Source organism: Schistocerca piceifrons, chromosome 8 (genome assembly GCF_021461385.2).
Source record: "Schistocerca piceifrons isolate TAMUIC-IGC-003096 chromosome 8, iqSchPice1.1, whole genome shotgun sequence".
Lineage (NCBI taxonomy): Eukaryota > Metazoa > Arthropoda > Insecta > Orthoptera > Acrididae > Schistocerca > Schistocerca piceifrons.
In genome coordinates, this window is record NC_060145.1 from 6,389,625 (window position 1) to 7,543,057 (window position 1,153,433).

The following is a 1,153,433-nucleotide window of genomic DNA, read 5'->3' on the forward strand; positions in this document are numbered from 1 at the left end:
TAAAGGAATGTTGTCTACTTCTGGGGCCTTGTTTCTACTTAGGTCTTTCTGTTCTCTGTCAAATTCTTCATGCGGTACCATATCTCCCATCTCAGCTTCATCTACATCCTCTTCCATTTCCATAGTATTGCCCTCGAGTACATCACCCTTGCATAGACCCTCTATATACTCCTCCCACCTTTCAGCTTTTCCTTGTGTACTTAGAATTGGCTTGCCATCTGAGCTCTTGATATGCACATAGGTGGTTCTCTTTTCTCGAAAAGTCTCTTTAATTTTTCTGTAGGCATCCTTACATTTGTTCTCTAGCCATTCCTGCATACCTGTTTTGCATTCCTATTGATCTCATTTTTGAGACATTTGTATTCCTTTTCACTTGCTTCATTTACTGTATTTTTCTATTTTCTTCTTTCATCAGTTAAATTCAATATCTCTTGTGTTACCCAAAGATTTCTACTAGCTCTCATCTTTTTACATACTTGATCCTCTGCTGCCTTCACTATTTCATCTCTCAGAGCTATCCATTCTTCTTCTACAGTATTCCTTTCCCCTGTTCTTGTCAATCATTCCCTAATGATCCCTCTGAGACTCTCTACAACTTCTAGTTCTTTCAGTTTATCCAGGTCCCATCTCCTTCAATTCCTACCTTTCTGCAGTTTCTTCAATTTTAACCTACACTTCATAACAAAGAAATTGTGGTCAGAGTCCACATCTGCCCATCGAAATATCTTACAATTTAAAACCTGGATCCCAAATCTCTTTCCATTATATAGTCATTGGGACCCTCTGGTGTCTCCAGGCCTCTTCCATGTATACAACCTTCTTTCATGGTCCTTAAACTAACTAGACTGCCAATAGGTGCAGTGTAGGGACGTTGCGGGGTGGGGCAGGGAGATAGGCAAAATAGGAGCAAAGAAGGAGAGGAGCAGGGAAAGGCAGGCAGATGCGTTATAAGAGGACTGAAAGAAACATGATGGGAGATGAGAATGGGGAGGAGATTATAGGACAGGGAGTGGAAACTATTGAGTGGAGGGAATGGGGACAGTATTTTACCATAGGCTGGAGCCAGGATAATTATGGGAGCAGAGAATGTGTTGTAAGGACAAGTCCCATCTGTGCAGTCCAGAAAAAGCTGGTGGTGGAGGGGAAGGTCCAGATGGCTTGGATAGTGAAGCAGCCATTGAAATCAAGTGTGTTAGGTTCAGCTGCATACTGTGCCACATGGCTGTCTACTTTGCTCTTGGCCACAGTTTTCATGTTAAGTCTCTCCTGATTAAGTGTTAACAATCAAAATCAATTTCTGTGGTTATGTCTAATTTTCTTGCTGGGCTTAACATCCTACAAGAAACTTTTGAACTGTCCAGTCAAGGCCTTATTTTTTTCCTCTGACAGGAGGTCCTTTCCCTCTGCCCCCTCCCCACCAAGGAAAACATGGTGCAGATCTTTTGTCTATTCTCGAAATAACCACTGTTGTTTTCTTTAGACTGTAAAAAAGCCAGATGCTCTTAGTTAACTGGTCATTGTTTATTCTCTCTGTGGTATCATAGTCTTCAGTTTCAATTATGATATTGATTCCACCATTCGTTATTAGATCGTAGTCACGTGCATCTATTTCTTCCCAGTATTTTGTGTTCTGTTTTTATCGCTTGGTTGAGTGGTACTTTTGTGCTCTTATTTAAGGTTTGTAATCCTAAATTTATAACCAACCTGTAGTGTCTTAATTTGCCTCCATTGATAAGAGCCCCCCCCCCTTTTTTTTTTTTCGAAATATAGCCTAACATTGATTGTATCCTGTTTTAGCCCATTCTCCTGGATCACCTGGTGGCAACATCACTAACTCAATTCACCACAATGAATGGCCAAACCTACTACTAACTATATAAAACAAAGTCAACTAGAACCAATCAGGCAGGCCTAATTTGTTGTTTTATTGCAGGAAAAAACTGGCAATTGACTCTACATAATGAAAAGTGTGAAGTCATCCACATTAGTACTAAAAAGAATCAACAAATTTTGGTTACATGCTAAATCACACAAATTTTAAGACCGCAAATTCGACTAAACGCTTGGACATTACAAATATAAGTAACTTAAATTGGAATGATTACTTAGATAATGTTGTGGGAAAAACAAGCCAAAGACTGTGATTTGTTGGCAGAACAGGTCTACTAAAAAGACTGCTTGCACTACTCTTATTCGTCCTCTCCTGGAGAATTGTTGTATGTTGTGGAATCTGCATCAGATAGGACTGGCAGAGCACATCAAAGAAGGGCAGCTTGTTTTGTATTCTCATGAAATAGGGTTGAGAGTGCTCTGGAGAGGACATCAAAGAAGGGCAGCCCATTTTGTATTATCGCAAAGTAGGGTTGAGAGTTTTGGTAAACATTTTTTGGAATACAGTGATCAATAGATTATTATATTTTGACTAAAGTTCAGTCTTGATCACACCATTTATGTTTCAATGATATAGGTAACCGGTTTAGGTTATTTTTACATAACCATCATCAGACCTGTGGATTAATTTTAGGAAATACTAGAAACCAATCTGTAAATAAAATGAAAGTGTCTAATGACGTCAAAATTTAACAAGATAAAATAAAATTAATTATACCCATGGCTCCCTTAGGATGGTAGGTGGAGCTCTCCTCAGCTGCTACGAAGTTAACTGATGGTTATGAGTGCTAAGCACGAGCTTAACTATGCAGGGGCTCCGCCTACTTCCTGTCACACTACTTCACAACTGCCAATCAGCGTTCATAATATGACGCCATCGTCAAAGTATAAAAGTAGGAAATACACTAATAACATAAAATTGATTCATTTAAAATGTCTGATTAACAGATAGTTAGTATGTGTACGGCTTAATTATATTTTAGATAAAAACAGTAAACTACGAAGTGTAATAGTTGTGCCCTCTATGGGCAACCTTAATACTATTACAGTGTCAGTTACATCAAAGATGTGAAAGTCCTTGGAGTTGTGGTATATATCGATTATACCAAGTCGCCTACATCACAATTGCATCTTTGTTGGATGCTGCAGAATCGTCTTACTTTAACTGTAGTTTTCATAGCAATATTCTTTATAGCAGTAGGGTAGCAGCCAAGAGTACGTTCCGCATTATGTATGTCTGAATAACTGATGAGACGGCTGATTAAATTTTTTTTAGAACTCATCGATCTAATAGTTTTTATAATAATCAATGTCAATTTGATAAAATTTTTATATGTTGTACAGCATATTTTACACACACAGCTTTTGCCATGGGTATAACTAGTCTTATATTTTAAAACAAAAGAGTAGGTGCTTTTATTATAAAATTTCGTCAAAAAGGTCGTAAAAATATTTTTCGCGAAAATCTAATTGTTCATTGAGCAGCATTGATGATTTGGTTTTCAAATGAGCATATATCTCGATTTCTTCTAAGATATTCATAAGTAAGCCTTTATTTGCATAATGAAGAACTTGTAAATTCTGCTCTACTGTCCCCTCAGCATAATTATTGAATGCTATAAGATGGCCGAATACAGACTTTGTTCGTGAGGTACCCGACGTATGTTCTTTGTACCTTACTGCAAAATTTCGACCTATTTGGCCGATGTATATTTTCTCACAGTCTCTACATTGGATCTTGTACACTCCTGATCTGGTAAAATTTCCATTATCCTTACTTACGGTATGTCTTAATTTTTGTTGTAAAGTATTGTCAGTTGTAAATGCTATTGTTATTCGAGAATTTTTAAATAAATTAGTAATTCTATCTGATATGTTTCCCATGTATGTCATCTTCATATATTTTGGATTACCTATTAGTGCAGTACTTTGTGGTTGTTGCACTTTATTAAAAATGATATCTACCTGTCGTGTGTTGAAACAGTTGGTTTTTGCAATTTGTTTTAAGATGGTCATTTCCTTTTTGATCTCATTAGCTTCTAGCGGTAATTTTAGTATTCGGTGTATCATAGACTTAAAAAATGCTTTTTTATACTTGTCAGGATGACATGATGTGGCATTAATAATAACATCAGTGGTTGTAGGTTTCCTGTATATGGTGAAGAAATGTTTCCCATTGTTATTAGTTATAGTGAGATCTAGGTAGTTAATAGATTTTCGATTTTCATACTCAACCGTAAATTGTAACTTCGGATGCATAGAGTTTAATTTTATAGCAAGCTTCTCAATTTCATCTTTTGAACCATTATAAAGCAATAATGTATCATCTACATATCGCTTGTAATATATGATTTTATTTGTGATATCAGGGCTATTTTTCAGGAATTGCGTCTCAATGTGGTTCACGAAAATGTCTGCAACTGTCCCAGCCAAAGAATTGCCCATTGCTAAGCCATCTTTCTGACAATAAATTTTAGTGTTAAAAGAGAAATAATTGTAATCTAATGTGCATTCAAGCAGTTCTATAAATTCGGTTATTTCGTCTTTAGTCATATTTTTGTATTGTACTAAGTTATCCCTAATTATATTAATGGTCTCATTAATGGGTATATTTGTATACAAATTTTTAATATCTAATGAGGCAAAACTTGCACTAGTTGGAATGTCTATATTGTGGATTTGTTGGGCTAGTTCATAACTGTTTTTTATACTGAAATTGCTGTCATATATATATATAGAATGATTTCAAAATTTTATTAACTTTCATATGAAGGACTACTTTTGTAGTTGACAATAGGTCGTATAGATTTCTCTTTTTTATGCAGTTTAATCTGTGATCTTAATTTAGGTATTTGGGGATTCATATTTTTCATCATATTCTTTTCTTCAGGGGTCAAGAGGTGAATATTTTCATCAACTAATTTCTTGATCTTTATCTGGAACTTTGGAGTGGGGTCTTTAGTTACTTCGTCGATCCAATTTTCATTAGAAAATGAGAGTGTTGTAAATATATAATCGTCTTCTTTAATAATAACAAGGGTATTTCCTTTATCGGCCTTTACTACAGTTGCTTTCTCTGCTAGTAGTTTATTATTGATATTTTTAAGTGTTTTATCTTCAGTTTTTCTATGCAGTTTATTTTTCTCTTTTAGAATTAAATCTTTCGTTTTTAGGGCTATCTTACATGCTTCGGGTTTATTTATTTTCGATATTTTGCTTGTTGCTATAACACCAGCAATTATGTGTTTAACATTCGTATGGTTATGAGTGCTCAGCACTCATAACCATCAGTTAACTTCGTAGCAGCTGAGGAGAGCTCCGCCTACCATCCTAAGGGAGCCATGGGTATAATTAATTTTATTTTATCTTGTTAAATTTTGACGTCATTTGACACTTTCATTTTATTTACAGATTGGTTTCTAGTATTTCCTAAAATTAATCCACAGGTCTGATGATGGTTATGTAAAAATAACCTAAACCGGTTACCTATATCATTGAAACATAAATGGTGTGATCAAGACTGAACTTTAGTCAAAATATAAAGGTTTGTGAGTATTATGGATACAATATGTGAACTGGTGTAGCAGTCATTAAAACAATGGCATTTATCATTGTGATAGGATCTTCTCATGAAATTTCAATCACCAACTTTCTTCTCCAAATGTGAGAATATTTTTCTTTTGTGCCCACCTGCACAGGGAGAAATGATCATCGTAATAAAATAAGAGAAATCAGAGCTTGCACTGAAAGATTTAGCTGTTTGTTTTCCTGCATGCTGTTTGAGAGTGGATTGGTAGAGTAAATGGTTCAATGAACCCTCTGCCAGGCATGTAACTGTGGAATGCAGAGTAATCAGGTAGAGTAGAAGCAGTACATCTATGTATTTTTGCAACATGCTTTGAGTACTTGGCTTTCTGGACATTGTTACTTCCTTTAAAAATATAGTTTCCTCTCCTCAGCAGTTGTATCTTAGTTTTTAATCTGTCTATTTTGTGTTTAACAGTAACGCCTAGGTCCCAATAACTGCCTCTGTTCTAGTCGACTAATCTAATTTAATTTTTTTGGAGATACAGCTTCTAAAACAGATAGTGTATTCTTCTTCTTTCACTTTGGCAACCTCTTCCTCTCATTACATGTTAATAAAAGCAGATCTATTGTAGATCATCATCATTGTTGTTGTTGTTGTTGTTGTTGTTGTTGTTGAAGAAACGAAACATTTTTAAACACTATAAAGAAACAATGCACAAATAATCCCAAAACCGATATTACACAGAAACGTGTTTCTAAAGAGGATGAATAACTAGCAATTATCTGTACATTGTCCTTGTTGGTGCTTGTGGCAACCTCAAATGCCTCTCCATGCCAATTTAGAATTTTTTGTGATGGCAAAGAGTTACACTTTACCTTTTCAAAGGAAACCCCAAAGATCTTTTTTAAGTCACGTGCGTTATTCATACTAACAGGACCAGTTATTTTATAACGTGTCACCCATTTGCACTGTAATTCTCTTATCTTTCGGAAACTGATGGTAATCGATGTCAGCACTTTTAGATGAAACGTTTTGCATTTGACAATAGCACATTGATTTATACTTTATCTTGTAGTACTACACAACGATCAGCAAGAAGAATAGCTAATAGTTCAATTAATTTCAATGCAAGGATTTGGGAATCTGCTTCCATTAACAAGGCACATGTAGTGTTCTCACTTCCTGCACAGCATGTGCTTCCCATTTTCCGTATTCACCAGCAGTCTGCATGGGAAGCTAATATGGCGTGCCCTGATATAAAAGCATGTTTCGTGCAGTCAGCATGTTTGCAGTTGTTTACTCTTATTCTGATTTTCATCTTGTGTGAGTACAAGTAAATGTCTATTAAGTAACTGAGCAGGCATGTTGTGAGTGAAATATATATGAGCTCTCATAGTGATGACCCCAAAAAGGGAAAACATAGAGTACAGTGTGAACATGTACCATTGGGAATAATGGATTCATAGATGCAATCACCAGAAACTGGAATCAAGACAGAACAGTACTTACCACTCATGCAGGCTCATAATCCACAATTATTAATTCACCGCAAAAACGAATGATGGGTGAAAGTGCACAAGAAGGAGTGCATACATGTGACATGGAAATGGTATGCTGCCTGCGTTCTGGCCAATGCAGCCTCAACTCTGATTCGTGCAGGCTTAATGGCAGGATTGCCACAGGTTCTAGAAATCAGGGAATTTCAAATGTGTCAGGGAAATTTGAAAAAAAAGAAAGAAAAAACTGAAAACATTTGTTTTTTGTCAGAGTAAGTGAAATAGTTTGTTTACTGAGATGTCATGCATCGAAGGCTAAGGCTGAAAATTTAGTTGTAAGAATGTGATTGTCTTTTCTACATGCCTGCCTGCGGCTCAGCGATCATCTTTATGGTGATTTGCTACCTGTCCTCATTATTATTGATTCTCGGAGTATTTGCGAAAGTTATCTGTTGCATGGATTGATCACCAGGGACTCATTTCATCAGCATACTGTCTGTGACTCTGAATAGCTGACCACACTAGTGGATTTCTGCGACAGGCCAAAACTGTAAGCCATTTCTGTGTGTCTCTCTAATGGATCGGGCCTGCTGATGTGAAGCCCTTCCTTTTTTTTCCATTAATGTGCAGGTCCTACCCATCAGATCTAGTCTCACTGATCTGCCCACAGCCTGGGTCTGTTTGTGTACGGTGTAATGCAGCGGATTTTCGTTATTTATTCGTGGACCCAAGACTGCAGTGTTCCTCAGCAGGCCAGAGGCCACAGGAGATGGATTTCAGAAATTTTGACTGTCTCACTGCAAGGTGTGGCGTCCTATAGACATTTTATTTACTCTAGTACATTTTGGCACTTCAAAAGTATTTCATTTAGTAGAAAGTGCGGATGATAAGAAGAAGGAAATTGTGGCAGTCACTGGCAGTTTGTACACTAGTACTCAAATATTTCGTGAAAGAAAAAAGAAAAATCACATGACGTCTGTAAAATAATAGATTAATACAGTGGGCAATAACCGACAGTGATGAACATAGAGAACCAACATTGTATTGGCGGCCACCTATATTGTTGGTTTACACAACTCTTCCCCACCTTATACACTTCTTTCAAGAGGCCTATTCTTTCTGTGGTCATTTCTGAAATCAATGAAGCTATTTTAAAACTGTCTCGCAACTACAAGGAAATGCGTATTTTTGTCACCAAATGTGTTTCGTTTTATTGAAATAAAATTACATCAGTGGTCTTAATGAAACACACACATCATTTTGCTTGCTTTCTCCATCTAAAAGCAGTTCGTTTTAAAAGATGTTGATGTTAGTACTTAAGATTTTTGTTCATGTTAGGAAATGCCCTCTGCTTGCAAGTTTTATTTAGGTATTTCCTCATTTGGCTCTATTATTTCCTGCATCATAGCTGCAAAGACAGATTGTCAACGTACATCTTTACTTACCCTTCAGATCTCAAAATTTGTCGGGGAAAAATGCTAAAACTTGTTGGGAAATCAGGGAATCATCAGTGAATTTCGCTTGGGGATACTTGCAGCAACCCTGAATGGATATTTTAGCACTGTAGTGTGTCTATTAACACTGATAGATTTAGTGTAGTGGTTTCACATCTGTATTTAGAAATTATAGAGGGGAACAGAAGAAAATGTGTCACAACAAATACATGATCAACAGTGCAGCAAGTACAAAAATTTTCACAGATGGTAATATAGGTGACAAGCTTCCGTCACAAATACTCAGAGCCCATATGCATTAACATGCTATGAACTTTGGCAATCTTTAATCTCTCAGAAGCTCCAGAACGTGCTTGGTTATTGAAGCTGATATCACTGACCTCCAAACGTGCATAAATACATATCAACTGAGCCTACTGTGGAACAGCTGGAAGCACAAGTGGAAAAACTCAACAGCAGCTGAAAAGGTACAGTTGGTGAAGAAAAAGGAAAAATGCACAAGACTTGCCAGAGGAATGGTGCTGGTGTTTCAGCAACCCCGTTTGTCAGTGTATCCAGCCCTGCAACCACTCACTCTCAAAGAGGGTGCTAGTGTTCTCATCAATAGCATAGGCACCCAGACCAGTATGTTGTACAAAGATGGGCAAATACTACATTATCTGCAGTCTATCAATCACACCAATTGTTCATGTATGACCATTCATTAGGTGGAAAGGTTTTGACTGACAAGGGATCAGAACTCTATGTCTATCCCTGGACCAGTGACACACCAATGCCAACAATGCAGCATTTACTTACTGCAGCCAACAGCTCCAGAATTCCTACCTATGGTAAAAAGAAGTTAGTGTTACACCTGGATTGAAACTTTCCAATGTGGACTTGTGTGGTTGCGGATGTACCTGGTCCTATAATTGGAGCAGACTTTTTACATAACTATCAACTTATGCCCGACGTGGTGAACCATCGATTGGTGTCAGTACCCACAGAAAGGATATTGCATCCCATGTCTAGTCAAGGCAGCACAATCTGCCCATGTCTTTCTGCGCAAGGGTGTACAATGGCTGAGTGTGTCCAACACCTCTACTGTGCCATGTAATTGTGATGCAGTTCTGTACATGCAGCAACACGGGATTCACGTACTATAGGCGATACCATCACACTGTCAGAGGAACCATTTTTTTGTAATCTACTTAGAGACTTTCCAGCACTCACCAAACACACAAGTGCCACCATAAAATGCACATGCATTACTCAATACCAGATCTGTGCCACATAAGGTCAAACCATTGCCTTCTGCCCAAGGCCTCTGTCTCCAGAGACGCTCTTTACAGTGCAGGGTTAGACAGATTTCTGAAAACAAATACTGTGACAATGTCCAATAGTCTGTGGGCCTCCCAAATCCTCATGGTCCATTAAAAAAAGAAACAAATGTGAAGTGCTCAATGCCCTCAATTCCAGACTGCTTACCCCATATCCAGTGTGGCTGAATTAACACTACCATTAGCAGTGCCAAAATATTCAGTGTGATAGACAGTACCAAGGCATTTTCCCAAATCCCATTACTCCATCTGCTGCGGGGAAAAAATAAAAACGGTATGGATCACACCATTTAGCATGTTTGAGTACAACTTTATGCCATTTGGCCACCCGAGCTTGGCAGCAGTTTACACACAAAGTTCAAGAATTATGATTCGTATTTTGATATATGGATGACATTCTGGTATTTCTTAATTCAGAAGAGCAGCATTTCAAACACCTGGGGCAGCTTCTCGTGCACCTACAAGAGTATGGCATAATTATTAATAAAACAAAGTGTATATTTGGGAATCGTGAAGTGAAATTCCTGGGATACTTGGTTTCATGGCAGGCCTGTCACCATTGCTTGACCCCCCCAGGGGATCCACAACTCTTTTGTGGATACGTGCGTAGCGAGCGCGGGACCCCGAGCTAATGTGGCCTTCCTTCCTTTCCGGGCTGCATACCTTCCCTTTCCGCATCCTTCCCCATCCCCCATCTTTGCCGCCCCCCCCCCCCCCCCCACCTCTGGCTCTTTCCTTCCCTTTCTCTCCTTCTAGGAGTATGGTTTGTGCCTACGTCCGGAGACGGACGCTTGTAAATGTACCGCATTCTTCGCCTTCCTTGCTTGTATGTCTTCATCCTTCCTTTGTCCTTCTCTTTTCCTTACCTCTTCTCTTTACCCTTTTCTCCGCTGCGGCGTTTGAGACCTCTCTTCTTTCCTTTCCCTTTCTCTTTCTTTCTCCCTGTGCGTGTCTGAAGGCCGACCCATGCACTTCCATGCGTAGCCGGTGACGGGGTAACGCGTAATTCCCCGCCCCGGGTAGACAGGTAGGACACGTACGTACCCCCTGGTAACGGCCAGGCCCAGGGAGGGGTGATTACCCGAGCTGATACCTTCCGAAAGTGCCGATTGGTCCCTCCGTTCGTTTGTCGGGAGGTGTGACCTGAGGTGTGAACAATCACCTAAGGCGGGAGTGCCCTCAGAGAGGGCCCCCACAAGGGAGGAGCGCGCCATCGGAGACGCCGGTAATCATGGGGGATTCTTCCGCAATGGTTTCCTCACCTTCCACTATGTCTGCTCACAAACGTAAGTTAACTGAGTCCCAGCCACAGTCAGTTCTTCCATCGTTGCCACAGTTCCTTGTTGTTTCTCGGTCTGACGAAGGTCACGACTTCTCCACGGTCAACCCTTTCATTATTCAGAAAGGTGTCACGCAATTGCAGGTCCTGTAAAGTCTTGTTCCAGATTACGGAATGGCACCCTGTTGTTAGAAAGAGTCAGTGCCCTCCAGGCACAAAAATTGCTGCGTACCTCACTACTACACACCTTCCCTGTCCGGGTGGAACCGCACCGTACTTTAAATTCCTCACGTGGAGTCGTTTATACACGCTCCCTCGATGGATTGTCTGATGAAGAAATTCAGCACTACCTGTCTGAACAGGGCGTAACGGCTGTTCATAGGGTTCTGAAAAGGGTTGACACGAACATCATTCCAACCCGCACTGTCTTCTTGACATTTGACAAAGTTCAACTCCCATCGAAAATCAAAGCAGGCTATGAGATAATTTCCGTTCGCCCTTACGTCCCAAACCCTATGTGTTGCTATCGGTGTCAGCGGTTCAATCACACCAGCCAGTCCTGTTCCAATCCGGCCAAATGTGTTACGTGTGGCAAGGATGCCCATGAGGGTGCTTGTCCACCTCCATCCCCTCGCTGCATCAACTGTATGGGTGACCACGCTGCTTCCTCTCGAGATTGTCCCGTTTTTAAGGACGAAAAGCTCATCCAGGAAATTAGAGTAAAGGAAAAGGTGTCGACCTTTGCTGCTCGAAAATTATTCGCCAGTCGACAGTCCACCGTGCCTCAGAAAGGAAAATACAGCACTGTCCTTGCTTCTCCTCGGCCAACAAAGGAGGTGGCCACGCAGACTTGCGACCTCACCTTTAGTTCCACGGTCGTCAGATCGGCCAGCGCAAAGATCGCCCGTTCAACCTCACCACTTTCGCCTGCCCACTCTCTGGCTCACCCTTCGTCGAGTTCTGCTAAATCTCAAGCCCAAAAGTCAGACACCAAGACTTCGAAAAAAGAGCATACTCGTGAAGAGTTTTTACGTACGGCAACTTCCCAACCATGAGTTCCTCCTTCCTCTAAACATCATACTTCCAAGAAGGCTACAAAGAAACCCAGTTCCTCTCCTTCTCCGCCAAGGCGTGTCCCATCTACAGCACCACCTGGCGGAAATCGCCCTCGGCCGTCTTCTGTGTCGCCGAGGCGCACTGCTGGCGGCCGATCAACCGGCCGATCGCTGGTGGCAGGAGCTGCTCCTGAACAACCTATGGATCAGGATCTTCTGCCTTTGGCTGAATGCCATTCCATGCTGTCGGTCGCAAGCTCAGAGCAGTCGTTGAGTTGACAGCGACCTTGGTCACATTCCTCCATTTTCTGTTCACCCTATGTCCATTATCCACTGGAATATCCGCGGTATTCGAGCCAATCGGGATGAATTGTCGATCCTCTTATGATCCTACTCGCCGGTCATCTTCTGTCTTCAGGAAACAAAGCTGCGTCCCCATGACCGCTTTGTTCTCCCTCATTTTCAGTCCGTCCGATATGATCTCCTCTCTGTTGAAGGCACTCCAGCACATTGAGGACTCGTGATTCTTCTCCATGAAACTCTCCATTATCACCCAATCCATTTAAACACTTCCTTCCAAGCTGTCGCCGTCCGTCTTTCCCTTTCCGGATACACGTTCTCTCTTTGTATTGTATACATTCCATCGTCCACACCAATGGCACGAGCTGATCTCCTTCATCTTCTTGGTCAGCTTCCACCCCCATATTTGCTGGTTGGGGACTTCAATGCCCACCACCCGCTTTGGGGATCTCCACATCCTTGTCCACGTGGCTCACTATTGCTAGACGTCTTCCACCAAGCAGATCTAGTTTGCCTCAACACTAGAGTCCCTACATTTTTGTCTGCCTCCACGACAAATTTATCTCATTTGGACCTTGCGGTCGGTACTGTTCCGCTAGCTCGGCGCTACGAATGGTTCGCCCTTGATGATGCACACTCGAGTGACCACTTTCCATGTGTCCTTAGACTGCAGCCTCAACTGCCCTACATGCGCCTGCGACGCTGGAAGTTTGCCCAAGCCGATTGGACACTTTTTTCATCTCTAGCGACATTCGATGACCGTCACTTTCCCAGCGTCGACGATGAGGTCACTCATATTACTGACGTTATTCTTACAGCTGCGGAACATTCAATACCACGCACCTCCGACTTGCCCCGGCGCCCTCCAGTTCCTTGGTGGAACGAGGCATGCCGTGATGCAATACGTGAGCGGCGACGTGCTCTCCGCGTTTTCCGCCACCATCCTACTTTGGCCAACTGTATCCGCTATAAGCAGTTCCGAGCGCGATGCCGTCGTGTCATCCGCGATAGCAAGAAGGCAAGCTGGAAATTCTTTATTAGCTCATTTAACACCTTCACTCCCTCCTCGGAAGTTTGGAGTCGGCTTCGACGGTTCTCAGGCACGCCTAGTTTCTCCCTGTCACGCATGACACATTAGTGGACCCCTTCGCAATTTGTAACTCGTTGGGTCAGCACTTTGCTGAGATTTCGAGCTCTTCAAATTACCCGCCAGCGTTTCTCCCGAAGAAACGTGCAGTGGAAGTGAGACCTCTTGCTTTCTCCTCTCAAAATCGCGAAAGCTACAATACTGTTTTCTCCATGCGGGAACTCCAACATGCACTCTCTTCTTCTCGCTCCTACGCCCCAGGACCGGATGGTATCCACATCCAAATGTTGCTGCATTTATCAACCCATAGTCTGCGTTATCTCCTTCGCCTTTATAATCGAATTTGGACTGACAGTACTTTTCCCAGACGATGGCGGGAAGCTATCGTCGTTCCTGTTCCGAAACCTGGAAAGGACAAACATCTCCCCTCTAGCTATCGCCCCATTTCTCTCACGAGTAGTGTCTGTAAGGTTTTGGAGCGTATGGTGAATTACCGTTTAGCGTGGTGGCTGGAATCCCGCAGTCTTTTAACACCTGACCAATGCGGATTCCGAAAGCATCGTTCTGCAGTTGACCATCTTGTTGCTCTCTCCACTTATATCATGAACAATTTTCTCCGGAAACGCCAAACAGTAGCAATATTTTTTGATCTGGAGAGAGCATACCATACTTGTTGGAGGACAGGCATCCTCCGCACACTGTTCTCTTGGGGCTTTCGAGGTCGGCTGCCCCTTTTTCTTGGCGAATTTATGGCAGAGCGCACATTTAGGGTGCGGGTGAACACTACTCTCTCCTGTACTTTCTCCCAAGAAAACGGGATCCCCAGGGCTCCGTGCTGAGTGTTGTACTGTTTGCCATTGCCATTAATCCAATTATGGATTGTCTCCTTCCTGATCTACATCTACATCTACATTGATACTCCGCAAGCCACCCAACGGTGTGTGGTGGAGGGCACTTTACGTGCCACTGTCATTACCTCCCTTTCCTGTTCCAGTCGCGTATGGTTCGCGGGAAGAACGACTGTCTGAAAGCCTCCGTGCGCGCTCTAATCTCTCTAATTTTACATTCGTGATCTCCTCGGGAAGTATAAGTAGGGGGAAGCAATATATTCGATACCTCATCCAGAAACGCACCCTCTCGAAACCTGGCGAGCAAGCTACACCGCGATGCAGAGCGCCTCTCTTGCAGTGTCTGCCACTTGAGTTTATTAAACATCTCCGTAACGCTATCACGGTTACCAAATAACCCGGTGACGAAACGCGCTGCTCTTCTTCGGATCTTCTCTATCTCCTCCGTCAACCCGACCTGGTACGGATCCCACACTGATGAGCAATACTCAAGTATAGGTCGAACGAGTGTTTTGTAAGCCACCTCCTTTGTTGATGGACTACATTTTCTAAGCACTCTCCCAATGAATCTCAACCTGGTACCCGCCTTACCAACAATTAATTTTATATGATCATTCCACTTCAAATCGTTCCGCACGCATACTCCCAGATATTTTACAGAAGTAACTGCTACCAGTGTTTGTTCCGCTATCATATAATCATACAATAAAGGATCCTTCTTTCTATGTATTCGCAATACATTACATTTGTCTATGTTAAGGGTCAGTTGCCACTCCCTGCACCAAGTGCCTATCCGCTGCAGATCTTCCTGTATTTCGCTACAATTTCTAATGCAGCAGCTTCTCTGTATACTACAGCATCATCCACGAAAAGCCGCATGGAACTTCCGACACTATCTACTAAGTCATTTATATATATTGTGAAAAGCAATGGTCCCATAACACTCCCCTGCGGCACGCCAGAGGTTACTTTAACGTCTGTAGACGTCTCTCCATTGATAACAACATGCTGTGTTCTGTTTGCTAAAAACTCTTCAATCCAGCCACACAGCTGGTCTGATATTCCGTAGGCTCTTACTTTGTTTATCAGGCGACAGTGCGGAACTGTATCGAACGCCTTCCGGAAGTCAAGAAAAATAGCATCTACCTGGGAGCCTGTATCTAATATTTTCTGGGTCTCATGAACAAATAAGGCGAGTTGGGTCTCACACGATCGCTGTTTCCGGAATCCATGTTGATTCCTACATAGCAGATTCTGGGTTTCCAGAAATGACATGATACGCGAGCAAAAAACATGTTCTAAAATTCTACAAGAGATCGACGTAAGAGATATAGGTCTATAGTTTTGCGCATCTGCTCGACGACCCTTCTTGAAGACTGGGACTATCTGTGCTCTTTTCCAATCATTTGGAACCCTCCGTTCCTCTAGAGACTTGCGGTACACGGCTGTTAGAAGGGGGGCAAGTTCTTTCGCGTACTCTGTGTAGAATCGAATTGGTATCGCGTCAGGTCCTGTGGACTTTCCTCTATTGAGTGATTCCAGTTGCTTTTCTATTCCTTGGACACTTATTTCGATGTCAGCCATTTTTTCGTTTGTGCGAGGATTTAGAGAAGGAATTGCAGTGCGGTCTTCCTCTGTGAAACAGCTTTGGAAAAAGGTGTTTAGTATTTCAGCTTTACGCGTGTCATCCTCTGTTTCAATGCCATCATCATCCCGGAGTGTCTGGATATGCTGTTTCGAGCCACTTACTGATTTAACGTAAGACCAGAACTTCCTAGGATTTTCTGTCAAGTCGGTACATAGAATTTTACTTTCGAATTCAATGAACGCTTCACGCATAGCCCTCCTTACGCTAACTTTGACATCTTTTAGCTTCTGTTTGTCTGAGAGGTTTTGGCAGCGTTTACTCTTGGAATGAAGCTCTCTTTGCTTTCGCAGTAGTTTCCTAACTTTGTTGTTGTACCACGGTGGGTTTTTCCCGTCCCTCACAGTTTTACTCGGCACGTACCTGTCTAAAACGCATTTTACGATTGCCTTGAACTTTTTCCATAAACACTCAACATTGTCAGTGTCGGAGCAGAAATTTTCGTTTTGATCTGTTAGGTAGTCTGAAATCTGCCTTCTATTACTCTTGCTAAACAGATAAACCTTCCTCCCTTTTTTTATATTCCTATTAACTTCCATATTCAGGGATGCTGCAACGGCCTTATGATCACTGATTCCCTGTTCTGTACATACAGAGTCGAAAAGTTCGGATCTGTTTGTTATCAGTAGGTCCAATATGTTATCTCCACGAGTCGGTTCTCTGTTTAATTGCTTGAGGTAATTTTCGGATAGTGCTCTCAGTATAATGTCACTCGATGCTCTGTCCCTACCACCCGTCCTAAACATCTGAGTGTCCCAGTCTATATCTGGTAAATTGAAATCTCCACCTAAGACTATAACATGCTGAGAAAATTTATGTGAAATGTATTCCAAATTTTCTCTCAGTTGTTCTGCCACTAATGCTGCTGAGTCGGGAGGTCGGTAAAAGGAGCCAATTATTAACCTAGTTCGGTTGTTTAGTGTAACCTCCACCCATAATAATTCACAGGAACTATCCACTTCTACTTCACTGATGTCTCGGGCTCCCTCTTTGTGGACGATTTTGCGATCTACTACAGCTCTCAACGGACCAGCCTTTTTGAACGACGTCTTCGAGGATGTCTCGATCGCCTCCACTCTTGGAGCATCGAAACCGGCTTCCGTTTTTCTCCCAGTAAGACCGTTTGTGTTAATTTTTGGCGACGTAAGGAGTTTCTTCCGCCCTCCTTACATCTAGGTCCTGTCAACCTTCCGTTTTCAAACGTCGCTAAATTCTTGGGTCTTATGTTTGACAGAAAACTGTGCTGGTCCTCCCACGTTTCCTATCTTTCGGCTCGCTGTCTGCGATCCCTCAACACCCTCCGTGTCCTGAATGGTACCTCCTGGGGAGCGGACCGAGTGGTCCTTCTCCGCCTCTATCGCGCCTTAGTGCGCTCGAAATTGAACTATGGAAGCATAGTCTACTCCTCTGCCCGGCCGTCTATTCTTCGGCGTCTCGACTCTGTCCACCACCGTGGATTACGTTTAGTGTCTGGAGCTTTTTACACCAGTCCTGTGGAAAGCCTTTATGCTGAGACTGCTGAACCTCCGCTGTCCAATCGGCGAGCAGTCCTTCTGAGTCGTTATGCTAGCCATCTGTCTTCCATGCCTGCTAATCCAGCCCATGACATTTTTTTCGACTCCTCCTTTGATGTAGGGCATGCAGGCCGCCCCTCCTCCCTACTACCACCACCGGGAGTCCACTTCCGTCAACTGCTCCATTCTCTTTCCTTCCGCTTTCCTAAAACCTTCTTGACAACTTGGGGTACAGCACCGCCTTGGCTCCGTCCCCGGATCTGCCTGCTCCGTGACCTTTGTCGATTTCCCAAGGATGGTACCCCTTCACTTGTTTATCGTCGGGCATTTGCTGCTCTGTGTGCGCAAATGACGGAAGCCACATTTATTTACACCGATGGCTCAAAAACATCGTTAGGTGTAGGGAGTGCCTATATTGTTGGCGACACCCCAAATCACTTTCGGCTTCCCGACCAGTGTTCGGTTTATACTGCGGAGCTTTACGCTGTTCTCCAGGCTGTCCACTACATCCACTGCCATCAGCGAATACAATACGTTATCTGCTCAGATTCTCTCAGCTCTCTCCTCAGTGTCCAAGCTCTTTACCCTGTGCACCCTCTGGTCCACCGGATTCAGGACTGTCTGCGCTTGCTCCACCTGGGGGGCGTCTCGGTGGCGTTCCTCTGGCTCCCGGGACACGTTGGTATCTGTGGAAATGAGGCGGCCGATATTGCAGCCAAGGCTGCAGTCTCTCTTCCTCGGCCAGCTATTCAATCGATTCCCTTCGCCGATCTACGGAGCGTTCTATGTCGACGTGTTGTTTGTTTATGGCACACGCATTGGTCAACACTTACCCATAATAAATTGCGGGACATGAAAGCTCTTCCTTGTGCTTGGACCTCTTCCTCCCGAACGCGTCGTCGGGAGGAGGTAATTTTAGCTAGACTCCGGATAGGGCACTGTCTTTTTAGCCATCGACATCTTTTAAGCGGCGATCCTCCCCCACTCTGTCCCCACTGCTCTCAGCTGTGGACGGTAAGACACCTTTTAATTGAATGCCCCTATTTTATTCCATTACACTGCCGTCTACAGCTATCGCCTGATTTATCGTCAATTTTAGCAGATGACACGCGCTCAGCCGACCACATTCTCAAGTTTATTAGTGCCAGTGAAATGACATCAGTCATTTGAAGCTTTTTTTGGCGACAACCAACCCCTTTCTGTAGTGGATTTTTAAGCCTTCCTTCTGCTTTTAGTTTCTCCAATTTTATGACTTTCGTTCCCATTGCTGCTGGTTTTCAATTTCGGTTTTTTACTGTTTCCTAAGTCACAGACCGGGCGCTAATGACCATAAATGTTTTGCGCCAAAGAAAAAAAAACAAAAAAAAAACCGAATGCTTGAGCAAGTCAAAGAACAGATGCTTCTTCCTACAACCTACAAGTGGCTTTGCAGATTCCTGGACATGCTGAATTATTACTGATGTCACTTGCCTAAACTGGTTGTCATCCAAGAGCCACTCACAGCATTGCTCGTTGGCTGCCATATTACAAGAAATCGTAAAACACTGAGTACAGATGCTGAAACAGCATTCCATGATCTAAAGAAACATCCATCACAGGCAACGTCGCTGGGACACACAAGACTGAGTACCACTTTGGTGCTTATGGTAGATGTGACTGAAATGGCAGCGGATGCAGCTTTGCAACAAAAAGCTAATTGCAAATGGTAGCCACTCATATCTTTCTCTAAGAACATGACTCAAAAACAGCAAAAATGAAGTGTTTACTTTGCTGTCAAGCATTTTCACCCATCTGTGAAAGGGAGACACTTTGCAAGGTTTACAGACCACAAACTGCTAGTAGTTATATTTCAGCAAGGACAGACCTCGGTTCACCCCGTCAGTGCAGGCAGGTCAAGTATATCGCACATTTCATAACTAACGTGTGTCACATAGCAGGAAAAGACAACGTAATCACAGAATGCCATTACGGATTTGTGCCGGATGAACTAACGTGTGTCACATAGCAGGAAAAGACAACGTAGTCACAGAATGCCATTACGGATTTGTGCCGGATGAAACTCCATTCATTGGGCAGTGTTAGCATCAAAGCAACAAGATGTGACCCTCTCTTGTGTCATCTTATACAGCTCAGATGTGTGTCAGTCCTAAATGTGCCAGATGGAACTTGGTGTGACGCAATGAAAGGAAAGCAGTGAATAACAATATTATCATAGTGTTTCCAATTCACTGCACAACGTAGCACACCCAGGAATCTGTTCCACCACCTAGATAATCTCCACCAAAGTCTTGTGGCTCAGAGTGCAAAAACGTGCATGCCTGATATGCCAGCCTAGTACAATCAGCAGGCTTGCCTTTGAACATATTGCCCACTTCCTGACGCCATCAGCAAGGTTTTTGCTTATTCACGAGGACTTTATTAGACCGTTACCATACTCTTCAAGACAACACAAATTCCCCTAGATTAGTGATCATTTTACCAGGTGTCTAGAAGTCATTATAATACAAGAAATATCTCCCAGTTTTGTGTTCAGCAAGTCATAACTACAGACTGCGGGAGGCAGGTACAACCACCTAACCAGCAACAGAATGGTAACTGCCCTAATATGTAGCTCCTCATCGTGATCTGTAGCACTGGCTCTAGTCCTACTCAGTTTAAGAACAACAGTGAAGGTGGATATATAAAACTCTCGCACACAAGTGGTCTACAGCGAACAGCCATGGATACCAAGAGAATTATTCAAATCACCATCCACACTCCCACATGCAAAACCTCAGCACAAGAATAAGGAACGTTCAGCTTACAGGTCCTGTCAGACACAGAGACAGGAGAGTGTACAAGCAAAAACCTGGAGAAAATGTCCCAAATGTGGCTCAGGAATGATACAGTGTGTCCACCGCTCACTTCACCATACTCTAGACCCTGGAGGGTGACCACAAGAGGAAGCCACAATTTCAAAACTGAGAAGAACAGTGAACAAGAGTCAGTCTCGATAGAGCGACTCAGATCCACTTACACCCATGAAGGTACACGTCTTACTCAGCCCACTACGTCACTCTCCAATGTGGAGCCTGATACTACTGCAGACAATTTCAATAAACCTCCAGCAGACACTGAAGTGACAACTGCAGAACAAAAATAGCCATTGCCTGCATCGGCAGTTTTCATGAGAATGAGCAGACAAATCAAGTGCAAGTTTCCATATGTACCGAAAGCTTCCAGTTTAGAACAAAAACAAGGGAGGAGGGTAGATGCACATGGCACCACTAGTCCACTTCATCGCAATGAGTGAGCGAACCTATTTTTGGTTGGTTGGTTTGGGGAAGGAGACCAGACAGCGTGGTCATCGGTCTCATCGGATTAGGGAAGGATTGGGAAGGAAGTCGGCCGTGCCCTTTCAGAGGAACCATCCCGGCATTTGCCTGGAGTGAGTTAGGGAAATCACGGAAAACCTAAATCAGGATGGCCGGACACGGGATTGAACCGTCGTCCTCCCGAATGCGAGTCCAGTGTCTAACCACTGCACCACCCCGCTCGGTCGAACCTATTTTTAAACCAACAAATAACAGGCAGGTGTCTTCAAAGAAAGTTTGTATTAGAAGAGCTCTCTGCACAGACACATCAAATATAACAAGAGTGGGAGTATGTTCATCGTTTTCTTGGCCTTCAGGGATTCAATAGACATGGAGTGCTTCTCGGGAGTGAACTGTGTGTGAGCATTTTACAAAAATGGTGATTTGACAACTGTAGCATGGAGGAAATTTTGCAGTGCTCGTGGATTATATAACATACATGATGCTCAAAGTGTTCCCCTTATCCAGAAATTGATCACAATGTTTGAGGAGACTATTTCAACATTGGCCAAACTGAAATCCAGGCAACCGAGGTCATCAAGAATGGGTGAATCTGTGGAGAGTATAAAGAGTGTAAATCACTTTGTTTGTGGCAATGCCAACCTCTGCAGTTCATTAATGATGAGACTGAGTGCTCTTCATTTATCATCGTCTTGTTTCCTGGTGGGGCTCATTTTCACCACAACAGTCATGTCAGCAAGCAAAATTGCCATTACTGGAGTGCAACGGGTCCTAAGCAGAAGCATGACAAACCCCCTCCATTTACCAAAAGTTACTGTATGGGCTGTGATATTGGCTCAAGTAATAATTGGCTTGTACTTTTTCAAGAACGAGAGTGGTCCTGCAGTAACAGTGAATTCCAAACGCTATGTGATGATGTTAAATGAATTGCAAAACTTTCTGGTTCTAACTAAAGAACACGGTTCCACCAAGATGGAGCCACAACACACACATCCAATGTGTCTGTACTGCTAGTTCATGAAATTTTTCCTGGCAAGATGATTTCCAGGAGGAGTGACATAAATTGGCCCCCACACAGTCCTGATTTGATCCCTATGGATTGTTACTTACGGGGATATGTCAAATCTAAAGTCTATGCAATAATCCGACTTCTCTGGAATAACTCAAAGAAAATATTCATAGCAAAGTGGCAGCCATCGTAGTGCCTACATACTGAGCTGTCATGCAAAATTTTGTTCATTGTTTAAATGTGGGGGCAGTGGATTGCATTTAAATATTATTTTTAAGAAGTAAATATCTAAACTGTATACTTCAATAATAAATAGAGATTTTGTTGATAGATTTCAACCTTAATTTTATTTTGACATATCAAATATAAATTTTCTTTTGAAATACCCTATGACATTGCATCCCTGACATTCTTTTATCTCAATTTTTTCAGACTGAAGAACTGTTGAGGTCAGTAGCACCTATTCATGAAACCAGTTATTATTATTATTATTATTATTATTATTATTATTATTATTATTATTATAAACAGCATTTCATCTATGAGTCTATACCAAGCAAACTGGATATATATGACAGAAAAGTGTGTGATGGACAAAACTTTTCAAAATAATATATTAAATATGTAGGTAAAATAAGACTTTCTTGACAGGTTGCAAATCCATGTTAAAAGATGTCAGAAAAGACCCTTAGAAGGGAACAGGTTTCCAATACCTGTATGTGATGACAATTTTAGCCAATGGGACATAGAAATCCCACATGGCCCAATACTAGCCAGTGGTGAAGAAGTAATGCAAATAGAAGTTTCAAAACAGAACCTGAGTCAAGAGGAGAAATATAATTACCTGTGAGGAAAGTTTGCGCACTAACACCTTCGATAAGAAATTGGTTGAAAGAGAAGTAGGGCATATTTGTCGGAGTCGGAGCAAAATCTTTTGTATCCAGTTTTAGAGGAACATACGTGGTTATTCAAGGGAAGGCAATATTTGCCACCAACTGACCTCATGCGACAAGAAATTCCCACAGGAAACGCTAGACCTATCGTGCAGAAACCATATCGCTTATTCCACCAGTTGCAATCTGTTGTTGATGATGTGATTTAACAGCAATTGGCTGCAGGGATAATTCAACCCTCTGCAAGTCCGTGAGCCAGTCCAATTGTCATTGTTCCAAAGAAATCAATCAATGGGGAGACCTATCATCTATACATCGATATGAGAGCAGTAAACAAGGCTACCACATTGGATCCTTACCCTCTGCCACATATCAATGAGACCTTAGACAGGTTAGGAAACTGCAAATATTTTACCACCCTGGACTTGTGTTCTGGATATAATCAGATTCCAATTGCACCACAAGATAGATCTAAAACTCCTTTTGTGGTTCCATCTGGATTGAACGAATTTTTGTGCATGCCTTTGGTCTAAGGAATGCACCTGCAACTTTCCAGATATTTGCCGACTTGTTATTGAGAGGTTTAAAGCCTACTGTGTGTCTTGTGTAATTTTTAAAAAAACAACTGAAGTGCATGCTGAAAGATTAAGAAATGTATTGTGTAGATTGCTACCCGAGTTTAAATCTAGAGAAATGTTCTTGTACACATTCCCAGGTTCAGTACCTGGGACACAACATTAGTTCAGACAGAGTTAAACCACATCCTAGGATAACTGAAGCCATGGATAATTTTCCAACCCCAAGAAATGTTAAAGAGTTACAATCTTTCGGAGGTTTAGCCAACTAATAAGGCACTTTTTGCAGTATTATGCTACAACAGTAAAGCCATTAACAAAATTACTAAAGAAAGGTGTGCAGTATTTGAATGGACGGATGACTGCGAGGCAGCAATGACAAAATTTAAGTAATTTTTGACTAGTTCACCTCTACTAATATATCCAGATTTTGAAAAACCTTTTATTCTTTTAACGGCTGCAGCAGACTATGCTGTTGGAGTTGTTGTAAGTCAGGATTATGGTGGCAAGGAAAGACCTATTGGTTATTCCTCCTGGCAAATGAATTCAGCAGAAATTAATTACAGTACTACCGAGGTGGAGTTGCATAAATTACTTTAAGTGTTTCTTATACAGACATCACTTCACTGTCGTTATGGACCACACTGCTTTAGTAAGAATGTTAAGTTTAAAGGACCCCAGTAGTCACGTGACTAGAAGGGCATTAAAATTATCAGAATACAATTCCACCATTTCGCATAAGCTGCGTGCACAGCATTGGCGACAGCATAAGTGGAAAGGTTAGAGTTGTTCAAACGAATGATGATCCAATTGATGAATTGGAAGAGGCACAGGAGAGAGATGCAGAATGCCATTGGTATGCCAGAAGATGGTATACTACACTGCAAAACCCCACTGGGGAATAGGATAGTAATACGTAAGAATTGCAACAGCATGTTATGATACAATGTCATGACAGCCTACAGGCCTGACATAATGAGCGACACGCCAAAAACGCTAGAATAGCCTCACGATACTGGTGAAGAGGTTGACAAACGGATGTTTTGTAGTATATACAAAATTTTCTGCCTTGTGTGCAAAGGGCGCCTCCACCAAGAACCAAAATTCCTTTACAAACATGACCAGAAGCTACAAAACCATTTCAAAATGTGGCCTTAGATCTTTTAAGCCTTTTCCCCAAAGTAATCATGGTAATAAATATATACTGTCAATCCTTGATTACTTTTTTAGGTACCTAATTTTAGTATTACATCACTGTGGAAATGGTCGTGTGCACATTTGTCGATCACTTGGTTGTGCAGTTTGGCAGCCCTGATGCCATACTTGCTGATCAAGGTTCAAATTTCATGTCAGTTTTGTTTGTACAGGTTTGCAAAATGTTACGAATCAGAAAATGTTGAGCTACGCGCTTTCACCCTAAAGCCAACGAGCACCTGGAGCAAGTGCACAAAACTATTGTGCAAGTGCTATCGTATTATGTAGGGGAGGCCCAGATAGATTGGGCGAGGTACCGGTACATAGTAGTTGTCACCTCAGCTTACAATAGCTGTGCCCACGAGGCAACGGGATATTCCCCATTCGGAGCTGTCTATGAGAGGCCCATGAATTCACCTTTTGAGATTGACAAATTGCCCTGACAGCACTATAGGTGAAGTGAAAAGGCTTGCCTACTGCCTCAGAGCGATATGGAACCGAGTTAAACACAGTAATTTCAAAACCACACAAAAACAGCTATAACATAGCAACAAAGACACTACACTGCCTCAGTATAAACCCGGTGATGTGGTATTGCTCCGAAATCCCGTGATAAAAAAGGGATGAACTAAGAAGTTCAATCCTTGGTACGAGAGTCTCTATACTCTATTGCAGATTATGTCCCCAGTGAATGCCGAAATTGTTACCTGATCGTACTGGCAATAGTACACTTCGATTAGCTAAAGCTGTATCACAGCCCAGCTGTGTCGCCTCAAGCTGCACCGCTTGCTTCCCCCTAGAGTCGCATGATGGGTATAGGTGTCACCACAACAAAGCAGGAAAAGAAGAAAGACAGGGCGTTACCAGCACATTCTTGGTATGCTTTCAGAAACGAGCATCCCTGCACCCTGAGGTCCAGGGACTAAATGAGAAAGATGTAGTGATAAGAAGGTATCAAAATAGGACATTGCAAGGTTACTTGTGTCCTTTTATGCTTCTAGTTGTGTCATGTTATGTTATAAGTCATAGTGTTAAGCATCAGCCACTAGGGCAGAGGAAAATGATAAAGAGTCAAGTCATGAGAACTAAATGATAGAAGTGAACCAATTAGTAAATGCCCTTTCAGTTGTGGCAAATTTCTGCCAGTTAAAGGAAAATGTGAAAGTATGAGTAATTTTTGAATTCAGCAGTCACAAGTTAATGTAAGTTAGACATTGCCTACCACTTACACTTGGTCATGAGCAGAAAAGCTGTAGAGAATAAGTTGATATGAATTCATGGTAATGCATCGCTTAACTTTAATTAATGCAGGTCCTGGGAAACAAGATACCTCCACGAGACATATAGGAAACAGAATCAGTTTGCATAATGTCACTATAAGTGAAATAGACGCAAAATATAACAAAAGGTGACTAAAATGCTTAATAGTAATCTATTTCTCAGAAACAAATACAATCACAAGTTAACATAAGTGATAGATACATGTGAAGAACGCAAGCCTCTCTATAAAACATGGGACACCACAGATGTCAATAATTATCGGCCAGTATCCTTGCTTACAGCATTTTCAAGAATTGTTGAGAAAGTAATGTACTAAAGAGTGGTTAGCCATCTCAACAGTAATAGGATACATAGTAAATCACAGATTGGATTTCAAAAATGATACTCTACTGAAACAGAAATACACAATTTCATTGTCCGCATGATAAAGTCGTTAAATAGGAATTTTCAATGACTTATCCAAAGCATTTGATTGTGTGAACCATGACATTATGTCAAAGAAATTACAAAACTACGGTATAAATGGAACAGCAGATGAGTGGTTTAAGTCATGCCTACAGAACAGGAAGCAAAAAAGTTTCTTTATGTGGGTTAAGTGATTTAAGGAAGTTTCCCGCTTCATCTAACTTGGGTGAAATTACATTAGGTGCTCCACGGGGTTCAATCATGGGTCCCCTTCTGTTCTTGATATATGTGAGTGACCTCTGTTCTTTTCTGAAACAAGAAGCTACACTGACACTGTTTGCTGGTGATACAAGCATCATTATTAAACCAGTAAAAGACACTACAGTAGTAAGTGATACAAATAATGTCTCTGGAAAAGTTATTGACTGGTTTTCTGTAAATGGGCTTGCTGTGAATTTTGAAAAAACACAGTACATCCAATTTTCTTCTGCAAGGAGTACAGTTCCTTCAATAAATATAACACATCAACAGAAGTCAGTAGCAAGGGTAGAGCATACTAAGTTATTAGATGTAAATATAGAACATACTATTAATTGGAAAATTCATATTTTGGATCTTCTAAAGCAACTTTTGCAACCAGAATAATTGCTAATTTTGAGGATACAGAAATTAGCAAGCTAACACACTTTGCATCTCTGATGCCATACGGAATAATATTTTGGGATAACTCAACATTTAGGCAAAAAGTATTCACTGCTCCAAAGAAAGTGGTTAGAATAATGTGTAGGGCTCATAGTCGCACATCTTGTAGGCATCTGTTTAAAATTAAGGTCAGGAATTCTTACAGCAGCTTCACAGTACGTTTACTTGGTAATGAAATTTGTTCTCAACAACATGGACCTGTTTAAAAACAACAGTGACATTCATGATTATAATACCAGAATTTCTGTTCCGACACTGACAATGTTGAGTGTTTATGGAAAAAGTTCAAGGCAATCGTAAAATGTGTTTTAGACAGGTACGTGCCGAGTAAAACTGTGAGGGACGGGAAAAACCCACCGTGGTACAACAACAAAGTTAGGAAACTACTGCGAAAGCAAAGAGAGCTTCACTGCAAGTTTAAACGCAGCCAAAACCTCTCAGACAAACAGAAGCTAAACGATGTCAAAGTTAGCGTAAGGAGGGCTATGCGTGAAGTGTTCAGTGAATTCGAAAGTAAAATTCTATGTACTGACTTGACAGAAAATCCTAGGAAGTTCTGGTCTTACGTTAAATCAGTAAGTGGCTCGAAACAGCATATCCAGACACTCCGGGATGATGATGGCATTGAAACAGAGGATGACACGCATAAAGCTGAAATACTAAACACCTTTTTCCAAAGCTGTTTCACAGAGGAAGACCGCACTGCAGTTCCTTCTCTAAATCCTCGCACAAACGAAAAAATGGCTGACATCGAAATAAGTGTCCAAGGAATAGAAAAGCAACTGGAATCACTCAACAGAGGAAAGTCCACTGGACCTGATGGGATACCAATTCGATTCTACGCAGAGTACGCGAAAGAACTTGCCCCCCTTCTAACACCGCAAGTCCCTAGAGGAACGGAAGGTTCCAAATGATTGGAAAAGAGCACAGGTAGTCCCAGTCTTCAAGAAGGGTCGTCGAGCAGATGCGCAAAACTATAGACCTATATCTCTGACATCGATCTGTTGTAGAATTTTAGAACACGTTTTTTGTTCGAGTATCGTGTCGTTTTTGGAAACCCAGAATCTACTATGTAGGAATCAACATGGATTCCGGAAACAGCGATCGTGTGAGACCCAACTCGCTTTATTTGTTCATGAGACCCGGAAAATATTAGATACAGGCTCCCAGGTAGATGCTATTTTTCTTTACTTCTGGAAGGCGTTCGATACAGTTTCGCACTGTCACCTGATAAACAAAGTAAGAGCCTACGGAATATCAGACCAGCTGTGTGGCTGGATTGAAGAGTTTTTAGCAAACAGAACACAGCATGTTGTTATCAATGGAGAGACGTCTACAGACTTTAAAGTAACCTCTGGCGTGCCACAGGGGAGTGTTATGGGACCATTGCTTTTCACAATATATATAAATGACCTAGTAGATAGTGTCGTAAGTCCCATGCGGCTTTTCACGGATGATGCTGTAGTATACAGAGAAGTTGCAGCATTAGAAATTTGTAGCGAAATGCAGGAAGATCTGCAGCGGATAGGCACTTGGTGCAGGGAGTGGCAACTGACCCTTAACATAGACAAATGTAATGTATTGCGAATACATAGAAAGAAGGATCCTTTATTGTATGATTATATGATAGCGGAACAAACACTGGTAGCAGTTACTTCTGTAAAATATCTGGGAGTATGCGTGCGGAACGATTTGAAGTGGAACGATCACATAAAATTAATTGTTGGTGAGGCGGGTACCAGGTTGAGATTCATTGGGAGAGTCCTTAGAAAATGTAGTCCATCAACAAAGGAGGTGGCTTACAAAACACTCGTTCGACCTATACTTGAGTATTGCTCATCAGTGTGGGATCCGTACCAGATCGGGTTGACGGAGGAGATAGAGAAGATCCAAAGAAGGGCGGCGCGTTTCGTCACAGGGTTATTTGGTAACCGTGATAGCGTTACGGAGATGTTTAACAAACTGAAGTGGCAGACTCTGCAAGAGAGGCGCTCTGCATCGCGGTGTAGCTTGCTCGCCAGGTTTCGAGAGGGTGCGTTTCTGGATGAGATATCGAATATATTGCTTCCCCCTACTTATACCTCCCGAGGAGATCACGAATGTAAAATTAGAGAGATTAGAGCGCGCACGGAGGCTTTCAGACAGTCGTTCTTCCCGCGAACCATACGCGACTGGAACAGGAAAGGGAGGTAATGACAGTGGCACGTAAAGTGCCCTCCCCCACACACCGTTGGGTGGCTTGCGGAGTATAAATGTAGATGTAGATGTAGAAGAAACTTGACCTATCTCTGGCACAGAAAGGGGTAAAATGTGCTGCTGTAAAACTTTTCAATAAATTACCAGATTAAATAAAATGTCTGACAGACAGCAGTAGTAGATTCAAAAATAAATTGAAATCATATCTCCTTGACAACTCCTTCTGTATCATAGATGAATTCTTGAATAGGAATAAATAAATCTATAGGTACAATTTATGCATTTTGTGTTGTGCCATTTAAGGGAATGGGGTAGGTAATAAAAATTTTAAGTTTTTAAAAAAAAAAAAAAAAAAAAAAAAAAAAAAAAAAAAAAAAAAAAAAAAAAAAAAAACCTTGACTCTTGTGTGCATTTCTTATGCACTTAACACATTCCACATCATAACGGTTTTTGTGAGATTGATCAATGGAACACGTAACTAACTCCACTTGAGAGTCAGTCAGAAACTACTTTTGGTGCCACAATTTGAACACACAGAAAATGCAGAATAGGTTAATTGCCACCCCACTCGATGTTTTAGTACCACTGGATAGCTCGAGACATAAAAATCTCGCATTTACAAGCAATGACTGTTACCAGTACACAACTGTTTCATATCTTGCTACAATTCCTCATGCATAGTGCAGTTCTAGCTCTTAACAAGTATTAAGAAATGCGTTTTCAGTCAATGATTTATAATGCCACAAGCGAATTGCTACGTGTACCTCCACAAAATGTAATACAAATGTAACACATTAGCCATTGCCATTACTTTTGAAGTCAACCAATGTTATTTACAAGAAGATGAAATAGCTCATCAAAACAGCTAACGTTCTAGACAACACTTAAAACTTACATGAGTTGAGGTAGAACCGTAATTGTAAACAAAGCCATGACCATTAATTTTTTTACACTCAGATTTTGTACACTGAGGCAACCAGTTAATTCCATTTAGGTTCAAGATTGTTGATTATTATCTGGTAGTAAGAAAAATTCATTATGAAACAGGAAACTAATAAAGGCCAGCTTATTTGCCTCAGCTTGGAGGCAACAGGGCCATAAGTGTGTCATTAAAGATTTCTACATCTTAACCCTCGCATTACCAAGCGGGGTATTCTGACTACCCTAGGTTGATTTTTTCCCTATAATAATGTTATCTGAAAGGCCACATGCCTGTGGTTTCATGACTTTGTACTAAAATGATTGACGTTGAATTCACACTCATGACTGTCTAATTTTTTTGGCTTTATCATTGTTATTCAAGCCATTTATTGATGGGATTGTGAGACTACCCCACTTGGTATGAAATGTCTTATTTTCTTATTTGTAGAAAAAGATGATTTTGGGAAATTTATCTGTCATTCATCTTCTTTGTTGAGTTTTGCCATAGATCCAATGTTTGTTATTGTTGCTGGTTACTATAGTTGAGTTGAATTTTACGTTCACTGTTGAGCTGAGATTAGACGAGTCAGTATTTCATCTGCAAGTAAGGATGTCCAGAGGACTTTCTAGGGAAGAGATCATGGAAATTCTATACAATTCTGATGTCAGTGACGATGAAAATGAATGGGACATTGATAATGAACTGAATGAATATATGGAACCTCTTGACAAAGACCATATCATAGCATCAGATGAAGCTGATGATGAAATATCAGAAGACACTACACATTCACGTGAACAAGTAGAAGAAGAGGAAGAAGAAGAAGACACTGGAGATTTGTTTGTTTCTAGAAGTGGACTACAATTTTCTAGTGAACCACCAAAAGGTGGGCGGCGTTGATGTCGCAACATTTTGAACATAACACCTGGGCCAGTGAATGATCGAAAAACAATCAAAACACTAACAGAGTCATTTTTATTATTTATCTCACCAGAAATCATGAGCATCATTGTAGAAGAAATGAACAGGAAACCCAAACGAGTAATTTCTTTGTGGAATGCAGCTCATTCTTCGAACAAAACAATATGGAGAGATATAAATGCAACTAAAGTGTATGCTGTATTAGCAATTCTAATAGGAGCTGGTCGAACTCATGGACATCGCACAAGTGCTTCCGATGTGTGGGGAGGTAATGTTGCCTTTTGGCAACCATTCTTTTCTGCTGCCATGTCAAGAAACCGATTTTTGTCTATACTGAAAGTCTTGCGATTTGACAACAGAGACACAAGAGCACAGAGAATTGAAGAAACCAAGGGCAAGCTACGAATTGAAGAAACCAAGGACAAGCTACAAGCCATCAGGGTAGTGTTCGACAAATTTCAATGTAACTTGTGCAAAAACTCCTATCCTTACGAATACATGACTATTGATGAACGATTAGCAACATACCGAGGAAACTGCAATTTTAGGGTTTATATGAAGAGCAAGCCTGGCAAGTGCGGCATTAAAATTTGGGTTTGTGCTGATGTGAAGACATCTTACTTATTACGGATCCAAATTTACACAGGAATGGTGGACAATACTCGGGAAGTGAATCAAGGACAGAGATTTGTTTTGGATCTGATGGAACCATTTCTGAATAACGGTCATGGTGTAACAACTGATAATTTTTTCTTCCATTGGCTGCTGTACTACTAAAACGAAACACGACATTCGTTGGTACCTTGCGTTCCAATAAGAAAGAGATTCTGAAGGAATGCCAAACAGAAAGAGAGAAGTTCACTCTTCAATGTTTGGTTTCATGAATGACTTGACCCTAGTTTCCTATGTTCCAAAGAAGGGAAAGGCAGTAATACTACTCTCTACTCAGTATAATGAGAGACAAGTGAGTGGTGAAGAAAGTGAACACAAACCGGAAATCATACTGCACTACAACAAAACCAAAGGTGCTGTAGATAATGGGGACAAAATGACAAGAGTTGTGTTAGAGGAACGAGGCAGTGGCCACTAAGAATCTTCATGGAAATGATAGATATTGTAGCACTGAATGCATATATTCTGTACACTCAGAGATTTATTGACTGGCAGAATAATAACCGAAGCCGTCGTAAACTCTTCACAACTGAACTGGCATTTGGACTCGGCACAGGCAACATGGATGAAAGAGCCAAAAATATCAACGGTCTTCATAAAGATGTACAAGATGCACTGAAAGCTTGTGGTATTGCAATTCCTACAGCAGTGATCCAGACCCAGAGTTCCAAGTTACCAACGCCACAACGATGTCAAGATTGCAAGAGAAACAATCGGAAAACAAGATTCTGTTGTGTAACGTGTAAGAAACCTGTTTGTAATATACACAGAGAAGAAACTGTTACTGTGAAGTGCACGCAGTGCAAAAATGTACCTGACTGAAAAGTTGAAAAAAGTCTTGTGTTATTTTACTGCAGTGACTGTTGAGGAACATAGATTATTAATTTTCTTTTCGTTGAGTAATGAATTTAGCGAAAGATATAAAAATTTTTTTGTACTTTGTGATCTGATTAAATACTTCTAATAACCTGAAAAGCTGCTTCTCAATACCAAATAAACCCATTCACTGGAAATAACGAAATCTGAGAACAAATATTACAAGGATCATATACCGACTGCCTGTTAAAACTCCTTTCCATCCTCCTGATGGGAAATATTAACGAAGTTACAAGTCAAAAAGCTGTGCCACTATGGCAGGCGATGCCACATTGTCACCTGCAAGTGTGGATTCGAATGCATATCGGCTCCCCGCCACTCCTCTGGCGGCACGCGGTGGCCATCACTCTCGTATTGTACAGTGCTCAGCCCACTCGCTGTTTACGACCTGCACATGTGCATTTCTGTACTAACCACAGAATACCAGAAGATGACTTCCTTTCTTAAAACACCAATTGTACCCCAATCTAGCAAAGAATTATTAAAATGTAAAGTTAAAACATTAAATCAACTTATCAAATAGTTATCCATTTGCCTATGCCCAATTAAACTTATTCCTAGTAGAGATCTAAAACTAAGCAGAAATTTCACATTAATATAGGAATACCACGAAGTTCTATTTAAGATATAATGTAAGTGATACCCATTATTGACCATGTTCAGTAATGCTTCACTCAAATTAGGGCAAAAATTGCCGTTTATCTTGTGGCTGCAATCAAGGTATGAGGACCTGAGCATCTAAAAATGACTGTATGTAACCAATTTACCAATCTGCAGCATTTTCCAGTCGTATCCTTATGTCTCAAAATGTAATTGAAGTTAACTATGAGTTTTGCTTATGTAACGATAACAGAAGACTATTGAATACAACAGACTGATATTGATCCTACCACTGTGCCAACTGGGCATATCCATTTCCAACATTTCTCAGCCACGTGAATATTGGTCATCATAAAGGCACCAAGCGAGCCGCTTGCGCTCTGGAGGTACGCTCGCTAACAATACAACACTGGATCCTGCTGACTATAGCACTTGCCACTGGCATCACACCACAGCAACTGCACCAAGCCTCACTTAGCTACAACATCCAGACCCTTTACACAATGCAGTTAAAAAACTTTGACATACAGCCCTGATCTCTCCTTTTCACGTCAAAATAATGTGTTGATTTTACCAAACACTCTTACTTGTGCCCTTACAAAACTCATAGGAAAATTCATGATAGAAATTATTAGTAAAATATCCATTTTGAAGATACAGCCTCTTATGACACTGTAAAGTCGGATTGAGTTTCATGGCCATTCAGCCCTGAGCTGTTCCTACTTGAAGGGGCCATATGTTATGCGTCAAGACATTGTCTACAAGCCTCAAGCTTGTGTTCAACACACTTTAGGTTACTTTCTATGATTTACCACTCTGACTTGCAGCTTTCAGCCTTCAAGGTAAGTTTGTCACTGGAAAATCAACAGCCACCATCTGCCTGAATCTTCACTGCAGCACAATAATTCATAAGATATTACAGGTAGGTTGAATAACTCACCACAAAGGCCAACAATGATGACTTACCGTTATGAAGATTACAGGCACGAAGAAACAAAACACATGTTAAAAAGACCATACCTAAGTAACATGTAGAAGGTGTATTGGGATTCATGGTGTACCCGTAAGGTAGTGGGAGAACCGTTAGGTGCACATTGCTCAGCACTTTCATGTGAAATATACCAACCTACAAGCAGAAGTAAATGACAACAGAGATAACAAGAGAAAGGTTATCGCTATAGCCCCTGCTCTAGCTATTAAAAAAATGTATTTGAAAATATTTATTGTGTTTAGTGTAGGATTTAGAAGTAATGCTGTGTGTGTTTGTATTATATTATATCTAGAAACAAAGATGATGAGACTTACCAAACAAAAGCGCTGGCAGGTCGATACACACACAAACAAACACAAGCATACACACAAAATTCAAGCTTTCGCAACAAACGGTTGCTTCGTCAGGAAAGAGGGAAGGAGAGGGAAAGACGAAAGGATGTGGGTTTTAAGGGAGAGGGTAAGGAGTCATTCCAATCACGGGAGCGGAAAGACTTACCTTAGGGGGAAAAAAGGACAATCCTCCCCACTCCACCAAGAGTGTCTTTCCGTCGTCCACCTAACCTTCGTAACCTCTTAGTTCATCCCTATGAAATCCCCAAACCACCTTCCCTACCCTCTGGCTCCTACCCTTGTAACCGCCCCCGGTGTAAAACCTGTCCCATGCACCCTCCCACCACCACCTACTCCAGTCCTGTAACCCGGAAGGTGTACACGATCAAAGGCAGAGCCGCGTGTGAAAGCACCCACGTGATTTACCAACTGACCTGCCTACACTGTGAAGCCTTCTATGTGGGAATGACCAGCAACAAACTGTCCATTCACATGAATGGACACAGGTAGACAGTGTTTGTTGGTAATGAGGATCACCCTGTGGCTAAACATGCCTTGGTGCATGGCCAGCACATCTTGGCACAGTGTTACACCGTCCGGGTTATCTGGATACTTCCCACTAACACCAACCTGTCAGGACTCCGGAGATGGGAACTTGCCCTTCAGCATATCCTCTCTTCTCGCTATCCGCCAGGCCTCAATCTCCGCTAATTTCAATTTGCCGCCTCTCGTACCTCACCTGTCTTTCAACAACATCTTTGCCTCTGTACTTCCACCTCGACTGATATCTCTGCCTAAACTCTTTGCCTTTACAAATGTCTGCTTGTGTCTGTGTATGTGCGGATGGATATGTGTGTGTGTGTGCGCGAGTGTATACCTGTCCTTTTTTCCCCCTAAGGTAAGTCTTTCCGCTCCCGGGATTGGAATGACTCCTTACCCTCTCCCTTAAAATCCAAATCCTTTCGTCTTTCCCTCTCCTTCCCTCTTTCCTGACGAAGCAACAGTTTGTTGCGAAAGCTTGAATTTTGTGTGTATGTTTGTGTTTGTTTGTGTGTCTATCGACCTGCCAGCACTTTTGTTTGGTAAGTCTCATCATCTTTGTTTTAGATATATTTTTCCCACGTGGAATGTTTCCCTCTATTATATTTGTATTATATTATGTATTTATATAATTTATCTCACAGTCTACCCCCCTCTCTCTAAGCTTGCCTCCCAACTTTGAGTAGTATTTTTATTTCTGTTTTATTATGCCATGTATAAAAATATTCAGCGTGGTTAGAGGATGCTCAAACTGAGCTACTGGGAAATAGCAGATATGGATACTTCATATTATTGCAACTCTGTTCATTTGAAAATAGCAGTTGGTGGAAACATCCCAAATATGAGAAATTACCTCTTTATCTAAATATTGTAAATAATTATTTCCTCTCACTGAGAGATGTGCACTTTACACAACAAATACTTTTCATGCCGAATCCAAGCACAGTGTGCATGCCACGACACATGTTTCTTCAATAATTTAAGTACAGTAGCAATCCCTAGTAAAATGGAAGATAGATAAAAAAATTAGCCCATGAGAACTGATAGTAGTTACCTGCAACAACATACATTCAGAATCATTATCACTAATGTTGATGCCACAAGCCCTATCACGTGTGCCAAAGTAAGGCACACTGACTTGAGGAGAATGCACTTAGTGGCCATGCCACTACGCCCTTAGGCAAACGGAAGCACCAAGATGCGTAATCTATCAATTGATGTGAGACTAGGAATCTGTTGATTTCTATGGTAGACCAACTAAGCTTGGATTGATTCAGACAATGCTGTTATTTATGCTACCGACAGGGCACAGTGGATGTGCACCCATTCTGTTAGAACTGCCACCGGGCTCCATGATCATATGCTATTGCAGTTAATTTTTTGACCCTCCCGCTTTTATCGTTTACCCTATTGCCAGCTCTATCCTGTACTTCTTTCTTCCGTCGATGAGGAGCTAGCCAGATTAATCGGGACTATGCCCTTGGACAGTACCATGAGTATCACATTCTTTTGCAGCCACATTATACCAGAGTATCTCTCCTCTCTTGTTGCAATGATCTGTCTCACTTTACTCACGTCTTGCCGTAAGGACTCAACAGTGTCCTAATTAATTCAAGTGTATCACTAAAATGTCAGAGACTAAAGCCTTACAAAGATATCAAGTGCTCTGCACTTCGGTAACACATGCCTAACCTTGAGGGATAGGAATAAAACTTTGCTGCTTCTCAGTCATCATGAAACTGTGTTCCTCTGTCACTCTTTTTGCTTCCGCACACTCAGAATTATTCTAATTGAGTGGATATTCCAAGCATTACGTCTGTGCCTGTAGCTCTATGGGTCATTGAATTTATTATATGGGTTTTGTATAAATACGGCTACTGTAAATCCCAGGAGCCAACCCCACAGGTTGCACCACATCCCATACCATGGGAACGTCTGATGAGTCACTCTATTTCACAGGCATGGCGCTCCCAATAGGTTAAGCCATAGAGCTTTGGCTAACAGTCTGCTGAAGTTTCATGCAAATTCGTTAAAAACAATTTTACAGGAAAATAGTTTTCAGATGCCAGGAATAAAAACAAACTAACTGTTTGTAATGAAAATTTTTAATGCCTATTTAATCATTTGCCAATTACACCTCTTACAGACTCATTCTGTATTCATATCTATTGCTTACTGTCACTTTATGCACTGTTTACTGTGAACCACTTGAGCCTCCATTGACACGAGTCCCACTTGTGAATGTTGCAGTCGCTGGTACTCGACACGCTCTTATTCAGCCAGCCAGCCCTCTAGCCATGTCAACTCTGGCCCGTATTATGGCGCCTGGGTGACCATGCACTTCTGCTCAGCTGCAGCCCAGCTGGTTGCTGCCACTGCGCCCACTGCCGCCTCGTCTCCCCGCAAGTAATCGACTACTGACTGCTGCACAGACTCCAACAACTTCACAAAGTGAGTAAAAAGACATTACATTAACAGCGACTTCCAATTATTAAAGACTCAAGTGACACAAATGGATAATGATACTGTAAAGTAAAAACTCAAACTTTGTACCCCCTCCCCTTACTGCATATTTCATAATATTTTTTTTTTTTTTTTTTTTCAATGAGACTTCAGCCCTCCATTAGGTTTAATGGCCTTTAAAAAACAACTGTTTTCTTCTTTTTTTGTGTTTTGAATTGGTCATTAAGAGTGATTACTGTCAGCCTTTGTAACAATCACAGACCTCTCATGGAAGGGAGAAGGAGCTGCACGTGGTAACGGGTAATAACGGTAAAAAAAAATTTATGACATTCTACTTTCAGCATTTTAATCTGGCCTCAGGCAGTGGCGTAAGCAGTTACGTAAACTAGTCCGTAGTACTTGCTATCAGCTCCCATGCTATTACGCTGAGCTAGATTGCCACCACAGTATTGCTAAGTGAGAGATGCCAACTTTCTCCCACAAACCCACCAATGGCAGGAGTGGGTGCAATCACGCGAGGTGTGCAAGAGGGTCAGCGAGGTAATGGCTGCAACAGCAGGTTGCTGTCTTGCCTGCCAGCTTCCTTACCCTCTGGGTGTGTCCACCATTCCTTCCTATTTGATGGTGAAATACTCTTCCCAGACAATGTGCAGTTCATTCTGCAGCCGTAGCTAGTTTCCATGAATATTGTACCCCTTAGTGGCAGTTCTTGGCAATAATTTCTACCAATCCTAGCATTTTTCATGTTACACGCATGAAAAACCCCTTGGATGCCCACTAAGTTCCCGATACCATCCTGACCATGTACAGAAGCTTTTGAAATGTTGTGCCGCTGAAAATTGGATGGATGGACACATAACTTATGAGGAGATACTAAATAGAATTTGAAAGAAAAGAAATCTGTGGCACAACACGACTGGAAGAAGGGATCGATCAGTTGATTGGACACATTCTGAGAAATCAAGCGATCACCAATTTAGTATTGGAGGGGAGGGGAGATGGGGAGGGGAGGGGGGGGGTTGAAAATTATAGAGAGAGACCAAGAGATGAATAGAGTAAGCAGATTCAGAAGGATGTATGCTGCAGTAGTTATTCGGAGATCAAGAGGCTTGGACAGGATAGAGTAGCTTGGAGAGCTGCATCAAGCCAGTTTCCATACTGAAGACAACAACAGAAAAAACATAATGTTGGAAGTAAATCTGTCAGAACATTTTCTTTAAATGAGCCTTTTCCTTGTGGAAGGTAAGAGCCCACTTTTTCTGTCGAAGCAGCACACAACCAAGACAAGTGAGGGGGTGATGATTTGTTCATGCTCAGCACAAAGAAGTAGTAATCCACTGGGATTACAATTTCCTATCTTACATCTGCCTGCAAAGCTCACATGTTGATTATTTTTTTCCCCAAGTAATTAGGGAATTCTGGTAGGTTGGTGTCAGTGGGAAGTATCCAGATAACCCGGACGGTGCAACACTGTGCCAAGATGTGCTGGCCGTGCATTAAGGCATGTTTAGCCACAGGATGATCCTCATGCCACTTTCGTCGACGTTGACCTCCATCTGTCCAATGGCCAGCTTCACACATCCGTCCACATCAAACCCACCAACAAAGAAAAGTACCTCCATTTTGACATCTGTCACCCATTCCATATCAAATGGTCATTTCCCTACAGCTTAGGTCTTCGTAGCAAACAAATCTGCTCCAGTCCTGAATCCCTGAACCATTACACCAATAACCTGAAAATAGCTTTCACATCCCCCAACTACCCTCCCGACCTGGTACAGAAGCAAATTGCTAAAGCCACTTCCTCATCCCCTCAAACCCAGAACCTCCCACAGAAAAAACCCAAAATTGCCCCACTTGTGACAGGATACTTACCGGGACTGGAACAGACTCTGAACGTGGCTCTCCAGCAGGGATACGACTTTCTCAAATCCTGCCCTGAAATGAGATCCATCCTTCATGAAATCCTCCCCACTCCACCAAGAGTGTTTTTCCGCCGTCCACCTAACCTTCATAACCTCTTGGTTCATCCCTATGAAATCCCCAAACCACCTTCCCTACCCTCTGGCTCCTACCCTTGTAACCGCCCCCGGTGTAAAACCTGTCCCATGCACCCTCCCACCACCACCTACTCCAGTCCTGTAACCCGGAAGGTGTATACGATCAAAGGCAGAGCCACGTGTGAAAGCACCCATGTGATTTACCAACTGACCTGCCTACACGGTGACGTATTCTATGTGGGAATGACCAGCAACAAATTGTCCATTCGCATGAACGGACACAGGCAGACATTGTTTGTTGGTAATGAGGATCACCCTGTGACTAAAGATGACTTGGTGCACGGCCAACACATCTTGGCACAGTGTTACACTGTCCGGGTTATCTGGATACTTCCCACTGACACCAACCTGTCAGAACTCTGGAGATGGGAACTTACCCTTCAATATATTCTCTCTTCCCGTTACCCACCAGGCCTCAACCACCGCTAATTTCAAGTTTCCGCCGCTCATACCTCACCTGTCATTCAACAACATCTTTGCCTCTGTACTTCCACCTCGACTGATATCTCTGCCCAACCTCTTTGCATTTACATATGTCTGCCTTGTGTCTGTATATGTGTGGATGGATATGTGTGTGTGTGTGCGCGAGTGTATACCTGTCCTTTTTTCCCCCTAAGGTAAGTCTTTCCGCTCCCGGGATTGGAATGACTCCTTACCCTCTCCCTTAAAACCCACATCCTTTCGTCTTTCCCTCTCCTTCCCTCTTTCCTAATGAAGCAACCGTTGGTTGCGAAAGCTTGAATTTTGTGTGTATGTTTGTGTGTCAATCGACCTGCCAGCGCTTTCGTTTGGTAAGTCACATGATCTTTGTTTTTAGATATATTTTTCCCATGTGGAATGTGTCTGTTATCAGCAACAATGACATCTGGTGTCTGAACAATTCTACCTTATGAAATTTGAGGAACTGGTAAATTCAAATTACTGTGCCCAAGATAGTCTGACAGTTTAATAGTTGTTACAAATTCCATCATCAGACATTCTACCATTACTGTCCACATCAAAGTATAGAACTCTACAATCAGGTCTAACCAGTGCTAACAGCACAATAGTATTTGTGCCTTTATGATTAAAGTACTCACTACCTTCATTCTTGGGAGCCTATACATCATGTTTTCAAACCACAGCATCAATACAGTTTGGAAAATCCCATCTACTTTCAAAACCATTAACAATTTGCAACGATTTTTCTGTTAAAGATACCAGAAAGTACAAAAATCAAGAGTTCTACCTGTAATTTATACATATAAATAGTAATAAGCATATTACATTATGACATTTATTTTGGGTAACAGACATAGAAAACAAAAAGAAAAGTAACGCGACACAAATAGGCCTACTAACAGAAGTCAGAAGGACTCTTTGTAAAAAAAAAAAAAAAAATATGGACAGTCAGATTCTGATAGAGTTTTGGAAAATGGCTTGGAAATGATGCAGAAACGTAATGATAAATTTCAAGTGTTGTTTCATGTTGTTTCACAGCTTATAGCATTGTCGCAATCAGCAATTTAAAAAGAGAGAGAGAGAGAGAGAGAGAGAGAGAGAGAGAGAGAGAGAGAGAGAGAGAGAGTAGAACCCAAGAAGCGATTTTGCAAAACGTTGGCAAAGAATGATGCTGCAATGTTTGGATATCTGATGATAGAAAGTTTATTCCTATAATGTACACGCCATCAGATGAAGTAGTTGTTTTACCTGAGTCTACAAAAGTGAATCATTCACACGGTAATTGTTTTGCAAATGTTCTGCCTAAGTGAATTATCTGAGTGAACTTATGAAATATCAAAATACTAACCTTTAAATACACTCTTTTCAAACATTCATACATAGAGTCTCATAGCAGTCGAGGACACTTTTATTCTCTTACCTGTTGCTAAAAATCAAAACGTAATTAAAAGGCAATCTCTTGGTGAAACAGCTTGCTGCATGTTTGCATCCTGTTTCTGAATACTTGTTTCTACAATAGACAAAAGTTGTGCAAAACTTGCATACGATATTCTTAGAAAGTTTTTGATCTGAGCAGAGTCCTCTGTTTTTAGTTCATTCAGTAATGTTTTTGAAAACTTAAACATGTATGTCTCTGCACCCACTACTTCTTTTTTTCTTACAATTTTGTTCATCACATTTTTGTTTCAGTATGTAACAATAATTCAAAAGTGGTGGTGGCCACTCTGATTTTTGTGCACAACACTGCAAACTTCCACCTGATTGTCTCAAAATGTGGCACTAGTGGAAACACTTCCTCAAGTACTTGTAGCAAGTTCTTGCCCGAGTGACTTGCAGAAGAAAACTTGCACAAGTTTTTGTTCTAATTTAAACCCTTCGGCAAGTACTTGCAGAAGTTACTCACAGTTGGCTACTAGTGGATCCATGCCTTAAGTCAAACACAAAGACAAAATTATTTGAACTGTACTTAAATAAAATACTTCCTGAACCACTGTACACAAAAGTGTGCAATATTCTTATTCATTAGGCCGTCAATAAAAATAACATGTTGCGGTAACTCCCAGAAAATCCAAACCCAGGTTGCACACTCTTTTCATAAAAGTTCAGGAGTTACTTGCTGCATTTCTGGGTCTTCCATTGTGCTGAAGTATTCATATGTATATTCCATCCATTGTTTTTGTTTATTTTTAATTAACTTTCCATGAACTATTTTGTGATGATTCCTGACATAACCACAGTTTTGGCTCAGATGCTCCTACAGAACTTGAAGACAGATAATTGTTAATATTGATATTATTATTATTATTATGCACAATATTGATGACAAGATAATGCAATTTCCAACATTGTTGGCACAATTTCGCCTTCATAAACTGTGAAGCTCTTGGCAGTTGCTCAGTCAACAACAGTTAATAAACATTTCAGAAGGCTGACAGGGTCAGAAAATCAGTACTGCTATCAACTTATTACACTTCAAATGGCAAAGTAGTTTAATATTTTAATTGGATAGATAAAAAGTCTATTCACTAAGTGGCAGCAGAACACACACACAAAAGAAGGTTGTAATTAGGCAAGCTTTCGGAGCCAGTGGCTCCTTCTTCAGACAGAAAGGTTGAAGGGGAAGGAAGAGGGGTGAAGGAAAATGACTGCAGAGGTCTAGGAAAAGGAGTAGACTTTGGGAAAGTCACCCAGGACTGCGTGTCCGGGGAGACCTACCACGTGGGATGAGAAGGAAAGACTGATTGTTGGGGACTGCATCAGACGAGATTTGAGAACCTGAGAGCTTAAAGGTGGAAGACAGGGTAACACGCAAGACAGAGATTACTGCTTAAACATCATGCAAGAGTTAATAAGAGTAAAAAGCTAAGTGCACTGTACATAACAAGAGGTGGGAGGAGGCGGCGAAAAATAGACGGGTAAGACAATGAAATATGTAGGAAACTAAAATGGATTGAAGAAATGCTGAGATAGAAGAAATTAACGTAAATTAAGGCCAGGTGGGTGGCGAGAACCAAGGAAATGTTGTAGTACTACTTCCCACCTGCAGAGTTCTGAGAAACTGGTGTCTGGGGGGAGAATCCAGATGGCACGTCTGGTGAAACAAGCGCCAAAGTCACAATTGTCATGTTGTAGAGCACGCTCTGCAACAGGATATTACGTGTTTCCAGTATACACCTATAGCTGTTCATCCTAATTGATGGTTTGGTAGTAGTTGTGCCAAGTGAAAGGCCAAACAGTGTTTACATAACAGCTTGTATATGACACGTAGATCGTCTGAAATCCATGCCCGTCCCACTCCCACCACACAACCTGCTTGTCACCATTGATGCCACTTCCCTCTAGACCACCATCGCCCACATACATGGTCTGTCTGCTGCTGAACATTTCCTCAGTCAGCGCCCACCTGATTCCAAACCTATGACATGCTTCCAACTCATCTTAATCAACTTTATAGTTGCCAACAACAACTTCACCTTTGAGGGGCAGACTTACAAACAGATAAGGGGTTTGCCCATGGGAACCAGGATGGCTCCTTCCTATGCCAGCCTTTTTATGGATTGCTTGGAGGGGCTTTCCTGGGATCCATAAGTCTTCAGCCCCTGGTTTGGTTTATATATATTGATGATGTCTTTACCATATGGACTCGTGGTGAGACTGACTTGTTAAAATTCCCGGAATCTCTGAATATCTTCTCCCAATTAAATTTCAAATGGTCCTATTCTAAATCCCTTGCTACTTTCCTTGATGTTTATCTTATCCTCACTGAAGGCCAGCTACACACTTCCATCCACTGTAAACCTATCACTAAACAATAGCACTTACATTTTGACTGATGCCATCCTTTCCACATCAAGCATTACTTCCCATACAGTCTTGGACTTACAAGGGGAGGTCGCCAATTGTGAAATTCAGATTGGATTCATACTGCGCATAATAGAAGCTCATGGCCACAGGTGTAATGTGGCAAAGCACCAAGATGCACTTCTCAGCTGTTGTCGAGAAAATCGACAGTTAAAAGAAACCGCTGCGGTGAAATACTCTCTACGTTTAATTATTTTCCACAGCTTCATGGCTCAGCGGTAAGCGCTTTGGTTTATAATCCGAAGGTCGCCGGATCGAATCTCGCACCATGCAATTTATTTTTTTTAGTATTTGTTTTTTGTAATTCAAATGTGTATATACACACACACACACACACACACACACACACACACACACACATCATATATAATTCCCGGCAATCAGTTGCAACAATTATGCATTTAATAAGTTGTTGAAAGTCGTTTGTCGCGGAAAAACTGGTGACTTCGAACATCATTATGTTTTCCGCAAACAAAGTTGTATTTCACAAATGTTATTAATTGTCTTCATAATGTTAACCACTTATAGTTAACGGAAGACGTAGAAACGATATTCCTATTTTTTTATATATATATATATATATATATATATATATATATATGTGTGTGTGTGTGTGGTTAACATTATGAAGACAATTAATAACATTTGTGAAATACAACTTTGTTTGTGGAAAACATAATGATGTTCGAAGTCACCAGTTTTTCCGCGACAAACGACTTTCAACAACTTATTAAATGCATAATTGATGCAACTGATTGCCGGGAATTTTATATATATATATTCCGAAAATATATATATATATTTGAATAACAAAAAACTAATGATTAAAAAAAATTGCATGGCATGAGATTCGATCCAGCGACCTTCGGATTATGAACCCGAGCGCTTACCGCTGCACCACAACGCTGTGGAAAACTATCAATCGTAGAGAGTATTTCACCGCAACGGTTTCTTTTAACTGTCGATTTTCTCGACGACGGCTGAGAAGTGCTTCTTGGTGCTTTGCCACATTACACCTCTGGCCATGAGCTTTTATTATGCGCAGTATGAATCCAATCTGAATTTCACAATTGGCGGCCTCCCCTTGTTAGAGGCAAACATATTTGTTTGGATACAGGCTCTTTACAGCAATACACCACCATTCTCACCTCAGCCTTCACTGCAACCAATTACCCCACCAATCAAGTTCAAAAGCAATTTCCCAGGACATCACATCCAATCCTGGTACTGCTGATTCCTCCAAAAAACAATTTCAGAGCTCACCACTGGTGACTCAGAATTATACTGGTCTGGAATGTATTAATCAGCTACTTCGACAGGGCCATGACTTCCTAAAATCACACCCTGAAATGAGATCTATTGTGTCTGAAATTTTCCCCACCACACTTACAATAGTTTTTCAACATCCTCCCAATCACTCCTTCTGCACCCATCTCTCTACCCTATGGCTCGAATCCCTGTGACTGTCCCCAATGCAAGAGTTGCCCTATGCGCCCTCCTACCACCGCCTGTAGCAGTCCTGTAACTGGCAAAACATACACTATTAAGGCCAGAGCCACCAGTGAAACGATACATCATATACCAGCTGTTATATATATAGCAGCATGACTACCACCAAATTATCAATAGGATGAATAGGCATAGGCAGAGGGTGTATACTGGCAACACGCAATATCCTGTTACAGATCATGCTCTATAACATGACAATTGTGACCTCTGTGCGTGTTTCACCACACACGCTATCTGGATGCTTCCCCCAGACACCAGATTCTAAGAACTCTGCTGGTGGGAACTAGTGCTACTTGTCCTTGGTTCTCACCACCCACATGGCCTTAATTTACGTTAATTTCTTCTGTCTCAGCATTTTTTCACAGTAACAACTCTTTTCTTCACTCTGTTTTAGTTTTGTACATCTTTCATTGTCTTACCCGTCTATTTTTCACAAGCCCCCCTTCCCCACCACCTCTGTTGTGTACAATGCACTAGGCTTTTCACTCTTATTAACTCATGCATGATGTTTAAGCAGTAATCTCTGTCTTGCATATTACCCTGTCTTCCACCTTTAAGTTCTCAGGTTTTCAAATCTCGTCTGATGCAGTCCCCAACAATCTATCTTTCCTTCTCATCCCGTGCAGTAAGTCTCCCCTGACCTGTGGTTCTATGTGACTGTCCTGAAATCTACTCCTTTTCCTAGACCTCTCCAGTTCTTTAGCATCACCCCTCTTCCATCCCTTTCAACCCTTCTGCATGAAGAACGAGCCACTGGCTCTGAAAGCTTGCCTAATTACAACCTTCTTTTATGTGTACTTGTTGAGTAGATTTTTTATCTATCCAATTAAATTATTTTGTCAAGTATATTAGTAGGTTGACTGCAACTACTAGATCAAATTCATTAGTTTATTGCATAACAGAAGTAAACCAGTGAGAACAAACTGTGCTGTAACACTCTTGTGTTTCAGAAGAACCATTTTCCTTGTATCATTTAGGACTGTTGAAGGTCTTCAGACTGTTCTTCTCATTACAGAAATTTGCTTTGGAAATGATCCACACTTAACACTTCGAACTGAATAACAATGGATTGTTTTTAAAAGAAAAAGAAGGAAAAACGAAAATCAAAGTACATTTTGAAATAATGCATTCTACGAAAAAACTATTAGGTACACGGGAACTCTTTTTTTTTTCTATGGTACTTTAATTGAATTTGCATTTACTACTGTCAGTTTGAAATAAAACTGATTCTTTAACAAATTCAACTGTCAAAGTGCAACATTGTGCTTACCTTGAGCACCTGATATGAAGCTACCTTCTGACCATGAGACCACTTGGCACAATTTGTGTGTTTCACTGGCCTTCAGAAGAGCAGCAGAATGCTTGGAAAAGACATGAGTAGTGAATCAACTATGCTAAGATTAGTAGTACAGAAAATGAGCACTGTGAAATAAAAACAATGTATAGTGTGTGAATAATAAATAAAATATTTATGTTCAAGGTAAGTCATGCACATATTTATTTCTGCAAGTTTTTTCCCCGTTGTAACAGACAAAAGGTGTGTGTAACTAGTACAAAAAGCTGAGCAACTGGAACTGTTATAATTCTGGTTCTACAGATAACTTCAAGTATTCTGGAATAAAGAGGCTGCAAAAATGTTGCATCAGACTGGAAAAACAAAAAATGGAAAATCCAGGACGAAATATGGCAATATTAGGAAAGGGATAGTTGTTACTCACCATACAGCAGAGGTACCGAGTCGGAGTAGCAACTATCTTTTTTGTAGTACCAGAAAAATGAAAATTGGAACTGCAGCTGATGGTCACCGTATTAACAACTTCAATAGAAATAAGTATTTCTTTTACAACTGAAAGACCAAATAAAACTATATCACCCATCCAATGAACTGAATTACCATGTATCATACTAAACTATAGAAAAGAGCGTTACTGCTTCTATTTTAATTCTGCAGATGGGAATTTGTTGCTCCCATAGTGCATTTGAATATTATGCAACTATTAGATTACTTTTGTATTTAAACAACTAACATCACTCAGGGATTACGCTTATGCCTGGCCTGTTTTGACTGGTTGATGGCTGCGTATAAAACAATCACTGATTGCAGGACAAGTGATCAGCATGTCACCACTCCTTCCAGTCGTTATTGTCAGTATATGAATCCTGGCAAAGCCACTTAAGCAATTCCACTTTTGAATTTTGTGATTTAAACTTTTGAATAACTTATATTATATGATTCTATTTGTAAAGTACATTTAGAATCGGAACAAATATGATATATTTGTGCAATTATTTATTAAGATATTGAAAAGACTACAGTCTAACAAATTAACAGTACACTAGTGTGACATGGCTTTATCAGTCGCTACAAGGCTTTAAGTAAGACAGTAAGTAAGTAGTCTTAAAAACCCCATACGTCTTTCCTCCAACAAGGCTCTTAGTTCTGCTTCATCCACTACTTGTATGTAACTATTTTATCCTTTCCTTTTGTTTCTTCTGCCTTTGCCTTTCATTTCCAAAATTGAAACTTCTGGTCCTGAAATCTGGCAGCATAGTACTTTTTGCCATATGTATTCCTATCAGCACTTTTCCAGACTTCCAGTTTTAATAACTAATAAGATGGTACTTTTATTTTTTATATCACTAATTATCATCCTTGTTCTCCTCCTTTCCTGCAAGAACACAAATCTGCGAGTGTAGGACATTTAATCCAAAATGAAGTGACACCCACACTACACAAAAGCAATGTTGACTGATGGCCAGTTGTACAAACTCAATACATAGACAATCTGATTTGCTTTCTATAATCATGACAGGTTTTCACAATATCATGAGAAAGAAAGTTGCCACTCACCATATAGCAGAGATGCTGAATCGCAGATAGGCAACGCAAAAATATTTTCACACTTAAAAGCTTTCAGCCAATGGCCTTGTCAACAATAGACACACGCACACACATGCACGCACGCACGCACACACGCGCGCACACACACACAAACGCAACTCACACACACGACTGCAGTCTCAAGCAACTAAAACCACACAACTTTTGTTCTCATAATATTGTTACATTCCGTTCTGGATTTTCCATTGTTTGATTTTTGCATGACAGGTTTTATTTTAGATGCAAAGGAAAAGAAAGAAGAGGGTGTAGCTTCTGAACAATTGTAACTTTCCAAAACAATGAAGACTAATTTATTCAACTCTAAAACATATACATACATTCTCACACTCATTTACTTGTTAAGTATTGCGAATAAAACTCAGTCTTTACACATTATCATATTTTTGTACTTGAACAGAATCCCACAAAGTTACTTTATGGAATAGTAGGTATGAGCTTTTTAAAAAAAAGAAAAAAAAAACCAAGATGAATAATCTGTGACCAAATTATTCTCAAATGTAATATGTGTGTAAATGCTATTGATCTTCAAAATGGAGATGAAATTACAATATGTGTGAATGAAAAGAAGTACTTCACAAGTTACTTCTTAATGATTATAACATGTGATATATACAATGAAATAGCTATCCAACAGTACAATATATTACTATTTAGGCTGCAGTGTAGCAAGTTTAGCTTGGAAGAAAGCTCCATCACCCACTGTTGCCTGTCGATTAATTTCACGATGGCGTTCCTTGCTCACAATCTCCTCCAAGACTTCACCATCTCCTTTTATGAGCCTGTAACATATGAGATCAATGAAATAATGCACCTGCCTTTAGTCAAATTACTACAGCAGAAACAATAAAAAGCAAACAATAACTTATTGTAATGAAAGGATGATCTCTCCTTACAAATTAATTCCTGTTACTATGGACGGGCTATCTTCTATTTCATGATTATGATGCACTGTTTTCCTATGCCACTGAAATTAGCACTGCCTCCAAGAATTATATAATCAGATGGACATCTACACCTGTTCTATGGCCAAATATAATTATAAAGAAGACATTTGAGCTGTACAAGAAGAAGAAGAAGAAGAAGAAGAAGGGGGAGGAGGAGAAGATCAATAAGTATAATTAAAGGTAATAAAAATGCTTGTAATTTTGATGCTGTTTATTACAAGTTCACAATTTAAACAAAAGCCATTATTTGCTTAACGTATCTGTGCTCATTAGGGCAGGCGGATAAGGCAGGTGGGTGGTGATGTTTAGGAGACAAAGAAGTGGAAGTACAACAGCCTGCAGTCTGGAGGGGATGAGGGTTCAGGGGGCACAGAGTACAGAGTCTGCATTCATTAAAGAATTCCTCATACACACAGACGTACTCATTTTCATGAAGAATGATAATTTTAGAGTCTTGCTCCACCTGCTACATTACGGGTAACTATAATTCAATTAAAATTGCTTTGCGATTGACAGATTGCAGTTGTTGGGGGTAGGGGAGAGGGGTCAATATTACCGGTGTGCACCAGCCATACTTCATAAGGCAGTGCACATACCTACAAAAGAGGCAACTAAGTGAACATGTGGTGCTCGTGAAAGAGTTACGATTGCATGGCAGCTGTCCCCTACCACACAGCTCGTTAAATGCAAATCATTGGGCACATAATCACCAACATTCAGTATTATATTACAGCCAGAAACATACATTTCTTGTTAAGACCCCAAAAATCTCGCAAAAAAAGAAGAAAGGAAACTATCTACAGGTATCATTTTGTGTCTTATGAAGTAGCTGTACCTGTCCAACAAGAAATATACTCGAACAACCCTCTCAACTGACTCAGTCAGTTGGTAGTTGATGGTCACAGACACACCACCACTCTTACAGTATTCTATGGAAGCCACTTCATAGATATTTACCAGTGGAGGAATTGTGCACACGGTGGTTCATTTTATTTCATAAGTGAACGGCCAAAGTCTCGCAGAATATCAGTTGCAAGGATGTACATATGAAAACATTTGGAATGAATTGTAACATTAACTTCACTGAAGACTCAAGGATTCAATAACATTACCTTATTCGGTTTGAGCTCTTGAGGAAGAATGAGCTGCCATCCCTCCACACACATTCATACACCTAATTGAAAGTGTCTCCAGAAAAGTTCCAGACATCGTAAAGATACACCCCATATTAATGTCAACTAATAGGTACCTGGGTACTTTTGAGCAGATAGTGTGCTCTCCATTTTCGAGTTAATTATATTAGTTATTATCAGAAGTAGATTTCTTGTAAAGTTCACCGTAATTCTTTTCAATAAACTCACTCTGATGGCATCTCTGTTCTTCATTTATTAGTGATAGCTACATGCATTCCTATCAGAAGTCACACTTTATCAGTTTACTGCACAACAGTGCTCCTGCCTGCAAAGGGCACCATGAGAAGAGCTGCAGCACAGGTAGGTAGGAGGTCTAAACACTTACTCGGGAGAATAATTCAGGACACCTTGCCTCGACCAGTGACATGCTTTAGCCTGATGTATCCATACAGTCCCAAGGTTCCTGCTCACATATGGATAATCAACTGAGGTGGTGCTGGCACAGGACAAGTTAGCCAAAAAGCTCAATTCTGGTTGTTTCATACATAGAAATCTCTCCACTGTGTTCACCTACAGACAGGACTGTCAGCATTCTTTCACTCAATACTGTACTATCACATAATCTTCTGGGACAATCCATCTACGGTGAAAAACAAATTCTACAGAAGTATAAAGTAAGAATATTGTCCAGGGTGATAGCCCAACATCTTGGACGAGCCTCTTCAGGAACCTTGGGATGACCAAACTTACTAATTTGAGAAAAGAACTGAAAGATAGTTCTTCTTGGAACATAACCCTTGCAAACATATACTTCAGTGGGAAAAAAATATTTGCCTTTTTTTCCAATGCAAACAAAACACTAAGTCAAATGACAGTTTAAACACTGGGGACTCAGTTCCAAATGAGCCATGGTGTTGCAAATTCTTGGGTGATGGTGCTGATAGCAACACAACATGAAATCTGCTTAAAAATATGTAGAATCATATTCTTATTATAAAAAAAATGTAAATTCCAAAGCACTACAGACTATGTAGTATGGAATGTTCAGGTCAAACAAATCTACTGATGCCAGAAGTTGACTCCTTCCCATAAGGTAATGACAATGTGGCGTGCAACATCGTATTTGCACAAACAGAACAAGAAGACAACACTGACAATATTTCTTTTGCATATTTGTTTGTTTCTGGTTTGCAGGTTGTGGTGACAGACTGATCTGTAGTGAAGCTTGAGGTCTAGGTTAGATTGGAAGGCGCCGGTTTGGTTGTGAGTTGGCGAAGCAGTATCAAACACTGTAATTATTCCACTTGATTTACTCGCATCTATCATACTGTATTCCAACATCGGAATTTGGTGTAAAGGAACATATTCAAAAGTTGGTGAAACTGCAGAAGGAAGCGGTTAGGTGCACAACTGATCTGTTAACAAGACAATCCTTTAAAAATGCATTAAAAGAACTAAACATATTAATTGGTCCTACACTATTTATATACTTAAATAATCAAGCATGTAAAAACAAATTGTGTTGCTTTGTCGTACAGTGACATACATAATTATACTACAAGGTGTAGGAATGACTATCACTTACAAAGAACACAGCTTCATCTAACTGGCAAGATTCCACAACAAATTCCCTGTCGGCATTAAAAAGCTAAGAGAGGACATCACTATTCAGAACTAAATTGTTATTTAGAATTAGTGTGTCCATACAACATTAAAGACAATACAGAAGCTACACATCAAACCTTTATAATAAAACTGTAAACTAAACTCAAAGTAAACATCTACTCATTGCAAGTTTTTGTTTCTGTGTTAGAACAGTTTTCTCATTCTGTTTCAAGCACCTATTGAGACCAATATATCCTGAAGAAGGTAGAAAGGAAGACCAAGATAAGCGCTCAGAATGTAGAAGAAAAAAATAGTAATATGTGCAAAACTGTGTTTGCTGGTGCAGTGTAGGATAACCAAGAGTGTTCTATACCAATGATGTTATATTGAACCCCAAGATGCTACATAAACATGGTTTAAAAATGGCGACCAATAATATAACATGTTATCATAGCGCAAAATATAAACATAAAATACAGAATCACACAAAATTCTAATACTATTGAAGGACAACCACAGGAAATTGAGGATTTTGAGTGGGAACCATATAAAATTTAAAATAACAACCACAAAATCTCTATAATAGTAAAACATACAAAGATGAAACACCACAGAAACACAATACAATATTAGTTTCCAAAATGCACAAAAACACAAAATAAGTGCAAACTAACTGTAACTGTTATCGAAATCATCACCTGATATATATAGTTCAAATTAAAAGACGGATACCAATACAGAAGCTTTACTGTACGATTAAATGATGATGGCGTCCTCTTGGGTAAAATATTCCGGAGGTAAAACAGTCCCCCATTCGGATCTCCGGGCGGGGACTACTCAAGAGGACGTCGTTATCAGGAGAAAGAAAACTGGCGTTCTACGGATCGGAGCGTGGAATGTCAGATCCCTTAATCAGGCAGGTAGGTTAGAAAATTTAAAAAGGGAAATGGATAGGTTAAAGTTAGATATAGTGGGAATTAGTGAAGTTCGTTGGCAGGAGGAACAAGACTTTTGGTCAGGTGATTACAGGGTTATAAATACAAATTCAAATAGGGGTAATGCAGGAGTAGGTTTAATAATGAATAAAAAAATAGGAGTGTGGGTAAGCTACTACAAACAGCATAGTGAACGCATTATTGTGGCTAAGATAGACACAAAGCCCATGCCTACTACAGTAGTACAAGTTTATATGCCAACTAGCTCTGCAGATGATGAAGTAATAGATGAAATGTATGACGAGATAAAAGAAATTATTCAGGTAGTGAAGGGAGACGAAAATTTAATAGTCATGAGTGACTGGAATTCGTCAGTAGGAAAAGGAAGAGAAGGAAACATAGTAGGTGAATATGGATTGGGGGGAAGAAATGAAAGAGGAAGCCGCCTTGTAGAATTTTGCACAGAGCATAACTTAATCATAGCTAAAACTTGGTTCAAGAATCATAAAAGAAGGTTGTATACCTGGAAGAATCCTGGAGATACTAAAAGGTATCAGATAGATTATATAATGGTAAGACAGAGATTTAGGAACCAGGTTTTAAATTGTAAGACATTTCCAGGGGCAGATGTGGATTCTGACCACAATCTATTGGTTATGAACTGCAGATTGAAACTGAAGAAACTGCAAAAAGGTGGGAATTTAAGGAGATGGGACCTGGATAAACTGAAAGAACCAGAGGTTGTAGAGAGTTTGAGGGAGAGCATAAGGGAACAATTGACAGGAATGGGGGAAAGATATACAGTAGAAGAAGAATGGGTAGCTCTGAGGGATGAAGTAGTGAAGGCAGCAGACGATCAAGTAGGTAAAAAGACGAGGGCTAATAGAAATCCTTGGGTAACAGAAGAAATATTGAATTTAATTGATGAAAGGAGAAAATATAAAAATGCAGTAAATGAAGCAGGCAAAAAGGAATACAAACATCTCAAAAATGAGATCGACAGGAAGTGCAAAATGGCTAAGCAGGGATGGCTAGAGGACAAATGTAAGGATGTAGAGGCTTGTCTCACTAGGGGTAAGATAGATACTGCCTACAGGAAAATTAAAGAGACCTTTGGAGAGAAGAGAACCACTTGTATGAATATCAAGAGCTCAGATGGCAACCCAGTTCCAAGCAAAGAAGGGAAGGCAGAAAGGTGGAAGGAGTATATAGAGGGTTTATACAAGGGCGATGTACTTGAGGACAATATTATGGAAATGGAAGAGGATGTAGATGAAGACGAAATGGGAGATAAGATACTGCGTGAAGAGTTTGACAGAGCACTGAAAGACCTGAGTCGAAACAAGGCCCTGGGAATAGACAACATTCCATTAGAACTACTGATGGCCTTGGGAGAGCCAGTCATGACAAAACTCTACCATCTGGTGAGCAAGATGTATGAGACAGGCGAAATACCCTCAGACTTCAAGAAGAATATAATAATTCCAATCCCAAAGAAAGCAGGTGTTGACAGATGTGAAAATTACCGAACTATCAGTTTAATAAGTCACAGCTGCAAAATACTAACGCGAATTCTTTACAGACGAACGGAAAAACTGGTAGAAGCGGACCTCGGGGAAGATCAGTTTGGATTCCGTAGAAATGTTGGAACACATGAGGCAATACTAACCTTACGACTTATCTTAGAAGAAAGATTAAGAAAAAGACAAACCTACGTTTCTAGCATTTGTAGACTTAGAGAAAGCTTTTGACAATGTTAACTGGAATACTCTCTTTCAAATTCTGAAGGTGGCAGGGGTAAAATACAGGGAGCGAAAGGCTATTTACAATTTGTACAGAAACCAGATGGCAGTTATAAGAGTCGAGGGGCATGAAAGGGAAGCAGTGGTTGGGAAAGGAGTGAGACAGGGTCGTAGCCTGTCCCCGATGTTATATTGAGCAAGCAGTAAAGGAAACAAAAGAAAAATTCGGAGTAGGTATTAAAATTCATGGAGAAGAAGTAAAACTTTGAGGTTCGCCGATGACATTGTAATTCTGTCAGAGACAGCAAAGGACTTGGAAAAGCAGTTGAACGGAATGGACAGTGTCTTGAAAGGAAGATATAAGATGAACATCAACAAAAGCAAAACAAGGATAATGGAATGTAGTCAAATTAAATCGGGTTATGCTGAGGGAATTAGATTAGGAAATGAGACACTTAAAGTAGTAAAGGGATTTTGCTACTTAGGGAGTAAAATAACTGATGATGGTCGAAGTAGAGAGGATATAAAATGTAGACTGGCAATGGCAAAGAAATCGTTTCTGAAGAAGAGAAATTTGTTAACATCGAGTATAGATTTAAGTGTCAGGAAGTCGTTTCTGAAAATATTTGTATGGAGTGTAGCCATGTATGGAAGTGAAACATGGACGATAACTAGTTTGGACAAGAAGAGAATAGAAGCTTTCGAAATGTGGTGCTACAGAAGAATGCTGAAGATAAGGTGGGTAGATCACGTAACTAATGAGGAGGTATTGAATAGGATTGGGGAGAAGAGAAGTTTGTGGCACAACTTGACTAGAAGAAGGGATCGGTTGGTAGGACATGTTTTGAGGCATCAAGGGATCACAAATTTAGCATTGGAGGGCAGCGTGGAGGGTAAAAATCGTAGAGAGAGACCAAGAGATGAATACACTAAGCAGATTCAGAAGGATGTAGGTTGCAGTAGGTACTGGGAGATGAAGAAGCTTGCACAGGATAGAGTAGCATGGAGAGCTGCATCAAACCAGTCTCAGGACTGAAGACCACAACAAACCAATACAGAAAGCCAAAACCTGATACCAACAGAAAAAGCTGAAAAGTAATACCAACACATACAATGAAAAATTGCAAGAACAAAATCCAGTATTGGAAACATCAGTTGAGTTATCTAGGTCAACTTAAAACATTGATATCCATACAGGAAGCCAAAAACAGAAAGCATTAGAAAGAGTCAAAAAGTGATACCAATACACACAGAAACAAATCATGAAAAGTAACAAAAGATGTTATTGAAAACACCAGTTGAGTTGTATTGTTCAACTTAAAATGCCAATACCAATACAGAGAGCTAAAAATCACTGAGACTAATGAAACACAGCATCAAAAACATCGGTTGACCTACATATCTCAACTGAAAAGTCCGGAAGGAAGGAATATTAGAGTTTAGCTCAAATGGCTCTGAGCACTATGGGACTTAACATCTATGGTCATCAGTCCCCTAGAACTTAGAACTACTTAAACCTAACTAACCTAAGGACATCACACAACACCCAGCCATCACGAGGCAGAGAAAATCCCTGACCCCGCCGGGAATCGAACCCGGGAACCCGGGTGTGGGAAGCGAGAACGCTACCGCACGACCACGAGATGCGGGCAGAGTTTAGCATCCTGTCAACAGTGAAGCCGTTAGATATGGCACACAAGCTCAGATTATGAAGGGATGGGGAAGGAAACTGGCCATGTCCTTTTCAAAGCAGCCATTTTGGCATCCACCTGGAGCAATTTATGGAAATAATAGAAAACCTAATACTGGATAGCCGGATGCGAATTTGAACCACCAAATGCGAGTCCAGTGTGGTAATCACTGCACCACCTCACTCGGTTGGAAAGGCTGCTAACAATGCTGAGAACCAAAATTTATGAAAGTAATTATACTTGATACCACTTCGATAATAATTTACAGTGCTGGTTTCAGAACATTTTTCCCCTAACAAGCGACGTATCATTTGCCCCCACCTCCCCCTCCAGTTGCCTCTCACAGGCATCATAAATTGCCTTTCCTTGAACTCTTGGCAAAACCTTTAAAAATAAATAAATCTAATGATCATAACAGAGGGCTGTTTCTTATTTTAAAGTAAGTACTATATACGCATTCCTCTGTAACAGGGATCAATTTCTAAATCTTATTCCAATACTAAATATTAAGAGAGGGCACAGTTCACATTTCCACTAAAAGTAATTTTTGACATTTTTAAAGCTTTTGTGGAAAAAAGTTATTACAGGATGAATCACAGCTAATAGCAAAAACTGACACTGTTAAAGTATATGGCAGCAGAAGCAAAAAATGTTCCAGCAAATATGAGTCCATAGACTATCTGTCAGTAAAATTATTGTGAATGTACGGTAACGAGCTACCATTGACTTCAGTATGAAATATTGCCCTAGTTAGTACAAATTATTTTAAATGTAAACTTTTTGATTAAGTCATAACATAACTGGGCTCAAATTTCATCTATGGCCTATATTACCTAGCGCATCGTTGGAGAATGTGGTACACGCATGTTGGAGGACAGGCACAATTTTCTGCTGATGCAAGACGACAACTAAGGCATCAATATAGTCCAAGATGGATAGATCTCTGAGGCCGCCTGACATCACTCCTCCAGATTTTTCTGTCTGGGAGTCATCCTAGAAGTGGCGTGTACATAACTTTCATTGATACAGATGAAGAACTGGAACAGTGAATTCTGTAGGCTTGTCAAAATTTATGAGGTGATCACTCACAGCAGACATGAATGCAGGGTTGTGTCCAAATGCCAGAATATCACATGGAACACCTTTGTTAACAGATGCAAGTGTACAGTAAATTGTAATGTGCTTAAATTTCATTGTTTTTATTGTTAATGTATGCTCCAGTTGAAACTCGAGGTCAATTACGTAAGGGCTTAATTGAAATGTTTACATATCAAACACTTTTGTACCAACTTGGGCAATGTTTGATATTGAAGTCACTGGAGGCTCGTAACCACAAATTGGCAATTATCTTGCAAATGGCTCATTTGCGGAACCATTTTTAATGGGACATTTTTGTTTCTGCAAGTGTTATACTTTCAGCCATGACAGTTTTTGCTACTAATTACATTTCATACTGTATAAAAATTCTGCACTTGAGCACCAGAGTCCCAGTTTGGAACCCCACGCACCAGTTTGTGTCACTTGGCCCTTAAACCAGCGCTGATAATGTAATATACTACGTAAACAAAACCAAGAAATGAACCAATGGACTGAAAAAATTACCAATATTGTAACTTTCAATTACAAAATTTATAAATCTTAACTTAGACATCAATAACTACTTTAACTAAACAAAAGATCTAACTTTCAGACACAGATTTTTCCATGCGAGAGAGACTGAAACTCACGATCAAACCGAACGGTAATGAAAAACAATAAAACATATTAAAATTACACAATTTAACAATAAATTTAAAAAATTGAATTATTAAAAAACGAACCAAAATAAAAACATCAATGGCATGCATGAAACAAATCCAACAGAAAACTCCCCCTCCCCACCCCAAAAAAATAAAAAATACACACACTCTTCCATTGAACTTACAACCCACATCTTACTCATTTTCCCTATTTTCATGATCCTCTGGAAAATACAGAAACCCTGAGAAATACACTTCTGCCAGCAATATTCATCAAGGAGGAGGAGGAGGAGGAGGAGGAGGAGGATATTAGTGTTTAACGTCCCGTCGACAAGGAGGTCATTAGAGACGGAGCGCAAGCTCGGGTGAGGGAAGGATGGGGAAGGAAATCGGCCGTGCCCTTTCAAAGGAACCATCCCGGCATTTGCCTGAAGCGATTTAGGGAAATCACGGAAAACCTAAATCGGGATGGCCGGAGACGGGATTGAACCGTCGTCCTCCCGAATGCGAGTCCAGTGTGCTAACCACTGCGCCACCTCGCTCATCAAGGATCCCACAGGATGAATAGCTGCTTTTGTCCCTCCCTGGAACAGATTTTACAGCTCTTCAACATCACTCAGTTGTATTTGTACAGGCCCCAGTCTCATAGTCTTAAAATTCCAAGGTGTAGTCCATGACAAGGTGGTTGTAACCCCATCTGTTAACCCTGTATAAGAACCAATTCCACCTGAAACATATTCTTCTATTAGAGAAACCAAAACACCCTCAATACAATTTTCAACCACCAGAAAGACAACATCAGGAAGAGAATCCACATCCGAAATAAATGCACCCCAAGCCCAAAGACCCACAATCTCATCATGCCCCCTCCTTCACCTCTACTTATCATAACTTGGCTCATCAATTTCCACTACCATACCATGCTGACCTACAGGTTCTCTATACTTAATAAATCCACCACATACCTCCCTAAAAAAAAGAAAATCAATCTATTACTTTCATGCAGGGCATGTCTTACAGACGACTCACAACAAAAATAATAAGTTAACATCACTAGAAGAAAGAGACTGATCCTTGCTCTCTTAAACCATGTACCACACCTAATTGACTGCCACAAATTATCTCGACAACACTTCCACATGTAGGCACCTGATGACTGCTGGGACAAAACCTTTGTCAAGCTGATATTAACAGCACATGTATGATATCTACAACACTATGATTAAATCTAAATTTTGTAATATTTTAATAGTTGACTCCTGATCTTCCTTTTCACACCACAACATACAACTACTAAATATTAATTTTGGATTCACTTTGCAAAAATTGTACTGCAGGATCAGATACCAATAAAACAAAATAATTGAACAAGGGAATAAAACAAAGGATAAATATGTTACACAACTATTACACAGAAAATAGGACTATCTCTGAAACGGATTAGCACAGGGTGTAAACATTTTATTTTTGAAAGGAAGTTTTTTTTGCACATAATTCAATGTTTGTGTAAATTATAATCACAGTTTTTGCTCGTTACTAGGACAACCAAAGAATCTATGAATGCTTTCTTTGACCTCCTGTGTGGATACATTATTTAGTCATCAACAATTATACTATTCAGCCATGAACAGTTACAAAAATGAAGCAATTTTTTTAAAGAAATAAATGTACAAATCACTTAAAAATAAAAATATTTCTTCACTAATAACAAAAAAAGAAAAAATCTTATTGATTTCTGAATATGAAAGTAATAATTAAATTTTGCTTTACAAATGCTTACTAACAGATCTGCACAGTCACAACTCTTTCAGATTCAAACAATAATGTCCATTCCAAACAGTTAATAGCAATCTGATACCATTCAAGAAAATTTTATTAATGACTAACATGGTTATTGCATCATATCCATATATTTAAAATTACTAACTAAAATAAATCATATCAGGTATCTAATAACTGTCTTATCATTTTCTAGTAAAAGATCAGTAATGATTTAGAAGCTTCAGGTTGTTTATGAACGTCGTCATCTAGCACAATGGCTCAAAGACGCCACATGGCATCCGCCCCTCCGATAGCAACTAGTCTTCACTGATTCACCCTGTTCCTAAAAAGGACAGCACCTTATGCATGTGCGGGACTACAGGTCCCCTAACGCTCGCACCATTATTGATAACTACCCCATTCCTCATGTACAGGATTTCACGCAATTACTATGTGGTTGAAATTTTTTTTAGATTGTTCCAAGGCATACCATCAGATCCTTATCCATCCACCAGATATTCCTAAGATTGCCATCATCACACCCTTCCACCATCACACCCTTCGGCCAATCTGAATACCGTTACATGCCTTATGGATTGAAAAATGCTGTGCAGAATGGCAGCGGTTCATTAATTCTATTTTGCTCCCTCTGCCATTTGCTTATGCTTGCTTAAATGATATACTAATCTTTTCCTCCTCTACTGAGGAACATCAAGTTCACCTCGATGCGGTTCGTTCAACCCCTGCTGCCAATGGCGTAGTGATCAACCATGATAAATCTCACCAGTGTTCCACATCAGTGACCTTCCTAGGCCATACCATCTCTGCCGGCGGCCTCCGACTGGGCGAGCTCCATGTCTAAACCATACTTGATCTCCCTCTCCCTGAGTATTATGCTCAGCTACGTCGTTTTGTGGATAAGGCTAATTTTTATCACCGCCATATTCCTCAGGTTGCCTCCGTCCAAATGGCCCTCTCCGGCAAGAACACCACTGGGAAATGGAAGTTGGAGTGGACCAAACCCACACTCGATGCATTTGGTAACATTAAAACTGCCCTCGCCAAGGCTGCCACACTCGCCCACCCTGATCCTGAGGCCCGTGTCTCGATCACTACCGATGCCAGTGACTCAGCTGTGGGTGCTGTTTCACAACAGCACACCACCAACTCCACCCAACCTTTTCCAAGAAACTGACTAAGAGCCAGTGTAAATGGTTGGCTTTCGACTGTAAGTTCTTCACAATGTACGAGGCGACTAAACATTTCAGTAGCAACCTCATGGGGCGACCTTTCACGATCTATACAGATCACAAGCCACTTGTGGACGCCACTCATAATACTGCTAAGGACCTTCTGCCGAGGCATTTCTGCCATATGACCTACATCTGTTAGCACTCTTCCTACACGTGCTATATCTATGGACTGGTGGACTACCTTTCCCGCATCTGCGTGCTAACCGCTCCACTGAATCTGGAAGAGCTCGCCCGACTTCAGGCCGAAGACGATGATATACAGTGAATAGTGTCAGACAATGAGTCATCCCTCTCTGTCCAGCCCCATAGGCTACACGGGTTGATGATCCCTGTCCTTTGTGACACCTCTACGGGTACATCCCGCCCCCTGGTCCCTACTGCCTTGCACAGCTTGACCCACCCTGGAATGCGAGCCATGACACGGCTGGTTATGGAGTGCTTTGTCTGACCTGGCGTGAAGCACAACTGCTGCATTGGGCCCATGTGTGCGTTCCGTGCCAGTGGAGCAAGGTTGGCAGGCATGTTCAACCTATATTGGGCAAGTTTGACATTCTAAAGGGGTATCTTCGGCACGTCCGTATCAATGTCGTTGGTCCCCTGCCCCCTTCCGAGGGTTACAGATACATCTTATCGATCATCGACCGTGTGACCCGCTGCGTCGAGGCAGTCCCTCTTATTGACATCACGGCCGAGACCATCACATGTTCTTTCGCCTCGGCGTGGGTTGCTTGTTTTGGCTGCCCCCTGTCTGTCACGACTGACCAGGGACACCAGTTTGAGTCTGTCCTCCTAGCACGACTCTGCAGCGTAGCCAAATTTCACACCACGGCTTACCACCTACAGGCAAACGGCCTGGTCGAATGGTGGCACTGCACACTCAAGGCCACACTTGTGTGCCACAGTGGTCTATGGTCCGAGGCCCTCCCATGGGTCCTGCTGGGTATTCGCTCAGCCCATAGAGAAGACCTGAATGCCACACTCACTGAGATTCTATACGGTGAATTCCTCCTCCTTCAGGCCGAGTTTGTTGAGGATTTATCGTCAGCCGCTACCATGGATCTTCCCACTCTGGTTGAAAGTGTTCATACGCATGTCGCACGCCTCCACATCCCCCTTCCACGCCCTCACTCCACCCCGCCTGTGTGCATCCACAAGGACCTTGCTTCGTGCGAATTTGTGATGCTGCGGGACAACACTGTGTGAGCAGCCTTGCAGCCGCCTTATTCAGCCCTCATCACGTGCTACGTTACCGTACGAACACGTTCGTCATCCATCCACACGGATGACCACAGACTGTGCCTGTTAATCAACTGAAACCGGTGCGGTCACTCACCGACCTGCCTCCCGATGCTGCCGACCTGCCTTCGGCCAACGTCTCTCTGCCTGCGCAGCCGTTGGGGACACGGGACCCTTGCACCGCTGATTCCGATGCACCTACTTCTCATGCCGGCCGCCCCCTATAACCGCCACGCTGGCACAAACATTATGAATTCGTGCGATGAAGCTTCCCCCCCGTCGTCCTCCGCACTACCGGGGGGAGCACTGTGGCGTCGCTGGTGCGGAGCACTCTTGTTTCTTTGGACTGCCTTGTCCTAGTTTCTTCATGGCGCGTAATTTGATCTTCTGCCATGTTTCAGTGATGAATAAATGCATATTCGATACTTAGTGTTTGTTATTACTGACCAACCATAAGTAATAACCACATTATTAATACGTCGGAAACAAGCTATTTCGGGCGTATAAAAAATGACGACAATAACGTCACTACACACACACGCCAACAAACACAAACAAAAATAAAAATTCCACAATAACGTGTCACTCCAAAAATAAAATGAAAGTAGTGGGATAACTGTGGAAAATTGGGGATTTAGGGTAGGGACAAACTAAATATACAACAATAAAAGAGCACTGCACCATTCCAAAACATGTAATATTTTTAAAAAAATTCACTTACAGCATTCTGCTGAAAAACACACACACACACACACACACACACACACACACACACACACACACACACACGCCAAAAACGCCACATATATGTTGTGTTCCTGCCCCGAGCTGCTGGAACTCTCGTCAACCACATGCCGTTGCCACAAATGGGACACCTAACACATTCAGTAATAAGACCAAACATCTGCAGAAACTGTATGACAGGCATCATATTATCACCCATCTCACACTGCAATGATACACCTCATGAACGTTACTGTCATGTCCATACCTAACATAAAAGCAATTAAGAAAATTAGGTAGACATCTTTCCACACAACAAACACCAAACTAATCAGATGTAACAAAAATTCCAATTACATAATTTAAAAAATCTTAATAACTCACTGAAAACACTTCCAAAACACACATTACCACACCAACTACCTAAACTCAAAACCACATTACAACGATGACAACTAAAACTCAGATTAACCCAATACCACAAGTTAAACTCAGCATGCCCACATACACCGCCAGAGGGCACCATCAAATACAACAACATGACATCTACAAACACAATCAACTCAAAAACTCCACGCCGTGATGATGTCACACACTATAACACCATATTTCATGGGTCAAAGCAGACAGGTGTAATTCGACGCTTTCATTGATGTGGGCCACCTACTGAGTGAGCTATTTATACATTTGCTGGATACTTAATGAAATCTTTAAATGATAAAATATAATCAGTTGGAATTTTCTGTGACTTATTGAAATCATTTGATTGTGTCAGTCACAATATTAGGGAAGATAAGTTTTTATGGAACACATTGTTCAGCAGATGCCTAGTTTAGTTCTCACTTAAGAATCAGAATGCAGAAGTCTCCTTAGACTGCTCACGTAATACAAAATGGAATTCCACATAAACTGCATGTGGAGAAATTACAAAGAGAATATCACAGTGTTCAATCTTTGGCCCACTACTCTTCTTGCTGTATGTTAATGCTATGTCATTTTATTTGAATCAGGAGGGGGAATTAGTCTTGTCTCCAGATACTAAAAGCATTGTGAAGTCATGCAAGGAAACATCAACAGAGAATATAGTAAATGATGTTTCTTTATTATCCTACTTTCTATTAGGCCTAACCACAAGAAATAATTAGCAGCATAGAAAGTTCTAAGTTATTATGTCTTAGGTATGCATATTGATGACAACTTAAAAGTGGAAAACCCAATTAGCAGACTTTTTAAAATGTTTAAACTTGGTTCTTTTGTCATAAGAATTATGGGGATACAGAAGTATGTAAGTTGTCCGCACAGTCTCCGTCATTGTTGTCTTATGGGATAATTTTCTAGGGCAATTCTAATAATAATCTCAGATTTTTATAGATGATTCATTTGCCTATAATGAAGTACTGTCTGAAAGAAACTGCATAAATACTTGGTCAGATCTGGATAAGATTTCAATGTGATGCAAAGATTAGCAACTTACTTTCAATATACAGAAACATAAAACAGTGCACTTCACAAAACGAAAAAATGTAGTACGCTATGACTATAATAGCAATGAGTCACCACTGGAATCAACCAACTCATGCTAATACTTGTGTGTAACACTTCATAGGGATATGAACTGGAATGGTCACATACGCTTATTCATGGGTAATGCAGGTTGTGGACTTCAGTTTATACAGGTGAAATGTAACCTGTCTACAAAGGAAATTACTTACAAAACACTTGTGTGACCCATTCTAGAATATTGCTCAAGTGTGTGGGCCTTTACTAAATAGGACTAACGTGGAGCATTGAATGTAGGCCTATACAGAGAAGGGCAGCAGAAATGGTCACAGATTTGTTTGGCCTTTGGGAGAAAGTCACATAGATGCTGAAAATCTGAACTGGCACACTCTCAAAAGCAGACATAAACTATAATGAGAAAGCTCACTTACAAAGTTTCAAGAACTGGTTTTAAATGATGAATCTACAAAAATAAAACAACCCCTTTTGTATCGATCACACAGAGTTTGTGAGGACAACATTAGATTGGTTACAGCATACATGGCTCAGGCATGTAAACAATCATTCTTCCTGCATTCCATACATCAATGGAACACGCAGATACCCTAATAACAGGTACATTGGAATGTACCCTCTGCCATGCACTTACTTCCTGGTGGTTTGCAGAGTACGGATGTGATGTGCTTTCAAATGGAAACGGAAGATGTTTCTTCTTAACAACTTCTTCTACACCATAGATGAATTTTTGAACATGAAATAGCCTAATTTGAAGCAGTCAGCATTTTTTTTTATCGTTTTATATACACATCTGTGTGTGTGTGTGTGTGTGTGTGTGTGTGTGTGTGTGTGTGTGTGTGTGAGAGAGAGAGAGAGAGAGAGAGAGAGAGAGAGAGAGAGAGAGAGAGAGAGAGAGAGATACATATATATGAAGTAATTGCTCTACCTTGCAGAAGTAGCCAGGAGTGGTTACTTCTGCCTGTTAACATATAACTTGATAAGTCCCATGTCCGAGAAGGCTATCTATCATGATGCAGTTTACTAAATATGATATATGAATGACTACTGAATCTGTAGCACTGACCAATGTCAAAGTTAGGTTGGAGTTGAAAATTTTGTTCTAAATTGGTGAAGCCAATAAACATTAACATGGAATAAAGGTTGTGCAAACAGATTTCATCTGCAATATAATCCGAGGCTGTTGTTCATTTCATATTAAATGCTCTTTTTTTGTAAATAATTAAAAATGAAAGATATATTCAGAAAAGCTGTACTACACAACTGGCAAATCTCTTGATGTGTAATTCTGTTCATATTATGTTACATATAAGGTAAATAAGAATATGTAAAATGCAATGGGGCCATTAACTCTTACACGGCTTGGTTAAAACAAAGGTAAGTAGTAAATATAATGTGCTCTGCATAGTTTGTGCACATATCAACAAATTTTTCTGCCAATTTTATGCCATCACTGACAAAAAAGAATAGTCTAAAGTATGTCCATCCCCATCAGACACCAATCTGGATATGCCAAGGACCACAAAAGGTTTGTTGAACACACAAGTACTTCAGTGCAATAGTATAATGACACAATTACATATCGCTACAAGGGAAAGGACAACCAAAATGGTCAGCCACCAAACTGAGAGACAACTCATTTCTGATTCCTGAAAACGAGATAATTTTGAAGGAGACTAATGGATGCATACGAACATATAATTTCCAGGCCAATGCTATTTAAATGGAACAAAAGATACATGTAGAAATCCTGAAAACGAGATAATTTTGAAGGAGACTAATGGATGCATACGAACATATAATTTCCAGGTCAATGCTATTTAAATGGAACAAAAGATACATGTAGAAATTTTTAGTGAAAGAAGCACAACTCTGCAAGGTTTACTTTCAACAGTGTGTAACGACCGAACTTTTTTGGGGCGGCTAAAATCAGATGTATAATCCAAGTATAACTGATTGCATAGAGCCTCGAGAAATGCTAAGGTTTCTGCTACAAGCCTAGATTCTATCACTGGTATATTACAATGTTGACATATAATAAATAAACAACTTGCCTGTATCTGCCAGTTTCTTCATCAAATACTCGTCGCACAATACTCTGCTTCTTTTCCCACTCTTCTTTCGTCATTGGTGCCATAGATCTGCAAGTGGTCTGTGAAATCGTGTCAACAGACGGCGAGGTTTTGACTGCATCCTCTGGCAGAACTGGTCCAATGATTTCTTCGTCCTTGCTTTGCCTCTTCTTCCTTTTCTTTTCCTTCTTCCTTTTCCTCTTCTCCTTCTCTCTCTTCACCTTCTTCTTCTTTTCTCTTTTGTGTTTCTTCTTTTTCCGTTTTTTTCTCTTCTCCTTCGTACAAGATGAACTTGTGTTTAGTGATGAATCACTATCTGGTGATACAGATTCCGATGATGATTCACGTTTCTTCTTTTTATGCTTTTCGGTCTTATGTTTCTTTCGTTTCGGTGAACCATTCTCTGAGCTAGACGACCTTTTCTTTTTCTGAAATAATTCAGTAACTTCATTTGGCGCCTGTGCTTCAGATTTAGTGTTGGAATTTTCTTCAGCATTCATAATATTGTCGGGAAACTGTAAAATCAAGTTTCACTCGTTTTACTTACGAAAGTGATTAATTGTTTATTTACAAACATTCTGAACCGAACTGCTTCACGATAACTCATAAAATAATACTATATCGTATGGTCCGTGCACTAAACGTAAAACTAATTTGGCACTGCAGTGAAACAGGTCCAGGAAACATCATAGGAGAAACAGGAAGTACTATGTGACGCCTTTAACATCAATTATAATATCACTTTAGTTTAGTGCATGTAAAAATTACTAGCGTGTTTTTCGTATTCCACTTGACAACAAACATATCTACCTAGAAATCCACCGGCAACACATGTGCTGCCACCTACCAGAGACTTAGCATATTACAGGAAGTAAATAGTTCCTGCCTCTGCCAAAAGGGCGTCCGATTCGTCCTCTTTGCCCTTGCCGTGCTCACAGCAGCTTCAGCCAGGGTACCTCGCTGAGAAACTTTACGTTCGGTAAGTAATACGAGTTTGTAACTGTATGCCATTTCTATTATGTTGTATCTTGTGAATCACTAAAGGCATATTTACATTTTTTTTGTTTCATGTATGGAAAATCGTTACGATTACATGTTTCCTAAGTATTTCAGTGAGCATCAACACTTGGCACAAATGAGGCAACATAATGGTATATTAGCATACTGTTATTCTTTTCCTGCGATGTCAATTTGAAATTTAACAAACAACTGGAATACAATTACAATAAGGTATTCAGTTTACATGAGATCAGTAAATGTGGCCTACAGTGACAAAGAGTAGAATTTTCGCTAAAGTTTTATTTTGATTTAAACCTGCAGGAAAACATTTTAATTGAAAGCTGTTGCAAAATTTTCACCTAAAGCTGTCGTTTTCTAGAATATGTTGTATCTTTGGCCTTTCTGTCAATACCTTGTAGGGGGGCGTGGCTGAAATTTTGTCTTCTTTTTTTTCTTTTTAGCAATGTGTTTAGGCCATTGTTGATTTCCTTTATTCAAAATCGTTGAGTGATCAAATGTGAAAGCAGTACTCTAAATCTTTCGTCACATATTATATAAAATTTGAAGTAAAGATTAATTTTCACTTTCTAGGCTCACACTCCCAGGTATGTTTCCATTGATTTCGATTTTTCGAGTAAAGCATCTGTGAATATGAATGTATCAGTGCTAGTCGCCAGTCGGAAAGTGGAATCGGGTATTAAACACTTGTATCAGCTTTATCGTAATTTAGTGCTACAGAAGTTGCAACTAAAATTACTCCAGGTGTTTTGGATGGCGAATGCCTTCAAAGAATTATGAGTGAATTGTTAATTATTTCAAATGAAATTCTCACTCTGCTGTGGAGTGTGCGCTGGTATGAAACTTCCCGGCCGATAAAAACTATGTGGCGGCCCGAGACTCGGACTCGCTCACGAGTCTCGGTCCAGCACAGTTTTAATCTGCCAGAATTGAAAATGTTGTGCTTCTTCAGCAGCCTTGAATAACATTGTGAAGAGTGCTATGGTTATAGTGTTTCAGTATTTCCTTGCCTCCACAAACTTCATGCCCAGATTTCAGGATTTTTTGTTCGTTTATGTAGCGATTTCTACATTACCGATATTTCCGACACTCTCCATTGTTGACCATCACTGAAGGAGAGACACACACACGATAAACGCACATTGATAATGTTTTACCAGGAAAACTTGTGAACATTTAATTGCGAAGGAAATGTCATTCTGAGCGTACTGGTTTATATATCTTACTAGTTATATCGTGCATTACGGGGGGGAGGGGGGGTCCGGGTTTTTAGTGTGGTCTTTGAGCATCGCTATTACCCGAATATTTATATTTAAAGATTTAGGTGTTGAATAACAAAATACTACTCGTACTTTTTGTCAATAATCGGCATTACTAATTTCTCTACCATTAAGAGAGAGGCCCAATTCTTATTTTTTAATGTTTTGGCCTGTAACTGAGGTGACAGAAGACGCTTAGCAACGAATTTTCGCGTAAATAAGGAATAACTTCGCAATAGCTTTTACTTACCTACATTGTCGCAACGACGGCTTTTGCTTCTTGTAACGGCGGTGTGATACACGTTGGCAGGACTGTTGGGACAGAACTACTTTAGATGATTGGATTCTTGAGCGACGAATTATTTTGCACCAGACTACCATGCCATAATACTTTTAGGGTTCAACTAAGGTGCGAAAAATTAGTTGGAGCTATGTTGTCACTTTTCATCAACAGGAAACAATTTTACTGCGTCGGGTATGAAATTGTGATTTTACATATGTTGTATTTGGAATAAGATCCTTCCACATTTAACCGCCGCCCTCTCGTCCTTACGGCGATGAATGTATGTGGGTAATTCATAAGTTGTAAATTTGTCTCCTTGCATTGACATTTGGCACATATTGCCGGCAACATGGTTAGAATACGAAGCGAAGTGGCTCAGTGGGTAAGAACTGGGCTTGTACTCGGAGAAGCAGCATGGTTCTTCTCTAGCAACCTTAATTGAACTCCCACGCCGTTGCCTCAGATCACTTTAGCCAAAAGCAGGGAACATTTCGTAATGAACCTGATACTCCAAACCAGAAAATTCACTGTCAAGGGCCGTGAACTGTTTTGGTTTGTGATTTGGGCAGTCACGTATTTTCACACAGCCAACGCTTGTTCGCAATGGAAACCACTATGTCATTTCGGAGGGGTCTTCCGGCGTGTTTGCGGAGAAGTCATTGGTTTCCAGCGACGTTGATAACAAATTTTTACACAAAAGTGGTATCATCCCGGTTAAACACTTGCGAACGTATACTTAAAGTACCTGTAATTCGTTTCATCGAATATCCTTGTAATATCAACTATGCGTGGTCACTATACTTTTTTCTTTTTTTTTAGAAATATTTTTTCTTGAGGACGATAACTTTCTATGGTGCTAAAGGACGCGGCCAGTTGGGTGTCTCAAGAGCTTGTGCTCATGTCAGAAATAAAGTTACCGAGCGAGAATCCAACCCAACCTGGTCATCTTTGTTCAGATTCTCCGCGGTTTCTGTTAATTGCTAAGGTGAATGTGAGGATGGTTCCATGAAATGGAGACGGCGGATTGTGTGTCCCATCCTTGCCCTAGGCATGATATGCTCCATCTCTAATTACCTCGTTGTCGACGGGACATCAAACCTATATTTCCTTTTGCGTCCTTGTAATGACCTTGACTTTGATGGAGCGCGGTACTGTCGCACCTCCTTTAATACTTAAAGTATGTCCAGCGTTTCTCCCACGTAACAGAGAAAGAGGGGGAGGGTGGTGTCTTAACCAAGTCGTGTGGTATCGGTGTTTTGTAGGCAGCGAAAAGTACGTACACTGCGGTAAAAAGTTAGTATTTGAGATTGATTCCGTGTGCGCTTTGTAGTCATTAAGTTCGATTGTAACGTAACTGGCCATTTTCATTGATTTTCGTAGATTGTTCCGAAGCGTTGACGTAGCGTTCATCTACAATCATCTTCACATTGTCACGTGTGTGCTTTGATGTGTGGATGCCATGACTTATTTTTTGTTGCCGTGGGTGCGTACCGCGTTTGAAATTGCGACTGAATCAAAAATTTCGTGACAGGCAGGACGCTGAAGCTGTATCGGGTAATGTGCCCCAGCGGATTCTAATAGTACTGCAACTATCCATGTTTTACAGTAATGATTTAGCGATTTGTATTAATTGCAATATTAGGCATTTTCTCAGGTGATGCAGCTATCTGTAAGGAAATTATATCTGGTAAAAATTACGGTAATTTCCTAAAGTGATTTCCTATCGAAGTCGCGGGGTCCAAACGATATATATCGAACGTGTGATCGTTAATGGATCATGCATCTCCCGTGGCGGGCGTTATGAGTATGTTTACGGTGGTCGCTACCGCAACGACATAAGAAGAGCGTTACAAAAATACTTGTATTTGCAAAGGAGACGACTTACCTTACACGTCGTTGGTGTTATCGTCATGTGAAAGTCCATTACGGTGGTCTGGATTGATAATTTGGAAGGGTTCAACCATGTATTCTTCCTGATACTCGTTCGTTTTCCGCACTGTCCGCAATGAAATTGTAAACGGTATTTCAGCATCGAAACTGCTCTTACGAAGTTCTACACACTTCGCACCACCACAGTCTACATAGTATATTCTTTCCTCGTCCGGTGGTGCTCCATATTTGCGACAAAAAATCGAACAATTTTCTACGCTGGATAAACATGGAATTAGATTTTTCTATGTGAGAGAATCCGCCGAAGAAACATCAAGGACACCAGACATCCCACTCATAATGACATAAATCGCCTGGGATTCCCTAGCAAATCACAAATAATTCGCGGAGGTATATAATGTAGAGCAACTAAGGGAACGACGGAAAACAGATAAAAATGACGATCACAAATAATTGATCACAACGCCCGCCGCCAGAGTCACATGATCGATTTACGATCGCATGTTCAATATGCATTGTTTGGACACCGCAACTTCGATAGGCAATCATTCTTGGAAATTACCAAAATTGCAGTAAGATAAGTTGGCTTTGGATAAAATATCAGTCTGTTGGAAAGACGGGGAACTATCTCTTAATGTAGAGAAATGAAAAGTTGTGCACGAATCGTAAGAGCGTGGTGTCTTTTGAGTAAAGGTTAATGAATCACCGTCAGTCAGCCATGTAATACTGTACAAATATTTTGAGAATAAAAATGTGTAGAGGTATGGAAAGGAGCGACCATATAGGCATAGTGGCAGTTACGGCACATGACAGGGTACGATTAAGCTGTAGAATACTGGGAACCTGTAGTTTTGTCTTCGAAAGAGGCTACATCAGACGATTGCAGGGCCGATGTTTGAATATTCCTGAAGTACATGAGACTCGTATCAGGTCGGACTGACAGGGGACATGCTTATACAAAGAATGGTTGTGGGAATAATAACAAGCATCCGGAATGAATCTTTCAATCTGTAGTAGTGTGTGCGCTGTTTGGAAACTTGCTGCCCAATTAAAGCTGCGTGCTGGATCATGAACTGGAATCAAGAAACTTGCCCTTCGTGGATAATGCTCGCGAACCACAAGTATCCGTGTTCGAATCCAAGTCCTTCTCGCGACAATGTGATTTAAAAATTTCAAAAATCATATCTCAGAGCAGAAACCGCGAATATTCTGTAGCCAATTGCGTATCTGTGCCGTGGAGGTAGTGCTGACAAGATTAGGCAGTGTGTTCGCTCGGAGACGTAAAAGTCGTTTTTCTCTCCATACTTAAGTTGTGGTAAGAAATTTCGATGTATGGCACAGTAGAAAGTACCCTCTGACATAAACTTGATAGGAATTCACGGAGAATATAATTAATTAGATTTGGAAATGGAAGAGTAAACCTTTTTCCGGTAAGTAGCCTCCTACTTCTAGCTCCAATTAAAGCCCCGCGCAGCAGTTACTCTATTGCATACCAGTAAGGCCCTCAGGTGTATTAGCGTTCACGATAGGTAAGCGGCCCAATGTGAGGAGGAAATGCCGGTGGACCCATCGTGAGCATGCCGAGTCCTAAGTGTGGGTATTGTGTATTTCTTAGCATTATTTGATTGAGTTAACAAACCAAGCCACACTACATGAGAAAGTAACTAATCGTTACAGTTTTAAAAGAAATGGTAACAGAGTGGGCAGGTCGGCACAGTGTCCTCGTAAAATTGGTGTATGATCATTGTCACATTAACTTGTTGAGACGTTGCAGATTACGGACGGTACATCGGATGCAGCATATCTACTACAGCAGGCTTAATGAGGTGATAGGCATCTGACATCGGGCTAGGGCCACTTGAGCAAGACAGCGTATAACTACACTTAAACTGCGTGTTCGGTTTCATCCAGTTAACGAAGTGTATTTGCCACATACAGGTCAAAGAATCTAATGTTACACGGTTTATTTGTAGAATACTGGGGAAGTGCAATCAGTCTACCAAGGAGATTGCAAAAAAATCACTCGTGCGACCCATCCTAGAATATTGCTTATGTGTGTGGGACACGTACCAAATAGGACTAACAGGGGATATTGAACAAGAATGGTCATAGGTTTGTGTACTTCGTGGGAGGGTGTCACAGAAATACTGATGGAACAGAACTGAAAAACTCGTGAGGATAGACTTAAACTATCCCGAGGAAGTCTATTAACAAAGTTTCAGGAATTGGCTTTAAGTGATTACTCTAGGAATACACTACGACCCCATACACAGGGATCATGAGAATAAGGTTAGAATAATTACTGGGCGTACAGATGTATTCAATCATTCTTCCCGCGCTCCATATGTGAATGGAATAGGAAGGAACCCTAATAACTGGCACAATGGTACGCACCCTCTGCCATTCGCCTCACGGTGGTTTGCAGAGTAGATGTAGAGCAGTTTCAGCTGTAACTGTCGAGATCTTTCACAGCTAATGCCGCGTTTAATACAACAGAGAAGTGAAGATAACATGGGACAGACTAAGTTATGTTTTTCAATTCTAGTGACATACATTTAAAAAAAAAAAAAAGTGGTGAAGCTGGAGAAATTTTTTCGCATATGAAGCTTGTAAGGGTGTTGCAGGTTAGAGTGTACGGTGAAATAATTGTCAAGAAAAAATTCCATACGTTGCGCCGTTACCGATTTGCCATTGAAAACTGTTGTAGGGAAGGGAAATGGTCGCACCTGTAAAGGAGACCTCGTATAGGACGCCTGTGAGACCTATTGTTGGGTACTGCTCGAGTCTTTGGAATCCGTACCAGGTCGGATTGATGGAAGACATCGAAGCTCAATTCAGAGGAGGGGTGCTAGATTTGTTAGCGGTAGGCTCGAACAACATGCAAGTGTTGCGGAGATGCTTCGGGAACTGAAATGGGAATTTCAGGTGGGAAGGCGGCGTTCTTTTCGGGAAATACTATTAAGAAGATTTAGAGAACCGGCTTTTGAAGCTGACTACCAAAGATTCTGCCTCCGCCAGCATACATCGCGCATAAGGACCACGAAGGTAAGCCAGGAGAAATTAGGGCTCATACGGAGGTGCACAGATATCCTTTTTCCCTCACTCTATTTGCGAGTGAACAGGAGGGGAAATGACAATTAGTGCTTCAAGTACCCTCCGCCACACCTTACGGTGGCTTGCGGAGTATCTGTGTAGATGTAGAAGTTAGCCAATCAGGGCAGCATTCGTGTACAAGGGAAACTGTAACGGATCTAAAACTGTATCTGGGCGACTTCTCAAAGAATAACCTTTTAGTTCCACGGACAACTCATTGCCTTCGGTTTATGTACCACTTCACCTGTACACAATATGCGTTAGTTTTCAGAAGTAACATACTACAATAACGGTACCAGAAATGTTATTGAATGAATTATCAATGACGTGGCCGGTGATAATCCAGATGTACAGTCGTATTTTCTTTACAGCGTTAATCGTGAAAAAGCTTGGTTAAATACCGTTATTTACATATTCCGTGGACCAAATTTGCGATCCCTTGCAATGATGAAAAACTTGTCAGCTAGTTTAACAGTGATTTCATTTTGTGTTTGAAGTTTCGATTACCTATTAAATTCTTCGCTCGCTGTGTAAGCCGTCAAAGGTTTTTATGCCTGGACATTTAACTCTTTTCTCTCACACTAAGACTGCGTGGCGAATTGCTAAGTTATTTCTCTTCATATTATAATTGTAAATGGAACGGTTGTTTCCTAACTGCAGTAGTTACCCGAAGTGAAGTGGCTGGCACATGATGAGTAGCTTGGAGAGGTGCCTCAAACAAGTGTTCGGACTGAAGACGACACAGCATGTAAGAGCGGAAATCCTGACCTTGATTTTTAACAGACAAAAGACATGCATATATAAGGGATTCACTTTTATAGTAGTTCTTTAATAATTGGGTGCATAGTTTCTACGTGCTTTTGTTTTCCTCCCCGTCCTTTGTTAGAGTTTTAGAAAAGTCGTTCTTAGTGCTGGAAAGAGAACCTACCATAAAATACCGTTATCGCGTAGTGTTTTATTTATGAAAATTACAGTTACCGAGCTATTGGCACAGTGTAAGTAGACAGATATCCATTGCCAGAGTTGAGCTAATGTATCGTTATCTTGAGTAACAGAGAATTAGAGCAATCTAGAGTCAACGAATTGCTGCAAGCCACAACCACCCAGTCGGGTGAAAGGCACGTCTGACACGTATTGATCGGAGCGTGGGCGACACGAATGGTGCTGGTGGATTACTAGCCTGTGTGTTCCAAGGGCGTACACTCGCAGACCACACACCCCGTAGTGCCCAAGATTTTGTTGCCAGGACCTGCCGCCCAGCTGTCGCACCACCTACTCGGGAAGTTTCCACCCGTAGGCAGCTCTACCACTGTCGCAGAATAGGCGGATACGTGACAGCGGTGCTCGGAGTGGGGGCAATGCTGCAACGACCGACGCATGCGCAGAAAGATACAGAGTACACGTGAGCTCTGTGAAATAGTACACAAGTTCAAAGTTGTATATTCTAATTCCCTGCTACCCAAGCGCCATGTCAGTCCTTACAAAGCGCTCATAGTTCCAATTGGATGTCACCAGAAATAATTTACGATAGAAATTAAAGTACACATCTAGACGGTAAAAGTATCTGAAAGGACACCATTTCGTACTTCGCGTAATATTTGCGATCCTGCTCTTTCCTGACGCAGCCTTTCGCTGTATATTGTTTCTCTAACTTTCCTTACCAGTGCCGTCTGAGCTTCGAAGCATGCTTTTCCTCCCCACATGCGCTTGACTCTTTTCGACAGCGCAACGAAAGCATGTGTTTTATGTTGGAAATTGAAACGCGTCAGAGCGTATAGCTTCCTGTCTTTGCTCAGTCTATCTTACATTAATCAACATTCATACGTGACGAGTATGTTTATAGTAAACGTATACTCCACAATGTCGTGTTTTATATTTCCGTCTGTAAAGTCGGCCGACAATAACGAAACACACTTTAGTCAAAGATGATCAGAAGCTTATTCCGGTAGACAAGGTCAGAAAATTATCCCGATAAACTATCAGAGGTGATGATTTAATAGCCCAGAAATTAAATAAATTAAAATCAGCACGTATTAGTTCGCGTACATATTCGTATAATCTATTTTGTAGCTAAAATAGTGAATGTCGTGAACAGTTCAACCATTTCCCTGTGCTGTTCTCTTAGCTCCTTTTTGGTTTGTTTTCCCCTCTTTACTTTCTTGATTGGCTGTCTTGCCTCCTCATTGATTTTAATGCATGTGAGAGTGCTTGTGCGATAGTCCTTGTGTGGTCGTTTCGTGTGCATGCGTGTACGACGGTTTTCGTTCTTGTCCACATTCGTTTGTTTTCATCGATGTCAGGGCGCTGATAACCTCGCCGTTGGGCGCCCATAAGTTCCCAAACCACGCACACACACACACACACACACACACACACACACACACACACACACACACACGGCGGAAATGCCGATGAAGCCTCGGTTTTCAGGTGGATAAGAGTTACTGAAGTACTTAACCTCTGCAGAAATAGTGAGCATTCTGAATTGTCCAAGCTATAAACAAATAGCGTACAGAGAAATCCTATGTGGATTTCAAGAAAACTGAGGAAACGTGAAGCCGCTATGCCGCGCATGCCTTCATTGTATGACATTGCGTTGGCATAGCTTTATGTCTGCACTTGCACGCTAGGAAAGAAGCACCAAATTTATGTACCTTCAGGTAATTTTAACGTACTGCAAAAGTCCGTTAACTCGCATTTGTGCAATGAAACTCAGAATGCCGGGATCGGAACCTGGTGGGGGAAGAAATTTCATTTACCAGTCTTATCTGGCAAGGAGAGATGTTTGGCATAGAGTTCCTGAATACCAGACTATTCATCAGTACCGTTGGTTAAATGCCTAGATTCGGTGTAACGTGTGGTGGAACGACATGTGACACAGTCGGTGGTGATTTCGTCAGATTGAATGGGACCTTAAACTTGGAAGACCCATTAACTGGACTGTCAATGTCACTGGCATCAGCAACACTAACACGACACTAAATTCTACACACATTCACCACAGGTACCTGCATCAAACAGCTATACACGCACTTATGTCCGAGACATTATAATCACTGCCTACCGCGAGATTGACTGCTGTTCACATGTGTGTGAATTCCTAAGGGACCAAACTGCTAATGTCATCGGACCCTAGACTTACGCACTACCTAGTTGAACGGTGGAACCACGAGTAGGCTACAAGGTGATTGACGTCCCTGCCTCGTCGCAGAGTGCTGAGGTCGGAGGAGCGCCGTCGTGTAAAGCGGGATAGGCGGCGATCCGTGGCAGATCTGACGAGAGTACAAGTCTGGTGCAGGTGCGAGTGTTTCGGAACACACCATTCGGCGCGCGTTGTTGGACATGCGGCTCCGCGGCAGGTGTGTTCCAACGTTGACTCAACGACATCATCAAGTACCATTGCAGTGGCCACGGGATCATCAACAGCTGTTCTGAACGTCTATAGAACCACGAGCGCTGGCCAGGTCGGGGACAGTATTGTGCGAGGGGGCATTCGCCTGCACTTTGATGGAACCTGTAGTAGTAATCGAAGGGATGTGGACTGCGTGAACATTGTTGTGAACCAAATGCAACCATTCACGTTTTATATCTTCCCCCGAAGACGATGGCACATTTCAGCATGATAACTGCATTTGTCAGGGCCAGAATCGTACTGCAGTGGTCTGAGGAGCGTGCTGGTGAACTCAACGTTGATGCCTTGGCCACCAAGTTCGCCTGATGTGAACCCGATGGAACACATGTAGCACATAATCGGTTGCGAGCTCCGCGTCCACCAACCAGCCACCTATAACTTAGGGGAATTTTGTGACCTTTGCGTTGATACCTGGTGCTACTTGCCTCTGGAAACCTACCAAGTATTTGCAGAGTCCTTGCCAGGCAGAATTGCTCCTCAGTTGTGCTCCAAAACCGTCCAATAAGCTACACTTCCCACCTGTAATTTCTTTAGGCTCGCCTAGGGCGTGTATAACGAAAACGTGTCCAGGGTGTTCAACTGAACCCCTACGGAAATGCAGTGAACAATGCCACATGGCATTTAAATATTTTATGACTTGCTTCTAGATATCGATTTGCATATCCAAGTCACTTAGTTCTGACGGAACCAACCTACACTGAAGAGCCAAAGAAACGGGTGCGCCTGCCTAATATCGTGTAGGCCCCCCGCGAGCACGCAGAAGTTCCGCAATAGGACGTGACATGGACTCGATTAATGTCTGAAGTTGTGCTGGAGGGAACTGACACCATGAATCTTTCCACAAATCCGTAAGAGCACGAGGGGGTGGGGATCTCTTCTGAACAGCACGTTGCAAGGCATCCCAGATATGCTCAATAATGTTCATGTTTGGGGAGTTTGGTGGCCAGCGGAAGTATTTAACTCAGAAGAATGTTCCTGGAGCCACTGTATAGCAATTCTGGACGTGTGGCGTGTCGCATTGTCCTGCTGGAATTGCCCAAGTCTGTCGGAATGCACAATTGACATGAATGGATGTGAGTCGTATCTAGACGTACCAGAGTCCCATATTACTCTAACTGCACACGCCACCTTGAACAGTCCTCTGCTAACATGCAGGGTCCATGCATTCATGAGGCTGTCTCCATGTCCGCACATTTCCATCTGCTCGATACAATTTGAAACGAGACTCGTCCAACAGGGAAACATGTTTCCTCAACAGTCTAGTGTCGGTGTTGGGCCCAGGCGAGGCGTAAAGCTTTATGTCGTGTAGTCATCAAGAGTACATGAGTGGGCCTTCAGCGCCGAAAGTCTGTATCGACGATGCTCGTTGAATCGTTCGAACGCTGACACTTTTTGATGGCTCAGCATTTAAATCTGCAGCAATTTGCGGAAGGGTTTCATTTCGGTCACGTTGAATGATTCTCTTCAGTCGTCGTTGGCCCCGTTCTTGTACGATCTTTTTCGGGCCGCAGCGATGTCGGAGATTTGTTGTTTTACCGGATTCCTGTTATCACGGTACACTTAATCGCTACATCGGAGATACTGTGTCCCATCGCTCGTGCGCCGACTATAACACCACATTCAAACTCACTTAAATCTTGATAACCTGTAATTGTAGCAGCAGTAACAGATCTAACAACTGCGCCAGACACTTGTCTTATAAGGCGTTGCCGACTGCAGCACCGTATTCTGCCTGTTTACATATCTCTGCATCTGAATACACGTCCTATTCTAGTTTCTTTGGCGCTTCAATGTATTTCATTTAGTTTACTTCATACGAACAACAGAACGCCAGTTTTGGAGTCTTCAAAGAAAATCTTTTGGTGCATATGCTTTATACGTTATTTCTACACACACCAAAAAAAGTTTTGCGTCACCTCTGTTCCGAGAATTCGAAAACCTGTACAGAAAATTGGATTAGAGATCATTACAAACATCATTTACGCTGTTTTTATTGCTCATGAATACCACACATTGCATGTTGTACCACCATACATCGAGACCTTCAGAGGTGGTGGTCCAGATTGCTGTACACACCGGTACCGCTAATACCAGTATCACGTCCTGTTGTACTGGTGCATGCCTGTATTCGTCGTGGCATGCTATCCACAAGTTCATCAAGGCACTGTTGGTCCAGATTGTCAGACTCCTCAGCGGCGATTCGGCGTAGGTCCCTCAGAGTGGTTGGTGGGTCACGTCGTCCATAAACAGCCCTTTTCAACCTATCCCAGGCATGTTCGATAGGGTTCATGTCTGCAGAACATGCTGGCCACTCTAGTCGAGAAACGTCGTTATCCTGAAGGAAGTCATTCACAAGATGTGCAGGATGGGGGCGCAAATTGTCGTCCATGAAGACGAATGCCTCGCCAGTATGCTGCCGGTATGGTTGCATTATCGGTCTGAGGATGGAATTCACGTATCGTACAGTCGTTACAGCGCATTCCATGACCACCAGTGGCGTACGTCGGCCCCACATAATGCCACCCCAAAACAACAGGGAACTTCCACCTTGCTGCACTCGCTGGACAGTGTGTCTAAGGCGTTCAGCCTGACCGGGTTGCCCCCAAACACGTCTCCGACGATTGTCTGGTTGAAGGCATATGCGACACTTACCGGTGAAGAGAACATTATGCCAATCCTGAGCGGTCAATTCGGCATGTTGTTGGGCCCATCTGTACCGCCCTGCATGGTGTCGTGGTTACAAAGATGGACCTCACCATGGACGTCGGGAGTGAAGTTGCGCATCATGCAGCCTATTGCGCACAGTTTGAGTCGTAACACGACGTCCTGTGGCTGCAAGAAAAGCATTGTTCAACATGGTGGCGTTTCTGTGAGGGTTCCTCCGAGCCATAATCCGTACGTAGCGGTCATCCACTGCAGTAGTAGCCCTTGGGCGGCCTGAGAGAGGCATGTCATCGACAGTTCCTGTCTCTCTGTATCTCCTGCATGTCCGAACAACATTGCTTTGGTTCACTCCGAGACACCTGCACACTTCCCTTGTTCGGAGCCCTTCCTGGCACAAAGTAACAGCGCGGACGCGATCGAACCGCAGTATTGACAGTCTAGGCATGGTTGAACTACAGACAACACGAGCTGTGTACCTACTTCCTGGTGGAATGACTGGAACTGTTGGGCTGTCGGACCTTCTCCGTCTAATAGGCACTGCTCATGTATGGTTGTTTACATCTTGGGGCGGGTTTAGTGACATCTCTGAACAGTCAAAGGGACTGTGTCTGTGATACAATATCGACAGTCAACGTCTATCTTCAGGAGTTCTGGGAACCAGGGTGATGCAAAACTGTTTTTGGTGTGTGTAGTTTCCAAAATAGCTTACAAACAATGTTCGTGTTTATTGGAAATCATTATCTTCATGCTCGTTAAAAATACAAAATAAAGCGTTTTATCTGACATTGTCTTTATATTCATGCAATAACATTAGTATTATTTCCTTTGACATTATGGTATTCTACGTCTCTGTAATCAGCCGGTCTTCGAGCATTCTAAATATACTCCTACATCTATAGATCACCCTCTTTTAACCTATGGCGTTACTCGTTCTGCGAGGGTTGCCCAGAAAGTAATACACCGCAATTTTTTTCTTAGCCGAAAACAATTTCTGCGTATGCGAAACGTTACGTGTGGATTATCTGAAGTTTCCTGAGTGAGCGCGCCAAGTTTCCATCACGTCCGACAGATAGCGTAGCTGCAGGACAGTTTCAAAATGGCGTCTGTACGTGATGTACGTTACGAGCAACGTGCCGTCACTGAATTTCTCACTGCAGAGAAAAAATTGTGGGCAATATTCGCAAACGCTCGTGAAAAGTTTGTGGAGCATCTGCTGTCGACAGAAGTACAGTTAGTCGCTGGGCACGGAGGGTGAGGTCATCAGTAGGCGGTTCGGCGGACTTCACGATTTGCAGCAGTCGGGGAGACCATCCTCAGCTGTCACACCTGACATGTTGCAGCGAGCTGATGTCATTCGTGAGGGCAGACGCATTACGACTCGGCAGTTGGCAATGCATCTGTCAGTGAGCAAAGAAGTCTAGATACAATTATCAGCACTCCTGACTATTCAAAAGTGTGTCTAACGTTGGATCACAAATCGTACAGAAAAACAGTGTCTTTCAAAAAATGGTTCAAATGGCTCTGAGCACTATGGGACTTAACATCTGTGGTCATCAGTCCTCTAGAACTTAGAACTACTTAAACCTAACTAACCTAAGGACATCACACACATCCATGCCCGAGGCAGGTTTCGAACCTGCGACCATAGCAGTCGCGCGGTTCCGGACTGAAGCGCCTAGAACCTCTCGGCCACTCCGGCAGGCACAGTGTCTTTATTTGTTGCAAAGTTTTAAAGCTGAGGGGAGTCCTTCTTGTCCCGGATTACGACAGGTGATGAAACCTGGCTCCACCATTTTGAGCCCGAAACAAAACGACAGTCGATGGAGTGGCGCCATTCCCACTCCCCACAGAAGAAAAAAATTCAAAGCGACCGCTTCCGCCGGTAAGTTCATGATCACCGTGTTCTGGGACTGTGAAGGTGTGAGTGTCATTGATGTGATGCCAAGAGGCGTCATCATTAATTCAGAAACTCCGCCACCAGAATAAGGATTGGTACCGACAGGGCATACACGCCCCTGTCTGACGCTGGAGGAAAGCCATAGAACGGGATGGATATTATGTGAAAAAACAGGGGGTGTAGATAAAACACCATTCTTTCGTGTGTGTAATTCTCATTACGTTCAACAAAGAATTGTTGAACAAAACTGCGGTGCACTACTTTTGAGCAACCCTTGTATATTCTTGTCCAGTTTCCCATTAGATCATAATCGCATCTTTGCATCAGCCTAAAGAAAAAAAGCTGTGAAAACGGGTTCTCGTTTTGTCAGCTGGAAGTCTAGTCCCTTTGTCCTAGCATTCAAAGTCTCTGTTGCGAACACTTTTCCAGTTTTAATAGCAAACATTAAATACAGTCCCGTAACTCAGCTACGGCGCTTTCCTCCTATTACAGATGAATGTGACCGGGGATTTTGAGATACTAAACTACTTCGTTTTCGCTTCGTATTCTAACCCTTTCTGTTCGATCACCCCACCTAATCGTTTGAATTCGTTGACAAGTGCGATCTTTACGCAGTAATGACCTGCTCTGTTCCATCACTGAAGTAAGTTGTGTATTTTGTTTCTTTGGAGTAAGTCGTCTTATTTTAGATATTCATTTAGTCCAAGTTAACTTGAATGTAGCGTCGATGTTATTGCTCAAGAGAAACTAGACAGTTAACCTATACTCTTCTGCGATTTGGATAAAGCCTTCGTTTTCAGATGAGTTTTTCCACATCACGATACTGGAAAGAGGCCGAGAAAGCCCTGTCCTGACACTAGTTTTGATCAGGAATAATTTCAACAGCTTGTTTATGAAGTTCATCTTCTGCATTGTGTCTGTGTGTGTATGTTACATCGTACTATCGGTCTTTTGATCCATTCCATGTTCCTTCGGAATATTAAATAAGAATTTCCTGAGAGTCTAGTCGTACTCCTTTCTTAAAACAAATGGGTAGTCGTTACACACATACGATTCGACTCACTTGTCCTGGACAAGAAAGAACCCCGAATCTACATTACGTTACTCGTATACAATGTTTCTCCTGGAGAGGGGCCTCTGGAACGTGGAAAGAAGGCAGAGATATGTATTTCATGTGAGTATAATGCAGTGAAATGACGTTACGGAATTAATTATACCAGGTGATTATAATTAAACTTTCCTTATTTAACAATTTATAACACGGAAACTAATTACTGTACAAGTGCCAAACTTGGTAGCATTACTGTCCAGAGTATGGGGTGCATGATTTCCAATGTTCAGTTCAAACTATGGCCACCAGGTGCCATGATCAGTCATCATGATTCATAGTCTCACACACCTGACCAGTTGCAGTGCAGTTTTGACGTGTCAACATGAGCTTGGACAAAAGGAGAAGGGCATTATTGGTGAAGCTCTAATATCAAAACAACAGTCACGCTGCAGCTGCACTTCGAGAATACAGCCGGCTGAAAGAATTAAGGAATCCATCTGCTGTGCGGAGCATGAAGAAGTTCGAATCAACTGGGGAACTGGGCGTCGTTCCGGGAAGAGGCCGACGACGGGTTGCACTCAGGTGGTTGATAAAATCGCTGTTGCTATGGCAGACAACGCTGCGTACAATTCTCGATCGTCAGGTAGTGCATGTGCTGTGTCACGGCAGTTGAACATCCCATGTAAAACTAAACTTCGCCCGAACTGGCTATGAAGACCCAACGGTACCAACCGGCCGCCGTCTCATTCTCAGCCCGCAGGCGTCATCGGATGCGGATATGGAGGGGCATGTGGTCAGCACACCGCTTTCCCAGCCGTATGTCAGTTTACGAGACCAGAGTCACTACTACTCAGTCAGGTAGCTCCTCAGTTTGCGTCACAAGGGCTGAGTGCAGCCTGCTTGCCAACAGCGCTCGGCAGACCCGAAGGTTACCCATCCAAGTCCGACCACAGCCCGACAGTGCTGATCTTCGATGATCAGACGGGAACTGGTGTTACCGCTGCAGCAAGACCGTTGGATAAATGATATCTGCACAAGATCCAAATTGTACAGCAGCTTGCACCAAGGACACTCAACGACATGTTGAATTCACTCTCCACTTCCCGCAAGGATTAAAGTTGACGAGTGCTGGCCCAGGACCATCCTATACACAGACGAAGCTCATTTTTCCCTGATGGTTAAGATGAACACACAGAATTGCCATGTGTGAGGATCTTCACCTCCAGTCACTGTATATGGTGAACGTATCACAGTATTGTGTGACTTCACGTTTACATTCATCATTGTCTTTTTTAGCAAGCTGGCGCTCAGGGACAAAAGACGTGCAGTGTGACTGGCCAGCTTCACTGCGAAATGCTTCGCCAGCATATCATACCTGCCCTACAGGAGACACACACATTGAACTCAACAGTTTTCATGCAAGACGGGGCCTCACTGCACATCGCTCGTAAAGTTCAGCTGGGGATACCTGAAGGACGGGGTTTACCATGGGAACATTCACACATGTGTTGATCCGAAGCACAGCATATCAAGAATGGTAGCCGTCATAACTATGGACATGCTTCGTTCTGCTGTGCAGAATGCAACCTGCACTTTCAGACCTGACACCGATGGGCGCCATCTTTGACTCGCTTTTGTAGGAGTTACGCTCAGGGTTGCCACAAGTTCTGGAAATCAGGTAATATCAAACATATCAGGGAAATTTGAAAAAAAAAAGCAATGGAAAAATCTCGTTTCTGTATCAGTAGATGACATGGTTTGTTTTACTGAGATGTCATCCATCGTCGCTGGCTGGGCACGGCTGAGTTATGAGAGCTGCTTCCCTACTCCCTCATTCTCACCGCTTCTTCCCTTCCTACCACTCCCCTCAGCTTGCGGTCAGTGGTGCCGCCACGTCTTGCTGCTAGCCTAGCAGCTGCAGATGAGGGGCAGGGAGGCACGAGGTGTGGTTTGTTTGGATCTGATTCTCAGAGACTGTTGACACCTTCGGAGACAGCTGCCATGTGTGCACGAGTTCTGTCTGAATGATTGCGTGACTGTGTGTGTGCGCACTCTCGTTTTCTGACAAAGGCTATGGCCAAAAATTTATTTTCGGAGAGTGTGATTGTCTTTTCTGTGTGCCTGGCTGCAGCTCAGTGATCATCTTTACGGTGAGTTGCTACCTATCGTCATTAGTATAGATTTCAGAGTATTCACGCAAGTTATCTTTTGCATGGATTGATCACCGTGGTCTCATTTCGTCGGCACTGTGTCTGACACGTAAATAGCCAGCCACACCAGTGGGCTTCCATGATGGGCCATATCTGTGGGTATATCTAACGGATCGGGCCTGCCAATCTGAAACCCATCATTTCCCGCTAACGTGCGCGTTCTGCCCGTCGGATCTAGTCTCGCCGATCTGCCTGCAGACCAGGTCTGTTTTTGTGTGTGGCGTAATGCGGCGGATGTTCGTGGTTTATCCATGGACTCTGGACTGCGGTGCTCACTATGTGCTCACGTATTTCGTGAAAAAAAAACACACACACAATACATGTAAAATAATAGACAATAACTTACAATAAAAAACATAGTGGAATCAACATTTTATTGGAAGTCACGTATAGTGTTGGTTTACACAACTCTTCCCTGCCTTATACACTTCTTTCAAGAGGCCTACTTTTTTCTGATGTTATTTCTGAAATCAGTAAAGATATTTTAATTCCGCCTTGCGACTCCAATGAAATATTTATTTTCGTCACCAAATTTTATTGAAATAAAATGACGTCAGTGGTCTTAATAATCATATATATACCGTTTGGCGTGCTTTATCCATCTAAAAACAGTTCATTGCAAAGGATGTTGTTGTTAGTACTCAAGTGTTTTGCACACATGTGTAGAAATACAGAAGTCTTTACTTTTTTTTTGTCAACTTATGTCTTTACTTACCCTTGAGATCTCAAAATTTGTCCCTCCAGGAGACCAACAGCTCTTTTGTGGGTACGTTTGTGGTGTGCACGGGTCTCTGAGCTATTGCAGCATTTATTCTTTTCCCTGTTGCATTCCTGTTCCCTGTTGCTTTCCTTTCCCCTTCCTTTTCCTTCTTCCTTTCCTTCTCTTGCCGTTCTTCTTTATGTCGGTCTGGCTACCCTCATGAGACAGGCAGTCGGCCAACCATTCACGATCCGACAACCCAAATGACCGACAGTCAACGGACCCACCGACAAGATAACTTACACTTCACCCGACCAGGGCACCACAGGGAGTTCAACGGAACAACGCAGAAGATATTGGCGCCCACAACCAATCATGTGCGGAGCTGTCAAACTACACATCGTGCTGGACAGCAGCAACACGATGAGGAAACTACACTGCCTGAAAATTACGTCAACGGCCAGGGCAGGTAACCGGAACGTTAACAGCCACAAGGAAGAAGATTCCGCTTGTGCACTCCAATTCAAATAACCAAATACAGTGAAACTCCACCGGAGGGTGGCTAGAATTTTCTAACTTGAGAAAACCACGTTGTTGCTCGCGGGAATATCCCAACAGCCGACAACGAACACCAAACGACACAATGTGAACAGTCTTGACTTGCTGGTAGATTAAATCAAAACTCAACTTTCTTGTCCAGGGTCGGTGAGCCACGGACCTCTTAGCAGTGGGAACAGTACCACACACTTTGACCGCGTAGAGACCGCCAGCGGCCCCGGCCAAACTAGTCCTGCAGAGAATTCCTCGCTGCTCCACACCAACCGACCGATTGGTCGCACACAGCCCAGCCGGAAACTATAAGCGTCGGGTCAAAGATAGTCCAAGGTGCGAATATCGATACACACTGCTGCTGCCACCCGTGGAAGGAGAGGATAACAGCATAATCGCAATAGCTGCAGGAGACTGAACACAGAATCGCATAGCATGCGCCAGCCACTGCTCACCTTTCCACGGTTCCTGGTCTGTACCAGGACCGACAGGGAGACTTTTGCCACCACCAAACCCCTTTTCTTTGTGGAACATACTGAGGACAAGTTTTGTGAAGTTGAGTCATTATAAAGACAACTTGTGGCAGTCAGCCAGCCTCCCTCTGTGCCTGCGGCCATTTAGGAGGCACCCCATGGCTATCGCTCCTCACAAGTGACTCAGTATGACACAAGATGTAATTTTCGATAGAAACCTTCTCTTGGAGTTCGATGATGAACTTATGGCTAATCTGGAATGACATGGTGCTCATTTCGTCCGGCGTGTCTAAAAAGGCTCTAAGGACCATCATGGAGACACTGGCGCTTTCATCATGGCTTTTAAGGGGGATAGCCTGCCTGAGAAGGTCAAGGTAGTGGTGTTCAGATGTAACATACATTCCATTTCCCATGCGTTACTACCATTGCCATATGTTCTCAAGATGCAATGGCTTTCCCATCTGTGATGACTGGTGGCCACCATTCTTCCTACTAATTCACGACAGGAAACTTGCACCCTTGGACCGGAGGAGAGACCCACGCTCCAAGGGCCCCAAATCCGCTCGTTGTCTGTCCGCTCTTGACATCACTGCCTTCTATTCTCATACTGATAACGCCTCCTCCCTCCCTCTGAGGGAGAAGAAGGAGCAGAGCAAGTCAAAGGACGAGGTTTTCCTGGCTTTCTAGAGTACTTCGCCGCCTTCGCCTCATCCTGAATCAGACCCAATTTTTATGGATGCTACCATATCCTCATTAGTGACGAACACCGACCAAGTGACGTGACCTCCCCTTGGCTGCTTTATGTCTCATCTGGACTCTCACCACACGATAATCCAGTGGATTTGCAAGGGTTATTATCGCCACCTCCTCGAAATACGCCATGTTTCCTCCTACTCTTTGTTCTGTCTTGCTTTTCAAGAAACTCACGTGATGACCACTCTCTAACGCTTTGCGTTATTGGGCATTGTTGGAACCGTGCCGGTCCCAGGATATCGTCTGGAGGGGTCTGCACTTTGGTTCACATTGATTTCATTAATGGCTGGATCCCCCTTCATACCAACCTGGAAGCGATAGTCATTAGACAACTCTGACAGTCACCGTTTACAATGTCTACCTTCCTCCAGGTAGGTCATTTCCTTATGCTGAACTTCTACCTTAATACTGCAACTCCCACCCCCATATCTCCTCCTTGGGGACGTCAATGCACACCACCCCATGAGTGCCACTTCGTCGGGTATGGGTCTTCTACTTGACCAACTTACTGCAGACTTTGATTTGTGTCTGCTCAGTGACGGTTCCCCTACCCACTTTGGTGCCACTCATTACACCTTTACTGCTATCGATCTCACAATATCCTACCTGCTCTCGTGGCTTGCCTACATAATTGCATTGATGTGGTCGTGCAGGGCATCTCTGCCACTTTCCTTCATACTGCTGGCACTGCTGTCCCCGTATTCACAGGTACTGTGGTGGACCAGGGACATAGCAGTCGTTGTCCAGGGCCGCCGACGGGCGCTGCAGCGATTTAAACACCACCCCTCACAGATCAACTTCCTCACTTTTAAGTGCCTCCATGCTAAGGCTCGTTACCTTATTAAGAATAGTAAAAAGGGAATGGTGGGAGCGCTTTGTTTCCTTCCTGGGGATGTATGGCTCTTCATTGCAGGTCTGGTCTAAGTTGTGTAGTCTTCTGGGCCACCAGCGACAGTCAGCTGTCCAGGGACTTATCTTCCAAGGCACTCTGTTTATTGATCCGTTGGTCCTTGCAGAACACCTCGTGACACACTTTGCGACAGTATCGGCGTCCTCTTCCTATCCTGCCATCTTTCCCCAGCAGAAACACAGAGTTAAACAGACCCCCCCCCCCCTTTTGTTTCAACCTTCAACAAGCTGAACCCTATAATGAACCCTTCACTGAATGGAAATTCTTGCAGCTCTTGCCTCTTCATATGACAAGTCCGTAGGACCAGATTCCATCCACACCCAGATCATCCAACACTTGGACATTACACAGAGGCAATATCTACTCAGGGTCTTCAACCACATTTGGCTCACAGGTGCCTTCCTCTCAATGTGGCGAGACAGTATAGTCATCCCCGTCCTTAACCGTGGGAAGAATACAATGTCCCTCGACAGCGACTGCCTAATTAGCCTGACGAATGTACTTCGTAAACTGCTTGAGAGGATGGTTAGCTTCCAATTTTGTTGGGTACTCGAATCTCAGGGCCTTTTGTCCCCATATCAGCGTGGCTTTCGGGAAGGATGCTCTGCAACTCACCATTTACTCGGATTGGAAACTACAACCTGAGAGGCTTTTATTAATTGTCGGCATCTTGTCACGATTAAGTGTCAGTCTTCCTCATAGCCATCAATGGGCTTGTTACCTCTGCTGGCCCTCAGGTTACCCCGGCGTTGTATGACGATTATTTTTGCAACTGGTGCAGCTCCCATTCATTGGCGTCTGCTAAGTGCGGCTCTAAGGCGCCATGCGACGGACCTCTGTGTGGGCTGTATCCTGTGGCTTCCAGTTTTCTTCCTCCGAAATGCGGGTTTTGCATTTTTGTCGTCAATTCATAGTACACTCTGATCCAGAACTTTATTTAGGCGACCAGCTCCTAGATGTTGCAGCACAGTCTCATTTCTTGGGACTCTTTTTTTTTTTTTTTTTTTTTTTTTTTTTTTTTTTTTTTTTTTTTTTTTTTTTTTTTTTTTTTTACGAAAATCTGATGTGACTGCTCCATATTCGCCACCTGAAAACGACATGCATGCAGAAGCTTAGTGCTCACCGCCTCCTGGACCAAGCATCTTCGGGTGCAGACCATCCTTCTCTTCTTCATCTTTACCATTCTGTGGTCCTGTCCAGACTAGATTATTTAAGTCGGGTTTATGGCTCAGCAGCTCCTTCCACTCTGAAAATACTTGATCCTGTTCACAATTTGGGGGGGGGGGGTGTCTGGCTATTGGTGCCCTTCGCTCTAGTCCCATTGACAGTCCCCTCACAGAAGCGGGGATGTCCCCTCCACAAATACAATGAAGCCAACTCCTGGTTCCTTACACAATCGCCATTTGCAGATTCCCTGACCATCCTGTGTACTCTGTCCTCTTTGCAAGCGAGGGACGTCTCCCTCCTGATCACCGCCCATGGGTGGGATTGCAGGTTGGAATGTGTCTCATTTCTCTCTGTCAGGATATCCATCTCCGTTCATTGAAATGCGCCCCATGTATTTCCTCCCCCCCTCCCCTTGGATGGTCCCTACTAGACCACGGATTAGGATCGACCTATTCTAGGGTCCCAAGGTCTCTGTCGCCCCTACAGTCTGCCGACAGCTTGTACATTACATCCTTGCAGAGTTCCAGGGCGCTGTCATCTTCTTCACTGATGGTTGTAGGACGATAGCTAAAGCGGTATACTCTTTCACGTCTGCTACTGGCTTAGAACACCAATCATTGCCGGAATCTTGTAGTGTGTTCACAGCAGAGCTACTAGCCGTTATCAGGGCCCTCCGTTTTGTTGCCCAGGTGTCGTCTCTCTCTCTGGGTCCCACGTCATCTGGTTGTCAGGAAATGAACTGGCTGACTGTTTGGCAAGATAAGCTGATACTCACCCTCCATTCCATTTCATGACGCCAGCTGTGGATATGCAGATCTATGTCAAATCTCTCTTTGCCCAAAAGTGGAAGGACACCAGGTGCGCTACTGCTCTCAGTAATAAACTCCACACAATCCAGGAGACTACTACACTTCCTTCCGCTCCTCTTGGAAGGAGTCCACTGCTTTATGCCGTCTACGCATTGGTCATACCAGGCTCACCCATTGTTTCCTCCTGTGTAACGAAGAACCAACCCCACAAAATGGTTGTGGAGCCAGACTGCGGTATCCCACATATTGGTGGAATGTTCCCTTCTTTTGGCCCTTCGTGTTAAGTATAGTCTTTCTTAATTTTGATATTAGTAGACAATTCACGAATGGTATAACTGGTCCTCAGTTTCCTCCATAAAAGTGGTTATTTCCAGATATAAGGTTTTGCTTCACTGTTGGAGCCCAGGCAATGTGGTTGTGGTTGGGGCCTCTCCAAGTTTTCTCAGTCTGGGAGCCCGTCACCACACCCCCGTGGAAAGACCACTCTTTTTTCCAGTTTTTAGATTTTGTCTAACCTTTTACGCCTTTTACTGTGTGTGTTTTAACTTCCTTGTTTTATAGTTTGACTCCCCTGTCTGGATCCATCCACTTTTAGCGAACCCTCTTTTCTCTGTAACTTTGGAATCATAGGACTGATGATCTCGCCGTTTGGTCCCATAAACCCTCTCAACTAATCAGTCAATCAATCAGTCTCAAAATTTGTCAGGGAAGAATGCTAAAACTTGTCTGGAAATCAGGGAAGTATCAGGTAATTCCAGTTGGGAGAACTTGTAGCAACCCTGATGATGGTGTCGGTGTCGCCATCGGGTCTACAGCAGTATCGCAACTTGGCGGGCTACCTCGGCGCGCCTCACCGCCGGTTCACATTGCCATCGCGCACCACCTGCTCGCAGTCCCTGTCAATTTAGTCACTGTTCGCTACTCTGAGGGTCCCATAGGAGGTCGGACTTGCACCGAAGAAGGTGCATCCGTTGCCCAGCTAGGCTTGTCAATTATATGTCTGAAGAACAGACAACATGCATTCGTATAATTTAGTACCAGTTTGAAGAAAGCCAGAACACAATAAAGGATAATGACTAGTAGCTGGTGCACCCATAGCTATTTGTCATGAAATCTCTCCACTGCGAAACTAACCAAAGCCCCGCTCCCCCAGCCTGGTAGGTTGCTGATGCTGAACACGTGTGTGTCAATATATGTCTGATTTCTTTCTGTAGTGAAACTAATATTAAACTCTCGTGAATTCTTTGTAGAGATTATTTTTAGTCCTCTTAGTTATTCGTGGTTTTCCTCCTTTTTTTTTAAGAAATGGATACTGGTAACGACAAAGGAGTTTAAGTAATATGTGTATTATCAAATTGGTGTCAAAGTATCAAGTTTTTATTGAAGACGCCTTTGCAGGTTGTTCTAAAACACCATTTATAAGCCTTGTACGCTTCTGTATTCCGAAAATACTGTTTCTATAAGTCGGGGTTCCCCAAAACAATTCCATACTTCATCAGTGATCGGAAAGAGTCAGAATTAACCAGTTTTTTCATTTTTAAATCACTTACAGCAGAAACCACGTGTATTGCGAATATAGTTTAAATCACGGGTTGAAGTAAAAGCACAGCAATAATTCCAATGTGTGAATTTTACAATTAAGACCGTGATCCGTCTGTATTACCGAAACATTAACAATTACCTACTTCTTGTGTTTCTTCGCTTGAATAGACTGTTTTTATAGCTTTAGGAGTCGTATGACAAGTGCTAAATTGTATATACTGAACCTTCTCAAAATTTGTAATGATAATCCCCTTGCTTTTTTACCATTTGTTAATGTTTGTAAATTTTTCATTAACTGCCTTTTTAAGTAAGAGAACAGGTACTATATCTTATACAAATATTTGTAAACTACCTGAAAAAAGGGGCAAAAGTTACAACTTCTTACATTGTAAGTGCAAGATCATTTTCACACAAGCATCCATACTCTAAAGCCACAGTGAAGTACAAGGCTAAGGCTATTTTTATTGTAGTAGCACATGTAGGGTATAAGTGTCAGAAACAACATGCGTCTATCAGAGTGAATTTTATTTTGGTGTGTTCGTTGGAGTCGAAATACAGGTTCAACGTCATTATACCTTGTAGCGGCAAGCGTATTGTACCTGAAGACTAGAAACAAAGGCGCTTAGGTAAATTTATGGAATGAATGCTAAAATAAATGGCGGAGGTAAAAATTGCAGCAGAATAATACACTCGGTTGTTCAGCCATCTTCCCTTATAGAGTGTTAAGTTCATCGCCCGGAACAACTGCTCATGTATAGGGAATTCTGAAGGCACTGGAGCAGGTGACACGCCATGGCAGTAGAAAGCTTCTCTTCTGCTCTGACACCAAACGTACGCAGTAGGAAAAAAAGATTAGTATTTAACGACCAGTCGACAGCGTGGTCATTTAGAGACGGAGCACAAGCTCGGATTAAAGAAAAACGGGAAAGGAAATCGACCGCCCCCTTTCAGTTGCTTAACTGTCCTGACGTTTGCCTTAAGCAGCTGAGGAAAATCACGGTGTTCTAACGAACGCAACCTCGCTCGGTCCAAAACCGTGCCAAAAATATTTTATCCTACTGCGTATCGGGACATAATGGGATATGGGGTAACGATGCAGACGACAAAGAAAAGAGGCTTGTAGAGGATGCGTTGTGACTCGGTGTGCGTTCCCCTTGTACTTGATCAAATCATTGCGGATAGAAAGATCGTGCATCTTTGGAAACATGAGTAATCGGTGGTGGTAAGCAATAAATTACCCAACCAGGCGCAGCGAATCTGATGTCAGCCACACTGGTGGAAGTTAGCCTTAGGTTAAGAATAGGACACTGTCCATTGATATTCAGTTTCCTCCGCCGTTAGATAATCCACAAACATATGAAGCTTGTGGGATACCGTTTTAGGCGCAGTCTATTTTGACAAACGTGTTTCGTATGCTGACATATGAGCAACACTTTACTCGACTGAACATCTGTCCACCATCCCAGCTGACAACGGCAGCAGTGCAAAATGCATTATAAAATTTTCTGAAATGTCAGGGTTCTTGCCGAAAATTTTGCGGAGAGGGACTTAATGAGCACAAAGTGAAGGGCTTGCTTTTTTTTTTTTTTTTTTTTTTTTTTTTTCAAATAGCCAACCACTGATATAACACACAGTTTTTCCAAACGATTGGCGGATTTTTTATACATACAATCCACTATTTGAATCGAACTGAAGAAATCAGTTATTAGGTGTTCCTAGGGAAACGTCGCAGCACTTCTCTTGTGAGGGCAAACGTCATTCACACAACGAGATTGTGCGTATTGATATACAGTAAGGGCGCTCATGATCGTGCTGATGAGCGTCTTCAATCCAACATCGTCACCATCAGAAACAAGGGATTCACATGTTTCTCCGACAAAGAATCAATAGCGAGAGTCGTTTTCAGACGGCGCAAATAATTATACCCGCAGAAGACGCCGGGAAGACCTCGTGCGCGCGCCTCGTCCATCACCCTTCAAGTGGGAGGGGGCAGAACACTTCGGCAGGCAACCATAGGAACGCGAAGAATTCTTTGAACTGTCCCTCCGTTTCACGCTGTGGAGGAATTCCCCCCCTAGCCCTATCGGAGTTGTACAATCTGAAGCTAACTATAGCGCTCTTCCGAGACTGCAGAGCCGCTCCTTGACCCGCGTCGCTCCCCCACCACCACACACGAAAGAGCTCTGTCCGTGACGCCGTTACATAAATCATCGCGTCGGAATGAGGTCCAGTAATGCCTGGCGGCTACGATCGCGTGTCGCTGTTGCTGGTGGGCCGACGACCTTCCCGTGACCTTGCCGTGCGTTCGGAACGCTTTCACGGTGTCGTACGCTTTCTGGCATTTCACCGCCAGCAGCTTTCTGTGACGTCATTAACAACAGTATCTCTGGACAGATTGTATCTGTGGAAAAATGAAAAATTCCATGGCGCGAGGACTAGGATTTCTATTACTGTTCCTGCACGGTTTTGGTATGTGATAATGTACTATGTAATGGTTCCGCAAAATTTTCTGCCATAAGCCACTGTACCGAATTGCTTTACCAGTAAAATAATTTCAAATTCCCACGCATATTTCACGCGCGTCTTCTCGTTTGCCATACGTACGGGAGTATTGAAAACTCAGCGATGGCCGCTTTTATGCTCGTCAAGACGTCGCGTAAAACTACTCCATTCCTTGTAAAACAGAGCTTTATTCGTGATGAACACCAATCGCTGGATTCGATGACGAGCGAGTCTATTGCTGTTAAACGATTTCCTGAGCGCAGCCGGAGTCTCCCGGTCACTACTGCCATATGATCGTATTATTTCAGTCGTTTCCTGAAGCGTACATGTCCATTTTACTGGCGCGTATTCACGACTGTTCGTGTTTGCGAGTATCTTCGTATGTCCGCTTTAGACGCGTATATTTAATGGATTAAGGCAAAGCCATCGTCGCATAGTTTCAAACGCTGTTCCGCAACACATCACGAATTTACCAGCAGACTACCAGCCGTTTGCCGTGTTACTAATTTATCCTGATATTGTATTATGTTGTGAAACTCAATTCGCACTTTTCTCACATGACGTATGAAAACCTTAGTCAGGCTGTCAGGTAGGTGAAGTATTTCTCAATTTCCGAAAAGCATTTGAATCAGCACCACTTCTGCTATTATTATCAAAAGTACGATCGTGTGGGCTATCATGCGAAATTTGTGACTCGATTGAGGATTTTTTGGTAGGAGGACGCAGCAAGTTATCTTGTTGTAGAAGTAACGTAGGATGTGGCCCAGGAAGTGTGTTGGGATCCTTGCTGTTCGTGTTCTATATGTTAATGACCTTGCGTGCAATATTGATAGTTAGTAGAGAATTTACGCAGATGACGCAGTTGTCTGTGATGAAGTACTGGTGAAAGAAGCTGCACGCATTCAGTTGGATCTTGATAAGATTTCAAAGTGGTGCAAAGATTGGTAGCTTGCTTTAAATTGGTGGTTCCCAACCAGGTGGTAATTGAAATTTTCTAAGGAATAAAAAACAAACGATTCAATTACGTTTGTCACGAAACTAAATTATTTTCAAAGACCATTACTACGATCACAATTTTGTAAGACTCTGATACTGATTATGTAAGTTACCAATAGGTACATTTTCTCAATTAGTAGCATTAACACGGTGGGGGTTACAGGTTCCTCACATAGTCCATCCATTACACACACACACATGTTGTGCTTTGCCCCGTACATCGCTGATGATAAAAGTGAAACATATACTTAACAGATGCTAAATATCTCAAGAAAATGTATTTTCCAAATTGTAGATAATACCTGCAGTAGTCCAGAAATTGCTTCATTTCTCTGTTCGAAACAGATAGATGAATATGTTGCAGTTTATTTCAAAATAAGATATAATCTTATGAAAAAGCTGTAACGAAAACTTGAAATTATCAACATTCATGTATTTTAATATTCCTGTTGCTTCTTCAGTGGTTTGATATGCATTTGATATTCATTGAATTTCAGTTGTTTAAAGGTTGCAAATTTTCATTAACTCTGTATGTAAAGTTCCACCTTGTAAAAATATGGACACGGAATGCTGGCTTCCATATGATTTTTAAGAATGGACTCATTTCAATAGCCAGAATGGTTGGTGAAAAATATTTTTGCATTTCGTATAATACTTACTAATTTGAGGTGCATAATAGTGAACGAAATGTGCATTACGTAAACTGCTTTGATTTTTGCTTAAACTCTTGATTTCTTTGCCATTCACGATATGTGCGTCAGTTTTTGTCCATTTCTATGAATGATTATGTATTATTATTTTAAAATACGTTTTGATATGCCGTCTGCCGTTTGATTTTCTCGAATAATGAATCCTCAAAAACGCTCAAATATTTCCCCGCTCGATATGGCACGTACTGTAAGGCAAGAACCATGTAATTTTGTTCTGAATCATCTGTTGTCATCAGCCGTGAGAGCTAAGAAGAAACTTTTCTAATTTCCGTCCTTATCTCCTTCGTACCAGGCAGTCAAATATCTCATTCTTAATCGTCTTAGGAACACTTTCGAATACTGCGCTGGTTTCTAAGAGATTCTTCAAATCTGAGTATAATTTAGAGGCAAAAATCACTAATTCTCTTAACACCCCTGGATTTACTGAATCTTCATTTTCATCATGTCAACGTAAGGGAGTTTCAGAGTTTCTACAGAACAGACAAATCCAGGACCTGTTTTGGATAAAATTTCACTTTTCTTTTTAACCTTTATGTTATACTAATTGATTGAAAGTCTCTATGCCCCAGTAATTTTGCCCTTGATACCAGCGGTTCCTTAAAAAAGGGACAATGAAACTGCAAGTTGCTTCTTTGACTTCTCACACTTTTCAGTTTTTTCTTTCATTTTCTTTGTATTTCTAAAACTACCTTTTGTTTACGTTACATCACCTCCAAACAGCAAACACGGAAAGCAAAACAATGCATTTTTTACTTCACCTGCCGCAAAGCCAACTTTTCCGTTCGTGCGCTTCAGAATTAATGCTACGAAAATATTTGTTGTTGTTGTTGTGTATGCCTTGTTGAGATATTAGAATATCAAGTGTTGAGCAATCTCTGTTCTTAACTGTAACGTTTTCGTGCAGAGACAACTTTGAAAACGTAAGCTGTTAAAGTTCACTTACAGTAGCAGAACTTCCTTCTTGGGGATGCAAGACGATAGTTAAAGTTTTCTGTAAAATAAAAGAGCCGAAGGAAACTAATCAAATGACTAGCAGGATAATAGTCTAATTCTACTCTTTATATCATTCAAGGAAATGGTACACGTTTGAGAACGACACACTCGAAGTATTAAGAAACCCTTCCACAAGCACACTAGGGTCGACACTGCGAAAGCAACGGTGCTCCCTCTCCCTTGCAGCCTCTGGCCCAGCTTCCGCTGTGCGCATTCGTACAACAGTCGAACATCATGGCGCTGAAACTGTGGAAATAGGGGATTCTGCAGTTCCACAGTCTCAGTACCGTGACCCGCCACTGGTCAACGTAGTTTTGGGAGATGTTAACTGGTATTTATATCAAGCGTGGGTGAAATTGCTCCAGGTGTTGCAGAGTTAGACTTACATGCCACCAATCCCCACCCTCCCCTTCATCTCCCACCCCATAAATAAGGGCACCAGGGATCTCTTGCACTCACGGTATTTCTCTACTGGTACTAAAACTTACATGGTCAAATTTTGGCTAGTAGGAAGAATCTCTCCTTGCTCCGTGTGTTCACTGAATGTATGTTGTATTTCTCGAGCGTTTGAGGAAACCGCAGCCTGGCTGGCTTTAACGATTGTCTCAGTAGCCAGCGGATTCGACAACAGAATGGTTCACAGTCTCTGATGACCTCGATATCGACGGGACGTTAAATCAAATCTTTCTTCCTTCCAACAGAATGATTCACTTCTCAAAGGCTAACACTGAACGTGCCGGCTGCGTTTGCTCTGTGCTTTAGATCTGCAGTAGCCCTACTCTTGAGTGAATTGTTGTTGTTGTTGTTGTTGTTGTTGTTGTGGTCTTCAGTCCTGAGGCTGGTTTGATGCAGCCCTCCATGCTACTCTATCCTGTGCAAGCTTCTTCATCTCCCAGTACCTACTGCAACCCACATCCTTCTGAATCTGCTTAGTGTATTCATCTCTTGGTCTCCCCCTACGATTTTTACCCTCCACGCTGCCCTCCAATACTAAATTGGTGATCCCTTGATGCCTCAGAACATGTCCTACCAACCGATCCCTTCTTCTCGTCAAGTTGTGCCACAAACTTCTCTTCTCCCCAATCCTACTCAATACCTCCTCATTAGTCATGTGATCTACCCATCTAATTTTCAGCATTTTTCTGTAACACCACATTTCGAAAGCTTCTATTCTCTTCTGGTCCAAACTATTTAACGTCCATGTTTCACTTCCATACATGGCTACACTCCATACAAATACTTTCAGAAATGACTTCCTGACACTTAAATCTATACTCGATGTTAACAAATTTCTCTTCTTCAGAAACGCTTTCCTTGCCATTGCCAGTCTACATTTTATACCCTCTCTACTGCGACCATCATCAGTTATTTTGCTCCCCAAATAGCAAAACTCCTTTACTACTTTAAGTGTCTCATTTCCTAATCTAATTCCCTCAGCATCACCCGATTTAATTTGACTACATTCCATTATCCTCGTTTTGCGTTTGTGGATGTTCATCTTATAGCCTCCCTTCAAGACACCATCCATTCCATTCAACTGCTCTTCCAAGTCCTTTGCTGTCTCTGACAGAATTACAATGTCATCGGCGAACCTCAAAGTTTTCATTTCTTCTCCATGGATTTTAATACCTAGGGGTACTCCGAATTTTTCTTTTGTTTCCTTTACTGCTTGCTCAATATACAGATTGAATAACATCGGGGAGAGGCTACAACCCTGTCTCACTCCCTTCCCAACCACTGCTTCCCTTTCATGTCCCTCGACGCTTATAACTGCCATCTGGATTCTGTACAAATTGTAAATAGCCTTTCGCTCCCTGTATTTTACCCCTGCCACCTTTAGAATTTGAAAGAGAGTATTCCAGTCAACATTGTCAAAAGTTTTCTCTATGTCTACAAATGCTAGAAACGTAGGTTTGCCTTTCCTTAATCTTACTTCTAAGATAAGTCGTAAGGTCAGTATTGCCTCACGTGTTCCAGTATTTCTACGGAATCCAAACTGATCTTCCCCGAGGTCGGCTTCTACTAGTTTTTCCATTCGTCTGTAAAGAATTCGCGTTAGTATTTTGCAGCTGTGGCTTATTAAACTGATTGTTCGGTAATTTTCACATCTGTGAACACCTGCTTTCTTTGGGATTGGAATTATTATATTATAGCGTGCGAAATCTGGTATGACCTTTCACTAAAATGTTATCTGAAGAACGTGAGATCCCAAGAAGTGCGAAAGCAGTAACAGACGCCACGTCACAGGTCTCTCCCCATAATCAGCATTGTACGTCTGTGCTCGGAAAATCTTTGTAATTTGCTTAGAAGAGGCACTCTTGCAGAACAGTTCTTTTTGAGTGGTACGTTCTCTTCAGTACAGTCAAAGGTAAAGGTAGAATAAAAATGGTTTTACGCGTTCGAACCTACTATGACAACCGTTATTCTTACCACGAAACACTTCGTTAATAGATTTTAGGGGCTGCTGATCATTCGAAAACAAGTTCTTTAGATTATTGCACAATAATTGTCTTCCTTTGCTCTCGTAAGTACTCATTAAATATGTTGTGAATCAAAAGTAACACATCCTCCGCCGTTCAATAAATTATCCACTAACATTGCTTTACGTCTAAGAAACTTTTGAGATCCTCGTTAATGCAGCTTCATTGGGATAGTAATCTGTGGGTCTTAAGCGAAAGTAACGTCGTCGACCATGTTTGTAAACAATTTATTTGATAAGCCAGCTGCACTGTTTACTACAATGGCGTGATGTTTCCCCTGCTGCTACCTTTACTCTTCATCTCAGTTCAAGTGATTGTATTACTTCATACCTTTATGCAAAATGATTGGGAATGATCTTCTTTTATGTACGAAATCCAGAAATTGACTCCCCTATTGCCCTCTCTCTACGCCCTTTCCTTCACTGTTCGTCAAGGTGCGATTCTAAAGTGTGTGTGGAGCGGTGGATACTCGGTAGACAAACTACATGGGTGTAAAATTTCGGCACACACCTTCACACTCTCCTGTGCCCAGAAATCTGTCTCACACACAAGCGCGTACGCTTGAGAGAGAGAGAGAGAGAGAGAGAGAGAGAGAGAGAGGAGCGCCCTCCCACTTCGGCGCAAACACACGCCATTTCATACGCCCCCCCCCCCCTTTCCCCACCTTCCCAACGCTTGCACACCATCGTCATTTTCCTCATTTTTAGGGTTCCGTACCTCAGTAGGGAAAAATCCAAAAATTGTTAATTTATAATTATATCACACGAAAAAAAAATTTTTTTTGTCATGTGTCGTCCGACAGTCTGTCTGTCTGTTAAGACCACTTTTTCTCAGGAACGGGTAGACATATCAAGTCGGGGAAAAAAGTTCCTACGTCAATGCAATCAAAAGATACGGCTATTTGTGTCACGTGTTTTGATATTCGCAGACTCACTCATCAGAAACAGTCGATATCGACGACAGGCAAAAATCATGGAGATTCTCGATTACCGTTATAAATGAACTCTCTATATACATAATTAAGTCTGTACGGAATCCAGAGAGCACGAGTCCCGCTCGAACTTGGCCAATTTTTAAGGTATAGTCCACAAATATTGTCAGTGATTGTGGTAAAATGTATCGTTCCAATAATGGCGAATTCTAGTTGCCGCTAGCTATTAGACCCTTATGACCTGATCTGTGTATCACTCACGAACCCGAGGTCTTCCCGAAGGCTTCTGCGTTATCTCTGTAGTCGGTGACGCAACTCACCATCTAGCAGAAGGATTTCGCCAGTCGGTGCTGTTTTTGCAGTCAGTGTAACACGACTTATCACTGCTGATTTCTCTGAAGTTTACGTCATCAGATCAGTGACGTCGTCGCTGAGCTATCGTCTTCAAGGCGGTAAGATGTACTCGAGCGTTAGACTTATGTCAAGACTTACGTGTCTACAGTATTGTTTGCTCTTGTAATCTCACAAGTTGATGTGAGAGAAACAAGTTTTGAACGAACTCAAACTAAGACTTAATGTAGCCTTTCCATACTTCCTACATACGTTAGAATGCACATTCGGCCTACCAATACTCAGAACATTCGTTTTCTAACTGACGATAAATTGTTAAACGCACCGCGTGTACCGGACATTTTCTCGCCTAAGACATTTTACTTAACCTTTATATAGTGTAGGTTAGAAGTGAGGCAACAAGTAACTTCTTTAAGCAACTTTCTCTAAGCATAATTCAATTTTTTATCGTTAGTTTCTACTTAATAATCGATCAGATTGTTATTATTACTGTTGTTGTTGTCAATAAAGTCAGAAGGTTCATTGCTCCCGTTATTACGATACAAAGCAGTTACAAGCCATCAGTTATGTGAACATTTTGCTGCAGACTTAACTATATCTTTTACAATGTTCTTCCTAATTACTATTTTGCAAAAATATTGACTTTTACACATCGTCTAAAACCGCAAACTCAGCCATCCTGGTGCCTTTCTTCTGTCTGGGAATTCTTCCACCACAATCTTGCTGAATCTTTCTTATTCTGATATAATTACATCACCTATTCACTTATTCCTTTTACCTTTTATTTTTGCAACGTCAGGTTCTCTAAATACGTCACTTAGTGTTTTCTCGAAGTCACCATTCTCCACTGACTCTCCACAAAAACTTTCGTAATATTTTCCTTCCAGATGTTCAGAGGGCTGTCTCGTTGCAGTCTTGGTTTCACGTGCATATGGTAGAACTTGTTGTACAAGTGACTTGTCGATGTATATTTTTGTTTTACCAGAGGTATTTTTGCTCTTCAAGAAATTTGACAGGGAAAACCTAAGAATCAAGTCGTCCTACAGTCTTCTCAATAGCGTTTTTATTTCACCAATACACATTTCGAAACAGCTTCGTCAGGGCTTTGGTAGGCTGTCGAAAGGCATTCATTGTGATACCTTTTGAGTTTCCAATTCTAATTTTAACATTTTCCTTTATTTGCTGTACTGAAGAAGTTTTCCAGATTTTAGATTCATTTTCTAGTTCAAATCTTTTCGTCTGAATTTCCAAGTTGTTGTTATATTTAAGGGTACAGGTGAGCACACAATATTTTATTTTATTACTTTTTAATTGTAAATCAGTTCATCTGTAGACTTCAGTTAACTGCTGTGTGTGAATTGTAATTTTCCTTTAATTGTATCCTAAAGGAACTACATCATCAGGATAAGCCTATATAGGATTTTACGTCTTCAAATTTATTCCCTCAGATGTTTAATGTGTCACATCACTCATTCTGGTACCAGGATGGAGAGAACTGGTGAAAACTTCTTTAACCCCTAGGTGCATGGTAACCCCATATGTAATGAGCTTTTTAATGCACACCGCGAAACCGGTAAATTCAGTACACATTTCTGTTACATTTATAACTTTTTGCGTGATTCAGAAAATAATTTCTATTAACGTTGGTAAAGGTTTTTTGAAGTCACCATCAGAAAGTATAGTTCTTGATATTTTTTCTTACACATTATTAGTGTAAATATGTGATCCAAAGAATGTCTCTCTCGTCGGTAGCCTGCTTGTGCATTATAGAATATATTCTTCGGTATACGACTTGATTTTTGATAATAGCGTTTTATGTAAAACTTTATATACTGTAATCCCCAATGAGATACTCATATTTAGTACATATGGTGGACTCGCCTTTTTGTTTATAATTTAGAGTTTTTTTTGCCTGTTGTTGAATACTTCCTCCTGATTACATATTCTTGAATATTAAAATCTAAAATATAAACCGTACATTTGGAATTAATGTAATAATACTGCGCTAACAAACAGTGAAAGCCACTTTTAGCCGGCCGCGGTGGTCTAGCGCTTCTAGGCGCACAGTCCGGAGCCGCGCGACTGCTACGGTCGCAGGTTCGAATCCTGCCTCGGGCATGGATGTGTGTGATGTCCTTAGGTTGGTTAGGTTTAAGTAGTTCTAAGTTCTAGGGGACTGATGACCTCACATGTTAAGTCCCATAGTGCTCAGAGCCATTTGAACCATTTGAGCCACTTTTAACCCAGAAATGAGCCACATCCACTCTAAACAGTTGCATGCGTTTGAGGACATCCTAAACATTGAAGGCTGGAGTACATGTCCTAGCTGTCTATGCTTTGTCGATGGTCGTTCTCTATTTTATTCTTCTCTCTACTCAAAAGGGGACTGACGCTCCATATTAATGACATGAATTCTGGTAGGCGTCAATGAAACATATGCAAATGTACCTTCCAAAAATTGTGATGGAGGAACTTATGACTATTAAATGAAACAAGAGTCATAATGACTTTGATTTATCACAATAAACTGAGTATTAAACAATTGTAACCTGAGGCAGCAATAACTAGATAAAACCATAGACAAACAATTTAACGGAAACCTGTGGCAAGTTCAATATCGTTGGCATATCTGACAGAGTGGTCTGGGAGGAGGGGTGGTTCAAATGGCTCTGAGCACTATGGGACTCAACATCTGAGGTCATCAGTCCCCTAGAACTTAGAACTACTTAAACCTAACTAACCTAAGGACATCACACACATCCATGCCCGAGGCAGGATTCGAACCTGCGACCGTAGCGGTCGCGCGGTTCCAGACTGAAGCGCCTAGAACCTCTCGGCCACCGACAGCCGGCTTCTACTTAATAAGTTTTCATAGTTCTTAGTGTACGCATTTTGGAGCCCACGTTTGCTAGACTTTCCTGCTTCGAATGACCGTTACTTTCATATCCGTCTGCCTGTTAACATCTACATCGTGTCCTGATTAACTGTTTTTTGAGTAAACAACGCAACTACTTTCGACGCAGTCCCATTTTAGGTCAGTACACTTTCTCCAACTGTCTTCCAGTAAGATGTTGAGTCCCTAAGTGCTGTTCTGAAAGGTTTGTAAAATAAACATTGCTGTAACATGGCAGTGAATAAGATAATTATTCGTAGATTAATACGCATTTTCAGGATTATAGTAGGATCACAGTGAAGGAATTGACAGACCACCGGGATGAAGTGACAGAATTGTTGTTACGGAATTGACATTTGATAATGATGCCACTTTTACGCCAATTTTCAGACACTTCGCGAACAGCTTAACGTGCAGTGATTGTCATCACAGATGTAACATTTATACTGCTTGGGAATACCTAAAATTGGTTCCACGGTGTGAAAACTGTGTCATTGATGGAGCATTTATCTAGGAAAGCATTGGAAGGTCGTATTTCCACGAGCTATAAATCCATAAAAGTCATATACAGGGTGGTCAAAAATAGTCTGAAAAGTTTACCAATGTGTTACGTGTTAGGTTGCGCTGAGAAATATTAAGAAAAAAATGAGGTACATTGCACCGTTTCCGAGTTAATTAGCATTGAAGTCAGCGTGTCAGGCCGTTGTCAACTGTTCTGACACCGTAAGTGTTAGCGCACGAGACTGCTCAGCCTCTGTGTCGGGTTGGATCCTTACTACCGCCCCATGCCCAATTTTTGTATCGCGCTCTCGGTTGGGTTTAGCAAACCAAACGAAGTACACGGTCGCCGACATCTTCTCCGTCGGGCCACTTGAATTTGCGCGCAAAACTGCCCGATTGGGTAACTTAAATGCTTAATAACTCGGAAAAGGCGCAACGTATCGAATCTTTCTGTTACCAATTATTGTGCAGCACTACCTATCCTTCAACACCGTTATAAGCTTTTCAGACTATTTCTGACCACAGTGTACAAAATGCGACGTCTGAGTGTGTACTTTTGCGTCAACTAACTGACTCGAAGAAATCTCGGAAAACGCAAATGATTACTGCGCGGTCGTTTGAGAATCGGCACCTCCCTACTGTTAATCCAGAATACAGCAAACAGCAATCGCTATTTAGGTGCATAGGTGGCGCAAGGAGATTTGTTTGTAGTCCTGCCAGAAACCCCGAATAAAATAACACTTCGTTATCTCGCCTTGCAGTTCAGTTCTGGGAAGGTTTATTTTTGGTACCTTGTATTCAGATTTCATCTCTTGAATCACTTGATCATGTAGTTCTTTCATTCACTTGGTGGTACGTTTGTTCTTACGCAAACGAAATATTTATCAGGAGAGCGTGTGAAGATAGCGCTTACTAGATAACTTTTCCACGATTAGAGTTTATCAGGGCGTGTTTATTTACGGTTTTTTTGCTGTTTTTTGTGAAGTATAGCTACCTGCCATGTTAAGGGCTACTTTGATTGTAAATGAAAGCGATACATTTGGATGTTCTCTCGACCTTGGCGGATAGAAAGCTTTATCCTCGCGTGACCCCTCTATTGCTGGCACGGCTCGCGATGTATTTAGAGGTCCCAGCTATTTTGGTGTTTAGCGGATTATGCTGCGCCCCCAGCCGCCGATTAAGGTAGACTTGGGAGAGCAGCGCGACCGTGAAATACGAGATATTTCTCCGTCGCTAAACATCCGTATGTCTTTTCCCGGAATTAATTATCCATTTCGGGGATATCGAAAGTTTACCGTGGATTTTCCACACTTTGTGTCCTGTTTGACATGTAAGTGGTATTATCTTGCTTAGTACATGCGGAAGGAAGGACATCACGTCGATGTCTTGATCATTATGGACGTAGCAAAGCTCCGAGTTGGGCAGAATAAGGAAAGAAATCGACCGTGTCTTTTCAAAGGGCCGGGCAGTGTGGCCGCGCGGTTCTAGGCGCTTCGGTCTGGAACCGCGTGGCCGCTACAGTCGCAGGTTCGAATCCTGCCTCGGCTTGGTTGTGTGTGATGTCCTTAGGTTAGTTAGATTTAAGTAGTTCTAAGTTCTAGGGGACTGATGACCACAGATGTTAAGTCCCATAGTGCTCAGAGCCATTTGAACCAATCTTTTCAAAGGAACCATCGCGGCAAAACAATTTTGGGGAACCACAGACGATTTCGAACTGCGTTCCTACCGAATTGGAGTGCAGTACTTAACCTTGGTGCCACCTTGCTCTGTTTCGTACAAATAGTGTTAGGATCGCCGACACGCGATGAACAATGTTCATCTCTGACGACCCTGGTTAGCAGACGAGACCAAAGAGATCCAGAGAAAAAACTGCGCACTCTGTAAAGGCAGTTTTATAAATCACTTGAGTTTTATTGCAAAACGAAGACGAAGTAACATGTTACTTTTCAACCTAGCCGAAAAGATCTGAACATTGCTTCCCAACAGCGGAAACCTGTAATCACCAGTATTACATCGCAAATGTGATTGTAATATATAGTAAACTCTATGACTTTCGTACTGGATAACTTGGAAAGAAAAGCTCTGAATATTTATTTTTTTAGTTTTCTAGAAATTACTACAGTCCCCATTTCAAGAAAATTGTCGATATTTGGACACTCACAAAGACATACAACTGTTTGTTTAATCCCATTTACTCAGTAAAGAGAGAGCTGATAAATATCTGTTAATCTGACAATCCAGTCTAGTTTCGGTACTTCAGCCGAGGTGCTTTTTTTTTTCCCGACGACTGTCAGTCATGGTAATCACACTTATACCAAAGCAGAAAAAATGTCACGCAAATGGTGCAAGTACTAGTTCAAGAACTGGCTGACAAATGCCGGTATGGTTCCTTTGAAAACAACACGGCCCGTTTCTTACCCCATCCAGGGTTGTACTCCGCCTGTAATTAACTCGTCGTCGGCGGTATAGTTACCATCGCTATCTTCACTTCGCTTGCAGCTAAAGAAACATCACGTGCTCTTCAAGAGCTAGAACCTCCGCGTATCTCTGTACCACCGTTGCTTTGCGATATACTTATGGATATATTTTTATCTGAATTGTAATTCGCAGATCTGACTGCGTGCTGACATAATCTTCCCATTTTAGGACCAAAACGTTTTTATATAATGCGTTGACGGTCTGTCTGTGTCAATGAGATGACTTTCCTCAAAGTTTCTAACACACAGATCACTACGTACTCTTTTCGGGGTAAATAAAGAAGTCATTAAAACAATGCAATCCAATTCTGCATGTAGTTGTTTTTTGGGTCGATGAAAAAAACACTAGTGACACATACTGGTTTGTGCAGTAATGTTCAGTATCTCGATAACGGGGAATTCTATTGATTGTGTATTTAGTATATTGATTGTTTATTCAGCACACAAAGTATTACTTGGCTAACAGTAACGTTATTGCCAGAAAAAAGAAACTGACTTACCATGGAATGGAATTTCGAACGTTTTATTTAAAAATTTTATACCCAGCGAACTAATTTGCAAAGAGATGCGTCTTACAGTTCGTATTATATTAAAGCTGCTACTTTTCGACGAAGTGTATTTTTAAATTTTTTGTTTGCGTTTAATTGTATCAATCTCAGTTAAAAGTTTTTGCAAATTACTTCCTTCCACAATATACGTGATCCCATTGATGAATGTCATTAGAACACTGTTGGAATAGAATAAGAATATGTAAATTGGTCTGTAAAGTTCTAAAAAGCATACACGTATTGTGATGGGAAAAATACATATACAGTACCTGGCATGGTTTCTGTGTGCAGCACTTGGAGCATTGCCGTACGCTTTTATTAATAGACCTGAAAGTGTATTTGTCGTTGCGAAATAATAGCCGTCAGTTTTCTCTTAAGTAAGAAACATTGCCGGCGCCGACAGTAATTGCGAGTTTATTTTATATATCTTTTCTTATGGTGAACTGTAGAAGTTGAAGAGACAATGTTGTTCTTATTGGTATGGAACCAGTAAGAGTGAGGCGACAAACTTGACATTTTAAGGGTTGAAATAATGGTGCAAATAATATTCAAAGATTGAATGGAGGGAAAGAATGGCACAGGAAGGTCCAGGCAGAAACACACTGGAGAAGGATAAAGTATGCAACAGCTACTACCACTTGAAAAGGTCGGCAACAGTTGAATATCGCTACTACAAATGAAGCCACGAGTTGAAAGCGGGAAGATGAAGACGAAATAAGAGGGCGGTTCTTTTATACTGCTGCCACATTTGTAAGAATCTGTTCTTGAACTAATCGCACTCTTTCTTTTAAAGAACTTTCAAGTAATACATTTGCAGATTTTTTGTTTTTCTGGAAAGAGATCTTTCTCCACCTAGAGATTTTTACAATTTTTTTCTACAAGGTGTGGTGTTACATTGGTAAGGGGTTTTCGATACCGCAGAAGCTTCTCTTGTATTTCATTTTAGTGTCCGTAGAACTTTTCGCTGGCTCTGTTATTTCCGCGAAATTGACACGTGGAGCAAAGGAAAAATGATTGCTTGTATGGCTCTTTGGGAGAATGTTATCAAAAAGCTAACGACTGGGATGAAATCGCGAATGGAGTCCCGCAGGATTCCGTTTTGGTACCACCCGTATTTTTTAATTATTACTCTGCTTTTTAACATGCGTCAGGAAGGGTTGGCATGTTTCGCAGATGACAGGTGTAATAATTAATCTGCTTGGAAGTTGTTAATGTCTTTTTACTAAGAATTACTAAGTTATTCTCCAGATGGACTCGCCATTAATTTCGGAAAAATGCAGTAGATTAAGTACTGTACAACAAATGGAATTGATCAGGTCTGGTACACAACTTCAAACTGCCACGAAGGTTCAAAACAGCGCACACTCCGCAGCGAGATGAAAAATGTGTTCTGGAAACAAGTCCTAGGTTGCGACAGTGCCTTTTTTTCGGTATCTATCCTTCCAGTAGTGATGGTCCCGTAAGTCATTCCAGAGAGCTGCTGTGAGGTTTGGAGAGTGGGAGAAAAATGCTGGCGGACTTGAAGGTTTGAGGACGGCTCGTGACACGCGCGTAGATAGCTCATTCAGTAAGAGCGTTGCCCGCGAAAGATAATGTTTCAAGTTTATGAGTCCCGGTGCGGCACACAGTTTTAATCAGCCAGGCAGGTTCTTGATAATGTCATTGTATCGTTGGGTATATTCACCACGGTTCGTCAAACAGAATATAGCTACGGATAAATTCAGTAATATATCGTTTTTGATTCCTGGGGCGATGCTGCAAAAATAAGAATTATTTGGGATGGCGGGAGAGTTGCTGTTGCAGTATTTTTCTGAATGGTGTCCACGCTCAGGGGGTTCTCCATCAATTAGGAGTGACGGATACAAGACACCAAACTAGAACTCTGTCCAAGGCGGGTGTTCCAATCACAAATGATATAAAAGTGTCGTAATTACGAAATAAGATAAAAAGTGACTGTGTGTCAAAACAATGGTGGTTCTGCGTTGATAAAAATGGAAGTCTGCACTCTCCATACAGTTAGCAACAGCTTAGTCCCTTCAGAGAGGCGCGAGCGTTTGACATTGACACAGCCGCTGGAGGTCACAGCACCGTCTCGACTTTGCTGGGCTTCTGCCAGAGAAGCTAACATCCCAGCCAAACAGCTGTGTGCCTTCACAGCACGCACTGTCGCTCAGACAACGTTCTTGTTCTCACGATACGAAACATTTGCTAACACTCCTCCTCTCTAAGGAATGTGTCAGGCTCACACAGAGGATCCGAAACTGAATACTTTTGACATGAAGTACCAATGGCCGGAAATGATTATGTAGTATCTTTTTAATGTCGTACGCAAATTTACCTTGTAGCGAAAATTGAAAGTCATAGCAACAGTTCAAAGTGACGACAGCTGAACTAAACGAAGTCATAAAGTTCTGTAGCACACTCTCAAATATCCCTTGTGTCTGTTGTACAATGAGGCAGTCGGCAAGGATAGCTCAGTTACTGGGATTTCGTACACCAATGGTCTCAGGTAACTCCGTAGGGAAAAAAAGTTTGAACAGTAAGACGATACCAGGAGCTAACGAGAGCCTTACCAAGAGCTTATTAGAATCTTACCAGAAATTCACCATAATCTTATGTAACGAACTCCGTGTGAAGATGTTCATTTTCAGCAATTTTTTTACTTTATTAAGACAAATGTCGTGGTCCAAAAGGACCGCTAGAGCTATATGCAAATGCAAAGTATTAGTCTGAGGATGGAAGTTAACATTTCATTTCGTGGGCTACATTCGAAAGGCTTGCTGGACAAACATCCTTTAGCGAACAGCAGGAGGTAAAGTCTCCAGTAACTATGGCAACACATCCAGGACTGACACGATGTAAAGAGTTTCGTGCAAACTGAGTGGCCCAAAATAGAGCTCCATTGAACCTCGTTGATGTTATAGAATTCCAGCCCACGTGTTGATAGAGAATCATTGCTTCTTTTCCGAGACGAGCGTCGTATATGGATTTTCATCGGTCCAGAAATCATGGGATTTGAAATCACCATCACGTTTAAATGAAGCCTCATGGACAATACGACCACGTGCTTCGCAACTGTTCAAGACACCTTACTGCTTGGAAGTATTCATCTGCTGCCGTTAGTTTCTTCTGCACCTGTATAACTCTGAACTAAGGGTTTGGAATACCTTGTATGTGAATGTAATACACGCTGATGAATCACGTCTGGCATCTTGTCCAATTCGAAATATGCTTCTTAAAATTATTGGTTGTGTCAAAAAGAACATCAGGATGCTAGGTGATTGCTATACATCTTATAGTGGAGAATAGTGAATGTACGTTTGACGTAGTGGCCTTTGTTAGGTGCACTTCGGGAAGCTATTAATACGGTAACAGATTTGTTAAATGTAAGCATTGCACGTAAGTGTGCATTTGCTGTCAATACATATTGGGTATGGCAGCTGCAGAAATGTAATTAAAGTAAATCGTAAATCCTTTTATTTCCTATTTTGGGCCATGGATAAACTGATGTAGTTATCCTTTACAAAGATGCTACTGTACTCGGGAATGCTTAAACCAAAATAATATCTTTCCATTACACACACAAATTTGCAGTGCTTTTAACGTAAGGGACCAAACGGGTCACAAGTGATTTCAGAATGCACGTGTTTGTGCTTCTCATCTGAGTGAAGAACAGCGAATCGCCGTTGAGTACCGGCGATTCCTCGCGTTGTTCAAGGTGTACGACATTGTCTGTTCCACATTCGCCCGTATTCCAAAACATAACAGCGCCTTACCTCTTCATTGAAATAAATATTTCGCACGTTCTTCAACGTGTACACTGTACAGCTTTGTATGTTCCACTTTCGCCTGATTCCAGGCCACGGTCGACACCTAATCTCCACAGCGCAATAAGTATTCATCAAGCATCGGCTACCTTTGTAGGCCATGTGGCGGCTAGTGTATGTACAAAGTAGACAGGGCAATGGAAGTGTGTAACGCTGAGGTCTAGACTTCGCCGTTTTAAGAGACGGCGATAAACAGGTATTGTCCGAACGCGTTTCTAAACACGTGTGTGTGGTGCTATGTTTTCAGTGAAGAACTGTAGCTCTCTGAAGTTTAGTACTGATTAACATAAACCTAGTAAATCCATTATTTTCTCGAATTTTCCATTTCCTCTGGGTGTTTAAGTCTATTGTACCGAATAAATATACTGTAATCAATAGAAAAGTAATTATTTTCTTGTGAGCATTCCATCAGATGTGTTGTGATAGTAAGTTTAAATTTAGCTATCGATTTGTTTTATAACCCGTTCAGCTTAAGTATCCAGGAAACAGGACTGTTCAGGACTACCTCCACCTTTATTTCCCATCGCAGAGACCGCGGAAATTAGTGTCATTCTGTTACGTAGCACGTACATAGGAATTTAGGAAAGTGATACATTAGCTTTTGTAGCTAATGAGGCTTGTGTTGTATACTTTCTGATTAAAACCAATGCGGCCAGCCCTCTTAATGGTGTTAAAATACGCTAGCAATTGTTTCTGTTCACATGCTGCTAGAGCTGTATGACCATAAATAGCTCGCTCCAATCGACGCCGAGAATTCTATTTGAAGACTCACTGCAGCCTTTATATTCTGGGTAAAAAAAATCTACGGTTGGTCCTAAAGTATGAGGAAATGCGTCGTGACACATCATGATAATGAAAACATACTCTCAAAGGACAGATGTGTTGGCATCGCCAATGATAAACGCTGTCGACAACTGGATCTTACCAACGTGGAAAAACATTTTTAGAAGATTGTTGGAGTGATTGTCTGATGGTATCAGAATTCTGGTAGCATTGGATTACGATAGATACAGCACCAGCACAAGTTAAGAAACACACAAATTTTACCTAATCCACAGAGCAAGCAATGTTTCGTGGATGAAGAGCTATTTCCAGCGCAAGTGGAAAAAAAACCTACACCAAGGGCGACATATTGGAAACAACTGAAGGGGGCGGAGGAAGGTGAGGGCTGTGGAGGCCCCGTGTTCTATGCTTCTTCCTCCCCCTTCCATTTTGTACCAATCTAAATCTCATCTGCCGGCGTGGCCATTTCCGAGAAAGACCAGTCGGAAGCTCGGCGTCAGGAACAAAAGCTAATTACTACCATAATGCTCAACTGCAACGGCACTGCCTTCACATCTTTTCATGACTCCTGAAGCCCCACACGCAGAATGCAGCCCCTTTTCCCTTGTCGCAAACGTGCGATGCATTGAAGTTATTTCTGTTGTTGTTTAAGAACTGCCCTTGATTCAGAGATATTAGGTTTTGCCAGGTCGTTGAAGAGAAACGTCGAGCATTATGTCCGAATTTGGTAGGGGAGACACTTTTACTAAAGCACCAATTTGCGATAATGATCCGCTGATTCTATATTTGGAAGGATCCGCATATCGTTTGTTTAGCGTTTACTTACTCAACCAGCTACTCTCTCTCTCTCTCTCTCTCTCTCTCTCTCTCTCTCTCACACACACACACACACACACACACACACACACACACACACACACACTAACACACTTCCTTTAGCAACTCTAACGAATGTACGATTAACAGGCCTTGATAGTGACTCATGTAATACTGTGGTGATGCGTAATTCTTTCCATGCCTTGTAGTTCTTCATCGGATGGTTTGTCTGCTGACTTACGCCAATTCTACAGGAAGGAAAGTTTACTCGTTTAAACATCCGTTCCAGTTCTGAATGCAAAAATAAAAAAAAACAACATTGAAATGCATACTCATTATACGTAATGGTTACTTCCGTAGCTTAATATTAAGCTGTCTAAAGATAATATAACTCTAGCCCGATCGAGGTCCCGTCAAGTTATTGACAAGACATGGCATGTTCGCGTCCTTCCGGCCGAGGAAGGCGACAAATTTCCGGAGGACGTGATTCTGGAACAACTTGTTCGGAATGCGCTGTGTACTAAACATTGGTAGCTCAAGTAGTCGTACTAAACACTGGTAGCTCAAGCAGTCGCTCTCGAAGGACGAAAGTGTTGTGTACACAGTGAAAAATACGGGGCGTTTCATGTATGGTGCAAGCGCTGCGTCTGGTGTCGCACGGGAACACGCTCTGGCCCGTTCTTCGGACTTCAGCTGGCGTGTCGTTTTGTGCCGCACTATTTGAGACAGCCCCAGACAAGAACGCTGCCACCTCCATGCCTTGGCCGCGCGGCTTGAGGCGCCGTGTCACGAAATTGCACCCCCCCCCCCCACCCCCCCGTCGGAGGTTCGAGTCCTCCCTCGGGCATGGGTGTGTGTGTGTGTTGTTCGTAGCGTAAGAAGTTAGACTAAGTTAGTTTAAATAGTGTGCAAGGCTAGGGACCGATGACCTCAGCAGTTTGGTCCCTTAGGACTTCACACACACACACACACACACACACACACACACACCCACACACACCTCCATGCCTTACCGTCAGTTTAATATTTGTGACTGTAAATTCTTCGTTCTTCTTCCGCCACACCAGTCATCGTCCATTGGACCCAAAAACGTTAAATTTACTTTCTTCGGCAAAAATGACGTCGTTCCACCATATTTCATCCTTCGTAATAAACTCCCTGGCAAAGTACAATCTCTTCTTTCGATTCTGTTCATTCACATACGGTTTCTTCCTGGCCACTCTTCCATTGTAGCCACTCTGCGAATCGTCAGCTCACTTGCTAATCTGGGCACACTGAGAGTAGGATCCTTCTTTATTTTCCGTGTTAGCTGCCTCTTGTCACATGTATCCAGCTTCGGTGGCTGGCCCTTTTGCGGCGTGGAGTCGTAATGGTCCTCATTTTGGAATCGTCTGAGGATATCTGCCGCAGTACTCTTTCTTGTGTTGTGCGTGGCAGGAATTTGTCTGTATGATTCAAATTTCGCGTTGTGAAAAATCACAAACTGTCGTATCTCAAAACTAGTATTAGCTTTCCGTGACATCGTGACGTCTGGGCAGTAGACCGCGCTTGTAAACACACACTTGCCTTCTGGTTCAAATGGCTCTGAGCACTATGCAACTTAACTGCTGAGATCATCAGTCCCCTAGAACTTAGAACTACCTAAACCTAACTAACCTAAGGACATCACACACATCCATCCTCGAGGCAGGATTCGAACCTGCAACCGTAGCGGTCGCTCGGCTCCAGACTGTAGCGCCTAGAAACGCACGGCCACTCCTGCCGGCGGCTTGCCTTCTGGCTTTACCCCGGAGTGAACGGTGAATACAAGTGTGGCACTGCCATCTGTCCGCATATTGAAGTAACGTGACCGTCGAAGAGTGCTTTATTTCTATACGTTGTGTACTATTGTTTACTAGACATCTACCTTCATGTAATACGTGGATACATTATATTTTTGTTTTTTTTTTCAGAATACAGTTACAATGCAGCAAAGTAAAAATCACGTAGTGTCCGAATATTAAGGTTATTCACTGGATTTTGCTGCCCAAATTGCAAAATTCCTGCCGGCCTTGGTGCCCGAGCGGTTCTAGGCGCTTCAGTCCGGAACCGCGCCACTGCTACGGTCGCAGGTTCGAATCCTGCCTCGGGCATGGATGTGTGTTATGTCTCTAGGTTAGTTAGGTTTAAGTAGTTCTAAGTTCTAGGGGACTGATGACCTGAGATGTTAAGTCCCATAGTGCCATTTGAACCATTTTTTGCAAAATTCCTCCCTTGCTACTTTTAGTATCTCATTCTAAATCTAATTGTCATGGTGTCACCGTTGTTATTTTGACTACACTCCATTGCCCTTGCTTTGCTTTTGTTGATTTCCATTTTATAACTTCATAGCAAACCGAGCAACGCTTCGCAATTGCTTAATATGTTTGGAAATTGGGTATAAGTCCTATATCCTTTTCCCCTTCCCTCTGTCCACCCCTCTCTTTGTCCATCTTCTCCTTCTCCCGCTCTGGACCTTTCCCTTATGTATTACATACATATTCATGTGTTATATTAAAAATATATAGCTTATATCCGTCTGAATATTCATTAATGGATTGTGTAAAAATCTAAAGTAAATAGGTCAAGAATTTCTAAATATTTTTGGTAACAACGTTTCCCATTTCCATATTAAATATATATTTACAAATTTTTTCGTTAAAAAGTATAAAATAGCCAATGTCTGTCCACATGTTCATTAGTGTGGTGCAAAAATGTGAAGTAAATTGGCTCAAGAACTTTTAGAGATTTTTTGGTACCGACGTTACATAACAACTTGTCTTTATACTGAAGTATAAATTTTTCGAGACTTTCAGCATTGCGTTCAATTGATCTTCCAAGTCTTTTGCCACCTTTGACAGGATATAAAGTTTTCTTATTTATTCTTCCTTAACTTAAAATATCATAATTGCGTCATTATCGTGGTTAATACAAGAGTAATAGTATTAACCGTCTAACGATATTACGTGCCACTCAGCCTTCTGTCGTTTACCGAAAACCTCGTTTCGATATGTTGAACCATTCAGGGAATAAAAAGGGATGTGTCGAGTCACCTTGTAGAGTGGTGGGGACGGAGGCGATAGCCTGCGTGACGCAACATCCTGGGCGAGCTAAAGAGTGGTGGGCCGGTGTCCAGGGGCCCAGTTAGTGCGAGCCGGCTGGCCAGCTACACCGGATTACCAGCAGTCAGTACGCGGACAGCAGGTGCGTGCGTGGGCGGGCGGGCGGGCGGGCGAGCTGCTCTCATGCATGCACAGTGACACATTGCACTTTCACCATTTCTCTGGCTCTCTCAGCCTCTTTTTGCCGACAAGCGACTCGTGTTGTATGATAATGTTTGTCATATGCGCCTGTGACCTAGGTTGAATTCGTGAAAAATAACACGAGACTTGTAATGTTCAGTTGTAATATCAGGATTCGCCAATAGCGCTGAATTGGTAAATAATAGGTATCTCTATGTGCAACTGAGTAAGCGCTTTCAGTCTTCTGCCTATTGCATTTCGCCTCAATTTATTGTGAAATGTTTTCAGTGATACAACGTGTCGTTCCCGGACTGTTGCAGTTGAGACTGGTCATCTGTCTTCCGATACAGTATACACTTGTCAGTACAGCATACGGAATGCATCCGTGCTTTATCACCAAGTTGCTGTCAGCAATATGGACTACGTACTTTGCTACTGAAGATTGTTCTCAATACAGTAAGCCGAAAAGCGGATGGCTGAATAGAAACTGCACTCTTTCATTGCACATAGAGGTACGCTCATATTGCCAGTGCAGTAGCAACGATCGATAGGTCGCATATCAAGAAATGATTGCCGTGGCATTTTCTGCTGCAAAATGTCGCCTTCATGTGTCTGCGGTGGTTAGTGTGACGATAATCGTATGTTGTAGGTTTAACGCAATAACTTACACAATGAGCGTTACGCACTGCGCGCAAATTACTCAGACTATATTCATCCAGAAAGAGACGACTTTGCAACTTCCAATAAACTTCACGCATAATTTCGAATCTTAACGAAACTTTTTCTCGCTGGCACGCCCCACAAAAGGAATAAAGAAAAATTCTTATCACTTACTACACATACCTTCTGCATGCAGTACACTTTGCAGTTAACTCTATTCACAGTTTACAGGCATTGTCTACATATACCCGTAAATGTACCTGCAAAATTATATTATTGTACGACACGTAGTTTGGGAGATATGACGTTTCATACATGGGAGATCGATTCTGTCAAGAATCGAGGATAAGGATTTATTATTAGAACAAAAATTCGGATGGATCTTGTGTAATTGCACGAATTACTTCGTATTTAGAATAGATGTAACTCAGCATAGTGACTCCCTATGTTACAGAAGATCACGATCGAAAATATATTTTCATTTTGTGGACTTTTCCAGACAAAAAGATCGTAGGATACCTGTCAGTATACATTAAATAAACCGTGGCAGTTTTCATCGGAATCATTTGTCTAAGGTTTCCGAGGGGAGGTAGGCAGATAAACGTTTAACGTCCCGTTGACAATGAGATCGACGAAGCGCTTACTCGAGTTGGAGAAGAAAATTGGCATCTCCTTTTCGAAGGAATCGCGTCGGCATTTTCCTGAAGCTAATTAGGGAAACCACGAAAACCAAAATCTGGATGGCTAGAACGGAAGTTGAAGTGCCTTCCTCCCGAAAGCAAGTGCACTTTGTTAAGCACAGCGCCACTTCGCTCCGTCCCCAAGGTTGCTCCCTAAACCTGCAGGAGGACTGCTTCTTTGCGTACCATCTATGAAAAAGAGGGTGTTTGTAAAGTCCTCTTTCTGCAAAAATCAACTAAACAGATCTGGAGACATTAAGGGATACATAATGTAGAATCGTTAGTGCAGTACGTCGTTATATTTGTATCTGACATTGGAAAAATACGAAACCGTTTTAGTTTCGACGCCTAAAGTGTCTAGTTATGCGACATAGGACACGTTAAAACATCACGACAGTCACGTGTGTTACATTCTATGATAGATCAAGGCCTAGTCGACGAAGCTTGGCAAGTCTGTTTAAATCAGCTGTTTCGCAAAATGTATCAATCGGCTTTATCCCTTGGAGATTCTCGCGGTTGTTTCGAGCAACAGCATGGTACTCGACTCGTGGCTTGCCTAATGCAAACCCATTAAAGTACAAAATCACTTGTTTCCAATTGCAGGTCAAAAGGGATCCAGCATTAGCGACGGCATCACTTTGGTTCTTCTGCGGCAGCCACGTCCGGAGAAAGGGGACGATTGACATTACCAGCTCATTTTACTTTTGGTTTATGTGTTATAGTTTGTTTTGTGTGCATATGCTGCTTTGCTGCCTCTGCGGAGGATGTGTAGTAAAACCGGTTCAACGAGGGAAGGTCCCCAGGGATGAGGTCGACATTTGGGAGCCACCTAATCGAGATCTAGGTTCGGGTCCCAGGTGTCACACCTTACAACAATTCACCCTTGTGCACCATCGTATACGAGTAATCCGCACAAAAGAATTTCAGAATTTCTTATGAGCCTTGGAAATAGTGATGATTTCTAAACCGGCGTCGTAGTCTAGCGGCGAAGGTAACTTGCCAGTGAACGCCTGAAAAAATATTAAAAATTTCCATAAAGTTCGGCTGTGATTAAAAAACACGAATTCTTAGTAGGATAAAAATTGTAGGACAATAGAAGTATATTTTGATATGCAATTAATCATATTAGTTCTCATATTGACTTTATTACATTTTTGTGAAAATTAGTAAATTACATGTTTTGTTTGGCCTCTATGCATTGACTAACTGTCTTATTTAGATCCTTGAAACTTTAAATAGACATTAACAACATATCAACATAAAAAATAGACTGCAGTCATGTCATTTCAGTCACAATTTTTTATTCTAGAAAGGTTTACATTTGATAACCAAAATTACTTTTTTATAATCAATTCGTATGGGTTTTGCTTCCTGTTGGTAGTACGTCAGTCTCTGTAGTCAGCGTTCCTCCAAATAGTATCCTGAAAAATCCCAAAAAAATTCAGACATCTAGCAAACATGTCAGGAAACTAATTCAAATTTATATTTCATCTGACTGATCTTTGTTGTTGCCAATACATTCCATTTGCATATATATATATATATATATATTTGTGTTTTTGGTTTACATGTTCGTCTTCACTTTTCCTTTTCGTGTTTCTCCTTGTTATTCTGGGCTCTTTAGTTGCTCCAGGGCTCACTTTTCAGCAGAACTAACTGTGTGTCTTTCTCAAATCTTAGAGGTGGTGGCAGATGCATGATAGCACAAAATGTTTTTGAGTTTCTCTTCTACCCTTCACAATACACCTCATTCCATACGCTAGTGAGATTTTTGAATTATAAACTCTTTCTTGCGCAATCAAAAAAGTTACTCATGTTTAGTTAGTCCACAGAAATCATAAAACATTTGAAGCTTACTGGCCTGACATTCGTGTCTTAAAAAAAATTGCTCTGAACACTATGGGACTTAACACCTGTGGTCATCAGTCCCCCAGAACTTAGAACTACTTAAACCTAACTAACCTAAGGACATCACACACATCCATGCCCGAGGTAGGATTCGAACCTGCGACCGTAGCGGTCGCGCGTTTCCAGACTGAAGCGCCTAGAACCTCTCGGCCACAGCGCCCGGACCTGCCTTCAAGATCTTCTACAGTTGGACCGCCGTCTTGTCTACAGAACGCAAACAAGGCAATATACTTTACAAGACTACACAACGCAGTCATGGAACCACATTCAGTCATACAGTATTGTCAGTCAGTTCTCTTAGAAGTGTCGCTCTGGATCTCCAAATATGTGAGCTTTTCTCTTGAGGCATCAGATGAAGTCGACATAACATCCAGTCTGTTTGTAGATGTACTCACACAGTCTCCACTTGTAATTCCCGGCGAAATAAACCGACTGCCGTAAGACTAACGTTTCCCAGTACCAAAACATTTTCCAGAGGCATAACAACTCGCGAGAACGACAAAATTGCAACTACTACAGAAAATTTTGTAACGGAACTCCTTGCCACGTGATCATTACAATCTGCCAATTGTTTTAGCAACTTGAGCACGCATCAAAATAACGAATTAAGCATGTTCCAGAACATTTGCTTTGCGAACGTCCTTCAGTTGCCGGGAAGGGCGATAGGGTGCGTTTGCTTGTGGGCCTGGCGTAACGCCAGGCAACCGCTTGCGACACGGTTCTACACCAGCGCTACTGTTATTTGCGACAACTTGTTTACCGGCGACCAGCTGATAACAGCTGTTAAGCTAGCGGTTCACCACCTTGTAATGGCCGGCTGTTTATTCGATGACAGATTATCGTGTTTAATGTGACTCTTATCTCCTGCATGAAAATCCACTCTCCAGTCAACGTTCAGCAGGGAAAGAAAAATGCCTTAATATTCAATAATAACTGTTATAGTTTAAGTGGCGTTTAAGCAACCCAAATTAATGTGGATTGTGAGAGTTTGGTGTGATCCACTTAACAACGTGTCCCAACTTTTGAATATATCATATGATATTGACCTAAAGCTGCTTCACATTCCGAAATATACACGGTACTCTCTTCGTATAACTCTTAAAATACAAATGCGATTCGTCCTGTACTGTTTTCAAATTATCACCTTTAAATAACTTGACTTGCACATTATCGAAATGAAACCCTTTCCGCAGAAGGTATTTGGTCCAGATCAATGCTTTGTAACGGCCTACGGGTAATTACTGTTATAATTTTTATTGGCTTTACAGCACTTGCTTATGTTGCGTTGTGTTTTAGGTTAAGCTTAATAAGAATTTCTAATTTGACCAAATGCAAACACAAATGGTTTCTGCCTGAAATTAACTATATAGTTAATATAAAGTATAAAGTTAACGTTAAAGCAGAAGTACACAACTATATACTGGTACATCTCATCTAACATTACACACTAAATTTCAATGTACTTACTTTCAAAACGCAATTTTAAATATCGTTATCTTTAAATTAAAGTATTTAACTGCAAATTAACTAACTGTGGTCAAAAAACTAATTTTGTTGCATTCAAAGCTATCATAATGTCTAAGAACCTAATACAAAATTACTTGCGCTTTTCTAAAAACGTGAACAGTGAGATTTTCAGTGCATTACTGTTTAATGCCTCAATTGAATACTTCCCTTGTCCGAGGTAGTGTCAGTACTTACGATTGAGGCATGAATAACCTTGAGAGTGAACCTGTTATACCTTTTTTGTAATCGGTGCACTCCCATTGTGATAATTATTTGTTTTCGGCTTTAAACTGTAGGTATTCCGTTCGTACCGTTGTCATACCATGGCAAGACCAAAACGGTGAGCCATTTTGTATATCTCCATCTTTACAGCAATACCAAATATCTTCCCTAATCACAAATCATAGCTAAACTTCTATGTGCTCTTAGAATGAGTTGGCCAGTGCAAATTTTCCACGCAGACCGTCGTGAAGTAGGAACAGATGGGTGCATTCCTTTAACAGTGCAGTGCATTAAGATATAATTAATTCAAATAGTAACATGCGTAATGTATACAACCTCATAAAAATGTTTGCATAGATTATCCTTAACAAAAATAGACAATGTCCATGTCCATGTTAAAATTTGATGTGGCCTCAAAGAGATAAGTCGAATACGCTGACATCGAGAGAACATTGTCACCAGGCGATTGGTCCTTGAAGCCATATTCATTTCTCTGAGAGATGTTTTCTCAGAAGTGTTCACGGATCACTGCTCCGTTCCGACGTGCTCCAACATACATAAAATTGTTTCCTGTAATTCCTCGATCTGGTGAAGCATGTAATATACAACTACGTCACGTTAAATTAAACTGTATTGGTATCTTGAGTGGAGGTAAAAGGTAGCGTGTCACGATGCAGTAGAGATCGGACATTCACCTTTGCGTAGGCAATGTTTTTGAGCCGCACAGGAGTTACGCATCTGAATGGTGTGGCTGTGACCGTTTCTGAATATATGTATATAGAAAACGTACTATTTCGTGTACATCCATTACACAATACATAAACAGCTTCATCCTCGTCGAGCTAACGAAGACCACGCAGAACTCAGTGGATGTTTGATTTTTGTGCATTAAGTTTCAGTGGTGGTCGACGAATTGATTTAACGGTGGCTATGTTAAAATGCATCTTACATATTGTCGATTATTTATGGGAGCTTTGTGGTTCTCGCCTCCTAGGCAGTCGCCACAAAATCGGCAGTCACTTTGAAGTTCGAGATCTATTTTTTTGGAGGGGGGGGGGGGAGCGTCTTTTGTACGGGACATGGTATTGCAGTTGAAAAGCATCTGGTAGGTACAAGTAGGACAGTCTGATGTAGTGTTGCTTTCTGGTCGACGAAGCATTCACCAAAAGATAAAAAACCACTAGTTTTAGCTATGGTGGATTCAGATGATAATGAACCTTCTGGGACACCTAACACTCGAAATAATCTCGTTTTGTTTTAATTTCTGTACCTTCGTGTAATTGTTCCAACATTATTTTATCGCTGGAAGTTCGGTAAGCGTTTTATGTCACGACGACAACTAGTTGATTAGAGACGGGTCACAAGTGAAAAGCATACAAAGCCCACGTTTAGAAATGACAGAATTCTCTACTTAGCGAGCAAAAGAATTTCTGAGCAAAACAATGGACTACTACTTTTAGCCTGCGACAAAATATTCAGTTAAAATTTGTCTTCATTTTTTAATGTATGCTACTGTTCCCCACGCAACCCAGAGAGGTATGAGCCTGTAAGATACGCGAATATTCTACGATTAAACAATTGACAGATTTGTTCTTTGCAGTTAAGTGGTTCAGTTTCTTGTTCGTACAACGTACAGTACACAGCCCCCTGCACGTAATAGCATTTCTGAAAGGCCATAAGTTAATACTGAAAATGTAGGATTTATTGCGGGAAATTGAAACCATGTCATACGATATTTCGATCGTAACTGGGAAGATATTTTTTCGACTGGTGGAGAAAAGCAGATGGTAAAGCACGATAAGAAAGATGGCGATTACGTGCGATTATATATAATCGTTTAAAAATCCAGCTTGAAAAGATAGGCTTTCCCCAAGAGTGTGGTTGATTTGTATTATACGAAACAGTGAGACATGTGCGTTAGTGAAAGTTGGTCAGGCGTTTTCGAGGCTGTTGAAAGAGCCAGTGAAAAACACCAGTCAGATGATCTTAACGAGTTTGTCAGTGTAGTAAATATGGGTGCCCATGAAAACAAGTTCCGGTGGCAAATATTTGGTACGCCGTAGCTGATCAAGTCAACAAAAAAGTCTTCATGGAATGTTTTTGTTCATTATTACTATTATTGTTTGTTCGTTGGGACAACTCGGCCCATGTTAATAGTGTTGATTCAGCATTTGTTTCTATTTCTTCCGCGCCTAAATTCTTTAGTCTTTTTGAGAGGATTTGTTTGCGATCGTTAGTCCACAGGGTACATAGACTTTTTTATGGTTGTTCCTTTGGATTTATCCCGTTCGTCACTTCTTTATTCCGAAAGAGACCTCTGTCGAAAACACCGTCGGAATTGGTTTCTGATGTTTGACGTCTTGGTGCTTGTGAACCGTAGCATTTCTATTTTGTGTTGAAAACTTCTAATATATGTTTTTAGTCAGCCAGTTTCCGTCAGTTTCCGTCAGTTCATTTCATATGACCATCTCTTACGGATTGTTTCTGTGAGTATTACTACTTGATTGTAAACTTTTTTTTTGGAACACCGTTAGTACCAGAATTCTGCGCCCTTTATTCTCCAGCTCTCCGAGTAGTCCTTTACCGCCATTCAGGAACAGGCTTCTGGCTGCGTACAAAGGTACTGGTTTTTATAATTCTCTAGTGGCCACCATGTTGGTATCTTTAATTGCTGGTCGCTCTGTTATAGTTGTGATTGAAGTCGTAAGGACTTTATGTAGTACCACTGAGTGAGACATCGATTCCGTTGATTTCAGTTTCGTTTAAGCGTGTAATAGAATCTTTCAGAGAAATTATTTTTGCACGGTGAAGGTTTTGTACGTGACGGGGCAGGTTTAATGGTTTTTCTTTTTTTATCTGTGTTGTATCTACACACTGTAAAACTTTCAAACATGTAGAATAAAAGATGGATTTTAAAAAAATAGTGTGCATTTCTTCTGGAGTGACCCTCGTATATTTGTCCGCAATAAAAATTTATTTTTGGATAGTCTGATGGTCGCTTGTTTTGTGAGTAAAGGCTTTCTGTTTCAAATATTGTTGCTTTTATAATGACACAGTATTGTATACGTTCGTTTTGCGTTTAGTTTGTGTGTAAAGGCTTTCTACTTCAATATTGTTGCCATAATGACGACTCAGTATTGTATACGTTCGTTTCTCTTCGAAAATTTAGTCGCACATCCACTGAAGCATTATTTTCGCTGTTAGCGGGTTTCATAATTTCATTAATTTCTTTTTGGACGAGGTAACCGACATTAACATCCATCCGTTAATAAACATATGAGTGAAATTGTATCCTCGAAAATCGTCACTCGTTTTTTAATTAATTTTAGTCATTACAGTTAATTTGAATTTACATCCGTTTTTTAGAAGAGCGAAAGTGACTTAGGTAATGAAATTTTCTAGCCATAGATTGCGTCTGAGCTATGCATTCAATAACACACGAAGCACATCAGCGTAGTGTAAACGCATAACCGTGTTGTACGTTCTTTGGCTGCATTGGATTACGGACAGAGTTTTGTCGTATATTTATGAAAACAATCTTCGGAAAGATTGCGATGATTGCATCAGTAATAGAATCGCACAACCTATTTACGGTCAAATCTAGGGCATTTCTACAACTCTAATTGGTAATTTTTATTTTAAGCCACATTTAATAATAATGGGCTTAGGGGTGTTATAGCATTTTACTTTCCAATGCATGTAACTGCTCGTAACACTTTGGTGAAATGTCGATTTGTAAAGCAATATTGAGGCTGGAACCTCATCTGTAGTTGCGACACTTTTCAGGCATAAAAATCTTCGTGTATAAACTGAGTACTCAAAGGAAAAGAGGAGAGCGGCATAGTATGATAATTTAACGGAAAGCTGTTTAGAAAAGTTACTTTCACCCACTCTTGTGGGCTTACAAATAATGGTAGGAGCGTACGTCAACAAGCGAAATTGCTCTGCTGTTACACAATTTCAGTCACAACATAAATTTAATCAATTACTAAGTACTGTATTTCAGCTAATCGATAATGATTTGACGTGGTACCCAGAGACAGTGAGTGATATATATGAGCTATATTTAAAAAATAAAAATTTGTCGACCGCTGTGTTTTGGTTTGTAGATTTTTATGTCCGATACGTATTTCGGAGTTAAAGCTACCATGCTCAGGTTTAGAACAGTCACTTCATGACTTCCGCCTTGAAATGGTGAAGTAGTCGCACTTGCATGTTGTGAGAAACTGTTTGACTGGTGGCCTACTCCCCCTCCCCCTCCCCTTGCAGTAGTTTTCATCCCTTGTCGCCGTCTCTCGCGTTTAGCCATATTTCTTCAACTCAGGAATGATCGTTTATGATATTTGTAAGAGTTTCAGCTGTTGTCATACAGCAATAAAAATCCTTTATTAATTTAAATTGGTATCGCTAATTTAATACCTAGCCGTATTACCCACTTCGGCCGTCCGCCGTTAGGCAACATGGCTTAGCATTGCAGTGAAGTACCCACATACGGTGTAAGGTAAAAAGATTAAGGAAAGTATTGTAGTGTGCTGTATTAACCACATTGGCCTCAAAACTTATCTGCAAGGGCCATTTCTGCAAGCAATGCGCTTAGAGCATATAATAAGGAGAGGATGAGTTGAGCAGGGGAAACAAATCGTTTTGATGGGTACCAGAGAATCAGGGGAAACAAACAAGCAGTGTTAGCAGCCGAAAAGATCTGGAAGCAAATCTGTGACACTGTGTGCGACTTCCTTGTAGTCTACCATCTTTCTGTTCAGCTAGAGCTATATTGTGGCTGGCATTGGGGTATGTGGAGTGCGGATACTGAATCCGTGTGTGGCGCGCCTCAGTACCCTGTCACTCCGACGGTATCCATTCCCCGCGACTTCGCCTCCGGAAACGAGTTACTGACATGTTGCATATGTCATATGAACGAGTCTTTTATTGAAATTATGTGGAATTGGCTAATAGTTTTTAAGTAGAAATTCGTGAATGGAAAAGAAAGAGATGTCGAGGAGAAATGATTTTAAATTAGATTTAAAACTTGCTTCGCCACCTGTCAGGTATTTTACGTTATTGGGCAAATGATCAAAAAATTTTCTTGCTACATATTGAACTCTTCTGAGCCACTGATGGCTCCAACGACGAGTAATAAGGTCATTTTTCCGCCCATTGTTGTAGGTATGTACATTACTGCCCTTCTCAAGTTGTGATGGATTATTCGTGACGAATTTCTGTATGCTTAGCTCTTAGAAGAAGTAAGTGTGCACATAAAGCATGGATGCATGCTCTGCCGGTTGGATCCGCCAGTGTGGGTTGTTTGTGGCCTACTGATCGCTACACACCACTTTGTAAATGAGTACAGTCTTCCTTTGACGAGAAGGAAGACGCACATCGAAGTGGAGGCCTGGCTTGTATTTTAGGTGTCGAGTATTTTAAATCTTTTAAAATTTTGTCTAGTGTCTTGATTCCAGCCTAAGATTTTAGGTTGGAGGTTTTAGTTCGTTGCTTTATGGCTGGCGTACCCTTTTTTAGTCCCTTATCACAAACTAGATTTAGCACTATTAACCACGTTCTCCACGCAAGAGATTTTAGTATAGTTGCTTAAGGTCTGGTTGTAGCGCGGCCGTACCAATGTCCTCACCATCATCATCTTGAGCTGAGTAATACTGCGAGTATATTCATTACGTGAAGTGTTTCAGGCAAAAGATATTTCTGTGGCTTCTTAGAAAGAAGACAGACTGGCACGATGTGGTATCGTTCGTTGCATCAGAGCTTTGTTCTCGAGTGCCCTTCGCTAGCCTTTGAAAGTCAAACTGAGTTTCAAAATAGCCCAGCGCAAGCGGCTTAAATGTCGCCCCGGCACCTGGCCCGTCTGTTGGGCGCAGACTGCAATCAAAAACGCTCAGTGTGGGGGCGTCGGCGAAACAACAAGTGGTGCCAGGCGGCCGGCGGCTGCAACGCCAGGTGCCCGAACGTGTCTCTCCAACCCGTGCACCGAGTGCCTCCTTTTCTCTGTTTCTGAAGGAAAAGAGAAAACCAGTTATTTACGTGGCACCCCTGCCGCTGGATTGTCGTTATAGCCTGTGTAGTCGGTCGGTATCTGTATTACTAAACGGCTTAGCCGCTTTGTGGTTCGTGGTACGCCATTCAAGTTACAGGCTGCTTATCTAACGGCTTCGGGGGCAACGAAAATTTGATTGATCGTTATTTCATAAAATCAATGGCCGAAGTTAAAAAATTAAAATGCTGTCATACTCTACTCAGTAAGACAAGTATTAACTTAGAAACTTGTCCGTATGTCTTCAGGCAGCGATCTAACTTATTCCTCTAGCATTTGAGACTTTCAACAAATCTTACACATGAATTCAAACCATTACGAAACTTATTCTCGCTGACAACCTCCCCCACTCACCCCCCCCCCCTCCCACCCGAAAAAAGGTGAAAAAAGTTAATCGCTTATTGCATTTTCCTTGTTCATGTTGTAAGACTGGAAATCAAGAACGACATTTTTCATTTGTTATTTCTTTACCACTACCTCTGCAACAGATTTTCCAGATAGTATCCATGTATAGCACGGATGTACCTGCAAAATTACGTCATGGCACAACACATATTTCAGGAGATATGACGTCATTAACATTGAGATGCGTGAAAAACTAGCCCTTGCCTGAAATGGGGCGCAGGTTACGCAGAGTGTTCTCGTTCAGTGTTTGATAATGAGAGCACTTTGCAACTTCCAACAAACTTTAAACATAATTTCAAATCTTGTTCACGATTGCACGTTTAACGTCTGATATTTGACACATTAACTCATTTGTGATTACTGTTGCTCGTAAAGAGTTACAGACTGTTCGCGCAAGAACGCTGTGCGTGCCTGTTGCTTTGGTCGCGTGTCTTTCAGCGCGATAAAATTTCGCCAGCAGAACGCGCCTGTTGCCGTCTCGTGTTGTGCAGACTCGCCGTCGTTGCTGTCAGTTGCGCTTGTTGCAGGCGTTACGACCAGGCGCCACGCGCAAGTTTGCGTGTGACGAAAAGTAAAATAAATAGGACGCGTAAGCATCTCACAAGGGGACGTCCTCATCGCATCCCCCCCCCCCCCCCCCAACCGCCTCAGATGTAGTGGTAAGGCGGCCCAGAGGATAGCCCGCCAAAAACTGAATACAAGCATGTAAACAGGAAGAAGGTGTACTGAACTATGTGAAAAAAAAAAAGCGAAATAGAAACAGTGAATGGGGTCCAACCTTAACGAGTGCAACATTGAGTACAACACCCATGGCGTCCTGGTTAAGCGGTCTCTTTTTGTAGTCTTCCCAATTGTCCTACTGTACGTTGGTTATAGAATGTAATTCATGTGATAAGAATACATTACCGTCGCAAGTAAATGTGGCGAATAGTGAGAGCAAGGGGATACCATATAGGCGTCTCACAGAAATGAAAACAACAAATCAACGGGTGTTACAGCAAAGGAATTAAAGATTCACAAGTTCCAAAACGGAACGCAACTTCAAAAACATTAAAAACATATGTTTTGACAGAGCACAGAGAGACTGTGTGACTGTGCAACTGTTGCGTTCATTTGTTGCAGCTTATGTGACAAACTACTATGTTTACATCATTTCCTTGGGAGTGATCATCACGTTCACATTCATACGAACACCTATATCGGGCAAGGAGGCACACCTCATTCACTTATCAGGCGTACAAGTTAGGTGCGTCGATGAGACATTGCTACGACATATCTACTGTCACTAATGCCGTGTATGACACGCCAGACGTGTTTTCCGGTCGAGGATTCGGTTGACTTGTCGCCTTGCCATGGAACGTTTGCGGTTCCCATTCGGGAGCCACTTCCTTTCGGCTGCTAATGGAGTTGTTGTGCAGAATCAACTGTCATTATAGGTCCCTACCTTATTACACCTCGCTGTTGCGAATGGACGTTACACCACGTCACAGACACAAATTTGAAGACAGCGAACAAGGACAGAAAATTAAACAAAGGCATGAGTTAGATTTGAACACGGCTCGCCCGCCTCGCACCGTCACCACGTAACCACGACGCCGTCGTTTCAGCTCTGCTCCCAGTTTTGCACTTGTTGAGCTTGGACTGTTCACTGTTTCTATTTTTTTTTTATTTTTCACGGCTCAGTACACCTTCTTCCTGCTTTCATGCTTGATCTGTGTTCAGTTTTTGACGGGCTGTCCACTCGGCCATCTTACCACTAAAGCTGACGGCTGTGCAATGTGAGTAGCACCTTCACGTAGCATTGGGCGGTGTTGTAAATATCTGACTTACATTTAAGTCGCATTCGTGTTAGAGATCCTTTCTCGTTGCTGAGCGCGAGGGCTAGTCATAAAGTTTTGATTATCACCTCGAGGCGGGGGGGGGGGGGAATCTTTGCGACCATGAAACTGAGTGACGGTGTTAGTCGTCCTGTACGTGTTCACACTGAAACGCGACACATTATTGCCATCGATAAATGACGTGGCGGAGAACTGTCTTGTACGGGTCAGCATTTTCAAACGTTTCACGTCGAAAGTCACCTCGTTCTGGAAACAATGCCACGCATGGTTCCTTCATCCGAGGAAAGAGGACGGAGACTGACTGCCATGTGAGGACAATACGTAGGGAGCGGCAAAATCTGATGGCCCAAAGAGGTAACATATCTAATTCTGTCTTGCGTAGAACGAACTGGGGTAGTGTCTTGGAGCAGAAACACTCGCTCGATATGTCGTTGAAAGAGAAGTACGAGGCTTTTGCACAGGGGAGCTTGTTTCATCACTCGTAACTTCATTGCTTCTTTAGTATACCTCTCGTCCCGTCGTATTTTCGCCTTGTAATTTGATCTGTATTCCGCCATTCCTCTTCCCTCCTCCCCTCTGTCTCACTCTCAGGCAAAAGGGGTCTATGGTATCAGTGCTTGCATGTGCTTTCTCCTCCTCCTTCTTCTTCCTCCTGAAACTTCTCTGCTTATGCTGGTCGTTCACAGAGCCTGTTGCAAGCTTCCCTTCTCTCCCACAATCACTCATTTAACAACTACTACTCCCCGCGCAGTCCACTTAGTTTCACATCATCCTTCATCTGGTCTCTTACATCTTGTTCGTGGTCTTCCATTTGGTATTCGTCCAGATTCTGTCCATTCTGGGAATTTTCTTATAGGTCTTTCCCATTCTTTTAATGTGGCCCAACCATTCTTTGTGCAACTCCAACATCCTGATCCATAGGTCAAAATTGGCAGATAATACGACTTTTATACCACGATATTTGCTTTGGCAAGTATTTTCCAATTTCTAATTATGTCCGATACACAACAATAAAATTTCGAACAGTTTTCTATTGCTTAAATTTCATCCTTGATGTTTCCTTTCTTGGTTATTTTTTTCCTGAGCATCTACTTCTTTAATAATTTTTCCATTGTAACTGAAATCCTTAATTTTTCGTTTTTTTCCTGCTGATTTTCCTTGCTTTACTTTTTGTTAAGTTTATTTCCATCCCTGCTTTGCCGCGCGGGCTAGGGCGCCTTGCAAAGGTCCATGCGGCTCCCCCTCCCCCCCCCTCCCCTCGTCTGAGGTTAGCGTCCTCCCTCGGGCATGGGTGTGTGTGTTGTCGTTAGCTTAAGTTACTTTAAGTAGTGTGTTGGCTTAGGGACCGATGACCTCAGCAGTTTGGTCCCATAAGAGCTTACTACAAATTTCCATGCCTGCTTCATCAATTACTCTCTGCAAGATATTTAATTGTTCTTCCAATTTCTGATCATTTTCTTCCCAAATCATATTATCTACATGTGCTATGATTTCCTTGTGGTCTCCTGCTGCCTCTTGGCGAACTTTCCCAGGATGTTGTCCATGACTATATTAAAAAGCACTGCTGAGAGCACGCTACCTTGCTTGGATCCCTCTGTCCGCTATAAACCATTCTGATTTTTTGCCCTCTATTATAACACGATTCAGGCTCTTTTTCTACATATATCTAATTCTCAGTTGCATTCATTATAACAATTCCAGTTTATTCAGACCTTGCCTTAGACTTATCTCTTCCCTTCTAATAGTGCCATAAACCTATTTTCTATCTATGAATGCAACTACGATGTCTTTCCCAAATTCCCTTTTCTTTTCTACAACCTGTCTGGAAGTAAATATGGCATCTGTAGTTGATCTTCCATGTGGAAATACTTGTTCTTTTTCTCTTAGTTGCGTTTGTATCTTATTCCTAATATTCTGTAAAATTATCTTTTCATAGATATCCACGCAGTGGAACAGTGGTGTTATTCCTCTTTAATTTTCCCAGAGCGCCCTTTTACCCTTCTTAAAGACAGGTACAACGATTGCTTTTGTCCAGTGATGTGCAATTCACGCATCTCTAGATTAAAATTAGTTGCTGTCGGTACTGATGTAATGTTGAATAGACAGAAGCGCATTGTCTGCTGTAAAAATACCCACAGTGGACTCTGACATCCCGGCGTACGGCAGTGTTACACACGAAGGGTCTGGTCTTTGGACCGGACAGAGGCGGATGCGGTATACCAATGATCTGGAACTGCTCGATAAAACAAGAATGCGACCCAGAGTTCCGGGTGCACACGCCATTGGCCCGATGACCTTCTGACCCGGACCAAACGGTTTGTACTGTTGACTGACAGGGCGGTTCAAAAATGGTTCAAATGGCTCTGAACACTATGGGACTCAACTGCTGAGGTCATCAGTCCCCTAGAACTTAGAACTAGTTAAACCTAACTAACCTAAGGACATCACAAACATCCATGCCCGAGGCAGGATTCGAACCTGCGACCGTAGCGGTCACGCGGTTCCAGACTGCAGCGCCTTTAACCGCACGGCCACTTCGGCCGGCTGCCGGTTCCTATAAGCTTCTGTTTCCTGCACTATTGGGGCGGTTGACCCCAAATCATTATCATTTTTCCTCTTTGTTATTTTAACTGACTTTAAGCTCCTTGCCACGTATGAGGAGAGGGGATAAGAAACGGACAGTCGTATATTCATAGATGTCTAGATAATGAAACAAAAGTTAATTGCGAAAGTAACAGTGTTTGTGCAAATTTTCGTAGAGGACTGCCGAAGAACATGAATAGTAACATACGAGGCCTTCTAGTGACGTATTAGGAAGTTGTTTTGAGGGTATTTGTCCGGAGCGTAACCTTGTATGGAAGTGAAATGTGGCCGATAAGCAAACCAGACGAGAAGAGAATAGAACCTTTCGAAAGTTGGTGTTAAAGAAGAATGATGAAAATTAATTGGGTACATTTAATGAGTAATGAGGAAATACTGAATGTAATCTGGGAAAAAAGAAGTTGTGATGCAACCTGACTAAAAGAAGGGATCTGTTGATAGGACACATCCTGAGGTATCAATGAATAGTCAATTTTGTAGTGGAGGATGGAGGGGGGGGGGGGGAGAGGTAAAAATTGTGGAGGGAAATCAGGGCCTGAATACAGTAAGCAGCTTCAAACGGATGTTGCGGTGGCTATACAGAGATAAGGAGGCTTGCATAACATTGACCTGCGTGGAGAGCTGTATCAGACCAGTCTTCGGACTGAAGAACAGATCAGCAACAAGTAGTGACGTGAACAGGCTTTATTTCACCCTTACCTTTCCATTTCAAACGAATATGAAGATAATGACTGGAGGCAGAAAGGTACACTCAGTATGACATTCGCATGTTTCACATAAATCGTTGGCGATGAGAACGGTGATTCTGTAGTACTGTCATAAGTAATAACAACAAAACCTCGCAGAGAGATGAAGTTTGTGAGCTAGTTTGAAACTCACAGATCGAATATCTGCAAATACCGGCATTACTTCATAATTTCAGGAATGGTAAAGTGCTTCAAGTTGCTATTTTTATAAAATCCACAGACATTTCGCTTATAATGTTTTGAAGAAACATCGCTCACTGACCTAAGGTAGCAAAATCGCATTCTTCTATCTTTCTTTAATAACTGTAAATTATTTTTTTCCTACATCTCGCGCGTGTATCTTTTGTTATTTTTGTTGTGTATTGTTCCTACGATCCTAATTTTGTACTGAAATCATTGCTTTTGAGCACTGTTAACTCAGTTATACTAGGATCTCTGCGGCATTTCCGGTCCATCAGCAATACTTAGAATTGTGAAGTACTACATTCAGGTGCTGTACATATTAGACGGAATTTTTTCCGTACTACAGTGGGGCTGACGGTTCCAGTCTGCGCTCAAAATTTTGAAGACTTCTCTTGTTGACTTCAGGTGCTTCTAATGATGATTCTGCGCGGTTCCAACCAGACTCCGTGCAAAAGGACCACCTGAAAAAATAGTCTATCATTAACACAAGGAACCTACAGGAATCGCGCTGTGAGAGCTAGAAGGCCATAGGAAACGGTACACGGTACTCAAAGAGTTCGGCATTGGGCCGTTTCTGTTCACGATACATATGAATGTGGTCGGTATGTCGGAAACTCGGTGACACAATTTGGGGATGATAGCGTTGTAAGAAGATAGTTACAACGCCAGAAAATTCTAGTGAAATACAGGAACAATTGAACAGGATCGATGCTCCGCGCAGAGACTTGCAGTTGAGCCCCAACGTAAATAAATGTAGCACATTGCGCATAAATTAACGCGAGACCCATTACTGTTCAATTACAACATTGGCGATAAATCACCGGAAACACTAACGACCGTAATCTGGAAGTATCCGTCAAGAGCGACTTGTGGAATGACTATATAAAATACGGCAAAAGTGCCGGGGCGAGATTCATTGGAAGAATACCTATGAAATGTAAGTTTAGTAAACGTGAGAATTTCACAAAGATGCTTGTCAAACTACAGAGACAGACGGTATAAGAGGGGCGTTGTGCATCACGGAGGGGCCATATTGCCAAAGCTTACGCTTTCACAAAAGTCAATCGACAAATTACTACCTCCCACATAGATCGACCGTGGCGCCAAAACAAGAGAAATTACAGGTCATACGGAGACAAGTCGCCCTTCCCAAGCACCATTCGTGAATGGAAAGAGTTGGAAATGATAGTAATGTCAGACATAACCTCAGCCACCTACCTTACCTCTTTCGCTACCAGTTGGACGCAACTGTCCAACGACACGTTATTAAAGAACTGTGAGGATTTACCACATATTGCTGCCTACGTCAAAAATACCAGTGGGACACACATTTGCCAACCTTCTCTGCGTTGGTAAACGAAACGGCAGGAAATATTTTTTTCCCTTTTTGTTACTTCTGACTACGACATTAATTAAAATAGCGATACATTAATGACTTTCACAAAAAAGGGAAAAAAAAGGTATAGTGAAAGGGTCAAGGTGGTTTGCGGAGTACAGATGTAGATGCTCCAGATCATTGTGCGACGTTGTCTGATTGTGCTTTTTATTTGTCGAGAAGAGTGGCGGTAATATTAGGAGCACAGTAACTTCTGCAAGTAAGACTAGATGTCTCCAGACCAATTACTATTCTGTATAAATCGTTTCCACTGTCTTGCCGTATTGTTTGCGGCAGTAGTAATTGTGCTGTGATATTGTTTCTTTATTGCAGTAACATAATTTTATTTATGCATTTAGAATGTTCGCCCATAATAATTTATCACAGGTCAAGATATCGGTTTCACAGTGACTATTGGTGTTTCTTATTTTGAACAACAGATATACTCCCTGTAGTTTTGCAATCATTTCACGGGCGACTTAAACAGCTATCACCTAAAGCCATAGTAAACCCTAAATCACTTGCGTCACTACCTTCCGACGCCAGCGGTTTTGTACAGGTTGCTGTAACTTCCTGGTTGCGGAACAGAAAGCCTGACATTGGTAACAGATGAGCCGCCTTCAGTACTTGCTGATCAATCGTGCGTGTAATCCTATTTGCCGCCGACGGCGCGGTTCAGGGGAGAAGCGGCTCAGGGAGTCGACGTGGCGGTGCGCGGGTTACCCGCTGCTCTGTTCCGCCTATTTAGCAAGAAGCGGTGTCGCTTTTCGTTAGACCAGTGTCACCTCCCAAAGACAAACACTTTATCGAGTTAGGAGATTTGGCGGAACTTGCAGCGCGTTTCCAGTATTTAGTCCGATGTATCAGTACTCTTCGACTCCGGAATTCATCACGTCATTTGAAAGCTTGTGAATTACTCATCCTCACTACTACTCAACTCGACAGTGCAGGATTCACTAGTAATGTGTAAGTTACTTTTTGAAATTACCTCATACGTCAAAGAGACGGAAATCTGTTAACATCCAGACTTTCGTTGAATTAACTGTGGCGCCAGACAAGCAGCAGTGACATTACTAGTGCTGGGTAGGTTTCTTTTCCCACAGACTAAATTATATCCCACTTTTCACTGGGTTCTGAAACATCCGATTCCTTTTTTTTTCAGAACGTCTCTCAGTATAACAGAACTGCCGTGTTTTATGACACGCATGTCTAACCATCTGTGCACGGTTCCTCGTCATTTTATCGCCCGACTTGCAACAAATGTGGACAGTCTGTTGCAGAAACGTGTGTATTTTGCCACTGTCTTCGGTTACGGTGCTTCAGACACTCACTTGGAATGTGAGTCGTGTGTGGCGAAGGCTGCACCCCCTACAGTTCGGCCGCGCCGTGCGTTGAATTATTTAAGGCGACCACCTGATGGACGTGCAGTGAAGACGTCCGCTCACGTCTGCGCTGCAGGCTGTGTGGCGGCCGCCTGTTAACTGCTTTCAGTAGCCTTAATGGGGTCGTTTCTACTCGGGCCTAAGCCGAGTGTTCCAGTCGTGCACTGTTCTGGAAGTGACTTACCTAATACTGTGACACTCGTGCACCACGGAGAAGTCGCAAAAAATAACTAAAGTCAAGAACTGTCAGGCAAATCAACTAAATGTAGAGGTTGTCGTTTCAAATAAATACGATTACACACAGCTTAAACTGGAAGTATCACGTAGAAAATGTTTTCGGGATAGCAAACTAAAGAATACGTTGTATTGGCAGAATACGTAGAAGATGCAGAAATCTGCTAAAGAACTGCCTGCACTACCTTTGTTCGTCCTCTTCAGGAGTATTTTTTCATGCTGCATTTGGACTGCTAGGGCTCGCCTGCTAATAAGGAGTACTGCTGCACAGTACTGGATCCTTATTAGATAGGATTGACGTAGGATATCCAAAAAGTTCAAAATAGGGCAGCTCGTTTTATCGCGAACGTGAGATGTGATAGCGAGTTGGCATGGGAATCATTAAAACAAAGGCGTTTATCGACGCAATGAAATGTTTTCGCGAATCTCAATCACTAACTTTCTCTTCCGGATGCTAAATATTTTCTTGACTTCCACGTCCACAAGGAGAAATGACGATCGTAATGAAAATAACTGAAGTCAGAGGTCGCACGGAAGCGTTTTAGTTTTCCCCACGTTCTTTCGAAAGTTGAATATTGGAGAAGTAATTAGAAAGTGGTCCTATAAATCTTCTGCAAACACTTATCTTTTGAATTTCATAGTAATCGTGTCGCTGTAGATACTACTTACGTTCCTGTGCAACATGTACCATCGTAACAAAACTAAATTACGTGGATATCAATGCCTTCTCTGTGCCGGCCGGGAACTTTTCGTCTTTGCCTCTTACACCGTCATTCGGTAAGAAGTCAGTGATGTTAGTCTGGTGAAGCTGATCTCGTAGTGGCAGGGGGCTGGGAGGAGGGCTGCGAACAGCAACATGCCTCCAGAAAGCGCGCCAAATAGACTTGATCGGATTCATGTCTGCTGTCGGGACTATTCCATGAAACTGTTTGCTATTGAAGACTTCGTCGAGACATGTGTATGACCAAAAGTTGCCCGCGTGGCAGGTGTCAAGATATTGCCATTGGCAACGCGTTAAGGTCGTACGGAAACATCAACGATGTTATATCTATTGTCTCGTCGTCGACGGCGAGCTCATTAGGGGAAAAAAAAACCTTGAACACGGCAGGAAATTGCACGCGTCCTTTCTGGGAACTCGACGGAAAACCGACTCTAGTCGTCCTGCACACTGCTCCATCTCACGGTGCACTTTAGCTCCTTGTGTCCCAGCGCCCGGATGTGCTGCTTTCGCGAGCTTCCCGCATAGGTGAAGAAGACACGTGGTATCTCCCGGAAGATTTCACTGAGACAAGAAACACCCGCCATCTGGTGAACTGATTCTGTAGTATAGACAAGTGGAAGACGTAGAACAAACCTCTATGTGACCGTTTCTCTGTAAAGCATCGTAAACGTGTACTAACGGTTATTCTACGGTTTTGATTGATTACAGTAACTCAGCATTATTTTTGTAATCAAATAAAACTACGCCTATCTCCCGGAACGCCTGAAGCAATTTCAACCAAACTTGGTATTTATATGACTTACGACCTGTGGAAGTAAACTCTGCCGCGCGGTGTGACAGCGCGCTCTGAGCCGCCATGTCACGGATTGCGCGGCCGCTCCCGCCGGAGGTTCGAGTCCTCCCTCGGGCATGCGTGTGTGTGTTGGTCTTAGTTTAAGTAGTGTGTAAGTCTAGGGACCGATGACCTCAGCAGTTTGGTCCCTTAGGAATTCACACACATTTCAACACAAACTCTTCAGGTAATCCCGTAGCACCCTTAGCAATGAGGTGGGAATCTGACAGAACCAACCTTAAGAAATAATAGAGAACAACGCCAGGTCGACCCCATTACTTTAGGGGTTGTTCGGCTCAGTGGTGGCAGTCCCGATACTATTTAACTGTTGCAGTGGGTTGGTGATAGGAAGGAGTTACATGTAAAACATAACTCTGGAACGCTTGGAGAAATTTCAACCAAATTTAGGAAAAATATTACTTACAGTTCGAAAAAAAAAAAAAAAGATGTGGGACTAGGACATTCGTGGCATTTCTAGAGGTGGGAGTGAGGTTAGGGGTGGGAAGGAGGTAATTTGTAAGTATATTTCTGAACTGAATAAATTTCAGTTAAACATAGATATAAAAAGATGACTCTTTCGCAACCTCTCTCCACCATGTGCAAATTCCTAATGCTGCGATGTCCTTCTCTATGTCATCTTTCCACCTTGTTTTACGGGGTCGGCCCAATGGTCTTGTTGCCTGGAGAGTTCCTTCAAATGGTTTCATGGTGATTCTGTTGTTTTCCATTCTAGCCACATGTCCAGCCCATTGCAGTCTCCTGCTTTCTAATTTCTGGATGATAGTTGGTTGCTTCATTAACTGATAAATTTCATTGTTCTTTCGAATTCTCTATACACCTTTCTCCAACACAGGTCCCCGGATTTTTTTCATTACTTTTCTTTCGAAAACATTCAGTTTTTTCTCTTTCATTCTTTGTAACTGTCCAGCTTTCTGAATCGTACACTGCTACGGGGCAGATGATAGTGTTGTATATCTTCATCTTTGTGCTGATTGACAGAGCTTTACGTTTTAGTGGATTGCTTAGTGAGTACAGACATCTTGACCCTGAGGCTATTTTTTCATTTATATCCATTGTTATGATATTGTTACTGTTGAAACGTGATCCAAGGTATTTAAACTGGAGAACTTTTGTGAATTTAGAGTGCTGGTCAATTTCAAAGTAAGGATTTGGTTTTATGACTACCTATGTCCATATACTCGGTTTTCTCTTGGTTAATCAAAAGCCCCATCCCCATTTTGCTGGCACTGTGCCTGAGAGATCTGTACATGTCTTTCAGTTCTTCTTCATTTTCACTCAGCAACACTATATCATCTGCATAAGCCAGGAGTTTTACTTCACTGTGTTCGAATCGGAGACCATTGTATAGATATAAATTACTCTCCCGAATCACTTTCCCTAATGCAAGGTTGAAGAGGACACATTAAAGAGCGTCTCCCTGTCGTAAGCCTGTTTTAATTGGAAAGGTGGGGGATATGGATCCTCTGAACTTCACTGCTGCCTGGGAGCCATCCATGCACTGTTGTATCATCCTAATGATTTTACACTTTCCACCTAGGAAAAATTACACTTGAGGTATGACATCCTGAAGTACAATACTATAACATAAATTTTTTTAAAAAATTGGGGTAACATAACTCTAGTACTCTTTAAGGAGTGCTGCAGGGGAGAAGTGGTGAGATTCCCCCCCACCCATCTCACTCCCATGGGCGTCCGCAGAAATTTTTCCAGAGGGTGGGTAAGACTATAAAAACAGCCATGTCTGATGTAGGAGGATGTGGTAAAAAGGCAAGCAAATTACTTGTTTCGTAAATAACTCACCTTACTTCTCGACAGTCTCCCTTGAAGGATATACAAAGGATATATACTTGGTCCAGTGATCCTTTAGCTTTTTCATCCCACAGGAAAAATAAGTTCTGTCAAACTCAGCGAAATACTCGTTGACTGCAACTATCACTTCCTCATTTGATGAAAATTTCTTCCCAACAAGCCAGAGTTTCAAGCCAGGGACCAGAAAGAAGTCACTTGGGGATACGTCTAGTGAATAGGGCTGATTAGGAATCAATTCAAAGACCAAATCATGCACTTGCATCATCGTTATCGCTGATTTATGAGATTGTGTACCATACTGGTGAAAGAGCATTTTTTGCATGCCAGCCTTGCTACTTCTTTTAGCCAACGTAAGTTTCGGACGATCCAACAATAAAGCATAATAGGGTCCGGTTATGGTTTTGCCTCTTTCCAAGTAATCTATGAGGTTTATTCCTTGGGAATCCCAAATAACAATGACCATCATATTACTAGCTGACAAAATGTTCTTTGCCTTCGTCGGTGCTCTTTCACCAGCCTTTGTCCATTGTCTCGACTAGCGTTTTGAATCTGGTGTGTAATGATGGATCCAGGTTTCATCAACAGCGATAAATCGGCGCAAAAAGTCTTGCGAATTGCGATTAAGCATCGCCAGACATGTGTTGATACGTTGTGCCTGATGCACTTTTGGTCGACTGTGAGCAATCGCGGCACCCACCTCGCAAATAGTTTCGTCGTAGCCTATTCTCCGTGCGGAATATTATGCACTCGCTCCGATGAGATGACTACAGTCTCAGCCATTTCACAAAATTTTATTGGGGTGCTTGCACTACCATATCGTGGACTCTGTCCGTGGTTTCCTTTGTGGTAATTGCAATTGGATGGACAGACGGAGTGGGCTTCGTCTTCGGTGCTTGCCCCACCACGTTTAAATTCATTAATCCAAACGTAAATTATCTTCAATGACGTTGCACATTCCGCGTGAACTTCATCCATTTCTGTTTTGATTTGTGCGGCAGTCCAAACCGTTCAAATGATGATATTTAATCAGCACGAAACTCAGTTTTCTCTATTTTCAATCGCAGACGACGTACTGACCAATTCAGACGGCTGTCAACAATGAAGAATACGCTGTCATTTTTAAAATTCTTTATACGATTCTTGGAATAATCAAGCTTACCAACCATGGAGGAGCAACAAAAAATTTTCCATTCTTTCATAGAAATTTACCAGGCTTATTAAGCCAACCTCAAATCAGTCTCACTTTTGAGAAATGTCATGCCACGAGAACTAAACTTTGTCGGTGACACAAAAAACTTACTATATTCCAGATAGTTGATGGTTATCCAATAAATATATGAATAAAAATTCTGTACTCCAGATTCCAGGGGTGGGGGAGTGTCCCCTATTAACCGCTGTCCCGAAGACCTTCCAGAAGACTGCAGATTTGCACGAAGATCTGCAGAGGAGTCGTAAACGGTGTGGGGTCTGGCAGTTGCACTTGAACGTAAATAAAAGTAACTCAGTATGCATACACAGGAGAAGAAATACACAACTGTACAATCACATTAGTGATAACAAATTAGTTGAAACAATAACTACCATAAAAGTCGAGAAGTCAATTAAGTTGAATTTTCTTTTCTTGTGCTTCTGTCCCGCATCACCGAAAAGTTGGCACGGTTGTGAACGGATTTGGCATAGTTAATTTAAGGGGTGGCCGGATACCCTTCCTGTCACCACCTCGGTATCCTCTGGGACGTATTGCACATGTACATCATTGTAGTGTTATTCATGTGAAAGTAAGCGGAAATTTTGTAAATTTTTGCGAATCGTTTACTGAGGCTGAGACTTCGTTATCAGCACGGTATTCACGTAGTGGGATGTGGTAAATTGTGTGAAAACAACATGCGGGCCGGCCGGCACACCGACCCACGCCGTTAATCCGCCGGGTAGGTTCGATCCGGAAGTAGCACAATAACACGCACAGCTGTAGGGGCGGGTAGCGACCTAAGTTGAATGACCACTTACAGCCAATACACGGCCCAGTAACCTTAATGTGATGACCAGGTAAAGCCTGAAAAACTACCTTTTGCAGGGCAAACGTGCTGCAAGCGCGCCAGTGAGATTCTGGAAGGTACCGATAGGAATGTTGAGACATGCCGACCCCAGTGCCGTGGCCGGCTGCGCTGGCTTTCACGGTTGAGGCTGTCCCACAGATTCTCGATTGGGTTTGAATCCGGGGAGTTTGGTGGCCTGGGGATCAGGGCACACGCATCCGGATGCTCGCTGATGAACGGCAGTCGGCACGAGTGCGTCAACTAGGCGCCTGCTGCACACGCCCACACGCAGAAACGTCGAGGAGCCAGCCCCCTCGGCTCAGTTGCACGCCTGTTGGTCCGCACACGTCCCTGCAGCCGTCTTCCGCCCCTGCCATCTGGGGGCCGTGTGGTGCACTACAGTTGCGTCCGCGCCGGTTTTGGATAGCGCCATCTTGCCACGCACGGTGGCACACGAAGATTTGTGCAAACTTAGCCGTTTCGGAAATGCGTTCACCTTTGGACCGAAAGCCAATGACCACTCCCGTTTCCGCGTTACAACAAAGACTGCACTGTTTTCCGCGTCCTACCCCTCCCCCCGCCTTCGACACGCTTTATACGCAGTCCACTGCCAGTGCTGCCACATGCCGTCTGTAAGTGGTTAGTGCACGTTGGCGTAGAACGTAGGCGGTGGTCACCTAATGTGGCTAGACCGCGTAGTAGGAAAAACAGCTGCCAGACTGAGGTTCAGAGGAAGAATCTTAAGGAACGAACTCGTCCACGAATAAAGTGGTTACGGAACACTCTATGTTTGAACATCACTCGTCAGTCTGGGGCCCTTATCAGGTTGGACCATACACTCCGACAAAAAAGAAACGACGCATCACCAAGGAATTATCAGATTGGCGCGGAAATCGGTAGATGTGATGAACATGCGCTGACAAACAGATGATTACAATTTCAGTTAAATTGGGTGATTTATTCAAGAGAAAGAGCTTCAAAAATTAAGCAAGTCAGTAATGCGTTGGTCCACATCTGGCCCTTATGCAAGCAGTTGTTCGGCTTGGCATTGATGGATAGAATAGTTGTTGTTGTTTTATGGCGGGCGGCAGTCAGATTGAAGTCCTCATGTTGTCCGGGGCGTGTCCACACACGTCTTTGTTGCTTATCGAGGCTCAGTTTCAATCGGGACTCAGCACTGAAGACAATTCTACTCCAGTCAATGAGGTTCCGAGCCGAAGACGTGCCTGGAGACGCCAAGGACAGCGTTCTGGTACCAGTCTGACTCTTGTCCGCCATACGGCCCGACAACCGGGAGTGATGGTCTGGGGGTCCATTGCTTTTTATGGAAGGACTGCTCTGGTTGTCATCCGCGGCAACCTTACAGCGGCGATATCCTACGCTTCGTCTTGTTGCCCTTCATGGTGAGCTATCTTGGGCTTACATTTCAGCATGACAATACCCGCCAAACACTACCTTGGCCGGCAAGGTCGGCGAATCCCTTCCCAACTGAGAACGTCTGGAGCACTGTGGGCAGGGTCCTCCGACTAGCTCGGGATTTTGACCACCTAACGCGCCAATTCGACATATTTTGGCACTATATCTGTCAGGACATCCAACAAATCTGTCAATCGATGCCAAACCGAATAACTGCACGCATAAGGGCCAGAGGTGGACCAACGCATTATTGACTTGCTCAATTTGTGAAGCTCTTTCTCTCGAATAAACCACCCAGTTTTTCTGAAATTGTAATCATTTATCTCTCTGTACATGTACATCTTACCCACAGATTTCCATCCCAATAGGATAATTCCTTCGGGGTGCGTCGACTTTTTTTTTTTTTTCTTTTAGTGTATTAAGAGATTGACAAGATACAACGAAGAGCGGCGCATTTGGTCATGGGATCGTTGGCGCCGAGAGCGTTATGGACACGCTCAACAAACTTCAGTAACAGAAACCTGCTGAGATTCGGAGAGAGTCGGGAAACATTAATTCCTCCCACATACATCTAGCGAAATGATCACAACGAGAAAATTCGAAAAATTATCGAGGTTTACCGACACTCATTTTTCCCACGCGCCTTTCGCGATTGGAATAGTGAAGAGGGGTCAGTTAGTGGTACGAGAAATACCCTCCGCCACACACCGTCAGATGGCTTGTGTAGACTAGATGTAGAAAACTACTGCTGGGAGGGGAGCAAATTCTTTCGCATAAGCTGTGTAGACCCTCGGTCCAGTTGAGCAATTTTAGACGACTTTCTCTTCGGCGATCGCTTATCTCCGTAGCTGCCATTTCGGCGTCGATGCTGAACTGTTGCAGCTCTTACGAAGCTTGCGGTAGGTAAAAAGAAAGGTGTAGGGATGTCGCGGTGGGCGGCAGCCACGCGGCGCAGCTAGCCACCTGCTGTGGCGCCTTGTTTACGGCCGCGGGCGACGCTAGCGCCGGCGTGTGCCGCAGCGGCGGCGGCTGCAGGCTGCGGGCGTCGCATTGCGGCGGTCCGGCGCCCAGCCTCGCCTAGCGCGCCGAGACGCCGCGCAGAGGCAGTCGGCGGCGGCCCGGGCTGGGCGCCGGCCGCCCGCAGCGCGACGCCGACCGCCGACGCCGACGCCGCGTCAGTAAGTCGCACCAAGCGCACTACGCTTTGCTTCGCCCATCTTCAGTCACGAATGATGCTAAAACTTCCTATTCTTATTCACTTTCGCCTCCTGGACAACTGCGAGGCTCAGCAGCGCGGAGTGACGTTTCTCTTATGTTTATTTTCACTCATATCACGATTCACGTGAATGGAACGTTTCTTTCTTTTTTTTTGTTTTTTTTCAGCTCTACGTAAATCTTATTTCGTACAACTATTACTGCAATCTACCCAAAAATGCTTATGTTAATTTCCAGTATGTTCCCGTTCACTAGTGTCATGTGCGAAGCGCTGCGTTCTCGGCGTCTACTGTAGGTGTCAGTGCTAAGAATTTACATTAATTTACCTCTGCAGCATGAGCTAGGGAATTGACTCTTTTGTAAACACTGCTAGAAAACTGAGCTGCCATTTGTATTAATAACTCATGACATGACCGGAATTTGCTTCTCTGCTACCAAACCCGTAGATGCCTTTTAGTACGCTGCACTTAGATATACAGGCTGTCCTAAAAAAAGACTGGTTCCATACACCAAAACAAGGAAAAAATGCAGTAAACATGGGCTTTAAAATGCATTCCATAAGAGCTATAAGCACTAGTTCTATTTCGATACTATGAAATCTATCTCTTCTATTACAAACTCTTTGTCTTCCATATTTTGGAAGAAGATAGTATGGTTAAAAAAAGAAAAGAAAAAGACCCTAGGAAACATGAGCTGTAAAATGCACACCTGAAGAAGTATGAGCGCTTCGTCAGGAGAAGATATCTAGCAAAGACGGACAAGTACTCGTAGCTCTGAAAGTATGCATTTTAGATCTCATGTTTACTACACAATTTTTTCATGGTTTGGTCCGTACTACCTCCTCCCAAAATATGGAAAGCAAAAACCTTGTAGTAGAAGAGATGTATTTCATAGTATCGAAGACGAACAAGTGCTCATAGTTGTAAGGGTATTCGTTTTAGACCCCATGTTTACTGGACTTTTTTTGTTGTTTTGGTGTAAGAAACGTGTCCCTTTTTTCTTTTTTGGGAACATCCTGTTTGTTAGGCTTAAGAGCAACACAGTTATCACTCTCCACGCACTGTTACATGTTACATTCTTGCCTGCACTAAAATTAGAAACTTTTTCTCGAAATTTACCTTTCAGTATTCCTGTTACAAAACCGTAATTGCTGTGAAACAGTAATACTCGTATTAGCAATTTGAACGTTCTAGAATATGTCAAGTCAGTACACGAGAAGCTGACTTTATGGGCATTTCCGTTGTAGCAGTGGACTGTGCTCGATACAGTTTGGGCAAGTTCACGAACACCCAAGGGCTTCCTGTTTGCTTTACTGTGGAACTGCGGCGTATGTTACTGTGGATATGAGTATTAAAACGTTCACTACTGACTAAGTTAAAAATAACGCGTTGACAGCGTGGTACTTTGATGGTGTGGATCTGATACCAAATGCGGTACTATTTCTGCTTTTATGTTTTAAGCTTTAATGAAACTCCAAATGTATCATAACTCACCGTAGCGCTGTTTGCAATTACTACCTTACGTTTTTCTCATGTTACATGTCGTTTTCTTATCCCCTACTGTTGTAAATTCGAGTTTGGAAATATTCTATTTGTTAAGCAATGCAAACTGTTATTCTATAACATTTTTTTCCATGTTTCATTATACTGAATTTTATATTCGACGCATGGTTTAATTATGGTAACGCCAGAAATTCAGAATTTCTCGTATGACTGTTTACTAGAACAGCAAACATCACTGACTGATATGTATAGTGCACAGCATAGATTATAATACTGTTAAGACTTTGCTATTGTTTTATTTCGTCGTCATTTGTACTAAATTCTGAATTCTGCCCTATGGTATGAACACTTATTTACCATAAGAGCAGCAATTCCGGTGTAAATCACTTTGAACCGTCACCATCATCATCAGTGTTCTGCCGAAAGGCAGGTCTTACGTGTTAACTATCCACGCTCTCCTCTCTTCTGCCATCCTCTTCAGGTCCCCGTAATTTTCGTTTCCCTTTATGTCTCTTATCATCCTGTATCTTCTCCGTCTCAATCTCCTGGAATTTCCCGAGCAGTACATGGTACGGCTCTCCGTGTGAAAGAGGAACCGAAAGCAAATCGCCTACTATCGATGACGTGGTAGGTTGGTAGTTGCGGGGTATGACTTCTAACGTCTTGCAGGGACGATTGGCTGAAGTTATTATTTCTAGACATCGCACCGGAATTACATACTGTCTTTCTTGTCTACAAAAGTTGGTCGTAGGTATAGTGCACAGACAAACGTAACGGTAGATCCTATCTGAGAGGATATGTATCACTACGTCTTTGCTGGGAAATAATTTCGATTTTTTTTTTTTTTGTGTGTGGTCTGCAAAATCTTATCATACTGATTCTCCTTTAACTTATAAATTATTTACGTAGATAGCCCTGGACTCCGTGGCAGCACTGACATCAGAGTAGAGCAGCGTAATGCACTACTAACTAAACTTCAGCTCCTATAATGCACTACTAACTAAACTTCAGCTCCCAGGGCACCTACTGTAGAAGCAAGCTCGTGCATTGGGATAATTATACGTAGTACAAAGAGGCTTTGCTGAACAATCGTTTAATATATATTCACTCCCTCCCTCTTAGACACACACACACACACACACACACACACACACACACACACACACACACACAGAATGACTAGTTTCTTTCGTGAATGATTCAGTACTCGACGATACGCGTGAAAGAAAAAGGGCCAAGCCACGTGAAGTGGAGCATCAACAGGTGGGTAATACTGCCTCCGTTGTAGGACTGGCGACGCGGCGCTTGGCGCTGTCGTCAACGCCGGTTTCTCTACGTAGAATCGAAGTGCACTGGGCACGTGTTCTACTGTAGATGCCGTCGAACGGTTACTGGGAGCACTTACGTTTACTGCTTTCTGTAACTACTTTAGTAGCTGTCGACGACGTTTAGTTCCTACTGCGATTGTTGCGTTGTCTGCAAATAATGTAGCCGAAATCGTTAGCTGAACACTGGGTGTAGCAGTTACTAGCACTTCGCCAACAATATGACGCCTATTTATATTATCGGCTGTCTCCACATAAGCACCACTTTGGAAGGAAAGTGGGGGGGGGGGGGGGGGAGGCTTAGGTATCCGATAACGGTCTGCTATATCAATAGCCAGAATGTACTACGGATTGGAAAAAGAGAGAGAGAAGAAGAAGAAGGTGAAAAAAAATCTGCAGAGTTGCAGCATCATCTTGAAGTTTCAAGACGATGTGTTACGGCTGACGACCTGTGAATATTTCATCAAATTCGATTTGTTTCCCCTGTACCGTGCGTGTCTCTCTTTTACGAGAAACGAGGCAAGTCCTGCCGCTGACTGTGACAGCTGATGCCGCAGAAGGAGAGGCGGCGATGGAGAGAGAGCGATTGACTGGCAGTATTATTTGAGCTTTCTGACGTATTGCCTGTCACCGGTAGTCGGAAGCCACGCTTCTGCTGCCGCAGGTGACACGGAAAGCGTCCGCTGCCCAGGGCACTGCAACGTGGCGTGGAAAATTCCGTTGCGGGGGGTTCCACAGTGCAGAGCTAGGGGATGCGGCACGCGCGCGCGCATCCTACACACACACACACACACACACACACACACACACACACAAACAAACTCTGTATAGCTATATTTCGGTCGCAAATGCTGTACTGGCTTAGAAACTGCCTATGAACCTGAAAGTCTCGTTCCCAACTACACGAACGCGTTCAAAATGCTTTTCTTATGATGATGTACACAGAAAGCCGAAGATTACCTTGGAGAAAGTATGTACAATAGATCCAATTACTATGGTGCAACTACAAGAGGCCTTGAAAGCTATGAAAAACAAGAAAGCTACCGAAATGGATGGAATAAATGACGAACTAATTAAATATGGAACTTTGTTAAGGCTTTCGTGGCCACTTGTTGACAAACTGCCTATTGGCTTCTGTCTGGGGTTCTTCGGCCGACGTTCATCTAATGATTTTTCTGACGTTTCGCCAGCACGAGTGGCTGGCATTGTCAAAGCTTCACCCTCCATTGCCGGCAATAGAGGGTGAAGCTTTGACAATGCCAGCCACTCGTGCTGGCGAAACGTCAGAAAAATCATTAGATGAACGTCGGCCGAAGAACCCCAGACAGAAGCCAATAGGCAGTTTGTAAATATGGAAGCTTATCGTTAGATAAAAGACTTTTCCAAGTTACAAATGAATGTTGGAGGAATTGCAAGATCCCAGACCCCTGTTGTACATCAGAAGTAATTACCCTCTTCAAGAAAGAAAAACGCAGTTACTGTGGAAACTATTGTGACATCAGTCTCTGGCTACATACTATTCCCAAAGACAGCCAATAACCGTGTGGAGAAAGTCATATAAGCTGTTATTTCAGAGGAATAAAATGGATTTAGATCGGGTCGTTCGTGCACGGACGATGTTTCTGTATTTAAGAACATTATTGAAAAAGACAGAGAATTTAATCTTAGATACCTATATGGCTTTAATCGACATTGCTAGCCTATGAGAGGTCAGATCCAAATGTCGATATCCTTATCACCTAATAGAGGTAGCGAAAATCTTTATAAACATTCACGCATTGTTATAAAAACAGGTAGAAAACAATTACAAGAAATAGTTATTAATGGGAGGTTAAGACACAGTGAGGACTATCGCCTATTCTTTTTAATATTTACGTTTTGATCCTTCATAAATAAAAATCTAAAGTAAACAAAAGAATTAAGTTAGCGAATTATGGCTATCTCCAAAGATCAGTACACAAGCTGAGCGACACATATCAGCAATACAATTTAAAAGTTTCGGTAATAAAACGAAAATAATGCTATCCCGTGGAAAATAACCAGTCAGATCAAAAATTGTTTTAGATACTTAAGTTAAAGAACAAACTTCTCGAATCTTGAACTTCAGCTGTGATGTACGTTATGATTTTGATTTCTATATTGAAAATAGAAGACAAGTTCCCAACTGTCTGTGGTACCATTAGCGGAACATTTGTCCATAAAGTACAAGAGACCGCCATGAAATGGGTTACCACAAAACATAAGAAAATAAAATTCAAATGAAGGGCTATACAGGAAGAGACATGATTCGAAACGAAATATTTGCATCATGAGCGAAGAAATTAAAAAATATCGTGAAAATTGGAGACAACCCCCCATGCGAATACCGGATCAGAGAGTTCCCCCATCAGATCCAGAGACACAAGCCGATTTGGAAAAAGATATTGGAAGATCTCAGTAAAGATGGAAATGATTGTGTTTTTGAGTTCAAGTAGGCAATAGCCTGTGTTGTTGTTGTGGTCTTCAGTCCTGAGACTGGTTCGATGCAGCTCTCCATGCTACTCTATCCTGTGCAAGCTTCTTCATCTCCCAGTACCTACTGCAACCTACATCCTTCTGAATCTGCTTAGTGTATTCATCTCTTGGTCTCCCTCTACGATTTTTACCCTCCACGCTGCCCTTTAATACTAAATTGGTGCTCCCTTAGTGCCTCAGAATATGTCCTACCAAGCAATCCCTTCTTCTAATCAAGTTGTGCCACAAACTCCTCTTCTCCCCAATCCTATTCAATACTTCCTCATTAGTTATGTGATCTACCCATCTAATCTTCAGCATTCTTCTGTAGTACCACATTTCGAAAGCTTCTATTCTCTTCTTGTCCAGACTATTTATCGTCCATGTTTCACTTCCATACATGGCTACACTCCACACAAATACTTTCAGAAACCACTTCCTGACACTTAAATCTATACTCTATGTTAGCAAATTTCTCTTCTTCAGAAACGCTTTCCGTGCCATTGCCAGTCTACATTTTATATCCTCTCTACTTCGACCATCATCAGTTATTTTGCTCCCCAAATAGCAAAATTCATCAAGCCAAGCTAAAGTTTTCCGGGCACAAAAACGTGCAGTAAGAATTATATGTGGTGTGAACTCAAGAACATCCTGCAGAAGCCTGTTTAGGGAACTAGGAATACTAACTACAGCTTCCCAATATATTTATTCCTTAATGAAATTTGTCATTAAAAATATATCACTTTTTCAAACCAACAGCTCAATTCATGGAATCAATACTAGAAATAAGAATAATCTTCACAAGGATTTAAAGTCACTTAGTCTTGTACAAAAAGGTGTGCATTATTCAGGAACACACATTTTCAATAACTTGCCAGCAGCCATAAAAAGCTTAACAACCAATGAAATTCAGTTTAAGAGAAGCCTAAAGGAGTTATTGGTGGCCAACTCCTTCTACTCCATTGATGAATTTCTTAGGAAAACCAACTGATTTGTATATAAGTACAATATAACTTCTGCACAATTTCAGTGCAGTAATGTGTTCACTGAAAATTTGTGTGTGTGTGTGTGTGTGTGTGTGTGTGTGTGTGTGTGTGTGCGCTTGTGTGTGTGTAAGTGTGTAAGTATAATCTAACTTCTGCACCATTTCAGTGCAGTAATGTGTTCATTGTAAACAAGTATTACAGTAGTTGTATTACATGTTTCTTACCTTATAAATAAATAAAAAACTTTTTTATTTTAAATTCAGTGCAATAGTATTTGTAAAATGACTCTAAGTGTTCATTAAAAAATGACGATCATTCCACTTGGGACCTGTGGAATGGTACATTAGCTTATTTGTTTTAGTTGTAAATATTTGTCATGTATTGTTGTTTTTCTGACATGTTCCACATCCTGGAGGACCTCCTCACTACGGATCAATTGGAATGAAAGTAAATCTAATCTAATCTAATCTACTTTAAGTGTCTCATTTCTTAATCTAATTCCCTCAGCATCACCAGACTTAATTCGACTACATTCCGTTATCCTCGTTTTGCTTTTGTTGATGTTCATCTTATATCCTCCTTTCAAGACACTGTCCATTCCGTTCAACTGCTCTTCCAGGTCCTTTACTGTCTCTGACAGAATTACAGTGTCATCGGCTAACCTCACAGATTTTATTTCTTCTCCATGGATTTTAATACCTACTCCGAATTTCCGAAAGAAAAATGATCATGAAGAAGTAGCTTGTAACAATCAATAATCTGAAAGAAATAATTTACGAGCATATAAAGCTTCAGATGATTGGTGATGTGAAGATATACTGCGTTAATTCAGTGATGTGTTGCCATGAAGATACGACGTGGAAGAAAATCCTGGTGACTTTCAGGTTAACCACTAAGTTGAAACTGTGATGTGTCCAATGACACACGTATGGGCATTCCTTTCGGACTGCGTAGCAGGTGTCTGTTTGCTTACTTATTGAGGTCTTCGAATGCGGAACGTGTATTAGTGGATCTCTGGGATTGGGAGCCCAATTCTACGATCGACAGTGTTCAACTGGCTTAATGAGTCGACTGTAGGGATTTAGGCAAAAATAAAGTCGTTATTTAGCCCCATTCTGGAAAGCTCCGCTTATTCAAGGCACCATTTATGTTTGTGCTTGTTTCATCCTTTATTAACATCGCACCTGCACGCAGTTGGTTGAAGGACATTTCATTTTATGCGAGACTTTCGTTCCGGCCGGTCAAATTTACATTGGGAACCACGTGATGTGGATCAGAGGCAAAACGCTTGGATCACGACTAAAGTTTAAATGCCACGTACAGCAACGTTGACCTACATTATGTGGTTTTTTTGCTAGAAATTGATGAAGAATAGTGTGAAGCCTCTTTCAGTAAAGCAACTGCAGTTTCACCCATTTTCCTTCACGAAGCCGAACGAGTGTTCCGTCCCTAACAATAACTAAGTTGTCTTGGCGTTGAATGAAACCAAATACGCATACTGACTGACTTAACCTGAGTTGGGATATTACTTATCTTCTCAGAAAATAAAGAAATTGTAATCAGAATATTGTCCAGCGCAGAAATACAAGATGTAAGTTGTTTATATAAGTAAAAAACTAAATGTTCATTTTCGACTATTATTTACTTGCCTTAAAAACTGCCTAAGATTCTCTGCCACCTGTAAAACTTTGACTTTCAGGTTTGGGACATCCTGCGTAAGCAAACATAAACAGTTAAGCTTCAGTGGTGTTTCTGTCCTAGAGAAGTGAAGCTGACCAAAAGTGTGTTTAGTGAGGAGGAGTTAGTTTGGCCAGACTTGACAGATGCGTAGAGATGGTTCCATCCACGGTAATTCAAAAGTTGATCCGCAAGTCATTCTCTCTCTTTGTCCACTGTGGAAAGCGCTGTAGTTAGTGATAAGGCTTCCACCGACAGAAAAAGTCTCTTGACTTCTAGAAGTGGTCGATAATGAGACTGTTCATTGTTCGCTTATCCGATGTTTTGCAAACAATGTCGCTGGTCTGTTTCGTGTACGTAACCCATACATATTAATGGCCGCTGATTGCGCAGCAACGTTCTATATTTATTCAGAAAGAAATGATGTGATGGGAAGTAAGAGCGAGTGCCCCTACCTTGCCGCTGTCTGCTACTAATAATTTCTCACTCTTTCTTCTTTTTCCTAGTCTCTATCGTGTACTTTCGCGGGATAATTTGTGTACCCCCACCTGTCTGCGTCTGCTTTAGCCAATGTGAAAATGCACAAACTCTTTCTAAATGTCCGCGAATCGTGCAACTGAAGCGGCACGTTGGTACCAGCCCGGTATTTACCTAGTCGGATGTTGAAAAACTGCCTGAAAACCACATCCAAGGGGGCCAGTCCTTGTCATTAATCCGCCGGGCGAATTCGATTCCGAGAGCACGTCTCCCCAAATCTTGGTAGCTGCATCTAACGTGCACGGCATATGATTTCTCACTAATTATCGCAAAAAAGATAATCTTGAGGACGTAAGACATCAAAAATTTTGTTTATCGTTCGTAGGCTGAATTCTTCTATATCTTCCAATTTTGTGAAAATCGCCTTAGTTAAATTGAAATAACAGCCTTTGTACAATCACAGTAATATCGTGACTTCGCAAGGCGCCCATGCCGCCTTACGTTGTCTCTCAAATTACTTCTCGTCTTCCAACGTGTTTTAGGTTTTCAGCAGACGGTTAAAGCGGTCCGTTTGGTTTGTTGTATCAAACTGTTTACCTGCCGTAATTGTTGGTAGTCTAACGTGCAGCATTTCCTTAAAACCGAAACGACCTTGATGACAACGTCTTCTCTTAGTTAACTTCTCGGGCTGTTTTTTTTTTAAAAAAATGGCTCTGAGCACTATGGGACTTAACATCTGACGTCATCACTCGCCTAGAACTTAGAACTACTTAAACCTAACTAACCTAAGGACATCACACACATCCATGCCCGAGGCAGGATTCGAACCTGCGACCGTAGCGGTTCTGTCAAAGAAAATAGTTTTCTCTGAGTTCTTGCACATCCATGTACAGTCTTGCATCTTGGCTCCGAATGAATGTTTTCGTCAGAATCTGTCGTCCCATTTTGCCGATGCCGATGACATTGATGGTTAATGATGTCTCAGCAACGTGGAGTACTTCTGAGAAAGCGGCTGTCTGGTATGGCGAAGTTGGGATTTCTTGTTCAATTTGAAATGTTTCCCCTGTGTGACGCATCTCGTCAGGGATCCCAATCGGCTTATTTGCTATCGTTGTATTGAATTTTCTCGAAGAGATTTGGAGGCTAGTTTTCATAGCCATCTGATTAATGTGCTATATGGTGTGTCTGACTTCAGCGGTAGTCCTGGTAATTACGCTACGTCATGAGCTATGGCGACACATTTTATATCGATTCGTTTAATTCTTGGCTCCCTCATTTCCTTATTTATCCATTCATCTTCCACTTTTTCTATCGCTTAAAATTACATCTAATAAATGTGGATGATTTTCCAGCCGCACTTCTGATGTCCGTTGATTCACAGTGGTAATCAGAGGATGGAAGCGTTGTGGATGATGTTTTTAGCTTGACATTTGGCAGTCAAAATACTTTTCGCGGGGCCGGCCGGTGTGGCCGAGCGGTTCTAGGCGCTTCAGTCTGGAATCGCGCGACAACTACGGTCGCAGGTTCGAATCCTGCCTCGGGCATGGATGTGTGTGTGATGTCCTCAAGTTCGGTTTAAATAGTTGCAAGTTCTAGGGGACTGATGACCTCAGCAGTTGAGTCCCATAGTGCTTTGAACCATTAGAACTTTTCGCGTCATGCAGGATTCCAACGGCGCTGTTTCCGCGTGGACATAGTCCTTTTTGAAAGGGATTTTCTTTCGGTTTTCACTGTTTATTGCAGATAGCAAACTGCATCATGTAACTTAAGTTTCTTAAGATTAATTTCCGAACTGAAAGCAGTGGAGCGAACAGGAGTGAAGCAATGGTGAAGTGGGCTGCCACAGGTGCCATGAAGGCAGATGAAGTCGTCCCTTACCAAAAGCTGAGTGCACATACCGCGCTAAGCAATCACCGATCACGGCATCTCTATGGGTCCAGAAACTCGTGCACTGAAGGCATTATTGTGCATCGCAAGGGAGCAGTAACCCACCGCTACGAGCGCATAGACTTCCCAAATCACTCTACAAGATCATGGATTATTTCCATCCTCCACAGCACTGAGGTGTCAGAAATGAGCAGAGAGCGCTCCAGTTTTGTCGACCGAAACATCTCTGGGAAGTCTGAGTTTCTTACTGGTCACGTGGAAACATATTTGTGATGATCAGGCACCCAATATCCTGGTTTCTTGCTACCGTATCTGTCTTGTCAATAAAAGTCTTCGCTTTCTGTCGTAAGGTATCTCGGCACACTGCTCTTTGGAATGTTCTGTAAAATTTCTCTCGCCTCAAGACACTCATTGAAAGCTCTCTCTATTTTCTTCCAGTTCAAATTCTCTGCGATCTCAAGTTTACTGTACAGATCTGTGCTTGTGAAGGTGGTTCAATGCCTTACTGCCTTTACGTTTTATAAGAATACCTTGAAGGTTACTGTGTTCATCAAACTTTTTTTTTTTTTTTTTTTTTTTTTTAATTTAGGAAGCAGATAGCCCTCAAAAGCGCCGAACATCCTGGTTCATGGAAACGTTACTGTACCTCTTAAAGTTGCAATGCGGCGTATTTCTTGCGACATGTGTATCATCAGATTAACGTGGCCAAGAAGAGGTGTGGATACCGCATTGCTTTTATATGAACAGGCAAACACCTACCGAAGTCCAACTACTGATGTGTGGACGTTGGTTATCAAGAGATTTTGAGATGTTTTCGTCAGTCTACAAGGAAAGTTCTACCCCATCAACGCTTTTTACCAGCACTTAAAAAAAAACTAAATTCAACGTACGCTGTACACTGCGTATAACATTTCCCATCAGTCTGTTTCGGTTTCAGGTGTCTTTTCTCCGCACGATGAAATGGACGAACTCGACAAGTCTTAAAAGTGTGCTGTTTAACCATTCCGGATGTGTGATGTGTTTAAATTTTAGTTAATTTAAGCGCGATTTATGGCTCCTGTTTGACACTGCCTTCGGTTAACAGGTTTACATGTTGCAGATGTGACGTAGACGTTGCGTCAGATACAGACAGTGTACAGCCATCGTCCCCTCTCTTCTCCTCCCCCTCCCACGACCTCCCGCTTTTTCAGCTGGATGTGGCGTGGCGCGCGTCCTGTTGCGTGATTGGCTTTGGCGCTTGAGTGAGGTGTGACCTGTGTGTCCCACCTTGCAGCAGCCAGCTGGTTCACGTGACTATCAGCACGAAACACCGAGTGTGAACTTGCGAAATCGCTTCTCAGTAAACGGGAGGCGGGGGCTTCGTGGCTCTGCAGACGAAGTAGTTGTCGATCTCTGTAGTAGTATCTGCCGCATTGCCCTCGTGGAATCATCGCTTTCATTTTGCGTAAAGGTACACCTCTCAGCAACAAAATAAGTACTATGTGAGAAGATTGTATTTAATTTTGCTTTTATTTTGCTATCAAATTATAGCGAACAGTTGCCGCTCGTTGTTTAGCCCTCGGTAATCTTGCTCGGCGAATTGTACTTTACTACTTTGTGTTACGCCCCCTAGCGAATAAATTTTAATAACATGTGGGCCCAGGTCTGATGGTAACCCAGTAATTAAAATTATTTCTGGTGTGTTAAGGCATTTAGAACCGAGAAAAAATAAGAATTCAGACTTTTATTAGAAAGTCGGTTTTTTTTTTGTGACAGTTAGTTACCATGTTGGAATAAGTAACATTGCATATGTTTAAGGTTTCTTTAACAGATATATTCGCGGATCAGCTGACATAGCACCTCAGATTGTTAATGTCATTGAACTGAACGGGAATGCTGGATTAGAATAATCGTAATTTGACAGCTACTAATGAATAGAGGTAATTACAAATTTTTAACTGTCATTCAGAAGCCTATACTGAAAATGAAAGGATGGTGATGTGCTTTTTATTTGCGTACTGTGTATTGTAGGTAAATTGAAGAAAAAAGTTTTCTCTCATCTCTCCATGTCAGATAGACCATAAGCTGTGTTGACTGGTAAAATGAAAGATTCCTAATAACGTATCTACAATATAACCTTGTGAGGAGATGAAGACAGTAGCATTTCATAAACAGATCAGAAATGGAGCACTATCTCCCTGGGCAACAGTGGAGGAAGGAATTGGAGATAACTTAATGGAAGGAACAGTTTTGTTGCGCCACCCCACTCGGTGTTACCACGATTTAATTACGTCTCGTAGTTGGCTTGGGTCACATTGTTTGGTACTTTCTGGAAAGCATTGTAGTAGTTCACAGAATAACATTGAGAAGCACTTACAGTGAAATTCTGAGCATTTTATGTACAAAATTTTAGAGTGAGCTATGCCGTTATCTGTATTGCAGTTACCCATTGTTCGTCACACAATTATAATGAATAAAGTGACATTATTATTCACTAATGTCATGCTGATGGATTTTAAACCTGAACTGCAGTGCAAGAGTTGCATCAGGTGCAACTGAGTAGAAATGAATACCAGACACATCTCTCTCTAGTAACCAATAATGTAAGGAAGTGCTTTAGGACATCTTTTTAATAGCCAGTATTAGTGGAATCCAACATTCATTTGCCAACTGATTGTGGCATGATTACACAGTAGGCTCGGGAATAAGATTATTTCCACTCAATACTGATGAGATACATGACCATCTGAGCATTTGGTCCAAGGAGATAAAACACTGTTTGGTATTAAGGCACCAGATGGCACAGTTCTTGTAGCTACAATTTTATTTTGTTGGTGGTGGTGGTGGTGGTGGTGGTGGTTATAGACATAGTTGTGGTTGTGGCAGCAGATGAGGATGATGTCAATTCGATTATCACTATAACTATAAAATCATTAATAGTGTTAAATCTATCCAAGAAACTAAAATATGTTCAGGTGCATTTGGGGAGGGGAGGGGCAAGTGTGACACATTCCCCAGTAAAGCATACTATCCTACATTAAGTTATTGTGGTCTGGAATATAACACGTTGCTGCTGTATGTGATATGCAGCACCATTACTATACATCCAGATGTGCATTGCAAAGGCAGAAGCCTTTACTTCCTTTGTGGTTATTTGATTATAACTGAGTGTACTAAACTTCAGTGTGATCATGTAAGCTGAGATTGTGTGTTCTTTAATGGGAGAGTAAACTAGGACTGAAATTTTTGTTTCAGTGTGTAATCCCCATTCAACATGACAACCTACTTCAACTACCCACCACCTGAACTGCAGCAGGAACTGCGTCAGATTGCACAGGCCATAGTGGCACCTGGCAAAGGTATCTTAGCTGCTGATGAGTCCACTGCTACCATAGGCAAGAGATTTTCAGAAATTGGTGTTGAGAACACTGAAGAAAACAGACGTCTTTATAGGCAGGTAAGTCCTTGTAAAGAGAAGAATGTGATTACAGTCTTGTTACTTTTAGGATTTACATTAAGTCTCTTTACATTTGGTTCCTGTAATATAATTCTTATTGCACACTTCGGATTACCTGGAATAACAGATATCCTTTTTTAAGATCAGTTTTAGCTGCAATCATTTTCAAGACATCTAAGTAAAATTTCATGACAGATTGTCCAAACCAGCAATGCATAGAATGTTAGTCACATTGAACATCACACACTGAGAACACTGTAGTTTTTTTCTGCAGGAAACTTCAATCAGGTGTACAACTGCAACTGTTAATGTGAAAGATCGATTTCTTCCATTCAGCAGCCAGAGGTTCCCTTCATTACGTGCAAAGTGTAACTGTTGTCTACACATTTTGTGCAGTCGTCACCAAACCTCTGAAATACCTTCAACATTTATGAGGCCAGACAAATGTTTCAATAAGTGATTTACTTCTGTTTTGTTAGGCACACATTTTACAGTAATGTTACGTTGGTTATGGTGTTAATCATCGCTCATTTGTCATCTTTTTGGTACATACAGGACAAAAGTCACCAAAAATAGTTTGTAGTGGTCCATACAGGTAAGAGAAGAGCTGTCTGCATTCACAAGTCCTTACCTGGCTGCATCTGCAAGTATTTGATCCATATCATCCCATAAAGTATGCCGTGGCACTGGTGATAGACGTGCACCCGGCTTGGATTTTTATCTGTCGAGTCTGCACTCGGCTTAAGTTTCTGCTGTAAATTATTGGATAGACATATTTCATTGTCAGTCATGCCAAATTTAATTTAATAAGAAAGCTACAAAAAAATTTTGATCCTTGTTTATGTTTGAGGCCATTTACGAAAAAAAGTTCTTTGCCCATTTTTAAACAATTTCTTAACATACCTTGTAATTTACATTTAATAGAATAAGAACATAGAGACTGATCATGATAACTTTTTAATAAAACAAAGCCTGCCATATACTTTCTATAGTTAGCTTCTCTATTAGCAGAAACTGTAAGGGGGTCCACAGTCACACAAGGGGTGATCCCTGTGGTTAATGGGTCCAGGCAGACAGGTTTTTTAGGTTAAAGCCACAGTCCAGACAGATGAAAATCAAGATAAATAGAATAAAAGAAACATCACATACAGGTAATAGGGTAAAGCTAAGGGCGGTATCAACATACTTAATCAAAATATCAGGGGAATAAAAAATAAAGTAGATGAGCTATTAGTGTGTTTGGATGACCTCAAAAATAACAATGAGATTGATATACTCCGCCTGTCTGAACATTATGTAACTGTGGGCATAGATAGTGTCAGTATAAGTGGGTATAATAGATATAGGATGGATGAAGGAGGAGTTGCCATTTTCATAAAACAAGGGTATAAATGCAAAACTGTAGAAGTAAGCAAATTTTGTGTTGATCAGCACTTTGAGGTTTGTGCATGTGAACTTCAGCTATATAATGTAGTATTGATATTAGCAACAGTGTACAGGTCCTCATTAGGAGACTGGGAGCTGATCATAAAAAAAGTTTGACTCCCTATTATGCTGTCTGTCAGACAAAAAGAAGAAGTTATTAATCTGTGGTGATTTCAAAGTAAACTTTCTAAATAATTTTGATAGGAAAGGTGAACTAGAAGTGTTATTAACAACATATAACTTAGAATCAGTGATCAATTTCCCTACACGTATAGGTCAGGACAGTAGCACACTAATATATAATGTATTTGTACAGAAAGAGGATGTAAAACAAACATGGACTTTCCCTGTGGTCAGACCACGATGCACAACTGATTAACTTTCAAAACCTAACAAGGTGTACAGTTCAGAAACAATTAAGTAAAAGTGTGAGGTCACTCAATGCGGTACCTATACAGCACTTCAGAGAAAGCTTAAGAAATGTTAATTGGGGAGATGTATATAATGAGCCAAATGCTAGTGATAAGTGCAGCATATTTCTTGATAAATTTATGTCATCTTTGAACATTGTTTCCCATAGAAAATTACTAAGTGTAACACCACACACTTCTCAAAGAGACCTTAGATTACTACAGGTATTAAAGTGTCTTCATAAAGAGAAAGAAAACTGTATGAGACAGCAAGAACTAGTAAAGATCTAGAAGTAGCTTTACACTATAAAAATTATTGTAACATACTGAGAAAAGTTGTAAGGAAATAAAGAAATATGTAAATTAGAGAAGAAATTAACAACTCTGGCAATAAAATCAAATCAATATGGAATGTTGTTAGAAGGGAGACAGGAAAATTAACCACTGGGGTAGGTAGTGTTACTGTTTGAGAGAACGAGACCATCCTAACCAACAGTACACAAGTAGCTAATGTATTTAACAACCATTTCTTAAGTGTAGGAGAAAAAATTGGTGGGAGCAGTTCAAAAGAAAAATCTAGGCAGTACATGGAAGAGTCTGTTTTGAAAAAAATTAGATTAAGTTTCATCTAACAACCTCTTGTGAAATAAGTAAAATTATTAAATCTCTGAAAAATAAATGTTCTGTTGGAGTAGATGACATCTCTAATAAGATATTAAAACAATGTGGAGCAGTTTCAGCTGATGTTCTGAGTCACATATGTAATGCATCACTAGCTCAAGGTATTTTCCCAGGCAGGTTAAAATATGCCATTGTCAGGCCTCTCTACAAAAAGGGGGACACCACAGATGTCAATAATTATTGACCAGTATCCTTGCTTACAGCATTCTCAAAAATCTTTGAGAAAGTAATGTACTCAAGAGTGGTTAGCCATCTCAACAGTAATGGGATACTTAGTAAATCACAGTTCGGATTTCAAAAATGCTGTTCCACTGAGACAGCAATATACAGTTTCACTGCCCACATGATAGAGTCTTTAAATAGTAAAATGTCACCAATAGGAGAGTCTTTAAATAGTAAAATGTCACCAATAGGAATTTTCTGTGACTTGTCCAAAGCATTTGATTGTGTGAGTCATGACATTATGTTAGAGAAATTACAATTCTATGGCATAAATGGAATAGCATATGAGTGGTTTAAGTAATACCTACAGAACAGGAAGCAAAAAGTTTTCTTATATGGGTCAAGTGATTTAAATAAGTTTGCCACTTCAGCTAACGGGGGTGAAATTATATTAGGTGCCCACAGGGCTGTTCTTCATATATGTGAACGACCTCCCTTCCTATCTGAAACAGGAAGCTGAACTGACACTGTTTGCTGATGATACAAGCATCATTATTAATCCAGTAAAAGAAAGTCCAATTGAAAATGATACAAATAAGGTTTTTGGAAAAGTCATTAATTGGCTTTTTGCCTGTGGGATTGCTCTAAACGTTGAAAAAACACAGTACATCCAATTTTCTGCTGGAAAAAGTACAGTTCCTTCAATATATATAACACAACGGAAGTCAGTAGACAGGGTAGAGCATACTAAGTTTTTGTGTACATATAGATGAGAATCTTAATTGAAAAATTCATATTTTGGATTTCCTAAAGTGACTAGGTTCAGCAACTTTTGCGATCAGAATAATTGCCAATTTTGAGGATGTAGAAATTAGTAAGCTAACATACTTTGCAGACTTTCACTCTCTGATGTCATATGGAATAATATTCTGGGGTAACTCAACGCTTAGGCAAAAGGTATTCACTGCTCAAAAGAAAGTAGTTAGAATAATGTGTGGGGTTCATAGTCGCACATCTTGCAGGCATCTTTTTAAAAGATTGGGGTTCTTACAACACCCTGACAATACATCTACTCACTAATGAAATTTGTTCTCAACAACATGGACCAGTTTAAAAACAATAGTGATATTCATGATTATAATACCGGAAAAAAGGAAGACTTACACTATCCTTTGCTCAACCTATCTTTGGCGCAGAAAGGGGTAAAATATGCTGCTATTAAAAGTTTTGACAAATTACCAGATGAAATAAGGTGTCTGACAGGCAGCAGTAATAGCTTCAAAAATAAATTGAAATCATATCTCCTTGACAACTCCTTCTATACCATAGATGAATTCTTGGATAGGAATAAATAAATCTATAAATATAGTATATGCATTTTGTGCCATTTAAGGGAATGGGGTAAGTAATAGAAATATTAATCTTTAGGGAAAAATTCCACGTGGAAAAAATATATATAAAAAACAAAGATGCTGTAACTTACCAAACGGGAAAGCGCTGGTAGATACACAATAAAAAACTCACAAACACACACACACACACACACACACACACACACATACACATACACACAAATTTCAAGCTTCCGCAACCCAAGGTTGCTTCATCAGGAAGGAGGGAAGGAGAGGGAAAGATGAAAGGATGTGGGTTTTAAGGGAGAGGGTAAGGAGTCATTCCAATCCCTGGAGTGGAAAGACTTACCTTAGGGGGAAAAACTTACCTTAGGGGTAAGTCCTTTTTCTCCCTAAGGTAAGTCTTTCCGCTCCCACGATTGGAATGACTTCTTACCCTCTCCGTTAAAACCCACATCCTTTAGTCTTTCCCTCTCCTTCCCTCTTTCCTGATGAAGCAACCTTGGGTTGTGAAAGCTTGAAATTTGTGTTTGTGTGTTTTTTATTGTGTCTACCTACCAGCGCTTTCCCATTTGGTAAGTTACAGCATCTTTGTTTTTTTGTTTCATATGTGCATTTCTTCCGCAATTGACACATTCCACATCATAACGGCTACCGTACCGTGGGATTGATCAATGGATCATGCAACCAACTAACTATGTCCACACAAAATTAAAACATTATGCAATAATTACTGAAACAATTTGTGAAATTTTCTGCAGAACATATCCTTAATGTTATGAAGTCAAGTCATTTTGTAAAATCATCTGTTGTAACAGGTTGATTATTCTTAAATGTCAATCAGATCTGTTTATCCTGTGTACTTCAAGCCATGTCAATGGCTGCACTTCCGTGCCAGGGATTTGCACTGTGTACTTTTCAATATGCTTAATAGAAACTTTGATAGAATCACAGACACTCCCCCTCCCCTTCCTTCAAGTAACCCTTTATCTGTTCATTGTGTTTTTCTTCTTCCTTCTGATCACTTCATACCAGTTTTCACTCTTCTAGCTTGGAATTCTTCCATATTGAATGATTTTTCCCTAAACCTTTATAAGTTGTTTCGTCAGCTGATATATAATTTTTTCCCCTAAATTCTTTTTAGGACTCCGTACCTCAGTTGGTAAAAATGGAACCCTTAAAGGATCAAATTGTCTGTCTGTTCGACCGTTAAGATCTTTTTTTATCACGAACAGGCAGAGGTGTGAAACTGAAATTTGTCACATACTGTAGTCTACAGTTCCCTGCTAGAGTAAAGCTTGTAAGTCAGTACAATAAAAAGATACAACCATATGTCACATATGCTGGTTTTCGCAAACTATCATCGAAACCTATAGGTGAAAAATTTATACACATCAGGCCTGATGGTATAGCAGTCAAGTGTGTGCCAGGAAGCAGAGGGTGCAGGGTCAAGTCTTGGTTGAACTATGTACTTTTCAGTCTTTGTTTTTACCTAGCCTTCAGCTGCCAACAGTGTGAGATGTCAACAGAAATGACACGGGATTTGGATTCCACGTTAAACAGTAGGTCCCCCTATATCCAGTTGGATAACTGGGGTAGGTAGGACACACAAAAGTTGTCAAAGTGGTATCCAGTAGAAAGACTTGCTCCAGGCCATTGAGCCACATGAAATTAGTATTATTATCTGTATATGTAATTGAATTTTTACGGAACCCTCAGAACATGACTCCCACTTACACTTGTCCGGTTTATTGATTCGTGGATCCATCTTGACATCTTCTTCCACAAACATTTGAAGGCCTTTTTGGTTAATCTACTCTCTTTCATTTGTATAAAGATCCAAAATGTTCCAGTATTCTTTTTCTCATTACTTCTGGTATATTTTCTACTGTATTGACGTGTATTGGGTTACAAGTGCCCCCCAGACAAAACTTCTCCAAGGCATGTTCGAAACTTCCTCCTAATGTCACTTTCATCTTTTGTAGCTGTCATAAAAATGTTCCGAAATTTTGGGTTACATTCTTTGACTTCTGCAGTTAAGATAAACGTCTCTTACATGCCACACTGCTTCTCAGAGATTTTAATTATCGATACATGATCAGGACGTGGTTTTTACTGAGAAACTGCTCCTAATACTTCTAAGATTTGGTCCTTCTTTGCCGTAAGTTCAGATGCTAAACAGAATGTCACAATATTTATAGTGGTCACTTCTTGTTCCCTTGAATCGTCAGATATTTGAATGAAATTTTTTTCCTCCCAGCAAAGTAATAATTAGAAAGGGCGCATAGTGATGAGGGCTGAAGTGTGTTCTGAAGCTTTACTGAAACTTGGGCTGGAGAAGATATGTAGCTATTGGCTACAACTTTGATTTGGTACGTGGCACCTTATCAGTTAAATACTAACTAAAGAAGTCCAAAATTTTAGTTTGAGTTAAAGTCCGGTTGACAGTGAAATGGTATAAAGATTCATGTGAGATGATTTTGATGTTTTCAAAAACCATGTTTTTAACAGATCAAATCCTAAGCCTTCCTGGTTTGTTAGCATTGCCACGATACTGTTGTAAAGCTCTTGTTATTTCTTCTTCCATTCTTTTTAACTGTGTTTAAGGCTATTCTGCCTTCAGTCCTTCCATTGTTTTGTGTGTGATTATTTTCTTTCTATAAACCTTTGACAGACAAACATGAAAACCTTAGTTTTCCTGTAAATTGTATTTTTAATAGATTCTCCTCCCTTCAGTAGTGTTTCCCACATCCACGTTAGTCATAAATCTTCGGATGTGTTATTGGAACTCTTCAACACTTTTTACTTTGGTTGTTTGCACCATTTGATGTCGCTCGGAAATTTAAGGTGGTTGTTGTATTGTTTTAATTGACTTCCAGAACTTGTAGCACCGCAGTCGAGCCTTTAATGCTAATGAAAACCGTCTAGGCCATCAGGTGTGTTGTTGGGCAATAGTCACATCCAGCTGACTAAAGTTTGTCATGCCTTACTCTCGATGGACCTATAACAAGCAATGTTAGAACACATGTGATATCTCATGTCTCATTGAAAAATGGAAGGAGGGTACTTTTCAGGAAGTATCCCTGATCCGTACACAAAATACTGAACCCCACAGGGGGCTTGAGGTTCTTTCGTGAGTTCGCGCAAGGCGTCCACGGGCCCCCAAGCTATTGCAGCCTATTCTTCCTTCCTGGGCTGTATTTCCTTCCCTGTGCCCCTCCCTTCCCATCCTAACTCCTTCCCTGCTTCCCCCTCCTCCTCCGCTGCCCCCTCCTCCTCCTCCGCTGCCCCCTCCTTCCCCCCCCCCCCCCCTCTCTATCTCTCTCTCTCTCTCTCTCTCTCTCTCTCTCTCTCTCTCTCTCTCTCTCTGTGTTCTTACTTATGTTTACCTGGCTATTCATCTGATTTCCTGTCTTGCAGTTTTGATCCCCTTGCCTTTTCTCTTTCATCCTTGCTTTTTGGTACTTTTGGTCCCATTTGGGATTTGACCTCCACTTCTAAATTTTCTATTTTTATTGTGAGTCGTTTGGGGAAGAGCTCCCTTCCTAGTGTCCGTGGTGTGGATTCCTCTCCCAGTCCCTTCCCCGCCGTAGCGCCCTCTGCCCCGCTAGGTCACCAGCATGTGTAGCCAGTCTGTGTGGTGGGGCTGTTATGTACCCATCTGGCTGAGCCCTGTGACAAAACAGGAATCACATTTCTGATACTAAAGCTGTTGCCTCACCACATACGCCAAGGAGTGGTTGCTTGTCATTCTGGAGCACTGGAACTCTCAGCAATGATCGCCATGTCAGGCTTGGGTTGAAATATTTTCCTAGCTGCCTGGTCTGTCCTAGAACAGACGGGGCACGTTCACCACCACAAAGCTGCCACTTTTTGTGGAAAATATCGTAGACAAGTTTGGCAAAATAGAATCTCTCAGTAGGATGTGGTCGGGTTCCCTGTTGATCAAAAGGTGTTCTATTACCCAATCTGCAGCTCTTTGTGCTTGTGATCATATTGGTGACATCCTGGTGTCCACCACATCTCACCAGTCTTTGAGACATTTTTCATAGGCACCTCATCCTTCAAACCGATAAGAAGTCGGGGCCAATCTGGAATGATGGGGCGTTCATTTAGTTCGGCGTGTGCTGAAAGCTCTTAAGGACAACTGCACTGATACTGGAGCCTGTATTTTAGCTTTCGAGGGAGATAACCTCCGAAGGTCAAGGTTGGTTATGTGTTGTTGGTGTGATGTGAAGCCTTATGTCCCATCACCCACGAGATGCTTTCGGTGCTTGCATTTCAGGCTCATCTTCCCATTATACAGTGGATTCTCTGTGTGGTGACTGTGGACACCTGCTCTATGAGGGGAGCTCTTCTGTCCTGCCATCTGTGTATTGTAGAGCATCTCAAAGAATATATTTATTCATCATAAATACACCTCGACATGTGAACCATTTGTAGCATGAAGAATACTGAGTCTATATTCAATTTCTTGCCAAGTTCTTTGTAACATTTCCTCTGTTGTTGTTGTTGTTGTTGTTGTTGTTGTTGTTGTTGCAATCGCATTAGTGATACAGTGTTGCAATGTAGGAATATCATCCACTTTGGTCGCATACACGCAGTCCTTCATAAATCCCCAAATGAAGAAATCAAGTGCCATAATGTCGGGTGAACATGGTGGTAGTCCTCAGAGTCCGATCCAACGATTGGGAAATTTCCTATCCAGGAACTTGTGAACAGCCTTGACCAATGCGGCAGAGCTCCATCTTGTTGAAAAATGATGTTGGGTTGCAAGTCTTGTATCTGCGGGTACACAAACTACTCCAACATTTCCAGATACACTGATCCACGTTCCACAAAGAAGAACGGTCCAACAATTTTGTTATGCATTAGCCGGCACCAGACATTTAGTTTAGGGCTATCACAAACATGTTCAATGACAACGCGCAGATTTTGCGAACCCCAAATCCGAACATTATGCCTATTAACCCTTCCTGATAGATGAATGGTTGCCTCATGTAAGAATAAACATCTTTCCAGGAAGCTGGCATCCAGTCAGTATGCTGCAGCATATTCACAGCAAATTGTTGTTAGCACGGTTTGTCGTTCGGCGTCAGATGTTGCAGAATTTGCACTTTATAAGCACACATACAAAGACACTGGTGAACTACACAATGCAGTGTTGATCGAGGTACATCAGGTTGCGTAGGTGCTTGACAAATTGACTTATGTGGGCTTCTGAGAAACGTTTTTCTGATGTCCTCCCCCTGTCTCTTCTGAAACTCTGTAACGTGCATCGCCAGAATGTTTCAGAACACTTCATGTTGCCAGAAACTTCCTACACCATTCCTTAATTGTTTTCACATCAGGTGGATCACATTCATACACACGATGATAATTTATTCGCACAGTAATTGGTGATTTTGTTTCTGCAAACCACACTACTGCTTTGTGTGCGCTGCCGTGGAGTCACCATTTTCACTTCGTGCGACCGTGCTGCACTCTGGCAATAATACTTGGCACTTCAGATGCGGGAATTTTTGAATTCTTTGAGATGCTCTACAATGTGGTGTATTTTTCATTGTCCCTCCTGGGGCCTTGAAATCAGGGAGGTTTGAGTGGGACACCCTGTATAGTGTGGTGAGGGTGACAGTATGCTTTGGTGGTGGTGCTGGTGCTGGTGCCCCACCACGTGTAGCATTTCTGGAGCACCCCTGCTCTCCCTGTTTCCACCCACCCTTCTCCCGTCCTTTCCTCTTCCCACCACCCTGACATCTATTTTACCTCTTTATTTGCGTGTTATCCCATTCCCTTGACTGGACCGTGGTGTTTGTGTTGTTCCTCCCCTCATTCCTGCCATCCTAAATCACGGGACCAATAACCTCACTGTTTGGTCCCCTCCCCCAAATCAACCATCCAACAAAATAATGAAAAGTGTGGGAAATGTGACTTCTCTTGGAGAACCATTTACCTCTACTAGCAAATTACCTCTTACAAAGTAAATCAGCTGTGGAAAGCTCAGTTACTGAAGAACATACTGACACACTTAGCTTTGTGAATTTTAAAATTTTCCCGGCGAAGTGACTGTTCAAACAAATTTTGGACTTGCAGCCGGTCGTCGTCCAATACTTCGCACGATATTTCAACTGGGCTCCTGCCAGTCACCTTCAGGTGAACCATCGCAGACTGGTGAAAACGTCCTCCGTTCCGCAATATATAGAGTACTGTAACTATTCTGCGCATGCGTCGAAAATTTGATAGATGAAACACACTGCCCACCAGCAGCACCCTCACTGGTGGAATAGCAGAACTCAGTCGCCCTCTGCGTTGCTGTTTGCCACGGCCGTCGACGCACTCTGTCGTCTTCAATTTGAGCAAATCGTGGAGATGATGGGATTCCGTGCACTGTCCAGCTGGTAGCCGCTGTCACGGTTTAACAGATTTTCCGCCAGATTTTACAAGATACCGTGCCAATGTGGTATGGCTTACATAGGTGAAACCACACACACCGTGAAGGAATGCTGCACTGAACATCAACGTTTTACCCACCTTTTGCAGCCAAGCAAGTCCGCTATTGCTGAACATTGTATTTCTACTGGACATTCAGTGGAGTTTGAGAAAACAATGATTTTGTCCACAGCAACATCATTCTGGGACTCCATTATTAAAGAATCCGTAGAAATACAACTGGCAGAAAATCTGTTAAACCATAACAGCGGCTACCAGCTGGACAGTGCATGGAATCCCATCATCTCCATGATTTGCTCAAATCGAAGACAACAGAGTGTGTTGACAGCCGTGGCAAACAGCATCGCAGAGGGCGACTGAGTTCCGCTATTCCACCAGTGAAGGCACTGCCGGCGGGCAGTGTGTTTCATCTATCAAATTTTTGACGCATGCGCAGAATAGTTACAGTACGCTATATATTGCGGAATGGAGGACGTTTTCGCCAGTCTGAGACGGCTCACCTGAAAGTGACTGGTAGGTGCCCAGTTGAAATATCGTGCGAAGTATTGGACGCTGACCGGCTGCAAGCCCGAAATTTGTTTCAACACACTTAGCTTTAGTAGGATAGTGGTCAAGTGGGTATTGTACCAGTGAAAAGGTAAAAAAAGTGGAAAGGAAGAAGGAGTGTGCTGCGTGCAGAAGACCACGAAAGGAACAGTGGCAGGCACAACAAACTTTTATGGAAGTATTATGCAATTCTGGCTATATTGAGTGCATTATGTCCAAATCACCAATACCCACATATCTGTAGATGTTTCAGAATATCCATTACAAGGAGATTTGGCTTGTCAGTAATACGTGTAGGGGCAAGCATAGTATATACCATGTTAGCTAAAGCTGATGTGATGTGTGGCACCTGCCATCCGGTCTGTCAGACACAGGAGTCTGCTCAACAGTCCACTGATAATTACATAGGGTTGTATGCACCTAAAAAAGACTTATTTGTTAAACTGTCTATCTACCATGGAACCACTTAGGACACAAAGATCTGGTGACACATAGCCAGGCCACGTTATCCTGAGGCATTGGGGAAAAAAGTGGCTTAAAGTACAGTGAGACAAGATGTTTAAATTGAAATAGACTATCTGTTCATGATCTATCTCTTTTCTAAAACTACCTCCTGTTATAGTGAAGTGTTGTCAACACCACCAGATAGGACACTCCCTGATGACATACAGTTTCCTTCTATGGTGTTCAGTGCTTGTAGTGTGGACTCATGTGTATCCCACACCGTTATTTTTTGTACAGTGTGGGTATCGTTATGTTGTAATTTGTGTAGCTCTTGACATTTGGCAGATGGGAAACAAGAAGTAAATTTAGTATTAGAATTATATACCATTATGAGGCAGCTGTGGGTGTAACTTTCTGTGTAGTGAGTAGCTACTAATATTTTAGTTACATTTGTTTTCACACTGATGGGCACTGGCCATTACTTATGTACCAGAAAAGAAGCTTAGAGAAACTGATCATTCTGGACAAGAATTTGTCAAAATGGCTCTCAAATCAGACACTTGCATTGTATGGGCTGAGCTGCCTTGAACACACCTTATAAACTGACTCAAAGCTTTAACTTGCTACTGTCTACCATCCATTCCTTCTAACCTTATTTACTGATAGTTTTATTTAAAGCAAACTCAGCTTTTCTTCATCTCTTAATCACATTCTTGTCTGTCCACAGCTGCTTTTCACAGCGGATCCTTCTGTGGGTGAAAATATCTCTGGTGTCATCCTTTTCCACGAAACCCTCTATCAGAAGGCAGATGATGGAACTCCTTTTGTGGAGCTACTAAAGCAGCGCAACATCATTCCTGGCATAAAGGTTGACAAGGGCGTTGTTCCATTGTTCGGCTCTGAGGATGAGTGCACCACTCAGGGTAAGTTTTAAATCTTTGAGCCTTTCCATTCAGTATTAAATTCCTTTTGAGAGAGTATATTGTGGCTTTAACAAATGACTGTACATCATTGTCAGAGTCATAAGAAACTATTCATTAAGGGAAAGGTAATTATGTTTTCCAAACTGTAATGTTGCCTAATTAAGTACTTTAGAGCTAAATTAATTTGCCTTGTACACTTTGATATTGAACCGGGTAGTAAATTATTTGTTGTCCTTGTATGCCACACCGGTGAAAGAAATTAACGTAATTGTTAGCTGCAAATGATAGTTGTTTTAATTGGAGATTCTGTGAATAAAGAGTTAAGGGGGGAAACCACGTTAGGAGGCTGTTTGACACTGATTTTTTGGGATTTTTTTGGGGTTTGAAGAATTAATTAGAATTTAATTAAATTTTGACATATTTTCATTCATATTACGAACAGTTGTTCTGAATTTTTTAGAATAATTTCAGCCAAAAATAACAAAGTTACACTGTGATTTCCACTGAAGGTTGTGAGTATAACTCTACAGTTGCATGCAGTGTACCCATTCTGATTTTCATCTGCATTCAAAAAGGTTTTGATTTTACATTAATAACTTATTTTCTAAGAATATGGATCTCAATGCGGGTGAAAATAATGTTAATTAAAAAGTTTGCAGGCGTCCGAGCAGTTTACTTAGATTTTTCACAATTTTTTTACTCTAATTATGCAAAGAAAAATACCTTAAAATCATGATACCATCTCACAAATTGGTTCATATAATTTGTAATTTTATAAAGAATAATACTACCAATTTTCCTAGTGATTGGTTCTGTACCTTTTGAGTTGGACTGCACGCAAATATGAAAAAGGTCATTTCGAGGTAAATGCGTTTGAAAAATAAATTCTTGGAAACTAGAAATTCAAGGAAGTGTAATGTAAAATGCTTATTGATTAATCTGCGATTCCAGCACCCTATAGTAATCCTCCTCCTTCCTCATAGGCTTCGTTTTGTGCTTGCAGCAGTGCTTTCCGACCCTCCTTCGATTCCAATGAACTAAGTCAATTCTGCTGGCTCATGTGATTGAAGCTTTGCGTGCCTTGTTCATGACCATCAGAAGGGATGAATTTCCTTCATTGAATACGCCTGCTGCTAAATACGATGCCAATTCAGTGACTTTTAATCCGGAGTGCAAGTGTTCAGGAGCTAATCGCCAAGTAGTGGAATTAAAACTTTCATTCGCATTTTGTGTGTGACCACCTAACTATCTCTCCAGTAACTCTTCCCTTGATAAATTTTCATATATTGGAAGAGTTTCCTTCTGCACATCAGGGTGCAATGGCGTAGGGTGTAGTTCATTTTCCATTCCAAGAGCTGTTTGTTTCTGCCACTCACACCAGCTGTCTTCTCCCTCTGGGCAGTACTCGTGTTGAGGATTTTCGTCTGTGGAGATCTTATGATAGTATGTCGCCATAATTGCTTTTTTCATGTCTTGCACACTCTCTCTATGTCTTCGAATCACTAGTCCATAATAAGTGATGAGCTTTTTCACTAATGACTTTGAGTTTGCCTTTTCCACCAAGCTTTTTAGTTTTTCAAATTTTTCGGAGCTGAGCCCCCATTCTCTTCTGGACGTGACCTGTGCATATGCCATGTGCGCTCGGTTCTATGCTCATAAAATCTAAACGAATGCGAATTTCGCTTTGAAATTTTGACAGCGTATTCTTGGATAGTTAAGCTAACAATTTATGCAATAGAAAAAATCTGATTTTCTTAAACCTCCTAATGTGGTTTCCCCCCTTAAACTACACACGTTGAATATGATTTGTATATGAAGTAATGTCATTACTCCTGAAGTAGGAGAATGTGACATGGGCAGTGGATACACCATCTGATCTGTCCAGTGCTAAGCACTGATTGTAGTTCATAAGTAATGCCATATCCTCATATACATATTATATTAAATTCTGGGTTTTCCGTTAATGCATATTTATATAATGACAATGAAGATAGTCTTAAAGAGAGAAATTACCCTGTGGATACTGAGCCATCTGACAATCAGAGCTCAGAACACTGCCAATGTAAGGGAGCATCTGGCACACTCTGAAGTGTGGTAAGATACCTTGGAAGTAAAGACATTTATTTTTTCATTCGTGCATTCATTCAGTTAGTTAATTAGTTTCATGTTCCATTGATCATTTTGCACAATAAATCACAATGTTGTGGAACAATGGAAACTCCACTTAGCAATATCAACAATGTACAAGGTGTACAACTTTGCTTCCGCCATTTGCCAATAGGTAGCGACAACGGTAAGTAGTGGTCGAAAGAATCAGATCGCAGACGTCAGGCAGTTAGCTTGGACCTCAGTCAACAGAACCTCATTCAAACATTAGTCAATTTGTGTCTGCATCATAAAGTTGTTCTTGATTGAAAATGTCGGTTTACGAGCCTAATTCTCATCATTTGCGGGAGGTGTTACTGTTTTGTTTCTGTATGAAGAAAACAGCTGCCGAGTCTCAATGAATGCTCTCAAGTACGTATGGTAAGGATGCTATTAGCGAGAGAACATGTTGCAAGTTGTTTTAATGTCGTAGACCCGCATAGTGGTGGAAGAGAGAATGTTTTCAAAGATGCAAAATTGGAGACATTGCTTAGTGAAGACTTGCGTCAAACTCAAGAAGAATGGCACACTTAGTGGGAGTGTCACAGCAAGCCATTTCAAAATGTCTCAAGGCTATGGGCATGATTCAGAAAGAAGGAACCTGGGTCCCATGTGACCTGAAACCAAGAGACATTGAATGGCGTTTGTGTGTTTGTTTACAGTTGCTTCAGAGGCGAAAACAGAAGGGATTTCTGCATCGCATTGTGACCAGGAATGAAAAATGGGTTCATTATGATAACCCTAAACGCAAAAAATCGTGAGGATAATCCTGGCCATGCTTCCACGTTGATGGCCAAACCGAATATTCAAGGCTCCAAGATCATTCTCTGCATTTGGTCGGACCAGCTCGGCGTCGTGTAGTATGATGTGTTAGAACCAAGTGAACCAATCACAGGTGCTAGTTAGAACCAAGTGAAACAATCACAGGTGCTAGTTATCAAATGCAATTAATGCGTTTGAGCAGAGCATTAAAAGACAAAACGGCCGCAGTGAGAGGCACGATAAAGCGATTTTGCAGTTCGACAGCGCTCGACCCCATGTTACAAAAGAGGTCAAAATGTACTTGGAAACGTTAAAATGGGAAGTCCTACCCCACCCACCTTATTCTCCAGACATTGCTCCCTCTATCATCTGTTTAGATCAGTGGCTTGTGGCCTGGCTGACCAACACTTCCGATCTCATGAAGAAGTCAGATTGGATTGATTTGTGAATCACTTCAAATGATGAACAATTTTTTCAACGCGGGATTCGTACACTGCCCAAAAGATGGGATTCGTACACTGCCCAAAAGATGAGAGAAAGTAGTGGCTAGTGATGGAAAGTACTTTGAATTGATACATGTGTAACCAATTTGTTCCACTAAAACCTCAAATGTTGGGGAAAAAAGGGCGGAAGCAAAGTCGTACACCTTCTAGAAAAAGATAGATTTCTGCTTGCCATAAAGAAGACACATTAAGTTGCAGACAGGCACAATTGAAAGACACTTACACAAAGCATTCAGCCACAGCCTTCATCACCAAAAGAGAGAGAGAGAGAGAGAGAGAGAGAGAGAGAGAGAGAGAGAGAAACAGTTACCATGCATACATACAAACAAACAAGCACACCTCATGCACACATGACCACCAATTTCGACAGCTCAGGCCAGAATGCAACTATCCCATGGGATGGCAGCAGCAATCTGGAGGGGATAGGGAAGGAGAAAGGGTAGTAGTGTAAGAGCGGGGCAGAAAGGCAGAGGAAAAATGTAGTGAAAAGGAGAGGAGTGGGGAAAGATGTGTGGTTGCATTGGCAGAGGGCAGCAAACATAGAGGTGTTGTAAGGATAACTCCTATCTGCGCAGTTCAGAAAAGCCAGTGGTGGTGGGGAGGATCCAGATGACTCGGATAGTGAAGCAGCCATTGAAATCAAGTATGTTGTACTACAGGGTGGTCTGCTTTGCTGTTGACCACAGTTTAATGGTCGCCATTCATCCTGGTGGACAGCTGGTTGGTTGTTGTAGCAATATAAAAAGCTGTGCACTGGCTGCAGCAGAGCTGGTAAATGACATGGCTGCTTTTGCAGGTGGTCCAGCCTCTGATGGGGTAGGATATACCTGTGGCAGGGTGGAATAGGAAATCCTGGGTGTGTGGATTGGGCATGTATTGCACCTGGGTCTTTCACAAGGATATGATCCATGTGGCAAGGGGTTGGGATTGGGAGTGGCATAGGGATGGACTAGGATGTTATGGAGGTTGTGTGGGTGACAGAATGCCACTTGAGGAGGGCTGGGAAGGATCTCGGATAGGATTTACCTTATTGCAGGGCGTGATGATAGATAATCAAAGCCCTGGCGAAGGATGTGATGCAGTTTTTTCAGTCCAGGGTGGTACTTGGTGACAAAGGGGGGCACTCCTTTGTGGTAGGTTCTTGGGGTTGGTCGGGGGATTGGGGTACGAGGAGAAATGGCATGGGAATTCTGTTTGCGGATTAGGTCTGGGGGATGGTGCCTGTCTTTGATGGCTGTGGTGAGACCCTCAGCATACTCAGCAAGGCAGTTCTTGTCACAGCAGATACACCAACCCCGGGTGGCCAGGCTGATTTTTTTAATGTGAAATGAATGACAGATGTTGAAACACAGGTACTGTTTGTCGTTGCTGGGTTTAATGTGGACAGAGGTGCAGATAGAGCCATCAGAGAGTAGTTGGTCAACTTCTAGGAAGGTAGCATGCTGGGTTGAGGAGGATCACGTGAAGCGGCTGGGAGAGAAGGTGTCGAGGTTGTTAAGGAATGAAGACAAGGTGCCATGGCCCTGAATTCAAATCTTGAAGGTGTCATCAGTGAACCTGGACCAGACTAAGGGTTTGGCATTTTGGAAGGCTGGGAAGGTCTCTTCTACATCGCCCATAAACAGGTTGCCATTAGAGGGGTGCCATGCATGTGTCCATGGCTGTGCCATGGACTTGTTTGTATATCTTCCCTGCTAAGGAGTAGTAGTTGCAGGTTAGGATAAAGTTAGTAAGGTATATAAGGAATGAGGGTAGTGGGTTTGGATCCGAAGGACGTTTGGAAAGTTGATGTTCTGTAATTGTAAGACCACGGGCATTGAGGGATGTTGGTATATATGGAGGTGGCATCAGCAGTGACGAGTAGGTATCCAGACATTAAGGGGTGGGGGGTGGTGGAGAGTCATTGAAGGAAGTGATTCCTATATTTGATGTTGGACGGTAGATTATGGGCAATTGGTTGGAGGTGTTGGTCAGTGAGAGCTGAAACTCTTTCAGTTGGAGCACAATAATCACGCCACAGCGGCATGTCCAAGATCGTTGGCTTTCTAGATTTTTTTGGGGGGGGGGATATAGAAGATGTATGTGTGTGGGGTGTGTGAGCAGGGAAATGGATGCAGGGGAGAGGTTCTGGGGAGGGCCTATGGCTTTAAGTGGGCATTAGAGTTTGTGTTGGACCTCTTTGGATGGGATCATTCCGACAGAGTTTGTAGGTGGGGGAATTGGATAAATGGTAAAGGCATTCTGCCAGGTAGTCACTGTGATTCATAACAACATTGGTAGAACCTTTGTCTGTAGGTAGAATGATTAGGTCTGGATTTGTTTAGAGATTGTGTTTGGCTATTCTTTCTTTTGCTGAAAGTTTGGTATTCTGAGGAAGGGACCTGGGGAAGGATGGTGTGGCTAAATTGGGACTTAAGGAATTCCTGGAAGGTGACCAATGAGAGGTTGGAGGAGGGGGGAAAATGGGAAGGATCGTGGTTGGATGGTGGTATGAACTGGGAGAAGCTGGGTTCAGTGTTGAAATTAGGTTTGTTTTGGTTAGATGGATGCAAAGAATTGCTTCCATTGCAGGGATTGAGAGGAGGAAAATAGATTAGGTCTTTGACAAATCTACCATGGTTAAAGTTGGGTGTAGGCTAAAGATGAGATTTTTGGACAGGACTGAAACTACCGTGGAGCTCAGGGATTTGGTGGAAAGGTTAACAACAGTCTTTCGGGAATGTTTTGCATCTAGATTTGGTGGAGTGTTGGTAGGGAGTTTAGGCGGATGCGGCAAGTTGAAAAGGTCAGCTAGGCAAAGTTTAGGTGCTATGAGGGATGGACGAGGAGGAACACAGTGGGTAGGATAGGGGTTGTATAGTGGTGCCCTGAGGTAGCTATAGGATGTTAGTAGGTTGGATGACTTATCGAAGTGGTATCAGAAATACTCCTCTAGATGCTGGAGAGCAAGGGACTCAATTTCAGAGATGTGATGTGCGGAGTGTGAATTGCACAGTGATTGTATCTTTTGGGGGGGGGGGGGGGGGGGTTCTGGGATGCCCTTGCCATGGAGATGTTTCTGCAGTACCTGGTTTGTGAGGGTCGGGACTGGCGGAACCTGAAATGGCGAAAGACATTGTGAAAGGAGGGGTGGGATCCACAGAAAGAAATTTTTTATGATTTAGGCAGCATTTGAGAAATAGGATGTGGAACTGGGTTTTAGCCAGGGAAAGTGATACTTTTCTGAACTGGTACAGAGAGATGGAGAGGGATCCATTGTGGCAGGAAAGGTGTAAAGGAAATGGAAATGACACTGAAATGGGCAAAACAGGTGTTGGTGGTTGAGAGGAGCTGGATAAGAGAAAAGAAAGCAGCTATGTCATTTACTAGCTCTGCTGAAGCCAGTGCGTAGCTTTTTATGTAGCCTCTTTGTTTTGCTGCACTCTGCCAATGCACCAACCCAGCTTTCTATGCTCTTCTGCTTTTTTCCCCACCGTCCTGATCCGCAACCTTCTGACACTGCCCATTCTAGTCCCTTCACACTCCACCCGACAGCATTCTTCTGTCCCCCCACCCATACACCATAATACTTTCCTCTTCCCCGCCCTCTTTAAATTACTCCTGCCATCCCAAGTGGTAGTTGCATTCTGGCCTGTGCTGCTGGAGTTGGTGGTCATGTGCAAGTGAGGTGTGCTTGTTTGTTTATATTAATGGTGTGTGTTTCTCTGTTTCTCTTTTGCTGATGAAGGCTGTGACTGAAAGGTTTGTGTTTTTAAGTGTCTTTTAATTGTGCCTGTCTGCAATGTAATGTGTCCTCTTTATAGGAAGTAGAAATCATCTTTCCCTACATTGTTGATGTGAAACAAGTGGTTTTACATTTTTATGTTCTCACTGCAAATTAATTTGTAAATATTATGACCCCCCCCCCCCCCCCCCCCCCCCCACACACACACACACACACAGATGTGAGTTAGTAATTCCTACCCACCACGCTTTACACTTACAACTGTGTGTAATCAAATGCTTCCTTGGGAGATGTTCAACTTTTGTCAGCTTATGTTATACTGGAAAATCCTGAGTAAAATTCCAGCAATTTGCTGTACGCAGATGGTGTTAATGAAGTAGGCATGTAACAAGAAGTTGACCGTTGCGCCTAGTGTATATTGAGTTGTTGCTTTCATTCCATTAGTCGTTATCTTGACAATATTGCCATGTAAACATTAAAAGGAATGTCATCTTAGTTGAACTAACACACATTTCTTTAACCAGCCATTTAACTACTGTCTGTTTAGTATTTTAAAATAGTTAAGGACTGAATGTATGAAATAATGTATTTATATCCATGTTTTATTTCTCCACATGAAAGTATGAAAGCCACAGAGCACTTATAAATCTAAATTTCTATCTCTTTCAGTATTTGTATGTGGTATTTAATTGTTAAGAATGAAATAAATGAGACTAAATGTGTATTGTTCAGGACTCGACGACTTGGCACAGCGATGTGCACAGTACAAGAAGGATGGTTGCCATTTTGCCAAATGGCGCTGTGTGCTGAAGATCAAGCGCAACACACCATCATATCAGGCTATTCTGGAAAATGCTAATGTACTGGCTCGCTATGCCTCCATATGCCAGTGCAACCGCATTGTGCCAATTGTGGAGCCAGAGGTATGTTAACTATGTTTGACAAAGTTTGTGGATCAGTTGAATCAAATTCTGACCTTTTGTTACAAAAGTCACTTGTGTAAAAAAAAAAAAAAATACTCAATTTGAGATTTTGGTGCTTGATCACCATATTGTCAAGAGTTCCTCTAGTTCAGGCTTTTCTAACTCTGCCCCATGGGACATGGATACCGCAGCTTGTCCGTTGGACAGATGAAGATTGTAGGCTGCCTGAAAGGTGGCCCTATTTCACAACATTCACTCCTCATTCTGTTGAAAGCACACAATTTTAACTTTTCATGACACCTGATCCATATCAACACTTGATCTTGAAACATTCTACTGTCATCACAGACACTCTTTGTAGCGGAAGGTAACAGTAACTTCCAGAAGAAACCTATTGCCACTCTCACTTTGATAGGAAGCACAGTTCTTATTTATTGAGAAGAGTTAAGACCTGTGTAGCACTTGCCAGGAGGTGTAATGTAGCACTTGCCAGGAGGTGTAATTATAATAATAATATGAGGTTCATTCAACTGAAACCTGGTCAGTGCGTCTACCTTTGCCTTACACGTGATGTGGCACCACATAACTGCGGGTATGGTGGCACCATCTGTTGGTAGAGAGACTGATGCGTGCGGACCGCTTGGTGTTGCATAGTGCCAGTGTGGTTTCACTCCAAAGGGAAGATGCTCACACAAGTTATCATCCGCTACCGATCAAGTGTTCAAGTGTTGTGGAATGGCTCCAAGGATTCCTTGAGGGTCACTGGAAGACAATGCTCGTCCTGGACAGGATCATCATGTCATCACACCGAAAATGGTTGCAGAAGTGAATGCTTTAGCTAAAGCTTGCTTTCGCTAAGACAAGCTATTTGCAGACATCAATTTGCAATGGACGACAAAATGTGCAACTGGGTCCAGGCGTGTATCCGACAGCAGCCTACTAGCTTCTTTGAGGATGGAATTGACTGACTAATGTCACAATGGGATAAATGTGCCAGAAGTTCTAGTGACTATTTTTGAGTATGTGTACTATGTATAACTACATTTTTGAGTTAATAAAATCATTACCATTACTTTACACTGGTGACCGGGTTTCATTTGAATGCCCCTTATAATATGCAGTCAAAACAAGTCCATTCACATGTCTCAGTATGATTAGCTGTATGAATGTTGCAAGGCATCGTGGCATCAGTCATCACCAGTTCAAAGACCTTTTGCAAGGTGTGTAATAAGCATATTGTGGCAAACCTAACCATTGCTCAGTTTGGTGGTTAGATAGAAGCAAAGTTCTCTGCATGTTATGTAAACTTTCCATCTTTGACGGAACTGTGGAAAAGTCTATATGATTAATTTGGAAGTAAGAATGATTTAGCCTCAGACTTCAGTTAATTGCAGGAGACTACCCTTTTTTCCTGAATGTATTTCATCAATAAAATTACCTACATACACAGGTTCCATAGTTTACCAACAAAACAATGTGAAGTGGCAACAGATACTGTATCTTTGGAAATAATTAGAATTCATTGAGTTCCAAAATAGTGCTCTGATGAAGGATAAGTATTATAGCAGCATGAACTTGTTAAGGTAATAGCACGATATACACATATGTGAGCGACTCGATCAATAAAGAGGTGCAAATAATATCATGTCCCATGTTTGAGTCAACATTTTGTTGTGAACAATGTTTTTTTGTCATGAAAAAGATAAAAAGTGCAGAAAAGTTTCACCTTCTTAATACAACACTGAAGAGTTTTCTACAACTGAAGGCATATTAAGAACAAAGTTGAAAGAAATATCACATACTACAGAGTATTGAAATTTGAATATTTTTTAGTTCGATTGAGTGTTTCTATTAAACACATTTTGTTACAGTCACATTTGTTTGCTCAAAGTACCTTCACCAGTGGGCATTAAATACAGTGTGTGTTGTCTGCCCCCAGCTCTCCCCAGGCACCTGTGTGTGTGGACACGTAACCTAGAACAACCTGTTCTAGTTAGACATAATATTCCAAATTATTGTGCTGACAAGAGTTTTCTGTGACCATCCCACATCCAAGTTTTGTGTCAGTGTCTTGGGTGGTTTTAGGAAATGACCATTTGTTTTTACAGGAATTTAAGGGAGCTGGAATCGGACAGATCAAGGAGTTTGTGTTTCATTACTGGTATCTCCAATGATTCATCTGAAATTTTGATTATTATTTGAACCTTCTGGTGCTGTTTATTCATGTTATTTTCCCTCTTCAATTATCCTGAGCTAATCTTCCTAAGAATTCTGTCCTTCATTTGAAATGTTTCCTCCTTCATACAACACCCAATATCTCTCATCCACTGAAGAGTCAATTTAGGTTGCTGTTCCCATTGCACTCTTTTGTCCAATATGAATATGGGCCCAGTCCACACAGTCTTGTAGGATATTATCAAAACAACTTGGTTTGAGGTTTGTTCACATTTTTGCTGTGAACTTCAGTTTTTCTTGTGGATTTTGTGTAAAATATGCTGTATAGCATTAAGGGCTTTATAATGTTGTGTTTGGGACTTCGAGAGATGTGGCAGCCATTCAGTTCTCAATTCTGAGAGTGAAGTTCAGTTGTCAGTCAGTCTCAACTATTGTGGATTTAGATATTGACATTTAAAGGAAATCGGTACCTAAATAACATTGTTTCACAAAGCCAGTCAAAAGATAGAGCCATTTCTCTATAGTGGTCAGCGTATCGGCAACAGGAATAGCCACTGTACATAGCCACGTACAGATAGTAGCAATCTGAAAAATTGTAAGAGTTTTGAGCTGAGAAATAATTAAGAAAGAATTGATACTTTTGCCATTTCAGAGTTGATTAACATTGAAGTTAGTCAATCAAGTCATCATGCATGCCAAGTCAAATGGCCCACCAGATAAAATTAGTGTCAGTTATTCTCATAGCATATGCGATAGTGCACAAGATTGCTCAGCCTTTGGCTCGGGTTCAGTCCTTATTACCATCCCACTTCCAAGTTTTGTATCGGTGTCTTGTTTGGTTTTAGGAAACGAAATTAAGTACATGTTGGCAACACTGCCTGTGGCAGATCCTGCAATTTTAGTTCTTTTGATAAAAAAGGCACATAGTTCTGAAATCCAAATAGCAGTTGTGAAATTCTGAAACTCATATGCCTTGAATATTTCATCAGTAAATGTAATTTCTGAAAACTACTTCTGTTTAATCGGGATGGTGACTTCTACTCCTTCCATGTTAACTGTTTGTACTACAGAATAATTGAAGGATTTGCTTCCTAGTGTCATTCTGTTATGCTTTTCTATTTTTTTAATTTTTTACCAACTACATTACCTGAAGCTAAAGTCAAACACTTCTCTGCCCATGTCAGTTTTTGCCAAAGAATTTTTTTCTATTCTAAAGTTGAGAGATTCAACACAAAATGTGTTTTTTTAATGAGTATGCTTGTTCTGGTTTCCTTTTATGCATCTCTCTGTAGAGTTTTCTCCAATGACAGTTTCAAAGTTTGAGGTCAAATAAGATTAAAATTTTGGATTGTAGGAACACACTATCATGTCTTGCTCTGTTCAAAATTTAGAATTTTAGTAGTCACTAATGATCTACATCACCGATGTTCATTACTCTTCCAGGCCCATGTGATCTGGCTGTTTATCTTCTAACATGAATGTTCTTGCAATTTAATACTAAATGCGAAGTATTCAGTTAATTGTTGCCACTGTTGTATACCTGTCTTTCACTGCTAACATTTAAAGTGCATCACTATACAATATGGATTGTTGCATTGAGCCATGATCTGTTAAATAAGTTACATTTTTAATTTGTTTTTAGGCAAGAAAAAGTTGTATAAAATTTTGTATAATGACTGGTCTTTCACAGTGACCTCATATAATACAAAAGCTGGTGCCCTGTCCATGGCTAAAACTCTGGTGTTGCAGTCTATTGTTCTTCAGACATTAGTCCAGCACTCGTATGTCACACACACACACATACATACAGCAAAACTTTATAATGAGGAGAACTCTGTAGGAATTGTGATATTGGGTGCTATTTAAGTAATGTTACCAAAAGTACAAACCAAAGAATTTTGTAGAGGAAGTATGTGGCAATGTGATATTCTTCACTGCACATACATGCAGCAGCTTGCACTCTCTCTCTCTCTCTCTCTCTCTCTCTCTCTCTCTCTCTCTCTCTCTCTCTCCCCCCCCCCCCTCCCCCGCCTCCCTCCCCCCCTCTCTCCCTGCCCCTCCCCCACCTCTCCCCTGTAAGTGGCAATCTAGAGTACCTTGGAAAAGTTTCAGTACGTGAAATTCACAATTTAATTTTTTGGCCAACACTCTCGTGTTCTGTGCTTTGGTGTATATAAAGCATTGTAACTTCTTTTACTGTAGCTACTTTGATTCCACAGTTTATTATTTTATTTAATTGTCAAATGCAGTGTAACTGTGAAGGAAATAATAGGTCAGTGCTGTTTTCATAAAAATTGGAGCTCTCAAGGTTTCTAAAATGATTATTTTGAAGTGAATTTTATTTTTCAGGTGTTGCCTGATGGTGAACATGACCTGGAGCGAGCCCAGAAGGTAACTGAAACAGTCTTAGCTGCTGTATACAAGGCACTTAACGACCATCATGTGTACCTGGAAGGTACTTTGCTGAAACCTAACATGGTGACACCTGGCCAGTCATGCCCTAAGAAGGCTGCACCAATGGAAATAGCGCAGGCAACAGTGACCGCCCTGAACCGTACCGTGCCCGCCGCCGTGGCAGGTTAGTTTTTTGATGAATTCTATTTAGATGTAATTTCATTAACTTGAGCAGCTCATAACTGTGATTATCAGAGTTGTGCAACCATATTTAGATTTTTTAAATTCCCAGCTACGTGAAAGCTGCTACTGAAAGGAGGAGGATGAAAGGAAAGATTAATGGATAAAATGAATTTTACTTCCATGGTGGAATTACATTTTCCTTGAGTCATAAGGAAAATGTAATTCCTTATGAAGCTGAAGAAATGAATTAAAATTTGTGCCACAGCTGGGACTTAAACCATATCTTGCTTACTAAACAGATGTGCTACACATTACACTATTGTAGCTGTATAGCTAACTTAGCTGCATGGACGACCCTAATCCGGTGTCCTTCCTAGCACAAAGGCATTGCTGAAGGCATGAATTGAAGTTTGTGTTAAGGATGGCATTGCACTAGGATAGTCCGTGCTGCTGTGTTAGCTACACTGCTAATGTGATGCAATGGTCAACACATCTTTTTAGCAAGCAGGAGACCAGGGTTCAAATCCTCTGGCACAAATTTCAGTTCATTTCTTCAGTGTCTTATCTTTCACTGCCATGCTTTACATATGGCCTTAGTAGTAATCTGAGGTGGTTAAAAGATTTTGTTTTCAGGCTGCCACTGTGGCCTTTTACGTTTTCTCACAAGTTTATCTGATGAACTGACACTTTCTTTATGTGTCAGACTAACAGCTATTACTCTGACTTCAAACAGACTAAATATAGAGAGTGCAATGTCTGTTTCACTGAAAAGAATGGATGAACTAATTACCTTATTATAGTAAGACATCAGTAAGTAAACATCAAGAATAAAGTGATTAAATTGTTTTGCAGGCATCGTGTTTCTGTCTGGTGGACAGTCTGAGGAGGAGGCGTCAGTGAACCTTGATGCCATCAACAAATTCCCAGGCAAGAAACCCTGGCCACTGACCTTCAGCTATGGCAGAGCTCTGCAGGTAAAAGGCTACTTAAAAAATTGTTTTTGAATAAAATTCTGTGCAGTAGGATCTGTGAAAACTGTGGGAGTTGTTTGTTTGGATCTCTCATGTTATGAGCGGGTGGGTAAAAGTGGTTTGTTTGGTAATGGCATTTAAATTCCGATTTATGCAGTGAAGGCACTTGAAGTTCTAGACATTGAAAAAGTTCAGAACTTCGCAGTGCATAAAAAAAGAAAACATAATATACTTGTGTAGTCATCGTGGAATTTTCCAAATGGATACTTTATTCCCTGTTAGTTGATATGAGTGGTGCTGAGATAATGTCAAGGTGTTTCGTATGTTTGGTGTTGAGGTCTTGAATCCGGAGAATGTTTGGATGCAACTTTCTGTGCTAGTTTATCTTGCACTAGTTTAGCTTTCATCTCTGCACAACCATTGCCTCGTAAATCTCTTTGAAATGGCTAACTGTAGTCTCCCTTCTTAATATTTAACTACTTCAGTTTTACGTTATTTCCAAATTAATCGGTACTCTAACCCACAGAATGTATACCATGAACCTCTGTCGTATTTAGTCAGGCTGTGTTGTAAAGCTCTTTCCTCTCCAACTTAGTACCTCTTCAACAGTTGCTCAGCATGCTCGTCAAGTGTTAAAACGATTCAAAAACTCCTGTTTTCCTCTTGCTTGTACTGCTTATCATCGTCTTTTCATTTCCATATATGGATGTACTCCAGATAAACCAAGTAAATACTTCCAGAAAAATTTCCTAGCACTTGAATTTATATTCCATCTTAGAAAATTTCTGTTGAGATGATCTTCCAACACATTTGCCATCTCTGGCAAAATTACATTGTCATCAACAAATTGTAATGTTTCTATTTATCCTCCCAGAATTTTAATTCCTTTTCCAAATGTCTCCTTGTTTATTTCATGCTTGGTCAGTGTGTGAATTCTACAAATCTCTCTTAATTCCCTGCTTTTTTTCCTGTGAGATCCAGCACCTTAGAAAAATGTTGGGCCCAGAAAATTGGCCATTTATGCCATTACTTAGTGTTATTGACCACATTTCTTTTTTAATATATTGCAAAGGGTTATACAAAATAAAAAAGACCTAGCTTCAAGGTTTATATTTCATATTTACTTGAGTTCTTTAGATTACATATTTTACAATAATGACAACAGAAAATATGATTATGGCAGAGTCTGAAGTATTCTGGCATCCAGCGAGGTATGTTGCAGTCAGGGCAATACCAACAATACCAGTTGGGTTTCTTTCCTTCCTTCTTGTTTTGCCAGTGAATTGTCTTGTACCCTTCAAACAGATCTTGGAAAACAGTGTTGGATTTTATTCCATCATCAGTTTAAGACAAACAGCAGCAGGACCTGTAGCAACAATATTAGCAACGAATAACTGTACCAGACTGGAGCTTATCTGAATATGAATTTTTCTCATGCTGGTACCACTCAGATATTTCCCTTTCAGGTCCAGACTCATTGAGTTATTCCTCTTGAGCTTCTATAATTTCTTGCTCACTCAACAGAAGTGACATATTTGTAGCAAAATTAGCAAATGGCAAAATTTAACAGGTAGATACAAGAAATTTGTGATAAAGCGAGCACACAATGAATCTGTCAGTTGCAGCAGCAGACATGTTCGGTACTGTTTCTTTCAAAGTAATTCTATAAATTGACAATAGAAGGCAGCATCTGTCAAAGGCCAGGTAATGAGATATCCTTACATTGTTCTCATAAAAAATGAGTCCAGTTTTTGAGCGATAGGTGGTTCGTGTGTCGATAAAATCGTGGCTTGAGATGTTCTCGGGTGCGGTATTTTGAACACAGTGACACAAGTTATGCTTGAGCTATCAAAGTGATAAGACTGCAGTCTGGGTTTGTTGAAACTGTAGGTAACCTTTTGCTCTCTGTATTTTATCCCTGGTACCTTCAGAATTTCAAAGAGTGTATTCTGGTCAACATTTTGAAACGCATATCTAAATCTACAAATGACACAATGTATGTTTAATCAAACTATGGAATATCAACAACATAAGTAAAGGATAGATTGGTACTTATTGTAAAGATGACACGTTGAGTTGCAGACAGGCACAGCAAAAAGATACTGAGCACATTAGCTCTCGGCCAATGCCTTTCTCAGAAAAGGAAACACACACACATTCATTGACACAAGCAATCACACCTTTTGCAGACATGACTGCCATCTTTGGTAGCTTGGACTGGAATGCAGCTGTCGCATGGAATGGAAGTACCAATCTGAAGTGGGTGCAGAAAGGGAAGGGATAGCAGTGTACGGGTGGAGGCAGAGAAGAGTGCTGTCTGATGGAGCTTGCAGGGACTAGACTGGCAACAGGCACAGCATCTGGAGGCTGTGAGGCAGGGAGATGGGGAGGGAAGGGGGGACAGGTAGCTAAAAAGGAGAGGAGTGAGGAAGAGGAAAGTTGGGCAGATGCACTGGCAGAGGGTGACACATAAGAGTGGGCGATGAGAATAGGGAGGAGGTGACAGGAGAGAGGGAGAGGAAACTATTGGATGGTGGGTGTGGGGACATTATGTTACCATAAGTTGAGGCTGGGATAATTTTGGGAGAGAATGTTTTGGAAGGATAACTCCCATCAATGCAGTTCAGAAAAGCTGGTGGTGGCAGGGAGGATCCAGATAGCTCGGTTAGTGAAGCAGCCATTGGAATCAAGCTTGTTATGTTCAGCTGTATGTTGTGGCACAGGGTGGTCAACTTTTCTTTTGACCACAGTTCGGCAGTGATTGTTCATCCTGGTGGGTAGCTGGTTGGTAGTCATAAAAAAAAGAAAAGAAAAAACAGGCCTTGGAGGCCCAGTGGTACTGACTGACCACCGTGTCATCCTCAGTCTTTAGGTGTCACTGGATGCGGATACCGGAGGGGCATGTGGTCAGCACACCGCTTTTCTGCCTGTTGTCAGTTTTTGTGGATGGGTTAGTAAAGCTGTGCAATGATCGCTGTAGAGCAGATGTATGGCTGGCTGCTTTCACATGTGGCCCAGCCTTGATGATGTAGGATAAACCTGTGACAGGACTGGAATAGGAAGTGCTGGGTGGATGGATTGGACTGGTCTTGCACCTGGGTCATCCACAGGTGAATGATACCTGTGGCAAGGGGTTGGGATTAGGGGTGGCATAGGGATCGAGTAGGATGTTGGGTGGGCGACGGAACACCACTTTGGGAGGGGTGGAAAGGAGATTGGACAGGATGTCCCTCAGGGCATGGTAGTGTTCTGCTACTGAAGTGCTTTTTTGTCTGAAAGCTAGAAGTTTAGCAGTGTTGTCATTTTTGTCAGTCACTCAATGCTTCCTCTTTGTTGATTACCAATCAGACCTTTTCATATTGTTGTTACTCTGTCCTGGACACACCGTTGTTCAATTTGCACGATACTGGACCTCGTGTTACAGGCTTCTGTTCTGCGTGCATGGAGTGGGAAGCCTGAAAATGTTGCTGCTGCTCAGGAAGAACTGAAGAAGAGGGCTAAGGTGACTATAATTCAGACTTTTTGATTGAACCTAGTGTTGTACATAAATGCATTATTTGCTAGATTTCTTGCAGCATGTCATTTTACACCTTTTGCTTGTTGCTAATAATGAAAAAAAATAGCAGCTACTCAAAGATCTCAATTTCAGACATCTAAGAAACGTTCTTTGCTTGTTTTATTTGCTGATAACCTATGAGTGCGTTTTACTTCACCAGTCTTAAGTAGTATAAAGTGTGAACTGTGAACAGCATAATTTTCAGGGCCTTGAGTAATTAATATATCAAAGAAGGCTTTGTTAGAGATAACACTTAAACTAGTTAGAGCAGTTAATAGTATTGAATAAGTGTCAGGCAGTGATTTTTAAATACTTCAGCATTATGTTGTAAATTTAATGTGTGTGTATTTGACCTCTTATTCACAAGGACTGTGAAACAGTTTGATAGTTTGTAATTAAAAAACAGCATATTAAATGTTTGTACCAGTGCTGTGTCGTAGTGTTGCTGCATATTATTTCCATGACAAAGTATTAAGTTGTACAGATGCAGTTGGAAATCTGTAGAAAAATTATATTTGTTTTAAAATGATTAACTAACAAGAGTTTTATAATTTGCTTGGGTCATATTGAGAGATTCTTGGCATGGACATAGTGGTAAGTGGAAGAAGGCTCCAGTGATGTAAACATATTGCAAACCACCTGCTGCTCAAAATATTTCATAGGTTTTCATCAGGTGAGCAGTGACCAGTTTCTATTTTGCACATTCATACTTCAGTATATGCATTTATATGGCACTGTAGTAATGTATGAATGTTTTGTTAGCTGTATGTTTCAGTGCTTGTGTCTTACCTCTCTATTGAACATGTAGTTTGTTCTCTGAAAAGTGCATATAATTTGCCTATTTTGTGAGAGTAGTTTTATTTCTTGTAGTGTTATTGAAAGGACACAGTTGGTTGACAGTAGTAGTACATTTTTTTGTAGGTTCACCATGTTACATTTCTGATAATAGATGGGGACAGAAAAGATCTCCTGTGTGTACTGTTCAAGATAAGCACTAAAATTTTCACAAATTGCATAGAAAAACATTGGATTTTAATCAAAGCACATGCCAGCATTAAAAGTGGCTATAGCGTAGTGAACCATTTGCAAGTTGCAAAAGGAATTACATAAGAGTAATGAGTATGATAGTACAGTGTGGTTGATTTTTTATAAATTTAGGGAAAGCTTTTGAAATGATTTCACAGAAATCTGTACTGACAGCTTTTCAGAAACAGCGTATGTTAAAATACTGAAAACTTTGTGCCTGAATGCTACACCTTCCTTATGAGACTGCCCAAATAGTCAGACAAGGAAATTCTTAATCACAAGAAATATTCTCAGAAATCCTACAGGAATTTTGCTGAACCTTAAATTGGGAAGTTGAAGAAGTACATGTTAATGTAACCTGTTTGAACCACCTTTATTTTGCTGATAACATTGCACTCTTTGCTTTAAGAGCAGATTAACATTGACACTGACTGGTAGAACTTAATGGAGTAAGTTTCAAAGTAGACCTAAAAAACAACTATGTGAAAAGTGTAACAGCGTATAATCAACACAGAGAAGAGGAAATTGTTTGAATCAACAATGAAGGACTGGGTGATGACTTTTCCTATTTAGGGAGATTTAGACAATGACAGGTTAGAAGTAAAAATGAGTTGGTGTTTTTAAGAATCTAAATAGTATTTTTGAACTAAGCTTCTGATGTTTCTGCAATGTTTCATTGTGTGGCAGTAAAGATGTGGGCCTTTAGTCTGAAAATTGCTCAAAATCTGAGGATTGCTCTGTAAGCAGTGGAAAACAAACAAATGGATCGGGGAACAGACAGGAATGGGAAATCTAATCCTAATCATAATGAAAGTTAAATGAATGTGGTTAGGCAGTGCCACCAAGAAGATTGATAGTAAGTGGATGAAGAGGGTTTTTTGGGAGGATTCCAAGAGATAAAAAAAAAGACATGATGGTTTAATGAAGATGGCGAGATGATAATGGAAAATGTGCAGGAGCAGCCTTAAAGCATTTAGCAGAAGACCATAATGTAGGCAGAATTCTAGAGGAAGCCTTTACCTAGTGGGTGTCAGAAGGTTGATATCTTTTAATAAGTATGTACTTTTCCAAGAAAATTAATGTGAAGTTCTGGCCACCATACAGAAAATAAGTGTGTTATTGAGTGGCACATCACATAAGATGATTTCAGGGACATCAGTGGAATACCTTAGTGTGACATAAAACTGACATTTGAAACCCTTAACAGAGAATACATCTTGTGGAAGAATTTGGCCTGCGTATTTTGCTACTAAAAGAATTACTGGAAGATGATACAGCCAATCCTTTGCTCATCTGGAGTTATTGAATCAGAATAATCAAAGTGATTGAAGATATTGAAAAGTTACGGATAATCTCGGCATTTCATTATGTGTCTGAGATGTTACATTGTGTAGGTACCAACACTCTTGAGTTGTAGAGCACAGACTATTTAGAAGGTAAGCAGGATTGTTCCATAAAAAATTAAGTTCCAGCTTTTGGTACACAGTATTACACATTTTTTAAAAATTTATAATGGTGTCATCAATGTCTAAATTATGTGGCTTATCATGAGATGATAATTCAATGCTTAAGATCTATTCTTGTGAAAGTGAGAATGTTGTTTTTTCCAACTTTGCTTTTCTCTATTGCAGTAGATTAGTGTAATGTAATGCACTGTAGTGTAGTGTAAATAGTGCTGTAATAACAGTATATTGGAATCAACCTGTAGAAGTTGAATATTAGAATTTTTATTGCTTCCACAGGCCAACGGCCTAGCTACCCAGGGAAAGTATGTTGCTGGTTCCATCAAGACAGTGGCCTCTTCTAAGATCAACTTTGTTGCTACGCATGCCTACTAAGTACCTCTGCTTGTTGCGTAATGGTTTGTTGAGTTTCATTGCTAACCTATCTCTCTTGATTATGTACATATCACTCTAAAGTAAGTTGGTGCTGAAATGGTAAGTACTTAATTTCACCTTCTTTTCTTATATCCTTCATTAAATAATTCACTCCCCATCTATAGCTATCTGTGTTAGTATATTAAGGGTTAATGAGAATGATTTTAAACAAGGTATATTTTCATGGGTACAATGTTTCATAGAAATCAAGTGGAATAATGGTGTGTAGCAGTAAGATACTTTAAGGCAAACATGACAAGGACTTGAAGGAAATAAATGTTGCTATGCTGGATATGCGTAATGTTTTATACAATCTGTAAATTAGTACAGTAAATTTGTTTTTCCAGAGTGATGGGGATTCTGTTTTTAATTAGGATTTATGGGTTAATTAATTATTAACATATGGTTGCGTTCCTATACCAAGAGAAACTATAACATTTTTAAGAACAGGCTCACACAAATAACTTCCAGGTCAAATTCATATAAATGATACATTAATGTAAAACAAATTTGAACAAACTTCTGAAAATCTTTTGATTGCTTCTGACCGCTGTTGGGTCTTAGTTAATTACTTTGATGATTGTTCAGTTTTGTGTTCCATAGTTCACTGGAATGATATAGTATGACTGCACACTGACTACTTACAGATGGTCACAGAAAAGACTATCTAGTTTAAGAGGAGAAGAAAATATTTATTATGAAAAGGATAATTGCTACACACCACAAAGCGGAAATGCTGAATCACAGATAGACACAATTCATTCTCTCTCTCTCTCTCTCTCTCTCTCTCTCTCTCTCTCTCTCTCTCACACACACACACACACACACACACACACCAGTTTCTGGCTGCTGAGGCCAGACTCGTGTGTGTGTGTGTGTGTGTGTGTGTGTGTGTGTGTGTGTGTGTTTCTTTCCCGACTTGTTGGCTGAATGCTCACTTTTGGACTGTCTTTTTGTTATGCCTATATGCAACTCAGTATCTCTGCTATATGGTGAGTAGCAATTATTCTTTTCATACTATTGTTACAGTCCCTCTTGGATTTTTTATTTTCTGTGGAGTAGGATGTGCCTGGAAGGAACTTCAAAAGCTTACTTTCAGATTTAGCTTTGCTCTCTGTCCAGCATTTAATGTCATAGAGTAAGTGCTCAAAGAGTTAGATAATTCAGAGAGTTAGCCAACAGCATTGCTCATCCTTCCTGGGTTGGTTTGAATGAAGAATAATGATCTTTTTTTTGTGAACTCTGGTGATACTTTACAATGAATTTCATGAGAAAAAATATGGTCATTAATGAGTACCACATTTTACTCTTTTGCTACATATTTGTGTAACGAGGGCTTTCTTAAAGCTGTTATTCCATGATGTAATTCCGTATGACATTTGTGAATACTTATCGCTTGACAAACACATAATTTGAAAAGGAGAGGCAGCTTGCATATGTAGTGACTTGTTTTTGTATATACAAGCAGGCACACACTGAAGTGACAAAAGTCGTGGGATAGTGATTTGTACATGTAGGGATGGCAGTAGTATCACATACATGAGGTATAAAAGGACAGTGCATTGGCAGAGCTGTCATTTGTACCCGGGTGGTTCACGTGAAAAGGTTTCCAATGTGATTATGGGTGCACGACGGGAATCAAGACTTCGAATGTGGATTAGTAGTTGGAGCAAGGTGCATGGGACATTCCATTTCAGAAATCATTAGGGAATTAAATATTCTGAGAGCCACAGTGTCAAGAATGTTCTGAGAATACCAAATTTCACTTCTCACCATAGACAACGTAGTGGCTGATTGCATTCACTTAATGACTGGGAGCAGTGGCATTTGCGTAGAGTTGTCAGTGCTAACAGAAAACCAATACTGAGTTAAATAACTGCAGAAATCAATGTGGGCCGTATGCTGAATGTATCCATTAGGACAGTGTGGTTAAATTTGCTGCTCATGGGCCAGGATGCCTGAAGACAAACATGAATGCATTTGCTAACAGTATGATATTGCATGCAGTGCTTCTTCTGGGTTGGACCCTAGACAACTCCAAAACCATGGCCTGGTCAGTTGAGTCCCGATTTCAGTAGGTAAGAGCTGACGGTAGGGTTAATGTGTGGCATAGACTGCATGAAGCCACTGACCCAAGTTGTCAACAAGGCATTTTGCAAGCTGGTAATGGCTCCATAATGGTGTGGGCTGTGTTTACATGGAAAGGAGACGGTCCAACTGAACTGATCATTGACTGGAAATGGTTGTGTTTGGCTTCTTGGAGACCATTTGCAGTCATTCATGGATATCATATTTCCAAACAGCAATGGAATTTTTATGAATGACAATGTGCCATGTCACTGGGCCACAGTTATTCACTGTTGGTTTGAAGTACATTCGAGTTAGTGATTTGGCCATCCAGCCCACCCAACATGACTTCCATTGAACATTTATGAGATATAACTGAGAGGTCAGTTTGTGCACAGAATCCTGCACTGGCAACACGTAACCGCAGTTATAGACAGCTATAGAAGCTACATGTCTCAATATTGTGGCAGCAGACTTCCAGTGACTTGAGTCCACACCAGATTGAGGTGCTGCACTACGCTGGGCAAAAGGAGTTGAACTCGATACTAGGAGGTATCCAATGACTCAGTGTACGTAGAAGGTGGTGGTTCCCATGTTGTCTACATTTTAATTTGTATTTGAATATGGGTACTAAATTACTATAGATGCTACTAGAAAGTACTCACAAGTTTTTGAGGTAAGTTGGAATCCCCCCTCTGTTAAGAAATTTACTGAAAGCTTGGAATTTTGAATCGGCAGGTCAACTTACAACAGTAGAACCTTTTTCTGTTCTGTAATTAGTTCACTGCTTGTAATTAAACAAAGAACTTAGTCTTAACCAGTTTGGAAACTGACACTTTTAGACAATAAAAGCTAATTATTTTTCTTATGCATTTTGTAAGAGACCAAGCTCTAGTGTGAAGCGGGTGACAGTGTAATATTCAGTTCCATGAAGTCTCTTAAGTTATCACATGTCAATGCGCCACACGTTAATCATCTACGTGTGAGTAGTTCCCTTACCTCATTTTTGTTTGATGCTTCCATCCTGAAATTTCTGTTAACATCATACCCTCTTTTGATGTACTATTAACATGATTTAATAACCAACTTCATATAATGAAAATCAAATCACTTGCATGTCTGAAGTCTTAAATTTGTTGCCTTCAGAGACTTTCAAAGTTGTGTAATGCAATGCAACTGTAGAAAACCCTTAATGAACTGAGAATATTTTAAATGAGCTTAAAAAAAATTTACTAAACCAAGGGGGCAACTGATGGAAATGCATATGATGATCTGAAATCCCTAGCTTATGGAACCAGCATTGCCTTCTGGTAGAAGAGAGGCAAGGAATGGAGAAAGACTATGGCAAAAGTCGGCGAAGACCTCAGGTCATGGGACACCTGTTGCCAAGATACTGGAAGAAAGTGCCAGAGATTTGAGTAGCGACAGGAGAAAATTGTTTTATCTTGTGGCCAAATTCAGTGTTTTTTGCAATTTTGCTGCTATTTTCGTCATCACATCAAAGTGCATTACATGGTAAATGAAATGTCTTAAGATTCTATCTGAACCTCAGTGTTCAGGAGACTATAAGTCAAAATTCAGTTTTAACATTCCGTAATTATCAGGTAAAAATAATAGTAAACTGCTGTCCTCAGATTTATAACATTTTCTATAAGGCAAAATTAGAAATTTCATAACTTCTAAAAAAAAAAAAAACACTGATATTGCTTTATTTGACAAAAAACTGCTACTTTTGCTTTATCATTTTTGAGAATTTTTTTGTACTTGGGTATGAGGTGACTTTTCCTCTGTGTTGTAGCCTTAAGTCTCTCTTACTTCAACCTGTTCCTCTCTTGTGTGAGAAGGAGCCTCTGGTTTTGAATGCTAGTGCTTTTGCCACTGTGTGTTTTCCTCTGTTATTACCCAATTAGTAAATTTTCACTATCTAACTTAAAATTGCTGATGATGATGCATGATGATTCCACGTTTAATATTATAATTATTGCCACTGTATGTACTGGGAAAAAATGAAGCTAAATGGATTGGCAACAAATTTTGTCAATCATTTTTCATACTGTAGCAAATGAAAATGTATGAAGGAAATTCACAAATACTCCACTTCATTTATTTTGTAATGAAAAGTTCACAGTATGTATGTTTGCTTTTCCATTCGCAGAAAATTTTTACTTGCTTCAGAACAAGATTCACAGGGGCAATAGTCTGTGAATTGTGTTGATTTATTCAAACTACTTGTTAGTTGATATTTCATGTGCCACTCCAGTGTTGGCGCATTGCCTACATGTTGGCTGTGGATTAATCAGACAGGTTAGTGTGTGTGTGTGTGGGGGGGGGGGGGGATAATACTGTTTACCACGTGGCTCAATGATAAAGAGACACTTCATGGACTGGGCTGCTTAGAGTGTGTCAACAGCTGTGTTGCATGGGCAGCGCAAGTGAACTAATGCTTTGTTGTTACATTTTCAGTAAACAATTTGTACATGATATTGAAAGCTCTGATTGGACCAGTTTGGTTCCAAGTTCTGAAGTATCAACTAGCAAGTAATTTTAAACAGGCATTAATCATTAAGTACTCTAATTCACTAATATTACTGCTTCCATTAAAGAGCATTGTTCTATTAGCATTGAAGAAGTAATGAGTTTCCAAGGGACACACTGTTTTTTTTTTTTTTTTTTTTTTGTTGCTTACCCCACTGACTGTACATTAAATCATTTTTGTAATTTTCCCCCTAGGCCAATGGTGATGCTGCACAAGGAGTTTATGCTGGAGGTGTACAGGGAGCAGCTGCTGATGTTGGTCTTTTCATCAAGGATCATGCTTACTAATTTCCCAAGAGCAAAAAATAAAATAAGAACTATGGGTAGACTATATGTGGGTCACAAAGGCCGTGCCGTGAACACCATCTGGAAAAAAAAATACATAAAGTTTGTAATAACATTTGACGCATTTTTTCCTATTTTAGATGGTTAACTCAAGTAATCAGTGTTAATGGAGTCCAGTTTTAGCTTACACTTGTACATGTGACCGTCATGTCTTATACTGACGGTTTTACCAGTTGTGATTTGCTGTTGTGATCAATTTACAGAGGATAGGTATGAATATATATACAACAATCATATAAATGAATAATATATATGTATACATAAAAGAAACTATATAGATTTCAGATACGTGTTTAACATTTTCTTCTAGTTGTTTACCTGTTGCAAAAGTGAAAAATGGAAAGCAGAAATGCAGCTGTAAAATTATGTAACCTATAAGAAACTGTGTGTATATATTTCCTTAGTATTTTCTGTATGTATCCACAGTGCTTCTTGGTTACCTATGCTATTGTCGATGTCAAGAAAAGAACAAGTCACTATTGTATCAATTCTCCTGTGTAAGACAACCAACCCTTGTAAATGCTGTGGAGGAAGGTCAATAAAAGTCTTTGAACATCAAGAGTTTATACACAAGCCCTGAAAAACATACTTGACTTTCCCCACATCCAAGTAAAATGTGCTCCTATATTTAACAAAAAAATTAAATTGGAAGGCAGGAATACATTCCTAAAAAATAAAACAAACTTCAGATTACCATCATATGCCCGACAGATATTGATTCTTTGTTGTTCATAAAACAGTGAAGAAAATCGTATATTCAATTATAAGCCCATGTAGACATTCATAGTTTCATATTCCCCACTCCCATACCCTTCCTGAATCCCAACACTAACCACCATTTCAAATTTTACTTGCATTCTGCTGCTTCCACGTCATAACAAATATAGTTACCTTTTAAATTACCCATTATATGTTACTGATAGAGGCAACATGTCACACTTAAGGTGGCCATTAATCCCCAAAGAATATCATGAATACCATCACAGATAAGTGCAGCAGTGCTAGGCAATATTGGTTCATATCAGAAGTCTCTATTTGATGTTTTCTCAGATCACATCACGTAAAACATTTTGTATTCATTTTGATGCCCTTCAGCTACTCAACAGGTCTAATTTTTGAAAATACAAGTATGTTTGTCGTTGTTGTTGTTGTTACCTTCATTCCAAATATTGGCTTTGCAGCTCTAGACACTGTGCTTAATCGAATTATGGGCTAAAAACACAAGTTTGTCTTTTTGGATAAAATTTGTGTGTCAATTTTGTGTATGAAATGCTTGTAATCAATCTTATAAGGGGACACCACCATTTGTTTTAAGGAATCATTTAGGTTCTTGGGCCTCTTCAATGAAGAAATCACCTGTTCACCCCATTTGAAGCATCTCAAAGCAAAACTCTAAAGGCTGCCAACATCTTAGAGTGCCTTAATGGCATATCCGTAGAAGTCACATTGACAAAGTGGACTATCATTGTCATTTGCTCAACAAGTTGGCCCTGTTATTTTACAAAGCCTTAGGTCATACTTACACTACTGCAGCGTTCTATGTATTGGGCCACATTCACGATGAGGGCCTTAGACTGGTGACAAACACCCCGTACCCAGGCTCTGTGCTTATGCTGGGGAGCTGCCTCTAAAGATCCAGCAGAAGTTCCACATGCTGTGGCATGCATATAATGACCAGTCAATCCACCAAATATCCAGCCTTCAATCTTATTGTCCGAGCATCAGCAGAACAAATGTGTGCATTGCAGAAGAGCAACAAGACTGTTTGGGTTTGAAGCAAAGGAACAGCTTGCAGAACTCTGTGAGGCAAATCAAATATTTTCCCTGGTTAGTAGCGAGTCCAAGAGTGTTTCTCAATTTTAAAAAAATGCAAGAAATTGTCCTCACAGATTTTATTTTTAAACAAGCCTTTTTAATGAGCATTTTTAAAGAGCCCTGAAATTTAAGTATTGACACTGATGGATCCAAGCAGGGCCATAAGAGTGATATTGTTGGGTGCTCAGTAGTGTCCTCTGTTTGTTTTCAGGATTACAATTCCAAATATAATCTTTTATGGAGAGCTCTATGTAATGCTAAAGACACAGGAGTGAAGGAGATGCAGTAGATGGAATAACTTTCTCGTATGCTCTAATTCCTTGAGTACTCTACAGGCTATTTGTCAAATGTGCCCAGCAAAGTGATCCAAAATGTACAATACACTCTCCACATACTATGACATCAAGGGAAAGAAGTAACAATCTGTTAAATACCTGGCTTATGGGGATTCTTGGAAATGAGCACATTAACACGGTAGCAAAGGACACTTGCAAGGAAAGTAATGTGCTGCCCTTCTCTGTCTCTTGATTTCTATTACCTTGTTGTTGACTCGGAGGAGTTGAGTATCAGTGGGGAAATGTGTGGCTGGAGGAATAAAGTGACAGATTAAGGCTCATAGTTGAAGCCTACAGAGCGATCATGGTTCCAGTGACAGATGGGGAGAGAAGTGGCAAATACACGACAGAACAGGGAGCTGTTCTGTGACACATAGGCAAGTTCCTGATCAGGAGGACCCACCAGTGTCTGGTGCTTGTAGCAGAGCAATGGTGACAGGCCACATCTTGCTTAATTGCACTTTATGTTTTGACAGAATGGCAGCAATTTTGATATCCATATGTATGGAGGAAATCACTGTAAATGTCTTACAGAGGAAAATTTAGCAGTGTGTGTGTGTGTGTGTGTGTGTGTGTGTGTGTGTGTGTGTGTGTGTGTGATTTTGGTTGGCACCAGAAAAAATGGACATAACGTAGAGGCTTATGTTATATGGAGGAATGTTACAAAGAGGTTTCACTGTATAGCACAGTTACTCAACATTCACTTGTCCTTGCCATGTCTGGCTTTTCTCCTATTGTTTTTTAGTAGTCAACCAGCTACACAAATCAGGGAATTACTTCTAGTGTATTATGCTATGTCTTGTTTCACTTACTGTTACAGATTTATGTAAATGAACATGCAAGTAGATATATACACTCCAAAATGTGAATTTTTATCATTGTTGATAAGCAACTGCTATATCCATTGTCATTGTCTGCCTGTCTTAATTGTGTAATATATGTCCATGGGCCATGGCCAGAAGGAGATTGTGTGTGAGGAAAGACTTTAGCATTTAGTTCATATTCTACATGGATACTGATGCATTGAAATCACCACAACCACTACCACCACCCTCACCATGCTAGCTTCCTTTCTGTAGCTCTGCTATGTACGCCTTCCACCTCTCAGCATGTCCTGTTTTTAGTTGAGGCATGCCATCTGAGCTATGTATGTTCATTCAGCTGCTTGTATTTTCTCTGAAGGTTTTGCATCTTCCCTATAGTAATGAATGCTTCTAAAATTTTTCGTTTGTTCTCAATTTGTTCCTGCTTTGCCATTTAGCACTTCCTCTAAGCTTCATTTCTAGGTATCTGTATTTTTTGTTGCCCACTTCATTTACTGGAATTTTATACTTTGTTCTTGTCCATTTAATTCAGTGTGTCATATTAAATGAAGGTTCGTGCTAGGATTTATTTCACTTAATTCCTCAGCTGCTATCACTATTTTACCTCTCAAAGTTATGATTTTATATTGTGTTTTACTCTTTTCCCTTATTTCAACCAACCATTGCGAATGATTCCTTTGAAACTCTCAACTTTTCCAGATCCCATCTCCTTTTTACAGTCTCAGTTTTAATCTGCAGGTTATAACCTCCCCCTTCCTAATCGGCCTACTGGACTGCGATACAACTGACTGTGTTCACATATGCCTAATGAAATTTTACAGTTAGTAGGACTATCGTTATTGAAGGAAAAGTGTACGTCAGGCTCTTCTGAAGGAAGAATATATTATAAACTTAAGTTAAATACTGATGATAATTTTGAACCACACAGGGAGAAAAAGGGTACCACGTAATATTTACTACAAAAATCACTGATAATACAAAGAAAACACTAATTAGCTAAAGAAAGGGATAATTAAATGGTCACCAGCCTGCTAGGGCAGTGAATCTCCAGAATCTTGAGAAAGGTAATGGCAAAGCAATTTAAGCAAATAATCACTGGCATGGCAATAGAAGGTTGTCACGCTTTTCCACAGCACAACAGTTCACGAGAAATTAAATGAACCAGAAAGCACTGAGTTTGCAGTTACTCATTCCGAAATACTAAATTTTGAAAGTAACGTTAAATGAAAATACTGGTTAAATAAATGACTGGCTTAACTTAAACTTTGTTACATAAAAAAATTACATTCAATAACCTCAGTGTAACGTAATGCAAAATTTAGGAAGAGGCAAGCAATTTACTTTTGATTATTGAAAGATTAAACTAAATTTACTTTAAGCAAATGATCAATTGGTTTTACTTTTAAAATATCGACTATAAAACACATACCAAGCCAGCAGAAGTCACTCGCCAAGCTAAATACAGAGTAAATGAAATTGCGCACACTTCATTTGTGCTTTATCTGTAGTTATTAATTTTGCCAGTGAAATTTTACTTTCCTAAGTAGCCTCTGTTATGCAATACAAGAATAAACAGTTACTGTGGCAGAAAATTTAGACTGAAACTTCCTGGCAATAAATAGTTAATCACTTTCATATTCTTATGACACTTGGTGGTTGCATGGACAGTAAAGGGACTCTGTTCGGTAATAGTGTCTGAGGACAATGACAACACGGGTGCCCTACAAGTTTTAACTATTGCAAGTTGTTATTCAAGTTATTCATACTTTGTGAAAGAAATATTAATGGGCAAAACTCCTACATTACTGTATTTGTCAGTTAACAGTCTTACGATGTTGTAGCTGTGCGGACGACGAAGAAAGTAGCCGATGACAATGCTGTGCTGCTGTTGTGGATGCTGCTACTGTTCGATGAGAAGAACTCCGAGTCGTCTCCAGAGCCACGTATTGTTACGGGACAGGCAATAGTTGGAATTGCAGCTTCCCCTGCCTGTCCACTCCTACCGTGCCCTCGATACTTGGGGGGCTAACCAGTCAGGTGTGTGTACATTGGTGCGAGTGTAGCTGCACTCTGCAGCAGTGGGAGTGCCTAACAAACACTTCTGCACTCTTTCATGACTCGAGCTACCGTGTTTCCTCTCTGCTCACAACGCGACAGGGACCGTCCATACTCAAATAAAAAATGGCGTAACTACTACCATTTCATCATTGCTACTCATACATTTCAATAAAGTCCCCTTGGCTGTTACCCAGCAATTCACAATATTTTCATTGTAATTACAATCAGTTATATACAGTCAAAAATAAATACACTAGTACATTGATTACGTATTAAATATAGTTTCTGTAATACAGCTTACGGCTTCAGAATCAAAAGTACAGTGCAAGTTATTAACAGATATTAAACAGCAAAAATTTTGGATGGTGCAGAAGGTATTTTACCTGCCTTTTATGTGTTACAAGGTCATAACCAGTAAACTGTGATAGTGCCCACATCTGCCTCTGCAAATGTTTTCCAGTTTTAAGGTCTGCTTTTAACATCACTCTCTTACTATTGTATAATCCATCTGAAACCTCTAGGGTCTCCAGACCCCTTCCACATACACAACCTTCTTTCATGATTTTAAATTGTGTGTATGCAATAATTAAATACAGCGGTGTGCAGAATAACAGGTGGCACCTGAAGGTAAGTAATGGCCAGCCATAGTGTCTCGTAATTTTAGTGTTCTCAATTGGGTTTTCTCTTCAGTATATTAATAGATGCAACTCATACGACTGGTTTGAGCCACACCTTATTACTCTTCATAAATATAGTGAATGGAATGATATGAAATGATTGTATGGTATTGATGGCTGGGAGTCCCCACCTGGGGATGTTTGGCTACAGAGTTGCAAGTCTTTTCAGTTGACGCCAAATTGGGCGACCTATGTATAGGTATTGGTGGTGGTAGTGGTGGTGACGACGACGATTATAACACAGAACCTAGTCCCCAAGTGAAGAAAATCTTGCAACATGGCCAGGAATCGAACCCAGATCTGCTGCGTGGCAGTCAGATGCACTGACCACTAGCCAGTGTGGCAGACCCACAAATCTAGTATTAATTATGAGAATATCAATCTTATTGTTCTGGTAGTGAGTAATTCTTGTTCCATGATTGCTCTTAAGCCAACCCTGAAACTAACAAAAGATTGATTTTGCTACTACAATACTGATAGTGCATACAATTTTTTAAAGCTGGTATTTTGAGACCAGCTTTGACAAGACACGTTGTTCTAGGAATCCACAGTATGAAGTTTTCCACTCCAAAGGATAAAAGTATTGAGGAATCAGTTGTATACCTCTGCCTCTATAAGATTTTTTCCCAATGTGTGCTGTGTGCAACATCGAAAAAAATGATTAAATTGGAAAGACTCGGTGCACACATGGAGAGGCTTTTGTTCAGTACAGATGTCTATAACAATACAAAACGTTTTGAAAGTGTTCTACAGTGAACTGAGTAACTTGGAGATTATTTCAGTGTGTGTACTAACTGTCAATAAATGATCTTTAAGTTCCACATCTGATTATTCAGCAGGTCAGGTACCCATAATCCACAACTTGTCTCTTTTAAGACTCTTACGCAACAAACTTTAAGTTTACAGCTGATAACTGAAGAAACAGCTGAGCTATGTATTAAACTGTATGTTGAGTAAGAACCTTTAGGAGGAACTAAAGGTGTTAATAATAGTAACAATAATATAATGGTGTGTTCTAAAGGAGTGAGTAGGAAAAGTTGAGTATATTTTCAAAGCTTGGGTATTACAGGACCCATGCAGTCACTTGGACACCAAAGTGGAAGATGACTGGCAGACTACTGAAAGTGGTAGAATGCTTGCTCCACTTCTGACAATTTATGTTGCTGGAACAATGAAGAATATAAAGTGATCATCCCTGTTTTCTCAAAGGGTCATCTGAGCAATGCACATAATTATCTGCCTATATTGCTGATGCCAGTCTGCCAGAATTATGGAACTCATTTTATTGTACAGAAAATGAAAATTTCCTCTGCAGGAATCAACAAGGAGGAATCTTATGAATCTTGGTTCATTCTGTTTGCCATCAGATCTGGGCAGTGGCACTCAAGTTGATGTATTTCTTGGTTTCTGGAAGTGATTAAGCACGGTTCCACACTGCTGCTTAGTGAACAAAATATGAGCTTACCAAGCCTCATAACAGCTTTGGGACTGGATTCAGAATTCCACAGCAGATGGAACTCAAAATAAAATAAAATAAAAGGGCTAAATCATCAGATGTAAAAATAACTTTGGGAGTGCCCCAAGAGGTGTGAAAGGTCCATTACTGTTCACATGTATGGATAACCTAGAGGATACTGCTAGAAGCTCTGTTAGGATATTTACAGACAATGTTCTGGATTATGGGAATGAAGGATATTTTGTAGGGAGAGTTCCCAAATGTGCAGTTCATAAAACCCGCTGTTGGTGGGAAGACTACAGATGGCACAAGCTGTGTAGCAGTTGTTGAAGTCTAGCATATCATGTTGTACAGTGTGCTTGGCAGCTGGGTGGTCCAGTTGTCTCTTGGCCACAGTTTGGTGGTGGCCATCACATGTTACTTGTCATGCCCATATATAATGCTGCACAGTGGTTGGAGCTAAGATTGTAGATCACATGGCTGCTTTCACAGGTGCCCCTGCAAAAAAGTGATTGGAGCTAAGATTGTAGACCACATGGCTGCTTTCACAGATGCCCCTGCTTTGATGGGTTAGGAAGTGCCTCGCGGTTCTAGGCGCGCAGTCCGGAACCGTGGGACTGCTACGGTCGCAGGTTCGAATCCTGCCTCGGGCGTGGATGTGTGTGATGTCCGTAGGTTAGTTAGGTTTAAGTAGTTCTAAGTTCTAGGGGACTGATAACCACAGCAGTTGAGTCCCATAGTGCTCAGAGCCATTTGAACCATTTGAAGTGCCTGTGACAGGACTGGAATGGTGGCAGGATGTATGGGACGGGTCTTGCATCTAGATCTGTTATAGTTAGTCAAAACCCTTTCAGAGACCACAATTGAGCTGCTCCTGTTCTAAGTGGTAATTTGGCTGGCCAGTGGGTATGTGGAGGATGGTAGGTGACTGGGGCGACAAGTGGTGGGAAATCTGCCTCTGGACAAGATGGCGAGGTTACTTTCAGTCGGTGAAGGCCTCAGTGAGACCCTCGGCTTATTTGGAGAGGGACTGCTCATTAGTGCAGATGAAACAACTGCCAGTGGCTCAGCTGTGTAGAAGGGACTTCTTGATGTTTAATGGGTGGCAGCTGTTGAAATGGAATTATTATTGGTGGTTGGTAGGTCTGATGTGGACTGCCTTGGTTCACATCCGTGGAGCCATCCATGAGGTAGACATCAAGGAAGGTGGCTCGTTGGCCTGAGCAGGACGAAGTGAAGTGAACGGAGGAGAAGGTGGCAAGATTATGGAGAATTGTGGCTAGGGTGCCCTCACCCTTGGTCCAGATAACAGAGATGTCATCAGCGAACTAACAAGTGGAGGAGTCTGGGACTCTGGATGGTTAGGAAGGATTCCTCTAGATGTTTCTTGAATTGGTGGGCATAGGATGGTGTCGTGTAAGTGCCCATTGCTGTACCAGGCATTTGTTTGTAGATGATGTCTTCAAAGGAGAGGTAATTGTGAGGGTATAGTTGGTCATGTTGCCAGTAAGGAGGTTGTGGGTCTAGCACAAGTCAGGCATTGGGGAAGGTAATGTTAATGGTGGGCATTGTAGATGTTATTGTGGAGGGACGTGGCATCAAACAGTGATGAGCATGGCTGTGGGTGACAAAGGGAGAGGAAATGTGGAGAGTTGGGTGGGGAACTGGTTAATGTCTTTTATATAGGTCATAAAAATTACGTATACAATATTTTAGACGTAAGGAGAGAAAAAACCTTTTTTATGAAGCAAAAATGTCACAGGTTCACTGTTTTCCTGCTAAGGGTCCATGAAGGTTTTGACACATGATCTGATATGCTGTTAAAACTGCATTGCGGTGAATATTGAAGATGCTGGTGACCTATGGTTTTCTTTTTGTGTGGCAAGGTGAAGTGTTGATGTATGAGACAGACATTGTAAAAGAGCTGGTTGCAAATTTGGCTGAAGCTGCAGCCATTATCTGCGAAACACCTGGTTGTTTTGAGCATGTTAGACAATCATTATCATGCAAATACCAGCTATGCATTGATGTAAACAGACAAAATTTTCTGCTCATCTCTAAAACAATGTTCACCACACGGCAGTTTGAACACCATCTCTGTTGTTAGCATCTAGTCCTCATAGACCACTAGCGGGGAAATAGTGCATCTATGACATTAGTCTCACATAAGAAAGTGTTTCTTTTTCTCACATCTAAAATCACCAAACTTTGGTTTACGTAGTTCTTATGCACCCTGTATAGGAGGGTAAGTTGCAGATAATTGGCCGAAGGCACTGATTCATAAGGGCAGAGATTGTCTCTGTGGGGATCACATCAAGGGTTTCAGTCTGGAAGGTGTGCTGCAGGAATTTGGGATTGTAGACCAGGATTATTTTACAGATGGAGCAAAGATAGTGCGAGGAGGCTTGAGCCTGAATTCCATGGTTTGGCAAGACTAGGTTGGTGAACACTATGGACTGACAGAACTTGGAACAGGTAGAGTTCACTGTAGAAGGATGGGTTGCAGCCAGAGATATGCAATTCACTGGTCAGGCCATTTGGGGGGTGGGGGTTCCGTGAGTTAGGCAACAAAGTAGGAACAGCATGTGGGACTGGGTTCTGGCTAGGGGTAGGGATGAGATTTTCGCACATATGTAGGTATTGATTAGGAGATGAGACAAAGCCTGCCTTCCCATCACAGTGGCTATGTGAAACACTTGTAATTAGTGAAGCCTGACAATGTCAGGAAGGAGATAGCCGTCTTAATGTAATTTATTAAATAAAAATTTTTAATGTGAAAGCTTTTCATGCCTAAACCACAATTTTCATTATACAATTAAAACATGATTGGTTTCAGTTGCTTTCTGCAACCATCCTCAGGTTATTCAAATCATTAAAAAAATTGAATATGTATTGAAAAACATCATCGTTAACTACAATCATGCAATGACATGCATTCATATTATAGGCCAACAAGACTAGCCTGTAAATTACTGTCATCTCTGAGTTACAGGTTAATCGTTTGTTTAAATAAAAACCCTCAATTTCACGATATCTGGCTTCAATACATTTCATTTTGCATTGTAGTTTTTGAATTCGTTTTACTTACAGACTGTTCTCTGTTGTCTAGCAATGTACTATGAACTGAATGCAATGAGATTCACTCAAAAACTTCCTTCGACAGTCAGACAGTAATTAACTATTTTCTTTATAGAGTTATAGACTTTGCTTACAATGGAAAATTATATATTTTAATTTGTGGGTAAGGCTTATACACCACATAAAATCAAATATACAGAATTGAAGAGTACAGAATTACTTCTTATTTTGAGCCAAACAGACACACACACACACTCACTCACTCACTCACTCACTCTCTCTCTCTCTCTCTCTCTCTCTCTCTCTCTCTCATAAATGGAAACAGATAACTCAAGAAGTGAGAGTATTTCAAAGATAATCTTTGCACCAAAGGTAACGCATACTACAGTCGATTGCTGGATCCGTTATTCTCAAGCAGCTTCCCCCCTCCCCCAATGTTGTGGAGCAACAAGAAAATAAGGGAATTTATACTTAATTTGCCGGCTGGCTGTTGCGCAGATAGCTGGCTGAGGTGCCAGTGCGGCTGCCAGATGCGGCTACACTGTGGATGCTGGCTGTTGAAGGAGGGTGTTAACAGCAGGTAAAGTCTGCGGGTGTCTCCACACTTGGTGAGGCTTCCAGCATCAGCTTGGTGACCAGTAGAATCCACACTGGCTTGACTTGAGTCTGATGTTTTGCACCATCTAAACGATCTGGTCTCCTTTCACAACACTCAAAAGGGGCCAGCGTATGGTGGTTCAGGCAGTGACTGGATGGCATCTATGCAGAGCATGTTGTGGGTACAATCGTTTGTTGATTGGACAGTTGTTTGGTTAGTTAGGGATTAAGGGACTAGTCAGTGAGGTCATCAGTTCCTTGGTAAAAAATCAAAAATTAGTTCATCTGGAGTGAATGACATCCATCAGAAATTTGATCTGATTATGAAAGTATGTAGGTGTGGTAAAATTGGGGCTTTGAAAGCAATATTTATGCCAGAGCTGAGAAATAATTTAAGGAGAAGTAAAAGTATATGGGTAAGGCTAGTACATAGGTCAGAGCAGATGCGACTATCAGACTTACGTGTGGTGAGAGAAACCTCACCGACATGTGACTCCCCGAACAACCTGATTAAGGGTGAAGAAAGGCAGAGAGGAAAGAATGCTGGCTAGCAATGAGATTCTTAATAGCGCAAGTGAGAATGTTGGGCATCATTCGTACTGCCAATAATAAAACAGGGTGAGAGAAATAATGTCAGCCGGTGGGTGGACCAGGCAAGTGTCTTTTCTACAGTTGTCCCACCCCTGATCCATTATAGTCAAAATGTTAAAAAAATTGCCACAACAACAAGTTCTCCAAGTTACACAAAAAGCTTAGCTGCTGCAGAAATTATTGATACCATTATGTTTATTGTTTATGTACGTTAATAAGGAATTGCAGTACAAAATTTTGTAAGAATGTTACTAGAGTAGTACTAGAAAAGCGTGAACGAGTATGTTGACTAGGTTCCTGCAGTTCCAATTCACAGTGTAAAACCGTTATCCAAAATACATAATTACAACTATACATAACTTTAGTCTGTGTATTAACTGAATGCAAACAAATTATAAAAATAGATCATGTTTGTTTAAAATACATGTTCAAATATCTGTAAATAATTTCAAATGGTAGTCTTGAAGTTGCCAATGGCCTTGCCGTAGTTTAATGGCGGTCTCCCCTCATATCACCAAAGTTAAACATTGTTGAGCTTGGCTAGCACTTGGGTGGCTGACCATCCTGGTCTGCTGAGTACTGTTAGCAAGCAGGGTCCACGCGGTGGTTATGGGCCCAATTGAGGAGCTACTTAATTTAGAAATAGTGACTCCAGTCTCAAAAGCTGACAATGAGCGGGAGAGTGGTGTGCTGATGACAGGCCCCTTCATATCCGCATCCAATTACACCTATCAACTAAGGATGACACGGCAGTCGGTCACTAGATTGGGCCTTGTGAGGCCTGTTCAGACGGAGTTTAGATTTAGTTTTCATGTTGAAGTTAGGAAGTGACGTGACTATTGTGGTGATCATGAGACAGTTGAGGATGGAGTGAGCAGAGTATATTTAGGGGTGTTTTGTTGCTGTCTTCACTGTGGGTAAGAGCTTTTGCAGCTTATGAGCCTCTTATGATAATGTGGTGTGGAGATAAATGATCTTAGTCATTTCAGTGCAATACTTTGTAATTCTGGAGAGCATTTTCATAGTATGTTAGTGTGAAGAGTTATACTGAACTTTATTTGAGAATCATTTATTTAATAGACTTCAGTGAACTGGCTAGAGGTAGGGATATTTTCTTAGATTAAAAAAAGCAATGCACTGCACAGTGCCTCTGGCACAAAAGTAAACATTACCTGTGTACTCTCTACAGCCTTGCCACAGTGGTAACACCGGTCCCCATCAGATCACCGAAGTTAAGTACTGTGGGGTGGGCTAGCACTTGGATGGGTGACCATCTGGTGTGCCCAGTACTGGCAGTGGGGTGCACTCAGCGCTCGTGAGGCAAACTGAGGAGCTACTCGACTGAGAAGTAGCGGCTCTGGTCTCATAAACTGACACGGCCGGCAGAGCAGTGTGCTGGCTACGTGCCTCTCCATATCCGCACCCAGTGACGCCTGTGGGCTGAGGATGACACGGTGGCCGGCCGGTACCGTTGGGCCTTCGTGGCCTGTTCGTACGGAGTTTAGTTTAGTAGTGTAGTTTTGTACCCTCTGCTAGCTTTTATGGCACTAGTATTCCAAAATCAACAAGAAAACTTCAGAGTATGATCATCATTGGAAGACCATCATTTCAAATAACTTGTTTCTTCACTTAAATTAACATTGGTCATAATTATGGTGTCAGAGTACATCCTTGTCCTAAGTGACTGTTACCAATTTGTCGTATTCCTTATTTATTTGTGTTTGTATACATTGACTGTACCTTATGCTAGCTTCCTATCATTTAAATAATTTATTAAGGGCACAATGCAATAGCGCACAACCAGACCCATATGTTAGTAGAAGAAGCCACTAAATTTATTAAATGGTTGTGTGATTGCCCATCTGTTGTGAGGCAGCGGCAAGCTGGTTCATCTGATGATTAATTTCACTCCTTTCTTTGTTCTTGCTATAAACCAACTGGTACATTGTGATTGATAAGAAGCTGCATTCTTAGCATGGACAGTTAGGAGGGGGAGTGGGAGGGTGAGCAAGCAGAGGCATTCCACCAGGATATCAGCAGCTTCACAACCACAACACTGGTCTGGCTTGTTACATCAAAGCTATGAATTAATTTGATAGACAGTTGCATAGGTGACGTAGGATAGTGAATTCCTTCCAGAAGCTGGAATGACATGCAGCAGTAGTCTCCTTCATAGTGTAGTGTTTATTAGAGGGGATAATAACCCACCAGATGTTCCACCTCCAAGTGAGGAGATGTCTTATTTGGACTCACAAATCCACATCTGGGATGATCAAAGCAAATGCTGGGCGAGTAATCATTTCTGTAGCCAAATGGTTGGCCCATCCATCCCTGGAATACCCACATGTTTTGGGACCCAGAGAGAGACAACTGAGGAGGTAGTAAGACTGAGGTCAGAGAAAAAGCCATGAATAGCAGAGATCACTGGGTAACGAGCAATACCAGTCAGAGTCATTGCTCACTGTGTCACTGGTAATTAGGATGTGTTTGAGGGATGTTTGCTCAAATCAACTGTAAAAACACATTACTGGAAACAAATGTTGTTCCTGACTGGCAGGAGAAATAAAATCATACCCTGTCCTAGCCACAATTTGGAACCATCAGTATCACACACCAAATTTTGAAGTTACAGTCATGTATGCCGCAACACCCCCTTTATTTCTGTTAGAGAAACCAGTATTATTTCAAAAAGAACTGTGAACTTTTCTGTTTCCAGCAATTACACGTATGATACATTGTATGTGTTGGTAACAGTGCAGGTTTCTAGTGTCTGTAAATGATTATCTTTGCTACTATTTACTTTTGTTTGCAGCAGTTTGTTCACTTGTTACTGAATGTTTGTTGTCCAAGTACTACATATACTTGTGGAAATACATATCCTTCAGTGTGCAATAAATACGAATTATGCCATGCGTCAAGAAATTGAATGAAAGGAAATTCTGTGGTAACCTGTTCACAAACAAAGCAAGCCACACTGTTGAAAGCAACCTATGTATCAGTTCTTCAGGCAAGAAATTTCCACATGGCACACCTCCTGGTTATTCAAATTTTTGTGTTAACAATGATGCTGTTTGTAGTGGATTTGTTGTTGTTGATGTGGGCATCTTATCTTCTTTGATAAAGGAACTGGTGAAATGTAAACAATGTGATGGTGTAAGCTGTCTGGAAATAACTGAACAACAAAGTAGCAGGAAGGGTTTAGCATCAAAAACAGTTGTCCTTTGTAGATCCTGCAATAAATCTACCTCAAATATGACTTCGAATATTGTGCATAATTCATATTATGTGAATTTGAGGTTAGTGTATGCAATGCGTGCAATAGGAAAAGGAAGAAAGGCTGCTCGAACCCTCCTCCTCCTCCTAGTAGGTTCTGTAAGTACATAAAAGTACTTTTAGGTGCCTTGACGGTTGTGTCTAAAGCATCTGTGAAACGTGCAGTAGAAGAAACTGTAAATATTGGTGGAACCAGGGACATTGCTGTTTCACTTGATGGGACAAGGCAACCTCGAGGACATCGTTCCTCGAGTAGTGTTGTAAGTGCTACTTCTCTGAAGAATGGAAAAGTTGTTGGTGTTGAGTGCTTATCTAAGTACTGCCACATCTGCCATGGCAACACTGAAGGACTTACTGAACATCACTGTTCTAAGAATTATGATGGTTACAGTGGAGGTTGGAGTGTGATGGAGCTCTAAAGATATTTCAGAGGTCGGTGCCCATTTATAATGTTAGATATACAAAGTACCTAGGTGATGGGGACTCTAAAGCTTCCAATAAAATTAATGAGTTCAATGTTTATGGTGATACCTTGGCAACAAAACTGGAGTGTTGTGGACATGTGCAAAAAGAGGATGAGTGATAGAGTGAGGAAGCTAAGAGGAGATGCTTCAGGAACGTTCTGAGGCACAGTTTAATTGGACTCATATCTTCATTCACAATTTCCCTCAAGTTGTATTTTTCAGAATTCAGGTACAAATATTTCCTAAAGTTTAAAAGCATTGCTTAATTTTTTTCTGTAGCTTGCAATAGTCCATACTTATGTAGTAGACCTAGCGTTATTGCAGAATCAACTATTTTACGAAAAATAACATTTTTATTAGCAAAAAAAAATTATAAAAATTAAAATGTAAGATGTGATATTTTTTATTTTTGTAATATACATAACAGGTGAAATTAAATAGGTCTAGTACCTCAGCCATCATGTCATGCATATCAAATAAAAATTTGATCTCTTGCAAATTTATAACATTGGATTAAATGGTATCTCAATTTGAGGAAGCATTTTGGAAAAACAATTGCATCAATTTCTTTGTAATTCTTGTTAATAACACTAAGCAGGTTCAAAAATATTCAAAATACTTCTAATTTGTTTAGAAAGTGTGCTGCATTACCTCTTAGCAACAAATAATCCTGAGTTAATAACGAGCATCAAAACCGATTCAGGGATTAGTGATCACAGAGTTGTCGTAGCGAGATTGAACATTGAAATCCCCAAATCCTTGAAAAATAAACGAAAAATATACCTATTCAAAACAGATAAAAATTCACTTGATGCCTTCCTAAGAGACAATCTCCACTCATTCCAAATTAATAATATAAGTGTAGACCAGATGTGGCTTAAATTCAAAGAAATAGTATCGGCAGCAATTGAGAGATTTATACCAAATAAACTAACAAACGACGGAGCTGATCCTCCTTGGTACACAAAACTGGTTAGAACACTATTGCAGAACAACGAAACAAACATGCCAAATTTAAACAGACGCAAAATCCCCAAGATTGGCGATCCTTTACAGAAGCTCGAAATTTAGCGTGGAGTCCAATGCGAGACGCCTGTAACAGTTCCCACAACGAAACTTTGTCTCGAAACCAGGCAGAAAATCCAAAGAGATTCTGGTCGTATGTGAAGTACGTTAGCGGCAAGAAACAATCAATGCCTTCTCTGGGCACACGTCACACCAATATTCAAGAAAGGTACTACGAGTAATCCACTAAATAACAGGCCCATATCGTTAACGTCGATATGCAGCAGGATTTTGGAACATATGTTGTGTTTGAACATTATGAATTACCTCGAAGGAAACGGTCTATTGACACACAGTGAACATAGTTTTAGAAAACATCGTTCCTGTGATAAACAGCTAGCTCTTTATTCCCATGAAGTGCTGAGTGCTATTGACAAGGGATTTCAGATCGATACCGTATTCTGAATTTAATTGATGAAAGGAGAAAATATAAAAATGCAGTAAATGAAGCAGGCAAAAAGGAATACAAACGTCTCAAAAATGAGATCGACAGGAAGTGCAAAATGGCTAAGCAGGGACGGCTAGAGGACAAATATAAGGATGTAGAGGCTTACCTCACTTGGAGTAAGATAAGTACTGACTACAGGAAAATTAAAGAGACCTTTGGAGAAAAGAGAACCACTTGTATGAATATCAAGAGCTCAGATGGAAACCCAGTTCTAAGCAAAGAAGGGAAAGCAGAAAGGTGGAAGGCGTATATAGAGGGACTATATAAGGGCGATGTTCTTGAGGACAATATTATGGAAATGGAAGAGGATGTAGATGAAGATGAAATGGGAGATATGATACTGTGTGAAGAATTTGATAGAGCACTGAAAGACCTAAGTCGAAACAAGGCCCCAGGATTAGACAACATTCCATTAGAACTACTGGCAGCCTTGGGAGAGCCAGTCCTGACAAAACTCTACCATCTGGTGAGCAAAATGTATGAGACAGGCGAAATACCCTCGGACTTCAAGAAGAATATAATAATTCCAATCCCAAAGAAAGCAGGTGTTGACAGATGTGAAAATTACCGAACTGTCAGTTTAATAAGTCACGGCTACAAAATACTAACGCGAATTATTTACAGACGAATGGAAAAACTGGTAGGAGCCGACCTCGGGGAAGATCAGTTTGGATTCCGTAGAAATATTGGAACACGTGAGGCAATACTGACCCTAAGACTTATCTTAGAAGCTAGATTAAGAAAAGACAAACCTACGTTTCTAGCATTTGTAGACTTAGAGAAAGCTTTTGACGATGTTGACTGGAATAATCTCTTTCAAATTCTGAAGGTGGCAGGGGTAAAATACAGGGAGCGAAAGGCTATTTACAATTTGTACAGAGACCAGATGGCCGTTATAAGGGTCGAGGGACATGAAAGGGAATCAGTGGTTGGGAAGGGAGTGAGACAGGGTTGTAGCCTCTCCCTGATGTTATTCAATCTGTATATTGAGCAAGCAGTAAAGGAAACAAAAGAAAAATTTGGAGTAGGTATTAAAATCCATGGAGAAGAAATAAAAACTTTGAGGTTCGCCGATGACATTGTAATTCTGTCAGAGACAGCAAAGGACTTGGAAGAGCAGTTGAACGGAATGGACAGTGTCTTGAAAGGATATCAGATGAACATCAACAAAAGCAAAACGAGGATAATGGAATGTAGTCGAATTAAGTCGGGCGATGCTGAGCGAATTAGATTAGGAAATGAGACACTTAAAGTAGTAAATGTGTTTTGCTATTTGGGGAGCAAAGTAACTGATGATGGTCGAACTAGAGAGGATATAAAATGTAGACTGGCTATGGCAAGGAAAGCGTTTCTGAAGAAGAGAAATTTGTTAACATCGAGTATAGATTGAAATGTCAGGAAGTCGTTTCTGAAAGTATTTGTATGGAGTGTGGCCATGTATGGAAGTGAAACATGGGCGATAAATCGTTTGGACAAGAAGAGAATAGAAGCCTTTGAAATGTGGTGCTACAGAAGAATGCTGAAGATTAGGTGGGTAGATCACGTAACTAATGAGGAAGTATTGAACAGGATTGGAGAGAAGAGAAGTTTGTGGCACAACTTGACTAGAAGAAGGGATCGGTTGGTAGGACATGTTCTGAGGCATCAAGGGATCACCAATTTAGTATTGGTGGGCAGAGTGGAGGTTAAAAATCGTAGAGGGAGACCAAGAGATGAATACACTAAGCAGATTCAGAAGGATGTAGGTTGCAGTAGGTACTGGGAGATGAAGAAGCTTGCACAGGATAGAGTAGCATGGAGAGCTGCATCAAACCAGTCTCAGGACTGAAGACCTCAACAACAACAAACCGTATTCCTGGATTTCCGGAAGGCTTTTGATACTGTACCCCACAAGCGGCTCGTAGTGAAATTGCATGCTTATGGAATATCGTCTCAGTTATGTGATATTGTGATTGGATTTGCTATTTCCTGTCAGAGAGGTCACAGTTCGTAGTAATTGACGGAAAGTCAACGAGTAAAACAGAAGTGATTTCAGACGTTCCCCAACGTCGTGTTATAGGCCCTTTGCTGTTCCTTATCTATATAAACGATTTGGGAGACTATTTGAGAAGCCGTCTTCAGTTGTTTGCAGATGACGCTGTCATTTATCGACTACTAAAGGCATCAGAAGATCAAAACAAACTGCAAAACGATTTAGAAAAAATAAATGAATGTTGCGAAAAGTGGCAGTTGACCCTAAATAACGAAAAGTGTTAGGTCATCCACATGAGTGCTAAAAGGAACTCGTTAAACTTCGGTTACACGATAAATAAGTCAAATCTAAAAGCCGTAAATTCAACTAAATACCTAGGTATTACAATTAAGAACAACTTAAATTGGAAAGAACACACAGAAAATGTTGTGTGGAAGGCTATCCAAAGGCTGCGTTTTATTGGTAGGACACTTAGAAAATTTAACAGACCTAATAAGGAGTCTGCGTACACTACACTTGTCCTCCTCTTTTAGAATACTGTTGCGCGGTGTGGGATCCTTACCAGATAGGACTGACGGAGTACATCGAAAAAGTTCAAAGAAAGGCAGCACGTTTTGTATTATCGCGAAATATGGGAGAGTGTGTCACAGAAATGATACGGGATTCAGGCTGGAAATCATTAAAAGAAAGGCGTTTTTCGTTGCGACGGAATCTTCTCAAGAAATTTCGACAACCAACTTTCTCCTCCGAATGCGAAAATATTTTGTTGACACCGACCTACATAGGGCGGAAAGATCATCACAATAAAATAAGGGAAATCAGAGCTCGTGCGGAAAGATATATGTGTTCATTCTTTCCGCGCCCTATACGAGATTGGAATAATAGAGTATTGTGAAGGTGGTTCGATGAACCCTCTGCCAGGCACTTAAATGTGATTTGCAAAGTATCCATGTAGATGTAGATGTAAATATCAACAAAAAATCTGTAAAACATATACATTATAAACAGTGCCTGAAAGAAATATGTGTCGATTTTTGCATAATATTGAGCTGGAAAAGTACCCTGTATCCTTAACCCACTCATTCTTTTTACAGCAACTACTTGTCAAGTCAGCATATATACAAAAACTGTAGAATGACCGCTGCAGGTAAGTAACTGTGTTACTTTAGCCAAGTGAAAATGATTGTTTTCAGAAAGCATTGCTCTAATTCTGTGCCATACCAGGTGTACAAAGTAGTATATATGGAATCCAACTACCAGAGAACTGTAGCTGAGCTGGACCAATTTATGCTACAAAGAAGCTTTAAAATACATAATTATTTCATTTCTTGTTCCTCAAGCTGCTCCACATACACATATTTTACACTTGATATGAGAATAGTAAAAGTTACTTTGCAGTGTAAAAATTATACTTCATCTGAAGGATGATTGTCCCTTTTGTTCAGTACCAACAAAAAATGCGATACACCTCAGCAATCCAGCTAAGATCTTTTGATATTGGACATTGTAAATGGCGATGTAACTGATGAAGAAAAAGTATGCGATACATACAGAGTGATTGGCTATTGTGTTTACAAATGTAAGAGACAAGTAGAGGACAATGAAACAAGCAAATAATCATAGTAAATGTAGGTCCAGAAACAAATGGGTTCCCTGATACAACATATTATGACTGAGTACATGAAGACCTCGCTACATAGCCCCTGAGAATCCAAACTACAGATAGGCACTTGAGGGCAAGAACATTACAGAAAGTTATCTACAGTCATGGAATGACATGCATTCATATTGTAGGCCAACAAGACTAGGACAGTGTGTAGTAAAAAGCTTCATGAAGAGCGAGCCAGGTTGTAAACCATAATCTCACAAGATGCAGATCATAAAAAAGGAAAATGGACAGTAGTATTAGTAAAAACTGCATAAAATGCAAATAATGGGCATTTGATGGAATTTTTGCTAATGCAACTGTCTATTTTCCTTTTCTATTACCTGCATCTTGTGGGATTTTGGTTTATAATGTAGATTGCTCTTGAAGCTTTTAACTACGTAACTATGCTAGTCTTACAAAATATTCATGGAAAGAAAGTCAATGTTTTTTTTGCAAGGTCAACTATCTTCAACATCATATCAGTAATACAAACGCGCAAAAAAAAAAAAAAGAGAGAGAGAGAGAGAGAGAGAAGGATTTCATTTTTATCTGTCAGAATGATTGACTACAGAGTAAATATTCTATGCTAGCTTGTTTTCTTTGTTCATTGAGTTTACAGTCACTGAATCTTCAGGTACTGATTTATGTGGACTAACATGAACAAACAGTTTTAAACATGTGAGGTAAATTCCGCCCTTTGTCACAGTCGCCTAGCACCTTGTACATTCCTCTTTTGGATGTCTGCATCAAGAGTTCTGTCTCTTAGTTTGACTGCAGATGGGACGGTGCAGACGTCCTGAAAGATCTGGGAATGAGTTGTAACCGGGGGCCTAGAAACGGTGGAGAGGCTCCGTCCCTGCCGCAGCTGCAGTGGTCCATAACCGCACGACGACTACCACAATCCGCTTCACCCCTCCGCCGCCCCCACACCGAACCACTCTTGCAGGGCAGGGTTATTGTGCTGTTTGGCCTCTGGTGGACCCCCCCCCCCCCCCCCCCCCCCACACACACACACAGGGAACTGCCCAAATACAAGCAAGACTCTTTCCCTAAACATCGGTCATGGAAAGTTACATGCAGATGTCTGAGCAATCCAGCAAATACTGGTATTTTTAGATGTTTTGGAAACTTAACTGTAGTGCTCGTTCCTTAGTTTGAAATGGAGTGAAAATATTGGCAGTGATTGTAAATCAGCCATTGAATATGAGGTGGCAAAGCAATCCTCTTAGATTGTTGATGATGTTTCATTTAGGTAATGTGTGCTCAGAGTCCTGCTGCTTTACACAACAGGACGGGCATAGTTTTGCCCTAGCTAAAGAGTAAAATTTGATCTTCATCAGTGGGTGGTAACTTTGAGGTTCACAATTTGGCCCAGTTATTATGCAATTTAATTCCGCAGTTGTACATTATGCAAATGGAGAAGGTTTCAAAAGTATGTTGCAAGAAGTGCTGTGTGTCCAATGCCCTGGATGGTAACGACGGCAGTGTTCTTACCGAGGAGGGTGACGAAAATACGGACAGTCATGAAACACATACCGAAAGTGAAGTTAACAGTGACATCAATGAACGCTGTTATTATAAAGTTGGTATTTCTGTGTAGTTTATCTACATTACAATTTAAAAATGCGATTAAAAGTGACCATACTGTGAACAGCTTTTCCGCAAAAGTGTAATGTGTAATTAAGAGAGTGGCTTATTTTCAGATGCAACTTATATTCGAACCAATTCAGTATGCACGGATAGTTTGAGAGTGTCCACAACAGCAAACCTCATCTTGTTGAGGAATGTCCCCATGAGATGCAAACTAATTCTTTCACACGGGGTTTTTGGTGAATGTCCTGGTGTTCGCTTCACTGCTTGTCTAGTTGAATCATGCATGACTTTTGTGAGATAGTGTCTCCCAATGAGTAAGTCACATTAATTGTGAACTCATTTCTGGTTCTCCATGTTAATCAGAGAACCTAAGCCTTAAGTTGATCAAAACTCAGAAGTACTGTGTGGGGAACCAGAATCCATTATTTGCATTGGCATGCTGACTTCATGACTGAGAATGGATCTCCAAATTGTGTGAATGAAAAATACCAAGCTGCATTGTGGTTTAGAGTTCACTGTAATATCCATTACTGTTTCAAAGTAAATTTGTGTAATTTTAGCTTGACTGATTTATCTCTGGTGGAAATATTATAACGCTTTTAAAACACGGTGTTAAATCGCTGGTGTGTATCTGTCTCCAGTGCTTGTTTTATATGATTCGATTTTATCTCTCTCCCTGAGGTAATGAGCAGTATGCAAGTTTTAGCTGCTCCCAAAATCATACACATGAATACAGGGTACTTCAGAACTGACTAAGCAGTTTCTACTGATTACTGCTGGGGCTATGGTGGGAGTAGGCAGTTGCACGTGGTCTGCCTTTGTTCAGTTGTTGACCCCATTTCAGAAGCCAATATGGTTTCGACCGGTGCACATCGTGGTTTAGCTGTTTGCAATTATTATGAAAACAACAGACCTGTGATCGCTACACAGTGAGCTTTTCAGCGACAGTTCAACATTCCACCAAACAGTGCCGTTCCTAATGCAATCGCAATTCGGTCCTGGGTTCAGCAGTTGGTGGAAACTGGTAGCACACTAAGAACAGATACACGTGGCCGACACAGATCCATCAAAACGCCAGAAAATATGCAGCGGTTGAGAACAGCAGATCAACAATCGCCGCAATGTTCTGCTCGATGATATGCTGTTGCATTGGGGATTGCAGACCGCAGTTTGAGAAGGATTCTGCAACGCAATTTGAAGTTCCATCCTTTGAAAATAATGATTGCTCAAGAATTACGCCCAGCAGACTACGCCAACTGTCACAGTGTGTGTGAGTAAGTGCTCGCTCAGAAGCCTCCGAATGCAGCTTTCTTCAGTAGTGACGAGGCACATTTTCATCTTAGTGGGTGCGTGAAGAAGCAAATCTTTCGCTAACGGGCTGAAAATATCCCCCAAGTTGTTCATGAAAGACCGCAACATTCTCCTAAAGTGACAGTGTGATGTGCTATAGCACAATTTTACACGGTAGGGCCTTAATTTTTTTGAGGAGGAAGGAGTGACCGTGACAGTGAATTCCACACCTTACGTTTCAGTGTTGCAAAATTTTATGCAACCCAGAATCGACGAGATTGTTGACGAACATGGACTGGGGGACTTGTGTTTCCAACAGCATGGAGCTACTGCTCACACAGCTCGAATTTCAGTTAATGTTTTGAGAGAAATGTTTCTGGGACGCCTCGTCTCTTTGAGGGGTGATATTGGGTGGCCTGTGCGGTCACCAGATTTCAGCATTTGTGACTACTTTCTTTTAGGATATCTGAAGGAAAAGGTTTTCAAAAGCCACTCTTACACCCTACCAGAGTTAAAAGAGTGGATTACTGATGAAGTGAATGCCATACCCCGCGATATGTGTGCAAGAGCTGCTCGAAACTTCAGGGATCAGCTACAACAATGTGTTGATGCTAAGGACCGCCATCTTGAGGACATTATTTTCAAAACTAAATGAATGTAAAATGCTATATAGCACTAATTTAGAAAATAAAAACATATTTTCTCTATACATCCAGATTTACTTTTTATTGCTCCTTAAAACTGCTTAGTCAGTTCTGCCACACCCTGTATATTCAATTAGACATATGACTCAAGGATCTAGTCTCAAACATGTTGAATGTCCATGAAAGATACTGAATAAATCTAAGGTAATTCATCATTACTTGTTTGCAGTGCATCATAGATCATCCATTATTGTTAATCGTCAGTAAATCTTTTCTGTTCAAGTTTCTGTTATGAGGTGTCTCACATTATTGATGTCCTATGGTGCTGGAGGAGGTCCAACGTTATCGATGTTGGACAGTCTTTTCTGGCAGTTTGCAATAAGACCCAAATATCACGGTAAGTGCTTTGATGATGCATGGCCAGGTGAGAACTTAACGTATGCAGACAGGTGAGAAAGTGGTGCTTTATACTGGGAGGCAGCTGGCGCACAGAAAGAGGGAGATGGAGAGAGCGAGAGAGAGATATGTGTGTAGGGGAAGGACGCTGTTTACGAGTGATGGAAAGAGAGATGGGAGACACCTATAATACTAGCAATCCTTATAAAACGTTGTTGTGGACAGCAGTGAATGAAACCATCACTGCTCAAGTATGGCAACTGCACAGCATGGAGGATGGGAGTTAACTACATACAGTGTTCTTCACAGTAAGGCTTGACGAACGAGATCATATCTCATTGTCTGGTGACAGTTGGTGGACTTGGGGGTGAAGGCAATGGGGTGTTCCATGCCATTCCACATCTTAGTAGATGATGAGAGATGCCATCTTGGATTGTCTGTGAGATAACAGCTGCTACTACACTCCGAGACAAAGAAAAAAAAAAGAAAGGAAAGACAATGCACCCCAAAGGAATTAACTGAATGGGATGGGAATCAGTAGGTGTGATGTACAAACAAATGATCACCATTTCAGAAAAATTGGATGATTTGTTCAAGAGAAAGAGCTTCACTTATTGAGCAAGTCAATGACATTTTGGTACAACTTAATCCCTTATGCAAGCAGCTATCAGTTTGGCATTGATTGACAGTTGTTAGATGTCCTCCTGATATATATAGAGGGAAACATTTCACGTGGGAAAAATATATCTAAAAACAAAGATGATGTGACTTACCGAACGAAAGCGCTGGCAGGTCGATAGACACACAAACAAACACAAACACACACACAAAATTCAAGCTTTCACAACAAACTGTTGCCTCATCAGGAAAGAGGGAAGGAGAGGGAAAAGACGGAAGGATGTGGGTTTTAAGGGAGAGGGTAAGGAGTCATTCCAATCCCGGGAGCGGAAAGACTTACCTTATGTGTGGATGGATATGTGTGTGTGTGTGTGTGTGTGTGTGTGTGTGTGTGTGTGTGTGTGTGAGCGCGCGCGCGAGTGTATACCCGTCCTTTTTTCCCTCTAAGGTAAGTCTTTCCGCTCCCGGGATTGGAATGACTCCTTACCCTCTCCCTTAAAACCCACATCCTTTCGTCTTTTCCCTCTCCTTCCCTCTTTCCTGATGAGGCAACAGTTTGTTGCGAAAGCTTGAATGTTGTGCGTATGTTTGTGTTTGTTTGTGTGTCTGACAACCTGCCAGCACTTTCATTTGGTAAGTCACATCATCTTTGTTTATATATTGGTGTTTTGCCCTTAAAGAGCGCATTTGGACTAAACTACATGGCCAGTTCCTTTTGCTGCCTTCCTTGCTGCCCAAACTTCCCTCATTCGCTCGCTGTGTTTCTGTTTTCGGTCCTCTGTCTATGCTTCTTGTCGGCTTTGTGTCTTCGGCTTCATCTTGATTGCCTTTTTGGTTGCCCATATTTCTTTCATCTTCTGGCTGTGATCTTGCTTGCGTTCTTCGGTCCATTTTATGCCTGTTCGTTTGTCGCATTGTATCTCATGTAGTTTACTTTTCTTAATGATGTTTCTGAACTTTATTCTGTCGTTTATTGTGTCTGCTGTTATGTTGAGCTGGTTCAGGTCGTTTTCTACCTCTGCCACCCATTTGTTGTTTCTAGTGGTTACCCAGTCAAAGATCTGTTTGGTCAGCCTGTGTGATGGCATTCTGTATAGGTGTCCATAGAATTGTAGTCTGCGTTTTCTAATCTTTTCTGTGATTGTCTCCGTATGTTTGTACAGTTCCTCTGTAGGTTTCTTGATCCATATTCCATTTTTGTTAGTTGCGCCAAATATTTTCCTAAGTATTTTCCATTCTACTTTTTCTAATTGTCTGATACGTGTATGCCCTAGGATTAGTGTGGTCTCTGCTGCATATAGTGCCTCGGGGAGCACCACCGTGTCGTAATGGCGTAATTTGGCTTTTTGTGAGATAGACTTCTTGTTGTAATGATTCCACACTACTTTGTATGCCTTGTCCAGTTTAGTCTTTCTTTCTTCGTTCGAGTCTCTGTTATGTCCACTCATTTGTAGTGTTTCACCGAGGTATTTGAAGTTTGCCGTTTTGTAAATCGTGCCATACTTTGTGTTCAGAGATGAGAGTTTCTTTGTGCTCATAAACTGTGTCTTTTCGTAAGAGATCTGTAGTCCGGTTTTGGAAGCGATTTCGTGCAGTTTTTCAATAGCGTCTTTTGTTTCCTTTATACCTTTCGTGACAATCGCCAAATCGTCTGCAAAAGCCAGGCATTTAATCTGTAGGTTTCCTAAGGTTATCCCCTGTCGTGATGTTTCCCATTCTTTTATGACCTTATCTAACACCAGGTTGAAAAGGAGAGGTGAGAGGCCATCGCCTTGTCGGACACCTGTGCGAATTTCAAAGGGCTCTGATAGTTCCCCACAGAACTTTACTTTGGAGGTCGTGTTGGTTAAAGTTTACTCTATGATAGCCCGTGTTTTGTTGTCTACTTTGTATTCTGCTAGAATTTTGAAGAGAGTTTTCCGGTCGATAGAGTCGTACGCCTTTTTGAAGTCAACAAAGGTAATGATCAGGTTCTGTTTGTGTTGTAAAATCATTTTCAGGTTCCAAATTTGTTCCGCACAAGACCGCTCTTTACGGAAGCCTGCTTGGTATTCCCCAATCAAGTGGTCGGTTTGGCATTCTAGTCTGTTCAGTAAAGCTTTAGAGAGGATCTTGTATGTGACCGGTAGTAGGGATATTCCTCTGTAGTTGTTCGGGTCAGTCTTGTCACCTTTTTTGTGTAGTGGGTGTATCAGGGCAGTTTTCCAGTCGCCAGGAATTTTCATGGTCTTCCAGATGTCTCCCAAGATCCTGTGGATGTCTTTGGTGAGTTCTGGGTCTTGCAACTTCCAGATTTCCGCGATGATGCCATCTTCTCCTGGTGCTCTACGATTCTTGAGCGACTTTATTATTTCTTTAACTTCTTCTAGAGTTGGAGGTTCACTATCTGGATTGTATGTGCTCGTTTCTGTCATCATTTCTTCCATGGGGGGGTCCGTGTTGAGCAGTTTTTCAAAGTACTTTGCCAGAATGTCACAATTGTTTTTGGTATTGGTTTCTAGGGTTCCATCCGGTCTTCTGAAGCACAAGTTGGGTGGTTGATATCCAGTCATATTTTCTCTGAACGTTCTGTAGAAGTTTCTTGTATTGTTCTTCATGAAGTCCGATTCGATCTCTGTCAGTCGCCGTTTGTCATACTGTCGTTTTTCACTGCGAATGATTTTGCTTGATTGCTTCTGTGTTTTCAAGAAGTTCATCCAATTCTCTTGGGATTTATGGCTACTAAATTTTTTCCATGCACTGATTCGTTGGTCAATAGCTTGGTCACATGTGTGGTTCCACCAACGGTGTTTCCGTGTTCGTGGTGCTTGTGCTAGTTTCATGGCCTCTCGGATTCTTCGTGAAAGTTGTGCCCAGTCTGTCGTTTTCTCCATTTTAATTTTGTGTAATATTTGTGTCTGGTTTAAAGTAACGTATTCTGGATCTGGTCTAACAATTTTGTTCTTCTGGAGCTTTTTCTTGGGCAAAAGACGAATCCTGATCTGTAGTAGGTGGTGGTCTGAGTCGAAGTAGCCTTTACGGGTGTCTATGTTCAAAATTTCTTTTTGTGAGTCTTTCTGCACTATTACGTGGTCGATTTGTAGTTCTTGCTTTCCGCTGGGGAATTTCCATGTAGTAAGTTTTCGTGTTGGTTTCTTGAATTTTGTTGACATAATGGCGAGGTCGTGGCTTTTGCAAAAGTCTATCAGATGTTTTCCGTTTTTGTTGGTGTCCTTGTGTGGAGTATGTTTTTCTGTGATATGTCTGTATATCTTTTCTTTTCCGAGTTTGGCGTTGAAGTCTCCCAGTATTATTTTGACTCTATGTGCAGGAATTTTTCTGATAGTTTCTTCCATTGTCGTCCAGAAGTCATCAATTTCGTCCGGGTTTTTCCTGTTGTAGTCATTAGTCGGTGCATGTGCGTTGATTATTGTGTAGAATTTATTGGCTGATTTCACTGTGATGGTGCTGATTCTTTCGTTTGGTGACGAAAAGTCAATTATGCTGTCCGTGATGGACCTGTGTACTGCAAATCCTGTGCCAAAAAGCCTTAGGTTTTTCAGTTGTCTCTATGGTTTTCCTTTGTATATTCTGAAATTCTCCGTGTTGAAATGGTCTTCGTCTGTGAATCGTGTTTCTTGCAGTGCACATATTTTGATTTGAAATTTTTCGAGAGTGTCTGTCAGTTGTTTCATCTTTCCTGTCTTCATCAGTGTGTTCACGTTGAGTGTGCCGATGTAGTGTTTGCGTTTGGTCTTGAGGGAGTTTGAGAAGCTCTGATTCTTCTCATGTTGTCCGTGAGCCCCCGGAATCCGATGCTCACGACAATCCCAGTCTATTGACTGGGGCCCGGGGTAATGAGATTTTTCTCGTTGTACCATCATGATGTTTAGTAGTTGGATGTATGGCATGCTGCCGAGTACAACCTGACTTTCCAGATCAGGAGGTTGGTTGAGGCCGCCACTGACATGCGGAGCAGACGCCTTTTGTAGCCGCCCACTGTGGCAACAGACGCTACTAGTAGTTTTGGTCCGCCCCGAGTATTTCATTTCCTCGGTACCACCTATATCTAGGAGGCATTCCCCTATCCGCCACCTGGGGAGGCGCTCGGTTGCGGGTCTACTAACCGCCCCGATATATATATATATATATATATATATATATATATATATATATATATATATATATATATATATATAAATTTTTTTTTTGTGTGAAATTGTGTCCAGTTGGTGTGTCAGATCATCAAAATTCCGAGATGGTTGGAGGTGATGATGCTCCAAATGTTCACAATTAGGGAGACATGCGGCGACCTCAGTGGCCATGGTTGGGTTTGGAAAGCACAGAGACAAACTATAGAAACTCTGACTGTGTGTGGGCAGACACTATCTTGCTGAAATGTAAGCCAAGGATGGCTTGCCATGAAGGGCAACAAAACAGCATAGAATATCGTTGGTGAACTGATGTGCTGTCAGGGTGGCACAAGTGACAACTGACAGTGTCCTGGTATGACAAGAAATGATACCCCAGACCATCACTCCGGGCCATACGGTGAGCGACCGTCAGGAGCATCTCAGCCCTGATGACCAGTGATGACATGTCTGAAGACACCCCAGAAAGTGGTGGGATACCAACCTGAGTGTCGCCCGTCATACAGCCTAAGAACCAGGAATGATGGTCTGGGGTGTGATTTCCTTTCATAGTAGGACCTCTTTGGTTGTCATCTGTGGTACCCTTACAGCACTTTGATACGTCGACGTTTTTCTACACCCTGTTTTACTGCCATTCGTGGCAAGACGTCCGAGGATTACATTTCAGCAAGATAATGACCGCCTGCACACAGCCAGAGTTTCTAGTGCTTGTCCTCTTGCTTGCCAAACCGTGCTTGGCCAGCACGTTTGCTGGATCTGTCCCAAACTGAGAATGTTTAGAGCATTATGGGCAGGGTCCTCTAACCAGCTTGGAGGTTTGACAATGTAACGTTCCAGTTGCACAGGATTTGGCGTGATATACCTCAGGAGGACATCCAGTAAGTTTATCAATCACTGCCAAGCTGAAAAACTGCTCATATAAGGAATAGAGGTGAATCAATGTGTTATTGAGTTGCTCAATCCGCGAAGCTGCTTCTCTTGAAAAACTCATCCAGTTTTTCTGAAATTGTTTTTTGTCTGTACACATAAGTCACATGTGTCGATTTCCGTCTCATTTGGACAATTCTTTCATGGTACATCTTTTTTTTCCTTAGAGTGTATTAATGGTTTCCCCAGTGAATAGTTTGCTGAACAGAGCACCAATCAGCATGGATTCTTTAATTCAGCATACACGTGCTTGTGTTCTGTTGACCAGCAGAATCTAATCCATTTTCTTACGCAACGTGTTAAGCAGGTGCATGATTACCACTATTTTAAGTATAAATTTTATGTAGTTATTTACTCTTCAGGAGTCAAATTCGTATACTGCTATGGATGAGACTGAAATATTCTACTTTGATGAATTTCTGTGTCTAGCGATAATTGTAGGTATGCATCTCCTAAGTTGAGTTTCGGAACAAAATACTGCCTCTTGCATAAAATAGTTTTTGGGGATGGTGTGAACTCCTCCTCTACCACTGCCTGGGCATTTACTGTCGTTTTAAAATCACATCACTGGCAGAGTGTTCGGATAGGCTTTTTATAATCATCACTGTTAGTGTTGCCCTCTTGAGTCAACAGAATTGCTTATGTCGTCCCTTCAACCCATAACCACCCGAGTTCTGCTTTTATTACGACTTTTTAATGGTAAGGGAGTGGGGCGAGCTTTTTAATGTTAAGGGAGTGGGGCGAGCTGGAAAGAACATAGAGTTTTGCTTTTTGGTAGTTTCGGTACAGTGCATAAATGACTTAGTAAATGATAGGATTACCAGTAGTAATGGTAGCACTGGTAGGGAAATAAATATAAATGCACGTGTGAGAGAGAAACTGGGTGCCGGGGACTTCTCTTTGTTTTCTTGTTGTTTCTTCGTTTGTTTTGCACATAATCAATCTCTTATGGGAATCAGGTCGCTTAGCTGCCGTAATAACCTGAACACCACTTGTATGAAACTCGTATTTATTCTGACTGCACAATTACGCATATACACACATTAACAAGCCTCACGAGAGTCACCGATCGAAACGTAAACACAAGGCGCGCGCCAATACCCGACTCCTAAGTGCGTGTCAGTGCGCAGAGATACCACTCTGCTCTATTCTGGTGGTCGATGACCGCCACACTCTTTTCAGCTGAAGTTAAGCCTCTTTAAGAGAATGGGGATAAGAGATACCATAGGACTGTCGCCCAATATCACTTTTGGTGGCTTTTTCAAAAATATTAGAAAAGGTTGTGTTCAAGCATCTTCTTAAGTATCCGACTGCAAATAAAACAATGATGCACCAAAGAAACTGGTATAGGCGTGTGTATTCAAATACAGATGTATTAAACAGGCAGCAACACCTGTGTAAGACAACAAGTGTCTGGCACTGTTGTTAGATCGGTGGCAGGTTCTCAAGATTTAAGTGAGTTTGAACTTGGTGTTGTAATTGGCGCATGAGCGATGGGACACAGCATCTCGATGAAGTGGGGATTTGCCCAAACGACCATTTCATGAGTGTAGTGTGAGTATATGGAATCTGGTAAAACATCAAATCCCCAACATAGCTGCAGCTGGAAAAAAACCCTGCAAGAAAGGGACCAACGACGACTGAAGAGAATCGTTCAACGTGACAGAAGTGCAACCCTTCCGCAAATTGCTGCAGATTTCAATGCTGGGCCATCAACAAGTGTCAGCGTGCGAAACATTCGCCAAAACATCATCGATATGGGCTTTTGGAGCTGAAGGCCCACTCGTGTATCCATGATGACTGCATAACACAAAATTTTACACTTTGCCTGGGAACGTCAAGACAGACTTTGGACTGTTGATGCCTGGAAACGTCAAGACAGACTTTGGACTGTTGATGCCTGGAAACTTGTTCCCTGATCGGACGAGTCTCGTTTCTAGGACTGTTCTGCCACTGTCAACTATGTTCCACTGCCACTGTGTCCCTCTCTTTCTCTCACACTGCCATTGTCTAATTCGCTATTTCTATAGCATAATTGCTGTCTGGCACTGTCTGGCCCTTTGCTGTTCCTTATCTATAAACACGGTTTGGGAGACAATCTGAGCAGCTGTCTTAGGTTGTTTGCAGATGATGCTGTATTTATCGACTAGTAAAGTCATCAGAAGATCAAAACAAATTGCAAAACGATTTAGAAAAGATATCTGTATGGTGCGAAAATTGGCAATTGACCTTAAATAACGAAAAGTGTGAGGTCATCCACGTGAGTGCTAAAAGGAATTCGTTAAACTTCAGTTACACGATAAATCAGTCAAATCTAAAGGCCATAGATTCAACTAAATAGCTAGGAATTACAATTACGAACAACTTAAATTAGAAGGGACACAAAGAAAATGTGGGGAAGGCTAACCAAAGACTGCGTTTTATTGGCAGGACACTTACAAAATGTAGCGGATTACTAAGGAGACTGCCTACACTACGCTTGTCTGTCCTCTTTTAGAATACTGCTGCACATTGTGGGATCTTGCCAGATGGGACTGATGGAGTACATTGGCAAGGTTCAAGGAGGGGCAGCATGTTTTGTATCATTGTGAAATAGGAGGGAGAGTGTCACTGAAGTGATACAGGATTTGGGATGGACATAATTGAAACAAGGGCGTTTTTCATTGTGGAGCAATATTCTCACGAAGTTCCAATCACCAACTTTCTCCTCCGAATGCGAGAGTTGTAGGTGTTCGTTCTTTCTGCGCACAATACGAGATTGGAATAACAGAGAACTGTGAGGGTGGTTCAATGAACCCTCTGCCAGGCACTTAATTGTGCTTTGCAGAGCATCCATGTAGATGTAGATAGATTTTAAAGTGTGTCGAGCAGGTGGACATGTATGGGTATGGCGACAGCCTCATGAATCCATGGACCCCACATGTCAGCAGGAGACTGTTCAAGCTGGTGGACGCTCTATAATGGTCTGGGGTGTGTGCAGTTGGAGTAATATGGGACCGCTGCTATGTCTAGATATGACTATGACAGGTGAAATATGTAAGCATCCTGTCTGATCACCTGCATCCATTCATGTCCATTGTGCATTTCGACAGACTTGGGCTATTCCAGCAGGACAATGCGACATCCCACACATCCAAAACTGCTACAGAGCGGCTCCAGGAACACTCTTCTGAGTTTAAACATTTCCGCTGCCCACCAAACTCCCCAGACATGAACATTATTGACACACCTTGCAATGTGCTGTTCGGAAGAGATCTCCACCCCCTCGTACACTTACAGATTTATGGACATCCCTGCACCACTACTTTAGACATTAGTCGAGTCCACACAACATTGTGTTGTGGCACTTTTGCGTGCTCACGGGGGCGCTACACAACATTAGGCAGATATACTGGTTTATTTGGCTCTTCGGTGTATATTGCTGAAGTCATGATTTGGGTTCGTTAAGGGTTCTGACATAGAGAAGGCTATTTACATATACATTGAGATACACTTGATCCTTTAGGTAACAAATCAGTGGCTATTGGCATTTAATTCATTACATAACAAATCAGAGGCTGCTGGTATTTTCTGTGACCTGTCAAAAGCCTCTGACTCTGTGAATCACAGCATTCTCTTAAGTAAATTAGAAAATGCTGCAAAATGGTTTGAGTCTTACCTAAGTAACAGGAAACAAAGGGTGTCGTTTTGAAATACCTGTGGAGTGAGCAACCAGTCTTCATCTGATAGGGAATTAATTACATGTGGTGGTCCTCAAGGTTCCATCTAGGGTCAGCTGCTTTTTCATGCTTAGTGACCTCTGGTCTGTTACATTACCAGATACTAAGTTTGTATTTGTTTGCAGATGATACAAATATTGCAATAAATAGCAAGTCAAATAAAGATTTAGAAATGGCTGCTAATTAAATTTTCAGTCACATTAATAAATGGTTTAAAGCTAATTCACTGTCATTAAACTTTGAAAAGATCTACTATATGCAGTTCATAACCTGTATGAGATATCCTTTCAGCATGTGTACGACACATGAAGACACACATATAGAAGAGGTGGATGGTGTTAAATTTCTGGGATTACAACTCAATAATAAAATCAGTTGGGAAGGTCATATACCACAGAATTACTGAAGCACGTAAACAAGTCAGCATTTGCAATGTGAATGATGTCAAATGTAGGAGATATAAATATAAAAAAGAAATCTATATTTTGCTTATTTTATGTCATGTCAGATCGTAGTCTGAGATAACGCATCAAACCGAATAAAAGTTTTTAGAGTGCATAAGTGTGTAATGAGACTCATTTTTAGTGTAAATTCAAGAACATCATGTACAAACCTATTCAAGGAATTGGATACTCTAACCACTGCTTCTCAGTTATTTATTCCTTAATGAAATTTGTTGCAAATAATATGTCTCAGTTTCTAACCAATAGCGCGACACATAGTATCACTGCTGGTAATAAGAACAATCTACATAAAGACCTAAAATCACTTACCACGGTCCAAAAAGGGTCCAATATTCAAGAACACATTTTCAGTAAATTACCAGCAACCATTAAAAACTTGTGTTTTTGGAAGGAAACTCCTTCTAGTCTGTTGACGAATCTCTTAAAAGGGACTGTTAAACCAGCTTAAGTATTATGTCTGTTAGATTTCAGTTTTGACAACATTTGGTCACAACAGTCAACATTAGGTATTTTGTTTATGATAAACTTATTAAAAGATCATAACTATGTTCCATTCTGATAGTGTATCAATTCTACAAACATTAGCAGCTCCATTTTATTGTAATGTATTAACAAATCTTGACCATCTCTTGATAAACGTTCAAGGATATGAGTATTATATTCATAAATTTTGCCTAGAACAGCATATGGAAGCATGTGCAATAGAAGTAGAATTTCACAAAAAAATACTTCATAATATTAAGAGTATATCAAGCACCTGCAGGTAACTTTAATCCATTTGTAAACCACCTTGAAGCTGTACTGGTCCATTTAACAAAAAAAAACAAAAAAAAAAAAAACAAAAAAAAAAAAAGAAAAGAAAAGAAATAGTGGTTGCTGGCGATTTCAATGTAGATTTCCTTAAAGACACTTCCAATAAGAACTTATTTGAGTTAGTAACACAATCATTCAACTTAATTCCCACCGTAAAGTTCCCCACTAGGGTAGCCAATTACTCAGAAACAGCCACTGGTAATATCTTTGTCGAAAAGTCCAATGAACAAATTATATTACAAAACCAATAGTCAATGGCCTCTCTGACCATGACATGCAGTTCCTTCTGTTAAATGTTAATACTGAACAGGATATAAAATCTGTTTAATCTGAGCTAAAGAGGGTAATCAATGAGCCAAAAATAGATTATTTTAGGACACTCCTCAGAGACATTCACTGGACTGATGTTTACAGTGCTCATGGCATGAATGCTAAATATAACACTTTTGCTAATAAAGTGCTTACCTTATTCGAACACTGTTTTCCCCCAAAACTTACCAACATTAGAGCAAAGTCTACATAGAAGCCATGGATTACTCAAGGAATAGGGGTATCTTGTAAAACAAAAAGACAACTATATCTGTCAATCTCAAACAGTTCTGATGTTGATGCTATAGCATATTACAAGAAATACTGCAAAATATTAAAGACTGTAATACGGACATCAAAACAAATATATTACAAGGAAAAGATAGTCATATCAGATAGCAAAATAAAGATTATATGGGATATCGTGAAGGAGGAGACCGGTAGAACCAGACGTGAAGAGGGACAAATAGCATTAAGAGTAAATGATACATTGGTGACAGACGTGTATAGTGAAACTTACTGGCAGATTAAAACTGTGTGCCCGACCGAGACTCGAACTCGGGACCTTTGCCTTTCGCGGGCAAGTGCTCTACCAACTGAGCTACCGAAGCACGACTCACGCCCGGTACTCACAGCTTTACTTCTGCCAGTAGCTCAGTTGGTAGAGCACTTGCCCGCGAAAGGCAAAGGTCCCGAGTTCGAGTCTCGGTCGGGCACACAGTTTTAATCTGCCAGGAAGTTTCATATCAGCGCACACTCCGCTGCAGAGTGAAAATCTCATTCTGGAGACGTGTATAGTGTTCCAGAACTTCTTAACAAACATTTTATAACTGTTACTGACAAGATGGGGTTGTCAGGTTCTGTAGATGCTGCTATGGAATACCTCAAACCAGACATTTCAAGTAACTTCCATAATATGAATTTGACCCTCACTACCCCAGCAGAAATAATATCCATCATAAAATCATTGAAATCAAAAACATCTAGTGGGTATGATGAAATATCGACAAAGTTAATTAAAGAATGTTATTCTGAGTTAAGTAAAATATTAAGCTATCTGTGTAACCAGTCATTTATCAGTGGAATATTTCCTGAATGGTTGAAATATGCTGAAGTTAAGCCACTGTTTAAGAAGGGAGATAAAGAAATAGCATCAAATTTCCGTCCAATTTCACTTTTTCCAGCATTCTGAAAAATTTTAGAAAAAGTAATTTAGAATCGGCTTTATAACCATTTTATCTCTAATAACATACTGTCAAAGTCACAGTTCGGATTTCTAAAGGGTTCTGATTTTGAGAAGGCTGTCTACACTTACACTGAAAATGTGTTTAATTCATTGGACAAAAAATTGCAGGCAACTGGTATATTTTGTGATCTGTCAAAGGCATTTGACTGTGTAAATCACAATATCCTGTTAAGTAAATTAGAATATTACAGTGTAACAGGGAATGCTGCAAAATGGTTCAAATCTTATGTCTCTCGCAGGAAACAAAGGGTGTTATTAGGAAAGAGACATGTATTAAGCTATGAGGCATCATCCAACTGGGAACTAATTACATGTGGGGCCCCCACAAGGCTCCATTTTAGGGCCCTTACTTTTTCTTGTGTATATCAATGACCTTTCATCAGTAACATTACCAGAACCCAAGTTCGCTTTGTGTGCCGATGATACATACATTGCAATAAATAGCAAATCAAGTGTAGTCAGCTAATAAAATATTTGTGGACATTAATCACTGGTTCCTAGCCAATTCTTTGTCACTAAACTTTGAAAAAACACACTACATGCGGTTCAAAACTTGTAATGGGTGTCCCAGGAATATATGCCTAACATACAATGACAAGCAGATAGAAGAAGTGGACAGCGTTAAATTCTTGGGATTACAGCTTGATAATAAATTAAACTGGGAGGAGCACACCACAGAACTGCTGAAGCGTCTTAACAAATCTCTATTTGTAATGCGAACTGTGTCAGACATAGGGGATATAAAAATGAAAAAGGTGACATACTATGCTTATTTTCAGTCCATAAGGTCATATGGGATTATTTTTTGGGGCAATTCATTAAGCCAAGCTCAACTTTTCCAGTCACAAAAACGTGCAGTAAGAGTTAATGTGGTGTGACCTCAAGAACATCTTGCAGAAGCCTGTTTAGGGAACTAGGGACACTAACTACTGCTTCCAAATATATTTATTCCTTAATGAAATTTGTCATTAAAAATATATCACTTTTTGAAACCAACAGCTCAATTCATGGAATCAATACCAGAAATAAGAATAATCTTCAAAAGGATTTAAAGTTATTTAGTCTTGTACAAAAAGGTGTGCATTATTCAGGAACACACATTTTCAATAACTTGCCAGCAGCCATAAAAAGCTTAACAACCAATGAAATTCAGTTTAAGAGAAGCCTAAAGGATTTATTGGTGGCCAACTCCTTCTACTCCATCGATGAATTTCTCAGTAGAAACCAACTGATTTGTGTGTGTATATATATACACTCCTGGAAATGGAAAAAAGAACACATTGACACCGGTGTGTCAGACCCACCATACTTGCTCCGGACACTGCGAGAGGGCTGTACAAGCAATGATCACACGCACGGCACAGCGGACACACAAGGAACCGCGGTGTTGGCCGTCGAATGGCGCTAGCTGCGCAGCATTTGTGCACCGCCGCCGTCAGTGTCAGCCAGTTTGCCGTGGCATACGGAGCTCCATCGCAGTCTTTAACACTGGTAGCATGCCGCGACAGCGTGGACGTGAACCGTATGTGCAGTTGACGGACTTTGAGCGAGGGCGTATAGTGGGCATGCGGGAGGCCGGGTGGACGTACCGCCGAATTGCTCAACACGTGGGGCGTGAGGTCTCCACAGTACATCGATGTTGTCGCCAGTGGTCGGCGGAAGGTGCACGTGCCCGTCGACCTGGGACCGGACCGCAGCGACGCACGGATGCACGCCAAGACCGTAGGATCCTACGCAGTGCCGTAGGGGACCGCACCGCCACTTCCCAGCAGATTAGGGACACTGTTGCTCCTTGGGTATCGGCGAGGACCATTCGCAACCGTCTCCATGAAGCTGGGCTACGGTCCCGCACACCGTTAGGCCGTCTTCCACTCACGCCCCAACATCGCGCAGCCCGCCTCCAGTGGTGTCGCGACAGGCGTGAATGGAGGGACGAATGGAGACGTGTCGTCTTCAGCGATGAGAGTCGCTTCTGCCTTGGTGCCAATGATGGTCGTATGCGTGTTTGGCGCCGTGCAGGTGAGCGCCACAATCAGGACTGCATACGACCGAGGCACACAGGGCCAACACCTGGCATCATGGTGTGGGGAGCGATCTCCTACACTGGCCGTACACCACTGGTGATCGTCGAGGGGACACTGAATAGTGCACGGTACATCCAAACCGTCATCGAACCCATCGTTCTACCATTCCTAGACCGGCAAGGGAACTTGCTGTTCCAACAGGACAATGCACGTCCGCATGTATCCCGTGCCACCCAACGTGCTCTAGAAGATGTAAGTCAACTACCCTGGCCAGCAAGATCTCCGGATCTGTCCCCCATTGAGCATGTTTGGGACTGGATGAAGCGTCGTCTCACGCGGTCTGCGCGTCCAGCACGAACGCTGGTCCAACTGAGGCGCCAGGTGGAAATGGCATGGCAAGCCGTTCCACAGGACTACATCCAGCATCTCTACGATCGTCTCCATGGGAGAATAGCAGCCTGCATTGCTGCGAAAGGTGGATATACACTGTACTAGTGCCGACATTGTGCATGCTGTGTTGCCTGTGTCTATGTGCCTGTGGTTCTGTCAGTGTGATCATGTGATGTATCTGACCCCAGGATTGTGTCAATAAAGTTTCCCCTTCCTGGGACAATGAATTCACGGTGTTCTTATTTCAATTTCCAGGAGTGTGTATAAGTACAATATAACTTTTGCACAATTTCAGTGCAGTAATGTGTTCATTGTAAATAAGTGTGTGGCGACGTCATTTATCCACTGCGCCAAAAACAGTGGGTGAAAGCTGCAGCTGATAGATATTTATCTTTGCCGTAGTCGGCTTGATTACGAGTTGTTTATTCTTGTTAGTTTATGATCTGTGCTTGGAAAATAAAATGTTTTCTCATCTCATGAAAAAGCTGTTACTTCATAAAATATAAAGGCTCCCATAGTGGTGACCCCGAAAAATCGTAGCAGAAGCATAAAGAAAATATACATACCGACGAGAATAATGAATTCGGAGACAAAAACATGGGGCAGTGGAATCAAGATTGAAGACTACAGTCTGTTCGACCAAGGATCGCGGTCCACGACCTTTGATTCGCCACAAAATGGAACGACAGATGTTAACGCAAAAGATGGGAGTACCTACGCGCTACACGGAAATGTTAAGCTTTCCGCGTTCTGGCCGACGCGCCCCCAGCTTTGGTTTACGCAGGCTGAATGCATATTTCGGCAGCGTGGGGTGTCTAACAACATTGACAAATTTAATATAGTGGTTTCACATCTAAATTTAGAAGTGATAGAGCAAGTAGAAGAAACCTTGTCGCAACAAAATTACTTTGTGCTAAAGGAAGCTCTCATACAGCATTATACGTTGTCACCAGATTTGCGCCTACAAAAAATTTTCGCATATGAAGATTTGGGCGACAAGACTCCGTCACAAGTACTCAAAGCCTTACGTACATTAGCCCTTCCCGGAACTCCTACCTGAAGAGTCTTTACGTCTAATATGGCTTCGTAAACTTCCTGCCAACATCCGTGCCGTCATTGCAGCAGAAACAGACTTACCATTGCAAGTCTTAGCAAAAAAGGCAGACACCATCGCAAACACCTTAACCGAAGTTTCTGCGTGTTCCGAATTCAACTACAGTCAGGATAGAGGCCCAAGAACGTGTAGTGTGACGGAATCTGGCGTCAGTGAGCCAGGAACATGCAATAATACTCCCCAATAGCAGTGCTCATCGACCGAACCCACCATACAGCAACTGGCAGCACAAGTGGCAAAACTCAACGTGCAAGTAACTTCACACCACCAGCAGCTACGAAGTCGCAGTTGGAAAAGACGAAGAAATGCTATCCAACAGGATTTGACAGATCAATGTTGCTGGTACCACAGACGCTTCGGTAACACTGCCCGTCAATGTATTCAACCCTGCAGCAACCCAAACTTAAAAGGCGGGCGTTAAAGGGCGCTAACGTTCGTCAACAACAACATAGGCGCCCGAGTCATAGCGTGATTCAAAGAGGTGAAAACGCCACGGTGTCTGCAGTCAACCAATCACACCGATTGTTCGTGTTGGACCTCTCTTCAGGTGAGAAGTTTCTGATTGACACAGGTTCAGAAGTCAGTGTGTATCCAAGAAAGAGAGGTGATATACTCACGACAACAATGCAAAGTGTGCTGACTGCGGCAAACAATTCCAGAATATCTACCTATGGTGAGAAACAGTTGGCATTACATCTGAATTCCAACTTCCATCCAAAATAGACTTTTGTGGTTGCTGATGTGCCGAGTCCTATAATTGGAGCGGACTTTTTACGGAACTACCGACTTATGCCCGACATGGTTAACCGTCGTTTGGTGACAGTCCCCACAGAAGGGATATTGCCTACTGCGTCTTCCGCGACGGTTCAAGTGCAGTGCGATGTGCCCGTGTCTTTCCGCACGAAGATTTCCGGCTCCTCTACCGCGTCATCCGCGTCGGGATATTGTGATACGATGTCGTACCCGCAACTAAGCGGGGCGCACACGTGCGCGTCACGCAAGAAGACACCCGACAGTCGTAACGATTCGTATACTGTAGGCAATATCAGGGCACTGTCGGAGGAATCACTTTTTCGTAAACTGCTTCAAGACTTTCCAGCACTTACCGAACCCGTCAACGCAACCAGGAAATGCAGACACAATACTCAACACCACATCAGCACGACACGAGGTCAACCCGTTGCCTTCCGCCTGCGGCGTCTGCCTCCAGAGAAGCTGCTCGCGGCGCGAGCTGAGTTTGACGACTTCTAAAAACAGGTATTGTAAGTATGTCTGATAGTTCATGGACATCTTCAATTCACATGGTCCGTAAAAAAGACAATTCATGGATAGTATGTGGAGACTACAGGGCGCTCAATGCCCGCACAATTCCCGACCGCTACCCAGTACCCAATGTGACTGATTTTTAACAGTACGATTAGCAATGCCAAAATATTTAGTGTGATTGATTGCGCCAAAGCATTTTCCCAGATTCCCGTGGGTCCATCTGACATTAAAAAAACAGCAGTTATCACACCATTCGGTTTGTTTGAGTACAATTTTATGCCATTTGGCCTCAGAAACGCTGCCCAAACATGGCAAAGATTCATGCATGAGGTGCTTCGAGAATTACCATTCGTATTTTGTTATATGGACAACATTTTAGTATTCTCTGGTTCTGTATATCAGCATGTCGAACATCTGCGGCAGCTTTTCCGCCGTCTGACAGAGTATGGCATAATTATTAACGAAACAAAGTGCACGTTTGGAAAACGCGAGGTTAAGTTCCTGGGATATTTGGTTTCAGCACCAGGCCTGTCACCTTTGCCTGAGCGGGTTGAAGCAGTACAACAGATGCCCCTTCCCACAACTTACAAAGGACTTCGCAGATTTTTAGGCATGCTCAACTATTACAGACGTCACTTACCTAAATTAGCTGCCGCCCAAGAGCCACTCACAACGTTACTTGCAGGTAAAAATACAACAGGAAATCGTAAAATTCCATGGAGTCCAGATGCTGAAGTAGCTTTCCATGACTTATAGAAATGTCTTTCTAGGGCAACACTACTGGGACATCCAAGACTGAGCGCTCCTTTAGCGCTCATGGTTGATGCGAGCCATACGGCAGTGGGCGCAGCGCTACAGCAAGAAGTTGATGGCAGATGGCAGCCGCTCGCATTTCTCTCTAAAAATCTGACTCGACAGCAGCAAAAATGGAGTGCTATTGACCGTGAGTTGCTTGCTATTTACTTACCCATAAAGCATTTTCGCACGTCTGTCGAAGGGAGGCACTTTGCAATTTTTACCGATCACAAGCCGTTAGTAGCTATATTTCAACGAGACACAGAGCTCAATTCACCACGTCAGTGCAGGCAAGTCGAGTACATTGCACAGTTCACAACTGACGTGCGTCACATTTCAGGAAAAGACAACCTGGTCGCAGATTGCCTGTCTAGGAATTGTGCCAGTTTAAATTCAATTCGTTGGACCGAGTTAGCGTCTAAACAACGAGAAGATCCTTTCTTGCGCCGTCTAATAGAGGAACAGAGAACTGCGCTGCGGCTCAGACGTGTGTCTGTCCCAAATGTTCCAGACGGAATTTGGTGTGATGTAGCAAAAGGAAAGGAGCGACCTTACATACCAGAACAATATCGTCGGGAGATTTATAGTGCACTACACAACCTATCACATCCAGGAGTACGAGCTACAGCCAAGTTAATTTCCTCCAAAGTAGTGTGGCCTGGAATACAAAAAGATTGTCGTGCATGGGCGCGTGCATGCCTAACATGCCAGCGTAATAAATTCAGCAGACATGTCTTTGCACCTATTGCTGACTTCCCGACGCCATCTGCAAGATTTTCACATATACGTGTGGACATTGTGGGCCCGCTATCATGCTCTTCAGAACAACGCCATTTGCTCACAATCATTGATCGTTTTACCAGGTGGCCAGAAGTAATTGTAATACAAGACATTTCTTTGGAGTCGGTTGCAAAAGCACTGCTGCATTCATGGTTCTCCAGGTTTGGCGTTCCGCAAAACATAACAACAGATCGCGGAAGGCAGTTTGAAAGCCAACTTTTCAATGAACTTTTACTACTGTGCGGGTGCAACCACCTACGCACCACAAGCTATCATCCATCTAGTAATGGAATGGTGGAACGACTACACCGCACGCTCAAAGCTGCATTAATGTGTAGTTCCACTTCATAGCCTGAAGCACTACCGCTGGTCCTACTCGGATTGAGAACGGCCGTGAAGGAGGACTTACAATGCTCTTCCGCAGAATTGGTTTATGGCGAGCAATTGAGGGTTCCTGGAGAATTTATCGTTCCAGCATCTACACAGCCGTTCGCCCCTGAGCTATGCACGCAATTCGCGAGACAACTCAGCGTTAGAATGAGAAACATCAAACCCACTAACCCTGTCAGACATGGAGACCGGAGAGTGTTTGTACATAAAGACCTGCAAGCAACGTCCCACGTGTGGCTTAGGGATGATACGGTGCGCCCGCCGCTTGTTTCGCCTTACTCTGGACCATACAGGGTAATCACAAGAGGAAGCCACAGGATGGTAAAGAAGAGACAGTCTCAATTGAGCGGCTTAAACCTGCTTACACCGAAGACGGTACACTCCTTCCTCGGTCTGCAAAATCACCCTCAAACGTGGAGGCCAAAGAAACAGCAGAGAGTCTCGCCGAGCCCTCGGTTTCAGAAGAGGACAACGAAGCAGCAAGTGCAGAACAGGAGCAGCCATTGCCTGCGCCAGATGTTTTCACAAGATCTGGTAGAAAAATCAAGTGCAAGTTTCCCCACATACCTGGTGCACCCGGTTTCAAAAGGAGGGGGGCTGATGTGGCGACGTCATTTATCCACTGCGCCAAAAACAGCGGGTGAAAGCTGCAGCTGATAGATATTTATCTTTGCCGTAGTCGGCTTGGTTACGAGTTGTTTATTCTTGTTAGTTTTTGATCTGTACTTGGAAAATAAAATGTTTTCTCATCTCATGAGAAAGCTGTTACTTCATAAAATATAAAGGCTCCCATAAGTGTGTTTGTGTGTGTGTGTAAGCACAATCTAACTTCTGCACCAGTTCAGTGCAGTAATGTGTTCATTGTAAATAGGTATTTAGTAGTTGTATTACCTTATAAGTAAATAAAAAACTTTTTAATTTTAAATTCAATGCATTAGTATTTGTAAAATGATTCTTTCATATAGCGTTCATTAAAAAATGACGACCATGCCACTTGGGGCCTGTGGAATGGTACATTAGCTTATTTGTTTGAGTTGTAAATATTTGTCATGTATTGTTGTTTTTTCTGACATGTTCTACATCCTGGAGGACCTCCTCACTACGGATCAATTGGAATGAAAGTAAATCTAATCTAATCCAATCTATTCAAACGTTATTTGTTTTTTATGTTACACAGGAGCTTCTGACATGTTCAACACCACAGAGAATCATCTCATTCTTGAGTCTATGAAACGCAAACTGATCAAAGAATGGCATATCTTTCATTGTTAGTACACTGTCTATTTCATTTCCTTAAAAAGCATAAATGGCATTTTATAAGTAGTGAAAATTAGTTGATCATGTAACATCTACTTTTTTATGTCAAATTCAAATGTGTGTGAAATCTTATGGGACTTAACTGCTAAGGTCATCAGTCCCTAAGCTTATACACTACTTAACCTAAATTATCCTAAGGACAAACACACACACACACACACACACACACACACACACACACACACACACACACACACACCCGAGGGAGGACTCGAACCTCCACCGGGACCAGCCGCACAGTCCACAACTGCAGCGTCTGAGACCGCTCGGCTAATCCCGCGAGGTTTTTTTATGTCAGGAAAGCAATTACTTTTGATGCAAGTACAGTTTCATGCACAGACATAAAAAGCTATACTATTATTGTTGTTATTTTGTACTCATTAGAACATTCTTAATCATGATCAAAAGCAAGAGATCCCTGTTATTTTTGGTAAGTGTGAAACTTGTTTATGAATAACACAAACATGTTTTATACAGGCTCTATGAAGTATTGACTGATATATTTTTGTTTTGCATTTTTTATTTTACCTTGTTTTTGAAGAAACTGCATTTTCTAGCGTTATATGGTAAACCTGTACTTTTTTATTTTTACTACAACATCCCTCTGCTTCAAGTTACAAATCAACAATATTCGTATTTATGATGGTCTCCTAGACAATAGGCAGGACATGGTTCTTAATATGGTGTGTGGTCATCATGGATGGCAATGCATCCTCTGCAACGTCGTCCCATGCTGACCACAAGGTTGGTCAGAATTTGTGGTGGCAGGGCGTTCCATCCTCCACCAGCGTGGTTGACCACTGCTGGATGATAATGGAGCGTGCTGGCGTGCTTCAATATGTCTCCCCGATACAGCCCACACGTGCTCGATGTGAATTAAGTCTCAGAAATGGGCAAGCTAGTCCATTTGCAGAATATCCTCCCGTTCCTAGAGTTCCTCCATCTGCACTGTTTGATGCAGTCGCGCATTGTTAACCATAAAAATGAAGGCAGGGCAGAATGCACCCCTGAAAAGATTTGCACTGGAAAGGAGTACAGGGTCACAAAACGTTGACAAGGGAGTGCACCGTTTGGAGGGCAGTCTGATCGTGCAACATTATGCCTCGCCATACCGTAACACCTGGACCACCAAAACAATAATATTCGACAAAGTCCCTGTTCGCATTACGTATTCGCACTGCTCGCCATATGAGGGTATGCCCAACATTGTCGAACTTGATACTTTTGGCGTTCCAGGTATTATGTTGTGGGGAGGCAAAATCTTAGAAGACGGTGCCCTCACCAGTCACCGCTATTGTGACTCTGCACTCCTTCCCTGTGTGTGTCTTTCCATTCACGTGGCCCTGCCTTCATTTTAACGGTTGACAATGGAACACTGCAGGTTGAGGAGCTGTGTCAGCCGCGCTGGTGGAAGAATGGAGTGTCCTGCCACAACAAATCCTTACCAACCTTGTGGCCAGCTTGGGAGCACGCACTACCGTGTGTGGTCGTTACACACCCTATCAAGAACCGTGTCCCACCTTTTGTAATGGCCAGGGAACCATCATAAATCGCCTTGACTTCAATATAATTATTGTCTTTCAACAGAAGTGTCATTTCTGTTCGCCTCATTCCATATTTCTTTCAGTTACCGTCTGTACTATACTGTAGCAGTGCTATGTATGACCCAAGTTTCTTCGAGCTACGTTACTTGACAGCAGTGGCGAATACAGAAAAACCTCAAGGAGGAGGCGCTAAAGATACCTTGAGCTACCTTTACTTTTACTGTAAAAAAAAATAATCAAGTCACACGCAAAGTTTAATAAAGTTTTAATTAAATTGATTATACACATACACAAATGCAGCACTAGTCCACTTACCTCTAAAACACACATGTCACACTCCGCATATTTCTAATACCACTAAGCACAACGCTGACTGAAGTCAGTGGCAATAGCCAATAGCCAATAATCACAGTTGTTCACTTTTTATCACTTCCAAGTTACGGCGACGATTGTAGCTTTCAAACTGACTACCTGGCAGCAACTCTGCTTCCCTTATAGGTGGCTCGGTTGTTTCGGGAACATTCGATGCCAGAATGTTCACTTCCAGACTTTTATGGAGTGTGAACAAATACCGAGTGTGAAAGCGACAAGCCAATATGTACCTTACGACATATAATACACACATCAAAAAAAGTTCCGCATCACCCTGGTTCCCAGAACTCCTGGATGTATTGTATCACAGACAGAGTCCCTATGACTGTTCAGAGACGTCACTTAACCCGCTCAAAGATGTAAACAACCATGCTTGAGCAGCGCCTATTAGACGGAGGGGGGCCCAAAAGCCGATCAGTTCTAATCATTCCACAAGGAAGGAGGTACACGTCTCGTGTTGTCTGTAGTTCAACCATGCCTAGATGGTCAGTATCGCGGTTCGATCGTGTCCGCATTATTACTTTGTGCCAAGACGGGCTCTCAACAAGGGAAATGTCCAGGCGTCTAGGAGTGAACCAAAGCGATGTTGTTTGGACATTGAGGAGATACAGGGAGACAGGAACTGTCAATGACATGCCTCGCTCAGGCCTCTCAAGAGCTACTACTGCAGTGGATGGCCGCTACCTGTGGATTATAGCTCGGAGGAACCTTGACAGCAATGCCACCCTGTTGAATAACGCTTCTCGTGCAGCCCCAGGACGTCGTGTTACAACTCAAACTGTGCGCAGTAGGCTGCACAATACGCAACTTCAGTCGCGACGTTCATGGCGAGGTCCATCTTTGCAACCACGACACCATGCAGATGGGCCCACCAACATGCCGAATGGACCGCTAAGGACTGGGATCACGTTCTCTTCACCTATGAGTGTCGCATATGCGTTCAACCAGAGAAATGCCGGAGACGTGTTTGGTGGCAACTCGGTCAGGCTGAACGCCTTACCACACTGTCCAGCGAGTGCATCAAGGTGGAGGTTCCCTGTTGTTTTGGGGTGGCATTATGTGGGGCCGACACATGCCGCTGATGGTCATGGAAGGTACCATAACGGCTGTACGACATGTGAATGCCATCCTCCGACTGATAGTGCAACCATATCGGCAGCATATTGGCGAGGCATTCGTCTTCATGGACGACAATTCTCGCCCCCCATCGTTCACATCTTGTGAATGACTTCCTTCAGGATACCAACATAAAAAAAAAAGGCTCTGAGCACTATGGGACTCAACTGCTGAGGTCATTAGTCCCCTAGAACTTAGAACTAGTTAAACCTAACTAACCTAAGGACATCACAAACATCCATGCCCGAGGCAGGATTCGAACCTGCGACCGTAGCGGTCTTGCGGTTCCAGACTGCAGCGCCTTTAACCGCACGGCCACTTCGGCCGGCGATACCAACATCGCTCGACTAGAGTGGCCAGCATCTTCTCCAGACATGAACCCTATCGAACATGCCTGGGGTAGATTGAAAAGGGCTGTTTATGGACGACGTGACCCACCAACCACTCTGAGGGATCTACGCCGAATTGCCGTTGAGGAGTGGGACAATCTGGACCAACAGTGCCTTGACGAACTTGTGGATAGTATGCCACAACGAATACAGGCATGCATCAGTGCAAGAGATCGTGCTACTGGGGGTTAGAGGTAAAGGTGTGTACAGCAATCTGGACCACCACCTCTGAAGGTCTCGATGTATGGTGGTACAACATGCAATGTGTGGTTTTAATTAGCAATAAAAAGAGCTGAAATGATGTTATGTTGATCTCTATTCCAATTTTCTGTACAGGTTTCGGAACTCTCGGAACCGAGGTGATGCAAAACTTTTTTTGATGCGTCTATAAGGGCGAGTTTCCAGTGATGACGCCATCCGGCAATTTATGTGTGTGCAACTTTTATTGTCGATTTTGTGCATTCGATAGAGTGCCTATATAGTAACAATGCGTTTTGTGGAATCTCCTCGAAAATCACTATTATCGGAGATACGCATCAGTAGTTTCCCATACCTAACTCGTATTACTATTATTAATACTTCACAATGAACTGATCACTCTCACTCTTGACTGATCTTCACGCTTGCACTTGCTAAAACTAGGACTTCTTACTTTTATCCATTCATCAGTCCTAACATTTCTGCTTGTGAATGTAAACTAGCTTCCTATTCGGCGAATAGTCCGTATTTATAACGCTACGTATCGAAGAAAACAGTAGAAAATTCGCGACTTTTCTCGAACAAATGCCAGACAGAAGAACCTATCGAGGTTACTAGAATGGCCGCGACTTTTCTCGTGGGTATGTGTTCGCTATCTGTGCGCTAGACAGAAACGTATTACGATGACGCGGACGTGCGTGCTACATAGGAAAGTACAATTACTCTATAACTCGATTCGGTCGTATCGACCGACGAAAGAAGCGAACGAATAGCGTGCCGGCTGACCGACGGGGACGGCGCGGGTGGGAATGCGGGCGGCCTCGCAATGTATCCGCATTGCTTGACAGGGACGCATGATGCCAATGTTGCTTTTATCCTTAAGTCTTGCTCACCAGTTTATATGGTACGCTGTGGATTTGTAGACTACTATGGCTAGGAGCGACTGTGATGCATTCCCATTGTGATATTTTCCAATAGTAATTATGCCACAGATGGGAATATGTAGGCTCCCATAACTTACTAACCTTCCTTTCTTTGGTGTAGGTTGGGGTCTTACGACGATGGTAAGTATCTACATCTACATCCATATCCACCGTCGACAAATCACTGAGAAGTGCATGACCGAGAGTACTTTCCACTATAGCAAATGTTACGGACTGATGGCATTTTCGCAGTACCCTATCAAAGAACCGAAATACGACGCCTGATTTATCCACAACTGAACCTATGTGATCATTCCATTTCACACCGCAAATAATTTTAGTAATTTCAGCTGTTTCTAAGAGCTACTGACAGTATCTTTGAAGTGGTGCAAGGATGAAACTGGGGCAGTATTCATGGGTCACTTTTGGCAAGGAATATTTGAATATGGACTCCAGCATTTCTCCTTTTGCTTGCTATTCTAAGTATTCGTTCCTGTGTCTTCCACGGGGGTCTGGACACCGACGTCATTATCACTAATAGTCGTTATGTCCGACGAAGAGAATTTTTATTTTTATTGTTTTTAAAGATATTTCGACAAGATTCTGTTGTGGTACATGTTGAAGGCTTGATCCAATGGCCTCTGGACAGCCAATCGTGTTTATTTAGCATCTCTCTATCTATAGGCATAGGCTTTGTTTTCACATATCGTGCCTTTGTGTCAGTTTCTTTACAGAGACTGAATACCATTGAGTCTCAACCTTATTGTGAACTGTTTTACTAAGTGCATATCTATCCAGTAGTTTCATAATTATTGTTACTGTAGCTCCACTATGATCATTGATACTAGTTTCAAAGTGCGCAACTTCAGAGAGGTTTACTGTTGTTCGTTGTAAATAATTTTCAGATAAGGCATTCACTATCGTTTTGCGCGATGTCTTGGCACATACACCTCATAGAAAACAGTTTTTATTGCAGGTGATTGTTGGATGATTAAGTCTATACACCTCTGTGGCTCATACCCTGATAATTCAACAAATGTTCGCAGAATCTGACAAGCGACAGCTTGCGCAAATGATAGACAGTAATGGTGGATTTTAATGTGAAAATAGGACAAAACTAAAGATCAATTCTTCATTGGGAAATTTTGGGTACGCTATCAGAAGTGACAGAGGTCACTCGTTAGCAGAACCACCTGAGAACAAAAATCTGTTCGTCCTTTAAACATTCTTCCGGAAGAAAGCAAATAAAAAAACGATTGAGGGACCAACGGAATTACAGACATAAGCGACAAGGGCGGTTTATCAACACCATACTTACGCCAACCGCGACAGATGTTGATAGTACATAGAGCGCAAATCTATAAAAGAGAAGGCGAGATTTTTAAACAAGCAACTACACACTGTTAAACTGACGGAATCTACTGAATTAAGCAAACTTAATTGAAGATGTGAAACTTTGTGGCAGACTAAATCTGCGTGCCAAAGCGAGACGCGAACTCGGGACCCTTGCCTTTTGTGCGGAAGCGCTCAGGTGAATGAACCATCAAAGCACGACTCATAGTTTTACTTCTGCCAGTACCTCGTAACGGCGTATGTAAAGTTGTGGGGGCGCATCGTGAATCATGATGGACGACTCAGTCGGTGGAGCATTTGACAAACAGTTTCAGCCTGACAGGAAGTTTCACATCAGCGGACGGACCGCTGGTCATACTGGAGGTAATTGAGGATGTGATCAATGCCCTTAAGAAGATGCAACTACAATCACCTTAGAGAAATTAATAACTTCAATAGTAGCACAAAGAAGGCAAACCTGGAACATATTCAGTAGATAATAAATTTAATTGGTTAAGCTGGCTAATGACACAGTAAACAACAACGGGAAGAAAGTATACAATGAAAGACAAGAATCACGAACATGAACAGTGAATATTGTCACTGATGACTAGAGACCGGGTTATATGCATCATAAAACCCTTAAAATATGCATCCAAATGTGCATGAAAACTGCTTAAAAATGCGTGGAAAGTGTCAAAATATGCAAGATAAAATAATAAAAAACATTGTTGTTACTCCATTGTAACGCGTCCTCTTATATTATTATGTTTTGCTATTGTTATTGTTAGAAAAATCTTTATTCAATCGGTCATCGAAATTTTGAAATAGAAGTTATTGTGGATGTCGCGTAATAAATATTTCGCGGGAAGCATTGTTGCGAGACAGGCAAAGATCAATCGTGGAAACTAAGCCACTGAATATTACAAATAATGTTATTAAAGAATGCGGCCGACTGACTACATCAAATAAGAGGACACGTACATTCGAGAATGAGTGGTCAAACAATAATAATAATAATAAGCGTTAATACTGTGTAGGAAATGAGTCTTAAATATAGTTACGCTTGTACACACTCAAATGTATGAGAACATACGAACGGGATAGAGGCACGTACATTTTGAGTGCAATCATCCCCCGTGGCCTGGATACAAAGAATTACAGTTGAAATCGCTCTGCTTCAATATCGCTTTCATTACTTAACACAATTTTATCAGTAAGAAATGGCACAACACGTCTTAACACTAGGACAGGATAACAGTGAAAGGAACTTATTCTATAACTAATAAACGAAGAGCGTAAAGCTTCTTTTGTCCAGCAAATGCTTTACGCATTAATCTCTGGTAGTTGAACTAGTGACTATATATTCACAAAAAAATTATATAATTCCTTTACATTGCCCCCTTGGGCGAATTGTCCAAAGAAATGTCAAATTCCGGGCAATGAGCCCAATCACTTAACACACTGGTAGTTCTTGACTCCTCTACACACTTACTTAAATGGCATTGTTCATTTATTTAACGGAGTTCTCTTCATCACTTAGTTTATATAGTTCTGGTGCTGGCACTGGTACTTAGCAAGGAAAACAAAACGTACACGCTGGGCCACACAAAATACTTACATACTAGATACAAAAATTACTACATCGTCCTTTACATTAAATATTACGTTACATCATCTTTTACATCAAATACATGGATATTAATTTAAATCGTCTTTTAGATCAAATAAATGGATATTGCCCCCTTGGGCAATATGGATATTCCTCCCCTCATGAACCTGGGACCTTGCCGTTGGTGGGGAGGCTTGCGTGCCTCAACGATACAGATAGCCATACCGTAGGTGCAACCACAACGGAGGGGTATCTGTTGAGAGGCCAGACAAACGTGTGGTTCCTGAAGAGGGGCAGCAGCCTTTTCAGTAGTTGCAGGGGTAACAGTCTGGATGATAGACTGATCTGACCTTGTAACACTAACCAAAACGGCCTTGCTGTTGTGGTACTGCGAACGGCTGAAAGCAAGGGGAAACTACGGCCGTAATTTTTCCCGAGCGCATGCAGCTTTACTGTATGGTTAAATGATGATGGCGTCCTCTTGGGTAAAATATTCCGGAGGTAAAATAGTCCACCATTCGGATCTCCGGGTGGAGACTACTCAGCAGGACGTCGTTATCACGAGAAAGAAAACTGGCGTTCTACGGAACGGAGCGTGGAATGTCAGATCCCTTAATCGGGCAGGTAGGTTAGAAAATTTAAAAAGGGAAATGGATAAGTTAAAGTTAGATATAGTGGGAATTAGTGAAATTCGGTGGCAGGAGGAACAAGACTTCTGGTCAGGTGAATACAGGGTTATAAATACAAAATCAAATAGGGGTAATGCAGGAGTAGGTCCAATAATGAATAAAAAAAAATAGGGGTGCGGCTAAGCTACTACAAACGGCATAGTGAACGTATTATAGTGGCCAAGATAGACACGAAGCCCATGCCTGTCACTAGAATTCGACGGTAGGAAAAGGGAGAGAAGGAAACATAGTAGGTGAATATGGATTGGGGCTAAGAAATGAAAGAGGAAGCCGTCTGGTAGAATTTTGCACAGAGCATAACTTAATCATAGCTAACACTTGGTTCAAGAATCATAAAAGAAGGTTGTATACATGAAATAATCCTGGAGATACTAAAAGGTATCAGATAGATTATATAATGGTAAGACAGAGATTTAGGAACCAGGTTTTAAACTGTAAGACATTTCCAGGGCCAGATGTGGACTCCGACCACAATCTATTGGTTATGAACTGTAGATTAAAATTGAAGAAATTGCAAAAAGGTGGGAATTTAAGGAGATGGGACCTGGATAAATTGAGTAAACGAGAGGTTGTACAGAGTTTCAGGGACACCCTAAAGGGACAATTGACAGGAACGGGGGAAAGAAATACAGTATAAGACGAATGGGTAGCTCTGAGGGACGAAGTAGTGAAGGCAGCAGAGGATCAAGTAGGTAAAAAGACGAGGGCTAATAGAAATCCTTGGTTAACAGAAGAAATATTGAATTTAATTGATGAAACGAGAAAATATAAAAATGCAGTAAATGAACAGGGAAAAAGGAATACAAACGTCTCAAAAATGAGATCGACAGGAAGTGCAAAATGGCTAAGCGGGCATGGCTAGAGGACAAATGTAAGGATGTAGAGGCTTATCTCACTAGGGGTAAGATAGATACAGCCTACAGGAAAATTAAAGAGACCTTTGGAGAAAAGAGAGCCACTTGTATGAATATCAAGAGCTCAGATGGAAACTCAGTTCTAAGCAAAGAGGGGAAAGCAGAAAGGTGGAAGGAGTATATAGAGGGTCTATACAAGGGCGATGTACTTGAGGACAATATTACGGAAATGGAAGAGGATGTAGATGAAGATGAAATGGGAGATACGATACTGCGTGAAGAGTTTGACAGAGCACTGAAAGACCTGAGTCGAAACAAGGCCCCGGGAGAAGACAAAATTCCATTGGAACTACCGACAGCTTTCGGAAAGCCAGTCCTGACAAAACTCTACCATCTGGTGAGCAAGATGTACGAGACAGGCGAAATACGCTCAGACTTCAAGAAGAATATAATAATTCCAATCCCAAAGAAAGCAGGAGTTGACAGATGTGAAAATTACCGAACTATCAGTTTAATAAGTCACAGCTGCAAAATACTAACGCGAATTATTTACAGACGAATGGAAAAACTGGTAGAAGCCGACCTCGGGGAAGATCAGTTTGGATTCCGTAGAAATGTTGGAACACGTGAGGCAATACTGACCTTACGACTTATCTTAGAAGAAAGATTAAGGAAAGGCAAACTCACGTTTCTAGCATTTGTAGACTTAGAGAAAGCTTTTGACAATGTTGATTGGAATACTCCCTTTCAAATTCTGAAGGCGGCAGGGGTAAAATACAGGGAGCGAAAGGCTATTTACAATTTGTACAGAAACCAGATGACAGTTATAAGAGTCGAGGGGCATGAAAGGGAAGCAGTGGTTTGGAAGGGCGTGAGACAAGGCTGTAGCCTCTCCCCGATGTTTTTCAATCTGTATATTGAGCAAGCAGTAAAGGAAACAAAAGAAAAATTTGGAGTAGGTATTAAAATCCAGGGAGAAGAAATAAAAACTTTGAGGTTCGCCGATGACATTGTAATTCTGTCAGAGACAGCAAAGGACTTGGAAGAGCAGTTGAACGGAATGGACAGTGTCTTGCAAGGAGGATATAAGATGAACATCAACAAAATCAAAACGAGGATAATGGAATGTAGTCGAATTAATTCGGGTGATGCTGAGGGAATTAGATTAGGAAATGAGACAGTTAAAGTAGTAAAGGAGTTTTGCTATTTGGGGAGCTAAATAACTGATGCTGGTCGAAGTAGAGAAGATATAAAATGTACACTGGTAATGACAAGGAAAGCGTTTCTGAAGAAGAGAAATTTGTTAACATCGAGTATAGATTGAAGTGTCAGGAAGTCGTTTCTGAAAGTATTTGTATGGAGTGTAGCCATGTATGGAAGTGAAACATGGACAAGAAGAGAATAGAAGTTTTCGAAATGTTGTGCTACAGAAGAATGTTGAAGATTAGGTGGGTAGATCACGTAACTAATGAGGAGGTATTGAATAAGATTGGGGACAAGAGAAGTTTGTGGCACAACTTGACTAGAAGAAGGGATCGGTTGGTAGGACATGTCCTGAGGCATCAAGGGATCACAAATTTAGCATTGGAGGGCAGCGTGGAGGGTAAAAATCGTAGAGGGAGACCGAGAGATGAATACAGTAAGCAGATTCAGAAGGATGTAGGTTGCAGTAGGTACTGGGAGATGAAGGAGCTTGCACAGGATAGATTAGCATGGAGAGCTGCATCAAACCAGCCTCAGGACTGAAGACCACAACAACAACAACAACAACACAGGGATATTACATTACATCGTGTTTAAATCAAATCCATGGATATTACATTACATGGTCTATTAGATCAAATTTGTAGTTCAGTTCTTTACGACGATTCACAGTGTCATTGTTCCTACGTACAAATAACATCTTCAATCGCACGTTGACAATAACATTACATTTCACAAGTCTTTTCTATGATTCTGCAGTTACATATTTGCTGAAAACAAGAAAGTTTTACAAGAACGTCGTATATTTTAGTGTATCGATCCAGACTGTAAGGCTGCAAGGGTATCTGGAGTAGTAAGTGCGAGAAATTCTTCCCTATAGTTGCTTATGCTCCCCACTTCCTCTTTTATATCAGGATCTATTTGATAATGTCCTTTCTGGGTTTCGTAGTCGTCTCATCATGGGCAAGATAAACATGTAACAAATGAAATTCACAGAGATTAGTATTTATTCTAACTTAACACTAGCATATACACAAACATGGGTACTGTTCAATGAACATGGGTGCCCTTTTTATATTTTGTTTTGTAACGTGGGACGTAAATCAGGAGCTGTAGTGGTAAGATTTTATTTAGTAGGTCAGGAAATCGAGTCTCTACGCCTCTTTGCACTATGGTGAGCGCCCATTCGAACGCAGATTTTTGCTTCCTATTCAAATTGCCCTCCTGCTTCACGCTGTCAGTCAACAATGTGTCGGTTACAAGCAACCGCACGCGCAACAATGAGTCTGGCGGCACGCTACGCGCCGTTTGGAGTCCAATAGTCGTGCAAACACCGCCGGATAGTGGTGTCGCGTGCGCCGATCCATACATTTCCGTCAAGAGTTTTGTGCAGCGTTCGTAGCGTTTACGAAACTACTGCATCTGCTTTCACTCGTCGTACACCTTGGCTGTGAGAAGGGACCACAGGGCACCTCCTACGGTCATTGCACGAAGGTAAGTACTGCACTTGCTTGCCAACGGCACACTGTCCTATACTTTGCACAAACACTCGTGCCGTAACAGGCTTTCTCGATTTACCAAGTCTTCTTTATTTCGAAGGAGAAAGCTTGTGGTATAATCGCATTCTCACTGGTTCCTATGCGTATATCTCACATGTCACTGACACTGAATAACTCACTGTCGTTGGGTAACTACACCGTCCGGTTGATTTTCTTTCTGTTCCAAAAAAAAATTATAGCTCATGAGACCACTGGCTGGTTTTTAGTAGTTTATGCCCACGTTCGTTATTTGCTCCTGTATTCTCTTTCAAAACTTTATCGGGGTACACATTGCTCAAAATATTTCATTATAGAAGTTGGTAGGTGAATGTGTTCACAGAACATACGTGCCTCTAGTACTGCAGTTCGCAATCGCGATACCACCTGGCATCTCACAGGGCATAAGAGAACACGTTTTCCAAAACAACAGCACTTCCCTAACTTAGGATCGTGCTATAGACGCACTTAAACATTGACTTATCGTGAAGCTAGGCCGCTATACGCTGTACTGCTTTCTGAGTCTGTGCCTGTGTTTGTTCATGTTTGTACTTGTGTACATCATTGTATCACTGGCACGTGTACATTATATACACTGGCCATTAGAATTACTACACCACGAAGATGATGTGCTACACACGCGAAATTTAACCGACAGGAAGAAGATGCTGCGATATGCAAATGATTTAGCTTTTCAGAGCATTCACACAAGGTTGGCGCCGGTGGCGACACCTACAACGTGGTGAGATGAGGAAAGTTTCCAACCGATTTCTCATACACAAACAGCAGTTGACCGGCGTTGCCTGGTGAAACGTTGTTGTGATGCCTCGTGTAAGGAGAAGAAATGCGTACCATCACGGTTCCGACTTTGAAAAAAGTCGGATTGTAGCCTATCGCGATTGCGGTTTATCGTATCGCGACATTGCTGCTCGCGTTGGTCGAGATCCAATGACTGTTAGCAGAATATGGAATCGGTGGATTCAGGAGGGTAATACGGAACGCCGCGCTGGATCCCAACGGCTTCGTATCACTAGCAGTCGAGATGACAGGCATCTTATCTGCATGGCTGTAACGGGTCGTGGAGCGACGTCTCGATCCCTGAGTTAACACATGGGGACGTTTGCAAGACAACAACCATCGCCACGAACAGTTCGACGAAGTTTGCAGCAGCATGGACTATCAGCTCGGAGACCATGGCTGCGGTTACCCTTGACACTGCATCACAGACAGGAGCGCCTGCGATGGTGTACTCGACGACGAACCTGGGTGCACGAATGGCAAAACGTCATTTTTTCGCATGAATCCAGGTTCTGTTTATAGCATCATGATGGTCGCATCCGTGTTTGGCGACATCGCGGTGAACGCACATTGGAAGCGTGTATTAGTCATCGCCATACTGGCGTATCACCCGGCATGATGGTATGGGGTAGCATTGGTTACACGTCTCGGTCACCTCTTGTTCACATTGACGGCACTTTGAACAGTGGACGTTTCACATTTGTGTTCCGACCCGTGGCGCTACCCTTCATTCGATCCCTGCGAAACCCCACATTTGAGCAGGATAATGCACGACCGATGTTGCAGGTCCTGTACGGGTCTTTCTGGATACAGAAAATCTTCGACTGCTGCCCTGGCCAGCACATTCTCCAGATCTCTCACTAATTGAAAACATCTGATCAATGGTGGCCGAGCAACTGACTCGTTACAATACGCCAGTCACTACTCTCGATGAACTGTGGTATCGTGTTGAAGCTGCATGGGTAGCACGCCATCCAAGCTCTGTTTGACTCAATGCCCAGTTGTGTCAAGGCCGTTATTACGGCCAGAGATGGTTGTTCTGGGTACTGATTTCTCAGGATCTATGCACCCAAATTGCGTGAAAATGTAATCACATGTCAGTTCTAGTATAATATATTTCTCCAATGAATACCCATTTATCATCTGCATTTCTTCTTGGTGTAGCAATTTTAATGGTCAGTAGTGTATATAAAATCTCGAACGTGACCTAAGTCCTTTCTTACTCTAATTCTTCGCAAAACGTTTCCAACACGGATTGGACAAAATATTGTAAACATAAGAGAAAATCAGTGCATATATTGCTCTAAAGTCAGCATAGATTCTTGGTACTCTGAAGCCGAAGACCAATTATTAAAACTTTCTGGTCAAGTAGTGTACCTCTAAGTGATCTTGGTAATATTCTGTAACGTAGATCGTAAGTTGTAGTGACGTGAGAGTAACATAGTTGCTTCTCTTCGCCAATTGAAGTCTCGTAGCATCTCGATGAACGCCGCATGTAAAGAATTAAGGTTGTTTCGGCATTGTCCAATTTCTTTGCCCGTCAGTTTCCTGTAACATACCTCGTACATATTTCTTTTACTTTACTTTAGAAGAGGCGGTATTAAGTATGCCTCATACCATGTTTACAAATCGTACCTCAGCAGTGTACTTGCAGTCAAACGTGTGTATAAAGTTGAAAAATTATTTTTATTTCAGTAAGATCACACTAGTTATTTTATTCCTAAACTCTATCTTTGGATGCACTTTACTTAGATCAGGTTGTCGTGCGTATGGTGTATAACACACTAAACTTTCATTAGCAGCCAGAAATCATATCATCATCGGAGCATATAAAAAATTTAATATCGTTTTGCTCGATATATTCATAAATAAAGCCTAGTTGTGTGGAGATGTCAAAAAAAAAAAAAAAAAAAAATCCTCTCGGCAAGATGGCATATTCTTGCGTGACCGTATACTTATGTACCTTAGGGAGTCCAATATTTTCTGTAACTTAGTCTGTACCTTATAATCTTGAAACACAAGTGGCAAAAAAAAACTTACATCTGCTTTGTTTCGAGGTCTGTGCTAATTGTTCGCTCCAGAATCCCTTGTACATAAACTTAAAACTAAAATACCTCTGTGATCAGAAACTGTTCAGTCAACCTTCCAAGTACATCCTATGTTAACATTGCTAGTCATCAATTGACGTGTATGTCCTAGCTTGCTTGTGTATTGAGTCCACAATCACTGACAAATGTAAACAGAAGTAGTGAAATGCTCTGATTCACGTAGCTGCATAGGAAGATATACCTACTTTAACCTAATCGTATTTCTTCTTTTTACCATAGTTTACTTATATCAATCGCGTGCATAGATGGATATAAAGTGTGATGCTTAATCATGGTGGAATTTCCTCAAGTCTCCGTGTGCATAGAGTCCTTTGATTTTACCGTTGTGAGGATACGCAAGTAAATAACACCCGTCTTGCGGAATATGTACAATAATATACGGACCAGTTTATCCTATTTGCCATTTAGCGTTTTTCTTGGCTGACAGAGAAGATTTTTGTCTAACCACAAGTCTGGTGACACCATGTAGCTGTTTGTCAAAATGTTTCTTACGGCGTTGAGCTTATTCTGTAATAGAGGTCAATACCTGTCTTACCTTTTCGTTTAAATCTCCAGGTTGTCTTGGAACAGATGGGATGGGGTTAACCCATTCATTGTTTTCTTTCCCATTGTATATTAATTCCGGCAGTGTAACTGTTTCGTAAATCGGAAGATTATTTACTACGTGTTCAAAACCGTTTAAATATTCAATCCATTTAGACTGTTTGTTGGCTACATACGTCCTTATAAACCTGTTCAATTCACGAAAAATTCTTTCTATCATGTTGGATTGCGGACTATATTTGGATATCAAAATTTGTTTCACCTGCTGCTCTTTTAGAAATTGTTTCCATGCATGGCATGTAAAATTGGTAGCATTATCTAATAAGATCGCCTGCGGTTTCCCAACAGACGGAAAATAGTCATTTAGCATACGTCTAATAATAGGCTTAGCTGCGGTGGTTTTTGTGGCGCACAGTTTCACATATTTCGAAAATACATCATATACACCAATTATATAGTTCATCTCTCCTCTTGCAGAAGGTAAAGGACCCGTAGCATCTATGCATATCAGCTCTAGAGGGTTTTTTCTTTGGTAAAATAGGATGTAACTCTGTTTCGTCGTTCTGATTGACAGGCTTAGCCTTTTGACAAACAATCAAGTTTTCAGAATTTGTGGTGTGCGTCGAAGCATATTGGGAAAATAGCAGTACACATTCAATTTTTACAGCACTTGCGGGCACCGTAGTGTCCCCAAGTGAAATGAGTATGCCAAATTAAACTTTTCTCACACGCTTCGGGTACACAGACACTCCACATCGCTGCTTAGGTTTCACCTATAGAATAACACATCTTTATACAACTCGTAACGCTGTCGTACAGGTACAGGTGTAGGTGGGTTATTGCTTAATTGAAATCTGACTTTCTTCCACCGCTCATCTTCTTCCTGCAATTTCGCCATGTTGTTCCACATATCCAAAAAATACTTTGTAAATTTAGTGTCTTTTATGAGCATAACTTTAAAGTGTGTGTTTTGTTCTATCAACTCCTCAAACTCGGGTAATCCTTGGGGTAACCGTGACAGTACATCGGCGATCACGTTGTCTATGCCCTTCACATATATAATTTCAAAATCATAAGACTGCAAAAACGCGCGCAAGGCGATTATGTAATAACTTACATGTGAGTAAAAAGCTGAACGCCTGGTGGGCACTGTAGACTCGTATATATTTGCCAAATAGATAATAATTAAATTTTTTGAATGCCCACACAATAGAAAGGGCTTCTAGCTCTATGGTGGAAGATCTGCGCTCACATTCTGATAGTGTGCGGCTACCAAAACCAATAACTTTAACATTGTCTGTGCCCCCACCTACGTCCAGCAGTAACAGACGGGCTCCTAATCCAGAAAATGAAGCATCTGCCGCTATACAAAAATCTTTGCTCATGTCAGGATGTCCCAAAATATCGGAATTTACCAAAGCATGTTTTATACAACCAAAATCAGCTTGGCACTGTTGCGTCCAGTTCCACTGTTTGTCCTTCTTTAACAGGTCTGATAATGCAGGGCTATTGAGCAATTGGTAAGGAACGAGCCGGTGGAAAAATGAACACAAGCCTACGAATGCCTTTAGCTGTCACTTTGTCTAACGGACTGGAAATTTTTTTATCGCTAATAGTTTCTCAGAGTCAGGCTTTATCCCAGCGGGCGAAATTATGTGACCGAGAAATCTCATGTCTTTTCTTACAAATTTAGATTTCTTAAGGTTCGCTGTAACACCAGCTGCTGAAAACCTCTGTTAACATCCTGTCTAAAAGTTCTATATGTTCATCCCAAGTAGGTGTTGCTATTAAGCTGTCGTCTATATATACTGTGAGTTTGTCTAAGAGGTCAGGCCCTAACACGGTGTCGAGTGCAGTGGTGAAAACACCAGCACTCACGTTTAACCCGAAGGGCAAAACACAATACTGTAGGACCTGCCTGCAAATATGAATGCTGTGTGTTTCCTACTTTTAGGTTCAAAAAAATGGCTCTGAGCACTATGGGACTCAACTGCTGAGGTCATTAGTCCCCTAGAACTTAGAACTAGTTAAACCTAACTAACCTAAGGACATCACACACATCCATGCCCGAGGCAGGATTCGAACCTGCGACCGTAGCGGTCTTGCGGTTCCAGACTGCAGCGCCTTTAACCGCACGGCCACTTCGGCCGGCTCTACTTTTAGGTGATAGGAGAATTTGCCAGTACGAACTACGGAGGTCAACACTAGTTAAAAATTGTACTCCGTGGAACCGTTGCAATTGTTCTTCTAGGTTTTCAAGTCGGGTGGTTACTGGAACAATAACCTTATTGATTTCCCTGGCATCGAGAACAAGTCTCACCGATTTATCCGCTTCCTTTACTGCAAGCAATGGACTGCAATATGGCGACTAGGAGGTCTCTATAATATTCGAAGCAAGATAAGAATTATCTCCTGGGCCACTGCCTCTCTCTGTGACCACGGTGTGGAATAACTGTTTTTGCAGAACGTGTCGTGGGGCCGGACATCCATACGATATTGATACGTTCTAATAACTCCAGGTTTCTTTTAGAACACGCGTACATAACGTAGCAATACACTTCTGAGGTCGTCCTTTTGTTGCCGAGAGATCCCTGCGCATTCCGATATTTTATCCTCAAATTCGTGCTGCTCTACTTGCTGACACCACATTTCGTTCGAGTCATGGCGTCGAAATGTGTTGACTTTTAAAATTTGGATGTGTATAGCTTGACAAGGCTTGGCGTTGCTACTTTTGACTTTTATCAAATCTACAGTACAGTTCTTCCCATTTGTAAACAGTGCCTGAAACACAATATCTTCAATTTGTATTTCGACCATGGTTTGTACCTTAATTAATTTAGATTTTGCACCAATGGCTCCTAATATCATGCAGTTCTGCACTGGATAGGTCGGTAAAGCTTTGTGGCTGTTAATCTATTTAAACAATGCCTTCGAGGCCGGTCGGTGTGGCCGAGCGGTTCTAGGCGCCACAGTCTGGAACCGCGCGACCGCTACGGTCGCAGGTTCGAATCCTGCTTCGGGCATGGATGTGTGTGATGTCCTTAGGTTAGTTGGGTTTAAGTAGTTCTAAGTTATAGGGGACTGATGACCTCAGCAATTAAGTCCCACAGTGCTCAGAGCCATTTGAACCAATGCCTTCGACATAACACAAATTTTTGCGCCAGTATCCACAAGCATATGAGTGGGTATTTTTCCTACTACAGCCTGTATGCTAGCTTGCACTATACCATCCTCTTCATACAACTTGTGGTTGTCCCTCATTGGTTAACAAATCATGCATGTCCGTTTCATCTTGATATCTTAGCAAGTTATTACCGTGGTAGCATGGATCGCACCCACGACTATTCATGGCCAACATTGGGGATCATAATGAGGCCACATTTAGTTTAACGCCCCATTATTACTGTTCATAGGTGTTTCATTCGTCACTTCTATAATATTCACCCCCGACGTGTTGCTACTCCATTGCAAATTGCGATCATGATTTTGCCCTGAGTTTACAGGCTTAATGTTATTTTGAGGTTGGGACTGATAGTGTTGATTGCTAATCGGGTACTGTCACTGCACGTTTCGTGGGTTAGCCGTGTTGTTGCTAAATTGAAGCTGAATATTACTGTGAGCCTTACCCCAATGATTTCTGTTATCGTTCCTATTCCAGTTTCGTTTCCGGTTACCGGAATAGCCAGAGTAGTTTCTGTCCCCATTTCTCCTTTTTCTACCGGCCGGGGTGGCCGAGCGGTTCCAGGCGCTACAGTCTGGAACCTCGAGACCGCTACGGTCGCAGGTTCGAATCCTGCCTCGGGCATGGATGTGTGTGATGTTCTTAGGTTATTTAGGTTTAAGTAGTTATAAGTTCTAGGGGACTGATGACCTCAAAAGTTAAGTCCCATAGTGCTCCGAGCCATTTGAACCATTTTTCCTTTTTCTTTTAAATCCTGGGCTAAAATTTTGATTATAGTTCCTATTGAAATTGCCTCCCGAATTCGGGCCTGGCATATACGCTGCTGCGGCGGAATCGACAAAAGCCGGTCGTGACAGCCGCGCACGCTTCGTTGTTGACGCCGTACTGCGGCTGGCGCAGCGGAGGCTGGCTGCCACCGCTGCTACGGAAATTATTTTGATTCGTCTGGCTTTGTCTTGCGTCTTCATTAATTAAGTCAATAGAGTCCACGACAGATAGAAAACACTCCAAATTGCTTTCGGGTACCTGTACTAGCTTTTCCCGAATATTTAGCGGTAGTTAAGTTTCAGAATGCGTAGGACGTCCGTGTGTGTCACTGGTTCATCCCAGAATCTTGTTTTATTTAAATATTTCTCAAACTACTTCCGGAGAGATCCAAATTTTGGATTATATTGTTCAGGGTTGAATATGGCTTTTCTTAATCTCTCTTGCACGCCATGTGACCAATACTTTGAATGAAATGCGTTTTCAAACTGTTCTAATGTCTGACAAGTTTCTGGCATTTCCATCGCCCATAGCGCTCCATCCCCTTGTATATAACCCGTAACATATTGTATCTTTTGCTGTTTCGACCACGTTTTAGGCAATACATTTTTGAATGACTTTATAAAAATTACCGGATGCACGGATTTTTTTTCCGGGATAAACACTTGAAATTGACGATGTTTTATAAGACTCTCTTCTAACAAAGCTGATGACAAAGTGGGTTCAGCTATCTGCTGTTCCCTTCTTTCGCCACGGTGTCGTTGGTTACCCTACACCTCATAGTTTGGTGAATACACATGTACATTCGGGGTAGGATATTCACTGACCTCACTATCGCTCTTACCTGTGGGTATGTTGTCAAGTTCTTCTGCTGCATGTTGGTTTCGTCCTTTCATTGTCCATCGTTGGTTACCGTTCATCTCATGTGTTGTTGTTATGGTCTTCAGTCCTGAGACTGGTTTGATGCAGCTCTCCATGCTACTCTATCCTGTGCAAGCTTCTTCATCTCCCAGTACTTACTGCAACCCACATCCTTCTGAATCTGATTAGTGTATTCATCTCTTGGTCTCCCTCTACGATTTTTACCCTCCACTCTGCCCTCCAATGCTAAATTTGTGATCCCTTGATGCCTCAGAACATGTCCTACTAACCGGTCCCTTCTTTTTGTCAAGTTGTGCCACATACTCCTCTTCTCCCCAATTCTATTCAATACTTCATCATTAGTTATGTGATCTACCCATCTAATCTTCAGCATTCTTCTGTAGCACCACATTTCGAAAACTTCTATTCTCTTCTTGTCCAAACTATTTATCGTTCATGTTTCACTTCCATACATGGCTACACACCATACAAATACTTTCAGAAACGACTTCCTGACACTTAAGTCTATACTCGATGTTAACAAATTTCGCTTCTTCAGAAACGCTTTCCTAGCCATTGCCAGTCTACATTTTATATCTTCTCTACTTCGACCATGATCAGTTACTTTGCTCCCCAAATAGCAAAACTCCTTTACTACTTTAAGTGTCTCATTTCCTAACCTAATTCCCTCAGCATTACCCGAATTAATTCGACTACATTCCATTATCCTCGTTTTGCTTTTGTTGATGTTCATCTTATATCCTCCTTTCAAGACACTGTCCATTCCATTCAACTGCTCTTCCAAGTCCTTTGCTGTCTCTGATAAAATTACAATGTCATCGGCGAACCTCAAAAGTTTTTATTTCTTCTCCATGGATTTTAATACCTACTCAGAATTTTTCTTTTGTTTCCTTTACTGCTTTCTCAATATACAGATTTAATAACATCAGGGAGAGGCTACAACCCTGTCTCACTCCCTGCCCAACCACTGCTTCCCTTTCATGCCCGTCGACTTTTATAACTGCCATCTGGTTTCTGTACAAATTGTAAATAGCCTTTCGCTCCCTGTATTTTACCCCTGCCACCTTTAGAATTTGAAAGAGAGTATTCCAGTCAACATTGTCAAAAGCTTTCTCTAAGTCAACAAATGCTATAAATGTAGGTTTGCCTTTCCTTAATCTTTCTTCTAAGATAAGTCGTAAGGTCGGTATTGCCTCACGTGTCCCAATATTTCTACGGAATCCAAACTGATCTTCCCCGAGGTCGGCTTCTACCAGTTTTTCCATTCGTCTGTAAAGAATTCGCGTTAGTATTTTGCAGCCGTGAGTTATTATACAGATAGTTCGGTAATTTTCACATCTGTCAACACCTGCCTTCTTTGGGATTGGAATTATTATATTCTTCTTGAAGTCCGAGGGTATTTCGCCTGTCTTGTACATCTTGCTCGCCAGATGGTACAGTTTTGTCAGGACTGGCTCTCCCAAGGCTGTCAGTAGTTTTAATGGAATGTTGTCTACTCCTGGGGCCTTGTTTCGACTCAGTTCCATCTCATAGTTTGGTGAAGACACATGTACAGTCGTGGACAAAACGAGCGAGACCTCTCCCCTTTTCGTTATGCTGATCCGCACAGCTTTAAAGTCTGCTACACAGCATAACAGGCAACGCAACGAAGTGCTACCAACATACTATGCACAGGCGTTAATTTGAAAAACTACCCGAAATTTGTCAGACTGTTTTCAATCTTGTGTAAGACTATATTAATGCTGATTAGTGTGTTAACCACAACACCTAAATATAAGATATAAATGAAAGAAGAAACGCTAATTAGTATGATAAGATATAAATGAAAGAAGAAACGCTAATTAGTATGATCTGTACTAATAAAAATGAATTTCAGCTTATCGAGATAACATAACTGTTTCAGTAAGACAATGTACCCCAGATCGTTACGAATCAGCAAAATATTATGCGCATTCGACCGCGAAATTGTCTGTGTCAACTTTCAGACCAGTCATACTGGATTACCGTTGCTGACCTACAATGAAACTGTGAAAATTTAGCAATACGTAAAGATTCATAACGAAATTCAGTTACAAATTACTCTGTACCACACCTAAGTCAATTCAGTTATTGACAGAAGCGGAAAAAGTAGGCAGCAACAAGTATGAAATTCTACAAGAGTTTCATATCGACATACACGGGGCGCCGGTACAGAATAAAGGTAGAAATAAAACGTATTTGGGGCGCGAGAATTCTTAAAATTCCTTTACTGATAGTCTATCTGCCTCCATCGACATTAGAGCCGAAAACAAACAAGACTTCCCTAGCAGTAGCAAACACCTTTCACTACGCTAGCAGACAACCCAGGCAAACAGCCCTCTATTACTGCCCCAGACATGAATAAGCCGGCAATTTCGCAATGAAAATGGCAACAAAATGATCTGCAGTTTCTGTTGCAAAGAACTTTCTGGACTCAAAAACATGAATTGTCTACCCTCATGTCACTGCTTATGTGACAACCATTCGGGATGTTTATCGAAATAACAAAAAACTGTTATTAGCGAGTAAATTTAGTAGAATAATTCTGCACCACCACAGGAAATAAACGGCGACGTAGCTGCCAAACGTATTCTACAATGTTTCGAATTCTCCATTAGATGTGCCACAGACAGAATACGTTCATTAGCCGAAGTGTTCCTTAAGGTAGCTAGCAATGGGAATGCTCGCACATCTAAAACGCGGTGGCATTAATAGTAGGATCTGAATTGCCACGTGTATAGGCAAATGGATTTTATTTGCATTCCTGTAAACGTGATTTGGATCGAAAGCGATGCTGATGTATTGACTACAACAGAAACATTTCGAATAAAGAGTAGGGGAAACTATTATGCGGCCCTCATCTTCAGTAAATGTGGTAGCTATTTTCGTTGTTAGGATTTCGTCACGTAAATCGGTAAAAATGGAACCCTACTAGTCTCACTTTCTTGACCGTCTATCTGTCTGCCCAACCCCCTAAAACCCGTTCACCTCGAGTACGGGTGGACATAATAAACGGAAATGTATCGCACTTCCTGCGGTATACGGTCCTTTGGTGGTGTAAAAAAGTGAGCTATGTCAACGCAATCTAAAGATACGGCCGTTTATGTAAAGAAAATTTACGCGAAAGGTCAAAAAATGTCTCTAAGAGCTAGGCCACCAAACTGCTTAGGTCAACAGCCCCCTAGATCTAGAACTACTTCAACCTACCTAACGTAACACACATCCATGCCCGAGGAAGGATTCGAACTGGCGGCGCAAGGAGCCGCACGGTCCGCGATATGACACCGTTGAGCGCACGGCTAACCCGCGCCGGCAAGCTGTTACTATCATCTGGTGTTGCTAAAAAGTTATTCACTTCTGGTGAATGGTTTTCTGCGCAGTTCATTTAAGACAGAATAACTAAAATATATTTGATGTTACGGATGAGGAAGGACGCCTAATTCATTTCCCCTTGTCTTTATTCATGATGTTAGATTCGCAATCTGAACATACGTACTAACCATAACCACACTTTAGATCCAAGTCATAATCACAGATAAGCGGATAGAACACATTGGCTTATACTTGAGGTATTTCGTTTCCCACGAAGTGGTGGCAGACGATGCTGTGGCGTCTTCGAAGAGCGAGTTTCTCCAGTGCTAGCTATCTCAGCACATCAGCTGAGCGAACTTGCATAGTATGTTGGTAGCACTTCGGTGCCTTGCCTGTTATGCTGTGTAGCAGACTTTAAAGCTGTGCGGATCAGCACAACGAAAAGGTGAGGGGTCTCGCTCGTTTTGTCCAGGACTGTACATTCGGGGTAGGATAGTCACTGACCTCACTATCGCTCTTACCTGTGGGTATGTTGTCAAGTTCTTCTGCTGCATGTTGGTTTCGTTCTTTCATTGTGCCAAGTTTCCTGTTTAGTTGTTTGACTATTTCAGTCTGCCGACCTGGTAAGTCCTGTGTCAAAGTTTTCTGTATCAGGCCTATGTCAGTTTGCAGTTTAACTACAGATGTGTTTTGTTTGTAGTTGCTCCATTGTGTTACTTATTGCTTTTTGTAGCTCTTTTTCTACAGTACTGTTTATGTGTGTGTCTTTTTCTTCAAAAAAGTCCTCGAATTGCTGTTTCTGCTGCTTTGTCAAGTCCTCAACTTGATTTAAAGCTTCCTGCATTTTTGTATGGAACTCGGTTTGCTGTACACTCATGGCACTGAAATTTTCAGTTAACTTACTTATCTGATTTGGCACATCCTTAACTGTGGTTTTTAAATTATCAATATTCCGATTCATACAGTTTAAATCTTCACGCAACACTTCTATTACCTGATCCGCTACCTCCCTTTTTAGTTGTGTCAGTTGTGTCGTCAGGTTATTGTGCATTTCAGTAAGGGTTTTTACATCTCTGTCTAGCTTGTTCATTTGGTCTGTTACATTCCCTGTCTGCGCTGTGACATTTTCTATCTGTGCATTCATTTGGACTGTTCCATTCCCTATCAGTGCTGTGACATTTTCTATCTGCGTTGTGACATTTTCGGCCTGTGCATTCATTTGGGCTATTACATTCCCTCTGTACTGTGACATTTTCTATCTGTGTATTCATTTGGACTATTACATTCCCTATCTGTGTTGTTATTATTTTTAACATCTGCATAATGCCTGGCTCTGCTGGACCTGGTACACCTGCGGAATCCGGAACAGTTTCTGGAGTTGACACATTTTCGTCTGTCGCTTGCGACTGAGTACCACTAGCCGCTCCGACTGCGGTATCTGTATCTGCAATGTTTTCTATCTCTGTGTCAGGTATAGGTTGAGCAACTGATTCTTCATCTGACGAATTATCCATCGTTTTGGTTTGTGATCTTAATTTCACCATAGCTGTATGTAATCGTAAACCAGCGTGCAGCCGAACTTCACTACTATTGTGGCTCGTACGACGCGTAAACAAATCACAGAAGACGTCGCGCTCTTTCGCGTATTTCAATGTAGTGAAATACGTCTCTGGTAAAACAGTAGACCGATAAATGACTTTTACGCGTGAAATCAATGAACGGAAAAATGCTATTCAGTCCCACATTGACGGTCCACTAAAAGCGTAGTAGTGCTGTTGCTCTTACTTTACGTATTTTCTTTTGCCGGTCGTTTTCTTAGTAGTCGGTTAAAAATTTGATGTTCCAGAAGTTTTTATTTTATGGATATATGTGAATTTTATGGGCTGATTTCATTAGTAAATTTGGTGATCTTATACGCAGCTAGCGTGACATGTAAGAGAAACAATTGGTTATAGTCACAATAATGGATGGGAAAAATTACTTAAATATTTCCACTTAAAATTTATACTAAATTTTTCTGAAAACAAACAAACGTCATGGCACTCGGTCGCCATTTGTAACGTGTCCTCTTATATTATTATGTTTTGCTATTGTTATTGTTAGAAAAATCTTTATTCACTCGGTCGTCGAAATTTTGAAATGAAAGTTATTGTGGATGTCGCGTAATAAATATTTCGCATGAAGCACTGTTGGGACACAGGCAAAGATCAATCGTGGAAACTAAGCCACTGAATATTACAAATAATGTTATTAAAAAATACGGCCGAGTCACTGCATCAAATAAGAGGGCACGTAAATTCGCGAATGAGTGGTCAAAAGAAAAAAAATATATGGAAAAAAAATAAAAACATTTTAATACTGGGTAGGAAATGAGTCTTAAATATAGTTACGCTCGTACACACTCAAATGTATGAGAACATACGAACGGGATAGAGGCACGTACATTTTGAGTGCAAACATCCCCCGTGGCCTGGATAGAAAGAATTACAGTTAAATGCGTGGGCTTCGAAATTAAATAAAAAGAAAGACTGCAGGTTCTGAATGTCGCGGCAAATACATTGAAATTGACAGTAGCGGCCACGAAAGGAAATAGATGAACACATTCACGTACCTCTATCTTTCAGCAGCGTCGCCGTGAAGATAGTCGCCTCCATCTAAATTCTCTGCATAAAATGTAAATAATAGTAATAACTTTCCAGAATTTCAGGACCTGGGCCCCTGGTATCACAAAAGACGAAATCGCTCTGCTTCAAAATCACTTTCATTATTTAACCCAATTTTATCAGTAAGAAATGGCACAACATGTCTTAACACTAGGACAGGATAACAGCGAAAGGTAACTTATTCTAGAACTAATAAACGAAGAGCGTAAAGCTTATTTTGTTCAGCAAATGCTTTACGCATTAATCTCTGGTAGTTGAACTAGTGTCTATATATTCATAAAAAAAAGATTTTGTATAATTCCTTTACACCGTGTATTATATCTCAAAGTCGAACCTGTGCATATCAATTACCAGGAAGAGCGCCGGCCACGCGAAAAATTGGTTCATTTAGAACGCTGATATCAGTTTCTGAATACTTTCTGGTAGAGATTAGGAAAGGGGACCTTTCTGGGATTATTTTCTAAAAATTTACTAAGTGGGGACGCATACTGTGTTTCAAGAATTGTTCTTTCTTTGCTATTGTTGTTGGTAACAAGCGGATGCGATGCGAGTGAGTCGCAGCGAAACAGTCGATATGTACAGGACCAACTTCGAGATATATCACACGCAGAGGGGCACGCTCAAAAACTCCGTAATATTTTATTTAAAAAACAACATACAGTCATGAATTCTTTTCAACATCATTAAATTTTAATTAATACTATTGGACCAAGGCATAATTTAAATTTATTTTACATTTCCCTTCTATTGTAAACATAAACGGCCAAGTACTGTTCCAAATGTTCGTTGGGTAGATTAAGTCTTCGATCGCTCAAAACATTTTTGTTAGTAGAAAAGTACCGTTCTACATCAACTGAGGCACCTGGGCAGTATTTGAATTTGGGTACTATGTTGGCACTTATTGTTTTTGGTAAAAGTTCACCTGTCCCGTTAATGAAACTATCAATTTGGCACAAGTTTTCAAAGCCTGGGTTATTGTTTAAGATGTTTTCAAACTTTTCATTAAGTTTTTTTGTGACTACCTCCGGCAATGAGGAGTTCACTACTATAATTTTATTCACTAACTGAATAGATTCATTCAGCGCCAAACCTTGAGTTTCAAGTTTTGTAATACCTGCACGTATATGGGATAAATGAGTGCTAATCACAGCAATGTCTTTTTTAATACCGGAATCATTAAAAGCTTCCTTGCAAAGGCCAACTGCCAAAGCCTTTGCACTATCGACCCTCTTATGGCCTCGAAATGTTCATTGTAAAACCACACAGCTTGGACCCACGTACGCCAACGAATTGCCACTGGTTTCGTGAGGTAAAGGCATATTTGGCAGCTTTTCTTTGTAGGTTTTGATACGAGCAAGGGCCTTTAGAAATACTTTCTTTGTGGATGAAATGAGTTTATTTACATTCACAAACGTGGAACGTACTTTTTCAGCAAGGCGATGTACTCCATGAGCAAATACGTCACATGAATCAAATTGGGTTAAAATACTCGGAGGGCTTCTCCTTCTTTGATCATATAGGGAGCAGCATCGGATATAAACACAAGCACCCTTTCATCTGCAGAAGATTCTGGCAATATTATTCTAATACCCCCAGTCACAAATCTGGCCATAAAAGATTTACTTTTTCAAGTTCTTTGTAGGCCGCTATGTAGGAAGAAGGCTCTTCTTTTAAAGCACTAACAATTAAATATGCAACGCAACGGCCACCAGTGTCTGTACTTTCGGCAACTGAAATCCAGATAATGCTGTCCTTGAGTTCATTGCATATTTGTTTCAGAACATTTGCGCAATTTTGATTCATCTGGTATAGTTTGATTTAAGCAATATTTGGAGCAGGAAGCCTTTGAGGATAGGGTTTGTAAGTTTGTGACGAGGAATATTGCTTGCAATGAATGATTCATATAGATCCATGTTAACCCGATGTTTTTGGTTACCTTTGGACAACTTACTGTTGTCAGAAATTGTTGTCGTGATCCTTTCTCCTGCATTACTGCGATATGAAGACTTGTCTTGACATTCTGGTCTATTTGAAACTTTTTTTTTTTTGCACGAAACGTTTTCTCGCAAACTCGACAATATTGAACAATTCCGCCATATAGAAATGTTGCAGGATGATCAGTTGTACACGGAACGACGTTTCTTTTTTCGGGCGGCATGGCGCACAACACGTTACACACTACACATACTAAAACACATTCAACTGTGCACAAGTAAATAGACAGCTGAACTTACGTAAACGACGTGCAACTAAAAGCTTGTGTAGTTTAATTTAATTGTTGCCGATGAGTACGAAATGACAGCGGAGAGGATCAACGGGGGACGCGGACGCAGCGGCATTGGCTCTGCCTGTTCCGTTCGTCTTCTGTAATGTTTTCGCTGGGCAGTGACCTCTCGTGCAAGCAGTTCTGGATCGCGATGTCTGTGAGATATCAAAACTAGATCGACCTAGAGAAAACGAGACAGCCTATAGATTTGTCAGTCCCCTCTCCGCAATATACAACATATTCACTAAAATTAGTACCAGTTGCATAGGAAAAGAACACAGCATTTTAATCGGACACATTTTAATCGGACACATTTTAATCGGACAAAGGAACGAGCTGTCTTAAGAAACGGATACGCAACATCTACATCTACATCCATACTCCGCAAGCCACCTGACGGTACGTGGCGGAGGGTACCTTGAGGGTACCTCTATCGGTTCTCCCTTCTATTCGAGTCTCGTATTGTTCGTGGAAAAAAAGATTGTCGGTATGTCTCTGTGTGGGCTCTAATCTCTCTGATTTTATCCTCATGGTCTCTTCGCGAGATATACGTAGGAGGGAGCAATATACTGCTTGACACCTCGGTGAAGATATGTTCTCGAAACTTCAACAAAAGCACGTACCGAATTACTGAGTGTCTCTCCAGCAGAGTCTTCCACTGGAGTTTATCTATCATCTCCGTAACGCTTTCACGATTACTAAAGGATCCTTAACGAAGCGCGCTGCTCTCCGTTCGATCTTCTCTATCTCTTCCATCAATCCTATCTGGTACGGATCCCACACTGCTGAACAGTATTCAAGCAGTGGGCGAACAAGTGTACTGTAACCTACTTCCTTTGTTTTCGGATTGCATTTCCTTAGGATTCTTCCAATGAATCTCAGTCTGGCATCTGCTTCACCGACGATCAACTTTATATGATCATTCCATTTTAAATCACTCCTAATGCCTACTCCCAGATAATTTATGGAATTAACTGCTTCCAGTTGCTGACCTGCTATACTGTAGCTAAATGATAAAGGATCTTTCTTTCTATGTATTCGCAGCACATTACACTTGTCTACATTGAGATTCAATTGCCATTCCCTGCACCATGCGTCAATTGGTTGCAGATGCTCCTGCATTTCAGTACAATTTTCCATTGTTACAACGTCTCGATATACGACAGCATCATCCGCAAAAAGCCTCGGTGAATTTCCGATGTCATCCACCAGGTCATTTACGTATATTGTGAATAGCAACGGTCCTACACAACTCCCCTGCGGCACACCTGAAATCACTCTTACTTCGGAAGACTTCTCTCCATTGAGAATGACATACTGCGTTCTGTTATCTAGGAACTCTTCAATCCAATCACACAATTGGTCTGATACTACATACGCTATTACTTTGTTCATTAAACGACTGTAGGTAACTGTATCGAACGCCTTGCGGAAGTCAAGAAACACGGCATCTACCTGTCAACCCGTGTCTATGGCCCTCTGAGTCTCGTGGACGAATAGCGCGAGCTGGGTTTCACACGATCGTCTTTTTCGAAACCCATGCTGATTCCTACAGAGTAGATTTTTAGTCTCCAGAAAGGTCATTACACTCGAACGTAATACGTGCTCGAAAATTGTACAACTGATCAACGTTAGAGATATAGGTCTATAGTTCTGCACATCTGTTCGCCGTCCCTTCTTGAAAACGGGGATGACCTGTGCCCTTTTCCAATCCTTTGGAACGCTATGCTCTTCTAGAGACCTACGGTACATCTGTGCGACAATCTAGAGAAGGAACTACAGTGCAGTCTTCCTCTGTGAAACAGCTTTGGAAAAAGACATTTAGTATTTCGGCCTTTAGTCTGTCATCCTCTGTTTCAGTACCATTTTCTTCACAGAGTGTCTGGACATCTTGTTTTGATCCACCTACCGCTTTGACATGAGACCAAAATTTCTTAGGATTTTCTGCCAAGTCAGTACATGATGCACCAATAACAAGTATTCAATAAAATTACAGACGCGAACAATGAAACGAATTTCCACTTTGCCTGGAATTCATAGATTTCGTTGAAACACACTACTCGGTTTCATTGAAATCTACACTAGCAGCCCTTGAGAAACAACGTATAGATTCGATATATGCTAATACACTGAAGGATACATATGTTAAGCAGTTTACGTTAGATTTCATCTTTTATTATGGGGAATGAGGACTGTTTATTCTTTGCTGCACCGCCTGAAAAGAAGTTGAAGTACCCTGAAGGGAAAGAAGAAACGAAACAAAACTTCAGGCTTTGAGAGGGTGTATGATGTTATTTCAATGATTACAAAATCGGGTCAAATTTACTAAGAACTTGGTAGTATGAGAGCACTTGTCAGTATGACGCTGAACCCTCTGTGGCTTAGATGCACGCACTGATTTGGTTGTGAAGGGTGTCAAAGTCGTCGTACTCTCTCCTGCAGCGTGCTAGCCCACAACTGTTGTAACCGATCCTCGATATCTTGGACGCTTAAACTGGGACAGAGTCAGTGTCCCAGCTGGTCTCTTAGACGTTCTACAGGGGGCAGATCTGGCAATCTCGCTGGCCTCGGTAGTATCTCATCGTCAGAGGAACAGTTCACAGAGGCTCGTGCCTTGTGTGGACGAGCAGAATCGTGTTGAAAAATAACACCACGAGAGGTAACACACGAGGAGGCAGGATGTCCGCGACGATAGAGTTCCCTGCTGTGACCTGAAGTCACATCTCATGGCTGCCCACACCGTGACACCAGGAGAAAAGCCAAGGGACCGCAGAGCTCAACACGTGAAACAACAGTCGACTTGATTCGTCTACCTGTTCCTGAGAAAAACGGGTCTGAACAGTGGAACACAGAGGCACGCAGACAGAAGACGAGGTGTTACCGATTGAGGTAAGGAACCCTACACAAAAGCCTCGGAACAGACCGGAGCAGAATACGTAATTATGAGCGTAATGCGACCCAAATGGAGGTGGGTGGTACATGTAGCTAAGTACATGAATGATTTACGCCTCAAGGAATTACGTGCTCAATTCCAAAATTAAGTATGATTTATTTCTGTTGATTTTAAGTAAGAATGCGCTTGTTTCTTCTTTAATTATTTAATACATGCTGATAATTATAATATTTTCATAGAAATTAAATGCAGGTTATTTACTCAATATTGTTGTTATACTCTACTTACCTTTTTTATGCGACTGGCTGTACGCGCTTTCCCCTAAAATACCTAGTGGGAGATGGGTAGAAGAATTATGAAACATGCCGGAACAACATGGAAGAGTGTAACTGAAGATAGCAATGTGTAAAAAAAGAAGATGAGGTCTTTACCCAACAGAGGGCGTCAAGTGGCTGATGATCGTGGCATTACAGAACACCCTCTGCCATACGCTTAATACCGATTCGCAGAATGTAACTATCCGGATGTGCGCTGTCCTGCCTGCCTGCTGGGATCCCGACACACATCCCTCGTCCACGGTGGTGGGGTCCCGCCGGTCCAGAGGACGTTGCATAGCCACCACGCCTTGACCCTCTCGCTGACCTCCCGCCCAGCCACACATCACGCAGTCACAGACAAGCAGCGTTTGATAGTCCTAATTAGTAAACACTATAACAGATTGGCTGTTCTGCTACTTAAATTTAGCCTAGAGCAGTGTTACGCAACCGGTGTGCCGCCATCAAGCCAAGGGCGCGATGCGAGCGTTTACGTGTCAGCGTAATAAATAAAGTGATTTTGATTTTCGACACACCGCGACTTTTTATATTTTGAAAGAAATTAAGTATGATTTATTTCTGTTGATTTTAAGTAAGAATGCGCTTGTTTCTTCTTTAATTATTTAATACATGCTGATAATTATAATATTTTCATAGAAATTAAATGCAGGTTATTTACTCAATATTGTTGTTATACTCTACTTACCTTTTTTATGCGACTGGCTGTACGCGCTTTCCCCTAAAATTCCAGGGATTAGCAAAAATATCCCTCTCTTGTTATTTTAATTGCCTTCTTTTGTTGTTTGTTTCAGTTTGCAGCGGCTTGTTAAACTTTATTGCTCTCTTCATTCTCCGCCAACGGATCCATACACTGTCAGACAAAAATTGAGTCCATATCTTTAGCTTTCCAGAGTGCTTTCGACACTGTCCTTCACAAGCAACTTATTATCAAATTGCGTTCCCACGGAGTATCGTGTCAGCTGTGCTACTGTATTCGTGATTTCCTGTCAGTAAGGTCACAGTTCGTAGTATTTGATGGAAAGCCTCTGAGTAAAACAAAGTAATATCTCTCGTGTTATAGGCCCTGATCTATATAAACAATTTAGGAGACAATTTGAACTGTCCTCTTAGATGCTGTCAATAAAGTAATCACATGATCGAAACCATTTGCGAAATAATTTAGACAAAATACCTGTAACGTTCGAAAAGTGGCAATTGATTATAAATAATGCGAAGTGTGGAGTCATCTTTATGTATACTAACAGGAATCCGCTAAATTTCAGTTGCACGATGAATTACAAAAATCTAAAAGTTGCGAATTCAGCTAATTACTTGGGAATTACAAAACTTAAACTGGAACTATCACATAGATAATGGTGGGGAAAGCGACCCAAAGGAGGCAATTTAAAACACTTTCTTCCCGGAAAATGCGACAAGCCTACTAAAGAGACTGTCTGTGCTATGTTTCTCAGTCTTTTTCTGGAGTATTGCTGCGTGGTGTGGGTTCCGCGTTAAGTAGGGTTGACGCAGAACATCGAAAGAGTTCAAAGAAGGGTAGCTCGTTTTGTATTATAGCGAAATAATGGAGAGAGCAAGGGCAGCGCCAAGATTTTTTTCAGGGGGATGCATTTCGATCTACACATTACACTAATACGATATAATTGGTACCAGCGCAATCTCACAGTTATAGGTGGATGGACCCAATTGTGTAAAATTAGGTCTATACGCTAAGTTTAAATCATGCGGTATTCGAATATGAATATGCGTCTCGCGCCTGTATTGGAACCTGCATCTTTAGAAAACGTCTCTGCTGCTGCGCTGTGTGTGTGTGTGTGTGTGTGTGTGTGTGTGTGTGTGTGTAGGGGTTGTAGAAGAGCTTTCACACAACGCATCAAACTCGAAACGAAAATCAAAGCATATCAGCTCAACATGACTGCAACAAGTCCAACGTATTACCCTTCGTGATTGCTGTCTGCCAAACGCAAACCGCTGTGAAACCAACTACAAGTAAATATAAACATAAAGACAGTTCACGGCCGCATAAATAAATTAACGGATGTTCTTCAGACACACCGCGCTAATGGCTTGACGAAGATCAGAGTCATCTTTGAAAATGGTAAAAAAATTGAGAACAACTGGAGTGTAAAGGCCCTCGAGTGGTGACAAGGTGGGCCTACAGATCAAATCAACTACCTGAAAATGTAGATGAATTTTTCAGGATATCTGTCTTCGTCCCATACTTAAACACCGTAATTTCCTCTCTGAGAGATCGGTTTTCTTCTACAGACAAAAAAGCATTTTTGCTTCTGGAGTTCCACCCTGGAAATATAAGAAAATATGTCAGATCTTAATTTTTATCAGTTGTAGAAGACATAAGAACTTTTATGGAAATTTTTAATAGAATTTTATTTCTGAGGCAACCACGTGGTATATGTTCAGGGCAAATGATGTGTGTGATGTGGCCTTAAACAAATCCATGAGGTAAGTAGATTTATTTGATCAGGCCATCACGTTTTACCCAGCTGTGTGCGAGGCAGTCAAGTTTGGCCTGACTGTGATACTGAACGTTGATTTAGTGCGTTATGAAATGTGAAGAGGAGGAATCGGTCTGCGATGTTGAGGCACGAGTCTCAGCGCCATTGCTTGGTGTGTGTTGACGAGGGAAGTGTGAAGGAGGACATGACATTCAACGATAAGGTGCTAAACAGTTGTGGACAACAGCCTAATCGCCTCAAGTTTTTATTTTCATCGTTATTGTCCCAGAGCTTACACTAAAATAATTATTTATTTAAATTAAAACACTACGGAAAAAATCACAGCACCAAGAAGGAGTTGTGCGACATACGAAAGTTGATAGGCGTGTTCCTACATATGAAAGATGATGTCTGTTCAAATTTCGCACCAGTCGCATAAGAGTGGTGCCAGTATAAGAATGCAAATCAGGATTCATTTAAATACACGCTGTAACGGTCCTCAGCGTTAGTTACCTTTGACATTGGACATGGTGAGTTAATGTTAGTCAACAAATGCTTTAAGGCGACAAACACGCCATTGTCAACAGCTCACTGTTTTTGCACGAGGTCGTGTAATAGGGCTGCGTGAATCTGGGAGCTCCTTCTGTGATACTGCAGCAGTACGTACACTCGGCAGGAATGTAGCCACTGTACGTAACTGCTGGCAGTGGTGTTCGTGAGAACGTACAGTCGCAAGAAGACGGCTCTGGACGGCTACGTGGCACCACCGAGGTGGACGACCATTGTGCTCGGCTTGGGGCTCTGGCACATCGTACTGCATCTGCAGCAGCAGTTTTAGCAGCAGTTGGCGCCACCTCATATTTCTTCTTCATCTACATCCTCTTCCATTTCTATCATATTGTCACCCTTGTATAGACCCTCTATATACTCCTTTCACCTTTCTGCTTTCCCTTCTTTGCTTAGTACTGGGTTTCCATCTGAGCTCTTGATATTCATGCAAGTCGTTCTCTTTTCTCCAAAGGTCTCTTTAATTTTCCTCTAGCCAGTATCTATCCTAATCCTAGTGATATGCGCCTCTACATCCTAGCTATCCCTGCTTAGCCATTTTACATTTCCTGTCGATCTTATTTTTGAGACGTTTGTATTCCTTTTTGCCTGCTTCACTTACTGCATTTTTATATTTTCTCCTTTCATCAATTAAATTCAATATCTCTTCTATTACCCAATGATTTCTATTAACCCTCGTCTTTTTACCTACTTGACCCTCTGCTACCTCCACTATTTCGTCTCTCAAAGCCTGAAGCTCTCTGCAACCTCTGGTTCTTTCAGTTTATCTAGGTCCCATATCCTCAATTTCCCACCTTTTTGCAGTTTCTTCAGTTTTAATCTCCAGTTCATAACGAATAGATTGTGGTCAGAGTCCACATCTGTCCCTGGAAATGTCTTACAATTTAAAACCTGGTTCCTGAATCTCTGTGTTACCATTATATAATCTATCTGATACCTTCCAGTATCTCCATGCTTCTTCCATGCGTATAACATTCTTTTATGATTCTTGAACCAAGTGTTAGCTATGATTAAGTTGTGCTCTGTGCAAAATTCTACCAGGCGGCTTCCTCTTTCATTTCTTACTACATTCCATATTAACCTACTACGTTTCCTTCTCTTCCTTTTCCTTCTGTCGAATTCCAGTGACCCATGACTATTAATTTTCGTCTCCCTTCACTATCTGATAATTTCTTTTATCTCATCATACATTTCATCAATCTCTTCATCATCTGCGGAGCTAGTTGGCATATAAACTTGTACTACTGTGGTAGGCGTGGGCTTCGTATCTATCTTGGCCACAATAATGCGTTCACTATGCTGTTTGTAGTAGCTTACCCCCATTCCTATTTTCCTATTCATTATTAAACCTACTCCTGCATTACCCCTGTTTGATTTTGTATTTATAACTCTGTGTTCACCTGACCAGAAGTCTTGTTCCTCCTGCCACCGAACTTCGCTAATTCCCACTATATCTAACTTTAACCCATCCATTTCCCTTTTTAAATTTTCTAACCTACCTGCCCGATTAAGGGATCTGACATTCCACGCTCCGATCCGTAGAACGCCAGTTTTCTTTCTCCTGATAACGACGTCCTCTTGAGTAGTCCCCACCCGGAGATCCGAATGGGGGACTATTTTACCCAAGAGGACGCCATCATCATTTAACCATACAGTAAAGCTGCATGCGCTCGGGAAAAATTACGGCTGTAGTTTCCCCTTGCTTTCAGCCGTTCGCAGTACCACAACAGCAAGGCCGTTTTGGTTATTGTTACAAGGCCAGATCAGTCAATCATCCAGACTGTTGCCCCTGCAACTTCTGAAAAGGCTGCTGCCCCTCTTCAGGAACCACACGTTTGTCTGGCCTATCAACAGATACCCCTCCGTTGTGGTTGCACCTACGGTACGGCTATCTGTATCGCTGAGGCGCGCAAGCCTCCCCACCAACAGCAAGGTCCATGGTTCATGGGGGGGCATAAAAATGTATGCTCTTGTAAATGCCAAGACATTCCATATCCTCAAATTGGAAGTATACTCGGGGAAACAACCACCAGGACCTAACCACCTTAGTAATAAAGCTTATGGTATTGTAAACATCGTGGAGCCAATAACGAAAACAAACAGGAATTTGACGATCGGTAATTGGTTTACTAGTTACCTCCTTATGATCCATCTCTTGAAAGAACATTCATTGACTTCTGTCGGTACAGGCCCTAAAAACAAGACAAGTGTACTTAAGATTTTCAAAAAAGGAACAGAAGTACATAGTACTCGATTTGGGTCCCAGAATGGCGTTACATTGGTGTCCTACGTACGTAAAAAAGTAAAGTTGTGCTGATTATGTCAACTTTACAACATGATAAAAACATAGACCAATCTGCAGCAGATACAGGAAAACCAGAAATGATTATTTATTACAGTGCAACTAAAGCCGATGTCGATGTCGCAGATGAACTGGGTGCCACATATGATTTTGCCCGCAACAGCAAACGCTGGCCTATGAAAATTCCTTATGGTATACTCAATATGGCTCCCATAAATGCCATCACAGTTTACAGAGAAAATAACAAAAGTGGCAAAAAGCGCATGAGGCGCCGAGATTTCATTCATAATTTAGGTTTGAATCTGATAAATGACAGTCTTCGCATTAGAAAAGAAAACCTAGTATTCCAAGGGAAATTCGGAAGGGGGCTGCTGATCAACTGAGAGAAACTTCATCGCCAGTTCCAAAAAATATGACTGGTAGATATGTCAGGTGGTGACTGTACTAAAAAAAAGACAAGAAAACAAAACATTGTTCTTCGAAGTGTGAGAAGCCAATATGTAAGGAGCACGTGATTTTTATGTGCGAAGAACGTGCTGATTTGTAGGTGTAATGCTGGTGCTGAGCTAATTGATCTCACAAGGCCTTTTATTTTCTTCTCCTGTTTTATAATTAAAATATATCATTATGTTAATTATCAAAGAAACGGTAATTTTGTTCGAATTTTGTATGAAAAAATGTTAAACTTTTTCCGCCACCTCTCATAAAACAACTCAACACAAAATTAAAAAAAAAAGGATATATGTTTGTCTCGAATTCCCACGTAGAATTAAAAACTGCCCACTACGCAAAACTACCGAAAATAAATGGACGAGCTTTCACATAAATTCACTCTGGAAATTAAATTGTTTTCACTGAATTGCCGTCTGCCTTGTTGTGCATACCTTCATCTCTGTGTGCGTGTGTTTTTTCTCCCCAAGATGAAGAGAGGTAGCAGCAGCATAAGTTCAGAGTGTAGTGGCAAGAGGAGTAGAGACAGGATTACCAAGTGAGTAAATAATTTGTATTTTGAGTGTAAATTTTCGTGTGTATGTTAAATTCGCCTTATTAATTCCGTCTCCTTGTTATAGTACAACTCCAGGGTTTTATGTGAGGAGGGACAGGAGGGCGCTGGGCCATGGCAGACTTTCAAACTCCAGCCTCCTGCGTTGGGTTCACTGCCACGATATCCTTGTGAGTACAATTTTCATTGTAATTTGTTCTTGTGTAGTAGCGATTCAAAATTGTCTTATTTCATACTTTTTTTGTTTTTTGTTTGTTTGTATATCTTGTTTGTTATTGTTGTTGTTGTAGGTGAGACAGGCCAATTGCCAGATGTCGATTCTGTCTGGGACTATGACATGCCTGAATGGGTCAGACAGAGGGCCACTGAACTAGAGGAGGAGGAACGGCGCTGTGATCTGACCCTATTAGATGATGATAATGATGATGTCTTGTTTGAAGGTGTGATGGAATCGCCCGATGAAGTGTTAACCCTAGGACGCCTAAGGGGTGGGTGGAGGGGGTCGTTGAACCCACAATTTTTTTATGCCCCCTGCTTTTGCCCAAGTAACTTTCATACTACATATTCCCTTTGAGTTATTGTTTGTTGGCTATTTTCTGAAACGTTGGTGTCAATATATTTTATAGAAAATTCCTGCTTTGAAAGAAAAAATAAATAAACTTATTATGGGTCCAACAACCCCCCTCCCTTAGGCTTCCATGCTATAGAAAATTTCCCTAAGTAGGATTTCGTATTTCTCATCTCTACGACAATGCAAGTTAGTTTCTTGTTGGTTGGTATTGTTGATATTCACAACAATCGGTTTACTTTCAGAGGAAGTGATTGTTGATGTCAGTCAGCTGTTATTCATCTTGTAAACTTGCAGTGAGTTAGTACAGTTCCATATTGTTCACACCCAGACCTAGAAATGACTAAAAGAATGCGTGACTCGTCTTTAGAAAGAGTTCTGAATGAAATTTTAGATGGAGATTCTGACTTGGGGAGTGAAAGTGAATATGAGGATGGTGTTATGGAGTATGATTCAGATCGGGAAAGTGATGTGGATGTTAGAGAAGATGAAGATAGCGCAGCTTCAGGCAGTGACCCTCAGGATGTTATTGTGGCCAAATCTGGAAGAAGGTACGTAACCACACAGCCTAGAATTTCTCGGAGGTCTGTTCCTAATGTAGTAAGAGAGCAGGCAGGAGTAGCTCCAGCTGGTGTTTGCCATTCACCTGGAAAAACCCTGAAGGTACCTCTTACGCCTGACATCATGGATGTTATAGTAAAACATTCAAATGAAGAGGCAGTTAGGCGAAATGTTACTTTGACTAATGAGAAAGAATTGTATGCCTTTATAGGAATCCTGATACTTATGGGGGCAAATAAGGACAATTCTGTCAGTGTACACGATCTTTGGTCAGACCTAATGGGTCGGCCAGTTTACAAGGGTATTATGGCAAGAGAACGTTTCAAGGAACTTATTGCAATCATAAGGTTTGATGACAAAAGGACCCGCCAGCAAAGAAGGGAAGCAGACAAGTTGACAGCAATCCATGATGTTTTCAACAAGGTGAATAATAGGTTTCCACTACTGTATAAACCAGGGGTCCACCTCACCATTGATGAGATGCTCAGCTTGTTTAGAGGGCGCCGCCCCTTCAAAGTATTTATGAAGGACAGGTATGGCATTCTCGCATGATGTCCGATGCAGTTGACAGACACGTCTTGAATATGGAACCCTGTGCAGGTAATGTTCAGAATTTGTCGACAGAAGAACGGGGTTCAGCAGCTGTCGTCAAACGTCTGGTAGCACCTGTGAAAAATACTGGTCGAAATATTACTACAGACTGATACTACACATCGGTGGGTTTGGCGGAAGAGTTATACCAAGACTACAAAGTAGGAACTCTCCAGTCAAACAGGAAGCATATTCCACACATTATGAAGAACACGTCAAATCGAGAGCAATATTCATCAATGTTCTTGTTCACAGACCCATCAACAGGTAGGCCTCCAGTAACTTTGGTGTCCTACATAGCAAAAACGAAACCAAGTAAAAACTTACTGAGGTTGTCAACAATGCACCAAGATAAAGGCACTGTTGGAGGAGAGAAGAATAAAACCGAGATAAATACATATTATAATCCCACTAAAGGTGGAATTGATACCATTGATCAAATGGCGCGTATGTACACCTGCAAGAGGGGAACAAAGAGATGGCCTCTATCTGTGTTTCACTCTCTCATCGACATTTGTGTTATCAATGCAACCACCATATTCATCCAGCAACATCCAAGATGAAATGAAAAGAAACACAACAAACGGAAACTTTATCTTCTGCAAACTGGGATGGAACTAGTGAAATTGCAGGTAGAAGAAAGAAGTGCCAATGCAATAGGGTTATCTAACCAAATTGTTCAATCAACAGAGACAATATTCTACAAAAGAAAATCAAAGAAGTGACAACAGAAGCACGTCAGCCTCCTGCAGGGAAAGGTCGGTGCCATATTTGTGTAAGAGAAGCTAAAACAAAGAAGCAGAAGTACAACAATCTAAGTAAACCAAAACAGCATTGTGGACAGTGTTATAAACGTGTGTGTAACACACATTCAGAAAAAATTGTGAAGTGTGTCTCTTGCCTTAAAGTTGAGGACTCAGAGTAGTCTATTGTATATGAACACATCTGTATTTTGTATTGTAATATGTTAATTTTTTATTCACTCAATCCAATATTTATAACAATTAACAACATTTATAAACAAATGCCTTAATTAAAATACACTCCTGGAAATTGAAAAAAGAACACATTGACACCGGTGTGTCAGACCCACCATACTTGCTCCGGACACTGCGAGAGGGCTGTACAAGCAATGATCACACGCACGGCACAGCGGACACACCGGGAACCGCGGTGTTGGCCGTCGAATGGCGCTAGCTGCGCAGCATTTGTGCACCGCCGCCGTCAGTGTCAGCCAGTTTGCCGTGGCATACGGAGCTCCATCGCAGTCTTTAACACTGGTAGCATGCCGCGACAGCGTGGACGTGAACCGTATGTGCAGTTGACGGACTTTGAGCGAGGGCGTATAGTGGGCATGCGGGAGGCCGGGTGGACGTACCGCCGAATTGCTCAACACGTGGGGCGTGAGGTCTCCACAGTACATCGATGTTGTCGCCAGTGGTCGGCGGAAGGTGCACGTGCCCGTCGACCTGGGACCGGACCGCAGCGACGCGCGGATGCACGCCAAGACCGTAGGATCGTACGCAGTGCCGTAGGGGACCGCATCGCCACTTCCCAGCAAATTAGGGACACTGTTGCTCCTGGGGTATCGGCGAGGACCATTCGCAACCGTCTCCATGAAGCTGGGCTACGGTCCCGCACACCGTTAGGCCGTCTTCCGCTCACGCCCCAACATCGTGCAGCCCGCCTCCAGTGGTGTCGCGACAGGCGTGAATGGAGGGACTAATGGAGACGTGTCGTCTTCAGCGATGAGAGTCGCTTCTGCCTTGGTGCCAATGATGGTCGTATGCGTGTTTGGCGCCGTGCAGGTGAGCGCCACAATCAGGACTGCATACGACCGAGGCACACAGGGCCAACACCCGGCATCATGGTGTGGGGAGCGATCTCCTACACTGGCCGTACACCACTGGTGATCGTCGAGGGGACACTGAATAGTGCACGGTACATCCAAACCGTCATCGAACCCATCGTTCTACCATTCCTAGACCGGCAAGGGAACTTGCTGTTCCAACAGGACAATGCACGTCCGCATGTATCCCGTGCCACCCAACGTGCTCTAGAAGGTGTAAGTCAACTACCCTGGCCAGCAAGATCTCCGGATCTGTCCCCCATTGAGCATGTTTGGGACTGGATGAAGCGTCGTCTCACGCGGTCTGCACGTCCAGCACGAACGCTGGTCCAACTGAGGCGCCAGGTGGAAATGGCATGGCAAGCCGTTCCACAGGACTACATCCAGCATCTCTACGATCGTCTCCATGGGAGAATAGCAGCCTGCATTGCTGCGAAAGGTGGATATACACTGTACTAGTGCCGACATTGTGCATGCTCTGTTGCCTGTGTCTATGTGTCTGTGGTTCTGTCAGTGTGATCATGTGATGTATCTGACCCCAGGAATGTGTCAATAAAGTTTCCCCTTCCTGGGACAATGAATTCACGGTGTTCTTATTTCAATTTCCAGGAGTGTACATAAACCATTTTGAAAGTTGTAATATTTCGTCAGTAAACTTATTTAATACCTGTGGGCTCGCCGAACCCCCCCCCCCCCCCTCCTTAGGCATCCAAGTTAGGAAAAAAGGATTGGGCGTCCTAGTGTCAATGCCTTGGAGCAAGAGCAAAAAAAGTAATTACTCACACTGCTTATAACCTTGTGATAGTCACTATTCTTTCTTACAAAAGTGTTCAAATGTGTGTGAATTCCTGTGGGGCCAAACTGCTGAGGTCATTGGTCCTTAGACTTAAACACTACTTTAACTTATGGTAAGAACAACACACATGCGTCCATGCCCAAAGGAGGACTCGAACCTCCAGCGGGAGGGGCCGTGCACCCGTGACAGGGTAACTCAAACCGCACGGCTACTCCAAGCGGCTATTCTTTCTTTCACTGCGACAGTGCTGAGCAATGTACTTAACTATTATTTTTTTATCTCTTCTTCGTGTGCATACTAGACCTATCCAAACTGCACAAGTAACGCTTTCATTATGAGTTTGCGAAAAGTCATTTCGCAGATCCTAAATTAGTTTATATGGATACAGATAGCTTCATCTAGTGGGTGAAGAACTGTGGTCCATATGAAGTAGTGAGCCACCACGGTAATGAATTCGACAAGTCCTCGCACATCGCTGATAATCCTTATGGTATTATTCCACAGCACAAGAAGGTTATCGGTCTTATGAAGGATGAATGCATTGCCGATTGTGGAGTTTGTACAGTAGATCTGCGATCAAAAATGTATGTGTATCGCACATTGGAAAGTGCCACCCAGAGGCGGACTAAGGGTGTGCATTGTATGGCATCGAGAGCCCTGTCTATCGACGACTATTTGCGCTGCCTGTGCAGTGGTGCAGCTGCCGCATGTGGTACGACAGACAAGTATTCGATTGAGAGGACACAAGGTGTACGTTGTGCTGGAGTCTAAAATCGGCCTATCGCCTCATTTCGATAAAAGGGTCATTTGTGATGACAGGATAGAAACTCTCCCATACTCACACTGCCCACCTGTTGTGAGAGAAGGGGTGGGGGCTCTGATTGAGTGAGAGTGAGAGAGAGAGAGAATGAGAGACAGACAGAGAGTGAGTGAGGGGGGGGGGGGGGAGATAGTGTGCATAGTAGTAGTATGACCCTTTTCTTATCGTGTAAGTAATTTTGTATGTGTGTGTGTGTGTGATGTACTATGTACATGTTTATACAGAACACATTGTGTATGTGTTGTGTACATAGTTCCGCGTAGTCAGCGCGTACACAACTTTCCCACTAGAGCGCGCCCCGCCAAGTACAACAGCGCAGGCGCAGCGCTCGTCCGTCTCCGCACTACGAGATGGCGCTGTCATAGAGACGGACCAAATTTTACTTCCGCCGATCCGCGTATTAATATGTAACGCAGCCAATGAAATTGCTGCTAACGTAGAACCTTTTCTCCTCGCGTATCACACTCGCGCAGTGATACCTGAACTCGCGAGGTATTATAACGAGTGTACAGACCTCCGATTAGTCAGTCTGCATTAGTCTGTAGTCAAGTTTCAGTCTGCGCCTAGTAAGATTACTATATTCCTGTACATAGCCATGAAGATAAATGAATAGACACTTTGTCAAGTATCAGAGATATGTGAGAATAAGATTAACGTACCAAGACCAAAGGAACTTCAGATTGTCAATTGTAGACATCATCCAGAATCAAGTTACGTAATGTCTATCCTTTTCATTATTTTAATAAATGTGTGTGAAAATTAATCAAGTTCTGTTTAAAGTTGGTCACCGTCAATCTGCTACTCTAAGCGTGCAAGTGTCATTTCTATCGTCTGACCTAACGGCAGAAGATAAACACGCCACGATAAGACCACGAGACATATTGCTGACACTCGCCTACTTCGTTCGAGCGACAAGGCAAATAATCTGATGGTGTGTGTACCGAAGGTCTTACAGTACGTACACCACAGTATGTGTGTAGGAAAAGGATAAAAAAAGAAAAAGCAAAATTGTATATATATGCACACCATGTGTGTGAAAGAAAGAAAAAATTAAAAAAACATAAAAATATTAAAAAGCATAAACAGAAAAAATATTTGTACATTTATTTATTTGTTCATATGCAACGTATGTGTAGCCATTAAATACACTCATATATATCTACGCACCATGTGCATCTTGTAAATAGAATAGTTTTTGAGTTTTTCACGTGCCAGTAGCCATCCAAGTCAGAATACTTTTTAAGTGTATATATATTTCTATATAGCTCACAGTCATCAGAATTATTACTGTAAAAACCTTTGCTATTGGGGCTGTTGAAATTAGATTCTAAGCCTGCACAGTCCATCAGAATTATTGTAAAATCTATGCTACTGGAGCTGTGGAATTTAGTTGTAGTAAAGAAAGTATCTCCACATTAGTTTTTAGCATAGGTTTATAAAAATGTTTCCGAGCAATGTTACTGTTGTAGTGTGTAGGTTCAAAGTATTTCTGCATTGGAGTAGCAGAGTCAATTTGTACCTCAAGAATACTATAATGTACCTCAAAAACTACATTGTGCCTCAAGAATTATATTGTACCTTAAGAACTATATTGTGGCCGTGCGGTTAAAGGCGCTGCAGTCTGGAACAGCAAGACCGCTACGGTCGCAGGTTCGAATCCTGCCCCGGGCATGAATGTTTGTGATGTCCTTAGGTTAGTTAGGTTTAACTAGTTCTAAGTTCTAGGGGACTAATGACCTAATGACCTCAGCAGTTGAGTCCCATAGTGCTCAGAGCCATTTGAACCAGGAACTATATTGTATTTGTGTGGACTGAATAAACGAAGAAAAAAACTCGTCAACATACGTCTTTGTTGTTATTTACAAAAAACCTACCCCCTGTTGCATTATGTATGTAAATGTATATAAATGTGCAGGTCACAAATGACATTAGTTTTGCTGAAGATGAGAGCTATGAAGGAGGTGAAGTTTAAGTTGGAAGATAACAAAACCATGCAGCACGAATTGGGTTATGGGAGCAGGAGGCACGGGACCATGTCTGCTTCCAAAGACTTATAGCAGACATGTCGAAAATTATATCTCCTTTGCTTGAAGAAAACCACAGACATAGCATGTGGATAAATTATATACTGTCAAAGAGGGAACAGGGTTGAAAAAAAGAACACAGAGGCTGTGAGGTAAAAATTCATTTATGACACCATAGTTTTGTAGGGTATGCCAGGATCATCCCAGTGAATTCCATGATGGAAGTGTGTTAACCACTTTGCACTCTTCCGTGTCTTAGCACACTTTACATACTTGAAAGACCTCGGTGATAATGTTTGCTAAATGCCTCCAATAACTAACTATTATTCCTGCGTCTTCTGTGTATGCTACGAATGCAACCTCTTTGAATATGAACTGTCTATGCTCACCATCACAGAAACCCTGAGCGTCTGCAATGATATTCACGCCTTGAGATGCCATTGTGGAATGCTCTAGATTAGGTGCAGCACCTGTTCATTTATACAGCTCTTTGCACAACACCGGTGAACGGGCATTAGTTTTCACAGAGTCATGTAGAACTAGAGCATACACGGCAGTGTGTTCTGGGACATTTGTCGAAGATTCAAATTCAATTCTCGCATCTATACGTCCAGACTTAATTATCTCGTTCTGTTTCGAGCAGTCTATTACGATGGTCGGTGATAGCTGCTTGAAATTCCGTGGACTGAGTAGACACCCTCCTTCTTCTTCAGCACTTGCACAGTAAGAGGCATGAAACCTATCATACATGTCATATGCTAGACTGTATACATTTTCATTCAACTGCAGGTGTAAATTATCATGTGGGTAGAATTCTGAATTCAGGTATACTTTCGCATTAGTTAACTTGCAGTGTAGAACACGGTGGAATCATTTGCTATACTACCTCTTCTATCAGTCTGAAACGCAAGTATGATGAATCTAGGTGTCTCTAGCTGCGAAGAGCTTTTAATAGCCCACGTTTGTCTGCTCGCAGCCGGTAACACTGGGTACTCGAAAACTTCCCATGAGCAAAACGCCAGTGATAGAAATGTACCGGAATTCAGGACTTTTAAAAGCCTCAAACGCTTCTCGTCTCATACATTGATGTGAGGCATTTTCCCTATTATCTTGTTAATTGCGAACATATTCTCCTCTTGAGCTCCTTGAATGTTTGAGTTATTATCTGTCGTAATCCATACCACAATGAGTTCCTGTTTAGCGTTCATAATGATCTGGCCCATGTCCTCAAAGTAGCCCATAAGCATTTTTAGAGGTATGCAATCGCGTGTACTCTGCAACTTTTCTATCCTCCGGATCGTCTATGAATCATCCCGCATTTTTTTAACTATGCAAATCCGCGGGTGATACAGAGACGTATGTTTTAAGGGCTGATGTTATGATGACATTGCGTGTAATGTCGATCTCAGACCCATTGGGTTCATAGCGTATCTCTTGGAACAGGAATGCTAAAGCGTTACGTGTAAACTTGGATCCCACTGTATCGCTGCCGTCGGTTTTCTTGAATGACACCTCTAGATATATGAAAATCTTGCATGGAAGCTTGAGTGCGTCTCGGTGCTGGATGACAATCGTAATTTCATCGTTCTTGTTAAATGTGGTTGAAGCGTAAGGTTTATGGGAGAAGTATTCATGACGTTTAATTATCTCATCATACTTTATTGGGCTGGTTATACTGAGTGAGGACGTCATTGCGAGGTTTCAAGCCAACTGATTTAAGAAACTCGTCGTTCGCATGTGTTGTCACTTTGCGGTTCGGCAACGAAGTGATGTGCTGTGGATTGCATACACTGGTTTTATACCATACGCCCATCCTGCCTTAGATGTAACTGTACAATGATTTCCTCACCACGAAAGTCAACAAGTTGGTTATTCTGGTCCATAATACGCAGATCCAAATAGTCCAGTGTCTGAGCTGTCAATGGAAGGTATATTGCATTGCCAGGAGTCTCAACAATCTTATACTCGATTGCAACTGAGGGGAAGAATCCGTAAATACTAAGAGTCAGACTGTCGTTGAGATAGGAGTTCGTTGCTGTGTAATACTCTACTGGGATTGTGCTGACGGACAATATGTCCACAGTCTGATCTGACTTGTAAAATTTAGTAGGATCCTTCTTCAAAACCTGCCCTTTTTTGGAACCCAGTAGGCGCCCTATTGAACCTTTCTGGTAAAAGTCAGTTGTTGCATTTACAGTCCTTATTTCAGATTTAAGTGTATTGATGTTTGCACATAGCTCAATACTTTTTCCAGACTGTCTTAAGATATCGTTTAAATCGTCGATATCGTATGCACCCGGTTCTATTTCCGCAATGTCTTTTTCACCATTAATATCCAGATGCAGTTTGTTGGTAGTCTCGGTGATATTTGGGATACTGTTGTACGTCTCCAGTCCAATCGATGCAATACTACATTTACCAGTGCTCAAATCAATTGGCGGGAAGTAATTTGCACGCAGTACAGGTGGTCGTTCTTTTAATGTCAAAGTGTACGACACTGCATCTGAACCTCAACTGATGAAGAAATGTTTAAAGTTCCTCCTTATACAGGGTGTTACAAAAAGGTACGGCCAAACTTTCAGGAAACATTCCTCATACACAAAGAAAGAAAATATGTTATGTGGACATGTGTCCGGAAACGCTTACTTTCCATGTTAGAGCTCATTTTATTACTTTTCTTCAAATCACATTAATCATGGAATGGAAACACACAATAACAGAAAGTACCAGCGTGACTTCAAACACTTTGTTACAGGAAATGTTCAAAATGTCCTCCATTAGCGAGGATACATGCATCCACCCTCCGTCGCACGGAATCCCTGATGCACTGATGCAGCCCTGGAGAATGGCGTATTGTATCACAACCGTCCACAATACGAGCACGAAGAGTCTCTACATTTGGTACCGGGGTTGCGTAGACAAGAGCTTTCAAATGCGCTCATAAATGAAAGTTAAGAGGGTTGAGGTCAGGAGAGCGTGGAGGCCATGGAATTGGTCCGCCTCTACCAATCCATCGGTCACCGACTCTGTTGTTGAGAAGCGTACGAACACTTCGACTGAAACGTGCAGGAGCTCCATCGTGCATGAACCACATGTTATGTCGTTATTGTAAAGGCACATGTTCTAGCAGCATTGGTAGAGTATCCTGTATAAAATCATGATAACGTGCTCCATTGAGCGTAGGTGGAAGAACATGGGGCCCAATCGAGACATCACCAACAATGCCTGCCCAAATGTTCACAGAAAATCTGTGTTGATGACGTGATTGCACAATTGCGTGCGGATTCTCGTCAGCCCACACATGTTGATTGTGAAAATTTACAATTTGATCACGATAGAATGAAGCCTCATCCGTAAAGAAACGTTTGCACTGAAATGAGGATTGACACATTGTTGGATGAACCATTCGCAGAAGTGTACCCGTGGAGGCCAATCAGCTGCTGATAGTGCCTGCACACGCTGTACATGGTACGGAAACAACTGGTTCTCCCGTAGCACTCTCCATACAGTGACGTGGTCAACGTTACCTTGTACAGCAGCAACTTCTCTGACGCTGACATTAGGGTTATCGCCAACTGCACGAAGAATTGCCTCGTCCATTGCAGGTGTCCTCGTCGTTCTAGGTCTTCCCCAGTCGCGAGTCATAGGCTGGAATGTTCCGTGCCCCCTAAGACGCCGATCAATTGCTTCGAACGTCTTCCTGTCGGGACACCTTCGTTCTGGAAATCTGTGTCGATACAAACGTACCGCGCCACGGCTATTGCCCCGTGCTAATCCATACATCAAAAGGGCATCTGCCAACTCCGCATTTGTAAACATTGCACTGATTGCAAAACCACGTTCGTGATGAACACTAACCTGTTGATGCTACGTACTGATGTGCTTGATGCTAGTACTGTAGAGCAATGAGTCGCATGTCAACACAAGCACCGAAGTCAACATTATCTTCCTTCAATTGGGCCAACTGGCGGTGAATCGAGGAAGTACAGTACATACTGACGAAACTAAAATGAGCTCTAACATGGAAAGTAAGCGTTTCCGGACACATGTCCACATAACATATTTTCTTTCTTTGTGTGTGAGGAATATTTCCTGAAAGTTTGGCCGTACCTTTTTGTAACACCCTGTATATTCTGCTTCTTCTTCTTTGTAAACGTCAAGAGAAACATGATGTATAGATGTCAGGATAGGTGTGTATTAAAGTCCTGATAGCACCGAAAATTGTAGACCAACACGTCTTGTATGAGTGAAGTATCGTTGTAATACTGCTGGCTGTCGCAAGTCACCACATGTGTCGAAATAGTAGACGGCATCCGCATTTTTCATAACTTATGACACACAGTGGGTGCCGGGACTTCCAGCCACTTTTAAATTCACAATACCACATTCACCAGTTTCCACATAGTCTTCGATAATGTATGCCACATAAACGCTCCACGGTTCTTGGAATGTTGAACTTCTTTCTAACAAACTTAAGAAGATCAGTATTTGTGAGTAGTCGATCTGGAAGGACCGCTAATGGTTTTTTTATATTAATAGAACCTTTCGTCGGTTCTTGGTAGAACAACATTATAATAAATGAAAAGCACCAGTCTGCTTTTGTTCTACAATATTTCTTTTATTGTTAACCGGTTTTCGGCTTACAAGGCCATCTTCAGACATTTACTGAGTATTATCACCAAAGAAGTTAAATGTTAGCAGACAGCATTGGAAGAGAAGTAACACATCTAGACTGATGTAGAAACATACAGTAACATCTTTGCAATGAAAAAGTAAAAACTGAAGTGTACATGAATAACAATGGAGTAGACAGGAAAATCTTTAGCACAAAATAGGAGTAACATGCCTACATAACAGTTTCTATTAGTAAACAAAACTTATAAAATAAAATTAGTACTAGACAAGGCTTCATCAGGAGGTATGAATCATGGAGAGTGATACACAACAAATTAAAAGAAGAGACAGTTATCAATGTAAATACAGAATACATAAGGAAATTAAGCAATATCAATAAGATAAACAGAAATAAATAAATGCAGGAAAATGGAGGTGTTTGAGGGAACCTACAGTCTAAGAGTGTGGTGGAACTGCATTTTAAGATTAACATTATAATCAAAGCAGTGGCTGAGTAACAGTTTTCATCAAATAAATGAGCAAAGCGAACTATGAACAGTATTTGAGACAACTACAAGGGGTGCTAAACATGGACAGTAATACAAGTACCAGTTAAAAGAAAGCCTTAACTTTTGAAACTACAGTCTATGTGGAATACAAAGACAACTTCAATAAAACAAAACAACTTAATGAATACAGGAAAATGGGAATATGTAGGAAGAGAGAGTGTGGGAAGTAGTGACCAACAAAGATGGTTATATGAAGTTTAGGAGGGGGGAAGTGTTGAGTTGTGTCTGATCATTTAGGATGAGATCTGGACTGTGAGTAAGATGTTTGTTACTTTGCAGGGCCTCCAGCAGGTTTAGTTTATGGCCTTTGTTTGGTAAGTGAAGTACATGGGACACTGGCTGGTAGTTGTGACCCTCACTCAGTACGTGCTCAGCAAATGCAGAGGCAGAATTCTGCAACCTCCATCTGCGTTCATGTTCAGCCAGCCTAGTTGATATGTCTCTGCCTGATTGACGAATGTAAAATTTGTCACAATCAGAGCAGGTGATTCTGTATACCCCACTGTTGGCTAATAACTGGATCTTGTCTTTGCTATTAAAAGCACACTGGGCTGTCGTGTTCCTGACACAGTAGGAAACGCTATACTTGCAGGATTTCAGTGCTTTGGCTACAATCTGTGATACCTGACCTAGAAATGGTGGTGCACACCATTTCTTGCAGACAGTGCATGGGGAAGCAGGTGGGGCATAGAGGAGGGATATAATCTTCCGTTTTTGTTTCCCGTGCAAGATGTGGTCAGTAAGAACTGAATTGTAGCCATTGGCTGTGGCAATAAATTTTATTGTATCTAACTCTGCTTTAAAATCATCTCTGGACATGGGGATGGATATGAGACGGTGTACCATTGAGTGGAAAGCTGCCTGTTTGTGAGCTATGGGGTGCTGTGAGCAAGAAGGTATTACTGTGTCTGTCGTTGTGGTTTTTCTGCAAATTTTGAAACAAAGAGTGTGTGTACTGATGTCAGTGGTGAGATCGAAGAAGTTTATGGATTTGTTGCCAATCTCCATAGTGAACTGGGTATTATTGTGTTGACTGTTTAGGTTTTTCAAGAATGTGTTATTTATGAATACGCCAAGCCCTTTCCTGTACGGTTTCAAATATAGTCCGTTTCTGGTGGCTGCGGCTTCCATCATGCGATTATGTCTTCTTGCCTCTTCTAATTGCACTTGGGAGTTTTGCGCTTCCTTGACCGTTCGAGCAGTATCTGTAGCACCACCAGCGAGGGACCCTACCGCTGAGAGCGCGGGGAGGGGTGGCACGAGGAATGGAAGAAAACCACCAGACATCTTGGGTACTGGTGGAACTCGAGGTGCTATAACCGATCCTCTTCTTCTTCTTCTTCCCACACCTTTCTGCTTCAGTGCATTTTTAGCTGCACACACCGATGTCAGGACACAGTTCTTCAAACAGCTCTGCTTCCCGGCCTTCTACTTCTTCTTCTTATTTAGTGCACAATATGCAGCAATCATAACTCGCTTGAAATTCATCTTTCCTAAACCCAACTTAATTTTTCCACGCATGTTTTTACCAGCTGCAAATGCTGCGATGCGTTCTCCTATACCAATATCCTTTCTTCTCCGTATCGCTTTAGCCTTATCAGCTAAAATCCTGTCTGCAATGTGACGACGTGAGAGATCTTTATTTGCAGTGTATGCAATGTCGTGTTCCACACACGCTTCACCGAGCAGATTAACCTCCTTATCACCTCGTGCCAGGTGTTCCTGAAGCTTTGTTCCAGGTCCACAGTAGTTAAATCCCGGAATGTGTAATTCCACTGGCAGTTTGTCTAGAATACCACCACCTCCTCTAATGCGTCTCCTAGCACGCATGTTATGTTACTGAGTTTGTTGTGGACTGTGTGCCCCCATTATAAACCAAATCGTTAGCATCAATCCAACTGTTTTGTCCTCCGGAAAAACCAAGCCATTTGGCTAGTGCTCTATCTACCCGACGTCTTATGACTCTCTCCACGAGAAACACATCCGGTTCTGATCTTTTCTGCAGCTCCTGGGTGTAGAAGCAGCCTGCAGTTTCTTCGCCTTTACTATCCCTCAACATATAATTTCTAGGATTCATTCTTTGCGCCTTTGAAACTGTAATTATCTCTTTTGACCAGTTGGGTAGGTATGACTTCCCAAATGCTGTCTCAGCCGTGCGTGGCTCGTGTTCCTGCCATTATGTATTTTACACTTTGCTTTTAACGTACGTCCACCCCACTACGTTACTTTAAATTACTACTGTCACTGAGCTGCTGCTTTCCCTGACCGTGTGCGGCGTTAGCCGTGCGTATCGATGTATCTCCTCTCCTAGTATCTTTGCTTGACTGCTATTACTTGCCGGTCGTTGTCTGTCGTAGAGTGAGTTGGTCGCAGTTCGGGTTGCGAGTTCGGGTCAGCCAGTCGGTTGGAACGCGTCTGGAGCGCAGTCCGGACCTGCCATTCGGGGAGTTGCAACGCGGCACTCGCTGGTGCAGTCGGGTTGGAGCAGCAGAGAGGTCTGCGTCGACATGGCTCGCCCGACCATCGCCGCCATGCATCACTTGAGCTGGGCAACGGTCTTGGTGGATGGTCGTCGGTCGTCCTGCAGGAGGACACGTTTGGGCTCGCCGATCGTTCATGAGTCGGCTGTGTGTGCGTGTGAGTGCACGCACGCATCGACTCCCGACTTGTCTTCATGCGTGTTTAGTTACTGTTGTGTATCGTTCAGGTCTTCGTGCAAGTTTCTGTCAGGTTATATGTGCAGTTGGTGTGTTTCCACTGACGTCTATTTTAGATGTTGTCGGCATTCGGAGGAGTCGGTCGGTTGATGCGGACCAGCAGAATTTCCTGCCTTGTGGCTGTTGGTGTTCTGGCTACCTGCCCTGGCCTCTAACGTGATTTCAGGCAGCGTCCTTCCTCACCTGTGGTCGCTGTCCAACATGGTCTGTAATTTTGACAGCTAATACTACTCCATTGTAACATTGCCGGTTGGTGTTCTCATGTACTGATTGACGGGAAGCAAGTTGTTGTGTCGGTCGGTCCGTAGCTGTCCCCTGGTTGGGTTCCGACGTATCAAGTGTAGTTTGGCTCACCACCTGTCTCTCCTAAGTGAACGAGGGCAGACCGACCTCCCTGGCGTTTAATTATCTGTTGTCAGCTATTTTAGATTTTAGGCATATGGTTATTGTTTGTTTCGTCAAATAAAAATTTATCTTTCAAGCTTGAACACTGCGGCCTTCTGGCTTTAAAGATTATGGTAATATATTCTGAAGTTTTGAAATTTAATTGTGACCCTCAGCCATTTGTATTGCACCTTGCATATGTTTTTTTTATTTTATTGCTATCTTAATGGGATTTTTATCTTGTTAAGATTTCTTGTTGGAGGCCTTCAGCCGTGAAAGAGTTACTAAATTACAATAAATGACAATTAGAAGCAGAAACTGACTTCAACCCTTGGCCCTTTCCACAATCCTATTACCTGTTCTGCCCAGCGGGTTTAGCGGGCGTTTCACTGTCTAGTGTTTTGAGATACGTACTAAATCATGTACATGAAATTTCTGTCTGTGTGGAACCAGCATTTTAATTCGATAGTATACCGTTTCCATGAGTCCATCATAACGAACATCGATTGGTTTCATTTCTATTGTGCTATGTTTGGTTCGATTATACTGAGCAATTATTTCTGGGAGGATATCTGTCCGTTTGTATGAGCCGCGAAGGTTAAAACGCATCCACATTCGACCTTTTATTGCTCTGTTCAGACGCTCCACGGTAATTGCCTTCAGGTGAGTGGATGTTGAGTAGTGATATATTACCTACCGCTGCATCACGGTCTTGAAGTACCTATTGTAAAACTTCCCACTGTGAACGGTTTGGAGGTTGTCTGGGCATCGATTCATCCCTGTCTGTAGCAAACGCTCAAACACATCTGCGACATTTCTATCCTTTTTTGTTTTAACAGGTAATGCCCTGGCAAATTTAGAGTATGTATCAATAACCATTAAAATATATTTGAATCCATTATTCTCATTTGAATGTTCCCTCATATCTACTAGAACAGCCTGCTGTAAATCATGCAACCTTTTAATCATAACATGCCTACGAGGGTATGTTTTGAGTGTGGTGTCACCGCCAGACACCACACTTGCTAGGTGGTAGCTTTAAATCGGCCGCGGTCCATTAGTACATGTCGGACCCGCGTGTCGCCACTGTCAGGGATCGCAGAGCGAGCGCCACCACAAGGCAGGTCTCGAGAGACTGACGAGCACTCGCCCCAGTTGTACGGACGACGTAGCTAGCGATGCACACTGACGAAGCCTCGCTCATTAGCAGAGCAGATAGTTAGAATAGCCTTCAGCTAAGTCTATGGCTCCGACCTAGCAAGGCGCCATTAGTAACATTGCATGTATCTAAAGAGTCTCACTTGTATCGCCACAATCTCCGGAAGTACCAAAAGGATGGATTAAAGTTAAGTATTCCAGAAGCTACGTACTTTTCTTTATAGCATTCATTACTATCCTGTTTCAGACCTATCTCTAGCCTGCGTGGGTTAACGCGTGCATATCGGCTTCCTCACTCAGGTAGTGTTCGTAGTGTTGGCTAACTGCTAACACTACATTGAATGCTAGTTTATGCAGTTCTCAAACTACTATCTCTCTAAGCTCAGAGGTTACTGAAACAGCCTCATTCGAATGAGCTGTATTACCTGCAGCAGCTGATCCCAAGAGCAGCCGCAGTCGATCCATTACCTTGTTGGGGTCATCATAATGCTCAATGACAATACCATCGCCATTGCTACTGTTGTTGTTTTCGCGATGAAATATTGATTTTATAATGGTTTTATATTTCTTGTTGCTCAGGCTTTTTGTGGTCTTATGTACATCAGGCAAATGCAGTATTTCGCGATAAATTTTTCTATCGTTAACTGAATAATTTAGAGGTTTTTTGGTACGTCTTAGGAAAATATTCATTAAGTCAGGTGTTCTCTCAAACCGTCTCTCACCATTCTGTACTGTGTCATCAGTTACATTCATAGGATGCACTCCTAATATGTACTGTCTCTCCCTGCTAAAGCCAAATGTTCTATCTGACCGGGGGCGTGACGGATAATGAATTCGTCAATGGCAACACAATCCTTATCGTGTGTTTTTGTTTTTCCTGAGAGCTGCCCGAGAGACTCAGTAACCGGTTTAAAGATCTCTCTTAGTGTTTGCTGTCGATCCATATGCCCTTACCTTAGCAACCGTAATTTCTCTCGAACCGCTTTCCGCGCTTGAATGAAATTCTGCTTCGTTGACATCTCGGTGTATACTAATCAGACGTCTCGGCGGCGTGAAGCTTTATATATCCGCTCATCTTCTTCCTCTTACTATGTGCCTGCTCTCCCCTTCTCAGCAACAAGGAACATTACATCTGTTTTCCTCTCAACAGCCTCGACCTTTTCAGTTAACCTGGTTTTTTCTTACGGATTTCAATAACTAACTCATTTAACGCATTGACCATTCTCAGAAGAGTCTGGTAATACATCTCTAGTTCCCCTGCACATACCTCCAACTTTATGTACAATAGCCTGAATTTTCGCATCGATGTACAGGCGAATGTTCTGTATGTGTACACCCATTCTCTGGGGTTGAGAGCTAAACATGCGCGCGAATTTGTCCATGGTACAGCGTATACTGATGTACTATCCTCTCTTACCAGGCTATATATATACAGAAACTCTTGAAAGATTCGCTTGTACTTACGCAGTGAATGTTTCCAGCAATCAGTGCATATCATTACAAAATCATTGAACACATGTCAGTTCTTACATGTACCTGGTAAATGTGTTTTAAATTCAGATTGTCTTGTTTGAAGGCTGTAATGAGGTTTTGCATTATCCGTAACAACTGTTTCGGGATTCTGGAATATGTTTAGCGTAGACAAAATACATCAGCACCCAATGACGACCGAAACAGAAATATTTTCGAATTTGGTCTTGGTTTTCCACAGCAACATTGTCAAATATAAAGACTGTGTTTGGCTTTACTTTTTCAGGGGAAGATATCACCACATTCACTGAATGTCATGTATGTAACACCATTTACACCGCGCATTATCTCCTGTAATAGCTGATACTTGGGCTGGAGCAGTGTTTTTGAGAATACACAAACATGTTCAAATCGGACTCCATCTATGTGTGTTCGCAGCATCATGAGGAAATGACTCTTGTCACAATTGGATGGACCTACAATGGTTGCTCGTATATTACCAGTAAGGAATATTCCGTTTTTCTTTGTCTTTTATTGCAATTTCACAGGACCAGTCACCGATACCGAAGTCTTAATGAAGGGGATGTTTCATCCACCTTGCCATGGTACTAACTACGGCAGGTACTGACAAGCAGTTGGCATATACAGAAAGATATGCTTGAAGGGACGTAAATAGTATGTGTAGCCGCTATAGTTCCATCACATAACTGAGCTATATTGGCTACACAGAAATCAGGTATATAAATTTTACCCATGAAGGGTAACTTGATCATTCACTTTGTCAATGACTGCTGAGGAGATGTTTGGGGTAACTGTCCGCTGCTGCTGCATCATTATAGATGTGGCACTGAAAAATGATATTAATAGGCATAATACTTGGACTATAATGAGAGAGGTGTGAAATAAAACACAAACACAGTTTGAGATTATATAGAAATACATTATTTATTTAAATATCATACATCGGATGCAGTATTTCAAAAAAATTATCAGGCTCTTTCTTTATCTTCTTCTTCGCAGCTGTACAGTATTTCCCAAACAAACCTCTTTGATATGCAATAAATTCCGCATGTATCTCCCTCAAGCCAATGGCTGCCTCACAGTACTTAGTTTTTTTACACGCACATTTAATCTGTTTCTCTTTTGGTTCAGTGTTCACATGCAAACAAAGGTACTGCTCCAAACCATCAACATGTACACTATGCACACGTAGGAAGTTTACATCATCATTGTAGGCAGTCTGTCCTCGGCAACCACCGATTCAATCTCTCCAATGCAAGGCATAGCACAGTAAACAGATCGTGTAAGTTCATAACTGAGGTGTGCTGTAGATAAACACACTTGTTACCTGATTTCACACATAGTGTAGAGTCATCATACACTGTTTTAATACATAGTGTCACACCAGTAAGGCGAATGTCTGGGGGGGGGGGGGGGACGAGTTTGATAATACTCTGTAGTCATCTGCTGGTTGATTTAGTGCTTTGCATGACATATTTCATCCCAGCAGCAAAGATCAGCACATTCCTCAAACTGGGGAACTATCAAGAATGGGGTTCCACAAGGGTCAGTCTTGGGTCCTTTGTTGTTCTTATTATATATTAATGACTTGCCATTCTATATTCATGAAGAGGCAAAGTTAGTTATCTTCGCTGATGATACAAGTATAGTAATCACACCTGACAAACAAGAATTAACTGATACTGTCTTTCAGAAAATTACTAAGTGGTTCCTTGTAAACGGACTCTCACTGAATTTTGATAAGACACAGTACATACAGTTCCGTACAGTGAATGGTATGACGCCATTAATAAATATAGACCTTAATCAGAAGCATATAGCTAAGGTAGAATATTCCAAATTTTTAGGTATGTCCATTGATGAGAGATTAAATTGGAAGAAACACATTGATGATCTGCTGAAACGTTTGAGTTCAGCTACTTATGCAATAAGGGTCATTGCAAATTTTGGTGATAAACATCTTAGTAAATTAGCTTACTACGCCTATTTTCACTCATTGCTTTCATATGGCATCATATTTTGGGGTAATTCATCACTGAGGAATAAAGTATTTATTGCACAAAAGTGTGTAATCAGAATAATAGCTGGAGTCCACCCAAGATCATCCTGCAGACATTTATTTAAGGATCTAGGGATATTCACAGTAGCTTCTCAGTATATATACTCTCTTATGAAATTTGTTATTAACAACCAAACCCAATTCAAAAGTAATAGCAGTGTGCATAACTACAATACTAGGAGAAAGGACGATCTTCACTATTCAAGGTTAAATCTAACTTTGGCACAGAAAGGGGTGAATTATACTGGCACTAAAGTCTTTGGTCACTTACCAAATAGTATCAAAAGTCTGACAGATAACCAACAAGTATTTAAGAAGAAATTAAAAGAATTTCTGAATGACAACTCCTTCTACTCCATAGCGGACTTTTTAGATATAAATTAAGAAAAAAAAATATTAAAAAAATAAAAATAAATAAAAATAAAAAATAAAGAAAAACAAAAAAACACAAAAAATAAAGTTGTTATATTAACTTAAGTATGTTGTTAAATTAACCTAATTATGTCATGCATTGGAAAATTCGACTCATTCCACATCATTACGAAATATTGTATTCATGATCCATGGAACTATTATTAATCTAATCTAATCTAATCCAGTCGAACTCAGAAATTGGCACTCTTAACACCCTTCAATGCACTTTCAATTTCTATTCTCGCATGCAAGCTCCAGTCATGATGTGCTTCTATACCAATGTTTACACGCTTCGTTCCACTGGGAGTTAAATTGTACGTGTAACTGAAAAGCATGGGTACACTTGATGCCTTCTTATCCACAGCATCTGAACTCTGTGCCTGCACTAGCACAGGGGGTCTTCTGCTGGGATTGGTCATATGTTGGTTACCAGTACTGTCCTCCATCTTGCTGTTGTTCAGGACCACCAGCAGCATTTGATTTGTTGGGAGCAGACTGGATGTCCTCATTGCACAAATCAATGAGTGGGGCAGACAACAACAGCTCCTTGTCCTGCGCCAGCTAGTGGGCTATGTATGCTACAGGATCCTATGTGGTCACTACATGTTCGGACATGCTGAAGGTTGTTGCATCTGAGGGTCCAGAGGTCGTTGGAGATCTCGACAAGATGGCAGCTGAGGTTGCTACAGGTCCAGATGCGGCATAGATCGACATGTGGGCGCTCGACTCTGTGGGCTTGGATGTGACGAGAGCTACTGCTGAACAAAGACGAGGAGCTATTACAGATGGACCAAGAAGTGAAGACAACCAATAATAATTATAATGCTGACCATAAACAAAGATGTGATAGGAAGTACTTACTTTTTCTTTCCTTCTTTTTCTGCAGGGCTGTGTTGGACTGGGACTGCTGTTGACGCTTCATGGTTCTTCTTCTTCTTCTGCTGCTGCTGGCTGACTGAGCGAAACTGAAGTCCTAGAGCTGCTGAGCCTGCCCTATACCCCCTCCAATTATGTTACCAGATACCACCATCCTACTGGCTGAAGCCTAATATGTGACTGGATGAAGGGTTCTTATTGGTTCCACCATTTTCCCCCAGACCGCCATCTTGGATTAAATCATGGGAGGGATGACAGCACCCTCTGGTGGCAGTACTGTGTACTAGGTCAGTTGGACTCCAGGCCTCATGGTGAACACACTGGATGGAGCTACTGCCTACGACAACTTAAATTGTTTAAATAAACAATGCATTCAAAATAAAGACTTACGCCCATCCTATCCAGTACAGACTGAGTCCTTTTCCCACCAATTCCAAGGAAGAGGTGGTGATCAGATGACTTAGATTAGAGGAGGTAGCCCAACTGACCTATTTTCGTGCCAAAATTTGAATTTACCACCATTTTCTTGGGGAAGGGGGTAGGGTAGGGGAGGGGAGGGAGTTAGGTTAGGGAAGGTAGCCTAATTGACCTATTTTCCTGCCAAAATTTGAACTTCCTGCCATGATGTCATTGTAGAGTTGCCACATCTATCGCCGCCATCTTGGATCCGCCATCTTGAATAAATTTGGTGGGGCAGAATAAAGGTTGCCCTTCTACTGATGTAACAATGAATTACAGTGCATTATTTGCTTTAAAAGATTAAAGATTTGTCTGCCGTTTCTATGAAATAACGAAAGAAGGAGATTATGGTAATGGTAATAAATTAAAAACCTAATAACTGTTCATTCAGAATGAACAATAAAAGTAGAAAGTAGCCAATCTGCTGCCGGTGTCTACATAATATGCCTGTATCAGTTTCTAGCTTTCGAAAACGGACAAATTAACAGGAAAAACTGATTTCTCCAACCTCAGTTTTCACCCTTTGGCACTGACTATCCGTAATGCACAAACATGATTTTTTAGCAGAGTTTCAAATAATTAGAATCAAATCGAGAATACTGGTGATTTTTTCTAGTATTCAGGCACTTACCATTTTTCTTTGTTCGATTTTCACGTTTATTGCACGAAATAATAGGAACATAAAATCGAAAATTGCTTATTTCAGAAACCGGTTATGTTGAGCAATTTTAACAGTCGGTTTAAACTGGAGTGAAAAAAAAAACGAAATAAACGAAAACCGGTTGTTTCAGCGATAACCGCCACCCATATGACAGACTCAATTTACTGGGAGAATGCCGGCGAAGTGTAACGTACGCGTGAAAGACAGTCACTTACAATGCTCTCTTTCGGCCAATAATTGAGTAAAAGACAGAAAAGTTTCCAAGACGAGATGCAAGGTTGAGTGGTGTCTCGGACTTCGGCGTATGGCTAAGGTGTCCTTAAGCAACGGCGCGGATTCGTTGTTGGTACAAAAGAGAACAAGGCGCAGCTATTAACACAGGAAAAGGTGGCAAAACAGAAAAATTCCGCCTCCCGTCAAATCTTTCTCCGTACCAAAGCAGTCCTCTTGCAACTGCTCCAGAGAGTTGATATCGCTTCGAAATATCTTTAGTTTAAATTTCGCTGACATAGAGATATCTATTTGCATCGTAATTTTTATCATACCAATTCTCTTCCGCCTTTCCACTGAAGAATTCGCCATTCAAGAGTTTAATGTGGGAAGGAAATCTATAGTAATCTCCTGCCTCTCTTCAAAGCTCAAAAAATTACCAATAGTTCACTTCGTAACACCCTAAAGTTGCGCTACATTGCAATTAGAAGGCAGCATCTTGAACTTGATTAACCCTTTATTACAGGAGAGAAAGCACACAATAACTTCAAAAAAATTGTTCAAATGGCTATGAGCACTATGGGACTTAACTTCTGAGGTCATCAGTCCCCTAGAACTTAGAACTACTTAAACCTAACTAACCTAAAGACATCACACACATCCATGCCCGAGGCAGGATTCGAACCAGCGACCGTAGCGGTCGCGCGGTTCCAGACTGTAGCGCCTAGAACCGGTCGGCCACTCCGGCAGGCACACAATAACTTCCGAACATTCCGTACAAAGGGTCCCATACACAGTAACACATTCCTTTTCATTTCAACATCCAAGTTAAATAATTTAACAATTAAGAATCTCTCTGTGGCAGCTCATAGATATACAACTTGCGGTAATAGCGAAACTCGAGTATTACAAGTATTCACCTTGTTTTATATACGTTTCTGCCCATTTGAGTCTCAGTAACAGTTATGGTGCAGTATTGTCGTTGCTGCAAATCTAAAGAGAAGTAATTGAAACAAATGTATAACTGTAAATATCATATTGATATGAGACAATCTATATGTTGAAGAATATTGAGACACGGTATTATAAAGTCTTATACTATGTAGATAATTTCTGCGATTTTATGGCCATGTGTTTGCAAGAGAGGTGCTGGTTAAATTTGCAAGTGTGTTTGAGTAAACTGCCAGTGTACACATATGGGTGCATATGCAGATCAAATTTTTACATGGCAGTCTGAGTATTTTCTACACTGTAATGCAGGTTCTCAGACCCTGAGTATTTCTGCACGACGCAGATTCCTGTACAGTGCCATTGTAACGTAATTAATTAGAACAGATTCGACAATATGAATCAGCGCAATAGAAAACGTAAAAAAATATTGTTGACTGTCTCTTCTTATCCCGTTATAAAAAGAAGTAATAAAGTGGAATCTGATCTATGATACTGTGGCAAAAGAGTACAGTACAGTTGCTCTTCACATCTTTAAGCCCACTTCAGTTCCTGGTATGAAATTGTTGAGATGTCTCTAAAACGTGTATACAAAGTTTCCCTGTACTTCTGAAGATGATCTGTCTGTAGCACTCAAAATACACTAAGCGCTATACGGACTAAAATGCGCCGTCACAAAATCACGTGACTTGAGCTGCAGGATTTGCTGAGGGCAGAATTCTCTATCTGCGCATCCGAGTGCTCACTCCGTAGGTATTTATACTCTACGTGCAACTTCTGTGTGTGTTCTGTGAAAAAAAACAAAGGCGAGTAACATACTACACGACTGCCTGCAAGCGTGACGACTTTTTGACGTCATACACAATATCGACAACCTTAGGAACTGCTATCGACTTTCGTTAGCGTTCAAAAAATGGTTCAAATGGCTCTGAGCACAATCCAACTTAACTTCTGAGGTCATCAGTCGCCTAGAACTTAGAACTAATTAAACCTAACTAACCTAAGGACATCACACACATCCATGCCCGAGGCAGGATTCGAACCTGCGACCGTAGCGGCGGCCGCTCGGCTCCAGACTAGCGCCTAGAACCGCACGGCCAATCCGGCCGGCCGTTAGCGTTCAATGTGGCCTCTGTCGCACATGTCGTTAGCGGCAGGAATACACGGAAGCACCAAAGAAACTGGTACAGACATGCGTATTCAAATACAGAGATATTTTAACAGTCATAATACGGCGCAGTTGTCGGCAACGCCTATATAAGACGACGAGTGTCTGGCGCATTTGTTAGATCGGTTACCGCTGCTACAATGGCAGGTTATCAAGATTTAAGTGAGTTAACGTGGTGTTATAGTCGGTGCACGAGCGATGGGACACAGCACCTCCGAAGAAGCGATAAAGTGGGGATTTTACCGTACGACCATTTGACGAGTGTACCGTGAATATCATGAATCCGGTGAAACATGAAATCTTCGACATCGTTGCGGCCGGAAAAAGATCCTGCAAGAACGAGACCAACGACGACTGAACAGAAACGTTCAACGTGACAGAAGTGCGATCCTCCCACAAATTGTTGCAGACTTCAGTGCTAGGCCACCAACAAGTGACAGCGTGTGAACCATTGGACGAAACATGATCGATATGGGCTTTCGGAGCCGAAGGCCCACTCGTATACCCTTGATGACTGCGCGACACAAAACTTTACGCCTCGTCTGGGCCCGTCAACACAGACATTGGACTGTTGGTGACTGGAAACATCTTTCCTTGTCGTACCTGTCTCGTTTCAAATTATATCGAGCAGATGGATGTGTACGGATATGGAGACAACCTCATGAATCCATGGGCCCTGCATGTCAGCAGGGTACTGTTCAAGCAGGTGGAGGCTCTGTAATGGTGTGGGGCGTGTGCAGTTGGAGTGATGTGGGACCCCCTGATACGTCTAGGTACGACTCTGGCAGGTGACACGTACGTAAGCATCCTGTTCGATCAACTGCATCCATATATGTCCATTGTGCATTGCGACGGACTTGGGCAATTCCAGCAGGACATTACGACACCCTGCGCGTCCAGAATTGCCACACAGTGGCTCCAGGAACACTCTTCTGAGTTTAAACACTTCCACTGCCCACCAAACTACCCAGACCTAAACATCATTGAGCAAGTCTGGGATGCCTTGCAACGTGCTGTTCGGAAGAGATCTCCACCTTCTCGGCCTCTTACGGATTTGTGGACAGCCCTGCAGGATTCATGGTGTCAGTTCCCTCCAGCACTACTTCAGACAGTAGTCGAGGTCATGCCACGTCGTGTTGCGGCACTTCTGTGTGCCCGTGGAGTCCAACACAATATTAGGTAGGTGTACCAGTTAGTTTGGCTCTTTAGTGTATATCAACCTGAAATGCCATTGGTTTTAAGGAAGTCTTGTGAGATTTGTGATACCCGCGAAATACTTGTTATTACTCACCGTTTCACTGATGAAAGGATATGAATTTTGTATCTGCTCGTTTCAGTCGCAGCATTTAAATCTCTCCTCTGAGGTTCCTGTGCAAACACATATTCGGAAACAAACAGTCAAATATTTATTTCGTTATTCGTTCTCCAATCAGACGGAAATGTCAAATAACGTCGAATATTGCAGGACATAGGCCTACTTGTCTTACATTGTTAAGGAATGTGTTAACAACGCTAAGATGAAAAAAGAAATTAGCATGTAGTGAGGTGCAAACCTCCACTTTGCGACATGTAAACCACGACATAATGCATTATATTAGTGGTTAGTGAAGTGATTTCTGTCTCCTGTCTTTGTTGCCGTAATATCTCTTGAAAGCTTGTATCGCTGAGTAAGTAACATTTAATGATAAGAGTGACGTATTTGTGATGCATTTCTATTGCGCCTTCGTCTTGAAATGGCATGCTGCAAGTTGCACTACAAAACAGTTAAATATGAGAAAGTACATATGGTGCATGCTGCATCAGTTGTCGATTTTGCGTACGATTACAGGCAGTCTTGTGAGATGGGCGCGGCGCGGGGCAGTGGCGGCCTTCGACCCGCCCCCATCAGTGGCCAGAAGCCGCCGCCCTGTTAACTCCCGCGATGCCCCCCCCCCCCCCCCCCCGACTCTCGTAATGCGCTTAAGTGGTATGACGACGAAAACAACGCCAAGGACAATAACAAAACACCAGAGCACAGGCCCACGTTCTCATTGCTCCCTCACACATTAATACAACGGAAATCGATAAATTGGAGTTCGTCACGGGTTTGTTTAGTCAGCGTGAGACGTCAGAGAGACCCCGCAGGAAACAGCAGTGGGAGACGCTACAAGGGAGAGGCTGTGCATCGCGAAGAATCTTGCTCACAAAATTCTGAGAAACCACGTCCAGACAGAGTCAAGAAACACACTGCTGCCGCCAACAAACAACCCAGGTAATGACCTCCAAGCTAAAATGGAGAAATTCGTGACTATATAGAGGAGTACTGACAATCTTCCTTCCTAAATACTAGCCGCAATTGGAATAGAAAGGCCGCAAGATGATGGTGGCTACGTTCACGTGGTGATATAACGTATCTGCGCCCAGTGAAATTTGCGCCCGTACAAAAATCTGTGAAATCTGCCCCCATATTACTGGAAACTACCTGCTCACTGAGTCTCGGACTCCGAGAGTTCTCCCTTGTCTACGGAAACGCTCCGTATGTTTCACGGCCTGTCTGCGCTCCCAAAGCCGACGTCCACACCTGTGGATGACCGCTTCAACAATAACCCTTTGTGCGACGCTAACGTAGGCTGAAATTTTGTTAAGAAGCAGCTTAGCATAGTCAACATTAGAGAGCAAACAGAAATGACGCAGAAAAAAGAAAAGGCTCGCGAGTCGACGTTTTAGAAGAAGTAGAGATTGTGCTGAAAACAACAGTCTTGGTTGCGGAACTGATTTTATTACTTTATTCATTCATGATGCGCGTTTCGCGTAATACAAGGCATTTCAGATTACAGTATAGTGTTGGTAAATGGGCTTTTGCCCGCCCGGTTGGCCGTGTGGCTTAACGCATGGCTTTCCGGACTGGGAAGGAGCGCCTGGTCCCCGGCACGAATCCGCCCGGCGGATTTGTGTCGAGGTCCGGTGAACCGGCCAGTCTGTAGATGATTTTTAGGCAGTTTTCCATCTGCGTCGGCGAATGCGGGCTGGTTCCCCTTATTCCGCCTCAGTTACACTATGTCGGCGATTGCTGCGCAAACAAGTTCTCCACGTATGCGTCATCACCATTACTCTACCACGCAAACATAGGGGTTACACTCGTCTGGTGTGAGACGTTCCCTAGGGGGGGGGGGGGGTCCACCGGGGGCCGAACCGCACAATAACCCTGGGTTCGGTGTGGGGCGGCGGAGGGGTGAAGTGGACTGCGATAGTCGTCGTGGGGTTGTGGACCACTGCGGCTGCGGCGGGGACGGAGCCTCTCCGTCGTTTCTAGGTCCCCGGTTAACATACAATACAATACAATACAAATGGGTTTTCGGTGCCACGATTGGGGCATCGGCAAAAATAGAGTGCCCTCGTCTTTTATAGTAAAATAAATCGAGACAAGTTTGTGCTCACATAATATGTTAAAAATGTAACTCCCAATAACTTAGCACGTCTGTGTAGCATAGAGCAGTCGATACAGAGCAGGTCCGGGCTTACTATAGGCTCAGTATATTACCTCAGACCGGAGAACGAAGATCGGTGCCTCCACAGTATTTACCATGTGACGGACTGTGTGCGGACCTGATCCTGCCTCGTATCCATTGGCCTACACTACGCAGACCTGCAACGTTATCGGATGTTACGCTTCTAAAATACGACGTGAGCACACACTACGTTTCATTTACTTTAATATATATCATGAGGGGAGTCTATTTTTGCCGATGCCCTAATCGTGGCACCCAAAACCAAATTACCAACACTGTGATGGCCGTTCTGAACATGCCTCGTAGTAGGCGAAACGCGCGTCCGCACTGTCGCCTCATAAACAAAGTAAGAGCCTACGGAATATCAGACTGGCTGTGTGGCTGGGTTGAAGAGTTTTTAGCAAACGGAACACAGCATGTTGTTCTCAATGGAGAGACGTCTACAAAGGTTAAAGTAACCTCTGGCGTGCCACAGGGGAGTATCATGGGACCACTGCATTTTACAATATATATAAATGACCTAGTAGATAGTGTCGGAAGTTCCATGCGGCTTTTCGCGGATGATGCTGTAGTATACAGAGAAGTTGCAGCATTAGAAAATTGCAGCGAAATGCAGGAAGATCTGCAGCGGATAGGCACTTGGTGCAGGGAGTGGCAACTGATTCTTAACATAGACAAATGTAATGTATTGCGAATACATAGAAAGAAGGATCCTTTATTGTTTGATTATATGATAGCGGAACAAACACTGGTAGCAGTTACTTCTGTAAAATATCTGGGAGTATGCGTGCGGAACGATTTGAAGTGGAGTGATCACATTAATTGTTGGTAAGGCGGGTGCCAGGTTGAGATTCATTGGGAGAGTCCTTAGAAAATGTAGTCCATCAACAAAGGAGGTGGCTGACAAAACACTCGTTCGACCTATTCCTGAGTATTGCTCATGAGTGTGGGATCCGTACCAGGTCGGGTTGACAGAGGAGATAGAGAAGATCCAAAGAAGAGCGGCGCGTTTCGTCACAGGGTTATTTGGTAAGCGTGATAGCGTTACGGAGATGTTTAGCAAACTCAAGTGGCAGACTCTGCAAGAGAGGCGCTCTGCATCGCGGTGTAGCGTGCTTTCCAGGTTTCGAGAGGGTGCGTTTCTGGATTGAATATATTGCTTTACCGTACTTATACCTCCCGAGGAGATCACGAATGTAACATTAGAGAGATTCGAGCGCGCACGGAGGATTTCCGGCAGTCGTTCTTCCCGCGAACCATACGCGACTGGAACAGGAAAGGGAGGTAATGACAGTGGCACATAAAGTGCCCTCCGCCACTCACCGTTGGGTGGCTTGCGGTGTATAAATGTAGATGTAGATGTAGAATAAATAACGGAATAAAATCAATTCTCTAACCAAGATTGTTGTTTTCATCACATTCTGCATATTGGTTGTTATACGAACACCTCACGAAGTACAAATCCTTGTAGAACTGAAGATCTACCCTGCAAAAAGGAAGTAGCAGACTGCTTAATGGGCAAAATGAATTTACGAGTAGTGCCTCCTTTAACATTTATGATCATCTGTTCGGCTGATCCAGGCGCTGCGGTTTATTTCCACCAGCCAAAACAGTCACATAAGCCTTGGCAATGCAACCGCAGGGTCCCTGGAATACCACAATACTGTTTCCAAGTCATCACCGAACTCCGGCCGTGTCTCACCCTTGAGGAGTTGGAAACAGCGTGAAACAAGACACATCCGTCCAAATCACTTCCTTCGATTTCTCCACAGTTTATGGCTTCGGCGCCACGCCCTGCAATTTCCTGCTTGTGGTGCTCCGTTCGTGTTGGTTTAGTGCCGAAAGGATTCGCTTCGCTAGCGCGCCATTCAGTTTTTCGGTGACTTTCGCACCTGTCGTCCGCCCCCTTGTTCTTCCCCACAATCCTCTCCGGTGACGTTCGTCGCGAGCACTTCCGTCCGCGTTGTGACTTGGCGAATGACGTTTCTACACTTTCCCTCTCTGCTGCGTAAATCTTCGGTATGGAGCCTGTTGAAACTGCAAACGCTTCGGCCACTTGGGTTACGTAAACTCACACCATACGAGCACCAGTGGTTTGCCCACGTTCGAATTCACTCAGCTCCGACAGACTCCGCTCACAATCACCCGTCCGTGGTCGAATACAGCAGCGCAACGTGCGGTCTCGACTAGCATCTGACTGTCTGTTCAAGTATACATTCCAGGCGGCGTTTCCACTTTGTTGACTACGCCCTGTATATAAGTTGCGTTGTTGGTTGGTTGGTTAGTTTAGTGGAGGGGACCAAAAAGCGGGGTCATCGGTCCCATCGGATAAGGGAAGGATGTGGAAGGAAGTTGGCCGGGCCCTTTCAAAGGAACCATCCCGGCATTTGCCTGAAGCTATTTAGGGAAATCACGGAAAACCTAAACTAGGATGGCCGGAGGCAGGTTTGAACGGTCGTCCTGCCGAATGCGAGTCCAGTGTACTAACGACTGCGCCACCTCGCTCGGTAAGTTGCGCTGAAATAGTAACTAAAAAGCCTGCAGTAAGAGCTTGTACGGGCGATGTAAGCTGCACATAGCCTTTCCTCCCCGTCCTGGTGCCACATGCCCAGGTCGTCTACATGTGACTCTAAAACACGAAAACAGTTTTCTTTATACACATGGTTCTGCGTATCATTCACTGTCACTATTTCCACGTGGAAGATATATTAGCAACCGTACAAAACCGTATATTAAGTGAGACATACTTTAAAAGGCCAGAGTATGCACCATAAAGTAACTTACGTAACATCAAACGACAACAACAAAAAATTAAAATGTTGATGCACAACGTAATTTTTTGTATTGGGAACGGACTACGCATCACATAAGAAGGAAAAGAAGATTTAAACATTAAAGCAACTGGAACCAGTGCAACACGAGCGTGAAAGAAGGCGTATCGCAGGAGTTTACGTCGCGCACTTCTTCCGTCCGCAGGATGTTTACATTTTGTCATTTGCTTGGACAGATGTGTCTTGTTTCACGCTGATTCCAACTCCTCAAGGGTGAGACACGGCCGGAGTTCGGTGATGACTTGGAAACAGTATTGTGGTATTCCAGGGACCCTGCGGTTGCATTGCCAAGGCTTATGTGACTGTTTTGGCTGGTGGAAATAAATTCAGCCGAAATTTTTACAAAGGACCTAACCGTGTTCAGAAACAATACATTAATTATTGGTGGTGGACTGTTTATTGCTATCAGAAGTAGTTTACCTTGTAGTGAAATTTAAGTCGTTAGTTCTTTTGAGTTAGTATGGGTAAAGGTTATATTTGACAACCGGAATAAATTAATAATAACTGGTTCGTTTTACCGATACCCGGACACAGATGATACAGTACTGAGCCTTTTAAAGAAAATTTGAATCTTATTTCAAATAGGAACCCCACTCATACAATTATACAATTATAGTTGTTTCAATCTACCATCAATGTGTTGGCAAAAATAAACGTTTAAAGCGTAGCCATAAAACTTCATCCGAAATTGTGCTGAATGTTTTTTGAGAAAATTATTTTGAGTGATTAGTGCAGCAGCCAACTCGAAGTGTAAATGTTTGCGGAAACATTTTTACCTCTTAGCAACAAATAATATTGTGCAAAAAGGGAGCATAATGACGGATACAAGGATTATCAGCCACAAGGCAGTCGTAACTGGACTGAATACCGTAAAACCCAAACTCACTAAAAATGAAGGTAAATGCATCTATTTAGAAAAGAAGGTCAAAATTCACTTCACGCCTTCAGATTAGACTACTTAAGTACACAGCTGTTCATCTACATCTATCTACATCTACATGGATACTCTGCAAATCATATTTAAGTGCCTGGCAGAGGGTTCATCGAACCACCTTCACAATTCTCTATTATTCCAATCTCGTACAGCGCGCGGAAAGAATGAACACCTGTATCTTTCCGTACGAGCTCTGATTTCCCTTATTTTATCGTGGTGATCGTTCCTCCCTATGTAGGTCGCTGTCAACAAAATATTTTCGCATTCGGAGGAGAAAGCTCGTGATTGGAATTTCGTGAGAAGATTCCGTCGCAACGAAAAACGCCTTTCTTTTAATGATTTCCAGCCCAAATCCTTCATCATTTCTGTGAACACTCCCCTATATTTCGCGATAGTACAAAACGCGCTGCCTTTCTTGAAACTTTTTCGATGTACTCCGTTAGTCCTATCTGGTATGGATCCCACACCGTGCAGCAGTATTCTAAAAGAGGACGGACAAGCATAGTGTAAGCAGTCTCCTTAGTAGGTATGTTACATTTTCTAAGTTTCCTGCCAATAAAATCCAGTCTTTGTTTAGGCTTCCCCACAATATTTTCTGTGTGTTCATTCCAATTTAAGTAGTTCGTAGTTGTAATACCTAGATATTTAGTTGAATTTACGGCATTTAGATTAGACTGATTTATCGTGTAACCGAATTTTAACGAGTACCTTTTAGCACTCAAGTGGATATCCTCACACTTTTCGTTATTTAGGGTAAAAAAAATGGTTCAAATGGCTCTGAGCACTATGGGACTTAACATCTATGGTCATCAGTCCCCCAGAACTTAGAACTACTTAAACCTAACTAACCTAAGGACATCACACAACACCCAGCCATCACGAGGCAGAGAAAATCCCTGTCCCCGCCGGGAATCGAACCCGGGAACCCGGGCGTGGGAAGCGAAAACGCTACCGCACGACCACGAGATGCGGCCATTTAGGGTCAACTGCCACTTTTCGCACCAATCAGATATCTTTTCTAAATCGTTTTGCACTTTGTTTTGATCTTCTGGTTACTTTATTAGTCGATAAACAACAGCGTCATCTGCAAACAACCGAAGATGAATGCTCAGATTGTCTCCCAAATCGTTTATATGGATAAGGAACAGCGACTATAACAATACCTTGGGGAGCGCCTGAAATCACTTCTGTTTTACTCGATGACTTTCCGTCAATTATTACGAACTGTGACCTCTCTGACAGGAAATCGCAAATCCAGTCACATAACTGAGACGATATTCCATAAGGACGTAATTTCACTATGAGCCGCTTGTGTGGTACAGTGTCAAAAGCCTTCCGGAAATCCAGAAATACGGAATCGATCTGAAATCCCTTGTCAATAGCACTCAACAATTCATGTGAATTAAGAGCTAGTTGCGTTTCACAGGAACGATGTTTTCTAAAACCATGTTGACAGTGTGTCAATAGACCGTTTCCTTCGAGGTAATTCATAATATTCGAACACAATATATGTTCTAAAATCCTGGTGCATATCGACATTAACGATATGGGCCTGTAATTTAGTGGATTACTCTTACTACCTTTCTTGAATATTGGTGTGACCTGTGCGACTTTCCAGTCTTTGGGTACGGAACTTTCGTCGGGCGAAACGGTTGTATATGATTGTTAAGTATGGAGCTAGTGTATCAGCATACTCCTAAAGGAACCTAATTGGTATACAGCCTGGACCAAAAGACTTGCTTTTATTAAGTGATTTGAGTTGCTTCACTACTCCGAGGATATTTAATTCTACGTTACTCATGTTGGCAGCTGTTCTCGATTCGAATTCTGAAATATTTACTTTGCCTTCTTTTGTGAAGGCATTTCGGAAGGCTGTGTTTAGTAACTCTGCTTTGGCCGCACTGTCTCCGATAGTATCTCCATTGTTATCGTGCAGAGAAGGCATTGATTGTTTCTTGCCGGTAACATACTTCACATACGACCAGAATCTCTTTGGATTTTCTGCGAGGTTTCGAGACAAAGTTTCGTTGTGGAAACTGTTATAAGCATCTCGCGTTGAACTCTGCGCTAAATTTCGAGCTTCTGTAAAGGATCGCCAATCTTGGGGATTTTGCGTCTGTTTAAATTTGGCATGTTTGTTTCATTGTTTGTGCAACAGTGTTCTAACCAGTTTTGTGTACCAAGGAGGATCAGCTCCGTCGTTTGTTAATTTATTTGGTATAAATCTCTCGACTGGTGCCGGTAGTATTTCTTTGAATTTAAGCCACATCTGGTCTACATCTGCATTATTAACTTGAAATGAGTGGAGATTGTCTCTCAGGAAGGCGTCAAGTGAATTTTTATCTGCTTTTTTGAATAGGCATATTTTTCGCTTATTTTTCGAGGATTTGAGGATTACAATATTCAATCTCGCTACGACAACCCTGTGTTCACTAATCCCTGTATCGGTTTTGATGCTCGTTATTAACTCAGGATTATTTGTTGCTAAGAGGTCAAGTGTGTTTCACAACCGTTTACTATTCGCGTGGGCTCATATACCAACTGCTCGAAATAATTTTCAGAGAATGCGTTTAGCACAATTTCGGATGATATTTTATGCGTACCTCCGGAATGAAACATGTATTTTCGCCAACATTAAAGTCACCACCAACTATTATCGTATGAGTCGGGTACGAGTTAGAAATCAAACTCAAGTTTTCTTTGAACCTTTCAGCAACTGTATTATCTGAACTGGGAGGTCGGTAAAAGGATCCAGTTATTATTTTATTCCGGTTGCCAACAATTACCTCTGCCCGTACTAACTCACAGGAATTATCTACTTCAATTTCGCGACAAGATAAACTACTTCTAATAGCAACAAACACGCCTCCGCCGACCGTGTTTAGCCTATCTTTTCGGATCACGGTTAGGTTCTTCGCAAAAATTTCGGCTGAACTTATATCCGGCTTTAGCCAGCTTTCAGTGCCTATAACGATTTGAGCATCAGTGCTTTCTATTAGCGCTTGGAGCTGTGGTACTTTCTCAACACAGCTACGACAATTTACAACTGTTATACCAATGGTTCGTGTAGCTAAGTTCTTCATGTGTTCAGCCTGCACCCTTTGTGACTGAAGCCCTTCTTGTGTTTTTCCGAGACCCTCTAATCTAAAAAGCGGCCCAGTCCACGCCACACAGCCCCTGGTACCCGTGTAGCCGCCTCCTGCGTATAGTGGACACCTGACCTATTCAGCGGGACCCGAAACCCAACCACCCATTGGCGCAAGTCGAGGAATCTGCAGCCTACACGGTCGCAGAACCGTCTGAGCCTCTGATTCAGACCCTCCACTCGTCTCTGTACCAGAAGTCCGCAGTCCGGCCTGTCGACTATTCTGCAAAATGGTCAGGTCTGCTTTCATCTTGCGAGCAAGACTGGCAGCCTTTACCACTTCTGTTAGCCCTCGAAACCAGAGAGAATCTCTTCTGATCCAAAGTGACACACATCATTGGTACCGACGTGAGCAACCACCTGCAGTTGGCTGCACCCTGTGCTCTTCATGGCATCCAGGAGGACCCTTTCCACATCTGGAATGACTCCACCCGGTATGCACACGGAGTGCACATTGGTTTTCTTGTCAGCCAAGTCCCTAAGGGGCCCCATAACGCGCCTAATGTTGGAGCTCCCGACTAGCAATAGTCCCACCCTCTGCGATTGCCCGGATCTTGCAGGCTGAGTGGTTTCCTCTGGAACTCAAAGAAATAATATCGACAGCAATTGATAGACGCAGAACACATAAATTAATAAGCGATGGTACTGTTCCCCCATGGTACACAAGTGGGTCAGAACACTGTTGCAGATGCAACGAAAAAAGCATGCCAAATTTGAAAGAATTCAAAATCCCCAAGATACTTGAAATTCCAGAGAAGCTCGAAATTTGGTGCAAACTTCAATGTGAGATGCTTTTAATAGTTTCCACAACGAAACTGTCTCGAAATTACAGTAATTGACAGAAAGTCATCGAGTAAAACGGAAGTAATATCTGGAAGTGTTACAGACTCTGTAGTGTTCCTGGTCTACGTAAACGACATAGGACACAATCTGAGCAGCTCTCTTAGATTATTTGAAGATGATGCAGGCATTTGCCGTCTGGTAAAGTCATCAGATGAACAAAATCAATTACAAAACTATTTAGGCAAGGTGTCTGTATGGTGAGAAAAGCGGCGGTTGACTCTAAATAAAGAAAAGTGTGAAAGCATCTAGATGCGGACTAAATGGAATCCGCTAAATTTCGTTTATATGAAACGCACAAAATGCAAAGGATGTAAATTCAAGTAAATTAGAAGGATTACATAGACAATGTTGTGGGTAAAGCAAACCAAAAACTACAATGTGTAGGCAGAAAACTTTAGAAAGAGCAAAAGGTCTATTAGAGAGTCTGCTTGCACCAAGCTTGTCCACCCTCTTCTGTAGTATTGTTGTGCGATGTCGGATCCGCATCAGATGGAACTGACAGAGGACGTCGAAAAAGTTCAAAGAAGGGCAGCTCGTTTTGTATTGTCGCGCAGTAGGGGAGAGAGTCCTACTGGCATGATAAATGAGTTGGGGTGGCAATAATTAAAACAAAGGGTTTTTCATAGCGGCAGGATCTTCTAGTGAAATTTCCATCATCCGCTTTCTCCTCCGATTGCGAAAATATCCTGTTGGCGTCCACCTACATAGGGTGAAATGATCATCATCATAAAATAGGAGAAATCAGAGCTCGCATAGAAAGATTTAAGTGCTTGTTTTTCCCGCACCGGCTTTCGATGAAATGAAATGAAATGTCGTGTGGCTAGGGTCTCCCGTCGGGTAGACCGTTCGCCTTCTTTCGATTTGACGCCACTTCGGCGACCTGCGCGTCGATGGGGATGAAATGATGATGATTAGGACAACACAACACCCAGCCCCTGTGCGGAGAAAATCTCCGATCCAGCCGGGAATCGAACCCGGACCCTTTGGATTGACAGTCTGTCACGCTGACCACTCAGCTACCGGGGGCGGACCCCGGCTTTCGATAGTGTAATGGTAGAGAAAGAGCTTGAAGATGGTTCGGTGAGTCCTCTGCCACGCATTTAATTGTGAACTGCAGGCCCCTCCTTGTACAATTTTTTTTCCCCCAATGGTGCTGCTGTGTTTCAAGGCGAGAGGTCCCTGTTCACACAACTCGCATCGTCCAGCATCGGTTTTGTGAGCATGAGGATCAACTGTCGCGTCTCCCCTGGCCACTACAGTCACCAGATCTTAACACACACATCAAAAAAAGTTTTGCATCACCCCGGTTCACAGAACTCCTGAAGATAGACGCTGACTGTGGATATTGTATCACAGACACAGTCCCTTGGACTGCTCTGAGATGTCACTAAATCCACCCAAAGATGTAACACAGCCATGAATGAGCAGCGCCTATTAGACTGAGGGAGCCCGACAGCCGATCATTTCCAGTCATTCCACAAGGAAGGAGGTACAGGGCTTGTGTTGCCTGTAGTTCAATCATGTCTAGACGGTCAGTACCGCGGTTCGATCACGTCCGCTTTGTTACATTGTGCCAGGAAGGGCTCTGAACAAGGGATGTGTCCAGGCTTCTCGGAGTGAACCAAAGGAGATGTGGAGGGATACAGAGAGACAGGAGCTGTCGATGACATGCCTAGCTCAGGCCGCCCAAGGGCTACTACTGCAGTGGATGACCGATACCTAAGGATTATGGGTCGGAGGAACCCTAACAGCAACGCCACCATGTTGAATAATGTGCTTTTCGTGCAACCACAGGTCGTCGTGTTACGACTCAGACTGTGCGCAATAGGCTGCAGGATGAGCAACTTCACTCCCGACGTCCATGACGAGGTCCATCTTTGCGACCACGACACCGTGCGTCGTGGTGGCACAGATGGGCCCAATAACATGCCGAAATGACCGCTCAGGATTGGCATCACGTTCTCTTCACCGATGAGTGTCGCATATGCCTTCAACCAGACAATCGTTTGGAGGCAACCCGGTCAGACTGAACGCCTTAGGCCGGCCGAAGTGGCCGTGCGGTTAAAGGCGCTGCAGTCTGGAACCGCAAGACCGCTACGGTCGCAGGTTCGAATCCTGCCTCGGGCATGGATGTTTGTGATGTCCTTAGGTTAGTTAGGTTTAACTAGTTCTAAGTTCTAGGGGACTAATGACCTCAGCAGTTGAGTCCCATAGTGCTCAGAGCCATTTGAACCATTTTGAACGCCTTAGACACACTGTCCAGCGAGTGCAGCAAGGTGGAACTTTCCTGATGTTTTGGGGTGCCATTATGTGGGGCCGACGTACGCCGCTGGTGGGCAAGGAAGACACCGTAACGGCTGTACGATACGTGAATGCCATCCTCCGACCGATAGTGCAACCATATCGGCAGCATATTGGCGAGGCATTCGCCTTCATGGGCGACAATTCGCGCCACGATCGTGCACATCTTGTGAATGACTTCCTTCAGGATAACGACGTTGGATCGACTAGAGTGACCAGCATGTTCTCCAGACATGAACCCTATAGAACATGTCTAGGATAGATTGAAAAGGGCTGTTTATGGACGACGTGGCCCACCAACCACTCTGAGCGATCTACGCCGATTCGCCGTTGAGGAGTGGGACAATCTGGACCAACAGTGCCTTAATGAACTTGTGGATAGTATGCCACGAGGAATACAGGAATGCATCAATGCAAGAGGACGTGATACTGGGTATTACAGGTACCGGTGTGTACAGCAGTCTGGACCACCACCTCTGAAGGTCTACCTGTATGGTGATACAACATGCAGTGTGTGGTTTTCATGACAAATAAAAAGGGCGGAAATGACGTTTATGTTGACCTCTATTCCAATTTTCTGTACAGGTTCCTGAACTCTCGGAACCGAGGTGATGCAAAACTTCTTTTGATGTGTATATTACATTACTTTGGAAAGAAGAGTGAGCGATCGCTGTCCACCTTCATCATAGTTACCTCAACTTGCCATTATTTTGCAGGACGAACGGCACAGGAAAACCACACAGCAGCTGTATTTACCCATTGCCAGACGGCTGGAAGCTGTTTTGAATGGCAGTGGGTTTGCTACTCCGTAATCTGTTATGTTTGTCCACCCCCTTGTCCATTACATGTACCATCTGCTGATCCAGGGCTACGGACCCTATTTTATTTTACGTTTATTTTAAAGCAAACTTTCTGAGGTAGGGTATATACTCTTTTCAAAAATCCGTGTCTGTAATTGGGTTTGTACGTTTTAACATTGCAGTTTATGAAGATCCGGTCATAAACCAAAATTTTATGACTGCGACAGAAAGCCAATAAAATAAATTTTGGTTACATCCGACTGTAAGAAAAATTGGCAATACAGCTTTTTCTCGAGCAACTGCAGTCCTCTTCACCAGTTGTTACTATGAAGCAAAAGGTGTTCCTTGCGGCGTGGGGGGAGTGGCGACGTACGTAAAAAACAGTATTCCATTTGAGTCCAAAGATGTATCACGGCACTGCACTAAACAGATATTTGAATGTTGTGCAGGGGCAGTTGAATTTACTGAAACTAAACTTCTAATGTTTGTTGTTTTATAGGTCCCCTAACTGACTTCAGAGCATTTCTGCTCGGGCTAGAGAGGGTTCTTGATTCACTTTATAGGAAGTATCAGAAATTAGTTATATGTAGCGACTTCAATATTAATTTTGTATATGATTGTGCAAGAAAAATAATACATTCAAATGATCTGATGTAGACTGAGTTTTTTTCCAACTAGGGTGCAGGGGAACAGTAGCACAGTCGTACACAATATTTTTATTCATTCTTCATCACTAGATGGGCATTCTGCTAGTAAAAGGGAGAAATGCCTTTCAGGCCATGATGCACAAATTTTGACACTAAAAGGCTTTTGTAATCAAACAAATGTCACATATAATTACAAATTATGTAGGAATGTTAATCCAACCGCAGTAGAGTAGAGAGTTTTTTAAACCTCGTCAAGGAAAAAGGGTGGCAGGATGTTTATGGTGACGATAACATAGATGATAAATATAATGCTTTCCTTAACACATTTCTGATGGTTTTTGAGAGTTGCTTACCATTAGAACGTCGTAAATGGGGTACTAGCAGTAAAAGGCAGCCTGCGTGGCCGACTAGTGGGACAACGATGTCAAGTAGAGCAAAGCGGGAATTATATCAAAATGTTAGAAGTAGTCACAGTCAAGCTACAGTAGCCCATTACGAGAAGTACTGTAAGATGCTTAAAAATGTTATTAGGAAGGCAAAGAGTATGTAGTACGCAAACAGAATAGCTAATTCACAGGATAAAATTAAAACTATATCGGCAGCTGCGAAGAAAGAATCTGGTCTGCAGCACAACGTCGACGATATAAAGTCAATTCGTAATAAAAATATTTCTGTTCCTGATAAATCAGATATAATGTACAGTATATAACAATCATTTTCTGAGCATTGCTGGTGAATTAAATAAAAATTTAGTTTCTACAGGAAATCATATAACTTTCTTGGCAAATGCCTTTCCGAGATTGATGTCTGAAATACTCCTCTGTGATACAGACAAATGGGAGATTGTCAATAATTAAATCACTGAAGACTGAGGACTCTCACGGATATGATGGAGTGCCTAACAGAATATTAAAGTACTGTGCTGCACATGTTAGCCCTATACTTAGCCATATTTGTACTTTTTCCTGTAGGAATGGTCAGTTCCCTGAACGATTAAAGTACTCAGTAGTAAAGCCGATTTATAAAGAAGGAGAAAGGAATAATGTAGACAATTTTAGGCCTTTTTCTATGCCATCAGTGTTAGCTAAAGTTATTGAAAAGGCTGTGTATGTAAGGATAATTGATCATTTTATATCACCTAATTTGTTATCAAATGTAAAGTTCGGCTTCAGAAGTCGTTTAGTAACTGAAAATGCAATATTCTGTTTTCTCTGTGAGGTACTGGACGAGTTGAACAAAAGGTTTCGAACGCTAGGCTTTTTTTTTATTTAACTAAGGCATTTGGTCGTGTTGATCACAAAATATTGCTCCAGAAGTTGGACCATTACAGAATATAGGGAGTAGATCACAATTGGTTGACGTCTTACATTAGCAACAGACAGCAGAAGGTCATTATTAACAGTATTGATAACGGCTGTGACGTGGGGTCTGAATGCGGTACAGTCATGTGGGGGGTGCCACAGGGATCAGTGTTGGGGCCGCTCCTGTTCCTTATTTGTACAAATGATATGCCCTCTAGTACTATGGGTAACTCTAATTTCCGTTTGCTGATGACACTAGTTTGGTAGTAAAGAATGTTGTGTGAAACGTTGGCTCAGTTTCAAATAGTGCAGTTTATGACCTATGTTCATTGCTTGTAGAAAATAAACTAGCGCTAAATCACAGTAAGACTCAGTTTTTACAGTTTCTAACACACAATTCAACAAAACCTGACGTTTTAGTTTCACAGAATGGGCATGTGATGAGTGAAACCGAACAGTTCAAATTTCTAGGTTTTCAGGTAGATAGTAAACTGTCGTGGAAAGGCCATGTTCCGGATATTGTTCAAAGACTTAAATGCTGCCATTTTTACTATTTGAACGGTATCTGATCGTTCGAGAAGAAAATTAGTCTACTTTGCTTGTTTTCATTCGATTACGTCGTATGGTATTATATTTTGTGGTAACTTTTCCCGTTCTAAAAGGATATTTGTGGCTCAGAAACGGGTGGTTCGGGCAATAAGTGGTGTAAGTTCGCGAACCTCTTGTTAACCCCTGTGCACTAGTCTGGGTATTTTGACATTGACGTCTAATATATGAGGGCTGGAACTTAAATAGTCGCAACTATTCATTCACAACCGATACAAAAGAGTTATATGGTGCGAATGGAACTGTCTACTGCCTGTCGAATCTCTGGAACAGTTCTGAATCGAATGCCACGAAGTGGTTCCTTCGTCTTCGGAATCAAATCAAAGTCACAAGGACTTGCGTCCGGGGAGTATGGTGGATGGTACAGTACTTCCCAGTCCCATCGACTGAACGGAGCAGCCACAGCTTGCGCTGTATGCGCCTTCGTATTGTCGCGCTAAACGATGGGTGGATTGCGCAAAAGTGTCGCCGCTTCTTTCGCAAAGCTGGTCGCAGGTGATGCTCCAAAAAACGAACAGTAATACTGTGCATTGACGGTCTGCCGTGGAGGAACGTAATTCGTTAGGATAACACCATCACAGTCGTATTTTTTCTTGTTTTATTATCCGCAAAATCGATTTTCGGTCACTAAGTGACCATCCTCAGTGCTGTAATATACAATTAAAATTGGTAGCCACTGGTATCAACAAGCTTAGAGCGATCACATAGTTTATGTGATTTTAATTGTATATTACAGCACTGAGGACGGTCACTAAGTGACCGAAAATTGATTTTGCGGATAATAAAACAACAAAAAATACGACCAATGCTGATTCTCCTTCCAGTTCTATCCACTATTTGGTCGTGGTGCACAGAACAGTCCATGGAGTCGCCAATCAGTACCATCAAAGTCGTTATACCGCTCGCTCACAAGTGACGGTGTTTCCCTCGATTGTGTGACTTGGGACGGGCTAGTCCGTTTCCTCGGAGGTAAGGTAGGTATGTCAACAACGTGTGCTATCAGCGACAATAGTGTATTCCATTGCATAGTGTCTCCACAGCAGTGTTGCCACTATTTGAGTTCCAACCTACGTATGTATATTCTCTACTATCATTTCTTGTTAACAGTATCAGCTTATTCGCTAGAGTAAGCGGCTTTCACTCTGTTAATACTCGGCAGAAATCCAATCTGCATTTCGATCGAACTTCCCTAACTCTTGTGCAGAAAAGTGTGCAGTATACTGCTGCATCCATTTTCAATAAGCTACCACACGAATTCAAAAATCTTAGCAGTAATTCACTCGGTTACAAGTCTAAACTGAAGAGCTTCATAATGGGTCACTCCCTCTATTCTGTTGAGGAGTTCCTTGAAAAATTAAGCTGACTCTTATGTTATATCGTTAATGTGGAGATATCGAAATAGACGACAGAGGGATAGAGAAACAATTAAAATCGCTCAAAAGAGGAAAGGCCGCTGGACCTGATGGGATACCAGTTCGATTTTACACAGAGTACGCGAAGGAACTTGCCCCCCTTCTTGCAGCGGTGTACCGTAGGTCTCTAGAAGAGTGTAGCGTTCCAAAGGATTGGAAAAGGGCACAGGTCATCCCCGTTTTCAAGAAGGGACGTCGAACAGATGTGCAGAACTATAGACCAATATCTCTAACGTCGATCAGTTGTAGAATTTTGGAACACGTATTATGTTCGAGTATAATGACTTTGCTGGAGACTAGAAATCTACTCTGTAGGAATCAGCATGGGTTTCGAAAAACACGGTCGTGTGAAACCCAGCTCGCGCTATTCGTCCACGAGACTCAGAGGGCCATAGACAAGGGTTCACAGGTAGATGCCGTGTTTCTTGACTTCCGCAAGGCGTTGGATACAGTTCCCCACAGTCGTTTAATGAACAAAGTAAGAGCATATGGACTATCAGACCAATTGTGTGATTGGATTGAAGAGTTCCTAGATAACAGAACGCAGCATGTCATTCTCAATGGAGAGAAGTCTTCAGAAGTAAGAGTGATTTCAGGTGTGCCGCAGGGGAGTGTCGTAGGACCGTTGCTACTCACAATATGCATAAATGACCTTGTGGATGACATCGGAAGTTCACTGAGGCTTTTTGCAGATGATGTTGTGGTGTATCGAGAGGTTGTAACAATGGAAAATTGTACTGAAATGGAGGAGGACCTGCAGCGAATTGACGCATGGTGCAGGGAATGGCAATTGAATCTCAATGTAGACAAGTGTAATGTGCTGCGTATACATAGAACGATAAATCCCTTACCATTTAGCTACAATACAGCAGGTCAGCAACTGGAAGCAGTTAATTCCATAAATTATCTGGGGGTACGCATTAGGAGTGATTTAAAATGGAATGATCATATAAAGTTGATCGTCGCTAAAGCAGATGCCAGACTGAGATTCATTGGAAGAATCCTAAGGAAATGCAATCCGAAAACAAAGGAAGTAGGTTACAGTACGCTTGTTCGCCCACTGCTTGAATACTGCTCAGCAGAGTGGGATCCGTACCAGATAGGGTTGATAGAAGAGATAGAGAAGATTCAACAGAGAGCAGCGCGCTTCGTTACAGGATCATTTAGTAATCGCGAAAGCATACGGAGATGATAGATAAACTCCAGTGGAAGACTCTGCAGGACAGACGCTCAGCAGCTCGGTACGGGCTTTTGTTACAGTTTCGAGAACATACCTTCACCGAAGAGTCAAGCAGTATATTGCTCCCTCCTACGTATATCTCGCGAAGAGATCATGAGGATAAAATCAGAGAGATTAGAGCCCACACAGAAGCATACCGACAATCCTTCTTTCCACGAACAATACGAGACTGGAACAGAAGGGAGAACTGATAGAGGTATTCAAGGTACCCTCCGCCATACACAGTCAGGTGGCTTGCGGAGTATGGATGTAGATGTAGATGTAGAGATTTCTGGACCTTCCCTCTACCTTCTCTTGGCGCAAATTTCACTGGGCACCTATTAAAAGGGCGCGAACGCGCGGTGAATTGTGGAGCAGAGACGAAGAGGTAAAAGTAGGAATGTTACGTGATTATTTGTTCTAGTCGAAGCATCACTTTCTACTTTGCAAATGACTAGAATGGATAACTGCCAAAGACCGAGAGAAATAAACTGAATGTAAACCAGGTGGAAGGAAAGCCCAAAAGTGATGTCACTGTGCGAAATAGCGGATTGCAGCAGTCTTAACTTGCACTGATTATATAAATAGTGTTCTTGACACAGCACGGCCTCACGGTGTGTACAGCTGTCCGCTACCAGTGAAGGACGGTGTTTACTGAGAGACGAACAGAAGACTTGAAGCTCGTACGGTCGTCTTAGGTTCGCTGCCGCTTCGCGAGATAAGACGGTGGCGCCAGAAAAACAGCGGAGTCGCCTGGTTTGGAGCAGAAGGGGCTGACCTTACGAAACACCAGGGGCTGTGATGTAACAGAACGTCTGTATTAGAGCCTCGTACGAGATCCGAATGACGCAGTTTGAGGCAGGCGTCTGACTTACGCACATCAGCAGCAGGACACAGCCCAGGTACGTTGTTGAACATTGCTTGTTATCGGTCACGTGATGAGGAAGTACTGACCCTTTTGACACTCTTCAAGGAGAATTTTTTTAATTACGGCTCACCATCAGATTACTTGTTTCTTTTAAAAAACTGAAATGTGTTGATTTTCCTACCGTTAAAAACTAGATGACTGGCAACCGGAATAGCTCTCGATTATATTGATGTAGTTGCTGTAGTCTTCAGTCTAAATACTGATTTAACGCAGCTCTCCACTTTACACAATCCTGCATATCTACTGCTAGCTGCATCCAGTTGAACCTGCAGACTATTTACAATTGTAGGTCTACCTCTACCATTTTTACCCTCACACTTCACTCCGTTACCAAACCAACTTTCCGCTGAATCCTCAGGACGTGTGCTATCAACCTACTCCTTCTTATAATCAAACTCTGTCCGGTTTCGTTCGGTACTTCTTCAATGGTCATCAGATCTACCCAATTAATCTTTGGCCTTCTTCTGAAATATTATATTTCAAACACTTCTGTTATTTTCTAGTCTACTTTCAACTATCATTTAACAGTACATTTTGCAGTTGTTACTTTTGTATGGCCGACGCCTAGAGCCAAACTGTGTAGTGGGGGTGCTGTCATATCAGGCCTAGTTAATGGCTTCTGGAACAAAAACTTTTGTCAGGCGGCTGTCTACAGCATCGATATACTTGTAGAACTGCATAGTACAGAACGTGCTGTTCAAATGGTTCAAATGGCTCTGAGCACTATGGGACTTAACATCTTAGGTCATCAGTCCCCTAGAACTTAGAACTACTTAAACCTAACTAACCTAAGGACATCACACACATCCATGCCCGAGGCAGGATTCGAACCTGCGACCGTAGCAGTCGCGCGGTTCCGGACTGCGCGCCTAGAACCGCTAGACCACCGCGGCCGGCAGAACGTGCTGTCTTACAGTATATTTATTCACAGCGGATTTCGATCATTGATCATCTTCACGGTGGGAAAACATTCTGACAACTTCACATGTCATACATGCTATCAGAAAATACACGGTCAGTTCGCAGGAGAGCTTCTGTAAAGTTTGGAAGGTAGGAGACGAGGTACTGGCAGAAGTAAAGCTGTGAAGGACGGGGCGTGAGTCGTGCTTGGGTAGCTCAGTTGGTAGAGCACTTGCCCGCGAAAGGCAAATGTCCCGAGTTCGAGTCTCGGTCCGGCACACAGTTTTAATCTGCCAGGAAGTCTCACATCAGCGCACACTCCGCTGCAGAGTGAAAATCTCATTCTGGAAATATTGGGTTTTGTTACTCAGTTACTCAGCGGCGGGAGAATACGCAGAACATCCAACAATTCTATCAGTAAATGCCAACCGAATAACTGTTTCAATAAATCATCCAATCTTTCTGAAATTGTAATAATTAGTTTTTTTTTTTTGTACACGTACATCACATCTACCATTTTCCGTTCGTTTCGGGTAATCTACCGATTTCCGTTCGTTTCAGGTATTTCCTTCGTGGTGCGTCGTCTTTTTTCTTTTCTCTTAGAATTTGTATTTATCAGAAAGTCTGTTCTGGAGGTATTTGTCTGGAGTAAAGCCTTGTGCGGAAGTGAAACGGGGACGATAAGCATTTCGGATAAGAAGAGGCTGAAATTTTCGAAATACGTTGCTACAGAAGAATGTTGAGGACTAGATGGGTAGACCGTGTGACTAATGAAGAGGTAGTGCACAGAACTGGGGAGAAAATTTGCGGCATAACATGACTAAAAGAAGGAATGGTTTCATAGGACACATTATGAGACAGTAAGAAATCAGCAATTTAGTACAGGAAGGAATTGAGGGAGGTAAAAATTGTAGAGGAAGACCGAGATGAATACGGAGAGCAAGTTCAAGTGGACGTGGGATGCAGTAGCTGTGCGGGCGTGAAGGCGCTTGCTCAGGATACACTAGCGTGGAGGGCAGCGTCAGAGCAGTCTTTGGACGGAAGACAACAGGAGCGTGGCAAATGTAATTCAGAAAGTGTCGCACAAGTGCTTTTTAGTGGTGTGTTTCACTGGAATGGAGCTTCTTAGGCCTTATTCTGAAAGCTACACTATGTGATCAAAAGTATCCGGACACCTAGCTGAAAATGACTTACAAGTTCGTGCCGCGCTCCATCGGTAATGCTGGAATTCAATATGGTGTTGGACCATCCTCAGCCTTGATGATAGCTTCCACTCTCGCAGGCATACATTCAGTCAGGTGCTGGAAGGTTTCTTGGGGAATGGCAACCCATTCTTCACGGAAGCCTGCACTGAGGAGAGGTATCGATGTCGGTCGGTGAGGCCTGGCACGAAGTCGGCGTTCCAAAAACATACCAAAGGTGCTCCATAGGATTCAGGTCAGGACTGTGTGTAGGCGAGTCCATTACAGGGATGTTATTGTCGTGTAACCACTCCGCCACAGGCCGTCCGTTATGAATAGGTGCTCGATCGTGTTGAAAGATGCAATCGCCATTCCCGAATTGCTCTTCAACAGTGGGAAGCGAGAAGGTACTTAAAATATCAATGCAAGTCTGTGCTGTGATAGTGCCACGCAAAACAACAAGGGGTGCAAGCCCCCTCTATCAAAAACACGGCCACACCATAACAGCACCGCCCACTGTTCAGTCGTCCAATGTTTACGCTCCTTACACAATTCGTTTGGCATTTATCGGCGTGATGTGTGGCTTATGAGCAGCCGCTCGACCATGAAATCCAAGTTTTATGACTTTCCGCCTAACTGCGATAGTACTTGCAGTGGCTCCTGATGCAGTTTGGAATTCCTGCGTGATGGTCTGGATGGATGTCTGCCTATTACGCATTACGACCCTCTTCGACTGTCGGCGGTCTCTGTCAGTCAACAGACGAGGTCAGCCTGTACGCTTTTGTGCCGTACGTGTCCCTTCGCGTTTCCACTTCACTATCTCAACGGAAACCGTGGACCTACGGATGCTTAGTAGTGTGGAAATTTCGTGTACCGACGTGTGACACAAGTGACACCCAATCACCTGACCACGTTCGCAGTCCCTGAGTTCCGCGGAACACCCCATTCTGCTCTCTCTCTCTCTCTCTCTCTCTCTCTCTCTCGATGCCTAATGACTACTGAGGTCGCTGATATGGAGTTCCAGGCAGTAGGTGGCAGCACAATGCATCTAATACGAAAAACGTATGGTTTTGGGGGTGTCCGGATAGTTTTCATCACATAGTGCACCTTTCCACATTTAGCATTTGTTGAAACGCAGTACGGGGACTGTATCCTAATAGCAGAAAACACCCCACTACCGTAACACTGTCTCCATGGTACTTCCCTGTTGGCACTACACACGAGGGTAAGTAACGTTCTCCAGGAATTGGCCAAACCCAAACACTTCCATCGGATGTCACACAGCATAGCGTGATTCACCACTAAAAGTCACTCATTTGCAGTCGTGTAGCATCCAACGGCCTCGCCCTGTACACCATCTCAGGCGTCGTTTAACACTGACTGCTGAGATGTGTGGCTTACGAGGAGCTGCTCCATCACTGTACCCCACTCACCACAGTTTTGCTAGTTGAAGAACAGGTAGCAGTTTGGAATTCGCGAGCTCTTCCTTCCGCTGATTTCATCCAGTTTTTTACACCCACATTCCGCAATGTTTGACGCATGCTGTCAGTCAGTACGTGAGACCTGCCGTGTCCTGGTTGGTTTAGCTCTGGTTGTTCCTTCGTGTTTCCACTTCACAGTCACGTCACCGACAGTCGATTTGGGCAGCTTTACAAGCGTTGAAATGTCCCTGATGGGCCTATCGCTCGTGTGGCATCCATTGACTGGTCCGCGTTCGAAGTCGCAGGGGTCTCTTGACCGATCCATTCGGCAGTCACCTGGTTCTCTACTGACAATACAATAGTCCCCACCTCCTTTTATACTGACAGGTCTGCCTCGGGTGACGTCTAGAGGTCAACTCCACATTACATTGAGATGTGTGGATGTTTTCGATTAGATAGGTAAAAAGACGAGGGCTAGTAGAAATCCTTGGGTAACAGAAGAAGTATTGAATTTAATTGATGAAAGGAGAAAATAAAAATGCAGTAAATGAAGCAGGCAAAAAGGAGTACAAACGTCTCAAAAATGAGATCGAAGGGAAGTGCAAAATGGCTAAGCAGGGATGGCTAGAGGACAAATGTAAGGGTGTAGAGGCTTATCTCACTAGGGATAAGATAGATACTGCCTACAGGAAAATTAAAGAGACCTTTGGAGCAAAGAGAACCACTTCTATGAATATCAACAGCTCACATGAAAACACAGTTCTAGGCAAAGAAGGGAAAGCAGAAAAGTGGAAGGAGTATATAGAGGGTCTATACAAGGCCGATGTACTTGAGGACAATATTATGGAAATGGAAGAGGATGTAGTTGAAGATGAAATTGGAGATATGATACTGCGTGAAGAGTTTGACAGAGCACTGAAAGACCTGAGTCGAAACAAGGCCCCGGGAGTAGACAACATTCCATTGGAACCACTGACGATCTTGGGAGAGCCAGTCCTGACAAAACTCTACCATCTGGTGAGCAAAATGTATGAGACAGGCGAAATACCCTCAGACTTCAAGAAGAATATAATAATTTCAATCCCAAAGAAAGCAGGTGTTGACAGATGTGAAAATTACCGAACTATCAGTTTAATAAGTCACGGCTGCAAAATACTAACGCGAATTCTCTACAGACGAATTGACAAACTTGTAGCAGGCCGACCTTGGGGAAGATCAGTTTTGATTCCGTAGAAATTTGGGAACACGTGAGGGAATACTGACTCTACGACTTATTTTAGAAGCTAGATTAAGAAAAGGCAATCCTGCGTTTCTAGCATTTGTAGACTTAGAGAAAGCTTTTGACAGTGTTGACTGGAATACTCTCTTTCAAATTCTGAAGGTGGCAGGGGTAAAATACAGAGACCGAAAGGCTATTTACAATTTGTACAGAAACCAGATGGCAGTTATAAGAGTCGTGGGCCATGAAAGGGAAGCAGTGGTTGGGAAGGGAGTGAGACAGGGTTGTAGCCTCTCCCCGATGTTATTCAATCTGTATATTGAGCAAGCAGTGAAGGAAACAAAAGAAAAATTCGGAGTAGGTATTAAAATCCATGGAGGAGAAATAAAAACTTTGAGGTTCGCCGATGACATTGTAATTCTGTCAGAGACAGCAAAGGACTTGGAAGAGCAGCTGAACGGAATGGACAGTGTCTTGAAAGGCGGATATAAGATGAACATCAACAAAAGCAAAACGAGGATAATAGAATGTAGTCGAATTAAGTCGGGTGATGCTGAGAGAATTAGATCAGGAAATAAGACACTTGAAATAATAAAGAAGTTTTGCTATTTGGGGAGCAAAGTAACTGATGATGGTCGAAGTAGGACATAAAATGTAGACTGGCAATGGCAAGGAAAGCGTTTCTGAAGAAGAGATATTTAATTTGTTAACATCGAGTACAGGTTTAAGTGTCAGGAAGTCTTTTCTGAAAGTATTTGTATGGAGTGTAGCCTTGTATGGAAGTGAAACATGGACGATAACTAGTTTGGACAAGAAGAGAATAGAAGCTTTCGAAATGTGGTGCTACAGAAGAATGCTGAAGATAAGGTGGGTAGATCACGTAACTAATGAGGAGGTATTGAATAGAATTGGGGAGAAAAGGAGTTTGTGGCACAACTGGACTAGAAGAAGGGATCGGTTGGTAGGACATGTTTTGAGGCATCAAGGGATCACAAATTTAGCATTGGAAGGCAGCGTGGAGGGTAAAAATCGTAGAGGGAGACCAAGAGATGAATACACCAAGTAGATTCAGAAGGGTGTAGGTTGCAGTAGGTACTGGGAGATGAAGAAACTTGCACAGGATAGAGTAGCATGGAGAGCTGCATCAAACCAGTCTCAGGACTGAAGACCACAACAACAACAATGTGTTTGGGGTGAGATAGCAGTAGGGGCGTGTACCAAAGTGTGCCACCATCCCCCCTCCCCCCAGAAACAGACCCTGGATCCACGCCTGACGTTGTCCCCATGTCATCACTCAGGTGAGCTCCTTGGTTGTTTGGAGGGAACGATCTGCGTTAGAGGGCGCTCTCACGTGAGCAGAATGTTGCGTGCCGCTGTTAAAATAGTCCTGCCGCGGCGTTTACGGAGGGTCTGCTCGGATTGTTCTGCTGTTTGCTGGAACAGCGCCCCATGATAAAGGCTGCGGCGGCAGTATAAATCGTTGCGTTGCGTAACAGACCAAGTGCGGGACGTTTGCCACGAAAGCAGCTTCAGGGCAGTAGTAAAGTGCAAGGACAATTTTTGAAGTGTCAGCACAAGATCCGTGTGTGACGATGTAAGCCTGGTGTGGCGGCTCTAAAACACTTCTGTCTCTGATTTAAAAGTGACTGTTACGAAACAACTGTGGCGTGAAGCGTCTGGTTTTGAAATAAACTCATTTGGTGTTGTTGACTGTGGGACCCTGAGTGGTAGCTGGAGCATTCTCATTGGGAGGTCTCCTTTCTTTCCTTGCACTCAGTGGCGCCATTTCTCCGCGGTTTGTGAGTCTCGTATACCTGTCGTATGTGTGTGACCGAGATGAGTACTAATCTAATGTGTATATTGATGCCGACGATGACAGAAAAAGGGGAGGTGTGGCCCAGCCCAGTGCCGGCATACACGGGACTACTCGTTCCGGTTTGCGCACAGGAGGCCATCAAAAGCGCCACGTCTCTCTCTCTCTCTCTCTCTCTCTCTCTCTCTCTCTCTCTCTCTCTCTCCCCCCCCCCCCCCCTCCACGAGTCACTGCGCGGATTTTCGGAATTTAATCCAAGACTGTGTGTGGCTTATAGTTTAATGACCACGAACTGTAGACCAACATATCTCTTCCACTTGCCAGCCAAGTAACCGCAAAAAAATTTCGTACACCACCAGGGTTCGAACATGCTACCTCGAAGTCTACCACCACCGAACAGGTGTGCGTTAGCGACTTTCACTACGGTCACTCAGTCGTCACTGAATGATCGTTTTATGTCATTACCAAGGTGCTTTCAATCGGTACAATACAGTGGTTAAAGCAACTACTGGTCTCCGGAACGATTACGGCTGAAATCTCCCTCCCGGCCATACATCCTCGTTTAAGCTTTACAAGATTTCCTGAAGCACGTAAGTCAAAAATGTCTATACTATGCGTGTCGAGCCTTCCTTCCACCTCTGTGACTACGTCGTCTACAGGACGTCCAGCCCTCGTCTTCGTTCTTTCACTCATGCCTTTTTAATCCATTATTTACATTAACGATAGTCATACGTTGAACTCATGTCGTGCTCGTCTGATTCTTACTTGATGTTCTTTCATTTTCCCTGGTAAACAATTTATTTCGCTAAAATGCTACTCCATTATATAACTCTGAAAATCCGTTATTAGACAAATTTCTGCCTCACGCCCTACCGGAACACTCCCTACTTGGCATAAATGACCAAAGGGTATTTGACTTTTGGAATATTTAAACTATCAGTCGTCACAAAATTCCTTTACTTAGAAGTTGTAAATATTTTTTCTATCACTAAATAACTCAACTCTTTGCAGAAAAGTTCGAAACAACGCAAGCATCTTTGGCTAACACTTCTATAACACAGGTGTAGCTTCGTAATACTCCTAGCTTCAGACATCACCAGAACTTCAGACGATAATGGAACGTTTTCGATCACGTGACCAAATCTTAAAATTTTATTGTAAAAAAATGGCTCTGAGCACTATGAGACCTAACATCTGAGGTCATCAGTCCCCTAGAACTTAGAAGTACTTAAACCTAACTAACCTAAGAACATCACACACATCCATGCCCGAGGCAGGATTCGAACCTGCGACCGTAGCACTCGCGCGGTTCCGGACTGAAGCGTCTAGAACCGCACGGCCACCGCGGCCGGCAAAATTTTATTATATTTAAGCTTTAATTACATAGCAGTGTCAGATATTTTGTCACAATATTGACCGAAAATCCTATCTAGATGTTGAAATCGTTCAAGATAATAACAATCCGAACCATATTTTTTACACAGGAAAGTAGGCTATTATGAGGGCTTGGTAAAAAGTAATGCCTCCGCATTTTTTATGTGAAAACGCTTTTGAATGAAACAAACTTTATTAATATTCTACATCGTTATTCTTCATGTCTACATATTTATTTCTCAGTTTGGTCACCCTGGCGAAGAACACATTTCTCCCAACGAGAGACAAGTTGCTTGATACCGTCACTGTAGAATGTCTGACTTTCTTGATGGAGTCGCAAACTCACCTCTGCTTCCAGCGCTTAATCACTATCAAACTGAAATGCTCGAAGGTGTTCTTCAATTTTTTGGAAAATGCGAAAATCGGATGGTGCCAAGTCGGGACTGTACGGGGGATGATGGATGACAGCCAAGCCAAGGCGTCCGCACTGTTGCAGGTGGCGCAAGGTTGGCGAATGGTCCGGCATTGTCATTCTGAAGGACAGGCTGCTCCACATGTGGACGAACTCTTCTACAATTTCTCATTCGATTACAGCACGCTGTTTCACACATACGGGCGTTATTACGTAGCATACGGCCGTGTTAAACGCTACAATTTGGAGGCCTCTAGCGGCAGAGGATTGCAAGTTGCATCAGCGAAGGGGAAAAGTCGACCGAGTAATATCTCTATCGATATTGAGAACAGAATAAAAAATTCGAAGGTATTACTTTTCAGTACGTCGTCGCCCTTCAAATGGGACTGCTAAATGAAAATCATCGAACAAGTAGTTATACTGAGGGACACGAGGCCCACTGAATTTACGAATCCGTAACAACGGAATGGCGACTAAAAACAATGTAACGACTCTGTTAATAATTTTCTGTAGCAAGCCCTCTCATTCCATAACATAATCAAATTTAATTCGGACTTTCCACGGTTGCTCTCTATCAATACTGATAGAAATTTGTAAACTCACAGAAAAGTGTTGTTTTAACGAAATATAACTGGTATAAATTCCTTTAGGGAATCAGTCAGCGTCGTGATGGAATACTAGTTGTTATATAATGATGCGGCCTAATGCCCAACTGGATTTTAATCAAAGTAAAACTGGCCGTGGAAGTCTTAGGCAGTTACAGAATATAGCTCATTTGTGTTGTATATAAAGTTGTCAATATTTCCTATACTCTCCGTCTTCGGGCGTTTTCTTGGTTAAAGGTTGGAAGCTTCTCATGTTATACGGAGAAAAATTAATTTTGGTGATCATACTCAGATTTTTAGCATCAATTTCTAACTAGGGAACACAACAACATTTTACTTTCATTGTGGTCTGCCCTCTCCCCTGCAGCAAGCGACGTTCGTGGAGGAAAAACATTTATTCCTGCGGAATATTTTTAGTCGAATACACATTCCTAGCACAAACTTCACAGCCAGAGGCAGTTTCTCGTAGATCCGTTCTTAATAGATAGCCGGGGTTACGTTTCCTAATGTCAGTTCACCTTCAGTCGCTGATTTTGCACGCTACGTACGTGCCGCGAAGCAGTCTAAATTACTTTCTTGATATATGGCCAGCTTCCACGCCACAAGGAAAGCGAAGGAATGCATTACGATTGCCAAAATGTTCAGTTCACTTCAAACTTTTCACGTAAGTCCAAATGTGGTGTGCATAACTGCGCCAGAATTTATCGAACAAAAGACTTGTACATCACATTTTAAAAAATTGTAATTAACGGTTTCGGCCGAAATACGACATTTTCACTTAGAGTGTTGTAACGACAAACGCTAGCTGACGCCGGTGGTAGCTAAGGTCCATTCATGTACTTTAGAAGTGAAGGTGAAAGTAGCCAATTTTTTTCGGGTCACACTTCCGTTTTCTAGTGTGCGGAGGGTCTGGGCATACTACGTTATTCATAAGTGTCTTCGGAGTTTCAGAAGACGACTCAGCAAAAACTGAGAGACATCTAGAAAACATAAACACATCAATAGATTGGATACGGCTCCAAGTTTGTAACTGACTTACAGGTGCTAAATATGGGCACCGTTTGTGACGCAGCAGGCGTCAATACTTGCGACAGCATGCGCTGCCCGTCTTGTTCCGAAACTCTTCACATAAAAACAGAATTCTTCCGGGGCTCATACCATGTGTTCTGCTGCGACAGAAAGGTAGAGTCAAGTGCTCCGCATAGGTTAGGAACCATTTGTATCCCCAACAGAAGGATCGTCTTACGGTAACTATCCTACAGTACATGGCCAAAGTATGAACATTGCACCCTTCCTCCTGCTTAGGCAAATAGAGCAAACCGTTTGATTCTTCTTGCATTTTATGTGGTCTACGATAGGCCATAAGGTGCTTATGGAGGCACCATTGGTTCACGGTCGGTTCCTTAGAAAACCCCGAAAAAGCGTTTACTGCATCTTTTCGTATCAAAACCGAGCCACGGTTTCCTAGACGGCCATGCACAGCAAGTGGCTGAAATTTTTACGATATATTCCTGAGACACCGATCTCGAACAATCTTGAAAATTTTATTGATATCTTTAACCGTTTGTGAGACACAAAGGTTCAAAGTTGCCCTGCCCGTACGCATACAATACGCATATAAAGTCCGGTGTGAGGCGAAAACGTAATTTATGAAGTGACGTAGCACGCAGAAATATACTGTAAAGTGTCCCCATTATCATCCGAAGGGTTGTGGGGACCCCATGTTGTTAGTATTGTAGCACCAGCAAAATTTTTGTGTACATAAAATCCGGTCTAAGTTGTAAAATTAGTTTCGTGTTATTTCAGTTTAACATGAGTAAGCTATACTGAGCCATAAAGTTCTTTTCATATAAGTGACATGTGACGCTGTGGCAGGGAAAAGAAGAGAAGCAACGGAAATATGCTCTTATCCGAACAAAAAAAGGCGAGCACGCCAATGTTTACAAGACTATGACTGAAAAGCGGGATACCGGCTGTCCCATTTTATCTTCTTGAGCACCTTTAAAATTTTTCCCAAAAATTTGGCATGCGAACATATTTGTGCTTTTTTACGCTGGGAGAGAAGGACACAGTGGCAGTGGGAAAGAAACGGAAAAGTAATAAATACTGGCAGATAGTAGACAGTGGTTGTGATACAGAAAGAGCGAAGGAAAAAACGGCAGTGTGAGAGGAATAGAGGGACACAGAGACAGTGAAACGTAGTTGACAGTGACAGAACAGTGCTAGGAACAGAGTGAAGAAGACGGTGCCCGTGGGAGAGGAATCGAGAGACGGAGAAACTGGAATTGGGTGAGAGCCAGTGACAGTGACAGGCGGAATCTATGATAGTGACAGCGAGAGAAAGAGTAATAGTGACAGCAGCAGTGGGAAGGCATGAATGATATAGTAGGAGTAAGAGAGAGCAAGAAGGAGTCAATGACAGTGAGAGCAGACGGTAGTAGTGGGGCAGAACGGGGGAGACTGTGACTGTGAGGCACGAGACACAGTGACAGTTAGAGAGACACAAAGAGATAATGACAAAGGGTTGGGCTGAACGAGTGAGTGATAAGGAGCAAGTGGGAGTGGATGGGTACGAGCGACTCACGGCGATGGACCGGTGGCTGTGAGCGAGTTACGGTTAGGGGCTCTTGTGGGAGGGAGAGGTGAGCTGCATGTTGGCAAGAGCGCGAATAAACTCGCATGACAAAAATTTTGGAAATTTTTGTTTATAGGTGCTGAAGAAGGCAGAATGAGGCAGCTGGTATCTCACTCTTCAGCCATAATCTTTCAAACAGGATCATGCTCCGATAGGCGCATTTTTCCGCTTCTTAGTGACACGAATTGTCCGGGAAGGTGCCACAGCAACCCGCCTTGAAAACCTGTTCACCGGGTTACCTACCTGCAGGCGCGAACTAATTCGACGTGGTAACACGGAGCTGAGAACTAACAATGAAACTTGAAGACAGCGCTGCCTGCAAGCGGGATCTGTAATTGTAGGAATTGTGCAAACCATTAGCAGGCTTCCCTTTACTAGTGGGACACTGATGCATAGCAATAACATGCACCAAATTTCCGCTGGTTCTCTGATACCATCTGCGTCCTAATGCTAGTGAATGGGTTAAGTCGACCGAAAGCGGTAATAGCAATTAAAAAAAAAAACTGATCTGGGCGGTGGTTGCTCATACAAGTGAGGCACTGACAAAGAAAACGTAATAAGTCAAAAAAATCATTTTTCCGATTTTTTTATCGACAAGGTAGTAAGACAAGTCACCAGTGGCATAGAAGTTGCAGACAGTCAAAGTTGGGAGCTGTTGCTTTCTTACAGACGACTTAAAATTTATACTTGTAGTAATATGTAGTAACACAGATACGGGATTAAGTAAACAAGCCACCGAGTTTCCAGCTTTTACTGTGTGACCAACCGTTCATTACTGTGTTATTGATTCGGCGGTAACTTTACTAGGAGTTGTTAACACAACGAAATGCTCCAAAACGTGTTCACATACAAACTGGTCAGTCATAGAATGAGATTTTCACTCTGCAGCGGAGTGTGCGCTGATATGAAACTTCCTGGCAGATTAAAACTGTGTGCCCGACCGAGACTCGAACTCGGGACCTTTGCCTTTCGCGGGCAAGTGCTCTACCATCTGAGCTACCGAAGCACGACTCACGCCCGGTACTCACAGCTTCACTTCTGCCAGTATCTCGTCTCCTACCTTCCAAACTTTACAGAAGCTCTCCTGCGAACCTTGCAGAACTAGCACTCCTGAAAGAAAGGATATAGCGGAGACATGGCTTAGCCACAGCCTGGGGGATGTTTCCAGAATGAGATTTTCACTCTGCCAGGAAGTTTCATATCAGCGCACACTCCGCTGCAGAGTGAAAATCTCATTCTGGAAACATCCCCCAGGCTGTGGCTAAGCCATGTCTCCGCTATATCCTTTCTTTCAGGAGTGCTAGTTCTGCAAGGTTCGCAGGAGAGCTTCTGTAAAGTTTGGAAGGTAGGAGACGAGATACTGGCAGAAGTGAAGCTGTGAGTACCGGGCGTGAGTCGTGCTTCGGTAGCTCAGATGGTAGAGCACTTGCCCGCGAAAGGCAAAGGTCCCGAGTTCGCGTCTCGGTCGGGCACACAGTTTTAATCTGCCAGGAAGTTTCATATCAGCGCACACTCCGCTGCAGAGTGAAAATCTCATTCTGGAAACATCCCCCAGGCTGTGGCTAAGCCATGTCTCCGCTATATCCTTTCTTTCAGGAGTGCTAGTTCTGCAAGGTTCGCAGGAGAGCTTCTGTAAAGTTTGGAAGGTAGGAGACGAGATACTGGCAGAAGTGAAGCTGTGAGTACCGGGCGTGAGTCGTGCTTCGGTAGCTCAGATGGTAGAGCACTTGCCCGCGAAAGGCAAAGGTCCCGAGTTCGAGTCTCGGTCGGGCACACAGTTTTAATCTGCCAGGAAGTTTCTGGTCAGTCATATTTTACGTCTGCTATGAAAGTTAATTGATTACATTCAGTGTTAACACCTAGTCTTGTTTCTTATTATGACCTAACCGATCTCTATATTTCCTTCGGCCCAGGCTACTTGTAAATCCAGATATAAGGGCAGATGCAACAATGAAAAATGCCTAATATGGACGATCCTGCTTTGAGCAGAAGACATCTGTCCCTGACTGTGACTGTGTATGATGTGGCATTTGCTCCGGGCAAAATAAAAATCGGATGATTTTAATGGCTTTAATGTATGCAGTGGTAAGCGGTGTGGTTCATAACGTGGATTTGAAATTTCTAATTTCGGGGCATTCGTACTGAGTACTGAGTTTTCGGCATAATAGAGAAGAGAAAGAAGTTTCACGACCAGTGACTCATGATAGCTGATATGATTAGAGAAGCAAGAATGTACAACCGTCCATGTTGTAAAGGTGTCGGAGGAAGACTTCTTTGGTTTCACCTCAGTATGCGATACATTGCTGCATACAGCATTAGTGAAGACTACCTCTGCTTCTTGGATTCGAACTGTGAGGGATGAGCCACCATTTTGAAAAAGAGTAAATCTGTCAAGAACATCTCTGCAGTTCGTTCTCTACCGCCTGCTGGACGAAGGCTCATCAATACTGATAATAAAGAAAAGACCTGGCGATGCTGGACTACATTGACATCAAAATCATGTGTTTTACCGCACCCTTTGTACACCATGATCTTATTTCTTATACGCATGTGACATCTTGCTGTAAATGAATCCGAAAATTTAATTTGGAGATTCTGTATTCATTTTGTGAATACAACTTCGTACCTCGTAGTGTCAAAACCGTTTTTTGTTTCTTCTGTTAAATTTGCTTTTCGTAACTTACTCTCTTCCCATGTCAACGCCTCAATTATAAAACAAGATCACTCCTATCTCTTGCGACACAGCGCCGTCTTCCTGTGTATCAGGATTTTTGCTGAGCATGAACCAAAGCAACGACTTTATGGTTGTGAATACAGCTGCTTGTCGTGAATAAATACTAGATGAAACTTTTGCGGCGCGGAAAGTTAGGCAGAAACGAAACGTATCAGTGACTCATTGCGATATGCAAAGTGCAAAGTGATTGAAAAAGATTCGTCGGTACCAGAACACAGTATCTTCTACATGACTGAAAGCAAACCATCCGGTGTTACAACGGTATATATTTTACACGTATGGACATACAACCTTGATGTGGTTTACGATTACGTTTAGGATCGAAGTTTTCAATTATCCTCCACAAACATTCACTGTATCCTCGACTGAACACATGACAAACCTGCAGCTGTAATCAAACTCTATGCATACTTTTGCGAGTATGTCTGGAGTTAACAGTGTTCACAGCTTGTTGTTTGTGGCCGTCGGAGTTAGCCAATGTTTTTGCGAGGTGTTAAATGTTGTAACAGAGAGTGCCAGGACGTATTTGAAGAGTAACAGAAACATTGTGATCGGTGCATTCCGCTCCCAGGCAGACTGTTTTGAAGATGTTGGTGCAGAATAAGGTCTAGGAGAGAAGTAATAATTCTAATTATTACCGGTGTGTTTCGGACACTGTTGGATACCATCTCCTGCAAATAAACGTTGTTGCATTTTAAGAGAAAAAAACATAAAGGGCTGGAAAGATCCTTGTTGTTATTCTGAAGCTGATGGCTTTATGATCGCATAATTCTGGAAATATTATTTCGAGTTGGTATTGGCTAAGTATACTGTAACCAAGACAAGGTTATGCAACTTGGATCGAGTGAAAACAGAAAAAATCCACGTATTTTGAAATTTGTTTACAATTTACGGTGGGTACTGTTCAATCTGCAAAATCACCTGCAAAATGTTTGAACATGATGCGATGTTAGTACATGATCCACAAAACTGATTCAAGTGTTTTTTCTGTGGAAAATTTGATGTAAAAGATGCACTTCAGTCTAACCAACAAAACTCTGGAAGACTAGATGATATCTCAGGAACAGTTGAGTATCTTAATGCGATTTTGTCATATGATGAGATGGTTGGAGACTGTGGCTGTTATTTGAAGACAAATGTTGATGGTGTTGAGACAGCAACCAGCCACAAATTTATTTTTACTTCCTTTATTCAAAAGGTACCGTTACCGGTTTCGAATCATTACGATTCATCGTCACACGGCTCTCATTACAACATGTGCTGCGTTTTTTACTGATTAGTTATCCTAAAATACAAATAATACATAATTATGAGCACGTCACAAAGATGGTTGGGTTACAGATTTGCATTGGGATGGGACTCACGTGAAATGTCGGTCTGGAGTGTTTGTTTTCATAGTTTTCGTCCAGCAGGCAACGTTTGTAGTTTTCGCCGGATTCACATCATTGCACACATAAACTTGCATAATTGAGCGCCTCAGATTTGTCACTGAATGCATTTTCACCTCATTTCAATACATTCAGTAACTAATCTGAAGCGCTCAATTATGCAAGTTTATGTGTGCAATGATGTGAATGCGGCGAAAACTACAAACGTTGTCTGTTGGACGAAAACTATGAAAACAGGTACTCCAAACCGACATTTCACGTGAGTCACTGCAAATCTGTAACCCAACCATCTTTGTGACGTGCTTATAATTATGTATTATTTGTATTTTAGGATAACTAATCAGTAAAAAACGCAGCACATGTTGTAATGAGAGCCGTGTGACGATGAATCGTAATGATTCGAAACCGGTAACGGTACCTTTTGAATAAAGGAAGTAAAAATAAATTTGTGGCTGGTTGCTGTCTCAACACCATCATCAGTTGAGTATCGTCAGGACGTTCTGTAAAGATCCAAACATAGCCATTGAAACTGTTCTAAACTATTTAGATAAGACTGTGTGGTTATAGTTCTAATCAACATGATTCTGACGACAGATCAAAATTCTATCAGTGAGAGACAGTAGTACGAATTTTCACAATTTCCGACGCTTTAAGGTGAACGTAGAAGCAGGAGGAAGCTCTGTGAACGCAGTCACGAGCCCAAAGGGTGGGGGCGGTCGTGAGGGTCATGACATTCCCCCCCCAAAACAATATTTTACTAAATGAGTTTATATTTTTAAATATATTAATTTCCAGATCTCTTCGGCTAATTTTTGGAGAATACAGTATCGCGAAAACTAAGAGTCACAGAAACGGAAAGAAATTCTAAAAAAAATTACAAGTTTCGTTTAACACAGCATACTTTTAAGCTGTGTTGCTGAGGGTTAGTCCATGTGGATTGGTTTGCGGGCTGACTGGCCGTAGAAAACATTCCAGCATGGAAAAGACGCCATTTACAGGATGACCATCTGGATTGCCAGGGTTTTCGGATTTTTACCGAACTGTTCAGTATTTCAGCCTCTTGTGCGGTGTTAGGTATCGAAGAATGAGTTCCTTGGTATTTTTTTTATAATTCCATCATATCACTAATTTATTCATTGATTTGCAAAATCAAGTCAATAATCATTTGATGCGTATGCCAAATAAAACTTTGGAACATTTTAAGTCCATAAACCGAGTGCCGATATAGTAGAAGCAGAATTGCGCATTTGAATTTTTACCAAAAAATTGAATGTGAAAGAAATTTGTTGACAGCTGTAACTGGTAATATTAATTATAGTTTTTCGTGTTTACTAAGTGTTTTATTGTATTTACCCTCAGCCTTCAGATCAGCAAATCCTTTCGCCAGCTAACGTTCGGTAATTTTGTCAATTTAATGTGTTAACCATAATACCTTACAAGCTGCTGACAACAAATTCGACACGGTTGAGGAGTCCTATGTGGAACTTACAAACTACTGTTCGTCCACGATAACATGACGAGTTTATTGGCGCTGCCAGCAACGATGAAAAACTACTGTAGCCGAAAGATATTCATTTATCTCCTACCGTTGTCAGTGTCCAGCTGCCCTCGACGCGAAGTCAGGAGTGTTTAATTTCGGCCGGGACGCACCGCGGTGGCGTTAGTGGCGTTGCGGTACCTTCCAGGGATATTTTTTTTTAATCTCATTGGAACAAGTCGGCACCGGGGATTTAAAACAGTACACGTGCACGAGGATGGTTTGGTAACTCTGGTAAAAACAAGAAAAATGTTTGTTTCGCACCCGACTCACCTTACTTCTCGCATAGTCTCCTTTGAGGGATATACACTTGTTCCAGCGACCATCCAGCTGTTTCATCCTATCGAAAAAAATAAGTTCTGTCAGATTCGTTGACTGCAAGTAGCACTTCATTTGCTGAAAATTACTTCCCAGCAAGCCAAAGTTTCAAGTTAGGAAAAAGGAAGAAGTCACTTGGGGCTAAGCCTGGTCAGCAGCGTGGATGAGGGACCTATTCAAAGACTAATTCATGAACTTTCGACCTGTCATCTCTGATGTGTGGGATAGTGCAATATTCTGGTGTAAGGACACTTTTTGCGTGCCAACATTGGTCGTTTTTCAGCCAATTCAAGTTTCAAACGATCCAAAAATGAAGCATAGTATGATCCAGTCATAGTTCTGCCTTTTTCCAAATACTCTATGAGGATTATTCCGTGGGAATCCCAAATAACAGTGACCATCATCTTACGAGCTGACAAAACGGTGTCTGCCTTCATCGTTGTACTTTCACCAACCTTCGTCCATTATTTAGACTGCCTTTTTCCTTAGCTGTGTAATGATAGTTAAACGTTTCATCAATAGTCATAACCTGGCGCGCTTTTGGTCAACTGAGAACAATCGCGGCACTCAGCTCGCACGCAGCTTCCTCATAGTCAATTAACCATGGGGGATATTCATACACTCGCTTAGTTGAGTTGCCTTCAGTCTCAGAATCTCATGAACTTTTATTCGGCGGTCTTGCATTACCATATTGTGGATTTTGTCAATGGTTTCCTTTGTGGAGACCTTAATTGGACAGCCGGAGCACACTCAGTCTTCGGGGCTTGCCCGATCACGTTTAAGTTCATTAATCCAAAAGTAAATGGTCTTCAGTGACGATGCTGAGTCCGCGCGAATTTCATCCAATTCTGTTTTGATTTGTGTAGCAGTCCAACCCTTCAAATGAAAATGTTTAGTAACAGCACGAAAGTCTTTTTTTTTTCAGTTTCAGTCGCAGTCGACACACTGACAAATGTAGATGGCTGTCAACAATGAACTGTACGCTGTACATTGTTGAAATACTTCGTACGAGTTTGGAATACTGAGCAAAGTGATATTTCTACCGAGACAGACTGTAGCACCTGTTGTTTCTATTAAGTCTTGTAGTTTTATTTTTGTGATTGTAAGAAATTACCAGAGTTGGAACTTAAATAGTGGCAACTATTTATTCACAACCGATACAAAAGGGTTACATGTTTGCACCTGTTACTGTCCTTCAAAGTGGTCACCAGAGTTGTATAGAACCGTTGCCAGCGATGTGGAAGGCGTAGTATAACGTTACCAGAGCCTGTTCTGTTGATGGTGCGAATGGAGAGGTCTAAAGTTACGGTGATTATCGTGTACGACTGTGATGGCGTTATCCTAACGCATTACGTTCCTGCACAGCAGACCGTCAATGCACAGTATTACTGTTGGTTTTTGGAGCGTCACCTGCGACCAGCTTTGCGAAAGAAGCGGCGACACTTTCTGCGCAACCCATTTTGCATGACAATGCGCGGGCGCATACAGCGCAAACTGTGGCTGCTCTGTTCGGTCGATGGGACTGGGAAGTACTGTACCATCCACCATACTCCCGGACCAAAGTCCTTCTGACTTTGATTTGATTCCGAAGATGAAGGAACCACTTCGTGGCATTCGATTCAGAACTGTTCCAGGCAGTAGAGCGCTCCATTCGCACCATCAGCAGAACAGGCCCTGCTAACGGCGTACTACGCATCCCACATCGCTGGCAACGGGTTCTGTACAACGCTGGTGACTACTTTGAAGGACAGTAACAGGTGAAAACGCGTAACTCTTTTGTATCGGTTGTGAATAAATAGTTGCCCCTACTTAAGTTCCAACCCTCGTATGTTGTGCAAACCTGAACTTCAGAAATTTTGTTAAAAATGGTTTCTCATTGTTAGTTTTATTATAGATTTTCAAAAATCTAAACATTTGATTTTTATGCCTGGGGAGGGGAGAGGGGGGGGGGGGGGGTTGGTTAGAAGAGTTGCGGTCCGGCACCTAAAATTTTAGAAGTTAAGCACTACGTGAAGTGTTACTGTGCATATCGTTATGGGTGACAGTGTCAGAACTGCGGCAAGCATCCAACCACGGCCGCCTAATACAGGCGGCCGTGATCCAGCTCCTCCCCATCCCTCAGCGCTGCTCTCCCTTCGGGAGTCTTAATGCGGGGGCAAGAACCACATCTCCTGCCGTTCTCAGCAGCCACCGCGCGGGCTGCCACACTTTCATCGTGGACAAACAGTGCAGTGAGTTGAGGGAAGGCAAAACAAGAGGCATGCTGTACGAAACAAAAAATAACAGAAAAACCTTTTTTCCCGAACGCCGGTGAAAACGACAGAAAGATACAGCATTCCCCGATCTAAGACTGACAGGGCTGTTCTGAAGGTGTAGAGATGTAGGACCTGCCAAAGGCGCAAGTCACAAGGGGGCGCAAAATCTGACAGGGAAAAAACAAGAAAGGAAGAACGTTTTGTGAGTGGTACACGAGTTCCCCTATCACTCGCGTTTTTCTTCCTATGAGAAGAAGTATTTTCCTCGCTCAGCAAATGCAATCGCATGTTGTTGTCATTACGTCATTTCTACAGCGTCATTCCATCCGAGTAGCATTCTAAAGCCCAATTTACACTGGCCGCCACCTGTCGTTACGCCAAAACATTCGGCAATGTATTGCAAATGGTGGTAGCATTCACACAGGCCGTGAACGCACCGTCACGTCACGTCACGTCAACGTTCTCGGGAAAATCTTGTGACAGTGTAATCATCTGATAATATCGGAAACTCACCTATTATCGCCGTGCCCACGACTATTATAGAAGGGAGGCAACCGCAAAAACAGTCCACATTACTGACAACTGTTGTTCCTGACCAGCAAGCGATGTAAAATCATATCTTATCCTAGCAATGGTCTTAGTCACCCTAAATGACAGTAGGCCCTGATATTCCTGAAAAAGACGAGAGGAACTGATGCTGAAAGGACATTAAGGTGACCGGAACTTTAGGACCCTGAAATACATTAGTTCTAATTCCTAATACAGCATTCGTTTTCTACTTGTATTCCTGCAAACAAGTTGTTATCTTACGTAATGATATTCAAGAATTTCTTCAATCACTGTGTGATGGCGCATGCACGGTACCAGCTTGCCATCCAGAAGATGCAGTGTTGGCATCAATGTCTTTACAGTCTCAATATCCATAAACAGACTTAAGCTGGCCTTTGCCCCATCTGAGACTCACATTGATTCAGAAACATCAGCAAAACATCAAGGCACTACCTGTGTATGATTCCACGAACACACCGGATGCCCCCAGCCTTGCTAGTGCATCTGTTAAAACAATTACATAACATAGGTGCCTCTTAAAGCTTCGGACAAGTGCGTTTCAGATTATGTACTTATCTGAATTGAAATTTCTTGGAAGTTATGTTGAAGCCATGTACTAAACACTGCCAAACAAATTACATAACATGTTTCAATCCAATAATGCCTATATACTGTTGATGTTTTTAAAATCTTACACATCTGTGTGTTGCTAAAAGTGTGGGTGAGCACATGAGACGGGAAAGGGGGGGGGAGGGTGTAGTAACAAACTGTGAAACCCTCACCTCCCCATCCGCTCTCCGGAACTGAAAAATAGAAACACACGATTGTGTGAGCGCAGCAAGGATTGGTGCAAGGAAAAGAGCTGCCAAACATTACACTTAAACATCTACATCCATAATTTGGGATCCATTGTGAAGGGCATTGCAATGGGAACTACCACGTAACTGGATTAGGATTCCTTCCCATTCCACTCACATATGGAGCACAGAAAGAGTGACTGCTTAAATGCCTTTGTGCATGCTGTAACTAGTCTCTTATCATTGCAGTTGTATGGGAGCGTTTTGTAGGAGGCAATGTTGTATTCCTATATTCTTGAAACTGTGTAAGTAGGCTTCTAGGGGATAGCTGATGTCTGTCTTCAAAAGGCCACCAGTTTCGGATTGCAGCATTTCCGTAATATTCTTCTGTCAGTCAGACTTTTGTCCACTCATGGTTGTTCTTTATTAGAGTTCAGTATCCCAGGCTAACCGTATTTCAGATGGTCTCAGTACACTTAAGCAATTCTAGGATGGGTAACAAAAGTGTTTTACAAATTCCTTGTCCTGTAGGCTGATAGCATTTTCCTAGCATCTTAGCAATAAACTGAAGTCTGTCACCCACTCTATCTATGACTGAAAACATATCTTTTTTCACGTAGAATTTAATTTAATGAAACTCCAACAATTGTAAAAAGTCTATGGTTACCATTAACATCATCTGCTAGGTCATTAATATACAACATTAACAGGAAGGGTCACAGTACACTCCCCTAGGGCAGCCTAGAGTTGCTTGTACTTTTCATCCAAGATAACATCCTACATCCTGTCTAGCAAAACGTTTGCAGCTATCTTGATGTAGGAATGAATACTGTGTGCATATTTTTAGAGCTTGCAAAAGTATTCAATTTGGCCAATCAGCACAGCTCTTACAAAAACAGAGCACATGCAACGTCAGCAACACGTTTATTGAATCTTTGTCTATGTATCTGAGCAAAGTGGCAGTGTGGTAGTACACTGCACTCTTTTTTGGGTGGAAGGCAGTTGAAATTCCTGTCAGATCATCCTTATTTCCCTAAATCATTTGAGTTGAATGTTGACAAGGTTCCTTTGAAAGAGTATGGCCAATTTCCATATCCATCCATCCCTACTCTTTTCAAATGACTTAGACGAGATGTTAAACCCAATCTTCGTTCTTTACCTGTGTATCTGTCTAATAAATCATAAAAGATGTAGACTACCAATTATCAAAGCACTGTGAGAAAATTCATCACAAAGTGTATCGACTGAAACAACAACGCAGTGTGTACCAGTAGAGGGACCTTCTCCTGTTGTATCAGGGTGGAGAAAAATTGTACGAAATTTTATCGCTGGGTAGCTGATGCCAGTAGGAACTTAAATTATTAAAGTACGGAAACTTGGCGCCGCACGCTCCGATAGGCCGTGGGATTGCCCAGTTGCCGTTCGTCCGGTTGACGGGCAGCGCTATGGTTCTCGATTCCAATCAGAGCGTATGGCGCCAAGTTTCCATAGTTAAAAAAATTGTGCCTTGTCGATCTACACAACATGAATAATTTTGGTTCGTACTGGTATCAGCTATCCAGGGTCAAAATTTCGTGACACAATTTTTCTCCATCCTGTATAACATCTCTATTATAATGACATATCCAGATCTTGCATCTCTGCTATCTTATGGTGATGATGAGAAGAAACTAGCACATTTTTCAAAGCAAGGACCATCAGAAGTGACAAAAGTTTAGTAACCAGGGTCTTAAATTGAATACCATAAAATTTTAGTTGCTGGAGTTCAAAGCAGGCATCTCGTCCTGCAGACATATAAATGATACCTGTAGAATTTTGTATAAACACAGTGAAGGTTGTTAATTTCTCGGTTTGTCCTTGGATGAAAATCTTCAGTGGGAAAACAATGTAAATTTTATGTGTAGGAAATTCAGCAGCGCCTTATACTTGCTTTTCTAATGGTCCAAAATAGTATCTAATTAACCTTGCAAAAAGTAAGCACAAGGACGCCCATACCCGAGGGCAAAAGGGGGCACCGTGGTCCTGCCTTAGTGTAGTCAGGTGTTTTCCTTTCAAGAGAGATTCCGGTCGAAGCTGCTGGAGGTAGCAATCATGTGTCAATGAGGTGTGCTTGCGTGTGTGAGTGTGGTTTTTTTTCTGTGCTAAAGAAGCCTTTGGCCAAAAGTCTTTTTCTTTGTGGCTGTTTGAAACTCAACTGGTCATCTTTTCGGTGAGCAGCAATCTATCATTTTTCTATTATTGTTGATATTCCTATTTGGAATTCCAGTTGTTTGATTTTTCTTTCAAGAAAGTGATTTAGAAGTTGTCATTCCTGCGACGGTACCAAACGATTACTGCTCGTGTAATTGTTCTTCCAGACAGCATCCCATGAGAGAAACCCGTTGCAACTTTGCGTGATATTGCTCGTAAGTTAGGCACTTGGGCTATGCATGGCTCTGTTTAAAATGAATAGCTCAATGTAGTCACAGGGTCAAGCCGTGCACGTCTGCTTTCATGCCCCGCAGACAATTCACTGCATGCAATAACCTGTAAGTGTGATCCTGCGGTCAAATAGTCTATGCTTGTTTAGCATAGTCTAAGCTTGTTTAAACAGTAGTTTTACTGACAACATGACTCGTGTATGTGATGTGATTTATATGTATTTGATGATGTTGGTGCTGATTCCGCATTTAACATTTGACAATGCCACTATGGCTGCAGTGCATTAGGACTTTGTTTTTATGAGACAAATCTGATGATGGTCATTAAAGACTGAAACCGGTACTCTGTTAAACAGAAAAGATTGTGACCATAGACGTAAATTAAAGGAAACATATTAAATCTCAAAGAGCTGTTACTCGGGCATCTTTAAGAATGTCTGACATCCCAATGTCCTGGAGCATATCCTGCACGAAGGCAATGCAAGCACCAGCTGTCCAAATTCCCAGTACTGGGATTTACCTGCCTCCAGTGACACGCTTGTTGTATTTGCATCTGGCTGGACGGAAACGTTCAACTACACAGGCTGGCCGTGGTGCTCCCTGAGCCGTGGGGCTGCTAGTGTTCAGCGGTGCATCAAATTCACCTTACCTCCTAGCAATTCTAGGCAGCCAATTAGCTCAGCTAGATATGCTTGTCATTATATTACACAGGATTTTAAAAGGGTTAGAACTGGTACTTTTTTTTATGGATACTCAATAGTCTCCATTCATCTCCCAAAACATTATAAATAGTCCACACGCCCAGGTCTTGGCCCTTCCCACCAAGTATCATGTGAGTGCCCTCGAGTAAGTAGGGCACTTTCCCCATCTATAAATAATTCGATAGAACTGTGGGGCTGTGCTGCTTATATACACCTTAACAGAACACTGAGCTATTAGGCTGATACGTCGTCTGGGGTATACTGAGTCCTCTTGATATGTTCTTATCCATAGCAAATAACTAACTGTGTACTCCTTGCATATACGCAGGCTTATCACTTTTTAACACAAAAATGTTATGAAATACATAACTACAATACAAGAAACAAATACCTTTATCTTGAGATAAGAACAAAACTAAAAGTAACAGATCAGGGTCCTTATAAACTGATGAGCCAAAATATTACGACAACTTGCCTAACAGCTTGTTTGTCCATCTTTGGAATGAAATACATCTCTGATTCTGTATATCAGGGATCCAACAGTTTGTTGGTAGGTTTGTGGAGGTACATGGCATTAGGTGTCTATGCACAGGTCATGTAATTCGCATAAATAATAGGCCGTTGATTTGGCTATGCGATTATGGTGCCCAATAGTGACCCAGATGGGTTCTATAGGATTTACATCAGGCAAATTTGTCACCGATACATCAACATGAGCTCACTATAATGATCCTCAATCCATTGTAGTATGGTTCTGTTTCTGAGACACGGACAATTATGCTGCCAAAAGGTGACATTGCTGTCAGGAAAGACCAGGATACAGGTTGGCTGGCAGCTTTTCTAGGAGCTCTTTGCGGTGTGGGGGAGTAGCCATGTATGTGAAAAACGGTATCCCATTTGAGGTCAATTGATGTTTCAAAGTACTGCACTGAAAAGGTGTTTGAATGTTGTGCAGGTGTGGTTAAATTTAGTGGAGCTAAACTTCTTACTGTTGTTATTTATAGATCCACAGACTCCGATTTCACAACATTTTTGCTAAAGCTAGAGGAGGTTCTTGGTTCACTTTATAGGAAATACTAAAAGTTAGTTATATGTGGTGACTTCAATATTAATTGTATAAGTGATTGTGCAAGGAAAAGGATGCTGGTAGACCTCCTTAATTCGTATAATCTTATGCAAACCGTATTCTTTCCAACGAGAGTGCAAGGGAACAGTAGAACAACCATAGACAATATTTTTGTTCATTCGTCATTATTAGAAGGGCATTCTGTTAGCAAAAAGGTGAATGGCCTTTCAGATCATGATGCACAAATTTTAAGTCTAAAAGATTTTTGTGCTGCAACACATGTTAAATATAGTTACCAACTTTTTAGGAAAGCTGATCCAGTTGCTGAACAGACTTTTGTAAACCTTATCAAGGAACAAGAGTGGCAAGATGTTTATAGTGCTGATACAGTAGACGATAAATATAATGCTTTCCTCAAGACTTTTCTCGTGCTCTTTGAAAGTTGCTTTCCATTAGAACGTTCAAAACAGGGTACTAGCACAAACAGGCAGCCTGGGTGGCTGACTAAAGGGATAAGAATATCTTGTAGAACAAAGTGGCAATTATATCAAAACGTTAGAAACAGTCAAAATCTAAATGCAGCAGCCCATTACAAACAGTATTGTAAGGTGCTTAAAAAAGTTATTAGGAAGGCAAAAAGTATGTGGTATGCAGATAGAATAGCTAAGTCTCAGGGTAAAATTAAAACCATATGGTCAGTCGTAAAGGAAGTGGCTGGTCTGCAGAGACAGGTCGAGAATATAGGATCAGTGCGTAGTGGGGATGTCCGTGTTACTGATAAGTCGCATATATGTACAGTACTTAATAATCACTTTCTGAATATAGCAGGTGAACTAAATAGAAACATAGTCCCAACAGGGAATCATATAGCGCTCGTAGAAAAAAGTGTTCCGAGACTGTTACCTGAAATGCTCCTCCATGATACTGACAAGAGGGAGATTGAGTTAATAATTAAATCACTAAAGACCAAGAACTCTCATGGATATGACGGGGTATATAGCAGAATATTGAAGTATTGTTCCACGTATGTTAGGTCAGTACTTAGCCATATCTGTAACTTTTCCTTTAGGAGTGGTCGGTTTCCTGACCGATTAAAGTACTCGGTAGTGAAGCCACTTTATAAAAACGGAGACAGGGATAATGTTGACAATTATAGACCTATTTCTATGCCATCGGTGTTTGCTAAAGTTATCGAGAGGGTTGTATATACAAGGTTACTGCAGCCTTTAAATTCACATAATTTGCTGTCAAATGTACAGTTTGGTTTTAGAAATGGCTTGACAACTGAAAATGCTATAGTCTCTTTTCTCTGTGAGATTTTGGACGGATTAAATAAAAGGTTGCGAACGTTAGGTGTTTTCTTTGATTTAACAAAGGCTTTTGACTGTGTTGACCACAAAATATTACTGCAGAAATTGGAACATTATGGAGTAAGGGGAGTAGCTTACAATTGGTTCGCCTCCTACTTTAAGAACAGAAAGCAGAAGGTAATCCTCCGCAATATTGAGAGTGGTAATGATGTTCAGTCCCAATGGGGCACTGTTAAATGGGGCGTTCCCCAAGGGTCGGTGCTGGGGCCACTGCTGTTTCTTATTTATGTAAATGATATGCCTTCTAGTATTACAGGTGATTCAAAAATATTTCTGTTTGCTGATGACTCCACCTTGGTAGTGAAGGATCTTGTGTGTAATATTGAAAAATTATCAAATAATGTAGTTCATGATATAAGTTCGTGGCTTGTGGAAAATAATTTGATGCTAAATCACAGTAAGACTCAGTTTTTACAGTTTCTAACCCACAATTCAACAAGAACTGACATTTTAATCAGACAGAATGGGCATGTTATAAGCGAGACGGAACAGTTCAAGTTCCTAGGCGTACGGATAGATAATAAGCTGTTGTGGAAAGCCCATGTTCAGGATCTTGTTCAGAAACTAAATGCCGCTTTATTTACCATTAGAACAGTATCTGAAATAAGTGACATTTCAACACGAAAAGTAGTATACTTCGCATATTTTCATACGCTTATGTCATATGGTATTATTTTTTGGGGTAATTCTTCTGATTCAAAAAGGGTATTTTTGGCTCAAAAATGGGCTGTTTGAGCTATGTATGGTGTAAGTTCGAAAACTTCTTGTCGACCCCTATTCAATAGTCTGGGAATTTTGACATTGCCCTCACAGTATGTATTTTCTTTAATGTCGTTTGTTGTTAGCAATATTAGCTTATTCCCAAGAGTTAGCAGCTTTCACTCAGTTAATGCTAGGCAGAAATCAAATCTGCATGTGGAATGCACTTCCTTGACTCTTATGCAGAAAGGAGTGCAGTATTCTGCTGCATGCATTTTCAATAAGCTACCACAAGAACTCTAAAATCTTAGCAGTAGCCCAAACACTTTTAAGTCTAAACTGAAGAGTTTCCTCATGGCTCACTCCTTCTATTCTGTCGAGGAGCTCCTGGAAGAGCTAAAAAATTAAGCAAATTCCAGTGTTACATTCTTGATTTTCTTTATTTAAACTAACGACTTGTCGCCTGAATATGTTTATTATATTTTGTTTTATCTGTTTCTACAATCGTGTAATAATTTCATGTATTGACTCGTTCCATGACCATGGAGACTTCTCCTAAATGTGGTCCCACGGAACAATAAATAAATAAATAAATAAATAAATAAATAAATAAATAAATCAAGCATGAGCAGATGCGGTTGGTTTGCAGCTGTCAGCATGTTTTTGATTACTACCACAGGTCCCACGGAAGTGGAGGAGAATGTTTCCCATAGCACAATGCTGATTCCACGAGCCTGCTTCCGTGGCGTGCTGCACGTTTGGAGCTGCCATTCACCTCGGTGAAGGCATTTGTGGAGACTACAATTGACCTAGTATAGCAAAAATTGTTTGTCACCTGGAGAGCTGGCATATTTCCATTGATCAAGGGTCGAATACTGATGGTCCCGTGGCCACTGCAGTACTAACTCACGATGTCATACGAGTCAACATATGAACACGTAGGGGTAGTCTACTGTGGAGCTTATTACTCAACATACTACAGTAATTTCGATGACACTCAGAGAAGCTAATGTCCTCTGGATGTAAGAGGTAGGTGCCTGCAAAGAGGCTGGACCATCAGGAGGCATCCTGGCAGTGTGCAGCATTGCATGGATGATGAACTGATGATGCCAAGTACTCCACAAAGGCACTGACTACAGCAGCTGGTGGCAGCCCACTATACAGGCTGAAGCCAGCACTACGGAACAGAATGAGGCGTGCTGAGACGTGCAGAATCACACTGTGGACTCAATGTGGTATCTGCCCACACAAGCAGTGGCGGGCAGCGAGGTGCCTAAACACACAAGTGAGCTCCAGGATAGCAGGTTGGCAGCAACTGAGGTAAGCCCACAGTTGGCCCAGTAATATGAGGGCACCAAGTCCACAGCACTGTCTCGGTGCAAACAGCAGGTTCATATCTAGCAGTGGCAGTGTCTGGAGGTGGTGACATATTGATCCATGTACACTCTTATTAGACTGTTGTAGGCCTCCATTGGGACTAGTGGCTGCTAGACTGCTATACCTTTGACTAGAAATCACGGGTATTTAAACAGATTTGGTACATCTTCATTTTACTGAAGCATCAGTTTCTGTAATGCAAGCTATGACACAACCGAGGCTCAGACCTGAAGCAATTAGATCAACCATGCTGCAGTGGTTTTGCTGTTATGTTGCATCAATGCTGTTATGCCTTTGGCGCCTTTGCTTGGCTGGTGTAGCATGTGGTACCCATCTTGATGCCTTGGAGATATGCAGTAATTGTAATTTCAGCAGGTAGCCTCTGATGTAACTGCATCTGGTTCACTTCAGTCTAATCTACTTTCACAGCCTCTTGCATTAATTGTGGCAGCGTCACGATTTTATTTAGTCACGTCAAGAAACAGTTATTACACTACAGTTTGATAACTAAAGGCAAAAAGAAATGTAAGTAAAAAAGACTCCCCTTCATTTATTTCATTACTGTCCATTGTTGCCAACAATCTATGTGTGTATTGTCAGTCACACCTCCCCTTGTCTCTGACTTCTCTACTATATGTTTCTATCTCTTTTAATAGCTTTCATATCCTACTTCATTCATTGTTGGCATTTCCGTTAAGATTTCCCATTCACCCAGTCATATCTCATTTCCTGTGTGGCTGCCCCATCTAATTATTAGTTCCATTTCACCTGCATCTTTCCTCAATTTTATCAGAAGAAGGAACCTCTCATTTTGCAAGCCACCTTTTCTGTGAGCTTTTATTCGTGTGGACATTTGCAGTTGATCGACAGATAGATTTTATTGTTATATTCCAGCTTAAGAATCTGCTTTACTAATCTGACTGAAAATGTGTGATTCCATTTCAGAATGCCTACTAACTTCAACTATCCACCACCTGAACTGCGGAAGGAGCTGCAGCAGATTGCTGATGCTCTTGTGGCACCTGGAAAGGGCATCCTCGCTGCTGATGAGGGACCCCCAACCCTTGCAGCACGCTTTGCTAATGCCACCACTGGCTTTGAGAACACAGAGGACAATAGACGGCGTTACAGGCAGGTCAGTCTTGTGAATAGTAGAATTAATTTCATTTATGTCAAAAGAACGCTAATTCTGTAAATAGAGGTCAAAATGAATGTGATAAAACTAACAGCAAAGCAACTAAATAAAAAATCTTTGGTTCCATCACTTATATTAGCAGCTCCTTAACTTTGTTAATGTATATTCTGATCTATTATGTATTACTTCATGATAGGATCAATGGAACACAGCAAATCAGTTATTCCATTGAAAATTGTCAGACTACAGTAGTTATTTATAAATTCTACAGAAATGCAGATTTATTTACAATAAATGTTTTCACTGGTCAGGTGGACAACAGTATTTTTCAGTTCTTGAAACTAATCACCCAAATAATTTGTAGATAGGACTAATGAGACACATTTTTTAAAATTTCTATTGAATGTTTTAAATCTATCAGCAGCTTGTTATAGATACTTCAAGAGAATGCTGGATACTGCTCTGAATCATAGATGGCAAGGTCATTTTTATGTAGAAATTGTTTAATCATTTTTGGTTTTGCTTTTGTCACTCTCTTATGCCTGACTCCATAGCTTAATATACACTGAAGAGCCAAATAAACTGGTACACCTGCCTAATATTGTGTAGGGCCCCCACGAGTACGCAGAAGTGCCACAACATGACGTGGCACAGGCTCGACTAATATCTGAAGTTGTGCTGGATGGAATTGACACCATGAATCCTTCAAGGCTGTCCATAAATCTGTAAGTGTATGAGAGGGTGGAGTGCATGAGTAGACAGCAAACTATTAGGATTAAATAGTGATAAAATTCTACACTGAAAGAAACTGGTATAGGCATGCGTATTCAGATATAGAGATATGTAAACAGGCAGAATACGATGCCACAGTCAGCAACGCTTATATAACACAAGTGTTTGGCGCAGTCGTTAGGTTGGTTACTGCTGCTACAATGGTAGGTTATCAAGATTTAAGTGAGTCTGAATGTAGTGTTATAGTTGGCACATTAGTGATGGGACACAGCATCTCTGAGATAGTGGTGAAGTGGGGATTTTCCCATATGACCATTTTACGAGTGTACCATGAATATCAGAAATCTGGTAAAACATCAAATCTCTGATATCGCTGTGGCTGGAAACAGATCCTGCAAGACTGAGGCCAACAACCACCGAATAGAATTGTTCAGCATGACAGAAATGCAATCCTTCCACATATTGCTGCAGATTTCAATGCTGGCCCATCAACAAGTGTCAGCATCAGTATGGGCTTTTGGAGCTGAAGGTCCACTCGTGTACCCTTGATGACTGCACAACACAAGGCTTTATGTCTCTTCTGGGCCTGACAACACCGACATTGGGCTTTTAATGTCTGGAAACATGTTGCATGGTGAGACAAGTCTTGCTTCAAATTGTATTGAGCAGGTGGAAGTGTGCAAGTATGAAGACATCTTTATGAATCCATGGACCATGCGTATCAGCTGGGTAAGGTTTAAGCTGGTGGAGGCTCTGTAATGATGTGGGGCATGTGCAGCTCGAGTGATATGGGACCCCTGATATGTCTAGATACGATTCTGACAGGTGACAAGCATGTAAGCATCCTGTCTGATCTGACTTTGGCAATTCCAGCAGGACAGTGCGACACCCCACACATCCAGAATTGCTACAGAGTGGCTCCAGGTACACTCTTCTGAGTTTAAACACTTGCACTGGCCACCAAACTCCCCAGACATGAACAGTATTGATCATGTCTGGAATGACTTGCAACATATTGTTCAGAAGATATCTCCACCCCCTCGTACTCTTACGGATTTATGAATGGCCCTGTAGGATTCGTGGTGTCAGTTCCCTCCAGCACTACTTCAGACATTAGTCAAGTCTGTGTCGTGTCTTCTTGCGGCACTTCTGCATGCTCGCGGAGGCCCTACACGAGAAGCAGTCTGGGTGGTGGGGGCGAGGAGGAGGCTGGGGTGGGGAGAAGGGGACAGCATGGTGGGATGGGGATAGTATAAAGATTTGCTTGTGGGAGCATGCAGGGACATATTAGGAACAGGGCAGGGCAGTTAGATGCAGTTGGAAGGTTACACGGGGTGAGAGGGCAGGAGAGTGGAAGCGGAGAGAAGTAGAGGATGTGGGGGGAGAGAAGATTAGTGGGTGCATTGTTGAAATAGAAGGCTGTTTGTGCTGGAATGGGGGCAGGAAAGAGGACAGGTGTGTGAAGGACAGGGACTAACAAAGATTGAGGCCAGGACGTTATGGGAATGTAGGATATATACTAAGGCAGAGTTCCTATCTGTGCAGTTCAGAAGGGCTGGTGTTGATAGGAAGGATTCAGATGGTGCAGGTTGTGAAGTAGTCATTGAAGTGAAGAATGGTGTGTTGGGCAGCATCTCAGAAACTGGATGGTCCAGCTGTCTCTTGGCCACAGTTTGTCAGTAGCTACTCATACTGACAGACAGCTTGTTGGTTGTCACATAGAATGCAGCTCAATTGTTACTGCTTAGTTTATGGTACAACTAAGCTATAAACTATTGTCTTTATTGGTTGTTAGTTTTACCAGTACAATGATTCTTCCACACTGTCATTGTGGAGGGGATACGGGTGGCATGTACCCTGCTGTAAGTCCTGGGAGCCCTTGCCATCTCCTTCTCATACTGACATGTCACCTCTTGAATCATGGTTACCTCTACTATGTTCTGGTAACTGAGAGACTAATAATGTCATAGTTAAGTCCCATTAATCTACATCCATTCATTCATGTCTATTGACTGTGACACTGCACAGACCATCTGCATGATTTTGTGTGCAACATTTTTTATGAAGATGTTACTTTGCCATTGCTCTTATGTTAATTAATTCCATTAAACAATCCTTAGAATTCATTGCTAGCAGGTAATTTCCTCAGTCAAAAGATAGTTTGTGGTTAGAAAATACTGCTATTCTGTTCTCATCAAGAATATAGGCAATATATTAAATAATTGTCTCATAATTTTTATCTATCATTCTTTTGTCTAGTACCATGGTTTTCTCCTGACAAAGAAGACATTTTTGCTCCTGTGCTATTCATCTAGGGCACGAATAATACACCAAGATCCTTCCTATTGTGATTCTTTTCATGAGTACTGTCTGGCCTTCTGCACTAATACCTGGCCATTTTAAACTGTTCTCTACATGAGGAATTTAGACACGGCTTTGCCATCCAGTAGTAATGATCTGTCCCTTAGCACTCTCACAGTCTGATAGCTATACCTGCTGGTGCATTCTTTCAGTAGTTCCTAATGTAACATGGACTTGCTCACATTGCTGCTGAATTACCAACACTAGCTGATAGATTAGGACTTATAAATACTTACTGTTTTCTGTGATTAGTTTCTGGAATGAAACTTAAGCCATTTGGTGGGTCCTTGGTTTCATCCCACATTTTATGTCTCCTCAAAGCTTCATTCTTCATTCACTTTTTCTTTTATAGTTCTTATCACTGTACCATTCCTCATGAGATGACTATAAGATCAGTTTTGAGTTGTAGTTGTGGGAGCTCTTTCTCCAAACCATGTTTATGTTCTAAGTGTTTTACACAACTATTCTGTGTACAATAAAGTACACAAGGAAAACATGTTAAATACTTAATTACAGAAATAGAGTCATGGCTGAAACATAGGCACACAGAAAGGTAATTGCTTTAATGCATAGAGAGTGATCCATCATAAATTTTCTGTCTCACTATTTGATCTTTGTGGGAACTCTTTGATAATGAAGATATTTTGTAACTTAACTTAATGAATGAGCAATGCCAGATTCCTTTGTCTGTAACATGCTGTTCTTTTTGTGTCTCCAGCTGCTGTTCACAACAGATCTTTCGATAGGTGATTACGTTGCAGGAGTTATTCTGACTCATGAAACACTGTACCAGAAGGCTGATGATGGAACTCCTTTTGTTGAGCTGCTCAGAAAACGTAACATAATTCCAGGCATCAATCTTGATAAAGGACATGTTCAGCTGTTTGGTACAGAAAATGAGTGCACTACACAGGGTAAGATTAATACTAAATATGTGATAACTCTTTACAGTCCTTTTTCTACAATGTCAGTGGGGTATTTTGTTAATATGCTTTTGAACAAGTCATGTGTTGATGTATATTGTTACTTACCTCAGGACTGGATGATCTGGCAAAGAGGTGTGAACAATATAAAAAGGATGGTTGCCATTTTGCCAAGTGGCGCTGTGCTCTAAGAATTGGCCGTGGTACACCTTCTTCACTAGCTGTCAAAGAAAATGCAAATGTACTGGCCCGCTATGCCTCCATCTGCCAAGCTAATGGCATTGTACCAATTGTGGAACCTGAGGTAAGTCCTCGTGTTACTCTTAAGGACAGTATATGAAATGAAAGGAGAACAAATGACATTGGGTTTGGAGCATTTTAATCTATTTTAATTTTCCCTCCTTGAACAAAATAATTTTCTATGAGCAGTTATATAATGCATTACCAAACATGCAATATTTTTAAATCAGTGAAATACTGCTGACTTTAAGATATTGGACTTGTATCTGGAAGGAGTGAGATTTGAAGTCCTGTTTAGTCATTTCAAATAGTTTTCCTGTGACTTCTCTACAACACTGCTGGCTAATGCTTTACTACGTGACTGTAGCCATTTTCATATCTTTGCTGAGTGCACTATTGCTCAGTCATTAAGACTTATTCTTTTAATGGTACTTAGTAGATGTATGAAAATTCCATACTTCATTAAAGAAGAAGAAGGAAAAAATTCACCAAACACACACTTGACATTTCTGAAAGAAACTTATGAAACATTTTTGCTGATGTCATATGCCAGTGCAGTAAAGGAGTGTAATATTCGTGAAGAAGGTCATTTTCTGCCACTATTTCCCAAGAAACAAAATTTAAGTAATTAAGTATTATTTTCATCTTAGTGACAAAAGGATATAAACAAAAGATGTGTACAAATCAGTTTTACACATGTTACAGCAAGGAGTTTCTGGCATTTTACATTTACAAAATCAGATGTATTATACACAGCACTAAAGTGCATGGCAGAAGGTATGTCCCATTGTACCAGTTATTACAGTTTCTCCCCATTCCATTCACATATTTTGCATGGGTAGAATGATTGTCTGAATGCCCCTGTGTATGCTGTAATTATTCTAATCTTATCATGATCCCTACAAGAGTGGTATGTAAGGTGGTGTAGTATATTCTTAGAGTTATCAATTAAAAGCCAGTTCTTGAAATTGTACTAGCAGATTTTCTCAGGATAGTTTATGTCTATCTTCAAGAGTTTGCCAGTTCAGTTTCTTCAGTATCTCTGTGACACTCTTCCACAGACCAAACAAACCTGAGATCATTTCTGCTGCACTTCTGTGTACACGTTCCATGTTCCCTGTTAGTCATAATTGGTTTGGTTCCCACACATTTGAGCAATATTTTATAACTGGTTCCACAAGTGATATGTAAACAATCTCCTTTGTAGACTGACTGCACTTTCCCAGTATTCTACCAATAAACCAACTTTTGTTTTTTGAAGTGCACAGTTTTACATTTTTGAACATTTAAATCATGTTACCAATCCTTGCAGCACGTTGAAATCAACATCTACATCTATGTCTACATGGTTAGTCTGCAATTCACACTTAAGTGCCTGGCTGAGGATTCATCAGATCATTTTCATACTACTCCTCTACCATTCCATTCTCGAATGGCGAGTGGGAAAGAGAAACACCTAAATCTTTCCATTTGAGCTCTGATTTCTCTTATTTTATTATGATGATCATTTCTCCCTATGTAAGTGGGTGTCAACAAAATATTTTCGCATTCGGTAGAGAAAGTTGGTGATTGAAATTTCGTAACTAGATCTCGCCGCAAAGAAAACTGCCCTTGTTTCAGTGACTGCCACCCAAACTAGTGTATCATATCAGTGACACTCTCACCCCTATTGCACAATAACACGAAATGAGCTGCCCTTCTTTGCACTTTTTTGATGTCCTCTGTCAATCCTACCCGGTAAGGATCCCACACCATGCAGCAATATTCCAGCAGAGGACAGACAAGATTGATGAAGGCTGTGTCTTTAGTGGGTTTGTCGCATCTTCTAAGTGTTCTGCCAACAAAGCAGTCTTTGTTTCACTTTCCCCACTATATTATCTATGTGGTCTTTCCAATTTAAGTTGCTCATAATTGTAATTCCTAGGTATTTAGTTGAATTGGCAGCCCTTGGATTTGTGCGATTTATAGTAAACCCAACATTTATAGGATTTCTTTTAGTACCCATGTGGGTCTATCAAGATCTGACCGCATACTTATGCAGCTTCTTTCAGACAGTACTTCATTACAGATAACTACATCACCTCCAAAAAGTCTGAGGTTACTATTAATATTGTATTCAAGCTCATTAATATACAACATGAACAGCACGGATCCCAACACACTTCCCTGGGGCCCACCCATTGTTACTTCTACATCAGAAGATGACTCTCCATCCCAAATAACACGCTGCATATTCCCTAGCAAAAAGTCTTTAATCCAGTCACAAATTTCACTTAAAATGCCATATGATTGTGCTTTTACAATAAGTGTAAGTTTAGCACTGAGTCAAATGCTTTTTGGACATAAAGAAATACTGCATTTACCTGACTGCCTTGACTGAAAGCTTTCAGTATCTCATGAAAAAGAGAGCGAGTTTGGTTTCACATGATTGATGTTTTCGGAATCCATGTTGTTTGGCATGCTGGTTCTGTTTGAGATACCTCATTATGTTTGAGGTTAGAATATGTTCTAAGATTATACAACAAATCTATGTCAAGGATACTGGATGTAGTTTTGTGGATCACTTCTACAAAACTACTCTTCTTGTCAATGAATGTGACCTGTGATTTTTCCAATAACTGGGTCAAATTTTTTATTTGCAGAATCTATGATAAATTATAGTTAGAAGAGGGGCTAACTCAGGTGCAAATTCCGTGTACAGTCTGATAAGGATTCCAATGATCCCTGGAGGTTTGTTCAGTTTTAAGGATTTCATGTGTTTGCCAATGCCATTGACAGTAATACTTATTTCATTCATCTTTTCAGAGGTATGGGGGTTTAACTGGACAGTTCTCCTGGGTTTTCCTCTGCAAAGGAACATTTGAAAACTGAGTTACGCATTTCAGCTTTTGCTTTGCTACCCTCAGTTTCAGTTCCTGTCTCATTCGCTAGTGACTGGACACTGCCTTTAGTGCCACTGAGAGCTTTTATATACAACAAGAGTTTCTTTGGGTTTTCTGAAATATCACTTGGCAATATTCTGCCACAGAAGTCATTGATAGCAGAGTTCATAGTCAAGTAGAACTTTTTGGATGACAACTTTCCTCCCTTTGTCAGTTTAATTTCAATCACTTCAATTAAAATGTGGATCATAGGTAGAAGATTTCATGCCTATGTATATATGTTAAAATATTTAAATATCTTCTGGGATTAAATTCCACTGTCTGAATTGTGTTGGACTATGGTAAGAAAATGTTTAAATTTTTTTTTCATCGTGTGTAGACACAAAATATTCTACCTGAATAATTATGCTCCCTCAGGACTCAAAAAAGAAAAAAAGGATCAGAATTATTTCCAAGTGTTGCAGTGCTTTAAGTTATTTTATTAAGAATTATGATTGCTGTATAAAAGAAACATTAATTAGCTGCTATGTCATGTGACTTAACAATTAGTAAAGTGTAATATCATCTTGTTAAAGATAATTTAACTTTAACATGCAGTAAGATGATTTTCAGAAAGCCATGATTTAACATATGAATACAATCTATGCTTGTCCTTTTTATTCCATAACTATCTTTAACCCTTTAGGTGGAGCCATATGGTGATCATGACTTGGAAACATGTCAGAAGGCAACTGAAACTGTTCTGGCAGCCGTGTACAAGGCACTCAATGACCATCATGTGTTTCTGGAGGGCACTGTTCTGAAAGCTAACATGGTAACACCAGGCGAATCATCTTCAAAGAAGTCTTCACCAGAGGAGATTGCACGGGCCACTGTGACAGCCCTGAATCGTACAGTGCCTGCTGCTGTAGCGGGTCTGTTCTTGTGATGTCTGTCATTTGGCTTTAGCAACTAGTTCTTAAATTGCAGACATTACAAGTATTTGTATTATTAATCAACCAAGATATTTTATATGGAAAACAGTGGTGAATAAGGAAATAAATTAAAACCAGTTTAATGCATGGGAAGTATTTGGAAATAAAAAGTGGTGCCCAGCAGCTTATGTCTCAAATTAGATTGACATTTGCAGTACTGTGGTCTGATAACCCATTTGCTACCACTTTTACATCTAAATATTGCTGAAGATTGCTGAGTCTAAACACAAATTCTCAGTGGTTGTTGCACTACCAGGAACTGTATTGTGGAAAATAATTGAAAGCTGAACATTAACAACTCTAGTTGTTCTATATCATCACTATCATAATACACAAAGCTTCTAAAGCTGATTTGATCAACACTGCAGGGATTTTAACCTGTTGTAACATTCTCCTGACAATCTCAGTAGCCTATACGTTGCAAGGGGTACTGTTTCCTACATTTGTAAGTCCACTAAGTGAGATAGTTTTAAAAAGAATGAATGATACGAGTAATGGCACTTGGCTGTAACGTTTGTTTTTGTTCCTTCCCTTTCATTAATTCTGAAAACTTTGAATGCTACAATTCTTTCCATGCTACAACCAGTTAAGACTGATATTTCCAGATTACTTGATCTTGCCTTCTTTATCTTTCTTTTCTCCTGCTATTCTTTCCAGTGGTGTAGCAGTGTGATAGATTCATTTTCAACAACACAGGCATTGTCTATCACTGATGTTCCACAAGAAGTAACATGAAGTGATGGAAATAGAATAACCCAGACCTGATGGCCTCTGACAGTGTCCTTTCTTTTTGTATTCCTATCAGTGAAACATGATGTGTGGAAGGATGGATGAATGAATAGATGAATGGAGCTGGCAAATTAGAGTGTTTGAGGTGAAACTGCTACAATCACTGTCGCCATTGTATTATAAATTGCAAACACAAAACTGATGAAATAACCAAAATTAAGTACACAATATTGTTTGAAAATATTGAAATTGTGTCAGTAATTATTATTTTTATCTTGTGTCTTACAGTTTAGCTGTAGGTGTTATTTGCTTCAATTAATATTTATTTCCTTGTATGTGGTTGCACTGATACTTTTTTTTTTGGGTTAATTTCTGTCATTAAAAACCATACATACAACAACTTACTATTGTATGTAAGATAATTTTTTCAGGCATGTTAAACCATGCAAGTATATTAGGTATGAACAGTCATTCTTCACCTTCCATATCCCATTCTTCTTTTTCAGTTTCCATTCACATAATCATACCCAACTGGTGTTTCGTCTTAAGCCTTCCTCCCACCCCCCCCCCGCTCCCCCCCTCCCCCCCCCCGCACCCCCCCCCCCACCCCCGCCCCCTTTTCCAATCTCTTTATCTCACCTCATTCTAACATAACCAATCATTTTATATGATATCAAATGCACAAGCTGTTTACTCTTCCCATTTTGCAGTTAATATTCCTTCTTTAAGCCTCTCCTTTTTTTCTTGATTTATATATCTGATTTTTAAACACTTTTGTCTAGTCTTCTGAAGTCAACTGCCGTATTTGCTAAAATATATTTCTAAATTGTCTGTTGCTGCACTACACTGATGGTTTTCCATTTGTAATCTGTACATGATGTTTCCTCCTTAAAACCAGATAAAATAGCAAATTGATTGTCACAAAGGAATTGTGCTGGGAAACAGTAGCAATATGATGGATCGAGATGCTTGATATTCTGTCCAGACATCCTAATTTTGAGTTTATCGTAGTTTTCCTAAATCTTTTCAGTCAAATAGTGGGTCTTTGACAGTGTGCTAGTCACTAATAATAAAATTAGTTTCAAATAAAGTGTGACTTACACAACCGCAGTACAAGACTCAGAAATAACTCTCCTCTGAAGAGGAGGGAGGTGCAGAAGTATGAGGTCCCCAGTAGGCAGTGTAAGCTGGTCCCCCAAGAGAGTATGCTGTAAGCCAAATTGACAGATCAAAAGAGAAGAAATGCTCCCTGAGAAGCGTCCTTAGGAGTCACGGAGGCCACGAAATATTGTTCCAGCCAGTCAAGGCATCATCGAAGACCCAAAGCGGTGGTAGCTGTAGCATCCACATTTGAGACGGGGCACTGACTGGGTGAGTGAGCCACTGCAGCAGAAGCTCCGCGATGTGCTGCACGGTCTTGGTGTTGCACTGCATAGCTTGTAATAGGGGAAACAGCACCAAAACAATTGAAGGCCTCTGTGCTGTAGTGAGAAGGTAAGGAAAAAATGTTGGCCACAGCCCAATACAATACACCAAAACAGGCTACCCTGTGCGAGCACCAAGTCTGTCACTGGGGGATGCAACCCCATCTTTTCACCAGTTTCATGTTCATAATCAAGTGGAAATGACATACTGCTAGATAATGAGCCCAGGTAGTTCTTGTATGCCGACTTTATTAAGTCAATGTACAACATAAACAGTAGTCCTTAATTGATGCAGGCTTAGAGTTCATCACTGTACCCAGCAATGGTTGTAGGTGGCTGCAGTGAGTGGTAGAATGGAGTCCCATAGAGTGGAGAGCTCGGAGGTGATAACAGAGGTGATTTCCCACAAAGCAATGCGGAGGAGGTACTTGGTAATGGCCGAGAGGTCTGACATACAGCCCGTGATGTGCTCCTCGGTCTTCAGTCGAGAGGGAAGTCGGCATTAGTTGATGTCCCGAGAGGGGATAGTTTGATGTCGGAGGTGACATCCTGTGAAGTGGGCGTAAGCAGTTTGACATGCAGCTGGCAAAATCCTCCCTCCATATTGAGGGAGCAGGGATGATCAGCGCTTGGCCACAGAGTGATTCCCAGTGTCGACTGCCACAGAATGACCTGTGTAGCAGGCTGTGTATGAATACAGGGACCAGCACTTGGAGGTACATGACTGGCAGCAGCAATGCAGTGCCAGCGGCAGTACCTCCAGTGGTGAGGCCCACACCGCCAGCAACCACAGTGACTTGTGAAGACTGGAAGGAAAGCAATCTTACATGTTTATGTGTACAACAAATTTTTTACCTCTGATCTCCAGAGCCCACATAGCAAATGGGCACGGAAGGCAGCCACTTATGGTCTTGGCTGTATGAGTAGTAGTTGGACTGCAGGCATTAGTCATATGATACAGTCCTTTACAAATTTTGCCTCACACCATTTCCAATTATTATTTTAATGATCTGTAATACAAACTGTTCCTTGATGTTTTGGGCTCTCTCTCTCTCTCTCTCTCTCTCTCTCTCTCTCTCTCTCTCTCTTCTTCTGTGTGTGTGTGTGAGAGAGAGAGAGAGAGAGAGAGAGAGAGAGAGAGAGAGAGAGAGAGAGAGAGAGAGAGAGAGAAGTACACATTATAGGAATACAGAATTTCATTTTCTTTTTCATACCATGATCGTGTACATTCAAATATTTGCTGAAATTAGAAACATTAATTTTAACAAATTTACACATTTCTGATTTTTAAAGAGTCCAGAATAACTGATTTTGACAAGAAAGGTCTATAGTTGTCTGCTGGCGTGGTACTGTGCATTACCCTGATAGCTCTCTTCTAAGTAAGGGAACTGTCTGAGCTAATGGAGAGTCTCCCCAGAATATGATACACTGTTGCTCTATACTATGACACTGTGCACAGTATAACCACTTTTCAAGACACTGTCCATTCCATTCAACCGTTCTTCCAGTTCTTTGGCCATCTCTGACAGAATTATGATGTCATCACTAAACTTCAAAGTTTTTCTCTTCTCCATGAACTTTAATTCAATTTCCAAATTTTTCCTCAGTTTCCTTTGCTGCTTGCTCTATGTGACTAACACATGAGATAGTCAGTTGCTGATAGTTAATTACTAATGCAGGAAACAGAATGTTTCTGGCAGTGGTAATAATAGTAGTATTCATTTATCAGTGAATAAATTTTACAAAATGGTATTAGACACATAAAGCTGTACACAAACATGTAAGCATATTACAACAATATTTATACTGCATTTATATTCAGATATCATTTACATTTATTGTCCAAACACACAGAGATATATTTGTTGATTTGTGCATCATGAATCATCCATCACTACAGTCACACACATCACTCACTACAGTCTCTTCAACTCCTCCTTTAAATGCCTTGCCAATAAATACGTTTCTCTTAGTAAAAACATTTTCTCTAAAAACTAAATTTTTTTTTATGTTTTCTAGTGAGACTTATGATAAGTAATGCTTTCCTTTATTTTGAAATGTATTTATCTTTTTTGTACTTTCTTCTGTTGAGTTTGCTTTCGACAGCTGCCTTCCTTTGCTAATAAACTACTTAATGGATGTTTGAGAGAGAGCCTGCATGCTGTGACAAATGTTTCTCTGTAAATGAAGTTCTACATTGATGGTGTTTTGCAGGTATTGCATTCCTGTCTGGTGGACAGTCGGAGGAAGAGTCATCTGTGAACCTCAATGCAATCAATAAGTTCCCAGGGAAGAAGCCTTGGCCACTGACATTCAGCTATGGCAGAGCCCTGCAGGTAAGAATCAGCTTCTCTGCTCACTTCTTGATGGAGTAAGTCTGAAGTGATGTGTGTTTGTAAGTTCTTAGAAATTTTGAAACATAGAATACAATGTTGAAACTATGGCTGTGTTAGTTGAGAAACCTTAGAATATAACTGAAGAAGTGGTAATTATTGTTGTTAAGGTCTTCAATTGGAGGAATGAGTTGATTCTGCCCTATGTGCTCATGTATCCAGTGCAAGCCTTTTCATTTCTGCAGAACTACTGCAACCTACAATCAAATAAACCTCCTAATTGTAGCCAAGCCTTAAACTCCCTATATAATTTTTACTCCGCCCTATTATTCCTCTACAGCCAAATTGACTATTCCTTTATGTCTCAGGAGGTGTCCTATCAGCTGATCCCTTCTTTTAGTCAAGTTGTGACATAAATCTTTTCTCGTAATTTCGATTCAGTACCCTTTCATCAAAAATTTTAACATAGAAAGTATTCACATGTTTCTGAATGTTACTTGTCTGACAGTAAGACAGTATTTCAAATCTCATACAAGCTATATTCCCTCATAAGTACTCTGTAGTTATATTTAGTAGGTACCTGTTTTGAATTGGTATCATCAGTAATTTTGGTAACTGCCTACACAGCTGAATGGTTAGTGTCTCTGTCTTTGTCTTTGACATGGTAGCACCCACATTAAATTCCCATTACCTACTAAGATTTTTCAAAGGTATGGAGGTCTGGAACAGGATCTACTTAGCCTCATGAAGCCAGATGAGCAGCACCTTGAATAAAGAAGTGACAGCAGCATCAGCATTCATCTACTGGCACTAATGGCTGGAGGGATTCATGACAAGCTGACCACATGTCCCAGAATCATAGATTGCTCCATGTTCTGCCTTGTAGGCAGCAAGTCGGAATGTGCCTGAGGTCTAATCCTTGAGTGGTGGTTACATTTACCATATGTTTGGTAATTAATATAATGTCTTTTTAATATTTTTGAGTTTTATTTTTTAAGAAATTGTGCTTTGTTTTCTTCACATCCCCATGAAAATCAGATGAGTTACCCCACCTTGCCCCAGCCTCTACTCTGATCCTGGGTGTGCTCTCATAAATGGAACAGGGAATGGACTGGAATGGAAGACATAATTATGACTATAATGAAAATGAAATGGAGATTGGTTAGACTTATAGCCAGGTGAATGGATGATTGCTGGGTGTAGAAAATTCCATTCTGTATTCAAAGACATAATAAAAGACCAAGATAGCAACTTAATTGAAGGTTAGTAAATGATACACAAAATTCAAGCTTTCGCAACAAACTGTTGCCTCATCAGGAAAGAGGGAAGGAGAGGGGAAGACGAAAGGAAGTGGGTTTTAAGGGAGAGGGTAAGGAGTCATTCCAATCCCGGGAGCGGAAAGACTTACCTTAGGGGGAAAAAAGGACAGGTATACACTCGCACACACGCACATATCCATCCACACATACAGACACAAGCAGTGTGTCTGTATGTGTGGATGGATATGTGCGTGTGTGCAAGTGTATACCTGTCCTTTTTTCCCCCTAAGGTAAGTCTTTCCGCTCCCGGGATTGGAATGACTCCTTACCCTCTCCCTTAAAACCCACTTCCTTTCGTCTTCCCCTCTCCTTCCCTCTTTCCTGATGAGGCAACAGTTTGTTGCGAAAGCTTGAATTTTGTGTGTATGTTTATGTGTCTATCGACCTGCCAGCGATTTTGTTCGGTAAGTCACCTCATCTTTGTTTTTATATATAATTTTTCCCACATGGAATGTTTCCTTCTATTATATATATAAGCTTGAATTTTGTGTGTATGTTTGTGTGTCTATCGACCTCCAGCGCTTTTGTTCGGTAAGTCACCTCATCTTTGTTTTTATATATAATTTTTCCCACATGGAATGTTTCCTTCTATTATATATATAAGCTTGAATTTTGTGTGTATGTTTGTGTGTCTATCGACCTCCAGCGCTTTTGTTCGGTAAGTCACCTCATCTTTGTTTTTATATATAATTTTTCCCACATGGAATGTTTCCTTCTATTATATATATAAGCTTGAATTTTGTGTGTATGTTTGTGTGTCTATCGACCTCCAGCGCTTTTGTTCGGTAAGTCACCTCATCTTTGTTTTTTATATATATATATATATATATAAAAAAAACAAAGATGAGGTGACTTACCGAACAAAAGCGCTGGCAGGTCGATAGACACACAAACATACACACAAAATTCAAGCTTTCACAACAAACTGTTGCCTCATCAGGAAAGAGGGAAGGAGAGGGGAAGACGAAAGGAAGTGGGTTTTAAGGGAGAGGGTAAGGAGTCATTCCAATCCCGCGAGCGGAAAGACTTACCTTAGGGGGAAAAAAGGACAGGTATACACTCGCACACACGCACATATCCATCCACATATACACATATACATATATACATATACATATATATATATAAAAAAATCTCTAACTTTCAATGCTTCCCTACTTACCGCCTCACACACTATCATACAAGGTCTGTTCAAAAAATTCCAGAACGTTCGTAATTTTGTGCCAATGGTGTGTTGGTGCAAAACTGGTTGGCATCCCTGCACATGCCTGTATTTGATCTGTAACCTCTCGAAGTTTCATTGTGGTGCATCTGTTAGTTATTGTTCAGTGAGGTATTGAGTAGCAAATTGTATCACACAGTCTGCGAATTTCAAGGTGGCAGGGCTGAAGCAGCAACGCTTCTGGATTAAATTTTACGCAAAACTCAAGAAAACTTCTACAGAGACATACCAAATGATGCAGGAAGCCTACAGTGATGAGTTCTTAAGCCATACTTGGTGTTATAAATGGTTCACACAGTTTAAAAATGGCCAGATGGAAGTTCAATATAACTCTCATTTAGGACGCCTCTGACGTCTACTGGTGACATGCTCATGTCAGGAATGTCAATGAAATTGTGCTAGCCAATGGAAGACTCACTGTCCAAGAGATTGTAGAAGAGTGTAACATTTCAGTTGGATTGTGTCATGAAATCCTGACACGGAACCTTGGAATGCATCATGTTGTTGCCAAGTTCGTCCTGTGGGTCTTGAGTCAAGACCAGAAAGACCTTCACCTTGCAACTGTGAAGAGCTTTTGGATTGTGCAAATGAGAACAAGATATTCCTTAAGAGAATCACGGGTCTATGGTTACGAATTTGAGACCAAGGTTCTTCACAACGGGTCAGGAAGGCTTCTCCGAGACAAAAAAAAAAAAAAGCTCATCAGGTCAGGTCAAATATGAAAGCCATGCTGATTGTTTTCTTTGACTTTGAAGGATTAGTCCATCATGAATTCATGCCACAGGGACAAACCGTTAATTGATGGTACCATCAGGATGTGTAGCAATGCCTGCGAAAAAATGTGAGAAGGAAATGGCCTGAAATGTGGTGAGACAATTCGTGGCTCTTGCATCACGAAAATGCACCTGCACATTCATCCCTGTTGGTGCGTGACTATCAAACAAAAAATGAAATCATTTTGTTGCCTCATCCTCCATACTCTTCAGACCTGGCCCCTCTGGACGTTTTTATTTTCCAAAGTTGAAAACAGACCTAGTATTATGTAAGTCTATGTACTATCCACATTTCTTCTGAACAGTGTGCCATCCATATTTATTCTGCAGGTGAGTGTTTTCTTGTCCTTGTTTTTTTTTCCCCACCCTGGAATTTCTATTATCATGATATTTCTGCCTTATGACTCCTAATGACGACTTCAGTACTTTCCAAAACATAATTTTTTGAAGATTACACAGTGAGATAAATAATCTAGTGGACAAAAAGTAGGATAATTTTAATCATTAAATGCATTTTCAGATCTCTGCTATGCGTGCATGGAGTGGAAAGTCTGAGAATGTTGCTGCTGCTCAAGAGGAATTCAAGAAGCGAGCAAAGGTAAGTGTGTATATTAATAAACAAATGGATAGAAATGTAGTATGTGAAGCCATTAAGACATTCAGTATTGTCTGTCATTTGTGACACATGATTTCAATAGATTCATGTAGTCTCTCCTCTTAAGTATAGTTTTCAAGGCTGGTACCTAGTCATATGGTTTCAAATATAAATAGCTCCAAGGTTTTTTCTTTTCTTTTTACTGGGATATTGTTTTATAATTTTCTTCAGTTACTATAATACTATATACATATTTTGAAAGCATGAACACACAACATGTAATGTAGGAATGAGTAGTCTTTTAGTTACATGATTAATAAAATATTTTCAGGCTCAATATGCCTCAAAGCCCAGGAAGACTTTGTTAAAATATGACTCACACATTATTTCCTCAAATGAACTCAGCTGTAAATATAATGGTAATACAATGATGACTACAAATCAGTATGGGGAGAATCAAAGTGGAGTCTGATGATCACACATTGAGTTATGTGAAGGAGAAACAGGTGATTTGAACTGGGACTGACAAATACACACATTGCAACATCTAAGGAAAGAAATGAGATTGAAGTGATGAAGGCAGTTAGGAAAGATGTAAAACTTCGGACAAAATGAGGAAGGTACAGTAGTAATTTCTTGTCATGTGGAGTTCTGAGCATACCTACATACAAACAAGATGTAATGGAAATGAAACCTCTGCAAACCATGGGTTCTCCACAGAGCATAAAAGAGCAAATGGATGGAGAGAAAGAAACTAAATCACTACTCAGGTTTTATTAAACTTCTTCAAACCGTGGGGTTCCTCCAACTAGCAGAAGAGAAGAAATAGGTCGAGGGAATGAAACTACGTCACTGCTCTGATGTGATTTAAGAAAGGCATCCAGGATCCTGCACACAGGATATGACCATGAAATTCTAGCAACAAATTATTTTTAAAAATTTTGGAACCTAGAAATTACTGAGTGAGCAATCTACATCTCAGAGATATGTGAAGGGCAAGCTTAAAATAAAGACATGTATGAGATAAAGGGTAAAACAGATAAAAAGCAGATAAGGAAGTAGTACAAACAATCAAATGAATTGAACAACAATAAAAGCATAAAAAATCCTCTTGTTTCTCTTATTTTTCAGTGCCTTATTTGGTTTCATTTAATTGTGTTCTTTCATTGTCACATGATATGTGTCACAGGATACATCCTTTTACTGTACTGAATCTTAACAATGATGACATGTCAGAAATGGGGTGCATAGGACTAGTTTTAATGTAGTAAATGTCACAATAATATGAACCACATGGCAAGGCAATTAGTTTTGTGCAGGTATGGAATTTGACATGGTTGTTACAGAGATGGTGGACTGTTTTGGCTAATAAAAGTATAGTAGGCTACATTCTGAGGCATGATCTTTTAAAATCACAGCCCTGGTGAAGTAGTGCTGAGACAATGTAGATTAGTGAAATATTGTTTAATAATGTATCAGTATTATTGAGGTAAACCCTCAGATGGCACCAGAATATGGATAAGTTAACCAAAAGCTCAGTTCAGTTAACTTCGTACTTATAACTCTCTCTCACTAAGTTAGCATGCAGGTGTGATTGATAGTGTACTTCGCACCCTTTCATTTAATACTGCCCTATATCATAATCTTCTGGGGGAATGCAAAGTGTAGAAAAAGTATTTATTTTATGAAAATCAGTAGTAAGAATATTATCAAAGTTGATAACCAAACACCTTAACACTCTTTTGTTTTCAGTGTCTACAACTTATAGGAAATTCAAGAAATTAACCATTTTATTTCTTTATATTCTGGTTATTTAAATGCAATGTCTTGGCAGACTTTTGGATCCAGGATTCCTGGATGGAGGAAGAGGCCATAGGACAGGAATGACAGGGATTAAGGAACCTTGTCAGTCTCTTTTCTTCCAACTCTTTCCCCTCTCAACTGTTAGGGGAAAGAGCTCCTGGTTCAGTAAGCCAGTAATTTTACATGTTCCTACGTGTTTGTGTTGTGGTATTCCTCACTCTACCCATCGAATCTTCAACATTCTTCTGTAGCACCACATTTCGAAAGCTTTTCTTCTCTTCTCATCTGAACTGATTATGTCCATGTTTCAGTTCTGTACAGGGCTACACTTCACACAAATACATTCAGATAAGTCTTCCTAATGCTTAAATTTATATTTGATGTGAACAAATTTTATCTTTTTGTAAAATCCTTTTTGCATTTTAACCAGTCTGTATTTTATATTCTCTTAACTTTGGACACCATCGGTTATTTTACTGCCCAAATAACAAGACTCATCTATTACTTTTTGTGTCTCATTTCATAATCTAATTCTCCCAACATCACCTGATTTAATTGGACTACATTCCATTACCCTTGTTTTACTTTAGTTGATGTTCCATCTTCTAATCTCTTTTGAAGGCACTACCCATTCATATTAGCTATAAATATTTGCAGCTCATTGTTCATTTTAATTATGACATTTTCATATAAGCATTGTAGGTAGTTATTACTGACTGTCCCTATTGCCATAAATCATTTATACGCAAACTAAAACTACTTGGAAGAAAGGACTCTTCAAGTGTGGTGGAATCCATTTCTTCTTCTGTCACCATGACATTTATTTACTGCATTTTTCTTCTTCACATCTGATCCTCTCATTTTTCCCCCCTGCTATGTCTCTACCATTTGATTCTTCATTCATCTCACTTGTGCTTTTATTTTCTTCCCTTACCTGCAATTCACGTACTGTTTTCTCTGACAATTGAAATCACAAGTTTTAAAATCATACATTTTGATAGCATTTCATTGATTTCTCTTTATCTGATCCTGCGGCTCTTACATTGATCTAGGATTGTATCACATAACTGTTTAGCCTCTGAATAGTCTCTCTTCATATGGATGATGACAGTTTGTGTTCCAAAATGAATCATTTGTACTGCCTTTTGTTTTGGATACACCTGCTGCTACTTTTGAGCATCAAAAGTCTAAATAACATAAGTGAAATATCTGAGGTTGTGTCCTGTGTCTAATGACCTGGTTGGCATTGAGATTTCAAACTGTAATTTCCTTCTATAATTATTATCAGTTTTCCATATATTTAATCTTATGTTTTCTCTCAGTTTTTTTCTGACTTCTTGTCTACAGGCATCAGTATTCTCACTCTCTTGCCCTGTTAATTTTGTTTTGTTTAGTGGAAGGAGAAACTCTTATTTTGTCTTGTATTTCAGGGAGAACAAGAAGCTGATTCAAGAGTTAAGAATTGTGATCTTTTTTATGATCCTTGTTCATTTTTATGGAGACAATGATGCTGATGATCATTAATTAATTTTCACTCTGCAGTGGAGAGTACATTGATATGAAATGCCGTAGCAGATTAAAACTGTGTGCTGGATCAGGACTTGACTCTGTTGGCTTTGCCTTTTGTGGGCGAGTGATCTACCTCCTGAGCTATCAGAGTACACTTCATCACCCAGCAGAAGTAGAACAGGGAGGGTGGGCTGAGAGTTGCGCTTTGATAGCTCAGTTGGTAGAGCACTTGCCTGTAAAAGGCAAAGGTCTCAAGTTTGAGTCCTAGTCTGGCTTAGGGCTTTAATTTGACAGAAAGCTTTGTAATAATGAATGTTCAATGCAGAATGATAACATTCCTCACACTCTACAACAACAGTCATTTCACACTAGTAATGCTATTCATGAATGAGATGTGGGTGAGAGGTCAGAAAGATAAATTTGTGAACTTGTTTGCTGATGGACTAAGTTGTATAAAATAGGATTTTTTTTGTATAAAACATGGGCTGTACAAACTAATGTTAAAACTATGTCTGATAGATTCTTCAGCAAAAATATTGATGTGTGGTACACTTTTTCCATCTCTAAGAAAGACTAACATCAAATGTAAGCATAAAAGTAAGTTACCAAACTCATATACTAAAGAACTGGAAAGCATTAGGGAACAAATAACGTTACTGTGAAGTTAAACAATGGAAAATCCTGGCTGGAATGTAACAATATTAAGAATAGTTACTACTCACCATATAGTGGAGATGCTGAGTCAGAGTCAGAAATTTTGTGTGTGTGTGTGTGTGTGTGTGTGTGTGTGTGTGTGTGTGTGTGTGTGTGTGTGTGTGAGAGAGAGAGAGAGAGAGAGAGAGAGAGAGAGAGAGGGGGGGGGGGGGGGGGGGGGAGTGAGTGTGTGTCTTTTGTTGTGCCTAAGTCAACATCTCCGCTTTGTGATAACATTGTTACTGTGAAGTATAATGTAACTGTTAGATGGACTTTAACCAGGCTGATATAGATTATAGAACATATCTGAAGTCTAAAACTTATAATTACTGGCTGTTCAACAATATTATCAAGAACATTCATTTGATCTGTGAAACTTTAGCTTTTATTTTTAATGAATGTGTTCAATTTGGAATTTTTCCTGAATGAATTTATAAAAATAGAGAGAAAAATATTCCCAAAAATTATTGAGTCTCAATAGCGCCCGTAATTTCCAAAATACTTGAAACTCATATACAATCAACTAAGTGATTATTTTGAAGGAACTATCCTCCTTTCAAAGGATCAGTTTCAGTACAGATGAGGAAAAAATACCAGTTCAGCAGTTTTTGACATCAGAAACCAGATAATTACTGCTTTTGAAAAGAAGAATAAGGTATCACTTGTGTTATAGGACTTACATAAAGTCTTTGATTGTATTCCTTATGAAAATTTGCTTGAGAAGTATGAATTTTATGGTTTACATAATATACCAGTGAAAGCAATTGCTTTATACTTAAGTGACAGTATGTCTCTGTGAGAGAGAGCCATTCTCTGATAAAAATTGAGACAGGGGTTTCACAGGCATCAGTTCTTGGGCCTTTCTTTTTCATAATTGCAATCAATGATTTGCCACGTCATGTTCCCCATTCTGTGATCTGCTGTGCTGATGATACAACTATAATTACCACCCATCAAGACACATTAGTAGTGCAACAAATGCCACTGGAATCACTAGATGCTGCAGTGAAGTGGTTCTCCTCCTACTCTAACAAACTTCTGTAACCGAGACAAGTTCCTGTTATTACTATCTAATAATGTAGAAAATAGAGTGGTTAAATTACAATTTCTTATTGACTCCAAGTTGACCTGGGAAGAATACATAAGTCATATTTGCAAAAGGACTTCAAGAGTAACATACCTGATGTGTAAATCAGAAGAGAGATAGTTGCTTATGAATATCTAAGGCTGACAACATATTTGGGCTGTTCCAGTCTCACTTTTCTTATAGACTGCTAGTGTGAAGGCATTCTTAACATAAGACACATACTAAAGATACAAACAAGTTCACAATAGAAATGTGCAAGGCTGGGCCAAGAGATCAGTATTAACCTCTGTTTAAAAAACTTAATACACTCATAATAGTAAACTTGAATACATATGTTTCAGCATTCTACATTAAACTGAATGTAAAAGAATTTCATACAAGAGGAGATATTCACCAGCACAACAGAAGGGGAAGAATCAAAATGTATATTCTAAGATAAAGCCTGAAAAAACCAACCCACTTGTACAGCATCAGCTCCCTGCAAATCTTTACCTCAGCATGGTCCATGTCTTGGAAATCATTTTAAGCAAAAATATATAGCTGACTGGCTGAAAATCTATTTTGTAACAACATAATTTTTTGATGAACAAATTGTGAACATATCTTAAAACTCAAAATGTTAGCCTAAATGTCTAATTTTGTATGTAATTATATCTAAAAACAAAGATGATGTGACTTACCAAATGAAAGTGCTGGCAGGTCGACAGACACACAAACAAACACAAACATACACACAAAATTCAAGCTTTCGCAACAAACTGTTGCCTCATCAGGAAAGAGGGAAGGAAAGGGAAAGACGAAAGGATGTGGGTTTTAAGGGAGAGGGTAAGGAGTCATTCCAATCCCGGGAGCGGAAAGACTTACCTTAGGGGGAAAAAAGGACAGGTATACACTCGCACACACACACACATATCCATCCACACATATACAGACACAAGCAGACATATTTTGTATGTAATTAAGTATATTGATATGATGTACATGAGATTAAACCTATTCCATTGTACATACGATCAGTGATGAACAAAGATGAATGATCAACAATAGTCACTTGCCACTTGATGTGGACATTATTGCCAAAATTTCAGAACCATTACTGTGTTTCTTTATTTTAATATGAAGGAAATTTAATTCTGTGTTGTTACTGTGAAATTGTGTTTTGTAAAGTAGTGTACTGATGTATATGACACAATGTAGCGTACCACTGCTGAAGTCATCTTACACTCTAAAATTTTTATCCTTCTACAGGCCAACAGTCTAGCTAGTCAAGGGAAATATGTTCCTGGATCCATCAAGTCACTAGCAGCTTCAAAGACGAGTTTTGTATTTCCTCCTGCCTACTAAGTACTTATTTCCATGCAACAACATGCTGAATTCAATTTTAATGTGTTACATATTTTTTGGAGTCCAGATTCCTGCTCAGTTTAGTAGTACATCAATGGTGAGTTTCCTGATCATAATTCTAATTATTTGACTAAGTCATTCCTGCAAGGATCTAATTGATATTTACTGTGGAAAAAAGGTGCAGCGTAGCACAAACTAAGTAAATTTATGAAAAGAAAACAGGTACCGGTACGAGATATTGTGAGACAGTTGGGGAAGGCAATTTCTTATGATTACTTGTGCAGTGATGATTATACAAATAAAATGACTCTTTTTCATTTAAACACCATGGAATAAAACAGTCTAGCCTTGACAACTGGAAACATTGGTCATGCTTGTGTGAGTTAGGTGTGTGTGTGTGTGTGTGTGTGTGTGTGTGTGTGTGTGTGTGTGTGTGTGTGTGTGAGAGAGAGAGAGAGAGAGAGAGAGAGAGAGAGAGAGAGAGAGAGAGAGAGAGAGAGAGAGATAGAGAGAGAGAGATATTTCTACCTGGTTAAATCACAGGCAATGCAAAATTTAGCCAATTCCAATGCAGAATACTGATTTGATCTAAACTGATTGAAATTAGACCTTACAAGCTGCGAGTAACACAATCATAGTATTTCTAACAGACCTTTTGGGAATTATGATTTTAATATTTTGTGAGGATAATGTGTATGGCATGTGTTGGAGGCTGTAAATCAACATTAATTTAAGGTTACATATAATGTTTCTCATTTGTATACTGATCTTTAATAAATGGCATCATTACGAGACCACTATATATTCAATTAATGATTTAAATTTGTGTTTAGATGGACATTGTTAAACTATTAAGTAACTGACAGGTGCTGCTTACTAGACATACAAGCCTCATGTTAACAGGATTTTTTTCTGTGTTTACTTCCTTTAAGAGACAAAGTGTTAATCTAAACCACATTTCTTATTGTTGTTGCTGGAGTTATGGGCAGTTTACAGGATTACAGTTACTGAACTATATGAAATCGAGGCCCAGGCCAGTTGTCTCTGGGTACCCCAGAGCCAGAAAGTGATCCCCAAATTGCTCCTCCAGCACATCAAACACTCTCCTGCCTCAATGGGACCAATCTCCATCTTTCATGAACCACATCTTGTTGAAATCAGGACCACCTTGGATAATGGAGATGAAATCATCATCTAAAACCTTCACAAACCGTTTGGTAGTCACCACACTGTTAAGGAATATTGCACTGATTATTCCATGACCGGACACGGCACACCACACAGTCACCCACTGAGGGTGAAGAGACTTCTAGATCGTGAAATGTGGATTCTCTGTCCCCCAAATGCACCAATTTTACTTATTAACAAATCCGTCCAAACGAAAGTGGGCTTTGTTGCTAAACCAAACTGTGCATGCCCATGCCCATCCTGATTCCTAACATGCCCCACAGCCAACCATGCAGTTTGAATGTCCTAATGCAAACTGTTCAGAAGTTATGACAATTTTATTTCATGTAGTTCAATATCTGTCTCCCTGTACATATGCTATGAAGATGATAGATACATGCAGAAATGATTTTTCTAATGAGCTAAAAGAAATAAGTTATTGGTGATGTAAGAAAGGAAAAATCTGCAGCAAACTTTGTTAGGATTGTGGAACAGTCACATAAAAACAGTGAGTCAGAAATAAAGAAACTGCGTTAAAATTCTGCAACCAAGGCCGACAGCCACACAAGACAGTCAGTGTACAAGTGCCTCACAACTCCAACTTGCATGGAATTAAATGAAGCACTACACTTTTGCTCCAAACAGAAGAGAGCAGGAGTTGCTCCTACATCAGGTCCAATGTTCATGGAGAAAGTGGGAGAGTCCCATGAAACTCTGGAGACTGTAGAAAAATTTAATGCTCCTACATCTATAGTCTGCAACCCACTGTATGGGTACATCACAGTGAACCAGTTATTAGGGTTTCTTCCTGTTCCATTCACATACAGAATGTGTGAATAACAGCTGTTTCTACAAAATGTTACACCCAGGTATTTGTACGAGTTGGCCGATTCCAACAGTGACTCACTGACATTATAGTCATAGGATACTACATGTTTTTATTTTGCGAAGTGGAAAATTTTACATTTCTGAACATTTACAGCAAGTTGTCAATCTCTGCTCCATTTTGAGATCTTATCAAGATCTAACTGAATATTTATTCAATATAATGGAAGGAAACATTCCACGTGGGAAAAATTATATATAAATACAAAGATGAGGTGACTTACCGAACAAAAACGCTGGCAGGTCGATAGACACACAAACAAACACAAACATACACACAAAATTCAAGCTTTCGCAACAAATTGTTGCCTCATCAGGAAAGAGGGAAGGAGAGGGGAAGACGAAAGGAAGTGGGTTTTAAAGGAGAGGGTAAGGAGTCATTCCAATCCCGGGAGCGGAAAGACTTACCTTGGGGGGAAAAAAGGACAGGTATACACTCGCACACACGCACATATCCATCCACACATACAGACACAAGCAGACATATTTATTCAGCTTCTTTCAGATAGTACTCATTATAGATAACTGCATCATCTGCTAAAAGCCTGATTTTACTATTGATATTGTCTGCAAGGTAATTAACAAACCACATGAACAGCAAGAGTCCCAACACACCTTCCTGAGGTACACCAAAAGTTACTTCTGCATCTGACAATGACTCTCCTTCCAAGATAACATGCTGCATCCTCTCTAAAAGTCCTCAATCCAATAAAAAATCACTTGATACCATATATGACCATATCATTGACAATAAGCATAGGTGTGGTACTGAGTTATATGCTTTTCAGAACTAAAGAAATGCTGCATCCACCCATTTGTTTGAGCCAAAGATTTCAGTATGCAATGTGAGAAAAAAAAAAAACAAGTTGGGTTTCACATTATCCATGTCTTCAGAATCCATGCTGGTTGGCACTGAGGACATCATTATGTTCAAGATACCTTATTATGTTTGAGCTTAGAATATGTTTTAAGGTTCTACAAGAAATCAATGTCAAGGACATTGGATGGTAGTTTTGTGGATCACTTCTACTACCCTTCTTGTAGATGGGTGTGACCTGTGCCTTCTTCCAAGGCCTGGGCACAGGTATTTGTTCAAGGGATCAGCAAGAGATTACAGTTAGAAGAAGGGCTAACTCAGAAACAAATTCAGTTGAGAATGTGACAGGGATTCCACTGGTGCCTGGAGCTTTTTTGGTTTTTATGATTTCAGCTTTTTCCCAACACCACTGACACTGATACTTTTTCCATTCAAATATTCAGTGGTACAAGGATTAAATTGGAGCAATTCTCTTGGTTTTTCTTTTTAAAGGAACATTTGAAAATGCAGTCATTCACTAGGGACTGAACACTAACTTTGGTGCTGCTAACAGCCTTTACATATGACCAGAATTTCTTTGAGTTCTGTGAAATGTCTCTTGTCAATATTTCATCATCACAATGACTGATTCACTCCAAACACTGCTACAGAACTTGAGAAAGTGCTGATCAGGGTAAGAAACTTAGCACAAGGAAAATAAACAGCTGATGATTTTTTTGCGATTTCTGCTGTCACATCTAACTGAACAGTTTTCTCCTTGTATCTTGGAACAGACAGCATCTTGGACTGAAGTGTATGCTATCAGAAATAAGCCTAGCAAAGAAAAGTGAACTGTGATTTGCTGTGCAAATTTAAAACATGAATACAAATGGAAACCACTTGTTAATCACAAAAATTGGAAAAAAAAACTAAGTCTAGTCTAAGGACAAGTTAACGCACTACTTTCTTACAGGCTTCAGAAAGGAGACACTGAATTCTATGCTCATTCCTGTTGTGTGCACATATTTTGAAGGGAAATGCTTACCTGAAAGAGCAGTTCTTTTGCTGGACAATGCACCTTGCCATCCTACGGAAGGTTTGCTTGCTTTGAATGATCGAACTGTATTTGTGAAGTACCTACCACCTTGTACTGCATCACTTTTACAGCCAATGGACCAAGGTATGTTTGTGGCTGTGAAACTTGGTTGAATTTTATGAAACATCTTTTCTGAGAAGATTCAGATATCATCAATTTCTGAAAGCTGTGATGCAATCCACGGTATCTGTAATGCTTGGGACAATGTGAAGATAATGTTATCTATAGTTGAGATGGTGCAAGAAGATGCCCAACAGCTCATAGCACTGTTGCTAGCTATCAACTGCAAAGCACTAACAAATGTAGGTGAAACAGTAGCTACCTCAGAAGTGTGACAACAATAAGACCTTGCCACATAGATGTTTACAAAATAAGGTTATGTTACTGGTTGAGGTAGGCCTCTGAAGCTGCTGCACCCAACACATTGCAACTGTCAGGGATCAACTTATGCATATTCAACTACAGCTCATGAAAGAAAATGGCAATGTTCTCAACTGTCAGTGACTTTGAAGGCTTTAGTAGTGAGTAATATGATTCTACTAATTGTCTGACTGATCTAGTGAAACAGCTTAGTGGTTTGACTTTGTAGGGGTACTTGAAGTGACTTCATAGTCTTTCCCGGCATAATATGTCTTTAAAGTCTCTCTGGGTTTGCTGCCAGACTCTAAACTCAACTCAGTTGAATATTTCAGTGATCCAACTGTTCACTATCTTCAGGATAATGCTGCTTCTGCTGCTGAGTCCTGCTCAGAACTGATGCCAAGCTTCAAATCGACGTCCTGTATAGGCCTCTGCACTGTACACAGTGCATGCACTGCCCATCACAGTTGCTGCTCTCCAAGACTGTGCAGATGGTGCCACCCTTAGTAGAACACTGGCTGCAACAGTGTATCCCACTCAAAAATAATTTTCAAACATTTTGACTGGCTGCACCGAAGAATGTTCTGGTTTGATGTGAGATAGTACAGGATCCCATGTCCTGCTAAGAGGAAACCCATTGTCTCTGGTAATTAAATCATCTGCCAACCTAATTTCATCTGCCTCCTTATAGGCACTGTTCCAAAAACCATAAGTGTTGGCAAATATCACAGTTTTGTCAAATTTCATACCATGTCCGTTGTTTAAGCAATGTTCTGCCACCACCAATTTTTCTGGTTGTTGTAACCTCATACAATGGCGATGTTCCACACACCTGTCATGAACTGTGCAAATCAAAAGGCTGATTTAAGGCTCTGACATGGAGTTTTGTATATACTAAGCTTCCTAAGCCCCAAATCACCTTTCACAGAGCCGAGTAGTGCACTAATCGTGGAAGGTGGCTTTGTGGTTGTGAAGATGTGTGGGGCAAAAACTTCCACAACTGGTTAAGCAACAATGCCTATGAAGTAGAAGCTGAGCAGCTGAATGACTTGGATGGAGTGGACAAAGTGTGATCGTTAGAGGAAGAGATCAAGGGGCTCATTATAACACACATCAAGGCTTTGAAATAAATTGATATGTCAGAGTATGCATGAAAAAATTTGTTTGGCTATGCCAATGTTTTGATTTTCTGGATAACAAGAACCATAGTCATTAAAAAATAAATGAAAAACAGAAACAGAAAATTTGGACAGTTATTCACTAAACGTGAAACTGAAAGCAAGTAATCCAAAATGCAGTATAGTTTGTGAGTAATTTTGTAAACAAATTGTCAGTGTCGAGCGAATAATGCACACGCAGTGCAGTGGGCTTTGAAATGTAACATGTTTTGTAAATATAATTAATAGCAGTTTATGGTACAAACATTTGTATTTAGTGTCAGCCATGCTTTTTGGTTACCTGTGCTGTCTCGGGTGCACATTAATCTGGATAATCAGGAGCTTGTCATATTTGACAATCATGGTGGATAGCTTTTCAGATGGTATGTGGCATCTCCTTCAAGTTTATGACTGGCTTGAAGGAGGAGAATATCTAGTGTTCTCTCAGACCCAGTGTCTGAATGATAGAGAAACTGAATGGAGACAGGAGCTATTGTCATTTGTAATCACCACAGGCAATGTGTAAGTCAAGGATAAGGTTGATACAGGTTGAAGACTGGAATTTAAAGGCTATTTCAGGAATCTGAAGACAGGAACTTTTAAAATGAGGTACTCAGGAGCAGTAACAAATATAAAGCAGGAATGAAGGAAAAGTATATTAGATGATAGGCTAGAATATGGCAAGGTCATGTTTGTAGAAGGGGCATAAGTATTGAGGTATAGGGTTAGGGAACATGAGACTGATCATAAAAAGGAGAGAAGATCAACACTGGAAAAACAACACTTGCATACACTGATGTGTCTCAACATTATGACCACTGCCTGCACTGAGACCGACTGCTGCTGGGTGACATTGCAGGCACGTGACATGACAAGAAAAGTATATGAATGGAGCAGAGGTGAATGGGGAATCATTCTAGCAAACAATACAGGCCAAACATGTGGAAATACCCAGAAAGAGACCAAATGACATATTGTTCTGTCTTGATGCCTTGAAACCAGCATCTTGGAAACAGTGAAGTTGGTCAGCTGTCCATGTGCTACTTCTTGAGCATCTGTGGAAAGAGGTTGAAGGGCAGTGAAATCTTGAGTAGGCAACAAGCTGTCAGTAGTCCATGCTCCATCACAGAAGGTGCAGGTCAGAAGTTGCCCCATTAAAGCAGATGTCTGTGGTAGATCTGAGGACAGATTACTTTACTGGTTTAGGCACAAGTGTTTCAGAGCACCCAGTTCAGTGCAGAGTGTTGAACGTGAGGCTCAAACAGGTGACCCCTTTATCTTCCCATTCTGGCTCAACAGTATCATCGGTTACAACTGCAGTGGATGTGGTATCATCAAGATTAGATAATGGGTCAATGGAAATGTGTCACCTGGTCAAATGAATTACATTTCTTCTTACATCAAGTTAACGGCTCAGTGCAGATACATCATCATCCAAGTGAATCACTGCTCAAAATGGGGGACATTTAGCTGGGATTCCGTGCAGCCTGTGGCAGTAATTAAGAACATCATGATAGCTACAAACTACACAAACATTAATTTACACCATTTGCATATCTTCATGTTTGACGTCTTCCTTGATGGTGATGGCATCTTCTCGTAGGCTGTTTCTGTCACAAGGCTAGAATCATGCTACAGTGATTTGAGGAGTGTGATAGTGAACTCACATTTCTATCTTGGCCACCAATTCACCTGATCTAAACCCAATGGAACTCATCAGGGCTGATATCGGGTGTCAGGTTCTTGAACAGTGGACCATAAAATTGAGAACTGCATGACCTGTGTGCAAACATTTGTTGCCACATGCCTCTGGAAATGAACCGAGGCTTGTGGAATCCACACCATGCAGAATCATTGCTGTGTTGTGTTCCACAGGTACACCAACATACTATTGAGCAGGTGGTCATGTTTTGGTTAGATGATAGTTTGCTAACTTCCTTGATTTTGCAGTATATATTATGTAAGAGGTATGTTTTAACTGCTTTTTCAAATATGTTGATTTTAGATAACTCTTTACTCTCCTTGGGAAATTTATGGATAAATTTTCTTCCCTGACAGAAAAAACTGTTTTCAGTTTGTTAAAAATAAATGGTAAATTTTAAAACAAAAAAGTTAATAACAAATCCGTATATAATTATTTTACTTGTTGCAGGCTAACTGACATCTGCAGAAACTTTTTCCTTTGGAGCAATGCTGAAAACTGGTACAACAGTTGCTTTTGTACTTACCTGCATTCAAAGACAAAGGAGGAATACTTGAAAAATAACACCTATGCCACATGTATTGCAGTAGGGGGACAAGGCACTTAAGCTAGATGATAACATTGAAGATTTTCATTTATTTTAGGATGTTATCTTAGGCATCAGTGTCGGTAACATAACTCATGTTCATAGTCATTTCCTGTGAGTATGTAAATGACTGTTGCATCAGTTGTTATACATTGCTTGACCAGAATATATCAAATAATGTAATAATCAACTGACCAAATTCAGATACTTATATCAAGGATAACTGCTACAGGTTCCTTATTTGCTCTGGTTTTTCTGCCTTAGTAACATCCTAAAGGAAGTGAAGTAATGATGATATCATGTGAGTTGTAAGAAAACATTTTATTTTTTTGTGGCTGCCTCTACATTTCCTTTGTTACCCCTGTTGCTGCCAGAACCAATCTTAAAAACAGCCATTGTACCATTATTTTACTTTAAACAACCAGTTTGTACCAATATTTCACATAAAAGTCAATAAATTCATTTCCTTTACACACTGGAAGCATAAATTACTTATAAATATCCCAAAAATTTTCAGGAATAATATAAAATTTCAGATAATAGAATCAGCTTGCATGTTGCAAAAATGATACTCACATGGTTAGGGAAGAGAGATAATCTGTTTGAATGTTTTTATTTTAATTTTTATCTGCAGGTATTAGTATTATAAGGATATTAAAACAATACAAGAACCATCCTTAGTATTTTATTTGCTATAAAAGAAGTTATACAGAAACAAATCACTCTCATACAATACAGAACAATGGGCCATTTTTCCATCTAATATGAACACTAACCCTGAGAAGGGGAGAAATGTTACACCCTAATGATATGCAAAAAGAATTGTAAAATATTAAACAATGTAATTAAATTAAAAGTTTTGAAAGTGTTTTATTTTTCCTCAAGCTTAAAAACAAAACTTCCATTTTTTAAAAATAGTTTTTACCTACTCAATTATTAATTATAGTTGAAGTATCTCCTTGTGAAGGGAACTCTCTTTGTAATTTGTTCATCGGTATCACATTCCAAATTATTTAGTGGTAAGAAACGAATGTGTAGGAAATAATTTGAATGAGTATTTGGAAGGATATGCACAATACATGAAAGTCCATTTTTAAAATCTATAATGTACGTATGGGCAATTAAATGAAATGAAATCCTGTTACTGACTGGGTAATAAGAAATTATTTCATACCTTGTTTGCATTCAGAAATGTCTCTTGAATGAATTTTTCACCAAATGTGACATCCATGAACTACTGTGATCTTTAAAACAAGGATCATGGCTTTCGGTATTTCCAAATCAGACAAATAAAACAACATCAGTGCCGAAAATCAAAGATATTATTAAATAAGATAAAGTTGAAGTTCCCTGTACATCACAAAACATACCAGTCATTGACCTCAAAGCACAGAGGCAGAATTAGATGGAATGCTCGTAAGTGCTCCAGCTCTCAACTCTCATTTCTATATTGTTCAATGAAGAAGGAAGAATGAAATAAAGGGTGAAAGTTTAAGAGTTTAACATACTGTTAACAATAAGGTCATGAGAAAAAGAGAGCATTAGTTCATTTATTGAAGAAACCAGTTGCATTCTTACTAACCCTTTCCGCTACAATGACAAGTGTGATCAACATTGCAAATTTTGTTTTCCATTTTGCTGTCAAGCCACGTTAGACATGATTTTTCATAGCTCTCACATGTTCCATTCTCAAAGTTGACAGTACTAGGCATCATTGCAGCATAGTACTGCCATCTAAGGAAACCTGTATTAACTTAGTGTCAAACTGTCATGTTGAGAGAAATATTTTAATTATTACATTCAAGTTAATAGTAGTAAAATGGCTAGTTCTTCACACAGTCCTTTCTGAGGAAGAGGTTATAAAGCTTTTATAGGAATCTCTAAGTGAAAATGAGTGACAATGATTTTGATGGTGACAGTGGTTGTAAACAATACAAGTGAAAGTAATAATGAAAACAATGAAAATGTTAATGTTTCTTATTATTCAGCGGAACATTCATGGTGAACGTGAAGTGACAATCATTATGAATTTACAGATTTTCCTTTTTGACTCTTCAAAGTGTGATATTATCACTGAAACTAGTAATGATCCATTATCATCAGTTCATTTCTTTCACTTAATTTTTACAGATGACTTATTTCAAGAAAGAGCTGATGAAATGAACAGATATGCTACAGTAAAAGTACAGAAAGTGACACCACTGCCACTATGTTCTGTGTGGTGGAACTGGAGAAATGTTTTCACAGAAGAAATGAAATGCAGGTGCAGGTGTATATGGCATTACAAAAATGTCAAAACTTGGACTTTTTTTAAGAGAATCGTTACATTCATCTGCCTTCTTTTCAGACTGCTTTAGTTGTGCCTTCTTTTCAGACTGCTTTAGTTGCAGGCAATTGATGCAAATTTTCTGGAAACTGTGGGAAGAAACAACATGCTAGTACTGTCTTACAAAGCATTCTGTTAAAGTATTTTAAGGACTTAGTTGGTGAAGAAACTAGATGAAAAATATGAAGACGTTGTTCAACTTCTGATGGTGAGGAAATCTTAAATGGAATGTTGCACATTATCTACAAGCTTTCCAGGAACAAGCATAAGGGTTGTGCACCATGTTAAGACAGAGAAAAAGGTGGCAGGCATGAAACTGTATTACTATGAAACACGCCCTGAAAACCAGCTCTCCACCCTAAAGAATGTGTTTCAGAAAAATCATACAGTGAAAAATTATGCACTGCAGTGCTTCTGTAAATATATTTGGTTGGAAGTACATTTTTTGTTTCAATGTATACTCTAATCATTGGTCAGTGGCCACATTGTTTACACAAAGAGACTTGCGCAATTCTCTGTGGTGCGCTCTCCATGCTGGCACTACCGATTTAAATAAGAGCACACAGACACCCGGTGTCTGCATGTTTGAGTGCAAAAGCGTAAAGAAACTATTCGTGTATTTATCTGAAATGATTTAGGAAAACAAAAATTCTCACAAGATTGACAAGTCTGTGAGCCTTCATCTCATAAACATTCATCTATGTCTTCACACCTACACTTCATTGCTTGGTTTGGACATTTAAACAGTTCAGCCAATTGACTCAGTACTTCCAATGACGCAGTTGTTCTGCAAAACACTTCTTCAGTGTGAGTGACTGGTTGTCAAACTATGTTTTAATTCAAGGTAAAGTTGCAGGACACTTGTCAGGTGTTACGTTAGACAGACTGGTAATTATGTGAGCGTTTACTTCATTGTTAGTTTGTCTTTAGGATGAGATAGTGTTAGAATTGATGGTTAAAAGTGAATTTGTGAAACTGATATCTTCGCCTATGTTCACACACTGCCACTACACAAGTAGAAATAAGGAGTGCTAATTCTGCAAGGTTCGCGGGAGAGCTTCTGTAAAGTTTGGAAGGTAGGAGACGAGGTACTGGCAGAAGTAAAGCTGTGAGTACCGGGCGTGAGTTGTGCTTCGGTAGCTCAGATGGTAGAGCACTTGCCCGCGAAAGGCAAAAGTCCCGAGTTCGAGTCTCGATCGGGCACACAGTTTTAATCTGCCAGGAAGTTTCAGAAATAAGGTGATTTTCATTTAGCTCCAGACAGGACATTGAGGAACATCACGGAAGAGCAGACTCACTAGAATGTATCACTTGTAAAGTGTCTCTTAATTGAGAGGATGTCATCGCCTCTATAAATAATTGTAGGAAAAGTATACCATATTTTTTAAATTTTTTACTCCCTAAACTGATGAACAGGAGACACCTGATAACTGGCATCAGTTGGTACGTTAGAAGAAAGCTAGACAGGACATCTTCATCTTCACAGAATGAGGCAGACTCTGAGTACTTCATTTTGGTCTTTAAACTACACATGAATCATTCCACCTCTGAATTAGAAGCTTCGTGAAACATGTCCGTAGTCAGATGCTGGATACCACCAAGTGCAAAAGTCCTCAAACTTCCACAGTGCAAATCAAATTGCCAACTTAAGTGCCTAGGAAGAGCCCGAAGTAATGAAGATGACTGATAATGCATGGATAGTTGCTGTTGGTGTGTGGAGGACAGTCTGGCTACATATGGGAAATCAGGCAAAAAAAAAAAAAAAGAGAGGACCCTTGAAGTTGATATGCTCCCTGTCACAAGGGCACTTTAGGTCTAGCTGAGAGTAAAATTGATGTATCAGCACAGCCCGGTTCTGTGCACAGGCCATGCAAGTTCAATGTCACGATCAGGCACTGGCCAGTAGGTGTGTCCCTGTGCCAAAGCCTTCACACGATAGATACCGCAGCACAAAGCGTACAGCAGCTTGGTTATGTGAGAATGCATGCTAGAGGGACAACAACTAGACAGTTTTGCTACTCCCTGGCAGTCATGAGGATCCCTAGGCAACGTCAAGTTGATCAGGCAGTAGGAAAAATGTATGCCACACCAAATGTGCTCCCGAAGGGGTGTGCTTGAACCGTGCCATCTGGACTGTAGAGATTATTTTCCACAATACTGGGTCAGCAGCTGTGAACTCCTCACCATCGAAGGACAATCCAGCATTGTCTGCTGCAAGGTATTGTCCAATGTGAAAGTGAGAGCAACTTGTTTACCAAACTCTGGATGGGGTCCGGGTGGCAGCCACAGTAGTGCATCTGCATTAGCATGCAGGCCGGTGAATGTATGTAATAGCAGTAATGCTCACTCCTGCAATGTGGGCATGGTCCTGTGCAGTACCTTAGGAGGGGGGAAACTTTGCAACAAAATTTTTTAAAGCTGAAAATGGTGGTAGCTAGCAACACCTCTCCCACTTGCGAATAATTACTTTGCATGCTGAAAGTGCATTTGATGTGTAAGCAATGGGCTAATCAGTGCCACCTGGGTTCCAACACAACAGGAGCACACCAATGCCATAATGGGACACATCAGAGGCCAGGGTTAACAGCTTACCAAATGTAAAAGAAGCCAAACAGGGAGTGTGAACACTTTTGAAAGACTGGAAAGCCCGGCGACATTCAGCGGAACTCACAAATATGATGCCCTTTTGTCAAGCTGGTTAAGAGGATGGCGGATGTGCACGACCTGGGGAATAAGCTTAGCATAATAAGAAATCCTGCCCAAAAATGACAAGAGCTCCTTCAAGTTCGTGGGTGCCAGGGGTTGACAATGGCTTCTGTGCATTTGTCCTTAGGGATGAGGCCAACTTTGTTAAGCACATGTCCCAAAAACTGCAATTTTGGGGCAAAAAACTGCATTTTTCCAATTTGCAATGAAGGCATTGGGAAAGTGTCTGCCAATTTGGTAAATGCTCCTCTTGTGAGGAGCCCTGGACCCAGAGATTATCAAGGCAGTTGATGGTATAGGGAATGTTTTCAAACAAAGGCTCCAAATGTCTTTGATAAATTCCTGGGGCAGCTGATACTCCAAAGGGCAAATGACTAAACTGGTGAAGCCCAAAGAAGCTGTTGAGCCTGAAGCAGCACTGAGGAACAGTATGCAATGGCAACTGTAGGTACGCATTGTGCAGGTTGATGTGAGAAAAATACTGGCCCTTGACAATTTTGCAACATCTGTTCTGGACATGGAATGGAATGCGAGTCTACGACACATCATGTGTTTAGTGTTACTGCTCGTCTTCTGAACAACCTCCAAAGCGGAGCTCACAAACTAGATGAAATAGGAGAAATGATTCCAAGTTTGTATCAATGCGCACCTCACTAGGTGTGACAAAATTTAGGTAATACTGACAGCTGTATGGAGCAGAGGTCTTGAAATTCTGTACTTGACCCAAGGTATTCTCAAACAGATGGTCATACACCTTAGTAAAATGTACAATGCCTGTGGATGTCTGAGACATTCAATGAGTCCAGGGGAAAAACAGGGGCATCTAATGACCATCCTGTGTCTTGCCAACAGTCACAAACTGTCTAACTTCACCAACTGCAAATTGTTAAAGTACATCCCTTGCTGTGACATGACTTTGATGTGAGTCAGAAATCTGAGCAACTGCATCTAAAGATGGGCCCGACAAGTCCAATGCCTCAGTTGGGACCTTACGGTCAGGTGCTAATCAGAGGATCAAGTCCCTAATCAAGAAGTCTGCATACGAGATAGCAGAGTGGGGATATTCAAACTGAAATCACACGACACACCTTGCAGGTCAGCGATCCGAACTGCACATGACTGACTGCCCAGGATGCTCGTGTTGCGGGTTAAACCTCAACTGTGCCACAACCACATTGTTTTGATGTCTAAAATACTGCACGAGAAACTGTCAGAGTTCCACATAGTGAAGTTTCTTTGATTCAGCAGGGGGCTTCAAATTTTGCACGATTTTGTGCAGCCCTGCATTACTGCAGAATAACAAGGTGGTCTTATAAGCTGCGCTGGTGTCTTACCTGGCAATACAGCAATAATGCTGAAGGTAATTCTCCCACCTTTCCTTAGCCTCAATGGAACTGTCAAGAAGACTTCCTGCAGGCGCACAGACTGCCACCAGCACAGCATGAGAGGAGAGCAACTCTGCATTCTGAGGATCTCCTGCAGCTCCTCCTGCTGCAGCTGATGCTGCTGCTGCTGCTATTTTTTCTGGAGGCACAAATGTTCCTGCCAGCATACCAAAAATGTTGGGCCCATGGTGGTAGTATGTGCAAAGAAGTGTCACCCCTGTAAGAACACTCTCCATTGCCTCTTTTGTATCTGCACAGGCACGGCACCACCACAAAACAGCCCTGTCAGCACAAACGTCGCTGCTCTAGCCAACAGCGAGTGCTCAACTGGGGAATAGGAAAAACTATGTGAGAGTCAATCTATAGGGAACCAGAGTATCTAAACAGTATATAGAAACTAGCATTGAGAAAAAACAAAAAATATGAAATGGGGATGGCAAACAGCAAGCACACTGAATTGACAGCACTGTACAGTACGAAAGCCAGGTCCAGGTTAACCAATCTTAATGTAAGAATTAACTGGCCCAGCATATTACTGTTCCTAAGTGAACATGCGTGTCAGTGGTTTTTCCCATATCATATTTCGTGAACACCAACTGTGACAGCTTTCTACACTACTCTTCTACAAGAACCGTGCCACCTCATCTGTGTCCACACATATATCTGATGGTAAGGATAACAAATATATGCTATTTACCTTAGTATAGGATGCCCCTTTGTATAAGAGGCACCTTGAGAAAAAATTATTTTTAACATATTCTGCCTAATCAAAATTAAAGACTGTTTTACTGACAAGGTATCTGCCAAAAAGTTAGCATTATACCTATTCTAAACTTCTGCCATTTATTGATTGTCTACATTTTGATACTACCAGAAGAAATAAAATAAACAAAAAGAAATGGTTTGTATTAATTTCCAGACCTTTCATTTTGTACTGTAGTGGGTGGGTGCCAGGAGGGGCCGTATTAAAACTCGTCCGAGCTTTTCAAATGATTTATTTTTTCCACTACAGAGCTTTGTTGACCTCAGTCCGTGTCACAGGCCCCGCATTGCTGAGGCAGCACCCCAGCGGCCTGTGCAACGCACTGTGTCAGGCCGGCCTCGTACGCCAGCTGCAGAGTTCCAATTACGTCACGATGGCTGCACTAGCAGCCGACTCAGCGGCCACCGTCCCTGTTGACTCCGTGCTGCTTCGCCGGGAGCCGTAGGCTGGCCGCGCTGCTGCTTCTTCCTCTGCTGGTGTAGCTGGGAATGCGGTGGCAATGACCGCTCCAGTTCCGGTGTCCGAATTTTGCGGCCCGCGCCTCAGGAAGTCTCGAGTGTGTGTCGGGAGCTGAGATAACTGCCCGTGATAGCGAGCCAAAGAGTGGCCCACCCCGGCTGGCTGCGGACCCCGTGTCAGCCTCAGAGGGTCGAACCGACTGCCGTGGACTGGGACGCTGTCGCTCTATCTGTTGCCGTGTGTCACCGGTAGTGTGACACGCCCCGCCATCCAGGAGAGCTGCCACACTTGAATGAATCTCGTTAGAAAACCACACCTATTTATACTCGGCGTCGCAGCTGTGTTTCGCTAAGGCATCGCTCCGAGTCGTGTATGCCCCACACCATGGTTGCGCCAGTAGGCCCATTCTTCCTATAGCTTGTGACATACGAACCGCTATGTTTACGCTTTTCAGCTGTTCGATGGCCCTGTGGCCTCCATTCCACTTCGCAACCGCTGGTCAGTGTAACTTACTGCAATCCAGCCTGCACCCGCCTGTAACTTGTGCGCTCTGAAATACTGCACCAAATCTAACTTCACTATCTTAAACTGTGGTGCTACACTACCTTTCTTGCTCACTATCCCGGTATCACTGTTTTAGTCATCATCATCCTAATAGCACAACCATGAAATTTAGCCTATATCTTCATTGTCATAAATATTTGGTTGTTTCTTCTGAATATGTTGCTATTTATGAGGTGGTTGTTACAGTAGGACATGAGAACACAGCCCTTTTTTTTCTGAATACATATTGGATTTTGTTTCTATAATGACATGAGAAAATTACAATGTCTGTCACTTCCAAACATATCATTTGCCCAGTGCCCACTGATTGGCTCTGTAGAAGCAGCTGAGACACCCCATTTCATTCCCATCAGGCATCAGCGAGAGCATTGACAACACTGCAGCAAGAAACACATAAATACACTACTGGCCCTTGCCTAGACTTACTGTATCCTGCAGAAAGGAATACTACTATTGAGTATTTGTCCAGTTTTAAAGTCAGTTTGATTTTGACTACAAATGAATTCAGCCAAACTGCAATTTAAATGTTGTAGATGTCCATAAAAAGCTAAAGTACACGGTACTGATTCCCACGGCAGGCAACACGATGAAATCTGCTGGTTGCTCGCTGCTCCCCTCCCTGCAATCATCCTAGCTTTCAGCCAAGCTAGTGTCACTGTTCTCCTTCAACCATTCCATAATGTTGAGCTTAGAAAAAAGAAACTGAAATATCTTATAGTGTGCAGGTCATCTGTAGAAACTTCAGTGAATACATAAATAAAATATCACAATTACAATTCTGTCTCAATCTTTAACTGGCCCCATGATCTAGTGATGTATGTTGATACTATCTTCTCAATGGGTCTTGCCACTTTAATTTGTTCTCATGATGACAGTTGCAGTGATTTATTTCCTTTGTTAAACTTTCATTCTTTTAATAAAAAAGCTGGTAACATTTTACATTTTTGCACAGTATTCAAGTACATGAACAGCGAACGAATTTCTCATTTGCAATCCTCTTAGTACATCATTACAGTCTCTCATAACCAAATAACGTATCGGTCTGGCTTCTGAATCAACTAATCTTTTTTGAAGGAAAACATTTCCATTTTTGAATATCATCTTTAGTTTAAAAAGCAGCATTAAGTGTTGTCCATGGTATCCCTACATGTGTAAGAACGCTTATAGCAAAAATGTTAAAATACAACAAAAGTTTGTAAGATAACAGAATTTAATGATATTTCCTCCTGTGTTTCACAAAATTGTCAAATTTTAATAATAGCAACAGACTGATGTAGTGGCTAGTCCATAGCTTCTATCATATCTCTTTCACTAGTGTGTACGAGTCAGTGTCACGTAATTGTTCAGGCAACTTCGATGCTGTATCAAACCCTTCAGCATATCAAGAAATCTTGAGCCTGTTGGAATGTGAGTATCATTTCCCATGCCCTGCCCTTCTGAAATTTTCAAAATAAATCTGCATGTGACCTCAGTAGCCACAGCTTCATCTCTACATGTAAAACAAGCCCTTTAAATGTAAGACTATGCCTACACACTCTACTAAAGAATGTAAAAATGTTGACCTCGGCACCAAAAATTTAATCTGCAAATATAAGATGACCCTGTATTTATCAGATGATGAATTTGGAAAAAAGCTCATCTTATAAATGAGCAAATACAGTATTAGCAACAAATGATGACTAATGCTAATCTATTCATACTGATATGTCTGGCAATGCAAGGAAAAGATAGATTGCTACTTACCATAAATATGGCCCATTATATTGCAAACAGGCACAAAAGAAAGCAAAAAACACATCATTTGTTCATACAAACAAGCACACCTCATGCTCACATGACCGCCGACACCGGCAATTTGGCTGTGGCCAAAAGTTAATTTTTGAGTGTCCCTTAACTGTGTGTCTCAAACTTAACATGTCATCTTTATGGTAAGTAATAGTCTGTCTTTTCCTCACATTGTTGATATTCAAACCTGAAGTTTCCATTGTTTAATACATGTGGTAATTTGTTCTCGATTACCTTATACACATATATTAGGTGAGAAACAGCTACTTTGAAAACAATCACTGCTCCTCCTCATATACTCATTAGCTGTTGTTTTCATCCAATACTTCAAACAAACCATTTATTTTATTTTACACAGACCACTATCAGCTGCCTATATACCAACAGAATCAAGATCTATCTAATACAAATATTTGTATTTGAGAAGGGAAGTTGCTACTCACCATATAGCGGAGATGCTGAGTCACGATAGGCACAACAAAAAGATTATAGCTTTCGGTCATTAAGACCTTTGTCAGCAGTAGGCGCACACACACACACACACACACACACACACACACACACACACACACACACACACACACACGTGCGCGTGTGCAGTCTCAGAGCTGGAACCACACTGCGAGCAGCAGCACCAGTGCATGATTGGAGTGGCGACTAGGTGCTGCTTGCAGTGTGGTTTCAGCTCTCTGAGACTGCACACGCGCACGTGTGTGTGTGTGTGTGTGTGTGTGTGTGTGTGTGTGTGTGTGTGTGTGTGTGTGTGTGTGTGTGTGTGTGTGTGTGTCTACTGCTGACAAAGGTCTTAATGACCGAAAGCTATAATCTTTTTGTTGTGCCTATCGTGACTCAGCATCTCCGTTATATGGTGAGTAGCAACTTCCCTTGTCTGGTATTGTTACATTACATCCTGGATTTTCTGTTGTTTGATTTAATACAAATGTTTGAGCTACACGGAATTTTCATTCCCGACTTCAACATCCTAATAAATTATATAAGTTGTTACTGAAGTGTTGCTTTACTTTGTTTTCGAGTATTTGATGATTTTCAATTTCCTGCCTGATGTTTACTGGCAACCTGTCTGATTTTTGCATCAGTGTAGAATAGTCCATTTTGGTACCTAGAGAGGGGCTACATAGTACATATGCAAATTATTTTTACTCCTAATTTTGTGGTTGTGAACTGTAGAGTTCTTTTTTGTAGCCACAAATACCATTAGGGAGTATATGTATTAACACCTACATGTAAGAATTCCATGGTTCCCGAAAAGACTTCTGCATGGTGTTTGGCTCCACAGAATTCTTGCTGGACACTTCCGTAAATCAAGTTCTTTTTTCACCAGAAGCTCCTATCAGTTTATTACTTTATCACACCCAGCAAAAAAGGTCACAAGTTAGAATACTAATTTTGGGTAATGTTCACAGATAAATTATCGAGGGAAGTAATGCAAAATATTTAACAGTAATATAACTATGGAAAAATATTTTTAAATTTATTTCACTAATTGGTGGTGGTGATGAAAATATGAAAAATTCACAAGAATGAAACCATGACTGCAAGGATATTTTATCCAAAAATGGATTGGAATGAATGCTGCAGTCATGTATAAAATATGAAATGGAATGAAATTTTTCACTATTTATAATGTACAATATATTTACAATATAATTTACAATATGCAAACAAGTATGTTGCTGCTAGCTGTTCTGCGATGACCTGCAGCACAGACAGTTTTTACAAGACACTCTATCACCTTGCGCTGTTCGCTGGTCCATCTCATCCAATGAGTCCATCAATTCCTTGCCCTTTGTTTCTGGCAGTAATAATGATAACATGCCAGCAAAGAGTGATACAATGGCACACAGGGTGCTTGGAATGTACCATGCCTTCTCCCCCTGAAATAAAACAAAACATAGCTGACAGTTAATAGAGTAATTCTATATGTTGCAGTGTAGTTTGTAAAGTTTTGTCCCCTTATTTAGCTTCGATATTTTTAGGATGGAACAAACCCTATTCATGGTATTTCCTAGTAGTTAATTTTGTTGTTCTCTCAGTAATTAACTTTTTAAAGGATTACATCATTACTGACTGTATGCCGCTGACATATTTTGTCAGTTCTGTAAGCATACAAATTTTCTCTTAATTTTTATACTATGCCAAAGAAGTGTTCTAAAACATGTTTGAGTGTGCACATTCTACTATCAGGCATTTGTGTTTAAGGTGGGTTCTCTTTTTGATCTGACACACTGAATGTCAGTCTACTTTTAAGAACTGAAAGGCCTACAACAATTTATGGTCTGTCTCGCTTTTGTGTTTAGCTGCTTTTGAACTAATTTATTAATACTCAGGAATGATATGTAACAATTTTTCTTAACTGAAGCCCATCTTCCATTTCAGTTTGGGAAGAAATCTTTGCAATTTCTTTTCAGATTCCGTTTTTACTTTGTGATTACTACCTTCTTTTGTACCCTGCTTCCACATTCACTATCATTTTGCAGGTTTTCCATTCTTTTCCTTAAAAGCTGTTGCCATTATTCTGGACAAAGTTCATTTCTTAAGCACACCCTGTACAACTGTTCACATATCACTACCAGTGTTATCCCTGTCAGAAACATGGTATCATACTTTATTGCCTTCAGTCTCATATCCTGTTTTAAAATAATCATTATTAGGGTAATCCAGCTTTAATGTAATCTGACAGCATTGGTCAAACATCAATGCTTTTTTTTGTTTTTTGTTTTTTCTCCCTTCACAAAATGCCATATACCTAATGCTTTATATTGTAAAACTTCAATGATCCTGTGACGAAGCAAGTTTTACTTCCCCCCTTGTTTTGCCAGCTGCCTAATTAAATGCATTTTCTTTTAAATTTTAACTAATTACCATTAACATATGTGAATATAATCTGCATTTCCATAAAAGAGAAAGGTTGGCCTTCAGTTTTAAAGAATATAACACCAGATCTAATATTGTGCATAGTTTTATGTATGTAATTGATTTTCTAATTTATTTTGACTATTTCCAGTTAGTATCTTTTGTTATAGGGTGAAATCAGTAATTGTTTCATAACTTAAATTCTGTTGTTGACATACAAACAAATATAAATTCTGTACTAATTATAAACATTTGGAAGCTGAAATATTAGTAATCTTAAAGTATTTATTTGGCACTATCTGACTCAGGGGCACGCATCTTGCGTGACGTGCATGGTGAGCACGGGGCCTCAAGCTAGGTCTGTCGTTGCTTCCACTTACTGTGCCAGATCCCTCCTGTTTTCTTTCCTATCGACCACCCTCAGTCAGCTCTTGCTCACTTCTGACCCCAGCGGTATTAGGACATCTGAAGCCTAGGGAGTCTTTCATTTCCCCCTTTCTGCCTTTCATGGCTCATTCTTTGACTATTGGAGCTCTTTTTTCTTTCCATTTCTCTTTAAGTTAGTCAACAGCAGACAAGGTCTGGAGGCCCAATGGCGAAGAAGGCTAGGGCGTCCCCCATAGGTGATGTATATTGGCATGGCCTGGTCAATGTGTGAGAAATATGCAAGGGTTACTGTTGCACGGGCAGTGACGGCTTAACAAGCTAGTCCTCACATCCCGTCTTGCAACACTCAACATTACCATCATGACTGGATGGTACAACAAACTATCAAAATCCCTTGAAACTCGACACATAGATATCTGTGCAGTCCAAAAAACACGGTGGATTAGAAGCAAATCGTATGACACTGGATGCAGTTACAAGCTGATGTATAAGGGCACACGTGGAACACCTAGTGGTGTTGGCATTATAATATCATCCAAGTTTGACAGTAATATCTGTGAAGTGCAAAGATATGATGATCACCTGATGAAGATTTTGTACATCACAGATGGCAGGAAAGTCCACTTTTTCAGTGCCTGCGCTTCACAAACTGGCCAAGCAACTTCCATCAAGGATGCCTTTTGGAGAATGCTTAATGCAAAGACTGCTGAAGTGCTCCCAGGAGATAACATCATCATTGCTGTAGATCTGAATGGGCATGTAGGGTGCAGAAAGGAAGTACATACTGCTCACAGTGGGCATGGATTTGTAGAAAAGAATGACGATAGTCAGCGTATCCTCGATTTCTCAGAAGCTCACAACCTGGAAATTGCGAACACGTGGTTCAAAAAGCGTGACTCACATCTAATCATGTATTAGAGTGGCACTAATGCCAAGCAGATTGACCACATCCTCATGAGACGCCGTGATCTCAAAGATGCGCTTGATGAAAAGGTCATCCCCTATGAAACAGTTGCAACAACACCGTCTGTTGATCTGTAAGCTATGAATCGAGTTGCCAACAAACAAGAATGTAGATTGCACTGGACCTGCAAGAATCAAATGGTAGAAATCCAAGGATAAGGAAGCCGACATCATAGCCCAAATTACTTTGCCACCAGTTACCACAGATGAAGAAAGCTGGGAGAAACTGAAAGAGTCTGCTCACGAAGTGGAGTGACTGGTTGGTGCAACATTGTTTGTGCCTTAATTTTATGGAAACCAAGTACATGGTGTCAGACAGACATGAAATGGGAACCATCACGATTAATGGTGAGGGTCTGACTCGTGTGAGTAAGTTTAAGTATCTCGGTTCCACGATCACCGTTGACGGCTGACTCACTGAAGAGGTCAACACCAGAACTCAGGCAGCCTGGATGAAGCGGTGAACAACAACCGGAGTCACTTGCAACCGCAGGATGAAAGACAATTTAAAATCAAAAATCTATCACACAGTCATCTGACCAGTCACCTTGTATGGTTGTGAGTGCTGGCCAACTACAGTTGAGACAGAATGCTGAAGAATGGAAATGAAGATACGAAGGGGACAGTGGGCCTCACTAAGTTATATCACATTTCTAATGGCAGCATTAGGAAACAGTTTGGTGTTGCACTGATCCAAGACAGGAGTCATCTTCGATGGTTTGGGCATGTTTTACTGGCCGGTGCTGACTATTGCCAAGGTGGGTTACACAGTTGAAGTCATTGGCAGCAGACCCAAAGGACGACCTAAGCAATGTTGGGCACATACGATTCATAAAGACCCTAAATGCATGAACATCCACCCAGATGCAGCCCGTGATAGAGCAAAATGGAGACAATGGATCCATGTAGTGGACCCCCACAGGCATGCAGGAGAAATGCTGAAGGATAAGAAGAAGGGGGGGGGGGGGGGGGAGAAGAAGAAGATTTATTTGGCTTTATTTGAAAACATGTAAGCAAAACCAGGCCTTAATTAATTCCAAAGTAATTAACAGTTTTGTCAAAAGTATTGCTTGTATAACTATATTTGTTAATTTCATGACTTTAACAAATAATTTGACCTAACTCTTGTAGTAGAAGAAACTGTTAAAATGACTTGCCTTTTCGATGTATTCAATTAATTTAATGAGTTAAGTTTTAATTGTAATTTTTGTAAATTTAACTCTGAACAATGTGTAGCTTCAGTACCTGTTATTGTGATGATTTATAACAGCCTGATTTTTGGTCATGAGACAGTCAGTCCACAGCTGAGTTTCAGAAGAGGAATCTGTGTTGCTTAGCATGACAACAATACATCAACTTAACAGTGAAATAAGTGTTACACCAATAGGCCATGTGTTAAGACACTGACCATGTCTGCTCCATACGTACCTTTCTATTCTTCAAGAACTGTGAACTTTGTGGTTAGGTTTTTACCGTTCATAGATGTTAAATAGTAAACTATTGTAGCAGTATTTGGAGGTTTGCCTGCATACTATTAATGAGGCTTATAAAAAGTTAAACAATAGTGCACTGGCCAAATAACTGTGTGTTATTGGGGGATTGTGAACATTATGCACTACTCCTCAAGCTCTGCTGTGTTTACACCAACTGATCAAAATATCTGGACGTCCCTAAGTAATATGAAATTGACCACTAGATGTCATGCGAAGTGGACCCACCAATATAAAAGGAGGCAGGGAGTGTGGTGATGTAAGTAGAGAAGCAGTAACAGCAGACTTTATTCGTTGAGAGAGTTCATTGACTTCAACTGTGACTAGTCATTGGATGTCACCTGCGTAACAAATCCACCAGTACCATTTTAATCTTTCTGAAGCTGCTCTCATCAACTGTTGGTGATGTGATTGTGAAGGAGAAATGTGAACAAACAACCACAGGTAAACTGAGACCATGCAGATCTCATGTACTGATGGACAAGGAGCATCAAGAATTGTGGAGGGTGATTGTAAAAAAATAGCTTGAAATCACAAGAAGGAATAACTCATTATTTCCACAGAGCTACCTGTAGTGCAGCTAGCAAAGTGACTGTGTGTGGGGATTTGGAAAGAATATGGTACAATGGTTGAATAGATCCTCATAAGCCATACATTCCTGAAGTCAATGCTAGGGGACACATACAGTGATATAAAGAGCGACACCTTGGACAGTGGATAAATGGAAACAAGTGATTTGGAGTGATGAAATGTGCTGTATCCTGTGGCAGTCTGATGGTAGGTTTTGGACTTGGTAAGTTCCTGGAGAACATCACATGCCAAGTATAATCCAACAGGAAGAAGTATTAAAAAGGTGCTGTTACAGTATGGGGGCATTTTTCCATGGTTTTGGTGTGGTTCCCCCTACTGTGCTTAAGAAAACACCAAACGTGGAAGGATATGAACACATTTTACATAATTGTGTAATGACTGCAGTAGAAGAACAGTTCAGAGGCTAGACTGTATCAGCATGACATGAAAAAGCAGCACGCTGAGGGAATGGTTTGTGGACAATAATATTTCTGAAATTCACTGGCCTGACCGGAGTTCCTACCTGAAGCCAGTGAAACACATTTGGGATGAGTTAGAATGTTGACTTCACTCCAAACCCTAGTATCCAGCTTCTATTGTTTTGGTTGTTTAACCCTTTTAGTGCCAAATACGATCTGATCGTGATCCAGATTTTCGGCGAAAAATGCCAGTAGCGATCTGACCGTGATGCCTTTCTCATTCGCTAGGAAATACTAACAACTTAGCCTTCAAGCGCGGAAAAAATGAATGAGAAAGGCATCACGATCAGATCGTTACTGGCATTTTTCACCGAAAATCTGGATCACGATCAGATCGTATTTGGCACTAAAAGGGTTAAGAAAGGCATCAAGACAACTCAGTGAAAATGTCCCTAGTGAAGTTGAGGGGATCATAAAGATGGAGGTTTAACACACCCCTATTAATGTCCACCAGTAAGTGTTCAGATACTTTTCATTAAAAAAGTGTAGATATGTAATGTCACTGTATGTTGTTATACCTTTTGCATAGTTGAGAGCATGGTGCACGTCATCTGTAGTTGACTGTTACCCCAGTTGTTATAATTTCAGCAGGTTGGTGACTTGCTATGATGTCACTATTTCTATGCCTCCTGTATCATTGCATGTATTTTAAGAACATATACATATCTTTGCAGTTCATTTGCATATTGGTGAATGAGATCTTCTGTGCCTTTTTCCTATTTAATTAGAATAAATATATTTTGTCATGATCTCTTATGGTTAGTTCCCTCTGTGTTTGACAAGAAAGAAAGATAACATACTACTGGGTTTGCTTTGATAACTGAACCTCTATAGTGCCCAGCTGACTGCACAAACTGCTGTTTTCTTTTTCCTTTCTCTTTTTTATTTATAGATGCAGGGAATTAGTGGATTCCATTTAGTGTTAATGAATAACTATGGAAATACAAGTTAACACATGCAGGGTCCCATATTCCTACACACTTTTGACTGTTTTGTGTCAACATCCATCTACCTTACCGGCGTGTAGTTCACCCTGAGGTGCAAGTAGAACCCAGACCTGTTCTCAGCTAAAGCTGAGAGTTCACTGGCGTGCTCACAGTGTCACTTATAACTTACTGAGTTCTGCAGTTGTGAACATTACCCTCAGAAAGGTTGCAGGCTCTCCCTGATTTGCTACCATTTCCCAATGAAATTGAAAACAAAAATACTGCCAGCAGAGGGCCTCAACTACCCTGCTTCCCACTTCTGGCATTTAGCCACAATGTTAGTTTTATAGTACACTGTCATGTGCTAACAGAGGTAAGGTGAGACATCATTATACTTAAGAGTTGTGGTGTTACTGAGGTAGTAGTACAAAATATCAATACTATGATTCCTGATTGCAGTACTGCATGCATTGTTAATCCACATTACAACGTAACATGGTCACGTACCCATGAGAATGCTATTAAAACACAGATGCCACAGAAGTCTACGGTTACCAGTGTACAGTAGCTGACAGAACCTGGCTGATAGTTACAGCTATCCAATTGTAAATGTTTCCTTTCTTTGTGCTTATCAGTGTAGTATTATGAAACTGTCCTCTACCAAATATTTTGTTGAATATATTCCCAACTAAGCAGTTCTATACATTCTTGTTTACATGGTATCATTTCAAACTGATATGTGATGTGGCTGTTGCATAAAACAACAACTGAGTTGAATAGATTTTAGTACTAAAAATGAATGCTGGAGATTTCCCACATTATATCTGCACTCTATTAATGTCATCTTTTGCATCCCTAAACCTAAATATTTAAAGAGAAAAAATATTTCTGCTTAGCTAACAGTATAGTTGCAGGCCAATTACCTTCACAGTAGTGATAATTCCATCCTTGGACTTCAAAAACTGAGTCATTAGTCATTTTGTGACATTTACAACTGTAATGGTTGTGTAGTAAGAGTTTCTATTTATTTTAAGGAATGCAGTGGAAGGGGTGCTTTTTTTTCTTTCACAACATACAATGTTACAGCCTTACGTGCTTATAATTGAATTTCAGTCTCACTGATATCTTCTTTTACTGTAGCCTTTTAATTAGGCCTGTAGCCGTTTGTGGATCATGTCATGTCACTACATGTTCCCATACAGAGATTAATGTTTCATCTGATATCAGAGTAGCATCTCACTTTGTTGTCTACAAACATTCACGTACATTCCAGAATGAGATTTTCACTCTGCAGCAGAGTGTGCGCTGATATGAAACTTCCTGGTAGATTAAAACTGTGTGCCCGACCGAGACTCGAACTCGAGACCTTTGCCTTTCGCAGGCAAGTGCTCTACCAACTGAGCTATCGAAGCACGACTCACACCCGGTACTCACAGCTTTACTTCTGCCAGTACCTCATCTCCTACCTTCCAAACTTTACAGAAGCTCTCCTGCGAACCTTGCAGAACTAGCACTCCTGAAAGAAAGGATATAGCGGAGACATGGCTTAGCCACAGCCTGGGGGATGTTTCCAGAATGAGATTTTCACTCTGCAGCGGAGTGTGCGCTGATATGAAACTTCCTGGCAGATTAAAACTGTGTGCCCGACTGAGACTTGAACTCGGGTTCGAGTTCGAGTCTCGGTCGGGCATACAGTTTTCATCTGCCAGGAAGTTTCATTCATGTACATTACCTATTACTTTTTCATGTAGGTAACTTTTGATAAATGTGACTCACTGAAAGTGGAAACATGTAAATACTAAGAAATTGCAGTTATAAAAGATATCAATATAGTAGGAGTTTTGTTGATCAGCATTCTGGGAACAGAGGATATAACAAGATATAACACGATATTCTGGTAAAGTAGGTTAGAATGAAATCCCCCAAAATGCCAAGCATGATATTGAATTTAGAAGAGGTATCTCCAGAGTGATTAAATGAAAAATAATTATCCTAGTCAATATACATTTAAATGAAGTGGAATTTCTTGCATCATTATGACAGAATTATCAACTGGAATGAAAAATTATAAGAACTTACCAATAGGTCAACAATGTATGGTGCTATTGTTGCACCCATATGTGACACAGTGGCACTGGTACCAACTGCTGTGTTTCTGACAACTGTTGGGAACAGTTCTGAGGTGTGAAGTATGACCACGGAGTACACTGCTCCAATGCAGAGGCGACCCACCATTGCCACAGCCATCCGTAGTCCTGGAAGATCTGGAACGTGACGAGAGAAGACTATCTTAAGGAAATTTTTTTCCTGTTACTATAAACGTGTCTATTGTGCCTACTCTGGTCCCGTAAACAAGTTGAACTTCTTTAACAACTTCATTTAAATATAGGATAGCATTCAAATAAATGTAGTACTGGTTTTCTGCTACTGAAATCTTACAACATTATTTTTCGCAAATTTATGATATTAGGTACACTGCTGAAACAAATTTATTTATTCAGCGTGTGTTTCAAATGGTTCAAATGGCTCTGAGCACTATGCGACTTAACTTCTGAGGTCATCAGTCGCCTAGAACTTAGAACTAATTAAACCTAACTAACCTATGGACATCACACACATCCATGCCCGAGGCAGGATTCGAACCTGCGACCGTAGCGGTCACTCGGTTCCAGACTGAGCGCCTAGAACCGCACGGCCACTCCGGCCGGCTCAGCATGTGTTTCATAAAGAGTTTTAGTGTATTTGTTAGGTAATGATAGCAAAATTTATACAAACACTCCTAAGTAATGAGAGTACAAGAAGCAGCTCTAGCATCTTGTAAGACTACTATAAATTGCTCTTAATGATTAGTGACATTAATCTTTGTTGCCAACAGTCTATCTGTCGTGTCATTGACTGCAGTTGAGACATAGCAAGGTGGGGCTCCTATGCCACAATTCTGTGCCTTAAATACATAAGTTTTAAGCTTTTCCCATTTTATATGTGATGTGTATACCATAGTTACATAAAATGACTTTAGTCTTATAAGTGCAATTTTTCATTAAACTTCATTGTTCACAGTGTAAATGGGATGATTACAACAGAGTATGTAATTCAGCTGGAATTTTTTTTTTATAAGACGTTCATAATTTATGATACAGACCATGCAAGTGTCAAAATTCAATTACGGTTAAAACTCCTGGTCTCAAGATTGACCTAGCTTATTCAGAAGTCCCTTTTCTCTGGTTTACAGTTAACATTTTACTTTTTCTGAAAATTTTATATTTCAGGAGTTATTTGCACTTAAAATTTCTTGCTCTAGAATGTTCCAATCTTGAAATGTGGTTCTTTCCAAAATCCAATATTACAGTTTAGCAGCCCTGATTTTTCTGTTTATGAAAATGTATGTAACCATTAAAATAACATGTTAGTTTGTTAACTATTCAAATTAGAAATTTCAATATCTGAAAAATTCTTGGAAAATTTTGCAGATCCCACAACACATTACAATTTATCTCTAATAAAGTTGTACCTATTATTTTACCATTTTCTAAGTATACAGCTTTTAGTTAGACAAACTTACTTCATTATCTACTGTAACACGACATTTATTTCTTGTGTCTTTTATGGTTCTGTCTATGTAGACATGTGGTACATACGTATCGAGGGTACCAGTATCAATAGTGGCGAGGACCTCGACAATGATTGTATTTTGTGTGCAGCACAACAGTCAGTCAGTTCCACTCCTTGAGAGTACCCGCACAGTGTAATGGTTGATGTACATTGTACACTAAAGTGCCAAAGAAACTGGTATAGGCATGCTTGTTTAAACACAGAGATATTTAAACAGGCACAATACAGTACTGTGGTCGTCTATGCCTATATAAAACAACAAGTGTCTGGCTTAGTTGTTAGATCACTTACTGCTGCAGCTTATCAATATTTAAGTGAGTCTGAATGTGGTATTATAGTTGGCGTATGGGCGGTGGGACACAGCATTTCCGAGGTAGCGATGAAGTGGGGATTTTCCCGTATGACCATTTCATGAGTGTACCATGAACGGGAATCCAGTAAAACATCAAATCTACAACATTGCCGTGGCCAGAAAAAGATCCTGCTTGAATGGGACCAATGATAACTGAAGATAATCATTCAACGTGACAGAAGTGCAAACCTGGGCCACCAACAAGTGTCAGCATGTGAACCATTCAATGAAACATCGTCGATATGGGCTTTCAGAGCCGAAGGCCCACTCGTGTACCCTTGGCGACTGCACGACACAAAGCTTTACATCTCACATGGGCCCGTCGAGACTGACAGACTGTTTATGACTCTGAACATATTGCCTGGTTGGATGAGTCTCATTTCAAATTATATTGAGCACATGGACATGTACGGATGTGGAGACAACCTCATGAATCCATGGACCCTGCATGTCAGCAGGGGCTGTTCAAGATGGTGAAGGCTCTATAATGATGTTTGGCATGTGCAGTTGGAGTCATATGGGACCATTTATACAACTGAATTGCTAGAGAGTGGCTCCAGGAACACTCTTCTGGGTTTGAATACTTCCGCTGGCCACCAAACTCCCCAGACATGAACATACTGACCATATCTGGGATGCCTTGCAACATGCTGATCAGAAGAGATCTCCACCCTGGAGCACTACTTCAGACATTAGTTGAGTCCACGTCACATCATGTTGCAGCACTTCTGTGTGCTCCTGGGGGCTGTGAACAATATTGTGGAGGTGTATCAGTTTCTTTGGCTCTTCGGTGAGTTAGCTAGTTGTTAATAAATATTCCTAACATAATAACAATTTGTAGTTGTTGAAGATACAAGGTTGCGATTCAGAAAAGTTGTGATCATTTGTGAACTAAAAAGAAACTCTTGCTCAGAAAAGTGGTGACCATTTGTGAACTAAAAAGAAGACTCCTGTTAAAAAAAGTGTGCATTGTCAAACTGGGTGTGGGTGACATTAAGATAATGTTTGATAGAGAGAGCTACAGGAACTGAAAATGGTGAACTGAAATGTATATGAAAATGAAGAAATGCTATATAGTGGCTTCAAGAGGAAAAAATGAGTACAGACAAGGCAGACACCCAGGATGAAGAAAATCTAACAACTATGAACTACATCAAGCAATTTTGAACTATCAGCTGGAATTTGTGCATGACTTTACCGAAGATAATGAAGTAGTTTGGTGAATAATACTGTAAGGAATTGATAGCACTGCAAATTATTTGCAGGAACAAGTTAGACAAACAGAGGTTAAAAGACTAGTGACACAGAAACATGTGAAATGTATTTTATTCATCTCATAACATACACAATTTCAGAACATATGTCTAATGTGCAGGAGACACGTCAAGGTTACAATTTGCGTATTTAAAATTTTGTTGCACTTACAATAATACTTTGTGGAGAATTTACGTACTTAAATTTTGTCAAGCTTACAGTATTTACATCTGCTATAACTATCATAAATTTTTATTCCATTTCAGGGATCCAGCTGAACGATTCACCTTGTCCTTCATGAAATCTTCCACAGAGTAGTAGTATCATTTAATTAGAAAATCATGTAACTTGCTTTTTAAAATATTTATCTTCGTATTCATCATGTCACACTCTTTTATTGTGTTGTGAATTTTAATTGAGGAATCTGAGCACACAGTTTTAAGTGAGGATAAAGTTTCCTTCGTGTCTTGTGTTGTATGAGTGTTCAAAATGATTTTTTAAAAATAGATCAGCTCTGCTGCGTAGGAAAAGAACCATCTCAAAAATGTATAAAGGTGGGGCAGTTAATATTTTTAGGTCTTTAAATAATGATCAACATGATGCCCTCTGCTGTGCAGAGCACAGGTTGTGAATGATTCTTTTTTGCAACTTGAAAATTCGTTAACGTTTCCTGAGTTCCCCCAAAAAATTATGACAGATCAAATAACTGATTCAAAGTACCTATAATATGCTATATTCCTGGTGGCCATATCAGTGGCACAGGCTAAAATTTCCATTGCAAATGCAAGGCTGTTTAATTTATTTGCTAGATATTCTATATGAGAATTCCAACTCAAAGTTCTGTCTGAGTCAAGTTTTTGATTGTTCTGAGTGATACTGATTTTTTTCAGTTTTTGACTGTTTGGTTTTAAAACTCATCATGTGGGTTTCTGAAATGTTTAGCCTTAAGCCATTTAGACTAAACCATGTTTCCAGGTTACTTAACATATTCATGAGAGACTGTGGAATATTGTCAGGATTTTCATTTTCAATTAGGGCTGCAAATAAAGTTAAATGAGTATTTATATAAAAGAGGGTAACATTCCACGCGGGAAAAATATATTTAAAAACAAAGATGATGTGACTTACCATACGAAAGCGCTGGAAGGTCGATAGAAACACGAACAGACACATACATACACACAAAATTCAAGCTTTCGCAACAAACTGTTGCCTCATCAGGAAAGAGGGAAGGAGAGGGAAAGACGAAAGGAAGTGGGTTTTAAGGGAGAGGGTAAGGAGTCATTCCAATCCCGGGAGCGGAAAGACTTACCTTAGGGGGGAAAAAAGGACGGGTATGCACTCGCACACACACACACATATCCATCCACACATATACAGACACAAGCAGACATATTTAAAGAGTATTTATATTGAGAAGCAAGTCATTTACATACAACAGGAATAGAATGGGTCCAAGGACTGAGCCTTGAGAAACACCTGAGAAGTAATCTGCTCCATTTGATGTGATTACTACCCTTTGTTTCCCCTCCAAGAGGTATGATTCAAACCACTTGAAAACATTAGCCCTTATTCCATACCTGTTGAGCCTGAAAAGCATCAGGGCCTGGTTTACAGAGTCGAATGGTTTTGTAAGGTCACAGAATATTCCTGCGACCTTAGCTTTCCTATCTAGTGATGAGTTAATTTTTTCAATAAACTCGTTTATCACATCTACTGTGTTTTTGCCTTGTTGGAAGACAAATTGGTTTTGTGAAATGATATTCTGTGTGATGAAGCTTTGTATCTGGAAAGCAGCAATTTTTAAAAATATTTTTGGTATGACATTCTTCAGCATTTTTGAAAAACAGTGAACAAATCAAAATTAGCAGGCAAAAAATTACAGAAGCTAAACTACATGTTGAGAAACTTTCCAGAATCTTTGACCTGCATTAGAGATCTGATTAACATTTTGAAAGAAGAAAGGTATAAAATCCAATGCCTTTCATGCTGAAAAGACAACCAATATGAGATTTCAGGAGTAGCTGTGTTAGAGATGTGGCAAACCAGGACATTTTAGGATGAACTGTTGCCAGTCTGGGACAAGGCAGATTTGTGAACATGTTGCAGACATCACCGAGGAGGTGGTCATGGCAGCTGGCAAATAGGGCAAAGCAATCAGCATAGTGGGGGTAACAACAACTGGTCACATGGTGGAGGTGAGCAATATGACTGAAGAGGCTATTGTCATTGAGCACACTAAGGTAACAACAGAACAGAATTTGCAGAGCAGCTTTGTAATAGAGGTACAATCCACAATCACCTGTAATAATGTTGAGTCAGGTAAAAATGTACAGATTGATTGGTTATTGAATAGTGGTCACACATATCATGTTGTTGTTGTTGTTGTTGTTGTTGTTGTTGTTGTTGTTAATAGTGATGAATAATGAAAATTATGAAGTGTGTAACTTTAAAAGTGCCTGTGAATGTAATAACTGTGAATGGTAAAGTTTTGCAACCTACGAAAATAGTAAATATAATTCTTTTCCAGTTTATCATAATGTGAGTCCAATTAAAATGTAAAATGTATTTTATATCAAAGGCTTGGATAGAAAGTTTTTTAGCTACCCAAAAGTGACAGAAAAACATAGAATTGTATCTATAGGCAATACCTCAAAAGTTTTTGATAAAGATAGTAACTTAATAGCAATTGCTTTCAAAGACAATAGACTGCATAACATGACAAGAAGAATATATGAGAAAAAGACTGATGTAAATAGTGTGAGTAGGAAGGACAGTATGTGAAGGAGAAATGTTATTTTATACCGAGACATATAACTTTCAACAATTTGAGAATGTTATACAAATATCAGTTATCAGTTGGATTGGGGGGGGGGGGGGGGGGGGGAAATTGCATCAGGATTTAGTGTGTAAAGTTTGCATTGAAAATAGAACACACAATCACAATTCACCTTTTAAAACAACAGAACCAGAGTGAAAAAAAAAAGAAATTAGATTCAAATTGATTAAAATGGGCCTAATTCAACACTCAGTTTGCACGGGGAAAGATATTTTCTCACATTTATTTGATGATTACAATAAAGCAGCTAGTGTGTATATTACCAAATCTGAAAATCAAGTTTATGATATATTTAACTACTAAAACTATTAAAAAAATTGAGATGTGACAATGAGATGGGATGTTTAAACTCCAATAGTTATTGGTCTGTAAGACTGAAAAGAATCATTTTAAAAGCATCTCCTCCCTATGTACACAGATTAAATTATTCATTTGTGTGGCCATAGTGTCCGTAGTTGCTTCATAATTCTTGAGGGTATTTTTGGTCTGTCATTGCAACTACAAAAATGCGTGATTTTTGCACCAGACTCGTTTTGATTTATTGAGATAAAGCATCATGAGTAGTGGTGATTTTTTGGCTGATTTCTCACTTACATTGGGAAATCCAGTCTGCTAGCACATCGATGTTTTTCTGTTTTTGACACATAATTTTCATCTAATTTTTAGATGTTCTGCAGCACTATGCATTTCTCACACCACACTTTTATGCACACCACTGTATTCTGTTTCTTTTTGTACTTCAGGTATGTCTTGAAGCACAAAAAGAAACAGAAAGGAAAACTCCTTACGAGATATTTTTTGGGAAGAAAACTAATATTAATCATGTAATGTTTTATGAAAGTAGTGTTTTTGTACATGTACCAGAAGACTCGAGAATGTCAAATTGAGGACATAAAGCAGACTTAGGAACTTCACTAGGCTATAGCGAAGCTGTTTACACAGTATTGATGAAAAATAAAATTATCATTGATGCTGTGGAAGTGGGTGACAGGCATGAACATTCGTGTGATTCTGAGTATATAAGCTGTAAAATGAACCTGTCAATGAGCAGACAGAAGAAAAGGATATCAAAGGAGTTAAGCAATCGCAAACTAGAACAAGAATGTGTGTTGAAAGGGTCAGTTAGTGAATGTAAAATGCCTGTTAGATTGAATGATTATGTCATGAGTAACTTCATTTTTGAAATGTGATGAATACTACATCTACATCTACATCTATGTGGTTACTCTGTTATTCACAGCAAGTGCCTGGCAGAGGGTTCAATGAACCACCTTCAATCTGGCTGTCTACCGTTCCACTCCCGAACAGCATGCAGGAAGAAAGAGCACTTAAATTTTGCTGTACGAGCCCTGATTGCTATTATTTTATCGTGATGATCATTTCTCCCTATGTATGTGGGTGGCAACAGAATGTTTTCACAATCGGAGGAGAAAACTGGTGATTGATATTTCATGAGAAGATCCCGTCATAGTGAAAAACGCCTTTGTTTTAATGATTGCCACTCCAATTCACTTATCATGTCTGTGACACTATCTCCCCTATTTCATGATAATACAAAATGAGCTGCCCTTCTTTGTACTTTTTCGGTGTCATCCATCAGTCCCATCTGATGTGGATCCCATACTCCTAAATAGGGAGGACAAGCATGGTGTAAGCAGTCTCTTTAGTAGACCTGTTTCACCTTCTAAGTGTTCTGCCAATGAATCACAGTCTTTGGTTTGCTCTACCCACAATATTATCTATGTGATCGTTCAGGTTATTTGTAATTGTAATCCCTAAGTATCTAGTTTAATTTAAAGCCTTCAGATTTGTGTGACTTATTGTGTAATCAAAATTTAACTGATTTCTTTTAGTACTCATGTGGATAACTTCACACTTTTCTTTATTTAGTGTCAACTGCCACTTTTCGCACCATACAGATATCTTATCTAAATCATTTTGCAAGTCATTTTGATCATCTGATGACTTTACAAGACGGTAAATGACAGCATCATCTGCAAACAATCTAAGGCGGCTACTCAGATTGTCTCTTATGTCATTAATATAGATCAGGAACAATAGAGGCCCTATAACACTTCCTTGGGGAATGCTGGATGTTACTTCTGTTTTACTTGATGACTTTCTGTCTATTACTATGAACTGTGACCTTTCTGACAGGAAATCATGAATCCAGTTGTCGCACAACTGAGGCGATACTCCGTAGGCACGCAGTCTGGTTAGAAGACGCTTGTGAGGAACTGTGTCAAAAGCCTTCTGGAAACATCCCCTGTTGATAGCACTTATTACTTCACGACTATAAAGAGCTAGTTGTGTTTCACAAGAACAATATTTTCTGAATCCGTGCTGATTATGTGACTTGAGCAATTTTCCAGTCTTTAGGTACGGATCTTTCTGTGAGCGAGTGGTTATATATAATTGCTAAATATGGAGCTATTTTATCAGCATACTGAGAGAGGAACCTGACTGGTGTACAATCTGGACCGGAGGCCTTGCTTTTATAAAGTGATTTAAGCTGCTTTGTTACACTGAGAATGTCTACTTATATGGTTCTCATCTTGGCAGTTGTTCTTGATTGGAATTCAGGAATATTTACTTCATCATCTTTGGTGAATAGTAATGAGTCTTAAGTTTGGAAACAAGCAAGGATAAGGAAATTCGATGTTTAAATAAAAATAAAATTAGAAAACTAGTAACTAAATTACTGAATGTAATTGTTCTTGCTGTAAAATAGTTTAAAATTTGTGTAACACTTGCAAAGAAAGATTAGTTATAAGGCATTTTGAACAAAAAAAAATTGTGACTGATGATATTTATTCAACAGCTGGTATGATGAAAACATTGAAACTTTTGTTGTCAAAAGGGTTTAATTGTAGGAGAAATGGATGTACAGACTGCATTTCTTTATAGCAAAATTGTCTCAGAAATTTATGTAAAGCAACGTCCATGATAGAGGAATGAAACACAGAGTTTGTGAATTAAGGCGTTTGGATCTATGGGATGAAAACTAAATCTAATCTAATCTAATGCAAGTTATATGGTTTGAGAGAAAGTCCTTGAGTGCAATATGATTGATTGGAAGAGTTTTTAAAAAGTCTAGGTTTTAAAATAAGTAAATAATACTATTAACTATATGTACTGATAACTACAAATTATGCCATCTATAAAATTGTGCTCATGGATGGTTTGCCAGTTTGTTGTAAAAGTAAAGGGAAAAATACATGGCATTGTTATCTAAGCAATTTCAAATGCAAAATTTATGTGAAGTAAAGAATTATCTTTGGATAAATATTAATTATAATTGGGCAAAGAAGGTAATGACTTGGTCGGGAAAGCTGTACTGAATCTGTAGGTTAGAGATATCAAACTGAACATTCAAAGTTCTACAGTACGCTGATGGAAGATAATTTGAAATTAGAACCACGGGAACTTGTGTCAGATGGACTACTAATGTATTTATATTACACAAAAAGTTTGGAGTTAGCATATGGAAGGACTGAAAATATTTATTTCTTAGATCATCATTTTGTAGATACAGATTGGGCAGGTGATTGTCTAGGTTGTAGGTCCACATCAGATTATGTGATTAGATTATCTGGAACTGTAATATTCTTTAAAAAAAGGAAGTTTTATGAAATATTCTACTTTTGCTGAGTATGTAGCATTGTCAGAAGATGTCACTGATATTAAGTTAATTTTAAATAACTTGAATATTTTTATGCAAAGTCTTATGAGCCTGTTAAAATATGTAAAGACAACTTGGGGCACTTAATGTTACTAGATATTGCAACTTTACTAAAAATTCAAAGTGTAAAAGTACACTAGAGCTGTGAAGTAGATTCAAAAAACCATGTAGCTGACATTCTTTCCAACTCTTAGAGAACAGATAAATTTGTGAAATTTAGGGAAATATTGGATGTAATTTGATTGGCATATAAATGTAAAGAGGAGTGTGTATTAACAAATATGAAGACATCACCAATAAATTTCTACAGCATTGCACATATTGTAACAAATGTTCACCAAATGCAGTAATCATAGGAGGATGATTCAAGAACAAATTCTGGGAGACTTACAAGGTACCAACAAAATCAGTAATCCTTCAGTGTGTAGAATCACTTTTATTGTAAAGCTGCAGCACTGGCGTCAAAAAATGATGTATGTATCTGTATGACATTGGTAATCGCTCTTCTCTGTGTGTTTCAGTTCCCATATGATTTTACACAAACTGTCTTTCACAATACCACCATAGTACTATTATGAATTTGGAGCCACTGAGAGTGTGGTCTGCCTGTCAGAGAGGTGCCCAATCTTCCCTTGTTGGCTATCCTAGGTGGATGCTGGAGTCGTGCCAGAATCACGATTTGGGAGTGAAAAGGGAACAGTAAATTGCAATTAAAATCTCTCTGTAAGCAACTTTAATGAAACAAGCTGCTGGAGAGATATGGTTGTGTTTTACTGTAAGTATGGGCAAGTTTTTTTGCAGGAGTCCTACATTACCTTGTAAACCTGATGGCTGGAGAAGGCCATGGAAAAAGGTTCAGACTTGGCTACTACCGAGTCATCTGACAAATGCATTGTTTCTGTGCAAAAATGGGTGCTTTATTTATTCAGGCTGCCTTTCTGCAAGAAATAATTCCATAAGACAACAGAGTGTGAACTAATGCAAAGTGTGGCATCACTTTTGTCTTCAAGTGATTACTATACAAGATATTTCTAAATGCATAACATGTTGAACTGACCTGCTTGATTAATTCATTTATATGGGGCGATTCCGTGATGACATTACAAACTTTCAGGGATGATGGAGAAGAGTAAATACATTAATTTGAGGTAAGGAACCCTGGTACAGAAAGGACCAATTTGGAAGTTATAAACAAAAATAATTCTGATACCGCCGGCCGCGGTGGTCTAGCGGTTCGGGCGCTCAGTCCGGAACCGCGGGACTGCTACGGTCGCAGGTTCGAATCCTGCCTCGGGCATGGATGTGTGTGATGTCCTTAGGTTACTTAGGTTTAAGTAGTTCTAAGTTCTAGGGGACTGATGACCACAGATGTTAAGTCCCATAGTGCTCAGAGCCATTTGAACCATTTGAATTCTGATACCTTTGATAGCAGAATACAAGTATGAGTACTGTTGTTGCTAACACTACAGGGCAGACAATCTTCAGAGGTGGTAGTATGGATCAAAAGAAGCAAAGAAAGGTCCAATAAACATGGGACATAAATGCATACCTTAAGAACTGTGAGCACACGTTCATTTTCGATATTGTGAAGCACATCTCTTCTACTGCAAGCCATTTGGTTTCTATATTTTTGGAGAACATAGTATGGACCAAAACAAGAAAAAAATGTGCAGTAAATATGGGATCTAAAATGCATACCTGAAGACATATGGGCACTTATTCAGTAGAAGAGATACGTTTCACAGTAGCAAAGACGATCATGTGCTTGAAGCTCTTAAGATACGCATTTTAGATCCCATTTTTACTAGATATTTTCTTCTTGTTTTATTTCATACTATTGCCTCTGAAAGATGCAACTTAGTAATAACCGTACCAGTACATGTATCCCATTGTCAGAGGTATTGGAACAATTTTTTCTTATAGCTTTTGACTTGGTTGTTTCTAGATCAGGTTCGCTTACCTCAAAGTGACACATTTACCCTGCAAAAGAACGAGAGAGAGAGAGAGAGAGAGAGAGAGAGAGAGAGAGAGAGAGAGAGAGAGAGGGCAAAGAAGTTACCTTCTGGAACTGGTAATACCAGGAGGAGTGCCACACCAGATATAAAGAACAGTAAAGAGCTGGTGGACCTGCGACCCATCACTCGTAGTAAAGGAATTGGTATCAAGTAACCTACTATCTCCACTGCTCCAGACACAGCAGTGTAGACATATCTGAAACAGGTGAAGAACCACAATGATCAGAAACTTAAAAAGCAATTATTTCTGTCTAAAACTTATCTTACTGATATATCCCTAGAAAGTTTTGGAAGCATTTGATGAATCCCTAGATATTTTGATATTTGTCATGAAACGCATATCACATGTACTATATGAAGGCATAATCAACTTCACTGCAGCAAAATAAGTGCAAAAAGACTGCGTAGTCACAGATATTAATATAGTAGTAACAAAGCTCACACAATGTCACGGTTGGAAGTTGGATGGAGGGAGATAACTGATAAAACATTATGGGAGAGGGGGAGGGAGGGAGGGAGAGGGAGAGGGGGGGAAGGGAGAGGGGGGAAGAGAGAGGGGGGAAAAGAGAGAGAGAGAGAGAGAGAGAGAGAGAGAGAGAGAGAGTGAATGAATGAATGAATGAATGTCAGGGAGCATATAGACTTAGTGATGGATAAAGGTCGGACAGAAGTGACAACTACCAGGGCTAAATGTTAGCCAGTGTTAACCTCAGCCACCCAGTCCAAGAAAATACTGCACAGCTCATTCTCTCTCCATCTGTAACACTATGAGCTCACCTGTCAGATGAAAAGTTCTGGGAGTTGAGAGAGAGACCATAATATGTGAGTGCAGACACCCACCACAGATAGAAGCATATGACCAGCCGGCGGCAGCTCTCTCCATGCCGGAACATTACAACTAGCTTCTTAGTGCTGGCCAAAAACCTCTTAAACAATGCGATCTCATAGTTCTTCTCAGTCACTGTTGCATCTGTGTTGGCTACCTGCAATTGTGTTAACACAAATCAGTACCATGGCTTATTGTAAATTGTTTATTAAACAACTGAGGAATTATATTTTTGGAGCTTTCTGTGGTTAGTTTCGATTAGTATCCCATGGGTGTGAGAAGCAAATCTTCATGCTGAACCACAAATGTACCCGAACAACTCTGTTGCTAAGAGCAATGCCCATGAAAGGCAAGTGTTCAAGTTTCAATGCCAGTCTGGCAAACAGTTTAACCCTTTGCACTGTAATGTAGATGAAGGGCATCTCCATGCACTCTTATTTGAATTTAAATCACCACCATCTGGGCGGACAAAATTCACAATGTCGAGTGCCACTCCATTGTTGGAGTGGCAAGGGTTAAACCTTTTATTCTGCCAGATTCTAAACAGGAAGAATAAGAAGAAGAAGAAGAAGAAGATGATGATTATTTGTATCCAGTACTGAAGTGTTGTATTCTAAATTTGGAACTAGGGGTCACAGAGCTCTTTGAGCAGAGTATGGCATTGTCCGAATATGATATTTGATTGCTGTTGGTGTAGCATGTATTTTTCATATGTACATGAAAGATAGAGAAATTAATTGCCTGACTCTTGTTTGTGTATTTCTAGAATGATAGTTTTGCTTGAAATATAAAGAAGGTTGACATATGAAGTAGTTAGATAATCTTTGTAACTATCTTCACTATGCCCTCACTACCAACCAGTAATTTTTTTTTAAGCATCATATACATTTTGGGAATGAGATTCTGTCTGGGAGCACAGTTTTCAAGCATTTCAGCGATTCCAAAGAGTACCCTTCAAAATCATGAATGAAGAAATGTCCAATTTTTATATACTGTTTACATATTACAAAATAAACTGTTGATTTTGTAGTTATCATACGTAATACTCTCCTTTCCGAAGTAAGTCATACAATATTTGGCAGAAATATACTTACTGGCTGTATTTCTGTGACACTCCTTTTTTCTGCATGAGGATTTGCCTTTTTCACTATCTTCCAGGCCTTTTCCCTCTGTCCACGTGCAATAAGCCACCTGGGGGATTCAGGAAGCAACCTGTTGGGAAAAAAATATTTGGTGGCTTATTAACCATAAACTGAACAGTAATTATCAGTGCCTTTCCCACAATAAATTGAGCAAATGGTTGTATTCCTGAAAGTAGAAGGCTCTAATATTTAAATCAACTTTTCTGCTCCACATAATCAACCATGAAAGTGGTCGCTTTATTTCGGTGTATAACTGCTGAGCAGGAGTAGATATTATATAAAATTACACCTATATAGTGGACAAAAAAACCAAACAAACACTCTTGCTCAAGCTTTTTTGAAACAAGTGACTGCTGAGAGGAAACCACCTGTTTTGGGGACAACACGTGGGCCCTCTCATTGAGGGGTCTGAGTGACCAGCCTCTCCATTTTAATCTTCCCCACTCTATTTTTCTCTACTCACTGTGGAAAGAACAAATAATTCAAGTGACGGTAGTTTCTTGTATTATTGCATGCATTTATCAGCAATACTAAGACTTTCACATCCTGAAGCTAAATGATGACTGCCTAAATTGTCTCACAATTTTATATAACTATAATGAGCAACAGGTACTTTTTATGGGGCACTATTAGTGTATCAGCAGTTGCTGGTGTTAAAAACTGTGGCTAGGTTCAAATGTAGTCAACATTCAACAGGCATGAAGGGGCCAAACATACATCCTCCTCCTATGGAACCCCAGCCTTATGTATCAACAGTGCGATGCCTTACCTGATGTGATAGTGGATGCTCCAATATTCTTCAAATTACTCCAGTTAAATATGAAATTTATATGATCTCTGAATAGTAGTAATACATAATTGCTATTTAGAAACCTGAAGCTACCTTTGCTGGCAGAAAAGTGGCAATTCCAGAAGTCACAAAATACAGCTCAATGTTCTTAATTTGAGCAGAATGAAATATGACCACTGAAGTTAATAGTTATTCATCCAGAATTTTACACTTGGAAAAAAAGCAGTTTCAGCTTGTCTGACTGCCATGTGGAGGATGTGGGTACAATTACTGATACTGCCAGGGATTCTTCCTTGGTGAGAGGAACTGGAACAGGATCAACTCGTCATGATGCCAATTGAGAATCTACTTGAATGGGGAGTAGAGCACCAAGATCTGGATAGCTGACAGTGGCTGGGAGGGCCATCTGCCAACCATATGACCCTCCACACCACATCCAAATGATGCCACTGACAGCAGTGGATGCTCCACCAAAGTCTGAGTGTGGAGCTCATCATAAAATCAGTCTGATACAGAATCTCTCAAAACCACAATGAATGTATTTTTGCAAGTTGGTTAGCCATTTGCTTGGTAACTGAATTGTGCACCTATGAATGCATGAAATACAGAAAAATACTTTAGTTTGAAAAAAAATGAAGTAAGTAGTTATTCTTTTACACTCTAAATTCCTTAACTGGCAGAATGAATCTTCATCTATGACTGCCAAATGATTCTACCGTCTCGAACATTCATTTCTTGCTAGGACTGCAAGAATGTATTTGCAATTAATATGGATTAGCAAGTACTGCGAAGACACTGTTGTCCTAAAGACTGCATACCATGCTCTATTTTCCTCTCACCTGAATTACGGAATATAAATTTGGGGAGCAATAACCATAGTCCTTGTTAAAAGATTGCATCCCAACATTTGTCCCAATTTGTATCAGTACAATACCAGAAATAAAGAAAAATTTTACATCAGCAGTAACAGAAAAGCACTCTATGAAAAGGGTCCACAGTATGCAGGTTTGAAGTTAGCCAATGCACTGCCCAGTGAATTTATGACCCTACCCACAATTAAGCTTAAATATCAACTAAACAAATTCCTGTTAGAAAATCCATTTTACACATTAGAAGAATACCATACTTACATGCAGAATAAGAATTGCTCCAAAAAAAAAAATTGTAAATAACATTACGCACCATCTTATTTGTAATTTAATCATTTTGTTAATCAGTGACATATTCAGAAAAATGTATTATTGTGCTATACATCAAGTATTTGTAACCTGTTTTTATACATACGTAATGAATCATTCATACCATATGGTGGCTTGTGGAGTATGTATGTAGATGTAGAAAAGGAGAATGGATATACATTCTGGGAAAACATGTTTGCATCACTCTGCATATTTAGAATTAAAATGAGGGCCATCAGAAATGTGAACGGAAGTAAAATACGAAAGACATGTAAATCTTCCTTCACAACATTTAAAACATTTTTCTCTACATCAGATCAACAAAAAGAAAAAAAAAATGGTTCAAATGGCTCTGAGCACTATGGGACTTAACATCTGAGGTCATCAGTCCCCTAGAACTTAGAACTATTTAAACCTAAATAACCTAAGGACATCACACACATCAACGCCCGAGGCAAGATTCGAACCTGCGACCGTAGCGGTCGTGTGGTTCCAGACTGTAGCACCTAGAACTGCTCGGCCATCAAAGAAACAGTTCTATACTTTAAATGAAACATAACTAATAATGACAAAGCTTCTAAGACACTGTATCATTCCCAAACATATCACTACATTGAAAAGAAAACTTATGGCACACTCTGATACTGATCTATGCTAGGCAAGCACATTTTTCAAGACACAGAATTGAAAAGTTTTAACTAACTTTGTGAAGCAATCATCATCAAAGATACAAAGCACTTCAAACAACCCATTCAGTCATGTTTATGGTACCACTACCTCCATGTCCAACTTCTCAATCATATGTAATTCATTTAAAATTGGTAGGTTAGTTTTATATTAAATGTGTAATCAAACCAGATGTCTAAATCACTAGCTTTTAAAAGAATTATTTTGATATAATGTAGAGTAATATGCTTGTCGAAAACAGCATACTATTACAGGTAAAATGATCAACAACTTTATTATAAACTTACAGGGAGATTGAATAGGTAACCAGTATCTATGTTCAGGAAGTGATGTCCCAATGTACACTATCATAGATTTTGGAACTGTTAGTTCCTTCATAAAAAGGAAATAGAGGAAGGATGGAGAGTAGAAGCAGGTCACTCAGACCCCACATTGTCATTGTTGATCCTCACAACTGGTGCCTCCCTCTCAACCCTGGGTCTGATTGACCTGCTTTTCCTTTCCAACCTTCCCCTTCACTCTTTCCTCCCTGATAAAGGTACAAACATTATTTGATTTGGTTTTTATTTGGTTCTCTTGATTACATATTGTACAATTAGTGTACTTGTAATACAGGATAAGTCAAGTGAAATAATATAGTGTTGCATGAGCATTTTATACAGTATATCATAAATATAGCATTTTATTTTTTCTATGAACAGTTCATTGTGTATAAAATTACAATATGTGGTTTAATGGCATATGTTTAAGTGAATGCTTAAAATAGTAGAATAAATGGAAGTACAAACTTTCATCATAATGACATAAATACAGAAACATATTTGCATTTTATAATAATAATTTAAATTAAAACACAATTTTTTTATTTTCATGACATAAGTAAAAGTATCACATTTTTCTTTTAAGAGTGTGCCTTTACCTAAGTGGTTTCCTCTATTCTTACACTAAAGAATGCCTTATAACTATAAGAATCCATTCATTTTATATATAAAAAAATTGATCTATCCTGCATGTTTTTAGTTTCCTTTTGAATAACTGCAAATTATTAATTTCCCATTTTGTACTGTTGGGGAGCTTATTGTATAGCGTCATACCTGACACAGTAACTCCCTCATGTACTATTGAGAGAGTTGCAAAGCATCAGTGAAACTTTTCCAGCAGTCATTTTTTCATTGTTGTGAATGTCACATTTTTTGTGAAATATATCCCTGTTGTGGGCAACAAACATCAGTGAGTATATACATTGACCTATAACAGTAAGTATCCTGAGAGACATTAAGAGACCTCTGCAGGATGTTCTGTTAGAGATCCCATATATTAATTCACTATTTGCTTTTTTAAGTTTGAAGACTTTTACAATTCCTGCAGCATTTATCTGTATGATTATAATACTCTAATAGAATGTAAATATGCAAAATATGACGGCAGCATCGTTTCTGTGTCAACAAAGTGGGAAACAGCTCTCAGCACAAAGCATGCTGACCTCTAAGTGTCTTGTCCAGCTCAACAGTTCACTCTTTCCATCTGAACTGTCTAGATGCCTAGGAGTTTGGTTCATTAATTATCTGATAGTTAATATCCATTTCAGGAACTAAGTTTATTTGTTATCTGAAACTGTATGGTGTTAGTTTTTGGAATTTAGGATTAGGCTATTTGCTATGAACCATTTGTGTTCTTTGTAAGTGGCTGTCATGGTTGTATCCTGCATTATGGTTATGGGCACTTTGAACAGAGTATTTTCGTAATCAGCGAACATGTCAATTTTGCTCTGTTATTAATTTAATTGGTAGACAATTAATGTAGATCAAGAACTGGTGCAAGGCTTGAGCCCCAGGGATTCTGTATTTTACATTTCCCCAGTCTGAGTTTATTGTTAATTCTGCCTCCATGAAGACAACTCTTTCCTACTGTGTAGATAAAATTCTGTCCTTGATGTCACAGTTTGGAAACATTTTTAGCAATGTGTTATGATACACACAGTCAAGTACCTTACAAAGTCACAAAAGATCCCCATTGGATACCCTCTGAAATTTAGTTCACCTAATATTCCATCTGTACAGCAAAATATAGCTCACTTTGTGGAGAAACCTTACAAGACCTAAAGTGTGTAGCTGTTAGTAAGACATTCGGTGTAGTGTGGTTATAAACCTTACCATGTATTTTTTTCTCAAATACCTTTGAGAACACTAGCACCAGAGAGATGGGCTAATGGTTAAATATTACATGCCTCACTCCAGTTTTGTGGATTGGCATCACTGCCTTATGTTTGAGTGTATCTGAAAATATCCCAGTTTTAACCGACTGGTTGCACAAATAGCACCATATGTGACTATGATGATGTATCCTACTGATACATCATCATATCCAGGTGAGAAAGCTTGTAAGTCATTTTTTAAAATTTCTTTAGGAGTTGTGATTTTGAAATGAAGTGCTACTTTTCATGCAATTTACATGTAATTAAGTAGCTCTATGGCTTCTGTGGAAGACTGACTGTTATGGTACCCTCTTTCTTCAGCTATAGTGAGAAAAAAAATTCATTGAAATATAAGGCTTCAACTTTTTGTTTATTGTGGCCTCTACCATTACCAGAGGACTGTGACATCCCTGCTTGTTCCGATTTTACGGTCCTGTTTGTCTCTCTTATGATGTTCCATTTAATTTTTACTTTATTGTTTGATGTGTTAATTTTTTGTGCATAATGCCTCCCTGATTAACCAAGTTATAACAATTCTCAAAGAAAAATGAGATAAAAACCATCTACTTCTTTGTGTGTATTAGCAGTACTTTGAATTTCTCAACTGAAAGAATGAATAGAACAGCCATTCTACATATACATCTATATTCTGGAAACTACCATATGGTGCATGGCAGAGGATACAACCCTTTGTACCAGTTATTAGTGTTTCATCCTGTTCCATTCACTTATGGAGCATGGGAAGAATGTTATTTTGAATGCCTCTGAGCATACAGTAATTATTCTTATCATATCTTATCTTCATGATGCCTATGTGAGCAATACATAAGGGGTTGTAGTATATTCCTACAGTAATCATTTAAAGCCAGTTCTTGACTCTAAACTTTGTTAATAGACTTTCTCAGGATAGCGTACGTTTATGTTAAAGAGTCTTCCAGTTCAGTTTCTTCTGTATCTCTATGACACTCTCCCATGGATTAAACAAACCTGTGACAATTCATGTTGCATGCCACTGTATATGTTCAATATCCACTATTAGTCCTATTTGGTATAAGTGCCACACATTTGAGCAATATTCTACAACTGTTCACACGAATGATTTGTAAGCAATCTACTTTATAGATTGATTGAACTTCCCTGTTAGGAGTCCCCATTAGCAATCTACCACTAAACTATAGTTTACCACATGCTTTACCTGTAACTGAACTTATGTGATCATTCCATTTCATATCCCTACAAATTGTTGCACCCAGGTATTTATATGAGTTAATTGATTCCAAGAGTGACTCACTGATATTAAAGCCATATGATAACATTTTTTCATTTTGTAAAATGCAAAATTTCATGTTTCTGAACATTTAGAGCAAGTTGCCAATCTCTGCACTACTTTGAAATCTTATTTATACAGCTTCTTTCAGATAGTACTTCATTATAGGTAAATGCATCCTCCTGATTTTGTTATTAACACTGCCTGAAAGGTCATTAATATACTACATGAACAGCAAGGGTCACAGTACCCCTTCCTGGGGCACAATTTAACTTATTTCTACATCTGACTATGACTCTCCATTCAAGATAACATGTTGCATCCTCCCTACCAAAAAGTCCTCAATCCTGTCACAAATTTCACTCGATACTCTATACGATCATACTATTGACAATAAGCATAGGTGTGGTATCAAGTCATATGCTTTTTGGAAATCAAGAAATACAGAACCTATCTGATTGCTTTGATTCAAGGCTTTCAGTTTGTCATATGAGGAAAGTGTGACCTGTACAACAAATTGATGTCGAGGATATTGGACAGTAGTTTTGTGTATCACTTCTACTATCCTTCTTATAGTCAGGTGTGACCTGTGCCTTTTTCCAAGAACTGGGTGTAGTATTTTGTTCAAGAAATCTACTGTAGATTTTAGTTAGAAGAGGGGCTAAGTCAGTCCCAAATTCAGTATAGAATCTGACAGGGTTTCCATCGGGCTCTGGAGCTTTGTTCAATTTTAATGATTTCAGTTGTTTCTCAACATCACTGGTACTAATATTAATTTCATATATCTTTTCAGCAGTATGAAGATTAAATTGGGGCAATTCTCTTAGGTTTTTCTTTGTAAAGTGACATTTGAAAATGTAGTTAAGCATTTCAGCTTTTTCTTTGCAACCCTCAATTTCAGTTCTTTTCTCATTCACTAGGGACTGGACACTAACTTTGGTGCCACTAACAGCATTTACGTATGATCAGAATTTCTTTGAGGTCTATGAAAGATCATTTGACAATATTCTGCTATGGTAATCACTGAAGGCATCATGCATATCTCTTGGCAGCCAGATGCGTTTCATTCAGCATGTCTATCTACAGCCCTGCACTTCGTTTTACACCTATTATGCAGTAATCTGTTTCTTTAGATTTTTCTTTAGAAGTTTCTTTACAGTTACTGTATATGATGGAGGTTCCCTCCCATTATGTACTGGTCTGCTGGGTACTCATCTGTCCAGTGCATGGTCAACTACTCTTTTAAACATGAGCTAGAGTTCCTCTCTATGCTCCTGCCCTGTGCTGAAAGTTTCAGGTTCCTCACTGAGATAGGACACTATTGATTTTTTTTATCTGGTTTACTGAACATATTCTGCTTGTTTTAGTTGTCCTTTATTCCCTGGTAATTATAGTAACCACTACCATATCATGGTCACTGATACCAGTTTCAATGTGGACATCCTCAAAGATGTCTGGTCTTTTTGTTGCCAGTAGATCCAATGTATTTCCATTATGAGTGGGGTTCCTACCGATTTGTTCAACGAAGTTTACAGAGAAGGCATCTAGTAAAGTTTCACAGGATGTCTGATCATGCCCACCATTAACAAAACTTTAATTTTTCCAATTAATTTTTGTATGATTAAAGTCTCCACCATTCATTACAGTATGATTGGGAACTTACTTACAAGTGAACTGAAGTTTTCTCTGAAGGTTTTGGTTACATCAGGAGAGGAATCTGGTGGGCGATAGAAGGATCCAATCATTATTTTATGCCCACCCCTGATATGAGTCTTGCCCACACACTCTGACACGCAGCTTTAATTTGTACCTTGGTCAGTCGGAGTCTCTTGTCTACTGTGACAGAAACACCAACTCTATTTCCGATTTCCTATCCTTTATATATACTCTTAAATTTATCTCAAAAATCTCACTGCTATTAATTTCAGATTTCAACCAGCTCTCTGTACCTAGTATTATTTGAGCTTCACTGCTCTTCAAGAGTGCTTCAAACTCTGGCACTGTTGTGAATGCTTCGGCAGTTCACCATTAGGCTTTTAGTACTCTCACTTGTGAGAAGCATTTCTTTCATTCTTACACTGATACTTCTGGATTTTCTACAGCTATCATTATCTGGATTTGGTGGAGAGTCACCTAACTTTAAAAAAAACCTTGTGTGGACCCCACAGTGTCAGCTACCTGAGTAGCAGCCTCTCACATGTAGTGCACGCGCATGACCTATTTAGGGGGACCCTACAGTTCTCAAACCCCACGGCCCAAGTCAAGGCAATCACAGCTTAGCATCACAGAACTTTTAAAGTCTCTGGTTCAGTCTTCCACTTGACTCAGAACCAAAGGGCCACGATCAGTTCTGGGGACAGTGCTGCAAAATTATGGGCACCGCTGAAACTCCGTGTGCAAGGCTGGTGTTCTCAACTTTCTCTACCAGTTTCTGGAACGAACCGAGAATGAGCTCAGATGATGAGCATCATTTTTTGCAAAGTGTGTCACAATCTGCATTTCATTGCACTCTCTTCCATCAATAGCTGCTGGTATAGCCCCTTCAACATGTTAAATGAGGCCCCCAGGCATACGCACTGAGTGCATCTGGTGTCCTTTCCTGTCCCTTGCTGTCATTTCCATAACAGGTACCATCATTTATCACAAGTTTGAACTGCTGACTGATTGATTAATTGAGAAGGTTTATGAGACCACACATGAGGTCATCAGTCCCACAGTTCTGAAGTTAGGCACAGAAGAAAGAGGGTATACTAAAAGTGGACTGATCTAGTCAGGGGAGTCAAATGATAAAACAATGAAGTTAAAAAATACACAGTCAAAAACATAAAAGGTGAGACCAAATCTAAAAACTGGAAAAAAGAGGTGGGATTTCCATTGGGGAGTGGTCATGGGGTCCCAGACTGATAAGACACAAATAGAGGTCCCAACCACAACCACCATGCCCCTGCTCCAAGAATAAAACAAAACCATATATCTGGAAATAAAAACCACTTTCATGGAGGAAACTGAGGGCCAGTTCAACCATCTGTCAGTCATCTGCTAATGTTAAATTTAAGGAATTGGGAAGATTATACTTAGTATGAGGGGCCAAAAGAAGGGTACATTCCACCAATACATTGGATGCTATCAGTATGGCTCCACAATCACATTGTGGGGGTGGTTCGTTATGTAGGAGGAAACAGTGGGTGAGCCTAGTACAACCAATGCATAGACAGCATAAAACAGTGGACTACTCCTAAGAGGAGCAGAAGGAAGAGCACCAAACTGAAGTAGGCTCCTTGATTGTGCAGAGTTTATTACTATGAGCAGTAGTGCAACAGATGTCATTCGATTTTTATGCAAACAGAGATTTGATGTAGATCTGCATATCCATAGCTGGAATCGTGAAAGGGAATGACAGGTAAGTATCTGCTTCTCCAGCCACACAATCAGGCAGTTCATTCCCAGGGCTGCCCACATGACTTGGTACCCAGAGAAACACAACTGGGCAGGTGGCATGGCCAAGGACAGAGAGAAGGTCATGGATAGCAGAGACCAAAGGGTGGCCGGAGTTGATAGCCTGCAGGCTGCTTCTTGAGACTGAACAAATTAAAACACTGCGGAGGGGGGCCTGGGAAACAAAATGGAGGGCTCTGTGAATGGCTAGAAGCTCTGCTGTAAACACACTATCCTGGCAATAAATGGTGTTCTAAGCCAGTAGGAGACTCTGAAGCATACCCCACCTTATTGACTGTCTTAGAACCATCAGTGTAGATGATGATGGCACCATGGAGCTCTGCAAGGTGGGCACATAAAAGATGCCAACGAACCATAGTGGCGACAGAGATCTTACGACTTTGGAATACATCGGTCCTAATGCCTTGTCCAGGCACCATCCAAGGATATGGGATAAAAGACACAAGGTGCATTCCAGTCAGTGGAGATGGAGATCCTGACTGAGACAAGTGAGACACATGCCAACCGGCAATCTCACCCATGGGTGGATGTCAGGAGGGAGACATCCCTCATTGGCAAAGAGGACAGGGTACATGGGATGGTCAGGGAATTGGTGAATGGCGATAGCATAAGAAACCAGGAGTTGGCTCTGTCATATCTGTAGAGGAGGAATCCCTGCTTCTGTGAGGAGACTGTCAATGGGACTAGTGCAAAAGGCAGCAATAGCCAGATGCACCCCACAATGGTGAACAGTTTCAAGCAGTTGCAAAGTGGAAGGAGCTGGTGAGCTATAAACCTGACTCCCATAACCTAGTCTGGACAAGACTAGAGCACAGTAAATATGGAGGAGAGTGATATGGTCTGCACCCCAAGATGTGTGGGCCAGGAGGCAGAGAGCATTAAACTTTGGCATCCATGCAGTCTTTAGTTGACAAATATGGAGCAGCTATGTCAGCTTTTTATAAAAAATAAGGCCCAAGAAATGGGACCGTGCTACAACATCGAGACTGTGACAAGGTGCCGGAAGTTACTAAAAGCCTGTCAGATGGCTGTTTCCAACCTGAGTAAATGGTCAGTTTGAGATCATCCTGCCCAGAAGCCACACTGATACAGGGGCAAAAGGCCCCGAGATTTGGGTACCCAACATAATCTGAAGCTAATCATCCTCTAGAGCAGTTTATGAAGTACATTCATCAGACTAACTGAGTGGTAGTTGTTGAGAGACTTGAACTGCTGATGGTTAATAGACCACTACCCTTTTGCATCTGCTGCGTCCTGACACCAGACAAAACAGGTTTCCTCAAAACAAGTGAAGTGATTCCTGCTGGCTCAGTTTCAGTTTCCATGAAAGACAGCACCTTAGACTTAAATGATTAATGGAAAATCTCATATAAGATGTGAAACAAATACTAACAAAGAGATAGAGGGGCTGGCCAGTACTTACCTCAGCTCAGTACAGTCGATAGATACACATAAAACAGAACTGAAAATTTACATTCCTAGCTTTCGGAACTTTGTTCCTTCATCAGGGAGGAGAGAGGGGAAAAAAGGGCAGAAGGGAAAGTGGATTCAGTTACTCACAACCCAGGTTATGAAGCAACAGGGAAAGGTAAACAGGGAGGGTAGCAAGGATGGAGGCATGGTTGTCAGAGGGAAGCCAAAGATATTCTACTGTTAGTACTGTGCCAGCTTCAAACCAAAGAGGATGCATACAGAAGTAAAGAGGTATATAGTATAAAGATAAACACAACTATGTAGGATGAAAAGATGCGTGAATGGCTAAAGAGGAAAGGGAAAGAGGAGAAGACTGAAGAGTGAATGGGAGTGAGGTTGTTTAACGTAGGTTCAGTCCAGGGGGATGGCGGGATGAACCTACATTAAACAACCTCACTCCCATTCAGTCTTCTCCTCTTTCCCTTTCCTCTTTAGCCATTCACGCATCTTTTCATCCTACATAGTTGTGTTTATCTTTATACTATATACCTCTTTACTTCTGTATGCATCCTCTTTGGTTTGAAGCTGGCACAGTACTAACAGTAGAATATCTTTGGCTTCCCTCTGACAACCATGCCTCCATCCTTGCTACCCTCCCTGTTTACCTTTCCCTGTTGCTTCATAACCTGGGTTGTGAGTAACTGAATCCACTTTCCCTTCTTCCCTTTTTTCCCCTCTCTCCTCCCTGATGAAGGAACAAAGTTCCGAAAGCTAGGAATGTAAATTTTCAGTTCTGTTTTATGTGTATCTATCGGCTGTACTGAGCTGAGGTAAGTACTGGCCAGCCCCTCTATCTCTTTGTTAGCACCTTAGACTTGTTGATTAAGGAGATTGGTACAATGCCCAGAGTCCTCCCTGGTTCCCATCCACCATATACAGGACACCTGGACCTACCATTGACACACCACTCCCAGTCAAGTTATTGAGTAATGACAAATCCTGTACTTTCTGCATAGGAGACCGGATCCACGGAACAGGATGGTATTTAAGATACCTCTGATACATGTATCACAGGTACAAGACTCTTGGGAGCTCTTCCAACATACTGATTCACAGCAGCTGGCATCTCCTTATAATTTTAAAGTTTTTCAGTGTATTTGTCTCTTGATACAATTAAGTAATCAATCAATCAATCCATCAATCAATAAGTTAAAAATATTTCTGCATTATTAGGATGGATAAGCCCCACATAATATTCTTATGACACACTTCTTTTGTGAAATGAAAACCTTCTTTCCAAAATATAAAATAACAAGAATATTTTAACATGTGGTACAAACATCCAAAAAGAGTAAGAGAATTTGTCACTAAATCTATTGTTTACCCATTTTTAACAACCTATTTCCTTCAGTAAAATTCTCATCTATGTGTGTATACAAAATTTATATTATCCAATTTACAGAATTGAATAAGATGTGCTTTCTGAATGTTAAGGGATAAACTACTTACACAAAATCACCTTCATTTCAGTCTTTCTTTGAAATGATAATGTGTCTTTCCCCTTGTTATTTTATCATTATTGTAACTGATAATAATACCAGTATGTCTGTGAAAAATAATTAATTTGTCTAGTTGTAAATGAAATATAACAACGTTCAGTTGTATGGGAAACATTAAAAAACATTGCATGTTTGAAGTAGGAAATATTACTCACCAGATGTTGAAAATGAGCAGCACGGCAGGTATCGATATGGCTAGCTGCAGTTTCTGCCAATCACGCAGATAGTACGCAATGACAGGTAGTGTAAGCTGCCCCAGTGGGTACGACATATTGTAGAGCAAGCTCAGCAGTGTGCGGTAAGTTGGGTGGCAGACTTCTGTCACTGCAACACCAGAAGTGGCACATGGGATCTACTCTGGTTGGTTGAAGTGAAACATGTACATGTGACAAATGCATAAATGCATGAATGATTTCCACAGAGAAATTCATAAAACACCTATGTATCATAAAAGTGTACTATACCAACCCAAAATCCTCTACAGTGCTCTCCCCAAAGAACTAAAAATAATGCCAAAACTGCACATATTTAAAAGAGAATTAAAAAACATGTTATTGAGCAATAGTTTTTACAGTATTGAAGAGTTTATGAATCATTGACAATAAAAGTGCAGTTAATATTTCCATGATATAATAAATATGTGTAATTGCTCACATTTAAATACTTGCTGTTTCTATGAAAGTGTGAAACAGTGTTAATGTAAGAATGGAAATAATCTTTGATGTGAGAATCACTAGCTTTTTATTGTGTGTTGTTACCCTACTTGTGTATTTTTATGTTAATGTTCTAATAGTTCTATTAAAATTGTAATGTCTAAGTGACAGGTAAAGTCAATTATAAATTTTCATGTACATGTCTTTTAAATTGTAATGTTTATTGGCTAGTCCTATGTCATTTTGATGTTATACTACAAGGATGCTAATAAATTGAATTGAACTGAATTGAATAGTGGCCAGCTGGTGTGGTTTCCTTGCCAAAATGCTCAAGGTTACTCCCTTGTGAGAGGACACGAACAGTGACATTCCATATAAGGCTGCAGACGTGTCATGTCTACTGGAGCCTGTACTAAGCTAGGCACAGTTTCTCAGCACACGCCAGTGGGCAAGATAACCACTGGGCACACAAATCCCATATTGAGAGTTATCCTAATGAATGACAAAAATGCGGTCACAAAGTTTGTCAGCTATGTTCACAGATTACTGTGACAGTGGAATCTCATTATATTATCTTACTTTATTCATATGATGATGGACATTTCAGTATGACAATTAGGAGTGCAGCATTATTAAACTCAATTGTTTTATCCACTCTCAATGCACATTAGAGCATGTAGCAAAGTTCTACAGAGGATTATAGAGGGATAATAGTGTGAGGACACTGGAAGAGCTAAATATTAACATTCCGAATGGAGAAGTGCAGCATGGATGAGTGGATATTTTAACACTGAAACATCAATAACCAACAGAATTGCATTGCTAAAATTTAATAATAATAATAATAATAGCTTTATTCAACATCGAATGGTACATTGCACATGTACAAAGAAACAGTAATGATTAAAGTTATTTGTACAATACACAAGACACATTCTTCTGAATACGTCATTAATTTACAACAAAATTACAATAAGGTATTTACTTATTTCTATTCACATAATTTCACAGAGCATTTGTTGTTCTTCATATAAGTATGGTACTCTTCTAATGTGTAGAAAGGGTGTTTTACTAAAAATTTCTTAAGCTGATGTTTCAGTTTAATTGTAGGAAGAGCCATGACTCCTCTAGGCAGTACATTAGCTAATTTTATACCTGCATACTGAGGCCCCTTTTCGTAAAGTGCTGTTCTGTGGCTGCCAATGTAAAATCTTTCTTTATTTCTAGTATTGTACTGGTGGAAATCTGAATAAGTGTTTGGGTGCAGTCTTTTCACAAGCAATATGGCTTTTAGAATGTATGTGTTTATAACAGTTCACACCTCTGTTTTTGGAAACAAGTTGCGACAAGATTCCCTATATTTTGCTCCACAGATTATTCTCACACCCCTTTTTTGAAGAATGAGTAGCTCATCTAGATTAGCTTTGGTTGTTGCCCCCAAAATTTCAATACCATAGTTCAATTGAGAGGAGAAAAGAGCATGGTATGCAGTCTTTAGGACTACGGTGTCTCTACAGAACTTGCTAATAGTACTGATTGCAAATATATTTTTTGACAACTTAGTTGCTAGAGAGTCAATATGTGTGTCCCATTTCAGGTTGCTTTGGATTGTTACGCCAAGGAATTTTACACTAGACTCTTTCTTTACCAATTCGTTGTCCATGTATAATTCAATTTAATTATTCAAACTACTTTTGTTAAACTCCATCAAACATGTTTTACTGGTGCTTACATTTAAGTGGCTTTCATTAAAAAACTGAACAATTTATTTTGTCACATTATTACACTCGGCCTCTAGTTCATTACATGATTCCTTTTTACACACAATGGATGTGCCATTGGCATACAGAACAATTTTGGAATTTATAGTACAGTATTTGATATGATTTACATAGATCAAGAACAGAAGGGGGCCCAACACCGAGCCCTGGGGCACCCCATATTTTATGCAAGTGATCTTTGATTTGTAGACACCACTTTCCGTTTTAAGTAGAACAAACTGTTTTCTATTGCTCATATAACACTTTATTAGGTCATAAGCAGCGCCTCTAATGCCCATGCTCCATAGCTTGTCTAATAGGATGTCAACGTTCACACAATCAAAGGTTTTTTCCAGGTCTAGGTATACACCTGCCACATGTTCCTTGCTTTCGATACTCCCTAACACCTCTTCAATTAATTGAGCAGCTGCAGTGCTAGTTGATTTACCTTTTACGAATCCATTTTGATTTTCGAACATCACGTTGTGTTTGTTAAGAAAGTTTGTAATCCTGTTGTATATAACTTTCTCAACTATTTTGGAAAAGACAGGAAGGATTGAGACTGGTCTGTAGTTTTCTATTTTGTTGTTGTCACCTTTCTTAAAAATGGGTGTTACCTGTGCTATTTTTAGTCTGTCTGGAAAGGTGCATGATTCTATTATATTGTTGACTGCTGCAGACAGAGGTACAGAGACATTTTGGCTACAGGCTTTTAAAACATTAGTATTTAGGCCATCATGCCCCGCTGAATTAGAGGGTTTTAGAGAGCTAATGATGCCCATTATTTCTGCACAGTTTGTGGGGGCTAGATATATACTATGGTCACATGTATTACCTTTAAAACTGTAGTGCATGTTTTTATGTTTATCATTTATGGCTTCCCCTACAGAAGAAAAATATTCATTAAAAATATTTGCAATTTCCAGTTGGTCTTTTATGAGCATGCCATTGTGGTTAATAGTAAAGTCCATACAGGATTTGTCATTGCCAGTTCTAAAACTGTTTATGGCTGTCCAGATGCCAGTAGTTACGTTGAGTGAGTTATGAAGCTTATTTGCAACATAGTTGCTCCCGGTCTGTGTAAGTAAGTCCTTATAGTGTGCTTGATATATTTTGAAGGCTTCCTTTAGCTCAGGAATATCTCTATTATTCACCATTGCACTGTGGAGTAGTTTTAATTTTTCCCTCGCTTCAGTGACATTACTATTTACCCAAATATTTTTGTTTATATTTTTTGTTTGTTTCATTTTTGTGATTACAACTGGGCATGTGGTATCAAAGCAGTAATAGAAGTCAGCAGCAAAGTTATCATATGAAAAGCTATTATTTTCAAACCATTTTATTTGTGCTAGCATCCAGTTCAGTCTATTTATGTTGTCATTATACATTATTCTTTTAGTTACAAACTGTTGCTTTGTGGTGACAGTGGGGGCCTCATGGCGTTCCAATTTAAGCTGTACTGCATGGTGATCTGAGATTGCTAGTTTTAAAACTGATTTCCAATTGGATAGTGTGTTCACTTACATACAGCCATTGTAATGCCACTTCTTCGATTTTCATAGGAGTCTCATCCCACAGTGGATCACTAGGAGGTATAAGACCTTAAGAGCATATTGAGTTTGTAAAGAGGGCTGCATGGGACACATTAAAGCAGGTAATTGCTGCTCATCTCCTTTATGAGTCTGAGGGCAGTGTAGATTTTAAAGTACATTTACTAGCAGAACTCTGACAGTCTGCACAATGGCGGGCATCTCCTCCCTCCTTACACCATGTTAGCCATAGTTAACTGAGATGAGATGCAAGACTAGAATATTCAGGATCTATATATGAAGAACAAGACTGCTCACAATGTGAAAAATCACTGGCAATGTTACTGGGACCAAAAAACAGCATTTACAAGTGAGTTGGTCTGAGTATGGAAAGCTCAATATGAGTAATGTGTCAATTACTGGAGCAGACCATATGCAATCTAATCAGAATGGATCAGAGGAGATGGAGATGATAGTCCTTCAAAAACTATGCAACTAATGACAACACATACTCTCTCAATTACTGAAGCTGAATGGTTGCATCTGTTTCCAAACATAGCATTCACCATTTCAACTACTGAACCAGGTGTTGAAGGCTCAGAAGCCAATGGAAATAGACAACCACCACCACCACCACCACCACCACCACCACCACCACCAGATCTGTGGTGGTTGAGGAACTTACACTGTCTAGCCTGGTGGTACATTACTAGAATTGTGTTTGCCCTCATCACTAAGGGGTGGATATGCCTAAGGGTTTTGTGTGTTTCAAACAATGCAGGGGCACTCCATAGCTATAGTATCATCACACAATGACAGTTTGATGCAGAGACTAAGTGAGGTGGCATAGTGGTAATAGACTGAAATGTGTTAAGTTTGGAAACTTGCTTCATTTGTTATATTTTCTGCTCCCACAAATAAGTAAAATTTTTCACTCTTTTGTTCTATATCTAATGCAGCTGCACATGTAACATGTAATACGTACTGACGTGTCAAATCGTTATTTATAATAAATTCCCTTTAAATTTACAGTTCAGTTATTTATATTCATCTTCCTGATTGCAATGATCCAAGTGGCTTTACTGGAAGACTGAGTAATTAAAAGGTACAGCTAATTGAAGTTACAACAACATAAAATAATTAGAAAATGTTTTAAGCTAATGGGAAGCATAGGAGGTCCCAGTACCACTCATTTGAAAGCAGCTATTTCCAACTTTTCAAGAACATATTCTAGTTATCTGAAATTAACCAACATATGAAATAATGTTCAGAATGATTTTCCTATGGAAAACTAAAGATACTACTATATAAGATTGTCATTCAATATTGTATTTTATACCTTATTCGCCTGCAACATCAGTTTCTTTACATTTTGTAAATTTTATTTGTAACATCAAAACTGTACAAAATTTATAATGCTTTATTTTGGAAGCTATTGTTAAAATTCTATATAAGGCGATGCAGAGAGGCTTTGAGTTAGTTGTTGAGTTGTTGTTTTGTCAGTCAGTTTTTGAAGTTACTTTTGGAACTCAAAGAGATCAGTGAAGTCTGTCCGTGTTTTGTTTACATGATGAGTGTGCAGTTGGCATGTCAATTAATGTGAATAAAATTTTGTGAAGCCTGGAAATTTCCCATTCCTTCATCAATGGATGAGGCAGAAGAAACTTAAGTAACATTCAACATGAATCGTTACAATCCCTCCCCCAAAATGGTTAGTCTGTGACTGGTCAACACACAGATAATATCGTTATGTCAGTTCATGTGAAAATCTGCACTTACCTGATCTGATGCTAACATATCAGTGTCAGTATAAAAATGTCCATGGTAAGGAAGTGAATGCTAAAAATCTATGCAGTTTTAAGTTTGCACCCCAACATCATAAGAGCAACAACTATTTACGTAAACATGATGTAGGCCACACAATATATGAATTTCAAAAGTGGTTCATCCCACTTTATTTGCACTATAATGTTGTCAATGGCTAGTTTCAGTGGAAACCACATAATGTCTTAGGGTCTTATGAGCCAGTAAATACTTAATCTGAAAATGCTTACGATCCACAAAAACTATGTACTACTATATTACTATAAGTTAATTACTGTGCACTGCTACTTTCACATTCCTGTCACTATACTGTATGGCATTGTGAAGTTCAACAAATGGTCTGATTAATGGCTAGTTGAGTTTTCTTCTGGGCATGTTTACAAAGGAAGAGATGTGTGTCTCCTTGACTGTGTAAACTGCAATCTGTAAAACTTGAAATAGTCATCAGCAGCATTACAGTGCAAATAAAGTGGGATGAATCACTTAAAATTCATCTATTGTGTGGTCTACATCATTTGCAACTACCCTACACAGTAACAGTTTCCAGAATATCTTTCAGTAGATCAAGTTACCAGACTCCAAGATATGTAAGACCAAGTGCGACATCAGCAACAGGTAAGGGGCACATCACAACTGGACTCAAAGTAAGAGAGCTGCAGTTCCAATTCCCGTCTGTTCATCCAGATTTAAGTCTTTCATGGTTTTCTTAAATTGCTTAAGACAAATCCAGGATGATTCTTTTGAAAAGAACATGACCTATTTCTCCATCTTGCATCCATCAATCTAAGCTTTTGCTCTCTCTAATTATGTCATTGTCAATGGGATGCTAAATTCCGATCTTTCTTCATTTTCCACTGCAGCGACCACTGCAATCAGAGACTGATCCTGTGGAAACACAAACATACAGGAAACGGAGAAAAAGCTCTACAAATGTGGAGGCGACTGGACACAAGTACAGTGCTATATAACACATTCTGATCAGTGCAATTGGCTTAGGTGTTGGCATTTGTGCGACATTTACAAGCAATTTTAGAACACAGAACAAGAGGTTATGTCATGATCGCGTGGATAGAACCGACATAGAAAAATCAATTGAATTGCAAAAAATGACAGGTGAATAGCTATAAATTGACCAAATATACACTGAAATGTGGGGAAATTGAGGAAGTACTTGTGTATCTTCTGGTTCACGCTGAACAATTTTTGTACATAGGAACAAGTATGCAGCAGCAAGAGGAATCTGAGAAAATGTCGACATTGAAGCGAAGGGAATCAGGGAAGCAGTCTATTTTTCTCCCTTGAGGCAACATTATATTGCATGTCTATTGAGGTACCAGTGATACACACGAGTTGACTACTGTATTTGACACTTTTTAGGAAGACAGAGAACCATCTGTCTCTAAACTTGCTTGCATCTGCGTTAAAGTATAACAGATAGTGGATGGGGTGATTGATTGAGATGGAGCTATAATGAGGTATGATTTAATGGTTGACTGATGATGCATTCTAGAGAGAGAGAAGTTGCTGCAGGTCAATTTTTCCACTGTTCTGTCAGGACGCATCAGTCGCCTGACATAGCGAGCGTTCTACTCGCTTACAGCCACGTGTTCTGTATGTGGTTTAAAGCACTGTCTACTTTTGGTCATTAGTGATAAACCTGTTGGTCATCAGAGGACTTCCATCTCGTGTGATGAAACGTGACACATTCCTCTAAATGAACTTTGATTTATGCAATGTACTCCATCCTCCCTGTCGCATCTTTGGTGTAAAATCGAGACTTCAGTGTCATAACTAAGTTAGTGATAGGTGCTTGTGAGGCAGTGCAATCCCTCTGCACACTTTTGCCCGACAGGTGTGCTGTTTACAGAGTTAGTGATGGAATGACTTAATTTTCGCATGTCAGACGCCGCTGCTATGCCTTTATCTGTTTCCTTGTAACAGGTATTCGCTGTTACTAATGAGCATTTTATATAGGGCTGATGCAGGCATAGTGTAATTTCTGAACCGTGATCAGATGTGAACAGCTGGTGCTATACATCTGCAGGAAACTATATTGTACTCGTATTACACAGAGCCAATGTTTTATGGATGTAGTTTTTGTTTTACGGTTCGATAATGTAGTTTATTGTTGAGAACCCAGGAAGAAAGATGTATGTCCTGCACTTGAAATACATTTATTTCATTGGAATATTAACAGCACTACATTCCATACAACTGCAAGCGGTCTAGCATTATAGTCCATTTTAAGTGCAGAATGTTATAGCCTTAGGAGTGCATGTGTTTATGTTCTCTCTTACCAATACCTTCCAGGTATGAATCCTAGACTCTAGAACAATACTTTAGAGTTGGTAGCTTCGTTGATTTATGTAAAAATGCATCTAACTCCATCCGTCTGGGGCTCCATTGTGCATAAAAATTATTCATTTCTTGTTCTTCTTAACCATCTGCTATTACATCACGACACTTTGAACTCTGTTACTACACATCGATAAGGAGCACTAAACGCCTCGACATGGGCACATCTTGAGAAATCTTGTGCACTTTGAAGGATGAGGACTCTGAAAGCTCCACTCATCCACAAGACATGGAGCGTAGCAGTCTACTTCTGGTCGGTTGCAGATTAATTCGGTAATGGTGCTGCAGGGTGGGTTGGTCAATGCCAGTGTGATGAGGGTCTTTCACTCTCTAATTTTACCCTAAGACTGTGAGAATGCTCTGTGACTCTCATACACAGAGATAGATCGTAAATTACGCACTATGCTCGAGGTGTTAGAAATATGTAGGGCGCTGTCTGATATACTTTGATTGTGTATGTGTTTGAGAATTAACAATGAATGGACATACAGCACAGTCATCTATCCATGTTCACAATGATGCCCACTAATTAGATACCGATACTGAAATAGGGAAACATGCTGCCACATCATTGGTCAGTGTTGAAATTACTGTAAAATTGCTAAAATTGTTCACACTACCAATTGTGATGCTTATTATTAGAGTTCATCGATGGTGTCTTTTCCATCCCATCCATGCACTGGCACGCTGTTAGTTACCACAGACTGATATTGCTTGTTTGAGTTGGAGACTGAGTTTTGGTGGATGGACAGCACCTTCTCGGGTGGATAGCACCGAAACAGTGATCGTGTACATGACTGCAGTATGAGGAATCAGTCTGAATGGAATGCTGAGCCATCAGCTATTCTGTCACTATGACAGATGAGTTTAAACATAGTTTGGAACCCCACACCAATGCCATAAAACTCTTGCAATTTCCTTATGTTGTAAATGACTTATTTAAAATCATCCAGTGTGTGTGGTGTATTATGGTAACAGCAATAATAATATGGTTTACACTGTGCGATGTTTAGAGGTGGCCCAATTGACCTATCTTCCCTCCAAAATTCAAACTTCCCACCGTGGAGGGCTTGGCGGGGTGTGTGTGTGTGTGTGTGTGTGGCACTTTCCAATCACCTTGGGTAGTGGTACTCATGTCATCAGCTGACATCATGGCAGTCATCTTGAATGACGTCAACCGCGTCACAGTGGGACGTCTTCGATAACAGTACTTTGGGGTGATGTCCTTTTTGTCTGCGGGAGGCAGCAGATCAGAGCATCTTAATGACAGTTTAGAACCTGATGAAGACCTCAACGTTGTGGCAGAAAAACAAAATGTTTGACAGTGTACAAAGCATATTAAAGCAGAAAAAAATAATGTTTCAAACAATGAGACAGTAGGTCTGTGGGATATGGTCATCTTCCTACAGTACAGATAATCAAACTTTAAACTGGTCTGTGTAGTTGATCAATACCTGTATATTACATAGGTTCATCACATGTGCTCAATACCTGCATGCATGCGGTATTTATTTTCAATATATGGGAGGAGGAAGATGCGGTAAAAATCAGTTACCTGTCAGATGAAATTAGTTGAGCTTTTATAGGTCATAATTTTTCTCTGATGGATGGTACAGAATAATGAAGATAGCATGTTGGGGAGGTAAATGTGAACGGGCATGGATCTGTAGTATTTGTATGTAGTTTGGAGAAGCATGACAATGCAGTAGCAAAATCCACAACCTCCCTTACTGTGTTTTATACTAGAGTGTTTTGCAGGAGCAGGCTCCGTTTTCGTCGAATGGTCAAAACACAGTTATGTCACAGTAACTCGGCTTCACCTGTTTGTGCATGGATTTCAGGTGGTGGTAGATATAGTTTCCTCAGACCCCTACTTAGTTCTGACTTACACTGGAATGATCACGTGTGCAAAGGTGCAGGGATGGTAGAGTAGAGTCTGAGGAGGCATTTGCAGGATGCATAGGGGGCTACCTAGAATGAAACGGTAATTTTACTGTAGCAGACAGATTTGAGAAAGGTGACTCGTTTCAAGATATGAAAGTGCCAGAAATATGATTCACTAGAGATCTGGAAAGCTAGTGTACATTTCTTATGGCCTCAATCATCTCACCATCTACTACTGTTTGTGATCCTTCTCAATCAACCATTGCCTATAGCCTAGTAGATTTATCACCGACTCTCGGACATTGCATCAAGACAGAATGCGTTACAAATATTGGAGAAATATCGAGCAGTGGTGCCTTGAAGGAGTTGCAAATACCGGTTTCATACCACGCTCCTTAGTCGAATTGCTTTCAAAATGTGGTAATTTTATTATGAGGTTGTACCATCGACGACTGATACTGTACACTCTGATGATCACCGTCTCTGTATTTGTCTGGAAAAACCAATTCATTCAGAGGTAATGCCATACTTCAATTTATAAATCCAGTATAGCTTTTAACATGGATGCCTGTGTGCATCTGTAGAACCAAGACCACTTGTGACAGTTACATACAGTAGTTGTTGGGATTAGGTTTTTTAACATCTGGGAGTTTGTAAGATGATTAAACCTCTCATTCTAAGACATTGTGGTAGCACCCGCAAGAAAAACTTATGAGACAGGTCCACCCATAGTTGATTTTCAGTCAGTATTATTTTGTATCGCCAGTGATCAGTTATTGACAAAGTAGTATACTTTGTAGTAGTAGTAGTAGTAGTAGTAGGGAATGTGCGATATGTTTGCCTTGAGCATCAGGTTTATAAAGTATGTGTGTGTTCAGACATGTGAAAAAGGGAATGACTATGTCCATTCATAAGGAAGGTATGGATTTGACGTCAAGTGCTATGACTGCAAAGGGAAGAGTATGTCAAGTCATAAGAATGGTACCGATTTCTATTTCCAGAGCCACAGCCATCAACAGGGTTTATTTCTGATACTTTGCTCATTGTCGAATCACATTCAACTGAGACTGCAATCGTAACATTTAGTTGTAAGTACGGGGATAAAATACATATGTGACCGATTTCTTAGGATGATTGATTCTACCTACGCATGCTTGGCCTGCAGTGCCGGTGACACGTGTGGTAGGAGCTGTCAGAATGGAGAGGCCTGTTGGAATGCAGGAATGTATCCGAGTCAAATTTGCCGTCCTCTAGACCACTGAATAGTGAACTAATACTTAGTATGTGTTGGGCAGCTTTCGTGATTGCGTAGAAATTTGAGAAGATTGAATACGGAGGTGTGTTTGTGCTGGATCATTAGTCCCTCTTATATAAATTGTTTGGTTGACTGCTTCGGCACATTTTGTGCCTTTATTTAGTTGACAGAATATTGATTGTGGTGTGTGCATCTAGCAGATGAAAGAGACATTTGCTTGTTCTCTAGAAATAAGAAAGACCTTAGTCGACTTGTAAATTATAGGGATGATTTTGAGTCTGTTACATTATGGACATCGGTATTTGTGAGTGGAAATATCATTTTCCTCTATTTGTTTTGAGTTCTCGTGTAAAGGTCTTCAAAGATGAGATAAGTGCTAAAGTTTTGGGTTTGTAGAGAAATAATTACCAATGTACATCTTCAGGATTATGCTGCATGAGTGATCAGTAGGCTACTGCTGTGTCCTTGATATTGAGAAGCACTGCCAAAATGGTATAATATTACGGCAAACCATGCGAAAATACATATGTTCTTCTAATCCCAGAGTCTGGAGATTGGTATAGAAAAGCAAGCAAGCAAGCAAGCAACCAAGCAACCAAGCAGGTCCGGACCAGAAACAGTAATGTGTTTGTACCCATGGGTGAAACAAGCCAGTCTTTGCACAACAGCTCAGAGTGACTTCGATCCACTGACAGCTTTCTGATGTAAAAGGGATGATTTAGTATGGCGAAGGATATGAATTGTATGTTTACTACATCGACAAGGTATGTGGTGATATATTGCTGGGCTGGAGATCAGTTTCATGCTCTAATATTCAATCTCCTGTCCTCAGTACGAGAGCAGTGTAATTGAGTAAGGGTCTTTCAGTATTTGACAATAGTTATGGGCACTTTGCAGAGTTTACTTGCTGGTGCAATATGGTGTCCTGTGTAAAATAGTTTTTTGCTACTGAAAGTCACGTCTGTAGAAAGAAAGAAAAGGCGGACAGTGCTTTCCTAGGACTGAGGAGAATCATGACATATAGCTGGTGTGAGTGGAGGCATACCATAATTTTTTCAGGTGCTGTACAGATATAAAAGGTAACTGCACTGTTTGTGTAAAATGTGTATATATTGCATTGTAAAGTTACTGTGGTTTATGTTGTGGCATGACTAGAGAAGAGGACTGTGTGTCCTATTATGAGGGACTTACCAATGCAGCACATTGATAACCATGAGGGTACAAGAGAGATTTTTTACGTGGAAAATTATGTGCGCTATAGATACTGAGATTCGTTCCAGAAGCACAGCCGTCATGAGGAGACATTACCTGTACATTGATTGGTGTCAGACTGCTGCAGCAATTATAATATTTAATTGTATTATGCTGGTAAGTATGTTCCTGGCTTCCAATATTCTTGTGAGACTCATTTATTTCATGATCTGTAGACAACTTTGTGGGTTTAACTGTCAATGCAATTTAGCGAACTGTGCAAAATAATTTTACTGTTGAAAGTCTCGTCTGCAGAAAGAAAAGATGGATGGTGCTTCGATACCAGCAACATCAGTAACTCAGCAGGTAAATCTGGAAAGAGCCAGTCATAATGCATGATTCATTCACAACACATTCTTTGTGCTGAGATGTAGGAGTGTCTACATAACGGTGGGAACGTTTGTGTGTGTTGGAAGCTGGAAGGGTAACACTTGATGGACGGAGTATCACATTAGGACTGCTGGGAAGAGTGCATTCGATGTTATTCTGCACTATTTTCGTAGACAGGTTTTGTTAGGGCAAGAATTTCCATGCATACAAGCTGAGACATCACGAAAACTCTTACAAAAGCACACGTTAAGTATTTTTGGGACACTATGCAATTTACTAGAGTTCGACTTGGTTATTATTTTAAATAGCCATGTGGCTTAAATATGACATTGAGAACATTGTTAGATGCACTTGTGATGGTATGTAGCTACTCGCAGCAATGCATCAGCCACACATCTCGCACGATCCGTTAGAATCGCCAGGGAGAAAGCAGCTTGTGCTATTCTGGAACAGATTTCTGCAGCGTCGCTCGGCAATAAGCTCTTTGCCAGACTGCAGGTAGAGGGAGGGTTCACACCAGCAGAGGCAAACACATGTGTGTGCAGCCCACCTTGGAGTGTCTGCAGTTTGTAAGTAAGTCTTCACTCCCGTCCGGTCGCGTCATCAACGATGCCTAGGTGATGAAGTATTTCAAGAGGGATTTCTCAGGCACCAAGCACGAAAGGGATGTTGCTGCCTCATGCGTGTGGGACCCGAACGGGCACCTGTGTGTGGTTTGACAGCTGATGACCATGTCAGTTTGCAGGGCTATCGGTAGACTCCTACGCAGTCTAGTGGACAGGGGGTGGCGGGCTGTGTGTGTCTACGTTGTTTGCGTGTTTGTTGCATTATTTTGCGAGCGGGTCTGTGGGTTTCACTACGCGTTATTTGGATAGTGTACGAGTTGATTTCATGTCTGCACATTTGTGTACTTCATTATTTAGGAGGAGTTTGCATGTCTGTACTGAAATTATTTAGCTACATTAGGAGTTGTTTGCGTGTCTGCAAAGTGTTATTCAGGAGTAGTTTACAGATCTGTGGGCTTTGTAGCGTGATCCCAATCATGTCAGAGCGTGTGTTTTGTATCAGTGTAGTAAATATACTCCATCCGTAAATAAATTGTTCCAAAATAAATGAAGTACACTTCTTCCTCTCTCCAGCAGCCCAGCACTGGACGAGTCCTTTTCCAGCGAATCCCTAGGAGGAGGTGGCAGACGGGTGACTTAGGTTATTGGAGATTTCCTATCTTCCCGCTATTTTTTTTAGGTTAGTAGAGATAACCATGGTGTGATGCATTATCCTGTTGGAATTTGAACTTCCTGCCATTTTTTCTGGGGGTGGCGCTGGGTTAGGTTAGTGGAGGTTGCACAAGTGACCTATCTTCCCAGCCTTTTCTTAGGTTAGAAGAGGTTGCATTGGCTTGATGGAATTTTAACTTCCCACCATTGGGGGCCTGACACTTTCCCAGCCATCTTGGGTAATGGTACTTGCATCATCATCTGACGTCACGGCCGCCATCTTGGATGGCGTGATCAACTAACATCAGTTGATGATGTCATCGCCGCCATCTTCGATAACTGTACTTTGAGCCATAATGCAGGTTGTTGCAATACTCATATTAACTGAAAAATACAAATAATAAACTAGTAATACACAACGCAATAGAAGTAAAGGCAGACAAGGGAAACAGTGTCGACATACAGTACAACTACACCAACAATTTCAATACCCAAGTCACGGAAACATCTTCCTAACATTTCTTCATTTTTTATTAATCCAGTCTCAAAACTATGAAACTTGTAACGCCGGAAATGCATACCCTCCTATTTCCATCTATTGTACTATAAATTTTTTTCCTTATTTTGTTACCTGAAGGTATGACGTTTCTGTGTCTTTGTATATTGTAATTGTTTTACTATTTGTATATATATGCATTTATGTCGATGTATAATTGGTTTGTTTCGTGAATATTATTTGTATTTATACGCTGGGTCTGGCCTAGGGAAAACTATGCTATCGAACGAATACATCGATAGGTCGTGTGGAGAACCAAAGTGTGTAGGATCTTTGGTAGTGTTAACTCTGCCGCGTGGAGCGCGGGCAGAGCAGAGTCTGGCTGGGGTAGGGCGGTGGAGCAGGTGTGTTGAGTGATGCTCCCGCGAGTTGCCGTGCTTTCTGGGTTTGGCAGCATGTAATTGCACTCGACTTGCTATGATAGTTTCTGACACGGTGTCGCGGACGGGAAGCATTAGCTGGCGCACATCAAGGGCCCGTTTCACCTGGTGACCGTGTCGAGAAGAAGGCTGGCCGACAAGAGTGACTGTCGCCACCTCCTCGATCGAAGACTTCAAACCTTCAATCAACCAACAAGGAAGACTGGAAGCACGTAAAGTTTTAGAACTGTATGGCAGACCTCAGCTTTTAAAATTGTTGCATCACAAAATTACAGCAACTTAGCATGAACCTTTGTTGCTCATTGTCCCAATTGCATTACCAAGCAGGGCCCCTTCCATTTCTGAAATGAACCCGAGTGTCGTTGAAATTCAGACGCCAGCATTAAAGTAATATCATTCCATTTCACTGCTTTAATTTCAAAGTTCAGTTAAGGTATTTAGATTACAGAAGCACAAATTAAGAGTGTGAGTTTTGTTACCATATTTTAGCTTACCTGTGACTACAGCTCAGCTTGGTACGTACTAAATTTTACTATTGTTAATTGTTCAGAATCATTTAATTCAAGTTCAAAGTTAAATCTCTTATTTCTAAATTGCGTAGATTCAAGTAGCTTTTGAAATGATTGTTGAGGTAGTCCAAGACTAACCTTATTTTACTGAATTTCGATGAGCTTCAGAAAGAAAGCTCACTATTAACTTCAGTCACTAAATTAACTTTCAACTATCCGGTTTTATTAATTCTTTTGCTAAATTAAGTCAGAGTGTAGCGAAATTTATTACTTCTGCCAAACTTTCAGTTTTCACACTACACGTGTCAACCTTCAGTTGCCACACTTCTAGTGCTAATTGTATGTGCAATAACCTTTCTTTTTCAGTTACTATAGTAATTGTCCACAGGACTGGCGACCGTAATTTTCCCCAAATCTCAAATATGTAATTACCGCTAGTTAATTGTTAATGTAATGGCCACACATTTACTTTCTTTATTAACTTTACCCCTTTTCAAAATTAATTTCCACCAGTTTGATTTGCATTTTTCCTTTCATTTAGATGTAGCCCTTTCCTCCCTCTTTACTGACGGATTAACTTCGGTGACGATTGCTTTTCCCAAATTTCCATTAGGTACACGCGGTTTAATTTTTCACTGTCATTAAGGTCGGTAAGTGAGGGGGAGGTTACACACTGACAGTCTCTATCTTTAGTAACTGACTTATTATGTTAAACTCTTAAAACAAGGTAAAATTTTTTAATGAGCAGATTAAGAGAGCATTTTAAATTTGGTCCTGAAGGCCTGAAAAATGTTTACTGTGCGCAATACCATTCTGTGCCTTGCAGCGTCACGCACACTATCTGTGGAGGAGCGTGTGGTCAGCACACTGCTATATCTGTCGTTTTGCCAGAGTCGATGTTTCTCATTCAAGTAGCTTCTCAGTTATCACGATGCTGAGTGCACCTCGTACCAGTCATCCCACCAAGGAAAAATTCTTGGCGGTACCAGAAATAGAACTCACGTCCCCCACATGGGAGCCATCTAAGCTGACCACTCAAGCTATGGAGTCAGACCACTAATTATACGAAGTGCTGAAAATCAAGTTTCTGTTGTCCCTGAAAGCATTAAGATATGTAACCTGTGACTAAGGCAGGGTGACAATTTTAGGCGTTTACTAATAGTTTAGGAATAGTAAATTCAAAGCTAGTACAGCCCAATATGACTTCACTGTGACACGCGCATCAGCGTATACAACGTGAACATTAATAAAACCGACAAACTACAGCGACAGATAGCCGGGTGGAAATGGAGGGGGAAAAGGTCCTATGACATTGAGTCCAGAAACGCATCGTTGCCACAGTAGATGGCGCTGACAAATGGAAGTTCCTCTGACCACATGCCCTGTGTTCCTTGTGTGTTACAGGCAGAGGGGCTGACGCTGCGTACTGTAAGCAGCAGAATGGTCCGATATTCATGTGGGGAACAAACAGAGATGGAGTTTGTGTGCGGCCAAGCAGATGGGTACAGTCGAGAGGCAGCGCAGTTGTACCAAAACAAGTAACCTCACAGACACCAACCACATCACACAACTCTTTAAAACCTTTTTGGTCATTTGTGAGATAATGTGTCCTTTCAGACAGACAAAGCTGCAGGGAGGTAGGGGCTGTGCGTACACCAGATATTGAGGACGGTTGTACAGGATGTTTAGATGAACCCTAGTACAAGCTCCAGCCAAGTGGCCTACCAACACGGTGTAAACCAAAGTATGACTGTGTGTATCCTGCATGACAATCGCTACTGCCCATATTAACTGCAATGAATGCAGAGATTATTAGCAGCAGATTTCCCTCTATCATAACAATGTTATCGATTTTTTTGCACCAGGCCATCAGAATTACCAGATTTCTGTTGTCATTCCTCTTTACCAGAAATGGCATCATCAATCTATATACTCGACATCAGTGGGCTACAGAGAATCCTCGGAGACTGGTTGAGGCACCTCATCAGCATTGGTTCAGCATCGATGTGTGGGCAGGGACTCTTGGCGAACCCTTATTTGGACTGGTTATTATTCCGAATGCCTTGATAGAGCACCATACCTAGACTTCCTGTGGAATGCTCTGCCTGGGTTGCTGGAGAATGTGTCTTTGGCAATACGCTAGGTTATGCGGTTTCTGCATGCCCGTGTATCACCCTGCTTTCGCATTACAGCTCGTCGACATCTCACCAACATCTTCCCCGGATGTTTGATAGGATTTGTAGGCCCTGTAACAGGGCCTGTTACGTCACCGGACTTACCCCCTGGGTTTTTAACTCTGGGAGCATCTGAAAAGCGTTTTTATGCTGAACCAGTTCCCGACAGGGAGACCTTTTAAGTGTGAGTGTGAGTGTGTGTGTGTGTGTGTGTGTGTGTGTGTGTGTGTGTGTGCGTGTGCGCACACACACACAACACACACAGTGTCCATTTCCGGACACTGTATATAAGTAATTCTTTTACCACGATTCCTTATTACATCTTTATTATAACTCGATACTGATGTACCACAATGATTATCATTTATATTATCCTTGCCTTCTGAAGAATCATCATTGCTTTTAATGCTAGAAATGCTTTGTGGTAGGTTAGTATATCGCGTGCCTGGAACGTAATATGGGGACAGACTACTAGTCTGCCACCTTAGCCGACTGCCTCGTATGGCATAATACACAAGCAAAACTTTGAACCTCAGTTTCTCAAAAACTTTTGAGAAGTGCATCCCATTTTGAGTACCGTCACCTATTAGCTGGTATATCTCTCGCTGCCGTCCCCCACCTCAATCAACAACATTAGCGCCTAACTAAACTGTAGAATGAAAAAAAGCTTTCAACGTATTTGTTTTTAAAATGATGAAAGACAAATGATATTTAGCTTTTTTAGGTGTTTTATTAAACCATGAAATAAGGAGTTAGTGCTACCTGCAAATTCTCCTCAGAAAACAAAGCCAATTATCCAGATTGAGAACAGATAGTCGTCACAAAACATGGTCGCTCTCTCTCTCTCTCTCTCTCTCTCTCTCTCTCTCTCTCTCTCTCTCTCTCTCTCTCTCTCTCTCTCTCTCTCACCACCAATCTTGTACACGATGACACTTGCGTCATCCACACCCTGATCCTCCATTTAAAATTAAAAAAGTTAAAATGTGGTGTAGTGGACTTCAGTTTAGAACATTTGATTCTTTACTTCTGAACTGGCAGAAACTGGAGGACTTTAGGCTGCCGCTGCTTTGAGCACGACCACTGCCATAAATAATAATAATAATAATAATAAAAATAATAATAATAATACTGTGTAAGCTCTACAATAATGTAGCAGCCATTATACAGTTACATTGTGTGCTGCTGTCCATTATTTCGTTTATTTATTACAAGGTGAGAAACGAAGAAGTTTGTCTACTGCGGGAACTATCAACATTTCGGCCAAAGCATTTAATGACGTGTATGTCTGAATTTTACTATCATAAACGCCTGCTATAGGGTACAGAGTGTGTGTGAAGTGGATGGAACTTGAGGAAGCAGATGGTCGTACATTTGGTCCTGAAGTTTTAACCTGTAACATTTGAAATTTTCCCGGCGAATCAACTGTTCAAAGAGATTTCGGGCTTTCAGCTGGTCGTCATAAACTTCATTGCCCGATATTTCGGCTGGACAATTGCCAGCCATCTTCAGGTGAGCCGAACGAGGACTGACGAAGACGCTCTCTACTCCAGCTTACACAGTGTGCTGATGCTACTGCCGCGCACACGTTGCAGTCACGGAGACAGAAGGGCCACACCACCCAGCGGCAGCGCCCTCGCTGGTGGAACTGCAGTACTCAGCTGCCGTCGGTATTGTTGCTGGCCACAGCTATCTAAGTCTTCTGGCGTCTTCGCTTGAACAAATTCAAGATGGTGAGGATTCTTAATAATATTTATGTGAGAGTGGTTTTTAGTCCGCTTTCTAACATTTCGGATTTGCTGGGATCGGTGAAGGACGATTTGTTACTGCAGAAGGCGGGAATTACAAAATTCTGTGTCAATGTGGTATGGCCTATATATGACAGATAACGCATACAGTAGAAGACCGTTGTACATAACATCAACGTTGCACTCGCCTACTGCAACCCAGTAAGTCCGCAGTTGCGGAACATTTTATTTCTAACGGACATTCAATGGAGAACGACAAACCTTCGATTGTGGCCACAGCAACAACTTTTTGGGACTCCATTATCAAAGAATCCGTTGAAATATGCATTGTGGGAAATCTAATGCCCCGTGACAGTGGTTACCAATCGAATAACGCGTGGAATCCCATCATCTCAGAAATTGGCTCGAGACGAAGACGCCAGAAGACTTCGATAGCTGCTGCGAGCGACAATACCGACAGCAGCTGAGTACTGCAGTTCCACCAGCGAGGGCGCTGTCGCCGGGCGGTTTGGCCCTTCTGTCTGCACGACTGCAATGCATGCGCAGCAGTACTATCAGCGCAGTATATAAGCTGGAGCGGAGAGCGTCTTCGTGAAATGCATCCGTGACTACCACCGTGCCGACTGGCATGCCTACCGGGGTACCCTCTCTACCCAGGTCGACAACCACCCCCTCACCTACCGCCACCCTGATGATATTACCCGTGCCGCCTCCTTTCTCCAACAGACCTTGTCTGAGGCCGTGGAGGCCCACGTCCCTTCCGTCGCCATCCACCCCCACTGTCCTACTTTACCCCCACAGGCCGTCCTCCTCCTCCATAAATCCGCCGTCTCCAACATGCCTTCCTCCGCACGTGTGACCCGGACACACTACGACGCCACCGGCAACTACAACAACAACGACGCATCAGAAACTTGCTCGTGGCTAAGAAATGCCGGGACCCGCGACAGACATGCACCCGTTTAAATGCTATCCTTGCTATCAACTCTTCGAAGTACTTGTCAGCCTACCGCCGCCTTACCAGATCTAACCCCCCCCCCCCCTACTACCCTCTCCTTCATGATAATCAACCCTTCCCGGACAACCTTAGTAAGGTCAATCACTTTGCTTCCTACCTCTCCGATGTATTTTCCATCCCCGACGATCCCCAGTTCGATTACTCCCTTGTCCCTTGTCCCGGATGTCCGCGATCGAACTGACCCCTCTGTCCCTCCCCTCACCCCTGGTTTCCAGTACTTGGACAACATTGCACACACAGAACTCAATGCCCCCATCACTACACAGGATCTCATCGCTACACTACGCATGAAACGCAACACCGCTCCCAGTCACGATCGTGTCACCTGTCGCCACCTCCGTGAAGCTCCTGCCTCTTTCCTCTCCGCCCTGGCCAGGCTGTACAATGTAGTCCTGTCTACTGGCTACTACCCCAACCTGTGGAAAACCTCCCGAATCCTGATGTTCCTTAAGCCCGGTAAACTGCCATCTGCCGTCTCCTCCTACCGTCCCATCAGCCTTACCTCCATCTTCAGGAAGGTCCTGGAATCTATCCTCACCCGACGCATCCACCAGCATCTCCGCCAGCACCGCCTCCTTCCCGTCACCCAGTGTGGCTTTCGGCCGTCCTCCTCTTCCGACGACCTCCTTCTTCACCTCACTCATCTCCTTTCCGAACAGCTTAATTCCCGTCGCTCCACCATCTTCCTCTCCCTGGACCTCTAACGTGCCTATGACCGCGTATGGCATTCCGGTCTCCTCTTCAAGCTCCAAACCTTCGCACTTCCCATTAACTACATCCGTCTGATCGGGTCCTTTCTTTCCCACTGTCCTTCCTACGTCACCATCCATAACACGGATTCCTACACTTTCTTCCCCTCCGCCAGTGTGCCCCGAGCTTTCGTCCTCTCCCCTCTTCTGTACCTTTTCTATACAGCGGACTTGCCGCCGCCTTCACCCCCCATCCACCTTCTCCAGTACGCCTATGACACCGCCTTCCTTGCCCTCGCCCCCACCCTGCAGTGTTCCCAACACCTTCTCCAGTCCCATCTTGACCGATTCACCACTTGGTGCAACCAGTGGTTGCTTAAGGTAAATCCTTCCAAAACCCAGGCGATCATTATAGGCAAAACCATCCCTTCCTTCCGCCTCCTCGACTTCTGTATCACCGTCTATGGCCGTCCTATCGCCCTCACCCGCACCCTTAAGTACCTTGGCGTCACCCTCGACTGTCGCCTCTCCCGGACCCCCCACCTCTGGACAATCCGAGCCGAGACACGCTCCCGACTCCGTCTCCTCGAGCTCCTTTCTGGCTGTATTTGGAGTCTGGACCCCTCCACCATCCTCCACACCTATAAATCCCTCATCCACCCTATCCTCTGCTATGCCCACCCTGCCTGGATCTCCGCTCGTCCTACCTTTTACAAATCCCTTCAAATCCTAGAACGCCATGCTCTCCGCCTCGCCTATCACATCCGTCTCCCCTCCCCCACGCAGATCCTGTACGACCTTATTTCGTTCCCCCACCTCCTCCTTTTCCTCCAATGGGTACGGATCCTGTACACCTCCCGTAAACTAGATCCTCCTCACCTGCTGGTCTCTCCCCTCCTCTCCCGCCCCTGTCCAATGCCGCGCCTGTATTTCCACGTCGCACCTGCTCTCCATCTCTCCGCCCTCCTTACCCTCTCCCAAGGTGGCTTCCACCAGCTCCCCCTCCCTAATGATGCCCTCCTCCCCTCCATCTACCCCTCCTACCAACTTTGATCCTCCCTCCCTCTTCCCTTGTTTTTTCCTGTGGGCACCCTCTCTCCCTTCTCTCCCCCTTGCCTCCCTCCTCCCTTTCTCCCCCCTCCTCCCCCTTCCCTCCCTTTCTCCCCCCCTCCTCCCCCTTCCCCCCCTTTCTCACCCCTCCTCCCCCTTCCCTCCCTCCTCCTCCCCCTTCCCTCCCTCCTCCTCCCCCTTCCCTCCCTCCTCCCTTTCTCCCCCCTCCTCCCCCAGGCTTCTCCTACCCCCATACCTTCATTCCTTCCACCACCTCCTCTGCCATTGGCATCTCTCTTCTCCCCTCTCCATCCCCCACCACCCTCTTCCCCTCTCGGCAAGTCCCCGGACTCGCACATTTCGAGTGGACGTTCGGGCCCCAGAGATCGTCGCGATCAGTTTCTCGTGTGTGTGCCGTCGTGTTTGTGGTTTAGTGTTTTTCGCTGCCACGCTCCTTCGTTCACTTGTATCGTCCCGGTCGTCAGTGTTTGTGCGCAGTGCTGACAGTTTTTTTGTGTTTTTCATCAAGTGTGAACGGCTTCGTGTTTTTAATTTTTGTGTCTACTGTTTTTAACCACCCCTGTGTTACTTTCTGTCTTCATTGTCTCTTTTATTGTAATGCTTGTGGCTGAAGAGCGGAGTAGATTTATCCGGTGCCAGCCCACCTCTGTATGAGGCGAAAAATCACAATAAAGAAGATGATAAAAAAAATCTCTTTGATGTTTTAACCTCCTCATATTGTGTCAGATGTTAATGCTAGCATTAAAAAATTATTACTAAGTTACATAATCAGTAATACAGTCTTATGAAATAGAAATAACACTAATCATGTTTTAAGAATAATTTAGCTTTGTGACCAAAGCACAATTGAACCCTTTTGCTTTTACCCCCCAGAAAATTTCATTTTACCCGTTGGGGGGGGGGGGGGTGTGTGTGTTAATTTACCCTCATGTCGTGGACTACTGTTGTAGAACAACATTCCCTTGTTGATGCAAGTCAGCCAAGGTAGGCAGAGCGTGCAGTTTGCGGCACTCGGGCTGGCGCTACTCACGCAGGGTGAAGCCGCAGTTGAAGCAGCCGGCGCCCGCCATGCCGATGAGCAGGCGCGCCGCCACGAAGACCCAGTAGTAGGCGAGCAGCCCGGACAGCGGGCCCACCACGATGTAGATCAGGAAGGACAGCGTCAGGCTCGTCTTGCGGCCCGCCCTGCAAATGGCCGCCGGTCACCGCCCCGTCACCTTCTACACGTCGACCCTGTACCGGTCAGGTCGAATCTGCCACTGCGGTATTTGACCACAGCCGTACATTAAAAAGTTAGTAAGGAAATAAGGCACAACAGTCTCCACTGACAATCGTGATTTTATTTCAATGCACGATGCGTTTGAGGCCTGGTGATTCATCTCCTGGTGCTCGGACAGTCTACATCCATTATTTTTCCTGATTTACGTTAATTCTGGTCCGGTAACATTACAATGGTATATTACAAAGTGGGCACATTATGAATATAAGTTTACAAATCCAATGCGAATCGAAAAATCTCTCTCTCTAGTACTGAACACATGGTTCTTGAAGCATTGTATGAGTATTCATGTTTATGTACATACATATACTAATGTTCTACAGTACATTTTGTAAAAGCAAGTCAAAACAACCCAATAGACTAGCTACAGCAATAACATAAGTTTGCCGCCGACCAAGTACTGATCAATAAAAGTCTGCACCATTCCGAACAATGGAGAGAAGAGGAATAGAAGAGGATGAGCAAGAGCGGCGAGACCGAGGCGTTTGGTAACAGAGATGTGGGGTGCGGGGACTGCTACAGGATGGAACTGGCGCGTGTCCCTAGAAGGTGTCGTACATTGAGTCCGGCTGCCTATTAAAGTTCAGACAGCCGAAATATGGCAGTTCGCTTCAATAAAGGGAGGAGCAACTTATAACATTTAGCTTCAAGCTCCATCTCGTTTTTGTGTACGCAAATGGATGTGGACACACACTCGTCTTAAGTATGTCTCAAAAGTCATATGCCACGCACACTTCCACATAGCGTAGTCTTCAACGGACACTACCTCGGAGTGAACAACTAGCAACAGCGCAGACCCAACATACACCTTTAATACACTGTTAAGCGAACACAGTATGCCAGTGTGCTTAGTAAGATGTTGGTTCACCTTTGCAATGCAATACAGTAGCCGTTCTGCACGGCGTGAATTTGACAAGCCCTTAGTAGCTTTCCGGGGGTATGTAGCGCCAGATGTCTCCACACACGTCTTGCAATTCTCGTGAACACCGAGCCGGTGGTCTGTGGGTTGTGTGTGGATGACCGATGGTGTCCCAGATGTGCCCCATCGGACCAGGTCAGGCAAATTTGGTAGCCAAGACATCAACCCAAGTCCCCCAGGATGCTCCTCAAAGTACAGTAGCATGATTCTGGCGTTGTGACTCGGATAGGTATCCTTGTGGACGATACCATCTCTGTAAGGTGGGACATCAAGCATGAAGCGACGCATGTGGTCCGTAACAACTCTATCTCTCTCTCTCTCTCTCTCTCTCTCTCTCTCTTTCTCTCTCTCTCACACACACACACACACACACACACACACACATACATCCCACGGAAGCCCAGGTGAATGTACCTCGTACCATGATACCACCAATATTGGCCTGTGTCCGTGGTGCGGTGCATCTACCGAGCAGCCGTTTTTCTAGATGGAGTTTCTGCACACGACCATAGAGCTGGTGGAACAAGAAACGTGATTCATCCGACAAGGTCAGATCTCCATGATCCCGCGTCCGCTGCAAGTGTAACTGGTAATATCGTTGGGAACGTAAATGGCCGTCCGCTATGAAGCCCCGTACTCAACAAAGTGCGTTGAAAAGTATGCCCGAAGCGCTCGACTCTGCATGAGCATTGCACTGCACTCTCTCGTCACACTTCCACAGATCGCCTCGTACTGCCTCATACAATGGGCAAGGCTCCAACCTCCACGTTCTCTGTTGAGGTGTGGACGGGCACACCTTGTTATCTACTCGTGGTCTCACTATCCTTCAACCGGTTTCCATACGCTCACGACAGTCGCAAACGAATAGTATCGCTATTTGCGAGATGCTTGTTCCCAGCCGTCAAAGCCGCTTTCGTCAGCGGACTTCCCGTTTACGGGCACTATTGTCGCCAGAGTGATTCCCCGTCCGTCCCTGCTCTATGTTTGTACTTCCCTTACCGCGTCACGAGCCGGCGACGCCACCATTTGTCAATGTTTAGGCTCTCACTGTACACACTTACTAGGAGAATGTGTCCATCCCAATTCGTAGGCCTGACAACGAGTTAAAGCTCCAAAGTGGCCAGTTGTGCTACATGAAGCATAGGGTGACCCAGAGCGTCAACATTTGACTAGGCACTAATTCGCGGAATAATGTAGGTAGAGAGGTAAAACTTGACATACATGCCCGAAATGACATGCAGTTATGGAGTGTTATTGAAAGGAAAAACAGATACAAAAGCCGACCAATAGATGGCGCTGAACAGCAACACGTCTGTGACGCCGCATGGGAACACCCACAAATGCAGAATTTGTGCTACCTAAGATCCTAGAACTGTGGTGGAAACCAAACTGCACGATGAGAGAGTCACGGTACGGTGTGGATTGACAGCTTCAACCACGATCGGACCCTTTTCCTCCGAGGAAACGCGGAGTGCTGCTTCTCAGGCTGACAAAGTGACGGGTGCGACGTACGCTGGTACACTGCAGGGTCACATCAACCCTATCCTGGCTGATAAACACCTGCTGCAACGTAGGACTTTCATGCAAGATGGCACTCCAACACATATTGCTATACGTGTGTGGAGGATCGCGTGCTGAGCCGCCACTTTATCCGTGATTGGCCTCTCAGGTTCCCAGACCTCAATCCGTGTGACTTTACGAGGTTATGGAGTTATCTGAAGTCTACACCGACCGTCCGACCTCGTTATGGATGCTAGAATACGACAACCGACGGCAGTTTGTAACCGTACCTACTACTCTGCTGTGCAGCGCTTGTTCACAAAATTGTCCCTCTATTTCATGTGGGGGTGTTGAATGGTGGTCGACGTGTCGGGCATTTGCTATAAAGAATATCGTCTTTGCTAGAAATCAATTGTTATGCTAGTTATTGCTTTTGTATCGTATGAGGCGCCATGTGCACTTTTTTGGTTTCAATGAAACCCCATGTCATTCCAAGCATGTGCGTCAGTTTTTACCTCTCTACCTGCATTATTGCGTAAGTATTTGAATTTTTAAATGTCAACGTACTTTTGGGTCACCCTGTACCTATTTCAGTGAAACAGCCGGTTGGAAATTATGTCTTCCTTTGAATTTATCAAGGCTATTTACTTCTGGTTTCAACCAGTTGCCTGTTCCAAGTAGTATGTCAGCATTTTTACTGTAAGTGAAGGCGACTAATTCTGGAATCTTATTATTCATGATTCCGCTATTAAGTAATGCGAAATAAAAATTTCCCTGTGTAAATAGCGATGACGACGTACGCCTTGTCCCGAATACGGCACGTACAGGGAGTGATCAAAAATACGGAAACACCGCAAGAAACGCATCCTTGAACAGTAATGCAGGTTGTACTGTGTTTGACCACCTCTGCAATGCCCTCAGTGAGTTGCAAGTGTTAGCCGTGGGCAGTGGCCAGGAAAGTGCTCTGTGTAGTTGTGAGTGTATTACGTCCGGGCTAAGTTATTCGAGCCTGGGAGAATCGTTGGTGCACCTGAACCAGGTAGTCGAAGCGTTCGCTGTTTCAAGAGGTACCGTATCTAAGATTTGTTACGCATACCGGCAAAGACAGATCATCCGCTAATTCACAATGAGGACGAAAATGTATTCTGACTAATCGCAAGCTATGGTTATGGACGAGGATTGTGACGGAAAGTAATAACTACAGCTGCAAACGTGACTGCAGAAGCGAACGTCGCACTTGCGAACCTTGTCAGTACGGAAACTGAAAGGGAGTACGTAACTAGGGAATTGCAGGGGGTATTGGAATTCCAAAACCAGTCACCAATAATGCAAGTGTGCTCAACAGGAAAACATGGTACCGAAGCCATAAAACCTGCACTAGGAAGCAAGGAAGAGTGTCCTTTGGTCGGATGAGTGTTGTTTCACACTGTTTCCAACTTGTGGTCGAGTGTGCGCCCAAGAGTGAAACGTGATGACCTGGGCGGCCGCGTCGCGGTGTTCCGTGGGCGCCCACGGTTATTATGCGATGTTGCACTGCTGCCAAGGATTTTGTGACCATTTTCATTTTCATTGATCATGTCCATCCCACGATACAATGTTTGCTCTCCAGTGGTTATTCTATATTACAAGGCGTCAGGACCGCTGTTCACACAGCTCGCGTCATCAAGGGCTGGTTTTGTGAGTACGAGGATGAACTGCCACATCCTCCCTGACCACCACAATCACCGTACCTCAATATTATCGAGCCTTTGTGGTGTGTTTTGAAGGGAAGTGTGCGTATTCACTATCCACCTCCAACATTTTCAGATGAGCGTACCACATTTTGCGGGAAGAATGCTGTAAGATTCCCCTGAATCCCTTAGTAGCTATATTTATTCATTCAGAGACGATTGGAAGCAATTTTGAAAGCCAACAGCTTTCCTACACCATATTAACCGTGGTAGTTTGAGCGCGCGTGTGCGCTCGTTTCCGTGTTTTTGTTCACCCCCCCCTCCCCAACTGATCATTAGGTCTATGGATGGTGGGACTGTTTGTAAACTATGAAACTGCTTTGAGCAGGCAATACAACTTGTGTTAAGTTTGAAATGTAGGAGAGAGGCAATGGCGGAAGCGAAGTTCGTCTTGTGAGCCGCACCTGAATAGCACAGTCGATAGAGAAATTGCCTGCTAGAAGCAAACGTCACAGGTTCGATTTTCGATCCGCACACAGTTTTATCTGCCAGCAGTTTGTCACTTCTCCATGTACAAACAAGACCTGTGGCGGCTTGGGGAGACGAAACAGTTTTACAGAGTAGTGTGATTTTAGTAGACCCTGCAAAAGCCTCTATTTTATATAGCTTGTGTGGCCATTTGTGCTTCGTGTGAGTATTCAGAAACAACAGATGGAAACAGAAAAAACGATTCGCCGTGCTAGAAAAGACGAAGGAACTGAGAAATCTGGAGGTCGGAAAAGATATCCGCTCGACGAGTTGGCATCTATGGACTGCATCACTGCGGAATGCACAGCATACAGCAATTCTGCAACCCAGTTGGTACAGATGTATAGCCAAGTGACACATTTGGCGGACGAGGACAGTCTTCTTCATCTACAAAGATACTCCGCAAGCCACCGTACGGTGGAGGGTATCGTGAACCACTGCTAGTCATTTCCTTTCCTGTTCCACTCGCAAACAGAGCGAGGAGGAGGAATAATAATAATAATAAAAATAATAATAATAATAATAGTAATAATAATAATAATAATAAGAAGAAGAAGAAGAAGAAGAAGAAGAAGAAACAAACTACTGTCTTTATGCCTCCGTATGAGGCCTAATTTCTCGTATCTTATCTTCGTGGTCCTTACGCGCAACGAATGTTTGCGACAGCAGAACCGTTTGTTAGTCGGCTTTAAGTGTCGGTTCTCTACATTTTCTCAACTGTGTTTCCCGAAAGCAACGTCGCCTTCCCTCCAGGGATTCCGATTTGAGATCCCGAAACATCTCCGTAACACTTACTCGTTGATCGAACGTACCGGTAACAAATCTAGCAGCCCGCCTCTGAATTGTTTCGATGTCTTCCGTCAATCTGACCTGGTACGGATTCCAAACACTCGAGCAGTGCTGAAGAACAGGTCGCATTGCTGACGTCCTACATGCGGCCTCCTGTACAGACGAACCACACTTACCTGTAATTCGCCCAATAAAGCGATGTCGACCGTTCGCCTTTCCTGCCACAGTTCTCACGTGCTCCTTCCATCTCACACCGCTTTGCAACGTTACGCCCAGATATTTAAACGCCGTGACTGTGTCAAGCAGTACACTACTAATGCTGTAACCGAACATTACAGGTTTATTCTTCCTACCCATCAGCGTTAACTTACATTTTTCCACATTTAGAGCTGTCTGCAATTCATCACACCCATTAGAAAATTTATGTAAGTCGTCTTGTATCTTCCTACAGTTACTCAACTTTGACACCTTACCGTACAGACACGGCATCATGAGCGAACAACCGCAGACTGATGTCCACCCTGTCGGCCAGATCATTTGTGTGCACAGAGAACAACAGCGGCCCTGTCACACTGCCCTGGGGCACACCTCACGATAGCCTTGTCTCTGACGAACATTCGCCGTCGAGGACAACATACTGGGTTCTATTATTTCAGAAGTCTTCGAGCCACTGACATATCAGTGAACTTATTCCATAAGCTCGTACCTTCGCTAACAGCCTGCAATGGGGAACCGTGTCACATGCTTTCATAGAATCTGGCTGTTGCCCTTCATCCATAGTTCTCAGTATATCATGTAAGGAAAGAGCAAGCTGAATTTCACACGAGAGATACTTTCTAAAAACATGCTGATTCGTGGACATAAACTTCTCAGTCTCAAGAAAGTTTATTGTATTCGAACTGAGAATATTTCCAAGGAATCTGCAGCAAACAGAAGTTAGGGATATTGGTTTGTAATTTTGAGGGTCCGTTTTTTTTACCATTTTTATCTACTGGAGTCACCGGTGCTTTTTTCCCAGTCGCTTGGGACTTTGTGTCGGATGAAAAATTCACGATAAATGCAAGAAAGTGTCCAGTGCCGCAGAATTGGGATTCCACTCGGACGTGATGATTTATTTGCTTTCATGTCTTTCAGTTGTTTCTCTACGACAGGGATGCTTGTTAGTATGTCGTCCATACGGCAGTCTGCCCCATGGTCAAATGATGGTCTGTTTGTACGATTCTTCTGCGTGAACGGTTTCTTGAGCGTGAAATTTGAAACTTCAGCTTTCGTTTTGCTATCTTTAACTGCCACAACAGACGGTTCAACGAGGGACTGAATGGAAGTCTTAGACCTGCTTAGCGAATTTACACGTGACCAGAATTTTTATGTTCTCTGCCAGATCTTTTGCTTAGGTGTGAGGGTGGTAGTAGTTGTATGCTTCGTGCATAGATCTTTTCACAGACGCGCGAATGTCTAGTAACCTTTCCTTATCGTCATTTGTGCGATCTCTTTTGAACCGAGAGTGTAACAACGCTTTCCGAATTTCGTTATTAAACTATGGTGGGTCTCTTCCATCCTTTAGCCACTTACTATGCACATAACTCTCTAGACAACGATTTACAGTCTCAATAAATTTCGTCCATAATTACTCTAGGACCACGTTACTGGAACTAAGCGACTTCAATTCACTGTCTAAGTGAGATGATAACAACTGTTTATCTGCTCTGTCTATCAGACACACTGTCCTGGCCTTCTCGACTCATTTATTAACTTTCGTAACCACAGTTGCTGTGACATGATACCGCTTCCATACTGAGACTGTCGATAAGGTCCGGCCTACTTGTAGCTAGAACAACTAAGACATTTCCATTGCGTGTGGGCTGCCGAGCTAACTGCTTATGACAGTTTTCAGAAAACGTTTTCAAAACTATTTCGCATGACTGCGTGTGTGTGTACCCATCGCAATGAATCCATAGACATCCCAGTCTATACCCGGTAGGTTAAAGTCGCCTCCAGCTTGTACTGCACGATTTGGGTATTTCCGCGCTACTGACCGTAGCCTGTTTTTGAATGATTCTGGAACTGTAACAGCGGCATCGGGTGGCCGGTAAAAACATTTATTACTAGGCTGTTACCTAAATTTCTCGGCAAATGTGGGGGTGGCTTTGGGAACATTCTTACATTCACGTAGTTGAATGATGGCACCATGTTACACTTTACGCAAACAATAAAAATGTAGCTTTCATAACAGATCTGGTTCAACTTCAATTATGCTAGTCAAAATAACAAAAATATGGGCATGCAAGTAATCCAATAAATCCATTAGAATAACGCAGTGTAAAGTTTTGTATGCACTTTTGTAGATGGCATCAAGGCCGTATACTCTATTTTTTAAACCTCATTTCTTGGTTCTCCATCTTGAAGAGTATTAATCATGGACATTTCTTGCTAGATATTACTGCTGATATCCAGTAAAATATTCTCCACCGTTCTGACTCCATTCTTGTTTCCAGTTTTTAATTTTCCATGTTAGACTAACATTATTGGTGGCTGATAAATAGATTCTGTGAATATTTTCTAATTTTAGTTTATGACTCTTTGGATACGTTTTATTTAATCATTTAGGAATGTAATTGCAGTTTACAGAAAAAAATATCGCAACACCGAACAGCAATTAATGCAGAGTAATGACATTTCGGGAATATATTTGTCTGGGTAACATTGCAAGATCACAAGTTAATGTAAATGCGAGATAAGCCATTGCAGGTGTGAAATGGTGGTACTTTAATAACCGATGTAACTAAAGGAATGTTGAATGCAAACGTGTGTGCATTGTGGTGTACAGATGCCACATACCATTCTGTGAATGGGATTTCCTGCCTGTTACACGTGGTCGGTCAATACAGGAACGGTTAATGCTGTTTGTAGATGACGCTGGAGTTCTCTTCCGACAATGTCCCGCATGTGCTCGATTGCAGACAGATTTGGCGGCAACATGTCGGCACTCTTGTAGAGCGTGTTGGGTTACAACGGCGCAATGTGGACGAGCGTTGTCGTGTTGGAAAATACCCACCTGGACTGCTACTCCTGAATGGCAGTACAACAGGTCGAATCATCAGATTGGCGTACAAACTTGCAGTCAAGGTGCGAGGGATAGCCAGTAGAGCGCTCCGATTGTCATACAAAGTGGCACCCCAGACCATAACTCTATGTGTAGGTCCCGTGTGTGTATCACACAGACAGGTCCTCAGTTCACCTCCTGCTAACCAACACACGGCCATCACTGGCACCGGGGCGGTACAGGCTTTCATCACAAAACACAACAGACCTCCACCCTGCCCTCCAATGAAGTTTCAAATGGTGAAGGTTCGGGGTCAGTGGAATACACGCTGCAGGGCGCCTGTCTCGAAGCTGTTCTTGGAGTAACCGATTTGAAACAATTAGTTTCGTCACTGCGTCACCAAGTGTTGTTCAAAACGCTGCCGACGCTCCAGAGACACACACCGAACAACACGGTGTTCCCTCTCGGCAGAGACACGTGGTCGTCTGCAGCCAGGTCTTGTAGCGACCGTGTCTTCTCGTGACCACCGCTGCCAGCAACCATGTACAGTGGCTGCAGTCCTGCCAAGCCTTTCTGCACTATCGCGGAAGGAACATCGAGATTCTGGTAGCCCTATCACACCACCTCGTTCGAAGTCAGTGAGGTCTTGACAATGGCGTTTTCATCGCCTTAAAGGCATTCGTGACCGACATGAACACTCAATATGAAAGGTAACTAACGCTCACTACCTTTACATTGTGTATGTGAAGCAAATTTGATTTATATCCACATTTCGGCACTACTACGCCACTCTTATGCAACTGGCACGAATCTGAATAGACATCTTTCAGATGTAACAGCACACCTGCCAATTATCGTTTATGTCGCAAAATTCCTCCATGGTGTTGAGACTTTTTTTCTTCAATGAATAAAAATACGTATGCACATTCCATATACTAATGAAATACGCTAACCCTTCAGGTATCAAAGTAATTATATTCGAAGAGAGACATTAGATACAATAGGTCACATACGTTTAAAGACACAGAATCAGCAGTATCAAAAACGTCAATTTTAGACTCTTGCCCGCTGTTGGATAATTTTCTGCCCATGGAGCGCACATTCAGCAGCTTTAACCGTTCAAGTTTCTATTGTGGCTGACCCGAAGCACTCACCTGTCTGCGATGAAGCCGAAGATGAGCGCGCCAAGCAGCTTCCCGAAAGAGACGACCATCTGAGCCGTGGAGCGAAGCGCAGTCCTCTCACACACCAGGTCCCACTGCAACAGACACAACTGTGACAGACCTACAGAGCGGCAGCAGTATTAAGTGGCAGGATAAGCCCGCTAAATTTTTATTTACCAACTAGTGTCGAGGGGCGTGAAAGGAAAGTAGTGGTTGGGAAGGGAGCGAGACAGGGTTGTAGCCTATCCCCGATGTTATTCAATCTGTATACTGAGCAATCAATAAAGGAAACAAAAGAAAAATTCGGAGTAGGTATTAAAATCCATGGAGAAGAAATAAAAACTTGGAGGTTCGCCGATGACATTGTAATTCTGTCAGAGACAGCAAAGGACTTGGAAGAGCAGTTGAACGGAATGGACAGTGTCTTGAAAGGAGGGTATAAGATGAACATCAACAAAAGCAAAACGAGGAAAATGGAATGTAGTCGAATTAAGTCGAGTGATGCTGAGGGAATTAGATTAGGAAATGAGACACTTAAAGTAGTCAAGGAATTTTGCTATTTGGGAAGCAAAATAACTGATGATGGTCGAAGTAGAGAGAATATAAAATGTAGACCGGCAATGGAAAGGAAAGCGTTTCTGAAGAAGAGAAATTTGTTAACATCGAGTATAGATTTAAGTGTCAGGAAGTCGTTTCTGAAAGTATTTGTATGGAGTGTAGCCATGTATGGAAGTGAAACATGGACAATAACCAGTTTGGACAAGAAGAGAACAGAAGCTTTCGAAATGTGGTGCTACAGAAGAATGCTGAAGATTACATGGGTAGATCACATAACTAATGAGGAGGTATTGAATAGAATCGTGGAGAAGAGGAGTTTGTGGCACAACTTGACTAGAAGAAGGGACCGGTTGGTAGGACATGTTTTGAGGCATCAAGGGATCACAAATTTAGCATTGGAGGGCAGCGTGGAGGGTAAAAATCGTGGAGTTAGACCAAGAGATGAATACACTGAGCAGATTCAGAAGGATGTAGGTTGCAGTAGGTACTGGGAGATGAAGAAACTTGCACAGGATAGGGTAGCATGGAGAGCTGCATCAAACCAGTCTCAGGACTGAAGACGACCACCACAACAACAACAACAACAACAACAACAACAACAACTAGTATTATTATTATTATTATTATTATTATTAAGTGCGATGGTTGTAACGCTTTTGTTCAGAATTTGAAACAGATGCACATGTTCGGTGGAAACGATGATTGCATTACGTTCCCTAAAAATATATAAAGATGCGTGGCTGACAGTGAAAAAACCATTTTTATGTAAAACCTAGCTGAGAAAGACGGCATTGACCGGGTATTTATTTATTCCAGTCTTCTATTCGTCCTGCCTCTCCCTCTCTATCCAGCCCTTCTTTCTTTATACACGTCTCTTCCCTCCTCTTTACATTCCTCCCACCTATTCCTGTCCACCACCTCCACCCCACCCCCCACTCTCTGTGCATCTCCCCTATGTCCATCTGCTCCTCCCCTGTCTTTGTCAGAGTCTCTCTCCCCCCCCCTCTACCCCCCCACCTCCCGTGTGTCCCGAATTTAGGTCTAGACAATATGGTCACATTTATATGTCCCAGGTTAGCCTTTGAGTCTGACATATTTACAGTACATAAATTGTTGGTGTTAGGATAATGTGTACATAGTTCCGCGTAATCAGCGCGTACACAACTTTCCCACTAGAGCGCGCCCCGCTAAGCACAACAGCGCAGGCGCAGCGCTTGTCCGTCTCCGCACTACGAGATGGCGCTGCCTTAGAGACGGACCAAATTCTGCTTCCGCCGATCCGCGTATTAATATGTAACGCAGCCGATCAGATTGCTGCTAACGTAGAACTTTTTCTCCTCGCGGATCACACTCGCGCAGTGATACCTGAACTCGAGAGGTACTATAACGAGTGTACAGACCTCCGATTAGTCAGTCTGCATCAGTCTGTACCAGTATGCATCGGTCTGCATCAGTCTGTACCAGTCTATAGTCAAGTTTCAGTCTGCGCCTAATAAGATTACCGTATTCCTGTACATAGCCATGAAGAGAAATGTATAGACACTTTGTCAAGTATCAAAGATATGTGAGAATAAGATTAACGTACCAAGACCAAAGGAACTTCAGATTGTCAATTGTAAACAGCATCCAGAATCAAGTTACGTAATGTCTATCCTTTTCATTATTTTAATAAATGTGTGTGAAAATTAATCAAATTCTGTTTAACGTTGGTCACCGTCAATCTGCTACTCTAAGCGTGCAAGTGGCATTTCTATCGTGTGACCTAACGGCAGAAGATAAACACGCCACGATAAGACCACGAGACATATTGCTGACACTCGCCTACTTCGATAGTGCGACAAGTCAAATAATCTGATGGTGTGTGTACCGAAGGTGTTACAGTACGCACACCACAGACAATTTGTCCCATATGGAAGATGTCGCGACTACCGTTGGTGCGAGATGGAGAAGACTGGTGTGTGCGTACCTCTGAGGTGATGGTGTGGAGGTCCTCGTAGTCGTAGCTGACGCAGGGGACTCTCGGAGGCCGCGGCTGCGACTGCACCTCTTGGAGCGCGTCCATGAAGCCCAGGTCAGCCAGTGCACTGTAGTTGTAGTTGTAGTACGAACAGGACTCCGCTTCTCTGCAGAATAGCTAGGTTTCAACTGACAGAGCAAAAAACCGCGGCAATAGACACAAACAATGAGAGAAACTAAGAATAATACTGTATAATTAATGAAAGATAAAATAACTTATAAATATAATTAACTTTTACCGAAATCAAAGTGCAGTTTTAAATAACTGTAGGACGTGAAAGGGGCGCACTAACTGAGATATGAGTGAGACAGGGTTGCAGCCCACCCCACATGTGTCACAGTATCTGCGCAAAGAGCAGCTGATAAAGATATCCAAGGTGCAAGTTGAAAAGATAATTAAAATTCGAGGAGAAGAAATAAAGTTTGCAACGTTGGAGGATAACAGTGTAATTCCACCAGACATAGCAAAGGACTAGGAAGACCAGTTGCCCGAATTGTATAGTATCTTTAAAAAGAGGTCATAAAATGAAAATAAAAGTAAAACAAGAGTAATGGAGACTACTTGAATGACATCAGATGATGTAGAGAATTAGATAAGAAAATGAGACTCTAAATGTAGTAGGCGAGTTTTGCTATTTGGGTAGCAAGACAATAGATGACGCTAGAAAGAAAGACGATATTATATGCAAATTGTCAACAGTATGAAATGCTTTTTTTGAGAAAGAGAACTACGGTAGCACATAGTAAAAAGTCAAGGAAAGTATTCGACTGGTTACATTGTTGTATGGCAGTGAATTGTGGAAGATAAATATTACAAGCAAGAAGGAAATAGAAGCTTTCAAAAATGTGATGCTACAGCAGAATTGTAAAGTTATATGAGTAAGTGGCTTAGACAATGAAGATGTTCTAAATCTTCCAGCGAAGACACAAGCTTTATGGCATAACTTCATTAAACTAGGAATTAAGATGACAGAGAAAATAAAATAAAGTGAGGTATTTTGGTAATACAGGGAAGTGTGGAAGTATATGAAGGTGGTTGCAATATTTATGTAGATATGAAAAGACAATAGAGTAGCGTGGAGAACTGCATCAAATCTCTCTTCGGTATGATATCTATAACAACAAGAACATAATTATACTTATTTACAAGGCCAGTAACAATACAGTATTGGAAAATGATGTAACGCACAGTTCAACTCTGTCCCTTCTTTTTTTAAACTGCATACTACTCATAGCGAAAGTGTCATCTTGTAAATTTTCGTACGGTGATGCCGGCCATAGAATGACACGGCAAAATCTATGAAGAAATTCAAGTAAAACTTTTTAAGGAGCTGAAATACTGTACAAACATTACATCTGATGCCATTTTGATCCTACCCCAATAAGACAGTTTGTACGTTAATGCAAACAGGGAGACAAATAGAAAGTCACAAATTTCTACGAATGAGAAGTGCGTAAGGCAGAACGACAGGCCCATAAATCTGGTCTGAACTTTGTCATACAGACCACAGATGGAGGCGGTGGCTCGAACTGGAAGCCGTGATAGTGTTTTGGTTAACCTGCCAGGTACGCCGTGGGGTCATCATGCAGACGCCTTTAGGACCTCGGCTCAGCGCGATACAATACTGGGGTCACTGCTGAGTACTTTACGACAGCACCTGTATTACTGAAGTCTGTATCTAAGAGGTGCTAAGAGTATCCTTACAGGAGCACTTGGGGCTACACAATGAGCATGGCTTCTAGTTCTGGACCTCTTAGATAGCTGAGGAGTATGAGAAGAACAAGAACAACTCTGATTTGTCCATACACTAGTATCTCAAATTCAGGTCCCCACTACGGTAGGCATGCAAAGCACTAGAGAACTTTGACGTAAGAGGGGAACGAACGATCTGAAACACTCGCAAATCTAGATATCAGCCTGACTGAATCAACGTGTAAGACTTGAAACTGCAGGCGTTGAAATGAGTGAGGACAAGAGTGGGAAGAAGCAGGAAGGTGCGTGGGACGTACAAGATGACCCTCTTTGTGGCTTAACAGGTGAAACCCACGGAACGCAAGATGTATGAACGGGGCAGACAGAGACGGCACGATTTCTCACGCGCATTGTTGGAATGGCTAAAAGAAAATTGGCACAATAGTAAAGAATTAGAATATGTACATTTTTATTCTAATAAATTATATATTTTATACATTGTCAATTATATGTAACCTTTTGTGGTCCTTCGAGACCGCAGTGCATGCCTGACCGAGGTAACACGCACTGCACCGACTACAGCTGTTGTGAAACACATGAGGTGGATTTGCAGATGCGAATATAGACAACCCTCAGCCGTGTAATGGAATGAAGACATTGAGAATTTGTGCCGGCCCGGGACTCGAAGCCCGATCTACCGCTTGTAGCGAGGAGTCGCCTTAGCACTTTGGCTATCCAGAGCGATTGATAGCCCGACCCAAACTTCCGCATATCGTCGTCCACGTGGGTACAACCTACACTCATACATTTGTTTTCTACATTCCTGTGAAGTCGAGTCGTTTTAACTGAAAGTAAAAACATAATAAATGTACGGTGCAGGTTCTAGACACCATCCACGAGAACATGCCGAATTTTTGGCCTGACTGTGAAGTGTGCTCCTACAGCCAGAGTGGTTAAGGCGACCGCTCGCGACAATTGGGAAATCCAAGTTAGAGGCCCGTTCCGGCACAGAGTTTCAATGTCGTCATTTCATTATACAGTTGAGTCTTGCCCATATTCGCAACTACGATTACCTTTCATGTATTTTGTGGTGCCATCGGAGTATGTAAGAAATAAAAATGTGAGACCTGAGTTTCTCCTGTCGCATACAACTTTCAAATAACTTCCCGGAATTCAAATGGTTCAAATGGCTCTGAGCACTATGGGACTTAACTTCTGAGGTCATCAGTCCCCTAGAACTTAGAACTACTTAAACCTAACTAACCTAAGGACATCACTCACATCCATGCCCGAGGCAGGATTCGAACCTGCGACCGTAGCGGTCACGCGGTTCCAAACTGAAGCGCTTAGAACCGCACGGCCACACCGGCCTGCCAACTTCCCGGAATTCAGCCAGGTAACGCTTTCAGCGACCGCCGATATTTCTGCGGGAGAACACCCCGCCATTTTCAAGGCAAACTGCAACGGACAGGCGGCGTACGTGCAAATTTAAAACCTCTGTTCTCGGACTGAAGCAGGAGAGATAACACACACACTGAGCACTAGTGCCACCAAAGATGACCAAAGTCAGAGCTATCGATAGTGAGACTATGAATTCGCAGGTGAGGTAGCATTGACTCTGTCCCTCTGTTTTTTGACAGGGGAGAGAGCCTGATTCCAAGCAGAGTTTAAACAGAAACCTCCATCCCTGTTAACGAGGTTGCTCGATAAGTTAATCTCAACTGCCTCCCTAATGACACTGTCCCAATAGCTGGACGCGCATGCCAATATCTCTGTGTTATTATATAACATGGGGGTGACCAGTATCCAAGCAATGTTAGGGAATAGCAGATCTATGTGGCTGCAGTAATGGTGTGTGCCGTTTATGCTCAGTACATTGGTCCTGCAGGGTCCTGATAGTTTGACCAATATATGCCATGCCGCAGCTACACGGAATACGATATACACCCGCCTTACGCAGTCCAAGATCATACTTGACGAAACTCAAAAGTGCTCTAATTTTGGATGGAGTTTGGAAAACACATTTCACATCGTATTTCCGTAAAATACGACCGATTTTGTTGGACGTGTTTCCTACGTAAGGCAAAAAGGAAGTAGACTTAGGTGTTGACTCAGAATTATCATCAATCACCCGATGTACAGTTGGTCGATAGCGCAACGCACGTTCAATCTGTCTATCACTATACCATTTTGACGAAATGTAACTTCGAGATGGGACAGCTCAGCTGGCAAAGTCTCGGCGTCAGAAACGACATGTGCCCTGTGTACCAAGGTACGAAGTACCCCTTCACGCTGAGCCGGATGGTGACAACTATTAGCCTGTCAGTACAAGTCGGTGTGAGTACGTTTCCTGTAGACTGCGTGTCCCAACGATCCATCATCCTTCCTCCTAACCAACACGTCGAGAAAGGGAAGGCAACCATCCTCTTCCACCTCCATCGTAAAACGAATGTTCGGGTGAATCGAGTTCAGATGTTCTAGAAAGACATTCCAATTCTCCCTACCATGAGGCCAAACAACGAAGGTATCGTCAACGTATGTAAAGAAACAGGCGGGTTTCAAAGGCGCCGACTCCAATACACGTTCTTCAAAGTCTTCCATAAAGAAATATGCGATCACAGGAGACAACGGAATCCATCGCAACTCCATCTGTCTGCTCGTAATACTGGTCATTAAATAAAAAGTAAGTGGATGTCAACACATGCCGAAAGAGATTAGTTAATTCAGCACCAAACCTGGCCTCAATTAACCGCAACGCCTGAGCGCTATGGTTTGGGGAAGGCTTTCGTGGGATTCCATAGGTTATCTCGTCATTGAAGTTACAATGCATCAACGCAATTATGCGTCCGTCCTTGGGGACCATGTTCATCCGTACAAGCAGTGTGTTTTTCTTCGGCACGATGCCATCTACCAGCAGGACAATGCAACGTGTCGCAGCGACCGCCGGGCTCAGTTTACCGTACTCCCCTCGCGAGCAAATTCTGGATTTAAACGGAATCTAGAATCTGTGGGACCACCTCGACCCTGTTGTTCGCTCCACGGAGCCTCAGCCGAGAAACCGGTGCAGCTGGCCGCTACACTGGTGTCCGATGGCTCCACTTCCCTGTGGGTACCTTCCACAACCTGATACACTTGCTTCTTATACGTCTCGCAGCGGTCCGCGCTGAAAAAGGCAATTATTCAGGCTTTTGACGGGAGGTCAAACATGGTTAGAAGTGTGTACCAATTACGAAAGTTATAGCTATCATTGTGTATACCTAATCTTCTAAGAGCACTGTAATGATAACCGCAAACACAGTCTCTAATGACTCCTAGTTAAGTGGAAAGAGGACCTAAAAGCCCTATCCTTCCCAAGTGAAAAAAATTACACTGAAGTGCCAAACGCATGCGTATGGAAACAGACAGATATTTAATCGGGCAGAAAACGGCGTTGCTGTTGGAAACGCCTATACAAGACAACAAGTGTCTGGTGCAGTTAGATCGGTTACTGCTGCTACAATGGCAGGTCATCAAGATTTAAGTGAGTTTGAACGTAACAAGTGAACGTGGTGATATAGTTGGCGCATCTGCGATGGGACACAGTACCTCAGAGATAGCGATGAAGTGCGGATATTCCCGTGCGACCCTTTCACGAGTGTGCCGTGAATATCAGGAATTCGGTAAAACATCAAATCTCCGACATCGCTGCGGCCGGAAGAAGATCCTGCAACACCGGGATCAACGACGACTGAAGAGAATCGTTCAACGTGACGGAAGTGCAACTCTTCCGCAGATTCCTACAGATTTCAGTTCTGAGCCATGAACAAGTGTCAGCGTGCGAACCATTCAACGAATCGTCATCGAGATCCTGTTTCGGAGCCGAAGACGACTCGTTAACCCTTGATGACTGCACGACACAAAGCTTTGCGCCTCACCTGGGCCCGTCAACACAGACATTGGACTGTTGATGACTGGAAACATGTTGCCTGGTCGGACGAGTCTCGTTTCAAATTGCATCGAGCGGATGGACGTGTACGGCTATGGAAGTAACCACATGAATCCATGGACCCCGCATGTCAGCAGGGGACTCTTCAAGCTAGAGGCGGCTCTGTAATGGTGTGGGGACTGTGCAGTTGGAGTCATATGGGATCTCTCATACGTCTAGATACGACTCTGACAGGTGACACCAACGTAAACATACTGTATGATCACCGGCATCCATCCACGTCCATTGCGCATTCCGACGGACTTGGGCATTTCCACCAGGACAATGCGACACCCCACACGTCCAGAATCGCTACACAGTGGCTCCAGGAGCACTCTTCTGTGTTTAATACTGCCGCTGGCCACCAAACTCTCCAGACATGAACATTGTTAAAAATATATGGGATGCCTTCCAACGTACTGTTCAGGAGAGATCTCCACACCCTCGTATTCTTACAGATTTGTGGACAGACCCGCACGATTCATGGTGTCACTTCCCTCCAGCACTACTTCAGAGACTGGTACGTATCACTTCACGATTCTGCAATCGTTTTGTTAGATTTATTTCATAAACAAAAGTGAACAGGACAAGCGTTGTGAGATGGTTAAAAGGTTCTCACGTAAGACAAAGGAAAATGGTTCAAATGGCTCTGAGCACTATGGGACTTAACATCTACGGTCATCAGTCCCCTAGAACTTGGAACTACTTAAACCTAACTAACCTAAGGACATCACACACATCCATGCCCGAGGCAGGATTCGAACCTGCGACCGTAGCCGTCACGCGGTTCCAGACTGAAGTGCCTAGAATCGCTCGGCCACACCGGCCGGCGTTCTCACGTAAGAAAATGGATTCCGGGACAACCGGAGTTTACTATCGAGCTGCGGCAGAAAAACTTTCCTCAAGACATGGGTAGCAGTCTTGGTACATTCCTACGCACCACTCGCCGAATTTTGAAGTATGTTTTCCTGGCGCAGATGCCACTGTGCAAAGGTACCTAAGGTCCCAAGTGCACACCTAAGATAAGTACCTATTCAGTACGGGTCTCAATAACGATACCGCCTCTTCGTATCCCTGAAACGTGAGAAAATTCGTGCCATCTCAACAGAATTTCTGTCCATCCAGTCCTGCATATTGCCTACCATACTAGAGACTTCTTATCCTAAAGCGGTTTCAATTTACCCATAAACCGAGGCGACAAAACTCTTGGAATACTCTGATGAGCCGACAAGTTGTGACCACTGTCCGGCCGCGGCGTTTGATGCTGCCTGGCGGCATTGCGGGCACGTGACGCGCACACAGAAGTACACTATGTGATCAAAAGCATCCGGACACCTGGCTGAAAATGACTTACAAGTTCGTGGCACCCTCGATCGGTAATGCTGGTATTCAGTATGGTGTTGGCCCACCCTTAGCCAGGATGACAGCTTCCACTCTCGCAGGCATACGTTCAGTCAGCTGCTGGAAGGTTTCTTTGGGAATGGCAGCCCATTCTTCACGGAACGCTGCACTGAGGAGAGGTATCGGTCGGTGAGGCCTGGCACGCAATCGGCGCTCCAAAACATCCCAAAGGTGCTCTATAGAATTCATGTCAGGACTCTGTACAGGCTCGGCCATTACAACGAAGTTATTCTCGCGTAACCCCTCCGCCACAGGCTATGCATTATGAACAGGTGCTCGATCGTGTTGAAAGATGCAATCGCCATCCCCGAATTGCTCTTCAACGGTGGGAAGCAAGAAGATGCTTAAAACATCGATGTAGGCCTGTGCTGTTACAGAGCTGCGCAAAACAAGGGGTGCAACCCTCTCTATGAAAAACACGACCACAACCTAACATCACCGCCTCCGAATTGTACTGTTGGCACTATACACACTGGCAGATGACGTTCACCGGGCATTCGCCATACCCACACCGTGCCATCGGATCGCCACATTGTGTACCCCGATTCGTCACTCTACACAACGTTTTTCCACTGTTCAATCGTCCAATGTTTACGCTCCTTACACCAAGAAAGGTATCGTTTGGCATTTATCGGCGTGATGTGTGGCTTATGACCAGCCGCTCGACCATGAAATCCAACTTTTCTCACCTCCCACCTAACTGTCATATACGAGGTGCATTCAAGTTCTAAGGCCTCCGATTTTTTTTTCTCCGGACTGGAAAGAGATAGAAACATGCGCATTGTTTTAAAAGGAGGCCACGTTCATTGTCAATACGTCCCAGAGATGGCAGCACCGTACGGCAGATGTAATTTTACCGCCAGCGGCGAGAATGAGAACTGTTTTAAATACTTAAAATGGCGACGTTTTCCTTACTTGAACAGCGTGCAATCATTCGTTTTCTGAATTTGCTTAGTGTGAAACCAATTCAAATTCATCGACAGTTGAAGGAGAGATGTGGTGATGGAGTTATGGATGTGTCGAAAGTGCGTTCGTGGGTGCGACAGTTTAATGAAGGCAGAACATCATGTGATGACCAACCGAAACAACCTCGGGCTCGCACAAGCCGGTCTGACGACATGATCGAGAAAGTGGAGAGAATTGTTTTGGGGGATCGCCGAATGACTGTTGAACAGATTGCCTCCAGAGTTGGCATTTCTGTGGGTTCTGTGCACACAATCCTGCATGACGACCTGAAAATGCGAAAAGTGTCATCCAGGTGGGTGCCACGAATCCTGACTGTCGACCACATGGCTGCCAGTGTGGCATGTTGCCAAGCAATGTTGACGCGCAACGACAGCACGAATGGGACTTTCGTCAGTTGTGACAATGGATGAGACGTGGATGCCATTTTTCAATCCAGAAACAAAGCGCCAGTCAGCTCAATGGAAGCACATAGATTCACTGCCACCAAAAAAATTTCGGGTAACCGCCAGTGCTGAAAAAATGGTGGTGTCCATGTTGCGTTCCAAAGGGCACTACGGTAACAGGTGCATCCTACAAAAATGTTTTGAAGAACAAATTCCTTCCTGCACTGCAACAAAAACGTCCGGGAAGGGCTGCGCGTGTGCTGTTTCACCAAGACAACGCACCCGCACATCGAGCTAACGTTACGCAACAGTTTCTTCGTGATAACACCTTTGAAGTGATTCCTCATGCTCCCTTACTCACCTGACCTGGCTCCTAGTGACTTTTGGCTTTTTCCAACAATGAAAGACACTCTCCGTGGCCGCACATTCACCAGCTGTGCTGCTATTGCCTCAGCGATTTTCCAGTGGTCAAAACAGACTCCTAAAGAAGCCTTCGCCGCTGCCATGGAATCATGGCGTCAGCGTTGTGAAAAATGTGTAGGTCTACAGGGCGATTACGTCGAGAAGTAACGCCAGTTTCTTCGATTTCGGGTGAGTAGTTAATTAGAAAAAAAATCGGAGGACCTAGTACTTGAATGCACCTCGTACTTGCAGTGGATCCTGATGCAGTTTGGAATTCCTGTGTGATTATCTGGATAGATGTCTGCCTATTACACATTACGACCCTCTTCAACTGTCGGCGGTCTCTGTCAGTCAACAGACGAGGTCGGCCTGTACGCTTTTGTGCTGTACGTGTCCCTCCACGTTTCCACTTCACTTCACTATCAGATCGGAACAGTGGACCTGGGCATCTACAAGAGTGTTGGGAATCTCGAGTACAGACGCATGACACAAGTGACACGCAATCACCGTGCGTTTAGATGGAATGTACTGAGTCCTGTGGATTTTCGACTACTTTAACATTTGCAGCCGTTCATGGGCGACAAGTTCCCAAACAATGATGGTATTTTTTTTAGGGACGACAACGCCTCATGTCAGCGGGCGATTTGTTTGGAGAAGGTTCTGGACAATTCAAGCGACTGGTTTGGCCACCCAGATCGCCCGACATGAATAAATCTGACAATTTTGGTACGTAATCGGGAGGTCAGTTCGTGAACGAAAATCAGCGCTGCCAACACTTTCGCAGTTGTGGACGGCTATAGAGACAGCATGGCTCAATATTTGTGCAGGAAACTTCCGACGACTTGCTGAGTCCATGCCACGTTGAGCTGCTGCACTACGGAGGGCAAAAGCAGGCCCGACACGATACTGAGAGGTATTCCGCGATTTTTGTTACCTCAGTGTTAATAACGCTCGGGGTCGGGCACTAAATTTATGAGAATCTCGTCGTTTCTCGCACGCACCAGAGTGGGAAAACGCTGAGAGAATTTGCGTTTCGCGGAACATCAGTGCAAGCTCTGAAAAACAAAAGAGCACCATAGGACGTAGTGGGCATCGGGAATCTACCTATGCTGTAAGTAGCGGCGTGAGACTAACAATAGATCAGAGTCTGGTTGGAGTCCAGGCTGCGAACACACTTAACAGCAAAACTCTTAGCACCTGAAGAAGACGACCGGTTTCGTCGTCGAAATGTGAAATGGAAACAAGAACTTAGCAGAAGACCCGGAAGCTCACTATTAACCTAATAATTTGTTTATGCGTATTTGTACACGATGTCAGATATTAGTTTTGTTCTACCCGATGATTTTCCGCCAGTTACTACGAACTGTGACATTTCAGACAAGAAATCACTAGTCCAGTTGCACAGCTGAAACGATACTCAATAGGCACGCAATTTCATTAGAAGTCGCTTGTGACGAATGATGTCAAAACCCTTCTGTAAATCGAAAAACATGGAATCAGTTTGACATCCCCTGTCGATAGCACTCATTACTCCGTGAGAGCAAGGAGGCAGTTAAATTTCACAAGAACACTGATTTCTGAATCCGTGTTGGCTGTATGTCAATAAATCGTTTTCTTCGCGGTAACCCGTAATGCTGGAACACAGTACACGTTCCAAAACTCTGCTGTAAATCGACGTTAGCGATATTGGTCTGTCATTCAACGGATTACTCCTATTTCCTCTATTGCATTTTTGTGTGACTTGTGCAACTTCCCATTCTTTAGGTACGGATCTTTCGACGAACGAGCGGTTGTATACGATCGGTAAGTATGCACCTATTTTATCAGCATACTCTGAAAGGAAGTTGGCTGGTATACAATCTGGAGAGGAGATGTTGCCTTTCTTAAGATATTAAAGCTGCTTCGCTGAAACCAGGCCGGCCGCTGTGGCCGAGCGGTCCTGGGCGCTTCAGTCCGGAACCGCGCGCCTGCTACGGTCGCAGGTTCGAATCCTGCCTCGGGCATGGATGAGGTTGATGTCGTTAGATTAGTTAGTTTTAAGTAGTTCTAAGTCTAGGGGACTGCTGACCTCAGATGTTAAGTCCCATAGTGCTCAGAGCCATTTTAACCATTTTTGAGCTGCACCGAGGATATCTATCTTTAAGTTATTCATGTTGGCAGTTGTTTTAGATTCGAACTGAGGAATAACTTCGTGTTCTTTGGTGAAGGCATTTCGGATGCGAGTGTTGCTATTGCCAGTGACATGAGATGTTAATTTCATATTTCAGAGTCCATACTCTTAAGCAACTCGCACTTAACTGGATCCTTCTGCGTCTCAGATGCGGAGCTCATTGGGTTATTTCTACTGTATATCAGAAAATGAGAGTTAGTCACATCAGAAACTCTGATTTTGTTCTCCTTTCAGTCTTCCCAATGACGTCAGTCAAAATCACACGTAATTAGCTTCAGATTTTCGTTTTTTTTGTAGAATCGACTTCCCTTTATAAAACCTTCTACAATTTCTGGACCCATATCTAATGATATATAACCAGGTATTTCAAAATCTTGTTTTCGATGTGATGGTGCCTCCACTACGCGTAGTGGCCAAATTACGAGTAGAATGATATGTAGAACATAAATATGTTAGTTAATTGTGGTGACGTGTTGGTAGCGCTCACACGTTTCAGAGCTCAAACCTGTTACTAATGCAGATTAGGTTAAATCTTGTGGGCAGTAAAATTTATGCCACTTCATAAATAAACTATTTTTTCTAAAATTGTCTCCGGTTCCTACTAAAGCTGTTAAGTTAGTGAGTGCGATGGTGACTCTTCATTTGATCTGTTTGGCGAGTTCAGAATCTCAGCCACAGAACGGTTCTAGCTGTTGTGGACTATTACAAGGCGACGCTCTGGTCACGGAAGAGTGACTCAGTTTCTGGGGGATAGCTGGCGCCTCTTCATCCTCTGACGTCAGCTCTACAAGAGCCCTCTCTCTACGTGACGGGCCGTCGGTTTTAGTCTGGCTTCCTTTTGACAGTCCCGATATCATTCCACCAGCCTTTCGTCTGCCAACCACGAGATACGAGGTCAAGAAGAACAAATATATCTCTCTCTCTCTCTCTCTCTCTCTCTCTCTCTCTCTCTCTCTCTCTCTCACACACACACACACACACACACACACACACACACACACACACACACACACACAGAGAGAGAGAGAGAGAGAGAGAGAGAGATATGGATGATGCAGGTAGCAAATAAATTTTGTTCTTGTTATGTCGGTACATATCGCTCAGTGCGTCATGCTTCAACTTTATGTGCGTAGTAGTTTTGTTTATGTAACTTCTCGAAAGTAGTCTTCTCGCATGTACTTCGTTTAAATACATAAATTGGAATATCTAAATACGTTAATTTTTTTCTTATGGATTATTCGAAACGGAAGCACATCCGACGTTGGTGTTTATGACTATGCCACTAAATTTTCAATAGCTGAGAAATGGGGTGGCCGAGTTCTGTTTAAGGTTACAGATGCAGACAATGCTCCGAACACACGGATGAATGTCGAAGTGCACAATACGGTGCTGGACGTGGGACAGTTGTGTAAAACAGATGGCGCCGTAGGCAAATTAGATGAAACTGAAAGGTACTATTTACATGAGGAATTGAAGATGAGAATGTTTTGTGCAAGATGGGTGTTGTATTTATGGAAAGCTACCCGAAAACTAGTGCTTAAACAAATTTCTCAACCGCGTTGGATTAATTCATGAACTGACATCAAGGAGAGCCTACAGAAATGTGAAACGATTCGAATTGTGTGTTATTTGACAGAAGTCTATTTATGTTACGCTATGTATGTTAAGTGTACCAACAACAAAATACGTCTAGTTCTAGTGCACTCACTTTGATTATTGTGATTCTAGATTACTCTGCAAGCAGAAAAGCAGCTGCTTTGTGGAAAGCGACTCCTCTTACGCCACTCATCTGCTATTTTATATAATACTCTCTATCAGTTATTTACATAGCTTTAGACAGGGTCCTATCAGCGGTGTCTACATTATAAATTTAAAGCCTGTTTAATGTGGTCGTTTGTGTCAACTGGAGTTTACGAGTCTTAATATTCTGACAGTTATAGAAGGAATTGTTAATAAAGTACTAGCCCATTTCGGTTTTGAATATTTTGATATATCAATTTTCTACCTAATGTCTGCCGGTAAACTGTTAGTGATTTCTTGCACCAGAACATAAAACACCGTTCTGAACACTACACAAGAATGCGTGGGCTATTTGTAAGTTAAACTGGAGCTTTTAAGAAGAATGCAGCTGATTTTGTGCGACGATTTGTTGCTGTCAGTGAGACGTGGGCCTTGCGAAGCTAAAGGCGAAATGGAGTCTATAGATCAGAAAGATAATGATCAAAAGTTCTTACCGATTTCCTCGCAAAGGGTAACAGCAATTGGCGTATAGAACGCCTGAGGTCCGAACGAAATAACTACAAAATGAAGTGGTGAAAGGGTTCGAAGAGCATGTTCAGCAATAAAAACGTCTGTGATGATGCATAAGGCGTACAGTCGGCCTGCAGCGAGTGGGATAACTGTTCTTGTCAAGGGAATTATCGCAGCTTTAGCGACCAAATCCGAATAAAAATTATTTTGAAATACATAGGTACGTGTTTTCTCCCACTCAGGATGGTCATTTATCTCTAAAACTCTCCATTTCGGTACAGCCAACGTTTGAAGGTTGATGTCAACGGCTAGGAAGACTAGAGAATCAGTAAGTCCCTGGAAAAAATAACACACAGTTACGATCAGCAGACTCACAAGAGTCACAAATCAAGCAGTATTTCGCAAAAAATCTAAACTTTTGCACACGGTAACACATACAATATTTACAAAGTTATGTTGTCCAAAATATAAGTCGCTACGTTGCCGCTAGTTCTTTCCTTATTCGTCATCGAAATGCAAATGTGATGTTTTAAGGAAGTGATTAAAACAGAATGGAATGGAACAGCGTGTTGAAAAGATCGGAATGTTGTGATCACTGTGGCCTTGGATACCGGACAGCTGCAGTGCGGATACACCGAAAGTGTTTATACTGTTTCGAGCCACAGAATAGAACGCGTGTGTTTACATGTTAGTCCAGGATTTATTTCCATAGCTCAGTGAAATATCGGTTTTTGCAGCGTCAGTTTTCTTTACACGAGTGGTGTCTGCAAACCAACTATTCCTATTTCCGTCAGCACGACGAAATTTATCAGTACGTGAGTCTTACCTTTAACAAAGAGACAACAAGATTTCCTTATCTACGTCAGTGAATTCTTAAGGAGGAGGACGGGTAGACTGTTCAAGAAGGATGTTTGAAAAACTTATCTTCCGCAATTAACGTGTGCGAAATTAGTTCATTCCGACCACCTGTACCACGCGCGTAGTGAAAAAGTGTGAACTAATGTCTTGTAGAACATAACTGCACTCTACCATTTTGGATGGTTACAAAACTTATAGTGAATAAAGGTATATTCTTAATCCCGTACACTGGATTGGATATCCTGTACCTGATGCTTGGCCACTAAAAGCGAGACTGGGTACTTTTTTTTTTTTCGTCATCAGTCTACTGACTGGTTTGATGCGGCCCGCCACGAATTCCTTTCCTGTGCTAACCTCTTCATCTCAGAGTAGCACTTGCAACCTACGTCCTCAATTATTTGCTTGACGTATTCCAATCTCTGTCTTCCTCTACAGTTTTTGCCCTCTACAGCTCCCTCTAGTACCATGGAAGTCATTCCCTCATGTCTTAGCAGATGTCCTATCATCCTGTCCCTTCTCCTTATCAGTGTTTTCCACATATTCCTTTCCTCTCCGATTCTGCGTAGAACCTCCTCATTCCTTACCTTATCAGTCCACCTAATTTTCAACATTCGTCTATAGCACCACATCTCAAATGCTTCGATTCTCTTCTGTTCCAGTTTTCCCCACAGTCCATGTTTCACTACCATACAATGCTGTACTCCAGACGTACATCCTCAGAAATTTCTTCCTCAAATTAAGGCCGGTATTTGATATTTGTAGACTTCTCTTGGCCAGAAATGCATTTTTTGCCATAGCGAGTCTGCTTTTGATGTCCTCCTTGCTCCGTCCGTCATTGGTTATTGTACTGCCTAGGTAGCAGAATTCCTTAATTTCATTGACTTCGTGACCATCAATCCTGATGTTAAGTTTCTCGCTGTTCTCATTTCTACTACTTCTCATTACCTTCGTCTTTCTCCGATTTACTCTCAAACCATACTGTGTTCTCATTAGACTGTTCATTCCGTTCAGCAGATCATTTAATTCTTCTTCACTTTCACTCAGGATAGCAATGTCATCAGCGAATCGTATCATTGATATCCTTTCACCTTGTATTTTAATTCCACTCCTGAACCTTTCTGTTATTTCCATCATTGCTTCCTCGATGTACAGATTGAAGAGTAGGGGCGAAAGACTACAGCCTTGTCTTACACCCTTCTTAATACGAGCACTTCGTTCTTGATCGTCCACTCTTATTATTCCCTCTTGGTTGTTGTACATATTGTATATGACCCGTCTCTCCCTATAGCTTACCCCTACTTTTTTCAGAATCTCGAACAGCTTGCACCATTTTATATTGTCGAACGCTTTTTCCAGGTCGACAAATCCTATGAAAGTGTCTTGATTTTTCTTTAGCCTTGCTTCCATTATCAGCCGTAACGTCAGAATTGCCTCTCTCGTCCCTTTACTTTTCCTAAAGCCAAACTGATCTTCACCTAGCGCATTCTCAATTTTCTTTTACATTCTTCTGTATATTATTCTTGTAAGCAGCTTCGATGCATGAGATGTTAAGCTGATCGTGCGATAATTCTCGCACTTATCAGCTCTTGCCGTCTTCGGAATTGTGTGGATGATGCTTTTCCGAAAGTCAGATGGTATATCGCCAGACTCATATATTCAACACACCAACGTGAATAGTCGTTTTGTTGCCACTTCCCGCAATGATTTTAGAAATTCTGATGGAATGTTATCTATCCCTTCTGCCTTATTTGGCCGTAAGTCCTCCAAAACTCTTTTAAATTCCGATTCTAATACTGGATCCCCTATCTCTTCTGAATCGACTCCTGTTTCTTCTTCTATCACATCAGACAAATCTTCACCCTCATAGAGGCTTTCAATATATTCTTTCCACCTATCTGCTCTCTCCTCTGCATTTAACAGTGGAACTCCTGTTTCACTCTTAATGTTACCACCGTTGCTTTTAATGTCACCAAAGGTTGTTTTGACTTTCCTGTATGCTGAGTCTGTCCTTCCGACAATCATATCTTTTTCGATGTCTTCACATTTTTCCTGCAGCCATTTCGTCTTAGCTTCCCTGCACTTCCTATTTATTTCATTCCTCAGCGACATGTATTTCTGTATTCCTGATTTTCCCGGAACATGTTTGTACTTCCTCCTTTCATCAATCAACTGAAGTATTTCTTCTGTTACCCACGGTTTCTTCGCAGCTACCTTCTTTGTACCTATGTTTTCCTTCCCAACTTCTGTGATGGCCCTTTTTAGAGACGTCCATTCCTCTTCAACTGTACTGCCTACTGCGCTATTCCTTATTGCTGTATCTATAGCATTAGAGAACTTCAAACGTATCTCGTCATTCCTCAGTACTTCCGTATTCCACTTCTTTGCGTATTGATTCTTCCTGACTAATGTCTTGAACTTCAGCCTACTATTCATCACTAATATATTGTAATCTGAGTCTATGTCTGCTCCTGGGTACGCCTTACAATCCAGTATCTGACTTCGGAATCTCTGTCTGACCATGATGTAATCTAATTGAAATCTTCCCGTATCTCCCGGCCTTTTCCAAGTATACCTCCTCCTCTTGTGATTCTTGAACAGGGTATTCGCTATTACTAGCTGAAACTTGTTACAGAACTCAATTAGTCTTTCTCCTCTTTCATTCCTTCTCCCAAGCCCATATTCTCCTGTAACCTTTTCTTCTACTCCTTCCCCTACAACTACATTCCAGTCGCCCATGACTATTAGATTTTCGTCCCCCATTACATACTGCATTACCCTTTCAGTATCCTCATACACCTTCTCTATCTGTTCATCTTCAGCTTGCGACGTCGGCATGTATACCTGAACTATCGTTGTCGGTGTTGGTCTGCTGTCGATTCTGATTAGAACAACCCGGTCACTGAACTGTTCACAGTAACACACCCTCTGCCCTACCTTCCTATTCATAACGAATCCTACACCTGTTATACCATTTTCTGCTGCTGTTGATATTACCCGATACTAATCTGACCAGAAATCCTTGTGTTCCTTCCACTTCACTTCACTGATCCCTACTATATCTAGATTGAGCCTTTGCATTTCCCTTTTCAGATTTTCTAGTTTCTCTACCACGTTCAAGGTTCTGACATTCCACGCCCCGACTCGTAGAACGTTATCCTTTCGTTGATTATTCAATCTTTTTCTCATGGTAACCTCCCCCTTGGCAGTCCCCTCCCGGAGTTCCGAATGGGGGACTATTCCGGAATCTTTTGCCAATGGAGAGATCATCATGACACTTCGTCAGTTACAGGCCACATGTCCTGTGGATACACGTTACGCGTATTTAATGCAGTGGTTTCCATTGCCTTCTGCATCCTCATGTCGTTGATCATTGCTGATTCTTCCGCCTTTAGGGGCAATTTCCCACCCCTAGGACAAGAGAGTGCCCTGAACCTCTATCCGCTCCTCCGCCCTCTTTGACAAGGCCGTTGGCAGAATGAGGCTGACTTCTTATGCCGGAAGTCTTCGGCCGCCAATGCTGATTATTTATCAAAATTTATGCAGTGGCGGGATCGAACCCGGGATCGAAGACGTTTTGATTATGAATCAAAGACGCTACCCCTAGCCACTGGGTATAACGATGTATAAATTAACCATTACGCAGGATATGGGGTCGTTGTCACCTAGTTCGATTCTGCTGATTCAGTAAATATGTCAGCCTCTATGTATCTCTTACCACCTAATAAATATAAAACATGTTTCCCGGGAATGAAAAGAAGGAAACAAAATAACTTCCTTGTTAGTCCAACGATTCTTCTTTTTCCTCACACAAAATCACTTCGTGTACATTAATCGAAGTTTTAAAAAGCAAGTAGCAACATTTCGAGCCGGTCGCGACTAAAATGCGGTAGATTGTTTACACGGAACGAAAACCGACTGTGGAAGTAGAAATCTGGCAGACGGGGCCGCGTTTCCAGAATCAATAAGCGAGTGTTTACATGACCAACCAGAAGCGGAATGGGTACACGTAGCGATGGTGCGGGCAGCTTGCAATACCCACACAGCCCTAGTGTGTGTTAATGGAACACCGAACATCCATAACGGCGTACGACCCATTGTTTTACCTAGACCTGAATGTGACGGATGTGTGTTCTCCCAGGTATTTTGTTTAAGTGACACCCTTTAAATGTGTTTTTGTTTTCATTTGCTTTAGGGAGCAAAAAGCAACTGGCGTCATACGCGCCCAAGTCAAAACTATAGAACACGAACACAGAGAGGAGTTCGTGGTCAGTATTTTTGCCGACAGATTAGAGTAAAAACTCGTGCTTTCGACGACAGCCACCGTCGACGTCAACAGGAACAACTGCCTGTCTTTATTTATGCTGTCATGGTCTGATTAAGCGGCACTCGACCTATTATTGGTCAACCTACGTCATAGTGACGTCACGTTGCGCGAGGATTTGGGGCGTCATTGCGACTAGCAGCCCACGGATCGAAACGATTTTTAGTACCATTAGGCCAAGATGACATACAACGACTAACCAACGATCGATTGTTTGCTACATAAGACCATAGCAGAAGAAGTTACGGTATGGGACGTAACAGGACGGCGTAATTTGGCAGACGCTGCATCTGTTGATTACTCGCAATAACAAGTGCAAGTAGAGGAGAATAATATGTCTCATATACATCTCTGTTTTGGTCTGTTCATAGACGACTGCACTGTAGCTAGAGGATGTTACAATAAAATAGTGAACCTATAGTCCAAGGTGACCTTTCTATAGATGTGTATCTTTGAGCGTATGATTATATACAATGAATGTAAGCTGTAAAAAAAAAAAATAAAAAAAAATAAATAAAAAAAGTTCAAATGGCTCTGAGCACTATGGGACTTAACATCTATGGTCATCAGTCCCCTAGAACTTAGAACTACTTAAACCTAACTAACCTAAGGACATCACACAACACCGAGTCATCACGAGGCAGAGAAAATCCCTGACCCCGCCCGGAATCGAACCCGGGAACCCGGGCGCGGGAAGCGAGAACAATGTAAGCTGTATGATATGAACATAAGGATTCATTCCTTGGAGACCGTTGCTTAAGGTTCAATATTTTACATTTCCCTCTAGCATGATACGTCTTTAGGGTGTTTCTACACGAAGTTGAAAAAATAAATTTTGGATTTAAATACAGGCCAGAGTTCTTCGATATTTCTGGACTGTGCAATTTATGCTGGTAAGTTCCTACTATATTAATTGCACCGTGGCTTTAGCAACAGGTCTTCCGCTTCGGTCGATTTCAGGGTGCGTGACGTCAAGGGTTGCCTTGTCTGCTCTCCACTCTGTTTGCCAGGTCTCGCTGTGCCTTCCATAAATACCTGCGCTGCGGTGTCACGTAGACTTTCCGCCTAATGGTACTTTTCCATTAGGTGAAGGTTCGCCTTTTACTATACCACTCGTCTTTTTTTACATTCGTAAGCCCCAGCACCAACATAATGCTGACGCATTTATTGTAAGTACTACATTAAGCCTCACAGACAATATTATTTCGTATTTTACCAATGATTGCACACCCTAGGTCAGTGGTTATTCGGACTGCGTGTAAAGCAATTCCGAAGCATTAGGTCTCAGACGGAATAAGAGATTAGGAAGTTTTCCCGGCTGTGCAGAAATAATTTGTGTATATTTGACAATCATCAGCAGAATTGTACGAGGGTTGGAACTTTAATATTGGCAACTATTTATTTACAGCTCGTACAAAATAGATACGTGTTTCGAAGTTTTAGTGACCTTCAAAGTAGTCGCCAGCATTGTGTATAACCTGTTGCCAGCGATGTGGAAGTCGTAGGATAGATAATATTAGCAGTGCCATTTGTGTTGATAGTTCGAGCGGCGCGGTCTATTGCCCGACGAATTTGTAGCACTTCTGCAGCGAATGCCGTGAAGTGTGTAAGTAGGCTGTTTAGGTTTTTTTATTGGTAACGCCACCTCTGTATGAAAATCACTGGCTGTGCTGTGTGCAGTCTGTGGCTGCTTTGCATTGTTGTAATACTCGCCATTGCAGTGTTAGGCAGCTGGCTGTGAACAGCGCGTAGCGTTGGGCAGTTGGAGGTGAGCCGCCAGCAGTGGTGGATGTGGGGAGAGAGATGGCGGAGTTTTGAAATTTGTCATGAACTGCTATATTTATATATGATGATATCAAGGTAAATACATTGTTTGTTCTCTATTAATATCTTTCATTTGCTAACTATCCCTATCAGTAGTTAGTGCCTTCCATAGTTTGAATCTTTTATTTAGCTGGCAGTAGTGGCGCTCGCTGTATTGCAGTAGCTTGAGCAGCGAAGATTTTTGTGAGGTAAGTGATTTGTGAAAGGTATAGTTTAATGTTAGTCAGGGCCATTCTTTTGTAGGGAATTTTGAAAGTCAGATTGCGTTGCGCTAACAAAATATTGTGTGTCAGTTTAAGCACAGTCATGTATAATTGTTTAAAGGGGACGTTTCGTATGTCGACCCTTAGCCGAGGATACCTCACTGGAATCTTCTGATTTTTTTTTCTTGTAGTTTGTGTAATTAGTGTAGCTTTTGTTTATTGCTAGCGCGTAATTGTAGAGAAAATCTCCTTTGTAGTTGCAGTCTTTCATTGTTGTACAGTAAAACAGTTGTGGTATGCATGTAGATTTGCACCAAGTATTTCGCAGCTGCAATTAACTAGATATTATTTTCAGTGTTATGTTAATGTGTTCTCTTATTTCTGCTCTTCAAATTGTGCTTTTCTGTGTTATCGTGAAATATTGTGACAATAATGGCGTGTGAAAAACGTAATACTAGGCTCCAAAGTAAATTGAGAAATGACAGTGAAGACGAAAGCAGTGTGTTAGCGCCGCAGAGTAATGAATTAACTAATGTTCAAAGTAGTAATTTGGTAATTGTGCATAGGGAAATGGAGCGGGCGGCAAACAATGGTGTAGACAGTGAAACAATTAGAGAACAGGGAAGCATTATCGATCGATCGGTCGGCAACAGCTCGCCTCAGGAATCCGAAATGACAGGAAACAATCTCGCAAATACTGTAGATTCAGGTTTTGGATTCTCACCGTTTTCTCAAATAAGTCAAGACACATTTTCTGCTTGTCAAAATGTGAATGTTTCCGGTGCAAATTCACTGCCGAAAAGCACTGAGGAACATGTTCCAGACACCAGTGCATTGTTATTACAATTAATACAGCAAATGGGACAAACACAGCAAAAGCTTCAAAAGTTAGACACAATGGAACAAAATCTTCGAAAGTTAGATACAGTGGAACAAAATCTTAAAAAGTTAGACACAATGGAACAACATCAGAGACAAACACAGCAACAGTTAGACACAATGGAACAAAATCTTCAAAAGTTAGACACCACACTTGAACAAACACGTTAAGATTTAACTACTGAGTTACATAACATTGAATCGAAATGTCAAAAAGTCTGTGATGACGTAAAAACACAAATTTGTGAGCATTTTCAACCTATTTTTTCGCGGCATGAAAATGCATTACAGAATCACGAAGCAGCCATAAAAGAACTGCAAGCTATTGTTCATGAAAATCATGAGACCTTGTGGGCTAAAATTGACTCAGTTGCATCTACCGATTCGGTTACGCAACTTGCAATAACTCAGGAAAACTTAAAGGACACAGTAGATTCGATTTCAACACAAATGGACACTCTGAAACTTGGTTCAGAAAAACACACTGAGGAAATGTGTTCACTATCGGAGAAAGTAGCCGAACTTTCGGATCAGGTCACTAACTTATCTACAAAGGTAGATGATGATCTGAATGACACAAGACCTGTAGCCTTCACTGACACAGAAGAGTATGAACAAATTAGAAAATTCAAACAGAATCAAAATCAAATCAATACACAGTACAAAAGAGAAATCCAGGAAGTACAAGATCAGCTGACACAGGTAATACAAGAATTACGTATTTCAGAGGATACTCACGCCCCAATACGGGAAGAGGGACACAGAAATACGGAACAGCCACAAAATAATAACACAGGGCATTTCGGAAGTTATGAAAGAAATTGGCAATGTGCACCGAATTTTGATATGGAACGGCCGACACGACCCAACAATGACCGATATGCGACTCGCCGACATGATGATTTTGACTATAAGCTGTTCATTACTACACGTAAATTCAAAACATTTAAGAATTCTGGCAACGACATTCATCCACAAGCATGGCTCCATCAATTCTCGCATTGTTTTCCTCCCAACTGGTCGTTAGAACACAGATTAGAATTTATGTGTGGCTACTTGGAGAATGAACCAGCTGTAAGAATGCGATCGGTAATTCACGATTGCCACAGTGAAGGAGAGTTTTACCATGTCTTCCTCTCAGCATATTGGTCTCAAGCCACACAAGACCGAGTAAAACATAGCATCATAATGATGAAACATTTCGAACAATCTGAATTTTCCAGTCTTATGAAATATTTTGAAGACATGTTGCATAGGAATCAGTATCTTTCAAACCCATACAGCCCCTCAGAACTCATCCGCATTTGCTTAATCAAACTGCCTGAACATTTACGACATATTATTTTGGCAGGACGTTGCAAAGACGACATTGAAGCATTTCAGGGACTTTTACAAGAATTAGAAATTGACACTGACAATCGCGGAATGCAAAACCAGGAACACAACAATTACAGGTCACATCCGTCGCAATTCCGCGATGAAAGAAGTAATAACTTGACACGACAAGGCTATTCTCACAACACAAATCGTGACCAAAACAGACACCACCCGTATGACAACCGTTGGCAGAGTAGTAATAACTACAGGGAAAGATCACCTCTCCGTGGTAATGACTATCACAGAGACAATAAGAGAAACAGACAATATGGGAACCAAAATAAATACTATCAAGGGAGACAGAATAACTTTAGACGCAACGGACCAGCGCGCAGTTACGATTCAGGGAGAAATTCTCCACCATGTGACAGACAAGAAAGAAACTATGGAATCTACCGACATGACGACAGACGATATGATCGTAACGACAGACCTGAATTGCATCAGAACTGGCGGCATTCAAACAGAGCAGGGCCCTCTCGTCACGGTGAATTTGTAGAAGTTAGGTCTCCAAATCCCAATAACGACGCGCGCCAACAAAGAGACAATAGGCAATGACTCACACCGCTGGCAGCAACAAAACGTACTTATGAAACTGATGACGCAGCTGCCGTAGCTAGTAATTACGTAAAAATGGAAGACATTAGGGACATCTTACTCCAGGAACACGACGTAAAACTTAACAACATTGCATATCCTGTGATTCACATTACTGTAAATGACGTAAAATTTACGGCAGTACTTGACTCTGGCAGTCCCATCTCAGTAATTAGTGAAACAGCCTTTAGCAAATGCAACAAATCGAACGATTGCCCCACACTTCCGTTACGTAAGATTAAATTACAAGGTGCAATCTTTGGAAAAAGTGAAGATGTACGCCAACAAACCAACTTAGAATTCTTTTGTCAAAGCCACAGCTTCTCTACGAACTTTCTTATTGTTCCATTATTGTCGACGGAAATTATATTGGGAGTAGACTTTTTGAATGAATTCAAAGTAATCAAACTTTCACGATGCTGAAATAAGTTTAGAGAAGGAAGGTAAGTCAATAGCTTTGAGATTTGAAGATTGGCTCTCAAACCATGACGAAGAAATCAATCGGCTTTACCTTCTGTTGGACAACAGTTCGGCATTTTCTACGGAACTAGACACTAACAATCACTCTGCAAGAACTGACAGGGATGATATCGACGGCATATTTGAAATTAATGAGTTAATTCAGAATAAAATTCAAACAATTGAGAATTGTAATGACACTGATAGGCAGGACCTTTTTGAGATTTTACAAGAACATTCCACAGTTTTTACTCATAAAACAGGAACAATCAAGGGATTTCAATACCAATTTCGTGTTCGTGAGCATACTAAATTTTGTGTTAGACCATATGTAATTCCAGAACATTATAGGGACCGTGTTAGAACAGAAATACAATCTATGCTTGACGAGGGCATTATTGAGCCTGCAGTAAGCTCATACAACAATCCATTACATGTTGTTGAGAAGAAAAATGGATCGATCAGGCTTGTCTTAGATTCGAGACAAATCAATACGATCATTATTCCTGAAACAGACAGGCCGCAAACGTTGGAAGAACTTCTTCAAAATTTTAATGGTGTAAAAGTGTTGTCTTCCATTGATCTCAGATCCAGCTTTTATCAGATCGAACTTCATCCAGAATGTAGAAAATACACAGCTTTCCTTTGTTTCGGCGTTTGTTATCAGTTTCGGAAACTTCCCTTTGGTTTGAACATTTCTTCAGCAGCATTCATTCGCGGGCTAAATTTCATATTACCTGAGTTCTTAAAACGTCACATCACCTTATATGTGGACGATATTCTAATAGCAGAAGCTTCATGGGAACTACATAATCGCATCCTCAACAGTTTGTTACGTATTTTTGCAGAATCTGGAATTACAGTTAACTTGGAAAAGTCTGAATTCGGTAGGACAAAGGTGAAGTTTTTGGGACATATTATTTCTTCTGAAGGCATTCAGCCGGATCCTGAAAAGTTAGAAGCAATCAGAGCCATTCCAGTTCCATCCACAAAAAGACAAGTCCGCAGTTTTCTAGGTCTCGTAAATTTTTACCGTCGTTTTCTGAATATGCAAATTCTTGTTACACCAAAACTTTGTTCTCTCACTGGAAAAAATACTATTTGGAACTGGGACGAACAAGCACAATTGGAATTCAATTCTTTGAAAGAAGCGTTACTTCACGCGCCAATCTTAGCTCATCCAGATCTGTCACAAGATTTCTGCCTTAGCACGGATTCTTCTAAAGTCGGTCTTGGTGCCCAATTATTTCAAGAAGCCGTAGAAAATGACACTACCATTCAGAAAACCATTGCTTTTGCTAGCCGAGTGCTAACAAAATCTGAAAAAAATTATTCCGTTACTGAATTAGAAGCTTTAGCTATCGTTTGGGCATTTAACAAATTCCGTTTCTTTCTTTCTGGTAAGCACGTAAAAGTATACAGTGATCATCGTGCATTACAATTTCTTATGTCTTCAAAATTAAATCATGACAGGTTAAAACGTTGGGCATTGTTTCTGCAAGAATTCCGCTTCACAATATTCTACATTCCCGGCAAGGAGAACATTGTTGCGGACGCACTGTCACGCGCACCGGCTGGGCTTGAGAAAAGTACCACAGAAGGCAACCTCGAGAAAAATTTCAGTATTCTTTACATTCAGAAAGTCGCCTTTGAAAACTTCATCACCACATCTTTAAAGGACATTGCTCATGAACAAGATAAAGATCCGATTTGGAAAGACATCAAGAGCAAATGGCATGAAAAGACACACACACACAGATTCGGCATTATTATCTGGTTAGAAACAACATACTGTTCAAACGCTGCACTGTTGATGATAAGCTATGGGTACTTTGCATTCCTGACGATTTTGTTAATAAGCTGATTTGGTACATTCATTTCAGCTACGCACATTTTGGTCCACGAAAATGTTATCATATTCTTCGAACGACTTGTTATTTTAACAATATGGAAAAAAGAATTCGAAGAGTCTTGTCTATTTGTAAACTTTGTCAAAAGGCGAAACCATCTACTGTCTCACATCGTGCTCCGTTGTTTCCTATAATTCCTTCTAAATTAAAAGAATTTGCTGCTGTTGATCTCTTGGGACCGCTTGTCAGAACATCCAATGGATTTTCGTACGTTCTAGTCGCTGTTGAACTTACTTCAAAATTTGTTTCTTTCACTCCGTTACGTAAAGCCACTGGACGATCTGTATCCAACGCCTTTGTTAAAAATTTCTTACGTGAAGTTGGCCACGTTGCTAAAGTCATTTCAGATAACGGACCGCAATTTAGATCTGCTGTTTGGTCACGCACGCTTCGGAATCATAAAATCAAACCTGTTTTTATTTCATTGTACTCACCACATTGCAACCCGTCTGAACGGATTATGAAAGAAATCAATAAGCTTTGCAGACTTTATTGTCACAGAAAGCATCAGCATTGGGACAGATATCTACAATTATTTCAAAATGTGCTGAATGAAATGCCTCATGATTCCACTGCTTTACCACCTACTCTTGTACTGAAGAATGAAGAACCACCGAACAGAATCAGAGAGCTTGTACCTTTCCCGAATACACGTAAACTTCGACACAAAGACATAATTGATTTGGCTCTTAAAAATATAAAATCTGCAGCAGACAAAAGGAGAGAACTACACGGTAAAGCAAATGCAAAGAAATTATATATTGGTCAGAAAGTTCTCATTAAAGCTCATTCATTGTCACATAAGAAGAAACACTTTAGTCACAAATTCTTTCTAGTTTACGATGCACCTTACAGAATCCGACGTATACCACATGATAATTGCGTTGAAGTTGAAACTCTGCGTACTAGGAAGAGTAAAGGTTTACACCACATTTCACATGTAAAACCGTTTATTGAAAGATAATCTGCTTTTTAACTGTGTCATTGCCATAAAACTTTTCACTTTACATTACTAGTATGCTTGTCAGACTTAGAATCTGTTAACATGCAACAATGTTTGAAGTTAAATATCCAGTCAAGAACCAAGAGAACTTATTGAAACAGAAATGACGAATGCATTGTTATAGTGAACAGACGTCACAGTGTTATTGTGTGTGTACATTCTTGCTTGTTAGTTGCACGATTATGGAACGACTATAAGGCTTACATACTTAGAACATTTACCAGTACTGCTAATGAGATTTTAATGCAACATTTTGGTTTACTTGAAAATATATTCTGGATTTAAAGTACTTTCAGTGAGATACCAGATGGCACAGTGGTTAGTTTATGTGACAGCTACACGATTTTATCACGACGCTACTAATGAGTGACAATTTACAATGTTGCTTTTGCAGTGTTTCTGTTTTATATCTGCACAGTTTTCTGTTTTATTCTGGAAAGTAAAACAGGTTTTAGTAGTAACTTTTGTGGTATAGCTACAATGAGACTGCCTTTTCCGTAGCACAACAATACGTTACAGCACAGTACTTTCCTCATCATGGCAATAAGCGTAATAACTAAGACATTTATACGCAAAGCATTTCACTTTTGTGTATTATGAGGTAAGTACATTGACTTCTGCAGAACTTAGCTTTTGGAGGACGATAACTACGACACTTCCACAGAGATTATGTTGCAACAAGACGCACATTTAGCGCTACAGTACACGTATTTGAGTGATTAATTTTGTTCTTAAAACATTTATTTTTAAAGATTTTTGAATTACAAAGAAAGTTTTCCGTGATACATTTCATTCCATTGCTGTAATCTGTAACACCTGAGGGTATAATTACATTAATCCTCAGGGGGGTACACGCTTACTTTGTGTACCATGTGTGTGGCAACCACAAGGAACCCTAGCTAATATGGTATTTGCTTATACAACTTTACACATCGGTACCATATTTCTCTAACACACAAATTACACAGCTATCTGATCATTTAACTGAGAGATAAACATTTTTTTACTACATTAGTGACACATGTTTACGCAATACACAGTTGGGTAACTTCACACTTATGAAACGGTATTTTGTCTGTACTTTGTAAACTGTTCATATTTTTTCGGAATCATTGTGATACTATGAGAGCTTTGAATGATATGTTTGGTAAGGGAGCATGATTTTAAAGTACGTTTGAGGTAGATGACACTATTGAAATGAGCAGAGAATTTTTTTTAGGTTTTGAAATTATTGGAGGAAGCTACGACGATTTTGAGAATTGACTGAGATGTTATGATATTATTACGACGACGATGTGTACTATGCTGTTGAGATATGTTTATGATCAATAAGATGATGCTACCGTATATGAGGAATAAGAAGTATGTTGGAAACCAAGAAGCGTACTTTAAGAGTTATGAAATGTGCGTAAATGCGTGACTGTATCACAATGCTGATGAATATTTTATTTGGACACTTATATTTATAGGGTTTTGTTTCTACACATTTGCAACGCAAATTCTCGACCCGTGAAATTTTGTATATGAGACTGTCACAGTAGCGGAAACTGCTGTCGTAAATATTTCCGTAAGAAAGTTAAGTGACCACCTGGGCGACAGCCGCCCGAAAAAAAGCAATTAGCCTTTCAGCGGCACAGGTAGGAAAAAAAAAAAAAAAGGGGAGGCCATTATCCTCGCGTTTTTATGCTTTGGTTTGCGTAATTGCTTATTTCATTTGACAACTGTTTTCCAGCTGTGTTGCAGCATTGGTTTCATAAAATAAAATTAAATGCATTTGCTAATGTGAACACTTTCTGTCAACAGATCTATTAAATAATAATTTTGTAATCCACATTCTTTTTTAAAAAAAAAGGAGCACTTGGAAAGGAAAGAACAATAAGAAGGGACTAGTAACAGTAACTGCATACATAATATTCTTTTCAAGTACATGGTAATATTTCTTTTACAATAAGTTGTTGTGGTGCACCACTTTAATTACTTAGACATTAAGATGTGATTATACATTTCCCTTATCTGCATTGTTATCTTTAGTGTACTATTTTTTCTGCGTGAGCTAAGTCATGTTTAGATATAAGCTGCTGTTTGCCAGGCATAGTGCTACTGAACTTTAGTTTGTGTTACCCTGCTAAGCCAGATTTATTTATTTGTTTGCTGCACATTGCCTCATATTAGTTGTAATGTTGAATTGCTTGGTAATTTAGATTTACTGTAGCTTGCTTTGTGATTTTCCATTTTTTTATTGCTGTTTATATTAATTGTTTTATGTGCTGCTGCATTGCCTCGTCCCTTAGTTTAGCATCTGAGCTCAGTAGATTTAAGTTAGCTTAAGAGGGGGTAGACTATATAAGAAACTGACTATGGAGAATAGGTAAAGAATGCATTGCGAAGTTATATGAAAAAGATTTGGGCCCAAATGAGTATTGTACAATCAGAAATAATTATTTTGAAAGAAATATGAACAGAATACAGAAAGCAGGCTTAGATAGGACTTTTTGGGAATAATGATGAACAAAGGGAGATCTCCATGCAAAATACTGCAGTAAAACAAACCCTGTCCTTTCCCTTTTGTGTTATCCCACTATACGTTTGTGTACCCTTGTGTATTTGTTTTCTTCCTGTCTCTCTGTACTGTTTCATAGAACTTTTTTCTCTTCTAATACTAAGTTACATTCACTATGATGAGGAATACTGTTATCCTCAAATACAATTGGCATTAATAATGTGTTATTTACTTTGTAAAGATGTTTAGACATTTATTCTGTTTTGTGTTAATGCTCATGTGTGAAGTTGATGTTTCGAAAGTTATTCTGATCTTTTATGTATGTACTCATGTCATAATTCCTGTAACACTGACGTATATGTCTATTTCTATTCTTTTGTAACGCCTGTTTTACTACAAATGTTATCTGTATTGTTATGTTCTTTAATGATGTATTTTGTACCTTTGTAATTGTATTCTCATGTTATAAAATTGTAATTGACACCAGTTCATCTTATTATTAACTTGTAAGTTACATTTCACTGCACACGTTTCTGTTGGTCTTAGTATATGGACAATATGTGAGAAGTAGGGACTGTTAGTGTTTGCACGTGTGTTAATAATTCAGCAAGGGACTGGATAACAGCATTGCTGGTTCTAAGGACAATTTCAAAAACTTTGTGAGTGCACAAGTGGTGGTTTATGGACTTGCTATATTATCCGCAAGACTCTTCGATGGTGAATGTGCACCTGCACAATCGCAACAGATGGCTGCTGGCCATCTCTACAAGGACTACAGTGGGTCTGCACCTCTGGTGGCCCACCAATACCATTATCTCTACAAGGACTACGGTGGGTCTGCATCTATGATGACCCACCAACGCCATTATTTCTACAAGGACTACAGTGGGTCTGCATCTTTGATGACCCACCAGTACCATTATCTCTACTAGGACTGCAGTGGGTCTGCACCTCTGGTGGCCCACCAATACCGTAATCTCTACCAGGACTACAGTGGGTCTGCTCTGTGATGACCTACCTACCAATACTCTTCAAAATTTCGACTGACGCTGCTGTGGGTTTGCTCTGTTGTGGCCCATTACCTGTATGCATGTCAAGAGTCAGCACTGTCTTTCCGTTGGAAGGACAACACTACTTCTTCAAGACTGCATGGAAATCCACTACTTCCGTGTGCATTTTCTTCTACTGCTCAGACTTTGAGAAAAACACTACTATTTTACCGTAATGAACGATCAAGACTGTCTTTATGGACTGTGAGAAAATTTGAGCTTTTGACCAACATTGTATCAATAAGTGTGTGCATTTGATTTCTTTGTTATTGTAATTATGAAAAATTTTTTCAAAGCTGTATTGGCCACTGCCCAATCCAATTTGTAAAATTTTTTGTGGGGAGCATGGGGGCTATGTAAGTAGGCTGTTTAGGTTTTTTTATTGGTAACGCCACCTCTGTATGAAAATCACTGGCTGTGCTGTGTGCAGTCTGTGGCTGCTTTGCATTGTTGTAATACTCGCTATTGCAGTGTTAGGCAGCTGGCTGTGAACAGCGTGTAGCGTTGGGCAGTTGGAGGTGAGCCGCCAGCAGTGGTGGATGTGGGGAGAGAGATGGCGGAGTTTTGAAATTTGTCATGAACTGCTATATTTATATATGATGATATCAAGGTAAATACATTGTTTGTTCTCTATTAATATCTTTCATTTGCTAACTATCCCTATCAGTAGTTAGTGCCTTCCATAGTTTGAATCTTTTATTTAGCTGGCAGTAGTGGCGCTCGCTGTATTGCAGTAGCTTGAGCAGCGAAGATTTTTGTGAGGTAAGTGATTTGTGAAAGGTATAGTTTAATGTTAGTCAGGGCCATTCTTTTGTAGGGAATTTTGAAAGTCAGATTGCGTTGCGCTAACAAAATATTGTGTGTCAGTTTAAGCACAGTCATGTATAATTGTTTAAAGGGGACGTTTCAAGTGTTTCCTTCAGTTTAGAAATCGAGTTGAACTTACGATGGCTTAAGTCATGGGAGTGCAGTAGGTGGTATAGCACATAGCACCCCATCAGTCAAACAAATCAGTAACAGATTGCACTGTATGTGCTTGAGCATTGTCCTGCAAAATGATGGTCAGGTCCTGCAGAAAGTGTCATCACTTCTGTCTCTAAGCTGGTCATAGGCTGTGTTCTAAAAATGGACAGCGTATAGACAGAAGTGATGACACTTTCTGCAGGACCTGACCATTATTTTGCATGACAATTCTCAAGCACGCACAGTGCAAGCTACTGCTGATTTGTTTGATTGATGGGGCTGCTAAGTGCCGTACCACCTACTGAACTCACCTGACGTAAGCCCTCGCAAATCCTACTCGGTTTCTAAACTGCAGGAAACACTTCACGGCGTTCGGTTCAGAACTGCTACAAATTCGTCGGGCAATAGACCGCGCCGCTCGAACTATCAACACAAATTGCACTGCTATGACTATCTATCCTACGACTTCCAGATCGCTGGCAACGGGTTATACACAATACTGGCGACTACTTTCAAGGTCAGTAAAACTTTGAAACACGTATCTATTTCGTAAACGCTGTAAATAAATAGTTGCCACTATTAAAGTTGTAACCCTCGTATTAGGCAAACGATTTCAGATTTCTTATTTATCGTACGACTTTTTGACTCATTGGTAGACGGCATGCAACAAACTGCTAACTGTCATGAATTGTGGTACATGATTGCATTTGCAAATGGTTAGCACTTCAGGGCATGAAGTACAGGGTGACTGAAAAGTTGGTTATTTGAAAATACTTGACTTCAAGGTTCAAATGGTTCTGAGCACTATGGGACTTAACTTCTGAGGTCATCAGTCCCCTAGAACTTAGAACTACTTAAACCTAAGGACATCACACACATCCATGCCCGAGGCAGGATTCGAACCTGCGACCGTAGCGGTCGCGCGGTTCCAGACTGAAGCGTCTAGAACCGCTCTGCCACAACGGCCGGCAGACTTCAAGGAATAATGTATGCAGAGAGATAAAAATTGAAATGAGATGAGAGTTTATTAAAACCAAAGAAAGTGCACAAAATGACCTACAGATGGCGCATCATGATACAAAAATGATAATTAGCATAACAGCCGACTTAGGAAACGCGATGTATTTTATAATAAATGCTCAACATTTCGGCCGTCATTCATTAACAATACCTGTAGTCGAGCGACAATGTTGTCAACAGCACTGTACAACACATTAGTAGATGTGATGAGAAATTGCCATAGGATGTCGTCCTTCAGCGTCTCTAATGAGGTCTGACGTCGCGGTAGACTTCCGACTTTCGGTAACCCAAAACCAATAATGAGACGGTTCGAGGTCTGGGGACTGGGGGAGGCCAAACATGGCGGACGTGTCGGCTCAGCACACGATCCTCACCAAACGATGTGCGCTAGGGATCTCTCGCACATGTAGCAATATGTGATGGAGCACTGTCCTGAGTAATAGCCGTGCCTTCCAGCAGGTGTTTCTCAGCCTAGCGACGATGAGATTCTGTAACATATCTGAATACGTCGCATCCATGACACTGACAGTTTGAAAATCAGCATCCTGCGTTTCCTCGGAGGAAAAGGGTCCGATCATGACTAATGTGGTAAATTGTGACTTCCTCGTCATACAATGTGGCTTCGACGACAGTTCTACGATTTTTAGGTAACCGAAATTCTGCAGTTGTGGGTGTTGACAGACCCTCTGAGTCTGAAATGGACTTCGTCGGTCACTTTTCGGCCCATTTCTTAAGTGCCCACACCGCAAATGGTCTCCGCGTCACAAAATCGGTGGCTAACAATTCCTGAGGACGATAGATTTTGTACGAATGGCGCTGGAGGGTACGTATTAGTGCTATCTGAACACCAGTGCGACTTCACGAGCGCCGACATCAAGCGGAGATGAACCCGCTGAAGTCTCCATTTCTTTCTGAAGTCTCAGAGCCCACTATGCGGCCGATCGTCTGAATAACTAAACTTCAAACTACGTGATCATTTTCTTCATACGACACTTGTTACAGGAGCTATGTCCGTGCGAATATCATTCTTATTGTGACAGGATCGTAAAACTGTGCGAGTGAATTCTTGGGGGACGAAACTACTGAGGTCATCGGTCCCTAGAGTTATACACTACTGAAACTAACTTATGCTAAGAACGCACACGCACACGCACACGCACACCGATGTCCGAGGGAGGTCTCGAACCTTCGGCGGGAGGGGCAGCGCAATCCGTGATATGGCGCCCTAGACCGCGCGGCACTGTAGTAGTGCATTCTCCAGTCTGATAGTGAAGCTTCGCTGACAGTGCTTTTGCTTGTTAAGTTACAGCTGGCGCATCTGACTCCCTATCTCACTGAAGCTCATTTTGTACACAATTCTCACACGGCGTCACCGGCGTCTTGCTGACCAGCGCCATCTGCTGACCAGTTTGTGCATTTATTTTTCCTTTCAATAAAACCCCCATGTCATTCGAGGCACGTGCGTCATTTTTCACCTCTCTGGCTACATCATTCCGTGAATTAGTCCATTTTGAAACGTAGGTAGGAGTGAGCGCATCTACCCTACTGTATAAAGGAGAGAGAACACGGCAGGTTTCTCATTCTGAAATCACATTTGCGTGTTTGTTTGTGACAAGGTCGTGTTATGAGTCGCGTAACAAACAGACACTCCTATCAGCACATGCCAGAATCCGAAGCGGAAAGATCGTGCACTATCGGGACTGCGCCGTATCTTCCTGCAAAACCGCTGGCAATGCCTTGTTTGCATTTCAAGTAGTATCAACACGAACACTTTTTTCCCACTCCTGCCTGCATTCAGCGCCGCTGCCTTTATTATAAAGCGGGTCGTATTTTCCACAGATTGTCTCTTAGCCGTCATACTAGTCCCTCAAATATACCTGTATGTACACACCCACACTCATTTACACACACACACACACACACACACACACACACACACACACACACACACACACACACAATCCCACATTTACATCAAGGTAGTCGTGCGCATCCGGACACACCCTCGAGTGTCGGGTGTGTTGTCGTCCGCGTCCCGCCACGTAGAATGGCAGAATGGCAGTGACAGTGAGTCATCAGCAGCTGTTTCAACTTACAAAAAACAATACAAAACAAAATTAGAGATTTAAGTACAGGAAATGGACAGACAGCGTGACGACCTGACCAGCACCACTGACTGTCAGCACGGAGACGTTTGTTGCAGTTGCTCCGGAGGCGGCATCAGAGAGAGCGCTCAAGGTGTATCCGATCCAATTTTTGTGGGACGCAATCGAGATACCAGTTCGTGCACAAAACCCCGCAATGGCAACACTTTCCCAATTGTGGACGGTTAAAGAGACAGCAGGGCTCAATAGTTCTGCAACGACGTATTAATAAGTCCATTCCACGTGGAGCTGCTGCACTATGTCGGGCAAAAGGCTGTCCGACGCGATATTAGGAGTTACCCCGTGACTTTTGTCACCAAAGTGTAATCTGGGGTACAGTCTTTCTTGCAGTGTTAAGTTTAGTGTAATTGTAGACGTTGATTGTAACCATGGTGGAAGGAGACTTTAGCCGTGGGTAAAAGCTACAATTTGCTCCAGATCAACTGCGACAAGATCTGTACTCTCACAGATCCTAAGACGGTTTCCTTATTGACCATCAGTTTGTGAATTCATTTTCTAGAAACACGGAAAGCGTCAGAATTGTTTAAAGGTGTACGACCTACTGCTCCGTACATTGCGACCCTTAACAAACCCGAACATTTCGCAAGTCTTATAATACTGGGGGAGTCGAGCTGTCAGCATCTCAAGAGCGAAGTCGTTTCAAAGTGGAAATTACTCTCGGACCCCTCGGGTGTGGAAACTAAGAGGACACGCAAAGGAAACACTGAATCTCTCCTAAAACCAGCGCGCCGTGTTCTTTATTCCTACCTCTTTAGTACCAGTTGCAATTGCGTTACTGTTGCAGGGCGCAAAAGATAGTAAAAGTCATCAAAGCGTGGGGAGCACTATACTAGTATCCTTATTGTGGGCGTTGTGCTATTTATTGTGACTGAAAATACGTTGACTGAGGATGCTTTCCTGGGGGACGTCATTTCCGGTCGGAACCTGTGAATGAGCTTTCTGACTCTGTACCTGGAGAACCAATTGCTCAAAAACTTAAGGTTGAAGATGGGAAGGCGTCTACAGACAACCCCAGCGGTAGAGCTATTACGAGGTTAAGCCGCCAAGCAGTGTAGTGAGCTTCATCGAGTTCCAAAAACACGCCTACTAAGTTGATTGCGTAGTGAAATCTGCATTCTCACGTTATCATTTGTGAAATTGTACCTCTTGAAGGTGGCAGGGGTAAAATACAGGGAGCGAAAGGCTATTTACAATTTGTACAGAAACCAGATGGCAGTTATAAGAGTCGAGGGGTATGAAAGGAAAGCAGTGTTTCGGAAGGGTGTGAGACAGGGTTGTAGCCTCTCTCCGATGTTATTCAGTCTGTATATTGTGCAAGCAGTAAAGGAAACAAAAGGAAAATTCGGAGTAGGTATTAAATACCATGGAGAAGAAAGAAAAACTTTGAGGTTCGCCGATGGCATTGTAATTCTGTCAGAGACAGCAAAGGACTTGGAAGAGCAGTTGAAGGGAATGGACAGTGTCTTGAAAGGAGAATATAAGATGAACATCAACAAAAGCAAAACCAGGATAATGGAATGTAGTCGAATTAAGTCGGGTGATGCTGAGGGAATTAGATTAGGAAATGAGGCACTTAAAGTAGTAAAGGAGTTTTGCTATTTGGGGAGCAAAATAACTGATGATGGTCGAAGTAGAGAGGATATAAAATGTAGACTGGCAATGGCACGGAAAGAGTTTCTGAAGAAGAGAAATTTGCTAACATCGAGTATAGATTTAAGTGTCAGGAAGTAATTTCTGAAAGTATTTGTATGGAAATGAAACACGGACGATAAATAGTTTGGACAAGAAGAGAACAGAAACTTTCGAAATGTGGTGCTACAGAAGAATGTTGAAGATTAGATGGGTAGATCACATAACTAATGAGGAAGTATTGAATAGGATTGGGGAGAAGAGAAGTTTGTGGCACAACTTGACCAGAAGAAGGGATCGGTTGGTAGGACATGTTCTGAGGCATCAAGGGATCACAAATTTAGCATTGGAGGGCAGCGTGGAGGGTAAAAATCGTAGAGCGAGACCAAGAGATGAATACACTAAGCAGATTCAGAAGGATGTAGGTTGCAGTAGGTACTGGGAGACGAAGAAGCTTGCACAGGATAGAGTAGCATGGAGAGCTGCATCAAACCAGTCTCTACACTGAAGACCACAACAACAACAACCTCTTGAAGCCACACTGAAGCAGATGATGACACGGCGGTCGGTCGATACCGGTGGGCATTAGGGAGAGTGTAAGTGGGGCGCTACGCGGAGTAGTAACCGATATGGAGCAGCCGATAAAAAAGTATGGGAAACATGGTGAGAAAACAATGAGTGAAGATATTTTTAGAGATTTTAAATGATGTATTCTAATGAAAAGGGGCCCATGTGCTTAACCATCACGTGACATTAGTAAGAAGCTGAAATTATCATCTGCGACGATTCAAGAAATTCTTGGTCGTTTACAAAGAGAGCAGAATGACATTAACCACAGCAGAAATTTTATGTCAACAAAAAATGGTTCAAATGGCTCTGAGCACTATGGGACTTAACATCTATGGTCATCAGTCCCCTAGAACTTAGAACTACTTAAACCTATCTAACCTAAGGACATCACACAACACCCAGTCACCACGAGGCAGAGAAAATCCCTGACCCCGCCGGGAATCGAACCCGGGAACCCGGGCGTGGGAAGCGAGAACGCTACCGCACGACCACGAGATGCGGGCCTAGCAGTAGAGATGACAGGCATCTGCGGACTTATGTCAACAATAGTGACGTGTGCTGTTATCGCGAACTGAAACACTCAGATTGAAAAGCTTGTTAAATAAACAGTGACTGTTTACGCATTTCGTCTTACGACTTTTCTTTACTTATCAGGTTGGATTAAAACGTCCTGTTTCGTCAAGTGTTTGTTCAGTAATCGCGAGTAACGCTACAGACACCTGTCAAATTGCATTGTCAGACGCTGTAAGTGAGGCGTTATACAGCACGCGGAGATCTATTGCTCAAATCCCGAGAGCTGACGTTCCAAAACGGGTCAGCGAACATTCTGCTTCCTCCTAGATACATGGCGTAACGAAAACACACCGACAGACTTCGACGGGTAGGAGAAGGTGTCTTCAAAGGCCAGCTGAGGACACGAGCCACGTCATGCAAAGGAGGTGCGGTGTGTTCAATTTATGGGGGCAACCACCCACTGCGAGGCAATCCCTTAGGCAGGAAACACTAGTTTGTACGCTGGCGCGATGGCCCTGACGGGATTCAGGAAGGTAAGCGATGTCTGATGCACTGGAGACTGCCGCAGCATTGCGGAGACTGGTACGCACGGCGTCATCATTCAAGGTAAACTTTTGCTGCCGAATAGGGTGGCCTAGGGTAAAAGCAAGGTTGGTCCTGTGAATCAGACGCTTTGTAGTGTCGTTGGATATCGTTTTGGACATGGCTTCGCATCCTAAAATTGATCCCCGAGACGCCCTTTACAAACCCTCGAAGATTGTCGGTATATTTTTGTAGTATCTCGGGAAGAGACGTCAGGGGGAACTCAGAGTTTCCAGGTAATGTGAAGGCCTATCGGCAGCCTTTCTTCGTTCGTTCCATTCGCGATTGTAATAAGGAAAGGGAGAGACGATGACAGCAGTATTGGAAGTAGGCCTACCGAGTGACTCAGGGTGTAGGCCGAGAAGTGGCGTATACAAACGGAATGGGAACTCTAGCGGTACAATTCATGAAGTTCTTCAGGGAAATTTTCTATTTTGCTATAAAAACCCGTGGTCTCCGGTGCCTCGTTACAGAATAACTGAATTTAGTATGATTTCTTGCCTACGTTTACACTATCTGCTCAAAAGTATCTAGACACCTGTTATTGGACAATACTGGATGTGTCCACTCTTCGGCTTTATGACTGCTTGTACTCTGCTGCCACTTTCAGTGAGGTGTCTAAATGTCTGTGGAGGAATGAGAGCCCACTCTTCCCCAAGAGCCGATACAGAGAACCTAACGATGATCCACTTTGGGGCCTAGAGCGGAATCGACGTTTCTGACTCATCCGAGAGGTGGGTTCGGACTGGGAGTCCGGACAGGTTTGTTTAAGAACGTCAGTCTGCGCACACCATGGCCTCACAGCTGGTGCTTTGTCACAGGACTCATCGTCATGCTGACATATAGAAACGACCTCCGAACTGTTCTTCTACCGCACAAAATCCGGTAAAATATGTTTATAATACTCCGCATTTAGGATTTCCTTAAGTGCTAATGCCAATAAGGGACCACTCCCTAACCATGAAATACACCTCCCACATCGTGACACCACCACCACCTCCTCCTCCTCCTCCTCCTCCTCTGTACTTGACTCTTGCACTACACATGACGGCAGGTAACGTTGTCGAGGCATTCGCCAAAGCTACAGCCTTCCATCGGACTGCCACAGGGTACAGCGCGAATCGTCTCCCCACATCACTCATTTCCAGTCGACCACTGTACAGTGTCAGAGTTCTGCACACCACCTCAGGCGCCGCTCACCACTGGCTGCAGAGATACGTAGAGCACGAGTAGGCGCTCCACCACCGTACCCCAAAAAAATGCCTCTGAGCACTATGGGACTTAACATCTTAGGTCATCAGTCCCCTAGAACTTAGATCTACTTAAACCTAACTAACCTAAGGACATCACACACATCCATGCCCGAGGCAGGATTCGAACCTGCGACCGTAGCAGTCCTGCGGTTCCGGACTGCAGCGCCTAGAACCGCACGACCACCGCAGCCGGCTACCGTACCCCACTCTCGTTAACTTCCTGCGCAGAGACATTGTGCTAGGTGGGCTGCTGGTCGCACTTTGGAACACAGGAGTCATCCCTTCAGCTGATTTCAGGCTTCTTTTTGTGTGGTCTAGCTTTAACTGTGATTTTGCTTCGCGTTCCCACTTCACAGTCGCGACACCAAGAGGCGACTCGGGCTAGTTTAACAGGCCTGGTGACATCCAGTGACTAGACTACGTTCGGAGCCACTGAACTGACCTGCCGTTACTGCTTGTCCACTGACAGCACAACACTCCCTCCTTTCGTAACAGCTAGTTCGCATCTCGTGGCGTCTAGTGGTCAATTCCAGGTAACATAGATCTCTAGTTAGGTTTGATCGGAAAGTGTATTTCTGGATCTGTGCTGCACAGAGCATCTACACAACAGAGCAAGTATCAACGGTATGTATGCCGGCCGGAGTGGCCGTGCGGTTCTAGGCGCTACAGTCTGGAGCCGAGCGACCGCTACGGTCGCAGGTTCGAATCCTGCCTCGGGCATGGATGTGAGTGAGGTCCTGAGGTTAGTTAGGTTTAAGTAGTTCTAAGTTCTAGGGGACTAATGACCTCAGCAGTTGAGTCCCATAGTGCTCAGAGCCATTTGAACCATTTGAACGATCAACGGTATGCTCTGTGTGTCTGTTTTGTTCAACTTTTTCCAGTGACTCACGAAACTTGCTGTTGACAGCATGAATGAGCAGTTTCTACTAAAGCTAGCACTCAGTACTGTTCGGTTCTGTACCGGATTTGGTTTTACGCCAATGTCTGTTGAACATTAACGAGTGAAACACACCAGTGTAGATAAGTATACTAATGAATAACTGGGCACTTTGCATCCTATATATGGGTTCACTGGGAAGACTGGAAGAGTGGAACGACGGCGACGGCGCTGTGCTCAGCTGTTTGTACAGCTGCCACGCCGAAGGCTACGGATGCGCTCGGGCTGTGCCCGTCTGACTTCACAACGCGCTGCGGGATTTCGTGGAAATGTTTTGTGTATCTTATTGGTCCCTAAAGTGGCTCGTAAAGGGTAATTCTGGGCATCTGTGAGAAGCTTCTGTTGGTTCTTGCTCTAAATTTTGAATGAGAGTGTGAGGCGAAGTTTATGTGGCTTCGTAAAATTTTGTGGATTTATCCTGAATAAGTGTGTAGATGGTGGGTTGGCCTAAGAGCTCTCTTGTACGTGTGTTGGGGACGTATCTGCTAGTGTCTGAGATGACACGGAAATCTTTGTATTGGAGAAGCTGCAGTCTTGTTAGTGTTGTGCCTGACGCCATAGACCACACTCCCCAGACCGAAAGCATGAGCTGGCACAAGGAGGAGTTTCCACTGAATGGTTAGTCCGTAACCTTTGAGGGTGGCATACAACCCACAGAAAAGAGCGCAGCCTCTGTTTTCTGCAGTGCTGAGATGTTTGTTCCACGTTAGGCGTCGATCGATCTCAAGGCCCACGTATGTGAAAGAGTTTCTACAAATAAACTCCCTGCCGTCAACTGTGAGTTGACGATGAGGGAGCTTTATTTTGGTGGGTTGACCCTGACCTTCCATGGAGTACATCGCTCCATAATCTGAAGTTCGTGATTTATTTGGAGGAAGCTGCGACTACTTTTTTAAATGATGGTGTCATTGCATAGAGAACAATCTCTTCGCCAATCTGCTTAGGAATGTCATTCGTGTAGATAGCATAAAGGACAGGACCTAAAACACAGCCTTGCAGGACACCTGTTGCAATATGCCCTGTCTGGTTGGACCTGCTCCGTTTCTTACGAAGAACTGTCGTCGCATGAGGAAGGAGTCAGTGATCCAGACTGTGTGTTCTGCGCACACTATTTCATCTAGGTTGTAAATTAGGCCATCATGCCAGACTGAGTCAAATGCTTTCTCGAGGTGCAGGAACACTGCATCGGTTGCTTCTCTCCGTGCCCTGGTCAGACAAATGTGTTCTACCGAACGGAGAGATTGCTGGATAGCGGCATACTGAGCGTGGAATCCGATAGTTCCTGACTGAAAACAATTTCCTTACTCCCAAACACTTTGGAGGGGGAAAAGGATTCCACTGGAGGATCAGACAGACTGCCAATAAAGGGCACGGAGTCCGGTCGCGTGGAGACCACTGGTTTTCTTCGTCTTAGAGGAGTACTTCCTGTCCTGCTCCTCCTCTGAAAATGAGGACTGAGAAGGTTTCCCCGAACTGTTTCATAGAGAGAGGAATAACGTGAAGTCTGACAGCCAGCAGCCTGTGGTTCCTTCTGCCACCGGCTGGCGCCTGGTTGTGGACCAGCAGTAATTGTGCAAGGATAAGTTACGATGCACCTCTTCCTAGCTAGAGAAACTGGAGAAGGATGAGGCACCTCCAGCTGGGTAATGGGAGCTGTTGTCCCCAACAGGTGAGGAGCCAATGCTCCCAAAGTAGGTGCAGTGGAAGTTCCAGAAGGGCGCCCAATCACCTGGGGTGGGGGGAGTGGCACGTATTAGCAGGCGGCTCTGAAGGGTCACTGTAAGAGGTGAAACAGGGGAAAGCACCGTCGACACAGGAGGAGACACCATAGCGTAAGATTATTACATTTGTGTGCGATGAAGACATCCATAATTTTTTCATGTGCGAGATTTTCCAGTGTCTGATACTCCTGGATTGTCTACTCACGATTAAAAATGGAGCAATCTGGTGAGCAGGGAGAGTGGAACTCACAGAAGTTTACACAGATGGGGGGAGGGTATGTGGATGATGATGATGATGACTGGTTTGTAGAGCGCTGAACTGCTCGGTCATCAGCACCAGTACAAATTCCCAAACTGTGCTCAGTCCAATGTCGCCACTTTCAGGAATGATGATGAAATGATGATGACGACACGAACACCCAGTCATCGCGAGGCAGATGAAAATCCCTGACCCCACCAGGAATCTAACTCGGGACCCCGTGCTCGGGAAGCGAGAACGTGACCGCGAGACCACGAGCTGCGGACAGGGTACATGGAACGTTCGCACGCAGTGGACATCCACAATAATGAAGGCAGGGGTAGTGGTGCAACGAGAAGACGTATGTCCAAACTTCATATACCTAAAGTATCTCAGAAGAGGAGGAACATGGGGTTTAACGTCACACTGGTAGACCATCACCTTCACCATCTCAGGAAATTCATCATCCTCGAAAGCCAAGATGAAGACCCCGTTAGGAGCTGTGTTTTGCCTTGGTCCTCTATGGATGCGACGGATGAAGTCACACCCCATCGCTCTAAATTGATGCACACTTTATCATCAGATTGCAAAATAATATCACTGTAAAAGGTGACACCCTGGACTCTTGTAGGCAGTGACAGTCACGGGATTGTCACCCAACTTTTCACGAGAGAGCAGCGCCTGTCACCGGGCAGGAGACGACGTTTTAATCAGCATGGAAATGGTCTTCGTCTTAGAGATGACTGTGTGTCCTCAATGTGTTCGACAAAAATTGAAGGCATTGTGGCCAATAAGGTGTCCCCTTTGGTCGTGGTACGGACCAGTTATTGGGGGGGGGGGGGGATTTTGCTCCTTGTCGTCTAGTCCTTTATTCCTCCCACGGCGCGATCAAGGAAGGGAACGCATTGGAATCACACTTCGTTGAATCATCCGCGGCCTTTCCACGCAAAGAGACTGGAGCCTTGTGACCACAAGCAGGAGAAAGTTCAAGTCGCTTCATGTGCGAACTATCTGCCATGGTACTACCCAATCCAAACGGTCGCTCTCCTCGTGGGCGCCACCTAGCCATAGCGATGGCTACGTGGCCAGCAGTCTGTTTCCAGGAGTTCACGTGCCACAGTCAGGACGGCCACACACTCCGTGGCACACGTGGGGAGCGGGCAGTGCGCACACCAACGGTGCGATCCCTGCGTGGTCAGGAGGCTACCACCGTGCAGGTGCTTCACGAGTGTGTACTGTTATTTCAGTGATTACAAAATCCAGTCAATTTACAGATAATCTGGCAGTATGAATCCACTTATCACTATGACGTTACACCACCTCTGGCCTGGATGTAAGCGTTGATTCAGTTGGGAAGGCTGACAAAGCTGTTGCAACAGTTGTCAGGCAAGCTGCCGCACGAGAGGTTGCAACTGATCCTCGATACCTCAGGTTCTGGCGCTGGGATGAAGTTTACGTCCGAGATAGCCACACAGCATCAGATATTGTTCACAGAGGGAGGTAGCATGTGTAGACAAGCAATGTCTTGTTGGGAAATGGCGCCACGAAAGTGTCGCACGCGCAGGATGTCCGTGACTGACTGTTGTGCGACAAGAGTTCCTTCAACCACTACCAAGTCGTGACTGGAAGCCACACCCAATAGCTCCCCATACCGTGACGCCAGCAGTAACAGCACGCTGCGTCTCCGGAACACTGGAGAAATGGAACCTCTGTCCAGGCCGCTGACACATTCGCCGACGATGTTCACAAGGGAAATGTAGAACCGTGATTCACCGCTAAACAATGCGACGCCATTTATCAACAATCCACGCTGCCTTCTCACGACACCGCTTCAAACTTAGTCGTTTGTGTTGTTTTGATAACGGCAGCCAACGCATGGGACGGTAATTCCCTAGTTCGACCGCTGCTAGTCTCAGATGAAAGAGTCGGTATGACACAGAACGTTACAGGAAGACCATTACTTGTTCTCAAACAACAGGCGCAGACGTTACAGTGCGCCTCCCTTGTAATGTGCAGACGCGGTTGACCGGACCTCGCAACAATCTCCATACTGTTCAAATAACGGGAACGCAGCTGTGTGACGTCGTCGACAACCGCCCATATTTCGACAGGAGCACACCCTGCCACCATCAAGGCCTGACTGCAGAAAGTAAACGCTGTGCAAAGGAATTTAAAATCTCGGTTTTTAGAGAAAGTCCGGGAAGATAAAACTCGGTCAGACACTCTAAACGCTAGCGCCAACACAAACCAAAAAAATATCGACTTCATAAATTGTCAACACTGAAATTAATAATCAGTGGCTGTGGTAGCATTAATTCTATCCCTCTATGTTTTGGCGAAGGAGAGCCCGGGATGCCATGTAGAATTTAAACAAAAACCACCGTCTCTGTTTATAAGGTTACCAGCTAATTTAATTTCAGCAGCTTCCTGCTCCTGTCGAAATATCGGAGGGTGTCGACAACATCACCCAGCTGCAGTCCCGTAAGTTATTTGAACAATGTGTGTGTCGGGAGAAACTCAGGTCTCGCGGATCTAGATACTGCACGATTCTACCATCCGTCCAGAACGCAGACCCACAATGCAGCCCCTTGGAAACAGTCAGGTGCTGATAACGCAGTCTTACACGGGTACGCGGAATTTCCGTTTCCTTCACAGTAATCTCTCACTATCTGACGCTCTCCAAGCCCTTCGTACAGGGTCAATCACCTGAAACTCGCACAAAAATTATTGCGGCAATGGAAACTACTATTGACGTGCAGTTTTGATAGAATAGAATCAGGGGCTCGTATTGTTAGCCCATCAACAGATTGTAGTAACACTTACAAAGTATTTTTGTCTAAATATACACTTTTGTAATGGAACACTGCCTATTGATATTAACGAACTAAAAGTAGGGTAAATAAGAATGTCAGCTATGCTTGTTGCAGCATTCTAGTATGGGTCGTTTTTAGAGATACCGTATTTTTAAAAGTTTCCACGCCGACCCTTCTACAATACCTGTGGTGCACACATTAAAGGACGATACAGCTGCACACACTAGTTATGTGCAGTCTGGCGTTCTGACCAGTAACGAGACAACTGACCGTCACAGGCTGCGATCAAAATGGCCACCGGCAGCGGCAATGCAAGCTTCCTCTCAGGTAGTAAACGACTGCTGCACGCGTCCTAGCATTTCAGCGGAAATGTCCGAGCAGGCTACAGCAGTATGTCAAAAAATGTTCAAATGTGTGTGAAATCTTATGGGACTTAACTGCTAAGGTCATCAGTCCCTAAGCTTACACACTACCTAACCTAAATTATCCTAAGGACAAACACACACACAGCCATGCCCGAGGGAGGACTCGAACCTCCGCCGGGACCTGCCGCACAGTCCATGACTGGAGCGCCTGAGACCGCTCGGCTAATCCCGCGCGGCAGAAGTATGTCATTGCATATGATCGGGTACAGTTGGTACGTCTTTGCAGGCAGCGTCTTTCAGCTTTCCCCACAGAAAAATGTCTACAGCCGTCAAATCCGGGCAAAAGGCCGGCCAAGGTACAGGTCCGCTGCGTCCGGTCTAGCTATTTGGAAACAACTGGTGAAGACATGCCGTGTACATCGTGTAGTTGGGCTGGACAGCCATCAGACGGCACCACACGTTCCTCCCAGCCTTCAAAGGAGAGTATCTGTAGAAAATGGTCTGTTAGGTGGCTGCGACACTTGTGCGCGTTTAATGTTCCATCTATGAAAAACGGGCCCACGAGTTGATGGTTAACTATCCCATACACTCCATGTACGCTGACGTTCCACATGACGAAGCCAACGGGGATTGTCAGCAATGCAATAATGCATTTTTCGGCGGTTTACCTGGCCATGATTAGCAAACGCGTGTGGCTTCATCGCTAAACAAGATACGTGGTACATCTAGCGTATCCTGTCTTAATGCCCATGTACAGAAGTCAAAACGATTCTCGTAACTGTTCTCATGCGACTCCTGATGGAGAGAGATGTGGTAGGGGTGGAACCTGTGTCGATGGAGAGTGTGTAGGGCGCTTGCCTGACCCGTGCTGGTTCCTCTGCGGCTGCGCCTCAGCTAACGTGCTGATCAACTGCAAGAGCACCAAGGACATTGATTTTCTCTTCTGTCGTCACTTGTTTCCTTCTCTTACGCTGTCTGTGTGTTAAACTACCAGTTACACCTGACTGGCCGAAAAGCTTGGTAAATAACTGCCGAAATGGTTGGCGTGTATTGCGATATCTTGTCGCATACACCGTACGATAACGAACACTCTTCCTACACTCTCCATACACCACCTACTGCTTGGACTGTCACACACCAACTGTGTAGCAAGTCGCAATGCACTCACTGGGGACACTATAAGTAGGCTGTTTACGTTTTTATGTTGGTAACGCCACGTAGCGCTCTCTATGAAAATCACTGACTGTTCTGTGTGACGGCTGTGGTTGGTTTGCATTGTTGGAGTATATGCTATTGTAGAGTTGGGCAGTTGGCTGTTAACAGCGCGTAGCGTTGCGCAGTTGGAGGTGAGCCGCCAGCAGTGGTGGATGTGGGGAGTGAGATGGCGGAGTTTTGAGAGCGGATGATCTGGACGTGTGTCCATCAGAGACAGTAAATTTGTAAGACTGGATGCCGTGAACTGCTATATATTATGACTTTTGAACAGTATTAAGGTGAATACATTGTTTATTCTCTATCAAAATCTTTCATTTGCTAACTATGCTTATCAGTAGTTAGTGACATCAGTAGTTAGAATCTTTTATTTAACTGGCAGTATTGGCGCTCGCTGTATTGCAGTAATTCGAGTAATGAAGATTTTTGTGAGTTAGGTGATTTGTGAAAGGTATAGGTTAATGTTAGTCAGGGCCATTCTTTTGTAGGGATTATTGAAAGTCAGATTGCGTTGCGCTAAAAATACTGTGTGTCAGTTTAGTGTTGATCAGAATAGGTAAAGAGCGAAATGTGCGAGTACGTTCAGTCCTGCTCACCTGTTTGAAAATTAAATAATGTAAGAGGTTTATCAGCACAGTCCATTATTTTTTCTAAGGGGACCTTTCAACAAGCACATTAAAGCAACATCGTACAAAGCAGCAACGCAGGCTGAATCCCACAAACCAGTGTCGCTGTGTAAACTTTTCAGAATACTACATCTCGTAAATGGCTCGCACTAGAATTCTGCAACAAGCGTCACTGACATTCTAATTAATCACGGTTTTAGTTTGCTAATGGGATTAGGCATGGTTTCATTTTTTAAAAAAGTGCTCGTTTCCACAAAACATATTATTTTAATCTGTTTTTGGCTAACAATACGATCCCCTGACTACCGATCCATTCTGTGAAAACCGCACGTCAGTAGCAGTTCCCATTTCCTCAATATTTGCAGTGCAAGTTTTAGGTAATTCTATCTGTATACCCTACAACGTCTGGAAACTAAGCCACACGCGACCGACGCTGATGCACTCTACTGGCCATTCTACCTACCACGGGGAACTGCAGCTGTATCCATGTACATACCCGCCGGTGGTGTGGACGTGTACGAAGTTACATTGACGTCAGACCGTGTCTTTTGGTGCTTCAGGCGATGTAGTCAGATAACGCCCGCGGAAAACCTTTGGAAATTTCGTCGGTGAAGTTCGGGCTGGGCCTGTACATGCGGACGCCGGAAGCTCGCCCACAGCACTGGAGGAGGAGGACAAGGAAGCAGCCTGCTGCGTGGAGCCTCACCCTTGTCCGGAGATGTTTCGCACCTGGGCCTCGCTCCAGCCCCGGGCGCTGAGCGCCTCCACGTGGCACCAGTGGTCGACGCGGTAGCCCTGGAAGACGTACGAGGTGAGGTGCCACATGTTGAAGACGCCGGGCAGCGAGCACAGCAGGAAGACGGACCACAGGAAGCGGCCGGGCCGCCCCAGCCGCCACAGCGCCGCCTCCAGGCCGTCGCCGCCAGCCTCCGGCTCGCGCTCCCCGTCCTGGAACACCGGCAGCCGGGGTCACTCAACTGTCCAGCGTTGGGGTAAAGTCAGCACACACGAAACAGGTGGACGTGCTCTTTCGTGAAACCTGCAGGTAACTGTAGTCGGAAAGCATCCTCAGACGACGCCAATGGACAAAGTCTACGTCGTAGCTGGAATTCCTCCACCTAACAAAGGAGGTGGTGGTGGTGGTGGTGGTGGTGGTGGTGGTGGTGGTTAGTGTTTAACGTCTCGTCGACAACGAGGTCATTAGAGACGGAGCGCAAGCTCGGGTTAGGGAAGGATTGGGAAGGAAATCGGCCGTGCCCTTTCAAAGGAACCATCCCAGCATTTGCCTGAAACGATTTAGGGAAATCACGGAAAACCTAAATCAGGATGGCCGGAGACGGGATTGAACCGTCGTCCTCCCGAATGCGAGTCCAGTGTGCTAACCACTGCACCACCTCGCTCGGTAAAGGAGGTGCAGTGGCCGCTAGTGTAGGAACGTATAAGCTGGTATACAGGGTGTTGCAAAAAGGTACGGCCAAACTTTCAGGAAACATTGCTCACACACAAAGAAATAAAATATGTTATGTGGACATGTGTCCGGAAATGCTTACTTTCCATGTTAGAGCTCATTTTAGTTTCGTCAGTATGTACTGTACTTCCTCGATTCACCGCCAGTTGGCCCAATTGAAGGAAGGTAATGTTGACTTCGGTGCTTGTGTTGACATGCGACTCATTGCTCTACAGTACTAGCATCAAGCACATCAGTACGTAGCATCAACAGGTTAGTGTTGATCACGAACGTGGTTTTGCAGTCAGTGCAATGTTTACAAATGCGGAGTTGGCAGATGCCCATTTGATGTATGGATTAGCACGGGGCAATAGCCTTGGCGCGGTACGTTTGTATCGAGACAGATTTCCAGAACGAAGGTGTCCCGACAGGAAGACGTTCGAAGCAATTGATCGGCGTCTTAGGGAGCACGGAACATTCCAGCTTATGACCCGCGACTGGGGAAAACCTAGAACGACGAGAACACCTGCAATGGATGTGGCAATTCTTCGTGCAGTTGACGATAACCCTATTGTCAGCGTCAGAGAAGATGCTGCTGTACAAGGTAACGTTGACCACGTCACTGTATGGAGAGTGCTACGGGAGAACCAGTTGTTTCCGTACCGTGTACCGCGTGTGCAGGCACTATCAGCAGCTGATTGGCCTCCACGGGTACACTTCTGCGAATGGTTCATCCAACAATGTGTCAATGCTCATTTCAGTGCAAATGTTCTCTTTACGGATGAGGCTTCATTCCAACGTGATCAAATTGTAAATTTTCACAATCGACATGTGTGGGCTGACGAGAATCCGCACGCAATTGTGCAATCACGTCATCAACACAGATTTTCTGTGAACGTTTCGACAGGCATTGTTGGTGATGTCTCGATTGGGCCCCATGTTCTTCCACCTACGCTCAATGGAGCACGTTATCACGATTTCATACGGGATACTCTACCTGTGCTGCTAGAACATGTGCCTTTACAAGTACGACACAACATGTGGTTCACGCACGATGGAGCTCCTGCACATTTCAGTCGAAGTGTTCGTACGCTTCTCAACAACAGATTCGGTGGCCGATGGATTGGTAGAGGCGGACCAATTCCATGGCCTCCACGCTCTGCTGACCTCAACCCTCTTGACTTTCATTTATGGGGGCATTTGAAAGCTCTTGTCTACGCAACCCCGGTACCAAATGTAGAGACTCTTCTTGCTCGTATTGTGGACGGTTGTGATACAATACGCCATTCTCCAGGGCTGCATCAGCGCATCAGGGATTCCGTGCCACGGAGCGTGGATGCGTGTATCCTCGCTAACGGAGGAAATTTTGAACATTTCCTGTAGCAAAGTGTTTGAAGTCACGCTGGTACGTACTGTTGCTGTGTATTTCCATTCCATGATTAATGTGGTTTGAAGAGAAGTAATAAAATGAGCTCTAACATTGCACACCCTGTATAATAAAGACCCCCTGCCAACCCTCTACAGAGACACTGAAGTACAGGAACAATCTTCATCAGCAATGCCGCTACTCTACTGGTTATTAAAACTGCACGACCAGTAAGGATAGTAAATAACGATATTTCCAGTATTGTTTCTACGCAGTATAGTAGCAAGAAGAAGAGGTACAGTATGTAGTGCCACCCCGTGACTGGGATATTCGCCTGACTGCAAGTAGGTTGCGGCCTCTCGTCACTGTGGCACGAGAATGGTGAGGATGGTGGGCCCATCTCCCTGGTCGATTTACACCCCCAGAAAAGATACCCGCTTATTTGATAGCAGGCTGACTTCATCTGGAGCCCTTCCGGAGCGACTCGCAGGAGGAAATATCCCCTCCCCAATCTGGCACTCAGCTCTTCACCTGCATGTCCAGGCTCCACTCTAGACCAGGGAAGTCCATATATTCTGTGTGCTCTTTACGGACTGCTGTTGCTGCGGCCATTTGAATGCCGCCGAGCGCGGAAGTTTACTCCTTTGTCCGTGGAAACTAGCGCGGCCAGACAACTGATACGTTATGTTTACGCCATTCTCGAAGGCTAATAGAGAGAGAGAGAGAGAGAGAGAGAGAGAGAGAGAGAGAGAGAGAGAGAGAGAAAAGCAAGAAATAGTGTTTTCTTGAAGTTGGGAAATAAGAAATATCTTTCAACTACTTCACTGTTTTCAAAATTAATGTAGCATTTCGATAAAGCTGTATTTCCATATCAGCATGCCAAAATTGATCATTTTACTTCTTCAATCCTACATAGAGCCTAACGCGGAGAAAATGTAAATTATATGCCGGTATTTTACAGCGTCACATTCACAACAGAGATCATGCAGATTAAAGAACAAATAAAATTTGTTTTTACTTTAAGTGATTGGAGCCACAGCTTTAGAGAAATTTTTGCCTTTATTTGTTCATAACGTTTTCCGTCAGTGTGTTCGAAACACGATACTGATCTTCCCAAAGGCGTCTTATTCTTACACGTACAGTGCTCTAGATCTGATGACAGCAGTGCAACATTTTTCAGCGGCAGTCTTTGCTAATTCCTTGATTATTTCACGATTTCTAATGGTGGCGTATCCGTTGTTCCACCAATTTTACCTTCTTTCGGAGATTTTTTTGTTTCTCATGCTCGCTTTCGTAACGTCAGCTACCTGTTGATAAGATTTCCTGGCAAGGATCAGGGTCTGCATGTTTTGGGGCAAACTTCTGCAATCTGTTATGGTAAGAACATTTTTTTTTTGTTTGATTCGGACCGTACTCTAGCGCTGTTAGTCCCGCCGGAACTTCTATAGAACAACTGGGACGGGAAATGTGCCGGACACATGAATGTACAGCCCACTCTGCCATTATCTGTACCTCTGGGGCATCCCTGTAGGTTCCGAAATATTCTGCAAAATCGTCAGCAAGCAATTTTTCACAAATCGCTAAGCTCCGACAAATGTTTCTATAGGGGAGAAGGACACAGAGGCTGTTGCTACTATTTCGTTATGAGAGGAATCTGAATTAACATATGTTTACGTTCTTCAGAGAACAGTCACGTCGTCATTTAGACCTGTGAAGTGCAACGTAACTCTGGTTGTTGTGTACTGTGCCCACTCTGCCGTCACAAACAGTTCTAGATGATCGCAGTACGCCCTACTGCGAACTTTGAGACTGTTCGCGGTGGAAGACGCTTCTGTTTGTGGGCTCCATCTTTAAGAAAATGTCGCGAAACGCAGCAGACGCTGCTGCTGCTGAACGGTAGATGCGAAGGCTTCCAGCTAATTCTCAAGGCTAATCGGATTTAATATAATGCGCATAAAAAGCCGAAAAGACCCGTTATGATTTATCCAATCACTGCAATCAGTCATCCGTCGAATGTCAGCTGATATCCACCCAGAGAGAATAAATATAACAACACCCTATAAATTACATTTAGTCATGGAAGAGGTAAGTCGTGGACAAATTCACTGGTATGTATTAAGGACGTGTGTCGCACACACAGGTCACTTACAAAACTCTCATCACTACCTGTGTACTGTGCAACAGTCGGACTCTTGCGGAGTTCGGTGGACGTGTACCGGTGTTTGCTCCTCGGCAGCCAAGGAAAGACTAACACCACGTGAACGCAGCGTCACCCAGCTCACGTTTCCGTCTTTACCACACGCACGTCGGAAACACACGAACGTCACACTGATCCCTTACCTACATGTCGGTGCTTATACACCCGCATCGGGGTCGCGCTACGTTGTATGTACGCTGCAGCAACGCCCTCAAACGGAAACTTTTCATCGCCCCTTACATCATATGGAAACTTTGTATTGTGCGTGTAAACCACTGTTTATTCAGTTGCACCGTGGGCACCTTCGTATTGATATCTTTTTCCCAACGGTTTGTCAGAATCGAGGAAAGAGTTGGATATGGCACAAAGGAGGGACTGCAAGTGTTGTGTGTTACTGTGGTCTCCAAACCGAAGGCTTGTTTCACGCAGTGCTACAAGCTACTCTTGCATCTCCAAGTTTCTTCATCCCTGCGTAACTACTGCACCCTACAACGTTTGAAGCTTCGCCCCTCCTTCTTGCCTCCATTACCAAAATAACTATTCCTTGATGCCTCACGATGTGTGTATCAACCAAGACCTTCCTTTAGTACGTTTGTGCAATATACATCTTTTGTCAAAGGTTTGACTCAATATCCCTTCTTTAGTAACGCTGTTATCTGTCTAATTCTCAGCATTCTTTCGCAGCATCACGTTTCAAAAGATTCTAGCAGCTAAATGAAACAAGGATCAGCCAAAACTACAGTTGTTTCAGGGTTGCCACACACTGATCTGAATTAACGCTGGCATTTGCTGAAAACATATCAGGTCATATTTACAGCCATAATATTTCCTGCTAAAAGCTTGGACTTCCGTTTTCTGGGCAAACTTTTGTGGGACGTCACCAGTGAAAGTAATATCCATAGTTTTCATATAATACCACTGCGTTTATGCACCTTGATGCTCATATTTGTTTCTCAATGTACAAAAATGTTTAAATTGGCTCTCTCATAAGAAAGAGAGACAGACTAAGAATTTAAGAGCTATCAGACTTCTCTCTGTGATGTACTAGACGTCGCCGGCCGAAGTGGCCGTGCGGTTAAAGGCGCTGCAGTCTGGAACCGCAAGACCGCTACGGTCGCAGGTTCGAATCCTGCCTCGGGCATGGATGTTTGTGATGTCCTTAGGTTAGTTACGTTTAACAACTTCTAAGTTCTAGGGGACTAATGACCTCAGCAGTTGAGTCCCATAGTGCTCAGAGTCATTTACTAGACGTCCACAAAAAGATCATCATCAACCACATAGAAAGACACTGATTTTCATAAAGCGAAGAAATAATGTGGTTTAAAAGTAAGTGTAGCATAAGGGAGCACGTACTCACAAGGAGTGAACGAACTTTTAGAACTGTGCAGTGAGTATGAATTACTGTTTTTTCTGGGAGTCATAGGTTTCAATTAAATCTCTACTAACAGTCACTGAGGTCACGAGAAGACACTGATTCAAGTGTTGTATACGAGTATTTGAACTTAAATACTGGCAACTATTTATTCACAACCGATGCCAAAGAGTTACATGTTTGCACCTGTTTCTGTCCTTCCAAGTGGTCACCAGCGTTGTCTAGAAACCGTTGCCAGCGATGTGGAAGGTGTAGTATACCGTTAGCAGAACCTTTTCTGTTGATGGTGCGAATGGAGCGGTGTACTGCCTGTGCCTGGTGGATGGTACAGTACTTCCCAGTCCCATCGACCGAACAGAGCAGCCACAGCTTGCGCTGTATGCGCCCGCGCGTTGTCGTGCAAAATGATGGGTGGGCTGCGCAGAAAGTGTCGCCGCTTCTTTCGCAAAGCTGGTCGCAGGTGATGCTCCAAAAACGAACAGTAATACTGTGCACTGACGGTCTGCCGTGGAGGAACGTAATGCGTTAGGATATCACTATCACAGCCGTACACGAGAAGCACCATAACTTTAGACCTCTCCATTCGCACCATCAACAGCACAGGCTCTGCTCACGGTATACTGCGCCTTCCACATCCCTGGCAACGGCTTCTAGACAATGGTGGTGACCACTTTGAAGGACAGTAACAGGTGCAAACATGTAACTCTCTTGTATCGGTTGTGAATAAATAGTTGCTACTATTTGAGTTCCAACCCTCGTATAATGTCACTTTTATTCAAAGCCCATAATTGCACTGAAGCCACCGCGCATTTTGGTGGTCCATTGGAGATTACGAAAGACGTGAACTGCCTCTTAATAGTGTGACAGCAGTACATCCCCTGGTGGCCACAGGACTGCTGAGGGCTTCTTCCGGCAGGGCGTTCCAATCCTTCCCAAGCGCAGCTGGCAAGTTGTAAGGTGTCAGGCAAATCCAACACCTTCCATGAAAACCCTGGCATGATAGCAAATCCGGCAGTATGTCACATAGCTCCGAATAAATCCTGACATTAAATTAACCAAAGTAATACGATCAACGAGTGAGCAAATGGAATACCACAGGCTAACACAAGAATGCCTAAATGCATGTCATACCTTCCCACCGTGAAACAGACGCAGTTCCGAGGGAAGAAACGAAAACAGAAGCCGAGAGCAGAGTCGTGTAGGCTAGGAGGCCCTACGATAAGGGACGGACACCCACGTCACCAGCCGACCGCCAGATAGAGCCCTCCAGAAGAACAGTACAGATCTTACGATAACACTAAAAGGACCACACCAGCTGAAATTTTTAGCGTGAGACTATACCCGTCTCTGTTTCGTTGCAAAACTTAAAAACATTGCCCCACCACGAAAAGTATAACGTTTCTCATTGGATAGACAATTTTTGTAGGAGGAGCTTAAGGTTAACATTGAGACCCTGATTGGTCAGTTGAAAACACAGCCAGATACCTTTTTTTTTAAACCAACTTCGGTAAATTGTAGTAAGGAGAGAGTTGCTTCCGAGACGGCGAGCTGTATGGAGCTGCGCCGCCCGCCGCCCCCTGACGCTGCCTAACCAACGACAAGGTAATGAACACACGCGATACCACATGAGAGCGCGTAAGCCTTCACTCAGAACCGAAGAAGTCTCATCTGTTACACCCCCTTTTTACGTAATACTAGTGTCAATCATCAATTAAACTTCATGGTATTCACATTTGCTATTAGAAGCTAAAAATCTGAAACGTGATGATTTTTCTGTTATATAATTATTGAGAAGCCACATCAACCACTGTAATTTACGACAAGTTAAATAAGTAATTAAAGATAATTGAGGGTCACTGTAGACCATTTTGTTAGTTTTCTCTTTTATGAAACTTAACTTAAAACTAGATTATGGATGTGATATGGTATAGGTCATCCTTCGATCCATTGTGGAACTTGGAAACCCATTCAGGGAATATTAGTTCACATTTTTGTTGAACGTAGTTGGTTCTTATCATCCTGTATTAAAATATTTCCTTTTATCAATAGTGCAATTTATAAACAATATTTTGTGAGAAGAATAAAAATTCCAATGGTAAACTTAACTGCCTTTTCGACGTTATTTTACCAGCTGACTAAAATAGGAAAGCCTTGAACCCCTTCCACTAACTTTAGTTAGTATTAAGAACCTGTTACATGGAGTGCAGTGGAGCTGACGCTGACGCTGAAATCATTAAGTATTTGATTATATCATCGCTAGTCTCACTGAACTCCTCTGAATTCCACATGTCATGTGAGGTCTGGCGTCTCCTTACCAGCAACAGGTCCCAGGTTCAAACTAGTCAATTCCCTAAAAAACACGCTCAGAGCGTCGTTGCGCGAAAGTGGTAGGGAGACATGATATAGAACAAACAGACATCACGCAGAATGTTAGAAAGTGCTGGAGGATAATTAGTGCCTGCTGACCCATCGCATCTCTCATGTGCTCGACGGGCAACGAGTGCACGAGTCCATTTGGCGCGTACCGTCTCGTTCCAAGCGCCCATCCACATACGCTGTTGGACGCGGTCGCGCGTTATCATCCGTAAGACCGAAGTCAAGGCCTGATGGAGCCCCTGGAAGTACGCACGTGTGCAAGGAACACAGTGTTACAGTAACGTTGACCGCTGAGCGTCCCGTGTTCAAGGACTTGGAGGTCAGTGCGGCAACAACATTACGCCTTACCACACCGTAACACCTGGACCACCAAAACCATCATGTTCGGCAATGTTCTTGGGTGCGTTACGTGTTCCCACTTCTTGCTCTATGACAATACGTTCAGAATCATTACTCGGACTGAATCTGCTGTCACCCGAGAGGAACACGCGACCCCATCCTTCGCCGGTCCAGACCCTACGCCCTCGGCACCATCGCAAATATTGCGCCGATGTGCGGGCGTCGAGGGAACACGACGTACTGGCCGTCGGGCAGAGACAGAGCACACTCGTGCAGTCCCCGTGCCACATGGAGCGTCAGACTGTGCGCCTTGCAGTCCTGTTGAATGTGGTTGCAATTACACGGCTGTGCTGCTGCTGTAGTTAATCGTGGTCGACTACCTCCTTTCCTTTCGGCAGCTGTACCTATGTTCGAAACATTGCTCTTGCACCTTAAACGATGCTGTGAGCAATTCTACACTCCTGGGCTACACTTTTCACATTTCGTCCTCTTACTTTCTCGAGAATTCTTCCCTGTTTGAACACACCATTCACATGTGTCGTGACCATATTGTAATAAAGACCACCACCATAGCGCAACCTAAGTGTTCGCTGATTGACATACGCTGTCTTTTTCCCGTTTCTTGAACTTCCTGTGGAGCCAGCCACATTTGACGCTATAGTCGCAACGACCTCATGCCATGTGACTTTCAACTTTCTGTTCGCGACTGGAAGACATCTGGCAACACGCTCCCGCATGTCCATTCACTTCGACCGAGTAGTTAATATGTTACGGTACTTGATCTAGATCGTCCATAAGCTGTCCTTAGACTTCGGCAAGAAAGTGGACATTTGACAATTGAAAAATTGTAAGTCTAGGAGGGACATCCCATATTACTGAACCATTCTCAAGGTCGTAGGGGAAGCTACTAGATCTATAATCTGGGAAGTCAAAGATGTAATACGTGTTAACCAACGTACGGGGACCATGTTAACTTTTCTGATGACAACGTGTCTCTGGCTCTATTGTAAGAGAACTTCAACAGCGAATGGAATGACTTGGGAAAGCAAGTCTGAAAGTAGGTCCAAAAAATGGCTCTGAGCACTATGGGACTCAACTGCTTTGGTCATCAGTCCCCTAGAACTTAGAACTACTTAAACCTAACTAACCTAAGGACGTCACACACATCCATGCCCGAGGCAGGATTCGAAACTGCGACCGTAGCGGTCGCGCGGTTCCAGACTGTAGCGCCTAGAACCGCTCGGCCACTCCGGCCGGCTGGAAAGTGGGTCTCAAAATCAGTTATAGTACACTAAAATCACATAAAGGAAACAATACAAACCAACAGTGAAGTCATAGTACTAGTCAATGAGTTTTATACTTGGGCAGTTGTAGAAACTAGTCGGTAGACAAGAAATAAATAGACGAGCAAAATCGACTTTGATTACTTTTGGTGAAGTTAACGAAGATACCGACATATCCGAAACGCAAGGTTAACACTTACCGTTTGTTATCAATTGTGATAAGGACTTTTATTGATAAAACTATCCAGAAACAAAGTTATTTAGCTCGTAATTATCAGATGCATATGGGAAACTACTACGAGTGGCAGGAAGCCAGACAAAGACATCATGGGATATACCGGAGTGGAAGACGTAATAACGATTACGATGCAAATGAATTCCATTTGGACAGGACATATAATTAGGCAAATAGATGGTAAAGGGGCAAACGAAGTTCTCCGTTGTATTCTAAGACACAAGAAATGAGCCAAACGAAGAGGTGATGGAAGGTATGTGGTCGAGTTAGGAAACTTACTGGGGCAACATGGATGCGTGTTATTGGTGACTATAACGCATGGAGAAAGGCCTTTTGCAACTGTGGATCTCATTTGCCTGATGACGATGTTAATATCCTCAGCACTATCGGGAACAAGAGCTTTTATCAATTCCTACCGTTTTTATATCTAAGTATACAACAAATTTCCACTGTCCCCATCACGTCTGTCAATATCTTGGCAGTCACTCGTTTCTGTTTCAGAACAATATTGTGAACAATGTGCATTTAAACGGGATATTGCGCTCTACCTGGGACACTGTTTCACACGAGGTCATTCCAAGAGAGACTTCCCCTCCCCTCTTTCTTCCTCAGAGACTTTAACTGTCGACAGCGCCGTCTACACGCTGAAGTCTCAGAGTGTAGGGACTGTTTGTCCAGTGTCTCATTCTCGCTACATATTGATCACTTGTTTGACAGACTGTTGCGTCAGTGTGGTGCGTGGGAAAGAGGTGACAATTTGAATACAAGCGGGAAGGCTGTGTTCCTTCCCCCTACGAGTGTCTAGAGCAGAATACCCACGGAACTCTCTACTAATGACTGAAAATGCGAAATTGTGCATGTTTACAACGTTAGCTCTGACAACAAGATTACCGAAGAAGGTCCCGTATAGCACGAGACGGAATCAGTACTAGAAACAGGTGACGTTCGAATTAACTAATTTCGAATTGATCATCGGTGCCTAAACACCGATGTCCTATAATAATCGACCCACGAACATCTATATTACATGATGAATTTATATAATTTCACTAAAAGGCAATAAGGATATCCAATATCATATTTGTCAATAAATAAATAAATAAATAAATAAATAAATAAATAAATAAATAAAGGAATCATTACCATTGCATATCCCACTACTTTTTGTATACTTGCTGTAAAAATAACATAACATTTTTCAAGGAAGTTTCCCCTTACGTCTATCGAAAAAGAGCATATCCTGATTTTGACAACAGTCTTAAAGGAGCTGGCGATGTGACCATATAACTCAAATACTTCAGCGCAGTTTTTTGTAGATTTCACTCGGTACTTGCAATGATATGATTGCACATATCTAATGGGTCTTTTTTAAGATCTAGAAGACGTTTCAGATGAAACCTGAACTATGGTAATAAGTGTTTTTGTTTCAGTTTGGATATTATTCTTTTCTTGTGTTATTTTATAATGTTCACACAATGAACAGAATTTCGTTTTTCTGTAGTTAGTTAATTACCTAGTTTGTTAGTTTCATGTTCCATGGTTCACATGTTTGATTAATCTTACTGATGTGGAACGAGTCATTTTACATTCACGTTACACACCCATAAGTAAATATGCCCATATACCATATTTTTAGTACCGCTTGCCACCCATCACTTTCTACAAGTTACAAAATGAGAAATTCTTCTTTGGAATAGGGGTTCAAGGAGAACTGAGTTTGTTTTCAGATTTAGCTTTACTGTCTGTCAAACATGTTCTATCATTGGATAAGTGGCAAAAACTTTGGTAACAGCATTCTCCACCCCTTCTTGTGTGGAAGACAAACTTGATGTGGAGTAGTGAATGTCACTTCTTCTTCTTCTTCTTCTTCTTCTTCTTCTTGTATTGTACTTATGTACCTTATTGTTCCTCTCGAACTGAGGTGATTGTTTACAACAGACTTCATGAAGGAATAAATGTACAGTGAAGCAGTAGTCAAAATGCCAAACTTCTTAAACAAATGTCCACTAAATGATCTTGAGTGAACACCACATAATATTTTTACAGTATATTTTTGAACAGTGAAGACTTTCTTAAAGATGGGTTACCCCAGAAAATTGTTCCATATGACATTGTTGAATGAAAATTTGCAGAATGCCAACGAATTGATTTGTCTCTCCCCAATATTTGCAGTGATTCAAAATACAAATGTGGCTCAACTACGTTGCTTTAAGAATTCCAAAATGTGGTTTTCCCATTTTAAACTCTCACAGTATGTACATTAAAAGTTTTGAAGGTTCTGTTCTAAGTATTATTTCCTCGCCATGTGTGAGAACTGAATATTTTGCGTCTTTTTGGTATGATTACAATACTAGTGTCATTCTAAAAAACATTATTCTGCTTGTTGTATGTACGAGAGCAAGTCGCTTTCATAGTATGAGAAATAGTGGAGCTAAGACTGAGCCTTGTGGAACCGTGTAAATCATTTCTCCACCATCATAAAATCTCCCCTGCTTACATTAGTTGGATTAATAAGTACAACTTTCTGCTTTCTTTTAGTTAGATATGGCATTATTCCTTAGTTTGCTACACAGTCAGTGCCATAAAACATCGATTTATCCAGGAGAAGATTGTGACTGACACAATAAAATACATTAGATAGTTCACAGAACATACGAACTGCTGCTATTTCGTGATTTAGTGCTTGTAAAATTTGTTGCGTGAATGTGTAAATGGCATTCTCAGTTGAGCAACTCTTCTGAAATCTAAACTGCGATTTAGTGACGATATTATTGTCGCTCAAGTGGAATTCTATTCTAGGATACATGACCACCTCAAAAATTTTAGTAAGTGATGTCAGTATTGAAAGGGGTCGGTAATTATTCAAATCTCTTATCACCTTGCTACTGGAGTGGTTAAAATACTGCATATTTCAGTGTCTCAGGAAAACTGTCCTAAGTTCGTGATGTATCACATATTTCAGAAAATACAGTGTTTATTGTACAGGAACTAGTCATTACTGCTCTGTCGGAAACCATATCAAATCCAGATGAGTTAAATGCATCAACGTGTTTCCCTTCCTCACTGGCAGTTGTTTCAGCATTTGAAGGCAAAAGTTTGATGATTTGGATTGCCTTCCAAACTGCTAAAGGATCTTGAAGGTGTACGTCGTTGAATCTAGGATCGAACAACATCGATATGGCTAATATGTTAACATATTCAGTTTTTAGCTATCGCTTTTTTCTGTTATGATGTTACTCTTGAGATTCTCTTCAATAGTCTGCATTGGTTATATGGCAAATGATATGAAATTCAAAATACTAATTATTGGGATTACTTTAATGCTTATTATGTACCTTTATACGCAACATTCTCTAGTAGCCATTTTTATAGTAAACAGAATGCCACAACCATCTGCCAGGTCTACAGTATTATAGCTGGCAGTATGCGTGGTGCACTAGCATGGCGTTAATGATAATAGTTAATCAGTAGACAGAGCTGCAAGTATCTTTCAGTCACGCAACACGTTGAATTCCACTAGTGGATATTCTTGAATTAGTTTGACGTCTGATTTTTTCTAAGTTCATCAATTCGTTTAAACTACATTACAATCAAATTGAGCATGTGGAAAAAACGATGTATAACTTTGTTCCAAATGCCTTTTTTGCGACATCGGAAGTAGTTATATTCTACACCTATAGCTATAGCTATATGGATACTATGCAAGTCATACTTAAGTGCCTGGCAGAGGGTTCATCGAACCACGTTCAGACTAATCCTCTATTATTCCACGAACAGCGCGCGGAAAAAAACGAACACACATACCTTTCCGTGCGAGCTCAGATTTACATTATTTTATTATGATGATCGTTTGTCTATGTAGGTCGGCGTCAACAAAATGCTTTAGCATTTGGAGGAAGATGCTGGTGATCGAAATTTCGTAAGAAGATCCAGTGACAACGAGGAACGCCTTTGTTTTAATGTTGTCCACCCCAAATCCTGTATGATGTCAGTGACACTCTCTCCCCTATTTGTCTATAGTACAAAACGTGTTGTTCTTTACACTTTCTCGATGCGCTCCGTTAATCCTATCTGGTAAGGATCCCACATCAGGCAGTAGTATTCCAAGAGGACGGGCGAGAGGAGCGTAGGCAATCTCTTTAGTAGATGTGTTGCATCGCCTGCCAACAAATCGCAGTCTTTGGTCCGTCTTCCCCACAACATTTGCTGTTTGTTCCTTCCATTTGAATTTGTTCGTAATTATTATTTCTGGGTATGCAGTTGAATTTACGGGCTTTAGATTCGATAGATTTGTCGTGCAACCGAAGTCGACCTCATTCCTTTTAATATAAAAGTCACAATGGCAACAAAACATCAGTGTTTAAAAGTCCAGATTGGACGTAGTGTAAATATTAATGATCATCGAATGCACCCAGCTATAAACCAGTTTCGGCAATTCATTTAGGTTTTCCGTAATTTGCCTAAACTGCTTGAGGTGAATGATTTTCTTTTCTTGACTGTTCATTTCATTTCATCCACCTACCTCATCAAACAGAAGACGTAAAGAGGGGGTTGGGGTAGACAACAGCCATATTAATGAAGTTAAAACGAATAAATAATTGCGATTAAATTACAGTAATCGAAGATTACTTTAGATTGTATAAAAAAAAAGACGCAGATGGTGAGGATGTGAATGATCTACATCTACATCTTCATCATGACGATGCTGTTTCTGGCAACTCCTAGGTCAGCATGCAGTAAATGATGTTAAGGTAGCAATGGATGCTCGAGGACTGAAGAGCAAAACAAATGAATTGCAACGTCTTATGTCTGGAATCGAAGTGAGGGAAGGTGGGAGCCAGTTAATGGCAGATTGAGAAGTATCTGATCGATAAATCGACATCTGCACTGACGGAAAAAAATTGTATCAGCCAAAAATAATTTAGAGTAATGAAATTTCGGGAATACATTTGTCTAGATTATACACTCCTGGAAATGGAAAAAAGAACACATTGACACCGGTGTGTCAGAGCCACCATACTTGCTCCGGACACTGCGAGAGGGCTGTACAAGCAATGATCACACGCACGGCACAGCGGACACACCAGGAACCGCGGTGTTGGCCGTCGAATGGCGCTAGCTGCGCAGCATTTGTGCACCGCCGCCGTCAGTGTCAGCCAGTTTGCCGTGGCATACGGAGCTCCATCGCAGTCTTTAACACTGGTAGCATGCCGCGACAGCGTGGACGTGAACCGTATGTGCAGTTGACGGACTTTGAGCGAGGGCGTATAGTGGGCATGCGGGAGGCCGGGTGGACGTACCGGCGAATTGCTCAACACGTGGGGCGTGAGGTCTCCACAGTACATCGATGTTGTCGCCAGTGGTCGGCGGAAGGTGCACGTGCCCGTCGACCTGGGACCGGACCGCAGCGACGCACGGATGCACGCCAAGACCGTAGGATCCTACGCAGTGCCGTAGGGGACCGCACCGCCACTTCCCAGCGAATTAGGGACACTGTTGCTCCTGGGGTATCGGCGAGGACCATTCGCAACCGTCTCCATGAAGCTGGGCTACGGTCCCGCGCACCGTTAGGCCGTCTTCCGCTCACGCCCCAACATCGTGCAGCCCGCCTCCAGTGGTGTCGCGACAGGCGTGAATGGAGGGACGAATGGAGACGTGTCGTCTTCAGCGATGAGAGTCGCTTCTGCCTTGGTGCCAATGATGGTCGTATGCGTGTTTGGCGCCGTGCAGGTGAGCGCCACAATCAGGACTGCATACGACCGAGGCACACAGGGCCAACACCCGGCATCATGGTGTGGGGAGCGATCTCCTACACTGGCCGTACACCACTGGTGATCGTCGAGGGGACACTGAATAGTGCACGGTACATCCAAACCGTCATCGAACCCATCGTTCTACCATTCCTAGACCGGCAAGGGAACTTGCTGTTCCAACAGGACAATGCACGTCCGCATATATCCCGTGCCACCCAACGTGCTCTAGAAGGTGTAAGTCAACTACCCTGGCCAGCAAGATCTCCGGATCTGTCCCCCATTGAGCATGTTTGGGACTGGATGAAGCGTCGTCTCACGCGGTCTGCACGTCCAGCACGAACGCTGGTCCAACTGAGGCGCCAGGTGGAAATGGCATGGCAAGCCGTTCCACAGGACTACATCCAGCATCTCTACGATCGTCTCCATGGGAGAATAGCAGCCTGCATTGCTGTGAAAGGTGGATATACACTGTACTAGTGCCGACATTGTGCATGCTCTGTTGCCTGTGTCTATGTGCCTGTGGTTCTGTCAGTGTGATCATGTGATGTATCTGACCCCAGGAATGTGTCAATAAAGTTTCCCCTTCCTGGGACAATGAATTCACGGTGTTCTTATTTCAATTTCCAGGAGTGTATATTTCAATGATTAACATTGCAGGATCACAGGTTAATGTAAGGGCGAGGTAAGCCGTTGCACATGTGAAATGCTGGTACTTTAATAATCTGTGTAACCGTCAGAATGTTGAATTAAAGCATGCAAACGTACATGCATTGTGTTTTACGGGCGTCTGATGTCAGTTTGTGGGATGGCGTTCCAAGCCTGTTGCACTTGGTCTATACAAGCACGGTTAACGCTGTTTGTAGATGACGCTGGAATTATTGTCCGATGATGTCACGTATGTGCTCAATTGGAAACATAGAGCAGGCGAAGGCAAAAAGGTCGACTCACTACAGAGCATGTTGGGCTCCAATAGCGATAAGAAGAAACAGTCTTAGTACATGATCAGTGACTATGCCTGTCCACACATTGACCGATAATCTGTGCTGGTGAGTTTACACAACCGTAGCGTGGAGATTCTAGTCGACCTAAACCTGGCTTTAACGACTATTAAGGGTTTCGTCTCTGATGAAACAGGCTTTATCTGCGAAAAGCACACACAGGCAACTATGTGGGAATCGACTGTAAGGTACTTTAAGAACCACTGGCTGAATGCGAAACGATGCCTTTACTCAGCAGGATCATATAAAATTAATTGTTGGTAAGGCGGGTGCCAGGTTGAGATTCATTAGGAGAGTCCTTAGAATATGTAGTCCAGCAACAAAGGAGGTGGCTTACAAAACACTCGTTCGACCTATGCTTGAGTATTGCTCATCAGTGCGGGATCCGTACCAGATCAGGTTGACGGAGGAGATAGAGAAGATCCAAAGAAGAGCGGCGCTTTTCGTCACAGGGTTATTTGGTAAGCGTGACAGCGTCACGGAGATGTTTAGCAAACTCGAGTGGCAGACTATGGAAAAGAGGCGCTCTGCATCGCGGTGTAGCTTGCTGTCCAGGTTTCGAGAGGGTGCGTTTCTGGATGAGGTATCGAATATATTGCTTCCCCCTACTTATACCTCCCGAGGAGATCACGAATGTAAAATTAGAGAGATTAGAGCGCGCAGGGAGGCTTTCCGGCAGTCGTTCTTCCCGCGAACCATACGCGAGTGGAACGGGAAAGGGAGGTAATGACAGTGGCACGTAAAGTGCCCTCCGCCACACACCGTTGGGTGGCTTGCGGATTATAAATGTAGATGTAGGAGTCAAAGCACTTTCTGTGGATGGCAGCAGTGTAGCTGCGTTTCCTGTATGACTCGCCTTGTAGTAGTTTGCGAAACGATCACTTCACGTGCAGTTGATCGAGTGCTGATTGCAGGAGCAAACACTGCATCCGAAAAGTCTGGAGTCCGGGTAGTTCTCCTCGGCCGTTGTACTCTGGTACCAACTTCTCTGCTTCACTTAATCGTTGGAACAGTCTTGGAAACAAGGTGTGAGGCTACGCAGATATTTGGTCCTGCTGTACAACCGTTACGCTTCTCTGCTGCTTCCATTTGCTTGCTCATACACTAAAATCATTTCAGCAAGTTCCATCACCGGGTACAGCTCGATGCTATCTGGGCTGATCGAGGTCAGTACTTCAACTTGTTGCTGTTGTTGTTGTTGTTGTCGTCGTCTTCAGTCCTGAGACTGGTTTGATGCAGCTCTCCATGCTACTCTATCCTGGGCAAGCTTTTCCATCTCCCAGTAACTACTGCAACCTACATCTTTCTGAATCTGCTTAGTGTGTTCATCTCTTGGTCTCCCTCTAAGATTTTTACCCTCCACGCTGCCCTCCACTACTAAAGTGATGATCCCTTGATGCCTCAGAACATGTCCCACCAACGGTCCCTCCTCCTAGTCAATTTGTGCCACAAATTTCTCTTCTCCCCAATCCTATTCAATACCTCCTCATTAGTCATATGATCTACCCATCTAATCTTCAGCATTCTTCTGTAGCACCAAATTTCGAAAGCTTTTATTCTCTTCTTGTCCAAATTAGTTATCGTCCACGTTTTGCTTCCATACATGGCTACACTCCATACAAATACTTTCAGAAATGACTTCCTGACAAATCTATACTCGATGTTAACCAATTTCTCTTATTCAGAAACTCTTTCCTTGCCATTGCCAGTCTACATTTTATATCCTCTCTGCTTCGACCATCATCAGTTATTTTGCTCCCAAAATAGCAAAACTCCTTTACTACTTTAAGTGTCTCATTTCCTAATCTAATTCCCTCAGCATTACCCGACTTAATTCGACTACATTCCATTATCCTCGTTTTGCTTTTGTTGATGTTCATCTTATACCCTCCTTTCATGACACTGTCCATTCCGTTCAACTGCTCTTCCAAGTCCATTTGCTGCCTCTGACAGAATTACAATGTCATCGGCGAACCTCAAAGTTTTTATTTCTTCTCCATGGATTTTAATACCTACTCCGAATTTTTCTTTTGTTTCCTTCACTGCTTGCTCAGTTTACAGATTGAATAACATCGGGGAGAGGCTATAACCCTGTCTCACGCCCTTCCCAACCACTGCTTCCCTTTCATGCCCCTCGACTCTAATAACTGCCATCTGGTTTCTGAACAAATTGTAAATAGCCTTTCGCCCCCTGTATTTTACCCCTGCCACCTTCAGAATTTGAAAGAGTATTCCAGTCAACATTGTCAAAAGCTTTCTGTAAGTCTACAAATGCTAGAAACGTAGGTTTGCCTTTCCTTAATGTTTCTTCTAAGATAAGTCGTAGGGTCAGTATTGCCTCACGCGTTCCAATATTTCTACGGAATCCAAACTGATCTTCCCCGAGGTCGGCTTCTACCAGTTTTTCCATATACTCCTTCCACCTTTCTGCTTTGCCTTCTTTGCTTAGAACTGGGTTTCCATCTGAGCTCTTGATATTCATACAAGTGGTTCTCTTTTGTCCAAAGGTCTCTTTAATTTTCCTGTAGGCAGTATCTATCTTACCCCTAGTGAGATAAGCCTCTACATCCTTACATTTCTCCACTGTAGTTTATTGCAATACAAACATTGTACACCAGGATTGTTTATGCAAGCCATTTGCCGTGGATTAGTTGAGTTATCCCAATCACTACACCAAAGTGCTTGTCGGGCTTGCCTACCCTAAAATCTTAGCAACAACAGTAGTGGTACATGTATTCCATTGTCTGAAGTATCAGAACGGTTTTCGCTTATAATTTTCGATTCGGTCGTTTCCGGACCGGGGTCTTTTGCCACAGATTGGAACACTTAGTCTTCTCCATCATTCCTGAAAGTGTGTATCCTCGTCATTGAATCATCCTGTTGACAGTCATTTTTTCCCTCGCTCAGTACATGAATGGAACAGAACACACTCAGCCATTCACTGTACAGTAGCTTGATAAGGAAGATGTGAAAGTGTGGCTTAGTTCTCAGGCTTAGCACGTGTTGGATGAGACGGAATCTTCCTTGGTGTTCAGGCACGTTATCAATTTTCCAGCCTAGATGTAGTTCATATAGGCAACGGAAATATTTTGCAATTCGTTCTGGATTCCCACACAGATATAAAGTGACATTTTCCCACGAGCAACTGGGAGGCAACAGCCTGCTGATGAGTACGTCAGGTAATAACTTTGTTGTCGAGTCAACTGAATTTCCGTTCTCCAACACTTTGACCTTCACCACCACACACTCGGCAAGTGACAGCAGGCTTCGGGCTGTTCGTTGCCAGAGACCAAGAGCCGTCATCTGGTGCCGGCGACTCGCTAACGGCCGCTAACTCAGCTCTGCGTTCCGTGTGGATCGCAGCGGTACGCGGCTACGCGCTGTCGCCGTGACGAATGACGTGTAGTGTGAACCAACGAGAATCAAGCCAACAAACAAATGCAAAGTTTTTGCTCCAAAGATTGCCAGACCTGACTCAACAATGACAACCCTTACCCTAATTATCGTTCTTATGCGTTAGGTGTGCTGGACTAGCTCTGCTCGTGATGATTTCAAAGCATTTTATTGTTAGTACTCGTCGTCTGTATGTAGCAAGGTGAAAAATACGGCAGTGACTCGTTTGCTGTACTCTGAAGGGTGTAAAGCTGCGGAAGGTATTCGGACAATGCAGCTGTAGTTTTGTGATAGCTGCCTTATGCCTTAGTGAATGAAAACTTTTCATGTGGGTGAACTGCCTTAGAAGTGAACGTATATCTGTCTACGAGGCGATCAGGTAGGTCATTCATTTCGAAAAAGGACAGGAAAAATAGAGACAACTGAGGAACTGATCCTTGATTATTACCGTACCAGAACTTATGATACTGTTGATAAGTTTAACCCAGGGACGCTTCGGGAACATTTTTCCACACAAATGACCCGTCATTTGGAGCGGACCACCATCCCTGCCCCCCCCCCCCCCCCCTTACTCCACCCCTTGCTCGTTCATACAGTTTCACCTGTGTCAGTTTCCGCTACTGATTGTGATACGCATTGAATACAGATCTTGCACTTTAGCAAGTCTGGCGCCCATCTCAGTTAGGCGTCCCAAGCGGCAGGTTCGACGTCCTACAGTCTACAGCAGGGGTCTCCAAACTACGGCCCGCGAGAGCCGGCAAACCGAGCCGCGTTAGCTGGCCAGACATCCCCGGTATCCGGCCCGCCAAATATTTCAGGTGGTGCCTATACTGCCAACAATTGAGTTTCGAGGCCTATCGCGACCAATACACCACGACATTGGCTCTGCTACTCGCTGCAAGACTGCGTAACTAAACTTATTGATGCTCCGCTTGAAATAACAATGCGTTGACATACTCTACCTCTGTTACGTATTGCAGTAATATTGTTGTTAACAATGATTTTGAAATGTCGTTAACTTGGCAGGACGCTTTCGTGAAGAATGTGCAGTGACATACTTTTTTGTCGGTGAAATTCGACAGAATAAAATACGCCAGAATTTCGGTCAGGTAAGTCCACCAATCAAAATTATGTAAGTAAAAAAAACCTTAGTTCGTTTCAGTGCTATTTATTCCCACAGCCTTAGATTTTTGCGATTTGATCTTTCCTTTAGCCTTACATTACGGTGATCATGGAGTGCTAGGGTGCTTTAATCCCACTAGGTAGATCTTGGCCCTTATGACGTCGTGGAGGAGTCAATGTGGCCCGCGGACTAAAAAGTTTGGAGACCCCTGGTCTACAGAAATCTCTGAGTTGCTTGGCGCTCCAAGCATCGGCTTGTGTCGTTTGAGCCTTCAGCCGTACATTAACTGCGGTTTAGCACTTGCAACCGTCCGTGAATCCCAATTATTGCAAACTCTGTGCTATTTGTGTACCACATCAACTGAAGGACGGACACAGAAGAACTTTTTGGCAAGAGAGACCACAACGATCGATTGTTTTGACCATAATTTAGTTATTCTGCTAAACCACATTTATTCTAACGGAATAAACAATTTCGTCCACCTTCGGTAATTCTCAGATCGCAAAATAATAGCCGTGTTTCTCTGCATGTCCATCTTTTCAGAGACGGTTACGGGACTCGGGTCTTCGATACAGCAAGTCAAATCAAACACCTTTCAGCTGTCTAGTTTCCAAACTTATTTTGTTTGGCTACCAGTTTCGGCGGTTTACACCTCATCTTCAGGCCACTGACCGACGTTTAGGAAGATTCCACCTCGGTTCTGGTCAAAACAGGGGCCAGCAGTACTGACTGGTATTAGTAGATTTCTGCTTGCTATAGCAATCACTTATACCATCGCCTGTCGACTGTTTTGACCGGAACCGAGGTGGAATATTCCTACACGTCGATCAGGGGCCTAGTAAAACGCCGCAATTCGTAGCCACACAAAGTAAGTTTGGAAACTAGATGGCTGAAAGCTGTTTGTTTTGACATCCTGTAATCCGTGTTTCAGTCCAACCACTATGGGAATCACGTTGCGGATCAATTCTACCAAATAGCGTATGAAGATAACAGCGGGAACTCTGCCGAAAACAGTGCGGCTGCGATTCCAGCATACCCTGGTGGCTGGAAGAGAATAGTAACAGCTTCGCGTATGTACACAAACACGAAACGGACGAGAGCTTCGTTTAAAGACAGTTTCAGTTCGTTTATGAGTTGAAAATAGCTGGTAGAGGAGTCATTTGTGCCGTACATGGATGCAGTGATTACCGGCAACGGAATAACCCGAAAGATTCCAGGGGAATGAACAAACTCGAGCATGAACATAAATTGGAGGTTAGAGTTTCTCAGTGAGTTAATTTTACTCACTTGTCAGTATAATTTAGGACGTTATTATTTGTAACTTTATTTTTGTTATTTTTAGATGTAAACAATGGTTATTCGCAATAGAAGAGCAGATCTTTATGAAATATTTAGAAAAGAGGAGCCAGAGCTTTTAAGTAGGAGTCAGACTATTTTGTAGGGATGGAATTCAGAAATAAGAATTTATTAAGCTAGCGGTAACTATTGCTTTTAAAACAATAAAGCAGCTTTATTTTTACGCCTGTTGAATGATCTGTTACATAATTGCTGACATGCACAACCTTTTTTCCTCCTCGTTTCAGTATTTGGCCTGGCTCTGTTCCTTTAGTTGTGTCGACACAGAGGAAACTATTCTCAGACCAAGCCCAAAGAAAATACAGAGAGAAGACGAAGTGACCAGTAAAAACCAGCCGCCGACATCCGAACTGAAGTGGACGATAAAGTGAGCTCTTGAAGTAATGAGGTGCAACAGTAGCAAAAGAAATGTTTGTCATGACGTGGTAGACAGAGGTTTATCAACCTGCAGGAAATTATTAAAAACAGAAACCTAATTGAGGAACGGGCAAAATTCTTTTCTACTACAGTCTATAGATTTTACGAGTCTTTTCAGTAATTTTCTGTTTGAAAGTATTCATGGAGTTCGAAACAAATCTGTCCATACAGTGAGGAATCAGTGTGCTGCTGCAGAGGGTGTTTGTGCAAATTGTTTCCTCTTATTGGCCAGCACATATTCTGCGATGCTTATTGAAGTATAATGTAAATAAAATACACAACTCATCTGCATCACGGGTATCAAAACAGAATGTCAAGTTGGAGAAAATTATGCACATGTGATCAGATAACTTCTGTAAGACGTCATGAGTAAATAGTGATATACTCTATCACATCCCGTTCCCTGACAAAATTGTTTATTCCGCAGCTAAGAAATTCCTTTATGTCAAAATTTCCAACCTGTTGTTGTTGTTGTTATCTTCAGTCCTGAGACTGATTTGATGCAGCTCTCCATGCTACTCTATCCTGTGCAAGTTTCTTCATCTCCCAGTACCTACTGCAACATACATCCTTCTGAATCTGCTTATGTATTCATCTCTTGGTCTCCCTATACGATTTTTACCCTCCACGCTGGCCTCCAATACTAAATTGGTGATCCCTTGATGCCTCAGAACATGTCCTACTAAACGATCCCTTCTTTTAGTCAAGTTGTGCCACAAACTACTCTTCTTCCCAATCCTATTCAATACCTCATTAATTATGTGATCTACCCATCTAATCTTCAGCATTCTTCTGTAGCACCACATTTCGAAAACTACTCTCTTCTTGTCCAAACTATTTATCGTCCATGTTTCACATCCATACATGGCTACACTACTTTCAGAAACGACTTCCTGGCACGTAAATCTACACTCGATGTTAACAAATTTCTCTTCTTCAGAAACGCTTTCCTTGCCATTGCCAGTCTACATTTTATATCCTCTCTAATTCGTCCATCATCAGTTATTTTGTTCCCCAAATAGCAAAACTCCTTTACTACTTTTAATGTCTCATTTCCTAATCTAATTCCCTCAGCATCATCCGACTTTATTCGACTACATTCCATTATCCTCGTTTTGCTTTTGTTGATGTTCATCTTATACCCTCCTTTCAAGACACTGTCCATTCCGCTCAACTGCACTTCCAACTCCTTTGCTGTCTCAGACAGAATTACAATGTCATCGGCGAACCTCAAAGTTTTTATTTGTTCTTCATGGATTTTAATACCTATTCTGAATTTTTCTTTTGTTTTCTTTACTGCTTGCTCAATATACAGATTGAATAACATCGGGTAGAGGCTACAACCCTGTGTCACTCCCTTCCCAACCACTGCTTCCCTTTCATGCACCTCAACTCTTATAACTGCCCCTTGGTTTCTGTACAAATTATAAATAGTTTTTCGCTCCCTGTATTTTATCCCTGCCACCTTCAGAATTTGAAAGAGATTATTCCAGTCAACATTGTCAAAAGCTTTCTCTAAGTCTACAAATGCTAGAAACGTATGTTTGCCTTTCCTTAATCTAGCTTCTAAGATAAGTCGTAGGGTCAGTATTGCCTCACGTGTTCCAATACTCTTACGGAATCCAAACTGATCTTCCCCGAGGTTGGCTTCTACTAGTTTTTCCATTCGTCTGTAAAGAATTCGCGTTAGTATTTTGCAGTCGTGACTTATTAAACTGATAGTTCGATAATTTTCACATCCGTCAACACCTGCTTTCTTTGGGATTGGAATTATTATATTCTTCTTGAAGTCTGAGGGTATTTCGCCTGTTTCATACATCTTGCTCACCAGATGGTAGAGGTTTGTCAGGACTGGCTCTCCCAAGGCCGTCAGTAGTTCTAATGGAATGTTATCTACTCCCTGGGCCTTGTTTCGACTCAGGTCTTTCAGTGCTCTGTCAAACTCTTCACGCAGTATCTTATCTCCCATTTCATCTTCATCTACATCCTCTTCCATTTCCATAATATTGTCCTCAAGTACATCGGCCTTGTATAGACCCTCTATATACTCCTTCCACCTTTCTGCTTTCCCTTCTTTGCTTAGAACTGGGTTTCCATCTGAGCTCTTGATATTCATACAGGTGGTTCTTTTTTGTCCAAAGGTCTCTTTAATTTTCCTGTAGGCAGTATCTATCTCACCCCTAGTGATATGCGCCTCTACATCCATACGTTTGTCCTGCAGCCATCCCTGCTTAGCCATTTTGCTCTTCCTGTCGATATCATTTTTGAGACGTTTGTATTCCTTTTTGCCTCCTTCATTTACTGCATTTTTATATATTCTACTTTCATCAATTAAATTCAATATTTCTTCTGTTACCCAAGGATTTCTACTAGCTCTCGTCTTTTTACCTACTCGATCCTCTGCTACCTTCACTACTTCATCCCTCAAAGCTACCCATTGTTCTTCTACTGTATTTCTTTCCCCCATTCCTGTCAATTGTTCCCTTATGCTCCCTGAAACTCTGTACAACCTCTGGTTTAGTCAGTTTATTCAGGTCCCATCTCCTTAAATTCCCACCTTTTTGCTGTTTCTTCAGTTTTAATCTACAGGTCATAACCAATAGATTGTGGTCAGAGTCCACATCTACCCCTTGAAATGTCTTACAATTTAAAACCTGGCTCCTAAATCTCTGTCTTACCATTATGTAATCTATCTGAAACCTGTCAGTATCTCCAGGCTTCTTCCATGTATACAACCTTCTTTTATGATTATTGAACCAAGTGTTAGCTATGATAAAGTTGTGCTCTGTGCAAAATTCTACCAGGCGGCTTCCTCTTTCATTTCATACCCCCAATCCATATTCACCTACTACGTTTCCTTCTCTCCTTTTTCCTACTACCGAATTCCAGTCACCCATGGCTATTAAATTTTCTTCTCCCTTCACTATCTGAATAATTTCTTTTATTTCATCATACATTTCTTCAATTTCTTCGTCATCTGCGGAGCTAGTTGGCATATAAACTTGTACTACTGTAGTAGGCGTGGGCTTCGTGTCTATCTTCGCCACAATAATGCGTTCACTATGCTGTTTGTAGTAGCTTACCCGCATTCCTATTTTCCTATTCATTATGAAACCTACTCCTGCATTACCCCTATTTGATTTTGTATTTAGAACCCTGTAGTCACCTGACCAGAAGTCTTGTTCCTCCTGCCACCGAACTTCACTAATTCCCACTATATCTAACTTTAACCTATCCATTTCCCTTTTTAAATTTTCTAACCTACCTGCCCTATTAAGGGATCTGACATTCCACGCTCCGATCCGTAGAACGCCAGTTTTCTTTCTCCTGATAATGACATCCTCTTGAGTAGTCCCCGCCCGGAGATCCGAATGGGGGACTATTTTACCTCCGGAATATTTTACTCAAGAGGACGCCATCGTCATTAACCATACAGTAAAGCTGCATGCCCTCGGGAATAATTACGGCTGTAGTTTCCCCTTGCTTTCAACCGTTCGCAGTACCGGCACAGCAAGGCCGTTTTGGTTAGTGTTGCAAGGCCAGCTCAGTCAACCATCCAGACTGTTGCCCCTATAAGTACAGAAAAGGCTGCTGTCCCTCTTCGGGAACCACACGTTTGTCTGGCCTCTCAACAGATACCCCTCCGTTGTGGTTGCACCTACGGTACGGCTATCTGTATCGCTGAGGCACGCAAGCCTCCCCACCAACGGCAAGGTCCATGGTTCATGGGGGGGATTTCCAACCTATGGTTCAGTGAATGTCTTCACACACCCATCACTTTACGTAGGAGAGCCAAATACGTAACGTATCGTACTCTTATTACACGGAAGGTATTACATGCTAGGCAGACGATAAAAATATTGTTATTATTTCGAACCGCTAGGTGTCGTGGTTTGTGTGCTGTCTTGTACAAAACTAATGCGTTCTTGCGAAAGTTTCCGCTATTATCTTAATACGCTATTTGGTCCCACCTAAGTCGTCTACTCATCGCAAAAAATTTGTTTTTCTATGGCACCACAACCGATCCGATGTATAACTCCATCATCTGGAAGTAACAATACTATTCCTCAAAGTATTAAAAAAGCCATGCAGCGTTGCTTGGTTTGCAAACGAAAGAACGCGTGAGCCTTTAAGAGTCTCCGTTGAAGACGAGCAACGCATTGTTGCAATGAGGAAAGAGTGGGGCAAAATGTTGACCAGCACCTGAAGGTCAACTGCTGTTTTCTTCCTCTCTCGGGGACCGCCGACACTCAGCGCCGTTTTCTGCCAGGGATAGCCGGCTTTGCGGAGCGCACCTCGCTGTCGAATTATGACTGTACTATAGTGTTACAACGCGAAGATATGCCGTGGCTAGCCCACTGATCCCGTAGCGGTTCAAATCCCCGTCCGGGCGCGCGGAGTTAGCTTTCCCTATTCAGCGGTTTCTAAACTTTTTTGACAACTGAACACTTTTTGCTAAGTATTTTACGGGGCCCTAAAATAGACAAAACCTGGTTTTATGTTTCTTCTTTAATTATAAGCCTTTCATAACGTCATACAAAATTAGTTACATTATACACTACTGACTTTTACAAGAATATACAAAATACACAGTAATGCAGTATGTGATTCCACCGTAAATTTATAAAATTGCTTCCATTTAATGGGAAGTATGAAGCTTTTTCTTTTATTTTTGAACAACTGTTTAATGTAAGGTTTGATAGAAGAGAGTGAAAACTTATGTCAGGTTCAGCATCCAATCTATTGCAGTATTTTGCCTTTGTGCCGGCATATACTGAGTATTCTGTTTCGCGGAATTATGTTGTTCGGGATGGGAGATGGAGAGCCTATGGGGCAAGTTGTGGATATTCATCAAGAACCACACACCAAAAATCAATTGATTCCATGCTCGAATTTGACGTCATTTCTTAAAGGAATATAGAGGATTCATTTCCTGACTTCTGTGAATTAGGTATAAAAGGAGTCAGAAACCATAAGTTCATTTTCAGTTTTGTAAACTGCTCTTCAGGAAAATAGTCTCAAAAGATGCATGCAATTCATGCAGACATTTGACTAGATCTTCAAACATTTAGGTCTGTAAAGTTTCCGCCTCACCAACGAACACATTCAGTGTAAAAAGATTTCTAGTTCTTTCTTGCCAACACAGACAATCCAAAGATTTATTTTTAATGCGTTTATTTTGTTGCTGGTATCTAAAACTGTTGAAAGTTTGCCTTGTAAAATTCATTAAGTTTTCAAACATATCTGTCGAAGTACTCTAGCAAAATAGCTAGTCTGAACAATTATGTCACATCTCTCACCCGGTCTCTTAATTTCAAAGAAATAGTCATTAAAGCTTGTAATTCAGCTCTTCGATTAATCTTGTTACGGGATTACCTAGAGATAGCCATCAAACCTCGGTGTGGGGCAGTAGCTCCCACAATATTGATAACAGTCGGCACTGATAAGTACGTGATTTAACGTAACTGATCAGTTTCACTGCTTCATCAAGAACCAGTATTAGATTTGACGGCGTCTTCTTTATCGAGGGTACTTATCTACGCAGGCTACAATGGCTGGAACTAGTCTGGTCCTTTATCTTTATTGTTCCTGCTGTTTTACCAGTCATTGCCTTGGCCCCATCTGTATCAATATCCACGCAATCGTTCCAATCGAGATGGTTTATTTCAAGAAAAGTTAATCACATTACAAATTTCGTTCGTGATAGTGTCAGCTATAGTCTTAGTTAGCATCAATGCGCACACAAGCAAGTCATCTTTGAGTGAATGTTTGTATGGTTACTTTACAATCATCATCAAAATCATCATCATCATCAAGATGGCCAGTCCAGCAACACAGACCGACTCACCCATTTGCAAGACGAATTTGTTGCGTTGAAAGCGACCAACTAGTTCTTGTTTCATATAGCCTGCGAGATCGTTAATTCGATGCAAATCAGTGCCATTGGAGAGTAGCTCTGTAGAAAGATGCTTTGCAGATTTTTCATCGAATATACAGTGTGTTATGTCTACATCAACATCTACATGGATATTCGGCAAATCACATGTAAGTGCCTAGCAGAGGGTTCAAACCACCTTAACAATAGTTCTCTATTATTCCAATCTCGTACAGTGCGCGTAGAAAACGAACACTTGTATCATTCTGTGCGACTCATTTCCCGTCTTTTATTATGATGATCGTGTCTCCCTATGCAGGTCGGCGTCAACAAAATATTTTCTCAATCGGAGGAGAAAGTTGGTGATTGAAATTTCGTGAGAAGATTCTGCCACAACGAAAAACGCCTTTGTTTTAATGATGTCCATCAAATCTCGTATCATTTCAGTGATACTCTCTCCCCTATTTCACGATAATAGAAAACGTGCTGCCCTTCGTTGAACTTTTTCGACGTACTCCGTCAATCCTATCTGGTAAGGATCCCACACCGCGCAGCAATATTCTAAAAGAAGATGGACAAGCGTAGTGTAGGCAGGCTCTTTTAAATAGATCTGTTACATTTTCTAAGTGCTCTGCCAATAAAACGCAGTCTTTGGTTAGCCTTCCCCATAACATTTTCTCTGTGTTCTTTCCAATTTAAGATGTTCGTAATTGTAATTCCTACGTATTTAGTTGAATTTACGACCTTTAGATTTGACTGATTTATCGTGTGACCTAAATTTTACTCATTCCTTTTAGCACTCATGTGGATGATCTCTCACTTTTCGTTATTTAGAGTCAACTGCCAATTTTTGCATATCTTTTCAAAATCGTTTTGCAATTTCTTTTGTTCTTCTGATGACTTTACTAGTCGATAAATGACGGCATCATCTGCAAAGAACCTTCGACGGCTGCTCAGATTGTCTCCTAAATCGTTTATATAGATGAGGAACAGCAAAGGGCCTATAACACTACTTTTGGGAACGCCAGAAATCACATCTGTTTTAATCTATGACTTTCCACCAGTTGTTATGAACTGTGACTTCCCCGACAGGAAATCACAAATCCAGTCACATAACTGCGACGATATTCCGTAAGAATGCAATTTCACTACGAGTCACTTGTGTGGTACAGGGTAAAAAGCTTTCTGGAAATCTAGGAATACGGAATCAAATTGAAATCCTTGTCAGTAGCACTCAACACTTCATGTTAATAAAGAGCTAGTCGTGTTTCACAAGAAGAATGTTTTGTAAACCAGTGTTGACTGTGTGTCAATATACCGTTCTATTCGAGGTAATTCGTAATGTTCGAAAACAGTGTGTGTTCCAAAACCCTGCTGCATATCGATGTTAATCAAAGGGTCAATAATTCAGTGGATTACTCCTACTACCTTTCTTGAATAGTTGTATGACCTGTGGAACTTTCCAATCTTTCGGTACGAATCTTTCGTCGAGTGAACGGTTGTATATGATTGTCAAGTATGGAGCTATTGTATCATCATACACTGAAAGGAACCTATCTGATACACAGTCTGGACCGGAAGACTTTCTTTTGTTACGTGATTTAAGGTGCTTCACTACTACGAGGATATCTACTTCTACTTTACTCATGTTGGCAGCTGTTCTCGATGCGAATTCTGGAATATTTACTTCGTCTTTTTGGGCGAAGGAATTTCGGAAGGCTGTGTTCAGTAACTCTGCTTTGGCAGCTCTGTCGTCGATAGTATTTCCACTGCTATCGCGCAGAGAAGACATTGATTGCGTCTTACCGCTAGCATACTTTACGTAAGACCAGAATCTCTCTACATTTTCTGCCTGGTTTTGAGACAAAGTCTCGTTGTGGAAGCTATTGTAAGCATCTTGCATTGGGGTCCGCGTTAAATTTTCGAGAGTCTGTAAAAGATCGCCAATCTTGGAGATTTAGTGTCCGTTTAAATTTGGCATTTTTTTCGTTTCTGAAAGAGTGCTTTGACCAGTTTTGGTACTTAGGAGAACCAGCTCCGTCCTTTGTTAATTTATATGGTATAAATCTTTCAGTTGCTACTGATGTTATTTCTTTGAATTCAAGAAACATCTGATCTACACTTACATTGTTAATTTGGAAGGAGTCTCTCAGGAAGGCGTCAAGTGAATGTGTTCAAAATGGTTCAAATGGCTCTGAGCACTATGCGACTTAACTTCTGAGGTCATCAGTCCCCTAGAACGAAGAACCACTTAAAACTAACTAACCTAAGGACATCACATACATCTATGCCCGAGGCAGGATTCGAACCTGCGACCGTAGCGGCCGCGCGGTTCCAGACTGAAGTGCCTAGAACCGCTCGGCCACACTGGCCGGCTACTCAGGATTGTTTGTTGCGAAGAGGTCAAGTATGTTTCCACAACTGTTTGCTATTTGCGTGGGCTCATGCACTAACTGCTTGAAACAATTTTCAGAGAATGCGTTTAGGACCATTTCGGACAATGTTTTATGCGTACCTGCGGATTTAACTATGCATTTTCGCCAACATGTCGGGGGTAAATTATAGTAATCACCAACTATCACTGTATTAGTCGGGTAGGTGTTTGAATCAAATTCAAGTTTTCTTTCGGCAACTGTATCATCTGAATTGAGAGGTCGGTAAAAGGATCCAGTTATTTTATTCCGGTTGCCAAGAATGACCTCTGCCCATACTAACTCACAGGAATTATCTACTTCAGTTTAGCGACAGTATAAACTACTTCGAACAGCAACAAACATGCCACCCCCAGCGCCAACTGTGTTTAGTCTATCCTTTCGGAATACAGATTTTTCGCAGTAATTTCGGCTAAACTCATCTCTGGCTTTGGCCAGCTTTCAGTGCATATAACGATTTGAGCATCAGTGCTTGGAGCTCTAGTACTTTCCCAACACAGCTACGACAATTTGCACCTGTTGTACTGATGGTTCCTGTATCTATGTTCTTCCTGTGTTCGGCCTGCACCCTTTGAGACTGAAGCCCTTTTTGTGTTTTCCCGAGACGCTCTAACCTAAGAATCCTTCCAGTCCACGCCACACAGCCCCTGCTACCCGTGTAGCCGCCTCCTGCGTATAGTGGACACCTGACCTATTCAGCGGGACCTGGTATGCACACAGAGTGCACGTTGGCTTTCTTCCCATTCATAGCAGCCATGTTCCTTAAGGGGGCCCCATAACACACCTAACATGGAGCTCCCAACTACCAATAATTCCACCCCTCTGCGATTGCCTGGATCTTGCAGGCTGAGTGGTTTACTCTGAAACAGGACAGGCGACGGCATCTGACTGAGCGACAGTGGCAGCCACAGACAGCGCCTGTAGCCTGTTTGACAGACAAACTGGAGGGGCCTTACCTGGAGTCCCCTGGGAAGCCTTTCGCAGCCTGCCACGCCCCAAAGCGACCTTCCAGCCTATCACGGGTGAGGGGTCAGCCTCAGTGTGAGCAGTAACTGGGCTGTCCAACGGTGAGGACGGATCGGAGGACTCTGACGTGCCGGACATCCGCTGGATCCCTACAGCTGGCCCACAGCAGTGGTGCCCATCCACTGCAGCTTCAAGCTGTGTAACCGAAGACATCACAGCCTGGAGCTGAGAGCGAAGTGTCACCAACTAGGCTGGTATCCGCGTACATCATCACAGTCCGTATCCATGCTAAAGACCAGGAGTCTTTAAACTTTTTAGTCTGCGGGCCACATTGACTCCTCCATGAAGTCATAAGGGCCAAGTTCTACCTAGTGGGATTAAAGCACCCTAGCACTCCATGATAACCGTAATATAAGGCTACAGGAAAGATGAAACCGCGAAAATGTAAGGTTGTGGAAATAGCTAGCACTGAAACAAACTACGATTTTTATTTAATTATATAATTTTGATTGGTGGCCGTACCTGACCTAAATTCTGGCGTATTTTATTCTGGCGAATTTCACCGACAAAAAAGTATGTCACTGCACATTCTGTATGTATTTTATAACGTAATCAAAAGAAAGTGAAGCCTCGCTTAAGAAGCATCTTCCATAATGATTGATTACTAAGGCTAGTCGCCGAAGTGGCGTCCATTTGAAAGACTTGCACCAGACTTTTGAGTAGAATAAAATGCAAAGAATTTTTTTACTTGAAATGTTTTCGCCAACCTTTCTCCTTCCTCGCTTCCTTTTCCCTTGTACATAACAGTATAGGTACCACCTGAAATATTTAGCGGGCCGTAGTTTCGAGACCGCTGCTAAAGACCATGGAAAACTTCGTTACTCAGAAAAACGGACAGTCAACACGTGGTGCAGAAATCTCTGGTAGACCCTGACGAAAACGCAAGAACCGTGTCTAATAAAATAGATTAATATGTGGAGATATGGAACACTGAACTACCGAAGCACTCACCTGAGACTAAATAATTCGCTATCCATTTGGAACTTGTAATATGACACAAAATCGGTTTACTTTCAGACGCAGAAAGCTACGAGAACTGTGTCTATTAGATATTAAATTAACACACCGAAACTCAAGAAACTAAGCTATCATAGCACACAGATGATATTATACAATTCGCTCCTGGTTAGGAACTCGTAAAAGTCACAAAATCTGTCGATTCCCTGTTGCTGCTTGTGTGTGCGTGGTTGCTGCTGCCACAGATGGTTTCATTGACTTGTCAGTGATAACGCGCACTTAGCCCGCTTGCGCAGCGCGATAGCTGACCAAATACGATGACTCCGTCGCTTTTTAATTCACCGTTTGAGTCACATACTTTATAGACTTTTGACTTCTTAATAATAGTTTATTCTAATGAATGAAAGATTCTTCATTCTTTTTTTTGCAATCGAGATTTACAGTTTGTAAATGTCAACGCATCTTAGCAGGTACCATGGAAATACTCTGGAGCAACTTTCTACATAACATATCAAGAGAAAAAGAGTAGAGCTGTCAGAATTGAAAAATCTGTGATTGATGTAAAATTTCTCGTATTTTCTTTTCTTTATCGTTGGTGGGTAGTTAGATATCTTACTGCTTGGAGCCACAGAGCTTGAAGTCGTTACATCATATTCTTGAATTTCAGTCTTAATCAGGAATATTCGAGGTGGATGCCATATCTTCCGGGTGAAACACCTTAGAACTTTTGATGCAAGATTTTCTTGCGATACCTTTAAGCCAATTCTCCATTCTATCTTTTAAAATCAACAGTTTAATTTTACAATATGACAGACACAGAATAATATCGCCACAAGGTACTGAAATTTACAAGTGCGGTCCTAGAGCGTTGCACTGTGCACGTATACGCAGCGCCGAACTGGACTGGACTGGACTGCTCGCTCCAATCGCGAACACTACTAGTGCCTACTGCGTGCAGCGCGGCGGGTGTTTACAGACCGAGGTGACAAAAGTCACGGGATAGCGTCACGCAAGGTGTAAAAAAAAGCCGTGCACTGGTGGATCTGTTATTTCTAGTAACGTCATTCCTGTGAAAAAGGTTCCAACGTGAATATGACCGCACGCTGGAATTAACAGACTTTCAACGAGCAATGGTAGTTAGAGGTAGACGCATGGGACATTCCACCTCGTAAATCGTTCGGAAATCAATATTCCGAGATCCACAGTGCAAGAGTGTGCCGAGAATACCAAATTTCAGGCATTACCTCTCACCTCTCGACAGCCTTCGATTAACGACTGAGAGCAGCGACGAGATGTCAGTGCTACCAGATGCGGCTTTTCGCGGATGATGCTGTAGTATACAGAGAAGTTGCAGCATTAGAAAATTGTAGCGAAATGCAGGAAGATCTGCAGCGGATAGGCACTTGGTCCAGGGAGTGGCAACTGATCCTTAACACAGGCAAATGTAATGTATTGCGAATACATAGAAAGAAGGATCCTTTATTGTATGATTATATGATAGCGGAACAAACACTGGTAGCAGTTACTTCTGTAAAATATCTGGGAGTATGCGTGCGGAACTATTTGAAGTGGAATGATCATATAAAATTAATTGTTGGTAAGGCGGGTACCAGGTTGAGATTCATTGGGAGAGTGCTTAGGAAATGTAGTCCATCAACAAAGGAGGTGGCTTACAAAACACTCGTTCGACCTATACTTGAGTATTGGTCATCAGTGTGGGATCCGTACCAGATCAGGTTGACGGAGGAGATAGAGAAGATCCAAAGAAGAGCGGCGCGTTTCGTCACAGGGTTATTTGGTAACCGTGATAGCGTTACGGAGATGTTTAGCAAACTCGAGTGGCAGACTCTGCAGGAGAGGCGCTCTGCATCGCGGTGTAGCTTGCTCGCCAGGTTTCGAGAGGGTGCCTTTCTGGATGAGGTATCGAATATATTGCTTCCACCTACTTATACCTCCCGAGGAGATCACGAATGTAAAATTAGAGAGATTAGAGCGCGCACGGAGGCTTTCCGGCAGTCGTTCTTCCCGCGAACCATGCGCGACTGGAACAGGAAAGGGAGGTAATGACAGTGGCACGTAAAGTGCCCTCCGCCACACACCGTTGGGTGGCTTGCGGAGTATAAATGTAGATGTAGATGAGCAACACTGCATGAAGTAACAACAGAAATCAGTGTGGGACGTACGCCGAACGAATCCATTAGGACAGCGCGTCGAAATTTGGGCTTTAATGGGCTGTGGCAGCAGACGACCGTCGCGAGTGCCCTCTGCTGACAGCACGACGTCGCCTGCAGCGCCTCCGCTGGGCCCGTGACCGTGTGGGTTGGACCCTAGACGGCTGGAAAACTGAGGCCTCGTCAGATGAGTCCCGGTTTCTGTTGGTAGGGTTCCAGTGTGCCGGAGATCCCATCGACCCGATTTGTCAACAGGACTCTGTGCACGCTGCTGGTAGCTCCATAATCAAGTGGGCTGTGTTTACGTGGAATGTACTGGGTCGTCTGGTCCAAATGAAACGATCATTGACCAGAAATGGTTATGTACGGCTACCTGGATATCATATGGCGTCGCGCATGGACGTCGTGTTACCAAACGACGATGAAATTTTTATGGAGGACAATGCGCAGTATCACTGGGCCACAGTTGTTCGTGATCGGTTCGAAGAACAATTCGAGCGAACGATCCGGCCACCTAAATCGCCCGACATAACGGCTATAGAGACAGCACGGCGCGAAACGGCAGGAGACTTCCGACGACTGGTCGAGTTCGTGCCACGTCGTGTTGCTGCACCACGGAGGGCAAAAGGAGACCCGACACGATTACAGGAGACACCACATGACTTACCAGCCCTGTTGTGTAGCCCTTGGCGATGAAGCGTAGATGGCGAAGGTATGGTATCTTTCGAGGCGGTCTGTGAGGACAGAGGGAGGTGGAGAGCATATGGGATTGTTCGTCGCTGATGTAGATGAGACAACGCGCAGAGAGAGAGAGAGAGAGAGAGAGAGAGAGAGAGAGAGAGAGAGAGAGAGAGTGAGAGAGAGTGAGAGAGTGGGGGGGGGGGGGGGGGGAGAAACCGTCAACACAGCCGCTAGCCCCTAGCCGCTACATGTAAAGGGTAACAATTATTGAACTACATGAAAAGAAAAACGTAAATTAGTTACAAAACACGGCGTGTACACACTTTATTCACCACGTAAATGTCTCTACAGATATTCGGATCTATCTTATGACATGTTGGACATGCCTGCCATCATGGGCGATGACGTGGCTCCGACGAATAGCGAAATTCTGCACATCGGAACATAGATGTTGTCCACGACCTCTTGAATGGCTGTTATCAGCTCACTAATGGTTTTGCGGATAATGCTGTACACCTTGTCTTTAATACAGCCCCACGAAAGGAGTCGAATGTGTTCAGATCCGGAGAATATGGCGGTCAATCGAGGCCCATGCCAGTGGCCTCTGGGGTAAATTAACTAAATAAAAATTACCTTTATTAAACAAGTTACATAAGATAGAATTAAACTACCCCAGAGCCAGTGTGCAGTCCCCAAGGCCAGAGCCAGAACATCAGACATACACTGCTTCGATGGGGCCGGCCATCGTCTTGCATGAACCACATGTTGTCGAAATCAGGGTCACTTTGGATAATGGGGATGAAATCATCTTCCAAAACCTTCACATACTGTTCGGTAGTCGCCGTGCCGCCAAGGAATATCGCACCGATTATTCCGTGACTGGACAATGCACACCACACAGTCACCCGTTGAAGGTGAAAATTCTTCTCGATCGCGAAACGCGGATTCCCAGTCCCCCAAATCCGCAAATTTTGCTTATTAAAGAACCCATCCAGATGAAAGTGGGCTTCGTCGCTAAACCAAACCAAACCAAACCACACCATGCACACAGTAATTCCTATAGTGCCCCGCGGCCAATCGCGCAGTTTGAACGTCGTAACGGAAACCGTTCAGAATTTAGGAAGATTTTATTTCATCCAGTAACTGTCAGGCTGTGTGCGTGTGGAGACGAGTATCGAGTCGCCACATACCTACTGGTAGATGATAGATTCTTTAATTTTTAATTTTTGAGCGTTGATTTATTGTCTATTGATTATGCTTCTTGTCGCCTCATTTTCAGCTAGTTTGCACTTGCTACAAAAATTTACTTTTATAAAGCAAACATTGGTATGAGATTTATAAGATTCTTTTTGGAGTGTGCGCTTGTCAACACTTTGTGTTCTTCGAGTTGATGTTATTTTGGTGGTGCCCCTGCAGAGGTCTTGAGAAGCCGCAGACAACGCTCTGAGTATCGCCGCCCTAAATCAGCATCATTATAGTTGTCGATGTGGCCCGCTTTGTTCAAACAACAACTAGAAAATCGAACTTCCACCTCTCCATAGGGCGACCAATCAGGTTCTGGAGCAACGACTTTGAGAATGGACTTCTGCCTCCCATACGTAGGTTGTACTCGTATCAGTAGCCTTTCGCTTTTCAATCTTTTGACTTGTATTAAATATCTTAATATTTTTCCTGTGTCATAGTTTTTTTATTTCACGTCCATGTCGCTTTCATTACTTTCAGTTACACAGTTTGCATAGCTGTCTTCTCATAGGCCGAATTCAAATGGCTCTGAGCACTATGGGACTTAACATCTGAGGTCATCAGTCCCCTAGAACTTAGAACTACTTAAACCTAACTAACCTAAGGACATCACACACATCCATGCCCGAGGCAGGATTCGAACCTGCGACCGTAGCGGTCGCGCGGTTCCAGACTGAAGCGCCTACAACCGTCACGCCGGCCGGCCTAGGCTGAATTCTCACTGGAACTCCCACCACTTTATAAAAATTTCACTTGTGTGTCCAGTCTGGTTTCACTGGTCCATGTCCTGTTTACAGTGTCTCACAAGAGATCTTTCTCATGCATTCATATGCATTATGGGATCAGTAACACAGGTTAACAGTTTGATCTCCTTGATTATGTTATTGTCATTTAAGTGTGTGGACGGAGTGGGTTTTATAGCTACCAATATAGACATTAATAATGTGTAGTGATAAGGGGCATGAAGGGTGTCACCCCTGGTTAATGACCGCTTACGTTGATCTTCGGCCCCGACAGGCAACACAAGTACCCGTATGTAAACACACAGATTTTTTTGGAGGAAGTGAATAGCACATCTCTTACATTGTTTCCCAAATCGTGAGTCCAGACTGTTACTCAAATGCTTTTGAGGAGTCAGTGAGCAAAATACGGGTTCATAAGTGGATGGCCGGCCGGAGTGGCCGAGCGGTTAAAGGCGCTACAGTCTGGAACCGCACGACCGCTACGGCCGCAGGTTCGAATCCTGCCTCGGGCATGGATGTGTGATGTCCTTAGGTTAGTTAGGTTTAACCCAGATAACCCTGACGCCCTTCTGGAAGGACGACGTAACTCACTGTTGAAATTATTTATTTTTGCGAATAACGCATTGTTGCAACGGAGTGTGACGCATTGTTATATGAAGTAGGCAGAGTCAGTTGCGCGCTGCGACAGTCAGTTTGACGCTGTCGTTCATAGTGAGTGAGAAACTGTGCCTTGAAAACAGGGGCGATTTTACCATAGACGAACTGACTGACCTTGTCATCGATGGGTATGTATATTTTCTTTCATATTGCGTCAATAATTCTGGAACTTGTCAAATAATATCTTAAAGAATTAACCTATATTATTTATGGGCTCATATTACGATATTACGATTGAAAGTTTTCGTCAGTTGTAATTCAATAATGTTTTCAACCGTCCTTCCAGAAGGACGTCAGGGTAATATGTTGTCATTTTGCATTCCCAGAAAACGTTGTACACTTATTGAACTTTTGGACATGTTAGAATCAAAAGATGAGGAAATACCTAATACTGGTGTGAATGTAACATTACACCCTCCTATAAATACAACCGATGACGTAACAGATGAAGATTAGGGTGCTGAAGAAAATCCAAGTGTAGATAAATTACCAGCAAGTCAGCTCAATGATACTGTGCTACGTGACCTAAAAGAGAGGGGCGTGGAAGCAACAGGAACAATAAGAGGAAACAGAGTTAAGAATTGTACTCTATCATTTGTAGATAAAATGATAAAAGAAAATAGAGGATCATATGAGATTTGTTCTGACTCAGCATCCAGGATTTCCATTGTACGCTGGAATAACAACAATGTTGTTACTGTAGCCACCAACGTTGACAGAGTGCAACCACTAAGCTCTGTAGCAAGATCTTCCAGGGAACAAAAGGATTAGCGTACTTCAACCTAACTTATTACACTCCTACAATACTCATATGGGAGACATAGATCGAACTGACCAAAATGATTCCCTATATAGATGCTGTATAAGAGGGAAAAAGTGGTATTTCCCGATCATTGCACATTTTATATATATATTGCAGAGCAAAATGCCTGGGATCTTTACAAGCACAACGAATAACCCATAGATCATCTGACATTTCGTTGTCAAATTGTCACTGCAATTCTTGAAAGTATCAAAAGAGTCACTACCAGCAGAGAATGTCTTAGTAAGAGGGCAAAACTAGATTTTAGATTTGACGGAAGAGAACATTATGTTGCTGAATTACCAACGGACGAGATAACAAAAAAGAAGAAGCAGCTGAAATGAAGTTGCCACAAAAAAACTACTACTATGTGCGTAAAATGTGACGAACCACTTCATGTTTGTTGCTTTTTGTCTTATCCTACTATTGCATAAAATATGTGTATAGGTTATTTTCTTTGTTTTTTGTATTTATTAGCTGTTTTAGCCCATAATTCAAATTTATGTTTATTTGAAAGTATAAAAAACCAAAACAAGTTAACTGTGCAATGTCATATACTCGTACTTTAAAAACATGTTTCCTTATTGTCCTGACGTCCTTCTGGAAGGACGCCCAGTTTTGGAAATACTAAATAAAAATAAATACTCAAAATTGTTTTTACTTTCTTCCTTACAACCTTGTGAATGAATGTAGATAAGATATAAATCAATTTTTGAAAAACAAATAATTCAGGACTATCTGGGTTAAGTAGTTCTAAGTTCTAGGGGACTTATGACCACAGCAGTTGAGTCCCATTGTGCTCAGAGCCATTTGAACCATAAGTGGATGAATTGTATTAATATAAACACAAACTCTCTACAAAAACTGTCTTTGCTGAGACTATGCTGCTCTCGCAGTAAAAGTGCCTCGCGAACGGTGCTGAAACACCTGGAAATAGTTTCTGCGTAAAATTTATATGGTGCTGTTAACGGATTTATTCCACTAAAACTGTGATCATGGAAAATCGCTTAAACGAAATGCCGGGATGGTTTCTTTGAGAAGACAAGACCGGTTTACTTTCCCACCCGGAGAGTGTGCTTCGCACCTAAAGGAATAGTCATTGAAGGGACGTTTGACTTGATCTTCCTTTTATCCTGCTGTTTGTCGGTCCAATATTGGAACAGCTTTCTGCAGTTAAAAATGCAAACTTTCGTTTGTCTACCCATGATCAGCCATACAAATGCTACAGACCACGTCCGAATCGGTTCATACACTACTGAGATCAGTTTTGTCTTCGCCCACAGTAAAATCTCCGTAATACACCCCGAATTATTTACTCTCATTACGGCAAAATACGTATTGATCAGGAATCCAGCGCCACTGTCATTTTAGTCTTCACGTCGCTCCTATTGCCCAGCCGGGAAGCGCGTGCCGAAAAGCATACCGTTTCATCGCTGGGAATAGTCTTTGGAGGCGGAAGTTGTGTGGCTGTAGGAAGATACAAGGCGAGTTAGATAAAATTTCTAGTTGGTGTCACGAATACTAGCTAGCTCTAAATGTGGGGAAATGTAAGTTAATGCGGATGTGTAGGAAAAACAAACCCGTAATGTTCGGATACAGCAGTAGTAATGTCAGATCGTTTAAATAGCGGGCGTGACGTAGCACAGCGATATGAAGTGGGACCAGCACTTGAGGATTGTTTTAGGGAAGACGAATGACCGACTTCAGTTTACTGGGAGAATGCGGGGGAAGTGTGGTTCATCTGTAAAGCAGAACGCATATAGGACGCTAGAACGGCCTATTCTTGAGTACTCCGCGAGTGATTGGGATCCGTAACAGGTCGCATTGAAGAAAGACATCGAAGCAGTTCAGAGGCGGGCTGCTAGGTTTGTTACCGGCAGGTTCGAACGACACGTGTTATGGAGATGCTTCGGGAACTGAAATGGGAGTCCTGGAGGGAAGGCGACCTTGTTTTCAAGAAAACTACTAAGAAAACTTAGAGAACCAGCACCTCAAGCTGACTGAAAACGACTCTTCTGCGGTCAACATATTTTGCGCGTAAGGATCATGAGGATAAGATACGAGGAATTAGGGCTCATACGGAAGAATAGAGACAGTCGTCTTTTCCCTCGCTCTACTTTTGAGTGGAACAGGAAAGGAAATTAGTAGTGGTACATGGTACCCTCCGCACGCACTTACGATGGCTTGCGGAGTATACAGGCTGTTACAAAAAAGGTATGGCCACACTTTCAGGAAACATTCCTCACACACAAAGACAGAAAATATGTTATGTGGACATGTGTCCGGAAACGCTTACTTTCCATGTTAGAGCTCATTTTATTACTTCTCTTCAAATCATATTAATCATGGAATGGAAACACACAGCAACAGAACGTACCAGCGTGACTTCAAACACTTTGTTACAGGATGTTCAAAATGTCCTCCGTTAGCGAGGATACATGCATCCACCCTCTGTCACATGGAATCCCTGATGCGCTGATGCAGCCCTGGAGAATGGCGTATTGTATCACAGCCGTCCACAATACGAGCACGAAGAGTCTCTACATTTGGTACCGGGGTTGCGTAGACAAGAGCTTTCAAATGCCCCCATAAATGAAAGTCAAGAGGGTTGAGGTCAGGAGAGCGTGGAGGCCATGGAATTGGTCCGCCTCTACCAATCCATCGGTCACCGAATCTGTTGTTGAGAAGCGTACGAACACTTCGACTGAAATGTGCAGGAGCTCCATCGTGCGTGAACCACATGTTGTGTCGTACTTGTAAAGGCACATGTTCTAGCAGCACAGGTAGAGTATCCCGTATGAAATCGTGATAACGTGCTCCAATGAGCGTAGGTGGAAGAACATGGGGCCCAATCGAGACATCACCAATAATGCCTGCCGAAACGCTCACAGAAAATCTGTGTTGATGACGTGATTGCACAATTGCGTGCGGATTCTCGTCAGCCCACACATGTCGATTGTGAAAATTTACAATTTGATCACGTTGGAATGAAGCCTCTTCCGTAAAGAGAAGATTTGCACTGAAATGAGCATTGACACATTGTTGGATGAACCATTCGCACAAGTGTACCCGTGGAGGCCAATCAGCTGCTGATAGTGCCTGCACACGCTGTACACGGTACAGAAACAACTGGTTCTCCATACAGTGACGTGGTCAACGTTACTTTGTACAGCAGCAACTTCTGTGACGCTGACATTAGGGTTATCGTCATCTGCACGAAGAATTGCCTCGTCCATTGCAGGTGTCCTCGTCGTTCTAGGTCTTCCCCAGTCACGAGTCATAGTCAAGAATGTTCCGTGCTCCCTAAGACGCCGATCAATTGCTTCGAACGTCTTCCTGTCGGGACACCTTCGTTCTGGAAATCTGTCTCGATACAGACGTACCGCGCCACGGCTATTGCCCCGTGCTAATCCGTACATGAAATGGGCATCTGACAACTCCGCATTTGTAAACATTGCACCGACTGCAAAACCACGTTCGTGATGAACACTAATCTGTTGATGCTACGTACTGATGTGCTTGATGCTAGTACTGTAGAGGAATGAGTCGCATGTCAACACAAACACCGAAGTCAACATTACCTTCCTTCAATTGGGCCAACTGGCGGTGAATCGAGGAAGTACAGTACATACTGACGAAACTAAAATGAGCTCTAACATGGAAATTAAGCATTTCCGGACACATGTCCACATAACATCTTTTCTTTATTTGTGTGTGAGCAATGTTTCCTGAAAGTTTGACCGTACCTTTTTGTAATACCCTGTAGATGTAGAAGGGGAGAGGGGGGGGTGGGGCGTTCGGGTGAGCGTAGGCGTTTCAGGATCGCTGTTCCGCAACTAACGGGCGGCTTCGTTACGACATGCACGTGCTGCTTCTCTTCATGAACGGTTCTGACGTTAGACCCCTCCTAGCTCCTTATCGGGGCCATTAGGCCTTAAAAACACAGCAGCGTAACTCTTGTAGCAAAACAGAAAGGAAATTATAGGTGGATATGATGTAATTACAAACTAGGCGTACTCTCCTGTGTTCTGGCGTAACCACAAGCGCCGGAACGAAGATGCAGTGCGCAACACCAGAGGCGGCCGTAAGGAAACGTCTGTCAGTTGTGCGCAGAATTGGACCGCGCCACACCAAGACCGACACCTGGAAGAAGTGAATATGTGCCCCGATCCTGATAGCCTCGGCCGCTCAGGTCGGCCCAGTCTGCTGCGGACATTAGCGATACGCTACCAAATTGTTGTGATCCGTATCAAGTGCTTACTTGGACTTTTTGTGTAGCAAGAACTGTACTGTTTTCATGTCGCTTATCGCTAGCGACGTTCGCCGTAATCGCAATTAAGTATTGTCAATTTTATTTCTAGAAATAAAAGTACTAATGTTAGTTGTTTGAACTGTTGTATAGCATTCCGACGAGGATGGAATCCAGTTATGGGGTCTTGCCCACTCGTTGCTTATAGGGTGCCTAAAGGATGTTGCGTTCTCGCAATCCTATACAACAATTGAAACAAATCTACATCTGCATCTACATCTACATACATACTCCGCAATCTACCATACGGTGCGTGGCGGAGGATACCTCGTACCACAACTAGCATCTTGTCTCCCTGTTCCACTCCCAAACAGAACGAGGGAAAAATGACTGCCTATATGCCTCTGTACGAGCCCTAATCTCTCTTATCTTTGTGGTCTTTCCGCGAAATGTAAGTTGGCGGCAGTAAAATGGTACTGCAGTCAGCCTCAAATGCTGGTACTCTAAATATCCTCAGTAGCTATTTACGAAAAGAACGCCCCCTTTTCTCTAGCGACTCCCACCAGAGTTCCTGAAGCATTTCCGTAATACTCGCGTGATGATCAAACCTACCAGTAACAAATCTAGCAGCCCGCCTCTGAATTGCTTCTATGTCCTCCCTCAATCAGACCTGATAGGGATCCCAAACTCTCGAGCAGTACTCAAGAATAGGTCCTCTTAGTGTTTTAGAAACGGTCTCCTTCACAGATGAACCACATCTTCCCAAAATTCTACCAATGAACCGAAGACGACTATCCGCCCGCCTTCCCCACAAACTGCCATTACATGCTGCAACATTAGTAGTTTTATTTCTGGAAAGCAAATTGACAATATTTGACTGTAATTACAGCAAATGTCGCTAGCGATGGGCGACATGAAAACAGTAAAGTTCTTGCTACACACAAAGTCCAAGTAAGCACTTGATAAGGATCACAACAATCTGATAGGGTACCACTAATGTCCGTAGCAGACTGGGCCGATCTGAGAGGCCGAAGGTAACAGGAGCGGCACTTATGTTCGCTTCTTCTCGGTGCGGCGCGGTCCAGTTCCGCGCCCCATTGGCCGACGTTTCCTCACCGCCGTCTCTGGTCTTGCGTACTGCATCTTCGTTCCGGCGCGTGTGGTTACGCCAGCACATCCTGTTTTAGAAAGTGTTGATACAATACACGGATTACAAAATAAACTATTAGAAGTTCATTGAAACAGTTTGACGCACTGAAGGGAAAATAAACGCAACACCAAACAATAATCGAGGTAAAGAAATTTCGGCCATACTGCAGTCGAACGTCCACTGTGCCGTATAGGTAGTAGTAGTAGTTAGTGTTTAACGTCCCGTCGACAACGAGGTCATTAGAGACGGAGCGCAAGCTCGTGTTACGGAAGGATTGGGAAGGAAATCGGCCGTGCCCTTTCATTTGCCTGAAACGATATAGGAAAATCACGGAAAACCTAAATCAGGATGGCCGGAGACGGGATTGAACCGTCGTCCTCCCGAATGCGAGTCCAGTGTGCTAACCACTGCGCCACCTCGCTCGGTGCCGTATAGGTGTCTGATGTCAGTTTGTGGGATGGAGTTCCACGCCTATTGCACTTGGTCGATCAATACAGGGGAGATTAATGCTGGTTGCGGATGACGCAGGGGTTGCCGTCCGATGTTGTCCTATATGTGCTCGATTGGAGACATCGAGCAGGCCAAGGCAACATGTCAAATGGCTCAAATGGCTCTGAGCACTATGCGACTTAACTTATGAGGTCATCAGTCGCCTAGAACTTAGCACTAATTAAACCTAACTAACCTAAGGACATCACACACATCCATGGCCGAGGCAGGATTCGAACCTGCGACCGTAGCGGTCGCTCGGCTCCAGACTGTAGCGCCTAGAACCGCACGGCCACTCCGGCCGGCGACAACATGTCGACACACTGTAAGGCATGTTGGATTACAAGAGCAGCATTTGGGCGAGCGTTATCTTGTTGGAAAACACCCCCTGCAATGCTGTTGATGAACGCCAGCACAACAGACAGAACCACCAGGTTGACGTACAGACTTGCAGTCGGGGTGTGTGGCATAGCCATTATACCGCCCCTGAGGTCACACAAAACCGCACCCCAGCCTTAACTTCACGTGTCGTTTAAGTTTGTGTAACACGCGGACTGGTGGCTGCAGACCCTTAACTGGCCACCGCCGCCTCATCGACGCTCCGGCATCACTGGCAGCGAGGCAGAACCAGCTCTCCACAGGAAACAGCAGGCCTCCACTCTGCTCTCCAGTCAGCTCTCGCCTGACACCACCGAAGTCGCAAACGGCGGTGGTTTTCGATCAGCGGGACGCACTCTCAAGGGCGTCTGGCTCGGAGCTGTCTTTGAAGTGACCGATTTGTAGCAGCTCGTTGTGCCACAGTGGTGCCAACTGCTGCACGTGCAGTACGATCAGCCAGAGCCATACACGGAAGAAGATAGCCTTCCCTCCCGGTTGTTCCACGTGGCCGTACCGAATCCGGTCTTCTTGCGACTGAACTTTCGCGTAACTAATGCTGCCAGTAATCACGAGCAGTGACTACGATCCTGCTAGTCTTCCTACAGTATTGCAGAACGAACATCCAGGTTCTCGTTGCCCTGTTACACGACCTCGTTCAAACTCAGTGGAGTGTTGGTAACGCCGTCTTTGTGGCCTTAAAGGCAGTCGTCAGTAAGAACTGCCCACGTCCAGTCTCGCAGGTAATTAATGCTCACATCAGTTACAGAGTGTATTTAAAGCAAATCTGATTTGCATCCTCCTAATGGCGCTACGCGCTTCACTCTTTTGCGTCTGGCGCGAAATTTGAATACACATCTTTCATACGTAGAAACACGCCTACCAACTTTCGGTTATGTCCCAAAGCTCTTTTTTGGTGCTGAGATCTTTTCCCGTCGGCGTATATTTGAGAAGGCCGCGCGCAGAAACGCGGTTTGGGGGTTCTTAGTGCTCAGTTCCTATTTGAGCTAGGAATATGGCGTAAAAAGTTTGTTTATCCCGGATCAGCGGCTATTTTTATAGCCAATCGAACATCTATCTTCCTGTGGCTATGTCTATGAAGCAAGGTTTTAACTACGGGCCACAGCTGGCGCACAGGCAAATTGTCTGAATGCATTAATTCCTTTTGTCAATGATTTTAAGTGGACCGACATTGGTTCCCAGCTAATAGCGCCGTTTGTATTGCACCGTTCAGATCTTAAGTGCAATTACGCGCAAAAAAACGTTCTCTGGGATGTTTTTCAAGCGCATCACCTCTTGTTTCATACTCGTGGAGCCGGCCGAAGTGGCCGTGCGGTTAAAGGCGCTGCAGTCTGGAACCGCAAGACCGCTACGGTCGCAGGTTCGATTCCTGCCTCGGGCATGGATGTTTGTGATGTCCTTAGGTTAGTTAGGTTTAACTAGTTCTAAGTTCTAGGGGACTAATGACCTCAGCAGTTGAGTCCCATAGTGCTCAGAGCCATTTGAACCATACTCGTGGAAGTCGGTTCAAATTTTGTAAGAAGGTAGACGTATACCTGTAATTAATGATCGTCCTGTTCTGTGTGAGATTTATCCGTTGCCACGCTATAAGCAACACGGCTCGAAAAGACACCTATACCAGGCCAGTCGTCGTCCGAGTCAACAAAAATGTACATCACTTGCCAAGCTATGGCGGTCTGATGTCAAAATTATGATACAGTAGCGCCAAAAATGGGAACCATAATCAAAAATGCTCTTATCATACCACAAAAAAAGGCGACTATGTCCTTGGATTAGGGCTGTAAAAGAAGGGAACTGGCTTTTCGATTTCTCTGGCAATGCCGAAGACATTGAAATCAAAACATCTTGACATGTTCGTGCATTTTTACAAGTTAACACTACTTCCTCAGACCAGCGAGCTCTCTTTGCAGCTAAGTGTTCGCACACTTTCACTTTACAATTTATGACCAAGTCCCTGGTCCTGTACCCAAAATACAGAGAATTTGCCAGCCATAGTAAACAACAAACACTGAAGCGCCAAAGAAACTGGTATACGCATGCGTATTCAAATATAGAGGTAAGTAAACAGGTAGAATACGGCGGTGCGGTCAGCAACGCCTATGTACGACAAGAGTGTGCCGCAGTTGTTTAGATCGGTTACTGCTGCTACAATGGCAGGTTGTCAAGATGTAAATGAGTCTGAAAGTGGTGGTACAGTTGGCGCATGAACGATGGGACACAGCATCTCTGAGCTAGCGATGAAGTGGGGATTTTCCCGTACGACCATTTCACGAGTGTACCGTGAATATCAGGAAACCGGTAAAACATCAAATCTCCGACATTGCTCCGACTGGAAAAAGATCATACAAGAATGGGACCAACGACGACTGAAGAGAATCGTTCAACGTGACGGGAGTGCAACCCTTCCGCAAATGGCTGCAGATTACAATGGTGGCCCATCAACAAGTGTCAGCATGCGAACCATTCAACCAAACATCATCGATATCGACTTTCGGGATTTGCACAAAATTGTCAAACCTGTATACGCGACATAAAAAATTAATTTCTGCAAAAATACCATTAGAAGAATGACAAGACAACTACAAATGTTCAATTACCAAATCTACACATGCAATATAGACTACAATTGCTAAACTACAAATTACTACAACAATACTACTGTCTGCTATTTTTACTGTCAAAAGAATTCCAAGGGACGATCCGAAACAGCGGTCGCCACGTGCATGGGGGTTTAATTAAAAAGAAATAAATGCAATAATGCAATAACTTTAGTAGCTATGTGTCCGGTTACGAGATCTCGTAACCGGTTGGCCCCGAGTAATATTAGCACGCAATCTGACTGCATAAAATAAAAATAAAGAATGACAAGAAATTTCCATTAACACAATTAATTAATTAAGTCCCCTGCAACTATAAAAGCTACGAAACAACAAAGCACAAGTGTAACTGTTCTGTGTGTGGTAGTGTGACTCAACGTACATGTATCTGGCACGGTTCTTCCTCAATACGACAAGATTTTTTAAACACCATTTACAATGAACTAATTGAAAAACCAGAAATACTATAATTGCACATAGAAGCCAGAATTACAAGTCTAATACATGAACACGAGCCAAATGCTTTGTTGACTGAACCTGTGACCAAGAGGCATTGTCATTAAAGAAATGTGAAATAATTTTTTTTTTACCTCAATATATATTGACGCAAAATACACTGTGATCATTGCAACATCTTCCATCTATACATTACACCAACCGAACAGCATGTACTGTCTCGCCCAACAGAACAACGACTACACTCGACATCCTCTCAACAAGTACTACCCACGGCAACCTCTGAACTAGTATTGCCCTCGGCAACCTCTGAACTACTACTGCACCAATGGAGGCGGCGGAATAACAATCTTTGGCGCAACCTCTGGCGCTGTGACTCAGTGCAGCCACCTTTCAGTGGCCACCTCGGTCCTCGCTCTACGTTGACGATCCAGTCGCTGGTTCTTCCATAAGAGAAGAATTGCGGCGACCAGTCTGTCGATTTGGGCTAGGAGTGAGAATGTGAGGACTGCGCACTTTAAAACAACACTCCAGCAAGCCTCCAAATCAAAGACAAAAATCGAATGAACTTTGAGATATTCTCGTGCCTTGGGTCCTATTTATAAAGTTATCCCAGCATCATTTGTCAAAAAAGAGCTGGAATAGAAGCAAGCTTGATATGACACCAGGAGCTCATAGGGGTGCTGTGTCACAAAGGCTGACAACTACCTGGCGTTCGGTCGCCCCGTAGGTCTGTCTAGTAGTGACAATCGATGGAAGATTAAAGCGGTTACCGAAAGATTACCCAATCGCCGTGTATGTGTGTATGTCCCGCAGGACAATGAGAATGCACCTTTTTTTATCATGTCGCCGAGGGTAGTATCCATCATAGATTGGATACAGCTCCCAACGCAGAGAAGAAGATGTCAGACCAGCAGCACTTCCTACACACACACACACACACACACACACACACACACACACACAGAGAGAGAGAGAGAGAGAGAGAGAGAGAGAGAGTGTGAGTGTGAGTGTGAGTGTGAGAGTGTGAGTGTGTGAGTGTGAGTGTGAGTGTGTGAGTGTGAGTGTGAGTGTGAGTGTGTGTGTGTGTGAGCATCCCTTCACAATGAAAGAGGTGTTCAGATGTGTGTTCCCGGGTTCGATTCCCGGCGGGGTCAGGGATTTTCTCTGCCTCGTGATGACTGGGTGTTGTGTGCTGTCCTTAGGTTAGTTAGGTTTAAGTAGTTCTAAGTTCTAGGGGACTGATGACCATAGATGTTAAGTCCCACAGTGCTCAGAGCCATTTGAGCCATTTTGAGATATGTGTTAATATTATCCATTGCAGAGCTTTGGTATAAGGTCTTTCAATAAATTCTAAAAGTTATGAAATGACAGGTACATTTGTTTTGTCACTATCGGAGTTATGTTTCTTACAATTAAGAGTAACTTAAATTGCAACTATACTGTATAAAATTTTGTGGGGAGAGAGAGTCTTATTTAACAGGTTTACTAAAGAGACTGCTTGCACTACGCCCGTCCGCCGTCTCCTGGAGTACTGTCATGCGATGTGGTATCCGCATCAGGTAGGATGGACGGAGTACAGCGAGAAAGTTCAAAGCAGAGCAGCACATTCTGTATGTTCGAGAAACAGGGGAGAGAGTGTCACTGACATGACACAGGATTTGGGGTGGATATCATTAAAAGAAAGGCATTTTACGCTACGCCAGGAGTTTCTCACCATATTTTCATCACCAACTTTCCCCTCAGAGTGTGAAAATATTTTGTTGGTGTCCACCTCCAAAGGGAGAAATAATGACGACAATAAAGTAAGAGAAATCAGAGCTCGCACAGAAAGATTTAAGTGTTCTTTTCTCGTGCTGTTCGAGAGTGGAACGGCTGAGAAGTAGCATACAGGTGGTTCGATGTAACCTCCGCGAAACACTTCTTGTGAATTGCAGGGTGTAGATGCAGATTAAATTCATGATGGATAAGCCCTAGGTGTCGAAGAAGGCTTTCAACATAGTCTCAATCTTGGTTTTAGGTCAGGCGATGTTTTTTGGGAGGAGAGGAAGACGACGAACACCGTGGCATTAACTATCGCTTACTCTCCAGACCATATCGGTAACACTACGTATCATCTGCTGTAATGATGCGGGTATCCAACAAGCGTGACCACGGTGCTTCGAGCGATGGCACAAGATTCGTCTGTTGTCATTTTCCAACAGGTTTACAACCGATGACGAAAGTGAGTTGTAGCTAGTGGTGATCATTGTGAAGGTCAGTAAAGGTATTTTGTTGTAACTCTTGTTTCCTTTACTTTCCGAGACCATTCGCCGAACTTTTCAGACGCGCTTCATAGTAACAGGTTAAAGAACTGACAATGATAGAGGCAGTGGTCGAAAGCTTGGAGTTTTATCCCGAATTGACGCGGCATGTACACCGAGAGATTTTTATTCAAGAAATACGTCGCGAAAGACTTCGTAGCCATACTGACAATGATAGAGTCTTTTGACCAAAGCAAAATTCAGAACAGATGGTTCCGCGTGGGTCGTATGGTAAATCTTCCACGAACCAGACCTAAAGAAATGGAAAAAGACTTACGTATGAGTCGACAACTGCTGTAATTTTCGTAAAAGAAGTCATTTTTTCTGCATAATTCACTCTTTTATTTTGAAATAATCACTTGTTTTCATTACCAGCAAGTAGCTTATCTTGCACCTCGATAATGCCTACAGGGCCGAAATTAGTTCACGTTTAGTAATGAAATGAAAAGTATATTTAAAAATGAAGGACAAGCTACACAGGAAAATCACTTCGTCTACGAAGTAGATGAAGTGCCTTCCAGGTATTTAAAGACATTAACATTTATTTGCTAAATTAGATACATACATACAAACACTTCAAAGAATGTTTAGAAGGCGGTACACTGAGATCAATCATTTGCGTCCTGTTTCCTTTCTAAATGCAAATAATTTCAAAGAAACAATTTTCTGCTTCAACTGCGTTGAAATTTTTGCTGTTTGAACTATTTAAATTTAAAAAAGAAACCTTTGCATTGTCTGTTTATGTTCTTATTTAAGGACAGTGTAGATTTTCACTTTGTCTAGGTGTTCTAAAACATAAACCGTTGCTTGTTTTCAGGTATTTGGTCTTTCTTGGGGACAACTGTCTTAAGGAAAGTGTGAAGTCCTGATCAAGCGTCGCAATATGCCCCGCAAGTAAAGCAAACAATTAAATGAAGATCAGTAAGACACAAAAGGACGACAGCTATCATTACAACGTGAGCGACTGCTGCGAGAACAAATTAGTTTTCGATGTCACCAGACATCGCCATCCCCTTTTATTTCAGCTGCAGACTGCACAGGAAAACAACCCTTTTTGTTTTATATTCCTGTTTTGAAAGTTCCGTAATTCCAATGGTATCTAATATGTGATTTTGCGTAATGCACTGAATCTGATAAAATTTATTATTCCATTTGGTTACTAGTAGTTCATGCTTGTCCAATATATGTTCGCAATGTTTTGCATTCAGAAATGAAGCCATAATTAAGGAAATTTACGTTAGCATTGTTATCTTTCAGTATTTTATATAATATGATGTATATCCTATGTAAAAGTCTTTTCTATCGCATACGCCAGTTTCAGCATAAAATAAGCAAGGTTTTGTGGATAGTTACTCATAAAAATTTTAAACTTTTCATTGTTAATTTAATAAATTTACACTGTAGTTTTGTTTACTTGATTGTTAAAAAAACGCACAAATAGGAGGAGCACAAGTCTCAAGAATGGTCAGTTGGAGACAGTTTTGAGGCGCAACCACTGTGTCGCACGTCTGTACAATAACCTAATTGTTGTAATACAGTACTGTGACTATGTAGCCTGTTATGTGGAGTGGGCTCCCACTAAGACGAAATGGTGCAGTTTGTCATAAATAAACCACTATAAAAAGACTTGGTACCTGGATTATTTCGTAGAATTCACGTAACTTGATCCAGTTAGCAGATAAAACGGACCGAGGCAACGACTACTTCAGCAGCAGCAGCAGCAGCAGCAGCAGCAGGAAGCAGATTACTCCGAGTTACACCGGACTAAGATACGTGTAAGAAATCAACTGAACCATATAAGTATCACTGCAGAACTAATTACTAAAGTGTAATGTTTTGGAAACTGTTCTAGCAGTAAACATTTGCATTAGTCTCATCTACATCTACAAGATTTCTCTGAAATTCACATTTAAGTGCTTGGCGGAGGGTTCATCGAACCACAATCATACTCTCTCTTTACCATTCCACTCCCGAACAGCGCGCGGGAAAAACGAACACCTAAACCTTTCTGTTCGAGCTCTGATTTCTCTTATTTTATTTTGATGATCATTCCTACCTATGTAGGCTGGGCTCAACAAAATATTTTCGCATTCGGAAGAGAAAGTTGGTGACTGAAATTTCGTAAATAGATCTCGCCGCGAAGAAAAACTTCTTTGCTTTAATGAATTCCATCCCAACTCGCGTATCATATCTGCCGCACTCTCTCCCGTATTACGCGATAATACAAAACGAGCTGCCCTTTTTTGCAGCCTTTCGATGTCCTCCGTCAATCCCACCTGGTAAGGATCCCACACCGCGCAGCAATATTCTAACAGAGGACGAACGAGTGTAGTGTAAGCTGTCTCTTTAGTGGACTTCTGTCTTTGAGTGGTGGAGGCCAATGCGATCGGTAAGAAACACCCCCATGATCACACGTTTCTTGATGTCTATGGAACACAAGAATAACAACAAATTTTTGAGGTTTTTTGTTTAAATCCAATAATCTCTTTTCGATGTTGAAAATTTTCGCCCCAGCAAAATTTCACTGTCTCCCCAAGTAGCAACATTTCGGTTGCACAGTATACTCAGGAGTTTAGAATTCCATACAGGTAACAACAGCTGATCAATGACGTCGCCGATCCACTCGTGACGTGTCTGGCGCCCGGTTGATAAAGCCGCCACGTGGCGTGCACGGACCGCAAGTAGAAGGGGCTTCACTCGCGGGGAGTCCCAGAGCGTGTGACGTGAGCGAGCATCGGCCGGCGCCGCGACCCCAATACAGGCGAGGCGGCCTCGAGGGAAACCCCGGGTCGGCCTTCACCTCGACCCTAGTCGCGTGTCGCGGGCGAGCGTCCCTCACGAGGCAGCCAGCGACGGCGCGCGCTTTCTCTTCCGCTTCGTCGCGCGACTGTCAATGCAGACAACACGAGACGTTGCTCAGAGCTGGCCGACGAAATTCCAGTTTTCTAGTGCTTAACGGCGCTGACTACGAGCGACTGGTCTCGCATTTATCTGAATCATACGTGCAGGTATTAAGAATGGATGACCGCATCCGTCCCACCGAGCAGGAATTCGGAAACACACCTTGCGCTTTTTTCTCACTATACGTTCTTAGAAGCCATGGTCAGACCTCAGCAGCTCTGGCATGAACCAGTAAAAGTGATCTCCTTGGCTCTTAGCGGAATGGGGTGTTTGAAAAACCACTGGCATCAACAAAATACCCAACTAGAAAAGGCCGCCTTACTGGGGTCTGAACGCATTGTCCGCCGATGTATCGTGCAGCACTTGCCATTTGTAGCAAGTCAGACCGGTAAAATGCGGAATCTAACGTAATGATCTCATTTTCTGTTTTTATTGTTGGCTTCCTGGTATTTTACAGCGGGACGTATCACACGTTTTCAGATCTGTCTCAGTTACTCTGTGCGAACTGAGTAGGAAGACTCATTGACAGATTTAAAGTTTAGGTCTCTCCTCTCTCTTTCCCTCCTCCCCCCCCCCCCCCCCCCTCCTCCGTACTTCCTTTAGTCCCGAGACCTTCGTCCAAGCTTTAGTTTCGGTAATTCTATCAGAGCAGCCTTGCATACGACGCTAGGCCGGCGCTTTCGGGAGAAATCATATGCCGGAGAAAGCTCCCAAATTGAAAACTGCTCTGGGCACCATAATTACGAAATGGGGAGAGGGGGGGGGGGGGGGAGAGAAACTGGCGTACTCGTGACTATCACAGACCGAGTTTTGGTACAGTTGGTCGTCTAAGAATGACGGCACTGTTTCTTCAGATTTGCTGATGCGGATGCCTTTGACACTTTGTAAGGAGTAGGTCTTGTTGTCAGTGCGATTATGCAGCGCGAACGTGAGTCATCTGCACTCCACTAAATGTCTTCAAAGATTTGAACGGCAAGGGGAGCATGAATACTGTTGTGATATTAGACTTCGTGGGCAACCAGTGTTTTTAATGCTCTTCTCACTATCTGTTTGCAGTATGATAACTTCGCAACCAGTAAAGGGAACCAAAGATAAATTTGGAAAGCGATATAAAGTCCAGAGAGAAGAAATAAAGCAAGGTGTGCCAATTCCGTTGTCAGGGATAGCGAAGAATTTCTAAGATGAACTGAAAGAAATGGATAGTGCCTAGAAAAGAGGTTAGAAGGTGAACATCAACAAATGAAAAACAAGTGTAATGGAAAAAATGGTTCAAATGGCTCTGAGCACTATGGGACTTAACATCTATGGTCATCAGTCCCCTAGAACTTAGAACTACTTAAACCTAACTAACCTAAGGACATCACACAACACCCAGTCATCACGAGGCAGAGAAAATCCCTGACCCCGCCGGGAACCGAACCCGGGAACCCGGGCGTGGGAAGCGAGAACGCTACCGCACGACCACGAGCTGCGGACAAGTGTAATGGAATGTAGTCTAATTAAATCAGGCGACGCCGAGGGAATTATTTAGGAAATGAGACACTAAAAGTAGCAGAAATAGCGAAATAACTGACGATAGCCAATTTAGAGAGGATATAAACTGCAGACTGGCTATGGCAAGAAAAGCATTCCTGAAAAAGAGAAATTTTTTAAATAGCTAATATAAATTTAAGAAGTCGTCTCTGAACGTATTTATCTGGAGGGTAGCCTGTTAGGATCATTGCAAATTTTGGCGACATACATCTCAGTAAATTAGCTTACCACGCCTATTTTCAGTCTCTGCTTTCGTATGGCATCGTATTCTGGTGTAACTCATTACTGAGTAAAAGTGTGTTCATTGCACAAAAGCGTGTAATGAGAATAATTGCTGGAGCTCATTCAAGATCATCCTGCAGACACTTATTTAAAGAGCTAGAAATCTTCACTTTAGCCTCACAATATATATTCACTTATGAAATTTGTTATTAACAATCCGAATGAATTCAAAAGTAATAGCAGTGTACATGGCTACAACACTGGGAGAAGGGATGATCTTCACTTCTCAAGGTTATATCTAACTTTGGCTCAGAAGGGGGTAGATTATGCTGCCACAAAAGTCTTTGGTCACTTACCTAAAAGCATCGAAAGTCTGACAGATTGCCATATAGCATTTAAAAGGAAATTAAAATAATTTCTTAATGGCAATTCCTCCTACTCATTAGATGAATTTTTGGATATAGTAAGTGGGTAATTTCCCAACCTCCACAAAAAAATATTGAGTGTCATGTAATATTTTGTGTAATGTAATATCTTGAATATATTAACCTGACACGTTCCACATCATTACGAAGAGTCGTATTCATGATCTATGGAACAAGTACTAATCTAATCTAAACCTCGTATGGCATTGAAACGTGAACGATATGCGATTTAGACAAGGAAAGAATAAAAGCTTTCCAAATGTGGTGCTGCAGAATGCTGAAGATTAGATAGATGGATGGATGGATCGCGTAATTAATGAGGAGTACCGAATCGACTGTTGAAAAAAGAAATTTGTGGCAAAGTTTGACTAAATTAAAGGATCTGTTAATAGAATAGACCTGAGACATCAAGGAATTGTCAGTTTGCTGCTGGAGGGAAGTGTGGGGGTAAAAATTGTAAACGGAGAGCAAGGGTTGAACAAAGTCATCACGTTTAAACAGATGTAGACTGCAGAAGTTTTTCAGAGATGAAGTGTTTTGCACAGTATTGACTAGCGTGAGAGTAGCATAAAACCAAGTTTCGAATTGAAAACAACAACAACAACAACAACAACTACTACTACTACTACTACTAATTTCACTTGCATCATGAAGAAAATTTTAGGTCCAACGTGAAACACAGAAGCTTGGAAATTCGTAATGATCATTACCAAAGTAATGACAATATTTCAAAATACAGGAAAAATAACGGAAACCATATGCAAATGAAGGCCAATGTTTTCTTAACATTCACACAGAATGAATGACAGCAAGCTAGCAGAACAAATCATGTATTTCTGGAACAAAAAGTTAACACCATTGTGTATCTGAGAAGTTAAAATATAATTAGAAATACCGAACATAAAAGAAGAATCTGCGGAAAAAATTTTTTAAATGTAAAATGCTAAAATTAGAAAGACTGCAAGGTAGCAACGGGACAGGAATAGCTATGAAGTAATCTGAGAAAACAAAAACGAGACAAACTAATGTAGTACATGATAAGTAATTGAATTTGACACTTTGTCCCTTTATGGCCAAAACGCGATGAAAGAAAAACAAGTAGCATCTGTATTAACGGAGGGTATGTTTGGAATTACTGCGTCTCAAACACGTCACCGCAGTCGCCAAAAGAACTTGGGACTGTTTAATGCCACAGCATTCATATTCTAATCAATGGACGGAAACGCTACAGCGTTTTGCAGTTTCCTTTCCTCTTTCTGCGGGCAGGACAGCTGCAGCCCGTATAGCACATGCATGTCCCGACTGGTTTGCCGATAGGCCTTCTTGAACAGGAGGTCCCCTACGCCAGTCGGCCTACCGGTGTGTGGGAACTGCTGGGGACGCGACCCGAGCCAGCGCCACACACGTAGGAACGGCAGCCTCAGCTGGAACTCCCGTGGCCGTCGGTCCTGGCTCGTAAAAAGGGAGTCCCTACAGCTATATACCACCACCTGCCTCGCCGTATTGCGGCATTACTCATGGTTACCCAGTGGTAACGCGAATCAGTCAGTCAGCTCACAAACGCTATTACTCTTCTCCCTTTTGTGCTGCCCTGTTCACCTCTTGAGAATTGGGACATTGTCACTTCCAATAGATTTTTTTACTATTTTCTTTCATGGCCTTCCTTCGGTTTTCTGTCTCAATTTTTTCCATCTAATATGTTTGCTAGAAATTTTGACAAATGACCACCAAGTTTAGTTTCCCTTCTTTGAATAGTTGCTAAAGTATTTCTTTGGTCACTGATTTCTTTCAAAACATTATCTTTGGATTTTAATATAACTTCGTAGGCATCCACGGAGAGCGTAAATTTGAATAAAATAATACTGGATATTAGGCCGCGTCATTTTGACACGCTAAAACAGCTAGCAGCCAACGTATCGATCGACTTCACGGCGGTCCTGTTCTAGCACGACTAACTGGTGGACTGGGGTGCCGCTATACACTGTCTTATTTCGACTGTCTCTTGGCTGTGACATCACGTCCAGGAATGACGTTATCCAGTGGCAACGGGACAGATATATGGAAGCTTGAGGTTGAAAACCAGGACCGTTCTTACAATTCGAAGTAGATACTGGGAGACAACTTCTTTGTTGTTCCAATGTGTTGAGGCACCACACATGGAAAGAGAGGGTTTGCGCTTCCTCTACAGATTCCACCAAATAAAGTAGCAGTGGAACATGTACCATAACTATGGATTTCTGCAATAAGAGGCACATTTCAGGTACGCTTGTGGCTAATTCATCTATGACTCATGCGGGTAATCTAAATCATGCTTCGCTATCCAACATATCCAAGATCATGACGGAATGGTATCCTCCTTGTTCTTCTGTGCAGAAGAGAGGTATGGGTTTTTAAAATTGTTGCCTTCCAGCTCCTGTCATCCACAAGGAAGGGGGTGTTGAAATATCTTCATGGATGCACAATTTGCTCTTTTCTGTATAAGAATAAGTTTGAATTGTTGATGTTAGAGGCTATTTTTCTGTCCGTGTCTAGTGACCACACACAGACTGAACATTAAACTGTAAAACTGTAATATCCCTTCTTTGCCTACACACAGACACACACACACAAACACACACACAAACACACACAAACCCAAACCGTCGACAGGTGAACGCATTTAGAGCCGCTACTTTCTGTGAATTTCCCAAGATGTAAGATATCTAATAAATGCAAAGTTTGAGCATAATAATTCTTTTCCGAAGTCGAGTGGTAAATAAATTTAGGAATGCTGTTAAATTTCATGTGTGGTCTGGTTTTTAATGACCTCCACACCACAGCTCATTAACGTGAAGTGTTAATTTAAATGTAAGGAACCAAGAAAACGAGCGCTTTATCATCAGACAAACGCGTTACAATTTTTCAGGTGACTTTGGAAACTTGGGAGACCTCTGTACACTTGCCGCAATGGGGCTGGGCCATTCCATGCTAGTGCTTTGTGTAGTCCTAAATGATGTGCTATGGCAACTAGTAGGCGCACTTCAAATAATCTGTAAGGATTCAGGCAACACCGCCTTTTCGTTGTGCCTTTGTTCCGTATCGGCTCACGGTCGGCATGGTTAGCAACGGATTTAGGATGGTTTAGTCTCACAGCTGGTCTGATTGTGTTCCTGTCGCAACCAGATTAGCCATCCACCCCTCCGCCTCCATGGGACGGGAAAGTGTGTACCCTAGCTGCCTGTGAGCATTGTTACTCATGTGAAAGCGAGCGAAAGGTTTGTAAATGTTTGCGAAACGTGTAAATGAAGTTGGACTTGGGTACCAGTCCGCTTTTCACCTAGCTGGGTGCGGAAAACCGCCTAAAAACCGCACACGGGCTAGCATGCACTCCGATCATTGTCGTTAACCATCCCCGCGGATTCGAAACGTCCCGGATGCAGGTAATTAACAAGCACAGCTATCCGGGCGTATTCGTGATGGTGTGGTAAACATGGGAATGATTATAATTGGGACCATAGTGCCACGTATGTACAAAGCAGCTCGAATGTGCGAGATTCGAGACAGGAGCTGACTTTGACAGACGTCACGAGGTACAAACAATGAAGGCGTAACTGTATCAGTCAGGTGTTTCAGGCTGACGTTCAGTCGCCAAACCACTTAAGTCCACTGGAAGGCAAATGTTGCAGAAACTGGTGTAACACACACACCGTTGATCGCCGCCAGTCAATGGAAAATCGTTGCGTGATGGAAAGACCAACCCAACGTCAAAAACACTGAAAAACCTACTTTCTTCCCGACACTCCGGTACGGCATGAACACTGGTGAATGGAAGCTCCGTTCCGCGGGATAATGGAAGACAATGAGAGTTGTTTAAGATAAAGATAAACCGCCAGTCAACATTTGCCACTCCTGTTGCCGCACATCACGCACTCCTGTTACCTGATTGCCAAGATGGGAGATAAACTGCCACGATGCACTAGGCGGCACTTAATAACAGCGAGCTCCAACAAAGGACGTTTAAATCATTTTAATTTACTTCATAACGGATTCTTGGTGAAACAATGAAGTTACTCCACAAAGAATTACCCATTTTCTCACATTTTTCAAAACTTTTAATTTCATACGATCTACTTTTCAAGGTGCAAGCCCATTTGCTAGTGGTATTATATTGAACATATTCCCGTCATCTGATGTACTGTGAAACAAAAATTCTGCAGCCATCAAAGAAATAAACAGGTAACAGGAAATACATGAAGATGTTACAGATAAGTACAACGGAGTTAAGAGACTAAATCAGGCATTGATTACATAGTATCTGACAGGGATTACCGGTTAAATGTATAATTGCTCACCACGCAGTATTACGAAAGGGGTATTGTGTGCTACACAACAAGGAGAAAAGGTTTTTTCCAGTAACTGGCGCTGTATTTGCTGAACTTTTGGTATAGAACTCGACAGCACAGAATGGGATAGTAAATACAAATATAAAAAGAGGGCCGCCCAAAACCGTAAACAAGTGAAACTACTGCGGCACGATTGCCTGAGTAACGCCAGAGGGCAGGTTCAGCCGCCGAAATGGAAAGGTTTCTCGTACACTTCGCGCACACTAGCTCCTTTCTTTCGCCAAGTGTGAGAGCTGTGTGTACGCGTATCTGCGAAGTGTAGGTGACTGCAGCTGGCGTGTTGTTGCGTGCCGTCAGGTACGTGCCGTGCTGGATGACGACAGAAGGGGGAGGCTGATGCCCGGCGCCAGCACACAGCCCACCCCTCTCTAACAGCACCAAACGGATCTCCATCAATAGTGCCTCATGCCCTCGCTTCACGAGGCAACTTCGGAGAAGTTTGGAATTTAATCCAGCACGTTGACGCAAAGTTTGGGCGATCAGAAACTTTACCCCACGATCGCTCCTTTCCACTTCCGTAAAGACAAAGAAGACCGTGTTACTAGCACGTGGCGTACCCAGGCGGTTACCCATCCAAGTACTGGCCACGCTCGATGTTGCTTGACTTCACTGATCTGACGGGAACTGGTGTGTTCAACTACGTAACGCCTTTGGCACCCGAAACTGTTACCGAATGGTCAAACAGATTTTTCTTTGCGATTACTTATGCATGTTGTTGTTGTCTTCAGTCCTGAGACTGGTTTGATGCAGCTCTCCATGCTACTCTATCCTGTGCAAGCTTTTTCATCTCCCAGTACCTACTGCAACCTACATCCTTCTGAATCTGCTTAGTGTATTCATCTCTTGGTCTCCCTCTACGATTTTTACCCTCCACGCTGCCCTCCAATACTAAATTGGTGATCCCTTGATGCCTCAGAACATGTCCTACCAACCGATCCCTTCTTCTGGTCAAGTTGTGCCACAAACTTCTCTTCTCCCCAATCCTATTCAATACTTCCTCATTAGTTATGTGATCTACCCATCTAATCTTCAGCATTCTTCTGTAGCACCACATTTCGAAAGCTTCTATTCTCTTCTTGTGCAAACTATTTATCGTCCATAGGCAGAATAATTAAAGGACACCGTGCTTAATAATCCATTCCCCTCTCCTACCCATCCTGCGTTATTCAGTTGCACAATTTGTACCATAATTTGCAGCACTAAATACAATGAGAATTACTTAATCAACCAGCATCCTTGCATCAGGGTAAGTAGTATCCCTCAGTGAATATGGTGTAGCGAGACACTACACTGGTGAGTCTCGACTGTTCACAGGGTCGTTGCAGGTCAGACAAGTCAAACATTCGTGGGTCGACCCCTAGTGATTCAGTTTTTTCTCCAGTTAACATGAGTTTCATGCCTGCCAATATTCGTCGAGTAGGAAATGCCAAGTCGGGGTGGTATTCTTTCTAAATGAGCCGATTCTGACGCTGGATAAATGTACTGAAGCGCCAAAGAAACTGGTATAGTCATGGGGAATGAAATACAGGGATGTGTAAACAGGCAGAATATGGCGCTGCGACCTACATAAGAAAAGTGCCTGGCGCAGTTGTTAGATCGGTTACTGTTGCTACAACGGCAGGTGATCAACATTTAAGTGAGTTTGAAAGTGGTGGTGTAGTCGGCGCACGAGCGATGGGGCACACTATCTCCGTGGCAGCGATGAAGTGGAGATTTTCCCATATGACCATTTCATGAGTGTACCGTGAATATCAGGAAATCAATGAAACATCAAATCTCCGATGTCACTGCTGCCGGAAAAATACCCTACAAGAACTAAAGAGAATCGCTCAACGTGACAGAAGTGAAACCCTTCCGCAAATTCCTGTAGGTTTCAATGCTGGGTCACCCACAAGTGTCAGCGTGCGAACCATTCAACGAAACATCATCGATATGGGCTTTCGGAGCCGAAGGCCGACTCTTGTACCCTTGATGACTGCACGACACACAGCTTTGCGCCTCGCCTGGGCCGTCAGCACCGACATTGGACTGTTGGTGACTGGAAACATGTTGCCTGCTAGGACGAGTCTCGTTTCAAATTGTGTCGAGCAGATGGACGTGTGCGGGTACGGAGCCAACGTCATGAATCCATGGACCCTGCACGTCAGCAGGGTAATGTTCAAGCTGGTGCAGGCTCTGTAATGGTATGGGGCGTGTGCAGTTGGAGTGATATGGGAGCCCAGATACGTCTACGTACGACTCTGACAATTGACACGTACGTAAGTATACTGTCTCATCACCTGCATCCACTCATGTCCATTGTGCATCACGACGGACTTGGGCAATTCCAGTAGTACAACGCAACACCGCACACTTCCATAATTACTACGGAGTTGCTCCAGAAACACTCTTCTGCGTTTAAAGACTCCTGCTGGCCACCAAACTCACCCAACATGAACATTATTGATCATATCTGGGATGCCTTGCGACATATTGTTCAGAAGAGATCTCCACCCCGTCGTACTCTTACGGATTTATTGACAGCCCTGTAGGATTCATTGTGTCAGTTCCCTCCAGCACTACTTTACACATTATTTGTGGTCCTCTTGCGTGCTGTTGGGAGCCCTACAAGGTATCAGACAGGTGTACCAGTTTCTTTGGCTCTTCAGTGCCTAAGGGTGAATCACTGCTGTTCCTGACACGCCTACTACAGTACACTTATTTGTAGCGAGAAGTCCGCAGAGGGATTGGTTTACACTCGAGAAGTATGCTACTGCAGGAACATATCTCGTTTTATTACTGTGTGATTTGAAACACAAACAAAAAAAAAAAGTTCAAATGGCTCTCAGCACTATGGGACTTAACATCTGAGGTCACCAGTCCCCTACACTTAGAACTGCTTAAACCTAACGGACAGCATACATATCCATGGCCAAGGCAGGATTCGAACCTCCGACCGTAGCAGCAGCGCGGTTCCGGAATGAAGCGCCTAGAACCGCTCGGCAACAACGGCCGGCTGGAACACAAAGACAACGACACGAGAAAGTGACTGATGTTTCTACGTTAACGGATAACATGAGATATCTGAATGAACGCTGACGTGTATTACCTATGATTCCTAAGGTGGGAGTGACATCGGGGAGGGAGAGATGGGGAAAGAGGAGGAGGAAACGGAGGAGGGATACAAAGTCCTCACTTTTTGAAGATTGCATCTTACAGGAGAAATTTTGTTTCGTGTGATATAAATTAAACACGGAGAATTTTTAGATTTTTTCGTTTGATAGTAGTATGAAATCTTACTTCGTGGAAAATTTCACGATTCTAGGTCAACGAGAAGAACTGCACAGTTTCTAACTAGTGCGTTCGCGAGTATGAAAATATGTGACATGAATGGCCGTACCTTTTGATTGCATTAAATTACGAGTTACCGTTTAGTTTACTGCCATGAGAACATAGACCTGAGAATGTGACAAATTTCAACTTTATACGTCTATCCGTTCCTGAGAATATGGGTTTTGAAGAGACAGACACACGAACTGATTCTGTGACTTTTTTTCTTTTTTTCCAGCGACTGAGGTATGGAACACTCAACAGTATCGTACTACCAATCTGAAGCAGCAACTCCGACATAATGGTAGCTATAGAGGCAATAAACCAGCATTAGCAGAGATTATACTGGCGATTGCTGCGTGGTGCGGCCTGCCAGTATCTGAGTGAAGCCGCAGATTAGGCGCTCTCCCCCGCTCCTGTCGCACTGCTTCGGCGACTTATCTTCTTCTCCTCACCCGAGGCGACCGTACATGTGACTCCTGCCAAGTGCTCGTCACCTTACGGCGATTGTTAAATGCGAGGTAATCGCAGCTGCCGACTAGGCGGCGGCAAACGACACGAAAAACAGAAAACGCGCCCGCGGCAGGTGCCTCCAGGCTGAGGGCTCCAACAACACTCCGCCAGCCGTTTCCGCGTGCGCTTTGAGGACTTTGGCCGTTCCTTAAAACGGGGCTGATCAAAGAACAAAGTCCAAGACGCGAGCGAGCAGTGATGCAGCACAAAGTCGGGCGAACGCCGCCGTTGCCCTAGCAACAGAGGAACGCTGTCTGTCGCACTCTTTCTGCTCGTGTCCAACATTCTGTAGCGTTTCTCTGTAGTGAAACAGATTTATTTACCATCTCGTCATGTTTATTGACTAGTGACTGTTGCAACCTGTGCTAACTACTATAGAAGTACTGAAAATTTATTATTTACTTTACATCTACATACGTCCTCAGCAACCCCCATATGGTGCATGGCGGAGGTTACCTTGTACCAATGCTGGACATTTGTTTTCCTGTTCCACTTGCAAATAGACAGAGGGAAAAACGACTGTCTATATGCTTCCTTGCGAGTCCTAATTTCTCTGTCTTCGCGGTCCCTACGCGAAATATACGTTGGTGGAATTAGTATCATTCTATCTTGTAAGCTTTTCACAATGTTGACTGCAATATACTCTTTGAAATTCTGAAGTCAGCAGGGATAAAACAAGGGAAGCGAAAGTTTATCTGTAACATCTGAAGAAACTGTACTGCAAGTTAAGACAGTTAAGGGGATGCAAGGGAATTAGTAGTATTAGTAGTAGTAGTAGTAGTAGTAGTAGTAGTAGTAGACTTGCGCTCTACCAAAACTTTGGTTTTGTAGTTTTGATACGATATGCAAATGACATAGTAAATGGGAGGATTGCCTGTAGTATTGGTAGGGAAAGAAACAGAAATGAATAAGTAAGGGAGGAACTAGGAGCGGACGACTCCTGTCTATTTTTGTTTGTTTCTTCACAGAACCGCACATCGTTCAGTGTTAGTCCATTCTTTATTCTATATCCTTGTGAAATATAAATTCCATTTTATAAGTAATAAAAATTAGTTGATCGCGCAACTTCTATGCTGCTATGCAACCAAAGCAATTACTTTTCATTCAAGTACAGTTTACAAGCACAAACAAAAAATCCATCTATTCTTATTCTTGTTCTTGTCGTTTTTGTACTCAGTAGAAGGTTCTTCATGATAAAGGCAAAAACTTCATGTTATTGTTGATAAGTGCTGAAGTTTTTTATGAACAACAGATTTTATATAACCTCCACGAGGTACTGAAACGATGTTCTATACGTTTTTGTTTTGCAGTTCTTTTAATTTTTTCTTTTTTCATAAAATTGCATTTTCCTGTGATTTATGATAAATCTGATGTTTTTGTATTTTTATTACACCATCCCTCTGTTTCACGTTAAAAATCAAAAATTTTCGTATAAAACCTGAATATTGACTATTTCAACTTTGCTATAAATACAGTACTTTTAAGTAACAGAGGAGAGTAACTACGTAAAAGAAAAATATTCCATAGATTACATGGCCCTTTATATAAACTGTCTCAGGTTATAGACGGAAGTTGAATTTTCCGTTGGAAATGGAACAGCTGTGAATTGCTATGGATAAACTACTCAATCTCCATTACATGTCCTGTTTTCTGCAAGCAGACACTGAATTGATAAGCCTCTCTGTATCATGGGTAGGATTTAAGTTCGATTAGCGAAGTTTTTTATTTACTTATTTATTTTTTAGTTGGAGGGAGGAGAAGGTGCTAGCTACCATGCTCTGTCTCCTCCTGGGCACGTTCTAGTTCCGGTACAAGATATCCTCAGTATTTGGCTGTTGTGATTGTTACTTGTCGTCGGCCGACAATGTAGAACGCAATGCCAGCATCGCTGTGTCATTTACACTGACCGTCTGGTGGCAGATTTACACGCGTCTGATCTTTTTTTCCAGTTCTGTAGGTAACCACTCCGAGAAACAAGACGAACAAGTGATCGACCTAACGCCTCAGAAAGACAGACAGACAGACACACACACACACACACACACACACACACACACACACACACAAGTATAACTGTACATTTTTAATGAAGTAACACTTTTCCCAACAGCGAAACGAAAAAAGAACTTTTCGCAAATGAGTTACTTCTCCAGTGTATCTGGGATCAACAATGAACTGGTCCATTATTTGCTCCCCTTCCGGATTGGATAGATTTTGCAAAGTAAAATTTTACTTCCAATTGCCGACACTAACTAAAATGAGGGGAACTGAACGTATGATGATTTGTTTGGCGTCTGTAAGAGGAGCATAGGAAGTCCGACAATTCAGACCGTTTGTCTGTAGCTAGCGCAGAGCCTTGGGATAGGCCGGCACCGCACTGGCAGTTTCTCACATGGACACCGGCCAAGCGACCGGTGGCTGTTTTACTGAATGGAACAGCTCTCACGGATCATCGTGGCACAGAACTGCTTATAGCTACGAAAAGAAACAAAGGACTAGAAAAAAAGAAACGCAGGCCATTCCTGTTTTCAGGAAGAGTCGTAGGGCAGATATACATAATTACATAATTATAGGTCTACATCGCTGACGTGAGTCTGTTTTAGAATTATGGAACACGGTTTATGCTCATGGGTTATGACGGTTTTGGAGAAAAAATCTACTCTGCAAAAATCAACATGTATTCCGAAAACTAATCTTTCGAAACTCAGTTCTCTCCGTTCGTCCATGGTATCTAGACGGGTTTAGACAGCGGGGCCCAAGTTGATGGCTTTTGTTCTAGGGCGCAAAAACAACTAGGTTGACTTGCGCTCACGTCAAAAGTGCGAAACACAAAGGCAAAGAGAGGAGTTCAATGGACTACACGTCAATCCCAATCGACGGAACATAAGACAGCTAAAAACAGGGACGCCGAGAAAGGTCTATGAAGTACGTCACAGAGAAACGGATGTCCTGAACTAAAAATTAAATGTCCTCCGCCATATTGCTAAGACGGATTAAAAAGTAAAAAGCGATCGACAGCCCGCGCGTTGGCCGCTAAAACGGCCGATAACTCAAACGCCAACACAAACGGGAACGTAATCTGTTACAAAAAGAACATTCAGTCAGGAAATGGCTGACAGTTCCAAGTTGATGGTGAGTCCCTTGAAATCAGGGAAGCATTTGGTACAATTACGCTCAGTCGTTTAGTGAAAAAAATGTAGGCGGTTACTGTGTACCGGGCACGACTCGCGACCGCACTCAGCACTCCCTTGCAGACAGAACTGAACACGCCACCGCTAACGAAACAACGCTGACAAATCCAAAGATAATTTCGGGAGCAGACCAAGGAAGTCTGGTAGGACCGCTACTATTTACAATGTATATGAATGATCTAGTAGAAAGCGTCTGTGTTCGCAGATGACGCGGTTGTTTGTAAGACAGTAGCAAGCCAGAAGACAGTATACGTTTTCAGAATGACCTACAGAGAAGTGATGAATGGTACAGGCTCTGGCAGTTGACCCTGAACGTAAAGAAATTTATAGTTTTGCGCATACGTAGGAAAAGAAATCCACTGCAACAGTATTGGTGACAAATTCCTGGAAAAAGTATCTACCGTAAAATACGTGGGAGTAACTGTCCGGAGCGACCTAAAGTAGAACGGCCACATAAAACAAAACAATGCGAAAAGCAGTTGCCAGGCTGAGAATCACAAAAAGATCCTTAAGGGAATGTAACTCTATCGAGTGCCCAGTACTACTACTAATCAGTCTGGGAGACTTACCATGTTGCCTAAATACAACATATAGACAAGATCCACGGAATAGCTGCGCGTTTCGTCACGGGATGGTTCAGTTGGCGCGAGAGCATTACGCAGTTGCTCAACACACTGCGGTGTCAAACGTTGCAAGAGAGGCGATGTGCATCGTGGAGAGGTTTACCGTCGAAATTCCGAGAGGAGTCTGACAACATATTACTTCCTACCAGATGCTTCTCTCGAAATGACCACAACAAGAAAATCCGTGAAATCAGAACTGACACGGAGGTTTACCGAGAACAACTCTTCCCAGACGCTATTCGCGAATGGAACAGTGAAGGGCGGATCAGATGCTGGTACCAGAACTACCCTCCGCCAGAGACCGCAGGGTGGCTTGTGGAGCACTGATGTAGATGTGTGTTGTTGCGGCTCGCAATCTGAAGTTTGCCATAAGGGAAATTTCAGAGAATGGAAAGATTCAGAGAGACATTTCTAGATTCGAAACAGTTTTATCCAGGTAGTCATACTGCAGTAATGTAAACAGCAACGATACCCAGCACAGTATATAGAACACTGCAGGATTAAAAAAGTTGAACAAGTCAACTCCTTCACATACTTACTAACCATGCTTGATGCATATCGAAGCTCCATAAAAAAAAAAAAGTGGGGGGAAGGAGGAAGCATTCATAAAATACGAGGATAGCTGATATCAAGGAATTGATCGAGAAAAATATCTGAAAAATCCTTTATTTGGAGTGCGGTAATCTACGTCTCTAAAAAACTTGGATAATAATGAGGAAGGAAGAGAAATACTTGGAAAGCTTTCAAATCTCTTCTCCACAACGAGAAGAAAGGAGAAAGCCACACAAACATACGAAAAACGAAGTTTTAGAGTAAAGAAACCAACACTAAGTATACAAGACAGAGGAAAGCGAACTGCGATTGACACATCATGAACAGAAACTGTTGAAGGAAAAATAGACGTTAAAAGAAGCGCAGGAAGATGATGATATGGTTTGTTAACAGACATGAAAAGGGAGGGAAGGTTAGGATCTAACGTCCGTCGAGGACGAGATGAACAGACAATGAGCTCATCTCGGATTGGGGAAAGATGACGAAAAGCGGCCACGTCCGCTTCAAAGGACCCATCTCGACAGTCGCCTTAAGGGATTTGAATTGTCGACATCCCGAATGGGTGTCCAGTAACAGTCTTCATGAAAGGAAGATCTCTCGAACTAAAGTAAACACCAAGGAACAAAACATCGTTTAAGACAAATTTCAGCCGAAACTTGTCTTTCGACTTTTCTTTAATGATGATACTTCCATTGTTTGTGATTTCTTTAGCGGAAAATACTTGTCAAAACAAGAAACAAAATTTGTAATCATCTACCACTATATTATTCAAGAAGCGCTCAACTGAATGTTACAAGGATATACATACACTTCTCGCTTTGCAGTTGTGAACTTAACGTGCTCTGACAACTGCGATTTTTGTCAGACACGAAAATTAAATTTTCCATAAACGAACACGCTTTACATGCCTCAATACCGATATTCATTATCACAGGTGGATTTCGCCACATAAAAGGGGAAAACCTGTGACAGATAATAAACATCGATATTCCAGATTAAAAAAGGAATTTTGCTTAGAAACAAATATTTATGGTGAGGAATAATGAATATTTGGATACTCACATGTGAACTGGTGGGAACTGTACGACACGCTTAAGTCCATCGCTTGAAAACTGACGTTATGGTCCTAACTACTCTCCACAAAGAAATGATTATTATAGCGACACTGACGGATATTGGAAGGAAATAAAAATATTCGTAAAGCAGCCGCAGAAAGAAATCCCTCTAATAAAATTGTAAACAAAATTTACATTATCGAAGCAATCTCATTGCAGTATTGTGCCATAAGAGATACGTAGATCATTTCCCCCTCAATAGATCTCAGTCAGCCCCTTTCACCAGTAGTTATGGTGCTTTTTATCTCTGTTCGGTACTCCCCACGATTTGATGGCTACGTTATCGTCAGATACTGGCACACGTACGGCGTCTCTGAACAATCGATGTTCGAGCCCCGCACGCTGTATGCGCACAACAGACAAAGGGATACACTCGCCTTGTCTTTGATCCATCGTAGACAGGTACGCCAAAACATCGTTCGTTCGCAGGCTCGGCGGCCGCTGCAGCTGATCGCGCGGCGAACACTTCGGCGCTCGGAACGCGACTGACAGCCGCTACGCAGCCACGAGCCTGCGTGGTGTGGGGGCGGTGGAGGGGAGGGAGCGGGGCGCCACGCCATTGGCTGAGACCGCGGGAGTGTCTTCCGTATGGCGGCGCGTGGCGCTGCGGACTCGCGTCGCAGTCCGGGTCTGGCGGCCGGCGAGCGACCCCCGACCTGCGCCGGGCGTCTGACGTTGGTCCACATCCGGGTAGGCCGCCAGAGGGGAGACACGCCACGCCGGCGCTATCTGCAGCCTCTCCGGCAGAAGAGGCAGACCTTCCAGTGTTGTGAACACGACATACGAGGGTCACTCGACAATTAGACGAACGTACACTGCCCGACAAAGAAAGTGAAACAATCGAAAGACGTGATAGGCTATCAATGTACGCTACGTGATTAAAAGTATCCGGACACCTGGCTGAAAATGACTTACTAGTGCGTGGCGCCCTCCGTAGGTAATGCTGGAATTCAGTATGGTGTTGGCCCACACTTAGCCTTGATGACAGCTTCCACTCTAGCACGCACACGTTGTCAGGTGCTGGAGAGTTTCCTGGGGAATGTCAGCCCATTCTTCACGGAGTGCTGCACTGAGCAGAGGTATCGATGTCGGTCGGTGAGGCCTGGCACGAAGTCGGCGTCGGGGTTCTGTAGGATTCAGGTCAGGACTCTGTGCAGGCCAGTCCATTACAGGGGTGTTATTGTCGTCTAACTACTCCGCCACAGGCCGTGCATTATGAACTGGTGCTCGATCGTGTTGAAAGATGCAACCGCCATCCCCGAATTGCTCTTCAACAGTGGGAAGCAAAAAGGTGCTTAAAACAATGTAGGCCTGTGTTGTGATAGTGCCACGCAAAAACAACAAGGGGTGCAAGCCCCTCCACGAAAAACGCGACCACACCATAACACCATCGTCTCCGAATTTTACTGTTGGCACTACACACGCTGGCAGATGACGTTCACCGGGTGTTCGCCATACCCACACCGTCATCGGCTGGGAATATTTCAGATGGTATACTGAACAAGTCATCATTGGTAACATAATGCCTAATATTCAATTCTGCCGGTTTTAATGGTACAATTAATTTCTCTTAGTCATTAATATTTTAAGAAGCCAAAAGATTTTAACCGTATGTAATCCAAATATGTGCTGCACCTGCTTAAGTAGAAATCTCTTCAGAAAATATTTTAGATTCCTTTTCTTGAGAAAAGTAATAATCATTTCGTTTACTCGCAATTAATGCACATAAGGGTTTTTTATAAAAAAAAGATAGTCGTTCATCGCAATATTCACTGAATTGGGGTATCAGATACAAAAATATAGAAAACGTTGCACACACCAGCAAGCCTTGTGTAAGACTGACAAACGTCAGTGCTGCACAGTAGAACAAGTGGATGTGACGTGGCCTCACAGTAGAACAAGTGGGTGTGACGCGGCCTCACAGTAGAACAAGTGTGTGTGACGCGGCCTCACAGTAGAACAAGTGGGTGTGACGCGGCCTCACAGTAGAACAAGTGGGTGTGACGCGGCCTCACAGTAGAACAAGTGGGTGTGAAGTGGCCTCACAGTAGAACAAGTGGGTGTGACGCGGCCTCACAGTAGAACAAGTGGGTGTGACGCGGCCTCACAGTAGAACAAGTGGGTGTGAAGTGGCCTCACAGTAGAACAAGTGGGTGTGACGTGGCCTCACAGTAGAACAAGTGGGTGTGACGTGGCCGGCCCCACAGTAGAACAAGTGGGTGTGACGTGGCCGGCCCCACAGTAGAACAAGTGGGTGTGACGTGGCCGGCCCCACAGTAGAACAAGTGGGTGTGACGTGGCCGGCCCCACAGTAGAACAAGTGGGTGTGACGTGGCCGGCCCCACAGTAGAACAAGTGGGTGTGACGTGGCCTCACAGTAGAACAAGTGGGTGTGACGTGGCCTCACAGTAGAACAAGTGGGTGTGACGTGGCCTCACAGTAGAACAAGTGGGTGTGACGTGGCCTCACAGTAGAACAAGTGGGTGTGACGTGGCCTCACAGTAGAACAAGTGGGTGTGACGTGGCCTCACAGTAGAACAAGTGGGTGTGACGTGGCCTCACAGTAGAACAAGTGGGTGTGACGTGGCCTCACAGTAGAACAAGTGGGTGTGACGTGGCCTCACAGTAGAACAAGTGGGTGTGACGTGGCCGGCCTCACAGTAGAACAAGTGGGTGTGACGTGGCCGGCCTCACAGTAGAACAAGTGGGTGTGACGTGGCCGGCCTCACAGTAGAACAAGTGGGTGTGACGTGGCCGGCATCACAGTAGAACAAGTGGGTGTGACGTGGCCGGCATCACAGTAGAACAAGTGGGTGTGACGTGGCCTCACAGTAGAACAAGTGGGTGTGACGTGGCCTCACAGTAGAACAAGTGGGTGTGACGTGGCCGGCCTCACAGTAGAACAAGTGGGTGTGACGTGGCCGGCCTCACAGTAGAACAAGTGGGTGTGACGTGGCCGGCCTCACAGTAGAACAAGTGGGTGTGACGTGGCCGGCCTCACAGTAGAACAAGTGGGTGTGACGTGGCCGGCCTCACAGTAGAACAAGTGGGTGTGACGTGGCCGGCCTCACAGTAGAACAAGTGGGTGTGACGTGGCCTCACAGTAGAACAAGTGGGTGTGACGTGGCCTCACAGTAGAACAAGTGGGTGTGAAGTGGACTCACAGTAGAACAAGTGGGTGTGAAGTGGACTCACAGTAGAACAAGTGGGTGTGAAGTGGACTCACAGTAGAACAAGTGGGTGTGACGTGGCCTCACAGTAGAACAAGTGGGTGTGACGTGGCCTCACAGTAGAACAAGTGGGTGTGACGTGGCCGGCCTCACAGTAGAACAAGTGGGTGTGACGTGGCCTCACAGTAGAACAAGTGGGTGTGACGTGGCCTCACAGTAGAACAAGTGGGTGTGACGTGGCCTCACAGTAGAACAAGTGGGTGTGACGTGGCCGGCCTCACAGTAGAACAAGTGGGTGTGACGTGGCCGGCCTCACAGTAGAACAAGTGGGTGTGACGTGGCCGGCCTCACAGTAGAACAAGTGGGTGTGACGTGGCCGGCCTCACAGTAGAACAAGTGGGTGTGACGTGGCCTCACAGTAGAACAAGTGGGTGTGACGTGGCCTCACAGTAGAACAAGTGGGTGTGACGTGGCCGGCCTCACAGTAGAACAAGTGGGTGTGACGTGGCCTCACAGTAGAACAAGTGGGTGTGACGTGGCCTCACAGTAGAACAAGTGGGTGTGACGTGGCCTCACAGTAGAACAAGTGGGTGTGACGTGGCCGGCCTCACAGTAGAACAAGTGGGTGTGACGTGGCCTCACAGTAGAACAAGTGGGTGTGACGTGGCCTCACAGTAGAACAAGTGGGTGTGACGTGGCCTCACAGTAGAACAAGTGGGTGTGACGTGGCCGGCCTCACAGTAGAACAAGTGGGTGTTACGTGGCCGGCCTCACAGTAGAACAAGTGGGTGTTACGTGGCCTCACAGTAGAACAAGTGGGTGTTACGTGGCCTCAAAGTAGAACAAGTGGGTGTGACGTGGCCTCACAGTAGAACAAGTGGGTGTGACGTGGCCTCACAGTAGAACAAGTGGGTGTGACGTGGCCTCACAGTAGAACAAGTGGGTGTGACGTGGCCTCACAGTAGAACAAGTGGGTGTGAAGTGGCCTCACAGTAGAACAAGTGGGTGTGACGTGGCCTCACAGTAGAACAAGTGGGTGTGACGTGGCCTCACAGTAGAACAAGTGGGTGTGACGTGGCCTCACAGTAGAACAAGTGGGTGTGACGTGGCCTCACAGTAGAACAAGTGGGTGTGACGTGGCCGGCCTCACAGTAGAACAAGTGGGTGTGACGTGGCCTCACAGTAGAACAAGTGGGTGTGACGTGGCCTCACAGTAGAACAAGTGGGTGTGACGTGGCCTCACAGTAGAACAAGTGGGTGTGACGTGGCCTCACAGTAGAACAAGTGGGTGTGACGTGGCCTCACAGTAGAACAAGTGGGTGTGACGTGGCCGGCCTCACAGTAGAACAAGTGGGTGTGACGTGGCCGGCCTCACAGTAGAACAAGTGGGTGTGACGTGGCCGGCCTCACAGTAGAACAAGTGGGTGTGACGTGGCCGGCCTCACAGTAGAACAAGTGGGTGTGACGTGGCCTCACAGTAGAACAAGTGGGTGTGACGTGGCCTCACAGTAGAACAAGTGGGTGTGACGTGGCCTCACAGTAGAACAAGTGGGTGTGACGTGGCCGGCCTCACAGTAGAACAAGTGGGTGTGACGTGGCCGGCCTCACAGTAGAACAAGTGGGTGTGACGTGGCCGGCCTCACAGTAGAACAAGTGGGTGTGACGTGGCCTCACAGTAGAACAAGTGGGTGTGACGTGGCCTCACAGTAGAACAAGTGGGTGTGACGTGGCCTCACAGTAGAACAAGTGGGTGTGACGTGGCCTCACAGTAGAACAAGTGGGTGTGACGTGGCCTCACAGTAGAACAAGTGGGTGTGACGTGGCCTCACAGTAGAACAAGTGGGTGTGAAGTGGCCTCACAGTAGAACAAGTGGGTGTGACGTGGCCTCACAGTAGAACAAGTGGGTGTGACGTGGCCTCACAGTAGAACAAGTGGGTGTGACGTGGCCGGCCTCACAGTAGAACAAGTGGGTGTGACGTGGCCGGCCTCACAGTAGAACAAGTGGGTGTGACGTGGCCGGCCTCACAGTAGAACAAGTGGGTGTGACGTGGCCTCACAGTAGAACAAGTGGGTGTGACGTGGCCTCACAGTAGAACAAGTGGGTGTGACGTGGCCTCACAGTAGAACAAGTGGGTGTGAAGTGGCCTCACAGTAGAACAAGTGGGTGTGACGTGGCCTCACAGTAGAACAAGTGGGTGTGACGTGGCCTCACAGTAGAACAAGTGGGTGTGACGTGGCCGGCCTCACAGTAGAACAAGTGGGTGTGACGTGGCCGGCCTCACAGTAGAACAAGTGGGTGTGACGTGGCCGGCCTCACAGTAGAACAAGTGGGTGTGACGTGGCCGGCCTCACAGTAGAACAAGTGGGTGTGACGTGGCCGGCCTCACAGTAGAACAAGTGGGTGTGACGTGGCCGGCCTCACAGTAGAACAAGTGGGTGTGACGTGGCCGGCCTCACAGTAGAACAAGTGGGTGTGACGTGGCCGGCCTCACAGTAGAACAAGTGGGTGTGACGTGGCCGGCCTCACAGTAGAACAAGTGGGTGTGACGTGGCCGGCCTCACAGTAGAACAAGTGGGTGTGACGTGGCCGGCCTCACAGTAGAACAAGTGGGTGTGACGTGGCCGGCCTCACAGTAGAACAAGTGGGTGTGACGTGGCCGGCCTCACAGTAGAACAAGTGGGTGTGACGTGGCCGGCCTCACAGTAGAACAAGTGGGTGTGACGTGGCCGGCCTCACAGTAGAACAAGTGGGTGTGACGTGGCCGGCCTCACAGTAGAACAAGTGGGTGTGACGTGGCCGGCCTCACAGTAGAACAAGTGGGTGTGACGTGGCCGGCCTCACAGTAGAACAAGTGGGTGTGACGTGGCCGGCCTCACAGTAGAACAAGTGGGTGTGACGTGGCCGGCCTCACAGTAGAACAAGTGGGTGTGACGTGGCCGGCCTCACAGTAGAACAAGTGGGTGTGACGTGGCCGGCCTCACAGTAGAACAAGTGGGTGTGACGTGGCCGGCCTCACAGTAGAACAAGTGGGTGTGACGTGGCCGGCCTCACAGTAGAACAAGTGGGTGTGACGTGGCCGGCCTCACAGTAGAACAAGTGGGTGTGACGTGGCCGGCCTCACAGTAGAACAAGTGGGTGTGACGTGGCCGGCCTCACAGTAGAACAAGTGGGTGTGACGTGGCCGGCCTCACAGTAGAACAAGTGGGTGTGACGTGGCCGGCCTCACAGTAGAACAAGTGGGTGTGACGTGGCCGGCCTCACAGTAGAACAAGTGGGTGTGACGTGGCCGGCCTCACAGTAGAACAAGTGGGTGTGACGTGGCCGGCCTCACAGTAGAACAAGTGGGTGTGACGTGGCCGGCCTCACAGTAGAACAAGTGGGTGTGACGTGGCCGGCCTCACAGTAGAACAAGTGGGTGTGACGTGGCCGGCCTCACAGTAGAACAAGTGGGTGTGACGTGGCCGGCCTCACAGTAGAACAAGTGGGTGTGACGTGGCCGGCCTCACAGTAGAACAAGTGGGTGTGACGTGGCCTCACAGTAGAACAAGTGGGTGTGACGTGGCCTCACAGTAGAACAAGTGGGTGTGACGTGGCCTCACAGTAGAACAAGTGGGTGTGACGTGGCCTCACAGTAGAACAAGTGGGTGTGACGTGGCCTCACAGTAGAACAAGTGGGTGTGACGTGGCCTCACAGTAGAACAAGTGGGTGTGACGTGGCCTCACAGTAGAACAAGTGGGTGTGACGTGGCCTCACAGTAGAACAAGTGGGTGTGACGTGGCCTCACAGTAGAACAAGTGGGTGTGACGTGGCCTCACAGTAGAACAAGTGGGTGTGACGTGGCCTCACAGTAGAACAAGTGGGTGTGACGTGGCCTCACAGTAGAACAAGTGGGTGTGACGTGGCCTCACAGTAGAACAAGTGGGTGTGACGTGGCCTCACAGTAGAACAAGTGGGTGTGACGTGGCCTCACAGTAGAACAAGTGGGTGTGACGTGGCCTCACAGTAGAACAAGTGGGTGTGACGTGGCCTCACAGTAGAACGAGTGGGTGTGACGTGGCCTCACAGTAGAACGAGTGGGTGTGACGTGGCCTCACAGTAGAACGAGTGGGTGTGACGTGGCCTCACAGTAGAACGAGTGGGTGTGACGTGGCCTCACAGTAGAACGAGTGGGTGTGACGTGGCCTCACAGTAGAACAAGTGGGTGTGACGTGGCCTCACAGTAGAACAAGTGGGTGTGACGTGGCCTCACAGTAGAACAAGTGGGTGTGACGTGGCCTCACAGTAGAACAAGTGGGTGTGGCGTGGCCTCACAGTAGAACAAGTGGGTGTGAAGTGGCCTCACAGTAGAACAAGTGGGTGTGAAGTGGCCTCACAGTAGAACAAGTGGGTGTGACGTGGCCTCACAGTAGAACAAGTGGGTGTGACGTGGCCTCACAGTAGAACAAGTGGGTGTGAAGTGGCCTCACAGTAGAACAAGTGGGTGTGAAGTGGCCTCACAGTAGAACAAGTGGATGTGACGTGGCCTCACAGTAGAACAAGTGGGTGTGACGTGGCCTCACAGTAGAACAAGTGGGTGTGACGTGGCCTCACAGTAGAACAAGTGGGTGTGACGTGGCCTCACAGTAGAACAAGTGGGTGTGAAGTGGCCTCACAGTAGAACAAGTGGGTGTGAAGTGGCCTCACAGTAGAACAAGTGGGTGTGACGTGGCCTCACAGTAGAACAAGTGGATGTGACGTGGCCTCACAGTAGAACAAGTGGATGTGACGTGGCCTCACAGTAGAACAAGTGGATGTGACGTGGCCTCACAGTAGAACAAGTGGATGTGACGTGGCCTCACAGTAGAACAAGTGGATGTGACGTGGCCTCACAGTAGAACAAGTGGATGTGACGTGGCCTCACAGTAGAACAAGTGGATGTGACGTGGCCTCACAGTAGAACAAGTGGATGTGACGTGGCCTCAGTCGCGTCGGAACAAAGGATTTGGCGGCAGACTGTCGCCTCTGCGTCGACATCGCCTTCTCGTTTCGGCCTCTACCGAAGCCTGTCTGTGCTTGTCAACACACACCGGCCATGGTCCAAATCGATAACAATATAACTAAATATTTGGTCTTTTGTCGACGTATTTGGTGTGTGCTGACATTCACCAAAGAACGTCACATTCACGAACTTGAGTCTCCCCGATAACATAGGGGTAGTTGCATCTAAGCTGACAGGGTTTCGAGTGCTGCAGTGCGGGCTGTACAACATCGCAGGACGCTGAAACATCGCGGAGTATGCAGAAATAAATGCTAGTTCAAAGTTTGTGGCGCCAGGTGAAAATATAGCGCTGTAAGCAGAGAGTGAAATGTTTTCTGTTTTAACGCCAGTTGCTGTGTGTCGCTTGGCGACGCGTGTTGATTTCTGTTGTGAAGTGACAATGTAAAGGGTTAAGACGGTTGAAGATTCCCGTACGAGACGCAGGGGCTGATCAGAAGAAGGATCCTGCCTGCTGGTGGAATTTTTTTTAATATAGAAGGCAGAAACAGCAGTGCAGCATTGCGAGAATAACGCCGACAGAAAAAGCTGCATGTTAATAAATGGGCCAAGGAATACGATCAAGAAATATGAAGAAACAGGAGAATTAGCTGGTGCAGCAGGCAATGGGAGGCGGACCATTCCCGTGGCAGTAGTTTGTGAAGTTACTGCAGCTGTAACCGACCGCGCAGAACATGCCTCAAATTCTGCAGCCAGCTTCCGAGCTATGTCACGGGAATACTCTCTTTCCTAGTCAAGAGTTCAAAATATTTTGCGGCGTATTTTACACTGGTATCGCTACAAGATTCAGAATGTGCACCGAATGAAATCTTTGGATATGCTACAACGGCGTGACTTCGGCCTTCCTCTTTTTTCTTTTTGCACTCATGGAATTGGATGACGTGTGGCCAGGTAGTTTTCTTACGACAGACGAGACGCATTTTAGTTTGCAAGGTTCCATGAATGCACAGAAATATCGCATATGGGGTTCTACTCCGCCACCTGTTGTGGAGGAGCATCCAGTGTAACCATCTTGTGTGACTGTGTGGTATGGTTTCACAAGCTGCTTCATTCTCTCTTCCTTTCCCGTCGAGGAGATGACACTTCTTGGGCCTGTTAGATGGACCTCCTTGTGCAACACGTGATTCCAGCTTTGCGCATGTCGCTTTCCAGGTGAAAGATGTGCTTGGAGAAACCTTCGGTAACGACCGCATCATCTCTAGGCTGAGATGTGTGGCCTTCCTAAATCCACGTTATTTCTGGCTGTTGGGGTATCTGGGAGATGGTATCTACCAGAGATGTATCTGGACTCTTCCTGATCTGAAGGATAGCATGTGACGACGTATTACTGATTACACCGGATATGCTGCGAGCAAACCACGCTGTGTTACTGACGCAACGTGCTGCCGGGTCAGTGGAACATACTGAAGCCATGTTGTAACTCGTAACCATATCCTAATAATCATTCCAGAGCCACCGTTACTATGTATTTGATTGTTCCTCCCCTTTTCCACCACCAACCCGAACATTATGACTACTTAACAGCGCCATATTTTCACCTGGTGACAGAAAGAGGAACTTTCATTGTTTTCAGTATACTCCGCTAGCGCACCGATTAATGAACATACCTACGATGGTTGAGCATTCTGTGAAGTATATGACCCCCACTAAAGTGCTCTGAATACCATTAGCTTAATTATAACCATCTGTACTCGTATTAATGTCCTAACGTCGAAAGTTCCAGGGGGCTTTACGCAGATGGTGCTGTCGTAGAGAGAGAAGTCTCAGTACTAGAAAACTGTAGCGAAATGCAAAAGTCCTGCAGAGAGTCTACGCTTGGTGCAGGTTTGGCAGCTGAGTCTCAAGAAACAAATGTAACGCATTGCCAATACCAAGACAAACATTACGGTTGCACGACTGCAGAAGAATAACTGCAAACAGTCACATCCCTGGAATACCTAGGAGTGTAAGTACAGAGATATTTCAAGTGGAACGACCAAATAAATCTAGTGGCAGGTAAGGGAGATGGCCAATAGATTCATTCAAAAAATCCTCGAGAAATATTGTTCATCCACAAAAGACGTGGCTTACAAAATCTTCGTTCGACCGAGACTAATACTGCTCGCCAGTCTGGGATCAGAAACATATCGGGGTGACAGGATATCCAAATAACAGTAGCGATTTTCGTAACACATTCATTTAGTAAGCGCGAAAGCGTCATTAAGATGCTCAGCCAAGTACAGCGGCAGACGTTGCAAGGGAGGCGTTCTGCATCAGGGTGTGGTTTACTGTTAGAAGTTCCGAGAGCTTAGCTCCCTAGGACAGTCAACAAATACCTCGTATATTACCTTCCTCCTACGTATATCTCGCGAAAAGACAACCTCCTTTCTGCGAATTTTCTACACCGTGCGCAGTCTCTCTCACTCTACCTATCCCGCCATTCGTCTTCTCGCACGGCCCTGTCCTGCATCGCACGTCTCACACCATCGGCCCAATGTAGCCGCGGTCTCTCTCTTTTTTTTTTCTGTGTCGCGGGGGTCTCCAGTGCCGTATGTTTTAGAGGATACCTTTCCTCTAGCATTATTCTAGTATGTCCATACCTTGTTAGCAGTTTATTTTCAATTGTGTGAAAAGTATCTTTTGTAACTCCCATCTGTTCACGCAGCACTTCGTTTGTAATTTTGTCTCCTCTTGTTAACTCACAACTGTCTCCAAAACTGTATTTCCACATTGTTTAATTTCTTCTTACTGACCCTGTAGACTTCCCACAGTTCAGCACCATATAGGGAAATGCCCTCAAATATGGTTTCGTATATCCTCCTTTACAAATTTTTTGACGTCTCTTTATACTTCTCCGAGGAAGAAGAGGCTGTGTCTTTCATGTTACGAAAACTTAAAGAAGAATATGAACAGTGAGCAAGGAAAATTAACTGTACAAAGACTGAATACTTGGTTGTCGGAGGTACAGAAAGGGATCTTCTTATGGATGATGGATCTATAGTCAGGGATAGGCATTTCGGATGAAGGAGGAAGGGAAGCAGAAGCAGCAGGAAGGGAAGCAGAAGCAGCAGGAAGGGAAGCAGAAGCTGCAGGAAGGGAAACAGAAGCTGCAGGAAGGGAAACAGAAGCTGCAGGAAGGGAAACAGAAGCTGCAGGAAGGGAAACAGAAGCTGCAGGAGGGGAAACAGAAGCTGCAGGAGGGGAAACAGAAGCTGCAGGAGGGGAAACAGAAGCTGCAGGAGGGGAAACAGAAGCTGCAGGAGGGGAAACAGAAGCTGCAGGAGGGGAAACAGAAGCTGCAGGAGGGGAAACAGAAGCTGCAGGAGGGGAAACAGAAGCTGCAGGAGGGGAAACAGAAGCTGCAGGAGGGGAAACAGAAGCTGCAGGAGGGGAAACAGAAGCTGCAGGAGGGGAAACAGAAGCTGCAGGAGGGGAAACAGAAGCTGCAGGAGGGGAAACAGAAGCTGCAGGAGGGGAAACAGAAGCTGCAGGAGGGGAAACAGAAGCTGCAGGAGGGGAAACAGAAGCTGCAGGAGGGGAAACAGAAGCTGCAGGAAGGGAAACAGAAGCTGCAGGAAGGGAAACAGAAGCTGCAGGAAGGGAAACAGAAGCTGCAGGAAGGGAAACAGAAGCTGCAGGAAGGGAAACAGAAGCTGCAGGAAGGGAAACAGAAGCTGCAGGAAGGGAAACAGAAGCTGCAGGAAGGGAAACAGAAGCTGCAGGAAGGGAAACAGAAGCTGCAGGAAGGGAAACAGAAGCTGCAGGAAGGGAAACAGAAGCTGCAGGAAGGGAAACAGAAGCTGCAGGAAGGGAAACAGAAGCTGCAGGAAGGGAAACAGAAGCTGCAGGAAGGGAAACAGAAGCTGCAGGAAGGGAAACAGAAGCTGCAGGAAGGGAAACAGAAGCTGCAGGAAGGGAAACAGAAGCTGCAGGAAGGGAAACAGAAGCTGCAGGAAGGGAAACAGAAGCTGCAGGAAGGGAAACAGAAGCTGCAGGAAGGGAAACAGAAGCTGCAGGAAGGGAAACAGAAGCTGCAGGAAGGGAAACAGAAGCTGCAGGAAGGGAAACAGAAGCTGCAGGAAGGGAAACAGAAGCTGCAGGAAGGGAAACAGAAGCTGCAGGAAGGGAAACAGAAGCTGCAGGAAGGGAAACAGAAGCTGCAGGAAGGGAAACAGAAGCTGCAGGAAGGGAAACAGAAGCTGCAGGAAGGGAAACAGAAGCTGCAGGAAGGGAAACAGAAGCTGCAGGAAGGGAAACAGAAGCTGCAGGAAGGGAAACAGAAGCTGCAGGAAGGGAAACAGAAGCTGCAGGAAGGGAAACAGAAGCTGCAGGAAGGGAAACAGAAGCTGCAGGAAGGGAAACAGAAGCTGCAGGAAGGGAAACAGAAGCTGCAGGAAGGGAAACAGAAGCTGCAGGAAGGGAAACAGAAGCTGCAGGAAGGGAAACAGAAGCTGCAGGAAGGGAAACAGAAGCTGCAGGAAGGGAAACAGAAGCTGCAGGAAGGGAAACAGAAGCTGCAGGAAGGGAAACAGAAGCTGCAGGAAGGGAAACAGAAGCTGCAGGAAGGGAAACAGAAGCTGCAGGAAGGGAAACAGAAGCTGCAGGAAGGGAAACAGAAGCTGCAGGAAGGGAAACAGAAGCTGCAGGAAGGGAAACAGAAGCTGCAGGAAGGGAAACAGAAGCTGCAGGAAGGGAAACAGAAGCTGCAGGAAGGGAAACAGAAGCTGCAGGAAGGGAAACAGAAGCTGCAGGAAGGGAAACAGAAGCTGCAGGAAGGGAAACAGAAGCTGCAGGAAGGGAAACAGAAGCTGCAGGAAGGGAAACAGAAGCTGCAGGAAGGGAAACAGAAGCTGCAGGAAGGGAAACAGAAGCTGCAGGAAGGGAAACAGAAGCTGCAGGAAGGGAAACAGAAGCTGCAGGAAGGGAAACAGAAGCTGCAGGAAGGGAAACAGAAGCTGCAGGAAGGGAAACAGAAGCTGCAGGAAGGGAAACAGAAGCTGCAGCCAATTTTACGAGGGTTATATCTGTTACACGCCTCCACATAAAACAATGCGGTACTTTTCGGAATTTTCATTTAGCTTTCACAAATATTCAGTGTGCCCTCCACAAGACTCACGACCAATATCCAGGCGATAGACAAACTCGTCCCGTACTTGGGCGAATATCGACTGCTGTTGCTAAGCGCTGTTGTAGTACACCCCAAGCTGTCGGAAGGGGAGCCACACAGTCTGAGTCTTTAAGGGAGCCTGTCAAAAATTAAAATAACTTACAGTGCGATCAGACGACCTAGGAGGATAATGGTGCCATACGAGATCCGTACCATACATGATCGACCCATGGTTGAGTTAACTCATTGTTAATTGAAACAGTTATGTCGGTGCCAGTGTTTTAGTACAGCGTCCTGTTGAAAAATGAATTTTTCTGCGTTGTCTCCCAACTATGGAAAATCCACATCTGCAACATATTCAGATACATGATTCCTCTAGCAGTCTGTTCCGAAAAAGAGAACGATTTGTAACTCTTTTTCGTGAACCACATAAAAGTTTGGAGACTCTCTCTCTCGTGCTAGACTACGACTACACTAAATACAGGCTAACTACAAATGATTGAAGCGATTTCACAGCTCTACAATAACTTTATTATTTGAGATATTTTCACAATGCTTTGCACACACATACAAAAACTCAAAAAGTTTTTTTAGGCACTCACAAATGTTCGATATGTGCCCCTTTAGAGATTCGGCAGACATCAAGCCGATAATCAAGTTCCTCCCACACTCGGCGCAGCATGTCCCCATCAATGAGTTCGAAAGCATCGTTGATGCGAGCTCGCAGTTCTGGCACGTTTCTTGGTAGAGGAGGTTTAAACACTGAATCTTTCACATAACCCCACAGAAAGAAATCGCATGGGGTTAAGTCGGGAGAGCGTGGAGGCCATGACATGAATTGCTGATCATGATCTCCACCATGACCGATCCATCGGTTTTCCAATCTCCTGATTAAGAAATGCCGAACGTCATGATGGAAGTGCGGCAGAGCACCATCCTGTTGAAAGATGAAGTCGGCGCTGTCGGTCTCCAGTTCTGGCATGAGCCAGTTTTCCGCGGGCTACGCGTGAAACTTGCCCGCACGCGTTCAACCGTTTCTTCGCTCACTGCAGGCCGACCCGTTGATTTCCCCTTACAGAGGCATCCACAAGCTTTAAACTGCGCATACCATCGCCGAATAGAGTCAGCAGTTGGTGGATCTTTGTTGAACTTCGTCCTGAAGTGTCGTTGCACTGTTATGACTGACTGATGTGAGTGCATTTCAAGCACGACATACGCTTTCTCGGCTCCTGTCGCCATTTTGTCTCACTGCGCTCTCGAGCGCTCTGACGGCAGAAACCTGAAGTGCGGCTTCAGCCGAACAAAACTTTATGAGTTTTTCTACGTATCTGTAGTGCGTCGTGACCATATGTCAATGAATGGAGCTACAGTGAATTTATGAAATCGCTTCAATCATTTGTAATAGCCCTGTAGTTAGTGATTACAATTACAAAGTACTTAAATTGGAAGCCTCACACACATAACAATGTGGGAAACGCAAACCAAAGACTGCGATTTACTGGCAGAACAGCAGAAAGTGCATCAAGCCTACTAAAGAGACTGCGTATACCAAGCTTGTCCGCCCTCTTCTAGACTACTGCTGTGCGGTGTGGGATCGATCAGATGGGACTGGAGGAGGATACCGAAAACGTTCAAAGAAGGGCAGCTAGTTTTGTATTATAGCGAAATAGGTGGGAGTGCTACGGACATAATACGTGAATAGGGGTGGAAATCATTACAACAAATGCGTTTTTCGTTGTGGCAGGATATTATTGTGAGATTTCAGTCACCAACTTTCTCCTTCGATTGCGAAAATTTTCTTTTGTCGCCCACCTACATAGGGAGAAATGATCGTCATGATAAAATAAGAGAAATTAGAGCTCCACAGAAAGATTTAAGTGCTCGTTCTTTTCCCGCGCGCCGTTCGAGAGTGGAACGGGTTGCGAACTAGCTTCGATGAACCCTCTGCTGGCACATAATTTTAAATTGCAGGGTAATCATGTAGATGTCGACGGCTTACGTTCTGGTGACCCACTTCTCCACGTACATGGAACTAAACGTGAAGGGAAGTTATATTCCATCTCTATCTCCAGGAAGAATTCACCAAAGCTCTACACGTTGTTATTTATCGCTATCGTGAAGGGGTTGTAGCAGTTGAGTCTTGTGTGCTTTTAAACGCAGGCGTCGCCGTACAACACGCCTGAGACACGCACACACGAGGAATTGTCAACTCTTGGCTGACACGACGATTACATATCTGTGGGCTACAGGCAAAACAGTGCTTAACGACCGGACGGACGGGCCCAGTGGCTTTTTCCTTACAAAATAAGCAGGGTCTTCAACCATCTGGCGCCATCCTCGTATTCTTTGAACAGCATGAGATGCAATAGCGTGCTCTTCACTAAATCGCGTCGCATGCATGTAACTGAACAGTATGAACGCAAAAGCCCTTTGTCGCCATATTACCACCATGCAGACTTGACGCACTTTGGGTTATGATGTGGACGAACTGGCTACTCCAGGGAGACTTCTGCTGGGAAACACATGAACCGGTAACATTCGTTATGCTAAACTTTCAGTTTCGATGGATAGATCGAAATTCACTCGAGTTTTCTATCTTCATTCATCAAGAAGGCACAGATTTTGAAGCACCCCGTATTTCATCGAGTTAATCTCTCGTCTTCTGCAGGGGTAATTGTGGGGAGCTGCTACGTTTTAACGCACAGTTTATGCTCTACCCCTAAAGGCACAGTCGGCTGTTTGAGCTATTATGCACTCCAGGGAGGGAGAACAAATTGGGAACGTTTGCGAGGTGGTTTCAACTTCGGTCATTTGCTTTAAAACTAAAATTCTAAACTTGGTCGGAATAGGACAATGTAATTTAGTTCTGGGCTACTGTCACTACAAATTACTACGAAGGATGTAACTGTGTTCAGAAGGCATGGATTAAATACTGTTAGTGGTGGCGAGCTTACAGCTGTCAGAAGTAGTTTATCCTGTAATGAAATTGAAGTAGATAGTTTCCGTGTGTTAGTGTGGGTAGAGGTAATATTTGACAACCGGAAAATGTAATTATTAGTTCCTCTTACCGAACCCTCGACTCATTTGATATAGCTGTTTAACAATTTAAAGAAAACTTGAGTGTCATTTCAAATAGGCATCTCACTCATAGAATTATAGTTGGTGGCGGCTTGAACCTATCCATGACATGATATGATGCGGAAAGTATATTTTTAAAGTCGTTGGTAGGGATAAAACATCGTCCGAAATAGTGCTCAGAAAATTATCTTGAACAATTAATGCAGTAACCAACTCGAAGTGTAAATGGTTGCGAAAACATATTTCACCTCTTAGCAACAAACAATACTGAGCAAATACGGAGCATCGTGAAGGATACAGGGGTAAGTGACCACAAGGTGGTTGTTGCAGGGCTGAAACCGTAATATCCAAACACACCAAAAATAAAAGCAAAATACACCTATTTAAAATATCACATAAATATTCACTTGACGCAATCATAAGAGAGACTCCATTCCTTCCAATCTGAATGTGTAAGCGTAGACCAGATGTGGTTTAAATTCAGAGAAGTAGTAAAGACGGCAATTGAGAGATATATTCCAAATAAGAGATAGCACTGGTGGCCCATGGTACACGAAACATCACAATACTGTTCCAGAAGAAACGAAAAAATAACGCAGAATTTAAAAGAGCGCCAAACCCCCAACAATGGCGTAGTTTTACAGAAGCTCGAAATTCAGTGCAAACTTCAATGCGAGATGCTTTTAATAGTTTCCACAACGAATGTCTCGAAATCTGACAGAAAACCCAGAGAGATTCTGGTCGTATGTAAAGTACACCAGCTGCAAGACGCAATCAGTACCTCCATTAAGCGATAACAATGGTGATGTTACGGATGACGTTGCCACTAAAGCAGAATTACTAAATACAGTTTTCCGAAATTCCTTCACCGAAGAAGAAAATATTCCGGAATACGCATCAAGAACAACAACAAACATGAATAATTTAAAAGAAGACATCCTCGGTGTAGCAAAGCAGTTTAAGTCACTAAATAAAGGCAAGGCCAAATTGTTTAGCAGTCAGGTTTCTTTCGGAGTATCTGATACAATAGCTCCCTATATAGCAGTCATATACAACCATCCTCTCGTTGAAAGATCCGTATCAAAGGATTGGAATGGAATGGCAAGTTGCACAAGATTCACCAATATCCAAAAAGGAAAGAATAAGAGTAATCCGTTTAATTACAGACCCATTTCGTTAACGTCTATTTGCTGTAGGGTATTTTAACATGTGCTCTAGAATTATTAATTAATTCTAAGAAAACTATTTGTTAACAAATAGCCAGCACAGATTCAGAAAATATCGCTTTTGTGAAATACAACTAGCTTTTAATCCTCGCAAAGTAATGAGTGCTATCGACAGTCGACATCAAACTAATTCCACATGTTTAGATTTCCAGAAGGCATTTGGCATCGTTTCTCACAAGCGACTTCTAATCAAATTCGTGCCTATGGAGACGTCTCAATTGTGCGATTGGATTCGTGATTTGCTGTCAGGTAGATAACAGACTGCAGTAATTGCCGGAAGTCATCGAGTAAAACAGAAGTATTATCTGGCGTTCCCCAAGGAAGTGTTAGGAGTTCTCTGCTGTTCCTGCTCCACATAATCGATTTAGGAGACGATCTGGGCAGACCATTTGAATAGTAAATTCATTAGATGATCAAAACCATTACAAAATGATTTAGATAAGATACCCGTATGGTGCGAAAAGTGGCATGTACTCTAAATAATGAAAAGCTTTGAGTCATCCATAAGAGCACCAATTAAAAGGAATCCGCTAAATTTCGGTTACACTATAAATCACACAAATTTAAAGGCTGTGAATTCAAGGAAATACTTACGGATTACAGCTACGAATAACTGTAATTAGAGCGATCACATAGATAATGTTGTGGAGGAAGCAAAGCGAAAACTGCGAGTTATTGGCAGAACACTTGGAAAATTCAACAGGCCTACTAAAGAGGCTGCTTACACTACGGTTCTTTGTCCTCTTCTGGATTATTGCTGTACGGTGAGAGATCCGCATCGGATAGGACTGAGAGAGGACGTCGAAAAAGTTCGACGAAGAGGAGCTCGTTTTGCATTATCGCGAAATAGGGGACAGGGCCACAGAAACGATACCCTAACTGGGGTGGCAATTATTAAAACAGAAGCGATTTACGTTGCAGCAGGAACTTTAAGAAATTTCCATCACCAGCTTTCTCGTCAGAGTGTGAAAATATTTTGTTGGCGCCCACCTACATAGGGAGAAATGATTATAATACAATAAGAGAAATCGAAGATCGCACGGAGAGATTTAAGATTTCGTTTTCCCGCGCGTTGTACGAGAGTGGCACGGTAAAGAAATATCTTGGTGGTGGTTCGATGAACCCTATGGCAGGCACATAATTGTGAATTGCAGTGTAATGAACTACATGTAGATGAAAAAATGAAGCATCCGGCAGAAATGTCGGGTTTCTATGTAACTTCGCGCGCGCGCGCGCGCGCACACACGCGCGCCCACAGGTAGAAATGCCACCAGTGTGCTTTGGTGTTGGTCGTGTTTAGTGTTGTTACCAGGCCTGCTAGGGTACATGTTGAGTGACCAGTATGGAGGACACGGAGGTGCCCTGTTCTAGTTTGAGACAGCATTATCAGCACCTGTGTGATTTTGAAATGGGCCTCATTGTGGTTCTCCATTTGGCCTGCTGGTCGAATCGTGCAGTGCCCAGATCTGTGGGGCATCCGGATGTGAAGGCGGCTCGATGATGAACTGCACGAGAAAGCGAAGACCGGCACATTCGCTGCCGAGTTTCCACTCTACCACGTCCAACAACCAGAAGGGACAAACGCCGTGTTGTGCACGACGCACATCGTAACCCGCTCACATATACGTCTGCCATCCGGGAGCACGTAATGAACTCCGAGCCACATTCTAAGTCTTCCAACTCTTCAATGTTTTCGAGAGGCACAATGGTGTTACTGCTGGCGTCATGATTGATGACTGATGGTGACTGGACTATCCTGAGCCACAACAATGCTCATCAACACAAGACACGTGCGTGTATGAATTGTCTACGTGATGATGATGATGATGATGTACTCCAGTGGCCAGCCAGGTCCCCCAGAAGAACATCTGAGAGACCAGATCGGACGTGAACGCTGTTCCAGCGCCGAGTATGCAGGATATCGAGATCGAGTCAGAACAGTGGTGGGGCAGCTTGGCTCAGGAGAGGGCAGATCGGCTTTATTACAGCCTTCCAAACCGGATCTGTGACCGCATCCAGGCTAGAGGGGCTGCGACGCCATACTGGTAAGTGCACCCATAACGCCAAATTCTTTGTAAACTTGATTTTGTAACCACTGAAGTAACATCACATACCCTCTCAACTTATTTCGCTTCCTCCTCTCCTCCTGGGTGCTTCACCTTTCAGGTTTCCGTACCTCAATCGGTAAAAAACAGAGCCCTTACAGGACCACCTTGTTGCCCCTCTGTGTGTCAGACTGGTAAAAAACCCTCCTCCTCAGCGGCTTGTAGACGTGTCAAGCTGTGATTTATGTGACCAACTGAGGTCTACGGCCCTTTGACGGTGTAAAACACTGAAGGTTCTAAACTAATGCCGTCGAAAATACTACCATTTACGTCATACTCGCAAACCACGAGTCAAAACCTATAGGATACTTCCCGTTCACATAGAATCATGAAATTTGGCAGGAAGCAAGGTTTCACAGTATAAGCAAAGACAAAAATCCAAACATTGTTGATTTCTAATTATATCTCACGAAAAAATACTGCTTTTGTCATTTGTTATCCAACGTCGAACTTGAAATCTAAACAATCATGTAGTTCTGTATTCGGCCTCACTGGATCGCAGTCATACATGTATGCTTGTTTCGCAACTGGAAACGCCTTATTTAAGTGAAGTAATCACTCCTGGATATCTGATGATGGATAAATTACGAAACGCGTCATATGAGCAGTAAAGCCATCATCCCTTAATTTGAAGCCGCGTTGACTATTACTCGATCGTAACTGTTTGAGAAATACGTAAAGGTTTCCAAATACCGCTACCACCCACGAAATTTGTTGACAACTTAATTATTTATTTAGCGAAATATTGCTATGTGATATATCATCAGGCTATATTGGCATTACAAAAACTTTTAACCATGTTTTTGCAGGTATTAAGGCTTCTTTACATGACTGCCGTGATCATCTTTGTTATTGTGGCGTGTCAGTTTCCTTGCATTGTAATGAGAGGGATCGCTATTTCCACGGCCGGTTTGGGCTTCTTTACCATTGTTTAGACTTTACAACGGTGTGTTTGAAGCACGATACATGAAACAAACAAGCAGTGCAGGACACAAGATCTTATAACAAAGATAATTACAGCAGTCATGTAAAGGAGCCTTAAGATCTGTGTAAACATGGTTAAATGTTTTTGCAATGCCAATATAGTCTGATGATGAGATATCACCTCGAAACACATCGCTAAATAAATAACTCTTATCAACAAATTTTGTGGGTGGTAGGGGTATTTGAAAACCTTTTTACTGAGTCATGCCTTGCCTGATGTTTGACTTGCACCATTGCGACCTAGCTGCCCTGAATGGAGAACTACTGATTATTTTAAAATTATTTAAATTGAAAAAAAATTCTGAAATCTTGGAACTTCTGGAACCGATACCTTGCCAGTATCGAAGCTGGCAACAGGCAAAAATGATAGAGATTCTAGATACCCGGAACGGATGAATTGTCTATATACACAATTAAGTTTGGAATCACCCCTGAGAGCTCGGGTCCTATTAGCAACTGGCGAATTTTATTTTTGTCACGCAGTGTAACTCAAAAGGAACCGTGAGACTGCGCCTCCAGATGAAACGACATGCTCGGAGGAAAAAAAAAAAATGTATGTAGATGCACGAATGTTGCGTATGTACCTCTATAAATACATGGCGGGCTGAATACCGGGCAAGGCATCAAGCAGGTCGCAGTACGGTCGGCCAGTAACGTCTATGGAGTACAGATTCTATATTAGGGCCTCTTTTTAGCTGTGCACCGGGACCTCTCAAATCCCGAGATAAAAGTTTACAGCCCCGAGAACGGTGAGATTGAGAGAATGTGGCCAGCGCCGCCGGGAGACCAGCTCGGAGGGAGATAAGGCGAGAGATAAAGGCGCCCCGGCCGCTCGCTGCCTCCAAATGTCTCGTCTGCTCACAGGTAGGCGCGGGACGGCGCGGCCGCATTCCCGTACGTGAGAACAGCAGGAGTGAGTGAGCAGGTCCGCCTGGGTAGCTGCGTGGTCCACCAGGCAGGTTGCTAACCTGAGACGTCCAGGTTCGATCGCCGGCCGGGTCGGAGATTTTCTCCAATTAGACACTGGTTGTTGTACTGTACTTACATTCGTATCGTCATTTGTTGTTGTGGTCTTCAGTCCTGAGACTGGTTTGATGCAGCTCTCCATGCTACTCTATCCTGTGCAAGCCTCTACATCCCCCAGTACCTACTGCAACCTACATCCTTCTGAATCTGCTTAGTGTATTCGTCTCTTGGTCTCCCTCTACGATTTTTACCCTCCACACTGCCCTCCAATGCTAAATTTGTGATCCCTTGATGCCTCAGAACATGTCCTATCAACCGGCCCCTTCTACTTGTCAAGTTGTGCCACAAATTCCTCTTCTCCCCAATTCTATTCAATACCTCCTCATTAGTTATGTGATCTACCCATCTAATCTTCAGCATTCTTCTGTAGCACCACATTTCGAAAGCTTCTATTCTCTTCTTGTCCAAACTATTTATCGTCCATGTTTCACTTCCATACATGGCCACAGTCCACACAAATACTTTCAGAAACGACTTCATGACACTTAAACCTATACTCGATGTTAACAAATTTCTCTTCTTCAGAAACGCTTTCCTTGCCATTGGCAGTCTACATTTTATATCCTCTCTACTTCGACCATCATCAGTTATTTTGCTCCCCAAATAGCAAAACTCCTTTACTACTTACCGACAGGAAAGTCTCCTCAGACACACTGTCGTATCGTCTTTCTACTACTGAGATGGCCGTATGGGCACGAACCGAAAGGCAATAAATTAAAAAAAGAAAACGAAGAAAGGAATGAGCCCGAGGAATATAATCAACAACCTATAGTACAGCCACTTGTCGATAACAATCAACGGTATACAAAATACTCTCGGCAATCTAGTAAACGGTGTGCTCCGAGATGGACTAAAAGTTATGGCGAGTTGAAAGTAGCGTTAACTCCCCGATACCACATATCAAAGACTTTGCTTCTCTCATTGTTTAAGCGCATCTTTCCTGCTGCTAAGATCCTGTGTTCCAAACTACAGCTTTTCTGTTATGGATATCAACCACCATCACAGGTGCACTATCTGATCAAAAGTATCTGGACAGCCAGATTTAAATCTCAACTGACCACTGGGTGCCGCGAGTGGTGGACCCGCCACTACAAAAGGAATTTCCGTCAGTAGGGGAGCAGTGACCTGACCACGGAATGGCTCTGTCAGGAGAGCTCAGTTGCTTCGGAAGTGCACCAGGCATTCCACGTCACCTCACTAACAAATCTGTAACGGACATTTCAGGCTTTCTAAAATTGCCCAAGACCACTGTTAGTGACGCGACTGTGAAGTGGCACATAAAGCAACAGTCACGGCTATACCAGAACCGTACAGTCGTAACGTATTGATGCTCAGGGAGCGTCGAGAACTGCTGAGTGTGTTTGCAAAAAATCACATGTGACAAGCGGAAGGAATCACTCGTGAGTTCCCGAGTGCTACCAGCAGTCCAGCACGATGGCTGCCCGTAGGGAGTAAAAGGAATGGGGCATGGTACTCGAGCAGCTCCGCATCAGCCACCCGTTTCTGTAGACAGTGCTAAGCGACAGTTGCTGTAGTGCAAAGAGCGACGCCAATGGACACTGGACGACTGGAAACGAGTCATTTGGAGTGACAAATCATGCTACACGCTGTGGCAATCCGGTGTACGGGTGTGGATTTACCGAATGCCTGAAGGGCGTCACCTACTGTCATATGTAGTGCCAACAGTGGAGTATGGAGAAGGTGGTTTTACGGTATGGGAGTGTTTTATCGTGGTTAGGCTGTGGTGCCCGTATTGGCTTAAGAAAACACTAAACGCAGACAGAGGAACATTTTGGACCGTGAGTGTATCAACATGACAATGAACCCTGTCAAAGCAGCAAATGTGAGGTATCGGTTTGTGCACAGTAACATTCCGGAAATGGACTGGCATATCCAGAGTCCCAAACTGAACTGAAATGAACATCTATGGGTTGAATTAGAACGTCTACTCTGCTCTAGACACCAAGTCTATTATCACTACCTTCTCTCGTTTCGGCTCTTGAGGAAGAATGGCTTGCCATACCTCCAGACACATTCAGACATCCAACTGTAAGTGTGCGCAGGGTGGACACACCCCATGTTAGTGTCCAGTATAGGTGTCCGGATACTTTTGATCAGACAGTGTAGATTGCAGTACCTGGTCTCCGGGAGCTCCATTTGTTTAAAACAAACAGTGCCGTGATATAAATCCCGCAGGATTCGAAAGACGCGCCAGCATCTCAGCACTGAACGAAATTAACTCTTATCTGGAAAGCCGGGAATTCAGATCCTTGTCTGGCTATTTCCCTAAATCATTTACAGTAAATGTTGGGAAGATTCCTTTGAAACGGCTGAGCTGATTTCCTTCCCCATTCTTATACAGTGCTAGGGTGTGTCGTCGTCGTCGTCGTCGTCGACGACGACGACAACGACAACTAATTAAACTACCACGATGCGTTTCTGCACTACACTGTCTTCTGGTGTCCTACTTTTTCCTGATCTACTTATCTGCGCAACAGCCTAAAATCTCTCATTGTGATCTTCCTTCGGTCGAGAAGGTTACGCAGTTTGGATGGACGTAATTGAATTTGACTGCCATGAAAGTAGACGAACTGTGGGCAGACGTACGTGCTGGATACAGGGATGGACAAAAATATGGAAACAGAACCATACCACATATGGTGTAGTAAAAGCATTGGCATTCAAAACAGCTTCCAGGCATCTCGGGTTGTGTAAAAGCTGTCCTGTATCGCTTTTAACGGAAACGTCTACGATTCTCCCTGCAAAACAGTGGCAAGTTTCAGGTATCAGTAATTGAGGTGGATAGAGTTCACGCACCATTCTCTCCGAAGTAGACCACGAAGGCTCATGAATAGTGAGATCTGCTGACTGTGGTGCGTTCGTGCTCACTAAACTAGTCCTGGACGATGCAAGCTATGTAACCAAGGGCCTTGTCTTTTAACACAGCATCATTGGGGAAAACAACGAACCATTGAATGGAGCTGAACAGCCAAAATGCTCACAATTCCCGGCATTAATGCGACCTTACAGAGTAACCACGGTGACCAAACCAAATCACCGGGGAATCTCCGCCACGTTTCACTGTTGGGGGGCGCAAACTCGGCCGGAAGTTGGAAACAGTGCGAAAGAATACTCATCCGACCAAATGACTTTCTTCCAAAGCTCCATATTCCTGGTTTTATGGATTTGGAGCAACAATTAAAATCGGAAGGTTATGGCAGGCCCCTTCAATTTTGCATAACAATTCAGGAATCGTTTGAGGATGAACATTTCGCCTCCGGATCGATATTCAGAAACAAATCACCCATGTCTTCGGAAAGGTTGGTCGCTACAGAGGGAGACTGTGGGGCACTGCAAATTCTCATGAAATTGTGGTGCATGAACGAGACTCGCCGAACGTTAATGTTCTCTGTACAATGTCACAGACTAAGCTGTGTGGCTCATTTTTCTTATGTGAGAAGACCGTGATGGCTGCCTCTCACCTTGCTATGTTGCAGCTGCGTTTCTTCCCCCCCCCAACTGACTGCTGATCCCGAGAATTTTATCTTGCAACAAGACGGGGCACCCCGTTACTGGAGCATCGATGTTCGCCGCTACCTAAACGACGAACTTCCGCACCGCTGGATTCGGCGTATTCGTGAAGAATTTGTGGCTTTGTTTCTTTGAACCGTCATCGCTTGTCCTAATGCCTTGTGAGTTTGTGGGTACATCAACGACCGTGTTTACGTTTCCCTAGTACCAAGAACACTGGAACAGCTTAGAGAATGCATCAGTGTATGAAACAAACTTGGCTGCCGTTGGAACCTGTATCGTCTGAGCAGAGGGCACTCCAAGAACATTTATAGAGCGGAAAATGCGGGCTTTATGAGTTTATGATTCTATTCATCCATCAGTTATATTTGGACATGTAATACACTCTAAGGAACGAAAAAAAGAGGAAACGACGCACCATGAAGGAGTTGTGCAAATTCGTCGCTAATTGATATTCATGCAGGTATCGACGGAAAATGCAAAATTGTTGGCGGTGATGGACGAATGTGTGACGCTGCAGGGCAATTTCACACTGCAGCTGGCAAGGATGGTAGACAATGCACATTTCGACACAAGGGCATAAAGTCTTCGCGAATTTAATTTCGTATGCTCAGCTGGACGGTAACTATGCCTCGGTATTTGCGAATTTCATTCCATGTACTCAGTTGAACAATAACTATGCCTCCCAGATAGGCGCATGAACAATATACACGTATGTCCACATTTGAGAGAGGACGTGTAGTTTGGCTCAAAGAAGATGGTTGGAGTAATCGGCGAATCGCTCGACATCCGAATAGGCTCAGTGGCACTATTCGACCATTTAACAGGACTGGGTGAACCATGGCCGAAGACAGCACCAATAAGAAAGCAATCGACAGAGAGAGAATAGGACGCGAGGACCAAGCAATCGGCAGAGAGGCACTCAGCGCTCCATATTCGTCACTGTCATCGATACGAGGTGCAACTGGTGCGTCAGTGTCCACAATGACCATAAGTAGACGGCTCACAGGAAGGGGGGGAGGGAGCTAAGCTTACAGCGCCCCCTACGCCGACTACCTCTGACCTGTGTCGACCAACAAGCCCGTCTGCACTGCTGTCTGGCTCTTTCGGCCTGGAACCTCAGTGACTGGAGTTGTGGGTTCATTGACGAGTCCCACTTAGAAATGAGCCCCGATGGCATGTCTGGAGACGCCCCTGCCAGCAGTGGGCTACCAAACTAACGGTCAACCGCCATAGAGCCCGGACTGACGCTCTGGGGCGCCGTTTCATGTCACAGCAGGACCGCTGTGGCTGTCATCTGCGGCGCCTTACAGCACAGCAGTATTTCGACGATATTCTGCGCCTAGTTTCGTTGCCCTTCCTTGCAAGCCATCCTGGGCTTACACTTCAGCGAGATAATACCCGCCCGCACTCGGCAAGAGTCATCGTGCACGCCAAACCCTGTCTTGGCCAGCAAGGTCGCGGGATCCTTCCCCAACTGAAGATGTTTGGAGGAATATGGGCGGGGCCCTCCAACTATCTCGGGATTTCTACGATCTTACGTGCCACTTGGACAGAAACTGGCACGACATCCCTCAGGAAGACATCCAACAACCCTCTCAAATGGTTCAAATGGCTCTGAGCACTATGGGACTTAACATCTGAGGTCATCAGTCCCCTAGAACTTGAACTACTTAAATCTTACTAACCTAAGGACATCACACACATCCATGCCCGAGGCAAGATTCGAACCTGCGACCGTAGCGGTCACGCGGTTCCGGACTGTAGCGCCTACAACCGCTCGGCCAGTGCGGCCGGCACAACAACACAATCAATATCAAGCCGAATAACTGCTTCCTTAATGGCAGAGGTCGTTCATACCGTTATTGACTTGCTCAAACTGCGAAGCTCTTTCTCTAGAATGAATCATATTTTTCTGAAATTGTAATGTTTTTTGTCTGCACGTGCAGATCTACCGATTTCCGTCCCATTCGGATAATCGCTTCATGGTGCGTTGTTTGTCTTAGAGTATACTTTGCAAAATATGAAGCTTTCAAAATGAATGAATCATTTATGGGAGTTCTACATTTCGGGCACGAACTGATGCTTGTCCAGGCATGCTTGAGCCGTGTGGAGGCGTAAGGGATTTGTGCACGCCCGTGCAAAACGATTGATGAGTGCTTGCCAAGCTTGCAGTTACATATGTATCCACCTTAACACTTGCTGAAACACGAATCTCCGCAACCGAGAAAGCTGTAACTCTCAATCATATCCGTATTTAGTAAATGGGGCCTGGCAATTCAGAGTGTTAAGTATCAACGATTCAGACGACTGAGTCGCGAAGGCCAAGGAAACCCTGCTGCAGATTGGAACAGCGCCCAAGGACGTGTCGCTGTGTGTGTGTGTGTGCCCCCCGTTCATTCTGTTTGTCTGCATGTGAGCAACAAGTGTGGCCAGAGGCCGGCAGTCTTGACCGACTTCTCGAGGGCGGTCGCTGCGACCGAGGAGGGGACAGACAGAGAGACAGCCGGTAGCGTCCTCCGAGAGACGACCCCTGCCAGCTCAGTCCTTCCGGCGGCCGCTGAAGACCAGCCGCGGTCACCTCCTGCCACGGCGCTGTCTGTGGACGTGTCGAGTCCTGCACGAGCCTTCTGACTACCAATTTCTGCATCAAGTCTCTCAGCTATCTCCCGTTCAATGTCCAGTAATGAGATAAGCACAATGGACGGAAGATTATTCACCACCAGGACACATGACGCCGATACTGTGAGACACTACCTCCACTTGTAACATAGGCCTCCATTAAGCGACTAGCGAATCCCTAAGTTTCTTCAGGTATGCCATATCCAGCTCAGGCCACTCACTGAATTTGAGACCTCGTACGGCTAGCAAATTGCAGTGATGTTGATTTTCAGCGGGTTTACACAGGGGTGTCCAATCCTTCGCCCGCGGGCCGCATGCGGCCCAAATCAAATATCAGTGTGGTCCAAGAAGTTAGCATCCCAAGACCGGTAAAAAAAAAAAAAAATCTATGAAATTCCGTCTATGTAAAGTTATGATAAACTGATTATCTTCAGTTTGAAACTCCCACCACAAAATGCTATTCTCTCAATGATCCATCCAGTTAACATTGCCACCGGTACTGTATTTCAATCCCTAGCCATCGTCAGATGCGCTGGTCTGTTATCTTACGGCTACTTCAGTTGCAACTCCGAAACTAGAGATTCAGAGACGTATAATAAAATTAATTTATGGAAATACAGTGAAGTTCTGTGTTATTTCTCTACTATTGTGATGATCCTTTTTCATAGTAGCTGTGATTACTATAACTTGGTACAAGTTAGAAATCTTCATGTGGATTGCAGTTACTGCTACTGTTTGCTATCTAGTAGCACAGTAATTGTGTAAGTACCGGAAGTCAAGTGCCACATTCATTCTATGATTTGCTATTACTTTTACACGCAGTTATTAAAGATGCCTCACATACAAAATATCAAATTAATTCTATCATCTTGCATTCTTAGAATAAAGGATCATAAACTAATAAATTCTAATTAAATGGGTTCACTATGTACCCCCCGATGGTCTCGCCCTTTTTTTCTCCGCGGTTCTTGTTAGTGTTAAATATGTTACATGCGGCCCAAAAACAGTCGTCGTCTTCCATTCTGGCCACGGTATGGTAAAATGTTGAACACCGCTGGGTTAGAGTGAGTGATTTCTGAACCCAAGTGTAATCCTTGACAGATTGGTCACTTTTCTAAATAGTGTAGAATAAGAAGTGTAAGCCCATGTAATGCTTATCATCGTTTAACAGATCTTTTGGGTTACAGTTTGATATATTAAGCGCAGCTTCTGGTCACACATTTTTTTCTGAATTGTATTTTGTGTTGCAAGTGAAATAAGGCATATTAATTATTTATGTAATCAAAGGTATACATATCTCTAAATGAAAAAGTAAAAGCTTGATATTTTTTCTTGGAATTCTTTACACTATTATGTTTGAAGCAGACACTTAAAAACATGTTGCTGTTATACATTATGGTTTAAAATATTCAAGAAGTCATTATAAAAAATTGCACTATTAACACTGATTTTATTTGAAAATTTCTTTAATTTTCAAATTTAAGTCTTAAGAATAGTCGGTTGTTACGTTTTAAGACAGTATACAAAATTTCAGTCCTCAATTATTTTTTAACCGATGTGTAGCAGCACAAGTTGAAGTTGGTTACTCTACCTCTCATGCATGACACTAATGTATCATCGGCCCGCCCGCCCCCTCCCCCCTCTCCCCCCCCCTTTCCCCCCCCTCCCACTACTACTACTACTACTACTACTGCTGCTTCTTTTGCTTCTTTGGTGGCATCCAACACTGACTTTTCTGCTTCGAAGGGACTCCTATGGTCACTGCAATTAAAGTTCTTTGCATATTTAGTCCGCCAGGCACTTCCATCAGTTCCATTAAACATTAAACCTTAAACCTTGACACTGCACCGTCACTGAAACGTAGTATAGCATCCAGCACAGTAGGCTGTTTAGGTTTCTATGTTGGTAACGCCGCGTAGCTCTGTGTGAAAATCGCTGACTGTGCTGTGTTCAGTCTGTGGCTGGTTGGACTCATTATTGGAATATTCGCTTGCGTACGGTTGGGCAGTTGAATGCGAAGAGCGCGTAGCGTTGGGCAGTTGGAGGTGAGCCGCCCGCAGTGGTGGATGTGGGGAAGTGAGATGCCAGACTTTTGAGAGGTCTGCACGTGTGTCCGTCAGAAAAAGGAAATTTGTTTAATTGGGTGTCACATATATATATATATATATATATATATATATATTATATATATATATATATATATATATATATATAATTATGACTTTTGACACTATAAAGGTAAATACATTGTTTGTTCTCTATCAAAATCTTTCATTTGCTAACTATGCCCATCAGTAGCAATGCCTTCAGTAGTTAGAACCTTTTATTTCGCTGGCAGTATTGGCGCTCGCTGTATTGCAGTAGTTCGAGTAACGAAGATTTTTGTGAGGTAAGTGATTTGTGAAAGGTATAGGTTAATGTTAGTCAGGGCCATTCTTTTGTAGGGATTATTGAAAGTCAGATTGCGCTGCGCTAAATATATTGTGTGTCAGTTTAGTGATGATCAGAATAAGTAACGAGAGAACTGTCTGAGTACGTTCAGTTTTGCTCAGCTGTTTGCAAATCAAATAACTTAAGAGGTTTAGCAGCACAATCATACTTAATTCTCAAAGGGAAAGTTTCAACACTTATTTTCAAACCAGAAAGCTTTTGGTACCTGTTAAAACTCATTTCGGTTTTGAGTTCTACCATTTAATTACTTAACGATCTTGTGTCACTAAGAGACTGAAAAGTCCTAAGAAAGGAACAAGTGAGAACAAAATTCTGTTTCAACAAAGCTGTCTGCATGACGTGTCGGCGACCTCATGTGTGAAGACACTTTGAAATTCCTCTAATTTTGGAGCTTTCTTCGGTAGCAATCCCTCCAAGCAAACTTTTTCTTGTTTAGAAAACTGCAGAGAATTTTGCAAGACGCTTATTCACGTACCAGTCTTCTTAAGATGGGCTGATTTAGCGCGCCAGTGGAGGGACGATAGGCTGCTTGATTGTCAAACCAAGAACGAATGCTCTGAAGACGACACGACTCATTTCCTTCACAATCTGGCGTTGTTTTCCGTCTCTAATAAACTTGTTGGAATGTTAATTGATGACCTTCCTTTTTTTTAGACGATAGCATAATCTGCGACCAATATGACGTTGCTGTTTACTTTGGCTGGTACAGAGTGTATCGGAAGCACTGCTTCTTTGTTGCACGGCTAGACTTATCTTTGTTCCTGATAAACACACGCTATCTGGGACAAAAACAGTCCGTTCTAAGTAAAAAACGACGCAACACGGAGAAATTATTGGAATGGGACGGAAATCGGTAGAGTTGATGTTGACGTAAATGTACAGAAAATAAACGATTGCAATTTAAGAAAAATTTGATGACTTGATTTGAGATAAAAAAGCTAGTCCACTTCAGGCCCTTATTCAAGCAGCTATTCGCCTTGGCATTAATTGATGAATTTGTTGAATGTCCTCTTGATGGCTATCGTAATAAATTCTGTCCGACTACCGTGTTAGATCGTCAAAATTCCGAGATAGCTGGAGAGCCCTGGAAATAATGCGCCAAACGTTCTCAGTGGGGGAGAAACCGGTGACTTTTCTGGCCAAGGAAGTACCGGTATTTGGCAAGGATGAAGACAAGCAACAGACGCTCTCTCTGTGTGCGGGTGGGCATTGTCTTGCTGAAATGTGTGCCCCAGATGGCATAACGTGAAGGGCAACAAAAGGGGGCGTAGAACATCGCCGACGTACCGCTGGGCTGTGAGGATGCCGCAGGTGAAAACCGGGGGAGGGGGGGGGGGGAGGGGGGGTCTGCTATGAAATGTAATGTAGTGCCACACCAGACCACCACGCCTGGCTGCCTGGCCGTGTAGCGGGCGCCAATCAGGTTGGTATCCCACCGCTTCTTCACTGAAGCCAAGTCCTAGTACATTCAATGAGTTTCCACGCTGAAGGCATGTCTGGTAACGTCGCAAACAGCGGTGGTAAACCAACCTGACTGTCGCTCATCATGTGGTCCAACGAACAAGACTGACGGTCTAGAGCGCCATTTCTTATCATAGCAGAATCCCTGTGGTTGTTATTCCCGGAACCATTACAGCACAGCGGTACGCCGAAAATATCCTACGCCCCGTCTTGACGCCATCCTACCTTGCCCAGCAATGTCGCCGGATCCCTCCCCAACTGAGAACGATTGGAGCATTATGGGCAGGGACCCTGAACCAGCTGCAGATTTTGACGATCTAATGCGCCAATTGGATGGAATTTGGCCCGATAACCCTCAAGAGGACATCTAACAACTGTGAGTCAATGCCAAACTGAATAACTGCTTGCATAAGGGCCAGAGGTGGAGCAATGCGTTATTGACTTATTCAATTCGTGAAGCTACTTGTCTTTAATAAATGGTCCAATTTTTCTAAAATTGTAACTATTTATTTTTTTGTAGGTGTACATCACATCTACCAATTTCTGTTCCATTCGATAATTCCTTCGCGGTGCGTCTGTTTTTGGTCTTAGAATGCATTTCCGCACAGACTAACTTTAAAGTACCTGGAAGTCCATCTTTATACAGAATTGTTGCGGGAACTCGGCTGCTTGGAATAAAATGAAAAACACCTTCAGCCGCCTATATTTCCTTTTTTTTTTGCTAGCAGTTTCGGCGTTTACCCCATCTTCAGGCCCCCTGACGAAGTGATCGTGTTGTTAAGAAGAAGACAATGGATACCATTGTCTGTTGGCCCCTATTTCGACTGTAAGAGGTGCGATTCTTCCTACACTTCTTTCTTCCTGAAGATGGCGTAGGGTAGCGCCGACACTGTAGCAAAAAGTAAATAAAATTGGAAATACAGACGGCTGAAAATCTTTTTAATTTGACATTTTAAACGGCTAAGAGTCGTCAGACGCATCGTCTGTGATGTTTCGTCAGGTATTTGTGATTTATTTTTTGTTTTGTATAGCTTGAGACAGCCCAAACACATGCTGCTCATTAAATGTTTTATGCTAGTCCCGTTATTGAGGGAAAGTGTGTGTTTTTAAAGGCCAGTGTTGCGTGCCCATTCGATGGAGTGGTCCCATATTTGTCTTATACACTTTTCGATAAGCATTGCCTGAAACAGAATAATAGCCAGTACTCCAGCAGCCCAGACCAGCGTTGTTGCACAGTGGTACCACCAGTCAGCGCGCACCAGGGCTGTGCTGGAATACAGGCTGCCCTCCGTATTTTACTGTTCCTGTGGACACACATCGATAAAACGTACGGCGCGCTAGACTAATGTGGGACCACTCTGTCGAATGGGCACGTAAAACACCTCTTTAAAATTCATTTTGTGCGCAAGAGAAAACAAACCGACGTAACCGTCGGCACTGACCATCGGATGAAAGATGAGATGAGCGGTATTTTTTTCGGCTTTCGCAAAAACGGAATTGAAAGTATCCGCCGAAACAGTACAGAAAATGCACCTGAAGACTCTTAGTATAGAGGGCGATCAGTAACCGCCTAAGAAGCTTGTAAGTGTGTTGCAAGGTAAGTCGTGCTGAGAAATGTTAAGAAAAAAAAGTGGATACGTTTCTCAAGTAAAGAACATATGGCGACACAACCATGACAAATGCGTGCAGAAGTTTCAACCAGCCTCTGTTCACATGTGGCTACTGCACTGTCCAGTCACGTCACGTTAATGTTACAAGCCGACGTGCAATCATCACTCTCAGACGGCAGCACTAGGTGAAGGGAGTATATAAAGCGTGTCTCGTGGGGGGGGGGGGGGGGGGGGGAGGTGCGAGAAACAGTGCAGTCGTTGTCGTAATGGTAATGCGGAAACGGAGCGATTTATCTGACATCCAGGAGAGCAGGAGAGCATCATCATTGGCTTTCTGACCAAGGGTAAATGCGTTCCCGAGACGGCTAAGTCTGGAAACTGTTCGCGTGCCGCCGTGTTAAAGTACCGGGTGATCAAAAAGTCAGTATAAATTTGAAAACTGAATAAATCACGGAATAATGTAGATAGAGAGGTACAAATTCACACACTTGCTTGGAATGACATGGGGTTTTATTAGAACAAAAAAAAAATACCAAAAATGTCCGACAGATAGCGCTTCATCTGATCAGAATAGCAACAATTGGCATAACAAAGTAAGACAAAGTAAAGATGATGTTCTTTACAGGAAATGCTCAATATGTCCACCATCGTTCCTCAACAATAGCTGTAGTCGAGGAATAATGTTGTGAACAGCACTGTAAAGCATGTCCGGAGTTATGGTGAGGCATTGGCGTCGGATGTTGTCTTTCAGCATCCCTAGAGATGTCGGTCGATCACGATACACTTGCGACTTCAGGTAACCCCAAAGCCAATAATCGCACGGACTGAGGTCTGGGGACCTGGGAGGCCAAGCGTGACGAGAGTGGCGGCCGAGCACACGATCACCACCAACCGACGCGCGCAAGAGATCTTTCACGCGTCTAGCAATATGGTTTTTTTTTTTTGTTCTAATAAAACCCCATGTTCATATTTATAGTGACATTTTGATCACCCGGTATATCGTGAATAGCAAAATGGAGCTATCCAAAACCGACAGCAAAGAAACTGTTGTGCACCACGGGGCATAAGTGGCAGGGGTGAGCGAGGACTGCGCAGACGTTAGACGTGCAGCTGTGGAGCAACCGGCCACCCACATGAACCAAGAGGCTACCAACAGTGTATCCTCAACGACTGTTCAACGAACGTTGCTGCTTGCGGGCTCGGCAGCAGCCATCTGGTTCATGCAGCCGCGTTCGCTGTTGCTCATCGGTGACGGAGGCTGGAATCTGTGCGCGAATATCGCAACAGGACGAACACTGGGGGACGACAGGTGGCCGTTCCAGATGAATCACGTTTTATGCTCCATTGGACACATGGCCGTTGCGTACGGCGTGAAACGTCTGTAAGCGAACACACTGCAACTAGGAGGGGGCGTCATGGTCCGGGGGATGTTTCAGTGGCACTCCGTGGGTGATCTCGTCATTATGGGAGGAACAGAGGATCACAGCAAGTATGCATCTTTCCCTGGGGACCATGTCTGCCCCTACACGCAGTTCGCCTTTCCCCGCCACGATGACATCCACCAGAGGACAATGCAATGTGTCACACAATTCGCAGCCTACCTGTGCGTGTTTAACAGCACCAGAATGAGTTTACTGTTTTCCCCTGGCCACTGAACACTCTGGATTTACACCCAGTTGAGACCGTGGGACCAGCTTAGCGGTCTCTTCGCGCCACGGAACTTTAACCGATAAATCTTGCTCCACGTCCGTGTCGGTTCCTCCAGAATCTCATAGTCTCTCTTTCCCCCCGTCTCGCAGCTGTCCGCACTGCAAAAGACGATTATTTAGGCTTTTAAAGGATGGTCACAATGTGATTTAACAGTGAATATAGGGAAAAAATTAAACGTAAACACCCTTAGCACAGCTAGGTGGGCAGTGGGGATGGAAGAGAAATGACACTAGAGAAAAAAAATCACATAAAGAGTGACCGCTGTTAATGTCGAACCACAGTTCTTTGAAGCAGCAGGTCTGATTGGTGGCAGACCTCGGCAGTTTGAGTAGACGTAGACACGGATTCGGTAACTTCACCGGAGGCTACGGCCTGTTTATGAATGGACATACTCCACTGAATTAAAAGACACTGATGAGCCACAATATTATGTTCACAGCCGACCGCAAGATTAAATGCCAGGAAAGTACACATGCGAAGCAGAGACGACGTGGCATCATTCTAGCTGCGATACGGACGTCAATGGAGAAAACCTACCGAAATAGGTGCCTTTGACAAAGGATAAATGGTTACAGCCCGGCACTTGCGAAAGAGCATCTCGAAAACGGTTGTTGGTGTACTACTGTCTTGAGCATCTATTGAAAGAGGTTGAAGGACGGTGAAACCACGTGTAGGCGACAAGGTGTTTCGTCTCAGAAAGTGGAGGTCGGAGGCTCGCCCGCAGTGTAAACCAAGAGGGGAGGCAATCTGTGGCAGATCTGTACAGAGCTGGTGTAGGAACAAATCTTCTGGAGGACACCGTTCAACGGGCGTGGGGCTATGGAGCAGAAGCTCGCTGAATGTTGCCGCGCTGACCCAATGCCACTATCGACTATGGCTGCAGTGGGCAGACTGGACCACGGATCAATGGAAACTTGTTGCCTGATCGGGTTAATGACGTTTCCTGTTGCATCAGGCCGCTGGTCGTGTCAGTAGATGTCCATATCAAGACGAACGGCTGCTCGAAACCTGCATCGCACCACGAAAGCGGCTCTTTAGGGCAGTACAGGGCAAGTCTCGCCGCATCTGAATAACTACTGCAACATAAAGGGGCTGGACCATACTACGGAAACGCCGCGATAGGTGGCATGAACATAAATGAAGGTGCTAGCCGAGCCTGAAGGTTGTACTGTCGTATTTGTCCACGAACGGCACTTTTGCAACGTCCTCAATGCGTTCCAAGCGTCAGTGGTGGGCTAAATAGAGTTCCATCTAGGTATGACTGAATGATCTCGGAGCTAAGTGAATTCTAACGTGGGCAAATTGTTGCTGCCCGTACGGGTGCTTCCATAGCTGAGGAAGCTGAAGTGTAGTGTTTAAGGAGACACGGTAGCGACGATTTGTACAGCATACAGAAAAACCGAAAAATCATCATTCTCTAAGCCACAATGCAGATGAAAGTGCGTGTGGAATGACGGTCACCGAAGAGGACTGAGACAAAAAATAAGACGATGGCAGCTGGAAAAGGCACTGCAGAACTTAATGTCACACTCGCGAACCCTGTCAGCACCAAAATACACCAAAATACACCATCATGGGAGTCCCATATACAGGAAATTGTAGGGCTAGCTGAAGTTCCAGAACCACTCGTGATATAAATGCCCGTAACAGGAAACGTGGTGTCCAAGCCATAAAATCTAGACTATGGAGCAATGGAAGAAAGTCATTTAGTTTGACGCGTATTGTTCCATACTGTTTGGAACTTCTAGTTAAGTTTACACCCCAGTAGAGAAACACTGCCTGTGTTCCGTCATTATTTGAGTTCCAGTATTGTGTTATTCCATGGGCCTCCTCGCTATTATGCAGGGTCGCATTACTGCCAATGATTACGTGATCTTTTGGCTGATCAGGCAGTATATGGAATCGGTGGGTCCAGGAGGGTAATACGAAACGCCGTGCTGGATCCCAGCGGCCTCGTATCACTAGCAGTCGAGATGACAGGCTCTTATCCGCATGGCTGTAACGGATCGTGCAGCCACGTCTCGATCCCTGAGTCAACAGATGGGGACGTTTGCAAGACAACAACCATCTGCACGAACAGTTCGACGACGTTTGCAGCAGCATGGACTATCAGCTCGGAGACCACGGCTGCGGTTGCCATTGACGCTGCATCACAGATAGGACCGCCTGCGATGGTGTACTCAAAAACGAACCTGGGTGCACGGATGGCAAAACGTCATTCTTTCGGATGAATCCAGGTTCTGTTTACAGCATCATGATGGTCGCATCCGTGTTTGACGACTTCGCTGTGAACGCACATTGGAAGCGTGTATTCGTCATCGCCATACTGGCCTATCACCCGGCGTGATGGTATGGGGTGCCATTGGTTACACGTCTCGGTCACCTCTTGTTGGCACTGACAGCACTTTGAACAGTGGACGTCACATTTCAGATGTGTTACGACCCGTGGCTCTACCCTTCATTCGACCCCTGTGAAACCCTACATTTCAGGAGGATAATGCACGACCGCATGTTGCAGGTCTGTAGGGCCTTTCTGGATACATAAAATTTTCGACTGTTGCCCTGGCCAGCACATTCTCCAGATCTCTCACCAATTGAAAACGTCTGGTCAATGGTGGCCGAGCAACTGGCTCGTCACAATACGCCAGTCACTATTCTTGATCAACTGTGGTGTCGTGTTGAAGCTGCATGGGCAGCTATACCTGTAGATGCCATCCAAGCTCTGTTTGACTCAATGCCCAGGCGTATCAAGGTCGTTATTACGGCCAGAGGTGGTTGTTCTGGGTACTGATTTCTCAGGATCTATGCACCCAAATTGCGTGAAAATGTAATCACATGTCAGTATAATATATTTGTCCAATGAATACCCATTTATCATCTGCATTTCTTCTTGGTGTAGCAATTTTAATGGCCGGTAGTGTATGTTGATACCAACTATTGTTACTTTGGTTTTTAAAGCGGATAATATCTGTTGAATAAGTGTATGACTGACATTATCAGTCAACAATTCTTCTAGAACCGGAAACGTTCAAAAGTGAGTGAACTCATTTCTAGAGGGTCGGCTTCAGCGTTACGTCAAGAACCTGTAATTAACCCCTCAGCTTACAATGTCGTGTGAGAGACGTAGCGTGCCGACCTGGCCAAACATCACCTGGACGTATTAGAGACGTGGTACGTTTACCGCGCCGAACAAGCGCATGTCGTGTGAGAGGCGTCGTCGGTCAGCCGCGCCAAATGTAAACAGAACGTCTCTGACACGTTGCGGGGCTGATCGAGTACACGCGGCATACACCAAGTGTCCTTCGCCGCATTCGGACCTGCCGACATTAAAAAAATACTTTCACAATGTTCCCGACATGTAGCAAACGTGTTCACGAGGAAAGGGAGACATGTGGTGGCACAGCCAACAATGGTTTTGCAGCATATTCTGACAGCGGCAGTGACGGTGGTCGCGACGTTTTACCTCGTGTACGAAAACGGTGTAAGCGGCTGGTGACTGAAGATGATACCGACGAAGAAGAGCAAACCGATCAGCAACAGTCTGAGTCGTGGATGTGGCAAAAGGAAAACAATGAACCAACACTCTGGACGTATACGGAAACTCCCGGAATAAAGGAAGCAACTTTACAGCACGTGAGTACAAGCATACGAGAATTAGACGTTTTCTATGTAATATTTAACAGTACATTTTGGGAAAACATAGACGAATAGATATGCACAAGACTTACTCAACAATCAACAGAAGAGACAAAAATAGACCAAAAGTGGTCTCCTATCGGCTGTAATGAAATAAAAATATACATTGCGCTATGTGTATAATCATGGCTGAAGTAAGGAAACCGTCGATTCAGATGTATTGGTCTAGGAGGGCCGTTATAGAAACGCCGATATTTAGGAAGACGATGCCATTCAGGAGGTTTCTGGACATAAGTAGATTTCTGCATCTAGCGAATAACAGTTTAGCCAACAACACAGATAAGCTGTACAAACTAAGGCCAGTCATAGACATGTACAATCAAAAACTTCAAGAAGTGTACACAATGCAAGAGAATATTGCCACTGATGAATAATGAAATAAGAGGCGCTAATCCTACAACAGTTTAACCCATCAAAAAGAGCGAGGTTTGGTATAAAAATTTATAAATTGAGAGCGCCAAGTTCAGGATACTGCTGTGATTTTAAGATATGCACAGGTAGCGACAAACGGGATGCTAGTGGTAGTGCCCCTGAAAGTGTAGTTCTAGAACTATCACAGTTACACAAAGGGCATACTCTACATTTAAATAACTGGTTTTCTTCACCGAGACTTTTCAAAACTCTCCTCACCAATAAAACTAATGTGATTGGAACAGTGAGCTCAAACAGAAAAAAAATGTGCCCAAAGACTTCCTGAAGGCATAATTAAAGAAGGGAGAATACACAGTGAGGAGTTGTAATGGAATATTGGCGCTAAAATGGAAAGATAAACGAGACGTTTACATGCTTTCCACAAAACATTCAACAGGAGAAATGATTGCCACAGACACACCTGTCCGCAATGCGTCGTGGAAGCCGAAATGTGTCTTCGAACACAACAGAGGCATGATTGGAATTGATCGCCAAGATCAGATGCCCGCATGCTTCCCTATGATGAGAAAATGTATGAAAGGATACCGCAAGATATTCTTTTGCCTATTTGATGTTGCTTTATTTAACACGTACATTTTGTATTACAAAATACACTGCGGCAAACGACAGTGTTACGCAGAATATAGGAATCACTTTGCAGAATCATTGTTGAAAACGACACCTTTACCGGAATATAATCGGGACAGTTAGCATCCGGCGATATACCACAAAGACTGCACGCGCAACATTAGGCACATTTTCCCAAACATAATTATCCAACGCCATCGAAAGTAAATCCTGCGAGAGCTTGTGTAGTGTGCAGGAAGCATAAACGACGCAGCGAAACAACGTGGGAATGCAAAAAGTGCAGGGTTGCATTACATGTGCCAGGTTGTTTTGAACGATATCATAGAATGGAAGACTATTAAATTCGTGTACATGTCATCGTGAAGACTTTGCGTTTGAAGATATGTTTGCCAACGTACTAACGTAACAGGTGCCAGAATGTTTTGAACAAAATATTATACAGTCTTAGATCATTGCATTGTTGTGAATATTATTATTATTAAGATGTATTTCATGAATGTATGTTTGCTTATAAAGGGAAATAAAACGTTTGTGAATATATCGTTGCGTTTGAGACAATGAATGTTTCGTTTCCAATGGGCAAACTAATCGTCATTATTTATGATACCTGTAGAAACGTCACGTTACTGGTATCTCACACACGTACTTAACAAATCCCGAGGGCGTCTGCACGACCTCTGACGCCAGCAGTCTTAGTGCACCGCACCTTTAGCGAGTGTAAGCGCCGGGAATCTTAAGGCGCATCCGTACCTTGCACCCACTTACGGCTCACGCTAACGGAACTTAAATCGTAAGGCGAAGGGGTAAAGAAGCCGAAAAAACACAGTGTCACAAATGTGTTGTGAATATCTGTTGGTACATCGGCCAGAATCATTCTTCGAGAGGATTCTGAAAACACACTTTACCAAAGAGTACCTCAGCGTCAAAGAACAGCGAGAATCCTTCGGCGCCAGTAAAATTCTTCATTGTGAAGACATGAGAGTCAAGAGCCGCAGAGTGAATTGGAAATAAAGAACGAAGGTACGTTCCTTGGATCATGAACAAAGAGCAAACGTTAATGTCATCAAGTGCAGTAGATAGTTAGCAGTATTCGCAGATGATTACTGTTCTCGCCAAAAGAAACGGCATTAATTTCTCTGTTGAATACAGAAATGGAGAACTTTGCATTGCTCTGTAGAAACGTTTCTGGCAATATAGAGGTATGATGAACAGCCTGACTGGCGTGTTTCATAGGGTCGTATTTCGAATATACGACGGCAATCTATGGCAGTGCAGGCTTTACGAGATTAAAAAGCTATTGATCTTCATCAAGTCAAGCAGTCTACTGAGCAAACTTTTGCCAAATCCGGCGCGCGGACTTTGTGCTCGTCTTTTACGGACTGACACCTCACATCGTAGCTACGTGCGTTTCATTGAACATTATGTTACTCTTCGTAAGGGCCGTGGGAAATTTGCTGATGATTACATGACAGAGTTTGCCTGTTTTTTTTTTTTCCTCTTTTCCCAGGCTGATTCGTGACATTTCGTATTAGCAAGGCAAAACATATCACATATCAAATTACCACCATGCCAGAATCTTCTGTTAAACATAAATCCGGAGTAATAGTCCCCCAATCGGATCTCCGGGTGGGGACAATGGAAGGTCAGGCAAAGTTGAAGAATACACTAAAAATAGCAACATGGAATGTAAGAACACTCCTCCAATGCGGGAAATTAGAGAACCTCAAACTAGAGATGGACAGAATGGGAACAGACATAATAGGAATATCTGAGATGCGATGGCCTGAACCAGGAGACTTCAGATCAGGAAATTATCGTATCATTCATACAGGTACTAACCAAGGAACAACTGGAATCGGTGGAGTTGGAATAATTCTAAAAGGAAAACTCGGGAATCTAGTCACAGGATATGTGCAATTTAACTCTAGGATAATACTAGTCAAAATTGGAACCAAACCAAAGAACACGGTAATAGTACAAGTCTATATGCCGACATCGGCAGAAGAAGACGATGTAATAGAAACAGTGTATGAAGACATCAACAAAGTTATAAATTATGTTAAAGGTGAAGAGAACTTAATTATAATGGGAGATTGGAATGCTAGTGTTGGAGAAGAGAAAGTTGACGGAATTGTAGGGAAATATGGTCTAGGAGACAGAAACGAAAGAGGAAGCCGGCTAATTGAATTTTGTGCCAAAAACAAGTTGGTCATAGCGAACTCCCTTTTCAACCACCATAAAAGAAGAAGGTACACGTGGAAAGCCCCAGGAGATACTAGAAGACACCAAATCGACTATATATTAGTAAAATCGCGTTTTAAAAACCAAATCAAGGATTGCAGAAGCTACCCGTCTGCGGATATTAATAGTGATCACAACCTTGTAATGATGAAATGCTTACTCAAACTCAAGCGATTAGAGAGAAAAACGAACAAAGTATGGAACAGAGATAACCTAAAGTCTGAAGAACTAGTGATCCCTTATGCACGGAAAACTGATGAGATGGCATCAAACATTATTCCCGGGAGTACTAACGAGGAGTGGAAACAAATCAAAGAAGGCATACATAAAGCAGCAGAAGAATTTATTGGGAAAGCCAAACCTGTAAACAGGAAAGAGTGGATAACACCTGAAATAATTTGTCTAATGGAAGAAAGAAGACTATACAAAAATGCCTCTGACGAGCAAAGCGAAAACAAATATAGAAAGCTTAGAAACCAAATAAACAGAGAATCTAGGAAAGCAAAAGAAAATTACCTCAACAGCATTTGTAAAGAGGTGGAGGAAAACATGGTTAAAGGAAAAACTGACTTGGCCTACAGAACAATAAAACAAAACTTTGCTAAACGGAAAGTAAAATCTTCAGGAACTATAAAGAACAAAGAGGGCAAGGTACTATTTGGATATGACACGCTGAAGAGATGGCAAGAATACATTGAAGAGCTATATCAAGGAGACCCTCTAACAGATAATATGATAGAATTAAGCGAAGAAGTAGAGAAAGAAGAACTAGGGGACACAATTCTGAAAGATGAATTTGAAAAAGCACTAAAAGAACTACCAGATAAGAAAGCGGCAGGTGTTGATGATATACCTTCTGAACTAATTAAGAAATCAGGAGACAAAATGAAAGCTACATTACTGCAACTCATACAGAAAATATACAAAACAGGTGAAGTTCCTGAAGACTATCAGAAATGCATCATATTCCCCATACCTAAGAAAGCATCTACTATGGACTGTGAAAACCATCGAACACTCAGTCTTCTTTCACACGCATCAAAAATTCTAATAAGAATAATTTTGAAAAGAGTTGAAAACCAATTGAATAGCACTCTAAGTGAAGACCAATTCGGTTTTAGAAGCGGTGTAGGGACGAGGGAAGCAATCTTATCTTTAAGACTAATAATTGAGAAACAAATTTCCAAAAACAAACAAGTATTTATAGCCTTCGTAGACCTCGAAAAGGCATTTGACAATGTTGTATGGCCAGAAATGTTTAGAATTCTGAAGAAGGCTGGTCTGAAATATAATGATAGAAGGATAATCTTTAAAATATACCAAAATGAAACAGCCTTAGTTAAGAAGGAAAACAAAGAAGAAACAGCAAGAATAAGGAAAGGAGTGAGACAGGGATGCCCACTATCTCCAGTAATTTTCAACGCATATATCCAAGAAGCAATAGACAAAATAAGAGAGAATATTGAAGTAGGAATAAAACTTAACGGAATGAAAATAGATATGTTGCGATATGCAGATGATATCGCCATAATTACAGAAAGGAAAGAAGATTTAGAAGCCGCACTCAATGAAATGGAAAACACCTTAAAAGAACAGTATGGAATGAAAATAAATAAGAAAAAGACTAAAGTGATGGTGAGTGGCGCCCTGAACTACAATGAACCCATACGAATAACAATAAAGGGAGAGAAACTAGGGCAGGTTACAGAATTTAACTACTTAGGTAGCAAAATAACAGCAGATGGAAGGAGCAAAAGTGACATTAAAAACAGAATACAACTTGCCAAAATAGCATTCAATGGAAAAAGAAACTTACTGACGAGTAGAAATGTTAGTTTAGACGTAAGAAAGAGAGTCATGAAAACCTATGTGTGGAGTACAGCCCTTTACGGATGTGAAACTTGGACTTGTGGAAAAGAAGAAAAGAGAAGATTAGAGGCATTCGAAATGTGGTGCTACCGGAGAATGGAAAAAATCAGCTGGCGAGACAAGGCTACAAACGAAGATGTCCTCAGAAGAGTGAAAGAAAACAGATCTCTTTGGCGAAATATACAGAAAAGAAGAATAACCTTCATAGGTCACATTTTACGGCATAACAATTTCATTAAGAGAATATTAGAAGGAATCATTGAAGGAAGAACTCGCCGAGGACGACCTAGATTAAGCTACATTCAACAAGTAATAAATGACATCGGGTGCCAGACCTATGCAGATATGAAGAAGAAAGTTGACAAAAGAACGGAATGGCGTGCTGCTGCCAACCAACCTGTGGGTTGATAACCGAAATTAATAATTAAATCAAATTACTGTTGAAGAAATAACTGTGGAAGAAATAACTGTGGAAAAAATCTTAGTATCATTTGTGATATTGCTTCTGCAAACTCTAAATGGTGGGATCGAATGTTTGTAGAAGATTATAACGCTTTCTGACATATTTAGACTATGTGCAAGGTATAAATTCGAAGACGAATCCTTGTTCATCACTCTCAAAACGCCTCAACTTTCTCCGCTGTCCATGCAGGGGAGAATACTTTCAGCTATAGAACACGCAGAGCTTAATTGCGCACCAAGTGTGTTGAAAGATGTATAGAATACTTCGTAACGGAGGGAAACGACAATCATACCTAGGCAGCGAACAGTGCCTTATTTCGTTCAGATATCCAAGCAGAAGCGACTTATTTTTTCCTTACCATAGAGTCGGTGGCCTTCATGCAACTTTAGCAATTCGTCAAATCTGTAGAACTGAACGATTTCCTGACCGCATCAGACTCGTGAGGAGTGCTGTCGGGTGTCAAACATACCAGCCACGTGGAAGGAGAACAAGTTTCCTCCTGTGCACGTAATACACGAGGTGTGTGAGCTACAGCGCGGTATCGAACTTCGGTGAACATTCTGCGGCTACCGTATCTCCAAGGCAACCTACAGAATGTGTGCCTGGACTTGCTTACAAAGAACTCAAAATACAAGGAGCACGCGCTTGTAACGGGTGGCTATAACTGAAGTTTCTGCTCACAGAGGTATACTGTAGGTTACAACTGTCATACGGCACCAAAACATTATAGAAATGCTAATGCATTAAGTGGGGAACCGATTTACGCTGGAAAAAAAAAATAGTCCCAATTTTGGCCACCAGGTGGAAATCTGGCGCTTTGAATGTAAGAAAAACGTATAGAAATGTTTCCGTAGGTAATGGATTAGGAATAGGACGTGGACAGAAAAGGTGAAACGAATGAGAAAGGCTAAATTTTTATTTTATTATCAACCAACAGTTAACACAATTACTTCAATACAAGCACCGGAGACGTCGGCGAGATGCTGCATCCGTCAAATGATGTGAACAACAGTTGCTCGCAGCCGTTTCGGTGGAATAAGAGCAATGTGATCCTGTACATGGGCCTTCGGGCCAGTTAGAGACAGAACTTGTCCCTGAAAAATGCCTACCTTTAGATACCCCCAGAGACGAAAGTTACGGATTCAGATCAGGGGATTCTGCTGGTCGCGCCTTTGGAAAACCTCTTGAGACAACACTTTGGTGGAAGATTGCACTAAACACATCTTTTCACTGGGCGATCGGTATGACGTTTTTCCCCATCTTGTATGCAAACAGTGGTTTCGAGACAGTTGTGCCCTCACGAAACAGGAATCACATGCTGCACAAGGTTTCGATAATGTGCAGACGTTACGGTACACCTGACAGGCCCTCTGGGTGTATTCTCTTCCAAAACGAACGGACCGAGAAGAAATGAGCTTGTTAATGCACAACACAGTCACATACGGCGAGTGCACTCGATCTCCGTGCACAGCACGCGATTTAACATCACCCAAAATTTGTCATTTCTCTGTATTCACCGCACCCTGCATTGTAAAATGTGCCTCGTTACGCCGTAGAACATTGACCAGCCATATCTCATCAAGTTCGATCCGTGCCAGACACCGAAGGGCGAACTCAGAACATTGCTGCTGAGCACGAGGTTTCAGTCGCTGCACCTTCTTGGTCTTGTAAGGATACCAGTGTAAAATAGACGGTAAAATTTTGCATACTGCTGACCATGGCACGGACAATTCTCGTGGCAATTTACGAGCACTAGCGTTACCCAGGGCACGTGCTGCATGGTCAGTTACAGCAACAGCAGCCTCGTCAATAACTTCCACCGGGAGAGGACGCCTCCCTCCTCCAGGTGTCACACCAAGCCCAGCCGTGTTTTCGAATTTCATTATGGTCAGTCTTAAATCATTTAATGTCATCGGGCCTCTCCTTAGTATGCAGCACTGTAATAGGTGCCGTCCACGTAAAATAGTGTCTCTAAGAACGCACGATCTCTCTCTTCTCGACACCCGGGGTGGCCGAGCGGTTCTATGCGCTACAGTCTGGAACCGCGCGACCGCTAGGGTCGCAGGTTCGAACCCTGCCTCGGGCATTCATGTGTGTGATGTCCTTAGGTTAGTTAGGTTTAAGTAGTTCCAAGTTCTAGGGGACTGATGACCTCAGATGTTAAGTCCCATAGTGCTCAGAGCCATTTGAACCATTTGACATCCGTACTGTTCGCTCAAGCGTGCAACCGCCTGATTTGTAACTGGTGGCCAAGACTGGAAATAATTTTTTTCCAGCGCAAATCTTTTCCGCATTAACGCATTAGGATATGTATCAAGTTCCGCTGCCATACGACAATAACAACTCACACTATCTCTGTGAGTAGCTTCATTTTAATTGCAACCACCCGGTACGTATTTCAGAACATTCGACCGAATGCCCAAGTTTCAAGAGGAAGCGCACAAAGCGTTGAATGAAGGCTGGGAAGGAAGACGATTGAATGGAGGCCACCAACGGTATAATGAACGGCCTGCTACCCATAGAGACTAGACGATCGTCGTTTACCCATTTGATAGGCGGTAGACGATACATGACGTAACAGTGCGGTTCAATCACTGAGTCTTCAAGTAACCTCCAAACGGTAGGTTTCAGACAAAATGCAACTCATTCGTGCGGTTCGATATCGACAGGTGATTTAATTCACCTGTTCTCTTCGCGTGAGCGATTTTGCGAATAGCAAGCAACTCTGAGACACTAAGAAAGTTGAAAACGCAAATTATGAGGATCTTCAAGTCTCGTACCTCCTGCATACAAGCTGGAAGAGTTCTATCATGGGTGGTTCCGCAAGGATCTCAATAATTCTGAGTGAGTGTCGTCTAATCGAGGTTGCTGTTTTGACGTCGGTTTACAATGGTCTGCGAAATTCTATTCGCAGTAACGACTCTGATCTTCATCCATCTCCGCGTGCGTTTCCACCAAAGTGTCTTAGTTTCTATCATTTACAAAGCCTATGTACATTTATACGTCATGTGTACGTTTTTTGGGAACTGTGCAGTACTGTTCCCATTGTGTGAGCATACCGCTGTCCTAACTCGCTCACAACCTGATTTTGCCTCGACTGGTGTGGACAAGGCGTACCAGCTCTGCTGGCAGTGTTCTCCTTGATATGACGCTGACAAGGGGACCATCGTACCTGTTAGTCGCGGGTTTCGGTGAGTATACGTATGCCGTACAAGGACCTGTCCTGAATATCTTGCTAGCGGCTTTTGATGCAACGGCCTTTATTTTCGGAGAATGCAGAGGTTGAATTTTTGTGGATTCCCTTTATACGTGAAGGTTCCCTGAGTACTTTTTTTCGATTTCATCTCATTAGAAAGTATATGTAATCCAAAATTATTGAAAAGCAATGATTTTCGCCTTAATGACTTCACTAATAAGTACATCATTACAGCAAACTTTCTTGAAATGATAAATGAAAAGCACCAGTTTGCTTTTGTTCTACAATATTACTTTTATTGTTAACCGGTTTTCGGCTTATAAGTCCATCTTCAGACATTTACTGAGTATTAGCACCAAAGAAGTTACAATGTTTGCAAACAACATTGGAAGAGAAGTATCACATCTAGACACACAGTAAGTAACATCTTTGACAGTGTGGTGGTAATGCAATGAGAAAGTAAAAATTGAACAGTACATAAATAACAATGGAGTAGACAGGAAAACCTTTAGCACAAATTAGTAATAGCATGCCTACATAACAGTTTCTATTAATAAACAAAACTAATAAAATAAAATAAAATTAGTACTAGACAAGGCTACATCAGGAGGTATGAAACATGGAGAGTGATACACAAACCAATTAAAAGAAGAGACAATTATCAATGTAACTACAGAATACATAAGTAACTTGAGCAATATCAATAAGATAAACAGAAATAAACAACTGCAGGAAAATGGAGGTGTTTGAGGGTACCTACAGTAAATGCAATCTTTGAATGTGTGATGGTACTGCATTTAAACATCAACATTATAATCAAAACAGTGGCTGTGTAACAGTTTTCATTAAATAAGTAAAATATGAACAGTATTTGATGAGACAACTACAAGGGGTTATAAACATGGACAGTAATACAATTACCAGTTAAATGAAAGCCTTAAGTATTGAAACTACAGTCTATATGGAATACAAAGAGAACTTCAACAAAACAACTTAATGAATACAGGAAAATGGGAATATGTAGGAAGAGAGTGTGTGGGAAGTAATGAACAACAGAGATGATTTTATGAAGTTTAGGAGAGGGGAAGTGTTGAGCAGTGTCTGGTGATTTAGGATTAGATCTGGACTGTGAGCAAGATGTTTGTTAATTTACAGGGCTTCCAGCAGGTTTAGTTTATGGCCTTTGTTTGCTAAGTGAAGTACATGGGACACTGGCTGGTAGTTGTGACCCTCACTCAGTACGTGCTCAGCAAATGCAGAGGCAGAATTCTGCAACCTCCAGCTGCGTTCATGTTCAGCCAGTCTAGTTGAAATGTGTCTGCCTGACTGAAATGTGAGATACGTTTGTCACAGAATAGCTTATAGAATCGTCTCACCCGCTGTCGCTTGCATTGCTTGCTGTGCTAGAATAGTATACCGGATGGCACGTCTCACAAAAGCAATAGAAACTAATTCATTGGGCACCACGCACATTAAGGAAAACTAGGGCACACGAATTTTTCAGAAGCGATACCGCAAAATACACTTCGTTTAGATTCAAAGATAATGTTCATTCTTCGATCGACTTTGAAGCGAACCACCCATATTTGATCATTCCTTTGAAAGCGGGTGCACTAAACTGAAGCAGAATTTAAAAACTTCATTTTTATGAAATATTCTCTCGAAGAGATTTTTCTATTAGTGTTTAGCAGTTCGGAATAATTTTGAACTGTTTTCGTGAAATTTTTTTGAACTTGTCTGTGAAAGTCTTCATCACAGGATTGGCCAATCCGTACCTCCAGCGTTTTAGCCGGAAGCCTTACCCGCTGTGCTGCTCTCGCTTGGTCGATGCATAACTAACGTTACGGGCATAGGAGGTAGCCAATAAATCTTCAACATAGAAACTAGGGCCGTCGCATGAAAAGCCGCTAGCCACGTGCTCAGGACAGAATTCTCTCTGCAACATACCTAAGACTCGTCAGAATTCGTACCTAACAGATCTGATGGTCTTCTTGTGAACGAGGCCTGGTGTAACAACTGAACGCTTTGGTTCCTCTGAAGAGTAGCGTGGTCATCAGAGAGTGGGGGTGGATGGGGACAGAATGAGGCAGTATTCTTCTTAGGGGAATCACGTAGGGGTTTCCCCTCAAGCGATTTAAGGAATTCACGGAAAACCGAGACATGGATGACCAGATGAGGACTTTGATGGCAGTCCACAGTCTTACCACTGCGACATCTCGCTCAGCCCAAGTATCAACAGCATGTAGAGCCACAGTTTTGGAGAGCAGCCGATAACGGGAATAGTATGAGGGACACTCAAAAGAAAACTGGACACCCACCACAACGGGTATATGGAATGGTTCCATTCAAAAGTAACCACCACACACATTAACAGATTTCTTAGACTGGAGACGATACTATCAGTTCCTGTTTCGTACAAAGCTGTCGGCCGCTGGCGGTTCCACAACCGCACTCATTCTTGCTCTTCCTTGTCCGAATGAAACGAACGTCCACGCACGTCTTTCTTCTGATTCCGTCGGACAGTATACCGACAGCCCGAGAGCAAATGGCAAAGACAACAGTGGAAACAGCCCCACCTCCCCCGAAAAAGTAATTCAAGTTCCGGTAAAGTCATGATGACTTTCTGCTCGTGAAGGTACTTGGAGCAAATCTTCGATGCTTACACTGTACCGGTATTTAAACCTCGTCCTGTGGTTTGTGTCCACGTTGTCCTTTTTGTCTGTGCATATGTTTCGCAAGTCTTGGGTTTCTCCGGCAATTCTCACAGAGAAAACAAATGACGCCATTTCTTTCACGTTACGGAACGTACCGCGATGCAGTCGGCTATTTCCCCGTTGGCGTTGTGCCACGCTCAAAGTTCATGTACTCATATCTGCTCGCTTTTTTTTTTGTTTATTTCGACAATGTTCCCTCACGTGCACATTCACAGTATGGGGTAGAGATTTGTACTTTCTTTTGTCTCTAAATTTACTTTTAGACTGGACTGTTTCCTATGGCTCGTAGTATTGCTTCTGCAGCTTCGAAAACAGTCGCATTTCAATTCCAAATGTAAACGTACACCGTAAACAGAACGTTTACTGCATTTTTGTTGTAATTTCTGTGATTTCTCAAACTTCTCTTATCAGCTAAGAAACCCGCGTATCTAAAACCGCACAGTCTAGCTCACTGTGGTGCGATGACAGGGACTGACACAGTCGTGAATGGACCGCCATCTCCTCACAGCTGCGCCAAGTCAAGTCGCTGCGATTTCGTATAAACTCTGTACTCTGTTATGTTAGTCAAACACAGAGCGTTTGACACATTTCAGTTCGTCTGCATGCGACGTGCAATATTAGAGTGCCACGAAGTACCGAGAACTTTATGAGCAGCCCCTGCACACAGAAAGTGACTGCTTGGTGTGCATTATACAAAACTAGCGTTACTGGCTCATGGTTTTTCGAAGAAAAGGATAGGCAGTTACTTTCACTTCTGAGCATTATGTCCAAATCATCAGTTTTTTCTTCCCGAACTCGAAGAAATTAAAGTCGGTGACGTCTGGTTCCAACAAGACGGCGCCACAGCTCGCGTTGACGAGATTCTCACGTGAACACTCCCCCAACCGTCTCACCCCTCTGACGGGCTATCTTCAGTGCCCACCACGCTCACCAGATTCACCCGCCTGCGACTTTTTCCTTATAAACCGTTGGTGTATACCAATCGTCCACGGACCTTGGGTGAGCTGCGGAACAATATTCGTGATGTTGGCAACACGGAGACATGCTGGACAAAGTGCAACGAAACTTCAGATTTCGACTCGGAAATACATTGCGCAGAACGTAGGCCACCTTCGTGATATTGCTTTCAAAACCTAATGAAATAACACTTTAAATGTACCTCCGTGTAAAGAAAAGAGAATTGATCTCTAGTATTATGCTTTTTTTAGAAAAGCTAAGGACGTTCCCGCGCCGGCCTCTGTGAAATCATTTATTTACACCACGGTCAATTGATTTCGGTTAGGAGCAATCTGTATGTCAGATGGGATCTAACTTTGACATCTGATTTAAGGAACACATTAGTTTGCCAAAGAGGAAAAAGTCCACAGTGGCAACACATATGTAAGAGATTGTCTACGCTATTTCAGAGGCTCCAAAGCCCTATGAATACCACGTACAACAAGAAAGGAAGAGTTATAGATACAATAGAGGAATTAGAACTATACAGGTATGCTGAAAGACAAGCACACAATTTGAACAAACAAAATTACGCAACGTAAGGTTTTTACATTATTTACACTAGTATTTAATGAAATGGAACGGCATAAATGATGCAAATAAATGCCCACACCGTCCGTATGCGTGTTATGCATTGAAACGCCAAAGAAAGTTGTATAGGCATGCGTATTCATGTACAAAGATATGTAAGCAGACAGAATATGGCACTGAGGTCGGCAACGCCTATATAAGACAAGCGTCTGGAGCATTTGTTGGATCGGTTACTGCTGTTACAGGGTAGGTTATCAAGATTTAAGTTCAAAAATGGTTCAAATGGCTCTGAGCACTATGTGACTTAACATCTGAGGTCATCAGTCCCCTACACTTAGAACTACTTAAACCTAACTAACCTAAGGACATCACACACATCCATGCTCGAGGCAGGATTCGAACCTGCAAATGTGTGTGCACAATGAATCCACAAATCGATTTAGTTTTCCCCATACACAACAACACAGAATTCAGGTTGTGGAACTACAAGCCTCGGAAGCGGTCTTGCCCTAGCTATCCATCTGTCACGGTAGACATCACCTAGTTCTAGTGCATGTAGAAGAATATGACTGAAATGTGAGGGGGCCGACATATGTAAACCACGTGCTCCCGCTTCAATGCACAGACACATTCTGTAGGCAGTTTGGAATTGTGTTCCGAATACAGGCATTGTAGACACGACTCGCGAGACTGGCTGACAGAAGTTACTGGTAAGGTCTCTACAATTCCACCCCACGCATTACTATCAAACTGCAGCCGGTGAGCAGTTTGAATTGTACCACGAGGATTTTCGTTCGCCCACTAATATACAATGGGGGTTCATAGACACGTAGAACCCTACGGAAGACAGTTTGTGTTTATCACTTGAGAACTTTAGATTTTTTTTAAAATTAATATCTAAAGCATTAAAAATTTTCTGACATGTTTATGCAGACTTATCTTTCATTAAGTATGACATACAACAACCTCCATGTAAATCTTAAACAACTCAGCAGGCTGCCGACTAAATGGTTGTTTGATATCTGCTGTCAGGATGTATTTCGAAAAGAAAGGGCTGATGGGTTTAAGACTATCTCCGTCCTCCATCTTATAGGCCGCCACACGTGAGAGACATCGACAGCCGTCACAGCAACGACCGTCTACTACAATCGATCGCTCCTTCGATCGTCACACACGAGCAATTTACTGTGCAATTTCAATCACTATATAGAAGGTGACTGTGTCGTGAAGTTGTACTAGGGTAAATTAACAACCGTGGTTATCAGCAGGGACAGTTAATCTGCATGTCTACCAATATGCGAAAAAAAATAGAAAATTATAAACATGTTTTGGAACGCTTTTCTTGGGGACTACAGACTATTCACTAAAGGAAGAGTTCAGATCTAAATTATCTCCAACTGCCCTAAAAACATGTTAAAACTGTGTAATTTTGGGACTACTTTTGTTCATTTTATTTACCATAAAAGATTTCCTATTTTCCCTGTCTCACTTTTTACTATGTTCTAGGTTGCTGTTTTGTTTCTGTAGGCACTTTATCCTTGAATGTATATAAATTTTAATAATATAATTATTTTGCTTAGTATTTTAAATAATATTTCACACTGTGATCCAACCCGTAAGCAACAATTTCCTTTGACCTCCCTTTGCATTATATTCTATTTGTACCCCAATATTTGTGTGTATTTAGTCTATCAAGCATTTTAATTTTTTTGAGACAACAGTTTTCTAAGTAGCCTAAGACTGTCTTCCAAAAAACTTAGTTTTCAATGATGCAAGATGAATTTACACAACTTTCGAAATACATTTTGAAGTATTCAATTTTACATTTAGTGTGCTTCTTGAAAAAAGTGTTTCCGCAATAAGAATGCTACTGGTTCCTAAAACTCATGCCGAAAATTTTTATGTGGGTAAGTTACATTATATGGCATGTTAAAGGAGTTAACTACAACTATTGAATATCAATGCTTTAAAAATATGAATTTAGTCTCCTTTAATCTGATTAGAAACTAACGAGCTTAGTCATGCTCAAGTTGTACCATAAATAACTTATAATCACTTGCTGAACCCTAGTATTGTAAGACTAGTAACATGAACTTCCCACAAATATCTGCATCTCCAGCAAATGCTTCATAATGCTTTTCATTGCAAGCTTCGCAAAGTAATGTTTTTAGTTTCTTATTCCCTCTTCATACAAGTGAAAACCTCACTTTTCAGAATGGTTTGTGTACCCCAAATAACTACAGACTGTGTTTTAAGATTCACGTGAGCGTAACGGAACGGCGTAGGATTAGACTACGATACGCTTAACAGCTAGGCAAACGAGTAGTAGCTAGCCTGCTTTATTGCCACATACGGGCACGTCGCATGTAATTCTTCATATTATTTGGTAATTACGAGTGATCGCTAGGATCTGCGATATTTACACACAGGTGCGGTCGACACAGTGTGAGTTGGTGATAGACTGCTGCGACACGTCGGTCTTGTGTGCGTAGGGTTATTGCAAATTTTGGTGATAAACATAGCAGTAAATTTGCTACTATACCTTTTTTCCATTCAATGCTTTCATTTGGCTTCATATTTTGGGCAATTCGTCAGTAAGAGAGAAAGTATTCTTGCACAAAAGCGTGTAATCAGAATAATAGCTGGTGCCCACCCAAGGTCACCTTGAAAACATTTATTTAAGGAACTCTGGATATTCACAGTACCTTCGCAATACATGTATTCATTTATGAAACTCGTCACTAATTACCCATCCCAATTCAAAAATAACAGCGAAGTGCATAGCTACAACACAACTATTCTAAAGTAAATTTCACTTTGGCACAGAAAGGGGTGAATTGTGCTGCCACAAAAATCTTTGGTCATTTGCCAAATAGTAGTCTGACAGATAGCCAACCAACATTTAAAAGCACATTAAAAGACTTTCTGACTGGCAACTCCTTCTACTCAACAGATGAACTCTAAGACATGAATTAGTAACTGTAAAAAAAAAAGTAAAAAATTATTTTGTGTGAATAAAACTTAAACGTAAGTGACACGTTCCCTATCATTACGAAATATCGTATTCATGATCTCTGCAACAAGGATTAATGGATGGATGTATGTATGTATCTTGACGGCACTCATACAGCGCGCTCGCCCCGCTACTTAATTGGCCGTGTCTCACAGGTATCGACTGAATCGGAGTACTTGTTTCGACCGTAAAAGTGCAGTGTTGCCACCACAGGAAATGGATAAAGATGCGTGGCGAGTCTTAGGCCAGAAGTTGGGGGCGAACGCCTGGGTGGTTATGGAGCAAGGTGATGGCGGTAGAAAGCGTCTGCAAGGAGGGGTACTTACGGTGGAGGCGAGCAGTATGGAAGAATAGTCGGCAGCTGCAACGGCGCCGGCGTCGGACTCGCCGGGAAGCGGAGCACGGCCAGCGGGCGCCGAGCCGCCCGCCGCCATGTCGCCTGCGACAAAACACTGCCGCCCGGCGTAGCAGCGCGAAAAAACGTTGCGCGTAAAATGGCTTCCGTGCTGTTACTGCGAGTTCAATGAAACGCGCCTGTCCGGCAGTTCTCTGTGGCTCGTCGCTTTGTTTTAGATGTAATGACGGACATATCACATTCATGGCAGCTCTGTCACTAAGCGGTGAGTTCCTTAGCTAGTCATTTTCAGTTTTGACGTCAAAAACATTTGCTAGTGACAGTTACGATGTTTGTTCTATTAATTTATATTGTGAATACAAACGCCGGGACGGAATTAGCAGTGTCCACTGATTTTCTAACTACGTTATGAAAATGATAAACGTGCTACTAGCTTTTGCATCAACTGCTGTGACACACACTTACAAACGCGCGAAAGTTTATTTTATTAAAGTTACGAGAACCAAACTGGTGCGGAAGCTCACACATAGTATCGCATTTAAGACGTTTTAGTGTACAAAGAAATCGCATTTGAATCTACAAAACGCATCGTGCAGCAGAAAAATAACTAAAATGCCGCCAGTGCTGCAGCAATTTTTTTAATTAATAAAACTCACTACGCGCAATCATTTTTAATGAAGGAAGTAAATGGGAGTTATTTTTATGTTCTGCGAAACATGTTCGCTATATCCCGCAAGGTCGTGGCTTGTGTCAACTGGTTTATAAATGTAATATAGTACGTTTCTTCTGCGAATGTACACACACACACACACACACACACACACACACACACACACACGTGAGAACCTTTTTTTATTTACCAGCAAGGATATTAACTATTATTGTGCGAACGAAACTTGCACTGAAAAAGAATGCAGTATCGAGACTGTGAGAAAACACCACAGTAAAGATTTTAGTTTGCTCGACATCCAAAGTAAATAATCGTAATGCAATAAAGTACTCGTAACGTAACGCTGTTTTCTCGTCAGATTACGATCTTATGTAAGAAGGCATTGTAAAATAGGGAAGTTGAACTTGGAAACGTATGATTTTGGAGTTATGCCAGTGGCTTTAGAAATGTTTGAAATTTCAATTAGGGAACTATGAACAGTTTTTAAATATTAGGAAAAACTGATGACACGTAGCTTTATGGCTGTTTATGGTGGGACCTGTCATAAAAAGTTACACTCTTACAAGTACGTGTCAGGAATTAAAAAGAAAGGTGTTTTTGCGTCTGAAACTAAGGTCAAAATGCAAAAGGCATAAATCACTAGGGATCCCGGTTCAAAAGTCAATGACTGGTGAGGAAACTACGTTTGGAAGGATCGGAAAGAGAGATGAGTCAAAATGTAAAGCGTTGAGGCCTATATCTACAACTACAAATTGAACATTGCTGTTAGATGCGTATGATGTGCTGGCACGTATGTTGCGGTTATGAAGTACATGACGGGTCAGCGGAGGTCTCTGGCGGATTTTGGCCGCTTGGCCTCGCAACGTTTTCCAGTTTTAGACGTGGGATCTGGTGAGACACTGCCGTCCTGTTGGAAAGGACGAATATAGCAATAATTATTACTTTGAACCACTCAGCTTACCACTCGGAAAATGCAGCTTTGCTCGAAGGTGCAATACTTGGTAAAAAATCCTTTTTCTATTGAAATCCGAGCTTTTTCTCAAGCAATTTTTTTTGCTCTAGAGGGCCCGTAAGACTTTCGTTTAACAGTCATTGATTTACCCTTTACGGAATCTACGTACAAATAATAAATGGAGGGATGAATATTTGTAGAGGAGGTAATACTTATCGAAACAGAAAACACAAATTTAATAAAATGGGTCCAAAAGCACATACTTGCTGAGTGTCATCAGTCTGGGAATTCATTAATCTGTGCATTATATAGTCTTGCGGCTTGTTGCGTGGTTAGAGTTGTGCTGTACTGTAGTTTTAGTTTCATTAGTGTTTGTTACTGCAGAGGAGACTATTCGTACCGCCTGCTGTATGTAATGCTGACTTACCTACTTATACGAATCAGTTCACTTTTGTATTTATTATTATTGTTGTTCTCTTTGTACGTAGAAATGGTTCAGCACATTTTCTTTTTCATTATCGATCCTTTGTTAGCACAAAGAGCCTACTACTCAACACGTTACATGATTTTCTGCTATGTTTTAGTAAATGCAGTTCCTGTGCGGGAAATTCTTTACGTCAATGAGTACCAACTGAAAACCTGCCGGTGAAACTTTTCCAACGTGTTAGGGGCACAGATTATCCAGCACACAAGAGGGTACACAACGGAAGTCAGTCTCTCTCTCTCTCTCTCTCTCTCTCTCTCTCTCTCTCTCTCTCTCTCTCTCTCTCAAACCGCACGAATTAGGAGCGTGCACCGCACTAAGAGAACGAAAATTCTGGAAGCAGTGTGCAACTATTAGCAGCAGCTTAAAATGCGAATGATACTCCTGCCAGGGCGGTATTTCGTGAACCAGCACTGTACCCACATAATTTTTATATTCAGGTGTTAAGTCCGCAAGCTGACCATGGTAGCTCATACTTCTGTTACAAATTCTTGCGGAAATATGGTGTTTATCCTCGGTTCACTTCGCAGATTGTAATTATTGACTAGCCGGTGTTGAGAAGAAATTGTGGTATGAATTTTCATAATCTGCTTTTATGGGCTGACGAAACTCTCCACTCCACTGCAAAAAAAAGGCATCGGCATCGTTAGTCAGTGAGTTCACAGAGATCAATACGGCCTTCTGTGGTACCGCAGAGTTAGAATTCTGTACGACAGAAGTGAACGAAGTGCACGGGCGGGATTTGAACGCGCACCACCAGCATGGTAGCCGTAAACCTTAAAAAATGGCTCTGAGCACTATGGGACTTAACATCTGAGGTCATCAGTCCCCTGGAAGTCTTCAAATAACTCACGCGTTTGCTGCCGGGTGACGTCGCCGAACACCGCCGATATTTCGACAGGAGCACACCCTGCCATTCTCAAGGCACAAATGCAAGGAAGAAGAAATGTGCAAGGAAATTTAATACCTCGGTTCACAGAGGGGAAACAAGGAAGACACCACACACAGAATAAGTGTCAACACAAACAAAGATAACCAACGTCAGCAATCTCGATAGTTACTATTAATCAACAGGTGAGGTAGCACTAATTCTGTCCCTCTGTTTTTTTGATGAGAGACAGAGCCGGATTCCAAGCAGCATTTAAACAAAATCCAGCATCTCTGTTAATAAGGTTGCTTGATAGTTTGATTTCAATAGCTTCCTTAATAACACTATCCCAATAGCTGGACGTGCAAGCCAGAATCTCCGTGTTGTTGTATTCCATAGGATGACCGGTGTCAAGGCAGTGTTCTGCAATAGCGGATTTGCTCGGCTGTTGTAAGCGTTTGTGACGCTTATGTTCAATGCACCGGTCTTCCACAGTCCTGATAGTCTGACCAATATATGACACGCCACAACTGCAAGGAATACGATAGACCCCACCCTTACGCAAAACAAGATCATCTTTTACGGACGCCAACAGGGCCCTAATCTTAGAAGGTGGTCGAAAAACACAATTCACGTATTTCCGCAAAATACGGCCAATCTTGTTGGAAATGATTCCTGCGTAAGGCAAAAAGGCCGTAGACTTGGGTGCCACTTCGTTGCTATCGCCACTCACCCGTTGCACAGAAGACTGATGGCGCAACGCACGTTTGATCTGCCTCTCACTACAACCATTCTGACGAAAGGTGACTTCGAGATGTGCTAGCTCAGCTGCCAAACTTTCAGGGTCTGAGATAACGTGGGCCCTGTGAACCAAGGTACGAAGTACTCCTTCACGCTGAGCTGGATGGTGACAACTATCAGCTCGCAGATACAAGTCAGTGTGGGTAGGCTTCCTATAAACAGAATGTAGCGACACTGAAAGTTTAGGCCGGAAATCGGGACTCGAACCCGGAATTCCCGCTTATCGCGAACGGTCGCCCTACCGTTTGGCTATCCGAACGAGACTCATCGCCAGACCCGTAAGCCCGTAAGTCGTCAGCCATGTGTCTACAACCTGTACTTCTACAACCTGTACTCCTACGTCCATATATATTCGCGGACAGGGGAGATGTTTTATTTGAAATTAGCTTGCCCAGTGTCGGCGGATAAACACGATATTGCAATGCCTGTGGTGTTCCGAGTTACGGTGCAATGTTCTTTCGGACATGCATCCGCCGACGCCGTGCAACCGACTTCCGAGCAAAATGGCTCCCATGTACGGGAATATACATAGCTACCATAATAGACTAGACTGTAGACATGTGGTTGACGACATGTGTGATTTTGGGTCTGGCCGTGAGACGTGCTCGGGTAGCCAAATAGTGAGGTGGCCGCTCGCAGTAAGCGAGAAATCCGAGTTAAGAGTCCCGGTCCGGCACAAAGTCTCATAGTCATTATTCCATTGTACAGCTCATGGTTGGTTGGTTTAAAGGTGGGAGAAAGGACCAAACTATGAGGTCATCGGTCCATTGTTCCTAATAAAACGATGCCACAAGGGTGAGAATAAAACGGACGAAATACGTAACACAAAACGGAAAGAAAGGAAAAGCAACAAGAACGTAGGGAAGGCAGCGAATACTAAAAGGAACAAAATAGGACAAGAAAACAACAGAGACGCTAGAAACAGAAGAGAGTAATACGTGAAAGCAGATTACAGTGGCTGGCCAACCACGAGAATAAAAAGGGAAAGCCAGCCACTCTGCAACACATTAAAAGCTCCACCCTAAAAGCACTATGGTGGAGGACATGCAGGGACAAACCTACATAGAAGTGTAAAACCCACTCTCAAAGATACAACGTAAAACTAAAGCTGCTGTGGAGGCACTGTCGCCCAACACCGAAGGCAGGGTGCAGGGAAAGCTAAAAGTCTGCCGCAGAGCGGCTAAAAGTGGGCAGTCCAGCAAGAGGTGGACGACCGTCATTTGGGAGCCACAGCGACACTGAGGTGGGTCCTCGCGACGGAGTAGGTAACCGTGCGTTAGCCACGTATGGCCAATGCGGAGCCGGCAGAAGGACAACTGATTCCCTGCGAGAGGCCTGCATGGAAAACTTCCACACATTCAGTCTCCTTAATGACACGCAGTTTGTTGAGCGTGCTGTTATGCCATTCCGTCTCCCAAAGCCGGAAACCCTGCGTTGTAAGAACGCAGGTCAACTTCGGAGATGCCTGTCTCCAGAAGCGGTTTCCGCATCGCCTGTTTGGCCAACCTGTCGGCAGGTTCGTTGCCGGGGATTCCGACGTCTCCTGGGGGTCCACACAGACACCACGAAACGGCGGGACTGCTTCAGGGCATAGATGGACTCCTCAATGGACGCTACCAGAGGGTGTCGAGGGTAGCAGTGGTCGATAGCGTGTAGGCTGCTCAATGAGTCAGTACACAGGAGAGATGACTCGTCAGGGCATGAGCGGATGTACTCAAGAGCACGAGGTATGATCGCCAGCTCTGCAATGAAGACACTGCAGCCAACTGGCAAGGAGTGCTGCTCAACATGTCCTCCATGAACATATGCGAAGCCTACGTGACCATCAGCCAGTGAGCCGTCGGTGTAAACCACTTCAGAGGCCCGGAACACGCCAAGAATCGAGAGGAAGTGACAGCAGAGAGCGGCAGGGTTAACGGAGTCCTTCGGGCCATGTAGAAGGTCCAGACGAAGCTGCGGCCGAGACTCCACGGAGGCGTACGTGAATGGACCGCAAGTAGAGGTGGTAAAGGGCAGGACTCCAGTTCGGAGAGAAGGGATCGCACGCGAACCGCAATCGTTAGCCCCGATCCGGGCCGCCGATGCGGGAGACGGACTGCCGCGAGCGGGAAAAGGAGACGGTAATTCGGATGCTCAGGGGAGCTATGAATGTGTGCTGCGGAACTGGCGAGCAGCTGCGCACGTCTGATCTGCAGTGGAGGGACACCAGCCTCCACCAGTTCACTGGTCACCGGACTCGTCCTAAAAGCTCCTGTCGCGAATCGAACCCCACAGTGGTGCACAGGGTCGAGTAAATGTAATGCCGAAGGGGCTGCCGTACCATAAACCACACTCCCATAGTCAATTCGGGATTGGACGAGGGCTCTGCAGAGCTGCAGCAGCGTACAGTGATCTACACCCCAGTTGGTGTTGCTCAGGCATCGGAAGGCATTGAGGTGCTGCCAGCACTTCTGCTTAAGCTGACGTAGATGAGGGAGCCAAGTCAATCGAGCGTCGAAAACCAGTCCTAGGGATTGATACGTCTCCACTACAGTGAGTGGATCATCGTTAAGGTGAAGTGCAGGTTCCGGGTGAACGGTAAGACGCCGACAGAAATGCATGAGACACGACTTTGCGGCTGAAAACTGCAAGCTGCGGGCTAGAGCCCATGACTGCGCCTTGTGGATGGCTCCCTGGGCTGATGGTTGTCGGCTGTCCATATTCGCAACTGCTAATAGATTTCCTGTGTTTCATAGCGACTGTAGTCGCCTCAGTGCCCGTTCCTTCGGACACCCATGTATGCCCGAAGGAACATTGCATCGTAATTCGGAAAAACACAGGCTCTGCAATATCGCATCAAGACCGACTTTCTCGGGAACTAGGTGCAGACGCATGCAAAGCTGCCAGCTAGGTGCTTGGACAGGTCTCTCTACAACATATCTAAAATTCACATAAATCCGTGATTAACAGCTCTGATGGTCACCTTGTGAACTTAAAAGTGTCAGCACGTCAAAACACAGTAGCAACACGAAATAACTGAGAGCCTCATACAATAGAATGATAAAAGCCATTAACTGAGGTAACACCTGTCAAGGAGATGACGAATCGTCTGCAGGCGGCGTTATTCAGTGTGTGCTTGGTTCTGATGTTTCTTAGCGACCCTCGGGACAAAGCCCAGCACAGTATAGCACATTTTTATATCTGGGGCTTATGTCTAACATTTGCACCAAAATATTGCCTGCCAACACTAAGATATATCTGTCCACCTGAACTCAGAAGGCAGGAAGCTTTTTATATAATAAGATACCCGACAACCGCAAGCTCCCCATTCGTAACTATATCTCAAGTGCCACGTGTGACTGACTGCAATCCAGACAACCAGCAATAAGACTTGTTGCGGAACTTCTGGATTGTTGATGAGGTGTCTGCTGGATGCAGAAAATGGGAACAAATCTGGACCCAACGCACACCAGCAGAGGCACAAACAAACTGAACCGGCAGACTTCTGTTTGCCCCCATGGATGCGTAAGACATAAAATAGAACACGCACAAACCATGGAGTATGAAAGGGCCTCCTTATCAAGTGGAGAAAAAATACACGACACATCTTGCTGACCATCCAGCACATCGTGCAGAGGTGCGCTGTATCACATCCAGGCGAAGGAACGGACTTCCTGACACTCACCTTGAATGCAGCTGACTGGACAGAGAAATTTAATACTGGAAACCAAGGTCCCAAATATATAAGAATTTGCGCTCTTTACTGTACGAGATGCGGCTAGAAAAAACCGGACTGATGCTGGAAAAAACATTTATTTACAATTTCATGTTATCTCCTTCAATGTACTCTCCTCCTCGGTCTCTACACCGCTCCATACGAATTTTCCACTGTTCATAGCAATGCTGCAGATCATTTTCGGTAAGTCCATACATTACTTCCGTCGCTTTTTCTTTTACTGCTTCAACAGTCTCAAATCTAGTTCCTTTCAAAGCTGACTTGACTTTATGGAAAAGAAAAAAGTCACAGGGGGCCAAATCAGGTGAGTAGGGTGGATGATCTAAGATGGGAATGTTGTGTTTTGCCAAAAACGTCTTCACTGACAACGCACTGTGAGCTGGGGCATTGTCTTGGTGAAGGATCCATGACTTTTTCTCCACAAATCGTTCCGTTTTCTCCGTACTCGCTCACGTAGGGTAGCCAGGACGCTAATGTAGTAATGCTGATTCACTGTTTGTCCCTCTGGTACCCAATCAATGTGCACTATCTCTTTGATGTCAAAAAAAACAATCATCATTGCCTTGAATTTCGATTTTGGCATTCGTGCTTTTTTTGTCGTGGAGAACCAGGAGTTTTCCAATGCATCGATTGGCGTTTAGTTTCGGGATCGTAAGTAAAAAACCACGATTCATCGCAAGTAATAACATTTTGTAAGAAGGTGGGATCACTTTCAATGTTTTCCAGGATGTCAGAACAAATCATTCTTCGGCGTTCCTTCTGTTCAATTGTGAGACACTTTGGAACCATTTTTGAACACACTTTGTTCATGTTTAAACTTTCATGAAGAATCTGCCTAACACTTTCCTTGTCAACTCCTGTTAACTCAGACACTGCTCTGATTGTTAAACGGCGATCTTGTCGAACAAGTTTACCGATTTTTTCAATGTTTGCATCAGTTTTTGCTGACAATGGTCAGCCAGTGCGAGTGTCATCACTGGTGTCTTCGCAGCCATCTTTAAATCGTTTAAACCACTCAAACACTTGTGTTCGCGATAAACAATCATCGCCGTACAATTGTTGTAACATTACAAACGTTTCACTTGCAGATTTTCCTAGTTTGAAACAAAATTTGATGTTAACACGCTGTTCTTTCTGTACAATCAACATTTTCCGACGCACAGACAAAACGTCAACTACTTAAAACAGACGCCACGGGCAGACTGAGTGCAGGAGGCAGATGAAACTCGAGCAGTAGGCGGAGCGAGAGTCACGTGACAGGCCACGCGACTTTCAGCCTTATTGCATTCGTTTTATTGTTTCACCAGTACTAGTCCGGTTTTTTTCTAGCCACACCTCGTATCTATTTTTTGTTATTACCATTCTTCATATCTGTGTAGTAATAACAGGTGTTCCGCCACACACCATAAAACTAACGAAAATAAAATTTCCCTCGTTTTTCTAAATCATTTCACCACGTTTCTGGCTGATTGGGTCTACAATGTCAAAGCCTTGTCTCCCTCTTTTACACGCGACAGCAAATTTGGAAATTTGTTGTACGGTCTTATACGACCAAACTGCTGAGATCATCAGTCCCTAATCCTACACACTACTTAATCTAACTTACGCTATGGACAACGCACACACCCATGCCTGAGGGAGGACTCGAACTTCCGACGGGGGAACCGCACGGACCGTGACAAGACGCCGTACATCGCGCGGCTCAGGGGACAGGGTTTCGTCTTTAATGACTGGCCCCTCTCCCTCATCTATTTAAGCCGGATTCTAAATTACAGAAAGTGGAGCATATCGGTACCTTTCAACCTGTTTGTGAACGGCCGCATTATGGAAGCATGCAGTATTAGGGACTTATATTTTTGCACGTGAAAAAAGACAAATTTCAAGTGGTGTAGCGCAACTAACGCAGTTTTAATTGCCGGTAACTACCTCAGATTTCTTTGGTGTGAAATTATGGAACGGTGTCTATTCATTCTAATGGCACCAAATAATAAAATGCTTGGTATAATTGCTAGCGGAAGCGAAACGCAAGCTACGGAGGTGTCATCAAATATAAAGGTTCACACCAAGCTGGGACGCACATGAAATTTTTGATCTCTAATCGGAGAACGGCCGGATTTTTGTGCCCTAATAATCTCTTAAATACGAGGGCATGCTGAAAACTCGTAAAGCTTTTTTAAATAAAACAAATGTCATTAACGTTCCACGTCTGAATCCTTCATATCTAAATATTTAAATTTCACAATATAGTCATCCTGGCGACGAACACATTTCTCCCGACGAGAAACCAGTTTGTAGACACCGTCACTGCAGAATGTTTGTCGTTGACGGAGTCACAGCCTCACCTCTGCTTGCAAGCCTTCCTCACTCTCACAGTAAAGTCCTCCAAGTTCTGGAAACGGGTGAGAATTGGACGGGGCCGAGTCGGAATTGTATGGAGGATAAACGATGGCAGTGAAGCAAAGGCTCTGATTGTTGCAGATGTGCAGCGGTCGTGTGTGGTGTGGCACTGTGATGTTGAAGGAGGAGACGCTCCGTGTGTGGACGGACTCTTTGAATTTGAAACTCGATTACAGCACGTTGTTTGTCACGCCTTGACATGCTTACGTTACACTCCGCCGTGTTACACGCCACAATTCGGAGCCCTTTAACGGCAAAGAGACAAAAATATGTCGACATGACGAATAAAGAGGTAGAACGTTAATAACGTTTATTTTATTGAAGAAGCTTTATGGGTTTTTGCATCAAAAAAATTGGATGTCTTACTTTTCATCGAGTCCTCGTATAATCGCGGTTTTGAATCAACTATGAAAAAATCCACATAAAACGTACTCTTAAAATATTCGCAAAATAGGCTCATGCATAAATAAAGAGCGAAGTTAAGGTCATGTTCTGCGTTCTGGCTCTAGACAGACCAAACGCCGTGTCATCCTCGTCCGCGGCGTTGTCCGGTTTCATAACCTTGGAACATCCACTGCTCGGTCAAGTAGCTCCTGAGTTGGCCTGAAGAGGCTGAATGCACCCCGTACCAATTCTTCCACAGAGGAAAAATCAGTAGCAGTACCGGGAATCAAACACGCGTCCTCCACCACTCAGCTGCGGATGTGAGCTAAATAAAAGCTAGTTTTCTATTATTTTACCACCAAGAAAAACAACAAACTTCCATGTGAATTTTGTGTAATTAGGATTTCGTTGCAAAACATATCTATACGAAAATAACGTAACAAACCACCTAACCTACACTCCTGGAAATGGAAAAAAGAACACATTGACACCGGTGTGTCAGACCCACCATACTTGCTCCGGACACTGCGAGAGGGCTGTACAAGCAATGATCACACGCACGGCACAGCGGACACACCAGGAACCACGGTGTTGGCCGTCGAATGGCGCTAGCTGCGCAGCATTTGTGCACCGCCGCCGTCAGTGTCAGCCAGTTTGCCGTGGCATTCGGAGCTCCATCGCAGTCTTTAACACTGGTAGCATGCCGCGACAGCGTGGACGTGAACCGTATGTGCAGTTGACGGACTTTGAGCGAGGGCGTACAGTGGGCATGCGGGAGGCCGGGTGGACGTACCGCCGAATTGCTCAACACGTGGGGCGTGAGGTCTCCACAGTACATCGATGTTGTCGCCAGTGGTCGGTGGAAGGTGCACGTGCCCGTCGACCTGGGACCGGACCGCAGCGACGCACGGATGCACGCCAAGACCGTAGGATCCTACGCATTGCCGTAGGGAACCGCACCGCCACTTACCAGCAAATTAGGGACACTGTTGCTCCTGGGGTATCGGCGAGGACCATTCGCAACCGTCTCCATGAAGCTGGGCTACGGTCCCGCACACCGTTAGGCCGTCTTCCGCTCACACCCCAACATCGTGCAGCCCGTCTCCAGTGGTGTCGCGACAGGCGGGAATGGAGGGACGAATGGAGACGTGTCGCCTTCAGCGATGAGAGTCGCTTCTGCCTTGGTGCCAATGATGGTCGTATGCGTGTTTGGCGCCGTGCAGGTGAGCGCCACAAACAGGACTGCATACGACCGAGGCACACAGGGCCAACACCCGGCATCATGGTGTGGGGAACGATCTCCTACACTGGCCGTACACCACTGGTGATCGTCGAGGGGACACTGAATAGTGCACGGTACATCCAAACCGTCATCGAACCCATCGTTCTACCATTCCTAGACCGGCAAGGGAACTTGCTGTTCCAACAGGACAATGCACGTCCGCATGTATCCCGTGCCACCCAATGTGCTCTAGAAGGTGTAAGTCAACTACCCTGGCCAGCAAGATCTCCGGATCTGTCCCCTATTGAGCATGTTTGGGACTGGATGAAGCGTCGTCTCACGCGGTCTGCACGTCCAGCACGAACGCTGGTCCAACTGAGGTGCCAGGTGGAAATGACATGGCAAGCCGTTCCACAGGACTACATCCAGCATCTCTACGATCGTCTCCATGGGAGAATAGCAGCCTGCTTTGCTGCGAAAGGTGGATATACACTGTACTAGTGCCGACATTGTGCATGCTCTGTTGCCTGTGTCTATGTGCCTGTGGTTCTGTCAGTGTGATCATGTGATGTATCTGACCCCAGGAATGTGTCAAAGTTTCCCCTTCCTGGGGCAATGAATTCACGGTGTTCTTATTTCAATTTCCAGGAGTGTATATCTTAACATTTCACAGGGAGGTGCAATAAAAAGTAACAAACCTAACAAACCACCTAACCTAAGAAACTAACCAACTATCCACCTACCTGCCTACCCCGTCTTCCCCCCCCCCCCCCTTCTCTCTCTCTCTCTCTCTCTCTCTCTCTCTCTCTCTCTCTCTCTCTCAGACACACAGACACACACACACACACACACACACACACACACACACACACACCAGAGTTCTTGTACTCTGACCGCACAGAGCGATTCCTTGCATAGTAATACTACAAAAATATTTCTTACAAAACTTTTGCTCCATACATATTTTTGGTAAAAAACCTGGACCCGAAGGAAAGGAAATTTGGTAATATTTCAATAACATGCACGGCATCCATCTTCTTTGAATACTGTACCAGCGGATAAACGCTGCTAACGGAGCACAAAAGGCGAGAATATGTTCATTTTCACTTAAATGACTAACTGAAAAGTGGGGTGTACGCTGTCTTATTCTACATATTTTCCCAAAACTTTGGCATCCGAACACACCCGCGGTCTTTTTAACATGCTACTCACCTCAGACTCCCACAGCCTCCCCTGACTAACATCCACTGCTGTGAGTCGCCCATACCCATCCATTCTCGGTTTCCCTTTCTCGCGCGCACAGTCGGTCTCTCTCTGTGTCTTCCTGTCACTGTCTTCTGTGTCACAGCCACGGTCCCCATCGTTCTGTCCTCTCAGGTCTCCTCTCACTGTCTCCCCTCTTCCTCTCTACTGATGCTAATATCTCATTCCCTCCTTCCTTCCTTCCTTCTTACTTACTTACTGCTGCTGCTACGTTCTCTTCTGTCACTGTGTCTCTAGTTGTCGTTTACTTCCATTAATTATCACTGGCTCTCACCAACTTCTCCTTTGCCTTTATTGTAGCGAAATGCAGGAAGATCTGCAGCGGATAGGCACTTGGTGCAGGGAGTGGCAACTGACCCTTAACATAGACAAATGTAATGTATTGCGATTACATAGAAAGAAGGATCCTTTATTGTATGATTATATGATAGTGGAACAAACACTGGTAACAGTTACTTCTGTAAAATATCTGGGAGTGTGCGTACGGAACGATTTGAAGTGGAATGATCATATAAAATTAATTGTTGGTAAGGCGGGTGCTTGGTTGAGATTCATTGGGAGAGTCCTTAGAAAATGTAGTCCATCAACAAAGGAGGTGGCTTACAAAACACTTGATCGACCTATACTTGAATATTGCTCATCATTGTGTGATCCGTACCAGGTCGGGTTGACGGAGGAGAAAAGAGAAGATCCAACGGAGAGCGGCGCGTTTCGTCACAGGGTTATTTGGTAACCGTGATAGCCTTACGGAGATGTTTAATAAACTCAAGTGGCAGACTCTGCAAGAGAGGCGCTCTGCATCGCGGTGTAGCTTGCTCGCCAGCTTTCGAGAGGGTGCGCTTCTGGATGAGGTATCGAATACATTGCTTCCCCCTGCTTATGTCTCCCGAGGAGATCACGAATGTAAAATTAGAGAGATTCGAGCGCGCACGGAGGCTTTCCGGCAGTCGTTCTTCCCGCGAACCATACGCGACTGGAACAGGAAAGGGAGGTAATGACAGTGGCACGTAAAGTGCCCTCCGCCACACACCGTTGGGTGGCTTGCGGAGTGTAAATGTAGATTAGATAAATCCCCCTACAAAATAATGAATGGGAGAAAGTTTATCACTTACTGTATTCTCGCTGTTCTTGCAGTAAAACTGCCACATCAGGCGTGACCGTTTTATTTACTGCTTCTTTACCACTATCTGCAACACATTTTGCTGACACTAGTGATATATGTACGACTAAATGTACCCGCAAAAATATGTAATTTTGCGACATGTAACACAAGAGATATGACAAACACTGAAATGAGTGCAAAACTGCCATACGATGAATGACGTATTAACGTATTACTTCTTTGCTACTAAGTCTCCGCAACACATTTGGCAGACCTTACTCACATAAACCACGGCATCTACCTCCAACACACAGTTCAGGAGGTATGACAATAATCACTGAACCGCGTAAAAACTCAACTGCAGGGCGAATTTGATAGATACACAGGTGAAATGTGTGTAAAATGTAATATTATTGGGATTTCCGTCGTATGAAAGCTGTGAGTACCCTTGGAAAGGCATTCACCTATCTGTATGTTAAATGATGAACTTATGAGATGAGACCTATTCTTTGAAAGACATTTGTTTTATATAATTTACGTAACTGTAAAGATGCGCATCTAGCGCGGGTGCTAATATATCAAAGAAACATTTTAACAGAAGCTGAACCGAACGTTCCGCTTCGATGTAAATAAAAGATGACAGTAAAAACTTTTGTAGATCTTCAGATTTTATCGTACTTCTGCTTGTAATGTGAATGTGTAAAGGATGTCGTCTTTAAGCCACAAAAGTGAGCGGTCTTGCCAGCGTGTAGACAACATTATTAATTAATAAAATTCCAGTAATTTATGTTCGATACTGTAAACCGGCGAGTTATTGTTATGAAGTGTTGAACGGTGCAAGAATTGTCTTGAAGGAAGGAGAAAAGTAGTGACTAATTTGTGACAAAAACGTGACCGCTTTCGTGTCTCCTGTGGCAAAGCTGTGCCAAACTGGGAACACGACATTCTAGTTTCACGATTAAAATTGAAAGAATTGAAAAATATTTAACTTATTTGCTTATTTGTTTTTTCTTTTATCATACAAGAATACATGTATTAAATACACATGATGTATGCACGGGTGTGGAAATCCACGGGTAAAAAGCCCCTCCTAAACCCCTGCATATTTTTCAACAAAATTTTGTACACAGTTTGCTTACTATCTGGGGAGAAATACTATGTGGACAAAAACCAGCAACCTTACATTGGGATGTGGGCGATAACGTGGGGAGAGAAGGAGGAGGAGGAAACGGACAGACAAAAATGGTTTAAATGGCTCTGAGCACTATGGGACTTAACTTCTGTGGTCATCAGTCCCCTAGAACTTAGAACTACTTAAACCTAACCAACCTACGGACATCACACACATCCATGCCCGAGGCAGGATTCGAACCTGCGACCGTAGCGGTCACGCGGTTCCAGACTGAAGCGCCTAGAACCGCACGGCCACACCGGCCGGCTACGGACAGACAGAGTGGGTGGAGGAACAGGTGGGACAATAGAAGATTGGGGTAAATACATACCTCGACTATGCTGGGTGCTGAGGCAGTTTGTATGTAAAGTTTCAGTTCCTATGTATTCAGCAATGATGTGTGTGAACTCTTACACTCATAAGTTGGATATGTAAATCACGTTCTCTGACTTTTGAAGCAAAGCGTGATTCACTTTTCTACTTTTATCGGTGGCTTTAATGAAGGCAGATTAGCTGCAACTAAATGAAGTGGAGTGAGTAGAATCTTCCATTTTCTTCCTGGAATTGGCGAGTTCAGTTACGGATGTAGGTGTATTCTCATCTGCCCAATAATACTGTGGAACACACTGTATCTTAAAAGATTCATATAAACGTTTTTAAACCTGAAACATGACTATCATTGGTTGGACATGCAAGAAATATCCATGAAGGCTAATAAGAATTTATTTTCATCTGTAATGAGACTCAATTAACTAGGACACTTATCAGCGTGGAGATGTTAAACATGCTTACTAGATTCAGTAATAGCAGCTGGCTGTAATATTTTAGATGCATCGAGTTGCAGCATGTCTTTCACAAACTATATGTTTTCTTCAGAGCAGATGCTCAACGTGACATCCCAGACGCCCATTTAGCGAGTAGTTGGAGCGTGCTTTTCTGAACTCTTTGCAGCATAGCTGCATCCTCAATTACAAGAGCAGTATGCAGGTGCGCTACCAGTTCATCCTTATTCCCTGCTATGGGAAAACGCATGGAGACGCAGGTTGACTTTGGTGGTGCCAATACATATGGAGTTAGAGAGATCAACTCTGAGTTTTTTAAAACTGAGCTTCTAAATAGCAGCGCGTTCTCTGTAAAGTGAAGGTTCGCGAAGAGAAGAACACTTTGGGAGTGCGTTTGGAGAAACAGAGCGATGATCGCCGATGGGGTCAAGTACGTACAGAGAGACATACCGTCCAGGAAATTTAGATTTATTTTTGAGTTAATATCTTTGGAACAAAATGACACATCGTAGCAATTTTAGGCGGTAGCTTAGCCCATTGTTTTGTCAACAGATCTTGGCGCGCTTTTCCCAACAAAGACAGTGCAGCAATGAATGAATGGAGTAAGACTGTATTGTAGGTGGTGGTGGGTAGTGTTTAACGTCCCGTCGACAACGAGGTCATTAGAGTTGGTTGGTTGGTTGTTTGAGGTTAAAGGGACCAAACAGCAAGGTCATCAGTCCCTTGTTTCAAATAGACTCCATTCTGCTAACGGGACATCTCAGTATAGTCAGAAAAATAAAACGGATAAAGGGGAAACGTAAAAGGGCAGTCACGTTGTCATTAGTAAAAACAAATGAGGGAAGTTGGCAAGAGAACGAACCCAACACTATGCTGAAACAGCATAGGCAAGACCACCTGTGACTTAAAAGGTACAACTGCTATAATGCAGAAAGTACGTATGGGAATAGAAAAACTAACCAAGCCTTAAAAAGAAGGGGTAAAAACAGAGTAAAAGGGAAAGAAAAGAGGATTCCGGTCAGGGAGGTGAATCGGGAATCTCTGAACACTGCCTACAGTGGGAGACACCCAAACACTCACCGCCCTGCCCCAACACCAGAGGGAGATTAAAAACTTTAAAACTGAGAATAAAAACCACTCTCCCGGAGGAAACCTAGAACCAGAGAGACCATCCGGGAATCGTAAGCCAACATCAAAGGTAAAGTGTGGGGGAGTCTGTACTTAGCACGCAGAGCCAAAAGAAGGGGGCATTCAACCAAAATGTGGGCCACTGACTGGAAGGCTCCACAACCACATAGCGGGGGTGGCTCATCACGCAAATGGAAACCATGGGTCAGCCTGGTATGGCCAATGCGGAGACGACACAGTGTGGTCGAGTCCTTGCGGGAGAGGCTAAAGGAAGAACGCCATGGACCTGTATTCACCTTAATGGCACGAAGTTTATTAGACAGTGTAGTAGCCTCCCAAGAATTGGCCCATGACTGTGCAAAGTGGGATTTGATGTGAAGCCGTAAATCCGCTGCAGGAGGGGTTACAGAAAACTGCTCCCCCAGCCAAACGATCAGCGAGCTCATTACCCGGGATACCCACATGGCCCGGGACCCATAAGAAGTCAATGGAACAAGCAGCACGGTGAAGATCAGCGAGATGGTCATGGATGGCAGAGACCAAGGGATGGCGCGAAAAACACCGGTCAATAGCAAGAAGGCCACTCATCGAGTCCGTACATAACAAAACGCGGTTGTGTTGGGATTGTTTAATAAAGGTAGGGGCCCGGGAAATTGCCATCAATTCCGCAGTAAACACCCCACATGTAGGTGGCAGCAGATGATTTTCCGTTCCAACAGAGGACGTGAAGGCATACCCAACATGATCAGCAGATTTAGAGCCATCAGTGTAAAAAATAACAGCATCCCGAAACTCCCATAAAATTTGGCGGAAAAAGGTACGGAACACCACCGGGGGGATGGAATCTTTCGGTCCGCGGCGGAGATCCATCCGAAGTCGAGGCCGAGGAACTAACCAAGGAGGGGTGGAGGGGAGGGAGCGAGGAAGACAGGACAAAGAAGGAAGCCGAAAATCACGGGTAAGAGACGCAAGGCGCAGCCCAACCGGTAAACCCGCCCGAGGGCGGGAGTCAGGCGGGCGACGTCCATGGCCTGGGAATAGGATAGAATAGGAAGGATGAGCGGGAGAAGAACGGATAGTAAGGGCATAAGACACCAGAAGCTGGGACCGCCGAACAGAAAGGGGGGGGATCCCAGCTTCAACCAGGAGACTATCAACAGGGCTAGTAGGGAAGGCACCGGTGGCCAAACGGATACCACGATGGTGGACTGGATCCAGCACGTGCAGCGTGGAAGGAGCAGCTGAACCATAAACTTGACAACCATAGTCCAAACGTGACAGAACTAGAGCACGATAAAGACGGAGGAGGAGGGAACGGTCCGCACCCCAGGAGGAGTGGGCAAGGAAGCGAAGGACATTGAGTTTACGGAAACATCCTACCTTCAGGAGTCTGATATGGGGCAGCCAAGTGAGCTTGTTGTCGAAAAGAAGACCTAGGAAACGAAACTGTGGAACCACAGGCAATCTTTGTGCAGCGAGATAGAGCTCTGGATCAGGGTGGACCGTAGTACGGCGACAGAAGTGGACCACCCGCGATTTTAAAGGAGAGAACTGAAACCCGTGGGAGAGGGTCCATGCAGAGGCACGCCATATAGCCACCTGGAGCTGCCGTTCTGCAGATGGCATCGAGGAGGAACTAACCCAAATGCAGAAATCATCCACGTATAGGGCAGGGGCGACCAAGGGACCGACAGAGGCCACAAGTCCATCGATAGCAATGAGGAAAAGAAGGACACTCAAGACAGAACCCTGTGGGATGCCCGTCTCCTGGGTCCGTGGAGAACTAAAAGCAGTACCAACTCGAACTCTGAATGACCGATGGATCAGGAACTGGCGGATAAAAATCGGGAGTGGGCCCCGAAGACCCCACTGATGAAGGGTTAGTAAGATGTGATGGCGCCAGGCCGTGTCATAGGCCTTGCGAAGGTCAAAAAACACTGCAACCAAATGGCGGCGCTGGGAAAAAGCCTGCCGAACTGCGGATTCCAAGCGAAGCAAATGATCGATTGGAGATCGTCCCTCTCGAAAGCCACACTGGTAAGGGGACAATAGATCCCGAGATTCAAGGACCCAAGTGAGCCGACGGGCTACCAGCCGTTCAAGTAACTTACAACCAACATTGGTCAAACTAATTGGCCGATAGCTGTCAACAGATAGGGGGTTCTGACCAGGCTTAAGGACAGGAACCACAATGCTATCCCTCCACTGAGAAGGGAAGTCACCCTGGAGCCAGATACGGTTAAACACCCGAAGAAGATGGTGCCGTTGTGGAGCACTGAGATGTTGAAGCAGCTGGTTATGAATGGAATCTGGGCCAGGAGCCGTATCATGAGAAGCAGATAGAGCAGAAAGAAATTCCCATTCAGTGAAAGGTTCGTTGTAAGATTCTGACTCACAAGTGGTGAAACATAAGGTGACAGCTTCAGCCTGCTGTTTTTGATGAAGGAAAGCAGCTGGATAGGAGGCCGACGCTGATGCCACTGCAAAATGGGTCGCAAGATGTTCTGCAAGAACTAATGGGTCCGTACAAATGCCATCTGGGAGGTGAAGGCATGGGAGGGTGGACTGCCGATGGCAACCTTGGAGAGAGCGAAGTGTAGCCCATACCCGTGACAGAGGGAGAGTGGAACCAAGGGAAGAAACGAATCGTTCCCAACATATCCGCTTGCTCTGTTTGATTAAATAACGGGCTTTAGCGCGAAGGCGCTTAAAGGTAGAAAGGCTGGCTACAGATGGGTGCCTCTTAAAGTGTTGCAAAGCTCGACGGCGATCACGGATGGCAATGGCAATGGCCGTACTCCACCACGTGACTTGCCGACGACGAAATTGTCCAGATGAGCGCGGGACAGCAAGGTTAGCAGCGCGAACAATCGCGTCAGACACGTCACGTAGGACGTCATCAATACAACCCGACAAAGAGGGAGAAAACTCGACCTGTGCAGTATATAGAGGCCAATCGGCGCGGTGGAAAGACCAACGAGGTAACCTCTCCATCGGGGAGCGGGAAGGGAGCGTGATAATCAACGGGAAATGGTCACTATCACAAAGGTCGTCGTGTGGCGACCAGTGTAATGAAGGGAGGAGAGAGGGAGAAGAAAGAGAAAGATCAATGGCAGAAAAGGTACCATGACCAGCACTGAAATGAGTAGGGGAGCCATCATTAAGAAGGCACAGGTCGTGGTCTGCAATAAATTGGTCGATAAGAAGACCTCGTCTAGATGGAAAGGCACTGCCCCACAAAGGATGATGAGCATTAAAATCCCCAAGGAGGAGGAAGGGAGGAGGAAGTTGCTGAAGAAGGGTGGTTAAGGCAGCAGGTGTAAGAGTCCTGGCAGGAGGGAGATAAAGATTGCATACTGTGACTGCAGAGTCTAAGTGGACCCTAACAGCAACTGCTTCCAATGTAGTTTGGAGAGGAATCCACGTGCTAGCAATGTCTGTACGGACCAACGTACAAACGCCACCAGAAGCCCGCAAGTGTCCGACCCGATTTCGACAGAAAACACGGAACCCACGGAGGGTCGGTGAGTGAGCATCAGTAAAATGAGATTCCTGGAGAACCACACAAGCTGCTGAGTAGGACGAAAGAAGGGATTTCAATTCCGGAAGGTGACGATAGTAGCCATTACAATTTCATTGGAGAACCACAGAACGATGGTTTAAATGAGGGCTGAACACGCTAAATCCAGTCATACCGCCGGGTCCCCACCCGTCACCGACAAGGAGGGGGCGACATCCATAAACGACAGGTCAGAATCCGGTTGTGAAGCCGGGGAAGGGACCTCCGGTGACACCAGAGGCTCTTTGTCCCGGGACTTATGTTTCTTCTTCTTTTCAGGCTGAGATCGAGGAGGGCTGTGTGGCATAATGGAGCCAGCTGCAGCAAGATCAGGAACAGAAAGAGACCGGGCGACCTGGGGGCCGATAGACCGCGGCTCTCGCGGTCGCCGCGCTGCAGCAGACCTTTGACCTGGAAGGTGCCGGGAAGGGGCATCCCGGGAGAGGCGCCCTTGACCGGCAGACGCCGAAGGAGTGGGACACTTCTCCGGCTGGGGAGGGGAGCGGCGCCCAGAGGAGAAGGTGTGGGAGCCGCAGGGGAGGGGGGAAGGAGAAGGGTCCGGGACGGGGGTAAGGAAGGGGGAGGAAGGGATGAAGATGTAACCAAGGCGTAACTAGATGTCATGGACACAGGGTGCAATCGTGCATATTTCTTACGGGCCTCTGTGTAGCTTAAACGATCAAGAGACTTATACTCCTGTATCTTTTTTTGTTTCTTATAGACTGGGCAATCTGCTGAACGTGGAGAATGACTACCATGACAATTTACACATACAGGAGGGGGAACACAGGGACTCCCCTCATGGAGTGGACGTCCACAGTCACCACAGAGAGGGTCCTGGGTACAGCGAGAAGACATGTGGCCAAAACGCAAGCACTTAAAACACCGCATAGCAGGTGGGATGTACGGCTTCACATCACAGCGATAGACCATAATCTTAACTTTCTCAGGAAGGGTATCCCCTTCAAAGGCCAGGATAAAGGCACCAGTATCAATACGATTATCTTTAGGACCCTTCTGAACACGCCGAACAAAGTGAACACCCCGCCGTCCGAGATTGTCCCGAAGTTCCTCATCAGTTTGAAGGATGAGGTCTCTGTGAAAAATCACACCTTGTACCATATTTAGAGACTGGTGAGGGGTAATGGACACGGGAATTGTGCCAAGATGGGTACAGGCACGAAGGGCCGCAGATTGGGCAGCCGAAGCAGTTTTTATCAGTAACGAACCCGACCGCATCTTGCTCAGGGAGTCCACTTCGCCGAACTTGTCTTCAATGTGTTCCACAAAGAATAAAGGTTTGACACTGGTGAAAGTATCTCCATCAGTCCTGGTGCAAACTAGATAACGGGGGAAAGGTTTTGCCCCTAGACGACGGGCCTGACCCTCCTCCCAGGGGGTAGCCACGGAAGGGAAGGCCGAAGGGGCAAGAGAAGCAGCACTTGAGGAATCAGTACCACGCAGAGAGACGGCCGCAGAAGAGCGGCCAGAGGTTTGGACCCTTATGCGTTTCATCTGCATAGCGTCCGCCCTGATACCACCCACTCCGATCAGGGGCTCTCCTCACGGGCGCCACCCAGCCACAGCAAGGGCCGTCTGGCACGGCGGCCATTGCCGGGAGTTCCGATGCTCCAGGATGACGAGCAACCACTCCAAGGCATGCATGAGGAGGTCACAGCTCAGGTATCAGAAGTGTGATCCCTGTGTGTTCAGGGGGCTCAACCAAAAGGGTACATAGCGACCCCACCACACGGGCTGGCTACCGTGCTGGCTATGCACCCTAGCATCAGACAACGACGTAGAAGAAAAGGTGGAATATACTAGGAGGGCACACGTCGGAGACACTAGGTAAGGTGCTCTTCCCCAAATGGCTCACACTACGGAAGAGAAATTTTGGAATGGAGGTCAAACCCCAGAGGGGGACCAAGGAATGCCAAAAGGAGGAGATGATTACGCAACAAAGCCAGAGTGTAAAACCAACAGAACCAGGAGGATAGCGGGGGCGAACATAAGCAAGGACACCAATAGAGGGAGAGGAGAGGGCGAGGGGAAAGGGGTATGGAGGGGAAAGGAGGGGAAGGGAAAGGAAATGCAGCCCGGGAGAGAAAGAAGGCTGCAATGGCTCGGGGCCCCGTGCTCGCCACGCACGTATCCACGAAAGAGTTGTGGACCCCCTGGGGGGGAGGTCATTAGAGACGGGGCGCAAGCTCGGGTTAGGGAAGGATTGGGAAGGAAATCGGCCGTGCCCTGTCAAAGGAACCATCCCGGCATTTGCCTGAAACGATTTAGGGAAATCACGGAAAACCTAAATCAGGATGGCCGGAGACGGGATTGAACCGTCGTCCTCCCGAATGCGAGTCCAGTGTGCTAACCAGACTGTATTGTAGTGGTACTGGAAGTACGAAAACATTATGGAGGTACAACGGCAATGGCATAATGTATACGGTACTCAGCCATCAGCACATACCACAATTAATCGTATTGGGGATAGATTTGAAGCTGATGGTACTGTTCAGCATGTGCTTAAGGAAAGGCCTGGCCGAGCGAAACAACAACAAATCCAGCTTTCAGCATTACTGTGTTGCAAGATTTTACTAAGTCACCTCCAAAATCTGAAGCAAGGTGCACGTGAAAGCGAGGTAAGCCGATCAAGCGTACACGAATTCCGAAGGCTGCAAAGTGGACAGCGTACATTCCAAGATCGCTGCACGCTATGAACGAGAATGACCGGAGTCGGAGGATGGAGTACTGCGAGTGGTTTGAAGGCATGATTCGCGATGATGAACGATTTGCAGGGATGGTTATCTGGTCTGAAGATGCGCAATTTAAACTGAACGGTTTATAAACTCCCACCACTGCGTGCAATGGGCTCCTCAAAATCTTCACGTTCGCGAGGACAGACGTACTAATCTATCGGGTGTTAATGTGTGGTGCAGTCTGTCATCGCTCGGTTTGATTGGACCATTCTTCTTTGAAGGTAGCGTAACTGGTGAGGTGTATCTTCATATCCTGCAAACATCGATTCTACCTGCCATCCGAGAAGTGTTTGGAAATGAAAGATGGCACAGCGCCTCACTGTCGCGGAGATGTCAGAGCCTAACCTGGATGAAAATCTATCTGGGCGATGGAGAAGTCGAGGAGGACCTGTTGAGTACCCACCTCTGTCTCCAGACCCCACACCTCTTGACTTCTACCAATGGCGGACCTTGAAAAATGAAGCTTATCAACAGCTATGAGAAACCATCGAAGCGTGCAGGGCGGCTGTCACACCGGCTGCAGTGACAGCCGTAGTTCCGTCAACAGTCCAGCGGCATCGACGTCGTTTGGCTGCTACTGGGGGTCACTTGGAACACACATCGGGAGCAATTTTTTCGCTGGTTTCTTCACCAGGCAAGCACGATTCCGGGATTTGTGTCATCCATCCCATTCACAGATGACGCCACCTTTACGTAGAGTGATATCTTCAACTTTCGTAACAGTCATCTGTGGCATAGTATGCAGAACCCCCATGGTCTGGTGACAGCGAATCATCAATATCGATGCAGCTGGAAAGTGTAGGCGTATTTTGGGACCAGTCTTGCTTCCACCTCACGTAACAGGCCGGAATTACCGGCGTTTCTTGCGGGTGACTTTGCTTCCCTTGGTGGATGAAGTGCCATTGATGAATCGAAGGGTTATGTGGTGCTGTAGCCCACTCCACCGTTAACGTCCGGACGCACCACTGGTCGATGGATCGGAGGAGGGGCTCCAGTTGTATGGCCTGCTCCTTCACCGGATCTGAACCCGTGCCATTTCTAGTTATGGGGCGATCTGGAAAGTATCGTGTATGGAGAGCCCATTCCAGATGTGGAGACACGTTAACAGAACATTCAGGCTACCTTCGACACTGTTCAGATGCAGCCTGGCCTATATGATCTGTGAGACAGAACATGCCACGGCGCGTACACGCATGTGTTCAGGCACGTGGAAGCCATTTTCCACACATACTGCAACTGTGGCTGTGGCTACCTGGCACAGTGCGTATAAGAAAGCAGTCTCTGCCGCGCGGGATTAGCCGAGCTGTCTCAGGCGCTGCAGTCATGGACTGTGCGGCTGGTGCCGGCTGAGGTTCGAGTCCTTCCTCGGGCGTGGGTGTGTATGTTTGTCCTTAGGATAATTTAGGTTAAGTAGTGTGTAAGCTTAGGGACTGATGACCTTAGCAGTTAAGTCCCATAAGATTTCACACACATTTGAACAATACATGTCGGGACGTAAGTTCATTAAACCTTTTTTGTTCTGCATTCTGTCATCGATGAATGCCTAGAGTTTGCACACGGTGGCAAAAAACCATCCTGTATGTGTAAATATGTAATGTTTCCTTTGCAGGTCAGTTATACTGCTTTTACCAGGTACTGCGTAAAGTATTTAACTGTATGTAGTTGTGCATATGAGATAGTTTGCTATTGTAATATAGTTTCCTAGCATTTACATTTCTTCCTTTTCTTTCTAAATGGACAACTTTGGCACAGGCTGAAAATTGACCACACATTCGGGAAGTACTAAATTTAGAAACATAGCTTTGAGAACAGTATTTGCTTCGCTCGCGTACCTTGCTACGATTGCCACAAATAGTCAGCACTCGTGTAGAATGTTATTCGCTGTAGTGGTTTAAGCCATCAAAGACATGGCTGCAGAGAGAAAGTAAGCGCGAAAGCTTTGTCAGCCGTTTACATTATGGACACCATACTGAAATCGACAATGCGATATTTGCGTAAGTGATTTAAACTGATGTATATTCTGCACCAGCCATCGGATTCACCCTGTTGAATAAAGCAGTTCCCGACAGTTCGTCGAGGTTAAGCAACGGTGAACGTGGGTACTACTTGGATGGGATACCGTCGTTTTCGTCACGTGCTGATGGCTGTTTACCCTTTTCCTTTCCAGCGAAGTAGGGGAGGAGTGGTGGCGTGAGTTCCTGGTCTACCAGACTTCGTCCCAGCCTCCTGGAGCAAATGTGAAACCCCTCCGCAGTGGCCCACGAAGCCACGGCACGTGACCCAGCTGACCCTGCTGACCTGACGGTGGGCACTCCACACATGAGGGGGACGTCCAGTTCGCCGGCTCCCTCAGCGCTGTTCAAGAGGAGCAGGCTGCGTGCCTGTGTGGAGTTACCATCCTCCTCCTCTCCGCTTCATCCATAACACAGGCCCAACACTACACTGTACCAATCACAGTCCTCCACAGGATACAAGTACACAAATGACACTTCATGAATGGTCGGAGGAAGGCAACGGCAAACCACCTCCACTAGGACCCAGCCGTGAGCGGCATTGCAGAATTCCTCTACCTGATACCCAAAGCGCATTCCCTGGGTATGTGACTACTTTCATGTTTTGCAGCGTGATATTGTTTCTATGAGTTATTTGTGTGTTAATTAGGATGTGTGTGGCTTACAATATACATTACATTGAAACAGCTGTAATTTATTAAGAACTGGATACGTCTCTATAAACTGGTAACTTACAGTTGCCCATACAAACATATTCATAAACTGAGTACAACCTTTGGAACACGAATGTATGTCATTTAACCAGACTAAGAAATTTCGAAATACGTACTTTTTGAGCAGCAATGTTCCGGAATTGCGTTTCACTTAAGCTGCGGTACGGGTAGTAATCCTTGGATTAAAATCACGCTGTACCTGTGAACAATAAAAACAAGAGGTAAGTACCTCGAAACGCCCGTATTATTCTTATATTAACAGTCCAATGGCTTTTTGGTGGATATGTTATTTAGTGAGATACGATGTAGATGTGGGTATTGCGAAAAAACGCTAATCCAGCACGCTCCTCAGAATGACAAGTAAAATACCGACGCAGTATGACGACTCGACTTAACAACTGTTTGCGAAGATTAGTTATCTGCGTCACGAGCATTTCCCCCCCCCCCCCCCCCCCCCTCTTTCTGAAAGTGGTATGAAACTGCTTGTTTCCTTCACATTTCACGAGTACTGAGTTGTTAACGACGACACACTGACGTCCCTAACGCATCTAACAACGAGCAATGGCATAACGCATGGTCCACTTCCTGCAAAAAAAAAAATTACGTAGAGAAGCAAATAGTCTCGCGCCGTGGCGTCCCAAGTGTGTTCGGTAGCGGTTCCCAAGCATTTACGACGTGTGTGTACATCCGTTCATACTCTTCTGTAACTGAAGAGAGAGAAGAAATTAAATGCGTCTTTTGAAAATTCCACTTTTTAGGAGAAACAATCTACATCTACATCTACATTGATACTCCGCAAGCCACCCAACGGTGTGTGGCGGAGGGCACTTTACGTGCCACTGTCATTACCTCCCTTTCCTGTTCCAGTCGCGTATGGTTCGCGGGAAGAACGGCTGTCTGAAAGCCTCCGTGCGCGCTCTAATCTCTCTAATTTTACATTCGTGATCTCCTCGAGAGGTATAAGTAGGGGGAAGCAATATATTCGATACCTCATCCAGAAACGCACCCTCTCGAAACCTGGCGAGCAAGCTACACCGCGATGCAGAGCGCCTCTCTTGCAGAGTCTGCCACTTGAGTTTGCTAAACATCTCCGTAACGCTATCACGGTTACCAAATAACCCAGTGACGAAACGCGCCGCTCTTCTTTGGATCTTCTCTATCTCCTCCGTCAACCCGACCTGGTACGGATCCCACACTGATGAGCAATGCTCAAGTATAGGTCGAACGAGTGTTTTGTAAGCCACCTCCTTTGTTGATGGACTACATTTTCTAAGCACTCTCCCAATGAATCTCAACCTGGTACCCGCCTTACCAACAATTAGTTTTATATGATCATTGCACTTCAAATCGTTCCGCACGCATACTCCCAGATATTTTACAGAAGTAACTGCTACCAGTGTTTGTTCCGCTATCATATAATCATACAATAAAGGATCCTTCTTTCTATGTATTCGCAATACATTACATTTGTCTATGTTAAGGGTCAGTTGCCACTCCCTGCACCAAGTGCCTATCCGCTGCAGATCTTCCTGTATTTCGCTACAATTTTCTAATGCAGCAACTTCTCTGTATACTACAGCATCATCCGCGAAAAGCCGCATGGAACTTCCGACACTATCTACTAAGTCATTTATATATATTGTGAAAAGCAATGGTCCCATAACACTCCCCTGTGGCACGCCAGAGGTTACTTTAAAGTCTGTAGACGTCTCTCCATTGATAACAACATGCTGTGTTCTGTTTGCTAAAAACTCTTCAATCCAGCCACACAGCTGGTCTGATATTCCGTAGGCTCTTACTTTGTTTATCAGGCGACAGTGCGGAACTGTATCGAACGCCTTCCGGAAGTCAAGAAAAATAGCATCTACCTGGGAGCCTGTATCTAATATTTTCTGGGTCTCATGAACAAATAAGGCGAGTTGGGTCTCACACGATCGCTGTTTCCGGAATCCATGTTGATTCCTACATAGTAGATTCTGGGTTTCCAGAAATGACATGATACGCGAGCAAAAAACATGTTCTAAAATTCTACAAGAGATCGACGTAAGAGATATAGGTCTATAGTTTTGCGCATCCGCTCGACGACCCTTCTTGAAGACTGGGACTATCTGTGCTCTTTTCCAATCATTTGAGACCCTCCGTTCCTCTAGAGACTTGCGGTACACGGCTGTTAGAAGGGGGGCAAGTTCTTTCGCGTACTCTGTGTAGAATCGAATTGGTATCCCGTCAGGTCCAGTGGACTTTCCTCTATTGAGTGATTCCAGTTGCTTTTCTATTCCTTGGACACTTATTTCGATGTCAGCCATTTTTTCGTTTGTGCGAGGATTTAGAGAAGGAACTGCAGTGCGGTCTTCCTCTGTGAAACAGCTTTGGAAAAAGGTGTTTAGTATTTCAGCTTTACGCGTGTCATCCTCTGTTTCAATGCCATCATCATCCCGTAGTGTCTGGATATGCTGTTTCGAGCCACTTACTGATTTAACGTAAGACCAGAACTTCCTAGGATTTTCTGTCAAGTCGGTACATAGAATTTTACTTTCGAATTCAATGAACGCTTCACGCATAGCCCTCCTTGCGCTAACTTTGACATCGTTTAGCTTTTTCGAAACTACTTGACACATGAAAACTGTGTGCCTGATCGAGTTGTGAGCTCGGGACCTTTGCCTTTCGCGGACGTGTGCCCTACAGAGTGAGCTATCCTAGCACGACTCGCGAGCCGTCCTCGCAAGTGGGCCTGCGGAATACAGATGTAGATACAGGTGTAGGTATAGATGTATTTCTCTGAGGCTATAGCGCACAGTAAAAACTTCTGCAAGCATGGTGCGTAAGCACCAGGTCCACATGACCTGAAGTATACAATGCCGATCGCAGAAACACGTATGCTGTCTCCTCAAAGTACGGCTAGAAAGTGTGGCTGGCTGTTCTTCCTGGAGTCTGTTTAAACAAAAAATGGTTCAAATGGCTCTAAGCACTATGGGACTTAACATCTGAGGTCATCAGTCCCCAAGACTTAGAACTACTTTTAGACTTAACCAACCTAAGGACATCACACACACACATCCATCCTCGAGGCAGGATTCGAACCGGCGACCGTAGCAGCAGCGCGGTTCCGTACCGAAGCGCCTAGAACCGCTCGGCCGCCACGGCCGGCTCCTCTTTAAGCACTCATAGCCAGAGACACACTCCTTTTTCGGACCAACCTAACAGGGTTTTCTTGCAGCAAACTCTGAAGGAACCGCTGTGTGACGTTAGGTTGCTAGGTTCGCCGCTAATTTCAACTTACAGGCGTCTTCCTGCTCGTGAAGGTGTCATCACGCTCAAAGGCTCCATTTTAACGAAAATTTGTAACTTACTAAAGCCAATACTTGTTGAGCTGCAAAAATTTAAGATAATTACTCTCATAAATGGCAAACATCATTACAATTTCGTTATCCCTCTGTCTCCTAGCGAATATACAGAAAATTAATACTCATATTTTAATATTCAAATTTTAGTTCTTAAACTGATAGTATTTTGCTACTGATTTTTACCTAGCATCTTTTGTTGTACATACTTCCATATGCAATTTAATTTTGAAAGGCGTTCAATAAGTAATGCAACACAATTTTTTCCAGTCAATTTCGGTTGAAAAACTGCGGAATTAGTTGTGAGACGACGTGGAATATTCCCGCTTCAGCTCCAATAGTTTCATGAGATTCCGATACGTCGCGACTGTATGCTTAGCTTTCAAAATGGCGTATGCAACGGAGGTGTATTCCAAGGGGAACAGTCATTTAGTTTGTTTTGGCGGGAAATATCAGAGAATCTCTGACATTTCATAGGTTCTTGCAGAATGTCTCCGGAGACCTCGCAGTGAACAAAAGCACGGCGATCGTCGGACGAGGCGTCTGTTGTCATGGCAACAGCGTCGCTCGAGTCTGTCACGTGCCGGGCAGCCAGCCAGCCGCACACGGCTGCGACTCCTGCAGTCTGGCAAGGTGCGGACACTCATTCCAAGCGATCGAGAGACCACAACCTAACACCTCGCTGCACAACTCGACGTCTCTCCAAGTCCTAACACTCGTTCACCACTTTGTGTTATCCTCACGAAATCGCCACAAAAAGGCAAACGGACTTCTCCTTCTCAATGACAACGCAAGGCCTCCCACAACTCTACATATCTGAGACCAGCTCACAACACTTCACTTCATAGGACTGTTCTTCCTCCTCCGCCCTGCAGCCCGGATCTCGCAGCTCCAGACTTCCATCTGTTTGGGCCAATGAAGGATGCACTCCGAGGAAGCATTACGTGAATGGTGGGGAGGTTATTGATGGAGCAAGACTTTGGCTCCGACGTCGACCGGTGGAGTGATACCACGCGGTCATAAGGCCCTCCCTATTAGGTGGCGTAAGGCCGCCGCACTGAATGGATATGATGTTGAACAATAGGGTTTTGTAGCCAAAATAGTGGGGAATAATACCGTGTATTGGAACGTTGAATAAAAACGTGCTTTGAGAGAAAAGCTGGTGTCTTTATACGAGGGGCCTTAAAAAACAAAGAGACAGTAATAACCTTCGTGGACTTCACAAAGGCATACGACTCCATCGACAGACAGACTCTTGTTAGGATCCTGAAGAACAGAGGACTTGACGGAACTACACAAGAACTCATAAAAGAAATTCTGGCAGGCACAAAAGCAAGGGTGAGATTCAGAGGAGCACTCTCAGAAGAATTTGAGATCAAGACTGGTGTTAAACAGGGAGATGGATTGTCACCATTGTTGTTCAATATAGCACTGGACGAAGTGATCAGGCAGTGGAGAGCAATAAACGAGGAACCGGGAATACCAAAGAGCCGTGTGGGGGACAAAAAGGACGACAGGGCTCAAGTGGTCTGCGTAGCGTTTGCAGACGACATAGCAATAGTAAGTGAGACGGGAAGAAGACGCAAAGACACAACTCGTCAACTTAAGTAAAGTAGCCAGAAAGGTGGGACTGAGGATAGCCCATAACAAGACAAAGACATTAAATACCACTGCAGACTGGGAAACACCGGAAGGCACTGTGCAAATGGTGGACAAATTTAAATATCTGGTATAATTTATAACAGGAAGGAACAGGAGCAAGGAGGGAATAACAGAGAGGATAAAGAAGATGAGGTCAGCCTTCTGCATGACGAGAGACATATACAATAAACAGAATATATCCACAGAGGAAAAGATACACCACTACAAGGCAACGGTGAGGAATGCAGTATTATATGCTGCCGAGACGATGACACTAGGAAGAAAAGGAGCAGAGCAACTACAGAAAGAAGGGAGAAAAATACTAGGTCCCAAAAGAGGTGGAGAGAGGTGGATGCGAAGACCTAGGGAAGAATTGTACTGGAACATGAGAACAGTATCCGGTGAAATCAGACTCAAAGGGGCAAGGTTTATTGGGCATGTAGTCAGGATGAGTATGGACAGAATGACGAAGAGTGTGGGAAACAACAGGGAGGACAAGGGGAAAGACAGGAACCAAGTGGGTTGTTGAACTTCGGAAGGACTGGTTGGAACTGGGGATCAAGGTCGAAGGAAAGGAAAACTGGAGGAACAAATATACACCGACCAATATGCCAGAGATCAATGGCTCTGGTTCAAATGGCTCTGAGCACTATGGGACGTAACTTCCGAGGTCATCAGTCCCCAAACTTAGAACTACTTAAACCTAAGGACGACACACACATTCATGCCCGATGCAGGATTCGATCCTGCGACTGTAGCGGTCGCGCGGTTCCAGATTGTAGCGCCTAGAACCGCTCGGCCACTACGGCCGGCCCGGAGATCAGTGCCAGAGAAGAATATAGGAAAAGATTAGTGTCACCAGTGCAGCCGACAGGAGAAACTGAAACTGGCGAGAGAGAGTGAAGAGAGAGAGAGAGAGAGAGTGAAGAGAGAGGGAGAGAGTGTGAAGAGAGAGAGAGAGAGTGTGAAGAGAGAGAGAGAGAGAGAGAGAGAGAGAGAGAGAGAGAGAGAGAGAGAGAGAGAGAGAGAGAGAGAGAGTGAAGAGAGAGAGAGAGAGAGAGTGAAGAGAGAGAGAGAGAGAGAGTGAAGAGAGAGAGAGAGAGAGAGAGAGAGAGAGAGAGAGAGGTGAAGAGAGGGAGAGAGAGAGAGAGAGAGAGTGAAGAGAGAGAGAGAGAGAGAGAGAGTGAAGAGAGAGAGAGAGAGAGAGAGTGAAGAGAGAGAGAGTGAAGAGAGAGAGAGTGTGAAGAGAGAGAGAGAGAGTGAAGAGAGAGAGAGAGAGAGAGAGAGAGTGAAGAGAGAGAGAGAGAGAGAGAGAGAGTGAAGAGAGAGAGAGAGAGAGAGAGAGAGAGAGAGTGAAGAGAGAGAGAGAGAGAGAGAAGAGAGAGAGAATGAAGAGAGAGAATGAAGAGGTTCTGGGAGAAGAGGAAAATGCAGTCCACAAAGGGGCTACCCGTGGTCCTCTACAGAGGCCGTAATGCAAGAAGAAGAAGAAGAAGAAGAGGGGCGTTCAATACGTAACGCAATACCGAAACCCATTAAGGCTGTGGCACCACATTTTCGTCATCTTCTGTGGTGCTCATTTTAATTTGAAATGTAAATGAATCTACTGCCGTCACTTTCGTTACACAGTATTTGTCGCTCACTTATCGTAAGCAACAGCCCTGTACATCAGGCTTCATGGCATGTGAACGTCTTATTAGCGTGCAGAGATGCGCTTGCTGTTTCCACCTTGCGGACAACTGATTCTCCAAGCTCGACTGTTATTTCGTCTTATGTTCCGAGCTGTGTCTGGTGTCTTCGATCCGTTTTATTACTAGAAAAGTGAAAGTTAATGCAGATGAGTAGCGAAGCGATATAAAACGGAATGAGCGTATGAGGATTGTGGTGGCGAAGGGATAGGTCGACTTCGGTTTGCTGGGAGAATTTTAGGAAGGTGTAGTTCATCTGTAAAGGAGACCGCATAGACGACGCAAGTGCGGCCTGTTCTTGAGTGCTGCTCAAGTGTTTCAGGGTCCGTAGCAGCTCGTGCTAAAAGAAGACACCGAAGCAATTCAGAGGCGAGCTGCTAGGTCTGTCACCGATAGGTTCGATTATCGATTAGAGTGCAAGTGTTACTGATATATCAGTAGCTGAAGTAGGAATCCCTGGAGGGAAGAAGACACTGCTTTCAAAGGACACTACTGAGAAAGTTTAGAGAACCGGCACTTGAAACTGACTGCCACACGATTCTATTGCAACCAACATACATTTGGCGTAGGGACCAAAGACAAGATACAAGACATCAGGGTTCACACGGAGGCTCAGACAGTTGTTTTTCCCTCGCTCTGTCTGCGAGTGGAACAGGAAAGGAAACGACTAGTTGTGGTAAGGGGTACAATACGGTGGCTTGCGGAGTATGTATGTATTTACGTGTAATTTTTAAGATTCTTTCTATTTTGTATATAGTCCATAACTTGCATGCTATGTGTTTCTGTACTTTGTTTTACTTTTAAAGGATTGTACTTTTCTCGTTATTATTTGCTCCCCTGTGTGCACCTTCCCTGTGCTCTTGAGGCCCTCCCTGTAACTCTCCATTCCTCCATGTAAGTACCTACATTTCACGTGTTTCACTCGTCTTAATGTCCGCCCCTGGTAGCTGAGTGGTCAGCGCGACGGAATGTCATGCCGAACGGCCCGGGTTCGATTCCCGCCTGGGTCGGAGATTTTCTTTGCTCAGGGACTAGGAGTTGTGTTGTCCTTATCATCATCATCATCATTTCACCCCCATCCACACGCAAGTCGCCGAAGTTGCGTCAACTCTAAAGACTTGCTCCAAGCGAACGGTCTACCCGAGGGAGGCCCTAGCCGCACGACATTTCCATTTACTAGTATTATATGTGTGCCCTCACGAGGACAGACCCGTAAGTACACGTTACGTATCACATTTTCTTAAATTTTAGACTAATTGATATACAACACTGCTTATTTTACTGTGCAGTCTTGATGGTTATTGACCTTTTGTTGTATGACAGTATTTATTTTCTATGTACGTTTTTGACAATGTGTGTGTTGCTTTATCATATAACTTCATTATCTGTACTTTTTTTTTTATAGATCTCATAATTACATTTTCCTGGAGACATTTAAGCCTCATTTTTATCTACGATAATGACGGAAGCAGAAGAAACGAACTAAAATTTGTGCCGCGGCCCGGACTCTAACCGGGTCTTCTTGCTTCATTGGCAGATATGCTAACCATTCCACCACCGCAGCACGATGATCGACATTGCTGCACGAACTATGCAAGCTCAGTGCCCTCCCCAACGCAAAATTCAGTTGATATCTTCATCTTATTTTCCTCCCTTACATTGTCACTATTACCATGGCTCTCCCGGCCGTGGCACAAATTTTAGATCGTTTCTTCTGCTTCCGTCAATAGCTGTACTTTGTTTTTCAGAATTGCGGAAAATGGCCTTTTGGACAGAATCCAGTCTTGGCAATTAAAAGGAAAATAACAGTGCAACTGGTGTGTTTAATTTGATTGAAGCTGCCCCACAATGCTCCACATGACGGACAATGCACAGCTCCTCTTCATCCCTGGAAAATATCACTCTTTTGACTGGCTCTCTCTTCAGAGCCTAGGACTATAATAAGTGCGCCTATTGTGCTATGATTGTTCACCTGACACAGCATTTTTTAAAATGCTTTTGTTTTTACCAGATGTACAATATATGACTTGATATAATGTCTGTAAAATGATCGGAAATAGAACAGTTTTTTTTTCTCAAAAGGTATATGTATGTACCTTTCTTTCTAAGAATAACAGTATAATGTTTTTGTCAACCTGTACGATTCGGAAAAGAAAATGATAAGCATTGTGTTTTGATAGACCGAAGTTCAAAGAAAAAAGAAATTTGATTCCTCGGTTCTGGAATAGAAAAGTACTGAAATGTGGGGAAAATGGAACCCAGGTAATAACTGTCAAGAGGTAAAGAGTACAAAGTGTTTATTTGATTTTACTGTACCATAAGTAGCAAAGTAGCTAAATTCCTCATTCTGTTACTGATGCTAATACTTCGGCACTCACAACCTGATTTTTTTGTCTTTACTACTGTAATGTGTGTGAGGCGAAAGCGACTTGACTGTCATTTTGAGCAGCTGTGTTAACAGTCACCAGTGCATATGTATTTGGCAATGAATTAGTTTATTCCCTGTTCCTTAGGTCATGAGTATTAAACAAATCACAATGATATAGAATGACTTAGCTTAAAGGCTGTGTAATCAGGAATGTTCGTGTGCACAGAAACACATATGCCTATTCATAGGTTATTAAATACCATATTGACAAAGAGAATAACAAAAAATGAGCTTATTGAACTTTAACAGTACTGATGTGTCAACATTCGTGAAGAAACAAAATATTAAAATATTACTATTTTAAGCTACACGTGTTACACAATTTTTTTCTGCTGGACCACTGTTAAAGCTACAATGTACAACAAGTTTAATTTGGTGAATTTTTCAGAGATGAGCTCGAGATCACTGGCAATAGTAATTTATATTACGTCATTATTATATTCAACGAGGAGGGGACTGAAAATATGTGGAGATGCCATTGAGATGGATTCGATGCAAGCAGAAGTTTTGGCTTTGTAATGTTGATACATTTTATCCTCCGATAAGTCAGTGATATTATTTTCGGACAGTTATGTTTATAGTTTCCTGAAGTAGCTGAGTTTCTTTAAAATTGACAAGCCTGAGCGAGACATTGGAGTGGTCAGCACACTGGACTCGCACTTTGGTGGACGACGGTTCAAATCCGCGTCCTGCCATCCAGATTAAGATTCTCCCTTATTTCCCGCAATCGCACCAAGAAAGTGACAGGACAGTTCCTTTGAAAGGGCATGGTTGATTTCCTTCCACATCTTTGAAACATTCCGAGATTATGCTCCATCTCTAATGACCTTTATGTCAGCGGGACGTGAAACCCTACTCTTCCCTCAATTTTTAAAACGCGTAGGCTAGAAATTTTGCCGAAGTGAAGTTTTGCTTGGCTACCGGTCAGACATTTCATGGCATTGGGAAAATAGTCAAATCTTTTGTTCCTGCGTACTGAAGTAATTTCTCAGCCAGTGACAGCTTTCGTGTTGTACATATGGATTTCACTACGCTTCTCAAATTGTGATGGAACACATTGAAGCAGCGCTTATATGACGACCACGGATGAATGCCATAAATTATTCTTACTGTTCGTTTGTGTGCAATCAGTACCCTCAAAGCAAGCATCCTAGTGTTCACCTTGATTGATTCAGGGAAAGAAAGTATAGCCACGCAAGATTTTAATGAGAACCATAGTCCAATTCCTTCATTGTCTGAGATGTGTTTCATCATTCTAGTGATGTGTGCCGTACGAAAATATTGTGAATGAATGAACATGTATAATGAGGTAAAAACTTATTATTTTTGCTTCCTGCTGATGCCATTTTTCCCTAGCATGTTACATTGGTCTGTGTGACTTTGAAATCAGGATCTTCAGTTCGCCACATCTTTATAGTAGTAATAATGGCGTTGCTCCATTAATTTGTGGAAAAAGCAATTTCTACCAAGCAATGAAAATCAACAGTTATCTGCTAATACCTTTAAAGTGTTTACGAAGACTGCCATCTATATTCAGCAGCAACAACGCTCTAGAATTGCAACAGAAATCCTCGCATCGCGGATTTCTCCCGCTACATCGTCTTCCCCCCCTTACAATGCGATTACGCTAAGCTCTGTGCATATAGTTGCTTTTGCACCAAGGTCCATTGTTCCTGCACGGAGACGAGTCACGTAAGACGAAAGCTACACCGAACGTAAGCAGCGGCTAAAACTTGACAACTAAATCTGGCGACTCCAGAAGGAACTAGTTTGTGCGTCGCAGTGCGCGGTTGTTCCCTCGAGAATGTTTTCAAACACTGCGGCTGCCTTCTAGCCAGGGGTCCGTAACTTCCGTAATGAATTACGCGTTCCACTTTAACAGTGCCGTTATTGCCCTCCGGTACCCGAATAACGTCATTATCGGGTAAAACTTTATACGGTGTACCCTTATCGCAGTAACGAAATGAATTACGATACGTAACATAACAATATTGGGTAACAGAAAAGGAATAACGGTACTCGAAAAACGTTATTATCGGTTGAAGCGTTATGCCGTGTAACGTTATTGCAGCAGCAAAATGAGTTCCGGTACGTGACGAATTGCAGTGTGGTAACACAAAAGGAATAACGTTATTGGTCTGCGGTACGGGGAGAACGGTACTGTACCCATGACTAATAATCAGGGGTTCATAACTTAACAAAACCTATTAGTAACGTTATTCGGGACCTGTAGGGAATCAACCCGTTTTTTGCTGTGTGTTCCATTTGAATAGAACACTGTTGAAAAAACTAAAAAACAAATTTAAATAAATTCCTTGAGAAAAATTATCGGAAGAAATTTCCTGATGAACGTACTTAAAAAAAAGTGTGCACGAACAATGCACATATCTTCTCGTACTTACGTTTTACGGAAATGACTAGTGGCAAAGTCTTTCTAATGTGTGGTCGATTTCGGTAACTAGTGTTTTAATGAACTTTAAACTGTTTGTACACTATGTTAAGAACAATTTGTAAAGTAGATTTAGGAACTTTCTGGGCTGTTTTATAGATCACAGAATCTTGGCAACGGTAAATACGTTTGAAAAATAATGTTTAACGAAAAGATACTAGTTGATTAAATTGATTTACAAAACAAATCCGTTATGCAAATAATATTCAATGCGAACGAAAATCACGGATCTTTTTGAACTTTATTTCCTCAAGAACTAACATGTCAATATAAATTGGATCGTATCAATCATTTTCGTAATTATTCCCTTTAAACTGCAAAATTTTAAGGGAAACATGTGGAGCCTATTCCTGTGCCCTGTGCTGTGCGGTTGTGTCCACCGGGGCAGGGGTGGGAAGCAGAAGGCAGGCCGCTCGAGCGGTCACAACCGCCGCCCGCCCCTGGTCCAGAGGGAAAATTAGCTTACTTTAACTTTAATGTCGTCTACTGTGTATGTCATAGAAACAATAGGACTCCCGCTGTATAATGCATTAGAGTTGCATTTGCTAAGAGAATTGCAAATGACCCGCCACCAGGTACCAGAGGAAGGTTTTTCCAGACAAAATTTCAAAAAGCAAAGATTAGAAATCACGATGAAGTAATATCAAGCAGATGTAAACGGTTGCAAGCAGATGTAACGGTTGCAAGCAGATGTAAACGGTTGCAAGCAGATGTAAACGGTTGCAAGCAGATGTAAACGGTTGCAAGTCAGATGTAAACGGTTGCAAGCAGACGTAAACGGTTGCAAGCAGACGTAAACGGTTGCAAGCAGACGTAAACGGTTGCAAGCAGACGTAAACGGTTGCAAGCAGACGTAAACGGTTGCAAGCAGACGTAAACGGTTGCAAGCAGACGTAACGGTTGCAAGCAGACGTAACGGTTGCAAGCAGACGTAAACGGTTGCAAGCAGACGTAAACGGTTGCAAGCAGACGTAAACGGTTGCAAGCAGACGTAAACGGTTGCAAGCAGACGTAAACGGTTGCAAGCAGACGTAAACGGTTGCAAGCAGACGTAAACGGTTGCAAGCAGACGTAAACGGTTGCAAGCAGACGTAAACGGTTGCAAGCAGACGTAAACGGTTGCAAGCAGACGTAAACGGTTGCAAGCAGACGTAAACGGTTGCAAGCAGACGTAAACGGTTGCAAGCAGACGTAAACGGTTGCAAGCAGACGTAAACGGTTGCAAGCAGACGTAAACGGTTGCAAGCAGACGTAAACGGTTGCAAGCAGACGTAAACGGTTGCAAGCAGACGTAAACGGTTGCAAGCAGACGTAAACGGTTGCAAGCAGACGTAAACGGTTGCAAGCAGACGTAAACGGTTGCAAGCAGACGTAACGCAGACGTAAACGGTTGCAAGCAGACGTAAACGGTTGCAAGCAGACGTAAACGGTTGCAAGCAGACGTAAACGGTTGCAAGCAGACGTAAACGGTTGCAAGCAGACGTAAACGGTTGCAAGCAGACGTAAACGGTTGCAAGCAGACGTAAACGGTTGCAAGCAGACGTAAACGGTTGCAAGCAGACGTAAACGGTTGCAAGCAGGTATCTGGTTATAAAGTTGTTAATATATGTATGTTATAGTGTCAACCTTTAGAAATTGCAGTGGTTGAGTACTGGCCAGTAACATGTGAAGTTGAAAAAGTTCTTCATCGCTGACTTATCGTTTAGTTGAACGTCGCACACTTCTGCTGCTAGGGCTAATGGAGACGGTGGTATGAACGAATGATGATATTATAAAGAATTGGTAGAATGAAGGAAGGGAAACGGGAGAACTGCGCAAAATCTGCCGTGAACCTGTTTTGAACACCACAAATTCCACTTGGCTCGGCGGGTTTTGAATTTTGTTTTCTGATAATACGAAGCTTTTACTTCCAGAAAATTTACAGATATGCTAAGTAATTTATTACAATTGTAATGGAAATGAGTTACGTAGATACATAAAGTATTACAAATTTTTATTTATAATGGATGAATTTTATGAATATTTAAGAGGCCTTTTTATTTTTAAGTGCACATATTCAGGTTTTGAAAAGCATGTATGTTTTTGTGCTCTCCAGTTTTTTGGAGCACATAATTTCACCATCTAGATCCCCTGGTGATAAGTTTGCAGTGCTACGGTTGGACGAAAGAACGATATTAGCAGCAGTGAACGTCTTCACCGGCGCACGGACGACCCGTGTAGGACGCTGGCGACCGTGTTCCGTCAGGTCGAACTCGGAAAATTCCGGCGCATCCTTACCTGCTTGCCGAGCGGATTAGTTGGGTTGGGGTTGTTTTGGGGACGAGACCAGACTGTGAAGCCAACGTTCTCATCGGGATTAGGGAAAGACAGGGAAGGAAGTCGGCCGTGCCTTTTCAAAGGAACTATCCCGGCATTTGCCTGGAGCGATTTAGGGAAATCACGAGCGGATTACTGCTGCTCCTCTCACGCCACACTCCTTATTAGCGTCCAGTGTCAGGTGTCGGTAGCTAGATCAAGGGTAACCCGTCGGTGTGGGGTTAAAAACGTTTTTTCGTATTCAATATTCTTCATCTATTCTTTATCTATTTGTTTTCCTTTTTAATCTGAGTTATCGATATGGCTAGTGCACGTGCAAAATCAGCTGCAGCAAGGAGGAAGAGGTCTCATCCTATACATGAAATTTACAGTTATGGCGAATTTTTCGGCGTATCGAAGTGGTTTAATTTCGGACTGTACCTACAGACTACCGGTAAGTAAAACATCTTTACACCCTGTTTATTGCATACACTATTATAATGCTGTCCTGTCGAACATTAAATGAGAGAGAGCATCTGAATGAGTCGGCCCCAAAGGTATTGGCTGATCGTAAAATTTATTTGCATGTTCTCATTTAGGTATGCCCAATTTTTTGTTATACTGTTTTTCGTTTCTGCAAACACATTATCGAGAATGTCACTTCTATTATTTTGCCGGGTCCAAACATAACAGAGCGTTTTAGAATTAAAAAAACAGATTTTAGAAGCTTAACACATGTGCGCCTGTTGCATTATTAGGACGAATACCACGTGATAGTTTCTACGCATCTACGCAGTACTTCTGAAGGATTGTTCTTACTGTCTATTGCGACAAAGTCATCAAAATAGCAGTTACATATTTTATTCATGGGTTCGTAGTAAAGAAATCTGAAATCTTTACTACGTTTGACGGAAGCTTTAGTTTCAAAGAGAATGTCAGCTTACTCCGGTTCCTTGAACATTATGTTTACGTATTTATCTAGAACAATTCATTTAATACACCTATAATTCGCCAGCTGAAGGGCTTTTTCGTTCAAGGTACAGTACACAGAAGCATATACTTCAGTTTCACATCATTACCTGTAACTTCATTTTGACTTTTTTCCACATTCACCGCCATTTTGCCGTAACATTGACGCCTAGTTAGGACAAGAACTATCATTTATAAACAAAACTAACTTATCCCAAATGACTAATCGAAAACGCCGCTGGCTCCCAGACAATATGTTCACTGCATTCACATACTTGACACGCTTTTACACTCTCGTTTCGCCCTTTGTAACACGCTTTGTATGACTTTCTGACGTATCTGAACGAAGCCGGTTTGTTAACTGTAGACATGTGTGGCAAGAAATGGCTAAGTAAGTGAAATGTGTTTGTTTACTGGATTTAAAAGTGTAGTATTTCGGTTCAGTGAAACCTGGTATGTCATTGATGTTTAGCACTATTTTAATTCGAACCCTGCATTCCCACGGAAGGCACAGTGGAAATCTCACGAATCAAATCCAAAGATGTGACAAAGCTGCATTTTCAAAGCCTACAGGAGAAACTGGAGAACCAGCACCCAAAAACGGAACGCCCGTGGAAAGCGTCCTGAAGGGCGTCTCTGTGTCTGGCTGACAGCTGGAAACGCAGTGTGCGCGGTTGGTGGCTGAACACACACACGCGTTCATCCTTCTGGACAATGAAGTCTTCCAAAAAAATCATATTACCAGAGTTCGAAACCTTGCCAGCTTCAGATAGGTAAGCTTACATTTTCCTGACAAAAATTGAAGTGCCAACATATACGGACCGTGCAGCCTATAACCGATTTCCGTTCGTAACTGAATACCGTCTGACTTTCGATGTTTAGTAGACTATAGTGTATTTTGTTACGTGTTAGCAAAAATAGTAAAAACCGACGTGTCTCATGGTTGTAAGTATCCCACAGACTTATGTTATTACAAAAAGAAAACCAGTCAAAATTGAACGATTTTATACTGTCGACCGTATGAAAGGCTGATTAAATTTAGATAAAATATTGATGATTGTATCATTAGTCTACATTGTGGACGGTTGTAATGTTCTTGTCGATGTAATTTGCTGTACAAAAGATTAAAACAATTTGGAATGATTTTAACCGTCGGTCTTTAGTGAGAATTTCTGCTTGTTATATGTGTAGCTTCGGAACAGATAACATCACATTCCATAGACCAGACGTGGCTAACGGTGGATGTCAGCGCACGAAGGATTGTGATGTGAAGGGTCTGGAGCGACGAAGAAGAGGCGGCGGCGCGGTGGGGATGTGGGCGTGAAACCAGAGTTTATGACATTATTGCGCCATCACCATTACTGAGCAGAGTATTGTACTTGCGTAGGTCATCACAAGTATCGGTTACAGGGGTCTCAGCATCGTATTAATGTTCTTGTGTACATGATTGTACATAGCATCAGTAATTAATTGTTTTGTTGTAAATAAATTTTACGAATTGACGTAATATAAGAATCAATCTAGCCACGACATCACATATGTTAGGAAAAGCGATGGCCGACGTTCCCCGTTGTTGAAGACATATTCACATGTTATTACAAAAATTCACACATATAATGTAAAATTTTTTAATACGTGCTTAAATATTCATCCTAGACGAAAGTATAAGAATATATACTGTGTCTTCTTGAATGATGAACAACTTATGTCACTATATTCTTTATTTACACTATTTACAATATATCTTCTAAACATCGCAGCACAAGGTTTAGAAAAATGTCTGAAAAGGTTGTTTCTTGTAAATGAATTTGATTTATTCTTTCTATTATTTACACTTAACCTAGTCTACGCCTGAAGTTTCTTTTAAATAGAAAATGTTGTACTTTCTCTTTAAGATCATAGATACTGTAGGTATTGTCAGTTCTGTTGGTTTTGTAGGCTGTGCAAAGGAAAATGTGTGAAGTTTAGTGTTTCTTTAATTGTCTGGAATTATTATTTTTGGTTTCTATGGTAATAGTTTTTGAAGAAAGGAAACAACGTTATTCTGTGACTTTTCAGGGTTGTCGTGAATTCTGCAACCACTCCTCCACTCATTCCGGACCTTGCTTCCGCAGTAACGAGCAAAACTAAGGCAGGAATTGAAGTGCAGACTGATGTTTAGAAGTCGACGCAGCATCAAACAAGCATCGACATTTTTTAGGAGTAAAAGTTAGGTAAGTCAAGGAGTGGAATATTGTAGTTAGGACGCTACGAGTTGTCCAACTATTCGAGAAACACTGGGGGGGGGGGGGGGGGGGGGCAGCCTCAATATGGAAATTAAACTTTTGCGTGGAGACATTGTTACGTTGCAAGACTGGGATGAAGAGTGTTCATTGCCTGAGTGTGGACTGCTATTTGAGGGCAGTCACCTGTAGGTTGTCGGATGAACGGGAGTTGGTCGTTGACGACTGAATCGCTATGACTCCGTTCTCCGCGTGGGATGAACTCCCAGCCAAAGTTTTCGCTTTAGAAAAGTATCTTCTAACTCCAACGGTCGCCCGCCTAATATGAAGACAGCAACAAACTCTACTCATGCTAGATATTAGCACTAGACGAGGCTCGTGTTACGATATGACTACGCCGGTGAAGAGTCTTAGAAGTTAGATTTTTTTTTTTTTTTTTTTTTTTTTTTTTTTTTTTTTTTTACAAATGTGAAGAGAAGCACAGTCGTAGGCCTCGACTGGGGCCTTCTCGGCAGGCCGCAGCCGCCCTTGGGCCCGCCAGAACCAAAATTACCGCCTTACAAGAGGAAGGATTGGTATTGGGAGATTTTTATTGGCCTTGGCTAAAGTGCAAACTTAGACTTGTCAACATGCCCGGAAGCGATCTCCCGAAGAACTCAAAAATAGCAGTGGACAACACAGAACGTACCCAAATGCATGAAAGTTGTGAAGTGAGATATACGGCATTGTTCGATCCCACAGGTTTTAAGTCGGTCAGCGTAATGGAGCCCCGATTTTTTTCGTTCCTGGCATAACATGACTTGGATGCTGTCATTTCTTACCTATGTAAAATATGGTTTGAGATCGAGAAGGTGATCGATACCGAAACGGGCAATCCGAAGAAGTGCGACAAGGTCCTGTGGTTGACGATGAATCCGATGAAGGTGATGAACTTCAGCGACTACTGGGGGAGAAGAGTTTCATGCGATACAAAGCTCTGAGCGAGTGCAACCGAACGGCTTTGTATATTCAGACAAAACTCCTCAGTTATTTCGAAGGTACGAAGCAACTTAAGAAAATCGCAAATGTCCTCCAGTACCGAGACGAGCAACGTTTAGTACAGCCAAAATTGTATGCATACGCTTGTGTCGCGCTCGCTACCCAACACGAGTGAGCGTGGAGCGGTTCTTCTCGTCTCTGCGAGACTTTCTGAACCCACTGAGGTACAGACTTGTGGAAGAACACGTCAACAACGTTTTGTTCCTCGACAGTAACAAGGATATTGTTCGGGAAATCTTTCTTGACGCCCCATCCCCATTTACTACATCATGTATTCTGGAGAAAACCAAAGGTCTACACTGTCCTTCGATTTGCAATCTGAGTCGTCGATCATGGAGACAACTGCCTGCAATACCAGCCAATATATGTTGCTGTTTTATACTGAGTGCCGATCTGTTTGCAATAAAAGTTATGTTTCATCACGAAATGTTTACTGTATTATTCATTAACAAATGTGTCCTTTTATGTTCCATATTTTGAAAATTATGAAGTATCCTCCCTTTGCCGAGACTTCCAAAAATCGAACAAAAAGAACAAGTGGTGCATACACTTTCTCGTATGGTATTGGAAACGACTAGCAGCAAATTCTTTCAGCTTTGTGTAAATTTTCACTAGGCGAATATTTCAGTCAACCTGCAACTTACATGTTATGTCCGTAACAGTTTACAGAGTAGATTTTGAACGTTTCAAAAGAAAATAAGAGTTTTCTAGGAAATCGTCTTAGAGTAATTTTTTTGAGAGTATCAATTTTAGGAACAATGTATTTTGTAAACGGTAAATGCTCTCGCTCTCGCGTGCCACGCGAATGAGATTAAGACAGGTACTATAGGTACAAAAATTACGACAAATAAATCGTATGCTCATAGATTGACATACTACAGCAAGCTATAACTAGAACTGTGACATGCTTTAACACGTATCCAAACTACAACTACAGTGTGATGACGTAAACAGAACCGTCCACTCCATGTATATCCCAAATACAAAATTCGTAAACAGTTACTGTCTTGACCACATTATTACCGATGCCTTTATTAGCCATATTCGACGCATCCACTCCTAAAATTTTGATTTCTGTAATAGGTGACTTGGAAAAACGGGCAGAGCCTGAACCTAGACAGCCAATAAATAAATAAATAGTAGCTTTGGTGCAAACAATTAAGCACGTTTTTCTTCAGTACTTGAGAGCTGAAGGACACTATGTACTGAAAACCTTTACGATTCTGTCTGAGTTCGTCGAGCATCTCTGTCACACTTTCGTATGGGGGTACACCGACCTGTGCAGACAAGAGCGTCGCGGAAGTAGTTAAGCTCGGCATCCTCTTTCCAGAAGACTCTTCACACCGTGCCTTTCAAGCGTCTTGTAATCATATTGCGTGCTTATGGGACATCGTCTCAGTTATGCGACTGCGTTCGCGATTACCTGTCAGAGCCCACAGTACGTAGTAAATGACGGAAAGTCATCGAGGCAAAGAGAAGTGATTTCTGGGGTTCCCCAAGGTAGTGTTATAGGCCCGCTGTTCCTGTTATATAAATGATTTCAGGAGACAACTGAGTAGCCCTCTTAGGTTGTTTGGAGATCATGCTGTAGTTTATCGTCTAGTTAAGTCATCAGACGATCAAAAAAAAAAGTTTCAAAACGATGTAGATAACATCTGTATTGTGCGAAAATTGGGAATTACCCGAAATAACGAAAACCGCGAGATCATCCACATGAATGCTAAAGTAAATCCGTTAAACGATCGTTACTCGATAAATCAGTCAAGTGTAACGGCCCTAAATTGAACTAAACACCTACGAATTATAATTACAACTTAAATTGAATGAACACGTTGCAAATGATGTTCGGAAGGCGAGCCAAAGACTGCGGTTTGATTGGTAGAACACTTAGAAGATGCAATAGATCTACTGAGGAGAGAGCCTACACTACGCTTGTGCGTCCTCATTTAGAATACTGCTGGGCGGTGTGGGGTTCTTACCAGATAGGTTCAAAAGGTTCAAATGGCTCTGAGCACTGTGGGGCTTAACATCGGAGGTTATTAGTCCCCTAGAACTTAGGACTACTTAAACCTAACTAACCTAAGGTCATCACACACATCCATGCCCAAGGCAGGATTCGAACCTGCGACCGTAGCAGACGTGTGGTTCCGGACAGAAGCGCCTAGAACCGCTCGGCCACCGCGGCCGGCTAACCAGATAGGGCTGAGGGACTACTACGAGAAAGTTCAGAGAAGGTCAGGACGTTTTGCAATATCGAGAGATATGGGAGTGTGTGCCACGGACATGGCACAGGATTTGGGGTGGAAATCATTGAATCAAAGGCGTTTTTAGTTGCGGCGGGATTTTCTCACGGAATTTCCGTCACCAATTTTCTCCTTTGATTGCGAAAATATTTTGTTGACGTCAACCCACATAGGTATAAACAGTCACCAAAAACAAAAATAAGGGAAATCAGAGCTGAAATGGAAAGCTATAGGTGTTTTTCTTCGCGCGCTGTTCGAGAGTGGAATAATAGAGAATTAGTGTGAAGGTGTTTCGATGAACCCTCTGCCAAGCACTTAACTGTGTATTCCTGAGTAGCCATGTAGACGTAGATGGTGGTGTTCGAGAATATTAGGCCAAGTGCCGGCACCGGGATTCACTGTCTCCCTTCTATCATCATCTTCAGCACCAACTTGACACTGCACTCTACACACGTCGTTTACAGTCAGCTATACTCACAACTGATACACTTAAAGAACTCTCATACGCCGCAAAGGAAGGTGGGCCAAGGAAGACAACCGTTTATGTTTACGGTCGTTGGACCGACAGCGTGTGCGTGTGCGGTATTTCGCATGGTTTCACAGTATAACCGCGAAATATACGGCGTATATCACAATTAGTAGCAGAAGCTGACACACGGTAACAGAACCAATAAACGAGTAGTCTTTCACATACTTGCTAATATATGGTTATGAGCCGTCACTGTCTTCAGTGTGAAATATTTTCCTAGTCAGTACAAATGTAAACACTGATACACCAAAAAACGGCGCATCACAAAGGAATTAACCGAACGAGACAGAAAGCTGTAGGTGCTATGTACATAAGTAGACAAATTATTATAATTTTATGTGTACAGACTAAAGCGACGGTGTGATAGCCACTAAGCCGCCTTGGCACAGCGTTTCACACAACCGCTCGGATTACCCTGTCACGCTTCCTTCCACGATCCAAATTCTCGCTGCCGGCCTGGTCTATTTCGACTCCCGCCCTCGGTACAAATGTTCACTCGCAATTTCAGTCTTTATACATAAAATCATGTCTGCGCCGCTTCCTGGACGGGGAGGTGCTCCGGCCTGCAGCGAATCCGCTCGGCCGATTAACGGCGAGGTTGTGTGTGCTGCTCAGCCTGTATGTGGATTTTAGGCGTTTCCACACACCCCACTAAGTGAATACTGGGCTGATACCCAAGTTCCGCATATGTTTCAGGATTCGCAAACATTTAGAAAACTTCCGCTCACTTTCAGATGAATAACACTACATGCAGACAATTGCGGTACATGTATTCTAGCCTGGGGCAACAGCATGGTGACAGTAAGGGCATCCGGTTACCCATTAAATTAACCATGTCACTTCCATTAATAAACGTGCCAAAACTGCGCCGATGCTGGACAAAGGGTCAACAAAAGGAAATGGGTTTTCCTGAATCCGTCTGGAGCCTTTAAGTATGCTTACTACTGACGAAAGCTCATCATTTCGGTCTACGCAAAGCATTTGCATATAATGGCCCATCTTCAATGCAGGAAATGTCAGGTCATCCACGTGTCGAGGAGCAATGGGAACATGTAAAGCGTTTCTTTCTCGATAAAAGCACTCGTTTTCGTGGTTGCTCGCATTTTAATGAACACTTCTTGCCACACACTAATGAACTGAGGAGTCAGGCGTTATTAAAACTATATCTCTGATTATATTTAACGAGGTTATGGATTGTAGCTACCAATCGATTTTCGGAACAAATAATTAGGCTTAAAGCTGGTATTAACAAGACTTCATGGAAGATTCACAGAAAGTAGGCCTCCAAATATATTCACCTGTCGACGGTTTGTGTGTGTACCAATACATAGGAGGAAGATTACAATGTGATGTTCCAGCAACGACGTGGTCAATAAAGAGACGGAAAACAAATTCCGATTTAGGAGGGGTTTCGGAAGGCAATATAGGTCCGGGAACACAAACAGCCTCCAATATCAATAATTTCATCATGCTGTTGCACAGAAATGATCAAAGTATGCAACCACAAAAATATTTCCTCTCCCCCAGTGTGCTGAAAAATAACAAGAACTTTAGAAACAAACTGAATTCATTTCTCTTGCCAACTACTTCTGCTTCATAGATGGGTTTCTGAATAGATATGTTCCGTTTGTAGCTCTATTACATTTATCAGTTTTGTTGTTTTTTTGTTGATTAATATTAATAAACCATCTATGTAATGTCCAGTGTGTAGTCAAGTTTTCACAGAGAAAATCTGCCTTAGTTGAAAACCTACTGACACGTCCAACATCATGGCGGGTTGTCGCGAACTTGACCCAAGGAACATGCGAAAAACTGGCCAGGCGTTCGCACCACAATGGATCGTAAACAGCGGTGTTATCTTTCTTAGTTACAGAGGATGTCATTAACATTCGATCACTTCATTATTTCTAGTAATGTTTTATTATCATATGTATAAATTAAATAAACAAAGTTCAATGAATGAATAAATGCATTCTCTTAGTAAATGTAACTCTGGCGTACAACTTCTTAAGCACTTTGACGTAACTTCTTAAACAAAAAGTTAGGACAATTTTTTTCAGATATCTTCAGTATTCGGCCGCAACTAAATTTTTCTTGAATGTACGAGTAACTTAATTCTTTGTTGATATCCCTTCAGCTTTGTAACCGTTTTCAAACGGTCTCCATTTTACCAAAGATTTTAGCTGCGTCATCAAGCCCATTCTTCCTTCTTGAGCATTTTTTCCAGGTCCCCTTTAGAGTTCATTGTAGTTTACTTGATCTTTATATCCAGTCTGATCTACAGATTTTCTATAGGCTTGGAAATGGTGACCGAGGTTCTGTCTGAATAACTTTGGAACAGTTACAAAGAACTAATTCTCTCAGAAAGTATGATGTGAACTTCTGGTAGTTGTTTTGGAAAAATGTGATCAAATCCCAGACGTTTCTTAGTCATGTGCAGAATTTTGCTACATGGTGATGTCATATTCCTCCTTGTTTAACGTGCTGTCAATAAAAGTAAGCTCTTCCTCGACAAATGCGAATTGCAGCCACATACCAAAATGATCCTTACGTCGTGTTTTACAGTAGGTTGCCAATATTTAGCCGGCAGCTTATCATTCTGCCTTCGGCACGCCGTTGCTCTCCCTTCTGCTGGGAAGTCGTATAATTGCTCGCATCACCAAATACACGACGCGTGCTGAAAAGTAATGCCTCCGAATTTTTTACGTGATAACTAAAGCTTTTTAAATAAAAAGAAACATTGTTGACATTCATATCTTCATTCTTCACGTCTACATCGTTGTTTCTGAACACAGTCACACTAGCAACGAAACTATGTTTTTATACATGCTTGCCGGTGGTGATAATCAGCCGCCAAATAATTGTTAAAATTCATGGTGAAGTCTTGAGTTTTTATTTACACACATCAAAAAAGTTTTGCATATCTCGGTTCCGAGAGTTTCGGAACCTGTACAGAAAATTGGCATAGAGATCGACATAAGCATCATTTCTGCCCTTTTTATTGCTCATGAAAACCACACATTGCATGTTGTACCACCATACAGGTAGACCTTCAGAGGTGGTGGTCCAGACTGTTGTACACACCGGTACCTCTAATACCCAGTAGCACGTCCTCGTGCATCGATGCATGTCTGTATTCGTCGTGGCATACTATACACAAGTTCATGAAGGCACTGTTGGTCCAGATTGTCCCACTCCTCAATGGCGATTCGGTGTAGATCCCTGAGAGTGGTTGATGGGTCACGTCGTCCATAAACAGTCCTTTTCAATATATTCGAGGCATATTCGATAGGGTTCATCGCGCATTGTCGATAGGGTTCATGTCTGGAGAACATGCTGTCCACTCTAGTCGAGCAATGTCGTTATCCTGAAGGAAGTCATTCAGAAGATGTGCATGATGGGGGCGCGAACTGTCGTCGATGAAGAGGAATGCCTCGCCAATATGCTACCGATATGGTTGCACTATCGGTCGGAGGATGGCATTCACGTATGATACAGCCGTTATGGCGTCTTCCATGACCACCGGCGACGTACGTCGGCCCCTCATAATGCCACCCCAAAACAGCAGGGAAACTCCACCTTTTTGCACTCGCTGGACAGTGTCTAAGGCGTTCAGCCTGACCGGGTTGCCTCCAAAGACGTCTCCGACGATTGTCTGGTTGAAGGCATATGAGACACTCATCGGTGAAGAGAACATGATGTCAATCCTGAGCGGTTCATTCGGCACGTTGTTGGGCCCATCTCTACCGCGCTGCACGGTGTCGTGGTTGCAAAGATGGACCTCGCCATGGACGTCGGGTGTGAAGTTGCGCATCGTGCAGCCTACTGCGCACAGTTTGAGTCGTAACACGACGTCCTGTGGCTGCACGAAAAGCACTATTCAGCATGGTGGCTTTGCCGTCAGGGTTCCTCCGAGCCATAATCCGTAGGTAGCGGTCATCCACTGCAGTAGCAGCCCTTGAGCGGCCTGAGCGAGACATGTCATCGACAGCTGCTGTCTCTATCTCCTCCATATCCGAAGAACATCGCTCTGGTTCACTTCGAGACGCCTGGACACTTCCCTTGTTGAGAGCCCTTCCTGGCACAAAGTAACAATGCGGAACGATCGAACCGCAGTATTGACAGTCTAGGCATGGTTGACCTACAGACAACACGAGCCGTGTACCTCCTTCCTGGTGGAATGACTGGAACTGATCGGCTGTCAGACCCCCTCCGTCTAATAGGCGCTGCTCATGAATGGTTGTTTACATCTCTGGGCGGGTTTAGTGACACCTCTGATCAGTCAACGGGACTGTGTCTATGATGCAATATCGAGAGTCAACGTCAACTTTAAGGAGTTCTGGAAACCAGGGTGATGCAAAAAGTTTTTTGTGTGTGTATTTTAAACAGTTCGCTGCTAGTTTCGGTCAATGGCGGTTATCAAGCTTAACTGGCATGAACGGCAGGAAAGTCATAGCATAATTTGAACCAAAGTGATTTGCTCTTTTAAGCCCACTGTAGTATGTAGATAAGTTCTCACAATAATAACTGTGTACTATAATTTCCGTCAAGATACAAGTTCACATCGACAGCTAGAAATACTCTTAGATGTAGAATCGTTCCGCGGCCAGCTTAGAACGCCGTTACTCTAAATTGTCAATAGTGTTCCGCGAAAAGAACGTCGCATTCCCTCCAGGGATTCCCATTTGCGTCCCAGAATCATTTCCGTAACACTTGCATGTTGTTCGAACCTACGGGTAACACATCTAGCAGCCCGCTTCTGAATTGCTTGGATGTCCTACTTTAATTCATTCTCGTACGGACCCCAGACATTCGAGCAGCTATGTCATCCGGTCGAAAGAGACTTCATTCTATGATTCTGACAGTACTCGCACTATCGTTCTATACGTGTTCTCATTTCCAGATGAACCGCACTTTCCCGAAATTCTCCCAATAAACTGAAGTCGGCTGGTCACCTTCCATACCACGTTCCTCACATACTAGTTCCATTTCATATCGCTTTTGGAGTGTTACACCCAGATATTTAAATGACAGGCGGGACACTACTAATGCTGTATCCGAACATTACGGGTTTGTGTTTTCTACTCTTTGACATTAACTTAAATTTTTATATGTTTAGAGCTAGCTGCCGTTCATCAAACCTACTATAAATTTTGTCAAAGTCGTCTTGTATTCGATCGTCCTGCAGTCACACAACTGCGACGCGTTCCCGTCCACCACAGCATCATCAGCAAACAACCGCTGATCGCTGCCCGTCCTTTCCGCCAAACTACAGTATTTGTGTATAGAAAATAACAGCGGTCCAATCACACTCGCCTGAAGATACCCTTGTCTCTGATATTGAACGCTCGCCGTCCAGTACAACATACTCTGTTCTATTACTTAGGTCTTCGAGCCACTCATGTCTGGGAAACTACTCCGTATGTTCGTATGTTTCGATCTTCATTTAACAGTCTGCAGTTGGGCACCGAACCAGTGCATTCCGGAAATCTAGAAAATATGGAATCTGTCTGTTGCCCTTGACCCGTAGTTCGTATATCCGCGAATCTGATAATTCCTCCTGGACACTCGGTGTAGCTACCGAGCTTTCTGTGTACATTTGGTACGTAATGACGCATTTGACGCGGAAAGTTATCGAAATAAATGTGAGTGAATATTGATGACCGCATCTGTACGTAATGTTGTGCACCCGGAGTCGGCTCTTTAGCAGAGGCCAGTAGCTGGCATCCCGTAACTCACGGATCCATCATCGTCTCGGTCCTAATATACAGAACATAGCTACCGGAGATTTTGTGTACTTCTCGTACGAGAAATTACATTTCACACCTTCAGCATAGAAACAAACACCACAGTCAGCGTGTTTCAGTGTTGAGAATTAAGCCGAGTTTACACAGCAGTACACAGCACTGCAGTATGATCTTTGGTGTGCCCTGCACAGCGACGCAACAGAAACTTGTCCGGTGAGGCGTGTTGCGCAGCGCACGGGGTTCCGTGCATACGAATCAACTGCAGCATCTGCTCATCTGACAGCGATGATTCTGCATGGACTGCTCTGCAGTCTACCGCAACTCAAGGCGACTTTTACAGTTTGTTTTTGAACGTTACAATAATCATGCGATCGTAAAGCAGTGTATTCCAGATCAACAATCTCGCTCTCCAACCTATTACGTTGCGTTCTATTTTTTCTTTCTTAAACTAAATTGTGCTTTAAAAATATTCAATATATTTCTTTCACTAAACTACTATTTGTGTTTCACTTTACTCTGTGCAAGTCTCTTCATCTCTGTGTAACTACTGCGATCTGCAACTATTTGAACCTGCTACTGCATTCATGGCTAGGCCTTGCTCTAAAAATTTTACCCCCACACTTCCCGGTATTACTACATTGACGATTCCTTTATGCCTTAGGATGTGTCATGTCAACTGATTCCTTCTTTTAGTCAAGTTAAGCGATAAACTTCTGTTTTCCGAAATTCGATTCGGTATTTCCTTATTACTTATTCGATCCTGTCTTCAGCGTTTCTCTGTCATACTATATTTCAAAAAGCTTTTATTCTCTTCTTGCCTTAAGTGTATGTCGTCCACGTTTCTCTTCAGCAATAGTCTAGACTCCAGACGAGTATCTTCAATCACTAGCGCTTAGATTTACATTCGATGTTGAATTGCAGTCTTTCAAGAATCCATTTCTTCCTATTGCCAGTCTGCATTTTATACCTTCTTTATTTCGGTCAGCGTCCATTTCAGCAAGACTCGTCTAATACTTTTAGTACCTCATTTCGAAATCTAATTGCCTCACCATCGCTCGATTTAGTTCGAGTACATTCTATTGCCTTGTTTTACTTTTGTTCATGCTCGTCTTCTAACTTCTTTCCAAGACACTATCAGTTCCGTTCAACTAGTTTTCGAAGTGCATTGCCCTCTCACAATATGACAATAGCACCAGCAAACTTTAATTGCCATTCTAAATTTTTCCTAGCTTTTCTTCACAGCTTGCCCAATGTACAGATTGAACAACGTCGGCGTAGGCTACAGTCCTGACGCCATTCTCGACTACTGATTTCCTTTCATGTCCTTTGATTCTCATAACTGTACTCTCGTTTCTCCATAAATGTTATCTTACACGCCTCCTTCATTCGAAATTTCGAAGAGAGTATTCCAGTCAACGTTGTCAAAAGGCTTCTTTAAATCTGTGTGTGTTTTAAGTTTGCGTTTGTTTAACCTAGCTTCTAGGGTAAGTCATCGAGTATTGCCTGGTGTGTTCCTGCATTTTCCCCGAAGTCTAAACCGATCCTCCCCAATGCCACCTTTTTTTCCATTCTTCTGTCACTGTATCAGTATTTTGCAACAGTTACGTAGTAAACTGATAGTTAGGTAATAGTCACAAGTGTCAGCACCATTCTTTTTGGAATTAGAATTCTTCATAAAGTTCGATGGTATTTCGCTACTCTCGAATCTTGCAGTCCAGGTGGAATAGTTTCGTGACTCTCAGCAATTTTAAGGAACTGTCAACTCCAACGGTATTGTTTCGACGTAAGCCTAACTACTCTGTCAAATTCTTCTTGCAATATCATATCTCCCATTTCAATTTTATTTACTTCCTCTTCTGTGTCTGTATTATTGTTTTCAATATTATTTCCGCTGTAGACGCGTTCTAGCTGATAAAATAATGGGATAGCATTATGCACCTACACAGATGGCGGTAGTATTGCGTAAGCTGGTTAAAGAAAGGTCAGTGCGTAGGCGGAGCTGTCGTTTGTACTCCGGCGATTCACGTGGAAAGGTTTCCGACGTGGTTATGGCCTCAAGACGGGAATTAACAGACGCTGAACGCCGAGTGGTAGTTGCAGCTAGTCGCATGGGACATCCATTTCAGAAATCGGTAGGGAATTCAATATTCCGAGATCCACAGTATCAGGAGTGTGCCGAGAGTAACAAATTTCAGCCATTAACTCTCACCACTGACAGCGCAGTGGCCGCTGGCTTTCACTTACCGACCGAGGGCAACGGCGTTTGCATAGAGAGAGATGAGCGATACTGCACGAAGTAACCGCAGAAATGAATGTGCGTTGTATGACGAAGTTATCCGTTAGGGCAGTGCGGAGAAATCGACGTTAATAGGCTACGGAGAAAGACGACCGACAGGAATGGCTTTGCTAACAGCTCGACAACGCATGCAGCGCCTTTCCTGGGGTAGTGACCGTATGGATTGGACCCTGTACGACTGGGAAACAGTGGCACGGTCAAAGAAGTACCGATTTCAGCTGGTAAGAGCTGATGGCAGGGTTCACGTGGGGCGCAGGACCCATGGAGGCATGGACCCAAGATGATGTCAAAGCACTGTGGCTCCACCACGGTGTCGGCTGCCTTTACACGGAATGGACTGGGTCCTCTGGTCCAACTGAGCCCATCTTTGATTGGGAATTGTTATGTTCGTCTACTTGGACCCCTTTTGCAGCCTTTCATTCGTGGACTGCATATTCCCAAACAACGATGTCATATCACCGTGCCACAATAGTTGGTTTGAAGGACATAATGTACAGTTAGAGCGAATGATTTGGCCAGACAGATTGCCCGACATGAATCCCATCACTCATTTATGGGAAATTATCAAGAAGTCAGTTCGTTCATAACATCCGGCACCGGCAACAATTACGCAATTACGAACGGCTGTACAGGCAGCATTGCTCATTACTTCTGCTGGCGACTTCCACCGACTTGCCGACACTCTACCGCGTCGAGTTTCTGTACTACTTCGCACAGGAAGAGGTCCGGCACGACATTAGGACGCACCCAATGACTTGTTACCTCAGTGAATATACTCCACTTTGCAGCTTTCCCTTTGTTGCTTGGTACCGAGTTGCTCTCTGCACACTTGATAAAGAGCTGCTTCTCTTTTCTCCAAAGGACTGTTTATATTCTGTATAGAATGGCATTTACCTTTCCTCCAGTCCTGCATGCTTCTACAGCCTTTCACTCCTACTGCAACCACGTAAGCGCCAGCCCCCTGCAGCCTCACTCACCAGCCTGAAGTAGTTTTTCCAATGATTGATTAAAGCAACATGTACATGTTAAGAACGCTGTACGTGTGGCAGGTAAAGCTGTCGTTAATCTGATGGTTTGAACACCGCACTACTTTACCAGGTGGGGTCCTGTTCCCTACCACAACCGTGTGTGTGTTCTGTGCTGATGTGGGCGGATAGGGGAGTCCACTGAATTGGTGACTGACTCAATTTGCAGCTTATTGGACCTGTTCTTTACTACAGCTCGATACTGGTGTGTACAGCACAGCGACAGGAAAAAGGTTAGAGACTCCGTTTTCGCACTATACTGCAAGGATTATTAACAGTTTTCATTGCTGGACGAAGCCGAAGTGAATAAAACGGCATAATTTAGCAAACAAGGAAACAAACCTAAACTGCACAGCAGTTACTAAGGCGATATTGCTTCGGATCACACTCTGCAACATAATTACCGAAAAGATTAAACTCGCGGTTTGCTATAATCTCAAACATTACTAGAACTGCAAGCGGTTTCTGCAATGAGTAAAATATTAGGCTGGTGCTTAAGTTCGTAGTTTTTTTTTTTTGCTTCTATTCTCTTGCTATTGGTTTGTTTGTCGAGCGTCTTTTTTCATTTGTAGCTCACTGATTCTGCCTGAGTTGAAATATTGTCATTTTGGCATTTGGCGATGGTGATTAGAGCTGTGGACGATAGAAAATGCACTAGGGCAAGTGGAGAAATCGAAACATTTGGGCTGCATTATTGTGTTTGAGTTTAATAGAGGGATGAGAGCAGTGGAGGCAGCCAGAAAGATTTGCGCCGTGTACGGGCATAATGCCGTTGGTCAGAGCACGGCAAGAAAATAGTTCTCTCGTTTTGAGGAGGATCCTTAGACGTTAGTGGCTCTACGTGCAGCAAGACCTTCGGGGTTTGATGAAAATCGTTTAACCGCAGTAATCCACAATTATCTACGTCACTGTACTACACTCCTGAAAATTGAAATAAGAACACCGTGAATTCATTGTCCCAGGAAGGGGAAACTTTATTGACACATTCCTGGGGTCAGATACATCACATGAAAACACTGACAGAACCACAGGCACATAGACACAGGCAACAGAGCATGCACAATGTCGGCACTAGTACAGTGTATATCCACCTTTCGCAGCAATGCAGACTGCTATTCGCCCATGGAGACGATCGTAGAGATGCTGGATGTAGTCCTGTGGAACGGCTTGCCATGCCATTTCCACCTGGCGCCTCAGTTGGACCAGCGTTCGTGCTGGACGTGCAGACCGCGTGAGACGACGCTTCATCCAGTCCCAAACATGCTCAATTGGGGACAGATCCGGAGATCTTGCTGGCCAGGGTAGTTGACTTACACCTTCTAGAGCACGTTGGGTGGCACGGGATACATGCGGACGTGCATTGTCCTGTTGGAACAGCAAGTTCCCTTGCCGGTCTAGGAATGGTAGAACGATGGGTTCGATGACGGTTTGGATGCACCGTGCACTATTCAGTGTCCCCTCGACGATCACCAGTGGTGTACGGCCAGTGTAGGAGATCGCTCCCCACACCATGATGCCGGGTGTTGGCCCTGTGTGCCTCGGTCGTATGCAGTCCTGATTGTGGCGCTCACCTGCACGGCGCCAAACACGCATACGACCATCATTGGCACCAAGGCAGAAGCGACTCTCATCGCTGAAGACGACACGTCTCCATTCGTCCCTCCATTCACGCCTGTCGCGACACCACTGGAGGCGGGCTGCACGATGTTGGGGCGTGAGCGGAAGACGGCCTAACGGTGTGCGGGACCGTAGCCCAGCTTCATGGAGACGGTTGCGAATGGTCCTCGCCGATACCCCAGGAGCAACAGTGTCCCTAATTTGTTGGGAAGTGGCGGTGCGGTCCCCTACGGCACTGCGTAGGATCCTACGGTCTTGGCGTGCATCCGTGCGTCGCTGCGGTCCGGTCCCAGGTCGACGGGCACGTGCACCTTCCGCCGACCACTGGCGACAACATCGATGTACTGTGGAGACCTCACGCCCCACGTGTTGAGCAATTCGGCGGTACGTCCACCCGGCCTCCCGCATGCCCACTATACGCTCTCGCTCAAAGTCCGTCAACTGCACATACGGTTCACGTCCACGCTGTCGCGGCATGCTACCAGTGTTAAAGACTGCGATGGAGCTCCGTATGCCACGGCAAACTGGCTGACACTGACGGCGGCGGTGCACAAATGCTGCGCAGCTAGCGCCATTCGACGGCCAACACCGCGGTTCCTGGTGTGTCCGCTGTGCCGTGCGTGTGATCATTGCTTGTACAGCCCTCTCGCAGTGTCCGGAGCAAGTATGGTGGGTCTGACACACCGGTGTCAATGTGTTCTTTTTTCCATTTCCAGGAGTGTAGATAACTGGCAAATGTAATGAACTCTGATCATTCCACCATTGCATGCAATGGGGAAGTCTCAAAAATTGGGCGAGTACCCCAAGCTCTAAGCCGAATTCACGGAAATCATCGGCTGGCTACACATTCATCTCTGCTTGCTCATCATCAATTGGGTAGCGAACAACACCAACTATTCCTATCCTATAGGGTTACTGGCGACGAGAATTGGTGTCTTTATGCTAACGTAAGGAAAATAAAGGAATGACTTGGCCTAAACAAAGCGACACCTCCCCATACAGAAACCTGCTCGCAACCATACAAAAATGTAGCGTGTGTGGTGGAACAGCGACTGTTTGGTTTAGTACGAACTGCTTTCCTGAAATGTAACCATGGCTGCCGTCGTTTGTTGCCAACAACTGAGACGTCTTGCAGGTACAGTTCGAGAACAGCGACCAGCGACCAGCGAGACTGCGTGAAGTGACGCTGCTCCAAGCTAACGGAGGCCAGCATTCTCTCGGACTGACAAAAACCGCCATACAGGAGATTGGTTACGAAGTCAGCCCGCACTCACCTCGTTCACCCGATCTTGTGCCTCCAGCTTCTCACCTTCACCGCGCTCTACCGGACAGCCTTCAAGGAATTTCCTTTTCCGGATGAAAACGCGCTCCGAACGTGGTTCCACGAGTTCTTCGCCTCAAAACCGAGTGATTTCTTCCGCGCGGGGTAGCCACGTGATCCACATCTACATCTACATCTACATTTGTACTCCGCAAGCCACCCAACGGTGTGTGGCGGAGGGCACTTTACGTGCCACTGTTATTACCTCCCTTTCCTGTTCCAGTCGCGTATGGTTCGCGGGAAGAACGACTGCCGGAAAGCCTCCGTGCGCGCTGGAATCTCTCTAATTTTACATTCGTGATCTCCTCGGGAGGTATAAGTAGGGGGAAGCAATATATTCGATACCTCATCCAGAAACGCACCCTCTCGAAACCTGGACAGCAAGCTACACCGCGATTCAGAGCCCCTCTCTTGCAGAGTCTGCCACTTGAGTTTATTAAACATCTCCGTAACGCTATCACGGTTACCAAATAACCCTGTGACGAAACGCGCCGCTCTTCTTTGGATCTTCTCTACCTCCTCCGTCAACCCGATCTGGTACGGATCCCACACTGATGAGCAATACTCAACTATAGGTCGAACGAGTGTTTTGTAAGTCACCTCCTTTGTTGATGGACTACATTTTCTAAGGACTCTCCCAATGAATCTCAACCTGGTACCCGCTTTACCAACAATTAATTTTATATGATCGTTCCACTTCAAATCGTTCCGCACGCATACTCCCAGATATTTTACAGAAGTAACTGCTACCAGTGTTTGTTCCGCTATCATATAATCATACAATAAAGGATCCTTGTTTCTATGTATTCGCAATACGTTACATTTGTCTATATTAAGTGTCAGTTGATACTCCCTGCACCAAGTGCCTATCCGCTGCAGATCTTCCTGCATTTCGCTACAATTTTCTAATGCTGCAACTTCTCTGTGTACTACAGCATCATCCGCGAAAAGCCGCATGGGACTTCCGACACTATCTACTAGGTCATTTATATATATATTGTGAAAAGCAATGGTCCCATAACACTTCTCTGTGGCACGCCAGAGGTTACTTTAACGTCTGTAGACGTCTGTAGACGTCTGTAGACGTCTGTAGACGTCTGTAGACGTCTGTAGACGTCTGTAGACGTCTGTAGACGTCTGTAGACGTCTGTAGACGTCTGTAGACGTCTGTAGACGTCTGTAGACGTCTGTAGACGTCTGTAGACGTCTGTAGACGTCTGTAGACGTCTGTAGACGTCTGTAGACGTCTGTAGACGTCTGTAGACGTCTGTAGACGTCTGTAGACGTCTGTAGACGTCTGTAGACGTCTGTAGACGTCTGTAGACGTCTGTAGACGTCTGTAGACGTCTGTAGACGTCTGTAGACGTCTGTAGACGTCTGTAGACGTCTGTAGACGTCTGTAGACGTCTGTAGACGTCTGTAGACGTCTGTAGACGTCTGTAGACGTCTGTAGACGTCTGTAGACGTCTCTCCATTGATAACAACATGCTGTGTTCTGTTTGCTAAAAACTCTTCAATCCAGCCACACAGCTGGTCTGATATTCCGTAGGCTCTTTGTTTATCAAGCGACAGTGCGGAACTGTATCGAACGCCTTCCGGAAGTCAAGAAAAATAGCATCTACCTGGGAGCCTGTATCTAATATTTTCTGGGTCTCATGAACAAATAAAGCGAGTAGGGTCTCACACGATCGCTGTTTCCGGAATCCATGTTGATTCCTACATAGTAGATTCTGGGTTTCCAAAAACGACATGATACTCGAGCAAAAAACGTGTTCTAAAATTCTACAACAGATCGACGTCAGAGATATACGTCTATAGTTGCATGTGCTCGACGACCCTTCTTGAAGACTGGGACTACCTGTGCTCTTTTCCAATCATTTGGAACCTTCCGTTCCTCTAGAGACTTGCGGTACACGGCTGTTAGAAGGGGGGCAAGTTCTTTCGCGTACTCTGTGTAGAATCGAATTGGTATCCCGTCAGGTCCAGTGGACTTTCCTCTGTTGAGTGATTCCAGTTGCTTTTCTATTCCTTGGACACTTATTTCGATGTCAGCCATTTTTCCGTTTGTGCGAGGATTTAGAGAAGGAACTGCAGTGCGGTCTTCCTCTGTGAAACAGCTTTGGAAAAAGGTGTTTAGTATTTCAGCTTTACGAGTGTCATCCTCTGTTTCAATGCCATCATCATCCCGGGGTGTCTGGATATGCTGTTTCGAGCCACTTACTGATTTAATGTAAGACCAGAACTTCCTAGGATTTTCTGTCAAGTCGGTACATAGAATTTTACTTTCGAATTCACTGAACGCTTCACGCATAGCCCTCCTTACGCTAACTTTGACATCTAAGGGCGCCTTGTCACGGTCCACGCGTCTGCCCCCGTAGGAGGTTCGAGTCCTCCCTCGGGCATGGGCGTTTTGTTGTTGTTGTTGTTGTTACAAGGGAACCTCCACATCGCACCCCCCTCAGATTTAGTTACAAGTTGGCACAGTGGATAGGCCTTGAAAAACTGAACACGGATCAATCGAGAAAAAAGGAAGAAGTTATGTGGAACTATGAAAAAATAAGCGAAATATACAAACTGAGTAGTCCATGTGCAAGATAGACAACATCAAGGGTAATGTGGGGACAGGGGCGCCGTGGTCCCATGGTTAGCGTGTGCAGCTGCGGAACGAGAGGTCCTTGGTTCAAGTGTTCCCTGGAGTGAAAAGTATACGTTCTTTATTTTCGCAAAGTTGTGATCTGACCGTTCGTTCATTGACGTCTCTGTTCACTGTAATAAGTTTAGTGTCTGTGTTTTGCGACCGCACCGCAAAACCGAGCGATTAGTAGACGAAAGGTTGTGCATCTCCAATGGGAACCGAAAACATTTGATCGCAAGATCATAGGTCAACCGGTTCCTCCACAGGAAAATCGGTCTGGTATATTCTATACGACACTGGTGACGGCATGTGCGTCACATGACAGGAATATGTTGTCGACCCACCTAACTTGTACACTTGGTGAATGGGTAAAAAGGTTCTTCCACCTTGCCCGATTTAGGTTTTCTTGTGGATGTGATAACCACTCCCAAAAAAGTGATGAAAGCATAAGAGTTTGTCACACAAACTGCAACAAATGAATGCAACAGTTTCAGGGTCGGCGCAGTTACCTCGCATCAGACGGACGGACGGACAGATAATTGTATGAAAACAAAAAATTACACTTTTCACTCGAGGGAAAACTTGAACCAAGGACCTCTCGTACTGCAGCTGCTCACGCTAACCACGGGACCACGGCGCTCCTGAGCTCATATTATCCTTGATGTTGCCTATCCTGCGCATGGACTACTCAGTTTGTATATTTTGCTTATTTTTTCCATAGTTCCACAAAACTTCTTCCTGTTTTCTCGATTGATCTGTGTTCAGTTTTTCAAGATCTACCCACTGTGCCAACTTATAACTAAATCTGAGGGGGGTGCGATGGGGAGGTTCCCTTGTTAGCATAAGTGAGTTTAAGTTAGATTAAATAGTGTGTAAGCTTAGGGACCGATGACCTTAGCAGTTTGGTCCCATAGGATCTTACCACAAATTTCCAAAAAAATTTCCAAGTGATTTTTATAGTCGCGGAATCGAAAAGTAACCCCAGCGTTGACAGACTGTTGTAAATGGTGAAGGAGACTATATTATTGGTGACTGAAAATTTTGTTATGTGCATCTGTTTTTATAAAACTTATGGAAAATGCTGCCAACTTATGCTCCAACCACAATATCTGTATTCTAGATTCGAAGACAGGGAAGTGCTTCTTCTAGTCATTCCTTGCTGACGACTATGCCTTCGTAACCTTTTCGAATGGTAACGGAAAGAATTCTGTAACAGCCAGATACGTTACATCTAGCCACTATAACACGAGATGGCTTCCAACGACCAAGGGGATAATAATATGAAACCAACAGTACGAGCAAATGCAGCGCTTCGTTCCGTGCTGTGATTCGGGGAGCGCGCTCGAATTAATGGGCGTCGCTTTCGCTAGCGGTCGTGGTACGCAGGACGCCCGCCAGATGTCTCTACCGTGCAGCTCGGCCGGGAACGAAGTGCGGGCAGTCGCGTTCGGAATGCGGTGCGGAACGGTGCGGTATTTTGGATGCAGCGCCTGTTGGCAGGTGAAAGGGATTGCGCATCAGGTTCACGGTCTGCCTGCCTCTTGCTCCGACACCTCGACCTGGCCCACTAGTCACAAGCATTCTGCCGAATTCCGGCTGAAGAGTGGAACACAGTAAAGAAGCAACACCAATACTTGCATACAGAACTGTTCACTTTTGTGAACATTGGTTAGGCCGCAGGAGAGTTTGCTGCTATTTTTTCGTTTTTGTTTATTCTCAAGGTTATCGGATTCCAACCATGAAATCCGCCCTGACGCACACCCATCCCATATGCTAATGTTACTCGCTATTCAGTAGGAATATCCCAACGTATCTTATCATTCTCCCCCTTTCCCTCCCCCCCCCCTCCCCCCTTCATGCAATATTATATGCCTCCTGCGAATCTTCGTACCCCCATCATTGGAGATATCTTTTCATCTCCCTTACAAACATCTGTGTTTCATACCGCATAACAAACAAAACCAAAATTATAGCCATGACTGTTTTATGTAATATAACTCCGGGAAAAATTTTAACGCTTTGACAGGCGTGTTTCTATCCATTGCCAGCTCTCTTCCTCCTGTGGAACTGAATATACATGGTGCTCCATTGACCGTGACCGGGCCAAGTATCTCACGAAATAAGCGTCAAACGAAAGAACTACAAAGAATGACACTTGTCTAGCTTGATGAGGGAAACCAGATGGCGTTATGGTTGGCCCGCTAGATGGCGCTGCCATAGGTCAAACGGCTATCAATTGCGTTTTTCTAAATAGGAGCCCCCATTTTTTATTACGTATTCATATAGTACGTAACGAAATGAATGTTTTAGTTGGACCACTTTTTTCGCTTTGTGATAGATAGCGCTGTAATAATCACAAACGTATAAGTACGTGGTATCACGTAACATTCCTCCAGTGCGGACGGTATTTGCTTCGTGATACATTACTCGTGTTTAAATGAACCGTTTACCAGTTCCGGAAAAGGCCGATATTGTGCTGATGTATGGCTATTGTGATCAAACTGCCCAACGGGCGTGTGCTATGTATACTGCTCGGTATCCTGGACGACATCATCCTAGTGTCCGGACCGTTCGTCGGATAGTTACGTTATTTAAGGAAACAGGAAGTGTTCAGCCACATGTGAAACGTCAACCACGACCTGCAACAAATGATGATGCCCATGTAGGTGTTTTAGCTGCTATCGCGGCTAATCCGCACATCAGTAGCAGACAAATTGCGCGAGAATCGGGAATCTCGAAAACGTCGGTGTTGGGAATGCTACATCAACATCGATTGCGCCCGTACCATATTTATATGCACCAGGAATTGCATGGCGACGACTTTGAACGTCGTGTACAGTTCTGCCACTGGGCACAAGAGAAATTACGGGACGACGACAGATTTTTTGCACGCGTTCTATTTAGCGACGAAGAGTCATTCACCAACAGCGGTAACGTAAACCGGCATAATTTGCACTATTGGACAACGAAAAATCCACGATGGCTGCGACAAGTGGAACATCAGCGACCTTGGCGGGTTAATGTATGGTGCGGCATTATGGGAGGAAGGATAATTGGCCCCCAGTTTATCGATGGTAATCTAAATGGTGCAATGTATGCTGATTTCCTACGTAACGTTCTACTGATGTTACTACAAAATGTTTCACTGCAGGACAGAATGGCGATGTACCTCCAACATGATGGATGTCCGGCACATAGCTCGTATGCGGTTGTAGCGGTATTGAATAGCATATTTCGTGACAGGTGGACTTGTCATCGAAGCACCATACCGTGGCCCGCACGTTCACTGGATATGACGTCCCCGAATTTCTTTCTGTGGGGAAAGTTGAAGGATATTTGCTATCGTGATCCACCGACAACGCCTGACAACATGCGTCAGCGCATTGTCAATGCATGTGCGAACATTACGGAAGGCGAACTACTCGTTGTTGAGAGGAATGTCGTTACACGTATTGCCAAATGCATTGAGGTTGACGGACATCATTTTGAGCATTTATTGCATTAATGTGGTAATTACAGGTAATCACGCTGTAACAGCATGCGTTCTCAGAAATGATAAGTTCACAAAGGTACATGTATCACATTGGACCAACCGAAATAAAATGTTCAAATGTACCTACGTTCTGTATTTTCATTTAAAAAACCCACCTGTTACCAACTGTTCGTCTAAAATTGTGAGCCATGTGTTTGTGACTATTACAGCGTGATCTATCACAAAGCGAAAGAAGTGGTCCAACGAAAACATTCATATTTCTCCACGTACTACACGAATATGTGATTAAAAATGGGGGTTCCTATTTTTTTAAAAACGCAGTTCATATCCGTTTGACCTATGGCAGCGCCATGTAGCGGGCCAACCATAGCGCCATCTGGTTTCCCCCTTCAACTAGACGAGTTTCGTTCTTTGTAGTTTTTTTTGTTTGACGCTTATTTCTTGAGATATTTGGTCCGGTCACGATCAATGGACCACCCTGTATACATGTTTCTGATTTAACGATGTTGACACTTTTTACCTCCACCTTATGATATGGAGTGGATCTGTAACAGGTCTATGTATCTCCGTAACTCTTCCTCCCCCATTAACGACCGTATGCCCTTAAACCAAGTATTAGATGGTCGCTCTCTTTTTTTTCTTCTCTTTGGTATCTTCATTGTGGTTTGGAAGTCTTCGAACTTGCATAATTTTGACATCCCCAAAGTGTTCTAGTAGTTCTGTTTAATACAACCAGAAATTTAAGTTTAACCATTAGTTTTGTTTCTGTCTTCAGTTTTTAATTTTCTTTTTGCTTTACATCAATGCTGAACGTCTCCACATTTTCATCTTTACTACTAGTAATTTTGAATTTACTTATTTTTTTAGTGTCCAAGTTTCTGAGCCATGGGTAATAATGCCCTTAGTTATTGTTTTAAATGTTCTCGCTCCTCCCCCTATTTCCGTTTCATAAAGAAATAGTCATCTTACCCGAATTTATTATTGATATAAATTCTGTGCCTCGTTTCCTGTTATTTGTAATTTTCACTTCTAGGTATCTATATTCGTCAGTATCTGCTATTGTTCTCATTCAGTCGTTCAACACAATATTTTTTTTTATGCACTGCGCCAATAACAATGTATTTTGTTTTACTAACAACATAGTCCCCACCATGGACCTTGCCGTTGGTGGGGAGGCTTGCGTGCCTCAGCGATACAGATAGCCGTACCGTAGGTGCAACCACAACGGAGGGGTATCTGTTGAGAGGCCAGACAAACGTGTGGTTCCTGAAGAGGGGCAGCAGCCTTTTCAGTAGTTGCAAATGCAACAGTCTGGATGATTGACTGATCTGGCCTTGTAACAATAACCAAAACGGCCTTGCTGTGCTGGTACTGCGAACGGCTGAAAGCAAGGGGAAACTATAGCCGTAATTTTTCCCGAGGGCATGCAGCTTTACTGTATGATTAAATGATGATGGCGTCCTCTTGGGTAAAATATTCCGGAGGTAAAATAGTCCTCCATTCGGATCTCCGGACGGGGCTACTCAAGAGGACGTCGTTATCAGGAGAAAGAAAACTGGCGTTCTACGGATCGGAGCGTGGAATGTCAGATCCCTTAATCGGGCAGGTAGGTTAGAATATTTGAAAAGGGAAATGGATAGGTTAAAGTTAGATATAGTGGGAATTAGTGAAGTTCGGTGGCAGGAGGAACAAGACTTCTGGTCAGGTGACTACAGGGTTATAAACACAAAATCAAATAGGGGTAATGCAGGAGTAGGTTTAATAATGAATAGGAAAATAGGAATGCGGGTAAGCTACTACAAACAGCATAGTGAACGCATTGTTGTGGCCAAGATAGATACGAAGCCCACACCTACTACAGTAGTACAAGTTTATATGCCAACTAGCTCTGCAGATGACGAAGAAATTGAAGAAATGTATGATGAAATAAAAGAAATTATTCAGATTGTGAAGGGAGACGAAAATTTAATAGTCATGGAGAACTGGAATTCGAGTGTAGGAAAAGGGAGAGAAGGAAACATAGTAGGTGAATATGGATTGGGGCTAAGAAATGAAAGAGGAAGCCGCCTGGTAGAATTTTGCACAGAGCACAACATAATCATAACTAACACTTGGTTTAAGAATCATGAAAGAAGGTTGTATACATGGAAGAACCCTGGATATACTAAAAGGTATCAGACAGATTACATAATGGTAAGACAGAGTTTTAGGAACCAGGTTTTAAATTGTAAGACATTTCCAGGGGCAGATGTGGACTGACCACAATCTATTGGTTATGACCTGTAGATTAAAACTGAAGAAACTGCAAAAAGGTGGGAATTTAAGGAGATGGGACCTGGATAAACTAAAATAACCAGAGGTTGTACAGAGTTTCAGGGAGAGCATAAGGGAACAATTGACAGGAATGGGGGAAAGAAATACAGTAGAAGAAGACTAGGTAGCTTTGAGGGACGAAGTAGCGAAGGCAGCAGAGGATCAAGTAGGTAAAAAGACGAGGGCTAGCAGAAATCCTTGGGTAACAGAAGAAATATTGAATTTAATTGATGAAAGGAGAAAATATAAAAATGCAATAAATGAAGCAGGCAAAAAGGAATACAAACGTCTGAAAAATGAGATCTACAGGAAGTGCAAAATGGCTAAGCAGGGATGGCTAGAGGACAAATGTAAGGATGTAGAGGCTTATCTCACTAGGGGTAAGATAGATACTGCCTACAGGAAAATTAAAGAGACCTTTAGAGATAAGAGAACCACATGTATGAACATCAAGAGCTCAGATGGAAACCCAGTTCTAAGCAAAGAAGGGAAAGCAGAAAAGTGGAAGGAGTATATAGAGGGTCTATACAAGGGCGATGTACTTGAGGACAATATTATGGAAATGGAAGAGGATGTAGATGAAGATGAAGATGAAATGGGAGATATGATACTGCGTGAAGAGTTTGACAGAGCACTGAAAGACCTGAGTCAAAACAAGTCCCCGGGAGTAGATAACATTCCATTCGAACTACTGACGGCCTTGGGAGAGCCAGTCATGACAAAACTCTACCATCTGGTGGGCAAGATGTATGAAACAGGCGAAATACCCTCAGACTTCAAGAAGAATATAATAATTCCAATCCCAAAGAAAGCAGGTGTTGACAGATGTGAAAATTAGCGAACTATCAGTTTAATAAGTCACAGCTGCAAAATACTAACGCTAATTCTTTACAGACGAATGGAAAAACTGGTAGAAGCGGACATCGGCGAAGATCAGTTTGGATTCCGTAGAAATGTTGGAACACGTGAGGCAATACTGACCCTACGACTTATCTTAGAAGAAAGATTAAGAAAAGGCAAACCTACGTTTCTAGCATTTGTAGACTTAGAGAAAGCTTTTGACAACGTTAACTGGAATACTCTCTTTCAAATTCTGAAAGTGGTAGGGGTAAAATACATGGAGCGAAAGGCTATTTACAATTTGTACACAAACCAGATGGCAGTTATAAGAGTCGAGGGACATGAAAGGGAAGCAGTGGTTGGGAAGGGAGTAAGACAGGGTGTAGCCTCTCCCCGATGTTGTTCAATCTGTATATTGAGCAAGCAGTAAAGGAAACAAAAGAAAAATTCGGAGTAGGTATTAAAATCCATGGAGAAGAAATAAAAACTTTGAGGTTTGCCGATGACATTGTAATTCTGTCAGAGACAGCAAAGGACTTGGAAGAGCAGTTGAATGGAATGGACAGTGTCTTGAAAGAAGGGTATAAGATGAACATCAACAAAAGCAAAACGAGGATAATGGAATGTAGTCGAATTAAGTCGGGTGATGCTGAGGGAATTAGATTAGGAAATGAGACACTTAAAGTAGTAAAGGAGTTTTGCTATTTGGGGAGCAAAATAACTGATGATGGTCGAAGTATAGAGGATATAAAATGTAGGCTGGCAATGGCAAGGAAAGCGTTTCTGAAGAAGAGAAATTTGTTAACATCCAGTATTGATTTAAGTGTCAGGAAGTCATTTCTGAAAGTATTCGTATGGAGTGTAGCCATGTATGGAAGTGAAACATGGACGATAAATAGTTTGGACAAGAAGAGAATAGAAGCTTTCGAAATGTGGTGCTACAGAAGAATGCTGAAGATTAGATGGGTAGATCACATAACTAATGAGGAAGTATTGAATAGGATTGGGGAGAAGAGAAGTTTGTGGCACAACTTGACCAGAAGAAGGGATCGGTTGATAGGACATGTTCTGAGGCATCAAGGGATCACAAATTTAGTATTGGAGGGCAGTGTGGAGGGTAAAACTCGTAGGGGGAGACCAAGAGATGAATACACTAAGCAGATTCAGAAGGATGTAGGTTGCAGTAGGTACTGGGAGATGAAAAAGCTTGCACAGGATAGAGTAGCATGGAGAGCTGCATCAAACCAGTCTCAGGACTGAAGACAACAACAACAACAACAACAACAACAACAACATAGTCTGACAAAGTCACGAAGGATGTGTGTGACCATACTGAAAAATACGTGTCACTATGTCTCAGGAGGAAAAGTCACTGTCTGAATGGAGAAAGACTTTATTAATCCAATATTACCCGTTCCGGCGCTTGCCGACATCGAATATCCTAGAACTTCCAGTAACCAGTGGACACGACAGTTACACGTTGTGGTGAGTGCTCATGTTTGCCACCACGACAATGTGACTTATGTTCACTGGTTACTTGAATTTCCAGGAGATCGATCGATGATAGACGCCGAGACCCGTGATATTGGATTAATAAAGTGATTTTGCGTTCAATCAATGACTTTTCCTCAAAGAACTGTCCAGGATTTTGTAGATCACATATTTTACTGATATTTGCATACTTGCGACAGCGCAGTTCCTACGCTGTCATTGTTGTTGTTTGTTGTGGTCTTCAGTCCTGAGACTGGTTTGATGCAGCTCTCCATGCTACTCTATCCTGTGCAAGCTTTTTCATCTCCCAGTACCTACTGCAACCTACATCCTTCTGAATCTGCTTAGTGTATTCATCTCTTGGTCTCCCTCTACGATTTTTACCCTCCACGCTGCCCTCCAATACTAAATTGGTGATCCCTTGATGCCTCAGAACATGTCCTACCAACCGATCCCTTCTTCTGGTCAAGTTGTGCCACAAACTTCTCTTCTCCCCAATCCTATTCAATACTTCCTCATTAGTTATGTTACCTACCCATCTAATCATCAGTTATTTTGCTCCCCAAATAGCAAAACTCCTTTACTACTTTAAGTGTCTCATTTCCTAATCTAATTCCCTCAGCATCACCCGACTTAATTCGACTACATTCCATTATCCGCGTTTTTCTTTTGTTGATGTTCATCTTATATCCTCCTTTCAAGACACTGTCCATTCCGTTCAACAGCTCTTCCAAGTTCTTTGCTGTCTCTGACAGAATTACAATGTCATCGGCGAACCTCAAAGTTTTTATTTCTTCTCCATGGATTTTAATACCTACTCCGAATTTTTCTTTTGTTTCCTTTACTGCTTGCTCAATATACAGATTGAATAACATCGGAGAGAGGCTACAACCCTGTCTCACTCCCTTCCCAACCACTGCTTCCCTTTAATGCCCGTCGACTCTTATAACTGCCGTCTGGTTTCTCTACAAATTGTAAATAGCCTTTCGCTCCCTGTATTTTACCCCTGCCACCTTTAGAGTTTGAAAGAGAGTATTCCAGTCAAGATTGTCAAAAGCTTTCTCTAAGTCTACAAATGCTAGAAACGTGGGTTTGCCTTTCCTTAATCTTTCTTCTAAGGTAAGTCGGAAGGTCAGTATTGCCTGACGTGTTCCAGTGTTTCTACGGAATCCAAACTGATCTTCCCCGAGGTCAGCTTCTACTAGTTTTTCCATTCGTCTGTAAAGAATTCGTGTTAGTATTTTGCAGCTGTGGCTTATTAAACTGATTGTTCGGTAACTTTCACATCTGTCAACACCTGCTTTCTTTGGGATTGGAATTATTATATTCTTCTTGAAGTCTGAGGGTATTTCGCCTGTTTCATACATCTTGCTCACCAGATGGTAGAGTTTAGTCAGGACTGGCTCTCCCAAGGCTGTCAGTACTTCTAATGGACTGCTGTCTCCTCCTGGAGCCTTGTTTCGACTCAGGTCTTTCAGTGCTCTGTCAAACTCCTCACCCAGTATCATATCTCCCATTTCATCTTCATCTACATGTTCCTCCATTTCCACAATATTGTCCTCAAGTACATCGCCCTTGTATAGACCCTCTATATACTCCTTCCACCTTTCTGCTTTCCCTTCTTTGCTTAGAACTGGGTTTCCATCTGAGCTCTTGATATTCATTCAAGTGGTTCTCTTATCTCCAAAAGTCTCTTTAATTTTCCTGTAGGCAGTATCTATCTTACCCCTAGTGAGATAAGCCTCTACATCCTTACATTTGTTCTCTAGCCATGCCTGCTTAGTCATTTTGGACTTCCTGTCGATCTCATTTTTGAGACGTTTGTATTCCTTTTTGCCTGCTTCATTTACAGCATTTTTATATTTTCTCCTTTCATCAATTAAATTCAATATTTCTTCTGTTACCCAAGGATTTCTAGTCCTCGTATTTTTACCTACTTGATCGTCTGCTGCCATCGCTACTTCATCCCTCAAAGCTACCTAGTCTTCTTCTACTGTATTTCTTTCCCCCATTCCTGTCAATTGTTCCCTTATGCTCTCCCTGAAACTCTGTACAACCTCTGGTTATTTCAGTTTATCCAGGTCCCATCTCCTTAAATTCCCACCCTTTTGCAGTTTCTTCAGTTTTAATCTACAGGTCATCATATGCAGCTGGAAAGTCCATATTCTCAGAATGGAACTGCTTAGGTGCTGTATTAATTCTTTCCAGTGTGTTATACTGAATGCGAGAAGAATAGGATTACGTTTACTAACATTAAAGCTGTTTCTACATTGCTTTGTTATATTTCGCAGTACGATTTATGTCTGTCAAAGCCTTAAGAAATTCAACGAATATCTTAGTGCATAGATGGAAGTCTTATCTGTCACCTCAATGCGTTGGGTTTGGTGTCTTTCTCGTTACCTTAGAAGTAAACACATATTGTTCAACAGGTCGATTAATTTAACGTAGTGTCGATCCACGTTTTCCGTGTACGTGTGATAAGAAATAATACATTCTTGTAAGATTTTGCAACGATTACAGACAAATTGCACGGATGTTAAAGCTGTGTTTTTTCTTACAAATCTTAGATGTCTTATAAGCGGAATGAAACGGGATTTGAAATTGTTGTTTCTGCTTATGTCTAATTGAACAAGTTTGGTCGGATTTCGTGTTTTTACCAGCGCAGTTTGTGTCCTCACAGTACAATTAGCCCACATTTTATTGGCTTCTCGACTTCCTATATTCAATCGATAAATATCGCTAGAATTCTATGTTCTAATGTTTTGATTCTTCTCGCTGCCAACTTCGGCGATCGAATGATACTGAGAACTACTATAGGACTGACACTACAGTGCGCCATTTCGTGTGTTTCATTTCGGTGATGATTTGTATCTGTATCATTTGTACTGAACATCTTACGCCGCCGTGTGCCGCCTCGTCTGACAAGTGCCAACTGTTCACTGTAAGAAGACTCTCGGAGCAGTGCCTGGCGGCAGTACCTGCTTCGATTAAAGACTGCGAGTTGGGACTGATTTTAACAGTTTCTGACCGCTGCCAATCTTAACTTTCAATTTAGTGTGCAGAGAGCATCTTCACGGAACGTATCCGTAAATTCAGACTGGTTTAAACTCAATTACACGTAACATTTACGTGATTTCCAGCTCCGCATATTATGTCAGCTTTCGTCTGAGAATACATAAACGCACGGTACACAGTGTCGTCCGTCATATAAGTTTTATTAAATGATTCGCGTTTATTTGCAGGAGAATAATTTTCAGAAGCAACGTCGAGTATTATAATGCGGGGAAAGAAAGACTGGACTGATCGATTTTACTAGTTTTTCCAGATTTTTTCCTTTCTTTCGGGTACCAGAGGGTCACTTATCCACGGTGGCCCTAAAGCCGTCGGCACACGGACCGTGCATCCGAACGTTGAGCGTGCCGGCTTTCTGACGTCATAGCGTGGAATAGAACGCTCGGGAGTCTTTCCGAACGTGCAGAGCAATATCTGGCATGTCAGATGTTCTGAGCGTGCGTCAGCGTTGACCAATGAGATGGCACAGCGCCACCTACGTCACACTCACGCCGTCTCCCTGCAGTACAGAGTTGTGAGGCGACGTATTGGCATTCATTTCAAGCCTATATGTATATATGACGTTTCTGAGCACCAGCAAATTGAGAATCACTGGAAAACCCGTTGTTAGTTGTGTGATTCGTTTCAGTAAAATAATGAGAAACATCGTATTCGTGGCGAAAGAATTATTGTAACTTGCGTATTATGAGAGTAGGCTGTTTGAAGGCAGCGACACACTGAAGATTCACCCAAAACGCATTGTTCTTGATCTTGGACAGTTTCCAGCCACTGGCTGGGTCTGTCGGGAACACAAGCCTCTCCATCGTGTTCTGTCTTTCCACCATTCCCCCTCTTCCACCTTCGTCCAGTTCTCTCCTCTTCTCGTCACACATTCCTTCACTCCCTTCACCCATCTATCTCTTTGTCTTCCTCTGGGCCTCTTCCCCTCCAGTTGCAGATCAAACATCCTCTTTGGAATTCTTCCCTCATCCATTCTCTTCATGTGTCCATACCACTGCAGTCTTGATTTTTCTATCCTGTCCTGTACTGGTTCCTCCTTTAGTCTTTCCCTCACATACACATTTCGCAATCTGTCTCGTCTTGTTACACTCAACCTGCTCCTCTGGAACTTCATTTCACTAGCCTGTATTGTACTTTTGTCGCTTTTGTGCATTGTCTTACTTCCGTATGCCAATATGGGGACAAAGTAGGTTCGGTATATAATTCCCTTGGATTTCTGTGGCACCTCCTTGCTCCAAATAAGCCCCCTAATGCATTTGTAGAACTGCCCTGCTTTTCTGCACCTTTCATTTATTTCCATTGCGTTTCCCCCCTTACTTTCAATCATGCTTCCCAGGTACTTGAAGTTCTCTACCACTTGTAGTTTTTCCCCTCCACAAGTTATATCCACATTTGGCCTATTCTTCTTCCTTGTTGTGACAATTATTTCACTTTTCTTTGCAGAGAAATGCATTCCATATTGTGCTGCCGTTGCCTCCCATACATCTAACTGCTCTTGCACCACCTCCTCGCAATTTCCCCATAACATCAGGTCATCGGCAAAAAGCACTGCTTTCATTTTATGATCTCCAATTGCATCTGATACTGGCTGTAGGATTTCATCCATAACAATAACAAACAATAAAGGCGAAAGTGCACTTCCCTGTCGCAGCCCAATTTTTCAGCTTGAACCATGCAGTACGTTCCCTCCCCACTTTCACACAACTCTTGATACAATTTGTTATAATTAAATTTCAGTTAGTAACATAATTATGTACGATTAACGTTTATAGCAAGGGGTAACACTATATGATTAACTTCACAGAGCTTCTTGTTGGTTTAGCGTAATGAGTGGCGTCTCTGTCTAGTTACGAGTCTTTGTTGGGGCCGTGGTTCGCATCTGAAGACTTTATTAGGTTCTGATACTTTATTATTAGTTTAATCTAAGAACATGCTATAATATTTGATGTTATGTAAATATAAGTTCACCTTTTTTTGAGGGGTGACTTTGTTCGATTGGCTTAATCTACATGACAGCTTGCACTACTTGTATATTGCTCATTTTTGTTTTGCGCTTCGTAATTCACATGTTGCAAAGATTCTGCTACTGGGTACGAACAATGATCAAGTAAGATTTACCTTAGGGTTTTACTAAAATGTGAGAATGATGAAATAATGTTTATCTTACGCGGACAAGTATTCCAAATTTGTATCGCACTGTAATGGAACTTTTATAAGCCTGTGTCCTTATTGATTGAACTTGGTATTTTCCTTTTCGTGGCCGATCGAGGAAACGTGCGTTGTAATAGAGCTAACGTGGGAATTTTACCCGCGCCCGTTTGGTAAACAGTGTGATTTACGAACTAGAAACATCCCTCGACTGCCGCTGGAGTGCGTTGCGATCGCGTATACCACGTTGGGGCCCACGTACCGTGTGCACGAGTCGCATCGTTCCTGATCGTTCAGCAGCACGTTGAACTTGGCACGCTCAACGTTAACGTCCGACAGCACGGTCCGTGTGCCGACGGCTTAAGGCAATCCTCCAGTTGCGTTAGGCTAGTTACGCCCTGATAAAAGAACGAAGGAACTGAACATAGCAGCCGGCCGGTGTGGCCGAGCGGTTCTAGGCCCTTCAGTCTGGAACCGCGCGACCGCTGCGGTCGCAGGTTCGAATCCTGCCTCGGGCATGGATGTGTGATGTCCTTAGGTTGGTTAGGTTTAAGTAGTTCTAAGTTCTAGGGGACTGATGACCTCAGATGTTAAGTCCCATAGTGCTCAGAGCCATTTTTTCGAACATAGCAATACCGCCGATATCTGTCCCCCGAGTGATCGCAGAGCATATTTTAAGCTGGTAGGTTACAACACGCTCTCGGTGTAATTTTTTTCTTAGCCTCACCTGTCACTACACGGTTACTTACAAGAAATTTTTGACGATAGACCAAGAAGTTATCCGCACGCCTTGTACCAGTGACTAGTGGCGTCGATGTCAACGAAATATTTTCGCATTTGGAGGAGAAAGTTGGTTGTTGAAATTTCGTGAGAAGATTCCGTCGCAACGAAAAAACGCCTTTCTTTTAATGATGTCCAGCCCGAATCCTGTATCATTCCAGTGACGCACACACTCCCATATTTCGCGATGATACGAAACCTGCTGCCCTTCTACATCTACATGTACATGACTACTCTGCAATTCACATTTAAGTGCTTGGCAGAGGGTTCATCGAACCGCAATCATACTATCGCTCTACTATTTCACTCCCGAACAGCGCGCGGGAAAAACGAACACCTAAACCTTTCTGTTCGAGCTCTGATTTCTCTTATTTTATTTTGATGATCATTCCTATCTATGTAGGTTGGGCTCAACAAAATATTTTCGTATTCGGAAGATAAAGATTGTGACTGAAATTTCGTAAATAGATCTCGCCGCGACGAAAAACGTCTTTGCTGTAATGACTTCCATCCCAATTCGCGTATCATATCTGCCACACTCTCTCTCCCGTATTACGTGATAATACAAAACGAGCTGCCCTTTTTTACACCCTTTCGGTGTCCTCCGTCAATCCCACCTTTGAACTTTTTCGATGTACTCCGTCAATCCTATCTGGTAACGATCCCACACCGCGCAACAGTATTCTGAAAGAGGACGGACAAGCGTAATGTAGTGAGTCTCCTTAGTAGATCCGTTACATTTTCCAACTATCCTGCCAATAAAATGCAGTCCCCAGAACATTTTCTGTGTGATCCTTCCAATTTAAGTTGTTGGTAACTGCAATTCGTAGGTATGTAACTGAATTTACGGCCTTTACATTTGACTGATTTATCGTGTAACCGAAGTCTAACGGATTCCTTTTGCACTCACGTGGATGACCTCAAACTTTATATTATTTAGCGTCAATTGCCAATTTTCGCACCATACAGATATCTTTTCTAAATCTGTTTGCAATTTGTTGTAATCTTCTGACGGCGACAGCGTCATCCGCAAGCAACCTTAGACGGCTGTTCAGATTGTCTCCCAAATCGTTTATATAGATGAAGAAGAGCAAAGGGCCTATAACACTACGTCGGGGAACGCCAGAAATCACTTCTGTTTTACTCGATGACTTTCCGTCAATTACTGCGAACTGTGACCCCTCTGACAGGATATCACAAATCCAGTCACATAACAGACGATATTCCGTAAGCACGCAGTTTCACTATAAGGTGCTTGTATCGTACAGTGTCGAAAGCCTTCTGGAAATCCAGAAATACGGAATCGAACTGAAATCCCTTGTCTATAGCACTCAACACTTCATGTTAATAGAGAGAGAGAGCTGTGTTTCACAAGAACTATGTTTTCTAAATCCATGTTCAGTGTGTGTCAATAGACCGTTTTGTTCGAGGTAACGGTCTCCCAAATGAATAGCTTACACAGCTATTTCTTGCACTAACCATCTGTTGACCGTTATCGACTCATCGGGCTATCGCGATTTTCTCAACGACAAGTCAAGGTACACCTGTTCACTCGCAATCGAACGGCACATGCCGTGCGCGCCGAAGGCCGGCGGTACGGGACTTTGGACCGACGCAGTCAGTCGGCCGGTCTCGCCTCTGGCGTTGACAGTTCCGCGTCCGAAGTGCAGCGGGAGCGGCGTCTGCGCGTGCGCACTGCGGCCACCACAGGTTGTAATGTCCCACTGCGGCGTGCTTGGGCAGTGAGCGAGGGCCGGTATATATATATATATGTGTGTGTGTGTGTGTGTGTGTGTGTGTGTGTGTGTGTGTGTGTGTGTGTCGGGGGGGGGGGGGGGGGGGGGGGGTCCGTCCCTCGCCCGGTCAAAGTCCATCCGTCCGTCCCAACGCAAACTGGGTAAGCCGGAGAAAGTGTTTCCTGTCGCTGCTGGCTCCAACAGCATGCAACGAAACATCAGGAAGTCATCACTTCTACATATCGAAGGCGCAACGGACTGATATAGACAAACTTCCAGAGGTTGTGTTCAGGAACACATTGAACATAGGAACATACACTCCTGGAAATTGAAATAAGAACACCGTGAATTCATTGTCCCAGGAAGGGGAAACTTTATTGACACATTCCTGGGGTCAGATACATCACATGATCACACTGACAGAACCACAGCCACATAGACACAGGCAACAGAGCATGCACAATGTCGGCACTAGTACAGTGTATATCCACCTTTCGCAGCAATGCAGGCTGCTATTCTCCCATGAAGACGATCGTAGAGATGCTGGATGTAGTCCTGTGGAACGGCTTGCCATGCCATTTCCACCTGGCGCCTCAGTTGGACCAGCGTTCGTGCTGGACGTGCAGACCGCGTGAGACGACGCTTCATCCAGTCCCAAACATTCTCAATGGGGGACAGATCCGGAGATCTTGCTGGCCAGGGTAGTTGACTTACACCTTCTAGAGCACGTTGGGTGGCACGGGATACAGGCGGACGTGCATTGTCCTGTTGGAACAGCAAGTTCCCTTGCCGGTCTAGGAATGGTAGAACGATGGGTTCGATGACGGTTTGGATGTACCGTGCACTATTCAGTGTCCCCTCGACGATCACCAGTGGTGTACGGCCAGTGTAGGAGATCGCTCCCCACACCATGATGCCGGGTGTTGGCCCTGTGTGCCTCGGTCGTATGCAGTCCTGATTGTGGCGCTCACCTGCACGGCGCCAAACACGCATACGACCATCATTGGCACCAAAGCAGAAGCGACTCTCATCGCTGAAGACGACACGTCTCCATTCGTCCCTCCATTCACGCCTGTCGCGACACCACTGGAGGCGGGCTGCACGATGTTGGGGCGTGAGCGGAAGACGGCCTAACGGTGTGCAGGACCGTAGCCCAGCTTCATGGAGACGGTTGCGAATGGTCCTCGCCGATACCCCAGGAGCAACAGTGTCCCTAATTTGCTGGGAAGTGGCGGTGCGGTCCCCTACGGCACTGCGTAGGATCCTACGGTCTTGGCGTGCATCCGTGCGTCGCTGCGGTCCGGTCCCAGGTCGACGGGCACGTGCACCTTCCGCCGACCACTGGCGACAACATCGATGTACTGTGGAGACCTCACGCTCCACGTGTTGAGCAATTCGGCGGTACGTCCACCCGGCCTCCCGCATGCCCACTGTACGCCCTCGCTCAAAGTCCGTCAACTGCACATACGGTTCACGTCCACGCTGTCGCGGCATGCTACCAGTGTTAAAGACTGCGATGGAGCTCCGTATGCCACGGCAAACTGGCTGACACTGACGGCGGCGGTGCACAAATGCTGCGCAGCTAGCACCATTCGACAGTCAACACCGCGGTTCCTGGTGTGTCCGCTGTGCCGTGCGTGTGATCATTGCTTGTACAGCCCTCTCGCAGTGTCCGGAGCAAGTATGATGGGTCTGACACACCGGTGTCAATGTGTTCTTTTTTCCATTTCCAGGAGTGTATGTCCAGGAATGGTATCTAGTTTTAAAAAAAAAACTTGAGTCTGCACACTTTCGACCGTATGTATAAACCGCACGCCTCCGTGTGTCTTGTTTTAAGGTTCGATACGGGCATGTAAGTCACGTGACAAGACGAAAAGCCGAGTTTATGTAATTACGTACTATGGAAAGTGGAGCTTATAGTTCCACTTTTGCTTATTCGTAGCTGAAATAAAGCACTCACTTTAACAACTGAACTACTTACTATAATACACTGAAGAAACTAATAAAAAAACCACCAAAAAATATAAACCCAGTGACAGTTCAGGAAGTATCCAAGGCCTTGACCGAGCTCAAGAACTACAAAGCAAGCGCAGAAGATCAAACATTAGCAGAACTCTGCAAATACGCTGCAGAACCCTTGAAGATATCATTACATCAATGCATATTTAAAATCTGGATAGGAGAAGAACTACCAGAACATTGGACTACAGCTATCATACACCCATTACACAAAAAAGGAGGAAAATCAAATCCGGACAACTACAGAGCGATTTTCCTATTGGAAGGCACATATAAAATGTTGTCAAGAATTCTCTAAAATCCCTGTAACCATCAACTTCAAAAGGAGCCAGGAGAATATTGAGGAGGATTCAGACCCTCGAGAAGCTGCCCAGAACAGATCATCACATTAAAATTAATAATGAATGCCTACAAAAGAAGCAACTAGTCATAACCTTTGTAGACTCCGAAAAAGCTTGTGATTGCATCCACAGATCTTCTATGCTGGACATATTAAGAAATTTTGCACTTCATCCCAAATTAATAAAAATGATAAAATTAACCCTTACAAAGACCAAGTCCAAAGTAAAATTCAGAGGAGGACTATCTGAGCCATTTACGATTAAAACAGAGTTGAGACAAGGAGATGCTTTATCACCACTGCTCTTTAACTGTTCTCTTCAATGCTTGACGAGAGAGTGGTCCAAAAAGAATCCTGAAAACAACAATTGGAAGCAAGAAAGATAATATAAACCTAAATTGTTTGGGAATCGCAGATGACTTGGCATTGCAAGCTAATAATGTGCAAGAAGCTAGGAATCAAATAATGAGCCTGCAAAACATAGCGCAAAAAGTAGGACTCCAGATATCTTTCGAAAAGACCGAGATGGCGGTAACAAACACGCTAGTAATAGACCACGTAACAGTAGACAACACAAAAATTAAAATAGTGAAGCAATTTAAATAACTTTGAGTTATTATAGTACACAACTTGCATGAAAAACCTGCTTGGAGAGACAGAGCCAATAAAATGATAAAAACTCAAAAACTAACATGGTCTACATACAATAAGAAATGTCATCAGTTCAAACACAATTAAAACACTACAAGACGGTGGTTCAGCCAGAGGTAACATAAGCAAGCGAGACACTTTTTAAACTGACTCAGAGTAACATACGACAAAATAGTGAAAGTAGAGAGTAAAATAGCTAGAACACATAAATAAAAATACCAGAAGGAAGAACAATGGCGGAGTGTGCCGAATGAAGTAGTGTGCAGGGAACTGGAGCCCACCATGGATACTATACGTAAAAAGAGGATCTCTTTCTTTGGCAACTTAATGACACCAGAAACCAGATTAGCAAGAAAAATTATGCAGAAACTGTGGAATCTGAAGCAACAAGTAGGATGGATCAAGGAAATTAAAGGGGATATGGGGGAACTAGATATAACCTTGGATGATCTGCAAAACAAGACAGAAAATCTCAAGAAACAAAGACAAGAAAATAATATTTAAACCAAAAGTATACAAACGACAGACAATGGAAAGGGTATTTACAGCTGAGGAAAGACAGGAAAGATGGGAACGAAATGGAAAGATCAGATGGGAACGAAATGAAAAGATCAGATGGGAACGAAATGAAAAGATCAGATGGGAACGAAATGAAAAGATCAGATGGGAACGAAATGAAAAGATCAGATGGGAACGAAATGAAAAGATCAGATGGGAACGAAATGAAAAGGTCAGATGGGAACGAAATGAAAAGGTCAGATGGGAACGAAATGAAAAGGTCAGATGGGAACGAAATGAAAAGGTCAGATGGGAACGAAATGAAAAGGTCAGATGGGAACGAAATGAAAAGGTCAGATGGGAACGAAATGAAAAGGTCAGATGGGAACGAAATGAAAAGGTCAGATGGGAACGAAATGAAAAGGTCAGATGGGAACGAAATGAAAAGGTCAGATGGGAACGAAATGAAAAGGTCAGATGGGAACGAAATGAAAAGGTCAGATGGGAACGAAATGAAAAGGTCAGATGGGAACGAAATGAAAAGGTCAGATGGGAACGAAATGAAAAGGTCAGATGGGAACGAAATGAAAAGGTCAGATGGGAACGAAATGAAAAGGTCAGATGGGAACGAAATGAAAAGGTCAGATGGGAACGAAATGAAAAGGTCAGATGGGAACGAAATGAAAAGGTCAGATGGGAACGAAATGAAAAGGTCAGATGGGAACGAAATGAAAAGGTCAGATGGGAACGAAATGAAAAGGTCAGATGGGAACGAAATGAAAAGGTCAGATGGGAACGAAATGAAAAGGTCAGATGGGAACGAAATGAAAAGGTCAGATGGGAACGAAATGAAAAGGTCAGATGGGAACGAAATGAAAAGATCAGATGGGAACGAAATGAAAAGATCAGATGGGAACGAATGAAAAGATACTAGGAAGTTAAGAGAGAATGAAACATGTGCTTACTGAAAAAGAAGACCAGGAAATGGTTGGTTGGTTGGTTGGTTGGTTGGTTTGGGGAAGGAGACCAGACAGCGTGGTCATCGGTCTCATCGGAATAGGGAAGGCTGGGGAAGGAAGTCAGCCGTGCCCTTTCAGAGGAACCATCCCGGCATTTGCCTGGAGTGATTTAGGGAAATCACGGAAAACCTAAATCAGGATGGCCGGAAGCGGGATTGAACCGTCGTCCTTCCGAATGACCAGGAAATGATTGACTAAAGTGGTCCAATGAGGCTGTAAAAGCAAATAATAAAATAATAACTCGGAAGAGCCAAAGAAACTGGTACACCTACCTAATATCGTGTAGGACCACTGCGAGCACGCAGTGACATGGACTCGACTAATGTCTGAAGTAGTGCTGAACGGAATTGACACCATGAATGCTGCAGGGCTGTCCATAAATCCGCAAGAGTACGAGGGGGTGGAGAAGTCTTATGAACAGCAAGTTGCAAAACATCCCAGATATGCTCAATAATGGTCATGTCTGATGAGTTTGGTGGCCAGAGGAAGTGTTTAAACACGGACAACTGTTCCTAGAGCCACTTTGTAGCAGTTGTGGACGTGTGGGATGTCGCATTGTCCTACTGAAATTGCTCAAGTCCGTCGGAATGCACAATGGACTTGAATTGGTGCAGGTGATCAGACAGGATGCTTACATACGTGTCACCTGTCAGAGTCGTATCTAGACATATCAGGGGTCCCACATCACTCCAACTGCACACGGCCCACACCATTACAGAGCCTCCACCAGCTTGAACAGTACCCTGCTGACATGCATGGTCCATGGATTCATGAGGTTGTCTCCATATCCGTACACATCCATCCGCTCGATATAATTCGAAACGAGACTTGTCCGACGAGGCAACACGTTTCCAGTCATCAACAGTCCAATGTGTTTACGGGCCCAGGCGAAGCGTAAAGCTTTGTGTCGTGCAGTCATCAAGGGTACACGAGTGGGCCTTCGGCTCCGAAAGTCCATACTGATGTTTCGTTGAATGGTTCACACGCTGACACTTGTTGGTGGCCCAGCACTGAAATCAGCAGCAATTTGCGAATGGGTTGCACTTCTGTCATGTTCAACGATTCTGTTCAGTCGTCGTTGGTTCTGTTCTTGCAGGGTCTTTTCTGGTCGCAGTGATGTCGGAGATTTGATGTTTTACCGGATTCCTGATATTCACGGAACACTCATGAAACGGTCGGACGGGAAAATCCCCACTTCATCGCTATCAGTGAGATGCTGTGTCCCAATGCTCGTGCGCCGACTGTAACACCACGTTGAGACTCTCTTAAATCTTGATAACCTGCCATTGTAGCAGCAGTAAGCGATCTGACAACTGCGCCAGACACTTCCTGTCCTACAAAAGGTGCGGCGCCCGAACTTCCTTATTTGAAACGCGCGGCACACAGCACTTGTTACTCATTGTTGCGTGGGTTTCGGTACAATCAGAAGTACAAGACTTAACGTTTTTTGAAGGTTACTTTAGTAGCGATCATGCTGTGGTCAAGAGAGGCGCGCGCGTTCGCCGTTGCGGCCTACATTTCGAATGGACGTTCGGCCATCAGAACTTAGCGTGCATTCAGTAAACAACGTCGTACCTGCAGGTCGTGTTCCGCATCAATTTTTATGTGGGTATACACCTTTATGGATACTGGAAGTGTGCAGAGAAAGAACCACCAGTACGCCTGAAAACTTCGAGAGGCTAAGGACGTCGGTTTTGGATTCCCCCAAACGATCTGCACGCAAACATGCAGCTGCCCTTGCAATTTCTGAACGCACCGCGTGACTAATTCTTCATGAAGAGTTGAAATTTCATCCGTATAAAGTGTGAGTGGTGCACACACGTCACCCAAGTGATTTTGTTTCACAAAAAATTGCCTGTGAAGCCTTGATCGATGAGCTGCCTCTTGACGCCTTAGTGTTCTTCAGCGACGAGGCACATTTTCATTTGTCTGGCTGCGTGAATAAACAAAAGTGCGGTACTGGAGTGGCACGAACGCCCGATAACTTCATGAGCAGCCCCTGCATATGGTTCAAATGGCTCTGAGAACTATGGCACTTAACTTCTGAGGTCATCAGTCGCCTAGAACTCAGAACTAATTAAACCTAACTAACCTATGGACATCACACACATCCATGCCCGAGGCAGGATTCGAACCTGCGACCGTAGCGGTCGCTCGGCTCCAGACTGTAGCGCCCTGCATGCAGAACGTGTGACTGTTTGGAGTACACTATCTAAAGTTGGCATTATTGGCCCATGGTTTTTCTGAGCGTTATGTTCACATGACTGAACAGTTCCTCCAGAACTTGAAGAAATATGTGTGGGTGATGTCTGGTTCCAACAAGGTGGTGCCACAGCTGACACGGCACGAACATCTATGACCATGTTGCGCGAGCTCTTCCCCGATCGTCTCACCTCTTTGAGAAGCTATCTCCAGTGGCCAGCGCGCTCGCCAGATTTAGCGTCATGTGACTTTTTCTTATGGGGCTGTCTCAAATCCTTGGCGTACACGAATCGTCCGCAGAGCCCGGCTGAGCTACGGAACAATATTCGTGTTGCTATTGCCAATACTGACAGACACACGTTGGAAAAAGTGCACCGAAACTTCCTATTTCGACTCTCCAAATGCATTGAGCAGAACGGAGGCCACCTTCAAGGTATCATTTTCTAAACTTAATGGAACAAAACTTAAGATGCTACTCTTCGTAAAGAAAAAAGAATTAAATTTATGTGTCTAACTCTGTCTGATTTATGATTTTTTTTAAATGGAAAAGTCTGTGCGCCCCACCCTGTGCAGGCGTTGCCGAACACTCGGCCTTATTCTGCCTGTTTACATATCTCTGTATTTGTATTCGCATGCCTAGAAAAGTTTCTCTGGCGCTTCAGTGTAATATTACAGATGTAATAGTGTAGTTAACCTAATTTCTCCGACACTCAATATTAATGCAATGGTTGTCATATGTTTTGCCAGGTGAAAGGGTAACAATTTCATGAGCGCCACACAAATTAAGAAATAATTTCGAACATTGTATTGACAGGTCTTTCTGTTTGAAAACGACAGAATTGCAGATCTTCAGTGACATTGTTTTTGTTGCACAAAAGGCGAAATATCACGTTTGGCAGGAAGCATTTAGATTTGTGATACTTTTGCTTAATGCAGTCCAGATACCGAAAAAATTTGAAGATAAGCAGGATAATATAGCTGAAAACGTTGATTAAAGACAAAACTCCTGTTGTGTATCAGATATTAACATCGTGCTGTCTCAAAATCTGTCATTCATCAAAGTTCGGATCTGAGAACCAAAATACATCTGTTAAAAAATATGTTCGGATTTTGTCTTAAAACATGTTTACCTATGGAATAAATTATTACTTTTTTACTGCAAGAAGCTTTACAGAAAATACTAAATTAATATAAAAACACTTTGAATAGCGTTACTCAGCTGATCTAAATATTGGTTGTGATACAACGACGTGAAGAGCAGTCTGCGTGATCTAAGGTCTAAGGCTTTCCGCTCTGCTGCCACGAAGTGCGGCTGTGTATCTGCAGTGTTGCTACGAATGGCGTTCACGCATTAGACACCTCCTGACGGCATGGACGCTGTCCGACAACACGTACACTCACATTCGCCACCGAATTGTCGGCCTAGCGGCAGACATTGGCTCCTACTACCTTGGTGCCCGGAAATATCGTTGGATGGCGTTTCCGGACCTGATTCGTACTCTCAATTTGTTTTTCAGAGGCCCCTACTAATCTTACAAGTTAATGGGTAAGTTTTATTTCAGCTGTTGTACTTTACTAATCACTACGTAGTGAAGCGAGAGAAAGCGAACGTAGCGAAGAAATAGTGCAAGCCGATGATGTTTGAGGAGGATGGTGAACGCCCGTTGATGTTCTGGGTCCCCCCCCCTCCTAATCTACAACAATTCCATCACCAGTGGCATACGAATGCAGCAGTGCAACAATGGCCTGAGAACACACTTCAGTGCGAATTACAGATGTTTTGCACGCTGAAGGTTAGTTAATTGGACATGAGAGAACTTTGTGCTAGCCTAGAATCACTGTATAACGTAACATTAACTAAAAGATGTAAAACACTGAAAGAAAAAAAAATCTATTCATACACTTAACATTGAAATATTCCACCTTAAGGTGAATTATTCTCTATCTTTAATAACCCCGATGTTGAAGGAAAGAACTTCCACCTTACTGCTGGAGCTTGGCAATCAGTTTGATTTTCAGAAACCAATTACAATCTGAAGTAGGAGAGTCAAGGATAATTTTTAGTCCATGAATCGATGGGTAAGTGTCAAGCTACAAATTCAAAGGTCCGGTGTGCGATCTTTGTACCTTGTATATGTTACTGTCCGTTATGACCACGTTAACGTTGCACAATCAATTGTTGACGTCAAAAATAAAAAAAAAGGTATGCCGTGGTTTTGAGTATTCGCTAAACTGAAAAATTAGAACTCGTAGGTAGGTTTTACGATGATCATTCTCTTTCATCATCCTGAATGGAAAAGGGGAAAGGGTTCTAGGGGATGATACTAGTACCAGAAGTGCCCTCTGGCACCGTGAGGTGGGTCTAGGAATAGAAATGCAGATGATAATTTTGAGTGTGTCAACCGCCTGGTGCAAGTCTTTCTATTGAACGCCACTTCGGCGACTTGTGTGTCCCTAACCTACCCAGTTACCCAACCGGGAAAAGGTTAGCCACAGTTCAGTGTGGAACCCGAACGATGTGTCGTTTCTGGCGGACCTCCACATAAAAGATGTGGAAACTAGGTTAAAAAGCAGAGTGAACTCTCTCTGTTCCGACAAGGATTCGGTCCCACGACCTTATTTGCGGATATGCTCTTTACCGCCAGACCGCCAAGCCCTACGCAATGTACTAGTAGATGAAGATGCAGTAAGCAGCGCCTGGAGACACCTACCGCAGCAGACAGAGATGTGTTGAGGGTAGCATAATTACGGGCGTAGCTACCGATATGACCGTTGCAGTGATGTTTACAGGCACTTTGATGGAAGTGCTTGGCGCTCTATACACTCCACTGCGTAGCGCCTGTGTACATTGCAACGGTCACCTCGGTTCCTACTCCCGTAATTATGCAACCCTCCACACATCGTTGTCTGCTGCGGTAGGTGTCTCCAGGCGCTGCTTCATGTATCTTCATCTGCACTGCACAGGGCCTCGTGGCTTCGCGGTTAAGAGTGTGCCTGGAAATGTAAGGGTCGTGGGACCGAATCCTCGTCGGACCAGAGACTGTGCATTAATCGCGGGAAACGCACAGTTAATATAGTCTAACGAAACAGTAGAGACAGATGAAGTATGTTTTTGGGTAAGTTCTACCCTGAGCAAATAATTTGTTCTTTTCTACCCAGACATCTTCCCTGAATTTACAGCATCAGTGGTTTTGTAATTTTCTTCCTATTAAGTAACAGTGCAAATTCTTTTTACTGTCCGCATAGTCGAGGCGTCGTAAGTCATGGTATATCTATATGCACAGATACGGATGGCTGTAGTATCGCGTACACACGCGTATAAAAGGGCAGTGCATTGGGGGAACCGTCATTTGTCACGAGAAAAGGTTTACGACGTGATTATGGCCGCACGACGATAGTTAACACACTTCGAATCCGGAATGCCAACTGGAGCTAGACATTGTACAAACCATTTCAGAAATCGTTAGGAGAATTCAGTATTCTAAGAAAGTGTCAAGAGAATACTCAGAATACCAAATTTTAGGCGTTACCTCTCGCCACGGGTAACACAGTGGCCGACTGATTTGTCTTAACGACAGGGCAGCGGCGTTTGCGTAGACTCTTGAGTGCTAAACAGATGAGCAACACTGCGTGAAATAATCACTGTGGGAAGTATCCGTTCGGACCGTACGGCGAAATCTGCTATGGCAGCTGAAGACCGGCGACAGTGCCATTGCTAACAGCACGACATCGTCTGCAGAGCTCCTCCTGGGCTCATGACCGTATCGGTTGGACTGTAGACCACTGGCAAACCGTGGCCCGGTCAGATGATTTCCAATTTCAGTTGGTATGAGCTGATGGTAGTGTTCGAGTGTGGCGCAGACCCCAAGAGGCCATGGTCCCAAATGGTCAACAGGGCTCTGTGCAAGCAGGTGGTAGCTCCATAACGGTGTGCACTGTGCTTGTATGCAATGGACTGGGTCCTCTGGTCCAAATGAATGGATCATTGATCGCAAATGTTTATGTCCGCCAACTTGGAGACCATTTGCAGCCATGCATGGATTTCATGTTCCCAAACAGCGACGGAATTCTTATGGACGGCAATGCGCCATGTCACTGGGCCACGTTCTGAACAGTTCGAGCGAATGATTTGGCCACCCAGATCGCCCGACATGAATGCCTTCGAATTTTTATGAGACATAATCGGCAGGTCAATTCCTGCACAACATCCCTCACCGACAACACTGTCAATTATGGACGGCTATAGAGGCATCGTGCCTCAATATTTTTTGCAGGGGACTTCCAACGAGTAGCCGACTCTGTGCCACGTCGTGGTACTGCGACAAGATATTAGGAGGTACCCCATGACTTTCGTCGCCTCAGTGTATATACACTAGGGCGTACTGAAAGGTAATGTCTCCTAATTTTTAAGCAAAACTGACTTTATTGATATTCTACATCTTTATTCTTCTTGTCTATAATTTCGTTTCTCGACTTAGTCACCCAAGCAAGGCGAGACTAGTTTGTTGATAAAAGCACTGTTTAATGTTTGACGACCTCACCTCTGTTTGCACTGCTTGATCACTGTCAAAGTGAAGTCCTCGAAGGTGGTGTTTAAGGTTTGGAAACAGCTGACAGTGGGGTGGGGCCAAGTCGGGACTGTGTGGAGGATGACGGATGACGGCGGACCCGTGAAGCCGGGGCGCCGGACTGTTTCACATGTCGTAGCGCTCGTGTGTGGTCTGGCGTCGTCGTGCTAAAGGGAAGCGTGCACCGTGTGTGGACCAACTCTTCGAATTCGAACTGCCATTACAGCAGGCTGTTTCTCACCCACCGACACAATTAGGTTACACACTGCCGTGTTACACGCTACAATTCAGAGCGTTCGAGCGGTAGACGAGTGCAAATATGTAGACAAGAAGATTAGATGCACTGACTGTCAATTTTGTTTATGGGTTCTCATTCCCCCCCCCCCCCTCCACCCTCTCCCCAATGACTGTCCAGGTAATTTAAGCTTATTTAGCTACTTAATATACGAGGGCAGTTCAATAAGTAATGCAACACATTTGTCTCGGCCAATTTTGGTTGAAAAAACCGGAAATTTCTTGTGGAATATTTTCAAACATTCCCGCTTCGTCTCGTATAGTTTCATTGACTTCCGACAGGTGGCAGCGCTGTACGGAGCTGTTAAAATGGCGTCTGTAACGGATGTGCATTGCAAACAACGGGCAGTGATCGAGTTTCTTTTGGCGGAAAACCAGGGCATCTCAGATATTCATAGGCGCTTGCAGAATGTGTACGGTGATCTGGCAGTGGACAAAAGCACGGTGAGTCGTTGGGCAAAGCGTGTGAAGTCATCGCCACAAGGTCAAGCAAGACTGTCTGATCTCCCGCGTGCGGGCCGGCCGTGCACAGCTGTGACTCCTGCAATGGCGGAGCGTGCGAACACACTCGTTCGAGATGATCGACGGATCACCATCAAACAACTCAACTTGACACCTCTGTTGGTAGTGCTGTCACAATTGTTCACCAGTTGGGATATTCAAAGGTTTGTTCCCGCTGGGTCCCTCGTTGTCTAACCGAACACCGTAAAGAGCAAAGGAGAACCATCTGTGCGGAATTGCTTGCTCGTCATGTGGCTGAGGGTGACAATTTCTTGTCAAAGATTGTTACAGGCGATGAAACATGGGTTCATCACTTCGAACCTGAAACAAAACGGCAATCAATGGAGTGACGCCACACCCACTCCCCTACCAAGAAAAAGTTTAAAGCCATACCCTCAGCCGGTAAAGTCATGGTTACAGTCTTCTGGGACCCTGAAGGGGTTATTCTGTTCGATGTCCTTCCCCATGGTCAAACGATCAACTCTGAAGTGTATTGTGCTACTCTTCAGAAATTGAAGAAACGACTTCAGCGTGTTCGTAGGCACAAAAATCTGAACGAACGTCTCCTCCTTCATGACAACGCAAGACCTCACACAAGTCTTCGCACCCGAGAGGAGCTCACAAAACTTCAGTGGACTCTTCTTCCTCATGCACCCTACAGTCCCGATCTCGCACCGTCGGATTTCCACATGTTTGGCCCAATGAAGGACGCAATCCGTGGGCGGCACTACGCGGATGATGAAGTTATTGATGCAGTACGACGTTGGCTCCGACATCGACCAGTGGAATGGTACCGTGCAGGCATACAGGCCCTCATTTCAAGGTGGCGTAAGGCCGTAGCATTGAATGGAGATTACGTTGAAAAATAGTGTTGTGTAGCTAAAAGATTGGGGAATAACCTGGTGTATTTCAATGCTGAATAAAACAACCCCTGTTTCAGAAAAAAATGTGTTGCATTACTTATTGAACTGCCCTCGTATAAGGTAATCTATGACTAAATTTCCGTCGTGTCCCTTCATTCGTTTTCTGTTTTCACTCATTCAACCTCTTTCCTCCCCTCCTCCCCCCCCCCCACCCCCCGTTCCTTTATGTCAAATCTTCTACCTCCTTTCCCTACTGCCCTTTCTTTTTCCCTACAGTGTCTTATACTTATAGTGGAACATTAAAATTTCACTTTAAACAAATGGTTCCACACCCATCCCACCCATCCCCCATCTTCTTTGGTTATGCTACTTAAAATTAGGATATTTTTTAAGCACTCAGCTAAATTCAATGCACTTCACTATCGTAAATTTAGTACTAAATATTTTGGTCAGCTTAATTATTTCTATTTGTCTGTCAGACGATCTCTTTCACAGATCTACGTTGTTTACTACCAGACAGACTCCATTGTATCATTTGCCTGTTTCCATGTATTGCTTGACCGATTTTCGTCTGTTGGTTTGTTATTCACTTTCGATGTGAATAAACCTTCAGGTGACAATTGTTCTGCACATTTAATATATGGCTGACAGTATTATTTACTATGGTTGGCCCGCAACAGGAACTAATAATCATTTACATCATGGTACAGCATTCCTGCCATTTACGCCTGTAACTACGATGATGTAACGCTACACTAGCTTATCCAATTTTGCAGTGTGTAACGTTTTGTATTTCCTCGTTTATGCTGAACTTGAAAATTCTCCATGACGGAACTAGTGGCGGAATACACAATGAAAGGGCTGAATTTCAAAATTTAAATAGCGTACTGATGAAGTAAAAAATACACAAAACTGCATGTCTACCTTATTAATACATGCATCGGTTTCTGTCTCTCTCCATGTTTTGCTGTTTTGCGTTATACCTTTTTTCCTCTTTGTCATCTACTACCGTAGCAAAATTAAAGTATAAAACTTTATTAGTACATCACAAATTTATTACTGCATATGTTACACTATTGTGGCTTACATTATCTTATTCCATGTGAAATATCGTGTGCGCGTCCGTGTGCATTCTGTGAGAGACCTTTTGAAAACCTTCTGAACGAAACAATATTGTCAATAAAACATCTCACGATGGAATACCTGAACGGGATGATGAAGTTAGAATTGTGAGACACTAACAGCAGCCTACACGAAGTTCGCGAACTGACACCGCAAATCAGTCTGACCATCTTCTGAGCTAAGAATAGTCTTGGTGAGTACACAGAATTGCCCCGAAATGTAAGTCCATTCCAGACCACAGAGAAATTAAACAAGCCTTTCCGCTTCAGTGTCAGAGGCATACTGAAGTGACAAAAGTCAGGCGATGTGTCTTAAAATCGTATTTGACCACCTTTTGCCCGGCAGAGTGCAGAATCTCGACGTGGAAAAAACTGAATCTTTAGAAGTCCCCTGCAGAATTACTGCGCCATGCTGCCTCTATAGCCGTTCGTAGTTGCGAAAGTGTTGCCGGTGCAGTACAGGGTGATTCAAAAAGAATACCACAACTTTAAAAATGTGTATTTAATGAAAGAAACATAATATAACCTTCTGTTGTACATCATTACAAAGAGTATTTAAAAAGGTTTTTTTTCGCTCAAAAACAAGTTCAGAGATGTTCAATATGGCCCCCTCCAGACACACGAGCAATATCAACCCGATACTCCAACTCGTTCCACACTCTCTGTAGCATATCAGGCGTAACAGTTTGGATAGCTGCTGCTGTTATTTCTCGTTTCAAATCATCAATGGTGGCTGGGAGAGGTGGCCGAAACACCATATCCTTAACATACCCCCATAAGAAAAAATCGCAGGGGGGTAAGATCAGGGCTTCTTGGAGGCCAGTGATGAAGTGCTCTGTCACGGGCTGCCTGGCGGCCGATCCATCGCCTCGGGTAGTTGACGTTCAGGTAGTTACGCACAGAAAGTGCCAATGTGGTGGCGCTCCATACAGTTGATTGTGGAATTTGCAGCTCTCTGCTAGCTCTGCGAGTCGATTTTCCTGGGCTGCAAACAAATGCTTGCTGGATGCGTGCTACATTTTCATCACTCGTTCTCGACCGTCCAGAACTTTTCCCTTTGCACAAACACCCATTCTCTGTAAACTGTTTATACCAACGTTTAATACACCACCTATCAGGAGGTTTAACACCATACTTCGAAATGCACGCTGAACAACTGTCGTCGATTCACTTCTGCCGTACTCAATAACACAAAAAGCTTTCTGTTGAGCGGTCGCCATCTTACCATCAACTGACGCTGACGCCTAGTCGACAGCGCCTCAAGCGAACAAATGTACAACTAAATGAAACTTTATAGCTCCCTTAATTCGCCGACAGATAGTGCTTAGCTCTGCCTTTTGTCGTTGCAGAGTTTTAAATTCCTAAAGTTGTGGTATTCTTTTTGAATCACCCTGTATTTTGTGCACGAACTGACCTCTAGATTATGTCCTACAAATGTTCGATCGCTGTCCAGATCGTTAGCACGAACTGTCCAAAATGTTCTTCAAACCTATCGCGAACAACTGTGGCTCGCTGAATCGGCACATTGTCGTCCATAAAAATTACACCAGTTTTAGGGAACACGAAGTCAGTGAATGACTGCAAAATCGTCTCAAAGTAGCCGAGAATAGCAATTTCCAGTCAATGATAGGGTCAGGTGGAGAAGAGGACCCAGTCCATTCCACGGTAACACAGCCCACACCATTAGGGAGCCAACGCCAGCTTGCGCAATGCCTTGTTGACAAGCTGGGTCTGCGTCTCGCTCTAACTCTGCCATCAGCTCTTACCAGCTGAATTCGGGACTCATCTGGGCAGTCCACGGTTTTCCAGTCGTGCAGGGTCCAACCGACACGGTCACGAGCCATGGAGAGGCGCTGCAAGGGATCTCGTGCAGTTAGCAAAGGCACTCGCGTCGCTCATTAGCTGCCACAGCCCATTAACGGCGCATTTCGCCGCACTATCCCAACAGATAGGTTCGCAGTACGCCGCACATTGATTTATGTGGTTATTTCACGCAGTGTTGCTTGTCTGTTAGCACTGACAACTGTACGCAAACGCCACCGCTCCCGGTCATTAAGTGAAGGCTGCTGGTCACCACGTCGTCCATGGTGGGAAAGAATGCCTGACATTTGGTATTCTCGGTACACTCTTGACGCAGTGAATTTCGGAGTACTTAATTCGCTAACGGTCACTGAAATGGGATGTCCCATGCGTCTAGCTCCAGTTCCGCGTTCAAAGTTCATTAAGTCCGGCCGTGCAACCACAATCACGTTGAAAACCTATTCCCACGAATCCTATTAGTCAAGCTGACAGCTCCACCAGTGCACTGCTCTTTTGTTTATTGTGTACGCGATACTATCGCATATCGCTATCCGAAGCCTTCTCACCTCAGTGTATCTTCTGCTCAGGATCTTTAAATTTGTACTTCCAAGAGAGCCTTGAATTTGCTAACTGCCATAAAAATTTAAAATGGTCGACTTCACTGAGCTGGACCAGTTTCGGCCAATTAAGCTTCTCTTCTACAAGCGTTCCATGTCATAATATGCAGTTTTGAGCAGACAACACACAAGTAAGCAGCTTCCAAAATTCTAGTGTATTGTGACAAAGAAAAAAGATACACAGTACAGCAGAGCGATTTTATTTTCGTCACTACATCATTTGTTTCGAATAGAGACGACCAGGTTGCTGCTGTTGCTAGTCATGAGCCGCAGTTTTGCAACATTTCATTTCATTTCATTAAGCGAAACCGAGCGAGGTGGTGCAGTTGTTAGACATTGGACTCGCATTCGGGAGGACGACGGTTCAATCCCGCGTCCGGCCATCCTGATTTAGGTTTTCCGTGATTTCCCTAAATTACTCCAGGCAAATGCCGGGATGGTTCCTTTGAAAGGGCACGGCCGAATTCCTTCCCCTTCTTTGCCTAATCCAATGAGACCGATGACCTCGCTGTCTGGTCTCCTTCCCCAAACAACCCCCCAACCCATTAAGCGAAATCACGGTTAAGATTCTTCGAGACAGTAGCAGTCGTAGAACTCTGTAAGGTAGATGGTGGAATACCCGGCATTTTCCAAATCCTGACAAGGAAGGAAGATTTGAGTTTAACCTGCCGTCGACGACGTTATTACAGATGGAGCATACGGTCGGACAGGAAAAAGGGAAAGAAAATACGGCTGTGTCTTTTTCCAAAGGAAACATTGCATCATCGACGCAGGTAGAGTTAAGGAAACCACAGAAAAGGTCCTGTCTTACCGAATTACAGTTCCGTGCTTTTATCACTGCACCAAATAGTCTGGTAATAACCGTTAAAATAACGCTAGTCGATCAGCCGTGTGTATGGTTCCTATTATTATCTACTGGGAATGTATTACGCTTCTATCCCTGTACTTGACACCATACTACTTACGAAAAGAAAAAAATTTTCACTCCATGTCACATGATCCGAAACATGCCCCAAATATACGAACAGAACACACGATTCCTTTGTTTCTCTAACGCTGTGTAATTTTTAGCTGCAGCGCTAAACGTTCTTCTGGATTGTCCCTGCTTCTCCTAATCTACCTTCAGGTGTCACTTTTATTCTTCAAGACAGTACTCTTGTGAGAATTTTACATCTGTACGCTCTTACCTTCTCCGGAACCGTAATAGCTCCATTCTTTTCGAAATGTCACCCAACTTCCCCAGTTTCATAAATTTTCAAAATTAAAAAAAATTGATAAATTTTCGCGTTGTGCTTGTTAGCCTGTGAAAAGAGCTTATTATCTGCAATGAAGTGTACACTAGTCCTGAAGATGGTAGAGAATATTTCCTCGCGTGATCGCAAACTTACTGCAATGAACAGAATTAATGTTACTTGCTTTGACACATGCCATTAACAGTATGAATTTGAAATTTTCCGTTTACCTCTCGTATATCGCATTGCTTTCCTGCAGATTTCTAGTGACATTCTAACAGTGCAGAAACGGTGCTAACGAGAAGGCAGCATACATAGGTTTGCACTTTTCATCTGCATGACTTGTGGTTTCAAGAACATTCGCAATATAAGGATATCCTACGAAGGCCGCATGGCAATGTGCAGAGGTGTGACCTGTGTTGACATGAAAGTACCTGAAGTAACCATCTCTAAAGCAATACAGAAACACTAATTCCACAGCCGCTCTCTCGTGTTGCTAAGGAGGAAATTGCGTGACCTCGAACGACCAGAATCACGCGAAAATGTGCTACGAATATCAAATGCAGAACTGCGCGTCTTAACAAGAGACACATTTGAATGACGACTTACTCAAAGGAGTGGAATTTAGGTGACGCAAAATAACCAAATATCGATACAATAGGATCAAAGCCACTGAACTTGTTCCTGTATTTGCGCTGCCTGAACAACATTCTTTTTCTACTGATCTGACAGTGGTGCACAGATATTCGGTCATCCAAAGGCAACTGTGGGATTACGATGATTTTTCTACTGATCTGACAGTGGTGCACAGATATTCGGTCATCCAAAGGCAACTGTGGGATTACGATGATGTCAGAATGGAATAGAACAACACGCACATCTGACTTTTCACACTCAAGAACGCTTCTGAATTCAGGCTGTCAAATATTAACCACTACCCTAATTACATTTTCAAATGTTGACATTGGAGTGCTTGAATGAAGAAGCGATTTTTAATGTGATAAAGTCCGATGTGCAAATTATTGTACTCCACTTTGCTTCGACCACTTCATTGAGATCATTCCTCATCTGCACTTTGAATAGCTGCGTAACATTATCAAGTCGGCGTGAAACTAACTACGTAATTATTTTAAGCGGAGAGAAATAGAAAGTCACTATGCTGACATGTATGTTTTTGGTCCTGTTATATCGGTATTTTATTCCTTAACGTTACAAAAATTCCTCTTTTAGCCCTTGAATAGGAGATCATTCAAATATATATCGTCGTAAGACGCGTAGCTTTGCGCTGGAATGGCTCATACCACGATTTTTGGGGTGAGCCGCTTGTAAGGATGTCCCATATTCCTCGTAAGCATGTTTTTAGCGCCGTTCTGAGTGTTCGTGGTCACACACTTCCCTTTTACCAAAAGAAGTGAAATCAGCAGACAGAAAGGGAGATGAAGTAAGACTAAGGATCGGAGAGGAATGAAAACTGCTGGAAATCGTACAAATAATGAAATCGTGGCTGGTACGTGTATAAGGAAGAAATTGTTTGCAGTTTAGGATCATCAAAGGAACAAGTACACCGACGGAGATTAAGAAGAAGATGATGGCTTGGAATTCTGGATGACATTAAAAATGGGCGAAGTTAGCTGCAGATTGAAGAGGAAGTGGTGGTGGTGGTACGTGACAGATGAAAATAGGGAGCGTCCGTTCGGTATCTGTTGTAAGACATACCAAAGAAGATGGGATAAGGAGAAATTCGGCCCCACTTTGAATCTGTGCTCTTTTTCAACTGTTGAAAGAGTTGGAACAGCCTCCTTTCGATGTATCTCCTTTGACGATAAACCGTCCGAAACAAAGGACTTTATCACACACCGTATTCCCGTTTATTCATTTTAATGGAACGCAAACAGCACGGCTACTTAAAAAATCATAATAATTAAAACTACTCAAAAGACCAAGCTAGTATTTGACTGACAATGTTACACAACATGCACGAGCATAATTCGTGGATATCAACGCTATCTCTGTAGTACGCAAAAATCCTTTCAACTTGCCTCTCCTAAACATAATAATAATAGCCTAGTAATAGCGGTTACTACTGCCAGTAATGCTTGGCGCTTTGTCACATAAGTATAGGAACAAATGCACCCACTTAAACCTTGATGTAGGTTGTAACTTTTAATTAAACGGCAGTAGTTAGTGTTCTGTGGCAGATAAATCATACATAGTTCACCGTTATTAATTTAAAGATTTGTTAATTTGCAGCATGTTTGTTACTGTCGTGGTCTTCAGTCCGAAGACTGGCCTGGAGCATCATATCGCGCTGTTCTATCCCGTGCGAGTGTCTTCATCTCTAGCTGCAGGAACCTCCGGCCATTTGAATGTTGAAATGTGTGTGAATTCCTAAGGGACCAAACTGCTAACGTCATCGATCCCTAGACTTACACACTGCTTACAAATTAACTTATGCTAAGAACAACACACACACAAAAACACACACACACACACACACACAAAAACACAAACACACACACACAAAAACACAAACACACACACACACACACACAAAAACACAAACACACACACACACAAAAACACAAACACACACACACAAAAACACAAACACACACACACACAAAAACACAAACACACACACACACAAAAACACAAACACACACACACACAAAAACACAAACACACACACACACACAAAAACACAAACACACACACACAAAAACACAAACACACACACACAAAAACACAAACACACACACACCACAAAAACACAAAAACACACACACAAAAACACACACACACACACAAAAACACACACACACACACAAAAACACACACACAAAAACACACACACACACACAAAAACACACACACACACACAAAAACACACACACACACACACAAAAACACACACACACACACACAAAAACACACACACACACACACAAAAACACACACACACACACAAAAACACACACACAAAAACACACACACAAAAACACACACACACACACACACACACACACACACACACACACACACACCCGAGGGAGGACTCGAACCTCCGGCGTGGTACTCTGCATTTGGTTCACACGCTGCCAGCCGCCGACCGCATTCTACGAAACAGGAACTGATCGTCTGTTCTCCTTGCGGGATAAAATGTCTTCACGTGTGTGGTGGTTACTTTTGAACAGAAATATAGCCACCGTTCCGTTGTGGCGGCTGTTTCATTTGAGTGCCCTTCGTAATTCTGATAGATTCTGTCAAGTTCCCTCGGGATATCTGGTGCTGTGTGTACTATGTAGCGTGGAAAACTCACTGTATTATGAAGTGTCACTGACTGCGTTCCGTGATAGACGCTGAACTTCTTGAAACTCAACTGCCACTTCTTTCGACTTCGCTAATGTTCTTGTGGCCTTTAAATTTGCCCGCATACAAGGATCCGGCGATTTTAGTTGAATCGGTGTTGAATGACCAGTAAATACCGTAAAAATAAAAGTATTTAATTATTTACTGCAGGTTGCGGCAGAAACAAAATCCTACCACAGACATCAGAGCCCAACCATCATGTTTCAGGACGGATTGTTGAAACACCTGTAGCAAATGAAGTCTAACATCGCTCTCTTTACCTCTTCCCTTGCGTTTTCCACACCTAGTACGCGGTCTGCTTTATACAGGGTTTAGCTAATTTTATTTTAGTATTTAAGTTGATGACCAGATGCCCTTCCTGAGGCCACAATCGTCAAGGTAACCTAAGGGAGTGAAGCCGTGTGCAGCATCTGTCTGTAAATAGTGTAAACTTAGTTTTGTGTGTTCTCGTATTTTAGCTGTTTGTGGCTCTTATTCTCTGAGAATAAATTTGGGGACGAGGCCAGTATTTGTCAGACGAGCGTGCGGACCCACCTACAATACATACTCAAGCTGGCCAGTCTGCCAGCCCGTGGTCGTTAACCCGCGGCGCGGATTCGTTCTGGGCTGGCTCACCTCCCGGACTGACGACGAAGTGCGCTGCGCTTTACGCTGCACGAGCATGTCGTGTTCGAACAAAGTGTAATTCATTTTCACATACTTACTGGTGGCTCAAGCGCCTAACTCATAAACGAAGGTTTAGAGATAATACTCTTATGATCTTTAAAAAACGAAATTACTCTATGTTTATGGACTTTCGTATCTCCACGAGGTCCCGAAATGCCCTTTAGAAGTGTTTACTTGTCGATAATAAATCACTGCCCAGTTGAGTAACGTATGAAGAGTCGTTATGTACTTGCCAATTTGTGTTTATCGTCCACTGACATAAGCTAGATTGATATCTCGTGGCGATAAGCACTGAACATTGGTCAACACAGATTCGAGGACGGCCTGGTCGAAGTCCACGCCGTCGTGTAAGGACAACCGCAAAACTCCAGGGAAAAATCTGTGTCTAAGCGAGCGTGTGTTCTCGTTTGATACGACTAACCGTGCTGAACAACAGTACTGTTATAAACATACACGTCTCGGTTTACTCGCTGTCTAATTAAGACACCGTTGGTTTTCGTACTTACCGTGAATGTCAACAGCGGGACATGCAGGACATAAATAGCTGGAATTGCGTAGCACTGTATCAGAAGCAAAGTGCAAATATAAAGGTGAATAGCATTGTAATGCTTTCGCACTTACTAAAGTAATCAAGGCTATTCTACTGTGGTCGAATGAATTCCTTGGAGAAATCCAACGTTTCGTTTATCTGCGAAGGATATCTTCAAGGAGGGTTCTAACTTGTTTGAAGGTCCATTTCACACCCTGGCCCGCTACTGACAATTTCGTTTCCGTTTCCGCTTGCTGCTCTGCGAGGCGTGACGTCATGCTTTCAAAACTGTCATTCTCCAACACCCTCTGGCATATGTTTGTTTAGGTTACATTGTAACAGCTTTACCTTCGTAACCAAGAAGGATTGTACACATGTTTCACGGTATGTTTTATTCGCATTAGTCTCTGCTAAATATTTCCTTTTCATCCTAAAATGTACACTATAAGGAACTACTGACGTATTTATAAATACTACTTAACTTTTAAGCAATTTTTTTAAAAAAATAACATTACCATTTTTATTATTAGGTTGCAAAGCCCAACTAAAAAATTCTTAGTTTATAAAACCGAACCGATCTTTCAAATTCCCCGAAAACCGTCATCAATAGATTTGACCATTGTTCTATTTGCATATTCAGTCTTCCTCATTCTTTTCAGTTTTTCTTTACTAGTACGCCAATCGCAAAGGGTTCTTTCTTTTGGTGGAGGGCCGAAATGCTGCTTAGCTGCTCTGTTTCCGCGCTGTTCTGCATATGCTATCACTTTCAATGTATAGCCCGTAACATATGAACAGCTTTTATTGTTTCCATTACGAAACTGCTAGCTAAAATATTGTACTGTTACCGATAGCACAGATCATTTTCAGTTCAAGTCCACTGGCACCGTAGACTGCCATGACGCATCGTAGGCTGGGCAGTGTTCTGGGTTTGTCATAACAGAGCGGGAGAAGGTAAGTGGTGGCAAGCTAGTGAATCCCCGAAACATGTTCGTCGCATCGGTGCACTGCTGCTCCCAGTTGAATCCAATGTTGGCAGAGAGAGACAGGTTTCCCGCGACATCGAATACATAGTCTTTTTAAGACTGTCGGGAATTTTAAAAAACAAACACTGGACTTTTTATATTACTTTCAAGTATAAGAAGTACCTAAATTTTGGAGGCAAGTTTTCGAAGAAAAATGCATCTTATAGTCCGTAAAATACGGTAAATTATTTGGTGGGTAAAGTCGGAAGCTACGTGAGGCTGTTAGCGGATAACGGCATTGGATCTAGGGAAGTTGCAACGCCAGAAAGCTATATATAACAGGGGAACTATCAGACCTGTTTATCGTGGATTTTGGTGAATCGTAGGTGTGCAGCAGAGGGACCTTCCCAGTACCTGGCTAGCGGCTTTTCGCGCGACGGTCCCTGGCTTCGGAGAAAATGCATTTTTAAGTTTTACGCGTCCCTCCTATGTGCGTAAAGTCAATTATGTTTCGGCCGAACAAGTGTAGCGCAGATGCTGAGGTTCGCGGCTACCAGCCTGGCGGTAGGGGTTCAAATCCCGCCCGTAAACCTCTTATTTTTATCGGAAAGTAGGGCCTATAGGCTTTAATTAAATAGTATCTGTCATGCAAAATTATTCAAATATAGTCATTTCAACCGTAGCAATTTCGTTAATAAAATCAATCATTACAGCACACTTTCTGCAAATGTGTAATCCGTTCGTTACGTAACGGATTACAGAATCTTCTTACTTGTTATCGCCTGATTTGCTAAAATATGATTCCGGATGGTGTTTGTAGCAGAAGCAATCTAAATTCTTAGGATACCACGCACATTTAATAAAAGCTACTGCCTTGCAAGCGCACGGTTTATTTTTTTCAGAAGCGACACCGGCAAATACTGGTTTACATTTAAAAAGAATGTTCCCGATGCGAACCATGCATGTTTGATCATTCCTTTGAGAGCAGATGTACTGAACTGAGGCAGAGTTATGGAATGTATTTTATGGAATCTTTCATCGAAGCGATTTCTCTATTAGTCTTTAGCAAGTCTGAAGGATTTTGAACTTTTTTTCGTGATAATTTCAACTTGCCTGTAAAAATAAACATCACGAGGTTGGCGAAGTGGAGTATTTTTAGTGGGATGGTTTTTATGGTGTAGGCGGATGCTTGTATTTCATCTACAAGGATTTGATCCTAAAATATCTTATCAATCTCCACTCCCCATGAATCAGTCATGTAAAGAAATTTACCTTGTCCCCCGTACGGAAGATAACAGGGAGAACTCTTCACGCAGCTCTTTCGTGAACTTCCCTGATTTCATGCAGGTCACAAAACTATATTTTCTAACTTACGAGTCAACTCGTAAATTATTTTTTGAACTATACGAACAGATTTCCAGCGTGGTTATTGCATACATAAGAAAATGCAAGGTGACATCTTTCCTGGCCCGTTTATAATATACTATGCTACGCAAGAATAATTAATCTGGCTTATGTCTATTTTCGCACTTTGTTTCCCAAGGCTATTAATTAAATAATCGAAATCAAAATAAGGGATGAATACTTTCTTCTGTATCTGGAATCCTTTCACAGCTGCTAATACTTCGTCTAATTAAGTCGGGTGATGCTGAGGGAATTAGATTAGGAAATGAAGCACTTAAAGTAGTAAAGGAGTTTTGCTATTTGGGGAGCAAAATAACTGATGGTCGAAGTAGAGAGGATATAAAATGTAGGCTGGCAATGGCAAGGAAAGCGTTTCTGAAGAAGAGAAATTTGTTAACATCCAGTATTGATTTAAGTGTCAGGAAGTCATTTCTGGAAGTATTCGTATGGAGTGTAGCCATGTATGGAAGTGAAACATGGACGATAAATAGTTTGGACAAGAAGAGAATAGAAGCTTTCGAAATGTGGTGCTACAGAAGAATGCTGAAGATTAGATGGGTAGATCACATAACTAATGAGGAAGTATTGAATAGGATTGGGGAGAAGAGAAGTTTGTGGCACAACTTGACCAGAAGAAGGGATCGGTTGGTAGGACATGTTCTGAGGCATCAAGGGATCACCAATTTAGTATTGGAGGGCAGCGTGGAGGGTAAAAATCGTAGAGGGAGACCAAGAGATGAATACACTAAGCAGATTCAGAAGGATGTAGGTTGCAGTAGGTACTGGGAGATGAAAAAGCTTGCACAGGATAGAGTAGCATGGAGAGCTGCATCAAACCAGTCTCAGGACTGAAGACCACAACAACAACAACAACAACAATACTTCGATCATCGTTGATAACTGTCCACGTATTCACGATTTTAACTACGGATCACAAACAGAATACGCATTTGAAGAAAGTGTTCTGTAACGATCGTTTTATTAATGAAATTACTACGGTGAAAGTGACTACTTTTGAGTATTTCGCCGGCCGCACAGGTAGGGTTATACAGGTACTAGCATTCGGCCTGAAAGTTAGTGCAGGTGCACTTATAGCTGCACTTATACAGTGCTTGGACCTCAATTCTTGGATAGAGCAACGTTATAAGTCGAGGACTCTACATGGGAAGAGCATGTAGAGATTTTAGAGAGGGTACTATGAAAATTCGCAGAAGCAGGGGTGACAGCAAACCTAGAGGAATACAAGTCTGACAGTCACCAAATCAAATTTATAGGACATTTCATTTCGCACTTAGGCAACGATTCTGATCCTAAGAAAATGCAAGCGAATTTTCTCAACCGAGTACGATTAACCAATTAGAGGTTCTCATCGGTCTCTTGTCGTTTTTCCGGAGTTTTGTGCCCGATTCGATTTTGAACAGTGGACCACTGTTGGGAGTACTGCGGAAAAACGCACCGTGGGTGCGGTCAGCAGAATGCCAGAGAGCGTTTGCGACAGTCAAACACGTGTTGTTAGAAGCAAACCTGCTGTATCACCCGAACATGACTCGAGTTCTGTATTGCAACAGAAGCTTCTTCGTACGGTCTAGTATGTTGTGTGTTTTAAGTAGAAGAAGCGGACGGTTGCAAAGAAATACGAGAGATCGTTTTTGCAAGTCGAGTGTTCACAAGTTGTGAGCGATCGTATTTAGCAACGGAGCTGGAGGCCTTAGCGGTTGTTTGCCCTCTAACCTTACAAGAGTGTATTAAAGAATGTGACGACGTAGCTGCAGATGCTTTATCACGCCTACTGCCTGTTATGGATGAACTTACCGAGTTGATTGAACAGGCTTCCGAGTATAAAGCGTTACTGGTTAGGGATGGAACACATGGGCAAAAGATGTTTCGCATGTGTAAAGACATGGCCGAATTGCAAAACTCAGATCCGACTTGGAATGAAGTAAATATAGCCTTGTCCCAAATCCAGTGTGTGTCCCAAGCGAACGATACAAAATAGGAAATTCATTCCTGTTCCATAGGAGGCACGTAAACGCAGACGTGTGGTCCGTGTGTGTTCTACAGTCGTGCTTGAAAGATTTCATCTGGGACACACACATGACTTGCGGCCGCATAGCAATGAATAAGTGTGCAGCAATCACAAAGAGGTACTTTCATGCCAATAACCTCGAAAGACAAATACAGAGGGTAATACGAGCCTGTGAAATATGCAGGAGACCGAGCCCATGAACTGTTCAAATGAGAACCTGTTACATACGGCAGCACCAAGCAGTCCTTTACAATTAGTGTCAACATAGCGGCAAAGACTTGGACTTATTCAAAGGAAACCATAAAAGCATTTAATTATGAAACCAAAAATAAGTTTCAAACACGAGACACCAGGCCACCCTGGTAGAGGTGAACCTTAGCCACTGCAGTAGGCTCGGTCTGTCGAAACGCTGTTAACTTTACGTAAAGGCGTTATGCATAAAACTACAATAAGAATTTTCTTAGAGAGCAGCTGCGTTCTCTGAAAATCCCCTAGCTAGGTACTCAGACAAATCGTACTTCAAAATAACTAATACCATCCGCAACTCGCTGATTAACGGGTCCCCTTGTAAAGGCAGCAAGACATGAAGGGAGTCTACTCTTGGCGCAGAAACTAGTGATACTGTGGTGTCACCGCCAGGCACCACACTTGCTAGGTGGTAGCCTTTAAATCGGCCGCGGTCCGTTGGTATACGTCGGACCCGCGTGTCGCCACTATCAGTGATTGCAGACCGAGCGCCGCCACACGGCAGGTCTAGAGAGACATCCTAGCACTCGCCCCAGTTGTACAGCCGACTTTGCTAGCGATGGTTCACTGACTACATACGCTCTCATTTGCCGAGACGACAGTTCAGCATAGCCTTCAGCTACATCATTTGCTACGAACTAGCAACGCGCCATATTCAGTTACTATAATTACTTCAAGAATGTATTCTGAACAGATAATGTTGTGAATCATGTACCGTTAAGAGCGACGTTCTTCATTAATGGATTAAAGTTAGGTATGAAACTAATTACGTCCGCTTTCTGAATTCTAATTCCTTGTCATGTTCCAGACCTCACGTCAGTATAGTTCTTCCCTCCTCACGCCAGCCTGCGTCAGCTAAAACGCGTGCATTTCGGCCTCCACTCGTAATACGGTGCTGGCTCTTCTGCTAACACAGCAGATACTCTCTTAATGTAAATAAATGGATGCTATTACGTGGAAATGGGTGAAAGAACGTTAGACTTGCATTACGCTACTGGCGATGAATATTCACACAGTAACAGCGTCCTGGAGTGACCAAAAATGAGGCGTCATCATAAAACCAGTTGCTCCAGAAGCAGTTGCCAGGATGAGATTAACATGAAGTATTACATAAAAAATGCATTTCACCCTCAAATGAATTAACACACTTGAGGCTCGTTCCTAGAATTATTGAGTTAGTACGTCAGTGCAGGACCCGTCTCAAACAAGACTAAAGGCAGAGATAGCTTAGATTTAAAAACGAGCAGCGCGTTTCATGTGGTGTTCATTTAGAAAACGTGACAATGTCAAGGAGATTATTATCGAATTCCAGTGGCGGATGCTTTACACTGAACGATAAAACACATGAAGCACACAGAAATGGGGAAGGAAACTAAATGAAGCTTCAGGTTGAGAGGGTATGTGATGTTTCAGTGACTACAAATTCGAGTCAAATTTACAAACCACTTGGCAGTATGAGGCCACTGGTGACTATGACGTTGCGCAAACTGTGGCCTGAATGGAAGCACCGACTCGATTGGGAATGGTGTCTGAGCGTTGGTGCCATTGGTAGGTGGGCATCGTGTACGAGGGATACTTGCGTCGTTTTCTTCTCGTGTGTTTACTGGCGCCACTATGTTCGCTAGCATTGCCAGTCCACGAATAGCAGCAGCAGCAGCGATTATCGATATCCAGTAACCGAGTATATCTACATCTACATCCATACTCAGCAAGCCACTTGACGGTGTGTGGCGGCGGGTACCCTGAGTACCTCTATCGGTTCTCCCTTCTATTCCAGTCTCGTATTATTCGTGGAAAGAAGGATTGTCGGTATGCCTCTGTGTGGGCTCTAATCTCTCTGATTTTATCCTCATGGTCTCTTCGCGAGATATACGTAGGAGGGAGCAATATACTGCTTGACTCTTCGGTGAAGGTATGTTCTAGAAACTTCAACAGAAGCCCGTACCGAGCTGCTGAGCGTCTCTCCTGCAGAGTCTTCCACTGGAGTTTATCTGTCATCTCCGTAACGCTTTCGCGATTACTAAATGATCCTGTAACGAAGCGCGCTGCTCTCCGTTGGATCTTCTCTATCTCTTCTATCAATCCTATCTGGTACGGATCCCACACTGGTGAGCAGTATTCAAGCAGTGGGCAAACAAGTGTACTGTAACCTACTTCCTTTGTTTTCGGGTTTCATTTTCTGAGGATTCTTCCAATGAATCTCAGTCTGGCATCTGCTTTACCGACGATCAACTTTTTATGATCATTCCATTTTAAATCACTCCTAATGCGTACTCCCAAATAATTTATGGAATTAACTGCTTCCATTTGCTTACCTATTTTGTAGCTAAATGATAAGGGATCTATCTTTCTATGTATTCGCAGCACATTACACTTTTCTACATTGAGATTGAATTGCCATTCCCTGCACCATGCGTCAATTCGCTGCAGATCCTCCTGTATTTCAGTACAATTTTTCATTGTTACAACCTCTCGATACACCACAGCATCATCTGCAAAAAGCCTCAGTGAACTTCCGATGTCATCCAGAAGGTCATTTATGTATATTGCGAACAGCAACGGTCCTACGACACTGCCCTGCGGCACACCTGAAATCACTCTTACTTTGGAAGACTTCTCTCCATTGAGAATGACATGCTGCGTTCTGTTATCTAGGAACTCTTTAATTCAATCACACAATTGGTCTGATAGTCCATATGCTCTTACTTTGTTCATTAAACGACTGTGGGGAACTGTATCGAACGCCTTGCGGAAGTGAAGAAACACGGCATCTACCTGTGAACCCGTGTCTATGGCCCTCTGTGTCTCGTGGACGAATAGCGCGAGCTGGGTTTCACACGACCGTCTTTTTTCGAAACCCATGCTGATTCCTACAGAGTAGATTTCTAGTCTCCAGAAAAGTCATACTTGAACATAGTACGTGTTCCAAAATTCTACAACTGATCGACGTTAGAGGTATAGGTCTATAGTTCTGCACATCTATTCGACGTCCCTTCTTGAAAACGGGGATGACCTGTGCCCTTTTCCAATCCTTTGGAACCCTACGCTCTTCTAGAGACCTACGGTACACCGCTGCAAGAAGGGGGCAAGTTCCTTCGTGTACTCTGTGTAAAATCGAACTGGTATCCCATCAGGTCCAGCGGCCTTTCCGCTTTTGAGCGATTTTAATTGTTTCTCTATCCCTCTGCCGTCTATTTCGATATCTACCATTTTGTCATCTGTACGACAATCTAGAGAAGGAACTACAGTGCAGTCGTCTTCTGTGAAACTGTGTTTGGAAGGGCGTTAAGTGTTTTTCCGATCGGAGGGTGTCGGGAGTTTGGTTGGGACGGAGCAGCAGGGAGGTCCGGCAACACGCGGACGTGCCGGGACCGCTGGTGGCAAGCAGCCACTGCCGGATCAAGGGGCTGTAGCTGCGAGGGCCACAACCTCGTTCTCCACCGGACCCAGGACGTTTGAGATGAGTGAACATTAACCCAGTATTGAGACCTCCACTATTTTGAGATGATGCCATTTGTTCGTGTGCTGCTGCTCGCAGCGTCGCTGAGATAAAGAGCAACGAGGGGAGTGTATGCAGTTGGCGAAATTAGTTAGCCATCCTCCACGTTTTATTATTAATCATTGAGTTCCTTGTGTTTATTGATCGAGTTCAACCAGCGGTATTTTTCTGCCTAGTGGCCACTAACGCCCGAGTTACCTGCCCTGGAGGTTAGCATATATTCGCAGCAGTGTACCTTTCCTCACCTTGTTTCTGCTGTCTGGTAGGGCGTGCAGTTCGACAGCCTCCTTGATTGCGGTTCGGATATTTTGTTCTTTTAGACTACCTTGGCCGTAGTGGTTCCTTCTGCTTGTGGATGTTCTAAACACCAGATTCTGAAGACGCAGTGCTGTCCGCCAGCTCCGCCTTGCCTGGGTTATTCCGTCGTTGTGTTGGTTGTCAGGCGTTAGGTAGATGTTTCAAGAGTGTTGGCCTGCGCTTAAACTGTCACTAGTTTGAGTTGCCACCCGACTAAGTGTCTACAACTCTTGCCTGCCTGTCTCATTGTAAGTAGGCTGTTTAGGTTTTTATATTGGTAACGCCACGTAGCGCTCTGTATGAAAATTACTGGCTGTGCTGTGTGCAGTCTGTGGCTAGTTTGTATTGTCGTAATATTCGCTATTGTAGTGTTGGGCAGTTGGCTGTTAACAGCGCGTAGCGTTGCGCAGTTGGAGGTGAGCCGCCAGCAGTGGTGGATGTGGGGAAGTGAGATGGATTTTTGAGAGCGGATGATCTGGACTTGTGTCCATCAGAAACAGTACATTTGTAAGAATGGATGTCATGAACTGCTATATATATTATGACTTTTGAACACTATTAAGGTAAATACATTGTTTGTTCTCTATCAAAATCTTTCATTTGCTGACTATGCGTATCAGTAGTTAGTGACTTCAGTAGTTTGAATCTTTTATTTAGCTGGCAGTAGTGGCGCTCGCTGTATTGCAGTAGTTCGAGTAACGAAGATTTTTGTAAGTGATTTGTGAAAGGTATAGATTAATGTTAGTCAGGGCCATTCTTCTGTAGGGATTATTAAAAGTCAGATTGCGTTGCGCTAAAAATATTGTGCGTCAGTTTAAGCACAGTCATTTATAATTGTTCAAAGGGGACGTTTCATCATCGTTTACGAAGCTGAGCGACTTTCCCAGGCCGATCCTTGCAGCACTGTCCGAGGCCCACTTCTCTCTTTATTTGGTCAGATTGTGGTAATTGTCAATAAGGCCTTCAGTCGTGAATGGAATTTGTCCTTAGAATTTTTAATTAGATATTGTCTCTTAATAGTGGAAATTTGATTATTGTCCTTTTTTTATAATATTTTATTATCTTTTGGAGAACTTTAATTCGTTCTTATGAATTTACTGTCCGGGCCTTCAGCCGTCAACTTTTTTTTTAGTTATTACTGTTGGGGCCTTCAGCCGACAAGCAAGTTGAATTTGTGGTCAATAAGGCCTTCAGCTGTGAGTGCAAGTTGCTAAAGAAATTTTTTTATTAGACATTTTGTCTTACACTCAAATTTGATAATTGTTCCATGTTGACAGCGTTATTGGCAATTTTTTTCAAATAAAGTGTACGTGATATTAAATGAACTGAGCAACCAACGGTAACTGAGTATGGTGCGATCCACAGTGAATCCTGCCTTTCCTTAAGTACCACGTCTTAGTGTGAAAGCCATCGTGTCCTCCCCTGTCGCAAACTGGCCCACAGCGTCCAACACAGGTCACGTGGGTCACGTGATATGCCGGATACTGGCGCAGGGGCGGAGTTTACGTCTGAGCTGATCCCACACTTGTTCTGTCGTGGGCAGAACTGCGGATCTTACTGGCCACAGGAGCACCCCAACGTCAGGCAGACAGTTCACGCGCCTACTGTATCTACAGATAGGACTTGTTCCTACATAAAAATATTAAGTATCACTAATGCATCCAATGTATGAAACTTCCGCTTCAGATACTTGAAAATGGCCTAAGGCCGAAATTTTACAATTGTACAGGAAATAGAATGGCAGCTGAAGGCTTCAAGAAATCTTTCAAGAAAGTTCATAGAGAGACGCGTCAATGTACGAAATGTGGACTAAAGTTGTTCGGTTGAAAACTGGCACCACAATACTGTGGCTTGAGAGCTGACGTGAGAGCACAGGACGTCCTGCCGTCAGAATTCCTCAGTCAGTACCAGCCGTGACCTGCTTCCCCCCCCCCCCCCCCCCCCCCCTCCTCCATCCACCCACTCTCGCTCCCCCCTCATTTACACACCATGTTACCAGGAATAACGCCGCTGTCCCTCTCCAAAGCATTGAAGAATGGGATCTCTCCGCACGTCACCGCCGCACTCGCCGACGATTGTTGTCCGACGTAACGCGTAACCGCGATTCATGGCTAAACAGAACGCCACGCCATTGATAAGCAGTCCGCGCTTACCCATCACGGCACCGCTCCAGATGTAGACGTCTGTGTTGTGGTATTGATGTCGGCTTACACTTTTAATTCCCTGCTGCTACTCTCTCACCAATGCAGCGGTAAGATACAGAATGTTGCATGGGGTCAGCTGCTTGAGGTCGGAGGGCAGGCATGGGTATGAAAGGTGTAACATTGGGCGATCCTCCTCTGTGGTGGTCAGACACGGTCGACGGGAATGTGCGCCCTCGGCTTCCCATGCAGTCCAACGCGGAGCCACTAACACAACCAAATGCTCCGCAAACACGCATCTTGCGTAATACGTCCACTCGGGCCGACGGACAGCCACAATGAGGCCCCTTTCAGACACACTCAGATGAGGCAGCGCTTTGTCAAACGCGTGTCCTCTTCAGTGATCACCCAACATACGACGCTGTTGACGGCTCTTATTAACACAGTGAGGCTTGCTAAATACATTAAACACGAACGACACTAGGCGCATTCTGGTGGTCGTTCTACCTGTCTCAGAGAACTGCAGCTCTAATCCTTTACATACTCACTGATGGTGTGTACGTGCACGAAGCTACGTGGGGTATTTATGTATTCTTATTCGTTCATCCGATGATATATGATTAGTAGTCACAATGAAAATAACTGATTCAAATAGACACTCAGATTATTCCGTTAGTCCTCAACGTACGATGTTCCATTCATACACAGTTCGCACAAGATTACATAAAAAATAGTATAGCACGGCATGTTCGCGTCTCTGTAGACTGTCATTGCACCCACCAGGGACACCCGTAGGTGACTTCAGGACCACGAATATGCTGCTACGTCTCTTGCATTTCCTCCAGTGTCTGGAAAATTGACTGCTGGCTCACAAGCATACTACTGTGCCCCGTGTTCACCCCCATGTTCTCCCTACAGTCCGTATCGAAAATTGAGTCAGCATCCCCACAGCGTAGCTTTGATGTTGAGCTGAGGAGAACGACAAAACATTAGTATCATGTACTATACATGTCGGCACACAATTTTCTTGTAAAAAGCATGTCATTCTGATAATGTAATAAGTTCTCTTAATTATCTTCTATCGTTATTACAACCTACTCTGAGTTCGGTAGGTAATTCTGTAGTGTGTAGAGCGTTACTTATGAACTCTCTATTAACTGTCTTCTTAAACAGATGAATTTTAGTAGTAGTTTATCATACACTTCAGTTCCCTGATAGAAAATTGTGTTTAGAGTTCCTTTTTACCTTGTTAAATTCAAGTCCAAATTGGCTCTTGTTCCATGATTATACCGAGCGAGGTGGCGCAGTGGTTAGCACACTGGACTCGTATTCGGGAGGACGACGGTTCAATCCCGCGTCGGCCATCCTGATTTAGGTTTTCCGTGATTTCCCTAAATCGCTTCAGGCAAATGCCGGGATGGTTCCTTAGAAAGGGCACGGCCGATTTCCTTCCCCATCCTTCCCTAATCCGAGCTTGTGCTCCGTCTCTAATGACCTCGTTGTCGACGGGACGTTAAACGATAATATCCTCCTCCTCCTCCTCCTCCATGACTATATATACACTGACGGAAAAAATCGCAACGCCAACGAGTTGTGCAACATAAACCAAAGCTGGCACGAGTGTTTCTACTTCTGAAAGATGATTGCTACGGTCGCAGGTTCGAATCCTGCCTCGAGCATGGACGTGTGTGATGTCCTTAGGTTAATTAGGTTAAAGTAGTTCTAAGTTCTAGGGGACTAATGATGTAAGATGTTAAGTCCCATAGTCCTCAAAGCCTTTTGAACCTTTTTTTTGTTTTTTTTTTTTTTAAGTATGATTTCTGTTCCAGTGTCACCCCAGTCGCATAAGAGCAGCGCTAGGAAGAGGACGCAAACCTGGTTTCCTTTAAATACGCGTTGTAACATTTCTGAGAATTAATTACCTTTGAGATTGGACGTGGTGAGTTGATGTTACTCAAGAATGTCTAAGGTGACAAAGAAGCCATTATCAACACCTCAGCTAGCTTGAACTAAGTCGTGTACTAGGGCTACAAGAAGCTGAATGTTCCTTCTGCGATACTGCAGAAATAGTTGACAGGCACGTAGCCACTGTACACGATTCCTGGCAGCGGTGGTCACCAGAGTGTACGGTCCCAAACACGACCGTGCTTCGGACGGCCACGTGGCACTACCGAGAGAAACACCACCGTGTTCGGCGTACGGTTGTGGTGCACCGTACTGCATTTGCAGCAGCAATTTGAGGAGGACAGTGACAACGAACTATTACAAATCGTTTAGTTTAAGTACAACTGCGAACCAGTCACCCTGCTGTGTGCATTCTACTGACCTCAAACCGCCAGCATTTTTTACTTCAGAGCTGACTGGACGGCAGGGTGGAGGCCTGTTGTGTTTCCTGATGAAAGCTGGTTGTGCCTCTGTGCCGGCGATGGTAGTGTACTGGTCAGGAGAAGGCCTGTTGAGGGCGTGCAACCAACCCGTCTGCTGCCTGGGCACACCGTCCCCCATACCTGGACTCATGGTCTGGGGTGCGATTTCGTGTGTCAGCACTCTCGTGGTTACCCTGCGCACACTGACTGCAAATTTGTACGCCAGTCTGCTGACTCCGCGGGCTGTTTCCCAACAGGACAACGCTCGCCACATACCGCTGTTGTAGCCCAACGTCCTTTGCAGTGAACACGTAGTGTGTTGTGGGGGGCGATCACTCTGTTGGATAAGTAATTCAAAACCAAGATCGCTTAAACACTGCTTACTAGATGACCGGTTTCAACACACTAAAGGTGCCATCATCGGATCTGTAAAGATATAACATGACACGTTTGAGGCAGGGCTTACATCAGATAAGTTACACTATATGTTGTTGTTGTTGTTGTTGTTGTAGTAGTTGTTGTTGTTGTTGTCTTCAGCCCTGAGACTGGTTTGATGCAGCTCTCCATGCTACTCTATCCTGTGCAAGCTTCTTCATCTCCCAGTACCTACTGCAACCTACATCCTTCTGAATCTGCTTAGTGTATTCATCTCTTGGTCTCCCTCTTCGATTTTTACCCTCCACGCTGCCCTCCAATACTAGATTGGTGATCCCCCGATGTCTCAGAACATGTCCTACCAACCGATTCCTTCTTCTAGTCAAGTTGTGCCACAAACTTCTCTTGTCCCCAATCCTATTCAATACCTCCTCATTAGTTATGTGACCTACCCATCTAATCTTTAGCATTCTTCTGTAGCACCAAATTTCGAAAGCTTCTATTCTCTTCCTGTCCAAACTGGTTATCGTCCATGTTTCACTTCCATACATGGCTACAATCCATACAAGTACTTTCAGAAACGACTTCCTGACATTTAAATCTATACTCGATGTTAACAAATTTCTCTTCTTCAGAAACGCTTTCCTTGCCATTGCCAGTCTACATTTTATATCCTCTCTACTTCGACCATCATCAGTTACTTTTCTCCCCAAATAGCAAAACTCCTTTACTACTTTAAGTGTCTCATTTCCTAATCTAATTTCCTCAGCATCACCCGACTTAATTCGACTACATTCCATTATCGTCATTTTGCTTTTGTTGATGTTCATCTTATACCCTCCTTTCAAGATACTGTCCATTCCGTTCAACTTCTCTTCCAAGTCCTTTGCCGTCTCTGACAGAATTACAATGTCATCGGCGAACCTCAAAGTTTTTATTTCTTCTCCATGGATTTTAATACCTACTCCGAACTTTTCTTTTGTTTCCATTATTGCTTGCTCAATATACAGATTGAGTAACATCGGGGACAGGCTACGACCCTGTCTCACTCCCTTCCCAACCACTGCTTCCCTTTCATGCGCCTCGACTCTTATAACTGCCATCTGGTTTCTGTACAAATTGTAAATAGCCTTTCGCTCCCTGTACTTTACCCCTGCCACCTTCAGAATTTGAAAAAGAGTATTCCAGTCAACATTGTCAAAAGCTTTCTCTAAGTCTACAAATGCTAGAAACAAAGGTTTGCCTTTCCTTAATCTTTCTTCTAAGGTAAGTCGTAGGGTCAGTACTGCCTCACGTGTTCCAACATTTCTACAGAATCCAAACTGATCTTCCCCGAGGTCGGCTTCTATCAGTTTTTCCATTCTTCTGTAAAGAATTCGCGTTAGTATTTTGCAACTGTGACTTATTAAACTGATAGTTCGGTAATTTTCACATCTGTCAACACCTTTCTTTGGGATTGGGATTATTATATTCCTCTTGAAGTCTGAGGGTATTTGGCCTGTCTCATACATCTTGCTGACCAGATGGTAGAGTTTTGTCAGGACTGGCTCTCCCAAGGCTGTCAGTAGTTCTAATGGAATGCTGTCTACTCCCGGGGCCTTGTTTCGACTTAGGTCTTTCAGTGCTCTGTCAAACTCTTCACGAAGTATCGTATCTCCCATTTCATCCTCATCTACATCTTCTTCCATTTCCATAATATTGTCCTCGAGAACATCGCCCCTATTAGGCGGTGTAAAGCATGCCTGCTCGATCTCCAGAACTGTCTCCAGTCGAGCACATACGGAACGTCACCGGACGACAGCTCCAGCGTCATCAACAAACAGCATTAACAGTCTCTGTACTGACCGACCGAGTGCAACAGGCATGGAATTCCACCCTACAAACTGAGATCTAGCACCTATGCAACACAATGCATGCACATTTGCTGGTTGCGTTCGCCAGTTTGTAAGCAGCGGGGCAATGACGTGGACGGCGTTATGACGTTTACCAGTAGATTAGAAGTACGTTCTGCCATCCGCATCCTGCAAGCAGGGAGAGTCAGTACCGTCCAGATTCATTGGTGGTCGTGTCGTGTGCACTGCGATGCGGTTGTAAGTGAGGGAGCATTGCAGGAAAGTAAAGGTTGCTCGCACAGATATTCATGGTGAGTATATTCGAGGGAGACACTCGAACGGGGCTGATGAACTGGTGCAACGTGCCAAAATTGTGCGAGACTTCGGTTCACAATATTACTGAACTTTCTGGAGATGTGCCTTAGATGTCAAGGTCAGCTCTCTTGTCACGAAACGGTAAGATTACCATATGCTTCGTGTAAGGTAGCCACCAAAATATTTTACCGATGTTCACAAAAGTAAAAGAATGGTTTCAGCCTTGATATTCCTTTAAGGGCCACCACGAAGTGTGGGAAGAGTTCCTGATCAGAATCTTGACTGGGTATGAGACATGTGTGCAGTACGTGAAGGAACAGCTCAAACAGTGGATGAAATGTCATTGCCCCAAAAAGCACAAAAACTAATTCTGTCAAACAGCAAAACGATGGTTAAAATTGATTCGGATAGGAAAGGAATTTTGATAAAAGATTTCATGACAATAACGAGTGAACTTAGTTTAACACTACAAGTTTCTTGTGAAATTTTTACGGAACTCCGAAGGTTAATCGAAAACACACAGCCCAGAATGCTCACCGCGTGATTCTACTTCGCGACAATGAGCTAACTCGTACTGTGAATCGAACAAAGGAAAAACTAGGACTTTTCGGCTGGGTGACTTTTCAACATCATTTCTGAGGGCCTTACTTGGCACCCTAAGTTGAAGGCCGGAGTGGCTACTTAGCACTTCACGGACGACGTTGAGCTCAAACACACTGTCAGCAACTGGCTGAAGCGCCAGGCGGACCATTCTTTGGTGAAGAGATGAAGAAGCTGGTATAATGGTACGACAAATGTTTGAATACGTCTCTCGACTGTACGGACGCGAAAGTTTAACATGTACTAGGGATTACCGAAAATGGCTCACCAGAGGGAAGAAATGTATGCACGCGAAACTTTGCAAATAAACACCACGAGATCCGATATTCAAATGATCCCAGTTTGGTGCCAGTGCACACGCAGTGGCGGAGCAATTGGGCATGGAACCACACTTAAACGGCGCAGAGTGGACGAGTCAGACGCACGACGATCACAATCCGACTCTAGGGGGACCTTAGTAGACACGGAATGCCAGATAGACGTGCTGGACAACGAGAAGCCAGTTTGGAAGGAGTCTGACCATCGGCATAAAAACCGCAGACTGGTCGACACGCCTTGTGGCTCGCCAAGTCGATCGCTCCGAGTGTTCAGTCAGGCGATGTTGGGAACAGCGGACACGAAATTTCACGCAAACGCGCGCGCGTCTTTTTGGGTCTGGAGCGATCAGGAAGATGACGAGGCGACAGGATCGAATGACCGCGTAGCAAGCGATCAGAGATCTTACAGTTACTCGCTCCGCGATACAAGCAGATGTACTGGTGCCAGTTGTACCACAAACTGTCTCCAGACGCCTTGCGGATGCGAATTTGCTATTCAGGCGCCCTTGTTGAGCATTGCCGTTAACACCGAGACATCGGCGGCTCTCTGTACAGTGGTTGCCAAGCCATATCGACATGAACTGCCAAAGATTGGCAAAACGTGGTGTTTGGTAATGAAACCCGACTCGTTTTGACGATGGATGAAACGGCATACTGATTTGGACGACGGTTCGCGTCCGGCCATCCTGAGTTAAGTTTCCGTGATCTCCCTAAATCGCTTCAGGCAAATGCCGCGATGGTTCCTTTGAAAGGGCACGGCGACTTCCTTCCCCACCCTTCCCTAATCCGATGGGACCGACCACCTCACTGTTTAGTCCCCCCTCCCCTCCCCCTCCTCCCCCCAAATGGCACAGAGACCAACCGGTGTGGGGAGAGCCTGATGAACGGTACAGTTCCACCCACGCTGTCACGCGCCACATCACTCGCGCAGCCGGCGTAGTAGAATGGGGGTGCACAGCATGCGATGGCCAATCCCCGCTAATTGTGGCACATCGAACCTTCACGGGCCAGCCTTATGTCGATGACATTCACCCTCCTGTGGGACCTTTCCTACATGCTTTACCAGGGGCACTTTTCCAGGAAGATAACGCTGGTCCGCATCAGCTTGGGTTGTTTGAGGCTTCCTGTGTCATGTTGTTCCTACTCTTCTACAGCAGGCCTGCTCCCTGCACTTGTCCCCTGTAGAACGTGTGTGGGACCAGATGCTGCCGTGTTATTCTGTACACGATCTGGAGGTGGCTGTTCAAGATTTGTGGGAATGTCAGCCTCAGGACGTCGTCACACGTTCTAATCATTATCCCGGACCGTGTCGTGTCTTATACTGAAGCGAAAGGCGGTCCAACACGTTATTAAGGTTGCACTGCATTTACCTCTTTGTACTCAATGCATCTGTTTACTTGTCTTTATTTTGGGATCAAGTGAATCTCTTATCTGTTTCATTATGTCTAATAAATTTCATTTCGACCCAATGCTCTCCACTTATTTTTTTAATTAACCAATCGGTGGTTAATTTACGAATAGCCCTCGCAGTGATACCTGCTGTACTCTCCGCTACATGCACTAAGGTGGGTTCCAGAACACAAACTTAGCGCTCACGGTCAAAGTACCGAGTACACGAAACGTTAGTCGTTCCGCAGTTAGAAGGCGCTGTAGTGCGTACCCATTACGGGTTACACAACAGAATCCATCTTGGCACGACACTGCAGCGCATGTAATGGGTCCGCGTGTCCGCCAGCACAGTTGCACAACTTCACCGGCGAGAGAAGATCCGAGTCGTCACGACGGCTGATGACTTTCCCCTCTGTAGAGGCGCCACTGCAGGCGCGCTGTTCGAGTTCCTGACGGGCTCCACACGAAATCACCAGCTCCCTTCACAAAGCAGCTCACATTTCTGTGCCCACATCCTACTCCCAACGAGCACACACTGCCTCCAGTTGCTTTAGGCGAGATTATTCACGTGGAACAGAATGGCTCGCTTGGCTCGCTGACTAAGGGGGAGCCAGTTCAAAAATTCAGATTTCTGTTTCAAGGGTATCTTATCGCTTCTTCCACCTCTGGTAAAAATTTACATACGTGAAAAATGCCAAGTTGCATCGTGGTTCAGAATCCATGTTTGACTGTTGATTCTCCTCTAGCGACTGGATCAGTCAAGTTAAAGGACGGAGGAAGGCTAGGTCGGCTTGGTGAAAACTGTCCTACGTTACGTCATACACAGAGCGGGAATTTGTGGCGTCCATTTACAACGTTTTTAAGAGTTGACACGGTGCTAATACAGACACAAAAAATATACAGAAGTCACAGGTTCTGTGATGACTCATTTGTTTAATGAGGCGTTTCGATATGATCATAATCAGATAATCTGATAAAGTAATAAAATCACAAATAGCACAGCGGAAACAGATTAATAACTGAAAAAGTTATGTAATAACTATTTCACAACATGGCACGCAATTTACAGAAAAATGGATACCAAACGTAAACAGGACGTACATCCGAGAAACATGGACTCCTGTAACTTAGACACACGTCAAGAGGACACTGGCTGGTTAAGACGATCTCTGCAGCTTAAGCTAACAAACTAGTCACTAGGTCTCATCAGTTACGTCGCGTAGGCCTTATGGATTCACTTACTCGTTACGGATAGTAGAAAGGTAGGACTTAATGAGATATATATTTGTGTTTCAAAAAAACAAATATAAGAGATCATTAACATAAATAGTTTATAACCGAATGACAGTAGAGGAGGAGGAGGGAGCAATACAGGGAACCAGCACTGGCGGGGGGGGGGGGGGGGGGGGGGGTAACCATCAATAGGCCGTAGATGATTAATTTATTGTTGGTGGAAAGGAAACATTCGCATGAAAATACCTAACAAAATTAGAAACAGGACATTGCCTCGTAAGGTCTTGCATACAAAAAATGCTTACGTAAAAGAAATAACCACTTCAGTTCGCTTGCAGAAGCGGAAGTGTTAAGACGTGCTACGCGGTCGCTCTTCCGTGTGACGCTTGTGTTTACCTACTAGCGCACGCGCGTAACATCTTTCGTTTGGTACGGTTTTCTGTTAGTCACATTAACACCTGACATTACTATCGGAGACGGCAAGCCCCGCCATGTATGGTGGGGTGTATGGAGAAGGGGGTGGTGACTTCGACGCCCCTATGGGACAACATCAACAACCACCACCTGGCCAGCGGCTACGTCCAGATGCAGCACCCTTACCAGCTCCTCCAGGAACTACACTGGACAACACGACGGCTGTGATCATCCACTCGTTAGCAGTTGTTCGGGGAGAATCTGGAACACAGCCGGCAGAAGAGCATATGGATTTATCGGAACAGGATTCCTCCAGCTTCTCCGCTACGAGAAACAAGCGACAAAGTGAGGTCAGTCTGGATTTAAGAAATTCCGAAACCTTCATAGCAGACGCTAATCAGCTCTTACCTGTAACTGACGTTTCAAACGTAGCTGACCCCCTGTAGCAACTGCTTCTGGGCTCACTCCTAACCAACATGCTGCAATTAACACCCCTCATGTGGGACCTGCACCTACTCCGAGGTGTCAACTTTTACAAACGTACAGATAGGGGACCATTCTTAGTTTATATGGAATGTTTGGACAAAAACTTAGGCCGCTTGCTCCCTATGGCACTAGGGAAATTATTGCATGTTTCCTTGCCAGAAGTGAAGAATTCTATCCTTAACATCTCTTCAGCAGGAAAAACAAAAGTTAAGGTGGAACTGAAAACCCCAGACAAGGCTAATTTCCTAGTTACCAGTGAGGTATTAAAGTCAAAAAATATAGAAGTTTACATTCCTTCCTTTGTTGTCCATAAGCTGGGAGTAATCAGGAAAGTAGACACCAACCTTGAAGAAGCGGAGATTTTGGAAGTCGTACAATCTCCCTTCCCTGTTGTAGGCGTTCGGAGGTTTACGAAGAGATATGGCAAAGACCAAATCGTTAAATTGCAGTCCTGTTTGTTAACTTTCGACTCTCAAACCTTACCGGAAGCCGTGTCTATTCACGGAACAAGATGTCCCGTAGACCTTTATGTACCAACTGTCAGGCAGTGCTTTAATTGTCTTCATTACGGGCACATCAGCAAACAATGTCGATCTCAGATAAGATGCATTAAATGTGGTGGTCCACGTAATGTTGAATCCTGTGTCTCACCTATCACTATTTGCGCTCATTGCGGGGGACAACACGCATCCACGGACCGTTCGTGCCCGGAATACCATATACGGCGACGAGCTCAAGAATTAGCTACGTTCAATAACATTGACTTCAGGGATGCGCTGTCTATTGCTCGTATGCCAACCTATGCATCCGTCACCGGGGTTCAACAACATCACTTACCGGCTCCTATCATTCCTGCTCCAACAAATTTGAGCTCTCCGGACTTTCAAAACCCACAACTCTTCCCGCCGCTGCCCGCCGCAAGCATGCAGAGTCAACAACGCGGAAGTGGGGACGCAACTCAGTGTGCAACTGTGCCCCAGCAGACACACGTCGCTTACCGGCCTCCCCGGCGGCAGGCGCAAGTAAACAACCCAAGTAGCGTTCGTGAGTGGTCTCAGTACCGCAGCCTGTTATATCCCATGCGACATTCATTCACTCCTATCAGCCAAAATCCATACCAGCCTGCTGCTCACAGATTAGCAACCCCACAAGTGCCGAATCAACGACAGCCTCAAGGTCATGCTAAACTTATAGATAAGATAATAAATGTGATTGATATTGTCATGCAAAACATGAGACAAAATAGTGCTATGAACAATTCCGATATCCGGCACCTCGTTACTGGCATATTTCAATCTCTCTCACCCTAAATTATGGCGGCTTTAAAAGTATTGCAGTGGAATGCGAGATCGGCTAATAGAGAAAGCTTGCAACGAGAACTGTTCGTAAGTCAGCCTGATATCGTTCTGTTATGTGAAACTTGGTTCAAATTCGAACGAACTGTTCGCTTTCAAAATTATTCTATAGTAAGGGAAGACCGTCTCGATGGGTGGGGCGGCGTAGCTATACTGATAAAAACTTCGCTGCCGCATCGACCACACCCGTTACACGTACCTGTCACCAACCTTGAATTAGTTGCTGTGGAGATACGAACTGCCCACAAAACCTTTACAGTTGTCTCGTTGTATAACGCTCCCCACCACAGTATCGTGGAAGATGACTGGAGACAATAAGTCAGCTTCGTCCTCCCTTTATAGTAGCTGGAGACGTGAATGCCCACAATGTAGCGTGGGGAGGGGACGCGACAGACGGGAACGGCAGGACCTTGATAAGCGATATCGAAGATAATAACCTAGTGATACTCAACGATGGCTCTCCTACTATGATAACTTCACCTCTCCGTAGACCCTCCGCAGTTGATGTACCTCTTTGCACCCCCTGCTTTACTGAAATATCTAATTGGTGCGTTACAAAGGATTCAATGGGATCCGATCATCTCCCAATAGAGTTTCACATTAACATCAACGTCGATACTACGCACATCTGTTACTCTAATAGTACGTGGAAAATCAAGGAAGCCAATTGGGCCTCTTATAAGGAGACGGGTCGCCGGGCACTCGCAAATACGAGACGTGACTTACGGGACGACGATGCATACCCAGTTTTACTCAGTGCTATGAACGTCGCAGCTGGCATCAGCATCCCTAAGGAAAAAGAGTTTACAGTAATGAAGCACCGTTCTCCTCCTTGGTGGAATTCGGAATGCTCTCGGGACGTTGCGAAGCGACGACTCGCCTTGAAAACCTATCGTCAGAATCCTTCATTGGACAACTTCTTGGCTGTACAAAAAGTGAATGCGCGAGTTACCAAATTCCTGAAGAAAACCAAGGAGGACAGTTGGAAACAATTTTGCCTGTCCCTAAGTAATGAAACCAGTATGGCAAGCATCTGGCATAAAATAAAAGCTTTTAGAACAAGAAGACTGTCTTCCTCCCCTCCTGCTACCACGGCCTGGTTAGAGGAATTCATAGATACAATCGCTCCTCCCACGGTGCCATTTTTAAACCATCGGTTCCCTGCTGAAGAAGACCGCTACCATGTTCTCCTTCGTCCTTTCTCTATAGAAGAACTCAACGAAGCTATTAAAGTATCGAGCGACAGTTGCCCTGGCACTGGTCACATACATTACTCTATGCTTGCACACCTGCCTATAGAAGCGAAAGACTTTCTCTTGGACATTTTTAATCAGTACTGGATGAAGAAAGACATATCAACATGGACGACGCAAGTAATGATTCCAATTCTCAAACGTGGTAAAATTCCAAATGTCGGTACTAATTATGGACCTATTGCCTTGTCGTCGTGCGTTGCAAAAACACTCGAACGAATGGTAAAAAGGAGACTAGAATGGTGGCTTGAAAAAAGTAATTTGTTGCCTCTGAGTCAATACGGCTTCAGAAAAGGCAAAGGGACCATGGATAACCTGTTTTTGCTTAATATGGATATCACGTCAGCCTTTCAAACGAAAGAGACAGTAGTGGCAGCTTTTCTCGACGTTAAGGGTGCACATGATCACGTACAAACACCGATACTCTTTGACAAGCTGGCAGGATTCGGAATTCCTTCACGGATGATCTACGGTATCAGTACCCTGATTACTCACAGAACGATCTACGTCCGTTTCAAAGGCACCATGATCGGACCTTTTTATGTCTCCCAGGGCTTGCCGCAAGGTGCAGTTTTAAGTCTTCTCCTGTATACTCTATATACGCACGACCTAGAACGCATACTTACTCCCACCACAAAAATCCTACAGTATGCTGATGATGTATGTGTTTATTCTACTGCTGCTTCGTATCTTCAGGCCAAAACGGCATTAACCACAACCATCGCACACATCGATGAGTGGCTCTCTATCAATGGGCTGGAGATCTCGGCTGAGAAATCAGCAGTCGTTCCCTTCTCCAAGTCGACGGCAGCTCGCACTGAAGATCACATTACCTGTGGCAAGTACACCTTCCAAATGAAATCTCACGTTCGATTTCTGGGGATGATTTTTGACTCTCGGTTAAGCTGGGCGCCCCACATCCGATCCACCGTTACCAAGTGTGAAGAAGGTTTAAATGTAATCAGATGACTCACTCGTGTCTGGTGGGGAGCGCACCAGAGTGTTTTACTCACCATGTACCGAGGGATAATTCGATCTCGATTAGACTATGGCTGTCAATTCTACCACACTGCGTCAAAGATTCATCTCTCCAAATTAGATACTCTTCAATATAGAGCCATTCGTAGCTGTCTTGGAGCCATGCGATCGACGCCCATCAACGCCCTTTTAATAGAAGCAGGGGAGATGCCCTTGAGCATTAGGCGCCAAATGTTATCGGACAAATTCTACATTCAAGGCATGGCCATTATGGACAGTTCCGTCTATCAAAGTAGAGACTGCATTTATCGACTGTGGATTGCATCCCACAGAAGGAATAAAGTGCCGGCCGTTTGTGCCAGCTTTGACACTTGGTCACCTATCATACATTCTGTACGGCGTTCAGCGCATCTACCTGTTTTTGAATATGATCTTCAAACGCTCTGCTCTCAGATCCCAGTCCATTATTTAAGTACGACCTGGCTGGACAGTACTAATGTCAACGTTGGCTTCAATCGTCTCGTTCAAGCACAATGGCCGGGTTTTCTCTGTGTATATACTGATGGCTCCAAAATTCCGCAAGAAGAGTGTACAGGATGCGCTTTTATCTGCCCTCCGATCCAGATCCGCAAAACCTTCAAACTGCCTACGAGCACTTCTATTTTTACGGCGGAGACAGTGGCAGTTTTGGAAGCACTTAAGTTTGTCTCTAGCACTTCCTTCCCCAAGATATTGATAGTATCTGACTCGCAAAGCGTTCTTAAAAACATTCAGTACAGTCGACGGAACAAAACCACCAACAGTTATATCTTGGATGTGATATCTGAATATATTCGCAGCACACGCACGGGCCGGACGATCCATTTGTTGTGGGTACCTTCCCACTCTGGTATCCTCTATAATGATGAAGTTGATGCATTAGCCAAACAAGCGGCAACCTTAGGCACCGTCCTGGATCTGCAGCTTCCTTATACAGACTACTTACATGAAGTCAAGGATCACGCAAGACAACAATGGCAGGAAATGTGGAACGTTTCTCAACAGACAAAAGGTGGTTATTACGCAGTGCTACAACCTCGGATTCCTTCACAGCCGTGGTTCATGAGGACACATCTGGACCGATCCACGATTTCTACCATCATAAGACTCCGCTTCAAGCATGCCTCTTTCCCACAGCATCTACATCGGATCAACGTTTACAGTTCACCAGCATGTGAGTGTGATCCTGAGTCGGAAGCTGATGTCAACCACATCTTATTTATGTGCCCCAAATTTGACCGTGAACAGTTGGTCTTTTTGAAGATATTGCTGAGTATGGGCTACCATCTTCCTCAATCAGCTTCTTCTCTTTTGTGTACTAAAGACGTTCGTCTATATAAAGTGATCGTTAACTTCATCAAGAGTACTGGTCACAATCTGTAGGTTTTAATGGTGTACGTCAATTATAAATATGTCTTGCTGATGAAGATATTTCAGAATTGGTGTGAATTGTAAGCCAAGACACTTAATTATTTTTCAATTCAGTTCAATTTTTAAAACATTAAGTACAAAACTGTAACAGTTAAGCTTTTTATTCTTGTAAATATGCATTTCTGTATTTGTTTATTCAATTATGTGTACATTGTCACTGTGTTGCCGATGGCTAAATTGAGTACACACTCAAAGGCCAAATAAAAAAAAAAAAATAACCACTTCTTGTAAGGGGGGGGGGGGGGAGCTAGAAAGGGGAGGGGAGATTTACCCTGTAAGAAACAAACGTTCAGCTGGGTAAAAACGGAAATTCATTTTTTCACCCGAGACATATCAACAGTTTTTGTGGTTTATTGTTCTATTATATTTTAATGAGTAATGCGTTAATTTTAACATGTTTTGTTTGATTTTAGACTACACATTTAAAAAAATCAACGCAGCTATAATCATAGTTGGAAATGGGCATAAATTCACTTTTTATCAAATTCGGGTACATTTACTTCGTACATCAGTCCATTTTCATGCCATCTGTGGAAAAAAAAAAAACTTACACGAAGCAGTTGGAACTAGAGACACTAAAGATGAACGATAAGGCACGAAAAATCAGTGTTTGAAAACGGCTCCGTGATTTTCTTCGATTTCTCAATCGCACCCATATTTTCATGATAAGGAGACTGTGACATGTCCAGGATTCTTTTAATTATTTGAAATTGTTCGTATAAGGAGACGATATTCAGTTGATTGATCCTTAAAAGTTGCGCAACTTTTTTAAAGTGGTCGCAGTTTATTGGTTATGTGAAGTTTAAAAACAACGTCTTGGAAAGAACGTTGTTTTCTGAGAAATCATATCGTGGTAACAAATATCCTACAATACTGTAGGAAATAGTTCCGAATAGATTCTTTGCATTAGCGCTTAAGTCACCCATTACTTCTGTTTTCTTACTTCCGAAAAGTAATATTTTCGCGAATCCTGTGCATTTCAGCATGCATGTCAACAACTGACAATCTGATTCAATCTTCTTCATTTCTGCTTCTACCGAAAATATTACATTATTCAGAAACGACAAATATGCCAAAGTTTTTTTTCCTCTTATTCACACGTGATCATCATTTCTAATAGACGAGGGCATTCATTGCGAAATTTCAGAAAATGAGATTTTAGTGCAGGCCAAATTTTCAGTACTCTTGACAGCAGGACCAAGAGATAAAAAAATCTTGTGGCAACGTGTTTTCTTATTTCTTCCTACTGAATCTCATTCCCTTCAAATCGGAATTGCAAGTCCGCTCTTCTTTTCGCAGATCTGCTTAAGTGGCCGAAATTTTCAGTATCAAACTTTCTACATCCACTTCCAGTTTATCAGTACTGTATTTTTCAGCATTGTGGAGAATGGACGGGGCAACCAGCTTTGACAGTTTTATCGTTTTCAGTTAAAATAAGTGTACGAATGGAATGCTTTCTGCTTAAGCTTACAGTAGTCTTGTCACTGGCGAATGGCGAAACTTTAAATAAAGCTGAGCCGTTCTTCTCCAAAGTGCACTTTCGTCGTTACATTCTACAACTTCAAGAAGACTTTACAGCCCTCGTATCATAATGAAATAGTCATATGAAAATTGGAAATATTCTATTTTTTTTATTACTTGCGTCTGTCGCTATAGAAAAGGATGGATTCTTTCTTGGATTGTCTTTACAACATTTTTAACAGATTCTTTGCCCATACTTCTCATACTACAGCTTACACTTTTGTTCTTCTAATACTTTGCGAGATTTTTGAATCATTGCAGATATATAGTAATTTGTGTTAACAATACACACTATTGTAACTAAGAGATACTTAACCGTGTAGTGAACAGATGCGAGTTCCCCAACAGTGATCTTGTCGCTGTCCGAAGGAGATGGTTCAGGTTTCGAGAAATATTCGGACAAGGTACTTGATGCTCCATTGCCAACAGCAGTCATGTGATATTTAGTAGATGCAAGTTGTTTTACATCAGCAACGTTTCCATGAGCACACGAATAATCTTCATAGCACAGCCAGCAGTACGCCTTGTACGAATTTTCTTTTACTTAACCAGGAATAACTATTTTCCCAGTTCACATTATACTTAGTTAGTCTTTTGGCTTTCTTCGAAGGTATTTCACCGCCTGCAGAAGTATCTGTGTCACTGTCATTAAAACCACTCATTTTGTCTATGCGGTAGCTTTAGAAATAACTCACAAGCGTAACATGTTCAACGATCAGCAGTTCTCGCAAAACGATGAACGAACTTTTAAACTACACTCCTGGAAATTGAAATAAGAACACCGTGAATTCATTGTCCCAGGAAGGGGAAACTTTATTGACACATTCCTGGGGTCAGATACATCACATGATCACACTGACAGAACCACAGGCACATAGACACAGGCAACAGAGCATGCACAATGTCGGCACTAGTACAGTGTATATCCACCTTTGGCAGCAATGCAGGCTGCTATTCTCCCATGGAGACGATCGTAGAGATGCTGGATGTAGTCCTGTGGAACGGCTTGCCATGCCATTTCCACCTGGCGGCTCAGTTGGACCAGCGTTCGTGCTGGACGTGCAGACCGCGTGAGACGACGCTTCATCCAGTCCCAAACATGCTCAATGGGGGACAGATCCGGAGATCTTGCTGGCCAGGGTAGTTGACTTACACCTTCTAGAGCACGTTGGGTGGCACGGGATACATGCGGACGTGCATTGTCCTGTTGGAACAGCAAGTTCCCTTTCCGGTCTAGGAATGGTAGAACGATGGGTTCGATGACGGTTTGGATGTACCGTGCACTATTCAGTGTCCCCTCGACGATCACCAGTGGTGTACGGCCAGTGTAGGAGATCGCTCCCCACACCATGATGCCGGGTGTTGGCCCTGTGTGCCTCGGTCGTATGCAGTCCTGATTGTGGCGCTCACCTGCACGGCGCCAAACACGCATACGACCATCATTGGCACCAAGGCAGAAGCGACTCTCATCGCTGAAGACGACACGTCTCCATTCGTCCCTCCATTCACGCCTGTCGCGACACCACTGGAGGCGGGCTGCACGATGTTGGGGCGTGAGCGGAAGACAGCCTAACGGTGTGCGGGACCGTAGCCCAGCTTCATGGAGACGGTTGCGAATGGTCCTCGCCGACACCCCAGGAGCAACAGTGTCCCTAATTTGCTGGGAAGTGGCGGTGCGGTCCCCTACGGCACTGCGGTCCGGTCCCAGGTCGACGGGCACGTGCACCTTCCGCCGACCACTGGCGACAACATCGATGTACTGTGGAGACCTCACGCCCCACGTGTTGAGCAATTCGGCGGTACGTCCACCCGGCCTCCCGCATGCCCACTATACGCCCTCGCTCAAAGTCCGTCAACTGCACATACGGTTCACGTCCACGCTGTCGCGGCATGCTACCAGTGTTAAAGACTGCGATGGAGCTCCGTATGCCACGGCAAACTGGCTGACACTGACGGCGGCGGTGCACAAATGCTGCGCAGCTAGCGCCATTCGACGGCCAATACCGCGGTTCCTGGTGTGTCCGCTGTGCCGTGCGTGTGATCATTGCTTGTACAGCCCTCTCGCAGTGTCCGGAGCAAGTATGGTGGGTCTGACACACCGGTGTCAATGTGTTCTTTTTTCCATTTCCAGGAGTGTAGAATGACAACAATGGAATTAAAAAATCCTTCCAGTATTGTTGATACGCGCTGGCGTAGCATTTGAATGAGGTAACAAACGAACGAAAATATATAATTGTAGAAAGGAAGTGGGTGTGGTGATAAAGTGGAAGAATGTACAGCAAACCGAAGCAAACAGAAACACGCGCTGCGCCGCGCGAGTATGGGAATCTGCGAATGTCGACCCTGCACGGCACTATCGTAGACAGACAGGCAAGTTAGTCGTATCTCCATGCTGTACGTGCGTGGATAATAGATACTCGCTAGTTGTAGCGCGAAACATTTCGCAGTAATAATCGAACAAGATAGAAATATGGGTCGAGCCGTTTCCGGCGAGACATTTAAAATTTTGCCCGAAATACGGGACGTCCCGGAAAAGAATGGGATGTCTGACAACACTAATAACGATTAACAATTGGTTTGTAGAGGGGAAGACAGCCCCTGTTTATTCGTTAGTTATATCTGCCGGGCTACATGCCAATGATGTTTTGAAATTTTCGACGAACTAATGGTTGACTAGCTTAACTCCCATTAGTTCTAATATACTTTAGGCTACCGTAACAGTTCACACAGGTCACCTAGATTTTTAGCCCAAACGTTTCACTCTCGGGCCTTGCTTACTGGACTCAAGTTTTTACATTTTCTAATGCTCACACAGTTTTCACTCCAACTCCAATACCGATAACAATATAAACTACTTACGCGCCCATGCGCCTGTTAGGCATTCCTGATTTTGTTATCCTTAGGGATTTGGTACCTTACATCTCACAGTTTGTATTTTATCTGTTATCTGGTCTACATGATTTTAGACTGATTTGATATTTGATTCCCTCTCATACGTTTGAAATAAACAAAAACTTTTGTTCCTAATAAATACATTTTACTTACTCTGAGATGCTTGCGGATTTGACTTCATCAGCGTCCATATTTACACACATTGCAAGCCTCTTAATATCATGCATGCTTCTGCAACGTAATTTCATTAGTTTGTTTTCAACTAGTTTGACGCCCGCTGCTTCACTCGCGTAGAATGTGTGGTCTGCACAGGTTTCTTGTTTTTCTTTAATCGAGTTTTTATGTTGTTCCCAAATTGCAATAGCTTCTAATCTTTTCACGGTAATTAAGATCACAGAAACATGGTGTTAGCTCGAGTCGTAGGTTTTTGTTGATCCTGCCTTTTGCGTTCTTGTGGTGATATTTCCATAGGAACTTCCATCCCCCACACACATTACATCTAAAAAAGTGAAATGCCATTTTTAATAACTTTAAATTTTTTTATATACATCTAAGTATTTTCTTAAAAGCTTTCATCCCTATTTCACCGTCATAGAAGTTGAATTTTCAAAAGCAGTGAAACATTGTTTGTTTGTAAGCGAGAAATCAAATGCCATTTTTCACAGATGTAGCTTCAAAATTACTTTAGTAGGTCTCTGAATTATTTCTATTAAAAACTTTCACCCACTATTTCACCCCCATAGGGATTAAATTTCCAAAAACGCTGATACACGTTATCTGATCGAGAAACCAAATACCAATTTTTTTATGTCTAGCTTCGGAATTTCCTTAATAGCGACTTATTTCCAAAAAACCTTTGGTCTCCTATTTCACCCCCTTAAAGTGTGGAATTTTGAAAATTCCCTTCTTAGATGATGCCTTCAGTATGAAATGAAACCTAGAATTTTTTTTTTAAGGCGATGAGTCTGAGTCAGTCGGGACATTGCCTTTCAAGTACAGAGAATATTTTCGCTGGTTTTGTTGACTCACTCTGGCCTCCCCTTGGGCAAAATTCCCCTCTCCAACCCTACTTGCACACGAAATGGTTATTTCTTTTACGTAAGTATTCTTTGCATGTAAGGTCCAATGAGGCCATATATACACTACTACTACTCAGTTGTAAACTTATGTTAATGATAATCTCTCGTCTGTTTTCTGAAAACCAGAAATAGGTGTATTTCTCATTAAAGCACTTCTTGGCTATGCCTTCCTAATCTCTATTATCTGCAACTAATAAGTGACTGTGCAGCTTTCGTCACGATTGATGCCACCTAGTGGCTAGTTTGTTAACTTACGCGGCTGAGGTCGACTTAACTGGCCACTGTCATCTTGGCTTGTGTCTAACTTACATGGCTACGTGTTTCTCGCATGTAGGCTGCGTTAACATTTCGTATGTATTTACATGATAGTCTGAAATATTTATGAAATAACTTTATCAATTAGTCTGTTTCCACTGTACTATTTGTAGTTCTGTTACTTTTTCAGATTCTCTGATGATTACGTACGGAGGCGTCATTAAACAAGTCAGTCACCACAAAATCAGTGACATTTTATTGTCCATATTAGCACTGTTTCAACGTTTAAAGATATCGAAAATGGACGCGTAATTCTTACATGACTGTATGTCACAGTTAAATTACAACTTTTTCTACTTACTGCCCCATACAACCTGGAAAGTGGAGTCTGCCGTGTAATCCAGGCCCTGGACGCCGCCTCAGACGCTGATTGCTATCCCAGGCACGGACGCAAAACGCCACGTAAATCTGTTCGGGGTGAGAGCTGAGCTCGCATACTTGTGCCTGGGATGGATCCCACGGCCGACGCCTCCGACACCTTCCCTCGTATGAAAGGCGGTAGGATGAAGGCCTGGCGTCCCCATTATCACTGATAATGTGTCACGCACTAGGCTGTTAGCAACGATATCCCGTCCTACCCTCTCCAGATATATGTGACAGCTGCTACTATGCCAACATCACACCATCTATGCGAGGTAGACGCTCGTTCCTTTGATGTCTATAAACTGAAATCCACTGATGTGCAAAACTTAACGACGAAGGTTATTTTCCCACGATTTGTCATTGCGAAGTAACAACTCGATGAAACTTGCACCATGCGTAAAACTGCTGCACTGTAATGCAGAAGGTAACCGGAAGGAATACGGAGTGAGACTAACAGGAACGAGATTTCTATTCAAAGAAGATACTTACGCCCAATTCAGCGCGGTTTATGATGGTCCCCTGGACATTACAAAAGGCGGCACATGCTTCTTAATTGGTTGCTTGATCACCAAACACGGCAACCTATTGCGGGATTTCAGCTAATATGGTACGGGTGGTGGCCCTCAGCTACGTAACCTCAGACCCAGAATTGAAGTATTAAAAGTTTCGGCTGGTTTCTTTGTCTAGGGGCTGGGATACGTAGTTGCCGCATTACGAGCCAAATACTGCCGCGTCTGCAGTATACAATACGAATATACACACGAATCGAATGGTCGAAGGTTCGTATCACTCGGCAATTGCGAATTTTGAATGAATAGACATTTATAAATGAAAGATTGCAATTTAATAAAATCTGCTGCAGATGCTATTCTTAACGACTTTAAATGATGAGTACGGTAGTAGACGTACCTATAAGAACGCCGTTTATTACTACAAAACACTTATTGATGTCTATGGTCCAGCAATTAAAATACAAGTTGAATAACAGGGGAACAATAGACTCATACTTCACGTAATTAGTTATCAGCAACAACATAGCTCGCGAGATATTCACTTCTAAACGCATACTATCAAAGGCCTTAGAATATATAGTCCATGACCAGCTCACCAACTACCTAACTACTAACAACCTACTAGACGAATACCAATCAGGTTTCCGTGAACATCGAAGCACAACATCCGCTCTGATAAAGGTGACAGATGACCTGAAACTTGCCATGGACAGACAAGAAGCGACCATCATTTGCTTCTTAGATTTCAGCAAAGCATTTCATACTGTCGACTTAGACATCTTACTAGCCAAACTTAGCGGTCTAAATTTCTCACCAAGTACAGTGCAATGGTTTCGCTCATACATGACGTCTCGTCAGCAACACGTCCTGTCCGGGAATATAAAATCACAATGGCGGCAGGTAGTGTCAGGCGTTCCCCAAGGCTCAGTATTAGGTCCTATACTCTTCTCTTTGTATGTCAATGATGTGTCATCGGTTCTGACCTATTGCAAACATCATATGTATGCTGATGACCTTCAGTTGTATCTAAGTGCGAAACCAAGCAATCTTAAGAAAGCTATTGAAAATTTCAATACTAACCTCGATGCACTATCAAAATGGACATAGGACTAAAACTAAACCCACCTGAAACCCAAGCGGTACTTTTTGGTCACTAAGCTCATTAGCCCAAAAAATGCTTCAAATGGCTCTGAGCACTATGGGAGTCAACTGCTGAGGTCATTAGTCCCCTAGAACTTAGAACTAGTTAAACCTAACTAACCTAAGGACATCACAAACATCCATGCCCGAGGCAGGATTCGAACCTGCGACCTCAGCGGTCTTGCGGTTCCAGACTGCAGCGCCTTTAACCGCACGCCCACTTCGGCCGGCTCATTAGCCCAAAACATCGGGAATCCGTACCATCTCTTTCCCTGAATGGAACAAATATTAACTTCTCTCCCTCAGCAAAGAGTTTGGGAGTAATAATAGATGAAAATCTAAATTGGACAGAGCACGTAACTGCAGTGTGCAAAAAAGCATCAGTATCCCTTCATGTCCTACAAAAATATAGAAAACTCTTCCCTTTCGATCTGAAAAAGAAATTAGTACAAACGCTTATACTCCCAATTATTGACTACAGCGATATTATCCTACAAGGTCTCTCAGGAAAATTCGCGACGTCTGGAACTGGTTATGAATGCCTGCGTCCAATATATCGGAGACGTTCGACTTTTTGATCACATTTCACCAGCATATGCAAAATTGTCCTGGCTGCGTGCAGACAAACGCAGAGATTTCCATACACACTGTCATCTACTGCCTTATAAATGTACACTGTCCCTCATATCTCTCCTCGTCCTTAACGCTTATGTCGGAACAACATGACAAACACACGTTCCCATCATAATAAAATCCTCTGTTCCACCGCATCCCTGAGTCACCTTCTCCAAGTCCTTTACAGTAGTGGGCACCCGACTCTGGAATAGCCTCCCTCGTTATGTCAGAGAACTTAAAAACACGTCCGGTTCTAAGAACAGTTAATGACGTATCTACTTAAGCAACAGTAATGCCTTCCTCTGTACATGAATGCACTTCACCTCATTACTTCCCTCTTTCCCCCTCCTTAAATCTCCCATCCCCAAAACTCGCTATACTAGTCAAAATCTACTTTACACACCAAGATATTAATGTACATCTGCATAAATCTTCATTACTATCGCCTTCTCATGTTTATCATTATTATTTGATTTTTTTATTGTTATTATTGCTTTTATCATAATTTGTATGTATAGCACCTGTTGTAAAAATACTGCCAGCATTTACTTTATTAGGTCTTAGTCATTACTCTTTATTCATATTGTCACTAGAGTAATCTAATTTTCTTATTTAAACTATTGTCATGATGTAACTCTGATGTGTGAAATGCCGCATGTGTGGAACACTGGTCCGATGTAAGAGAGGGCCTGATGGCCCTAATCTGACCAGGTTAAATAAATACTAAGTCTTCACTGCAGAAGCCACGGAAGTTTCACAAGTCGGCACTCCGAAATATTTCTACCTCCCGCGACCAAGCGCAAACTGCTCCACTCTGCAAGTCTTTCCTGCGACAGTACGCCTCTGCTTCCCGTCCAGCACCTCCTCTGTCCTGTCCCGTACTGTACTTCGCGCCGCACTCTTCAGAACTCCCCACTCCTCTCTCCAAACGACTCTCGTGCCCGACCTCCATACGTCTCTCCCCGTGTCCCTCTTGGAAACGATCGCTGTGATTGGCTAGAGCGCTCCCGCCCTGTCTCCAAGCCAACGTCCACGCACAAACATAATGAAACATACGAAATACTGGATTTACATTTAAATAACTTGAAACTATATAAATATTCCTACGGCTGGTCCATAAGCACGCTCTAACAGACGTTATTAAAAACATAAACAAATTAAATAAACATATATCAAAGGAATAGAAACAAAAGGTAGGCCAGTAGCCTAACGCCTCTGTGCTTTCTAAAACAGAGTAAATATTTGACCAATTTCTTCATGATTAGTATATATAGGATATAAACAAAGACATACACAAATAAATATATTTCTAAGCATGCTGCTACCTTTTTTTCGTGCAACTGTGGAGTACTTATGGCCTGACGCGATCGATAGTAATCGGCCACTTCGACCTCCAGTAACTCGTGTACTACTCAAGTTACATGCCTGTACTTTATACCAATGTAGGTTTACTCTAGTAACTTTGTAAAGACACGCCGATCGACAAAATATGATGAACTGTTTAGATTATGAAAATTCGTTGCTGTCTGTTACTTGTATAATTTATCGTCAGATACTAAACTTTGAACTAGTAAAGATATTGAAAATCTGATTAGACCATGAGAATCGTAGTGTAAATAATGCTAATGTACATGTTTCTTTCTGAGGTATCATGATTCATCTGGCAACTATTAATTTCGATATTAACTGTGAAATGTCTGCCATTAAGGTTTCACAAAGTCCACCATCTTTGTAACTCCCGGCGTGTCTCCTTCATCGACACACGTCACCCAGCCACGTGTCGGCTGGACCACATGACCGGGCTACCCCTTTTGGTCAGCTGACGTTCGGCGCCACGTGTTTGCTGCCGGGCCCCGGTTTGCCGAGCGGCGCACGCGGCCACGCCAACTCCGTACTTAGAATATTTTCAGGGCGCCACACTCACCTCACAGGATGCTCTGCACCGTGCTTCTATGCTAGACACAAGGTTGGTAAGCGCATCCCACGCGTGCTCGATGGGTTCTAAGTCAGGAGAACGCACAGGCAGTCCATTCGTCCAATGTCATTCAGTTCCAAGAGCTCCCCCAACTGCACTGTTCGATGCGATCGCACACTGCCATACATAAAAATGAAGTCACGGTTGACCGCAACCCCTGAAATGACACTTGCAGCGAAGGGGGTGCAGCGTCACAATAACGTTGATTGGTGCGTGCACTGAGTTCGAAGACTCGGAGATCAGTACATCGATGCAACATAATGCCTTCCCGTACCGTAACACGTGGACCACCAATGCTCCAGGCTGCATTTCGCGTCCCCCCACCTCTCGCCATATGAGGATACGTCCAGAATCACTACTCAGACTCAATGTGCTCTGATCCGAGAAGATCATGTGACCTCACTCCTCATTGGTCATGTCTTTATGCTGCTGGCACCATCGCAAACGGTGCCAGCGATGTGCAGGTGCCAACGGGACAGCATACTGGTCGTCGGGCAAAGGGACCATCCTCATGAAGTCACTGTGCCACTAGACTATGAGCACAGGTCCTTGCACTCCTGTTAAATGTGCTTGCAATTGCACCCACCGTTTGGCGTGCGTCCCTTCTTGCCTGTCACAAAATATAACAGTCATCATTTGCTGTTTTAGTTGACCATAGTCTACCACCTATCCTTTGGACAGCAGTGCCTGTGGTTCAGAATGCTCCCAATGTATTTGGAACAATGCTGTGTGAAATACCAAACCCCTAGGTTACACGTCACATTTCGTCCTCCTTACAGTTCCCCAATCATTCTCTCCCATGTGAGGCCATCCAGTTGTCGCCTTCGAGCCATGTTGCGATGACTACCACCACAGTGCGCTGTAACTGCACGCTGATCCAAACTGTCTTCTCCCGTTCCTTCAACTGCCCCGTGTTCCGGAGCCAGACCCATTTGGCACTACGGTGACGCTAAGCTCACGCCATGTGACGTCCCACTTGCTGTGCACGACTGTGTAAGTAGGCTGTTTAGGTTTTCTTATTGATAACGCCACGTAGCGCTCTGTATAAAAATCACTGGCTGTGCTGTGTGCAGTCTGTGGCTAGTTTTCATTGTTGTCTGCCATTGTAGTGTTTGGCAGCTGGGCTGTTAACAGCGCGTAGCGTTGCGCAGTTGGAGGTGAGCCGCCAGCAGTGGTGGATGTGAGGAGAGAGATGGCGGAGTTTTGTAGGGATTTCTGTCATGAACTGCTATATATATTATGACTATTAAGGTAAATACATTGTTTGTTCTCTATTAATATCTTTCATTTGCTAACTATCCCTATCAGTAGTTAGTGCCTTCTGTAGTTTGAATCCTTTATTTAGCTGGCAGTAGTGGCGCTCGCTTTATTGCAGTAGCTTGAGTAACCAAGATTTTTGTGAGGTAAGCGATTTGTGAAATGCATAGGTTAGTGTTAGTCAGGGCCATTCTTTTGTAGGGATTTCTGAAAGTCAGATTGCGTTGCGCTAAAAATATTGTGTGTCAGGTTAAGCACAGTCTTGTATAATTCTTCAAAAAGGGGACGTTTCAACTGGTAATATTCGTTTCCACCGAGTACTTAATGAGTTATATTACTTCGTTTAGCTCATCTTTAACTTCTGCAGAGAAGTATGTGCTATAAAGCCACGAGGTTTGATACACTGAACTCTTGTGTTCTGCCTATACTTTGGATGTCAAGGAACCATGATTTCATAAGATAGTGATTGCCAAAAATGTGAACCACTCTGCAGACAGTGAGATGTCAATACAACTTCGAAGACGTAAACACCATCGGCGACTATGTAAATCATTGGATATACTATTCTCTGTGAAAGATAGAGGTGCCACCAGAGTGCATTAGTGTTGTTCGTGTTTAATGTTGTTTCTGTACCTGGTGGGGTATGGAAGGGCGTGAACAGCGTCAGATTCAGAGTGATCGTTCAAGGACAGAAGCTCCACACCCATATGACAGTGTTATCAGCACCTGGCAGACTTTGGAAAGGGCCACATTGAGGGTTTCCCTATGCCTGCCTGCCCTAATCGTGTAATAACCAGATTTGTGGAGCATTCGAATGAGGCAGTGCCCGGATGTTGGAGTGTATGGGAACGTGAGAGCAGACACAACGTAATCAAGGTTCCGTTCGTGCACGTCTGACCATAAGGGTGATTCATATTGGCGCCTGAGATCCGACGACGTTGTGAGTCATCCCACACCATCGGTCAGCGACCAGAAGCAGCCAGACCAGGGAATCTCCTCCGTCACACGTGTAGGCTGCCGTCAACACAATCTGCTGCTTTTGGAGTGCTACCGTGACTGGGAAGTATCGACTTCTCATGAATTTCGTGTTCGGAGATGAACTGCGGTTCTGCAGTTCCAGGAGGCGAACATGTTGGCGACCTGCGGAGATGTCCCATTCCTCCAATGTTTTTGAGAGGCGCACCAGTGTTACACCTGGCATCATGATGTGGCGAGCCACACTGGAGGACTTCATACCACAGATGTTACTGAGGGAACTCTGACGGCACAACGGTACGTCGTGGACATACTGATTCCTCACGTGCCATCTTTCATGTCTTGTGGTCGCATTTTTCAACAGGTAAATGCTTGTCTACGCGTGACTCCGTGAACTGTCTGCATGATGTTGAAATACTCCGCCGACCAGAATCATCTCCAGATCTGTCTGCGACAGAATATGCGAGGGAAGAGACGTCAACTCCGCCGCCGGACCAGAATCCAGGACATCGAGGACCAGCCAAGCATTTGTGGACCAGCTTGCCTCAGGTGAGGACAACTGCTTCCCAAACAGATCAGCGTAAGCCTCCAGGTCAGGTGGGGTGTGACGTCATACTAAGAAGTGGGCTCACACTGCCGAGTCCTTTCTAAATTTGACTCGACTTTGTGATCCCTCAAATATGATTACATGCACTCTCACCCCGTAAAGTTTCAATTCTTTTCCTCTTACCTTCCCACGCGATTCAGCTTTTTTGTCAGGCAGCGTATAGTGATTATATTTATAGAACTGTTAACGTAAAAGCGACTCTTGTAGAAAATAATAAAAATTATTAGTATGACAGCTTCTGGCGAGTGTGTGAATGTTTGAAAGAACTTTTTTATCCTCTATCCTTTTGTTTCTATGTCGTTTACGGCGGGGCACTGTTTCTATCCTTCAGATAACCTGGCTTCTATACGAGCACAAGAAAGCAAGCTTTCTCAGCAGATTTCACGGATGATTTCTTCTCTGGTGATCATCAGCTGATTTCTAGTGTCATCTTGATGAAACTTTTTCCACGAGTTTCCTAATTATTATCTTCTCGTCAATACGACAAGTAGGAGACTCGTCAAAATGTTCCAATATTTTATCACATTCTAAAATTTTTCTTTTTAAAAAAATTCTGGTCGTAGATAATATGTCTCTAAAGTTACAAAAATTACACTGATCATCCAAACTTTGACAAAGGGCGGAGTATTGCTATGCAGAGCCTGTGAACGAGTATCTGGTAAACGGCGAAGCTGTTGGAAAGTTCACTTGCTGTTGTCATGAGGATCTATGGAAAGAGCAACGACAGTAAACTACCGCACGGTGCTAAATTCTTGGACGTCCACGACAGAGCGTGGGGTTAGGAGGCGTATTTGCTCCGTAAAGCCGACCGGAGTGGCCGAGTGGTTCTAGGCGCTACAGTCTGGAACCGCACGACCACTACGGTCGCAGGTTCGAATCCTGCCTCGGGCATGGATGTGTGTGATGTCCTTAGGTTAGTTAGGTTTAAGTAGTTCTAAGTTCTAGGAGACTGATGACCTGAGAAGTTAAGTCCCATAGTGCTCAGAGCCATTTTGCCCCGTAAAGTAGGATAGAAGCTGGCGTGTTGAATCTCTGACGAAAGAGCACAAAGCTGGTGCCCGCACAAGCGTTTCAGAGCACACCGTTGACCGCACATTGTTGAACATGGAGCTCCGCAGCAAACCACCCCTGCGTGTTCACATGTTGACCCAACGGCATCGTCAGTTACAATTACAGTGGACACAGGATCCGACCGGCGATCAATGGAAACGTGTCGGCTCTTTGAATCAATTTTTCCTTCACTGGGTCGATGGTCGTCTCCACAAACGCCGCCGTCGAGCTGAATGGCGGCCTGAAACGTGCAGTGTGCCACGGATACAGGCTGCTGGGAGCAGGGAACAATATTATGCTATGGGAGACATCCTCCTGCACTTGCACAAGGCCTTTGGTAGTTATCGAAGGCCGGCCGAAGTGGCCGTACGGTTAAAGGCGCTGCAGTCTGGAACCGCAAGACCGCTACGGTCGCAGGTTCGAATCCTGCCTCGGGCATGGATGTTTGTGATGTCCTTAGGTTAGTTAGGTTTAACTAGTTCTAAGTTCTAGGGGACTAATGACCTTAGCAGTTGAGTCCCATAGTGCTCAGAGCCATAGTTATCGAAGACTCGCAGACAGCTGCGAACCATCTTTCCTTCACTCAGGATGTCTTTCCCGACGGCGATGTTGTCTTTCAGCAGTTGTCCATGCCTTGGAGCCAGAACATTGCTACAGTGGTTTGAGTTGAATCATAGTGGAATCACGATGTCTCGGCGAACAAATTATCCTAATGCAAATCCTATGGAAACCTTGTAGGCCGCTATCGGACACGATCACAGCGCACGCAATTCAGCGGACCATTATTTATGCTAATTACATGACCTGTGTGCCGGCCTCCACAAACCTACCAACAAACTGTCTGATCCCTGATACCCAGAATCAGTGACATATTTCGTTCCAAAGACGAACAAACAAGCTACTAAGCAGGTCGTGATAATTTTTTGGCTCATTAGTATCTCTTCTCAATTGCTGGAAGATATATTAATTATCATTATACAACTGAGGAATCACATTACTGTCACATACACGTATGAGGGAGAGTTGTAGGGTTTTAACTGTCACCTAGAAAAAATTAGGCGCAAGAGGCAGTTAAAACTGAACACACCCCACAATGGGGCCATGGAATGGCTCCTTTCGAAAGTAATCACCATATCCATTAACACCTTTACCGCACTCTGATACTAGTTTAATTCCTGTTTCGTTGAACGGAAAAAGCCGCTGACAAATCCAAAATCTCACCCTCTCTTGCGCTCCCCCGTTCGACTGAAACCGATGACTATACATGTATTTCTTCACGTCGCCAAAGATGTGAGAGACACACACTGTGAAAGATTCTGGCTGTACAGTGGACCCAGAAGAAGGCCGCTGCAACCGTGGCCGAAACGTTGTTTTCCTCCAGCAGCAGTAGTTTTATACATTATGACGCGATTACATACCCAGAAAACTTATGTCGACTGTACAGACGATGTTTCAGTGTTTCCCTGCCTTGTCACTGAATCATAGCCTTCGTCCTGTTGGCTGTGTGGGGGACGAGTGTTATCGTGCAACAGTAATGATTACGTCTGGCAGTATTCTTGGGCGCTTTAACTTTATGGTGCGTCGCAGTTTGTCAAATGTCTTCAGAGCGCTGCGCATTGATTGCGGTTCCACACTCCACGGGCAGAGCGCCCCCGTCCACGAAGGACGAATTGATCATGACCTTACTGGAAGTTACGTGAACAGCGTTGGATTTCTTGGCGGGGGAGATGTGGGACATTTCAACTGATGGTTTTGCTGTCCATTGTTAGACTGTCGGAATGCTGTCGAATGGAAACTGTTGCACGATAACGCTCGCCCCAATACTATTGATCAGATGAAGCGATCCGGTTGGGAAACACTGCTGCATCATCATCATCATCATCCTCCATAAGCCCGGATCTTTCACCCTGCGAGTTTCATGTTTCTGGCGACCTGAAGAAAGACCTGTGTGTACGTCGGTTTCATCCACACGAAGAAGTGCAAAACTGAGCGCGGTTGCGGATCCCTTGGCGGCCGACTGCGTTCTACGAAACAGGAAATGATTCTCTCTTCTCCCTGTCGATACTTCGGAATGCAGCCGTCCCATAGTCCCGTTAGGGCGGATGTTCGGTTCTCTATAGATTGCCTCTAATAATTTATTCATTTGCGCTGTATCGAAACACCGGTCCACCACCATAGCATGGAAGACTGGCGGGTGGCAGATGTGTTTACCTGCAGGCGACACGCCTGCGGGAACAAAGGGTGCAACATTCCCGAATGATAACCAGATTGTCTTCATGGGGAATTTCGGCAGCCCCAGCCACGTCAAGCGAAGCTCGATTCGTCTCAGGCGGCTCCCATATCGCCATTTGAAGGTGCGGCGAACACGGCGTTACATGCTTCCAACACTCCATGCTCCTTCAAGTAGGTCGTGCCATATCCCTCCAACCCCGTAGTGTTTTTAGCCCGCTGCATAGCCTCGGCAAGCCAGTTTCAGCCACCGCCCCAACCGTGATGCCTTCGCCACGGCAACTAGTTGCCACTGGTCAGTACTGAACCTCTGCCTATACAGCTTGGCCTCTGAGGACTCAACTATAAGGACCTGGATTCGTCAGTTCACTAAACTAAGCGCTTGCAGGAGGACAGCCCTTCCCTTCTAGTCCGTCTCTAATTTGAATTTATTTTGATCTCACTCAACAGTGATAGTGGTCCACGGCGGACGTGTACCTTCTAGATCTGTTGGCCATAAACGCAAGAAACAATTCATATAATTTCAGAAGACGAGAATTGAGACTTTCTCGACGGCACTATTGTATAAAACAGTGACTTCTTGACGCGTCAGTTCAGGTAAGACCATCTTTCGACAGCTGTCTCCATAGTCTTCGTCAGGAGCAACTGACTGTCAAAACTGCTGCTGTGGTGGCCTTACATAGCCCATAGACGGCTTCTGATTGGTCGGAAATTACGCAATGCTGTCGCAGATGGTGTTAACGTCTGCACCAGTGGCTCCACCGCTCCCGTCGTAGCGCGAACATTGCGACGAATATGGCTGCCTCTTCTCTGCATAGAGCTCGCTTCTATGCACCGCTAAGATTATATCCGCTCTCGCGGTTGACGTTTTTCTCGCGCATTCTTATTCCTACAGCCTCTTATTACAGAATCACAATACGTAGGATCCTCGGACGAAACTTTTAGTTTTTCAAACAATATTGTGTGTTCGTAAGGCTGAGCTCAGCAACTGCAGGTTCCTCCATATTTTTAATATGCCGTTGATCTTCTGCCCAGCGATCGAGGGCAGTGCGTATGGACTAACCCTTGGAATTGCTTCTGCACTCACAAGCGATGTTATAAATCCCATAGATCCTGAGGCCGACACTGTCCTTAACGGGGTATAGATTCTGTATCTTCTTAGGAAGTCGAAAAATAGGTGTCATACCACGTTTTCCAAAGATTCTGGAAGTTATGATGGATGTAGCGTCACAGAAAAAAGAAATACAATCTGTGGCTCAACACGTGAATGATCGACGTTTTCACGTTTTCTTTTCTTGGAGAAGGCTGACTTAATATTGCGTGAACCATAGCCATTCATTCGGAAGGCGTGCTTCAGATGATTAATTTGGGAATCCAAGTGGTTCTCGTACAGAGCAGTTTTTGGTCTGTGTACCAACATATTTAAAATTGCTTTCTACTGGATGCATGAAGATAACACTGTACGTTAAGACATAAATTAGTGGGCATCGGTTTGCGGTACACAAGCCACTGGACAAGTCGGCAGTTGCTGAGTACAGCCTCACAAAAACAAAATATTGTTGAATGAAACTAAAGTTTTGTCCCAGGCTCCTATGTATGGAAATCCTACATCTACATACATACTCCGCAATCCACCATACGGTGCGTAGTGGAGTAATTAAAGAGGCTGTAGAAACAATAATGTGCGAGAAGAACTTCAACCGTGACAACGGATATAATCGTAGCGACGCATCGAAGTGATCTATCGGTGCAGAAGAGAGGCAGAGATACTCTAATATGCCGAAACATTATGACCACCTGCTTAATAACTTGTTTTTCCGCCTTTGGAACGAAATACATCACTGTCTGTGTACCAGGGGTCCAACAGTTTCTTGGTAGACTTGTGGAGGTATATGGCCTTAGATGTCTAAGCACGAGTCATGTACCAATCTGCGTAAGTAATGGGCCGCTCACTTGCGCATGCGGTGACGGCGTTCGATAACGGCTCAGATGGTTGGCTGGTTTAAAAGAGGGTGGGAAGGGATCAAACTGCGAGGTCATCGGTCCTTTGTTCCCAGCAGAACAATTACCCAAGGGACAGAAGAAAACAAAGAAGACGTACGGCACAGTAACAGGAGAAAGGAAGAGGCGAAAGAACGATAGAAGGACAACAAACACTACAATGAACAAAACAGGACAAGAAAATCACAGAGAGATGCAAGAAACAGGGAGACCATGAGAATAAAAAAAGGAGAAGCCAGCCACTCTCCACACATTATAACCTCCACCCTAAGAGCCCTAGCTGCTGTTGAGGAATTGTCGCCCAACACCGAAGGTAGGGGTGCTGGGAAAGTTAAAAGTCCGCCGCAGAGCACCTGAAAGCGGAAAGTCCAGCGAGAAGTGGACGACTGTGATTTGTGAGCCACAGCGACAATGAGGTGGGTGCTCGCGACGGAGGAGGTAGCCATGTGTGAGCCACGTATGGCCAATGCGGAGCTGACAAAGGACAACTTATTTCCTGCAAGAAGCCCACAGGGAAGACTTCCACACATTCGCAGTTTCCTTAATGACACGCAGTTTGTTGTGCATACTGTTATGCCACTCCGTTTCCGAAAGCCGGAGAACCCTGCGGCGTAAGTCAGAACGCAGGTCTGCTTCGGAGATCCAGATCTCCAGAAGCGGTTTCCCCGTCGCCTTTTTAGCCAGCCTGTCAGCAGGTTCGTTGCACGGAATTCCGACGTGTCCTGGTGTCCACACAAACACCACCGAACGACTGAACCGTTCTAGGGCAGAGATGGAATCCCGGATGCTCGCTACCAAAGGATTGTGAGGGTAGCACTGGTCGATAGCCCGTAAGCTGCTCAGGGAGGGAGGACAGAAGAAACGACTCATCAGAACAGGAACAGATGTACTGAAGTGCACGAGATATGGCTACAAGCCCTGCAGTGAGTACACTGTAGCCAGCAGGCAAGGCATGCTGTTCAATATGGACTCTGTGAACATAGCTATCAGCCATGGAGCCGTCAGTGTAAACAACTTCAGAGCCCCGGAACACGTTCAAGAATGGAGAGAAAGTGACAGCGGAGAGGGGCGGGGTTAACGGAATCCTTACGACCATGCAAAAGGTCCAGACGAAGCTTCGGTCGAGGTGTACACCACGGAACTGTACATGAATGGACCTCAAGTAGAAGTGGTAAAGGAAAAGACTCCACTTCGGAGAGAAGGGATCGCACGTGACCCGCAATCGCGAGCCCTGACCTGAGCCGCCGATGCGAGAGGTGAACTGCCGCGGGTAGGAAAAGGAGACTGTAATTCGGATGTCAGGAGAACTACGAATGTTTGCAACATAACTGGCGAGCAGTTGTGCACGTGGGATGCGCAATGGAGGGCCTCCAGCCTCCACCAGGACACTGGTCACCAGACTCGTCCTAAAAGCTCCCGTCGCTAGTCGAACGCCACAGTGGTGCACTGCGTCGAGTAAACGCAACGCTGAGAGCGCCACGGAACCGTAAACCAGACTCCCTTAGTCAAGGCGGGATTGGAAAATGTAGAGCTGCACCCCAGTTTGTGTTGCTCAGATAGCGAAGAGCATTGAGGTGCTGCTAGCACTCTCGCTTAAGCTGCCCAAGGTGACGTAGCCAAATCCGTTGGGCGTCGAAGACCAGTCCTAAGAATCGATATGTCTCCACAACAGTGATTCGAACGTCATTAAAATACATTTCAGGTTCCGGATGAACGGTATGACAAATGTATGACACACGACTTCGAGGCTGAAAACTGGAAGGCGTGGGCTAGAGCCCATGAGAGCGCCTTTTGAATGGCTCCCTGTAGGAGCTGCTAAGCAACACCGGTACTGAAGGAGCAATACGAAATGCAGAAGTCATCCACACACAGATAAGACCGATGGCTCTACAGCCGCTGTTTGGTCGTTAAAAGCCACTAAAAATAGAGAGAATACGGAGCTCTGCGGGACGCCATTCTCCTGAATACGGAGGGGGGGGGGGGGGGGGAGCCTATGGGAGGCACCAATTCGGACACGGAAAGTAAGGAGCTGGAAGAAGTTCTGGATAAAAGTCGGGAACGGGCCCCAGAGACCCAACTCATACAATATGGCAAGGATATGATGTCGCCAGGTCGTGTCGTAAGCTTTAGTAAGTAGAGAGAATATAAAATGTAGACTGGCAATGGCAAGGAAAGCGTTTCTGAAGAAGAGAAATTTGTTAACATCGAGTACAGATTTAAGTGTCAGGAAGTCGTTTCTGAAAGTATTTGTATGGAGTGTAGCCGTGTATGGAAGTGAAACATGGACGATAAATAGTTTAGACAAGAAGACAATAGAAGCTTTTGAAATGGGTGCTACAGAAGAATGCTGAAGATTTGATGGGTAGATCACATAACTAATGAGGAGGTATTGAATAGAATTGGGGAGAAGAGGAGTTTGTGGCACAACTAGACTAGAAGAAGGGATCGGTTGGTAGGACATTTTCTGAGGCATCAAGGGATCACCAATTTAGCACTGGAGGGCAGCGTGGAGGGTAAAAATCGTAGAGGGAGACCGAGAGATGAATACAATAAGCAGATTCAGAAGGATGTAGGGTGCAGTAAGTACTGGGAGATGATGAAGCTTGCACAGGATAGAGTAGCATGGAGAGCTGCATCAAACCAGGCTGGACTGAAGACCACAACCAGCCAACCTGTGATGTCAATTGATTTTATGTGAAGCAGGACTGAATGTATGTTGAAATAATGTCCATATGGTGTTATGTCTACCTGGGAACTTTGTTTTGCTTGTTGAGCCTGTGTAAGTTTCAAATGATTCAAATGGCTCTGAGCACTATGGGACTTAACTTCTCAGGTCATCAGTCCCCTAGAACTTAGAACTACTTAAACCTAACTAACCTAAGGACATCACACACTTCCATGCCCGAGGCAGGATTCGAACCTGTGACTGTAGCGGTCGCGCGGTTCCAGACTGTAGCGCCTAGAACCGCTCGGCCCTGTGAAAGGACAGTACAATTGGTTTGCATGTACATGTTTGTTGTCCCCTCGCGATGCCACCGTATCAGGCCACTATAGGCGCTAAAAGAAAATGCCGTAGACCGTCTCCACTTTATCATTGGTGAACGCCATTTTCTTTTACCGTCTCTGGTGACGTGCTACGATACTGTGGCGCAGTGATTTCTACTTGTAGTAAGTCAGAAGGCATGTACAGGGTGTCCATAATTAAGGTGTCAGTTTCAAAACACCGTAGTGAGGGAACCACTGCTCATAACGACCAATTTGAACAGAATATCACTGACGCAAATTGAAACATCATGGGAAAGAAAGCAGCTGTTCCTCATTTTGCGTCCAGACGCTCAACATGACCGTCTCCATGAAGGACCGCGCGCTGCTGGTAAAGCTCTTCTCTTTTACAAGAACGGTGACTGTGCGTCAATGGCCCTGCATATGTTCCAGACACTCACTCGGGGGTTAAACAAGACATCGGTCCGATGTCTGTTAAAGGTCTAGAGTAAATGATTACAAAATTCAAAAACACGAGTTCTTTGAAGTGCAATGTGGCAGAGCGGGGAAAGCAATTCATCCGACGTCTGTCGAAGATGTGGTCACAACATTGCAGGAGGCGTCGAGCAGTGATGTGCGGACATGCAGTGCACGGGGAACTGCCCGAACTCTGGACATGCCTGCGAACACGGTGCATAAAATCCTGCATTGCTATCCACACAATATGAGCGACGTTCATGACTGGCTTCCTGCTCAACTGCCAGCAAGACACGTGTTCGCTCTGGAATTTCTTGCTCGCACAGAAGCGGACAATGGATGGCCGTGGAAAATTCTGTGGACAGAAGCAGGCCATTTCCATCTCCAAGGACATGCAATACACAGAGCTGCAGAATACAGGCAACGGAAAGTCGGCACACACGTCAACCCGTACCACTTCATTCTGTAAAGGTAACTCTGTGGTGCAGGGTGACAGCATTGTTTAATGTAGGGCTGTATTTTTTCAAGAGATGCCTACGGTCCCTGTTACCTGTTGCGTCACTTGTACGCACTATGAGAGTCTTTTGCGCATCAATGTCACTCCAACCATTCGACAGTGTGAATGTGCGGATGAGATCATCTTCATGCAAGATGGCGCTCCTTCGCAAACTGCACAGCCCGCGAAGCGGCTGTTGTAGACTCATTTCTGAAACGCTAGAATTATCAGCTGTCATTTGCATACAGCTTGTCCGTCCCGATCACCTGACCTTAATCGATGTGACTTCTGGCTGTGGGCTGTGTGTTTTCATTGCTCCAATTGCGAACGTAGCTGAGTTTTAAGGCATGCATTGCACTACGCATTCTGAACGTGACCATCGGGATACTCCGATCTGTTGTGGAACATGCTGTTTCTCGATTTCAGTTTGTGGCAGAAAACGTTTGACAGCATACTGAACATGTCCTGCTCCAGTCTCACGACAGAGACCAAGGTTTTTTTGTGTTTAGGAGGTTTTTGGACCCAGGACAGTTAAAAACCGACTTTTCCCATCCGATGTGGTACGTCTTTGTCTTAGTGGGCGGGCGTACCTAAACAACAGTGCCACAACTGTTGCCTGCCGAACCTGTGCAATCACACAATCCAACAATACGTATGGTGTGTGTGTGCAACTCTAACCATACTTGTCGTATTACTATTCATCCGTCATTTGTAGCCGATCCCATTTACGTTAAGACTATAGGTAAAACTTCCTTTTTTTGTTCCATGACGTTTCCTTCTGCGTCAATAATATGGTGCTCAAATTCGTCGTCATTCTGACCAGTAGTTCTCTTTCTACGGAGTTTTGAAACTGGAGCTTTAAGTATGGACACACTGTACTTACAATTAATTACATCATTTTATTTTTCAACGTGATAATTAAAACTTAATGATTGCCCTCGTACGCTCAGTGAGTTAAAACACGATCTGACCCGTCCAGTAGATGACACGTAGCGTGAGAAAAATTTAAGCACGTAGAAACCTGCCGCGTGACTTGGCCCCACTTGTGTTCGAGTAGTACCGGCTGCCGCGACCGTTGGACTTGGTACCCACACTGATTTCGCCTCGTCATTTGCTTCCCCGGAAGGACAAACAGCAGCTCCCAGTCTTCTCCTGCTGATGCGAGAAAAGCAAGCACGGAAGTCAGAGTTTGGAGTGGCCCGTTTCGCCAACACCTAGGCCACTGGAAGAGGCGTCTGTTCACTGAGAAAAAGAACACGGATAAATAGACAGTGATCTGTCTCCCCATGTTCGCCTTGTCATCGGAATACGCGGAAAGATCCTTTAAGGGCTGACAATATTTTAACGAGATGTAGGAAACACTCGTAGCTGTTGCTAACACTTACAGATAAGGAACGTTGTGTCTAAGGAACAAAAGCAATAACAATAGTATTTTGCTTACTTTTCCGTGAATTGGTTCGTCATTTATTTGGTCTACAACTTTCCTTCCGCCGTTATGCAATACATGGCAATCCTCAGGCATTTGTAAACACAAAGTCATGGTATTATTCTCGATTGAATGTCAACGTACGAGCCCAGTTCTCGTCATCTGCAGGAAGTTTTAATTTTCCGCTTTAACATGGAAAAAAATCTACGGGTAAGACTCATAAAATGATGCAGAAAATTTTTAACGCTTCAAGGACGGTGATTTTAACGTCGAAGACCGGCTTGGCGGTGGAAGAGACTGGGTTTTAGAGGCTACTAAAACCGACGGAAACACAGAAGATTGTTATCGAATGTAATTGATGCGTTTGAGCAGAGCACTGTATGACTAAAGGGCAAAGTACAGCGATAGACTTTAAAAGGTGATTTTGCAGCGTGACACCGCACGATCTCATGTCGCAAAACTCAACATACTTAGAAACGTTGGAATGCAGAGCTCTACCCCCCCCCCCCCCCCCTTCCCCGAAGTATTCTCCAGACATCTTGGCATTTGACTACCACCTTTCTCGATCAATGGCACACCGCCTGGCTGACCAGCAATTCCGGTCATACGAACAAGTGCAAAACTGGAACGATTCATGAATCTCCTCGAAAGACGCCCAGTTCTTCTGCCACGAGATTCGTATGACGCCCGAAAGACGGCAGGAAGTATTGGTCAACGATGACTAAAAAGCTGAATCGTAAAATTTTTGCAAGTTTTCCTCAATAAAACCTATCTTTGAGAGAATGCAGCGGATGCAAAGTTTTAGACCTAATACATTTAGTTCATTCAGTTTACTTCGTCCAATCAAGATATTTTAATAAAATGGGAACATCTATTAGTATCAACAGAATTGAGAAATGCGTTTTTGCGGCCCATGAACTTTATAAATAGGATTTTTCGGTTTGTTACGAAGCTGTGAAACCAAATATCATGGAAAGATAAAGGTAAATAATAACAGCAGAGCTAAGCACGTAATGCATTTTACATCCCCTTACTTTCCTTCCTTAGTAAAGAGTAGTATGTAAGACAACATTGTTGTTGAAGCCTTTCCTGTAGTTTCATGTGGCATGCAACCATACATCGGCGTTTTCATATGTTATGATGCGACAAGATTAAATACGCTCGTCGACAACAGATGGCTGCAAGATTCCACCTAGCTCTGACACAAGGAAATCATGTCCATTCAAACAAAAATTGATCACTAGATGGGGGAAATGAATTAATGTAACAAATTACTGTACTGTAAGAAATAAATAAAATGAAGGTTATATACTATTGCTGTAAAGGAATCTGTACCTATGACTATTGGTCTTAAGTTTGTCGGTAGAAGGTAGTAACTTCCTTGCTGTTAACTTTATTATTCCACGACTGGCTGGAGGCATTGTAGCTGTAACTTCTGAGTGAATGTTGGTTATTTCGTAATGAACAGCTCACACTAGTGGATGTCAAAAACGATTCTCAGAAGAATATGAAGAATAACGGCCATGAAAAGAGCTAACGTTTTTGCGTAGGTTAAGGACATAATTTTAAATGTCCATCTGAGCAGTTCCAGCTTTCTAAGCCGCACAGTCTTAATTTTTCGTTTTAAAATTCTAATAAATTAAAATATTGCATTGTAATTGTGAATTAGTTATTGCCCATAAAAAACCTTCCTAAATCGTCAAGCATGCACTTTAATCTTTTAATAAGGAAAGCGCATACAAATTTAAAACTTTCCTTCAATGGATAGCATTAAGAAGCATTAAGTTTCCAGCAAGCAAACTGTATTACCTAATCTTCATAAATAGAATAGCGAGCTAAGGACGACAAACCTGTCAATCGTCTTTTACGCATAAAGGGTACGAAACACTGAAAGATGCAAAATATTACTGTATTTGAAACTGTATTTAGTCTTTTCAAAGGCACGAATGTGTGTTCTAAAGGAAAGAATGTTATTGTTTATTGAACGTTTACTGAACTGTGAAATCAAATGGCTCTGAGCACTATGGGACTTAACATCTGTGGTTATGAGTCCCCTAGAACTTAGAACTACTTAAACCTAACAAACCTAAGGACATCACACACATCCATTACCGAGGCAGGATTCGAACCTGCGACCGTAGCAGTCGCGCGGTTACGGACTGAGCGCCTAGAACCGCTCGGCCACCGCGGCCGGCAACCGTGAAATCATTCAGCATAAAATGACATCGTATTTTGATTGTCGCAGATTAATATAAAATTTCATTTGCAGTAATTTAAGAGAGATAGTCAAAAATAAAGATTTTCAAATCCCATACAGAAACAACGTAGCAGAAATCATTCAGCATAAAGTAACATCGTATTTTGATGACTGAAGCAGATTAATACAAACTTAAATTGGCAGTAATTTGAGAGATATTCAAAAATAAAACTTTTGAAATCCTATACTGAAACAACGTAGTAGATACTTTCAAAACATTTACAATGGAACTTTATCATTGGTTCCATGTGAGAACGCGCCGATAGCGATCAGCATTTTGTTTCATTTATCTCTGGGTCTCGTACGATCATCTACTACACAGATAATATTGTATATCCTGATTTTTATCATCGGAATTGTTATCACCTCACGTGTGCGAATCTGGTGACTGAGTTGGTTGCGAGTATCTCTCAAACCATAAGCCACTAGTTTCGTTGTTAACATTTATTTTGGTGCGTGCGTGCGGATTTACTCGTTATTATCAGAATACTATTGGTAATAGGGTGATTTCGCCATCACGTCTGTTTGCAACACACCGAAATACTGTAGGTCACTCAGTTTTAGAGAAATAGCTAGACATAACGTTATTCCATGTACACACTTTTTAAGCTGCCAGTATTTATTTATAAATATAATAACTGAAGCACAATGAAGGTCTCAGTCTCTGGCACTAATATATCAATTTCACTTTTCTTACTGAAGGGTGAATTTGCGAAACGATGCAAGTCCACATTTTGATTATTTTGAGTTACGGGTACAGCAATATTCAGATGCTAAAGTCGCATCGTTTATTACCAAAATGACTTCAGTCCGCATCTTCCGTACATTATTTCCAGTACCAGAATATTTGTGTTTACCGGCAAAACAGCCTTAGTCCAGGACTTCAGTGGCGCGGGGTAGCGGCGCGGTTTTAGGCTCCTTGCCACGGTTCGCGCGGCTGCCCCCGTCGGAGGTTCGAGTCCTCCCTCGGTCGTGTCCGCGCGTCCGCGTCCTTAGCTTACGTTAGATTAAGTAGAGTGTAAGCATAGGGACCGATGACCTCAGCAGTTTGATCCCATAGGAACTTGCCACAAATTTCCAAATTTTCTGCCAGGACTCCAGCTGTTTTGCTTATCAGGTATGCACTATTCTCCTCCATTGTTTCAATACCTGTGTTTCATCTAGTGTTAAGGAACTACGGTTGTTTTGTGACTGACGTCCAGACCAGAATAAGAACAACCCTCTCGTCAGATTTTAATGGCTGCATTTTTTTGAACATCAGACTTCTTTGCCCTACCATAGGACACTCCTTTCTGCCGTCAGGTCGGGACTTCGCACCAGTGAAAGAAGACTGAGGCTTGTGGACAGACTGTATAATGCGGGACGTGCGTTAACATATAATTAGTTCTAATTCTAAAGGAACTTTTACAGTTTGAGAGTGAGAATTTTATTCTGTTAAGGACGTTCATAGATATAAAAACGTTTCCACAACTTTTATGGACTTCTTCTTTTCTGCAGAACATATCGAACAGTTGTGGTAAAACCATTCATTGCAAGAATAATCCAACATTCCTTCATCGTCAAGACAACAAACGCACATATTCCAGAATTACCAACCAAACATGCTTATGAAAATGGTGCATGTCCGGTCAATGACAATAAAATTAAAATTCTACGCAAAATGCTCAAGTAATTCCCAACGATGATGAAGCCAAAGCATTTTATGAAAAAATTGCAGACTGGGAAACAAACAAAAATGAGTAAAATTGCAATTTTATTCCGAAATTTTGTGTGTGTTTATTTTTCTTGATTGTTTACTATGTTCCCTGAATGAGTTTTCTAATAAACAAAATACACATTTATATATCACAATTTTATTACATAAGCACAACTGAAGTTGATTTGAAATACGTCTTAAGTCTTGCTTTTTTAAAAACAAAATCTCAACATGAAGAGGAACAACGTAATTTTTTAATGAAAATTCCGTAATTAACTTGTACGCATTATATACAGGAATCTAGTGCAATATTGGCTTCAGTAAGAAACAGCTTCTTGTTGTTTCTGAAAAATTACTTCTAAGGACTTCTGCAAATTCAATTAAGTTCTCAGTCTCTGACAATAATACATTAATTTCTCTTATGTTATAGGTCAGAATTATGTTTAAATTTCATATAACCATCAACAATATTGCCCGCATCTCGTGGTCGTGCGGTAGCGTTCTCGCTTCCCACGCCCGGGTTCCCGGGTTCGATTCCCGGCGGGGTCAGGGATTTTCTCTGCCTCGTGATGGCTGGGTGTTGTGTGCTGTCCTTAGGTTAGTTAGGTTTAAGTAGTTCTAAGTTCTACGGGACTGATGACCCTAGATGTTAAGTCCCATAGTGTTCAGAGCCATTTTGACCCATCAACATTATTTATAGGAAAAATGATTGCCGGGCTGACTAACTGGAAGAATGTGAAGAAAATACAAAACAACAACAACGACGACAACAACAACAAAAACAACAACAAAAGAGACTTGCAAATCACTCAGCCGACCAATTCTTGAGTATTTCTAGTCAGTGTGCGATCCTTAACATGTAGGCTTTACGGAACAGACACAGAACACTCATAGAAGAGCGTATTTTTTTTACTCGAGGGTTGATTTAGTGGAGCGCGAGTGTGTTACGGAAGTGGACAACAAACTCCAGAGTCACACGAGGAAGGTAGGCGTGCTTTAGTGAGAGGTTTCCTGTTTAAGCTGTTAGTGTGTACGCTCCAATAAGAGTAGAGAAACCTTAATCTGAGAAGTTCAGAGAAATTAGAACTCATTCGGAGGCGTGCTGACAATTTTTCTTGCCATGTACCATTCGCGAGTGGGACTGATGTGGATGGAAGTGCTACTGGTAGAAGTACCAAGCACGGTACACCGTCAAGGAGCTTGCGGAGTATAGATGTATGTATTGTCTTAAATACGTAAAGCTTTGTCTTGTTGTTACCAACATAGTCGCTGGTGATTTTGCCCTCTTCCTGAGCTGAAGGACTGTCAATTTAAGAAGCTAGAAAAGTGGCGGTAATTTTTTAAGTACCATCAAGTGAATGCTGAAGAATTCACAATACAGAAGCGCAACAGTTGTACCCTCCAAACAAGCAATGTTTTTAAATATACTGACGAAAATAACCGCAACACGAAAAAAAATAATGCAGAGTAATGAAACTTGGGGAAGACATTTGTTTAAATGACTAACGCAGCAAGTTAATATATGAATAAGATAAGCCATCGCAAATGTGACTTGCTGATGTAACCGGGCACTTGGTCGATCAGTACAGGGAAGGTTAATGCTGGCTGCGCATTTCGCTGGGGTCGCCGTCCCATGATGTCCCACATGTGCTCGGTTGGAGACAGATATGGTGGTAGAGCAGGCCAAGACAACATGCCGACACCCAAAGGACATGTTGGGTTACAAGGGCAGCATGTGGGGCGAGCGTTATCCTGTTGGAAAACACCCCGTGGAATGCTGTTCATGAATGGCAGCGTTACAGGTCGAATCATCAGACTGACGTACAGATTTGCAGTCAGGATGCATGGGATAAACGAGAGTGCTTATACTGTCATACGAAATCGCACGACAGACCGTAACTCCTGTGTGGGTCCAGTGAGTCTAGCACACAGACTGGTTGATTGCAGGCCGCCTTCTGACCTACTAAAGACACAGCCATCACTTGCACCGAGGCAGAACCAGCTTTCATTAGAAAACACAACCCTGCCCTTCAATGAGCTCTTGCCTGCCATCACTGAAGTTGCAAATAGCGGTAGTCTGGGGTAAGCGAAATGCACGCTACAGGGCTCCGGTCTGAAGAGATGTTTCTGAAGTAACCGTTGCGTCACTGTGGCGCCACCTGCTGCTCTGGTGTAACAGAGCCATACTCAGAGCACGATGGTCTTCCCTCGCGGTAGGGCCACGTGGCCTTCAGCTGTCTGGTCCTCTTGCGACCGTACATTCTCGTGAACATCGTCGCTAGCAGTCGTGTACAGTGGATACATCCCTGCCAAATGTTTCTGCAGCATCGTTGAAGGAACGTCCAGCTTCTCGTAGCCCTGATATACGAACTCACTCAACTTCAGTGAGGTGTTGGTAATGGCGTCTTTGTCATCCAACGTCTAAGGTAACTAAAGGTCACGACCGTTACAGTGTATATTTAAAGCAAACCTGATTTGCATCCTCATATTGGCGCTACTAACGTCGCACATAAGTGATTGGCACGAAATTGGAATAGACATTTTTAAATGTTTAAACACGCCTACCAACTTTCATTTATGTCGCATAACTGCTCCTTGCTGTTGCGATTTCTTTCCGTCAGTGTACGTGTTCTGTGTTAACTTGTTTAAGAGACGTTTGAAAGCAAAACTAACATTTTTGGTACTTTTCATAATGAGACTTTAATGTTTCACTTTTTCCTGCCTTGAGTTGTGTATAATTTCTCTGTCTGACCCTTACACGTATTTAATTTTTAATCCTATCACATTACTTCTGTATCTGTGAAACTACCTAATTTTTGTCATGCATCTGTTTATAAAGGGATGGGGAGCAAGGAAGGTGCCTGCAGGTGTGCATTTTACTTACATGCTACATAGAAGAAAGTAAAATGCCGGCGCTCCCCGGAAACGTTGCCCAATCGGACAACGGCCAAACCTTCCACCACCGGAAACCAATGCAATCGAAAGCCAAAAACAAAAACAGGTCCTCTTCAGGGCCAACCCTGACGATCGTCAGCCTGAACGTCGAGGGAATCACCAAGAATAAGGAGGATGTAATATCTCAACTATGCCAATCAGAAAAGTGGGACGTACTGTGCCTGCAGGAAACGCATAGAGATTAAACAGCAAACAGACCCAATATCAAAGGAATGCGCTTGGCAGTAGAATCACCTCACAGAAGGTATGGGAGCGCAATATTTACCAGACCCGAGATGCTGCTCTCTTCCACGAGTAAGACAACCACCAACAACATTGAAATGTTAGCGATAGAGAGTGGATCATTTACAATATGCTCCGTACATAAACCCTCCGGCCAGAACTTACACACTTCAACGCCAGAAAGCTTCAACAACCAAAGGACACACTTCGTTGTGGGCGACTTTAACAGCCACAGCACCACCTGGGGCTACGACGAGACAGACGCCAATGGTCAGCTGCTAGAACAGTGGGCTGAGGCAAATAACCTCTCACTTCTCCACGACCCCAAGCCCCCCTGCTCCTTCAACAGCAAAATTTGGAAGCGAGGTTACAATCCCGATATTTGCTTCGTCAGCCGGAACATCTACGACACCTGCTGCAAAAGAGTATATGATGCAATCGCAAAGACACAACATCGACCTATTGGAATCCAAGTCTACTCAACAATCAAAACAACCAAAATACCTTTCCGTAGGAGATTCAACTTTAAAAAGGCTAGGTGGTCAGAATATTCCCAAGCGCTGGATGAGGAATTAGCCAGTCTGACCCCAATGCCAAATAATTATCTTATCTTTGTTGAGACTTTGCGAAAGGTATCTAGACGCTATATTACTAGGGGGCTGCAGACAACACTATATCCCAGGGCTTTCAAATGCCTCAAAGGACATCCTGGAGAAGTATCAAGTATTGTTCGCGGAAGACCCATTCAGCGACGAAATCATCACCTGCGGCACAGCTTTAATGTCAGCCCTCAGCGAGGCACGCGAGAAGAAGTGGATAGCAACCCTAGAAAGAATGGATATGTCCCACAGCAGCAAAATAGCCTGGAACCTGATTAAGAAACTGGATGGTGACCCAAGGCTAAGGAAGGCCCCGGCCAATGTAACTCCAAACCAGGTGGCCAACCAACTCCTCCTAAAAGGCAAGTTCAACTCCAAACGTCAGAAAACTAAAATCACACGCCTACTGCCAACGGAAAACACCAACTTCCAGAAACCATTTAGCATGAGAGAGTTGAACAATGGCATAAATACCATGAATAATGGGAAAGCCGCTGGGTTTGATGATATTTGCGTGGAACGGATTAAAAACTTCGGCCTTGGCGCCAGGGACTGGATACTTGGCTCTTTTAACGTGTGCCGTGAAACCTTTCAAATCCCGAAACTGTGGAGGAAGTCAAAAGTGGGGGCTCTCCTTAAACCCGGGAAGGACCCAGAGTCTCCGAAGAGCTATCGACCCATAACCCTTCTCTGCCATCCTTCTCAACAGACCGTTGACTCGAAGCTAATTCCACACCAAGCAGGTTTAAGACCTGGAAAGTCCTGCACCAGTCAAATTCTGGCATTGACGGAACATATCGAGGATGGGTTTGAGAATAAACTAATCACCGGGCTGGCACTAGTCGACCTAAGTTCCGCCTATGATACAGTACATCACCGGACACTACTGCATAAAATCTACGAGGCCCTGAAAGACTACCACCTAGTCAAGATAATCGAATCCCTGCTCCAAAATAGACAGTTCTTCGTAATGCTTGAGAGGAAAAAAAGAGTCGATGGCGGAATCAGAAAAATGGGCTCGCCCAAGGGAGCGTGTTGGCGCCAGTCCTATTCAACATAAACACAAATGACCAACCAACTCCAGACAAAACCAAAACTTTTGTATATGCGGACGACCTGGCAATAGCAGTTCAAGGCAACAGGTTTGAAGCCATCGAGGAGAAACTAGAAACCGCCCTTTCCACAATAACCTACTACAAAAAGAATTCTCTAAAACCCAATCCCTCCAAAACCCAAGTGAGTGCATTCCATCTGAACTCGAGGCAGGCAGAGTACAGGCTCAATGTTACCTGGGACGGGACACTACTAGAACACACAGGTACTCCCACCTACCTAGTCGTCGTGCTGGACAGAACATTGACGTACAAATATCATTGCAAAAAAAAAAAACACGCAAAATAATAGAAGCACGAAATTCCCTAATAAGAAAGCTGTCCAATAGCAAATGGGGTGCCAAACCTACCGTGATCAGAACTTCAGCCCAAGCTTTGTGCTTCTCAACTGCCGAATATGCCTGCCCGGTATCGTGCAGATCCGCCCACGCAAAAAAGGTACATATTAGCTTGAATGAAACATGCAGGATAGTGACAGGCTGCATGAAACCTACCCCCGTAGAAAATCTTTACAGGGCCGCAGGTTTCACAAACCCTGACTCACGTAGGAAAGCCCACGAACATACCGAGAAGGTAAAACGAACCTTTGATGCCCGTCACTCAATATTTGGCCTAGAGTGTGGCCCCAGAAGACTCAAATCCAGACGCCGTTTCCTAAGTTGCGCCTTAGATGAGCCCCCCATCTACTATCCACTAAGAGAGGACCCACCAAGCGGCGTTTCTGGTGATTGGAAAACCTGGAGAATGTTTAACCGCATCAGAACTGGGGTGGCTCCTGTGAAATCTAATCTGATCAAATGGGGTTTGTTGGACGAAAATGACGACAAATGCGACTGCGGCACTCGACAGGACATGGAACATCTCCTACAATGCCCAGCCTGCCCCCACAGATGCACCCTCAACGATCTGTGGCTGGCTAAAGAAGAAGCATTGGACATTGCCCAATACTGGGCAAACAAATTGTAGGTTCCGGACACGAAAAAGTAAGTATAAAGGGATATATCTGAAACGTCTCTACATATAACGCTGTGGACTTGACCTATCGGTAGAAGATACGCAGCCCTCAATCAATAGGAACACAGCTGAAACAGACCTTCACCGAAATTGTCTACACAGGCGCACTGAAAATACCAATGAGTCATTCAGTAATATGATTTGGACGTGTGTGCCCCAAAGCATCCTTCCAGGGTTAAATACTAAGAGTCAGTGATGCTATGTTGTCATTTAATGACGGATCTTCAAACCTGACTGTCATACTGCAAAGGGATTGCCACGTTGCCACTTTTGGTCAAATTTAAGAGCTGTAAAGTCACAGCGTGCAGCTGAGCTCAACAGGGAAGCAAGAAGAAGCAAGGTCCGCTGGAAGGAAGATGCTTTCAGGGAAAGAGAGACAGACACATTCACACACACACACACACACACACACACACACACACACACACACACACACACACACACACAGAGAGAGAGAGAGAGAGAGAGAGAGAGAGAGAGAGAGAGAGAGAGAGAGAGATCATCAATTTCAACTTTGAACTATTTTCTCAAAATGATTATTTTACAGCACAGATGCTTTATTATAACTTATTATACCATCTGAAGCACAGTTATGGTAGTTTCGATGCACAGATATTTAATGTAAAATTCTGCATATTTTTAATAAATTATTATCTTTGATTGTTCTTTATTTCATTTATTAATTCTGCGCTATTCAACATAAATAACATGGATACGTTATCCATAAAATATTTAGAGTGGTACTTTCGTAAGTTCCAAATATAAAGTTACATAAACTTGGATCTTTCACATTGGCAAGCACACGTCCTGAAAACTTTCCTTGATACTCTGTTACGTACATTGAAAGCGTCGTGACAGCTTTTAATTGATATCATTAACTATGAAATGTATTTCCTGTAACTCAGTGCCACAGCATGTAGAGTCGACCTAATGCTATCTTAGTTACTTTATCTCAATGTATACAGGGAGTATTCTCATCAACAGGGGGAACTGAGGCTAATTTAACCAAAACCGATCCAATGAAACGGGGACATTACTTCATAATTAAATCATTGGCAACTCGTAACAGACACATTGGCTTTTATCTCGTGAACAGCTCGTTTGCAGACTCTTATCTACCAGCACATTTTTGCTCCTGTTATCGTACAATTTCACCCGCGTCAGTTTTCGCCTATATAATGACTATATGTAGGTTGTTTCTAAAATTAATGTCAAAAATGAGATGGCTGATAGGGTGGATCACGACAGGCACCTTTCACATAGCATCCTACGTCCGCATCCCTTAGCGGCCTGCGCCAGGCGTCATTTAACAGCGTATCCCGCCACCGTGGAGGCAGGCAGGCACAGTGTCCACTGTTCGAGTAGGAACGATAGCAGGTCTGCTGGGTAGGACAGTACCACAGAGTTTCTTCCAGCATTTGCTGGCATGCAAACGCGTTGTATTTGGCAGTGCAAATGCCTCTTTCATGCAGGTCTTACCACGAGCTGTTTCATATCGAATGGCAACATCTACGAAGAGCTGCAAGACGCCATGGATAGTCAGTCCAGTGGGGGCCAATTTCTTCAAGGAACAAAAGGGACCCACTGAAAATGTCGGGAATATACCGCATACCATGTACATGCTGGAATGAGTAGACCATTACTCAACACCAGGATCGCCGAACACAAGTGCCATTGCACTTTGGGGTAAGTGGAGAACTCTGCGTTAACCGAGTCCGCGCTGAGAGAGACCGACCACATGGCAAAATTCGCCGACAAAGAAGTTCTTGCCATAGAGAACAGCTATCACGCCTCCTGGTTCAAAGAAGCTGCAGAAATCAGAAACATAACAACAGCTTCAACAAGAAAGGAGAAAGCCTCAATGTGAACGATCTTGGATTCTATTCCTGCAGCGAACAACCATTGCAGGTAACAAGAGGAAAACTGCAACGGTAATGACCACGGAAAAGCCCTTTGACGTTGGCGCGCCAGGTACATATGATCCGCGGCTGCGAGCTCGACTTCAGTCCACCACCAGCAATGGAGTGTGAAGCTCTGACAATCCCTGCCACTCGTGCTGGCGAAACGTCACAAAAAGCATCAAACAAACGCCGGCCGAAGAACCCTAGACAGACGCCAACAGGCAATTTGTCAGCAAGCGGCCACGAAAGCCTTAATCATTTTGTAAATGGCTGATACCAGGTCGCACAAAGCGCAGAGTTTGGTCTGTCCAGTGTCAGTGTGTCAACAAACAGTGTGTCAAACCACACTTGTGTTTGGTAGCGTGCGGAGCGGACGGGAAATTGAGGTTGGTTGGTTGGTGTGGGGAAGGAGACCAGACAGCGTGGTCATCGGTCTCATCGGATTAGGGAAGGATTGGGAAGGAAGTCGGCCGTGCCCTTTCAGAGGAACCATCCCGGCATTTGCCTGGAGTGATTTAGGGAAATCACGGAAAACCTAAATCAGGATGGCCGGACGCGGGATTGAACCGTCGTCCTCCCGAATCGGGAAATTGAGCGCGTTTCTTGGGAGGAAAAGGCAGACATCCACTGTGCTCACGGGGCGGCGTGTGGCAATGCTCTCGCTGCTCAGGGGTTGTACGTTCAGCGGTTCCAGAATCGCCGAGTGCCAGATCCACGCACATTCACCACCATCCACAGGACCCTAGCAGAGAAATGCACTTGAGGCGAGTTGTCTACCGACGAGGTATCGTGATGGCGCACGTGTATTTTGGGCCTATATCGAAACCAGATGCTTTTGCTGTGGTACAGGTGCGAAGGCCGAATGGACGCGTTCTTCAGCTCACAGTACGTACATCAGAGTGAGGAGGAGGCATTGGCAATGCTCCAAAACACGCCCTGAACAGGTCTGCGGTGTGTTGCTCGAGAAATGGGTGTAAGCCTTATCGCCTTCATAAAGCTCAAGCCCTCAATCCAGAAGATTTTCGGTATTGAACTGATTTCTACCACTGGTTTTTGCAGGAACGTGCCACCTCACACACTGTACTTTTGTTTTTTTACGGGAGAGGCATCCTTTACAAGGAAGGGTGTGTTCAACAGCTGCAATCAGCACTTGTGGGCACGGGAAAGTTCGTATCCTGCTTTGTCCGTGGTCACCAAGAGCGCTTCACCGTCAACGTATGGCTTGGTTTGGTAGAAAATAGACTGGTTCATACTTGCTCCCGCAAAGACTGAACGCAAACACATACATCGTCATCTTAAGGGAAATAATGGCAGAGTTATAGGAACATGTGCCACTAAACGTGAGACAGTGCATGTGGTACTGATATCATGGCGCATCTGCGCACTTCGTCCACGTGGTGCGAAGACATTTGAATGGAGCCTACAGTGCGAAGTAGACAGAGCGTGGTCGGCCAGTGGCATACACCGTGGTGGGGCAGTGGCGCAGCCTGCACCTTCCCCAGACTTTACCCCGTTGATTTTTTCGTCTGGGAGCACCTGAAATCTGTCGTTTATGAAACACCTATGTATACGGATGAAGAGCTGACAGCGCCAGTTATGCCAGCCTCTGATGCGATCCCCACTTGTCCAGGGGCATTTAATAGGGCGCGACAAGCACTTTGGCGTCGTTGCGTGGCGTGCATTCAAGCAGGTGACCGTAATTTCGAGTATTTTTGTAACTATTCGCAAATAACGGTCAGGAAACGTCAACCCCGTCTCTTTCCTTGATGTCACAAAAAAAGATTGAAAACGTTGCCCAGCAGACCTGCTACCACGTCCAATTGGATGGCGGGTTGTATGTGTAACATACAATCTCCCCCCCCCCCCCCCCAGCATTACTATAATATTCGATACCCAGGATTTGTAGCCGGGTATCGGTACTTTCTGTTACACAAAGAATAAAAATCATGCCACTATGGCACCTTTTCTTGTTATGTAATTGTGCTATATAATACTATGAATGATATTTAAACAAAATTTACGATTACTTAAATAATATGTAAATATATAACATAATAATCACTATGAATCAACAACATTTACTCAGAACTATAATAATCACTATGTAATTCATTTGATTAGAAGTAGTTATAAATGTTAGCATCGTTATTACTTTCGTTAATTAACTCCAATTAGATCTCGAAAGTTCAGTTTGCGAAACGTTATTGTAAATCTATCAAAAACCAAGAACCAGATTTAAATTCACGTAATTTCAAGTGATATGTAATTTCAAACCCAAATTTGTAAGCCAGGAGTAATACCATTACTAAAATAATTAACTGATCATTGCTAACACATATAACTAGCTTCGTTACTTATGTTTGGATGCATATTTCAAAGTTATGAGCCATTAAAGAGGTTAAACAACTTGTGTATATATTACGTAAATGTTCGCAATATTTTCCGATCGATAATTGATTTGTATTTATTAAATAAATGAAACGCATTATTGTAAAAAGTCATATTTAATTTTCAATCTTAAATTGTACAATTTCTAACCTAAAACTCATCTGTAATGAACTAACATTTTACGCTGTAAGTAATCTGTCAACCTTTTGTATATTTGTAACCTTTAATTGTAACTATTAATTTCACGATGGTGTAATAATTGAAGTAACGGACACTCATTGTTTGGAATATATATCAGCAAAGGCGGCAATGCAGCGTCAGTTCGCCTAGGGGTTCACTTTGTAGTCAAGTCATTTCGGTCAGTAAGACAGTCTGTCAGGTGTTGGAGAGACTATATGTGAAGCTTGATGTATTCTGCGATGACTTTGGAAAAATGTTAACAAATAAACCTCCGCAAATTGTATGACCTGCAGTTTTAATTAGAAGGAATCACCAGCTACCCGACTCAGGAAAATTACAAGATAAGTACAACAAAAATACTTTGTTATGCATGGCTCTTACTTACATCCACTCCAGGTGCAAATATATAAGTAATTATATTAACGCACCAGTAAATAAATCATATGCATTCGTAAAGTAAGGGAGATGTCATATATGCCTACCTTCCCAGTGGCGCGTGACGCTGTTAAATGATGTCTAGTGGCGAATGCTGAGGCATGTAAACATGGGTTGCTATGTGAAAGCTGTCTGTTACGACCCACTCTACCAGGCCTCTCATTTTTCCTTTCATTTTGGAAACACCCTGTATGGAAATAATATAGCCGAGTTCTTTTTTCCTATGTCTACATAAGTCAGCAAACCCCCGCTAAACAATCCCATGTACAAAAAGCTACCAGCTTCTGATTACTTTACAAATGAGTTAACATGTTGTAAGGTGGCAGATTAAGTGAATGTCAATTTTGCACCTTACATGAGAGATTTTATACATCATAACAGGAAGGTGAGTATGTCACCTGACATACTTCGGCAAAAATGAGCAGATTTCCCTATTAAAATAAGCAGTATGCAATGCAAAGGGATGACAATCGATGATATTAACACACCAAACCTAAATCCTGCATTTCAAAGAGCAAGAGGTAAAAAAGCTGCTGGAGGAAACGTTTTAGTTTGGGAGCAGATGCGAGTTGGAACGTCAAGGCCCGAGTACAACAGAACACACTGGAAGTGACCCATAGTGAGGGACAACGAATGCGACAAATGACTCATTGAGGAGAGCAGGTAGCGGGCCACTGGCATGGTACGGAGAGAATCTTTAGAAAACTGCGTTGGGGAATTTCCAGATGGGTACAAACAGACCAGCAGCGCAGTCGATCACGTGAATGGCGCGTGGTGTGCAGGTAATGTACGTGTGAAACTTTTAGGCGCCTGGAGCGGGCACAAAATGTCCGATTGGCTGACAAACTAGGAAAGAGTAAAGTACCGAAATTTCGACGCAGTTTGATGGCAGGCCCTTTGCTATTAGCAGAGGGTGTTTCCACAAGATGAAAGGAATGCTCCTATTGATTGGAAAACGCCGTGATGTGGAGCACAAAAGGACCCAGGTGAGGGCAGTTTTGCTACGAGAGACACAAGACCGAAAATTTCGGGGATTCTCCTCTGAACCAGCGTCAAGTGTACAACGGGGTGCATCACACACCGTACGACACAAAGGAGGAATTCTGCGTGAACATTGCTTTCATTTCGACTGACATTCAGCTAAATATTAGCTGTACAGTCATTGAGCTCCAACAGCGAAGAAACGAAACAGTCACGTACTTAATTGTTCTTGCGAGAACTGAGAGGGCATTGTAATACGCACACTGCTCCATCCATGCACGTGCATATCGCCATATTTCAAGACTAGGGATAAGCGCACGTTTCCTCGCCTAATGAAAAACAGAGGACAGTTTCTGCTGATAAAATCAGCAAAGATTTTTATTAGCTTTTTTGGACTTTCAGAGGATGAGATCTGCCATGCAGCCGACAGCTCTTCGCAGCTAAGGTAAATACTGCTATCAGAGACGTAAACTTGTTGGTTCACCAGCTTGCATCCACTGTGGACTCTAGCAACTTTGAGTAATTTTTTTGCTCAGCTTGTCACAAAAACTAACCATTCTCTGTAGACTTGTTTGTCATCCTAAATAGTACCAAAAGAACCAGAATTGGATGATTTGTCGCAATATTGGCCAACTTCACGATGTAGTAGTAAGAAGAATTTTGTAAAGAACCTTCTGGTTAAAATTTAATATTTTGTGTTTAGAGGTATTTCGATTAAACAGGACGAGATACGTTATCTAGACAAATGTCCTCACATTGTCATGTTACAACCTATGTAAATTCGTTTACTACTTTGACAGTAATTTTGAATAGAAAACAATTTGCGTACAGATAAACACCATTGTGCTCTGTCTTAGAATACGGGTCCACTCAAACCCAATCATTTATTGTGGTGACGATAACGCACTCTCAGGGTTTTTTTTTTTTTTTGCTGATGTCTAACCATAGAGGAAAGGAGTCGAGAATAAGAGTGTTTAATATTTAACATTAAGCATGTACATGAGAAAAGTTTAGAGAAAGTTTGAAAGTATTCTTAAAAGTTTGTCAGAAGTCGCCAAGCGCTCTTGTTGTAAAACAGTGGACCAGCATAGACTTGTTAATTTGAAGAGAGAATATTCTCTTGAGTCATGTCAGATGTAAGGAAACTTCCAATGGGCACTGCAGAAAGAAAAACATTGCCCCATAATTTCAACAAAGAATGTGTCATGGCAGGCAAAAAGTCGGCTGAAAGTGTGTACCCAAGGAATGTCAATGAATACGGCAGAGATGATGAAGCCCCGAAGTCCAACACCTAGCAAAGGAGCTGACGAGCAACCCATGTAAAAAGTTAGCCAAAGTAAAGGAGAAGAAATCTAGAACAATAGCTCCACCCGTGAAAAAGATGTTTTTTGCACTCTCCCAGGGGGGAAGCCACTGCAGAGTTGTGCTAGGAAGATCGAATGGAAGAATGATCAGATGCAGGAGGGGGGAGGGTGTGAAAAAGATATTGTAATGCTTGCAAGTAGTGAGGTAAGAACGAAAATGTGGACATTTTCTCAGAAATATAGTAGTGTGTATCTAAGCTCAGGGACACAATAAGGGTGGTACAATTTATGCACTACCTGGTACAAATTGGAACACCAGATTCCTAATTTGTAGCACTTGCAGATATTTGGAAAATTGAGTGTAGTGAGCTTATTTTTCTCATAATTCCCAATCTTTTAATCATACTAAAACAACATACTATAGTTGAGAATGGTATTGTTTAAATATTTACTGTTTTGGCTATAATAATAAAGAGCGGTACAATTTAGGCAACTCTCCCCAACATTGGAGAATATGCACATCACTGCTGCAGCTCCCATTAGACGTGAAAACAGAGCTCAGTCAAGCAAGAGTACTCCATATCACCGATACTATTGTCAGCAGTCTTAGAGGAAGCTATCAGAACCACACCTGAAAAGGAGGAGCAGAAGAAGAAGACAATACAGGTTGATGAAACAACTCTAGACCATTTTTGACACGACTTTTTACTCCTGAACCGTTATTAAATTATTTATTTACGATGGCAGTTTCGGCTATATAGTCATTCTCATGTAGGAACCGAGGCAACAAATTGCTTAAAGACCAATTCAGTTTTAGAGACACACCCTGCTCTAAAACAAATGAAACTCAGATTATTTTTACGAAGTATACAAATTCTTACCTTACTATTAAGTACTTTAGGGAAATAGCAGGCAGGTCAAGGAAAAATGCCAGTGTGTGCAAACCATGGCTGATGACTGCGTGAAAGGAGCCTGCCGCTTCGGTTCTGAGGCTATCTTCAGTTCCCTTTGTTGGATCGCTGACTTGGTGAAGGTAGACTAAGGTCAGTATTTGAAGCATAGTGCCCATGCTCGATCGCAGTGTCTAAACCAGACGGTATCGGCTACACATTTCTGGACGTCCGCTGTAGGGTGGAGAACTAGAGCGACCACCTTCACAAGTTGGGCGGGCGGCACACGCACGAAGCTGCTACCAGGGTAGCGCAGAGCATGTGGTGTGCAGACGCGCATTTTTTAGGTGAGAAGGAAAGCCCGCCCCCCCCCCCCCCCATGAGATTTGGGACTAGTTGCCCACTGAAATCTAGGATACATCAGCCACACTTTTCTCTGAGAATGCTAGTCCTCGCAGATTGGAAACAGTAAAGAGTAATAATATACCAGCGAACTGCATCTGCATCCATTGCAATGTCCCAGAATTAGTATTACTTGTTAAATGTAACAATGCCCAGATTTGTTTTACAAACAAAGTTGGTCGAAACTAAAAGGAAACAGCAACGAAATCCTAAATTCAGCTTGGAATACCTATCGTAAGGGTAGGTCAGACATCAGCGGTGGTGGCGTATTTATTGCACTAAAGAATTCGATAGTATCTAATGATCATATTATGGATTCCGAATGCAGATTCATCTGAGTGAAGTTAAGCGTCAAAGGTGGGTGAAAATCTTAAGCGGATGTTTTTATAGGCCACCTGCATCAGGAAGCTGTAGTGGTAAAGTGCCTCAGAGAGTGTGCAGAATTTTCTGAGTAAGTTTAGTCATCCTGCTATTGTTATAGGGCGACTTCTAACTTGCCAAAGTAGAACTGAAGAGTCATGTGATGAAAGCTTGTGCCAGAGACAGGGATTCGTGCGACAGCTTTCTGAATGTCTTGTCCGAAAATTAAATTGAGCAGATAGGGAATCAGGTCATGAAATTGACGTTTTAGGCCACCTAGCAACAAACAGACCTGAACTTCTCGAATTAGTTAACGTTGAGAATGGTATCAGTGATCATAAGGCTGTAATAGCATCGATGATTAGTGGTTTTCTAAGGATTGCTAAAAAAGATAGGAAAATATTTTTGTTCATTAAGGGTGACTGGCTACAAATTGCTGTTCAGCTGAGTAGTCAACAGTAAATATATGCACTGCTTGGGACCAAGATTTGGAGCACGAAAGGAAAAGTTCAAAAGCATCTTTTAGTACGCCTGAGATGATGATGATGATGATGATGATGATGATGATGAGGAATGCCAATGTGGCCCGGCGTCCACACAAAGGTTGCTGAACGACCACACTCGGCGAGAGCAGAAACAGCATCTTGAATACCGCGCACCCAAGGGTCCCGAGAAAAACACTGGTCGAGTGCTTGCAATCCACTCAGGGAGTCACTGCATATGACAAATGACTCCCCAGGGCAAGAGGAAAGGTGAGCGAGTGCACGACAAAGAGCGACCAGCACCGCAGTGAAAACACTGCTCCCACTAGGCAGGGAATGCTGCTGCACGTAGTCGCCGTGGATGAGAGCAAACCCAGTGCGTCCATCGACCACAGAACCATCGGTGTAGACAGCATCTGCATCGCGAAACGAGGCAAGAACAGCCAGGAATTGTTGACGAATACTGGCAGGTGGAACGGAGGACTTGGAGTCTCAGGACAAATCCAAGCAAAGCCGCAAGCGAGGGAGGGACCAAGGCGGGGTAGAAGAAGAGGTCCGGAAGGATGGAGGAAGGGGTTAAGGACTCTAGTGACGAGAGAAGGGCGCGATCGGGAGATCCGACCTAGGCCGCCGTCGTGAGGAGGGGAGTGCAGAAGATGGAGAAAGGAGCCTGCGGTTTGGGTGGTCGGGCGAGGCATGGACGCGGGCCATGTATGACGCAAGCAACTGTTGTCTGCGGAATCGTAGGGGAGGGCTCAAATGGCTCTGAGCACTGTGGGACTTAACATCTATGGTCATCAGTCCCCTAGAACTTAGGACTACTTAAACCTAACTAACCTAAGGACAGCACGCAACACCCAGCCATCACGAGGCAGAGAAAATCCCTGACCCCGCCGGGAATCGAACCCGGCGTAGGGGAGGGATTCGAGCTTCTACAAGAAGGCTAGTCACCGGACTAATGCGGAAGGCGCCTTCGCCAGTATGACGCCACAATGGAGAATCGGGTCGAGGATCTGCAACGTAGAAGGTGCTGCCGAGTCGTACACCACTATCCCGTAGTCGAGACGGGACTGGACTAAGGCAGGAGCTTCGAGGATCCACATGGGCCGCCGACTCACCATCCGTTCCAGGAGTTTGCACATAACGTTGGTAAGGCTGATAGGGCGATAGCTATCAACCAGCAGCGGATCTATACCAGGTTTCAGCACCGGGATGGTAACGCTATCCTGCCAACGAGTTGGGAAAACGCCCTCCATCCGGATGCAGTTAAACAGGGCGAGTAATTCACCCTGACAGTGCGCCGAGAGATGGGGAAGAAACTCGTTGTGAATTTGGTCTGGACCTGGAGAGGTATCGGGGCAAGCTGTAAGGGCACTTTGGAAATCCCATTCACTAAACAGGGCATTGTATCGTTCCCAACGGTGCGTGCGAAATGACAACTGCGTATGCTCAGCTTGCTCCTTAATGGCGCGGAATTCTGCGCTGTAGCCTGCTGTCGCGGAAATACGAGCGAAGTACTCTGCCAGATGTTCGGCGATGGCGATTGCGTCGGTACAAAGTGTACCCTGAAGAGGAAGGCAAGGGACCGACGCATGAGGACGAAAGCCAAAAACCACACCTGACATGGGGAGGTGCGAGAACCTATGGTGGCAACATATCGTTCCCAGCAGTCCTGTTTGCTTCCCCAGATTAAGCTCCCCTCAATCACCAGTTTATTGTAGGTCGCTGGAGCAACGAAGAGTATCTAGCGACTGCAAGAAAGCTCAGGTCGACCCCGTTTTTGAAGAAGGGCCATACAAGCGCACATAATTAAAGTCGTATATCGCTGAAGTCAACCTATTGTAGGATTATGGAACGTGTCTTATGCTCATGTATTATGTCGTTTCTGGAGAACGAAAATCTCTATGATAAAAATAAACGGATCCCGCAAACAGAGATCTTACGGAACTCTGCTCGTTCTACTCCTGCACGAGACCATAGACATCGGCGCTCAGCTTGATATCGTGTTCCTTGACTTCAGCAGGGCATTTGACGCCGTCCCACACTGCCCTTTAGTGGAAAAATACAACCTTATCGAGTTTCGGATCAGATTTTGGGCTAGATTCACAAGATTTCCTTGCAGATAAAACTCGACACGTCTGTCTTAATAGAACAAAATCGACATTTACTACATGGATACTCTGGAATTCACGTTTAAGTGCCTGGCAGACGGTTCATCGAACCACCTTCACAATTCTCTACTATTTCAATCTCGTATAGCGCGCGGAAAGAATGAACACCTATATCTTACCGTACGAGCTCTGATTTCCCTTATTTTATCGTGGTGATCATTCCTCCCTATGTAGGTCGGTGTCAACAAAATATTTTCGCATTCGGAGGAGATAGTTGGTGATTGGAATTTCGTGAGAAGATTCCGTCGCAACGAAATACGCCTTTCTTTTAATGATGTCCAGCCCAAATGCTGTATCATTTCTGTGACACTCTCTCATAATTAGGGATAATACAAAACTTCCTGCCCTTCTTTGAACTTTTTCGATGTACTCCGTCAGTCGTATCTGGTAAGGATCCCACACCGCGCAGCAGTATTCTAAAAGAGGACGGACAAGCGTAGTGTAGGCAGTCTCTTTACTAGACCTGTTACATTTTCTAAGTGTCCTGCCAATAAAACGCAGTCTTTGGTTAGCCTTCCCAACAACATTTTCTATGCGTTCGTTCCAATTTAAGTTGTTCCTAATTGTAATACCCGGATATTTTGTTGAATTTACGGCTTTTACATTATACTCATTTATCGTGTAACCGAAGTTTAACGAGTTCCTTTTAGTACTCATGTGAATGACTTCACACTTTTCGGTATTTAGGGTCAACTGCCACTTTTCGCACCATTCAGACATCTTTTCTAAATCGTTTTGCAGTTTTGATCTTCTGATGACTTTATTAGTCGATAAACGACAACGTCATCCGCAAACAACCCAAGACGGCTGCGTAGAGTCTCCCGAATCATTTATATAGATAGATAAGAGCAAAGGGCCTGTAACACTACCTTGGGGAACGCCAGAAATCACTTCTGTTTTACTCGATGACTTTCCGTCAATTACTACGAACTGTGACCCCTCTGACAGGAAATCACAAATCAAGTCACATAACAGACGATATTCCATAAGCACGCAATTTCACTACAGGCTGTTTGTGTGGTACAGTGTCAAAAGCCTTACGAAAATCCAGAAATATAGAATCGAAGTCCCTTGTCAATGGCACTCAACAATTCATGTAAATAAAGAGATAGTTGTGTTTCACAGGAACGATGTTTTCTAAACCCATGACTGTGTCAATAGACCGTTTTCTTCGAGGTAATTCACGATGTTCGAACATAATGTATGTTCCAAATCCTGCAGCATATCTACGTTAACGATATGGGCCTGTAATTTAGTGGATTACTCCTACTACCTTTCTTGAATATTGGTGTGACCTATGCAACTTTCCAGTCTTTGGGTACGGATATTTCGTCGAGCGAACGGTTGTTAAGTATGGAGTTAATGGATCAGCATACTCCGAAAGGAACCTAGTTGGTATTCAGTCTGGACCAGAAGACTTGCTTTTATCAAGTGATTTAAGTTGCTTCACTACTCGGAGGATATTTAATTCTACGTTACACATGTTGGCAGCTGTTCTAGATTCGAATTCTGGAATATTTACTTCGTCTTTTGTGAAGGCATTTCGGAAGGCTGTGTTTAGTAGCTCTGCTTTGGCAGCACTGTCTTCGATAGTATCTCCATTGCTACCGTGCAGAGGAGACATTGATTGTTTCTTGCCGCTAATATACTTCACTTACGACCAGAATCTCTTTGGATTTTCTGCCAGGTTTCGAGACAAAGTTTCGTTGTGGAAACTGTTATAAGCACCTCGCATTGAAGTCTGCGCTAAATTTCGACAGATTAAGAGTAACTTCCGGAGTATCCCAGGGAGGTATGATAGGACATTACAGGTTACAGTGTACATAAATGATCTAGTGAACTGCGTTAGATAGTGTTTAAAACGGTTCACAAATACTAGGTCGTCTGCAAGTAGCAACGCCGGAAGACAGTATTTATTTGCAGAATGACCGGCAGAGGATTGACGAATGGGGCAGGCTCTGACATTTGGCGCTGGACAAATAAATTTAACATATTGGGCATAGGTAGGAGAAGAAATCCACTACTGTACAGCTGCACTAATGATGACGGAAACAGTAGCTACGCAAAGTGTGAGTGACGATGCAGGGCGACCGAAGTGGAATAAGCACATAAAACAGATTGTCTAAAAAGCAGACGCCAGACAGATGCATACGAAGAGTCTTAAGGAAATGTAACTCATCCAGGAAGCAAGTGGCTTACAAGGCGCTTGTTCGACCGGTTCATGAATACTGATCAAGAATCTGAGATTCTCACCGGACGTCACGAGTAGGTTTACTGTTCAAATTCCGAGAGGGTACGTGGTTGGTTGGGCAATTGAGGCGTAGCGCCGTATAAAGATCCTGCCTTGGAGGCGGTTAAGTGGGAGATGTGTCTCCGAGCTGGATAGTGACAGATGGTGACGCGAGACTGGACGCGCACGTAGTTTATGTATCAGCCGATAGAGGACAGTATTGGATAGGGCGACTGTGATTTTAGTTTCGATTGTGCCCACTAGAGTGCACTAAAGTAATAGAATGTTTTTCATAAACTGTTCGAGTATTTCCATAAAGTGTTATGTCTTTTTGTGTATGTAAAATGTTATAAATGTGTTTTAGCAGTATGAATGATGCGCGAGTGTGGTTTAAGGTTAATATGAAGATAATTGTTTAACGAGTTATGTAGTAGGATTTAGTGTGGGAACATTTCGAAGAAGTATGGATATGAACAAAGGGGATTTTTGTAGAATAGATTTGTAAAGTAAGTTTATGGTAAAAGGAAAGTTAATTCAGGTATAAATAACAGCAAAAAACTTATACATAAACAAAACTTCAGCATATCAGATAATTACGTCGGTAAAAGGTGCAGTCATTACGTTTACTATTTTGCGATTGGCTATTGATGAAAAGCGCGGACTGACGCGGGAGAGTGTCTTTTTGCTATTGGCTGTTGAGTAAACTGACCAATGGTAAAGCAATATTCTTCGCGCGCTTCTCTCTGCTGGTACAGAAGACAGAGTGTTCTAGGGAGGAGTCGAAGCCTAGCCATGAAAGAGATAGGACGTGTGCAGTAGTAGTTCCGATGAAAATGATAAGTTGCCGGATCTACCAGTGTTTCATACATCAAATGTGTTGGAAAGTGACGGCATAATTATTCCGATGTGTGTGTAGAAATTTCGGAATTTTTAAGTGAATTTTGCGACGAGAACAGACATATATTACGCGTGGCGTATTGAGCAGGTCGGTGGCTAAAAACTGACTGCATTTGGTACCGACACACTTAATATTTGGCGAGCATTGTCGATCTAAAACAATCAGACCATTATCGATCTAAAACAATCAGTATTTTCGTAGCCATTACGTTTTCAGGAAATGCAACACCATAAACTTGCTAACGTGAGTGATAGGGATTGTGAGTGACTGTGTTAAGACTAGCACGGGCTTGGCAGTGATACTTGTTCACCTAAGTTTCACAATATACGAGGTGCATTCAAGTTCCAAGGCCTCCGATTTTTTTTCTAATTAACTACTCACCCGAAATCGATGAAACTGGCGTTACTTCTCGACGTAATCGCCCTGCAGACGTACACATTTTTCACAACGCTGACGCCATGATTCCATGGCAGCGGCGAAGGCTTCTTTAGGAGTCTGTTTTGACCACTGCAAAGTCGCTTAGGCAATAGCAGCATGGCTGGTGAATGTGTGGCCACGGAGAGTGTCTTTCATTGTTGGAAAAAGCCAAAAGTCACTAGGAGCCAGGTCAGGTGAGTAGGGAGCATGAGGTATCACTTCAAAGTTGTTATCACGGAGAAACTGTTGCGTGACGTTAGCTCGATGTGCGGGTGCGTTGTCTTGGTGAAACAGCACACGCGCAGCCGTTCCCGGACGTTTTTGTTGCAGTCCAGGAAGGAATTTGTTCTTCAAAACATTTTTGTAGGATGCACCTGTTACCGTAGTGCCCTTTGGAGCGCTATGGGTAAGGATTACGCTCTCACTGTCCCAGAAAATGGACACCATTATTTTTTCAGCACTGGCGGTTACCCAAAATTTTTTTGGTGGCGGTGAATCTGTGTGCTTCCATTGAGCTGACTGGCGCTTTGTTTCTGGATTGAAAAATGGCATCCACGTCTCATCCATTGTCACAACCGACGAAAAGAAAGTCCCATTCGTGCTGTCGTTGCGCGTCAACATTGCTTGGCAACATGCCACACGGGCAGCCATGTGGTCGTCCGTCAGCATTCGTGGCACCCACCTGGATGACACTTCGCATTTTCAGCTCGTCATGCAGGATTGTGCGCACAGAACCCACAGAAATGCCAACTCTGGAGGCGATCTGTTCAACAGCTATTCGGCGATCCCCCAAAACAATTCTCTCCACTTTCTCGATCATGTCGTCAGACCAGCTTGTGCGAGCCCGAAGTTGTTTCGGTTTGTTGTCACACGATGTTCTGCCTTCATTAAACTGTCGCACCCACGAACGCACTTTCGACACATCCATAACTCCGTCACCACATGTCTCCTTCAACTGTTGATGAATTTCAATTGGTTTCACACCACGCAAGTTCAGAAAACGAATGATTACACGCTGTTCAAGTAAGGAAACCGTCGCCATTTTAAATATTTAAAACAATTATCATTCTCGCCGCTGGCGGTAAAATTCCATCTGCTGTATGGTGCTGCCATCTCTGGGACGTATTGACAATGAACGCGGCCTCATTTTAAAACAATGCGCATGTTTCTATCTCTTTCCAGTCCGGAGAAAAAAAATCGGAGGCCTTAGAACTTGAATGCACCTCATATTGAGGACAAGATTTCCAACCTTTCATTTCGTGTTTCTCCCGAAACGTAGATTAGTGATTTTAATTGCAGCCTGGTTCACGTCGAAGCACAGTAGGTTTCACTCGGCTTCCCTACTGATGATCTGCTGAGACAATGTTCACAGGTAGGTGCAGGTACGTCGTAAAAGGGACGGAAAGAACCGCGCCGCTGCAAAATGTCTGAAAGCATATTACTTCGCGCCACATACTTCTCTCGAAATGACAAGAAAATTCGACCAGTTATGAAAAATACCGATGTTTACCGACAATCGTTCTCCCCACGAGGGGTTCACGAGTGGAACAGGAGTGCGACTGTACCCCCCGCCAGACTTGTGTCAGGTGTCTTGCAGAGCGCCGATGTAGGTGTGGAATGCATATTCGTTCCTCTTCAGGAGGCGCAGAAGAAAGCATACTTCCATGCATTGTTGAATCACATGATGAGCCTACCACTAGAAACATGTTTTTAAAAAAGAGTTAATTAGTCTGCTAAACATAGCTATCAGATACGGGTTCGGAGCAGCAACGGCATCTAGAACGAGATACGCAGTTCGTAACATATGACTACTGGCGATGGAATTACTCTCGAGGTAGAAACAGTAAACAACGCGAAGTCGCGACCCACTACTGTGCCGTATCTCTGACCATTGCCAGATAAAATATTGCATGACTAAGAAAACTTACGTGGGGATTGGAGCTACGCTTATAATACTTTAAAACAGAAGATTAGACATAGTAGTATTAGAGGTACGCAACTTTACAGCTCCGAGGGATGTAGAGGATGTTGCGAGACATGGTGCATTTAAGAGCACGCGAGGCTAACCGGTAGGAACACGCCGACTTTCGCAGCCCATTTGAAAGAAAGGGGACGCCAAGTATCAGAAACCGGAAAGTCTTAAGTTGCTGTGTGAAGTAAGGAACGATAAAGCGACGGATAAAATATGCATTGAGAAACGATCAGATGGAGAAGCTGCCTAAGATTTAGAAAGGTATCATAAGAAGTATTAATACGGTAGTCTATGCTTTAACGTACTTCAATGATTTAAGAAGTGGTTTACTTTTTCAAAAATAATTTGATTTTCTCAAATTTTTGAGAAAGAACATACCTAAAATTAAACTGGTCGTTCAGAAATTAGTGCTGTTCCAGATGTTACTTGAGAGCGGCACAACAGCCTAAACCTCAGTCGCAGATTTCTAAAATACTGCAGGACTGTGGACGCCAGTAAACAGAAAATACGTAAATCACCCTTGTTCTGCTAGCACATTGTATAGCTGGTGTTTAGTGCGGATAAAACTCTACGTGGAGCAACGTAACATAACAAGTTTCCAAGTTGGTGCTAAAATCAACAATAACGAGATTAAAATGATATATGCTCAATGTACAAGAATGCACAGTGGTGGCCACTCGATGAAAATAAATCAGTATCAATAGAGTACCTGTCCCAGAAGCCAGTTTCTAAACTGACCCGTCTGTCCTGAACATTTTTATGTAGTTTGTAAACGGTCGTGTAGCGCTTAGTAACGCCCCCCCGCCCTCCCCTTCCCACGAGTACTGTATCTGCCCTGCAGGGCCAGCGCCGCCCTTGATCAAGACCGGCTGCATCGAAAGCACAGAATGCATAAGGCATAACGCTCATAAAAACAACTTGTTTGTCTGTTACTATCCACTGACTGGGAGGTCGAAGCAAGTAGGCACGTTGATATTTCTAAATCCACGCATGTTTCCGATCTTTCCAGTGCTTCAATTCTGTATTGTTTCAGACAGCAAATAACGTTAAACACCTTATTAGACGAAATCATCTATGCGAAGGAATTTCGTAGCTTCTCTCTATAAGAAAGAGGGCCATCTGCTTTTTTTTATTATTATTTTGACATCAATGTGTTTTGCCCGACCTTCACGAAATTCATCGTACGACCACGACGAAATTTTGCAAACCAATTATTCCAGGGACTGTTATTAAATAAAACAATAATAATCAACATACGAAAACATAAAAACTACTTTTACAGTTTCTGAGGTGCTGTTATTCAACAACGTCAAATTTTCGACCTTAGTGGGACCATATCCATACGTCTTTTTATAGAACTTGAACGGCGACGTTTGTATGTAACTGCGTCGTCGGCGCACAGCTGCAAGAAGCTAAAAACCTTATCTGCCAGGCCGTTTGTATACGTCGTAAACAGTAACGACCTATTACGGTTCTCTGTGCTGTACTGGACGTTACGTCCGTTGCCCGATATCTCGACAATGTTATCAACCTCGAAGCTAACGTAGAGACAGAAACGCGTGTTATGAGAGTTGTCTTTGGAAAGACTGGAGCAATGACAGACCGACAATTTACAGGGTGACATTGAACTATAAGAAATAAAATCGTCCCAATTTCTTAACGGCTTGCGTTAGCACGCTCAAACCGCACGGTTGGCCGCGTGGCATGATGGGTATTACTATGCGCCGTATGGTTTGGTTTAGCAACGAAGCTCATTTTCATTTGGATGGGTTCGTCAATAAGCCAATTTCCGCCCGTTTGGGGGACTGAGAATCCGCATTTCGCCATCGAGAAGTCTCTTCACCCTCAACGGGTGACTGACTGGTGTGCTATGTCCAGTCACGGGATAACTGGTACGATATTCCTTGACGGCACGGTGACTACCGAACGGAACGTGAAGGTTTTGGAAGATGATTTCGCCCCCGTTATTCAAAGTGAGTCTGATTTCGACAACAAGTGGTTCATGCAAGCTGGAGCTGGACCCCATCGAAGCAGGAGCACTTTGGGGACCGCGTTCGGGCTCTGGGGGTTCCCATATGCCACTGCTATGGGACTCGATCTGGCGCCATATACTCTGGATCTGAACACATGAGGTTCCTTTTTGTGGGGCTATATTAAAGACAAGGTGTACAGCAATAATCCCGAAACCACTGCTGAGCTGAAAACAGCCATTCAGGAAGTCCTCGACAACCTCTATGTTTCGACACTTCTGCGGATCATGCAGAATTTCGCTATTCGTCTGCGCCACATCATCGCCAATGATGACAGGGATATCGAACAGGTCATGATTTAAATCCGAATATCTGTAGTGTCTTTGACATGTTGAATAAAGTGTGTTCACGCCGTACCTGGTAACGAATTTTCGTTTGTAAGTAGTCTTCACGGGTTTGCCGCCGGATCACGTTGTGAAAATTCCACAATATTTCCTCGCAGCAACAGTCCGACATCTTCAGGTGGTTCAACCTTGCTGGTTACTGGGTATTTTCGTTTTTTTTTTTCATATCTATCACCATGTTCATCGGCATACCGGAGGACGAGCAACGAAACAATTTTCTCGGAGGTTCACTGGGGTGGTACCGCTGCAAATGTGGACCGTGCCCCACTTCTGTAGTAACTGGACACAACGGTGCTCGTTCGTGTTCGAATTACCTCATCCCCATGTTTAGGAGTTCACTCAAGTTTTCCCTTGGGGAACCTCGACATAAACGGTCAAGCCGAGCAGACGCTCGCGACTGTAACAGCTGAATGGCGCCACAAACTGACTGCTGAGGTGCAATGGAGTGGCCGAACTAGGCTGGACAAACTGGGGCGAATCACCTGTGAAATAGTCTTACCAGCAGTGACGTTTTCTTCTGTTTTAATTTTAAGTCTTCTCGGGTCTTCTGCAGAGCTGAATCGTTGGTTCTGCACGAATTTTCGTTAACGAGACTTTCTGTTCTCCTCAGGGAGTTATTGATAGGGTTTTATTATTTTTTTAAAATAATTTAACCATTTGTATTCCCTTCCCTGATGGGGATGGGCGGGATTCTGAGAGCGTTTGGCTGTATTCGGACTTGGGCTAACATTTCCTTTATTTCTAGATATTACTTATGAACAGCTTAATCTAGATTTTGGTGATTTCTGTTTTCATAGAATTGTAGACTTACTTCTAATGCCTTGCTGTGTTAAAGGAACTGTTTTCTTTGATTTGTTGCTTTCTGTCTGTACAAAGACAATTTTCTATTTCTACTCCCATGTAAACTGCTACAGTCCTGCAGGTCTACACCTATAATTTGTTGTTATTTTTTACTTGCTTACATTTGAAATGCTACAATGCTACAGAAAGGTGGAAGCAGAAAACAACAAACCAATCACATCACCAGTCAAATTGGCCATATTTAGAACGGTTGAAATGTGTAATGGATTTGTTACTTAGGGGACATCCAATGACTAGTCCACGTTCGACATCTCTGGCCTCTGCAGACCGATCCATTCCGCTGTTTTTTATTTTTATTTTTTTACTGGGAACACAATATTCCCTGCCTCCTCTTTTATAATGGCGGATCTGCCTCTCGAGAGGTTTAGTGTTCAAATGCGCATTACAGAGGGGCGACCGAAAACTTTGATCAGATATACTCAGATTTCTGTTATCATCGACTGTTTTGCCCTCTTATGTTCCCTTTGGCACAACAAACGTTATTCCTTCGTGTCATCACCTCAAGTCCTGTCATCCTGTGTTTCTAGTTGCGTCGTCATCGATTATAAGGAGAAACTCCTCATTCCTTATCTCTCAATTTTCAGCAACTTTCTGTAACACTATCTCAAACGCTTCGATTATATCATTTTCCAGTGTTCCGAAAGTCAGTGGTTCACTTCCCCATACGTAAGTTATCAAAAATCCCGTCCTAAAATAATATTAACGGATGAAGACCGAATGGAGAGGTTATAAAAGGCAGACTAGCAACAGCATGAAGGGCATCTGTGAACTACAGCAATTTGTTAGAATTTAATATCAGTTTAAGTGTTAGAGTGTTCTTTCTGGAGGTATTTGTGTGGACTGTAGCCTTGTACAGAAGGGAAACGCATACGATAAGCAGTTCACACAAGAAAAGGGTAGTTTTCAATTGTGTTTCTATAGAAGATTAACGTAGATTACATGGGTAGATCGCGTAACTAATGAGGAGGTACTAAACCGAATTGAGGAGAAAAATTAACGTCTAAGACTAAGAAAAGAGAACCACGAAGGAATTATCCCACTGGGACGGAAATCGGTAGATATGATGTTGATGTACAAACAAATGATTACAATTTCATGATTTATTGAAGAGAAAGGGCGCCACGAATTGAGCAAGTCAATAACACGTTGGTGCACGTCTGGCCCTTACCAAGCAGTTATTCCATTTGGCACTGAGTTGTTGGGTGCCCTCGTGAGGATATAGCGCCAAATTACGTCTGATTGGTGCATTAGATTGTCCCGAGCTGGTTGGAGGGGCCTGACAATAATGTACTAAACGTTCTCCGTCAGGTAGAGATCCAGCGACGTTGCTGGTCGAGGTAGGGTTTGGTAAGCCCTAAGACAAGCGGCAGAATCCCTCGTCGGCTGCGGGTGGCCGTTATCTTGCTGAAATGTAAGCCCAGGGTGGCTTACCACGGAGGGCAGCAAAATGGGGGTGTAGAATATCGTCGACAGCGGTGGCATAGAAACGTAAGTGTTGCCCGCCATAAGACTAGAGAACCGGAGGTGATGGGCTCTGGGGTGACATTTATTTTCACAGCAGGACCTCTTAGATAGTGATCCGCAGCACCCTTACAGCGTAGCGGTACGTCGACGATATTCTACGCCCCCATTTTGTTGCCCTCCGTGGTGAGCCATCCTGGGCTTACATTTCAGCAAGATAACGGCCACCCGCAGCCGACGAGGGATTCTGCCGCTTGTCTTAGGGCTTACCAAACCCTACCTCGACCAGCAACGTCGCTGGATCTCTACCTGACGGAGAACGTTTAGTACATTATTGTCAGGCCCCTCCAACCAGCTCGGGACAATCTAATGTACCAATCAGACGTAATTTGGCGCTATATCCTCAGGAGGGCACCCAACAACTCACTCAGTGCCAAGCGGAATAACTGCTTGGGTAAGGGCCAGACGTGGACCAATGCGTTATTCACTTGCTCAATTCGTGGCGCCCTTTCTATTCAACAAATCATGAAATTGTAATCATTTGTTTGTAGATGAACACATCTACCGATTTCCGTCCCACTGGGATAAATGCACCGTGGTGTGTCGATTTTTTTGGCAGAGTGTATTCTGAGGCATCTAGGACTTGTCAGTTTGGTACGAGAGGGAAGAGAGAGAGAGTGAATTGTATAGAGGGAGACCAACCAAGCCATGACTGTATTGAGAAGCTTCCAGTGGATGTGAGCTGCGCTAGTTATTTAGAGATGGACTGGCGCAGGGTAGGCTAGTGTGGAGAGCTGCACCAAGCCAGGCTTCGCTTCGGGATGAAGACCACAGAAACAACAACAACAACAACAACAACAGACTGCCTCAATAAAGGTTATATCCAATGCTAATAGACTTCTCTTAACGAAAGAATATCCTCTTTCCGTTTAGTATTCTCTTTTCTTACGATTTATCGATTCCTAAATGCATTTGGCTGAAAGCAAAGGGAAACTACAGCCGTAATTATTCCCGAGGACATGCAGCTCTACTGCATGGTTAAATGATCATAGCGTCCTCTAGGGTAGAATATTCCGGAGGTAAAATAGTCCTCCATTCTGATCTCCGGGCGGCAGCTTCTCAGGAGAATATCAGGAGAAACGAAGCTGACATTTTGCGGACCAGAGCGTGGACTGTTACATCGATTAATTTGGTAGGTGCGTTAGAAAATTTATAAAGGGGAATGGGTAGGCTGAAGTTAGATGTAGTGGGAATCAGTGAAGTTCAGTGGCAGGAGGAACAAGACTTCTGGTCGTGGGAATACAGGGTAATAAATACAAAATGAAGTAGGGCAAATACAGGAATAAGTTTAATAATGAATAAGAAAAGAGGAATGTGGGTAAGCTACTTCGAATAGCATAATGAAAGCATTACCGTAGCCGAGAAATACGAAGCCCTCGCCTACCACAGCAGTACATGTCAACTAGCTTCGCAGATGGTGTAACAACAGCGCTGTATTGTTGTACATATAACAATTTTTTCTTCTGATTTTCGATAAATTAGTGTAATCTATGTTCTGAATTCATTTCTTTTCTTGTCATGTCATAATGTTAAAGAAACTGTAAACAATTTCGATGTAAATATTAATGTTCATGTCAAATTGCAAGCAATATTATAACAAAATTGAAATGTAAGAAATGTTGAAACTGTTGTAAGATGTTTAAATCTGTAACTGTGCGTCTGGTCCATATTTAGGCAATGTGGTAGGGAATGTAGAACGCAAAACCTCGGGTGAATACCCTGTCTGTAGGGGAGCGGTAAAAGGTGGATGGCAGGCGAGCGCGGGAAAATGCACACGGGCGCTGCACGGCACAACGCGCTCAGCAGTAGTAGTCGGAGTTGGGCATCGGTCTGAGAAACACGCTCTGGATCGAGGAGGCTCTCCTGGAAAACGTGATTTCATTGAGCCTCGGATGTGCTGTTTCCGACGACTATACAGCATGGCAAAATTCCATAGGCACTAAATGGAAATGTATTGCGACGCTATGAAGAAGCAAAGTGCCGATACATCAAGAGCCATTGCTGTGGTTGTATGTGTGCTGTGCGCCTCGCCATCTCGCCGTCCGCCAACCGCCGCATCGACACGAACAGGTTGAAACTTTTAGTACTGTGTTCGTGTGGACCAGTGTTACTTTTGTTCCTGACTGTTCAATAACAACTTAACTTTTACCAGAACTGTCCCATCATTTAATTATCCTCATCACTAACCTAGACAGGGTCCTTTCCACATGTTGTGCAATTCGAGTGTCCCGAAATGAAGATTTAAAGTTTATGTTAATAATACTTACCCGCAGACCTATCTATGTTAGAATGATGTTTAAAGAACTTTGTTGTTAATGAATATATAGGTAAATAATATAGGTCTGACGAAGTTGGAAGATAATGTTGAAATTGGTTTAGTAATGAAGGCTAATTAATTTGAGACAAAAATAATGGTAGTTAAATTAGCAAGAAATAAGACAAAAAGAGTAGTAACTCATATATTGGAAATCTTTAGTGCTTAACGATTTCGATAATCAAAAATTTCAGTACAATGATCATAACAGTTTCAGCCCCCCCCCTTTTCTTTTCTATTCATGTAAATTCTGAAATGTACTGAACTGATTTGACCAGCAAAGTTAAAGTCGAGATAAAACCTAAAGTTATTAGTGTTTTACCTTTTTCAAAATTGACATTGTATGTGTGTTTCTAAAGTGCTATTTCTAGGGTAACCTATGCCCGATTTTAATCAGATCAATAGACTGTACGAAGTTTGTAGTAAACATTACAGTATATTAAACTTCCTGGCAGATTAAAACTGTGTGCCCGACCGAGACTCGAACTCGGGACCTTTGCCTTTCGCGGGCAAGTGCTCTCTACAGTTTTAATCTGCCAGGAAGTTTCATATCAGCGCACACTCCGCTGCAGAGTGAAAATCTCATTCTGGAAACATCCCCCAGGCTGTGGCTAAGCCATGTCTCCGCATATCCTTTCTTTCAGGAGTGCTAGTTCTGCAAGGACGCAGGAGAGCTTCTGTAAAGTTTGGAAGGTAGGAGACGAGGTACTGGCAGAAGTAAAGCTGTGAGTACCGGGCGTGAGTCGTGCTTCGGTAGCTCAGTGGTAGAGCACTTGCCCGCGAAAGGCAAAGGTCCCGAGTTCGAGTCTCGGTCGGGCACACAGTTTTAATCTGCCAGGAAGTTTCATATCAGCGCACACTCCGCTGCAAAGTGAAAATCTCATTCTGGATTATAGTATATTGTTGTGTATTTATGGCTTGTCCATATTAGTACAGAAAGTGAAATTATTAGTTCAGTAGATTTTCTGGTTCTAAAATTTACCGTATTATGCAGTGTTATTACGTGTTGTTTTGTATGAACGTACATCAACTTGTACAGGGAAGAAACTCAGTTAATGCCTAATTAGGCTGGCGACCGTATTATTAACAATTTGGTAGCATCTGATGTGTTGTTTTTTTGTCCGTCCTAACGTGTAGTTGCACTTCAGACTTGCTTGACGTATCATTGTTGTTACTGAGTGGGTGAAAGTCTGATTTTGCCTCCATTCAGGTACACGCGGTCAACATATATACCAAAATCCTTTCTTATAAAGTGAAGCCGGTCAACTTACCATAGTACAGACTTTAATAAGTATCGTGCGCAGTAGCGTAGTGTTACAATGAGACTGAAGAAGCTTATGTTGAACAGAAAGAAATTATTCTGATAGTTAAAGGAGACTGGAACTAGATAGTAAGAAATGAAAGAGAATGAAAAATAATAGGTGAATGTGGACTGGGGGAAGGAAGTGAAAGAGGAAGCCACACGGTAGAGTTTTGCACAGAGTATGATGTAATCATCACAAACACTTTAAGGATGATAAAAAAAGGTTGTATACCTGGAAGAGACAGAGACATCAGAAGGTTTCAGATTCATTAGGAACTAGAAATTTTAAGACACTCCCAGGGGCAGATGTGGACTGATCACGATGTATTGGTTATGAACTATAGATTAAAACGGAAGAAATTTGAAAGAAGTAGGAAATTAAGGAGACGGGACCAGCGTAAGTTGCTAGAACCAAATATTGTTGAGAGCTTCAGAGGGAGTATCAGATAACAGTTAACTAGAACAGGGCAAAGGAATACAGTAGAAGACGAATGGGTAGCTTTAAGAGGAGAAATAGTCAAGGCAGCAGAGGATCAAATTTGTAAAAAGGGAAGCCTAGTGAGAATCCTTGGATAATACAAGAGATATTGAATTTAACTGATGAAAGGAGAAAATTTAAAAATGTAGCACATGGAGACGAAAGGGAATACAAATGTTTAAAAAGTGAGTGACAGGAAGTGCAAAACTGCTAAGCAGGAATGGTTGGATGACATATATAAGGATTTAGAAGCACATTTCACCAGGGGAAATATAGACACAGCCTGCTGTATGAATATCAAGAGCTCAGATGCTAAATCATTCCCAACTAAAGAAGGGAAAGCTGAAAGATGGAAGGAGTATATTAGTGTCTTCACAAGCAAGATAAACTTTAAAGCAACATTGTAGAAAAGAAAGTGGACGTAGATGAGATGGAAGATCTGATACTGCGAAGGAATTTGACAAAACCCTGAAAAATCGAACTCTAAACAAGCCCCCGGGAGTAGGCAACATTCCATCAGAACTGCTGACAGCCTTGGGAGAGCCAGCCGTGACGTAACTCATCTGGTGTGCAAGATGTACGCGACAGACGAAACACCCTCAGGCTTCAAGAAGAATGTAATACCAATGCAGAAGAAATCAGTTGCTGACAGGTGTGAAAATTACTGATCAGTCAGCTTAATATATTATGGCTGCAATATATTAACTCTAATTCTTTACAGAAGAATGGAAAAACTGGTAGAAGCAGATCTCGGAGGAGATCTGTTTGGATTGGAGAGAAATGTAGGAACACGTGCGACAATACTGAATCTACGACTTAGGGAAAGGCCACCTAAATTTATAGCATTTGAGGACTCAGTTTTCAAAATGTTGACTGGAGTTCTCACTTTGAAATGCTAAAGGTAGCAGGAGTAAAATACAGGGAGCGAAACGCTATTTGCAACTTACATAGAAACCAGACGGCAGTAATAAGAGTCGAGGGGCATTAAAGGAAAGCAGTGGTTCACAATAGAGCCACAGAGAGGGATGTAGCCTATCCCCAATATTATTCAGTCTGTACGTTGAGCAAGCAGTAAAAGAAACAAATGGAAAATTTGGAATAGGAATCAGAATTCAGGTTGTTTGTTGTGGTCTTCAGTCCTGAGACTGGTTTGATGCAGCTCTCCATGCTACTCTATCCTGTGCAAGCTTCATCTGCCGGTACCTACTGCAGCCTACATCCTTCTGAATCTGCTTAGTGTATTCATCTCTTTGTCTCCCTCTACGATTTTTACCCTCCACGCTGCCCTACAGTACCAAATTGGTGATCCCTTGATGCCTCAGAACATGTCCTACCAAACGATCCCTTCTTCTAGTCAAGTTGGGTCACAAACTCCTCTTCTCCCCAATTCTATTCAATACCTCCTCATTAGTTATGTGATCTACCCATCTAATCTTCAGCATTCTTCTGTAGCACCACATCTCGAAAGCTTCTATTCTCTTCTTGTCTAAACTCAGGTATAAGAAATAAAAACGTTGAGTTTGCCGATGACAATAATTCTCTCAGAGACAGCAAAGGACTTGGAAGAGCAGTTCAACGGAATGGACACTGTCTTGAAAGGAGGGTGTAAGACGAACAACAACAACAGAAGCAAAACTAGGATAACGCAATGCAGTCGAATTAAATCAGGGGCGTAAGAAACGAGACAGTAGTAGATGGGTTATGCTATTTGGGCAGCAAAGTAACTGATGGTCGAAATAAGAGAATATACAATGTAGACTAGAGATGTCAAGGAAAGCGTTTTTGAAGAAGAGCAATATTTTAACATCTAATGTACATGTAAGTGTTAGGAAGTCTTTTCTGAAGGTATTTATCTGGAGTGTGGCCTTGTATAGAAGTGGAACATGGAGTTTTTAAAGAGAATAGACGCTTTTGAAATATGGTGCTGCAAAAGAATGCTGAAGATAAGATGGGTCGAACACGTAACTACTGAGGAAGTACTGAATAGAATTGGGCAGACAAATTTATGGTACTACTCGACAAAAAGAAGAGATCGGTTGATGGGACTCTTTCTGAGACATCAAGGGATAAATTTAGTATTTGAGGAAAGTGAGTGAGTGTGAGTGTGTGTGTGTGTGTGTGTGTGTGTGTGTGTGTGTGTGTGTGTGTGAGGGGTGGGTGGGGGGGGGGGTAAAAATCAGAGTGAGACCAAGAGACGAGTATTATAAGCAGATTCGGGAATATATATGTTGCAGTAGTTATTAGGAGAGGAAGAGGCTCGCAGAGAATAGAGTAGCATGAAGAGCTGCATCAAACCAGCCTTTGGACTGGAGACAACAACGAGAACACCAACAAAAAATACATTTCTCAATGGAAAGTGGTGCAAAATGTTCTAAATCCTCACATAAATAGATTTATGGTACACGAAAATAATCGTAATATGTAATATGTTTAGGGACAAAAGGAAACATGAGAAAGGAAGGCCACCCTCTTTAACCTGTGTATTGTGTAAGCAATGAATGAAATTTAAAAAAAAAATTGGGGGTGGGATTAAAATTCGGGGAGAAATGGATAACACTGATAAGACTGCTACTCTCTGTGAAAGTAAGGAAAAATGACAGAACCTACTGAATGGAATGAACTCTGTCCTGGGCACAGAATATGGACAGCGTACACCGAATGAAAACAGTAGTATGGAGCAGTACCAGAAATGAAATTTAAGGCACACACATCAAAATTGAGCCGCAGGTAATAAGCGAAGTTAAGAAATTTAACTTCGAAGTAATTATTATTGACGGACGAAGGGAGAAGGACGTACACAAGGTGTTACAGAAAATATCACTTCTGGTCAAAAGAAGTCTACTAATATCAATTACAGGCTCTAACTTCATAAAGAAAGTCCTGAAAATGTGCATCTGGAGCTCCGCACTTTATGGATGTGTATGATGGAGTGTGGGATGGTTGGTTGGTTGTTTGAGGTTAAAGGGACCAAACAGCAAGGTCATCAGTCCCTTGTTTCAAATAGACTCCATTCTGCTAACGGGACATCTCAGTATAGTCAGAAAAATAAAACGGATAAAGGGGAAACGTAAAAGGGCAGTCACGTTGTCATGAGTAAAAACAAATGAGGGAAGTTGGCAAGAGAACGAACCCAACACTATGCTGAAACAGCATAGGCAAGACCACCTGTGACTTAAAAGGTACAACTGCTATAATGCAGAAAGTACGTATGGGAATAGAAAAACTAACCAAGCCTTAAAAAGAAGGGGTAAAAACAGAGTAAAAGGGAAAGAAAAGAGGATTCGGTCAGGGAGGTGAATCGGGAATCTCTGAACACTGCCTACAGTGGGAGACACCCAAACACTCACCGCCCTGCCCCAACACCAGAGGGAGATTAAAAACTTTAAAACTGAGAATAAAAGCCACTCTCCCGGAGGAAACCTAGAACCAGAGAGACCATCCGGGAATCGTCAGCCAACATCAAAGGTAAAGTGTGGGGGAGTCTGTACTTAGCACGCAGAGCCAAAAGAAGGGGGCATTCAACCAAAATGTGGGCCACTGACTGGAAGGCTCCACAACCACATAGCGGGGGTGGCTCATCACGCAAAAGGAAACCATGGGTCAGCCTGGTATGGCCAATGCGGAGACGACACAGTGTGGTCGAGTCCTTGCGGGAGAGGCTAAAGGAAGAACGCCATGGGCCTGTATTCACCTTAATGGCACGAAGTTTATTAGACAGTGGAGTAGCCTCCCAAGAATTGGCCCATGACTGTGCAAAGTGGGATTTGATGTGAAGCCGTAAATCCGCTGCAGGAGGGGTTACAGAAAACGGGGGGTAAGTAACTGCTCCCCCAGCCAAACGATCAGCGAGCTCATTACCCGGGATACCCACATGGCCCGGGACCCATAAGAAGTCAATGGAACAAGCAGCACGGTGAAGATCAGCGAGATTGTCATGGATGGCAGAGACCAAGGGATGGCGCGAAAAACACCGGTCAATAGCAAGAAGGCTACTCATCGAGTCCGTACATAACAAAACGCGGTTGTGTTGGGATTGTTTAATAAAGGTAAGGGCCCGGGAAATTGCCATCAATTCCGCAGTAAACACCCCACATGAGAGTGGCAGTAGATGATTTTCCGTTCCAACGAAGGACGTGAAGGCATACCCAACATGATCAGCAGATTTAGAGCCATCAGTGTAAAAAACAACAGCATCCCGAAACTCCCATAAAATTTGGCGGAAAAAGGAACGGAACACCACCGGGGGGATGGAATCTTTCGGACCGCAGCGGAGATCCATCCGAATTCGAGGCCGAGGAACTAACCAAGGAGGGGTGGAGGGGAGGGAGCGAGGAAGACAGGACAAAGAAGGAAGCCGAAAATCACGGGTAAGAGACGCAAGGCGCAGCCCAACCGGTAAACCCGCCCGAGGGCGGGAGTCAGGCGGGCGACGTCCATGGTCTGGGAATAGGATAGAATAGGAAGGATGAGCGGGAGAAGAACGGATAGTAAGGGCATAAGACACCAGAAGCTGGGACCGCCGAACAGAAAGGGGGGGGGGGGGATCCCAGCTTCAACCAGGAGACTATCAACAGGGCTAGTAGGGAAGGCACCGGTGGCCAAACGGATACCACGATGGTGGACTGGATCCAGCACGTGCAGCGTGGAAGGAGCAGCTGAACCATAAACTTGACAACCATAGTCCAAACGTGACAGAACTAGAGCAGTATAAAGACGGAGGAGGAGGGAACGGTCCGCACCCCAGGAGGAGTGGGCAAGGAAGCGAAGGACATTGAGTTTACGGAAACATCCTACCTTCAGGAGTCTGATATGGGGCAGCCAAGTGAGCTTGTTGTCGAAAAGAAGACCTAGGAAACGAAACTGTGGAACCACAGGCAATCTTTGTGCAGCGAGATAGAGCTCTGGATCAGGGTGGACCGTAGTACGGCGACAGAAGTGGACCACCCGCGATTTTAAAGGAGAGAATTGAAACCCGTGTGAGAGGGTCCATGCAGAGGCACGCCGTATAGCCACCTGGAGCTGCCGTTCTGCAGATGCCATCGAGGAGGAACTAACCCAAATGCAGAAATCATCCACATACAGGGCAGGGGCGACCAAGGGACCGACAGAGGCCACAAGTCCATCGATAGCAATGAGGAAAAGAAGGACACTCGAGACAGAACCCTGTGGGATGCCCGTCTCCTGGGTCTGTGGAGAACTAAAAGCAGTACCAACTCGAACTCTGAATGACCGATGGATCAGGAACTGGCGGATAAAAATCGGGAGTGGGCCCCGAAGACCCCACTGATGAAGGGTTAGTAAGATGTGATGGCGCCAGGCCGTGTCATAGGCCTTGCGAAGGTCAAAAAACACTGCAACCAAATGGCGGCGCTGGGAAAAAGCCTGCCGAACTGCGGATTCCAAGCGAAGCAAATGATCGATTGGAGATCGTCCCTCTCGAAAGCCACACTGGTAAGGGGACAATAGATCCCGAGATTCGAGGACCCAAGTGAGCCGACGGGCTACCAGCCGTTCAAGTAACTTACAACCAACATTGGTCAAACTAATTGGCCGATAGCTGTCAACAGATAGGGGGTTCTGACCAGGCTTAAGGACAGGAACCACAATGCTATCCCTCCACTGAGAAGGGAAGTCACCCTGGAGCCAGATACGGTTAAACACCCGAAGAAGATGGTGCCGTTGTGGAGCACTGAGATGTTGAAGCAGCTGGTTATGAATGGAATCTGGGCCAGGAGCCGTATCATGAGAAGCAGATAGAGCAGAAAGAAATTCCCATTCAGTGAAAGGTTCGTTGTAAGATTCTGACTCACAAGTGGTGAAACATAAGGTGACAGCTTCAGCCTGCTGTTTTTGATGAAGGAAAGCAGCTGGATAGGAGGCCGACGCTGATGCCACTGCAAAATGGGTCGCAAGATGTTCTGCGAGAACTAATGGGTCCGTACAAATGCCATCTGGGAGGTGAAGGCCTGGGAGGGTGGACTGCCGATGGCAACCTTGGAGAGAGCGAAGTGTAGCCCATACCCGTGACAGAGGGACAGTGGAACCAAGGGAAGAAACGAATCGTTCCCAACATATCCGCTTGCTCTGTTTGATTAAATAACGGGCTTTAGCGCGAAGGCGCTTAAAGGTAGAAAGGCTGGCTACAGATGGGTGCCTCTTAAAGTGTTGCAAAGCTCGACGGCGATCACGGATGGCAATGGCAATGGCCGTACTCCACCACGGGACTTGCCGACGACGAAATTGTCCAGATGAGCGCGGGACAGCAAGGTTAGCAGCGCGAACAATCGCGTCAGACAAGTCACGTAGGACGTCATCAATACAACCCGACAAAGAGGGAGAAAACTCGACCTGTGCAGTATATAGAGGCCAATCGGCGCGGTGGAAAGACCAACGAGGTAACCTCTCCATCGGGGAGCGGGAAGGGAGCGTGATAATCAACGGGAAATGGTCACTATCACAAAGGTCGTCGTGTGGCGACCAGTGTAATGAAGGGAGGAGAGAGGGAGAAGAAAGAGAAAGATCAATGGCAGAAAAGGTACCATGACCAGCACTGAAATGAGTAGGGGAGCCATCATTAAGAAGGCACAGGTCGTGGTCTGCAATAAATTGGTCGATAAGAAGACCTCGTCTAGATGGAAAGGCACTGCCCCACAAAGGATGATGAGCATTAAAATCCCCAAGGAGGAGGAAGGGAGGAGGAAGTTGCTGAAGAAGGGTGGTTAAGGCAGCAGGTGTAAGAGTCCTGTCAGGAGGGAGATAAAGATTGCATACTGTGACTGCAGAGTCTAAGTGGACCCTAACAGCAACTGCTTCCAATGTAGTTTGGAGAGGAATCCACGTGCTAGCAATGTCTGTATGGACCAACGTACAAACGCCACCAGAAGCCCGCAAGGGTCCGACCCGATTTCGACAGAAAACACGGAACCCACGGAGGGTCGGTGAGTGAGCATCAGTAAAATGAGATTCCTGGAGAACCACACAAGCTGCTGAGTAGGACGAAAGAAGGGATTTCAATTCCGGAAGGTGACGATAGTAGCCATTACAATTCCATTGGAGAACCACAGAACGATGGTTTAAATGAGGGCTGAACACGCTAAATCCAGTCATACCGCCGGGTCCCCACCCGTCACCGACAAGGAGAGGGCGACATCCATAAACGACCGGTCAGAATCCGGTTGTGAAGCCGGGGAAGGGACCTCCGGTGACACCAGAGGCTCTTTGTCCCGGGACTTATGTTTCTTCTTCTTTTCAGGCTGAGATCGAGGAGGGCTGTGTGTCATAATGGAGCCAGCTGCAGCAAGATCAGGAACAGAAAGAGACCGGGCGACCTGGGGGCCGATAGACCGCGGCTCTCGTGGTCGCCGCGCTGCAGCAGACCTTTGACCTGGAAGGTGCCGGGAAGGGGCATCCCGGGAGAGGCGCCCTTGACCGGCAGACGCCGAAGGAGTGGGACACTTCTCCGGCTGGGGAGGGGGAGCGGCGCCCAGAGGAGAAGGTGTGGGAGCCGCAGGGGAGGGGGGAAGGAGAGGGGTCCGGGACGGGGGTAAGGAAGGGGGAGGAAGGGATGAAGATGTAACCAAGGCGTAACTAGATGTCATGGACACAGGGTGCAATCGTGCATATTTCTTACGGGCCTCTGTGTAGCTTAAACGATCAAGAGACTTATACTCCTGTATCTTTTTTTCTTTCTTATAGACTGGGCAATCTGCTGAACGTGGAGAATGACTACCATGACAATTTACACATACAGGAGGGGGAACACAGGGACTCCCCTCATGGAGTGGACGTCCACAGTCACCACAGAGAGGGTCCTGGGTACAGCGAGAAGACATGTGGCCAAAACGCAAGCACTTAAAACACCGCATAGGAGGTGGGATGTACGGCTTCACATCACAGCGATAGACCATAATCTTAACTTTCTCAGGAAGGGTATCCCCTTCAAAGGCCAGGATAAAGGCACCAGTATCAATACGATTATCTTTAGGACCCTTCTGAACACGCCGAACAAAGTGGACACCCCGCCGTCCGAGATTGTCCCGAAGTTCCTCATCAGTTTGAAGGATGAGGTCTCTGTGAAAAATCACACCTTGTACCATATTTAGAGACTGGTGAGGGGTAATGGACACGAATTGTGCCAAGATGGGTACAGGCACGAAGGGCCGCAGATTGGGCAGCCGAAGCAGTTTTTATCAGTAACGAACCCGACCGCATCTTGCTCAGGGAGTCCACTTCGCCGAACTTGTCTTCAATGTGTTCCACAAAGAATAAAGGTTTGACATTGGTGAAAGTATCTCCATCAGTCCTGGTGCAAACTAGATAACGGGGGAAAGGTTTTGCCCCTAGACGACGGGCTTGACCCTCCTCCCAGGGGGTAGCCACGGAAGGGGAGGCCGAAGGGGCAAGAGAAGCAGCACTTGAGGAATCAGTACCACGCAGAGAGACGGCCGCAGAAGAGCGGCCAGAGGTTTGGACCCTTATGCGTTTCATCTGCATAGCGTCCGCCCTGATACCACCCACTCCGATCAGGGGCTCTCCTCACGGGCGCCACCCAGCCACAGCAAGGGCCGTCTGGCACGGCGGCCATTGCCGGGAGTTCCGATGCTCCAGGATGACGAGCAACCACTCCAAGGCATGCATGAGGAGGTCACAGCTCAGGTATCAGAAGTGTGATCCCTGTGTGTTCAGGGGGCTCAACCAAAAGGGTACATAGCGACCCCACCACACGGACTGGCTACCGTGCTGGCTATGCACCCTAGCATCAGACAACGACGTAGAAGAAAAGGTGGAATATACTAGGAGGGAACACGTCGGAGACACTAGGTAAGGTGCTCTTCCCCAAATGGCTCACACTACGGAAGAGAAATTTTGGAATGGAGGTCAAACCCCAGAGGGGGACCAAGGAATGCCAAAAGGAGGAGATGATTACGCAACAAAGCCAGAGTGTAAAACCAACAGAACCAGGAGGATAGCGGGGGCCAACATAAGCAAGGACACCAATAGAGGGAGAGGAGAGGGCGAGGGGAAAGGGGTATGGAGGGTAAAGGAGGGGAAGGGAAAGGAAATGCAGCCCGGGAGAGAAAGAAGGCTGCAATGGCTCGGGGCCCCGTGCTCGCCACGCACGTATCCACGAAAGAGTTGTGGACCCCCTGGGGGGTGGAGTGTGGGAAAGCTGGACAAGGAAATAATGAAAGCGATTGATACGTGCTGTTCCTGAGGCAGGATTATGCTGACTAGTGCATGAGACGTTACCATAGAACCTGTCTGGAAAGCTGGCATGGAGACGCGTAAAATCCTGATTGTAATAAATAGGTAGAATAATAGAGGGAATGTTAAGTCGACAGGAAGTAACTGTCATTGAAGTGGAGGAAGCGGTAGACGGCGAAATTTGCAGGAGAAGACATATATTGGTTTAAGTACAACAAGTAACTGAGTGCGTTGGGTGTAAATGCTATTCAGACTGAAGAGGTTGGTGCGACAGGTGATGCGTTGCCAGGACAAACTAGTTAGAAGTTTGATGGCAGAAAAGAAGAGGGCCTAGGACAGTTCTCGAAGTCATGTAAGAGGGCAGTGACTGGGCAGCGGCGGTGAGGCACTCTGCAGGTGTGATAGGGCACCGTACAGGTGAACAGGAGACTGCTGATGGACGACTAGCGCGAAAGACCATGTGCTTACCGCGACGTTGCCGCCAGTTTGCTGCGTAACAACGCCATGGACGAAATTCCTGTTGGGTGTTACACCGAATACGCTACAAAATTAGCAGATCATTTACTTAGAATCTCTTGCGTAGAGACCAGTCCCGAGGGACTGGAAAGAGATCGGCTCACTTGTGTTCAGAAACAGGCTAGGAGTACAGCTGCACGTTACCACAGTCCAATATCGCTGATGTCTCAGGACCTTTTAGTGTGCTCTAAGCTAAAATCTAACAACGTTTACGGAAGGAAAGAACTCACTCAAAAGAACACCACATTTTCAGGAAGAACGAATCGTGTGCAACAGAACTTGTGTTATCTATACCCGACACCTTGCAAATAGTAGACGCAGGTGAGCAGATGAATTCCGTCTTCCTAGCTTCCCGAAAGGCCTTCGATCGCATCGTCTAATAACTAACACCCAATCCTTCATATGTCGGACTTTCAGATCGGCAGCAGACGTTCCATATCTATAGAGTATCAACCAAAATACCGTTATAGGTTTCTACTACTGTATGTGTTGCCGTCCAGAAGAACGTGCATTAACTGAAAATAGAAAGTGCCAGATGACGTACAGAGCACAGTTAAAGCACAATTGTGCGCATTTGCTGTGAGAACTCACATGGTCAAGCCGGTAGAGCGTTAGTTCGTCATACTGAGGGTCCCGGATTCGATCTCTGGTACTGCTAGTTTTCGCACTGTAGTACTTGTGAAGCCATTATATGGCACAACATCATTCAGACACGTAAAACGACGGTTCGAAGTTTATAGAAATGTTTTGTTGCCAGTCCGCTTTCGCTTGGTGTATTTGAAAGTAGCGAACATATAGAGTACATCTTTAATTTCACAGACTAAACACAAAAAACGTAAACAGAAGAATAAAGAAACAATAGCGTCATACGTGCGGAAGTATTAATAGTAATAGCTATAACAACAATGACAATACTGAGAATAGTAATTGACTGTTAGATGGCAACATCGCCGTACATCTATAAACTGCGAACAGGCCATTTACATGTCAGGAACATGTCCCATATTATAGTTTCACACGTACTATTGCTCAAAAACTGGCATGGCCAGCGCTCGAACCCAGTACCCCTGGTACGGTGAACTGACGCTCTACCGACTTCACCACTGGAGCTCCAGACGACACACACAATTGTGCTTTTCCTGTGCTCTGTAGGTCAAGTGGTACTTGTTACTTACCATTTAAGCATGTTCTCGTGGAAGACAGCACATAGCACAAACCACATCCATGTTTTGGTTGATACTCTATTGATATAGCACGTTTGGTACCGATCTGACTGACAGACATCTGGAGGTTTGGGTGTAAGATATGATCCCATCAAGTGTTTTCACAGATGTCACTGACTCGAAACTAAAGCAACAGACGTGTCTCAAGGATGCGTAATAGGACAGCCAATCTTCTCAATACACACTCTAAGAAAGAAAAAACAAGGAGACCTGACGTACAATGGTCATAGATTTTGTTTCAGACAGCAGCATCGTTGGAGACTGTGATATACGCATTCCAGTAATACTAGCTTTGGTACGTGAAAGCGGCTGCCTTTAGTTTACAACTGTGCCTTGTGCAATACGCCAACATGAGATTTTTTCCCACGTGCCGTTCGAGAGCGGAATGGTAAAGAAACAGCTTGAAGATGGTTCGATGAACACTCTGCCAGGCCCTTGATTGTGAGTCGCAGAGTAATAATGCAGATGTAGAGGTATGTTTGACAACCCATATTTCCTTCAGGATTTTATTTTTGACGGTGCCAAATAGCACGGAAGCTTAGGATATGTTATACTATAGGACAATATAAATATTTATATATGGTTGTCAGCACGTGTAGTTCCGTTATTGCGTTTTATTGATTGGTTTCTTTGACTTACAGATCTTGATAATGGAATAGCTTAGTCCCGAAACACGTCATGATAAAAGTATCGCGCAATTGGGAGAGCAACATTCTCAGTACCGACTATTGAGAAAGTTTAGACAACTGGCGTTCGAGGCTGACAGCAGGGCGATTCCGTTGTCACTAACGTACATCTCGCGTCGAGTACGACGAAGACAAGGAAAGAGAAATTAGGGATCATACAGAGGCTTAGAAACTCGTGTTTTCTCCTCGTTTCATTTGCGAGCGGGGCAGGAGAGGGAATGATAGTGGTGGTAACGGATATCCTCCGCCGTGCACCGTGTGGTGACTTGCTGAGTGTGGTATGTAGATGTCTGTTTTGATGTCTGGCGGTGACAGACTGTTAGACTCTTTATAGAGCGTGAGCACCAAAAAGTGGCTGTATTACAAGTGCCCGCATTTAATGACTCAGTTTTATACGCTCAATTTCTCATACAATAATCAGAGACCAGCCCAAAGTAGCGTTACATATTTAATGCAGTTCCGTTCTATTTGTCGCTCTGTAGCCACATGATCGATACTCGACGCCATATCAAACGCGCCCGAGAAAGCGAGTTTTAACAGATTCTGCGGCTCCTTGTATTCTGAGTTTCAAGTACAAGTGTCGGTGACACGAACACTACGTGTAGTATTCTTTTTGGTACACGATACATCACGAGGGACCATTTACAAGCTGTGAGCGAAAGTATGCAATGGAAAATGGGCGTGATCTACCGCTTCGACGGCGACTCATTGCATTCGAGAAAGCGTTTGACTGTTTCAATAAACTCTGAACTGCCATCATTTGACAAACATAGCAACCACTGAACCTACGTCAGTATAATGAATGTATACCTACATCACTGTTGCAGCTCCCATTAGGACTTCGTCAAGTTAGTTTGACTTTCAGAACTGAAAGAGGAATCTGATAGGAAGGTTCTGCATCAGTACCATTCCCCATAGTCCTGAAGGAAGTTTACAGTTCCTTAAACTGAAAAACTAAGAGGAATGGGTGTTCATGGATCATGTCAATCACCTCCGTTTCCTATGTGACATTTTCCTGTTATTCTCTTGCGGCGATAAACTTCAACAATTAAAGGAAAAACTTAATGGAGCGAGTTAGAATGTAGACATGAAAATCCATAACGATATAACTGAAATATTGTATAGCCAAAATACCGGAAAGTTGATAATACAAATTAATAGTTAAGTCACAGTTGATGAGTTTTTACCTTTAGGGCAGTTAAAGCCAATACCACGATGGGCAAGCACAGAAATTCACACATCAGTAAAAATCGCCATGACTGCTTTCGATAAACTAAACAGGATTTTCAAAAGCTAACACACACGAGGGATTATCTTTCGGACAAAGATTAGATGCACAGAACAAAGTACTTGAGGCGTAACAAATCAGTTTATTCCTTTCTGTAATAAGGGAAACAAAGTTTCTGATTTATCTGCAAAGGAAAGTTTACAACGTTATGAAGACATTGCTGATACTGAGTGGCGTCTTTCTTCAAAAAAAAAATGTTTAAATGTGTGTGAAATCTTATGGGATTTAACTGCTAAGGTCATCAGTCCCTAAGCTTACACACTACTTAACTTAAATTATCCGAAGGACAAACACACACACCCATGCCCGAGGTAGGACTCGAACCTCCGCCGGGACCAGCCTTACAGTCCATGACTGCAGCGCCCTAGACCGCTCGGCTAATCCCGCGCGGCCGTATTTCTTCTAATTTCTTATTTATATTACTGCATTTCCGTGACAGTGTATATAACTTTCCCAGCGTGTGTGTTTTGAGGGCCAGTAATAAAACGAGTAATAATTAAAGGTTTTCAATTAAATTAGCTGCATTTGGGATCGAAAGGAATGTATCTTATGAGGCAAAATTTTTTTGCCGAACCAGGACTCTACGCCCGATCTCCCACTTAAACACGAATGGTTGCCTTAAAGGACTCTGCCATCCGAGCACGCTTTCCATCCGACCCAGATTCTCAGCCTGTCTAACATTACTGAAGCAGCGACACCTAGCCATGAGCCCATCACGCGCCATTTCAGATTCCCCAAGAGGTCAGGCTTGGTGTGCATGCGCCCTGGAAGGATGGATCCTTAATCGTCGCACAAACTTTAACCTTCTACCATTTATTCATTTCGATCTCGATACCCAAAATGCGGCTAATGACGTTGAAAATCTTTTAATAGTGCATGAGTGGCCACTGAATCACAATGTTATTCACCTCTCCTCCCCTCGCCCCACACACACGTACAATGAAAATGGACTGAACAGTAATGAGTACAGAGAATGGAGTGAGAGTAAATCGAATAAATAGGAAAGTAATGACAAGTAGCACAAATGACAACACAAGAAACTTAACAGGGTTCGTGATCACGAAGTAGATGAAATTAAGGAATTCTGCTACTAGGCAGCAAAATAACCCAAGGGCATTCCTTGCCAAGGGAAGTCTACTAATATCAGTCATAGGCCTTAATTTGAGGGAGAGATTTCTGAAAATGTACTTTTGGAGTACAACATTGTATCTCACTGAGGCATGGACTGCGGAGAAACCGGAATACAAGAGAATCGAAGAATCTCAGATATGGTGCTACAGGAGAGCGTTGAAAATTAGGTGGACTCATAGGACGAGGAATAAGGTGATTCTCCACAGAATTGGCAAAGAAAAGGATATTTAGAAAACACAGACAAGAAGAAGGAATAGAATGATACAACACCTCTTAAGACATCAGGAAACAAGTTCCATGGTACTGGAGAGGTATGTAGAAGACAAGACAGGATACATCCGGCAAATAATTGAGGACGTAGGTTGGATGTGCTACCGTGAGAAGTAAAGTTTGGCCCTGGAAGGGAATGCCGATGATCCGAATATATATAACAATACAGTGAAAATCAGCTTGCTACTCACCACATAGAGGTGTTAAGTCCCAGGCAGTAAAAAAGTAAAAAATAAAAAAGTAAAAAATAAAAAAGTAAAAAGTAAAAGAAGTAAAAGAAGTAAAAGAAGTAAAAGAAGTAAAAAAAGTAAAAGAAGTAAAAGAAGTAAAAGAAGTAAAAGAAGTAAAAGAAGTAAAAGAAGTAAAAGAAGTAAAAGAAGTAAAAGAAGTAAAAGAAGTAAAAGAAGTAAAAGAAGTAAAAGAAGTAAAAGAAGTAAAAGAAGTAAAAGAAGTAAAAAAAGTAAAAAAAGTAAAAAAAGTAAAAAAAGTAAAAAAAGTAAAAGAAGTAAAAAAAGTAAAAAAAGTAAAAAAAGTAAAAAAAGTAAAAAAAGTAAAAAAAGTAAAAAAAGTAAAAAAAGTAAAAAAAGTAAAAAAAGTAAAAAAAGTAAAAAAAGTAAAAAAAGTAAAAAAAGTAAAAAAAGTAAAAAAAGTAAAAAAAGTAAAAAAAGTAAAAAAAGTAAAAAAAGTAAAAAAAGTAAAAAAAGTAAAAAAAGTAAAAAAAGTAAAAAAGTAAAAAAAGTAAAAAAAGTAAAAAAGTAAAAAAGTAAAAAGTAAAAAAGTAAAAAAGTAAAAAAGTAAAAAAGTAAAAAAGTAAAAAAGTAAAAAAGTAAAAAAGTAAAAAAGTAAAAAAGTAAAAAAGTAAAAAAGTAAAAAAGTAAAAAAATATCGACAGTCATGTAAAAGACACTGACAGACCACGTGTGTGGCCAAAGATGTGATTTTCGTTACTCCTACCTGCTGTATGGACGCAGCTCAGCTCAGTGGTGTGACACGCATGAAAGGAAAACCTGGCAACTCCCGTATAACATTCTCCAGGATAATGTGACTCGGTCTGTAGCAGAAGTGTTGGTGTGACTGAAGTAACAGTTTCATGTGGGGAAATATTGTACCTTCTAAGTGTGCGCGTAAACGGACGACGAGAGTAGTAGTTTCCAGCCAGTATGCTGCAGTACGAACAGACATAGAATCATTTCAGTCACCATGCTCATTATACACACATCACGAGAAATTTTATTAATGTACTTCAACAGTTATGGGCACATTACTGCAACGCAATCGACACTTGGCAGCAGGCAACGTTAGAAGATGTCCAACACGAACTGTCAGAAAACTATCCGCTAACAAAATTTACTAACAGTTCATGTTAATTTCTTAATTTCCTTCTGTATTAAGACCTCTACCTAATTAGCATTTTTTAATAAATGTACTTTTACAGCAACCATTCTTGGTTCCAGTGTGGTTCAAAAATGGTCAAATGGCTCTGAGCACTATAGGACTTAACTGCTGTGGTCATCAGTCCATTAGAACTTAGAACTACTTAAACCTAACTAACCTAAGGACATCACACACATCCATGCCCGAGGCAGGATTCTAACCTGCGACCGTAGCGTCGCGCGGTTCCAGACTGTAGCGCCTAGAACCGCTCGGCCACCCCGGCCGGCTCCAGTGTGGTATTAAATAATCTTGGAATATCTATTCCGGTCATTTCATATAATATTGTTTAAAAATGTTATTTCGAAAATGTTCATGTATCTACAATGGAAAGCTTTGCTGTTTGAACTTTTGTTTAATGCGAATAAGCATTTTTAGTTTTTCTTTTCTTGTCGGCTATCTGAGGATCACATTAAATCGCGTCAGTTTTCTTTCTTTTGGTCTTTCTCCTTGTCCAATACTCTTTCATTCTCATACTTCGTAACATTCTTCGCTCTTCTATTCAAGATCATTTCGCTCTGGGTCTAGTTCTGTCCTGGTGAAAGCCTGAATTTTTTATATTAAAAAAAATCACTCCGCTGTATGTTTCCGGTTCCTTTTCGTGTTATTAACAGCTACACGTGTCCTCTTGAGTGGTACTATGTTGCTCTTGTTTGTTATGATATTTTCTTACTTTGGGGGATGTGCTCCTGCAAATGAGTTAGAAGAGTTATTAGGAAAATTACGCATCTATAATGAGCACATTAAGAAATACGACAAAGCTTTAGCGTCCACCACTGAGATTTTCGGAGTGGCCAGTCAGGACACAGCAGGCTGCTTCTCGGTGGTGGAAGATTAAGACAGCGTGGGTAGCTTGAATGTGAGCCACACGATGAGGAAACTCGAGTTTACTTTCTGACTCTCATCGCACTGTAGCTCCTAGAGAGTCGTGAATGAACTTATTTGCTCTTTCTGTTATTTCTGGGCGCTATTACGGCTCTTATGAGTAGGTCGCCAAAGTGCTTACACGTTTTCTTAATGGTGAACGAGACTTTATGCTGTATCTGTGACTGATGCAGGGAAAGTGTTTTCGACCTCTCACGTGATTCATGTTATTTTATTACGAAATATCGTGTTGATATCTTTATTTTTGTATTATAGTGACTGGATTTGATGTAGAGTATCGATCGTCGGGTAAACTAGGATATCCCAATCCCCAATCCCTTTACAGTGTATTACCCGTTTTAACTAATGACAGTGGGACGCAAACTTAACGCGAAAACTATTTTAAAAAATGGAATGGCACGGCTAGCAATAAAGATGTGCATGTTGGGAATTGCTATGCAGACAGGAAAACAAGCAAACTCGAATGGGAGAAATAATGAGAATGTAAAGGACGCAAAAAAACACAGCCAGGTGAATGGATGGAAGATGAACTAATGAAGTGCTTCCCTCTAGTCTCAGAATGTAGAAAAGTGAGCGACCTCAGGGAAGGTGGGTAGGTTATTGTAAAACATACACGAGCAGCATGGATGCTTCAGCTTAACACAGACGTGTGTGGAAAGGTTTAGAGGAAGACTAACACAGTCAATGGCTAATCATGATGCTTTACGAAGGTATGGAAGGAAACAACGAATCTAATGCGTGATATCCGGCTATGTTCGTAGTCATTCCCCAGTGACTGTTCGTAAAGAGTGTTCTACGAAATCTGTTTGCTGAACGAGGTGAACAAAGCGCAAATGACGGGGTGAGTGGACTGAACCTCTTACTGGCCAAGCTACTTTCGTGTTCCATCCTTTATTAATGTCTTTTCTTGATGTCTGCCTCTACTTTGTCCTTCGCGGTCTCAACAGTGTACCCAGGGTCTGAACTCGTGGAGAATGAGTGAACAGTCTTGAGATTTCAAGACAAGTGGCTCTGACAGGGGAAGTCTCACGGGTCGAACAGGAATTCGGCGTTCCAGTTGCACTTAGAAGCTTTACGTACCACTGAGATAAGGATGGCGAAAGCATTCCATTTTGTTACTCGAAGTTTTCACACTACTGACGTTGAAAATACACGAGTTGTTCCTCAAAAAAATGCATGAAACAATATGCATATGTACAACTGGCGCATTTGGCGAAAGCAATATCTGGTAAATGTGCAGAATCACATTCTTGAGCAGCAAAGTCGAATGCCACTTTAAGCGCATTCTTGATTTCAGCAACGTGTGCGGGAGTATTTTATCTAGCCGCTTGCCAGGAATACTGAAAATACGCTGATACAGCTGGTTGTAAACAACAGAATGCATTTTCATTATGAAAATTCTATTTCCCAATTTAGTGTACAAGTCACTGCAGAATGTCCTTAGAAAATGTGTTATCCTTCTTGCATATTTTTTTATATTGACGGAATAAATTTTCATCCAAAGTCTTGACGTATTTTGTTGTTTTTGGCGGGCTGGCCAGAGTGGCCGAGCGGTTCTAGGCGCTTCAGTCTGGAATCGCGCGACGCTACGGTCGCAGGTTCGAATCCTGCCTCGGGCATGGGTGTGTGTGTGATGTCCTTAGGTTAGTTAAGTTTAAGTGGTTCTAAGTTCTGGGGGACTGATGACCTCAGCTGTTAAGTCCCATAGTGCTCAGAGCCATTTGTTTTTGGCGGAATTATGTATTCAGTGCCTTTACCCGCAAATGAATCATTTACTATTACTGTGTCTTTGTGAGCAGTCCAGGAATCACAAAGTAATATACACTTCTGCTCATTTGTTACATTGCCATTAGCAGTTCACAGAAAAGGACCCTCTGCAGTGACTTCGCCACTAATTTGGGAAACAATTTTCATAATGAAAATACATTCTGTCATTCATAACCGGCTGTATGCTTCAATTTTCCTGCAAAGTGGCTGGGTACAATATTTCCGCACACGTTGCTGAATTCAAGAATGTGATTCAAGTGGCATTTGACTTTGCGGCTCAAGAACGTGATGCTGGGCATTGTCCACATATCACTTTCGCCAAATGCGCCTATTGTAAATCTTCATATTGTTTCACGCATGTTTTGAGAAACCTAATGTGCGTCTTTGATGTCAGATAGTGGACAAACTAAGAGCAACACAATGGAATGCTTTCACCATCACAACCACAGTGGTACGTAAAGTTTCTAAACACAGTTTGAACACCTAATTCTTGTCGGATTCTAGAGACCTCCATTGTGTGGTCGACGACATGGACATGTTCTGGCTTCTTTCAAACTCATACTGAGTACACACACCTGTCTGGTTGGTCGAGGCAGGATGTAAGTTCAGCAGGCGAATTCTTTTTTAGCTGATTGAGGGGGTAGCTGGCCTACCCTGCTCCTCGCTAGGAAAGCCCGTTGGTCTGTGTTTGCGTTTTAGACTCTCAACAACTGTAGACACGCCTATCTCTATACGGATTTGGGGCAGCAAGTGCACATATGGAGTGTTACGCATAGATGACAATGCTCCGGAGTCTTAGCGAAAACGAGCTATTTTGTAGCTTACGAAAACGACTTGTAAATGCTTGAAACACTTCGAACGCTACAAGGCGGCTTTCATAGCGTCAAATGCGTTGATTTATTGCTGCGGCTGGGATGAGTGTGCATTCGTTAAGGCGATAATTACGGCTGCAGTTACTGGTACTGATCGTGTCCCACGATCGTAGACACTTGCCGACAATTTCACGTGACGCCTAATCCTTTCATATCAAACTGATCAAGTCGCAACGTGTAATTGATAAGGATAATCTATAAACATGTATTGTGATTTGGATGTGCAAAAATCTTTTTGTTAATGTGTGAAATGAGTAGCTTTCCCTAACTGTCAATATCTACACACAACTTCCATTTTATGCAAACTGTGCTAACTATTGCCGTCACATGCGTTTGTAGAGCCACTTTTGAGTGGTTTCGTGTGTGCGCGCGCGCTTGTTTCTGGTGTTGTTCGTACTGAACAGTTTCTGGTGTTGTTCGTACTGAACAGTTTCTGGTGTTGTTCGTACTGAACAGTTTCTGGTGTTGTTCGTACTGAACGTTGCGCTAAATTTTGAAGAAATGTGCGCCTTCTGCAGAGTACCATTAGATCGTCTGGCTTCAGTCATTCAATTAATTTATAGTCGAGTTTTACTCATTTGTGCTGCGTTCGAACAGTGCCGTCTGAGATGGTTACTCAATGATAGTAACGTTTCTTTGTATACTGGGACTTCTACTCAAATTTATCTTATGTCTGAGGTTGAAGTTCTCAAAATTTATAGAATACACTAATTCCTACAGATTATTATAAACAAACCGTATTTAGTTATCACTGGTATCAACTGTCTTAAAGTATCTTCTACCTAAGCTACTAGTTAGGTGTTTTGTAAATGGACTTTTGTAATATTTTGTACATTAACTTCAGACGAGAAATTGACCTAGCTTCCGTAAATTCGTCTCATCAAGTGACCATGCACTTTTACCTTCTTGAAGTTCATTCCGTGTGGTCTGGTTATCAATAATCAAAGCTGCCAGAGATAAATTTGTGAATCTGCGTCATGATAAGCTTTGTAGAGTAAACTTCACTGGTGTCAGAGATAACTAATGCGAGCGGTAACTTGCCAAGAATAGGCAGATGACGCGAGTAAACAATTCTGCAGTCTCATACGTGTACCTAGTCTGTAAAGAACGTGATCTGAATGAAACCTGTAAGCGAAGGATGCATTTATGGCAGACGTCAGAATTTCTTGCTCGTTGGTGAATTTTCAGCGACCTGCTACTTGTAAACAGAGACCATTTCACATGGAAACGGAGTATCACAAGTAATTCATCTGTCCACCAGCTACGAGAGTCCACAGCGCCGTGTGTAGCAATCTGAATTCCTCTTCAGACTCCACCCGTATGAACTTTCAGTTGATTATGGCAACATTATAGCACTCTTTTTTTGCCTCATCGCCCATTCTTTGTCACCATTAACGACACTTACTACTTGTACCGTAACTCCCACAGTGTGTTTTCTGCAAATATGGCCTCTCTTCTGTCCTGTATATATATGTTTTACAGCGCCGACATACGTAAACCGCCTCCTCTTCATCTCTTAGAGCATACCGATAGTACTGCTTTGTGTTCTTCCACCCTACGCCCTAAAAATGCCAACGGGACTGACCTCGCTAAACCACCATCTCATTTCCCACAACACAATGATATCGCTTTTTACTCGTCCATCCTGCACTCTAAGTTCCAACGGTTCCTGCAACTCCATCTATAACACATCATTCCCCGCCACGCCGAGGGGCGTCATCCTGGTTTATAGAGACGCAAGAGGCTCTATCTCGGAATTAGAGGTTTTAGGCTTTGTCCACTCTCGAACTGACAGTCTTTCCCCTATCCGCCGAAATCGATTTGAGTTGGAGGTTACTAGATTGTCTTGAGGGCTGGTGTCTTCCCATGAAGATAGGTGGTTTCCAGATACACTGCACAAAATAAAAAAAAAATGGAGCACTCTGAAGGAGAGCAGCAAACAAGATGAAACGCAGCGTGGCATTCTCAATGGAGAGAAGTCTTCCGAAGTAAGAGTGATTTCAGGTGTGCCGCAGGGGAGTGTCGTAGGACCCTTGCTATTCACATGTATAAATGACCTTGTGGATAACATCGGAAGTTCACTGAGGCTATTTGCGGATGATGATGATGTAGTATATCGAGAGGCTGTAACAATGGGAAATTGTACTGAAATGGAGGATCTGCAACGAATTGACGCATGGTGCAGGGAATGGCAATTGAGTCTCAAAGTAGACAAGTGTAATGTGCTGCGAATACATAGAAAGAAAGATCCTTAATCATTTAGCTACGATATAGCAGGTCACCAACTGCAAGCAGCTAATTTCATAAATTATCTGGAAGTAGGCATTAGCAGTGATTTAAAATGGAATGACTATGTAAAATTAATCGTAGGTAAAGCAGATGCCAGACAGACTCATCGGAAGAATCCTAAGAAAATGCAGTGCGAAAACAAAGGAAGTAGGCTACAGTATACTTGTTCGCCCACTGCTTGAATACTGCTCAGCAGTGTGGGATCCGTACCAGATAGGGTTGATAGAAAAAAGAGAGAGAGATAAGATGCGCGCGCTTCGTTACAGGATCATTTAGTAATCGCGAAAGCGTTACGGAGATGATAAACTCCTGTGGAAGACTCTGCAAGAGACGCTCAGTAGCTCGGTACGGGCTTTTGTTGAAGTTTCGAGAAAATACCTTCACCGAGGAGTCAAGCAGTATATTGCTCCCTCCTACGTACATCTCGCGAAGAGACCATGAGGATAAAATCAGATAGATTACAGCCCACACAGAGGCATACCGACAATCTTTATTTCCACGAGCAATACGAGACTGGAATAGAAGGGACAACCGGTAGAGGTACTCAAAGTACCCTCCTCCACATACCGTCAGGTGGCTTGCGGAGTATAGATGTAGAAACTTCACGGGCTGAGAGTATATGATATATTAGTGATTACAAAACAGAGTCGAGTTTACAAAGAACTCTGCTTATGACACTGCTTATTAGTATAACGTATCACTGTCTCTGGGCTACATTGTTGCACTGATTCGGTTAGGAACAGTGCCTTAAAACCGTTGTACCCTCCCGAGGCAAGCCGGCCGTCAACAGCCGTACGTAATCCTTGACATCCTGGATAGTGATACTGGGAACCAGCACGGAATTTACGTCCGAGCTGGCTCCACCCGTGTTGCGTCAGACCTGAATGTGGCGGTCTTGCTTTCCACGGGACTACCTCAGCACCACACCAACAGTTCACAGAGAAACGGTGTATGCCTGGACGAACATCGTCCTGTTGGAAATGGCACCACAGTATTTTCATATGAGAGGTAAAGCCTGAGGACGCAGGAAGTCCGTGCCGTTTGGTCGTGCCGTCAGAATCCCCTCAGTCATCATCAATGGCGCGGGATGACTGTTGCGTGGAGTCCATTACTTGTTTTCGGATGGAAGGTGGAGATGTATGTGCTAGGTGTACAATACGGCATCCTCCTTTGTGGAGGTCAGACTTTGCACATACATGTCCATATCTCCACCTGCCATCCGAGAACAAGTAGCTGACTCCATGCAGCACTGTGTGATGATGATTGAGGGAACTCAGACGTGGTCGATCGGAACCTTGACAAGGAGTACGCCTGCCCCAGCGTCTCCACGCAGCCCTGCATCGGGCCACTGTCACATCCGAATGCCCCACAAATCTGGATATCTGGATACTTGCGACTCGACCGGCCGACCAAATGGAACCCTACAATGAGGCTCCTAAATATTGTCAGGTGCTGATAACGCCATCTCATAGGAGTATGTGTGATCACTACACGTATGCCGCTGTTTACGCCCTCTTATACAGAATGTACATATATTATTTTAATTATCTTTATTTTGATAACTTTACAACTATACTAGATAAAATGTAATAAGCTAAGCTTTTTTACTTTGTAGGTGATGCAATTTTGACACAAAATTGAACTGCGACAAAATGTGGGCGCCACAAGAGGGAACTTTTGTGCAGCCTGGTTCGTACAGACGTTGTCCCCTGATCTCAGACCACTGGGCTTCTCCCTGTAGGGTTTCGTAAAGGTTCTGGTGCAGCCAACCAAGGCTAGACACCTACACGACTTGAAGGCACACATTCGCAACGCATTTGATGAAGTCACCGTACAGATCTTTAACCTTACGTCGAAAAATGGTTCAAATGGCTCTGAGCACTATGGGACTTAACATCGCAGGTCATCAGTCCCCTAGAACTTAGAACTACTTAAACCTAACGAACCTAAGGACAGCACACACATCCATGCCCGAGGCAGGATTCGAACCTGCGACCGATACAGTCGTGTGGTTCCGGGCTGAAGCGCCTAAAACCGCTCGGCCACCGGGGTCGGCCTTACGTCGAGACAAATCGAATTCCGGCAAGACAACAGTCGTGCCACTAAGAGTGCACACATTGATGTGTATGAATGAAAGCACAAAACTGAGTTATCACTTGTTGAAAACTATTTGTTAATGTCTCGCATAATTTTAAAGTTACTGAAGTCTTAAGTTGTAAAGATACTTTATGGGCACCCTGTATCTTCTTCCCCGTCTGGTAACAGCACTAAACGCAAACAGTAAGGCCGCGTTCACACTGCCGGCCGGGCCGAGCCGAGCCTGGCCGGGCCGCCACCCGCTTCGGTATCAAACACATGGTTTTGAATTGCGGTGTTCACACTGGCGGCCGGGCCGCGCCGACACGGCGTGAGCCTCCCGGAGCCGAGCCGGCGACATCCCGAGTGTTTAATATTGCCGGCGCGAGCCGACCGCAGGCGCGAGCCTGTGGAGCAGCACTACAGCTTCTGCAGTACACGCATCACACGTCTCCCTTCTGCTTTCATCACAAGTGTGACTGCACACGTCTTTTATTTTAAGATGTTACCTCACATTTCACAATCAGTGAGGAAAAATTATGTTTATTGTAATGATACATGCGAAATTACTTTTATTTCATTTATTTAATCTACCGTATTTACATGCATTTACAACAATAGCTTGCCAGCGATCGCGGCATTGCCGCCACTGAATAGTTCGCATTTACTTGTAAACGGACACAGATATGAGTGTCACTGAGGGACGGAAATGTGTCCCTACCAGATGATAATGCATTGTAAAGTCATGCTGTGGCAGTTCCTTATAAGTGGAAATAGAACCACTAAGTCAAAGGGCATTATCTCAAAACTCTTCGCCTATCAATCTATCTTACAAGGAAATAAAAAGAATTCTGTGAGGTCATCAGCGGCTCCACATGATGAACCATTACCACTGCCAAGCGCTGCATCATGAAGAAAAAAGAAGAAAAAAGTTGGAAAATTCTGAAGGAGTATTTCTGCAATTCTTCGTTGAAGGCGCAGCAAGACATTACCCAAAATGACGAAGCTAATTGCCGCTCGAAGTGGCCGTGCGGTTAAAGGCGCTGCAGTCCGGAACCGCAAGACCGCTACGGTCGCAGGTTCGAATCCTGCCTCGGGCATGGATATTTGTGATGTCCTTAGGTTAGTTAGGTTTAACTAGTTCTAAGTTCTAAGGGACTAATGACGTCAGCAGTTGAGTCCCATAGTGCTCAGAGCCATTTGAACCATTTTGAACGAAGCTAATTACTTCCTAATGATTCTCAGGAGTCCCATAAACTCTCTTCCCCTCAGAGGTAAGCGTTTGTGAAATTTAAAATACAAAAGCATGACTACAATTAATTGGAGGTAGTGAATGCCGTACAAAGTTCTACTGCAAACCAAAAAGTGTGTACTAACGAATCTTACCTTATCGTTATACACTATTTTTCTTCTGCTGTTATACTTCGGCGAAAATTTGTGTTCTGTTTAGAAATTTTGTCTTGAATGCTCTGCAGCACATACTGGAATGTTTTATGATTCATTCTGTAATTTCAATAAAATTTTTCAGGATAGTTTTTAAGTTCTTCACATAAAGAAAAAAACTCTCCTAAATGTCTGTTGCTATTTATGGGATGAATCCATAACCTCCTAGTTCTTCTGTACTTCAAAACTCGACGAGTTACTGCAGAGTCAAAACGATACCAATAAAAGAGTGAAGACCTTGTTCTACACGACAGCACAGACTAGCTAAAGGCGAGCAACTGTTGACTGCAGCTGCGTTTTCTACTGACTTGCTTGTCAGCTGTCGAAGGGTGGGGATTTTTTTAAATTTATTTATTTGGCCTCCCGCCAGCCATTTAGCCAAAGAGTGGGGATTACCTTGACAGTGCAGCGCAGCCCGCCAAGGAAGAAAAAAAAAAACAATGAAGAACAATGAAACGCACATCTGTGCCGATCTATAGTAGTTTCATTAACTCTCCATTATTTTTTCTGCCAAAGTAGAAAACGAGACTACAGAATTGCGCTTCAGTTATCTTTTAGTTCGAAATACGAAATGTACATCATACTAATTGTAGGATGTTGATGACAAATAATTGTCTTTTGTGATGCAACGTGTGGCCAATTATAAAAGCATAGCAGATGATTTGTCCAGTAGCCGAGGGAAAAATTCTTATACATTTGGATTTATCTAGAGAATGAGACCATTAAAATAATAAGAGGGGCCGGCACTAGGTCTGCGCTGATCACTAGTAATTAGTTTTTATCTGTGCTGCATTATATGACTACACTAAACCAAGCTGTAACCGCGCGAACTCCGTGGCTTGCGGACGCGGCACTGCCGCCACTGAATAGCTCGCATTACTTGAGACCAGAGACAGATATCAGTATCATTATCATTTCAAAAACTTTTTGGTACTTTTAGCTACATTTCATTCCCAACAATGTATGGTCTAAAACGGATCTAACAGTAAGCTACCCGCTACATAACTTTTTCACTACAAGATTTGTAAATCAAGTGCACAACGTTGACAAATAGCATCATTTCACAATGACTGTTAAGAAATATGGAAAGATAAATGATTCAATACGAAGCTAAGATGTTGCACTACCACGTGTACAAAAATCAGATTCTTTAGCCGCATACTTTCTTCAAAATCGGTTGGGAAGCGTTACGAAACTAAGAAATCACGCGAAACGAAAAGTAGACTTTTTCTTTTTTCACGACGTAAGTAACGCTTATAAGGAAAAAATAAGTTCATAAAACGATGTGGCGAAGTCTTAAATACCGCTAAGAATTTTTAAAACATGAAAATCGGAGAAGTGGATTTTCCCCCATTTCGCCGTCCCGGCTCGGCGCGGCGCGCAATGTGAATGCACTACTCGTCGGCCTGAGCTGGCTAGGCACGAGCCGAGCCAGCACGCGTCAGCCCGGCCCGGCCCGGCCGGCAGTGTGAACGCAGCCTAATGGTCTGGCGACGGTTCGGTCTATCACAGAGCTGCAATTTCGATCATTTACGAGGGAAGATAGAAAAATAAAAATTTATTAGCAAGAAGTTTAATAGCTAACAAAACAAAAACTGCAAATGCATTAACATCTTTTACCTACTATTCCATATAGTCACCAACGGTCTCAACGAATTCCTTCCAGTTTCAATACGCTCTGTTTGCAGACCTGGGTTTGGCTGAAATACAGCCAGCTGCGGACTGCTGGTTTCACTTCCGCATCTGTCGCAAAGCTTTGGCCAGCCAGGAATTTCTTCATCGAACCAAACAAAGTCCGCGGTACATCCGGACTGTGTGTTGCATGCTGGAGCCCCTCGCACTCAATTTGACGATTTTCTCACGAACAGGAGTAGCAACTTGTCATGAGGTCTGAAACCGTCAGCATTAATGGTGTGACGTTTGCCACCAAGGGCACGACGTAACTTAAGAATACAGGGTACTTTTCAGGCACAGTATCATGTAAAAGTCAACACCTATTTCTTTTGGGCACTATTTATAACGAATGTGTTTTACACATTTTTGTTGATATCAAATAATAAAGCACACTTTCTAAACAAATTAGAAGTATTTTGAATATTTTTGAACCTACTTAGAATTATAAAAAATTACAAAGAAACTGCTGCAATTTTTTTCCAAAATACTTCCTCAAATTGAGGTACCGTTTAATGCAATATTATACATTTCAAGGAGACCAAATTTTTACCAGATATGCATGACATGATGACTGAGCTACTAGACCTATTTAATTCCACATATATATATACCCCTAGAACTTAGAACTACTTAAACCTAACGAACCTAAGGACAGCACACACATCCATGCCCGAGGCAGGATTCGAACCTGCGACCGTTGCAGTCGTGTGGTTCCGGACTGAAGCGGCTAAAACCGCTCGGCCGACTGCTGGTTTCACTTCCGCATCTGTCGCAAAGCTTTGGCCAGTCGCATATATTTGCATATATACATATTCCATATATAATTCCATATATATATATATTCCATATATAATTCCATATTTTATGTGGTAACTTGAAGAGCGAATCTTTCAGCTTCATGCACCGGTTGTCTGTCACACGCAAGCAATTGATCTTCCATTTAGAGCCACATTTTATGCCTAAATTTGTCAGGACTTCCAACCTTCCTATCACTGCATCTAGTACACCAACTTTTAATGTATTTAGTCCTACAAAAACATTCTTGGGTAATCTTTCCCATACGCAATGGTTGAAACTTTCATTTGTATTCTGAGTGCCACCATGAAGACATTTACTAAGCAAAACAGGGTCACTCAGGTCTCTAAAAATTGGTTTTATTTCATTCATAACAGGCTCAGGAACACAAAGCTTACGTTGCTCTATTTCAGCACTTTCTTTTGCTTTTTGGTAACCACACCAAGAATCTCCTCCCTTAGGGCGAAGTCTGAACAGGATGGTCATTTGTGGACAACTTATGAAGGTAGATGGCCAATACAGATTTTTCTCATTGCTGTAACATCATTCAGAGCTGCGGCTCGTCTAATGGCCAGTCCATAATAATTCTGAAGGAGGTCCATTTCTGTTTCTGTTAATTTGCCTCTGCCAGACAAACTTTCCGCCAGATAGCAACTTTCATTTCTCTTCGTACCTTCCTCAATCTAGCACCCATCTTCTTTTGCATATGTCCACAACACTCCAGTTTTGCTACCAGGGTATCACAATAAACATTGAACTCAATTTTATTGAAAGCTTTACAGTCCCTATCGACTAGGTACTTCGTATATCTAACGTTATAAACGGGCACCGACCTCTGAAATATTTTTAGAGTTCCATCACACTCCATACCTCCACTGTAACCATCATAATTCTTAAAACACTTATGTTCAATATGTCCTTCAATGTTAGCATGGCAGGTGTGGCAGTACTTAGATAAGCACTCAACTCAACATGGACAACTTTTCCATCCTCCAGAGAAGCAGCACTTACAACACCACTCAAGGACCGACGTCCTCAACGCTGTCATGTCCCATCAATTGCAACCACAATGTCCCTAGTTCCACTAATATTTACAGTTTCTTCTACTGCACGTTTCATAGATGCTTTAGACACAATCGTCAAGGCACCTAAAATATTATGTACTTGCTGAACATACTGGGAGCAGGAGGAAGGTCCATCAAACCACAAAACCTTTGAGCAGCCTTCTTTATATTGCACGCATCGCATACACTAACTTCAAATTCACACCATATAAATTAGGCACAATGTTCAAAGTCATTTTCGAGGTAGATTTATTGCAGGATCTAAACACAACAACTAATTTTGATGCTAATCCCTTCCTGCTACTTTGTTGTCTAGTTATTTCCAGACAGTCTACACCATCACATTGTTTACATTTCGCCACTTCCTTTATCAAAGAAGATAAGATGCCCACATCAACATCAAATCCACTACAAACAGTGTCATTGTTCACACAAAAATTTGAATTACCAGGAGGCGTGCCATGTGGGTGTTTCTTAACTGATGAACTGATACATAGGTCACTTTCAACACTGGCTTGCTTTGTTTGTGAATTTCCTTTTATTGAATTTCTTGATGCATGGCGTAGTTCGTATTTATTGGACACTGAAGGATATGTACTTCTATAAATATATGTAGCACTTGGGCAATAAGCATTCTGTAACACGTGAACAAACTGCTTCAGCGAAACACTAGAAACCTGCACTCTTACCAACATATATAATGTATCATACGTATAATCGCTGAAAACAGGAAGTTCACAGTTCTTTTCGAAAGAATACTGGTTTCTGCAACAGAAATAAAGGGGGCATGGCAGCATACACGACTGTAACTTTAAAATTTGGTATATATAGGTCATTTTTCATTTGAAACCCTATAATGTATATATCAATGTAATCAGGAAAGACTATAGAATTTAATAAAGTCATAAAAAATTTATTTTCCACCATTTATAAGTACCCCGTATCCTTAACCAAATGTAGGCTGGAGCGTTCAAAGTGGTCCAGTGTTATGCAAAGTCTACCTATAACACTCCATGCATGTCCCAGAACACTGTCTCAAGTGCTGTCCTAGCAGACTGAGTCACTGAACTATTGTTCGTACGTGGAGGGGGGGGGGGAGGGAGGGAATAGCCTGTTTCCATTCCATAGAGGCCTGCTTGGTTTTGAGCGTGTAGTGGTACTTTCAGCAAGTCATGTCCTTTTGCGGCGTTAAGCTTTAAGTGAGCCAAGCTTGTCAGCATTCGCTGGCCCTTATGGTTGTCTGTCAGGTTCTTAGGCACCCAGCGAACACTAACCTTACGAAGTTTCGACGTGTCATGAATTATGTCCCACACCGCATCATAGGAAATGAAATATTGCAATAAGGTTCGGAGTTGTACACGGCGGTCGTTCGATATTGCTGTCTCAACACTCCGACATTCTGCAGGGTTGCAGCTGTTACAGGCCGCCCAGAGCTTGGCGAATCACTGAGGTTCACATGGTCCTCTTGGAAGAACGCACACCACCTGGAGATATTGCTACGGTCCATACAGTCGTCACCATACACGCCACACATACCCCTCTGAATTTCACTCAGTTTACGGCCTTTGGCCCACGAATATCTTACTACACTTCGCTGCTATTCACAAGTTGACGACACTAACGTGCGCGCCATGTTTGTGTCGCAGTTCAGGTTTCTCTCTCGCTAGAGCTGCACACGAAAACAAAAAATCCTCTGAAGCGCGAACTTCAAATTACATCTTCATGAAATTTCAACATTCCAGCTCCAATACCGAGGGGAAGAAGATTATTGTGCTTTACTTTCCGATCCTCCCTCGTTTTTATCAAGCAGTGTATTTCGAAAGTCTATGGTAGCTCGCGGAATCGAGGAGTTTGGCGAAGCAGACCCCTGGGTGAAGCAGACAGGTAGTGTTTCCTGTATGGTGAATGTAGTGTTAAAAACTACTACCGGCACTTCTAGGTGTAGAAGCCAATGGTATCTCTCGAGTGGATGCACTATGTCTATGGTATTACTGATTTCTGAGGTCGGGAGAGATTAATCCACCGGGATCATTAACGTGTTTCTTATGTGTCTTTGGCGGTATGAACGCTGTATGAAATCTTTGAGTCATAACTGAAGACTCTATTGTATGGAAGAGATGGACCTTATGAAGTGTAATTGAAGCCAAAAAAGGAAATTTTTCTATAGGAAAGTATTTTGGTAAGCTCTTGACTCTGAACCAATACCCTGTTTTTATTTACATGGAATTTACTTGTACAAAACAGAAAGGAACCATTACAGGGCAGTGTATTGACAGTCAACATTGTACGTTTTACAATACAGTGACTGGACCTAGGCGGCTTGGTTAAAGCAGCTAGACTGCAACAGGCATTTATTACTGGCATTAGAGTTGTGACAGTCTCAACCCTGCCTCCTGGGTCCAAGCGTATCCGACGATCCATATCACGCAAGTCTCTGAAGTTTACCACTGCTCAGAATTAATCATGGTGGTCCTTCACCACTACTAACACGTACTTTATGCTGATTCATTGAGTTGTGAAGGAACTCCCATTGCGGTAAGGAGAATGATTTCCCAATCTTGAGGTTTATATCTCAAGCCTCCCTGCTACATTCATATTAGGCATGAAGACTATTTGATGCACGTAACTGAATATCTTTCAACAAACACTTCCATCACTACAATGGATCATCTGTCTTCGGAAAGCAACAAAAATAAAAATGATAATCATGTTGGTACATTCATGGCGAGGTATAAGAACGAATTGTGATGATGTAAACATTTGGTTAATGGTGTATCGATGCGCTTTTTGCAGTGAAGTCATACCAGGCTATACCTCCTTCGAATAACGTACACTGTATTTACGATTCTTGCATAAATGTATCGATAAAAATTGTTAAGGATTTCTAATTATACCTCGCAACGAATCTGGTGGCCTGGTGCTGTTTGGCAAAAAGTACTGACAATACCGTGTAATAAGTTGGCACATGTTACTCATGATGGAGAATATCCGAAGGACAGAGGCGCGTTTACTTATATGTTCGATTAGTGGGAGCGAGGGCGTTAAATAGATGCTCATCGAACTCTAGTTGTTGCGTAACGAGGAGAAGTAAAAGAACTATATGCTGGACTTAACTAGAGGAAAAAATTAAAATATTTTCTATTCATTTCGTAAGGTAAATGACTAACACGCTAACAACGAATGGTACATTCTTTAAACAAAATTGGAGGCACTCTGCCTCGTAATAACTCCATAACAGTCGTTAAATAAATGTTAATAACAACTGGCGCAAGTATGGAGACGTCTGTGTGGAATGGATACGACGTAAAACCTGACTACACAAGATTCAGTCTCATCTTTCCTCTTGCTAACAACTGCACGGTGTAATTTCCGTGCCTCTTAGATAATTATTTCGCATTTCTGTCACGTTCGCATGAATAGTCCAGGTACTGCTTTCCCCAGAACTCTAAGCTGAGTGGTTCCTCGAAAGCTCTTAGCATGAAACAGATTTTTTTCTAAACATTTCAGTAACGGAATTTTTCACCACTTATCTTCCTGCTCCCATCGCTCAGCAACAATTTGAAATCAATATTTTCCTACCTTATATATGAAATTAATACATGTAACTGGGCCGTTACGAAGTGGCTTGCAGAGTATGAAAAGACAGGTTGTTCAGATTGTGGGCAAGCACCGAGAACTTAGCAAAAAGGCCCTCAACCAAAAAATCAATCTGCAGGGATACGAAATGGAACAATCCAACGGTTCCGTCACAGGTAAGGCAAGTGGTATACTTCGGGTCACTGGCACAATACTGGGAAGGTGCAGTCAGTCTAGGAAGGAGACTGCTTACAGATCACAGAGCGTCCTGTCCTACGCCAGAAGGCCTCCGGTTCAGATTGTACAGGTATACCAGTTAGGTTTCTTTCAGAGGATGCTGGTACAATAGCTCAGCACTTGCTAATCATATTCAACCGCTCGCTCGTCGAAAGCTCCGTACCTAAACAGCGGAAAGTTGCACCGGTCACACCAGTACTCAAGAAAGGAAATAAGAGTAATTCACTGACTTCCAGGCCTATATCACTAACGTCGATTTGCAGAAGGATTCTGGAACATATACTGCGTTCAAACATTATGTATTACCTCTAAGAAAATTTATTGACAAACAGCTAACAACGATTCAGAAAAGATCGTTTTTGGGGAATACAACTAGGTGTTTATTCTCGAAGTAACAATTGCTGTTGACAGTGTATCTCAGTGGTTCCATAGTTCTCTGATTTTCAGAAGGCTTTTGACACCGTTCCTCAAAAGCGACATCTAATCAGATTGCGTACATACGGACTATCGTCTCAGTTCTGCAACTGGAACCGTGATATCTTATCAGAAAGGTCACAGATCGTAGTAACGGATGGGAAATCGTCGAGTAAAACGAAGCAATATCTGCTATTCCCGATCTACATAAACGATTTAGGAGACAACCTGAGCAGCCTTCTTGGACTGTTTGCAGCTGACGCTACCATTTTAAAATCATCAGGTGATGAAAACAAACTGCAAAATAATTTACGCAAGATATTTGTATGGTGTGAGAAATGGCAATAGACTAAATGAAGTGTGAAGTCGTCCACATGAGTACTAACACGGAAAAAACACGCAAGTCTCAAGGCTATGAATTCAACTAAATACATAGGGATCGCAATTACTAAACATAAATTGGAATGATCACAGAGATAATGTTGATGAAAAAGACTATGATTTATTGGCGGAACACTTAGAGAATGCAACAGGTCTACTAAAGAGACTGCCTACACTACGCTCGTCCGCCCTCTTCTTGAGTTCTGCTGTGCGGTGTGGGATCCTCAGCGTACAGGACTGACGGAGGACATGGACCAAGTTCACATAAGGGCAGCTCATTTGTATTATCACGAAATAGGGAGGAGAGCGCCACAGATGTGGTACGCGAACTGCTCGCCACGCACGTATCCACGAAAGAGTTGTGGACCCCCTGGGGGGACAATTGGTGGTGAAGTATTTATTTCTTTCAGAAGTAGTTTGCCTTATAGTGAAATTGAAGTAAATAGTTCAAAAGTCTCTGAGGACTATGGGACTTAACATCTGAGGTCGTCAGTCCCCTAGAACTTAGGACTACTTAAACCTAACTAACCTAAGGACATTACACACATCAATGCCCGAGGAGGGATTCGAACCTGCGACCGTAGCAGTCGCGCGGTTCCGGACTGAAGCGCCTAGGACCACTCGGCCACCATGGCCGGCAGTAGATAGTTCCTGCGACATAGTATGGGTAGAGGTTATACTTAACAATCGGACTAAACTATTAATTGGGTCGTTGTACCGACCCCCGACTCAGAAGATATAGTTGCTGCACAGTTCAAAGAAAACTTGAGTCATTTCAAATAGGTACCTCACTCATACAATTATATTCGCTGGTGACTAATCTACCCTCCATATGCGGGAAAAATTATACGTTTAAAGCCGGTGGCAGGCATGAAACGTCATCCGTAATTGTACTGAATGCTTTCTCAGAAAATTATATTGAACAGTTAGTTCACGAGCCCACTCGTAAATGGTTGCGAAAGCATACTTGACCTCTTAGCAACAAATAATCCTAGACAAATAGTGAGGATCGTGACGAATACATGGATTAGCGACCACAAGGCAGTAGATGCTAGGGTGAATACCGTAACTCCTACAACCATCAAAAACAACCGCAAATTATATCTATTTTTAAAAAAAGCTGATAAGAGTGCTCTTAACGCCGTTTTAAGAGACAGCCTGCACTCCTTCCGATATGATCATGTAAGCGTGGAAAAGTTGTGGAATCATTTGAAAGAGATAGTATCGACAGCAATTCAGAGATATATGCCACATAAATTATTAAGTGATGGTACTGATCCCCTATGGTACACAAAACGGGTCAGATAGCTGTTGCAGAAGCAGCGAAAAAAGCATGCCAAATTTAAAAGAACGCAAAATCCCCAAGACTGGTAATGTTTTGCAGACGTTCGAAACATAGTGCGTATTTCAATGCAAGTGCTTTCAATAATTTCCACAATGAAACTGTATCGAAATCTGGCAGAAAACCCAAACAGATTCTGGTCATACATAAAGCACACCAGTGGCAAGACGCAATCAATACCTTCACTGCGCGATAACAACGGTGAAGTCACTGATGACAGTGCCACTAAAGCAGAGTTATTAAACACGATTTTCCGAAACCCCTTCACCAAAGAAGACGAAGTAAATATTCCTGAATTCCAATCAAGAACAATTACCAAGATGAGAAACATATAAATAGATATCCTCGGTGTCGCAAAGCAGCTTAAATCTCTTAATAAAAGCAAGGCTTCCGGTCCAGTTTGTATACCAGTCAGGTTCCTCTCAGAGTATGCTGATACAATAGCTCCACATTTCGCAATTATATACAACTGCACGCTCACAGAAAGATCAGTACCTACGGACTGGAAAATTGCTGAGGTCAGACCCAAAAAGGGAAGTAGGGGTAATCCGTTGAATTACAGGCCCGTATCGCTAACGTTGATTTGCAGTAGGGTTTTCGAACATATACTGTATTCGAACATTATGAAGTACCTCGAAGAGAACGATTTGTTGACACGCAGTCATCACGGTTTCAGAAAATATCGTTCTTGCGAAGCGCAACTAGCTCTTTATATTCATGAAGTAACGAGTGCTATCTATAGGGGATGTCAAATTGATTCCATATTTTTAGATTTCCAGAAGGCTTTCGACACCTTTCCTCACAAGCGTCTTCTAACCAAACTGCGTGCCTACGGAGTATCGCCTCAGTTGTGCAACTGGATTTGTGATTTCCTGTCAGAAACGTCACAGTTCATAGTAATAGACGGAAAGTCATCGAGTAAAACAGAAGTAATATCCGGCGTTCCCCAAGGAAGTGTTACAGGCCCTGTATTGTTCCTGATCTATAGTAACGATATAGGAGACAATATGAGAAGCCGTCTTAGATGATGCTGTCATTTACCATCTTTTAAAGTCATCAGATGATCAAAACGACTTGCAAAATGATTTAGATAAGATATCTGTATGGTGCGAAAAGTGGCAATTGACACTGAATAAAGAAAAGTGTGAAGTTATTCACATGAGTACTAAAAGAAATCCGGTACATTTCGATTACGTGATAAGTCACGCAAATCTGGAGGCTGTAAATTCAACTAAATACTTAGGGATTACAATTACAAATACCCTAAATTCGAACGATCACATAGATAATGTTGTGGGTAGAGCCAACCAAAGACTGATTCATTGGCATAACACTTAGAAGGTGCAACAGGTCTACTAAAGAGACTGCTTACACCACACTTGTTCGACCTATTCTGGAGTTTTGCTGTGCGGTGTTGGACCCGCATCAGGTGGGACTGACGAATAACATTAAAAAATCTGCTCATGAAATATCAATCATTAGTTTTCTCCTCCGATTGCGAAAACATTCTGTTGCATGTTACAAGAGTGCGAATGTGTTCGCGTGCCAAAATTTTTGGGAAAACTTTTGAAGGTGCTGATTGAGGTAGAATGAGGCATTGGTACCCCACTTTTCAGTCAGTCTTTTAAATAAACAGGAACGGATTCGCATTTTTGTGCTCCGATGCGAACATGTTTCCTTAGTTGTTCTATGCCTTAATTTGCTGTAACTCTGCTTTTGTAAGTTTAATATGGTAAAGTTAATTCACTTTATATGTCACCATTAGTAGGGGGAAATGATCATCCAACAAAATAAGAGAAATGAGGGCTCGCACCCAAAAATTTAAGTGCTCGTTTCTCCCACGCGCCGTTCGAGAGTGGAACGGTAGAGAGACAGCTTGAAGGTGGTTCATTAAACCCTCTGCCAGGCACTTTATTGTGAATAGCAGAGTAATCACGTAGATGTAACATTATTGTGTGGTTGAAAGGGAAAAGTCTGAATTACCGTCGGGACAACAAAGAGAATACAACACAAAACGACAAAAATTTGCCAGAAATGATACATGTATTACAAAAGAAGCACATAACCCACTTCTTTCTCTTAGCTGGCTTCCACACATTCGTCTACGGACTGGCATTGATTACAATCGTCGCTGTTTGTAATCTTCACGTATTAGATTGCTTCTTAAGACTGATGTGCTTGCGTACTGGGCTCAATTTGGACAGTACATCGAAACTACTCTATTGCTTACAAAAGCCCTGAAAGCCTTGGTCGTCTGTTGAGTGTGTGCATCTGTCTTCCTAAAACGTGCTCAAGAAAGTTCTTCGAAAAGCGTGGATTGTCATAAGAACTTAAGAGTACCATTCAGAAGTATATACCTACACCCCTGTATATGAAACAAAATTAAATAAAATTAATTTTTTCACAAAGCGATAAATAAAATGATCGATCCCCACTCGCTAAATATAGGCGGTGGAAACCCACTGAAGCAGTAAAGATAGTAGCGCGAAAATTTTAGGACTTCGGACTTATCAAACTGGTGTCGTGCACACTATTTACAGTCTTTTGTTCTACTGCTATTAAGTCAGCGGTAGTAAACCTGGTCCCTACAGTTCATTAGTGGGCGTTCCAATTTTCATGGTGGACGGGAAGCAGTAAGGGTTTTTAAAACCTTTTTCTTAGACTTTTACGAAGTATGCGGAAAGTTGTTATTGTGCATGCGACATCATAGTACCTAATATGTTCCAAACTGCTGCGTACAAAAATCGTATTTTCTGGTGTTCATACATCGGGTTTTGTTGGTGATAAAAAGATGGGGTCAAGTGTTTTGGATAGCCCTTGAGCTAGGAACAATTTGTATACCCAAAAAAAGTATCATCTTAGTGTCACTATCTCACAGTACAGTGTCAAAGAATGTATATTTCACATTTCCTCTTCCTCAGGCAAAAGGAGCAAATCTATTGGTTCTTTTAGCATTTGAAGTGGTCTACGGCGGACTTTATGGGACTTATGGAGGAACGATTAGTTCATTGGCGATTCCTCCGAAAACTCTACACAAAGGATTTTTTTTTATATTTTCGTGGTCACCAGCCGACTAAAACCCAGTCGAGGATTCCAAGACACCTTTGCTCAACAAGTGGTTGAAATTTTTACGACTTATTCCTAAGATCCCGATCCCTTACATCCTCGAAAATTTTCTAGATATCTTTATCCGGTTCCGAGATACGAGGTTCAATGTTACCCTACTTGCACATGTAAATACGCAATAAGATTCGGTGACAGGCGATAACGTACTTTATAAAGTGACGTAGAACGGAGAAATGTGTTTTAAAAAGTCTCCGTTATCTGGAAACCCGGGGTACTGAAGCAGACCCAAAATTTTTTTTTACGTAAAATTTGTAGGTGTAAAATTAGTTATGCGTTATTTTAATTTCACATAAGTAAACTGTCTAAATGTTACTGTCCGCCTTGTTACCTGAGTGGTCAGCGCGTCTGACGGCCATGCAGCGGGCCCGAGGTTCGATTCTCGATAGGGTTGCAGGTTTTCTGGACTCAAGGAATGAATATTTTGTTATCATCGACACCCCAAGTCGCCCAAGAAAAGAACATCTCGGTGGCCGAATTGCCACTCAGATCGTTCTAAATTTTACTGACAAATGCATTGCTTTTCATATGAGTTACCTATCCTGCTGCAGCAGGGAAAGAAAGGGAACCAGAAGAAAAATAATCCTATCAGAGCACAAGAAGGTGAATATCCTCCTGTTTATTAAAAGATTGACTGAAAAGTGGGATACCAGCTGCCTCTCTCTACCTTCCCCTGCACCTTTAAAATTTTTACCATAAATTTTGTCATGCGAACATTGCGCTGTGAGAGAAGTGGCAGTGAGAAAGACAGACGGAAAAATAAGTACTGGGAGGTAGCAGAGAGAGGTAGTGTTATAGAAAGGGCGAAGGGGACAACGGCAGTGTGCGAGGAAGAGAGGGACACAGTGGCAGTGGAACATGACAATGACAGAACATTTCTAGGAGAGAGTTAAGGAGAGAGCATGGGGTTGGTGGGTGGGAATAAAGAGAAACTGGAAGCGGGTGAGATGATGACGTGAATGAGGAGAGAGAGAGAACAGAGAGAGAGAGAGAGAGAGACCGATGGGAAGGATTGAATGACACAGAAGCAGTAAGAGAGCAAGAGGGGACAGTAACAGGAGAGACGGTAGACAGTAGTAGGACAGAACGAAAGAGACTGTGGCTCAGACAGGCGACAGCCACTGTTGGAGACGCACTAAGAGACAATAGCAACGAGTTGGGATTAATGAGTGAGAAAGGGCACCAGAGTGGGTGGTTGTGAGCGACCTTTTGAGCGTTTGACGTGATTTGCATGTTACAAAAGTGTGAACGTGTTCGCGTGCCAAAATTTTTGGAGGTGCTGTTTGAGGTAGAATGAGGCATTGGTACCCCACTTTTCAGTTAGTCTTGTAAATAAACAGGAACGGATTCGCATTTTTGTGCTCCGATGGGAACATGTTTCCTTGGTTGTTCTATGCTTTAATTTGCTGTCACTCTGCTTTTATAAGTTTACTTTATTAAAGTTACTCCACTTTATAAATCACCATTATTGCGGAACTGTTGGTGGTTAGAAAATTCTAAGAGAGATACAGAACCGAGCGTTAGGTAAAAAAATTGACCACTCTTGTAGTAAATAAATCGTAGCAAGGAAGACAAAATGGTTGGCTGTATCTTCAAGGACTTCCTTAGCCAGCCGTCCTCATTGCAGTCCGTTACCTATGAAAGACATTGACGTAAATAATACACGCGTTTCAAATGCAAATAACTGTACACATGAGCTCCATCTGACGGTAACACCCACGCCAACTCCAATTCTGGCACACTTATGACGCATGCTATGACGTGGGAGCGGCCTCCAGCATTACCGAGGACAACTACATTCAAGCACAACTCTAAAAATATGCCTTAAAGGGGTACTAACAGAGCACTGTAGTACCGTTACGGTATGTACGAACCGAATTCCACGATACTGAAAATAACACTTGCAAAGGTTCAAAATACGCTTCCGTCCAAATTATTCACGAACCAATAATCATCTACATCTACGCCTACGTCTCCGTCTACAGCTACGCTCCACATGCCACCTTATGGTATGCGGCGAAGGGTACTTCGTTTACCGCTCTCACTTCCGCCCTTTCCAGCTCCAGTCGTGAAGGTTCTGCTGGAAGACCGATTATTGATGAGCCTGCGTGTCTCTGTAACCTCGTCCTCATGGTCGCCTTGCTAGATATACGTAGAAGGAACGATTGTGGTTGTTGACTGTTCTTGTATCCGAAGCTCTTTGAGCTTTAAAAGTGAACCAGACCTTGATGCTGGCTAAAGCAGGAGACAAGTTCAGCCTAAATTTTTGCCAAGAACTTAACGGTGTTCCGGAACGATAGGCTAAACACAGTTGGCGGTGTTCTTGTTGTTACAAGTAGTTTATCTTGTAGCGAAATTGAAGTACATAGTTTCTGTCAGTATGAGCGATGGTCGTTCTTGGCAACCGGAACAAAATAATTAGATCCTCTTACCAACATACCAATTCAGATGATGCAGTTGAAGCGTTCAAAGAAAACTTGAGTTTAACTTCAAACACATACCCGATTCATACAATTATAGTCGGTTGTGACGAATTTACCCTCTGTGTGTTGACGAAAATACGTGTTTAAATCCAGAGGTATGCACAAAACATTATCCGAAATTGAGCTAAATGCAGCCTCTAAAAATGATTTCAAACAGCTAGTTGTGAAAACCCACTTGACCTCTTAGCAACAAATAATCCTGAGCTAATAACAAGCATCAAAACGGATACAGACCTTAGTGAACATAGGGTTGTCGTAGCGAGATTGGATTTTTTAGCCCCCAAATTCTCCAAAAATAAACGAAAAATATACCTGATTAAAAAAGCAGATAAAAATTCACTTGACGCCTTCCTGAGAGAATCTCCACTCTTTCCAAATTAACAATGTAAGTGCAGACCAGATGTGGCGTGAATTCAAAGAAATAGGATCGACAGCCATTGAGAGATTTACAACAAATAACAAAAAAAACGAACGACGGAGCTGAACCTGGGTGGTAACAAAATGTGTCGGAACACTGCAGAAACAACGAAAAAACATGCCAAATCTGAATGGACACAAAATCTCCAAGAGTGTGCGATGTTTTAATCGAAGCTCGAAATTTAGCGCGAACTTCAATGCGAGATGCTTACAACAGTTTCCACAACAAAACTTTGGCTCGAAGCCTTGCAGAAAAATCCAGAAGGATTCTGGCCGTATATGAAGTACACTAGTGGCAACACACAATCCCTTCGCTGCGCTATAACAACGGAAATACTATCTACGACAGTGCTGCCAAAGCAGGGTTACTAAACACGGCCTTCCAAAAGCCCTTCACCAAACAAGACGTAGTAATTATTCCAGAATTAGAATCAAGAACAGCTGCCAACATCAGTAACGTAAAAGTAGATATCCTGGGAGTAGTGAAGCAACTTAAATCACTTAGTACAAGCAAGTCTTCTGGTCTAGACTGAACACCACGTAGGTTCCTTTCAGAGTATGCTGATAACAATAGTTCCATACTTAACGACTATATACAACCGTTCGCTCGACGGAAGATCCGTATCCAAAGATTGGAAAGTTGCACAGGTCACACAAATATTCGAGAAAGGCAGTAGGAGTAATCCGCTAAATTACAAGCTCGTGTCGTTAACGTCGATATGCAGCACGATTTTGGAACATATATTGTGTTCGAACATTATGAAGTTAGCCACACAGTCAACATGCATTTAAGAAACATTGTTCTTGCGAAACACAACCAGCTCTTTACTCTCACGATATGCTGAAAGCTGTTGACAAGGGATTCCAAATTGGTCCTGTATTTCCAGAAGGTTTTCGACACTGTACCACAAAAGCGTCTTTTAGTGAAATTGCGTCTTTATAGAATATCGTCTCAGTTACGTGGCTGGATTCGTGATTTCCTGTAACAGAGATCACAGTTCGTAGTAATTGACGGAAAGTCATCGAGTAAAACAGAAATGACTTCTGGCGTTCCCCAAGGTAGTGTTATAGGCCCTTTGCTGTTCCTTATCAATATAAAGGATTTAGGAGACAATGTGAAATGCCGTCTTAGGCTGTTTGCAGAAGATACTGTCGTTTATCGTCTAGTAAAGTCATCTGAAGATCAAAACTAACTGCAAAACGATTTTGAAAAGATCGGCTGTGTGGTTCCAAAATTGGCAATTGACCCTAAATAACGGAAAGTGAGGTTATCCACGTGAGTGCTAAAATGAATCCGTTAAACTTCGGTTACACCACAAATCAGACAAACCTAAAGGCCGTAAATTCACCTAAATACCTAGGAATTACAATTACGAACAACTTAAATTGGAAGAAACACAGAAAATGTTGTGGGGAAGGCTAACCAAAGCTTGCATTTTACTGGCAGGACTCTTACAAAATGTAAGAGATCTACTAAGGAGACTGCCTACACTACGCTTGTCCGTCCTCTTAGAATGCTGCTGGGCGGTGTGGGACCCTTACCAGATAGGATTGACGGAGTCAATCGGGAAAGCTCAAAGAAGGGCAACATGTTTTGTAATATCGCGAAATAGGGGAGAGTGTCATTAAAACGGCTTTTCGTTGCGGCGGAGTCTTCTCACGAAATTTCAATCACCAATTTTCTCCTCGGAATGCGAAAACATTTTGTTGACGTCGATGTACATAGGATGAAACGATCATAATATGACAAGGGAGATCAGAGCTCGCACAGAAAGACACAGGTGTTAGTTTTTTCCGCGCGCTGCGCGGGATTGGAGCAATAGATAACTATTGTGAAGGTGGTTCGGTGAGCCCTCTGCTAGGCACTTAAATGCGACGTGCAGAGTGTCCATGTAGATGTAGATGTAGATGTAGATGCTGAATGCCTCTCTCGCAGCATCTGCTGCAGGAGTCGGTTGATCACCTCTGTGACGTTCCCGCGCTTAGCAAGTCAAGCTCTAACGAAGTACGATCTTCTTTGGATCTTCTCTCTTCTATTCATCCTACCTGGTATGGATCCCAGACTGATTGGTCAAACAAGGGTTTCCTAAGAGTCACCTTGGAGGGTGGACTACACTTCCCGAGGATTCTTCCAGTGAATCTCTGTCTGACACACACTAACTGGATATGACTGCTTCCAGTCACTGTTCTTCAGTCGCTCTTTCTGACTTTACTTGTTTGTTTGTGTTGAAGGTCAACGGCCAATCCCTGTACCAAGCTGTGATACACTGCAGGTCGTTCTGTATTTCGTTACGATTTTCTAGCGTTGCGGTTTCTCTGTATAGAACAGCATCGTCCGACGTTATCCTCTAGCTTATTATGGCGTTTGTTTTAACTTGCGACCACTAAATACCTTGATCGGTGTGGTGGGGGGGGGGGGGGGGAAGGGGGACCAAACAGCGAGGTATTCGGTCTCATCGGTTTAGGGAAGGATGGGGAAAAATCTGCCCGTGTCCTTCCAAGGGAACCATCCCGGCACCTGCCAGAAGCGATTTAGGAAATCACGGAAAACCTAAATCAGGATGGCCAGACGTGGCTTTGAACCGTCTCTCGGTTGAATACCTTGAAAACTACTCACCGTACGAAAAAAAGTGTTCTAGGTGAAAAGTTAATAGTAAAGGGGACAACTGTGTGCTGCAATTGCCCACCCAACCACCCCTCCTGCGTCGGAGGGATGAAATTCGTGTTTTCAAAGGGGAATCCTCATTTTTATTGCATATTCGTATTGTATCCTAAAAATAAGTACGGTTTACTCAACCCATTGTTTACCATTCACGGTAGAAGGCGCTGTATTCGATAAATATCAAGTGCGGCTGTTTTTGCAGTTAAGATCCGACATTTCATTCTGCATTTCATTTACGACGTAAAAGTAAACTTGTGTGTTCTAACTGTTGATACTGATGTTTAAAAGTTACTTGAGCGTTGCAAAGGCGTCTGTGAAGTACAAATAATTGTAACGAAGTTTTCTACTGCCTACGGAGTTGGCTGTGGTGAGTCGTGAAACCATCGGAATGCTTGATTTCGATGGCCGCTCTAAGTGCCTGATTTCGGTGTGTGTTTCCATCCAACCGCCGTCAACTCGCGCGCTGGCTACTATGCAGCCACCGGCGGCATACACAAACCACAGCCACTGCAACAAGATAAAATGTCCATGAAGTGGTAGTGAAAGGAACACGTGCCATGGATACTCAGCGAAATCAAGCACCCCAATGGCGAGAACAAGGGGACTCGCCGATATCAAACGTCCCGAACGGCACACAGCTGTAACACCCAAGTCGTCGTTCCTCGATCACGCTAAACGTAGTTTCTAACCACGCACTGAAACGGGCTAACCGCATGGTACTGTACTATCAAATTTTCAACACTAAAGTACATTTCTAATAGAGATGTCAACCGTCAGAAAATAAAGGTTTTTCATTTACATCGTAAATAAAACGTAGAATCAAATGCTTCGGTTCTTAACTTCAAAAAAAAATGTGTGTGAAATCTTATGGGACTTAACTGCTAAGGTCATCAGTCCCTATGCTTACACACTACTTAACCTAAATTATCCTCAGGACAAACACACACACACCCATGCCCGAGGGAGGACTAACCTCCGCCGGGACCAGCCGCACAGTCCATGACTGCAGCGCCTTAGCCAGCCGGAGTGGCCGAGCGGTTCTAGGCGCTACAGTCTGGAATCCTGCCTCGGGCATGGATGTGTGTGATGTCCTTAGGTTAGTTAGGTTTAAGTGGTTCTAAGTTCTAGGGGACTGATGACCACAGCAGTTAAGTCCCATAGTGCTCAAAGCCATTTTTGCAGCGCCTGAGACCGCTCGGCTAATCCCGCGAGGCTCTTAATTGCAAAAACAGCCACTCTTTATATTTGTCTATTACAACGCCATCTACCACGATAGGAAATCAACATTCTGCGTACACCGTACATACTTTTTGGCGTAGAATCGGAACTTGCAACAAAAATCGGGGTGGGGGCGGTGCGGGGGGAGGGGGGGGAGAAGATTACGATTTGAAAAGACGCACGCAGGAGGGATGGTTAGAAGGTGGCCTGTTGTAGCACAGCCCAATGTTGCATTTCTTCGTTCGATGAGTCGTTTTCGAAATATTTAGATGTCGCAAGCTGAAACAAACACCCCGTATACTGTGAAAAGTAAAGGTCCTGTAACACTCCCTTGTGGTACACCCGAAGTTACTTTTACGTCTGAAGATGTTAGGAAGTAAATGTTTTGTGTTTACGATGAACTCTTCGGTGTAATCACTTGTCTGATAATCGGTAGAAGCTTTTGAAATGTGGTGCTACAGAAGAATGAATGGTGGCGATTGGATGAGTACATCGAATAACTGATGAGGAGGTAATAATCAAATTGAAGAGAAAAGAAATTTATGGCACAACTTGAACAGAAGAAGCAATCGGTTGATAGGACACATTCTAATGATTGGAGGAATAGTCAATTGTAATTGTTAATGGACGGAAGTGGGTGTGGGGGGGGGGGGGGGGAGATAGTAGAAGAAGACCTAGGCAAGAGTACAGTAGGCAGGTGTTCAAACGAGTGTAGATTGCAGCAGGTATTCAGATACGAAGAGGTTTTAACAGGATAGACTTGTATGAAGAGCTGCATCAAACCAGTCCCTTGACTGAAGACCACAACAGTAACAACATTAAAGGAGACTAATCATTACACTAACGTAAAACAAGGAGAGAATTTCTCATCACGAAAGTCATTGGAAATTAGTAATTTCGGTATGAAGCTCAAGATTAAACTTAGCAGATAAAACTGCGTCGAACGTGTAGCTTTCTTGGAGCTTAACAACGCCGGGAAAGTGGCTTTAGTGGGCGCCGGAGGAGGGTGGGGAAGATGCAAGACCGTAAGGTACCTGGCGCGCTTCTGGAAGCCGTGGGTATTGACAGATTCCTCTGCGTACGTCATCCGGTTTCATCTACACACGCTGTCAATGTTTTACTAACCAACCTACAATATGACATCCATCGTGCGGCAGGTGCAAAAATACAAATGTACTAACGGAAATGGAAAATTTCATGCCATGAAACAACAGTCCGATATTTATAAAAGTTCGTGCGGATGTTCGCCACATTATGGGTATTACATGATTAATTCCATTCGAAGCTATTGTCCGTCACAAACACCTGTTTGAAGAGTGACCTGAACGGGTACGGAGACTATTGCATTCATTGTGACATAGAAGCAAACAACCTATTTTCACCTAAGGAATTTTTTACCATATCGGAAATACACACTGTATTAGTCCTTGAAGATTGCTGGCTGCGGGATCATACTAAAGTATACATCTTGTTATCACATCCTACACATGGTCTATGCCATGGACTACAAATCCGGGTACTGGATAAGGCAGTCAGTGATCTGCACTTTCCTCCAGGCACTTGTGGAATGAGCTACTAGGTAGGAGTCCTGCATTATCTTCCTGGAATAAGTCATTTGATCCGTTGGCCATTAATGGTATGTATGACAACAGCATTTAATATACCTGCCACATACTGGCGAGCATTCAACTCCAACAATTATCAAATAAGTCCTTTATATCCAATAGCTCCCTCACCATGTTTCTACCTGTACGTTTGTACTCTGCGAACTACTGAAATGCGTGGCACAGGGTACGTTCCACTGTGCCAGTTATTAGGTTTTTTTCCCGATCCATTCACGTATGGAGCGCGGGAAGAATGACTTTAAATTACTGTGCGTGCTGTAATTAATCTAACCTTTTTGTCACTATCCGTACGGGAGCGATATGTAGGGGTTTGTAAGACACTCTTACAGTCGTCATTTAAACTTGGTCCTTGACACTGTCAGCAGACTTTCTCGCTACATTTTCTGTCTTCGAGTGTGGCAGTTCAATTCTTTCAACACCCTCATGGCATTCTCCGCGGGTCAAAGAGGCATGTGCGCATTCCTGCTGCTCTTCTTTACATACGTGCAATAACGCCAGGAAGTCCTGTTTGGGACGCGTCCCTCCACTTGAGCAATATTCTAGGACAGATCATGTGAGTATTTTGCAAGTAATCTCCTTTGTACACAGATTGCATTTGCGCAGTATTCTACCCATAAAGCGAAGTTTGCCACCTGCTTTATCTATCTGATCGTTTCATTTATGTCCTTACCGAGTGCTACGTCCAGGTTTTTGTATCAGTTTACCGATTCCAGCTGAGATTCGCCGATATTATATTCACAGGATACCATTTTTTCGCTTTGTGCAGTATACAATTTTACATTTCAAAACATTTAAAGCGAGCTGCCAGTCTTTGCAACGCTTTGAAATCTTATCAAGGTCTGACTAAATATTTGTGCAGCTTGATCAAACTGTACTTCGATGCAGATATCTGCATCATGTGCGAAAAGTCTGAGGTTACTATTAATATTGTCATAGATCATCAATATGTAACATGAACACCAAGGTACGCCCGAAATTACTGTTGCATCTCTCTATTACTCTCCATCCAAAATAACATGCTGTGTCCCCCTCCAACCAGGAAGCCAATTCGTTCAGAAATGTCGCCTGATACCCTCATACCAATCTACTTTTGATAAGCGTAGATGTGGTACAGAGTCAAATGCTTAACGGCAATTGAGAAAGACAGCATCTACCTGACTGCTTTGATCGACGGCTTTCAGACTGCCGTGTGAGAATAGTGCGAGTTGGGTTTCACATGATCTGTGTTTTCGAAATCCATGCTGTTTGACAAGAAGGGACATCGTTCTGTCCGATATACCTCATTATGTTTGAACTCAGAATACGTTCTAAGATTAAACAACAGATGGGTATCAAGCATATTGTACGGTAGTTTTGTGGATCGCTTCTGCTGTCCTTTCAGACAGCGGGTGGTCCACAAGACAGCGTTATGGGGCTCGAGAATCGTTGCTTCCTGTGACTTTTCTCCATTTCGTCTTCTGGTACGTTGGTGTCTATCTGACCACCAGAAACAGAAGCGACACTTATCGACGAACTCCTCAGAATACTTCTCGATGTAATTGACTGGATTTTAGAAAAGCTGAGAAGTCGCAAACAAACAGGTACTAGTTTTTTGGTGCATTTATTCCAAATGACACGTTTCGTGCTCTGCCCATCGTACGATTTCGTGGTCTAAACAATGACAAATCATTAGTTGTACCTTTTTTAAGACACTAGATGCTAACAAGAAAGCGCAAAATGTAACTAATATTAATTTCATCGTACCCGTTTGAGAGACCGACCTCGGAAATCGGGACAATTTTACAGATCGGTCTCAAATGGGTACGATGAAGTTCATATTAGGCGGCTAGGTGAAAAAGTTTTTGCTAAGGTAGCCGCAGACAAAATGGAACGTAGAGAAGAAATAAAACACATTGCGTTAACGTTTTTTGGACCATTTCGCAAAATATTGCAAACCTGTACAAAAAGTTTAATGTTCAGGTAGGATTCCAAATGGTTAACAATTTGGGAAAGTATTGAGGCAGTCTGGAATCCGTACAAAATAAGTTCTGTAAGACGAGATAATACAAAATAAAGTGCGGACCTTGTGAACGTTTTTACGTGAGGCAAAAAAAGGGCGAGAGCTCAAAACGAGGTTTAGAGAACAAGGGTATGCGAGCAACAGTAGCTCACCAGGTTCCCATTTAGAAGATGGAATCCATACGCTGGGAGAATCAGAAAGTAGCATAATTCTGCACACAGAGTGGAAGGGAAACAATTTGGACATCATGCAGTAAGTGGCTCCAGAACATCTAACCAACGAGCCAATCAGTGGTGGCAGGAAATGGTTTTTTAGTATTTTGTCGATTTGTTGTGAGAGGCACGTAAAAACAATAACTTTAGTAACAACTTCTCTGAAGTTTAGTATATAGGCAACCACTTATCCCTTTACTTTCGCTTCTTCTTTGTGCCTTACAGTCGTTAGTGAATACCACTTTAGTTAGGTTCATCTACGGTTAAACGTCGAAATGCATACGCCCTTCGCTGTATACTACTTTGATCAGTGAATCAAGACAACTTTTTCTCTAATTCTCATACGTTATCCTTTTAAGACAAATATTTTAATATGTTGAAGGGTACAATCTCGTGCTCATACTACAGCGATGCGTCTTTTACTGTGCTACCGTACAGACATACATGTTTGTTGTTTTATTTTACTGGTTTAATGGGCAGTAAACATTTTGGCATATGGATAGCCGCAATAATAAATCACGAAATGGGACAAATGTCTTAAGATTTTATGTTTGGCGAATAGTCAAAAAGTGTTATTGCTAATCTAAACAAATCCTTTTGTAATCTTCGACAAGGCATGTTTTTCCACGACCAAATACTTTTTTCTGCAATTTTGTAATGTACTTTCTTGTGTTTTGTACTACTGCGATGTGTGTTTTAATGTGCCTATGTGGAGGGGCACACGATGTCTGTCAAGCATGATCTGTCGTACAGGTGTCTCCGCTCTTTGTCATACAATGACAATTTTGGAAGTACATTCAGCGGCATATGTGAATACTGCCTGCGAAATTTGTTGCAAACACACTTAGTTGCACGGAATTAATAAATTTAAACGTCATTGACGATGCGGCAGTTTTTCACGCGTCTCGTTGTTTATGACGTATCTCCAGAATTATGTTATCTACGTTGTTCTTACCCCCCACAGGGACTGTTGCCTGACACGGCAAATTATTATATATTCATATCAACGTTACACCTGCATGTTTTGCAATGTCATGTGTGCACTTTGCATTACGTCATCTCTGTCGTCTCATGTATTGGAATCCAGCAAAGGACTTTCTTGGTCCTTCTACAATTCTTTCTGGCTACATTTCCCGTCCACCTCAACATCACTTTAATTACAGTGATCATTATGAGTTCCACTCCAGTTTGTCGCCTGAACCATTTGCTTGTTCCTTGTCTCTCTTAATTTGCATCATGAGTCCTTCCATCGCTGACTCAAAAATCCCCAGATTTTTCTCATCAAACGTCCATGTGTCACGGGCATAAGTCGAAATTGACAACACACTGATCGTAGGTTTTAATTTTTCAGGCGCACCGGGAGTTTTGTTCTGAAAATCCTAGCTTCAGCTACCAAAAGCCTTTGTGCTATTTTTACTCTTCTTTTTGTATCTTTTCCTGTCCAAGCAAGCAAGTTCTTCAGCTGCCCTAAATACTGACTAATCAACTGTCCTAAAATTTCATTGTTAATTTCCAGCTCTTTCCATTCCATGTATGTGTGGTAGTTTGTCAGTCTTATTGCAGTTGGCTTTTAGGCCAGCTTTCAAACATGTTTTCTAAAGGAAAAGAATATTAGGTTTTAAGATTCCGCTGACAACGACGTCTTCAGAGACGAAGGACAAAGATTAACTGGGGGAAGGAAATCGGACGGGTCCTTTTGAAGGGAAACATCGCACTATTCGCTTTTTCTGTTTAGGGAAACCACAGAAAGAACCTAAATGTGTGTGGCGGGACAGGGATTTTTGAGCCTCCCCCCTCCCCTCCCCCCATGCGAGCAACAGTGGGACAACGAGGAAGACAGAGTCAGAGTGAGAAGAGACAGCAGCAGTAGGAAGGAAGGAAGGAAGGAAGGAAGAAAGAAAGAAAGAAAGAAAGAAAGAAAGAAAGAAATGAGACAGTAGCAGGAAGAGAGAGGAGACAGCAGTAATGGCACAGAACGAAGGAGAGAGTGGCTGTGAGACCAGAGACAGAAACACACAAAGAGAATGTCAATGAGTTGGGTTGACTAACTTGCTGGGAATGAACAAGTGGAAGTGGATGGGTATGAGCACTTAGTGCCGGACTAGTGGGGGAATTTCGGCGTTATTTGCTTCCTTATTTTATATCTTTGCGTTCCACTTATTGTGCCACACATTGTGTTAAACTCAGTTTTTTCCAATATCATGGTCTTCAAAAAGAAACCAAGTTAACCCAAAGTGAGTAGATTTGCTGACATCTCATGAGTAGTTGTTAATCAACTTGCAGAGAACATGAGGCGGACAACAAAATGCCACTGATTTTATTGCACGCAGCGGAATTTCAGAATTGCGCTGTTCCATTACTTTATTCTGTTCAAACAGGGCTCGCTGTAATATATTTTCAGAAGTTGAAACTATTACTTGATCAAAATGGCTCTGAGCACTATGGGACTTAACATCTGAGGTCATCAGTCCCCTAGAACTTAGAACTACTTAAACTTAACTAACATTAGGACATCACGCACATCCATGCCCGAGGCAGGATTCGAACCTGCGACCGTAGTGGTCGCACGGTTCCACACTGTAGCGCCTAGAACCGCTCGGCCACTCCGGCCGGCCTATTACTTGATCGTCGGCTAACAAGCGCGTCAACCGAAAGCCATATACCTACGCTATCGTCAAAACTTAAGAATAGAGGTTTTCTTTACCATTACCGAATAAGGTCGACAATGTATAAAGAAAGGTGAAATAAAAAAATATTTACAATTCAACGTACGTATTGAGGTCTGAAAAAATAGTGCATTGAAATATGGTAATGAAATCAGAATGCCGTCTGCATGTGAAAGAGAGCTGTACTGAATTATTCATTAGATAATCTATAAATTCTGAGTCCAATAAAAAGCACAGAAGCCTAGAAATTAAGAGGCAGTGATGAGATATACGAAAACATACAAAAACAAATATTAGGATGGTGCGTAATTTCGTAGCGTTTTTGTTTGTCATGTTGGTACTCCGGTTGCTAAGGGTTTAATTACCAACTGTCGTTTATTTGTAGTTCACCGTTGCTCTAAGAGTTTACATATTGTCATTGAGAGGTAGTGGAGCTGTGGACTCCACCATATGTACAAATCTAGGCATTTCCAACACATTCTTTTGAGTTCAGTAGAGGGGCAGTGGAGGAAACCAGAAACATACGCACCCTGTGTGTCCATAATGCCATTGGACAGAGTACGGCAAGAAAATGGTTCTGTCTTTTTTGAGGATTATCGTTATGGCAGTGACCACTTTCAGGTAGAGCTTCCGGGTTTTATGAAGATTATTTAAATGCGTTAGTCCACAGTGATCCACGCCAGTATAGTCGAGACGTGGCAAATGTGGTGAACTGTGATCATTCCACCACTGTGCGACATTTGCATGGAATGGGGAAGGTTCAAAAATCGGGTGTATGGGGTCCGCATGCTCTACGCCAAATCACAAAAATCAGCGGGTCGTCATACGTGCATCTCTGCTTGCTCGTCATCAGTTGGTTCGTAAACAACACCGACCATCTCTGTCCTGTATCATTACTGGTGACGAGGAATGGTGTCTTTATGCTAATACAAGGAAAAGAAAGATATTGTGGAGAGCAAAACATGCAACTCATCGCAGAAAGACCTACGCACATCCACTAAAGATTGTATTATGCATCTGGTGAAACATTGACAGTACTAAAAATTGTTGCTCCTAGATGTAACCATCACTGCTGACATTTATTGTCAACAAATGAGATGTCTTGTAGACGCAGCCCAAGAACAACGACCAGGTAGACTGCGTGGAATGAAGCACGGCAACGGCCGCCCGCACGCTGCTAGACTGACGACCACTGCACAGGAGTTTGGATGCCATTCCACACCCACGTTATTCACCTGATCTTGCCCCCTCAGATTTTCACGTTCACCGCTCTATCGATCAGCGTTCAAGGAACTTCCTTCCCTGATGGAAGTGCGCTCCAAACATGGCTCAAAGAGTTCTTCGGCTCAAAACCACTTTATTTCTACAGACAAACGAAAAGTTACCTCAGCATTGGGAGACAGTTTCAAATTGTAAAGGAGAATTCAATATTGATGAGAGAGCCTCTGCTGTGTGTATCTGTGGTGTTTATTAAAGTTATGGAAAAACACTGAAATTATGCTCCAACGCAATAAGGAAAAGACTTACTTTTGAACATTTATGTCTGTGTGACACATTCACCCGTATCTCCAAGGAACCCTGGGAAAAAATTTAACTGGATCTGGTAATCTTTTTCTAGATTTCGAAATACGCGACATGAAAGCGGGAAAAGCAGTACAAAGAAAAATTTTCAGAAGGAAAGTGTTAAATTTAGAAAGTTTTCAAGGCACAAGCAAGAAGCCAAACTATCAGAAGCGGTCTGGTGGAAGAAGGAAAAGACAAACGAGGAAATTACGAAATATTGACGAGAAAGAAAACATCAAATACGAAACAGTTGCTGGTGTTCTGCAAAATCATTTATTTCGTCACGAACGGACTTTTGGCTTCTTTAGCCGTCGTTAGGGGACATCTGAATGTCGAAAACACGCAAAATGACATGCAAATTACACATGTTATTTGCACGTGAGATACACAGGAAAGTAATACTCTTATATTTTGCTATATAACCACTCGAAAAGTTATTTTTGTATCTTCTGTACTAGTAATATATGTAATTCGCTCTTCGATTTATCTGTGTTTGCGACATTCTATTGTCAACTGAATATGGCCGAAGAAGCCGAATGCCGGATCGTGACGAAAGAACTTTGCAAATCAGGAAGTTTTTCCTACTGGATATTTTGTTTGCACAATTTTTTTCTGGTCCTGACTGAAGTTGACATGTGGACGGACAATGTGCTATGGAGTGACGAGGCACATGGCACAGTACAGGGCACAGCGAATGCACAGAACTGCCGAGTTTGGGGTCCTGGTAAACAGCGTGTTGTGCACCATGAGCCATTGCACACGCCATACGTGAATGTGGTGCGGATTCACGAGCACTGTTGTTCTCGGTCCTCACGGCAGAATACACGTAGGGGACCTGTCAAGTTTACCACAAAGTGTGAACGTTGAGGCCTTTCACAGCACGTGGCTTTGGAGGAGCGCAACTGTGTGGAAACCACTGTTTACACGCAAGATGGCGCAACACGTCATGTCGTTCGCCCAGTGAAAGATCAGTTTAATGCAACCCTCCGCGAACGTGCTACCTCCAGAGGTTTTCTAGATGCTTGGCTTGCAAGATCACCCGATCTGAAGCCATGTGACATTCGGCGCTGGGGATATCTAAAAGAACGCGTTTACCAGAAACGCGTATGGATCTCTACCCGATCTGAAGGCCAGTGTACAGGAAGAGTCGCTCAGATTTCACCGGAACAGCTGCGAACAACCGTTGGTCACGTTTTACGGATGCAGCATCTCTTAGACCTCTCCGATGCTAGTATTGAACAAATTGTGTAAGCGGAGGTTAGCAATAAAATCAACGTCATGCCTTTCTCACTTGTTTCATCTTTCCTGCTTATGTCCCGTTCGTAATCCATTACATACGAAAATATTTCTGTAAGTCTTGTGTTTACGGCAGCATCTTTGCACCTGGTGACCAAAATTTCTACTATTTTTTTGTGGCGCAAGTCTGTTCCGCATTAACGCATTAGATTAACTATTAAGCTTCGCTGCCATACGTTATTACAGCCGACAATGGACCTATGCTGGTAGCTGCACTTTAATTATAACCATGCTTTATCGCTGAGAAAAGAAATCGAAATTGATATAGGAAGCCAAAAACGATTTACAAATAAGCGAAATAAGTAGTAGAAAGATTTTCAGTAGAAACTTTTTTAATGAACGTTTTGCAAGGCACAAATTAAGTCAACAAGTGTGAAGTGTTGTGGATGAGAAAGAAAAAGACGAGGGAAAGAAATTATTGAAGGAGAAGAATATTAAATGGGAAACACTTCGTGATCTTCTGCAAAATTAGTTTCATTTCGCAACGAACCTGCTTTCGGCTTCTTCGGCTATCGTCAGATGACAACGTCCGAAACAGAAAATATGACGTGCGAATGACCCGTTTGTACAGAAGATACAAATATAAGTGGAATGTTTGCATAGGAAAGAAATACTTTCTTATAGTGTCCTATACAAACACTCTACATGTAATTATTTTTTTACCTTTTGTACTAATGGTATCTGTGCAATTCACACGTCATTGTGTTGGTGACATTCAGTTGTCACTTGACGATGGTCTAAGAAGCCGAAAGCCGGTTCTTGACGTATAATTTTGCAGATCAGGGCATGTTTCCTGCTTAATATTATATTCCACCGGGCAGTGACGGAAAATTCAGTTAATGGAAGGAGGAAATCTGTATGGAAAAATAAGTGAACATGATGTTGGCAAACAACTTTAAAGAGTACGGTGTGCAAAATTTCTGGGTATGCACATTGATGAGAAGATAAACTGGAAGGACCATGTGGTGAGCTTAGCACTAATACTAAATTCAGCATGTACTTAGAATAATTTCAAGAGTTTGTAGTAAATGAGATTTTACAAAAACGCGCTATTCGGATGACGACCCAGAGCCCACCCCAAACACATTGTAGGCCCCTTTTCAAACCACTGAAAATTTTAACAATTCCATCATTATACATTCTGAAATGTCTGTTAGTGATCAAAAGAAATCAGGACAAAATGAAAACCAATACAGACTACCATAATTACGTTACACGGAAATGTAAAGATCTCCACTTACAAACTGTAACAAGGACCCGACGTCAGAAACATGTACGTAATCAAGGCATCAAACTTTTTAATGCACTACCGAAACATATCAAAGAGCTGGGAATTGAGGATAAATTTAAAACTGTTATAAAGAATCAGATGCTTGACAAATGTTATTACAGTGTAAGTAAATTTCTATGCTCAACTGTATTAGAATATAAAGAACGACATGCTTGACAAATGTTATTACAGCATAAGTGAATACCTCTGCACAACATGTATAAAAATACATGTTTCAGTTAATGTGACAAATGAAATTACACCAATGAATGTGTGTCAAGCACATAAGAAGATTAAGAACCACATGCTTAACAAATGTCACTACAGTATAAGTGAATAGCTATGCTCGACAGTATGAGAGTGTACGAGATAAACGTGACAAATGAAATCAGAGCATCAAGGAATCTCAAGCACATAAGAAATTATGTTATAAAAACACTTATTAGTTGTATATTGTATAAACGTAAGACAGATTCATATAAATTCAGCATAAAATTTTTTTTGTAATGCTATTATATAGTTGTTACAATGTATCCTGACAAATCGTCTATCACAAATGTGATGATTGGGATGATAATAAATAAATAAATAAATAAGGAGGAATTACAACTGTCACGTAGTCCCTATTTGGCCCAAACGGATGGAAAAAGAAATCTGCGTCGAAAATCAGCTATCTCAGTTACCCACATAACTATATCATTTATGTTGATATTATTTGATGACGACGACAATAATAATAATAATAATAATAATAATAATAATAATAATAAATTCACAAAATCATATTACACATTTGGGAAACAGAACAGATCCCTTCTGAATGGAAAAGCGCACTCCACAAAAAAAGGGGACAAAACTGAACGAAATAATTACAGGGGTATCTCACTCGTACCGGTCACATATAAAATCCTATCAAAAGTTCTCACGAATAGGTTAAAAGAACAGGCTGACCCACAAATAGGAGAATACCAGGCTGGTTTTCGCAAGGGACGATCAGGCATAGAGCAGATCTGGAATCTGAAAATGATTCTCCAGATGAGAAAGACCCAAAACACAGTGGTGACTTTTGTAGATTTTAAAAAGGCCTACGACTCAATAGAGTAGTGCTCTGCAAGACGCCGGAAGAATTCAGTATTGACAGAAAGACAAGAGCAATCATTCGGGAAACATTAACTGACACAGTCTCCAAGGTTAAATTTATGGGGGATATCTCGGAACCATTTGAAATCCAAACTGGAGTGCGACAGGGTGACGGACTTTCACCATTACTCTTTAATATCATTCTTGAACAAGTTATCAGGACATGGGAAAAAGAAGTCAAAGGAATCCAAATTGGCATTAGAAAAGATAGATCCAATGTGAAATGTTTAGCTTTTGCGGATGACCTTGCAATCCTCACAAATAATAGAAGAGTAGCCACTAACGCCATAGAGAAGTTACACGAAATTGCACAAAGAACTGGCCTGCAAATCTAATATGAGAAAACCCGGTACATAGAAAGAGTGCCACAAGACAAATTGCCTATTGCGACGACCCATGGGAAAATCGTACAAGTACCACATTTTAAGTACCTGGGAGAAATCATCCAGCCATCAGGGATCAACCTAAAGGGCAATCAGGAAAGAATAAAAAAACTACAGAAAGCATATAAAATGACGTGGAATTATTATAACAAAAAGTCCATATCCATCAGCGCAAAATTGATGCACTACAACACTGTCATACTTCCGGAGGCACTGTATGCATCTGAAACACAAATAGGTGGGCAAACTAAAATCATAGAAATAGAGAAACAAGAAAGGAAAATTCTCAGGAAAATTTTTGGCCGTATACAAGAGCAAGGAATCTGGAAGATGAGACCAACATCACAATTATATAAATAAACAGACAAGATTACGGATACAATAAGGAAAAGAAGAATGCAGTTCTACGGACATATCCACAGGACGAATGAAAACAGAATTTGAAAGCGAATTCTTTAAGTCATCAACTCAGGCAGGGGAAGAAACTAAATGGATAAAAGAAGTTGAAGAGGATCTCAGACGAGCACACAACAGTAAACTATGCAGAAAATAGAACTGAATTCAGGAACACCATCAAAAAACATAAGTTTGACACCACAACACAGAAGAGACCAGGATGCAAATGGACAGCGGAGCGAAAGAAACAACACAGTGGAAACATGAAGAAAATTTGGGCTCAGAAGAAACATAAACAATCATAAAGGAATTCAAGTTCAAACGCTCTCTTAAATGGGAATAATCGATGATAATAATAATAATAATAATAATTGTTTTGCTCAGAATATAGGTCGCTGCCAAGCTTTATTAAATTCTATCCGGACGTCTGACAGTAGTTGAAACCAGGGCATTGTCTGGGATTGTTCCGGATTGCCGGTAACCGTAGTACTTCGTTCCACGAGAGTATTATGTGGACACATGCGTCGGTATAGACGCGATCGTTGAAATTTCTGGGACTCACGATTTGGAGCGACGTCGCGCGTGACAAGACTTTGTTTGCGCGGCCAGCGGCGACTGACCTGTAGGCGGCGGCAGGGCTTGTAGCCGTCGGTGGACTTGTAGCGGCCCATGGTGTCCGGCGTAGCTCGCGCTGCGGCAGCCGCGGTCGCACTGACGCGCCGCCAGCTGCGCGGCCGGCCGGCCAGCCAGTCAGTCACTTCCCCCACCACCGCCGCCCGCCACCACGCGGCCGCCTGCCCTACGTCAGAGCCGAACGTCCTTCCCGCGTCCGTCAGACGACACTCGGCGGCGCGCCGGCCGGCCGGACACACCCTCGTGGTGACTGCAGCCTGGCCGCGCCTCAGCATGTCTGTACCGTAAGCTGCGGCTCGCACTGCTGAAGGCTGCCACTCGCGCGCCAACTTAGCGCGGCCGACCGACCGAACAGTTTTGTAGCTGCCTCCACACGTCACGAGCGATTGCACTCAGCGCTGTGATTTATGTTCATCGCATATATTCTACGAGATCCCACTTGGTTTTGTACAGAAACGGGACTTTGTCTTGGTTGACATATATATATATATATATATATGCTGTGGGCAAAGAAGTGGCTGATGCAACGAAAGAAATTTACCCACGTCCTGTCGCAGGCGAAATACCATCAGACTTCAAGATGAATGTAATGATTCCAGGACCAAAGAAAGCAGGTGCTGATAGGTGTGAAAATTATCGAACTATCAGCTTAATAAATAATACCAACACGAATTCTTGCAAAACACTACCACGATTTCTTTATAGACGAATGGAACAACAGGTAGAAGCCTACCTCGGGTACGATAAGTTTGGATTCCGTAGAAATGTTGGAACACCCGGGATAATACTGACCCTACGACTTATCTTCGAAGATAAATTAAAAAAAAAAAGACAAACCTACGTTTCTAGCATTTGTAGACTTAGAGAAACCTTGGACAATGTTGACTGCAATATTTTTCTTTTTAAAATTCAGTCTTGATCGCACCACGTATGCTACAAGAACATAGGTGACCGGTTTCGATCATATCACATGACCATCATAAGACCTGTAATTTAATTTGGAAAGTAATAGAAACCTTACTAGATTGACAAAATACGACAAAATGCTTATAAGCATAAAATACAATAAGACTTGATATACCCATGGCATCCTTCGAAGGTGGTAGGTGGAGCACTCTTCTCAGCTGCTGTGATGTCAACTGGTGCCAGCAAGTGACGGCCATACGCTTAAATAGGAAATTTTTTAAACATTTTTTGATCGCTGTTCCAAAAATGTTTATTAAAATTGACTGGAATACTCTGAAATTCTGAATGTGATTTATACTTGACTGAGGAAATGCGTAAATGATAAAGCGAAATAAATTAAACAAAATATTCGTGTAAACGTTATTATTTACATACTTAGCATAAAAGATGCCCTGTAGGTTTCATAAAATCTTTTCGAATTCAATGAAGAAAGACTATACACGGCGGTGGCGCACATTATCTAACAAATACAACACATACCTTAGAAATGAAGCAGTTAGAACCGAAAAAAAGTCCCACGCTTTGCTTTTCACACAACAGCGCTTCGATACAGATTTTTTTTTACACATACCAATGAAGTAAGTACGTTTAATTAAATAAGGTGTATTACATGTCGATATTTCGGTTTTTACATTTCATTTCAGACAACTATCGAAAATAAAACCTGAAAACAGAAATGCAGAAGATCGTCGAACTTTTATTCTCTCTTTGTGTCACACGAAACCTTTATGGCAACTTTAAAAAACGAAAAACTGCTTCATTTCTTGCGTCAATATTGCTGTACTTGTCAGGTGACGTGTCCCACAAACATCTGCACTCTTGAAAGTTCTCCAGAAACTCTGCTCTTTAAAGTTTCGTCCGCCTCGCACCTTGTTGTGGTTAACAGGACAGCATTTAATCCCACATGCAGTGACGAAAGACGAACTTTTATCGGACGGGGGGCGGTCGGCTGTGAAACGGTTCTACCCGCCCGAGACCCCGACAGGAAACATTTGTAGGTCGGTCCTTCGAAACGCCTACAGACGTCCAATTTGTCTGTCCGTCGGGGGTCTTTCTTTTTCAGCTATCCGTCGTCACTGTTACGTAATTAATGTTTCCAAAGAAAGTTACACATCACCGAACACAAATGGCAGAATAACACTGACAAATAACTGCCTCGGTTTTGGTACTAGCAGATAAAAATTTTGGGTCATTAACTTTTTAACCAGTTTAGGTGTACAGACTGATGTTTTGAAATCGCGTTCGAATCCAGCAGTGTTGTGTGAAAGTGTAGACTCTTTAGCAGCACACTGCAGATCACAATCCCCCCCCCCCCCCCCCCCTAAATCTCTTATGGTTAGTGAAGCAGCACCTTTAATAGCACTCTTGTGTTTTGCTGTCTTCAATATCACCCTTTCCCATATGCGCTACAGAAAATTCTCCAATACACAGTGTGCGATAAAGACGTTAATTGTTACTCTCAGCCGGCCGGTGTGGCCATGCGGTTCTAGGCGCTTCAGTCCGGAACCGCGCTGCTGCTACGGTCGCAGGTTCGAATCCTGCCACGGGCATGGATGTTTGTGTTGTCCTTAGGTTAGTTAGGTTTAAGTAGTTCTAAGTCTAGGGGACTGATGACCTTAGATGTTAAGTTCCATAGTGTTCACAGCTACTAGAACCACTTGTTACTCTCATTATACTGTTTCAAAAGTTTCCTGTTGCAGGTTATCATTAAATACAGACTTTATTTTGCCCATTGCTAAACGTTACTGCCACCCTACAGCTCAAGAGCCACGGAATTTTTAGAGCCGGTATTCTTAGATGTGTGGGCCGACGCAAACCAGATCAACTGGAGACGTCAAATGCTTTCTTACTTTAATTGACAACTATTCCAGGAAGGTATTGATATACACGAGGTGTGGCTATAAAATAAGTGTGGCTACCAAATAGCGGGACTACGAGTATTGCTGTAAAACATTTTATTTCAAAAATAAAATATTGCCACCCTCGATACGCTCCCCTGCTCTCTTCCTACAAAGCTCCACGCGAATTTTCCACTGATGGAAACAGTGCTGGAGGTCTTCCTCTGTGAGATCCTTGATGTCGCGAGCTGCTTTTTGTTTCAATGCTTCAGCGGACTGGAATCTTGTTCCTTTAATGTCCTGTATATTTGATTTTGGGGAGTAGATAAGCTATATGGTGCTACGTCAGGTGGACAAGTCGGGTGGTCTAACGCTGGAATGCTATACATCGCTAGAAACCTCGTAACAGGCGATGGGGTGTCTTGATGCACTACCCATGATTTATGGTTTCACAATTCGTGTCGGTTTTTTTCTTATTTTCTGACGGAGTTGATCAGAAACCTCAAGGTAATGTTGATTAATAGTCTGACCTTCAGGAACCCAGTGATGGTAAACAATTCCATGAATACCGGAAAAAAACAACCATCACCGCTTTGAATCTTGACTTGCTCATCGAGCTTTTTTCCTCTCTCGGTGACGTTGGGCTCTTGCAGTGCGCTGTTTGGCGCTTAGTTTCTGGATCATAAGTGAAAAACCAAGATTCGTCACATGTTATCACCCTTTCCAAGTAAGTATGGTCATTTTCAGGGATATTCAATGTCAGTACAAACATTGTCACGAGCTTCTTTTTTTTTTCATCGTGAGAATTTTCTGCAGCACTTTCACTCATGTTAAATAGGTCACGTAAAGTTGCGCACTCGTTCTCAATTCCTACAGTTTCAGCAACTTAGCGAGTACTCAGCCTACTTTTTCGAAATTTTCATCCGTTTTTCATGTTTAACGCGTCTCGAGTGTGAGTTATTTTCATCCTCATCTCCGAAATGCTTGAACCACTCAAAAACTCTCATACATGACGAGTAGTCTTTGCCATACTCTTATTTTCGCAAAAGATAGGTTTCAGTACCAGTTTTTCCAAGTTTCATGTGAAACCGCTACAATTCGTTGATCTATTAATACACTTATCATATTTCCCGCAAAACAGATTAACAGCTCTTACACAAATGAAGGCGAAGGCCATGCTGATTTGTCTACCAGGGATGCCGCATTCGACAAAGAAGGCTTCACACTTGAAAGCTATTTGTCGTTCATCTCTGGCGCATGGCTACTTGCTCTCTGACACCATCAGTCCCGTTACTTTATAGCCACACCTCACACTCTCAGAAACAAAATCAGGTACCACAGCCAATTTACGTCTTTAAAAATCTGGTTGAAAGGCAGAATGGAAATAGACTCTGTACTGTACGCACCGATAATGGCAGAGAATATGTGAATGATAATCATTTAAACTTTTTCATTGAATAAAAGATCCGAATCCGCCGTATACACCAGAACAAAACAGAGTAGCTGAATTTTATAATCGTACAATAGTAGAAAAAGCAAGACGTCTCCTAGACGAAGCATATTTGCCAAACTAATTCTTGGCAGAAGCAGTCTCCGTTGCATTCTAATTAACAGATCTGCATCTAAGGCACTAAAGGATGAGACTCAAGAAAAACCTTGGACAAACAACAAGTCGGATCTTAGACATCTCGTAATATTTGTAAACGAGGCCTACGTCCACATTCTGAGAGCCAACCGACAAAAACGGGTCAAAAAAGAGTATTGCGTATGTTTAGGCAGGACAGAGAAGATTCAAAAGCATACAGGCTATTTGAATCCAATTACCAGAGAATCATAAAATTAAGGGACTTTGTTTTTTAAGAAGCTGTTAAAAAGCATAAGGAAGAAACAGAGTCACAAAAACGAGGTTGATTTTTTATCCCAGTCAGAGAACAGAAACATAATGAAAGAGCGAAAAAATGCTCATATCGGAACACAAAAAAGCGCTTATGCTGCTGTTTATTAAAAGACTGACTGAAAAAAAATGTGTGTGAAAACTCATGGGACTTAACTGCTAAGGTCATCAGTCCCTAAGCTTACACACTACTTAACCTAAATCATCCTAAGGACAAACACACACCCATGCCCGAGGGAGGACTCGAACCTCCGCCGGGACCAGCCGCACAGTCCATGACTGCAGCGCCGGAGACCGCTCGGCTAATCCCGCGCGGCGACTGACTGAAAAGTGGGATACCAGCTGACTCAAACTACCTTCCTCAGCACCTTTAAAAATATGATTCTAATCTTTCACTCCCGCAAGCTCCCCTAACTGTAACTCGCTGACACTCGCTCTAGTCCATCACTGTAAATGGCTCATACCCATCCACCCTCACTCACCCGTCTTCACTCGCTCATCCAGCCCCACCCATCGTCATTATCTCTTTGTGTCTCTCTGTCATTCTCTCCTGTTGTCTCCTCCGTTCCGTCCTACTAATACCGCCTCCTCTCTCTTCTCCTCTGTCACTGCCACTACCTCATTCAGTCCTTCCTACTGCCGCTGTGTCCTCTCACAGTCACTATTCTTCTCTTCCTCACTGACTCCGCCTCTCATTATCGCTGGCTCTCGCACAGTCCCACTTCCTCCTTCTCTTTATCTCTCTCCCACTGCCGCTGTGTCCTGCAGTCTTTTTTAGTACTGTTCAGTCACTATCAACTACGCTCCACTGCCATTGTGTCTCTGCCTCTCTCTCATACTGCCGTTGTTTCCTTCGATCTTTCTATACCACGCGCACTGTCTACTATCTTCCAGTATTTATTACTTTGCCATTTCCACTGGCTCCTTCTGTCTCAGCATAAATAAGCGCGAATATGTTCGTTTGCCAGAATTGTTGAAGGTACTGAGGAAGATAAAATGATGGAGCTGGTATCCCACTTTACAATCAGCCTCTTTTAATAAACAGCAGCATATCAGTTTTTTTCGTTCTCCGATACGAGTATTTTTCCGCTCGTTCCCTTCTTTTCCCTGCTTTAGCATTGCATGCCACTCATGTGAATAGAAATTTATTGGTCGATAAACTTTTGATTGTTTACTTATGGTGAAATTAACGTAAGGCCCTGAACTCAGTATTTCAGGAGACTCTACGGCATCAAAGGGTAGACAGAGAAATATATCCATACCCCAAGAACGATCCTATTAGACTACTATGTGATAGCAAAACAGTAATTGACTTGTCTAAGGCTATTTATTAAAAGAGTCGGAGCAAACATACAGAGATTCAAGCTGCCACTTCATAAGAGAAAAAGCAGAGTGAGTTAAGTCACTGTGGAGCACATAATTTGAGACCAAATGCTCTAAGACATGATGACAAAACCTCTAGCAAAGCTTCGCCGTTAGCTGTTGCTACAAAACTTTGAACTTGCTATGTATTTTTTGTTTTGTTTCGTGATTTTAACGGGCATGACACTGTTGGGGGTGTGAGAATTTAGTTCCTATTACTTGTTTATTGATGTATTTTTTGCGTTGCTACGGTGTAACTATGGACGCACTAAGCCTTTATTCTATGTCATACACTGGCTGACAAACAAAGTGAAGTACTCGAAAGAGGAAGAGGAAACTAAATGAAACTTCACAAGTTGAGAGGGCACGTGATGTTATTTCAGTGATTACAAAGAACTTGACGGCATGAGCCCACTTATCATTATGACGTCACACCCCCTCTGGCCAAATACATACACCGATTCTGTTGGGGAGTGTGTCATAAACGCGATATATCCTCTCTAGGGGTAATCTGATCCACAGCTGTCGTAACTGGTCCTTGATAACATTCATACCGGCACTGGAACGGAGTTGACATTAAATTTTTTAAGTGGATTCATACTGTTCAGCATGTGTAAACAGATGTGCCTGTGTGTACCGTATTTGTATCACGCAATAAGCATCTGTGAGCAATATGTATATGGACAGGGCACTTTGGACAAGGTGCGATTGCAAACTTTTATGATACTCTTAAGTTTTATCCACTTGACATCTTGTGCATGACGCTCAGCGTAAAAGGAACAAGTTTTACTACAGCAAAACGTTTATGACCTGAAGATGAAAGGTAAAACTGCTGAAACCGGTTGTCTTGAATAAAAGATATTCTGTGCAATCTTGGCATTTCAGTTCCTTTTAAATCAGACGCCCTGCTAGTAAAATAACCTTTAAAGAGAGAACATTCCTCAGATCCATATTACTTGTCTCAAGGTTTAAGTAAGTCGAATTGACACGCACTGAATTTAAAGTCCAGGATTTCCTCATGCAGTGAGAGGATTTAATTTTAAGTTACATTTTGTTACAACAATTCTGAAGTAGCAAGTTTCAAAAAACAACGCTCGTACGACAAAAATTTCAAAACAAGTCTTAATGTCTACGTTAAATTCAATCAGTTTGAAAAGAACAAACTTAACGTCTAATGACTTAAAATCTGACGAGGCTAAATACACACTTTGCTACGCCAAAATTCTTTGATTTGAATTACTTTTAAAGGTTGTTGTTGTGGTCTTCAGTCCTGAGACTGGTTTGATGCAGCTCTCCATGCTACTCTATCCTGTGCAAGCTTCTTCATCTCCCAGTACCTACTGCAACCTACATCCTTCTGAATCTGCTTAGTGTATTCATCTCTTGGTCTCCCTCTACGATTTTTACCCTCCACGCTGCCCTCCAATGCTAAATTTGTGATCCCTTGATGCCTCAGAACATGTCCTACCAACCGATCCCTTCTTCTAGTCAAGTTATGCCACAAACTTCTCTTCTCCCCAATCCTATTCAACACCTCCTCATTAGTTATGTGATCTACCCATCTAATCTTCAGCATTCTTCTGTAGCACCACATTTCGAAAGCTTCTATTCTCTTCTTGTCCAAACTAGTTATCGTCCATGTTTCACTTCCATACATGGCTACACTCCATACAAATACTTTCAGAAACGACTTCCTGACAGTTAAGTCTATACTCGACGTTAACAAATTTCTCTTCTTCAGAAACGATTTCCTTCCCATTGCCAGTCTACATTTTATATCCTCTCTACTTCGACCATCATCAGTTATTTTGCTCCCCAAATAGCAAAACTCCTTTACTACTTTAAGTGTCTCATTTCCTAATCTAATTCCCTCAGCATCACCCGATTTAATTTGACTACATTCCATTATCCTCGTTTTGCTTTTGTTGATTTTCATCTTATATCCTCCTTTCAAGACACTGTCCATTCAATTCAACTGCTCTTCCAAGTCCTTTGCTGTCTCTGACAGAATTACAATGTCATCGGCAAACCTCAAAGTTTTTACTGCTTCTCCATGAATTTTAATACCTACTCCGAATTTTTCTTTTGCTTCCTTACTGCTTGCTCAATATACAGATTGAATAACATCGAGGAGAGGCTACAACCCTGTCTTACTCCCTTCCCAACCACTGCTTCCCTTTCATATCCCTCGACTCTTATAACTGCCATCTGGTTTCTGTACAAATTGTAAATAGCCTTTCGCTCCCTGTATTTTACCCCTACCACCTTCAGAATTTGAAAGAGAGTATTCCAGTTAACATTGTCAAAAGCTTTCTCTAAGTCTAAAAATGCTAGAAACGTAGGTTTGCCTTTCCTTAATCTTTCTTCTAAGATAAGTCGTAAGGTTAGTATTGCCTCACGTGTTCCAAAATTTCTGCGGAATCCAAACTGATCTTCCCCGAGGTCCGCTTCTACCAGTTTTTCCATTCGTCTGTAAAGAATTCGCGTTAGTATTTTGCAGCTGTGACTTATTAAACTGATAGTTCGGTAATTTTCACATCTGTCAACACCTGCTTTCTTTGGGATTGGAATTATTATATTCTTCTTGAAGTCTGAGGGTATTTCGCCTGTCTCATACATCTTGCTCATCAGATGGTAGAGTTTTGTCATGACTGGCTCCCCCAAAGCTGTCAGTAGTTCTAATGGAATGTTGCCTACTCCCGGGGCCTTGTTTCGACTCAGGTCTTTCAGCGCTCTGTCAAACTCTTCACGCAGTATCATATCTCCCATTTCATCTTCATCTACATCCTCTTCCATTTCCATAGTATTGTCCTCAAGAACATCGCCCTTGTATAGACCCTCTATATACTTCTTCCACCTTTCTGCTTTTCCTTCTTTGCTTAGAACTGGGTTTTCTTCTGAGCTCTTGATATTCATACAAGTGGTTCTCTTCTCTCCAAGGGTCTCTTTAATTTTCCTGTACGCAGTATCTATCTTACCCCTAGTGAGATAAGCCTCTACATCCTTACATTTGTCCTCTAGCCATCCCTGCTTAGCCATTTTGCACTTCCTGTCTATCTTATTTTTTAGACGTTTGTATTCCTTTTTGCATGCTTCATTTACTGAATTTTTATATTTTCTCCTTTCATCAATTAAATTCAATATTTCTTCTGTTACCCAAGGATTTCTATTAGCCCTCGTCTTTTTACCTACTTGATCGTCTGCTGCCTTCACTACTTCATGCCTCAGAGCTATCCATTCTTCTTCTACTGTATTTCTTTCCCCCATTCCTGTCAATTGTTCCCTTATGCTCTCCCTGAAACTCTCTACAACCTCTGGTTCTTTCAGTTTATCCAGGTCCCATCTCCTTAAATTCCCGCCTTTTTGCAGTTTCTTCAGTTTCAATCTGCCGTTCATAACCAATAGATTGTGGTCAGAATCCATATCTGCCCCTGGAAATGTCTTACAATTTAAAACCTGATTCCTAAATCTCTGTCTTACCATTATATGATCTATCTGATACCTTTTAGTATCTCCAGGATTCTTCCAGGTATACAACCTTCTTTTATGATTCTTGAACCAAGTGTTAGGTATGATTAAGTCATGCTCTGTGCAAAATTCTACAAGGCGGCTTCCTCTTTCATTTCTTCCCCCCAATCCATTTTAAAGGTAAAACAATTAATCAAAGGTAGCAGCAGCTTCTACAGATTGGAATGCAAGGTGCTTCTCGACGGTAACACATCAATCGCCGTGTCTCAGCTAAAGGGAACAGTAGCTTGACAGCGATAAACAATGACGTGAGCGGTTCTTGTTACTGCGACACACCAGAATTCCAATAATACGTACACACGGTGAACAGGTCTCCGTAATATGGCAGCTGAATATAATAAGATAACCTCGAACAGCACCTTATCTAGAACCTTCAGAGCTAGTGGTAAGTACAATCAAGTACAGCTCTGTCAAACCCGGACAAGAATTTAAACGCATTTCAACGGATCGCGCCCGTTGCAAAACAAATGTGACTTTAGGGTCCAGAGACGCTGCTTAAGTTTGTTTCAAGTTGACACCTAATCCGAACAGCTCACAGACACACGGAGCAGCTGAGCAAACGCTAACACCAGTAGTTACGTCACGGTGGAGTAAGCACGATTAGGAATGAACTAGGAATCACCGACCAACATCGTTATGAGCTTTAAACACAAATCCCCGCCAGAAGTAATGGCCGTGGTGCAACTCCATGAGTGCTGTTTCAAACCGCTCGTTTGGTAGAACCGTTATACAAGCAAAAGGACGGACTCCCAAGATCCTCAGGGGCGCCTTCAGCAGAACTCCACAGCCAAAGTGCTTCCCCAACTAAGCAATTACTGGTCATCCACGCGTTGCCGTGTCGATCCACTCTCGTGCTGCATCGAGTCCGAAGCAAAGATGTTCGATGTTAAAAGATCGATATTCGAGCCGACCAAGGCTCAACACTCGACACGAATAACAGTGATGCACTTTGGCGGCTGTTCTGTCTGTCACAGAGAACTGCATGTGTAATGATTTACACACCCAACGATGGTGTACTGACTTACATTGACATCCGACCATGTCTACTGCGTGTTTCATTTTTCTCGTCAAAGTAGCGTATATTGTACAGTTTTATCTTGTTTATGTATGTGCAGTAAATGTGATCGTTCCAATAAGATGCCACTAGTAAATTAACCTAATACAACTGGCGAGTCATTAATCGCCGACTGTGTAGTCAAACAGTCACGGATCTTTTCGCAAGAGTCTGTTGCGTTCTCTGCCTGGGACGCACGGCCGGTGAACACCTGTGTGTGTCTGCTGGTGCCGTAAAAAGGAGCACGTGGACGGGCAGTGCGTGACGCTACCGACAACACGGCGAGGCCAGAATAGCACGCGAGCTCTCCGCCTGCCACAACACGGCAAGGGCGCAGCTACTCAAAAGGAACTCGTTTATGACGCGAGTTGACTACAGGCCGCTTGGGAGTCAGTTTCTGGGTAAAACAACGAAAGGCCGTACGCGGCACTAACAGAAGAAACTTGTGAGTCTGAAAATCGTTCCAGCTGATCCCCCGTGCACGTCACGACTGCAGTCGCTCAGTTCCGAGACAACAATTGCGTTTTCGCGATTGCGAGAGGACGTCGTTTTATTGTTACACCAGCCGATCCGGCAATGCTTCGCAGTTGCTAAATGTGTTTCGGAATTCCCTTCTGGCCCCTCTCTCTGTCTATTCGTCCTCCCGCCTCTCTCTGTCCATCTCCACCTCCTCCTTCCTCATCTCGATGTCCACTTCGTCCCCTTCCCCACTGTCCATCTTCTCTCACCCCTCTCTTTGACTTTGAGCCTTCTTCATTGTTATATCAAATCCAGGTTCCATCTTTATATATATAATTCTACTGTACGTGTGTATGTCACTGAACTCTTCCTAAACGGCTGGACCGATTTGAATGAATTTTTTTGTATGCGTTTGGGTGGCAACCTGGATGGTTTGGATTCACAAATGATCCCTCCAGATGGCGCTGCAGTCGGTATCTAGGTTATTGATCCATACTGCAACTAAACAGGTGGATCGACTTGAATGAATTTTTGTGTATGCATTCAAGTGGGGGCCTGAAAAATTTACATTCTTAAATCAGCACGGTAGGTGGCGTTGCATTTTTGTGTGCAATATTGAGAGTATTATATTCACATAAAGTTACGTGCATAGAATTTCGTTTATTTTTCGACATTATAATTTGAGTGTATTATATTATGTGTGTTTCGTTATTTTGACATTTTCATTTTTTTACGGTGTCTTTTGATATTTCAGGTGTCGCATTTCAGTGAATATTAAGTGTATTATACCCACATATAAGTTACGTACATAAAACAATGCCATGTCATCGTGGACGAGGAGGAAAAATTGGTCGACGGACTCGGAATTCACAATTAGTCCAGAGCCGTCGGTTAAATAGATCAGTAGAAGATCAAGTGACGGACAATGAAAGTTTAAGAACCAGGCTGCAATCAGACGTGCTAACGAAAGTCAAGAGCAACGCAACGAACGCCTTCGAGCTAATGCATTGAAACAAAGGCTGGCCCGTCAACGAGTCACCGACACATTCAGAACACGTGAACAACAGCGTTTGCAAGTGTATCGCACATTGACACGTGCATCACTTCTTCGCCTTGCGTTTGAATATGAGTCGGACATCGACTATTCGTCACATTCACAATGCCAACACTGTCATGCCCTCAAATACAAAGGTGAATCTGCCGGTTTCTGCTGCGCGTCTGGAAAAGTTGTATTGCCACCATTGAATTCGCCGCCGGAACCATTCAATTCATGCTTTCAAGTGACATCATTTGTGAGCAACAAAAATCGTTCAGAATGAGGATGGTCGCAATTTTCACTCAACGTTTAAGATTCGGGGCCAAGTGTATCATCAAATTGGTTCTTTAATGCCGATGCCTGATACCGATTCAAAATTTCTGCAAATCTACTTCATGGGTGATCAGGAGCAGCAAATAAACGCACGCTGCCAGTAGAACCATATCGAGCATATGGAGGAGTGAGAAATTGTGGGTATTTTAGAACCGTTTTTACAGAATCACAACCAGTTGGTCCAGTTGTTCAATACCGTTTCAAACAGAGTGCAAAACGACTACTATACAGCAGACAAAGTACCAGCTGGGCAGCACGCGGGCGGATATAATGCACCGACCATTAATGAAGTTGCAGTTGCTATGGTTGGCGACGCATTTGAACGTCGAGATATACGAATCCAATGCAGAGATAACACAGTGCATACGATTGAAGACAGTCATCGCTGTTACGCCGCTTTGCAATATCCATTGATATTTTGGGAAGAAGGAGAAGATGGGTATCATTTAAATATCAAACAAAAAAATGCAGGATAACGTCTGTCGGGTCCACTAGTAGTAGTATTTTAATCATAACCCAGTAAGCCATAAGCACAGCTTTCCTGTTTCTTGTAAAAATCGATTCCGAGGAAGGAAAACAAAACAACACACTGTTGTGTATACAATGTTTTAAAATTATAAACAGCCGACCAGTTGCAATGGATAAAGAATTCTTTACCTACGTTTCGACAAATATAAATTTGTCTTCTTCAGAAGGTAGCAATTTTACATTAGTAAGGACTAATGTACCATCGCCGTTTTTACAAATGTCGGCGTAGATCCATTCCATTTTTGACAAATGGATCTATGCCGACATTTATAAAAACGGCGATGGTACATTAGTCCTTACTAATGTAAAATTGCTAACTTCTGAAGAAGACAAATTTATATTTGTCGAAACCTAGGTAAAGAATTCTTTATCCACTGCAACTGGTCGGCTGTTTATAATTTTATTACGTGGAACCGTTGCTGTTGTGCATATTGAGACAAAATAGATATGGGAGAAATTACGAGGGTAGTTTGGAAAGTTCTCGGAATCACCACGAGAGGTCAGCGCTGGCGCAACGAGTTGTTGACGTGATATTCATTGGACTGTTACCTGTAAACACGTGCCACGTCAGAGGTCTTGGAAGGGAGCTGTGAAAGTGACGTGGCTCTGTTGTCGTTCCCGCGTAGTGATTTGCAAAAATGAAAAAAATCGAGATTCGAACAGTGATTAAGTACTTCGTAAAGAAATTTATGAAAGCAAAGGACATCATGCCGATTTCCAGAATACACTGGGGGACTCTACTACTTCAAATGCAACTGTTGCCAAGTGGACAAATGAATTTACATTTGGTCGGGAGGGCTTAGATGATGACACGAGCAGTGGGCGGCCAAGGTGTACAAATGCTTCAAATGGCTCTGAGCACTATGGGACTTAACTTCTGTGGTCATCAGTCCCCTAGAACTTAGAACTACTTAAACCTAACTAAGCTAACAACATCATACACATTCATGCCCGAGGCAGGATGCGAACCTGCGACCGTAGCGGTCGCGCGGCTCCAGACTGTAACGCCTAGAACCGCTCGGCCACCCCGGCGGCGGCCAAGGTGTGTCACCACTCCAGAAATCACTGCAAAAGTGCACAAAATGGTCACGGAGGATCGCCGATTGAAAGTGCATGAAGTTGCTGATGCTTGCGAGATATCATCTGAAAGGCTATATCGCATTTTAATTGAAGAATTAGAAATGAAAAATTATCTATAAGATGGGTATCGCGACTCTTGATGCTGGATCAAAAACGCATGACAATGGAGATATTGGGACAATGTTTGGACCGCTTTAGGAGAAACGAACAAGATTTTTTTGTTCCGATTTGTGACCACAGACTCCAGAGACAAATCAACAGTCAAAGCAGTGGAAACATGCTGATTCACCACCACCAAAGAAAGCAAAGACAATTCCTTCGGCGGGAAAAGTCATGGCTTCAGTGTTCTGGGATGCGAAGGGGATGCTGTCTGTAGATTATATCCCCACTGGGCAAACAATTACTGGAGAACACTGTGCTAACCTCCTGAACAAATTGCAACAAACGATACGCAAAAAAGGCCAGGTTTAGCACGGAAGAAAGTCATGTTCCATCAAGACAATGCGTGCCCACACACATGTGCCGTCGCCATTGCAAAATTACACGAATAATAAATTGTTGCCACACCCGCCTTACTCACCTGATATGGCTCCGTCAGACTTCCATCTCTTCCCAGAACTGAACATTTTTCTTGGTGGATTCACTTCCAAAGAAGACTTGATACCCAGAATTGACAACTATTTTGCAAGCCTGGAGGAAACTCATTTTCGAGATGGGATCAAGGCACTGGAACATCGTTGGATCAAGTGCATTAATCTACAAGGAGACTACATTGAAAAACAAAAAAAGTTACCGTGATGTAAGTACTTTTTTTACTTATTCCGTTCCGAGAACGGTTCAAACCACTCTCGTATTTGTCTATTGTAGTTAAAACTGACTGCGAGAAAGAAAAGAAAACTACTCATTTTCACCGCGGAGCATAGCACATTTTCTTTCTTGAGGTTTTAAAAGAAAACCTGTAAATTGTTGTTTAAAAAATATAGGGTCTAACAAAAACAGTAAACCGATTTGGCACGTCTATATTTCTGAAACTAATAAACAAATACAATGAATTTTGGTTTTTGATGAATGGGAAACTGAAAAGTTTTTTTTTTTCATACCTTCTCGAAGGTGGTAAATATGCCCCCTTGAGGTGAACGGCATATGACAATGCGGTATTCAAATTGTGGCCACACTGCAGCGAGCAGTCTTGAATTACAGCTTCCACAGCTGCTGTTATGCGATGTCTCAGTTGATTCATTGTTGTTGGAGACGGAAGCACATAATCAGTCTTTTATAAACTCCCACAAGAAATAACCACATACAGTCAGGTCTGGTGACCTTGGAGGCCAGTATCGTAAGGCTGAATCATTTGGTCCAGTGCGACTGATCCGTCGTTCAGTAATCCTTTGATTTCAAAATTCCCGCACTTCCAGATGCCTGCGAGGCGGTGCCCCATCCTCTTGGTAAATGACGTCTTTCGAATCAGTCCCCTACCGTGGGAAAAGAAAGTTCTCAAGCATACCGAGGTACACCGAAGAGCCGAAGAAACCGTGTAGTGCCCCCGCGAGCACGCAGAAGAACCGCACCTCGACGAAGTCAGAAGTTGTGCTTGAGGGAACTGACACCAGGGATTCTGCAGGTAGCATGCCTACAGCAGTTTCTTCGGCGCTCCAGTGTATGTGCTTCCTGTAACAGTGTTCTCGGCAACGAAAAATGGACCTTACACCTTTTCCCGTGAAACTGCACAAAATACATTAAATTTTGGAGAGTCCAACTCATGTTGTACAAATGGTTCAAATGGCTCTGAGCACTATGGGACTTAACATATGTGGTCATCAGTCCACTAGAGCTTAGAACTACTTAAACCTAACTAACCCAAGGACATCACACACATCCATGCCCGAGGCAGGATTCGAACCTGCGACCGTAGCAGTCGCGCGGTTCCGGACTGAGCGCCTAGAACCGCTAGACCACCGCGGCCGGCTCATGTTGTACAACTTCATATGATTGCTCCGTACCCCATATTCTCACATTATGACGGTTCATCTTTCCATTTACATGGACTGTTGCCTCATCACGAAACACTAAACGTGGAAGAAAACTGTCGTCTTCCATCTTGCCAAGAACGAAATTATAGGACTCCATATGATACTGTTTGTCACCTTCACGAAGAGCTTGCAGTAGCTGAATTCTATATGGCTTCACTTGTAAACGTTGACGCAACACACGCCAGACAGACATCGGTGGCATGTTGAGCTGCTAACGGATTTCTGTGGACTCCTTGTGAAACTATGGTGGATACCTTCGACGTCTGTGTCAGACACACGGAGACGGCCCGGCGATTTGCCTTTCCACAAACAACCCGTTCCTCGGAATTGTTCATGCCATCGTCTAAAGCTCTGTGCTGTAGGAAGAACCACGCGATACCTAGTACGGAAGTCACGCTGAACAGTTATTACTGACCCGCACTGCGCAAAACGTAGAGTGTCCACTGTCAGTGAGATAGCACACGCTGGATAGGCAGAGGGCTCACGTCAAATCGCGAAGCCAGTAGGTATTTTGCAGGTGATGTGTAATTAACGAATATATCTGACATTGACAGAAAAGGAGAAAGCGGTCGTAAGCAGTTAATAAAATGTAACATTATCAATATTTTAAAAAATTATATATAAAACATTTAAAAATTTTCAAAAAACTTCTATAAATTGTCTCGCTTGCACGTAACATTAAAAATTTTTCACGAAGTGATGACCAGTTTCGGTAGCTTAATTACTATCTTCAGACGTGAAAACGGACAAACCAAAAGAAAAAATGCCTTAAGTAACAATTTTTGAAAAACTGCTTTCGGCTTACTTTGCAAAGAAAGTACAGGGAATTGAAAATCCTGAAGAGCGTGAGTAGATCCGAAAGCACAACTGTGATACTGCTGGCACACAACTCTACAGCAAACTGTCGGTCAAATTGAACACAGAGCTCGCACTGGGCACGGCCGATGCGCAGACTCTCTTTACAGGTGGGTTGTTACAGAGTCTCCGGTTTGTGTCTGTGGGGCTGCGAACCAGACAATCAAACACAGTAGAGGTGAATGCCACTCGCGTTCCTACCACGGGAAACCTGATGATACGGCTCTTTATGGATTAGGGACCTAGAAATTGATATTTAGTTTTATATGTATTTTTGTTTTTTCATATGCCTGCATATAGTATTACTGATGTCATATACATGTAATTTTAAACTGCATGTGAGCCATACGAATGAATAAATAAATAGACAGGGGATTACCATACCACACGTAGTTTTATAAACGTAACTCTGTTATTTACATGAATGCGTGGTGTCTGTTCCTTCGGACAAGAACAGACAGCACGAGGAATCCGCAGCTGTGATACAGTACGCGTAAATTTCGGACATAACCGAAAGAACAGAGACCACGCCTTCGTATAATTGATTCGCCTGGATGACTAATGGCTCTCCCTTCTTAAGTGCGGATGCAGAAGTACGTCCCACCTCCTGCGGGAATCTCAGAGTAGCGCGCATGCAGGAAATGACCTAGGGATGCGTGGCGCCCGGTGGGAATGTGGGCCGGCCGCGTGCCTAGGTACTCCACGCAGGTGCGCTAGCAGCCTGTCGGTTGTTAACGCACCCGCCTACTAAACAGGAGATTCCGCGATCGAATGCCGGTCCGGTACACGTTTCTACTCGTCGCCGCTGATTTCGAGTACTGTCCCGATGCAGCCTGGCATCAGTAATCCCTTCCCTTTAATTCCTTTCTCCTCTCCTCCCTGCCACTTCCACCTTCGATTTGCATAAAATGTGTTATGTACAACCTAAGACGAAAGTAATGGCAAATATATTATGTACTAGCAAACTGAAGCCAGGATGGTAGGTATTCAGAGAGCGCACAGGATAAGGTAATGATTGTGGATGGGGCCGTAAACAGTTGCTGTGAGTTGCACAATCAAACAAGCAACTTTATTTTTCCAAGAACCACTCATTTACACATTGCTTTAAAAGATTACAACTAAACAATACGGCTGAAGGTCTAGTCGAAGAACTTGGCATACTTTCTGGGCTGAAGGCACAAAACCACACCAAAAACAAGAACGGCAGAAAGCCTGGTTTAGAAATCAAAAGCAATCAAAAATAGAAGCTAAATTTAAAAAAAAAGACATGCAATTGAAAACAATTAGCGGCTGAAGGCCTACGCTACAGGTCTGAAGGACAACTATAATTAAAATACATTAATAAACAGTTTTTCCAACCAAGAAATTTCTTTTTAAACTTACAACAGAACGGCCGAAAGCCTAATTAAAGAAATATTGACTCATTGCATGAATGAGGGCCACAAACAGATCTGAAACAACGGCTGAAGGCCACAAACAAATTAGAAACAATGGCTAAAGGCCTAGACAAGAAGTCAAACAATTTAAAATAAACCCGTTTCTACTTATAAAAAATTACCTTTAAAGAATAAACACGGCTGAAGGCCTTATTAAAAGGGGTTCACGTGAATCTTCGGCTGAAGGCAACACGTAACACATCAAACAACTAACGGCTCAGGGCCTCGATTACAAACAATTTCATACAGAACCAATTTTAAGGACAAAGATTTTTTTTTCTTTTTTAAATGAAATCAATCTTAAAAATTTTAATTTAACACGGCTGAAGGCTGAAGGCCTTTATGTAAAATTTAAAAAGAACTGAAGTAATACACGGCTGAAGGCCTCGCGCAATACTTCAAACTAAAACGAAACTCACAATCTCAAACAAACAGAACAAGCAGTGCTCAGAAGTGTTCCGAGGGTCGGCCTGAGAAGGTAGCTCAAACGTAACATAAGGTGAGACAGGCAGCCAAGTGTTGAAGTTCAGTAATCGGATGGCAACTCAAGCTAGGGACGGCCCAAGGACCGACCAACAATTTAACCAATTCCCTTCCGTCCGACCAGCGGCACAACGATGGAAAATATCGGCCGAGGTCGAGGGTACGACCATCTCTACGTCTTCAGAAATTGAGGTTTAAAAACAGCCAAGGGAACAATAACCACTCAGCAAATACGAACCAAACAACTTAGAAGGCTGTCGCACTACACTCCGTGCCAGACAGCATCAATACGACAAGGAAAGGGACACTGCAGGAAAAATACGCTAACGACCAGGGCAAGTAACTGGGGCATTAATGGCCACAGGGCAGAAAATACCGCTGGTGCACATCACTGGTAAGTAACAGTCAATTCAATAATTAATCACAATATAGGAAGATGGCTGCAAGATTTTGCTGAACCCAACACATCATATGTTGCTGCTAGCCCAAATGGCCCAGGGAGCAACAATCCGCAAATGAACGAAGAGATGTCACAGTAGTTGAGGCTTCGTAACAGGTTAACTGATCACTCAACTTCAGTGTCCAGGTTCGGTGGGCGACGAACTTTGTCGCTCTCGCAGCTAGCGCCTCACCATCCGACATCTCGTGCATGCCACCAGCGGTCCCGGCCTGGCCTCACACCATAGAGACTTCCTCGCTGCTCCGTCCCAACTGACTGACTACCACACACACCACCACCACCCGCAAATACTAGCCGTCACACCAAAGATAGTACGACAGAACTAGTACCGATAAGCGCTGCTGCTGCCACTGAAGGAGGCAAGCCAGCAACTTCATTACGCCAGTAAGTAAGGAAGAAACAAGACGCCACTCCATGTGACAAAATACCAAAGAACAAACGGCAGGAACGCCAGCAGCACACGGCTCACAAACGTTCAAAAATGGTTCAAATGGCTCTGAGCACTATGGGACTTAACATCTGTGGTCATCACAAACGTTCGTTTTAGGCTGTAAGTAACGAATTTTACCTGAAGATTTTAAAATAAGAATGTTGTGGGCGATGCAACGCTGCTATACACTGCTTGTTGCACTGATAATACAGTCTGATATGTTACTTTCTTGTAATTTTAACAGAAAACCAACTGCACTTTTTACATAACGTATTACTTTATTGTTATTTCGGATAATCTTACATGCTTTTAGGCCAACGGCCTTGCAGTGGTAACACCGGTTCCCGTCAGATCACTGAAGTTAAGCGCTGTTGTGCTTGGCCAGAGCCTGGATGGGTGACCGTCCTGGTCTGTCGAGCGCTGTTGGCAAGCGGGGTGCACTCAGCCCTTCTGAGGTCAATGGAGGAGATATCTGACTGAGGAGCAGCGACACCGGCCACGAAAACTGACTGTGGCCGGAGAGCTGTGTGCTGACCACGTGCCCCTCCGTGTTGTAACGTCTCGTAGCAAAACACATATTATACGTGGTAAAAAAAAGGAGAAAAGAATAATTGAACTGGATGATTGTAATTGCGTGGGCAACGATTGTGTGAACTTTATGTAATAAAATGAAAGCATTGTGTGTCATGTTTTGTTCTTGTATAGAATTATGTACTGATTTTTTTTTAAAGATAATATCTGTGCCGGCGGGTACTGAAACCGCCGCAGACGATACTTATTAAATATCAAACAAAGATGAGAATATGTAACAAGTATAAATAGGAGTGACCGAACATTAATTTCTCTGTCGTCTTCTTGGAGTTACGTGAGTAGGAAGAGCCTGTGACGTTATATTGTACGCTTGCGCAGCATTCTTTTGTCAAGATTGAGAGACGTACGCCATTACGTACTCATTGTAAAGGTGTGGAATAATTTAATCTGTTTAAATGTTTTGAATAGAGTTAGTTAGTGAAAACTTGCATTATGATTTGTAATAAGCTTGCCTGGTATTTTATCCCATCCTTTTAAGACATTTTCAGTTATTTAAATATTATTCGTGGTGCAGAGCTGCGCTACGAACGAACGAGCCGCAGCCGCGGCGCATTCCAACTCCATTACATGAAACCAATCATACCGCAAAGAAGCGGACAGGTAATAGTGAACTAAACTTATTTCTTTCAGCTTTCGGAATTGCAGGGTAGAGCAGCAGATTTTATGATTTGTTTTAGAGGTGGACGCGGGCTGACGATAATATATTATTAACAGTGCAAAAAGATAATTTACCTTCATAACATAAAAGAAATCTTGCTGTACGTAGTTCTGGTCTAGTCTGGCAAACCTTACAGTAAAAACATATTTTTCTATGATAATAGTCTCATGTTCTCGTGTTAGTCGTGGTACGTATTGGTGTTTTACTGTTAACAAAAATCCACTGCAAAATTTTGATGTTGAACAATCATTGCGTACTGTAACATCAGTATTGATAACGAAATAATTTTCATTAACCATTTCAATTACTGTAAAGTAAGGAAGATATGTTTAACTTTATAGCGAGTTACAGTAACGAAAAAATGTTCCTTTAGCAGGAAGCCAGATCCAGTATAATAAGAACATAATATATTTTGTTTTGTTGAAATTTAATGATCCAAATAAAGCCACAGCACAGCATCCCTAAAAAGTATTTCGGGGCTCTCTTCGTAGCAGCATATTTTATCTCATATATTAGTTGTTACGCGAGCAATAAAGCAAAGCAAAGAGAGAGTCAGCGAAAGTATCCGCCCCTCGTTGAGGATGACACGGTGGTCGGTCGATACCTTTGGGCCTTCTGTGGCCTGTTCAGGCGGAGTTATTGACTTTCATTCCGTCTGAATAATCTTATTGCTTTTATGCTCTGTTGAGTAAAAGCAAATACCTGTCACTTGTTTTGCTTTTTTCGTAGGCAGTTCGCGGTTACTGAATGTAACGAAAATAATTACGTAAACGTTTCATTGTATAAAAAAAAATTTTTTACAACGCTCTACAGGCCCTGTGTTTCAATTTATGTCACAAATAACGTGGTACATTCAACAAAAATGTCTTTTCTCCAAATATTTATTTCCTTGTACATTTTCGTTTGTAAGTTCATAATATATTTCCCTTTGATTTCCTATTAGGCAGAATATAACATATGTTAACTGACGATTTAAAATGAGATTCTTATGGACGATTCAACGGCGTCGTACAATGCTATTTGCATTTATAATATTACATGTGGTATGTTGAATCTCTATAAAAATTATTTAAGATTAAGCCAGTAGCAGTTTTTACAGAACTTGTCACTTATTTCCCTTTTTGTTCCTCTATTGTCAGATGTGAAGACCGTAGTTAACCTACCGAAACTGCTCATCACTTTGTAAAAATGTGATTGAGACAATATGTGGAAAATTTTTGAAATTTAAAAAAAATTATAGATACTTTTTAAGCTTTTCTAATTTTATATTTTATTGTTTAATTTACGGGATGGGCTTGATGAGTTCTGATTGAAGCCAATAAATTTCCTCTGTTTTCGTGGAAACTTGATATTTGGAATTTTGTGTGACTTTTTCCTGTTGAATTTGAACTTTTATCCTGTTGGTTGAGATTGTCAGCTTTACTTCCTAAGTGCCTGCTGAAGTTGATGTATGAGGTGTTAGTGCTGTACATCTTCCACTCCAGTGGTTGGACCTCAGAATCATTCTGAAAAATGGATTTCTAGGCACTTTTATTAGTTGTATAGAAGTAGCGAAGAGTTTAACCGAGGGTTTAACTGTGAGGTCGGTCGCCGGACATCCAGGATACGGTTTTTAGGCAGTTCTCCACATCCAATTAGGTAAATGCTAGGCTGGTACCCACGTCCCGTCTCAGTTACGCGATTTGCAAACATTTAGAAAACTTTCGCCCCCTCCCACTTGAATAACACTATATGCAGACAGTTGGGGTACACACATTCCATCCGGGGGCTAGTGACAGGAATGGCATACGGCCATCCCTTAAATTAACCGTGCTAAATCCGTTAACAACCTTACCGACCATGTACCGACGCAGGATAAACGTACAAGAAAGAAATAAGATTAATCGTGTAGTTGGTCTCGAGGGCTGTAAATCACAGTGTGTGTGTGTGTGTGGATTCAGACTGGGACCGCGAGAGTAATTGCGAGCGATGCTGCGAAAGCTCGGAGGACGGCGAAAGAAACTCTTCAAAAGATATTCAGTAAGTAACATGATAAAGGGATCTGTTCACCTTGTGCAAAGTAACATGGAAAAGAGCTATCATTCTCATAGCACGTTAATCTCGTTTGCTTGTGCCTTGAATTCGAAAAAAAAGACTCACTTTCAAATGACTACATTACACTGATAACACGAATTACTGACAACACGTCGCGTGATTTAAATAATGAAAACTGCACCCGTCACTTGTTTTTTCATGATTAGGACGACGCGTTTCGAGAATTTGTTCTCACTTGCAAGTACATTTGTCTACATTAATATTTTTGGTCGTGGCTGTACTACGCGTGTGTTTCTGTCTCGCTTTCGTCTTTTTGAGGTTATACTGCAATCGGAAAATCGGACATTATGAATCCTTGAGTGTTCTTAAATGCTAATGTTAGATATAGTACTTTTGTTGTCTACCTACAGGCATTGTGCCTCCTCCATCATACATAATACCACATATGCACAAAAATAATCATCACTTACACTGCTCGTTTTAGTTACTAATCAAAACATGCTACAAAAATATTACCACACTATGGCTTAACAAAGCGTTACAGTGTTTCTGGAACACTATGAGGTTGTCAATTATAAATAGCACTTCTAACATTCGGACTTGAAACCACATAAAGATTCATTTTGTTCGATTTTTCGATTACAGTATAACCTCAGAAAGATGCAAGAGGGGCAAAAACATCAAACATGCAAATATCACTAAAATATTCATGTAAATAAAAGAACTAGAAATTGAGAATACATTCCCATGAAAAAATAAGTAACTGGTGCAATTTTAGTTATTTAAATAATGAATTACACAGTTGCAGGCTTTGCAGAAACATCGAACATGACGCACGAAATTAACACGTTTCAGTTTTTAGTGCCACGGTGCCCTGCTACAAAACACAATTTTAAATAATAAAAGTGTGAAACAGAAAATAAGCTAACTGCTGAAATCGACTAATAAAACGCAGGATAGGTATATGGTTTTAGTACCTCCGGTGAAATATTCCTGTTTGTTTGCTTGAAAGGTTTATGTTTCCCTACAGTAAAATATTTGATATTCAGTCGGATTTCATTTCATCATTGGTATAAACGCTGAATAAAATTTTCGATGAAAAGCATTTGAAGATTTCACTCTACATAAATGAACCATAAACTTATGCTGTGAATTAAAATTGTCCAAGTACAAATACAGGACAACAAACACGGAATAATATCACAAAATCATAAGTAGAACCAAATAGCAATTTATCCATACGAAACTTCTGCTCCAAATAATTGTTTCTTACCTAACAAGAGAATAGCAAAAACCTGTAATATGGCAACTTATCTGGAATCATTATACAACGCATTTACTATATGCAAAAACCAAATGTGTATTACAGGCCACTGAAGATGCTTGACAAATAAAAGCAAGCGAAACGCATATGACACAAAATAAATAGCCTTTTATTTAGTTGCGTAGATGGGCCACGTATCCAAGAATATACATATGAGTAGTCACGCAACGACGGACAACATAAGAGACGACCATGTATCCCTTTCCGAGTGTGTAGGTAGTAGCCATAGTGGCTAGATCTGACGATGCAGGGTTGTGTAAAAGCGATGAAGACAAACTAAAAATGTGGTCGTGCACCATATTCTCATCGCAGTTGTGGTCATTCTTCCTTTATTGTTATCTTATTCTCAGACCAGCCTAGCAGCGGCATATAGGGCCTCATCAAACGAGGATATTTTTGTAAAATACAGAAGCCCAGCATTTCTTTTAAAAAGACAAAGTGCATTCTGGTGAACGTTATTAATTAAACTAAATAAAAAATAAGACTATTAGTTCAAGGTGTTAAGGAAATCCACACTGTCTATTAAAATACAAAAACTGGTTATAGTCTTTATAATAAGCACGAAACAGTTATATTCGCCACCTTAGCTTGTAGGAGCTGAGTAGTAACTGAGGAGGGTTCTCGTGGGAGAATGTTATGGAAATGATGTGTAGTGAAAAAGACGGGAAAGAGGAGAGAGAACCAAGCTGATGGAAAGGGAGGAAGGAAACAAGAGAAGGGAGGGTCTGACATGGAAACGAAAGGGAGTAGCCTGCTAAAGCTGCGAAAATAGATAGACCTCTCGACGCATTTCATGGTCACGTAGAGACAGGTGTTTACAGTTTCCTTGCGATACGAAATGGAGAGTGTGAAGGTATAAGTTTAGGGGGGAGGGGAGTGTAATGTCGTAGTGTAACTACAGAAGATTGCGAGGGTTGATACTAGTCAATGATGAAACGATATGGTGGTAGGTGTCAAGTTTTCGAGAAGTATAGGAAATGTAGAGGCGGTGAAGGTCTGTCATACATGATTCGAATAGGGGAGGGTGGACGGATGTAGAAATGGGAGAACAGCTCATGGCGTTCGAGGATTTGAAGGTAGCAGAAGTAGCTTGGTGGATCGAAAATCCGTGCACCATTGGCACTAAGTGAGGACAGAGCCCATTAAGGCTTCTAGATGCAGAGCATGGTGGGGGGCGCAATCCCCATGTTTGGCCAGCTAATATACTCTGAGGTGACCAAAGTCATGTATTATATCTGTGACACTCTCTCCCATATTTCGCGCTAATACAAACCTGCTGCCTTTCTTTGAACTTTTTCGATGTACTCCGTCTGTCCTATCTGGTCAGGACCCCACACTGCGCAGCAGTATTCTAAAAGAGGATGGACATGTGTAGTGTAGGCAGTCTCCTTAGTAGGTCTGTTACATTTTCTAAATGTCCTCCCAACAAAACGCAGTCTCTGGTTAGCCTTTCCCACAACATTTTCTATGTGTTCATTCCAATTTAAGTTGTTCGTAATTGTAATACCTGGGTATTTAGTTGAATTTATGGATTTTAGATTAGACTGATTTATCGTGTATCCGAAGTTTACGGGTTCCTTTTAGCACTCATGTGGATGACCTCACACTTTTCGTTATTTAGGGTCAACTGCCAGTTTTCGCACCATTCAGATACCTTTTCTAAATCTTTTTGCTGTTTGTTTTGATCTTCTGATGACTTGATTAGTCGATAAACGACAGCGTCATCTGCAAACAACCTATAAGACTACCTTCGGTTCTATCCCCTTTTTTAATGAAATGGATGAATTAGGGCAGTTTTCCAGTCCTCAGGTTATTTTCTCAGTTTGCCAGATACGTCCTATTAGCTGAGTGATCTCTTTTATAGTGTTACGATCAGCTGATTTTAGTAATTCTCCGATTATACCGTCTTCTCCGGATGCTTTATTGTTTTTAAGTCGGCGACACTTCGCTCTCAGCTCCAGGTTGTGATGGCTTCGGTTACACAGCTTGAGGCTGCAGTGGATGGGCACCACTGTTGTGGACCGGCTGTGGGGATAAAAAAAATGGCTCTGAGCACTATGCGACTTAACTTCTGTGGTCATTAGTCGCCTAGAACTTAGAACTAATTAAACCTAACTAACCTAAGGACATCACACACATCCATGCCCGAGGCAGGATTCGAACCTGCGACCGTAGCGGTCGCTCGGCTCCAGACTGTAGCGCCTAGAACCACACGGCCACTCTGGCCGGCGCCGTGGGAATCCAACGGAAGTCCAGCACGTCCAGTCCTCCCATCGGTCCTCACCGGTGGCCAACCCAGTTACTGCTCGCTCTGAGGCTGACCCCTCACCCCGTGGCGAAGCAGGCGGCGAAAGACTTCCCAGGCGGCCGCACGTAGGGCCTCCCCGGTTTGTCTGACAAACAGGTTCCAGGTGCTGTCTGTGGCTGACACTGTCGCTGAGCCAGATGCTGTCGCCCGTCCTGTTTCAGAGGAAACCAAGAGATTGGAATAATAGAGAATTGTGAAGGTGGTTCGATGAGCACTCTGCCAGGCACTTAAATGTGATTTGCAGGGTATCCATGTAGATGTAGATGTAGGTGTATAACACATTACGATCCTCTTCAGCTGTCGACGGTCTGTGTCAGTCAACGGCCGAGGTCAGCCTGTACGCTTTTGTGCTGTACGTGTCCCTTCGCGTTTCCACTTCACTATCACATCCGAAACAGTGGACCTAGGGATTTTTAGAAGTGTGGAAATCTTGGTTTCAGACATATGACACAAGTGACATCCAATCACCTGACCACGTTCGAAGTCCGTGAGTTCTGCGGAGCGCCCCATTCTGCTCTCTCACGATGTCTAATGACTGCTGAGGTCGCTGATATGGAGTACCTGGCAGTAGGTGGCAGCACAGTGCACCTCCCTCGGGCATGGGTGTGTGCGTTTGTCCTTAGGATAATTTAGCTTAAGTAGTGTGTAAGCTTAGGGATTGATGACCTTAGCAGTTAAGTCCCACAAGATTTCACACACATTTGAACATTTGACTTTAATTTACCCTTGATATGTTGGCGAAAATACATGTTGATTCCGGAGGTACGCATAAAATATCATCCAAAATTGTGCTAAACTCATTCTCTGAAAATTATTTCTAGCAGTTAGTTCGTGAGCCCACGCGAATAGTAAACGGTTGTGAAGACACACTTGACCTCTTAGCAGCAAATAATCCTCAATTAATAACGGGCATCAAAACCGATACAGGGATTAGTGAACACAGGGTTGTCGTAGCGGGATTGAATTTTGTAATCCCCAAATCCTCGAAAAATAAGGGAAAAATATACCTATTCAAAAAACCAGATAAAAATACACTTGACGCCTTCCTGAGAGACAATCTCCTCTCATACCAAACTGATAATATAAGTGTAGACCAGATGTGGCTTAAATTCAAAGAAATAGTATCGACGGCAATTGAGAGATTTATGCCAAACAAATTAACAAACGACGGAGCTGATCCTCCTTGGTACACAAACCGGGTTAGAGCACTGTTGCAGAAACAACGAAACAAACGTGCCAAATTTAAACAGACGCAAAATCCCCTAGACTGGCGATCTTTTACAGAAGCTCGAAATTTAGCGCGGACTTCAGTGCGAGATGCTTATAACAGTTTCCACAATGAAACTTTGTCTCGAAACCTGGCAGAAAATCCGAATAGATTTTGGTCGTATGTGAAGTATGTTAGCGACAATGGAGATACTACCGAAGACAGTGCGGCCAAAGCAGAGTTACTAAACACAGCCTTCCGAAATGCCTTCACAAAAGGAGACGACGTAAACATTCTAGAATCCGAATCAAGAACAGCTGCCAACATGAGTAACGTAGAAGTAAATATCCTCGGAAAGCTGCCAACATGAGTAACGTAGAAGTAAATATCCTCGGAATAGTGAAGCAACTTAAATTACTTAATAAAAGCAAGTCTTCTGGTCTAGACTGTATAGCACTTAGGTTCCTTTAGGAGTATGCTGATGCATTAGTTCCATACTTAACAATCATATACAACTGTTCGCTCGACGAAAGATCCGTACCCAAAGATTGGAAAGTTGGACAGGTCACACCAATATTCAAGAAAGGTAGTAGGAGTAATCCACTAAACTACATGCCCATATCGTTAACGTCGATATGTAGCAGGATTTTAGAACATTATTGTGTTCGAACATTATAAATTACCTAGAAGGAAACGGTCTATTGACACACAGTCAACATGGGTTTAAAAAACATCCTTCCTGTGGTAACATAACTAGCTCTTTATTCACATGAAGTGTTGAGTGCTATTGACAAGAAATTTCAGATCGAGTCCGTATGTCTGGATTTCCAGAAGGCTTCTGACACTGTACCACACAAGCGGCTCGTAGTGAAATTGCATGCTTATGGAATATTGTCTCAGTTATGTGACTGGATTTGCTATTTCCTGTCAGAGAGGTCACAGTTCGTAGTAAAACAGAAGTGATTTCAGGCGTTCCCCAAGGTAGTGTTATAGGATCTTTGCTGTTCCTTATCTATATAAACGATTTGGGAGACAATCTGAGAAGCCCTCTTCGGTTGTTTGCAGATGACGCTGTTGTTTATCGACTAATCAAGTCATCAGAAGATCAAAACAAACTGCAAAATGATTTAGAAAAAATATGTGAATGGTGCGAAAAGTGGCAGTTGACCCTAAATAACGAAAAGTGTGAGGTCATCCACATGAGTGCTAATAGGAACCCGTAAACTTCGGATAAACGATAAATCAGTCTAATCTAAAAGCCGTAAATTCAACTATATACCCAGGTATTACAATTACGAACAACTTAAATTGGAATGAACACAGAAAATGTTGTGGGAAAGGCTAACCAGAGACTGCGTTTTACTGGCAGGACACTTAGAAAATGTAACAGACCTACTAAGGAGACTGCCTACACTACGCTTGTCCGTCCTCTTTTGGAATACTGCTGCGCGGTGTGGGGTCCTTACCAGATAGGACAGACGGAGTACATCGAAAAAGTTCAAAGGAAGGCAGCACGTTTTGTATTAGCGCGAAATATGGAAGAGAGTGTCACAGAAATGATCCAGGATTCGGGCTGGACATCATTAAAAGAAAGGCGTTTTTCGTTGCGACGGAATCTTCTCACGAAATTCCAATCACCAACTTTCTCCTCCGAATGCGAAAATATTTTGTTGTCATCGACCTACATAGGGAGGAACGATCACCACGATAAAATAAGGGAAATCAGAGCTCGTATGGAAAGATATAGGTGTTCATTCTTTCCGCGCGCTATACGAGATTGGAATAATAGCGAATTGTGAAGCTGGTTCGATGAACACTCTGCCAGGCACTTAAATGTGATTTGCAGAGTATCCATGTAGATGTAGATGTATAACACACTACGATCCTCTTCAGCTGTCGACGGTCTGTGCCAGTCAACGGCCGAGGTCGGCCTGTACGCTTTTGTGCTGTACGTGTCCCTTCACGTTTCCACTTCACTATCACATCGGAAACAGTGGACCTAGGGATTTTTAGGAGTGTGGAAATCTTGGTTTCAGACATATGTCACAAGTGACACCCAATCACCCGACCACGTTCGAAGTCCGTGAGTTCTGCGGAGCGCCCCATTCTGCTCTCTCACGATGTCTAATGACTACTGAGGTCGCTGATATGGAGCACCTGGCAGTAGGTGGCAGCACAGTGCACCTAATATGAAAAACGTGTTTTTGGGGGTGTCCGAATACTTTTTATCACATAGTGTACAAGTGTGTGTGTGTGTGTGTGTGTGTGTGTGTGTGTGTTAGTAGGTAGGCAGGCATTATCGCCCTATCGTTGATACATAAGCAGATATTTTGCATTTACATTAGTGATTTGTGATTTGTAAATGGAACTGGTTCAGTTTGATGATGTGTGGGAGGAAGTACAGATCCGCCGGTAATCTGTCGACGATCACGCACTTGGCAAAAGTGAAAGCTTACAGCATACCGTGAGCTCGCAGAGAAGCATTCGCCGCTTGCGAGTCATTAGTGAGCGGTATGGATAATGTGAAAAGACAGCGAAACTGTCTTTTTGTGTGGACACCCATGACTCACACTGAGCAGTTGCGAGTTTGTCTGGGGCGCTCGGATATTCCGAATTTGGGTCTGTCGACTGAGTAGATAAGGATCCGACGATTCTCAGAATTACTTGTCATGTTATGAAATCTTCTCAGGTTATCAGCCGAGTCGCGTCATTGCCTTTTTGCAACGTTTCAGTGGGTTCCCCTAATCATCATCTTCAGGCGAAGATTATGGATGCGGAGTCCATTAAAGCGTTGCAACAAGACGACGACGCCACTCGGCTGATAACTCGAGAAAATTTCATAGCTGAAATACCCAGAGAAAGCCTTCAACCACATAGTTGTATGTTTTTATTAGAACTCGATCTTCGAGGAAGCTTTGGGACCTATATTGCAACGCATTGTAGTGAATAATATGATACCGGTCATGAAAAATTAATCTTGAGGTGCTAATGTGCGTCAGAAAGTGGTCCTGAACAGTCGGTTTAGAGAGGTACGCTTTTACGCAAGTGTAGTCTCAAAACATGAGCTGCACTTTAATCATTCCATGAGCTGGCTTGTAAAACCATCTACATCTGTATCTACACGACTACTCTGGAATTCACAATTAAGTGCCTAGCAGAGGTTTCATGTAACCACCTTCATGCTATTTCTCCACCGTTCTACTCTCGAACAACGTGTGGAAAAAACGAACACATATATTTTCGTGCGAGCTCTGATTTCTCCTGCTTTGTTACAATGATCAGGTCTTCCTATCTGCGTAGGCGCCAACAAAACATTTTCGTGTTCGGAGGAGAAAGTTGGTAGTCAAAATTTCGTGAAAAGATTGTGCCACAACGGAAACCGCCTTACTTTTAACGATTGCCACGGAAAGTCGCGTATCAAATCCGTGACACTGTCTCCCGTGTTTCGTAATAATACAAAACGATCTGCCCTTCTTTAAGCTTTGTCGATGTTCTCCTTCAATCCTATCTTATGTGGATCCCACACCGCGCAGCAGTACTCCAGAAGAGAACGGATAAGCGCAGTGTAGGGGCAAATAAAAGTGACCCGCACGAGTGAGTACGACTGTACGTGGACGTACGCATACAACTACACCCCGCGACACGCTCACCATGTGTACGCCCATCACATGATCCACACCGGTTCAGAGTGTAGTGCGGGCTGTCAGTTCAAATGGTTCAAATGGCTCTGAGCACTATGGGACTTAACTTCTGAGGTCCTCAGTCCCCTAGAACTTAGAACTACTTAAACCTAACTAACCTAAGGACATCACACACCTCTATGCCCGAGTCAGGATTCGAACCTGCGACCGTAGCGGTCGCTCGGCTCCAGACTGTAGCGCCAAGAACCGCACGGCCACTCCGGCCGGGGGGGTGTCAGTATGAGTGGATCAGTGCAAATGGGATGACGATGATGATTGGTTTCTAGGCCGCTCAACTGCGCGGTCATCAGCACCCGTACACATTCCCAGTCTGTACACAGTCCAATCTAGCCCCGGGCAGAGAAAATCCTCAGCCCGGCCGGGAATCGTACCCTGTGATCCAGAGGTAGCAATGCTAGCCACTAGACCACGAGATACGGACCAGTGGAAACAGGACGATGGCGCTCTCAGTGGAGCAGCGGGCGTTCGTTGTGGTAAGTAACGTGGCAACAAAAGCGTGGAAATGGTGTAGTCAGTTGTTTGCTGAGAAGTTTAATGGTGTCAGTACCAGCAAAGAGTGCCATGCAACGCTTGGTCCGAAAATGCCGTCAGACAGGATCCGCTTTGAACAAGTCAAAAAAATTCTGAAACGTAACCATTCACCGGAAAATGTAGCTGCAGTTGAATAAAAAATGCTTCAGAGTGCTACCGAATCTACCCGACACCTGTTCAAGAGACCGGCATACCAAGTCGACCAAGCGGACGAATACTCCACCTCGAGCTGCACTTGCATCCCTGCCGAGTGTCTGTTGTTCATGAATTAAAACCAGCAGAAGCTCCTCAGTGGCTCCAGTTTCCTGAGTAGCTGATTATTGAGATAACAATGAATGGCTTGGACACGGATCTGTTCTTTATGTCTGATGAAACCCGGTTTCGTCTGAGTGGGTCTGTCAGCTCACCGGTTCTGGGCAACAGAGAATGCCCATAACTTCCGCGAAATACCATTACCTGACCTGAAGGTTGGAGTTCGGTCTGCAGTGTCTGCACACCACACTATTGGTCCCATCCTCTTTCAACAGACGCTGACTTCGGCGCTTTACATTGCCAGCGTTTTGAAACCATTTGTGGCAGCATTAACGGAGGAGGAAAAGACCCACAGTTACTTCCAGCAGGATGGAGCAACCGACCATACATGTGGCCAAACATTGGAGCACATTTACGTAAACTTCACGCCTGACAGACTTGCTAGCAGAGGTCAGTCTGGTCGTGGCCCTAGGTGGCCATCCAGGTCACCTCACCCATCAGTGTGCGATTACTTTGTGTGGGGAGCCCTCAAGTCTAACGACGCAAAAACCCTCATAGTCTTCAAGAACTGCAGCAGAACATTTCGGATGAGATAACAGCAGTTCCAGCAGCCCAGCTTCGATCCGCCTTCAGCAGCTTGTTGACAAGGGCCCAAAAGTGCCCAGAGATGAATGGTGGCCATTGTCAACATCTGCCACAGTCATCTTAGTACGGTACTTCCTTTCCTTTCCTGTGTTCCTTTGTACCTTGGAACTCTATTCTCCGGGCCACTTTTATTTGCTCAACCCCATATTAAGGTTGAATTCACAGTCTTTAGATTTGTGTAACTTGCCGTGTAAGCGAAATTTGGCTGATTGCTTTTAGTAATCATGTGGATGATTTCACACTTTTCATTACTTAGAGTCAATTGCTACTTTTCGCACCATACAAATATCTTGTCTAAATCGTTTTGCAAATTTTTTTGATGATCTGATGACTTTATGAGACGGTAAATGACGGCATTATCTGCAAACAATCTATAAGGGCAGGTTATATTGACCTCTAAATCGTTTATATAGAGTAGGAATAGCACAGGACCTTTAATACTTCTTTGGGGAATGCCGGATATCACTTCTGTTTTACTCGATGATTACTACGTACTGTGGCTTTTACGAAAGGAAATCTTAAATGCAGTCGCGCAACTGAACCGATACTCCATACGCATACAAAAAAATGGTTCAAATGGCTCTGAGCACTATGGGACTTAACATCTTAGGTCATCAGTCCCCTAGAACTTAGAACTACATAAACCTAACTAACCCAAGGACATCACACACAGCCATGCCCGAGGCAGGATTCGAACCTGCGACCGTAGCAGTCCCGCGGTTCCGGACTGCAGCGCCTAAAACCGCTCGGCTACCGCGGCCGGCATACGCACACACTTTGACAAGAAGTCTCTTGTCAGGAACGGCGTAAAAAGCCTTCTGGAAATCCAAAAACATGGAATTCATTTGAGATGCCCTGTCGGTAGAGCTCTTTACTTTGTGTAAATAAAAGAGCTAGTCGTGTTCCACAAAAACGATATTTTCTGAACCCCTCGGAACTATTTGTCAACAGACTGTGTTCTTAGAGGTAATTCATAACGTTCGAATACAGTATACGTTCTAAAACCCTACTGCAGATCGACTTTAATGATATGGGCCTGTAATTCAGCGGACTGCTCTTACTTCCTTTTTTTAAGTGTTGGTGTGACCTGTGCAGCTTTCCAATGTTTCGGTATGGATCTTTCGACGAGAAAGCGATCGCATATGATTGCGAAGTATGGAGCTATCGTATCATCGTACTCTGAAAGGAACCTGAGTGGTATACAATCTGGACAGGAGGACATGCCTTTATTAAGTGATTTAAGGTGCTTTGACATACCGAAGATATCTACTTAATCACGTTGGTAGCTGTTCTTGATTCGAATTCTGGAATATTTATTTCGTCTTCTTTGATGAAGAAATTTCGGAAAACCGTGTTTAGTAACTCCGCTTTAGTGTCACAGGCATCGGTAACACTGCCAATAGTATCGCACATGAAGGTATTGGCTGTGTCTTATAGCTAGTGTACTATACATGTGATCAAAATCTCTTCGGATTTTCTGCCAAACTTTGAGACAGAGTTTCGTTTTGAAAAACATTCAAAGCATCTCGCACTAACATCCGCTCTAAATTTCAACCTTCAGTAAAACATGCCCAGACTTGGATATACTACATTCTTCTAAATTGGGCACGTCTTTTCGCTTCTCCTGACCTGTTTTGTGTCCCATAGGAGATCAGTACCATACTTTATTAATTTGTTTTGTTTGTATCTCTCAATTGCCGTCGACACTATTCCTTTGAATGCAAGTCACACCTGGTCTGTGCTTACAGACTCAGTTACTCAAGAACGGAGACTTTTCTCAGAAAGGCGTCAACCGAATTTTTATGAGCTTTTTAAATACATATATTTTGCGTTTATTTTTGATGGATTTGGATGTTACGGTATTCTGTCTTTCTGTAGAGGCCTTGTGGTCACTAATTCCAGCATCATGATGTCCCCTATATGCTTAGGACTAGTTGTTGCAAAGAGGTCAAGTATGTTTTCGCAAACATTGACATTTCGAGTGAGCTCACGATGGCCGCATCCATGTTTGACGACTTCGCTGTGAACGCTCATTGGAAGCGTGTATTAGTCATCGCCGTACTGGCGTATCACCTGGCGTGATGGTATGGGGTGCCATTGGTTACATGTCTCCGTCACCTCTTGTTCGCATTGACGGCACTTTGAACAGTGGACGTTACATTTCAGATGTGTTACGACCCGTGGCTCTACCCTTCATTCGATCCCTGCGAAACCCTACATTTCAGCAGGATAATGCACGACCGCATGTTGCAGGTCCTGTGTGGGCCTTTCTGGACACAGAAAATGTTCGACTGCTGCCCTGGCCAGCACATTCTCCAGATCTCTCACCAATTGAAAACGTCTGGTGAATGGTGGCCGAGCAACTGGCTCGTCACAATACGCCAGTCACTACCCTTGATATAGTGTCGTATCGTGTTGAAGCTGTGTGGGCAGCTGTACCTGTACACGCCATCCAAGCTCTGTTTGAGTCAATGCCCAGGCGTATCAAGGCTGTTATAACGGCCAGAGGTGGTTGTTCTGGGTAGTGATTTCTCAGGATCTATGCACCCAAATTGCGTGAAAATGTAATCACATGTCAGTTCTAGTATAATATATTTGTCCATTGAATACCCGTTTATCATCTGCATTTCTTCTTGGTGTAGCAATTTTAATGGACAGCAGCGTATTTGATGGTTCGCAAGTCCAGCAGCTGTAAGCGAAATGTCAAATAAACTATTTATTTTGTTTCGACTTGATATCTTAGGTGTTCGTCCTGTTATTGTTTTCTGCCTTAACTGGTGCTACTTGATGAAAGGGAATATAAAAAGCGATATAATCCAGAGAAAAAGGGAGTGAGTCAGAGGAGAAAGCTAAGGAAGGAAAGAAAAAGAAATAGACCTGCCCTAAACAACATGAGTAAGTTTACTATTTTTCTCTTCCGATCGAATAAGAAACATATACAAAGCTAGTGAAAGAATCTATTTGAAGAATATACATATAGTAGGAAGAAAAGATGAAAAAATTAAAGATCGCGGTCAGATACATAAAGGTTTCAGAAATTCAGTTTTGAGGACGAACACATCCAGAGATTACTCAATATGCAGAGATACAATATAAAGGGGCCGTATGTCGCTGCCATCGGCCGCTCGCCGCGACCCCGCCACACACGAGCGATCAGCCGAGCCATCTCAACCTGCGCTACGAGCGCTACGCTGTGGTGAAGTTTTGCTATGGAAATTAAACTGCGGCCGTAGTTGAGCTGTTTGCCTCTACTAATACTCGTAAAACAAAAGCTTGTACCGAAAAATGGCATTTAAAGAGAGAAAATTCATCTCATACTAATTTACTGAAATAAGTGCGATTCCACCAATTGCATAATTACATGCAGATAACAAAAAATACTTATCTTGAGTCACTAAAAATTGTTAAAATGGAAATATAAGAAAGAGACACACAGATTAAACAGTCAATATCAGGTCACGAGCGCCTCACAGCAACTTAAAGTTCGTAGGAACTGATAGAGCTTATGAAGATCTTAAATTTTCGTATATGTTATCACCACACTTCTTCGAGAGGAGCGTTCCAAAAGAATGTGTAGCCATTCACAAAACTCTAAAGCAATATTATAATGAAATATGCATATAATATGGAACTGGTAGAGCTTATGAAGAACTTAAATTTTCGTATATGTTATCACCACACTTCTTTGAGGGGAGCGTTCCAAAGCCATGTGCAGCCATTCACAAAACTCTAAAGCAATATTATGATGAAACATGCATAAAATATAATTTCAGTTTACTCATTTTTAGTGTCCTGTATCTTAATCGATAAAGCAGAATCCTTACACAGGGTCAGTTTGTTGTCTGTCCGATTGTTAAAACCCTTTTCCACAGGAACGCTTATATATATCAAGTTGACATTTATCTCACATAATAACGTCTAAGGTTCTGACACTCCACTCCTTTACTCTATCGTCAGACATCAGCACAAATACCCTTTGAATGCGTTAGCGTCTATAGAATAAGTGACTGGGGTAAGGAGTGGACCCTTATTCTAAGACAGAGCACAACCGTGTTTAGCTGTACGCAAATTGTTTTCAATTCAAGATTATTGCCAAAGAAATACACGAATTTACATAGGTTGTAATGTGACAATGTTAGGACAGTTGTCAAGATAACCCATTTCGTCCTGATTAATCGAAATAACTCTAAACACAACAATATCAAATTTTAACCAGAAGGTTCTTTACAAAATTATTCTTACTGCTACATCTGAAGTTGGCCAATATTACGAGAAATCATCCGATTCCGGTTCTAAGTTCAGTACTGTTTAGGATGACATTCAAGTCTATGGAGGATGATTAGTTTTTGTGACAAGTTAAGCAAAAGATTACTCAAGGTTGCTCGTGTTGACAGTGGATGCAAGCTGGTGAACCGACAAGTTTACACCTCTGCTAGCGGTATTTACCTTGGCTGCGATGAGCTGTCAGCTGCATGGCTGCTCTCTTCCTCTTAAAGTCCTATAAAAGCTACCCAAAACCTTTGCTGATTTTATCAGCAGAAACTGTCCTATGTTTCTTGTTAGGCGAGAAAACTTGCACTCATCCCTAGTCTTGAAAAATGGCGATACGCACGTGCATGGATGGAGCGGTGTGCATATTACAATGCCCTCTCAGTTCTTGCAAGAACAGTTAATTATGTGGCTGTTTCATTTCTCCGCTGTTGGAGCTCAGTGATGCTACAGCTAGTATTTAGCTGAATGTCAGCTGAAGTGAACGCAGTGTTCAAAATTCCTCCTTTGCGTCATACAGAGCGTGATGCACCCTGTTCTGCACTTGACGCTGGTTCAGAGGAGAGTGCACAAAATTTTCGATCTTGTGTCTCTCGTAGCAAAACTGCCCCCCCCCCTCCCCCCCGGTCCTTTCATGCCCCATGTCACGGCTTTTTCCAACCAATAGGAGCATCCCTTTCATTTTGTGGAAACTATATCCGCTAATCGCAAAGGGTCTACCATCAAAGTGCATCGAAATTTCGGCACTTTACTCTTTCCTAGTTCATGTCAGTCAATCGGACATTTTGTGCCCGTTCCAGATGTCTAAAAATTACACTCATACATCACCTGCGTACCACGTGCCATTCACATGATCAACTGCGCTGCTGGAATGTTTATATCCATCTGGAAATTCCACAACGCAGTTTTCTAAAGATTCTCTCCATACCACGCCACTGGCCCGCTACCTGCTCTGCTCAGTGGGTCAGAGGTGCGTTCATTGACCCTCACCATGGGTCACTTTAAGAGCATTCCGTTGTACTCGGCCCGTGACGTCGCCCCTCACATCTGCTACCGAAATGAAACGTTTCCTCCAGCAGCTTGTTTCACCTCTTGCTCATTGACATTCAGTGTGTTAATAGCGTTGATTGAGTGTCATCCCTATGATTTGCATGCTGTACAATTTAATAGGCAAATCTGCTCATTTTCGCCGAAGTACATCAGGTGAAATATTCACCTTCCTGTTACAATGTATAAAATCTCTTATGTAAGGCGCGAAATTGACATTCATTTAGTCTGACACCTTACAAGGTCACTTGGTGATGTAATAAATGTAAGCTTCTGAGTCAATGCAGTCAAAATGTACATCTATTTATGTCACATATTTTGGTACTCTCAAACTCACTCATCCGAAACTTCCCCTTGGCCTAGAATTACGAAATTTGGCAGCAAGCAAGCTTTCAGGGTACATGTAAAGAAAAAAGTCCGAAATTTGTAATCAATTCACACGGAAAAATAATTTTTTCTCATTTGTAATCTGTGTTTCAGTCTGTCCGTCCCTCTATTAAGATCGCTTTTCTCAGAAATATTTAGATTGTATCAAGCTGAAATTTTTGTTACATACTAACATGTATAGTATCCCGCCGGGCTAGCTGCACAGTCTAATGTAGTGCTTCCCGAGTGGGAAGGCATGCCAGTGCCTGGCACGAATCCACCAGATGGATTAGTGTCGAGGTACGCCGGCCAGCCTGTGGATGGTTTTTAGGCGGTTTTCCATCAGCCTTGGCGAATGCGGGCTGGTTCTCCTTATTACACCTCAGTTACACTATGTCAGCGATTGCTGTGCAAACAAGTTCTCCACTTACACGTACACCACAATTACACTGCCAGGCAAACATTTGGGGTACACTCATCTGGTATGAGACGTTCCCAGAAGGGTCTACTGGGGGCAGAACAGCACAATAACCGTGGGTTCGGTGTGGGGAGGCAGTGGGGTGGGTGGACTGCTGTGGTCTGTTGTGGGGTTGTGTTCCACTGCGAGCTGTGGTGGGGACGAAGCCTCTCCATCGTTTCTAGGTCCCCAGTTCTATACAATACAATACAATACCTGTAATAGCTGTCATAAAGGATAAAAATAAACAATATTGACTTTAAATCACTGCCATCTCATTCCTATATTTGAACTAATTTTACGAAACCGAAGCAGTAGCCACAACATATGTGAATTAATTCGCAATTTCCTGTCATCGTTCATTGAACTGCCTGTTAAAGATTGACAGCATCGTCTTTTAGAAGTAAAACTTTATTGAAATACCGCAGCTGTGGTGTGTCTACATGGTGGAGTGACAGTAATGTGACCATCGTTTATGTTCGACGTCAACGTGCAATAACGACTCACAGACTGCAGGTGGCAGCACTAGCATTGAAGGGTATATAAAATGTGTTGAGGTAGGGGGGAGGGATGAGGAAAAACAGTGCAGTCGTTTGGTAACGAGAAAACAGAGCGACTTATCTGAAGTTCGAAAGGGCATGGTCATTGGCTTTTGGGCCAAATGTGGAAGCATTTTCGAAATGGCTAAATTTGTAAACCGTTGGCATGCCACCATGGTTAAAGGATATCGTGCATGGAAAAATAGCGCTATCCAAAACCAGCTCCGAGGCAACTGTAGTGCACGACGGCCCATAGATGAATAGATGACAGGGGTGAATGATGGCTGCAGAAATGTATATGGGTGCAACTGTTGTGCAACTGACGCCCAGATTAGGTAAGTAGGTCGTCTCTCAAGGACCGTTCAGCGAATGTTGCTGCGTGTCGGCCTTCGCACCAGGCCCCTGGTTCATACACTCCTGCTGACTGCTGGTCATCGGCGGCAAAGGCTGGAATTTGCAGGCCAGTGGCGCAACTCGACGTCCACTGAGAGGCTACACCTGGCCTTTTCACATGAATCACACTCCATGCTCCATTGGACAGAAGATCGTTGGTGTGTACGGTGTGAATGTCAAAGCTAACACCCCGCTTGTGTTATGGTCTGGGGAATGTTTTCGTGGCATTCCCAACACGATCTCGTCATTATCGAAGGCACAATGAATCGATACACCTATTCATGTGTGCTCGAGGAGCGTGTCGACCCTGACTTGCAGTGCAGTTTTCCTCGATACGATGGCATCTACCACCAGGATAACACAACGTGTCACACAGGTCATAGTGTACGTGCGTGGTTTGAAGAGAGTCAGGATGAGTTTACGACACTCCCCTGGCCACCATACTCCCCAGATGAGTTTACGACACTCCCCTGGCCACCATACTCTCCAGATGAATTTACGACACTCCCCTGGCCACCATACTCCCCGGATGAGTTTACGACACTCCCCTGGCCACTATACTCCCCGGATTTAAACTCAATCGAAAAGCTGTGAGACTCCCTCGATCCGGCTGCTCGCGTTATGGATCGTCAGACGGATCCGTCTCTGTCGGTATCTTCCACAGCCTCACTGACTGTCTCACTGCACGTCTAGCAGCCGTCCGTGCTCCAAAGGTGGTCATGCAGTCTTCTGACATTGGTTCTTCGGCAGCTCCTCACACTAAAGAACTTTCCACTTTCTTACAAGCAATTCTCAAGGTCTATTTTTTTAGAATCTGCTGATCTGATGATCTCTTTTTACTTTCTCACCGTAATCCTTCAATTTCACTTTCGACAGTGGTTCCTGCTCACAGAATAGCTCGATAAAATCAAGTGTTCAAAATGGTGAAATGTGTGTGAATTCCTATGGGAGCAAACTGCTGAGGTCATCGGTCCCTAGACTTACACATTAAACTAGCTAACTTACGCTAAGATCAACACACCCACTTATGCCCGAGGGAGGACTCGAACCTCCGGAGAATCAAGTGTAAAATCCTCGGCTCAAGTGGCCACGGTGATCCTTGAACCATACAGCTACACGAGAATGAACAAACTGATTTAATCAGCAGTATGAAGTCGAAGCATTAACGATTGTCTGTTATAAAATACCATTTCATTTTCGCAAACATTATTGTAGTGCGCTCTAAGAAAGCCCTTGACTGGGTAACAGTTTCTGTAGATTAAAGCACTTGTTGACGGATAATCATGGATTCTCAGTTATTATTAAACTGCTTCATTTTCAACTCTTTTTACGGTGGGACTGCTCATAAAATTGTTGTGTGTAAACAAATATATCGCTGCTGACCAGCCAGGCAGGCAGGCAGCCTCACTGTGTGCCCAAATCGCATGCGGCCGATGCTGCGATTTGCTCACACACACACACACACACACACAAGCGATCTACGAAGCTATCTCTCGCCCCTGCCACAGACCGCCGCGATCCGTCACTCTTGTGTGGCGCCCGTAGCGCCAGGATAGCTGCCGTAGTAACCACATAACATCTGTGCATTCACCACTGCTAAGGCGTCCTCAAGCATTATAAAAATTTCCTTCTTTTATTGCGACTGAAAGACCTGCCAGAAGAAGTATGCATGTCCACGTGCATAAATATCCGGTTAATGGTTCAAATGGCTCTGAGCACTATGGGACTAAACTGCTGAGGTCATCAGTCCCCTAGATCTTATAACTACTTAAACCTAACTAACCTAAGGACATCACACACCTCCATGCCCGAGGCAGGATTCGAACCTGCGACCGTAGCAATCGCGCGGTTCCAGACTGTAGCGCCTAGAACCGCTCGGCCACCCCGGCCGGCTATCCGGTAGATGGTTAATTGAACTGTAAGTCGAAGTGCACAAGTATTCACTTTGTTATTCGTAGTTTATCTGTTAAGTTTTCAGTGGAAATGGCAATTTCTGTTAATCGTCAGATAGTAACGGCCAGTTAATGGATGCTGTGAATATAAAATTAATCTTTGGGAATACAAACACGATTACTCGATTTTTATTGAATGAATTAACATTTCTGGGTTTAAATTAATAAATTGCCAGATTATCAGGTTTTGAAAGTCATAGACTTGTTAGAGAGTCTGGCCGACCGGTGTGGCCGTGCGGTTCTAGGCGCTTCAGTCTGGAACCGCGCGACCGCTACGGTCGCAGGTTCGAATCTTGCCTCGGGCGTGGGTGTGTGTGATGTCCTTAGGTTAGTTAGGTTTAAGTAGTTCTAAGTTCTAGGGGACTGATGACCAGAGATGTTAAGTCCCATAGTGCTCAGAGCCATTTCCATTTTGTTAGAGAGTGTAGTCTGTAAGTCAGTCACATAGCTTGCAACAGTACCCAGTGGGAGAAAGGCAAAATGCATCTTACAGAGACAGTAGGCTATAAACGCTAGTCTGAAGTACTATCGAGTGTTACTTTGTTTGGTAAGACGGTTGTAAATGGAGAGCTAGACGTCATGAGGACACAGTCCGCGAGTGGATCGACCTATAATTAGTGCCTGGGTCTTGGAAATGTTGATCGTGAGGGGCCACTGGCTGCACCAGGAGGTGAATTGTTTGAGATGGAGTTGGAGGGATCGTTCCAATTTCTGGAGAGTGGGATACAGAAATAGAAAGGTAGAGTCGGTGTGCTGCATGAGATGGACAGAAGAAGGAATAGAGGGGGAGGGGAGATTAGGACTATCACCATTGTAGGCTGTAGAGGATGCACAGGGATGGAGAAAGGGCAGAGGCTGGGGTACACCTGCAGATGGCCGAAGGTACGAGAATTGTCGTGTCTGGGCGTTTGGATAGAGGGGTTGCAAAAGGCGGACATAGTTTATTGGAAGTACATAGGGCTTTAGTTTGACCAGGATTCCGAAATGTCATTTGGGGTCATAAACTTTTACGAGGTCAAATGGCATAAAAGTGGTATATTTGCCGTTACTGAGTTGGTGGGAATCGTGGTGGGGAGGGTACAAGGGCTGTTGACTCAGTTGTGCTTCATACTTAGATACTATCAAATTTTACCAAATATTTGCCATAAAACGAGTAATTAATATCACAGAGGTAGATACAAACATAATTCATCGACAGAGTTTCTTGTAGACATGTTTTATAAAAGGAAGAGCTTATTTGTGGGCACCGTTCGCACAACTGTTGGTGACTATTATCTCTGTGTTGCCGTTACCATGGGGGAATGACTCAACGCATGATGTATACTGGAGTACTTTGTGAACCGTTACAGTGAGTTAGTTTCCTCCTTACTAGAGCGCTACTGTTATATCTAACGAACTCTAACTGTGTACACTACCGGAATGGTATCCCACATCACATGGAGGGCTGTTGCTACTACAGGGGAAAAACTGTCATTCAAGTGCATTGTATAATGATCGCACACGGGTGGAGACGAATTGCATAATGAATGAGTGGATGAAGATGTTTGTGTTATCATATTGCACTGCGCACTCTTCTGGATTCACGTCGCCCACAGCTCGGTGTTGTATCCACGTGGAGCAGTCCTCTTAGCTGCTGACAGCGGCCCAGGGACTGTCGCAAGGGCAGGAGCTGTATTTTTCCACTCATTCGCTGGACGCACAGCGGCAAGGTACTCACGCGAGGTCGATGTTTTTTGTCAGACAGGCTAAGCGCCTCCACGAGGCCGGCCAAGGATGGATAACGCCTGTCGGCCGCCTCGAACGGGAACAGAGCGCTACGGGTGTACCAATCGTTTTTCGAAGTTTCCAGTAACACAAACGAAGCTACTGAGTTCATCGTCAGCACGATAGTGTGTCAGATGTCACGCAAAGTGCATAACGTAGTGTGTGGGTACACATTTGAACTGAAGTCATACAGATCTTAACAGAAGTCCGATTGTACGATTTCGCACGTGCAAACGGTGGACATTATTTAAGTTGCTTTCTCAGTATCGACTGCGAGCGAACTTTTGGGTACTGTGCATTTTCGATAACTTTTGAAGATTTACCATCATCAAATGTACTTTAATTCGTACGAAATCAACGGGTGTGACACGCATTTACAACCATCTGACCGATGAAGTCTTCCATTTGTAAGGTATGCGAACATCCAGACTCCGTATGTAGGAATGCCCCTGGAAACGTTTTGACCGCTAAAAACTTTATTTATGACACGTTTCGAGTAATCATCATCAGATGGCATGCGATGACTCCAAATTACATTTTTTGCAAATTTGCCTAAGGGCAATTGTCCATGACACTGTACGTAAACATCTTTTATCAGATGATGGTTACTGGAAACTCGTCGTAAATAAAGTTTTTACCGATCAAGACGCTTCCATGGAACTCCTACACACATTTATATATTTTCAAAGTCTGGTGTAGTGTCGAGTTCTGTGCATGTGTTTCCCCTTAATTCCCGGGGACTGAGTGTTTGTGTTGTCCTCATCATTTCATCATCATCATCATCATCATCAATATCATCATCATTCGTGACAGTGGCTAGATGGCACTGCAAAAAAATTAGATTGGGTAAAAACTGGGACTTTGTACGGGCGCTCATGACTGTGCAGTTGAGCGCTCCACAAACCTAACATCATCATCATCATCATCATCATCATCATCATCATCCCTTTAATTTCAGAGTGTATTCATATGATTAAAGATGTATTTCCACTTTTATCGTCCACTGTGGCATGGTAGATCTAAAATTTTAGGGACGGCCGTTGTGGCAAAGCGGTTCTTGGCGCTTCAGTTTGGAACCGCGCGGTCGCCGGTTCCAATCCTTCCTCGGGCATGGATGTGTGTGATGTCCTTAGGTTAGTTAGGTTTAAGTAGTTCTAAGTTCTAGAGGACTGATGACCTCAGATGTTAAGTCCCATAGTGCTCAGAGCCATTTGAACCATTTTGAAAATTTTAGATTTTTAGGAACAGATTCGTAATTCGGACGTTCCGTCCAGCTAAAGTTAATTTGCTAACGACGATGATTCAGTTGAAAAATCTCTCTTTATTCACAGCAGATTTCTACGTCCAGTGACGTACACTTTGCTTTTACCTGCGGTTATTTGGCCAATAACTGATGATCATGCAGATCATATAGAAATAAGATAATAATAAGTTACCTGCCCTGGAGATTTGACGGCGGAATTATTGTGGGAATGAGACATTATTTGCAACATTTTTCAACGAGTTTGGTATATAACGTAGTTACTCAGTTAAGATCAGCGCTTGTCATGTTAATGGGTAGAATGTTTGTGCGTGGCACTATTCTGTGAAGGTATACGGCATCACACCAGGCAGCCAAAGTTCTAGTGCCACAACGCCTTCCCCTATGGTGAATACGTTGATTTGGGTAAAAAGTGTCATCTTTCATCGTAGAAGTATGGATCACAAAGACCACTATCGACTAGCTCGGATTTGATGGTCAAATTATAACACATTGTTTGCCGATTCAGTGCTAGACAACAACACCATCCAAGTGCCCACACAGAAGCCTCTGTTCTTACAACGCTGGGCTCCAAGAGAGGGATAAGCGCAGCGACAACACCAAGGGACAGTCGATGCAGGGAAAAAATTGCCTCAACGGGTGAGTCTCATTTCAAGTTGGTGCCATGCTGGCGGCAGTGCTCGACCGCAAAGAGAAACGAGGTTCACTTCAGGCTGCAGAAAGTTGCGTCGTATTGTGAAAATCGGTGTGTAATGAAATGGAATTCATCTGGTATGTGTGCCTTCGTCCTTCGCAAGTGCAACCATCAGCGACGTGTTGGCGAAACGGGTTCACCCCCTAGTTCGCTTACCATACAGCGGCGCACTGGATATCGTTCAGAAAGACGGTGCTCCACTCCCATGCTTCAAAACTGTGCCAGAGTGAATCCACCTACAGCACAATTAGATGAGGACTTAATCCAAAGCCGGCCGCGGTGGTCTAGCGGTTCTAGGCGCGCAGTCCGGAACCGCGCGACTGCTAGGGTCGCAGGTTCGAATCCTGCCTCGGGCATGGATGTGTGTGATGTCCTTAGGTTAGTTAGGTTTAAGTAGTTCTAAGTTCTAGGGGACTGATGACCACAGTAGTTGAGTCCCATAGTGCTCAGAGCCATTTGAACCATTTGAACTTAATCCAAAACTTTAAATTTCAAATGCATTTGTACTAACCAGGAAAATGTTCCATGTTGAAGGTTGTAGGAGCTCCTAACTATAATTCGCGATTTTGTAGCAGACGTTTCGTTTGCGGACTCATGTTTATTGGAAAGTTTCTGTTTTTGTTACCTTATGCTTTCACACGTGCCAGTCCTCTGTTTTAATTGTGATCCACCCTGTATAGGGTGTCTCAGGAGGAATAGTGAATATTCGGCGATAAGGCAGGAATGCTTATTTGAACCAGGCAACTTCATATGGACATATGCCCTTCTCCGAATGGTTTCCGAGATAGAAGTCATTTAATGTACACTTGTTTTTAGGTTAGTGATGCGCATGTATGGTCTTTTACCGATACAACCTCTTTGATGTTTTGTTCTAGCCCAACCTACCTCGTTGCTTTCAGTATCTTTGCTCGGGATGTCTTTCTGCCATTGAACTAACCTGTTAAGCGCGCAGTGGTGTATGGTGTGTTGTAAACGAAGTAGTGCGAGGAACTGAGAGCGTATAAGAGAGAAGCGTCAGTTAATTGTGTCTGTACACGAGCTGACTAAAACGCTTCACATCTACACTAATGAAGAATATGCAGATACGGTGTACATTTACGGCTTCTGCGATGGTACAGCTCCTGTTGCTATCGAAGAATACCGTCGGCGGTTTCCGACACGTCGAATTCCTGATAGTGGAGTTTGTACCACAGTTTTCAGCACACTGGATGAAACAGGTATCTCCCCCCAGAGCCTGTTTTTCTTCTGAACGTGTCAGTTCAACAACCTGTGCAGGAACAACAGCAACACATTGTTGAAATGGTGCAGCGTACTCATAGTACCGACACAGGGAGACTTTGTGCACGTGTCAGTGTGCCGCGAACGCTTGTATGGCGAACGTTACATGGTGGAAACTTTTAGCCATTTCACATACAGCGTGCCCACAATCTTCACATTGGCGACAATGCCACACGACTTGAATTTTGTGACTGGTTAAATGACTTCCGTCATCTGCTTCGATTAATACTATTCACTAATGAAGTCACGTTTACGCGGAATGGAATCAACAACACTCGTGATAACCATCGATGGTCGCAGGAAAATCCACACGCTATAGTGCAGACCAGTTTCCAAGAACAATCAATGTTTGGTGCGGCATGATCGGTAACATGTTGATAGGTTCACTCATTTTAGAAGAGTGAGTGACGAGACAGAAGTGTTTGCATCTTCTTGTCACGTTGAGGACGTTACTTTGTACACGTGGATCGCAACGTACAGGATGGCTGTAATTAAACTTTTACTCCTTGAAGCAGTGTAACGGAAATCTATCTGCCGTACCCAACATTATGCAAATGCTATTCTGTCTGTGCGCTGCAGGATTTGCGTTGTTGGTGGCGGTAGTGTCATGACTTGCAGTTAAGAGCCGCTGCCGGTAAGCGCAGCGTATGGTTGGAACACAATCACCATCTAATTCTACATCTACATCCATACTCCGCAAGCCACCTGACGCTGTGTGGCGGAGGGTACTTTGAGTACCTCTATGGGTTCTCCCTTCTATTCCAGTCTCGTATTGTTCGTGGAAAGAAAGATTGTCGGTATGCCTCTGTGTGGGCTCTAATCTCTCTGATTTTATCCTCATTGTCTCTTCGCGATATATACGTAGGAGGAAGCAATATACTGCTTGACTCCTCGGTGAAGGTATGTTCTCGAAACTTCAACAAAAGCCCGTACCGAGCTACTGAGCGTCTCTCCTGCAAAGTCTTCCACTGGAGTTTATCTATCATCTCCGTAACGCTTTCGCGATTACTAAATGATCCTGTAGCGAACCGCTCTGCTCTCCGTTGGATTTTGTCTATCCCTTCTATCAACCCTATCTGGCACGGATCCCACACTGGTGAGCAATATTCAAGCAGTGGGCGAACAAGTGTACTGTAACCTACTTCCTTTGTTTTCGGGTTTCATTTTCTGAGGATTCTTCCAATGAATCTCAGTTTGGCATGTGCATTACCGACGATCAACTTTATATGATCATTCCATTTTAAATCACTCCTAACGCCTACTCCCAGATAATTTATGGAATTAACTGCTTCCAGTTGCTGACGTGCTATATTGTAGCTAAATGATAAAGCAACTTTCTTTCTATGTATTTGCAGCACATTACACTTGTTTACATTGAGATTCAATTGCCATTCCTTGCACCATGCGTCAATTCGTTGCAGATCCTCCTGCATTTCAGTATAGTTTTCCATTGTTACAACCTCACGATATACCACAGCATCATCTGCAAAAAGGCTCAGTGAACTTCCGATGTTATCCACAGGGTCATTTATGTATATTGTGAATAGCAACGGTCCTATGACACTCCCCTGAGGCACACCTGAATTCACTCTTACTTCGGAAGACTTCTCTCCATTGAGAATGACATGCTGCGTCCTGTTATCTAGGAACTCCTCAATCCAATCACACAATTGGTCCGATAGTCCATATGCTCTTACTTTGTTCATTAAACGACTGTGGGGAACTGTATCGAACGCCTTGCGGAAGTCAAGAAACACGGCATCTACCTGTGAACCCGTGTCTATGGCCCTCTGAGTCTCGTGGATGAATAGCGCGAGCTGGGTTTCACATGACCGTCTTTTTCGAAACCCATGCTGATTCCTACAGAGTAGATTTATAGTCTCCAGAAAAGTCATTATACTCGAACACAATACGTGTTCCAAAAGTCTGAAACTGATCGACGTTAGAGATATAGGTCTATAGTTCTGCACATCTGCGCGACGTCCCTTCTTCCACAGCTACGTCCTTTTTTGTGTCTCATTTCCTTGACCTGTTCCAGACCGCACGCCAGCCTGCGTGAGCTAAAACGCGTGCCTTTCGGCTTCCTCTCATAGTGGGTTGGCTCTCTTGCCAATCCACAACAGTTCCCTCTCTAGGTTGTCGCACAGATGACAAAATGGTGGATATCGAAATAGACGACAGAGGGATAGAGAAACAATTAAAATCGCTCCAAAGAGGAAAGGCCGCTGGACCTGATGGGATACCAGTTCCATTTTACACAGAGTACGCGAAGGAACTTGCCCCCCTTCTTGCAGCGGTGTACCGTAGGTCTCTAGAAGAGTGTAGCGTTCCAAAGGATTGGAAAAGGGCACAGGCATCCCCGTTTTCAAGAAGGGACGTGGAACAGATGTGCAGAACTATAGCCCTATATCTCTAACGTCGATCAGTTGTAGAATTTTGGAGCACGTATTATGTTCGAGTATAATGACTTTTCTGGAGATTATAAATCTACTCTGTAGGAATCAGCATGGGTTTCGAAAAAGACGATCGTGTGAAACCCAGCTCGCGCTATTCGTCCACGACACTCAGAGGGCCATAGATACGGGTTCCCAGGTAGATGCCGTGTTTCTTGACTTTCGCAAGGTGTTCGATACAATTCCCCACAGTCGTTTAATGAACAAAGTAAGAGCATATGGACTATCAGACCAATTGTGTGATTGGATTGAGGAGTTCCTAGATAACAGGACGCAGCATGTCATTCTCAATGGAGAGAAGTCTTCCGAAGTAAGAGTGAATTCAGGTGTGCCTCAGGGGAGTGTCATAGGACCGTTGCTATTCACAATATACATAAATGACCCTGTGGATAACATCGGAAGTTCACTGAGCCTTTTTGCAGATGATGCTGTGGTATATCGTGAGGTTGTAACAATGGAAAACTATACTGAAATGCAGGAGGATCTGCAACGAATTGACGCATGGTGCAAGGAATGGCAATTGAATCTCAATGTAAACAAGTGTAATGTGCTGCGAATACACAGAAAGATAGATCCTTTATCATTTAGCTACAAAATAGCAGGTCAGCAACTGGAAGCAGTTAATACCATAAATTATCTGGGAGTACGCATTAGGAGTGATTTAAAATGGAATGATCATATAATGTTGATCGTCGGTAAAGCAGATGCCAGACTGAGAGTCATTGGAAGAATCCTAAGGAAATGCAATCCGAAAGCAAAGGAAGTAGGTTACAGTACGCTTGTTCGCCCACTGCTTGAATACTGCTCAGCAGTGTGGGATCCGTACCAGATAGGGTTGATAGAAGATATAGAGAAGATCCAACGGAGAGCAGCGCGCTTCGTTACAGGATCATTTAGTAATCGCGAAAGCGTTACGGAGATGATAGATAAACTCCAGTGGAAGACTCTGCAGAAGAGACGCTCAGTAGCTCGGTACGGGCTTTTGTCAAAGTTTTAGTACATACCTTCACCGAAGAGTCAAGCAGTATATTGCTCCCTCCTACGTAAATCTCGCGAAGAGACAATGAGGATAAAATCAGAGAGATTAGAGCCCACACAGAGGCATACCGACAATCCTTCTTTCCACGAACAATACGAGACTGGAATAGAAGGGAGAACCGATAGAGGTACTCAAGGTACCCTCCGCCACACACCATCAGGTGGCTTGCGGAGTATGGATGTAGATGTAGATACTTAACTTTAATCCATAAATGGTGAACATCGCTCTTGACGGTACATGTTTTACAGCATCAATAGTAACTGGTAATGGCGCCTTGCTAGGTCGTAGCAAATGACGTAGCTGAAGGCTATGCTAACTATCCGTCTCGGCAAATGAGAGCGTATGTAGTCAGTGAACCATCGCTAGCAAAGTCGGCTGTACAACTGGGGCGAGTGCTAGGAAGTCTCTCTAGACCTGCCGTGTGGCGGCGCTCGGTCTGCAATCACTGATAGTGGAGACATGCGGGTCCGACGTATACTAATGGACCGCGGCCGATTTAAAGGCTACCACCTAGCAAGTGTGGTGTCTGGCGGTGACACCACAGGAACTACAGTGCAGTCTTCCTCTGTGAAACAGCTTTGGAAAAAGACATTTAGTATTTCGGCCTTTAGTCTGTCATCCTCTGTTTCAGTACCACTTTGGTCACAGAGTGCCTGGACATTTTGTTTTGATCCACCTACCGCTTTGACATAAGACCAAAATTTCTTAGGATTTTCTGCCAAGTCAGTACATAGAACTTTACTTTCGAATTCATTGAACGCTTCTCGCATAGCCCAGCTCACACTACATTTCGCTTCGCGTAATTTTTGTTTGTCTGCAAGGTTTTGGCTATGTTTATGTTTGCTGTTAAGTTCCCTTTGGTTCCGCAGCAGTTTTCTAACTCGGTTGTTGTACCACGGTGGCTCTTTTCCATCTCTTACGACCTTGCTTGGCACATACTCATCTAATGCATATTGTACGATGGTTTTGAACTTTGTCCACTGATCCTCAAGACTATCTGTACTTGAGACAAAACTTTTGTGTTGAGCCGTCAAGTACTCTGAAATCCGCTTTTTGTCACTTTTGCTAAACAGAAAAATCTTCCTACATTTTTTAATATTTCTATTTACGGCTGAAATCATCGCTGCAGTAACCGCTTTATGATCGCTGATTCCCTGTTCTGCGTTAACTGTTTCAAATAGTTCGGGTCTGTTTGTCAGCAGAAGGTCTAATATGTTATCGCCACGAGTCGGTTCTCTGTTTAACTGCTCAAGGTAGTTTTCAGATAATGCACTTAAAAAGATTTCACTGGATTCCTTGTTCCTGCCACCCGTTATAAACGTTTGAGTCTCCCAGTCTATATCTGGCAAATTAAAATCTGCACCCAGAACTATAACATGGTCGGGAAATCTACTCGACATAGTTTCCAAATTTTCCTCCAGGTGCTCTGCCACAACATCAGTGTGAGGACAGTCAACACGGGCCTGGATAAAGTGAGCAGGACTTTACTCGTGAAGCTGTTTTATCAAAGCAACAGCATTAGTGCTGATAGTATGGCGGCATTAAAGGAATACGGGGAGGTGCTCTTCCTACATTGAGGTAGAATAACATGAGTCGGAAGTTCGGATTAACAGTTGATTCGTGAATTGTTACTGGGAGAGTTGCGCCACAAATTTTTGGAGAAGTTAGTGTTGCCGTGGCTGACAGTGCTGGACGCAATGTGTGATGTACAAGGAGCGCACGAGCTGTGCCACGACAGCTGAACATTCCACGGTCCACCGTTCGAAAAGTTCTGCGAACACTTGTGAAATGGTATCTATAGTGCGGTCCCAGGCTATCGTCGATGCAGATGGCCGTCACATTTAGTAACGTTTGTAACCTGGAAGGTAAACATAGTGCGCAATTAAAAAACAGTACCGTCTCATGTAGAAACTAAAATCTGTTCCTTTCAATGGTTTATTCGCTATTTCTTTTCTGCACCCCATTACAAATGTTACACAAAGTTTCGTTATCCTGCGATCATTCGTTTGTCATGGGGGACCTCTCTCAGTTAGCGAAAGTTTAATTATAACCACACTGAATTTCCAGCATGACGGGCGTGGGGCTGGATGAAGTCTGAGACGTACGGACGAAAAGTGGATACGCGACATCAACTGCTCGGTCGCATCATGGACACTGTTGCCCTCATTAGGGAAGATGCAGAGGCAGTCGGACAAGGAAAACATCACGTTCTTCCAAGAGTGCGGAAACGCACTGAAGATGACGGTGGGATATTCGAACATTTATTGTCAACTGTACAACAACTGCAATGTGTGTGATAAAGCGTGAAGGTGAATGTGTTAAAATTACGTATTTTCTCAATCGAAACTTTGTAAAACCCGTATTGAAATGTGTACTAACCACTGTGCATGTACGCTTGTGAAAACCTCATAACATATTGAGCTAGACAGAAAACAAATGAAATATACGAATTGAGAAAATTCATTCGTGCACTGTAACGAGTGGTTTCCCTGACTGCTGAACACATTCAATGTATATTTCATTTGTTTTCTGTCTAGCTCAATATGTTATGAGGTTTTCACAAGCGTACATGCACAGTGGTTAGTACACATTTCAATACGGGTTTTACAGAGTTTCAATTGAGAAGTTTTTTGCTTAAAATGATCGTTTGTGTCACATGCCTGAACATTGATCTTTCCTCCTAGGGCGTCCAGTATAATAATAAAAATTTTACTATAATATTCATAGGTAAAAAATAATAAATATCGTGTGGCTCAGAGCTTGGTACAAATATTTTCATCTGACTCGGTTTAGCCGCGCAGACTAGCCGCAGGGACTAGGGAGTCTTGTCTTGTCAGGGTCCGTGCGGCTAACCCCGTCGGACGTTCGAGTCCGCCCTCGGGCATGGGTGTGTGTGTTGTACTTAGTCTAAGTTAGTTTAAGTTAGATTATGTAGTGTAGAAGCTTACGGACTGATGACCTCAGCTGTTTGGTCCCGTAAGACCTTACCAGACATTTCCAAAAAATCTGACTAGGTTTCATCTTTGGGCGTGTTAACTTTAATTGGTGCTGTCACCAGTAACGGAACCGAGAGCTACAACACGAAAAGAGTGAGTGTTATCATTCAGCTACGGGAGGGCATTATTATACTTATGAAAGAATAAAATGCTTCTGATAAGATATTATAGTTTCTTGAGGGTTTCACGCTGGTATTCATTGTGAAGATCCACGGTGCGTGTGTACCGTGGAGCGTGGCTAATGATTCGTAGCACTTTGTTCTGTTTGATCTGCAGGCGGCGCAGTCGTGTAGGAGCTGCACATCCCCAGACGGGAGCTGCGTACGTCATCAGAGGTCTAACCAGTGTCCTCTACATGTACCTCGACACCCCACTATTCAGTGTGCTTTCCCCATTGAAAACTGGTCAGAGCTGTTTGAGCCTCGCGTGCGCTCTGTCGGCAACGTATTCGATGTGGTCCCCCCATGTAAGTTCCCGGGCCAGCCAGACACCGAGATATATGACTTTCTCTCAGAAACGTATTGGGCGTGCATGTAGTGTTACCTGTCTACAGTGTTGATGTTTGCGCAGTAGTTTCGGTCTGCGTGTGAACAGAACTGCTTCGCTCCTGTCGACGATGGCGTATTAAAGTAAACGTCGACATCGTTGGCCGGCCGGTGTGGCCGTGCGGTTCTAGGCGCTTCAGTCTGGAACCGCGTGACCGCTACGGTCGCAGGTTCGAATCCTGCCTCGGGCATGGATGTGTGTGATGTCCTTAGGTTAGTTAGGCTTAGTTTGTTGTAAGTTCTAGGCGACTGATGACCTCAGAAGTTAAGTCGCATAGTGCACAGAGCCATCGACATCGTTCCAACCAAAGCTCACCAGTTCTGAGTGCCGTCTGTATTCGTGAATTACAGTTCGACGGTTTACAATCTTGCGCAAGGATGGCTGTGTCATCCGCGTAGATGGCTAACGTCGTGTTTTGAGCTGCTAGGAAGTCGTTAATGTACAGGTTGAACAACATGGGCCCTGGGGTACATACCGTGTTGTGTCGATTATTTTCCCTGCACGTCAGTGTTGAAACATCTGTTCGTGAGATATAGGTGTGTGCGACGTACGAGGCCGTTGTGCCAAAGACGGTCGGAAGCTTTTTCGATGTCCAGGGTCACGGCCCCTTTAGCTTTGTTCATGTTGTAGCCGTGTGTTATATGTTGGACTACGTGGGGGAGTTGTGTTGTCGACTGGTGATTCCTAAAGCCGAAATGCTCCGTTGTCGTTGGCGATGCAGTGCCTAGTGATACGTTTCAGTATTACCTTCTCAACAATCTTGCTGAGCGAGCACAGCAGACCGATGGGTCGGAAATTTTGTGGAAGGGAGTGGCTTTTTCCTGGCTTCCTGAATATCACGACCTCGGTCGCCTTCCAAAAGTCAGGGAAGTGTTGGTGTCTTAGGATGGCATTCGTTATGTGTGCAAGATATTCTACGGATCTACCCGTGAACCTCTGGAGGACACGGTTTTGAATGCCATCAAGCCCAGGAGCTTTCCTAGCGTTGGTATGCTTGATATTCCATGTAATTTCATTCGTACTAGTGCGTCTAATTTCGTCGCGCGAGAGCTAGGCTACAAGTCATGTAAACTCCTGGTCCGTTTCAAGCGTGAATGCTGGATTTGAAGGAGGCAGATTCGGCATCAAAGACGCTGCAAGTGTTGTGGCCATAAGCTCTGCCTTCTCCGCCGCGGAGTGAGCTGGGCCAAATGGTCCTCGTAGAGTGGGAATGTAATGTTTCTCCATGGTGAAGTGTTTGGCTAGCTTGCACACGCCAGAACGTGTGGTATCTAGCTGTGCGAGTTTCTGTCCCCATTGTTCCTTTCGAAATGTTTGTATTTTGTCCCGTATTTTACCATGAAGCCTGTTGATGTGCAGTTTATATGTCGGCCAACTCCACCATGTAGTTGTGCGATTGTCTCGCTGTGCCGAACTCGGTTTACACGAATGCACTCCCATCCGAGGGCACTGTCTCGATCGGGGTTCGTAGGCCTACTCCCTTGATCGCGCACTGCTGGGTCTTTTCCTGAACTGTCCTGTACGTGAAGTGTTCTCCCTTTCTTTCTTTCAGAAAGTCCAGTGGAGTCGTGCAGTCTGCTTTGTTCACCGCGTACAGTGCGGCGTGGTCTCTAGTGAGTTTGGAGTAAAATGTTGTGGGGTTGTTTTTCTTACTAAATTCTTTGTTTAGGAGACTAAGGTCTCCGTAGTTGTGTATAATGACTGGTGGGAAGCCAGCCGGGGAGTTGTTCGGGTTCTGCGTAGCTGGTTGTGTGTGCTGCAGTCGCAGGGTTGTTTGTATTGTTCCATGTGTTGCTGGTGTTGCTAATTTGCGATGTAGTTGGAGTTGGCAGCAGCACTCGGCAGTTGCCTCGTGGGTTTGTTGGCTCACTTGTTTGTGTGTTTTGAAGCGGTTTGCGTCGTGGACCGAGCTGCTGCCACGGTCCGCCTTCGGAGTTGTTAGTCTCTTCTGTCGGCTCAGGCTGCGATTCTCGCGTGTGTGTGTGAGGAGCGTGTGTCGGTGTTTGTGTGTGTTCACCGCCCGACAGCAGCTCGATCATCTGTTGCTGTTCAGCGGTCTGCTCGTCCTTCGAGGCAACTGCCTCTCGGAACGCGGAGAGTGGGGCGGAGAAGGTGGCGGGAACAGCCGGCATTGCCGCCTCTAGTGCTGCAGCTTTGCTCCGGATTACTGGAGGGGATATGCAGGAAGGACCGCACATCTTTCCTGCTTAGGGATGTTTTATTTGGATAGGTTCAAGGGAGGGTGTACAAAAATTTTGCTCTTTTCGAAACGACAACTTTTATTTTTTCGGCGATAATGCAGTATATTGTGTACCTACAGAAGAGGGGAGTCCCTACGAACTATCTGCGCGGCGCAAGAGAGCGCGGGTAGAAGAGAGCGACCTACAGTGTGCGAACTTATCCGACGTGAACGGGCCCCTGACGCTGACAAAACACTACCAAAGAACGGGAGAGTCCCACTAGGGGGGTTTGCAACAGACGTTGCGGGGAGTTGAGCCGAAGCTCTTCCCGGTTAGCGCTCCGGAGCGTTAAGCGGCTTGCGCTGGTTCGCGGCGCTCGGCAGAGCGCCCGCCACCAGCAACTACGCCTGTTGCAGCTTGCTAAGAGACCGCAGCGTAGGGCCATCCGCTCGGCCCTGCTCCTCGAATGCGAGTACACGCACGGACTAAACGATCCCACGACGAAACATACCGCTCTTCATTGGGTCTCCATTATCTCATACATCAGTGTAATCGGTAAGGATCGCAGACTGATTAACAAGACTCAAGAAACGGTCGAACAGCCCTCTTGTAAGCCGCTTCTTTAGTCGATGAATTACATTTCTTTGAGATCCTTCCTATGAATCTCAATCTGGCATCTGTTATTTCCTGCTATTTGTTTTATTATTCTTAATCTAGCTTCTAAAATAAGCCGTAGGGTCAGTAGGACAAGAAGAGAATAGAAGCTTTCGAAATGTGGAGCTACAGAAGAATGCTGAAGATTAGATGGGTAGATAGGAGTTTGTGGCACAACTTGACTAGAAGAAGGGATCGGTTGGTAGGACATGTTTTGAGGCATCAAGGGCTCACCAATTTAGTATTGGGGGGCAGCGTGGAGGGTAAAAATCGTAGAGGGAGACCAAGAGGTGAATACACTAAGCAGATTCAGAAGGATGTAGCTTGCAGTAGGTACTGGAAGATGAAGAAGCTTGCACAGGATAGAGTAGGGTGGAGAGCTGCATCAAACCAGTCTCAGGACTGAAGACCACAACAACAACGGTCATTCCACTTAAAACATTTTTTTGTTAAAAAAAGAGGCACTGGTTTTTCTGGCCATGATACTCAAATTTACAATAAAATATGCTGATCAGTTCCGTTCAGAGCACAAAGGAGGATACTAACGACGGTAACATTATACTCGCACTTACCAAGGGTACAAACTCAGCCTTTCCTTACAAATCCCGGATATTAGCTAAATGGACCAGCCAAGTGCATGCGTCACAGGATGCTTGATTTCTCCATAAACGTTGAGAAAGTCATCGATTTTACTCTCTTCTGCACGCTTTCAGATGCGCATATACACAGTACGCCGTCTTATTTTTGTCTGGCACTTATGGTTCCATAAATAAACAAAAAAATATAGAACGAGACCACAGAACCGATCAGAGTTTTGGGGAGTTTCCCTTCGTAGTGAGGCAAATGCAGAAAAATAGACCACAGAACGAATCAGAGTTTTGGGGAGTTTCCCTTCGTAGTATGACAAATGCAGAACTGGAAATTCCCTTCCAAATACTCCAATCTCGGACTATTTTTGTGTCCCTACCTCGGCATTTGACAGCAAAAAGACCTTGATTTAGCTTTTCCATCGAACCAATGAATGCTTGCTGTGGGCTGTTCTTTACCTCATACGCGACGGTTTGCTCTTCAGCACCTTACTCACAAGCAGGATATTCCAAACAGCCTCAGTGATACAGAGCAGTAACACATCTTCCGACACCATACTGTGTCCTGTTAAGTTTGGTATAGGTGGAGCGAGCGAGGTAGAAGCCAGACAGTTTGCACACGGATTACGCATGTTGATGAGCCTATGGTGGTGTGACTGACAGCCAGTCCGTGAGTTCGCTACAGCCTTCTGACGCTGCAACTCTCCTGAACATCACTGCATGAACCGCTAACTGTCTGACGCAGCTCCCGGCAGTATGTATCACATCATTTGTTCACACCGTAAACCGCAACGGGCCGTGTCACTCTTTTCAGGTCCTCTCGCTGTTACTTTTACGTCCGATAGTTCACGTTAGGAGTGACATGTTTCTATTTGCTAGAATTGCTGAACATATAGACATTCCTACAAAGATAGTTGTGGGCGTCTGATATGTGGATATTCGGCTCCCCTCATCGGAGGTTCGAGTCCTCCCTCGGGCACGCGTATGTATGTTGTCCTTAGCGTAAGTTAGGTAAAGTTAGATTAAGAAGTGTGTAAGCCCAGGAACTTACCACAAATTTCTTAAATATGTGGACATTGCCAGGTTGAGATACTTTGGTGTGGGTTGCAGTACGAGCCATAAAGACCGTGCTATCTCAGATTTTTTCCGCACTATTGATTAATAATATGCTTCTGAGTGTTCTCCCTTGTTCTGGTTTTGTTTATTGCACAATATTTCGAGTGGTCAGCGTGAAAGGGGCGTATCTCGAACCTAGAGGTGTTTCTAAATGGTTCAAATGGTTCTGAGCACTATGGGACTTAACATCTATGGTCATCAGTCCCCTAGAACTTAGAACTACTTAAACCTAACTAACCTAAGGACATCACACACATCCATGCCCGAGGCAGGATTCGAACCTGCGACCGTAGCAGTCGCGCGGTTCCGGATTGAGCGCCTAGAACCGCTAGACCACCGAGGCCGGCAGAGGCGTTTCTATTTTAGTGGCCCGCGAGAATAGATGGAAAGTCTAGCGACCACGTGTTATGCAAAAGGCGCAGGATCTTCGGCATTTCTTACCATTCTAACAACACGCCGAAGGGCTTGATCAACTAAGCGTCTGAATCTGAGACACAAACATCTGACAAATGAATTTTTTCTTCGTATCCACGAAAGTAAAAAAATTTTCGGTTAATTTTCGTAGCTTTTGTATCTAGATGGTCTTTGTTATTACAGCTGCTTCATGCTCACTGACCCCAGTCTCGAAATGAATACCCTCTATGAAGTCCAATCTGTCAGTAGTGTAGTAATTACGCAGTACATTTTTCGAATGTAATAGATAGCTTTGGAACAGATGCTTTTCCTAAGATATCAGGAAACATAACCTGTTTTACGTTTGAGACGTTTTAATACCACGAATTTCGGCACTTTCTTGGGGCGTGGAGGCGACACCCACGCGGAAGCCGGCAAGTTCGTGCTGCCATATCTGCGAGTTATCTGTAGTCAGGCGTTATCAGTGTGTGAGCATGGAGCACCGTGTTACACCATACGCAGGGCCATAGTCCACGTTCTTCGGTCGATTTGTTATCAGTCGCTGTACGGCAGGTCGGCGGCAGCACCACGAGAACACACAGAGCGATGACGCACATTAAAAGTACCTGCCCGATTCCAGTCACATACCCGCCCTACACTAAGAGAACGCAAGGAGCTTAGAGGCCACTTGCATCCATTACATTACATTCGTATTTACTCATGCGATTATTTGACCTGAGAGGAATAGGACTTTCAGGCTCTTTCTTACATTTGAACAGACACCCGCAGCGAGTTAATGGAAGAACATATCGAAACAGCCATAATGACTTCTTTTTAAATAGGCATTAGGTTTTCTGAGCATGGTGACAAAATTCACAACAACACATGCTAATCAGTTACGTTCAGACCATAAAACAGCATACTAATCTATACTACTAGATAAAGACGAGTTACATGCGTCCGTTACCGAAAATGTTGAGACGTTCTTCCTCGATTTACTACAACTTTTTACGCTCAGACCATAAAACAGCATACTAATCTATACTACTAGATAAAGACGAGTTAGATGCGTTTGTAACCGAAAATGTTGAGACGTTCTTCCTCGATTTACTACAACTTTTTACGTTCAGACTGTAACGTCCCCTTTGAACATTTTATACAAGACTGTGCTTAAACTGACACACAATATTTTGTTAGCGCAACGCAATCTGACTTTCAAAATTCCCTACAAAAGAATGGCCCTGACTAACATTAAACTATACCTTTCACAAATCACTTACCTCACAAAAATCTTCGCTGCTCAAGCTACCGCAATACAGCGAGCGCCACTACTGCCAGCTAAATAAAAGATTCAAACTATGGAAGGCACTAACTACTGATAGGGATAGTTAGCAAATGAAAGATATTAATAGAGAACAAACAATGTATTTACCTTGATATCATCATATATAAATATAGCAGTTCATGACAAATTACAAATCTCCGCCATCTCTCTCCCCACATCCACCACTGCTGGCGGCTCACCTCCAACTGCCCAACGCTACGCGCTGTTCACAGCCAGCTGCCTAACACTACAATGGCAGACAACAATGCAAACTAGCCACAGATTGCACACAGCACAGCCAGTGATTTTCATATTGAGCGCTACGTAACGTTGCCAATAAGAAAACATAAACAGTCTACTTACATAGAGAAAACATAAACAGCCTACTTACATAGCCCCCATGCTCCCCACAGAAAATTTTACAAATTTTTTTTGGGCAGTGGCCAATAATGATTTGATAAAATTTTTCATAATTACAATAACAAAGAAATCAAATGCACACACTTATTGATATTATGTTGGTCAAAAGCTCAAATTTTCTCACAGTCTATAAAGACAGTCCTGATCATTCATCACAGTGAAACTGCCGTTTCTTTTCTCAAAGTCTGAGCAGTAAAAGACAATGCACACGGAAGTAGTGGATTTCCATGCCATCTTGAAGAAGTAGTGTTGTCCTTCCAACGGAAAGACAGTGCTGACTCTTGACATGCTGACAGGTAATAGGCCACAATGGAGCAAACCCACAGCAGAGTCATTCGAAGTTTTGAAGAATATTGGTAGGTAGGTCATCACAGAGCAGACCCACTGGAGTCCTGGTAGAGATTGTGGTATTGGTGGGCCACCAGAGGTGCAGACCCACTGCAGTCCTTGTAGAAATAATGGCATGGTGGGTCATCAAAGATGCAGACCCACTGTAGTCCTTGTAGAGATGGCCAGCAGCCATCTGTTGCGATTGTGCAGGTGCACACTCACCATCAAAGAGTCTTGCGGAGAATATAGCAAGTCCATAAACCACCACTTGTGCACTCACAAAGTATTTGGAATTGTCCTTAGAACCAGCAATGCTGTTATCCAGTCCCTTGCTGAATTATTAACACACGCGCAAACACTAACAGTCCCTACTTCTCACATATTGTCCATATACTATGACCAACAGAAACGTGTGCAGTGAAATGTAACTTAATTGGAAGAACTGGTGTCTGTACAATTATAAATTTACAACATGAAAATACAATTACAAAGGTACAAAATACATCATTAAAGAACATAACAATACAGATAACATTTGTAGTAACACAGGCTTTACAAAAGAATAGAAATAAACATATACATCAGTGGAATTATGACATGAGTACATACATAAAGGATCACAATAACTTTTGAAACATCAACTTCACACACGAGCATTGAACAGAACAGAATTAATAATGAAACTTCCTGGCAGATTAAAACTGTGTGCCCGACCGAGACTCGAACTCGGGACCTTTGCCTTTCGCGGGCAAGTGCTCTACCAACTGAGCTACCGAAGCACGACTCACGCCCGGTGCTCACAGCTTTACTTCTGCCAGTACCTCGTCTCCTACCTTCCAAACTTTACAGAAGCTCTCCTGCGAAACATGCAGAACTAGCACTCCTGAAAGAAAGGATATTGCGGAGACATGGCTTAGCCACAGCCTGGGGGATGTTTCCAGAATGAGATTTTCACTCCGCAGCGGGGTGTGCGCTGATATGAAACTTCCTGGCAGATTAAAACTGTGTGCCCAACCGAGACTCGAACTCGGGACCTTTGCCTTTCGCGGGCAAGTGCTCTACCAACTGAGCTACCGAAGCACGACTCACGCCCGGTACTCACAGCTTTACTTCTGCCAGTACCTCGTCTCCTACCTTCCAAACTTTACAGAAGCTCTCCTGCGAAACATGCAGAACTAGCACTCCTGAAAGAAAGGATATTGCGGAGACATGGCTTAGCCACAGCCTGGGGGATGTTTCCAGAATGAGATTTTCACTCTGCAGCGGAGTGTGCGCTGATATGAAACTTCCTGGCAGATTAAAACTGTGTGCCCGACCGAGACTCGAACTCGGGACCTTTGCCTTTCGCGGGCAAGTGCTCTACCAACTGAGCTACCGAAGCACGACTCACGCCCGGTACTCACAGCTTTACTTCTGCCAGTACCTCGTCTCCTACCTTCCAAACTTCACAGAAGCTCTCCTGCGAAACATGCAGAACTAGCACTCCTGAAAGAAAGGATATTGCGGAGACATGGCTTAGCCACAGCCTGGGGGATGTTTCCAGAATGAGATTTTCACTCTGCAGCGGAGTGTGCGATGATATGAAACTTCCTGGCAGATTAAAACTATGTGCCCGACCGAGACTCGAACTCGGGACCTCTGCCTTTCGCGGGCAAGTGCTCTACCAACTGAGCTACCGAAGCACGACTCACGCCCGGTACTCACAGCTTTACTTCTGCCAATACCTCGTCTCCTACCTTCCAAACTTTACAGAAGCTCTCCTGCGAAACATGCAGAACTAGCACTCCTGAAAGAAAGGATATTGCGGAGACATGGCTTAGCCACAGCCTGGGGGATGTTTCCAGAATGAGATTTTCACTCTGCAGCGGAGTGTGCGCTGATATGAAACTTCCTGGCAGATTAAAACTGTGTGCCCGACCGAGACTCGAACTCGGGACCTTTGCCTTTCGCGGGCAAGTGCTCTACCAACTGAGCTACCGAGCTTCTGTAAAGTTCGGAAGGTAGGAGACGAGGTACTGGCAGAAGTAAAGCTGTGAGTACCGGGCGTGAGTCGTGCTTCGGTAGCTCAGTTGGTAGAGCACTTGCCCGCGAAAGGCAAAGGTCCCGAGTTCGAGTCTCGGTCGGGCACACAGTTTTAATCTGCCAGGAAGTTTCATATCAGCGCACACTCCGCTGCAGAGTGAAAATCTCATTCTGGAAACATCCCCCAGGCTGTGGCTAAGCCATGTCTCCGCAATATCCTTTCTTTCAGGAGTGCTAGTTCTGCATGTTTCGCAGGAGAGCTTCTGTAAAGTTTGGAAGGTAGGAGACGAGGTACTGGCAGAAGTAAAGCTGTGAGTACCGGGCGTGAGTCGTGCTTCGGTAGCTCAGTTGGTAGAGCACTTGCCCGCGAAAGGCAAAGGTCCCGAGTTCGAGTCTCGGTCGGGCACACAGTTTTAATCTGCCAGGAAGTTTCATATCAGCGCACACTCCGCTGCAGAGTGAAAATCTCATTCTGGAAACATCCCCCAGGCTGTGGCTAAGCCATGTCTCCGCAATATCCTTTCTTTCAGGAGTGCTAGTTCTGCATGTTTCGCAGGAGAGCTTCTGTAAAGTTTGGAAGGTAGGAGACGAGGTACTGGCAGAAGTAAAGCTGTGAGTACCGGGCGTGAGTCGTGCTTCGGTAGCTCAGTTGGTAGAGCACTTGCCCGCGAAAGGCAAAGGTCCCGAGTTCGAGTCTCGGTCGGGCACACAGTTTTAATCTGCCAGGAAGTTTCATATCAGCGCACACTCCGCTGCAGAGTGAAAATCTCATTCTGGAAACATCCCCCAGGCTGTGGCTAGGCCATGTCTCCGCAATATCCTTTCTTTCAGGAGTGCTAGTTCTGCATGTTTCGCAGGAGAGCTTCTGTAAAGTTTGGAAGGTAGGAGACGAGGTACTGGCAGAAGTAAAGCTGTGAGTACCGGGCGTGAGTCGTGCTTCGGTAGCTCAGTTGGTAGAGCACTTGCCCGCGAAAGGCAAAGGTCCCGAGTTCGAGTCTCGGTCGGGCACACAGTTTTAATCTGCCAGGAAGTTTCATATCAGCGCACACTCCGCTGCAGAGTGAAAATCTCATTCTACACTCCTGGAAATTGAAATAAGAACACCGTGAATTCATTGTCCCAGGAAGGGGAAACTTTATTGACACATTCCTGGGGTCAGATACATCACATGATCACACTGACAGAACCACAGGCACATAGACACAGGCAACAGAGCATGCACAATGTCGGCACTAGTACAGTGTATATCCACCTTTCGCAGCAATGCAGGCTGCTATTCTCCCATGGAGACGATCGTAGAGATGCTGGATGTAGTCCTGTGGAACGGCTTGCCATGCCATTTCCACCTGGCGCCTCAGTTGGACCAGCGTTCGTGCTGGACGTGCAGACCGCGTGAGACGACGCTTCATCCAGTCCCAAACATGCTCAATGGGGGACAGATCCGGAGATCTTGCTGGCCAGGGTAGTTGACTTACACCTTCTAGAGCACGTTGGGTGGCACGGGATACATGCGGACGTGCATTGTCCTGTTGGAACAGCAAGTTCCCTTGCCGGTCTAGGAATGGTAGAACGATGGGTTCGATGACGGTTTGGATGTACTGTGCACTATTCAGTGTCCCCTCGACGATCACCAGTGGTGGACGGCCAGTGTAGGAGATCGCTCCCCACACCACGATGCCGGGTGTTGGCCCTGTGTGCCTCGGTCGTATGCAGTCCTGATTGTGGCGCTCACCTGCACGGCGCCAAACACGCATACGACCATCATTGGCACCAAGGCAGAAGCGACTCTCATCGCTGAAGACGACACGTCTCCATTCGTCTCTCCATTCACGCCTGTCGCGACACCACTGGAGGCGGGCTGCACGATGTTGGGGCGTGAGCGGAAGACGGCCTAACGGTGTGCGGGACCGTAGCCCAGCTTCATGGAGACGGTTGCGAATGGTCCTCGCCGATACCCCAGGAGCAACAGTGTCCCTAATTTGCTGGGAAGTGGCGGTGCGGTCCCCTACGGCACTGCGTAGGATCCTACGGTCTTGGCGTGCATCCGTGCGTCGCTGCGGTCCGGTCCCAGGTCGACGGGCACGTGCACCTTCCGCCGACCACTGGCGACAACATCGATGTACTGTGGAGACCTCACGCCCCACGTGTTGAGCAATTCGGCGGTACGTCCACCCGGCTCCCGCATGCCCACTATACGCCCTCGCTCAAAGTCCGTCAACTGCACATACGGTTCACGTCCACGCTGTCGCGGCATGCTACCAGTGTTAAAGACTGCGATGGAGCTCCGTATGCCACGGCAAACTGGCTGACACTGACGGCGGCGGTGCACAAATGCTGCGCAGCTAGCGCCATTCGACGGCCAACACCGCGGTTCCTGGTGTGTCCGCTGTGCCGTGCGTGTGATCATTGCTTGTACAGCCCTCTCGCAGTGTCCGGAGCAAGTATGGTGGGTCTGACACACCGGTGTCAATGTGTTCTTTTTTCCATTTCCAGGAGTGTATTAAACATGTGTAGCCTATGTCCATCAGAAAGTTTATTAGAGTGTCGTGTAAAAGTTTGACGTCGCCCCGGGGTGACCTCCCACTCGACCACAGGTGAGGGGTCAGCCTCAGAGCGAGCATTAACTGGGTTGGCCACCGGTGAGGACCAATTGGAGGACTGGACGTGCTGGACGTCTGTTGGATCCCCACGGCGCCGGCCAGAGTGGCCGTGTGGTTCTAGGCGCTACAGTCTGGAGCCGAGCGACCGTTACGGTCGCAGGTTCGAATCCTGCCTCGGGCATGGATGTGTGTAATGTCCTTAGGTTAGTTAGGTTTAAGTAGTTCTAAGTTCTAGGCAATGATGACCTCAGAAGTTAAGCCGCATAGTGCTCAGAGCGATTTGAACCATTTGATCGTAAATCTCTGTCTTACCATTATATAATCTATCTGAAACCTGTCAGTATCTCCAGGGTTCTTCCATGTATTCAACCTTCTTTTATGATTCTTGAACCAAGTGTTAGCAATGATTAAGTTGTGCTCTGTGCAAAATTCTACCAGGCGGCTTCCTCTTTCATTTCTTCCCCCCAATCCATATTCACCTACTACGTTCCCTTCTCTCCCTTTTCCTACTACCGAATTCCAGTCACCCATGACTACTAAATTTTCGTCTCCCTTCACTCTCTGAATAATTTCTTTTATTTCATCATACATTTCTTCAATTTCTTCGCCATGTGCAGAGCTAGTTGGTATATAAACTTGCACTACTGTAGCAGGCGTAGGCTTCGTGTCTATCTTGGCCACAATAATGTGTTCGCTATGCTGTTTGTAGTAGCTTACCCGCACTCCTATTTTTTTTTATTCATTATTAAACCTACTCCTGCATTACTCCTATTTGATTTTGTATTTATAACCCTGTATTCGCCGGACCAAAAATCTTGTTCCTCCTGCCACCGAACTTCCCTAATTCCCACTATATCTAACTTTAACCTATCCATTTCCCTTTTTAAATTTTCTAACCTACCTGCCCGATTAAGGGATCTGACATTCCACGCTCCGATCCGTAGAACACCAGTTTTCTTTCTCCTGATAACGACGTCCTGTTGAGTAGTCCCCGCCTGGAGATCCGAATGGGGGACTATTTTACCTCTGGAATATTTTACCCAAGAGGAAGTCATCATCATTTAACCAGACAGTAAAACTGCATGCCCTCGGGAAAAATTACGGCTGTAGTTTCCCCTTGCTTTCAGCCGTTCGCAGTACCAGCACAGCAAGGCCGTTTTGGTTAGTGTTACAAGGTCAGATCAGTCAATCATCCAGACTGTTGCCCCTGCATCACTGAAAAGGCTGCTGCCCCTCTTCAGGAACCACACATTTGTCTGGCCTCTCAACAGATACCCCTCCGTTGTGGTTGCACCTATGGTACGGCTATCTGTATCGCTGAGGCACGCAAGCCTCCCCACCAACGGCAAGGTCCATGGTTCATGGGGGGGGATACATATAGTACACAATATTCAACTAAGTGTTCAGACAGACATAGGCTACACATTTTTCATATGTATGGTATTAAAAATATGTGTAACAGAGTTGGTAGGAAGTCGTTGGAAATAGGTCATACAATCCATTACGAAAATATCTTACTTCCACCGAAAATGTCATTCATTTTTATTTTTAAATCCCTGGCCATCTACGACAATCTCAGACTATGCTGATAGCATTAACGGCCCTATATTCCATAGTTACAAAAAGCATTAAAACTGTTTAACAAAATTAAATAAAAATTAACAATGTCACGGCTAGAACTGATTAGACTTGTCGCGATGAATCCATTCTCTGTCACTGACTTCAATAGAAGCATCTGATACGGCTGATAACCTGTCAACTTCATCTACGTCTTCCGATGGGTAGAGATGACCAGTGGCCACGTCAATCACAGACTAGGTCGGCTTCAGCCGGAATGTGGTGTAGCAGCCGCAGGAACATTTGACGCACTTTGATGAAAGTTCCATTCACTGTAGACATAGCTAGTTACTCAAATTGGTTTTCATTCTGAATAGCTTGCTGGAAACAAAAATTTAAATAGAAAATAAATTTTTAAGAAATAATGTTGAAAATTTTGATGTCTCATCTCTCACTCTTCCTTGGTTAAAGAATCTCACTAGTTCCGATAAGAATGGTAACAGTAACAACCAAACAGCATACAGTCATCCAGCAATAATGATTTTTTTCTTACCTGAATACTCGCTCCCATTCTGTTGTTGAATGAGGAAGTGATAGTTATATTTTTAAATCATGGCATACGCGGATTCAAACTAAAATTAATTTAGAAGTTCATACTCAGCATATTATAATGAAAAGCTAAACGTTTCTCGTTCCAAAACCTGCCAGGTTCAAATTTCGAGGACACATGTGCTCGAAGCACATCCAAGGGCAGAGCGCCATTCATCACTCACTTCTGCAATTCAGATGTTTTAACCCGTGGCGCAACATCCGCCGGTATTGTTAAATCAGGTGTAACTTCTCTCTCTGTACGACACAAGGTTCTTATTGGATATAACACAGATAAATGTTCTAGCAGAGGGTCATTAAATTTAAACAGCAGCTGAATTCCTTTACATCCACGATGTAAGAAGTTGGGGCTTCGCACAATAATTTCTCTTACAAGATTAACTATGGTGAAAACATCCTCCGACTTCCGTGTTTCCAGTAGTTCTACGTGAAATTAATGTCCAAAAAATTGCTCTCATCTGCGGGCTCTACAGGATCAACAATAACTGTATCCAAAGATACTTTGTGAACATAATCTTCCTTCGTTTAGGATAGCAAAATGTCTTTAAAAGATTGTCCCATATGTTTCTTTACGTTTAACGCTACAACATTTGAAGATTAGAAGTAAGTATCTATTGTATAAAGTGTGGCCAAAATCCACTTTAGAAATTGGAAATACTTTTTAAGAAATGGACCACGGAGCAATTTTAGGGTCTCTTTGGACTTCTTAACCTTTTCTGTTGCCTACCAATCAATAAAAAATAAAACTAATGCATCTCACTGCTATAACATTCGTTAGACATCAGAAAGAAGTGAAAGCCAACGAGTTACGCTGAGTGTAGTATTTTAAACTGCTGAGTAGTTGTGTGCGCTTTATCACTTAAAAAGCATGTTTTTGTAATACACAAGTATAAACACGACAAATGTGGTGTGTAAATTACCATGATGGTTGTTCTGGTTGATCATGTCAGCCAATCACAGCACAAGATCCGTGATATGGAAACATCACTGTCTCATCACGCGAATTCATTAACGCCGCAGTTTCAGCACAAAACACTAAAAATTTTAAGTTTGGAAATGAAAATACCAAGAACATTATGCGTGCAGCGAAGCTAACATATACCGCATTAAGGATCACTCAAATGTCTTTTAGTACGATTTGTAGTAGAAGTGTCGGGAAATGTGAGGGTGGGAGGGGGGGGGGGGATAAATAAGCTGCCTGTAGATTTTATCTTGGAGTTAGCTTTGGATATAATTTAGTAGTCGGCTGTGAAACGGAAGGAAGATACAGTATATAAACGTTTGGCTAGAATGTGATATTATTCCCCACCTCCGTCCTGGGATCTTGATTGTGGTGATAGACAGATCTGTAGCGTAGCCCGAAGTCTAGGTTAGTTCAGATAGATAAATGTCACAGCCTTTCCCGATATGTAAACCAGGAGCCGCGCCTGATGTAAGCCGAATTGTTATGACACACTGCGCAAAAATGAACCTTACTGCACAACTAGGAACCTTCGAGGCGCGTGTATCGTTAGAAGTTACACTCAAGTAAAGAATCTTAACGTGAGTGTAGTTCATTGTTGTGCAAGTGCTTGATAGTTACCTAATGATGTATGCAAAGCTGATTTCTTTCGCAATGATTTCTCACTCAGAATGTAAAAGTCCCAAAATGATTGTATTTTCGCGTATAATGCTTCTTTTAGTGCCATACATTATACCGGACCTGAAATTACGTATGCATATGATCGTAATCATGCACATAACAATATTGTATGAATCTACGTAAGATATGACAGACGTTGTTAGCAGTATCCTCAAAAAGTTCTTGATCCATTTACTTTAAGAACTTGCACAATATTCACATAGAGGTGAAGACGGACACGTTTTTTGTTAAAACCGACTGCGAGAAAGAAAATGGTGTTTGTGAAAGGGTGCAGTTTAGTTTTCTTCCCCGCAGTTCGTTTTAACAACGATATCAGGACATTTAAACCATTAAACAAGTTGTTCTTCCTATATACGGGGTGTACATTAATAAAATCCGCATACTGCAGGGATAGATTGCTGACTGGAAACGGAGGAAAAAAGGTCCTATGAACATGTGTCCAGAGGTGCATCGTCGCCGTGGTAGATGGCTCTGAAGAATGAAAGTTCCTCTGACGACGTACCGTGTGTTCGTCATTGTTGCAGGCTATGTGATTGACGCAACATATTGTAAGCAGCGGAATTGTTCGGCATTCGTGTCGGGAACAAGCCGGGGTGGAAACTGTCGAGAGGCAGCACGCCTATAAAAAAACAGCTGCAGTTTGCATAAAAATGCTGTGACACGAAGCGGCCGTTTGGATGCACTTTAATAACTTCTCTGTTGTACTGACCACAGTTTTTATTATTTCCAAAATCATCTCACGATTTTTGACATTCCATCATTTTAAGAGATGCTATCATATAAAAGGAACAATTTTACATTATTGACATAACAGTGCCTTTGAAAATGACGTAATGTCGAAGCGCATAAGGTGATTTTGGAAATAATAAAAAGCGTGGTCAAGACATCAGAAAAGCTATTTAAGAGTATACCAGAACAAGTACCCTTACACACACCAACCACATCACACAGTATTTGAAGCCCTTTTTGGCCGTTTGTGCGATCATGGGTCCTTTCTGACTGACGAACACGGAGGGAGGCGGACAGTGTGTAAACCAGATTTGGAGGACCAGATTCTACAGGATATTAAGACGAACCCTAGTGTGAGGCCAGCATGGTGTAAGCCAAAGTACAATTATCTGTATCCTGCATGACAACCACTGCTATCCCTATACCCTGCCACGAGTGCAAGGATTTTTAGCAGTGGAATTCCCTCTGAAAACTACACGTTTCTCTTGTTGCCATATTAAAATTTACTTCTTTTGCCAAAACACTGCGGAGTTTACACAACGTCATCTCACTAACATGTTGTACGGACGTAACTGCGAGAGAGATCTTAAACAGTGGTTTATTAAGTGAAGAACTGAGGAAAGGTAAAGTCAGTAGCTTACGAGAAAGCACATCCTCCGTACAAAATAAACGTGTATCGCCTTCACTTACGTTGTCCTAAAACCCACAGCATTTCTCATTGCACCAGGTGTGGATGGCCCTTAAAATTACATTCTTTCATTGAAAAGACTGTAGCTGATGGAATAAAGTGGTAGATAATGAAGTTTCGCATAATAACCACACAGCAAAATACTCTCCCCTTTGGGTGCTATCATTTGCCAGAATCTCATTTCTACATCTCAAATAGTTTACGAAATATGAGGATTGTTGTGGATATTTCACTTGACATTATAGCTGGAGCGGCGCGATCGCCTGTGAGACCAATTTTCTCGACATTGAGGACACAGAGAGACCTCCACTCAAGTCTAAAGAAAACTTCAACATGTTAGCTAAACTTCATACTCTGCAATATGGTATGCAATATGCACCAAACGCAAAATCATAGCGACCCCTATATTTCATTGCAAGCATTTTCGAATTTCGCGCAGTGTCTTACTTCCACATAAATATCACAGTAACTACGATTATTGACGGAATGCGTGGCACGTCATGATGAACCTGACAGATAGAGCTACAAGTAAAGCAAAAATGAAATGTTTTTACCGAATAGTTCCTATAAAATGGTTTGAGAAAGATTGTAGGGCGGGCACCTCGATTCGGTCATCGCCGACCGTCCCGAAGGTGCCAGTGCCCACCTCCCCTTACAAACAAATCAATGAAGTCGCCCAGCGCTTTACACGAAAATTGGTCACTGACCAATGGCCACCGTATCCTGTAGTCTCAGGGGCTCGTAATGTTAGCCAATCATTAGACTGTAATAACATAGATTGTGGCACAACCGACTAAGCAGTTTTTATGAGCAATAAAAAGTAAATCTGGATGTACAGAGAAAAAATGTTTTTATTTTCTAAATTAGTACAATATGCCATTTTACATTCATTTACTTTTGAAAATAATGTCCTCAAGATGGCGGTCGTTAGCATCAACACATTGTTGTAAACGATCCCTGAAGTTTCGAGCAGCTCTTGCACACACATCGCTGGGTGTGGCATTCACTTCGTCAATAATCCACTCTTTTAACTCTGGCAGGGTGTGAGGGCGGCTTTTGAAAACCTTTTCCTTCAGGTATCCCCAAAGAGATTAGTCAGAAATGCTGAAATCTAGTGACCGCGTAGGCCACCCGACATCAACCCTCAAAGAGACGAAGCGACTCCGAAACATTTCTCTCAAAAAATCAAATGAAATTCGACCTGTGAGTCAGTAACTCCATCCTGTTGGAACCCCAAGTCCCCCAGTCCATGTTCTTCAACAGTCTCGTCCATTCTGGGTTGCACAAAATTTTGCAACATTGAAACATAACGTGAGTAATTCACAGTCACGGTCGCTCCTTCCTCCTCAAAAAAGTAAGGGCCTGCCACGCCAAATTATGATAGGGCACACCACACAGTTTAGGAGAATGTTGCGGTCTTTCATGAATAATTCAGGGGTTATTTTCAGCCCGGCAGCGAAAGATTTGCTTCTTCACGCACCCACTAAGATGAAAGTGTGCCTCGTCACTACTGAAGAAAGCTGCATTCGGAGGCGTCTGAGCGAGCATTTGCTCACACAGATTTTGACGGTTGGCGTAGTCTGCTGGGCGTAATTCTTGAGCAATCATTATTTTCAAAGGATGGAACTTCAAATCGCGTTGCAGAATCCTTCTCAAACTGCGGTCTGCAATCCCCAATGCTACAGCATATCATCGAGCAGAACATTGCGTAATTTATTGAACTGCTGTTCTCACACGCTGCACATTTTCTGGCGTTCTGATGGATCTGCGTGTGCCACCACTTTCCTCCAACTGCCAAACCCAGGACCGAATTGTGTTTGCATTAGGAACGGCATCGTTGGGTGTAACGTTGAACTGCCGCCGAAAAGCTCGTTGTGTAGCGATCACAGATCTGTTTTTTTCATAATAAGCGCGAACGGTAAAACCTCGATGTGCACCAGTCCAGACCATGTTGGCTTCTGAAATGGAGTCAACGACTGAACAAAGGCAGACCACGTGCAACTGACTACCCCCACCACAACCCCAGCGGTAATCGATAGAAACTGCTTAGTCGGTTCTGCAGCACCCTGTACTTAGAAGGTGCATTTTCGTTCTAATACACTCTTTTTATGTGGAACAATGTCTATTGACATTAACAAACTAAAAGTAGTGTAAATTAGAATGTCATTGGTGTTTGTTGTAAGAGAGATATCGTGTTTTGAAAAGGTTCCACTCTGACACTTCTTTGTGCCATTCACTCTGTGTAGTTACTAGGTACTATGTTGCTATGTTTAATTACAGTATGCTTGTGTGTTCCTTGAGTTCATTGCGACTTTCATGTGTGGACTATGGGATTAACCAATGTAGAAAAAGCTGGCATGCTCATGGTGTATGCAGAGTGTAAGAAGACCGTAGTTTCTTCTTGTACCGTGTATGTGGCAAGGTATCTCTATAGACATCAACCATCTTGGCAGTTATTTATCAACCTCTTCTACCACTTACATGGCAGTGGTAGTGTAGCGCCTATCAGCTCACAGGCCTGTTTTTCATAGACGTAACAACGAATGCGTACCAGTATCACACTCCCTAACAGACCATCTTCCACAGATGCTGGAACACATTCCTCTGCATACTAGGAGGAACCTATGGTACCAACATGTGGGTGTCCAGTCCATAGTGCACGAAGTACTACAGCATTTCTTCGTGAATCGTTTTCACTGGATTGGACGCAGAGGATTTGTACCTTTGCTGGTCTGTTGCCTGGATTTGACATCTGTAGACTTTTCTCTGTGGGGGAAGCTGAAAGACCGTGTCTACAACGACAGACCAGCTACACCCAATGATATGCAACGACTTATTACTGCAGCCTGACCTGACATCTCCTCTGAAATGCTAGCATATGTGCAGCTGTCGTTTCATACCAGACTGGAAGCGTGTGTTGCAACTGCCAGTGGTCACTTTGAACACAGCCTGTGATGGTGAATTGCCTCGTTACTGGTCAGGATACACGTAATTACCAGGGTTGTCCTTTGTTGTGTGCTACCACAGGCAGGCCCTGTTGTGCAAGTGTCGGTGTACGAACTTCTCAAAATACGTTATCTCATAAACAACTTGCAATAGAATCCTGCAACAAACACCACTCCCATTCTAATTACCCTACTTTTAGTCTCTTAAAGTCAATCGGCGTTGTACTGTTTAAAAAGTGTATGATAGCACAAAAATACATATTTCAAGTATCATCACAATCTAATCATTGGCTAACAACACGAGCCCCTGACTACCGACATTCTGTGAAAACTACACATCAATAGCACTTTCCATATTCGCAATAACTGCAGTGCAAGTTTTAGGTGATTCACCTTGTATACTGCTACGGTCGCAGGTTCGAATCCTGCCTCAGGCATGGATGTGTGTGATGTCCTTAGGTTAGTTAGGTTTAAGAAGTTCTAAGTCTAGGGGACTGATGACCTCAGATGTTAAGTCCCATAGTGCTTAGAGCCATTTGAACCATCACCTTGTATGATTCTAAAGAGTGTACACAACAATGTGCCGTTCCGTTTGAAAAGAGTGCACTGGGGCACATTTGCATGTGGCACCATAATATGGTTTTATAAACGATGAATGTCACCGATAGGCTCGATAATGCGGATCGCTGACTGAGCCAGATTGTGCTTTGTTGGAGTGAGAGAGCTCTGGGGGCACAGTTACAGGTAGCTGTCTGTGACGGCGTAAGACGATGGAGTAGGCAGTTTTTGTAGTGCGCTGTCTGAAGCCACCAAGTGTTACATTAATTTAGGTGCGTGAATATTGTTGAGCTTGGAAGCAGAAGTCTTCATGAAAGCAAGGTAAAGATGTTAAATAATTATGATTTCTGTTTCTGCCAGAGCGATGGTATAGATGAGATGGCTGATAATTTGTAATTGTTGAGTAACCCCGGAATGTATGTAAACCGTTTTGATGAAAAGGCTAGTTAGATAGTTCACTTTGTAACGTTTCTAAGATTTGTTAACAGAGCTATGTTTAAGGTGATGATTTGCATTTATGTTGGATTAATGAAGTTAGAAAATACTTGCTGTTTAAATCTCATTGTTTGTGAATCAATTGTCAATAATGTAACCTCAATTGTCAGAAGTTTTTGAAAAGCTAAACTTAAATTGCAATATAACTTTGCTAAAAAAACTCAATGTTAGTAATTCACCACAACCAGTACCGTCTCCCTGTCCAGGTCATATATTTTTTAAAGAAGTTGGATTTTCTTAAAAGTTATCGTTTCTCAGCCAAAATAATTTCATGTGCATTTCAGTCCACTGTGGACCGAACCGCACAATAACCCTGGGTTCGGTGTGGAGCGGCGGTGGGGTTGGGGGACTGCTGTAGCCAGTTGTGGGGTTGTGAACCACTGAGGGCTATGGCGGGGATGAAGCCTCTCCATCGTTTCTAGGTCCCCAGTTCAATACACAATACACAAGGTCGAATGTAATTATTTCTTTCTGTACTAGGTTCCAGATTCTATTTTATGCTGAACAGTTAGCATCAAAAACAGCAGTGGAAAGGAGTTTTGGAGTACATCTCATTTATAAGACTGACTGTTGATCAAATTTCGGAGGATGTATCCCTAGTTCTCATTGCTCTGCACACCCAAATTATTCGGAGAGTTTCAGAGGCATAGCTTCATAATAGAATACACTCTGTTTGCAGGTCGCCTTGCCAGTGGAGAAAACCAATGATTCATACCACTGCACATTAAAACTTAAAAGCTATGTCCGTATAGGCCTTTAAAGACCAATGTAGTGACTGACCGCCCTCTCATCCTCAGCCCACAAGTGTCACTGGATGTGGATATGGAGGGGTACGTGGTCAGCTGACCGCACTGCTGGCCTTTCTCAACTGACAAGGTCGCACTGCTACTTCACAGTCAAGTAACTCCTCAACTCACTTCACAAGGGCTGAGTGCACACTGCTTGCCAACAGCTCTCGGCAGTCCCGGACGGTCACCCATCCAAGTGGTAGCCAGTCCCGACAGTGCTTAACATGGGTGATTTGATGGGAACTGGTGTTACCACTGCGGCAAGGCTGTTAGCACCATCATACATTGCCTGATAAAAAAAAAGTGAAACGCCCACAAGACATGATACTATGTAGCAGTATCTTTGTATATGTTCACACGATCAGTGCATATGCAAGTAGAACCGCCACAAAACTGCATTAGTTTGACTTGTGTTTGGTGTCATTACTAGGCCTGCTAGGGTTGTTCTTGTTGTTGTTGTTGTGGTCTTCAGTCCTGAGACTGGTTTGATGCAGCTCTCCATGCTACTCTGTCCTGTGCAAGCTTCTTCATCTCCCAGTACCTACTGCAACCTACGTCCTTCTGAATCTGCTTAGTGTATTCATCTCTTGGTCTCCCTCTACGATTTTTATCCTCCACGCTGCCCTCCAATACTAAATTTGTGATCCCTTGATGCCTCAAAGCATGTCCTACCAACCGATCCCTTCTTCTAGTCAAGTTGTGCCACAAACTTCTCTTCTCCCCAAGCCTATTCAATACCTCCTCATTAGTTACGTGATCTACCCACCTTATCTTCAGCATTCTTCTGTAGTACCACATTTCGAAAGCTTCTATCCTCTTCTTGTCCAAACTGGTTATCGTCCATGTTTCACTTCCATTTTGCACTTCCTGTCGATCTCATTTTTGAGACGTTTGTATTCCTTTTTGCCTGCTTCATTTACTGCATTTTTATATTTTCTCCTTTCATACAAATACTTTCAGAAACGACTTCCTGACACTTAAATCTATACTCGATGTTAACAAATTTCTCTTCTTCAGAAACGATTTCCTTGCCATTGCCAGTCTACATTTTATATCCTCTCTACTGCGACCATCATCAGTTATTTTACTCCCCAAATAGCAAAACTCCTTTACTACTTTAAGTGTCTCATTTCCTAATCTAATTCCCTCAGCATCACCCGACTTAATTCGACTACATTCCATTATCCTCGTTTTGCTTTTGTTGATGTTCATCTTATACCCTCCTTTCAAGACACTGTCCATTCCGTTCAACTGCTCTTCCAAGTCCTTTGCTGTCTCTGACAGATGCGCAAAACTATAGACCTATATCTCTTACGTCGATCTCTTGTAGAATTTTAGAACATGTTTTTTGCTCGCGTATCATGTCATTTCTGGAAACCCAGAATCTACTATGTAGGAATCAACATGGATTCCGGAAACAGCGATCGTGTGAGACCCAACTCGCCTTATTTGTTCATGAGACCCAGAAAATATTAGATACAGGCTCCCAGGTAGATGCTATTTTTCTTGACTTCCGGAAGGCGTTCGATACAGTTCCGCACTGTCGCCTGATAAACAAAGTAAGAGCCTACGGAATATCAGACCAGCTGTGTGGCTGGATTGAAGAGTTTTTAGCAAACAGAACACAGCATGTTGTTATCAATGGAGAGACGTCTACAGACGTTAAAGTAACCTCTGGCGTGCCACAGGGGAGTGTTATGGGACCATTGCTTTTCACAATATATATAAATGACTTAGTAGATAGTGTCGGAAGTTCCATGCGGCTTTTCGCGGATGATGCTGTAGTATACAGAGAAGTTGCTGCATTAGAAAATTGTAGCGAAATACAGGAAGATCTGCAGCGGATAGGCACTTGGTGCAGGGAGTGGCAACTGACCCTTAACATAGACAAATGTAATGTATTGCGAATACATAGAAAGAAGGATCCTTTATTGTATGATTACATGATAGCGGAACAAACACTGGTAGCAGTTACTTCTGTAAAATATCTGGGAGTATGCGTACGGAACGATTTGAAGTGGAATGATCATATAAAACTAATTGTTGGTAAGGCGGGTACCAGGTTGAGATTCATTGGGAGAGTGCTTAGAAAATGTAGTCCATCAACAAAGGAGGTGGCTTACAAAACACTCGTTCGACCTATACTTGAGTATTGCTCATCAGTGTGGGATCCGTACCAGGTCGGGTTGACGGAGGAGATAGAGAAGATCCAAAGAAGAGCGGCGCGTTTCGTCACTGGGTTATTTGGTAACCGTGATAGCGTTACGGAGATGTTTAATAAACTCAAGTGGCAGACTCTGCAAGAGAGGCGCTCTGCATCGCGGTGTAGCTTGCTCGCCAGGTTTCGAGAGGGTGCGTTTCTGGATGAGGTATCGAATATATTGCTTCCCCCTACTTATACTTCCCGAGGAGATCACGAATGTAAAATTAGAGAGATTAGAGCGCGCACGGAGGCTTTCAGACAGTCGTTCTTCCCGCGAACCATACGCGACTGGAACAGGAAAGGGAGGTAATGACAGTGGCACGTAAAGTGCCCTCCGCCACACACCGTTGGGTGGCTTGCGGAGTATCAATGTAGATGTAGATGTAGATGTAGAATTACAATGTCATCGGCGAACCTCAAAGTTTTTATTTCTTCTCCATGGATTTTAATACCTACTCCGAATTTTTCTTTTGTTTCCTTTACTGCTTGCTCAATATACAGATTGAATAACATCGGGGAGAGGCTACAACCCTGTCTCACTCCTTTCCCAACCACTGTTTCCCTTTCATGCCCCTCGACTCTTATAACTGCCATCTGGTTTCTGTACAAATTGTAAATAGCCTTTCGCTCCCTGTATTTTACCCCTGCCACCTTCAGAATTTGAAAGAGAGTATTCCAGTTAACGGTGTCAAAAGCTTTCTCTAAGTCTACAAATGCTAGAAACGTAGGTTTGCCTTTTCTTAATCTTTCTTCTAAGATAAGTCGTAAGGTTAGTATTGCCTCATGTGTTCCAACATTTCTCAGTATCTATCTTACCCCTAGTGAGACAAGCCTCTACATCCTTACATTTGTCCTCTAGCCATCCCTGCTTAGCCATTTTGCACTTCCTGTCGATCTCATTTTTGAGACGTTTGTATTCCTTTTTGCCTGCTTCATTTACTGCATTTTTATATTTTCTCCTTTCATCAATTAAATTCAATATTTCTTCTGTTACCCAAGGATTTCTATTAGCCCTCGTCTTTTTACCTACTTGATCCTCTGCTGCCTTCACTACTTCATCCCTCAGAGCTACCCATTCTTCTTGTACTGTATTTCTTTCCCCCATTCCTGTCAATTGTTCCCTTATGCTCTCTCTGAAACTCTCTACAACCTGGGTAGGGTATATAAGCAAAATGAGTAGCGTCAGGTGTCGAGTGGGCACTGTGAAAGAGACGGAGATGCAGTGTAAACGTGTGAGACAGCGTTATCGGCGCATAACGGAGTTTTAAAGCGGCTTCATATTGTGTCTCCATTTGACCCACACGTCGAATCGTGCAATATCCACATTTGTGGGCCATTCAGATGCGCAGCGGCCAGCTGTTGGATTGCTTGGGAACTTGTGGGCAGGCATACTCGTCAAGATTCAGGTCGACCATGTCTGACCACCATATGGACAGATTGTCCTATTGCTCAGCAGTCACATCATAACCATTTCACATCTGCGCCTGAGAACAAGTAGTGGACTCGTATTTTGTCTTATCAAACACCACTGGTCAGGGACTAGGAGTAGCTAGCTGGGGGATTACCGTCCCATGCATCATCATCATCCCATCATCATCTTCATAAGTCATTGTCCTCATTGCTGAGTGCCGTGACCCCATGAACCAAGCGTCTCCATCCCGGACGGTTGCCAGCTTCTCTTAGTGCCTGCTGAAGAGGTATACCGGAGATCTTCTTGATCTGATATATCCGTCTGCTCGCTGCTCATCCTCGTGTTCGCATGCTCTCCATCTTTCCTTGCAAGATTATTTTCTCGGGATTTTCTCCATATCCTATCACAATATGGCCAAAGAACTGTAGAATTGTTTCGGTGACTCGAAAAGAGAGGCGTCTGGAGATATCGAGTTGTTCAATAACGGACACATGTGTTCTTCTTTCGGTCCATTATATGCGTAGCATCCTACGCCAGCAACAAAGCTCACACACATCAATGCTCTATTTTTCTCTGGCCTCGAGTGACCATGTTTCGCAACCATTAAAGAAGACAGAAAACACGAGTGTTTCAACTAGCTGGATCTTTGTGCTGGTTGTTGTTGCTCTGGTCTGCCAAATCTTGGCGAGCTTCTTCATAGCCACTCGCCCTAGCGCAATCCGTCTTCTTATCTCATCTTCACAACTTCCCGTTGTTGATAGATGAAGGAATGCACGACTTCCAGTTCCTTTAATCGACCTGTGAGCTGGATCTGTACTTCTCGATCAATTATCATGAGTTTGGACTTGCTGAGGTTGAGGCCTAATCCATATGCTAGACTAATGTCCTTTATTCTTGTTAGTAGCTCAGCAAGTTCATCTTCGCTGTTGGCTAAAAGCACAGTGTCATCAGCATTCGCTGCCATTAACACCACAACACAAACGGCTGCGTTTGGAGTAATACCATGACTGCGAAATATGGACTGCTGGTTAATGGCGTCGCATTGTGTTGAGTGGTGAATCGCGGTTATATGCTACACGTATGAGCATTGTCGGTGAGTATGGCGGTGACATGAGGAGAGGTCTCCAATGTTTTGGAGAGGCAAAGGTTTCACACCTGGCATCATAATGTAGCGAACCATCGAGTATAATTACAGGTGGTTGAGGGTAGTTTGATGGCACAGTGATATGTCACGGACATCCTGCTTCATCATGTGTTACCTACATGTCCTGTTGCCATTTGTCAATAGTACAATGCTCATGCCCATATGACATGTGCCTCTAAGAAGTGTCTGCGTGATGTTCAAGTACTCCCGTGTCAGCAAGATTCCTAGGCCTGTCCCCACAGAACACGTGTGATACCAGCTCAGAAGTAATTTGCGTTCCATTGCCCAAGGACCAGTTACAGTAGTTGAGGGCCAGCTTGCCTCAAGAGAAGATAAAGGACTTAATGACACCCTTCCCAACCAAATAAGTGTATGCATCCCAGGTCAAAGTGGTACAACGTCATGCCTATAAGTGGGCTCATGCTGCTCAAGTGTTTTATAAATTTGACTCGATACTGTAGTCACTGAAATAACATCCCATATCCTCTCAGCTTGTGAAGTTTCATTTCGTTTCCTCTTCCCACTCGACGTGTTTCACTTTTATTGTCAGGCAGTGTATATATATCTGAAAATCACAAATTGGTAGAGAATGTTAATGTCAGGAAGTTTCATTGTTTCTTTGTAAAACGCGCTTTGACAAAGGAGTATACACGTTGTCATAGGAAGAATGGTAAATATTCAGGGGTATTACAGGAACGCTTATGTCAAACTTCATGTGGACAAAAGCTCTATTCCGAATGGTTTCCAAGACAGAGTACATTTAATGCACACTTATGTTAGGGCTCGTAGGCGCACTAGACTTACGTGTCTTAAGCCCCTTTCGCACGATTGAGATTCTTGCCTCAACTGACTACTCGAAACGAGTGCATCTACTGCAGCGCCTCTGGCGTTTTATTAACATACTGATTCATTTTTGTTGACACGTGAGCGCCAAAACTGTCGGTGTTGTGAGAGCCGTCTGTTGTGCAATTTGGCTTCTGAAGGGTGAAAGTGAGGTTATGAGGGATTATCCTTTCTATGGAAAAAGCGAAATATAGTAACGAAATGTAGGAGCAAGCGATGATAAAAATAGTTTATTGAAGACCAGAGCAGAATTTGTAGTGGAACTTCAAGTCAAAGGTCATGGTGAATTGTTCACATTCCTGACAACTAATGGAATAGGAGAAGTCTCATTCAAAGATTTCTAACATATACATTTATTTGTTCAAGAAAATATATACTTGCAAATACATCAGACAATGTGTATAATGCTGTAAATAACAGCTTTTTACTTTATCCTTTGTATATTTTTTTCTTGCTAAGGGTCAAATAGCAAGTAAAATTAATTTTCTCGTCCAATAAATCTGACTTTTTTGCTACTGGAATGATTTTCGTTAAAACACGTTTACCTAGTTACGTTCTTATTTATGCATAGCTTAAGTTTTTTTGTTTTCAGATATTTCGTCTCTCTTACAAAAAGTACAAGGACTGTGTGTAACTTTTCAGTGTGCCACGAAAACAAGTCAAAGAACATAATAAGGATTAAGAAGACACGAAAGCACAAAATCTATTTCTATAACAGGAGTGAGCACGACCAGAATAAGTTATAACTTCCAGTGTTAACAGACGCTGCCATAGACGAGGCTCTCTGCGCATGAGCAGCGTGCAGCATACTACAAAACTTGGGGCTCCACACCCGGCACAATCTGTACGTCATTAACGTCATACTCAAGACTCGCGTCGTTGTTGGTTGCTGGTTTACACGCAGGCACGAGAGGCCCACGCACTTTGAGCAGTCGATTTTGAACAGAAAGTCGCTCGTCTAGAACAGACTTTATCCATGCAACCTCTTTGACGCTTTATTCTAGCCCAACCTTCCACGTTGCTTTCAACCACTTTGCTCGGTATACTTTTCTGCCATTAAACTAGTCCATTTAGTTGCCCACGATGTGTTGTGAGTAAAGTAACTCGCCAGGTTAGCCGAGGACCCTAATGTGCTGCTTCCTGGACTTGGGTAGGCGCACCAGCCCTGGATCGAATCCGCCCGGCGGAGGCGGATTAACGATGGGGGTCGGTGTGCCGGCCAGCCTGGATGTGGTTTTCCACATTCCGCTATGTGAATACTGGGCTGGTCCCCACATCCCGCCTCAGTTACACAACGCGCAGACATCTGAACATGTTCACACTGTTCCATGGATTACACTAGAGACACAGACGGTTGGGGTGCACTAATTCCGTCCCGGGGGGTACGGGGTGGCGGCAGGAAGGGCATCCGCCCACCCCTTAACATTGACACTGCCAAACCCGATGCTAACCATGCCGACCCTGCGTAACTGCAGGATAAGGCACAAGTGAAAGAAGAAGGTGTGCTGTGAGTAAAGTAGTGCGGACAACTGTGTCTGTACATGCGCTGGCTACAACGACACACATCTACGCTATCGAAGAATACGCAGATGTGGTGTATGTTTAAGGCTTCTGTAGTGGTAGTGCTCCTGTCGAAGAATACCGTCGGCACTTTCTGACACGTCAAGCTCCTGATCTTGACGTGTTGACCAGAGTTTTCAGCACACTGCGTGAAACAAATATTATTCCAGGTTCCCATTTCTCTTCTGAATGTGTAGTTCAACAACCTGTGTGGGAACAGAGACATCATTGAAATGATGCAGCATAGTCCTACCACCAGCACACAGTGGATTCCGCACATAACAGTGTCCCACGAATACGTATATGGGGAACATAACTTGCGAAAAACTTTATAAAACTCACGTTGTAATGTTTATTAAAAGTTGTACTTGCGTACTTGTGTAAACCTGAGAGAGGGTTAAGTAGTATGGAAAATTAATAACACTGTACATTAAATTTGTTCTATCTCGGAAACCAACTGGAATAGGGCTTATGTCTGTATGAAGTGTTTGGCTTCAAATGATCGTTCCTGTCATATCGCCAAATATGACCATTCATCTTGGGACATCCTGCCTACGCCTACACCCGTGATTCCCAAAGTGGTCTACATCAACACCCAGGAGTCTACTACTACGTACAAGGGGCTCACGTATGCAGAAAACGAACGTCGGTAAACTGCCTTATGAGCTTCATTTTTTCTGATTTTTCTGTCACGATAATTTCACAAGATGGGTGCGGATGGATGTAATTCGTCACTTCACTTTTCTTGGAACGTTATCTCTCGACATTTTAACAGTAAACTTCTTCATAAAGTACGAAGCCTCTCTTGCAGCATCTGCCACTGGAGTCTAATGAGAGCAACTCTGTGAAACTCTGGTGCTTGTTAAATGAATCCGTTACAAAGTGCGCCACTCTTCTTTGAATCTCCTCTATCTCTTCTCTCCACCCGACTTAGTGTCCCCAATTATTATAAACAACACCACAGACTATTTTATAAGGCACTTTTTTCGTGTTTGAACTAAGTACATTTCATTACGACACTTCCGATGGGTCTCAGCCTGGCGTTTGCTTTCCATGCCACTCATTTTATGTGGTGTCTCTGTTACCAGCAGGTTCGATCAACACGCGAGTATTATGTAGATGCTTCATGGACTCAAATGGAAATCGCCGAAGGAGGTTGAGAAAATTTAGAAACAGGCATTTGCCGCTTACTGAGGAAAGATTCTACTGCCGCTACCTTACATTTCGAGTAAGGATCACAAAGGCAAGATAAGAGAAATTAGAGATCATGCAGAGGCGTGTAGACAGTTGTTTTTCCTTCGTTCCATTTTCGAGTGGAACAAGATAGCGAATGACTAGAAGTGCTGTAACGTATCCTCCACCATCCTCCATATGGTGACCTGCAGGAAAAAAAAAAAAAAATATATATATATATATATATATATATATAATATATATATATATATACGAGGTGCGACAATAAAGTAATGAGACTGCTTTTTTTTCCAGGATGTAGCAACACTGCAGGTTTGCGTAGGCACAATATCTTTGACCTTGGTCTATAAGCTGCTTCTAGTCCAAGCGGCACGTCGATGCAACTGTTCAGTCACGATTTGTGCTGTAATAAGTTAACATGTATTGCGCAATGGTATGCCATTTCTTTTTGCGTTAAATTGGGTAAAAGCAAGACGAAAACTTGCGGTAAGCTTCAGGAGGCTTTTGGAGAGGAGGTTATGACAAGAGCTCAAGTTTTTCTTTGGCATAAAATGTTTAGTGAGGGCAGAACGAATATCGTAGATGAAGACCGCAGTGGACGACCATCAGCCTCATGGACGGATGTCAACTTGGCCGGGGTGCATGAACTTGTACAATCTGATTGAAGATTATCTGTGAAAATGATTGCAGAAGAACTGAATATCAATCGAGAAACAGTTCGTCTAATAATAACTGAAGATCTTGGTACGAGAAAGATTCGTGCAAAAATGGTCCCCAAAAATCTCACACCACAACAGCGTGAAATACGGAAAAATGTGACAGCCGATCTGTTAGAGCAAACGGAAATCAATCCAGAAGTGTTGAGCCATGTTATCACCGGTGACGAAAGTTGGTTTTTTTCAGTACGATCCAGAGACAAAAGGCCAAAGTTCGCAATGGTGCTCAAAGGGATCACCCAGACCAAAAAAAGATCGCATGTCAAAGTCGAAAGTGAAATGCATGCTTGTGTGCTTTTTTGATTCCAAGGGAATTGTTCATAAAGAGTGGTTGCCTCCTGGACAATCAGTTAACCAATACTACTACAAAGAAATTTTAGAAACACTTCGTAAAAGAGTTCATCGTGTACGTGCGAACATTGCTGATAATTGGATTCTGCCACACAATAATGGGCCATCCCATACTGCTCTATCGGTACAGCAATTTTTAACCTCAAAACAAATTTCAGTACTACCACAGCCACTTTATTCACCAGATATCGCTCTGTGAGGCTGTTTTTCTATTTCCAAGAGTCAAAACGGCGCTCAAGGGACACCATTTTCAAACAGCACAAGATGTCCAAAATGCTGTGACGAGGGTCTTGGAGGATATTACAAAAGATGAGTTCCAGAAATGTTGCCATCAACGGCAGAAGCGCTGGAAAAAGTGTGTGCAATCAGAAGGGAACTACTTTGAAGGAGACAACTCTGAACTTGACTAAAACGGTAAGCAACTCTTTTTTTCAGAATGAGATTTTCACTCTGCAGCGGAGTGTGCGCTGATATGAAACTTCCTGGCAGATTAAAACTGTGTGCCCGACCGAGACTCGAACTCGGGACCTTTGCCTTTCGCGGGCAAGTGCTCTGCCAACTGAGCTACCGAAGCACGACTCACGCCCGGTACTCACAGCTTTACTTCTGCCAGTACCTCGTCTCCTACCTTCCAAACTTTACAGAAGCTCTCCTGCGAACCTTGCAGAACTAGCACTCCTGAAAGCGCACACTCCGCTGCAGAGTGAAAATCTCATTCTGGAAACATCCCCCAGGCTGTGGCTAAGCCATGTCTCCGCAATATCCATTCTTTCAGGAGTGCTAGTTCTGCAAGGTTCGCAGGAGAGCTTCAGTAAAGTTTGGAAGGTAGGAGACGAGGTACTGGCAGAAGTAAAGCTGTGAGTACCGGGCGTGAGTCGTGCTTCGGCAGCTCAGTTGGCAGAGCACTTGCCCGCGAAAGGCAAAGGTCCCGAGTTCGAGTCTCGGTCGGGCACACAGTTTTAATCTGCCAGGAAGTTTCATATCAGCGCACACTCCGCTGCAGAGTGAAAATCTCATTCTGGAAACATCCCCCAGGCTGTGGCTAAGCCATGTCTCCGCAATATCCATTCTTTCAGGAGTGCTAGTTCTGCAAGGTTCGCAGGAGAGCTTCTGTAAAGTTTGGAAGGTAGGAGACGAGGTACTGGCAGAAGTAAAGCTGTGAGTACCGGGCGTGAGTCGTGCTTCGGTAGCTCAGTTGGCAGAGCACTTGCCCGCGAAAGGCAAAGGTCCCGAGTTCGAGTCTCGGTCGGGCACACAGTTTTAATCTGCCAGGAAGTTTCATATCAGCGCACACTCCGCTGCAGAGTGAAAATCTCATTCTGGAAACATCCCCCAGGCTGTGGCTAAGCCATGTCTCCGCAATATCCATTCTTTCAGGAGTGCTAGTTCTGCAAGGTTCGCAGGAGAGCTTCTGTAAAGTTTGGAAGGTAGGAGACGAGGTACTGGCAGAAGTAAAGCTGTGAGTACTGGGCGTGAGTCGTGCTTCGGTAGCTCAGTTGGTAGAGCACTTGCCCGCGAAAGGCAAAGGTCCCGAGTTCGAGTCTCGGTCGGGCACACAGTTTTAATCTGCCAGGAAGTTTCATAACTCTTTTTTTCATATCAGTCTCATTACTTTATTGCCGCACCTCGTATATGCAGACGTAGATGTGATCGTCCCACTATACTCGTTCCGGACGGATATTCCTAGCTGTTTTACGTGTCTCGTGGTGAAGAAAAGGGCTAACAGAAAGAATTAGTGATTTGAGGGAAAATTGAAATATTTCACGAAGAGCTATTGTCTGCTATGTAAGCGAAGTGACAAAAAGTTAATCTTTTGAAGGACTAGCTATTTTGCGCATAAAAAATATATCGGTGTAGAAACTGTGGAACTATCTCTTTCATGTTAAAATCAAAATAAATATCAAATTTTAGTATAAACTGAAACTTCTTTGATTTCTATTGATTTATGTACACACCACTAATAATAATACAGTACCAATCAATATTTAAGTATATTACATTTCATGCTTTCTGGCCATAACTTTAGAATAAATAAAAATTTGGGAAACGGTCAAATGTTTCGTGAAATGATTTGTCTAGAAGTAAGAGTAAAAATGGATCAGAGACACGTTTGAAGACATGTCTGATGTCCCTTTGAATTACTCGAAATCATGTATAGCAAATGAGGCGCATTTCTCTAATATGTTTTATTTCTTATTTTTAGACCAATAATTTCACAAAACATTTGACAGTTTGTATTTTTAAAATTTACTTACGTTATTGACTTTTGAGGAATAGGAGTTTAACTATGTCGCGTGCGTCGAAGCGAGGCTCTAGGCCCTTTTGTAGACCGATTAAATAGTGCAGCGGAACAGAGAATAAATAATTATAGGTCCGCCAGTAACCGTTTCCAACTGATTCTGTAGCAGTGCGTCGTGTATTTTGTCTCGAGTGCCGCATATCGCCGAGGTATTTGTGGATTCTTGCAGCGGTTGCGACTATGGTTTCACGCGACGCCACGGACGCCCTGAAGTAAGGACTATGGTAACGTTTCAGAAACTGTACTAACTGGAGCAGCTAGTGGAAGGCAACAATCAACATTAGTGTAATTTGGTAACTCTCTGTGATCCAGTCATCAGCGGGTGGCTTTAGCTGTATATGGCATATCTGAAGAAATTTGTACACTATCTTCCTCGGCTAACTGACGCCATTAAACTGGCTAAAGATGATATGCGCGGCATTAGCTTGAAGTTTCATCGGGGGCTGACTAACTTTTTATCTGGTGCGCTCATGTTCTAAAGACGAACATAAATTATTTATCATAAGCAGTTTTTCATATTTATGAATTCTGGTATAATTTTATTAAAATCGATATTTTTTGTATAAAGATAGAAATGCATCTCGGGGAACGAGTTACGAACACGATGCAGAAAGGAACGACTTCAGATAGGCCCTAGTTGCGTTGCGCTGTTTAATAAGTTGTCCGCGCCGTGTCCAGGAGTCAATTGCTGTCTGTTGACTTCTGGTCCCGGTCTCCTCCAGCTAGAAAGAGACGTGCTGGACTCTGTCCAGGGGACGCCTGGTCCGGGCTTGTCAGTTGCTGCAACTCCGTACAAGGGCAAGCGGTTTTGGTGGCTCGCTGCAGAAGGTCTTCTGGACATGGTCGTACAAACGCAGCGAAACGGAACTGCATCACCACCAGTGAATCATAAGGATATCACAAAAAATACCTTCCCATGTATTGTTATAACATAAATAAACGAGCGAAATTACACGGCGAGAGGCTACATCATAAGTGGCTGCAATCTTTTCTCAGGTTTTATCGGTACACTAGCACACAGAGAAAGTATATGGTAACTAGGAGGGCGTTTCAAAATTCTGATAAGGTGATCACCACCACATGCAATGCCTCTTCTCATCCCTCAGAACCACTAACTGCGGCATTTTTCAGGAGCATTTTCCGAGCAGGGCACCATGTTGGTAATAGTTTTTTATTTACCTCTGTACTTTGCATGTCTGTATGAAGTACATCTCATCATCATCGTCATAAAAAATATTGTGCCTAATGGACTGGGCGAGATGTCACAGTGGTAAAAAATTGTACTCGCGTTATCCCTTCGCATTTCGTTAGTAAAGTTCGTGATAAATATTACTTTCTATTGTAAAATATCCTATAGTTCCTTCCGAATCCACTCGCGGATGGAAAGTTCGAGTAATGACACTTTGTACACCTCTACATGAACAGTTATTAGTATAGTAGCATCTTCACGATCTCTGCTGGAGAAACATTTAAGAGGTCAAAGAATATTAACAGAATCTGGCCACAAAAGGTGTTATTGAAATTTTCTAAGGACGAATATCGGTAGACATTTGTTGTCTTTGTTTGTCTGCCAACTGAGATCTTTTTGTATTCACGTGCAGTTCTCTTTCCAAGCCTGTATCCAACCGTGCAGATCTTCTTCGTATACCCTCAATGTACGACATCAGACTGACTTGATTTGGATCTCACACGTTCGGTCTGTAATCCTGTACAGATCGTACTAATATTTTGAATATTTTGTAGGTTTATTTGCTCATGAGAGTTTCCCCAATATCCTACCGATAAATCCAAGCCTGCGTCATCGTTCCAATTTGTATTCGCACACAAGGAACTGAAAGTGAAACGATCGTACGGCGTTAACGGCAAGGAGACTCCGCCTGGCGTTGTTCGACCGCCTAGTGCATGTCTTTCTGTTTCACACCACTTCGCCGATTTGCTCGTCGATGAAGACTAGATGAAATGATTACCACAACACAAATACCCAGTCCCCCAACGAAGAAAATCTCCGACGTGGGCGGGAATCGAAACCAAGACCCCACGATCTGGAGGCAGCGAAGCTAACCACCAGACAACCAGTTGGAGATTCCCATCCTGTGAGATCCCAACACACTTCAGTTATTTTTAGTTTTGCTATCTGCATGATTCGTGGATCATGTTTGAGACAGCCCACTATGATGTGGACTGTGTTATTAGGTTTTCAAATATTGTACATTTTCTCGAAATATAGCTACACGCTGACTAATTATTAACTGAATTTTTAAAACAAAATTTATTAAATATTACTCACATAAACACTGATCTTTTCAGGAATTCATTATGGAGTTTTCAAGCGGAAACGATTTCAGTTCACTTTTTAAACCGCTTTCATTGTCTGCTTGCCTCTTTAATTCACAAGGGATGTGGTCAAATAAAAGTTGCATATTTTCTCCTTTCTTTACAAGAGTAAAGTTAAGTTGTGAACAGTGGATGCCATTTTTATTTCTATTGTTATTACCGAATGGTTTAGTAAAGTGGATAATTTACATTCAAATCCCTATCCAGACATCAAACTTAGGTTTTCCGTGGCTTCACTAAAATGCTTCCCTTGAAAACCACGTAGCCAATTACCTCCCCCAGCTTTCCAATTGTCCTCCCCCATTCTAGACAACTTGTTCGATGGGCGTTCGACACTCGATATCTACATGTGCTTCCGATATTTTTTTTTATGAAAATCGAGCTCCCATCAGCAGCTTCTCATATCCACAACTTCCGTGGACTTACTTATCCTGTGGTCGTCGGTTTGTCCAGAGTCGCAGCTTCGCGACTTCATTTTGTGCGTGAAGTGATTTTATCTTTGTGTATAAGAAAGAAAGACCTTGTGTGGTGTGTTTTTGTTATTTTTCAGTACAAAGTAGGAGACATCTTGCTTCACCTTCATCTCGTTTGGTCAGTGTTGCCACGAGACTATTTAATAAAATCGAATATCCTCTTGGCTTCTGTCACTACTTCTTCGACCGACGTTTGTTTGATGACTGGATGGAGGGTGAAGCTTTGACACTATCAGCTACTCCTGCTGGCGAAATGCCAGAAAAATCATCAGATAAACGTCGGCCGAAGTACCCGAGACAGAACCCAACAGGCAGTTTGTCAAGATGTGTTCACGAAAGCCTTAACAATTTTGTAAAATCGAATCATCAGAATGACTGGACTACTCCACACCTGTCAGCAGCTGCCCAACTCCACCTAAGGGTGCTTCTCTTATGATATTGCTTGTGACGTCACTTCTGTGGCGTCAAACAGGCCCTAAATCATTAGTGCTGAGTGTCTTTTTAATCAAATGAATATGTCTACAATTTCCAGTGACGATGAAAGTCAATTTTCCTTAAGATTCACTGGATGAAAATAGGGTCCAGGGATCCTCTTGGATTTCCGATTCTGTTTACACACAAATTATGTTTATAGTGTATTGACTGAACTGGGATGACATGGAGATAAAATAACTATAAAATAAAATCAAATAGAGGCGATTAATTCTGACGGAGACTGTAATTCGATAGCAAGACATCACGGAGTAGGTGGAAGGAATGACAAAGATAGAATTTGGCATGGATCGTAATTTAATCATCTAAATCACTTGTTTTAAGAATCACGAAAGAAGGTTGTGCAGCTAGAAGTGACCGAGGGACACTGCAAGGCTCCAGACTGGTTATGTAATGGCGGGACAGAGATTTCAGAACCAGATTTTCAACTGTAAGATATTTCCAGGTGCATAAGTGGACTCTAACCGTAATTTCTTGCTTATGAGTGCAGACTAAAGACGAAGAAATTACAGAAAACGTAAGAAATTAAGGAAGTGGGATTTCAATAAATTCAAAGGACCAGAAGCTGTTCAGAGTTTATGAAAGTGCGTTAGGCAACGGTTGACTGAAACAGGGGAAAGAAGTACAATAGACGATGATCGAGTAGCTTTGAGAGACACATTCCCCATCATAGTGGGCTATCTCAAACATGATCGACGAAACTTGCAAATAGCCAAACTAAAAATAAGTGAAGTGTGTTGGGATCTCACAGTATGGGAATCTCCAACTAGTTGTCTAGACAGCAAAGAATCACATAGGTAGAAAGACAAAAAATCCATGGATGACACAGGATAAACAGAATTACTTTGACAACGGGGGAAAGCATAAAAATGCAGCTATTGGAGCAAGCGAAAAGGAATATAAAAGCCTAAAATTTCAGACTGACAAACATGTAAACTGGCTAGAAGACAAATGCAAGGTTGAAGACGCAGGCATTAGTAAGGGAAAAATAGATGCCGCCAATAGGAAATCTGAAGAGACTTTTGGAGAAAAGAGGAAATACTGTATGAATAACAAGGTACAGAAGGCAAACAAGTAAGGGATAAAGAAGGAAAATTTGAAAGGTAGAAGAAATATTTGAGGGTATACACCAACGGTGTCCAGCGTTTTAGCTTACCTGGGCAATAATGGAAGAGGATGAATATTTTTGGATCGCATATAATATACACTACTGGCCGTTAAAATTGCTACACCACGAAGATGGCGTGCTACAATCGCAAAATTTTACGGACAGGAAGAAGATGCTGTAATATGCAAATGATTAGCTTTTCAGAACATTCACACAAGGTTGGCGGCGGTGGCGACGCCTACGAAGTGCTGACATGACGAAGCTTCCAACCGATTTCTCATACACAAACAGCAGTTGACCGGCTTTGCCTGGTGAAACGTTGTTGTGATGCCTCTTGTAAGGAGGAGAAATGCGTACCATCACGTTTCCGACTTTGATAAAGCTCGGATTGTAGCCTATCGCGATTGCGGTTTATCGTTTCGCGACCTTGCTGCTCGCGTTGGTCGACATCCAATGACTGTTAGCAGAATATGGAATCGGTGGGTTCAGGAGGGTAATACGGAACGCCGTGCTGGATCCCAACGGCCTAGTGTCACTAGAAGTCGAGATGACGGGCATCTTATCCGCATGGCTGTAACGGATCGTGTAGCCACATCTCGATCCCTGAGTCAACAGATGGGAACGTTTGCAAACCGACAACAATCTGCACGAACAGCTCGACGACGTTTTCAGCAGTATCGACTATCAGCTCGAAGACCACAGCTGCAGTTACCCTTGACGCTGCATCACAGACAGGAGCGCCTGCGATGGTGTAGTCGACGACGAACCTGGGTGCACTAATGGCAAAACGTCATTTTTTTCGGATGAATCCAGGTTCTGTTCACAGCATCATGATGGTCGCATCCGTGTTTGGTGACGTCGTGGTGAACGCACATTGGAAGCGAGTATTAGTCATCGCCGTACTGGCGTATCACCCGGCGTGATGGTATGGGGTGCCATTGGTTACACGTCTCGGTCACCTCTTGCTCGCATTGACGACACTTTGAACAGTGGACGCTGCATTTCAGATGTGTTACGACCCGTGGCTCTACCCTTCATTCGATCCCTGCGAAACCCTACACTTCAGCAGGATAATGCACGACCGCATGTTGCAGGTCTGTACGGGCCTTTCTGGATACAGATAATGTTCGACTGCTGCCCTGGCCAGCACATTCTCCACATCTCTCACCAATTGAACACGTCTGGTGAATGGTGGCCGAGCAACTGGCTCGTCACAATACGCCAGTCACTACTCTTGATGAACTGTGGTATCGTGTTGAAGCTGCATGGGCAGCTGTACCTGTACACGCCATCCAATTTCTGTTTGACTCAATGCCCAGGTGTATCAAGGCCGTTATTACGGCCAGAGGTGGTTGTTCTGGGTATTGATTTCTAAGGATCTATGCACCCAAATTGCGTGAAAATGTGATGACATGTCAGTTCTAGTATAATATATTTGTCCAATGAATACCCGTTTATCATCTGCATTTCTTCATGGTGTAGCAATTTTAATGGCCAGTAGTGTAGCTATCACTAAAAATAACCGCGCCTCCTCCCCAAAAAAGGATGGACCAATGAGAGAATAGCACCGTGTGGTGGTAGTTTCCAATTGAAAATGTTCTGTTTATCATAACTTTACATAGATGCTCACTTCTCGTCCGACACTGGTACTTGTTTTGGGCAGCATGCGGCCCCCGCTGGTTGGAGACCCCTGGTCTATAGGGTGGTTATAATTGAACTTCCTCTACTTCAGAGGACCTCCGTGAAAAGCGTGTGATTGTGAGACAACGAAAGTTTGTGGGGACGTTTCCAAGGGAAATAACGAATTATCCATTGAAAGGAACACATTTCTAATTTCCACATGAGAGGCTAACATTGGTTAAATTGGTATCTTGCTTACCTTGCAGGTTACAAACGTTGCTCAGTGCGAGGACCGTCTGCGTCCACGATAGCCTGCAGTATGTCCTTGGTCCTTGGGGTACGAGTTCCTCAAAGAGAAACGGAGCAATCATGGACTGTAACGTAAAGCCACAGCACGCAGTGGCGCGTTCCCAAGGAAGGGGAACTTCACGAACTTTCGTTGGCGGTGACGATCTCCACACTTCGTCAGCTTCAACTCTTGCAAGAAACATAAGAGCAAGTCCACTAGAACGTCTGCGTCACGTGGTAAAAGATGGTGAGTAATGTGAAGTTTGTGCGGATATCGTTCCATAATTGTTCACAGCACTTTTAGAACGGTGGACCACGGAATGTTCATCCGCCGTGACACATCTCTTGCACTGCTTGAAGTTCGTACATTACGTCCAGCATTCTCAGCCGAGGCAACAGTAATTTCTTCAACAATCTGTGGCGCAACTGACCGTCGATCTCTCCCAGGAGCAGTTTACAGATCACCTGTTAATTCGAACTTCCGAATCACGTTATTCAACCTCGGCGCGGAAAGAGGACATTTCTGGATTCCTTTAATGTGTTGATACTCGCGAAGAGCCGCAACAGTGTTGCTGTTGTTCTGTTAAAACAGCTTTATGAATAAAGCTCTGCTCACCTTGTCTAGACCCGTGTTGACTGTGCGCAACTGCAAAGCACAGCAGTACCGCCGCCCAACGGCAAGTCGTGACACTACACCGCTAACGACGCAGCGCACAGTCGGAAGATCACTTCTGTAAAGTTGAGCACTCAAACGGTAACCACAGAAAATTTTGATGATGGCCAAGACATCAGCTTCAAACATAATCCAGAATGAGATTTTCACTCTGCAGCGGAGTGTGCGCTGATATGAAACTTCTTGGTAGATTAAAACTGTGTGCCCGACCGAGACTCGAACTCGGGACCTTTGCCTTTTGCGGGCAAATGCTGTACCATCTGAGCTACCGAAGCACGACTCACGCCCGGTGCTCACAGCTTTACTTCTGCCAGTATCTCGTCTCGTACCTTCCAAACTTTACAGAAGCTCTCCTGCGAACCTTGCAGAGAGCTTCTGTAAAGTTCATTACTGCTACAAAAGGGGCCCATCAGTGTCCAGAAGAGTCTAGAAGCGCAGGATTGCATTCTGCACAGCAGAACGATGTCCGTAGGTATGCTGACTACCCTTCTTGGTACGCTGCGCTTCAGATCAGCACATGGTGAATGTTCCCCTGGTAAACCCTGCCCTTCGAGTAGCCTCACAACCAGAAATCACAGGGAATGAGATCAGATGGTCGTGCTGGCAATACATTTGTAAAAGATCGACTGATAATTCGATCGTTTCCAAACGTGTTGCGGAGAAGCAGGTGAACTTCGCAAGCGATGCGTGGAGGGGCCCCATCTTGCGCGAAAGCTGTCGAGTTCAACGCGTCTGCCTCCTGTAGGCAGGATATGACGTGCTGGCGAAGCATATCGCAGTAACGCTGGCCAGTCACACTGCATGTATTTGGTCCTTGATCGCCAGCCTGTTTAAAAACAATGGGCCAATGATAAAAGCAGCCGTGAAGGCACACCATACGACGACACATTCGCCATACAGAGGAACTTCATGCGCAGTGACTGGAGGTGAAGTTCCCCACTTAAAAATGAGCTTCGTCTGTCCACAGGATGGTCCAGGTCAACCCTTGCCAACTTCAATCCGTGCGAGAAAGTGGAGAGCGAAGTCAACAGTCAACAGATCGTTGTGCGTCCTGTGGTGCAAGCTGCTGTGCGATATGCGTCTTGCGCCGATGCCATTTGAGAATGGTTCGAAGCACCTTTTGCACAGGTGGACCACGGGATGTTCAACTGTCGTGACACAGCACGCGCACTGCCTTACTATCAGGAATTGCTCGCAGCGTTGTCTGCCACAGCGACAGCGATTTCATCAACCACCAGTGGTGTAACTGGTCGTCGGCCTCTTCACGGAGCGACGTCGAGTTCTCCAGTTGATTCGAATTTCTTCATCGTGCTCCGCACAGCAGGTGGAGAAAGAGGACACTTCCGTAATCCTTTCAGCCGGCGATATTCTCGAAGTGCAGCTGCCGCATTACTGTTGTCTTCATAACAGAGCTTCACCAGTAATGCCCTGCTCCTTGCGTCGAAGCTCATGCTGACACCTCAGCAAGTGCACTGTGACTGGTCAAGTGTGTGAGACTATGAATCACCATGACTGATCACGGTACCAGGCGGCCATAGCTGGAACTGGATGGTGGCGCTGTGACGCATGGGTATCATGCACCCCATTCTCTGGACGTTAGTGTATGGTACTCATACAGTAATCAATTTCCGTATCGTAACGTGTTAAATAGGAAAGTTTAATTATAACCACCAGGTATAAACTGCATCTCAACGAATATAAACTCCATCTCAACGAACAAATATCAGCTGAATGCAGACAGCCGGCCGAAGTGGCCGAGCGGTTCTAGGCGCTTCATTCTGGAACCGCGCGACCGCTACGGTCGCAGGTTCGAATCCTGCCTCGGGCATCGATGTGTGTGATGTTCTTAGGTTAGTTAGGTTTAAGTAGTTCTCAGTTCTAGGGGACTGATGACCTCAGGAGTTCAGTCCCATAGTACTCAGAGCCATGTTTGAATGCAGACATTTAAACGTTTCAAAAATGGTTCAAATGGCTCTGAGCACTATGCGACTTAACATCTGTGGTCATCAGTCCCCTAGAACTTAGAACTACTTAAACCTAACTAACCTAAGGACATCACACACATCCATGCCCGAGGCAGGATTAGAACCTGCGACCGTAGCGGTCACGCGGTTCCAGACTGAAGCGCCTAGAACCGCACGGCCACACTGGCCGGCTTTAAATTTTTCATTATGAAAAAGAGGAAGAGAGACAGTTCCTACTACCTTAGATTCAGCAAGAAAATATGGTGGACCACTACATATCAAGAAAAAATAAGTGACATAAAACAGTTATCACCTACACTTCACAATTATTTTGAATGCCTTGAAATGAATAATGAAGAAAATGAAGACCCAGAATTGCTTTATTAGTTTTGTCAACATGTGTTAGCAAACAAAAGCTCACATAGTTTCTTTTTGAGTGCTTTTTTTTAATACTGAGTTATAGCATGGGAGAAGTTTCGAATCTCCAGTACTCTGCTTTAAAGAACATGAACATGAAAGTTTTGTTCATTAATTTATTCACTACTGAAAAACTGACGCTGTTACTTTGCCAGTATTTCAAGACAATTACTGTAATAGGTTGTCTCTCTCTGTTTGGAAACTATATTCTAATAGTGTCTGATGTAAGATAGTAAAAGCTGCATATTTACTCTCAAAACTTTTCGAGGTAGTTATTGATGAAGATAGTGCTAACTCACAATAGTAGGAACAATGTTACATGTAAAGTATTTTCTAGGACTCTTTTTACCCATTTAACGGATTGAGTAACTAAACAAGCAGTGTAAATTCGTAGAAAATGTTACAAGTAGGCCCACTGCGATTTACGATTTAACCCTTTCACTGCGTATTTAGTCTGAGCGGCCGCCTGCCATGTGCGCATAATTCTCAAGAGCGCGCCGTATACTGAACATACGACTGTTGCAGTCTATAGCTATTATTGACAAAAAATTAAGACGCAATATGCTGTATTGTCGTGTTACATTTTATTAATCTTTATAGAGGATTACTTTTTTTCAAGAAGGTGCTTTATTAGGAGATAAAAGTACAGGAGTTATTACCTTAATAAGACTTGGAAGTGTGGTACCTTTGCAAACAACAATTCAAACGTAAAAGTGTGTCACATTTTGTAGAAATGTATCTAGAGTCACTTCGTTTCTCATTCTTTTCACGTACAGTGCACCTTCCCTGGCCAGTCTTCTTCTTTGGCGTTCCTTGGATTAGCGAGATAAGTGGCTCTCGATTAGGCATAAGAGATTGTCACCATCAACCGATCTCTGCTTACAGTCTGTGGTGAATCTCAAAGATCTCCTTGACGAGTTTCTGCTGAAAATCAGACATTGAATTATTCCTTCCCGTTTCACGTCTATATAATGCATGAGCGCTCAGCAGACACAGATCCACCAGACGAAGTAATACTTTTTTATACCAGTGTACAGTTTTTCGTACACATTCTAATGGTGTCGCTCTTATCGACGGCCCCCATAGTTTCATTGTAGCTTACGATGCAAGCTAGTTTTCTTTTTCCTTCAATTCAACATTTCTGGCTTGTCCTACCATTTGAAAGCAAGAAGTTTGTGTGTTGACATATGTTCGAACTCACCTTTTTGGTAACTATTACGGTTTTTAGTTTCCGTCCCAGAGGCATTAGTCATTCTGTCATGCAGATAGGAAAATAACGCCGGTCTAGTACATCAATCACCAACATAGAGTCTACGACCAAGGTAGCGTTCTAGTAAAGTAAGAACAATGCTTGTAGGTATTCCAAAATTTACACCAAAACCTGTTTCTATCTTGCGTCCGTTGCTGCACTCACATAAATAATAAAGACAAGAATACATCCAGATTCAAAATCACACAATACAAAAAACATTACGCCAAATCTATGGCGTTAGGATGGAATGTACTGTGTGAAGAAGACACGGTCTTTGTAGATAACTAGTCTTTCGTTAATGCACAGATTTTAAAGGGATGGGAAGCATCTGCGAATGCATGTCGTAGATATTCGCAATTGGACGAATTTTCCAGGTTTTGTCATCTGCAGGGCCTGATCGTCATCAACAAGGTGTAACATTCCTAGTGACAGAAGGTGTCTTACCTCTTGGCATGATTTGCGTGAACATTCGAGCAGACAGTAACAGATCTTTCTCACTTGAGTCATCAGAAAATGTGCGGCATGGAAACAGTAAATTTCATCATTGTTTGTGTTTTTTCAACTTCGCAGTCTTGATTTTTCACTGGCGTCGTTGCAAACGTGCTCGTAATACTAAATTGCTCAGCTATTTACTTTTCAGTTTCGTGGCAAAAAAACTTGGAAGTAGTCATATACGGCAGATGAACTATCTGAATCGACCACATTGCAATCGGAATTACTGTTATCGAAATTATACACTTTGGGGTTCAATCAATCTTTCCATCTAAAATCGTCTGTTTTACGTCTTTTAGCATATTGCCAGACATACACTCAGACTCTTCTTCGATATCTAAGGAAGAAGCGATGGTAACGTCAAATTCTCGATGTGCATTTACTGGTTCACAAATATTTTGAATAGTCAAGGTCATCGGCGTCCCTGTCTGTGCGACCGTAATCAGCTGGACTGAGTATGGCGGAGTCCTCGTCGTTACTTAGTCCCTCATGTCCTGTAAGCGGACGGTAACTGCGTGTCATTTTGTTCGAAGTCACGGAAAGCGCAGCACACAAAGTAGGCAATATTACGATATCAATGACCTCTGTAGAAAATTCAGCATTCAGCGTGTCTTTCGCGCAATTCCCAGTATTCCAACTTGGGCTGCTGATAAAGTATCGATATACCATATAATGTCGATTTATGTGAGATGTATTTTTTACCGACAATCGATATCTAAATAACAACACTGAGTGCCGATATTTTTATTTTATTTTATATTTTTTCACAGTTTTCGATAAACATTTCAAATTGTTCTTTCCAAATTGTAGTAGAACATGATTTTACTTTCACTGTGTGAAGGAGTCTTACTACTTTGTGAGCTTTTGTCACGTCCAGTCTTTCTCTTTGGCTGTGTGAATCAAGTTCAGGTGACACAAAGAAATCCGATTACGCTGCGGCTGGCGGTGTGGATGGACTAACTAGTTAACCGTTGTGAAGAAATAGTACGCCAGTTGCGTAAAAAAAAAAAAAAAAGAAAAAAAATAATAACTAGTGTGCTGTTTCTTCACATCAGCAATCTGCAGAAACAGTTGCTGAAAATGATGAACAAAAATCTAAATGACAAGATAAGTCTTTGCAGTGGGCGGAGGCCGCTGTGTGTGTGTGTGTGTGTGTGGGGGGGGGGGGGGGGGGCAAAGAAGGGAAAGCAGAAAGGTGGAAGGAGTATATAGAGAGTCCATACAAGGGCGATGTACTTGAGGACAATATTATGGAATTCGAAGAGGATGTAGATGAAGATGAAATGGGAGATACGATACTGCGTGAAGAGTTTGACAGAGCACTGAAAGACCTGAGTCGAAACAAGGCCCCGGGAGGAGACAGCAGTCCATTAGAACTACTGACGGCCTTGGGAGAGCCAGTCCTGACAAAACTCTACCATCTGGTGAGCAAGATGTATGAGACAGGCGATATACACTCGGACTTCAAGAAGAATATAATAATTCCAATCCCAAAGAAAGAAGGTGTTGACAGATGTGAAAATTACCAAACTATCAGTTTAATAAGTCACAGCTGCAAAATACTAACACGAATTCTTTACAGACGAATGGAAAAACTGGTAGAAGCCGACCCCGGGGAAGATCAATTTGGATTCCGTAGAAATATTGGAACACGTGAAGCAATACTGACCCTACGACTTATCTTAGAAACTAGATTAAGGAAAGGCAACCTACATTTCTAGCATTTGTATACTTAGAGGAAGCTTTTGACAATGTTGACTGGAATACTCTCAAATTCTGAAGGTGGCAGGGGTAAAATACAGGGAGCGAAAGGCTATTTACAATTTGTACAGAAACCAAATGGCAGTTATAAGAGTCGAGGGCATGAAAGGGAAGCAGTGGTTGGGAAGGGAGTGAGACAGGGTTGTAGCCTCTCCCCGATGTTATTCAATATGTATATTGAGCAAGCAGTAAAGGAAACAAAAGAAAAATTTGGAGTAGGTATTAAAATCCAGGGAGAAGGAATAAAAACTTTGAGGTTCGCCGATGACATTGTAATTCTGTCAGAGACAGCAAAGGACTTGGAAGAGCAGTTGAACGGCATGGACAGTGTATTGGAAGGAGGATATAAGATGAACATCAACAAAAGCAAAACGAGGATAATGGAATGTAGTCGAATTAAGTCGGGTGATGCTGAGGGAATTAGATTAGGAAATGAGACACATAAAGTAGTAAAGGAGTTTTGCTATTTGGGGAGCGAAATAACTGATGATGGTCGAAGTAGAGAGGATATAAAATGTAGACTGGCAATGGCAAGGAAAGCGTTTCTGAAGAAGAGAAATTTGTTAACATCGAGTATAGATTTAAGTGTCAGGAAGTCGTTTCTGAAAGTATTTGTATGGAGCGTAGCCATGTATGGAAGTGAAACATGGACGATAAGTAGTTTGGACAAAAAGAGAATATAAGCTTTCGAAATGTGGTGCTACAGAAGAATGATCAAGATTAGATGGGTAGATCACATAACTAATGAGGAAGTATTGAATAGGATTGGGGAGAAGAGGAGTTTGTGGCACAATTTGACTAGAAGAAGGGATCGGTTGGTAGGACATGTTCTGAGGCATCAAGGGATCACCAATTTAGTATTGGAGGGCAGCGTGGAGGGTAAAAATCGTAGAGGGAGACCAAGAGATGAATACACTAAACAGATTCAGAAGGATGCAGGTTGCAGTAGGTACTGGGAAATGAAGAAGCTTGCACAGGATAGAGTAGCATGGAGAGCTGCATCAAACCAGCCTCAGGACTGAAGACCACAACAACATATTTTATGAGCATAAAACTGAGTGCACATTGGGTACAGGACATTTTGGCAACATACTAGCACATGATTTCCACGGATGAAAATCCTCGACACGAATATTGCTCTGAGGGTAAAGACAGCTGGTGCGAGTGGCAGAAATGAACAGCCCCTGGAATAGAACATGAACCGCACCCTACTCCATTGCACCCCGACGTACAGAAGGAACGTGTTCCAATATATGAAGATTCATCAAGACGATGAATTACTGGAGAGGTGTTTAGGTGGCCACACATAAAACGCGAATGAAAGTCCTAATTCCACTTCTTGGCGATTAGCTCCTAAACACTACTCCAGACTAAAAGTCGTTGAATTGGCATCGTATTTAGCAGCGGGCTTATTCAGTGAAGGAAATTCATCCCTTCTGATGGTCATGAACGAGGCAGGAATTGTAGTGGGCACGCAAAGCTTCAGTTGTGTCGAACAAATGGATAACCACCGCGTGAGCCGCCATAACCGTCGTAGTTCATTGGAACCGAAGGAAGGTCGGAAAGCGCTGCTGCAAGCGCAAAATGAAGCCTATGAGGAAGAAGAAGGATTACTATATGGTGCTGGAATCGCAGATTAATCGGTAAGCATTTTACATCATTGTTAACTTCCTTGAATTTCTACTTTCCGAGTATTTATTTTTCAAACGCGTTTGTCTCGGAATGACTTTTTTCACATTTGCGTGAAGTCATTATAAAAATTGATAGTGTGATTCTTTATAAAATTACGAATTATATGAACCAACTTGTGAGATGAGATCATGATTTTAAGGATATTTTTCTTTGCATAAATTTAGAGGAAAAAATCGTGAAAATCTAAGTTAATTGTTCCAACGCCTGCAAAATTTTTAATTTTCAGTATGTGCCAGGATCATATTCGTAGAAAATAAGTTATTAACTTAAAATCAAAAGCTTTTTGATTTCAGATTAAAATCGGAATGGCTACACTGCGCAACTATACTCACAACCTTCAGCAGACATCACAGCGTAACTTCGTTATTTTTATCTGCAAGTTATCAAAACAATTCACAAAAACTGTTAGAAATTCGAATGTCAAAATTTGATTAAATTGTAATTAACCCCTGTCCCCACCCAAAAAGTCCGAAAAATCATTGTTAAACAGCCTCCTAAAGTCGTTTCCCCGCTTAACGATTCATCTGTGTGTGCGCACTGGGGGGACTAATTTTTCGTGCGGTGACCTTATGAGGCGTGGTCGTAAAACATGTGGAAAGGAAAGAGGGATGAAATACGACGTCGCTGAGGTCGTCATTACTGTAATTTACAGCGTGTACTCCCAAGCAGGCCGTGATTTGCCCGATCGTAAGACGCGCCTCCAACACAGGACAGGCGCCAGACGCCCCCAAATTCTTCGTGCAACTGAACAACACAATGTAATCTATAGCTCTAACATGGTCGATGACGACCCGTACCCGTCTTGCGTTACATACGACTAAAGGAGGCGGGCATTATTAGAGATTAACGTCCTGTCAACGATAGGTGGAGCGCAAAGAAATCATCCCAACGTTTTCCTCAGGAGACTTAGCGAAACTATGGGAAACCTAAATCAAGATTCAGTATTGTGGCAGATTAAAACTGTGCCGAGGCAAAGGCAAAGTGCTCCGCCAAACAAAATAGCAACACACGAGTCACGACCCGCCCTCACAACTTCAACTCCGTCAGGGCATCCACTCCTTCCTTCCAAACTTCACACTTCTCCTGCATACAGCGAACACTCCTCTGCAGAAGGAAAAATTCATTCCGAAACAGTCCCCTTGGCTGTGACTAGGCCGTTTCTCCGGAATATCTCTTCTCCCAGGAGTGCTAGCCCCGCAATGTACACAGGAGAACTTCTGTGAAGTTTGGAAATTGGGTGGTGAGGTACCGGCGGAAGTGAAGCCTCGAGGCCGACTCTTGAGTCCCGCTAGGGTTGCTCAGGGGGTAGAACGATTGTCCGTGAGAGGCGAATGCCCTACGTACAAATCTCATCCCGGCACACAGTTTTAATTTAAGTTTCGTATCAGCAGACACACCGCTGCAGATTGAAAATTCATTCTGGCTAAGTTTACCTGTCTCTAGGGAGATATGAACGCCGTTCTGCTGCATTTGAGCCCAGTGCCTTACTACCGCACCATCTCCTCAATACGTAAGACTGACAGTCCATCTCGTGGAAGACGGCCCAGTCTTACACGGCCATTGACCTGACATAACAGATTCTTATGTCCAATAAATCAGAAAGACTTTCCCATAATTGCAATCCGCTATCCATCCAACTGGAGAGTGCCGCCTGTCCTGTTTTTACAGAATGCTCAAAATTACTTCACCCACGTTATTCGATGAGGTGTGGGCCATAAACTTCACTAACGGGTTCACTGCCATCCACTTTTTTTCCGAAAGATATCAAAGACTTCAGTCAGTACCTGATTATCCTCATCTTCCTGAAATACTCCTATACAGTTGTCAAGTAGGATAGATTGCAAATTTGCCCGTTCCCTGCATAAGAAGTTTGATTCCCCTTAATCCATCGGGCTGTTATCTACCTAACGTACCCCGTCACATGTATTATATGTAATCTAGACAAACTTAAGTCAGTGTCAGAGCGAAGGACATCGTGTTCATCGATAACAGTCTAGATTTTTGATTACATTATCATCAAACACTGAAATTCCTATAAACTTTTTGAGTATTGTAGAATATTACACCAGTGTTGTGTGTGTTTTCATTCACAACTTTTCAAAGTTTTAAGCGGTATCTATTTAGGTTTTGTATGTTAGTCTACTGGTGAAGAAACTATGAACATCCAGGCATCCATAAAACTAGTATCCAATTTCGCAGTAGAATAACACTGAACTAGATGGAAGTATTTTCATTAATGATAGGTCATTTAATTACACAAGGTAATACATTGGTGTATCTTCGTTTTTTACTCAAAACACCAAAATGCTAAGGTTTATAGATGAGGTACAAATCGAACCGACTGAAAAACAAAGTTCAGATAACTCTAGTATACAAGAACAAACGAACGCCGTCCGAACAGGCCTTGTAGGCCGAACAGCACCGACCGGCCGCCGTGTCACCCGCAGTCCTTAGACGCCACCGGATGCGCGGATCCACAGAGGCGTGTGGTCGGCACATCACTCTTCTGGGCGCGCTCAGTTTTCGTGACCGGTGCCGCAACTTCTCAGTCAAGCAGCTCCTCAATTGACCTCACAAGGGTTGAATGAGCCCACTTGCTAACAGCTCTCAGTAGACATGGACGGTAACCAATCCAAGTACTAGCCAAGCCCGACAGCGCTTTGTAAGTAGGCTGTTTAGGTTTTTATGTTGGTAACGTCACGTAGCGCTCTGTATGAAAATTACTGACTGTGCTGTGTGCAGTCTGTGGCTGGTTTGCATTGTTGGAATTTGCTATTGTAGTGTTGGGCAGCTGGATGTTAACAGCGCGTAGCGTTGCGCAGTTGGAGGTGAGCCGCCAGCAGTGGTGGATGTGGGGAGTGAGATGGCGGAATTTTAAGAGCGGACAATCTGGACGTGTGTCCATAAGAGACAGTAAATTTGTAAGACTAGATGTCATTAACTGATATATATATATATATATATATATATATATATATATATATATATTATTATTAGTCGTAAAGCTCCCAACATGGAAGACGCTAAGTAAAGATGGTTCACTTCTGGGGCTTCTTATTCTTCTTGTTTGCCCACCAGGTCTTCATTCTTTGCGAGAATTCAGCTTTTCTTTCTTCGCTCCATTTTGTTCCAGTTCTCGGCGCTTTTGTCTCTGGTTTGACCTCCCATTTGTCAACTTTAAGTTTGAAATTGTTTCTTTTGTTCATGTCTTCAGTAGTAATGTTGGCTAATTCCAGATCTTTCTTTACATTTTTGATCCATTCTCCTCCATTAACAAGGGATGCTACGTATCTTACTATTTTTTTTGTAAGTCTGTGATCGGGAAGTCTCATTATGTGGCCATAGAATTTTAGACGCCTCTTCCTCATGTCTATCTCTATGTTAGAATATTCTTCAATTTTAGAATTTTTCTGTAATCTGTACCCCTCTTTGGTCCATCTTGGTCCCAGAATTTTCCTAATGATTTTCCTTTCCTCTTTCTTCAGGTTTTCCATATCTGTTTTCCTTTTAAGTGTCAAGGTTTCGCTGGCATATAGCATTATTGGTTTAATTACCGACATATAATGTTTAATTTTTGTATTTATAGATAGACATTTTTTATTGTAAATGTTTTGGACCAGCCCTAGACCCCTACGAGCTTTTAATATTCTTTCTTGTTGTGAGTATTTTTCAGAAATTATCTCTCCTAAATATTTAAAGTATGGTACCCTCTTAATTTCTCCATATTTGGTTTGTAACTTAGAAATTTCTAGATTTGTTGTTGTAAACACCGTTTTCTCAAAAGATATTTGTAGGCCAACTTTTCCTGCACACTCTTTTAAGGTTTCTATCTGTTTGACTGCCATTTCACTAGAATCTGCCATTATTGCAAGATCGTCTGCGTAGGCTAAGTAGGGGATTTGTAGGTCATCTTTTTTGGTTCCCAGTGATATTGGTTTCCAGTACTTTTCTTTTTTGAGTTCTTTTTCCCATTCTGCCATGACTCTATCCAGAACTAAGTTAAATAACAGAGGTGATAATCCATCACCTTGTCTAACCCCAGTTTTTATCTCAAATGATTTTGAAAGTTTTCCCATGAATTTCACTTTGCATTTTGTATTTGTTAATGTCTGCTCTATGATGTTCCGTGTCTTCTTATCCAGTCCTTGTTCTTCAAGAATTTTAAATAGTGTGGGTCTGTGAATTGAATCATATGCCTTTTTAAAGTCGACAAAGACATATACTGTAGGCTTCCTTCGCATTTGTCTCATCCTTGTAATCAATTTCAAGTTTAAAATTTGTTCTGGACATGATCTGTTTGGTCTGAAACCAGCTCGGAAATCTGAGATTTTGGGTTCTAGCAGTTTTTGTGTTCTTTCAAGAAGACAAGCTGATAAAATCTTGTATGTGACGGCAAGTAAGGAGATTCCTCTATAGTTGTTCACATCCGATTTATCCCCTTTTTTATGTAACGGATGTATTAGGGCACATTTCCAATCTTCTGGTATTTCTTCAGTAACCCATATGTTTTGAATAATTTTAACTAGCTCATTTCTTGAGTTAGACCCTAGACTTTTGAGAAATTCGGCTACAATTCCATCTTCTCCTGATGCTTTGTTATTTTTGAGTTTGTTTATGTGTTTGATAATTTCTTCTTCAGTTGGCGGTACAGAGTCTTGCTGTTGCGGGGCTTTAGTGCTGGATATTGGAAGAGCTTCTGTTGGTTCTGGACAGTTTAGTAGCGTTTCAAAATATTTGGCTAATTCTTCACAGTTTTCTTCGTCGCTTAGTGCCAGATTCCCATCTGATTTCCGAAAACAGACATTTTGAGGGATATACCCTTTAATTTGGTTTGCAAAAGTTTTGTAGAATCCATGCGTATTATAATTTTTAAAATCTGCTTCTATTGATTCCAGTTGCTGAGTTACATACTTTCTCTTCTCTTGTCTAATAAGTTTATTTGAAAGTTTCCGTGCTTCTAAAAAGTTTTGAAGAGTTTTCTTATTTTTATTTGAACTGTACTTCGCAAAGGCTTCTGTACGAACTTGAATTGCCTTTTCGCATTCCATACTCCATCATGGATGTTTGTGCTTCTTCTTCAGTGGTATTTGCTCCTTCGCTATTTTTGTGATTTTTTCCTTGAATGTTTCCCAGTTGTTTGCGGGAGAATTTTCCCATTTTTTAATTGTTTCTGATTCTGTTAGTTTTTGTAGGTCAAATTTTGGGATTGCTGGTGGAATTCTTGGTGTTTTCCTTCTTGGGGTGAATTGGACCCGAACTCTTGTGAGATAATGATCTGAGTCAATATTTGCACCTCTCCTAACCTGGATATCTCTGATCTCTTTTTGGAAGTTATATGAGATGGCCACATGGTCAATTTGAAATTCTCCCAATTGGCTTATAGGGGATCTCCAGGTCTTCTGTTTTCTTGGTTTCTTATTGAACGACGTTGAGCTGATTTTCATGTTGAATTGTTGACAAAGTTGGATTAGTCGCATGCATTATATATATATATATATATATATATATATATATATATATATATATATGTATATAATGACTTTTGAACACTATTAAGGTAAATACATTGTTTGTTCTCTATCAAAATCTTTCATTTGCTAACTATGCCTATCAGTAGTTAGTGACGTAAGTAGTTTGAATCTTTTATTTAGCTGGCAGTATTGGCGCTCGCTGTATTGCAGTAGTTCGATTAATGAAGATTTTTGTGAGGTAAGTGATTCATGATAGGTATAGGTTATTGTTAGTCAGGGCCATTCTTTTCTAGGGATTATTGAAAGTCAGATTGCGTTGCGCTAAAAATATTGGGTGTCAGTTTAGTGTTGATCAGAATAAGTAAAGAGAGTAATGTCTGAGTACGTTCAGTTTTTCTAAGCTGTTTGAAAATCAAATAACGTAGAGGTTTATCACCACAGTAACTCACAAATTTTTCTAAGGGGACGTTTCAGCTTAACTTCGGTGATCTCACGGGAAGCCGTGTTGCCACTGCGAGAGGGACCTTGACGTAACTCTGGTGTATAAGGACAACAAAGGAAGGGACCCGCAAATTACAGGCCAATATCCTGAACGTCTGTTTGCAGTAGAATACTTGAGAGTATTCTAAGTTCGAATATGAAGAATTTTCCTGAGCGAGAAAATCGTGTGTCCACAAATCAGCACGGATTTGGAAAGGTAACAGGCAGATTCTATATATCTACACTGCCGGACAGCATCTGACGCAATTCACACAGCAGACTGTTAACATAGGTCCGAGCGTACGGCACACGTTCTCAGATACATGAGTGACTCGAAGACTCTAAGTAATGCAACCCAATACGTTGTCCTGGACGGCAAATGTTAATCAGAGTGCCCCACGGAAGAGTGATAGGACCGTTCTTATTCTCTACTACATAAACTGTCTGACGGGTAGGATTTGCCGATGACGCTTTAGCGTTCGGGAAAATATCATTGTTGAATGACGGTAGGAGTATGCGAGAGTAGGGAAAACAATCATGTAATGTCGAAATACAATATTGTGGTGGTGTGGTACCTCACATAGTCACGTCAACAAAATATCTGGGTGTTGCAAAGCGACATGAAACGCAACGAGCTCGTATAGTCTGTTGTAGGGAAGACGACTGGTCGACTTCGGTTTATTGGGAGGATTTTAAGAAAGTGTCACTCATCTATAAAAAAAAATAAGCATACGAAAACACTTGAGCGAACCATTCTTGAGTACTGCTCGAGTGTTTGGGATAACCTACCTCACTGAATTAAAAGAAGACACCGAGGTAATTCTGAGTGGTGCTACAAGATTTTTGTTATCGGTATGTTCGATGAGTGCATGAACAGTATTGAATTCCTCCGTGAGCTCAAATATGAAGCCCTGGAAGGAAAAGACCTTCTTTTTGCGAAACAAGATTGTGAAAGTTTAGAGAACCACAATTTGTGGAAGATTGCAGAACGATTCTATTGCTACCAACATACGCAGTGCATCGATGACAGATCGTACGGAAGAATACAAGCAGCCGCTTTTATCTCGCTCCATTTACGTGACGAACAGAGAAGAGATTAGCTAGCAGTGGTACAAGGAACGTACCGCCATGCACCATATGGTGCCTTACGGAGCTTGTATGTGGATCTAGACATAGATATTTTCGTCGTCGACGACCTAGCGGCTTTCGCAATATTGGTTAAATACTCATCAACATTCGAGAATGCATGTCTGCCATCATTTTGCTGTTGCTTTTCGTTACTTGAAAACACCCGTTAATACTACGAGATCCCACGACCAGGACAAATTCTGATCGGTTTACTGCCAAAAAAGTGCAAAATCGTTAGGGTAGATGATATCGAATCCGACTAGGTGAGCAGTAACTATCAAAAACGTCACATCTCCACGGGAATCCATTTCTGCTGTGCCACAAAAGAGGCAGATAGGAATATCACAATACGTCTCACGTTAATAATATACATAGATTCTTTTATTTTCTACGAAATTTTTTGTTTCATGTTTTTCGATGTTACCTATACTACCAATAACGGAAAGACCATTTCAGTGCTTGTTACCCTTCTATGCTGAGAACTGCTACTTACTTGTAAAGCTCTCGTCCATTGATTCACATGTCACGAACGCAACAAGTTAGACCATCGGATTTCGCAAAATAATTGAATAATATGAAATTTAAGAAAGCTCTGGTCGAATTTTTAATCAATAATTGATCACAACTGGACAAGGTGCATATTGTCACGAATAAAACCATACACAAAAATCGCGACGTTTGCACATGAATATTAGGCTGAATATGGTCCTGTTAGTAAAGCAGTTAATGAAGATTTAACTTGACAGGAACACTAGGAGGCAGATACTAGGATTGGTTATTATGTTTGTCAAATTAGTTGATGAGGCCCAGTATCTATTCAGTGTTCAACACTGAGATTTTAATTACAATGCTGGCGAATATGGAATTTGTAAAAAGTTTCGTAAAGATTTGGATGGGTGTTGGAGTTGGTAATCTCCGCCGATATATCCAAGTCTCGCGTCTGTATGAAACTGTCGGGTTGGTCCAGCAAAATCTTTACCCAAATTCCAAGCTAGAACCTGCTGCGATTATAATACCACAATCTGTCTTAAGGGGAAAAAAGGTCACTGACAATGCTGAAAAATTCTACACGCTACCAAAAGGCTTTCACGGATCTAGTCAAATACATTTCTAGCATTCGGGATGAATTGAAGTTCTTAGAAGAATTCAAGTGCAGAGTATATAACTAAAAACAAAAATAATGCCGTCAATTACGTTAGATTCCATATTTTTACATAAACGTACAAAATGCTGTACGAGTGTAAATCTGTATTTATCTAATTTTGACGTCTGCAATCTACCCACGCGTAAAACAGAATTGGAATAGCATTAAAACATATTTACAAATACGGAGGAACCCTCATACAAAAAATCTAACAGCTAAACCCTACAGATTTCGGAAGGTAATGACAATGAAAGACGTTATGATTTTTCGTGACTCTCCTGTAGCCAACTACCGGAAATGATGGACGTTATTTTACAGGAAGCACTAACATATGGTATAGTTGGCATGAATTTCATTGCATGATCTTCATAAAGAAATTACTGATTTTGACTAATTATATTATTTTCCAGAAGAAGACATTGAAGAATTTTGTAGTGACCAACGGAATTATTTTGAAGATGATGGTAATGTTGTTGAGTCCGGCCATGACTAAAAACGTTAATTTTTTTCGCTTTAAATAAAATTTATTTTTCGAAATTCAACCCACTTTCCTTTCGTGCAATTTACTTACAAAATTCTTCAATGCGACGATCTAGAGTAAGGTCTTTATTAATCATATCAGAGTTTGAGTGTTGTAGCTTATTCATTGGCTTACAACATATACTTTCATACATCTCAGTACGCCATTGTCAAGATTTTTGAGTATCGGAAAGTCATCTGATTAGTAAGGCGCTGCACTAAATTTTGTCTGATATCAATTTTTTCTGCGTTATGGCAATTGATTTTCTCATATTAAACAGTTTTCCTACGTAATATATTTTTACAGATCAGTAACATTTTGGAACAGCTTCATAACGGTGTGAAGATGGAAGCTGCTAATATTTTCTTCTGAAAAATTATTTTTGCAAGTTAATTGACGCAAAACTATTAGTAAAACAGATTTTATGCAGTTTTTATTTTTGGATTCCATTTCTAATTTTTTCAAATGGTTCCCCAGGTTAGCGCTACGCTACAGGCGTCTGAAGAACGTGATTCTGGTATGTTAAAGCTATAATTCAAAAATCGGACGTATTGCTATAATAAAGTTCGGTAAGATATTTTGAAAATGCGGCCAGAAAAGGTAATCGAATCAATCGATTTTATTTGCTTTTGATCGTGCCCTCTCATACCATATAAGGTAACAGCGGCATTTTCCGAAAATAGGAATAATAACATGAGCAAATACAATCCTCTCTGCCCATTATTGTTATCATATCCTCACAGCAACAGTAAGGCCGGTTTCCGCGGTAATGACAGCTCAACAGAGCCGTGAGATTATGTAAGCGGGACAGTGGGGAGTATATTCAGAGCAGTGTAATAACGAGACAAACGGAAGTGGGACGTCTACACGCTATACGCCAGTGAGTATAAATGCCTGTGAGTTTACACACCTGTAAGACGTCACGCCTGTGAGTCTACATGCCTGTGAATGCACACAACAGCGAGTCTACACGTCTGGAACTCTACACATCAGTGGGGCCACACATCTGTGACTCTACAGATCTCCCAGTTAACACGTCCCGAAGTCTGCACATCTCTCAGTGTGTGAGTCTGGGAATCTACATGTCTGCAAGTCCACACATCAGCGAGTCACCACATCTGCATGGACGTGTCGTTATCAAAGGCTACAAGTATGCTTAACTTAAATGCACATGATTAATATAAAATGCCTGCTTTGAGGTGTTTCTGCTCAGTGTACACACTCATGCTTAGCCAGTATGTATCAGCTTAGTCTACACATTCTTGTTTAGTTTAAATGTGACCGCTTAGTAGTCGGCCGGTGTGGCCGAGCGGTTCTAGGCGCTCCAGTCTGGAACTGCGCGGCCGCTACGGTCGCAGGTTCGAATCCTGCCTCGGACATGGATGTATGTGGTGTCCTTAGGTTAGTTAGGTTTAAGTAGTTCTAAGTTCTAGGGGACTGATGACCTCAGATGTTAAGTCCGAAAGTGCTCAGAGCCATTTGAACCATTTGACTGCTTAGTCTACATGCTTATGCTTACCCACATGTGTCTGTTTAGTCTAAGGATGCCTGCTCAGATTAAATGTACCTTCATAGTGAGACATACTTAACTAGTCTGGAAGAACCTTTTTAATCGGCATAAGCCTGTTCAGACTGCATATGCCCGACCACCCGTCTTACCGTTCCTTTTTTTACGACTGTCTGGACCGTCAATACGGGTTGTATGTATCAGCCCTGCTGCCCCCTGGAGTTCGCTTTCGTTGTCTCCTTCAGCACCTTGATTTTTCACTCCCTGCAACCTTTAGAGTGGGCGAGAGCCAAACGCCACACTGGCTCCAGGCTCAGGTTCGCGTTCACCTTGACCTCAGCTCGCTCCCAAAGGAGGTTACCCCAGCTTCGGTATACCGCTCACGGTTTGTCGAACTTCGTTCGCAGTTCATTAATACGATCTTCATTTATACAGATGGCTCTAAGACCAATGATGGTGTCGGGTGTTCTTTTATTGTCGGGGCACAGAGTTTCAAATACCGGCTCCGTGGCCATTGTTCGGTCTTCACAGCTGAGCTATTTGCCCTCTACCAGGCTGTTCTTTACATCCGCCACCACCGAGATTCTGCTTATGTCACCTGCTCTGATTCCCTGAGCGCCATCCAGAGCCTCAGTGATCCGTATCCGCTTCACCCTTTCGTGCACTGGATCCAACGCTCTCTTTAGCAGTTGGTGGACGACGGTTCTCTGGTTACCTTTATGTGGGCTCCTGGCCATGTCGGTATCCCTGGGAACGATGGCGCGGCCAAGGACGCAGTCCTCCAGCCTCGGACAGCTTCTCGTTGTGTGCCTTCATCTGATTTTAGCAGGGTCATTTGTCAGCGCATTTAATCACTGTGGCATGCCAACTGGTCTACACTTACTGAAAACAAGCTTCGGCCCTTGAAACCTCTCCCTACGGCGTGGACGACATCTTCACGCCCTTCTCGGCGGGAGGAGGTCGTTTTGGCCCAGTTACGGATTGGACACTGCCGGTTCAGCCATCGCCATCTGCTGATGGCTGCGCCGGCGCTGTTCTGCCCGTGTGGGCAATTGCTGACGGTACGCCACATTTTAACGTCCTGTCCGAATTTTAATACACTGCCCATTGATCTTGACCTGCCATGTACTCTGGATGACATTTTAGCGGACGACCCAGGAGCAGCTGCTCGCGTTCTCGTTTTATCCACTTGACAAACCTGTCTAAGGACATTTGACTATGCTGTTTTCTTTTAATCCCTTGCTTGTGAATGTGCCTTTTGTAGTGTTGTCCTTTTTAGTTGCTGATTTAACCTTGTGCCTCACAGTGCATTAATAACTTAGTCTGGACGCTAGTAACCACTGTAGATGTGCACCCTAAAACCATACAAAAAAAACCATCCTGCATAGTATAAACATGCCTGCCTCATCTACACATGATTTCTCATATCATAACCAACTTTTCGGTAGAGACATTCCTGTTTAGAACACATTTACCAGTTTAGTCCTCATGAACATGCGTAGAACATACAAACCTAATAAGTCCACACGTGGCACATTAGTCTACACATGATTACACAAACACCTAACATTAATTCATACAACCACGTTAAGTTCACATGTTTGCATTTAGATGACATGTGCTCCTTAGTCCACATATACCTGATTAGTCCACATATACCTGATTAGTTGTCATATACCTGATAAGTCCTCATATGCCTGCTTCGCCCATACATGCCTGCTTAGTCCACACATGCATACTCAGTCCACATGTTCCTGCTTAGCCCACACATGCCTGTTTAGTCCGCACATGCCTTCTTAGTCATCCCATGCCTGCTTAGTCCACACATGCCTGCTTAGTCCACATGTGTCTGCTTAGTCCACACATGCCTGCTTAGTCCACACATGCATACTCAGTCCACATGTGCCTGCTTGGCCCACATATGCCTGCTTAGTCCGCACATGCCTGCTAAGTCCACACATGCCTGCTTAGTCCACACATGCCTGCTTAATCCACATATGCATACTCAGTAAACACATGCCTGCTTAGTCCACACATGCCTGCTTAGTCCACACATGCCTGCTTAATCAACATATGCATACTCAGTAAACACATGCCTGCTTAGTTCACACATGCCTGCTTAGTCCACACATGCCTGTTTAGTCCAAACATGCCTGATTAGTCCACACATGCCAGCTTAGTCCACACATGCTTGCTTAGTCTACACATGCCTGCTTCGTACACAAATGCCTGCTTAGTCCACATATGCCTGCCTAGTCCACACATGTCTGCTTAATTCACACATGCATACACAGTCCACACATACCTGATTAGTCCACACATGCCTGCTTAGACTACATATGCTTGCTTAGTATACACATGCCTGTTTATTCCAAACATGCCTGCTTGGTCCACACATGCCTGCTTAGTCCACACATGCACACTCAGTCCGCATGTGCCTGCATAGTCCACACATGTCTGCTTAGTCAACACATGCCTGGTTAGTCCACACCTGCCTACTTAGTCCATACATGGGTGCTTAGTCCACACTTGCCTGCTTAGTCTACACATGCACACCCAGACCACACATGCCTCCTTAGTCTGCACATGCCTGCTTAGTACACACATGCACACTCAGTCCACATGTGCCTGTTCAGTCCACATGCGCCTGCTTAGTCAACACATGCCGGCTCAGTCCACACATGCCTGCTTAGTCCACATATGCGCACTCAGTCCACATGTGCCAGCTTAGTCCAGACATGAATGCTTGGTCCACACATGCCTGCCTAGTCCAACATGCCTGCTTACTCACCACATGCCTGCTTGGTCCACACAAGCACATTCAGTCCACACATGCCTCCTTATTGCACACATTCCTCCTTATTCCACACGTGCCTGCTTAGTCCACGAGTGCCTGCTTAGTCCCCACCTGCCTGCTTAGTCCACACGTGCCTGCATAGTCCACACATGAATGCTTTGTCCACACAGGCCTGCCAAGTCCAAACATGCCTGCTTAGACCACACATGCCTGCTTAGTACACACATTCCTGATTAGTCCACACATGCCTGCCTAGTGCACACATGCCTGCTTAGTCCACACATGCCTGCTTAGTCCACACATGCCTGCTTAGCCCACATATGCCTGCTTAGTCAACACATGGATACACAGTCATCACATGCCTGCTTAGTCCACACATGCCTAATTAGTCCACACATGCCTCCCTAATCCACACATTCCTGCATAGTCAACACATGCCTGCTTAGTCAACACATGCCTGTTTAGTCCACACATGCCTGTTTAGTCCACACATGCCTACTTAGTCCACACATGCCTACTTAGTCCACACATACACACTCAGAACACATGTACATGCTTAGTCCACACATGTCTGCTTAGTCCACACTTGCCTGCATAGTCTGCACATGCAAACGCAGTCCACACTTGCCCATTTAGACCACACATACCTGCTTAGTCCACACATGCCTGCTTAGTCCACATTTGCCTGCATAGTCCACACATGCATACTCAGTCCGCACTTGCCCACTTAGATCACACATGCGTGCTTAGTCCACACATGCCTGCTTAGTCCACACCAGCCTACTTAGTCCATATATGCCTGCTTAGTCCATACTTGCCTGCATGGTCCATGCATGCACATTCAGTCCACATGTGCCTCCCTAGTCAACACATGCATACTCAGTCCACACATGCATTCTCAGTCCACATATTACTGCTTAGTCCACATGTGCCTGCTTAGTCCACTCATGCCTGCTTAGCCCACTCATGCCTGCTTAGTCCATACATACCTGCTTAGTCCACACTTACCTGCATAGTCTACACATGCACACTCAGACCACACGTGCCTGCATAGCCCAAACATGCCTGCTTAGTTCACACATGCCTGCTTAATCCACACCCGCCTACTTATTCCACATATACCTGCTTAGTTCACACCTGCCTGCTTAGTCCACACATGCACACTCAGTCCACATGTGCCTGCTTAGTCCACACATGCCTGCTTAGTCCACACATGCCTCCATAGTCTACACATGCACACCCAGTCCACATGTGCCTGCTTGGTTCACACATGCCTGCTTAGTCCACACATGCCTGCACAGTCCACAAATGTACACTCAGTGCACACGTGCCTGCTTAGTCCACACATGCCTGATTAGTCCTCACATGCCTGCTTAGTACACACATGCCTGTCTAGTCAACACATGCCTTCTTAGACCACACTTGCCTTCTTAGTGCACATATGCAAACTCAGTCCACATGTGCCTGCTTAGTCCACACATGCCTGCTTAGTCCACACATGCACACTCAGTACACACGTGTCTGCCTATTCCACATGTGCCTGCTTAGTCTACACATGTGCACTCAGTCCACATGTGCCTGCTTAGTCCAGACATGCCAATATAGTCAGCACATACCTGCTTAGTCCACACATGCCTGCTTAGTCCACACATGCCTGGTTTATTCACACATGGCTGCTTAGGCCATTCAAGCCTGCTTAGTCCACACATGCCTGCTTAGTCCACCCGAGCCTGTATAGATCACACATACCCATTTAGGCCACACATGCACACTAAGTCCACATGTGCCTGCTTAAACCACACATGCCCGATTAGTTCACACATTCACTCTCAGCCCACACGTGCCTACGTAGTCCACAAATGACTGTGTAGTCCACCCATGCCTGCTTAGTCCACACATGTCTGACTAGTTCACACCTGCCTGCATAATCCATACATGCTTGCTTAGTCCACTCATGCCTGCTTAGTCCACACCTGCATACACAGTCCACATGTGCCTGCTTAGTCCACACATGCAGACTCAGTGCACATGTGCCTGTTTAGTCCACACATGCCCCTTATTTCTCACATGCCTGCTTAGTCCACACTTTCCTGCATAGTCCACACATGCCTGCTTAGTCCACACATGCCTGCTTAGTCCACACATGCCTGCTTAGTCCACACCTGCCTACTTAGTCCACAGATACCTGCATAGTCTACACATGCACACTCAGGCCACACATGCCTGCATAGTCCACATATGCCTGCATAGTCCACACATGCCTGCTTAACCCACACCCACCTACCTAGTCCACATTTGCCTGCTTTGTACACACCTGCCTGCTTAGTCCACACATGCACACTCAATCCACATGTGCCTGCTTAGCCCACTCATGCATACTCAGTCCACACATGCATACTCAATCCACACATGCAAGCTTAGTGCACACATGCCTGCTTAGTCCACACAAAAGTCTGCTTAGACCCCAAATGCCTGCTTGGGCCACACTTGCAAGATTAGTCCACACATGCACACGAAGTCCACACATGCCTGCTTAGTTCACACATGCCTTCTTAGTCAACACATGCCAGCTTAATACACACATCCCTGCTTAGTCCACACATGCCTCCTTAGTCCACTCATGCACACTCAGTCCACATGTGCCTGCTTATTCCAAACATGCCTGCTTGGTCCACACATGCCTCCATAGTATACACATGCACACCCAGTCACCATGTGCCTGCTTAGTGCACACATGCCTGCTTAGTCCACACATGCCTGCTTAGTCCACACATGCCTGCACAGTCCACAAATGCACACTCGGTGCACATGCGCCTGCTTAGCCGATACATTCCTGATTAGTCCTCACATGCCTGTGTAGTACACACATGCCTGTCTAGTCCACACATGCCTTCTTAGACCACACTTGCCTGCTTAGTCCACATATGCAAACTCAGTCCACTTCTGCCTGCTTAGTCCACACATGCCTGCTTAGTCCACACATGCACACTCAGTCCACATGTGCCTGCTTAGTCCACCCATGCCAATATAGTCAGCATAGTCCCGCATAGTCCACACATGTATGCCTAGTCCACTGATACCTGCTTAGTCCACAATTGTCTGCTTAGTCCACACATGTCTGCTTAGTGCACACTTGCCTACTTAGACCACACATGCATGCGTATTCCACACATTCCTTCATAGTCCACACATGCCTGCTTCATCAACACATGTCTGCTCAGTTCACACATGCCTGGTTAGTCCACCCATCCCGGCTTAGTCTACACATGCACACTCAAACCACACATGCCTGCTTAGCCCACAAATTCCTGCTTAGTTCACACATGCCAGCCTAGTCCACACATGCCTGCTTAGTCCACACATGCACACTCACTCCACATGTGCCTGCTTACTCCACACACTCCTGCTTAGTACACAAATGCCTCCTTAGTCCGCACATGTCTGCTTAGTCCACACCTGCCTGCTTAGTCCACACATTCTGCGTAGTCCACACATGTCTGCTTAGTCCACAAATGCCTGTTTAGTCCACACTAGCCTGCTTAATCCACACATGGCTGCTTAGTCCATTCATGCCTTCTTAGTCCACACATGCTTGCTGAGTACACACGTGACTGCTTAGTGCACAATGTGACTAATTAGTCCACACATGCCTGCCTAGACCACACACGCCCGCTTAGTCCACACCTGCCTAATTAGTCCACACATGCCTGCTTAGTCCACACATGCCTGCATAGTCCACACATTCCTGCTTAGTCCACACATGAATGCCTAGTCCTCCTCGAATGTTTTAATCTCATATGACAGACAGGAGTGTTCCCCACCTCGTGGAGGGAGGCAATTCTCATCCCTCTCCTCAAATCAGGAAAGGATCGCACATGTCCCGGTAGTTATCGTAGTATCGCCTTGACAAGCTGTGTCGGAAAGACCCTGGAATGGATGGTTAACCGGCGTCTGGTCTGGCTGTTAGAGACCAGACAGCTCCTTAGCCGCTGTCAGTGTGGATTCCGAAAATTTCGGTCCACAGTCGACAACCTGACCCTCCTAGAGGCGGCTATTCAGCAGGCTTTTCTCCATCAGCATCACTGTATCGGTATCTTCTTTGATATCAGTAAGGCATATGATACTACTTGGAGACACTGTATTCTTGCACAAATGCATCAATGGGGCTTTCGTGGCCGCCTCCCGATTTTCATTCAGTCTTTCCTGTCTCAGCGGTTTTTTCGGACCCGCGTTGGTAACACACTGTCTGATCGCTTTGAGCAAGAGAACGGTGTCCCCCAGGGCAGTGTTTTAAGCGTTACCCTCTTTGCCATAGCCATCAACCGTATAACGTCTACAGTGAGGAGTCCAGTACAGTGCTCCTTATTTGTGGACGACTTTGCTGTTTTCTGTTCCTCCTCCACTGTTGCAACCGTGAGCCGTCAGTTGCAGCTAACAGTGCGGCGGTTAGAGGAGTGGGCTGCAAAGACGGGTTTTCGGTTTTCTGCCGAAAAGTGTGTTTGTGTTCATTTTAATCGTTCTCGTCATCTTTCTACTTTGCCTGCCTTGCATATGGGGGATACTGTACTACATTTTAGAGACACAGTGCGGTTTCTGGGCCTAATTTTTGACTCCAGGTTGTCATGGCTGCCACACCTACGTGACTTGAAAGCCAGAACGCTGAAGGCACTGAACATCCTCAAGTGCCTCAGCCACAGGTCTTGGGGAGCGGACAGGGCGCGTCTCCTTCAGTTTACGGAGCTTTCGTGCGTTCACGGCTGGACTATGGGTGCGCAGTATATGGGTCAGCGACGCCATCTTATTTGCGGATCCTTGACGCTGTCCACCATGCTGGGATTCGACTGGCCACAGGTGCTTATCGGACCAGTCCCGTACCCAGCCTCTGTGCTGAGTCTGGCGAACCGCTGCTTACCATCCGGCGGCAGCTCCTGCTGGTGCGCCAGGCTTGTAAGTTTCTTGCAGCTCCCAGATCGCCTGCTCACCATCTTGTTGCCCATCCACCTCTGGACCGCCTTTTTTCCCGCCGTCCCCGGGCTACGTTGCCGTTTGGGATCCGTGTGCAACGTGTACTAGAGTCCCTCGGTGTGGAGTCTGTACAACCCCAAATCCAAGGTTTTAACCGCCTGCCAACCTGGTTACTGAAGAGGCCCGGAGGGATTTTAGATTTATTGCAGTACAAGAGAGATTGCACTCCTGCCACCGTTTTTAATGCAGCATTTTCTGCCATTTTATCTGAGCACCACGACTATGTAGCTGTTTTTACGGATGGGTCGAAACAAGGGGATTCCGTTGGTTGCTCAGTTGTTTATCCGGATCGTGTCCTCAAGGTCCGACTGCCTCAGACTTTTACTGTCTTTGATGCAGAATTGTCTGCGATCTTGCGGGCACTGGAGCACACAAGACATTCTTCCTGTCATAAATTTCTTGTCTGTTCCGACTCACTCAGTGCCCTTCACTCATTGCAACGTTTGTATCCGGCAGACAAAATAGTCCAGACCATCCAGGATGCCCTCCTCCGACTACAGCGACTGGTGAAGGTTGTAGCTTTCTGCTGGGTTCCGGGGCATGTCGGCATTGCTGGGAATGAAAGGGCAGATCTCACAGCCAAGGAGGCGTGTCTGGACCCACAAGTATCTCAGTGTGCTATCCCCCTGCACGCACTCACCTCGCTGTTGAGCTCACGGGTCATGCGTCGGTGGGAGGATGAGTGGCTGGAAGTGACTGACAATAAGCTCCGTATAGTCAAGCCCACAACGCGTGTGTGCTGTACTTCCTTTCAGCCCCATCGACGGGACGAGGTTCTCCTCACTCGGCTTCGAATAGGCCACAGCCCTATGACGCACGGCTTCCTTCTCCGGCTAGAGGACCCTCCAATGTGTGGTGCTTGCAGCGTCCAGGTCACTCTGCGCCACGTTTTATTTGATTGCGTTTTATTTTCTGACCAGCAGGTCGCGGCTGACTTGCCAGTGGACCTGCCATCTCTTTTAGGCAAACCTCGGACGAATGTGACTAAAGTTTTAAAGTTCTGTGCCCTGTCAAATGTTTTTACAAAGATTTTAGGGAGAGGATTTTAATTTGCTCACTGTGTGACAAGCTCGCCCATATTTTATGTAAGTGGCCAGCCAATAAAAATTTCCTGTGACATTCGTGTTGCTATGTTTCCACCTTTCCATAGGTTTTACTTTCTTATATACCATATTCCATCTATTCCTGCTTTCTGTGAGTGTGTGCTTTAGTTTTCTTAGGTCTGTCCGCATTGGTTCCTTTTAATGCGTGTCAGGGCACTGACGACCTCGATGTTGAGCGCCCATAAGCCCCAACACACCACCACCACAACTACCAAATCTTAAAGTCCTCGGCCATGTCCAAGGCACCAAAGCCGGCTAATAAGTAAATAATCGATAACCAAAACTTGAATTGTACTGCTTCTTACTGGCCGATTACATCAACTTAGAAGCTTCTTCTGTGTTCTAGTGTGTTGCTTTAAGTGTCTCCACATAGCGCACCACGTAACATAAGTTTACAGACGATAAATGTAAGCGTTTCAGAGAGAAATGCGGCCAATGTAACGATCTTGCATTACTTCGATAGCAAATGGTGAAAATGGGCCCATTTCTTAGGTTTTCACTACATATCAACACTTTCCACACGTGTTGAGTAAGCAGGCACATGTGGACTCATAGTGCATGGGTCTACTAAGCAGGCAAATGTGGACTAAGCAGGCATGTGTGGACTACGCAGGAAAGTGAGGAGTAAGCAGGAATGTGAGGACTAAGCAGACACGTGTGCACCGACTCTGCATGTGTGGACTAAGTAGGCATGTGTGCACTCAGCAGGCTCATGTGGACTCTGTATGCTTGTGTGGACTAAGCAGGCATGAGTGGACTAAGCAGGCATGTATAAACTATGCAGGCTGGTGTGAACTAGTCAGACATGTGTGGATTAAGCAGGCATGGGTGGACTACGCAGGCATGTGTGGACTAATCAGGCACGTGTGGACTGAGCCTGCATGTGTGGTCTAATTGGCATGTATTCCACACAGAAGGGTCAACTTGTGTGTGTGGTTGCAACATTACGCTCCCATTGAGTACATTTTTGGAGAAAGGGACATCTGTTGCACCTCAGGGCGGGAGAAGAGTGCCGAGCACGCTACATTTCCTGTCGTTGGTAAACATTTTTTATGTTTTATAGTTTTGGAATTTTGGTTTTTCATGTTGAGTTTAAAATGACCTTTTTCATGTTTGAAATGTACTAACTTGATTTTTTCTCACAGCAGGTCAACTTGTGTGTGTGGTTGCAACATTACGGTCCCATTGAGTACATTTTTGGAGAAAGGGACATCTGTTGCACCACAGGGCGGGAGGAGGATGCCGAGCACGATACATTTCCTGTCTTTGGTAAACATTTTTTATGTTTTATAGTTTTGGAATTTTGGTTTTTCATGTTGAGTTTAAAATGACCTTGTTCATGTTTGAAATGTACTAACTTCATTTTTCCTCACAGCAGGTCAATTTGTGTGTGTGGTTGCAACATTACAGTCCCATTGAGTACATTTTTGGAGAAAGGGATATCTGTTGCACCACAGGGCGGGAGGAGGGTGCCGAGCACGATACATTTCCTGTCTTTGATAAGCATTATTCTTATGTTTTATACAAATGGAATTTTGGTTTTTCATGTTGAATTTAAAATGACCTTTTTCATGTTTGAAATGTACTAACTCGATGTTTCCTCACAGCAGGTCAACTTGTGTGTGGTTGCTACGTTACGGTCCCATTGAGTACATTTTTGGAGAAAGGGACATTTGTTGCATCACAGGGCGGGCGGAGGGTGCCGAGCACGATACATTTTCTCTCTTTGGTAAGGATTTTTTATGTTTTATACTTTTGGAATTTTGGTTTTTCACGTTGAGTTTAAAATGACCTTCTTCCTGTTTGAAATGTACTAACTTGAATTTTCCTCACAGCAGGTCAACTTGTGTGTGTGGTTGCAACATTACGGTCCCATTGAGTACATTTTTGGAGAAAGGGACATCTGTTGCACCAGAGGGCGGGAGGAGGGTGCCGAGCACAATACATTTTCTCTCTTTGATAAGAATTTTTTTATGTTTTATACTTTTGGAAATTTGGTTTTTCACGTTGAGTTTAAAATGACCTTTTTCCTGTTTGAAATGTACTAACTTGAATTTTCCTCTCAGCAGGTCAATTTGTGTGTGGTTGCAACATTACGGTCCCATTGAGTACATTTTTGGAGAAAGGGACATCTGTTGCACCACAGGGCGGGAGTAGGGTGCCGAGCACGATACATTTTCTCTCTTTGGTAAGGATTTTTTATGTTTTATACTTTTGGAATTTTGGTTTTTCATGTTGAGTCTAAATTGACCTTTTTCCTGTTTCAAATGTACTAACTTGAATGTTCCTCACAGCAGGTCAACTTGTGTGTGTGGTTGCAACATTACGCTCCCATTGAGTACATTTTTGGAGAAAGGGACATCTGTTGCACCTCAGGGCGGGAGAAGGGTGCCGAGCACGCTACATTTCCTGCCTTTCGTAAACATTTTTTATGTTTTATAGTTTTGGAATTTTGGTTTTTCATGTTGAGTTTAAAATGACCTTTTTCATGTTTGAAATGTACTAACTTGATTTTTTCTCACAGCAGGTCAACTTGTGTGTGTGGTTGCAACATTACGGTCCCATTGAGTACATTTTTGGAGAAAGGGACATCTGTTGCACCACAGGGCGGGAGGAGGACGCCGAGCACGATACATTTCCTGTCTTTGGTAAACATTTTTTATGTTTTATAGTTTTGGAATTTTGGTTTTTCATGTTGAGTTTAAAATGACCTTGTTCATGTTTAAAATGTACTAACTTCATTTTTCCTCACAGCAGGTCAATTTGTGTGTGTGGTTGCAACATTACAGTCCCATTGAGTACATTTTTGGAGAAAGGGACATCTGTTGCACCACAGGGCGGGAGGAGGACGCCGAGCACGATACATTTCCTGTCTTTGGTAAACATTTTTTATGTTTTATAGTTTTGGAATTTTGGTTTTTCATGTTGAGTTTAAAATGACCTTGTTCATGTTTAAAATGTACTAACTTCATTTTTCCTCACAGCAGGTCAATTTGTGTGTGTGGTTGCAACATTACAGTCCCATTGAGTACATTTTTGGAGAAAGGGACATCTGTTGCACCACAGGGCGGGAGGAGGGTGCCGAGCACGATACATTTCCTGTCTTTGGTAAGCATTTTTCTTATGTTTTATACAAATGGAATTTTGGTTTTTCATGTTGAATTTAAAATGACCTTTTTCGTGTTTGAAATGTACTAACTCGATGTTTCCTCACAGCAGGTCAACTTGTGTGTGGTTGCAACGTTACGGTCCCATTGAGTACATTTTTGGAGAAAGGGACATCTGTTGCACCACAGGGCGGGAGTAGGGTGCCGAGCACGATACATTTTCTCTCTTTGGTAAGGATTTTTTATGTTTTATACTTTTGGAATTTTGGTTTTTCATGTTGAGTCTAAATTGACCTTTTTCCTGTTTCTAATGTACTAACTTGAATGTTCCTCACAGCAGGTCAACTTGTGTGTGTGGTTGCAACATTACGCTCCCATTGAGTACATTTTTGGAGAAAGGGACATCTGTTGCACCTCAGGGCGGGAGAAGGGTGCCGAGCACGCTACATTTCCTGCCTTTCGTAAACATTTTTTATGTTTTATAGTTTTGGAATTTTGGTTTTTCATGTTGAGTTTAAAATGACCTTTTTCATGTTTGAAATGTACTAACTTGATTTTTTCTCACAGCAGGTCAACTTGTGTGTGTGGTTGCAACATTACGGTCCCATTGAGTACATTTTTGGAGAAAGGGACATCTGTTGCACCACAGGGCGGGAGGAGGACGCCGAGCACGATACATTTCCTGTCTTTGGTAAACATTTTTTATGTTTTATAGTTTTGGAATTTTGGTTTTTCATGTTGAGTTTAAAATGACCTTGTTCATGTTTAAAATGTACTAACTTCATTTTTCCTCACAGCTGATCAATTTGTGTGTGTGGTTGCAACATTACAGTCCCATTGAGTACATTTTTGGAGAAAGGGACATCTGTTGCACCACAGGGCGGGAGGAGGACGCCGAGCACGATACATTTCCTGTCTTTGGTAAACATTTTTTATGTTTTATAGTTTTGGAATTTTGGTTTTTCATGTTGAGTTTAAAATGACCTTGTTCATGTTTAAAATGTACTAACTTCATTTTTCCTCACAGCAGGTCAATTTGTGTGTGTGGTTGCAACATTACAGTCCCATTGAGTACATTTTTGGAGAAAGGGACATCTGTTGCACCACAGGGCGGGAGGAGGACGCCGAGCACGATACATTTCCTGTCTTTGGTAAGCATTTTTCTTATGTTTTATACAAATGGAATTTTGGTTTTTCATGTTGAATTTAAAATGACCTTTTTCGTGTTTGAAATGTACTAACTCGATGTTTCCTCACAGCAGGTCAACTTGTGTGTGGTTGCTACGTTACGGTCCCATTGAGTACATTTTTGGAGAAAGGGACATTTGTTGCATCACAGGGCGGGCGGAGGGTGCCGAGCACGATACATTATCTCTCTTTGGTAAGAAATTTTTTATGTTTTATACTTGTGGAATTTTGGTTTTTATGTTGAGTTTAAAATGACCTTTTTCATGTTTGAAATGTACTAACTTGATTTTTCCTCACAGCAGGTCAACTTGTGAGTATGGTTGCAACATTACGGTCCCATTGAGTACATTTTTGGAGGAAGGGACATCTGCTGCACCACAGGGCGGGAGGAGGGTGCCGAGCACGATACATTTCCTGTCTTTGGTAAACATTTTTTATGTTTTATACTTTTGGAATTTTGGTTTTTCACGTTGAGTTTAAAATGACTTTTTTCATGTTTGAAATGTATTAACTTGATTTTTTCTCACAGCAGGTCAACTTGTGTGTGTGGTTGCAACATTACGGTCCCATTGAGTACATTTTTGGAGAAAGGGACATCTGTTGCACCACAGGGCGGGAGGAGGGTGCCGAGCACGATACATTATCTCTCTTTGGTAAGGATTTTTTTATGTTTTATACTTTTGGAATTTTGGTTTTTCACATTGTGTTTAGAATGACCTTTTTCCTGTTTGAAATGTACTAACTTGAATTTTCCTCACAGCCGGTCAACTTGTGTGTGTGGTTGCAACGTTACGGTCCTGTTGAGTACATTTTTGGAGAAAGGGACATCTGTTGCACCGAAGGGCGGGAGGAGGGGGCCGAGCACAACACATTTTCTCTCTTTGGTAAGAAATTTTTTATGTTTTATACTTGTGGAATTTTGGTTTTTATGTTGAGTTTAAAATGACCTTTTTCATGTTTGAAATGTACTAACTTGATTTTTCCTCACAGCAGGTCAACTTGTGAGTGTGGTTGCAACATTACGGTGCCATTGAGTACATTTTTGGAGAAAGGGACATCTGTTGCACCACAGGGCGGGAGGAGGGTGCCGAGCACGACACATTTTCTCTCTTGGTAAGGATTTTTTTATGTTTTATACTTTTGGAATTTTGGTTTCTCACGTTGAGTTTAAAATGACCTTTTTCCTGTTTGAAATGTACTAACTTGAATTTTCCTCACAGCAGGTCAACTTGTGTGTGTGGTTGCAACGTTACGGTCCCATTGAGTACATTTTTGGAGAAAGAGACATCTGTTGCACCGAAGGGCGGGAGGAGGGGGCCGAGCACAACACATTTTCTCTCGTTGGTAACAAATTTTTTATGTTTTATACTTGTGGAATTTTGGTTTTGATGTTGAGTTTAAAATGACCTTTTTCATGTTTGAAATGTACTAACTTGATTTTTCCTCACAGCAGGTCAACTTGTGAGTGTGGTTGCAACATTACGGTCCCATTGAGTACATTTTTGGAGAAAGGGACATCTGTTGCACCACAGGGAGGGAGGAGGGTGCCGAGCATATTACATTTCCTGTCTTTGGTAAACATTTTTTATGTTTTATACTTTTGGAATTTTGGTTTTTCATGTTGAGTTTAAAATGACCTTTTTCATGTATGAACTGTACTAACTTGATTTTTCCTCACAGCAGGTCAACTTGTGTGTGTGGTTGCAACATTACGGTCCCATTGAGTACATTTTTGGAGAAAGGGACATCTGTTGCACCACAGGGAGGGAGGAGGGTGCCGAGCACGGTACATGTCCTGTCTTTGGTAAACTCTTTTTATGTTGAATACTTTTGGAATTGTGGTTTTTCATGTTGAGTTTAAAATGACCTTTTTCATGTTTGAAATGTACTAACTTGATTTTTCCTCACAGCAGGTCAACTTGTGTGTGTGGTTGCAACATTACGGTCCCATTGAGTACATTTTTGGAGAAAGAGACATCTGTTGCACCGCAGGGCGGGAGGAGGGTGCCGAGAACGATACATTTCCTGCCTTTGGTAAACTTTATTTATGTTTTATACTTTTGGAATTTTGGTTTTTCATGTTGAGTTTAAAATGGCCTTTTTCATGTTTGAAATGTACTAACTTGATTTTTCCTCACAGCAGGTCAACTTGTGTGTGTGGTTGCAACATTACGGTCCCGTTGAGTACATTTTTTGAGAAAGGGACATCTGTTGCACCACAGGGCGGGAGGAGGCTGCCGAGCACGATACATTTCCTGCCTTTGGTAAACTTTATTTATGTTTTATACTTTTGGAATTTTGGTTTTTCATGTTGAGTTTAAAATGGCCTTTTTCATGTTTGAAATGTACTAACTTGATTTTTCCTCACAGCTGGTCAACTTGTGTGTGTGGTTGCAACATTACGGTCCCATTGAGTACATTTTTAGAGAAAGGGACATCTGTTGCACCACAGGGCGGGAGGAGGGTGCCGAGCACGATACATTTCCTGCCTTTGGTAAACTTTTTTTATGCTTTATACTTTTGGAATTTTGGTTTTTCATGTTGAGTTTAAAATGACCTTTTTCATGTTTGAAATGTACTAACTTGATTTTTCCTCACAGCAGGTCAACTTATGTGTGTGGTTGCAACATTACGGTCCCATTGAGTACATTTTTGGAGAAAGGGACATCTGTTACACCACAGGGTGGGAGGAGGGTGCCGAGCACGATACATTTCCTGTCTTTGGTAACCATTTTTTATGTTTTATACTTTTGGAATTTTGGTTTTTCATGTTGAGTTTAAAATGAGCTTTTTTATGTTTGAAATGTACTAACTTGATTTTTCCTCGCAGCAGGTCAACCTGTGTGTGGTTGCAACGTTACGGTCCCATTGAGTACATTTTTGGAGAAAGGGACGTCTGTTGCATCACAGGGCGGGAGGAGGGTGCCGAGCATATTACATTTCCTGCCTTTGGTAAACATTTTTTATGTTTTATACTTTTGGAATTTTGGTTTTTCATATTGAGTTTAAAATGACCTTTTTCATGTTTGAAATGTACTAACTTGATTTTTCCTCACAGCTGGTCAACTTGTGTGTGTGGTTGCAACATTACAGGCCCATTGAGTTCATTTTTGGAGAAAGGGACATCTGTTGCACCACAGGGAGGGAGGAGGGTGCCGAGCACGGTACATTTCCTGCCTTTGGTAAACTCTTTTTATGTTTTATACTTTTGGAATTGTGGATTTTCATGTTGAGTTTAAAATGACCTTTTTTATGTTTGAAATGTACTAACTTGATTTTTCCTCACAGAAGGTCAACTTATGTGTGTGGTTGCAACATTACAGTCCCATTGAGTACATTTTTGGAGAAAGGGACATCTGTTACACCACAGGGTGGGAGGAGGGTGCCGAGCACGATACATTTCCTGTCTTTGGTAACCATTTTTTATGTTTTATACTTTTGGAATTTTGGTTTTTCATGTTGAGTTTAAAATGAGCTTTTTTATGTTTGAAATGTACTAACTTGATTTTTCCTCGCAGCGGGTCAACCTGTGTGTGGTTGCAACGTTACGGTCCCATTGAGTACATTTTTGGAGAAAGGGACATCTGTTGCATCACAGGGCGGGAGGAGGGTGCCGCGCATATTACATTTCCTGCCTTTGGTAAACATTTTTTATGTTTTATACTTTTGGAATTTTGGTTTTTCATATTGAGTTTAAAATGACCTTTTTCATGTTTGAAATGTACTAACTTGATTTTTCCTCACAGCTGGTCAACTTGTGTGTGTGGTTGCAACATTACAGTCCCATTGAGTTCATTTTTGGAGAAAGGGACATCTGTTGCACCACAGGGCGGGAGGAGGGTGCCGAGCATGATACATTTCCTGCATTTGGTAAACTTTTTTTATGCTTTATACTTTTGAAATTTTGGTTCTTCATGTTGAATTTAAAAAGACCTTTTTCCTGTTTGAAATGTACTAACTTGATTTTTCCTCACAGCTGGTCAACTTGTGTGTGTGGTTGCAACATTACGGTCCCATTGAGTACATTTTTGGAGAAAGGGACATCTGTTGCACCACAGGGCGGGAGGAGGGTGCCGAGCACGATACATTACCTGCCTTTGGTAAACTTTTTTCATGCTTTATACTTTTGGAATTTTGGTTTTTCATTTTGAGTTTAAAATGACCTTTTTCATGTTTGAAATGTACTAACTTGATTTTTCCTCACAGCAGGTCAACTTATGTGTGTGGTTGCAACATTACGGTCCCATTGAGTACATTTTTGGAGAAAGGGACATCTGTTACATCACAGGGTGGGAGCAGGGTGCCGAGCATATTACATTTCCTGCCTTTGGTAAACATTTTTTATGTTTTATACTTTTGGAATTTTGGTTTTTCCTATTGAGTTTAATATGACCTTTTTCATGTTTGAAATGTACTAACTTGATTTTTCCTCACAGCTGGTCAACTTGTGTGTGTGGTTGCAACATTACAGTCCCAATGAGTTCATTTTTGGAGAAAGGGACATCTGTTGCATCACAGGGCGGGAGGAGGGTGCCGAGCACGATACATTTCCTGCCTTTGGTAAACTTTATTTATGTTTTATACTTTTGGAATTTTGGTTTTTCATGTTGAGTTTAAAATGGCCTTTTTCATGTTTGAAATGTACTAACTTGATTTTTCCTCACAGCAGGTCAACTTGTGTCTGTGGTTGCAACATTACGGTCCCATTGAGTACATTTTTGGAGAAAGGGACATCTGTTGCACCACAGGGCGGGAGGAGGGTGCCGAGCATATTACATTTCCTGTCTTTGGTAAACATTTTTTACGTTTTATACTTTTGGAATTTTGGTTCTTCATGTTGAATTTAAAAAGACCTTTTTCCTGTTTGAAATGTACTAACTTGAGTTTTCCTCACAGCAGGTCAACTTGTGTGTGTGGTTGCAACATTACGGTCCCATTGAGTACATTTTTTTAGAAAGGGACATCTGTTACACCACAGGGTGGGAGGAGGGTGCCGAGCACGATACATTTCCTGTGTTTGGTAAACTTTTTTTATGCTTTATACTTTTGGAATTTTCGTTCTTCATGTTGAATTTAAAAAGACCTTTTTCATGTTTGAAATGTACTAACTTGATTTTTCCTCACAGCAGGTCAACTTGTGTCTGTGATTGCAACATCACGGTCCCATTGAGTACATTTTTGGAGTAAGGGACATCTGTTGCACCACATGGCGGGAGGAGGGTGCCGAGCATATTACATTTCCTGTCTTTGGTAAACATTTTTTACGTTTTATACTTTTGGAATTTTGGTTCTTCATGTTGAACTTAAAAAGACCTTTTTCCTGTTTGAAATGTACTAACTTGAGTTTTCCTCACAGCAGGTCAACTTGTGTGTGTGGTTGCAACATTACGGTCCCATTGAGTACATTTTTTGAGAAAGGGACATCTGTTGCACCACAGGCCGGGAGGAGGGTGCCGAGCACGATACATTTCCTGCCTTTGGTAAACTTTATTTATGTTTTATACTTTTGGAATTTTGGTTTTTCGTATTGAGTTTAAAATGACCTTTTTCATGTTTGAAATGTACTAACTTGATTTTTCCTCACAGCTGGTCAACTTGTGCGTGTGGTTGCAACATTACGGTCCGATTGAGTACATTTTTGGAGAAAGGGACATCTGTTACACCACAGGGTGGGAGGAGGGTGCCGAGCACGATACATTTCCTGTCTTTGGTAACCATTTTTTATGTTTTATACTTTTGGAATTTTGGTTTTTCATGTTGAGTTTAAAATGAGCCTTTTTATGTTTGAAATGTACTAACTTGAATTTTCCTCTCAGCAGGTCAACTTGTGTGTGGTTGCAACATTACGGTCCCATTGAGATCATTTTTGGGGAAAGGGACATCTGTTGCACCACAGGGTGGGAGGAGGGTGCCGAGCACGATACATTTTCTCTCTTTGGTAAGGATTTTTTTATGTTTTATACTTTTGGAATTTTGGTTTTACACGTTGAATTTAAAATGACCTTTTTCCTGTTTGAAATGTACTAACTTGATTTTTCCTCACAGCAGGTCATCTTGCGTGTGTGGTTGCAACATTACGGCCCCATAGTTTACATTTGTGGAGAAAGGGACATCTGTTGCACCACAGGGCGGGAGGAGGGTGATGAGCACGATACATTTTCTCTCTTTGGTAAGAATTTTTTTATGTTTTATACTTTTGGAATTTTGGTTTTTCATGTTGAAATTAAAATGACCTTTTTCGTGTTTGAAATGTACTAACTTGATTTTTCCTCACAGCAGGTCAACTTGTGTGTGGTTGCAACGTTACGGACCCATTGAGATCATTTTTGGAGAAAGGGACATCTGTTGCACCACAGGGCGGGAGGAGGGTGCCGAGCACAATACATTTTCTCTCTTTGGTAAGGATTTTTTTATGTTTTATACTTTTGGAATTTTGGTTTTTCACGTTGAATTTAAAATGACCTTTTTTCTGTTTGAAATGTACTAACTTGATTTTTCTTCACAGCAGGTCAACTTGTGTGTGGTTGCAACGTTACGGTCCAATTGAGTACATATTTGGAGAAAGGGACATCTGTTGCACCACGGGGCAGGAGGAGCGTGCCGAGCACGATACATTTTCTTTCTTTGGTAAGGATTTTTTTATGTTTTATACTTTTGGAATTTTGGTTTTTCACGTTGAATTTAAAATGACCTTTTTCCTGTTTGAAATGTACTAACTTGAATTTTCCTCACGGCAGGTCAACTTGTGTGTGTGGTTCCAACGTTACGGTCCCATTGAGTACATTTTTGGAGATGCAGCAGCCCATTACAAACAGTATTGTAAGGTGCTTAAAAAAGTTATTAGGAAGGCAAAAAGTATGTGGTATGCAGATAGAATAGCTAAGTCTCAGGATAAAATTAAAACCATATGGTCAGTCGTAAAGGAAGTGGCTGGTCTGCAGAGACAGGTCGAGGATATAGAATCAGTGCGTAGTGGGGATGTCCGTGTTGCTGATAAGTCGCATATATGTACAGTACTTAATAATCACTTTCTGAATATAGCAGGTGAACTAAATAGAAACCTAGTCCCAACAGGGAATCATATAGCGCTCTTAGAAAAAAGTGTTCCGAGACTGTTACCTGAAATGCTCCTCCATGATACTGACAAGAGGGAGATTGAGTTAATAATTAAATCACTAAAGACCAAGAACTCTCATGGATATGACGGGGTATCTAGCAGAATACTGAAGTATTGTTCCACGTATATTAGCTCAGTACTTAGCCATATCTGTAACTTTTCCTTTAGCAGTGGTCGGTTTCCTGACCGATTAAAGTACTCGGTAGTGAAGCCACTTTATAAAAAGGGAGACAGGGATAATGTTGACAATTATAGACCTATTTCTATGCCATCGGTGTTTTCTAAAGTTATCGAGAGGCTTGTATATACAAGGTTACTGCAGCATTTAAATTCACATAATTTGCTGTCAAATGTACAGTTTGGTTTTAGAAATGGCTTAACAACTGAAAATGCTATATTCTCTTTTCTCTGTGAGGTTTTGGACGGATTAAATAAAAGGTTGAGAACGTTAGGTGTTTTCTTTGATTTAACGAAGGCTTTTGACTGTGTTGACCACAAAATATTACTGCAGAAGTTGGAACATTATGGAGTAAGGGGAGTAGCTTACAATTGGTTCGCCTCCTACTTTAAGAACAGAAAGCAGAAGGTAATCCTCCGCAATATTGAGAGTGGTAATGATGTTCAGTCCCAATGGGGCACTGTTAAATGGGGCGTTCCCCAAGGGTCGGTGCTGGGGCCACTGCTGTTCCTTATTTATGTAAATGATATGCCTTCTAGTATTACAGGTGATTCAAAAATATTTCTGTTTGCTGATGACACCACCTTGGTAGTGAAGGATCTTGTGTGTAATATTGAAACATTATCAAATAATGTAGTTCATGAAGTAAGTTCGTGGCTTGTGGAAAATAATTTGATGCTAAATCACAGTAAGACTCAGTTTTTACAGTTTCTAACCCACAATTCAACAAGAACTGACATTTTAATCAGACAGAATGGGCATGTTATAAGCGAGACGGAACAGTTCAAGTTCCTAGGCGTACGGATAGATAGTAAGCTGTTGTGGAAAGCCCATGTTCAGGATCTTGTTCAGAAACTAAATGCCGCTTTATTTACCATTAGAACAGTATCTGAAATAAGTGACATTTCAACACGAAAAGTAGTATACTTCGCATATTTTCATACGCTTATGTCATATGGTATTATTTTTTGGGGTAATTCTTCTGATTCAAAAAGGGTATTTTTGGCTCAAAAACGGGCTGTTCGAGCTATGTATGGTGTAAGTTCGAAAACCTCTTGTCGACCCCTATTCAATAGTCTGGGAATTTTGACATTGCCCTCACAGTATGTATTTTCTTTAATGTCGTTTGTTGTTAGCAATATTAGCTTATTCCCAAGAGTTAGCAGCTTTCACTCAGTTAATACTAGGCAGAAATCAAATCTGCATGTGGAATGCACTTCCTTGACTCTTGTGCAGAAAGGAGTGCAGTATTCTGCTGCATCCATTTTCAATAAGCTACCACAAGAACTCAAAAATCTTAGCAGTAGCCCAAACACTTTTAAGTCTAAACTGAAGAGTTTCCTCATGGCTCACTCCTTCTATTCTGTCGAGGAGCTCCTGGAAGAGATAAAAAATTAAGCAAATTCCAGTGTTACATTCTTGATTTTCTTTATTTAAACTAACGACTTGTTTCATTTTATGTGTTTCTACAATCGTGTTATAATTTCATGTATTGACTCGTTCCATGACCATGGAGACTTCTCCTAAATGTGGTCCCACGGAACAATAAATAAATAAAAAAAAAAAAATAAAAAAAAAAAAAAGGGACATCTGTTGCACCACAGGGAGGGAGGAGGGTGTCGAGCACGGTACATTTCCGGTCTTTGGTAAACTCTTTTTATGTTTTATACTTTTGGAATTGTGGATTTTCATGTTGAGTTTAAAACGACCTTTTTCATGTTTGAAATGTACTAACTTGATTTTTCCTCACAGCAGGTCAACTTATGTGTGTGGTTGCAACATTACGGTCCCATGGAGTACATTTTTGGAGAAAGGGACATCTGTTACACCACAGGGTATGAGGAGGGTGCCGAACACGATACATTTCCTGTCTTTGGTAACCATTTTTTATGTTTTATACTTTTGGAATTTTGGTTTTTCATGTTGAGTTTAAAATGAGCTTTTTTATGTTTGAAATGTACTAACTTGATTTTTCCTCGCAGCAGGTCAACCTGTGTGTGGTTGAAACGTTACGGTCCCATTGAGTACATTTTTGGAGAAAGGGACATCTGTTGCATCACAGGGCGGGAGGAGGGTGCCGAGCATATTACATTTCCTGCCTTTGGTAAACATTTTATATGTTTTATACATTTGGAATTTTGGTTTTTCATATTGAGTTTAAAATGACCTTTTTCATGTTTGAAATGTACTAACTTGATTTTTCCTCACAGTAGGTCAACTTGTGTCTGTGGTTGCAACATTACGGTCCCATTGAGTACATTTTTGGAGTAAGGGACATCTGTTGCACCACAGGGGGGGAGGAGGGTGCCGAGCATATTACATTTCCTGTCTTTGGTAAACATTTTTTACGTTTTATACTTTTGGAATTTTGGTTCTTCATGTTGAATTTAAAAAGACCTTTTTCCTGATTGAAATGTACTAACTTGAGTTTTCCTCACAGCAGGTCAACTTGTGTGTGTGGTTGCAACATTACGGTCCCATTGAGTACATTTTTTTAGAAAGGGACATCTGTTACACCACAGGGTGGGAGGAGGGTGCCGAGCACGATACATTTCCTGTCCTTTGTAAACTTTTTTTATGCTTTATACTTTTGGAATTTTGGTTCTTCATGTAGAATTTAAAAAGACCTTTTTCATGTTTGAAATGTACTAACTTGATTTTTCCTCACAGCAGGTCAACTTGTGTCTGTGGTTGCAACATTACAGTCCCATTGAGTACATTTTTGGAGTAAGGCACATCTGTTGCACCACAGGGCGGGAGGAGGGTGTTGAGCATATTACATTTCCTGTCTTTGGTAAACATTTTTTACGTTTTATACTTTTGGAAATTTGGTTCTGCATGTTGAATTTAAAAAGACCTCTTTCCTGTTTGAAATGTACTAACTTGAGTTTTCCTCACAGCAGGTCAACTTGTGTGTGTGGTTGCAACATTACGGTCCCATTGAGTACATTTTTGGAGAAAGGGACATCTGTTGCACCACAGGGCGGGAGGAGGGTGCCGAGCACGATACATTTCCTGCCTTTGGTAAACTTTTTTTATGCTTTATACTTTTGGAATTTTGGTTTTTCATGTTGAGTTTAAAGTGACCTTTTTCATGTTTGAAATGTACTAACTTGATTTTTCCTCACAGCAGGTCAACTTATGTGTGTGGTTGCAACATTACGGTCCGATTGAGTACATTTTGGGAGAAAGGGACATCTGTTACACCACAGGGTGGGAGGAGGGTGCCGAGCACGATACATTTCCTGTCTTTGGTAACCATTTTTTATGTTTTATACTTTTGGAATTTTGGTTTTTCATGTTGAGTTTAAAATGAGCTTTTTTATGTTTGAAAGGTACTAACTTGATTTTTCCTCGCAGCAGGTCAACCTGTGTGTGGTTGCAACGTTACGGTCCCATTGAGTACATTTTTGGAGAAAGGGACATCTGTTGCATCACAGGGCGGGAGGAGGGTGCCGAGCATATTACATTTCCTGCCTTTGGTAAACATTTTTTATGTTTTATACTTTTGGAATTTTGGTTTTTCATGTTGAGTTTAAAATGAGCTTTTTTATGTTTGAAATGTACTAACTTGATTTTTCTTCGCAGCAGGTCAACCTGTGTGTGGTTGCACTGTTACGGTCCCATTGAGTACATTTTTGGAGAAAGGGACATCAGTTGCACCACAGGGAGGGAGGAGGGTGCCGAGCACGGTACATTTCCTGTCTTTGGTAAACTCTTTTGATGTTTTATACTTTTGGAATTGTGGATTTTCATGTTGAGTTTAAAATGACCTTTTTCATGTTTGAAATGTACTAACTTGATTTTTCCTCACAGCAGGTCAACTTATGTGTGTGGTTGCAACATTACCGTCCCATTGAGTTCATTTTTGGAGAAAGGAAAATCTGTTACACCACAGGGTGGGAGGAGGGTGCCGAGCACGATACATTTCCTGTCTTTGGTAACCATTTTTTATGTTTCATAGTTTTGGAATTTTGGTTTTTCATGTTGAGTTTAAAATGACCTTTTTCGTGTTTGAAATGTACTAACTTGATTTTTCCTCGCAGCAGGTCAACCTGTGTGTGGTTGCAACGTTACGGTCTCATTGAGTACATTTTTGGAGAAAGGGACATTTGTTGCATCACAGGGCGGGAGGAGGGTGCCGAGCATATTACATTTCCTGCCTTTGGTAAACATTTTTTATGTTTTATAGTTTTGGAATTTTGGTTTTTCATATTGAGTTTAAAATGACCTTTTTCATGTTTGAAATGTACTAACATGCTGGTCAACCTGTGTGTGTGGTTGCAACATTACAGTCCCATTGAGTTCATTTTTGGAGAAAGGGACATCTGTTGCACCACAGGGCGGGAGGAGGGTGCCGAGCACGATACATTTTCTCTCTTTGGTAAGGATTTTTTTATGTTTTATACTTTTCGAAATTTGGTTTTTCACGTTGAGTTTAAAATGACCTTTTTCCTGTTTGAAATATACTAACTTGAATTTTCATCACAGCAGGTCAACTTGTGTGTGTGGTTGCAACTTTACGGTCCCATTGAGTACATTTTTGGAGAAAGGGACATCTGTTGCGCCACAGGGCGGGAGGAGGGTGCCGAGCACGATACATTTCCTGTCTTTGGTAAAAATTTTTTGTTTTATACTTTTGGGATTTTGGTTTTTCATGTTGAGTTTAAAAAGACTTTTTTAATGTTTGAAATGTACTAACTTGATTTTTCCTCACAGCAGGTCAACTTGTGAGTGTGGTTGCAACATTAGGGTCCCATTGAGTTCATTTTTGGAGGAAGGGACATCTGTTGCACCACAGGGCGGGAGGAGGGTGCCGAGCACGATATATTTCCTGTCTTTGGTAAACATTTTTTATGTTTTATACTTTTGGAATTTTGGTTTTTCACGTTGCGTTTAAAATGACTTTTTTAATGTTTGAAATGTATTAACTTTATTTTATCTCACAGCAGGTCAACTTGTGTGTGTGGTTGCAACATTACGGTCCCATTGAGTACATTTTTGGAGAAAGGGACATCTGTTGCACCACAGGGCGGGAGGAGGGTGCCGAGCACGATACATTATCTCTCTTTGGTAAGGATTTTTTTATGTTTTATACTTTTGGAATTTTGGTTTTCCACATTGAGTTTAGAATGACCTTTTTCCTGTTTGAAATGTACTAACTTGAATTTTCCTCACAGCCGGTCAACTTGTGTGTGTGGTTGCAACGTTACGGTCCTGTTGAGTACATTTTTGGAGAAAGGGACATCTGTTGCACCGAAGGGCGGGAGGAGGGGGCGGAGCACAACACATTTTCTCTCTTTGGTAAGAAATTTTCTATGTTTTATACTTGTGGAATTTTGGTTTTTATGTTGAGTTTAAAATGACCTTTTTCATCTTTGAAATGTACTAACTTGATTTTTCCTCACAGCAGGTCAACTTGTGAGTGTGGTTGCAACATTACGGTCCCATTGAGTACATTTTTGGAGAAAGGGACATCTGTTGCACCACAGGGCGGGAGGAGGGTGCCGAGCACGATACAGTTCCTGTCTTTGGTAAACATTTTTTATGTTTTATACTTTTGGAATTTTGGTTTTTCACGTTGAGTTTAAAATGACTTTTTTCATGTTTGAAATGTATTAACTTGATTTTTTCTCACAGCAGGTCAACTTGTGTGTGTGGTTGCAACATTACAGTCCCATTGAGTACATTTTTGGAGAAAGGGACATCTGTTACAACACAGGTCGGGTGGAAGGTGCCAAGCACGATACATTTTCTCTCTTTGGTAAGGATTTTTTTATGTTTTATACTTTTGGAATTTTGGTTTTTCACATTGAGTTTAGAATGACCTTTTTCCTGTTTGAAATGTACTAACTTGAATTTTCCTTACGGCAGGTCAACTTGTGTGTGTGGATGCAACATTACGGTCCCATTGAGTACATATTTGGAGAAAGGGACATCTGTTGCACCACAGGGCGGGAGGAGGGTGCCGAGCACGATACATTTCCTGTCTTTGGTAAACATTTTTATATGTTTTATACTTATGGAATTTTGGTTTTTCATGTTGAGTTTAAAATGACCTTTTTCCTGTTTGAAATGTACTAACTTGATTTTTCCTCACAGCAGGTCAACTTGTGTGTGGTTGCAATGTTACCGTCCCATTGAGTACATTTTTGGAGAAAGGGACATCTGTTGCACCACAGGGCGGGAGGAGGGTGCCGAGCACGATACATTTCCTGTCTTTGGTAAACATTTTTATATGTTTTATACTTATGGAATTTTGGTTTTTCATGTTGAGTTTAAAATGACCTTTTTCCTGTTTGAAATGTACTAACTTGATTTTTCCACACAGCAGGTCAACTTGTGTGTGGTTGCAACGTTACGGTCCTGTTGAGTACATTTTTGGAGAAAGGGAGATCTGTTGCACCGAAGGGCGGGAGGAGGGGGCCGAGCACAACACATTTTCTCTCTTTGGTAAGGATTTCTTTATGTTTTATAGTTTTGGAATTTTGGTTTTTCACGTTGAATTTAAAATGACCTTTTTCCTGTTTGAAATGTACTAACTTGAATTTTCCTCTCAGCAGGTCAACTTGTGAGTGTGGTTGCAACATTAGGGTCCCATTGAGTTCATTTTTGGAGGAAGGGACATCTGTTGCACCACAGGGCGGGAGGAGGGTGCCGAGCACGATATATTTCCTGTCTTTGGTAAACATTTTTTATGTTTTATACTTTTGGAATTTTGGTTTTTCACGTTGAGTTTAAAATGACTTTTTTAATGTTTGAAATGTATTAACTTGATTTTATCTCACAGCAGGTCAACTTGTGTGTGTGGTTGCAACATTACGGTCCCATTGAGTACATTTTTGGAGAAAGGGACATCTGTTGCACCACAGGGCGGGAGGAGGGTGCCGAGCACGATACATTATCTCTCTTTGGTAAGGATTTTTTTGTGTTTTATACTTTTGGAATTTTGGTTTTCCACATTGAGTTTAGAATGACCTTTTTCCTGTTTGAAATGTACTAACTTGAATTATCCTCACAGCCGGTCAACTTGTGTGTGTGGTTGCAACGTTACGGTCCTGTTGAGTACATTTTTGGAGAAAAGGACATCTGTTGCACCGAAGGGCGGGAGGAGGGGGCGGAGCACAACACATTTTCTCTCTTTGGTAAGAAATTTTCTATGTTTTATACTTGTGGAATTTTGGTTTTTATGTTGAGTCTAAAATGACCTTTTTCATCTTTGAAATGTACTAACTTGATTTTTGCTCACAGCAGGTCAACTTGTGAGTGTGGTTGCAACATTACGGTCCCATTGAGTACATTTTTGGAGAAAGGGACATCTGTTGCACCACAGGGCGGGAGGAGGGTGCCGAGCACGATACAGTTCCTGTCTTTGGTAAACATTTTTTATGTTTTATACTTTTGGAATTTTGGTTTTTCACGTTGAGTTTAAAATGACTTTTTTCATGTTTGAAATGTATTAACTTGATTTTTTCTCACAGCAGGTCAACTTGTGTGTGTGGTTGCAACATTACGGTCCCATTGAGTACATTTTTGGAGAAAGGGACATCTGTTACAACACAGGTCGGGTGGAAGGTGCCAAGCACGATACATTTTCTCTCTTTGGTAAGGATTTTTTTATGTTTTATACTTTTGGAATTTTGGTTTTTCACATTGAGTTTAGAATGACCTTTTTCCTGTTTGAAATGTACTAACTTGAATTTTCCTCACAGCCGGTCAACTTGTGTGTGTGGTTGCAACGTTACGGTCCCATTGAGTACATTTTTGGAGAAAGGGACATCTGTTGCACCGAAGGGCGGGAGGAGGGGGCCGAGCACAACACATTTTCTCTCTTAGGTAAGGATTTTTTTATGTTTTATACTTTTGGAATTTTGGTTTTTCAAGTTGAATTTAAAATGACCTTTTTGCTGTTTGAAATGTACTAACTTGATTTTTCCTCACAGCAGGTCATCTTGTGTGTGTGGTTGCAACATTACGGCCCCATAGATTACATTTTTGGAGAAAGGGACATCTGTTGCACCACAGGGCGGGAGGAGGGTGCCGAGCACGATACATTTTCTCTCTTTGGTAATAATTTTTTTATGTTTTATACTTTTGGAATTTTGGTTTTTCATGTTCAATTTAAAATGACCTTTTTCATGTTTGAAATGTACTAACTTGATTTTTCCTCACAGCAGGTCAACTTGTGTGTGGTTGCAACGTTACGGTCCCATTGAGATCATTTTTGGAGAAAGGGACATCTGTTGCACCACAGGGCGGGAAGAGGGTGCCGAGCACGATACAGTTTCTCTCTTTGGTAAGGATTATTTTATGTTTTATGCTTTTGGAATTTTGGTTTTTCACGTTGAATTTAAAATGACCTTTGTCCTGTTTGAAATGTACTAACTTGAATTTTCCTTACGGCAGGTCAACTTGTGTGTGTGGTTGCTACATTACGGTCCCATTGAGTACATATTTGGAGAAAGGGACATCTGTTGCACCACAGGGCGGGAGGAGGGTGCCGAGCACGATACATTTCCTGTCTTTGGTAAACATTTTTATATGTTTTATACTTATGGAATTTTGGTTTTTCATGTTGAGTTTAAAATGACCTTTTTCCTGTTTGAAATGTACTAACTTGATTTTTCCTCACAGCAGGTCAACTTGTGTGTGGTTGCAATGTTACCGTCCCATTGAGTACATTTTTGGAGAAAGGGACATCTGGTGCACCACAGGGCGGGACGAGGGTGCCGACCACGATGCATTTCCTGTCTTTGGTAAACATTTTTATATGTTTTATACTTATGGAATTTTGGTTTTTCATGTTGAGTTTAAAATGACCTTTTTCCAGTTTGAAATGTACTAACTTGATTTTTCCACACAGCAGGTCAACTTGTGTGTGGTTGCAACGTTACGGTCCTGTTGAGTACATTTTTGGAGAAAGGGAGATCTGTTGCACCGAAGGGCGGGAGGAGGGGGCCGAGCACAACACATTTTCTCTCTTTGGTAAGGATTTCTTTATGTTTTATACTTTTGGAATTTTGGTTTTTCACGTTGAATTTAAAATGACCTTTTTCCTGTTTGAAATGTACTAACTTGAATTTTCCTCTCAGCAGGTCAACTTGTGTGTTGTTGCAACATTACGGTCCCATTGAGATCATTTTTGGAGAAAGGGATATCTGTTGCACCACAGGGCGGGAGGAGGGTGCCGAGCACGATACATTTTCTCTCTTTGGTAAGAATTTTTTTATGTTTTATACTTTTGGAATTTTGGTTTTTCATGTTGAATTTAAAATGACCTTTTTCGTGTTTGAAATGTACTAACTTGATTTTTCCTCACAGCAGGTCAACTTGTGTGTGTGGTTGCAACATTACGGCCCCATAGATTACATTTTTGGAGAAAGGGACATCTGTTGCACCACGGGGCGGGAGGAGGGTGCCGAGCACGATACATTTTCTCTCATCGGTAAGAATTTTTTTATGTTTTATACTTTTGGAATTTTGGTTTATCATGTTCAATTTAAAATGACCTTTTTCGTGTTTGAAATGTACTAACTTGATTTTTCCTCACAGCAGGTCAACTTGTGTGTGGTTGCAACGTTACGGTCCCATTGAGTACATTTTTGGAGAAAGGGACATCTGTTGCACCACAGGGCGGGAGGAGGTTGCCGAGCACGATACATTTTCTCTCTTTGGTAAGGATTTTTTTATGTTTTATACTTTTGGAATTTTGGTTTTTCACGTTGAATTTAAAATGACCTTTTTCCTGTTTGAAATGTACTAACTTGATTTTTCGTCACAGCAGGTCATCTTGTGTGTGTGGTTGCAACATTACGGCCCCATAGATTACATTTTTGGAGAAAGGGACATCTGTTGCACCACAGGGCGGCAGGAGGGTGCCGAGCACGATACATTTTCTCTCTTTGGTAAGAATTTTTTTATGTTTTATACTTTTGGAATTTTGGTTTTTCTTGTTGAATTTAAAATGACCTTTTTCGTGTTTGAAATGTACTAACTTGATTTTTCCTCACAGCAGGTCAACTTGTGTGTGGTTGCAACGCTACGGTCCCATTGAGATCATTTTTGGAGAAAGGGACATCTGTTGCACCACAGGGTGGGAGGAGGGTGCTGAGCACAATACATTTTCTCTCTTTGGTAAGGATTTTTTTATGTTTTATACTTTTGGAATTTTGGTTTTTCACGTTGAATTTAAAATGACCTTTTTTCTGTTTGAAATGTACTAACTTGATTTTTCCTCACAGCAGGTCAACTTGTGTGTGTGGTTGCAACATTACGGTCCCATTGAGTACATTTTTGGAGAAAGGGACATCTGTTGCACCACAGGGCGGGAGGAGGGTGCCGAGCACGATACATTATCTCTCTTTGGTAAGGATTTTTTTATGTTTTATACTTTTGGAATTTTGGTTTTCCACATTGAGTTTAGAATGACCTTTTTCCTGTTTGAAATGTACTAACTTGAATTTTCCTCACAGCCGGTCAACTTGTGTGTGTGGTTGCAACGTTACGGTCCTGTTGAGTACATTTTTGGAGAAAGGGACATCTGTTGCACCGAAGGGCGGGAGGAGGGGGCGGAGCACAACACATTTTCTCTCTTTGGTAAGAAATTTTCTATGTTTTATACTTGTGGAATTTTGGTTTTTATGTTGAGTTTAAAATTACCTTTTTCATCTTTGAAATGTACTAACTTGATTTTTCCTCACAGCAGGTCAACTTGTGAGTGTGGTTGCAACATTACGGTCCCATTGAGTACATTTTTGGAGAAAGGGACATCTGTTGCACCACAGGGCGGGAGGAGGGTGCCGAGCACGATACAGTTCCTGTCTTTGGTAAACATTTTTTATGTTCTATACTTTTGGAATTTTGGTTTTTCACGTTGAGTTTAAAATGACTTTTTTCATGTTTGAAATGTATTAACTTGATTTTTTCTCACAGCAGGTCAACTTGTGTGTGTGGTTGCAACATTACGGTCCCATTGAGTACATTTTTGGAGAAAGGGACATCTGTTACAACACAGGTCGGGTGGAAGGTGCCAAGCACGATACATTTTCTCTCTTTGGTAAGGATTTTTTTATGTTTTATACTTTTGGAATTTTGGTTTTTCACATTGAGTTTAGAATGACCTTTTTCCTGTTTGAAATGTACTAACTTGAATTTTCCTTACGGCAGGTCAACTTGTGTGTGTGGTTGCAACATTACGGTCCCATTGAGTACATATTTGGAGAAAGGGACATCTGTTGCACCACAGGGCGGGAGGAGGGTGCCGAGCACGATACATTTCCTGTCTTTGGTAAACATTTTTATATGTTTTATACTTATGGAATTTTGGTTTTTCATGTTGAGTTTAAAATGACCTTTTTCCTGTTTGAAATGTACTAACTTGATTTTTCCTCACAGCAGGACAACTTGTGTGTGGTTGCAATGTTACCGTCCCATTGAGTACATTTTTGGAGAAAGGGACATCTGTTGCACCACAGGGCGGGAGGAGGGTGCCGAGCACGATACATTTCCTGTCTTTGGTAAACATTTTTATATGTTTTATACTTATGGAATTTTGGTTTTTCATGTTGAGTTTAAAATGACCTTTTTCCTGTTTGAAATGTACTAACTTGATTTTTCCACACAGCAGGTCAACTTGTGTGTGGTTGCAACGTTACGGTCCTGTTGAGTACATTTTTGGAGAAAGGGAGATCTGTTGCACCGAAGGGCGGGAGGAGGGGGCCGAGCACAACACATTTTCTCTCTTTGGTAAGGATTTCTTTATGTTTTATAGTTTTGGAATTTTGGTTTTTCACGTTGAATTTAAAATGACCTTTTTCCTGTTTGAAATGTACTAACTTGAATTTTCCTCTCAGCAGGTCAACTTGTGAGTGTGGTTGCAACATTAGGGTCCCATTGAGTTCATTTTTGGAGGAAGGGACATCTGTTGCACCACAGGGCGGGAGGAGGGTGCCGAGCACGATATATTTCCTGTCTTTGGTAAACATTTTTTATGTTTTATACTTTTGGAATTTTGGTTTTTCACGTTGAGTTTAAAATGACTTTTTTAATGTTTGAAATGTATTAACTTGATTTTATCTCACAGCAGGTCAACTTGTGTGTGTGGTTGCAACATTACGGTCCCATTGAGTACATTTTTGGAGAAAGGGACATCTGTTGCACCACAGGGCGGGAGGAGGGTGCCGAGCACGATACATTATCTCTCTTTGGTAAGGATTTTTTTGTGTTTTATACTTTTGGAATTTTGGTTTTCCACATTGAGTTTAGAATGACCTTTTTCCTGTTTGAAATGTACTAACTTGAATTATCCTCACAGCCGGTCAACTTGTGTGTGTGGTTGCAACGTTACGGTCCTGTTGAGTACATTTTTGGAGAAAAGGACATCTGTTGCACCGAAGGGCGGGAGGAGGGGGCGGAGCACAACACATTTTCTCTCTTTGGTAAGAAATTTTCTATGTTTTATACTTGTGGAATTTTGGTTTTTATGTTGAGTCTAAAATGACCTTTTTCAGCTTTGAAATGTACTAACTTGATTTTTCCTCACAGCAGGTCAACTTGTGAGTGTGGTTGCAACATTACGGTCCCATTGAGTACATTTTTGGAGAAAGGGACATCTGTTGCACCACAGGGCGGGAGGAGGGTGCCGAGCACGATACAGTTCCTGTCTTTGGTAAACATTTTTTATGTTTTATACTTTTGGAATTTTGGTTTTTCACATTGAGTTTAAAATGACTTTTTTCATGTTTGAAATGTATTAACTTGATTTTTTCTCACAGCAGGTCAACTTGTGTGTGTGGTTGCAACATTACGGTCCCATTGAGTACATTTTTGGAGAAAGGGACATCTGTTACAACACAGGTCGGGTGGAAGGTGCCAAGCACGATACATTTTCTCTCTTTGGTAAGGATTTTTTTATGTTTTATACTTTTGGAATTTTGGTTTTTCACATTGAGTTTAGAATGACCTTTTTCCTGTTTGAAATGTACTAACTTGAATTTTCCTCACAGCCGGTCAACTTGTGTGTGTGGTTGCAACGTTACGGTCCCATTGAGTACATTTTTGGAGAAAGGGACATCTGTTGCACCGAAGGGCGGGAGGAGGGGGCCGAGCACAACACATTTTCTCTCTTAGGTAAGGATTTTTTTATGTTTTATACTTTTGGAATTTTGGTTTTTCAAGTTGAATTTAAAATGACCTTTTTGCTGTTTGAAATGTACTAACTTGATTTTTCCTCACAGCAGGTCATCTTGTGTGTGTGGTTGCAACATTACGGCCCCATAGATTACATTTTTGGAGAAAGGGACATCTGTTGCACCACAGGGCGGGAGGAGGGTGCCGAGCACGATACATTTTCTCTCTTTGGTAATAATTTTTTTATGTTTTATACTTTTGGAATTTTGGTTTTTCATGTTCAATTTAAAATGACCTTTTTCATGTTTGAAATGTACTAACTTGATTTTTCCTCACAGCAGGTCAACTTGTGTGTGGTTGCAACGTTACGGTCCCATTGAGATCATTTTTGGAGAAAGGGACATCTGTTGCACCACAGGGCGGGAAGAGGGTGCCGAGCACGATACAGTTTCTCTCTTTGGTAAGGATTATTTTATGTTTTATGCTTTTGGAATTTTGGTTTTTCACGTTGAATTTAAAATGACCTTTGTCCTGTTTGAAATGTACTAACTTGAATTTTCCTTACGGCAGGTCAACTTGTGTGTGTGGTTGCTACATTACGGTCCCATTGAGTACATATTTGGAGAAAGGGACATCTGTTGCACCACAGGGCGGGAGGAGGGTGCCGAGCACGATACATTTCCTGTCTTTGGTAAACATTTTTATATGTTTTATACTTATGGAATTTTGGTTTTTCATGTTGAGTTTAAAATGACCTTTTTCCTGTTTGAAATGTACTAACTTGATTTTTCCTCACAGCAGGTCAACTTGTGTGTGGTTGCAATGTTACCGTCCCATTGAGTACATTTTTGGAGAAAGGGACATCTGGTGCACCACAGGGCGGGACGAGGGTGCCGACCACGATGCATTTCCTGTCTTTGGTAAACATTTTTATATGTTTTATACTTATGGAATTTTGGTTTTTCATGTTGAGTTTAAAATGACCTTTTTCCTGTTTGAAATGTACTAACTTGATTTTTCCACACAGCAGGTCAACTTGTGTGTGGTTGCAACGTTACGGTCCTGTTGAGTACATTTTTGGAGAAAGGGAGATCTGTTGCACCGAAGGGCGGGAGGAGGGGGCCGAGCACAACACATTTTCTCTCTTTGGTAAGGATTTCTTTATGTTTTATACTTTTGGAATTTTGGTTTTTCACGTTGAATTTAAAATGACCTTTTTCCTGTTTGAAATGTACTAACTTGAATTTTCCTCTCAGCAGGTCAACTTGTGTGTTGTTGCAACATTACGGTCCCATTGAGATCATTTTTGGAGAAAGGGATATCTGTTGCACCACAGGGCGGGAGGAGGGTGCCGAGCACGATACATTTTCTCTCTTTGGTAAGAATTTTTTTATGTTTTATACTTTTGGAATTTTGGTTTTTCATGTTGAATTTAAAATGACCTTTTTCGTGTTTGAAATGTACTAACTTGATTTTTCCTCACAGCAGGTCAACTTGTGTGTGTGGTTGCAACATTACGGCCCCATAGATTACATTTTTGGAGAAAGGGACATCTGTTGCACCACGGGGCGGGAGGAGGGTGCCGAGCACGATACATTTTCTCTCATCGGTAAGAATTTTTTTATGTTTTATACTTTTGGAATTTTGGTTTATCATGTTCAATTTAAAATGACCTTTTTCGTGTTTGAAATGTACTAACTTGATTTTTCCTCACAGCAGGTCAACTTGTGTGTGGTTGCAACGTTACGGTCCCATTGAGTACATTTTTGGAGAAAGGGACATCTGTTGCACCACAGGGCGGGAGGAGGTTGCCGAGCACGATACATTTTCTCTCTTTGGTAAGGATTTTTTTATGTTTTATACTTTTGGAATTTTGGTTTTTCACGTTGAATTTAAAATGACCTTTTTCCTGTTTGAAATGTACTAACTTGATTTTTCGTCACAGCAGGTCATCTTGTGTGTGTGGTTGCAACATTACGGCCCCATAGATTACATTTTTGGAGAAAGGGACATCTGTTGCACCACAGGGCGGCAGGAGGGTGCCGAGCACGATACATTTTCTCTCTTTGGTAAGAATTTTTTTATGTTTTATACTTTTGGAATTTTGGTTTTTCTTGTTGAATTTAAAATGACCTTTTTCGTGTTTGAAATGTACTAACTTGATTTTTCCTCACAGCAGGTCAACTTGTGTGTGGTTGCAACGCTACGGTCCCATTGAGATCATTTTTGGAGAAAGGGACATCTGTTGCACCACAGGGTGGGAGGAGGGTGCTCAGCACAATACATTTTCTCTCTTTGGTAAGGATTTTTTTATGTTTTATACTTTTGGAATTTTGGTTTTTCACGTTGAATTTAAAATGACCTTTTTTCTGTTTGAAATGTACTAACTTGATTTTTCCTCACAGCAGGTCAACTTGTGTGTGTGGTTGCAACATTACGGCCCCATAGATTACATTTTTGGAGAAAGGGACATCTGTTGCACCACAGGGCGGGAGAAGGGTGCCGAGCACGATACATTTTCTCTCATTGGTAAGAATTTTTTTATGTTTTATACTTTTGGAATTTTGGTTTTTCGTGTTGAGTTTAAAATGACCTTTTTCGTGTTTGAAATGTACTAACTTGATTTTTCCTCACAGCAGGTCAACTTGTGTGTGGTTGCAACGTTACGGTCCTATTGAGTACATTTTTGGACAAGGGGACATCTGTTGCACCAGAGGGCGGGAGGAGGGTGCCGAGCACCATACATTTTCTCTCTTTGGTAAGAATTTTTTTATGTTTTATACTTTTGGAAATTTGGTGTTTCACGTTGAGTTTAAAATGACCTTTTTCCTGTTTGAAATGTACTAACTTGAATTTTCCTCACGGCAGGTCAACTTGTGTGTGTGGTTGCAACATTACGGTCCCATTGAGTACATTTTTGGAGAAAGGGACATCTGTTGCACCACAGGGCGGGAGGAGGGTGCCGAGCACGATACATTTCCTGTCTTTGGTAAACATTTTTATATGTTTTATACTTATGGAATTTTGGTTTTTCATGTTGAGTTTAAAATGACCTTTTTCCTGTTTGAAATGTACTAAATTGATTTTTCCTCACAGCAGGTCAAATTGTGTCCGGTTGCAGCGTTACGGTCCCTTTGAGTACATTTTTGGAGAAAGGGACATCTGTTGCACCACAGGGCGGGAGGAGGGTGCCGAGCACGATACATTTCCTGTCTTTGGTAAACATTTTTATATGTTTTATACTTATGGAGCTGCATCAAACCAGTCTCAGGACTGAAGACCACAACAACAACATACTTATGGAATTTTGGTTTTTCATGTTGAGTTTAAAATGACCTTTCTCCTGTTTGAAATGTACTAACTTGAGTTTTCCTCACAGCAGGTCAACTTGTGTGTGTGGTTGCAACATTACGGTCCCATTGAGTACATTTTTTTAGAAAGGGACATCTGTTACACCACAGGGTGGGAGGAGGGTGCCGAGCACGATACATTTCCTGTCCTTTGTAAACTTTTTTTATGCTTTATACTTTTGGAATTTTGGTTCTTCATGTAGAATTTAAAAAGACCTTTTTCATGTTTGAAATGTACTAACTTGATTTTTCCTCACAGCATGTCAACTTGTGTCTGTGGTTGCAACATTACAGTCCCATTGAGTACATTTTTGGAGTAAGGCACATCTGTTGCACCACAGGGCGGGAGGAGGGTGTTGAGCATATTACATTTCCTGTCTTTGGTAAACATTTTTTACGTTTTATACTTTTGGAAATTTGGTTCTGCATGTTGAATTTAAAAAGACCTCTTTCCTGTTTGAAATGTACTAACTTGAGTTTTCCTCACAGCAGGTCAACTTGTGTGTGTGGTTGCAACATTACGGTCCCATTGAGTACATTTTTGGAGAAAGGGACATCTGTTGCACCACAGGGCGGGAGGAGGGTGCCGAGCACGATACATTTCCTGCCTTTGGTAAACTTTTTTTATGCTTTATACTTTTGGAATTTTGGTTTTTCATGTTGAGTTTAAAGTGACCTTTTTCATGTTTGAAATGTACTAACTTGATTTTTCCTCACAGCAGGTCAACTTATGTGTGTGGTTGCAACATTACGGTCCGATTGAGTACATTTTGGGAGAAAGGGACATCTGTTACACCACAGGGTGGGAGGAGGGTGCCGAGCACGATACATTTCCTGTCTTTGGTAACCATTTTTTATGTTTTATACTTTTGGAATTTTGGTTTTTCATGTTGAGTTTAAAATGAGCTTTTTTATGTTTGAAAGGTACTAACTTGATTTTTCCTCGCAGCAGGTCAACCTGTGTGTGGTTGCAACGTTACGGTCCCATTGAGTACATTTTTGGAGAAAGGGACATCTGTTGCATCACAGGGCGGGAGGAGGGTGCCGAGCATATTACATTTCCTGCCTTTGGTAAACATTTTTTATGTTTTATACTTTTGGAATTTTGGTTTTTCATGTTGAGTTTAAAATGAGCTTTTTTATGTTTGAAATGTACTAACTTGATTTTTCTTCGCAGCAGGTCAACCTGTGTGTGGTTGCACTGTTACGGTCCCATTGAGTACATTTTTGGAGAAAGGGACATCAGTTGCACCACAGGGAGGGAGGAGGGTGCCGAGCACGGTACATTTCCTGTCTTTGGTAAACTCTTTTGATGTTTTATACTTTTGGAATTGTGGATTTTCATGTTGAGTTTAAAATGACCTTTTTCATGTTTGAAATGTACTAACTTGATTTTTCCTCACAGCAGGTCAACTTATGTGTGTGGTTGCAACATTACCGTCCCATTGAGTTCATTTTTGGAGAAAGGAAAATCTGTTACACCACAGGGTGGGAGGAGGGTGCCGAGCACGATACATTTCCTGTCTTTGGTAACCATTTTTTATGTTTCATAGTTTTGGAATTTTGGTTTTTCATGTTGAGTTTAAAATGACCTTTTTCGTGTTTGAAATGTACTAACTTGATTTTTCCTCGCAGCAGGTCAACCTGTGTGTGGTTGCAACGTTACGGTCCCATTGAGTACATTTTTGGAGAAAGGGACATTTGTTGCATCACAGGGCGGGAGGAGGGTGCCGAGCATATTACATTTCCTGCCTTTGGTAAACATTTTTTATGTTTTATAGTTTTGGAATTTTGGTTTTTCATATTGAGTTTAAAATGACCTTTTTCATGTTTGAAATGTACTAACATGCTGGTCAACCTGTGTGTGTGGTTGCAACATTACAGTCCCATTGAGTTCATTTTTGGAGAAAGGGACATCTGTTGCACCACAGGGCGGGAGGAGGGTGCCGAGCACGATACATTTTCTCTCTTTGGTAAGGATTTTTTTATGTTTTATACTTTTCGAAATTTGGTTTTTCACGTTGAGTTTAAAATGACCTTTTTCCTGTTTGAAATATACTAACTTGAATTTTCATCACAGCAGGTCAACTTGTGTGTGTGGTTGCAACTTTACGGTCCCATTGAGTACATTTTTGGAGAAAGGGACATCTGTTGCGCCACAGGGCGGGAGGAGGGTGCCGAGCACGATACATTTCCTGTCTTTGGTAAAAATTTTTTGTTTTATACTTTTGGGATTTTGGTTTTTCATGTTGAGTTTAAAAAGACTTTTTTAATGTTTGAAATGTACTAACTTGATTTTTCCTCACAGCAGGTCAACTTGTGAGTGTGGTTGCAACATTAGGGTCCCATTGAGTTCATTTTTGGAGGAAGGGACATCTGTTGCACCACAGGGCGGGAGGAGGGTGCCGAGCACGATATATTTCCTGTCTTTGGTAAACATTTTTTATGTTTTATACTTTTGGAATTTTGGTTTTTCACGTTGCGTTTAAAATGACTTTTTTAATGTTTGAAATGTATTAACTTTATTTTATCTCACAGCAGGTCAACTTGTGTGTGTGGTTGCAACATTACGGTCCCATTGAGTACATTTTTGGAGAAAGGGACATCTGTTGCACCACAGGGCGGGAGGAGGGTGCCGAGCACGATACATTATCTCTCTTTGGTAAGGATTTTTTTATGTTTTATACTTTTGGAATTTTGGTTTTCCACATTGAGTTTAGAATGACCTTTTTCCTGTTTGAAATGTACTAACTTGAATTTTCCTCACAGCCGGTCAACTTGTGTGTGTGGTTGCAACGTTACGGTCCTGTTGAGTACATTTTTGGAGAAAGGGACATCTGTTGCACCGAAGGGCGGGAGGAGGGGGCGGAGCACAACACATTTTCTCTCTTTGGTAAGAAATTTTCTATGTTTTATACTTGTGGAATTTTGGTTTTTATGTTGAGTTTAAAATGACCTTTTTCATCTTTGAAATGTACTAACTTGATTTTTCCTCACAGCAGGTCAACTTGTGAGTGTGGTTGCAGCATTACGGTCCCATTGAGTACATTTTTGGAGAAAGGGACATCTGTTGCACCACAGGGCGGGAGGAGGGTGCCGAGCACGATACAGTTCCTGTCTTTGGTAAACATTTTTTATGTTTTATACTTTTGGAATTTTGGTTTTTCACGTTGAGTTTAAAATGACTTTTTTCATGTTTGAAATGTATTAACTTGATTTTTTCTCACAGCAGGTCAACTTGTGTGTGTGGTTGCAACATTACGGTCCCATTGAGTACATTTTTGGAGAAAGGGACATCTGTTACAACACAGGTCGGGTGGAAGGTGCCAAGCACGATACATTTTCTCTCTTTGGTAAGGATTTTTTTATGTTTTATACTTTTGGAATTTTGGTTTTTCACATTGAGTTTAGAATGACCTTTTTCCTGTTTGAAATGTACTAACTTGAATTTTCCTTACGGCAGGTCAACTTGTGTGTGTGTGGTTGCAACATTACGGTCCCATTGAGTACATATTTGGAGAAAGGGACATCTGTTGCACCACAGGGCGGGAGGAGGGTGCCGAGCACGATACATTTCCTGTCTTTGGTAAACATTTTTATATGTTTTATACTTATGGAATTTTGGTTTTTCATGTTGAGTTTAAAATGACCTTTTTCCTGTTTGAAATGTACTAACTTGATTTTTCCTCACAGCAGGTCAACTTGTGTGTGGTTGCAATGTTACCGTCCCATTGAGTACATTTTTGGAGAAAGGGACATCTGTTGCACCACAGGGCGGGAGGAGGGTGCCGAGCACGATACATTTCCTGTCTTTGGTAAACATTTTTATATGTTTTATACTTATGGAATTTTGGTTTTTCATGTTGAGTTTAAAATGACCTTTTTCCTGTTTGAAATGTACTAACTTGATTTTTCCACACAGCAGGTCAACTTGTGTGTGGTTGCAACGTTACGGTCCTGTTGAGTACATTTTTGGAGAAAGGGAGATCTGTTGCACCGAAGGGCGGGAGGAGGGGGCCGAGCACAACACATTTTCTCTCTTTGGTAAGGATTTCTTTATGTTTTATAGTTTTGGAATTTTGGTTTTTCACGTTGAATTTAAAATGACCTTTTTCCTGTTTGAAATGTACTAACTTGAATTTTCCTCTCAGCAGGTCAACTTGTGAGTGTGGTTGCAACATTAGGGTCCCATTGAGTTCATTTTTGGAGGAAGGGACATCTGTTGCACCACAGGGCGGGAGGAGGGTGCCGAGCACGATATATTTCCTGTCTTTGGTAAACATTTTTTATGTTTTATACTTTTGGAATTTTGGTTTTTCACGTTGAGTTTAAAATGACTTTTTTAATGTTTGAAATGTATTAACTTGATTTTATCTCACAGCAGGTCAACTTGTGTGTGTGGTTGCAACATTACGGTCCCATTGAGTACATTTTTGGAGAAAGGGACATCTGTTGCACCACAGGGCGGGAGGAGGGTGCCGAGCACGATACATTATCTCTCTTTGGTAAGGATTTTTTTGTGTTTTATACTTTTGGAATTTTGGTTTTCCACATTGAGTTTAGAATGACCTTTTTCCTGTTTGAAATGTACTAACTTGAATTATCCTCACAGCCGGTCAACTTGTGTGTGTGGTTGCAACGTTACGGTCCTGTTGAGTACATTTTTGGAGAAAAGGACATCTGTTGCACCGAAGGGCGGGAGGAGGGGGCGGAGCACAACACATTTTCTCTCTTTGGTAAGAAATTTTCTATGTTTTATACTTGTGGAATTTTGGTTTTTATGTTGAGTCTAAAATGACCTTTTTCATCTTTGAAATGTACTAACTTGATTTTTCCTCACAGCAGGTCAACTTGTGAGTGTGGTTGCAACATTACGGTCCCATTGAGTACATTTTTGGAGAAAGGGACATCTGTTGCACCACAGGGCGGGAGGAGGGTGCCGAGCACGATACAGTTCCTGTCTTTGGTAAACATTTTTTATGTTTTATACTTTTGGAATTTTGGTTTTTCACGTTGAGTTTAAAATGACTTTTTTCATGTTTGAAATGTATTAACTTGATTTTTTCTCACAGCAGGTCAACTTGTGTGTGTGGTTGCAACATTACGGTCCCATTGAGTACATTTTTGGAGAAAGGGACATCTGTTACAACACAGGTCGGGTGGAAGGTGCCAAGCACGATACATTTTCTCTCTTTGGTAAGGATTTTTTTATGTTTTATACTTTTGGAATTTTGGTTTTTCACATTGAGTTTAGAATGACCTTTTTCCTGTTTGAAATGTACTAACTTGAATTTTCCTCACAGCCGGTCAACTTGTGTGTGTGGTTGCAACGTTACGGTCCCATTGAGTACATTTTTGGAGAAAGGGACATCTGTTGCACCGAAGGGCGGGAGGAGGGGGCCGAGCACAACACATTTTCTCTCTTAGGTAAGGATTTTTTTATGTTTTATACTTTTGGAATTTTGGTTTTTCAAGTTGAATTTAAAATGACCTTTTTGCTGTTTGAAATGTACTAACTTGATTTTTCCTCACAGCAGGTCATCTTGTGTGTGTGGTTGCAACATTACGGCCCCATAGATTACATTTTTGGAGAAAGGGACATCTGTTGCACCACAGGGCGGGAGGAGGGTGCCGAGCACGATACATTTTCTCTCTTTGGTAATAATTTTTTTATGTTTTATACTTTTGGAATTTTGGTTTTTCATGTTCAATTTAAAATGACCTTTTTCATGTTTGAAATGTACTAACTTGATTTTTCCTCACAGCAGGTCAACTTGTGTGTGGTTGCAACGTTACGGTCCCATTGAGATCATTTTTGGAGAAAGGGACATCTGTTGCACCACAGGGCGGGAAGAGGGTGCCGAGCACGATACAGTTTCTCTCTTTGGTAAGGATTATTTTATGTTTTATGCTTTTGGAATTTTGGTTTTTCACGTTGAATTTAAAATGACCTTTGTCCTGTTTGAAATGTACTAACTTGAATTTTCCTTACGGCAGGTCAACTTGTGTGTGTGGTTGCTACATTACGGTCCCATTGAGTACATATTTGGAGAAAGGGACATCTGTTGCACCACAGGGCGGGAGGAGGGTGCCGAGCACGATACATTTCCTGTCTTTGGTAAACATTTTTATATGTTTTATACTTATGGAATTTTGGTTTTTCATGTTGAGTTTAAAATGACCTTTTTCCTGTTTGAAATGTACTAACTTGATTTTTCCTCACAGCAGGTCAACTTGTGTGTGGTTGCAATGTTACCGTCCCATTGAGTACATTTTTGGAGAAAGGGACATCTGGTGCACCACAGGGCGGGACGAGGGTGCCGACCACGATGCATTTCCTGTCTTTGGTAAACATTTTTATATGTTTTATACTTATGGAATTTTGGTTTTTCATGTTGAGTTTAAAATGACCTTTTCCCTGTTTGAAATGTACTAACTTGATTTTTCCACACAGCAGGTCAACTTGTGTGTGGTTGCAACGTTACGGTCCTGTTGAGTACATTTTTGGAGAAAGGGAGATCTGTTGCACCGAAGGGCGGGAGGAGGGGGCCGAGCACAACACATTTTCTCTCTTTGGTAAGGATTTCTTTATGTTTTATACTTTTGGAATTTTGGTTTTTCACGTTGAATTTAAAATGACCTTTTTCCTGTTTGAAATGTACTAACTTGAATTTTCCTCTCAGCAGGTCAACTTGTGTGTTGTTGCAACATTACGGTCCCATTGAGATCATTTTTGGAGAAAGGGATATCTGTTGCACCACAGGGCGGGAGGAGGGTGCCGAGCACGATACATTTTCTCTCTTTGGTAAGAATTTTTTTATGTTTTATACTTTTGGAATTTTGGTTTTTCATGTTGAATTTAAAATGACCTTTTTCGTGTTTGAAATGTACTAACTTGATTTTTCCTCACAGCAGGTCAACTTGTGTGTGTGGTTGCAACATTACGGCCCCATAGATTACATTTTTGGAGAAAGGGACATCTGTTGCACCACGGGGCGGGAGGAGGGTGCCGAGCACGATACATTTTCTCTCATCGGTAAGAATTTTTTTATGTTTTATACTTTTGGAATTTTGGTTTATCATGTTCAATTTAAAATGACCTTTTTCGTGTTTGAAATGTACTAACTTGATTTTTCCTCACAGCAGGTCAACTTGTGTGTGGTTGCAACGTTACGGTCCCATTGAGTACATTTTTGGAGAAAGGGACATCTGTTGCACCACAGGGCGGGAGGAGGTTGCCGAGCACGATACATTTTCTCTCTTTGGTAAGGATTTTTTTATGTTTTATACTTTTGGAATTTTGGTTTTTCACGTTGAATTTAAAATGACCTTTTTCCTGTTTGAAATGTACTAACTTGATTTTTCGTCACAGCAGGTCATCTTGTGTGTGTGGTTGCAACATTACGGCCCCATAAATTACATTTTTGGAGAAAGGGACATCTGTTGCACCACAGGGCGGCAGGAGGGTGCCGAGCACGATACATTTTCTCTCTTTGGTAAGAATTTTTTTATGTTTTATACTTTTGGAATTTTGGTTTTTCTTGTTGAATTTAAAATGACCTTTTTCGTGTTTGAAATGTACTAACTTGATTTTTCCTCACAGCAGGTCAACTTGTGTGTGGTTGCAACGCTACGGTCCCATTGAGATCATTTTTGGAGAAAGGGACATCTGTTGCACCACAGGGTGGGAGGAGGGTGCTGAGCACAATACATTTTCTCTCTTTGGTAAGGATTTTTTTATGTTTTATACTTTTGGAATTTTGGTTTTTCACGTTGAATTTAAAATGACCTTTTTTCTGTTTGAAATGTACTAACTTGATTTTTCCTCACAGCAGGTCAACTTGTGTGTGTGGTTGCAACATTACGGTCCCATTGAGTACATTTTTGGAGAAAGGGACATCTGTTGCACCACAGGGCGGGAGGAGGGTGCCGAGCACGATACATTATCTCTCTTTGGTAAGGATTTTTTTATGTTTTATACTTTTGGAATTTTGGTTTTCCACATTGAGTTTAGAATGACCTTTTTCCTGTTTGAAATGTACTAACTTGAATTTTCCTCACAGCCGGTCAACTTGTGTGTGTGGTTGCAACGTTACGGTCCTGTTGAGTACATTTTTGGAGAAAGGGACATCTGTTGCACCGAAGGGCGGGAGGAGGGGGCGGAGCACAACACATTTTCTCTCTTTGGTAAGAAATTTTCTATGTTTTATACTTGTGGAATTTTGGTTTTTATGTTGAGTTTAAAATGACCTTTTTCATCTTTGAAATGTACTAACTTGATTTTTCCTCACAGCAGGTCAACTTGTGAGTGTGGTTGCAACATTACGGTCCCATTGAGTACATTTTTGGAGAAAGGGACATCTGTTGCACCACAGGGCGGGAGGAGGGTGCCGAGCACGATACAGTTCCTGTCTTTGGTAAACATTTTTTATGTTTTATACTTTTGGAATTTTGGTTTTTCACGTTGAGTTTAAAATGACTTTTTTCATGTTTGAAATGTATTAACTTGATTTTTTCTCACAGCAGGTCAACTTGTGTGTGTGGTTGCAACATTACGGTCCCATTGAGTACATTTTTGGAGAAAGGGACATCTGTTACAACACAGGTCGGGTGGAAGGTGCCAAGCACGATACATTTTCTCTCTTTGGTAAGGATTTTTTTATGTTTTATACTTTTGGAATTTTGGTTTTTCACATTGAGTTTAGAATGACCTTTTTCCTGTTTGAAATGTACTAACTTGAATTTTCCTTACGGCAGGTCAACTTGTGTGTGTGGTTGCAACATTACGGTCCCATTGAGTACATATTTGGAGAAAGGGACATCTGTTGCACCACAGGGCGGGAGGAGGGTGCCGAGCACGATACATTTCCTGTCTTTGGTAAACATTTTTATATGTTTTATACTTATGGAATTTTGGTTTTTCATGTTGAGTTTAAAATGACCTTTTTCCTGTTTGAAATGTACTAACTTGATTTTTCCTCACAGCAGGTCAACTTGTGTGTGGTTGCAATGTTACCGTCCCATTGAGTACATTTTTGGAGAAAGGGACATCTGTTGCACCACAGGGCGGGAGGAGGGTGCCGAGCACGATACATTTCCTGTCTTTGGTAAACATTTTTATATGTTTTATACTTATGGAATTTTGGTTTTTCATGTTGAGTTTAAAATGACCTTTTTCCTGTTTGAAATGTACTAACTTGATTTTTCCACACAGCAGGTCAACTTGTGTGTGGTTGCAACGTTACGGTCCTGTTGAGTACATTTTTGGAGAAAGGGAGATCTGTTGCACCGAAGGGCGGGAGGAGGGGGCCGAGCACAACACATTTTCTCTCTTTGGTAAGGATTTCTTTATGTTTTATAGTTTTGGAATTTTGGTTTTTCACGTTGAATTTAAAATGACCTTTTTCCTGTTTGAAATGTACTAACTTGAATTTTCCTCTCAGCAGGTCAACTTGTGAGTGTGGTTGCAACATTAGGGTCCCATTGAGTTCATTTTTGGAGGAAGGGACATCTGTTGCACCACAGGGCGGGAGGAGGGTGCCGAGCACGATATATTTCCTGTCTTTGGTAAACATTTTTTATGTTTTATACTTTTGGAATTTTGGTTTTTCACGTTGAGTTTAAAATGACTTTTTTAATGTTTGAAATGTATTAACTTGATTTTATCTCACAGCAGGTCAACTTGTGTGTGTGGTTGCAACATTACGGTCCCATTGAGTACATTTTTGGAGAAAGGGACATCTGTTGCACCACAGGGCGGGAGGAGGGTGCCGAGCACGATACATTATCTCTCTTTGGTAAGGATTTTTTTGTGTTTTATACTTTTGGAATTTTGGTTTTCCACATTGAGTTTAGAATGACCTTTTTCCTGTTTGAAATGTACTAACTTGAATTATCCTCACAGCCGGTCAACTTGTGTGTGTGGTTGCAACGTTACGGTCCTGTTGAGTACATTTTTGGAGAAAAGGACATCTGTTGCACCGAAGGGCGGGAGGAGGGGGCGGAGCACAACACATTTTCTCTCTTTGGTAAGAAATTTTCTATGTTTTATACTTGTGGAATTTTGGTTTTTATGTTGAGTCTAAAATGACCTTTTTCATCTTTGAAATGTACTAACTTGATTTTTCCTCACAGCAGGTCAACTTGTGAGTGTGGTTGCAACATTACGGTCCCATTGAGTACATTTTTGGAGAAAGGGACATCTGTTGCACCACAGGGCGGGAGGAGGGTGCCGAGCACGATACAGTTCCTGTCTTTGGTAAACATTTTTTATGTTTTATACTTTTGGAATTTTGGTTTTTCACGTTGAGTTTAAAATGACTTTTTTCATGTTTGAAATGTATTAACTTGATTTTTTCTCACAGCAGGTCAACTTGTGTGTGTGGTTGCAACATTACGGTCCCATTGAGTACATTTTTGGAGAAAGGGACATCTGTTACAACACAGGTCGGGTGGAAGGTGCCAAGCACGATACATTTTCTCTCTTTGGTAAGGATTTTTTTATGTTTTATACTTTTGGAATTTTGGTTTTTCACATTGAGTTTAGAATGACCTTTTTCCTGTTTGAAATGTACTAACTTGAATTTTCCTCACAGCCGGTCAACTTGTGTGTGTGGTTGCAACGTTACGGTCCCATTGAGTACATTTTTGGAGAAAGGGACATCTGTTGCACCGAAGGGCGGGAGGAGGGGGCCGAGCACAACACATTTTCTCTCTTAGGTAAGGATTTTTTTATGTTTTATACTTTTGGAATTTTGGTTTTTCAAGTTGAATTTAAAATGACCTTTTTGCTGTTTGAAATGTACTAACTTGATTTTTCCTCACAGCAGGTCATCTTGTGTGTGTGGTTGCAACATTACGGCCCCATAGATTACATTTTTGGAGAAAGGGACATCTGTTGCACCACAGGGCGGGAGGAGGGTGCCGAGCACGATACATTTTCTCTCTTTGGTAATAATTTTTTTATGTTTTATACTTTTGGAATTTTGGTTTTTCATGTTCAATTTAAAATGACCTTTTTCATGTTTGAAATGTACTAACTTGATTTTTCCTCACAGCAGGTCAACTTGTGTGTGGTTGCAACGTTACGGTCCCATTGAGATCATTTTTGGAGAAAGGGACATCTGTTGCACCACAGGGCGGGAAGAGGGTGCCGAGCACGATACAGTTTCTCTCTTTGGTAAGGATTATTTTATGTTTTATGCTTTTGGAATTTTGGTTTTTCCCGTTGAATTTAAAATGACCTTTGTCCTGTTTGAAATGTACTAACTTGAATTTTCCTTACGGCAGGTCAACTTGTGTGTGTGGTTGCTACATTACGGTCCCATTGAGTACATATTTGGAGAAAGGGACATCTGTTGCACCACAGGGCGGGAGGAGGGTGCCGAGCACGATACATTTCCTGTCTTTGGTAAACATTTTTATATGTTTTATACTAATGGAATTTTGGTTTTTCATGTTGAGTTTAAAATGACCTTTTTCCTGTTTGAAATGTACTAACTTGATTTTTCCTCACAGCAGGTCAACTTGTGTGTGGTTGCAATGTTACCGTCCCATTGAGTACATTTTTGGAGAAAGGGACATCTGGTGCACCACAGGGCGGGACGAGGGTGCCGACCACGATGCATTTCCTGTCTTTGGTAAACATTTTTATATGTTTTATACTTATGGAATTTTGGTTTTTCATGTTGAGTTTAAAATGACCTTTTTCCTGTTTGAAATGTACTAACTTGATTTTTCCACACAGCAGGTCAACTTGTGTGTGGTTGCAACGTTACGGTCCTGTTGAGTACATTTTTGGAGAAAGGGAGATCTGTTGCACCGAAGGGCGGGAGGAGGGGGCCGAGCACAACACATTTTCTCTCTTTGGTAAGGATTTCTTTATGTTTTATACTTTTGGAATTTTGGTTTTTCACGTTGAATTTAAAATGACCTTTTTCCTGTTTGAAATGTACTAACTTGAATTTTCCTCTCAGCAGGTCAACTTGTGTGTTGTTGCAACATTACGGTCCCATTGAGATCATTTTTGGAGAAAGGGATATCTGTTGCACCACAGGGCGGGAGGAGGGTGCCGAGCACGATACATTTTCTCTCTTTGGTAAGAATTTTTTTATGTTTTATACTTTTGGAATTTTGGTTTTTCATGTTGAATTTAAAATGACCTTTTTCGTGTTTGAAATGTACTAACTTGATTTTTCCTCACAGCAGGTCAACTTGTGTGTGTGGTTGCAACATTACGGCCCCATAGATTACATTTTTGGAGAAAGGGACATCTGTTGCACCACGGGGCGGGAGGAGGGTGCCGAGCACGATACATTTTCTCTCATCGGTAAGAATTTTTTTATGTTTTATACTTTTGGAATTTTGGTTTATCATGTTCAATTTAAAATGACCTTTTTCGTGTTTGAAATGTACTAACTTGATTTTTCCTCACAGCAGGTCAACTTGTGTGTGGTTGCAACGTTACGGTCCCATTGAGTACATTTTTGGAGAAAGGGACATCTGTTGCACCACAGGGCGGGAGGAGGTTGCCGAGCACGATACATTTTCTCTCTTTGGTAAGGATTTTTTTATGTTTTATACTTTTGGAATTTTGGTTTTTCACGTTGAATTTAAAATGACCTTTTTCCTGTTTGAAATGTACTAACTTGATTTTTCGTCACAGCAGGTCATCTTGTGTGTGTGGTTGCAACATTACGGCCCCATAGATTACATTTTTGGAGAAAGGGACATCTGTTGCACCACAGGGCGGCAGGAGGGTGCCGAGCACGATACATTTTCTCTCTTTGGTAAGAATTTTTTTATGTTTTATACTTTTGGAATTTTGGTTTTTCTTGTTGAATTTAAAATGACCTTTTTCGTGTTTGAAATGTACTAACTTGATTTTTCCTCACAGCAGGTCAACTTGTGTGTGGTTGCAACGCTACGGTCCCATTGAGATCATTTTTGGAGAAAGGGACATCTGTTGCACCACAGGGTGGGAGGAGGGTGCTCAGCACAATACATTTTCTCTCTTTGGTAAGGATTTTTTTATGTTTTATACTTTTGGAATTTTGGTTTTTCACGTTGAATTTAAAATGACCTTTTTTCTGTTTGAAATGTACTAACTTGATTTTTCCTCACAGCAGGTCAACTTGTGTGTGTGGTTGCAACATTACGGCCCCATAGATTACATTTTTGGAGAAAGGGACATCTGTTGCACCACAGGGCGGGAGAAGGGTGCCGAGCACGATACATTTTCTCTCATTGGTAAGAATTTTTTTATGTTTTATACTTTTGGAATTTTGGTTTTTCGTGTTGAGTTTAAAATGACCTTTTTCGTGTTTGAAATGTACTAACTTGATTTTTCCTCACAGCAGGTCAACTTGTGTGTGGTTGCAACGTTACGGTCCTATTGAGTACATTTTTGGACAAGGGGACATCTGTTGCACCAGAGGGCGGGAGGAGGGTGCCGAGCACCATACATTTTCTCTCTTTGGTAAGAATTTTTTTATGTTTTATACTTTTGGAAATTTGGTGTTTCACGTTGAGTTTAAAATGACCTTTTTCCTGTTTGAAATGTACTAACTTGAATTTTCCTCACGGCAGGTCAACTTGTGTGTGTGGTTGCAACATTACGGTCCCATTGAGTACATTTTTGGAGAAAGGGACATCTGTTGCACCACAGGGCGGGAGGAGGGTGCCGAGCACGATACATTTCCTGTCTTTGGTAAACATTTTTATATGTTTTATACTTATGGAATTTTGGTTTTTCATGTTGAGTTTAAAATGACCTTTTTCCTGTTTGAAATGTACTAAATTGATTTTTCCTCACAGCAGGTCAAATTGTGTGTGGTTGCAGCGTTACGGTCCCTTTGAGTACATTTTTGGAGAAAGGGACATCTGTTGCACCACAGGGCGGGAGGAGGGTGCCGAGCAAGATACATTTCCTGTCTTTGGTAAACATTTTTATATGTTTTATACTTATGGAGCTGCATCAAACCAGTCTCAGGACTGAAGACCACAACAACAACATACTTATGGAATTTTGGTTTTTCATGTTGAGTTTAAAATGACCTTTCTCCTGTTTGAAATGTACTAACTTGCTTTTTCCTCACAGCGGGTCAACTTGTGTGTGGTTGCAACGTTACGATCCCATTGAGTACATTTTTGGAGAAAGGGACATCTGTTGCACCACAGTGCGGGAGGAGGGTGCCGAGCACGATACATTTCCTGTCTTTGGTAAACATTTTTATATGTTTTATACTTATGGAATTTTGGTTTTTCATGTTGAGTTTAAAATGACCTTTTTCATGTTTGAAATGTACTAACTTGATTTTTCCTCACAGCAGGTCAACTTGTGTGTGTGGTTCCAACATTACGGTCCCATTGAGTACATTTTTGGAGATAGGGACATCTGTTGCACCACAGGGAGGGAGGAGGGTGCCGAGCACGGTACATTTCCTGTCTTTGGTAAACTCTTTTTATGTTTTATACTTTTGGAATTGTGGTTTTTCATGTTGACTTTAAAATGACCTTTTTCATGTTTGAAATGTACTAACTTGATTTTTCCTCACAGCAGTTCACCTTGTGTGTGTGGTTGCAACATTACGGTCCCATTGAGTACATTTTTGGAGAAAGGGACATCTGTTGCACCACAGGGAGGGAGGAGGGTGCCGAGCACGGTACATTTCCTGTCTTTGGTAAACTCTTTTTATGTTTTATACTTTTGGAATTGTGGATTTTCATGTTGAGTTTAAAATGACCTTTTTCATGTTTGAAATGTACTAACTTGATTTTTCCTCACAGCAGGTCAACTTATGTGTGTGGTTGCAACATTACGGTCCCATTGAGTACATTTTTGGAGAAAGGGACATCTGTTACACCACAGGGTGGGAAGAGGGTGCCGAGAACGATACATTTCCTGTCTTTGGTAACCATTTTTTATGTTTTATACTTTTGGAATTTTGGTGTTTCATGTTGAGTGTAAAATGAGCTTTTTTATGTTTGAAATGTACTAACTTGATTTTTCTTCGCAGCAGGTCAACCTGTGTGTGGTTGCAACGTTATGGTCCCATTGAGTACATTTTTGGAGAAAGGGACATCTGTTGCATCACAGGGCGGGAGGAGGGTGCCGAGCATATTACATTTCCTGCCTTTGGTAAACATTTTTTATGTTTTATACTTTTGGAATTTTGGTTTTTCATACTGAGTTTAAAATGACCTTTTTCATGTTTGAAATGTATTAACTTGATTTTTCCTCACAGCTGGTCATCTTGTGTGTGTGGTTGCAACATTACAGTCCCATTGAGTACATTTTTGGAGAAAGGGACATGTGTTGCACCACAGGGTGGGAGGAGGGTGCCGAGCACGATACATTTCCTGTCTTTGGTAAACATTTTTATATGTTTTATATTTTTGGAATTTTGGTTTTTCATGTTGAGTTTAAAATGACCTTTTTCATGTTTGAAATGTACTAACTTGATTTTTCCTCACAGCAGGTCAACTTGTGTGTGTGGTTGCAACATTACGGTCCCATTGAGTACATTTTTGGAGAAAGGGACATCTGTTGCACCACAGACAGGGAGGAGGGTGCCGAGCACGGTACATTTCCTGTCTTTGGTAAACTCTTTTTATGTTTTATACTTTTGGAATTGTGGATTTTCATGTTGAGTTTAAAATGACCTTTTTCATGTTTGAAATGTACTAACTTGATTTTTCCTCACAGCAGGTCGACTTATGTGTGTGGTTGCAACATTACGGTCCCATTGAGTACATTTTTGGAGAAAGGGACATCTGTTACACCACAGGGTGGGAGGAGGGTGCCGAGCACGATACATTTCCTGTCTTTGGTAACCATTTTTTATGTTTTATACTTTTGGAATTTTGGTTTTTCATGTTGAGTTTAAAATGAGCTTTTTTATGTTTGAAATGTAATAACTTGATTTTTCCTCGCAGCAGGTCAACCTGTGTGTGGTTGCAACGTTACGGTCCCATTGAGTACATTTTTGGAGAAAGGGACATCTGTTGCATCACAGGGCAGGAGGAGGGTGCCGAGCATATTACATTTCCTGCCTTTGGTAAACATTTTTTATGTTTTATACTTTTGGAATTTTGGTTTTTCATACTGAGTTTAAAATGACCTTTTTCATGTTTGAAATGTACTAACTTGATTTTTCCTCACAGCTGGTCAACTTGTGTGTGTGGTTGCAACATTACAGTCCCATTGAGTTCATTTTTGGAGAAAGGGACATCTGTTGCACCACAGGGCGGGAGGAGGGTGCCGAGCACGATAAATTTCCTGTCTTTGGTTAACATTTTTATATGTTTTATACTTATGGAATTTTGGTTTTTCATGTTGAGTTTAAAATGACCTTTTTCCTGTTTAAAACGTACTAACTTGATTTTTCCTCACAGCAGGTCAACTTGTGTGTGGTTGCAACGTTACGGTCCCATTGAGTACATTTTTGGAGAAAGGGACATGTGTTGCACCACAGGGTGGGAGGAGGGTGCCGAGCACGATACATTTCCTGTCTTTGGTAAACATTTTTATATGTTTTATACTTATGGAATTTTGGTTTTTCATGTTGAGTTTAAAATGACCTTTTTCCTGTTTGAAATGTACTAACTTGATTTTTCCTCACAGCAGGTCAACTTGTGTGTGGTTGCAACGTTACGGTCCCATTGAGATCATTTTTGGAGAAAGGGACATCTGTTGCACCACAGGGCGGGAGGAGGGTGCCGAGCACAATACATTTTCTCTCTTTGGTAAGGATTTTTTTATGTTTTATACTTTTGGAATTTTGGTTTTTCATGTTGAATTTAAAATGACCTTTTTCGTGTTTGTAATGTACAAACTTGATTTTTCCTCACAGCAGGTCAACTTGTGTGTGGTTGCAACGTTACGGTCCCATTGAGTACATTTTTGGACGAAGGGATATCTGTTGCACCCTAGGGCGGGAGGAGGGTGCCGAGCACCATACATTTTCTCTCTTTGGTAAGAATTTTTTTATGTTTTATACTTTGGAAATTTGGTGTTTCACTATGAGTTTAAAATGACCTTTTTCATGTTTGAAATGTACTAACTTGATTTTTCCTCACAGCTGGTCAACTTGTGTGTGTGGTTGCAACATTACAGTCCCATTGAGTACATTTTTGGAGAAAGGGACATCTGTTGCACCACAGGGCGGGAGGAGAGTGCCGAGCACGATACATTTTCTCTCATTGGTAAGAATTTTTTTATGTTTTATACTTTTGGAATTTTGGTTTTTCATGTGGAATTTAAAATGACCTTTTTCGTGTTTGAAATGTACTAACTTGATTTTTCCTCACAGCAGGTCAACTTGTGTGTGGTTGCAACGTTACGGTCCCATTGAGATCATTTTTGGAGAAAGGGACATCTGTTGCACCACAGGGTGGGAGGCGGGTGCCGAGCACAATACATTTTCTCTCTTTGGTAAGGATTTTTTTATGTTTTATACTTTTGGAAGTTTGGTTTTTCACGTTGAATTTAAAATGACCTTTTTTCTGTTTGAAATGTACTAACTTGATTTTTCTTCACAGCAGGTCAACTTGTGTGTGTGGTTGCAACATTACGGTCCCATTGAGTACATTTTTGGAGAAAGGGACATCTGTTGCACCACAGGGAGGAAGGAGGGTGCCGAGCACGGTACATTTCCTGTCTTTGGTAAACTCTTTTTATGTTTTATACTTTTGGAATTGTGGATTTTCATGTTGAGTTTAAAATGACCTTTTTCATGTTTGAAATGTACTAACTTGATTTTTCCTCACAGCAGGTCGACTTATGTGTGTGGTTGCAACATTACGGTCCCATTGAGTACATTTTTGGAGAAAGGGACATCTGTTACACCACAGGGTGGGACGATTGTGCCGAGCACGATACATTTCCTGTCTTTGGTAACCATTTTTTATGTTTTATACTTTTGGAATTTTGGTTTTTCATGTTGAGTTTAAAATGAGCTTTTTTATGTTTGAAATGTAATAACTTGATTTTTCCTCGCAGCAGGTCAACCTGTGTGTGGTTGCAACGTTACGGTCCCATTGAGTACATTTTTGGAGAAAGGGACATCTGTTGCATCACAGGGCGGGAGGAGGGTGCCGAGCATATTACATTTCCTGCCTTTGGTAAACATTTTTTATGTTTTACACTTTTGGAATTTTGGTTTTTCATACTGAGTTTAAAATGACCTTTTTCATGTTTGAAATGTACTAACTTGATTTTTCCTCACAGCTGGTCAACTTGTGTGTGTGGTTGCAACATTACAGTCCCATTGAGTTCATTTTTGGAGAAAGGGACATCTGTTGCACCACAGGGCGGGAGGAGGGTGCCGAGCACGATAAATTTCCTGTCTTTGGTTAACATTTTTATATGTTTTATACTTATGGAATTTTGGTTTTTCATGTTGAGTTTAAAATGACCTTTTTCCTGTTTGAAACGTACTAACTTGATTTTTCCTCACAGCAGGTCAACTTGTGTGTGGTTGCAACGTTACGGTCCCATTGAGTACATTTTTGGAGAAAGGGACATGTGTTGCACCACAGGCTGGCAGGAGGGTGCCGAGCACGATACATTTCCTGTCTTTGGTAAACATTTTTATATGTTTTATACTTATGGAATTTTGGTTTTTCATGTTAAGTTTAAAATGACCTTTTTCCTGTTTGAAATGTACTAACTTGATTTTTCCTCACAGCAGGTCAACTTGTGTGTGGTTGCAACGTTACGGTCCCATTGAGATCATTTTTGGAGAAATGGACATCTGTTACACCACAGGGCGGGAGGAGGGTGCCGAGCACAATACATTTTCTCTCTTTGGTAAGGATTTTTTTATGTTTTATACTTTTGGAATTTTGGTTTTTCACATTGAGTTTAGAATGACCTTTTTTCTGTTTGAAATGTACTAACTTGATTTTTCCTCACAGCAGGTCAACTTGTGTGTGTGGTTGCAACATTACGGTCCCATTGAGTACATTATTGGAGAAAGGGACATCTGTTGCACCACAGGGCGGGAGGAGAGTGCCGAGCACGATACATTTTCTCTCATTGGTAAGAATTTTTTTATGTTTTATACTTTTGGAATTTTGGTTTTTCATGTTGAAATTAAAATGACCTTTTTCGTGTTTGAAATGTACTAACTTGATTTTTCCTCACAGCAGGTCAACTTGTGTGTGGTTGCAACGTTACGGTCCCATTGAGATCATTTTTGGAGAAAGGGACATCTGTTGCACCGAAGGGCGGGAGGAGGGTGCCGAGCACAATACATTTTCTCTCTTTGGTAAGGATTTTTTTATGTTTTATACTTTTGGAATTTTGGTTTTTCACGTTGAATTTAAAATGACCTTTTTTCTGTTTGAAATGTACTAACTTTATTTTTCCTCACAGCAGGTCAACTTGTGTGTGTGGTTGCAACATTACGGCCCCATAGATTACATTTTTGGAGAAAGGGACATCTGTTGCACCACAGGGCGGGAGGAGGGTGCCGAGCACGATACATTTTCTCTCATTGGTGAGAATTTTTTTATGTTTTATACTTTTGGAGTTTTGGTTTTTCATGTTGAATTTAAAATGACCTTTTTCGTGTTTGAAATGTACTAACTTGATTTTTCCTCACAGCAGGTCAACTTGTGTGTGGTTGCAACGTTACGGTCCCATTAAGTACATTTTTGGACGAAGGGACATCTGTTGCACCCTAGGGCGGGAGGAGGGTGCCGAGCACCATACATTTTCTCTCTTTGGTAAGAATTTTTTTATGTTTTATACTTTTGGAAATTTGGTGTTTCACTATGAGTTTAAAATGACCTTTTTCCTGTTTGAAGTGTACTAACTTGAATTTTCCTCACGGCAGGTCAACTTGTGTGTGTGGTTGCAACATTACGGTCCCATTGAGTACATTTTTGGAGAAAGGGACATCTGTTGCACCACAGGGCGGGAGGAGGGTGCCGAGCACGATACATTTTATCTCTTTGGTAAGGATTTTTTTATGTTTTATACTTTTGGAATTTTGGTTTTTCACGTCGAATTTAAAATGACCTTTTTCCTGTTTGAAATGTACTAACTCGATTTTTCCTCACAGCAGGTCATCTTGTGTGTGTGGTTGCAACATTACGGCCCCATAGATTACATTTTTGGAGAAAGGGACATCTGTTGCACCACAGGGCGGGAGGAGGGTGCCGAGCACGATACATTTTCTCTCTTTGGTAAGAATTTTTTTATGTTTTATACTTTTGGAATTTTGGTTTTACATGTTGAATTTAAAATGACCTTTTTCGTGTTTGAAATGTACTAACTTGATTTTTCCTCACAGCAGGTCAACTTGTGTGTGTGGTTGCAACATTACGGCCCCATAGATTACATTTTTGGAGAAAGGGACATCTGTTGCACCACAGGGCGGGAGGAGAGTGCCGAGCACGATACATTTTCTCTCATTGGTGAGAATTTTTTTATGTTTTATACTTTTGGAATTTTGGTTTTTCATGTTGAATTTAAAATGACCTTTTTCGTGTTTGAAATGTACTAACTTGATTTTTCCTCACAGCAGGTCAACTTGTGTGTGGTTGCAACGTTACGGTCCCATTGAGATCATTTTTGGAGAAAGGGACATCTGTTGCACCACAGGGCGGGAGGAGAGTGCCGAGCACGATACATTTTCTCTCATTGGTAAGAATTTTTTTATGTTTTATACTTTTGGAATTTTGGTTTTTCATGTTGAAATTAAAATGACCTTTTTCGTGTTTGAAATGTACTAACTTGATTTTTCCTCACAGCAGGTCATTTTGTGTGTGGTTGCAACGTTACGGTCCCATTGAGATCATTTTTGGAGAAAGGGACATCTGTTGCACCATAGGGCGGGAGGAGGGTGCCGAGCACAATACATTTTCTCTCTTTGGTAAGGATTTTTTTATGTTTTATACTTTTGGAATTTTGGTTTTTCACGTTGAATTTAAAATGACCTTTTTTCTGTTTGAAATGTAGTAACTTTATTTTTGCTCACAGCAGGTCAACTTGTGTGTGTGGTTGCAACATTACGGCCCCATAGATTACATTTTTGGAGAAAGGGACATCTGTTGCACCACAGGGCGGGAGGAGGGTGCCGAGCACGATACATTTTCTCTCATTGGTGAGAATTTTTTTATGTTTTATACTTTTGGAATTTTGGTTTTTCATGTTGAATTTAAAATGACCTTTTTCGTGTTTGAAATGTACTAACTTGATTTTTCCTCACAGCAGGTCAACTTGTGTGTGGTTGCAACGTTACGGTCCCATTAAGTACATTTTTGGACGAAGGGACATCTGTTGCACCCTAGGGCGGGAGGAGGGTGCGGAGCACCATACATTTTCTCTCTTTGGTAAGAATTTTTCTATGTTTTATACTTTTGGAAATTTGGTGTTTCACTATGAGTTTTAAATGACCTTTTTCCTGTTTGAAATGTACTAACTTGAATTTTCCTCACGGCAGGTCAACTTGTGTGTGTGGTTGCAACATTACGGTCCCATTGAGTACATTTTTGGAGAAAGGGACATCTGTTGCACCACAGGGCGGGAGGAGGGTGCCGAGCACGATACATTTTATCTCTTTGGTAGGGATTTTTTTATGTTTTATACTTTTGGAATTTTGGTTTTTCACGTCGAATTTAAAATGACCTTTTTCCTGTTTGAAATGTACTAACTTGATTTTTCCTCACAGCAGGTCATCTTGTGTGTGTGGTTGCAACATTACGGCCCCGTAGATTACATTTTTGGAGAAAGGGACATCTGTTGCACCACAGGGCGGGAGGAGGGTGCCGAGCACGATACATTTTCTCTCTTTGGTAAGAATTTTTTTATGTTTTATACTTTTGGAATTTTGGTTTTTCATGTTGAATTTAAAATGACCTTTTTCGTGTTTGAAATGTACTAACTTGATTTTTCCTCACAGCAGGTCAACTTGTGTGTGTGGTTGCAACATTGCGGCCACATAGATTACATTTTTGGAGAAAGGGACATCTGTTGCACCACAGGGCGGGAGGAGAGTGCCGAGCACGATACATTTTCTCTCATTGGTGAGAATTTTTTTATGTTTTATACTTTTGGAATTTTGGTTTTTCATGTTGAATTTAAAATGACCTTTTTCGTCTTTGAAATGTACTAACTTGATTTTTCCTCACAGCAGGTCAACTTGTGTGTGGTTGCAACGTTACGGTCCAATTGAGATCATTTTTGGAGAAAGGGACATCTGTTGCACCACAGGGTGGGAGGCGGGTGCCGAGCACAATACATTATCTCTCTTTGGTAAGGATTTTTTTATGTTTTATACTTTTGGAATTTTGGTTTTTCACGTTGAATTTAAAATGACCTTTTTTCTGTTTGAAATGTACTAACCTGATTTTTCCTCACAGCAGGTCAACGTGTGTGTGTGGTTGCAACATTACGGTCCCATTGAGTACATTTTTGGAGAAAGGGACATCTGTTGCACCACAGGGAGGGAGGAGGGTGCCGAGCACGGTACATTTCCTGTCTTTGGTAAACTCTTTTTATGTTTTATACTTTTGGATTTGTGGATTTTCATGTTGAGTTTAAAATGACCTTTTTCATGTTTGAAATGTACTAACTTGATTTTTACTCACAGCAGGTCGACTTATGTGTGTGGTTGCAACATTACGGTCCCATTGAGTACATTTTTGGAGAAAGGGACATCTGTTACACCACTGGTTGGGAGGAGGGTGCCGAGCACGATACATTTCCTGTCTTTGGTAACCATTTTTTATGTTTTATACTTTTGGAATTTTGGTTTTTCATGTTGAGTTTAAAATGAGCTTTTTTATGTTTGAAATGTAATAACTTGATTTTTCCTCGCAGCAGGTCAACCTGTGTGTGGTTGCAACGTTACGGTCCCATTGAGTACATTTTTCGAGAAAGGGACATCTGTTGCATCACAGGGCGGGAGGAGGGTGCCGAGCATATTACATTTCCTGCCTTTGGTAAACATTTTTTATGTTTTATACTTTTGGAATTTTGGTTTTTCATACTGAGTTTAAAATGACCTTTTTCATGTTTGAAATGTACTAACTTGATTTTTCCTCACACCTGGTCAACTTGTGTGTGTGGTTGCAACATTACAGTCCCATTGAGTTCATTTTTGGAGAAAGGGACATCTGTTGCACCACAGGGCGGGAGGAGGGTGCCGAGCACGATAAATTTCCTGTCTTTGGTTAACATTTTTATATGTTTTATACTTATGGAATTTTGGTTTTTCATGTTGAGTTTAAAATGACCTTTTTCCTATTTGAAACGTACTAACTTGATTTTTCCTCACAGCAGGTCAACTTGTGTGTGGTTGCAACGTTACGGTCCCATTGAGATCATTTTTGGAGAAAGGGACATCTGTTGCACCAAAGGGTGGGAGGAGGGTGCCGAGCACGATACATTTCCTGTCTTTGGTAAACATTTTTATATGTTTTATACTTATGGAATTTTGGTTTTTCATGTTGAGTTTTAAATGACCTTTTTCCTGTTTGAAATGTACTAACTTGATTTTTCCTCACAGCAGGTCAACTTGTGTGTGGTTGCAACGTTACGGTCCCATTGAGTACATTTTTGGAGAAAGGGACATCTGTTGCACCGAAGGGCGGGAGGAGGGTGCCAAGCACGATACATTTCCTGTCTTTGGTAAACATTTTTATATGTTTTATACTTATGGAATTTTGGTTTTTCATGTTAAGTTTAAAATGACCTTTTTCCTGTTTGAAATGTACTAACTTGATTTTTCCTCACAGCAGGTCAACTTGTGTGTGGTTGCAACGTTACGGTCCCATTGAGTACATTTTTGGAGAAAGGGACATCTGTTGCACCGAAGGGCGGGAGGAGGGTGCCGAGCACGATAAATTTCCTGTCTTTGGTAAACATTTTTATATGTTTTATACTTATGGAATTTTGGTTTTTCATGTTGAGTTTAAAATGACCTTTTTCCTGTTTGAAACGTACTAACTTGATTTTTCCTCACAGCAGGTCAACTTGTGTGTGGTTGCAACGTTACGGTCCAATTGAGATCATTTTTGGAGAAAGGGACATGTGTTGCACCACAGGGTGGGAGGAGGGTGCCGAGCACGATACATTTCCTGTCTTTGGTAAACATATTTATATGTTTTATACTTATGGAATTTTGGTTTTTCATGTTAAGTTTAAAATGACCTTTTTCCTGTTTGAAATGTACTAACTTGATTTTTCCTCACAGCAGGTCAACTTGTGTGTGGTTGCAACGTTACGGTCCCATTGAGTACATTTTTGGAGAAAGGGACATCTGTTGCACCGAAGGGCGGGAGGAGGGTGCCGAGCACGATAAATTTCCTGTCTTTGGTAAACATTTTTATATGTTTTATACTTATGGAATTTTGGTTTTTCATGTTGAGTTTAAAATGACCTTTTTCCTGTTTGAAACGTACTATCTTGATTTTTCCTCACAGCAGGTCAACTTGTGTGTGGTTGCAACGTTACGCTCCCATTGAGTACATTTTTGGAGAAAGGGACATCTGTTGCACCGAAGGGCAGGAGGAGGGTGCCGAGCACGATACATTTCCTGCCTTTGGTAAACATTTTTATATGTTTTATACTTATGGAATTTTGGTTTTTCATGTTGAGTTTAAAATGACCTTTTTCCCTGTTTGAAACGTACTAACTTGATTTTTCCTCACAGCAGGTCAACTTGTGTGTGGTTGCAATGTTACGGTCCAATTGAGATCATTTTTGGAGAAAGGGACATGTGTTGCACCACAGGGTGGGAGGAGGGTGCCGAGCACGATACATTTCCTGTGTTTGGTAAACATTTTTATATGTTTTATACTTATGGAATTTTGGTTTTTCATGTTGAATTTAAAATGACCTTTTTCGTGTTTGAAATGTACTAACTTGATTTTTCCTCACAGCAGGTCAACTTGTGTGTGGTTGCAACGTTACGGTCCCATTGAGATCATTTTTGGAGAAAGGGACATCTGTTGCACCACAGGGCGGGAGGAGGGTGCCGAGCACAATACATTTTCCCTCTTTGGTAAGGATTTTTTTATGTTTTATACTTTTGGAATTTTGGTTTTTCACGTTGAATTTAAAATGACCTTTTTTCTGTTTGAAATGTACTAACTTTATTTTTCCTCACAGCAGGTCAACTTGTGTGTGTGGTTGCAACATTACGGCCCCATAGATTACATTTTTGGAGAAAGGGACATCTGTTGCACCACAGGGCGGGAGGAGGGTGCCAAGCACGATACATTTTCTCTCATTGGTAAGAATTTTTTTATGTTTTATACTTTTGGAATTTTGGTTTTTCATGTTGAATTTAAAATGACCTTTTTCGTGTTTGAAATGTACTAACTTGATTTTTCCTCACAGCAGGTCAACTTGTGTGTGGTTGCAACGTTACGGTCCCATTGAGTACATTTTTGGACGAAGGGACATCTGTTGCACCCTAGGGCGGGAGGAGGGTGCCGAGCACCATACATTTTCTCTCTTTGGTAAGAATTTTTTTATGTTTTATACTTTTGGAAATTTGGTGTTTCACTATGAGTTTAAAATGACCTTTTTCCTGTTTGAAATGTACTAACTTGAATTTTCCTCACGGCAGGTCAACTTGTGTGTGTGGTTGCAACATTACGGTCCCATTGAGTACATTTTTGGAGAAAGGGACATCTGTTGCACCACAGGGCGGGAGGAGGGTGCCGAGCACGATACATTTTCTCTCTTTGGTAAGGATTTTTTTATGTTTTATACTTTTGGAATTTTGGTTTTTCACATTGAATTTAAATGACCTTTTTCCTGTTTGAAATGTACTAACTTGATTTTTCCTCACAGCAGGTCAACTTGTGTGTGGTTGCAACGTTACGGTCCCATTGAGATCATTTTTGGAGAAAGGGACATCTGTTGCACCACAGGGTGGGAGGAGGGTGCCGAGCACGATACATTTCCTGTCTTTGGTAAACATTTTTATATGTTTTATACTTATGGAATTTTGGTTTTTCATGTTGAGTTTTAAATGACCTTTTTCCTGTTTGAAATGTACTAACTTGATTTTTCCTCACAGCAGGTCAACTTGTGTGTGGTTGCAACGTTACGGTCCCATTGAGTACATTTTTGGAGAAAGGGACATCTGTTGCACCGAAGGGCGGGAGGAGGGTGCCAAGCACGATACATTTCCTGTCTTTGGTAAACATTTTTATATGTTTTATACTTATGGAATTTTGGTTTTTCATGTTAAGTTTAAAATGACCTTTTTCCTGTTTGAAATGTACTAACTTGATTTTTCCTCACAGCAGGTCAACTTGTGTGTGGTTGCAACGTTACGGTCCCATTGAGTACATTTTTGGAGAAAGGGACATCTGTTGCACCGAAGGGCGGGAGGAGGGTGCCGAGCACGATAAATTTCCTGTCTTTGGTAAACATTTTTATATGTTTTATACTTATGGAATTTTGGTTTTTCATGTTGAGTTTAAAATGACCTTTTTCCTGTTTGAAACGTACTAACTTGATTTTTCCTCACAGCAGGTCAACTTGTGTGTGGTTGCAACGTTACGGTCCCATTGAGATCATTTTTGGAGAAAGGGACATCTGTTGCACCACAGGGTGGGAGGAGGGTGCCGAGCACGATACATTTCCTGTCTTTGGTAAACATTTTTATATGTTTTATACTTATGGAATTTTGGTTTTTCATGTTAAGTTTAAAATGACCTTTCTCCTGTTTGAAATGTACTAACTTGATTTTTCCTCACAGCAGGTCAACTTGTGTGTGGTTGCAACGTTACGGTCCCATTGAGTACATTTTTGGAGAAAGGGACATCTGTTGCACCGAAGGGCGGGAGGAGGGTGCCGAGCACGATACATTTCCTGTCTTTGGTAAACATTTTTATATGTTTTATACTTATGGAATTTTGGTTTTTCATGTTGAGTTTAAAATGACCTTTTTCCTGTTTGAAACGTACTAACTTGATTTTTCCTCACAGCAGGTCAACTTGTGTGTGGTTGCAACGTTACGGTCCAATTGAGATCATTTTTGGAGAAAGGGACATCTGTTGCACCACAGGGTGGGAGGAGGGTGCCGAGCACGATACATTTCCTGTCTTTGGTAAACATTTTTATATGTTTTATACTTATGGAATTTTAGTTTTTCATGTTGAGTTTAAAATGACCTTTTTCCTGTTTGAAACGTACTAACTTGATTTTTCCTCACAGCAGGTCAACTTGTGTGTGGTTGCAACGTTACGGTCCAATTGAGATCATTTTTGGAGAAAGGGACATGTGTTGCACCACAGGGTGGGAGGAGGGTGCCGAGCACGATACATTTCCTGTCTTTGGTAAACATATTTATATGTTTTATACATATGGAATTTTGGTTTTTCATGTTAAGTTTAAAATGACCTTTTTCCTGTTTGAAATGTACTAACTTGATTTTTCCTCACAGCAGGTCAATTTGTGTGTGGTTGCAACGTTACGGTCCCATTGAGTACATTTTTGGAGAAAGGGACATCTGTTGCACCGAAGGGCGGGAGGAGGGTGTCGAGCACGATAAATTTCCTGTCTTTGGTAAACATTTTTATATGTTTTATACTTATGGAATTTTGGTTTTTCATGTTGAGTTTAAAATGACCTTTTTCCTGTTTGAAACGTACTATCTTGATTTTTCCTCACAGCAGGTCAACTTGTGTGTGGTTGCAACGTTACGGTCCCATTGAGTACATTTTTGGAGAAAGGGACATCTGTTGCACCGAAGGGCGGGAGGAGGGTGCCGAGCACGATACATTTCCTGCCTTTGGTAAACATTTTTATATGTTTTATACTTATGGAATTTTGGTTTTTCATGTTGAGTTTAAAATGACCTTTTTCCCTGTTTGAAACGTACTAACTTGATTTTTCCTCACAGCAGGTCAACTTGTGTGTGGTTGCAATGTTACGGTCCAATTGAGATCATTTTTGGAGAAAGGGACATGTGTTGCACCACAGGGTGGGAGGAGGGTGCCGAGCACGATACATTTCCTGTCTTTGGTAAACATTTTTATATGTTTTATACTTATGGAATTTTGGTTTTTCATGTTGACTTTAAAATGACCTTTTTCGTGTTTGAAATGTACTAACTTGATTTTTCCTCACAGCAGGTCAACTTGTGTGTGGTTGCAACGTTACGGTCCCATTGAGATCATTTTTGGAGAAAGGGACATCTGTTGCACCACAGGGCGGGAGGAGGGTGCCGAGCACAATACATTTTCCCTCTTTGGTAAGGATTTTTTTATGTTTTATACTTTTGGAATTTTGGTTTTTCACGTTGAATTTAAAATGACCTTTTTTCTGTTTGAAATGTACTAACTTTATTTTTCCTCACAGCAGGTCAACTTGTGTGTGTGGTTGCAACATTGCGGCCCCATAGATTACATTTTTGGAGAAAGGGACATCTGTTGCACCACAGGGCGGGAGGAGGGTGCCAAGCACGATACATTTTCTCTCATTGGTAAGAATTTTTTTATGTTTTATACTTTTGGAATTTTGGTTTTTCATGTTGAATTTAAAATGACCTTTTTCGTGTTTGAAATGTACTAACTTGATTTTTCCTCACAGCAGGTCAACTTGTGTGTGGTTGCAACGTTACGGTCCCATTGAGTACATTTTTGGACGAAGGGACATCTGTTGCACCCTAGGGCGGGAGGAGGGTGCCGAGCACCATACATTTTCTCTCTTTGGTAAGAATTTTTTTATGTTTTATACTTTTGGAAATTTGGTGTTTCACTATGAGTTTAAAATGACCTTTTTCCTGTTTGAAATGTACTAACTTGAATTTTCCTCACGGCAGGTCAACTTGTGTGTGTGGTTGCAACATTACGGTCCCATTGAGTACATTTTTGGAGAAAGGGACATCTGTTGCACCACAGGGCGGGAGGAGGGTGCCGAGCACGATACATTTTCTCTCTTTGGTAAGAATTTTTTTATGTTTTATACTTTTGGAATTTTGGTTTTACATGTTGAATTTAAAATGACCTTTTTCGTGTTTGAAATGTACTAACTTGATTTTTCCTCACAGCAGGTCAACTTGTGTGTGTGGTTGCAACATTACGGCCCCATAGATTACATTTTTGGAGAAAGGGACATCTGTTGCACCACAGGGCGGGAGGAGGGTGCCGAGCACGATACATTTTCTCTCTTTGGTAAGAATTTTTTTATGTTTTATACTTTTGGAATTTTGGTTTTACATGTTGAATTTAAAATGACCTTTTTCGTGTTTGAAATGTACTAACTTGATTTTTCCTCACAGCAGGTCAACTTGTGTGTGTGGTTGCAACATTACGGCCCCATAGATTACATTTTTGGAGAAAGGGACATCTGTTGCACCACAGGGCGGGAGGAGAGTGCCGAGCACGATACATTTTCTCTCATTGGTAAGAATTTTTTTATGTTTTATACTTTTGGAATTTTGGTTTTTCATGTTGAATTTAAAATGACCTTTTTCGTGTTTGAAATGTACTAACTTGATTTTTCCTCACAGCAGGTCAACTTGTGTGTGGTTGCAACGTTACGGTCCCATTGAGATCATTTTTGGAGAAAGGGACATCTGTTGCACCACAGGGCGGGAGGAGAGTGCCGAGCACGATACATTTTCTCTCATTGGTAAGAATTTTTTTATGTTTTATACTTTTGGAATTTTGGTTTTTCATGTTGAAATTAAAATGACCTTTTTCGTGTTTGAAATGTACTAACTTGATTTTTCCTCACAGCAGGTCATTTTGTGTGTGGTTGCAACGTTACGGTCCCATTGAGATCATTTTTGGAGAAAGGGACATCTGTTGCACCATAGGGCGGGAGGAGGGTGCCGAGCACAATACATTTTCTCTCTTTGGTAAGGATTTTTTTATGTTTTATACTTTTGGAATTTTGGTTTTTCACGTTGAATTTAAAATGACCTTTTTTCTGTTTGAAATGTAGTAACTTTATTTTTGCTCACAGCAGGTCAACTTGTGTGTGTGGTTGCAACATTACGGCCCCATAGATTACATTTTTGGAGAAAGGGACATCTGTTGCACCACAGGGCGGGAGGAGGGTGCCGAGCACGATACATTTTCTCTCATTGGTGAGAATTTTTTTATGTTTTATACTTTTGGAATTTTGGTTTTTCATGTTGAATTTAAAATGACCTTTTTCGTGTTTGAAATGTACTAACTTGATTTTTCCTCACAGCAGGTCAACTTGTGTGTGGTTGCAACGTTACGGTCCCATTAAGTACATTTTTGGACGAAGGGACATCTGTTGCACCCTAGGGCGGGAGGAGGGTGCGGAGCACCATACATTTTCTCTCTTTGGTAAGAATTTTTCTATGTTTTATACTTTTGGAAATTTGGTGTTTCACTATGAGTTTTAAATGACCTTTTTCCTGTTTGAAATGTACTAACTTGAATTTTCCTCACGGCAGGTCAACTTGTGTGTGTGGTTGCAACATTACGGTCCCATTGAGTACATTTTTGGAGAAAGGGACATCTGTTGCACCACAGGGCGGGAGGAGGGTGCCGAGCACGATACATTTTATCTCTTTGGTAAGGATTTTTTTATGTTTTATACTTTTGGAATTTTGGTTTTTCACGTCGAATTTAAAATGACCTTTTTCCTGTTTGAAATGTACTAACTTGATTTTTCCTCACAGCAGGTCATCTTGTGTGTGTGGTTGCAACATTACGGCCCCGTAGATTACATTTTTGGAGAAAGGGACATCTGTTGCACCACAGGGCGGGAGGAGGGTGCCGAGCACGATACATTTTCTCTCTTTGGTAAGAATTTTTTTATGTTTTATACTTTTGGAATTTTGGTTTTTCATGTTGAATTTAAAATGACCTTTTTCGTGTTTGAAATGTACTAACTTGATTTTTCCTCACAGCAGGTCAACTTGTGTGTGTGGTTGCAACATTGCGGCCACATAGATTACATTTTTGGAGAAAGGGACATCTGTTGCACCACAGGGCGGGAGGAGAGTGCCGAGCACGATACATTTTCTCTCATTGGTGAGAATTTTTTTATGTTTTATACTTTTGGAATTTTGGTTTTTCATGTTGAATTTAAAATGACCTTTTTCGTCTTTGAAATGTACTAACTTGATTTTTCCTCACAGCAGGTCAACTTGTGTGTGGTTGCAACGTTACGGTCCAATTGAGATCATTTTTGGAGAAAGGGACATCTGTTGCACCACAGGGTGGGAGGCGGGTGCCGAGCACAATACATTATCTCTCTTTGGTAAGGATTTTTTTATGTTTTATACTTTTGGAATTTTGGTTTTTCACGTTGAATTTAAAATGACCTTTTTTCTGTTTGAAATGTACTAACCTGATTTTTCCTCACAGCAGGTCAACGTGTGTGTGTGGTTGCAACATTACGGTCCCATTGAGTACATTTTTGGAGAAAGGGACATCTGTTGCACCACAGGGAGGGAGGAGGGTGCCGAGCACGGTACATTTCCTGTCTTTGGTAAACTCTTTTTATGTTTTATACTTTTGGATTTGTGGATTTTCATGTTGAGTTTAAAATGACCTTTTTCATGTTTGAAATGTACTAACTTGATTTTTACTCACAGCAGGTCGACTTATGTGTGTGGTTGCAACATTACGGTCCCATTGAGTACATTTTTGGAGAAAGGGACATCTGTTACACCACTGGTTGGGAGGAGGGTGCCGAGCACGATACATTTCCTGTCTTTGGTAACCATTTTTTATGTTTTATACTTTTGGAATTTTGGTTTTTCATGTTGAGTTTAAAATGAGCTTTTTTATGTTTGAAATGTAATAACTTGATTTTTCCTCACAGCAGGTCAACCTGTGTGTGGTTGCAACGTTACGGTCCCATTGAGTACATTTTTCGAGAAAGGGACATCTGTTGCATCACAGGGCGGGAGGAGGGTGCCGAGCATATTACATTTCCTGCCTTTGGTAAACATTTTTTATGTTTTATACTTTTGGAATTTTGGTTTTTCATACTGAGTTTAAAATGACCTTTTTCATGTTTGAAATGTACTAACTTGATTTTTCCTCACACCTGGTCAACTTGTGTGTGTGGTTGCAACATTACAGTCCCATTGAGTTCATTTTTGGAGAAAGGGACATCTGTTGCACCACAGGGCGGGAGGAGGGTGCCGAGCACGATAAATTTCCTGTCGTTGGTTAACATTTTTATATGTTTTATACTTATGGAATTTTGGTTTTTCATGTTGAGTTTAAAATGACCTTTTTCCTGTTTGAAACGTACTAACTTGATTTTTCCTCACAGCAGGTCAACTTGTGTGTGGTTGCAACGTTACGGTCCCATTGAGATCATTTTTGGAGAAAGGGACATCTGTTGCACCACAGGGTGGGAGGAGGGTGCCGAGCACGATACATTTCCTGTCTTTGGTAAACATTTTTATATGTTTTATACTTATGGAATTTTGGTTTTTCATGTTGAGTTTTAAATGACCTTTTTCCTGTTTGAAATGTACTAACTTGATTTTTCCTCACAGCAGGTCAACTTGTGTGTGGTTGCAACGTTACGGTCCCATTGAGTACATTTTTGGAGAAAGGGACATCTGTTGCACCGAAGGGCGGGAGGAGGGTGCCAAGCACGATACATTTCCTGTCTTTGGTAAACATTTTTATATGTTTTATACTTATGGAATTTTGGTTTTTCATGTTAAGTTTAAAATGACCTTTTTCCTGTTTGAAATGTACTAACTTGATTTTTCCTCACAGCAGGTCAACTTGTGTGTGGTTGCAACGTTACGGTCCCATTGAGTACATTTTTGGAGAAAGGGACATCTGTTGCACCGAAGGGCGGGAGGAGGGTGCCGAGCACGATAAATTTCCTGTCTTTGGTAAACATTTTTATATGTTTTATACTTATGGAATTTTGGTTTTTCATGTTGAGTTTAAAATGACCTTTTTCCTGTTTGAAACGTACTAACTTGATTTTTCCTCACAGCAGGTCAACTTGTGTGTGGTTGCAACGTTACGGTCCAATTGAGATCATTTTTGGAGAAAGGGACATGTGTTGCACCACAGGGTGGGAGGAGGGTGCCGAGCACGATACATTTCCTGTCTTTGGTAAACATATTTATATGTTTTATACTTATGGAATTTTGGTTTTTCATGTTAAGTTTAAAATGACCTTTTTCCTGTTTGAAATGTACTAACTTGATTTTTCCTCACAGCAGGTCAACTTGTGTGTGGTTGCAACGTTACGGTCCCATTGAGTACATTTTTGGAGAAAGGGACATCTGTTGCACCGAAGGGCGGGAGGAGGGTGCCGAGCACGATAAATTTCCTGTCTTTGGTAAACATTTTTATATGTTTTATACTTATGGAATTTTGGTTTTTCATGTTGAGTTTAAAATGACCTTTTTCCTGTTTGAAACGTACTATCTTGATTTTTCCTCACAGCAGGTCAACTTGTGTGTGGTTGCAACGTTACGGTCCCATTGAGTACATTTTTGGAGAAAGGGACATCTGTTGCACCGAAGGGCGGGAGGAGGGTGCCGAGCACGATACATTTCCTGCCTTTGGTAAACATTTTTATATGTTTTATACTTATGGAATTTTGGTTTTTCATGTTGAGTTTAAAATGACCTTTTTCCCTGTTTGAAACGTACTAACTTGATTTTTCCTCACAGCAGGTCAACTTGTGTGTGGTTGCAATGTTACGGTCCAATTGAGATCATTTTTGGAGAAAGGGACATGTGTTGCACCACAGGGTGGGAGGAGGGTGCCGAGCACGATACATTTCCTGTGTTTGGTAAACATTTTTATATGTTTTATACTTATGGAATTTTGGTTTTTCATGTTGAATTTAAAATGACCTTTTTCGTGTTTGAAATGTACTAACTTGATTTTTCCTCACAGCAGGTCAACTTGTGTGTGGTTGCAACGTTACGGTCCCATTGAGATCATTTTTGGAGAAAGGGACATCTGTTGCACCACAGGGCGGGAGGAGGGTGCCGAGCACAATACATTTTCCCTCTTTGGTAAGGATTTTTTTATGTTTTATACTTTTGGAATTTTGGTTTTTCACGTTGAATTTAAAATGACCTTTTTTCTGTTTGAAATGTACTAACTTTATTTTTCCTCACAGCAGGTCAACTTGTGTGTGTGGTTGCAACATTACGGCCCCATAGATTACATTTTTGGAGAAAGGGACATCTGTTGCACCACAGGGCGGGAGGAGGGTGCCAAGCACGATACATTTTCTCTCATTGGTAAGAATTTTTTTATGTTTTATACTTTTGGAATTTTGGTTTTTCATGTTGAATTTAAAATGACCTTTTTCGTGTTTGAAATGTACTAACTTGATTTTTCCTCACAGCAGGTCAACTTGTGTGTGGTTGCAACGTTACGGTCCCATTGAGTACATTTTTGGACGAAGGGACATCTGTTGCACCCTAGGGCGGGAGGAGGGTGCCGAGCACCATACATTTTCTCTCTTTGGTAAGAATTTTTTTATGTTTTATACTTTTGGAAATTTGGTGTTTCACTATGAGTTTAAAATGACCTTTTTCCTGTTTGAAATGTACTAACTTGAATTTTCCTCACGGCAGGTCAACTTGTGTGTGTGGTTGCAACATTACGGTCCCATTGAGTACATTTTTGGAGAAAGGGACATCTGTTGCACCACAGGGCGGGAGGAGGGTGCCGAGCACGATACATTCTCTCTCTTTGGTAAGGATTTTTTTATGTTTTATACTTTTGGAATTTTGGTTTTTCACATTGAATTTAAAATGACCTTTTTCCTGTTTGAAATGTACTAACTTGATTTTTCCTCACAGCAGGTCAACTTGTGTGTGGTTGCAACGTTACGGTCCCATTGAGATCATTTTTGGAGAAAGGGACATCTGTTGCACCACAGGGTGGGAGGAGGGTGCCGAGCACGATACATTTCCTGTCTTTGGTAAACATTTTTATATGTTTTATACTTATGGAATTTTGGTTTTTCATGTTGAGTTTTAAATGACCTTTTTCCTGTTTGAAATGTACTAACTTGATTTTTCCTCACAGCAGGTCAACTTGTGTGTGGTTGCAACGTTACGGTCCCATTGAGTACATTTTTGGAGAAAGGGACATCTGTTGCACCGAAGGGCGGGAGGAGGGTGCCAAGCACGATACATTTCCTGTCTTTGGTAAACATTTTTATATGTTTTATACTTATGGAATTTTGGTTTTTCATGTTAAGTTTAAAATGACCTTTTTCCTGTTTGAAATGTACTAACTTGATTTTTCCTCACAGCAGGTCAACTTGTGTGTGGTTGCAACGTTACGGTCCCATTGAGTACATTTTTGGAGAAAGGGACATCTGTTGCACCGAAGGGCGGGAGGAGGGTGCCGAGCACGATAAATTTCCTGTCTTTGGTAAACATTTTTATATGTTTTATACTTATGGAATTTTGGTTTTTCATGTTGAGTTTAAAATGACCTTTTTCCTGTTTGAAACGTACTAACTTGATTTTTCCTCACAGCAGGTCAACTTGTGTGTGGTTGCAACGTTACGGTCCCATTGAGATCATTTTTGGAGAAAGGGACATCTGTTGCACCACAGGGTGGGAGGAGGGTGCCGAGCACGATACATTTCCTGTCTTTGGTAAACATTTTTATATGTTTTATACTTATGGAATTTTGGTTTTTCATGTTAAGTTTAAAATGACCTTTTTCCTGTTTGAAATGTACTAACTTGATTTTTCCTCACAGCAGGTCAACTTGTGTGTGGTTGCAACGTTACGGTCCCATTGAGTACATTTTTGGAGAAAGGGACATCTGTTGCACCGAAGGGCGGGAGGAGGGTGCCGAGCACGATACATTTCCTGTCTTTGGTAAACATTTTTATATGTTTTATACTTATGGAATTTTGGTTTTTCATGTTGAGTTTAAAATGACCTTTTTCCTGTTTGAAACGTACTAACTTGATTTTTCCTCACAGCAGGTCAACTTGTGTGTGGTTGCAACGTTACGGTCCAATTGAGATCATTTTTGGAGAAAGGGACATCTGTTGCACCACAGGGTGGGAGGAGGGTGCCGAGCACGATACATTTCCTGTCTTTGGTAAACATTTTTATATGTTTTATACTTATGGAATTTTAGTTTTTCATGTTGAGTTTAAAATGACCTTTTTCCTGTTTGAAACGTACTAACTTGATTTTTCCTCACAGCAGGTCAACTTGTGTGTGGTTGCAACGTTACGGTCCAATTGAGATCATTTTTGGAGAAAGGGACATGTGTTGCACCACAGGGTGGGAGGAGGGTGCCGAGCACGATACATTTCCTGTCTTTGGTAAACATATTTATATGTTTTATACTTATGGAATTTTGGTTTTTCATGTTAAGTTTAAAATGACCTTTTTCCTGTTTGAAATGTACTAACTTGATTTTTCCTCACAGCAGGTCAATTTGTGTGTGGTTGCAACGTTACGGTCCCATTGAGTACATTTTTGGAGAAAGGGACATCTGTTGCACCGAAGGGCGGGAGGAGGGTGTCGAGCACGATAAATTTCCTGTCTTTGGTAAACATTTTTATATGTTTTATACTTATGGAATTTTGGTTTTTCATGTTGAGTTTAAAATGACCTTTTTCCTGTTTGAAACGTACTATCTTGATTTTTCCTCACAGCAGGTCAACTTGTGTGTGGTTGCAACGTTACGGTCCCATTGAGTACATTTTTGGAGAAAGGGACATCTGTTGCACCGAAGGGCGGGAGGAGGGTGCCGAGCACGATACATTTCCTGCCTTTGGTAAACATTTTTATATGTTTTATACTTATGGAATTTTGGTTTTTCATGTTGAGTTTAAAATGACCTTTTTCCCTGTTTGAAACGTACTAACTTGATTTTTCCTCACAGCAGGTCAACTTGTGTGTGGTTGCAATGTTACGGTCCAATTGAGATCATTTTTGGAGAAAGGGACATGTGTTGCACCACAGGGTGGGAGGAGGGTGCCGAGCACGATACATTTCCTGTCTTTGGTAAACATTTTTATATGTTTTATACTTATGGAATTTTGGTTTTTCATGTTGACTTTAAAATGACCTTTTTCGTGTTTGAAATGTACTAACTTGATTTTTCCTCACAGCAGGTCAACTTGTGTGTGGTTGCAACGTTACGGTCCCATTGAGATCATTTTTGGAGAAAGGGACATCTGTTGCACCACAGGGCGGGAGGAGGGTGCCGAGCACAATACATTTTCCCTCTTTGGTAAGGATTTTTTTATGTTTTATACTTTTGGAATTTTGGTTTTTCACGTTGAATTTAAAATGACCTTTTTTCTGTTTGAAATGTACTAACTTTATTTTTCCTCACAGCAGGTCAACTTGTGTGTGTGGTTGCAACATTACGGCCCCATAGATTACATTTTTGGAGAAAGGGACATCTGTTGCACCACAGGGCGGGAGGAGGGTGCCAAGCACGATACATTTTCTCTCATTGGTAAGAATTTTTTTATGTTTTATACTTTTGGAATTTTGGTTTTTCATGTTGAATTTAAAATGACCTTTTTCGTGTTTGAAATGTACTAACTTGATTTTTCCTCACAGCAGGTCAACTTGTGTGTGGTTGCAACGTTACGGTCCCATTGAGTACATTTTTGGACGAAGGGACATCTGTTGCACCCTAGGGCGGGAGGAGGGTGCCGAGCACCATACATTTTCTCTCTTTGGTAAGAATTTTTTTATGTTTTATACTTTTGGAAATTTGGTGTTTCACTATGAGTTTAAAATGACCTTTTTCCTGTTTGAAATGTACTAACTTGAATTTTCCTCACGGCAGGTCAACTTGTGTGTGTGGTTGCAACATTACGGTCCCATTGAGTACATTTTTGGAGAAAGGGACATCTGTTGCACCACAGGGCGGGAGGAGGGTGCCGAGCACGATACATTTTCTCTCTTTGGTAAGGATTTTTTTATGTTTTATACTTTTGGAATTTTGGTTTTTCAGATTGAATTTAAAATGACCTTTTTCCTGTTTGAAATGTACTAACTTGATTTTTCCTCACAGCAGGTCAACTTGTGTGTGTGGTTGCAACATTACGGCCCCATAGATTACATTTTTGGAGAAATTGACATCTGTTGCACCACAGGGCGGGAGGAGAGTGCCGAGCACGATACATTTTCTCTCATTGGTAAGAATTTTTTTATGTTTTATACTTTTGGAATTTTGGTTTTTCATGTTGAATTTAAAATGACCTTTTTCGTGTTTGAAATGTACTAACTTGATTTTACCTCACAGCAGGTCAACTTGTGTGTCGTTGCAACGTTACGGTCCCATTGAGATCATTTTTGGAGAAAGGGACATCTGTTGCACCACAGGGTGGGAGTCGGGTGCCGAGCACAATACATTTTCTCTCTTTGGTAAGGATTTTTTTATGTTTTATACTTTTGGAATTTTGGTTTTTCAGGTTGAATTTAAAATGACCTTTTTTCTGTTTGAAATGTACTAACTTGATTTTTCCTCACAGCAGGTCAACTTGTGTGTGTGGTTGCAACATTACGGCCCCATAGATTACATTTTTGGAGAAAGGGACATCTGTTGCACCACAGGGCGGGAGAAGGGTGCCGAGCACGATACATTTCCTCTCATTGGTAAGAATTTTTTTATGTTTTATACTTTTGGAAATTTGGTGTTTCACAATGAGTTTAAAATGACCTTTTTCCTGTTTGAAATGTACTAACTTGAATTTTCCTCACGGCAGGTCAACTTGTGTGTGTGGTTGCAACATTACGGTCCCATTGAGTACATTTTTGGAGAAAGGGACATCTGTTGCACTACAGGGCGGGAGGAGGGTGCCGAGCACGATACATTTTCTCTCTTTGGTAAGGATTTTTTTATGTTTTACGCTTTTGGAATTTTGGTTTTTCACGTTGAATTTAAAATGACCTTTTTCGTGTTTGAAATGTACTAACTTGATTTTTCCTCACAGCAGGTCAACTTGTGTGTGGTTGCAACGTTACGGTCCCATTGAGTACATTTTTGGAGAAAGGGACATCTGTTGCGCCACAGGGCGGGAGGAGGGTGCCGAGCACGATACATTTCCTGTCTTTGGTAAACAATTTTATATGCTTTATACTTATGGAATTTTGGTTTTTCATGTTGAGTTTAAAATGACCTTTTTCCTGTTTGAAATGTACTAACTTGATTTCTCCTCACAGCAGGTCAACTTGTGTGTGGTTGCAACATTACGGTCCCATTGAGTACATTTTTGGAGAAAGGGACATCTGTTGCACCACAGGGCGGGAGGAGGGTGCCGAGCACGATACATTTCCTGTCTTTGGTAAACATTTTTATATGTTTTATACTTATGGAATTTTGGTTTTTCATGTTGACTTTAAAATGACCTTTTTCGTGTTTGAAATGTACTAAATTGATTTTTCCTCACAGCAGGTCAAATTGTGTGTGGTTGCAACGTTACGGTCCCATTGAGTACATTTTTGGAGAAAGGGACATCTGTTACACCACAGGGCAGGAGGAGGGTGCCGAGCACAATACATTTCCTGTCTTTGGTAAACATTTTTGTATGTTTTATACTTATGGAATTTTGGTTTTTCATGTTGAGTTTAAAATGACCTTTCTCCTGTTTGAAATGTACTAACTTGCTTTTTCCTCACAGCAGGTCAACTTGTGTGTGGTTGCAACGTTACGGTCCCATTGAGTACATTTTTGGAGAAAGGGACATCTGTTGCACCACAGGGCGGGAGGAGGGTGCCGAGCACGATACATTTCCTGTCTTTGGTAAACATTTTTATATGTTTTATACTTATGGAATTTTGGTTTTTCATGTTGAGTTTAAAATGACTTTTTTCATGTTTGAAATGTACTAACTTGATTTTTCCTCACAGCAGGTCAACTTGTGTGTGTGGTTCCAACATTACGGTCCCATTGAGTACATTTTTGGAGAAAGGGACATCTGTTGCACCACAGGGAGGGAGGAGGGTGCCGAGCACGGTACATTTCCTGTCTTTGGTAAACTCTTTTTATGTTTTATACTTTTGGAATTGTGGTTTTTCATGTTGACTTTAAAATTACCTTTTTCATGTTTGAAATGTACTAACTTGATTTTTCCTCACAGCAGTTCAACTTGTGTGTGTGGTTGCAACATTACGGTCCCATTGAGTACATTTTTGGAGAAAGGGACATCTGTTACACCACAGGGTGGGAGGAGGGTGCCGAGCACGATACATTTCCTGTCTTTGGTAACCATTTTTTATGTTTTATACTTTTGGAATTTTGGTGTTTCATGTTGAGTGTAAAATGAGCTTTTTTATGTTTGAAATGTACTAACTTGATTTTTCCTCGCAGCAGGTCAACCTGTGTGTGGTTGCAACGTTACGGTCCCATTGAGTACATTTTTGGAGAAAGGGACATCTGTTGCATCACAGGGCGGGAGGAGGGTGCCGAGCATATTACATTTCCATCCTTTGGTAAACATTTTTTATGTTTTATACTTTTGGAATTTTGGTTTTTCATACTGAGTTTAAAATGACCTTTTTCATGTTTGAAATGTACTAACTTGATTTTTCCTCAGAGCAGGTCAACTTGTGTGTGTGGTTGCAACATTACGGTCCCATTGAGTACATTTTTGGAGAAAGGGACATCTGTTGCACCACAGGGAGGGAGGAGGGTGCCGAGCACGGTACATTTCCTGTCTTTGGTAAACTCTTTTTATGTTTTATACTTTTGGAATTGTGGATTTTCATGTTGAGTTTAAAATGACCTTTTTCATGTTTGAAATGTACTAACTTGATTTATCCTCACAGCAGGTCAACTTATGTGTGTGGTTGCAACATTACGGTCCCATTGAGTACATTTTTGGAGAAAGGGACATCTGTTACACCACAGGGTGGGAGGATTATACTAGGCATGGGCTTCACCTCAACAGGAACGGGAAGGGTAAATTGGCTGGGGAAATAGCAGGAAAGTTAAAGGGGGGAGGCACTGTCATGAGTGGTAAAATACCAGTGGTTATAGGATTCAGAAAAGACCCTTTTTTAGGGTAGGGAGGACAGAAAGAAAACAAATTTTAAGAGAGGTTAGAACTGAGACAAACCTTCAGTTTGAGAAAGAAATCAAAAAACATAATTCCAGCTTATTACATCAACATAAACAGCCATTGGTTAAGATTTTTCAACTGTCAGCAGATATTTTAACTCCATCCAATTTTAAGTCAGTCAATGGGAAATGTCAGCTATCCTTATTGCATCAAAATATTCGAGGACTGAGAAATAAAATTAATGAATTAACTATCTGCATAGATGAATTAGAGTCTTCAAACCCAGCTGACATAATCTGCCTCTCTGAACATCATGTGACCACTGGTATAGAACTTTTAAGTGTTACAGGGTTTAGGTTAGCATCTCACTATTGTAGATCAGAAATGGAGAAAGGAGGAGTTGCCACATTCATCAGGAACTGTCATAAATTTAAGAACATAGAAATTCATAAATTTTGCCTAGAACAGCATATGGAAGCATGTGCAACAGAATTAGATTTTCACAAAAAATCTTTCATAATATTAAGTGTATATCGAGCACCTGCAGGTAACTTTAATCTGTTTGTAAACCACCTTGAAGCTGTACTGGCCCATTTAACAACCAAAAACAAAGAAATAGTGGTTGCTGGTGATTTCAATGTAGATTTCCTTAAAGACTCTCCCAATAAGAACCTATTTGAGTTAGTAACACTATCATTCAACTTAATTCCCACAGTAAAGTTCCCCACTAGGATAACCACTTGCTCACAAACAGCCATTGATAATATCTTTATAGAAAAGTCAAATGAACAAAATTATATTACAAAACCAATAGTCAATGGCCTCTCAGACCATGACATGCAGTTCCTTCTGTTAAATGTTAATACTGAACAGGATATAAAATCTGTTAAATCTGAGCTCAAGAGGGTAATCAGTAAGCCAAAAATTGATTATTTTAGGACACTCCTCAGAGACATTCACTGGACTGATGTTTACAGTGCTCATGGCATGAATGAAAAATATAACATTTTTGCTAATAAAGTGCTTACCTTATTTGAACACTGCTTTCCCCCAAAACTTACCAAGGTTAGAGCAAAGTCTACAAAGAAGCCATGGATTACTCGAGGAATAGGGGTATCTTGTAAAACAAAAAGAAAACTGTATCTGTCAATCCGAAACATTTCCAATGTTGATGCTATAGCACATTATAAGAAATACTGCAAAATATTAAAGACTGTAATACGGATGTCAAAGCAAATATATTACAAGGAAAAGATAGTCATATCAGATAACAAAATAAAGACAATATGGGATATAGTGAAGGAGGAGACCGGTAGAACCAGACATGAAGAGGAACAAATAGCATTAAGAGTAAATGATGCATTGGTGACAGATGTGTATAGTGTTGCAGAACTTTTTAACAAACATTTTATAACTGTTACTGAAAAGATGGGGTTGTCAGGTTCGGTAGATGCTGCTATGGATTACCTTAGACCAGACATTTCAAGTAACTTCCATAATATGAATTTGACCCTCACTACCCCAACAGAAATAATGTCCATCATAAAATCTTTAAAATCAAAAACATCTAGTGGGTATGATGAAATATCAACAAAGTTAATTAAAGAATGTGATTCTGAGCTAAGTAACATATTAAGCTATCTGTGTAACCAGTCGTTTATCAGTGGAATATTTCCAGAATGGCTGAAATATGCTGAAGTTAAGCCACTGTTTAAGAAGGGAGATAAAGAAATAGCATCAAATTTCCGTCCAATTTCACTGTTGCCAGCATTCTCAAAAATTTTCGAAAAAGTAATGTACAGTCGTCTTTATAACCATCTTATCTCAAATAACATACTGTCAAAGTCACAGTTTGGATTTCTAAAAGGTTCTGATATTGAGAAGGCTATCTACACTTACAGTGAAAATGTACTTAATTCATTAGACAAAAAATTGCAGGCAACTGGTATATTTTGTGATCTGTCAAAGGCATTTGACTGTGTAAATCACAATATCCTTTTAAGTAAACTAGAATATTATAGTGTAACAGGAAATGCTGCAAAATGGTTCAAATCTTATATCTCTGGCAGGAAACAAAGGGTGTTATTAGGAAAGAGACATGTATCAAGCTATCAGGCATCATCCAACTGGGAACTAATTACATGTGGGGTCCCACAAGGTTCCATTTTGGGGCCCTTACTTTTTCTTGTGTATATCAATGACCTTTCATCAGTAACATTACCAGATGCCAAGTTTGTTTTGTTTGCTGATGATACAAACATTGCAATAAATAGCAAATCAAGTGTAGTCTTAGAAAGATCAGCCAATAAAATATTTGCAGACATTAATCACTGGTTCCTAGCCAATTCTTTGTCACTAAACTTTGAAAAAACACACTACATGCAGTTCAGAACTTGTAAGGGGTGTCCCAAGAGTATATGTCTAACATATGATGACAAGAAGATAGAAGAAGTGGACGGTGTTAAATTCTTGGGATTACAGCTTGATAATAAATTCAACTGGGAGGAGCACACCACAGAACTGCTGAAGCGTCTTAACAAATCTCTGTTTGCAATGCGAATTTTGTCAGACATAGGGGATATAAAAATGAAAAAGCTGGCATACTATGCTTACTTTCATTCCATAATGTCATATGGGATTATTTTCTGGGGTAATTCATCAAGCCAAGCTAAAGTTTTCCGGGCACAAAAACGTGCAGTAAGAATTATATGTGGTGTGAACTCAAGAACATCCTGCAGAAGCCTGTTTAGGGAACTAGGGATACTAACTACAGCTTCCCAATATATTTATTCCTTAATGAAATTTGTCATTAAAAATATATCACTTTTTCAAACCAACAGCTCAATTCATGGAATCAATACTAGAAATAAGAATAATCTTCACAAGGATTTAAAGTCACTTAGTCTTGTACAAAAAGGTGTGCATTATTCAGGAACACACATTTTCAATAACTTGCCAGCAGCCATAAAAAGCTTAACAACCAATGAAATTCAGTTTAAGAGAAGCCTAAAGGATTTATTGGTGGCCAACTCCTTCTACTCCATTGATGAATTTCTGAGGAAAACCAACTGATTTGTATATAAGTACAACATAACTTCTGCACAATTTCAGTGCAGTAATGTGTTCACTGAAAATTTGTGTGTGTGTGTGTGTGTGTGTGTGTGTGTAAGTATAATCTAACTTCTGCACCATTTCAGTGCAGTAATGTGTTCATTGTAAATAAGTATTACAGTAGTTGTATTCCATGTTTCTTACCTTATAAATAAATATAAAACTTTTTTATTTTAAATTCAGTGCAATAGTATTTGTAAAATGACTCTTAGTGTTCATTAAAAAATGACGATCATTCCACTTGGGACCTGTGGAATGGTACATTAGCTTATTTGTTTTAGTTTAAATATTTGTCATGTATTGTTGTTTTTCTGACATGTTCCACATCCTGGAGGACCTCCTCACTACGGATCAATTGGAATGAAAGTAAATCTAATCTAATCTAATTTGGAGAAAGGGACATCTGTTGCACCACAGGGTGGGAGGAGGGTGCCGAACACGATACATTTCCTGTCTTTGGTAAACATTTTTATATGTTTTATACTTATGGAATTTTGGTTTTTCATGTTGAGTTTAAAATGACCTTTTTCATGTTTGAAATGTACTAACTTGATTTTTCCTCACAGCAGGTCTACTTGTGTGTGTGGTTGCAACATTACGGTCCCATTGAGTACATTTTTGGAGAAAGGGACATCTGTTGCACCACAGGGAGGGAGGAGGGTGCCGAGCACGGTACATTTCCTGTCTTTGGTAAACTCTTTTTATGTTTAATACTTTTGGAATTGTGGTTTTTCATGTTGAGTTTAAAATGACCTTTTTCATGTTTGAAATGTACTAACTTGATTTTTCCTCACAGCAGTTCAACTTGTGTGTGTGGTTGCAACATTACGGTCCCATTGAGTACATTTTTGGAGAAAGGGACATCTGGTGCACCACAGGGAGGGAGGAGGGTGCCGAGCACGGTACATTTCCTGTCTTTGGTAAACTCTTTTTATGTTTTATACTTTTGGAATTGTGGATTTTCATGTTGAGTTTAAAATGACCTTTTTCATGTTTGAAATGTACTAACTTGATTTTTCCTCACAGCAGGTCTACTTATGTGTGTGGTTGCAACATTACGGTCCCATTGAGTACATTTTTGGAGAAAGGGACATCTGTTACACCACAAGGTGGGAGGAGGGTGCCGAGCACGATACATTTCCTGTCTTTGGTAACCATTTTTTATGTTTTATACTTTTGGAATTTTGGTTTTTCATGTTGAGTTTAAAATGAGCTTTTTTATGTTTGAAATGTACTAACTTGATTTTTCCTCGCAGCAGGTCAACCTGTGTGTGGTTGCAACGTTACGGTCCCATTGAGTACATTTTTGGAGAAAGGGACATCTGTTGCATCACAGGGCGGGAGGAGGGTGCCGAGCATATTACATTTCCTGCCTTTGGTAAACATTTTTTATGTTTTATACTTTTGGAATTTTGGTTTTTCATACTGAGTTTAAAATGACCTTTTTCATGTTTGAAATGTACTAACTTGATTTTTCCTCACAGCAGGTCAACTTGTGTGTGTGGTTGCAACATTACGGTCCCATTGAGTACATTTTTGGAGAAAGGGACATCTGTTGCACCACAGGGAGGGAGGAGGGTGCCGAGCACGGTACATTTCCTGTCTTTGGTAAACTCTTTTTATGTTTTATACTTTTGGAATTGTGGATTTTCATGTTGAGTTTAAAATGACCTTTTTCATGTTTGAAATGTACTAACTTGATTTATCCTCACAGCAGGTCAACTTATGTGTGTGGTTGCAACATTACGGTCCCATTGAGTACATTTTTGGAGAAAGGGACATCTGTTACACCACAGGGTGGGAGGAGGGTGCCGAGCACGATACATTTCCTGTCTTTGGTAACCATTTTTTATGTTTTATACTTTTGGAATTTTGGTGTTTCATGTTGAGTGTAAAATGAGCTTTTTTATGTTTGAAATGTACTAACTTGATTTTTCCTCGCAGCAGGTCAACCTGTGTGTGGTTGCAACGTTACGGTCCCATTGAGTACATTTTTGGAGAAAGGGACATCTGTTGCATCACAGGGCGGGAGGAGGGTGCCGAGCATATTACATTTCCTGCCTTTGGTAAACATTTTTTATGTTTTATACTTTTGGAATTTTGGTTTTTCATACTGAGTTTAAAATGACCTTTTTCATGTTTGAAATGTATTAACTTGATTTTTCCTCACAGCTGGTCAACTTGTGTGTGTGGTTGCAACATTACGGTCCCATTGAGTACATTTTTGGAGAAAGGGACATGTGTTGCACCACAGGGTGGGAGGAGGGTGCCGAGCACGATACATTTCCTGTCTTTGGTAAACATTTTTATATGTTTTATACTTATGGAATTTTTGTTTTTCATGTTGAGTTTAAAATGACCTTTTTCCTGTTTGAAATGTACTAACTTGATTTTTCCTCACAGCAGGTCAACTTGTGTGTGGTTGCAACGTTACGGTCCCATCAGTACATTTTTGGAGAAAGGGACATCTGTTGCACCACAGGGCGGGAGGAGGGTGCCGAGCACGATACATTTCCTGTCTTTGGTAAACATTTTTATATGTTTTATACTTATGGAATTTTGGTTTTTCATGTTGAGTTTAAAATGACCTTTTTCCTGTTTGAAATGTACTAACTTGATTTTTCCTCACAGCAGGTCAACTTGTGTGTGGTTGCAACGTTACGGTCCCATCGAGTACATTTTTGGAGAAAGGGACATCTGTTGCACCACAGGGTGGGAGGAGGGTGCCGAGCACGGTACATTTCCTGTCTTTGGTAAACTCTTTTTATGTTTTATACTTTTGGAATTGTGGTTTTTCATGTTGAGTTTAAAATGACCTTTTTCATGTTTGAAATGTACTAACTTGATTTTTCCTCACAGCAGTTCAACTTGTGTGTGTGGTTGCAACATTACGGTCCCATTGAGTACATTTTTGGAGAAAGGGACATCTGGTGCACCACAGGGAGGGAGGAGGGTGCCGAGCACGGTACATTTCCTGTCTTTGGTAAACTCTTTTTATGTTTTATACTTTTGGAATTGTGGATTTTCATGTTGAGTTTAAAATGACCTTTTTCATGTTTGAAATGTACTAACTTGATTTTTCCTCACAGCAGGTCGACTTATGTGTGTGGTTGCAACATTACGGTCCCATTGAGTACATTTTTGGAGAAAGGGACATCTGTTACACCACAGGGCGGGAGGAGGGTGCCGAGCACGATACATTTCCTGTCTTTGGTAACCATTTTTTATGTTTTATACTTATGGAATTTTGGTTTTTCATGTTGAGTTTAAAATGACCTTTCTCCTGTTTGAAATGTACTAACTTGCTTTTTCCTCACAGCAGGTCAACTTGTGTGTGGTTGCAACGTTACGGTCCCATTGAGTACATTTTTGGAGAAAGGGACATCTTTTGCACCACAGGGCGGGAGGAGGGTGCCGAGCACGATACATTTTTTGTCTTTGGTAAACATTTTTATATGTTTTATACTTATGGAATTTTGGTTTTTCATGTTGAGTTTAAAATGACCTTTTTCATGTTTGAAATGTACTAACTTGATTTTTCCTCACAGCAGGTCAACTTATGTGTGTGGTTCCAACATTACGGTCCCATTGAGTACATTTTTGGAGAAAGGGACATCTGTTGCACCACAGGGAGGGAAGAGGGTGCCGAGCACGGTACATTTCCTGTCTTTGGTAAACTCTTTTTATGTTTTATACTTTTGGAATTGTGGTTTTTCATGTTGAGTTTAAAATGACCTTTTTCATGTTTGAAATGTACTAACTTGATTTTTCCTCACAGCAGTTCAACTTGTGTGTGTGGTTGCAACATTACGGTCCCATTGAGTACATTTTTGGAGAAAGGGACATCTGTTACACCACAGGGTGGGAGGAGGGTGCCGAGCACGATACATTTCCTGTCTTTGGTAACCATTTTTTATGTTTTATACTTTTGGAATTTTGGTGTTTCATGTTGAGTGTAAAATGAGCTTTTTTATGTTTGAAATGTACTAACTTGATTTTTCCTCACAGCAGGTCAACTGGTGAGTGGTTGCAACGTTACGGTCCCATTGAGTACATTTTTGGAGAAAGGGACATCTGTTGCATCACAGGGCGGGAGGAGGGTGCCGAGCATATTACACTTCCTGCCTTTGGTAAACATTTTTTATGTTTTATACTTTTGGAATATTGGTTTTTCATACTGAGTTTAAAATTACCTTTTTCATGTTTGAAATGTATTAACTTGATTTTTCCTCACAGCTGGTCAACTTGTGTGTGTGGTTGCAACATTACGGTCCCATTGAGTACATTTTTGGAGAAAGGGACATGTGTTGCACCACAGGGTGGGAGGAGGGTGCCGAGCACGATACATTTCCTGTCTTTGGTAAACATTTTTATATGTTTTATACTTATGGAATTTTGGTTTTTCATGTTGAGTTTAAAATGACCTTTTTCCTGTTTGAAATGTACTAACTTGATTTTTCCTCACAGCAGGTCAACTTGTGTGTGGTTGCAATGTTACGGTCCCATTGAGTACATTTTTGGAGAAAGGGACATCTGTTGCACCACAGGGCGGGAGGAGGGTGCCGAGCACGATACATTTCCTGTCTTTGGTAAACATTTTTATATGTTTTATACTTATGGAATTTTGGTTTTTCACGTTGAGTTTAAAATGACCTTTTTCCTGTTTGAAATGTACTAACTTGATTTTTACTCACAGCAGGTCAACTGGTGAGTGGTAGCAACGTTACAGTCCCATTGAGTACATTTTTGGAGAAAGGGACATCTGTTGCACCACAGGGTGGTAGGAGGGTGCCGAGCACGATTAGTTTTCTCTCTCTGGTAAGGATTTTTTTGTGTTTTATACTTTTGGAATTTTGGTTAATCACGTTGAGTTTAAAATGACCTTTTTCCTGTTTGAAATGTACTAACTTATTTTTCCTCACAGCAGGTCAACTGGTGAGTGGTAGCAACGTTACGGTCCCATTGAGTACATTTTTGGAGAAAGGGACATCTGTTGCACCACAGGGCGGGAGGAGGGTGCCGAGCACGATACATTTCCTGTCTTTGGTAAACATTTTTATATGTTTTATACTTATGGAATTTTGGTTTTTCATGTTGAGTTTAAAATGACCTTTTTCATGTTTGAAATGTACTAACTTGATTTTTCGTCACAGCAGGTCTACTTGTGTGTGTGGTTGCAACATTACGGTCCCATTGAGTACATTGTTGGAGAAAGGGACATCTGTTGCACCACAGGGAGGGAGGAGGGTGCCGAGCACGGTACATTTCCTGTCTTTGGTAAACTCTTTTTATGTTTTATACTTTTGGAATTGTGGTTTTTCATGTTGAGTTTAAAATGACCTTTTTCATGTTTGAAATGTACTAACTTGATTTTTCCTCACAGCAGTTCAACTTGTGTGTGTGGTTGCAACATTACGGTCCCATTGAGTACATTTTTGGAGAAAGGGACATCTGGTGCACCACAGGGAGGGAGGAGGGTGCGGAGCACGGTACATTTCCTGTCTTTGGTAAACTCGTTTTATGTTTTATACTTTTGGAATTGTGGATTTTCATGTTGAGTTTAAATTGACCTTTTTCATGTTTGAAATGTACTAACTTGATTTTTCCTCACAGCAGGTCGACTTATGTGTGTGGTTGCAACATTACGGTCCCATTGAGTACATTTTTGGAGAAAGGGACATCTGTTACACCACAGGGTGGGAGGAGGGTGCCGAGCACGATACATTTCCTGTCTTTGGTAACCATTTTTTATGTTTCATACTTTTGGAATTTTGGTTTTTCATGTTGAGTTTAAAATGAGCTTTTTTATGTTTGAAATGTACTAACTTGATTTTTCCTCGCAGCAGGTCAACCTGTGTGTGGTTGCAATGTTACGGACCCATTGAGTACATTTTTGGAGAAAGGGACATCTGTTGCATCACAGGGCGGGAGGAGGGTGCCGAGCATATTACATTTCCTGCCTTTGGCAAACATTTTTTATGTTTTATACTTTTGAAATTTTGGTTTTTCATACTGAGTTTAAAATGACCTTTTTCATGTTTGAAATGTACTAACTTGATTTTTCCTCACAGCAGGTCAACTTGTGTGTGTGGTTGCAACATTACGGTCCCATTGAGTACATTTTTGGAGAAAGGGACATCTGTTGCACCACAGGGAGGGAGGAGGGTGCCGAGCACGGTACATTTCCTGTCTTTGGTAAACTCTTTTTATGTTTTATACTTTTGGAATTGTGGTTTTTCATGTTGAGTTTAAAATGACCTTTTTCATGTTTGAAATGTACTAACTTGATTTTTCCTCACAGCAGTTCAACTTGTGTGTGTGGTTGCAACATTACGGTCCCATTGAGTACATTTTTGGAGAAAGGGACATCTGGTGCACCACAGGGAGGGAGGAGGGTGCCGAGCACGGTACATTTCCTGTCTTTGGTAAACTCTTTTTATGTTTTATACTTTTGGAATTGTGGATTTTCATGTTGAGTTTAAAATGACCTTTTTCATGTTTGAAATGTACTAACTTGATTTTTCCTCACAGCAGTTCAACTTGTGTGTCTGGTTGCAACATTACGGTCCCATTGAGTACATTTTTGGAGAAAGGGACATCTGTTGCACCACAGGGAGGGAGGAGGGTGCCGAGCACGGTACATTTCCTGTCTTTGGTAAACTCTTTTTATGTTTTATACTTTTGGAATTGTGGATTTTCATGTTGAGTTTAAAATGACCTTTTTCATGTTTGAAATATACTAACTTGATTTTTCCTCACAGCAGGTCAACTTATGTGTGTGGTTGCAACATTACGGTCCCATTGAGTACATTTTTGGAGAAAGGGACATCTGTTACACCACAGGGTGGGAGGAGGGTGACGAGCACGATACATTTCCTTTCTTTGGTAACCATTTTTTATGTTTTATACTTTTGGAATTTTGGTTTTTCATGTTGAGTTTGAAATGAGCTTTTTTATGTTTGAAATGTACTAACTTGATTTTTCCTCGCAGCAGGTCAACCTGTGTGTGGTTGCAACGTTACGGTCCCATTGAGTACATTTTTGGAGAAAGGGACATCTGTTGCATCACAGGGCGGTAGGAGGGTGCCGAGCATATTACATTTCCTGCATTTGGTAAACATTTTTTATGTTTTATACTTTTGGAATTTTGGTTTTTCATGTTGAGTTTAAAATGAACTTTTTCCTGTTTGAAATGTACTAACTTGATTTTTCCTCACAGCAGGTCAACTTGTGTGTGTGGTTGCAACGTTACGGTCCCATTGAGTACATTTTTGGAGAAAGGGACATCTGTTGCACCACAGGGCGGGAGGAGGGTGCCGAGCACGATACATTTCCTGTCTTTGGTAAACATTTTTATATGTTTTATACTTATGGAATTTTGGTTTTTCATGTTGAGTTTAAAATGACCTTTTTCATGTTTGAAATGTACTAACTTGATTTTTCCTCACAGCAGGTCAACTTGTGTGTGTGGTTGCAACGTTACGGTCCAATTGAGTACATTTTTGGAGAAAGGGACATCTGTTACACAACAGGGTGGGAGGAGGGTGCCGAGCACAATACATTTCCTGTCTTTGGTAACCATTTTTTATGTTTTATACTTTTGGAATTTTGGTTTTTCATGTTGAGTTTAAAATGAGTTTTTTTATGTTTGAAATGTACTAACTTGATTTTTCCTCGCAGCAGGTCAACCTGTGTGTGGTTGCAACGTTACGGTCCTATTGAGTACATTTTTGGAGAAAGGGACATCTGTTGCATCACAGGGCAGGAGGAGGGTGCCGAGCATATTACATTTCCTGCCTTTGGTAAACGTTTTTATATGTTTTATACTTATGGAATTTTGGTTTTTCATGTTGAGTTTAAAATGACCTTTTTCCTGTTTCAAATGTACTAACTTGATTTTTCCTCACAGCAGGTCAACTTGCGTGTGTGGTTGCAACGTTACGGTCCCATTGAGTACATTTTTGGAGAAAGGGACATCTGTTGCACCACAGGGCGGGAGGAGGGTGCCGAGCACGATACATTTCCTGTCTTTGGTAAACATTTTTATATGTTTTATACTTATGGAATTTTGGTTTTTCATGTTGAGTTTAAAATGACCTTTTTCATGTTTGAAATGTACTAACTTGATTTTTCGTCACAGCAGGTCTACTTGTGTGTGTGGTTGCAACATTACGGTCCCATTGAGTACATTGTTGGTGAAAGGGACATCTGTTGCACCACAGGGAGGGAGGAGGGTGCCGAGCACGGTACATTTCCTGTCTTTGGTAAACTCTTTTTATGTTTTATACTTTTGGAATTGTGGTTTTTCATGTTGAGTTTAAAATGACCTTTTTCATGTTTGAAATGTACTAACTTGATTTTTCCTCACAGCAGTTCAACTTGTGTGTGTGGTTGCAATATTACGGTCCCATTGAGTACATTTTTGGAGAAAGGGACATCTGGTGCACCACAGGGAGGGAGGAGGGTGCGGAGCACGGTACATTTCCTGTCTTTGGTAAACTCGTTTTATGTTTTATACTTTTGGAATTGTGGATTTTCATGTTGAGTTTAAATTGACCTTTTTCATGTTTGAAATGTACTAACTTGATTTTTCCTCACAGCAGGTCGACTTATGTGTGTGGTTGCAACATTACGGTCCCATTGAGTACATTTTTGGAGAAAGGGACATCTGTTACACCACAGGGTGGGAGGAGGGTGCCGAGCACGATACATTTCCTGTCTTTGGTAACCATTTTTTATGTTTCATACTTTTGGAATTTTGGTTTTTCATGTTGAGTTTAAAATGAGCTTTTTTATGTTTGAAATGTACTAACTTGATTTTTCCTCGCAGCAGGTCAACCTGTGTGTGGTTGCAATGTTACGGACCCAGTGAGTACATTTTTGGAGAAAGGGACATCTGTTGCATCACAGGGCGGGAGGAGGGTGCCGAGCATATTACATTTCCTGCCTTTGGCAAACATTTTTTATGTTTTATACTTTTGAAATTTTGGTTTTTCATACTGAGTTTAAAATGACCTTTTTCATGTTTGAAATGTACTAACTTGATTTTTCCTCACAGCAGGTCAACTTGTGTGTGTGGTTGCAACATTACGGTCCCATTGAGTACATTTTTGGAGAAAGGGACATCTGTTGCACCACAGGGAGGGAGGAGGGTGCCGAGCACGGTACATTTCCTGTCTTTGGTAAACTCTTTTTATGTTTTATACTTTTGGAATTGTGGTTTTTCATGTTGAGTTTAAAATGACCTTTTTCATGTTTGAAATGTACTAACTTGATTTTTCCTCACAGCAGTTCAACTTGTGTGTGTGGTTGCAACATTACGGTCCCATTGAGTACATTTTTCGAGAAAGGGACATCTGGTGCACCACAGGGAGGGAGGAGGGTGCCGAGCACGGTACATTTCCTGTCTTTGGTAAACTCTTTTTATGTTTTATACTTTTGGAATTGTGGATTTTCATGTTGAGTTTAAAATGACCTTTTTCATGTTTGAAATGTACTAACTTGATTTTTCCTCACAGCAGGTCAACTTGTGTGTGTGGTTGCAACGTTACGGTCCAATTGAGTACATTTTTGGAGAAAGGGACATCTGTTACACAACAGGGTGGGAGGAGGGTGCCGAGCACAATACATTTCCTGTCTTTGGTAACCATTTTTTATGTTTTATACTTTTGGAATTTTGGTTTTTCATGTTGAGTTTAAAATGAGTTTTTTTATGTTTGAAATGTACTAACTTGATTTTTCCTCGCAGCAGGTCAACCTGTGTGTGGTTGCAACGTTACGGTCCTATTGAGTACATTTTTGGAGAAAGGGACATCTGTTGCATCACAGGGCAGGAGGAGGGTGCCGAGCATATTACATTTCCTGCCTTTGGTAAACGTTTTTATATGTTTTATACTTATGGAATTTTGGTTTTTCATGTTGAGTTTAAAATGACCTTTTTCCTGTTTCAAATGTACTAACTTGATTTTTCCTCACAGCAGGTCAACTTGCGTGTGTGGTTGCAACGTTACGGTCCCATTGAGTACATTTTTGGAGAAAGGGACATCTGTTGCACCACAGGGCGGGAGGAGGGTGCCGAGCACGATACATTTCCTGTCTTTGGTAAACATTTTTATATGTTTTATACTTATGGAATTTTGGTTTTTCATGTTGAGTTTAAAATGACCTTTTTCATGTTTGAAATGTACTAACTTGATTTTTCGTCACAGCAGGTCTACTTGTGTGTGTGGTTGCAACATTACGGTCCCATTGAGTACATTGTTGGTGAAAGGGACATCTGTTGCACCACAGGGAGGGAGGAGGGTGCCGAGCACGGTACATTTCCTGTCTTTGGTAAACTCTTTTTATGTTTTATACTTTTGGAATTGTGGTTTTTCATGTTGAGTTTAAAATGACCTTTTTCATGTTTGAAATGTACTAACTTGATTTTTCCTCACAGCAGTTCAACTTGTGTGTGTGGTTGCAATATTACGGTCCCATTGAGTACATTTTTGGAGAAAGGGACATCTGGTGCACCACAGGGAGGGAGGAGGGTGCGGAGCACGGTACATTTCCTGTCTTTGGTAAACTCGTTTTATGTTTTATACTTTTGGAATTGTGGATTTTCATGTTGAGTTTAAATTGACCTTTTTCATGTTTGAAATGTACTAACTTGATTTTTCCTCACAGCAGGTCGACTTATGTGTGTGGTTGCAACATTACGGTCCCATTGAGTACATTTTTGGAGAAAGGGACATCTGTTACACCACAGGGTGGGAGGAGGGTGCCGAGCACGATACATTTCCTGTCTTTGGTAACCATTTTTTATGTTTCATACTTTTGGAATTTTGGTTTTTCATGTTGAGTTTAAAATGAGCTTTTTTATGTTTGAAATGTACTAACTTGATTTTTCCTCGCAGCAGGTCAACCTGTGTGTGGTTGCAATGTTACGGACCCATTGAGTACATTTTTGGAGAAAGGGACATCTGTTGCATCACAGGGCGGGAGGAGGGTGCCGAGCATATTACATTTCCTGCCTTTGGCAAACATTTTTTATGTTTTATACTTTTGAAATTTTGGTTTTTCATACTGAGTTTAAAATGACCTTTTTCATGTTTGAAATGTACTAACTTGATTTTTCCTCACAGCAGGTCAACTTGTGTGTGTGGTTGCAACATTACGGTCCCATTGAGTACATTTTTGGAGAAAGGGACATCTGTTGCACCACAGGGAGGGAGGAGGGTGCCGAGCACGGTACATTTCCTGTCTTTGGTAAACTCTTTTTATGTTTTATACTTTTGGAATTGTGGTTTTTCATGTTGAGTTTAAAATGACCTTTTTCATGTTTGAAATGTACTAACTTGATTTTTCCTCACAGCAGTTCAACTTGTGTGTGTGGTTGCAACATTACGGTCCCATTGAGTACATTTTTCGAGAAAGGGACATCTGGTGCACCACAGGGAGGGAGGAGGGTGCCGAGCACGGTACATTTCCTGTCTTTGGTAAACTCTTTTTATGTTTTATACTTTTGGAATTGTGGATTTTCATGTTGAGTTTAAAATGACCTTTTTCATGTTTGAAATGTACTAACTTGATTTTTCCTCACAGCAGTTCAACTTGTGTGTCTGGTTGCAACATTACGGTCCCATTGAGTACATTTTTGGAGAAAGGGACATCTGTTGCACCACAGGGAGGGAGGAGGGTGCCGAGCACGGTACATTTCCTGTCTTTGGTAAACTCTTTTTATGTTTTATACTTTTGGAATTGTGGATTTTCATGTTGAGTTTAAAATGACCTTTTTCATGTTTGAAATATACTAACTTGATTTTTCCTCACAGCAGGTCAACTTATGTGTGTGGTTGCAACATTACGGTCCCATTGAGTACATTTTTGGAGAAAGGGACATCTGTTACACCACAGGGTGGGAGGAGGGTGACGAGCACGATACATTTCCTTTCTTTGGTAACCATTTTTTATGTTTTATACTTTTGGAATTTTGGTTTTTCATGTTGAGTTTGAAATGAGCTTTTTTATGTTTGAAATGTACTAACTTGATTTTTCCTCGCAGCAGGTCAACCTGTGTGTGGTTGCAACGTTACGGTCCCATTGAGTACATTTTTGGAGAAAGGGACATCTGTTGCATCACAGGGCGGTAGGAGGGTGCCGAGCATATTACATTTCCTGCATTTGGTAAACATTTTTTATGTTTTATACTTTTGGAATTTTGGTTTTTCATGTTGAGTTTAAAATGAACTTTTTCCTGTTTGAAATGTACTAACTTGATTTTTCCTCACAGCAGGTCAACTTGTGTGTGTGGTTGCAACGTTACGGTCCCATTGAGTACATTTTTGGAGAAAGGGACATCTGTTGCACCACAGGGCGGGAGGAGGGTGCCGAGCACGATACATTTCCTGTCTTTGGTAAACATTTTTATATGTTTTATACTTATGGAATTTTGGTTTTTCATGTTGAGTTTAAAATGACCTTTTTCATGTTTGAAATGTACTAACTTGATTTTTCCTCACAGCAGGTCAACTTGTGTGTGTGGTTGCAACGTTACGGTCCAATTGAGTACATTTTTGGAGAAAGGGACATCTGTTACACAACAGGGTGGGAGGAGGGTGCCGAGCACGATACATTTCCTGTCTTTGGTAACCATTTTTTATGTTTTATACTTTTGGAATTTTGGTTTTTCATGTTGAGTTTAAAATGAGTTTTTTTATGTTTGAAATGTACTAACTTGATTTTTCCTCGCAGCAGGTCAACCTGTGTGTGGTTGCAACGTTACGGTCCCATTGAGTACATTTTTGGAGAAAGGGACATCTGTTGCATCACAGGGCGGGAGGAGGGTGCCGAGCATATTACATTTCCTGCCTTTGGTAAACATTTTTTATGTTTTATACTTTTGGAATTTTGGTTTTTCATGTTGAGTTTAAAATGACCTTTTTCCTGTTTGAAATGTACTAACTTGATTTTTCCTCACAGCAGGTCAACTTGTGTGTGTGGTTGCAACGTTACGGTCCCATTGAGTACATTTTTGGAGAAAGGGACATCTGTTACACCACAGGGTGGGAGGAGGGTGCCGAGCACGATACATTTCCTGTCTTTGGTAACCATTTTTTATGTTTTATACTTTTGGAATTTTGGTTTTTCATGTTGAGTTTAAAATGAGCTTTTTTATGTTTGAAATGTACTAACTTAATTTTTCCTCGCAGCAGGTCAACCTGTGTGTGGTTGCAACGTTACGGTCCTATTGAGTACATTTTTGGAGAAAGGGACATCTGTTGCATCACAGGGCAGGAGGAGGGTGCCGAGCATATTACATTTCCTGCCTTTGGTAAACGTTTTTATATGTTTTATACTTATGGAATTTTGGTTTTTCATGTTGAGTTTAAAATGACCTTTTTCCTGTTTCAAATGTACTAACTTGATTTTTCCTCACAGCAGGTCAACTTGCGTGTGTGGTTGCAACGTTACGGTCCCATTGAGTACATTTTTGGAGAAAGGGACATCTGTTGCACCACAGGGAGGGAGGAGGGTGCCGAGCACGATACATTTCCTGTCTTTGGTAAACATTTTTATATGTTTTATACTTATGGAATTTTGGTTTTTCATGTTGAGTTTAAAATGACCTTTTTCATGTTTGAAATGTACTAACTTGATTTTTCCTCACATCAGGTCAACTTGTGTGTGTGGTTGCAACATTACGGTCCCATTGAGTACATTTTTGGAGAAAGGGACATCTGTTGCACCACATGGAGGGAGGAGGGTGTCGAGCTCGGTACATTTCCTGTCTTTGGTAAACTCTTTTTATGTTTTATACTTTTGGAATTGTGGTTTTTCATGTTGAGTTTAAAATGACCTTTTTCATGTTTGAAATGTACTAACTTGATTTTTCCTCACAGCAGTTCAACTTGTGTGTGTGGTTGCAACATTACGGTCCCATTGAGTACATTTTTGGAGAAAGGGACATCTGTTGCACCACAGGGAGGGAGGAGGGTGCCGAGCACGGTACATTTCCTGTCTTTGGTAAACTCTTTTTATGTTTTATACTTTTGGAATTGTGGATTTTCATGTTGAGTTTAAAATGACCTTTTTTATGTTTGAAATGTGCTAACTTGATTTTTCCTCGCAGCAGGTCAACCTGTGTGTGGTTGCAACGTTACGGTCCCATTGAGTACATTTTTGGAGAAAGGGACATCTGTTGCATCACAGGGCGGGAGGAGGGTGCCGAGCATATTACATTTCCTGCCTTTGATAAACATTTTTTATGTTTTATACTCTTGGAATTTTGGTTTTTCATACTGAGTTTAAAATGACCTTTTTCATGTTTGAAATGTACTAACTTGATTTTTCCTCACAGCTGGTCAACTTGTGTGTGTGGTTGCAACATTACGGTCCCATTGAGTACATTTTTGGAGAAAGGGACATCTGTTGCACCGCAGGGCGGGAGGAGGGTGCCGAGCACGATACATTTCCTGTCTTTGGTAAACTTTTCTTATGCTTTATACTTTTGGAATTTTGGTTCTTCATGTTGAATTTAAAAAGACCTTTTTCATGTTTGAAATGTACTAACTTGATTTTTCCTCACAGCAGGTCAACTTGTGTCTGTGGTTGCAACATTACGGTCCCATTGAGTACATTTTTGGAGTAAGGGACATCTGTTGCACCACAGGGCGGGAGGAGGGTGCCGAGCATATTACATTTCCTGTCTTTGGTAAACATTTTTTACGTTTTATACTTTTGGAATTTTGGTTCTTCATGTTGAATTTAAAAAGACCTTTTTCCTGTTTGAAATGTACTAACTTGAGTTTTCCTCACAGCAGGTCAACTTGTGTGTGTGGTTGCAACATTACAGTCCCATTGAGTACATTTTTTGAGAAAGGGACATCTGTTGCACCACAGGGCGGGAGGAGGGTGCCGAGCACGATACATTTCCTGCCTTTGGTAAACTTTATTTATGTTTTATACTTTTGGAATTTTGGTTTTTCATGTTGAGTTTAAAATGGCCTTTTTCATGTTTGAAATGTACTAACTTGATTTTTCCTCACAGCTGGTCAACTTGTGTGTGTGGTTGCAACATTACGGTCCCATTGAGTACATTTTTGGAGAAAGGGACATCTGTTGCACCACAGGGCGGGAGGAGGGTGCCGAGCACGATACATTTCCTGCCTTTGGTAAACTTTTTTTATGCTTTATACTTTTGGAATTGTGGATTTTCATGTTGAGTTTAAAATGACCTTTTTCATGTTTGAAATGTACTAACTTGATTTTTCCTCACAGCAGGTCAACTTATGTGTGTGGTTGCAACATTACGGTCCCATTGAGTACATTTTTGGAGAAAGGGACATCTGTTACACCACAGGGTGGGAGGAGGACGCCGAGCACGATACATTTCCTGTCTTTGGTAACCATTTTTTATGTTTTATACTTTTGGAATTTTGGTTTTTCATGTTGAGTTTAAAATGACCTTTTTTATGTTTGAAATGTGCTAACTTGATTTTTCCTCGCAGCAGGTCAACCTGTGTGTGGTTGCAACGTTACGGTCCCATTGAGTACATTTTTGGAGAAAGGGACATCTGTTGCATCACAGGGCGGGAGGAGGGTGCCGAGCATATTACATTTCCTGCCTTTGATAAACATTTTTTATGTTTTATACTCTTGGAATTTTGGTTTTTCATACTGAGTTTAAAATGACCTTTTTCATGTTTGAAATGTACTAACTTGATTTTTACTCACAGCAGGTCAACTTGTGTCTGTGGTTGCAACATTACGGTCCCATTGAGTACATTTTTGGAGTAAGGGACATCTGTTGCACCACAGGGCGGGAGGAGGGTGCCGAGCATATTACATTTCCTGTCTTTGGTAAACATTTTTTACGTTTTATACTTTTGGAAATTTGGTTCTTCATGTTGAATTTAAAAAGACCTTTTTCCCATTTGAAATGTACTAACTTGAGTTTTCCTCACAGCAGGTCAACTTGTGTGTGTGGTTGCAACATTACGGTCCCATTGAGTACATTTTTTAAGAAAGGGACATCTGTTACACCACAGGGTGGGAGGAGGGTGCCGAGCACGATACATTTCCTGTCTTTGGTAAACTTTTTTTATGCTTTATACTTTTGGAATTTTGGTTCTTCATGTTGAATTTAAAAAGACCTTTTTCATGTTTGAAATGTACTAACTTGATTTTTCCTCACAGCAGGTCAACTTGTGTCTGTGGTTGCAACATTACGGTCCCATTGAGTACATTTTTGGAGTAAGGGACATCTGTTGCACCACAGGGCGGGAGGAGGGTGCCGAGCATATTACATTTCCTGTCTTTGGTAAACATTTTTTGCGTTTTATACTTTTGGAATTTTGGTTCTTCATGTTGAATTTAAAAAGACCTTTTTCCTGTTTGAAATGTACTAACTTGAGTTTTCCTCACAGCAGGTCAACTTGTGTGTGTGGTTGCAACATTACGGTCCCATTGAGTACATTTTTTGAGAAAGGGACATCTGTTGCACCACAGGGCAGGAGGAGGGTGCCGAGCACGATACATTTCCTGCCTTTGGTAAACTTTATTTATGTTTTATACTTTTGGAATTTTGGTTTTTCATGTTGAGTTTAAAATGGCCTTTTTCATGTTTGAAATGTACTAACTTGATTTTTCCTCACAGCTGGTCAACTTGTGTGTGTGGTTGCAACATTACGGTCCCATTGAGTACATTTTTGGAGAAAGGGACATCTGTTGCACCACAGGGCGGGAGGAGGGTGCCGAGCACGATACATTTCCTGCCTTTGGTAAACTTTTTTTATGCTTTATACTTTTGGAATTTTGGTTTTTCATGTTGAGTTTAAAATGACCTTTTTCATGTTTGAAATGTACTAACTTGATTTTTCCTCACAGCAGATCAACTTATGTGTGTGTTTGCAACATTACGGTCCCATTGAGTACATTTTTGGAGAAAGGGACATCTGTTACACCACAGGGTGGGAGGAGGGTGCCGAGCACGATACATTTCCTGTCTTTGGTAACCATTTTTTATGTTTTATACTTTTGGAATTTTGGTTTTTCATGTTGAGTTTAAAATGTGCTTTTTTATGTTTGAAATGTACTAACTTGATTTTTCCTCGCAGCAGGTCAACCTGTGTGTGGTTGCAACGTTACGGTCCCATTGAGTACATTTTTGGAGAAAGGGACATCTGTTGCACCGCAGGGCGGGAGGAGGGTGCCGAGCACGATACATTTCCTGCCTTTGGTAAACTTTATTTATGTTTTATACTTTTGGAATTTTGGTTTTTCATGTTGAGTTTAAAATGGCCTTTTTCATGTTTGAAATGTACTAACTTGATTTTTCCTCACAGCTGGTCAACTTGTGTGTGTGGTTGCAACATTACGGTCCCATTGAGTACATTTTTGGAGAAAGGGACATCTGTTGCACCACAGGGCGGGAGGAGGGTGCCGAGCACAATACATTTCCTGCCTTTGGTAAACTTTTTTTATGCTTTATACTTTTGGAATTTTGGTTTTTCATGTTGAGTTTAAAATGACCTTTTTCATGTTTGAAATGTACTAACTTGATTTTTCCTCACAGCAGATCAACTTATGTGTGTGGTTGCAACATTACGGTCCCATTGAGTACATTTTTGGAGAAAGGGACATCTGTTACACCACAGGGTGGGAGGAGGGTGCCGAGCACGATACATTTCCTGTCTTTGGTAACCATTTTTTATGTTTTATACTTTTGGAATTTTGGTTTTTCATGTTGAGTTTAAAATGTGCTTTTTTATGTTTGAAATGTACTAACTTGATTTTTCCTCACAGCAGGTCAACTTGTGTGTGTGGTTCCAACATTACGGTCCCATTGAGTACATTTTTGGAGAAAGGGACATCTGTTGCATCACAGGGCGTTAGGAGGGTGCCGAGCATATTACATTTCCTGCCTTTGGTAAACATTTTTTATGTTTTATACCTTTGTAATTTTGGTTTTTCATATTGAGTTTAAAATTACCTTTTTCATGTTTGAAATGTACTAACTTGATTTTTCCTCACAGCTGGTCAACTTGTGTGTGTGGTTGCAACATTACAGTCCCATTGAGTTCATTTTTGGAGAAAGGGACATCTGTTGCACCACAGGGAGGGAGGAGGGTGCCGAGCATGGTACATTTCCTGTCTTTGGTAAACTCTTTTTGTGTTTTATACTTTTGGAATTGTGGATTTTCATGTTGAGTTTAAAATGACCTTTTTCATGTTTGAAATGTACTAACTTGATTTTTCCTCACAGCAGGTCAACTTATGTGTGTGGTTGCAACATTACGGTCCCATTGAGTACATTTTTGGAGAAAGGGACATCTGTTGCACCGCAGGGCGGGAGGAGGGTGCCGAGCACGATACATTTCCTGCCTTTGGTAAACTTTATTTCTGTTTTATACTTTTGGAATTTTGGTTTTTCATGTTGAGCTTAAAATAGCCTTTTTCATGTTTGAAATGTACTAACTTAATATTTCCTCACAGCTGGTCAACTTGTGTGTGTGGTTGCAACATTACAGTCCCATTGAGTACATTTTTGGAGAAAGGGACAACTGTTGCACCACAGGGCGGGAGGAGGGTGCCGAGCACGATACATTTCCTGCCTTTGGTAAACTTTTTTTATGCTTTATACTTTTGGAATTTTGGTTTTTCATGTTGAGTTTAAAATGACCTTGTTCATGTTTGAAATGTACTAACTTGATATTTCTTCACAGCAGGTCAACTTATGTGTGTGGTTGCAACATTACGGTCCCATTGAGTACATTTTTGGAGAAAGGGACATTTGTTACACCACAGGGTGGGAGGAGGGTGCCGAGCACGATACATTTCCTGTCTTTGGTAACCATTTTTTATGTTTTATACTTTTGGAATTTTGGTTTTTCATGTTGAGTTTAAAATGAGCTTTTTTATGTTTCAAATGTACTAACTTGATTTTTCCTCGCAGCAGGTCAACCTGTGTGTGGTTGCAACGTTACGGTCCCATTGAGTACATTTTTGGAGAAAGGGACATCTGTTGCATCACAGGGCGGGAGGAGGGTGCCGAGCATATTACATTTCCTGCCTTTGGTAAACATTTTTTATGCTTTATACTTTTGGAATTTTGGTTTTTCATGTTGAGTTTAAAATGGCCTTTTTCATGTTTGAAATGTACTAACTTGATTTTTCCTCACAGCAGGTCAACTTATGTGTGTGGTTGCAACATTACGGTCCCATTGAGTACATTTTTGGAGAAAGGGACATCTGTTACACCACAGGGTGGGAGGAGGACGCCGAGCACGATACATTTCCTGTCTTTGGTAACCATTTTTTATGTTTTATACTTTTGGAATTTTGGTTTCTCATGTTGAGTTTAAAATGACCTTTTTTATGTTTGAAATGTGCTAACTTGATTTTTCCTCGCAGCAGGTCAACCTGTGTGTGGTTGCAACGTTACGGTCCCATTGAGTACATTTTTGGAGAAAGGGACATCTGTTGCATCACAGGGCGGGAGGAGGGTGCCGAGCATATTACATTTCCTGCCTTTGATAAACATTTTTTATGTTTTATACTCTTGGAATTTTGGTTTTTCATACTGAGTTTAAAATGACCTTTTTCATGTTTGAAATGTACTAACTTGATTTTTCCTCACAGCTGGTCAACTTGTGTGTGTGGTTGCAACATTACGGTCCCATTGAGTACATTTTTGGAGAAAGGGACATCTGTTGCACCGCAGGGCGGGAGGAGGGTGCCGAGCACGATACATTTCCTGCCTTTGGTAAACTTTTTTTATGCTTTATACTTTTGGAATTTTGGTTTTTCATGTTGAGTTTAAAATGGCCTTTTTCATGTTTGAAATGTACTAACTTGATTTTTACTCACAGCAGGTCAACTTGTGTCTGTGGTTGCAACATTACGGTCCCATTGAGTACATTTTTGGAGTAAGGGACATCTGTTGCACCACAGGGCGGGAGGAGGGTGCCGAGCATATTACATTTTTTGTCTTTGGTAAACATTTTTTACGTTTTATACTTTTGGAAATTTGGTTCTTCATGTTGAATTTAAAAAGACCTTTTTCCCATTTGAAATGTACTAACTTGAGTTTTCCTCACAGCAGGTCAACTTGTGTGTGTGGTTGCAACATTACGGTCCCATTGAGTACATTTTTTAAGAAAGGGACATCTGTTACACCACAGGGTGGGAGGAGGGTGCCGAGCACGATACATTTCCTGTCTTTGGTAAACTTTTTTTATGCTTTATACTTTTGGAATTTTGGTTCTTCATGTTGAATTTAAAAAGACCTTTTTCATGTTTGAAATGTACTAACTTGATTTTTCCTCACAGCAGGTCAACTTGTGTCTGTGGTTGCAACATTACGGTCCCATTGAGTACATTTTTGGAGTAAGGGACATCTGTTGCACCACAGGGCGGGAGGAGGGTGCCGAGCATATTACATTTCCTGTCTTTGGTAAACATTTTTTACGTTTTATACTTTTGGAATTTTGGTTCTTCATGTTGAATTTAAAAAGACCTTTTTCCTGTTTGAAATGTACTAACTTGAGTTTTCCTCACAGCAGGTCAACTTGTGTGTGTGGTTGCAACATTACGGTCCCATTGAGTACATTTTTTGAGAAAGGGACATCTGTTGCACCACAGGGCAGGAGGAGGGTGCCGAGCACGATACATTTCCTGCCTTTGGTAAACTTTATTTATGTTTTATACTTTTGGAATTTTGGTTTTTCATGTTGAGTTTAAAATGGCCTTTTTCATGTTTGAAATGTACTAACTTGATTTTTCCTCACAGCTGGTCAACTTGTGTGTGTGGTTGCAACATTACGGTCCCATTGAGTACATTTTTGGAGAAAGGGACATCTGTTGCACCACAGGGCGGGAGGAGGGTGCCGAGCACGATACATTTCCTGCCTTTGGTAAACTTTTTTTATGCTTTATACTTTTGGAATTTTGGTTTTTCATGTTGAGTTTAAAATGACCTTTTTCATGTTTGAAATGTACTAACTTGATTTTTCCTCACAGCAGATCAACTTATGTGTGTGGTTGCAACATTACGGTCCCATTGAGTACATTTTTGGAGAAAGGGACATCTGTTACACCACAGGGTGGGAGGAGGGTGCCGAGCACGATACATTTCCTGTCTTTGGTAACCATTTTTTATGTTTTATACTTTTGGAATTTTGGTTTTTCATGTTGAGTTTAAAATGTGCTTTTTTATGTTTGAAATGTACTAACTTGATTTTTCCTCGCAGCAGGTCAACCTGTGTGTGGTTGCAACGTTACGGTCCCATTGAGTACATTTTTGGAGAAAGGGACATCTGTTGCACCGCAGGGCGGGAGGAGGGTGCCGAGCACGATACATTTCCTGCCTTTGGTAAACTTTATTTATGTTTTATACTTTTGGAATTTTGGTTATTCATGTTGAGTTTAAAATGGCCTTTTTCATGTTTGAAATGTACTAACTTGATTTTTCCTCACAGCTGGTCAACTTGTGTGTGTGGTTGCAACATTACGGTCCCATTGAGTACATTTTTGGAGAAAGGGACATCTGTTGCACCACAGGGCGGGAGGAGGGTGCCGAGCACAATACATTTCCTGCCTTTGGTAAACTTTTTTTATGCTTTATACTTTTGGAATTTTGGTTTTTCATGTTGAGTTTAAAATGACCTTTTTCATGTTTGAAATGTACTAACTTGATTTTTCCTCACAGCAGATCAACTTATGTGTGTGGTTGCAACATTACGGTCCCATTGAGTACATTTTTGGAGAAAGGGACATCTGTTACACCACAGGGTGGGAGGAGGGTGCCGAGCACGATACATTTCCTGTCTTTGGTAACCATTTTTTATGTTTTATACTTTTGGAATTTTGGTTTTTCATGTTGAGTTTAAAATGTGCTTTTTTATGTTTGAAATGTACTAACTTGATTTTTCCTCACAGCAGGTCAACTTGTGTGTGTGGTTCCAACATTACGGTCCCATTGAGTACATTTTTGGAGAAAGGGACATCTGTTGCATCACAGGGCGTTAGGAGGGTGCCGAGCATATTACATTTCCTGCCTTTGGTAAACATTTTTTATGTTTTATACTTTTGTAATTTTGGTTTTTCATATTGAGTCTAAAATTACCTTTTTCATGTTTGAAATGTACTAACTTGATTTTTCCTCACAGCTGGTCAACTTGTGTGTGTGGTTGCAACATTACAGTCCCATTGAGTTCATTTTTGGAGAAAGGGACATCTGTTGCACCACAGGGAGGGAGGAGGGTGCCGAGCATGGTACATTTCCTGTCTTTGGTAAACTCTTTTTGTGTTTTATACTTTTGGAATTGTGGATTTTCATGTTGAGTTTAAAATGACCTTTTTCATGTTTGAAATGTACTAACTTGATTTTTCCTCACAGCAGGTCAACTTATGTGTGTGGTTGCAACATTACGGTCCCATTGAGTACATTTTTGGAGAAAGGGACATCTGTTGCACCGCAGGGCGGGAGGAGGGTGCCGAGCACGATACATTTCCTGCCTTTGGTACACTTTATTTCTGTTTTATACTTTTGGAATTTTGGTTTTTCATGTTGAGCTTAAAATAGCCTTTTTCATGTTTGAAATGTACTAACTTAATATTTCCTCACAGCTGGTCAACTTGTGTGTGTGGTTGCAACATTACAGTCCCATTGAGTACATTTTTGGAGAAAGGGACAACTGTTGCACCACAGGGCGGGAGGAGGGTGCCGAGCACGATACATTTCCTGCCTTTGGTAAACTTTTTTTATGCTTTATACTTTTGGAATTTTGGTTTTTCATGTTGAGTTTAAAATGACCTTGTTCATGTTTGAAATGTACTAACTTGATATTTCATCACAGCAGGTCAACTTATGTGTGTGGTTGCAACATTACGGTCCCATTGAGTACATTTTTGGAGAAAGGGACATCTGTTACACCACAGGGTGGGAGGAGGGTGCCGAGCACGATACATTTCCTGTCTTTGGTAACCATTTTTTATGTTTTATACTTTTGGAATTTTGGTTTTTCATGTTGAGTTTAAAATGAGCTTTTTTATGTTTCAAATGTACTAACTTGATTTTTCCTCGCAGCAGGTCAACCTGTGTGTGGTTGCAACGTTACGGTCCCATTGAGTACATTTTTGGAGAAAGGGACATCTGTTGCATCACAGGGCGGGAGGAGGGTGCCGAGCATATTACATTTCCTGCCTTTGGTAAACATTTTTTATGCTTTATACTTTTGGAATTTTGGTTTTTCATGTTGAGTTTAAAATGGCCTTTTTCATGTTTGAAATGTACTAACTTGATTTTTCCTCACAGCAGTTCAACCTGTGTGTGTACTTGCAACATTACGGTCCCATTGAGTACATTTTTGGAGAAAGGGACATCTGTTGCACCACAGGAAGGGAGGAGGGTGCTGAGCACGGTACATTTCCTGTCTTTTGTAATCTCTTTTTATGTTTTATACTTTTGGAATTGTGGATTTTCATGTTGAGTTTAAAATGACCTTTTTCATGTTTGAAATGTACTAACTTGATTTTTCCTCACAGCAGGTCAACTTATGTGTGTGGTTGAAACATTACGGTCCCATTGAGTACATTTTTGGAGAAAGGGACATCTGTTACACCACAGGGTGGGAGGAGGGTGCCGAGCACGATACATTTCCTGTCTTTGGTAACCATTTTTTATGTTTTATACTTTTGGAATTGTGGATTTTCATGTTGAGTTTAAAATGACCTTTTTCATGTTTGAAATGTACTAACTTGATTTTTCCTCGCAGCAGGTCAACTTGTGTCTGTGGTTGCAACATTACGGTCCCATTGAGTACATTTTTGGAGTAAGGGACATCTGTTGCACCACAGGGCGGGAGGAGGGTGCCGAGCATATTACATTTTTTGTCTTTGGTAAACATTTTTTACGTTTCATACTTTTGGAATTTTGGTTCTTCATGTTGAATTTAAAAAGACCTTTTTCCTGTTTGAAATGTACTAACTTGAGTTTTCCACACAGCAGGTCAACTTGTGTGTGTGGTTGCAACATTACGGTCCCATTGAGTACATTTTTTGAGAAAGGGACGTCTGTTACACCACAGGGTGGGAGGAGGGTGCCGAGCATGATACATTTCCTGTCTTTGGTAAACTTTTTTTATGCTTTATACTTTTGGAATTTTGGTTTTTCATGTTGAGTTTAAAATGGCCTTTTTCATGTTTGAAATGTACTAACTTGATTTTTCCCCACAGCAGGTCAACTTGTGTCTGTGGTTGCAACATTACGGTCCCATTGAGTACATTTTTGGAGTAAGGGACATCTGTTGCACCACAGGGTGGGAGGAGGGTGCCGAGCATATTACATTTCCTGTCTTAGGTAAACATTTTTTACGTTTTATACTTTTGGAATTTTGGTTCTTCATGTTGAATTTAAAAAGACCTTTTTCCTGTTTGAAATGTACTAACTTGAGTTTTCCTCACAGCAGGTCAACTTGTGAGTGTGGTTGCAACATTACGGTCCCATTGAGTACATTTTTGGAGAAAGGGACATCTGTTGCACCACAGGGCGGGAGGAGGGTGCCGAGCACGATACATTTCCTGCCTTTGGTAAACTTTTTTTATGCTTTATACTTTTGGAATTTTGGTTTTTCATTTTGAGTTTAAAATGACACTGTGGTGCAACAGATGTCCCTTTCTCCAAAAATGTACTCAATGGGACTGTAACATTGCTACCACTCACCAGTTGACCTGCTGTGAGGAAAAATCAAGTTAGTACATTTCAAACAGGAAAAAGGTCATTTTAAACTCAACGTGATTAACCAAAATTCCAAAAGTATAAAACATAAAAAAATCCTTACCAGAGAGAGAAAACTAATCGTGCTACTCACCCTCCTCCCACCCTGTGGTGCAACAGATGTCCCTTTCTCCAAAAATGTACTCAATGGGACTGTAACATTGCTACCACTCACCAGTTGATCTGCTGTGAGGAAAAATCAAGTTAGTACTTTTCAAACAGGAAAAAGGTCATTTTAAACTCAACGTGATTAACCAAAATTCCAAAAGTATAAAACATAAAAAAATCCTTACCAGAGAGAGAAAACTAATCGTGCTCGTCACCCTCCTCCCACCCTGTGGTGCAACAGATGTCCCTTTCTCCAAAATTTACTCAATGGGACTGTAACGTTGCTACCACTCACCAGTTGACCTGCTGTGAGGAAAAATCAAGTTAGTACATTTCAAACAGGAAAAAGGTCATTTTAAACTCAACGTGATTAACCAAAATTCCAAAAGTATAAAACATAAAAAAATCCTTATCAGCGAGAGAAAACTAATCGTGCTCGTCACCCTCCTCCCACCCTGTGGTGCAACAGATGTCCCTTTCTCCAAAAATGTACTCAATGGGACTGTAACGTTGCTATCACTCACCAGTTGACCTGCTGTGAGGAAAAATCAAGTTAGTACATTTCAAACAGGAAAAAGGTCATTTTAAACTCAACGTGATTAACCAAAATTCCAAAAGTATAAAACATAAAAAAATCCTTACCAGAGAGAGAAAACTAATCGTGCTCCTCACCCTCCTCCCACCCTGTGGTGCTACAGATGTCCCTTTCTCCAAAATTTACTCAATGGGACTGTAACGTTTCTACCACTCACCAGTTGACCTGCTGTGAGGAAAAATCAAGTTAGTACATTTCAAACAGGAAAAAGGTCATTTTAAACTCAACGTGATTAACCAAAATTCCAAATGTATTAAACATAAAAAAATCCTTACCAGAGAGAGAAAACTAATCATGCTTGGCACCCTCCTCCCACCCTGTGGTGCAACAGATGTCCCTTTCTCCAAAAATGTACTCAATGGGACTGTAACGTTGCTACCACTCACCAGTTGACCTGCTGTGAGGAAAACTCAAGTTAGTACATTTCAAACAGGAAGAAGGTCTTTTTAAATTCAACATGAAGAACCAAAATTCCAAAAGTATAAAACGTAAAAAATGTTTACCAAAGACAGGAAATGTAATATGCTCGGCACCCTCCTCCCGCCCTGTGGTGCAACAGATGTCCCTTACTCCAAAAATGTACTCAATGGGACCGTAATGTTGCAACCACAGACACAAGTTGACCTGCTGTGAGAAAAAATCAAGTTAGTACATTTCAAACATGAATAAGGCCATTTTAAACTCAACATGAAAAACCAAAATTCCAAAAGTATAAAACATAAATAAAGTTTACCAAAGGCAGGAAATGTATCGTGCTCGGCACCCTCCTCCCGCCCTGCGGTGCAACAGATGTCCCTTTCTCCAAAAATGTACTCAATGGGACCGTAATGTTGCAACCACACACAAGTTGAACTGCTGTGAGGAAAAATCAAGTTAGTACATTTCAAACAGGAATAAGGTCATTTTAAACTCAACGTGAAAAACCAAAATTCCAAAAGTATAAGAGATAAAAAAATCCTTACCAAAGAGAGAAAATGTATCGTGCTCGGCACGCTCCTCCTGCCCTGTGGTGCAACAGATGTCCCTTTCTCCAAAAATGTACTCAATGGGACCGTAATGTTGCAACCACACACAAGTTGACCTGCTGTGAGGAAAATTCAAGTTAGTACATTTCAAACAGTAATAAGGTCATTTTAAACTCAATGTGAAAAACCAAATTCCAAAAGTATAAAAGATAAAAATATCCTTACCAAAGAGAGAAAAATGTATCGTGCTCGGCACGCTCCTTCCCCCCCTGTGGTGCAACAGATGTCCCTTTCTCCAAAAATGTACTCAATGGGACCGTAATGTTGCAACCACAGACACAAGTTGACCTGCTGTGAGGAAAATTCAAGTTAGTACATTTCAAACAGGAAAACGGTCATTTTAAACACAACGTGATTAACCAAAATTCCAAAAGTATAAAACATAAAAAAATCCTTACCAGAGAGAGAAAACTAATCGTGCTCCTCACCCTCCTCCCACCCTGTGGTGCTACAGATGTCCCTTTCTCCAAAATGTACTCAATGGGACTGTAACGTTGCTACCACTCACCAGTTGACCTGCTGTGAGGAAAAATCAAGTTAGTAAATTTCAAACAGGAAAAAGGTCATTTTACACTCAACGTGATTAACCAAAATTCCAAAAGTATAAAACATAAAAAAATCCTTACCAGAGAGAGAAAACTAATCGTGCTCCTCACCCTCCTCCCACCCTGTGGTGCTACAGATGTCCCTTTCTCCAAAATTTACTCAATGGGACTGTAACGTTTCTACCACTCACCAGTTGGCCTGCTGTGAGGAAAAATCAAGTTAGTACATTTCAAACATGAAAAAGGTCTTTTTAAATTCAACGTGAAGAACCAAAATTCCAAAAGTATAAAGCATAAAAAAAGTTTACCAAAGACAGGAAATGTATCGTGCTCGGCACCCTCCTCCCACCCTGTGGTGTAACAGATGTCCCTTTCTCCAAAATGTACTCAATGGGACCGTAATGTTGCAACCACACACACAAGTTGACCTGCTGTGAGGAAAACTCAAGTTAGTACATTTCAAAAAGGAAAAAGGTCTTTTTAAATTCAACATGAAGAACCAAAATTCCAAAAGTATAAAACGTAAAAAATGTTTACCAAAGACAGGAAATGTAATATGCTCGGCACCCTCCTCCCGCCCTGTGGTGCAACAGATGTCCCTTACTCCAAAAATGTACTCAATGGGACCGTAATGTTGCAACCACAGACACAAGTTGACCTGCTGTGAGGAAAAATTAAGTTAGTACATTTCAAACACGAATAAGGCCATTTTTAACTCAACATGAAAAACCAAAATTCCAAAAGTATAAAACATAAATAAAGTTTACCAAAGGCAGGAAATGTATCGTGCTCGGCACCCTCCTCCCGCCCTGCGGTGCAACAGATGTCCCTTTCTCCAAAAATGTACTCAATGGGACCGTAATGTTGCAACCACACACAAGTTGAACTGCTGTGGGGAAAAATCAAGTTAGTACATTTCAAACAGGAATAAGGTCATTTTAAACTCAACGTGAAAAACCAAAATTCCAAAAGTATAAGAGATAAAAAAATCCTTACCAAAGAGAGAAAATGTATCGTGCTCGGCACGCTCCTCCTGCCCTGTGGTGCAACAGATGTCCCTTTCACCCAAAAATGCACTCAATGGGACCGTAATGTTGCAACCACACACAAGTTGACCTGCTGTGAGGAAAATTCAAGTTAGTACATTTCAAACAGGAATAAGGTCATTTTAAACTCAATGTGAAAAACCAAATTCCAAAAGTAAAAAAGATAAAAATATCCTTACCAAAGAGAGAAAAATGTATCGTGCTCGGCACGCTCCTTCCCCCCCTGTGGTGCAACAGATGTCCCTTTCTCCAAAAATGTACTCAATGGGACCGTAATGTTGCAACCACACACAAGTTGACCTGCTGTGAGGAAAATTCAAGTTAGTACATTTCAAACAGGAAAACGGTCATTTTAAACTCAACGTGATTAACCAAAATTCCAAAAGTATAAAACATAAAAAAATCCTTACCAGAGAGAGAAAACTAATCGTGCTCCTCACCCTCCTCCCACCCTGTGGTGCTACAGATGTCCCTTTCTCCAAAATGTACTCAATGGGACTGTAACGTTGCTACCACTCAGCAGTTGACCTGCTGTGAGGAAAAATCAAGTTAGTAAATTTCAAACAGGAAAAAGGTCATTTTACACTCAACGTGATTAACCAAAATTCCAAAAGTATAAAACATAAAAAAATCCTTACCAGAGAGAGAAAACTAATCGTGCTCCTCACCCTCCTCCCACCCTGTGGTGCTACAGATGTCCCTTTCTCCAAAATTTACTCAATGGGACTGTGACGTTTCTACCACTCACCAGTTGACCTGCTGTGAGGAAAAATCAAGTTAGTACATTTCAAACAGGAAAAAGGTCATTTTAAACTCAACGTGATTAACCAAAATTCCAAATGTATTAAACATAAAAAAATCCTTACCAGAGAGAGAAAACTAATCATGCTCGGCACCCTCCTCCCACCCTGTGGTGCAACAGATGTCCCTTTCTCCAAAAATGTACTCAATGGGACTGTAACGTTGCTACCACTCACCAGTTGACCTGCTGTGAGGAAAAATCAAGTTAGTACATTTCAAACAGGAAAAAGGTCTTTTTAAATTCAACATGAAGAACCAAAATTCCAAAAGTATAAAACGTAAAAAATGTTTACCAAAGACAGGAAATGTAATATGCTCAGCACCCTCCTCCCGCCCTGTGGTGCAACAGATGTCCCTTACTCCAAAAATGTACTCAATGGGACCGTAATGTTGCAACCACAGACACAAGTTGACCTGCTGTGAGGAAAAATCAAGTTAGTACATTTCAAACATGAAAAAGGCCATTTTAAACTCAACATGAAAAACCAAAATTCCAAAAGTATAAAACATAAATAAAGTTTACCAAAGGCAGGAAATGTATCGTGCTCGGCACCCTCCTCCCGCCCTGCGGTGCAACAGATGTCCCTTTCTCCAAAAATGTACTCAATGGGACTGTAATGTTGCAACCACACACAAGTTGACCTGCTGTGAGGAAAATTCAAGTTAGTACATTTCAAACAGGAATAAGGTCATTTTAAACTCAATGTGAAAAACCAAATTCCAAAAGTATAAAAGATAAAAATATCCTTACCAAAGAGAGAAAAATGTATCGTGCTCGGCACGCTCCTTCCCCCCCTGTGGTGTAACAGATGTCCCTTTCTCCAAAAATGTACTCAATGGGACCGTAATGTTGCAACCACACACAAGTTGACCTGCTGTGAGGAAAATTCAAGTTAGTACATTTCAAACAGGAAAACGGTCATTTTAAACACAACGTGATTAACCAAAATTCCAAAAGTATAAAACATAAAAAAATCCTTACCAGAGAGAGAAAACTAATCGTGCTCCTCACCCTCCTCCCACCCTGTGGTGCTACAGATGTCCCTTTCTCCAAAATGTACTCAATGGGACTGTAACGTTGCTACCACTCACCAGTTGACCTGCTGTGAGGAAAAATCAAGTTAGTACATTTCAAACAGGAAAAAGGTCATTTTAAACTGAACGTGATTAACCAAAATTCCAAAAGTATAAAACATAAAATAATCCTTACCAGAGAGAGAAAACTAATCGTGCTCCTCACCCTCCTCCCACCCTGTGGTGCTACAGATGTCCCTTTCTCCATAATTTACCCAATGGGACTGTAACGTTGCTACCACTCACCAGTTGACCTGCTGTGAGGAAAAATCAAGTTAGTACATTTCAAACAGGAAAAAGGTCATTTTAAACTCAACGTGATTAACCAAAATTCCAAAAGTATAAAACATAAAAAAATCCTTACCAGAGAGAGAAAACTAATCGTGCTCCTCACCCTCCTCCCACCCTGTGGTGCAACAGATGTCCCTTTCTCCAAAAATGTACTAAATGGGACTGTAACGTTGCTATCACTCACCAGTTGACCTGCTGTGAGGAAAAATCAAGTTAGTACATTTCAAACAGGAAAAAGGTCATTTTAAACTCAACGTGATTAACCAAAATTCCAAAAGTATAAAACATAAAAAAATCGTTACCAGAGAGAGAAAACGAATCGTGCTCCTCACCCTCCTCCCACCCTGTGGTGCTACAGATGTCCCTTTCTCCAAAATTTACTCAATGGGACTGTAACGTTGCTACCACTCACTAGTTGACCTACTGTGAGGAAAAATCAAGTTAGTACATTTCAAACAGGAAAAAGGTCATTTTAAACTCAACGTGATTAACCAAAATTCCAAAAGTATAAAACATAAAAAAATCCTTACCAGAGAGAGAAAACTAATCGTGCTCCTCACCCTCCTCCCACCCTGTGGTGCTACAGATGTCCCTTTCTCCAAAATTTACTCAATGGGACTGTAACGTTTCTACCACTCACCAATTGACCTGCTGTGAGGAAAAATCAAGTTAGTACATTTCAAACAGGAAGAATGTCATTTTAAACTCAACGTGATTAACCAAAATTCCAAATGTATTAAACATAAAAAAATCCTTACAAGAGAGAGAAAACTAATCATGCTCGGCACCCTCCTCCCACCCTGTGGTGCAACAGATGTCCCTTTCTCCAAAAATGTACTCAATGGGACTGTAACGTTGCTACCACTCACCAGTTGACATGCTGTGAGGAAAAATCAAGTTAGTACATTTCAAACATGAAAAAGGTCTTTTTAAATTCAACATGAAGAACCAAAATTCCAAATATATAAAGCATAAAAAAGTTTACCAAAGACAGGAAATGTATCGTGCTCGGCACCCTCCTCCCACCCTGTGGTGTAACAGATGTCCCTTTCTCAAAAAATGTACTCAATGGGACCGTAATGTTGCAACCACAGACACAAGTAGACCTGCTGTGAGGAAAAATCAAGTTAGTACATTTCAAACATGAAAAAGGCCATTTTAAACTCAACATGACAAACCAAAATTCCAAAAGTGTAAAACATAAATAAAGTTTACCAAAGGCAGGAAATGTATCATGCTCGGCACCCTCCTCCCGCCTTGCGGTGCAACAGATGTCCCTTTCTCCAAAAATGTACTCAATGGGACCGTAATGTTGCAACCACACACAAGTTGACCTGCTGTGAGGAAAATTCAAGTTAGTACATTTCAAGCAGGAAAACGGTCATTTTAAACTCAACGTGATTAACCAAAATTCCAAAAGTATAAAACATAAAAAAATCCTTACCAGAGAGAGAAAACTAATCGTGCTCCTCACCCTCCTCCCACCCTGTGGTGCTACAGATGTCCCTTTCTCCAAAATGTACTCAATGGGACTGTAACGTTGCTACCACTCACCAGTTGACCTGCTGTGAGGAAAAATCAAGTTAGTAAATTTCAAACAGGAAAAAGGTCATTTTACACTCAACGTGATTAACCAAAATTCCAAAAGTATAAAACATAAAAAAATCCTTACCAGAGAGAGAAAAATAATCGTGCTCCTCACCCTCCTCCCATCTGTGGTGCAACAGATGTCCCTTTCTCCATAATTTACTCAATGGGACTGTAACGTTGCTACCACTCACCAGTTGACCTGCTGTGAGGAAAAATCAAGTTAGTACATTTCAAACAGGAAAAAGGTCATTTTAAACTCAACGTGATTAACCAAAATTCCAAAAGTATAAAACATAAAAAAATCCTTCCCAGAGAGAGAAAACTAATCGTGCTCCTCACCCTCCTCCCACCCTGTGGTGCTACAGATGTCCCTTTCTCCAAAATTTACCCAATGGGACTGTAACGTTGCTACCACTCACCAGTTGACCTGCTGTGAGGAAAAATCAAGTTAGTACATTTCAAACAGGAAAAAGATCATTTTAAACTCAACGTGATTAACCAAAATTCCAAAAGTATAAAACATAAAAAAATCCTTACCAGAGAGAGAAAACTAATCGTGCTCGTCACCCTCCTCCCACCCTGTGGTGCAACAGATGTCCCTTTCTCCAAAAATGTACTCAATGGGACTGTAATGTTGCTATCACTCACCAGATGACCTGCTGTGAGGAAAAATCAAGTTAGTACATTTCAAACAGGAAAAAGGTCATTTTAAACTCAACGTGATTAACCAAAATTCCAAAAGTATAAAACATAAAAAAATCCTTACCAGAGGGAGAAAACTAATCGTGCTCCTCACCCTCCTCCCACCCTGTGGTGCAACAGATGTCCCTTTCTCCAAAATTTACTCAATGGGACTGTAACGTTGCTACCACTCACCAGTTGACCTGCTGTGAGGAAAAATCAAGTTAGTACATTTCAAACAGGAAAAAGGTCATTTTAAACTCAACGTGATTAACCAAAATTCCAAAAGTATAAAACATAAAAAATCCTTACCAGAGAGAGAAAACTAATCGTGCTCCCCACCCTCCTACCACCCTGTCGTGCTACAGATGTCCCTTTCTCCAAAATTTACTCAATGGGACTGTAACGTTGCTACCACTCACCAGTTGACCTGCTGTGAGGAAAAATCAAGTTAGTACATTTCAAACAGGAAAAAGGTCATTTTAAACTCAACGTGATTAACCAAAATTCCAAAAGTATAAAACATAAAAAAATCCTTACCAGAGAGAGAAAACTAATCGTGCTCCTCACCCTCCTCCCATCTGTGGTGCAACAGATGTCCCTTTCTCCATAATTTACTCAATGGGACTGTAACGTTGCTACCACTCACCAGTTGACCTGCTGTGAGGAAAAATCAAGTTAGTACATTTCAAACAGGAAAAAGGTCATTTTAAACTCAACGTGATTAACCAAAATTCCAAAAGTATAAAACATAAAAAAATCCTTACCAGAGAGAGAAAACTAATCGTGCTCCTCACCCTCCTCCCACCCTGTGGTGCAACAGATGTCCCTTTCTCCAAAATTTACTCAATGGGACTGTAACGTTGCTACCACTCACCAGTTGACCTGCTGTGAGGAAAAATCAAGTTAGTACATTTCAAACAGGAAAAAGGTCATTTTAAACTCAACGTGATTAACCAAAATTCCAAAAGTATCAAACATAAAAAAATCCTTACCAGAGAGAGAAAACTAATCGTGCTCCTCACCCTCCTCCCACCCTGTGGTGCTACAGATGTCCCTTTCTCCAAAATTTACCCAATGGGACTGTAACATTGCTACCACTCACCAGTTGACCTGCTGTGAGGAAAAATCAAGTTAGTACATTTCAAACAGGAAAAAGGTCATTTTAAACTCAACGTGATTAACCAAAATTCCTAAAGTATAAAACATAAAAAAATCCTTACCAGAGAGAGAAAACTAATCGTGCTCCTCACCTTCCCCCCATCTGTGGTGCAACAGATGTCCCTTTCTCCATAATTTACTCAATGGGACTGTAACGTTGCTACCACTCACCAGTTGACCTGCTGTGAGGAAAAATCAAGTTAGTACATTTCAAACAGGAAAAAGGTCATTTTAAACTCAACGTGATTAACCAAAATTCCAAAAGTATAAAACATAAAAAAATCCTTACCAGAGAGAGAAAACTAATCGTGCTCCTCACCCTCCCCCCATCTGTGGTGCAACAGATGTCCCTTTCTCCATAATTTACTCAATGGGACTGTAACGTTGCTACCACTCACCATTTGACCTGCTGTGAGGAAAAATCAAGTTAGTACATTTCAAACATGAAAAAGGCCATTTTAAACTCAACATGAAAAACCAAAATTCCAAAAGTGTAAAACATAAATAAAGTTTACCAAAGGCAGGAAATGTATCGTGCTCGGCACCCTCCTCCCGCCCTGCGGTGCAACAGATGTCCCTTTCTCCAAAAATGTACTCAATGGGACCGTAATGTTGCAACCACACACAAGTTGACCTGCTGTGAGGAAAATTCAAGTTAGTACATTTCAAACAGGAAAAAGGTCATTTTAAACTCAACGTGATTAACCAAAATTCCAAAAGTATAAAACATAAAAAAATCCTTACCAGAGAGAGAAAACTAATCGTGCTCCTCACCCTCCTCCCACCCTGTGGTGCTACAGATGTCCCTTTCTCCAAAATTTACCCAATGGGACTGTAACGTTGCTACCACTCACCAATTGACCTGCTGTGAGGAAAAATCAAGTTAGTACATTTCAAACAGGAAAAAGATCATTTTAAACTCAACGTGATTAACCAAAATTCCAAAAGTATAAAACATAAAAAAATCCTTACCAGAGAGAGAAAACTAATCGTGCTCGTCACCCTCCTCCCACCCTGTGGTGCAACAGATGTCCCTTTCTCCAAAAATGTACTCAATGGGACTGTAATGTTGCTATCACTCACCAGATGACCTGCTGTGAGGAAAAATCAAGTTAGTACATTTCAAACAGGAAAAAGGTCATTTTAAACTCAACGTGATTAACCAAAATTCCAAAAGTATAAAACATAAAAAAATCCTTACCAGAGAGAGAAAACTAATCGTGCTCCTCACCCTCCTCCCACCCTGTGGTGCAACAGATGTCCCTTTCTCCAAAATTTACTCAATGGGACTGTAACGTTGCTACCACTCACCAGTTGACCTGCTGTGAGGAAAAATCAAGTTAGTACATTTCAAACAGGAAAAAGGTCATTTTAAACTCAACGTGATTAACCAAAATTCCAAAAGTATAAAACATAAAAAAACCCTTACCAGAGAGAGAAAACTAATCGTGCTCCTCACCCTCCTCCCATCTGTGGTGCAACAGATGTCCCTTTCTCCATAATTTACTCAATGGGACTGTAACGTTGCTACCACTCACCAGTTGACCTGCTGTGAGGAAAAATCAAGTTAGTACATTTCAAACAGGAAAAAGGTCATTTTAAACTCAACGTGATTAACCAAAATTCCAAAAGTATAAAACATAAAAAAATCCTTACCAGAGAGAGAAAACTAATCGTGCTCCTCACCCTCCTCCCACCCTGTGGTGCTACAGATGTCCCTTTCTCCAAAATTTACCCAATGGGACTGTAACGTTGCTACCACTCACCAGTTGACCTGCTGTGAGGAAAAATCAAGTTAGTACATTCCAAACAGGAAAAAGATCATTTTAAACTCAACGTGATTAACCAAAATTCCAAAAGTATAAAACATAAAAAATCCTTACCAGAGAGAGAAAACTAATCGTGCTCGTCACCCTCCTCCCACCCTGTGGTGCAACAGATGTCCCTTTCTCCAAAAATGTACTCAATGGGACTGTAATGTTGCTATCACTCACCAGATGACCTGCTGTGAGGAAAAATCAAGTTAGTACATTTCAAACAGGAAAAAGGTCATTTTAAACTCAACGTGATTAACCAAAATTCCAAAAGTATAAAACATAAAAAAATCCTTACCAGAGAGAGAGAACTAATCGTGCTCCTCACCCTCCTCCCACCCTGTGGTGCAACAGATGTCCCTTTCTCCAAAATTTACTCAATGGGACTGTAACGTTGCTACCACTCACCAGTTGACCTGCTGTGAGGAAAAATCAAGTTAGTACATTTCAAACAGGAAAAAGGTCATTTTAAACTCAACGTGATTAACCAAAATTCCAAAAGTATAAAACATAAAAAAATCCTTACCAGAGAGAGAAAACTAATCGTGCTCATCACCCTCCTCCCACCCTGTGGTGCAACAGATGTCCCTTTCTCCAAAAATGTACTCAATGGGACTGTAATGTTGCTATCACTCACCAGATGACCTGCTGTGAGGAAAAATCAAGTTAGTACATTTCAAACAGGAAAAAGGTCATTTTAAACTCAACGTGATTAACCAAAATTCCAAAAGTATAAAACATAAAAAAATCCTTACCAGAGAGAGAAAACTAATCGTGCTCCTCACCCTCCTCCCATCTGTGGTGCAACAGATGTCCCTTTCTCCATAATTTACTCAATGGGACTGTAACGTTGCTACCACTCACCAGTTGACCTGCTGTGAGGAAAAATCAAGTTAGTACATTTCAAACAGGAAAAAAGTCATTTTAAACTCAACGTGATTAACCAAAATTCCAAAAGTATAAAACATAAAAAAATCCTTACCAGAGAGAGAAAACTAATCGTGCTCCTCACCCTCCTCCCACCCTGTGGTGCAACAGATGTCCCTTTCTCCAAAATTTACTCAATGGGACTGTAACGTTGCTACCACTCACCAGTTGACCTGCTGTGAGGAAAAATCAAGTTAGTACATTTCAAACAGGAAAAAGGTCATTTTAAACTCAACGTGATTAACCAAAATTCCAAAAGTATCAAACATAAAAAAATCCTTACCAGAGAGAGAAAACTAATCGTGCTCCTCACCCTCCTCCCACCCTGTGGTGCTACAGATGTCCCTTTCTCCAAAATTTACTCAATGGGACTGTAACGTTTCTACCACTCACCAATTGACCTGCTGTGAGGAAAAATCAAGTTAGTACATTTCAAACAGGAAAAAGGTCATTTTAAACTCAACGTGATTAACCAAATTTCCAAAAGTATAAAACATAAAAAAATCCTTACCAGAGAGAGAAAACTAATCGTGCTCCTCACCCTCCCCCCATCTGTGGTGCAACAGATGTCCCTTTCTCCATAATTTACTCAATGGGACTGTAACGTTGCTACCACTCACCAGTTGACCTGCTGTGAGGAAAAATCAAGTTAGTACATTTCAAACATGAAAAAGGCCATTTTAAACTCAACATGAAAAACCAAAATTCCAAAAGTGTAAAACATAAATAAAGTTTACCAAAGGCAGGAAATGTATCGTGCTCGGCACCCTCCTCCCGCCCTGCGGTGCAGCAGATGTCCCTTTCTCCAAATATGTACTCAATGGGACCGTAATGTTGCAACCACACACAAGTTGACCTGCTGTGATGAAAATTCAAGTTAGTACATTTCAAACAGGAAAAAGGTCATTTTAAACTCAACGTGATTAACGAAAATTCCAAAAGTATAAAACATAAAAAAATCCTTACCAGAGAGAGAAAACTAATCGTGCTCCTCACCCTCCTCCCACCCTGTGGTGCTACAGATGTCCCTTTCTCCAAAATTTACCCAATGGGACTGTAACGTTGCTACCACTCACCAATTGACCTGCTGTGAGGAAAAATCAAGTTAGTACATTTCAAACAGGAAAAAGATCATTTTAAACTCAACGTGATTAACCAAAATTCCAAAAGTATAAAACATAAAAAAATCCTTACCAGAGAGAGAAAACTAATCGTGCTCGTCACCCTCCTCCCACCCTGTGGTGCAACAGATGTCCCTTTCTCCAAAAATGTACTCAATGGGACTGTAATGTTGCTATCACTCACCAGATGACCTGCTGTGAGGAAAAATCAAGTTAGTACATTTCAAACAGGAAAAAGGTCATTTTAAACTCAACGTGATTAACCAAAATTCCAAAAGTATAAAACATAAAAAAATCCTTACCAGAGAGAGAAAACTAATCGTGCTCCTCACCCTCCTCCCACCCTGTGGTGCAACAGATGTCCCTTTCTCCAAAATTTACTCAATGGGACTGTAACGTTGCTACCACTCACCAGTTGACCTGCTGTGAGGAAAAATCAAGTTAGTACATTTCAAACAGGAAAAAGGTCATTTTAAACTCAACGTGATTAACCAAAATTCCAAAAGTATAAAACATAAAAAAATCCTTACCAGAGAGAGAAAACTAATCGTGCTCGTCACCCTCCTCCCACCCTGTGGTGCAACAGATGTCCCTTTCTCCAAAAATGTACTCAATGGGACTGTAATGTTGCTATCACTCACCAGATGACCTGCTGTGAGGAAAAATCAAGTTAGTACATTTCAAACAGGAAAAAGGTCATTTTAAACTCAACGTGATTAACCAAAATTCCAAAAGTATAAAACATAAAAAATCCTTACCAGAGAGAGAAAACTAATCGTGCTCCCCACCCTCCTACCACCCTCTCGTGCTACAGATGTCCCTTTCTCCAAAATTTACTCAATGGGACTGTAACGTTGCTACCACTCACCAGTTGACCTGCTGTGAGGAAAAATCAAGTTAGTACATTTCAAACAGGAAAAAGGTCATTTTAAACTCAACGTGATTAACCAAAATTCCAAAAGTATAAAACATAAAAAAATCCTTACCAGAGAGAGAAAACTAATCGTGCTCGGCACCCTCCTCCCACCCTGTGGTGCAATAGATGTCCCTTTCTCCAAAAATGTACTCAATGGGACTGTAACGTTGCTACCACTCACCAGTTGACCTGCTGTGAGGAAAAATCAAGTTAGTACATTTCAAACAGGAAAAAGGTCATTTTAAACTCAACGTGATTAACCAAAATTCCAAAAGTATAAAACATAAAAAAATCCTTACCAGAGAGAGAAAACTAATCGTGCTCCTCACCCTCCTCCCACCCTGTGGTGCAACAAATGTCCCTTTCTCCAAAATTTACTCAATGGGACTGTAACGTTGCTACCACTCACCAGTTGACCTGCTGTGAGGAAAAATCAAGTTAGTACATTTCAAACAGGAAAAGGGTCATTTTAAACTCAACGTGATTAACCAAAATTCCAAAAGTATAAAACATAAAAAAATCCTTACCAGAGAGAGAAAACTAATCGTGCTCCTCACCCTCCTCCCACCCTGTGGTGCTACAGATGTCCCTTTTTTCAAAATTTACCCAATGGGACTGTAACGTTGCTACCACTCACCAGTTGACCTGCTGTGAGGAAAAATCAAGTTAGTACATTTCAAACAGGAAAAAGGTCATTTTAAACTCAACGTGATTAACCAAAATTCCAAAAGTATAAAACATAAAAAAATCCTTACCAGAGAGAGAAAACTAATCGTGCTCCTCACCCTCCCCCCATCTGTGGTGCAACAGATGTCCCTTTCTCCATAATTTACTCAATGGGACTGTAACGTTGCTACCACTCACCAGTTGACCTGCTGTGAGGAAAAATCAAGTTAGTACATTTCAAACAGGAAAAAGGTCATTTTAAACTCAACGTGATTAACCAAAATTCCAAAAGTATAAAATATAAAAAAATCCTTACCAGAGAGAGAAAACTAATCGTGCTCCTCACCCTCCTCCCACCCTGTGGTGCTACAGATGTCCCTTTCTCCAAAAATGTACTCAATGGGACTGTAACGTTGCTACCACTCACCAGTTGACCTGCTGTGAGGAAAAATCAAGTTAGTACATTTCAAACAGGGAAAAGGTCATTTTAAACTGAACGTGATTAACCAAAATTCCAAAAGTATAAAACATAAAAAAATCCTTACCAGAGAGAGAAAACTAATCATGCTCCTCACCCTCCTCCCACCCTGTGGTGCTACAGATGTCCCTTTCTCCAAAAATGTACTCAATGGGACTGTAACGTTGCTACAACTCACCAGTTGACCTGCTGTGAGGAAAAATCAAGTTAGTACATTTCAAACAGGAAAAAGGTGATATTGAACTCAACGTGATTAACCAAAATTCCAAAAGTATAAAACATAAAAAAAAACCTTACCAGAGAGAGAAAACTAATCGTGCTCCTCACCCTCCTCCCACCCTGTGGTGCTACAGATGTCCCTTTCTCCAAAAATGTACTCAATGGGACTGTAACGTTGCTACCACTCACCAGTTGACCTACTGTGAGGAAAAATCAAGTTCAGTTGACCTGCTGTGAGGAAAAATCAAGTTAGTACATTTCAAACAGGAAAAAGGTCATTTTAAACTCAACGTGATTAACCAAAATTCCAAAAGTATAAAACATAAAAAAATCCTTACCAGAGAGATAAAACTAATCGTGCTCCTCACCCTCCTCCCACCCTGTGGTGCTACAGATGTCCCTTTCTCCAAAAATGTACTCAATGGGACTGTAACGTTGCTACCACTCACCAGTTGACCTGCTGTGAGGAAAAATCAAGTTAGTACATTTCAAACAGGAAAAAGGTCATTTTAAACTCAACGTGATTAACCAAAATTCCAAAAGTATAAAACATAAAAAAATCCTTACCAGAGAGAGAAAACTAATTGTGCTCGTCACCCTCCTCCCACCCTGTGGTGCAACAGATGTCCCTTTCTCCAAAAATGTACTCAATGGGACTGTAATGTTGCTATCACTCACCAGATGACCTGCTGTGAGGAAAAATCAAGTTAGTACATTTCAAACAGGAAAACGGTCATTTTAAACTCAACGTGATTAACCAAAATTCCAAAAGTATAAAACATAAAAAATCCTTACCAGAGAGAGAAAACTAATCGTGCTCCTCACCCTCCTACCACCCTGTCGTGCTACAGATGTCCCTTTCTCCAAAATTTACTCAATGGGACTGTAACGTTGCTACCACTCACCAGTTGACCTGCTGTGAGGAAAAATCAAGTTAGTACATTTCAAACAGGAAAAAGGTCATTTTAAACTCAACGTGATTAACCAAAATTCCAAAAGTATAAAACATAAAAAAATCCTTACCAGAGAGAGAAAACTAATCGTGCTCCTCACCCTCCTCCCATCTGTGGTGCAACAGATGTCCCTTTCTCCATAATTTACTCAATGGGACTGTAACGTTGCTACCACTCACCAGTTGACCTGCTGTGAGGAAAAATCAAGTTAGTACATTTCAAACAGGAAAAAGGTCATTTTAAACTCAACGTGATTAACCAAAATTCCAAAAGTATAAAACATAAAAAATCCTTACCAGAGAGAGAAAACTAATCGTGCTCCCCACCCTCCTACCACCCTCTCGTGCTACAGATGTCCCTTTCTCCAAAATTTACTCAATGGGACTGTAACGTTGCTACCACTCACCAATTGACCTGCTGTGAGGAAAAATCAAGTTAGTACATTTCAAACAGGAAAAAGGTCATTTTAAACTCAACGTGATTAACCAAATTTCCAAAAGTATAAAACATAAAAAAATCCTTACCAGAGAGAGAAAACTAATCGTGCTCCTCACCCTCCTCCCACCCTGTGGTGCAACAGATGTCCCTTTCTCCAAAATTTACTCAATGGGACTGTAACGTTGCTACCACTCACCAGTTGACCTGCTGTGAGGAAAAATCAAGTTAGTACATTTCAAACATGAAAAAGGCCACTTTAAACTCAACATGAAAAACCAAAATTCCAAAAGTGTAAAACATAAATAAAGTTTACCAAAGGCAGGAAATGTATCGTGCTCGGCACCCTCCTCCCGCCCTGCGGTGCAGCAGATGTCCCTTTCTCCAAAAATGTACTCAATGGGACCGTAATGTTGCAACCACACACAAGTTGACCTGCTGTGATGAAAATTCAAGTTAGTACATTTCAAACAGGAAAAAGGTCATTTTAAACTCAACGTGATTAACGAAAATTCCAAAAGTATAAAACATAAAAAAATCCTTACCAGAGAGAGAAAACTAATCGTGCTCCTCACCCTCCTCCCACCCTGTGGTGCTACAGATGTCCCTTTCTCCAAAATTTACCCAATGGGACTGTAACGTTGCTACCACTCACCAATTGACCTGCTGTGAGGAAAAATCAAGTTAGTACATTTCAAACAGGAAAAAGATCATTTTAAACTCAACGTGATTAACCAAAATTCCAAAAGTATAAAACATAAAAAAATCCTTACCAGAGAGAGAAAACTAATCGTGCTCGTCACCCTCCTCCCACCCTGTGGTGCAACAGATGTCCCTTTCTCGAAAAATGTACTCAATGGGACTGTAATGTTGCTATCACTCACCAGATGACCTGCTGTGAGGAAAAATCAAGTTAGTACATTTCAAACAGGAAAAAGGTCATTTTAAACTCAACGTGATTAACCAAAATTCCAAAAGTATAAAACATAAAAAAATCCTTACCAGAGAGAGAAAACTAATCGTGCTCCTCACCCTCCTCCCACCCTGTGGTGCAACAGATGTCCCTTTCTCCAAAATTTACTCAATGGGACTGTAACGTTGCTACCACTCACCAGTTGACCTGCTGTGAGGAAAAATCAAGTTAGTACATTTCAAACAGGAAAAAGGTCATTTTAAACTCAACGTGATTAACCAAAATTCCAAAAGTATAAAACATAAAAAAATCCTTACCAGAGAGAGAAAACTAATCGTGCTCGTCACCCTCCTCCCACCCTGTGGTGCAACAGATGTCCCTTTCTCCAAAAATGTACTCAATGGGACTGTAATGTTGCTATCACTCACCAGATGACCTGCTGTGAGGAAAAATCAAGTTAGTACATTTCAAACAGGAAAAAGGTCATTTTAAACTCAACGTGATTAACCAAAATTCCAAAAGTATAAAACATAAAAAATCCTTACCAGAGAGAGAAAACTAATCGTGCTCCCCACCCTCCTACCACCCTCTCGTGCTACAGATGTCCCTTTCTCCAAAATTTACTCAATGGGACTGTAACGTTGCTACCACTCACCAGTTGACCTGCTGTGAGGAAAAATCAAGTTAGTACATTTCAAACAGGAAAAAGGTCATTTTAAACTCAACGTGATTAACCAAAATTCCAAAAGTATAAAACACAAAAAAATCCTTACCAGAGAGAGAAAACTAATCGTGCTCGGCACCCTCCTCCCACCCTGTGGTGCAATAGATGTCCCTTTCTCCAAAAATGTACTCAATGGGACTGTAACGTTGCTACCACTCACCAGTTGACCTGCTGTGAGGAAAAATCAAGTTAGTACATTTCAAACAGGAAAAAGGTCATTTTAAACTCAACGTGATTAACCAAAATTCCAAAAGTATAAAACATAAAAAAATCCTTACCAGAGAGAGAAAACTAATCGTGCTCCTCACCCTCCTCCCACCCTGTGGTGCAACAGATGTCCCTTTCTCCAAAATTTACTCAATGGGACTGTAACGTTGCTACCACTCACCAGTTGACCTGCTGTGAGGAAAAATCAAGTTAGTACATTTCAAACAGGGAAAAGGGTCATTTTAAACTCAACGTGATTAACCAAAATTCCAAAAGTATAAAACATAAAAAAATCCTTACCAGAGAGAGAAAACTAATCGTGCTCCTCACCCTCCTCCCACCCTGTGGTGCTACAGATGTCCCTTTTTTCAAAATTTACCCAATGGGACTGTAACGTTGCTACCACTCACCAGTTGACCTGCTGTGAGGAAAAATCAAGTTAGTACATTTCAAACAGGAAAAAGGTCATTTTAAACTCAACGTGATTAACCAAAATTCCAAAAGTATAAAACATAAAAAAATCCTTACCAGAGAGAGAAAACTAATCGTGCTCCTCACCCTCCCCCCATCTGTGGTGCAACAGATGTCCCTTTCTCCATAATTTACTCAATGGGACTGTAACGTTGCTACCACTCACCAGTTGACCTGCTGTGAGGAAAAATCAAGTTAGTACATTTCAAACAGGAAAAAGGTCATTTTAAACTCAACGTGATTAACCAAAATTCCAAAAGTATAAAATATAAAAAAATCCTTACCAGAGAGAGAAAACTAATCGTGCTCCTCACCCTCCTCCCACCCTGTGGTGCTACAGATGTCCCTTTCTCCAAAAATGTACTCAATGGGACTGTAACGTTGCTACCACTCACCAGTTGACCTGCTGTGAGGAAAAATCAAGTTAGTACATTTCAAACAGGGAAAAGGTCATTTTAAACTGAACGTGATTAACCAAAATTCCAAAAGTATAAAACATAAAAAAATCCTTACCAGAGAGAGAAAACTAATCATGCTCCTCACCCTCCTCCCACCCTGTGGTGCTACAGATGTCCCTTTCTCCAAAAATGTACTCAATGGGACTGTAACGTTGCTACAACTCACCAGTTGACCTGCTGTGAGGAAAAATCAAGTTAGTACATTTCAAACAGGAAAAAGGTGATATTGAACTCAACGTGATTAACCAAAATTCCAAAAGTATAAAACATAAAAAAAAACCTTACCAGAGAGAGAAAACTAATCGTGCTCCTCACCCTCCTCCCACCCTGTGGTGCTACAGATGTCCCTTTCTCCAAAAATGTACTCAATGGGACTGTAACGTTGCTACCACTCACCAGTTGACCTACTGTGAGGAAAAATCAAGTTCAGTTGACCTGCTGTGAGGAAAAATCAAGTTAGTACATTTCAAACAGGAAAAAGGTCATTTTAAACTCAACGTGATTAACCAAAATTCCAAAAGTATAAAACATAAAAAAATCCTTACCAGAGAGATAAAACTAATCGTGCTCCTCACCCTCCTCCCACCCTGTGGTGCTACAGATGTCCCTTTCTCCAAAAATGTACTCAATGGGACTGTAACGTTGCTACCACTCACCAGTTGACCTGCTGTGAGGAAAAATCAAGTTAGTACATTTCAAACAGGAAAAAGGTCATTTTAAACTCAACGTGATTAACCAAAATTCCAAAAGTATAAAACATAAAAAAATCCTTACCAGAGAGAGAAAACTAATTGTGCTCGTCACCCTCCTCCCATCCTGTGGTGCAACAGATGTCCCTTTCTCCAAAAATGTACTCAATGGGACTGTAATGTTGCTATCACTCACCAGATGACCTGCTGTGAGGAAAAATCAAGTTAGTACATTTCAAACAGGAAAACGGTCATTTTAAACTCAACGTGATTAACCAAAATTCCAAAAGTATAAAACATAAAAAATCCTTACCAGAGAGAGAAAACTAATCGTGCTCCTCACCCTCCTACCACCCTGTCGTGCTACAGATGTCCCTTTCTCCAAAATTTACTCAATGGGACTGTAACGTTGCTACCACTCACCAGTTGACCTGCTGTGAGGAAAAATCAAGTTAGTACATTTCAAACAGGAAAAAGGTCATTTTAAACTCAACGTGATTAACCAAAATTCCAAAAGTATAAAACATAAAAAAATCCTTACCAGAGAGAGAAAACTAATCGTGCTCCTCACCCTCCTCCCATCTGTGGTGCAACAGATGTCCCTTTCTCCATAATTTACTCAATGGGACTGTAACGTTGCTACCACTCACCAGTTGACCTGCTGTGAGGAAAAATCAAGTTAGTACATTTCAAACAGGAAAAAGGTCATTTTAAACTCAACGTGATTAACCAAAATTCCAAAAGTATAAAACATAAAAAAATCCTTACCAGAGAGAGAAAACTAATCGTGCTCCTCACCCTCCTCCCACCCTGTGGTGCAACAGATGTCCCTTTCTCCAAAAATGTACTCAATGGGACTGTAACGTTGCTACCACTCACCAGTTGACCTGCTGTGAGGAAAAATCAAGTTAGTACATTTCAAACAGAAAAAAGGTCATTTTAAACTCAACGTGATTAACCAAAATTCCAAAAGTATAAAACATAAAAAAACCCTTACCAGAGAGAGAAAACTAATCGTGCTCCTCACCCTCCTCCCACCCTGTGGTGCTACAGATGTCCCTTTCTCCAAAATTTACCCAATGGGACTGTAACGTTGCTACCACTCACCAGTTGACCTGCTGTGAGGAAAAATCAAGTTAGTACATTTCAAACAGGAAAAAGGTCATTTTAAACTCAACGTGATGAACCAAAATTCCAAAAGTATAAAACATAAAAAAATCCTTACCAGAGAGAGAAAACTAATCGTGCTCCTCACCCTCCTCCCACCCTGTGGTGCTACAGATGTCCCTTTCTCCAAAATTTACCCAATGGGACTGTAACGTTGCTACCACTCACCAGTTGACCTGCTGTGAGAAAAAATCAAGTTAGTACATTTCAAACAGGAAAAAGGTCATTTTAAACTCAACGTGATTAACCAAAATTCCAAAAGTATAAAACATAAAAAAATCCTTACCAGAGAGAGAAAACTAATCGTGCTCCTCACCCTCCTCCCATCTGTGGTGCAACAGATGTCCCTTTCTCCATAATTTACTCAATGGGACTGTAACGTTGCTACCACTCACCAGTTGACCTGCTTGAGGAAAAATCAAGTTAGTACATTTCAAACAGGAAAAAGGTCATTTTAAACTCAACGTGATTAACACAAATTCCAAAAGTATAAAATATAAAAAAATCCTTACCAGAGTGAGAAAACTAATCGTGCTCGTCACCCTCCTCCCACCCTGTGGTGCTACAGATGTCCCTTTCTCCAAAAATGTACTCAATGGGACTGTAACGTTGCTACCACTCACCAGTTGACCTGCTGTGAGGAAAAATCAAGTTAGTACATTTCAAACAGGAAAAAGGTCATTTTAAACTCAACGTGATTAACCAAAATTCCAAAAGTATAAAACATAAAAAAATCCTTACCAGAGAGAGAAAACTAATCATGCTCCTCACCCTCCTCCCACCCTGTGGTGCTACAGATGTCCCTTTTTCCAAAAATGTACTCAATGGGACTGTAACGTTGCTACCACTCACCAGTTGACCTGCTGTGAGGAAAAATCAAGTTAGTACATTTCCAACAGGAAAAAGGTGATATTGAACTCAACGTGATTAACCAAAATTCCAAAAGTATAAAACATAAAAAAATCCTTACCAGAGAGAGAAAACTAATCGTGCTCCTCACCCTCCTCCCACCCTGTGGTGCTACAGATGTCCCTTTCTCCAAAAATGTACTCAATGGGACTGTAACGTTGCTACCACTCACCAGTTGACCTACTGTGAGGAAAAATCAAGTTCAGTTGACCTGCTGTGAGGAAAAATCAAGTTAGTACATTTCAAACAGGAAAAAGGTCATTTTAAACTCAATGTGATTAACCAAAATTCCAAAAATATAAAACATAAAAAAATCCTTACCAGAGAGATAAAACTAATCGTGCTCCTCACCCTCCTCCCACCCTGTGGTGCTACAGATGTCCCTTTCTCCAAAAATGTACTCAATGGGACTGTAACGTTGCTACCACTCACCAGTTGACCTGCTGTGAGGAAAAATCAAGTTAGTACATTTCTAACAGGAAAAAGGTCATTTTAAACTCAACGTGATTAACCAAAATTCCAAAAGTATAAAACATAAAAGAATCCTTACCAGAGAGAGAAAACTAATCGTGCTCCTCACCCTCCTCCCACCCTGTGGTGCTACAGATGTCCCTTTCTCCAAAAATGTACTCAATGGGACTGTAACGTTGCTACCACTCACCAGTTGACCTGCTGTGAGGAAAAATCAAGTTAGTACATTTCAAACAGGAAAAAGGTCATTTTAAACTCAACGTGATTAACCAAAATTCCAAAAGTATAAAACATAAAAAAATCCTTACCAGAGAGAGAAAACTAATCGAGCTCCTCACCCTCCTCCCACACTGTGGTGCAACAGATGTCCCTTTCTCCAAAAATGTACTCAATGGGACTGTAACGTTGCTACCACTCACCAGTTGAACTGCTGTGAGGAAAAATCAAGTTAGTACATTTCAAACAGGAAAAAGGTCATTTTAAACTCAACGTGATTAACCAAAATTCCAAAAGTATAAAACATAAAAAAATCCTTACCAGAGAGAGAAAACTAATCGTGCTCCTCACCCTCCTCCCACACTGTGGTGCAACAGATGTCCCTTTCTCCAAAAATGTACTCAATGGGACTGTAACGTTGCTACCACTCACCAGTTGACCTGCTGTGAGGAAAAATCAAGTTAGTACATTTCAAACAGGGAAAAGGTCATTTTAAACTCAACGTGATTAACCAAAATTCCAAAAGTATAAAACATAAAAAAATCCTTACCAGAGAGAGAAAACTAATCGTGCTCCTCACCCTCCTCCCACACTGTGGTGCTACAGATGTCCCTTTCTCCAAAAATGTACTCAATGGGACTGTAACGTTGCTACCACTCACCAGTTGACCTGCTGTGAGGAAAAATCAAGTTAGTACATTTCAAACAGGAAAAAGGTCATTTTAAACTCAACGTGATTAACCAAAATTCCAAAAGTATAAAACATAAAAAAATCCTTACCAGAGAGAGAAAACTAATCGTGCTCCTCACCCTCCTCCCACACTGTGGTGCAACAGATGTCCCTTTCTCCAAAAATGTACTCAATGGGACTGTAACGTTGCTACCACTCATCAGTTGACCTGCTGTGAGGAAAAATCAAGTTAGTACATTTCAAACAGGGAAAAGGTCATTTTCAACTCAACGTGATTAACCAAAATTCCAAAAGTATAAAATATAAAAAAATCCTTACCAGAGAGAGAAAACTAATCGTGCTCCTCACCCTCCTCCCAACCTGTGGTGCTACAGATGTCCCTTTCTCCAAAAATGTACTCAATGGGACTGTAACGTAGCTACCTCTCACCAGTTGACCTGCTGTGAGGAAAAATCAAGTTAGTACATTTCAAACAGGAAACAGGTCATTTTAAACTCAACGTGATTAACCAAAATTCCAAAAGTATAAAACATAAAAAAATCCTTACCAGAGAGAGAAAACTAATCGTGCTCCTCACCCTCCTCCCACCCTGTGGTGCTACAGATGTCCCTTTCTCCAAAAATGTACTCAATGGGACTGTAACGTAGCTACCACTCACCAGTTGACCTGCTGTGAGGAAAAATCAAGTTAGTACATTTCAAACAGGAAAAAGGTCATTTTAAACTCAACGTGATTAACCAAAATTCCAAAAGTATAAAACATAAAAAAATCTTTACCAGAGAGAGAAAACTAATCGTGCTCCTCACCCTCCTCCCACCCTGTGGTGCTACAGATGTCCCTTTCTCCAAAAATGTACTCAATGGGACTGTAACGTTGCTACCACTCACCAGTTGACCTGCTGTGAGGAAAAATCAAGTGAGTACATTTCAAACAGGAAAAAGGTCATTTTAAACTCAACGTGATTAACCAAAATTCCAAAAGTATAAAACATAAAAAAATCCTTACCAGAGAGAGAAAACTAATCGTGCTCCTCACCCTCCTCCCACACTGTGGTGCAACAGATGTCCCTTTCTCCAAAAATGTACTCAATGGGACTGTAACGTTGCTACCACTCACCAGTTGACCTGCTGTGAGGAAAAATCAAGTTAGTACATTTCAAACAGGAAAAAGGTCATTTTAAACTCAACGTGATTAACCAAAATTCCAAAAGTATAAAACATAAAAAAATCCTTACCAGAGAGAGAAAACTAATCGTGCTCCTCACCCTCCTCCCACACTGTGGTGCAACAGATGTCCCTTTCTCCAAAAATGTACCCAATGGGACTGTAACGTTGCTACCACTCACCAGTTGACCTGCTGTGAGGAAAAATCAAGTTAGTACATTTCAAACAGGGAAAAGGTCATTTTAAACTCAACGTGATTAACCAAAATTCCAAAAGTATAAAACATAAAAAAATCCTTACCAGAGAGAGAAAACTAATCGTGCTCCTCACCCTCCTCCCACACTGTGGTGCTACAGATGTCCCTTTCTCCAAAAATGTACTCAATGGGACTGTAACGTTGCTACCACTCACCAGTTGACCTGCTGTGAGGAAAAATCAAGTTAGTACATTTCAAACAGGAAAAAGGTCATTTTAAACTCAACGTGATTAACCAAAATTCCAAAAGTATAAAACATAAAAAAATCCTTACCAGAGAGAGAAAACTAATCGTGCTCCTCACCCTCCTCCCACACTGTGGTCCAACAGATGTCCCTTTCTCCAAAAATGTACTCAATGGGACTGTAACGTTGCTACCACTCACCAGTTGACCTGCTGTGAGGAAAAATCAAGTTAGTACATTTCAAACAGGGAAAAGGTCATTTTAAACTCAACGTGATTAACCAAAATTCCAAAAGTATAAAACATAAAAAAATCCTTACCAGAGAGAGAAAACTAACCGTGCTCCTCACCCTCCTCCCACCCTGTGGTGCTACAGATGTCCCTTTCTCCAAAAATGTACTCAATGGGACTGTAACATAGCTACCACTCACCAGTTGACCTGCTGTGAGGAAAAATCAAGTTAGTACATTTCAAACAGGAAACAGGTCATTTTAAACTCAACGTGATTAACCAAAATTCCAAAAGTATAAAACATAAAAAAATCCTTACCAGAGAGAGAAAACTAATCGTGCTCCTCACCCTCCTCCCACACTGTGGTGCAACAGATGTCCCTTTCTCCAAAAATGTACTCAATGGGACTGTAACGTTGCTACCACTCACCAGTTGACCTGCTGTGAGGAAAAATCAAGTTAGTACATTTCAAACAGGGAAAAGGTCATTTTAAACTCAACGTGATTAACCAAAATTCCAAAAGTATAAAACATAAAAAAATCCTTACCAGAGAGAGAAAACTAACCGTGCTCCTCACCCTCCTCCCACCCTGTGGTGCTACAGATGTCCCTTTCTCCAAAAATGTACTCAATGGGACTGTAACATAGCTACCACTCACCAGTTGACCTGCTGTGAGGAAAAATCAAGTTAGTACATTTCAAACAGGAAACAGGTCATTTTAAACTCAACGTGATTAACCAAAATTCCAAAAGTATAAAACATAAAAAAAATCCTTACCAGAGAGAGAAAACTAATCGTCCTCCTCACCCTCCTCCCACCCTGTGGTGCTACAGATGTCCCTTTCTCCAAAAATGTACTCAATGGGACTGTAACGTAGCTACCACTCACCAGTTGACCTGCTGTGAGGAAAAATCAAGTTAGTACATTTCAAACAGGAAAAAGGTCATTTTAAACTCAACGTGATTAACCAAAATTCCAAAAGTATAAAACATAAAAAAATCCTTACCAGAGAGAGAAAACTAATCGTGCTCCTCACCCTCCTCCCACCCTGTGGTGCTACAGATGTCCCTTTCTCCAAAAATGTACTCAATGGGACTGTAACGTTGCTACCACTCACCAGTTGACCTGCTGTGAGGAAAAATCAAGTTAGTACATTTCAAACAGGAAAAAGGTCATTTTAAACTCAACGTGATTAACCAAAATACCAAAAGTATAAAACATAAAAAAATCCTTACCAGAGAGAGAAAACTAATCGTGCTCCTCACCCTCCTCCCACCCGGTGGTGCAACAGATGTCCCTTTCTCCAAAAATGTACTCAATGGGACTGTAACGTTGCTACCATTCACCAGTTGACCTGCTGTGAGGAAAAATCAAGTTAGTACATTTCAAACAGGGAAAAGGTCATTTTAAACTCAACGTGATTAACCAAAATTCCAAAAGTATAAAACATAAAAAAATCCTTACCAGAGAGAGAAAACTAACCGTGCTCCTCACCCTCCTCCCACCCTGTGGTGCTACAGATGTCCCTTTCTCCAAAAATGTACTCAATGGGACTGTAACATAGCTACCACTCACCAGTTGACCTGCTGTGAGGAAAAATCAAGTTAGTACATTTCAAACAGGAAACAGGTCATTTTAAACTCAACGTGATTAACCAAAATTCCAAAAGTATAAAACATAAAAAAAATCCTTACCAGAGAGAGAAAACTAATCGTCCTCCTCACCCTCCTCCCACCCTGTGGTGCTACAGATGTCCCTTTCTCCAAAAATGTACTCAATGGGACTGTAACGTAGCTACCACTCACCAGTTGACCTGCTGTGAAGAAAAATCAAGTTAGTACATTTCAAACAGGAAAAAGGTCATTTTAAACTCAACGTGATTAACCAAAATTCCAAAAGTATAAAACATAAAAAAATCCTTACCAGAGAGAGAAAACTAATCGTGCTCCTCACCCTCCTCCCACCCTGTGGTGCTACAGATGTCCCTTTCTCCAAAAATGTACTCAATGGGACTGTAACGTTGCTACCACTCACCAGTTGACCTGCTGTGAGGAAAAATCAAGTTAGTACATTTCAAACAGGAAAAAGGTCATTTTAAACTCAACGTGATTAACCAAAATACCAAAAGTATAAAACATAAAAAAATCCTTACCAGAGAGAGAAAACTAATCGTGCTCCTCACCCTCCTCCCACCCTGTGGTGCAACAGATGTCCCTTTCTCCAAAAATGTACTCAATGGGACTGTAACGTTGCTACCACTCACCAGTTGACCTGCTGTGAGGAAAAATCAAGTTAGTACATTTCAAACAGGGAAAAGGTCATTTTAAACTCAACGTGATTAACCAAAATTCCAAAAGTATAAAACATAAAAAAATCCTTACCAGAGAGAGAAAACTAATCGTGCTCCTCACCCTCCTCCCACCCTGTGGTGCTACAGATGTCCCTTTCTCCAAAAATGTACTCAATGGGACAGTAACGTAGCTACCACTCACCAGTTGACCTGCTGTGAGGAAAAATCAAGTTAGTACATTTCAAACAGGAAAAAGGTCATTTTAAACTCAACGTGATTAACCAAAATTCCAAAAGTATAAAACATAAAAAAATCCTTACCAGAGAGAGAAAACTAATCGTGCTCCTCACCCTCCTCCCACCCTGTGGTGCTACAGATGTCCCTTTCTCCAAAAATGTACTCAATGGGACTGTAACGTTGCTACCACTCACCAGTTGACCTGCTGTGAGGAAAAATCAAGTTAGTACATTTCAAACAGGAAAAAGGTCATTTTAAACTCAACGTGATTAACCAAAATACCAAAAGTATAAAACATAAACAAATCCTTACCAGAGAGAGAAAGCTAATCGTGCTCCTCACCCTCCTCCCACCCTGTGGTGCAACAGATGTCCCTTTCTCCAAAAATGTACTCAATGGGACTGTAACGTTGCTACCACTCACCAGTTGACCTGCTGTGAGGAAAAATCAAGTTAGTACATTTCAAACAGGGAAAAGGTCATTTTAAACTCAACGTGATTAACCAAAATTCCAAAAGTATAAAACATAAAAAAATCCTTACCAGAGAGAGAAAACTAATCGTGCTCCTCACCCTCCTCCCACCCTGTGGTGCTACAGATGTCCCTTTCTCCAAAAATGTACTCAATGGGACAGTAACGTAGCTACCACTCACCAGTTGACCTGCTGTGAGGAAAAATCAAGTTAGTACATTTCAAACAGGAAAAAGGTCATTTTAAACTCAACGTGATTAACCAAAATTCCAAAAGTATAAAACATAAAAAAATCCTTACCAGAGAGAGAAAACTAATCGTGCTCCTCACCCTCCTCCCACCCTGTGGTGCTACAGATGTCCCTTTCTCCAAAAATGTACTCAATGGGACTGTAACGTTGCTACCACTCACCAGTTGACCTGCTGTGAGGAAAAATCAAGTTAGTACATTTCAAACAGGAAAAAGGTCATTTTAAACTCAACGTGATTAACCAAAATTCTAAAAGTATAAAACATAAACAAATCCTTACCAGAGAGAGAAAACTAATCGTGCTCCTCACCCTCCTCCCACCCTGTGGTGCAACAGATGTCCCTTTCTCCAAAAATGTACTCAATGGGACTGTAACGTTGCTACCACTCACCAGTTGACCTGCTGTGAGGATAAATCAAGTTAGTACATATCAAACAGGAAAAAGGTCATTTTAAACTCAACGTGATTAACCAAAATTCCAAAAGTATAAAACATAAAAAAATCCTTACCAGAGAGAGAAAACTAATCGTGCTACTCACCCTCCTCCCACCCTGTGGTGCAACAGATGTCCCTTTCTCCAAAAATGTACTCAATGGGACTGTAACGTTGCTACCACTCACCAGTTGACCTGCTGTGAGGAAAAATCAAGTTAGTACATTTCAAACAGGAAAAAGGTCATTTTAAACTCAACGTGATTAACCAAAATTCCAAAAGTATAAAACATAAAAAAATCCTTACCAGAGAGAGAAAACTAATCGTGCTCCTCACCCTCCTCCCGCCCTGTGGTGCTACAGATGTCACTTTCTCCAAAAATGTACTCAATGGGACTGTAACGTTGCTACCACTCACCAGTTGACCTGCTGTGAGGAAAAATCAAGTTAGTACATTTCGAACAGGAAAAAGGTCATTTTAAACTCAACGTGATTAACCAAAATTCCAAAAGTATAAAACATAAAAAAATCCTTACCAGAGAGAGAAAACTAATCGTGCTCCTCACCCTCCCCCCATCTGTGGTGCTACAGATGTCCCTTTCTCCATAATTTACTCAATGGGACTGTAACGTTGCTACCACTCACCAGTTGACCTGCTGTGAGGAAAAATCAAGTTAGTACATTTCAAACAGGAAAAAGGTCATTTTAAACTCAACGTGATTAACCAAAATTCCAAAAGTATAAAACATAAAAAAATCCTTACCAGAGAGAGAAAACTAATCGTGCTCCTCACCCTCCTCCCGCCCTGTGGTGCTACAGATGTCACTTTCTCCAAAAATGTAGTCAATGGGACTGTAACGTTGCTACCACTCACCAGTTGACCTGCTGTGAGGAAAAATCAAGTTAGTACATTTCAAACAGGAAAAAGGTCATTTTAAACTCAACGTGATTAACCAAAATTCCAAAAGTATAAAACATAAAAGAATCCTTACCAGAGAGAGAAAACTAATCGTGCTCCTCACCCTCCTCCCACCCTGTGGTGCTACAGATGTCCCTTTCTCCAAAAATGTACTCAATGGGACTGTAACGTTGCTACCACTCACCAGTTGACCTGCTGTGAGGAAAAATCAAGTTAGTACATTTCAAACAGGAAAAAGGTCATTTTAAACTCAACGTGATTAACCAAAATTCCAAAAGTATAAAACATAAAAAAATCCTTACCAGAGAGAGAAAACTAATCGAGCTCCTCACCCTCCTCCCACACTGTGGTGCAACAGATGTCCCTTTCTCCAAAAATGTACTCAATGGGACTGTAACGTTGCTACCACTCACCAGTTGAACTGCTGTGAGGAAAAATCAAGTTAGTACATTTCAAACAGGAAAAAGGTCATTTTAAACTCAACGTGATTAACCAAAATTCCAAAAGTATAAAACATAAAAAAATCCTTACCAGAGAGAGAAAACTAATCGTGCTCCTCACCCTCCTCCCACACTGTGGTGCAACAGATGTCCCTTTCTCCAAAAATGTACTCAATGGGACTGTAACGTTGCTACCACTCACCAGTTGACCTGCTGTGAGGAAAAATCAAGTTAGTACATTTCAAACAGGGAAAAGGTCATTTTAAACTCAACGTGATTAACCAAAATTCCAAAAGTATAAAACATAAAAAAATCCTTACCAGAGAGAGAAAACTAATCGTGCTCCTCACCCTCCTCCCACACTGTGGTGCTACAGATGTCCCTTTCTCCAAAAATGTACTCAATGGGACTGTAACGTTGCTACCACTCACCAGTTGACCTGCTGTGAGGAAAAATCAAGTTAGTACATTTCAAACAGGAAAAAGGTCATTTTAAACTCAACGTGATTAACCAAAATTCCAAAAGTATAAAACATAAAAAAATCCTTACCAGAGAGAGAAAACTAATCGTGCTCCTCACCCTCCTCCCACACTGTGGTGCAACAGATGTCCCTTTCTCCAAAAATGTACTCAATGGGACTGTAACGTTGCTACCACTCATCAGTTGACCTGCTGTGAGGAAAAATCAAGTTAGTACATTTCAAACAGGGAAAAGGTCATTTTCAACTCAACGTGATTAACCAAAATTCCAAAAGTATAAAATATAAAAAAATCCTTACCAGAGAGAGAAAACTAATCGTGCTCCTCACCCTCCTCCCAACCTGTGGTGCTACAGATGTCCCTTTCTCCAAAAATGTACTCAATGGGACTGTAACGTAGCTACCTCTCACCAGTTGACCTGCTGTGAGGAAAAATCAAGTTAGTACATTTCAAACAGGAAACAGGTCATTTTAAACTCAACGTGATTAACCAAAATTCCAAAAGTATAAAACATAAAAAAATCCTTACCAGAGAGAGAAAACTAATCGTGCTCCTCACCCTCCTCCCACCCTGTGGTGCTACAGATGTCCCTTTCTCCAAAAATGTACTCAATGGGACTGTAACGTAGCTACCACTCACCAGTTGACCTGCTGTGAGGAAAAATCAAGTTAGTACATTTCAAACAGGAAAAAGGTCATTTTAAACTCAACGTGATTAACCAAAATTCCAAAAGTATAAAACATAAAAAAATCTTTACCAGAGAGAGAAAACTAATCGTGCTCCTCACCCTCCTCCCACCCTGTGGTGCTACAGATGTCCCTTTCTCCAAAAATGTACTCAATGGGACTGTAACGTTGCTACCACTCACCAGTTGACCTGCTGTGAGGAAAAATCAAGTGAGTACATTTCAAACAGGAAAAAGGTCATTTTAAACTCAACGTGATTAACCAAAATTCCAAAAGTATAAAACATAAAAAAATCCTTACCAGAGAGAGAAAACTAATCGTGCTCCTCACCCTCCTCCCACACTGTGGTGCAACAGATGTCCCTTTCTCCAAAAATGTACTCAATGGGACTGTAACGTTGCTACCACTCACCAGTTGACCTGCTGTGAGGAAAAATCAAGTTAGTACATTTCAAACAGGAAAAAGGTCATTTTAAACTCAACGTGATTAACCAAAATTCCAAAAGTATAAAACATAAAAAAATCCTTACCAGAGAGAGAAAACTAATCGTGCTCCTCACCCTCCTCCCACACTGTGGTGCAACAGATGTCCCTTTCTCCAAAAATGTACCCAATGGGACTGTAACGTTGCTACCACTCACCAGTTGACCTGCTGTGAGGAAAAATCAAGTTAGTACATTTCAAACAGGGAAAAGGTCATTTTAAACTCAACGTGATTAACCAAAATTCCAAAAGTATAAAACATAAAAAAATCCTTACCAGAGAGAGAAAACTAATCGTGCTCCTCACCCTCCTCCCACACTGTGGTGCTACAGATGTCCCTTTCTCCAAAAATGTACTCAATGGGACTGTAACGTTGCTACCACTCACCAGTTGACCTGCTGTGAGGAAAAATCAAGTTAGTACATTTCAAACAGGAAAAAGGTCATTTTAAACTCAACGTGATTAACCAAAATTCCAAAAGTATAAAACATAAAAAAATCCTTACCAGAGAGAGAAAACTAATCGTGCTCCTCACCCTCCTCCCACACTGTGGTCCAACAGATGTCCCTTTCTCCAAAAATGTACTCAATGGGACTGTAACGTTGCTACCACTCACCAGTTGACCTGCTGTGAGGAAAAATCAAGTTAGTACATTTCAAACAGGGAAAAGGTCATTTTAAACTCAACGTGATTAACCAAAATTCCAAAAGTATAAAACATAAAAAAATCCTTACCAGAGAGAGAAAACTAACCGTGCTCCTCACCCTCCTCCCACCCTGTGGTGCTACAGATGTCCCTTTCTCCAAAAATGTACTCAATGGGACTGTAACATAGCTACCACTCACCAGTTGACCTGCTGTGAGGAAAAATCAAGTTAGTACATTTCAAACAGGAAACAGGTCATTTTAAACTCAACGTGATTAACCAAAATTCCAAAAGTATAAAACATAAAAAAATCCTTACCAGAGAGAGAAAACTAATCGTGCTCCTCACCCTCCTCCCACACTGTGGTGCAACAGATGTCCCTTTCTCCAAAAATGTACTCAATGGGACTGTAACGTTGCTACCACTCACCAGTTGACCTGCTGTGAGGAAAAATCAAGTTAGTACATTTCAAACAGGGAAAAGGTCATTTTAAACTCAACGTGATTAACCAAAATTCCAAAAGTATAAAACATAAAAAAATCCTTACCAGAGAGAGAAAACTAACCGTGCTCCTCACCCTCCTCCCACCCTGTGGTGCTACAGATGTCCCTTTCTCCAAAAATGTACTCAATGGGACTGTAACATAGCTACCACTCACCAGTTGACCTGCTGTGAGGAAAAATCAAGTTAGTACATTTCAAACAGGAAACAGGTCATTTTAAACTCAACGTGATTAACCAAAATTCCAAAAGTATAAAACATAAAAAAAATCCTTACCAGAGAGAGAAAACTAATCGTCCTCCTCACCCTCCTCCCACCCTGTGGTGCTACAGATGTCCCTTTCTCCAAAAATGTACTCAATGGGACTGTAACGTAGCTACCACTCACCAGTTGACCTGCTGTGAGGAAAAATCAAGTTAGTACATTTCAAACAGGAAAAAGGTCATTTTAAACTCAACGTGATTAACCAAAATTCCAAAAGTATAAAACATAAAAAAATCCTTACCAGAGAGAGAAAACTAATCGTGCTCCTCACCCTCCTCCCACCCTGTGGTGCTACAGATGTCCCTTTCTCCAAAAATGTACTCAATGGGACTGTAACGTTGCTACCACTCACCAGTTGACCTGCTGTGAGGAAAAATCAAGTTAGTACATTTCAAACAGGAAAAAGGTCATTTTAAACTCAACGTGATTAACCAAAATACCAAAAGTATAAAACATAAAAAAATCCTTACCAGAGAGAGAAAACTAATCGTGCTCCTCACCCTCCTCCCACCCGGTGGTGCAACAGATGTCCCTTTCTCCAAAAATGTACTCAATGGGACTGTAACGTTGCTACCATTCACCAGTTGACCTGCTGTGAGGAAAAATCAAGTTAGTACATTTCAAACAGGGAAAAGGTCATTTTAAACTCAACGTGATTAACCAAAATTCCAAAAGTATAAAACATAAAAAAATCCTTACCAGAGAGAGAAAACTAACCGTGCTCCTCACCCTCCTCCCACCCTGTGGTGCTACAGATGTCCCTTTCTCCAAAAATGTACTCAATGGGACTGTAACATAGCTACCACTCACCAGTTGACCTGCTGTGAGGAAAAATCAAGTTAGTACATTTCAAACAGGAAACAGGTCATTTTAAACTCAACGTGATTAACCAAAATTCCAAAAGTATAAAACATAAAAAAAATCCTTACCAGAGAGAGAAAACTAATCGTCCTCCTCACCCTCCTCCCACCCTGTGGTGCTACAGATGTCCCTTTCTCCAAAAATGTACTCAATGGGACTGTAACGTAGCTACCACTCACCAGTTGACCTGCTGTGAAGAAAAATCAAGTTAGTACATTTCAAACAGGAAAAAGGTCATTTTAAACTCAACGTGATTAACCAAAATTCCAAAAGTATAAAACATAAAAAAATCCTTACCAGAGAGAGAAAACTAATCGTGCTCCTCACCCTCCTCCCACCCTGTGGTGCTACAGATGTCCCTTTCTCCAAAAATGTACTCAATGGGACTGTAACGTTGCTACCACTCACCAGTTGACCTGCTGTGAGGAAAAATCAAGTTAGTACATTTCAAACAGGAAAAAGGTCATTTTAAACTCAACGTGATTAACCAAAATACCAAAAGTATAAAACATAAAAAAATCCTTACCAGAGAGAGAAAACTAATCGTGCTCCTCACCCTCCTCCCACCCTGTGGTGCAACAGATGTCCCTTTCTCCAAAAATGTACTCAATGGGACTGTAACGTTGCTACCACTCACCAGTTGACCTGCTGTGAGGAAAAATCAAGTTAGTACATTTCAAACAGGGAAAAGGTCATTTTAAACTCAACGTGATTAACCAAAATTCCAAAAGTATAAAACATAAAAAAATCCTTACCAGAGAGAGAAAACTAATCGTGCTCCTCACCCTCCTCCCACCCTGTGGTGCTACAGATGTCCCTTTCTCCAAAAATGTACTCAATGGGACAGTAACGTAGCTACCACTCACCAGTTGACCTGCTGTGAGGAAAAATCAAGTTAGTACATTTCAAACAGGAAAAAGGTCATTTTAAACTCAACGTGATTAACCAAAATTCCAAAAGTATAAAACATAAAAAAATCCTTACCAGAGAGAGAAAACTAATCGTGCTCCTCACCCTCCTCCCACCCTGTGGTGCTACAGATGTCCCTTTCTCCAAAAATGTACTCAATGGGACTGTAACGTTGCTACCACTCACCAGTTGACCTGCTGTGAGGAAAAATCAAGTTAGTACATTTCAAACAGGAAAAAGGTCATTTTAAACTCAACGTGATTAACCAAAATACCAAAAGTATAAAACATAAACAAATCCTTACCAGAGAGAGAAAGCTAATCGTGCTCCTCACCCTCCTCCCACCCTGTGGTGCAACAGATGTCCCTTTCTCCAAAAATGTACTCAATGGGACTGTAACGTTGCTACCACTCACCAGTTGACCTGCTGTGAGGAAAAATCAAGTTAGTACATTTCAAACAGGGAAAAGGTCATTTTAAACTCAACGTGATTAACCAAAATTCCAAAAGTATAAAACATAAAAAAATCCTTACCAGAGAGAGAAAACTAATCGTGCTCCTCACCCTCCTCCCACCCTGTGGTGCTACAGATGTCCCTTTCTCCAAAAATGTACTCAATGGGACAGTAACGTAGCTACCACTCACCAGTTGACCTGCTGTGAGGAAAAATCAAGTTAGTACATTTCAAACAGGAAAAAGGTCATTTTAAACTCAACGTGATTAACCAAAATTCCAAAAGTATAAAACATAAAAAAATCCTTACCAGAGAGAGAAAACTAATCGTGCTCCTCACCCTCCTCCCACCCTGTGGTGCTACAGATGTCCCTTTCTCCAAAAATGTACTCAATGGGACTGTAACGTTGCTACCACTCACCAGTTGACCTGCTGTGAGGAAAAATCAAGTTAGTACATTTCAAACAGGAAAAAGGTCATTTTAAACTCAACGTGATTAACCAAAATTCTAAAAGTATAAAACATAAACAAATCCTTACCAGAGAGAGAAAACTAATCGTGCTCCTCACCCTCCTCCCACCCTGTGGTGCAACAGATGTCCCTTTCTCCAAAAATGTACTCAATGGGACTGTAACGTTGCTACCACTCACCAGTTGACCTGCTGTGAGGATAAATCAAGTTAGTACATATCAAACAGGAAAAAGGTCATTTTAAACTCAACGTGATTAACCAAAATTCCAAAAGTATAAAACATAAAAAAATCCTTACCAGAGAGAGAAAACTAATCGTGCTACTCACCCTCCTCCCACCCTGTGGTGCAACAGATGTCCCTTTCTCCAAAAATGTACTCAATGGGACTGTAACGTTGCTACCACTCACCAGTTGACCTGCTGTGAGGAAAAATCAAGTTAGTACATTTCAAACAGGAAAAAGGTCATTTTAAACTCAACGTGATTAACCAAAATTCCAAAAGTATAAAACATAAAAAAATCCTTACCAGAGAGAGAAAACTAATCGTGCTCCTCACCCTCCTCCCGCCCTGTGGTGCTACAGATGTCACTTTCTCCAAAAATGTACTCAATGGGACTGTAACGTTGCTACCACTCACCAGTTGACCTGCTGTGAGGAAAAATCAAGTTAGTACATTTCGAACAGGAAAAAGGTCATTTTAAACTCAACGTGATTAACCAAAATTCCAAAAGTATAAAACATAAAAAAATCCTTACCAGAGAGAGAAAACTAATCGTGCTCCTCACCCTCCCCCCATCTGTGGTGCTACAGATGTCCCTTTCTCCATAATTTACTCAATGGGACTGTAACGTTGCTACCACTCACCAGTTGACCTGCTGTGAGGAAAAATCAAGTTAGTACATTTCAAACAGGAAAAAGGTCATTTTAAACTCAACGTGATTAACCAAAATTCCAAAAGTATAAAACATAAAAAAATCCTTACCAGAGAGAGAAAACTAATCGTGCTCCTCACCCTCCTCCCGCCCTGTGGTGCTACAGATGTCACTTTCTCCAAAAATGTAGTCAATGGGACTGTAACGTTGCTACCACTCACCAGTTGACCTGCTGTGAGGAAAAATCAAGTTAGTACATTTCAAACAGGAAAAAGGTCATTTTAAACTCAACGTGATTAACCAAAATTCCAAAAGTATAAAACATAAAAAAATCCTTACCAGAGAGAGAAAACTAATCGTGCTCCTCACCCTCCTCCCACCCTGTGGTGCTACAGATGTCCCTTTCTCCAAAAATGTACTCAATGGGACTGTAACGTTGCTACCACTCACCAGTTGACCTGCTGTGAGGAAATATCAAGTTAGTACATTTCAAACAGGAAAAAGGTCATTTTAAACTCAACGTGATTAACCAAAATTCCAAAAGTATAAAACATAAAAAAATCCTTACCAGAGTGAGAAAACTAATCGTGCTCCTCACCCTCCTCCCACCCTGTGGTGCAACAGATGTCCCTTTCTCCAAAAATGTACTCAATGAGACTGTAACGTTGCTACCACTCACCAGTTGACCTGCTGTGAGGAAAAATCAAGTTAGTACATTTCAAACAGGGAAAAGGTCATTTTAAACTCAACGTGATTAACCAAAATTCCAAAAGTATAAAACATAAAAAAATCCTTACTAGAGAGAGAAAACTAATCGCCCTCCTCACCCTCCTCCCACCCTGTGGTGCTACAGATGTCCCTTTCTCCAAAAATGTACTCAATGGGACTGTAACGTTGCTACCACTCACCAGTTGACCTGCTGTGAGGAAAAATCAAGTTAGTACATTTCAAACAGGAAAAAGGTCATTTTAAACTCAACGTGATTAACCAAAAATCCAAAAGTATAAAACATAAAAAAATCCTTACCAGAGAGAGAAAACTAATCGTGCTCCTCACCCTCCTCCCACCCTGTGGTGCTACAGATGTCCCTTTCTCCAAAAATGTACTCGATGGGACTGTAACGTAGCTACCACTCACCAGTTGACCTGCTGTGAGGAAAAATCAAGTTAGTACATTTCAAACAGAAAAAAGGTCATTTTAAACTCAACGTGATTAACCAAAATTCCAAAAGTATAAAACATAAAAAAATCCTTACCAGAGAGAGAAAACTAATCGTGCTCCTCACCCTCCTCCCACCCTGTGGTGCTACAGATGTCCCTTTCTCCAAAAATGTACTCAATGGGACTGTAACGTAGCTACCACTCACCAGTTGACCTGCTGTGAGGAAAAATCAAGTCAGTACATTTCAAGCAGGAAAAAGGTCATTTTAAACTCAACGTGATTAACCAAAATTCCAAAAGTATAAAACATAAAAAAATCCTTACCAGAGAGAGAAAACTAATCGTGCTCCTCACCCTCCTCCCACCCTGTGGTGCAACAGATGTCCCTGTCTCCAAAAATGTACTCAATGGGACTGTAACGTAGCTACCACTCACCAGTTGACCTGCTGTGAGGAAAAATCAAGTTAGTGCATTTCAAACAGGAAAAAGGTCATTTTAAACTCAACGTGATTAACCAAAATTCCAAAAGTATAAAACATAAAAAAATCCTTACCAGAGAGAGAAAACTAATCGTGCTCCTCACCCTCCTCCCACCCTGTGGTGCTACAGATGTCCCTTTCTCCAAAAATGTACTCAATGGGACTGTAACGTTGCTACCACTCACCAGTTGACCTGCTGTGAGGAAAAATCAAGTGAGTACATTTCAAACAGGAAAAAGGTCATTTTAAGCTCAACGTGATTAACCAAAATTCCAAAAGTATAAAACATAAGAAAATCCTTACCAGAGAGAGAAAACTAATCGTGCTCCTCACCCTCCTCCCACCCTGTGGTGCTACAGATGTCCCTTTCTCCAAAATTGTACTCAATGGGACTGTAACGTAGCCACCACTCACCAGTTGACCTGCTGTGAGGAAAAATCAAGTTAGTACATTTCAAACAGGAAAAAGGTAATTTTAAACTCAACGTAATTAACCAAAATTCCAAAAAGTATAAAACATATAAAAATCCTTACCAGAGAGAGAAAACTAATCGTGCTCCTCACCCTCCTCCCACCCTGTGGTGCTACAGATGTCCCTTTCTCCAAAAATGTACTCAATGGGACTGTAACGTTGCTACCACTCACCAGTTGACCTGCTGTGAGGAAAAATCAAGTTAGTACATTTCAAACAGGAAAAAGGTCATTTTAAACTCAACGTGATTAACCAAAATTCCAAAAGTATAAAACATAAAAAAATCCTTACCAGAGAGAGAAAACTAATCGTGCTCCTCACCTTCCTCCCACCCTGTGGTGCAACAGATGTCCCTTTCTCCAAAAATGTACTCAATGGGACTGTAACGTTGCTACCACTCACCAGGTGACCTGCTGCGATGAAAAATCAAGTTAGTACATTTCAAACAGGAAAAAGGTCATTTTAAACTCAACGTGATTAACCAAAATTCCAAAAGTATAAAACATAAAAAAATCCTTACCAGAGAGAGAAAACTAATCGTGCTCCTCACCCTCCTCCCACCCTGTGGTGCAACAGATGTCCCTTTCTCCAAAAATGTACTCAATGGGACTGTAACGTTGCTACCACTCACCAGTTGACCTGCTGTGAGGAAAAATCAAGTTAGTACATTTCAAACAGAAAAAAGGTCATTTTAAACTCAACGTGATTAACCAAAATTCCAAAAGTATAAAACATAAAAAATACCTTACCAGAGAGAGAAAACTAATCGTGCTCCTCACCCTCCTCCCACCCTGTGGTGCAACAGATGTCCCTTTCTCCAAAAATGTACTCAATGGGACTGTAACGTTGCTACCACTCACCAGTTGACCTGCTGTGAAGAAAAATCAAGTTAGTACATTTCAAACAGGAAAAAGGTCATTTTAAACTCAACGTGATTAACCAAAATTCCAAAAGTATAAAACATAAAAAAATCCTTACCAGAGAGAGAAAACTAATCGTGCTCCTCACCCTCCTCCCACCCTGTGGTGCAACAGATGTCCCTTTCTCCAAAAATGTACTCAATGGGACTGTAACGTTGCTACCACTCACCAGTTGACCTGCTGTGAGGAAAAATCAAGTTAGTACATTTCAAACAGGAAAAAGGTCATTTTAAACTCAACGTGATTAACCAAAACTCCAAAAGTATAAAACATAAAAAAATCCTTACCAGAGAGAGAAAACTAATCGTGCTCCTCACCCTCCTCCCACCCTGTGGTGCAACAGATGTCCCTTTCTCCAAAAATGTACTCAATGGGACTGTAACGTTGCTACCACTCACCAGTTGACCTGCTGTGAGGAAAAATCAAGTTAGTACATTTCAAACAGGAAAAAGGTCATTTTAAACTCAACGTGATTAACCAAAATTCCAAAAGTATAAAACATAAAAAAATCCTTACCAGAGAGAGGAAACTAATCGTGCTCCTCACCCTCCTCCCACCCTGTGGTGCAACAGATGTCCCTTTCTCCAAAAATGTAGTCAATGGGACTGTAACATTGCTACCACTCACCAGTTGACCTGCTGTGAGGAAAAATCAAGTTAGACCATTTCAAACAGGAAAAAGGTCATTTTAAACTCAACGTGATTAACCAAAATTCCAAAAGTATAAAACATAAAAAATTCTTACCAGAGAGAGAAAACTAATCGTGCTCCTCACCCTCCTCCCACCCTGTGGTGCTACAGATGTCCCTTTCTCCAAAAATGTACTCAATGGGACTGTAATGTAGCCACCACTCACCAGTTGACCTGTTGTGAGGAAAAATCAAGTTAGTACATTTCAAACAGGAAAAAGGTCATTTTAAGCTCAACGTGATTAACTAAAATTCCAAAAGTATAAAACATAAAAAAATCCTTACCAGAGAGAGAAAACTAATCGTGCTCCTCACCCTCCTCCCACCCTGTGGTGCTACAGATGTCCCTTTCTCCAAAATTTACTCAATGGGACTGTAACGTAGCTACCACTCACCAGTTGACCTGCTGTGAGGAAAAATCAAGTTAGTACATTTCAAACAGGAAAAAAGTCATTTTAAACTCAACGTGATTAACCAAAATTCCAAAATTATAAAACATAAAAAAATCCTTACCAGAGAGAGAAAACTAATCGTGCTCCTCACCCTCCTCCCACCCTGTGGTGCTACAGATGTCCCTTTCTCCAAAAATGTACTCAATGGGACTGTAACGTAGCTACCACTCACCAGTTGACCTGCTGTGAGGAAAAATCAAGTTAGTACATTTCAAACAGGAAAAAGGTCATTTTAAACTCAACGTGATTAACCAAAATTCCAAAAGTATAAAACATAAAAAAATCCTTACCAGAGAGAGAAAACTAATCGTGCTCCTCACCCTCCTCCCACCCTGTGGTGCAATAGATGTCCCTTTCTCCAAAAATGTACTCAATGGGACTGTAACGTTGCTACCACTCACCAGTTGACCTGCTGTGAAGAAAAATCAAGTTAGTACATTTCAAACAGGAAAAAGGTCATTTTAAACTCAACGTGATTAACCAAAATTCCAAAAGTATAAAACATAAAAAAATCCTTACCAGAGAGAGAAAACTAATCGTGCCCCTCACCTTCCTCCCACCCTGTGGTGCTACAGATGTCCCTTTCTCCAAAATTTACTCAGGGGGCTGTAACGTAGCTACCACTCACCAGTTGACCTGCTGTGAGGAAAAATCAAGTTAGACCATTTCAAACAGGAAAAAGGTCATTTTAAACTCAACGTGATTAACCAAAATTCCAAAAGTATAAAACATAAAAAATTCTTACCAGAGAGAGAAAACTAATCGTGCTCCTCACCCTCCTCCCACCCTGTGGTGCTACAGATGTCCCTTTCTCCAAAAATGTACTCAATGGGACTGTAATGTAGCCACCACTCACCAGTTGACCTGTTGTGAGGAAAAATCAAGTTAGTACATTTCAAACAGGAAAAAGGTCATTTTAAGCTCAACGTGATTAACTAAAATTCCAAAAGTATAAAACATAAAAAAATCCTTACCAGAGAGAGAAAACTAATCGTGCTCCTCACCCTCCTCCCACCCAGTGGTGCTACAGATGTCCCTTTCTCCAAAAATGTACTCAATGGGACTGTAACGTAGCTACCACTCACCAGTTGACCTGCTGTGAGGAAAAATCAAGTTAGTACATTTCAAACAGGAAAAAGGTCATTTTAAACTCAACGTGATTAACCAAAATTCCAAAAGTATAAAACATAAAAAAATCCTTACCAGAGAGAAAAAACTAATTGTGCTCCTCACCCTCCTCCCACCCTGTGGTGCAACAGATGTCCCTTTCTCCAAAAATGTACTCAATGGGACTGTAACGTAGCTACCACTCACCAGTTGACCTGCTGTGAGGAAAAATCAAGTTAGTACATTTCAAACAGGAAAAAGGTCATTTTAAACTCAACGTGATTAACCAAAATTCCAAAAGTATAAAACATAAAAAAATCCTTACCAGAGAGAGAAAACTAATCGTGCTCCTCACCCTCCTCCCACCCTGTGGTGCAACAGATGTCCCTTTCTCCAAAAATGTACTCAATGGGACTGTAACGTTGCTACCACTCACCAGTTGACCTGCTGTGAGGAAAAATCAAGTTAGTACATTTCAAACAGGAAAAAGGTCATTTTAAACTCAATGTGATTAACCAAAATTCCAAAAGTATAAAACATAAAAAAATCCTTACCAGAGAGAGAAAACTAATCATGCTCCTCACCCTCCTCCCACCCTGTGGTGCTACAGATGTCCCTTTCTCCAAAATTTACTCAATGGACTTGTAACGTAGCTACCACTCACCAGTTGACCTGCTGTGAGGAAAAATCAAGTTAGTACATTTCAAACAGGAAAAAAGTCATTTTAAACTCAACGTGATTAACCAAAATTCCAAAATTATAAAACATAAAAAAATCCTTACCAGAGAGAGAAAACTAATCGTGCTCCTCACCCTCCTCCCACCCTGTGGTGTTACAGATGTCCCTTTCTCCAAAAATGTACTCAATGGGACTGTAACGTAGCTACCACTCACCAGTTGACCTGCTGTGAGGAAAAATCAAGTTAGTACATTTCAAACAGGAAAAAAGTCATTTTAAACTCAACGTGATTAACCAAAATTCCAAAAGTATAAAACATAAAAAAATCCTTACCAGAGAGAGAAAACTAATCGTGCTCCTCACCCTCCTCCCACCCTGTGGTGCAACAGATGTCCCTTTCTCCAAAAATGTACTCAATGGGACTGTAACGTTGCTACCACTCACCAGTTGACCTGCTGTGAGGAAAAATCAAGTTAGTACATTTCAAACAGGAAAAAGGTCATTTTAAACTCAACGTGATTAACCAAAATTCCAAAAGTATAAAACATAAAAAAATCCTTACCAGAGAGAGAAAACTAATCGTGCTCCTCACCCTCCTCCCACCCTGTGGTGCAACAGATGTCCCTTTCTCCAAAAATGTACTCAATGGGACTGTAACGTTGCTACCACTCACCAGTTGACCTGCTGTGAGGAAAAATCAAGTTAGTACATTTCAAACAGGAAAAAGGTCATATTAAACTCAACGTGATTAACCAAAATTCCAAAAGTATAAAACATAAAAAAATCCTTACCAGAGAGAGAAAACTAATCGTGCTCCTCACCCTCCTCCCACCCTGTGGTGCAACAGATGTCCCTTTCTCCAAAAATGTACTCAATGGGACTGTAACGTTGCTACCACTCACCAGTTGACCTGCTGTGAGGAAAAATCAAGTTAGTACATTTCAAACAGGAAAAAGGTCATTTTAAACTCAACGTGATTAACCAAAATTCCAAAAGTATAAAACATAAAAAAATCCTTACCAGAGAGCGGAAACTAATCGTGCTCCTCACCCTCCTCCCACCCTGTGGTGCAACAGATGTCCCTTTCTCCAAAAATGTACTCAATGGGACTGTAACGTTGCTACCACTCACCAGTTGACCTGCTGTGAGGAAAAATCAAGTTAGACCATTTCAAACAGGAAAAAGGTCATTTTAAACTCAACGTGATTAACCAAAATTCCAAAAGTATAAAACATAAAAAAATCCTTACCAGAGAGAGAAAACTAATCGTGCTCCTCACCCTCCTCCCACCCTGTGGTGCTACAGATGTCCCTTTCTCCAAAAATGTACTCAATGGGACTGTAATGTAGCCACCACTCACCAGTTGACCTGTTGTGAGGAAAAATCAGGTTAGTACATTTCAAACAGGAAAAAGGTCATTTTAAGCTCAACGTGATTAACCAAAATTCCAAAAGTATAAAACATAAAAAAATCCTTACCAGAGAGAGAAAACTAATCGTGCTCCTCACCCTCCTCCCACCCTGTGCTGCTACAGATGTCCCTTTCTCCAAAATTTACTCAATGGGACTGTAACGTAGCTACCACTCACCAGTTGACCTGCTGTGAGGAAAAGTCAAGTTAGTACATTTCAAACAGGAAAAAAGTCATTTTAAACTCAACGTGATTAACCAAAATTCCAAAAGTATAAAACATAAAAAAATCCTTACCAGAGAGAGAAAACTAATCGTGCTCCTCACCCTCCTCCCACCCTGTGGTGCAACAGATGTCCCTTTCTCCAAAATTGTACTCAATGGGACTGTAACGTTGCTACCACTCACCAGTTGACCTGCTGTGAGGAAAAATCAAGTTAGTACATTTCAAACAGAAAAAAGGTCATTTTAAACTCAACGTGATTAACCAAAATTCCAAAAGTATAAAACATAAAAAAATCCTTACCAGAGAGAGAAAACTAATCGTGCTCCTCACCCTCCTCCCACCCTGTGGTGCAACAGATGTCCCTTTCTCCAAAAATGTACTCAATGGGACTGTAACGTTGCTACCACTCACCAGTTGACCTGCTGTGAGGAAAAATCAAGTTAGTACATTTCAAACAGGGAAAAGGTCATTTTAAACTCAACGTGATTAACCAAAATTCCAAAAGTATAAAACATAAAAAAATCCTTACCAGAGAGAGAAAACTAATCGTGCTTATCACCCTCCTCCCACCCTGTGGTGCAACAGATGTCCCTTTCTCCAAAAATGTACTCAATGGGACTGTAACGTTGCTACCACTCACCAGTTGACCTGCTGTGAGGAAAAATCAAGTTAGTACATTTCAAACAGGAAAAAGGTCATTTTAAACTCAACGTGATTAACCAAAATCCCAAAAGTATAAAACATAAAAAAATCCTTACCAGAGAGAGGAAACTAATCGTGCTCCTCACCCTCCTCCCACCCTGTGGTGCTACAGATGTCCCTTTCTCCAAAAATGTACTCAATGGGACTGTAACGTTGCTACCACTCACCAGTTGACCTGCTGTGAGGAAAAATCAAGTTAGTACATTTCAAACAGGAAAAAGGTCATTTTAAACTCAACGTGATTAACCAAAAATCCAAAAGTATAAAACATAAAAAAATCCTTACCAGAGAGAGAAAACTAATCGTGCTCCTCACCCTCCTCCCACCCTGTGGTGCTACAGATGTCCCTTTCTCCAAAAATGTACTCAATGGGACTGTAATGTAGCCACCACTCACCAGTTGACCTGTTGTGAGGAAAAATCAAGTTAGAACATTTCAAACAGGAAAAAGGTCATTTTAAGCTCAACGTGATTAACCAAAATTCCAAAAGTATAAAACATAAAAAAATCCTTACCAGAGAGAGAAAACTAATCGTGCTCCTCACCCTCCTCCCACCCTGTGGTGCTACAGATGTCCCTTTCTCCAAAATTGTACTCAATGGGACTGTAACGTAGCCACCACTCACCAGTTGACCTGCTGTGAGGAAAAATCAAGTTAGTACATTTCAAACAGGAAAAAGGTCATTTTAAACTCAACGTGATTAACCAAAATTCCAAAAGTATAAAACATAAAAAAATCCTTACCAGAGAGAGAAAACTAATCGTGCTCCTCACCCTCCTCCCACCCTGTGGTGCAACAGATGTCCCTTTCTCCAAAAATGTACTCAATGGGACTGTAACGTTGCTACCACTCACCAGTTGACCTGCTGTGAGGAAAAATCAAGTTAGTACATTTCAAACAGGAAAAAGGTCATTTTAAACTCAACGTGATTAACCAAAATTCCAAAAGTATAAAACATAAAAAAATCCTTACCAGAGAGAGAAAACTAATCGTGCTCCTCACCCTCCTCCCACCCTGTGGTGCAACAGATGTCCCTTTCTCCAAAAATGTACTCAATGGGACTGTAACGTAGCTACCACTCACCAGTTGACCTGCTGTGAGGAAAAATCAAGTTAGTACATTTCAAACAGGAAAAAGGTCATTTTAAACTCAACGTGATTAACCAAAATTCCAAAAGTATAAAACATAAAAAATTCTTACCAGAGAGAGAAAACTAATCGTGCTCCTCACCCTCCTCCCACCCTGTGGTGCTACAGATGTCCCTTTCTCCAAAAATGTACTCAATGGGACTGTAATGTAGCCACCACTCACCAGTTGACCTGTTGTGAGGAAAAATCAAGTTAGTACATTTCAAACAGGAAAAAGGTCATTTTAAGCTCAACGTGATTAACCAAAATTCCAAAAGTATAAAACATAAAAAAATCCTTACCAGAGAGAGAAAACTAATCGTGCTCCTCACCCTCCTCCCACCCTGTGGTGCAACAGATGTCCCTGTCTCCAAAAATGTACTCAATGGGACTGTAACGTTGCTACCACTCACCAGTTGACCTGCTGTGAAGAAAAATCAAGTTAGTACATTTCAAACAGGAAAAAGGTCATTTTAAACTCAACGTGATTAACCAAAATTCCAAAAGTATAAAACATAAAAAAATCCTTACCAGAGAGAGAAAACTAATCGTGCCCCTCACCTTCCTCCCACCCTGTGGTGCTACAGATGTCCCTTTCTCCAAAATTTACTCAGGGGGCTGTAACGTAGCTACCACTCACCAGTTGACCTGCTGTGAGGAAAAATCAAGTTAGTACATTTCAAACAGGAAAAAGGTCATTTTAAACTCAACGTGATTAACCAAAATTCCAAAAGTATAAAACATAAAAAAATCCTTACCAGAGAGAAAAAACTAATTGTGCTCCTCACCCTCCTCCCACCCTGTGGTGCAACAGATGTCCCTTTCTCCAAAAATGTACTCATTGGGACTGTAACGTAGCTACCACTCACCAGTTGACCTGCTGTGAGGAAAAATCAAGTTAGTACATTTCAAACAGGAAAAAGGTCATTTTAAACTCAACGTGATTAACCAAAATTCCAAAAGTATAAAACATAAAAAAATCCTTACCAGAGAGAGAAAACTAATCGTGCTCCTCACCCTCCTCCCACCCTGTGGTGCAACAGATGTCCCTTTCTCCAAAAATGTACTCAATGGGACTGTAACGTTGCTACCACTCACCAGTTGACCTGCTGTGAGGAAAAATCAAGTTAGTACATTTCAAACAGGAAAAAGGTCATTTTAAACTCAATGTGATTAACCAAAATTCCAAAAGTATAAAACATAAAAAAATCCTTACCAGAGAGAGAAAACTAATCATGCTCCTCACCCTCCTCCCACCCTGTGGTGCTACAGATGTCCCTTTCTCCAAAATTTACTCAATGGGACTGTAACGTAGCTACCACTCACCAGTTGACCTGCTGTGAGGAAAAATCAAGTTAGTACATTTCAAACAGGAAAAAAGTCATTTTAAACTCAACGTGATTAACCAAAATTCCAAAATTATAAAACATAAAAAAATCCTTACCAGAGAGAGAAAACTAATCGTGCTCCTCACCCTCCTCCCACCCTGTGGTGTTACAGATGTCCGTTTCTCCAAAAATGTACTCAATGGGACTGTAACGTAGCTACCACTCACCAGTTGACCTGCTGTGAGGAAAAATCAAGTTAGTACATTTCAAACAGGAAAAAAGTCATTTTAAACTCAACGTGATTAACCAAAATTCCAAAAGTATAAAACATAAAAAAATCCTTACCAGAGAGAGAAAACTAATCGTGCTCCTCACCCTCCTCCCACCCTGTGGTGCAACAGATGTCCCTTTCTCCAAAAATGTACTCAATGGGACTGTAACGTTGCTACCACTCACCAGTTGACCTGCTGTGAGGAAAAATCAAGTTAGTACATTTCAAACAGGAAAAAGGTCATTTTAAACTCAACGTGATTAACCAAAATTCCAAAAGTATAAAACATAAAAAAATCCTTACCAGAGAGAGAAAACTAATCGTGCTCCTCACCCTCCTCCCACCCTGTGGTGCAACAGATGTCCCTTTCTCCAAAAATGTACTCAATGGGACTGTAACGTTGCTACCACTCACCAGTTGACCTGCTGTGAGGAAAAATCAAGTTAGTACATTTCAAACAGGAAAAAGGTCATTTTAAACTCAACGTGATTAACCAAAATTCCAAAAGTATAAAACATAAAAAAATCCTTACCAGAGAGAGAAAACTAATCGTGCTCCTCACCCTCCTCCCACCCTGTGGTGCAACAGATGTCCCTTTCTCCAAAAATGTACTCAATGGGACTGTAACGTTGCTACCACTCACCAGTTGACCTGCTGTGAGGAAAAATCAAGTTAGTACATTTCAAACAGGAAAAAGGTCATTTTAAACTCAACGTGATTAACCAAAATTCCAAAAGTATAAAACATAAAAAAATCCTTACCAGAGAGCGGAAACTAATCGTGCTCCTCACCCTCCTCCCACCCTGTGGTGCAACAGATGTCCCTTTCTCCAAAAATGTACTCAATGGGACTGTAACGTTGCTACCACTCACCAGTTGACCTGCTGTGAGGAAAAATCAAGTTAGACCATTTCAAACAGGAAAAAGGTCATTTTAAACTCAACGTGATTAACCAAAATTCCAAAAGTATAAAACATAAAAAAATCCTTACCAGAGAGAGAAAACTAATCGTGCTCCTCACCCTCCTCCCACCCTGTGGTGCTACAGATGTCCCTTTCTCCAAAAATGTACTCAATGGGACTGTAATGTAGCCACCACTCACCAGTTGACCTGTTGTGAGGAAAAATCAGGTTAGTACATTTCAAACAGGAAAAAGGTCATTTTAAGCTCAACGTGATTAACCAAAATTCCAAAAGTATAAAACATAAAAAAATCCTTACCAGAGAGAGAAAACTAATCGTGCTCCTCACCCTCCTCCCACCCTGTGCTGCTACAGATGTCCCTTTCTCCAAAATTTACTCAATGGGACTGTAACGTAGCTACCACTCACCAGTTGACCTGCTGTGAGGAAAAGTCAAGTTAGTACATTTCAAACAGGAAAAAAGTCATTTTAAACTCAACGTGATTAACCAAAATTCCAAAAGTATAAAACATAAAAAAATCCTTACCAGAGAGAGAAAACTAATCGTGCTCCTCACCCTCCTCCCACCCTGTGGTGCAACAGATGTCCCTTTCTCCAAAATTGTACTCAATGGGACTGTAACGTTGCTACCACTCACCAGTTGACCTGCTGTGAGGAAAAATCAAGTTAGTACATTTCAAACAGAAAAAAGGTCATTTTAAACTCAACGTGATTAACCAAAATTCCAAAAGTATAAAACATAAAAAAATCCTTACCAGAGAGAGAAAACTAATCGTGCTCCTCACCCTCCTCCCACCCTGTGGTGCAACAGATGTCCCTTTCTCCAAAAATGTACTCAATGGGACTGTAACGTTGCTACCACTCACCAGTTGACCTGCTGTGAGGAAAAATCAAGTTAGTACATTTCAAACAGGAAAAAGGTCATTTTAAACTCAACGTGATTAACCAAAATTCCAAAAGTATAAAACATAAAAAAATCCTTACCAGAGAGAGAAAACTAATCGTGCTTATCACCCTCCTCCCACCCTGTGGTGCAACAGATGTCCCTTTCTCCAAAAATGTACTCAATGGGACTGTAACGTTGCTACCACTCACCAGTTGACCTGCTGTGAGGAAAAATCAAGTTAGTACATTTCAAACAGGAAAAAGGTCATTTTAAACTCAACGTGATTAACCAAAATTCCAAAAGTATAAAACATAAAAAAATCCTTACCAGAGAGAGGAAACTAATCGTGCTCCTCACCCTCCTCCCACCCTGTGGTGCTACAGATGTCCCTTTCTCCAAAAATGTACTCAATGGGACTGTAACGTTGCTACCACTCACCAGTTGACCTGCTGTGAGGAAAAATCAAGTTAGTACATTTCAAACAGGAAAAAGGTCATTTTAAACTCAACGTGATTAACCAAAAATCCAAAAGTATAAAACATAAAAAAATCCTTACCAGAGAGAGAAAACTAATCGTGCTCCTCACCCTCCTCCCACCCTGTGGTGCTACAGATGTCCCTTTCTCCAAAAATGTACTCAATGGGACTGTAATGTAGCCACCACTCACCAGTTGACCTGTTGTGAGGAAAAATCAAGTTAGTACATTTCAAACAGGAAAAAGGTCATTTTAAGCTCAACGTGATTAACCAAAATTCCAAAAGTATAAAACATAAAAAAATCCTTACCAGAGAGAGAAAACTAATCGTGCTCCTCACCCTCCTCCCACCCTGTGGTGCTACAGATGTCCCTTTCTCCAAAATTGTACTCAATGGGACTGTAACGTAGCCACCACTCACCAGTTGACCTGCTGTGAGGAAAAATCAAGTTAGTACATTTCAAACAGGAAAAAGGTCATTTTAAACTCAACGTGATTAACCAAAATTCCAAAAGTATAAAACATAAAAAAATCCTTACCAGAGAGAGAAAACTAATCGTGCTCCTCACCCTCCTCCCACCCTGTGGTGCAACAGATGTCCCTTTCTCCAAAAATGTACTCAATGGGACTGTAACGTTGCTACCACTCACCAGGTGACCTGCTGCGATGAAAAATCAAGTTAGTACATTTCAAACAGGAAAAAGGTCATTTTAAACTCAACGTGATTAACCAAAATTCCAAAAGTATAAAACATAAAAAAATCCTTACCAGAGAGAGAAAACTAATCGTGCTCCTCACCCTCCTCCCACCCTGTGGTGCAACAGATGTCCCTTTCTCCAAAAATGTACTCAATGGGACTGTAACGTTGCTACCACTCACCAGTTGACCTGCTGTGAGGAAAAATTAAGTTAGTACATTTCAAACAGGAAAAAGGTCATTTTAAACTCAACGTGATTAACCAAAATTCCAAAAGTATAAAACATAAAAAAATCCTTACCAGAGAGAGAAAACTAATCGTGCTCCTCACCCTCCTCCCACCCTGTGGTGCAACAGATGTCCCTTTCTCCAAAAATGTACTCAATGGGACTGTAACGTAGCTACCACTCACCAGTTGACCTGCTGTGAGGAAAAATCAAGTTAGTACATTTCAAACAGGAAAAAGGTCATTTTAAACTCAACGTGATTAACCAAAATTCCAAAAGTATAAAACATAAAAAAATCCTTACCAGAGAGAGAAAACTAATCGTGCTCCTCACCCTCCTCCCACCCTGTGGTGCAACAGATGTCCCTTTCTCCAAAAATGTACTCAATGGGACTGTAACGTTGCTACCACTCACCAGTTGACCTGCTGTGAGGAAAAATCAAGTTAGTACATTTCAAACAGGAAAAAGGTCATTTTAAACTCAACGTGATTAACAAAAATTCCAAAATTATAAAACATAAAAAAATCCTTACCAGAGAGAGAAAACTAATCGTGCTCCTCACCCTCCTCCCACCCTGTGGTGCTACACATGTCCCTTTCTCCAAAAATGTACTCAATGGGACTGTAACGTAGCTACCACTCACCAGTTGACCTGCTGTGAGGAAAAATCAAGGTAGTACATTTCAAACAGGAAAAAGGTCATTTTAAACTCAACGTGATTAACCAAAATTCCAAAAGTATAAAACATAAAAAAATCCTTACCAGAGAGAGAAAACTAATCGTGCTCCTCACCCTCCTCCCACCCTGTGGTGCAACAGATGTCCCTTTCTCCAAAAATGTACTCAATGGGACTGTAATGTAGCCACCACTCACCAGTTGACCTGCTGTGAGGAAAAATCAAGTTAGTACATTTCAAACAGCAAAAAGGTCATTTTAAACTCAACGTGATTAACCAAAATTCCAAAAGTATAAAACATAAAAAAATCCTTACCAGAGAGAGAAAACTAATCGTGCTCCTCACCCTCCTCCCACCCTGTGGTGCAACAGATGTCCCTTTCTCCAAAAATGTACTCAATGGGACTGTAACGTTGCTACCACTCACCAGTTGACCTGCTGTGAGGAAAAATCAAGTTAGTACATTTCAAACAGGAAAAAGGTCATTTTAAACTCAACGTGATTAACCAAAATTCCAAAAGTATAAAACATAAAAAAATCCTTACCAGAGAGAGAAAACTAATCGTGCTCCTCACCCTCCTCCCACCCTGTGGTGCAACAGATGTCCCTTTCTCCAAAAATGTACTCAATGGGACTGTAACATAGCTACCACTCACCAGTTGACCTGCTGTGAGGAAAAATCAAGTTAGTACATTTCAAACAGGAAAAAGGTCATTTTAAACTCAACGTGATTAACCAAAATTCCAAAAGTATAAAACATAAAAAAATCCTTACCAGAGAGAGAAAACTAATCGTGCTCCTCACCCTCCTCCCACCCTGTGGTGCAACAGATGTCCCTTTCTCCAAAAATGTACTCAATGGGACTGTAACGTTGCTACCACTCACCAGTTGACCTGCTGTGAGGAAAAATCAAGTTAGTACATTTCACACAGGAAAAAGGTCATTTTAAACTCAACGTGATTAACCAAAATTCCAAAATTATAAAACATAAAAAAATCCTTACCAGAGAGAGAAAACTAATCGTGCTCCTCACCCTCCTCCCACCCTGTGGTGCTACAGATGTCCCTTTCTCCAAAAATGTACTCAATGGGACTGTAACGTAGCTACCACTCACCAGTTGACCTGCTGTGAGGAAAAATCAAGTTAGTACATTTCAAACAGGAAAAAGGTCATTTTAAACTCAACGTGATTAACCAAAATTCCAAAAGTATAAAACATAAAAAAATCCTTACCAGAGAGAGAAAACTAATCGTGCTCCTCACCCTCCTCCCACCCTGTGGTGCTACAGATGTCCCTTTCTCCAAAAATGTACTCAATGGGACTGTAACGTAGTTACCACTCACCAGTTGACCTGCTGTGAGGAAAAATCAAGTTAGTACATTTCAAACAGGAAAAAAGTCATTTTAAACTCAACGTGATTAACCAAAATTCCAAAAGTATAAAACATAAAAAAATCCTTACCAGAGAGAGAAAACTAATCGTGCTCCTCACCCTCCTCCCACCCTGTGGTGCAACAGATGTCCCTTTCTCCAAAAATGTACTCAATGGGACTGTAACGTTGCTACCACTCACCAGTTGACCTGCTGTGAGGAAAAATCAAGTTAGTACATTTCAAACAGAAAAAAGGTCATTTTAAACTCAACGAGATTAACCAAAATTCCAAAAGTATAAAACATAAAAAAATCCTTACCAGAGAGAGAAAACTAATCGTGCTCCTCACCCTCCTCCCACCCTGTGGTGCAACAGATGTCCCTTTCTCCAAAAATGTACTCAATGGGACTGTAACGTTGCTACCACTCACCAGTTGACCTGCTGTGAGGAAAAATCAAGTTAGTACATTTCAAACAGGAAAAAGGTCATTTTAAACTCAACGTGATTAACCAAAATTCCAAAAGTATAAAACATAAAAAAATCCTTACCAGAGAGAGAAAACTAATCGTGCTCCTCACCCTCCTCCCACCCTGTGGTGCAACAGATGTCCCTTTCTCCAAAAATGTACTCAATGGGACTGTAACGTTGCTACCACTCACCAGTTGAGCTGCTGTGAGGAAAAATCAAGTTAGTACATTTCAAACAGGAAAAAGGTCATTTTAAACTCAACGTGATTAACCAAAATTCCAAAAGTATAAAACTTAAAAAAATCCTTACCAGAGAGAGGAAACTAATCGTGCTCCTCACCCTCCTCCCACCCTGTGGTGCAACAGATGTCCCTTTCTCCAAAAATGTACTCAATGGGACTGTAACGTTGCTACCACTCACCAGTTGACCTGCAGTGAGGAAAAATCAAGTTAGTACATTTCAAACAGGAAAAAGGTCATTTTAAACTCAACGTGATTAACCAAAATTCCAAAAGTATAAAACATAAAAAAATCCTTACCAGAGAGAGAAAACTAATCGTGCTCCTCACCCTCCTCCCACCCTGTGGTGCTAATGATGTCCCTTTCTCCAAAAATGTACTCAATGGGACTGTAATGTAGCCACCACTCACCAGTTGACGTGTTGTGAGGAACAAATCAAGTTAGTACATTTCAAACAGGAAAAAGGTCATTTTAAGCTCAACGTGATTAACCAAAATTCCAAAAGTATAAAACATAAAAAAATCCTTACCAGAGAGAGAAAACTAATCGTGCTCCTCACCCTCCTCCCACCCTGTGGTGCTACAGATGTCCCTTTCTCCAAAATTGTACTCAATGGGACTGTAACGTAGCCACCACTCACCAGTTGACCTGCTGTGAGTAAAAATCAAGTTAGTACATTTCAAACAGGAAAAAGGTCATTTTAAACTCAACGTGATTAACCAAAATTCCAAAAGTATAAAACATAAAAAAATCCTTACCAGAGAGAGAAAACTAATCGTGCTCCTCACCCTCCTCCCACCCTGTGGTGCTACAGATGTCCCTTTCTCCAAGATTTACTCAATGGGACTGTAACGTAGCTACCACTCACCAGTTGACCTGCTGTGAGGAAAAATCAAGTTAGTACATTTCAAACAGGAAAAAAGTCATTTTAAACTCAACGTGATTAACCAAAATTCCAAAAGTATAAAACATAAAAAAATCCTTACCAGAGAGAGAAAACTAATCGTGCTCCTCACCCTCCTCCCACCCTGTGGTGCAACAGATGTCCCTTTCTCCAAAAATGTACTCAATGGGACTGTAACGTTGCTACCACTCACCAGTTGACCTGCTGTGAGGAAAAATCAAGTTAGTACATTTCAAACAGAAAAAAGGTCATTTTAAACTCAACGTGATTAACCAAAATTCCAAAAGTATAAAACATAAAAAAATCCTTACCAGAGAGAGAAAACTAATCGTGCTCCTCACCCTCCTCCCACCCTGTGGTGCAACAGATGTCCCTTTCTCCAAAAATGTACTCAATGGGACTGTAACGTTGCTACCACTCACCAGTTGACCTGCTGTGAGGAAAAATCAAGTTAGTACATTTCAAACAGGAAAAAGGTCATTTTAAACTCAACGTGATTAACCAAAATTCCAAAAGTATAAAACATAAAAAAATCCTTACCAGAGAGAGAAAACTAATCGTGCTCCTCACCCTCCTCTCACCCTGTGGTGCAACAGATGTCCCTTTCTCCAAAAATGTACTCAATGGGACTGTAACGTTGCTACCACTCACCAGTTGACCTGCTGTGAGGAAAAATCAAGTTAGTACATTTCAAACAGGAAAAAGGTCATTTTAAACTCAAAGTGATTAACCAAAATTCCAAAAGTATAAAACATAAAAAAATCCTTACCAGAG

The 1,153,433-nt window shown here is 42.4% G+C and overlaps 4 protein-coding genes and 4 non-coding genes across 11 annotated transcripts; 2 read left to right on the forward strand and 6 right to left on the reverse strand.

The window, feature by feature from the left end:
- Positions 1-48,353: 48,353 nt before the first annotated feature.
- On the reverse strand, positions 48,354-67,272 carry LOC124711174 (ADP-ribosylation factor-like protein 6-interacting protein 4). The gene is made up of 2 exons (XM_047241100.1): positions 66,407-67,272; positions 48,354-48,854 (listed from the first exon to the last, which is right to left on the reverse strand). The coding sequence occupies exons 1-2, from the start codon at positions 66,922-66,924 to the stop codon at positions 48,722-48,724; spliced, it is 651 nt and encodes a 216-aa protein (XP_047097056.1). The 5' UTR covers positions 66,925-67,272; the 3' UTR covers positions 48,354-48,721.
- Positions 67,264-195,928, forward strand: LOC124711172 (fructose-bisphosphate aldolase-like). Of its 4 annotated transcripts, none has more exons than XM_047241096.1 (9): positions 67,264-67,403; positions 157,589-157,790; positions 169,988-170,183; positions 178,050-178,240; positions 182,765-182,993; positions 183,845-183,966; positions 187,388-187,465; positions 190,288-190,406; positions 195,220-195,928. In XM_047241096.1, exons 2-8 carry the CDS (start codon positions 157,608-157,610, stop codon positions 190,381-190,383), a joined length of 1,095 nt encoding a protein of 364 aa, XP_047097052.1. In that variant the 5' UTR covers positions 67,264-67,403; positions 157,589-157,607; the 3' UTR covers positions 190,384-190,406; positions 195,220-195,928. The 4 variants fall into 4 exon arrangements, with proteins under 4 accessions (XP_047097052.1, XP_047097055.1, XP_047097053.1 ...); XM_047241097.1 differs by lacking the exon at positions 67,264-67,403 and adding an exon at positions 115,991-116,133; XM_047241098.1 differs by lacking the exon at positions 67,264-67,403 and adding an exon at positions 155,665-155,804.
- Positions 195,929-231,110: 35,182 nt separating this feature from the next.
- Trnas-cga lies at positions 231,111-231,185 on the reverse strand. Its single transcript has one exon. It is a non-coding gene; the product is annotated as a tRNA-Ser (tRNA).
- A 91,780-nt stretch (positions 231,186-322,965) lies between these two features.
- Positions 322,966-384,212, forward strand: LOC124711426 (fructose-bisphosphate aldolase-like). Its single transcript, XM_047241494.1, has 9 exons — positions 322,966-323,117; positions 352,860-353,049; positions 356,861-357,056; positions 357,179-357,369; positions 360,873-361,101; positions 365,529-365,650; positions 369,482-369,559; positions 375,897-376,089; positions 383,606-384,212. The coding sequence occupies exons 2-8, from the start codon at positions 352,861-352,863 to the stop codon at positions 375,990-375,992; spliced, it is 1,101 nt and encodes a 366-aa protein (XP_047097450.1). The 5' UTR covers positions 322,966-323,117; position 352,860; the 3' UTR covers positions 375,993-376,089; positions 383,606-384,212.
- An 11,028-nt stretch (positions 384,213-395,240) lies between these two features.
- Positions 395,241-879,910, reverse strand: LOC124712060 (organic cation transporter protein-like). Its single transcript, XM_047242354.1, has 11 exons — positions 879,833-879,910; positions 512,872-513,113; positions 465,300-465,456; positions 462,767-462,870; positions 452,915-453,069; positions 429,840-430,008; positions 417,093-417,210; positions 415,950-416,155; positions 415,217-415,368; positions 403,498-403,682; positions 395,241-395,624 (listed from the first exon to the last, which is right to left on the reverse strand). Exons 1-11 carry the CDS (start codon positions 879,881-879,883, stop codon positions 395,427-395,429), a joined length of 1,737 nt encoding a protein of 578 aa, XP_047098310.1. The 5' UTR covers positions 879,884-879,910; the 3' UTR covers positions 395,241-395,426.
- Positions 513,493-513,565, reverse strand: Trnaa-cgc. The gene has a single exon. It is a non-coding gene; the product is annotated as a tRNA-Ala (tRNA).
- A 61,721-nt stretch (positions 879,911-941,631) lies between the features above and the next one.
- Trnas-cga lies at positions 941,632-941,706 on the reverse strand. The gene has a single exon. It is a non-coding gene; the product is annotated as a tRNA-Ser (tRNA).
- A 527-nt stretch (positions 941,707-942,233) lies between these two features.
- Positions 942,234-942,308, reverse strand: Trnas-cga. Its single transcript has one exon. It is a non-coding gene; the product is annotated as a tRNA-Ser (tRNA).
- Between the last annotated feature and the right edge of the window lie 211,125 nt (positions 942,309-1,153,433).

Excerpts from the sequence above, each read along its gene's own strand:
- LOC124711174 (XM_047241100.1), bottom strand. The coding sequence starts at position 66,924 with ATGAATGCTGAAGAAAATTCCAACACTAAATCTGAAGCACAGGCGCCA. Across the intron at positions 48,855-66,406 it reads GAAGAAACTGGCAGATACAG|GCTCATAAAAGGAGATGGTG; the intron begins GCAAGTTGTTTA and ends CATATGTTACAG.
- LOC124711172 (XM_047241096.1), top strand. The coding sequence starts at position 157,608 with ATGACAACCTACTTCAACTACCCACCACCTGAACTGCAGCAGGAACTG. Across the intron at positions 178,241-182,764 it reads TGCCAATTGTGGAGCCAGAG|GTGTTGCCTGATGGTGAACA; the intron begins GTATGTTAACTA and ends TTTATTTTTCAG. Across the intron at positions 183,967-187,387 it reads GCTATGGCAGAGCTCTGCAG|GCTTCTGTTCTGCGTGCATG; the intron begins GTAAAAGGCTAC and ends CTCGTGTTACAG.
- LOC124711426 (XM_047241494.1), top strand. The coding sequence starts at position 352,861 with ATGCCTACTAACTTCAACTATCCACCACCTGAACTGCGGAAGGAGCTG. Across the intron at positions 353,050-356,860 it reads ATAGACGGCGTTACAGGCAG|CTGCTGTTCACAACAGATCT; the intron begins GTCAGTCTTGTG and ends TTGTGTCTCCAG. Across the intron at positions 357,057-357,178 it reads AAATGAGTGCACTACACAGG|GACTGGATGATCTGGCAAAG; the intron begins GTAAGATTAATA and ends TACTTACCTCAG.
- LOC124712060 (XM_047242354.1), bottom strand. The coding sequence starts at position 879,883 with ATGGGCCGCTACAAGTCCACCGACGGCTACAAGCCCTGCCGCCGCCTA. Across the intron at positions 465,457-512,871 it reads CGAAACATCTCCGGACAAGG|AGAAGCGGAGTCCTGTTCGT; the intron begins GTGAGGCTCCAC and ends GCTATTCTGCAG. Across the intron at positions 462,871-465,299 it reads TCCACACCATCACCTCAGAG|TGGGACCTGGTGTGTGAGAG; the intron begins GTACGCACACAC and ends TGTCTGTTGCAG.